Source organism: Schistocerca nitens, chromosome 6 (assembly GCF_023898315.1).
Source record: "Schistocerca nitens isolate TAMUIC-IGC-003100 chromosome 6, iqSchNite1.1, whole genome shotgun sequence".
NCBI classification, from domain to species: Eukaryota; Metazoa; Arthropoda; class Insecta; order Orthoptera; family Acrididae; genus Schistocerca; species Schistocerca nitens.
Window position 1 is genome coordinate 298,064,022 of NC_064619.1, and position 1,153,433 is coordinate 299,217,454.

The 1,153,433-nt window shown below is 43.0% G+C and overlaps 4 protein-coding genes, 1 non-coding gene and 3 pseudogenes across 5 annotated transcripts; 2 read left to right on the forward strand and 6 right to left on the reverse strand.

Moving 5' to 3' along the window:
• Positions 1-3,815: 3,815 nt before the first annotated feature.
• Positions 3,816-604,070, reverse strand: LOC126262236 (mediator of RNA polymerase II transcription subunit 20). Its single transcript, XM_049958707.1, has 5 exons — positions 603,913-604,070; positions 596,533-596,675; positions 94,243-94,499; positions 17,625-17,735; positions 3,816-4,008 (listed from the first exon to the last, which is right to left on the reverse strand). The coding sequence occupies exons 1-5, from the start codon at positions 603,924-603,926 to the stop codon at positions 3,916-3,918; spliced, it is 618 nt and encodes a 205-aa protein (XP_049814664.1). The 5' UTR covers positions 603,927-604,070; the 3' UTR covers positions 3,816-3,915.
• Positions 184,884-580,378, forward strand: LOC126262235 (facilitated trehalose transporter Tret1-2 homolog). The gene is made up of 6 exons (XM_049958706.1): positions 184,884-184,995; positions 497,172-497,327; positions 560,559-560,900; positions 568,153-568,584; positions 572,712-572,957; positions 576,017-580,378. The coding sequence occupies exons 1-6, from the start codon at positions 184,972-184,974 to the stop codon at positions 576,353-576,355; spliced, it is 1,539 nt and encodes a 512-aa protein (XP_049814663.1). The 5' UTR covers positions 184,884-184,971; the 3' UTR covers positions 576,356-580,378.
• LOC126191773 (5S ribosomal RNA) lies at positions 291,760-291,876 on the reverse strand (annotated as a pseudogene).
• On the reverse strand, positions 499,427-505,490 carry LOC126262238 (uncharacterized). Its single transcript, XM_049958708.1, has 2 exons — positions 505,061-505,490; positions 499,427-501,577 (listed from the first exon to the last, which is right to left on the reverse strand). The coding sequence occupies exons 1-2, from the start codon at positions 505,298-505,300 to the stop codon at positions 501,266-501,268; spliced, it is 552 nt and encodes a 183-aa protein (XP_049814665.1). The 5' UTR covers positions 505,301-505,490; the 3' UTR covers positions 499,427-501,265.
• A 133,098-nt stretch (positions 604,071-737,168) lies between the features above and the next one.
• On the forward strand, positions 737,169-852,340 carry LOC126262960 (vacuolar fusion protein MON1 homolog A). Its single transcript, XM_049959909.1, has 8 exons — positions 737,169-737,683; positions 748,578-748,753; positions 776,160-776,357; positions 796,806-797,049; positions 797,136-797,311; positions 814,937-815,057; positions 823,471-823,752; positions 851,338-852,340. The coding sequence occupies exons 1-8, from the start codon at positions 737,402-737,404 to the stop codon at positions 851,476-851,478; spliced, it is 1,620 nt and encodes a 539-aa protein (XP_049815866.1). The 5' UTR covers positions 737,169-737,401; the 3' UTR covers positions 851,479-852,340.
• A 157,848-nt stretch (positions 852,341-1,010,188) lies between these two features.
• On the reverse strand, positions 1,010,189-1,010,306 carry LOC126191912 (5S ribosomal RNA; annotated as a pseudogene).
• A 45,635-nt stretch (positions 1,010,307-1,055,941) lies between these two features.
• Trnat-ugu (transfer RNA threonine (anticodon UGU)) lies at positions 1,055,942-1,056,016 on the reverse strand. The gene has a single exon. It is a non-coding gene; the product is annotated as a tRNA-Thr (tRNA).
• Positions 1,056,017-1,140,855: 84,839 nt separating this feature from the next.
• Positions 1,140,856-1,140,973, reverse strand: LOC126263760 (5S ribosomal RNA; annotated as a pseudogene).
• Between the last annotated feature and the right edge of the window lie 12,460 nt (positions 1,140,974-1,153,433).

Genomic DNA, 1,153,433 nt, shown 5'->3' on the forward strand with positions numbered 1-1,153,433 from the left:
GCTTAAGGGTACCATTGTACACGATGTGCGATGTGTGCTAATTGCTGGAGATCGTGTAACATAATACTAACCACTTGGCAACCGTTCTGCAGCTAATCAGTTAATTTTATTCACATGAATCCCTATTTGTGCTGTAGTTTCACAAATAGAAACGCGAACAATATGATTGCACATAACAAGAAGTTCAGTTTATGGAATAACGTGTTATTTAAATGCACCAGTTGACACTGAATTTGATGATAATATAAAGGCAGCTGAAAATCCCATCTGCCAATTAGAGTTTCGGCCTAACTTAAGATTATATTACACCACAACTGAATCGATGAGTTGGAAAAGGGTCATTCCCACCTTTTTTCGAAATTACATTTACCGGAGATTACTGATCTTTCTATCTGTACGCATCGGTTGATAGAACAAGTGATCATGTTCAGTCAAAAGAAGCGCTCATTAGAAGGGTATTGAGTTGGAAAAGGGTCTTGTCCATATAGACAAAGAAAAAGAAGAACAAACTAGACGATACAACGGAAATTCTACAATACATACCTGACGAGCAGAAACCATTTTATAACAGTATGTGCCAAGACCGCGACGGATGGACGAGATAGAGGTGAGGTATACCCACAACTATTTGTTTTGATATGTTTTGCTTGTGGCTGTATTTGGTAACATTATGAATAAACCTGTGCGCTCATAATACACTCTTTTGTTACTGTAGTGATATCAACATTATATACTTGCATAACAGAATCCTTCCGCTGCAAACAAAAGGCTATTGCATCATCATAATCATAATCAGGTTCGTAAAGAGGTCATCTCCAGTTCATTCAAACACGAATACTGACCACATTCGATGGTTAAAGCGTCTTGTAATGGTGTAAATTGCTTCAGCCTGGGTCCAACTGCTATATGGCATCTCCATGACACCCTGCTTAAACCTTTTGTGTAGTAAAACATTTTCTTGTCTCTCCTGGAAATATTTACTTTCTGGACATGACGCTTTCTTCAAGTCACCGATACAAATATGACAGTTGCTCACAGTAGTTCACAATAGAAAAATAATCACCTCCCTTACCACACGCCCCGTTACAAAAATTAAAGCAAAGGAACCGATTTCACATACCGAATTTGTGATGTGGCGATACGCTACATTTGACCGAGTCATTGGAAAGTGCTCGCCGCTGCGTCATGAGTTTCATCAGTGATATGTACGTCACGAGCAATGGTGAGAGAGTTATCCGTCCACCAGCGATTAAAAAGGCGGTTCACACTGGACGCCAACGGAACGAAATGAAGGCAACGCCGCCATCAGATGGAGGTGTGTTCACTCTAGGCGGACCGACAAGACGTCATTTCGCTTAACACAGTCATCCAGCGGTAAAAGTGAGCTTGTGAGACAAAACACAAAAAGTCAGAATATAGTAGCAGAATTAAGAAACTAGCAACGATAAAGGTTATTAGCACCCAAAGCAAAATTCCAAACTGATATTCTTTACTCAGGTTGTATGGCAAATTTTTCACTCTGCTGAGATGTGAAAGTAAAGGAAAAGTGTCGTCCAAGCATTTTAAGACGTCGATATTTATTTGCTCGACGAAATTTATGCCTGCAAACGCATCAAACAGTATAAAGAAGGCTACGCAAAGAGCCTTTTCATCTTATCCACTGTGTTTTATTTTCTGTCTGTGCGCCAAATAACTTCAAAAACAACTGTTATTTTCTCTCTCAGCAAATCTTCCTTTTCAATTGCTAAAAAAACTTTATGTGGATAATAGTTTAATTTGTTTCTTCGTGGTTTATTTATGGACAGAGGAGGATTTTTCTTTGCCCGAATATTGTAAATTCGAAATCATTTTTCACTTTTAGACGTTTCGCCTCTTTTGTGGTGGAGCACTTTTTAGCAGACGACGACTCTACCCCCTCACCAACGTCCAAAACCTCCGTTCCGTGAATCCTTGAACACGTCATTCCGACCTTGTTAACTTTTTTTATCGGTTTTCTGACAGGTTTGGTGCTGCACACTACGTAATGGCCCTCCTGCGCCAATCTCTTCTTCTCAGAGTAGCACTTCCCCCCCCCCCCCCTGTCCTCAGTCATTTGTGGGATGTATTCCAATCTCTGTCTTCCCCGACAGTCTTTTACCCTACAGTCTTCCCTCAAGTACCATAGAAGTTATTACTTGAAGTCTTAACAGTTCACCTAATTTTCAACGTCAACCACATCGTAAACAGTTCGAGTCTCTTCTTTCCCGGTTTTCCCCACAGTCCGTGATTTACTACCACACATACCATACAGTACTGTGCTCCAAACGTACTTTCTCAGGAATTCATTCCACAAATTAAGGCGATGTTCCACACTAATGCGCTTCTTTTTTCCAGAAATGTCCTCAAACTCTGTGACAGGCTGTTTTTCATGTACTCCTTGCTTCGTCCGTCACGTTTATTTTGCTTCCTTCAGTTTGTCTACTACGTGGTCTCCAATTTTGAAGTTTCTCGCTACTCTCTTTTTTGCTACTCTACATTACTTTCGTCTTTCTTCGATTATTCTAAATCCATAGTGTTCGCCGGTTAGAATGCTTATTCGACTCATCAAGACCTGAGAAATCTCACCTTTCGCTGACGATAGCAGTGTCATTGGCGAATGTTATTACTGATATTCTTTCATTCTGAATTTTAATCCAACTCCTGAACTTCTATTTGCGTCAATCCTTCACCGATGCACAGATTGAACAGTAGGGGGAAAAGACTACTACTCGTTTCTGCCTACAGCTTATAGGTATTTTATCGTGAGTTTTGAACATCTTGCACCATGTTATATTCTCTAATGCTTTCCCTACGCCTGGAAATGCTATGAAGGCGTATTTTCTTTTTTTCCATTATCAAGTGCAACGACAGGAATGGTGCATTCACCTTTCCCAAAGCAAAATTAATCCTCGTATAACAGATCCACAATTTTCTTTTCCATTCTTCTACGTATTACTCTTGTCAGCAACTTTGATACATGGGCTGTTAAGCTGACTGTGCGTTAGGTCTCGCGCTGATGTGACCTTGCTGTCTTCGATATTTTCTGGATTCTATTTTTCCGAAAGTCTGGTGGGATGTCTCTAGACTCATAAATTCTACAAATGTAATTGAATGGTCGATTGACTGCCATTGTTTACAATGAATTTAGAAGATCCGAAGGACTTTTATCCATGTCTTCCATCTTAGTTCATCACAAGTCTTTCAAGGCTATGTTAAACTTTGTTTCTAATACTGGATCCCCTATGTCTTCATTATCGACTCCCATTTCTTCCACTAACGCGTCATCACAGTCACTTCACCACATAGAGGCCGTTCCACGCTGTAACATAGATGGTGCGTGTGAATGCCAGCGAATGAAATACATTGTAGAACGTTTTGGCGTTCGGTTCTGAGTAGTCCAGTGCGAACAGATGTTAACTATGTGCTCAGACCATCACAAGAAAACAGCAATGAACACAGCCTCATTTACCATTGCACTATACCTGTGATCCGCACGCTACCCAACAACTAAGCAGCTGCTTTGTATGTGAAACGGCGAACACATGTTTTTTAATTCGAATGCATCATTTGTTTGTGAATCGTAACTGCTTTACCAATAACATTCGTCATTCATTAAAATCCCAATGGATCTGAAACAGTGCTCGGTCCGTGTTTATTCCTGGCTTTCTGGTAACACGTAGAAAATACGATTTCCTTCTACGGATGCGAACAGTGAGGTACAAAGTAAATAACTAAAAACATTGCTGAGGAAAGGAATTTTTTGAAAATTGAAAGAAAAGAACAGTTTTTTCTTTTTTTTTCTCGGGTGCCTGCTTTTATTTTGCTTTACTCCTTGGCACAATGGTTAATTCTACAGTGACAGTGGACTTGAAAACACTGTACTGAAGCGAAAGGCGGCTACAAGACGCTGGCAGTCTTGCGGTAGGCGGCGAACTGCTCCAGATACTGGTGGGTGGTGTCAGTCGGCTGGTAGATGTCGTTCATCCGGTTCTGCAACAGAAATACAATCACGGCTGCTCAGTACAGGGTGATCGACAGTGTTACACTCTGTATTAAACACTGCACTTGACAGGCGACCCATCTAACTCAGTCACAAAGCGACAATCACATAAACTTAAAGACAGCGCTTGATTCAACGGAATTCACAGGTCTGCAACTAGCTTTATAACCTCCTGTTTTACACACTACTATGAACAGAATGGTAAGGTCTAGCCCAGCAAACTTATACGGGAATCGTTGCGAGAAAGGCGATATTTCTCTCACGGAACAGCAGAATCAATTCAGATTGTTTTCTTCTACAGCCTACATCAATATTTGGTAAGAGAAGTTATGGCTTGTTCACAACACAGAATCATTTCCAAATATTGTTCGTTATGTCCTCTAAAGTGACATGTGATTTGTCTAACCAAACAAAGTAAACGTAAGAGATAAATAGCACACACAATGATAACATACACGGCTTCAGGAAAACGACTACAATACTCGTTTTCTTCATAACTACATATTGTAGCTGAATCTGTGTCATTTATTCTGTCTTCTTTAAACAACCTTGAACTTAGTCATCATTCGCAGTGCGACACACATGAAAATGGCCTTAAGGAATTCCCCTGCTTGATGATGGATGTGACCAAAGCCGGCCGGAGTGGCCGAGCGGTTCTAGGCGCTACAATCTGGAACCGAGCGACCCCTACGGTCGCAGATTCGAATCCTGCCTCGGGCATGGATGTGTGTGATGTCCTTAGGTTAGTTAGGTTTAATTAGTTCTAACTTCTAGGCGACTGATGACCTCAGAAGTTAAGTCGCATAGTGCTCAGAGCCATTTGAACCATTTGTGCCCACAGCCGCTCGTCTCATCCCCTTTTCTCGCACACCCTTTACAATACAAACTTTCATAGGTGATACACGTTCCTTATACGGCCCCATGAAAAAGTCTGACGCTGCGCAAGATGGCCTCCCAAGTGGTCGCGCAAGAGACCCTCTTCTATCAACTAACATTTGGGGAAATTATTTCTTAGACATTTGTGTGTTTCAATGTGATACGCCGTGGCTCGCTAGCTTGTTTGGAAAGCAATCTGGCCGCATTCTTCCTCAAATTGAGGGGAAGCATCTGACTGCAAGATGGACAAAAAGTCAGAACACTTACATTCCCCTTTTCTTAAACTGGTGAGTCACATTTGGCATTTGTACAAATTAATCGACACCATACTTGCACTTTATCCCATGGCGTACAAACTCGACGTTTTTTCGGTTGCTCAGAATGACGATTCATGCATTCGTTGAGACATTGTCGCGTTTTTGAAAATCACACATTTGGTCTTCTTGGAAGATGTCTATCATTAAATTTGCAAATCTACTAGATTTCTTTACATTTTGAATTATATATTGACCAACTATTTTACGAACACCACAGTGAGAGCTATGTCGTATGACAGATTTCTTTGGAATACGAAAACATGACTACTGCATATGCCCGACATTTACTTCGTTGTTGAGTGATCTTGCAATCGATAATACTCTGGTACTCAGTACAAACTTGAAACTTCGTGACACAATATACCTAAGTGCCGTACTAGGGCCCGAACCTTCGCCTTTCGCCCCTGATTCGCTTACCAACTGAGCTGACCAGGTATGGCTCAAAGTTCAACTCGGAAATTAAATTACCATTCTCTCGCTGGTATTTTCCACATTGTACAGATCCAGGCAAGCTCTCTCTCTTACATGACTGGTAGGGAACAGCTTAGTCAGACTCTGTGGGCTACTTCCCTGTGCACGATGTTATGTAGGAGAACATACTCGGAGTTTACAAAGAAGGAGAGAGCTCTTAGCCGTCCGCAAGGGTGGGTGTGGTGTAGCGGCTCTTGACTCCCACCAGGAACGTCGAGTAAAGAGTTTATATTCATGACTAAGTTGTCATACACTGCCAGAAGTCATTCACGTGACTCCGCGAAACCTCTAGTTTAGCAAACTGTAGCATTATGTGGCTGATCATGGCGACACATTACTATGGCTTTAGCAACTGCCGTATAATGTGTCTGTCTAATCGCCGCAATGTTCATGAAAAATTATGCCATTTCCGTTGGCACAGCTGTGCTTTCGTGCTGACGTAAACCCAAAGCAGACGCATACCTTCCTAGGACAATGCTGAAATAGCTCTCTCAACCATTTTCCTGTAGACCTCTCGTACCCGCTTTTGCCAGGGTACAAAAAAGGATCGGTTCAACACATCGGCAGCCCGCAACAAATCACAGAAGGACCACCGTCCCCTTTCCACTGCCTCACAAGTTAAACATGACAGGTAGTGGTAGACGTGGCCAGCGTCCGTCACCACTTCTCAGGTCACCTCAACAATCCTCCCAAACTGCACCAAAATCGTTTATGTAGATCAGGAACAGCACAGGGCCTATTAACACTTCCTTGGGAAATAACAGATATTACTTCCGTTGCACTCGATGACTTTCCGTCAATTATTTCGAACTCTGGCCTTTCTGGCAGAAAATCTGGAATGCATTTGATTAGAAGTCGCTTGTGAGGAACGGTGTCAAAAGCCTTCTGGAAATCTAAAAATATGGAATCAATGTGACATCCAGTGTCGATAAAAAATTGGTTCAAATGGCTCTGAGCACTATGGGACATACCATCCACGGTCATCAGTCCCCTAACTAACCTAAGGACACCCAGTCATCACGAGGCAGAGAAAATCCCTGACCCCACCGGGAATCGAACCCGGGAACCCTGGCGTGGGAAGCGAGAACGCTACCGCACGACCACGAGCTGCGGACGATAAAAAATTGGCTCTGAGCACTATAGGACTTACTGGTAACTTCTGAGGACATCAGTCCCCTAGCACTTAGAACTACTTAAACCTAACTAACCTAAGGACATCACACACATCCGTGTCCGAGGCAGGATTCGAACCTGCGACCGCAGCGGTCGCGCGGTTCCAGACTGTAGCGCCTAGAACCGCTCGGACGCAGAGGCCGGCCACTGTCGATAACATTCGTTTTTTGGTGAGAATAAAGAAGTGGTTATGTTTCACAAGAACGATATGTTGTCTGTTTGAAAATAAATCGTTTTCTTCGAGGTGATTCATAACGTTCCAACACAGTACATGTTCTAAGGCCCTACTGCAAATCGACGTTAGTGAATTGCGTCTGTAATTCAGCGGATTACTCCTATTTCGTTTCTTGGGTGTAGGAGTGACTTGTGCAACTTCCCATGTTTTAGGTACGGATCTTGCGATGAACAAGCGGTTGTATATGATTGGTAAGTACGGAGCTATTGTATCACCATACACTGAAAAGTTTCTGAGTGGTATACAATCTGGACTGGAAGCATCGCCTTTATTAAGTGATTTAAGCTGCTTCGCTACCTATTTTTAGAAGCTACCTATTTTTAAGTGCTCATGTTTCCAATTGTTCTTGATGCGAATTGTAAACAAGTACTTCGTCTTATTTGATGAAGGAATTTGGGTAGTTTAGCAACTCTGTTTTAGTGCCGCTGTTTTCACAATAACACCATTGTTATCGTGCAGTGAAGGTATTGATTGCATCTTGTCGCTGGTGTACTGTACATACGACCAGAATATCCTTGGTTTTTCTGTCAGATTTCGATATGGGATTTAAAAAGGTGTTATTAACTGCACCACATGTTGTTATTTTACGAAGGCCTGTATTTCTCGAGTTAAAAGTAGACTACACGACTTCGTAACGAGTCATTAAATTTTAATATTTATTAAAAACAAGTTATTTCAAAGCCTTTGCTTCAGTGATTGACTCAGAAACGCACATCACCCGTTATTAATCAGGATGCGCTTCTAAGACATTGTTGCATTATCGCGTAACATTTTTGGTTTCTAATCCAGAGGCGTTGTCCTGACAAAAAGCAGCGATGTCGTTTCTACTCGTAATACTAGCACAGACGAATTTCATTTCTTTTTATATTTTGAAGTAATTGCTTTACTGGCAACTACGCTGCTGAACTTGAGGCGAGGACAGCCACCTGATGATGGAGCACTGTTTTCGGAACTTATTAATAACGGTTCGGTGCACGTCTCTTTATCGAATTCCGAAGCGACATCGTGCGAAAATTATCGATAGTGGTACGTCGGCAGGCCGCTAGGAAGCAGCCAGCGAGCCCGAGAGCGAAGCTTATCGCAGGACGGGTAATTACCGGGTCCTGGGAGCGAGGCGGCGACGCGAGGTGCAGCGCAGCAGGAAGCGCCGGCGGCGGTGGGGCGCAACTGTTTATCTGCGCGGAACGTCCAGCCCGCCGAGTTTGTTTACCGCGCGCGAGCCGATTAGGGCGTCGGGGGAGCGACTCTAGAAGTCGGTGTATCAGTTTACTCGCGCCGGGCAGGCGAAAAGAAGGCCAGCCTGCGGGTGTTTGAAAAAGCGATACCGCGTCATCACCACAAGTTCTGAAAACTAAACATCTATGTTTCAAAATACAGGAGATACCCTAAGGAAAACACCAAGTCCGTTTAAAGACATTTGCACGAAACGCGGGCGATTAAAATTCATAAAAGTGTGCTTCATAGATGCCTGGCAGCGTTACCAAGCATAAGAATAGCCCCACGTCCTCTATATATTCTTAGTAACGGGATCGACACAGCATAAAATTGCAACGCTCTATGAGGTGCTCAGTATTGCAGTATTATGAATGGAACACACACAACACTGGAGTAATATTCAACAATATTTATTATTTGTCACACGAACAGGTTTTAAGATGTTACGCCATCATCAGGTACAAACGTAAGTATGTGGTGCAAAGAAATTTTGTTGTCTCAAAGATTTTGAGGTAGTGCATCTACCCGAGTGTGTCTAATCCGAGAAATGAACAATTTAACGCCAGAATTAGGAATAAACAAGAAGGATTTAAGCTTAAATCCAGGAATGTAAAAACATCATTTTATGGGCACAACACCCGTTGAACACTTTTTGGCTAATGGTAAAGACAGCGCTGCAGCTTTGGAAACGAACTGATATATAAAACTACTTTTAAGCGTGTCAAATTCTGTATAGGTCAGTCTGGCAGGGCAATATGTATGCGCTTGAAGGAGCACCACAGTAGTTGGAAACTTGAAAAAGAAGACTTTACTTTAGGAGACCAGCTGCTTAAAGAGCGTGAAACGTTACATCACATCCATAAAGGAAGGAAGATGAACTATCTTGAAATTTTGGAAATTAATAAACACGTGTCAAAAAATGGTTCAAATGGCTCTGAGCACTATGGGACTCAACTACTGTGGTCATTAGTCCCCTAGAACTTAGAACTACTTAAACCGAACTAACCTAAGGACATCACACACATCCATGCCCGAGGCAGGATTCGAACCTGCGACCGTAGCAGTCGCGCGGTTCCGGACTGCGCGCCTAGAACCGCTAGACCACCGCGGCCGGCAAAACACGTGTCCATCATCCCAACCTCAGTACTGAGTGTCCAGACACAGTTCCCTTACTCGCACTTCTTACTGCAGATACTGCACATAATCCCGTCCAGGCCCTGTTGTAAATTACTCCTCTTACTCACGTGCCTTATTTCACTTTATTTTAGTTACTTTAATTTTTCTCGTTGAGTTATAAAATTGTACTTTCTATAATGACAGCTTCTTCACTAACCTGCTTAATATCATTATTATATCTCTCTGTTTATAATTCAGGATCTATTAAAGTCAAGGCTGCTTTGTTCAGCCACATCTTTGGAATATATCACCAAAGTTTATTGTTCAATTATTTTCTGCTGTGTATAACTGTTGTAATTTGTCTATAATTCATTAGTTAATACGTCACGTATTTTACCTTAGTTAAATAATTTTACATTACTTTTACACTGAAACAATCCTTCTCCTTTTATTCCTAATTCTGACATTAAAATTTTCATTTCTGGAAATGGAGATACTCTGTAGATGCACTACTTTAAAATATTTGATCCAACAAAATTTCACTCCACCACATACTTATGTTTGTACCTGATAGCGTAATAGGCGAAAACCAAAAAATGGTTCAAATGGCTCTGAGCACTATGCGGCTTAACTTCTGAGGTCATCAGTCGCCTAGAACTTAAAACTAATGAAACCTAACTAAGCAAAGGACATCACACACAACCATGCCCGAGGCAGGATTCGAACCTGGGACCGTAGCGGTCGCTCGGTTCCAGACTGTAACGCCTAGAACCGCACGGCCACTCCGGCCGGCAGGCGAAAACCCGTTCGTGTAACATATAACAGAAAATTGTAGACTATTAAACCAGTGTTGCGCGTATTTCATTCATAATGTATAAAACATCCTACCAATAACCGACAGAACAGTCAATCAGTGCAATACTGCAGTACATTATTACATGCACGCAGCAGATCACAAGCAGTATTTACATCGTCATCTTTTTCCATAAGATAATTTTTAGAAGCTTCTCGCGTTTGTAACTAGCAAACGGTGAAAGTGCAAATTATAGTGACGTTACAAAAGTCATGGTATAGAGATGTGCACAGATACAGATGGTCGTAGCACCGCGTATACAAAATATAAAAGGGCAGGTCTTTGGCGGAACTGCCATTTGTACTCAGGTGATTCATGTGAAAAGGTTTACGACGAGATTATGGTCGCCGCAATATAGGAATTAACAAACTTTGAAGCGGAGTGGAGCTAGACACATTCCTGCAAGAACTATAGGGTGATCCAGCTAAGCTCGTTACCTTTCCACAGTCGCTTGTTTGTGAGGGATACTTATGTTTTTAAAGTAACCAGCACTCTAAACTCGTGAATGACACAGACATCAAATAGTTCAAATGGCTCTGAGCACTATGGGAATTAACATCTGAGGTCATCAGTCCCCTAGAACTTATAACTACTTAAACCGAAGGACATCACACACATCCATGCCCGAGGCAGGTTGCGAACCTGCGACCGAGCAGTCGCGCGGTTCTGGACTGAAGCGCCTAGATCCGCTCGGTCACCGCGGCCGGCACACGGACTTCATGACAGTTACATCTCCTCTATGCTCTTTTACACCGGTGTAGTGGTGGTTCAAGATACTGTTTTCACCTTATCCGACGGACCTACTTCGTTGTTTGGGTATGAAATCACGAACATCCGCATAAGACAGAGTGTGCTTGTTATTCAAAACAGGTAAATCCTAAATTCTATGTACTCTTATTAGTCTGAAACTAGTAATAGAATTTTGAAAAACTAAAAGCCGTTGCTTTCGTCTCTCTTAGAACTACAATACTAGCGGCAGAAATCACTATGGTTCCATTAGAAAAAAGTGAAGGTGATGCTAATATCTCTGTAATTAATACAGCTATGAAAATAGACCTCATTAGAAATTATTCACAATTCACTTGAGTGTAAAGAGAATTAAAATATCTTAAACGATACAGGGCCGTATGTCACTGGAGAAGAGAAAGAGTTCTTTATGATTGTAAAAAAGCACACCCCTTTCCCGTTTTCAACAAGGATCGTCTAACAGATGCACTAAACTATAGGCATGTATCTCTGATGTTGGTCAGATGTAGAATTTTAGAACATGTGTATTATTACATTTCCAGAGCTGAAAATCTCCTCTCTAGGAATCAACATGAGTTCTGGAAACATCGATCGTGTGAAATCCAGCTTGCTCTGGTAGTACATGAGACCTAGAAATACAGTAGATACCGGGGTCCAGGTAGATTCCGTGTTCGTTGACTTACTTAAGGCGTTCCATGCAGTTCCGTGCTGACGCGTAACGAACAACATACGAGCGTATGGAATATCAGACCAACTGTGTGATTGGACTAGGAGTGCCTAACGAACAGAACTTAACACGTTATTCTCAAGAAAGAGAAAACTTCACATGCAAAAGTGACTTGGAGCATACCCCAAGCGAGTGTTATAAATCCATTACTTTTTACAACATATATGGAGATTCAGGTATTCCTGCCGATGGGTATTATGCAATGCGCAATGCATTCAAATGCCACATGCAAGATGTTTCACATTCTCTCGCTCGCTACATGCAGACTGTTAGTGCTAAAGAAAAAATTAACAATATCTTTTCGTAGTAAATTTAATGTAGTTAAATTTTGCACTGGGATACGTTTCCTCCCGAGGTGGTAGTTTTCGAATTATTCAAGAAAAACCAACTTCAAACGCGTTTTTCTGGAACAACTCGAAAACTAAGGCCTCCAGCAAGAACGTATCTCAATACAAAATTTACCTACATTTAATTTCCTACAAAAAGGTCTTGTTAATGTTTCTCTGTAGGACTAACAGTTTGTGCTTAGCAAGCGAGAGAATATGAAAATGCGGTTTTTGAAGGTGCTGCGGGTTGCATAAAACCCATTGGTAGGGACAGCTGAATCACCCTGTAGATAAAAGACGTAGTAGAGAGTATCGGAGTTCCATGTGGATTTTCGCGGATGATGCTGTTGTATTTAGAGAAATCGCGACGCTAGAAAATTGTAGGAAGCGCGGGAAGACCTTCAGAGATCGATGGTTGGTACAGTGAGTGGCAGCTGAGTCTCAGCAGAAATAAATGTAACATATTGCGTAATACATAGAGAGAAAGACCCATTATTGTACAATCAGACTATTGCACAGGAGTCAAAGCAAACAGTTCCATAAAATATCTAGGAGTATGTGTGACTGGATAGTTACTTCGCCTTGGTTGCCCACACCGTTTTAAGGTAATCCTGAACATCGGCAGGGCATAATGGGGCGCAGCAACAGCGGAGACGTGCTGAGGCTTAAGCTGCGCCAGAGCAGAACATGACGCGGCGCAGATTCGGGACGTGCCGTAATGGCCGGCAAATCGGATCTGCGCGGCAGGCACGGCCCAGGTCTACCTATACAGCCGCACTGGGTGGCCTCTACGTCTGTATGCGTTAAGCCGCTCCAGGCTACGGCACGCACAAGCGCCGGCTTTCGAACACGTGCGTGATAACAGTCAAGCTGCGTGAACATTGCTTCACCTACTGACAACAGGTTCTTTATGGATCAGAACTCAAAACCCCTTTTGGCATATATAAAGTTATACAGAAAGTGGCTCGCTGCTGTATTTCTTGAAGTAATTTAAACAAGAGCCACGTTGCTTAATCACCATTATTGACAAGTCAATGTTAACTAAATGTTACTACGCAACGTGACGATGTGATGATCATTCATCGACGAACTTTACATTTAATAACGTTCCTTGTGCCTAACTGTAAGAGTAATAAAGAGTGTCCCATGAAGAAATTTCAGTATTAAAGGATATGACAGTAACGAACATTCGAAGCAAAACTCTAGCAAGCATAGTCTCTAAAATGCATACCGGTGCCATAAGAGCTATGAACGATTCTTCACACTCCATACTGCGAAACAAATCTCTTCTACTGGAAGCTCTTTGCGTTCCATACTTTGAACGGAAGTAGTATGGACCAAAACAAGATAAAGTCATCTAGTAAACATGGGGTCTAAAATGTGTACCTTAAGAGCTATGACCACTTGTTCGGCAGAAGAGGTGTGTTTCACAGCAGCGAAGATGAACAAGTGCCCATAGCTCAGAAGGTACACATTTTGGACCCCATGTTTACAACACTTCTTTGCTTCGAATGATGACTCCTGTCAAATCCCTGAATTTTTACCATTCGGCCTGTGGCACCCTGCATATCTTGACTATGCTTTTTAGTGGACTAATCACATATGAAGATGGCAGGTACCGAAACCGTAATGTATATGTTACACATTATACACATTATAAAATGGATCTCTCTCTCTCTCTCTCTCTCTCTCTCTCTCTCTCTCTGTGTGTGTGTGTGTGTGTGTGTGTGTGTGTGTGTGTGTGTGTGTGTGTCTGTGACGTTAAATTTATTACTTCTTTACTATCAACTCTGTTCACAACATACACTACAGGCCACTAAAATTGCTACACCACGAAGATAACGTGCTAAAGACGCGAAATTTAAACTACAGGAAGCAGACGCTGTGATATGCAAATGATTAGCTTTTCAGAGCATTCACACAACGTTGGCGCCGGTGGCGACACCTACAACGTGCTGACATGAGGAAAGTTTCCAACCGATTTCTCATATACAAATAGCAGTTCACCGGCGTTGCCTGGTGAAACGTTGTTGTGATGCCTCGTGTAAGGAGAAGAAATGCGCACCATCACGTATCCGACTTTGATAAAAGTTCAAGTTGCAGCCTATCGCGATTGCGGTTTATCGTATAGCGACATTGCTGCTCGCGTTGGTCGAGATCCAATGACTGTTAGCAGGATATGGAATCGGTGGGTTCAGGAGGGTAATACAGAACTCCGTGCTGGATCCCAACGGTCTCGTATCACTAGCAGTCGAGATGACAGGCATCTTATCCGCATGGCTGTAGCGGATCGTGCGGCCACCGCTCGATCCCTGAGTTAGCAGATGGGGACACTTGCAAGACAACAACCATCTGCACGAACAGTTCGACGACGTCTGCAGCAGCATGGACTATCAGCTCGGAGACCATGGCTGCGGTTACCCTTGACGCTGTTTCACAGCAGGAGCGCCTGCGATGGTGTACTCAACGACGAACCTGTGTGCACGAATGGCAAAACGTCATGTTTTCGGATGAATCCAGGTTCTGTTTACAGCATCATGATGGTCGCATCCATGTTAGGCGACATCACGGTGAACGCACATTAGAAGCGTGTATTCCTCATCGCCATACTGGCGTATCACCCGGCGTGATGGTATTGGTTACACGTCTCTGTTACCTCTTGTTCGCATTGACGGCACATTCAACAGTGGACGTTACATTTCAGATGTGTTATGACCCGTGGCTCTATCCTTCATTCGATCCCTGCGAAACCCTACATTTCAGCAGGATAATGCACGACCGCATGTTGCAAGTCCTGTACGGGCCCTTCTGGATACAGAAAATGTTCGACTGTTGCCCTGGCAAGCACATTCTCCAGATCTCTCACCAACTGAAAACGTCTGGTCAATGGTGGCCCAGCAACTGGCTCGTAACAATATGCCAGTCACTACTCTTGATGAACTGTGGTACCGTGTTGAAGCTGCATGGGCAGCTGTACCTGTACAAGCCATCCAAGCTCTGACTCAACGCCCAGGCGTATGAAGGCCGTTATTACGGCCAGAGGTGGTTGTTCTGGGTCCTGATTTCTCAGGATCTATGCACCCAAATTGTGTGAAAATGTTATCACATGTCAGTTCTAGTATAATAAATTTGTCTAATGAATACCCGTTTATCATCTGCATTTCTTCTTGGTGTTCAAACGGTTCAAATGGCTCTGAGCACTATGGGACTTAACTGCTGAGGTCATCAGTCCCCTAGAACTTAGAACTACTTAAACCTAACTAACCTAACGACATCAGACACATCCATGCCCGACGCAGGATTCGAACCTGCGACCGTGGCGGTCGCGCGGTTCCCGACTGTAGCGCCTCGAACCGCTCGACCACCTCGGCCGGCTCTTCTTGGTGTAGCAATTTTAATGGCCATTAGTGTATTTTGCTGACTGTATACAAATATTCCGCTGAATGTATCTTCACGAATACATCACTGTACAACACACAGTTCAAAAGATATGACGGCATACACGCCGAGATACATGAAAAAATGGCGCATCATGCATGAAACTTTAATACATTTATTTGTTACTACTGAGATACTCCTACAGTAGATGCCTGACACCCGACACCACATTTGACAGCTGTCAACTGCTAGGCGCAAACGGCTGTAGGTGAAAAGGATAGCCGTCTACACAGCTATGAAGACGTGACGTCATAGATTCGTTTACAAAACTCGCGTTGTAGACATGTAAAGCAGCAGCACCCAGCGTACAGAAACTGTCCCGGATAATGTTTCTTAATACGGATACTATTCTTATCTGTACATATGTGTTTGTACGGTTGTTTCATAATTTCAAAGGTGTTTTCACGGATACATGGAAACAAAGCCGGGCGGTGTGGCTGAGCGGTTCTAGGCGCTTCAGTCTGGAACCGCGCGACCGCCACGGTGACAGGTTCGAATCCCGCCTCGGGCATGGATGTGTGTAATGTCCTTAGGTTAGTTAGGTTTAAGTAGTTTTAAGTTCTAGGGGACTGATGACCTCAGATGTTGAGTCCCATAGTGCTCAGAGCCATTTGAGCCATGGAAACGAAACTTTTTTCGATACTTAGCTATAAACCCATTTCATTTTCTGCTTCCATGTCTAATACAAAATTGGCAAAATGAGTACCGGGGCAACATGTCCGAAAGACCAGACACCACACGTATGTACAATTACGTCTGACCTCCTGTGGGAATCTCGGAAGAGCAAATATGGAGGAAATGGACAGGGGCTGCAGATAGGTGACGCTCGATGGGAGTGTGGATCGCCGTGAGGCGATCCCAGATGCTCCGTGCAGTTGCGATAACATTGTGTCCCGGATGGCGCAGTGGTTACCGCACATGCCTAGTAAGCAGGAGATCCCGGGTTCGAATTTCGGTCCGGTACACATTTTCACTCGTAACCGCCGACTACGCGTAATGTGCCGATGCAGCTGACAGCAGTGTTCCCTCTCTCGTTTCCTTTCCTTTTTTCCCCTCTCCACCTTCAATTTACATATGTTATTGTCAATTTTTAAAGACGTTCATGAACACTGTAAAGCAGTAAAGACGTACAGTAGGTAAGACTTGATACACTGATCATTACCAGCGAGAAGGACAATAGGAAGTATGTATCTCTTAACTAAGGATACGTATAACGAGAGTGCCAATTCTGTCAAGCAGTGTCGCATCACGGATGTAAAAGATGACAATGAAGGTAAGAGATGACAATGGGGGAAGAAAACGGAAAACACTGATCCAAAATCTATAAAGCAAAATACGAGATCAATGAAGATGAAGTTAAATAGTTACCTACATGGTTAGTAACTCACAGCCTATAATACATCGACTTCGAAATTATAATCAGAGGCTGTTACAAGTATATACCCCTCTGTACCTTCAGTAAACATTGTAATCCCATTTCTGCTTTCACGCTAATTTTAAACATCAATGCTGTATTACTGCTTTCTTGCTTGTACGGGAAACTGAGGTTGACTAGAGCAAACTATCTGAAAATTTATAAAACGTCTCATGAAACGCTTTACGGTGTACGTCAGGCAAAAATATTGTGAAGCAATTCAGAAATTACCCCTGTACAGAGGGAATGACGACATGTAATTTCCGTCCTCTCGACTTGACATAGAAAAATGGGAGCCATGGTTCTTATTTGAAATTGTAACTTAATTTCTTGATAAAATAAATAAAATATCGCAACTTACCACCAGGAGACAATTCAATAAGTACAATTTTAATTACCTATAGTACATATATGTTAAATTACGAATAAGAAATAACTACAACAGCATTCGGGTCGGCGTCGTAGTTTTGCATCGTAAGAAACATTTTTTTCCCAATGGATATGAACATGAAAAAATACAAGTACAAAACTAAAACAAAATGATGCAGACGAAAGTGCGGAAGTTCTAAGTTTGGATATGGAAATTCAGGAAGCAGAGATCCCCAATCAGGACGGCGTGATGCCGCTGCATCTCTAATTTCGATTGCTGAGAGTGCCAATGAGTAGCCAGTTACCGCGGCAAACCCAGACTCACTGACCTGCAGATAGGGTGGCGGAGTGGCCTGCACTGAGGAGCCCAGGAAGCCCTGCAGGAACTCGCGGATGAGGTCCCAGCAGCTGCCGGGGACGACGCACGGCCGGTACTCCACCTGCAACAGAGGGCGCAGTTTCCGTTCGTAAACGACGGCGGTTTGGTACACCTAACAAGCACACGACACGGACCTTCCTCATCGTTCCTGACGTGAAGTGGTGGAACCGCGTCTTTCTCTTTAAAACGATCCGAACAATGCTGAGAAACTCGTTTTTGTATTTGCTGCTTCAACAAATATGGCATCCCTGTTCCACAAGATGTTCTCACATTTAATGTAAAATGCACCATAATCTCTATCCTCTTACGTCTATACACCTCTAATAACACTGTCTATTTTCTCCCCTCCCCCCTCAAATCCAAATATAATTTGTCATGAGTCCCACATTTAAAGCGCCACAGCTGCCCAGGTGCAAAGCTGCCCTGAATTTTAATAGTAATAATACGCACATAATGTGTAATGCAGTTATTTTTATATGTGGTACCTTAATATGTACACACATAGGTGTCTTCGTTTTTGTTTTTTTTTGTTTTTTTTTTTTTTTTTCTTCCCTGAGTCAAACAGCTTTCGCGCACACACATCACACAATATACTACCTGATGTTTTCTGCACAGTCGTAACTGCATCACTAAGCACACTACACATGTCAGTATAGACTAACCGTTCTGCGTCCACACTTCAGCACCTGACTTGCTGCACAGGAGGAAAATAAGCATTAATGGCTTGCTCTTGTCACGTCTACTTGGAGGTACTAGTCAACCTAAAAACATACTACTCCTAACGGCTCAATTACTAGTCTGCAAATGAAGTAAACAATAATCTAATGTTGTTCAGTACACTGTCCTCAGTCACCAATACAAATACCTGCACTTATGTCCTGCGCATTACACCATGGACAGAGCATGTACAATAAAAACGTATGTAGGCATGTTCCACATCTCCTACTAAACCACTGGACCCATTTCAAACAAACATGGTACAAATATCACTTACAGTCTGGAAATAATCACTGTGAAGGAAAGCCGGCCGGAGTGGCCGTGCGGTTCTAGGCGCTACAGTCTAGAGCCGAGCGACCGCTACGGTCGCAGGTTGGAATCCTGCCTCGGGCATGGATGTGTGTGATGTCCTTAGGTTAATTAGGTTTAATTAGTTCTAAGTTCTAGGCGACTGATGACCTCAGAAGTTAAGTCGCATAGTGCTCAGAGCCATTTGAACTGTGAAGGAAAGAACCCCCTACCTATCAAAGTCGTGGGCGTGGCGGTGAAAAAGAAAAGAGTAGTTCACGGCGCACGAATGCCCAGACTTTATTCTTCCTGTATTTGAAAATGAGAACACTTTATGATTTGCAACAAACTTTACACATAATTTCAAACCGCTGCGAAGTTTTTTCTCGCTGACAAGATGATGAAAGGAAAGAAGTTCATAGCTCACTCCATTTTCACTGCTCATGCAGTGAAACTGCCGCATCAGGCTTGACGATTTAATTTATTAGTTCTTTGCTACTAACTGCATTCTCGACACATTTCGCATACAGCATTCACATATTCCGCTGAAACTATCTACAAAATTATATCATTGTACTACGCAAAGTTCAGGTGATCCGGCGTGATACATATTGAGCTGCGTGAAAACGAAACTACACGCCGAAGTTCGCTATAGACACAGGTGACATGTGTGTACACATATGTGTGAAATATACACTCCTGGAAATTGAAATAAGAACACCGTGAATTCATTGTCCCAGGAAGGGATAACTTTATTGACACATTCCTGGGGTCAGATACAGCACATGATCACACTGACAGAACCACAGGCACATAGACACACGCAACAGAGCATGCACAATGTCGGCACTAGTAAAGTGTATATCCACCTTTCGCAGCAATGCAGGCTGCTATTCTCCCATGGAGACGATCGTAGAGATGCTGGATGTAGTCCTATGGAACGGCTTGCCATGCCATTTCCACCTGGCGCCTCAGTTGGACCAGCGTTCGTGCTGGACGTGCAGACCGCGTGAGACGACGCTTCATCCAGTCCCAAACATGCTCAATGGGGGACAGATCCGGAGATCTTGCTGGCCAGGGTAGTTGACTTACACCTTCTAGAGCACGTTGGGTGGCACGGGATACATGCGGACGTGCATTGTCCTGTTGGAACAGCAAGTTCCCTTGCCGGTCTAGGAATGGTAGAACGATGGGTTCGATGACGGTTTGGATGTACCGTGCACTATTCAGTGTCCCCTCGACGATCACCAGTGGCGTACGGCCAGTGTAGGAGATCGCTCCCCACACCATGATGCCGGGTGTTGGCCCTGTGTGCCTCGGTCGTATGCAGTCCTGATTGTGGCGCTCACCTGCACGGCGCCAAACACGCATACGACCATCATTGGCACCAAGGCAGAAGCGACTCTCATCGCTGAAGACGACACGTCTCCATTCGTCCCTCCATTCACGCCTGTCGCGACACCACTGGAGGCGGGCTGCACGATGTTGGGGCGTGAGCGGAAGACGGCCTAACGGTGTGCGGGACCGTAGCCCAGCTTCATGGAGACGGTTGCGAATGGTCCTCGCCGATACCCCAGGAGCAACAGTGTCCCCAATTTGCTGGGAAGTGGCGGTGCGGTCCCCTACGGCACTGCGTAGGATCCTACGGTCTTGGCGTGCATCCGTGCGTCGCTGTGGTCCGGTCCCAGGTCGACGGGCACGTGCACCTTCCGCCGACCACTGGCGACAACATCGATGTACTGTGGAGACCTCACGCCCCACGTGTTGAGCAATTCGGCGGTACGTCCACCCGCCCTCCCGCATGCCCACTATACGCCCTCGCTCAAAGTCCGTCAACTGCACATACGGTTCACGTCCACGCTGTCGCGGCATGCTACCAGTGTTAAAGACTGCGATGGAGCTCCGTATGCCACGGCAAACTGGCTGACACTGACGGCGGCGGTGCACAAATGCTGCGCAGCTAGCGCCATTCGACGGCCAACACCGCGGTTCCTGGTGTGTCCGCTGTGCCGTGCGTGTGATCATTGCTTGTACAGCCCTCTCGCAGTGTCCGGAGCAAGTATGGTGGGTCTGACACACCGGTGTCAATGTGTTCTTTTTTCCATTTCCAGGAGTGTATGTCTCATGTGCGTAAACAGGCAAAGCCGCAGATAAAAAGCGCCCCATAAACCCCTGAATCGATTTCAACCGAAACTGGTACACATGTTACTGCAGATCCCTATTGGTTTAGGATGATGACGTGGAGAGTGAGCGGTCAGGGGAAGAGATGAACAGACACAGAGGGGGAAGGAAGAGATGGACAAACAGAGAGGAGAGGGGAGGAGGTAATGGACTTAGAGGGTGCAGTAGCAGATCAACAGGAATAAATACATACATGGGCAACGCCGGGCACTCAGCTAGTACATGAAATGTAGTACATGAAATTTAGTACATGAAATGTAGCACATGAAATGTAATACATGAAATGTTGTACATGAAATGTAATATAATCACAAAATTTGTTCAGTGGTTACTACAGGCATCTGGCGCTCCCCTTCCTTTTCGATGTGCGCCTGGCAACTGGGGGAACGGAGTCGATGAGGACCGTGGCTTATCCTACCAAGAAGGAAAAATGTGAATTAATTAGGTGCACAGAATTGATCTGAATGGATCGATGGGGATGAATTGCATGAAGATTCAAGGATGTGAAATGGTGTCATCCCAAACCGTTCAGATATACTGTGCACGCAATGTAATGAATATGTAGTAACAATTGAAAATTGATTGAAACTATACTCGCGGTAAGCTGGAAATCCATGTTCGAGTATGGAGACATCAGGGATTAACTTCCATGGTACTACAAGGTAGAGGGTAAAAACTGTAGAGGACGACAGACTGGAATACATCCACGAAATAATTAAGGGCGTTGGATGCAATTACTACTCTGAGGTGAATATACTGGCACACTAGAGGAATTCGTGGCATAAAAACAGACAGAAGACCGATGGGAGAAAAAAAAGAAAGCGTGGGGTCAGGCACACCATTCTCCCGACCGTTGTCGGCTTTGCAGACCTTGGAGTCTGCTACTTCTCTTTCAAGTACCTCCCCAATTGGCATCATGACGCTCAGTCAATCCCGATCTAGTCCTCCCAGCAAGTACCGGGAATTGATCCCGGGTCCTATCTAGGCGGAGCACTCCGTTACAGAGGCAGACACAATGCGCTTACAAGAAAATTTCCTTTGCTACGACGGCCATTTCTGTTGCAAGCCGAGAAATTTTCTGCTTGTCATCTATACGAGCGAAGATTACTCGTAGCGTGTTGTGGCACGTTTTGAATCATTCACTGCATACTGCAGGATTCTCTGGAACAGTGCATGCATGGCCAACAGCTTAAATCCTAATTTTCTATGCGCCACGGAACACTGTTCCCGGAAGAAAGATGAGGTCAAAGTCATTGTGAGGAGTCGCGTATGGAGCACCCAGCGGCGACAAATGGGAACCAACCTGCAGGGAGCGTTAATCTCTGGAACACTGCATTTATGAGCCGTGGCGAGGTGGCGGGACGGCATTCTCGAGACACACCTAGCGTCGGCATAAAGGAGGGCCGCATCTTCTGGGAACGTGACGGCATGCGCCGCCTCCCCGTCTGGATGGATGGGTGGCTGGCTTCTAAACAGTCGGCGGCGCCCACACGACAATGCGAGACGCGTTTGCAGACGCACGCGCCCGACTCCGCGGAGCCGCCGCTAGAAGTTCCGTGGCGCCTACCGTTGACCCCAAGACCCCGCTGCATCACACGACCTCTTGTTGCCGCGTGTCTGTAGTCAGCAGGCAGTGGGCTCAACTGCTACCTTAGGTACTGAGATAAGTAAGCACACTGGACCATACGTTAGCTACCTCCAAGAAACATCACGCTATAGTGTCATACATCCTTCTAGCCCTGATAATCGCCTCAATTAGGTATGCTCAACACGGAATATAAAAGTATCTGCGTCAAACGTCTAGGGCGCTCGTCAACCACCACATTCACCTACTCCTCCACACTCTCCACGTGCTCTCCCAAAAAATCTTAAATCATGTCCTCTCACAAGACCATGAAATCCGCCCCGATTTATACCCACCTCTCCCGGCCAGGGCAGCCTTCCCCTCCACTCCTCTCCACTCACATCCTAAGCCATGGTCAGGAAGGCACCCCTTATCGCTCTCCCAAATTACTCTTCCAAACAACCGTCCACCTTCTTACGCACTAACCCAGCCACTACATTCCCATGATACCTGTAACCCCTTTCCTGGCAGTCTAGGCCCCCCCTCATCACTTCGATCATCTATGTATCAATTTTAATCATCAACACACTGTCTTTTTACTTTTTTTTAACGTAGGTAGCTGTCCCTCTGACTTTTATCTTTTGTCAAACGTTCCTTTGCCATTTCATCTATTCAATATTTTAATTAATCATGAAATCCGTCTTTTATATTTTCAGTTACGCATCTGAATCTGTGCCCTTTTATTATGTCAATCATTCATTTTGCCAACTGCCGTGACCAATTTTAATATATGTTTCAATTTTTTTTTTACTCTTATATGGCAGAACAGCGGCGACTTGTATCTACTGACAGCCCTCCCCCCCTCCCCCCCCCCCCACTTTCCATATGGAGCGGAGGAATGAGAAAATAAAGCCTATGTGTGACACATCGTGTCATGGACAAAAAGCTGTTAGAGATAAAAAGTTCGCTGCCGCTTCCCGGCGAACCTAAGCGTCTTTTATTGAATTCTCCAGCCCTAGGGCGACGAGATTGCACCGAAGTAGCTGGGTATACAAGCCAGATATGCTGGATCTGGATACCACCCAACCTAATACTTTGATTCAATGATTTTTCAACAATAAAGCCTTAAGAATGAGCGTCTCTAAGCGCATGAACATACGAGGGTGAGTCGATAAATACGTCGCCAACGCCAGAATACCGCATATCGTTTTAAATTTCCTGCCTATACATATCTAGGAGGTGGAAGCATATATCGCGTGGAATGTAACCGGTATACTGTTCATCGGTTAATGGTTAATGATCCGTACCCAGACCAAGATGACAGGTGTGCTATGAGTGTGTACCCGACCCGACTACAGCTAAGTGTTTTTAAGGAGCCGACGAACTGTTCGCAGAGCGCATCTATAAGGGAATTCATTCCGTATATGGTTAGAACTCTATTTCATGAAAATTTGTGTTTAGCTGGATACATGAATTCAGCAAAGGACAGGACAAAGTCCCAAACAAGAAGCACCGTCGTCACCTTGGTTGTGGAGTGATGAACCGTTGTTTCCAAGTCTAGGGGTATTTCGATAACCCCAGGATACATAGGTCTTGTGTGTTTCAGCAGTTTAAGGAACCAATTACATTTGCTGTACAGTATCCCATGAGGTCACTCTTCGGATGTGAACGGTGCCACAAAAATTATATCCTGCAGATTTTTAACGCCTTGTCGAACGATCGGACAAGCGTTTAAGTTTACAAGGGGGATATGTTGATAAGGAAAACAATTCTCAGACTGGTACACACGGCTCTGACGTCTATAGCCTTTGTGACCCACCTTCGTATTTTAGAAGCGAATCAGCAACTTCAATTTTGTCCTCTCACTCGCAACAAATGTCTGGATTATACGCTACACACAATGCATATGCATGTCGGTGAGTGCCTACCCCTGTCGCATTTCAGGGGCATAAAAAAATAACAACAAATGTCTAGCATCGTCTGGAAGCGTCTGTGAACATTTTGTCTCAAGTGTTGTTGCACTGTATATTCAGCTGCAACCACTCATTGACGATAAGATACCACAGAACTACAAAACTGCGAGGGTGTTCAGTTCCCCCCCCCCCCCCCCTCACACACACACCGCCACCGTTCCAGACATTTTCTGTGGGATTTATTCCGAGTTATTTAGCGGGCTAGCCTAGGCGCGAAGGGTATGTGAGTGTCCGTAAAGCCAGGGACGAACGCGAGCAGACCTGTGAACACGGCTGTCCTAATCTTGCGAGGCGGGGTGTCCACAGAATACTCTTCATGAAATTAAAATTTTAAACAGTCTTGATCGCAATTTTTTTATTGGAGTGAGTGACCGGTTTCGACTCTTTCATAGAGTCATCTTCAGACACCAGAGCGGTGGATCGACACTACCAGACGAGAGATCGCTAACTATGTTTTCAAAAATTCCACTCTTCATGAAGGTACAGGGGAAAGGTCAACACTTCGTCGCTTAGAATACTGAAATAATCATACTGGTTCATGCTTACGGTAAATTGCGTGTGGGTAACCATAGTTTTTCTCCAACTGATTCCCTACGTTTTCTAGGCTGTTGGCGGCAAGTCTTGTGTGATTTGCGTTTTACTGACGTTTTCCCTTGTTCAAGACTTTCGATTACAGCCACAGGTACTCGAATAAAGGTACTTTCGACCTCTTTTCGCATGTCGTGGATCACTGCTTTAAATGAACAAATTTTCTTCCAGTCACTATTTTAATTTAAGGCCATTTGATGTTAACTCAGCCTCTGGCAGTTGATGAAAACCGTCATTAGTGAGTTGACCAAAAATGGTTCAAATGGCTCTGAGCACTATGGGACTTAACCGCTGTGGTCATCAGTCCCCTAGAACTTAGAACTACTTAAACCTAACTAACCTAAGGACATCACACACGGCCATGCCCGAGGCAGGATTCGAACCTGCGACCGTAGCGGTCACGCGGTTCCAGACTGAAGCGACTAGAACCGCACGGCCACACCGGCCGGCCAGTTGACCACTTCGTACGTTATACATTTATAAAATGCAGATGGTAAATATAAAACAATTTTCTCCACGGATAACTATAGAATAACCATATACGAAGCCCAGTAAACTAGAGACTTTTTTTTTAATAGCTCAGTGTTACCTAAGATATGTTCTCGATAAAGGAGAAATCATAAGACTTAAATTATACATGGTGATACCGTGATGATGTTACAAACTTTTAGGGAAGATGAAGGGCAAATGTATCAGTTTGAGGTAAGGGACGCTGGTCCATACACAATCGAGTCGAAAGGTATAAGCGAAGATCATTCTGATACCTCTGCCAGTAAATCTCTTCTACTGCAAGCTCTTTGTTTTCCATAATTCGGGAAGAGGTGTTATGGACCAAAACAAGAAAAAATTTCCTGTAAAGTGAATACCTTAAGAGCCATGAGTACTTATTGACCTTTGCTACTGTGAGACACATCTCATTCACTCGCAGCTTTTAAGGTATGCGTTTTAGTGTCCATGTTTACTGGATAACTTTTTCTTGTTTTGGTTAATACTATCTCCTCCCAAAACATGGAAAGCGAAGAGCTTGCAGTAGAAGGGGTCGACAGAAGTATCGGGGCGATTTTTGCTTTTAACTTTCGACTCAGCCGTTTCCAAACCAACGTCCCTTACCTAAAATTGGTACTATTATCCTTCTCGACCAAACCTGAAAGTCTGTAACACAATCACGGAATTACCCTGTATAACACTCCATTAAAAAGTATCCGTTTGAGGGCGTCGCTGCAACACATAGCGCAACTCCGATGCGGGTATATGAGCACTGACATGTAGGCAAGGGATTAGTGCATCTTTCCGATGTGGGCGATGTAAATGAGGAAACGTAAACTATGGCATGTTATTACTAAATGCGTCCAACCAGGAGCAATGTCCATCGGATAACGAATAATGTGTAAGGGACAGCATTTCCGTCAAAAACCGCCGACGTGTATTGAAAGCTGCATTAAGGAGTGCTGCTGTTTCTTGACAACGTATGTCGCCATACCACAAATGTCGTAACGCAGAAGCTACGCTAACTCAAGTGGAAGACACTCGAGCACCCGCCCGATAGTTCTGATCTCTCCCAAAAAAAAGACCATGAAGAGTCAACGATTCCTATCGGACGAGAATGTGCAGCAGGCAGTTACAGACGTCTTCGTGCATCAGGCCACGGTGTTTTGCCAAACAGAGATCTTCTATCTGGTGCGTCGGTAGGATAATTAAATCAGTACCCACGGCGATTTTGCCTGAATGGTATACCTTACCGATTCTGGACTGTACGACCTTCTAACGGAAACTTTTTGAATCCCCTTATAAAAGTGGCTACTCTGCAACGTCTTTAGCCGAATTCAGTTTTCAGAAATTTTTGGAAATTTGTGGTAAGTTCCTATGGGACCAAAATGCTGAGGCCATCGGTCCCTAGGCTTACACACAACTTAATCCAACACTACTTAATCTAACTTACGCTAAGGACAACACACACACCCATGCCCGAAGGAGGTCTCGAACCTTTGAGAGGGGGGAACCACGCTAACAGTGGCAAGGAGCCTCAGACCGCGCGGCTTCAGTTTTCAGGCATACAAATCTAATGAACCCGTAAGACATAATTCGTCAAGGATTTGTTTGAAGGTAAAAAATATCTCGTTCCAACAGAGTCTATTGCCGTCTAAACTTCTTGAAAGTTCAAAAATGGTTCAAATGGTTCTGAGCACTATGGGACTTCACTTCTGAGGTCATTAGTCCCCTAGAACTTAGAACTACTTAAACCTAACTAACCTAAGGACAACACAAACATCCATGCCCAAGGCAGGATTCGAACCTGCGACCGTAGCGGTCGCGCTGATCAAGACTGTAGCGCTTAGAACCGCTCGGCCACTCCGGCCGGCTTCTTAAAAGTATTACGTTTCTTGAAATGGGTGTTTTTCATTTCCATTTCACTTTTATTTTGTGTACTACGACGTTTCAGTTGTGTAGCCACTCCGAAGTAAAATATTTACGACGTTAATTATATATGTTATGGGATGCAGCCACACAAAAAAGCGGTTTAAAGCCGAATGTTGCCTGTACTCATCTGAAACTATCAAATGAGCAAAAATCCCTAAACATGAACACCCAGAGCTTCTGACTCACATCCACTCTGCTTTCTAGCAGTTCTCCTTTCCTTTTCTGGACCATTTCTTGCCGTACTGTCGTTGAGGCCCCCTAGAAGCTAAAGAAGGTGCTGTCATCCACCAAAGGGTGGTAAAATGTATAACGCAAAGCTTCCAGAGATAAGACCTCCATAAATTCATGTAAAGCAGTTGGCCATTGACAGAAATACGAGCAGCGAGTCGTTTATCCCGGAAGGTAGCGGGAAGCCGAAGCTATTACCGCTGTCACGTGGGGAGTTGGGGTGATATACAGGGAGCGTACTTAAGCCACGAGAAGTCAGTCGTAAGTAACGGCACGACAGTCGTTTGCACCTCATGGGCGTGGTAATGTGTCCATGGCAGACACTCCGAATTCTTTGGATAAAAATTCAGTCAAGGTGTTCGTGATGAACAACAGTACTCATGAACAGCGCCAGTTATTAATTAAACAACCTGTATCTTCCCACGTGTCACTCTACATTTATTCGGGTATTTCATCAACATGGTAAAAGGCAGGGTGCGGTAAGTTACATTAAATTAGTTGAAATAAATGGTTTTAGTTCCGTCATAAGTTGCGTTGAGAAGCTTTTTTTCTTTTTATGGTGAGTAGTATCGGACACCTGTGTCCTTTCTCAAACCATCCGTGTAGTGACAATACAGGCGATAGCCTATGTACAAAAACTCTCCCTGCAGTGTTAATCAAAGCGGCACTATGGCCGATTTAACAACAGTAAATAAGCCACATAGGACGGACATCTTTGCAAGGACAGTTTTTGTACATAGGCTATCAACTGTATTGTCACACTTACGGTTGAGATGGTTTGAGAAACGTGTCCGATACTTCTTAATGCAACTTACGACGGAGCTACAACCATTTATTTCAATTACAAAGCAAGCTGCGGACCAATTTTTCATCTGCCTCATGCTGCAAGTTCGTATACGAGTTACGTTAGATTAAACAGAGGCTGCAACAACACTTTGGTTGGTGCAGTAATGTTTATGTACAACATGTCGAAGTAAAGATCTTTTACTACGGAAATACTCCCAAAACATCCTTCCATATTACAAGATGTGTATAAATATTTTGGTAAATAAACCGGCATGTCAATGGCAGCTTGTGTATGAGCACAGTGAGGAATCTAGAAGCAGAAAGTGTATTGGAGTACACAAAGATATTGTTGAGCAGAGATGGATTCTAGGCGACGCTTCAAAGTATTCGGACTTAGTCATCAAAGATGCTGTGGAAATTACGAGCTATATAAACAACTGTAATACAGGTAAGATCTACACACTTAACATAGTGTGGAAGCAGGTACTGGTACAGAGAGATTTCATTGGACTATGTCCCGTTTTAGACATTGTGAACAAAAAACAAAAACCCTGCGAATGACATTTCATCGTTGGCGGCAATGTAATCTCTGGTCGCAATGGGTACTACATCAGTCATATCTGTGTGATTCCGTTACGTCATCTACATCGGTTGCTGAGCTGCCGAAAAGGATGGCAGTTACTGTCGGAAGATCGTATGTTTACAGAGAATTAATACGACACGAGCACCGAGAAAATTCAATAGACGAAGTCATGGTGGATGGAAGCTATTGCAAATTTAACGGATACGCGTGAGCGAAACCCACTTCTCTGTTAAATAGCTACAGAAAGGGTAAGACGTGAAGCTAGCAGTTCGAGTGGAATAGGCAAAAGTCGAAGTTACAGTAAACTGTATCACATATCGCCAGACATCGAAGATTGTGTGACATCAATGCTTTCATCGATCTAAAAATAAATTCTTTCAGATTGTTTACGGCTATACAAAATCGAGAAAAAGTGTATAGTGAGCAATCGAGATTACGCTGAAGGTAAATAATCATATTCAAGTTGTAGCTTTTGCATTCTTCAGTTAGCCTGTTTATTACATACGCCTTGTACAAAAGCCATACCAATCGACAAAAACTGTAACGATGTCGTAGTTCGTTAAAGGCGCAGCATGTATATATGTATGTACTGAATTGGGGACCTAGAAACGATGGAGAGGCTTCGTCCCCGCCGTAGTCCTCAGTGGTTCACAACCCCACAACAGGCAACAGCAGTCCACAAAGCCCACCGGCGCCCCACACCGAACCCAGGGTTACTGCGAGGTTCGGCCCCCAGTGGACTACCCCGGGAACGTCTCATTCCAGACGAGTGTAACCCTAATGTTTGCATGATAGAGTAATTATGGCGTACGCGTATGTGGCGACAGTGTTTGCGTTGCAAACGCCGACATAGTGTAAGTGAGGTGGAACAAGGGGAACCAGCCAGCATTCGCCAAGGCAGATGGAAAACGACCTAAAAAACCATCCACGGGCTGGTCGGCACACCGGACCTCGACACTAATCCGCCGGGCGGATTCGTGCTGGGGACCGGCACGCCTTCCCGATCGGAAAGCAGTGCGTTAGAGAGCAGGGCTAGCCGGGCGGGCTAGGCACCGCATACTTCATAACGAATTTGTGTTTATGTAAATCGAAGGTGCAGGGGTGTGGTGGGGGGGGGGAGGTGAGGAGGAAGGGAAAGGAAGAAAATGATGGTACCAGCTGCACTGGGACTTTATGTGAATTCGGCGGTGACGCAGGACAGAGACTCGAATCCGAGTTCTTCTGTTTACTAGGCGGTTGCGTTAAACACCGCTGGATGCGTACACAATGTTCATCGCAGATACATGGACTATCTCGGCACGCTCGCCCACCAACCTACATTCCCACCTAGCGCCATCTATCCGCAGTCGACGTCCATGTCCTCCACGCTGGCTAATTTTAGATTCCTTCTGAAGGTTAGAGATTCATTGCCTATCGAGGCGAATCAATTATATTCACATGTCCGAAAGAACAGACATCATTCATTCAAACAAATTTGTTTTTGAATATGGCCTCGAAGGTCGTGGTGGCGATTGGCTATACTGCCTTCATGTTTAAGCTTATCTACCCAATTCAGATTATTCTCATACTCAGGAAATGTTTGGAGTCATATGCTGGAATACAGCACTGTCGGGTCCTATTTGCTATCCTTTGCCTTCCTCGGATTTTTTACGAAACGTCGAGCGCGTGCCCGAATTGTGTGGAGGATCGTGATTGGAGCTTGCAGAGTGTTGTGTTTCTGCTGTTATTGATGAAAGGAAAGGATGAGACCAAATGCCACGTTTATCCCTCCCGAACAGTACTGCCGAGCTTAACCCTTTCGTGGGCAAAATTATTGAGCAGTTTCTTTTAATAAATGGAGAGCAGATAGTAGTTAACAGACAGGTATATTTATTATACAGAATATCAAATTTGCTCCTACTGTGAAAGTGAGGTCACACAACAAAGTGGGAAGTATTCTTCCCACTGCCAGTCCTTGGAGTTAAATGACAAAAACAAATTTTTCAATGTATGTCATATTTATTTGATAAATTTACTTCTCTTGTTACAATGATTGTTCACAATTATCTGCTATGAAATTTTCTGAAACATAGGTCTATGCAAAGTGGTATTTGACAATATGTACAAACACAGCGAGTGCTCTTTTCCGCAGCTTTGGTACTACAATGACGGCACGTCCAGTAGGTTTCCCCTAAAATGGGTTGATGCTCCCCTACAGCCACACGAAAATCTTCAGGTACTTTACCCCTTTTTGCCAGAAAGACAGGTTTTTGTCCACGCATTTTTTGGGATGAGAAGCCAGCGATCAATTGTCTGGCTAGATGGATCCTGTATGTGAGCTGATCATGCTGTCCACTTTCTCTTTTACTTATTTTCCACAGGATAAAACTGTTCACTAGAGCAACGTCCACCAGGAAATAAAATATTCTGTGCCACCATTCTACAAAAAAATGGTTCAAATGGCTCTGAGCACTATGGGACTTAACATCTGTGGTTATCAGTCCCCTAGAACTTAGAACTACTTAAACCTAACTAACCTAAGGACATCACACACATCCATTCCCGAGGCAGGATTCGAACCTGCGACCGTAGCGGTCACGCAGTTCCAGACTGAAGCGCCTAGAACCGCACGGCCACACTGGCCGGCACCATTTTACAGAATGTATGCCAATAGCATACCTTTCTCGTAATTGATCAAACTTATCGACACCACCCATTATTTTGTTGTATTTTGCCATAACTTCAGGACAAGAAATCTCTGTACTAGTACCATCCTTGTTTTTCCTTTTCACTGTGGCTGTTTCTCATGAGTCATGAATTGAGGACAGGAAAGTGACTGGTCGGTTATCCATCTATTTTACTTCAGAAATGGCTCCTTTTGTTTCAAACTGGAATTCTCCTCGTTCGAATTTTACGTTTTCCTTCATAAATTTGGGTAAATCTAAAGTATTTACCTTATACTATAGCTTTGAGGAAAAAATCTCAAAATGTCACGCAAACAGCACTGAAAGGCTGCTATACAGAGCAACACTCAGCTATACAATGCCTCTGCGCGAAGGTACAGCAAAAACGGCGGGAACTTCCGACTGGAAGTAGTACCCTATACTGTTCTCTAGGTGGTAACACCATACAGAGGTGGGAACTGTGAACCCCACGGGACTAGGAGCGTGTTCATGTAGTGGGAGGCATGTTTCCCACGGCTCACGAAAGGGTTAACGCGGACGGACAAATAACCAAAACAGTCTTACATGCACGCTCTCTCCATGCAACACTGCGGAGATGTTTGGAATTTAATTCACGACATTGTTGGGAGGTGTGGTTATTACGAACATCCTGTCACTACATCTCTTCTTGCTGGCCACAAATTAACAATGAAAATTTGTTCCACCTCTGAGTTGAGTGTCACGAGAGAAGCGTGTGTTAGCAGTTACGGAGCATGGTCGATTCCACACACCAACTGACAACTATGTTACATGAGGGAGAGGGAAAGGATGGGGGACCTGGTGGGGGTGGGTAGGATTGGAGAGACCATCTCTTGCTATGTACACCATACAACTCCGTGCGTTCATGTAAATGCACATTCTGTGGTAACTTGTTGCATCTTCCCACCACACCACTACAAAAAATTGAGATGTCTCATCTCATATGCCTGTGTATCGAATCACGCATGTCTTTAGACATAATTTGAGAAACTTCTTCACTTTGTCTAGTTCGTTTTACAGTCGCCCAGCGCGATAGCTCCAAGCTCACAATTCATTTTCATTCGCAAATGAGGAACAACGGGCTGAGCGGAGGGAACAGTATAACAAAAGCCAGAACTCTGTGATAAATTGGCTTTAACTGTGAAAAGAGAATGAACAACAGACGAAGCGCAAGAAACTGCGCAACAAAAAGCAGAATTCTGAGACAAATTAGCTTTATCTGTGTGAAGCGAAGGAAAAAGAAACCAAAAGATAATAACTCTGCCACGCATTGTGCAACAGCGGAATAAATTTAAAAGCGTTGGATTTCGAAGTAATTATACGCTTCCTTGCTACAGAAGATGAGTTGGACGCCAGGGAAAAAAGTTATTTACAGAGGCTGTTTCTGAATAAACTGGGAACTGAAGGCTTTGCTTTCAGAATGCTTGCGGTCACGTACTCGTTTTTGCGTTATCTCTCTCTGAAAACGGACTCCGGGGGTTTCGTTCATTACAACGCTTTCATAAAAATACGCCGGTCGCGTCAGCTTATTTATCGTCTGCGTTTCTGCAGTCTAAGCTGCTGGCACAGCGGCGTCACACATAACAGTAAATTTTTTTACCGAACTGTGCAGCAGTATGTAATTGTGAGAGTGGAATTTCCGGCCATTGAAACTGACTACGCTGAGATTGTGACGTTTCCATCAGAAACAAATGACAGGATCCTTCCCGTTCATTTTCATTAAAAGTTATTGCACCGAGTCAAGTCATTTTCAGCGCAGGTAAGAGAGAGTCAGGCATATGATACGCTACCAACGCAGTGGTGGGCAGCGGTGGCTGGAGTAACAGATCGGAAAGTACGTTGAGAGAAGCAAGCGCTGATCGTAACGTACGCAGTAGCCTCAACCTCCGAACAGCTAAGGACATAAATATAATAATATTTAAAAAGGTCCACAGTCCAGAAACGCAAAACTCATGGAAAGTCTTAAAAAGGCGCCACAGAGACACACAAATTCTTAAGAAATATACTTTAGTAATAATACGTCGGCATCGTATTGTGAAACCTATCAGCCACGTGGGTTCGCGAGAAGTTAGTGGAGCACCTGCCTCCTTACGTATCGCAGGGAGGACGTGTAGTAGTCGAATTGGGGCCTCCCCTAGTAGTGAAAGTATTAACTGAAAAAGTCAGGCGAAGAATATTGTTTGTCATTTTGGTGATGTAAAGATTCCGTGTACCTTGTGCTTGTTCGTCAATATTTAACTGCTTTCAGCACTAGAAGCAAGGCTGAATTGTACAATACTCACTTATTAAACCAAAGTCATTGTCGAACATAGTTCGAAAGTCACAACAGGTCACAGAACCAGGACATGACGCCACATGGACAGTGACAAGAAAGCGTGCAATGCTGCAGCTTCAGTGGAAAGTGTTGACAGGTACGTGAAACAAAATAGACTGCCCTATTGTTCCATACGTCGGTCGTTGGAGAACAAGTCAGTCAGTGTTATCGATGCACCGTGTATTAAGAAATGATAGCAACAGCATGCTATGGAGTAATAACTTTGGATATGGCATCCAACAACACCGGTAATGTTACAGACTCTACAATCGGTTTCTCGTCAATTGACACAGCAACCTCCAGGAGAAGAAGATGACGTTAAGATTGAACAACTCGTCGACTTCCTGGTTATCAGGCACGGATCCACAAGCTCAGATGCACAAAACAGCAGCCGTGATCTTATTTACGAAATTAACAAAACACAACCTGATTGCTTCCAGAACCAGTCTTTCATTCTGCAATTTGAAACTTCCAGGCAAACAGAAACGTTTGGCTGCAAAGGGACACAAACTTACCCACTAATATAGGCACAGGCCTGGCTCAGCTTTTTATTCTGCTAGGAACTCTCAGAAACTAGGTGTGTTTAGTGAGGTCGTGCGGTAGCGTTCTCGCTTCCCACGCTCGGGTTCCCGGGTTCGATTCCCGGCGGGGTCAGGGATTTTCTCTGCCTCGTGATGGCTGGGTGTTGTGTGATGTCCTTAGGTTAGTTAGGTTTACGTAGTTCTAAGTTCTAGGGGACTGATGACCATAGATGTTTAGTCCCATAGTGCTCAGAGCCATTTGTGTTTAGTGAAGCAATACCTAAATTAGGATGACCGGTCCTATATTTTAAATAGATCTTTCGAACACGAGACCAGTATTCAACCACTACAACACAATGACCAGCGGCGTCAGAAAAGAACGGAGGACGTCACAGTTAAATAGGATCAAACGACCTAGGTGGAAACTGAATTCATAAAGATACAAAGAACTGTTTCATAGACACAGTGAGACACATTACCTCATCTCCATTTTCTGACATCACAGGCATATTAAACTAGGTACTTCCAAGTAATCGGATTAGTAATACTAAAAATTTCAACAACTGAATTACGTCGATATGCTGCAGTTGTCAATACATTGTACTGGTATTCAGAAGAGACAGTGGTTCAAATGTCCGACCGGTCATCAACATTTACGTTTTCCGTGGTTTCCGTAAATCGCTTATGGCGAATACCAGAATGGTTATCTTGAATAGGACATGGTAGTTTCACTTCTCTAATCCAGTGTACGATTTGCAGGGGGCGTATGGGGGGTATTTCCCCCCCTCTGCATCAGACCATCCCCTCCTCTGGTTTTAGTTTATGCATCCCAACCTGGGATGTTTATTTCCCACGCACTGGAGTAAAACTTTACATATAATTTAAATTTGTGGAGCCGAATACTGAAAGTTTTTAGGTAAGTCTTACTATTAATATGTTTCAGTTTTCTAACATCAGAATAAGTACAGCTTTTCACAAATGTGCCTCTACTTTTTGAATTCCTCTCGTATACCTGTATGCAGATGATTTTGTAAATAAGCTTTACCTATAATGTACTTTTAAAGATATAACAAGGGATGGCTTTTCTGATAGTGCATATGCGTGAACAGTGAGTTTCGGCATTAACATATATTTATAAATAGCTGTTTAACCATGCGTAACGCCACGGTCCAAGCTAGCAACATATATAATTCTACTAACCCCGTAAGACATCCCCCCCCCCCCCCCCCTGGTAAAAGCACAAATCGCACCCTGCTCTAACCTTTCCCAATACGAGCTTGTGCTACATCTATATTTACCCCATCATCGACGGGACGTTAAACCCCAATCTTCCTTTCATTTTCAACGTGCTCTTTTTGCTACTTCCGAAACACATTAAGAAACCAACTAAACTGATTTTAGAAAAGTAGCCAACGAACTGAGTGCAAACAACTTCAGAGCGTCAAATCTACAACTGTAGAAAACAATTTTCAATCTCGTACAGACAGTAAATGCACGGAAGCCTGAGATGCAACATTTACAGAAATCAAAGGAACTATGAATGTCGTATGATAAAAGCGATAGATATGGTGGTTTCTAATTCTGTTATCGCATGCAGTACTGTCATTACGAATTATTCTGGACGTAACCTGCGGTTTTCTGTCAATTCAACGAAAAGCCGTAATCGATCTGATATCGAAAAGATGAAATCCATTAAAGAGACTGCCTACACTACGCTTGTCCATCGTCTACCAGAGACTTAGAGTACTGCTGCGCAGTGTGGAATCCTTACCAGATTGTACTGACGAAGGACATCGAAAAAGTTCAAAGAAGGGCGGAACAGGGAGAGAGTGTCACAGATATGATATGTGAATTAGGGGTAGGGGTGGGGGGGGGGAGGGGGAGTGTGCAATCGTTAACACAATTCGTTTCTCGTTGCGGCGAGATTTTTTCACGAAGTTTTAGTCACCGACTTTCTCCTAATGCGAAAATATTCTGTTGCCACCCACCCACATAGGGAGAAATGATCATCGTAATAAAATAAGAAAAATCAAAGCTCGCACAGAAAGATCTGATTTTTTTTGACACGGTGCTGTTCGAGAGCGGATAAGTAGAGAAATAATAAGGTAGTGGTTTGATTGACCCTCTGCCAGGCACTTAGGTGTGAATTGCGGAATTATCGCGTAGATGCAGTCATGCAGGAGATGAGGATTCGCCGCCTATGGCATTCGGAGCAGCTTATCGACTTGTAATAAAATCGCATATGCTCTAGTATTACCTATGCAGAAACTTGTAAGTAGAACACGCATGCGCTGGTGGAGCCTCAAATAGAAGAAGTTAGTGTACTTTCGCCAATTTACACCTGAAGATGATCGGGATATTTTGGGCCGAAATATCGTTGCAGAGTTACAGAGATCCCGCAGTTTTCCCGAAATTTTATGGAATAAGAGTTGCTTCATAATAAAATTCCATGCAGTCGACAATGACGACAAATGGCGTCGTGCCTTTGTCGTCATTGTTGACTGCTTAGAGACACAAACGAACATCGGGAAGAATACAGGTAGAGGGGCTTGAGGGGAAGTCAGAATTCAGCTGACCGGTTCGACGTGTCTCTGCGCCCCTTCCTGCGACAGTTACGATCTGTATATTTATGAGGACAATAAGGATCGCAAGTGACACTAAGCGGTAATCGGTCGAACGATTTTCCTGACACCGATTCAGCAGTAATGACACGTTAGCGCCGAGACGCCATTGTGTCCCAGAGCATTAAGGCAGCTAAGTGGAGCTGCCTCAAGCCTTGCTTCCGCCTGGCTTAAACGGTCGGACGGAACCGACGTCCGCGCCGTGGGTGGCAATACCACACATGTCTGAGTATCCATCTTCGTAGCTATTGACAAAAACGGGTACATACGGTGATAACATTTTTTCACGTTTTGCGACTGAGTAGCAGTGAGGGTGTAGCAGGCACAGGTTGCGAAGTGAAAGGCGCAGGTTTCTCAAGAATACGTTGTGATCTCCACATAAAATAAGTCATTAGGACAGTGCACGAAAAAACTCACTAATTTTACACGCGTCACAAGTCGACAGAGCAGAGGAAACGGTAACGATTACTTATCACAAGTGAGCCTCCTGTATGGAACCATACCTGAAATAAATTGGCATTACATTACAAGCTCCGCATTCCGACCGCGACGGATTGTCTGATCTCTGAGCTTGTATACTTCTCATTCAAGTAGATCCGTACTTGCCATTACGAGGCTAAGTGCATCCTGATACAATCTTCCCACCAAGGAAAAATATCTGGCAGGTTCGGCAACTAAACCCTGATCTTACCACCTGGCAGCCAGACAAGCTGATCACTCACATACGGAGGAGCACTACGTTAAATAAAGCGAAAAGTGCTTAATGTAAACAAGTATTTTCCATTCCAGTCGGATACAGCTGTTCTATATTCAACAGTACTTGAAACAGTGTACTACATATTAATCACCCATTACGATTTTTTACCCTCGCAGGCTGACTGCAACCCAAGGCCAAATGATTCAAGTAGTGTTGCGCTATATTAGTCTCAGTTGCTTCTTTAAATTTCTGCGCAGCAAAGAAGATGCAAGTAACTGCAGTTGTAATCACTACATTAGTCCCAGATGTTTCCCTTTAGAATTAATTTAATACATTTAATACAATTAAATACAATGACCCTAATCATTTAATACAATGACCCTAATCGACATCAACAACAACAATTAGATGCAAAACGATTACAGTTTGAATTGAAATGACAGCAATCACTCATTTGTCTTGGGACTAAACCATGAGTCCTTCCCGCTCATCTTTTGCTGATGCGGGATACAGTCAGTGTGGAATGTAGATGTTTCACGCGAATGAGATATATTTTGGGTGCATCACACACTTTGCTCGTATTACCCTAATCACACGTAGAGCTGTAAAGCGTGTTCGTTGTCTTTACAGAGAATATCGATAAAAATGTCGCTTAATTAAGTTCCAAAGAAGAATTTTGTAGAAAATATTTATGCAGAGTATTGAAAGGAGAAATTAGAAATTTATGCGCTCCAAATTCAGGAGGCCAAATCATGTGTGAAAAGCATAATAATGAATCCATTAATTACTGAATTACTTTCCTACGTATATATAAAACGTAGCAATAATGAAAAGGAATTTTTGAGCCAGTATAGAAGAAACAGGTAATTCAATAAAAATATTATCTTCGACTGAACAGTGAAACATGTTACTTGTTTCGTCACCAGTTTATATATTTGACCTTTTCTTGTAACCTGATGCCAAAACAATGATTGATAACGTACTCAGTTCGAGTGATTTTGTGCTGGGAAGGAATTCCAAAAAACATAAGCGGACTTAAGATATGATAAAAATTTAGTTCAACACTTAATTCACAATCATAGTAAAATTACAGTCTTTCTTTCCAAATTAATTTTGAATGATTACTTTCATGTTAAAAATCATCTTTATTTAACTGTTCTGGAGAAGTACTACGTGTCACAAGGCTGCTGTGACTTAACTAAAACAAAACATCTATCTATATTTCCAAACAGTTGCGAAATTCTATAGTTATCGCGGAAAAAACTTTTCCACAGCTTCGTGTTACTACTTTAGGTTCTCCGCTTTAGTTTTTGGCAAGTAATAATCTAGAGCTTAATTGTCAATTTTCATTCTTTCATTCACTACTGATCTTCCATCGAAACCGGTTTCGCATTGTATACATTTTTAAAATAAGACCGAGTAATTTGCAAAACTCGAACACTGGAACTTTGTAAAACTACCCCGCACGATGTAATAACAGAGACATAGCTAAATAGAACTGTCAAATAATAAAGCCAATTTTGCGAGGCAGCATTATAATCTGATTTGTCTCTCTTGCCTGTTTACATATTATTAATGGATGTTCTGTGAATGACATCTGTTAGGTGAATGACAGCTATACAGTGTAGTGTTGTTGTGATTATTCCACGATCAGTAGTTGCATTTTAACATTTGGCCACACCGGCGAGTGGTCAATACACCATAAATTACAAATATTTATAAGGGAGCCTTCGATGAACTGGAGATGCCGGCGGAAGGAAATGCTAACCCTCAATTTACTCAGAACTGATCATGCTTTCTGTCATGGTTTCAACTGCAATGCATGATGACAACATGTAGTTTTATTTGAATTTCTAGAAAACATCTTTCCGCTGTATACATTGTTTTGTCTTCCCATATTCACGTTCGTGTCTTTCCATCAACACAATCCCATGCCACAGTGTCAACATGGCAATGGCATCGAAATATTATAATCAGGTAAAGAGATGGACGTTTTGTCGAGGATGTCGATGCCAACAGGGCTTTTTTTTTCTTTTTTAAATGACAGTGATGCAAATCTTGATTACGCACTTGGAAATTCATCAATGTTGAAAACAACCCAAGTGTGGCTTACGATTATAATGCCACCACTCTAACCTCTAAAGGTTTAGACACACCATTTGTCAAAACTTTCGGGAATTACGTTAGAAGCATTTTAATTTAATGTAACGTCATGTATGAATGAGCACCTGTAAGGTTGTTAAAATCACTGGCTCGTTTTACTTTGTGACAATAGAAAAACCTAAAATAAATTTGTTTGAGGGTTAGAATTGTTTTGGTCCCAACATTAAACACTGTGGATTACCACTATTTCCTTTATTTTTTATTTCTCTATGAAAGTTTGAATGTATTTATTTTTGGAGCTCAATCTGCAGAATTAAGAAGCAGATTGACAACAGCATCGAAGTTCAAACACCAAGTGAATGCAGGCTTTCTTAAACGGTTGATTACGAAAAAAGAGGTAGAAAGGCAATTACTACCATGTTACAGTCAGCAAGAAAATTGATGGACCACATCCTTCATTAGTGTTGTTAGTACACATAACAAAAACTCCACAGTTCATTCCCGAATGTTTTACAGGTATTGTATTATGGTTTATTTATGTGTGAAGCTTTGATTCTCTAATATCCTGTTACTTAATGCAAAAGAAAACAAAGTTCGGAAATACTTTGTTTATTAATTTAGTCACTAGAGAACAACGGAAATGGTTACTTTGTGAATATTACTACAATAATTTTTTCTTATGTTTAGCGTCTCTGGTATACAAATCTCTGAAGTAAGACAGTAAGTCACATTTCCATGCAATTTTTGGTGAAGATAGTGCTATACCACAATAGTAGGAGCAATGTTAGAAGCAAACAAGTTTCCAGGACTTATTAACATTTTTTTTACCTTTTTGGCACATTAAATAGGTAAAACATCGTGTAACAAGTTAAGTCCATTGGTATTTGCGATCTACAGATTTAACCAAACATATTACGTGGAATAACTCAAAACTATACTCCCGTGAGTTAGCAGTTCCTTCCGCCGACCCCTTCCAACTGTGAAATCGCAAAGTCAGAAAAAAAAATGGTGACAAGTACGTGCGAGCATAGATGTTTCGCTGCAGTGTAAGAAAACTCGATTTGCAAACAGTCGACTGTGGCCTGAAATGAAGCCACCATGTCGGTGGTATACAGCCTAGAGTTCTCGCACTGGAGACAGCAAGTGGAGGACGGCTAGTGAATGCTTTGGAAAGATTACGGTGGCATGGGGGTAAGGCAGTGATTGGACGCGGAGAACATTTCGCGGTGACAGGAGGTGCTATATAATGCGGGAAACGTGAATGGGAAGACGCTCCAGCACATACGGGGTGGGTGGCGACGGATGCAAATAGGTCAGGCGGACTGTACAAGAAGAGACAAACTTACGAAACTAAGACAAATTGTCCGTGTTCATTATGTTTTGTTATTATAGTTGCTGTTTTCGTCTTCAGTCTGAACTCTGATGCAGCTCTACGTGCAGTGCACTTGTTTCGAAACCTACAATGAACAGTTTAGACAGACTCAATTAACTTTCGCAGCACTAACCTAAGTTCTCTAGTACAACAAAACATTATACCGTTCCACACAACTTTTAAGATATAGTATTAAAGCGAAAAGTGACACATAACAAGGCCCAATGAATGTCTGGAGAACATATCTCATTCACCGAATACGGAGTAGATGTAGGCACAAAAACGAAGTCAGAAAGTTATATCTGCAGCAGATAGCGCATTCACGAGTACTGTCACTACTGGAATATTTTATGCTGGTATCTGACTGCAGTAAACTTTACTGTTAAACGAAAGTGCTCGCTGGTGCTCTCTTTCAGAAACATGGCAAACGTGGATAGGTACAAGTTCTTTTACTCTCCAAAAGATTTCGGTGGAAATGCACAAGCTAATTCCTTCTCTTTTCTATAATAACTTGGATATTTAAACTACCGAGAGAAATAACAAATAATGAACACCATGTTAAAAGTTTTCATTCACCCTTTCTTATCATCAGATGTAATTATATAAAAAAAATGGCTCAAATGGCTCTGAGCACTATGGGACTTAACAGCTGTGGTCATCACCCCCCTACAACTCAGAACTACTTAAACATAACTAACTTAAGGACAGCACACACATCCATGCCCGAGGCAGGATCCGAACCTGCGACCGTAGCAGTCGCGCAGTTCCAGACTGAAGCGCCTAGAACCGCTCGGCCACCGCTGCCGGCACGGCTTAACAAGTTATGGTTATAGACCAATAGTACTATGAACCGTACACGAAGTAAATAAAAGTGCTACTTGCGAAACTACCTGGCACATTAATACTTTGGGTCAGACCTGGAAAGGAATGCATAACCTTGCCTTCGACGGGCAATGCATATACCTGAAAGGTAGTTTCAATACAGTCCACTGTAGGGAGAAAGATTCATTCTGGAAAGAACTTGAAGGCTGTGACTATAACCTGTCATGCAGGCCGTGAGTTCAGACAGTAAGAACGTTGCCGCTCCTCCCCCAACGGCAAGGTTCCGTGTTCGAGTCCCAGTTCGGCGTACAGGTTTAAATCTGCCAGGAAGATTAAAACCATCGCGCACTCCACTGCAGAATGAAAGATTCCTTCCGAAAACTTCATCTGATTGTTTCCACTTTCAGCAGTCCCCTTGCGGTACAGACTGCGTAGCTTTTAGGATTATCAATTTCCTAATTTGTTTGATGCGGCCTGTCAAGAGTTCCTCTCCTTTGCCAAACTCTTGACCTCATAGTAGGGCTAGCATCCTACGTCCTCGATCCTCAAGACCCATGGAAGTTATTCCTTGATGACAACGTTTCCACACGCTCCTTTCCTCGCCGATTCTGTAGGTAATCTCTGTATTTGTTATATTGTAAGTACACATAATTTCCAACATCCTTCGGTAGCAATACATTTCAAACTCTTCGATTCTCTTCTTCACAACGCTGTGTTCCAGCAGTACATTCTCAAAAATTTCTTTCTCAGGTTAAAGGTGTACGTTTGATACCAGCAAATTTCTTTCTGCGAGGAATGCCCACTTTGCTAGTCAGCTTTGTGTGTCTTCCTTGGTTCGTCCGTGACGTGTTATTTTGCTTCGAAGTTATCAGAATTCCCTTACTTCATTTACTTCCTAGTCCCCAATTTTGATATTAAATACATCGCTAATCACATTACCGCTACTCCACATTCGCCTTTCTTCGGTTTATTTTCAGTTCATAGTGCGTTCTCATTAGGTTGTTCAGTCCATTTAACAGGTCCTGAAATTCTTCCTCACAGTAACTGCCATAGCGAACGCGGAGTCAGGACAGCTCTTGCAGTATAAACATTCTTTATTCAGCATGACTTGCATACAAGAGGTTCTCGACGGTGTCGCGGTAACGTGTGTGGCCATCATGGCAGCGGCTTGCCTGGCGTCACGGCGGCGGGTGTGTATATTAGGTACCAATTCGCTGCCACGGCGGTATAGCTGACCACACACGAGCGGATTTTAGTGACGGGCCACGAATATTTCCGAAGTATTTTGCAAACCCCGCAGGTACCACCTGTGTGTTAGAGGAGAGGCGGCCTGCAAGCCGTTACTCCTAGTTCTCGGAATTGGAGATCCGCCTTCGCACCTGCGCACACACGTGCAAGTTTCTACGATGGGCCACGTTAGGGAAGTCTAAGAGTTTTCAGGTGACAGCACGTTTTAGTTGCTACAAGTATGGTGAAGGAGTGGACCAATGACCACTTCTACGACTGTACCGCGAGAAACCTTGTTTGTGAAAAACTGACACATGTAACATGAACTTACACGAACAAGAATGCAAAAAATCGGGTGTTTAAATAGATGGCTCAAAAATATTTAGAACTGTAATAAAATCTACAATAGAAAATTTGAAATGAAATACAAGAAAAGAATTTTTTATTTGTGTGATCATAGTTCTTTTATGATTACTGAACATATTTTTAATCTGTCTTTGCAACTACAAGAAAAGGTGCTCTTTTGTTACCAGGCGTATTTCGTTTGACTGAAATAATACATCATCAGTGGTCCGTATTGAAACATATTCACAATTTTGCTTGCTTTCTACATCTAAAAACAGTCTGTTACAAAACGTGTTGATTTTACTTACGGTTTCTTATGTCTGATTTTCGTTCACACGAGGAAACGCCGTCGGCTTGCACATCGTGTTTCACTTCAAGAAATGAGTAGCTCTGAAAAGCAGTGCAGGACTAGGAGGAAAACAACCGAGCCAACGTGGGAATATCTCAAAAATGAACAAGCTGAAGACGTTTCCTCACCTGAGTGAAATAAGACATAAAATACCGTAAGTAAAATCAACATCTTTTGTGTTGAGCTTTTTCACTTCTAGAAAGCACCGAAATTTTAAATAAGTTTCATTATAGACCTGGGATTACGTTTTATTCCAATCAAAGGAAACGCGTTTTGTGAGAAAATATTAATTTTCCTATAGTTGCGAAGATGGATTTAAAATATCTTCAATAATTTCAGAAAAGAGTTGGGAAAGGTGCAGGCCTCCTGAAAAAAGAAAAAAAAAAACGAGAAAGGCAGGGTTAATTGTATAAACCAAAACTGTAGTGAGCGCAAATAAAAATTTGCGTATAATATGTTCGTTACTGTATAACCCATTACTGTACAAATGATCAAGAAAGTCCTCTTCCTATCATATCCAAGCTTCACAAATCGCAGAGCACTGTCTACGATTCTGAATCAGATCCATACATACGTCTGGAATGTCGCCTTTCGGCAATCCATTTTTTCAACCATTTTGTCCGACTTCTCTATCGAGAAATATGTGATTACATAGGGTATCAGTCGCCTGTCACTATCACAATTATTTTCCTGTTATAGTCCATAACAACTACCTGTCGACGATGTAAACAAGTGCAAAATCCAAAAATGTAGTACAATAAAATGTCTAAAAAAGCCGCAATGTACCACATACTTTCGGCTTGACACGCTCACACTCCCGAAATCAGTTGGCTGGGGCTTGTCTAGCATGCACCGCAGTCTTGGATCCGCGGATAAATCACAAAAATCCTGCGATTTACGCCACATACGAAGGGACCCCGTCTACGGACAGACATCTACATCTACATGGTTACTCTGCAATTCACACTTAAGTGCCTGGCAGAGGGTTCATAGAACCATTTTCATACTACTTCTCTACCATTCCACTCTCGAATGGCGCTTGGGAAAAGAGGAACACCCAAATCTTTCCGTTCGAGCTCTGATTTCTCTTATTTTATTATGATGATCACTTCTCCCTACGTAGGTGGGTGTCAACAAAATATTGTCGCATTCGGAAGAGGAAGTTGGTGATTGAAATTTCGTAAATAGAACTCGCCGCAAAGAAAACCGCCTTTGTTTCAGTGGCTGCCATCCCAACTCGCGTATCATATCAGTGACACCTTTACCCCTATTGCACGATAACATGAAACGAGATGCCCTTCTTTGCACTTTTTCGATGTCCTCCGTCAATCCTACCTGGTAAGGATCCCACACCGTGCAGCAATATTCCAGCAGAGGACGGCAAAATGTAATGTAGGCTGTCTCTTTAGTGGGTTTGTCGCATCTTCTAAGTGTTCTGCCAACAAAGCGCAGTCTTTGTTTCGCCTTCCCCACAATGTTGTCTATGTGGTCTTTCCAGTTTAAGTTGGTCGTAATTCTAATTCCTAGGTAATTAGATTTGTGCGATTTATCGTATACCCTAAACTTATCGGATTTCTTTTAGTACTCTTGTCGATGACCTCGCACTTTTCTTCGTTTAGAGCCAATTGCCACTTTTCGCACCATACAGAAATTCTCTCTAGATCATTTTGTAATTGGAATTGATCGTCTGATGATTTTACTAGACGGTAAATTACAGTGCCATCTGCAGACAATATAGGGGGGCTGCTCGGATTATCACCTAGACCATTTAGGTAAACCAGGAACAGCATAGGGCCTATGACATTACCATCCATTGGACGCGGCCTGGACGTTAGACGACTAGCCTGAAGTCGGCGGGCCGGACGCGTCAAAAACATCGCCTTGTGGAGTGGTCGCCCGGTCTTAGGCGCCTTGCCCCGGCTCGCGCGGTTCACCCCTTTGGAGTCCTCCCTCGAGCATGGGTGTGTGTGTGCGTGTTGTTCTTAGCATAAGTTAGTTTAAGTAGTGTATAAGTCTAGGGACCGATGACCACAGCAGTTTGGTCCCTTAGAAATTCACACACATTTGAACATTTTTTTCTAAAACATCCGCGGAATTGTCCCGCCGCAGGGTGACCAGCTAACAGAAGCGGCTCGTGAGCGGCGTTGCTGACGCAATCACGTAGTCACGTGGCTGGCAGGCGGCAAGCGTACACTCGACAGCGGGCAGTTTAAAGAACAATCGCAGATCCGGGGACCACCAGAGTCCAACGAAGTGTCAGACAATAACACCCTGGAGGTGACTTCCGCGTGCCGGCACCAACTCAAGACCCGAGGCCATCATGTCTAGCTGGCGACGCTGCTTGCCGAAATTGAAGCTGCTCGGCCACACAGTGGTGGTGGTTAGTGTTTAACGTCCCGTCGACAACGAGGTCATTAGAGACGGAGCGCAAGCTCGGGTTAGGGAAGGATTGGGAAGGAAATCGGCCGTGCCCTTTCAAAGGAACCATCCCGGCATTTGCCTGAAACGATTTAGGGAAATCACGGAAAACCTAAATCAGGATGGCCGGAGACGGGATTGAACCGTCGTCCTCCCGAATGCGAGTCCAGTGTGCTAACCACTGCGCCACCTCGCTCGGTCGGCCATACAGTGGACCGTCGGCTGGCGTGAGAACTGTCACGGCGTTGGTTGTAGTCCGAGGTTCAGGAACTAGTTGAAGTACAAGTGTTGCTAATTGCCGAGCGACGAACATTTGTGGCTATGGAAGAGCAGCGTCGAGCCATGGCTTGCTGGGACATATTACTTGACAATTTCTTTTCCAATCATTTTAATACAGCTGTCTCACTGCGACGGCTACGCGGGGTAGCCGCGCGGCCAAGGGGCGCCTTGCCACGGTTCGCGCGGCTTGCCCCGTCGGAGGTTCGAGTCCTCCCTCGGGCATGGGTGTGTCTGTTGTCCTTAGCTTAAGTTAGATTAAGTAGTGTGGAGGCCTAGAGACCGATGACCTCAGCAGTTTGGTCCCATAGGAACTTACCACAAATTTACGAAGTTTTCACTGCGACGAGCCAGCGTATGTGCTACTTGCCTGGCAACTGTGACGCACTATAGAGATCCTGGAAGAGCGCGGCGTGAGCGGCTCCTCTTGCTGGAACAGGTGGCGGCCGGTCAGCTGTGGCGAGCATCCGCCCCGCAAATCTGGCACGCGCGCCCGCTTCCTGTCGGCGAGTGAATGGGGGGCGCGGTATTCGCTATCTGTGCCGGCGCGTCGCTTTGAACAGCTGTGGCGGTGCCGGCACGTGTATGTACACAGGGCGGCCGGCGGCGGATATTGCGGCGACAAGGGCGCCTGCTGTGCTCCGCCCACAATGCCGGGGCCTGCTCGCCCTCGGCACGCCGGCTGCCGCGGGGCGGGAAGGCCCACACCTGCCGCCCACCCTTCTGCGATACGGAGGCAGCTTCCTGCCGTCGACACGTCACGCCGTACGCTCACCTCAAAACAAAGTCTCGTACGTATGACAATACTGACTATCCGAGCAGTTTATTCACTTAATAATGATTTGAATGCTCCTGGTTTGATTTTGTATTTAACTACCGTCGTACTTTTACAATTTTCATTTACTGATCTGTACGGTAGTGATGTGTTCTCTCATTTTCATATTTTCCGTAGGTTATTCGCATGATAAATGTTTTTTAAATGCCAGCAGTTTTTCTTCTTCTGGTGCTTTTTTGGTTTGCAGATATATCTTATGATAGCATGGGCACCAGTAAACGGCCCTCCATCACCACCGCTGATTTGTTTAAAGAATCGAACTCTCAATACGCAGAACGTCACATTTCTGCATTATCTACATCTACATATAAACCCCGCTAGCCACCAAGCGGTGTGTGGCGGAAGGCACTATTCGCGCCAAAGTTATTTTCGCTCCTCAGTTCCATTGGCGGGTCGCGCGAGGGAAAAACGACTGTCTGAACCCCTCAGTACGAGCTCAAATTTCCCTTATCTTTGAATGGTGATCATTGCGCGATTTGAAAGTTGGTGGTAATAATATATGCTCTACATGCGAAGATCGGATTCTGGAATTTAGTGAGCAGCCCCTTCCGTTTAGCGCGTCGTCTATCTGCACGTGTGTCCCACTTCAAACTTTCTTTGAGATTTGTAACGCACTCGCGATGGCTAAATGCATCAGTCACGAATCTTGCCGCTCTTCTTTGGACCTTCTCAATCTCTTGAATCAGACTAATCTAGTAAGGGTCCCATACAGACGAACAATCTCTAAGACTGGACGAACTAAAGCATGTGTCCGGTATGGCGAGGAAGGGGAAAGCAGGGGGCACCCGTTGAGGTGATAAAGTTAAACATTTTACGATAGAAATGATGGTTTATTTCAACAAAAAGTGGTTGAAGGCAGGCCTAGAGAAGCCGCCGAAACTGAATGGGCTGCTGCCGAAGAGAGCAGGAGAGGAAAGCGTCTAACCGGGTCGGAAGCTGCCAGCAGAAGAGAACGGACGGCTGGCCGCGGCTCCACCCCTACGTGACCATCTCCAAACCTCCCTATTGGACAGCCAAATTGTAGATGCGCGATTCGGTAGCGTTACCTCGTCAGTAACATGTGAGTTTAGCTGCTGATGGTTCAACACGTGAGTTTTGAGGTGGTTCTGTCCGGTATAATGCAACGTGACTTACGAGCTGAAACTAGCCGCCAGGTGGAAATCACTGGCGAGCATCTATTGAAATATAAAAAATTAATTATGTGTCATACAATAATATACTCGTAATTGCTGTTGCAGCTACAAAAATTTCAAAGTTATTTCCTGACAAGGCCACAGGCCGAACAGCACAGGTCAACAGCCAAGCAGAATGCCAGAAAGAAAGGACCACTGTCGAAGCAGCAACGAACACGGAATCTGTTGCGACACCCTAAACGAGCTAAGCAACTGACCCAGCAATGTAGCACAATGACATCGTGGCAACGGAGGGATGTCATCATAATAATACTCCGCAAGGTGTCACAAGAAAGTTGAAGTTGGATGCACTGACACAAGAGAAAAGAGTGTCTGAAAGGTGAAGTTGTGACCAAACGAGAAAACCATGACAAAAAGGGGGTGGAGGGCGCGGTAATGGGGTGGTGGCACGAGGGGAATTAGCCACCCTTTAAATTAACCATGCCTAATGCGTTAATAGCCATGCAAAGCCTGCACCGATGCGGGACGAAGGCAAATGAGCAGGAGGAGGAGGAAGAGGACATTTACACAATTTCTAAAGTTAATACTTGGCTTATTGTGTTAAACCGTTAACGAAAGATTGTAGCTCTTACTGAGCAAATTATGATAGTTTATGCTTATCCATTACGGATATTTTAGAACCGTGACTGTATATTAATGTAAATAAATTATACACAACAGCAACCAGTCACTTTTTTCATTAATAATGCTTTATTACATTAACCGGTTTTCGAACCCTTTCAGGTTCATCTTCAGATGATTTCGGGAGAATCCGGGAAGCTACATCATTATTGGTAGTAGCATAATGCTGGGTGCTGGTTCTATGGCAGAAAGATGGGTCACACTTTAATGTATCGCCATGACTATAGATTATCTGTCGATATGGGTGTGAATTTAGTTTTTACTTACTGCGACAGTATAGGCGGCTTTTTTCGTATCTGTCTGCATCCATTTTGAAGTCCAGAACACTTTCACACAAACTATATTAGTTCACACTTAAACAGTGACACTTCACCAGCATCCAGCATGCGCTTTACAACTGTTGCTTATAACAAAGATCTTGACAGAGAGATATGGCATAAGCCTACTTTGTACAGAGATGAAATTTGTTGTTCTTTACATGTGTTAAAGTCGATATAAGGGCGAGTTTTTTCATCAGAATGGTGATAACATGAGAGCACTAGAGAAACTAATAATAAATTACTACAAGAATAAATTTCGGTGATCTGTTATGTTATTTCTATTTGTACGTTACAGGCAGTTTTTTTTTTATATTAAACATGAACAAATGTCTTTAGCTGTTGACTAATTTTATTCTAATATTAGAGTGATCTGGGATATTGGTAAAGGCAGCTTATGTTTGTTCCAGCTAGAATTAATATGTATAAAGTACTTTATACATATTAATTCTAGCTGGAACAAACATAAGCTGCCTTTACCAATATCCCAGATCACTCTAATATTAGAATAAAATTAGTCAACAGCTAAAGAAATTTGTTCATGTTTAATATAAAAAAAAAAAAAAACTGCCTGTAACGTACAAATAGAAATAACATAACAGATCACCGAAATTTATTCTTGTAGTAATTTATTATTAGTTTCTCTAGTGCTCTCATGTTATCACCATTCTGATGAAAAAACTCGCCCTTATATCGACTTTAACACATGTAAAGAACAACAAATTTCATCTCTGTACAAAGTAGGCTTATGCCATATCTCTCTGTCAAGATCTTTGTTATAAGCAACAGTTGTAAAGCGCATGCTGGATGCTGGTGAAGTGTCACTGTTTAAGTGTGAACTAATATAGTTTGTGTGAAAGTGTTCTGGACTTCAAAATGGATGCAGACAGATACGAAAAAAGCCGCCTATACTGTCGCAGTAAGTAAAAACTAAATTCACACCCATATCGACAGATAATCTATAGTCATGGCGATACATTAAAGTGTGACCCATCTTTCTGCCATAGAACCAGCACCCAGCATTATGCTACTACCAATAATGATGTAGCTTCCCGGATTCTCCCGAAATCATCTGAAGATGAACCTGAAAGGTTTCGAAAACCGGTTAATGTAATAAAGCATTATTAATGAAAAAAGTGACTGGTTGCTGTTGTGTATAATTTATTTACAATTATGATAGTGTTTCACGTCTTTGAAATTCGGTTAGTAACTGTATGAATTATTGCAAATCAAATTTTTGTCGTCCATTGAAGCCATTCGGCAACGGCCTTGCCACAGTGGATACACCGGTTCCCGTGAGATCACCGAAGTTAAGCGTTGTTGGGCGTGGCCGGCGCTTGGATGGGTGACCATCCAGCCGCCATGCGCTGTTGCCATTTTTTCGGGGTGCACTCAGCCTCGTGACGCCAATTGAGGAGCTACTCGACCGATTAGTAGCGGCTTCGGTCAAGAATAGCATCATAACGACCGGGAGAGCGGTGTGCTGACCCCATGCCCCTCCTATCCGCATCCTCCTTGAGGATGAAACGGCGGTCGGATGGTCCCTGTAGGCCACTCGTGGCCTGAAGACGGAGTGCATTGGAGTCATTCAGTAGGCAACCTGCAATGTGACCACGCACCGTTTAGCCCGTTGAGCAATATGCACTACTAAATCCTTCTTTTATGTTGTACGAATAATCAACATCAGTAAATTGCAGTTTGAGAAAGTCAGTAGGTTTTCACATTACGAAAATTTGAGAAGTTTTGTCAGGCAGCCCTGCAGCCAACTATTTTCCATTCACAAATCATTTCTTAATATACACTGAATTTTCCGTTGGTGCTTGGAAGAACATGATTACAGTATTAAATGGGAAACACTACCTAATGTTCCACAAAATTATATTCACTTGGTCACAAACCGACTTAGGCCTAAGAAACTGACAGCTGATTCGTGATCAAATAAATACAATTTTGCACAATATTAGGTAGTGTCTCATATTTAATAAAATAAATTCTTATTTAACAATGAAGAATTGGCACCAGAACTTGCGTAGGCTTCCACTCTGTTGGATAAGAGTGGGGAGCTTAACAGAACAACATTCTCACAAATGTAGTTGCCTCCATCCCCTTAATCTTGCAGCAATCTGCTACTGGTGCACATATGCAGTCTCTGAGCCACGGAAGAGGCTGCCTTCCGCTACTGCACCCGGCGTGCGATACGCTCGTATAACCGTCCGTACTACACTGGCAGTTCACACTAAAGATTTGTGAAGTGTGGGTGACATATTGTGAAGTAGACAGTGTTCATTCACTGTGAATACTATTAAATCGTTCCTGTATCCAGCACTTTTATGTACATCAACGGGAATTCTCTGCTTTTGTATGTCCATCCTTTTAGCAGGAGGTCTCTGGGACGACGTCTTTGTTCGTCAGGATAGAGGTCTGGAGCGGAGGGCGTTGTAAAATGAAAAGTGATGAAGTGGAACGGACCCAGTTTATTCCTGTAACGATGATACATTGGTGCCTACGTAGGGCTGAGCAGCCCCAAGAGGGGTTGCCGTCTGCTCATCAGAGAGGCAGAGGCTAGAGGAGCGACTACTCGGGGCCGAGGTCTGAAGCTAAGAGAGCGCGGAGCTGTTTCCAAGCCGCCCTCGCCGCTCCCGGCCGCGTCCCCACGTGATCACACGATTAGTCTCTGATTGGAGGATTGATTCCGCCAACGCGCCTTGCTAGTAGCGTACCCCCGTCAGCGCAACCAACCCGTGGGACTTGAGTCTGACCGAGGAGCACGTGGCAGGAATGTGCCGACCATGGTCTTCCGGCCAGCACCTTCCACCACAGTATGCCCAAGCCGGCTACGGCCGAACATTATGCATGGAAAATTTTATTTAATAAAATTTTGTCGGCAATAATCCCTCTTGGGGGGGTCTCCTCCCTGCACATCTTTTTACTATCGTGACAAAAAATAAAAACACCTACAGCCGTCATGATTTCAATTTATTTTGTCGCTACCAGTTTCAACGCTTCATTGCGTCATCTTCAGGCTGTCTTTGATGCGGTACAGGTCATATCAACCTGTACAAAATAAATTAAAAATGTACAAAATAAATTAAAATCATAAGGATGGCTGTAGGTGTTTTTATTTTTTGTCACGGAATTCTCTGTGTCCCACTGGAAGCTGACGTTTCAGATGGCCATCTCTGTAGGGACAGAAGAAGTTGCAGCGGCGTAGGCGATGCACCCAACACATGCTGTGCGTCTACAAATACACGTTAACTATAAATACCTTATGTAATCAACGAGTAAGTCTTTTAAACGTGAACCTAATGCGACCACCCCCGCACTACTTGTGGTGCCACATTTAACATGTCACACAGCAAACAGACCTTGCAATATCCCGTAGCACCATAATCGCATCTAATAATGGTTACTGCACTGTTCCTAACCAGCTTGATCAACAGAACTTAATCTTATTGATTATATCTTACAGTGCCACGATTATCACTAGTCTCTGAGAGATCAATAAATATTTGCGTGAAAACTGCCGTAAGGATTCCTCTTGCCCATGAAGAAACTCGCAATAAAACAGGGATATTAGGACGATGAAGCAGTATCTCCTTCGTCGATGCTTTCCGAGCCTTAATGCTGGCGCTTAAATTTCAACGAGTCTGCAACTAAATAAATGAAGTCTAATGAATAATAATACAAATTTTAGTTAAGCTTGATAATGTTTGTCAGGGTCATTTGCTAATGAAATGTCTCGAAAACCGCCAAGCTAATAAATGAAAAAATACTAACAGTGGTTGTGAGACAAGTGTTCGAACTATTCTATTAAAAAACGGAATAATATGTAAGTAATGAAGGAAGCAATGTTAGAGTTGAAGCTCCCTGATAACTTTAACGAATATATAGTCACAACATTAGCAATAAGTAACTAGTATTTTATTATTTCTTTTATTTGACTGAAGAGATGGAGGGGGGTCTAGCAGTCCTTAAGGAATTACCCCAACGCTCACCTGAAACGAATTACATAATTCAATGATACATCAGGATGACCGAGCTGGATTTGAAACCTATGGCTGGATTTCCGCAGACCATAGAGACCGTATCTCTTATCTCACTAAGTGCGGCACCGCATTCCCTATATTAAGGTTCGCTAGCTCATACAGTACCATGCTCTATACTATTAGCGCAACCGAAAAAGTAACAGGGTGCTAGTAACACTGGTTCATTTCTTTTCAATACGGTCGTTGCTGCTAACAAACAAAGTTCCTTATGTGACGACAAACAACAAATAATCCTGAATCACAAAATCTGGCACCAACAACAGGCCCCGTGATTTACGGTAACTAAGGTGGTCTCGTTTCTGGAGGAAATGGCTTACGTAGAATTGATAGTACCCTACGATATCACACTCTCTATAATCTTTTAAGGCGATAACTGTACACCCACTATGTCTATAAATATTTCATCAGCTATATCTACAACAACAAGATGGCAATGGTACGTCAGATGCAGGTGTGTAACAGGTCTGTACAGGGCGCGAGCCAATGTTCTCGTGCAAAACACTTGAGCGGCAAGAACAGATTAATATGTAAAGTATACTGTTTTCATACACGAGTTTTAGTTATTTACACTATTGAGCTATCGCCTGCCTGCATATGCAATTAGCAGTATATCCTTTACGATTCCTTGAAATTTATTCTGCGGCGTAACGAATTAGATTGAAAACAGCGTTCTTTCTGTACTGAAACTGTTACCGCTAGAGCAATGTGAAATACGGATGGTTGAAGACGACGATTAGATGAAAGTAAATGATTTACTTCTACAGATTGTTGATGAGGCCCACAGATACTGTTCTTTTATGCGGCCATACAAATTCATGGCGATTCATTTTGTTAACCGAAGACCACAATTACAGAAGACGGTGCAGCCAGACAACCGCCTACAGCGTATGTATCACATCCGACAAAGCTGTACAGCGGGAGCATTTGTATCGGCTGCAGGCGTGATCAGTATCGTGCAAAGAACTCGTATTAAAACAAGGTTCATCTGATCTCTTAAAAACCCTACTAAATCCTTCCAGTCGTTCGTTCCTTTATAAACAGAACGCACTGATAATGATGATGATGATGATGGCTGATAATAATAATAATAACAATAATAATAATAATAATAATAAAACCCGTGGAGGTCCGGGAAAAGAATAGGCCTCCGGTATGTTCTGCCAGTCGTAAAAGGCGACGAAAAGAACAAACCACTAATAGGGCTAACCCCCCTTTCAGTGTGTTTAGTTGGTTCAGGACAGAACTAATGAAGCCTCGGACAAGCGCTGTCATGGTCGGGGACGACGCTTGAACCTTATGCCCGTCCACAATGGTAACGACACTGCTAGCCACACGGAAAATGATTTAAATCCAAATAGAGGTGTTTTGCAGGATATGCTTCCTGCAACCACCCTAGAAGGAAGACAAAGACAGAGGATGAGATGGTCAGATGAAGTTAATCGACACCTCATGTTCTGTTATTACCAAGCAACAAACCTAGGAACCAACACAACTGGATACAGATCACAAGTATACACAACATTTATTACCAGATACCCGGAATTAAAATTTTTAACAGAACAGCGACTAGCTGATCAGATCCGTGTAATAATCAAAAATAACAGGATACCCCAGTCAGAACTAGAAAACATCAAACAACAAGTACAACAAATACTGGAACAAAATAATGTGCAATCAGAAGAAGAAGAAAATACAGTAATGGATTCAAACATCCCAGAGCAAACAAAGAAAGAACAACATGCATCAATTAAACAATCAGAGGAAACCGAAATCTTAAGACAGCCACCAGAACAAGCACAAATAGAACATAAAGTGACACACAGGTTAGATGTACAAGAAAAATGTCAGTTGACATATATAGAATACAAAGACACAAATACAGACATTAGACCATTCTTGCATAGACCACCAAATAACCCACAAGTCGAAACAACAATAACAACTATCAACACCATCATACACAACAAAATAAATGAAAATACAACTATGGAAGAGTTACAACTACTGGTTTATGTAGGAGCACTCACTACACTAAATATACACACTAGGCAGAGATCAGAACCAACCAACACACAGAAGAAACCCACAAAACCAGCATGGCAACACAGACTACAGATCAGAATAGAAAAACTGACAAAAGAGATCGGACAGCTAACACAATTTATAAGAAATGAAATATCAGACAAAACACGAAAAAGGTTAGGTAAAATGTCACAACAAGAAGCGATAGGGCAATTAGATGACAAGAAGTGGAAATTACAAGCATTGGCCAAACGACTTAGAAGGTACAAAAAAAGTGAAAATAGAAGGAAACAAAACCAAACATTCATCACAAACCAAAAGAAATTTTACCAGACAATAGATAACACACACATTAAAATAGACAATCCACCAAACATAACAGACAGGGAACACTTCTGGAGCAACATATGGTCAAACCCGGTACAACATAACAGGCATGCACGGTGGATACAAGCAGAAACAGACACATACAAGATGATACCACAAATGCCTAAAGTGATAATTTTGCAACATGAAGTCACCCGAGCAATTAATTCTATACACAATTGTAAAGCCCCTGGAAATGATAAAATAGCAAATTTCTGGCTAAAGAAGTTCACCTCAACACATTCACATCCAACTAAATTATTTAACAGTTACATTGCAGACCCATACACATTCCCTGATACACTTACACATGGAATAACTTATCTGAAACCTAAAGATCAAGCAGACACAGCAAACCCAGCAAAATAGCGCCCCATAACATGCCTACCAACAATATACAAAATATTAACTTCAGTCATTACACAGAAATTAATGACACATACAACACAGAACAAAATTATAAATGAAGAACAAAAAGGCTGCTGCAAAGGAGCACGAGGATGTAAAGAGCAACTGATAGATGCAGAGGTGACATATCAAGCTAAAACCAAACAAAGGTCGCTGCACTACGCATAAAAATGGCTCTGAGCACTATGGGACTCAACTGCTGTGGTTATCAGTCCCCCAGAACTTAGAACTACTTAAACCTAACTAACCTAAGGACATCACACACATCCATGCTCGAGGCAGGATTCGAACCTGCGACCGCACTACGCATACATTGATTACCGAAAAGCTTTTGATAGTGTACCCCACTCATGGTTACTACAGATATTGGAAATATACAAAGTACATCCTAAATTAATACAGTTCCTAAACATAGTAATGAAAAATTGGAAAACCACACTTAATATCCAAACAAATTCAAATAATATCACATCACCGCCAATACAGATTAAGCGTGGAATATACCAAGGAGACTCATTAAGTCCTTTCTGGTTCTGCCTTGCTCTGAACCCACTATCCACCATGCTAAATAATACAAATTACGGATATAATATTACTGGAACATACCCACACAAAATCACACATTTGCTATACATATGCTCTAAAACTACTGGCAGCAACAAATCAACAACTCAACCAATTACTAAAGATAACAGAAGTATTCAGCAATGATATAAAAATGGCTTTTGGAACAGACAAATGTAAGAAAAATAGCATAGTCAAGGGAAAACACACTAAACAAGAAGATTACATATTGGATAACCACAGCGACTGCACAGAAGCGATGGAAAAAAAACAGATGCCTATAAATATCTAGGATACAGACAAAAAATAGGAATAGATAACACAAATATTAAAGAAGAACTAAAAGAAAAATATAGACAAAGACTAACAAAAATACTGAAAACAGAATTGACAGCAAGAAACAAGACAAAAGCTATAAATATTTATGCTATACCAATATTGACCTACTCATTTGGCGTATTGAAATGGAGTAACACAGACCTAGAAGCACTCAATACACTTACACGATCACAATGCCACAAATATAGAATACATCACATACACTCAGCAACATTAAGCAGAGAGGAAGGAGAAAGGGGATTTATCGACATAAAAAACCTACATTATGGACAAGTAGACAATTTAAGAAACTTCTTTGTAGAAAGAGCAGAAACTAGCAAAATACACAGAGCAATCACTCATATAAATACATCTGCTACACCACTGCAATTTCATAACCACTTCTACAACTCTTTATATCACATAACATCAACAGATACGAAGAAAGTAAATTGGAAAAAGAAAACACTACATGGCAAGCACCCGTATCATCTAACACAGCCACACATCGATCAAGACGCATCCAACACTTGGCTAAGAAAAGGCAATATATACAGTGAGACGGAAGGATTCATGATTGCAACACAGGATCAAACAATAAACACCAGATATTAAGCAATCATATTATTAAAGATCCCAATACCACAACAGATAAATGCAGACTTTGCAAACAACAAATAGAAACAGTAGATCACATCACAAGCGGGTGTACAATACTAGTAAATACAGAATACCCCAGAAGACATGACAATGTAGCAAAAATAATACATCAACAGCTTGCCTTACAACATAAACTTATAAAACAACACGTTCCCACATACAAGTATGGACCACAAAATGTACTGGAGAATGATGAATACAAATTATACTGGAGCAGAACCATTATAACAGATAAAACAACACCACATAACAAACCTGACATCATACTCACCAATAAAAAGAAGAAATTAACACAACTAATCGAAATATCCATACCCAATACAGCAAATATACAGAAGAAAACAGGTGAAAAAATTGAAAAAATACATCCAACTGGCTGAGGAAGTCAAGGACATGTGGCATCAGGATAAAGTTGACATTATACCAATTATACTTTCAACTACAGGAGTCATACCACGCAATATCCACCAGTACATCAACGCAATACAGCTACATCCAAACTTATATATACAACTACAGAAATCTGTAATTATTGATACATGTTCAATTACCCGAAAGTTCATAAATGCAATATAACATATACAGTACAGTTAAAAGGAAGTCACGCTTGATCACGGTCCGCGTCACTTTCCATTCTTAACCAGATATAACGTCTGAGAAAAGGATAATAATAATAATAATAATAATAACAATAATAATAATAATAGTAATAGTAATAGGACGTTCATATTCACAGGACATGTACTTAAGTATGTTCTGGAGAAATGATTATCATTTCAGTCGCCTCGGTTCAGTATGTGTTCTGTTGCCTATTAGGCACAAGGTTCGCCATAGACCCTGATAACATGTTCGACGCGTGATGGCATCGACGCGTATAAGGCGCGAATGGCGTCCTGAGGTATAGTTATCCACGCTGCATTCACCTGGCTCAAAGTTCATCTGTGCTGGTTGGCATTGGGACAGCGCTCCACTTGTCGTTTTCAGCATATCCCACACATGTTCGACGGGGGACAAGTCTGGTAATCTGGCGGGGCAGGGCAAAAGGCTGACATCCTGTGACATCAAGAATGCACGTGTTCGTGCAGCAACATGTGGTAGAGCAATGTCTCGGCGTTTGGGGTGTTGTGCAAAAAGTGTATGGCTACAGATCGCAGGATGTCATCCACGTAGGCCCTGCACACGCATCAACAGTGAATTGTGGTTGTTCCCAATAGCACACCACGCCATAAGGCCGTGAGTTGGCACTATATGTCTTGTGGGGATGCAACCACTGTGATGCCGCTCCCCCTCTCTGGGACGAACAAAAATGTGGGCATCATTTTCAAACGAACAGAAACTGGGTTCGCTCGAAAACAATATCTGAGGCCATTCATGTCCTCAGTGACGTCATTCCATACACCGTCTAGCATGTTTCTGCACATTCGTCAAAGGTAAGCGGAGAAGTGGACGACGCACACGTAACCAATGCTACAATAAACGGCGACGGTGTTCAAATGGTTCTGAGCACTATGGGACTTAACATCTGTGGTCATCAGTCCCCTAGAACTTAGAACTACTTAAACGTAACTAACCTAAGGACATCACACACATCCATGCCCGAGGCAGGATTCGAATCTGCGACTGTAGCAGTCGCGCGGTTCCAGACTGCGCGCCTAGAACCGCTAGACCACCGGCGACGGTGTGTCATCCCTGATAGTGTAAGATGTGTTACACTGTTCCGCCACAGCAGAGGAGGACGCAGATCCTACCTGTAATGCCTTTTGGATAAGGTGGTGATCTTCTTAGGGGGTGGTCTGGATGGTGCGACCTGACACAGTTCGTCGTGTTCTACGTACGGTCTTCCGTGAACCATTCTGCATATACCCGTTCATTGACGAAACACTTCGTCCCCACAAGAGCGCCCGCATCTCGTGGTCGTGCGGTAGCGTTCTCGCTTCCCACGCCCGGGTTCCCGGGTTCGATTCCCGGCGGGGTCAGGGATTTTCTCTGCCTCGTGATGGCTGGGTGTTGTGTGCTGTCCTTAGGTTAGTTAGGTTTAAGTAGTTCTAAGTTCTAGGGGACTTATGACCACAGCAGTTGAGTCCCATAGTGCTCAGAGCCATTTGAACCATTTGAACCCACAAGAGCAGCAATTTCCCGGATAGATCCATCACATTCTTTCATGCCAATAATGCGTCTTCTTTCAAATCCACTGATTTGACGGTACAGTTCGTGCATACGTCTGCAAGGCATCCTGCACGTCTGTTCTAGTCACACTGATCCACCTTCCGTTTGTAGCCACAAAGATAGATGCAGGCATATTTTACCGGTAAGTGGTGCTGCGCCGCGATATCGACGTTGACCGTGAGCCCGCAGGCCGAAGTGGTTCAAATTTTAACAATTTCTGCAGAACATGCTAATGTACGTGTCCTGTGGATATGAACGTCCTATCTGTAGTTGTTCAAGGTGTTCCGGTTTTTCCCCCTCCTCTGATAGCAAATAGCGCCAATGTATCTCCAAGATCTCACCTTACTGCCACGTAACTCACAAAATGTCACTGGATCATTTTTTCTTTCCAATTGTGGAAAGCCATAAGCTACATGGGGCGTGGTAATGTCACAATGTTTTTTTTAAATCTTCTACGTTACCGTTGTGAGCAGTTTAACTAACAAGTCTTCACGGGCAGCTTTACGGGAAAACAAATCGTACTCTTCGGTCTGACTGGAGTCGTCATAAACATAGTCATTTGTAGCAGTAACAGCGGCAAATGCTTTCTTCGGATGTACGGGTAGCTTCTGCATCGCGTGTCTTGTGTGAATTTGCGTGAACCATGCGTACCCAAATTTTTGTCGCACAAACAGTCGGATACAGTGGATTCTATTTCCGTACTACTTACTTTACAAGAACGTAATGTAAGAACCTACCGCGCCATTGACTTCCAAGTCGACGGGTATGAATCAATACTTCAGACAGAAAATTCTGGACGAGGAGCGTTGCTTCATTAAAGAAAGAAAATTAGTGTTCAACGGCCTGTTGGTAACAAAATCATTAGAAATGTAGCACAACCTCGGACGGGAAGGAATGGGCATAAAAAAAAATAAGGATTCATCCCGGCGTTTGTCTCACACGATTTGGGTAGACCACGGAAAACCTACATCTGGATGGCTAGATTTCAACGGGCGTTCAGCTTAATACGACCCATAGCTATTAAAAAATTCAGCACATCTTTCCAAAAAACGTAAGACCTCTCTTTCGGAGAGAAATACATAAAGCCGGTGAAACACACTGTTTAATTTGGTCCAGTCCTCACTTCCAGTAACCCTCCTCCCCAGACGAACAACTATAAATGGTGAAACTACCTGGCAGATTAAAACTGTGTGCCCGACCGAGACTCGAACTCGGGACCTTTGCCTTTCGCGGGCAAGTGCTCTACCAACTGAGCTGCCGAAGCACGACTCACGCCCGGTACTCACAGCTTTAATTCTGCCAGTACCTTGTCTCCTACCTTCCAAACTTTACAGAAGCTCTCCTGCGAACCTTGCCCGCGAAAGGCAAAGGTCCCGAGTTCGAGTCTCGGTCGGGCACACAGTTTTAATCTGCCAGGAAGTTTCATATCAGCGCACACTCCGCTGCAGAGTGAAAATCTCATTCTGGAAACATCCCCCAGGCTGTGGCTAAGCCATGTCTCCGCAATATCCTTTCTTTCAGGAGTGCTAGTTCTGCTAGGTTCGCAGGAGAGCTTCTGTAAAGTTTGGAAGGTAGGAGACGAGGTACTGGCAGAATTAAGCAGTGAGTACCGGGCGTGAGTCGTGCTTCGGCAGCTCAGTTGGTAGAGCACTTGCCCGCGAAAGGCAAAGGTCCCGAGTTCGAGTCTCGGTCGGGCACACAGTTTTAATCTGCCAGGAAGTTCCATATCAGCGCACACTCCGCTGCAGAGTGAAAATCTCATTCTGGAAACTATAAATGGTGTCTCCACAAGAATCAATGACTACAGTAAGAGGAAAATAAATATTACGACTGTGCTGCATGAGGCGTTATGTTTAAAATTCCACAGGTCTATATACGAAATCACTGTTCTTCCCAAAAGCGTCTTGGCACAAATGCTATAAAGCGCTTTTATTTATTTTTTCCAACCAACGTGTGCAAGCTATGGTGCACCATAATAACTTCCTCTCTTTCGTACGATTTTCAAGAAGGACGAAGGAGATTAGTTTTTGGGTTGGGTTGTTTGGGGGAAGGAGACCAAACAGTGAGGTCATCGGTCTCATCGGATCAGGGAAGGAAGTCGGCCGTGCCCTTTCAAAGAAACCATCGCGGCATTTGCCTGTAGCGATTTAGGGAAATCACGGAAAACCTAAATCAGGATAGCCGGACGCGGGATTGAACCGTCGTCCTCCCGAACGCGAGTCTAGTGTGCTAACCACTGCACCACCTCGCTCGGTAAGGAGATTAGTGTTTAACGTCCCGCCTACAACGAGATAATTAAAAACGGGGCACAAACTCGGATTATGGAGGGATGGAGAAGGAAAGCGGCTGCGCCCTTTCGAAGGAACCACCCCGGCAAGTGCCTTAAGCGATTCAGGGAAATCAAGGAAAACGTAAATCAGGGTGGCGTGTCCAGTGTGCTAATCAGTGCGCTATTCCGCTCGGTCACAAGTTTTCGTATTCATACGTAGCATGAAATGTAGGAACACACACAACACACACTTTAGTCATCAGTAATTTATTCTCCTTCACTATTTAAAACAGTGTGCCAACGGCTGGTTAACTTTTCGATTCCGCGACTGTAGAAATCAAGTGGTCTTGAGGCGAAGAACTCGTCGAGCCATGTTCCCTTCCGAAAAGGAAGTTCCTTGAAGGGTGTTCGACAGAGCGCGGAAACGGTGAAAATCTGAAGGCGCAAGAGTGGGTACAGAATGACTTCCCAATCCAACTTCCATACAGTGTTTTTGTCAGTCTAGCAGAATGCGGGCGGGCATTATCGTGGAGTAGCATCACTTCACGCAGTCTTGCTGGTCGTTGTTCGTGCTCTGCTCCTGCAAGACGCGTCAGTTCTTAACAATAAATGTCAGCAGCGATGTTTACACATTGAGGAAGCAATTCGTAGTATGCAACACCGTCGCTGTTCCACGAGATGCATAACATTATCTTTTGAGGACATGCGAAGGTCTTTGTATGTGGGAGTTCCCGCTTTGTTTGGACTCAACAATTCCATTCTTTTCCCTATGTTAGAATAAAGACAGGAATGGTTGTTGTAGTTGTTCACGAGCCAACTGATGACCAGCAAGCAGAGATGCACATATGGCCACCTGCTGATTTTTGTGATTTCGGCTTGAATCTGCAAGCAAATGTCCCATGATGGTGGAATGATCACATACGTCACTTTTGTCAGTTGTCGAGTACACTGACGCAGACCATTGTGGTTAGTGCGTTTAAACGATTTTCAGCAAATCCGGAAGGTGTTCCTGATCGTGGAGAGTCACTAACGTCAACACGATCCTCCTTAAAACGAGAAAACCATTTTCTCGCCTTGCTCTGTCCAATGGCATTATCTCCACACATGGCGCAAATGTTTCCGGTTGTCTCCACTGCTGTCAGCCGCCTGTTGAACTCAAATACCAGAATATGTCGGAAATGTTCCGATTTCTCCGATGGCAATCCATTTTCTAGCGTCCACATCTCCATTCACTGTCTCCAAATGACAAAATTTATACTCAAACCGCAACAGTGTACTACAAATAAAAAATGATAATAGATAAATAAACACATAGCAACCGAAATACCAACACGCAAAACAAAAACGCTACGAACTTGTGCACCAATTAAAACGAGGGTTGCCCAGAAAGTAACGCACCGCATTTTTTCCCCTTCTTTATTGAACATAATGAGAATTACAGACACGAAAGAATGGTGTTTTATCTAAATACCTCATTTTCCGCGTAATCTCCATCCCGTTCTATGGCCTTCCTCCAGCGCGAAACAAGGACGTGTATGCCCTGTCGCTACCAATCCTTGTCCTGCGGGCGGAGCCAATGCTTCACAGTGTGAACTTCCTTTGCTGATTGACAGATGCAGCGCCAACTGCCGAGTCGAAATGCGTCCGTCCTCGCGAATACCACCATCAGCTCGCTGCAACATGTCAGGTGTGACAGCCGTGGATGGTCTCCCCGACCGCTGCAAATCTTGAAGCTCCGCCGAACCGCCTTCTCATGACCTCACCCTCCGTGCCCAGCGACTACCTGTGCTTCTGTCGACAGCAGATTCTCCATGGACTTTGCAAAAGCCTTCCTGAATACTCTTCACGGTTTCTTTCTCTGCAGTGAGAAATTCACTGACGGTACATTGCTTGTAATGTACATCACCCACAGATGCCATTTTCAAACTGTCTTGCAGCTACGCTATCTGTCGGAAGTGACGGGAGCCTGGTGCGCTAACTCAGGAGACTGCAAATAATATATAAGTAACGTTTCGCATTCGAAGCATTGTTTTCGGCAGAGAAAAAAAAATGCGGTGCATTAATTTCTGGGCAACACTCGTAATTTGATTTTGCTCGAGGTGATAATTACGCTACTGGCCATTAAAATTGCTACAGCACGAAGAAGATGTGCTACACACGCGAAATTTAACCGACGGGAAGGAGATGTTGTGATATGCAAATGATTAGCTTTACAGAGCATTCACAAAAGGTTGGCGCCGGCGGCGACACCTACAACGTGCTGACATGAGCAAAGTTTCCAATCAATTTCTCATACAAAAACAGCAGTTAACCGGCGTTGCCTGGTGAACGTTGATGTGATGCCTCGTGTAAGGAGCAGAAATGCGTATCATCACGTTTCCGAGTTTGATAAAGGTCGGATTGTAGCCTATCGCGATTGCGGTTTATCGTATCGCGACATTGCTGCTCGCGTTGGTCGAGATCCAATGACTGTTAGCAAAATATGGAATCGGTGGGTTCAGGAGGGTAATACGGAACGCCGTGCTGGATCCCAACGGCCTCGTATCACTAGCAGTCGAGATGACAGGGATCTTATCTGCATGGCTGTAACGGATCGTGCAACCAGGTCTCGATCCCTGAGTCAACAGAGGGGACGTTTGCAAGACAGTCACCATCTGCACCAACAGTTCGACGACGTTTGCAGCAGGATGGACTATCAGCTCGGAGACCATGGCTGCGGTTACCCATGACGCTGCATCACACACAGGAGCGCCTGCGATGGTGTACTCAACGACGAACCTGGGTATACGAATGGCAAAACGTCATTTTTTCAGATGAATCCAGGTTCTGTTTACAGCATCATGATGGTCGCATCTGTATTTGGCATCATCGCAGTGAACGCACATTGGAAGCGTGTATTCGTCATCGGCATACTTGCGTATCACCCGGGGTGATGGTATGGGGTGCCATTGGTTACACGTCTCGGACACCTCTTGTTCGCACTGACGACACTTTGAACAGTGGACGTTACATTTCAGATGTGTTACGACCCGTGGCTCTGCCCTTCATTCGATCCCTGAGAAATAATGCCCGACCGCATGTTGCAGGTCCTGTGCGGGCCTTTCTGGATACAGAAAATGTTCGACTGCTGCCCTGGCCAGAACATTCTCCAGCTCTCTCACCAATTGAAAACGTCTGGTCAATGGTGGCCGAGCAGCTGGCTCGTCACAATACGCCAGTCACTACTCTTGATGAACTGTGGTATCGTGTTGAAGCTGCTTGGGCAGCTGTACCTGTACACGCCATCCAAGCTCTGTTTGACTCAATGCCCAGGTGTATCAAGGCCGTTATTACGGCCAGAGGTGGTTGTTCTGGGTACTGATTTCTCAAGATCTATGGACCCAAATTGCGTGAAAATATAATCACATGTCAGTTCTAGTATAATATATAGTCCAATGAATACCCGTTTATCATGTGCATTTCTTCTTGGTGTAGCAATTTTAATGGCCAGTAGTGTAAATCTTTGACTAAACATCGTATAATGCTTGGAGCTAATGTTAGCAGAGGTGTTCATGATTTATTTTGATACGCATGACAAAAGACAAACGGAGTGAGAGACTGCGGCGAAAGAAGGGGTAAACATAGCACTGGGAAACAGCGCGCCGTCGCACGTGGAGAGGCGTGTCTGTGTCGCTGTGCGTTGCCGGAATGTAATGGTACGCGGCACCGTGCCGCAGTGAGATGGAACGCCAGTGTGGCGGCAGCTCGGATTGTGTGACGCGGACGAGCCCGGAGGCGGCAGCGGCGGGCAGGGCGACACTCGCGGCGCGGGGCGGCGCACGTAACCCCGCGGTCGCCTGAGCAGGCGGCAGGCAGGCAGCCGGCACAGCACGGCACAGTATCGATTGCGGGCCGCGGCGCACCTCCGGCTGCCGGCTGAGGCGCCGCTTCACCAAACCCGACACCTGCGCGCCGCCGCTCTCCGCCTCGCAGTCCCAGTTCCCTAACGCTGCTCTCGTGCACGTATCCCCTGCTCTACCTTAACTAAACATGTTTTCCTAAATTACTCGCACATCACAGGTGGCTATTCACGAGAAAATTTAATCGAGTGAGGTATCGGACTTTAGAGCGGTCCGATATGATCGACTATCGATATCTCCGATTCGGTATTATTTCCATACTACAGCGAAATACTCGATAATTTTATCGTATCGTACGAAATATCTGAGTATCGGCATCGAAAATATTGAGTGGTGCGTTGAAAAGTAATAATCTTTCACCACTAAATCTATATCTACATACATACGTAGCCCGCAAGCCACTTTTGGCCAAGGGTAACTTGTACCACAACAGATCATTTCCTTTTTCTCTTCCACTCGCAGACACAGAGAGGGATAAACGACCGTCTATATGCCTCCTTATTAGCCGAAATATTTCGCATTTTATTTTCGTGGTCCCTAGGCTAAATGTACGCTGGTGGCAGTAGAATCGTTCTGCAGTCAGCTTCAAATACCGGCGCTCTACGTTTTCTCAATAGTGTTCCTCAAAAAGAACGTCCTCATCCCTCCGGGGATTCCCGCTTGAGCACACGCAGCATCCTTGTAATACTCGCGTGCCGATCGAACCTACCGGTAAAAACCTGTATTGCTTCGATCTCTTCCTTTAATCTGACCTCGTGTGGATTCCAACAAGCTAGAGCAGTACTCAAGCATGGGACGCACTAGTGTTCTGCACGCGATCTACAGGGTTATTACAAATGATTGAAGCGATTTCACAGCTCTACAATAACTTTATTATTTGAGATATTTTAACAATGCTTAGCACACACATACAAAAACTCAAAAACTTTTTTTAGGCATTCACAAATGTTCGATATGTGCCCCTTTAGTGATTCGGCAGACATCAAGCCGATAATCAAGTTCCTCCCACACTCGGCGCAGCATGTCCCCATCAATGAGTTCGAAAGCATCGTTGATGCGAGCTCGCAGTTCTGGCACGTTTCTTGGTAGAGGAGGTTTAAACACTGAATCTTTCACATAATCCCACATAAAGAAATCGCATGGGGTTAAGTCGGGAGAGCGTGGAGGCCATGACATGAATTGCTGATCATGATCTCCACCACGACCGATCCATCAGTTTTCCAATCTCCTGTTTAAGAAATGCTGAACATCATGATGGAAGTGCGGTGGAGCACCATCCTGTTGAAAGATGAAGTCGGCGCTGTCGGTCTCCAGTTGTGGCATGAGCCAATTTTCTAGCATGTCCAGATACACGTCTCCTGTAACGTTTTTTTCGCAGAAGAAAAAGGGGTCGTAAACTTTAAACCGTGAGATTGCACACAACACGTTAACTTTTGGTGAATTGCGAATTTGCTGCACGAATGCGTGAGGATTCTCTACCGTCCAGATTCGCACATTGTGTCTGTTCACTTCACCATTAAGAAAAAATGTTGCTTCATCACTGAAAACAAGTTTCGCACTGAACGCATCCTCTTCCATGAGCTGTTGCAACCGCGCCGAAAATTCAAAGCGTTTGACTTTGTCATCGGGTGTCAGGGCTTGTAGCAATTGTAAACGGTAAGGCTTCTGCTTTAGCCTTTTCCGTAAGATTTTCCAAACCGTCGGCTGTGGTACGTTTAGCTCCCCGCTTGCTTTATTCGTTGACTTCCGCGGGCTACGCGTGAAACTTGCCCGCACGCTTTCAACCGTTTTTTCGCTCACTGCAGGACGACCCGTTGATTTACCCTTACAGAGGCATCCAGAAGCTTTAAACTGCGCATACCATCGCCGAATGGAGTTAGCAGCTGGTGGATCTTTGTTTAACTTCGTCCTGAAGTGTCGTTGCACTGTTATGACTGGCTGATGTGAGTGCATTTCAAGCACGACATACGCTTTCTCGGCTCCTGTCGCCATTTTGTCTCACTGCGCTCTCGAGCGCTCTGGCGGCAGAAACCTGAAGTGCGGCTTCAGCCGAACAAAACTTTATGAGTTTTTCTACGTATCTGTAGTGTGTCGTGACCATATGTCAATGAATGGAGCTACAGTGAATTTATGAAATCGCTTCAATCATTTGTAATAGCCCTGTACTTTATAGACGAACCACACTTTCCTAAAGTGCTCCCAACAAATCGAAGTCGATCATTCGTCTCTACTAGCGTCTTTACGTGCTCGTTCCATATCATATCTCTTTGCAGCGAGATATGTATTCACGTCACCTGGCTGAAGCCGTATGCTACCAATGCTGAATTTGAAAGTCACAGGATTGTTTCATCAACTCATCTGCGTTAAATTTCAGTGTTTTTACATTTAGAGCCACAATTGAAAGAAAACAACCCTCGGTCACTATTTTTAACGAATTAACCGGGTTTCAACACTGTTAGGAGTTTCTTCCTCAGAATTTAAATCAAAGAATAGTCTATAACATGGTCACAGAATTATGACTAAAAACATATGATACAGAGTATAAGTACGGGATCATCGTGAAAGACTGGCAGTACTTACATGTCATTTATAAAATAATAAATATGCCAAAAGGGCATTAATCACAAAGATATTAAAGATAAAAAAACTGTGATGGCGAGCAACTAAGGGCTGCTCGTTACTTGCGCGGTTATAGGTTGCAACCTGCGATCTGAAACAGCATTTAATAATTACCTAAGCTCATCATGAATTCCTGTAAATAGTGACAAGGTAGTGCACGTTATTTTTGAGGCATGTATGAAAGACAGACACACAAGGGCCATAAGATTATATAAATACGAGGTTATTATAAATGATTGAAGAGATTTCATAAATTCACTGTAGCTACAGCAATTGGTGTATTGTCACGAAACTCAGCACTCAGAGAAAAACTCAAGAAGTTTTGAATTGTTGCAGCCGCACTTCAGATTTTTACTACGAGAGCGCAGGAATGACCAGTTTGGCAAGATGGTGCCAGGCGCCAGAAAAGCGTTTGTTGTGCTTGAAATGCATTCACGTCAGTCTGCCATAACAGTGCAACGACACTTCAGAACGAACTTAGACATAGATTCACGAACAGCCAACTCCATTCGGCGATAATACGCGCAGATGAAAACTTCACGATGACTCTGCAAAGGGGAAATCAACCGTTCGGCCTGCAGCGAGTGAAGGAACAGTTGACCGCGTGCAGGCGAGTTTCAGACGGAGCCCGAACATACCACAATCGACCCTTTGGAAGATCTTAAGGAAACGACTGAAGCTGAAGCCTCTCCGCTCGCAGCTGCTACAAGCCCTGACTCCCAATGACAAAGTCGAACGCTTTGAACTTTCGGCACAGTTACAAAAGCTCATGGAAGAGAATGGGTTCTGTAAGAAACTCATCCTCAGTGATGAAGCAACGTTTTTTTGTAAATGGAACAGGCACAGTGTGCGAATCCCCACACTATCGTGCAACACATTCGAGATTCATCAAAAGTTAATGTGTTCTGTGTAGTCTCTGGATTTAAAGTTCATTATCTCTTTTCCATCTGCGAAAAAAATAGTTGCAGAACACGTGTATTTGAACATGCTGGAAAATTGGCTCATAACACAACTGGAGACCGGCAGTGTGCTATCCCAACCTAACTCCCATGCGATTTTTTGTATGGGGTCGTGTGGAAGAGTCAGTGTTTATTGCTCCTCTAGCAAACCTATCAGACCCGCGAGCTCGTATCAACAGTGCTTCTGAACATATTGATAGGGACATGCGCCGCCGAAAGTGGGAAGAACTCGATTATCGCTTGATATCTGCAGAATCAGTAGGCGGCACATATGGATCATTTGCATTACACCCTTAGACAAATGAATCTCACTGTCGGGAGTATATTTGCCTTCGGTGATGAGGTCCGCTACAACTGAACCCCGATAACCAGCGGAGACGTGTCTGGAGCCCCCCCCCCCCCCCAAACAGCAGTGGGATACTAACATGATTGTCGCCCGCCATATGGCCCGATAACGATGAATGATTGTCGGTAGTGCACTCTTACTGCAAAGCGCTACATCGACGATATTCTACGCCCAGTTTTGTTGCTCGGGCCTACATTTCAGAATGATAATGCCGGGCCGGACAGGGGGAGAGGTTCCACTACATGTCTTCGTGCTTGTCAAACACTACCTTGGACAGCAACTTCGCCAGATCTCTCCCCAACTAAGAACGTTTGGAGCAGTATGGGCTCGGCAGTTGCACAGAAATTAGAACGATACTCCTCAGGAGGACATCCAACAACTCTATCAGTCAATGGCAAACAGAATAACTGCTTGCATAAGCAACAGAGGTGGACCAACGCGTTAGAGACTTGCCCAATTTGTGAAGCTCTTTCTCTTGAATATATCACCAAATTTTTTCTAAAATTGTAATCATTTGAAACTTCCTGGCAGATCAAAATTGTGTGCCGAACCGAGACTCGAACTCGGGACCTTTGCCTTTCGCGGGCATGTGCTCTACCATCTGAGCTACCCAAGGACGACTCACGCCCCGTGCTTGGGTAGCTCAGATGGTAGAGTACTTGCCCGCGAAAGGCAAAGGTCCCGAGTTCGAGTCTCGGTCGGGCACACAGTTTTAATCTGCCAGGAAGTTTCATATCAGCGCACACTCCGCTGCAGAGTGAAAATCTCATTTTGTAATAATTTGTTTGTCTGTAAATCTACATCACATCTACTGATTTCCGTCCCATTATGAAAATTTCCTAGCCGGCCGCGGTGGCCGAGCGGTTCTGGCGCTACAGTCTGGAACCGCGCGACCGCTACGGTCCCAGGTTCGAATCCTGCCTCGGGCATGGATGTGTGTGTTGTCCTTAGGTTAGTTAGGTTTAAGTAGTTCTGAGTTCTAGGGGACTTATGACCTCAGCAGTTGAGTCCCATAGTGCTCAGAGCCATTTGAACCATTTTTTTGAAAATTTCCTCATAGTCCGTCTTTTACTTTCTTTGTTTCTGTTCCAGAGTGTTTGTTAAAGAAAAATTTAGAAGTTTTTCTATTGTTTGCAAAGCCTTGTGACAATAGGTCAAATAATATAGCTATAGCAAATGTTGGAAATCGCTTCAATTAACTGTAGTAACCTTGTATACTGTTTCTAATTTTATGGTAATTTTTTTAACCTACTTCAGTAACTTCCGCAGTACTACCAACACCGCCTGCAGCATGTGAATTTAAAGCAATACAAAGAAGTAGCGCGTAAACTTTAGCGTCAATACGTGCTCACGTCCTGGCCTTTAGTTCTCTTCCCTTAAGATGATTACGCTCAAAAAGGAACTCGGTCGACTTATATCTGGTTCCTAGTTTCAGACCCACAAAACTTTCTAATGTGTGATACATAGTTTCTGTTTCAATACTGAAGCAGCCGTCAAATATTCATTATATTCCCTTACGCAAAAAAATGGCTCTGAGCACTATGAGACTTGACTTCTGAGGTCTTCAGTCCCCTAGAACTTAGTACTACTTAAACCTAACTAACCTAAGGACATCACACACATCCATGCCCGAGGCATCCCTTACGCACTATGTTAATGAAAGTAAGTGAGAAACAGAGGTGGCTAGTACAGCAGTCACGGTAAGGAAATGAAATTACGAGGCCGCGCGGGATTATCCGAGCGGTCTAAGGCGCAGCAGTCATGGACTGTGCGTCTGGTCCCGGCGGAGGTTCGGGTCCTCCCTCGGGCATGTGTGTGTGTGTTTGTCCTTAGGATAATTTAGGTTAAGTATTGTGTAAGCTTTGGGACTGATGACCTCAGCAGTTAAGTCCCAAAAGATTTCAAACACATTTGAACATTTTTATTTATTTATTTATTTATTTTAATTACGAAGAGCTCCTACATCACATTAAGACAGAACTTCGGAATCGTGGCACACGTACAGGCCGGCACGAAATCTGGATTCCTCTTACCCCAGGTATCGGAGCCTCACAATTCTGCCAGCGCTCTGACTGACTGTGCAAGTTGTCGGGGAGACGGGACGATCTGCAAGGATAGCGACGGCCGCCGCCCACGCCGTGCCCCTTCCTGAACCGCAGAAAAGTTCCCCCTTTATTGGAAAGTGCACCCGCTTCGACGGCATCACACACATACACACACAGACTCAGAGGGTGGCAGGGAGGTCAGGAAGCAATCTCTCAGTCGACGCCACGAAATTCGACGGAGCGTGCGCCCGGCTGCCTGACATCACAACGATCTGACCCGATCGAATTCAAATTCAGCCGCCGCGCCGAGCGAACAACTCCTAGCTAGCTAGGGCTGCCGCGAATCCTCGCGTCCAAATCTGCTCTTGACGCATCGGACGATCGGGAAGGAAGCACAGACTCGGGGAACGTATCTTTATTTAATTCTTTCTGTGGCAAGCGGGACAAAACAAAACGTATATGATAAAAGCAAAAAAGCCAAAATAATAATACACATACACGTCATTCATGTAATCAGTTATCCCAGCTACATAAATTCATTTCACTTTCCACGTTAAAATTACCCCACCTCTTGCAGTTGGGATTAGTGTACTGCTCGAGTTCTTTGTCCAAGGAAAAGCATCGTAATAATGCTTCTATCCCGGGTTCGGAGGCCGGTAGTGAAATATATATGCAAATAAAATCGAAGATTTGCTCTACGCTGGAGTCACAAAAGTCATGGGACAGTGATATGCACATATAAAGATGGCGGTAGTAGCGCGTACACATCGTATGAAACGGCAATGCATTGGAGGAGATGTCATTTTTACTTAGGCGATTCACGTGAAAAACTTTCCGACGTGATTATGGCCGCACAACGGGAATTACCAGAAGATGTTTGATTTGTGGTGCGCTCAACTGCACGTTATCACCGCCCGTACAAATTCCCAGCCCTTGCACAGCCCAGTCTCGCCACATTCATGAATGATGATGATGAAATGATGAGGACGACACAAACACCCAGTCTTCTCAAGGCAGGTGAAAATCCCTTACCCCGCCGGGAAGCGAGGAGAATTAACAGACTCCGAACGCGGAGTGGAAGTTGGAACTAGCCGCATGGGACCTTCCATTTCGGAAATTGTTTGAGAATTCAGTATTTGGAGATCCAAAAGAGAGTGCCGTGTATATCAAATTTCAGGCATTATCTCTCACGGCCTTCACCTTAAGAGCAGAAGCAGAGGCGTTTGCGTAGAGATGTCAGTGCTAACAAACAAGCAATACTGCGTAAAATAACTGAAGAAATCAATGTAGAACGTACGACGAACGCCTGCAGCGCCTCTCCTGAGCTCGTGATCATACCGGTTGGAACCTAGACGACTGGAACACCGCGGCCTGGTCAGGTGAGTTCCCATTTCAGTTTGTAAGAGCTGATGCTAAGATTCGCCCCAACAAAAGCATGACCCAGGTTGTCAACCAGACACTGTGCAAGCTGGTGGTGGTTCCATAACAGTCCAACTGAAATGAGTAGTGCAACTGGAGTGATCAAAGACTGGAAGTGGTTATGTTCGCCTACTTGCAAACAGTTTGTAGCCATTCATGGACTCCATGTTTCCAAACAACGCTGCAATTTTTATGGAAGACAATGCGCCGTGTTACCGGGCCACGACTGTTCGCGATAGGTTTGAAGGACATTCAAGACAACTAGAGCGAATGATGTGGCCACCCAGATCGCCCGACATCTATGGACATAAAAGAGATGTCAGATCTTGCACAAAATCCTGCACCAGCAACACTTTAGCAACTATGATGGCTATACAGGCAGCGTGGCTCAATATTTCTGCAGGGGCTTCCAACGACCTGTTAGAGCCCACGCCACGTCGAGTTGCTGCACTACGCCGAGCAGAAGGAGGTGCGTCACGTATCCAATGGCTTTTGTCGCTCTAGTGCATTTACTGATGAACTTATTTCAAATTAGAAATGTTAGATACGAAAATTTTGGGCAAAGAATATCCTGTCGCTGATCAAACTTGTATCATGTTTCTGGTGATAAGAGGTTAAAGCAGACTCTCTTCATCCTCTACGTAAATGACCTGTTTCGCCTACTGTTGTAATATGATACACGTTCGCCTGCAGGATGTAACGCGCAATCAAAGTTGGGACTATTACATTAACAACAGTCTGAAGTAAGACATTGCCGTTAAGATAAAACCATCAGGACAGCTCCGGCACTGCAAGATACGTTAGATAGCATTTGCAGTGTATGTTGCCATTAAATGTTTTATAATCTTCTTGATAAATATTCATAAAATTCCGAGAGCCCATGCTGTACGACTACTTCCTCCAACACACATCTCGTATAGAAATATATACATTGTAGTGTATGCACAGAGTTATCCACGATCTTTCTTCACGTATATCACCCGCGAATGAATAGGAATTTTGAGGAAAATGAGGAGCGATACAGACAAACTATGTACCCTTTGTCACACACTGCTTATAGTTTCGAGCGCACAGATGTAGATACATGGTCGTGTCTTGGTTATTTGTCGAAAATGTGGCGCAGTGTGTACTGTGCCCTTTCGTTACAACTTTTCATACTGTTTCTGTCTGCTAAAATCCTACCTCGGTAAGTCAAGTTTAACGTGACTGCTCTTGTACTAGCGAGAATCAAATATAACCGGAATTTTTGTTCTATGCGCCTTTTTTGTAAACGAAGAGCGACGCGATCTCCGCTCATTGTTGTTTTCGTTTCCAGCGATTGTTCTCCACAGCTAGAAGGTGGTTGTACCGTTTCTTTAGTCAGATTCTGACTGTCAAGAGCAAGAGGTACCGTCATCTGTTGCGCAACGCATTGTAATCAAGATTCGCACAACAGAGGGCGTAAAACAGTCAGAAATTTTTTAAAGACTTGCAGCACAGTTCGGGGACAACGCCATGAGAAAGACTCAAGTGCACGCTTGGCATAGTTTTTTCGAGAACGAGAAACCGATGTCGCCCAAGGGCCAGCATGAGAGGACCAGTTTATTGAAGACGATCGCCGAGCATCAATTGCAGAAGTTGTTACTGAGGTTGGCACAAGGTACGATGGTGCTCAGGCAATCATTATTGCCGGCCGCTGTGGACGAACGGTTCTAGGCGCTTCAGTCCGGAACCGCGCTGCTGCACCGGTCGCAGGTTCGAATCCTGCCTGGGGCATGGATGTGTGTGATGTCCTTAGGTTGGTTGGGTTTAAGTAGTTCTAAGACTAGGGGACTGATGACCTCAGATGTTAAGTCCCATAGAGCCATTTTGAAGCAACCATTGACAATCTTGGACTTCGGGAACTGTTCGCAAGATGGGTGATTCGTTCTCTGACCGCAGAGCACAAATTTTATCGTCCCGAGGTCTGCAAATGGTTCTTGAAACGCTTCCAAACTGAAGGGTAACGTTTTTTTGCACCGTATTGTGACCTGCGATGAAACGTGGGAGCACCGTTACATCCCGGAATAGCAAAAAAAGTAGCACAGAATGGCGCAAGGACAAATCTGTAGCTGGCAAAACCAAAACCCGTGTCTCTGCGGGGAAGGTTCTTCCGAGAGTCTTTTTTTCTTTTAACTGTGTTCTTCTCATCGATTTTCTACACGAACGTCGTTGTGTCAACGCTGCATACTACTGCCGACGTCTGGACCTAATAAAACGAGCCTGTCACCAGAACAGGCGCGCACTTCCAGTCTGGGATGTGGTCGTGCTTCACGACGGCGCTCGACTCCACACAGCCGCCTCAACTCAACACAATTTCAGGAACTTTTCTCGACCACAATAGAACATCCTCCCTACAGTCTGGACTTATCTCCCCGTGATTTTCATTTTTTTGGACCTCTAAAGTTAGCAGTCGGAGGACACAGATCTGACGACGATGGCGCTCTCGAAGCCTTCGTGCGAAACTAGCTGCTGACAGCCACGTTCATTTTACGATAACGGGATCAAGAAACCACGGGTGCCCATACGCGGGGGCCAAGGAGCGCCGCCCCCCTCCTAGCTGTCAACATTAGGAAAAAATGTAGTCTTTTCTTTCAAGAAAATGATTTAGAACTCTGCACTGCGTAGGTTTTAACAGAATCTCAAGTAGAACTTTTATTATGCCCTAGGTCTTGCCTCCAGACTTTCGTATGAGCACCTTGCAAGAAACGGCCTATCCATTGGAGAAATGTGTTTCGCACACAGGAGAAAATATAGAAAAATAACTTCTTCTGACACTCAATTACACTTACATAAATAAATTCCGGTTTCTATTTGATCCACCCTCGTATTTTTACTCTTTTTAACTACTGAGTATTAATTTTTAAATGTTTATTTGAGCAACGAATTTTTGTATCTGTTCATATTATCTAACCTGCCTGCAATGAAATGTTAGGAAATCTGAGACATGCAAACTTGTTCACTGTAATTTCCGAGTCCTTACTTTGAAGGATCTTCCACTTCTTCTAGTATTCTGCTACACTTGCGTATAGCCTGCTGTGTGTTTTCTTCAAGGTAATGGTAAACTACGGGTGAGGACGTCTATCTTTTCTTGTTGTTAATTGGTAGGTAAATAATTAAATGAAATAACAGATTTACAGTTATTCCTTTTGAGTTACGACTTATTATTTCCAATTTGTTTTCCGGCATCAACTGTTAACATGCAACATTACCACTGAATGCACCAACCACAAAATTTTTCTATGTTCATCAATTTGCTAAACTAAAACTTTATCTATAATTTTCTCGTTTAATAGTCACACCGATCTTATACCCTCAGTATTGCGTCTAAAATTGTTAATTATCCCAGTATTTCTACACTTCTCCCTCACTTTCGCCGTAGTACTGTAGGGAAGCGGCCTACTCACGCCTTATAAAATTCTCATCAGCTTTCCATTGTGTGCCAGCCTAGTCCGCTGTAACTAGCTCTGACGTCATAAATGTTGCGCAATACTTTAAAAATCAAGTAAATAACCTGAAACGTTTCTAGCATGTCAGGAGTATACTAAATTAATATGTGTTGAATATCAGTTCAATAACTTTAACCATTTTCGAAATTTGGACGTTTTTCTGTAAAAATCATTGGCGCAACAGAAAAGAGCTAGAGACTTAAAAATTTATATTTAGATTCCTTTTTCATAATAATTTAGTAGAAACAGTATTTTGGATATCACAAATTAAAATTTTTGTTGAAATTCATGATTTTCTGGTTTTTGTCTTAGAAATTAAGGAAGCAAGATAGATTAAGTAGGCGAATAAATAAGGCTAGGATGTTTAAATTTAAGTAGAAGGGAGATCCGCTATAATCATAAAGATGTGAGAAGTTTCAATTGAAAAACTATAAAACTATAGCGATAGCGTATCTCCAAAGGGCAAGTTCAGAGCTCGTCTACTGCGTGTAGTGTAATTAAATTATTTCTCTCGCCCAAAATATTTGACTTAGCCACGTCAGACTTTTATTATGATTACTTACCTGTGTGCTGATTGCACATTTAAATTGAAAGCTTCATCGGCCATCAGCAAAGGAAGCAATGGTTTATTCGATAACTTAAAGTGGTGCATTACTAGCTCAGCGGCTAGTCGGGAGAGCCGATTTGATCAGGCGTTCCCTTAGCCGACCGCACTGCGGCTTTCTACACTCCTGGAAATGGAAAAAAGAACACATTGACACCGGTGTGTCAGACCCACCATACTTGCTCCGGACACTGCGAGAGGGCTGTACACGCAATGATCACACGCACGGCACAGCGGGCACACCAGGAACCGCGGTGTTGGCCGTCGAATGGCCCTAGCTGCGCAGCATTTGTGCACCGCCGCCGTCAGTGTCAGCCAGTTTGCCGTGGCATACGGAGCTCCATCGCAGTCTTTAACACTGGTAGCATGCCGCGACAGCGTGGACGTGAACCGTATGTGCAGTTGTCGGACTTTGAGCGAGGGCGTATAGTGGGCATGCGGGAGGCCAGGTGGACGTACCGCCGAATTGCTCAACACGTGGGGCGTGAGGTCTCCACAGTACATCGATGTTGTCGCCAGTGGTCGGCGGAAGGTGCACGTGCCCGTCGACCTGGGACCGGACCGCAGCGACGCACGGATGCACGCCAAGACCGTAGGATCCTACGCAGTGCCGTAGGGGACCGCACCGCCACTTCCCAGCAAATTAGGGACACTGTTGCTCCTGGGGTATCGGCGAGGACCATTCGCAACCGTCTCCATGAAGCTGGGCTACGGTCCCGCACACCGTTAGGCCGTCTTCCGCTCACGCCCCAACATCGTGCAGCCCGCCTCCAGTGGTGTCGCGACAGGCGTGAATGGAGGGACGAAAGGAGACGTGTCGTCTTCAGCGATGAGAGTCGCTTCTGCCTTGGTGCCAATGATGGTCGTATGCGTGTTTGGCGCCGTGCAGGTGAGCGCCACAATCAGGACTGCATACGACCGAGGCACACAGGGCCAACACCCGGCATTATGGTGTGGGGAGCGATCTCCTACACTGGCCGTACACCACTGGTGATCGTCGAGGGGACACTGAATAGTGCACGGTACATCCAGACCGTCATCGAACCCATCGTTCTACCATTCCTAGACCGGCAAGGGAACTCGCTGTTCCAACAGGACAATGCACGTCCGCATGTATCCCGTGCCACCCAACGTGCTCTAGAAGGTGTAAGTCAACTACCCTGGCCAGCAAGATCTCCGGATCTGTCCCCAATTGAGCATGTTTGGGACTGGATGAAGCGTCGTCTCACGCGGTCTGCACGTCCAGCACGAACGCTGGTCCAACTGAGGCGCCAGGTGGAAATGGCATGGCAAGCCGTTCCACAGGACTACATCCAGCATCTCTACGATCGTCTCCATGGGAGAATAGCAGCCTGCATTTCTGCGAAAGGTGGATATACACTGTACTAGTGCCGACATTGTGCATGCTCTGTTACCTGTGTCTATGTGCCTGTGGTTCTGTCAGTGTGATCATGTGATGTATCTGACCCCAGGAATGTGTCAATAAAGTTTCCCCTTCCTGGGACAATGAATTCACGGTGTTCTTATTTCAATTTCCAGGAGTGTATATAAGAACGCTGCGCGAGGAAGTAAGGCCCCAGTTCTTTCCAGACGCTGATTAGCGCACGACCTGTGTCGGGAGTCGCGTCGCGTCGATATCATTGCTATAAACAGCCTCGGATGCCGTAATAAGTTACTCGGGATACGCATAACCATGAAATCGTTTTCGAGTGAAGTGTTAATTCTGGGATGACATTAATGATCTATCTTCAGTTTGTGTATGTCGTATTTTCACGTTCCGCCGCGGGACAAACATTCTACCATTATTTAGCGTGGCGTTTGATGAACATTATCATCAAATTATGGCGAGCATTCACTTAAACATTTAATTTGAACAGTTATAGTTGTATAAGCGCATTAGACTCTGAACTGCTCTGTTAGTTGGATTGTGTGGATTCTTTTTGGTCTGTGACTTTCAGAATATCGTTTTTCATTATGAATCCCAGACAATCTCCTAATTCCTCAGAGCTATAAGCTGTAGCTATAAGTGTATTTCTCAGATGAAGTGGGCACTAGGAATTCTAATTACAGGCTTCACGTTTTGCTAATCACTTTCTGGTTGCCAATATTGTAGTTAGAGAGCCAGTGTTGAGAACGGCAAAAGACAGCATAAATAATAGGAACATTTATATAACAATTAATTCCACCCGCCGCCCCACATATGGTTAATCGGCCGGGAAATGCATCTTTTCTACATTACATTTAAATAACAACATAAATTCCACCAGCCGCCCCACAGTACACTCTTGATATATAGCCAGAACAACACAAATTTAACAAGACGGAAAACGCACCGCACAAGTTAACAAATAATAATCGCACAAAATAAATGTAGCTGAAACATCAGCAAAGTTTCTTCGTTGTCATGACATACACAACAGAAATCAGCTTAATTCGCAGGTACACGTTTCTGGTGTGTTGACATCGCAATGAGTACATAAAAATTGAAGCTCTGATTACGAACCTGTGACTACGAAACGTGAATTTGGTGAAGAAAAACGTTGTTCAAAAGACAATGGAGGAATCTTCTTGTTAAGTTATGTATCAATTCACTATCTCCGTTTTTGAAAGAGTGTCTACGATGGCTACCACGCAATCATGCAAAAAGCCAGTAGGCTGAAAATACTGCCGTGTATCCTCTGTCCGATTCTTTTCTGTCTCACACAAGCACAGAAGGGTGACTAGGGGACGGGGGCAGGGGGGGGGGGGGAGCAAGGAGGGTAAGGCAGAAAGAGATGTGGCCCTTGTTGGGAGGTAGACTGAACTCTGCGCGAAGCAGAGAAGGTGGGACGAAACAGAGGGAACGGCGCGTCATTAGCGGGCGTTATCTGGTAGGCTGGACAGGGGCCGCCTCCAGGTCTGGAAATGGCGAAAGCCGGGGTTAATTAGTAACTGTCCGCTAGCCACGCTGCTGGACTTCCAGCGCCATTCCAGCAGCGACGCACCTGCTTAAAACATCGTTGCCGGCCAGAGTCTGCTGACTATTGATACTTCACACCGTCGCATCATACGGCTCACGGAAGATCACACCATAATGTGATATCATATGATTAAAGAGAAACCGCAGGAGTTAGTCCTAAGGCCAGCAAAAACTTTATGTCAATGGAAAAAGACAAATTTTAAGCAAAGCAATTTTTCTGAAAATTATCGTTCAAGAACACACAACGGTTTACAGAGTCAGCTGTGTACTAAATATTTCCATGTATTTTAGCAGTCATAATTTTAATTCCTATGTGGAGCACCTATACGTATGGAAGCCCGAAACTACCTACGCAGTATTAATAATTTCGACGAACCGACTGGTAACACGTAATTTGACTCAGGTCTGGATACAACACCAAGGTGTAATTCACATAGTACAATAAACGAAATAACTTCTTGATTTTGAAATCCTACTTAATGTTTCCATCTATTAGGATCAACTACAGAAAACGATCCCTGCGAGTATGAAGAGTAAAATAAAGTAACATCGACACACAGTCTGCAATGCGTCCCGAGTTGGGTACACCCACATGAAGGTGGAGAGAAAAGTTCTTTGACAGGGTTGGTTTCAATATTTCAAAACCCACATTAGAACACACCCGCCAAGTAGGAATGTTCTGTCTGTAGAAGTGTTTCAGCTCCACACCCGAGAGTGAGTGCATGATGTCTATACTCTAGGGTCGGCACAAGACCTGGGTCATTAGACCTGCGCATGTTGCAAGTGAAACGGGTTGGATTGGGTTGTTTGGGGGAGGACAGCAGACAGCGATGTCATCGGTCTCATCGGATTAGTTAAGGTCGGGGAAGGAAGTCGGCCGTGCCCTTTCAAAGCCTGGAGCGATTTAGGGAAATCACGGAAAACCTAAATCAGGATGGTCGGACGCGGGATTGAACCGTCGTCCTCCCGAATGCGAGTCCAATGTGCTGGCCACTGCGCCACCTCGCTCGGTGCAAGTGATACGGATAGTGGCATTTTCTGTGGAGAACATTCTTGCCCTTTTGAGTGTGGAGCTTAAACACTAGTACAGACAGAACACTCCCACTTGCCTTGTGTGTCCTCACGTATACTTTTAATCACTGAAACGATAGTCTAATTTCGAATCTGCTTGCCGAGTTAAACACTGAAAAACTGACAGTTCAGTGGTGGTTCATAGCTATGTTCTTTACATGCCTCCTCATATTTCCAGTTCCGACTTAAAAGATGTGTTCTGTGTGATAGGGCAACACTATGGATGGATCAGCAAAAAATGACGCAGTAGCTTAGGTTCTGCAGGTCCGAAATAAAGCTCATGTTGGGAAAATGGAAGTTGGAGCTGAACGTCTTGTCGGTACTGAACTCTTCTTAGCCGAAATAGAAGCTCTGTTGGGCAACAATGAGAAAGGAAACGATCAGCGGCCTCATCCAAAGACTCCTGCATGCCGTCGTAGGAGACTAATATCACCACTGTTGGACAGAAATTCCCTCACCAGATTGCGAGCGCCACCTTGCTCCGTACATTTAGAAACAGGCACACCGTGAAACATTAAACGTTCTACTTCCTGTCCCTCAGGTGCCATATTTAAGCCTCAAGTTTTGAATGGACGATTACTAAAGGGCATAAAATGTTACATTTATCGTGGAAGAAACGCTACATATACTCAGTTTATCAAGCAATATATTCTAGAAGTTTTGACGATGTAGTAAAAGGAAGGACTCTTAGAATGTGACCAAAACTTTCCGGTTGTCCATTACTCTTCGTTCTAAAGACGCCAGTAACGTAACTGTCAACCGGTAGGATCTCCGCTTATAACTATTAAAAAGTTAAGTCTGAAGAGAAGCTCTGATTTTAGGCACGCTTTAGACAGAATCACATTTATTTCTTCATGAATAATGGTTTACGATTTTTTCTTTTCTTTTTTGCGGCCTAAATTGATTCGGCGGCTACGTATTCTATACGAAATGACATCTGAATGATGTCTGGTGGGAGGGCAAGAACTCTTAAGTAAGCCCTCTCCAGCAAATACACCTGACTGTTCTCTATCCTCGATACAGTGTTCCTTGCTTCACGGATGTTCAAATGTTTGTGAAATCTTATGGGACTTAACTGCTAAGGTCATCAGTCCCTAAGCTTACACACTACTTGACCTAAATTATCCTAAGGACAAACACACACACCCACCCATGCCCGAGGGAGGACTCGAACCTCCGCCGGGACCAGTCGCACAGTCCATGACTGCAGCGCCTTAGACATCTCGGCTAATCCTGCGCGGCCGTGGATTATCATACCGATACAGAAAATGTTTAATTCCAGTCTGCTGCCACACTGTAAGAAGCATACTATTGTCTCGTACACATTTCCGTTGCTTTTTCAATAGACCAAAACTACTGGTCGTATGCTAACCACGAAAAATACACTAAAGTGCCAAAGAAACAGGTGTAGGCATGCATATTCAAATACAGATATATGTAAACAGGTAGAATACGTCGCTAAGGTTGGCAACGCCTATATAAGACAACACGTGTCTGGCGCAGTTGTTAGATCGGTTACTGCTGCTACAATGGCAGGTTATCAACATCTGAGTGAAGTGAACGAGGTGTTACAGTCGGCTCACGAGCGATGGGACAAAGCATCTCCGAGGTAGCGATGAAGTGGGTATTTTCCCGTACGGTCAATTCTCGAATGTACCGTCAATATCAGGAATCCGGTAAAACATCGCTGCGGCCGGAAAGACATCCTGCAAGAACGGCATCAACAATGACTGAAAAGAATCGTTCAATGTGACAGAACTGCAGCCCTTCCGCAAATTGCTGAAGATTTCAATGCTGGGCCATCAACAAGTGTCAGCGTGCGAATCATTCGACGAAACATCATCAATATAGGCTTTCGAAGCCGAAGCACCACTCGTGTAAGCTTACTGATGGCACGACACAAAGATTTACGCCTCGCCTAGGCCCATCAGCACCGACATTGGACTGTTGATGACTGGAAACACGATCCCTGGTCGGAGGAGTCTCGTTTCAAATTGTATCTATCAAATGGATGTGAACAGGTATGGAAAAAACATCATGAATCCATGGTCCCTTCATGTCAGCAGTGGACTGTTCAAGCTGGTGGACGCTCTATAATGGTGTGGGCTTGTGCAGTTGGAGTGATATGGACCTCCCGATACGTCTAGATACGACTCTGACAGATGACACGTGCGTAAGGATCCTGCCTGATCACCTGCATCCATTCATGTCCATTGTGCATTCCGACCGACTTGGGCAATTCCAGCAGGACAATGCGACAACCCAAACGCCCATAATTGCTACAGAGTGGCTCCAGTAAGACTCGTCTGAGTTTAAACACTTCCGCTGGCCACCAAATCTCCCAGACATGAACATTATTGAGCTTATATGGGATTCCTTGCAACGTGCTGCAAGAGATCTCCAGCCCCTCATACTCTAATGGATTTATGGACAGCTCTGCACGATTCATGGTGTCAGTTCCCTCCAGCACTACTGCAACATTAGTCTAATCCATGCCACGTGGTGTTGCGGCACTACTGCGTGCTCGCGGGAGCCCTACCTGATATTAGACATGTTCAAATGGTTCAAATGGCTCTGAGAACTATGGGACTTAACATCGGAGGTCATCAGTCACCTAGAACTTAGAACTACTTAAACCTAACTAACCTAAGGACATCACACACATCCATGCCAGAGGCAGGATTCGAACCTGCGACCGTAGCGGTCGCGCGGTTCCAGACTGTAGCGCCGAGAACCGCTCGGCCACTCCGTCCGGCAAATACGATTCATGCATGTACGAAGGAACAGGCACTGCGGCGATTGGAGCCGTTGTGAAATACATGAAATGTATTCGCAGTTGCGAATATGGACTATTATCAGGTTTATAACTGAGTGACGACGATGAAAATTCGTGCCAGACCGAGACTCGAACCCGGGTTTCTTGCTTATCACGAGCGGTCGCCTTACATTAGGCTATCCGAGCACCACTCACCACCGCCAGACGCAAACGTCATTACGTGGTCCAACATGTATCAATAACCAGCATCGAGGACTGGGTGTTTGTGTTGTTCTCATCGTTTCATCATAATTAATGAATGTGGCGAGATTGGACTGAGTAAATATTGGGAATTTGTACGGGCGCTGAAACCGCGCAGTTGAGCGACCCACAACCCAAACATCATCATCGTACATTGTATATTCCCGTGCAGGGGAGACATTTTAATTGAAAGTTGCTTGCTCTGTGTCGGCGGATAAATACGATACTGTTGTGCGCATCTTGTACAGAAATACGATGCAATGTTCCTTCGAACATGGAACTGGACAAGTGACTTTCAATTAAAATGTTTCCCCTGCACGGGAATATAGATAACGAATGTACGAGTGCTGGTTGTAGACCCATGGTTGACGACTTACGGAAGTAAGTTAGCCTAATGGTAAGGTGACCGCTCGCAATAAGCGGGAAGTCTAGGTTCGAGTCCCGGCCCGGTACAAATTTTCATTGTCGTTATCCATTATACAGCTGTTGGGTGTCCTTATTCGCGACTGCGAATATATTTTATGTTTCCGGAACATTTGCGGGTCGTAGGTGCCAGACTGAAATTCACATAGTCCGATGGCGGGAAATCGCCCAAAAAAACACATTCTGACTGGCGGGCCCACTGACTCCCGTAGTTCATCAGCAGGACGGATTCGATCCGCGACCGCCGTGTCGCCCCGAACCCCGGAACCGGCGTGCTACCGGGCGACCATGGCGAGCATTTGGGCGGGTCTTCTAGTCTGAGGTAATACTTCTGCTAGTCCGGATTAACGTCACTAACGTTGATAATTGTATCCAAATTATCCCTTACGTTTGACAGACGAAAATTTGGTCTATTATATGTCCGAGTTACCGCAAATTCCGAACTAGCGAAGTCCCTATGACAGAAGGTTTGCTGTATAGAACCTCTAGGGGAAAACTACAGTGGCACCACTGCCGATGCCAGGTCAAAACAATAACGGCCGTAGAACACAGATGCCACGGTGCAGTGGTGTCGTCATTGTTCCCAGTGACACAAACTGTCAGCCGCCAGAGCTTTCAGTCTCCGCCCGTGCCACGAGTTACGTGGCTATTCTCCGCGCGCCACGCTACGTTCGCCACCGGCCGTCGCCTAATCCAGTGGCGGTGGTCGCTGTTACCTGCGCGCTCATCTATCGTCGCAGCCACCCTCTGTAAGCTCACTGTCCGTCCTGTAATATGATCAAGTATACCATTCGCCTTCTCCAACTGACAGTCGAAAGAATACAGGTAGTTATTACTGCAACACCTGTGTCGTGATGTTCACTACGAACACAGCCGCACATAGCACTAAATTATGAAGGCCTCGAGTTTGATCTCCAGTCAATCCTAGGATTTTTGTCTGTACTCATCACTTTTTTTACCTCTAGGCCGGCCGCTGTGGCCGAGCGGTTCTAGGCGCTTCAGTCTGGAACCGCGCTGCTGCTACGGCTGCAGGTTCAAATCCTGTGTGTGATGCCCTTAGGTTAGTTAGGTTTAAGTAGTTCTAAGTCTAGGGGACTGATGACCTCAGGAAATCCCATAGTGCTTAGAGCCATTTGAACCATTTTTACCTCTGTCAGTGTTTTTGCTGAAAAAATGACGAATTGCACCGTAGTTCGGAGAACACGTTAAACTGTAACCCCACCCCCATAATTGCCAAGGTAAAGTGTATTCTACCAAACAGTAAATGTAGCAAATAAATTCCAGTACAGTGCACTTTTGCTTTTGAAAACATAGAGCAGGGATTTCCAAATATTTTCTTGACAGAACACTTTGAGTATCGTGGTATTTCGATGGAAGATCTTTTTTGTTTTGAAGGTTAATAAAATTTTAAAAATTTTAGAAAATGCCTAATGTTATTGATAATCACACCCACATGGCGTTTTGTGGTGCCAACAACAGTCCGTTATGAAATTTATCTCTATTAAATTAGTACTGTCAAAATGTCGCATAAAGGGCCATTTTATTAATAGATTTTCGCGGAGCACTTGTTCACTTCACGCGGAACACCAATGTTCAGCGCAACACAGTTTGGGAAACACTGACCTAATGTGCATGTGCAATGGTGTATTCGTACAACTCGTTTTTTATTATTACCTTTGAATATGTACTCTAACTTTACTTCAGTCAGTCCTATTATTGATAGTTGTGATATCATTACATTAGATGTTTTTAAATTAAGTATACTTTACAGTATCGAACATTATATTACACTTCCTCTAGTTTTATTTAACCACTACATACAACGTGAGCTATATTCCCAATTATACATTCAGATAACTGTTTTGGAAAACATTTCTATTACTTAACGGAATGATACTAGTCCCAGTTAATCCAAATTAATGTGGATCACTGCAGTTGCAGGTAGTAAACCCTTTCATATGTTTCTCTTCTTGTAGGAAAACGTTGTGCACAAAAATCTCTGGGTATCCCAGCGAACGCACAGTGTGTGTGCATGCGCATTGTAAGGTACGTAAGCGCAGATGTAACGCACCCTTGTCAGATGTTCTAGAGAATTTCTGCTCCAGTTCCAGTACCGACATAGAGGTCGGGTCGGTGAGAACTGCTGTTCCACTTCCGGAACGGCGGTCAGTGGAAACGCGATCCATCGAGAGTTTGCAGGACCCTGTGTTCACGCTCATGTTGCTGCCACCAATCGGCAACATTCGGGCGAATGATATGGCCACCCACATCGCCCGACATAAATCTCATCGAACATTTATGGGGCATAATCGAGAGTTCAGTTCGTGCACAAAATCCTACAGCGGCAACTCTTCCGCAATTATAGACGGCGGTAGAGGCAGCATTGGTCAATATTTCTGCACGAGACTTCCAACGATTTCTTGAGTCCATATCACGTCGAGTTGCTGCACTACGCCAGGCAAAAGAAGTTCCGACACGATACTAGAAGGTATCCGGTAACTATTGTCACCTCAGTGAATAAGGAGCCACGGAGTGTTGTGTTGCCAGTAACAGGAGAATGGTTTGGTCAGAAAAGACCAGTGACTTCGGGCATGGTCTAGTCACTGGATGTCACTTAAGTAACATAACCAATAGGGACACTTCAATTACTCCAAAGCTGCTAATACTGACTGTTAGCAACGTGACCGTGAAGTGTAATGAAGGACAGGGACCGTTGAGCATTACAGAGGGTGGCTACAAAAATCAGCCGAAGTAATCACTAGTGAGTTCCGAAGTATTACCAGTAGTCCAGTACAATGATTGTTCGTAGGGAGTTGAAAACAATGGAGTATAAAGTTCGAGCGGTTCCTAATATGCGACACATTCCTGTAATAAGTGCTAGGCCATGCTTGAGGTGACGGAAAGAGCGATCACACTGGACAATCGATGACTGGAAACGAATGATTTTGAGTGATGAATCGCGCTGAATCCCACGGCAACCCGATGGAAGAATTTGGGTGTGGTAACGCCTCGAGAAGTTTCCTATCATCATGATCAGTGCAAGTAGTAAAGTACTGGGGAGTTGGTGTTACAGTTGGGAGACGATGACTGTATCAGAATAACATTGTATAGTGTCATAAATCGGCATCTGTGAGGCAGTGGTTTCTGGACAATAAGATTCCTAAAATGGAATGACCTGCCCAGAGTGCCGACATGAACTCAATGGAACACCTTTCGGATGAGTTAGAACATAGACGTCGATTCCGCTCCAAATCTCAGCGTCCATCATCACTACCTTCTCTGGTGCCGGCACTTGAGGAAGAACGTGCCGACATTCTCCACAGACATACAGGCATCTCATTGAAAGTGTCCCCAACAGAATTCAAGCCATCGTAAAGGCAAAGAGTGGTCACACGCCAAACAATGTCCACTAACACATGTCACGAAACTTTTTATCAAGAGACTGAAGAGCACAGCATACAGCAAGTCCGGATTGCTTTCCCGAAGTATGACTGCTCTAAGAAAACTTCCGATGTCCACTAAATGGATAATGGCAAAGCAAACACCTGTGTTTGCGAGACGACGAGGCGCATCTTACAGAGGTTAGACGCGGAATGCAATCCACGAGTTACAATTCCCCCCTCCCCCCTCTTCGCAATTACCATGCACCGCCGGTCCCAGAGGCCACACTTAATGTAAAAGTTAAATCACTTTCCGCATTAATTTCTGACTCGCATGTTTGACTACTATGTTAGTCCATTCTCACCACCCCAGACACAGTGCGATACGTTCACATTAGACATTAGGTCAGGACGTCGCGAGTTAGTCGTCGCGTCAGTGGGCTGCCGCGGTCGGTGTTGGGGTCACGGCAGCCGGTGTAATACTGTAGCTCTCCTCTGTCCCTGTCTCCGCAGTGTAGGAGAGATCCCAGCCGCCGCTACAGGAAACGGAGCGCCCTGCCCCGGATGGATTTCCGGGAAGCCTGCTGGAGCAGACGCGCGCGGCATTCGGCCGGCTTCTACGAGTAGGGTACGGGGTGCTGGGATCGCGGCTACAGAATCACTCCCGCTGGACACGTCAGCTCGCGTGACAACAGCGCCGGGGCTTAGCGGACAAACGGCCCGCCGGCCGCTCTATTCCCAGAGCGAATGTAGCCATTCTTCTCCCCGGCACAGCTCTGTCAGAATGACGGACTCTCCACAGTTCGCGCTGGCGCCAGTGCATTATGCAGGGCTGTTCTCTCTCTCTCTCTCTCTCTCTCTCTCTCTCTCTCTCTCTCTCTCTCTCACACACACACACACACAGTGATGGAATACTATTGAATTCTCCGTTCTTTTTGAGAATTTATCAGTTGCAAGCACTCGGTGTCTACGTCCGATTGGTTTCCTCAGGCGGTAAGCTCTTTGTCCATCTCCACCCAAGTTCCCAGGTAATTAAAGACGCACTGATGAAACATAACAGACGTTATCGACTGAAAATGCTTGAAATCATATGAAGCATTTCACTTATTGTGATTACCTGACATGGTCAGTCGGTGCAGGAAGTGGCCTATAAACTTTTACTGTAGTCTTCCCATTAAAACTTTTATTTATTTGCCAAGATAGTTATGTTAACAGATTGGTGGCATAATAGGTTTTGAGTATGTATGTGCTCATCCTGAAGCAACTGAACTATCTGAATTGAATCACGAGGTTAAAATACCTCGGCTCAGCTAGCTATAGTTGGAGTCCAGAACAAAGGCGGTCCAGTTTATGCTTATTCTGCGCAGTTACGTCACGCATACTCCAACAGCCAATGAGCGTTCAGTAGTGTACTGAGCGCTCCGCTCTGAATGCCGCAGTTAATGCAAGCATTAAACGTGATCGTAGCGAGCTGTTATCGCTGATGGTGGTGTAAGTGATACATTCTGTATAAGTGAGCGAGAACATATTTCGAAGGATATCCCCTACCTTCAAGAGGAAAGCATGCGCATACGACATGAAACTGTCAACGATGCCATGACCGTCCGTGCCTCGCCATGCGCCAAACGCCATCGTTCCGATCAGACTATAGTTCACATAAAAACATCGATAACATTCAAAATCCATTACCATGACAAAATGCACTTCCAAATTAGTACTTAATCGTCTGCCAGATCAATATTCCGTACAACTTTCATTTGAGCATTTGTGAAGAGAATTTTATTTTTGTATGTTTTGAGCACTACTATTCTCATGTCAACCCGGTTCAGTCAACATAGTATAAACTAGATTTTCATGCGTGTACAATCTGAAACACGTGAGCGATTCTAAATTTTATTTTGATGCACTAAATCTTGCATAAAATTGGCCTTCAAAGTGATTTGACACTATATAAAAGGCAACTTGAATTAAAAGGCACTTTGTAATTATGAGTTATAGCTTGGTTGACATACTAACGAGGATATTACAGGCACCATTACAGAACAAGCTGCCTCATTTGAAGGGCGGCCAAGTATCGAAAGAGTGGCATCAGAGTATACGCATTCGCGGGGAGTAGTGGTTGCTCTGACAGGAACAAGAGTGTCACTCAAGATGGGACTGTATTTCCTAGGTGCGTGGTGGTGGTGGTGGTGGTGGTGGTGGTACGATGGCAACTACGACGACAGCAGCACTGAGCCGCGCAGAGTGGTCGCGGTTTGAGGCACCATGTCACGAACTGCGCGGTCCCCCCCGCCGGAGGTTCGAGTCCTCCCTCGGGCATGTGTGTGTGTGTGTGTGTGTGTGTGTGTGTTGTTCTAGAAAACATGTTAGTTTAAGTTAGTTTACGTAGTGTGTAAGTCTAGGGACCGATGACCTCAGCAGTTTGGTCACTTAGGAATTCACACACACATATTTTGAGCAGCACTGGGGGGAATCAACCACATGACGTTGTTTCTCCTGGAAATTAAGAATATGCTAACACTCCATAACATCTTTGTTTGTTCGCCAAATCTCAGCATCACCTCAAACATGTAATCCTGGACGAAAGGACATGAAATGCGGTGCACTTATGACAAGTTATTTTTTATTGTGACTCAGTGGTTAGCATGGTATTCGATTAAAACCCTGCTGTTGTACTGTTAATACTAGTTACACAACAGCACGTTAACTGTTTTTTTTATTCCAATCACTAAGCTGAACCATTTTGACTACATATTATGGATATCAGTAACTAACACAGCCGTCATGGACAGTTTTTAAAAAAAGTCTTGTATTGTAAAGACGTACTATGTTTATTGGTACAGAAAACGTTATAAGCGTTCTCATATTACACAGAAGTGAATAAAGAAATATGCGTTACACAAGGTTTTGGTGGTTTCGTGATTCTGTACTTTTAATATACTGAACGTCTGCAGCACTCTTAGAAAAAACAAATTGTTAGTATTGCCGCTTTCTGGTGACGGTTTCGATCCGGTCAGACACTGTAAAGACAGACGAAAATACAGGATATTTGAAAAAGAACGCCCTAGTTTTAAAAATAAATTTAATGGGGAAATTAATGAAAAATTACATCAATGAGTACACATCATGAAAGAGAGTTCCTTCAAGCTTTCTTTAACGTTAGTAGACTTCAATGTGGGATCCATTTGTAGCTCTGCACACGTCGACACGATATTCCGCTTCTCGCCAAGTATTCACCAACATTTCAGGTGTAAGAGTCCCAACTGTCGCGACGATTCTGTCCCGTAAATGATTGATACTTTCACTGTACACAACATTTTTTATGTGCGCCCAAAAGAAAAAGTCCAGTGTGGTGGCCCTGCCTATCCACATTCCTGGAAAGCGAGTGTCAAGAGCCGCAAGCACATGGTTACTGTAATGAGGTGGGGCGCCATCTTGTTGGAAAAACACAAGCCCCTTTTCCGCCTCAATATCGTCCATTTAGGGAAAGACGTACTCTGTCAACATTTCACAGTAAACGTCCCCATTTATTGTTTTTTCAACAAAAATTAAAGGACCAATCACACGACCTTCCATCAAATCGCACCAGACATTAACTCTGGGAAAGTCACCACCATACTGACGTCTAAAATTACGTTGCACTGTTATAACTGAATCAGTTTTCACAATCCAATTAACATACTGCGCTTTCTGTTGCGGAGTAGACATTGTAGCTGAGTTGCTCTGCACTGCACGCACGCCTGGACTGACCTGAGGGAACATAGGAAAAAAACAGCACGGGTGCGGTCTCATTGTCAAGCAGACTGCAGGGGAGCGAAACATGGAGAGTTGATTAATCAAACATCACAAACTGAAATAGTGTATGTCAGGTTGTACAGATTCTAGGACACATTAAAACTAGGGAGTTCTTTTTCAAGCACCCTGTATTACTCTTATTTAGATCGCAGGTCAGTAGTGAATTGTTTAGCTCTTCAATGCGATGGTTCAGGAATGGGAGAGTCCTAAACTCTAATTAGCCTTTGTAATAAAATACACTACTGGCCATTAAAATTACTACACCAAGAAGAAATGCAGATGATAAACGGGTATTCACTGGACAAATATATTATACTAGAACTGACATGTGATTACATTTTCACGCAATTTGGGTGCATAGATCCTGAGAAATCAGTACCCAGAAAAACCACCTCTGGCCTTAATAACGGCCTCGATACGCCTGGGCATTTAGTCAAACAGAGCTTGGATGGCGCGTACAGGTACAGCTGCCCATGCAGCTTCAACACGATACTACATTTCATAAAGAGTAGTGACTGACGTATTGTGACGAGCCAGTTGCTCGGCTACCACTGACCAGAGGTTTTCAATTGGTGCGAGATCTGGAGAATGTGCTGGCCAGGGCAGCAGTCGAACATGTTCTGTGTCCAGAAAGGCCCGTACATGACCTGCAACATGCGGTCGTGCATTATCCTGCTGAAATGTAGGGTTTCGCAGGGATCGAATGAAGGGTAGAGCCACGGGTCGTAACACATTTGAAATGTAACGTCCACTGTTCAAAGTGCCGTCAATGCGAACAAGAGGTGACCGAGACGTGTAACCAATAGCACCCCATACCATCACGCCGGGTGATACGCCAGTATGGCGACGACGAATACACGCTTCCAATGTGCGTTCACCGCGATGTTGCCAAACACGGATAAGACCATCATGATGCTGTAAACAGAACATGGATTCATCCGAAAAAATGACGTTTTGCCATTCATGCACACAGGTTCGTCGTTGAGTACACCATCGAAGGCGCTCCTGCTGTGATGCAGCATCAAGGGTAACCGCAGCCATTGTCTCCGAGCTGATAGTCCATGCTGCTGCAAACGTCGTCGAACTGTTCGTGCAGATGGTTGTTCTCTTGCAAACGTCCCCAACTGTTGACTCAGGGATCGAGACGTGGCTGCACGATCCGTTACAGCCATGCGGATAAGATGCCTCTCACCTCGACTGCTAGTGATACGAGGCCGTTGGGGTCCAGCACGGCGTTCCGTATTACCCCCTTGAACCCACCGATTCCATATTCTGCTAACAGTCATTGGATCTTGACCAACGCGAGCAGCAATCTCCTGATACGATAAATGGGCTACAATCGACCATTATCAAAGTCGGAAACGTGACGGTCCACATTTCTCCTCCTTACACGAGGCATCATAACAACGTTTCACCAGGCAACGCCTGTCAACTGCTGTTTGTGTATGAGAAATCGGTTGGAAACTTTCCTCATGTCAGCACGTTGTAGGTGTCGCCACCGGCGCCAACCTTGTGTGAATCCTCTGAAAAGCTAATCATTTGCATATCACAGTATCTTCTTCCTGTCGGTTAAATTTCGCGTCTGTAGCACGTCATCTTCGTGGTGTAGCAATTTTAATGGCCAGTAGTGTATATGGGTTCATTACAGTCCGACGATAAGCCGCTGTACCTAAGAGCAGTTGGCAAGTAAGCAGACGTCGTTTGCTCACCTCGACAAGCACGCCCTTGAAGTTCTGGCTCATGGTGACGGTGCCCAGCTTGACGAGGAAGTCGGCGAGCTCGAAGCGCGGACCCTTGGACTCTATCTTGGTCTGCTTCTTGGTGTAGACGGAGGCCATCTTGAGCATGAGCAGGTCGAACAGCGAGTCGGCGAGCAGGGTGACCGTCTTGCTGCCCGTCTCCAGGACGGAGAACACAGAGGCCGGGTGCTCGCTGTTGTGCAGCACGTGCACGGTGCGCTGCGGACCTGCGGAACACAACGACCCACATTACATACCAAACAGGACAGCGCCCACAACAAACATTCTGTTACTTTTCATGGTTCCGCGCCACAAGCGGTACAAACGGAGCCCTTATAGTATCACTATTGTCCCCTTTTTTTTAAAAAAAAATTCTTTATTACAAATTTATATTAATTATGCAATCTTAACCCACTTCCTTGCCGGCCGTGGTGGGTATTACAAATTTATATTAATTATGCAATCTTAACCCACTTCCTTGCCGGCCGTGGTGGCCGTGCGGTTCTAGGCGCTGCAGTCTGGAACCGTGAGACCGCTACGGTCGCAGGTTCGAATCCTGCCTCGGGCATGGATGTGTGTGATGTCCTTAGGTTAGTTAGGTTTAACTAGTTCTAAGTTCTAGGGGACTAATGACCTCAGAAGTTGAGTCCCATAGTGCTCAGAGCCATTTGAACCATTTGAAGCCCACTTCCTTAAATGATGAGTGAGTCCTAATTTTATCCAACATTAATTGCAGCTAGATACAAATTTAATTAATTAGTGAGCTACACCTATAACTAGATACCAATGGGCAACTAATTTATTTATTATTAATGTTAACTTTATATGACCTACGCTTAACTAAACTCTACTGCCTGCAGCGTCACAGTTGTGCCACTAGTTTATAATCCTACATTTTAGAGCCTTGTTCATCGAGCCAATCCCTATGAGCGTGCTCCTGACACTAGGCAGAGCAAGGGTGTTATTCGCTGCAGGTTCCTAAATAACTAATTTCCTAATCTAAGTCCTACTAACTAGTTCTAATCTAAGTCAAGTCCGGTGCTTTGTCCTGTATCGGTGGTTTCGTACCCCCTCCCCCTAGTCCTGTACGCGGCGGATTCCAGACTATGAGGAAAGTCTGCCTGTCCACGCACAGGCGGTATGGGAATAGGGCGCTAGATTCAGTGTTTGATGTGTCTCAAATTGTTAATTTAATTTATGTCCCTCAGGTATTCTTTTAACACTTTTCGTGATACCTCATCCGCCAATTGGTTAGGAGTCTGAAAAGTGTCTTCTTGTCTAAGTAAGTGGTATGTGTCAAGGTCAGGTAATTGGTCACGTAATGTTGATGCTACATAATTGAAAAGGAGGCACCCGTAGACCATATTATCGGGAGTACCCTCTGTACACCACATTCACACGTGGGTGTGGCCCTTTTTCCGAACCGACATAAGTATGTCGGATATGGCCCATGACCAGTGAGAAAATGGATCAGTCCTCGGGTAAGTTCAAAGTATTTCATGCCCAGTCGTTCCATCACGTCAGGAAGAAGTTCAAATGTTCTGTGACCTGTTTCTTTTGTACTATTGTCCATTTGTCTGTCAAGACCCTTGTTCGTAGAAACAGCTACAGAAGTATTACGAAGAAATTCATGTCACATATCAAAGTCTACAGTCCCTCAGCTGTGTGGTTCAAAATGGTTCAAATGGCTCTGAGCACTATGGGACTCAACTGCTGAGGTCATTAGTCCCCTAGAACTTAGAACTAGTTAAACCTAACTAACCTAAGGGCATCACAAACATCCATGCTCGAGGCAGGATTCGAACCTGCGACCGTAGCGGTCTTGCGGTGCCAGACTGCAGCGCCTTTAACCGCACGGCCACTTCGGCCGGCAGCTGTGCGGAAAATTTAAACTTCTAAGTCAATGATACGGCCATATATGTCACATATTATGATATTCGCAAACTCACTCATAAAAACCTACAGATGAACTATCCATATACAGGTCGGACCTGGTGATCTAGCGGTAAAGCGTGTGCCTGGAAACCGAGTGGTCAAGGGATCGAATCTCGGTCGGGCCACAGCTCCTTCTTTCTCCGTTTTTATCCAGCCTTCACCTCTCAACAATGTGAGGTGTCGCCACAAACGACACGTGGTTCGGATTCCACGTTAAACTGTACGTCCCCTTTCCCCGATTGGAGGACGTGAACACGTATTAATCACGAGTGCTTCATTTTACTTAAGAAAATGAATTAAAGTTCAATATTGACTAATGAGCGGTCGTCTGAACTGACGAAACGTTGAAACAGACACTTTACTTTCCTTTCTGGACACCATGGCGCTCCAAGTACTATAGTCAGATTCCGCGCTTGTTACTGTGATTAACGATCTTAGACTGGCTCTCATTTGTGATTGACTGAGATGAAGTTTTCCTCATTTTGGTTTGGGTAAATAAATGAGGTGGCAACCCACGTTTTGAGACATTAATGTAGCTTCGTAATAATATTCGCAAAACCCACTCCGAACTTCGCTGTTTCTAATCGCATGTTAGAAGACGCGGACAACGGAGAAGTTTAGTGGGAACGTCGAGACAGCTTTAGAAGCCTCCACTTGGCCATCTAAGGAGGTATCGCGTGGTCGTTGCTAGGTTCATTCAACGTAACCCTGCTGATGCAACCGTTCCGCAAACAACAATTTGCGCGGTTAGTGTGTCCGATGCAGTAATGAGTCGCGGCAGGATCTTCTTTTTAATTTAACGATGCTTAAGAAGGGAAACGATGCATCCGCTCTCATCATCATACATAACGAACATAACACCAGACCGTGCACACAATCATTACAGTGCCCTACTTTTCACAGTATGTATGGAGGGTAACCATGTATGGAAGTTAAACGTGGACGATGAACAGTTTAGACAAGAAGAGAATAGAAGCTTTTGAAATGTGCTACAGAAGAATGCTGAAGATTAAATGGGTAAATCACGTAACTAATGAGAGGGTATTGAGTAGAATTGGGGAGAAGAGGAATCTGTGGCACAACTTGACTAGAAGAAGGGATCGGTTGGCAGGACACGTTCTGAGGCATCGAGGGCTCACCAATTTAGGACTGGAGGGAAGCGTGGAGGGTAAAAATTATAGACGGAGACCAAGAGATGAAAACACTAAGCACACTCAGAAAGATGTAGCTCGCATTAGTACTCAGAGATGAAGAGGCTTGCACAGGATAGAATAGCATGGAGAGCTGCATCAAACCAGTCATTGTTCTGAAGACCATAACAACTACTACTACTACTACTTCTTTCCACAGATACCGTTGGGACTCACACAGTGCGCGAAGAGGAGCCATTATCCGCGGAGGAAGAAAACCGCTATTGACAATGACTTGTGGGACATACTCGGCAATACTACAGTCGAGACATCGTACAGATAAACTGAAGTGGCTCTTTTCACACGTTCATGATCTACAGGCGTACTCCACAAGGCATCATACGATGTGTACGGAACGCGTATACTGTGTCAGATTCGGTACCTTGTCCAAATACCAATTTTCTCTAACTTCACTGCCGTGGCCGTTAAGCCAGATGTGTGTTGGAGGAAGTAGCACATTTGTTGAGTCGTTCTGGATCGTTGACTTGCATAAGTTTCTGAGTGCGATACATGAACTCTTTCTATCAACATCTGTCACTAGAGCTTGTTATCTCGCTGACACTCTCATGATGACTGAACGAAACTTTGACGAATCGTGCAACTGTTCTTTGAATCTTTTCGATTTACGTTAATCCAACTTCGAAAGGGTCTCAGACCAACCAACTACACTGAACAAAGAGTTGGAAGAAGCTCTTGCAACAGCAATCTTTCGTACTTGAATAACAGTTACGATTTTTCCAGCCATAATCACGTCAGAAACCTTTTCACGTAAATCACTTGTGTACAAATGACAGCTCCGCCAACGTACAACCCCTTTATACCTCGCGTACGCAATATTATCACCATCTCTACTTTGCATGTGCATATTGCTATACCATGACTTCTGTCACCTCAGTGTATGAAAATTTGTACCAAGGCCATGGATCGAACCCGGGTCTCGAGTTTAGGAGGAATACCAAGTGGGCTGAGGCGTGAATGGGAATTTGGATTGAGGCGGCGGCATGCTAGGATAGTCAATGCAGTTGTACGAAGTCACTCTGCCAGAGTGACGTAGTGGTTAGCGCATCTGACTACTGAGCAGGAGACCCGGGTTCGAATCCCTGCCTTAGTACACAGTTTCATTCGTCGCTTCAGTCTGCACATATACATTGCAGATGTTTGAGACTTGAAAAGGTCTCCGGAATCATATACTTTCATTTGATTGAACGACAGAATATGAAAAAAAAATGCGCATGCGCACCACGGGTGGTACAGTATTTGCAGATGGCGCGGATTTGGGCAGAGGACGCTCCTGTGACGGCCGCCAATGCGTACGCGTTTCCGCGCCAATTTTTGCAATAAAGCCGATACCTTGAACTAGCAGTCTTCAGTGGCGGACACTCACCTGAAGATGGGTGGACGGTTGCAAGTCGAAATATCGTGTCAAGAAGTCAACATGATCCGACTGCAATCCCAAAACCTCATAGAATAGAAATATACTTCGGTTTCTAAATTATCGTTCTACCAGTAACTGCCAAAAGTCATAAACATCTTCCCATTTTAAAAATTTGTGCATCACACTCTGGATCATCGCCACACGCAAGAACGACCAAATCCTTCCGGAGCGACGCTTACCATTACAAGGTATTTGTCACTGCTGCAAGTGCTATATCACGTAGAGCGCGCTTCGTTAAGAGTAAGCATGTTGAGAACTGTCTCATACGCGTTTGTGACTTCAAAGGAAGACAGCTTTAAGGCGGCTAAATCGGCGCATGTGAATTCCTCCTCCTCGGTCTCCAGGAGGGTCCTGGCAGTTCTGCAAATAGCGTACGCCAGCGCCACTGGCGTGAATCACCTCGGCGGACTTTGGTCACTGTTGTTTTGTGGCGGTGGTCTCAGCGGCCAGCAGCGCGCGTGACTGCTGGCACGCAAGTCTCTTCTCCAGCCCAGCGCGGCCGCTTCTATTTATATAGCCGGAACTTCCGTTCGGACATCCCTCCGCGGAGCCATCCATCTGTGCTCGGGCGCTGGTGACTTACGCCAGCCAGCTGGCGCCACTGACCATGCTGATGGGCGATGCCGCACCGCTCCAGATCAGACGGTCCGCTGCGTCGTTGGCCCAGATTCAGGAATGTCGCGTCTTCCTGCCGGAGATGAGATATGCGCCAGTGTCGCGCCGCTGAACGCCGCAACCGTTCATCTTGCCACAAAAACACTGTGTCTGCTTCCGAGAATGCGGTTGGCTGCTATTATCTAAAGGAGTGGCACTAATTTCTCGTGTCGTTAAATATTCTAGACGATCAAGAAGGCACTAAATCTGTCGCACTCTGCTTCGAAATTTACGCTTCATTCATTATGATCCATTTATTTCCGCACTTCTGTTACAGTTAAAAGGTATAAATTGCAATACATTTCTCTGCCAACGTATCGAAATGGAAAGAACACCATCTTTAAGTTCCCGGAATGAGAATGATGTGCTTATTTTCCCGTGCAAGTAAAAATAGTAGAGACCAACAATGTCTAGGGCTCTGAAGTGGTACGATCACATAGACTCAGTTTTCTTCTTCTTCTTTTTCTCCTTCTCCTTTAGGGTGTTCATTTCTAAGGCTGTTTTACAGCAATAAGCTATTCCATCCGTCTGTCTGCCTTCCTTTTCATTTCCTCGTAAGTAGCACAACCTACAACACTTGTAATGTGCTGCTTGTGCCACATCCTTGGTCAACAGTTCCTACTACAACTGTTCCAGTGGTGTTGATGTGTCTTAAAATGCGTCCTACGAGTCTGTCTATCCAACAGAATGATGCTGTGCACCGAGCGAGGTGGCGCAGTGGTTAGCACACTGGACTCGCATCTTGGGTGACGACGGTTCAGGCCATCCTGATTTAGGTTTTCCGTGATTTCCCTAAATCGCTTCGCCGGCCGGTGTGGCCGTGCGGTTCTAGGCGCTTCAGTCTGGAACCGCGTGACCACTACAGTCGCAGGTTCGAATCCTGCCTCGGGCATGGATGTGTGTGACGTCCTTAGGTTAGTTAGGTTTAAGTAGTTCTAAGTTCTAGGGGACTGATGACCTCAGATGTTAAGTCCCACAGTTCTCAGAGCCATTTGAACCTAAATCGCTTCAGGCAAATACCAGGACTGTACCTTTGATAGCGCACGGCCGGCTTCCTTCCCCATCCTTCCCTAATCCGATGGGACCGAAGACCTCGCTGTTTGGTCCCCTCCCCCAAGTCAACCAACCAGTGATGCCGTGCGTCAACATTCCTGGGCGGTCGAACTTCATGGCGCTCTTCAATTTTTGCACAGTGCCCACGCACCGCTGTGATTTAATAGTGGCGCCGTTTTCCAGAAAGTCAGTGAGCAGCGAGTTGAGGATTGGCATTATTCTGGTGCAGGGTAACCCCGTCCACATGTTTCCAAGATTGTTTCGATTAGTTGCGACTACAATGCAGGGGTTTCAGCCCTTACACATACACAGTCATGATCTCCCCCCATATGATTTACGAACTGTTGGCGCCCTGAAGAAAGATATTCGTGGGAGTCGGTTTGCGTCGGACGAAGAGGTGCACGCCTGGGTAGAATGATGGTTCCGTATACAACCGCGGACATTTTTCCATGGATGCACTGATCGTCGTGCCTCACGATACACTAGATGTATCAACAGTTATGGAGATTATTTTCGAAATAATAAACATTTTACTTTCTCTTTTCCACCTGTCTCGTTTTATTTGCCTGCCACTTATAGAACAATAAAATAATTGTGCATTTCTGTTTTAATTACACTTCTGCAGAAGCATTAAATAAACACATCAGATCTCGACAACACACTGTGTGCGTGGAAATTAACACTGTTGCGCTACACCCCGTGTAATGTCCCTATGTAATGTGAACTGACGGTTCTATGGTGTATGGCAATGTGCTAATGTTATTTGCGTCATGCCTGTTACGTAAAGTGAAAAGAATGCTTTATTTATTGAGTTGGCGTATGTAATACAACGTTGATATTTTTCAGAATGAAAAAAAAAGTAAGGCATAATACCCCAGCGGCTGCGAGTACCGGTGACGATGCGCTCCCGTAATTGAGATGCAACGCTCTTTGCTGCGAAAAGGATCATCTATGCCCTTTGTAATTTTGGAGATAAGGAATGGCTATTTGACATTGTTGGTTTTTTGGGGGTCAGATACGTAGTTTGAACATAGACGTAATTTGAAGTGCAGAGGAGATACAACTTGTAATCGCAATTATCAAGAATAAAAAATTTATTTTCTGTAAAAGACGGTAAATATCGTCTACAAACGTTTATTCGATGTTGGATATCCGGACCTTCATAAAACGATTGCTCTGTTTACCAATCCAGTGCAGAGTGATTTCTTTGCAAATTAACTACTGGGCGAACTGCTACTATCACGGTCCCAACGACGCGAAATATTTCACCGTCAGCTTTCGTGTTAAAGACGTTCCCTAAGCGACCAGTTTGTTAATAAGGAGATATCATACTGCCACTGTTGTTCAACCTTCTCATTCTGAAAATGTTTCCAGAAAATCTTACGGAGACTGTGAGTACTTTAGCTGCCACGAGAGACGGAGTTTTCACCGCGAGTTTTCTCCGACTTTGCCTGGCCTTCTCTGAGAACCGTAGAAACGGGAACCTCCGAGCGCCAACTCATCCTGTACCTAACCCGTTCTCTCCTTGCAGCAGCCACGAAGAAAACATTCAGCTATAGGCAAATTTTTCACAGATTTTTATGTTAGACAGGTCAAAATTTTAAAACCTATCCATCTAGGTAAAAAATCAATAGAGTTTAAATGCAATACCTGTCTCACCTGTGACAAACTCAAAGGTCAAGTTATTTAATTTTTCTTTACGACGTAGCAGTTCTTTATAACAGGAATCCAGTAAAATGCGTTCTAGCCGCTATTAAGTCGGAGACTTTTCTTGTGCATGTGCTGCATTTAACTTACAATGTATTTTCACTCAAACTGTCGAATCATTGTTGATGTACAAATTTTTAGTATACAGTAAGTTATAAAAAACTGACATTGTAGTAATTGGTGGAGAATGCATGTTCCGTAAACCGAGAGCGCCACAGCTCTTTACAGAACTATTTACGGATATACGCTATCCTACTCGTTCCATCTTTTCTGAGTACCTGCTCTGTTCTTACCTGCGGTTTGCCGTTTACGTTTATAATATTAAGAAATATCTATTTGCTTGCTCGAAGACCTGAAATTCTCATTTTGTCACTGAGCGACTTAACTTATTCTTGTCGAGTTTATCTTGGCTGAAACCCTATTCTCTTTGTTTTCCAAACAGGGAGAGTGGGAGATTCATTTAGTCATACTCTACACCTGTCCTCAGAAATGAAATATACTTAATCCCGCCCCTCTCTTTCTCTTTTATGACGGACCAACATTTTTCCGGATCTATGGTTGGCAGATGTTCCAAGTGGAGGAAATGACGCCACAAATGACTTTGAAGCAGAAATAAGATGCTGCGCCGGCTTCCGCTGCCTTCCCTTGTGGCGGGTGTGCCGTCCGGGAAGACGTCCAAATGCTGACTCAGCCGCCCTTCTACAACTACTTATATACTGCGCAAACCGTAGCACGCTACACGGTAGACGTCGCTTTGTACCAATTGCAACGACTTCATGCCCTATTACGTCCGTGCACTGAGCGAGGGCAAAACGCCGCCACGCATCTGAGGCATCCTAATCGCTCAGTATACCTGTCGCACAGTCTTCATCTAATACTGATTTTCTAAATATACCCAATAGTGTTACGCGAGGATGACATCATTGCCATGCCAAATATTCCCGTGTTAAGTTATTTGGGCATGTCTGTAACACTGTGGTAGGAACTAATAGACCTGTTACGATTCTAACAACGTGTCTCTAAATTAATTTGTTGTCTTCTCACCTGACTGCTTGATTACAACCTCAATCTTTGGAGCAGCAGTCTAGAACTGGGCTCACCATCTTCTTTCGTGTGATGTTCTTTTGCAGATTCATCGCATTTTCTCAGCTCTCTGCGTACAAATCTAAGTCTGACAAGTTTTCGTTTCGTATCATCGCTCCTTAGTAGTAGCCCCTTATATTTAGGAGCTCCAGACCTTCAGCATTAATGTTGTAATCGGATAATGTGGAGTTTCTTCTTTTTGTTATGGGGATTATGTTAAGTTAATCTACAATTACAAAGAGCTGCTTTTATACAAGTGTCCAAATATTCCCGCTTTTCTCCACGATCGCTCAACGACGACATTTTTCCTGTAAGTAACAACATGGCCAGCAAACTATATGCCAGTGTTGATGATCCGGCCTAATAAATTATTTAAGTATACTTCGTGCGTTAACGGTCCTACTGCGCTTCTTGGGGTCACTTCCTATGTTACCATCTTTCTGTTCAAAGTCCGCCATGAATTATAACGAAGTGGACTTTATTATTTTAAAAAAATAATGGTGTGGACTGTGTTTACGTGAAATAGATTGGTCCCCTGATCCAAATGAACCAATCATTGACTGGAAATGGTTATGCTCGGCTACTTAGAGATCAGTTGCAGTCATTCATGGACTTCATGCTCCCAAACAATGAAGGAATTTTATGGATGACAATGTACCATGTCACTGGGCCAAAATTGTTCGTGATTGGGTTGCGGAACATAGTGCACAATTCGAGCGGATGACTGGGCCACCAGTTGCCGCGTGGGATTAGGCGAGCGGTCTAAGGCGCTGCAGTCATTGACTGTGCGGCAGGTCCCGGCGGAGGTTCGAGTCCTCCCTCGGGCATGGGTGTGTGTGTTTGTCCTTAGGATAATTTAGGTTACATAATGTGTAAGCTTAGGGACTGGTGACCTTAGCAGTTAAGTCCCACAAGATTTCACACACATTTGAACACAACTGGGCCGCCCAGATCGCCCGACGTGTATCCAATCAAACATTTATGGTGTATAATCGAGAGGTCAGTTCGTGCAACACTTGCATAATTATGGACGGCTCATTCTTTCTGTAGGGGACTTCCAACAACTAGTTGAGTTCCTGCTACGTCGAGATGCTGTACTACGCCGAGCAAAAGAAGGTCCGACGCGATATTAGGTGGTTTGTCATGACTTCGGTTACCTCAGTGTATATACATACATGGTCCAGTATCGAAAAGTTGTCAACACTGTATTGCAGAGTCATTCTCGATGTTATGTATCACTATTTCGTACAATACCCGCCAAAAATGGTTATTATTACTATTGTGGAAACTTCCTGACAGATTAAAGCAGTGTCCTGGATCTGTTGTTCAATCCGGACATTGGCTTTCGTAGAGAATGTTCTATCGACTGAGCTATCGAGTTATGCCTAATGACCCAATTCCCCCAGTACGTCATAAAGCTTACTGCGTACCTGATGCACAAGCACTCACGCGGAAAAACGTTACGCCAAAGAAATGGCAAAGTTGCACCATGTAGAGTTTTTCAAACGTACCTTTCATCCTTCCTTCGAGCTCCCGTGGCGTCGCGCGAGACCAATTACGCGACGTAATGCTCTTTAGATTTACTGGAGAACGTTCGCTGGAGGACTTTCGTTACTCCTTTAGATTGTTAAACTATCAAATCTGTGTAACTGCTACCAGGAAGATTCCAAGATCGGACAACTGACCACAGTACAAACACCGTCTTCAGATGATTTCTAGCGACTTCCGCATTTAATCTCCACAGAAATAAAACAGGATCACAGTTCAAAGTTTAGGGGTCAAAATACGCACAAAAACACCTCATTTTAAGTTTACACAGAAAAAAATGGAATTTATAGGCGTGAATTGAACGAGGTTTGACACTTTCATCCCGGCCGCTGGCGGCCGAGCGGTTCTGGCGCTACATTCTGGAACCGCGCGACCGCTACGGTCGCAGGTTCGAATCCTGCCTCGGGCATGGATGTGTGTGTTGTCCTTAGGTTAGTTAGGTTTAAGTAGTTCTAAGTTCTAGGGGACTTATGACCTCAGCAGTTGAGTCCCATAGTGCTCAGAGCCATTTGAACCATTTGACACTTTCATCCAACGCCACTTCCATCTAGCTCCTGGTCCCACAGCCCGATATTAGGCCTCCCCTACCAAGTATGTTCTCGCTCACTAAATCGAACCACTAAGCAGGAACTTGTTTAATGAGACATCTAAGCCCGCAAAGGGAATGCACTTTGGTTCTTGTGGACTTCTCGTGTGTGCCCAAAGGGGCACAGCCTGGACGTCTCACAATTTCGCGAGCTCCAAGAATCTCTACTAAATTAATTTTAACATTTAGCCATTTCAGGCAATCAGTTTCAGCAGCTGAATTCAGACATTCCTCTGGCTATTCAGCGATGTCGCTAAGGCATTATTCAGAAAAAATATCAGCTGCCACCGGCAGTCCAGATAGCATAGTGACTATACGTAGTGGGTTAAAAAGAAGGGGTACAGTGCCCGAGCAGCCCCTCAGAAGCCACAGATTTCTATACTTAACGCAACGCGGTTGTTGAGATGGTGTAAATAACGACGCCATTGGACAATAAATGACTGGAAAGGAGACACTTGGAGTGTTGAATCACGTTTATCCTGCGTCAAACCCATTGAAGGGTTTGGGTTTGGCTAACGTCTACAGAACGTTACCTGCCATCATGTGTACTGTGAAGTAAGGAGGGGGTGTGTTACGACATGGGGGATGTTTTCTGTGGTTATGGTGACGAGCGTTTGTTACGCTTAAGACAATGCAAAATGAGGAAAGATATTACCACATTTTACAGCATTGTGTACTGCGTTCAGGAGAGGAACCGATCGGAGAAGACGACTGTATGAGCATGACAATGCAACTTGTCAGAAAGCAGCATCTGCGAGGCAATGGTTTGTGAACAATAACATTCTTGAAATGGACTGTCCTGCCCAGACTCCCACCCTGAACCCAATGGAACACCTTAGCCATTAATTAGAACGAACGACTTCACTCCAGAGTCCTGCGTCTAACATCATGTACTTTTCTGGTTTTGGCTGTTGAGGAAGAATAGACTGACATTCCTCCACGGACATTCTGATACCTCACTGAAAGCCGTAACAAATGCGACACAACTTTAGTCCAGTAATAGGTGCGTGGTTACTTTTGATACGGTAGTTCAAATAATTTATTTACGCAATGCTCCTGTAAATGGGTACTATTATTAAGATCATCGAAACGATCGACTACAGTTTACTCAAAATAACTAGCGGATGAGGAGGAGGAGGGGATTATAATTTAACATCCTGTCGACAACGAAGTCATTAGAGACGAAGCACAAGTTCGTATTAGGGAAGGATGGAGAAGGATATCGACCGTGCTCTTTCAAAGGAACCATCCCGGCATTTGCCTGAAATGATTTAGGGACATCACGGAAAACCTAAATCACGATGTGCGGACGCGTGATTAAACCGTAGTCCTCCCGAATGCGAGTCCAATGTGCTAATCACTACGCCATCTCGCTCGGTAAATAACTAGCGGATCAGGCAAGATAGCTCACAGTGAAGTGTAAGCTTTCAAACACCTGGACATCGTTTATAGGAGCGTATTGTATGTAAAGGCAGCCCATGTATGTAACGAATAATATGGCACTGAAACCTCCAGAACTTAGTTGAAGGTGGCGTCCGGGCGCGGGTAAGATCGTCGCCACAAAAACTCACGCGGCGGCTTCCCCACCACAACAACTGTGCTCGGTGGTTTCCTTTGAAGAGTGCCGGAAGCTACGAGGCTCCACGCGGGAGTAATTACAGACGGTCCAGGCGATGAACTAGCAGTATGTTACAGTTCCGTTCTACTCACCGTCTGTGTTTTGAAGAGACAGTGCCTATGCTAGAAAGCCACGGTTGCAGCTCTCCATTTCGAAAATATTGTAAATACCAGGTTTGGAACTGAGTGCTTAACTAAAGGAGGCGTCATAAACCCCACTTAGTTTTCGATCTGCATTATACGTGAGGAGCCCCTACAACCACGGAGATCGCTTCACTAATGTGCAGTAGCAGATAAAATTTCTGTAATATTTAACGCAGGCACAAAACGGTGGGAAAGAGAGTGAAATGTACAACTTTCGTCCAATGTTCCTTGCAACAGTGCAACACTGACAGAGATTACTGATAAATTTCTGAGAGAGGAATATGCAGCCTGAGTAGAGTGTGGTTGATGTTGGTTGCAATACTTCTTCCGAGAGAATGAGAAGCATGTCCAACACGAAAAAGTTTATTGGTGCATAAGTGTGGCGCAGGAAATTGGATGTGACAATTTCAGTAACACTACCACAGCATTCGCCTTAATAGACTTATAGAAACTAAGGAAATCCTACATACAACAGGGATTTGTATTAGCGCGGATCCACGGTTCGCATCTTGAGGGCATAATAGTCTCAACCATCCTCTCCCCCCCCCCCTTTCCCTCAAATATAACCTGCCGTCATATCCAGTTACATACAACCCACATATGCATAGGATTTTGATAGTAAAAACAATAAAATTTATAAAATGTAAACAATTGGTTTACGACAATGCTTAGTACTCTGCTTTGGCATCAATTCAACGAAATTGCAATTATGAGAAATACATTTAAAAAGTATAGGCCCGAAATTTGAGAGTTGCATATACCATGCAATTAGAAGAAATACATTTGAAAAGTACAGGTCCGAATATTTGGGAGGTGCATATATCAAGCTACTGATTTAAGAACTGTAAGTGCCACAAACTCTCATAATTTTGGGAACGTCATACTTCACACGATATAACACCGAAGTGGTCAATCACATTAGCACTATTTCACTCGTCACAGATCTGGAGACTATGGCTATGTGGGCGTAGAAATTTTAGGTGGGGTGAAGTTGGCAGGCGGGGGCGTCGTGTCCTATTTTAATTTTCGTGGTTTCCATCTACGTTCCGAAAGTCAGCCTTTGCTACATATTTCTCAGTTGAGGCTCATTCCCTTTCAGCATATTGCCTTACTCAACTTCCTGTGGCTTATCGGTTCTTCCTGTGGGTTCATGAGCTATGGCGGATTTGCTGCTTGCACCTTTGCATGGTTGGCGCCTTGCCCCGATTCGCGCGGTTCCCCCCGTCGGAGGTTCGAGTCCTCCCTCTGGCATGGGTGCGTGTGTTGTCCTTAGCGTAAGTTTGTCTACGTTAGATTAAGTAGTTTGGTCCCATAGGAAATTACCACAAAATTAAAAAAAAAATTCCTGGTTGGCTGAATGTTTTCTGCGGAAGTATGTGAAAAGCAAAGCATCCAGTGTTAAACACAGCTCACAACATTCCAGAATTCCGTGTGATCCATATGATAGAGTTTTCACCAATTTTTTTTTTTCCCGCAAGGTAGCTGATAAATTAGGATATTGGTATGTGTGAAAATATCAACGTTTTTACTGTTTTTATAAGAGTTGTTACAATGGTTAGATCCGTGCTTGATTTGAGTTAGTCTTCTCACGAATGCAAGAGTAACGCCTCGAGCACGCAATTTAGGGGAGCACAACAATCATGACATTACATTCGTCACCTCGTCCTATGCCGAGTAGTTTTATGAGAATGAGAATTCTCGTTCACGGCGACGAAAGAATAGTCAATAAATGCACAAATGTTGTGCTGCTTAATAACGAACTGACGACGAGCGTGTCAATTTGGCTGCCTATATTATCAAGCAGCTTCTCACCTGAACATGCGAGACTGAATGGAACCCATTCCAGACCTTTCTACTATACAAAAATCTAAGGCCATCCCTGGGATCGAACCTCGGAGCTCGACATGTATAGCTAGATACGCCAACCACTAGACCACGAAAGCCACCATTGACACCGGTGAACAACAGAACAAAAAAATGGCTCTGAGCACTATGGGACTTAACAGCTATGGTCATCAGTCCCCTAGAACTTAGAACTACGTAAACCTAACTAACTTAAGGACAACACACAACACCCAGTCATCACGAGGCAGAGAAAATCCCTGACCCCGCCGGGAATCGAACACGGGACCCCGTGCTCGGGAAGCGAGAACAACAGAACAGAATGTATGTAGTTCCCGAACATTGGAGTCGCCGAACAGTTATCCCGAAAGACGTAACGTCCGAACACGCTGACTCTCGCGACGCAGTAAGCTAAGTTTACTACGAGATACTATCTAGAGCACTGCATCCACGGAGCGAAGCCGAATGAGCGGCAACAGTTCCTTATCACTCGCTACCCTCGCGGTTCAGGCTCACTCGCTTTCAAGCAAGAGAGCGATCCAACATGCACGTTACCCCTTCCACACGGCTAAGGCCCGTATTATACTGTAGAACGTCTCTGACAAAGTTCTTTCCTAAAAGCCCTTTAGTCAGTTCTTTGACAGTACACTCGACGTGCTTTTATATGAGATTTATTTTAACGAAGATCTTTGATAAAAGTTAGAGCGTGGTCTCAGCTTTTACAAAAGTTCGCCGCTATACATTTGCTGCGTCGCTCCGATGGCTTTAAAGCCTGTAACCTATAAAATGACGTCGAAGTATACTCGGTACGTTGCTATCACCACATTGATAATTTCAAAGCATGAAGAATATGAAATAATTCATAACACAAAGCCTGCTGGTTACAACAGCTGCCATCTTATAAAGAATCGAAGCGGCTGCACTGCGGGCGATCTAAGGAAGATATTAAATGGACTACGGAGTCAGTATATGGCGGAAAAATAGAGACGTAGGATTGCACTTATTTGTAAATATACTTATTTTAGGAAGTGAAAATACACTGTTAACATAGATCACAAGAAGTATAAAGAGTGGCGCGAATGCGTAGGATAGTTGCAGTGTTTAGTGGTATCCATGTTCATTAAGTACGCCATCAGGTTCTTAAGGTACGCCATCCCGTTCTTATAGTATGCCATCAGGTGTTCAATACACATCTAAACGTAAGAAAAATAAAACTATTAACTGTCTATGGCGATGTCTAAATCCAAGAGTTGTTAGCAAAGCACTCCGTCTTCAGGCCACAAGTGGCCCATCGGGACCATCCGACCGCCGTGTCATCCTCAGCTAAGGATGCGGATAGGATGGGCGTGTGGTAAGCACACCACTCTCCCGGTCTTTACGATGGTTTTTTTTGACCGGAGCCGCTACTATTCGGTCGAGTAGCTCCTCAATTGGCATCACGAGGCTGAGTGCACCCCGAAAAATGGCAACAGCGCACGAAGGCTCGGATGGTCACCCATCCAAGTGCCGACCACGCCAGACAGCGCTTAACTTCGGTGATATGACGGGAACCAGTGTATCCACTGCGGCAAGGTCGTTGCCGTTGTTAGCAAAGCGCACGCAAGCAAAATAAATGTTTTTATTTGTTACTCTAAAAACTTTGTGTTTGGTGTCAAAAATTCCTCCTTCAGTAATTCACATACTGCTACTCATGTTGGTACACTGTGGGATACGAGTACTATATCGTAACCTCACATAACTTTCGCCTTTTGGTAAAAATCATAACGTAACCATCACACGATCTTTAGCAGAAATGAAATTTCTTAAAAATCTTGTTTGCAAATATGAGGGGCTACTTTCATGAAGTCACACTTAAATGATTGTTTGTCCATTCTGGTTAACACTTCGAGCTTCTCGGTATCCACGGTTTCAACCACAAACGTTTGTTCCTGTGTCTACATCAATACTCCTCAAGCCATGGAATGAATGTACTTCTGGTACCACTAACTGATCCCCGTGTCTCTTTTGGTTCGCGAATGGCGCATGGGAAGAATGACTGTGAGCCTCCGCACAAGCTCTAATTTATCTAATTTCCTCGTTGTGGTCATTTCGTAGACGTATGGGGGTGGTTGGTTGGTTGGTTGCTTTGGAGAAGGGGACCAAACAGCGAAGTCATCGGTGTCATCGGATTAGGGAAGGATGGGGAAGGAAGTCGGCCATGTCCTTTCGAAGGAACCGTCCCGGCATTTGCCTAAAGCGATTCAGGGAAATCACGGAAAACACAGATAAGGATGGCCGGACGCGGATTTGAACCGTCGTCCTCCCGAATGCGAAACCAGTGTGCTAACCACTGCGCCACCTCGCTCCGTTCGTATGTTGGAGGAAGCAATATGTTGCCCGACTCTTCCGGAAAGCACTCTCTCAAAATTTCAATAGTAAACTTCTGAGTGATGCACAAAGCATCTCTTGTAGCGACTGCCTCAGGAGTACGTCGAGCATCTCCGTAACGTTCTCGCGCCACCTAAACGATCCCGTACCGAAACGCGCCGCTCTTCGTTGCATCTTCTGTCTCTCTTCTATCAGTCGTACCTGGTAAGGACCGCCGATTGATGAACGATGCTCGAGAACAGGTCGAACAAGAGCCCTTCTCTTTCTTTTGAAACAAAGCGCTCACCGCTAACATTATATTAAACGCTGTGCAGGAGATAAACTATTTGCTACCCATTCCCGGGCAACATTGACGAAAAATTTCACGATGGTGTAATAGCTTCGATGAAGTACACTACTGCCCATTAAAACTGCTACACCACGAAGACGACGTGCTACAGACGCGAAATTTAACCGACAGGAAGAAGATGACGTGATATGCAAATGATTAGCTTTTCAGAGCATTCACAGAAGGTTGGCGCCGGTGGCGACACCTACAACGTGCTGACATGAGGAAAGTTTCTAACCGACTTCTCATACACAAACAGCAGTTGACCCGCGTATCCTGGTGAAACGATGTTGTGATGCCTCGTGTAAGGAGGAGAAATGCGTACCATCACGTTTCCGACTTTGATAAAGGTCGGATTGTAGCCCAACACGATTGCGGTTTATCGTATCGCGACATTGCTGCTCGCGTTGGTCGAGATCCAATGACTGTTAGCAAAATATGGAATCAGTGGGTTCAGGAGGGTAATACGGAACGCAGTGCTGGATCCCAACGGTCTGTATCACTAACAGCCAAGATGACAGGCATCTTATCCGCATGGCTGCAACGGATCGTGCAGCCTCGTCTCGATCCCTGAGTCAACAGATGGGGACGTTTGCAAGACAACAACCATCTGCACGAACAGTTCGACGACGTTTGCAGTAGCGTGGACTATCAGCTCGGAGACCATGGCTACAGTTACCCTTGACGCTGCATCACAGACAGGAGCGCCTGCGATGATGTACTCAACGACGAACCTGGGTGCACGAATGGCAAAACGTCATTTTTTCGGATGAATCCAGATTCTGTTTACAGCATCGTGATGGTCGCATCCGTGTTTGGCGACCTCGCGGTGAACGCACATTGGAAGCGTGTATTCGTCATCGCCATACTGGCGTATCACCCGGCGTGATGGTATGGGGTGTCATTGGTTACACGTCTCGGTCACCTCTAGTTCGCATTGACAGCACTTTGAACAGTGGACGTTACATTTCAGATGTGTCGCGACCCGTGGCTCTACTCTTCATTCGATCCCTACGAAACCCTACATTTCAGCAGGATAATACACGACCGCATGTTGCAGGTACTGTACGGGCCTTTCTGGATACAGAAAATGTTCGACTGCTTCCCTGGCCAGCACATTCTCCAGATCTCTCACCAATTGAAAACGTCTGGTCAATGGTGGCCGAGCAACCGAGTCATCACAATACGCCAGTCACTACTCTTGATGAACTGTGGTATCGTGTTGAAGCTGCTTGGGCAGCTGTACCTGTACACGCCATCCAAGCTCTGTTTGACTAAATGCCCATGCGTATCAAGGCCGTTATTACGGCCAAGGGTGGCTGTTCTGGGCACTGATTTCTCAGGATCTATGCACCCAAATTGCGTGAAAATGTAGTCACATGTCAGTTCTAGTATAATATATTTGTCCAATGATTACCCGTTTATCATCTGCATTTCTTCTTGGTGTAGCAATTTTAATGGTCAGTAGTGTAGTTTGGTTAAAGAACTTTGAAAAAGATTTGTCAAAGGAACCATGGTGGTTAGCTACGTCACAACGCAGCGCGAGGCTTACAGAAGAGAAGTAGAGTGTCGATCAACTTCGGCAACTTCCGTCAAGTTGTGCGACGTTTTTCGCCCTCTCTCTCGCACACCGCGGCCGGATCGGACCCGCGCCTGCAGCGCTCTGCTCGCCCTTGGCGCGCGTCCAGTCACGATGTGAACCCAAACACTGTGCCGTCCCGCTTCCGCCTACTGCTCGAGTTGCGCAACGTGACCGCACAGACGGAGAAGTCGCAGTCTCCGTGGAGACGGGCGACGCCGCCGCGCCGCCAGCAGCCCCGCCCTCGCACAGCAGGCGCGGTCCCGGGTCCGGCGCCGTCTGGGCGCAGTGCGGCCGCCGGCTATTTCGACGTCGGCAACGCGCGTGCGTGTGCTGCGTGCGTCTATTCCCGTCCAGCGGCGCGTCCGCCGGGCTGCGGCCGGGTGACGGGTCGGCGTGTCGGCCGTGCTCTTACAATGACGGCTGCAGCTGCATTCTCACCCCGGTCTTCAGTGTCAGGTTCGACGGCCCTTCCCAGTATGATCATATTTCGGAGCAACTATCTAATAATATTTTTACTAACGTCTGCGCATCGGATGAGCCAAAAGGCTAATATGAAACTTCCTGGCAGATTAAAACTGTGTGCCCGACCGAGACTCGAACTCGGGACCTTTGCCTTTCGCGGGCAAGTGCTCTACCATCTGAGCTACCGAAGCACGACTCACGCCCGGTCCTCACAGCTTTACTTCTGCCAGTATCTCGTCTCCTACCTTCCAAACTTTAAAGAAGCTGTCTTGCGAACCTTGCAGAACTATCACTCCTGAAAGAAAGGTTCGCAGGAGAGCTTCTGTAAAGTCTGGAAGGTAGGAGACGAGATACTGGCAGAAGTAAAACTGTGAGGACCGGGCGTGAGTCGTGCTTCGGTAGCTCAGTTGGTAGAGCACTTGCCCGCGAAAGGCAAAGGTCCCGAGTTCGAGTCTCGGTCGGGCACACAGTTTTAATCTGCCAGAAAATTTCGTATCAGCGCACACTCCGATGCAGAGTAAAAATCTCATTCTCAAAAGGCTAATGTTGTGGTTTCGAGTGTCTGCCTACTTGTTTCCATTGCACATGAACTCGGCAGAACACCCGGAAGCACACCATTTATCACTCACACGGAGAGAACCTTATCCAAAAGAATTAACATTTTCATTAGATCTTTATGCGTACTATAACGAAATACCAATAAGTAATAAAAAAATGAAAATCAATAAATAACGCCTCGCAGTTCTCACAGATGTGAAAAGAAAGACAGCACATTTCTCAATTAAAAATGGCTCTGAGCACTACGGGACTTAACATCTGTGGTCATCAGTCCCCTAGAACTTAGATCTACTTAAACCTAACTAATCTAAGGACATCACACACATCCATGCCCGAGGGAGGATTCGAACCTGCGACCGCAGCAGTCGTGCGGTTCCGGACTGAAGCGCCTAGAACCGCTCGGCAATCGCGGCTGGCCATTTCTCAATTAAATAAATTTTCATCTACATCTACATGGATACTCTGCAAATCACATTTGAGTGCCTGGCAGAAGGTTCATCGATCCACCTTCACAATAATTCTCTATTATTCCAATCCCATACAGCGGGCGGAAAAACCGAACACCTATATCTTTTCGTGCGAGCTCTGATTTCCCTTATTTTATTATGATGATCGTTTCTCCCGGCGTCAACAAAATATTTTAGTATTCGGAGCAGAAACTTTGTGATTGAAATTCCGTGAGAGATTCCGCCAATACGAAAACCGCCTTCGTTTTAATTATGTCCACCCCAAATCCTGTATCATTTCAGTGATTCTCCCTCCCCTATTTCGCGAAAATACAAAATGTGCTGCCCTTCTTTGAACTTTTTCGATGTATTCCGAGAACCTTATCTGGTAAGGACCCCCCACCGCGCAGCAGTATTCTAAAACCGGACGGACAAGCGTAGTGTAGGCAGTCTCTTTAGTAGATCTGTAACATTTTCTAAGTGTCCTATCAATAAAACGCAGTATTTGGTTAGCCTTCCCCACAACATTTTCTATGTGTTCTTTCCAATGTAAGTTGTTCGTAATTGTAATTCCTTGGTAATGGTTGAATTTACAGCCTTCAGGTTTGACTGATTCATCGTGTAACTGAAGTATAACTGATTCTTTTTAGCAGTCATGTGGGTGATACCAAACGTTTCCTTATTTAGGGTTAATTCCCAATTTTCGCACAATACAGATATCTTTTCTAAATAGTTTTGCAATTTGTTTTGGTCTTCTGATGACTTTATTAGTCGATAAGCGACAGCATCATCTGCAAACTAAGACGGCTGCTCAGATTGTCTCCTAAATCGTTTATATAGATAAGGAACAGCAAAGGGCCTATAACACGACCTTGGGGAACGCCAGAAATCACTTCCGTTTTACTCGATGACTTTCCGATAATTACTACAAACTGTGACCCCTCTGACAGGAAATTACGAATCCAGTCACATAACTAAGACGATATTCCACAAGCACGCAATTTCACTACAAGCAGCTTGTGTAATACAATGTCAAAAGCCTTCTGGAAACCTAAAAATACGGAATCAATTTGAAAACCCTTGTCAATAGTACTCAACATTTCGTGCGAGTAAAGAGCTAGTTGTGTTTCGCAAGAACAATGTCTTCTAAATCTGTGTTGACTGTGTGTCAATAGACTGTTCTCTTCGAGGTATTGCTCGAGAAGCTGTATATGAACAGCTGGTCCTGAAACAATCCACCAACTGCTGCCCGGCTTTATCTAAAATAATGGTAAGATCAAGTTTTACGGTTCCGTCGACGTTGTGGTCATTCGGTACATAGCACGAACTCGGATGGGGGTAAGAAACTGAAGTGGGCTGTACGACGAATCCATTCTGACATGAGGATGACGGGGACTGGAATGCCGGTCGTCCCGAATGTGAGTCCAGTGCCGCAACCTCTACGCCGCAACTCGCTTGGTTTTCCTGGCTGGTAAGAGAGTACCTGCTGAGCTTTCTGTGACCACTCGAGGCTCGCTTTTAACTGAATGCAAGCGCAGACAGTAAAAGTGTAACATGTCACAGCACAAACTACCGACAGACTGGTCGGTATAAAAATACGCTGGAAAGTCAAAAAGTAAGAGCATTTCTTTAAAAATGAAAGGAAGTCTTCTATTGGTAAACAACATCACAATTAATATCACTCCCCCGAATAATCTTCTTCATCCTCTGTGCACCTGATCCCCCTTTCCCCAACCTGAGAAGCTTCCTAATTCCGTCCTCGATGATGATGAACTATGGGTTAAGGCACTAAACTGCAAAGCCATCAGTGCCCTTCGTCCTTGAAGCAGCTTTGTACCAATGCGCATACACTGTTGCACCGCCTCGACCCAAGCTTATCATCCGACTATGAAAACTTGGCTTTTACGCATGTGCTACGTCAACGGATTAAAAAAGGCGAAAAACACTTGAAGCAGTTCAAAACTAGGATTGTGAATTCTTGTTTTCCTAGCTTCATGAGGGCATGCACTAACCTGAAGAAGCAAAATCACATCTTATCAAATCTTCCCTCTGCTCTGCGTCTTGATTTTGGTTTTGGGCCTCACATCTCGCAGTGCCTGATTGTGGTTGTTACAGTTCTTAACTGTAGTACGTAGATAACGTGTGGGCAATAGTTCACAGTCTGTTGTAACTCTGACCTAGTCCTTACTCCAGTGGACGATAACTACGACAACTTGTGGAATGTCCAGTTTGGCTGTTCTTGGCGGCAGCTGAACTCTGACGATTTTCTTGCGATATGTACTGATATCGTGCTGATACTCTCCGACTGGAACCATGCGTCGGCTTATATCCGCATTTAGTGGAGGGATGTCCACGTAGGAGGGAAGAGTAAAATACAGGCAGTTTCGAATCTATTCGTTCAGATTAATACAGGAAGTAGGGAGAGTGAAAACTCATATATTTAGTTAGGCTACATATGGTCCCTGACGGCAATTTCTTATGGTAGGTACGATTAACACAGCAGGTGCTTCAGCGTGCTAACTAGAGCAGTGTCATTCACAGGAATTGCTCGAATGCGCAATCATTGCCATGTATGCACTCAGTACATCGTCGGACCACTGATTGTCGTGTCCGTTCGAAGATTTATTCCATCGCCGCAATGGTACAAGCAGCAACAGCAATTATGGCGGGGACGTCTACTTCTCTTTCCACAGTTGGTTCAAATGGCTCTGAGCACTATGGGACTTGACATCTGAGGTCATCAGTCCTCTAGAACTTAGAACTACTTAAACCTAACTAACCTAAGGACATCACACACATCCATGCCCGAGGCGGTCGTCTTTCCACAGTGGTTTCATACAATACCTGCTTCGTATGTCACCAGAGGACATGAGGTCAGGTGACCTCGGTGGCCAGGCCACAGATCCACATCGGGCGATCCATCGATTCCCGAAGGTGGCTCTCAGATGATTCCTCACAGCAATGCTTAAATGGATTGGGGTCCCATCGTGCTGGAAACACATCCTTTGTATAACGTTCAGAGGTACAACCTCCTGCAGATCTGGCAACACGTCTTCCACGAAGATGCAATATCTCCGCCCGTTGAGGCGGAATGGAGGAATGTATGGCCCTATCAACGCACCACTGAGAATGCCGGCCCACACATTAACACCGAATCGCTGTTGATGAGCACGAGGTGGAGTATCTCGCGGATTCACGTATGCCCACTCATGCGAACTGTGGTTACTGAAACACAGGACACGAGCAAACAAAGCTTAGTCGGTGTACATGATCTCGGCCGGACATAAGGAGTGCAGAACAGTCTGTTGTAAAAACCATTCTGAGAACTGCACTCGTTGAAGGAAATCTTCAGGTGGTAGTGCTGCTACGCCTGAAGATGGAAAGGACGATGCCACTGGTCGAGTAACAAATTCCAGACAAGGCTATGTCTGATGCCAAGGATGTGTGCAATACGTCGTGTACTTGTAGATGACATGTCTTCAACATGTCGCAGAATCTCGTCTTCAATTTCGCGCGTTCGCACAGTTCGTTTCAGACCTGTATCTTGAATACTTGCGCAGGAAGGACCTGTTTCACGTAGCAGGCGATGCTGATGTCCGCGTGTTTCTTGGTGTTGTGGGACCCTTCGGTTGTGGAAGTGTTGCCCATACACTCTTACAGTCCACTAGCATTCACAGACCAGATGCATGTCAGCCATTTCGGCATACGTAAGTTGCTCCACTTCCACTGAAGTAAAAAACGGTAACGATTGCGACTGAATCGGTGTGTTTACAAGGAAGTCGCCGTTGTTGTCACAAAGCGGTGATGCATGAGAACGAACCGGTGTGTTTTCAAGCAGACCTCAGCGACACCGACGCAGAAGCCGTGTCAGCACCACTAACAATATGTTCCATAATATTACACCTTGACTTCAGAGACCATATGTTTCTTGTCGAAATATGTTTGTTTTGGTAGTCTCTAAACCTGTATAAATTTGAAAGAATAATTTTGAACATCTTGTAGGCCTTGACGAGTGGAACCCTCCATGGAGTCTGACAAGGGAACCTCCCCATCGCACCCCTCTCAGATTTAGTTATGAGTTGGCACAGTGGATAGACCTTGAAAAACTGAACACAGATCAATCGAGAAAACAGGAAGAAGTTGTGTGGAACTATGAAAAAATAAGCAAAATATACAAACTGAGTAGTTCATGCAAAGATAGGCAACATCAAGGATAATTTCAGCTCAGGAGCGCCGTGGTCCCGTGGTTAGCGTGAGCAACTGCGGAACGAGAGGTCCTTGGTTCAAGTCTCCCCTCCAGCGAGAAGTTTTTCTTTATTTTGGCAAAGTTATGATCTGTCCATTCGTTCATTGACGTCTCTGTTCACTGTAATAAGTTTAGTGTCTGTGTTTTGCTACCGCACCGCAAAAACGTGCGATTAGTAGACGAAAGGACGTGCCTCTCCGATGGGAACCGAAAACATTTGATCGCAAGGTCATAGGTCAACCGATTCCTCCACAGGAAAACACGTCTGATATATTCTATACGACACTGGTGACGGCATGTGCGTTACATGACAGGAATATGTTGTCGACCCACCTAACTTGTACACTTGACGAATGGGTAAAAACATTCTTCTACGTTGCCCGATTTAGATTTTCTTGTGGATGTGATAATTACTCCCAAAAAAGTGATGAAAACATAAGAGTTTGTCACATAAACTGCAACAAATGAATCCAACAGTTTCGCAGTCGCTCACTTTCCCCTGTGCTCTGTCAAAACATATGTTTCAAATTTTTCCGTGTGTAGACCGTCAAATCCTGCCTATGTCCAAGCAAATCTGAACATGTCCTGGAATTTTGGAGAGCGAAGTTGATTATGTGTGAGTGCCTGAACTTTGATAATTGTCTGAAAATAAAAAATTAAACTTTTCGCTCGAAGGGGGACTTGGACCTAGGACCTCTCGTTCCGTAGCTCTTCACGCTAACCACGGGACCACGGCGCTCCTGAGTTCAATTTATCCTTGATGTTGCTTATCTTGCACATGGACTACTCGGTTTGTATATTTTGCTTAGTTTTTCATAGTTCCACACAACTTCTTCCTGTTTTCTCGATTGATCATTGATCTGTGTTCAGTTTTTCAAGACCTATCCACTGTGCCAACTTATAACTAAATCTGAGGGGGGGGGGTGCGATGGGGAGGTTCCCTTGTGAGTCAATTGCGCCTGATAGTAGGCAACTCGGTGCTCTTCTATGTATGGCTGTGTGCCGTATCTTCCAGAGAACACAGTATCCTTAGTATTTACGTTGGGCTCATCTAAGGAGATTAGTCACTGAACTCCGTTGTACAACCTAAACGTACGGTCTTCGAACGTCGGAGGAGCAAAATACAGCTCACTGTAGGGCGCGATGGCGACACCGCGGCGAGAAAAAGCGGGCACCGCGGCGCCGCCTCTCCCTGCCGCTCGTCTTTCTAATGAGGCGAACACTGCGTCTGTCGCTGACGGTGACGTCACAGCGCAGCGCGCCGATAAAACGTCTAATTCCGGGCACACGTGTCGCGGCCGCCGCCACGTGCTTCCGACCGCAGAGCCGCGGGCGTCAGGAAGCGGCGGCTGCGCTCTCGTCTCCGCAAGGCGCGGGCTCCCGTTACATTCCCCACAATCCGTGCTGTAGCTAATGACGCCGAACTACGCGTCATATCGGTACGTTACACAAAAATAAAACTTCATGTTTCTCCCAGACATCAGCGAAGACGAATAAGGTGAGTTCAGCAAAGAAAATAATCGCCAACGACAGAAGCAGAAGCGAAGGATCCATTTGGCACATTTATTAGTTATGAAATAAAATTCTCGAATGGCACTGATGGCCGGGAGGCCATCCCGGCCGCTGGGTTGCAAGTCTTATTTCAGGTGACGTCACATTCGGCGACTTGAGCACCGGTGATGATGCTATGATGAACAACACAACACCCAGTCCACGAGTGGAGAAAATCTCCAACCCAGCCGGGACTCGAACCCGAGTCCGCTGCATGGTAGGCAAACACGTTACCACTCAGCTGAGCATGCAGTTTTTTTCAGTTCTTACCTACACATTTACATCCAATTATAACAAATCACGAATCACAGGCTGTTTCAAAAGAGCTGACGACTTAGTACGAGGTAAGGATGCAATGTCCTCCGCCCCTGGTACATAAATGTCCTCAGTATCCATTTAATTTCTGTTTTATTATGTTAGTATATGTTACGCAATAATAAGTGAGAAATGCCAAAATGAGCGGTGCAATGTGCAGTTTTTAATGCCTTTTATCGTTCTGGATACAGTGGAATATCTTGCAATCAACATATTATTTGATATGGATTGCTATTGCATGCCAAGCACCATAAGTCGCAACGTCCTACCAGTCATTCAGTTCCTCGAGTAAAGGAATCCGCTCCCTGGTCAGGAGACCTTCGAGAACGGCTGTGTGGACGTCCTCATCGTTGCAAAATCTCTTTCCTCACAGATGTTCTATTAGCTTGCCAAAACCCCATACTCCAAGATCTGAAATATTTGACGGATGCTTCCAAACCTCCCATCGAAAACTCCGAAGTAAAACTTGTGTTGTGTGCGTCGTATGGGGTGTTGCGTTATCGTGCAGGAGAACAATGCCCTCCTTAATTTTGCACTAATGGTTGTGCCTGAGTCGTGGGGGCTTGTCGTACTGTATCGATATCGATACGCTCTTATCTTTGGCTCTAATTTGTGGTCCAGTGAGCGCAGCTTACTCTGGCGTGGCCTGCAGGGCCGGCTTGCTGGGACCGCGAGGGCAATATGGCAGTTAGCATCATGGGGGGAGGATCAGTGGAGCAACCAACAGAAATTGGAGACCATTCGTAGCCACCCATCTGTCTCTGTGTCAGCGTAAACTGGGAATGATATGTAGGGGTCATGTTGGCCTGTGTTTGGCTTGCAGCTCCGAGGGACCTCAGGAGTGGATTACTAAAACCCGCCGAGCTGTCAGGGGCATCTTTACCGGAATTTCTGGTTGCTCCGGTTCTCTTTATTGATACTGAAGTCCACGCTTCCACGAAATTTGTAGGCTGAATTGTACTACCAAGAATTTATGTATTAATAAGGACTGTTCATTAGACCTTTGTATATTGCATTTTACTGAAAGTTTGATCGGTAAATTTTAAGTGTCCGACGCGCCCTTAATTCGAGTTGATGTTAATGTCCGTCTCTACAAGGAAGCTTGTTGCGAAGTTCGTTGACAGTGTGGCACTTGCGTGTGCTTAAGTGCTTCTACCTGCCTGTTATTAATTCTCCCTTCCTTGAGGCAAACAACTATCAGCTGATATTAGTTCTGGCGCACAGTATTGTTCGATGCTTAATATTATCACAGATTGTCTATTCCTGGTGTGGAAGAGGACTTTCGTGTTGCGCGAATTTTATCAGGGTCAGTGTTAAGAACCGTGTGACGTATGTTTAATTTGAACAATTTGGATAAATATTGCGCTCAATTTCTGATTGTCGTTTGGCGGAACATTAACCGTCTGTCTGGACTTGGCTCCACTGTGTCTTATTCATTGAGGCTAATGTACTAGTTATTCCACTACTTATTCTGATTCAGGTCATGTACATTGTGTGTCTATTTTATATGGAAATTATAATTTGTTTCTGAGCTTGGCTTCGAGTGTGTACGTGCGCAGGAGCCGTAGAATTTGAGGTAGTTGAGTCAAGGTTGTCTTAATCATTTGTTCCAGGAGGAATTGCTATAACTATTTAATTCTGAAATTTCCTTACGCTAACTGTACGTCATGTCTTAAATTTTCTGCTGACTTGTTAGAACACTGTTAAATTTAGAGCATCGCTCTGTAAGAAACTGCAGTAACCACTGGGTGCCTAATCATTATTTACAATCTTGTCTGTGACTTCAACTTGCACTTACTGGAATTTATTTGTGCTGCAGGGAGCTTTGTTAAGACTGCCTGTGCTCTGGCGTCGGGGCTGTTTACCGATCCTTGTCACGCCCATTCTTTCTGAGCCTAGTTGGCTTACACAGCCACCTGTTTGTGCGATTCTGTGAACAAGCCTAGGACAGCGAAAGCTCGTGCTGCCCATCTTCTGCAGTGTTATTTCTTCCAAGCGCAGTTGTGGTCTTTAATGACTTTGTGAATCAATGTTAAACTTTACTGCACATGGACATCATGACAGAGTCAGGGAATATCTCAGAGGGACACACAGTTGTAGGAAATTGGCGCGAATATTGCTCTGCGTCTTTTTTCACGTTTATAGGTAAATAAGCACGTTAGGAAGGACATTTCGTTTATGTGAGTTTGGAGAACGAGTTACTTCTTTACAGTACGAGTATCATTGCTCCATCTGCGCCGTCGAAAGTCAGACCTCCAGCGGTTTGCGTAAATCACTGAAAGTGATTGCAGAGTTTTTTCCCCCCTTTCTGATAAGAGTAACGCCGTTTTCTTCATTCACATTTCTGAAACTGCCAACTATTGTCTCTAATAACCTCGCTATCGACGAGACTTTAGAATCAAACTTGTCCTCCTTGCAGATGCTGTCGGTGGAAGAGGAGTCTGTTATCCGTATAACAGAAGAGAAAATGGAGTACTACTGTAACCTGTGTATCTCACTGGCCATTTATTGCAGACATAATGCCTTCTAATGGAGCTTTTGTTAGGCACGTGAAGTTTCCGCTGTCAACCACAGTACGAACGTTACCATATTTAGGCAAACAAAACATGCTTACAAACAATACGTACTTTTAATTCTCTGCGTATACTGATACTTTCTGCTTGACTGGGACTCAAAACTGGAAGCTCCCCTTCGTAAACAAAGTGCTTACCGAATGACCAACTACCGTCGGCAAACAATCCTGTCACAGCTTCAATCGGCCACCATTGAACGTGTGAGGGAAAGGAAGGAAGACTGCTGTTTAACATCCAGTCGACATCTAGATCATTAGAGAGAGAGTACAAGGCCGGTATGTTTCGAGGATAGGGAAGGAAAACAGCCGTGCCTTCTCATAGGAACCACCTAGGCATTTGCTTGGAGATATTTAGAGGAATCATGGAAAACCTAAATCAGGAGGCCGGACGCGGATTTGATCCATCGACCACTCGAATGTTAACCAATTCGCCACATCTCTCAGTTGAGCGAGACAAAGCTTCCCGCTGCTACACAGTTTAATCTTCCAGGATGCTTCTGATCATACTAGTCTTCAGGGCAAATGCATTCGGCTCTATGTGACTCCGCAAATCTTTTAATGTTATCGTGCGGCTTGAATCCTAACCGCAAATAAGCCGCACGTTTACAAAGTGCTACCCAACGTGTCCATAAATATCAGCGTAAATAATCAAACTCCCCTTACAACTTAATTTCCACGGAAGAAACTACTTATGGAAAATTTCCATGAACAAAAAGAAATCTTACTACTGACTTGATGTTGCTGCGAAGTTGTCACGCTATTTTGGGCATCGGAGAGGATGGCATCCTCCACAGCGAAGACTTGTTTTATTTCAGGATCACAGCCGTGCAGCCGTGGCGTATCATTGGCAGTAATGACCCCAGACAGAAAATTTGGATCACCTCAAAATGTTTGGGCGCAATACTCAGATACGCACACCAAAAAAAATTTTTGCAACACCTTGGTTCCGAGAGTTCCGGAACGTGTACAGAAAATTGGAATAGAGATCAACATAAACATCATTTCCGCCCTTTTTATTGCTCATGAAAACCACACATTGCATGTTGCACCACCATACAGCGAGACCTTCAGAGGTGGTGGTCCAGACTGCTGCACACACTGGTACCTCTAATACCCAGTAACACATCCTCTTGCATTGATGCAAGCCTGTATTCGTCGTAGCATACTATCCACAAGTTCATCAAGGCACTGTTGATCCACATTGTCCCACTCCTCCACAGTGTAGATCCCTGAGAGTGGTTGGTGGCTCACGCTGTCCATAACCAGCCCTTTTCCATCTATTCCAGGCGTGTTCGATGGAGTTCATATCTGGAGAACATGCTGGCCTCTCTAGTCGAGCAAGTCGTTATCCTGAAGGAAGTCATTCTTAAGATGTGCATGATGGGGGCGCGATTTGTCGTCCATGAAGACGAATGCCTCGCCAATGCGCTGCCGATGTGGTTGCACTATCGGTCGGAGGATGGTATTCACATGTCGTACAGCCGTTACGCCGCCTTCCATGGCCACCAGCGGCGTACGTCGGCCCCACATAATGCCAGCCCAAAACAACATGGAACCTCCACCTTGCTGCACTCGCTGGACAGTGTGTCTAAGGCGTTCAGTCTGACCGGGTTGCCTCTGAACACATCTCCGATAGTTGTCTGGTTGAAGGCTTATGTGACACTCATCGGTGATGAGAACGTGATGGCAATCGTGAGCGGTCCATCCGGCACGTTGTTCGGTTCATCTGTACCGCGCTGCATGGTGTCGTGGTTGCCAAGATGGACCTCGCCATTGACGTCGGGAGTGAAGCCTACTGCGCACAGTTTGAGTCGTAACACGACGTCCTGTGGATGCATGAAAAGCGTTATTCAACATGTTGGCGTTGCAGTCAGGGTTACACTGTGCCATAATCCGTAGGTAGCGGTCATCCAATGCAGTAGTAGCCCTTGAGCGGCCTGAGAGAGGCATGTCATCGCAGTTTCTGTCTCTCTGTATCTCCTCCATGTCCGAACAACATCGCTTTGGTTCACTCCGAGACGCCTGGACATTTCCCTTGTTGACAGCCCTTCCTGGCACAAAGTAACAATGCGGACGCGATCGAACCGCGGTATTGACCGACTAGACAACACGAGCCGTGTACATCATTCCTGGTGAAATGACTGGAACTGGTTGGCTGTCGGACCCCCTCCGTCTAATAGGCGCTGCTCATGCATAATTGTTTACATATTTTGGCGGGTTTAGTGACGTCTCTGAACAGTCAAAGGGACTGTGTCTGTGATACAATATCTACAATCAACGTCTATCTTCAGGAGTTATGGGAACCGGGGTGATGCAAAACTTTTTTTGATGTGTGTATTTAGGATATTACCTAGTAATTAGTAGAATTACCGGACCCCTGAGAAGCGAATTCGTGTGGAACTGGGGAACGACAACGCACAGTTGTCTCAGCGGTCAGTATCGGGTTTGCGGCGCAGGGCGTGTCCACTGCGAACGTCGGGAGTCTCCGGCAGGTCAGTGCCGCCCGCTGTGACTCAGTCTCTCTCGGCTGACCGCCAGGAAACTCGGAGAGGTGCTCCGAAATAGTGAGCCACCGGTCGCCGCCCGGAGGCGTCCGCTCTCTGCAGCACCCGACCGTATCACAGCTCTGAAGGACGTCACTTGTACTAGTAGGCAGTTTACTGAATCAGTCTGGGAACACAGAGTGCCATTTCGATGTCGATAACGAAGGAAGGGCGGGAACAAGCTTACGGGTTTATGTCTCGTGCACGCTCTTTAGAGACTTCTTGTGGTGGTTATCAGTCCCTATAACTTAGAACTACTTAAATCTAACTAACCTAAGGACATCACACACATCCATGCTCAAGGCAGGATTCGAACCTGCGACCGTAGCGGTCACGCGGTTCCAGACTGTAGCGCATAGAACCGCTCGGCCACCCCGGCTGGCCAAGTTTTGTAAGAGAATATTATATTGAACAAGAGATGGTCAAATGTAGTATCGATTGTGTAGTACCGTCGCTGCTCAACAGTGATCGCTGATTCAAGGCGTTTCGGTTAATGTGAGAGTAACTTTAGATCGAGAGACGTATGGCGGACTCTCAAGTGTTAAAACATGTTGTATATGATGTGTGCTGGATATTATTTTTTATTTGCAAGATACTATGACGTTTGCTAACTGTAAAAGGAATCTCAAAAGAAGTTGGAAATAATTAAGGCAAACAAAGTTGTTTTGTTACTAATGTAGTGCGCATATTCGTAAGTGATGATTGAGACAATGTACAGCACTCACATCAAATGATTTTGTACACCTAATTGTTAATGCATGAACAGTTTATTGAGTGTGTTAATTGTGAGCATTATTAATGTTCAAAGAGTCAAAATATACGTTTTAAAGTCAGTTCCATATTGTTACTTACCCCAAGTCAATGCGAGCTCCCAGATCCATGTTATATTTGATTAACTAATTTTCTGAAGAAGTTATTGTCTCGGTCATATTCGATTTAATTAAAATGTATGCTAAGCAACAGCCTTGCACAATGGCTGTTTGCTAACTATGCAATTTAAAATAGTAACAGTGAGCAGTGCGAAGAGCGTTACCACAGCGCAGTTATAAGTAACAAATTTTATTATTTACCGCAGTCTACGCTTAGTTACGGTAGTCTACGGTAGCATACGATAGTTTTACAAGTCTACTTCAAATTCTATTCGGTGTCGCTCTGAGCAGTAGAGGCGCTGTCTATGCCGTCGTGCACCGCAGAATTTCCCCGACGCCGCATGTGTAGCTCGGCGGTTGTCCAGCAGCGGCCGCGCGGCTGCGAGCTGTCTGCGGGGACGGCCGCTAATTAAACGCCGTCGTCGTCAAGACCCGGCGTGTGAGCGAGCGGGAGCCGTGTCGGCGGCCGCGGCGGAAACGCCGGCCACTTGCCGGAAATTGCTCTAGCAGCGCAGAGTGGGACGCGCCGCTCTCCTGCCACTGGAGGGAAATTTCTGCTCGGCTGCTGGGCGAAACTCGATGGCACGAGCGACGACGGGCCGTGCTGGGCCGTTAGCTAAGTTGGGCAAGGTCACCCGTGAGTGGAGCAGCGGACGCCAGAAAATGGAGTGCCGAGTGGAGACATCGGAACATTTCCGACATATTCTTCTGTTTGAGTTCAATAGAGGGGTGACAGCAGTGGAGGCAGCAGAAACATTTGCGCCCTGTATGGGGATAATTTCACTGGACAGAGCCGGCAAGAAAACGATTTTCTCGTTTTAAGGACGATCGTTTTGACATTACTGATTCTGCACGTTCAGGACGACTTCCGTGTTTTCTTGAAGATGGTTTAAAGGCATTACTCGACAATGATCCACGTCAGTGTACTCTACAACTGGCAAATGTGTTGAACTGTGATCATTCCGACATTATGCGATAGTTGCATGCAACGGGGAAGGTTCCAAAATCGGATGTATGTGCACCGCATGCTGTAAGCCAAAATCACAAAAATCTTCGGGTGTCCATATGTGCATCTCTGCTTGCTCGTCATCAATTGGCTCGTGTTCCTGTATCCTTACTGGTGGCGAGAAACTGTGTCTTTTTACTAACATAGGGAAAAGAAAGGAATGGTTGAGCTCAAACGAAGCAGCAACTCCCCATACGAAGACCTGCACACATTCACAAAAGATAACGTTGTGCAACCAGTGGTATCGCAACGGTGTAATGTACTGCGAATTGCTTCCCTGAGGTGTAACCGTCACTGGTGACATTTATACATTTGTTATCAACAGTTGATACGGCTTGCCGACGCAGTCCAAGAACATCGAGCAGGAAGATTTTCTGAAGTGATGCTACTCCACGATAACGTCCGCCCAGCATCTGCTAGAATGACAAAAAACACTATGCAGGAGTTGTGTTGGGAAGTCATTCCGCACCCACCATATTAACCTGATCTTGCATCCGCAGATTTTCACCTTTTACGGCCTCTATCGATCAACCTTCAAGGAACTTCCTTTCCGGATGAAAATATGCTCCACGCACGACTCGACGAGTTCTTCCCCTCAAAACCACGTGACTTACACAGTCGCGGAATCGAATGGTTACCACAACGTTAGCAGACTGTTGTAAACAGCAAGGAAAATGTATTAGTCTCTGTTAAGTGTATCTCTTGTGTTTACTGAACCTATGGAAAAACGCTAAGAACCCAACCCAACAGAATTCACGTATTTGCCACAGTGGAATTAGAGAAACCACAGAAATCCTAAAGCAGCGTAGGCAGATGGCATCTGAAATTCGCTCGTCGTATTTACGAGTGCAGAGTCTTAATCAGTTCTCTACCTTGTTCCTCATAGTCGGTAGCCTGTGGGTGCTGTATAAGTTTAAAGACTCGTTGTAAAAATAAATTCTTCAGAAACTCATTCACTGATGTGATTCCTGAATCAATCACGTCTGTGGGGGTTGGAGACCGACAAGAAAAAAAGCAAACCTCACATGAGTAGTTCCGATGGTCAAATCACTGAAAAAATCGGTAGATTCTGAGGCAACATTACAGGCAATGTACGAGGAGCGTGATTCAAGTGAAAACCTTAAAAGTGTAGTAAAATTACTGAAGGTTGTACTATCGATTTGGTAGTTGGCAGTAGTTATCCTTGTGTTTCGACAGAGAGCCAAGAGTTTTCGACTCACTAGTGCTGCACAGACACCCGCCAGACCTGTTCGAAGCACAAGCGGAAGTTGAAATGACGGCGGGAGCGGCCGTGTGCACGTCACGTAGGCGAGTGGACTGCTGACGCCTTCTGACGGTCAAAATTTTGCTGTCTATGCAGCACTGGTGAATCGCAAACTATACTCAGGGGGTTATGTTGTTTTCACACACGCCTTTAGGGGCACCGTCTATATACACTTTTCTGGACATTTCAGTGTTCGAAAGGTCGCCGTTCGACCTTCACACGAATTCATATGGGGCGTGCTCCTAAGCCCAAGCAGTTGTAAGTTTTGTATTGGGGTTTGGGCGTCAACGCTTTATATATTTTATTCCTTTTAATAGTGGTTTCCGGTATTTTTATTGGGGATCTTTGTCGTTTTGTATAGGTCCTCCTCTGCGAGAGACTTTCTGGCAGACCTAGGATTCAAGAGAGTATCCTGTGAATGGGATCTACGAGGGTGGTTTGAAAAGTTCTCGGAACGGAATAGAAGGAAAGTACTTACATCACTGAAACTTCTTTATTTTTCAGTGTAGTCTCCTTGTAGAACAATGCACTTGGTCCAACGATGTTCCAGTGCCTTTATCCCATCTCGAAAATGAGTTTCTCCCAGACCTGCAAAATAGTTGTCAACACCGGCTATCAATGCTTCGTTTGAAGTCAATCTTTGTCCACCAAGAAAAATTTTCAGATTTTGGAAGAGACGGAAGTCTGACGAAGCCATATCGGGTGAATAATGCGAGTGTGGCAACACATCATACCTTAGTTCCTGTAATTTTCCCATGGCGACGGCACATGTTTTTGATCCAGCGTCAACAGTCGCATCACCCACCACGCAGATAATTTTTTTCATTCCTAAATCTTCAGTTAAAATGTGATATAGCCTTTCAGATGTCTTCTGGCAAGCGTGAGCAATTTCACGCACTTACAATCGGCGATGCCCCATGACCATTTTGTGCAGTTTTGGAATGATTTCTGGAGTAGTGACACATCTTGGCCGACCACTGCGCGGATGATCATCTAAGCTCTCCCGACCAAATTTAAATTCATTTGTCCACTTGGCAACAGTTGAATATGAAGGAGCAGAGTCCCCCAGTGTATTCTGGAAATCGGCATGAATGTCCTTTGGTTTCATACCTTTCTTTAAGAAGTACTTAATCACTGTTCGAACCTCGATTATTTCCATCTTCGCAAATCACTACGCGGGAACAACAACAGATCCACGTCACCGCCACAGCTCTCTTCCAAGGGCACTGACGTGGCACGTGTTTACAGGCAATAGTCCAATGAACATTATGTGAACAACTCGTTGCGCTAGCGCTGACGTCTCTAGGTGAGTCCGAGAACTTTTCAAACCAGTCTCGTAACAGACGGCACTATTTTAAAATAGTTGAACCTATTTTAAGCTCAGTTACGCATCGTTTCTGGACTCACATTTCAATTTAGGTGTAGGGTTATTTCTTTCTAAGAAATTCTGTTGGTTCTGTTTTGCTTTGACTATCTTAACCATTTGAACAGGTATTATTACTGTATGAATGCAGAGTCTCGCGGCGATAACATTGAGTAATATGTTCTCCGGTTTCCAACCGCGTCAATTGCTTAAAACTACACGAGCTTTCGGCCAAGCACTCCTTGGCCATTGTCAAGCGGTATGACTGCCTGTGGGCTGTTGGTGCGCCCTTATATAGCTAGCTTCCAGCTCTGACGTCACTGGTGCCCGTGACATTGCCATATATGGGCATGTTTTGAGTCGGCATTCGATGTGCGCCCTCTTCAACCGCGCGATCGCTGGATCCCTCGCAGCGCTGAGCTGCAAGCCACCGTCTCTATTCAGGGTGTTTGCGGTAATTTTTATTTCAATAGCTTCCTTTATTAAACTGTCCCGTAAGCCGTTAGTGCGAGCCACGACAGAGCTATCGTGAAATTTTATGTGGTGACCGTATTCTAACGCATGCACAGCTATCACAGATTTCTCTGGATAGCGTAGGCGATAATACCTCTCATGTTCTTTCCTGCGTTGTTCCACAGTGCGCACTGTTTGTCCAATGTACTTCTGGCCACACTCACAAGGAATTTCGTAGCTCAGCGTTGCGTGGGACCCAGCGATCGCGCGGTTTAAGAGGGCACATCGAACGCCGACTCAAAACATGCCCATGTATGACAATGTCACGGGCACCAGTGACGTCACAAAATGGTCCAAATGGCTCTGAGCACTGTGGGACTTAATATGTGAGGTCATCAGTCCCCTGGACTTTAGAACTACTTAAACTTCTCTAAGCTAAGGACATCACACAAATCCATGCCCGAGGCAGGATTCGAACCTGCGACCGTAGCGGTCGCGCGGCTCCACACTGTAGCGCCTAGAACCGCTCGGCCACTTCGGCCGGCAGTGACGTCACAACCGGCAGCTCTCATATATAAGGGCGCACCAACAGCCCACAGGCAGTCATACCGCTTGACAATGGCCAAGGAGTGCTTGGCCGAAAGCTCCATCTGAAGATGGGATACATGTCCTGAAACCGGGTTGTAGTTTCCTTTTTGGAAGTAAAAAATTTTTATAACTGTAGCTGATTTTATCATTTATGACGAATAACAGTTACGGATGTCGCGTCACGAGATATGCCAGCCTGAGAAAGTAAAGTCTTTCTGACGGAACGCAATGTATACGGCTTCAGTTGCTGCCTCTGGTAAACTGCTAACAAGTGTTGGCATTCCAGTCTTTAGGCGCTCCTAATCGAGTAGTTCCTGCGCGGTTTACGTCTGAGAATGCGCTTTTGTAGGGAGCTGGCCTACCTATTATAGCGGGAGAAAGAGGTTGGCTCTCTCTCTCACTCTAAAAGGCAGTTTGGGGCGCAGAGCGGCAGAGAGCGCGCCGGCGGGCGGAGAGGTGTGCTTGAGGTCAGGATGTCTCTCAAAGCGCCCTCGTAATTACGGCGCGGCACTCCGGGCGGCCTCTCGCGCTGAGGTCGCACACAGGCGCTGCGCTGCGTGGCGCGGCCGCGGCAGTCGCCCAGACGGCGCGCCGCCGCAGCTGCCGCCGTACACAAAGGCGGCGCCCAAGAGAAGGGAACAAACTCTCCGCCAAGGAGAGCAATACTTGCGGCTGAAATATGCCGCCGGTGGAGGCAGCTCTGCACGCAAGAATCCGGGGAGCGCGCGGGGCAGAGGCATTTATTAAATAGCAGCGACAAACCGCGTCTGTACGGGAGAAGCGAAGCGCGGGTTGGTGCCTCTTCCCAGAACGCGCAGCCGTCTGACCGGGAACGCTGATTCGACGCGTGCGCGCTGCGAATGTTGTTCACTTGCTCACGTGCGTTACACGGGCACTCACAAGGGGAGGCCACGACGTTTGGAAGGCGGATTTACTGTAAACGTCGTACACTCGTAGTACTCCATGAGGACAACAAAACGTGTAAGCAGTCGCGCGTACATCTCAAGCGTTACTGAGAAAATCGCAAGATAATTTCGGCCGTCATATATATACCAGTGCGTGGCGATTTTTACCATGAAGTGGCGGCAGCCGAGTGGTTAGCATCCAAGCCCCGTAATCGCTGGGTCGCTGGATCGAGTCCCGTTCGTCAGTTTTTTTTATTTCAAACACGGTCATTTTCTTTACTATTCATAATACAATTGATATAATGGGAAAAATACGTGTAACCGGATGGACTTTTATCAAATTTACAATGCAGTCTAGAAATTTTTATCATCACAAACAATATAATATTCATAACTATCGACTAGTAAACGACCAAACGCATAAAGTGATACTCAAAATGTATGCTTGTTCGATTCTTCAAAACTGTTCGTATTTAATCGAAAGAGAACGAGAAACTGCTTCTGGTGAAGACGCCGACGCCGATACTTAAGGAAATGCTGCGTTCTGTATGGTTTGCTTCCAAATTATCGGCTGAAAGAAAGGTTTTTGAAAATGTTAATGAGGTTTGTTTTTCCACGGAAACCCACAAAAGACCTTGCGTATGCGGAAAAATAGCATTTAATCAGTGCGGCTGGTGCCGTTTAACTTTATGTTTTCCATGTTTTTACGAAGAATAACATCTTGCAACTTGTACTCGTAATGTCGAAAGCGACAATTAATTGTAAATCTTTCGAAAGCCGTCTGTACCGGTTAAAACTTGCAGGTAACCGGTAGTTTCGGGCTCCTTCCAGGTACAAGGGATTTCTCAAATCACGGACAAGCATACATTTTTAGTATCACTTTATGCGTTTAGTCCTTTACTAGTCGATAGTTAAGAACATTATATCATTTATGATAGTAAAATTTGTAGACTGCCAAATAACATTCTAAATTTAATAAAAGTTCATCCGGTTACAACTATTTTTCCCATTATATCAATTGCAATATAAATAGTAAAGAAAATGACTGTTTGAAATTAAAAAAAAAAGAAGAAAACTGACGAACGGGACTCGATCCAGCGACCCAGCGATTACGGGGCTTGAACGCTAACCACTCGGCTGCCGCCGCTTCATGGAAAAAATCGCCACGCACAGGTATATAGATGACGACCGAAATTATCTTGCGATTTTCTCAATATCCCTTGAGAAGTACGCGCTACTGTTTACACGTTTTGTTGTCCTCATGGAGTACTACCAGTGTACGACGTTTACAGTAAATCCGCCTTCCAAACGTCGTGGCCTCCCCTTGCCAGTCTGCTAATGATTGTGGACGTTATGGAACAAGGTTTTCTCACCGTAAACTTAAGCTTTAGAAAGTCTTTTCTATGACTACATATCTGTAATTACTTTCTAATTCACAATTAAGTCCCTGGCAGAGGGTTCATCGAACCATTTTCAAGCTATCTCGATACCGAACCAATCTCGAACGGCGCGCAGGAAAAACCAGCACTTAAAATCTTGCCGTGCGAGCTTTTACTATGATGATCACTTCTCCCTATGTAGGAGGGCGCCAATAAAAAATTTTCGCAGGAAATTGGTGACTGAAATTTCATGAGAAGATCCTGCCTTTTTTTATGATTGCCTCCCCAATTCGCGTGTCATATCCGTGGCATTCTCTCCACTATTTCGCGATAGTATAAAACAAGTTGCTCTCCTTTGGACTTTCGCGATGTCCTCCGTCAGTCCCATCTAATGCTGATCCCACACCGCATAGTAGTACTCTAGTAGAGGCGGACAAGCGTGGTGTATGCAGTCTCTTTGGTAGATCTGTTGATCTTTCTAAGTGTTCTGCTAATAAAACACTGTTTTTGGTTTGCTTTCCCCACAACATTATCCATGTGATCGTTCCAATTTAAGGTATTCGTAACCGTAATCCTGCCGGCCGTAGTGGCCAAGCCGTTCTAGGCGCTTCAGTCATGAACCTGTACGGCTTGTTTCAGCTCAGCAATGGTTTTGGGGTCATTTCTGTGCACCTTGTCATAGCCCCACAAAAAGGAGTCGCGTGTGTTCTGATCTGGAAAACATGGAGGCCAATCGAGAACCAGGCCTGTGGCCTCCAGGTACCCGAGAGCCAGAATGCGGTCCCCAAAGTGCTCCTCCAGGTCATCATTCTCCTGCTTCGATGTGGTCGAGCTCCGTCTTGCTTGAACCGCATGTTGTGGAAATCGGGGCCACTTTGGATAACGGGGATGAAATCATCTTCCAAAACCTCCACGCGTTCGGTAGTCACCGTGCCATCAAGGAATATCGCACTGATTATTCCGTGACGGGGTGCACTCAGCCTCGTGATGCCAACTGAGGAGCCACTCGACCGAATAGTAGCGGTTACGGTCAAAGAACACCATCATAACGACCGGGAGTGCGGTGTGCTCACCACACGCCCCTCCTATCCGCACCCTCAGCCGAGGATGACACGGCGGTCGTATGGTCCCGGTGGGGCACTTGTGGCCTGAAGATGGAGTACTATACTATACTATATAGTCCGTGAAGGGACATTGCATACCACACAATCACCCGTTGAAGGTGAAGAGACTTCTCGATCGCGAAATGCGGATTCTCAGTCCCCCGAATGTGCCAATTTTGCCTGTTGACGAACCAATCCAAATAAAACTGTGTTACGTCGCTAAACCAAAGCATATATGCGCATACTAATTCCCATCGTGCCCCGCGACCAACAGTGCAGTTTGAACGTCCTAACGCAAATGGTTCAGAAATTATGAGGATTTTATTTCATATAGCTCAATAATTGTCAGCCTGTACATACCTACATGGTTCATATAGATGTATATAAGGGCAAATCAAATGAAAACGAGACAGATGGAAAAAGCAAGTAAACTGTTTATTATTTCAAAAGTAATCGCCATAACTGTTAATGGATTTATCCCACGATGAGACAGGGCGACTAACGCATTCATAAATCATGATTCTACCCAGGCGTGCACCTGTTTGTCCGAAGCAAATCGACGACCACGAATGTCGTTCTTCAGGGCTCCAAAATTGCACGGGCCGAGATAGGGACTGTAGAGAGGTTTTGGGATGTGTTAAGGGCTTTCCACCGAAACTTCTGCAGCGTACTCGAAACAACTTTGACAACCTATGGACACGCTTGCTTCACATGAAGAGGTGCATGCAGGGGGAGAATTATGGTTCTGTAGGCAACAGCAAACTTTTTTCCACAAAGGCGCTGACCGTCTTGTCTGGCTCAAATGGCTCTGAGCACTATGGGACTTAACTGCTGTGGTCATCAGTCCGTCTTGTCTGGGATTAATGTATTAACAGTTATGGCGATTAGTTTTGAAACAAGAAATGCCTCGTTTCCATTTGAGTGCCCCTTACAGGTGCAACAGTTCTGAAACCGGCAGTGAATCTTGCCGGTGCGGCCCCCTGCGGACGAAGCGTCCAGAGAGCAACGACACGTCCCGGAGCGGCGTCGCGTCACCTCGTCCTCCGTCCTTGGTCCTTGGTCCTCGTCAGGCCCGGCGGCGCTGGCCCAGGCGGCCGGATATCGATTGCGGAGACGCGCCAGTTGGCGCTTCCGAGTCGCCGCGCCCGCCTCTCTCTCTCTCTCTCTCTCTCTCTCTCTCTATCTCTCCCCCCCCCCCCCTTCCTTCCCCTAGGACGACTGTTTTCTGCTGTTGATCTGGAAACTGCGCTCGAAGAAAAACAACGCCTCGCTGGTGCTCGCCGTCCGCGCCGTACACCCCAACAGCGACGCGGTAGACAAGTCAAAGTGGTGCCCAAATGTTTATTTCATCCGCGAGTTCCAAATCCATTCAGTAGTATCAGTTTTCCAGCTACATCTGCTGAACAAAGGCGACGTTGGGATGGGGAAGTCGACCGGTTGAAACCGATACCGATATGTTAGTTCTAAATAACAAATGTTTATCGGTGTTTGTTTGGTCTCTGTTATAACACGTTTTTCTCATTTTTTACTAATAACCGGGTAAAAGGTCTGACATATAAATTTTCCATAGCAGCTGTGCTAATTTTTTTGATTTAAACAAAACTTTTTAAAAAAAAAAAAGAAGCATGATGTTTTTCCGTAAAATTTTCATCGCTTAGAAGTATTGGATTATTGTACAAAATGGGAAAAGTGGTCGGTATTATTTTAATACCAATGCCTACAGTTAGAAACTAGCAACAAACACATTACGTAAGCGATATTGCAGTGGCTGTGTTATTCTGATCACGATGCGAAGTTCCTTTGGACATGCATGCATGTCCAGAGGAATTTTGCATCGCAATCAGAATAACACAGGCATTGCGATATCGTATTTATCTGCCGATACCGTGCATGCAACTTTCAAGTACAATGTCTCACCTGTACGGGAATACACATAATGGATGTAAGAGTCCAGGTCGTAGACGCATGGCTGAAGACATATGGAAGTTTGGTTCTGGCCGTGAGTCGTGCACGGATAGCCAAATGGTAAGGCGACCGCTCGCGATAAGCGGGAAATTCGGGTTCGAGTCCCGGTCCGGCACAAAATTTCATTGTCGTCATTCCATTCTACAGCTGATGATAGTCATTATTCGCAATTGCGAATTCATTCGATGCATTACGCAAGAATCGGTATGGCATGGCAGAGATGTAACTTTTTCTCAGTGGCACGGCCTATTTGAAGCACGCGAGGACGTGCAGTGTACCAGACTTACCCCCATCTGGTTTATACGTTAGTTTTGCTCTGTCGTCTTCAGACTTCAGATGTATTGCACAACGGTACCGGCTCTCGTTAGGAAGTGTTTTACAAAGTGCGGTAACAATGAAGTACAATGCCCCATTTGCTTTAAAAGATTAAAAACGGCTGGAGGCACAACAAACTGGCGACATGATATAAGGAGAAAACACCCACAGTGTTCCTTGGACGAGCACGTAAATTTCATTGATATACCTACAATTGTATTGATGTACTACGTATTTATTGGTATTTGGACTGTAGCCATTCAGCCATCTCAGTAGTAATGTCACTTGCGACGATACGAAAGTAAGGGCAACACAACACCCAGTCCCCGAGCGCAGAAACTCTCCGTTCCGGCCGGGAATCGAACTCGGGATCCTTAACTTAGCAATCCGCCGCGCTGACCGTGCAGCTACCGAGGCGGACCATGCGCTACCAACATGGGATAACAAGTGAACCCTTAATTTTGTGTTCTTGCAGGATGATAAATTGATACCATCCAAAACTGACGATGCAGGGAAGTCATCAACTTCAGACCTTTCGTTTTCACCGTCGCCACGGCCGTCTCCTTCATCTTCGCAATATTTCCTGGAGAAAATTAGACCCATTTCTGTCGCAGACTCAACCACCTATGACTGATCTGCTACTTCTCAGCCTCCATTACAATTTTTCAACCGTTGTTCGAAACGTTTATTACTGGAAGAAATACCAAAAAATCCGAAAACGGTTATTTCAGAAACCGATTAGTTTGAGTGGTGTTAATTCACGTTAATATGGAAAGAAAAGAAACGGTATAACTGAAAATCGGTTGTTTTGGCGATAATTGCCATCCGTAAGGCGAAGACGTCCATGAAATTCTTTTGCGTTGCAGACCACGTCATACTGTAAAATTATGAACAACGTTTCGGACACTATTGTAAGTGTCTTTCATTAGGATATAACGAAGGAAGCGACTTGCGGTAATCGCCGAAACATTCGGCAAAAAGACCCGGGCACTGAGTGGATACTGTTAGAGAATAACAAAAGGAGATTTTATCTCCGGATTAAACCGACCCTTAGTATTCCACTAAATAATAACATTAATTTCAGGCACTCAAAAGCAAGTTTTCTACCGCACTTTGTACCGGTTCAGTTACTTACGACTTTTGCTTCTCTCCTAAAATATTAATCCCGACCGTAAAGGCAGGTTAATGAATTTGAAATGCTTGCTGAGTGATGGGGGTGAAGGCCTTCAAGTGGGAAGAACCTCTTTAGGTATACATTCCGTACAGGGTGTGCCTAAAGTCCGGGAACACTTTCAATTACTTATTGCAGAAGATCCAAACATTGTACAGATACCATACATATGTCATTTTTAAGAAAAACCCTGAAAGGTTTTTTCTTTTTTTTATGTATACCGCCACAGCGTAGTTTGGTAATTTGCCGACAGTCAGCGCTAGTCGCAAACATGGCGAGTTCAGTTGCGGAGCGAGTTGTTTCATGAAATGACCTCCCCGATCACCAGATCTCACTCCGTGTGACTTTTCTCTGTGGGGACACATTAAGGGTCTGGTGTTTGTACCGCCTCTACCATGTGATGTATCAGAGCTCCGGGAGAGAATACAGGAAGCGACTGCCAGAGTCGACGATGCCATGCTGGGACGGGCATGGCAAGAATTCGTTGGTTCAAATGGCTCTGAGCACTATGGGACTCAACTGCTGAGGTCATTAGTCCCCTAGAACTTAGAACTAGTTAAACCTAACTAACCTAAGGACATCACAAACATCCATGCCCGAGGCAGGATTCGAACCTGCGACCGTAGCGGTCCTGCGGTTCCAGACTGCAGCGCCTTTAACCGCACGGCCACTTCGGCCGGCTTCAAGAATTCGTCTACCGTATTGACGTCTGCCGTGCCACTCATGGTTCGCATATCCAATGTTTGTAAAAAAAAAAAAAAAAAAGAAAGAGCTTCTCCTCAAAATGCAATATGTATGACATCTGAACAATGTTTAATTCTTGGGCAATAAATAATTGAAAGTGTTTCCGGACTTTATGTACACCCTGTATGTGGGAGAAACAATCTGTATAATGGTTCAATGTCCTGCTATCATAGTTAACACGGACTGCGAGTAAGAAAACTAAACTACACATTTTCACACCAAAGAACAGCACTTTCCTTCTCGCTGTCGGTTTTAACACAAAACCCGTTCACTTTTGTTTAAATGTAGCTATGTCCGTCTAAACGTTTAAGTCGGCAAATTTGGTCGCCGAGACGTCAACATGAGTTCACCATAACGCTCCTCAAACCACAATAGCACTGACAATTACACTGCTGAAAGATGACATCGCCGTAGGGGAAGACATCAAACATGAAAGGATGCAGGTGGTTCGCGGGTGTCAGCGTGTCTTCGATTACTACCCAAGATCCCATGCAAGCGCAGGAGAATGTCTTTCATAGCATAATATTTCTCCAACCACCCTGCGTCCGTGGCTGCCGTTCACCTCGATGACGGCGTTTGTGGAGACGACCATCGATCTAGTGTAGCAAAAATATGATTCACCCCAAGAGCCGACAAGTTTCCATTGATCAACGGCCGAAACCCGATGGTCTCGTGACCCCTGCAATCGTAACTGACGATTTCCTTGGGTCAACTTGTGAACACGTAGGGGTGATCAGCTGCTGATCTCCATGCTCAGCAGTGTACGATGAACGTCTGTTCCAAAACATTTGTGCGTGCACCAGCATTCTGCTGTTTCTGCAGAGATGCCACACATCACCATCTATCCTACTTTACAGAGCGGACTAGCCTCCGAAACGTACGTTCCGTGTAGAGTCGTGGAAGTCCAACCATTTAGCGCCTAGTGGTAGTTTCACTGTCTTTCTACCTCTTTCCGTAAACGCTCACGACACTAGCATGTAAACATTCGACCAGTTTCGCCGCTTTAGAGATACTCGTTGACAGGTTCTGCTCAGTAATAATTTACCATTTGACAGAGTCGCATATCGCAATGTATTTCCCCATTTGCAGGTCATATCTTCGCTAGGGTGATCCCCCGTCCGTGTCTGCTCCTTTTACATACTTAAGTTACAACGTCACGTGCCCGCAATGCCACAAGGCGCCATGCAACGTCGCGGTGGGCAGTTGTCATAATGTTTCGGCCTATCAGTGTAGATGTATGAGTGTGGCAGCAGTTATTCGGCGTGCTTTGGGCGCAACATACGGCAGCATGAGTTATGAACTAAAGTAACGGTTCTGTGAAAGAAGTATGCGGCGTTTCTGCTTTTTGCGGCTGGAATTATTTACTATTTTATTTGTCCGTCTGTTCCACACTCCCGTTCCTGAGCACTAAAAGAATAATTTCCAAGATGCTACTCCAGGCGGGTGTAAAATGAATGCGCGCAACGGAAAATAATAAACGCTAAAATGAAGATTTGACCCTGTCTGACTACCTCCTGAAGCAGATCTTAGGATCTCTTAATTCTATAAATTACAATCTAAACATAAATGAAGGATGAAGGCAACTAATCCCACTAAATGATAAACGTTGTTACTGCTTATTGTAGATTAAAAAACCTTTATATTACAAGGTTTAAATTTCCTAAGTAAAATTACTGATCAATTGCCCAGCTCTGCCCCTTATTATGACTTCGCGGTCTAATATCAATAACGCGAAATGACCGACATCATCTACGTACCAAACACTAGAAGACACTACTTTCAAAGATGATCTACAGTGGTGTGGAACCTCAGTGGAAATAAAATAAAGTGATCACAGCTGTTTAGCTTTTATAGCCCTAATAAGCCGAAGCAATTTGCGATATCGCCGTATGTACTGCGTCTGGTGCGTCGGCGTGCTGGTTCTCGTACACGTCTGCGTCAGTGGAAGAACTCCAGCCACAAATAAACTCAAACACTAGGACGGTAGAAGGCGGTCCTCTGACTAATATACTCTAATACTGTCTTCTCCTTTCTGTATTCTACAGATGTGAAACGCGAACACCTAGCCACAAGGACGGAGTTCAGATAATGTCTCAACGTAAGTATAGCCAGAGGAAGTGCTCTCAATTACAGAACGCTGCGTACTCAACGACCCGGAGGTGAAGTCCACAATCGTATAGGTTTTCAACAGTAAGTGCCTAACTGTTCTAACTATAAACTCCCCTGGGAGCAAAAACAGCAAGTTCGTGCATATCAACAAAGCTGATATCGAGCGACCGTCACACACGGGCGCACAGAACGGAAGACATCGTCTCTCCACCGCTGGCCTCCCAGCAAGGCTCGGCTCCCCACTCTCGTAATTCCGAAAACGAATCATATTCCCGAAACTACGGAATATTCTCTCTCTCTACAGTTTCTTCCGAACACCGACCAACCGTATTTAGTCTTTTGTCGTCCAGCGCGGAAAGTTTGCGAGGAAATACCTATACTCATAAAATGGTACGCTTTTGAGTAAAAATACTTGGAAATAACGCTGCCTGCGTGGTTTCCGAGGTGCCGCTTCTTCGTTCCTCTCCTGCGTCCAAGATTTGCAGGTTCTGTAGGTCTTTCAGGGGAATCTTATATCATTCGTCCTGCGTAGTAGTGGCAAGTTGAGGTAGTGATGATGGAGGTGGACAGCAATCAAGGACCATTCTCTGCGAAGTGGACCACAAAGGCTCGTAATAGTGAGGTTATCCTTCCGGCCCTACTACAATAGCGGCCCTACGCCCCTGCATTGTGTCTTTCCACCACGTGTCCAGACTGTCCGTCTTGGCACTTCCTGTGTGGAGCAGAACCACCACACCTGTGTGGGCCTTCCACCCAGGGCTTGAGTTCCTCCTGCCATTTCATTTCCACTGTCGTTCCAACCTCTACTAGTATAGGCAATCATTCATTACGCCGTTCTGATAATAAAGACACTCGGTCACCTTTCAAGCAATAAGCGTTAATAATTATTTACAAGGCGTACGTGGCAAAATCACTCTCCTTCATATAGTCATACATACGATGTACAAACTATCAAATGATATCTTATTGTGGTTGCAGTTCAAGGCAAAGTATGTGGATGAGCGCTTATGCGCAACAGATATGCAATAGAAACTATGTTTAGCCCCTAGATACACAGGGAACGGACAAAAATATGGAAACACCAAAAACACAAGACATTACCATTCCTAATACGGTGTAGCAAACCTGTCGATACCCAAAGCAGCTTCCAGCAGTCTCGGAATGGATAAATACAGGTTCTGTAGGTCTTTCAGGGGAATCTTATATCATTCGTCCTGCGTAGTAGTGGCAAGATGAGGTAGTGATGATGGAGGTGGACAGCAATCAAGGACCATTCTCTGCGAAGTAGACCACAAAGGCTCGTAACAGTGAGGTCTGCTGACTGTTGTGTCCAAGGGAGACGCGACAGTTCATTCTCGTACTCACAAAATCAGTCCTCGTGCTGAGTGAACAGGGGCGCTGCCGTCTTGGAACACAGTATCACCATTGGGAAAGAAACGTTGTACCATGGGATGGACCTGATCTGCCATAAACGGTAGCATAAGCCTTGAAGGTAATACGAACTAGCAGAGAAACCATGGGCCCCATGGAATACCACTATATCGCTATCCAAATCATCGCCGAAACACCTCCACATTTCACAACTGGGACGTAAACTGGGTCAGAAGTTGGAAACAGTATGAAATAACAATCATTTAACCAAATGGCCTTCTTCCATTGCTCCCCAGACGGGTTTATCGGCACCACATTTTCCTTTCACAGGCGTTTCAATCACTGACGAGGGGTTTTGGAATTCCAGCTCTCGCTGTAATTCTAGCTTATGGAGCTCCATTCGTGTTGTTTTGGTGCTGACAGGATTCACGAGAGCAACATTCCGTTCGCAGCTGTCATCCCCTTACTTTCTCCTACGACTGTCCGTTACGTTTACTTAACACACACTTTGCCCGCGTTGTGGCTTAGCATGTGACGTTTCTCTGCTTTCCCTGTATGCGATACAGATCTTTTACATGCTGCGTCTTGAAACACCAAACACTCCGGCTACTTTGGTTACGGAAGCATGAACCATAAGGAATCCAACAATTTTCCACGTTCTAGTTCAGTCAGCTTCGATGTAATGGACTCCAAAATACACAGAACACTGTTCTTACCACGCCTGATACTTGAAACGTACTGAGGACACTGCGGAGAGACGCGCGGGATTAGCCGAGCGGTCTGAGGCGCTGCAGTCATGGACTGTGCGGAGGTTCCGGCGGAGGTTCGAGTCCTCCCTCGGGCATGGGTGTGTGTGTGTTTGTCCTTAGGATAATTTAGGTTAAGTAGTGTGTAAGCTTACGGACTGATGACCTTAGCAGTTAAGCCCCATAAGATTTCACACGTATTTGCACTTCGACACTGCGGAGGTGCCGTTCGTGGTCAAATACAACAGCGCAACTTGCAGGCTTGGCTAGCATCTGCATTTATGTTCGAAGATAAATGTTTATATATTCTGTTCAAATCATGTATCTTCAATCTACTATTTTCAACATATTCTCGAATAAAGATTACACGCAATGCGCCTCGTAATTCTTTTAAATAATCAATTGATATTAACAATAGTTTTCCTTCAATACTCTGGCTTGGCGCAACATAACAACATTACCTCAGTCAGCTACTTACAAAGTCCAACGACTGTTGCTTTACCGAATTTTTTAACGTTTCTTCAGTTACAGTAACGGTGTCTCTACAGCCCTTCCGGCTGGTCCGTTTTCGCCATGGTGTCACGGTGCACGCTGCTATGGTGTGGTACTTCTTTCCCAAGCGCTTCAGCCTGCTGCGTGGCGGCGTATGGATTTTACTACAACAGGTTTCGGAACAGGTTAACAAAAGATTTATTCCTCGCTTGTGAGTCAATCCTGTCCCTCAGAAACAATTCTCTATACATCTTCCTAGCCTTGTAAGAGGAAGTAAAACATAGATGGACCGTTGCATCTTTTCACTCACCTATGAGTTGCCGGAGGATGCCACATCTGTTCGTCAAGCATACGAATGTTATATGTGGGACGAGCGACGTTTATTCTCCCTTTTGTCGTCCGCCTTTATCACCGGCTGGAAGCTGTCGAGCGCATCCGTCATGGAGAACACTCACGGGTGGGAAGCGACGAGGCGCATTAGGGTCGTTAAAGCGTGACGCGGCCGTTTATAAAGCGTGGAAGAGTCCTGGATGGAAACATCACGCGAGGCTCGGCGCCGTGTGTGGAGGGAAACAAATTTCCTGAGGGAAACGCGGGCGACAGGCGTGTCTGCGCGCGAGACGACGGCTCGGTGTGAGCGGGTGGGGTGGGGGGTGGGGGGGGGGGGTGGCGAGTGACAGGCCGCAGTCAGGCGCTGATCGCCCGTGAAATGCGTGTGCTCTGGCAAGGCCGTCCCAGGCGGCAGGTGCCGTCCCTATCAACACGACCAGAAGAGCTCTGCAGTACACACCAGGCTGCTCTCCTTTTACAATAAAATTTCCACTGTAGTATGTCTATAGGGGTTGCACAAAAATATGGAAACACCGCGAGAATTCAATGCTTGCACATAAATGCCGATGCTAGCCGAAACTGCAGGTTGTGGTTTTGTATTTACATCTGTACAATGTCCTCATTATGTTGAAAGTGTCACTGGTGGTCGGAACTGTGTTCTCTGTAGATGTGAGTGCATTACGTTGGAGCTAAGTTAATTCTAATGTGGGCAAACTGTTGGTATTTGTAAGGCGGCTGCTCCCGTAACCAAGGATGCCAACGTGTTTGGTGTTTCAAGAGGCAACCATAACAAAGAATTATACTGCATACAGGGAAAGCGGGAAAAACATCATCCGCTGAGTCACAATGTGGACGAAAGTGTGTTAAGTAATCGCGACGGGCGGTGATTGAAGAGGAATGTGAGAAAAATTAGGCCGGCTGCTGTGGCCGAGCAGTTTTAGGCGCTTCAGCCCGGAACCGCGCTGCTGCTACGGTCGCAGGTTCGAATCCTGCCTCGGGCATGGATGTGTGTGATGTCCTTGGGTTAGTTAGGTTTAATTAATTCTAAGTCTAGGGGGCTGATGACCTCAGATGTTAAGTCCGATAGTGCTCAGAGCCATTTTTTGAGAAAAATTGGAGAACGACGGCTGCAGAAGTTACTGCAGACGTGAATGTCGCAATCGCAAACCTGTCAGCACCAAAAGGGAGGTTCATAAGATGGGAATTTGGAGAGCAAGATCGAATTGCAAAACTACACATTAATGATGCAAGTGCCCGTAAGAGGAAACCGTCGTGCCGTAGCCATAAAACATGGTATGAAGCAATGGATGAAAGCCACTTGGTTAGATGAGCTTCGCCGGCCGAAGTGGCCGTGCGGTTAAAGGCGCTGCAGTCTGGAACCGCAAGACCGCTACGGTCGCAGGTTCGAATCCTGCCTCGGGCATGGATGTTTGTGATGTCCTTAGGTTAGTTAGGTTTAACTAGTTCTAAGTTCTAGGGGACTAATGACCTCAGCAGTTGAGTCCCATAGTGCTCAGAGCCATAGATGAGCTTCATTGCACACTGATAAGCCCCGCTAAACCCGGAGGACAGAACAGGTAGTTTAAACGGTGGAAAGGGGCCAAAAGAAGGGGCGGTCAGTTACACTCGAACATACAACTTTATTATTTGATCAAACATTACAAGAGCCCAACAAAATTTTTTTTAACCACACAGCTTTAATCTTTGGAACTTCATAACCAGCTGAAAGCCACTTTAATTTAAAAACGGCTGAAGGCCAATAATTTAAAACGCAAGCATAGTTAGAAATTTAAAAGGCAAGCCGTATCTTACAACAGTTCTTTAGTCAGGCTGAAGGCCCAAGGAATCAGACACTTCAAGAGCAAACAAGTTAAATTCAAATCGGCTGAAGACCTTACACTTACAACTCCATAACATTAATTTTTTTTAAATACCAAAGGTCTTCCGTGAAATAGTTCTTTAATTTAGGCTGAAGGTCTTAAGAGAAAAACAACTCAAACTCAAAATCAGCTGAAGGCCCAACACTTAAAAATTTAATAACATTAAAATTTTTAGAATGCCAAAGGCCTTACGTGAAACAGTTCTTTGAACTAGGATGAAGGCCGTAAGAGCTAGAACAACCCAGACTCAAAATCGGCTAAAGGCCCCACACTTAAAACTCAACAACATTAAAACTTTAAAGTGGGCAACGTCTTACGTGAAACAGTTCTTTAAATTAGGCTGAAGGCCTAAAGAATCTTACGCCTCAAGGGCGAAACAACCTTAATTTTTAATAAGTCGGCTAGAAGCCAAAGAAGTACAAACAACAAGAACAAATTTTAAAAAAATGCAATACACCCAATGGTGCTCACAAGTTCCGAGAGTCGGCCTGGAATTCAAACACTAACTCTCACTTAGACAGGCAGTCGGCCCAACCATTCTCGATCCGACGACCGACAGTCAACGGACCAAGCGACAGGATAACTAATTCAAACGACACCATGTGCCCAGTTGGGGCTGGCGGGTAGATTAATAAAGGACTCAACCTTCGTGTCCGGGATCGGTGAGCCATGGACCTCGTAACAATGAGGACAGCCCTCACACACCGACCGCGCGTGGACGCCGCCAGGCCGCGGCCAGACACGCGCTACTTCCTCGCTGCTCCACGCCAACCGACCAACTGCTCAGGCCCGGATACAGTGAAAGGACCAAATATACGTCGACCGATGAGACGACCAACTAAAGGTCGTCCCGCTCCAATCTCCCCCGTCGGACAGTTCATGTGTGTCGCCAGCGGTCGGCGAGCACTGGCTGTCGGCGGCTCACCGGCGCTCCGTCCCCCGACTTCACTGCTGCTGCGCCCCGACTGCACTGCTGGTCTGTCCCGAACTGACTGCCAATCTCCGAACTAACTGCCAGACACACGACGACCCGGAAATACTATCGTTCGCTCCAGAGATGGTACGACAGTGCACTTATCGATACGTGCTGCTGCTGCCGCTCACGGGCATGTAAGGGAGGAAGTTAGTGACGCCAGTAAATGGAATAAGAAAACGAGGCGGCAGTACCGTAATAGAAGATGACAAACAATAAATGGCATGAACACGAGCCGTGAACGGCTCACACACTGTTTCTAACTTTTGATCGAGTTTACGCCCCAAGAGTACAACATGGCGCTGTAATTAGTTGAGCAGCCATAACGCGGTATATCATGGGCCCCATAACTGCTCTGCAAGGTCGCATTACTAACAAGTATTACGCGGGCACTTTGGCTGATCAGGTCCATTCTATCGTACAGTGTTCTTTTCCCAATGGAGATGCTGTGTTCCAAGATGGCAGGGCCCCTGTTCACACAGCTCGTGTCTTGTGAGCACGGGGATGAACTGACCCATCTCCCCTGGCGATAAAAGTCAACAGATCTTAATATTATTGTGTCTTTTTACGTGATCGTTATTCACCTTCATCGCAGTTTTCTGAACTTGCCATATTTTGCAGGACGAATGCTATAAGATTCCCCTGAAAACAATGTAGGACCTGTATTTATCCATTCCCAGACGACAGGAAGCGGTTTCAAATGCCAACCGTTTTCCTATACCGTATTAGGCAAGGTATTGTGTTGTCTTTTTGGCGTTTCAATATTTTTTCCGACCATTTGTATGTCTTCGTTCTCAGAAACAGATCTTTATTTGTAATTCATCTTGTAACACATCTTTTTACCCCCTCCGTGAGTGAAATCGCTAACAGACGCCTAAGGAGTGGTGTTCCACTCAGAGGTTGCCTTTTCGAATCCTGGTGGTAGATGATCACTAGCGGACTGCTGGAAAATGATGTCGCAAAAAGAGGGGACAGCAAATAAGGAAATTTTACCCACCCTTGAGTATGTAATGTAGGAGGAAGATCTGATTATTGGCGGTTTATGTCCGTATTGTATTTATTGTATCAAAACAATCGCTTTTTGAATTTGATAGGTTTCATTATACCGTTAGCTGGGTATCGAGTCACTGCAGACTCATCTTCACTATGTGCAGCTAGACGCTGGTAGCGGAAATAATTGAAACTTTGCTAACTAAATATTTACGAAACGAAAAGATGCACAGGATGAAAAATTTAGTACAAGGACTTGCCACCTCTCGTAGCAACAATGGCTCTAGCTCGGTAGGCATCGAGTCAAACAACAATCGCAGTGACTGGCGAGCAATGGAGCTCCTGTCTCTCGGCAACTGGTGGTCAAATGTTTTCAATGGCTCATAGATCTGGAGCACGTGCTGCCAAGGTAGAGCTCTCATCCCGATATATCGCGACGGTCACCTTTATGGATCTTCTTGTCCCGACAAGACCCAATTTTATCCGGATTTTTCAAAATACTGTTACGAGCTTGGCTCAAGAACTGAAGTAACGCCATCTGTTAGCGCAACATGTAAATGCAGTCTCAGCCAGTTTTATTTATGTCAAGAAGTTTATGTTGACAAGGTCGTCTCACAGATGGCGTTGTAATTTGCGTATCCTGCATCGACGATGCAAGCACCTTCTAGATCTAGCGCCATCATTCGAGAAAATAAGTCTTCGCCAGTAGTAAGGTGTTGCAACTATCTAAGCAGCGCTACCTAAAAGAATCGGCCAGTTCCCGTTCGAACAGCTATCTGATAAAACGATTCTTTTTTAACGTAATACGAACAACGATAGCAAGTAGTACTGTTTGACGTATTCGCTGCAAGTACATAGAGCGGGAAGTGTATAGTGACGTGTACTTCCGTAAGTGTTATTGTCGACTGTTTACCGTCTAATGGACTTATGATAGCTTACAAAAATGCCTAAGGATGGAAAGAGAAACTGTCACTTTTCGGGTGTTTACACGGAAGAGTGGTCTTCTGTCAAGAAAGGATATATGGAACAGGAAGCGTTGGGTGAGATGTGTAGCTGTTTCATTCTAGTAACTCACGGAGTAAGGGACGGCCGCGATGGTCTAGCGGTTCTAGGCGCTCAGTCCGGAACCGCGCGACTGCTACGGTCGCAGGTTCGAATCCTGCCTCGGGCATGGATGTGTGTGATGTCCTTAGGTTAGTTAGGTTTAAGTAGTTCTAAGTTCTAGGGGACTGATGACCACAGATGTTAAGTCCCATAGTGCTCAGAGCCATTTGAATCATTTGAACCACGGAGTAAGGCAATGTGAGGCACCACATTTCTACGAAAAATCATACAAACAGATTCGCGATAGCATCGACATCAAACCCTGTTTCTACATTCAGATTAAAGAAGATACCTAGGAAGAATTGATCGCTGTTGCTGCATAACTAACAGCAGCTTATAAAGTTGTCAAACATCGTCAATCCTTCAGTTCTCTTTATTGTAGCGTGAAACTGAATGCCGCAGTGTATGTTGACTCCAAATTCGTCGCAAAGCAGTCTGCAGCCAGGATCAAAGCCTCAGCGATTGTTAAAAGTATCCTCGCACCGCACTCCGTCGAATGTACAAAACAATCGCAAGAAGTTCCATTTTACGGCATAAGCACCGACGCATTGAACCGCAAGGCTGAAAAGTTGTTTCCTTTAGTTGTTCAATACTTTACTGAAACTGACGGAATCCGACAGAAGCTGTTCGAGTTTGATTCGCTGAATAACGAAACATCGGAGACAACTGCAAAGTTTTGTCTAGACACTTTAAGACAACTGCACATTCCATTAAACAAATTAATCGCTTTTTGTGGAGATAATACCAGTACCAACTTCGGGGGGCCTCATCGACGTAGCAGGCGGAATGTGTTTCACCAAATTAAAGCCGGCCGAAGTGGCCGTGCGGTTCTAGGCGCTGCAGTCTGGAACCGCGAGACCGCTACGGTCGCAGGTTCGAATCCTGCCTCGGGCATGGATGTGTGTGATGTCCTTAGGTTAGTTAGGTTTAACTAGTTCTAAGTTGACCTCAGAAGTTGAGTCCCATAGTGCTCAGAGCCATTTGAACCAACCAAATTAAAGAAGAATTGGGAAAAAAAATGTAGAATGAACTGGATGCCCTGTCCATCTTGTCCACAATACTATTTCAAGCGCTGCTGAAGTATTAACTGTCTACACTGAAATAATCGTCATGAAAATATTTGATTATTTATCAATATACATGGTAAAGACAGAGAAGCTGAAACAGTTCTGCTTATACATTGACGTCAATTGTTAGACTCTTCTATGTCACTCAAAAACAAGATATCTGTCGTTAATGCCCACAGCTGAGAAAATTCTTAAGCTTTGGATTCCATTAACACAATTTTTTGACGCCGAAGACAGGCCACCTAAAATAATTTCAGTTTTTTTTCAGCAGTCCGCTCACTGAAATTGACTTCATATTTCTGCAGTCAAACCTGGCTCTGTGTGGAAAACTATACAAAGCGTGGGGAACAATAAAGTCTCTATAATTGAATTAAGAAATATATTAATCGGTACTCAAGGACGTTCGAATGAAAGGAAGACTGCCAATTATATTGGCATGCAAATCAGGATGAATGTGAACCAATTAAAGAATGAGAACCCCATGCAAAATAATTAATTTGATTTAAAAATCTGAGGGAGGGACAATGGCTTTCTATATTATAGCATTTGGTTACTTAGAGAAATTGGCTATTCCTTTTAGTAAATATCAAGTATTTGACTGGATGACGCTACCTGAAACCACAGATTGGGTGTGACTGAAAACATTATTCTATATCAGACTAACAATGGTGTGAAGATTTCAGGGAAGAATTGTTTTTAGGAATATATGTGTCTGAAGAGTTTTTTAGAAACTAAGCGTGACTCGGAGAATGGAAGTATAAACACTCCGTGGAAGAAAGGTCGATTTACTTTGTTAAGGAAAAATCCTGAACGCAAATGCCAAAATGGTTCAAATGGCTCTGAGCACTATGGGACTTAACATCTACGGTCATCAGTCCCCTAGAACTTAGAACTACTTAAACCTAACTAAGGACAGCACACAACACCCAGCCATCACGAGGCAGAGAAAATCCCTGACCCCGCCGGGAATCGAACCCGGGAACCCGGGCGTGGGATGCGAGAACGCTATCGCACGACCATGAGATGCGGGCCGCAAATGCCAACTGCTAAAATTATTCCTGCACACAAGGAATATGTTCGCCAATGTCAGCCCTGTGGACTGAAGAAATCGACTGCTGCCACGGACTGTGGAATCGGTCTTGCAGTGTCAGTTTAACTACGTGGTGAAGAACATAGAGTTTTATAAATACATAAAAGGGAAAAAAGACTTGTTGGAAATATGTGAAATCTTCCGAAATAACTAACTAAAAAGTAATTAAATAAATTTTTTGCTTCACTTCTTCACCCTCATCTCAGAATGTCACGACGAGGTCCCAGGTAGATATGGTAGCATATGTCCAGAGCAACAGTCGAACAGCCTCTGTACCGTGGTAGTTGTGGACAGCGAGGGCAACATGCGGCCTTGCATTATCTTGTTGGAAGATGATGTCACGGTTACCTCGAATAAATGTGACGGGAAGGCAAGTCGTTAACACTCTGTATAGGGCAGATTATATTGTTGATCTCTGAAGTCACTGATCCACAATGGAAAGAATTATTTTAAGGAATACGGTAAACGTCCAAAAATTTGCCAGTAGGTACCCGTTTTCAGAGGTAGAATTCTATTAAGTCATTTTCCGGTTTTCTGGGCTATTGTTGCGATATAGTGAACGTGCAGATGTTCGGTAGGCAAAAGATTCATACCAAATCGTTGAGCCCCTAATTAACTGGGGGAAGTGATTAATGAAAGGAAGCTCTAACGGAAGGCAATAGTTTGCATTCGTTTCCTTGGAAAATTTTAGTGTTTTAGTTTTAGTGACATAATAGTTGGGCTTTCAACTACTATCCCTTTTCAGCCTTGGCAGACATTTCTGTGGCAATTGCAAGGACCCAGTCGGAAGCAGTTTACCGTCTTCTGATCAGATCTCGAAATCTTTCTGAAAAATTAGGCGATACTGTCAAAGGTTTCTTATCGGACTAAACATCTCTCACGAAGGCCTAGGACGCCTTTTTGCACTTTACGACTTCTAGTTTCTAGACGTTTAATAAACAGCGTTGTAGGCCACGCTTGCGTTAATGATGTACGGGGGAGAATTAATTGCTTTCTATAAAAGAATCTACGAATCAGTTGAGAAACGGGGGGAACAGTGTCGGTGGAATTAGAAGTGGAGCCAATAAAATTCAAATCAGATTTCAATTAAGGTCGGAAGGCGATCCCTCAGTTCATCGAAGCGGTAATGTATTCGCCCTGTAGAGTTGGATTCTTTCCATTACTAGCGGAACAGCGGTGAGGTCACCCGAAGAGTTGGCGGTTCAGGCAGAGTGACTTAGTGTGCTGGAAGCGAACAACGGGGGAGTTGAAAAACTAGGTCTGCACTTCCATCTATCGAGATCAGCAGGTTTCAAATGCATTAAAAATGTCACACATATTGACTCTGTTTCTTATGGAAGAAACATTATTCATAAATATCTTGGCCTCTTTTCCAATTTTATCGAAGTTTACAAGCGAAACTTGCTTTGGATAAAGTAACATACTCGACTGCTCCGCTGCGGATCCTGACTACCGGGAAACTAAGTTCTAGTGCCGCTTTAACTCGTGCTGGTTGAATGAATCGATGAGATAATGTTTAAACCACTGTGGCTGCTGTATCAGGAAACACCGTGCCTATCCCGTCATCGATTTGCGTATGACAAAATATTTCCAGTGTTCCTCGAGCGGGTGCAATCGCTTCATACGAAACCTTTCTACTGATGTGCACAACGAGCAAACATTTATAATGCAGTTTCACAAGTACATGGACGTGAAACACGAATCATTCTACAGTACCGTGCGACGTATCGTAAGAGAAAATTTAACTATGCCCGACTAAAGGGACTCTAAATGCCTGATTAAGGCTGTAATACCCATGATCTCACTGTTCCTACGATAATACGGCACAGGGAAATCGCTTAAATAAAGCAACTGCGTTGAAATTGTTACGTTTCTGCTTTAGTCAAACATTCAATGTTCAGATCAACTGCAAGAAATATTTTGCTTCACGTTAGATACTGTATGCCAATCTATTCGGTTATCCCATTAAGCAAAACATTATATTCAATCCGGCATTACGCAGTATATCAAGCCAGAGTGAAGAAAACGCTTACGTAAACGGACGGTTAGACACGGTGCTATCAGATAAAAATGAAAAAAAAATGACTCAATGGAGGAAAAGAGATTTTACAACCCCTTCGCGACATCCATTTCGGTGACCATGAAACCATACTTGCACAGTGTATCTAATATATATTGAACTCCTAAGTGACATTACGAAGAACATTTGTCACGAAATTACGCTCGAAAGAAACATAACATGACCCCCGGTCCCTCTAGTGAAGAGTTTTCTGGCGTGGACGGTTCTGTTTTTAGGAATGTATTACGTTTAATACTGAGACCGACCATACGCTGGCTGTAAATTTTCAGGAAAACTGTTTTCCCGCCGGTAGCAACACTACACATACAACAAACCAGTTCGCGCGCAGTAGGGCAGCCGGCAGCAAACCGCCAGTGACTGTTTCGTCACACAGTCTCACAACCGTCCGCTTTCCGCCTGAACTAGCGACAGGCGCTCGAAATGTCATCCGTACAGAATTACACAGTCTAAGCTTTCTGAAAGACCAACGTACCGTGAAATATACACGTCAGTGTGCCAGCCAGCTTCTGAGGTTTCCCACCAGAGCTTAACATCTGTGTATAAGATACTGTGAATTGTGCAATGCTCACATATCAACATTTAAATACGTTTTCAAGCCCTCTCACCACAACTTTGCACCGGCAAAGGAAAAACTTCCAGCGAGCAGTTCGTCTTACTGTTATTTACAGATCGATTCCAATCAATGAAACACGTTCAGTTTTTTTTTTTTTCTTATTTTGAATTAATGCGAAGTGAGATGTTCAGTGAGTTCATGTGTCACCCAACCCAACGAGTTATCTGCATATTTCCTTCTTTCTCCGGCAAGCTACAGATCCAAATCCCGAGACCGCTCAACTGTTGTATCGCACAACTACGAGGCAAGGTAAAAGATGTTGACAACCTGAAGGTTGGTCTGCACACCATAGTGTTTTCTCGGAAAAAATTTCTGGTAAGTTCCTGTGGCACCTAACTGCTGAGGTCATCGGTCCCTAGGCATACACACTACTTAACCTGATTTAAACTAACTTGCGCTAAGGGCAACACACACACTCTAGCCCGAGGGAGGACTCGAACCTCCAATTGGGCGGGGTGGGGGTGGGGGGTGGGGGTGGGGTGGAGGTGGGGGGGAGGGGGGTGAGCCACGCGAACCGTGGCAAAGTAACCTAGACCACGCGGCCTGATTTGCAGGCATGGTGTTCTTGGAGGTGGTACGATCTAACAGTCCTCCGACCTTTGAACCGAATTACGCGGCGCCACGAGGTAAATTGTCAATCTTCACATATACAAACCATTGCATAAGTACAACATGCGATAAGTGACAGAAAGAGTCTCACAGGACCGATAGAGAATTGTGCTCCGGACCTTTTATTTGCAGCCTGAGACCTACTTACCCCTCATGGTATGAATCCAAGTAGCGAACTGATTTTCTATCGAAACTTGTTAAGAAAAGAGAAGTTGCGGATACATTTCCTGACCACCAGATTGTGTACCAGTGCCCTACATAAAATCTACAACCTGTACGCATTTCCTTATATATTTCTAGTGACCACTTCATTGGATGCACTCAATAAATTAAACTCAATTGGTGTCTGGCGAGAAGACTAAGTGAAATGTGTACTTAAGTTTTCCACGTAATTGATTTTACAGAAACCAGGACATCTTCCTCAGGCAAGCATCATTTCCAACAGAACAATTATTTCCTCACCGTTCTAACCATCATCGTTAATTGTAAGTATATTGCGTTATGTTTCCTACTGAGTAGCTATTATTTAATTTCAGGGTGGTCACACGGAGAATTAAATAAATTATGTTAGTAGCTGGTGTAATAAGTTTCATACGTTATGAGAAACACTATAACATTTTTACTCCTCAACTCACGCCAACCTTAAAATTAATAATACCAAGGAATGTCTAAAATCAGTTCAACCGATAAGATACTCGTAGCTCAGTGGGCCTGGATTTATGTACGTCTATTCGCACGTTACTGTACCCTAGAAAAATTACTTGGGAGGAATGTAGATTATTATTTACTGAGTATTCAAAATTGAGCTTATTAGTGAGATACCCGCCGCTTGATTAAAGAAAGATTGGTGATGCAAGCTGCCACCATTCTGTTCTGGAAGCATTCTTGCATTTACTTCAGATCATCTAAGTTACTTCTTGATAATCATAAAGAGGACGGTAACACAGTAATTTATACCCACTTCTCCCAAATACGACTGCGAATACAGTAAGTAAAGAACTGGGCGACCTTTTTCCCTATATGAGATGGGAGACTGGAATAATGTGAAAAACTAAAAAAAGCGAATCTGTATTAGAGCTTCGAGAAAAACAAAGAAAGTACACAGGATAGAAAAACTAGATACCGAGATAGTTCAAGTAGCGTGTGTGAAATACGCTGATTTCTGGAACCTAAAGTAATGAAAATTTACATGAACGTACTTTCTTGTTCATATTTAAATTCTGAAAGTCCAAAAATTTCATTCCTGGTGTAACAGATGTAGTAATTCCTCGAAAAGACGGAACTAAGTAACACTTATGCATCTGTGAGGAGCATATGGACACGTGGAAAGCTGACAAGCAGAGCTAGCTACTATAGTGGAAGGATATCATACAAATGCGAATATTAGGCTGTAGCTCAGTCTTCCTAATAGTGGTGTAAGGAATTAAGAAAATGCTTCGGGTCTGCTGGCGTCCCTCCTAAGAGTCGTCAGGGGTATTTTCTCAGATATTTCGGCAGTCATTCGCAATTTCGTTTTTGCAGTGTGCAGCTGGATCATCCCGAACAAATACTGCTCATCACGCCTTTCACACGACGGCCAGCGTCGTTTGAAAGCGTCGGATTGTTTACCGGTACAACAAAAACTATTTTTGGAGCGGTACCTTACTTGTCAATTCGATAGAGCGGAGACAAATAAGTCTAGTGTGATATTTGTTTGGTCGATATGTACAGGGTGAGGCAGAAAGGTTCAAATGGCTCTGAGCATTATGGGACTTAACTGCTGCGGTCATGAGTCCCCTATAACTTAGAACTACTTAAACCTAACTAATCTAAGGACATCATAGACATCCATGCCCGAGACAGGATTCGAACCTGCGACCGTAGCGGTCGCGCGATTCCAGACTGTAGCGCCTAGAACCGCACGGCCACTTCGGCCGGCTGAGGCAGAAAGGACGGACGTTTTTAGAACAGCTAGTATTCAGTCTTAGGCGGTTGGAGTGGGGGGAGTGATGTGTTAACATGATCGGTAGCTCCTGCCATTTTGTTTAGTCAAGGTCATTGAGCCGCGGACTGTGCAACATCGTGTGTTTAGGTACGATAGTTTTGTGCGCAACAGTGAGTCTATCGTTGCAGTGCAGCGTGAGTTTCGCCGCCATTTCAGTCTCGCTAGACATGATAGTGTTCCCACTCGTAACACCATTTTACGATGTGTAGAATCATTTCGAACACGAGGAACGGTTATGAACACCAGTAGCTCCTCGCTCAGTTCACACACAAGAAAATGTGGAAAGAGTTCGGCAAGATATACTCCGTAGTCCTGGTCGATCTGCTAGAAGAGACTCGGCTGAACTGTGCCTCAGTAATCGCTCGGTAAAGCGTATTTTGCATACTAACCTAAAATTTCACCCCTACAAAATGGCTATTGTGCAAAAATTAAACCCAAGAGATTACGAACAGCGGCTAAATTTTGCCCGAGAACTGGAGGCCATATTTGAGCAAAACGTCTACTTTACTTTGCTTATGAGTGATGAAGCTCATTTCCATTTGAATGGAATGGTAAATCAGCAGAACTGTCGTTATTGGGCCAGTGAAAACCCAAAACTACTGCATGAAAAACCATTACACAGTCCCAAGGTGACTATTTGGAGTGCTGTGACAGGTACAGATGTTATTGGTCCATACTTTTTCCAAGACGAGAATGGGAACGGGAACACTGTAACCGTAACCTCTGAACGATACAGAGAGATGATCACTGAATTCTTCCTACCTGAATTAAGAAGAAAATGTATTCGTGTTCAGCGAGTGTGGTTTCAGGATGGAGCTACAGCTCACACGGCAAGATTGGCTATGGAAGCAATTAAGACTGTTTTTCGCGATAGAGTTATTTCCAGGTTCGGGAACATTTATTGGCCTCCTCGTTCCCCTGACCCATCCATGTGTGACTACTTTTTGTGGAGTTACCTCAAATCACGTGTGTACTTGCATAAACCACGTACACTTGAAGAATTGAAGGAAGTCGTTCGTGTGGAAATCGTCCAAATAGACAGAGGCATGTTGCAGAGAGTTGAAGCCAACTTCCGAGAGCGCCTTGAGAAGTGCATCGCTGAAAACGGCCGTCATCTGGGAGATGATGTTTTCAAGCATTAATTTTGTTAAATGGCAACATTATTTGAGTGTTATTCTGTAATTAAAAAAAAATTGAAGCACTTCTAACGATGTATTGTCCATTTGAAAACCGTTCATCCTTTATGCCTCATCCTGTATTAACAGGAAGAAGAGCCAGTACTTCAGCAGCGACTGAGCAGCGGTGCCGGCCGTTGTGGCCGAGCGGTTCTAGGCGCTTCAGTCTGGAACCGCGCGACTGCTACGGTCGCAGGTTCGAATCCGGCCTCGGGCATGGATGTGTGTAGTGCCCTTAGGTTAGTTTTAGGTTTAAGCAGTTCTAAGTTCTAGGGGACTGATGACCTAAGAAGTCCCATAGTTCTCTGAGCCATTTGAACCATTTTTTGATGACTGATAGACGCGGTGTTCTCGACGCTGGAGTACTGGTTAACCTTCGTGTTTTACTGTCCCTGTTGATACATATCAATGAAACAAATATCGCTCTAGACTAATGTGGAACCGCTCTATCGAATGCGAACGTAGAATTCCGCTTTAAAAATAACTTTGTTTGTAATGAGAAATAAACCGACGCTGTCCGCCGACACAGGGCGTCACACGAAACACGTGGTGAGCATTATTTGTTTGCTCTGACTCCAGCTGCACATGGCAAAAAACGAAACTGCATTATAGTGACGCCTCCGCGCCTTGGATGTTAGGTGAAGAGCTAGCAGGGAAGAAAAATATACCTAAATTTACACACGCTTATCTTAGTAATTGAAATTAGCTATTTTTTGTACATCAAATCACTCCTTCGATCTTTTGGGGCTGCTAACTTGTCGGTAATGTCTTCACAGAATGGCTGTGTTTTCATTAACTCCGCTAAAAGTTGTCTCTGAATTGTAATAATCGCTAGAGAAAAAAGCCTCTCTTCTGAAACTGTATTCCTCAGGTTTGTTTTTGCACGCTTCAGGCAAGAAAAGCTTCGTTGCACGATGCTGTACGGTAGTACAAAGATATGTCTGAACATAGCTGTTATTTTAAAATTGACATGCCGACTTCTAGTATAGCTCACGATAACAACATGGACATACGTTGTATAGCACCAGTTACTGTACTGGAAGAGAAGATTGTGTAATGTGTAAATATAGATCCGAAGACGGCCACAGAAAATTGTCTGGACTGGTAATCTATATGAATAATTGATTTCAGCGATCTTGACAGTTTGTAATTTATTCAGTGTTCGCGGTAGTAGAAGACACAGATAAGAGAGACGAGTTTACAAGTGTCCATAAAAATGTCCTTATCCTCACCAAGCATTTATAACGTATTTCCGGAGGAAATCTTTCTGTACTCCCACCACAATACAAAATAGTGTGTTCGTTCCTTAAGCCATTTTTTTGTCTTGGAGAACATAGGACCAAATAAATTTTGTACGTTTTAAAGGACACTAGAGGGAAACAAGTGTGGTATTCTTCCAGTTCTGTAGTATCGGCAAGGAAAGCCACCCGAATTTTTTCAGAACGGCGAAGTCTCTCGTCCATTTCCATTACAACATGATCCAAAGTTTCATAATACAGGACTCGATACAACGTGAATATGGTGTTCCTAATAAAATGCACGCTATGTCACAGGCAGGATTGATATTTAAAACATAGAGAATTAAACACTCTACAGAAGGAAGCATGCTATACGCACACAGAAACCACTGTTTTACAGTCTGCCATCTGGATACGTAAACAGCCGGTAATAAACTTTCTATCTCCCTCACCGCATGCTCCTTCCACACTGTCATGCTGGTGACGCCATGGTTGCTATAGCAACCACACAGCTATGCTCTGTCTGAGGTTCAGCTGCGAGAAAGAGGGATCCTGCTTCACTTCTGGTCAGAACCGCGCACTTGCTACAAAAGCGTGCAGCGCAGTACAGTACAGGGAAGAACCTTTGGTGTAAAAACCAGCATATGAGCTAAGATAAATAAACTTTCCTGAAGTGTGGCAAGATACAAATATTCGTGAGGTGCCACTTCACCTACCGTCCCTGAATGGCCTCATCTGAATTGCAAATATCCGGCGAAACACCAGAAATAACGCGCCCGATGACTCTTAGGAGGGACACCCTGTAGAAGGAAGGAAAATCAGGATTTAACGTCCCGTCGACGACGAGACCATTAGAGACGGAACACAACCTCCGACTGGACAAGGACGGCGAAAATCAGCCTTGCGCTTTCACCGGGACCTACCCTGCATTCACTATTTACAACTTAGGAAATCACGGAGACTCTAAGTCTGGCTGGCCGGACGGGGATTTGAACCGCCGTCCGTCCGAGTAGAAGCCCAGTGTCTTACCACTGCACCGCTGCGCTCAGGAGAACATGCACTAACAGAGCGGGAAGGTCTCGGTCGTGAAATGAAATGAGGTTTCCCGTTTCACGTTCTGCTGTATCAAGTGTTGTAATGGTTGTGTAATATACGCAAGGCACAAAAAGTAGGAAACAAAATGAAGAAAATTTCCAAAAACTGAGACTGCATTGAGTGCTTTACGCTTTTATGAGCTTCAAATTAAACATAATAACACATGAAAATTTTGTGCGTAACACTCCGTTATTAACGTAAATCATTATTACAATCCTTTCAAGTAACATCGGAGGTAAATTTTAACGCCGTTCTCTAGAAGACGTGTACTGTTCAACATGCTAGCGAGTGCTATTACGAGGTGCAAACGAGCTGACATTTTAAAAAGTCCACATAAAGTTCTTACAGAAACGGTAAAAATTATGAATTCTAAAGGAAGATGCCTTTAATGATGCATGTATAATGTACTAGGCTCGGTAAACGAGACAGACAGCGCTAGCTCAAGGGACATTATCTCCGCTATTAGCTCACAAAATGTAACAAGCCATCGTCATCTCCTCCTCGATTGCTTACCGATTATAAATGACGTGAACCGAGTGAAGTTCGTGGTCTGACGCCCCTTAAGAGCCGTCTCTCGTCGTTATCCGTCGTTTCACTCGATGGTAAGCAGAAATATTGCGCTGGAAAAATTTCTGAGGAAATGGAGTATTTCTAAATCCAATGCAACCTTAGCCGCGTGGTAATTAGAGTTCCTCGCGTTGGCTGCAAGTTGGTAATCGGATGCGGAATCTGGCGACCAAATTAATTAAACACTCACATCTAAGACTTCTGCTTTTCGTGAAACTTATAGTTTCAAACTTGGTCAACTAGTATAGTCTCAATAAGAACGCGTCGAAACATCCACAAAAAGAATAACAGACACTGTACCGTAGGTTACTGTATTCTTTGCATATCTGTAGAACTGTTTGCTCCAGAATGTCTCAAAATCCCAGCACTTTCGTAATGAAACCGGCGCACGACAATATCGTTGGCCGCTTCCGTACTCGAACTCCATCATGGACTACACTTCGATTAAAATAATATGATGATTGAATTTTCAGCGAATTGAATGGAAGGGCACAGACGCTAGGCAATCTTAGTCCTCTCTCGAACGCCAGGTACTCACTATGTTGCCTATTTTATAGGGCTACTTTAGAGCTCGGTCAACCGTTGCTGGCTATATGGCAGCAACACTCCCATTACCACTCAATTTATCAATTACAAACTTATTTCGCTATTATTATTATTACTATCATCAATATCACAAAGTTATTTATTATTCTGGTGACTTCTATGCAGTTCCCTTCGTTGTGTCTCACAAGAGACTGCTATATTTCTACAAATATCGAAGCCGTATTCTCTTCTCTCCTCGGTGAAACGTATAATTGTTGCTGTTAACAAGTGTAGTCGGGAAAGCATTGAGTGATTACGACAATCGAAAACATATGAAGAATTTTATATACAACAGTGCAGATCTCAAGTCTTGTTAGCGTAGCGGATACGGAAAACTGAGAACGGCATTATCGTTACGGTAAAAACCAGTGCACTTTACATAAAATGCGATTTGGAATGAATGATTGTTAGCAGTGGTTTCCACTACTCTCCTGCCTGACACATCGTGGCCCATGACAGCCTCCCATATGTCCATAGCTTATATCGCCGTCTTCCTCGCCTTGCTTCCCACTCTTTTTCGTTACAGCCGGCTACATTACCTTACATTTCTTCAATCTACTACCCAATTCTTCCATGATATTTTGTGTCCACTGGTATTTCATTATTTTAGCTTGGATCAGTATGCCCTTGACCCCTATTTTATTTCTTATTTTCTTTTTATGATATACATTTAATTTACTTCTTTCTATACCCATTTTGCCAATTATTTCCCTGTGTGCGGTACATTCGAATATGACGGGTAAGATGTTTTAACACAGATCATCCTTCAAGTATAATTCTAACTCCAATGCCTTCCCACAGATTTTTTATTATTCGGGTAACAATTTGTAGTCGCTGACTATTACGAAACTACAGGATCTGTACGAAATATAAAAACGAAATGGTTTAATTACTGATGTGGGGTTATCAGTGATTCTATCATCAATTTTTTTTTCTCCGCAGTTTTGATAAAACAAATTTTTATGAATAAACCAGTTGTTACTGCTTACGGGTAAAGCTCGTTGTTTCAGTCGGCATCAATGTCACGGTAAAGTCTGACCTAAACAGTTCGGATTTTAAGTGATAGATATTACATGTTTATTATTGAAAAAATGATATACAAGTTATCAGTTTCATTTCTTAGATTATTATTTATGCCAGCACGTATACTATTTTCAGTGAGTTGTTATAATATTCTCCGTTATCCGTTGATACCAGAAACTTTGTTTGGAGTACGTGAAATGAATGGGATCTTAAAATTGCACAGATTAGCTGAAGCAAGGACGGTACAAACTACACCCTGGACTGGTGAGGAATAATTCTTCAACAATAGGGCTGGCATGAGATAATGGGGCACAATGAAGAATAAAACGTTTGAAACTGAATAACAAGCGCAAAACGTCCAGTTTGCTGACTTCTGGATGTATGTTCGCGAGGTTAACTCACAGTCAGTCAAATACGGTGCCCGATGTGTTCTTTTGTGTGTTTTCTGAGAGGAACCGCATTTGATTCCTGTAGAGTTCCCAGGACGCCTACATTAAATTCTATTTTGTGTTATTCTTTTTAAAAACACTTACTACCAGTTCAAAAGTACCAGTACACCACCATATAAAAGCAGAACTGACCAATGGACGTCATGAGAGGCGAACGTCGCCAGTATAAGGAGGTTGATTGGTTGGTTGGTTTGGAGTGAAAGGGCCTAAATTGCAGGGTTATCAGTCCCTTCATCCGCTAAGTGGCAGACCAGGAGTGGTCGTCAAAAGAAGGAGGCGAAAGGCAACTCCTGTAAAATCTTTGTGTAGGTAACACAATAAAAAAAAACAAAGACCCAGAAAAAAGACAGCACAACAAGTCGTTAAAAGTTCACTCAAGACAAGGCGTTAAACCAAGAAATAAAAAAGAATAAGGAGAATAAAAAGGTGGAAAGGGCAGAGACCAGAATGGGCCACCCAGCAAGAGCCACCAACGGACCCCGGGGGGAGAGGAGTGGGGCAGAGAGGTGTGCACCACCAACCCTTCAGGCCGTCTATGAGGCCAAAAAGCCCTACCATACAAGGATGAACAGAAATCATCTTCGCATGCAAAACGTAACACCATGTCAGCCGAGTTGACATTGTATGCTAGCACCAGAGGTAGTTTATCACTACGCTTAAGATGACGCCTCAGTGTACCCAAATTAGGGAAGTCTGTGAGTAAGTGGGCCACTGTCCGGAGGGTTCCTCACGTTTGAGAATGTCGCCATGAGTCAGCCAAGTGTGGCCAATGCAGAGTCTACAGAGGACGGTAGATTCCTAGCAAGAAGCAAGTTGGGAAGACTTCCACGTGGTTGTGGTCTCCTTAATTTTCCTCTGTTTGGGAAGATCAGGGCACACCAATCTGAGTTCCAGCCTTCAAGCAATCGATGGTGTATAAATGACCGAAGATCCGGTTCTGGGACCTCCATTTCCAGAATCAGCATCCTGGTAGCCGACTTGGCTAATCAGTCAGCTTGTTCATTTCCCAAAACCCCAACATGGCCGCCCAGTTTGATGGAGGTCAGAGACAAGATCCTAAGTAGCCGTACCCGTGAGTGAGGAGTATAAGGAGGCTTATTATCTTGTCAAGCAGAGAAACACTAACAACAGAACAGGCCGTTCAGGAGAGCTCAGTGATTCTGAGTATGGATGTCTGTTGAGTAACAAATCCATCAAGGGCATTTCAACCCTTCTAAATATGCGCAAGTCGACTGTTTGTGATATGACTGTGAAGTGAAGCCGTGAAGGAAAATCCATAGCTACGCCACGACCAACCAAGCTTCACATTCTGATGCAAAGGGACTATCGAGTATTGCTACTGTTGGCAGTCCGAAATCGCATGAAATCAGAGGAAGGATTCATCTTGAGTTCGTAAGTGCTGCCACATTCCAGCAAGCACAAAGATTGTGCGGAAGGAGTTGAAAAGAATGGCGTACAATGGTCGCGCTGCTCGTCATATGCCATACGTTTCTGTAGTCAATGACAAGCGACACTTGAGGTGGTGTAAAGGGCGACGCCAATGAACAGAGGATCACTGAAAACGAGTGATTTGGAGTGATGAATCACGCTATAACCTGCGGCAGTCTGATGGAAGGGTTTGGGTTTGGCGAATACCTGGAGAACGTTCCCTTGTCATGTGTAGTACAAACAGTGAGAACGTGGTATTACGGTACGGGGAGGTTTTTCGTTTCTAGGGTGTGGTCCCCTCATTGCGCTTAAGAAAATTCCAAATGAGGAAGGGTGTGAACACAGTGCATAGCATACAGTAGAGGAACAGTTTAGAGGAGACGATCGTTTGTATCAAGATGACAACCCACCACGTCGTATAAAACAGCATCATTGAGGCAACGGTTTGTCGACAGTTACATTCCTCAGGCGGACTGGCCTGACCAGGGTCTCAACCTGAGCGCAATGGAACACCTTTGGGATGAGTTAGAAAGTCGACTTCGCTCCGCAACGCAGCGTCCACCATCGTTACCTTATCTGGTTACGGCTCTTGAGGAAGAATCGGCTGCCATTCCTCCACAGATATTTTGACACCTCATTGAAAGAGTCCCCAGTAGAATTTAAGCCATCATAAAGGCGAAGGGTGGACACACCTCATATTAATGTCCACTAATAGGTTTTGATCAAATAGAGCATCAGATAAGAGCGTGAGATTGTTATCTGTTTATCGGTATCATTTAACTGGACTGGTTGAACGTAGTAACATTTTGATAAATTTTTAGTAATTTCCCATGCACTATTGCAATTACAACATAAAACTTAAGAACTGATCCCTCGTGTATTTCGCACTGTATCTGACGTTGTACTTTTTATTTTGATGCTGCGCTATGAAAGGCGCGGCTCTCTTTCTTTCTCCTCAGGTCGTTCACAGAGCCTCCAGCCACACGTATCTGCTAATAATAAAAGTTGTACAGAAAACAGTCCGTTTTTTCAAAAAAACGGCTCTAAGCACTATCGGACTTAACATCTGAGGTCATCAGCCCCCTAGACTTAGAACTACTTAAACCTAACCAACCTAAGGACATCACACACATTCATGCCCGAGGCAGGATTCGAACCTGCGACCGTAGCAGCAGTGCGGCTCCGGACTGAAACGCCTAGAACCGCTCGGTCACAGCGGCCGGCAGACCGTTTTTGCCAGACTTTTAAATTCTTACAGAAATAAGCAACATTTCAAAAACACCCATCTTTGTCGCATCATAATGGTTGAACTATTTATTCCTGGAAAATACGAAGAAGCATGACCTAAATACATTCCATATGTGTCACATTAGATCGCAAGTTCTCATTAAATAATGATAAACATCCGAAGTTTGGTTGCTCCACATACTTGCTTTCCAGTTGAAAGCCGCACATGACCTCGTGGAGAGGATCAGCCGCAGCTGACGCATTCCCTAAGATCGACAATTTTTGTGAACAAACTCTTGACAGTTTTTTAACTTGAGAGGCCAAAATTAACCATCAATGTACAACTGGCACGCTGTGTCAGCTCGGTACACTAACGAATCTGTACAAAGACTGTATCCAGTGCAGAAAATGACCCCGTTTAAAGTCTGCCATAATGTGTACACTCCTAAATTCTGGAAGTCGAGCGTCTAGTTTCATAATTTTCCAAAGATTATGAAAAGGGAAGAAGCGCTAAAACTCAAAGTACTTAATGATTCGGTTGTAAAACTGGACTTGTCCTGTAGTGTAGAGCGAAGATGAGTTGTTTCTTGGACTCAGTCTCGGCACATATCTCTGCCGTCATGGAACGCGGGCAGAGACCAACAACATCCGAGCGACCCACAGTCTCCTCTTAATTGGCTTCTCCAGAAGGCATTCCGCGAACGATCGGTCTTTCACAGAGACCCCGTTAACGACCTCCTTTGCGTTGAATACAAAAACAGACTGCACAAAAGAAGAAAGACACAGTTACGCCCGCAGTTTTCGAGAAACCGGTTTCTTCCTCACGTTAACGGAAGCTAGTAAGGTACAGGCGAATAAAATTTCCCGAGCCTTTCGCACTGTGTACTGAACATCCGCCGCCTGCAGGTGATGAGTTTGCGTCACTAGGCCACAGTTTTACTTATCAAATACACGACACTTAACAAGGGGAGGGTCTGACATGTGAGTCACCAATTTTGATCAAATTTTTGCACGGACATTCTATCTTGAAAATAAAGATACCAGTGTTTTGGCTTTTTCCTAGACACGCTCTAGTTTTTGAAAAAATCGAGGTCAGAGTTCATAACGGAGAATTGCATTTTCAATGCTATACATCGCAACATCGTCTAAAAACAAAGATTTTTATTAATATAATGTGGGATCCACCGTTAATAATGCTCGAGTTATTAACTTTTTGTATTTTCATGCTGTAGCTTGGTTACCCGCCATTCAGTGTGTCTAGCAGAGAGAGACTGAGATCGAGCGGTCAAGGCATTTAACTGCCAAACCGCTGGTCCCTGTTCCGTTCTTGGTTGTGGCTTGTTTTCATCCGATATTTTTTCAGTGTATCTGATAATACTCTGGTAACCGGAATACTTTTCTCGGCTTTTTTTTTTTTAAGCAAAGCATCGAGAGGTATGATTAATAATCAAATATATTACAATGTACTAACAGTTATTTTGATCATGATAGTTCAAAAATACACCTGAAATATATTACTGCGTAATCCTAACACATCGACCATTAGAGACCGTTCTCCCAATCAGTGGCGTGAAACTTTTCTAGAAACAGGCGAAACATAAATACTTTAAGTTTCCTTTAATTTACGTCTATGGTCACAAACGTTTTGTTAACAGATTACCTCTTTCGGTCCATAATGACCATCAACAGATCTGTTTTATGAAAAGGAAGTCCTAATGTACTGCAGCCATAGTGCTACTGACAACATGACTCGTGCATATGATGTTATTTATATATATATTTGACGATGCTGGTGCTGATTTTGCAATTAACATTTGACGATGCCACTATGGCTGCAGTAAATCAGGACTTTGTTTTTACAGAAAAGAGCCGATGGTGGTCACTATAGATCGAAACCGGTAATCTGTTAACAAAAAGTTTGTGACCATAGACGTAAATTAAAGGAAACTTACTGTACATACGGGTCACCACTTTATTCGCGACAATGTCGCAGCTTGTGAGACACAAGTACTTCTCACACTATGCGCAACATACGATCGGAATCTTGACACATTCTCCAATATACTGTGGTGGAGAACGTATCTGATTCACTTTGATAAAAACACATCTATCAGATTTCGATTTGCACGCGTACCAAATGCATAAGAGAATATCTTGAAAGACAGACGGGGCCAACTGACTACGGACAAACACATGAATTTGGTAGTATCCACGCCATCTTGCAGTCCTCTGCTCTGCTAGGATTTCGCATGATTCTGAAGTAGTACGATGAAATTTTTTATCTGTCGGAAGAAGTAAACGTCACACGATCGACAAAGAGCAGTACATTTCAGTCGAATTCTTTTCACGGTTGAGCGTCGTCATCTACAAAGTCCTATCCAGCGTGACACGTATCACGAAGAAAATAAATGTCAGTGCACTATATACAGTATATACTTATTTGATTATAAATCATACCTTCCGACAATTTACTTAAAGAAAAAAAAAAGGCATTAGTAAAAATGATTCAAATGGCTCTGAGCACTGTGGGACTTAACTTCTGAGGTCATCAGTCCCCTAGAACTTAGAGCTACTTAAACCTAACTAACCTAAGGATATCACACACACCCATGGCCAAGGCAGGATTCGAACCTGCGACCGTAGCGGTCGCGCGGTTCCAGACTGTAGCGCTTAGACCGCTCGGCCACCCCGGCCGGCAGGCATTAATATTATCAGGCACTCCCAAAAAAATATCGAATGAAAAAGAAAGGCACAACCGAGAATCGAACAAGAACCAGCGGTTTGGAAGTCCAATGCCTTGACTGCTCGACCGCCGACCTCACTCTGCTGCACTCACTGAATGACTGATACACAAGGTATAGCACAAAAGCACAAAAACATTTGTAACTCGAACATTAGTAACGTTAGACCACATATTACATTAATAAAACATGTTTGTTTTTAGACCACCTTCCACCAGTATTAAAAATACGATTTTCCGTCATTATCTTTGATCTCAATTTTTTTTTTCAGAAACTAGGGAGAGCCTAGCAAAAAGCTGAAACACGTGTATCTTCATTTTCAATATAGAACGTGCATGCAAAACTTGAGAAAAATCGGTGACCCACATATCAGACCCTCTCCTTGTTAGTAAGCGAACGCTGTTACCAACGAAGTCCGCTGCGCAGAACTACGAAGACACGTGCTCATTCCCTCGGTCCAGTAGCCTTTTTTTTGCCGACAGTAAATCTTGCAGCTCATAAGGGAAAAAAATGGAAGACCACCGGACAGTAGGCGGGACAGAGGAAGCTGACCGCCCAAAGCAGTAGTCGTGCCACTCCACCCGCCGCCGCCATCCGTCTGCCGGTGGCTAGACCTAGGTGGCAGCCCTTCGACCCAGCCAGGGGCCGGGCCATTCGTCTCGGGCCTCACATACGCCGCTGCCGCCGCAACGAAATATCGCTCCGCCCGCAGCTGGTGCGCCCTTAATAAAGATTACCTGCCGCGCCGACGCGCCGTCGATGTCTGCGTCTCAGCGCGCTGATTTATGGACGCCGTGGATTACGAGGCGCACTCTGACACTCTTCCGTGAGGTGCAGCCTCTAAGGGGCTAAAGACCCGGCTGTGTAGAAACGAAGGCTCTGGATTTTGGTAATATGGCGAGACATTACAGTCTAATTTTTAACAGGGCGGCTGCGTGTCTTGAACACCGTACGCGCAAACTGAATCCACGATTTTAGACTTCAAGAGCTCCATATGAGTTTTTTGTTTTACTTATCACTCTACTGACTGGTATGATGCGCGCACCAGCACAAGTTCATGCGGCATGCCAACTTCTTCATCCCGGATTAACTCTTGCACCCAATGCCCTCAATTATTTGTTCTATATATTCCGATCTCGGTCTTTCCTAATAATATTTATCCTTTACGGCTCCCTCTAGTTCCATGCCAGTTATTCCCTGGTGTCTTTTACGACAGGTTCTACCACCATCCTTCCTGTTCTAGTTAATGTTTTCGAAATGTTTCTTTCCTCTTCGATTCCGAGGAGAAGATCCTTTTTTCACATTTTATCAATCAGATTTGCAGCATCTTTTTGTAGCAACAGATCTCAAACATTTCGATTCTCTTCTCTTCCCGGCAAGGACCCAAAATTGGACTTGTATTGAGCCCAACAACCACGTTAACAAATATTGTATTAACTGTCAGCACACAGTATACGAGTGACGATTTCACGAAAATACTTGTTATACACACTAGCCATTTCTTAAATTTTCTTATGTTATCATAATGATGTTAAAACACACGAAGACGTATTGCAATAATACAGTCATGCGAGAGCGCGCGCGCGCACTCGCACTCGCACTCGCACTCGCACTCGCACTCTCTCTCTCTCTCTCTCTCTCTCTCTCACACACACACACACACACACACACACACACACACACACACACACACACAAACGTCACGTTAATACTGATAAATGTTCAGTTTTCTTTCATTTAATTGAATATGTTTTCTGTTCCTCATCCTTTACTGCTTTCTTCGGTTTTGTGCTCAATTTTACATTTCTGAATATTTAAAGAAGCAACTTACCAGTCTTTGCTTCACTTTGAAATATTATCAAGATATTGCACTGAATATCTGTATAAGTTCTTTTTCTGTTTTAAACCACACTTCATTATCGATAACTCATTATCTGCAGAAACTACGTGGTTACTATTAATATTGTCTGTCAGGTCATTAATAAACAGCATTAACGGAAAGGACACCAACACACTTCCCTTGGACACGCTTAAAGCTACTTCCACATAAAACTTCCTGTCAGCCAGACCGAGACTCGAACTTAAGACCTTTGACTTTCGTGGGCAAGTGCTCTACCGACTAAGGTACCAAAGCACGGCTCACAACCTGCGAAAAGCAAAGCTCCTGAGTTCGATTCGCGGTCTGCCACATAGTTTTAATCTGCCAGGATGTTTCATATCAGTGCACACATTCCGCCGCAGAGTGAAAATTTCATTCTACTTCTACATATGTCTATGACTCCATCGAAGATAGTATGCCGTCTCCTCCCTGCACAGAAAGGCTCAATCTAGTCACAAATTCCGTTTGATACCCCAGATGATCCTAAAAAAAACACCATGAATCAAGGCAGTCAGGTAGCTACAGTATTTCTTGACTTTAGGAAAGCATTTGACTCAGTAGCATATCAACGCTTATTCTTTTTTTTTAAAAAAAAAAATAAGCGTTATGCTACTGAGTCAAATGCTTTCAGTAAGTCAAGAAATACTGCAGCTACTTGACTGCTTTGATTAATTGACGCCTTCTCACTAATCTGTAACTGACTGTAGTAGTGCACAGAAAATGATGCTTTATAGTTGCTCGAGAACAGAGGACGAGACAAGAATAATAAACTTACAACGAATAAGAATAAAAGGCATATTAACTTGTTCATAATGTCCTAAGTGACAGCTGTAAATATGAGTAAAAGTTTCCACTGGTCGTAAATATACACTCTAAGGCAAAAAAGAAAAAGAAAAGAACGACTCACCACGAGGGAGTTATGCATATGGATCACAAACTGAGTTTCATACACGCATCAACGGAAAATGCAAAATTGTAAACTCGGACGGCCGATGGATGAATGCGTAACGATGCAGCGCAGTTTCACAGCGCACCTGACGAGGATAGTAGAGAGGGGACATCACAAAGCATAAACTCTTTGCGAATGCCGTTCCATGATCTCAGTTGGACAGCAACTATGCCTCTCAGACAGGCGCATGATCAACATACGCAGATGTTCGCATTTGAGAGAGGACATGTAGTTGGGCTGAAAGACGCCGGTTGGAGTGATTGGTGAATCTCTCGACATCTGAATAGGAGCGCTTCCTCTGTACGACGGTGCTGGAAGGAAAGTGTGAACCACGGCCGGACACAGCGTCAATCAGGAAGCGGTCAATCTACAGAGACGACAGAACACGATGACCGAGCAATCGTCAGAGAGGCACTCATAGCCCCGAATTCATCATTATCATCGATCCGATGTACAACTGGTGCTCCCGTGACCACTAGGATCATTAATAGGAGACTCACAAAAAGTGGGTTGAGCGCACGGTGCCCCTTGCGCCGACAGCCTTTTGATCTCTGTACACCAACAAGCCGGCTTGCAGTGTGTCGGGCACACTCGGCCTGGAATCTCGTTGGCTGGAGAAGAATCGTCTTCAGTGATGAATCTCGCTTCGGATTCGGCCCCGGTGACCAGCGAAATCAGGTCTGAAGACGCGGTGGAATACAAACCAGACTGTCTGTCGCCCGCCATACCGCCCGGCAACCAGGAGTGATGGTCGGGGGTGCTGGTTCATTTCATAGCAGGACCTCTTTGGTTGTCGTCTGCGGCACCCTTACGGCACATTGGTACGTCTACTATATTCTATGACCCGTTTTGTTGCCCTTCATGTGAAGCCATCCAGGGCTTATATTTCAGCAAGACAAAGCCCGCTGAATACGGCGAGAGCTTCTACTGTCTGTCTTCATGCTTGCCATACTTTACCTTGGCCAGAAAGGTCGCCAGATCTCTCTCCAGTTGAGAATGTTTGGAGCATTATCTGTCCTCCAACCAAATCGGGATTTTGAAGATCTAATGTGCCAGTTGGGCAGAATTGAAGACGACGTCCCTCAAGAGGACATCCAACAACTTCATCAATCAATGCCAAGACGAATAACTGCTTCCATAAGGGCCTGAGGTAGACCACCGGATTATTGACTTGCTCAATTTCTGAAGATCTTTCTATTGCATAAATCACCCAGTTTTTTTGAAATTCTAATCATTTCTTTCTCTGCACATTTCAGTCACTTCTACTGATTTCCGTCCCATTCGGATAATTACTTCGTCGTGCGTTGTATTCATTTATTTATTTTTTCTAAAGTTGTATTTCAGATACTACGATGACAATCGCTAGATTCAAATGGCTCTGAGCACTATGGGACTTTACATCTGAGGTCATCAATCCCCTAGACTTATAACTACTTAAACCTAACTAACCTAAGGACATCACACACATCCATGCCCGATGCAGGATTCGAACCTGCGACCATAGCGGTCGCGCGGTTCCAGACTGTAGCGCCTAGAACCGCTCGGCCAATCGCTAGATTGTTTTCAATGTCAGAAGTAGTTGAGATTAGGTCAATTTTAATCAGAATCTAAATAATCGCGTGAAAATGAAGCAACCGCGTAATTTTTTTTTTTAGACTGAAGATAAATTTTTCTGCGTATATGCCTATGGAGTACACTATGAAATAACGTGAAACTTTCAGTTCCTTTGGACGACACATTCCTTAGTGACGGATCACTGTCCTACACGAAACTTGAAATTGTCGCCCTTCCTGACAATACAGTATGTTAATCTTAAGAAAATATGCCCGCAATGCAACACTCCTCGGAATATTACGTACCAGGGTGAGTTCATTGGGCCAGCATGAAATTTCATGAGATGACGCCACTGAATTGTTTATGGGACTAAATGACTTGGCCGAGTCGGCCTTACCTTTCTTCTCTGAATGAAGAACGTTGTGTCACAAACTAGTTGCGCCTTCTACAGATAGTGTAATGCAAATTATACAGCCTCGAACAATATTTGTAAAGTAGTCTGCTTTCAAACTGTAGTAAGTCATAGATTCGTAGAAAAATAACTAGTTAGATGTATCGAATGAAACAACAAGTTTACAGTTGCCAGTAATTTATATCGACAACGCGTTTCGAAGGTTTAAATCTCCACAACGTGGATTTACATCTGTTACACACACACACACACACACACACACACACACACACAGAGAGAGAGAGAGAGAGGGGGGGAGGGGAGGAAGGGAGAGAAAGGGAAGGAGGGAGGGAGAGAGAAAGGGGAGGGGGATAGGGGGTGCAAGGAGGTGGTAAGGGCACTAAAAGCGTGTTATCAGATCTCAAACTTTGACCCCAATAGGAAGCTCACTGTAACGGATGTAGAACAGGGTTGTTTTTTGTGGATTTCAATCCGAAGGTCAGTTTGACGTAGTTCTTCGTCCTAGTCTGTCTTGTGCAAATCTCTCCGTCTCTGTATACTTACTTACTTGAAGCCACGAATTATAGTGACGCCTTCGTCTTCCCCCAGCCCTCGTCATGCCTTCCTTATCAAACCAGAGAAACACATTTCCAATCATTATGAAACTGACTATATCTTGATTCCTAAGGATTGTCCCATCAACCAATTCCTTTTGTCAGCTTGTACCATAAATTAGTTTTGTCCTAGATTCGGTTACGTAACTCTTCATTAGAAACTTCCAGGCAGATTCAAAATTCATGCCAGACCCAGACTCGAACTTGGGACTTTTGTATTTCTTCCTGCATGGTATGCGGGAAAACGTGGGTGAAGTTTGGAAGGTAGGAGATGAGATGAGGTACTGACGGAAGTAAAGCTGTGAAGGCGGCTCGTGAGCGGTGCTTGGATAATACGTCAATCGGTAAACCACTTGTGCGCGAAAGGCAAAGGTCCTAGCCCGGCAGATAGTTTAAATCTGCCAGAAAGTTTAAAACGAGCACACTCTCCGCAGCATAGAGGGAATTTATTCCAGAAGCTCTTCATTAGTTAGCACACTCTCCGCAGCATAGAGGGAATTTATTCCAGAAGCTCTTCATTAGTTATCTAATGTGCCCATACAATCTTCAGCATTCATCTGCACCACATTTTAAAAATTTCTATTCTACCCTTGTATTTACTTTTTACCGTCCACGATTCTCTTTCACATTAGGCTATACTAAACGCAAATATTAGCTGTCTTAAATTTATAAGTTAACGTATTGCTCTTTTTTTTGTTTTCCTTGCTGTTCCTAGTCTGCATTTTTAAATTGTTCCATTGTCTCATAACCTACTCTTATTTCCTCAGTATCACCTAAGGCAAAATCATAAACAATGAGGTGCGTGAAAAAACGGTGGCACTGTGCATTACGTTTAAATTTATTATTTCATTGCTACTAACGCTATTTGCAACACATTTTGCTGGTTGTATTCACATATGCCGCTGAATGCACCCCCAAAATTATATCACTGTATAACAAAAAGCTCAGGAGATGATATACACTCCTGGAAATTGAAATAAGAACACCGTGAATTCATTGTCCCGGGAAGGGGAAACTTTATTGACACATTCCTGGGGTCAGATACATCACATGATCACACTGACAGAACCACAGGCACATAGACACAGGCAACAGAGCATGCACAATGTCGGCACTAGTACAGTGTATATCCACCTTTCGCAGCAATGCAGGCTGCTATTCTCCCATGGAGACGATCGTAGAGATGCTGGATGTAGTCCTGTGGAACGGCTTGCCATGCCATTTCCACCTGGCGCCTCAGTTGGACCAGCGTTCGTGCTGGACGTACAGACCGCGTGAGACAACGCTTCATCCAGTCCCAAACATGCTCAATGGGGGACAGATCCGGAGATCTTGCTGGCCAGGGTAGTTGACTTACACCTTCTAGAGCACGTTGGGTGGCACGGGATACATGCGGACGTGCATTGTCCTGTTGGAACAGCAAGTTCCCTTGCCGGTCTAGGAATGGTAGAACGATGGGTTCGATGACGGTTTGGATGTACCGTGCACTATTCAGTGTCCCCTCGACGATCACCAGTGGTGTACGGCCAGTGTAGGAGATCGCTCCCCACACCATGATGCCGGGTGTTGGCCCTGTGTGCCTCGGTCGTATGCAGTCCTGATTGTGGCGCTCACCTGCACGGCGCCAAACACGCATACGACCATCATTGGCACCAAGGCAGAAGCGACTCTCATCGCTGAAGACGACACGTCTCCATTCGTCCCTCCATTCACGCCTGTCGCGACACCACTGGAGGCGGGCTGCACGATGTTGGGGCGTGAGCGGAAGACGGCCTAACGGTGTGCGGGACCGTAGCCCAGCTTCATGGAGACGGTTGCGAATGGTCCTCGCCGATACCCCAGGAGCAACAGTGTCCCTAATTTGCTGGGAAGTGGCGGTGCAGTCCCCTACGGCACTGCGTAGGATCCTACGGTCTTGGCGTGCATCCGTGCGTCGCTGCGGTCCGGTCCCAGGTCGACGGGCACGTGCACCTTCCGCCGACCACTGGCGACAACATCGATGTACTGTGGAGACCTCACGCCCCACGTGTTGAGCAATTCGGCGGTACGTCCACCCGGCCTCCCGCATGCCCACTATACGCCCTCGCTCAAAGTCCGTCAACTGCACATACGGTTCACGTCCACGCTGTCGCGGCATGCTACCAGTGTTAAAGACTGCGATGGAGCTCCGTATGCCACGGCAAACTGGCTGACACTGACGGCGGCGGTGCACAAATGCTGCGCAGCTAGCGCCATTCGACGGCCAACACCGCGGTCCCTGGTGTGTCCGCTGTGCCGTGCGTGTGATCATTGCTTGTACAGCCCTCTCGCAGTGTCCGGAGCAAGTATGGTGGGTCTGACACACCGGTGTCAATGTGTTCTTTTTTCCATTTCCAGGAGTGTATAATAAACACTGATGTGCTTGAAAACTTCCGCATCATGAATGTTGTTTAAATTCATTATTATTTCTTCGCTACTAACTCTTTTAGCAGCATATTTCGCGGGCAGTATCCACATATGTCGCTGAATGCACCTACACAAATATATCTTTGTACGCCATATAGTTCAAAAGATACGTTATAAACACTGAGATGAGTGAAAAGTGCAGCATCATGCATAAAGTTTTAACACTTTTATTCTTTACTGCCGAGACACTCCTACAGTCGAGTCAATTTAAGCAAATCCCTGGCATACGGCAGCGCTTCGATAGCTTTTAACTGCGAAGCGCAAACGACTGCAGGCGTAAACAGCCGCCTACAGAGCTATGAAGAGGCGATTCCATAGACACGTTTAGAAAATCGCGTTGTAAACACGCGATGCAGCTGCGTCCAGCTTACAGAAACTGTCCGGAATCCTGTACTTACACATTTGTACGTTATGCATAATTTCAAACGTGTTGTTTCCACGAATATATGGAAAGGAACTCTTTCGTTGTTACGCTACAAACACAGTTCATTTTTCGTTTTCATTTATAATATAAAAGTGGCAAAATGAATACGCAGGTAACGCTAAGTTTGTCAGCTAGTTTAATTTAAATTCCACCAATTACATTTGTTTTACTCATGTTGATGATCAAAGTATAACCCATTTTCAAGGCGCTATCCATTCCGTTTTACTCATCTTCCAAGTTATTTGCGCTTGCTGACAAAATTTCGCTGCCATGGGCGGACTTTTAAGTTTTTATAACAGTACAGCATCAAGTTGTGGCTGATTGATCGGTGTACTAAAAGACTAAACACTGTGTAACACGCTACCTATTGCAACTTAAGCCATTTGACTGAAGTAAGACAATACACAGTATTCTTAAAGCTTCAACCCACTAGTGTCGTCCTCAGCTGAAATAAAAACAGCCGGCCGTTGTGGCCGAGCGGTTCTAGGCCCTTCAGTCCGGACCACGCAGCTGCTGCGGTCGCAGGTTCGAATCCTGCCTCGGGCATGGATATGTGTGGTGTCCTTAGGTTAGTTAGGTTTAAGTAGTTCTAAGTCTAGGAGACTCATGACCTCAGATGTTGTCCCATAGTGCTTAGTCATTTGAACCATTTTTTAAAAATAAAAACAGAAGTTTCCTCTTAGGAATACTGTCATATTCTTCCCAAGATATGAAACACACAGTGTCAAATTGTGGCTTACAGTAATATGAACGCTATAGGCGCTACGTACTGGAGAGTCCTCATGCTGGAATATGAAACAACGAATATTACGCCATTGTCGTATTTTGACGTGGTTCTCGATCCAGGTGATGCAGCGTTAAGACGATGGACTCGTATGCGGGAGGAATGCAGTTCAAATCCCGTCCAGCTCTTCAGATTTATGTTTTCCATGGTTTCCTTAAATCGCTCAACCTTCCAAGTAACAATATGTTTTTTTTTCTTTTTTTTTCAGCATGTACTGTCTGGGGACAGTAATGAATAAAACTGCTCAATTCATTATGCGTTTCTAAGGCCACAATGAGGTACGTTGTGTGATAAAAATTAGTACCGATGAATCAGGAGCGAAAACATTATACACGGTAATTCCAGGCGTTGAGAAATTCGAAGTTGCGTCGTAGCTAGGGGTCCACATTAGGTTGTAGAACCCCCAGACAACCACTGGCTAAGGGTAAGGCCAATACGGGGTAGTCAATTTTTAAAGGGCAGTTCCGATTTCCTTCCCAAACGGTGCTCCATCCGAGTATGGGCTTCGTCTTTAGTAAGCCCGTACTCGACGGAACGTTAAACCCCTGACCTTCCTTGCTCCTTCGGAGGTGGGCCGGGGTAATTTCGTCCCGTCAGAGTCCACAGTATTCTGTATCAGAAAGTGAGAAGGCCTACACGACGATGGTTGGAGGTCTGCGGCCTGCAATCACAGCTTGGGGTAGGGCGTCGCGCATTGCGACCAGTGAGCCTCTCTGCGCAGGGCAGCCCCGGCTTGGGGTAGCGTGGCGTGCTGAATAGCTGTTTGACGCCTTTACCCTCCGCACAGCCGGCTTTGCGCCGAGGGTTGCGCTTATTGCACCTGGACTGCCCCTGCGGACAAGGTCGCTCCAACCCCTCTGAACTTGCGCCACGTTCCTCTACCGAAACACACACACACACACACACACACACACACACAGAGAGAGAGAGAGAGAGAGAGAGAGAGAGAGAGAGAGAGGGAGGGAGGGAGGGGGGGAGAGAGAGACGAAGACAACGCTTGAGTTTACGGTATGTACCCTGTTTCTCTATTTAGCACGAAGTGGACTACAAATTTGACGAAAGACTGTCCCACTCCTATAATAATGTGTACTGTATTCTATAGGTTCTCTCCAAGTGAACATACCTCGCCAATTTGTTACAAGAATTTTGAGGAGGATGTGAGAGCATAAGGGGTTTTACACAGTACAAACCCCTCGTGTTTGCCGCACTGCATGTAGCTGTCTGGAAATCTTGTCAAACTGTCCTCGGTGCGTGACAATATATCGGTCTAAAATAAAACGACGAGATAAGAAAGAGAGAGATTAAGCTTTTAACGTCCCACTGGCAACAAAAAACACTAGAGGCAGCGGGCAAGAGCTCGGAGTGGAAAAGAATGGATCAAGAAATCGGCTGTGGTCTTCACAAATCAACCGTTCCGGTTTTCACGTGAAGCGATTTAAGAAAGCTACAAAGAACCAGGAAAAAGATGACCGAATCAGGATTTTAACAGCATGCCCCTGAATGCTTCTGCACTCTCGCGTGTGCTTACACGTGTTCATGTTTGAGTAGAGGATTTCGACTTTTTTTTTACCCGACTCGTCTCCGTTCGGTAAGTGCTTAACAACATGATGTATCGCTTGGTGGTTGGCTAGGCAAGAGCCAAACTATAAATCCAAAGGTCCGGAGGTCGATCCTCTGTCGGTGCTATGATTTGCTTTGACACTATCGCCACCCTCACTAGTGGAAATGATTTGAAAAATTCGAAGTTGCATCGTAGACAGGCGTCTACATTACGTTGTAGAAACCACCCTGGCACAGGCTGGCTAATTTGCTTCTAAGGTATGAGGAAGACAACTACAGCCTCAACCAAACGACAATGCCTGAGCTGTTCAAACCAGCCTTCCTTTATTTTTAAAGTGTACAAAATTCTTTTATGATTATTCTTGCTAAATTTGTAGGCAAGCAGTTTGAATGTCGGAACTAGTACTATGATCATGCTCATTTCCGCATAATCATTGTTTAAAAGATGTGTAGTTTTATACACGAACTCTTAGACTTACAGAGAGAATACTTACACGCATCTCATTACTGAATTCCTCTTTTTAATATTTCCTTTTATTCAGCCGTTTCGAAATACCGAGAGGTTATAATTAATGTGCAGCTATTCTCAGAAGTCCAGTGTGGGCTATAATTATCGTATGGCAGCGTAACTAGGTAGATATTCTAATCCGTTAATGCGGAACCTATTTACGCTGGAAAAAAATTAGTTTCAATTTCGACTACCAGGTGCAAATCTGGCGCTGTGAATGCAAGAAAGACGTAATAATATTTCCGCATGTAATGGCCTAGGGACGGGACGTGAGCAGAAAAGGTCACACAAGTGACAAAGACATAATGCTGGTGTTACTACTAACTGCCATTTAAAAGTCTGTTCAGTATGAGCACCAGATACGTCGACGAGAAGTTGTACAGAGCCAGATCTGTAGCTGGGGAGCAAAACTGGAAATACTATACTGAGGTTAAAGCTGACTTTTTGTTCATGTTTGCTTTCAATTAACGCATTAACATGTCCACCAAGTTTCGCTGCCATACTATAATTACAGCCCACACTGGACCTTCTTAAGGAGCTACTCTATAATTATAACCACCAGGTATCATGGTTCTAAGCCTTACGTATAATTTCCTGCATTTGTATACTGGGTGGTATTAATTATACTTTCTCTTTTAACACGTTATAACACGGATTCTAATTACTGTATGAGTACCAAATTTAGTAGCACTAATGTCCACAGTATGGGTTGCGTGATTTCCATGCGTCACAGCGCTACCGTCCAGTTCCAACTATGGCCACCACGTGCCGTGATCAGTCTTCGTGATTCATAGTCAAACACACCTGACCAGTCGCAGAGCGCTTGTTGACGTGTTAACCTGATGCTTGGACAAAAGCACATTATTGGTAAAGCTCTGTTATCAAGCTACATTTCCAGAATATCGCCGTCTGAAAGGATTACCGACGGGTCCTCTTTCTGCACCTGATGTTCTGGCCATGATGAAGTTCGAATCAACTGGAGAACTGGGCGTTGCTCCGGGAAGGGGCCGACGACCGGTTGCACCACAGGTGGTTGATGAAATCGCTGTTGCTATGGCAGACAACGCTGGGCGCAATCCCCGATCGTCAGGCAGTGAGCGTGCTGTCACGACTGTTGAACATCCCGTAATTCACTGTTCGAAGGTGCTTCGAACTGTCAAATAGTACCCGTACAAGATCCATATCGTACAGCAGCTTGCACCAGAGGATGCACGACGACGTGTTGACTACGCTCTCCACTTCTCGCAAGGATTGGAGTTGACGACGGCTGGCTCTGGACCATCCTATGGACAGACGAAGCTCATTTTTCTCTGACGGGTGTGAGTATCTTCTCCTCCAGTCACTGTGCGTAAAGTTTCTCTGTATGGTGAACGTATCACCGTATGGTGTGGCTTCACGCCTACGTTCATCATTGGCCCATTTTTTAACAGGATGGTGCTCATGGACCAAAGACGTGCAGTGTCACTGGCCAGCGTTACTGCGATGTGCTTCGCCAGCATGTCATACCCGCCCTACATGTGAGAGACGCACTGACCTCAACAGTTTTCATGCAAGATGGGGGCCCACCGCACATCACTCGTGAAGTTCACCTGCTTCTCCGAAACACATTTGGCCGACACGATCACCTGATCTCACTCCCTGTGATTTCTGATTGTGGGGCTACCTGAAGGACAGGGTTTACCAGGCGAACATTCACACATGTGCTGATCTGAAGCGCAGCATATCAAGACAGGTAGCCAGCTTATCTACGAACGTGCTTCGTTGTGCTGTGCAGAATGCAAGCCTGCGCTTTCGGACTCTTCTGGACACTGATGGGTGCCATTTTGAGCCAATTTTGTAGCAGTAATGGTACCGGCATTTAATGGAATGATGTGCATTAAAAGTGTTTCATTTGAATTGATCCTGCACTATTTCTCTTCCCCATGTCCTTGACATTGATGCTACCAAGTTTGGTCCTCGTACAGAATTTAGTTTCTGTGTTATAACGTGATAAATAGGGAAAGTTTAATTATAACCACCCGGCACTTTGTGACGTGAGAAGGTGCCTCCGACCCCATCATTGGAATGTTTTTTTTTTTTCACTTGCTGCTTCCCAAATAGGCCCGCTACCTGTATGAAAAAGCGAGCTGTAATACTGCAATTGGTCTCTTAGCCGTCACATCAGTAACTCAAGATCAAGAACAAGTGAAAATCCACATAGTGATGAACATAGACCCATCAAAGCTACACATACTGATCTAAAGCATATATCAACTTGAGTTACTGATGTGCCGTTGCCCGAGTCCCACCCCGTGGAGGCGGACCAAATACAGTGTCAGGCAGTTTTGGTCAACTACTGAGCAGTATTTGATAACTAGCAAAGAAAAAGAATATACATACACACTTGTAATTTCAAATAATAATAATACAAAAAGAATTTTTAGTTGCTATAATCTGAAGAATATATGTTATACAAAAAAAATACAAAAGAAAGAATGATATTTACTAAGTATCCCTTCACCAACAAGGCCATGAGAGGAAAACCTCGGAACATTCCTGGAGCCTTACCACTCTTGGCCTCATACTAAATACTAATTCTCCTCATACTAAATACTAATTCTCATATTGTGTATCCATATCCAACATCTATAGTGATTAATGCGACCTTGTTACAATAATACATCTTTTTTTTTTAAAGTTCTGATGCTGGTGCGAGGAGCAGGGCTCTGAATGATATCATCGAGCTGTGGCTCACTCACCAGCAATTTTCTACCCTATTCTATATCTAAACCTACTCTACAGATTCATATTTAGCATTTTATACTACTACACATTGTCACATTTAATTTACAGTTTGTTACGTAACTTTATACCAAGTTCTACAACAAAATGTTATAAGTGTGAATCAGTTACATTATCCAATTCTGTGTCTGTATCATTGTCAGTAATATGATCATCAAGTTCCTCAGTGCTGCTATCATTAGTTGAAGATCTCCGTCCTCTCTGTCTGTGTCTCCATAATCTCCCTCTACTGAACTCTACTTCTAATTGTCTAGAGATTTTGTCTGCTGTGTTATTTAATTCTGCCCATTTATCTGGGTCCCTAATGGAGCTGTAAATATTAAACTGTCTCAAATCTGATTGTCGTATATGTGAGTGTAACACACAAGAAATAATCGTGTGTTCTGGGGTCCCAATGTCCCCACATACGCATGTATCACTTTCCCTGAAATTCATACGGTGAAGGTGTGCTGGGTAAGGCCCATGACCGGTCAAAAAGTATATCATTCCTCGACTCGGATCTATGTATTTCATTTGTAGTCTCTCCCTGATGTTCGGGAAAAAGTCGTGGACCCTACGGCCCTTATCACTCGTATCACAGTCTCTCAGCCAAGTATCTAGGCGCCATTTTTTTAAAAATGTAATTTGTCTTGAATGTCTTCTCCTGTTATAACTCTCACGCGATCTCTACTGTCCTTCTTCAACCAGTATGCTGCGGTACGGTATTTAATATTTACCGGTATGTCGATTGGAAAAACACTCAACACCACAGACAGGGCATCCAGTGATGTAGTTTTGAAGGCGCCTGACCAACTAAGCAGTACTCCTCTCTGCCTTCGGCGAACAATAGTCTTGTTTATCGCAACGCTCAGTTTATGAACCCATGTGCTGGCTGCAAAACATATGATGGATTCAAAAATCACACATTGGTAGACTCTCATGTATCTTAATAGTATTCGAAGCCCGCCCGGTTGGCCGCGCGGTCAAACGCACGGCTTTCCGGGGGGGATGGAGCTCCGGTCCCCGGCACGAATCCACCCGGCGGATTTGTGTCGAGGTCCGGTGAGCCGGCCAGTCTGTGGATGGTTTTTAGGCGGTTTTCCATCTGCCTCGGCAAAGGCGAGCTGGTTTCCCTTATTCCGCCTCAGCTACACGATGTCGGCGATTTCTGCGCAAACAAGTTCTCCACGTACGCGTAAATAGCCATTACTCTACCACGCAAACACAAGGGGTTACACTCGTCTAGTGTGATACGTGCCCTGGGGGGTCCACCCGGGGTCGAACCGCACAATAACCCTGGGTTCGGTGTGGGGCGGCGGAGGGGTGAAGTGGACTCCGGTAGTCGTCGTGGGGGTGTGGACCACTGTGGCTGCGGAGGGGACTGAGCCTCTTCGTCGTTTCTAGGTCGCTGGTTAACATAACACAACATAACATAACATAACATATGTTGTTGTTGTTGTGGTCTTCAGTACTGAGACTCTCCATGCTACTCTATCCTGTGCAAGCTTCTTCATCTCCCGGTACCTACTGCAACCTACATCCTTTTGAATCTGCTTAGTGTATTCATCTCTTGGTCACCCTCTACGATTTTTACCCTCCACGCTGCCCTCCAATACTAAATTGGTGATCCCTCGATGCCTCAGAACATGTCCTACCAACCGATCCCTTCCTCTAGTCAAGTTGTGCCATAAACTCCTCTTCTCCCCAATCCTATTCAATACCTCCTCATTAGTTATGTAATCTAGCCATCTAATCTTCAGCATTCTTCTGTAGCACCACATTTCAAAAGCTTCTATTCTCTTCTTGTCCAAACTATTTATCGTCCATGTTTCACTTCCATACATGGCTACACTCCACACAAATAGTTTCAAAAATGTCTTCCTGACACATAAATCTTTACTCGATGTTAACAAATTTCTCTTCTTCAGAAACGCTTTCCTTGCCATTGCCAGTCTACATTTTATATCCTCTCTACTTCGACCATCATCAGTTATTTTACTCCCCAAATAGCAAAACTCCTTTACTACTTTAAGTGTCTCATTTCCTAATCTAATTCCCTCAGCATCACCCGACTTAATTCGACTACATACCATTATCCTCGTTTTGCTTTTGTTGATGTTCATCTTATATCCTACTTTCAAGACACTATCCATTCCGTTCAACTGATCTTCCAAGTCCTTTGCTGTCTCTGGTATGGTATTCGAAATTGTTATATTGATTCTAGCCAGTTTCTGTAATAATTCTTCTGCCTTATCGGAAGTCATCCGTATGTGTTCTCTAAAAGAAAGCCTTTCATCGATCATAACACCCAAATACCGTGTAATATTTTTCCTAGATACATTATTTGTTCCTAATTTAATAAAGGGATCTCTCCTAAGACTTCCCTTTAGCATTATGTATAATGTTTTATGCAGAGCATCATTGGACTATACGGAACTATCCAATAACGTTGCTCTTCACAGGAAACGGAGAAGGGAACATATGGACATCCTGCGTCCTTCCCGCCCCGACTGCGGCATCGTCAGAGGAGAGCTGATCGGCATGTAAACAGATGCCAGCCGCAGCCTCGGTCGCTGGCGTTCCACGGCACAAGTTGGCACACCTCCACGAGACGGACTCGCCCCCAGGGCTGGGGAAGTTTAAATGCCGGCGGACGTCCGGCGGCAGCCTGGCGAGCTTGCCGCGCAGTGGAGCCTGGAAGCCAGGGGCCGGGACAGACGGAAGACACACACACGCCCCTCTCCAGCGCGTGGCTGGCGCGTTCTATAGTGAGTGCCGAGCTCGGTGGAGGGGGTGTGCGCTGGTGTGGAGGGCAGCAGGTAAGAAACGGCGGGCACGCGCCCGCTGCCAGCTGCTCCGGCCAGCACAGTGCCGCGCCGGCCGCCACGCGCGACGAACGCGGGCCTCGACCAGCGAGCAGCAGCTGCCGCCGAGGGCGCACGCAGCGCAGCTGCCGGCGGTGCGCCCACCAGCGCCATGGCGCGCGAACAGCTGTACAAGGTAAGCCGCAGTGAAGAAGCCGCGGCGGCGGCGAGCTACAGTAGTGGAGTCTGCAGTGTGCAACACCAACGTGCTCACTCTTCGAGCCGGCCGCTGTGACCGAGCGGTTCTAAGCGCTTCAGTCCGGAACCGCGCTGCTGCTACGGTCGCAGGTTCGAATCCTCGGGCAGGGCTGTCTGTGGTGTCCTTAGGTTAGTTAGGTTTAAGTAGTTCTAAGTCTAGGGGACTGATGACCTCGGATGTTAAGTCCCATAGCGCTTAGAGCCATTTGAACCATTTGAGAAACTCTTCGAAACGATGACATCCGGGTCTTACCGAGCGTGGAAAGAAACATGAACTAATCGTACGTCATATATGTTTTCAAGCAGAACATCGATCATCAGAGAGGACATCATTTCTATAAATATGTTTACGAACAGGCTCCTGCCTTGAGCAAACACAAATTTCTCCTTTTTCACCCCCATATGTTTCGGAAAACTTTCACAATCATCAGAGGGTTCGTTTCATTTTCTTAACAATACATACTGATGCTCACGTAGCCGTCTGCCATACATATTAGCATCGGCATATGCTATTAAGAAAATGATGAACCCTTTGATGCCGAAACTTCAACGAAACATGTTTGGGTGAAAAAGATGAAAATTATGTTTTCTCAAGGGTCAAAACTTTCACAAAACATATTTATTTGAAAGCAAACATGGACAAAAAGTCAGCTTCAACCTCAATATAATATTTCGAGTTGGTGTTCTCTGCCAATGTGAATTAATGCAAGGTAGTGCGCATGAACAAAAGGAAGAACCCGGCACATTCATTACAACAATTGTGATAAACTTCTCGACTGAGTCACAACTTTTGCGATATTGCTACGGAGAGGTACGACGTGAAATGAAGACGTGAACTCGGTGGTGGGGGAAGGCAAATTAAGATGTCTTGGGGAGATTCCGAGAATCTGCGCAACATCTGTTTAAGAAACCGCACAGACGACGCTAGTGAGACTTACTTTTGATTATAGCTCTACGGCGTTTGGGAGTGCTTAGCAAAGCAGTATTAGCCAAATGTCTGAGATGCATAACAGGTTGATATAGCGAGTACAGAGGTATATTCAGGGAAGTTAAATGAGATTCTCTGGAAGATATGCACCGTAGTTTTCGGGAAACCCTGTAACCCAAATTTAAAGTTGTTTTATTTGATACAGATAGTGAAATAACGCTATTGCCTCTATCGCGTATCAGGCCTATGGGGCTTGAACATAAAATACAATTTGCTTAGATATTTCTGCAAACTAATAGCATGAAAATTCTGCCCTTACTACCACTTCGACCTTCAATGTCTGTCACACGTTCTCATCGATAATATTACACAAGTAACAATATCAACTACGACGTCTAATTATCGATTTAAAAGTTCGATATCACATGTAAAGGACGTTGTTTACTTCCAGGTCTGTTAAGGAAATAGCAAAAGTAGTAATTTCTATTTGGCTGAACATCTAATCTATACGAGGACAATCTTGTACCCTCTGCTCGGTTTACTTGGGTTGTTGTGGTTTATTTAACGTGCACGAACGTGCGACTCTTAATTTCACACTTTTTCGACGTAGTGGCGTAGGTTAACATAAACGTCTACAGGAATATGTTGAAGAATTCATATAGTGATGGTATAACGAAACAGAAGCATAATTTTCACAATATATTCAATATTTATTTGCATAAATGGTGCAGAAAATACTGTATATGGGTTAATCAAACGAAGCTAGCGGAAAACATAGAATTTACTAAAAGACATACAGAGTCGTACAGTTGATGAACGCAACTGTTGGGCATGACAACTAGTTTACATTGTAGACTAGTTATCTCTTGAGTATTGTTTACTAACAAACAACTATGTTTTATATCTACGATGTTTATACATAGTTACTTGCGACGATGTTACCAAAAACGAATATGAGTGACAAACTGATTGTTTTGGAAGTCAAACAGTGAAAACTTCTTCACAGTTCATGCAATACGATAGGAGACGTTTTACAATACCGCTAAACAGTGCCCCAACCTGTTCATGATGCACATGTTACGTAATCTCAGGCGCGCAGAGATATTGGACGGTATATGTGAAATTTATAGCGCGTTTCCTCAACAACTATGTCTGAAGCGATGGCCGCAATTTTCCGCATACTCTGCGTAAGGCAACCATTTCTCTCGACGATGAAAACAAAAATTAACCGCGGATAATAACAGGCAGTTATTTCTGCTTTGAGGAATCCAATTTGTGGATGATTATTCTCGGAACTCATTCACCACAGAAATACGATTTCCATTGTTTGTGTAGCTGCATCCACAGCTGAGAACGCCATCAACTCTGCCGCGCGCCTCTTTGGTCGCTGAAGCCCAGCCAAGAGCACACACACACACACACACACACACACACACACACACACACACACACACACGTTGGCACTGGCTCCCTGCAGAGTCAACGACCAGGGGGCCCGTATCACTGCACTGACTCACAGAGGACCACGTGTGTCGCGGATCATTCACTGTCGTAGAAAACGAGAACCTCGTGATCCTGTTTCGCAATTGCCCCCGGCGTAGACAGAAACTTATTTCAGAGGCTAAAGACAAGCAGATGTGTGGTTGTTTCGATGGTGAGCGGTTTCGATGCATTATTTTCGATGTTCAGCAATCTCATCCTGTTGCATGACGTTCGAGATGCATTTCTGACTTGAATACGTTACGCTGTTGTTGCGGCCAGAATGCAACTGGAACAATGTGTTTTGAACAGAAAACTAATAATTATAAATCTGTCACAGATGTCCATTTCTAACAGTGTGATACACTAAACAGATGAAAGCATTATTTTGTTCTGATATGCTCCGATAGCTTTTCCAAATTTTTGTAATTTATACTGAAAAATTTTGCCTCGTTATTTCATGTAATTCAGCTTATTTACACGGGAACATTATTTACAACTGCCAGGCAGACACATTTTCCGCTCTTTTTCTTTGTTGTATCATTTAGAAACCGTGTTGTGATACGCGCATTAAACACGTGACATTTTTCACATGCTGAACCAATGGCCGGATCATCCTTTATTCCACATATCAGCCTCAAATAACTCTCCACGACAACAAATGAAATGCACTGAGGAGTACAAAGTACGATAGTCACAGTTTAAAGCCGTCGACATTTAGGCCATTAGAGATGGATACTAGGTGAGCCTGAGCAAGTATTAGATAGAAAATCAAGCGTCGTTTACTTGAAAAAATCTTCTCGCATGGGCCGCAAGTGATTTAGGAAACCTATGGAAACATCAGTCAGGTTGAATTGGCCCAGAATTAAACTCCACTGCTCCCGAAGATCCGTCCAGCGATTATATCAATGTGCTACATCTATCAGTCATCAAAAAACGGTTCAAATGGCTCTGAGCTAACATCTCAGGTCATCAGTCCCCTAGAACTTAGAACTACTTAAACCTAACTAACCTAAGGACATCACACACATCCATTCCCGAGGCAGGATTCGAACCTGCGACCGTAGCGGTCGCGTGGTTCTAGACTGAAGCGCCTAGAACCGCTCGGCCACAACGGCACGACTGCAGTCATCAAGTAGTAGTGTTCATTTCTGCTGGTGCAGTAATATGTAGAACACAAAAACAAGTATTAAATATGTCGTCCGATGCATGTGTTCTTTTCGACGTCTGTTTACATTTCCCTGTGAATGACACGCTGATTCAGCAGGTCCTTTTCCTTGGCAGACTCCGAATTGCATTGAGTGTTTCTACATTTAAGTAACAAAGAGGCGTTCCTACATGATTTCAGCGTTTCATATTCGGTCGGTGCCAATCGAAAGATACGCTATACTTTTGAAAGTGTAACGACTAACAACAGATATTTGTGCTTCAAACCACGATGAGATAAGAAAACTCATTATCAGAAGCTTGATAATTGCCCAGGCTGTCTGTCAGTGTCCCATTCTGATACTAACTGGAAAACTAAACATACTAGAGAGGATCCTGCTGCGTACTGGGTCAGTAGTTCGAGACGGAACTCAACTATTGAAGTAAAACAGATGGTTTCACTGTAGTGGTGTTCGCTCTTTGTGTACGCTTCAGTTGTGAAACAGCCTGCGCCGGTCAGAACTTGCGGGGCACCCTGCGGAGTCGCCCCCGGCCCGCCGCCGGGTTACGATGTGGGCGGGTCAGTTGCCAAATTTAAGTTTCGCGCCGACCTTGGTGGGAACCGTTCAACTCGGGCCGCCGGCGTCGCTAAGCGGGCTTCTGAGGGTTGGCGGACCTGCGGTCGGGCGACGGGAAGCAAAAATACCTCGGAAGGTGCGGCGGGCTACTTGCGGGACGCTCGGCGCAGCAGCGAACAGCTGAGCGCGGCGCGCCAGGTGCCGGGCGCCGACCTCGGACAAGATCAGCTGGGCGGGCCTCCTGCCGACACTGCCAAATGCCAGCGCACTACTCCTGGCGCTCTACCTGCTCCCGTCTGCATCAGCAAGAAGGGAAATCAAAGTGACAGCCTACGTCTAAATCAAATGATCTACCCTTTTTCTGTCCCTTGCTCTTTAAAAAGGACAGCGCAACGTCAGGAGCTACGCTTCTCATGTATTGAACATCATATTCCGTTCCATCGAGGAAACGGATTCTTGAAGGTGATCACATACTCTGAATATGTAGTGTAATGGTAAGTGCCTTCTGCCATGTGCATCAATGTGCCGCGTAGTGCAAGTGTAGAGGTACTCTATGCGTTACCAGTTGCTTAACTAAATTTTTCCTTTTTGTGCTACAGCATTTATATTGAATAAAATGTTCTCGGGTTTCCAACCGCGTCAATTGCTTAAAACTACACGAGCTTTCGGCCAAGCACTCCTTGGCCATTGTCAAGTGGAATGACTGCCAGTGGCCTGTTGATTCGCCCTTATATACGCTGGCTGCCAGCTGTGACGTCACTGGTGCCCGTGACACTGCCATATATGGGCATGTTTTGAGTCGACGTTCGATGTGCCCTCTTCAACAGCACGATCGCTGGATCCCACGCAGCGCTGAGCTGCAAGCCACCGTCTCTATTCAGGGTGTTTGTGGTTATTTTTATTTCAATAGCTTCCTTTATTAAACTGTCCCAGAAGCCGTTAGTGCGAGCCACGACAGAGGTATCGTGAAATTTTATGTGGTGAACGTTTTCTAACGCATGCTCAGCTAACGCAGATTTCTCTGGATAGCGTAGGCGATAATACCTCTCATGTTCTTTCCTGCGTTGTTCCACAGTGCGCACTGTTTGTCCGATGTACTTCTGGCCACACTCACAAGGTATTTCGTAGACTCCGAGTGTTCTGAGACCTACTGCGTCTTTAACTGGTCTCAGTAATTGCCGGATTTTTGTTGGAGGCCTGAAGATTGATTTGATCTTGTTTCTTTTCAACAGGCGGCTTATCTTGTCCGATACAGAGCCACAGAATCGCAGCAAAGCAAGTTTCTTTTCCTGCTCTTCAAAATGACTCTGAGCACTATGGGACCTAACTTCTGGGGTTGTCAGTCCCCTAGAACTTAGAACTACTTAAACCTAACTAAACTAAGGACATCACACACATCCATGCCCGAGGCAGGATTTGAACCTGCGACCGTAGCGGTCGCGCGGTTCCAGACTGTAGCGCCTAGAACCGCTCGGCCACCGAGGCCGGCTCCTGCTCTTCGTCGGTGGTCTCATTCTGATATTTCCCAGAAATCACTTCTTTCACTTGATGGGCGCTGTAGCCGATATTCCCGAAAACCTTGCGTAGGGGGCTCAGTTCATGGAGCGGGTTATCGTCGTCTGATATTACTCTTGCACGATGCACCAATGTTAGTAATACTGTGCGCTTCTGTGCTGGATGATGATGGCTGGTGGCGTGCAGGTACAGGTCTGTGTGGGTGGGTTTTCTGTAGACGCTCTGGCCAAGGCACCCATTTCGTTTACTGTGGACAAGGACGTCGAGGAAGTGCAATGCATTATCTTTTTCCACCTCCATGGTGAACTGGATATTACTGCATTCATACAGCTTTTATATTACTTTTACCTCGTTCGTTCTTTCTAGTACACAAACATTTCAGGCTTTAGTTGTAAACTTAATTTTTAGTGTTGTTAAGAGTTTCATATGCCTTGTACATCACACGCAATGCAGGGGTTTCACTGCTCCCGACAGACGACCAGATTCGACGAACAAGAACAACATGACACTGCAGTTCTCTGAACAACACTGTCTATAGAATTCTAGACCACAAATTTTATTATACTTTCATGGAATCTGCGATACATCTATTACAAAGCTAACTGTCTCAACATTTTTTTCCGCAATTTCATTAATTTACGTTTTTCTATGTATTTTTCGTTTTATTATGTGACCTTGGAATCTTTTCTGCAAATTAAGTTTTTAATAATTTGAAGATCTTAGACCACACGGCGAGTCTAAGTACAATAATTACAAGTGGTTTTGCATAAACGTATAATGGTTTCACATTTTAAATCCCGTTTGTCTTACTTTCCGTACTGTAATGAACGTGTCCAGGATAAAGAAGTACATTTCAGTATAGAAGTAGATGTTCCCGCGACGCGAGCGCCACTTTACGCCATTTTCACATTTACATAATCATTCAGATAACGTTAATAGTTCAGTTCATGGCACGCAGCAATTATTCGGACGAGTTTTTATATAACAAGATACATTCACTTTTCATCTATTTTATTTGATTTATATTCTTGGCTGATACATTTATCGTAAGTAACTCATAAGCAATTTTAATTTTTTTAACAACGATTTGTAGATCTGAAGATGACCCACAGTGTATGAAATAATATAACATCAAAGAGTGCAGCTAACATAAGCGTTAAGATAGTGAACACAGGTCCGCAGACTGTGGCTATGCCATACATATGAGGGGAAGAATGTTTCTTGACACCGTTTCAGCCCATGTTTGAGAAATCTGTGTTTGAGTTGATTATTTTATTGAGGTTTACTACTTCTACCTGTCGACTCACGAACTGTTTTGAATTTTTCGTTGATAGCACTAACAGTCAGCCCGTTAATTTCAGCCTTCACTTGGCCGGAATGACACTTAAGATCATCCACGTGGGCAGACCCTCAAGCAAGTAAGTGAAAAGTACCCGTTGTTAAACAAAGCTTTCTAGAATTCCTTGCAATTTACGAGACTCCTTAGTTTTCATGCTACTTGAATCTCCGAAGCCAACGGCCTTGCCGCTGTGGTAACACCGGTCCCCGTCAGATCAGCGAAGTTAAGCGCTTTCGGACTTGGCTAGCAGTTGGATGGGTGACCGTGCGGGTCTGTCGAGCGCTGTTGGCGACCGAGGTGCATTAAACCCCTGTGACGCCAACTGAGGAGCTACTTGACGGAGAAGTAGAGGCTCTGCTCACGCAAAACTGACAACGTCTGGGAGAGCTGTGCGCGGTGCCGTTGGATCTTCCGAGGTCTGTACGGACGGAATTCGGAGTTATACTACGAAAATTAGCTGTGAAATCTGGAAACTGATTACGTAAAAATATAAACTCTTCTATCAATCTTTTTTTTCTGGGATTGGGGGCTGTGATGATAACCCTCACGCTCGGTTCGCGCCTGCAACCAATCAGTATAGAAATGATACTGCAGTTCCTGTGTGATTCCGAATTGCGATGCAATGTTCTTTCTAACATGCATACATGAAGAAACAAGCCCTGCGACGGCAACAGCCGTCATGAAATATATTAAATGTTTCCGTAGTTGCGAATGTGGACTACCATCAGCTGTATGATGCGATGATGACAATTTTTTTATTTACTCGCGTTCAGAACTTTACATACATATATAGACGATAGACAGCAATTTACAAACAATATGAGTAAACGTTTAAATTCCATATGACATCAATTTACAAACAGTATAAGAACATGATTAAATTCCATATGATATCCAAAATTCTGCCGTTTGAACTGCTGTGTCATTGGCGGTAACCAGATCGTCCATCGGGCATGGGACTGGGAGGTTTCTACAGTTGAGCATGTGTTGATGATCTTGCTGTTCGCCATATTCGCAAAGTTCATCTTTAAGGGCAATGTCTACTTGTTTGGCATGGTTGGAGTTCTGTCACACGGGTGCTGCATATTCAGCAGCGGAGAAGCATAAGGACAATGCAGATGTTCAGGTTGTAGACACACGATTGGCGACAAATGAAAGTTTGAGTCTGGCTGTGTGTCGTGCTCCGATAGTCAAATGCTGTGGCGACCGCTCGCGATAAGCGGAAAATCCGGGTTCCAGTCCCGGTTCGGCTCAAATTTTCACTGTCTTTATCGCATTATACAGCAGTCCATATTCGACACTGCGAATACATTTCATATATATCAATAAAGAGTTCACTACCGATAAGGGACGTCGCTTTTATTATTTAAATCAAAATTGCCGACCGCGTCCGGCCATCCAGGTGTAGGTTTCCCGTGACTTCCCTAAATCACCCCACGCAAATACCGGGATCAATCTTTTGAAAGGTCATGGCCGATTTCTTTCCCCATCCTTCCGTAATCGAAGCTTGTGTTCCGTGTCTAATTGGTTAATGTGGCCAAGTATCAAACATAGGTCTTAATTTGAGGAAAAAATGTCTGAGAATGTACGTTTGGAGCACAGCACTGTATGGTAGTGAGATATGGACTATGGGAAAACCGGAAAAGAAGAGAATCGAAGCATTTGAGATGTGGTACTGCAGAAGAATGTTTAAAATTAGTTGGACTCATTAGGTACGGAATAAGGAGGAAAGGAATTTATGGAAAACACTGACGAGAAGAATGGACATCTGTTAAGACATCAGGGATAAACTTCCATGGTACTAGAGGGAGATGAAGAGGGTAAGAAATGTAGAAGAAGACAGAGATTGGGATACATCCAAAAAATAGTTGAAGACTTATGTTGTAAGTGCTACTCTGAGACGAAAAGGTTGGCACAGGAGAGGAATTCGTGGAGGGCAGCATCAAACCAGTCAGAAGACTGATGACTCAAAGTTGTAGGCAGAACGTTCCTTTCCTTTTCCAGTAGCCGATTCTTTTTCGTTTTTGTTCCAAATCTGATAACTGCCTCAGCTAGCACCTTAAAAATGGAAAATGTCATGTGGCATTGTTGACTGGAATATCCCACGAGGCAGGTTTAGCCTCCTGCAGGAGAAGACGGTGCTCTTCGTCCGCATGTAATCACTCCTTTCCGTGCGGATATGTGAAAGTTGTGTCGTTTGTGTAGTTGTGGAGTAGAGGTGACTATAAAGATGAGTGCGTAGTGTAGTTTCATGTTTGTGTTATATGATTGTGACTACAGAAGGGAGTTAGTGACGGTGCCGACAACAGCCTAAGCCTTTGGGTTAACACCAAAGGGACATCCGACGGATTGATCAGCATCAACAGTGTCACATACCATCACTTTATGAGAGACTGCGGAGTGATTTGGAATGTAATCCTGGACACTGGCGCACATATCAGGAACTTCACCGCACCACCTCTTCTCCGCTTCCGGCCACATACTGACAGTGAAAATTTCGTGGGCATACCCGTCGGTCCTAGTCAAAATGCGATGGGTATGCCTATGATCTTTTAACGTTGTTGCACTTGATGATGCGACTTTAAGCCGCGAAACCGGTTAGTGTTTTAATGAACAACAGTTTTACCAGCTGTTAGTGGAGTCCTTCCTAACATCATACCTCTCAACAACTGCGGTTACCTTGAATATAAAATAGTTCGCGACTGAAATTTTCGTCCACCACCAGGATTCGACCGCCTAACATCCAAGTCGAGCGACACCGCACAGATGTGCGTTATCGACCTCGAATTACGGAAAAATGGAAAGCAGGAAGGTTAGTGTTTAACTTCTCTCGACAGCTAGGTCATTAGAGACGGAGGAGAAGTTCGGATTCGGAAAGGATGGGGAACGAAATTGGTCGTGCATTTGCCTTAAGCGGTTTCCCTAAATCACAGAAAACCTAAAACTGGATTGCCGGACGGGGATTTGAACCTTCGTCCTCCCGAATGCGAGCCCAGTGTACTAATCGGTTACGGAGGCGGGTAGCGCCTTAAGATGGGAAGGAGACTGGCAGAGGATGTAGAACGGCCCAATAGACGCTAGCGATTTCTACAGTACTTGACCGAACTCTTCTACCGACGGAAATAAAGCAACGAGTCTGCAGACTGGAGCTAATATTAGCGGATCGGCGATAGCTCCTGGAAATAGGATTTGCGTGGCTGCTACATATTGGAGATGGGCGGCCTGCTTTCCCCGTGACCGGCTGTTTTATTTTTTTATTCCGGGGGCCGGCGGGCGCCTTCCTGTTTAAGCTGCGGCGCGGCTGTTTGGAAACAGGCGGGAGGCGCGTTCTTCCTGCTGTCAAGCGCCGGTTGACGTCGCAGCCGCCTCCGGCCGCCCTCCGCGCCACGACAAGTGTTTGCACAGCGAGCGCCGAGTGTTACGCAACGACACACCTAGCGCGTCCCGCCGTATCTCGGTAGTGAGTGGCAGTTATGAAGAGGTCCCACGCATCTTTACTCCACAGTGCCCTCGGTTATCTCTTAGACTTTTCTTCCTTCGAGCCTCTGGGCGAAAACATTACAACGCACTACATTGCTACATTTCGAACATGTCCGAAAGAACAGTACCATGCATAGAGATATATTCCGCCTGAAGGCTAGTATGATCATTCAGTGCAGAGCACTCTTTGCCCGACTTCGTGCGTGATACGACGAACAGATAGATGAAAAAGGGCTAGAGGACGTTACTTTGGTAGTGTGCGGCTAACAGGAATTTGACTTGGGCGGGGGGGGGGGGGGGGGTCGTGGTAGTGTAGTCCGTGCAGTTGTTGCCACTGTGCCACAGATGCGTACATGGTTAAAGCATCAGCCTAGTAAGCAGGAGACCCGTTTCCGAATCCCGATCTTGATACAAATTTTCATTTCTCGCCAATGAATTCTTTCATTGCCCGAATGTGGCAGAGAACGAAATTTCTCCTTTCCGAATATACGAGGGTCACTCCAAAAGAAATGCACACAATTTTTTTAAAAGTCCATCTTTTATTCTACATGTTTGAAGGTTTTACAGTGTGTAGATACATCCTTTAGGACAATATTTTCATCTCTCCATATAATTTCCATCCCTCTCAACTGCCTTACGCCATCTTGGAACCAGCGCCTGTATACCCTCACGGTAAAATTCTGGACCAACCTGATGGAGCCACTGTTTGGCAGCGTGCACAAGGGAGTCATTATCTTCAAACCTTGTTCCACGAAGAGAGTCTTTCAGTTTCCCAAAGAGATGATAGTCACATGCAGCCAGATCAGGACTGTAAGGCGGGTGTTTCAGTGTTGTCCATCCGAGTTTTGTGATCGTTCGCATGGTTTTTTGACTGACAGGTGGCCGTGCGTTCTCGTGCAACAGCAAAACATCCTGCTTTTGCCAATGTGGTCAAGCACGACTCAGTCGAGCTAGAAGTTTCTTCAGTGTCGTCACATATGCATCAGAATTCATGGTGGATCTACTTGGCATGATGTCTACAAGCAAGAGTCCTTCGGAATCGAAATACACCGTAGCCGTACTTTTCCAGCAGAAGGTGTGGTTCTGAATTTTTTTTTTTTCTTGGGTGAATTTGCATTATGCCACTCCATTGATTGCCTCTTCGTTCTGGTGAAAAATGATGGAGCCATGTTTCATCACCTGTCACAATTCTTCCAAGAAATTCATCTCCACCATTCTCGTACTGTTCCAAACGTTCGCTGCATACCGTTTTTCTTGTTTCTTTGTGAGCCACTGTCAACATCCTAGGAACCAACCTGGCACAAAGCTTTTTTAATGCCAACACTTTCAGTATTCTGCAGACACTTCCTTTCCCTATCCCAACGTAGCGCGACAATTCGTTCACTGTGATGCGTCTGTCAGCAGTCACCAATTCGTTAATTCTCTGCACATTATCTGGAGTGTGTGCAGTACGAGGCCTGCCGCTGCGAGCACCATCCTCAATACTGCCGTGCCTGCTTTCATCACTTAACCTGCTTGCCCACCGACTAACTGTACTGAGATCGACAGCAGCATCTCCATACACCTTTTTCAACCTCTTGTGGATGTTTCCCACCGTCTCGGCTTCACAGCACAGGAATTCTATGACAGCACGTTGCTTCTGACGAACGTCAAGTGTAGCAGCCATCTTGAAGACATGCTGTGACGGCCCCACTCACGGGAACAGGTTGAACTAAGTTTGAAAACAAGCGGAAAGGATGTATCTACACACTGTAAAACTTTCACACATTCAGAATGAGAACTGTATTTTTACAAAAACAGTGTGCATTTCTTTTGGAGTGACCCTCGTATTCTATACCCAAGTACGGGATCAAACACAGAAATGGTGTCTCCTCCTTCGGACATGTCCGACAGAACACACGCTACTCATAGACCCCTATAGATACTCATGGCAAGATTGTAGTTAATGCGATATACCAATTTCAGGGTCAGAACTTCGTGTCCATATTGTCAGGCATCGTTCGAAAGCACTATTGACTGTTTCCTCAGATACTCATTATAATACACTCCTGGAAATGGAAAAAAGAACACATTGACACCGGTGTGTCAGACCCACCATACTTGCTCCGGACACTGCGAGAGGGCTGTACAAGCAATGATCACACGCACGGCACAGCGGACACACCAGGAACCGCGGAGTTGGCCGTCGAATGGCGCTAGCTGCGCAGCATTTGTGCACCGCCGCCGTCAGTGTCAGCCAGTTTGCCGTGGCATACGGAGCTCCATCGCAGTCTTTAACACTGGTAGCATGCCGCGACAGCGTGGACGTGAACCGTATGTGCAGTTGACGGACTTTGAGCGAGGGCGTATAGTGGGCATGCGGGAGGCCGGGTGGACGTACCGCCGAATTGCTCAACACGTGGGGCGTGAGGTCTCCACAGTACATCGATGTTGTCGCCAGTGGTCGGCGGAAGGTGCACGTGCCCGTCGACCTGGGACCGGACCGCAGCGACGCACGGATGCACGCCAAGACCGTAGGATCCTACGCTGTGCCGCAGGGGACCGCACCGCCACTTACCAGCAAATTAGGGACACTGTTGCTCCTGGGGTATCGGCGAGGACCATTCGCAACCCTCTCCATAAAGCTGGGCTACGGTCCCGCACACCGTTAGGCCGTCTTCCGCTCACGCCCCAACATCGTGCAGCCCGCCTCCAGTGGTGTCGCGACAGGCGTGAATGGAGGGACGAATGGAGACGTGTCGTCTTCAGCGATGAGAGTCGCTTCTGCCTTGGTGCCAATGATGGTCGTATGCGTGTTTGGCGCCGTGCAGGTGAGCGCCACAATCAGGACTGCATACGACCGAGGCACACAGGGCCAACACCCGGCATCATGGTGTGGGGAGCGATCTCCTACACTGGCCGTACACCACTGGTGATCGTCGAGGGGACACTGAATAGTGCACGGTACATCCAAACCCTCATCGAACCCATCGTTCTACCATTCCTAGACCGGCAAGGGAACTTGCTGTTCCAACAGAACAATGCACGTCCGCATGTATCCCGTGCCACCCAACGTGCTCTAGAAGGTGTAAGTCAACTACCCTGGCCAGCAAGATCTCCGGATCTGTCCCCCATTGAGCATGTTTGGGACTGGATGAAGCGTCGTCTCACGCGGTCTGCACGTCCAGCACGAACGCTGGTCCAACTGAGGCGCCAGGTGGAAATGGCATGGCAAGCCGTTCCACAGGACTACATCCAGCATCTCTACGATCGTCTCCATGGGAGAATAGCAGCCTGCATTGCTGCGAAAGGTGGATATACACTGTACTAGTGCCGACATTGTGCATGCTCTGTTGCCTGTGTCTATGTGCCTGTGGTTCTGTCAGTGTGATCATGTGATGTATCTGACCCCAGGAATGTGTCAATAAAGTTTTCCCTTCCTGGGACAATGAATTCACGGTGTTCTTATTTCAATTTCCAGGAGTGTAGCTCAGCATCTCCAGTTAAAACAACCACAACCGGCCTGTATCATTCGTCAATATACAAGTGGAATAAAAAGAAAAGACGTCGGTGTCACCAAGGCTAAGTTTCCTAATTCCGTCCCGGCTCCAAATTTCGTCCCCACAGGAATTTTCAGTTTTCACAGATGGTAACAAATATTTAACTGCGTGATCTCATTACATTGTCTTGTTGAGAGTGTCTCTTGTGAGCAGCACGTTTAGCTACCGTGTACGAGGAAATTCATTTTTTACGCTGTTGCAAGTTATGCGACAGTGGAATTAACAACTTGCTAGTGTGAGCACTGATCTATGTTCAAATACTGGTGTGTTTCAGTCGTATCTTGTAATTTGTGCCGGATAATCAATTTAGTCATGGGTTTGGCGTACATTATTGCAGCAACCGTTATTGTAAGTCTGCGGAGGTTCATAATTTCATCCCCCTTGCACTTCCTATTTTCGTTTCGGGGACGAAATTTGGAACTGTTACTAAAATTTTATTTTATTTGATATTCATAAAGAATATTTTACCGTTTTCAGAGGGGTAAAACCAAGTGGAGAGATACTGACTAGTTGCAAGAAATGCTTGGTTTGGTATCACGAAACAACTTCACCTGCACAGATATACTAATTCGTATGTGACACACGTTTAGAAGGCTGAAGGAAAACCTGAAAACATGTTTCGTTCATGGCCTTCAAGTGGTTTATAACTGGGAAAATCTTTGGCAACCTTAGAATGGAGGAACATATTTAAATTAATTGCACTTATGAGAATTTTTACTGGTAGAGTGATTATGAACCCTTTTCTTGTATTTCTGTTTCGCAGTGTTAATGTTTATGTCAACTACTGATTACATTTTAACACTTTAATTGTAACTTGGCTACAAGTGGAGAATAAATTCAGGAATATGCAAATCTTAACCTTTACCAAAACCTTTCATGGCTTATGTAAGTTCTAACCTACTAAGGTGACGAAATTTGATCTCCCTACATTATATTTTTTACTCTCATTACCAAGTCGTCCTGGAGCACAAATCATATTTAGTTCTAAAGATAGTGCTGCAAAGTGCAGTTTGTCCAAAAGAACGGGGATGACACAGCATAACTACACACCGCAAATCATTTTATATCTGGGGGGGGGGTACTTTTTGTAAATCTATCACTAACTCCCTTACCTTCATTCTTCATTCCTGTTCCAGTAGACAATGGGCTCCGGGAACAACGATTGTTGGTAAGCTTCCAAATTTCTCTTAAAGCCCATGGTCATTTCGCGAGATATACGTAGGAGGAAGCTACATATTAGTTCATTCTTCCAGGAACGCAAGCTCGGAATTTTAACAGGAAAGCCCACCGTGATGCACAACGCCTCTTCTGTAGTCTCTGCCACTAGAGTTGCTGAGCACCTCCGCGAGGCTTTCGGACTTACTAAATGAACCTGTAACGAAACGCGCTGGTCTTCTTTGTATTTCCTTACTTCCTCTATAAAGCCTGTCTGATACAGATCTCAGACTGATGTACAGTATTCAACTATTGGTCGTCCGAATGTTTTCTCAGCTACCTCCTTTATGGTTAGACTGTCCTTCCTAAGAACTCTTCCTACCAACCTCAGTCTGGCGTCTTCCTTACCTGCATTTAGTTTTACGTGGTCGTTCCATTTTCAGTCCTTCCATACGGATACTCCTAGTTGTTTCATAGATTGTTCTGCAACAGTGTTATCGCATAATGATGGGTCTTTCTGTCAATTTATGCGTAATACGTATGTTTCTATTAACAGTAAACTGCCCATCCCTGTACCAAGTGTCTACCTTCTGCAGGTCTTTCTGCATTTCGCTACAATTTCCCAACATTGCAGCTTCTCTGTAAACAGGACCAGTAGCTGTTGCTACATCACCATTTTGGACAGACTCCGCTTTGCAGCGTTATCTTCAGATCTAAAGTAAAGGTAATCAGAACAAAACATTTTGTAGCCGGATTTCCACAAAGAGCTTTTTTTTTTTTTCCTTCCCGTAATACTAGCAGTGGCCACTGTATTCCTAAGACGTCGTATATTCAATAATGAAACGCACAGTTTTTGCGTTCGTGACCTTTTAATTTAAAAAATTTTCGCCCAGTGGAATCCCACTCATCTTTCAGGACTGTCAAAAAGCTGAATACGGCACTTGCACTGACTTCTGTGTTTCGACGCACCAATGACGGCACATACAACATATGCGGGGTATTTATCACATTACGTTACTAGATTCTTCAGTACACGACTTGCGCAGTGGCTCAACATGAAAACATATAATTTAAGTTACATCGCGCAAAATGATGTCTACCATTCTGTAAACTTTTTATTAGTCATCTCGTACGTGGCGTAGACTACACGCCTATCTAATTAATTCATAAGCAAGTGGCTCTCTGTAGATAGTATCTTCAAAATTGTGGAAAATGGCTTCTGCATAGGGCTACAAGATAATTCTTAAATAAACTCGTATCTGCAAATTGCCACTCGCTACTTGCTTCTTAAAAATAGTTAACAATAGAAGTAGTGCTCACCGTAACGTTGTTACACACCTAAAAATTTACATTGCAGTAAGTCACAGCTTTCTAAACAATTTACAGAATATATTAAAGCACTGGATGCATTGGGGACTTTTTTTTTTTGTTTGTTTGAAAACACCATATGAAAAGTTACGGTAAATTCCTGTACATACAAAGGGAATGAGGGTGTGATGAAAATTGAAAGATGAGTTCCACTTCACATTTGACACATCAAAACGTCCTTGAAAATTACAAATATCTAAATGATCCGTGTCCAACTGTTGAATAGTGTTAAGCACTGAAACATCAATTTCAAAAATAAATAAATAATAATAACAATATCTGTCGGTAAAACTATGGAAAAACCGACGTTTCAACAGGATCCTGCTGGGAATGTAACTGTGGTCTGGTACTGCGACGAGTCGCTCGTTAACCTGTAGAGTTGCCGGTTATGTACCAGGATAGTAAGCAAAATAACAGACATAAAGATCTGTTGATTATAAACGCCCCTTCGAATGTTTTCTGACAGAAGCAGGCAAACTGTCAGCATCGAATACCACCCCATATTGCTTCTTTCTAGATTGTTTCACAAAAATATGAATAAAATTAAACTTCACAGGTATTCATTATGTTGATCTACCTTACCCTGTTACGCAATTTCGACACAAGGGATGATGGCACCAAGTCGATGAAGGCAGTGGAGAATTCCAGTGGCATAGTCAACGCTGTTAAACGACTCGTTTTCCCCAAATTTACCCTGTGACAAAATGCATATAATGGTTTGCAGCGCGCGCTATACTCAGATCTGACGCACGAAGCTTTCGCGGAATTCTACGTAACATAGCTTCTGCTCATGATTAATGTGTAAACTCTAGATTTTCACCTCAATAAGACCGCAAGCATGTTAACTTTTGAAACCGAGAGATATTTTGAGTGTTTGTTTAGATCTGCGAACCACGCTGTTACATTTCTGGAGCAAGTTAAACGTGCGTCAGACAGGTTAGTAAGCGACGACTGATAGAACCAAGGTGCAAGGTAAGTGGTCTACGGCCGTATCTCGGAAACAGGGTCGTTACGTGAACCAGTTTAGAAACATTTCTTATTCGCTCACTAACAGCTCTCAGGAAATCTGACTGGAAAAGATTACCAAGCTATGCTGCGACCAACAACGACATCCAAAACTCTTTATGTACTGAAATTTATTTATTAAGAGTTTAGCTAGTCTTCTTGTTTTCATTTCATTATCATATAACGTTCCGGTATTTTACAGAAATGAGAGCAACTACATCAAAGATCCACTGGAATTCATAAAAATTATTATGAAACCACAGACAGTGCCACATAAAATGTTTTTGACTTCACATTCTGATACGACGAAATGAATGACGTGGCAGCCTTGTACTCATTGTACCAGAATCAAACAATTTACAATACAGTAAAGGAATCTCAAAATTTATAAAGTCTCGCCGACATCATGGTCACTGAAGATCTGCCACACAGCACGTTCTCATAACTTTGTCAAATATCTCATCTGGTGTAGGTACGGTGTAAAATAAGTGCGCAAATGACACGAATCCGATAGTAATTATTACATGCAGTGTTATGTTCTTTTATATAAATGAGGAAGACTCCCGCTTTTCTTTTACACACATGGAACTTGTAAACATTGTTGACACGGGACAGTGTCGTCTTAAAAGGAACCATATGTACAGACACACTACACAGTGAACTATCACTTGAGAATAGCATAATAGGCCGAAATCACCATCGTGGTGACTCAATAAATTTAATAACAGTCCAGGCGGAAAATATACTTTCTAAAATAGTTGCCATCTGTCCATTTCGTCCCGTTAAAAATTACGAGTTCAGTGCTGTCATCCATCAAGTCATGAATCGAGTCACAAACCTTGTCTGATACTCAGTAAATTCGTATTTTATCACAAAGCGTCAGTGAACGGCATTCAATGGCTTCCGGAAGTCAAGGAAACCAGCATCAACCTGGGCGGCGTTGTCTACGGTGCTCTGGATTTCATGGATGAGCTGTGTGTCGCATTCGCTCGATGAATGCTTTAGAGGGCCGACCGACACCTAGAAGACGCACATACACTGTGGTGTCACCGCCAGACACCACACTTGCTAGGTGGTAGCCTTTAAATCGGCCGCGGTCCATTAGTATACGTCGGACCCGCGTGTCGCCACTATCAGTGATTGCAGACCGAGCGCCACCACACAGCAGGTCTAGAGACACTTCCTACCACTCGCCCCAGTTGTACAGCCGACGTTCATAGCAGTGTTTCACTGACAAATTACGCTCTCATTTGCCGAGAAGATAGTTAGCATAGCCTTCAGCTACGTCATTTGCTACGACCTAGCAAGGCGCCGTATTCAATTGATATTTATCTTGTGAACCATGTACAGTAAAGAGAGATGTTCACCAATTGTGGATTAAAGTTAAGTATTCTACCAGTTACCTGCTGTTTTGTTAGTCTTATTTCTCTGACCTGTTCCAGACCTCACGCCAGTCTGCGTGTAATTAAACGCGTGCATTTCGGCCTCCTCTAGCAACACGGTGTTGGCTCTTCTGCCAACACAGCATACACCATGTGATCAAAAGTATCCGGACACCTATTGGTGAACATTAATATTGGCTGTGTCCACCCTTCGGCCTTCATTACGGTTTGAACTCTACGGAGGACCCTTTCAACGAGGTGTCTTAATGTCTGTGGAGGAATGGCAGTCCATTATTCCTAAAGAGCTGAAACCACAGATGGTATTGACATTGGACGCTGGTATCTGAGAATTGAAGTCTGCGTTCTGCCTCATCCCAAACGTGTGCGATTGGGTTCTGATCGTCGGGATTCTAGGGATGCCATTCCACTTCAGGAATGTAGTTGTCCGCAAACCATTGCCTTACGGATGCTGCGTTATAGGAGGATGCACTGTTGTGCTGATACAAAGAATCATCGTATCTGAAATGAGCCTCTACTGTAAACACTACACAATGCTGTAAGATGTGTTCTCATTTCTCCCATTCAGCATTTTAGTAACCACGAAGGACAGCCCGACACCATAACACTACCCCCTCTATACTTCACTGTTGCCATCACAAGTGAAAGTAAATAGCGTTCATAAGGCCTTCACGAAACCCACACCCTTCCATCGGATTGCCACAGGTTACGCAGTGATTCACCGTCCAAGTCACTCGTTTCCAGTGCTCCACTATTGTGGTATAGCTCTTTACTCTCCTCAAGCGTCGCTTAGCTTCCTCTACAGAGGTATGTGGCTGATGAAGAACTACTCGACCACTGTACCCCATTCTTTTTAACTCCGCACTTATAGCCAATGGGCTAGTTGGACTGCTGGTAGCACTCGGGAACTCAAGAGTGACTCCTTCCGCTAGCTTCATGCGATTTTTTACTACCATAGTCCCAAGTGCTCGACGATCCCTTGTCCGTCAGCATAGGTCTAGGCCTACCTGGTTTTGGTTTAGCTATGGTTGTTCGTTCTTGTTACCACTTCACTTCACAATTCCATAACCAACAGTAGGTTGACAGAAACGTCCCTCATGAAGATGGCATCCAATAACTAGGCCACGTTCGAAATCACTGACCTCCTGAGACCAACCCAATCTCCTGTTACTGTTCCTCTGTTGACAATACTTTCAACCTCCTTCTATACTGGTGGGTCCGCCTCTCGAAACAGCAAAAGAGCCCGAATACTTTTCAACAGCTTGTACACATGACGAAAAGAGCAAAAGGTGAGACGTGTGGGGAGTCGCCACGCCGGTTACCGAAGCGGCAGACAGGACAAGAAAGCGGCAGTGAGGACGGCCCATTGTAGGCTGCCGGGCGGCTACCGCTTGCGGACAAGAGCACCCTGTGTAGGGCGCTAGGCCCTTCGCCAGCCCCGTCACGACTCGGCTGCTGCAGTAATTACACTGCCGCCGCCACCGCGTCGTAAGGTCCCCCCAACAAACGGCTATTAATTCACTTTAATTACGCCAGCAAATCCTGATATACGGCGACGCGCGCGCCTGTGTGTAAAACACCGCCGGAAGCGACCTGTGCCATCGCTGACCCGTTCTGCATTTGAGAGGGTTATCTGATCCTGGGATAAAACTGTGATTTAAATGACAGGTTCCTAGGAACTATATTAATGCTACGTTCACGACGGGCGCTATTCAGCGGTTTCAGTTCCGGGAAAGCTATCTGAGCTGTTACATGCCATTGCCATTACGTCAGCAGAACATTCTTCACAAAGAAAATACAGGCAATCGAAACTAACAAGAAATGAATACACATGTTTAGGCGGAAGCGGGTCAAATAATAACGTAAAACGAGAAAAATTATTTTCTCTGCTTTGTTCGTCTATGTAAATGTCGATTATTTTGATGTGTAGCCAATACAGTTCACTGTAGATCGACCCTGTAATTTAAACATGTAAAAGATGAGAATGAGCTGGTAGGGGTGGCCGAATGGTTCTAGGCGCTACAGTCTGGAACCGCGCGACCGCTATGGTCGCAGGTTCGAATCCTGCCTCGGGCATGGTTGTGTGTGATGTCCTTAGGTTAGTTAGGTTTAAGTAGGTTTAAGTTCTAGGGGACTGATGACCTCAGAAGTTAAGTCCCATAGTGCTCAGCGCAATTTGAACCATTTTTTTTTATGAGAATGACGATACGTGCTCCTGAAACGTACCAGAACGCTAACACAGATATAACATTCTGTGGTTGTAATCTCGAGGGAGACGCAGAAACGGAATATTGTTCGCCGTGTTTGGGGAACGATTTAGGCTGATTCGTTATTTGCTGTTTTATAAGCCGATTTTGCAAAAGGAAGGAATTTCGCTGGGCTGCTTCCCTTTAAAATACTTGTGATCCTCTCTCAACTCATTACCTCTCGTGTCTCTTTCGCTATATATTTGTTTTATCCCCAATACGCCGCTCACGCCAATATCGTCGTTGCAATATATTTGCGAATCTTCGACTTCAGAAGGAATTTAAGAGATTGTTCTACAAACGAAAAGAATCTTACAGTATCCTTAAAACTCGGTATAAGAGAGGACCGCACAAGTTCCCGTGGATTCAGAAATTTACACTATGAAAATTCCAATTGAAAAATAAAATTATTTGATTTACTGTGGTTCATTAAAACCAGGTTACAGGTAATATGGTATCCAGTGAGATCCTATACATCATAAAATTAATAAATAAAATTAGATTCGGCGCTGAATTTAATATAGAGAACGAGGAGCAATAGTAGTGACTGGGGGTATTAGGGCGGGGTGGGAGTGGGGGGAGGCTGGGGGTGGTTTGGGGGTTGGAAAGCCAGCAACAGCTTGGAATTCAGAATTTTGTCACTAGGTAGTCCTCACGGTGGAATTCAGAGCGAGCTGAAGAGTGGTAAGATTACTCTGACAAGTGCATATTTTGCTACGAAATTAGTAAATGACCTTAAAATTTTTCCCGATGAATCGTGATGAGCTGAATCGACATTGCAAAAAACTATCAAGAACAGGGCTATAATTATTTGAATACGCCAGCCATTTGCGTTTCCGTTACAGTAGGAAAACTGATAATTACCGCCAACTGCGAGTATGTCTGGAGTGGTTCAAATGGCTCTGAGCACTATGGCATTTAACATCTGAGGTCATCAGTCCCCTAGAACTTAGACCTACTTAAACCTAACTAACCTATGGACATCACACACATCCGTGCCCGAGGCAGGATTCGAACCTGCGACCGTAGCAGTCACGTGGTTCCGGACGGAAGCGCGAAGAACCGCTCGGCCACAGCGGCCGGCTGTCTGGAGTCTTTACACAAGCATTACGCTCATTTCCACCATGTTACTGTTAACATCAGAAATTTTCTTTTAGTCTCTATTTACATTCTGTGCCTACATGCATTTCTAAACATGTTACTTGGCATATTAGTTTATCTTAGTAGCATTAGAAAACAACTGAGAAGAGCTGTACGTGACTACACACCGATAAGCCCAAACACTATAACCTCTGCCCACCGCGACGCTGGATGCCGCCTGGTAGCGTTTCGGGTAGTGACTCCGTAGCAGAAGTATGTAAGCGGAGCAGACATGGACGGGGAATCACCCTAGCGAAGATATTGTCTGCAAATGTGGAAATCCCCTGAGATAAGCGATTTCGACAAAGGGCACATTATTATCACTCAGAGCCTGTGAATGAGTATCTCTAAAACCGCTAACCTGGTACAATGTTCACGTGCAGCTGTCCGGAGAACCTACGGCAAGAGACAGAAAGACAGTGAAACTACCACTAGGCGCTAAATGGTTGGACATCCACGACTCTTCACAGAACGTGCGGTTCGGAGGCTTATCTGTAGCAAAGTAGGCTAGGTGGTGTTCTGTGGCATCTCTACCGAAAGAGTACAATGCTGGTACACGCACAAGTGTTTCGGAGCACAACGTGCTCCGAGCAGATAACTCCTACGTGTTCACAGGTTGACCCAACGACATTGTCAATTACGATTGCAGCGGGCACGGGGATCATCGGGATTCGACCGTCGATCTATGGAAACGTGTCAGCTTCTGTAAGTACATGGTAAAAGACCCTCAGGATATAGTAAAGTTAAAATTTATTAAAAACAAAATATAAAACACCTATCGACCATAAGCGTTGGCAAAGACGTTAATCATGAATGCGCGGTAAGGCGCAGGAAATAAAAAAAAAAAAAAATCATTCATTTTTCCTTGTACATGATGTTGTTTCTGACACTCTGGTATGTAGAAGTTTCTGTTAAGATGTGCGGTTCGGAGTATGACGGGCTACGAGTGTTTTGTATCATATGTGTTTCGAAATAAGAGACTATTTGATATCAATATTAAATATTTTTATGGAAGTGAAGTGGAACCAAGTAAGGAGGATTTTCTTACTTTTGACACTCACTGTGCTCTTGAAGTCTGCTGCCTGCATACGTAAACTGACATACGGCCGGGAGAGCGGTGTACTGACCATATGCCCCTCCACATCCGCATACAGTGACGCCTGTGGGCTGAGGGTGCCGTTAGGCGTTAGAGCGGAATTTAATTTAGTTTTTAACCTCACTTATGCATTGTTTGTGAACTCACATTTTAATGAGCGTATACGATATTTTTCTAAGAATTTCTGTTGGTTCTGTCAGGCTTTAATTACCTTAACCATGCGAAAATATATTATTATTGGTTTATAATTTTGCAGATGCACCTGAAGATTGGACACATGTCTTGAAACCGGTTTGTACCTTCCTTTTTGAAATAAATAATTTTTACAACGTTAGTGGGTTTTATCATTGACGTTACGGAGATGCTCAACGAACTGTATTGGCAGTCATTACAACGGAGACGTTTTGTATCGCTGAGCAGTCTGCTCTTGAAATTCTGGGTGAGTACGTTCCACTTCCTCTCAGACACGTCTCCAGAAATGACCACGATGATAAAATCGTACAAATTACAGCTTGGACGTAGGTTTAACAACAATCATCCTTCGCTCGCGCAGTTCGCGAATGAAGCAGGGACGGGAAGAGACAATGGTACTGGGAGTACCCTCCGTGACACGCCATAAGGAGGCTTGCGGAGTATGGGTTTATACGTATTACGTAAGAGCTTCTCGTCTCGTCATATACAATCGCACCAAAAAGTATTGGCACAGTTACATTTTAGTGGTTGTATATTAAACGAAACATATTTCAGAACAGGACCCAGACACGTTGCCACCTTACATTACATAGGTTACAAATTTGTCCAAATCACCTGTCCGTAAAGTAACATACAGTGTTATGAAAATAAACATCGCTCCTCTGCATCCAAAAAAGAATTGGCACACTCGTATGAATCGGACAGTGTGTTCGTTTTCTTCACTTTCTAATAGCTAGTGTGCATCCCTTTAGCATCTATAACAGCACGTAAACGCCTAGGAATGCTTTGTATTAAATTCCGGGTGATATCAGGCGTGATTTTCGACCATTCCTCCAGGAGCACTTTCTCCAAGTCGTTTTTACCGGACGGACGCCTTTTTCTGACTTGTGTGTCAAGATGAGCCCACAGGTTCTCAATGGGGTTCAAATAAGGGCTCTGAGGTGGTGTTAGAACCCTTCTGGGGGCACTGCACAGTAACCACTCCCGGGTTTTCATGGCGGTGTGTTTTGGGTCGTTGTAATGCTGGAAATGAAACACCACAGTAAGGCATAATGTCTGCGCACTGACGTGTAAATTACCTCGCAACACGTCGATGTATCTCATATGACCCATTGTACTGTGGATTACAGCTAGATTTCCATCGCCGGACGCCGCCATACAGCCCCAGACCATGATAAAGCCCCCACCGTGTTTGACTGTGGGACGCATGTGTTTGATGTCAAGGTGCGAATTCGGCTTGCGCCAAACTTTCTTCCTTGCATCAAATCCGAACACATTGAACTTCGATTCGTCGTTAAATAGCACAGTGTTCCAAAACTCCATCGGTTTGCTGATGTAGTCCTTGGCAAACTGCAGGCGTTTCTGCCGGTTAATTTCCGATATGTATGGCTTTTTCCTGGGTGAACGTCCATGCATGTTAGCCTCATTCAACACATTTCGTATAGTTTGAACACTAACCGTCTTGTCGGACGTTGTCTGAACAACCTCAGCAATAGTTGCCGTACTTCTAGTAGGTTCCTTCTGAGCAAGTGCGATGATACGGCGACGCTCTCGGGTTGTAAGCACTTTTGGCCGTTCAGGACGACACTTATCCACTGTTGTTCCGGTCTCTTAATATTTATGAATGATGGCTCGTACTGTGGTGTAGCTAACAGACACCTCTGCTCCGATTTGTCGATAGCTTCTCCCTTGTGAATGGAGCAATACCACTCTCTCACGCAGCGCCACTGAATGTTCCTTCTTCTTCGGCCCCATGCTGACCACTATCGCACAATACAGCAACATACTAGCTACTGGGCCGTCAACAACACGCAGTGTCTATTGCGTCAGCAGATGGGGTTCCGGTACCTGAAAACCCAGCAATATACCGAGAAGCCATGCTCTGTGCAGAGAAGATACATGTTTGCCCTTAATACTGCATTTCTTTGTTAATGGTAGGCACTGTGGGCCTGGTATGTGATGTAGCAGGTACAAGTGCTGTGTACCGGAAGGTGCGGCGTTTGCAACCAGCAACGATAAATATGCACGTGTGCCAATACTTTTTGGTGCGATTGTACTTTCACGCAGAGGTGTTATCTTCCTCTGACGTATTACTCGCAGAGAGCACGTGACACGCTGATACTGTTCTGTCGGCTGGTGTGGCTCTTTAGCGGCCGCATCGCGAGCGGCTAATTCGGCGCAAAGCGTCGCAGCCCGCCCTGCAGCTGTACGCGGCAGCTGCCGCTGCTGCTATGATTAGCAGGGGGCTGCTCGCAGCGTCACACTTGGAATGGCTCATTCGTTCCGCTGTTCATGTCTCGATTTCTGAGCAAAAGGGCAACTGCCGGCCTGGAGAAAGCAGCGCCGCCAAGCTGTTTTCAGATACCAATTTAATCATGTTGGATTGGGTTGGGTTGTTTGGGGGAAGAGACCAAACAGCGAGGTCATCGGTCTCATCGGATTAGGGAAGGATGGGGAAGGAAATCGGCCATGCCCTTTCAAAGGAACCATCCCAGCATTTGCATGGAGCGATTTAGGGAAATCACGGAAAACCTGAATCACGATGGCCGGACGCGGGATTGAACCGTCGTCCTCCCGAATGCGAGTCCAGTGTGTTACCACTGCAATCATTATGCTTCGCACCTTCTACTCGCAGTTTTCACTTGATTCGACAGCGAAACTGTCTGGCAAAGACCATTCGTCAGCGAGGTACATGACTGAATATTGTTCTGAAAAGATACATTATCAGTTATTCCCAAAAAAGACACAAATAATTGCCTGCGCGTTAAAGACGGTTCTACACACATTCTTTGGTTCGCGACTTAAATCTCACGTATTTTATCATCTTGTTGCACTATAGAGTCAAAAAAATTTTACCGTCACGTTGCAACCTCTAAATTAGAGCGAGGTTCCGAAAATAAGTTTCGTCATTGTGTTTCAAAGAAAAGATGACACGGCAGGTGAGACAAATAAACGCTATATGAATGCACACCCGTAGTTGGTGCAAAGACGGAGACGGCGTCAGCGGTGGAGGAATGACGCATGCGCAAAGCGCCGAAGAAGACAACAGAAGCAGCAAACGGGCGCACCCACAGTTATCAGAGTACACATCACGATGGCAGACAGATTTGTACTGACAACGTGGTCGCCATTGGAAGTGTCTGCTATTATCCGGTACAAATTGGCAAGAGGGACTACTGTGTACGTCATCCATGAACGCCTACAGACGGTGTATGGCGTAGAAGTCATGTCTAATCAAGTGGTTGATCGCTGGCGTTGCATGTTCAGACAAAGAAGCAGAGTATGGAGGAGGAAGGTCTAAATGCACGTATATCCACGTCCATGTATGGAAACAATATTGCAAACCAATACTGAACAGGAGAAGGCTCTGCGACAATTCCTTGTATCGCAGGACACCATGTGGTTTCTTCAACCAGATTACACGCTACGATAATTCTCTAAATGTCAGTGGCGACTATGTCGAAAAACAGAGCAAGGCTTACAGTTCATGATGTCATAGGGTATTTCTTTTTTTTAGTAGTGAAGTTTCCGTGTGAGAAACAACGACGAAACTTAACTTCGGAACGTCCCTTGTAATTCATCTGCTCCTCTGTTTACTTTTATATGACGACTTCCTCAGTGTCATAAAACAGTATTACAGTTATATAAAAGCGTTTTTATACCAAGGGTCTACAGTGACCTTCCCTTCATTTCTTACTTTTAGTACTTCGGTTGCAACCACAACGCGTCAGAGCTTTCAATTCCCTAACAGACGAACGCTGTCTTACGACTTCATACATAACGCTGCACAACATATTGTTGAACTAACACCTGAACGGTGAGGTGGATCAAATCTTTTCCTCTTGATGCAGAGGTCTTTAACACAGGACGCAATGCGCACAATAATCAAATACAGGGTGTGCATAAAGTCCGGGAAGGCTTTCAATTATTTATTGCACAAGAACCAAGCATTGTAACGATATCATACATATGTCATTTTGAAGAGAAACCCTGAAAGGTTGTTTTTTTTATGTATACCGCCACAGCGTAGTTTGGTAATTTGCCGATAGTCAGCGCTCTAGTCGTAAACATGGCGAGTTCAGGTGCGGAGCAAGCTGTTTCATGGAATGGCCTCCCCGATCACCAGACCTCACTCCGTGTGACTTTTTTGGGTCACATTAAAGATCTGGTGAATGTACCGCCTCTACCACGTGATATAGCAGAGCTCCGGAGGAGAATACGGGAAGCGACTGCCACAGTCGACGATGCCATGCTGGGACGGGTATGGCAAGAATTCGATTACCGTATTGACGTCTGCCGTGTCACTCGTAGTTCGCATATCGAATGTTTGTAAAAAAAACTTCCAGTTTCTCTTCAAAATGCAATATGTATTACATCTGTTTAACGTTTAGTTCTTGTGCAATAAATAATTGAAAGTGATCCCGGTCTTTATGTACATCCTGTATAGTGAAGCTGATACGCTACATTTTACGGCGGCGACACATTAATTGAAGTACCGTTTCAGTATGGTGTTCAAATCAGATAGAACAGGACTTCCTAGAAATCGAAGTGCTACATCCTAGTCAGGGTAGGTTGTACTGAGAAATAATTGTTAAGAAGAGCCGCGCGGAGTGGCCGCACGGTTGGGGGCGCCATGTCACGGATTGCGCGACCCCTCCCGCCGGTGGTTCGAGTCCTCCCTCGGGCATGGATGTGTGTGTTGCTCTTAGCATAAGTTAGTTTACGTAGTGTGTAAGGTTAAGTTCAAATGGTTCAAATGGATATGAGCACTATGGGACTTAACTTCTGAGGTCATCAGTCCCCTATAACTTAGAACTACTTAAACCAAGCTAACCTAAGGACATCACACACATCCATGCCCGAGGCAGGATTCGAACCTGCGACTGTAGCAGCAGCACGGTTCCGGACTGAAGTGCCTAGAACCGCTCAGCCACCCCGGCCGGCTGTGAGGTTCTTTCGTTAAGAAGAAATTGGATACGTTGCACAGATTCCGAGTTAACTAACACTGTAGTTAGTCAACCATGTCGCTGATCACGTAAATTCAAGCGGCCTGTCTGCAGAGATGGTGTCACCAAACGTGTTCTTTCAAATGGCTCTGAGCACTATGGGACTTAACATCTATGGTCATCAGTCCCCTAGAACTTAGAACTACTTAAACCTAACTAACCTACGGACAGCACACAACACCCAGCCATCACGAGGCAGAGAAAATCCCTGACCCCACCGGGAATCGAACCCGGGAACCCGGGCGTGGGTAGCGAGAACGCTACCGCACGACCACGAGATGCGGGCACGTGTTCTTTGTTTGGTTTCTTAAGACCGAACAAAAGAGTGATGCAAAAATTGGGCACAGAACGGTAATAAAGATCGAACCCGAACCAAAAGCTTAACAGTCTCGTGCGCTATCATCTACGCTACTACACCTAATGACACTAACTGTATCTCGTGAGCCGCTTGAATTTGCGCGCGAAACGGCCTGATTGACTAATTTTAATGTTAATTAACTCGGAAACGGCGCAACGGCGAAACGTTTCGCCTATTCTTGCTAGGCATCAGTGGTCTATAATATTAAAAAAATTTAATTGTACGTATTTTGATGGAGATCTGTAGTGATTCCCAGCGGCTCATTTAAATTATCTCACCACTTTACACTTGCATTTATTTTTACGTCCTTTTGCTGTATCCATGTGTTCTTCTGTATGTATACCTATAGTACAGGTTTCCAACTTATAGTTCACATTTAGACATCAAAGAAGTTTGAATTTATTTTGTATTCTTCTACTTCTCTTGAAGCGTATATTAATTCTATAGCTTTCAAGATAAATAGCACAATTCAAACTAAATTTTGAAAGTGTGACTGAACACACACACACACACACACACACACACACACACACACACAGGTAGTGCCCCACCACCCTCCCCTCCCTCCCTCCATCCCAATATCACTCTACTCTTATACTTTACTGTCCCCAAGGTCCCTGACAGTCCCCCACACAACACGTGAGGGAAACCATGCGCAATGTAATGCAGAATATGTTATGTGCAGTGAAATGTTTAAATATGACCAGCCAACTGGAAACCTATACCATGTGCACTAGTACATACAATATTCATGGATTCCTGAGAAAGGCATAAAAATGAATGTAGGTGTGGAAAACACAACTAAAAGGAACTCTCAATCAAGAAAACAGACAAAGAAGCAGAAAGAAGTGTTTGGAGCACCCAGAGATAAGATGTTTCTCAAGGAGCGGACAGACAGCTTGAAGGTGGAGGGCTGAGCCGCATGGGACGGGACGTGGTTCATTCCGTATTCCGTCAGACGGCCGAAGTGAGCGCCCGGCGCTCCGTGGGGACTTGCCGACAGGGGCGAGTGTTTGACGTGGCCTCGGACAACTCTGGCCGCATTGTTCCCCCATGTGTACACACGCGCGGCGGCGTTCAGTAACCCCGGCACTTTAGCTCCGGCGCGCCCACTGCACTACACGGCCAGGGAGACGCGGCCGGAGCAAAGGTGGACGCGCCAGATAAGCTGCGGGCTGCCGGCAGCCGTCGTAAAGGCAGCGGCGTCCGCGCACTGCCGGCGACACCCGTTCGGCAGCCAACCAGGCGGCCGTAATGATGCCCTCGTCGCACAATGGACACAAGCCGCGCACGCCCCGCAGACGGCAACCCCACAGCGGCAACTGGCGGGACCCCGGCGTGACTGCGAGGCGCATTCTGTGCAGCACGCAACTCGGGCAGAATGATACGGCGAGAGACACAACACTACACCAACGCGAGCAACTAATGCACGCGGCTGTGCTACAGACTACAATCTGAACGGGATCGCTCCGCTTACGCTGTACAGATTTTATACAGGGTGTTTCACTCAGCATCGCCCGATACTCGTATCCGAGTTTTCATTTTTCTCCTGCATTTCCATTATTGCATGGCAGTTCAAGTATGGAAACGCAAATGATGGCTTAACAGCCTAATCCGGGCAAGAATCATGTGGCAACATACATTGATAGCCAGAACACTATGACCACATATTTAATAGTCGGTATTTACACTCTTGACACGGATTACAGCGGCGACACGTCGTAGCGTGGAAGCAATGAGGGCTTGGTAGATGTGGAGGAAGATGGCACCACATTTGCACACACAAATCACTTAATACCCATAAATTCAGGGGAGGGGGGGGGGGTGATTAGTTCTGACGCTACGTTCAATCATATCCCAGAGGGCGGCCGGTGTGGCCTTGCGGTTCTAGGCGCTACAGTCTGGAACCGCGCGACCGCTACGGTCGCAAATTCGAATCCTGCCTCGGGCATGGATGTGTGTGATGTCCTTAGGTTAGTTAGGGGTTGGGTTGTTTGGGGAAGGAGACCAGACAGCGAGATCATCGGTCTCATCGGATTAGGGAAGGACGGGGAAGGAAGTCGGCTGTGCCCTTTCAAAGGAACCATCCCGCCATTTGCCTGGAGCGGTTTAGGGAAATCACGGAAAACCTAAATCAGGATGGCCGGAGACGGGATTGAACCGTCGTCCTCCCGAATGTCAGTCCAGTCTCTAACCACTGCGCCACCGCGCTCGGTGGTTAGTTAAGTTTAAGTAGTTCTAAGTTCTAGGGGACAGATGACCTCAGATGTTAAGTCCCATAGTGCTCAGAGCCATTTGAACCATATCCCAGATGTGCTCGATCGTGTACAGATATGGCGAGTTGGGGGGGTCAGCACAGCAGCTGGAACTCGCCACTGTGTTCCTCGAAGCATTTCATCGCTCTCCTTGCCTTATGACATGGTCCATTATCTTGTCGAAAAATGCCACTGTCGGCGAGAATCGTGATCATCAGGAAGGTGTGTACGTTGTCTGCAACCAGTGTACGATACTCCTTGGTACATTGCACAACCGCCACTGGACCTATGGATGCCCATGTGAATGTTCTCCAGAGCACAATCGAGCCGCCACCAGCTTGTCTCCGTCTCGCAGTAAAGGTGTCGAAGAGCTGCTCCCCCGGAAGACGATGGACTCGCGCTCTCCCATGGGCATGATTAGACCATGCAACGCTCAGCCACTGCGTGAACGTCCAGAGTCGATGGTCACGTGTTCATTTCAGTCGTAGTTGCCGATGTCGTGGTGTTTAACACTGGCACAAGCGTGAGTCGTCGGTTGCAGAGGTCCATCTTTAGGAGTGTTTGGTTCACTGTGTGTTCAGAAACACTTGTACTCTGCCCAGCATTAAAGTCTGATGTTAGTTCCGCCACAGTTAGCTGCCTGTCCTGTTTTACGAGTCTGCCCAGTCTACGATGTCGGACATCTTGAATGATGTGTGGCTGCCCAACCCCACAACGTCTGGACTTGGATTCACATTCCTTTTTGGACCGATGACATTAGCAGTTTGGTCCCATAAGACCTTACCACTATCAAATCACATTGGTTTCTCCATGTGTTGAAAACACACCGCAGCAATCCTCGAATACCCAACAAGTCGTGCAGTTTCCGAAATGTTCATGCTGAGCCTCCGGGCCGTCACAACATGCGCACAACTGGATAGATCGCGCGCCTTCCCCATCCCACACACGGAAAGCACCCTCACTGATACTACATGCACCGTACGTGTATCTGATTAGTATTCATTCCTCGCCAGGCGACGCTATCCCCTGAACGGGTTTATATCGATATTAGGTCGGTGGTCATAATGTGCTGTTATGTTTACACATAATTCAGGGTCGTGGGCGTGGCTGGACTGGGGAAGCTTGCACTCTAACGTTTTTCATTTTCCTGCTTCCGACGTTCCTGCTCAGAGTGTAAGACAGCAGCTGAAGTAGTTGTGCGCCAATGTTTACGATCTTCTGCTGCGGCGCACAGACTACTTAGGCCAATGTTTAGACTCCTTAGGTTTTTCTTGAATAGGTATAGGGTCCTCATAGCGCTTCGGAGGAGCACCAAGGTGTCTTCTACCCGTGTTCACTTCTCTCTACAAAATTTGTCGAGAAAGTCTGTTGTTTCTCATCCGCTGGACATGCCCAATTCATCTGAGTTGGTGACAAATAACGGTGGCTTCTATACTGTACACATCCCATTTGATTTTCGTAATGTATCTAATCTTCAGTTGGTTGAAGTGTTCTAGTTTCTTAAGATCACGGCGATGTTGTGTCGCCGGCCGCGGTGGCCGTGCGGTTCTAGGCGCTTCAGTTCGGAACCGCGGGACTGCTACGGTCGCAGGTTCGATTCCTGCCTCGGGCGTAGATGTGTGTGATGTCCTTAGGTTAGTTAGGTTTAAGTAGTTCTAAGTTCTAGGGGACTGATGACCTAAGATGTTGAGTCCCATAGTGCTCAGAGCCATTTGAACCATTTGATGTTGTGTCCAGGTTTCGCTACTGCAGAGCAGTGTAGAAACAATATCTGCTCGATGTTCCATCAATTTGGTGCATAGTGTCAGATCTTTGTTCAGGAAGAGCCGATGTAGGTGACATCCAAAAGGAATGTTTGCGGCATGCATCCTGTGCTCCAGGTCCTTTTCCCACGAGCAATTAGTTGATAATATACTTCCTAGATAGAATAAGATGTGCTGGAAATAGAGATACAGAGAGGCAGTTCCAGGACCTGGCTGTGCTAGTACCTTTGTTTTTTAAATGTTGATGGCCAGCCAAGCCGTTTATATGCAGAACTGAAATAACTTACAGACAGATGCACCTCTGCCAGTGTGTTAGCTGGAGAAGCGAACTGTAGTTCAGTTACCTGAGTGAGATTCGTGTATCTTTTGGTGTGCAGTCCGGAGCCTCCGTCAAATCTATATTTATGTTCTACTCCTCCACTGTTTATAGACTAGGTACAGATCAAACAACGTTGTCGCGAGGACATATCCTTGTTTGAGTCTATCAGGAATAGAGAATCTGTCAGATCTTTCATTCTGGTATAGCACTTGCCCAGACATGCCATCATGTGTTCGCAATGTATCATTACTGTGCTCGCAAAATATCGTTACTGTGGCCTTCTAGTAATATGAACATAAAATGCAGTGACACGGCCTGGAAATTGTTGCGAAAAACGCTGAAGGAAAAAACTAAGAAGTACGAGGAAAACATTATTAATATAAAGGAAGTACAATATGAGTTGTCAAGAAACCTATTAAACCGTCTGATCCTGCCTCGGGCATGGTTGTGTGCGATGTCCTTAGGTTAGTTAGGTTTAAGTCGTTCTAAGTTCTAGGGGACTGATGACCTCAGATGTTAAGTCCCATGGTGCTCAGAGCCATTTGAGCCAAACCGTCTGAGAAGTCGCAGTGCAGATCCATCACAATAACAATGATACGCTGTATTTACAGCACATCTTGGCTGAAATAGATAGTAACGGAAATGACAAACTGTATGTTATCCAAAGAGGAGGTAGTCAGTCTCCCACTGAGGTTACCACTACTTCTGTGACCCATGCTCTGGCAAGACAACGCAAACTGCTTTGGGGCCACTATGCACGGCAAGGGAAAATTAACTCCGGCAGAGAAAAAAATTTCTAAAATGTAATGTTATTATATTAACATCTCTTTCGATCATAAACAAACACGATGGCCCCTTTTCCACATCAGTTTACATCAACATCTGCCGGAAGCTAAAACTGTGGCCCAGACTGGGATTCAAATCTGGAACTGCACTATCAATGATGCTTTCTGAAAAGCTTGAACTTCCATCTACATTTGAACTCCACAAACCACTTTATGGTGTGTGGCAAAGGATACTTTTGTCCATTGTCATTTGTCCCTTTTTCGTTCTAGCCGCGAATGATCCGCGGGTAGATAGATTGTTGGTACGCCTCTGTGCCGTGTGCATTCGAATATTTCTGATTTTACTTTCGTGTCTTCTCTGGAGATATATGTAGGATGGAGCAATATATTGGTGGATTGTTCTAGGAACATGTGATCTCGCAATTTTAAGAGTAAATCACTCCGTGATGCGCAACGCCTCTCTAGTAGGATCTCCATGACAGTTTTGGGCTTAGTAAACGTACCAGTGATGAAACGCACAACTTCTGTTGACCTTCTGTATTAACTCAATCAGTCCTATCTGGTACGTGTCCATTACTGAAAAGCAACATTCAAGTACCGGTCCAACGAAGGCGCTGTGAGTTACCTCCTCAATGGTTATTTTGTTACGCAGAGAGCCTGTTGGAGGCGATGTATGAACTGCCAGCCGTGGCCATATTCGAGTCCAGTGATTGGACCTCGGAATCTTCCTGGAAGTAGTTGCACTGATGCAGGCCTTTAATTATTGACACTGGAGTACTGTGAATTCTGACAGTGTCTCACTGGTCAAAGTGAGACTAGTGAAGTTTATTTATACTGATCTGACAAGTGTAGCCTTACAAGGAATTGACCCAGGTCCGTCAATAAACGGTTCCCGTTATACAGAGTGTTATGAGTAAAGTTGCGGACATTGCTATCATTGGTACCCAATTCTGTGCGTTAGTTGTTTTTTCTTTGCGTCTAACAGTCTTCCCGAAAACAGGTCACATAATTTACTACCTGATGTTTTCTGAACGGTTGTAAGTGCACCACTACGTAGACTACACGTATCAGTATAGATTAACCATTTCGAGTGCACGCGTCCACGTTTCAACAACTGACCTGGAGAATAAGTATTAATGGCTTGCTCTTGCCACACGTACTTGTAGGTACTAACCAGCATACACTGACGTGACAAAGAAGCTGCTATACGCGTACGTATTCAAATACAGATATATGTAAACAGGTAGAATACGGCGCGGCGGTTGGCAACACCTATATAAGCAACAAGTCTCTCGCGCAGTTATTAGATCGGTTGCTGCTGCTACAATGGCAGGTTATCAAGACTGAAATGAGTTTGAACGTGGAGTTCTAGTTGGCGCACAAGCGATGGGACACAGCATCTGAGAGGTAGCGATGAAGTGGGGCTTTTCCCGCACGACCATTTCACGACTATACCGTGAATATCAGGAACCCGGTAAAACATCAAATCTCCGACATCGCTGCCGCCGGAAAAAGATCCTGCAAGGACGAGGCCAACGACGACTGGAGAGAATGATTCAGCGTGACAGAAGTGTAAACCTTCCGCAAATTGCTGCAGATTTGGGACCAGCGTACGAACCATTCAACGAAACATAATAGATATGGGCTTTTTGAAGCGAAAGGCCACTCGTGTACCCTTGATGACTGGACGACACAGAGCTTTACGCCTCGCCTGGGCCCGTCAACACCGACACTGGACTCTTGATGACTGGAAATATGCTGCCTAGTCAAGCGAGTTTCGTTTCAAATTGTATCGAGCGGATGGACGTGTACGGGTATGGAGACAACCTCATGAATCCATGGACCCTGCATGTCAGCAGGGAACTGTTCAAGCTGGTGGAGGCTCTGTAATGGTGTGGGCGTAGATACGACTCTGACAGGCGACACGTCCGTAAGCATCCTGCCTGATTACCTGCGTCCATTATGCATTCCGACGGACTTGGGCAATTCCAAAAGGACAAAGCGGCATGCCACAAGTCCAGAATTGCTACAGAGTGGCTCCAGGAACACTCTTCTGAGTTTAAACACTTTCGATTGAAAATGGTTCAAATGGCTCTGAGCACTATGGGACTTAACATCTGAGGTCATCAGTCCCCTAGAACTACTTAAACCTAACTAACCTAAGGACATCACATACATCCATGCCTGAGGCAGGATTCGAACCTGCGACCGTAGCGGTCACGCGGTTCCAGACTGTAGCGCCTAGAACCGCGCGGCCACACCGGCCGGCCAAACACTTTCGCTGGCTACCTAAAGCACAGACGTGAATATTATTGAGCATATCTGGGATGACTTGCACTGTGCTGTTCAGAAGAGATCTTCACCCCCTCGTATTCTTACGAATTTATGGACAGCCCTGCAGGATTCATGGTGTCACTTCCCTCCAGCACTATTTCAGATATTACTCGAGTCCATGCCACGTCGTGTTGCAGGACTACTGCAAGCTCCTGGGAGCCCTACACGATATTAGGCAGGTGTACCAGTTTCTTTGGTTCTTCAGTGTATTAACATACTATTCGTAATAGCTATAATCATCAATCTGCAAATGAAATAAAAAGTAATGTATGTTGTTCAGTACACCGTCCTCAGTCACCAATAAAAATATCTGCACTTGTGTCCTTAACACGCTGTATACGATGAGCAATACGTCACATAATGTCTCTGCAGCACTGCAGAGTGCATTGATTTTTTCGGCGGGCACGAGTGTGACTGCGCGCGTCTCCACGGAATTTCTGAGGCACCCGGACGAAATGAGTGTTATCACCGTTAAGGAAATTTTCGAGGCCCGAAACCTGTAATTCCTGTTTTAGCAAAAGAAATGGCTGACATTTGTCTTATCTTTCAGGAAGAAAGATGGTTGCAAAAGTTAATGACAAAGCAACAATAATGCAAAAATTGACCCCATCGGATTCTTGTCGTGTACAGCGGTAATAGAATTTCGGGGTCCTTGTCGGCCGGTGACAAGACAATGACCGGCCCGTGCCGGACGGGACGCCGTCGCCAGGCGACGAGGCGTGTGCAGCTGGCTGCGACGCGCCGCCCCGCGCACAGTAGCCCGGTAGCTTGCAGGCATGCGCCGCCACATTCCGCCGGCCGGCCGTAACACGAGACCGGCTGCGACGACGCCCGCGAGGCCGCACCGCGCACTGACAGCCCTTGTGGCGGGTCGGCCACCGTCCGGTATGCTCGGCCGGCCGCGCTCAATGCACGTCGCCATCCTCGCAGGGTCCTAAGTTCCACCTGCTCACTCGAAACGGTACGACTCACTCTTCTGTACTTATCGGATGGCAGCCTCTTTCGTCGTGTAGCAAAACTAAAAGCGGGTTTTTTAGAGTTGAACTTTTATGTATCGGTGACACTAGGGACTCGTCACTATCGAAGTTGGAGATGGAAGAACCACCTCGACCTTCACGTAATAAATGAGATTTCATCGTGTAGACCAGGAGTGGCTAATCTAGCTTACCTGTGCCGCAATGAAAGAAGAAGAGTATTTTTGGGCCGCAAAAAACATTTAAATCTAAGCGCTGACCACAAAAAGGGGGGTTGTTACATCACTATTTCTAGCATAATGCTTGGTGCTGGCTCTGTGACGGAAGGTGGAACATGCTTTAATGTATCGCCATGAGAGTTGTTTCTCTGTCGATATGGATGCAAAAGTTTATTTTTGTACTTACTGCAACAGTATGGGCGGCTTTTATCGTTAGTGTCCATCTGTCTGCTTCCATTTTGACGGTCAGTTGGTACATCACTTCACACACTCTTCCACGATCTGTATTAACTGGCAATCAAAATGGAAGCAGACAGATGGACACTAACAGAAAAAAAAGCCGCCCATACTGTCGCAGTAAACTTTTGCATCCATAGCGACATATGAACAATAATCATGGCGATACATTAAAGCATGTTCCATGTTCCTGTCACAGAGCCAGCACCCAGCATGACGCAAGAAATAGTGATGTAACGCCCAGAAAACTATCTAGATATGAACCTGAAAAGCAACAAAAGCTTTTTTATCGTTTGTCCAATAACATAAAATGTCTGACAGGTAGTGAAGCAAGTTTTGGATACAATTTAAAAACATTTCTCCTGGACAACTCTCTCTCTTCCGTTGACTAATTTCTACTGAAACACTGGTAGCTCGTAAAACGTGTAGCTGCATGTGTAGGACTAAACTGACACGTTCAGCATCATTTCGTCCAAATAATCTATGGAACACGTAACTAACTAATTAATTATCTACCTTTTCTTCTGTATCAGAATTCGGTACCGTTGTTCACGAGAAAAAGTCGCTTTTAGTTTCCATCCGTGGAGATTTTAATTTTTGCAATCTACAGAAACTGAATAAAAACGCTACCTTCAGTCTTCCAGCCGCACGGGATTAGCCGAGCGGTCTGGGGCGCTGCAGTCATGGACTGTGCGGCTGATCCCGGCGGAGGTTCGAGTCCTCCCTCGGGGGCGGAGGTTCGAGTCCTCCCTCGGGCATGGGTGTGTGTGTTTGACCTTAAGTTAATTTAGGTTAAATAGTGTGTAAGCTTAGGGACTGTTGACCTTAGCAGTCCCATAAGATTTCACACATCTGAACAGTCTTCCAAATTAACCAAAGTATAAACATCAAGGAGGTACATGCTAAGTTATTCGCTTACTAAAATAAATTACCTTGTGACTAAACGGCCAAATTTCCGAATATCCATATTAAAATGGCTTCTCTCCGCTTTATTGGATAGCGGTGCTGCGCTGCTGGCGGCTTCAGCTAAGTTGTTAAACTCGAGCCAAGCTTTTGCATCCGCTCGCAAAATATTTCACCTTTTCTGTCAAGCTCGGGCGGAAAAGTTTCGCGAAGTCTGACACTCCCGAGGTCTGAAACACTCTCGGCGCTCCTGGGGAAGGCAATAAAGCGACCAGAAGGGCGAAGAAGCGCTACTGTGCAGCCCTGGGCCGCGCTGGACGAGGCGGGCACCCGCTGCTGCAAACTATGCGTGAGCCGCTTTGAGACGGTACTGTTTGTCTTTACGACGGAACTTGTTGCTGCACCAGGTGGGTGAGATTTTTTTTTTAGTAAATGCGTCGTACTGCCTTAGGAAATTGATGTCCGGCACTGTCCCTCAGTTCCTGCAGAAAATCAGGGGGGGGGGGGGGGGGGGGAGGGGGGGGGGCAATTCGTAATGTCTCCTCCACAAGATCGCACGCCATCTCGTCACGAGGTGTGACAGCAGCGCTCCTGGAAAATAAAGTGAAAACTATAGCGTCCGTGACGTTAATGTCTATGGAGTAGGAATAACCGTAATTCTTATGTCATGTATTTGTCACCAGTTTCTTTCAGCAATGTTATTAAAACAGCACTGATTATTTTTCCCCTTTTTTTTGTAACAATACAATATTTCAAAGCAACGGAAATTTTACGAATTACAATGCCATTTGGACTGAAGATGAGGTATAACCCTCGAAACATGTCCCTAAATAAATAAGTAATACAATAGTTGACAAAGTTTGTGACTGGTAGCGGTAATTTAAAAAAAAAAAAGCCTTTACATATTTCTTGAGACAGTCACGGTCGCGTCCGGCCATCCTGATTTGGGTTTTCCGTGATTTCCCTAAATCGCTCCAGGCAAATCCCGGGGTGGTTCCTATGAAAGGGCACGGCCGACGTCCTTTCCAGTCCTTCCCTAATCTGATGAGACCGATGACCTCGCTGTCTGGTCTCCTCCACCAAACAACCCAACAGCCACGGTCGAAATGGGCCCGCATCTCGTGGTCGTGCGGTAGCGTTCTCGCTTCCCACGCCCGGGTTCCCGGGTTCGATTCCCGGCGGGGTCAGGGATTTTCTCTGCCTCGTGATGGCTGGGTGTTGTGTGCTGTCCTTAGGTTAGTTAGGTTTAAGTAGTTCTAAGTTCTAGGGGACTGATGACCATAGATGTTAAGTCCCATAGTGCTCAGAGCCATTTGAACCATTTGAACCACGGTCGAAAAATAGTCAAAATGGCTTCAAAATTAATAGTCTTTTAAAAAAATATTTATTTGAAAACCAAAAATTTAACCACTGATGCTGTTACTAGCTGACACTTCGGTCGTTTTACCCGGTTATTAGTAAAAATAATAAAAGCACCTGTTACAACCAAGACCAAACAAATACCGAAAACTACCGGTTATTCAGAACTAAAATACCGGTATCGCTTTTTTCATTGTTCAAAATGGCATTTTTCGCAAGGAGTCGGCAATTTTTGTACTATTCTCATTACCTACGCTAGCTATCTACGAATTTGTTGCACAGAAGTCAGTAAACAGTAACGCGCGCGCGCGCGCGTGTGTGTGTGTGTGTGTGTGTGTGTGTGTGTGTTTGTTTTGATAACACTGATCGAGAGGCGGAAGTACTTCTCCCCACATCCCTTGAAGGTAATGAGTTGTTTCCCTCAGTCTCCGCACGCGTATGAGAACATGGACCATAACAAGGCGCACAGAGTGGAAAAGAGTTTCTCTTTTATGTTCAAATCCAGCGTCGGCGAAATAGTATTTCCGATGTACGGAGTGAGCAAAATTTTCACTGATCTCCGTCATGTGCTGAAAACCCAAGGCGACGCGAAGGTCGGTGAAAAACATCGGAAAATATTTCCCAGGCGGGGTACAATGTGAGCGTCTCGCTGTTTCTCCCACGAATTTCTTCCGCGGGCCGGACTGAAACAAATACCGGGCCGAATCCGCTCCGCGGTCTGTCGGTTGTCCATCTGTGCCAAGACGTCGTCACACGGAGCTTGCTTTCCAACGTCAACGATGAGCGTGTCTAACTCAATGTGTTCTGAACGCTCGGAAGCGATGCGACTTGTGCGTATGGTACGTGTGCCTCAACGCGATATATGCGAACGCAGCGTATTCTAGTGGCAGTTGTTGGTTGTATCTCGCTCGCATGTCACACTGGGGCTTAAAAAATCCTACCTTAGCTCTATTAAAACGCACATTTCCTCCCTTGTCTATACGCTAGCGATGTCGTTCTGTCTGTAGTGTACGTAAATAAAGACTTCAATAACCATGAACACATTATAAGGCAAAAAGGAAAGAACAGGGTCCAGCCGATAAGGACATCGGCTTGTAAAAGTCCCATTAAAAATACTGCGCTACAAATTTATAATAGTTCTCCAAATAAGTTAAAAGTTATTTCATCATTCTCACTTTCTAGTAAAACTATACCGTTATTCTTACTTGGTGAATTTTCCTATCCAGTAGCAGAATCGTTACGACATCTGAAATATAAAACTTGAAACAAGAAAGTGCAAATTTTCTTACTCAAGTAGTGCAAGCTATACTGTAGATAAAACCAGTCAGATAAATTCACTCCTAAGAGAGAGCGCACTTATATTTACTAACATCGAATATTATAGAATGTACTTAGTTAAACTAATAATAAAGTATCAGAGGCTATTACAAAACGCGAATGTTAATAATATATATATTTGGGCCCAGTGGGTAACGAACCACCGACACATCAGCTGCATCACTTCACAATTCTGCGTCCCTAATCATTACGCTAAACCGGCTACGAATCATATATGATCATACTTTGTATCTTACCATCTCCTGAAAGCTTTAGTCATATATATTTTACTAACTGACATTTAACTAAAACAGACTGTACAAAGAACAATGCGTTTTCTATGGATCCTCCATGTTCCGTTGCCCTGGACGGGATACTTTCACAATACGCAAGTAACAATAATTTTTTAACTACTAATATGACGTTTCCCCTCATTTTATTACAACAAACCATACACAATTAATGGCGGGTTTTAGAGAGACCCTCAATGTGTTGGTTATTTCAAACAGCATATATTAGCAGCAAATAAACCCAATAAATACGGGCTTCAAAGCAGGCCAGAGTGGCCGAGCGGTACTAGGCGCTACAGTCTGGACCCGCATGACGGCTACGGTCGCAGGTTCGAATCCTGCCTCGGGCATGGATGTGTGTGATGTCCTTAGGTTAGTTAGGTTTAAGTAGTTCTAAGTTCTAGGGGACTGATGACCACAGCAGTTGAGTCCCATAGTGCTCAGAGCCATTTGAACCATTCTGAACGGGCTTCAAATGGAAACGACGAAACCCAGTATGGCGACGGCGAAGTTCTATTTGTGACGTAGAGACCATTCTCGCCTCTTATTGTTTTAACGTTTCATAGCACGTTGCCAAAACGTTGCAGAAATTAATTTGTGTTTCACATGCGGCAACGCCTTGTCAACGTAAAATAATAGGCGTCACAAAACTCGTACAGCTCCACGTTAACGTTACTTAACTACTTCCGTGTGAGGAAGGCTTCAAGGGAATATACGAGTTAATAGTTGGAGAGACAACATCGCTGTTACATGTGGTCTGCGAAAATCAGTTACAGATGTTGGCCACTGACGCATCGTGTATAGGGATGGTGTTAACCCCCTCAGCGTCAGCTAAGGCCTGAAGATGGTGCACTGAAGCACCGAAACTGGCAGCCATATAATAAATGACATCATACGGACGGCTGTAAGTGACCTCCAATGACAAGGATGGACATACAAAAAGCTTTAAGGAAAGGAGAATCAGCGGAAGACCGGTCTTTCCTCTTGTACTGTTTCCTAATAAGCATCACGTCCTTACCTGTAGGGCTTCCCGCAGTTATCATTAAACACTTTCATATAGCTACCTCGTCTATGCCGTTATCCCTCCTTCGGTACGACCAGGGTTCAGTTCCTCGTCCAGCTTCCCATATTTACGTTTCCCTAAATCACTTAAGGCAAATTCCCTAATGGTTCCTCTGAGCCATCTTTTTTTTGCGTCATTTGTCTTCTGTATGGTTTAATGCCACCTGCCGCGAATTTCTCTCCTGTGCTAACCTCTTTATTTCGGAGTAGCAGTTACATCCAACATCTTCGATTAACTGTTGCGTATATTCCAATCCCTGCATCTCCCTACCGTTTCTACCTTCTACACGCTTCGCACAAGTATCATGGAATGTATTCATTGATTTCTGAACACATATCCTTTCATCCTATTCCTTCTTTTTGTCAATGTTTTCTATACAATCCTTTCCTCTTAGATTCTGTGGAGACCTTTCTCAGCTCTTGTCAGTCTACCAATTTTCAACATGCTTTCATAGCACACCTCAAACAGGTCCTGCAATTCCTTCTCATTTTCTCTGTGGGTAGAAATGCCATCAGCGAATCTTATTATCGATATCATTTCAGCCCGAATTTCATTCCCATTCCTGATCTCTTCTTTTATTTCCGTCATTTGTTTTTCAATGTCTGGCTGAACAGGAGGGGCGACAGAATAAATCTTTGTCTTATACTCTTTCAAATCCGAGCACTTCGATCTTGGTCTACCATTTTCCTTTTTTCCACTTGGTTCTTGTACACCAATCTTCCCGAGAATTTAAAAAATCTCGCACCAGTTTACATTGTCGAGCACTTTTTCTAGGTCGAAATACCCTGTAAACGTGCCGATTTTTCGTAAGTCTCGCATCCATTATCCTGCGCAACGTCAGAACTGCCTCTGTGGGGCCTACAGATTTCCTAAAACCAAACTAATTGTCATCAAACAATTTCCTTAACTATCGTTCCATATTTCGAGCTTGTGCTCCGTACGGAACGGCTACAACTTAACAGGGCACTAGCTTGTTTGGGCGAAATTTGGATAGCTCTCGATCAGAAAGTAAAACAATAAAACACTACAAATGAAATGATCATATGGCACTATTGGCCAGAAGAACCCATCTAAGGTTGTTCGGCCGCCTAGTGCAAGTTCAAAATGGTTCAAAATGGCTCTGAGCACTATGGGAGGTAACATCGGAGGTCACACCGGCCGGCACTAGTGCAAGTATTTTATTTTACTTCACTTCGGCGACTTGCGCGACGTTGATGAGAACAACACAGCACCCAGTCCCCGAGCGGATAAAATGCGATCCGGCCTGGTATCGAAACCGGAGGTGATTTAAAAAACGTATAACGTGTACAGGATATCCCTTCGCCTAGATTATGGTGCTTGAATCATGAAGAACTGGTAGCTGTTGTGGAGATTATCTTCAACGTAATACTAAATTCATCAAGAAAAAAAAAAAGAGATCGTATAAGGAATGGATCAGTTAACTTCCAAGCAATGAGATAAATTTAAATAAAAAACATTTAGTCCGCACAGTTTGTGTCACTATCCGACTATTATCGCTTATTCATCTTGCACCGTGAGAGAACGAGAAAAAATACTGCAGGCATCCGAGAGGAATGGGCGGCGCAAGGGTCCGATCCTCGCTAGCTCCTACTCGCCTCCAACATGTCTAATAAGAAACGCTGCATGGCGAGTGAGAAAATATAAATAAAATTTCCCCGTAGGTAATCAGATGTTTCTTATTCTGTTCAATTTTTTATACGGGGCATCCCCAACTGTAAGGAATATTTTTTATTTAATCACAGCATAAGTTGCAACAAAAATTTCTGCACGACCGGCTTTTGCCCTTAGGCCATTCTTACGTGGTTTTTAACTGAACAACAGGAGTCCTCCCTGTCAGCTGGCGTGCACCAGACTCTGATTTTAATGCGACGCGGGGTACCGTCACCTACTGGAATCTCCCACGTAATGAGTACATCCTTTCACGATCCCCAGAAGGTGATTCTCAGGGCAGTTATCTATCACTTAACACTTTCCGCCGCTAATACTGCCTGTTCACACACGTTTGAATTGCGAGATCTGGCCTCTACGAGTTCCTTTCTCTGTAAATTCCTGCAGTCTCCCTAATAGCTCCTCCTTGTGACGTATCATGTTGTACACTCTGTGAATCTATCCCATAGTTTCCTCAGTCCGTTGATACTCGTATTCAGGTACTAGTTTAACGAGCGTGGTAACCTAGAAACAGCCGTGGCTGAAATAAGGTTTCTATGACGACGATGACGAGTGACAATCATTCACACAGAGCAAGATTTGGTGTATCAATTCCTTGTACACCCATTTATTTATATTGCTCTTATTGAGTGGTAGAAGCTGAAAACTAACACGTTGACTTGTGGATCACAGCTTCTAATTTTTACCTGATTTTTGTAAATGTAAAATACGTGCAATAGTGAAAACTCTACTTTTTGGCAGAACGCAGAGAAATAAAAAGAATTGATTTATAAGTGAAAGCAAACTATTAGTATTTTCTTTCCGTACCTGTTTTTAGGAAAATTCATATTTAAGAATAAAACAATAAACACCGAAATTGTTATAGAAATGGCTAAGTCAAAAATCCAATAAACATAAACAAAGGAGTAGGACAAGGATGCTGTATTTCTCCAACACTCTTCAATATACACGTAGATGAAGTGATCAGTAAAGGGAAGAAGTTGAATAAAAAAGGAGTATGTTTAGATCCTGACACTAGATTAAGTATAATTTTATATGCAGAGGACCTATTCTGATCGCAGAGAATGAAGATGACCTTCTGATGGGGGTCAATAAGTTTCAGCAATAACTCAGATTACAATGTAACATTGCCTGTAGATAATTCGAAAGTGATGGCATACAATCAGTAAGATCCAAAATAGAATTAATTGAATAATAAAATCTCGGAGAAGGAGAAAAGTTTTAAATATCTACAGTAAAAACAAGCAGTATCAACCCTTACATATGGAAGTTACGAACTCCGTTATACATCCTTCCCCTCTTCATTTCATTTCTTAAGCCGTTTTCCACTTTCTTGCAGTGGAAAACGGCTTAAGAAATGAAATGAAGAGGGGAAGGATGTATAACGGAGTTCGTAAAAGAAATGATGATTTAGGAGTATATATCTTCACGAAATAAACAAAGGGAAATAGGAGAAAATGGAAAGAATATGTACACCGTTTGGGTGGGGAAAGATTCCCGTAAAACCAAATCAATTACAAATGCAATAGAAGATGAAATGAAGAAGATCATACAAGAGATGGAATGCCGTAACAAGCAATTTGCATAGTATATGAAGTGAATAAGAATAAGAGGACTATAAAACACTGTGCACAACGATGTGAAATTTCTCTACTGGAGCGCAACGTATCTTCAATAAATGCTCGTGGTTGCAGAATCATCCTGCGAGGTTTGTATTTAATTAGCAGAGGAAAAAAAATCCTCTCTTTGAGTATAAAGATTAAAGTGAACTTCCGTCTACTCAGCAGTAGGGAGTATTAGTCCAGCTCAAATAATTTACGAACAGAGCGTCGTGTTTTATTACAAAGCTAATTATCTAGTAGCTTTGTTGTTTAATTTATTCGCAAGTTCTACTTTGATGTCACAAAGACGGCGAGCTCTGTCCAAGGATCTAATTATACGATGATTAACGGCAAAAGAATTTTAGCAATCGTCCGTCGGCAAAGGATAATACGTAGTCAACGCACAAATGCGTAAAATTATGGCGGCAATCAGGAGCCTTTCCCTGGACGCCACTTGGCGGAGACAGAGACTTATTAGCATCAGTAAGCAGGCTGCGTTACGCGCTCCGCGATCTGAGCAGGCTGCCGATAAAAGCCTAGGCTGCTTGCTGTAGCTCTTTGTCGGTCACATCAAGTTACACTAACTGCACGCCGTTGAACTCTAGCAACAAAGATAATTTTCAGCATTAAAGGAATCCTTTCTCCCTTTGTTGGCTCAACAAAAAAAAGAGTTGAAGTTCTTAAGTAGACCAGGAAACACAATACTGCGGGCTTGAGGAAAGTATTGCATGTCAGATATGCATCGAGCAAACACGCCAGTTAAACTGCCTTTAGCAGTTGGATTAACGGTATATTTTTAACAGAACGTTGAAGGTGGGTTAGTGGTGAAACAGATACTTTGCTAAATTAAAAAAAAAATTATGAAAAAATCCGTCACATCTTTTATTTAAAAGTAAGAAATAACAGAGGATTAGAGAAGTATTTGACGCACCTCGTTTGCTGTATACGACTTCGAGTGTCATTCAAAGAACCGTCAAATGTTTCTCTAATGTATTTTATATCACAATTTTAGACAAATTATTTGACAAAACATTTGACCTTTTTTTCGAAATTTTTCTTCTTTTCAACTTTTGTTCAAAAAGCACGGTCTTACTGACACCTCATACGCTTTCCTAGCGGTCTTGAAATGGTCTGAATATAGTACTCGTTTCGCAAGAAGGTATATTAAAAATCAAATAGCCAAACTTTGAAGACACGTACTTTTTGACACCTCATTCGCTTTCCTGGCGTGTTCTTCTCGAAATTTCCTAATTTTAGTAGGCTACTTTAGTAATTTTAGTACGTTACTTGGTACGAAGTATCAGTTAAATATCAGACCAATATAATTTTTTATGGGCCTTAAAGAAATGAAGATTTTGACCATCTACGTAGCAGCAGCTACTGTCCGTCAAAAATTTCAGTCTTCCCTCAAATCACTACTTAAATTTTTTTGCTTACCCTAATTATTTTCAAGCGATTGATCTTTTTTTCCTTTTTTTTTGCGAAAGTAGACGTCACACTTGTGAATTTTATAGCGCATTTATCTCCGTTTGGCAGTGAAAATTGGAAATAAACTAAAGCCGGCCGGGGTGGCCGAGAGGTTATAGGCGCTACAGACTGGAACCGCGCGATCACAACGGTCGCAAGTCCGAATTCTACCTCGGGCATGAGTGTGTGTGATGTCTTTAGCTTAGTTAAGTAGTGCTAAGTTCTAGGGGACTGATGACCTCGGAAGTTAAGTCCCATAGTGCTCAGAGTCATTTGAACCATCTGAACATAAACTAACATTTATATTTTTATTTATATAGATGTCTTTACATGAGCAGCAGTGTACAGCGTAATCTGGGTCTGCCAACAGATGATTCCGATTAAATCTATAGCGCAGTATATTACGTGATTTGTGTCGAGCGTCGCAAACCGCCATGAGTGAGCTGATGCTGGCTGCGGCAACGAAAGGAACGTTCAAGTTAAACATCAACGAAAGAAACGGTTGAAATAATGTAATGCGGTATACAGCTGGCCCATACGGACTTTCCCATAAGGGCGGATAGAAATTAAGATTACAGGCATTTCATTTGGGAGGCAATTTTTTGTTCCTGTAAGGGACACTAGACCTGTGAAGGCAGGCAGAAACCATTAAAGACGCCAGCGAATATGAGGTCCTCGTGGAGTTTTGTGCGATAACTGTGTCTCACACACGAGTGCTGCAGGCACGCCGCGGACGAGGTTTTCCTGGAAGAAGCGACAGCAGGTATCGGCACGCGGCTGGTTATCAGTGAGCGACCCCTGCAAACAAACATGGCCCGCCTGGCGCCATTCCCACGGCTCGCGAGCTGCTGCTGCTGCTGCTGCTGCTGCTGCCGCGCGGCGAGTAGCGAGTCCGGCTGCCACGGCGCTAATTCCAGATCCGTTGTTCCAAGTCGCCGCCTCCACGGCGCTAACAGGCTCTTGCACAGCGGGACCACCGAGCCGGGTGGGGCAATGCCTCTGGCCAGGGGATTCTTATTCTAGACAAGCGATACAGTCGTTAACAAACTGGACTTCATCCTTCTGCAATAGCTATCCATGTGCCACGCTGCTGACATCTAACCAACAACCCTTATCATTTAGCTACAATACAGCAGATCAGCAACTGGAAGCAGTTAATTCCATAAATTATCTGGGAGTACGCATTAAGAGTGATTTAAAATGCAATGATCATATAAAGTTGATCGTCGGTAAAGCAGATGCCAGACTGAGATTCACTGGAAGAATCCTAAGGAAATGCAATCCGAAAACAAAGGAAGTAGGTTACAGTACGCTTGTTCGCCCACTGCTTGAATACTGCTCAGCAGTGTGGGATCCGTACCAGATAGGGTTGAAAGAAGAGATAGAGAAGATCCAACGGAGAGCAGCGCGCCTCGTTACAGGATCATTTAGTAATCGCGAAAGCGTTACGGAGATTATAGATAAACTCCAGTGGAAGACTGTGGAGGAGAGACGCTCAGTAGCTCGGTACTGCGTTTTGTTGAAGTTTTCAGAACATACCTTCACCGAGGAGTCAAGCAGTATCTTGCTCCCTCCTACGTATATCTCGCGAAGAGACCATGAGGATAAAATCAGAGAGATTAGAGCCCACAAAAGAGGCATACCGACAGTCCTTCTTTCCACGAACAATACGAGACTGGAATAGAAGGGAGAACCGATAGACGTACTCAAGGTACCCTGCGCCACACAGCGTCAGGTGGCTTGCGGAGTATGGATGTAGATGTAGATGTAGATGAAGTGTCATACGGAATGTCTTCAACGAAAAGCGGTTCGCTCGATGAACTTTTGATTCATATAACCCAGTACGTTACACTGGACGGAGAATGAGCTACAGAAACAAAATTAACATCAGGTGTGCCCCAGGGAAGAGTAATAGGACCTCTCTTCCAGAATGAGATTTTCACTCTGCAGCGGAGTGTGCCCTGATATGAAACTTCCTGGCAGATTAAAACTGTGTGCAGGACCGAGACTCGAACTCGGGACCTTTGCCTTTCGCGGGCAAGTGCTCTACAACTGAGCTACCCAAGCAGGCCTCACGCCCCGTCCTCACAGCTTTACTCAGTTTGTAGAGCACTTGCCCGCGAAAGGCAAAGGACCCGAGTTCGAGTCTCGGTCCGGCACACAGTTTTAATCTGCCAGGAAGTTTCAGGACCTCTCTTGCTCACATTATACATAAACAATTTTTAAGGATCAGCAGAACTGCGAGATCGTTCGCTCAAGTTGCTTTTGTCTACAGGAAAGGATCGTCGTTAGGTGCTCCTAACGAAATGCTGACAGACTTGAACAAACTTTCCACTTGCTGTAAAGAATAGCGGCTACCTTTAAATGGGAGTAAAGTAGGACAATGCCTGCAACAAAGAAAATAAACCCAATATTAGGTATTCAGCTTGAAATATTTCCTTTCATTCTTATTATCTAATTAATGTCCGTAGTGATCTATTTTGGAAAGGTCAGTGAAGCATCGCCAAATAAATGTGATAGAATGTGTAGTTGTCTGTAAACCAGTGAACACTTTTGTAATCCCAATGAACATTTACACTGGGAGGGTTTTCCTGAACTGTAACGTAAGTTAACGCAATGTCGGCGAGGAAAAAGGAAATAGATACTATTTCCCTTGCCTTTACACTTTCGTGTCTTTCCATGTTGGTAGCTTGTAATTTTGCTGACTTAATAATTGTCTATTTCACCATAACTAGTCACGTTCATTATTTCGCAAGGATAACCATCCTGGCTCCATTTCAGTTGATCAATTTATATTGTGCCTTTCAAGTATGTTCAGTGAAAAAGTAGGACAGGCTGGCGACGGATTATACGGAGTCGGACGACCGAACACTATCCGCGTTCTTTCGTTAACTGCTTTGCAGTACAAAGTCAGCACCCCCTCTCAGATATTTTATCCGGCCTTTTTCCCTGCTGTACGTAACATTTTATTGTGACAACTGCGTGGGTCTGATCGGTTATCGCTTTCCAAAAATGACGCCGTTCAGCTTTCTCACAAGCCTAATGCAATCCCAGTTAAAATAAAACGTTCCGACAATGGAGCTTAATAAGCTAATGTTTCAATGGGCTCCACTTCACGATGCTATCTAAAGGGATTGTCCCTCATTAACATGTGTTGGCTCCATGTCGGGACTGTTGAGAAGACAAAATCACATGTCTCCTTACTTACGAATTAATTTCGCCCCTATGATAAACCTTCTGAGTGAATATTTCACTGAGAGACAGGCGGTAACGCCACAAACTCCAGAAGTTGGTCTGAATCTCGCAAGGGGTGTGGTGTCATTGGAACTCTGTATCTGAACTGAGCTCCTACCAAGCAAATGGCCTGTGTCAGTCTTCACTCTCTACAGCTATCTAATGTGTTTTGAACAAATGTCCTATCCTCCTGTTACGTTCCTTAGTGCCCCTTGCCTCTTTTCTTAGTGTTCCTTGCCTAGTATTTGCGCTTAACATTGTAAGCAATCCGCTGTTTTCACAAACTGGGCTATTAATGTTATTTAACTATGTGGCAAGATGACCTCACTCTTGCCACAGTCGCAATTAACCTTGGGACGAAATCGTTTGCGCTATCTGCCTATGAATCGTTTAAGCTTTGTTCTGTGTATTATCGTATTTTAATAGCTTGTATATGCGGAAATGCAGGTTCTCTCAGTCAATTTCTTTGATCAAATCTTCTCGAGTCACGAACGTTTCGACGAGTTTCCTACTCGTCATCTTCAGGCAACTCGCCACGCGAGGATCCTATTCGCATCTACATCACCTCCCAGTCCTGCAAATTACAGCACTGCGCATTAAGCCATCAGAGTACGTCCTTTTTCTTCTATTTTTTGTTTTGACGTACTCCTTTTCTCGTTCATTCTGTGGACAGCCTTTAATAATTCTTATCACTCTACCAACTTATTAGCACCCTAATATAATGGTACACTTTCATGTGTACAACAACTTCTTGTTACTTTATTCATAACATATCGCCAAACGACCGGTCGTCTTCTTCAGGCGCTGAGAGTTCTGGTGATGTGTGTACTCGCTGCCTGCACTCCAGAAAACCTGGGAGATCACACCCTCCTGTAACACCACAACACAGACGCTTAGGTTCTCTTCCGGTTTTCCCACAATCTGTGATTCACTTCTATACAGTGCTGTTCTCAACCAAATGGATGCACGCGAAATTACATAGCTCGAACCAATTATGAATCGAGCCCCACAATCAGACCATACCGGCGTGCACTATCAGAATCTAAACACAGGCCTGCACAGTTAAATTCTGAAATCACTGGCCTATAGTCCCATTAAACTATTTCTAACGCTGTCTTAAATCTAGAATAAATGAGCAGATTAAACAAAATGCTCCTCGAGAAGGGAATGAGAGTGTGTCATCTGCACGTTGGTTACAGATTACACCGAAATAAGAAATGAAACTGGATAAAATAACAAAAAGCAGAAATTTTATCTATATTTCGGATCGTCGCAAAGTGGATAAGCCTTCGCAGCCGTGAGCAACCGCCAGAAAAACCAGCTGCCTCTTACAGAAAAACAGCAGCACCCTTTGGTGGCTTATGGATGCAGTGCGAGTGGCGAAGCCTCTATGAATGCTCAGGGAATGGCAACGCGTTGCACGTTCAGCCGTGATGCAAGTGCCTTATGGCGGACGGCAATGCGGCACACGTGGGAAGGGCGCAGGGGGAATTGCAAAAGAGGCCAGCCCTAACGAGTAATGCTGGCTGTCACCCTTTTCACGGCGAATAATACATTGGGGGCGCTAAAAAGAAAGATGATAAAAAAAGACAGAAAAATAAAAACGGAGTTGAGCTCCGGCTGAATATGAAAGCCTCATTGGCGGCGGCTCGCACGCAGAGATTAGAGCAGGTGAAATATGGATCTCATCCCGTGAGACACGGTAACATTTGCGACTGTCGCCGTCCCTCCAAATGTGGTGTAACGGGAGGGGAACTGACGGGTGTGGGGGGTGGGGTGGGGGCGGAGATGGAAGGTAGCGGACGGTCCTTCCTACAGGTCAGAGAGCGCATTGGACACCAGCTGCAGTGCAGCGGAGAAAGACAGACAGGTCACGACGGGAGAAGCAAAACTTGCTAAACCCTTCTTTGCCGCCGTAATTGCGATCACAGTGAGTATTCTATCCTACTTGTTAACAGCTAATTCGTGTCTAGCAAATGTCGTACGGGCGCAGGCAGATACGGAGTTACGCGCTATTGCCACTTCGATGTTGTTAGGAGGAATGAAGAAGAGATGGAAGGTATCCCAGGATTTAACATCTATTAGACGACGAGTCATTAGACACTGAGCACAATCTCAGATTGGGCATGAGCCCTTGTTTTTCGTGTTATATATCAATGACCTGACAAAAAATATAATACTAACTTCGAAGTGTTTGCTTTTGATTCAGTTATCTATAAAGAACTATTGTCTAAAAAAAAATATTCAGTTATCCACTCAGAAAACGTAATATCCCATGACTACTGCATCGGTGAGTCACAACTGGAAGCATGCATCGCAAACAAATGCATCTGTGTAGGTGCGAAATGAAATGATCACACTTGCTCAGTCGTAGGTAAGGCAAATGACAAACTTGTGTTCACTGGTAGTAGGATATTGAGAATATGCCGTCAGTATACAAAGTAAATTGCTTAAAAATCGTTCGTTAGAGCCTTCCAAGAGCTCCCGGGCACTGCAGAATGAAGAAGGACGTTAATACACTCCTGGAAATTGAAATAAGAACACCGTGAATTCATTGTCCCAGGAAGGGGAAACTTTATTGACACATTCCTGGGGTCAGATACATCACATGATCACACTGACAGAACCACAGGCACATAGACACAGGCAACAGAGCATGCACAATGTCGGCACTAGTACAGTGTATATCCACCTTTCGCAGCAATGCAGGCTGCTATTCTCCCATGGAGACGATCGTAGAGATGCTGGATGTAGTCTTGTGGAACGGCTTGCCATGCCATTTCCACCTGGCGCCTCAGTTGGACCAGCGTTCGTGCTGGACGTGCAGACCGCGTGAGACGACGCTTCATCCAGTCCCAAACATGCTCAATGGGGGACAGATCCGGAGATCTTACTGGCCAGGGTAGTTGACTTACACCTTCTAGAGCACGTTGGGTGGCACGGGATACATGCGGACGTGCATTGTCCTGTTGGAACAGCAAGTTCCCTTGCCGGTCTAGGAATGGTAGAACGATGGGTTCGATGACGGTTTGGATGTACCGTGCACTATTCAGTGTCCCCTCGACGATCACCAGTGGTGTACGGCCAGTGTAGGAGATCGCTCCCCACACCATGATGCCGGGTGTTGGCCCTGTGTGCCTCGGTCGTATGCAGTCCTGATTGTGGCGCTCACCTGCACGGCGCCAAACACGCATACGACCATCATTGGCACCAAGGCAGAAGCGACTCTCATCGCTGAAGACGACACGTCTCCATTCGTCCCTCCATTCACGCCTGTCGCGACACCACTGGAGGCGGGCTGCACGATGTTGGGGCGTGAGCGGAAGACGGCCTAACGGTGTGCGGGACCGTAGCCCAGCTTCATGGAGACGGTTGCGAATGGTCCTCGCCGATACCCCAGGAGCAACAGTGTCCCTAATTTGCTGGGAAGTAGCGGTGCGGTCCCCTACGGCACTGCGTAGGATCCTACGGTCTTGGCGTGCATCCGTGCGTCGCTGCGGTCCGGTCCCAGGTCGACGAGCACGTGCACCTTCCACCGACCACTGGCGACAACATCGATGTACTGTGGAGACCTCACGCCCCAAGTGTTGAGCAATTCGGCGGTACGTCCACCCGGCCTCCCGCATGCCCACTATACGCCCTCGCTCAAAGTCCGTCAACTGCACATACGGTTCACGTCCACGCTGTCGCGGCATGCTATCAGTGTTAAAGACTGCGATGGAGCTCCGTATGCCACGGCAAACTGGCTGACACTGACGGCGGCGGTGCACAAATGCTGCGCAGCTAGCGCCATTCGACGGCCAACACCGCGGTTCCTGGTGTGTCCGCTGTGCCGTGCGTGTGATCATTGCTTGTACAGCCCTCTCGCAGTGTCCGGAGCAAGTATGGTGGGTCTGACACACCGGTGTCAATGTGTTCTTTTTTCCATTTCCAGGAGTGTATTTTCCCTTTTTTTCTGGAAGTGCACAGCAGTTACAAATACTCGAAAGATGCTCGACATAAGACAATGCTTTTTTATTTGCAATAGCCCCAATATGTAGAGGCTTCACAGAGCAGTGACAATACGTTTTAGTTAAATTTCTTAATATTTTCCGGAGGTAATTCACCAGTCAGTAAATAGATCGCTACTGTGATGCGAAAGAGAAACCTTATTTCTCCCGTAGATCATTGTAGTTCCACTATACTATTATAATCCAAAGTTGACTGCACACTCTAGATTGAACAATCTTCATTTTCTTATCAAACCCCGCATTTCACAGCCGACAGGTACCAGCTTTGTGGGTAGGTATAACTCATGACGGAATAAGTACTTGTTGAAGTCATGCAATCAAACCCAGAGTTCACATTACCACTGTTTTCTCTTACGATTTCATAGATTTAGTTGCTCCCTGACTGCAGTTTGTTTTTCAGACTCACTCCTTTATTAAGGGAGTTTCTTAAAGACTAGACGAACTGAACAGACCGGAAAGTCATTAACCATATCCCTTTTGAAGGGACGAGCTGGCAGCCAGGTCTGGCTAAAGCAAAACAATTAGCCTATATCCAGAATGAGATTTTCACTCTGCAGCGGAGTGTGCGCTGATATGAAACTTCCTGGCAGATTAAAACTGTGTGCCCGACCCGAGTTCGAGTCTCGGTCGGCACACAGTTTTAATCCGCCAGGAAGTTTCAATTAGCCTATAGACTCATCTACTAATAATAGTGATTCGTAGGGAACGAGTGATGGTTCAAATGGTTCAAAATGGCTCTGAGCACCATAGGACTTAACATCTGAGGTCATCAGACCCCTAGAACTTAGAACTACCTAAACCTAATCCATGTCCGAGGCAGGATTCGAACCTGTGACCGTAGTGGTCGCGCGGTTCCAGACAGAAGCGCCAAGAACCGCTTGGCCACACCGGCTGGCGGGAACGAGTGACCCTACAATAATTCGGTAGGGATACATGAGGTGGCAGGTTATCCTTTTCTTCGGAAGTAGTGTGATTAGTTAATAGGAAGCGGATTTTTTTAAGCATCTTAATGTGAAGGGAAGAAGCATTGTCATTTGAAGGACGGAGTAAGGACACTTATGTCTTGCCGGTATCGTGGTCGACAGCTCCACGGTTGTGGCAAGTATAATTCAGAAAAATCACGGACAGGAAGTCGAGCCATTTTGGCAAATACAAGTCCACCCCTGTTGTAACAGCGGAGGTCTCAAAGCAGCTGTCTGGCTTGCACAGTGTGAAACACAACTTTGCAACTCCAGGTTATATATGGGCGTCAGCGAAACGCATGTTCTTACTCGCTTCTGCAGCAGTGCCATCGACGGCCGCAGATCTGATGAAAGCTGCCAAATGTGTTCCATATGACGATCGTAAAATGACGAACTGGCATAGCACTGAACAACCAAAATGAAATAGCGCTAACGGCGCAGACCGTAACGCACCCACATCGGCAGCGTAGGGGACTATCTGTGGCGACGGATGACAGCGAATAAACTGTACGCGATAAGGCGGGCGCAGACAGGTGGCAAACAGCTCTCTCCGTTGTGTGCTCCGAACAAGCTCCATTCGCCAAAAGCAAAGGAACAGCAACTGAAAAAATATTTCCACTGTCACCCGCCCTTCTGAACGCCATTTGACACACTGCCTCTCCGAGTCATTCTTGATATCACGTAAACGATATAAACACATAAGGGCCGGAGGACTGAAGCAGATTCTTTTTTTTTTTTTTTCTTAAGTTCGTAAAGTGCCTACAACGATGTGTCTATGTGCTTGATGCAGGAAAACGCTGTGTAGGTGGAGCTATCAGAACTTTAGTATCTCGATCTGATATGGCTACTTACAACTAGGCTCGTTATACATCCTGTTATTCCAGCACTCAGGGAGCAGTCGTCTGTTACTAATTTCGTCGTAATCGCCGCGCACAGTCAAGACTTTCGGAGGGAAATCGTAGCACGTCCGCTTGCTCGCTGGCTCGGGCAAGGCACAGCAGCCTTGAACACGTAACGGTATCTATGTGGTGGATTTCCAGACTGCCGAAAACACGTTAAGTGTACGGCCAGGACTGCGACTTGAGAAACGTACCGACAGCGGCGACATAACGCGGAGGTCTCTATATATTCTAATCCAGTCCAGCTCACAGCCGTTTTCAGCGAATACTGGAAGCTTAGCTATGGTTGATCAGTAATTTAAATGAAGACCTCCTGGGCCAGGACAGACTTCCGTTGCCCTCGGCGTAGTTGCAATATAGTACGGACGGAAACAGTTTTTTACCAGTCAGTAGTACTGGAGATACCCGCCAGTAAGGTAGTATTAAGTAACAGAAGTCGGTCTTGGGTCACCTTCGCACTGCTATTGATAGCCTACGGACTCATCTGTGGAATGGTCTCACCAATTTGTCAGCTACCCATCTTTTTAATAACTATAGCTCAACCAGAATAAACCTTTTATGCGGAAGACCCGAGCCTCATGGCTGCTTTTCCTTGCCCAAATTTCCTAGTTCTTTGAGTTGTGGCAGCCTCAAAAAATTCCTGCTGGGAGACCACTATCACTTTACTACCAGTGAGAAGATCCTCAGGCTGCTGTCGTATCTTGCCCAGGTTGATCGCCCAACGCGTCAGTGTGCTCATTACAGCTTATTCGTCTCTCATTCTCTAAGGACTAGTCTCCCACTGTAGCTCCCCACTGACCAAATTCATACAGTATATCGGTAATACTGACGGCCCTATCGTAAAAAAAAAAATCCAGACCAAATGATTAACTTTACATTGCTGGGGTTCATAGTCATTTAAACTTTTTAAAGGACATCCTGGTTGCTTTTGACTGTAAAAACTATCTATCAATAAAACCCGTAATGCCATTTGGCCATTATCAAGTGGAGTACTACGGACACTGTAGTTTAGCACACGTCACAGCTTTAAAAAATATCTGACGTGTGTATAGACTGATGACCCAACACATTATGACCACCTGCTTAATAGCTTGTCTGTACGTCTTTGGAACGAAACACATCACTGATTCTACGTGTCAGGGATCCGACAGCTTATTGGTAGGTTTTTGGAGGTATGTGGCATTAGTTGTCTGAGCACAGGTCATGTAATTCGTGTCAATAAAGGACAGCTGATTTGCAAACGTCGTGATGGCACCGGACAGACACCCAGATGGGTTCTATAGTAATTATATCAGGCGGATTCGGTCACCGAGACATCAACGTAAGTTCCCTATAATGCTTCTCAAACCACTGTAACATGGTTCAGGCTCTGAGACACGGACAATTATACTGCTGAAAGATGACATCGATCTCGGGGAAGACATATAGGGTGAAGGGTGGACCTGGTCCGTACTTGTCAGCGTGTCTTCGATTATCACCACAGGTACTGTGTAAGCGCAAGAGAAAGCCCCCACAGCATAATACTGCTCCCACCAGCCTGCGTCCGTGGCGCGTTGCTCGTTTCGAGCCGTCGTTCACCTCGATGACGGCGTTTGTGGAGAGGACCATCGACCTAGTGTAGGAAAAATGTGACTCACCCGAAGAGTCGACACATTTCCACTGATCGACTCTCGAATCCCGATGTTTTAGTGCCCACTGCAATCGTAATTGACGATATCGTTGGGTCAACACGTGAACACGCAGGGATGGTCTGCTGCGGAGCTCCATGTTCGACAATGTACGATGAACTGTGTGCTCCGAAACGCTTGTGCGTGTACCAGCACTGTGCTCTTTCAGCAGAGATGCCACAGAACACCGTCTATCCTACTTTACTGCAGACAAGCCTCAGAGCCACACGTTCTCTGAAGACTCGTCAACGTCCAACATTTAGCGCATAGTGGTCCTTCCACAGTCCTCTCTCTTTCCATAGATGCTCACGACAGTAGTACATGAATACTCTAACAGCTTCGCCGTTTTCAAGATACTTGTTCACAGACTCTGCATAATAATAATAATAATCTGCCCTTTTTCAAAGTCGCATATCTCAATGGATCTCCCCATTTGCAGGTCATATCTTCGCTAGCGTGATCTCCTGTCTGTGTCAGCTCCGCTTACATAATTTAGCTACAGCGTCACGTGCCCGCAACACCAGGCGGCTTGCAACGACGCGGTGGGCACAGGTCATAATGTTTTGGGTGATTAGTATACGTCGTCACAAGGAAGGAAGCGCTTATGACCACATTCTTTTGTGAATTCCTTTTTGTTGTTGCTGCTGCTGTTGCAATTTTGCAATTTATGTCTGTATCTTGATATCTTACGCCGCCGCGTTTCCCACTGTCGCCACCGCGTCACGAGGTCGCTGCCACGAACGATTACGCTGCTCCCAATGAGATGCAAGGATTCCCTCTCTGGAGCTCCAGCGGCCGGTGCACTTAAGTTCGAACATTCATGTACTGAACCCATTTTGTGAGACTGCGAGTCAAATAACATTTAAAGACATTAATAGTAGCCAGCGCTCGTGATCTAGTGAATTATTATTGTACTGAAGACAAACTGACTTGTAGATCTGCGGTATCTGTGGATGTTTCAACGTTCAAAGCTACTGTTAGCCACTGACGCTGCAGCTACACCCACAAAGTTATGTATTATTTTTACTAATTGATATTAGATGTAGAATAAATTAATATCTGAATTCTGTGTTCATGAACAGCATCTGCTTCTCACTCCTGTATCAACTAAGCGTGCGAGGAAATTATAACAGACATTAAATTCATAATGCAACCTTATTATTCAACAATGGTTACACATCGATTCTCTGTTTTACAAACCTATTCAATTTTTGGCATGTGCCTGTCTTTCACGACTGTGGCACAAACAACAGGATAACTATGACCATAATTAAACTGTGACAGATCCGTGGATGCCAAGTCCTTTGCTTTCCCGTTAGTGTTCAGGTCCAACTACATGTAGCGAAGTGTGATTAATTAACTTTTAAAATAAACTTTTTTCCTAAATTTAGACAACATTGTCAGTGGAGTACAGCGACGTGGTCCTATATTTAGGTTAAAACCAACAGTCGAGATCGCAATAATATTTGTTTATTTACCGGTTTAGGTTTATGTTGAAGTCATCTTCAGACGTTTTGGCCCCCTATGGCTGGAGCTTGCTTTTCTCGTGATACCAAACCGGTAGATAAACAAATATTATTGCGATCTCGACTGTTGGAGCTAACCTAAACATTTTTCAGTGTCCTCCAGAAGGTAAGGAACACAACCATACACCGAGAGGGCGCCACACGGTAAGGCCAGCCTCCAGAGAGGTGCAACATAGTTATGGAAAGACGCCATGTGCTGTGTCCCTCCTATCTAGAAGACAGCAACCTGCAACACACTAGTGTCTCGAGGGTGGCAACGCTTCAGGCAGTGTCTGCGCCTACAAGCCAAACATCAATCGGCGCTCGTCTCGTATATTGGTAAATGTTCCCAACGACGACGACGACAACAACAACATGTTGACTTCTTGTCCTCGGAGTCTGCCAGTCGACAGCCAGCATCGCACGATTCCACGATGATGGTGGCTGTATTCAAGGGCACAATTTCCCAACATGATGTCACTTGTCCTCCAGCAGCTCGCGTGGTATCCGTACGTTGCGACAGTATTTAGGCCAGTCTGGAACCACGGAACAACAGTGCGATATCGGCTATCGAACCAGTTACTCCTTCGAGTTCTCTGGCCAGGCGCCGACCGCAGCAGTGATTCTTCAATCAGAGCTCTCGCTGCGGAAGCACCATCAGGTAGTCACTGTGCTGTGCTTAACTAATATCCACCGAGATTAGGGCAGCGACTTCACTTCTTCAGACTTTGGCCTTACACCAAGTGCATATTGTCTCCCTTTGCCAAGACCAAGACTAATTGTGTTATTAACTGCAGAATATTAGAAGTGAATCTGGACTTTTGTTACTCACTTTCGCCTTTGATCACTTAACCATTACTTGCCTTCCTCGTTGGGACTCAAAATTCCGACCGAACCTTCACTCATATGCAACCATTAAAACTCCACGATGGAGACTTGCGTTCTCGAATATTGTATAAAATTGTTCTACTTTTTTTACCTGGGAAGTGTTCTCACTGAGCGTCAGCTGGTGCACAACGTATCACCATAGAAAGCAGCTATGGTACGCTTCCACCCAGCGTCACAGAAATAGTTCTCAAGTGAACAACCCACCGCCAAACGCGGTTATAAGCAGACAGCCATAGGCACGGGTCTACTGTCAGTTAATTCGACAATATCAGTACGGAGCCTAAAGAAGTGCCCGACTTTCCCTGCAATCGCCACCCAGAAGAGCTCAACTGGACATTCTACTAGCTACACTATGTGGTCAAAAGTATCCGGACACCTGGATGAAAATGACTTACAAATTCGTGGCGCCCTCCATCGGTAATGCTGGAATTCAATATGGTGTTGGCCCACCCTTAGCCTTGATGACAGCTTCCACTCTCGCAGGTATACGTTCAATCAGGTGCTAGAAGGTTTCTTGGGGAATGGCAGCCCGTTCTTCACGGAGTGCTGCACTGAGGAGAAGTATCGATGTCGGTCGGTGAGGACTGGCACGAAGTCGGCGTTCCAAAGCATCCCAAAGGTGTTTTATGGGATACAGGTCAGGACTATGTGCATGCCAGTCCATTACAGGAATGGTATTGTCGTGTAACCACTCCGCCACAGGCCGTGCGTGATGAACAGGTGCTCGACCGTGTTGAAAGATGCAGTCGCCAGCCACGAATTGCTCTTCAACAGTGGGAAGAAAGAAGTTGCTTAAAACATCAATGTAGGCCTGTGCTGTGATAGTGCCACGCAAAACAATAAGGAGTGCAAGCCCCCTCCATGAAAAACACGACCACACCATAACACAACTGCCTTCGAATTTTACTTTAGGCACTACACACGAGCCGGCCGGAGTGGCCGTGAGGTTCTAGGCGCTACAGTCTGGAAACGCGTGACCGCTACGGTCGCAGGTTCGAATCCTGCCTCGGGCATGGATGTATGTGATGTCCTTAGGTTAGTTAGGTTTAAGTAGTTCTAAGTTCTAGGGGACTGATGACCACAGCAGTTAAGTCCCATAGTGCTCAGAGCCAGAGCCACTACACACGCTGGCACATGACGTTCACTGGGCATTCGCCATACCCATACCTTGCCATCGGATCGCCACATTGTGTACCACGATTCGTCACCCCACGCAACGTTTTTCCACTGTTCATTCGTCCAATGTTTACGCTCCTTACATCAAGCGAGGCGTCGTTTGGCATTTACCGGCGTGATGTGGGGCTTATCAGCTGCCGCTCGACCGTGAAATCCAAGTTTTCTCACCTCCAGACTAACTGTCATGACTTGTAGTGGATCCGGATGCAGTTTGGAATTCCTGTGTGACGGTCTGGATAGATGTCTGCCTATTAAACATTACGACCCTCTTCAACTTCGGCGGTCTCTGTCAGTCAACAGACGAGGTCGGCCTTTATGCTTTGGAGCCGTACGTCTCCCTTCACGTTTCCACTTCACTATCACATAAGAAGCAGTGGATCTAGGTTTAAGGGTGTGGAAATCTCGCGTACAGACGTATGACACAAGTGACACCCAATCACCTGACCACGTTCGAAGTCCTTGAGTTCCGCGGAGCGCCCAATTCTGCTCTCTCACGGTGTCTAATGACTACTGAGGTCGCTCATATGGAGTACCTAGCAGTAGGTGGCAGCACAATGGACCTAATATGAAAAATGTATGTTTTTTAGGGGTGTCCGGATACTTTTGATCACATAGTATACATAAATCATCTCTCACTGTATTCAGAACTAAACCAGCGTTGATACATTGATCACTGCAAGTGAACACTGATTAACATTTCCATGCATCATCTCAACATTAAACTTACATAATGTTTAGTTCCTCTTTATAAATTATAATAAATTGTTGCCAGTTTATGTTGCCATCATTTTTTTGGTAGTTTGGCTACATCTGTCTGTCCGCGTTGTGGTTAAACGCCACATTTTATTACTAGGATCGGTAACAATCGCCATACCATAAAACGACATACCATCACGAACGGAGCCCTGTCGTCCTGGAGCGTATAGAGAACACGGTGATTAACACTGCGAGGCTTGGTGGCAAATGAGGAACAGTTTACTAACTGTTTATGGCTCCAACTACCCTGACGACATTATTGACACTGACAACTACTTAACCATGACTGCAATAACTGCAAAATCAGGCTAATCTCTGAATTAGAATTCTATTTAATATCATCAGTCATTGGCCGCCTAAGTCGACTAATCAGAAACGCGGCTTGTGCAGGCATGCGCGAAGCGTCAAACCTAACTCACGACATAGTCTTCGAGAAGTACGCACGGTGTCAAAATGTACTCATTGCGAGGGAAAATTTTATATTGTTCAAACTAAGCATTATTCAACTTGGTCAAACATTTACTAGAAAGCTTCGGACTAGTTTTTTCGAGAGGCACCACGTACGTGCAGTGAATCGAATATGTTCTCGCATACAAGTGATGTAGTGAGTTAAAAATGACCCGGGAAATGTTTATATGTAAATTCATGTGGAGATAATTGTGTAATCTTGAAATGGTGCTCGATACGTGATGACCAGACGTTTACATTCAAGCATTACGGTTGGTTCAAATGGCTCTGAGCACTATGGGACTTAACATCTATGGTCATCAGTCCATTATGGTTGGGCTGCCTCTAAAGACTATTTTGCCTCGATTTTTCTATTAAAAAGCAATGCGACATGCCATTATTTAGAGACTTTCATTAAAGTACGTTGAGATATTGGCGCTTGCATTTCATTATTTACAGTCCATTTTATGTTTGTGTGGATTAGAAGAACACCGAGACAACTTCAGAAGACGCGAGGTAAGCAAACCGCTTAAAGGTGCATTAGGGAACGTGCAGGTGTGTTGGTCCTTCTCTTTCCGTACCCCTCCACACGCAACAATTTGCGAGGAACAACTGTGCCGTTAGCGTTCCTGACATAGTAATGTATCACGCCAGAGACCACATCTCGCCTCAATGAATTAATTAGTTAGGAAGGGGTGAGAACCACTGAACTGAGACGAAGCTGTACAGTGGCTGCGTGCAACCAAACCACCATGTAACAGCACCTACGAGGGGCAGTCAATAAGATATGCAATAATTTTTTTCTGAAAGCAGGTTATTTTATTCAGGATAGCAATACACCATATTATTCCCCACTCTTTTGACTACAGCCGGCCGCTGGTGGCCGAGCGGTTCTGTCGCTTCAGTCTGGAACCGCGCGACCGCTACGGTCGCAGATTCGAATCCTGCGTTGTCATGGGAGAGGGAGAAGTTCAAATGGCTCTGAGCACTATGGGACTTAACATCTGAGGTCATCAGTCCCCTAGAACTTAGAACTAATTAAACCTAACTAACCTAAGGACATCACACACATCCATGCCCGAGGCAGGATTCGAACCTGCGACCGTAGCGGTCGCGCGGTTACAGACTGAAGCGCCTAGAACCGCTCGGCCATACCGGCCGGCGGAGAAGTTCATTTCCATCACCTCGAATGAGTGTGTCCGCACGTTCCGACATTGTAGGAGTCACAGATGTACGCGGCCGGCCCACACGCGGGAGATCGGAAAGATTTACGCGATCTCATTGCGATGATGACAGACGCCTCGCTTTCGTTCACTGCAGGTATCCGTAGACATTGTACAAGTGCCTATGAATATCTGCGATGCTCTGGTTTTCTGCCAAAAGCAACTCAGTGACAGCTCTCTGCTTGCATCATACCTCCGATACAGACGTCATTTTGAGGGCTACGTGTATAGCGTCGCCAACAATCTGACCTTCATGAAACTATAGAGGCTGAAGCGGAAATATTCCACGATGTCCCACAAGAAATTCCGCAATCTTTCAACCGAAGCTGGCCGAGGAAAAAATGTGTTGCACTACCCAATGAACGTCCCTCGTTCTTTCGGTGGCGCAGAGTTGTCTTCCTACCACGTTCATAAGTTTGGCGCCAAAGGCGTTTGGTTAATACAACACTTTTCTGCACTCTTCTACCTCTTGTGGCGTTCTGAAAGTGGAAAAAAGTCACGCTGCATTCTGTCCCCGCTGTTTAATTTTTGCACCTCTTTTTTTTTCACATGATGGCTGTGTATAGTGTGCCAATCACGCGTCAGCTTGTGGACAGGTCGCTACTTGCTGGACGGCTCCAGCAGCCAATTACCGCGGAGCGCGCGCGCCGGGCGGGTGACGCCCGATAGGGCGTCTGGCAGCCTTATATCCGCCAGTGCTGCCACCGCCACCGCAGGCAATTTCCCGCCGGCGGTCTGCCGGCGCCTAGACACAGCGATCCCATCGCTCTTCCTGAACGGCTTGCGACGACACTATCTGCGCTACTTGCCAACTCGGGCTACGAGCGTCACTTCCTTACGGCCGACAGCACAATTTATTTTTCTTTGTTCGCCGCACTGACTTCGCTAACGGCAGATAGGGTGCTCGCGGCTCGGCGGAACAAACAGCAGAAGGTAAACTGCACGCGAACCTACTGTAAACACATTTACTGTGCGCCAAAACTACATCTCGTGACACTGAAACGCCAAAATAATCAAACACAGCGGCTCCACTGAGCAAGAAGAAGAATGCGGAAGCGAAGGAAAGAGAAAACGGCGGACTAAATGGTGGTGGTGGTTAGTGTTTAACGTCTCGTCGACAACGAGGTCATTAGAGACGGCGCGCAAGCTCGGGTTAGGGAAGGATTGGGAAGGAAATCGGCCATGCCCTTTCAAAGGAACCATACTACTGTCCATCTACTCCATCACCCTCTCTCCATCACCTCCCTCCCCCTCTGTCAATCTCCTCCCTCCCCCTCTGTCCATCTCCTCCTCATTTCTTTCTCTGTCCATTTCTGTCCCCTCTACCCTCCCCCTGCCAACTTGCATCAACATCCGTTTTCATAGTGTGTATGGATGTATGAATTTAGCCTGAACAGATTAGGGCCTTAACGCCACCTGTTACAACGGACCAGAAAAGACACACAACAAACAACATAACAAAATATTCTGAGTTTCTATGCATATTTCTGGTTCAGTTAGTTTTACATAATTATTATGAGAACAATATTAAAAGCTAATAATAATAATAACAATAAAGGTTATTAAGAACAACAATACTATTGGTCAGTTTAGGACATTTGAAGCGATGTTACAGGTAGGACTCATCAGGAACGAAATGCATAATGAACTAGGAGGAAATTTAAATTGCAAAAAATGGTTCAAATGGCTCTGAGCACTATGCGACTTAACTTCTGAGGTCATCAGTCGACTAGAACTTAGAACTAGTTAAACCTAACTAACCTAAGGACATCACACACACATCCATGCCCGAGGCAGGATTCGAACCTGCGACAGTAGCGGTCGCTCGGTTCCAGACTGTGGCGCCTAGAACCGCACGACCACTCCGGCCGGCTTTAAATTGCAAATAGCTATGGAAGAAATAGATAGCGTACTGGGTGGACCATTAAATGCCTTTTAAAAGTTTGAAAGGAATTTACTTCTTTGATATTATGAGGAAGATCGTCAAAAGTCGGGGTAAGAGTTGAATATAAATAAGACGGAATGCTGTAATCGAAAAGAAACACGTGAAATAAAGAGTGGCAGGTTTAAACGCAGGTAATGCCGGATACGAAACAGCTTAGGGCGCTGTTTGCCAGCCAGGCTGCGTCAGCGACACCTCCAGTGGCACGCGCAGAATAGCAACGGTGTTCACGCCGCGGCTGCCAGACGGCGAATGCGCGTCTCGACGCGGTGTGGCGCGAAGCGAGCGTCCGAGTCGGACGCGGAGAGCGAGCGAGTATCGACTGCTGCTGGAACTGGCTGGCTCGGCTGGTCCATATCTGGCACGGCGCCCAGACCCGGGCCGCTCGGCGCCGAACATCGATCTCTCGCTGTGGCGTCCGCGCCAGCCGCCACCCGCCAGCCGCCGCCGACTGTGCCTCTGGCCGTGGCGGGCACTCGGCCAGCGGGCCAGCAGGGCCACGGCACAGCTGCCCGCCTCGGCCCGCTCGCTAACCTCCACTGGCTGTGGCGCGGCTGGGACCGGAGGCACCAGCCTCGCCTGCTTCCCGTGCTGCGCACTGCGCCATTCTCCCAGCATAACGCAACTACTCCCGATTTGCTTTCCAGGTTATCCCTCAACGGACGTAAGTTGATAGGTACGCGCTCTGCCTCCATTCCGTGGATCAAATGTAATTTGGTAACGGATACTATAAATTCGACTGTTGTTTTTATACTATTAGAATGATGCCAAGATAGTGAAGTGGTAGATCCCACAGGGTGTAGTCCTTGGTCGACTGATTCTCTTCACTGAGCAGCACACGAGACACTATTACCCTCACACATCTTTCAACCTCTAATCATTTATACGTCTATGCTGCCCTTAAACTTCATCAGGATAGCGAGAAATTATTTTTTTCCCTCATATATACAGGGTAATCAAAAAGAATCATCCGATTTGGCACATCTATATTTCTGAAACTAACAGACATACACAATGAATTTTATTTTTTTGATGAACGGGAAACCCAAAAAAATTTTTTTCATACCTTTTCATAGGTGTTCAATATGCGGTATTCAATTTGTTCCCACACTGCAGCGAAGCAGCGAACATGTCTTGAGCTACAGCTTCCACAGCTGCTGTTATGCGATGTCTCAGTTCATTCATTGTTGGTAACGGAGGCACATAAAGAAGAGTCTTTTATAAACCCCCGCAAGAAATAATCACATACAGTCAGGTCCGGTGACCTTGTAGGCCAGTAATGTAAGGCTGAATCATTTGGTCCAGTGCGACCGATCCACCATTCAGTAATCCTTTGATTTAAAAATTTCCGCACTCCCAGATGCCAGTGTGGCGGTGCCACATCCTGTTGGTAATTGAAGTTGTTCGAATCAGAGCCGGCCGCAGTGGCCGAGCGGTTCTACGCGCTACAGTCTGGAACCGCGCGACCGCAACGGTCGCAGGTTCGAATCCTGCCTCGGGCATGGATGTGTGTGATGTCCTTAGGTTAGTTAGGTTTAAGTAGTTCTAAGTCCTAGGGGACTGATGACCTCAGAAGTTAAGTCCCATAGTGCTCAGAGCCATATTTGTTCGAATCAGTCTCCAACTGTGGGAAAAGAAAGTTCTCAAGCACACCGAGATACCTGCTTCCTGTAACAGTGTCTTCGGCAAAGCAAAATGGACCATACAACTTTTCCTGTGAATCTGCATAAAACACATTACATTTTGGAGAATCCCTCTGATGTTGTACAACTTCATGTGGTTGTTCCGTACCCCATATTCACACATTATGGCGGTTCCATTTAAATGGAGTGTTGCCTCGTCACTAAACACTAAGCGTGGAAGAAAACTGTCATCCTCCACCTACCCAAGAACGAAATTACAGAACTCCACACGTTGTTGTCCGTCACCTTCACGAAGAGCTTGCCGTAGCTGAATTTCGTACGGTTCCATGTTAAACGTCGACGCAACACACGTCAGACGGACATAGGGAGCATGCTGAGTTGTCGAGCTGCATGGCAAACGAATTTCTGCAGACTTCTTGTGAAACTATGGCGGATGTGTTCGACGTCTGTGTCAGACTCTCTTGAATGGCCTGGATTTGTCTTTACATAAACAACCTGTTTCTCCGAATTGTTCATGCCATCGTCTAATGCTCTGCGCTGTAGCAGCATCCGCACCATACCTAGTACGAAAGTCACGCTGAACAGTTATTACTGACCCGCACTGTGCAAAACGTTGAACACGAAACGCTTTCTGTTTACTAGAACTGAAGTGGGCGTACACTGCTGCTACGTAGCGGTACCCACGCTAAACTCGAGAATTTGCTCTTTCTAGCAGTACGTCGTTCACGTACATATCTCAAATAACATACTTAACACCTGTGCGAGCCATCCTAGAATACTTGTAGGCGTTCATTTCACGAGCCAAGTGACAGGATCTGTTGTTGCAGCGAAAAGTGAAGCACCGTCTGTCAGGTTGGCCGGTCGAACTTGCCGGAGACAGACGTTTAACGAGCAGCTCAGACAAGGGCGGAGTCGGCTGCAGGATGCGGCGGCACGGCGCCCGCACCTGTTACTGCCGCTCCCGAAAGAGTTTGCGCGCCGGCTATTACGGCCGCGTGCTGGAGCGCCCTCCGCTGGCGGAGAGGCGCGCAAACAGCCGAGATGGCGCGATAGACACGCCCTGCAGCCGCCGCCGCCAACGCCGAGGCTGCCGTTTATCTTGGCCGACCACGCCCGCCTCCGCATCCGCCCCCAGAGGGAAACACTTCGCCTCTTCCGGTCTCCTGGCGCTGCTGCCTCCGTCAGTTAACACTGGAGCGCTGAAGCGGCTATCGATAGCTCTGCGAGATATGCTTGCTGATTCAGCTACCCCAACCTATGGGTTTTATGCAACCTGCAACGCCTTCAAACACCACCTCCGTTCTTTTCGTATTCTTTCGCTCGCTACACACAAACTAATAGCCCTACAGAAAAAAAAGGAATAGTACACGACTGGCCATTAAAATTGCTACACCACGAAGATGACGTGCTACAGACGCGAAATTTAACCGACAGGAAGGAGATGCTGTGATATGCAAATGGTTAGCTTTTCAGAGCATTCACACAAGGTTGGCGCCGGTGGCGACACCTACACCGTGATGACATGAGGAAAGTTTCCAACCGATTTCTCATACACAAACAGCAGTTGACCGGCGTTGTTTGGTGAAACGTCGTTGTGATGCCTCGTGTAAGGAGGAGAAATGCGTCCGGTCGCGTTTTCGACTTTGATAAAGGTCGGATTGTAGCCTATCGCGATTGCGGTTCATCGTATCGTGATACTGCTGCTCGCGTTGGTCGAGATCCAATGAATATGGAATCGTTGGGTTCAGGAGAGTAATACGAAACGCTGTGCTGGATCCCGACGGCCTCGTAACACTAGTAGTCGAGATGACAGGCATCTTATCCGCATGGCTGTAACGGATCGTGCAGCCAAGTCTCGATCCCTGAGTCAACAGGTGGGGACGTTTGCAAGACAACAACCATCTGCACGAACAGTTCGGCGACGTTTGCAGTAGCATGGACTATCAGCTCGGAGACCATGGCTGCGGTTACCCTTAAGGCTGCATCACAGACAGGAGCGCCTGCGATGGTGACTCAACGACGAACCTGGGTGCACGAATGGCAAAACTTCATTTTTTCGGATGAATCCAGGTTGTGTTTACAGCATCATGATGGTCGCATCCGTGTTTGGCGACATCGCGGTGAACGCACATTGGAAGCGTGTATTCGTCATCACCATACTGGCGTATCACCCGGCGTGATGATATGGCGTGCCATTGGTTACACGTCTCGGTCACCTCTTGTTCGCATTGACGGCACTTTGAACAGTGGACGTTACATTTCAGATGTGTTACGACCCGTGGGGCTCTGCCCTTCATTCGATCCCTGCGAAAAAACCCTACATTTCAGCAGGATAATGCACGACCGCATGTTGCAGGTCCTGTACGGGCCTTTCTGGATACAGACAATGTTCGACTGCTGCCCTGGCCAGCACATTCTCCAGATCTCTCACCAATTGAAAACGTCTGGTCAATGGTGGCCGAGCAACTGGCTCATCACAATACGCCAGTCACTACTCTTGATGAACTGTGGTATCGTGTTGAAGCTGCATGGGCAGTTGTACCTGTACACGCCATCCAAGCTCTGTTTGACTCAAGGCCCAGGCGTATCAAGGCCGTTATTACGGCCAGAGGTGGTTGTTCTGGCTCTATGCACCCAAATTGCGTGAAAATGTTATCACATGTCAGTTCTAGTATAATATATTTGTCCAATGAATACCCGTTTATCATCTGCATTTCTTCTTAGTGTAGCAAATTTAATGGCCAGTAGTGTACTTTTTGCAGGAAATTTAAAGCAGTAAAATTTTGCACCGAAATACGTCTTCGCTGGACACCACGGCTTTTGAGTTGTTAAAGAGAAATGCGTTTGAAGGTCACTTTCGTCCGTTTTTCTTGAATAATTAAAAAACTACGGTCTCTAGCGAAAACAATACCCAACATAAAAATTTGACTACATTAAACTTCCTACAAAAAGATCCTATTCATTTTTTCTGTAGTACTTATAATTTGCGCATAGCGATCGAGAGAATATGATGATAATGAGGGAGTTGCAGATTGCATGAAACCCACAGGTAGGGGCAACAGAATCACTCTGTAGAGCCTAAGTTAAGTCCCGGTGCCACAAAAATGCTCAAATGTGTATGAAATCTTATGAGACTTAACTGCTAAGGTCATCAGTCCCTAAGCTTACACACTACTTAACCTAAATTATCCGAAGGACAAACATACACATCCATGCCCGAGGGAGGACTCGAACCTCCTTCGGGACCGGTGTCACAAGAGAAGTTGTGAAGGTGGCATGGAAATTCTTTCAAGATTTGTTGTCTTCATACGAGGGGGTACAGTAGAGTTCTAATTATCACTCGGAAATTATTTTGCGACATTGGTGATATGTCATCAGTTTTATAACTGGTCCTTCAGTGCATAACGTTGATTCTCCCTCTCACTCTCTCTTTCGCTTTTATTTTTTTTAACTGAAGTGATCGAGGTGTAAGATGAAGAAAACTAAAGGACATAGAATGATAAAGTTCCTGAATTCGAAGGGTAACAGTGCCTGGCAGGTCAATGATGAAATGTTGGCTATTCGTGATAATGACTGCCCATCTTAGGACACTCTTGTGAGGTGGCAAAGGAACTTCGAAACTGGTACATGTCACATGTCCAGTGATGGTTTGACCCTTGACGACGTGAACCGCCGGCCGGAGTGGCCGAGCGGTTCTAGGCGCTACAGTCTGGACCCCGCGCGACCGCTACAGTCGCACAGGTTTGAATCCTGCCTCGGGCATGGATGTGTATGATGTCCTTAGGTTAGTTAGTAAGTAGTTCTGAGTTCTAGGGTACTGATGACCTCAGAAGTTAAGTCCCATAGCGCTCAGAGCCATTTGAACCGACGTGAACCTGTGAGGACGACTCCACGACACACCACGACACTTGACCTTCACAGTTGACTTTTCCACTTGGTTCCACACCAAGCGCAAAAGTCAGGTGTGAAGGTCAAGCTTTCAGTTTTTTGGCTGTGTCGTGGAGTCGTCCTCACAGGTTCACGTCGTCAAGGGTCAAACCATCACTGGCAGGTACTACAGCAATCTTCTGGATAAGTTACGAGAAGCTCTAATTAAGAAATGCCGTAGTATCCTCTTCAGAGTCGTTTGACAGAGCGAGGTGGTCCAGTGGGTAGCACACTGGACACGCATTCGGGAGGACGACGGTTCATTTGCGCGTCCGACCCTCTGATTTACGGTACCGTGATTTCCCTAAATCACTCCATGCTAATGCCGGGATGGTTAGTTTGAAAGGGCATGGCCGATATCCTCCACAATCCTTGAAATATTCCGAGCTTCGGCTCCGTCCCTGTTGACCTAGATGTCTACGGGACGTTAAATCTTCCTTTCTTCCTTCCAGAGGCGTTAGTCTTCTGGTTGACAATGCACCAGCTCATTCATCTCAATTTGTATTTGACAAAATGAAGGGATGTGGCTTTGAGATCTTGCTGCGTCCGCCTGATTCTCCTGGTCTCACAGGAAGTGACTGTTCTTGTTTCCAGAAATGAAGAATCCGTTGCATGGTCACCTATTTCACAACACAGATGACGTCATTAACGAAATGAAAGAAAGTTTAAGGCAACTTCTGCAGACATCTAGAATCAAGGGATTCGGAAGGTCAAGAAACGATTAGTTCAGTTAGCTGAGTGTATAGCATAAAACTGTGGCCACTGCATAGCCGTTGGTTCGAATGTCGCTAGTAGCAACATTTTTTTCCTTTTATTTTAATTACATACTTATTAACAAATAGGTTTGTTAATTAACATATACTGAATCATAATTTATGATGCGGCCTAACAAGACAGAATATTTCAGCATCAAAATTGGTATTTTTCAAATTTTCGTTTAGGGGTAGAAAATTTTTCAAATGCCAATATATGATGACTTTGGAAGTTGGTTCCTGACCACTGCAAGACATAAGAAAGTGTTTAAACAACGGGGCATCACCTTTAAAAATATGTCACAATTTGGGAAACATTTTTACAACTAATTATTCTATAACAAAGATCAAATGCCTAGTAAACAACAGTAGACAGAAGTTGTACAATGAAGGCTTTCATGTCTGGATGTCATAGCTGCGGATGCTTCTTCCGGCCCGTTTCGCCCGGAGCTGCGCTGGATATCTTCGGAGATGCTCCTGGCGACTCTGAGACTCGCCGAATGATGGGTCGGACTTCGAAGAGCGATATAAATACTGTGTAAAGTGGGCGTGGTCGAGTTTACACGTAATCAGCAGTGATAACCTTTGTCAGAGATAAAACTTAACTACGATTGTCGGCTGTCAAGGATAAAGCTTATCTACAGATTCTGCAGAGTCATTGTCCGTGTATAATTTATTTACATGGCTTCTTCTTTTCTGTTAAAACTGTCACTATACTTAGTATTTCGATGGCTTCTCTGTATAGTCGCGAATAATGGTCTGTCACAGTAGATAAAATTTTGGTTTCGAAAACACTTCATGATTCCATGACTGAAGAGCATTCTGCTAAAGTTCATTTTTCTGTTTTCCTGGTCGGCAAAGACTTTTACGTTCTTTCAGTCTTATATTCACGCTTCTCTTGGTAGTTCCAATGTAGATCTTTCCCAAAGTACACGGAATCTTATATACTCCACTTGCAAACAGAGGGCGTTTGTCCTTTACAGATCGGAGTGTGTGACATGTTTTCTTAGTTAGTCTAAAAAGAGGTCATATGTTTCTGTAAAATATTGCCGTCTGATCAGTTAATTTTCTGACAAAAGGGACAGAAAACGTGTTCTTCCATTGTTGTCCTTTTTCCCTACTGTTATTCGGTTGCAGAACCCTATTTACTTCTTTGCCTGAATAGCGATTCTTCTTGAAAGGCTGTTTCAGGTGTTTTAGCTCGACCACGTTCACTTTACACAGTATTATGTCGCTCTGCGACTCCCCACTTGTCAGTCGGCAAGACTCAGCGCCACCAGGAGCACTTCCGGAGATGTCCAGCACAGGTCCGGAGGAAACGTAAGGAACCGAAAAGTTTCTTCGACCACACCCATACAGCCGGGAGGACTCATCAGAAAAGATAGAAATTAGTTATATTTTAAAAATATAATGCTAATTTTCATGTAGGTACGTCGTTGGGGGAGTAAGTTTAAAGATGTTGTGGTGGGAACATCTGACCTGCGTGACAAAGGGTTGGACGTCCTGTGATAGCAACCACCGAGCTTTACAAGCAAAATGTTGACACATCGATTCAGGACGATCCTAGTATCACTCAGAGAGAAACTGCAAGCACACTCGGCAATTCCCAAGAACGTGTGGGTCACTTTATTGCTTTGCTTGGCTATCGGCAGATCTCTGCACGATGGGTACCCCGAATGCTGACTCCTGAAGTGAAGGCGCACAGACTTGAAATTTGCCAGGAACTCCTCTCGCGTTACGAGAACTAAGGTGACGCCTTTGTCCATTCAATTGTGACAGGAGAAGAAGATTACGAGCCGTCAGTCTATGAAATATCGACACAAAGACTCGTCCCAGAAAAAGAAATTCAAGACGCAGCCCTCAGCTGCAAAAATCATGGACACAGTGTTCTGGGACGCAGATAGTGTTATCCATGTTGACTTCCTTGATCGTAGAGCAACAATAAATTCAGAGCGTTGCATCACAACTCTAACAACGCTACGTACTCACAACGACGGCTATCAAGGATCCGAAAGGAAAATGGAAATGTTTTCCTGCAGCATGACAATGACAAACCACATACTTCACGAGCCACCATAGCAGAACTTCAGAGACAGAATGTCACCACCGCACGGCATCCTCCATACAGTCCAGATTTAGCACCGTCTGACTTCCATCTGTTTCCGATAATGAAACACGATTTTCGAGGTCATCATTACGCTTATGATGAAGATGTTGAGAGAACTGTGAGACTGTGGTTGTGGACACAGAGTGTCGACTTCTTCCGCGATGGCTTCATAAAACTTGTTCACCGTTGGCAGAAATGTATCCAATTGGCTGGTCATTATGTGGATTATTAAAGACCACATTCTAAGGATTATTTCTCCGTTTGATTTATGAAAATATTCCCATCCAAAGCCAATAAACGAATGTGGAGGCATTACTTTTCATTCACCCCTCGTAGTTTCCGCACTGGAAATCGGCCAGTGAAATGTTACCGCACTGCGCCGTCGTCCTATGCATAGCGCTCGGGCCGTGACGTCAACAGACGAAGCCACAGAGCTCTCTTTACGGAAGCATCGCTGGAAGCGATCAACTGCCGTAAGCTACCTTCCATTACGACATCGCCGTCGCGGTCGTGAGAGAATTCCGTCGGAAAAGATTGGTAAATAAATCAGGCACTGTCTTTTCTTCTGTAGCACTCTAACAACGAATCTTGAGTGGGAAACGCCTCGAAGGGAAGCTTACTTTTAAAATGTTCAGACTAAACAAAGAAAATACGAGGGAAGTTGTCGCTTGCGTCTGAGGAACCCCGGTGTTGACACACGCGCTTGCTTCTCTGCGAGGGAAGCCGGCAAGGCGACAGCGCTCTCGATAAGCCCGAGCCGAGATCCAGTGCTGCAGCCTTCTCGCCGCCCGCCTCTGTTCTGGGAAGCTCTGTTTCGACAAGCACAAATCCGCCGCCGCTGCTGCCTCCTACTGTTTGTAATCTGCAGCTAAGCCGCGCTCAGCCGAAATACACGGCGATAGAGACAACAGACTGTGTGTGTGTGTGTGTGTGTGTGTGTGTGTGTGTGTGTGTGACGCGAGCACATACGCGTGCTGTGTTGAAAACAGCGTGCCTCAATCGCAGGATCTCAATATCGCTGTGGATGTAGACAAAGAAAAAGGACTGGAAGGCATAAAGCGGTGGCACGTGTGTCTGCCTGGGTAGAGTCCCGCTGATGCCACGGCTATGTGAACGAGCAACATCTGCCCACCATGTCTAAATAATATTGCCATTTTTCTAGAGTTTATTTCGGGTCTCGGCAACAGCGAAACCATTCCACGTGATAATTGTGCATGCTTTGTGTCTGCAAAGCGGTGCACAACGTTCTGATCTACAGACTGGGTAAAAGAAGACTGCCCCGTAAAAGATTTCTTGCACCTTAAGATAGGTAACCCACCTCATGCCATCCGCCGTGGGTGAGGATAATGAAAGTTAGGTTGCCTATCTTAAGCTGCAAGAAATAGTTTACGGGCCAGTCTTATTTTGTCCACGATGTATACGAAGACTTTATGCGTGTCTGTCGTATCGAGCAGTGCTTTTAGCCGCTACCCAGGGGAATGATGATCAGCAGTACACTCGCGTCTGAACAGCGAAATCGCTAATAGTGAATAAGAGTGCACGACTGGTGGATGTTTCATCCGAATAGTGATCGTACGGCACGGCAGACGACGCAGATGTGGTGAGAGAGAGAGAGAGAGAGAGAGAGAGAGAGGTGGTGGGGAGGTGAGGGGGTATATTTGTACGTCTATTAATTTCCAAATTTCTCAGGCAACTTTCGGATAATACAGTAGTGATGAAACGTCCCCTTAGAAAAATTATACATGACTGTGCTTAAACTGACACACTTTATTTTTAGCGCAACGCAATCTGACTTTCAAAAATCCCTACAAAAGAATGGCCCTGACTAACATTAACCTATACGTTTCACAAATCACTTACCTCACAAAAATCTTCGTTACTCGAACTACTGCAATACAGCGAGCGCCACTACTGAAAGCTAAATAAAAGATTCAAACTACGGAAGGCACTAACTACTGATAGGCATAGTTAACAAATGAAAGATTTTAATAGAGAACAAACAATGTATTTACCTCAATAGTGTTCAAAAGTCATAATGTATAGAGCAGTTCATGATATCCAGTATTACAAATTTCAAAACTCCGCCATCTCTCTCCCCACATCCACCACTGCTGGCGGCTCACCTCCAACTGCGCAACGCTACGCGCTGTTAACAGCCAACTGCCCAACACTACAATGGCAGACAACAATGCAAACTAGCCACAGACTGCACACAGCACAGCCAGTGATTTTCATACAGAGCGCTACGTGGCGTTACCAATAAGAAAACCTAAACAGCCTACTTACATAACCCCCATGCTCCCCACAAAAAATTTTACAAATTGTTTTGGGCAGTGGCCAATACAGATTTGAAAAAATTTTTCATTATTACAATAACAAAGAAATCAAATGCACACACTTATCGATACAATGTTGGTTAAAAGCTAAAATTTTCTCACAGTCCATAAAGACAGTCCTGATCATTCATCACAGTAAAATTGCAGTGTTTTTCTCAAAGTCTGAGTAGTAAAAGAAAATGCACACGGAAGTAGTGGATTTCCATGCAGTCTTGAGGAAGTAGTGTTGTCCTTCCAACGGAAAGACAGTGCTGACTCTTGACATGCACACAAGTAATGGGCCACAACAGAGCAAACCCACAGCAAAGTCAGTAGAAGTTTTGAAGAACATTGGTAGATAAGTCATCACTGAGCAGTCCACTGTAGTCCTGTTAGAGATTACGGTATTGGTGGGCCACCAGAGGTGCAGGCCCACTGCAGTCCTTGTAGAAATAATGGTATTGGTGGGCCATCGAAGATGCAGACCCACTGTAGTCCTTGTAGAGGCGGCCAGCAACCATCTGCTGTGACCGTGCAGGTGCACGATCACCATCGAAGAGTCTTGTGGACAATATAGCAAGCCCATGAACCACCACTTGTGCACTCACAAAATTTTTTTTTGAAATGTCCTTAGAACCAGCAATGCTGTTATCCACTCCCTTGCTGAATTATTAACAAACGTGCAAACACTATCAGTCCCTACTTCTCACATATTGTCCATATACTATGACCAACAGAAACGTGTGCAGTGAAATGTAATTTACAAGTTGCTTAATTTGATGAACTGGTGTCAATTACAATTTTATAACATGAGAATACAATAACAAAGGTACAAAATACATCATTAAAAACATAATAAAAACAGTAATACAGGCTTTACAAAAGAATAGAAATAAACATATACATCAGTGTTACAGGAATTATGACATCAGTAAATATATAAAAGATCAGAATAACTTTTGAAACATCAACTTCACACATGAGCATTAAAACAAAACAGAATTAATAATGTCTAAACATCTTTACAAAGAAAATAACACAGTATTAGAAAAATTCTACAACATAACAACATCAGCTAAACACATCAAGACAGGAAAAACACAAATACACAAGGGAACACAAACACATAGTGGGATAACACAAGGAAAGGACAGGGTATCTTTTACTGCAGTATTTTGCAAACAAAACTTTCTTCTCGGAGATCTCCCTTCGTTCTTCATTATTTCCAAAAAGTCCTATCTATACCTGCTGTCTGTACTTTTTTCGTATGACTTCTCAATGCATTTCTTCCAATTCATTGCAACTCATTCTCTTATATAGTCTACCCCCTCTTAAGCTAACTTAAATCTATTGAACTCAGATGCTAAACTAAGGGACGAGGCAATGCAGCAGCACCGAACAATTAACACAAACAGCAATGACAAAAAAAATGGAAATTGGCAAAGCAAATGCAATATTACAACTAATATAAGGCAATGCGCAGCAAACAAGAAAAATAAATTCGTAGTAAAACTGGCTTAACAGAGTAACACAAATTAAAATTCGGTAGCACTATGCCTGGCAAACAGCAGCAGCAAATGCAATAACTTATATCTAAACATGACAAAGCTCAAGCAAAAAAAATATTACAGTACAAATGGCCATGTTTAATACCTATGTCACATCTTAATACTAGAGTGATGCATCACAATTTATTCTACAAAAGAAATTACCAAGATCTTGAAAACAAAATTATGTATGCAGTTACTGTTATTAATCCCTTCTTATTGTTCTTTCCATTCCAAGTGGTCCTTTTTCGAAGAATATGGATCATAAAATAATTATTTAATAGATCTGTTGACAGAAAGTGTTCACATTAGCAAATGCATTTAAGTTTATTTTATAAAACCAATGCTGCAACACAGCTGGAAAACAGATATCAAATGAAATAAGCAATTACGCAAACCAAAGCATAAAAACATCATTCAACAGCTATGTGGCATTTCATAAGTCAGTAGAAATTCTCTCAATTTTCGTAGAAAGACACTTGTCATAATCAGGTGTGCAGATGTACGAATATTTCCCATCAATTCATAAGCATTTCAGTAAGTAGCACAAAGTACGAGTAATCATGTTTCCAAGTAATGAGCGTGATGTATTTGCGATGCTTTCTGTAAAGAAATGTCAATAGCGAGGATAATGGCCTCCCTTTTTTTTCCACCTGTGCCTCTAAAAGGCACGCACTAACGGCTTTTTTCCATGCGATTGTCGTGCAGTTGGGTGCCCACGACGCATTACGTGAAGGTGGTCACTTAACTTTCTTACCGAAATATTTACGACAGCAGTAACAGTCTCATATGAAAATTTCACAGGTCGAGAATTTGCGTTACAAATGTGTAGAAACAAAATCCTATCAATATAACGGAGTCCAAAAAATTTTCAGTGGCATTTTGACACATTCACATATGTACACACATTTCATAATTCTAAAGTACGATTCTTGGTTTCCAACATCCTTTTTCACAAGTCAGAGTCCCTAACCACTACTCATTATTCCTTACCTTATTACACATATACATACATATTCGTCAACACTTCTTCAATATTTCATCTTAATAAATACGTAGCATAATCAAATTCCTCATATATGGTAGCATCATCTTATTGATCATAAACATACCTCAACAGCATAATACACATCGTCGTCGTAAAAATAACATCATAACACCTCAGTCAAATCTCAAAAACGTCGTAGCTTTCTGCAATAATTTCAAAACCTAAAAAAAATTCTCTGCTCATTTCAATAGTGTCATCTATCTCAAACATACTTTAAAATCATGACCCCATGCCAAATGCGACATTCAAAGCTCTCATAGTATCACAATGGTTCTGAAAAAATATGAAGAGTTCACAAAGTACAGACAAAATACAATTTCATAACTGTGAAGTTACCCAACTGTGTAATTGCGTAAACATGTGTCACTGATGTAGTAAAAAAAATGTTTATCTCTCAGTTAAATGATCAGATAGCTGTATAATTTATGTGTTAGAGAAATATGGTACCGATGTGTAAAGTTGTATAAGCAAATACCATATTAGCTAGGGCTCCTTGTGCTTGCCAAACACATGGTACACAAAGTAAGCGTGTACCCTCTTGAGGATTAATGTAATTATACCCTCAGGTGTTACAGATTACAGCAATGGAATGAAATGTATCACGGAAAACCTTTGTATCATTGTACTTCAAATATCTTTAAAAATAAATGTTTTAAGTACAAAATTAATCACTCAAATACGTGTACTGTAGCACTAAACTGTGCGTCTTGTTGTAAGATAATCTCTGTGGAAGTGTCGTAGTTATCGTCCTCCGAAAGCTAAGTTCTGCAGAAGGCAATGTACTTACCTCATGATAAACAAAAGTGAAATGCTTTGCGTATAGATATCTTAGTTATTACGCTTATTGCCGTGATGAAGAAAGTACTGTACTGTAACGTATTGTTGTGCTGCGGAAAAGGCTGTCTCATTGTAGCTATACCACAAAAGTTACTATTAAAACTTGTTTTCCTTTCCAGGAGAATTCAGAAAAACTGTGCAGATATAAAACAGAAACACCGCAAAAGCAACATTGTAAATTGTCACTCATTAGTACCGTCGTGATAAAATCGTGTAGCTGTCAAAGAAACCAAATGCTAAGTCATATTTAATCCCACAGAAATTACTTCAAATAAAGAATGTCATTTCAAGTAAACCAAAATGTTGCATGAAAATCTCATTAGCAGTGCCGGTATATATTCTAAGTATGTGAGCCTTATAGTCGTTACGTGATCGTGCAACTAACAAGCAAGAATGTACACACACAGTAACACTGTGTCGTCTGTTCACTATAACAATGCACTCGTAACTACTGTCTAAATATGTATCCTAGGTTCTAGATTGGATAGTTAACTTCAAACACTGTTGCATGTTAACAGTTTCTAAGTCTAACAAACCATACTAGTAATGTAAAGTGAAAAATTTTATGTCAAAGACCAAGTTAAAAAGCAGATTATCTCTAAATAAACGGTTTTACATGTGAAATGTGGTGCAATCTTTTACTCTTCCTAGAACGCAGAGTTTCAGTTTCAACGCAATTATCATGTGGTTACGTCGGTAAGTAACACTGGAATTTTTCTCAAGGTTAGCTTATGTTATTTTTCTCAAGCCCAGCCGGCGCACGTGGCTGTCTGCCGGTGCGAGTCATTGTCTGTTTCTTTGTTGGCGCGCGTCGTTATTAGGATTAGGAGACCTAACTTCTACAAATTCACCTTGTCGAGAGTGCCCTGCTCTGTTTGAATCTCGCCAGTTCTGATGCAATTCAAGTCTGTCGTTACGATTATATCGTCTGTCGTCATGTCGGTAGTTCCTGTAGTTTCTTTCTTGTCGGTTAAGTGGTGGAGAATTTCTCCCTGAATTATCACTGCACGGTGGACCGTTGCGTCTGAAGTTATTCTGTCTCCCGTGATAATAATAGTTCTGGTTGCCATATTGTCTGTTTCTATGACTGTCTCTGTTATATTCATTACTACGAAAATGCGATCTTTCTCTGTAACTCTTACTACTGTGCCAACGGTTGTCTGTTTTGGTCACGATTTGCGTTGTAAGAATAGACTTGTCGTGTCCAGTTATTGTTTCTGTCGTCACGGAATTGTGACGGATGTGACCTGTAGTGATTGTTTTCCTGTTTTCGCATCCCGCGACTGTCTGTGTCAATTTCTAACTCTTGTAAGAGTCCCTGAAGAGCTTCAGTGTCGTCTTTGCAACGTCCTGCCAAAATAATATTTCTTAAATGTTCAGGCAATTTCATTAAGCAAATGCGGATGAGTTCTGAAGGGCTGTATGGGTTTGAAAGATATTGATTCTTATGCAACATGACTTCAAAATATTTGACAAGACTGGAAAATTCAGATTGTTCAAAGTGTTTCATCACCATGATGCTATGTTTTACTCGGTCTTGTGTGGCTTGAGACCAATATGCTGAGAGGAAGGCATGGTAAAATTCTACTTCACTATGACAATCGTGAATGACGGATCGCATTCTTACAGCTGGTTCATTCTCTAAATAGCCACACACAAATTGTAATCTGTGCTCTAATGACCAGTTGGGAGGAAAACAATGAGAGAATTGATGGAGCCACGCTTGTGGATGAATGTCGTTGCCAGAATTCTTAAATGTTTTAAATTTATGGGTAGTAATGAACAGCTTATAGTCAAAATCATCATGTCGGCGAGTCGCATATCGGTCATTGTTACGTCGTGTCGGCGGTTCCATTTCAAAATTCGGTGCACCTTGCCAATTTCTTTCGTAATTTCCGAAATGTCCTGTGTTATTATTTTGTGGTTGTTCCGTATTTCTATGTCCCTCTTCCCGTACTGGAGCGCGAGTGTCCTCTGAAATATGTAATTCTTGTATTACTTGTGCCAACTGATCTTGTACTTCCCGGATTTCTCTTTTGTACTGTGTATTGATTTGATTTTGATTTTGTTTGAATTTTCTAATTTGTTCATACTCTTCAGTGTCCGTGAAGGCTACAGGTCTTGTGTCATTCAGATCATCATCTACCTTTGTAGATAAGTTAGTCAACTGATCTGAAAGTTCAGCTACTTTATCCGATAGTGAAATTATTTCCTCTGTGTGGTTTTCTGAACCAAGTTTAAGAGTGTCAATTTCTGTTGAAATCGTATCTACTGTGTCCTTTAAGTTTTCCTGAGTTTTTGCAAGTTGCGTAACCGAATCGGTAGATGCAACTGAGTCAATTTTAGCTTGCAAGGTGTCGTGATTTTCATGAACAATAGTTTGCAGTTCTTTTATGGCTGCTTCGTGATTCTGTAATGCATTTTCATAACGCGAAAAAATAGGTTGGAAATGCTCACAAATTTGTGTTTTTACGTCATTACAGACTTTTTGACATTTCGATTCAATGTTATGTAACTCAGTAGTTAAATCTTCACGTGTTTGTTCAAGTGTGGTGTCTGCGTTGTGTCTAACTTTTGTAGCCTTTGTCCCATTTGTTGCATTAACTGTAATAACAGTGCACTGGTGTCTGAAACATGTTCCTCAGTGCTATTCGGCAGTGCATTTGAACCGGCAATATTCGCATTTTGAAAAGCAGAAAATGAGTCTTGATATATTTGAGAAAACGGTGAGGACGCAAAACCTGAATCTACAGTATTTGCAAGATTATGTCCTGTCATTTCAGAATCCTGAGGCGAGCTGTTGCCGACCGATCGATCGATAATGCTTCCCTGTTCACTAATTGTTTCACTGCCTACACCATTATTTGCAGCCCGCTCCATTTCCCTATGCACAGTTACCAAATTACTACTTTGAACATTAGTTAATTCATTACATGGTGGCGCTAACACACTGCTTTCGTCTTCACTGCCTTTTCTCAGTTTACTTTGGAGCCTAGTATTACGTTTTTCACACGCCATTATTGCCACAATATTTCACACGACAACACAGAAAAACACAATTTGAAGAGCAAAAATAAGAGAACACATTAGCATAGCACTGAAAATAATGTCTAGTTAATTGCAAGCGCAGCTGCGAAATACTTGGTGCAAATCTACATGCATGCCACAACTGTTTTACTGTACAACAATGAAAAACTACAACTACAAAGGAAATTCTCTCTATGATTACTCACTAGCAATAAACAATAGCTACACTAATTACACAAACTACAAGAAAAAATCAGAAGATTCCAGTGAGGTATCCTCGGCTAAGGGTCGACATATGAAACGTCCCCTTAGAAAAATTATACATGACTGTGCTTAAACTGACACACTATATTTTTAGCGCAACGCAATCTGACTTTCAAAAATCCCTACAAAAGAATGGCCCTGACTAACATTAACCTATACGTTTCACAAATCACTTACCTCACAAAAATCTTCGTTACTCGAACTACTGCAATACAGCGAGCGCCACTACTGAAAGCTAAATAAAAGATTCAAACTACGGAAGGCACTAACTACTGATAGGCATAGTTAACAAATGAAAGATTTTAATAGAGAACAAACAATGTATTTACCTCAATAGTGTTCAAAAGTCATAATGTATAGAGCAGTTCATGATATCCAGTATTACAAATTTCAAAACTCCGCCATCTCTCTCCCCACATCCACCACTGCTGGCGGCTCACCTCCAACTGCGCAACGCTACGCGCTGTTAACAGCCAACTGCCCAACACTACAATGGCAGACAACAATGCAAACTAGCCACAGACTGCACACAGCACAGCCAGTGATTTTCATACAGAGCGCTACGTGGCGTTACCAATAAGAAAACCTAAACAGCCTACTTACAGCGAGAACATTAAAGAGTGTCACTGGTCACAGAAACATTCTAGCCAGGTAAAGGTGCCCATCCACCGACTGACTGTACCTGTTGCCAACGGTTCAACAGTCCATAGCTACAACCAGCAGAGTACAGGAAGTCCAGTATGTCTTATGCTGGAGCCAAGGTAGCCCCTGAGGCCCGGCAACCCATATTACACCACAGAGGGCGGGGTTGTCTACTTCCAAGGGGTACCAAAAGCCCCATGGTAAACACCGACTATTTACATACAAGATAATGGAAACAGAAATTCCGAGCACTACTTCCTGCAGAGGGAGCTCGAGCCACGGCCTGCAGGAAGTATCACTATGTCAAAACCTGATTGGCTGGAGACAGCTATTTAGGGGCTAGAACCAGCCCTGAAGTTCAGTTCACGCCGGATGGCGACCTTGTGAACTTCGACAGCTGAAGATTACATCTTCGTCTCTGAATTGGACTTTTACTAGTGTGCGTGTGCGTGTGCGTGTGTGTGTGTGCGCGCGCCACAAACCTTTGTGGAAAAATTTGAAAGGAGCTTTTGTTTGCCCCAATTAGGAGACTTTTACTGGCATCATTATTGTTACCTTCCTTTTGTTGTTCAGTCATGTACGAGAAGATGACTGAAAACGCAGTTTTCCCACATTTACACGCTCGCAATGGCATAGTCTAAATATTACTGTTCACAATCGTTAATTCAACACAGTAAAACAGAGAGAATGATGAAGTACCCCTCAATTTTATACTGCGTAAACTTTGATGTTGTCAAACTTTGTTAGAATTTCTTGCTATTACGGCTATTAAATGAAGTGCACAACACAAGTACTGCTCAAATTTTCTGACCAATGCTTTTCAAATGCTGTCGGTTGTTTTCTAAAAATTCTGTTTCTTGGACTTTATGCTACATCGATGTACTCAGCACTGATGTACACAAATTAATATTATTACTCTAAAAGATTTTACATTTTAATCATTATTATTATAATCTTGGCATGCGAGGCATATTAAAAATGTGTGTGAAAGCAATGAAGATTTGGTGGAAGGTAGGGGGGGGGGGGCAGACAAAGTGTAACAAACTGGCTTAGGCTCCATGATTCTGCAGTCTTCTTCAAAAATGCGTAAAATATGGTTCTTCCAAAATGCCTGAAGTACGAATATATATTTATCTCTTGCAACTGAAGTCCAACCCCCCCCCCCCCCCCTTCCGGCTTCAGAATTTTCAGTAGCCTGCTTTGCGTCACTTCTTCATGTCTACATATTTGCTCCAGACTATTCTCCGCCGAAAGCACCGAGCTCAAATGACAAGCGTTTGTGTTCCATTAAACTATCTGACAAAGTGTAATAGACGACCACTGGCCTCCACGGTCAGATACATTTCGTTGTAGGGTCACCGTCATCGAAAGAAGTGAGGCTACAGCCACGTCTGAATAGTCTATCTCCGCAAGTGCGGAAGCAGTTCATCGTTTGTACGCTTAACCAATGGTTTCTATACGGCTACAAATCAAGCTTTATAAATGGCTACACCACGATCACATAGCGCGCACATTACTTGATTGGGAAATGCCAAGAAGAATATGCTTTTCAGTTAAATTAATTATAAATGTCGAAATCATCATAAGGGATATGCTGCAGTCAAAAAACAGCAAATTCGGTAAAACAGCAGATTGCATAAACGTTTACACCTCAATCCTATGCTCTCAAGAGAAATTCAATGCTTAGGATACGTACTTACCGACTTTTCTGTTATGATGTGGACTCGGGCGTCGAAAGAAAAAGAAATCTACGTACCTAAAAAAAGAAAAAAATGTATGTCATTTATGCAGTAAGACAGTTGCTTATTTAATTAACAAATAAATTAGTAAACAGACCAGAATTTATATCATGTACAAGCCGTATATGGCTTTCAGGTAAGTGTTAGGCGTCTCAGCAATTATTAAGAATCCTCTTACAGAATCAAAGTTATCAAACAAAATGTGAGCATATAATACCTTGGAGTTACTTTGCGTCTATTTCATATTTTAAAGTCTGATTTAAAGTGAAACTACTAGCAGTTCTACGACATATCTAACGAACCAACCTTTTTTCTGAGGGCACCTACTCCGTTCCGTGTTCCTGAACACAATAGATGAACTGAAGGATTTACCGTTCGCGAGTCACGCTTGCTTGACACGGACTTCTTCCACAGTTGATAAAAGAGGCTGACTTCTGACTTCTCTATTAATTTGTTCAACTTAACGGCCGGTTCTGACAGTAAAGCGACCTTCTGTAGAAAGCTTGATTTACTAGCAACTTGTGGAATGGCCCTCTTTGATATTCATCAAATTTACGACATTTGATGCTCAGTTCTGAGACACCAGTTTTCTAAAACGGTACGACACAATTCTCAAAAGAACTCGAAAAAATCACCTTTTAAGATTAGAATTTCCGAGCGCTGTAAAGTACAAAATATCTGTAATTTATCAATACAGTCGTCGGCACCTAAATTTAATGCAACTGATGTGGAACAACAGCTGAAATCAGAACTACTGAACACTGATTAACAACACGCGCTCGGTAAATTTAATTGTATTCTGTTCGATGTAAATGATCTGTCGGTGCACGCCTTATAGATATTTATGTAAAGAACATTGCCTTAGAACATACTGTAGAATATGTGAGCGGTCAGTTAAAAACCCGAGAATGGTGACGCATTCATAAGAAAAAATAACATTATTACACGTAAGTAACCAGAATACAATGATTTGGAATGTGCCTCTATTTGATTTGTCACATTTAAAATTCTTCCTGTATTATTGTACTACGCACAGACTTTCTCATATGGATTTGAAATTGTTATATGAGAACTATTTTGTAAACATGAATAATCAATAACGTGTATGTTAACGGAGACACGTGTACGTAGCGTAAAAGATTTGTAGTCGTAAAATCACTGGATCGAATTTTGCTAATATGAACTGTTATACTTTTATTTAAATTCTATATTTATTAACAAATATGGAATCACAGTTTTCAATAAAAATAAACATATTTTGGTTCCAATTACTAATTCTTCCGCCAACCTAGGATTAGGTCTAATGGCCCGTTTCAATCTCACTATCTCTTCCTCGGCCTTCCGATACTTCTTCCCGCAGTGAGACTGTATTTCCGTCGCCTGTTGAGAGGTTATTTCAGGGGACATGCGTGACACATGATGTTATTTCCGGTCTTTTAGTTGGATTACTTTTTAAGTAATGGCTCTACCCCCAGTTGCTTGTTTATTTCTTTATTTCTTAATTTCATATTTTGTCTTCTCTCCTGCAGTCTCTCACAGATCAAAGCAAGTTCATTTCCTACGTGTCACGTTGTCTTAGGTCTTGCGATCAAAATATCCAGTTTTCTGGTGTCATACCACTAATCGCTTAAAATGCGAGAATTCGCAATAAATTAAAATTCGATACAAAAAGTGAAACACTAAACAGGAATTAAAATTCATTTCTAGAGTTTAAACAGTATTATTGACGTACACATTTTTTTTCATTTAAAAATAAGGTATTTCGAATGTTGTATCAAACAGATTTATTTTCCTATGGCCAATAGTTAAATGTAAAAACATATTTTTATTAAAAAATTTTGATTCAGTATTTGCTATTTAACATTAATATTTGTTAATAAACGTGTAATATATATCAAAGGAAAGAAATATGTTGCTACCAGCAAAATTCGAACCAGTGGCTATACAGTTACCACAGTTTCAACCTACGTAGTCAGCTACAGAAAATAACGTCAGGTCACGAATGTTCTGTACTTAGCAGCACTCAGAAATGTAATCCTTAAAGATGTTTTAGATACGACATTATATTGCTTAGGTAAACTGATGTCGGAGAAACATACCCTGTAATTATAGACAAAATCGAAGACGGCCAGTTCGTAAGATCTTGTTAGAACTGAATTTGTGATGGAGAAATGTGTATAAGGTTTGAATGTAATTCGCTCGCTCACTCGTGTTTGGTGGGATGCCTGAGGCATTGTTAGATCCTGCATCGATTATACGTGTATACTTTATCACTCTGCTGCAAAGGTACTCCTTGCTAAATTAGACACTCTACAATTCAGAGCCATCGGTACCTGTCTTGGAGCTATGCGATCGACACCTATAAATGCGTTTTTATCGGAGGCAGGGCAGATGCCCTTTAAAATTCGACAACAAATTCTTGCTGACAAAATTTAAATTCAAGGCATAGAATTTAAGGGCAGCTGAGTCTATAAAAAGAAAGATAGAATTCAACGTATCAGGTCGGCAAGAATTAAGAATCCAGCAATCTGCTCTAGTTTCAACATACATTATCTTATCACTTCATACATTAAATGTTCCAATCTGTTAGTAATGCCAGAGTACAATTTAGATGTAGTCAGCTTTCAAGTACCGAAATAGTATTATTTTAAATGGATCGCTTGGCATAATACATTTAAAAAACTTAACTTTCACTTCTACGTCACAAATAAGTGGTCAAGTTTCATTTATCTTTACACAGATGGATCAAAAATTCCGCAGGAGGAAAAATACTGGACGCGCTTATATTTGTCCCCGGTTTCAAATCCGAAAGAAAAACAAATTACCGAAGAGAGCTTCTATATTCAATGCAGAGGTGGTGGCAATTTTATAGGCTATTAAATTTATATTTTGAACTTCACTATCTAGGATTTTAATTGCATCGGATTCCCATTTTCGGAACACGACCTAAGACCAGCTTAGAGACAGAAGTGATGACACTTTTCTGCACGACCTGTCCATCATTTTGCAAGACAATGCTCAAGCATGTACAGTGCAAGATGTTACTGATTTGTTTGACTGATGGGGCTGCTAAGTATTATACCACCTACTGCACTCCCGTGAATTAATCCCTCGTCAGTTCAACTCGATTTCTAAACTCGAGGAAACACTTCACGGCATTCGCTTCATAACTGCTACAAATTCGTCGGGCAATAGACCGCGCCGCTCGAACTGTCAACACAACTGGCACTGCTGAGTGTATCCTACGCTTTCCACATCGCTGGCAACGGGTTATACACAATGTTGGTGACTACTTTGAAGGTCAGTAAAACTTTGGAACACGTTTCTATTTTGTACGAGCTGTAAATAAATAATTGCCACTATTCAAGTTCCAACCCTCGTAACTAAATAAATAAATAAATGTAGTCTATGTGGCAACAATAGCGAGGAGTCGTCGTTGATAAACAAATACGTTATTAAGAAAAGTATGTCGTAACGCTCTGAATACTCAATTTACACTACTGGCCATTAAAATTGCTACACCACGAAGATGACGTGCTACAGACGCGAAATTTAACCGACAGGAACAAGATGATGTGATATGCAAATGATTAGCTTTTCAGACCATTCACACAAGGCTGGCGCCGACGGCGACACCTACAATGTGCTGACATGAGGAAAGTTTCCAACCGATCTCTCATACAAAAACAGCAGTTGAGCGGCGTTGCCTGGTGAAACGTTGTTGTGATGCCTCGTGTAAGGAGGAGAAATGCATACCATCACGTTTCCGACTTTGATAAAAGTCGGATTGTAGCCTATCGCGATTGCGGTTTATCGTATCGCGACATTGCTGCTCGCGTTAGTCGAGATCCAATGACTGTTAGCAGAATATGGAATCGGTGGGTTCAGGAGGGTAATACGGAACGCCTTGGTGGATCCCAACGGCCTCGTATCACAAGCAGTCGAGATAACAGGCATCTTATCCGCATGGCTGTAACCGATCGTGCAGCCACGTCTCGATCCCTGAGTCAACAGATGGGGACGTTTGCAATACAACAACCATCTGCACGAACAGTTCGGCGACGATTGCAGCAGCATGGGCTATCAGCTCGGAAACCATGGCTGCGCTTACCCTTGAAGCTGCATCACAGACAGGACCGCCTGCGATGGTGTACTCAACGACGAACCTGGGTGCACGAATGGCAAAACGTCATGTTTTCGGATGAATCCAGTTTCTGTTTACAGCATCATCATGGTCGCATCCGTGTTTGGCGACATCGCAGTGAACGCACATTGGAAGCGTGTATTCGTCATCGCCATACTGGAGAATCACCCGGCTTGATGGTATGGGGTGCCACTGGTTACACATCTCGGTCACCTCTTGTTCGCATTGACAGCACTTTGAACAGTGGACGTTACATTTCAGGTGTGTTACGACCCGTGGCTCTACCCTTCATTCGATCTCTGCGAAAAAACCCTACATTTCAGCAGGATAATGCACGACCGCATGTTGCAGGTCCTGTACGGGCCTTTCTGGATACAGAAAATGTTCGACTGCTGCCCTGGCCAGCACATTCTCCAGATCTCTCACCAATTGAAAACGTCTGGTCAATGGTGGCCGAGCAACTGGCTCGTCACAACACACCAGTCACTACTATTGATGAACTGTGGTATCGTGTTGAAGCTGCATGGGCAGCTGTACCTGTACACGCCATCCAAGCTCTGTTTGACTCAATGCCCAGGCGTATCAAGGCCGTTATTACGGCCAGAGGTGTTTGTTCTGGGTACTGATTTCTCAGGATCTATGCAGCTAAATTGCGTGGAAATGTAATCAGATGTCAGTTCTAGTATAATATATTTGTCCAACCAATACCCGTTTATCATCTGCGTTTCTTCTTGGTGTAGCAATTTTAATGGCCAGTAGTGTATAATCGGTGCATCTAGTGGTCCTCTCGGTTGCTAACCGTGACGTGAATGCACTGGAAGCAATGGCAGTTGAGTGGCGACCGTGGAGGCCAGGAGATGTGTGTGCGCGCGCGTCGGAATTAAGAACGTAAAAGTTAACTGCGCGAAATTACTCAGCCGCGTCGCTGGCCGCATTACGCCCGGGCGCCACCGCAAATTGCCTGCAGAGCGCAGCCTGATTACCGCCATAAAGGCCAACGACTTGATTCTGCTCCGACACGACACGGAAGCTACCCGCTACCTGCCGCTGCCACCGCCACCAGGCACACGTTCCTCCGATCGCGCGGGCACCGCCTCCAAAAGCCAGCATCCGCTGCCGCCCTGCCGCGCCGGATGCCGCCATTAGCGAAGGATGGCGGAACTGAGGCACCGGTTCCGTGCCACGCTACTGTTGGAACGTGCGAGAGTACGGAACACACACTAAATGAAGCGATGATCTGCACGGAAGGAGCATTTACCGTCCCCTAGGTCATTAACTCTGTAACACCCAGCACTATCCAACCTTGTCCCATTTTTGTACCTATTTCCACTCTTTCACCTGCAATTCGATTTCAACATTTCGACCCCCAAAATTTTGATGAAGATTGAGGCGGCTGAGAGTATTTATCATACAGGCAAAATCGATCGTCAAAAATAAAGTAACGGATACTACTTCGATTTAATGGCACTTACAGCTCCCCCTGAAAGTAATAAGAAGTAGCAGGAACGAGAACAGCGAGAAAGTTAACATCAGAATTGATAATCACGAAGTAGATGAAGCTAAAGAATTCGGCTGTCTAGGCAGTAAAATAACCCATGACAGACGGAGCAATGAGAACATAAAAATTCAACTAGCACTGGCAAAAAGGGCTGGCCAAGAAAAGTCTACTAGTGTCAAACATAGGGCTTAATTTGAGGAAGAAATTTCTGAGGATGTACGTTTGAAGGACTGCATTGTATAGTAGTTCAAATGGTTCAAATGGCTCTGAACACTATGGGACTCAACTGCTGAGGTCATTAGTCCTCTAGAACTTAGAACTAGTTAAACCTAACTAACCTAAGGACATCACAAACATCCATGCCCGAGACAGGATTCGAACCTGCGACCGTAGCGGTCTTGCGGTTCCAGACTGCAGCGCCTTTAACCGCACGACCACTTCGGCCGGCTGTATAGTAGTAAAGCATGGACTGTGGGAAAACCGGAACAGTAGAAAATCGAAGCATTTGAGACGTAGTGCTACAGAAGATTGTTGAAAATTAGGTGGACTGATAACGTAAGTAACGAGGAGGTTCTGCGCAGCATGGGAGAGGAAAACAAATATATGGAGAACAGTGACAAGGAGGAAGGACAGGATAGTAGAACTGTTAATACATCACGAAATAACTTACATGGTATTAGAGGGAACTATAGAGTGTAAAAAGTGTAGAGGAAGCAGGGATCGCAATACATCTAGCAAATAATTGGGGACATAGTGTGATTGATAGTGTACACTAATTCCACGCAAACAAATACCCTCTTGTGGTGCTAAGCAGAGGCAAGTGATTACCTTCAAAATTGATTTTCAATATCCCCGCCTCCGACTTCTATTCTAAGCTGCAGAGGTTGGCACAGGAAAGGAATTCGTGGCAGGCGCATCAAATCATTCACAAGACTGATGTCTTGAAAAAACCGCTTCTGCTTTACTTACTTATTTTCTGGTCTGATGAAAAGTTTAGTGGCACAGACATATATCTCAATCATTTTTAAACATATTCCCGCATAGATAATTTAGACAGAATGAAGTAAATGAAAGCAAGTGCTGATCACAATCATACCCGAGATACAAATCACATCTCTCCCATTTCTACAAAATCAGAATCTTACACATTATAAAAACAGTACAGACTCATTGAAAATACAAATCTCTTCTCAATTGTTTCGTCGCCGTCATCAACATCTCGGTGCAAATCATGTTTGTCACTGATACCAGGCTCTCCCAGAACATGCCTTCAACCTGCAACTACAAAAGTGAGAAACAGTCATCTTCATTTTAATTTTTACTAGCTCAACCACCGGTTTGTAGGAAAAACAAACCCGTAGTGTTCCGATGCAGCATTGGTAATGTCTTGCTTGACACTGTCATATTGTTTCAATATCTGGGCGTAACGTTGCAGGGCGATATGAACTGGAACCAGCACGTGAGGATTCTGAAGAGAATAATGGTCGACTTAGATTTATTTGGAGAATTTTGGAAAAGTGTGGTTCATACAGGACGCTAGTGCAACCTATTTTTGATCACTACTCGAGTGTTTGGTATCCACACCAGATCGGATTAAAAGACATCGCAGCAGTTCAAAGATGGGCTGCTAGTTTTGTTACCGGCCAATGCGATGAACATGCAAGTGTTACGGAGATGATTCGTGAACTCAAAAACGGAATCCCTTGATGGAAGGCTACGTTCTTTTCGAGGAACAATACTGAGAAAATATAGAGAACCGGCATTTAGAGCTGACAGCAGAACGATTCTACTGCCGCCTACATACATTTCGTGTTAGCACCATGAAGATAACATGCGATAAATTAGGGCACATACGCAAGCATACAATCAGTCGTTTTTCCCTCGCTCTATTGGCGAAGGCAACAGGAAAGGAAATGGCTAGTAGTGGTCCAGGGTATTCTCCGTCATGCGCCATACGGTGGCTTGCGCAGTATGTATGTAGAAGTAAATGAAATTGAAATATTTTGTGATTCATACTCATCTATATTAAACTGTAATACCCATTGCCAGTATGTTATATTTGAACACGAATTCTGAACCCCTATTATAGAAAGTTATTCCATTTGTCTACAATTATTTAAAGATTATGGCGTATCAACATAAAAGAGAATGACACTAAACAAACTGCAATAATATGACGAGAATGAGTGCTACAATATTAAATGAAATATCCTGTGTAGGCGGCGTCCGACAGCTTTAATGAACTACATTATATAACACGCAGCTATTCTCGTTATTTTATTTTGGAATATCGACTTCTGTCCTTCTCAGACCACCAGTGGGTCATAAAATCTATTTAATGATTACTCATTCTGAAACATTGTGACTACTCACTCAATCATGGAACACATGGATGAATAGGTTTTATTGCCAACTGATGGTCTGAAATTGTCAGAAATCGATAGTCAAAAATAAAATAACGACTACACCTCAGTATTATATAAAGCAGTCGCCAATATTACGTGACATGACGTATCTGTTCACAAAGCCTTGGCCTGATGTATCTAAACAATTGGTTCACGATAACGTCACCAGAGACTGGTGAGGAGACATTCACAAATATGCTGCAGAAGTTAAAACCCAATGTGACATACACGTCACAGACGATAACATGGGGTTAAAAGACCGAGAGTGGCCTCAAACTGGAGAAACGAAGCGGCAGTAATTCGCCGGCAGTCTTTGTCAAGTGGTTTATAGGTTTCGCTGAAAATCTAATTCAGGTATTTAATACACGTTCCTCCTGAATATGAGTCCAATGCCATGATCTCTACGCTCCTCATTTGTCTTTCGCAGTGAAGATTCTGAGCAGTAAGGGCGATGACTTCTTATATTTCGGCTAGGACTCAGTACGAGAATGGCGTATTTTATCACCTACGCATGTTTTTCATAAATTATACTGCTCTCTTTGTTGAAATGTGTAAAAAAGCCACGTGTGAATGCAAGTGAAACATTCTATTCTCAAGAATTAGAAAAAGTGGAGATAGACTGTCCGATTTTCTTGGTGATTTTTGTCTATTCCATTTTATTTTATTTATTTATTTACATCTTTCATTCCCTACTCATGACAGGACGGCGAGCTTTAGTAGAATTTTCTTCTTTTAAGCCGAATATCCCATTAGAACAATGTTCAGCATTGCCCTTAGCTCTAGGGGAAAAAATAGAAATCAGACGCACGAACTAAAGTAAGCGCTGGTTGCAAGGTGGTAACTGTCACAGCAATAGGTCAATTCCAGTAGCATTGTAGCAAATGAAATAGTGTAGCTACAAAAGAGGCAAACTTTATGCGGTTAAATGATGTTTACAGGATGAATCATTCGCAGTAGCGTACATTCCTATGAAAGATAATAACACGTTTTAATTGTTTAGGCAGGAAGAAAAATGTTTCATAAGGTGTGGCTAAGTCACATTCCACCAATCCTCCTCTCTCCATCGGTAAGACCACTACTCTTGAACGACGGTGGCAAGGTTTTGATACCGGTTTAAATACAATTTTAAATCCAACCAAAGTTTTATGCGTCATATCTCTCTGTAACAGCGTTCCTCGTTATCAGACGAGTTCGATTCGACAACAACCTGAATGAAATGTGACTGGAAACCATTGCGATTCATTTTCCCAACAGCACAATTGAAAGGTCGCAACAAGAAAGAAATTCTAAGAAACCAGTGAGCAACAGTGTAATAATAGCTTCTTCAAATCAACCCTCCCATAATTCCAAAAATTCCAGGTTTTATTAGGATGTACACAATTTAATGTCTGTTTCTTTGTAGCAAAAATGGTAAGAGCTTTTAGGGTATTCAACAGGGTTTTGAAAACAAATTTAGAACCATGACGCACTTGTTTATTATGTACCGTATCATCTTTTGTTTGGTATATTGGCCTAATGGTACTAAGAGGATATCACCGGCTGTGGTAGTTACATGCGGGAAGTGCAAAGCAGTGAGACTGCCGATATTTTTAACACTGTCATTCATTTCTATTTTTCCATGTTTTTCCTACAGAAGACAACCCTCCTCCCTTAAACACATGTATACCGTCGCTTATGAACATTTTAGGTGTAGAAGTGTCGAGTGTGAGGCGAGGAAGCGAGAAGCGAGAATCGTTGGAGGGGGGGGAGGGAGGGGGGAAGTGAGGAGAAGGGAGGGGGGGGGGGTTGCGGTACGTAGTGGCTCCTATACAGCGCTGTAGTGGAGTGGTGTCCATCAACAGGTCTCGTAAAGTCGGCTTTATCTCAAGTTGGTGTTTCACCTCCTCCTAATGAAGCCCTTAGCACAGGGCCCCGGAGGAACGGTTGTTACGGCGTGCGCCCCTGTGAGCACACTCCATATTAGCAGCAACGGTAAACCTTCTTCACCTTTACGACGATACGATGTAATAAATTGCTCAATAGCTTCATGGTTGCTAATTTTGCTTCCTGAATGTAGTACTAGTTGTGTCTGACAAGTAGGTAGAAAATGTTGTAACACGTTACAGTAGTAGCGACGTATATTTGTGCCCGAGTTACGTGATAACAGATGAAAACGTGAACATGGTTTATTTTGAATTAACGTCCTTTACTGCGTAGCCGTTGCCAGTAGACTACCAGAAATACAATTTCACTCCGATTCGAACGCCCTCAGCGTACCTAAAATGGTAATTTCACCGGGAAAGTTATTTTCTGTACGCAAACTACCGGCGCCGCTTAAATTAATGGTCGAAGAGGTAGGTAAAGACCGTGAGCGCCTGGCGACAGCGAAACATACAACGAATACCAGTCCGTTATAACGGGCCTACTCAGAAATTCTGTGCAAAACTCTGTGGGCTCCTTTAAATGAATCTTCCGCGGGCGACCTACATATTGTATCTCTGTTGACCCATCATGGAAAGGGGACATCAGCTAGTTAAGTAATTGTCAGTATCAATGAAACTCCCCAACACCCGTGTAACTAAGATGTTATTTTATTTCATTTTAACGACAACCAGTTTCGGCATTCCACTATGCCTTCTTCAGGCCCCATATGCATCTCTCAAAGTAAACGATAATGCCATACAGTGCCACATATCCCTGGATTTTGTGAATTCAAACCGTTTCAGAAATGTTTCATTCGAAGACTTGGTAGTAACTGAGCACACCTGTAGTCAAAGTGGTCAAAAATAGTGAGACTATCTTTGACCACTTTCGTGGACTACGGTGTGTTCAGCTTCTACTAAGTCTTCGACTGAAGTACTTGTGAAACGGTTTTAATTCACGCAATCCAGGGATATGTGGTACTGTATGGCATTATCGTTTACTTTGAGAGATGCATATGGGGCCTGAAGATGGCATAGTGGAATGACGAAACTGGTTGTCGTCAAAATAAAATAACATCTTAGTTACACGGCTGTTGGAGAATTTCATTGATATTGTCAATTACCTGCATATCGTATCATCAGATATGTCGTGTGCATGATTGTGATGACCACTACTGCCGGCCGAAGTGGCCGAGCGATTCTAGGCGCTACAGTCTGGTACCGCGCGACCGCTACGGTCGCAGGTTCGAATCCTGCCTCGGGCATGGATGTGTGTGATGTCCTTAGGTTAGTTAGGTTTAAGTTGTTCTAAGTTCTAGGGGACTGATGACTTCATAAGTTAAGTCCCATAGTGCTCAGAGCCATTTGAACCATTTTTTTGACCACTACTATTCTATTTGTGTCGTTACATTCACATAGAACTGTATACGTAAAGCAGTCCCTAAACCGAATATTGGTTTGAACAGCGTTATGTTTTACCGGGCATGGTCTCGTATTGGCGGTGCTATGCCGTTACCTTCCGCCAACATATTAACTGACTTTGCAAACCACCAAGACGACGACTTACAATTTAACGTGGATTTTGAGTCATGGCGCTTCTCGAAATTTTTCGCAGATGATTTTCAGAGGTGTAAGAAAAGATGAGACACTTACGGGAGGAAACAGGAGCGAGGAAAATCTGACCTTTCTTAAACAATGATCCCGGTAAGCTATCAAAATAGTAAATTTGTCTTCATTCTCTGCAGTTTACTAGTATTTCTACCTGTTTATATCTGTCTTTCCACTGACACATGTAGAGTGCACTTAGATTTTACGTAATCCGGTTTTCCTTTACGAGTAGTACATTTCTTAAATGTCTGATGGTGGTCTCAGTTTATTTCCTGTTAAAGGTTAGTTAACAACGTATCTGTATGTGTACTTTTGTTGAATTTCCCTTTTCAGGGCCAATGACACGTACCTCGTTGCCGAATTATCATATCCACCTTGTTTCCGATTTAACAAGTTCAGTGGACACAGCCTCAGCATTAGCAGTAATTTGTCGTCTGAGGCAGTCCCACAGGTACCTGCCCTTTTGAGAATAATATTTCTTTGGATTCTTGATACGGTTACGACATGTTTCCCAAGGTTACGTTTCGTGAGGTCACTTATCCGTCCGCACAGCCATCCCTGTTAAAGCGTCGCTTGTTGGACCGGGGGGGACCGCGGCTCCGAATTTGGATCAGTGTACCGGCGCTCCTGGATGTGGATTTTAGGCACTTTCCCACATCTCACTAGGTGAATACCTTAATACCTTGCTGATAACCAAGTTCCGCATCAGCTACACGATTTGCTATCATTTACAAACACTTCCTCATGAATAACACTACACACTGACAGCTTGGGGACACAGTTTCCGTCCCGGAGGTAACGGCGTGGCGACAGGAAGGCCAATCGGCCACTTGCTAAACTAACGACGCCAGATCCGTTAACAATCATGCCGACCCTGCGCCGAAGCCCTTGGGATCACATCCTTCAATCGTAATCATTGCTTGCACCGAACGAGGTGGCCCAATGGTTAGCATACTGGATTCATATTCCAGAGGACGACGGTTCAAACCCGCGTCCGGCCATTCTGATTTAGGTTTTGCGTGATTTTCCTAGATCGCTTCAGACAAACGCAGGGATGGCTTCTTTGAAAGGGCACGGCCGACTTGCTTCCCCACCCTTCCCTAAACCGATGACCTGTTTGGTCCCTTCCCCCAAATCAACCAACCATAATCATTCCTGAACCAAATAACTTGTTAAAATAAAGTTGTATAACATTACATGGGTGATAGAAACGTTGCGGTCGAACACTAAATGATTTATTACTTCAAATCCCTATCCGGGGAGCCACATTTAGGTTGCTCGTTGTTTCCCCACATCTTTTCACGGATATGCTACGTTGATCCGTTCGAAAGGATGCGACCCAATTCTTTGTCCATCATTTTACTAGCCAGTCTCGGACTTCGTCTCCGCTGGAGTCGTTGTCGACGGGACGTTAAACCCCAATTTCCATTCATTTGCTTGGACGGACACGCGCAAATGAAGTAGAGAGGATTTAGGTTTTCGCTTGTGGAGCTTTGACATGAGCGGCGTATGAAGAGAAGCCTACGCTTCCGACGGATAGCGCACGTGTGAGCCCGATTCTCGCGAGATTGGCTTCGCAGGCGCAGCTTTGAGGTTCCCCGTTCGCCATGCAATTACACCGGCTAAACGCCGCCGTAAAACTGGGATGGGCGCCATTAAAGCGCGCGATGGGAAGACCTCCGGGGAGCGAGGGTACAGTCTGCCGGCAACGCCACCACCGGCTGGCGCAGAAAATTCCGCGCCCTTTTGCTCTTCATTACACGTTTGTGTGTGATCTATGTTCTCCTCTGGCAGTCTCTTCAAAGAAATGAAAAAATTATGATCTCTCAACGACACACAGAAGCGGTTACTAGCATTTATAACCGGGCTCACATCACAGCAGAAGGCAATTTCGGTTCAGAAGTAAGTATTTTACAGATGCGAAAGAGGGAAGCATCAGTATCGCTTAAGGTCCCGTCGACGCTGAGATTATTAGCAATGGAACTCGGATTAAGGAAGGACAATCGGTTTAATCCCTTCTGAAAGAATTCATTTCATTGTTTTACTTAAACTGTTTAGAAAAGCCACAGAAAACCTAAATAAGGAGGGTCAGAACCGACGTCCTCCCGATAGCGAGTGCAATTCCTTAACGACTGCGCCACCTCACTCAATAACACATATTTAAATGCGCTGAAACTATAAAATTGTGAAGCAAAGCACATATTGAAAATATCGTCAAACACTGAAAAATTACGGGATTATGTAAGATTATCTAACACAAAAATTGTTATTTCGGAGTCAATTAGTTGATAAATCTCGGAACTTTCAGATTACATTTTCTCTATATTCATTTATTTGTTCGAATTATTGTTTATATCATACATCGGTGTCAAATTACCTAATAAATCTCCGAACTTCCAGATATCGTATTTTCTGTATATTCAGCTATTTGGTCGAATTATTGTTTATATCACCCATCGGTGCCGATAAATCTCGGAAATTTCAGATGTTGTACACTATGTGATCAAAACTATCCGGACACCTGGCTGAAAATGACTTACAAGTTCGTGACGCCCTCCATCGGTAATGCTGGAATTAAATATACCTTGATGACAGCTTCCACTCTCGCAGGCAGACGTTCAATCAGCTGCTGGAAAGTTTCTTGGGAAATGGCAGCCCATTCTTCACGTAGTGTTGCACCGAGGAGAGGCATCAATGTCGGTCGGTGAGGCCTGGGACGAAGTCGGCGTTCCGAAACATCCCACAGGTGTTCTATAGGATTCATGTCAGGCCTCTTTGCGGGCCAGTCCATTAGAGGGATGTTATTGTCGTGTAACCACTCCGCCACAGGCCGTGCATTATCAACAGGTGTTAAAAGATGCAATCGCCATCCCCGAATTGCTCTTCAACGGTGGGAAGCAATAAGGTGCTTAAAATATCAATGTAGGCCTTTGCTGTGACAGTGTCACGCAAAATAACAAGGGGTACAAGACCCCTCCATGAAAAACACTACCACACCATAACACCACCGGCTCCGAATTTTACTGTTGGCACTACATAAGCTGGCATTCCTCACCATACCCACACCCTGAAATCGGATCGCCACATCGTGTGCCGTGATTCGTCACTCCACACAACGTTTTTCCACTGTTCATTCGTCCAATGTTTACGCTCCTTACACCAAGCGATGCGTCGTTTGGCATTTACCGGCGTGATGAGTGGCTTATGAGCAGCCGCTCGAGCATGAAATCCAAGTTTTCTCACCTCCCGCCTACCTAACTGTCATAGTACTTGCAGTGGATCCTGATTCAGACTGGAATTCCTGTGTGGTGGTATGGATAGATGTCTGCCTATTACACATTACGGCCCTCTTCAACTGTCGGCGGTCTCTGTCGCTCAACAGACGAGATCGGCCTGTACACTTTTGTGCTTTACGTGTCCCTTCATGTTTCCACTACATGCACCTTGGAAACAGTGGACTTAGGGATGTTTAGGGGTGTAGAAATCTCACGTACAGACGTATGACACAAGTGCTACCCAATCACCTGACAACGTTCGAACTCCGTGAGTTCCGCGGAACGCCCCATTCTCTGAGGTCACTGATATGGAGTACCTGGCAATAGATGGCAGCACAATGCACCTAATATGAAAAACGTATGTTTTTGGGGGGGTCCGGATACTTTTCATCACATAGTCCATATTCTGTATATTCAGTTATTTGGTCGAATTTTTGTTTGTATCATACAGCATATAGCATACAAACAGGGACGCTTCTAGACGATTAGTTTCGCCTGCAGGAAATTTTAATAACAAAACTTAAATACAGGAGTAAAAAAAGGTTTCCTTTGCGGATGTTGCTGCAGCGTACATGCAGCTTCGCACGACTCCGATATAGGAATGTGGCCGCAGATTTGTTGGCAAAGGATTAGTGTAGCATTCGTGTCTTTCCGAAGTGCGTATGCCAAAGGGCGAAGTTATTACCAAACTCGTCCATACAGGAGCAACGTGCTGTTATTCTTTTCTTGGATGCCGAAGGACAAACATCGGTAGACGTCATTGGAAGAATTAAGAATGTGTAAGGGACAGCATGTCTATCGAAAATTACCGCTGTGTAGTGGTGCGCTAAGTTCCGTGCTGATCGCCATTTGACACAAGACGCCGGTCGAAATGGGAAGTTAGTCAACTCAAGTGGGAGACATTCAAGGACTCGCGCTGCAGTCCTGCTGTCTCCCCTATGAGATTATCACGCCTTTGGCCCCCTAAAAAAAGGCCTCCAAGGGTCAACGATAACTGTTGGACGAGGGTGTAAAGCAGGCAGTTATGGACGTCTTCATGCAGAAGGATACGGTGTTTTCCAAAAGGGTATCTTGAACCTGGTGCATCGGTGTGATGATTGCATCAATGTTCACGGTGATTTTGCCTGATTTTCAAACCGATTCTGAACTGCACGCCCTTGGAACGGAAACTTTTTAATCGCCTCTACATGGTGTATTTCCTCTTCAGACGTTTTCTAGAATTAGGTTATAGGGTTGCTTCTAACATTCATTATGGATAAAACTGCGCTGATAATGTTGCCGTCGAGCGTACCTAAACCAAAAACACACACATGGATAAATTTAGACACTCCAGTGGATGTCGACAAGTCATCGAATTCACTCTCACATAGCAGATACATATTTAAAAACTAGTGATGGATATTATCGACGACAGTGGTACTGTCCCAAAAATTCATTCATGAAGAGTTTGATTAGAGCACCCTCCGTTTCAACCTCATGACAGCGGCGGCGCGTCAACAAACCAAAAGCCTTGAGAGCCTTAGCGATTCTTGATCTGATGACGATTCACTGGAAAATTCTCTTTCCCTAAGTCATGCTGCTTCATTGGAAATAGGACACTCGGAGAGCATCTAAGCCGACACACATATTTAGCTCCCATAGTACGAGCTCGGTATTTTAACAAGGCAAATTTAAAGGATGACGATTCAGCTAAATACCTATGGATTATAATTATGAACAACTTAAACTTGAACCATCACTTAAAAATGTTTTGGGGAAGAGGAACCAAAGGCTGCGTTTCATTAACAGAACAATTAGAAGATACAACATATTTGCTAAAGCCATTACTTACACCACGCTTGTCCGTTTCCTTCTTGAGCGCCGCTGCGTTATATTGGATCCTTACAAGATAGGTTCGACGGAGGACTTCGAAAAAGTTCAAAGAAGGCCGTCTCGTTTTGTATTATAGCGAAATAGCGGACAGATTTTTTCACCGAATTTCAGTTATCAACTTTCTCCTCCATATGCCAAAACATTTCGTTGATTCCCGCCAACACCAAAAGAAAGACCATCGAAATAGAGTAAGTCGGAGCTCGAACGAAAAGATTTAGGTGTTAATTTTCCCACGCGCAGTTCAAGGGTGGAACGGTCGAGAGGGAATGGTTCCATAATCTTCCGTCAAACATTAAAGTATGAATTGCAGAGTTAATCACCTAGATGTAGAAGAGAGAAATGTTTTGAATGGAACAGTATGTTTCCGTTACGATGAAAGCAGGGACCGTCCGTCTCAGCGAGGGAAGCTGTTAGCTGAGACAGGTGGTCGTTACTTAGCTGTGACACTCGTGCCCGTGTGAGATGCCACGGTGAATGAACAACGCTGGAGGGAACCAGCAGCCTCTCATCTTCGGCGGCACCTTCTCTCTTACCGGTATTCCAACGTCCTCGTGGTGAGCTGTTTATTGCTACCAGAAGCGCCGTTTATCACCAACGGGAACTGTATGGTATTCCGAGGCTAATCTCTTCGTCAACATGTACTACATCATGGGGAATGTAGATAGCTAAGGCCTGCCAGTTCAGGCACACGTTGCGGAGGAAAACATTGATTATCGAATATTTATGTGGTGGAAAAGAGTGTTCACTTGAAATGAATATCCCGAAACTGCAATATAATGTAATAAATACAAGCGTGTTTACAAGCAACTTTTCGTCGGATTATTTTGTTTCTCATTATTCTTCCCTAAACACTAGCATATCAGTGAAAGAAATATCTTGGTTTTTTGTCAATATAAGGAAGCTTCTTGAAATCTGACAAGAAAAGTGGCAAGACGACAAGATTCTCTAATCTTTCGTTCGAACCCGAACATTGGGACAGTAATGAGGCCAAGTTCGTCTTCTTCCCTTCACGTAACTTGCCAAGAACAGAGTGTGTGTTGTGTAGATGATGAAGTATAACATTGTATTTGTGTTTTACTGTGGTAAGGTACATAGTCTCAAGGGATATAGCGAGATTAACATGCCCATCAACAGCGTCACATGTCCTCAATACATGACATTCTGCGGGAAAGATCACCGGTCATAGGCTGGAGATGAAACAACTTCCCACCACCACCTGTGCTACAGAGACCAGCAGAGATATCTTTATACGGTATATTAGTTCCATATGTTATATCCTTCCAGATTAGAACTAAAAAAAAAAAGAGCTGTGAATGTCAGCTTGGTTTGGATGACATTTGCGAATTTCCATTAATTAGTAGAACTACATGGGCACGAATATCTTAGATAATAGACATCGCACAGGAATGTTTCCTAGAAATAACAGTGTAACAACTACCCATATTTAGGGTTCCCTACGCCAATCGGTCAAAACGGAAATCTTATAGGAAGAATTTGTTGTCCGTCTGTCTGTCTGTTAAAAATCCTTTTTCTCAGGAATGAGTTGACGTACCAGATTGAAATTTATGTTACACACTAACGTATATGGTCGCTTGGCGGCGTAATAAATATAAGCTTCAAAGTCAAAGCAATCGAAATATACGGTTATTTATCTCACGTACTCTGATACTCGCAAACTCGCTCATCAAAACCTATTGCAGAGGTTCCCGGATGGTGGTACGCGTACAAGTAAACCAAACACGCACTGACTTAAGTACAATTCTTCTCAAACATTACTTGAAGATTTGTTAAGTTTACAGACTGCAGACTCTAAACTTGGCTGCGCAACAGCATTGTGCACAGTAGCAATCAGTAGTCATTGAGAAGACAAGTGTTGATTCGAGTGCGGCTTAGATACGATTTATAAACACGAAGACAGATTAAGTCCCTCTAGCGACGCATTAACCCTGTACTGGTAGGAAGGAGGCGGGGCCGATCCACTGCCCTCGCTCGCAGCGACCCCCGTTCAGGGGCCAAGTCAGAGTGTACGATCTGCATATATTGGTGGTGCAGCGCATGTGTTAAGTCACAATCTATGGTTTAAAAAACTGATAATAACTTTGTAGCTGACTGTACGTAAATGATAAACATTTGCGACAAACAGCATTACAATTCTGTTAAAAATAAGTTAACTTTGACTGTAAGACAAAAAGAACGACGCATCACGAAGGAATTATCCGGATGGGACGAAAGATGGTAGATGTGCTATATACTTACAGACAAACAAATGATTACAATATCAGAAAAAATGGATGATTTATTTATTATCTTGCTGGAATGTAAGCACAGGATGGCTTATGAAGACCAACCAAAAGGGAAAAGAATATCATCTGCTGAGACTCAGCACAACCAAGAGCACCTCCGAAGATGTCCAACGTAGCTTTGGACGAAACGTCAGGGATAGAAGAGTTTCATGGACCAAGGCCATACAACCCTGAAGAATTCTCGGCAGCTGAAACATCCGGTGGTTAAACCCTTCATTGTATGAATAGAATATCGCCGGTCGATGTGGCCGAGCGGTTCTAGGCGCTTCAGTCTGGAACCGCGCGACCGCTACGGTCGCAGGTTCGAATCCTGCCTCGGGCATGGATGTGTGTGATGTTCTTAGGTTAGTTAGGTTTAAGTAGTTCTAAGTTCTAGGGGACTGATGACCTCAGATGTTAAGTCCCATAGTGCTCAGAGCCATTTGAACCAATAGAATATCATCGCCGTAGTGCTGTGCTGTAAGGGTGCCGCGGCTGACAGCCAAAGGTGTTCTGCTATGTAATGAAATGGAAGCGCCGGCCTTCACCCCTGCATGTCGGGCACCATGGCGGGCGGCAGGCAGGTTCGTCTCCCATCACTGTCCTGGGCGTCTCTAGAGACGTCTTCAGCATGGAACTTCACTGACTGGAGTACACTTCTCTTCAGTGATGAGTCCCGCTTCGAACCGAGCGCTGATAACTAGCGAAGACCTGTGTGGAGACGCCCCAGACGGAGATGGGCTACCAACCTGTCTGTTGTCCGCTATGCGGACCGACGACCAGGGGTGACGATCGGGGGTTCCATGTCATTTCATAGCAGGACACCTTTGGTTCTCATCTGCAGCATCCTTAGGGCACAGAGGTACGTCGGCGATATTCTACGTCTCCTTTTGATGTCCATGGCGAGTCATCCTGGGCCCCTATTTCAGGAAGATAATGCCCGCCGGCAAACGGCGAGTGTTTCTACTGTTTGTCGAACAAGGTCTCCGGACCTCTCCACAACTGAGAACGTTTGGAGCGTTATCGACAGGGCCCTCCAACCAGCTCCGGATTTTGACAATCTAACGCGTCAATTGGACAGAATTTCGCACGATCCCTTGGGATGACATCTAACAACCCTATCAATTATTAAGAAGTCGAATAAGTGCTTGCTTAAGGACCAGAGGTGGACAAACGCGTTATTGACTTGCGCAGTTTGTGAAGCTCTTTCTCTCAAATAAATCATCCAATTTTCTGAAATCGTAATTTTTTTTGTCACTAAATGCAGAGCACATGTACCAATTTCCATCCCATTTGGATAACTCCACAGTGCTGCGCCTTTTTTTTTTTTTTTTTCTTCTTTCTCTTCTTGCATGAAATTTAATCCATGAGTGGTAAATGCATTTTTGTCACAGAAGTAAAGTTAAATAGCAAGAGATCATTAGTAGCACTCCGTCTTCAGGGCACGAGTGGCCTACCGGGACCATCCGACCGCCGTGTCATCCTCAGGATAGGAGGGGTGTGGGGTCAGCACACTGCTCTTCCGGTCGTTATGATGGTATTCTTGACCGAAGCCGCTACTATTCGGTCGAGTAGGTCCTCAATTGGCATCACGAGGCTGAGTGCACACCGAAAAATGGCAACAGCGCGAGGCGGCTGGATGGTAACCCACCCAAGTGCCGGCCACGCCCAACAGCGCTTAACTTCGGTGATCTCACGGGAACCGGTGTATCCACTGCGGCAAGGCCGTTGCCATAAGAGATCATTAGCAAGGAAGTAAAATAAAATAAAGAATAACGTTGCTGTTTTCTTCAGTCCGAAAACTTGTTCGATGCAGCTTTCCATGATACTCTATAATGCGTCTTTATCTCCGAGTAATACATACATTTGAAACCGCTTACTGTACTTACCCCTTGGTCATCCTGTACAATAATTAACCCCCCCCCCCCCCCCACACACACACACACCCAAACTTCCTTCCGGTATCACATTGACTAATAGTGGCCTGTAACAGATCAGTTCTACTGGACCCCAGTCAAGAAAGCTACGGCCGCGCCTCAACTAGACCCCTGGGACGGGAGAGCCGTGTGAACCCGGCGCCTGCGCCGTGGCCACAGCAGAGCACGGTCGCACAGGCGGCAAGCAACCCAGCCTTCCTGCAACTCGACAATTCCCCCTCCGCCGCCGGCCAAACTTCGCCGGCGCCGGCTCCCTCTCAATCGGAAACTCTGGTCGCCTGCCCGAAACACTGCCGACCACCGCTCGCCCGCTGTTGGCACAGTTCCATCGACTTCCGCCGGCCCCCTCGGACATACTGGATAAGTTATACGCGGGGGACGCCGCTGGACGGCATTTGTCATGTGGGACACGCAAACGCACAGTGGATGCGTGTTAACATTCCCGCTGCGGACATGACGTGACACATGACTCGAGTAACAGATGGCCTGCTAGTAGCTTGGGAGAGCCGTGACCTTGATGTACAAGTACCAGAACACGAATCGCAACATAAAATTGTCGTTCTCTATTAATCTCTGTGCGTATACTGCGTTAATGCACGACATTACCTGCATGTACAGCTGATTTAACACACTGTTTTCACACGTTTCGCCTCGTTACTGAGTGAGCACTTACGTCAGTCGTAACTACTTATCTATACACAGACTGAGGTAATAACAGCAGTGCCGGCCGAAGTGGCCGTGCGGTTAAAGGCGCTGCAGTCTGGAACCGCAAGACCGCTACGGTCGCAGGTTCGAATCCTGCCTCGGGCATGGATGTTTGTGATGTCCTTAGGTTAGTTAGGTTTAACTAGTTCTAAGTTCTAGGGGACTAATGACCTCAGCAGTTGAGTCCCATAGTGCTCAGAGCCATTTGAACCATTAGCCAATAACAGCAGTTTCTGCAACACACACCTGTAAAAGCACAGAAAGTGCTTTACCAAAGAACCCGCTTCAGATACAGTAAAGAAACCAGCCCGCATGGTATTTAAGTGGGACATTGTGTCAGTTGTGTATTGGGAGGAGCACGAAGGAAAAGCTACTATATCAAACGAATAACGCCTAAACTGGATAAGACACAGGAATCAAAGGAGTAACGCGCTTCTTAAATTAGCCACTCACTGTATAACTAGTTAACGTTGTAGCCCGTACGTTCTCTTCAGCACCGTTCGAAATTAGTGCACCAGCACTCAAAAACTACCAAGGTGACTACGGTCGCAGGTTCGAATCCTGCCTCGGGCATGGATGTGTGTGCTGTCCTTAGGTTATTTAGGTTTAAATTAGTTCTAAGTTCTACGCAACTGATAACCTCAGAAGTTAAGTCGCATAGTGCTCAGAGCTATTTGAACCATTTTTGAACCAAGGTGACGTAGAAGTTATTACGTCTGTATTGGGCAAGAAACGCCTCAGAAAATCTACACACAAACATATAGTTAGGTTTTCTACAAAGCACTTCAGTCGAAGTCTCTCTAATGGCCTCGATATCCACCAGTCATTGCATTGTAACCTACTTCTCTTTTAGCTCACTTACTGACTCCCACACAATACAGGGTGAGTTACTAACTATTGCCACCGAGAATAACTCCGAAAGTATGATAGGAGCTGAAAAGTTTGTGGGGCAAAAGTTGCATGGGACAATGGGGGCCATAATACGATGTTGGTTTTTTGTTGCTTGCTGGGGTCGCTACAGAGATAAGAAGGTCAACTTTGTTTTTTTAAATGGGATGCTATAGTTTGGTACTTGTTTCAGGTGGCAATAGTTAGTGACTCACCCTTTATACTCTTGAGAAGGAAACAGAATGCACAATTATCTTACATATTTCTAGCGCAACAAAAGCGTACACTAAGAGCAATGGGCGAAGACCAAGTTTAACACCAAAATTTAATTCTCGCCTGTCATTCGCGGTAATGAAACATTATAATAATAATTATTATTATTATTTTATTATCATTAGTAGAAGTAAGTATAAATTACCCGAGCAATCTTCGCGAAAGACAATGTACTCATAGTGAAAACGGTCGTCACAATTTAGATATATTTATGAATAAACACATAAACGACAGTTTCCTTACACCATTTTATACAAAAACTGGAAGGTAAGTGTACCTCTGGCGAAAATCTGCATGCAATTTACCCTGAAGCAACGCATATTTCTTCTCATAAGGTGTTAGTGTACACGCAACATTGATTCTCTAATAAAGAAATCTATCGAAAACTAAAAACTGCAAAAACTTTGGCACAAGCAGATAGCAATATATTTCTCCATAACGACCCACTCACAAAAAGGGGAAAGCGAGGGAGAACTAGCAAGGAAAACTTGGCAGCATCCAAGTGCAACAACATCTAGGGGTGAAACCCATTCAAGGGACGGTCTGCGAAAGTATTTCGGGGAAAAATATTCCTGTCTTCCAAATTGTTTTCTCCCCTACAGAGTTTTACTGGTTCTATCGTTCTAAACTTGCGAGCTAACTCTGAACTGCGCAAACCCTGCTCAGGAAGCAAAAAGGATTGTGACACCACGAATACGAGAAACTTTGTTCGCCTGATAGATTTGCGATTCTGCTTTCAGGGGTCTGGTTTAGCAACGTAAATTGTCCTGTACATTTCCTGTTAGAGTTAACGATAGCCAACATTTACACATTTCTCGCCCTGCTTTGATGACCAGTATCTCAGCAGTTCTCCTTGACTACCGGGCTTCTTTCCACAGCCATATTACTGAAGAAATTAACGAAAAACCTGTATTCTGGAATGTTTGTGATGCATTCTCATCTTAACCAGATCTCACCAATTTTTTTTTCTTCCTTCTAGAATCCATTTTTCGGTACTTTTGGTCCACTGCTAAGAATTTAAAATGAATATTTTGTTAGCTGCTTCTCATCCATTGTATCAAAAAGTGTATATAATTTCAGCCTTCGTTTTCTGACTGATTCATCAGTTGTTCATTATTCTGGTGCAGTTCTTGTCTTCTTCGCAAAATATGTTGGTCACTCACAATCTTTGGTTCCAGTATTTTCAAAGCGATCTTCCTTTGAAGCTACGCTGCTTTCTCTTAACCCTGTCTTTCACACCATTTGGAAGGTTTCACTTGTATGTGGACACTATTATAATGTCTGTATTGTTGTATGTTAGTTCATTTTGAGATGAACCTCTTCTTGTAAAGATTGAGCGTGTTGTACAAAAAGCAGCAATTACGTTACCTTGTTTGATGGTGTTGGTGTCTTCTCCAAGCGCTTTAGCTGCATGTTCTTCCATACCTCCTTAATGCTTATGATTCTTTCAATACTAGCAAAGTCTGTCCTTAGATAATACACTGCTGCACACAAAAATTTCGCGTCAAAGTAAATAAATATTAATGACTAGCATAGCGCCCACCGCTTCGCTCTTGTAGACTGTATGGTCTACACAGATTTTTTTGTTTTTGTTTTTATTTAATCGAATTTTTATGTTGGTCACAAATGGCAACATCTGCTAAACTTTTCACGTCAATCAAGACCATAGAAGCACGGTCACCTGCTAAACATTTCACGCAATTAAGACCATAGAAGCACGATATTCTCCTAAGGTACTTATGGCCAAACAGCGATTCTGGTGGTTGGAGTCTGAGGTCTATATTAACACTGCCTTTTGAAGTCCTATTGTGGCGTTTCCATAGAAACTTTCATCCCCTATCACATATTTCTTTATTTCTAATCAAGAAGTCAAATACCAATTTTCATAGATTTAGCTTTAAAAATGTTTTAACGAAATATTTTCATAAAAGTGTTCATCCTCTATTTCACCCCTTAGGGACTGAATTTCCAAACAGCGAAACACATTTTTTTTTTAAATTTCTACCCAACAAGCCACAAACAAGCTTTCAGAAATTTAGCTTAAAAATGTTTTTGAAATAAAATATTTCCGTAAAAATTTTCATCCTCTGTTTCACCTCATTTATGGCTGAATTTCCAGAAACACTGAAACAAGTATTTTTTATTCCTCAGCAGGAAATCAAATACCAATTTTGTAGTTCTAGCTTCAAAATTAAAAATCTTTCATTCCCTGTTTGATCCCCTTACGAGTGGAATTTCGAAAAATTCCTTCTTAAACGATGCCTGCAATATAAGATCAACACCCCTTCCAAATTTCAAGTTTCTTTTCTTAAGGGTTTTGACTGGGCGATGGTGAGTCGATAAGTCAGGACATAGCCATTTATATATAAAGAGAAATATTAATTTAAGTTTTTTAGTTAAACCTAGACACCTGCTTTTTCGGCTTTCTCTTACAGTGATATCACGTGTTCCACTGCTGTTTCTAGACACAACGGACAAAATATTAGTCTCCGTCTCAGAAGAGAACAATGGTCGCTTCAGAGCGCTATAGACAGTGTGGAAACTACTGATAGCAATTTCTATCCTAACACCTCGTCAGGTACCAGGGGCATATGTTGGTCTCTTGTTTTAGAAGATTCTTTGTTCCATTTATTTTTGTTAGGCGTCAACATTTTTATAGAAATTCGTTTGCCAGTACTTTAAGAGGTCTCCCTTCGCCGTCATATATTGCCTGTTTGGCCAGACCATACGTAGTTTCGTTTTCTTTTATCCCACTGTGACTTATGATCCAAATCATTTTGACTTGGAGTTTCTTGTTTTGCATTTCCCTGAATACGTTTACTGTCCAGCGTGTAGTTGCTTCTGCAGCTTCGGTTTTCAAAGAATCTCACAACAAAAATTATACTGAAAAAAATCGCGTGATGCATGAAGTCAAATGGCCAACACGACAAACACCGTGAGTTTAAATAGGTACAATTCTGAAACCGTTGTAGACATAGTTTGTCTGTGCCCTTAAAATTGTTTCACATTATTAGCTATTCTTGCTTGCACACACTGTATGTAGAGAAAGTGTGACAGAAGACGAACCTGAGTTAGGAAACCACGGAACTATATTTAACTTCCTGACAGATCAAAACTATATGTCAGTCGGGAATTCAAACTGAGGCCTTCGCTTTCACCTTAGCGTGCCGTAGGTGTCAGATTTTCGTAGATCTACAACTTCGCTGACAGATTAACAATCGTGTATACTTAGGAAGAGAAACTGTGATGCCACACCCTCAAGGGATGGCGATAAACTTTAATAATTAATTAAACTAACGAATCTGAAGTACTTGAAGCTAAAAATTAGTTCAGAAACTTCAGTAATTAATAATTGGGCAAATTTGCATTTATGTTTTATGTGTGATACGAAGGCGGTTAAGTGATGATAAATGGATAATGCTGATACGTAGAGTTGTGTTTTTACTTGATTTATGAGACAAAGTACCTAGTCGTATTAAAAATCAGTAATTATCGCCAAGGTGGCGACCTCAGTTAAAAACGATTGTTAGTAGGAACTTGAATGCTTTCACGTGAAGGGATACACCTGCATGGTGTAGTTGGCTATTAGGAGACGCCAGTATCCAGCAACTTAACGTCCCAGGGAGGTACTTCCAAAACTGCTGTACAATATAGGGTTAGATTGACCATTGAAAGTACTGCCATTTTGGTGTTTTGACTGCTTCCTTCGAGAGTCGAGGTATCACATAGCACCCAAATTGAATCGGGTATCTCACTTTTAGAACCACTCGTGGTGCGCGCTGGTTACCATCATCAGCCTCTGGGCCACATGCACCAACAGTTTAGGTGCGCTTGTGTGCTGAAGCCTCAGAAGCTTAGGGATGGCTAGAGGTTTTCAAACGACCACCCTTTCAAGCACTGTTGTTGGTCGCTCGTCGGTGTTCTGTCGGGGACACATCTGGGCGTCTTGTTAACCATGAGAGTACCTCAACATCACACAGACGCTTCACAGAGGCCTAAGCATGAAAAGTGCTTCCTTAGTCTAGTCCCAGCTAGTCCCAGACCAATGGTGCAAGATGACATAGAATGTTGTAGGAGGCCCATTACTCATTCTCGGATGGCAGTGCAGATCTGAAGGAGTTACGACGTGCTTGGTGCGCAATAGTGCGATCGTCCCTTGTCATAGTCAGACGTGGCCGCCCGGAACCTTGACGACGAGTATACCTGCCCTCACGTTCACATGCAGTCCAACTTCGGGCCGCTGTCACAACCGACAGCTTCACAAATCTCTATATTGCACGATTCGATCAACCAGTCGAATGGAGACATCCACTGAAGCATCTTCCAAATTCTGTCAGGTCCTGATATCACTGTTTCACACGAGTACGTGGCGTCTCTATGTGCCTCACAGTGATCACTGAACATTTGACGGTGTTCAAGAACCTTATATAACCTACCATGCCTGGTAAAAACATTAAACACGAAAAACACACCCTAGATTTCCGTAAAGCATTCGACACGGTGCCACACTGCCGCCTGTTAACGAAGGTGCAAGCATACGGAAAATGTTCACAGGTATGCAGTGGCTCGAGAACTTCTTAAGTAACACACTCCAGTATGTTTTCCTCGACAGCGAGTGTTTATGAGAGACAAGGGTGGCGTTAGGGGTGCCCCAGGGAAGTGTGATAGGACCGCCGTTATTTTCTGTATACAGAAATGATCTGGCGGATAATGCTGTGGTGTATGGGAAGGTGTCGTCGTTGAGTAACAGTAGGAGGATACAGGATGACTTTGACAAGATTTCTAGTTGGTGTGAAGGCTGGTAGCTGGCCCTACATGTAGAAAATGCAGATGAATAGAAAAACAAACTCGTAATGTTTGTCTACAGCATTAGTATTGCGCTGCTTGACAGTCACGTCTATTAAATACTAGGAGTAACGTTGCAAATCAATATGAAATGGAATGTGCATATGAGGATTGTAGTAGCGAAGGCGAATGGACTTAGATTTATTGGGAGAATTTTAAAAAAGTATGGTTCATCTGTAAAGAAGGCCACAAATAGGACACTAGTGCGACCCACTGTTGAGTACTCTTCGAGTGTTTGGGGTGTGTACCAGGTCGTTTAAAGGAAGACTTCGTATTAATTCAGAGGCGAGCTGCTAGATTTGTTTCCTGTAGGTTGGAACAACAAGCAAGTATCACGGGATGCTTTGAGAACTCTAATGGGAATCACTGGAGGGAAAGAGACGTTCTTTTCAAGGAGCACTATTGAAAAAATTTAGAGATCTGGCATTTGAGGATGACTGCAGAACGAGTCTACTGCCATCAAGGTATATTTCGCGTAAGGACCGTGAAGGTAAGATCAGAGAGATTAGAGCTCGTATGGAAGCATATAGACAGCCGTTTCTCTCTCTCGCTCTATTTGCAAGTGGAACAGGAGAGGAAACGACTAGCAGCGGTACAGGGTACCCTCCGCAATGCGGAATACGTATGCAGATGGAGATGTAGAACACTAATGGACCCTCGTAGCCGTTCTACCTGTCAGAGACAATTCGCAACTCTGTTCAGTTACGTACTCGATGATGGTGTGTACTTGTACGAACTTACACGGACATCCGACTATGTTTTCCGAGTGCTTCACTGTTCTTGTCAGGCAGTGTAATCCCTCCGAAATGAAATGGTTGCCTACCCGCGTTTGACTGTGTAACGCCGTTCGCATAACACCGAATGTCAGCAACATACATGTGCACATAGCATATTCCACGAGGAATGACGTACGGGCAGGTAGGATGTGGGCCTGTCTGATACAAAGGTCGTGCCACCGGGAAGAAAATACGAGTGCCGTGAGTTATGCCGCGTGGGTGGAGACGGCCGACGGGCCCCTCTGGGCAGGTGCGGTGCCGTCCCGGCGCCCGCCAGGCGCCCTGACCCGCCTTAACAATCGCCAGCCGCCTCCGCCGCCCCCGCCGCCGCCGTATTACCATAATAATGCCCCAGGGCGGGGAGGAGTGGCCGCCGTGGTCAGCATAGCGCCCACAATCCTGCCGGTGCTTCGGGGTGGCTGTGGCAGCGCAACACGTGAGAACGTGCCGTCCTGCGCCCTGTACCAGAGATCCTTAGAAATCTCTCACACACCGTCACATATATTTGGGCTGCAAGTGTCCTGTGAATGTAGCAGTACAAAAAATACCTCAAGGGAACACGCATTCCCCCTTTTTCTATTTACAACGACTCCTGCATAACTTACGACCAATATGTGTAACTGAGAACGAGATTCCGTAAAAGTATATTTCTCGTGTTATATTTCTCAGACTGCGCTGCGAAGACGCTGTATCTTCAGTGGAATATTTTACCTGTGACACATGCATGCAATGCAACAAAGTCCCGAGGTGGTTTTGGAGTAGTTGTTAAATCGTGTAAAGAATGAGTTATGTGACAGACTTTCTAGAAAACATGCAAGATGTTGAACTGCGTAGCGTTCTTCGCTGTTTCTTCAACTACATAGACCAGGAACAATATGTAACTACATGAATCTGTAGAATGAAAGCAGATATGGTATTTTAAATATGATGGTGAATTTGCTGGCTGAGATAGAGTTCAAGTGAACGTATACCTAGGATTCGTCAAGTGATTTCTTTGTGTTACTGCGGCAGATTTTGCAAAGTGTAGAAAGCAGCTCAGTCGTAAAGTGCCAAGTTATAAATCCAATGGTGTCGTGTTCGATCCCCGGGTGATTCCTTGGGTTTTTATCTGTCACTTATCACTTCTCTCACCTCTGACAATGATTGTTGACCTGAAAAATGCCGAATCGCATCGTGGTTCGGAGTCCACGTTAAACTGTAGGAATCCCCGCCCCTACAACTGGATGGTAAGTCAGCTCAAAGGTTGGAGGACGGAAACGGCATACCACCTACAATGGGACCAAGCACTGTGATGTTCAAAACAATCTTCCGAGTGATGACGCATTTACTTAAATGGAGTCAGCCTAAATAAACAGAGCTCGTTGTGTGTTCCATATGAGACCCTCGACAGCAACCGAATGACTTTCCCTGCCGATGACTCTCTCTTGGATTAGCTTCCGTTCCATCTTTTGATCCTTCTGTTTAGATCGTAACGGTTCGAGCCCTACCGTTTAAATGACACATACTGCCTTATGGTCACATGATACGGTTCCAGCTGTAGAATACATCGATTCCTGCATTATGTACCGAGCATGAAGCTTTTAAATCGGCTCAATTAAAAGTGGAACGCAAAAAAGACGTATGTTTGAAATTTTAAAAAATTATAAAATGGGAATAAATATTATTTTCTTGGATGTCTGGATGAAACATATATGACGACATACAGCCATTGGAAATAAACTCGCTGCATGCGAATAACTTGGTCTCAACTGTGTTCGTATTGAGGTAGTACCTATTCGTGACATGAAATTTTACGCCAGACCGGGACTCGAACCCGGATTTCCCGCTTAGCGCGAGTGGTCGCCATTACGCTATCCATGCTACCCTGCTAGACCGACCCAAACTTTCATACGTCACTCTCCTTACACTACACATCATAAGTCTCGATTCCTCATAGTTTCATTCTCAGTAGTGAAGGAATACAGAGTAGAGCTGCGAGCATTTATATAAATGTAGGAGACTTTGGTATATAGGGATGTAGACAGTGTGACACTGAAAGTTTGGGTCAGCCCAGGAGTCGTGCACAGATCCATAATGGTTAAGACGATCGCTCGCGTTATGCAGGTCATCCGGGTTTGAGTCCCGGTACGGCACAGATTTTCATATCACCAATAGGTAGTACATCTACATCTAACGCAGCTGAGGTCAAGTTATTCGCAGTTAGCACATTTATTTCGAATAAATATTATTTCTTCCCAAAGTGAAAGTTTAGCAGCTGACGCCCCCATCTCTTTTCTACAACAAAAAGGGGCAACGGGGTTCGAAAAATGTGCGCGGGGATTTCCAGGTCCGGTATTTGCCAAATAACCAATCGAAGACCTTTCTCGTAAACAGGGTATCGAGAGTATTTTTCAAGTCTTCAAGGGTAACTTCGCTGGAGACGTAATCGAAAAAATCTACATTTCAAATGCAGATGTATTCGCACTAACTAGGACAATATTTCATACTGATTTGATGGGCAGCTCATAATCACAAATTCCCAATTACCTCGCAAATGGCTTGTTTGCGAACAAACGTTTCCTGGAACTTAAAACTTCTCTTAGCGTATAACTGTCTTTTCATTCGTATCACTTTTTGCTGTTAATTACCATACACTCGAATACTTCGTTGTGTCACTGGTCTTCCATTACGCTGTTCGTCGCTGATAATATATCTTCCCAATATTTCCATCCACTCTTACAGCGCACGTCGACAATGCCGCAGTCACATTAAACACACCATTTCGCATCCGTATACAACTGTAACACCTCGACGAATTTGTGCTGTGTTCACAAGGAACCATTGTCGATCATGTGCGCAATATCTCCATTAATCAATACATATAATTACTCTAGACGTCGCCTGTCCATGCGTGGCACTGTAACTGCACAACCACACCCACAACTACATGGTGGTTATATGGTTCGGTAGCCCTCCATCCCCCACCCACGAAGAGGATTTCAGTTTGGAACTGGAGATATGGTAATCAAAAGGACGCAATTAGGACATCTTATGGATAGTCAGTGAAGCAACTCGGAATTGAGTGGCGAAGTAGCCGAGACTGTCCAGAAAGCTCTTTCTACAGTGTCAGAGAATGCTGTACAGTGTTGTTCAATATTCCAAACCAAGACGGATAGGAATCAAAAACTACTCCAGCACGCCTCCCGTCAAATCTGGATTCTCATCTCAACTTACACCACACACTACTGATGTAGTGCCCCTGCTCATTAGCCTCAATAGTCGCGGCTTCTCGCTGATTCCCGTAACAATTGGAGCCTAGTGAGCACCTGCACTGAAGAGATCATTGGCCGTCCTCGTCTTAATTATACACGTGATGTCTGTTCTTCCGAACATATTCCTAAATGTCAGAGAACCTTCCAGCAGGTTCAAGAATGTTCTAGTACGAACCAGGATGTTCTAGAACCCTCTCTAAGTTCCATTATGCTGTTATAGGGCAATTTCCCGGCTCAGAGGGATACATGTAGGCAACGGCGAAGCGAATGCATCAGTTTACTTACCCCGGGGTTTTCTAGATTATCTCAGAGTGTTCTTTAACGTTTCGAACGTTCTTCAATGCTTTAGAATGTTGTGGAATTTTCTATAGAGAAATGAATAAGTGAGTGATAGATTAATTTATTTCATATTGCAGGGTGGTGATGAATAGTTGAGCGGATTTGAGAGATCAGTGAATACTTCGGCTTTACGTCAGTTATGATGGTTGGGACAAATGCGTGTGGAGCGCTGTAGTAACACGTAGTCCAGGCTTTGTACCGTACCCAGCGCAGTTTCGCAGCAGCGCCCTGTAAAACACTTGCCGGCAGTGGCGTTAACAGGCGCCGGCGCCACCGGACCGGCGGCTAATCGCCCGCTCTGAGGTATTTAGCAATCAGGCGGCCCGCGCCGACAACACGTGTCCGTAATTAGCGACAGGGCCAGCCGGGATCAGCACGGGGGTGGGCGCGGGGGAGGCGCGGCGCGCGGTTCCGTGTCCGAGGCAACCGTGCGAGCCAGCGCTCAGCGCTGAGCAGCCGGACCTCACGCCTCACGCATGGCGTGGTTCCCGCAGGCCTAGGCATGGGCAATACGTCACACGGAATAACTGGACTGGGTTCGCGTTTATTTTTTAAAAAAATGTTAAAAGGAATATTAGAGGTGTGTTCTTACGCAGGTACGAGTAATTAATGAATATTGCCGGTAGGGCACAAAATACACTAACAGAAATAATCGTAATTAATATGGAGTAATGAAATTTCGGTAATATATTTCTTTAGGTAACATATGTATGTGATTAACATTACAAGGTCACACATTGTAAGCGCGAGATTGCAATTGTGAAATGCTGGTACAAAGTAACCGGTGTAAATGCCACAACGTTGAATGCAAGCGTGCGATAGTGCTTGATTGCACTGTGTCGTACAGGTGACGGGTGTCAGTTTGTGGGATTGAGTTCCATGACCGTTACACTTGGGCGGTCAATACAGCGACGTTTAACGCTGCTTGTGGATGACGCTGAAGTTGTCGTCCGATTATGTCCCATATGTGTTCGACTGGAGACAAATAAGGTGATCGAGCAGGTCAAAGCAACATGTCGACACTATGTAGAGCATGATGGATTACAATAGCGGTATGTGGGCGAGCGTTATCCTGTTGGAAAACAAGTCCTGCAATGCGGTTCATGGATGACAAAAAAACAGGTCGAATCACCAGACTGACATACAAATTTGCCGTCACGTTTGTGGGATAACCACCAGAATGCTCCTGCTTTCTTAGGAAATCGCATCCCAACCAGAACTTCAGGTGTAGATCCAGTGTCTCTATCATGCACACATGTTGGTTGCAGTCTTCAACTGGCCTCTTTCTAGTCATTACACGGTCTTCACTGGCACACAGGCAGAACCAAATTTTATCAGAAAACACAAAGGACATCCATTCTGCCCTCTAATGATCTCTCGCTTGACACCACTGAAGTTGTAAATTGCGTTGGTTTGGGGTCAGGGCACCCGGCCCGGAGGTGTCCTTGAATTAACCGATTTGTAACAGTTCATTGTGGCACTCTGGTGCCAAATGGTGTTCAAATTGCTACTGTAGATGCGCCACAGCCTTACGCCGAACACGATAGTCTTCCCTCTCAGCAGTGCCACGTGGCCGTCCGGAGCCCGATCTCCTTGGGACCGCACAGTCTCATGATTACCGCTGCCAACAATGATGTACGGTGGCTACACTCCCGCCAGGCCTTTCTGTAATATCTAAGAAGGAACATTCAGCTTCTCGTAATCCTATTACACGCCATCGCTCAAAATCTCTGAGATGTTGGTAACGGCATCTTAGTCGTCTCAAAGGCGGTCTTGGCAAAGATCGGCTCACCATGTACAGTCTCACAGATAACTGATATTCACGACCGTTACAGAGTTTATTTAAAGCAAACCTAATTTGCACCTTTACAATCGCGCTACCAGCGCCACTCTTATGCGACTGACGCGAAATTTGAATAGACATCTTTCATATTTAGAAACACGCCTACCAACTTCCGTTTAGGTGGCACAACTCCTTCTTGGTGTTGCGATTTTTGTCCATCAGTGTATCACATACGGTCTGTGTGTACATCTTCACAATAATAAAACGAAAAATTAAAAGCTACTGTTTCTTTTTGGTCCATTGCGAAAACGATACCCTCAATGTCGTGGGCGCCTCAACAACCATAAACTAATTTGGCAAGTTCATCTATAAGGGACAGTCAAATGAAAACGAAACCGATGGAAAAAAGTACGTAAACTGTTCATTACTTCACAAGTAATCGCCGTAGCTATTAATACATTTATCCCACTGTGAGACAAGACCGCCCCTGCATCCGTGGAAAAATGTTTGCTGTTGCATACGGAACCATGATCGTGGTGTGCTCCTCTTCGTCCGAAGCAAATCTACGGCCACGAGTGTCTTACTTCAGGGCTCCAAAAATATGAAAATCGCATGAGGAGAAATCGGGACTATATAGAGGATATGTTAGGGTTTCCCAGCGAAACTTCTGCTGCGTACTCGAAACAGCCTTGGCAACATAACGGCGGGCATTATCCTGCAACAGAATGATGCCGTCTGCCAACATTCCTGGCCATTTGGCTGGGATGGTGCGCTTCAATTTTTGCTGAGTGCGCGTGCCGCTGCGCGTTTATTGTGGCATCGTGCTTCAGAAAGTCAATGAGCAGTGAACCCTTGCACAAGAAAATGGTTATCATGGCTTTTCGGAGCTGGCGTGCCTGGTGTTTCACAGCAGAGGGTCAGCGGGAAGCCCTTACACATCACCCATACAGTCACTACATCTCGCCACGCGATTTCCATATTTTTGACGCCCTGAAGAAAGACAATGCAACTATCGACTTGCTTCGGACGAAGAAGTGAACGCCTGGGTACAATTATTGTTCCGTAGGCAACCGCAAACATCCTTTCATTTACATGATGGCAGTGATCGCCCTGTTATTGCGATTACTTTTGAAATAATAAAACGGTTTACTCCGTTGATATCCCCTTATAATTTAGACAATGGAGTCATCCTTGTTGGAGGTCGAAGAAGACTGTGAGTTTCTTTTTAACGGAAACGAAAACGAGCATAATGGAAAAATGTAATTATTTGTTTCTAAATGAAGCATGCGACAGTATTTAACGAATCTCTGTAGGTTTCATTTGATAAAAAGGGATGTGACTGAAGATGCATATTTAATTAATGTAAGTCCGTCAACTATTTCTATTTCCTTTTTGTTTTTTTTCTGATTTGTACGTCTTCTAGAGTGAAGGCATCTTATGGGTTCACGGATTTTATCTGAAGCTTTCAATCACAGTCTTGTTAAACAGTCGCAGCTGGATTTCCTCAGCACTGTAGCTCACCCATATCCTCAGCATAATAAACTCATGAGCGAAAAATTTTCATGTGGCCAACGGTTTCATATATCTGTTACTTGTGCGTGTGTATATACGAAGGAAAACTCGTGAAACACAGATGAAACTGTATAACTTCGATTGCTGCACCAGGTCATGATGGACAAGAACAGTTTAAGCCGTGACCCCCTAAAAATTAAGTTCTCGCTCTGAAATATGCACAACTCAATAAAGAAAATCTAATTACAGACTCCTGATGGATTTTCAATGATGAAATTTAAACATACGACAGATTCTCTTTTCATATTTGATTTCTAAATGCGGGCTTATTAAGTTTTTTAGCGGAAAGTGGTTATTGATCATCACTGAGATGATTACTGGGGCACCACGAGCTACTAATCGCGATTTACTTCGACAGATGGCAGCATTTATGAGTAAAATAGCCGTGAAGCACTCGCAATTCGTAGCCACGGTTGTGTTCCTGGTGAAAGTAGATAAACTGAGAGAGCGTCTGATAAAATGTGCTTAATACAATCGAAATAAAGTTATTTTAATTCCTTACATGTAAAGTAATGCAACTGACTGTACGAAACTATGCCATGTGACGACACTACGCACTAGCATGTTCATGCATGCTCTACTTCCTTGAGGAGTTCCTCACTATGGATCTATGAAACAAAAATTAGAGTTAACGCTTTACCGTCTCGCCATTGCGATTTAATTCTCTTGTTGTTTCCCTGAATAATGTGTAACACAAGTTCGTTCCACCACCAAGACCACGGCGGTATTAACTGAACCACTGATCCATCCGTGGACAAGATTCTGAAGATTAACAACAACAGAAATGAGTATAAATGGCAGGCCTGTCTAACTTCAGTTTTGCTGCTAGTGCTGCCCACCCATTTTTTGGCACGTATTACATGACTTCTCCTACTGAACTAGGATAAGGTGCCTGCTCCGACACAGTGGAGCGTAACAGACGTTGTGTATTGCCAGTAGGATCGCCAAGTGCAACTCACGAGAGGGAAGACAAGGAGCCTTGCATGCAGCCACAATACCGCCTTTGTACGACAGAATCATCTGACTGCATTCCATGAAGCAGTCGCGAACCAGGAAGTCGTCCCACAGTGAAAGAAGGTATTGTGCCGCCTTCTCCTCAAGCTTAGGACCTGCTAACGAATCCAGTACAAGGGAGAAGTCAGCCGCAAAACTTGAAAATGATCTTAACACATCACTAACGACGAGAGGTAGACCGGTATGAGATTCCCTTTAACTTGCGCTAAAGGTACTGTTTTGCACTTTTCCAACGCCTTACAGCAATATAAACCATTGCGGCATGATTTCATTCACACACACATACACACACACACACACACACACACACACACACAGAGAGAGAGAGAGAGAGAGAGAGAGAGAGAGAGAGAGACGAGAGTCACAGTTCGTAGCAGCCTACACAGCATAGTGAAAGATTCATGGTCGGTCCTCAGAAATATCGTGAAGGCTCTTTGAAGAGTTCACAACTTAATGTGATCACTACTGAATTTTCAAAAGTAAAGTTCCGCCTCTTTTGAGTTCTTTCAATAGATTTCATATCTCCCACTTAGTTTACTAATTATAAAGCTCTCATGAAAATTACGAACTGTCCTTAGCTGTCTTCCGGCAACCTCACTGTCTTAGAAAAATGCTGCAACACTGCCTGCTTAACACAAACTGCCGGAAAAAAAGCAAAAAACCCGTTGAGAGTTTTCCAGATCATTCAAAATTTATTGCAGAAACAATACATATGGAGTACATGGAAAGATTACATTTAGAGATTAATGCCTCAAGCTGTTTTAAGGTACCAGTTATGGACCGGTGCTGCTATTAGCTCGCAATGTAGCCTCCACGGCCGGCAGTGCAGGTATATGCTCGATCTGTTCCCGTTGCTCTGTTTGGGTAGTGGATGGACGAGTTGTACCAGTCACTTGCCGTCTCATTATGTCCCACAGCTGCTTGGCTAGCGGTGCTGGTCAGGGAAACTGCTACAGCTCTTGCAAAACACATCGTTTTTAACGGGTAATAGGTGGGCGAGTGATATCCTGTTGGAGCAATACATCACCTTCCTCTTGCAAAGAACTGCGTAACAATTGGTGGAACAACATTCTGCGCGTATCGAATGTTGTTCACCGCTCCCTTCACAAACGCAAAGGGTGAACGTGAGTTGTATCGCACCTCAGACCATGAAGTCTGGGATGGGACCAATGTTTCTGTTCGATACAGCGCTCGGCAATCTACATCGCACGGGCATACAACCATCACTTGACGAGTTTCTTTGCATGCCCATCGCTTGAGTTTCTTGGCATGCCCATCGCTTGCGTGCTTTCATCGTTGAAGACCGCGACGCACCATTCCATCCTCCAAGCGATCCTTTCGCGGCACCAGTCGAACCCTGTGTGTCGATGCTGTGGCGTGAGTGGAAGACGGGCTACAGCTGAGCGTGCCGATAGTCCCGCTACTAGTAACCAATTCGCGACAGTTTGTGTTGACACTTGTGGGGTGACATCTGGTCTTGTCCGTTCCGCGGAAGCTGTACGATCTGCCACTGCTGCCCTTATGACACGATAGTCTTGGCGGGCGTCTTTGCTGCGTGGCCATCCAGAACCTCTTTTACTATTGAGAATTCTTATGTGCTCATGTTGCCAGCATCGCTATGCAACTGACATGGCACCTCCAACTTCTGTGGAAACTGTCCGAATCGTCGTACCGGTACTCGAAAAGCCACAATTTGATGCCTCTCAAACTCACTAAGTTGGCTGTAGGAAGAACAAGTGGCAGTTCCGTGGCGTGGCGCCCGCTTGCTCTAGACGACAGCACCACACTAAGCCTTACGACTATGGGCATTCCTTTTTAAAGGATAGGCACATATGGCACTCTGGTACCCATGCCCTTACGCCACCAGCTGGCGGATGACGTTCAGATTATTATTACAATCCCCCAGGTAGAACATTCTATCATCAGATAAAAGTCTACATCATCTTTCGAGGTGTTCTAATTTCTTTTTGGTTGTATATTTTCTTCAGTAAACCAGAAAAATTGTCTAATATGTCATCAGAGACAAAACAGTGGCTCACTAAGTCAGACGAAGGGGAAAATTACCACTCATATAACTGAAGGAACCTTCATGGCAATTACTTAATGTGATTCTATGGGAAATCGCGAAATATATAAACCAGATGGCAGGGTGAGGTTTCGAATACCGCTCCTCCTCAATAAAAGACTGCAGTGTGTTGGACAACTACGCCATCATTCTCGGGCAGGCTAGCTGAGTTCGGTTGGTGCAGTGTTGTCTGCTGACGTTGATCTTTGTCTCTCGCAACTGAGTTCAGAATCCGTGGCGTTGGCCGCAAAACGCTAGGATCCGTCCTCGTCTGGCATAAAGTTTGGATATGCTGGGAACGGAAATAAGTACTTTCTTTGTGTTTCACATCTGAGAGCTTCATTTTCAGGAAGTACCATTTAGCGAGTTAGCTTACGGCTACTTTTTTTCCTGTCACTACACGTGGCAGATCCCCCGCTGGATTCCTTGGTAACATCTCCTTTAAGAGGACGTATTGGGACGCTGGCAAGGGGACGTAAACATGGCGGGTGAGGACTGCCGCCTTCCCTCTGTGTTGCTGAAAAACAGCGCGCCCCTAAAGGCAATGGCGCTGGTTGTCAAAAGAAGTCCATATGTTCTTGATGCAAGATGCCGTTAGAAATGTAAAACCGTTAAGCCTACCCACGCCTCCTACATACGTATATTAAAATCTGCTTAAGGCAGTCCGACCTTTAGAAAGGGCATTAGTAATCGTTTAACGCTGGTGAATAAACGTTTATTGTTACCAAGTTGAATCTACAATTACTAACACTCTAGCACATTTTAACACGAACAAACTGTGAATTCATACATGAATAAACCATTGCTTCAACCATTCACTGACCGAATGATCAGTTCAGTTGCCGCTTGTTACTATACCGTCTCTCCACAAGGCCTCAACAGTTAATCACTTCTAATTTCATGGTAGCTATAGTGACTATTCTTGGCAAATTGAAACAGCAAAATAAGTAGAAAAATCTCAGTGAAAAATGTCAACTATTTTTATAGCACTTTTTTACGCCAATGTACTTTTCAAAATATCACATTCAATATCGGGGCTTTCCGTTGTTATGTAAGCATCTTCTAGTTGTTGTGCAAGTTGTGCGAGTTATGTTTGTACCGTTGTCTACACTGCAATAAAGTTCCATATCTAACTTTGGTGTTAATCAATTCCTTTCCAACGTTCTCTCTTCAGTTCCTCTTAAACACATTAATTTCACAATCTCAGACCATTCCGTGACCCTCTGCGCCAGCTTACAGTCGTACACACATATTCGTCGGTACAGACAGCTTTGCGACAAACAGGTAAAAAGCTCTGTTTCCTACAGCTCTAAGGATGTTGGAACGATGTGTGGCTGCTTAATTGTTTGGTTCTCTGTTATAAAGGGGAGTGACCACACACGGTCGCACTCTGTCCCACTGAAATTCAAGGTTTCTGCTTCTAACACCTATGATTATTAAAATATAGGAAGCGAGTAACCAATAGCTCTTAGCGACACATGAGAATCTCTTCGACATTCTGTTTAATTAACATTGGCAGACTATTACACAGAGTGGGGCACTTGTATATCTAGTGAGCATACGATGGGCAAAAGTGAGGTTATCTTTCAGATCTACACGGCAGTTCTTTGTCAATTAATGCTGCAGATTACAGCACTGTAAACTAAGCTGAAGACTATCACCAACTAACTAGTGTAGTTCAGACTTCAGACAGCCCGCTTTAAACCACTGCACGAAAATTCAACGAAGTGCATGTTGATATGCCACACGAATAATTCAGAATCCAGTGCCACTAAACGGTGATCTTTACGAAGCCTGAAACTTGGGCATCTGCACATGGGCATACCCAGCGAGGGGCAGGGGGGGCAGCTGCTGCCCCCCCCCCCGAAGATATTCGCAATTTTTTACTAGTTTACTGTCTTATTTAATAAGAAATGCTGCATGTTTTCTCGGATTGTACAAGTGCATTCTTGTATTTAAAATGTTTATTAAAAGCAGTTTTTCACGGGTTTACTGTTTTATTTAATAAGAAGTGCTGTATGTTGTCTCAAGTCCTTGTTTCCTGAGACAAGTATGACCTGTCCCCCCCCCCCCCCCCGGTTCAGATCCTGGGTACGCCCTTGCATCTGCACCTAATTTAGAAAGTTCAACATCGTGGCATTCCAGCAACACAGCATCAGCCTGGGTAACTTCCATCAAACTTTCTAATACATATAACACGCGAATTCCACCTACCTCATGGTTTCCACACTATACGCCTCTCTGCGCGCCCAGTCCGTACATACCCGCGCCTCCACTATGCCTATAACGCCCATTCTTTCGCTGCCCGAATACAAAAAATTACTTCCTGTAATCTACATTAAAACAGTTGGCACTACAGTGTGCTGATTTCAAAGCTGCATCTACTGACACCAAACAAGGTGATGTTTGCGTCTACTGTTTGGCTTCAGTGACGATTTATTAACTTTCTCCTGTCATAAGATATTATACTTTAAGTAATTTAAAGGATATCATTAAAATGAAGCAGAGGTCTATTCATTTATAAAGTATGTTTCCTGCTGTTTCCGTTGACGATGACAATTTGTCTCTAATGTGAATCGTCCATCGCTCATTCGGGATTTTTGATCGCTGTGTTCCATGGTTCCAAATCATCAGAAGTTGCAGTCGGAAGACACTGAGCGCTAATGCATACTTGTGGCCACTGCGAACCTTCTGCATCTAACAATAAAAATACTGTATAGAGCATTATATTACCACTGCAGTGCAAATTGCGTGCTCAAGTTGTCACACACGTTTGCTTCAAAACGTGTGATGGCGAAAGTCTAGGCCCATCATGGCAGCTACTTATGACTCTTGAGAGAAGATCTGTTACATTACGGAGTGAAGCCAGGGAAAAAAATTAACAATGGCCATTGCAGGCTGAGATATGCAGTACTAAGTATTATTACGCATTAGTCATTTCCAAATTTTAAATACATTTGATGTATAAAGCTGTATTTAACTTACGGAGGAAGGCTGTTTTTCTACTCACATCGACGCCATCTTCTGTACTTCGTCTAACTTATTCAGGAAGCAACACCTTAACGTGCAAATTTCATTGCGGGCAGTGAGGTTGCGTGTTTCGCTGGTGGTAGCTTACCCACTGGCAGACAAGGATAGGCTCCAGCGGATGGACCGAATGGAATGTGTCCCTAGACGCCCATAACTTCAATGATTCATCCTTAAAAATCAAGCTATGCAAGTATCTAGCGGCTACTAGATGTCTATCGAATTCTGTGTCATCCATGGCGTCATCATCATATGCGATCGTGCTCTAATATCCAGAAGGACGCTACATCCGAGCCTGGTAGCATTTCCCAGCTATTAGTATCTACCTAAGCCGAGCCCACTGGCCGGTTCAACTCTCACTGCAATCAGAATCGTTAAACGTTAATTACAATACCATCAAGCATGCGCTTGCGCGTGCTCAGGTTACAAATACCAGCTGCCAAACCTAGCGGCAATCACGTCAAATTGCCTCACCGATCAGCGTAACCATATGGATAAGTTGTGATTTTTATGTAAATGAGAAAAAATACCATCCACTTTTGGAATCTATTCGTATCAGTAGTCTACAAAACAAGAGATGTATAATTGACACAAATATTCAGTCAGTTCTTGATAAGATTTCATAATTATACAAAGCTTGGAAACTTGCTTTAAATGTTCACAAATATAAAGTTGTGCTCTTCACAAAACAAAAAAAACGTACCATGCTATGACTATAATATCAATGAGACACAGCTGTAATCGGTCAACTCTCACAAATACCTGGCTAAACACGTAATAAGGAAATACGATTCTACCTTGATCAAACACAATTTTTCATGTTTTCTTTTCTTCAGAAAAACTACGTGAGACTATACACAATATACTGTGCAAAAAATAATAAATAAAATCCACTGAAGATAGAGAAACTTCTCCAAAACATGTATGGGTAGTAAAACAAAAAAAGATGGTGTTTGTTCAAGGCAGGACCACATATCTTTATTACATATTAGGAAGCAAACTTGGATAAGGAAAGAGCTTCGGCCACAAAATGATTACCCGAATACACAATCTGTAGGGATATATATAATGGAGCGATTACATAATCTCAGTCGTAGATAAAACAGTTGACAGATTGCGGTTCATTGGTATAACACTAGGAAAATGAAATCAATCCAGAAAGGAGACTACATGCAAAACACTCGTGTCTCTCATAAAGAAATGTTGCTCACGTCTGTGGGATTCGTATCAAACAGGACCGACAGGGGATACTAAACGGATACAAAGAAGAGCACCAAGAATGGTGACAGGTTTGTGTAACTCATGGGAGCGCGTCGCATAGATGCTGAAAGAACTGAACTGGTAGACGCGTGAGAATAGACGTAAACTGTCCCGTGAAAACCTACGTAGACGATGAAACTAGGAGTACACAGGGCATGGCAAATAAAAGTGACCCGGACGAGTGGATACGACTGGACGCAAATTTGTGGCAGCATTAACGGAGGAGGAAAGAGAGCAACTGCCCAAACAGCCGGACGAACCTTGGAGCACATTTACATAGTACATTTGTTAGCAAAGGTCAGTCCGGTCACAGTCTAGCCTGGCCACCCAGCTGACCTGATACGTCAGTGTGCGATTACTTTGTGTGGGGAGCCCTCAAGTCTAAGGGGTGTCGCAACAACCCTCACAGTCTTCACCTACTGCAGCAGAAAATTTCGGCTGAGACTGCGGAAGTTCCAGCTATCCAGCTTCCATCCACCTTCAGCAACTTGCTGACCAGGGCCCAAAAGTGCCAAGAGATGAACAATGGTCACTTTCAACACCTGCTATAGTCAGGTTAGTACTGTTATTCTTTGTACCCTGGAACACTGTTCTCCGGGCCACTTTCATTTGCCTCACCCTGTACTACAAGCCGCAACATATGGCTCCCATAGGGATCGCGAAGACAACATTAGACTAATTACAGCGCACACATAAACATTTATACAATCATTCTTCCCGCGCTCCGTACGTGAATGGAACAGGAAAAAGTCTCAACAACTGGTACAATGGGACTTCATTCTGGTTTGCAGAGTGTAGAGGTAGATGAACAATAGTCTAATAGACGGGTTTGGTGAGGAATGACCATTCTAGACATTAGTCGATGTCTTGGCCAATCGATAGGTTCTCGTTCTACAGATCGATCCGAGATCGAACTTGGTTTAGGAGGCTCCGCGAGTCTGGTGGCATCTGGGCCGGAGGCGGCGGCGGCGGCGTCTTCGCCTCACATTCCGGCGATCTGAGTTATAGCTGCCTAGCCGTCATCTCGATCGCTCGTAATAACGCACACCCCCGGCAATACGCGTCTCTCTGCCTCACTCTACCATGTATGTGAGTGAGTGTGTGTGTGTGTGTGTGTGTGTGTGTGTGTGTGTGTGTGTGTGTGTGTGTTTGAGAGAGAGAGAGAGACAGCACAAGTGTGTGGCGTGAATCAAACTGACGTCGCGTATCTCCGACAGCCATCTTAAACTTCACGTGTCGGGCGGAGTACTTCAAAGGCTTCGGCAGCCTCGGGTGCCCTCCAGAAATCGCCGGAGAGGTAAGTACGCAATATTTACAACCCAATTTAAACGGTGTAAAGGGATCAGTACAATAAGAGCGTCTTGTAGAATACACAGGAACCCCCACAGGAACCTGGATTATCGACCATAAATGTTTAGTGCGTTCGGAAGGTCTATTCGTAAAGATCACGCAATACTAGAACTTATGTCCATGTTTTAGTTCCACTTCGCTGACAGCTCGATATGAATACGTACAATGACAAATGTAAATGGCTAGAATTCATCAGAAAGTAATTGAGCAGATAAACTGCTCTATCGAGGTGGAGATATTAATTTTTCTTTCTTCAGTGTGGAACTATTCTTTGATAACCACGATATTTTTCTCTGTCTTTTTTATTTAGTGTATATTATTCATAAATACTAACTATGCCGACTCGACTACTAGAAGCCAACCAGTCTTTTGCCTTTCTAGAATTTTACCTGATTCCCCCTCCCGTTTTAAAACTTTCTCGTTGATTTATTTCTTAGCCTCATGCAAGAGAGAGTCATCTAAAAGTGTAGATATTAATAAGTTTTTTTTCATATCGCGTTTCAAAGCCACGAATCTATTAGATGGCAATTCCATTTGCCACTCGGACTGTGCATTATCATCACAGTCATTCATGTCACACACTCAGCTGATTTCGGCAATGTGACATTCCACGAGCTTGCTATAGCCTTATAATTTTACAGAGACGCACTGTGTGTGTTTCACAATATATATATATATATATATATATATATATATATATATATATATATATATATATATATATATATATATCATTTAAAAAAGTAGATGCTGACACAGTACATCTGAAAAAGAACAACGTTTACACTCATCAACAACTTAATTAACATTGCTGCCATACTAGTATACGTTTGTGTAAACATAAAAACTCATGACGTATCGGACAGAACATGGGTTTTTATGTTCCTAAAGTACCCCATAACATCTCCAAATTCTGTATTATTAGTAACGTAAAAGTTTGCTGGTGATCTGTTCGTATGACTCAACGTACAGCGCTTTAGATGACGAGATCGAAAGGTAAGCTAGACATGGATCAAATCCTCGTGCTGGATTAACGGCCCTTGAAATGGTACGACAGCCAGCTCGGGGGTGGTTTTCAGGCGGTTTCTTACATTCGTCTGGGTAAATTCCGGTCTGGTGGCAAATATCCAGCTCAGAGTACATCATACACGAACAGTTCAAATAAGACAGTACACAGAAAAGACGGTGTACATAACATTCTTTCCTTACGTTAACTGATTGTAATAATTATATACAAGTAACTATAAGTTTTAAACACTTGTAACTGCCTCGCCAGCATGTGTGTTTAAGGGATCGGGGGCAGAAATGCACCGTTCATTGCTAGTTCCGTAGTATGTGTGAAAAACAAATACATTTGTATACAATAACACAGAGTTAATGTTAACATTTTACTTAATTTACGATATTTTGAGGATAACAGGGATAAAATACAGAGCTCGAAGGATCATTTCCTGTAGAGAACCCATACAGCAGTTTCAAGAGTCGAAGAACATAAAAGGGGAGCAGTAGTTCAAAAGCGAGTGAAATAGGTTTGAACCCTCACCCCAAAGTCATCTGTGCATCGAGCAACCAGTGAAGGAAACCAACCATAAATTTAGAAAGACAATTAAAGTTCAGGGCGAAGAAATAAATTTTGAAGTTTGCCGAAGATATCGTAATGTTACCAGAGACGGCAAAGGACAAGGAAGGTCAGTTGAAGGGACTGGATAGTGTCTTGGTAAGAGTTTGTAAGATGAATATCAACAAAATTAAAACGAGGCAATGAAAGGTAGTCGAATTAAATCGAACTATGTTGAGGGAATTAGATGAGGAAATGATACAGTAAAAGTAGTAGATGATGTCTGCTGTCTGGGCAGAAAAATAACTAACGACGGCCGAAATATGGAGAATATAAAACGTAGAAATAGAAATTTGCTAACATCTAATACAAATTTAATGGTTAGGAAATCTTTTCTGAAAGTGTTAGTCTGGTATGTACCATCGTATTGAACTGAATCGTGGACGATAAACAGTTTAGACAAGAAGAGATTAGAAGCTTTCGAAATGTTTTGCTACAAAACATGTTAATGGAGTTAGCGAATAACCGACGAAAAAGTGCTGTACCGAACTGGGGAGAAAAGAAATTTACGACAATCTTAACTAGAAGAAAGCGTCGCTTCATTGGAAGCAGCGTGGCTTAACTACAGTAAGTAGGTTCAAACCGATGTAGGTTCCAGTAACTATGCAGAGATGAAGAAGTTTGCACAGGGTAGAGTAGCATGGAGTGCTGCATCAAACCAGGCTTCTTTCTGTAGACATTAACAACAGTACAGTTTATGTAAAATTGTATGGCCCTATGAGTCTGTAACACGTACTTCAAAGCGATAGAATTGTGTAGGAGACATAAACGTCATGTCAGACAGCAACGTAACTGTAAAAGGAGTAACAAGGGGAAGGCCACAGACACGGCCAACTGATTCGGCTCGTATTTGGCACGTTGCTAAAATGAAACACTCTGAGATATATTGACTCAACACTCCTCCCTCCCCCCCCCCCCCACCCCTGAACCGATATTGAGAAAATCACCCAAACAGTTCGAAAAAATGACGCTTAATCGACTCAAAACTGTCAAGACCGGTAGAAAATTGAAAACTGAGCACTTTTCATCATAATATATGGATTCAGCAAATGCACATATTTCTATAAATCGAGGAAAGAAACTTTATGGACTGGCGCTCTTGTACCCAAAGGGCAAACGCTGTGCAACGAAAGCGCCGCTGGCGCAAGACAAAGGGATTTGGCTGGGGAACAGAGAACTTGTGTCTGATTGTCAAATGTGTTCATTTTTTTCCATTTACATTTTATTCAGTTTCGAAATTGGTACGAATAGAAGGGTTAATAAGGTAACTAAATCGATATGGAATAATAACAAGGTAGGAACATAAAGTTCCCAAACTCTGAGTAAGAGAGCTGCGAAGGCGAACATTCGACGCACTTTATCGCATAAGCGGCAAAAATGAACTCTTGTCGCAGTTGGTAGTATGGATAAAATCACGCATTCGTACACGACGCAATATATCATACCAGCGCCTGGAGAAAAGTTGACTAAAGTTCACCTGTGCTTATAAGGAACAAATGATTAATATAGTCCTCTGAGTTTAAAAGAGGTCAATCGTTTAATCGACTCGTTGAACACTGTTTACGTCACTTGCTCCAAATCCAGTAAACTGACAAACTAAATTTACAAAACACATCTTGCGAACATTTTAAAACCATATATTGCTGATACCAAGTTTTGTCTGTTATTAATTCCCGGGATGGTCAAACTAATACTGTAATGCGTGATAGCATGTTTGTAGATGGTGAGGGTCAATCGACTTGGACCGTACAAGTAACTTCGCCAAACCTTAGATCTGTGTGCCAGCAAAATGATGTTTATTTTTATCGCCAAGTTCAAAACTTTATTTCAAGGCTTCAGAATTGTAATCTGCTTCTGGAAACCCAGCGGGTACTGCACAACCGTGCGGATGCAATAACGATTTACAGCATAATTCATGATCAACTTTCAGCACAGATTTTTCAAGCATGTAATTGTAAGTGTGGTATGTGCCAAAACTAATTCCCGGAAAATAAAGATTTTTAAATGTAAAAGTCTGTTTCCTGCCGAATCTTCGAAAGGAATGATGTAACTGCCCTAAGATTGCATTCATCAGATGTTCTTGGTGCCGCGATTATATTTCCTTATGATGTTTAGATGACAAGTTGTTCGATAAAAATTGAGGACACGTAATATAGTGAGCAGAAGAGCCATTGTAAAGCGATCAGAAATAATTTTTAATTTTTTCCTAATCAAAGTCGTTTGAGAAATTTGTTTGTCTACCTTCTTTTTATTTCTTAGTGATTTACTTACCTTATTAACCCTCTTAGCCCTATCAGTTTCGAAACGGAAAAAATACAAATGAAAAAACATGAATGCACTTGACAATGGAACACAAGTTCTCAGCTCCCAACCAAATGCCTACGTCGTAACACCAGCGGCCCTTCCGTTGCACATCGTTAACTAACGGGTACATAAGCGGCAGTCAAAAAAGTTCCTTTCCTCGATTTATAGGAAAATATCCATTTGCGGATTCCATATATGACGACGAAAAAAACATCGATCCCGGCAATTTTGAGTCGACGGCGAGCTCCGAATTTTAGGGGTGCTTTTTTTTTTTCAAAACTGGATGGGATGGGAGAGGGGGGAGGGGAGACGTTGAGCTGAAATATCTTAGTCTTTCATTTTAGGTTGTACATAAGCGACCTGCCAATATGAAGAGAATCGGTTGATGCGTCTTCGCCTTGTAAGTAGGAAACTGGAAATTTATAGTAAAGTCTTAGGGGACCAAACTGTTCAGGTCATCGGTCCCTAAGCTTACACACTACTTAATCTTACTTAAACTAACTTTCGCTAAGGACAACACACACCCATGCCCGAGGGAGAACTTGAACCTCCAACGGGGGGAGCTGCACGGACCGTGACCAGGCGCCGCAGACCGCGTGGCTACCCCACGTGGCCTTGTAAGTAGGGGGAGGGGGGGGAGGGGAAGAGAGAGAGAGAGAGAGACAACGTATAAGAAATTAGCAATGAATTGATCGTTCTCGAATTAATTTTTTCTAATTCAGAGAGCAAGAATGTGGGACACTTTATTTAAATAACCAATGTACATTCAATGAGATGCAACGTTCATAATTATGTTTCATCGCGTTCAGATCAGCCGAATTTGGTGGCCAAAACATCAACGTGATTTCACTATCATGCCCCTCAAACTAGATGGATATCAAGCATGAAAGGACACACTTGGTCCCCAATAATATTCATGTCGTCCACAACTATCATACGAGGGGCCTTCCACATCTACATCTACATTTATACTCCGCAAGCCACCCAACGGTGTGTGGCGGAGGGCACTTTACGTGTCACTGTCATTACCTCCCTTTCCTGTTCCAGTCGCGTATGGTTCGCGGGAAGAACGACTGTCTGAAAGCCTCCGTGCGCACTCTAATCTCTCTAATTTTACATTCGTGATCTCCTCGGGAGGTATAAGTAGGGGGAAGCAATATATTCGATACCTCATCCAGAAACGCACCCTCTCGAAACCTGGACAGCAAGCTACACCGCGATGCAGAGCGCCTCTCTTGCAGAGTCTGCCACTTGAGTTTATTAAAAATCTTCGTAACGCTATCACGGTTACCAAATAACCCTGTGACGAAACGCCCCGCTCTTCTTTGGATCTTCTCTATCTCCTCCGTCAACCCGATCTGGTACGGATCCCACACTGATGAGCAATATTCAAGTATAGGTCGAACGAGTGTTTTGTAAGCCACCTCCTTTGTTGATGGACTACATTTTCTAAGCACTCTCCCAATGAATCTCAACCTGGTACCCGCCTTACCAACAATTAATTTTATATGATCATTCCCCTTCTAATCGTTCCACACGCATACTCCCAGATATTTTACAGAAGTAACTGCTACCAGTGTTTGTTCCGCTATCATATAATCATACAATAAAGGATCCTTCTTTCTATGTATTCGCAATACATTACATTTGTCTATGTTAAGGGACAGTTGCCACTCCCTGCACCAAGTGCCTATCCGCTGCAGATCTTCCTGCATTTCGCTACAATTTGCTAATGCTGCAACTTCTCTGTATACTACAGTATCATCCGCGAAAAGCCGCATGGAACTTCCGACACTATCTACTAGGTCATTTATATATATTGTGAAAAGCAATGGTCCCATAACACTCCCCTGTGGCACGCCAGAGGTTACTTTAACGCCTGTAGACGTCTCTCCATTGATAACAACATGCTGTGTTCTGTTTGCTAAAAACTCTTCAATCCAGCCACACAGCTGGTCTGATATTCCGTAGGCTCTTACTTTGTTTATCAGGCGACAGTGCGGAACTGTATCGAACGCCTTCCGGAAGTCAAGAAAAATAGCATCTACCTGGGAGCCTGTATCTAATATTTTCTGGGTCTCATGAACAAATAAAGCGAGTTGGGTCTCACACGATCGCTGTTTCCGGAATCCATGTTGATTCGTACATAGTAGATCCTGGGTTTCCAAAAACGACATGATACTCGAGCAAAAAATTATGCAACGTACTGTTTTGCTGTAAGCAATCTGGTGTTATTCCACAAACCATGTCATTCTCCATTCTTTTGGTTATAACACCCGTTTTTTAACATAATCTTCTTCGATGCGACGACCTTATCTTACCTTACTGGGAGGGCCTCTCTGCCCGTCGGGTAGCACTCTGATGGCCGACGTCGGAGTCACTGTCTTGCTTCATCAACAACCTTTCTATCATCCACGTACTGTTCCCCCGGAGCGCGACCTTAACTGGGCCAAACAGGCGGAAGTCCGAAGGTGCTACATCCGGGCTGTCGGGTGGAGAGAAAGAACTGTCCAATGAAGTTTTGTGAGCTCCTCTCGGGTGTGCAGACTTGCGTGAGGCCTTGCGTTGTCATGTAAAAGGATACGATCGTTTGCATTTTTGTCGTCTCTCCAGTTTCCTGAGAGTAGCACAATACACCTCAGAATTGATTAGTGCACCATGAGGGAGGACGTCAAACAGAATAACCCCTTCACAGTGCCAGAAACCATCGCCATGACCTTACCCGCTGAGGATGCGGCGTTCAACTTTTTCTTCGGAGGAGAGGTGGTGTGGCGCCACTCTGCGGATTGCAGTTTTGTTTCCGGTTCGAAGTGATGAACCCTTGTTTCATCGCGTTTGACATTGTTCGACAAAAATTGTCACGATCAGCCTCGTAACGCACAAGCAATTCCGCACAGATAGTCCATCGTTGCCTTTTATGGTCATCTGTGAGGCGGGCACACACCTTTCAGTACCCCAGTTTGGCTACGAGTGTGTCAGCACTACCAACAGAGACGTCCAGATGTGCAGCAAGGTGTTTGATTGTTATTCGTCGACCACCTCGAATGAGAGTGTCCGCACGTTCCAAAATTGCTTTCTACGGCCGGCCGGCGTGCGGAAGATCGGACAGGTTCGCATGTTTGCGCGACCTTGTTCCGACCATGACAGATGCTTCGCCCAACGACTCACCGTTCACTACCGGTCTCCGAAGACATTTTGCAAGCGCCTGTGAATATCTGTGATGCTCTGGTTTTCCGCCAACTGACAGCTCTGCACTTGGAACGCACCTCCATTATAGACGCCATTTTGAAAACTATGTGTAGCGCCACTACCTATCGGAACTCCATGAAACTACAGGGTCTGAAGCGGGAAAATTCCACGATATCTCTCAACAATTTCCGCATTCTTTCAATCCAAACTGCCAGAGAAAAAAATGTGTTGCATTCTTTATTCAAGGCCCCTCGTACTTTCCTTATCATGTCATGTGCCCGCAGTGTCACCAGGCAGCGTTCATTCTCGCGATGAGCAGTTTTCTTGATGTTCTGACTCATCAGTGTATGTATACCTGTGTGTGTGTGTGTGTGTGTGTGTGTGTGTGTGTGTGTGTGTGTATGTGTGTAGAAGCTTTCATCGCTGCTTATGGAGGTCCTAATAATTAGTTATATTAGGTAGTTGCAATTGATCGAGTACCGTAACTACCAGAATGCGGCCTAATTCGTACCACTTCCTCGTTTTAATGGCCCCTCGCCTTTAATAAGAACTCTGAGGACGTCCGCTAGCTCGCCTCCACCGTGGCTTGCCCTCCGTCGCTATACTGGCGCCCCTCCACACACAAGCGGGTTACCGACCTGCGCCACGCGGTCGTGTGTGACGGCTCTATTTAAGCCGCGCCGCGCCGCTTGCTCGCGCTGTAAATGGATTTAACGACCGGCTGATAGGCTGTCGTCCGCGCCCACTGCTGTACACAAACCGGCGTCACTGCTCCGTCTGTTATTTACATTTCTCGAGCTGACGCCGCCCCGTCCCACATTTGGTTGTTTGGCCCTTTATTAATGGTTCGGCCGATGATGATAGTAAATCCTGCAGCCAACAAGTGGTGTCGGAGACTGCTTCGGCATCTCGTGCGGGAAACAGCGGCTTGCTGATTGGTTTTGAAGCGATGGTCCAACTGTCTCGGTGCTGTTCCGATTTGCATTTATTCATGTTAGCCTACTAAAACAGTGGGACAAATACAGTACAAACGGGACGACGAGATAATAACCATACTACAGGGTGGCAGCTTTATTCCATCGCGAGATTCCCCTCAGATATCCAGGGTTTTCCTGAGCTGGTTTTTATTGCATGAGAGACGCCTTACTTTCATATTTTTCATGGGTATAATGAATTTCTTTATGTTGCCATGTCACTTAGTGGTTTTTTAGAGTTCATATAGGATGTACGGTTTTATTAGCGGTGCAGTAAGTTATAAGTTCTTGCCGCCCTGGAAACTCCGTCGTGACTTCATTCTTGGCCATTCTAAGCCATGCCCTGATACTGTACGTTAACGTCAAGTACACGACATATCATCGCAGGAACAAAACTGAAATGCAGTATCAAATGGCATTGACAGCAACGACGCATCATGTTTCAGGCTGGACGCTCTTCTTACTACAGTCATCGTTGAGTTGAAGCAACACATTGCAGGGAAGTTGGCAAAGTATTACTTTGCATTGAAATTAGTAAAAGGAGAACCGAAGCATGAATACTGAATGCTGATCTACAAATCACCTGTTCAAAAAATGGTTCAAATGGCTCTGAGCACTATGGGACTTAACATCTGAGGTCATCATTCCCGTAGACTCAGAATTACTTAAACCTAAGGACATCACACACATCCATGCCCGAGGCAGGATTCGAACCTGCGACCGTAGCGGTAGCGCGTTCCAGACTGAAGCGCCTAGAACCGCTTGGCCACTGCGGCCGTCAAATCATCAGTATTAATATATGTTACCTTACTAATTTTTGAATAAAATATCACCTTTAGCCTTAGTGTGAATAACGCATTCACAAGTATGTGACAAATGGGCATGCTCACGTTTCACTCTGTCCTACTCACAACCATGCCATGGCAAATGGGCATGGAGCCCGAGAACCCACGGACAACAACGAAGATTAAACTTCTAGGCAGATTAAAACTGTGTGCCAGACCGAGACTCGAACTCGGGACCTTTGCCTTGTGCAGGCAAGTGCTCTACCGACTGAGTTACCCAAGCACAACTTACTACCAGTCCTCATAGCCTTTTTTTCACCATATCTTATCTCGTAACTTCCAAATTTCACAGAAGTTCTGCGAAACTTGCAGCACTAGCATTCCGTAGCTCAGTCGATAGAGAACTCGCCAGCGAAAGGCAAAGTACGAGCATCCGTCCGCCACACAGTTTTAATCTATCAGGAAGTTTCACAGCAGCGCATACTTCGTAGCAGACCAAAAATTTCTTTCTGGAAATAACAAAGATCACCGATGTCAGCGAGTGCTTGACATCGGTGTTTGACAAAACATTACGACAATTAAATGCACTATTTCACCTTTTATTACGCGTCACCACAACTTATTGCTTCCGAAGCGGTGTGATTTGTAACAAAAAGACTCAGTTTACATCTTTCCCTAAAAAAAATGTTCAACCCCTGTCGATTATCTCAGAAATCTAAGTGTATTTCAAAGCAACAAGTGTCTCCCAGCATTCCATAAGATTTCTCTGGCTTTTCCAGTTAATGCAATTCCATGTTTTCCGGACAACTGCCACGCTGTATGGCAAAATAAGAGGCTTGGTATCGAACAACTAATAGAATGCAATGGTGGAATTATTTCACATGCTGCCTGAAACCGTGTTTCACACATTCCAAATCAAAGAAGTATGTATAGGCTGTGTTCGAGGGGGCGCCATTAAGGTGTAACTATCACGTCAAAAAAAGTAACTTAACGTAATTAATTTTTTGATTGTCGCAATTAAGTTTTTGATTGCTTGTCTGCAAATACACGTCTGCAGGCACAGAATAAATAGTCGTCTCAAGCCGCAGTACCATAGCACGCCGCTGAAGGGGACGTAACAAATAGCCGTAGCCCGTTGATGATTTGGACATGGGCTGCGCAACTTTGTTTTCGCTACTGTAGTGGCGTGTTAAAGTACTGTCTTTTGTTTTACTATGTCATCGTAACTTTAATCACCTACACTTTTTGTATACCAAATAATGCCAAAACGACGTATGTTTTGATAAATCTTCGATGCCTTGAAATTACATGCTGTCATAGCTCACAAGTTATAATAGTAAAAATCACCAAATTCGAAAAGTCTGTCCCATCAATATGCCTTTTCTCGTTATTTTGTTAGAAGGAATCGTAACAATCCTTTTAAACAGCATAAACATAAGTTTATAAAACGTAAGTTATAATATAAAAAACCCCAGATATGAACAACTGCGTAAGACGTAATCTAATATGGCGTCTCTAAGTTCTGCTTATGAGGGAAACGCATCTCACTGACACGTTCCTCTCCACAAAGCAAAAATTTCACTTGTTTCAGTTTGCCTTTCACTCTAGAATATGCTCCGAAACTTGAAATTATATGTTCTGACGTTACAAAATTTGACGATGTCCCCGTCAGACCCGCTTTCACGTCTCATGTGAAGACGGCTTGCGGACGATGGGAGCGGTTCTAGGCGCTACAGTCTGGAACCGCGCGACCGCTACGGTCGCAGGTTCGAATCTGCTTCGGGCATGGATGTGTGTGATGTCCTTAGGTTAGTTAGGTTTAAGTAGTTCTAAGTTCTAGGGGACTGATGACCTCAGAAGTTAAGTCCCACAGCGCTCGGAGCCATTTGAACCATTTCTTTGAATGGACAGTGTCTTGAAAGGAGGATATAAGATGAACGTCAACAAAAGCAAAACGATGATAATGGAATGCAGTCGAATTAAGTCGGGTGATGCTGAGGGAATTAGATTAGGAAATGAGAGGCTTAAAGTAGTAAAATAGTTTTGCTATTTGGGGAGCAAAATAACTAATGATGGTCGAAGTAGACAGGATATAAAATGTAGACTGGCAATGGCAAGGAAAGCGTTTCTGAAGAAGAGAAATTTGTTAACATCGAGTATAGGTTTAAGAGTCAGGAAGTTGTTTCTGAAAGTATTTGTATGGGATGTAGCCATGTATGGAAGTGAAACGTGGACGATAAATAGTTTAGACAAGGAGAGAATAGAAGCTTTCGAAATGTGGCGCTACAGAAGAATGCTGAAGATTAGATGGGTAGATCAAATAACTAATGAGGAGGTATTGAATAGAATTGGAGAGAAGAGAAATTTGTGGCACAACTTGACTAGGAGAAGGTTGGTGGGGAATATTCTGAGGCATCAAGGGATCACCAATTTAGTACTGGAGGGCAGCGTGGAGGGTAAAACTCGTAGAGGGAGACCAAGAGATGAATGCATTAAACAGATTCAGAAGGATGTAGGTCGCAGTAGGTACTGTCAGATGAAAAAGCTTGCACAGGATAGAGTAGCATGGAGAGCTGCATCAAGCCAGTCTCAGGACTGAAGACCACAACAACAATGTAATCGAAAATCGATTTTGCTGTTAATAAATCATTAAATTTACGGCCAACGCTGACCGTCCTTCTAATTTTTTTTATCTATCTATATGTTGCGCGAGGGCTTGCATTTCCTCTGTCCGGCATTCATTTACTTTTGCGGAAGCTCGTGTACCGCAGTAGCTAGTACGGGGTCGGAGATTAAAAAGCAGTGCTCCCAGAAGCCGCGATTCCCGTCCACCTCTCGGGAGCGACGTGAAGAGAGGAGCGGCGACCTCTGCCGCGCCATTGTCCGGCGCCCCAATTTGGACGGGCACGGATTTGGGCGGACGGCGCTGCGAGGCGCTGGGACGAGGCGACGCATTGTCCGCCGTCCACGTCTGCCAGGGATTAGCCCCGCGCTGTGTACTGCCGTGCCCCGCTGATAGTGGGACAGCTCTGGCGAGATCGTCGCTCCGGCTGCGGCGGCCGCCTGGCGGCTGTAGGGGGACCACGGGGACAATTAGCTTGTTACACTGAACGCCCGCGCTGGCTTCCGGCATTAGGTGCGGAGCAGGAAATCCTCAAGCTTACCAACATTGTTACAGCTGACAATGCGACTGCTGTAGTTGCAACAAACGCCGCAGCGTTATACACCGCGTCATTATGTTTACCACTGGGTGACCCGCCCACCATCAAACTTTAAGGGGGGTAGGACGTCAAACGGGCCGACTTGGAGCAGGAGAGGCACCACAAGACATTTTAATTTCCACTGTCTATACTTTTACAAGTAAATTCATAAAACTTTGTCAGCATGACCAGGGAGGATTCAGAATTCACAGTCATAAAAGTGTTGTTGTTGTTGTAGTCTTCAGTCCTGAGACTGGTTTGATGCAGCTCTCCATGCTACTCTATCCTGTGCCAGCTTCTTCATCTCCCAGTACCTACTGCAAGCTACATCCTTCTGAATCTGCTTAGTGTATTCATCTCTTGGTCTCCCTCTACGATTTTTACCCTCCACGCTGCCCTCCAATACTAAATTGGTGATCCCTTTATGCCTCAGAACATGTCCTACCAACCGATCCCTTCTTCTGGTCAAGTTGTGCCACAAATTTCTCTTCTCCCCAATCCTATTCAATACTTCCTCATTAGTTATGTGATCTACCCATCTAATCTTCAGCATTCTTCTGTAGCACCACATTTTCAAAGCTTCTATTCTCTTCTTGTCCAAACTATTTATCGTCCATGTTTCACTTCCATACATTGCTACACTCCATACAAATACTTTCAGAAATGACTTCCTGACACTTAAATCTATACTCGATGTTAACAAATTTCTCTTCTTCAGAAACGCTTTCCTTGCCATTGCCAGTCTACATTTTGTATCCTCTCTTCTTCGACCATCATCACTTATTTTGCTCCCCAAATAGCAAAACTCCTTTACTACTTTAAGTGTCTCATTTCCTAATCTAATTCCCTCAGCATCACCCGACTTAATTCGACTACATTCCATTATCCTCGTTTTGTTTTTGTTGATGTTCGTCTTATATCCTCCTTTCAAGACGCTACCCATTCCATTCAACTGTTCTTCCAAGTCCTTTGCTGTCTCTGACAGAATTACAATGTCATCGGCGAACCTCAAAGTTTTTATTTCTTCTCCATGGATTTTAATACCTACTCCGAATTTTTCTTTTGTTTCCTTTACTGCTTGCTCAATATACAGATTGAATAACATCGGGGAGAGGCTGTCTTACTCCCTTCCCAACAACTGCTTCCCTTTCATGTCCCTCGACTCTCATAACTGCCATCTGGTTTCTGTACAAATTGTAAATAGCCTTTCGCTCCTTGTATTTTACCCCTGCCACCTTTAGAATTTGAAAGAGAGTATTCCACTTAACATTGTCAAAAGCTTTCTCTAAGTCTACAAATTCTAGAAACGTACGTTTGCCTTTCCTTAATCTTTCTTCTAAGATAAGTCGTAAGGTCAGTATTGCCTCACGTGTTCCAGTATTTCTACGGAATCCAAACTGATCTTCCCCGAGGTCGGCTTCTACTAGTTTTTCCATTCGTCTGTAAAGAATTCGTGTTAGTATTTTGCAGCTGTGGCTAATTAAACTGATAGTTCGGTAATTTTCACATCTGTCAACACCTGCTTTCTTTGGGATTGGAATTATTATATTCTTCTTGAAGTCTGAGGGTATTTCGCCTGTTTCATACATCTTGCTCACCAGATGGTAGAGTTTTGTCAGGACTGGCTCTCCCATGGCCGTCAGGAGTTCCAATGGGATGTTGTCTACTACGGGGGCCTTGTTTCGACTTAGGTCTTTCAGTGCTCTGTCAAACTCTTCACGCAGTATCGTATCTCCCATTTCATCTTCATCTACATCCTCTTCCATTTCCATAATATTGTCCTCAAGTACATCGCGCTTGTATAGACCCTCTATATACTCCTTCCACCTTTCTGCTTTCCCTTCTTTGCTTAGAACTGGGTTTCCATCTGAGCTCTTGATGTTCATACAAGTGGTTCTCTTATCTCCAAAGGTCTCTTTAATTTTCCTGTAGGCAGTATCTATCTTACCCCTAGTGAGATAAGCCTCTTCATCCTTACATTTGTCCTCTAGCCGTCCCTGCTTAGCCATTTTGCACTTCCTGTCGATCTCATTTTTGAAACGTTTGTATTCCTTTTTGACCGCTTCATTTACTGCATTTTTATATTTTCTCCTTTCATCAATCAAATTCAATATTTCTTCTGTTACCCAAGGATTTCTACTAGCCCTCGTCTTTTTACCTACTTGATCCTCTGCTGCCTTCACTACTTCATCTCTCAAAGCTACCCATTCTTCTTCTACTGCATTTCTTTCCCCCATTCCTGTCAATTGTTCCCTTACGCTCTCCCTGAAACTCTGTACAACCTCTGGTTCTTTCACTTTATCCAGGTACCATCTCCTTAAGTTCCCACCTTTTTGCAGTTTCTTCAGTTTTAATCTACAGGTCATAACCAATAGATTGTGGTCAGAGTCCACATCTGCCCCTGGAAATGTCTTACAATTTAAAACCTGGTTCCTAAATCTCTGTCTTACCATTATATAATCTATCTGATACCTTTTAGTATCTCCAGGGTTCTTCCATGTATACAACCTTCTTTCATGATTCTTAAACCAAGTGTTAGCTATGATTAAGTTGTGCTCTGTGCAGAATTCTACCAGGCGGCTTCCTCTTTCATTTCTTAGCCCCAATCCATATTCACCTACTAAGTTTCCTTGTCTCCCTTTTCCTACTACCGAATTCCAGTCACCCATGACTATTAAATTTTCGTCACTCTTCACTATCTGAATAATTTCTTTTATTTCATCATACATTTCTTCAATTTCTTCGTCATCTGCAGAGCTAGTTGGCATATAAACTTGTACTACTGTGGTAGGTGTGGGCTTCGTATCTATCTTGGCTACAATAATGCGTTCACTATGCTGTTTATAGTAGCTTACCCGCATTCCTATTTTCCTATTCATTATTAAACCTACTCCTGCATTACCCCTATTTGATTTTGTGTTTATAACCCTGTAGTCACCTGACCAGAAGTCTTGTTCCTCCTGCCACCGAACTTCACTAATTCCCACTATATCTAACTTTAACCTATCCATTTCCCTTTTTAAATTTTCTAACCTACCTGCCCGATTAAGTGATCTGACATTCCACGCTCCGACCCGTAGAACGCCAGTTTTCTTTCTCCTGATAACGATGTCCTCCTGAGTAGTCCCCGCCCAGAGATCCGAATGGGGGACTATTTTACCTCCGGAATATTTTACCCAAGAGGACGCCATCATCATTTAATCATACAGTAAAGCTGCATGCCCTCGGGAAAAATTACGGCCGTAGTTTCCCCTTGCTTTCAGCCGTTCGCAGTACCAGCACAGCAAGGCCGTTTTGGTTATTGTTACAAGGTCAGTTCAGTCAATCATCCAGACTGTTGCCCTTGCAACTACTGAAAAGGCTGCTGCCCCTCTTCAGGAACCACACGTTTGTCTGGCCTCTCAACAGATACCCCTCCGTTGTGGTTGCACCTACGGTACGGCTATCTGTATCGCTGAGGCACGCAAGCCTCCCAACCAACGGCAAGGTCCATGGTTCACGGGGGGAGGTTATAGAAGTGGAAGTTCGAAAACATAACGAATTAAATTTTTTACATGTGAAATTTCATCATTTTTTTCATTTACTAATGGCAGCATTTATTGCTACAGGTAAACTTTTCTTCAAAAGTAAGAGAGATGGTTCGATGAATTTTGCACAGCATACAAACCATACTTAAAGGTGTATGAAACTCTACAATTTTCCAAATCTATTAAAAACTGTTTTAAAAAATGAGAATTAACTACAAAATTTCTGTTTTTTCTTAACATGAAGTTTAAAATACAACAGCTCATTCGTTTTTTCATAAATTAAATAAATTCTAGAGTTTCATACACCTATATGTATGGTACGTATGCTGTGCAAAATTCATCGAAGAATCTCTCTAACTTATGAAGAAAAGTGTACCTATAGCAACAAATGCAGCCATTAGTAAGTGAAAAAATGATGCGATTTCACACGTAAAAAAAATTATTTTGTTATGTTTCCGAACTTCCACTGCAATGAGTGCGAATCCTGAATCCTTCCTGGTGATGCTGACAAAGTTTCATGAATTTATTTGTAAAAGTATAGACACTGGAAATTAAAATGTCCTATGATGCCTCTTCAAGTCGGCCCGTTTGACGTCCTACCCCCCTTAACCACTGAACTATACTTATTCTTTTCCTGTTTAAATACAATGAGGTGACAGAAGTCATGGGCTAGCGATATGCACATATACAGATGGCGGTATATCGCGTATACAAGGTACAAAACGGCAGTGCACTGGTGAAGCTGTCATGTCAAAAGGCTTCCGACGTCATTATAGTCCATAACGGGGTGCTTGCAGCTAGACGCATGGGACATTCCATTTAGGAACTTATTAGGGAATTCAGTATTCCGAGTGTCAAGAGTGTGACGAGAATACCAAATTTCAGGCATTACCTCTCACCACGGACAATGAAGTGGCCGACGGCCTTCGTTTGACGACCGAGAGCAGCGGCGTTTGCGTAGAGTTGCCAGTTTTAAGGGACAAGTAACTCTGCGTGACGTAACCGCATAAATCAACGTGGGACGCATGACAAACGTATCCACTAGCACAGTGCGGCGAAACTTGGCGTTAATGACTATAGCAGCAAGACCGACCGATGCGAGAGACTTTGCTAATAGCACATCGCCTGCAGCGCCTCACCTGGGCTCGTGACCATATGGGTTGGACGTTAACGACTGGAAAACAGTGGCCTGGTCACCTGAGTCCCGATTTCAGTTGCTAAGAGCTGATGGTAGGGTTCGTGTCACAGTTAGTAGTAATTGACGGAAAGTCATCGAGTAAAATAGAAGTGATTTCTGGCGTTCCCCAAGGTAGTGTTATAGGCCCTTTGCTGTTTCTTATCTATATAAACGATTTGGGAGACAATCTGAACAGCCGTCTTAGGTTGTTTGCAGATGACGCTGTCGTTTATCGACTAATAAAGTCATCAGAAGATCAAAACAAACGGCAAAACGATTTAGAAAAAAATATCTGAGTGGTGCGAGAAGTGGCAGTTGACCATCAATAACGAAAAGTGTGAGGTCATTCACACGGGTGCTAAAAGGAATTCGTTAAACTTCGGTTATACTATTAATCACTCTAATCTAAAAGCCGTAAAATCAACTGAATACCTAGTTATTACAACTACGAACAACTTAAATTGGAAGAACTCATAGAGAATGTTGTGGGGAAGGCCAACCAAAGACTGCGTTTTATAGGCAGGACACTTAGAAAATTTAACAGATCTACTAAGGAGACTGCCTACACTACGCTTGTCCGTCCTCTTTTAGAATACTGCTGCGCAGTGTGGGACCCTTACCAGATAGGATTGACGGAGTACATCGAAAAAGTACAAAGAACGGCAGCACGTTTTGTATTATCGAGAAATAGGGGAGGGAGTGTGACTGAAATGATACATGATTTGGGAGGGACATTATTTTTAACAAAGGCGTCTTTCATTGCGGCGAAATCTTCTCACGGAATTCCAATCACCAACTTTCTCCTCCTAATGCGAAAATATTTTGTTGACGCCGACCTACAAAGGGAGAAACGAACACCATGATAAAATAATGGAAATCAGAGCTCGTACGTAAAGATACAGGTGTATACAGGCGCTATACGAGATTGGAATCACAGGGAACTGTGAAGGTGGTTCGATGAAACCTCTGCCAGTGGTCACTTAAATGTGATTTTCAGAGTATCCATGTAGATGTAGATGTGTGTGGCACAGATCCCACGAAGCCATGGAATCACGTTGTCAGCAAGGCACTGTACAAGACTGTGGTGGCTCCATAATGGTGTGGGCTGTGTTTACGTATAACTGACTAGGGTCTCTCGTCCAACTGAATCGATCATTGTCTGGAAATGATTATTTTCGGCTACTTCATTTGCAGCCATTCATGGACTGCATGTTCCCAAGCAACGATGTCACGTCACCGGGCCACAATTGTTCACGACTGGTATGAAGAACATTTTGGACAGTTCGAGTGAATGGTTTAGCCAACCAGATCGCCCGACTTGAATCCTATCCAACATTTATAAGACATAATCGAGAGGTCAGTTCGTGCACAAAATCCTGGACGAGCTACACGTTCGCAATTATGGACGAATATAGAGGCAGTACGGCTCGATATTTTTTGCAGGGGGCTTCCAACGACTTGTTGAGTCCAATACCACGTCGAAGTGCTACACTACGCCGGGTAGAAGGAAGTCCGACGGGGTATTCGGAGGTATCCCACGGCTTTTGTTACCTCAGTGAATTGCTGCAGCCACCAAATGGATCTGAAGTCAGGAGCCAAACAGGGTAAGGCAACAGTTAAACAACAACAAAATATGACAACAGTTTAAAATAAGTTACAAAATGAAATACTACGCTACTAAATTTTTGTATGAAGGTAGTGTCTGACAACAGTTTTAAGTTCACTTGCGTTGATTTGACATTATCTCTGACCTAGCCGTGATTCCAGTAAACTGTAATTATGATCACTTGTAGGACGTCCAGTTTGACTCTTCTCGGTGGCGACTGCACTCAGGGTCTTGATGGGGTCTTCACGTACTGTTAACACTGCCGCTGATATGGTCTGAGAACAGCTGTGCGTCCGCTTATGTCCACTTTTGGCAGGCACTTGTGAACTAAGAGGGCTAAGTTCATTTCTTCTTCTTCTTCTTCTTCTTCTTACTTCCGATCGGTCGCGAAATTAAAACCACAGTGAAAATCCGGTGAAGTTTTGCGCAGACCTGTTGTGTAGTGCCTCTAGTATGCCCATCTATCGCGTCACGTCGCACTTTCCAGTTCTGAGAGCTCTTGTGAGCACTTAACGATGCCTAGAAAATAGTGTCACCTGCCAAATATGAAGTCCTGTTGAGAAGCTTCGCCTGATTCCATGCAGCCCACATAACGTATCTGTTCTACGTTTCCTTCTTCGTGACAATTCTCGGCTGCAAACTGCAAGTGTAACGGAAACGCTCCTGCAAGGTTTTCTATGGAAAGTGTTTGATCACCCATCATCCACCATACAGCCCGAGCTTGGCTCTCTCTTATTTTCATCTGTTTGCTCAGATGAACTGCTGGCTCTGAGGACAGCATTTCGGCGCAGACAACGAGCTGTACACCAGCATAGGGAATTGGCAGAAGTCACAGGCAATTGCCTTTCATGACGGGTATTGTAAAGTTGGTAAGAAGCTACGACAAATGTTTAAGTCGGAGTGGAGACAATGTAGAGAAGCAGCTGGAACACGTAACTAAATGTTGCAAACCAAACATTTTTGGTTTGCACTGAGGTTTCGTATTCGCAACACATCGGAGGTTAAAAAAAGTGGCCCTCGTATTTTCGTGAAGTACGGAGGACGCATAACAGTCTGTGTTGTGCGCGCCCTCTATGACATCTGAGTATAATCACGTAGATTGGCCTTGCTGTGTGGCGGCCTCTGTGTATGGCTGTATGCGGTACCTTCTGGAGGGAGCAGCAAATACTATCGATTTCGATACTCCATCTTTAGGCAGAACGACCGATACTCCATCTTTAGGCAGAACGACGCGAAAATCGATTCTTCTACGTCTTCCTCCAAGCCTTATACCGTGTCTCCACTAGGTCGGCGTGCTATTTTGGATTAAGCAATGTCGGATGCCTCTTCCTGACGTCATCACTTCCCCGCAGTACGCAATTTGTATACCCCCTCTGTTTTACGTCTACTGTTATGTTAACGTATGAGAACGTTTTCCAAATGTTGGCATAGCATGTATCTAAGTCGGGAAATGGGGTCCTGCCCGGTATTCACCCAGTTGGAGGTGGGAAACGATGCGGAAAGAGATTAAATCAGCAAAATATGCGAGTATCTGACACAGTGCATGAGGACACTGCTAATCTCCATCTACGTCTATAATGTGCGAGCCATCTAAGAGTATGTGTGGTGGAGGGTACTTCGGGTACCACTATCGTTTGGCCCCTTCCCTGTTCCATTCGTGAATAGTAGATGGGAAGAATGGCTATCGATAAACCACCGTATGAGACCTAGTTTCTCTCCATCGTGGTGGTCACTTAGCAAGACATGCGTGAGAGCAAGAAATATGGCCTTGGAACGCACGCTCTCGGAATTTCAACAGTAAATTTCTTCGTGGCCGACAACGCCCTCTGGGAGGGACTGCCATTGGAGTTTGTTGGGCATCCCGACACCCTCTCGCTCACAACATGATGTAATGAACAACATTACATCATGGAGCACTATGGGACTTAACATCTGAGGTCATCAGTCCCCTAGAACTTAGAACTACTTAAACCTAACTTACCTAAGGACATCACACACATCCATGCCCGAAGCAGGATTCGAACCTGCGACCGTAGCGGTCGCACGGTTCCAGACTGAAGCGCCTAGAACCGCTCGGCCACACCTGCCGGCGGTTAGTTAATACATCAATGTACAGGTGCCAACAGTAAGTCATTAATGCTTATTTTCGCCTGGGCAAGTAGGTTAGGAATTGAAATGTGGTCGCATGAACGGAAAACGGTTAGTCTCTAATGACAGGCGTTGTCTACTTAGAGCGCAGTCACGACTGTGCAGAAAACTTCAAGTAGTGAATTATGTCACCGTGGGGACATGTTAAGGTACCAGTGATCACAGCATCTGCACTTATACACCAAATATCCTGTATGTTGAAATATATTCTCGGAGAACTATCACTGTCGTTTCAAAAGGTAACACTTCGGTTGCTTTATGTAATTTGTAATGAACACTGTAATAACTAAATACCTACACCACATCTAAACTGGCGTGAAAATCAGCGCTAAATGTTCTATGCGCATTCTACAGGCCAGCGTTGCAGAATGATGCCACTGGCTGGAGCGAAACTTGGTACACCGCCCCCTCCCACCACCCACCTTCTTACGTGCGCGCCACGGTCTAGAACAACTTTTTCTCAGGACAGATTTCTGCCCCGCGTCTGGAGCCATCGGATTGCGCCGATAGCACAGCGATATATATAGTCGCGGATGCTGCTGCTGCTGCTGCCGCCCCCACAGGCGCTGGGTGAACGGGGCCGGCGAGCCATGTGCTCGCCCGCTCCCCATCCACGCCGAGGCCCGATGGCCCCATTTCTCACGGACGGCGGGGCGTGAAATGAGGAAGAAATGCGTTGCTGCGCCGATCCCCGCGAGCACGCACGCTCAATTAATACGCGTGCGCCCACTTATTACGTGTGTGTGTGTGTGTGTGTGAGTGTGTGTGTGTGTGTGTGTGTGTGTGTGTGTGTGAGGAACTGGGGGAAGTAGATGAGGCACCCTCCGCCCCCTCGGCACTCTGTCAGCTGTATTCCGAGGGGGAGGAAGCCTATCTCGTTACGTAAACATTCATTACCATAAGTACAGCCGATGCATTGTGTACACTGGGACCGGTAATTGTGAGGCATCTGCTGTATTTGTACGCATGAATAGTCATAGCTGTTGTCGGTTGTCTGCTGTCGTGAGTTCCGTGGGAGTCGGCAACACGCTCGGTTGACGGTGAGGAATGAACGAAGGGCCGCACCTTGCGCCAGGTGTTCTTCTGGTTTGTGTACGCTCGAGCACACGTGCGCCGCGCTCTCTCTCACGTTCAAGAAGTTACTTAAATGTTTGTAAGTAGCAGCTTCGTACATATTCCCGACTTTTTTCTTCTTTGGGTACCAGTATGTGGAAGGAGAGCTTTATCGCGACACAGGAGGAAATCCGAAACATTTGCCTCTGTGGGAGACCACATCATTTCCAGCGAGACTTGTGGGTATTTTGCATCAATCGATGCGAGAGCTAAGGACGCGCTAGCGCGCTGCTTTCTGGATTAGGGGCTGGCAGTATAAAGTTCTCAGAAGAACGGCTCCACGACGCAATGGTTTCGCAGGGCGCTTTTCCCAAGGCAAAGGCAGTGCTGCAAACGAATTTTAAATTTATCTCTCTACGAGAAGTTTGGTGAGCATAATACTAGACCAATAAGAACTGCCTCTGAAGGGCATACACAATCAACAGCTGGAATTACGACGATTGGTCGCTCAAGGGAAAACAAGGAAGAAGCAACTTACTCCGGGTCGTGTACTCTGTTATATGTATCTCGTGAAGCACACAGTTTAGTGGAAGATATCAGTGAATCAGGTCGCTCATTAGCGTTCGAGACGGACAAGGCAGTTGCAGCCTCAGAGATGGACACAATTTCCGTCACTGGACTTGGCAGGGACGCGGTTAGGACGTGACAGCGTACAGGTTCTTACCATCAGATCGTGCACTTGTTTCATCTTTAAATACAAGCGCTTACTACTGATCTTTATCGCGCTGCCACGTGTAATTGCTTATGCCATTTCAGCGCTAACCGTATAAGCCACATTGTGGAGATCAGGAAGTGGAAAGTTGTAGTTTTGAGGATGTTGTAGGTAACACTTGGGCGGTTCAGTTGGAAAAGCCCTGTTTACAGGACGTTCGACACGCCGACACCTGGTCCGGCGCACTGCAGTGCAGTGGTTAGTATAATGGGCTCGAATGTGGGAGGACGGCGGTTCAAACCCACGTCTGACCACCCTGATTCAGGTTTTCCGTGATTTCCCTAAATCGCTTCAGGCAAATGCTGGGATGGTTCCTTTGAAAGGGCACGGACGATTTCCTTCCTTATCCTTGCCTAATCCGATGGAACTGATGACCTCGCTGTTTGGTCCCCTTCCCCAAATCAACCAACCAACCTGCACATAGTTTTAACTAGTCTCAAAGCATCGTCACTGCTCTCTCTCTGTCTGTCTGGCTGGCTCGCTGTGTGTGTGTGTGTGTGTGTGTGTGTGTGTGTGTGTGTGTGTGTGAGAGAGAGAGAGAGAGAGAGAGAGAGAGAGAGAGAGAATGTGTAGAATGACCAAGGCAGAAAACATATAATCTGCCGGGCTCGATTCAATACCATACTGCTTTCAATACCATTTTTTATCGATTTTCGATCTGTAAAACTGCGTCTGTTATGAATAAAGATATTCAGAAATGGATATTACCAGTCACCTTTTCCGACAGAATTTTTATTTTCCGATTACAGGTTTCAAGTCGTCTAGCGACTCATCATCAAGTGATTCGAGGTCTTAGCATTTCTTCACAGCATGGGGCAAGTCGTTGCTTAGCTGTGGCAAGATAAAAATAGAACGAAACATCAAAGCACTGGATGTGGTGAAGTATTTGGAGTTATTTACATCATAAAATGCCATCAAGTCCACCTTGACGTTTTACAACGTCATTAACTCCAAATGCACCACCACATCCACAGCTCACTTAATTCGATATTTTTCTGTCTTGCCACAGTTACAAAATGACCCTACGATGTAATGAACGAATACTAAGAACTATACTGCCCGATGATGAGTCGCTAAGCGACGTGAAACTAGTGACAAGAAAATAAAAATTTTACCTTCACAAAAGCATAGTGGTTGCTGTCATTTATGAAAACCTTTCAACAGCCATTAACTTTCAATGCCATTTTTATCGATTTTCGATCTGTAAAACTGCGTCTGCGATGAGTAAAGTTATTCAGAAATGGCTATTACCAGTCACCATTCCTGACAGAATTATGATTTTCCGATTACAGGTTTCAAGTCGTCTAGCGACTCATCATCAAGTGATTCGAGTTCCCCCTTCTTCATTTTAAATGTCACTACCCTTAACAACCGCAACCCTTAGGAACAGCTCGAGCCTCAACACTTAACACTAATGGGTCCGCCTCCGTACCTAGTGGTTAGCGTGGCTGGCTGCCATGCAGGGGACATGGGTTCGATTCAGAGCACTGCCAGGAATTTTTCCTTGGTGAGAGAACTGGTAAGTGGTATACTGACGCTCGTGAGGCCAACTGAGGGCCTACTCAGCTACTACTAGCAGAGGTTCCAAGGTCAAGAAACCCGACAACGAGAGCGATGTGCTAACCACTTCTTGTTCTGCACTATGTCCAGTCGATGACAGAGGAAGGACCAGGTGGCCCCCGTGTTGTATGTTTATCTTTACTTTCGTCAATCGATTTCTAAACTTCATCTTCGGACTGTTCCTTGCAATTCTTCTTCTCAGTCATTGTTGGACAAAGATCGAGAACCGCTGGCTACACTACGCAGTTACACATACAACGTCACAAAGAGGGGTTACAACTTTTCATTAAAATTTATTTATATATTAGGCTAACAAGTTTTACATAACACAGTGGTATAGTGGTACAGTTTAGAAAAGTTGGCATCCTAGATGCTTTCGCAGAGCTTGTCATTCTAATTAAGTAATTAAATATTCAACAACAGACGGCTAACTGTACGTTGCCCCCTAAACCTGTCTCATTATTCTGAAAACTAACCTCCTGGTAATAGAGGGTTTCGATCCATTGGATCTCAACGTGCCAGGTATTTGCTATACTTAACATAAAATTAACAAATCTAAGAATAACACTATCAAACACATTAAATTAATAAATCAAATGTTTGAGTAGATCGAAGATAAAAAACTAGTAACGCTGATGCTACTACCACACAACCACCAGCGTTCCCATGTTTTACGAGTATTATGATAGCAACTCACGCTAGCCGAAATTTACGCGAATAATTCAAACTGAAGCGGCAACAGGTGAACTGATCACTTTCGTCGTCGAGCAGCTCGTTCGGCCGCTGCTTGTTTACTAATCCGAATAAAGTGAAGAAAATGAAATGAATCTAATTTATGACTTTTCGCTTGGAAATGACTTGAAGGCTCATCACGTGTCACTTCGCTACTTTTATTCAATGACACCTTAAGCAGCTATCAGTAGACAAGTCCATGTGCTACACGGATAACAACAAAGAGTAAAGCATTCAATTTCATACTAAAATAATAATCTTACACAGTGTGGTCTGTAACTTCCGGGATTAATTTTACTCCAGCGTGCGTGCGTGTGTGTGTGTGTGTGTGTGTGTGTGTGTGTGTGTGTGTGTGTGTGTGTGAGTGTGTGAGAGAGAGAGAGAGAGAGAGAGAGAGAGAGAGAGAGGGGGGGGGGGGTGAGAGGGACGAAGGCGGGGGGGGGGGAGCATATAGCAACCACATTCAACTAAAATTTATTTCTAAGCGACGAAAGTACAGAAAGTAACACACAAAACATATGATTTCTGGATAGGTAAAGATGGTGATGGTCACTCTTTTCCGTGCTAATGGCATGCTTCAAAAGGAATCCACAGCTGCACACAGAACTGAAAGTACAGCTACCACCCATCCTCCTTTGAGCCGCAATATCATCAAAATGGTGGACATAAACCACTCTTCAGTGTCTAATAAGCATAAAATAGGGGCCAGAACAAGAATGTTGGATTCACCAGACCACATAAAAACTATTATCGTCCAACTTAACCTAGATCTCGGATTATGGTTCAAATGGCTCTGAGAACTATGGGACTTAACATCTATGGTCATCAGTCCCCTAGAACTTAGAACTACTTAAACCTAACTAACCTAAGGACATCACACAACACCCAGTCATCACGAGGCAGAGATCTCGGATTATGCTACAGATTAGTAACCACAACCTACATCCAGAAAATAACATAGAACGTAAATATCATCAGCATTTTGTTCTATTTATTTTTGCGCAAGTAAATGTGACACACAACACAATTAAAGGTCACACCCGACGTTTAGTATCGGTAGGTTCGCCTAGCCCGAATACTGAACAAGTAAATTTATCAAGAAGTGTTAAAACGCTTTCTAGTTCCAAACCTTTTTGCCGTCGTGACTCTTTCTTTCTGTTACACGACACCCCAGTTAACAGTAACGAAACGTCATTTCAAACTTAAAATGGATCGACGTTGCTCCACCCAAATTATTCGACGGATCTGTCACCTCCTAATTCCTTTCTCTCTCTGAAACTGAGGAAGCACCACGGGTGCCCAATCGCCAACTTGATTGAGGAGATCCAAAAGGCTGTGGCCGACAAACTGCCGACAGTTACAAAAAAAAAAGAGACTTCTTTGAGGCCACTAAAAGACTGAAAATTGGTGCTCAGTAATTTATCTCGTCAAATTGATCCTGTTTTGAATAAATAGTTGAAATTCGTAGGTCTCTGGTTTCGTATTTATGATTGCTTTAGTCAAGTAACTTAGCAACCGCGCTGTGTTTCTGTGAAGATTTGAATTGTCCTTTTTTTAAAAAAAAAATGATGAAATCAGATGGTCGATGGAATTAAACGGAAGCACGATGTAATCGAATGCGGGTACCAGAACAGCTACGGAACAATCAGACCAGCGCCTATGTCGAATCGGTCGCTTCGACTTTCGCGTCTCGGTGCCCACACCCACCGCTACACGGGCAGCGTTATATCCGGTCTGCTGAAAATACGAGTAATCAACCGACCGCAGGAACAATAGACCGCTTGGCTCATCGGCTGTCGCCCAACGACCGACCGAGACAGCAGAGACGGTGAAAAACATGGACTGCTACTGGTGGACGACGCCCGCTGCCACTCGTCACACACTGGATCACCGTAATGCGAGTAAAACGCCACCAGACCGTGAATTTGCATTCCGCACAGTCAGAAGTACACTTGTTCCCAAGTCTGGCAAAATTCTACCAATGAAGCTTCACTGGCTGCAATATTTATTTCCCAGCCGTGTCCTCTACTATTGTGAACGTCACAGTCCGACTCACGGTATCCTAGTGAACTGGGGTGTTATTAACTCTAGAGATTATGCGCCGTAATCGTTTTTAAATTGGTTTGTTCTGGGGGGGGGGGGCGGGGGCTCACTATGCCTGCTGAAGAGTGAGTGATTTTCTTATGACAGCTGGTGCTTTCCAGCTCTAGTTTCAAATCAGGCTTTAGAAAAGAACTGGCAGGAAGCAGCACCATGCCAAGAAATGCTACACTGCCTCACAAAAAACTGAAGCACCAAGCGGAAGACATGGCCGAAAGCCCACATCAATGAAGTTTCACTGAATGGTTCGCACGCTGTCACTTGTTGGTGGCCCAGCTTTGAAATCTGCAGCAATTTGCGGAAGGCTGCACTTGGCACGTTGAACGATTCTCTTCAGTCGTCGTTGAATCCGTTCTTGCAGGATCTTTCTCCGACCGCAGCGATATCGGAGACTTGATGTTTTACTGGATTCGTAACATTCACGGTACATTCGCGAAATGGTCGTAAGGAAAAATCCCCACTTCATCGTTATCTTGGAGATGCTATCTCTCGTCGCTCGTGCGCCGACTATAACACCGCGTTCAAACTCACATAGATCTTGATAACCTGCAGTATTGTATTGCATTGTATGTTAACCGGGGGCCTAGAAACGACGGAGAGGCTCCGTCGCCGCCGCAGTGGTCCACAACCCCACGACGACTACCGCAGTCCACTTCACCCCTCCGCTGCCCCACACCGAACCACTCTTTCAGGGTTACTGTGCGGTTCGGCCCCCGGTGCCCCCCCTCCCCCCCCCCCCTCCGGGAACGTCTCAAACAGATGCGTGTAACCACTATGTTTGCGTGGTAGAGTAATGGTGGTGTACGCGTACATGGAGTACTTGTTTGCGCAGCAATCGCCAATGTAGTGTAGCTGAGGTGGAATAAGGGGAACCAGCCCGCATTCGCCGAGGCAGATGGAAAACCGCCTAAAAACCATCCACAGACTGGTCGGCTCACCGGACCTCGACACAAGTCCGGCGGGTTCAAATGGCTCTGAGCACTATGGGACTTAACTTCTGAGGTCATCAGTCCCCTAGAACTTAGAACTACTTAAACCTAACTAACCTAAGGACATCACACACATCCATGCCCGAGGCAGGATTCGAACCTGCGGCCGTAGCGGTCGCGCAGCTCCAGACTGTGGTGCCTAGAACCGCACGGCCACTCCAGCCGGCAGTCCGGCGGGCGGATTCTCGCCGGGGACCAGGCGCTCCTTCCCAGTCCGGAAAGCCGTGCGTTAGACCGTACGGCTAACCAGGGGGGGCTAACCTGCAGTAACCGATGTAACAAATACGCAGGGCACTTGTCTTACATAGGCGTTGCCGACCGCAGCGCTGCATCATGCCTGTTTACATCTCTCTGTATTTGAATACACATGCATATACCAGTTTCTTTGGCGCTTCGGTCTATAAATATCGACATGATCGAAGATCCTTAAGCCAGAAACGGGTCATGTAGGCGATTCTCTCTCTCACTCTCTCTCTCTCTCTCTCTCTCTCTCTCTCTCTCTGTGTGTGTGTGTGTGTGTGTGTGTGTGTGTGTGTGTGTGTGTGTGTGTGTGTACGCGCGCGTGGATATCGTTTTTCAGCGGTTTCCCCAACCAACTAGGTGAATAACGGTCTGCTAGCCGAGTCTCGCCCGAGTTGCACGATTCGGAAACATTTAGAAAAACTTTCGCACACTTTCACATCGATCACACTACACCCAGGCAGCTGAGTTACACAGACTCCTTCCGGGGAATAACGGGGTGGCGACAGGAAGGGAATCAGACCACCCCTTCAATTAACCTCGCTAAATCCGTTAATAACAATGCCGACCATACGCCGATGCGGGACAAAGGCAGGAGGCGGAGGAAGAGGAGGAGGAGGAAGAGGAGTAGAATAAAAAGAATTGGCGAAATACGGCGACATTTAAAAGACGCGATCCCGCGGTTGGCTTCTCGGTAAAGGCGACACTCCTCCTCTTGCTCCCCCCCTCCCACCGCCAGGGGGCAGGTTGTGTTCCTCCCCCCCTCCCATCTTGCGTCAGAGCGAGCAGCTCAGTCTCCAGAGCGGAGCGGCGGTCTCCTGGGACCGTCACCAGACGGGCCTCAAGGCGGACGCCACTCACTCGCGTAATCCTCTTAGGAGGCAACGTCTTCTTTCCGACTCTAGCTCATAGCGCTGTAATAACGGTCCCCATACCGAACACAGAAAACCTGTTCCATCAGGACGCAGCTGTGCACGTGCGTGGAAGTCACACGCGAACAAACATCTCACATGTCCTCTAGTATCCGACTCTTTCTCTCTCCCTCTCTTTCTCCCTCTTCCCCCGCCCCCCCCCCCCTCTCTCTCTCTCTCTCTCTCTCTCTCTCTCTCTCTCTAGCACACCCATATAAGCAACAACACACTTATCACCTCCAACGAAATTTGTAATGCGAATAAATGATGTAATTCCTATCCGACCCCGTTAGCTGAATGGTAGCCGGCACGGTAGCTCAGCGTGTTCGGTCAGAGGGTTAGCTGCCCTCTGTAATAAAAAAACTGAGTTAATGGATCAACGACGAACTGAAACGGGTGTCTTGCGACGTCCGTCCCAAGCAGATGCAACGATCAAATACGAACAAAATGAGATTAAAAAAAAAAGAGGTCAGAGTGACGGATTGTAAATCCTCCGGGCCCGGGTTCGATTCCCAACTGGGTCGGGGAATTTTCTCCGCCCAGGGACTGGGTGTTGTGTTGTGCTCATCATCATCCTATCATCCTCATCGACTGCAGGTCGCCGAAGTGGCGTAAAATTGAAAGACCGGCACCCGGCGAACGGTCTGCTCGACGGGGGGCCCTAGCCATACGATTAAATAAATAAATGAATGTAATTCATCACTAATGGTACTCTAAAATATGACATTCTAAAGTTACGAAACACGAAATCTGAATGTTCAGTATAAATTTTATTTGTTCTGATGAGAGGGTAAAAGATAGCGTTGATTGTATGTTATTCACTTCTCTGATAGTGTTCTCGTACGTTCTGACTGTATATTTAGATGCGCATTCATTCACTTGTAGCTAACTTTCGAAATGGCTCTGGAATAGGCGGTATTCCCTTAGAATTATTGAGATTCTTGGGAGAGCCAACCATGACAAATCTATGCCATTTCTTCGGCTAGATATATGAAGAATGTTCTAGTGAGTACAAAAAAAACTATTACACAGCTTTTTATGTTTGTGCGTCTAAACCGTACTTGCATCAAAAGTAATTCCTTTGGTTACATAAAAGCGCAGAAGTTATGGGATCAACTACGTTTTCTTACTTATAATACGCAGTTTATATTTTGCAAGGATATAGAATAGTCTACACAAAGGACTAACACCAAGGATATAGAATAGTCTACACGAAGGACTAACACCAAGGATATAGAATAGTCTACACGAAGGACTAACACTGAACTATGTACGGTTCTAATTATATGACAAACAAACAAACAACAAAGAGCCGTCGTCAGCTGCCAGTTTCTCTCTAACACATTCATTATGTTTCGTTCCCTACCAGTGCTATCTCTACTACCGGTAATCCAACCATTCGCTACGTCATTTATGTAGTGTACCAAAACGACCGAAGCGTAGTTTTGGTACAGCGCAACTCCAGACACACAAAATACCCGTAAGAGTGCAAGATGAATGTAATAATTCCACGTTCGAAACGCAGGTGCTGACTGGTTTGAAAATGACGGAACTATCTGTTTAATAAGGCATTGTGTCAAAATTCAGATACAAACTATTTACTGAATAATGGAAAAATCGGTAGAAGTCAAGCCCGGGACGATATTAGTTTCTGTTCCGGAGAGATATAGGAACACAGCGGGCCATGTACGAGTACAAAAGAAATGCCCAATCTTTGGAAGCGGTAACATCCGTCAAGTATCTGGGTGTGACTATTCGAAATGATCTCAAATGGAATGATCAGATTACACAAGTAACGGGAAAGGAGAACTCTAAATTGCGGTTTATTGGTAGAATCCTGAAGCGATGCAGTCCTTCAAGAAAGGAAATTGCTTACAATACGTTAGTTCGTCCAGTCTTGGAGTATAGATCGTCTGTATGGGACACTTACCAGTTGAGTCTGATTCAAGAGATTGAGAAGGTCCAAAGAAGAGCGGCAAGATTCGTGACTGGTACATTTAGCCATCGCGAGAGCGTTACAAATCTCATAGAAAGTTTGAAGTGGGACACACTTGCAGATAGACGACGCGCTAAATGGAAGGGGCTGCTCACTAAATTCCGAAATCCGATCTTCGCCGAGAATGTAGAGCATATATTATTACCACTAACTTTCAAATCGCGCAATGATCACCATTAAAAGATAAGGGAAATTAGAGCTCGTACTGAGGCGTTCAGGCAGTCGTTTTTCCCTCGCGCGATCCGTGAGTGGGACAGGGGGGGGGGGGGGGGAGAAATATGACTTTTGCGCGAATTGTGCCCTCCGCCACACTTCGGTTGGTGGCTAGCGGAGTATATATGTATATGCAGATGTAGACTCAACGACTTCTCTTACGAGGCAGACTAAAGAAAGGCAAACCTATTTTTATAGCATTTACAGATTTAAAGGAAAATTTTAACAAGGTTCACTCGAATACACTCTTCGGGATAAGATGTAGTAACTCAAAGATCATCTACAACCTGTACAGAAACTAGTATGTAGTAACAAGAACGTACACGAAAGAGTAGTAGTAGTTCAGAATAGCCCTTCTCGATGTCATGCGATCTCTACACTGAGCAAGCTGTGAAATAAAACAAAAATAAATTTATAAAAGGAATTAGAGTTGAGCGAGAAGAAATTAAAAAAACTGAGATTTTCTGAGGACATTGCAATTGTATCAGAGGTGACAAAAGACATGATAGATCATCTGAACGGAATGAACAGAAAGAGGCTGTAAGATCAGGATGAAAAAAATTAAACAAGAGTAATGGAATATAGCCAAATTAAATAAGGAAATTAGGCAAGGGACTGAGACACTCGTATATGGGCTGTAAAATAACAGATGACTGCCAAAGATGAGAGGATATGAAATGCAGACTGCCTATATAAGAAGAAAAGGATTTCTTGAAAAACATACATTAAAACTAGGTATAAAGTTAAGTATTAGGAAGTCCTTTCTGAAGGTATCTATCTATATTGAGAGTAGCCTTCAACGGAAGTTAAACGTGGACAATAAGTAGTTCAGACAAAAAGAGAGCAGAAGATTTTTTAAAAGTTATCCTACAGAATAATGTTGGACCGTTAGCTGAGTAGATCGAATGAGAAGATGGTAAACCGATTAGGAGGATAATAGAAATTTAGGGGCCCATGTCCTGGCTAAAAGAAGGAATCGGTTGATAGGACACATTCTGAGGCATGAAGGACTCATCAGTTTGGCAATGGTGTATGTGTGTGCGGGGGAGAGGGCGGGGGAATCGACTGGACGTAGAGGGATACCTAGGTATGAATATAGTAAGCAGGTCTAAATAGATGTAGTTTTCAGTAGTCTTTAGTTAGGCACAGTGATGTGGCTAAAAACATTCAACAGCCTAAACGCATAAAATATTTCTGTGCTTAAAACAATCGGTTTCTCCAGACTTTTTTATCTTCAGGTCTTAAAAATCTTTTTGTCCTGAAAGTTTTAATTTTACATTGGACCTCACGCCGAATGGTCATGTAGATAAAAATGAGCACTTTGGCCTATCGTCCAACGTAAATGGAAACGTTTCACAACAAAAAGGTTGCTACGACCTAAAGATGACAGCAAAGTCTGTCGAAACGGGTTGTCTTAAATACAGAAATATTTATGCGATCTAGGCTGTTGAATGTTTTTAGCAAGACAGATCGCTACTTCGGTATTCTCAAAATGAGAAAATCCAATCACACTGAGGAGGCCTGCAGAGGATACACTAGCTTGGTGAGCTGCATCAAAACCGCAACAACAGCAATAAACAAGATAAAAAAGAATTGTGAACGGTAGCGGTCTGTAAAAGACCTGTTTTGTAAACCATATCCGTATACACGATACTAGCAGCTGTGGTGGTGTACAAGCCGAAGAGCGTAGTTCTTGTGTGGGCTACACAGGTGTCAGGTCAGAGCGACAGGCGTGTCGGTAGTCGCGCAGCCCGCGCTGTGATGAGGTGCGGGCGTCTGTCGCCTGAGACAACAGCGGCCGCGTCTGTTTATCTTTACTCTGCCGTAGCGTGGCGGAGGGACGGCCGTTAAACGGGATTACCACCGGCGGTGGGTGGTCCTGCTTGCTTGCTCCAGGTGCGCCGTGCCTCAGGGCAGGTGGCGGGACCACTGCTCCAACACTGGACGTTGTCACAGCCACACCTACTGGGATAACGTGTGTCCGACCGGCAGCCGTCAGTAGCCAGGTGGACGGCCGGCCGGGGTGGCCGAGCGGTTCTAGGCGCTTCAGTCTGGAACCGCGCGACCGCTACGGTCGCAGGTTCGAATCCTGCCTCGGGCATGGATGTGTGTGATGTTCTTAGGTTAGTTAGGTTTAAGTCGTTCTAAGTTCTAGGGGACTGATGACCTCAGATCTTAAGTCCCATAGTGCTCAGAGCCCTTTGAACCATTTTGAACCAGGTGGTCGCATTCGCAAACCTCCAGTACACTGCTCTTGTGCAACACTCCGCCTGTATGGCGGTTTCAACGCTCCTGGGGACATTTTCAATAAGGTGTTGAATGTCTATGGAAGAATGACTGCCCATTTTGCCTCACGAGCCGAAACCAGAGAGTGACGGTGGACGCTGGTGCCCGGAGCGAAGTCGACGTTCTAACTAATATGTATTTTAATGCGTTCAGATCGGGACTCCGGACAGGCCAGTCCATTTGAGGAATGTTATTGCCCATAAGCCACTCCCTTAACGATGCTGCTTTAAGACTGGGTGGACTGTCATGTTGATATAAAGTTTTCAAAATGTGTGATCATATCCTTGCGCATTTAGCGTTTTCTTAAGGACAGCAATGGAACCACACGCTTACTACGAAAAACACCCTCATAACTATAAGGGAGTTGTTTGTGTTCCCCCCCCCCCCCAAAAAAAATGGCTCTGAGCACTATGGGACTTAACTTCTGAGGTCATCAGTCCCCTAGAACTTAGAACTGCTTAAACCTAACCAACCTAAGGACATCACGCACATCCATGCCCGAGGCAGGATTCGAACCTGTGACCGTAGCGGTCGCGCGGTTCCAGACTGTTGCGCCTAGAACCGCTCGGCCACTCCGGCCAGCCTGTGTTGTTCCTCAGATGGTAATTAGACGAAATATTTGTCAGGATTTTCAAGCGGTGGGTCTTTGAGGTACAGCAATACGCGAACACCGAGAAGTAAGTTTAAACAGTTTTATTAACAAAGGCTGATTATAACACACACACGCTACGCACACCCATCATCACCGTGTCTGACATCCTAATTACGGTCGTATCGAAAGGCTCCATGGTGAGCCAAAAAAAGGAGACATATTCGCACCCGAGGCCGCGCTAGTTAATACGGCGCGTTGCGGACGGCGGCCAGTGGCTTACTCCCTGCGTCTCACTGCGGCCGGACGCACGTGTACTGACCAAGCAAACTGTCAGCATTCCAGATAGGTCGGCTGGCGAGCGCGTGTTACGTACCGTACGGCTGCGTGCAACCCGTAGATCTTTACATAACGAAACAACAACACCTCTGTACTTCGCTATTGGCACTACAGATGATGGCAGACAGCGGTATTCAGGGAATCGCCAAATCCAGAACCTTCAGTCTCATTGACACAGGGTACAGCACGATTCATCCCTCCAAATCTCTCCCTTCCAATCATCTTTACACCACATCATGCGTCGCTTAGCACCGACATTAGAAATGAGTGGCTTACGAAAGCTGTTCGGCCATTTCGCTCCATTCTTTTAACACTCTACTCACGGTCATTCCTAGCTGGACTGCAGGTTGCACTTTGGAGCAGCTGTGTGATGTCCTTAGGTTAGTTAGGTTTAAGTAGTTCTAAGTCTAGGGGACTGATGACCTACGATGTTAAGTCCCATAGTGCTCAGAGCCATTTGAACCATAACCTACATTGCCTTTGGTCTGCTGCTGTGAAAAGACGTCTGTACTCTTCACCAACACCAGCTATGTTAATAAACAATTATCCACCTGAATATAACGGTGTGAACTATCGAAACGCGTAATGGCAAAATAAACAAGTGACTGATGCAGAAAACTGTTTCATTTGTATTTAGTTGTGCTTTTTTCTTCCCGTTCCTCCTTCACAATCACATCACCAACAGTCGATTTGGGCAGCTTCAGAAGGGTTGACATATCCCAGGCGGATTTGTTACTAAGGTGATATCCAATGAATAGTCTACGTTCGAAGTCGCAAAGCACTCACGACCGACCAAGTTCTGCTGTTACTGCTTCTCTACTAACAACACAATACTTCTCACTTCCTTTCATAATGCCGGGTCCATCTCTCGTGAAATCTCAGGGTCGATTCCGCATTACACATGAGGGGGGAGGGGTCCGGATAGCGTGGATCAAATGTGTACGCATGTCGGCACAGATGGTATGTTTATCTGACTGAAAAAAAGGGAAGTAGAAAGGGGAATAGAACGGCACGCAGCTACCATCCACTGTCCTTCACTAGGCACGTCCCTGGGTTATAACGCTAATTGGCTCGCGCTAGCTGTAAGACATTCACGCAAATAGAAGACATAACTGTTGACTTTTCTCCGATTCATGTGATCCAGGAGATGACGCATTATTCGGTACTTTGCCACTCAGCAGGGCCAGTTCTCAGGTTAGTTCACTCTTCTTTAAAATTTATGCAAGAACTTGAGCATAAAGAACAGCTCAGTCAAAACAAATACGTTTTTACAACTATCACTGCTCCCAGTGGAAAGACCACGACCAGCACGACCCTGGAGCCCTCAAAACTGCGCTGCTTGCGCCACAGCCATAAAACACTGAGTTGTTCCAAAACCACAATAAATAAACAAATTTCATGCGTTTGGCGTTCTGAGATATTCTTAAATCCTAAATTTAGTTGTTCTTACTGAAATACAATTACTCTATTCTACTCTTAAGGACAAATTCCCTACAAAGTCTGACCTATGGACACAATCGTCTACATCATACTCTGCAAGCCACCTAATGGTGTGTGCCGGAGGGTACTTCTGGAACCACTAACTTATCTCCCGCCTACCCTGTTCCAATGGCCAATGCCGCGTGGAAACAACGATTGTCGGTAAGCCCCGTATTGGATCTAATTTCTCGGATTTCTCGCAGTGGTCATTTCGCGAGATGTATGTGGGAGGAAGTAATATGTTGCTTGAATCTTCCTGGGAAGTGCCCTCGTATAATTTCAATAGGAGACCTCTCCGTGACACACAACGCCTCTCACGTAGCGTCTGCCAATAGAGTTTGTTAAGCATTCCGGTAAGGCTTTCGCTCCGACCAAACGCAACGCTCTTCGTTGAATGTTCTCTACTTGGTAAGGATCCCAGATTTACGAACAATACTCAAGAACCGGTCGAACAAGCATCTTATGCGCCACTTCCAAATGTGTGTGTGTGTGTGTGTGTGTGTGTGTGTGTGTGTGTGTGAATTTCTAAGTGACCAAACTGCTGAGGTCATCGGTCCCCAGACTTACACACTACTTAAACTAACTTATGCTAAGAACAACACACACACCCATTCCCGATAGAGGACTCGAACCTCCGGCGGGAGGAGCCACTTCCTTCGCGGATGAATCTCAATCTGGCTTCTACTGTTAATATTATTTGTTTTATGTGGTCATTCGTTTTAAGGTTGCTCTGTATAGTCACTCCTAGATATTTTACGGTAGATACTGTTTACAGCAGTTTGTCATCAATTACTACATTACATTTATTACATTCAGGATCATCTGCCAGATCCTGCACCATTCATCATTCCTCTGAAAGTCAGTCTGCCAATCAGTACTATCTTCTGGCACTGCTACTTTCTTACACACAAACGCATCATATGTGAACAGTCTTAAAGAGCATCCAACGCTTTCTGCTAGATCAGTTATATACACTGTAAACAGTAAGGGTCCTATCACACTTTCTTGCGGAACTCCGGAAATTACATCCGTCGATTTTTATCCGTTGACAGCGACGTCTTCAATTCCTTCCGCAAGGAAGTCTTGAATCCAGACACGAATCTGGTCCGATACTCGATAAGCTCAGTTTTTTTTCACTAAACGGCACTCCGGGACGGTGTCAAATGCCTTCCTGAAGCAAGGGAGTACGGTATAAACCTGACCGCCGTTGTCTACAGCGTTATGAATCTCATGGAGGAACAGAGCGAGCTGAGCTTCGCAAGATGTCTGTCTGCGGAACCCACGTTGATTTTTATACAGGAGATTTTCCTTCACAAAAAAGTCATATTTCTTAAGCATAAAATATGTGCCACGTTTCTACAGCACATTCAATTCAACGATATAGGTATGTAACTGTGTGCACCTGTCCTGCGGCCCTTCTTGAAAACGGGACTAACCTGCGCTTTTTTCAGTCGATAGGTCTCCCTCGTTGTTTCAGCTATCTCTGTTGATGGGGGATGTATGAGAAAATACACGGGTGCATATAAGCTAACGTAACTTTTACTGATTGAGTGATAATTGTATCAAACTTTGGACATGTTGTCATTATGTTATGGCTATGATCTGGATCTCTTTTTTCTTCTTTTTTGTCATATAATTTGACCAGAACGTTGCAGGATAGTTTCAGAACACTTATTATGACGAGAGGGACATTTTCTCAAAGGTTACTTTACTTATTACTTTCAAAATGTGGACGATTATACTTAGCAATTAGGTACATCAATCTGTGAATTCGCTTTCTAATATCAGTCTTAGAACCCTCGCAATATTTTTTTAAATTTATCTGTATCAGACATAGCAACTGTTTCAACAAAAATTACAATAAATTTGATACTAGGCACCCTTCAAGTATTTTGTACCACAGGAGATTGTGTTATAATACTGTTAAGTACAAAATCTGTAGCAAATTTCAGTTCTTTATGTAAAATGGTCCAGCAGAAAATGTTCCTCATACAGTAAAAAATGAAAGTTACGGAAAATGCAGAAAACAGATTTTACTAGCATTTATGCCAGAAACAAGTACCTCAATGTTGCCCATAACCATACATTAGGTCTTTTTGGTCTTCGTGTAGCTCAGCTCTTCTTCAATAGGTTTTCAGAGTAGCAACCTGCATCAGACCCTAGTCTCATAAGGGTCCTGGTTTTTCCAGTGTTACCGTCATTGAATAACAGACATGCTTCATATGAGGAAATTTTAACAGTAGTACGTGAGAAAACGGTGGTCTAGCGGTTCTAGGCGCTCAGTCAGGAACCGCGCGACTGCTACGGTCGCAGGTTCGAATCCTGCCTCGGGCATGGATGTGTGTGATGTCCTTAGGTTAGTTAGTTTTAAGTAGTTCTAAGTTCTAGGGGACTTATGACCACAGCTGTTGAGTCCCATAGTGCTCAGAGCCATTTGAACCATATTTTGAAAACTTTGTCTTTGGGCGTCTCTCGTAACTGAGGTAATTAAAGCTTGGTGTACCACCATACGTGCATTTTATTTCATAAATCGTAAATAATCGCATGGTAAATGGGCTCACAGCCTTCGTTACCCTACAGATGTCTTCTATTATGGCAGTGAATAACAAAATACCGGAAACAGTGACAGTGTCGTGTAGAAAATGGAACGTGCCACTGGGCACTGATTGAAATAAGGTCGCTTTTACATTATTTGTAACACGACTTAACCTCTAAAAATCGGAGACAATATTTCTAACATGCAACAGAACTATCCCGTGGCAAAAAATTTCAACAGCAATTTTACACGCATCCCCCCTTAAACTGTTGCTAGAAGGGGCACACGTTATTTTGCATTATCTTACAGGTATCTCATCTGGTCCTGATACCTTTCCATTATTATGCGACTCTGATTGCTTTTCTATTTCGCGATAGGTTATCGATATCCGTCATTTCCAGATTGGTACGATGACTACACACGGAGACAACTGTTCCGCTAACAGATGACTCAGTACAGGAGGCATTTACAATGAGGACACACAATATTCAAGGTTGAACAGTTGTGAATGGTCCAGAGCCATTCTGGTGATGGCTCGATAATGAACGGGTACGTTCGAAACTAGTCACTATCCAACCAAATGACAGTGCATCTGAGAAGGGAAAAAAAATAAAATAAAAATAATAAAATAAAAAATAAGGAACACAGTAGCTAATCCTTCTGCCAACGCAGAGCTGGAACTCTGCCTTACGTACTTAATATGAAATAGCAGGCACTGGTGCCGACCAGATTATAAATCGCTTTTCAGCAATCAGTGCGCCCGCATCCCGAGATTGAAAAGCCGCTACAGTGCTGACGCGAAGCCAAAGCTTCGGCTAATCATTACGTCGGCAGGACAGCACAGCACCCCCCCACCCCGCCCCTACTCACCAAATCAATGGCGTCGACTAAACAAACGAGGCACGGCCATTGGCCTCTGCGTCATTAGGCGCCGCTAATCACTTCATTGCCCGAATTCTGCCAGACTGGCCGACGGATCTGAATTGAATTCCCGTTCGGTCGGCGATCGCAACAGCTGCATCAAAGAAACGCGCCGAATTACTCGCAGTCGAGATTTAACCGCCAGCTCAAAGGGGCGCCGGCGCACGTAATATATAGGGATTTCGGCCGGCTGCGGTAATTATATCGCGGCTATCGGAAAACGATGCACCGCCAGCAAAGTGGCCGATTGCACACACTGTGTACGGACCGCGCAGTTTGGGAACTGAGTGCTTGGAATTGCATACAAGGTGGACGTAAAAAGAGTGCAATATTTCGCAACTTCGTCAGCCGCTCTTTCATCATGTTCCCGCTTGATTCTATAGCAACTTCTACCAGAAACGGATTTCGCCAGTTTAAAATGCTTAGTTGCTGCTACAGTACTACACGGACCAGGTAAACATATTACCTTTACAGATTTTAACGTTGATTGAAAAGTCATCCGCAAATTGTGTTACAGCCATTTGGTAACAGCCAGTATCTACCGTTTCCGATACCTTCGAATGACATTACGAAGAGTGCATCATTAATAGTTCTTTTAGCAACTCGCAAGAGTTATCAACATTAATCATTCTTGTAATTATTCGGTCACTCATTTCGATAATTTGAACCTTATCTAAAATATCCGAATTCGCTGGGATATCATTTATCTTGTTTTTATCACTGGTTAGTTTAATGCGACGATGCATTACGATATGAAATGTCTCAACGAATTACAATGTCAATAGATAAACTAAATGTTTCAAGTGTAATGAGATTTTCACTCTGCGTCGGAATGTGCCATCATATGAAACTTCCCAGCACATTAAAATTGTGTGCCGGACGAGACTCGAACTCCGGACCCTTGCCTTTCGCGGGCAAGTGCTCTACCGACTTTTTTTCTTTTTTTTTCCTTTCCTTTGCATTTTGTTCGGTATTATTCGTTGCGTTTGGTCTGCGCGGACGTCAGAAGACACCCATTCACGTTGATCGTTGATTCCTTTACTCAGTTTTTTTTATTACAGAGAGCGAGTCGCTCTCAGTCCGAACACGCTGAGCTACAGTAACGATTCAGCTGCCCAAGCACGACTCACGACTCGTCCTCACAGCTTTATTTTCCCCGTTATCTCATCTCCTACCTTCCAAGCTCCACAGAAACACTCCTGCGAAACGTGCAAGACTACTGCGCCTGCAAGAAAGGTTATAGTGGAGACATGGCTTAGCCATAGCCCGGGAAGTTTCCAGATTGAGATTTTCACTCTGCAGCGGAGTGTGCACTGATATGAAACTTCCTGGCAGATGAGATACTACTGGAAGTAAAGCGTGAGTCGTGATTGGGTAGCTCACACGGTAGAGCAACTGTCTGCGAAAGGCAACGGTCCCGAGTTCGTGTCTCGGTCCGGCACACAGTTTTAATCTGCCAGGAAGTCTCACCTTTCAAGTGTCTCGAAGATCACCCCTTTGTCATTTTCACAGTCAGTGGTATCCTAGCCTAACATATACTGTGATTATGACAAACGAACGCAGTACTAAGTTTCAGACAAAATACAGCGCGCGTGCAGACTCAAAACACTTGTTGAGAATGTTTATGGAAAAGAAAGATGTGCTAAACAAGTACGATTTTATTTTCAAAACTATTATTAGTCAGTAGTCTGGACCCTAAAAAATAAGAAAAGAAGGTTAAATGCCCCCTAGACAAAGAAGTAGGTTCAAACGGTCGATAACTTCAAATGATTATTAATACAAGAAATGCATTACGCAACCAAATTAAAATAATTGTCTCCATTGTGATGCATCAGTTTGAAATTTGGCTTAAAGGTGCGTACAACCTTGCTTTGCAGTGGTGCAAAGTCATGGCGCTCTGTGATTCACTCTTCGGGTCGGCGGCGCTTCAAACAGCAAGGTGTTGACACTTGCGAGAAAAAGGCCACGTCTGAGCAGTTCATGTGAGCTGTAAGGTAGGTTAATGACGTCACATTGGCACCAAATTTCACCACAATTCTACCCAACGCCACCGTGGACATGTCACATGATGGGAAGGTCGTCACACCCCCAATTACCCACATTTCATCCCTTTTTTGACGTCTCTGCGATGGAGGTCAGAATGGCGACACCCAGTGTTGAAATCACGCTGTTTTCGTGTGGGTGGTCGAGGAAAACATTTAAAACACACCGCCGCTCGGAATTTTCACGACCAGGCCTCTGTGGCTGACATTAAGAGGGCCTTCATTCATACGAAATTCGCGGTCGAAAACGACCCCTTTGAAGTGTAGCGTGACATCAATTTTTTCTATGCCACACAAGATGGTATCACTAGTAACCAGTCAAAACAATTCGACGCAATTTGAACGTGTTCCGAAGCCGATAAATGTGTTTATGCCATTTGATCCCTCCTTTTTCGTGCCTTCTGTGGCGTGATCACAGGAGAGTTTGACATTGACACACGCGTGAATAAAATGGTACAGTGTCCCTCGAAAACCACCCAGTACGGCAATACCCTCGGTACCACCCACGCACCTTTGTTGAGCACGTTAACAACGTACCTGTCTGAAACCTCGAACCCAATTCAGCCGTGCAGCTGCTCTACTGCTGAAAGTAGGCGAAGTCCACCTACGGGTGTCGAAGGGTTTGGCTAACCCTCAGGCGCTACAACAGCCCCGCTGCTAAATCGCTACTGGCTATGTAAACAATTTAGATATCCAGATGTGAATTTTGTGATACATTATTATTATCATCGATTCTGAATATGTCATATTTTTATGTCTGACACGTGCGTGTTAACGTCCCACATGATAGCAAACGACATGACATGCTTCGTGATATATACTACAGAATACACACACAAATAATAACAAAAGCGCGGTTTTACATTGTTAAAATTGCTTCAAGATATCTCGTGTTTCCCGTCTTTCCGGCGGGAAACTATTTCGGAGTGACCGTTTGGGTTTTCTACACGGATAAAATCAAAGATCAAATCAAACTAAAAGGCAACCACGGCTCAAGTCGTTGCACAAAACACACACGCGCGCGTGCATAAGGATGTTTTCTCTCCTATTAGCTCACATTAAGTCGTCACCCGATCAGATGCTGGCGACTCTTCGGTCGCTCGTCGGCCTCCTGCCTCCTCAGGGCACGTACCGAGGGAATTTTCATCGCTTCCCTTCAAAGCAGCCGCAATACCATTAGCGAGCGTCGCTTCCATGGTGTAATAAAAAGAAAAATTCTGGCCAATTATGGCTAATAGCATCCCCCTCCCTTCCCGCGGCGGTGCAGAGTTTATCGCGGAAAATTGTTCGACAGAGCCCGAGGCGACCACGACCTGCAGGCATGCGCATACCTACCTAGCTACTAGCACGACGAGTGGGTGGTGCCGTTCGGTCGCTGCCTGCGTTACCACGCTACGGCGAGAGGCCCATTCACAAGTTCTCTTGGGCCCTTCCCACCCGCTGGTAGTTTTATTTCGTCCTCTTCAAAATTTCCCCCGGGCGAGTAAAATACTCCTTACTGTAAGGTACACCCTCTCGCGCCGTCCGGGAAACGCCGTGCCTCATTCGAACAAAGCCGAGAGGCAGACCAGCTTCATCAGATACAACTGCTTCTCCTCTTGCCAAGGGGAGATAAATCTGTATTCAGTACCGAGCGAAGGGAAATTTATACGGGCCCAGATACACAGTGCTCCAAACGGGCGTGCGCTCAAGGGTAAATTTCAGCGTCGTTATCGGAGAATTCCCCGCCCGAATGCTCGCAGTGGAGCATTTACTGGCGCGCAGCTTCCTCAATGCCGATGTAGGTAGGAATTGAAGTGAAGAGTGCGTAACAGCAGCAAGATCAAATGATTAACGCCTGCCAACGCAAGTGTCTTACACTGTTGACCACCAAAATTTCAACACAGGAGCGATAACAAGTACCGAAGCAGGAAGAATACATGACTATATTAGTAGGTTAACTGACGCTGTAGAGTGCACGAAATTTAGTAAATAGAACTGCCACTTATAGTGTCTGTAACTTGATCAGGCATCGAGTAGAGTTCAGACTGGATGGCAGAAACGAGTCCGTCATTCTAGGCTCTATGCCTGAATTCATAAATCGGCGAACGGAGGCGCGCCAATCTCCCGACAACCCAAAACTAATTATTTTCAATGGGTCAGAGATCTGGATAACGTGCTGGCCATGGTAACAATCGCGCATCCTATGTATAGAGGTAGGTCAGGGCAGTAAGATAACGTGCTTATTGAAAAAAAACGCCGAGGAGGCCTCGAAGATTGGGCTCAGCCACCAGAACTTTTTGAATGATCAGTCTTCTGATTAGTCTGATGCGGACCGCCACGAATTTCTCTTCTGTGCCGACCTTTTCACCTCAGAGTAGAGCTTGCAAACCATATCCTCAATTGTTTGCTGAATGTCTTCCAATATCTGGTCAAGGTTTATAGTTTGCTGGCACACCTGTAAAGCTGCAAGTAGTGTAGTACAGTAGGAAAGTAGTTCAACTGTAGTTCTTAGTAAAGTAAATAGGACAGTAGTAGCTTGCCCATTACAATTAACTGTATTAACACTACCAGACATTACCTGAATGAATTGTAAAATCGTACAACGCACTAATTAGATAGGGAAGCTGATGTATCATTAACATTTTTATGAAATTTTTTTAACAAACAAAAAGAAGATCTCTGTTTTCATCTACTGTTTTTACTCTTTACAGCCCCCTCTGGTACCATGGAAGTTATTCACTGATGTCGTAACAGATGTCTTATCATCCTGTCCCTTTTTCCTGTCATTTGTCTTCCATATATTCCTTCCCTCACCGATTCTGCGGAGAACCTCCTCATTCCTTGCCTTATCAGTCCGTCTAATTTTCAGCATTCTTATGTAGCATCACATCTCAAATGCTTCGATTCTCCTCTGTTCCGGTTTCCCCACAGTGTATGTTTCACTACCATATAATGTTGTGCTTCAAACATAATTTTTCATAAATTTCTTCTTCAAATTAATGCCTGTGTCTGACCAGTAGACTTCTCTTGGCCAGGAATGCCCTTTTTGTCAGTGCTAGTTTGCTTTTTATGTCCTCCTTGCTCTGTCCGTCATGGTTTGTTTCGCTGTCTACGTAGATGAATTCCTTAGCTTCATCTACTTAGTGATCACCAATTCTGGTTCTAACTTTCTCGGTATTCTCATTTCTGCTACTACTCATTTTTTCGTTTTCCTTCGATTTACTCTCACAAGGGGAGGCCGCCAATTGAGAAATTCAGATTCAGTTCATACTGCGCATAATAAAAGCTCATGGCCAGAGGTGTAATGTGGCAAAGCACCAAGATGCACTTCTCAGCCGTTGTCGAGAAAATCGACAGTTAAAATAAACCGTTGCGGTGAAATACTCTCTACGATTAATAATTTCCTACAGGGTTGTGGCGCAGCGGTAAGCGCTTTGGTTCGTAATCCGAAGGTCGCCGGATCGAATCTCGCGCCATGCAACATTTTTTTATTATTAGTTTTTTGCAATTCAAATTATATATATATATATATATATATATATATATATATATATATATATATATATATATATATATATACGCACATAAACTATTAATGAATTGCTTATGCATGTTGGTGAAGGCGGATCGCTCTCCAATTGTACCGCCTCCATTTTTCCGTTTGTTTAACAGGGTGTACCAAAGCTCTCACGTCCGCACTGATTTTCGACGATGTTATAAGTTGCGCTAGGGACCGCATCTACCTTCTTTCGAAGTTAGCAGGCAACTACGCTGTTATGCGCCGGCTCGTTTAGGCCCATTCAACATCTGTTCTTCAAGTGTAACGAGCAAGTAACGGAGTTTATATTTCATACCTGAAACAGCAAATTTGTGTTCGTGGGGTTTCTATTCTAATTCGAACGTTTGACTTACACTATACGTATTCGTTTCGGAATATCGTTTCTACGTCTTCCGTTAACTATACGTGGTTAACATTATGAAGACAATTAATAACATTTGTGAAACACAACTTTGTTTGCGGAAAACATAATGATGTTCGAAGTCGCCAGTTTTTCCACGACAAACGACTTTCAACAACTTATTATATGCATAATTGTTGCAACTGATTACCGGAAATTATACATATATATATATATATATATATATATATATATATATATATATATATATATATATTTGAATTACAAAAAAGAAAAATACTAAAAAAAAATAAACGTTGCATGGTGCGAGATTCGATCCGGCGACCTTCGGATTACGAACCAAAGCGCTTACCGCTGCGCCACAACCCTGTAGGAAATTATTAATCGTAGAGAGTATTTCACCGCAACGGTTTATTTTAACTGTCGATTTTCTCGACAACGGCTGAGAAGTGCATCTTGGTGCTTTGCCACATTACACCTCTGGCCATGAGCTTTTATTATGCGCAGTATGAATTGAATCTGAATTTCTCAATTGGCGGCCTCCCCTTGCCAGTCCATATTCTGTAGCCATCGGAGGGTTCTTTCCATCAAGAGATCTCGTAATTCTTCTTCACTCTCACTGATGATATCAATTTCATCATCTTACCATGTCTATTGTTTCGCTTTGAATTTTAATCCCACTCTTGAACCTTTCTTTTATATATGGCCATAACACTTCAGAAATGTAGAGACAGTTGTCCAAATTACCGGCAATGCGCACCATCATCGTGTTGAGTACACAATGACACCATATATCGTCACGCCAGACGATGAACCTGGCAATTTTCTACTCTGATCCTCCATAAACAGACAGCCTGATGCTGTATGCAGTACTGGCACTAGTATCAAACGAAAACTTGGTGGCACTCCTGCGTCGTCTGTTGTTTCGTGTATTACTATCGGCACACCTCTCTTTCCTACCGAAGCAAATGAAGGAACTAAAAAAACAAATCAAACGAAAGAAAATACTGTGTCACAAACGGCGACAAACTCCACTGCTTTCAAAAACTTCACGTCCAGTTTCCACGGAATAACATCGCTGTCTTGCGGCACTGCTGGAGTTTGTATTACAGGAAGGATGTCTTAACGATCGAACCAGGTGGCGCACAAGCCACACCTTCCCTTTACTGTGTAATTATTAACCAAATATTTACCCTGTATCAGCATAACTAGCCGATCTCTGGTCTGTCCGCTGAAGAAAGAAACAAAAAATTGAAGAAGGGGCGCCAGTTGCCGTGGCGACATCACTAGCTCGGGCGGCCAGTAATAAGTTGCTGATAATTACAGTGGCATACCAATAAGGCCAGGGGTCTCCACCTGCGCCTGCGCCCTCTTTCCGCGCCGCGAACAACCCTCGTCAGGAAAGGCCCGAGCGAGGAGATAGGCTCAAATACTTAATGTACTTCTTTTCGATGATAAGATATGACTAATACGAGGCGTGTTTTCCGTTTTGAAATTAAAAAAAGACGTTCTAAAATATCTCAATATTTTTATTTTTACGTGAAAGCCTGTAACTCAATCTACGCACTGACGCCATTAAAGTCTGATTCTTCCTTGTTTACGTTGTGTACTGAGTGCTTAAGATGCCTCCGATAATCGTGAGTCCCGCCGACTGTGAAGTACGGGCTGTTATAATATTTCTTAGTGCTAAAGGCCTAAAAGCGATCGATATTCATCGTGATATCTGTGCAGTTTACGGAGAAAACATTATGAGTGATGGAATGGTAAGAAAGTGGTTGAGAACATTTGAAGATGGCATGATGGCATGATGAACAACGGAGTGGGCCTCCTTCGGTCGTTAATGAAAGTTTGGTGCAGGAAGTGGACAATAAGGTGAGAGAAAACAGACGCTTTACGATTTCCTCCTTGCGGGATGACTTTCCTAATGTTTCTCGTAGTGTTTTGTATGGCATTTTAACCGAGCACTTAAATTACCGAAAATTGTGCGCACGTTGGGTACCGAAAATGTTGACGGATGTGCACAAAACCAAACGTTTAGACAGTGCACTGACTTTCCTTGAGCGGTATCACAACAACGGTGATGATTTCTTAAGCCAAATTGTTACGGGCGATGAAACATGGGTGGTCTACGTCACACCAGAATCAAAGCAACAGTCCATGGAAGTTGAGCAAGAACATCGTTTTGCTGCTAGACAACGCCCGTCGGCATGTGGCGAATCAGACCAAAGATCTCATCACATCTTTTCGATGAGAAACTCTAGATCATCCTCCGTACAGCCCCGATATTGCGCCCAGTGACTACCATTTGTTCCTGTACTTGAAGAAACACCTGGGCGGTCAGCGTCTTCAAGACGACGACGAAGTCAAAACAGTGGTGATGCAGTGGTTAACAAGTCAGGCGGCGGACTTCTATGAGGAGGGTATTCAAAAACTGGTACAACGTTATGACAAGTGCCTCAATATTGACTGAAATTATGTAGAAATGTAGATTAAGGTACAGCTTTCACGTAAAAACAAAATTATTGAGATATCTTAGCACGCCTTTTTTTAATTTCAAAACGGTACTTATTAAAATACACGCCTCGTATATTCATAACTGTTACACGACGTTTCTTAAGAACATTGCTTATTAAAACAATTTTGGCACTGACTACTTCTTTCTTTTTCAGGTATGTCTTGAGATCCCACCTACAACACTGGCGGAAAAAGTGAGTGTGCACGTATTGGTAATTTACGTCCTGCCTGCGGTACTGACCATCACCAGTTACAAAATAAGCCTATTTATATAAGTTTTTCAGATTGTACAGTATCACACTAAATGTCAAGAACTTTAAGAGTTAGTAATGACACAACAGTCGACAGTCAAAAAGTGGAGAGCCCAACATTAATTTAGTTTTTTATAGTCATGAGTTTTCGATTTGGTTCATGTTACCTCTCACCTCATAATCTTATTATCCCTGTATACCTTCAACACACAAACGTCCCCAAAAAGTACTGTTCTACATGTATTCCAATCTTTATCAAAATCCTTGAATTCTTCGTTCTCCTGTTAATTTTAGTATCGCTAATTATCAATGCCTCTATACAAGTCGCATGAATGTTTCTTTATTCTGCTACTGATTTTCCATAATTTCTCCCGTTTCTATTATTTCCAGTGCCTCTTGTTCTAAATACTTCATTTGTCCACATCACTTTTAACCTCTTTCTGTAGCACTACAACACAAACGCTTCGCGTTTTCTCACCTGCGATTTACGGCATTTCATAATACTGAAGGTTTTTGTAAAGTCCCACAAATATTACAAAAGTACCGTAGTCTATCTTTACTCTTGCTTCCACACTAGAAGCAATGACAGAATTGTTTCCACAGTGTACATTTACTCTTTCTTAAGTAATATATTTCTTCATCCCGTGCCTCTTCAACTTTCTGTTTTCGTTATTCTAATTAGTAATATACACCTACCAGTTGTTTACTAAGACTGGCATTCCACGCTAGTTCATCCTGCACAAACTTTTTCGTTCCTGCATGAGTAATACAACCTACATCCATTTGAACGTGTTTACTGTGGTCCAGCCTTGGGCACGCTCTACAGTCTCCCCCCCCCCCTCCCCCCCCCCCCCACACACACACACATTTTGCACCACCACCGAAACGACGAGTCCTTGATGCCTCAGGATGCAATAAAGTTCTTCCAGAAATTTCACAACTTCCTGATTATTTATTCAATCTACCCATCTAATCTTGAGGATTTTCTCGTAGCACCAAATTTCAAAAGCTTCTATTCTCTTCTTGGCCAATCTGTTTATTGGCCACGTTTCACTTCCGTACACACTCCACGCAAATACCTATAGAAAAGACTCCTTCACATTTTTTTATTACATTTAAACAAATTTCTGCTTCTCAGACGTGTTTTTCTTGCTATTGCTAGTCTGCATTTCGTATCCTTTCTACGGCGTTCACAGTCAGTTACTTCGCCGCTCGAATAGCAAAAAAACATCTTCCCTACGGCGATAACAACACATTTTTAGATGACAGAAAGTGAGTCTCCTCTTTCACGTGCCAAACACGCACATGCACAGTGAAAACCCAGGTTCTTTTACAGCTGAGATTTTGTGTTGTTTCCACGTGTCGCGTGCGCCTCGACCGTCGTATCCCGCGCCAGAGGCCAACCGGAGGAGACATCGCCAGGAGGGAACTGCTACTGAGCGCTCGTGCGTGGCTTGCCCACCCCTAGAATGGATGGCGCCCGTACGAAAACAAGTATAATCGGGGTATGAATATGTAAATAAATGAGACTACATAAAGAAAAGTTTTATAACAGGAGAATCGGGGAGAGGACAGGGTCGGAACATAAACTGGGGAGGAGTGGCCCTCCTGTGCAGTCGCCAGATAAATATCTCGGTGCCGGCCGGCTCCCTCTGCCGCCGTCTCCCCCGATGCTATCTGCCGCAGCGAGCAGGGCGTCTCCGGCCGATCTCACACTCCGCTGAACAAACAGGGGCGACGTGACGCGGGCGTCAACGCCGCGAGTCGCCACGAATCGGCACCTCCCCGTCGTCTGGAGCAGCGATAAAAACGGAGCACTCCAGCCGGCCGTGATTAATAGACCTGCTTTCAGGGACAGTGTCGCTGCTGTAGGCGTCGGTGCAGGAGCAGCGGATCCACAAAGAAACACGCCGTGTCGTCGAAAGCTGAGCGACAATTTGTGGTCAGTTCACACTGGAACGGCAGTCAGCTCACTCTAGACGAAACGTCACGTTCAACATGGTCATGTTACGTCACATTGTGACAGTACTGAACAGCGAATGTGATGTTATAAGAATCCAAACGTGTTACAAAAAGTCGCAATTTATCTCTGCGTTAAGCAACTGAAGCAAAACGCACAGAGGATGTCCTTGACAAAGGTATTATGGCAACTGATGGAAGGATGGATCGTTGGATGGATGGTTGATTGGTTAAGGAGACCAAACATTGAAGGTCATCAGTCTCCTATCTGCCTAGCACAACGTATACAGTGTATTCAATCCGTCTGCAGATAGAGTAAATACTGTGTGCAAGAGCAACAAAACATTTTTTAAATATTTGCGTAGCTTTTAACTGAGACGGGACTTGGGTACCACACTTGTATTCAACTTATGGATTTGGAAAACCGCCAAAAAACCACATCCAGGCTGGTCGGCAACCAACCCTTCGTCGTTAATCAGTCGGGTGGATTCGACCCGGAGCCGCTGTACCTCCCCCATCCCGGAAGCAGTCGCATTAACACGCGCGGCTAACCGGGCAGGTGTATGGTAAGGGAAGGACGACCCAGAAAACTTAAAAAAGGATGGAAAGTATCTTACATTTGCAAAAACTTAAACATGGCTGCGAAACAGCAACTGTGTAAGTCTGAAGAGGTTGAAAAACTTCAGACAACCAGTTCCCAAACAAAAGCTTACTAGCCCTTGACCTAGGTTTCGATAGTTCTAAAAATATCTTCTGGGTCTTGTTACATCACTTGATGGTACATTAGATTAGCTCGGCTGCAGCTATGTACCATCATGTGATATTTCTAAAAATATCTTCTTCGGAAGGCGTGGACCTTGTTACATCACCACTATGATGGTACATTAGCTCGGTTTCAGCTAATCTAACGTACCATCGTGTGATGTAACACGGTCCACTCCTTCCGAAGAATATAATTTTAGAAATATCGAAACCTAGGTCGAGGGTTAATAAACCTTTGCTTGGCAACTGGTTCGCTGATTTTGTCAAGCTCTTCTTACATTTGCATTTTCCTCTTCTTTTTTTTTTTTTCATCAATCCTCTAACTGATTGGATGTGGTCCGTCACGAATTCCTCACCTGTGCCAAGCTCCCCATCTCAGAATAGCACTTGCACCGAAAGTCTTCAATTATTTGTTCGACATATTCTAATGAGTCGTCTCCCAGTTTATGCCCACCACAGATATCTCAAGTACCATGGAAGTTATTCCTTGATGTCTCAATATATGTCCTAACATACTGTCCCTTCCTCTTGTCAATGTTGTTCTCATGTTCGTCTCCTCACCGATTCTACGGAAAATCTACTCATTTGTAAATCTTATCCTACAAAAGTAGAAACCAAAATATTTAGAGCGTAATTCACAGGGCCCCTTTTACTTGCCCTTTTGCCACGTTCCCTTCCAGTTACGAAGTAAAGTCGAAAGACTCACTCTTGAAGCAGATACCAAGCCATAACGAACTCAATTCTAAGCGTCTATTCATGTCCACATTTACAGATAGTATAGATGTTTTCGTTGTACATTTATCGTAAAATGCAAATAATACGTCTATGTCTGGCATTGAGTCTCTGTAGTGGGAGAACACTGGTAGCGAAATTGTCTCAGTATGTCATAGTAAAATCTAATGGATTAAAAATTTAAAAGCAGCAAACGGGGATAAAAATCTGATATTTGCAAACCAATGGGCTGTATTAAATGAGACGGTCACTTGACGAGCCTGTCCTGTCTATATATGTGTCAATAAAGTTATTGGGTAGATACCAATCTGCCCTAAGACATTCCCTACAAGGCAATGAGGATGTAAGCTGTTCTATATTAAGTGGATAATACAACCTCATTCCCAGTCATAAATTGTTTCCATCATACAAGATCGTTATTGGCACTTGCACTAATTTCGACATATATACGACTGTGAACATTGCAGCTTACGGTGTGTGGTGTCTTTCAATTTGGACGATCAGGTAGAAACGTGAACCGCCTCGTCCAGAACGTGTGGCCCGCGTCGTCTCTCTCGGTAAATTTAGTCATAAAATGATATTCTCAAAACACATTTTTATTGTCTACCTGTGACTAAAAAAAACAGATAAAATGTTCACCTGAATTGTTAATGAGCGTCTGCGCCTATGACGAATTTCAAATCGACAGGTTTAAATTTGACATTGCAATGTGCATAAAAAATGAGTTACACATTGTATCAATAGTAAAACTGAACATATATCTTCCAAAAGTATTTGCGTTATGTGCATCTCCCATGACAATAGTTCCTATAGAATGCAATACATGACATACTATGAATTAAATATGTCAACAGTATCGAAATAATTCAATCTAGGGGAGAACAAACTAGTCCACGGAAAAGCGAGAAGTAAGGATAGCTGGGATATGTTGAAAAAATGACAGAAACACTGTCGACAGGAAAGCTGCGCGAATGATAAAAGGGAGAGAGAGCAAATTTCGCTTTTATAGTTCCAACAGAAGTAACCTTCATTTCTGACTTCATTTTCCTGCGCTCGTATTCACTGAAAGGCTCCTCCAAATATATCAACATTAATGAAAGTCGAAGCAGGCAAAAGGTGAATTACACAGTCAACGAAAAGTGCAACCGTGTTTTCAGCTTCTTTTAACGGTTACTGGCTTTGATTTTTACATTGATACATGTATGTCCTGCACATGACAAATAGACTTGTATACACTCGTAATATCACATATACATGTCACATTTTCACATACCCGTATGGTTTTGTTTGCCCCGACGAACTTGAACAACATTGGCTACGTTCGTGATGTCTCGCACAATCGTCATCATAACACATACAAAGCATAAAACCAAACAATATCATATATACAAACAATAACTTAATCAACTAAAACTTCTTTAAGGTCTCGTACATCTGCTGCTGGAGAGATAGGCGTTGTAAAAGTTCCACTTCCACAGCGGCAGAGAAAACAGACAAGAACTGGAAGATCTTTATGTCCTTTGTTTTCAGGAGCGTTTTCACTAGAAATGGTCCGCTATGCCCTATGCTACTCAACTGCAGGGGTAGGGCATCCACCGTTGACATCAAAGTCTCACGTGATTACAATCTTCTTCCTCTGCACGTCACAACAGCGGTGAATCGACGAGCTCTTTATTTATTTTTTATTTTTATTATTTCTCAAGCGTCCATCCCTAATTTTCGGGCTTACAAACAGTCTTCGTGGAAAGTTGGTTTGGAAGACCACTGTGTGACTAATAAAGGAAGCTCCCAAGCTCACACCCCTCAGATTTACTGGTAAGATAGCCTAGTGGATAGCCCGTCAAAAACTGAACACAGATGAAGCGTGAAAACAGGAAGAAGATTTACTGAACTGTGAAAAAAGAAGCCAAATCGAAACAGTTAAGGTTCAAGCTCAAGATATGCAACATCGAGTGCATTTAAATTATGTGCATTATGTGGTCACGATGTAGGACTGCGAAGGGGGAGATCCGTTTTTAAATCTCCCTCGTGATCCGTCCGGTCATTGACGACTCTGTTCCCTGTATTCAAATTTGTGTCTGTGTCGTGGTGCAACGTCCGTTTGCAGCTGCGAAGAAGGGACCTTCAGACGTAAGTACCTCCCATTTGTTGTACACAAGTACCGCATGTTATGACTCTTGCGTTTCGTTTTGGAAGTTTTGACTCTCGAATTCCTTTGTTGTAACACCGTTCATACCCTCTTATTTGTTGTTTTCATTTCTGTGAGAGGTCTGCACGGTATCTCACCAGCTCTCACTATTCATCACATTTACTTGCAAAGATGACATATTCTGTAATCAGTGTATAGTATAACAATTGCCAAGACTAGAGAAGGAGAACATACACGGATGGAAAGTTGATAATTTTGTGAAAAAAAAAATATGGAGAGCAAGGAAGATATGAACATGAATCTCCCACTCTGCAATCCAACACCGTGGGCACTCAACCACGGCAGCGTGACTCTCGCAGTTTGCATGATGTTGCGTATATTGATCTTGGACCGTTCACTCTTGTTTCTATTTTGTTCCTTTTTCACAGTTCAGTATACCTTCTTCCTGTTTTCATGCTTGATCTATGTTCAATTAATGACACGCTATCCACTAGGTCATTTTATCAGTATATCTGAGGAGGAATTTTCCTTGTAAGATGCAGGGTTACACCTCTATATTACTTCCCCCCCCCCCCCCCCCACCTCCACCATCCCTCTAGAATTGCTAGAAGTTATAGACTGTTCCACTGGGTTCTTAATGATTGTGTTAGCAGTTGAACGTTAAAGAATAAGATGACGATACGTGGAACAGTCTTCTTGAAAATATAATCAGGAGTTTAATATGTGGTCATACATATATTTGAAGATGCAGCAGACTAGCGAAGGCACCTTCTGTGGCGTGCGGAGGTGACGTAACGTAGTGAGTGCAGGAAGGGCTCAGCAGGGCAAGGAGCAAGACTATTCAGCTTATGGTGGCCAAGAGAGCGACGTACACTCTACCGTATAGTAACCAATGTACTTAACCTGTCACGTATATACCAGTTTTCATTCTTACAACAATGGTAGAACATCTCGAAAGCGAGCTCATTAGAATATGGATCAGTTGGAAAAGGATACAGTAATGGGTCGGTCATGGCATTGGGGGAGAACCACTCCGAAATAAACCTAGAGTAATTTACGAACTCGTGTACAGCCTATATCAGGATGGGCAGTCGAACATTGGACACGACCCCTTTCGAAAGTGAGTCGAACAGCTCGTCCACTGTGACAAGTCAGGGTTGATCATTACGTCTGGACACCAGAGAACAGCAGTGCACAGTAATTCACGGCGCAATAAACCCCGAAAGTTTGCTGTTGCAACATCCTCCGCCGGAAAGAAGAAAGAGCAATAACACCGTAAATTAGACGAGGGAAAGAGAGTAGAGGGGGAGGCAGCAAATAGCCTGGGCACAGCCGAACGAGCACTCTGGCCGCGTAAACACACGACCAGCCAAAGGGGAACTAATGCAACGGCAAACGAACCACCCTGTGACACGCGAAAACGCCATTAGAGATACGAAAATAGCCACGCTAGATTCATTGTTCCTTCGTGGAGAAAACTTTCTCTCGCCACTGAGTGCGGAAAACTGGCGGATTATACACAAAAATCTGAGCGCAGGCACTACAGCTCCGCCTCTGAAACCGCCATCCATTACTCTTTCGTGACAGACTTGCTATCGCGAACATTTTTCTCCTTTTAAATCAAGAATTACGGCGTCGAAACAGCAGGCGCGCGTCGATTAGAGTAGCACGCGAGGGGTACATTTCATTCATTAACAGGCCGTGTAAGAATCGGCTCATGTTTCTCCTCTAGCACAACTTTCGTGATGGAGGCGCAGTGAAGAAACTGGAGGGAAAACTCAAGTACAGGTCTAAACACACGCAGGGCTGAGATGAGAAATATTATCGTCCCCCTGATAACATCACCCTTCACTCTCAGAGTAAAACTAATATAAATGAATGGGCTACACAGCATAAGACATACGAGTAGATCGGTAATAAACAAAACGAAGACACATGAGTGTTATCATAATAATAAAAGAATGAAATGAAAGAAAATAAATGAAGTGATATATAAAATAACATGTAAGTGCCGGTAGACATGTTCCTATCCATATCTCAAGCTGGGTCACAGGATTTTATACGTTCCCTATCTCATAATGTTCAATAGACCGCTTTTTCCGCCTCAGTTGTCGTAAATTCTAAAAGAGTCACCCAGGTATATCCGCGACATTAATCCGTGAACTTTAACACTCGTGGAAATTTAATAATCTGTGTACGGACGACCTGTCGGCCATAAGGTAATCAGAGATAAATCACTATCTGATCTAGTTCAAGGAATTTTATCAGTATTATCCTGAAGTCATTAATAGAAAACACTGAAGTCTAAAATCAGAAAAACGCAACCAGAAATTTGGCCTGTCTTCCCTAGGGTAAGACACAAATGTTTTTTTGTTAGACGTCTTACTTTCTGTCATGTATTTCACACATTTTGTTGATTTTCATTTGCGATATGGAGAGGGCAGATGTAAAAAATATTTTTTCTTTCGTATTGATCGAGATAATTCCGTTTCAGCTCTCTTATTTCACCGTTGTTCACTACGTATCCAGAATATTTCCTTCTTCCCATGTCGTTTTCTTCCTTTAGTCTATACTGCTCAAAATTTCATATTTGGATGCACAGACATCAAAGTTTTAGTACTTCAATATCAAAAGAATTTCTCTCCGTGAATCCTGATTCATGAGTACGGTGTCTTTGTAGAACTATTTTTTTGAATGTCCTTGAAACAAGCTGTCTACTTTTGATTGCAGTTAATGTCCCACGGGTAGAACGGATATCATGCATCAATAGCTCAGTTCTGTCAAGGAATGACGGAGGCTGTGTGGTTTATTGATACTGCGTCTCCTCACTGGCTTAGAGCAATCTAACTAAGAGGGATTAGCATACCAGTGTTTCAGTTCTACTTATTCCTTTCATGAGGCAATTTGAGACAGTGCAACAGGTGTAATCCGTCTTTTCGTACGAGAAATGAATTTGTTTCGATAATAGATTACGTATGTTTAAAGGATAACTTGTTCCGTGCAATGTTTTTCAGCGCCCATTCCACTATGGACGTCGACATAATCATCACCGTAAAATATGTTTTGCATATTTAAGCGAAATCTAATGATCTGTTTCGTCTCTAAAACAGAAGAATGCTCAGCAGCGAATAGGTTGTTGGAGCAATTAAAAATGTCAGTTAAAATCGAACACAAATTAGGGAGTGCTATTCCATGAACCAAATGTACTATTAAGTAGTACGACTGCTTGCAAAACGAAGCTTTCTGCAAACGAGTGACGCGTAGCGTGTTCGTCTAAGTCTACATTTATACTGAACAAACCACCTTCCGGTATACTGCGGATAACATTTCGGTTTCTCTCTCAAGTCCTTTCTTTCCTGTACACGGAAACTCCCGTATGAGCTGTAATTTCTCATATTTTCTCTGTGTGGTCATTACGCGAGACGTATGTTGGGGAAGTACTGTGTTCCTCTACTCTTCGTGGAAGATATGACCTTGGAATTTCATGAATGAATGAATGAATGAATGAATGAATGAATGAATGGACGAATGTTTGGCCTGACACTGTAATGCTGCAGTAGACGGTGCTCCATGTGTGGACGAACTCTATGAATTCGTGCTTTCAGTTTTCTGTCGGTCTCGCAGTACCATCCCAGAACGCTGTGAGCACGACTATGCCTGCTGACGGTTTGGTCTTTAACTTTTTTGGCGTCGGTGTTCCTTTGTGGTGGAACTGTACTGATGCTCTCTTGTTTTTGGGGTCGAAATGGTGAATCCAGTTTTCATGACCTGTCACACTACTGATGTTACAATCATCGCCGTGTGCAGCTTTCATTCTTCCATGGATTTCAATAGTATGCACCTTTCCTATGGCTAGAAAGTCGATTACAGCAAGCTGTTTCTCATGCACCGACACAGGTACGTTGAACACCGCCATGTTATCCGCTACAATTCGGAGCCCTCTTGCGGCAGAGGGTTGGAACTAGGGTCATCTATGGGGGACAGTCGACCGAGTAAAATGCATGATACGTAATCCCTGAAACGATTTTGAGAACAGAATAAAAAATTCGCAGACATTACTTTTCAGCACGCCCTCGTACAATTACTCATATTTACATAGCGCATAATGTGCCAGAAAGCTACAGTGATGAATGGGGCTTCTTCGTTGCTACACAATGATAGGGAAAAGGCTACGTGATCTCGTGATTCACAGTGTGTAAAATTTGTTTGTCATCGATCAATGTCTTTAGTCAACCACTTGAACCAAATGGGACGTGCTGATTATGTCGATATCTGTCTTTGGGTACAGGCGAGAACTAAAAAAAGCGTCCTCCGGCAAATATAGTGCACATACACTCTCGTTATGCAAACATTAGTATAGCGTTGAACGTCAGTTCTCGTGTCCTGGTTAGCGCTGCTGTCTCAAAAAGCTTACGTCGCAGGGGTTTCCACTTAGCTATTCCCCCCTCCCACTCGCTGCTGCTCCTCTCTCTCTCTCTCTCTCTCTCTCTGTGTGTGTGTGTGTGTGTGTGTGTGTGTGTGTGTGTGTGTGCGCGCGCGCGCATGAGAGAATGTGTATAAATGAACATTTCGTCAAACCATGGAATACAGGCCTCTTCAAACATGTTGGGGCAACTGAATGGCAGAGCAGAAATTAGCCACTTAAAAAATAAAAAATATAAAATCTCCACATAATTTCTCGGTCGCTATGCATTTTTGTACCAGTTTTTTGCTCGCACTCAGGGATTTTTGTCGAGACAGTTTTGTGGGAAATAACTAGCGTTAACCTGTGTACAATGCTTTTTAAGAGGCTTCCATAAACGGATGGAGCTCCACATGGCGAGTTATCTTCGATAAAAGCCAGCAGCCAAAACTGGGGCACAGGATAAAGAGCACTTCTTTCTTGGTAACGGGTACGGGATGACTCGTAAGATGACACAGCCAAGTGACTAATAAATATGGCCTCCTTATCCGCTGTTTGTTTGGGCACCAGTGACAAACATTGAAATACTTCGTTATCATGGCCGCTTTAACCTGTTTACATTACTTTCTTTGAACAGATTGTGGATAATTATTCCTGAAGTATATCATTGATACGACGTTCTAGGGAACGGAATAGTGAAAGAAGCTTCCGACAGCTGGAATCACAGCCGTTTACAAAACACTCTAAGGGTCGATTCACACTTGACGGATCAGAATGTAAATCAAAACATTCCACTATGCATTTCAAATGGCAGCATTCAAACTGTCTACGGGACGTAAATTTCAAGGTTTCTCAGCAAGAAGACGTTCTGATGTCAGTGTCGGTTAGATGACGGTGACTTCGTCTGCTGACATCGAAAGTTAATCTTTTCGGCCCGAGCTCAGTAACGATTTAGCAGCTGGTTTTGTACTTTCTGACTTCGTAGTCATTGTTTTACTGACTGATTTGATTTCGTGATACAATGAGAAGGATCCACAACGACTCAGATATTTTGTTTAATATGAGTGTTCTTCCTCAAAATCTGAATGCCAGAAATCAAGTAGGTTTTACAATAATAATGGAGCAAAGAAAATGCCTTCCCTTTACAGAAATAACACAAATTTAAGAAAAGAATTTTTATTTAATAAACTTTTTAACAGTGAAAAAGTCAGTTCTAATGTAGTACTACGAAATTCCCACATAGATTAGCCAAAAGAATTATATACATGCTCCAATAAATAATTTTTGGCGTTCTGTATATACGTATTTTCGGTAACAAATAAATATAGATTTTTTGAAATGTTTAGACCAAATTTTTAGTCTTGTTTAACTTTTCAGCAGTTTTCCACACAAACTTTGCCAATAACATCCGTTACCAATTTGCCTTTATCCCTTAATATACAGTGTCATTGAGAGTTCCTTAATTCTGCTGCTATATTCCGCCTTTTTGTATCACCAATGGTATCTCAAATCCCCACTTACTCCGTTCGGTACTGAGCCACCCGAAGTGACGTGATGACGTTTAATCTAGTGTGTGGCGATAACGCCGTTTTCGTCCCGTTCCAGTGAAATCCAGTGTGAATCGGCTTTAAGGCGATGGGTAAGCATCGCAAATGAAAACCTCGGCAATTTAAAATGGTAACCAATACAGGTATAAAGTTTTACTTCACACTGCTCACGTTGATTCTTCTTGTGTTGTTTGTGTGTCTCTCACTCCAAGAACATTGTCGATCAGTATCATGATCTGTTGATTGTCCATGACTTTTCTATGCGGTTCTGTGCTCAGTCAAAACCACTGGCTGAAGTTCTTTAGCCAAAATAATCTCCCACGTCCTGGAACACGTCTGCCACCTACACTAATCCGCCAGAACATTATGACCACCACCCCTAACAGCCATTATGTCCACCTTTGGCAGGGATAACAGCGACGACGTATCGTGGCATGGAAACAATGCGGCCTTGGTAGGTCGCTGAAAGGAGCTGGCACCATATCTGCACACACACAACTCATTTAATCCCCGTAAATTCCGAAGAGAAGGACATTGTACTCTGACGCCACGTTCAATCATATTCCAGGTGTGTTCGATCGGGTTCAGATCTGGCGAGTTGGGGAGCCAGCAAATCAACTGGAAGTCGCCACTGTGTACCTCGAACCATTCCGTCACACTCCTGCCATTGTGACATGGAGCACTATCTTGTTGAAAAATGCCGCTGCCGTCGGGAAACATGATAAGTCATGGGCTGTACGTGGTGGTCTGTAAACAGCGTACGATACTCCTTGGCCGTCATGGTGCTTTGCACGAGCTCCAATGTGTCCACGTAAAATCCCCCCCCCCCCCCCCCCCCCCCCCGGAGCGCAATGGAGCCCCCGTCAGCTCGTCTCCGTCTCGCAGTACAGGTGTCAAGCAGATGTTTCCCTGGAAGACGAACGATTCGCGCACTCCCATCGAAATGATGATGATGAAGGTATCGTGGTTCGTCAGACAAGGCAACGCTTTGCCACTGCGTCAGTAAACAGTGCCGATGGTCACATGCCAATTCCAGTCGTGGTGTTAACATTGGCACATGCATGGTCGTCGGGAGTGTTCGGTACACTGTGTGTTCAGACACACTTGTACTCTGCCCGGCATTAAAGTCTAATGTTGGTTCCGACAAAGTTCGCCGCCTGTTCTGTTTCACCAGTCTGCCCAGGCTACAACGTCCGACTTCTGTAATGAGCGATGGCCGCCCAACCTCACGTCGTCTGGACGTGATTTCACCTTCCTTTTCGCTACATGTTGAAGACACTCACCACAGCGCTCCTCGAACACGCGACAAGTCATGCAGTTACCGAAATGCTCGGTGCCGAGCCTCCGTGCCATCACACTCCGCCCTCGGTCAAACTCAGATAGATCGCTTGCCTTCCCCAGTCTGCTAACGGACAGCACGCTCACTGATACTACCTGCACAGTTCGTGTGTCTGACTAGCAGTCATTCCTCGCCAGGTGACGCTGCTATCGCCTGGACGAGATTATATCGAGGGCAGGTCGGCGGTCATAATGTTCTGGCTGACCAGAGTATCTTTCCTTGAAGTCTAAGCTGCAACAGGTAGTATCTATTGTTGTGCATTATTTAGCCACAGTATTCTAGTTTCTTCTCTTGATGGTATTGAGAATTTATAATTTTTTATTCATAAACCGTAGTACTGTCCCGTTTCTGTATGTCCATGATATCTTTGATATCTTTAATATCTTTCGATACATCCACATTTGAAATGTCTCCGATTTCTTACCTAATACTGCGGTAAGTGTCAATGATTCAACTCCACTGTAGGATACTGAACACGTAGTATCAAAGTAGCAGAGTGCAAAGCGTAATACCTATATCACGGCTTGTCAGAATTTTCTTCACTTTCTAGAACGAACTTCAATTTTGTAGCAAATTTCTTGAGAAAAGTCCCAGTTATCTCTAATTGAAGGAGCACAAAAGTGTTACTTCCCTGCTACAAGTACGCTGAATACATCCGAAAGCAACGACATCTCGCGTCCCCGTCAACGCTTCGTTCCCTCGTAACGAGCTACATGTGGAGCCATTAATTCCGTCTGCCATTCTTCTTCCTTTAGCTCCGTAGGGATGTTCTCCATACGGCAATGCATCACCAACCGTTAACTACTTACGAGTGTATCCAGTGCTGTAAATCTACGAGTCGAATTCAAACAGTGGAGGTACGCGTCCCGTTGTCACGGAAGGCCGTTTATCATAACGATAAAAATTCCTCGGGTCAATTTAGGCCACCGGAGTGCCATGCCACAAATCAGTAAACATGTTATTAGATTCTGGATGAAAGACAAGTCAGCTATACCAGCATATGTGGCGTATTATTTTCGTAGCAGCGGAACGTAAATTCTAATATTATCGGTTGCCTTTGGGTGCACCAGCTATGGTTGACATATTGTTCGAAGTTCATGCTCTTAATTCACTTTTCTCCTTTGCAGCCGCAGTAAGCAGAGAAAGTTCAGCGACCAAACGACGTGCGTTGTTTAAGTGTTTCGGAAATAATGCCACGTTCCCCTTCATTGTTGGCGATATTTGTTTTACGGGCATTAGAGCGTGGTCCAATGTGTAATTCTCTGTCTAACGTTTCGTCTTCGGAAGCTGGGTATACCATCAGACACTACGACTAAGAAAGCAGTTGCAGTCTCAAACTAGCTCTGTTTTTACGTATCCAACCACCGGCCGATTCGTGACGTCGATACGTAAAAAACACATCGGCTTGTGAGCTAATTTGAGACTGCAACCGCTTTCCTAGTCATCACAGTGTCTGATCGTGTCTCCAACACTGGAAGACGAAACGTTAGCAAGAGGATTACGCCTTCGACTACGGCATCAAGCTCAAAATATCACCAAAAAACACAAATACCAGCTGCGAAAGCGTGCAATCTACGACGTTCCTCCTTACACAACCAATTTTTCGCCCCTCTCCTCGAATATAAGCTGAATTCTCATGCGATCAGTTCAGTCAACACTGAGTGTTCAACTAGCCGGGAACACCAATCAATCCTGATGATCTCTCAGCGGAAGGGTCGAATCACAATGAACAGGAAAAGTCAAAAGCTTTAACCTTTTTCTTTATTTCTTTACCTCTTTACAATTTCAAGTTTTTTTACACACCAAAAAGAGCAATGATTTTTGGTTGTGACTGAGAGGAAACCTGATGTCTGGAATCAGTCGCACCAAATAGTGATCTTTATTGTTCCAAATCGACGCATCGCCTAAGGCCCCCCCCCCCCTTCCCTGCCTGATTTAAATATTGTGGCTTCCACAGGACAACAGTAAGTGTAATTTAATGTTTCTTGATAGTAAGAAAATTTTAAGTAGATCAACTAAATCGCTATCACTTCCACCGCAAGTCTGGAAGTGCGAGGACGGACGGACGGACGGACGGACTGACGGACACACACACACACACACACACACACACACACACACACAACATGCGCGCGTGTGTGAGAAATTAAGAAGGGGAGTCAGTATCGAGACACTATACAAATCAAGTAAGGGTGCTTAGGGTTTAACGTTCCATCGACAACGAAGTCATTTGGCACAACATACTTAGTTTATTTTCAGTGTTTCCTTCTTGCGTTTTTGGTGACATGTGCACAATACAAAACTAAATCCTGGGGGATTTCGACATGGGCCATCAGTAAGCAGTGTCTCGTGGTTTGCAGCTCAAGATAGAAGTCACATGTGAAAGATGAAAACTCAGACGACGTAATTTTCGATCCTTGATGCGTATAGGAAATAAAAATTTAATAACCCGAAGTACAGACAGTCGACGAACTTTTATTCATAAAATATATTCGATTTTTTTGTTCTTGAATTACAATAGATCGATAGCAGAAGTTAATTCAGTACATTTATTTATCTGAATCAAAAAGACAAACACAATACATGGTAATTACTATTAAAAGCAGAAGTTAATTCAGTACATTTATTTATTTGAATCAAAAAGACAAACACAAACATGGTAATTATTATCAAGCTACACTACTGGTGACCAGAATCTTGCAACTTCAAATACGCTCGGATTTGCTTTATAGTCAGTGTTTGTACGTAGTCACTGCAGGTGGTATCCAAAGGAAGTGTCATTTCTGTAGATTGCTCCTGAATCTCCCAACTTCAGAACAGGGAGGGGGGGGGGGGGCTGAGTGACCTCCACACGATTCAACCGCGTTCGTGCCCAAGTGGAAGGGTCCCCGGCCGGCCGGTGTGGCCGAGCGGTTCTAGGCGCTACAGTCTGAAACCGCGCGACCGCTAAGGACGCAGGTTCGAATCCTGCTTCGGGCACGGATGTGTGTGATGTCCTTACATTTCTTAGGTTTAAATAGTTCTAAGTTCTAGGGGACTGATGACCTCAGATGCTAAGTCCCATAGTGGTCAGAGAAATTTGACCCATTTGAGGGTCCCCGCAGGGAGAGGTCACACATAATTTATTCTCAAGTCAAGAAACCCACAATTGTTTCCTTGCTGTTGATTTGTATGATTCTCCTGGTGAGAGTGATTTGTTCTCTCCGTGTTAGCAGCTATTTCACGGCGAATATCCGATGGTGCTATGCCTGCGAGCCGGAAGAGTTTTGAAAGTGGTGTTGGTTTCAAATGGTTTCAAACAACCGGTAATAAGTCTATACGTTTTTTTTTAGTGCCTTATCAATTGTGTTTGCGAGAATAAATTTGCACCGGACTGGGGACGTAAACCGTGCAGCACTGTGAGATGTTGCTAGAGCCGATATTTTCAGTGTCTGTGGTCGAGAGCTCCCCGTGCACGGACATATAGCCTAAAGATTAGTGTGGAACTCCGGCCTTTCCGAACAGCGTTCGGTAAATGCGGAAAGGTGAACTACGCCAACGTTATTACCGACTGCGTCCAAACAGGACCAGCGTACTGTCATTCTTTTCTTCGCTGCCGAAGAACAAACACTGGCAGACATCCATCGAAGAATGAAGAACGTGTATTGGGCAGCTTGTCGGTCGAAAGCCACCGTTGTGGTATGGTACGCTAAGGGATGCTGCTGCTTCATGATAACGCAAGTCTCGATATCGCAAAAGTCGTAATGTAGACTTTACTGCAACTCGAGTGGGACACACTCGAGCACCCGCCCTACAGTCGTCATATCTTCCGATGCCATTATTAAGACTTCGGTCTTATTTATTTATTGCCAAATTATAGACCTGTTGCCTGATGTTTAAAACAGGTCGTATATCTTACAATTTTCATTTTTCATCTTTTTACAGTTTTCTTTCCTTTTGTTTTATCTACAACATTTACAAAGAATGATACTTTTCAAAATAACAATAATTTAAGGTTGAAATATAAATAAAAATTTGTTGTTTTTTAAGAAGAATATAAAAAGAAGATAGGATAGATGAGAGATTTGTTAGTACCATCACCGAGTGTGACTGACGGTGAATAATTCGGAATGGTTTCTTCGAGCCGTTGACCGCCAGTCACACACACACACACACACACACACACACACACACACACACAAATGGTTATTAGTAGGTCTCTTGAAGGATGCGGTGTCGTCGAGTATCGAGAGCGACGCAAGAAATAGCGAACGCCACTGCACAGCAAAGAGGTATCACGAGGAGCCAATGAGATGCCAGGAAGAAGCCGTAACTCCCGCAGACCCGAGGAGCCACTGCCGCGACTCTACTATCAAATAGCGTCGCCAGAGGCCAGGAGGGCAGTTCTGTTCGAAGTCGGATCCTGCCCACTTCCTGGAAGTTCCTGTCGGAGTAACGTCGTTGTGCTGCCCACTCGCCGTGACACAGCCGGTGTCAACCGTCGGGGAGTGAAGAGACAGCCAAAGCTATCAGACCTGTGTCAACAAGTGTCTACGAACTTGCGTATCCTCGTGACTGTAGTGAAGCCACAGTACGGCCATTCTGAACCGCAAGTCCGCGTGTGCAGTTTAACAGCTACAGCCGAATAAGGCAAGCAGAGATAAGTTTTGTTGTAATTAATAAAGTATTACGTATTCAGCATGTTCTAATTAATTTAGTAGCCACCTCAGTGCCGACGACGTTTGATACAACAAAAATGACCTTGGAAGGTCGACGATTTCAACTTGGTTTGTCGGTGGGATGTTCAAATGGGTGTTCAAATGTGTGTGAAATCTTATGGGACTTAACTGCTAAGGTCATCAGTCCCTAAGCTTACACATTACTTAACCTAAATTATCCTAAGGACAAACACACACACCCAACCCCGAGGGAGGACTCGAACCTCCTCCGGGATAAACCGCACAGTCCATGACTGCAGCGCCTGAGACCGCTCGGCTAATCCCGCGCAGCTGTCGATGGGATGACTGCCTCAATGCTCGCGGCAATTTTGCCTGATTCGCGTACCGATTCTGAACTGTACGGCCTTCGAACGGAAACTTGTTGATCATCCCTTATACATCAGGCACTGCTAGTTACTTTGGATGGGGTGTATTTACTATGATGTGACAAGCATGAAATTAGTGAATGTTGTTATTGATTTGATGAAAGCAAAATATCGGCGAAAGCTACAGGAAAGTGTTTGTCTCTCATGCTGTATTTCGACCTGCGTGTACTCTTAAATTCTAGCGATTATTTTGTACATCAAGAACAAGTCAAGTAGAGCGTTAGAAGAAGGGAAATTCAGCACGTTCATCATCCGCGGGCGAAATTTGCCTCTCCCGAGTGCTTTTATTAGCAACAGGGGTCATTCAGCAAGAGATCCATCGCAAGGGGCGGTGTCAAGAACGAGTCTGCGACACGGCGCGCTGAATGGCGGCAGACGTGCGGAGGTTTTGCCGGCGGCCGCGATCTGTCTAACCGCCGCGTCCCCGCTACCCCTCCGGACGCGACCCTGTCGTCACCCTCACGCACACGCGCACACACGCGGCCAGTGACGTCAGACGCCGCCCATTGTTCTCTGACTTTCGCCCATCGCCGGTTAATTACAAAAAAACGGGCGCGCGCCGGCCACGCCGCGCTCACAATGGGTTTCCGCGGCCCTCCTCGACCCAGTGGGGAACGTGCCTGGCTGCCTCGCTGCCCGCCGGCCCGCCCCCCCCCCCCTTCACGTGAACAGTGGCGCTCGAGAGCTGACGAGCGGCGGCGAGAAAAGCAAGGATGGGAGGAGGACGCGCCGGCATACGCGCTCGTTCGAGGGTGGCGGGCGCCAGCAGCGGCCAAACAAAACGACCGGCTGCGCAGCGAAGCGAATTTTTGACATTCCTCACTGGAAACGAGGTACGGGTCCTGGGTGGGCTTCTGGAGGCGGTCGCAGTTTCTTACTTTCTTCTCCTCCTCACCCCCCCCCCACCACCACCACCCCAAATATAATTTGTTGTCACTTTTAACGTACCACAATTGCCTAGGAATCAATAACATCACAATAAAATATATAAAATGTTTTAATACAACATTAACAATATTTTCCTTGCATTAATGCTTACGATACTCCTTTAGCTTAACTTGTTACAGGGTAGCCTGCGGAAAATACACTCTTAAGAAAAAAGAGAAGGAAAAACGACGCATCGCTAAGGAATTATCCGAATGGGACGGAAATATGTTGTAAAGGTACAAACAAACAAATGATTACAATTTCAGAAAAAATTAATGATTTATTGAATAAACTCGTTGGTCTACGTCTGGCAGTTATTTGATGATGAAGTCCCATATTCCGTAACAGAGCGTAGGGGACAATGCGGGAGACCCGCACCGCTGTACTACGCAAGGTCCTAGTGGAGGTGGTTTGCCATTGCCTTCCTCCGACCGTAATGGGGATGAATGATGATGATGATGAAGACGACACAACAACACCTAGTCATTTCGAGGCAGGTGAAAATCCCTAACCCCGACGGGAATGTAACCCGGGACCCCGTGCTCGTGAAGACAGAACGCTACCGCGAGACCACGAGCTGCGGACTGGCAGTTATTTGGCTTGGCACTTATTGATGCAGTTGTTAGATATCCTCTTGAAGCATATCGTGCCAATTTCTGTGCAAGTGGCGCGTTAGATCGCAGAGATCCAGAGATGGTTGGAGGGCCCTGCTCATAATGTTGCAAACGTTCCTAATTGGGGAGGGATCCGGCGTCCTTGCTGGCCAAGGTAGGGTTTGACAAATACGGAAACACAGTAGAAACTCTTGACGTGTGAGGATGACCATTATCTCGGTGAAATGTAGCCCACGATGCTATACCACGAAGAGCAACAAATCAGGGCGTAGAATATAGTCGGCGTACCGCTGTGTTTTAAGGTTACTGCGGATGACAGCCAAAGAGATCCTGCTATGAAATGAAATGGCACCCAGGCCATCACTCCTGGTTATCAGGCCATATGGCGAGCGACAGATTGGTATCCCACTGCAGTCCAGGGCGTCGCTGGTCATCGGGCTCAGTTCGATGCGGCACTGATCACTGAAGACAACTCTACTCGACTGGCGGAATTAAGGCTGTGAGGACGGGGCGTGAGTCGTGCTTGGGTAGCTCAGTTGGTAGAGCACTTGCCCGCAAAAGGCAAATGTCCCGAGTTCGAGTCTCGGTCCGGCACACAGTTTTAATCTGCTAGGAACTTTCATATCAGCGCACACTCTGCTGTAGAGTGAAAATTTCATTCTAGTAACTCTACTCCAGTCACTGAGAATCCAGGCTGAAGACGTCTCTGGAGGCGGTCAGTGGTGGGACACTAACCTGACTGTAATACACCATACCATCCAACAAATAGGAGTGATGGTCTGGGATGCCATTTATTTTCATAGTAGGTCTCCTTTGATTATGATCTGCGGCACAACTTACAGCGCAGTGGTACGTCGACGATATTCTACGCCTCATTTTGTTGGTCTTCATAGCATGCCACCCTGGACCTACATTTCAGGAAGATAACGCCCGCCAGTACACGGCTAGAGTTTCTACTGCTTGTCTTCGTGCTTGCCAAACCCCACCTTGGCCAACAAAGTCTCCGGATCTTTTCGTGATTGAAAACGTTTGGAGCATTATAGGTAGGGCCCTCCAGCCAGCTTGGGATTTTGACGATCTAACGCGCTAATTGGACAGAATTTGGCACCGCTATCCCTCAGGAGGACATCCAACAACTCTATCAATCAATGACAAACTGAATAACTGCTTGCATAAGGACCAGAGGTGGACCATCGCGTTGTTGACTCGCTCAATTTGTGAAGCTCTTCCTCTTGAATAAATCATCCAATTTTTCTTAAATTGTAATCTTTTTTTGTCTGTACATCTACTGATTTCCGTCGTATTCGGGTAATTCCTTCGTGATGTTTTTGCCTTAGAGTGTATTTCACCTCGGTACACCAAAGCTTCAAGAGTACCCATGTATTGATCACATTCAAACGCCCCAACCACAATGACAGGGTCTTTTCATTACCTAACAACATTTTCCAGTCGTCCCCCTGTAAATTTTACGGTAGACAAGTAAGTTGTTTGAGCCGTGGACAAGTTATTACTTAGGCTCTCTCCGTTACTCCTCACTGTTTACACGCTGAATTCTTGAGAAACGTATCGAATACTTTGTTGCAGAATTTAAGACTTTTTTTCAAACGATAGAGGTAACTCACCTTCTAACACGCACGTGGCAGACGCTCCTTATTCTTGCCGATAATGGGGCCTACATAACGCCCGAAAATACCCCAGTAACATGAACTCTTGATGTTATGCTACCAGTAACGACGCACTAGAATATTTGTTCCGAGTCGTGCAAGTGGAGAATGGAAACGGCTTTAGAATTAGCGGCCACAAATCAAAGCGGCGATTACGTAATTAGCCAATTATTGCGCTCGCGAGCGTTCGCCGTGATCCACGCACAATCGGCGGGCGCAGCTCAGTGGGCGTAGCGATTTACAGGCAAGCGGGCGCGGCTTTAGAGCGCGCTAATTAAGAGATGGATATCTGGCGCGGCCACGCACGGCAGATAGCTTCGGCCGGCGCCGTCCGCCGCTCAGTGGTGTGCTGTGCGGGTTGCGGCCGCGGCGGGCGTGCGCAAACGAGCCGCTGACGGCGGACAGCCGTGCGACGTTAATGGCCGCTGTATGCTGTCCCCTGACGAAGCACCACAGCTGCTTGTAACGACGCGGCCCACCATGAAAATTCATGCTCCTCTGTCGGAACGTGCAATAACCGCCGCCACCGCCGCTGCTGCTGCTGCTGCTGCTGCTGCGAATACGCCGACCGTCGCATTAATGGATGCGTGACCTACAGCTGCAGTGGGCTAATATACCTCCAGCTACTCGTCACTGCTACAGGCAACGTTCTATGTTTAGCTTTATATCTGCGAGCCAACAATGGTGCACCGTAAACATACGTCCCCGTACTTCTTAAACTCAAAGAAGTTGCGAGGTAACTCATTTGAAGAGGAGGAGGAGCAGGAGATTAGTGTTTTACGTCCCTTCGACAACGCAAGCTCGGATTAGGGAAGGATGGGAAAGCAAATCGGCCGTACCCTTTCAAGCGAACCATGTCGGCATTTGCCTGAAGCTATTTAGGGAAATCACAGAAAACCTACGTCTGGATGGTCGGGCGCAGGTTTGAACCGTTGTCCTCCCGAATGCGAGTCCAGTGTGCTAACTAACAACCGCGCCACCTCGCTCGTTTCGCATTTATGACTGTATAGGACAGATGCGCAGGGTCTTAAGGAAAAGTATTCTATATTTTGACAGGTGCTACAATGAAGCAAAAGAAGATAAAAACGTCCTCTAAACATGGGCTCTAAGACACAGATCTTAAGAACTACAAGCACTTGTTCATCTTCGCTACTGTGAAACATCTCTTCTACTGCAAGCTCTTTACTATTACATACAACCTACAGAATGCAGCGAACAAATGAGAATACATTCCTCTATTTTGCATGGATACGGCACGCAGTAAAAACCCGTTAGTGTTACAATGTTGGGCTCCATAAGTTTCCCTTTCTGTGCAGCGACCGTGAAATATAAAATTATAAAGAATGTAGCAACCAGTTGCGGAAACATAATTTATTTATTTTATTGCAAGTCGATTTCGACTGATGTCAGTATCATCGGTGCATTTTTCTAACCGATACGTGCCATAATCTGAAGTACTGTTCTTGACTTCATGATAGAAATCTGCCAAGGACAGTACTTCTACTTATGGCGTGTATCAGTTAGAAAAATGCACAGATGATGACTCATATCTGTCGATATCGACTTGCAACAAGATAAATAATGTTTCCGCGACTGGTTGCTACATTCTTTATAGTCCTGTTAGTGTTTTTATTGTAAATCGTATTCGCAGTTTCCGGCAAGTGCAATGCATACATTAGTTTTAATGGAAGCACATTGCGCTTTGGTAAGTTTGTGAAATACACTGAAGTGCCAAAGAAACTGGCATAGGCTTGCGTATTCAAATACAGAGATATGTACGGGCTGAATACGATGCTGCGGTCGGCAACGCCTATATTGTATAGGTGTCTGGCGCAGTTGTTAGATCGGTTGCTGCTGCTACTATGGCAAGTTATTAAGATTTAAATGAGTTTGAACGTCGTGTTACAGTTGGTGCACGAGAGGTGGGACACAGCATCTCCGAGGTAGCGATTAAGTGGAGATTCTCACGTACAACCATTTCACGAATGTAACGTGCATATCAGGAATACGGTAAAACATCATATCTCCGACATCGCTGCCGCCGGAAAAGGATCCTGCAAGAAAGGGACCAACGACGACTGAAGAAAATCGTTCAAAGTGACAGAAGTGCAACCCTTCCGCAAATTGCTGCAGATTTCACTGCTGGCCCGTTAACAAGTGTCAGCGTGCGAATAATTCAACGAAACATCATCGATATGGGCTTTTGGAGCGAAGTTTCACTAGTGTACTCTTGAGGACAGCATGACACAAAGCATTACGCCTCGCCGGGGGCCGTCAACACCGATACTGGACTGTCGATGACTGGAAACATGTTGGCTGGTCGGACGAGTCTCGTTTCAGATTGTATTGAGTAGATGGATTTGTACGGGTATGGAGACATCATCATGAATCCATGGACCCTGGATGTCAGTAGTGGACTGTTCAACCTGGTGGGGGCTCTGTAATGGTGTGGGACGTGTGCAGTTGGAGTGATATGGAACCCCTGATACATCTAGATACGACTCTGAGAGTCCTGTCTGATTACCTGCGTCCATCCATGTCCATTGTGCATTCCCAAGGACTTGGGCAATCCCAGCAGGACAATGCGACACCCCACACGCCCAGAATTGCTACAGAGTAGCTCCAGGAATACTCTACTGAGCTTAAACACTTCCGCTGGTCGGCAAACTCCCCAGAACATTATTGAGCATATCTGGGATGCCTTGCAACGTGCTGTTCAGAAGAGATCTCCATCCTCTCGTACTCTTACGGTTTTATGGACAACCCTGCAGGATTCAAGCTGTCAATTCCTTCCAGCATTACTTCAGACATTAATCGAGTCAATTCCATGCCGTGTCGTGGCACTTCCGCGGGCTCGCGGGGGCCCTGCACGATAGTAGGCAGATGTTGCAGTTTCTTTGGCTCTTCAGTGTACTTTAACATTGTTGTTTTACCTCTTTGCACTTACCAACATAATCGAGCCCATTATTCCACGGGAAATGGCAGAGATAATCTGCTATGATTTGGTAAATGGAAGCAACCATCGAGTCCGTGATCAGTGAGCTGAAAAATATTCAGAATGCGCGGTACCATCTGCACAATTACTCAGCCGTCTTTTCCAGGGACCAGAAGACTCCGGCTCCATAAATCCAGCAACAGCAGATCGTAGTAGATCTCGCACCATTCTTATTCTTGCTGTGGAGGCGCGTGTGGTGTAAAGAAAGGGAGAAGATCCAGGAAATAATGTACGTAGAATCAGAAGCTCAGCATCTATCGTGGTTAGTCGTCGTCCAATAAGGGCGACCCTGCGTGAACAGTTGCAACATCCATATCACGTACAGCGTGTCCAAGCCGCTCGGCCAAAATATCAGGATGCCATAATGTAGCTCTGCCAATGACTGGGTGCAAAGCTGTTGTGAAATGCATCTTCCACAACAAAGCTACTGTTCAAAGACGAGGCTGGTATCACGCGAGATGGGATTGTCGACTTTCATAACCAACATGTGTGAGCACATAGAAATTCACATGCAGTTCAAGAAGCAAGGCATCCCCGCCGATTTTAAATCAATGTGTGGCATGAATTACTGGCGACAGACTAAGAGGACCTTAGATACTAGCAAACAGGTTCACTGGTCGACGGTATCATCAGTGTCTTTAAAACAACTTGCCTATCCTGCTGGAGGAGTTACCGTTCAACCAGCGGCTGGAGATGTGGTGCATGCATGATGGAGCAGAAGTCGTTTTGCTTCAAAATGTCCAAGAACACCTCACACAGCCATTTAATAGGTAATGGATTGGTCGGAGAGTTCCTGTGCGTTGGCCAGCTCGTTTCCCTGATCTTAGGTTTTTGGTTGTGTAGACACTTCAAGTCTTTTGTGTATGTAAGGTCCATTACAAGCCAGACGTCCAAGCCATCCATGCCTTCCATCTCATCCGTGACCAACCTGCAGTTTTTCAGAGAGTGAGTGGTTCCCTAAGACGTCGAACAGAAGCATGCCTTTCTATGAATGAACATCATACTGAGCACTTCCTTTAGCGATGGCTGACCAGTTCTTCTCTTCACAGTAAGGGAACAACGTGTTCTCCTTCGTGTATTCTGTAGGTAGTTCGTAATAGCAAAGAACCGGCACTAGAAGAGACACGTTTCACACAGGCGATGAAGAGCAAGTGTTCAAAACTCTTCAGATATGCATTTTATAGCCCATGTTTTACTGTACTTTTTTCGTTATCTTGGTCCACAGTACCACCTCCCAAACACTCTGTTTTTAAACACCTTGTATATGTTGACAGACTGATCTATATACTGCGGTGTGCCTGAAAAGGAATGCCTCCGAATTTTTTATGTGAAAACTCTTAAAAATCTTTTTAAATAAAACAAGCGTTATTATTTATTCTTCATGTCTACATATTTGTTTCTCAACATAGTCACTGTAGAATGTTTGTTGACGCAGCCACCTCACCTTTGCTTGCACCGCTTCATCCTATCAAAGTGAAGTCCTCAGAGGTGTTCTTTGAGTTTTGGAAACAGATGATAACCGGATGGGGCCAAGTGGGAACTGTACGGACGACGAAGGATGACAGGGTCCTCCATGTTTGGACGAACTCTTCGAATTCGAAACTCGATTACAGGACGATCTTACTCACGTACCGACATAGTTACGTTACACAGCCATGTTACACGCTTCAATGCGGATCCGTCTCACAGCAGAGGACTACATGCATGTCGACGCGAAGGATAAAGATGTGGAATGTCAATAACGTTCGTTATTTTAAAAACTTTAAGAGTCATCACGTAAAAAATTCGGATTCATTACCATTAAGCACGCCTTCGTCGATCGCAAAATTTACAGATAAACGACAAGAAACTGTTGTGAGATGATGAGAACATGATGTCAGTGTGTTTAGGGCGGTATAAGGTGAACGAAATATGGGCACCTTTGAAGCTTTGATGCACCTAAAGAAAATAGAAATGATTTTCACGACTCTCAAAATCAAAGACACAAATCGCATACAGAGGGTCATTTACAATATTTACAACAAACTTCTCCGAGAAATACAACCAGGAAATGAAAGAAGGCACGTAAATAATACGGAAATCACGATTTATTTTAGCTCTCATACAGTTTACAATTACATTTAATAGTTAATTAAGGAACTGTAAGACAATTTTCCTGTGGCTGAAAGCAGAGAATAATTACAAGAAGCCAGTTCGCAATTCTTTTTGTGCTATTCAAAAGCCAAAGTTAAGGGGTACTGCTGAGAAAACCGAGAAAGAAGAGAATCGAAGCGGTAGAGAGGTGGCGCTACACAAGGACCGTCTAGGAGACAGCAGAGATTACTGGCGCGCGCCTCGGCAGACACCAGTACGCCCACGGCACTCGTTGCCCCCTACCTTCACGCACTCAGACGCGACTCCCCACTGGCGCCAGAGTACGCCGTTGCTAACTCGGTACGGTGATTTACAGGGCCGAGAAGGAGCGAGGTGGCTGCCAATTACGAGAGGACAATAGCCGCGCGGAGCGAGCTGTCGCCGCGTTCTTGCCGGTGTGGCGGTGCGGTTCAAGGCTGTGGCCGGCGACACCTCGGCAAGGGCGGCGGTGCAGGCTGAGGGTCAAGGCCTCCACCGCGTCGCCATATCGTCCACTCTACGACGCCGGGACGTCCGTCACAGGGACAGAGAGACACTTCTGTGGGTCACAGATAACGCGTCGGAGACAGCCGTTTTCCTCGCTGCACAGCACCACGGAGGCACTTGACACTGGGTGCCAGTACGAACTGATAAATCTACATTGCATTATAGTAAGCAAGAAGGAATAAAATAAATAGGAAGTGTAGGAAGCTAAGGCGAAATGGTTGCATGAAAAATGCGATGAAGTCGAAAAAGAAGTGGTTGTCGGAAAGACTGCTTCAAGAAAAATAACGTTCCTTGAAAGGTATCAGCAATAACAGTACGTGAGAAATTCAACTGTTAAACGCAGAAGAGAGGGCGGATAGGTGGAAATCACTGGCGGACTCTACGAGTGGGAAGAATTATCTAATGATGTGACAAGAGGAAAATGAGACACAAGGACTCCATTATTAGAGTCAGAGTTTAACAGAGCTTAGGAAGACTTGCGATCTAATAAGGTGGAAGGTATAGGAATTTCTAAAATCATTGGGTGGAATGACAACTGATAGCTATTCAGATTGATTTGTAGCCGTCTGAGTCTGAATATAACCGGTCCTTGCGAACAATGGAATGTGCAAACTGGCTTAAACCCAAATGGGCAACACAGCTGTTCTATGTGTTGTTCTGCGCTCATAGGTAGCACACCGCTCCTAGTACACGTCCACCGCGGCGCTCGGGGGCCTCAGCACACTTGCGACAGCTGAGGATTGGCTTATGAGCGCCCGAACCGGTCGTGATAATAAAGAAAATTTACAACGGAAGCGGTATTTTCAACCTCTGGTCATTTCATTGCATTTAATACCCTGCTCAAAAAACAGAGATTACTTTACATCTGTTATTAACTCCAAATCTACTGGGGTACTACTCACTAGAGCACACCACACTAGGCCTGATGATGTACTATATTGAACACCGTACAATTGTGGTTTCCAATAAAGTACCAATTTCAATTCACAGTTTCCGTGGTATATCTCATTCTTAGGATACAACGAGTACCTTCTTTCTTGTACTAAAGTTATTTTTCTCACAATTCACGTTTTGCGTGTGGGAACGTCGGCCGATTCGATCCAAACTGATTTACATTTCGCACACCGCAGTCTGAAAGTACGTTCGAGCGTTCAGATCGGTTGCACTGAGATATTCATTACTACATCTACATCTGTACGCCGCAAGCCAACTTATGGTATGTAGTGGAGGGTATTTTCTGTACTTTTGTTACTTACACCCTTTCATGTTCCAGTCCCAAATGGTCTGCGGCAAGAACGACTATTGGTAAGCCTCCGTGCGAAGTCGATATCTCTCTAATTTTACATTCATGGCCGTTTCCCGAGATCTACGTAGGAGAGAGCAATATATTGGTTGACTCTCCTAGGAACGTACACCATCGGAATTTTAACAGCAAACCAAACCAAAACGCACAACGGCTCTCTTGCAGCGTCTGCCTCTGGAGTTGGATGAGCGCCTCTATGACGTTTCTTTCGTTTATTAAACCAACTGTTGACGAAAAGCGCTACTCTTCTTCGGATTTCTCTAATTCTTCTGCCGATCCTATCTGATAGGGATCCCAGATGACGAGCAATATTCAAATATTTGTCGAATGAGCTTGTACGATATCTCTTTCGTGGATGGACTACACTTGATGAGGATTCTTCCGAAGAAGCTCGGTCTGGTATCTACGCTAGCTGTGATTCATCCACGAGCTCGTTCCATCTGAAATTGCTTCGTACGCATACGCTGGGATATTTAATAATGGACATGACTGGTTCCTGTGATTGTTCTGCAATCGGGAATTGATATAATAACGGGTCTTTCAGATAATGCGCAATACGTTAGATTTATATTGAGGTTTAAATACCAATGGCTGCACCAAACTTATATTCCAATAGATCCTCCTGCATTTCGATGTAACTTTCATAGTGAATTCTGTGTATATAATAGCCTCATCCGCGAAAAGCCTCATGGAACACGGTGTCCACGTGAAATCTACCTGATTTCCAAATGCAACTGAAAAACTATTAGCCATATATATTTGTAGTTTGCGGCATCATGTAATTTAACACAAAAAGTTTCGTACAAAAAATTAATCCACTTCTACATGGACTCCACTCGTAACCCGTAAAATGTTTAGATGATACTCTATCCCAATCCACGTGTGCACAGGAGTTCTAAGCTATTCTTCTGCGGAGTTTGCCAACGTCACGTATAGGCGAGGCATACATAACTTCTTCCATATAAACTCACAGGATGAAATCCAGGCAGGTTATGACCGGAGAGCGTGGTAGCCACTTGGTTGGGAGCAATGTGTGAGACTGCCACTGGCGACAGTTCCGAGCTCACACGGCCTATCCATCGCTGTGGAAATGTTCTGACCAGGAAGTCACTAATACGTAGATTCCAGTGCGGTGGCGCACCATCCCGCTGGAAGGGGAAGAATCTGAGTGACAGCAAATTGCTCAACCACGTCCATATAAACGATTCCTGTTTTCTATGAAGAAAAATGGTCCAACTATGCTATCTTGCACCAGCACACACACCACACACCAACCACTCCCATTCTCGCTGTCTCAGTCATCTTCCCGAAAACTGTGGGAATTTTCAAAACTCCATATGCGAATGTTGTGGCGATTAAACTTCTGACGTATATGGAAGGCAGCTTCGTCAGACGTTTCCTAGACAATTGCGGTTTTGTCCGATCCAATTCAACATCTCAACAGCAAATTTGTGGCGAAGCTGCAAGTCGTTTAGTTTCAATGCCTGCACAATTACAACTTTGCAAGTACGTAAGCGAAATCATTTATGCAGTACCTTGTGAAGTGTTGAGATGCTCGTTTTCTGCCATAACCTGACTGTATGTTTACACTCCTAGTGGCTAGGAACTTGTCACACCGAACCTTAATCGCCTTAACTTCTGGTGGCTCTCTTTGAAATTCGTTTCGGAAATTCTTTTGGACAGCAATGGGTGATTTCGTTTCCGCATACCACGCCACGCATTGTGGGTTATCTCCTGAGATGTCATCATTTTTTATTAATCATCTGAAACCAGATAAATGAAGTCGTTTGGGAAAAAAATCTATTCGAGACTTTCTGTTGCTTTTTTTGAGCACCCTTCATATTATGAAAAGCAATGATCCAGTAATACTCACTTGGAGTGCGCCCGAAGTTACTTTCATGTTTGAAAATTTCTCTATGTTAAGAATGACATTCCGGCCGCGGTGGCCGAGCGGTTCTAGGCGCTTCAGTCCGGAACCACGCGACACGCGACTGCTACTGTCGCAGGTTCGAATCCTGCCTCGGGCATGGATGTGTGATGTCCTTAGGTTAGTTAGGTTTAAGTAGTTCTAAGTTCTAGGGGACTGTTGACCTCAGATGTTAAGTCCCATAGTGCTCCGAGCCATTTGAACTTTTTTTTTTTTTTTTTTTTTTTTTTTTTGAAGAATGACAAACTATGTTTTGACCGTGCACGCACTGGCGTACTGACTGAAAAAGATCTGCCCTCCTCGACCGATGTCGGTCGTCAGTGGAACAGCCCGATGTCGGTGCCACCCTGTCTGCCCCCTTAGGTGAGTACTCAGCACGTCTGACTGCCAAGAAGCGGGCCCGGGTTCAGTTCCCTGCCGGGTCGGATATTTTCTCCGCTGGGGAACTTATTGTTGTATTGTCCTCATCAGTATTTCAATATCATCGACACGCAAGTCGCCGGATGTGGCGTCAGTTGATAAGATTTACAACTCGGCGGCCGAACTTCCCCTGGTGGGGACTCCCGGCCACCAGTGCCATAATGTCATTTCATTTAATGACGCCAACAGCCTTGCAACGTTCGTAACACCGGTTCTTGCCCGATCAACGAAGCTAAGCGACATTGGGCCCGGCTATAGCTTGGATGGGTGACCATTCGGGGAAAACTGGGTACCGTTGGTTTCACAGGCATCCAAGTCGCCTAAGTGGCGTCCAATTGAAAGACTTGCAGGAGTCCGTGGTGCCACACGACATTTACTTTACTTTATTTCAGTGCCACCGTCACCGCAGCCTAAGTGAAGGCCTGCCAGTCTACCTCCAGCAGACGCCTGTCGCGCTGCACGTGTCGCCGTGTCACTCATATCCCCGCCGCGCCTACGGCTGAAGCCAAGGCCGCGGCGGCGATAGCAGAGCAGCGGGCGCGGTTCGGCGCAGCGCGTGGTTGCTTCCGAAAATTAGCCCCACTTGCCGGCTCAAAAGCGGGCACGGTCTCAGGGAATGCCTCGCTATTTCAGACTTCGTTTACACCGACACGCCGAATTTAGGCTACACATAAACCCATTTCTTTGCGTGTCAGCTGACGCGCAGGAAAGAAAACGCCGATCCCTCCCACACAACTCTGGTAGCAGGGCGAATAAACACATCTACGAAAAGATTGCCGCGCGTGGGAGTGGTCCCACGTTTAACGGCGGTCGCCGTAGATATTGGAGAGTATGGCTTTGTTTGAATGCCACCTTGTCCGCTGCCCTAACCTCCACGGACTGCAAACAAATCGGACAGGGAACGGCGTTTTTGCCACTCGCCCACAGCGCGTGCCCGTTTGCGAGAACACGAGCCGGCCAAACAGTACCGCACAGAGCGGCCGTCTCGGAGAATGCGGATGTTTACTACGCCCACAGCCGGTCACATGTGCCACCATGTTTCCGATTGTTTACGGCCGCTTGTTTACTTGGTGGTGGTTGGTGTTTAACGTCCCGTCGACAACGGGGTCATTAGAGACGGAGGGAAGGATTGGGAAGGAAATCAGCCGTGCCCTTTCAAAGGAACCATCCCGGCATTTGCCTGAAACGATTTAGGGAAATCACGGAAAACCTAAATCAGGATGGCTGGAGACGGGATTGAACCGTCGTCCTCCCGAATGCGAGTCCAGTGTGCTAACCACTGCGCCACCTCGCTCGGTTTGTTTACTTGGGAGCTGGATGCTCAATCTGCGGGACTGCCACGTGTGACACTTCTGAGCTCACAACTTGCAGTTTCGTAGACGCTTACAATTCCATTCCTCTACAACTGCACTTTCCGAGCAAGTTCGAACAGTTATATAATATCCTTCTTCTTTCCTTAAGCGTTAGGAATCTGCCTGCTACGTCGTATTGTTCAGTGCCTCTACTGTCTGTGGTCGGTTTCTATTTGATCTCTCCACCACCTCTTTCTCGCTCTCCCAATTGAAATTTTCGTTTTGGTCGATGATTCATTATTAGTTTAGCCATTGTTCTCTCATTCGTTCTTGTGCCATTGTCTCTCGATTTATTTTTGTTCTCCCGGATTTGTTCCTTTATCCTTTTATCCCGTTTATCTGTTGTATTCCTCGTCATATCAAATAATTTGTAGGCAACTGCTCGTGTTAACAGACTCGTATTTTTCGTTCACTTCCAGCTGTTATTGTTCAGGCCTCACTTCCATTAAGTGCATATGTTAGTGCTTTTGGTTTGTAAAACTTTGTTGCCATTAAGCCTCCATCTTTTTACTGAGTTATCTGTATATGGTCCCATTAATATACTTGACACTGCATATTAATAGAATATTCTACTCACTGAATACACATGCGTCTTCTGCATTTACACGAGCACTAATGGTTTCGGATAACCGACCGCACATCCTCCCTCACTGCCTCATACATGCTGAATTCCCGCAAAAATTTCGGTGGTTGTTCAGTTGCATTTTCTGATTATTCCGGTATCAGAGACCCATAGCCTCGGGTGACTCGTTGTAGAGTACAATTTCGGAACAAAAATAGTCTTGCATGCGATGTTATTTTACATTAATGACGCGTTTCACTCTTTTGGGGCATCATCAGATTGTGTAAAAGTAGCTGCATATGTAACTTACCCGTCATAAAGCCATATAAAATGGAAGCAACAGTAACTGGATATGTTTGCGCCCATTATCCTTTTTATATGGCTTTGTAACGTATGGGTTACACATCCAGCTACTTTTACACAACCTGACAATGCCCGGGGTGAAACGTATCACTGATATTAAATAACTTCGCAATTAAGAGTTTTTTTATTCTGAAATAATTCGAAATTAGTTGCTGTAGCACCCTGCCACAATGGAGTGGAAAAAATTTACAATTAGGATTTATTCAGGTTTGTTTATTTTAAAATAGTTTCACAACAGTGAAAAAGTCTCTAAAACGTACGAAAGTAATGTTGTTGGTGCCGCTGCGAGAACAGCTGAGCAAAGCACCGTTGTGCCGCTCTACCATTGCATTCAGTGAAGCCATACCTGAGGTGCCCATTAGCCTAGTCTCCATCAGCAGATCTGTCAATACTGCTGCGCATCACTGTCAACGTACGCCTAACAAATGGTTCAAATGGCTCTGAGCACTATGGGACTCAACTGCTGAGGTCATTAGTCCCCTAGAACTTAGAACTAGTTAAACCTAACTAACCTAAGGACATCACACACATCCATGCCCGAGGCAGGATTCGAACCTGCGACCGTAGCGGTCTCGCGGTTCCAGACTGCAGCGCCAGAACCGCGCGGCCACTTCGGCCGGCATACGCCTAACAAAGCCGGAAAAACAAACCCGAGACACAACCGAGCAGTACTGAACGCAAGCTTCAGGGCAAAGAGTAAAAGTTGACTTACGACTGACCCGCGCTTATTGGGAATTCAGTGTTGATGTGCAACATTCGCAAGCCCCGAGCACGGAGGAGATTCGGCAATTTATATCGACTTCGTCGCAACGCGCATCCTAAGAGAGTCGCAACCATATTACAAGATCCAATCTCATGAGATTACGAGCCATCTGTTTCTTTAATGTAAAAGTAATCGCGACTAGTTACCAAAACTACTGATGATCCTCCAAACACGACTGAGCCTGAAAACCGATGAAATTGCAGGTACTTGCAGGCAGAATGGTGAGTCAACAAACAGTATGAACTGATTTAGTGAAACTAACGAAAGTGCGGACGAAAATGTGCTGACACAAATTTGAATCCACCTCCTCTTGAATACCAATCCATTTCGTTAACGAATGTGCCGCTTTGTCGTGGGGCATAGTGTGCAGGTCAACTTAACATTCCGATACCGGATTTCGGCTTCGTCCCTAGATGCACTGCCATTGTGGCATAAGACCTCATATACGTGCAAACGGAAAGAGAACAGAACGATGACAACAGTTTTTTGCGTCTATGTTATTTTTTGGGGCGTAGCTCATGGTGATCGATCTGTAGCGCAGCCCGAAATACATAGATTAGGTCGAAAGATAACAATCTGGTTGTGAATTTGCGAATGTGTGAATATGAAATCTCAGCTGATTTGTAGTGTTGCCTGAGGTCTAGGTTTAAGTTGGAAGGTGACTGATTGCGTGTGTGGAGCGGTATCGAACTCTTCAGTTATTCCTACCGTGTGGTTCCGGCTGTCCCTGAGGCCCACCCCCAGCCACAGCCACTTACCTGCGGGGCCGGGCAGGCAGCGCATCAATCAGCCACCCGCTCAGCCTCCGTCACCGTTGCTGCTGCTGCCGCCCTTATTGATCAGGCGCACCTGCACGCGACACCGCGACCAACCCCGAAATCCCACACGCATAGCGCCCGCCTCTTTGCCAGTATACCGTCGGGTGCTTCTCTAGCGTGTGAAGTGAGCGGAGAAGCAGAGGCATCACGTTCTTTACTAATAGCCAAGAATAGTTGTCGATTCCTTTAGTAAAATAAAGATTCAGATGTCTTTCAGCACAATGGATTTCCATCATTAATGTATTGGAGCAATTACAGATTCGTATGGCCCGAAGTACCATATTATCTTCAGAGAAGCTGTTGTTTCAATCAACGACTTGCAGCGCTAGCTGGACTTGTAAAAAGAATCGAATCTTCCTGCCACGAATTACTGCCGCGTCTGAATATCTTAATTTCTTCACTATTTTCTCCGCGTGAAGTTGCATACGGACGACTACGTTGGATCAACTGCGAGACTAAACCCTAACAGTCTGCACTCGGTGCTTCGATTATTACTGGAAAGAAGGCCTGTTTACCTCATGTTTTCAGGCGACATCCAGTTGCCCGCAATTAAATTCTTCTACCAAAGTCGCGGCTTCTACCACAGCTACTTTAGCCATTGAAAGTAAGTGTAGTCAGCGGGATCGTTACTATTGCCACTTCAATAATATTCAAAGTTTTTGGTACAAGGAAAACTAATGCTACCTCACACTGACGTGACAGAAACCACGGGATACCTCCTAATATCGTGCCGGAACTCCTCGATGTATCACGGACTCTACAAGTCGTTGGAAGGCCCCAACAGTAATACTGAGCCATGCTGCCTCTACAGACGTCCATAATTGCGAAAGTGTTACCGGTGTAGGATTTTGTGCACAAACTTACCTCTAGATTATGCCCCGTAAATGTTTGATGGGATTCATGTCGGGCGATCTGGCTGGCCACATCATTCGCTCGAACTGTCCAGAATGTTATCCAAACCAATCGCAAAGAACTGTGGCACGGTGACATTGCGCATTGTCATCCATAAAAATTCCACAGTTTCATGGACACATGAAGTCCATGAATGGCTGCAAATGGTCTCCAATTATCGAACACAACAATTTCCAGTGGATGATCGGTTCAATTGGACCAGACGTCCCAGTCCCTTTCGTGTAAACACAGCCTATACTAATTCACAGCGATCCCCAACTTGCACAGTGCCTTGTTGACAACTGGGGTCCATGGCTTCGTGGAGTCTGCGCCACACACGAACCCTAACATCAGCTCTTACGAACTGCAATCGTGACTCATCTGACCAGCCCACAGCTTTCCAGTCGTCTAGAGTCCAACCGACAGGGTCACACGTCTAGGAGAGGCGCTGCAGGCGATGTCGTGCTGTTAGCATAGGCACTCGCGGCAGTCGTCTGCTGCCATAGCCCATTAACGCCAAATTTCACCGCACTGTCCTAACGGATAGGTTCGTCGTACGTCCCACACCGATTTCTGCTGTTAACCCATTAAGTACCAGTGTCCTATTTTGAGGACAGAGCATATATTTATTTATAAATACACAATAAATTGTTAATTTGCAACTATTACTGTTCTACGTCATTTGTTGATGCTTTTTATAACAAATGTATGCTTACAGGAAATTAAAAGCAATAAATCCTACCATTAATTGATTATTGAATACTAAGGAACACTTTTCGTTATTACAGGTATTTACTTTATCGACAATTTAGTAATATTTGAAATATGTGGCAAAGATCTTTTTGTGATTATTTATAGTCAACAATGTGCCTTTTAAACTACTTGCATTGTTAGCTCAACTGGAGTTATATTCACTGTTTTCCATTGTTATAAAATTTGGTGTACTCGAAATAGGACACTGGGACTTGGTGTTATCATTTCAGTTATTTGTATTGCTGCACGTTCGAATATGAAACTCTGCTACTGCTGATGTATTTTATTTTTAGAACGTGGTAGTTTTACCAGATTTTTGTTGCTGAGGTAAGTAACGACCCCTCTTTTGTATATATATATCCCAAGTGTCCAGAAGTAAATCGAAGAAGAGACGTCTTACTCATGAGAAAATCAATTGGAAAAAAGACACCTCCAGGTTATACAAAGCTGTCTCAAACTAGTGAGCACTACATCAGCACAAAGAGAGAGGAACTGAAGGAACAACTTTCTTCCTTGACTCCGAAGGAGATGTTAACTGATGAACGAAAACATATACGAGTTCATAGTGAAAGAAACTGTGAGATGTGCAGTAAATATGAAGAATATGCAGGATTTTAGCCTCACAGCTGAAGAAGTGAAGGTCTTTGTTGGATTTCTTCCTTTTGCTGGCTACCATAAGCTCCCTGCTGAAAAGCTATATTGGTCTGAAGATGAAGATACTGGCATACCGATTATAAAGACAGCTATTACAAAGAATAAATATCAGAAGTTGAAAACATTGCTTCATTTTCAAGATAATGACTTAGCCAATGAAAACAAACACGATCGCGGATTCGAAATGAGACTTCTCTTGAAAATGATAAATGAATCTTTTCAAAAATTTGGAATATTTGAGGAAAATTTGTCAACTGACGAAATGATAGTCAAATACTATGGACGAAGCTGGCTGAAACAGTTTATCCGCGGCAAGTAAGAAGACACAAGTGCAACAACCTGCCGTTTTGAAGTCATATAACGCGTTCATGGGAGGTGTTGACCACCATGACTGGTTAGTTGGAAAATATACGACGGTAATTAGAGGGAAAAAATGGTGCTGGGTCTTATTTACACGTATGCTGAAAATGGCCCTCGTAAATGCCTGGCTCTTCTACAGACTAGTACATGAGAAAAATGCACTCGATTTACTGGATTTCAGACATGCCGTTACAGTTACATACCTGAAATTGGACACTGGAAGACCGAATATTGGACGTCCAATGGAATACACATCAAGTCAGTTGAGAGTGATACCAGACATCAGGTTTGATGGAATTGGTCATATGATTGACAAAAGAAGCACGCATAGATGATGTGTAAGAGCTAAATGCAACGGGAAACCAAAAACATACTGTGTTAAATGCCGTGTGACACTGTGTGTGAAGTGTTTTGTTCCATTTCACAAGAAATAAATAGTTAAGACTTGAATACAGTTTAGTATGCTATACGATACTGTTAGATCCCAGCGACCTATTTTGAGGACGGCTATTATATCAGCATGTATAAATATTCTTTGGCTATTTTTGTACTTATTGTGGTTCATACCCTATCTACATTATAATTTAGGAATAAAAAATTCAATTTAAAAAAATTAATTTTGGACTTAATGGGTTAATTTACACACTGTTGCTTATCTGTTAGCACTGACAGCGCTAAGCAAACGCCGCTGCCTCGGTTGTTAAGTGAAGGGCATCGGCTACTGCGTTGTCCGTGGTGAGAGGTAATGCCCGAATTTGGTATTCTCGGCACACTCTTGACACTGTGGATCTCGGGATATTGAATTCCCTAACGATTTCCAAAATGGACCCATATGACTAGCTCCACCTGTCATTCCGAGTCCTGTCAATTTCCGTCGTGCGGCCATTATGACGTCGGAAACCTTTTATCAGGAACTATCTGAGCACTAATAACAGCCCCGCCTGTGCACTGCCCTTTTATACTTTGTGTACGCGATGCTACTATTATCTGTATAGGTCCAAATCGCTATCCCATGACGTTGGTCACCTCAGTGCATTTGTCCATCCAATTGTGTAAAGTACGGAAACTAATATCTGGCGACACGAGAAAATCAATGCTGCGTGGGACACAGTAAAAATCAGCAGGGTAATGTTACAATTACAATGTCTAGTCACAATATCCAGCACTGCAACTGTTATACCTAATATCGCTGTCTTATGTTGGGAGTCAATATCACGTCAAAAGTTGTCCGTAGCACTTTAACATTTATTTCAATTATGACAACAAAACCGTAACTCGTTCGCACGATAACGAGTTACGTATTAACGTTACGGACCACCAAACTAGACTGCTTAATGATCACACCTAAAAGTTTCTCACTCTCAGGGCAATATAGTAATACCAAAAGTACCCTCCGCAACACACCGTCAATTGACTTGTGGAACAGAGATGCAGATGCAGATGCAGATGCAGATGTAGCGAAATCTTGTAGCACCCAGATGAAGATGGATTTTTTTCAGACCTAAAATCAGTTATGCAGATTTTTAAATAAAAGCATTAAACCTTACTTCAAGCCGGTTGTTTTCAACAGTCATTTTGAGATAATAGCATAGTTTTCCTCATTAGCTGACTTTCGTAAAGGGGAACACGAGTTAGCGCAAATTAGCTTTCCACATTTCTCTAGCATTATGTCATATTAGTTTTGTATGCTTATATGCAAGGCAATGTTAGAGTTGCCGGTGTGGGGTGGGGGCTGGAGTGGGGGGGGGGGGGTATCTACTTTGGCAATAGATAAGGAAAAAGAGAAACTGCGACAATTCTCGGAAATTTGTTTCACCAATGAAGAGTAGATTACAAGTAAACAATAAAAAAATCCTTTACCGCACTCAAATAGCCGTTTCCAGTTAAAGAAGTGTGTAATAGAACTGTTGCATACCGCATGTATTCGTTACTGAGTAACGAGTATTCCATAAGACTAGAAGTACCGTTTCATTATTGTCTGAAACCTTTCGTTGCTCGCATGTTTTCTTCCCCGTGCGCAGTTCGTTATTAGCACAGATCAAGTCGGTAGCTTTCTTGTTCTAGGCGGAGCAAGACGTTAGTGACGAAGGAGCACCAAACGCATTTTGTCTCTCGCCATCTTCATGTTTTCTTTCCCGCGGACAATTCGTGTCTGACTCGGGTGGAGTTGGCAGTATTCGTTAAATCTCCAATTACTTCGTTTCACAGGCTACGGATTCCGCCGTATGGCAATTCGTCGTGCCTTGCAAATGCAAAGATCAACCGCCACAAGGCAGAATTGCCGTGCCTGCTTATAGTGGCCTCCGTCAGGCAGTGGCGTGGCTATTCAGTTTGGAGTTATTTTGATACGACAAAAAGTTCAGTTTTTGCAACTTCACATGTTATATCATTAATGTCAGTATAGCCATGGTCAGTGTTCATCGTCATGTGGGAACTAAAATACTGCTCAGGAAAGAGGACTCACTCAAACGTCTTCCGAGCACGGTTATACCGACAACTTGCTACGATACCAAAAAAGTATTTCTGTGTCATGATTATCTCAGTAATGACGTTCAGTAAAGAGTAACAAATACTTTTTGAACGGATGTGTGTCTAGACAACTGTGAATACACACCGTACAAAACTGAGTTGTTACTTTTACAACCGTAACCCTATAACGTAATTATCGTACAAGCGGCGAACTTTCGAGATGCAGAATCGCCTAAAGGTAGTTCCGCACGTCACCAAATGGCTCTGAGCACCATGGGACTTAACATCTGAGGTAATCAGTCCCCTAGAACTTAGACCTACTTAAACCTAACTAACCTAAGGACATCACACACATCCATGCCCGAGGCAGGAGTCGAACCTGCGACCGTAGCGGTCGCGCGGTTTCTAGACAGAAGCGCCTAGAACCGCTCGGCCACAGCGGCCGGCGCACGTCAGCATACGACAAATAAAAAACTATTCTTGTACTCCCGCTGATGCATAAAGCATGGTTACACCTCACTCAAATACGCTGCTGCCACTGTTGTGACTCCGAGAGGGCTCATGTAATGATAAGAATTCGCTGTCGCTGCAATGAGATGCGTTCATCTTCTCAACGAAAGTGCGTACAGAAAGTACACGAAAGACATCTAGATATTCCGCTGAAGATCATGTCCCTTGTTCTTCCATGACGAAAACTGAATATGCATCACGGAAACTGAATAATCTATGCGAGCTCCTCGGCGTGCTGGCATAAGCGAAGTGGTACGAAGAGGCCAAACGCTGTGAGCACTCATCCTCCACTTTGCTGCGTGATTTGCATCGTACTCAATGAAAGGTCCTGCATTAATCAAAAAGGAATAAGGAAAACCTGAGCAAACCAAGAATCATGCAGACAGAAAGCACTTTATTGTGAAATCCTCAAGGCTGATACGCTTGTTACATTATAAAATAAAATCGTAGAAGTTCGAATAAGTGTTCCGATTTTTAATTACAGCGCTGTTAACTGTAACTATTATAGCGCGCTAAGGAATGAACACAGTTACACAACAACTTAAAGAATTTTTCAATGAAGCAGCCTTCATTTCCTAACACACCGTCTGAAAACGTTTAGTAATAGAAGATGGGAATGTCTGTCTAACGGGCAAAATCGGTGATATCGACAACTTAGAATAACGTCTGAATACCGGCAGTCGTTCGATTAGGAAACTGTAATCTTACTGTAGTATGTAGTCCCTAGATCTCTGAAAATTTTTTGGCTGCTATCCGTTGCGTTTGAGGTAGCGTGGCACACAGGTGAGCATGAAGGGAGAAATGCTATGACGATGCATCTCTCATTCACTCCGTTTCCATTACAGATAACATGCGTTAAAGTATGTTAAATGTTCATTACATGATATTAAATCAATTTTAATTATGTCCATTGACAATAGTCCCTGTCGTTTTGTAATTATGGTTTAGGTGGCAATTTGATGAATCTCGTGGATACGTTTATGCAACTCGGAAAAGGAAAAAGTGAAACATTTTGGGAAAATGGTGATAAGGTGTCACATTATCAGCGATCATCTATACTAGTGATAAAACTGTAAAACAGTCGTATCTGTCCGCTTGTCTATTTGAACACGTTAGTCTCCAAAACTTCCGAACAAATGTCCTGGGTTTTTCCCAAGTAACTTGAGCGTCGCTTCGTGCAACATATACGTTTAATTGAATCAAAATGAGAATAAGAAAACAAAAGATATCGTAATTAGAAGTTTTATCTAAAACTGTCTGCTCAGCTTACTAGTACGGATGTTCAATCGTCATAGCATAGTACACCACATAACCAATAGATGATGAAGCTAGTTTTTTAAAAGTGGAAACCAACTTTCCAATCAGTCGAGAATGTCGAATCCTGAGGCATCAATGAATTGTCACTGGAGACCAGTGCGGGGGGTAAAAATTGTAGCGGCACACCAAGGCCTGGTTACAGTAAGCAGGTTAACATGAATGTATGTAACAGTAGCTACGCAGATTTGTAGTGGTCTGCAATACGATGTAGCGTGGAGACAACAGAGTTAGACTTTGGGCTGAAGACACCAACAATGAGAACGTGGAAACTATACAAGTAAACGTTCTATTTCTGAGAACATTCTTCAACCACATGATGACAATGTGAAATTGACATCGCTGTAGTATGAGGATGATTATAATTTAACGTGCCGTCGGCATCAAGGAAATTACAGATACATTATTACTCTACAGAACAAGTAATTATCCGAAGGTCTGCAGAAGCAATAATCACGGCGTTTGCCGAAGCTGATACAGGGAAGCTAAATAAAATAGAAATCAAATTGTACGGTAGGAGCAGTTAGCATATGGGTCCGTTGTCTTAATCACCACCCGCACTTTCGTCTGACTGAAGTTTATAGGTGAGGAGAATATCGTCGCAGTAACGGGGCCTTCTCTTCGCTGCTGCAGTACAAATCATGAGAAAGTCAATTGTCTTACAACAGTACCTGCAGCACGTACTGAGCTCGCAGGCATTCAATTATTTCATCATCACTTTGTATAGTAACACCATCACTTGGAACCCAAACGGATAGGGGTCTTCCGTAATTTTTAATTATAGAGAGACCAAAAGTTATATAAGCAATGACGTGTGATGGCCATTAGATGAATTTTTATTATACATCCAGACATGGTTCGCTCTTTAACAAGGCATCCTCAGTGGGTGTTAGTAAAGTGTATACTTCAATACTTTAAGATCATTCAGCTTTCCCCGTCGTCTAAACCCGTTTAAAGGTCGCAATTTTTCGTGCAGAGGCACTCTAACTTCGTAACTCTCCACACTAGTATTTCCTGTGAGAGCCACTTCATTGCTACAGAAATTATCGCAAACTACATCCATTTGAACCTGCTTGCTTTTGTCACCTTCTACCATCTTTCCCAGCACTTCCCCTATCACCAAATTGACAGTTTCTTGATGTTGCAGAATGTAATCAAGTTATTCTATAATTTTCTCTTCTCTCCCATTTGATTCAATACTTTCTTGTTAGTTATCCGATCTACTCAACACATCTTCAGCATTCTTCTGTAGCACCACATTTCAAAATCTTCTACTCTTTTCTTGTCTGAACTGTTTAACGTCCACATTTCACCTCTGTACACGGCTACACTACAAACAAACTCCTGCAGGAAAGTTTTCCTAACATTTAGATTGATATCCCACGTTAACAAATTTCTCTTCTGAAGAATTGATTTTCTATCTATTGCCAGTGTTTTATATCCTCTTTGCCTTCTGTCTTCATCAGTTATTTTGCTGCACAAATATGAAAAACTCATCTACAACGCCATAGCAGTAGTCTTTATCAAACGGCAGCCTCGCAAAAAAGTTCCCTGCCGATATGCGCCTTCCACAACCAGCAACCTGCACAGCTTTTGTGCCATCCTGGCAGCCTGCACAGAGCTGCAGCACCACGTGTCTGGCTACCGCATACCAAAGACAATTATCAGCCTCTTGTAAATGACAAACGGACCACTCTCAGGCGTCAGGAGGGGGCGAGTAAGTCACAACTCAGAAGGAAGCCCTCAAGTCTTGTCTGCTCGAAAGCAATTCTACACTAGTAACTCATGAAGAAACTACAGCGTTTCTTGAGTTTCGCTTTCAGGCTACAGCGGTCTTCTACGTGCTACGGCAATTTGTTAGGAATACAGTGATTTATCAAATGGTACTATATGGTACAGTCCCAAACATCTCTGATGCATATATGCAGACTGAAGTGACGAAAGAAAATTTGTACCGAGGCTCGATTCGAATCTCGGGCTAGGTGCAAATTTTCATTCGTCGCTTCAGTCTACACGTAAACAAGTATTTGTGTTAGCGCCGAACGAGGTGACGCAGTTATTAACATGCTGTGTTCGCATTCGAGTGGACGACGGTCCGAATCCCCATCTGACCACCAAGATTTATAAGTAGCAGCCAAGTGAAAACGAGAGAGATGGAAAAACGCAAATAAATCGCCGTAACGGTTTATACATTTATTCCACTATGAGATAAGGAAGTCGGTGTCTTCATGGAAAAATGTTTGTGGTTTCCTAAACCATAATTGTGCCCTTCCGAAGCAAATCCACGGCCACGAATGTCTTTCTTCAGGGCTCCAAAAATTTGGAAATCGCATTAGCAGAGATTGGGACTGTATGGAGGATGTTCCCAGCGAAACTTCTGCAGCGTAGTCTAAACAATCTTGTCAACTTGTCGACGTCTTTTCTCACAGTGGGATAAATTTATTAGCACTTCATCTCAAATTACAGTTTACTTCCTTTTCTTGCATCTGCCTCGTTCATTTTACTGCCCCTTATAAGTTCTCCGTCGTTTTCCTAAATCGTTTAGGACAAATGCTGGGCGGTTCTCATTTTCCTGTTTTTCTGTTAGCAATCCTTTTTTTTAAAAAAAAACGCCAGTTTCTATATTTGGGGCCGTAGCAATAAAAACAACTATAAAGTTAGTTTAGTCCTTCGAATAGGAAAACCGATCTCTGACATGGAATTCAGAACTGTGCCGAGTCAGTATTACATAATTTTCCCATCATTTCCCTACATTATTTGAGTTGAATGCCAGGATAGTTTCTTTCAACAAGGCCACACTCTAGTTCGTTGCCATCCTTGACAAAGAAGTTACTGTACTATAATTAGTGAGCTAAACGTCGACGAGACAAAATCTAATATTCCCTTCCTTGTAAGTGTAGAACGATGTGACACCTGAGTCGTAGTTTACATTGCATGGTATCCATAGCTTATATAATATGCTAGGCGTCTGTGTAAGGACTGTCCACATGTCCTATGTTACATAGCCTCCAACACGACAAAGAGCTAAAAAAGAATCTCGCTATTATTAACAACATCACTTTAAAGCTACGCGAGACGTAGCTTATAAAAATAATACGTGTCAGGCCTCTACGACCAAAATAAACATAGCGTTCGTTGATCTTCCTTGGTCCTTACGCTTAAATATTGATTATGAAAGGCTGGTCCGTTGACCTAGCCCGAAATGACGAGAACAAAGTCGCTGCTCTCATGTGCTAAAACAGCCTAAAGGGAAAATAAACTTTTCCGTTGTTGCGTTTACCTTGCTTGATTTCGGAACCTCAGCATCCTGACGTTGATTCCACGAACGTACTGGCATGTAGCTCTAGAGTCTTGTTTTACGAACTCTCTCTTACTTGTTGAAGTGAGCACCACGAATTATATCCATAATAATAGTAAGTTTTACGACAACGATGAACTACTGTCACACGAAGGAATACTATTACATCGCTTGAGGAACCTCCATTAAATAGATTAAATTGCAGACGTAACAACAGCTGATCGCTTGGAATCGGCAGAGGGTTAAACTAGATATCAGCACGTAGAGGTTCGATTAGCGTGGCGTTCCATTTACATTAAGGCAATAAGCTCCGTTAATCAGGTAATGCGTCGCGCCTTGCAGCTAAGTGGTCTGTGTCCCGTTAATAGGGGCTAATGCAGTTCCGCTCTGCCAGGCTCGCCTGCCTCAGCGAATCTGCCGAGAGTTTGGCGTCTGCTGAATCGCCCCTCATCTGAACAAAGATTTAGGAAATAAACAGATCTCAACTGGTGAGCGGTAGCTCCGAGCGCACGTGGATGGAAGTAATATGTTTCCCGACTCCTCTTACGGCGCATGTTCCCGAAATTTAGTAGTAAAACTATGCGTCATCCACAACGCCTTTCTTGTATCGTCTGCCTCCGGAATTTGTTCAGCATCCCCATAAGCTCTCCCGTCGATTTAACGATCCCGTTACGAAGCACGCTGCTCTTCGTTGGACCCTCCTTATTTCTTTCTTTAATTGTACTTGTTCGGGGCCTTGACTGATGAACAACGCCTGAAGCCACTACTTTCGTTTATGAATTAAAGATAAACCTGTGTTTATATCATTTGTAGAGTTTGAAAAAGCTTTTTACAATGTTGACTGGAACACTCTCTTTGGAATTCTGAACGTAGCAGGGGTAAAATACATGGAGGAAAAGACTATTTACAACTTGTACAGACCGAGACGGCAGTTACAAAAAGTCGAGGGGCATGAAAGGGAAGAGTGGTTGAGAAGTAAGTGAGACACGGTTGTAGCCTAGCCCGATGCTATTCTGTCTGTACATATAGCAAGCAGTGAAGGAAACCAAAGAAAAATTTGAAGTAGGAATTAAAGATACGGGAGAAGATATAAGAACTTGAGTTTTGGCGAAGAAAATTTTTCCAGAGACAGCAAAGGACTTGGAAGAGTAGTTGAACAGAAAGCAAAAATGTCTTGAAAAGAGGGTGTAAGATGAACATCAACAAAAGCGGAACAAGGCTTAATGGAATGTAGTCTAAATAAATCTGATGATGATGAGTGAAATAGATGAGAAAACGAGACACTTAAAGCAATAGATGACTTTTGTTCTTCGGGCAGCAAAATCACAACTTAGAGCAATAGATGACTTTTGTTCTTTGGGCAGCAAAATCACTAATGATAGAAGAGGTAGACAGGATAAAAATGCAAACTTGGAATGGCAAGAAAAGTGTTTCTAAACAAGGCAGATTTGTTACCACCGAATATAGATTTAAGTGTCAGAAGTCTTTTCTGAAAGTATTTGTATGGGATGTAGCCACTTGTGGATGTGAGATTGGACGATAAAGAGTTTACATAAGAAGAGAAGAGAAGCATTTGGAATGTGGTGCTGCAGGAGGAGGACGACTTGATTAGTGTTTAACGTCCCGTCGACAAACGAGGTCATCAGAGACGGGTGGTGTTACAGAAGAATGCCGAAGATTATATCACGTAACTAAAGAAGAGGCATTGAACAGAACTGGAGAGAAAAGGAATCTGTGGCGCAACCCGATTAGAAGAAAGGACCTGTTGATACGATACATTGTGAGACATCAAGTAATTACGAATGTAGTATTGGAGGGAAGCGTGTGTGGGGGGGGGGGGGAGGTATTATGCCGCATCATTGGTAAAAACTAACAACAATAATAAACTAAAATCGACGTTTCGGCCGAATTACAACGGCCTTCTTCAGGGCACGACTGGTTTTGCATGGGGATAGGTGTTTCTATTTATTACAGACTATCGATGTCTGACGTCACAGTTGTAAAACTTATTTGGCCCTCTAATATGATTGGAGAGTCATGACGTAAGGGAAGATGGAAGGAAAGAGGCTATTCGTGGATGTCCATGTCGTCAACGATTGGTAGCTGTACGCCAATCAGCGTTCGGCTTCTGGTCGGCAAGTTTTCCTCCTGGTGTGCGCGAAGTGGACTGACAGTTGCTCTACAGCTGTTTGTGCAGATACGTCCGTGTCCCGTGTAGCTTCTGCCCCGCGACCGCTCGCGGCCCGTTGGACTGGGATGGCTGGCAGCCAGGACGCCTGGAGTGTGTAGCCATCTTCTCTGTTGGTGTTGTCAGGCTGCTTAATAATTTCGATCGCCTCGCGTATTTTGCGTTGTCGCATCCACGATTCTTTCGCCAGTACTCGAACGTATCTGCACAAACAGCTGTAGAGTAACTGTCAGTTTACTTTCGCGCACACCTGGAGGAAAACTTGCCGACCAGAATCCGAACGCTGATTGGCGGAAAGCTACCAATCGTTGGCGATATGGACATCCACGAATAGCCTCTTTCCTTCTATCTTCCCTTAAGTCATGACTAGCCAATCATATTAGATGGCCAATTAAAAGTTTTACAACTGTGACGTCAGGCATCGCTAGTCTGTAATAAATAGAAGCACCTATCCCCTTGCAAAACTAGTCGTGCCCTGAGGAAGACTGTTGCAATTCGGCCGAAACGTCGGTTTTAGTTTATTATTGTTGTTAGTTTTTAGCAATGACGCGGCATAATAGCCAGAAGAATTTTAATCACTATGACACCGGCCGCGGAAGCCTACGTTCTTATATCAAAACATCAGATTCAGACGAAAGGAAGTTGTAGTAGTAATTCGGAAATGAAGAAGCTTGCATAGGACAAATTAGCTGTATCAAACCAGTGTTCGGACTGAAGACCAGAAAAACAACATAACAACAATCCTACAGCTATGGTGTTCATGATAAACGTAGCTCAACTACACGTGATAAGAGAGTCGTCAGACGTGTGCAGCTGAACGTCAGTGTGAGACGAGTGAGCGTCTGCGGCGGGTGCGAGCAGCGAGGCGAGTGGCACGCGGCGGGGTCTGCGAAGCGGAAGGCCAGCATGAAAAAGCGTGAACGGTGAGGCGAGGTGGTGAAGGCTGCCTGCCAGGGGATTGGCGGAAGGCTCGGGGTGGCGTGCGCCGCCCCGCAATCGATTATCCGAACCATTAAGCAGCGGCCTGCGGCACGCGCTCGCGCTGCGTTCCGTTCCGTGCCGTCCCGTCCCGTCCCGTCCCGCGACGTGGCAAAATACCCTGCTCAGCTCCGCTCCGCTCCTTATGCAGCTGTGAGATGCACGCAACTACTGGACCAAAAGGCTGCCTCTACCACACTTGGTTAAACACGAGTATAGGTGCGCCGGCTTCCTACATCTAAATTTTGATTTACATTCAGCAACCCACGTTGAGGCGTGTGGAGCACGGTAGATGTGTGTCTCAAAACTTCATCCGTCCCATCTATTCCATTCACGAATGGTGCGTAGCTAAATCTCGTCGAAACTGAATATATGTATAGGCCTCGGTGGATCTTTTCACGATGTTCAAAGATGTGGCTTTCTAAAGGGACTCGTTTTAGAAAAACAAGAAGAATTTCAAATGATTGTCCTGCATTCTGGCAGTGTGGAATATAACTGGGCGCGCTCAGTGCATAATGACAGACCACACTAGCCAGTCAAGTTTGTGGTATCACGTACCGATTCCACCCCTTGGAAGTTGTAGCAACGGAATTTCTAGTTCCCGTCTGACGGTGATAGCGGCCGCGCGGGATCTGGCGGACGCAACCGTGCGCGTCCACTGAGCCGCGCCTCCAACGGATCCGTAGTACGAGCGCCCTCTGCCGCAGCGATATAGGACGGCCGGCGGCAGCCGCCAACCCACTTGCGCTTGGAGGCACTACCCACTAGAGTGCTGCAACGCTCTATGTTTGACCGGTCACACCTCGCCTGTTGACGGGGGGACGAGCCGCTCGTGTCCGGCCCCACGCTACTCGGCTCGGTCATGTACTCGCCCCATGTCTGTTGTCTGGATCCTAGACACGCGGATAACCGAGCATGACCGGTCACCGCTGACGTCTCACTTTGCCTCGTCCCGGCTCGCTGCACTGTTCTGTACAAATCCAACGCCTGTCTGTCTGTCTCTCTCTGTCTCTCTCTCTCTCCCACACACACATACACACACACGCACGCACAATGTATTTATATCTCGCTCTCTCTCTCTCTCTCTTTTAATACAAAAAGAACGTTTCCAAGAACGGGTACGTGGCACAGCTAAATTCATAAAGCACTTAGAAAGTAAAATATTTCAATACAATCGCGGATAGAAGATGAGTTTCATTTCCAAAAAAAAGGTACATTTTTCCTTTCATTACTAGGAAACATGAAATAAGTGCTGTCCCTGTAATCTAGAAGACAACCATCTTCATACAGAAATCATACGAAGAACATTAAACATTTACAGACGTAACTTGTCATACTTTTCACTTGTTTGCAACAAGAACAAAATTATAGTTATTGTTGATCAGCAGTAAATCACTAACGCGTTCCGGATTTAATTGGCTGCGGCGATTTGTTAGTAACACGCCGGCTTTACTAAAGCATCTCTCACTAGGTGCGCTTGTTGCTGGGATACATAAAATACGTCTTGCAACTGCAGCCAGGTCTGTCAGATCTGTTTCATGTCTGCTCCACCACTTTAAGATGTCTTCATAATCTCCGGGGTGCATTAAAATGAGAAGCCCGTAGTGGCTGCAGTCTCATATGGATAATGACACGGGTAATGTGTTTGAAGTAACGTGCTACGTATTCGGTCACGGCATCTATGCTCGGTCACTAGAACTTGTGCGGGCAGCCTACCCAGTTAGGGTGTGCTCGCCCCATCTTGTATTTTGTGCTTGCTTACTCGGTCATGCAGGACTACTACCCACTACGCTACGACTCCTCCGGTCGTGCTTCTTCCTAGTGACATCGATATCTGGACTCCATTTCATTTTGCATCATTTGTAATGAGTCTTCGTACGTTTGGAGTCAAGTAAATCTTCTCTTTGCTGCGTTACTTTTTCACCAATCATTTTTGCTCGTGTCCAGTTTTGCTACAACCACAGTTGCCGCACCAGTCCGTAGCCCACCTCTCCTTACCGTTGCGTACTTAGTTATATACAACAAATGTGGTAATGGAAATGGGCCTTGTGTCAAAACTAAGTCCGAAAACAATCAGGAGAGATAGGAGAGGGTGTACGCCATGTCTAGTTGGAGGCCGGGACCAGAGGAAGAATCTGTAGTTGGTCTGACGCTCTGGCTGTGCCCACACTCATCATGGGCCATTCAAACGAGGTGCATAGGGACTTGTCGGTCAGCGCATTTTACGGGAACAAACAGCCCCTGCAAAGGCGATAATTCTACTCGGCTCTTAGGCCACAACAGTGGGTACTTGGATATTACGGACTAAAAGGTAAGTGAAATAAAAATTTAGAATTAGCAAAAAATTGCTGGAAACTACAAACTACGTTTAACGCAAGGCATTTTTCTGTTTCTTGCTTGAGGATGGGCTTGCGGCCTGGCCGCTTGCTGAGAATAATCCTGGCAGGAAGAGGCGCGCATTGACAGGCGACCACCCTGCTGTCAACATAAACCCAACGCGGTTCGTCAGTCCACAGGCATATCCGGCTAACATCAAGAAGCCGAAAACCAAGACAGAACGACCTCCAAGAAGGAATGACTGATTTCCGGAACGTAGGCAGAAACGACTGAAAGAAACAATTACACATTCGTACAGCCATGAACTAAAAACCTGTCTTCGCTTCTACTGTGTAAATTATGACGCCGTTAAAGTGTGGGAGTCAATTGTTGCTATAGTCCTATATCACTCACTTGACAAATCAACCTCTCAAATTCTCGAACGAATGTTTTCCAGATGCTGTATTGCAATTCTTTTTGGAAGATACACTAAAGCGAGGTTCTAAACATACATGTAAATAAATTATTAACAAAAGTAGCAGTATTATATTAAAAATATGTATTGTTTGTTGTTATTATTAAAATTGTAGGCATCTCTGCCATGTTAAAACGGGGATGATGACAAGTTACACTGGACACAGTAAGAAACCGTTTGTGACGAAACGTAAGATCTCTCTCTCTCTCTCTCTCTCTCTCTCTCTCTCTCTCTCTCTCTCTCTCCCCTCCTCTCTCTCTCTCCTTTCTACACACATCAAAAAAACTTTTGCATCACCTCGGTTCCGTGAGTTCCGTAACCTGTACAGAAAATTGGAAGAGACATCAACATAAACATCATTTCCGTCCTTTTTATTGCTCATGAAAACCACACATTGTGCACACTCCGCAACAGAGTGAAAATCTCATTCTGGAAACATCCCCCAGGCTGCGGCTAAGCCATGTCTCCACAATATCCTTTCTTCCAGGAGTGCTAGTTCTGCAGATTCGCAGACGAACTTCTGTGAAGTTTGGAAGGTAGGAGACGAGGTACTGGCAGAATTCAAGCTGTGAGGACGGGTCATGAGTCGTGCTTGGGTAGCTCAGATGGTAGAGAATTGCCCGCGGAAGGCAAATTTCCCGAGTTCGAGTCTCGGTCCGGCACACAGTTTTAATCGGCCAGGAAGTTTCATAGCAGCGCACACTCCGCTGCAGAGTGAAAATCTCATTCTGGTCACACATTGCATGTTGTACCACGATACAGCGAGACCTTCAGAGGCGGTGGTCCAGATTTCTGTACTCACCGGTACGTCCTCTTGCATCGATGCATGCCTATATTCGACGTGGCATACTATCCACAAGTTCATCAAGGCATTGTTGGTCCATACTGTCCCACTCCTCAACAGAGATTCGGCGTAGATCCCTTAGTTGGTGAGTCACGTCGACCATAGCCCTTTTCAATCCATCCCATGTTCGATAGTGTTCATGTATGGAGAACATGCTGGCCACTCTAGTCGCGTGATGTCGTTATCCTGAAGAAAGTCATTCACAAGATGTGCACAATGGGGGCGCGAATTGTCGTCCATGAAGACGAATGCCTCGCCAATATGCTGCCGATATGGCTGCACTATCGGTCGGAGGATAGCATTCACGTATCGTAGAGCCGTTACGCCGCCTTCCATGACCACCAGCGGCGTATTTCGGCCCCACATAATGCCACCCCAAAACAGCAGGAATCCTCCACCTTGCTGCACTCGCTGGACAGTGTGTCTAAGGCGTTCAGCCTGACCAGGTTGTCTGGCTGAAGGCATATGCGACACTCATCGGTGAAGAGAACGTGATGCCAATCCTGAGCGGTCCATTCAGCATGTTGTTAGGCCCTTCTGTATCGCGCTACATGGTGTCGTGGTTACAAAGATGGACCTCGCCATGGACGTCGGGAGTGAAGTTGTGCATCATGCAGCCTATTGCGCACAGTTTGAGTCGTAACAAGACGTCCTGTGGCTGCACGAAAAACATTATTCAATATGATGGCGTTGCTGTCAGGGTTCCTCCGAGCCTCAATCCGTAGGTAGCGGTCATCCACTGCAGTAGTAGCCCTTGTAAGGCCTGAGAGAGGCATGTCATCGACAGTTCCTGTCTCTCTCTGTATCTCCTCCATGTCCGAACAACACCGCTTTGGTTCACTCAGAGACGCCTGGACACTTACCTTGTTCAGAGACCTTCCTGGCACAAAGTAACAATGCGGACGCGATCGAACCGCGGTACTGACCGTGTAGTCATAGTTGAACTACAGACAACAGGAGCCATGTACCTCCCTCCTGGTGGAATGTCTGGAACTGACCGGCTGTCGGGCCCCCTCCGTCTAATAGACGCTGTTCATGCAAGGTTGTTTACATCTTTAGGCGGGTTTAGTGACATCTCTGAACAGTCAAAGGGATTGTGTCTGTGATGCAATACCCACAGTCAACGTCTATCTTCAGGAGTTCTGGGAACCGGAATGATGCAAAACGTTTTTTGATGTGTGTATTAATCCTACCGGTCTTACAGACTGCCCGGCCGAGCAGAAAATTTCCTCCGCTTGGGGATTGGAGGTTGTGTCATCCTTGCATTCATATCGTCATTATTGACACGAAAGGTGCCTCAAACATACTGTCGTATCGTCTTTCCACTATTGAGATGGCTGCACGGACAGGAACCGAAAGCTAATAAATTGAAATAAAAAATTAATAAATAAGTAAAATCCTACAGCTATAAACAATACTCAACAACCGGTCGAAAAAAAGAACTTTATTTTTTTTCAGTCGTTTCTTTCTTGGATGAATTGCATTTCGTTAAGATAATCGCAATGTATCCCAGCCTGGCATCTGCTTTTCCTATAATTTGTTTTATGCGATCATTCCACTTCATGTTCCTCTTACATTATCGACACTTGGGCTATCATGCCCACCTTTCGATAGCTAAACTTAGTTTATTACACTACTAGCTCAGTCCCCTTCTCTCTGTCCATCTAGTCCTCCCATCTCTGCCCATCTGCTTCTTCCCCCTCTGCCCATATCCTCGTCGCCCTCTCTCCGTCCATCTCCTCCTGTTCCCTTTCTCTGTCCATTTCTCCCCGCCGGCCGGAGTGGCCGAGAGGTTCTAGGCGCTATAGTCTGGAACCGCGCGGCCGCTACGATCGCAGGTTCGAATCCTGCCTCGGGCATGGATGTGTGTGATGTTCTTAGGTTAGCTAGGTTTAATTAGTTCTAAGTTCTAGGGGACTGATGATCTCAGAAGTTAAGTCCCATAGCGCTCAGAGACATTAGACCCCCCCCCCCCTGTCTCTCAGTCCATCTCCTGCACCCCCCTCTCGCTTTCCATTTCCTATTCCCCGCCTTCTATCTCCATGTTATCATCTCCACTCCAACAGAAGGTTGCTAATTGTAACCACTACAATATTTCTTTGCAGATAGTAAGTAATTTCTGGACCAAGTTTGGTTAAAATCGATCCAGGGATTTAGGAAGAGATTTTTACCTGAGGTTTGCCCACGTACGCAAATGTCCGATGTACTTCATATATGTACAATATATTTGTACACATATTTAACATGTATCACTCGCGAACTTCGCCGTCCAGTTTCATTTTCAAGCAGCTCAGTGTATATGACCCCATATCTCTTGCTGGCGTGTCTTACAGTGATACAATGCAGGTACATCCTGTCATATATGTGGATACTGTCTGTGAAACGTTTTGCTAATAAAGTTAGCAGTAAATAAGTTATAAATTAAAAGGTCATGCCTGATGCGCCAGTCCTATTGCATGAACAGCGAAAATGTAGTAAGCGATTTTTTTAAATTCATAATTTTGTGGGGGGAGGTGAACCAGAAAAGGTCACATAAAGGTTTGAAATTATGCGTAAAGTTTTTTGCAAGTCACTATCTGCAGTTATTCTCACATACTAGACGTATATAGTCTCGCTACTTGCGCGTCGTGAGGTATGCTTCTTTTTCACCGCCACCTTCACCTCTTTGAGAAGTAGGTGCTTCCTATCCCAGAGTGCTTCTTTTCAGAGAGTAACTGATCTTTAAGCCAAGTTTGTTGAAATCGATCGAGTGGTTTAGGATGATATATCGAATATATCATACTTACATACATACTTTTATAACACGTATGGATTAGATCTGTCAGCAGCTGTTCCTCTCCTCCTACACTGTACAATAATACTGAGTGGTTAGAAAAATATGCTAACGTACATGCTGCTGAAACATGTAAAGTGGGTGAGTTATACTGTATGCACTTACATTTATTCTACTGAATGGCGTTTTAATGCATGTAACTCATTTGATATACCATCAGTTGGATGCATCGTAGCATATTGTCGAAGACATCCACACAGCTTACAAAATGGCGCTGGCTACTCAAATATTCTTGCAGCAAGCGAGCAGACGACATACTGCTGACGAATTTAATACAATAATAAAACAATTGTAGCCATCTGAAGATAAGGATCATACCCGAAACCGGCCATGTTAGTAGAATAAAGCTACTGAAAAGTGTTTCTCAATGGTTGGATTCTCGATCAACAATCCTCAATCAAGGATATTTCTTTAATTTTGAAAACTGCTGGACCCACAGCCTTAATGTAAGCAGAATAACTGCAATGATTATTGTAATCCAACCAGCACGTTGGCTACAAGAGGCTCAAATGGCTCTGAGCACTATGGGACTTAACTTCTAAGGTCATGAGTCCCCTAGAACTTAGAACTACTTAAACCTAACTAACCTAAGGACATCACACACACCCATGCCCGAGGCAGGATTCGAACCTGCGACCGTAGCGGTCGCGCGGTTCCAGACTGTAGCGCCTAGAACCGCTCGGCCACCCCGGCCGGCGCTTGGCTACAAGAGCGATGTATTTTGTGGATGTAGTTTTTATTTTTCAGCAAGATGATTGCTGTTAGGATTGTGGTTGCCACATGTCTCGTGTTTGCAAGGTGTGTAGAAGTGCGCCTATATTGATACATCAACACATACACTTAAGGATCTAAAGTACCCATACACTCCTATGTAATACGGAATTGACCTCTAGCCGTCACTAGAAGCGAACCTGCCATTATAAAACGAAGTGGGGAATATGGTCGAGTCTGTGGAGATGCAGTAACAGCAGAACTGATCGGTTACGAGAGCTCGGTGACTTCGAATACGGACAAGTCATTGTATAGCCTATCATCTAACAAATCCATCATAAACACTTCAACCCTCCTAAAGCAGTTCAAGTCGATTATTTGTGACGTGATTATGAAGTGTAAACTCGAAGGAACAACCATAGCTAAAACAGGACCAGGCAGACATCATGTACTGAAGGACAGGGGCCGTCGAGCATTGCTGAGGCTGGTTGTGAAAAATAGCATGAAATCACCTGAAGGAGTCACTCGTTAGTTCCAAAGTCGTATCAGCAGTCTAGCTAGCGCAATGACTCTGCGTAGAGAGTTAAAAAGAATGGGGCACAGTGGTCGAACAGCTCCTCATAAGCCACACATTTCTGCAGGTGGTGTAAACAGCGATGCCATTCACCAGTAGATGGCTGGAAAGGATCGATTTAGAGTCATGAATCATGCTATACCATTTGGATCAAACCGGTGGAAGGGTTTGTGATTTAAATAATGAAAACTGAACCAGTTACTTATTTTTTGCTGCTTAGCACAACACTTTTCGAGATTTTTCAAGGGAAAGAGAGGCATAAAATCACACATGCAAACATCACCAAACATATTCACGTACACAAATGCTCTTGAAAATGAGAATAAATTCTCGAAACGGGTAGTGCTGAGCAGCAAAAAACACGTAACTGGTGTTGTTTTCATTATTTAAATCATGAATGACACAGTTGCGGACTTTCCCGAAACATCTGATATGATAGGTAGAATTAAGGAAGGGTTTGGGGTTTCGCGAGTGCCTGGAGAACGTACCCTGCCGCCATGTGTAGTGCCGACCCTGAAGTGCGGAGGACAAGGTGTTACGGTATGGGGGTGTTTTACGTGGTTCGGGTGTGGTCCCACTGCTGCGCTTAAGAAGACTCTACATGCGGAAGAATATGAACACAATTTGCAGCATTGTGCACTCTGTACACCCAGTCATAAAACATCATCTGTGACACAATGATTTGTGACTCAAAACATTTCTGACATGCGAAATTGTTAAGACTTTCGTGGCCACTTGTTGACAAACTGCCCATTGGCTTTTGTCTCGGGTTCTTCGGCCGACGTTCATCTGATGATTTTACTGACGTTTCGCCAGCACGAGTGGCTGAAATTGTCAAAGCTTCACCCTCCATCGCCGGCAATGGAGGCTGAAGCTTTGACAATGACAGCTACTCGCGCTGGCGAAACGTCAGTAAATTCATTAGATGAACGTCGGCCGAAGAACCCGAGACAGAAGCCAATAGGCATTTCTGACAGGCATGCCCAGAGTCCGACCTGAACTCAATAGAACAAGTTTGGAGTAAGTTAGAACGGCGACATCGTTCAGGATTCCAGCGTCCAACGCCGAATTCGCTCCAGAGCTTATGTCCAACCTCAGTACCTTCTTTGATTTAGGCTCCTGACGAACAATGGGTTACCATTCCTCTTCCGACATTCTGATGCCGCACTGAAAGAGTCCCCAGCAGATTTCAAGTAGTCATAAAGGCGAAGGGTAGACACATTCCGTATTGATATCTCCCGATATCAGATAGTATTCATCAGATAGTATATTTGGATCGAGATTGATGGTAAGTACGTTTGAGTATGTCACTAATAAACTTGTACAGTGGATCTTACTATCTCACTATGCTTGCAAAGGACAAAATGTCGGAACTGCGTTGTCAAAAAATATTTTTAACACTCATTGACGGTTACAGTGGGTCTGTCTTCACAATGCAACATCCTTCAGACAGGCATGTATGTGCGAGTTCGACCCCGATCCGATATAAAATTTCGTGATTCGCAAACATCTTACATCAATGCATAGTCGTAGAATGCGAATCTATTTGTAATTTTTAAGACTGGTACAGAGAATGGATACAGTCAATAAAGAGATTTCGCACATGTGGACACTTCTTATCGCTGTGAAGTGTTACTTCGCAAAGACACGAGAGGTGTACGAGTTTGGCAGGTGGAAGGTCACGGTGTCCCATTCATAAAAGGGACGGCGTTCGCGGTGCGAAGGGAGCGGCTGGAGATCGATTCCGGGGGGCGGCGGCGGCACCGGCGGCGGCGGCCGCACAGCCGGCAGAGCGTGCCTCGCGGCGCGGTGGCGTCGGCGTCGGGACGCCGTGTGGCAGCGCGCCTGCGCGGCCAGAGGCGGGAGGTGCGCCGCGGCGCCGCCTGCCGGCTGCCGGCTACCGGGCCAGTAGTCCGATGGCGGCGCGGCCGCACTGCGGGCCCGGCCCGGCGGGGGCGGCGGTGGCGGGAGCCACGCTCGGCGGAGGCGGCGTCGGGGTCGGCGCGGCCCTCTGGCGGGACGAGCACCTGCGCTGGGCCGCCGAGCGGCGGCGCGGCTGGCGGCGCAGCGCGAGCGACCTCCTGCTGACCAGGGCCGGCCTCGACGACGATGACGACGACGACGTGGACGGGCCCGAGTACTACTCGTCCCGCGGGTACGCCGCCGGCTACGGCACCGGCAGGTGGCTCCCGAGCTGGAGGCGCGACGTCGGCGAAGACCTCCACAGGACTAGCCTCGACACGAACAGCGTCCTGACATCCGTGAGAGTGGCGGCCGCGCGCGAAGCCTGGAGACGGAGCGTCGCCGCTGACAACCGCCTCTGGAACGACTGGAAGGCGCGACCCAACATCACGGCAAACAGCCTCCTTAGCGGAAAGTACAGCGGTATCTTGGACGACGACAGATTGCATCAGCATCGAGTTTTCAGCCGTTCGGAACTACCTCGCCTGAAGGTGACGCCGTGCGACGACGACCCGCTGGGTAACGACAAGTACTACTGGTCGCGAAGTGACTACTCCCCCGTGGGCAGGAGGCGGGCGGGTACGGCCGAGTCGATACAAGCCGCGAACCGTCTCCGGGTACCGGACGCGGACTGGAAGCGTGACGCGCCGTGGGAGCGAGGCTACCAGCACGTGGTCCGCCGCCTCCGAGAGCTGCCACCGCATCCCGCTATGCGGTTGCCGCCGCCTCCGCCGCCACCGCCGCCGCTGCTGCGACGCGACGAGTGGCGTCACAGCGGCGGCTACTCCTCTCTGCCTCGGCACCTGCCGCGACGTTCGGTCGTCGAAGATGAGGACCTGCTCTCGAAACATTCAAAACGGTACTACGCGCCGCTCTCCAGCCCGAGTCGCATTCACGGAAGCAAGGAGAGCTCTTCCGACGGTATACGGAGCCCCAGAGCGTCCTCAGGTCTACGAAGGAACTACCTGCCCCCCAGCACCTCCGCGGATCGCGTACAGAGATCGGGAACGTGGCGGTACCAAAGCCACGAGGCACTGCCCTACTTGTCGCCTACGAGAACGAGCGTTCGAGGTGAGAAGTATGATCGCTCAGGTAATTACTCGCCGAGGATCTCGCCGCCTATGCGCGACCGTATGGATCACCTCTCACCGACGGCTGATGTGGAGAATGCCGCTCGTTCCAAGGGGCGGGGTGGGAGGCGTTCCGGCAGGGATGACCGCCCGCCGATACCTCCCAGGCCGTTTAAAATGACGGGCGGTTGGGACGCGGTGTACGGCGACCAGGCGACGTCTGCGCTGCAGATCGTCAGGGACGACGCAGAGAGGTCGGTGAGAACCAGAAACGGCCGAGAACCACCGGTGCCGCCGCGACCGTCACAACTGAGACGCTCCGAGAGGGTAGTGGAGGGTTACAACGGGCAGGCGAGAGGCTGGGAAGAGAAGCGGTCCGGCGCCCCGAACACTTCTCCAGCGACCCGGACGCCTCGCGACGACCGCTACCGCCCTCACCGGCCAAAGCTTCGACGCTGGGAGCGCGCCGACGAGGACGAGCCGCCGGAGGACGCGGCGAGGCGGCGCCGCGAAGAGTGGCGACGCAGCCGCCAGCAGCCGGCGCCGGGGGCCGAGTGGCGGCGCAGCGGCAGCGACGACGCCGCGCTCGCCCGCCGCCCCCAGCGCGACGCCGACGCCGCCCCCGCCTACCGACGCAGCGGCAGCGAGCACCTGCTGCGGGGCGCGCCGCCCGTCGCCAATCACGTGACGCCCAAGCAGCTGCCTACTCGCTGCCCGCTGCCCCGCAACGCGGCCGGCGACGGCACCAAAGCTGCCAAGGCCGCGTCCGTCGGAAACCACGTGAGTCGACACGATACCCGTATTACCGGACACGTTCCCGTCCCCAAGTAGGTCCCCAGCCGTACCCTACAAAACCCCCCGCCCCCCTGCAACTATAGAAGGAATATTTTCCAGTCATGATCCTTGACAATCATCACTACAGTTTGTTCAATTTGTTGACGTCTTGCCTTTAATTAGCAAAGTCACGACGCTGTTCGACAACTACTGTCTGCAGCCAGCAGTCACACCGCTAGTCTCTTCGCGGCGATAGAAAATCACATTACTGCATTTATCTCCTAAAAGAATCACGTCAAAAATCTGAAATGTACATATCAATAAAGCGTCTCTAAACATCTCGAAAATCTGTTCTTACTTTTAGTTAGAGTACGCGATATTATTATTATTATTATTATTATTATTATAAAACAATTCAACTTGCGGAAATACTTTTTCTCTTAATTACTAAGATACCTCGCGCTCGACAACGGATCTATCTGAAGATTCCTATCTAATTGCGTTTAAGATGAATAAGCTTCGGAAAAAGTCGTTTTCTTCACTATTTTGTCAATACTTAACTCGTAACAACTATGAAGTTTGAAGTCTGTTTACTATATAGGTAAATCACGTAAAAATTCTGAAATTCACGGCTGCTACAGATACCTGTAGTGTCTCCACTACGTCCATTTTTCGACTGCTTTCGTCGCACATCGTAAGACACAAGAAGTTGAATGCACACGAATCTTCTGTTGCTAAGAACCACTCAGAACTGACAGCTACAATGCTCTGTGCAGCCGGAGCGGTTACACACTGGTAGCCGTCCACGGCAGCTCTTCAATTGGTGTATTGATGACAGGAACAATCCAGCCCGGCTGCTATAAAATGCCAATTGGCTTAAATCCAGCTATAGTTCTCGCAGAACTTGTCGCGTTAATCCTGTTTGGAAATCCGAGATTTCCACAACTTCACCATTGTCTTCATCAAGAAAGCAAATGACTGTCGAAGTAGTGATGGAATCACAGATGTGGCTCTGAGCAGTATGGGACTTAACATCTGAGGTCATCAGTCCCCTAGAACGCAGAACCACTTAAACCTAACTAACCTAAGGACATCACACACATCCACGCCCGAGGCAGGACTCGAACCCGCGACCGTAGCGGTCGCGCGGTTCCAGACTGAAGCGCCCAGAACCGCTCGGCCACACCGGCCGGCGAATCACAGATGTAACTGATGAAGTAGTGTAGACTGCAATCAGTGATTACATTGGCGCCACTTGTAGCTTATTAATTCCCATCACGACCAACAGTATTCGGGACAAACTCCTATGCAGTCTCTAGGCGTCACATGGCTGTTTCCCGGTGCTGCTGAGAGCGAGTATCTTCGTCAAAGTTGCTCCGCAGTTCCTCTGATGACTGAGACCCAGTAGTTAGAAATAAGCGCTAGAATCCGTGTCAGCCTGAGACAGAATTTTGAGTTTATTCATAAGGCCGTGACAGTCTTGAAATGTTGTATACGATCACGATCTATGTACTGAAATTTGTACAGCGTCATCTTTTTCAGCATGTTTTAATACTCGTTGTATCAGTCTTCGGCACTTAAGTCTGCTGTAATCAGTGGGCAACGAATACCGGAGCAGATATTACACTTTACAGCTTCAGGGCTGACACGTGAAGTATAATACCGTGCTGCGAAACAGCACAATGCCATTACCCAAACAAATTGATAAGGAATTAGACAAAAATCGGACGTCGATACGTGGTTCAACGCAGATTTCACGGACCACATCGTTTTCCGCCTAACCTTAGCGGCAGTTCAGCAATACTATCGCACAAAAAAGTTAAAGTGCAAAACCAAGTTGTATCGACAACTATCTTTCGGAATGAGATGTTACACGGCCTCGTACGACTAAAACTTCATGTCCATTGGCTTTCTGCTGCGAGGCCAAGTTATACGGAACAGCGTTCCTCCGCCCAGAGTGCCCCAGTCGATGACGATGGACCATCAGCGAAAGTGAAGTTCTCTTGCAGTCTATTACCCACGGAATTTGCCCTTATGGTGTTCAAAACCATTTTCGTCTCGCGAAAATCATTCGCAGCGTACTTCATGATTTGCTTCGTAATATTTACGCACACTACTTCAGCACCACTATTGAGACTAGAACTTCTGCGAAGGGCGCATCACCTCACCTAAGGTTTAAATTGGTCCGTATCTCTCCCTCTAAATTCCGAAAGCCTTTTCGATGGCAGAACAGGTAGAACCATGTTTCGGAACGCCACTTTGACGTCTAGCTTGAGGAGGAATACTACAAAGATGTTAATCGTACGTATTGCCCTTAGAAAGCCAGACGAAGGAATAACCGTATCGCGCATCCCCTTTTACTTATCAGCAGTCAGTAAGCGTGGAAGTGCAGACACGTTATTTCTCGTGACCTCCCCACGAGAATAAACGAACCCCGACAGAAGCAGAAATTCGCACAGTAACATGTTATGTATCGCTGGTGCAGTGTCATAGAGATCGATTTCGGTAGGAACAGTGCCCAACAATGAGCTAAATAAAGAATGTCCTATCATTGACAAAGAACCAGTTCGAATCCACGGCAATATACGTTGGAGTACATAATCCTTCCAACGACGAAGCCTACTGTGCCAGCTGGTGGTCACAAACTAGCATGGAGAATCAATTGTTAGTTGCTGCCTACAGAAGACAACAGAGGGGCACCGCCCCACTGCGCCGCTGTGAGCTCGGAAGCACCACGGCGATTTTGCAATGGAAACTTCGAGGACAAGCGAGCAGTGATCGGCACCGCTTTAGACGACGCCCCTCTCAAGCGCACCTGCCCTAACACTGCGGACCGCGCGCTGCGGCTCAGACGCGCGCGGCAGCGACGACCGCACGGGCCAGACTAGCCGGCCGGCGTCGCTGGCGCAGCCGACGCCTGCGGCGTCCCTCGGCGCCGTGGTTTCTGCGTGGACGCGTACTCGACCGCCCGGCGCAGGCGCACTAGGCGCGTTCACTTCGCTGCCTGCCGCACCGACGCTGTCCGCACAGACTAACAAATCACGAATCAGGTCCCTGGAGAGGGACTGGGTCGACGACACTGCCCGTCGTTTATACATACCGCTGAATTGAAGTCCTTCGCTTTCTTTTTCTGTCTGTAAGGGAAGGGGTTTTGATACGGTTTTCACCAACGGACGGACTCACGAGGAAGATTTATCTCTATACATAAAAGGTAATGTCCTGACTGACAGACAGACTCACTCACTCACTCACTCACTCACTGATTCAACATCGCCCAAACCGAATCATTACGGATATAAACTTGAAATTTGCAGATGGTGTTGATCATACACGGTAGGCGTCGTTTCAGAAGGGATATTTCGAAATTCGACCAGTAAGGCAGTGAAATAGGGGATAACGGGTTTTTTGAAAATATGTCGTTACTAGGGCAGTTTTGAAGCTAGACTTACGAAAAATTGGTATTTGGTTTCTCGGTCAGAAATAAAGAAGTTCGTGTTTCAGCACTTTCTGGAAATTCAATCACTAAGGGGGCTAAATAGTCGGTCAAAGCTTTTTTTTAAAAATATAAATCATTATTAAAGAACTACTACAGCATTTTTAAAGCTACGTCTATGAAAGTTGGCATTTGACTTCTCGGTCAGAAATAAAGAAAAGCGTGTTTCATTGTTTCTAGAAATGCAACCTCTAATGGGATGAGATAGGGGATGAAAATTAAAAAAATATATTGTTTAATTAAAAAAATTAAAGCTAAATCAATGAAAATTGCTAGTTCGCTTCTCTATTAGATATAAAGAAAAGTTTCTTAGGCCATGAAAATTTCCAACATAACAACGCTGGACTCCAGCTACCAGAATCGATTAAACAGACACAAAAAATTCTATGCAAGCCATTAAGTCTACGCGAGCTAACCAGCTGGCGCTAACCTAGTACACATGACGTTGTTCTCTGAATGTTTATCGTAACTTCACGCTATGGCCCATAAACGATATTACCGCTACGTCATATAGGTCGTCTGGCCGTGGACACTTTCAAGGGAAGTGCGTGATCATGAAAGCTCGAAACCGCAAGTAAATGTGCTTAGAATGTAAATCTCGAAAACAGTCATAAGAGCCATTCGCAAGCAAAACTAACCGTCGTAACACGGGAGACATTTCAATGGTCACTTACTCAAAGCCTGAGAGATACAAACAACTTTCCAAGAACGGCAATCACAGCTCACAGACATTGTGAATAATCATAAAAACACTCACCACTCAGTAACTATTCGGAATAGTGTTTCCAAAACCCGCACAGCTATATGGTACGAAGGTGCTTTATTCGCAGCTACCGGTTTCACGTCAATATAGACGTATCTTCAGCATTATAATGGTTACATTTTAATAATGTAGACAGACAACTGAGGAGTCCAAGCATCTGCAAAGTTATCCAAAAAAATGGCTCTGAGCACTGTGGGACTTAACTTCTGAGGTCATCAGTCCCCTAGAACTTAGAACTACTTGAACCTAACTAACCTAAGGACATCACACACATCCATGCCCGAGGCAGGATTCGAACCTGCGACCGCAGCGGTAACGCAGTTCCAGACTGTAGCGCCTAGAACCGCACGGCCACTTCGGCCGGCGAAGTTATCCACGTTGAGAGTGAAACCACATTGGAGAGCTGTCATAATAAAAAAGTGAGTACACCCAAAAGGTGCGTGTCAAAATGTACAAAGCATGACTGCTGAAAGAGCCAGGTCGGATAACACCCCGCAGGATATATTACAATATCATGTAGACAACGGCTGTATAAAACCAATTTAAATAAAACTTAAAATCCTGTATGATGCACGTACTTCCGGCGCATTGCTACCCAGCCGATGTGGTGTAAGCAGACCGTGGAGGCAAGTAATACACAGTAAGGCGGAAGGCACTGTTGGCTAACCATTATAAACCTGAAGATGCGTCTATGCTGACATGAAACCTGAAGATGCGTCTATGCTGACATGAAACCGGTAGTTGCGAATAAAGCACCTCCATACAGATACGAGGCTTTTGGAAAGACATCATTCTTGACTTCTTTATTTGTCATAACTTTTATGATAATTTGAATGGCTATTGACTGCTGACTGTTTTTTAATGTTATTCTAAGAGAGGAATTTTGGGAAGGCGAAGAAACAAAATACCGCTGCAATATGTCCAAAAACACACACAGTTCAATGTCATGAATTATTGCTATATTCCCCCTGCTTGAAATAGTTACGCTATCTGAACAACAAACTTTTCTGCTGACATGACAGAGTTGCACAGCTATTCAGCCTTCAAAGCACAGGTATGTGATTTCAATGAAAAGGTCAGGGCGAAGTGCAACAGAGTAATATGCACGTCAGGCTGACGTCACTTTTTCACATTCAACATCACTTCTATATCAAACGGTCCAATATCAAAGGCTACAGTAACTGTATTTTCAAACGATGACATTGGTATGTCAATGTCGTAACTTGCCTTTTGTCAAGCATGTTGCAACCCACGATTGTACTTCGGTGAAGAAAGTTGATTGTATAGTACAGAGCGAAGTCCCATGTTGAAATGACGATCGTGTAACTTTACTTGTGGTTTTCACATTGCTATCCTACAAAATCAACTGACCTTCTCATTCAAAACTTATGTGCCTACGGAAGTACACACCAAGATTTTGGCAATATTTTGTTGTCTTTGGTGTGTTTTTCGTCCTGTTATAGTGAAATTTTATTTCTTCGCGTTACCAAAAATGCTCTTTTACACTTTGGTGATCGCTCCAATATCTCTCGTGTTGAAGACGCGAAGTTTTACAAGCGAAAGGCTCATACAACTGCGTCTGAGATAAGCGATTTATATTTAACTACATCTTCGTGCCGTTCTGTGCGTTCGAGGCATGCACTTCCGTTGGGTTAGCCGTACGAAGACAGGGCGAGTCGCTACAAGTTACTAATAATTCCCTGCCATTACAGAATGTAAGAAATTGTAGTATATGAGTCTAAGTAGAGGCATGATCCATTTCATAAAGGCGTACGAACCTTCCCTTTAAAGCTGCATAAAATCGGACAAGGTCAGAACAGATTCGAATATGGAGAGATCGGTATACATGATCGAACTGTATTACACTGTTTTCTAGACAAAGAAATCAGGTACAACACAGCTGAAGATGTGGACCTCCCACTCGCATTAAGGAGTCCTGATTCCTGGGAAGCTATACATGATATTGCTAACCAGATATCCCACAGGAAACTTCCATGGTTATTACAACATATGTTTATAAGATATGTTGCAGGCAACCCTGGAACAGGTCATGTAAACTGATAGCCTTAGTAAATAATGCATGAACGGATGTCCGTACGATCGTGCACTTCACTTCATAGTGTCGCTATCATTAGATCGCGCTCTTATTCTCAGTTGCGGTCACGTCGATACCACACTATTTAATAGCAGCGATACAAATGCCAAAGCATACGTTCTGGAAGTACAAACACTGTGTTTATCTGTGTCGGTTGTGAATACGAACACGATGTTTCGAGATAACATCTATCCCCTTGCGTCTGAGGAAGAGGATTCAGGTGGCCTCTGAAACGTTTGAGTTTTAATTCACAGTTAACGCGGATACAACACCGACAGCCTTTCACGTAAGGGTGTTGTCGCGAAAGACTTTTGAGGATATATTGGGGTTAGCGAGTTTAGATCAGCAAAAAATATCAAGCAGAGTTGTAGTGTGCTACTTTCCACATACAAATGCACGTAGTGTTCGTCTAACAGTAGTTTTTTGTTTCTGTGTAGTACGACCAAGTGTTCAGCTCGACAAGTATTAAACACGATTTACGCAGAAATTCAGTAATAAACATAGGCAAACATGAACCACAGTAACAATGAATCTCAAGCTGAAACACTTGCCACAACTTTTGAAATGGAAAATATTTATTGACGAAGATGTATTTTGGAATGAGTTGCGCTTTTAAACAGCATCGAATGTTCCGTCAGGCCTCATGATTAACCGTTGTCATACGTGCTGTCCACAGATTGTGTACTAGTACGTATGAACTGGATTTCCTTCTATTCAAACTGACTGCTTACAAAGGATCCGGCGCAGTGGACTTCCTTCGAAATGACACTACCCAGTTCTGCTCAATCCTTCATCTACAGCAGCGAAACATTTATCGTGTAATCAATGTCAACATGCAACGTTAATGATTAATCAAAGCGCTTATTTTATATGTGATTATTTGTACATCACCAACAACCAGGTACTTGGAATTAGTCGTGCTTTATACTAAACTGACACTGAATTACAGGCTAAAAACTGAAAAGTGTGTCGTTCAGACCCCAACGTCGATTTATCTTATTATATGTAGGCGGTTAAATTTTATATTTGAGTTTCCTAAACAAGCTGTAACAACCTAGATGTAATTTGTACAATAGAAAAATAACCCACAAGGAGATCGCTTTGTTGATGCCGTATACGCTGCTAAAGTCTCTCTCTCTCTTTCTATATATATATATATATATATATATATATATATATATATATATATATATATATATATATATATAAGATGATGAGACTTACCAAACAAAAGCGCTGGCAGGTCGATAGACACACAAACAAACACAAACATACACACAAAATTCAAGCTTTCGCAACAAACTGTTGCCTCATCAGGAAAGAGGGAAGGAGAGGGAAAGACGAAAGGATGTGGGTTTTAAGGGAGAGGGTAAGGAGTCATTCCAATCCCGGGAGCGGAAAGACTTACCTTAGGGCGAAAAAAGGACAGGTACACACTTGCACACACACACATATCCATCCACACATATACAGACACAAGCAGACATAATATATTGAAAAACTTTAAATATGTCTGCTTGTGTCTGTATATGTGTGGATGAATATGTGTGTGTGTGCAAGTGTATACCTGTCCTTTTTTCGCCCTAAGGTAAGTCTTTCCGCTCCCGGGATTGGAATGACTCCTTACCCTCTCCCTTAAAACCCACATCCTTTCGTCTTTCCCTCTCCTTCCCTCTTTCCTGATGAGGCAACAGTTTGTTGCGAAAGCTTGAATTTTGTGTGTATGTTTGTGTTTGTTTGTGTGTCTATCGACCTGCCAGCGCTTTTGTTTGGTAAGTCTCATCATCTTCCTTTTTAGATATATTTTTTCCACGTGGAATGTTTCCCTCTGTTATATATATATATATATATATATATATATATATATATATATATATATATATATTACGTCTTCACTCTACTCGATGTACAGGTTCTGGCTTAATATACCAGTATTATATCTTTAGTTTCTATTAGCGTGATATCTTACAATGCTTTTTAACGTATGACAAGAACATGTTTGGTCAACTTACAGTTGGCTGTCGCTCCTGATCTATCAAACGTCTCCCCTTCATTTTGTAGCGTTTCTCTGGTTAGCTCTGCACCGTTATTTTTATTTATTTATTTTTTTTTTTTCATGTTTCCTTCACCACGTCAGGGCATTGCATCTGCAGTTGGCAGCAGCGGTCTCGCCGCGAAGTATACACCGGATTTCGCACGATCACCGAAATTAAAGCATCGTCGGGTCCGGTTAGTACTTGAATGGGTTACCGCGTGGGAACACCCTGTGCTAAGGGAAACCAAGTTCAAAATGGTTCAAATGGCTCTGAGCACTATGGGACTTAACATCTGTGGTCATCAGTCCCCTAGAACTTAGAACTACTTAAACCTAACTAACCTAAGGACATCACACACATCCATACCCGAGGCAGGATTCGAACCTGCGACCGTAGCAGTCGCGCGGTTCCGGACTGAACGCCAAGAACCGCTAGACCACCGCGGCCGGGGGAAACCAAGTCACCGAAGTGTCGTCGACATGAAAGTTTTGCATCAGGCCGTTAAGCTATGCGACATTACTACCATTTCCAGTAGGAGCTTCTAAAAGATTATGAACAACACTTGTACAGAAGCTCCTGTACTCGCCGTCGAGCTCTTCATTATTCGGTGCAGTACTCTCACCCGTATCCTTTACGTTAGCTGGTGGACTAACATACTGACCTCCACAAGTATTATTATATTCATTTAAGGTTTTTCAGATATTGTCCGTGTCAGCAAAAAAAATTGACGAAGTATGAGTACGACTCACGCACTGTGTGTTCCGTACAAGGTTAATTACTTATACAGATATTTCATCGATTCCGGGAATCTAGAATCTCTATCATTTTCACTTGTTATCGACCTGGCAAGATACGGGTCTCAGGGATTCTAATATTTTTGAAAATGTTTGAATTTCAATAACACAAATGTGACTATGTAGTTCTCTATTTAAGTTGACTGGGCCGCAATGGTAAAATTCAAACATCAGACAAGGAATGGCTTTACTACACGTAGATATGGACTTTCAAGTTTTATGTGAAACTACAGACTAGGCTGCGAATGTCTGCTTCACATACAACTTGAAACGCCATATTTACGTGCAGTAATCGCTCCGGGCTATCTGATGATGGATGAACTCCGAAACGAGTGATATCCGCAATAAAGTCGTTCGTTGCCTGATGTTTCACTTTTACTATTGCGACCCTGTCACGATAAATGCAGAACAGCTGATTGTTTTAGTTTCAAGTTTAACTCGGATACCAAAGGAGAAAAAAATACTTTTTCTTTTGATGTAGTTACAAATTAACAATTTTCGGATTACTGTGAAACCTTACTTCTTGCTAAATTTTAACATTGTAGAACAACAGGAGGTATCCTAGAGGTTCTGATGAGTGACTTTGCGTAAATGAAAATACGAGAGATAAATGGCTGTACCTTATGACTGCATTGACTTAGAAGCTAATGTTTATTATACCGCCAAAGAACAACAGTTCTTAGTAGTGACATAAATTTCAACTTGATACGTCTGAGAACAAGGATTCTTAAAAGTTCGACAGACAGACGGATAACAAAGCGATCATGTAACGGTTCCGTTTTTACCAATTGAGCCACGGAACCCTAAACATGCAGTATTCTTTAGTTTCAGGGCAGTGTCACACAGACAGAATGTTAGCTGACTAGTCACATTACCACAAAAAAAGGCTATACTGGGCAGCAACGACACTGGAGACACTGAACGTAAATTTAGTGCTGCACACACAATAGCGATGGGTTCGAAGAACCTTAATCCCAACTATCTACAAATCTTTTCCATGCCAATGGTCAGTCAGATGACAGGATTACGGCTCCACGGATGCCCCTCCCTCGCGTCTGTGATCTGACCAATAAATCCTGTTGGGAACACTTTGTACGAGGACAAGAAGAGATTGGCGTGGGGACGAGAAGAGGAAGGCGGCCAGCCCATCCCAGTCCAGGCGCTGCTGGCCGCTGATTTGTATGCGCGCTGCCCGGAGTACCGGTAGCTGTAGAGCGGAAGTCACGCCCCTCCCGACACAGAGCTTTACACCGGCGCCATAAATTCATGTCTGGCGCGTCTGGGCGATAGGGGACGTGAGCGCGTTCCTCAATCGCCAGCCGGGTCGCTTAACTGGGTCCTCCAGGGCCGCATAGAGTTTCTCCGTCAGAAACAAAATTAAAATTATCTAAATCGGGCGCAACACTTAATGAATAACGTAGTCCCTTAACACAGTAAAGCGTTTCACTGTTGTTTTTTTTTTTTTTAATGAAAGATATTAACGGTACTTTCTGGTAGATCAAAACTGTGTGCCGGACCGAGACTCGAATTCGGGACCTTAATGTATAGTTATTTTAATTCACATCGTAGTCAGAAACAACAATGTGAAAAAAATAACCCTTTCGTTTCCCAAAGTCAATACGTCCGCGAAGGCGCGACAGCAGTCCGTTTTGCAAATCTGTTCAGTGGGTTGCCATCTGCAGGCGCCAACCAATTCGATGCAGCAATACGGAGCAGAAGGTTAACTTTGATACAGCACAACCTACAGGTGCAATCTCTAATTGTAAGAGTTCCGTAAACCAGTAGCACGATTCTCTTTAACAGTGGATCACTGATAAACAGCAATTAATTTCTGATAACTTATCGTGGGGAATATACGTCCCAGGATTAAAGAGCAATACTCACGGTTAAATGAGAATTTTCGTATTGCTTAATCTCTCGACAGCTTCGTGTCACTACCTTCATATGAAAACGTCAGCGAAAGTTTGGAGTACGCAATTCTCGAGCTTAACCACTTTCTTTATACTACGCATAACGATAACAATTCTTTAAAGACGTAAGTATGGTAAAGGATAGAAGGATGACATGTATTGACAAACGGACCTCAACAACTCTGAAAGGGGCGACGATAGAGGATCTACCCATTCTGCAGATTGGTGTTGGAGTCTCTCTTTGGATGGAAACCCAGCAACGAATCACGAGGTGAGTGCACAGTAGCAATGGGCTCACACGCGACCCTGTCACCAGTTCAGCAGCCCGCCACTGCCATATCCTATTCTAATGTCATTGGGTTTAAAGTGACTATAAGGTTGTTTAATGTATGTGACTGCCTGCAGCGACTCCTCTGCAATCGTGTAATGATACTGTTACGACCAATCGAAACTGCAATCGTCCGCCAAAACTGTGCGTTCTTTGAATACTCTGGGAGCTAGCTCATCTGAACAACACCACATAAAATATTAATTCAGTGTACTACATAACTGATAAAAAGATTTACACATCTTTTAAGGTAGTTATCAGCTTACAAATATTTTATAAAATGCAGGACACACAAATGCTAAATTTATTTATATTTTATTCCGACCGGTTTCGGTCATAAACCGTGTTCACGATCCTGTACGAAATACAAAACAAAAATCACGTCAAAATGCATAAAGAAAATGAGCTACAGGGAACCAAGATTATTTAGAATGTAACAACAGAAAAATAATTTCGTCGAAAAATTAATCTGCAGCCAACATTACATGTCAAAACTGAAAGTATGGTTCACTTCGAACGTTGCAAGTATGATACCCGTGTGAAGAGCAACTAACTGAAGAGAACCAACACGAGACACACCCTCGCATTACAGGGCGAGAACTCATGGTAAACAATTCAGCGACTGCTATGGTCGCAGGTTCGAATCCTGCCTAGGGCATGGATGTGTGTGATGTCCTTAGGTTAGTTAGGTTTAAGTAGTTCTAAGTTCTAGGGGTCTGGTGACCTCAGATGTTAAGTCCCATAGTGCTCAGAGCCATTTTTTTGAAACAATTCAAAGATCAAGGACTACAAATATATCACATTCTTATTCAGGATGAGGATAACATTAATCACACACCTCGTAATAAAACTGTATTCTACATTTTCAAGAAGACAATGTAACAAACATTTGGCGTTTTGACATGTAATATTGGCTGTAGATTAAATTTTTGACGTAAGTAATTTAACTGTTTTTACATTCGAAATAATTTTGTGACCCTGTAGGTCATTTACTTTCTGTATGTGACACGATTTTTGTTTTGTATTTCGTACAAGATCGTGAACATGGTTTATGACCGAACCATCCGCAATAAAATATAAATAAATTTAGTATCTGTGTGTCATGCATTTTATAAAGTATTAGCAAGGTGGTAACTGCCTTAGCAAGATGTGTTATTGATGCAGTAAGCAGCAGAATGGTCCAGTATTACTGTCGGCAACAAGCCGAGATGGTGTTTGTGTACGGCCAAGCAGTTGGAAACGGTCGAGAGGCAGCACGGATACACCAAAACAAGTACTCTCCCAGACACCAACCATCACACATTTCAAGCCCTTTTTTGGCGTTTGTGTGATTTGGGTCCTTTCAGACAGGCGAACGAAGTGAACTCTAAGGACTATGGGACTTAACATCTGAGGTCGTCAGTCCCCTAGACTTAGGACTACTTAAACCTAACTAACTTAAGGACATCACACACATCCATGCCCGAGGCAGGATTCGAACTTGCGACCGTAGCAGCAGTGCGGTTTCGGACTGAAGCGCCTAGAACCGTTCGGCCACAGCGGCCGCCTCAGACGAACGTGCAGGGAGGCTGCCGACTGCGCATACACCAGATTTGGAGGACCAGGTTCTACAGTATATTGAGACGAACCCAAGTACAAACTCCAGGCAAGTGGCCCGTCAACATAGTGTAAGCCAAAGTATGATTATGTGTATCCTGCATAACAACTGCTACTATTCCTATCAATTGCAACGAGCGCAAGAATTATCAGTAGCGCATTTCCCTCTATGGGAAGGATTCTGTCGATGGTTTTTGCACCAGATCACCATAATTATGGGGTTTCTGTCTTCAGTCCTCTTTACCGACGAGGCAACCTTTCCCAGAGCTGGCGTCATCAGTAAGCATAATAGTCATCTGCGGGCTACAGACAATGCTCGGAGAACGGTTGAGGTATCTCATCAGCATCGGTTCAGCATCAATGTGTGGGCAGAAATTCTTGGCGACCACAATTTGGACCGGCTTTTATTCAACAACGCCTCGACAAAGGAACTTACCTGGACTTCCTGCGGAATTATCTGCCTGGGCTCCGCGGTCGCAGGTTCGAATCCTGCCTCGGGTATGGATGTGTGTGACGTCCTTAGGTTAGTTAGGTTTAAGTAGTTCTAAGTCTAGGGGACTAGTAACCTCATGTGTTAAGTCCCATAGTGCTTGGAGCCATTTGAATTTCTGCCTGGGCTGCTTGAGAATATGTCTTTGGCAATATAAGAGGTTAAGTAGTTTCTGCACGACGGAGCCCCACCCCATTTCCGCATTACAGTTCGCCGACACCGCAACACCATCTTCCCTGGAAACTGGATAGGACGCGGAGACTCTTTAGCATGGCCTGCTAGAGCACAGAACATAATCCCCCTGATTTTTACCTCTGGGGGGCATCTGAAAAGCGTTGTGTATGTTCCTGAAGTGCGGCATCTTCAACGGCGTGTTCGCGACCCCTGTGACGCTATTTGGAGAACGGCCGGAACGTGCGAAAGAGTGCAGCAGTCCATGAAGAGACGTGTGAACGCTTGCGTTGCATCCCATGGAGGCCACTTTGAACATCTGTTGTGACGTGGATGCGATGAAGCTCTGTACTTGGACGATTTGTTGTCCATTTCCGGACACACTTTCATAGGACCTTTTTTTCCTTCATTTCCAGTCAGGAATCCGTCGCTCCATTTTGTCGGTTTTATTCATGTTCTTGCCTATAAGAGTCTAATAGGCATGGTGAGACGACAGGGTCAGCGACGATGATGTCACTTCTCGCAGCAAAAAAAATGGTTCAAATGGCTCTGAGCACTATTGGACTTAACATCTAAGGTCATCAGTCCCCTAGAACTTAGAACTACTTAAACCTAACTAACCTAAGGACATCACAAACATCCATGCCCGAAGCAGGATTCGAACCTGCGACCGTAGCGCTCGCGCGGTTCCAGACTGAAGCGCCTAGAACCGCTAGACCACCGCGGCCGGCGGGAAACCAAGTCACCGAAGTGTCGTCGACATGAAAGTTTTGCATCAGGCCGTTAAGCTATGCGACATTACTACCATTTCCAGTAGGCACCGGCCGGCTTTCTCACAGCACATCTGTGCGTCATGCCCACCGCGTATTCCAGTAACTGTGGATGAAAATTTACGCCACCAGGGTCAAGAGTCTGTAGGGCCGGGCGGCCTCTGGGCAGTAATTAATCAAGCTCGGCACTCGGCGCAGTAAATCAGGCGGCGAACGTTTGCGCCTACAAATACTGGGCAGCGGAGCAGCGCTCTGCGAGGCTGTCTCGTGCTGGTTGCCACGCCAGATGCAGCGCGACGCACCAGTCTGACGAGAGGCCTTCCCGAACAAACGCAGAAAACTTTGTGCTTAATGCCCTGCCTAAGACGGAGTCTTTAGGGACGGACCACGGACTCTGACTGGATCAAAAATGGGGAACAAAAAAGGTCGTGTCGTTTTCGAAGGAACTACCCCGGCATTCGCGTTCTGCAGTTCAGGAAAGTCGCGGACTATCTAGATTAGAATGGCCGGATAAGAATTTGAATTCCGCCCCTCCCGAATCTGCCTACAGTGTCTTCCCCACTACGACTCCTCTTTCGGTTTCAGGAAATCATACAATTAACATCTGCAGTAATGTATATATTACTAATTTGAATACACAGTATTAATGTTCCACAATGATATTTATCTAATAGTTGGTTATGAACCGGCTTTCGGCTTCTTTGGCCATCGTCAGATAACTTAATACTAAACAGATAGTCCTCACGACTTCAGCGAAAATTCTTAGCTCTACAAAGCTTCTTGTACAAAGTTATGTGACGTTTTATGACTATATCGATTCAAAACTCTAGCATAATGTAGCACCTAAAGGGAATCTGTTCAAATAAATCTTATAATACAGCATATTCCAATATTAAAATTATATGAATGTGTAAACGAAAAATGCTGTACACGTAACAACACAGGTTGCTGTGTCATATGGACAAACTGGTGAATGTGATGAATAAACGGAAAAAAGGGGGACGGACGAGAAAAAAGTCTATGGAATGTGCTTGTGGAACAGTTATAGCAACCTTATTATCTAATGTGAAACAATAATTGGTGAAAGAAAAAAATAACGGTTAAATAATAACTGGCTGCTGCTGCTTTAATAAAGGTGAGTAATTAAACTGTGTTTGGTCATCAAGGAGAGGTCCGGATTCTTTGACTGGTCTAGTAGTTATAGCCCTATCTGACTGACCTAAATATAATTTGCCACGCAGACTGCAGGAAATTAGTGTGGAATCCTATCTTTACTGTTGAACAGAAGGTGGGCAACAGTATTCCTAGAGTAAAAAGCTGGAGTATCTTCCCTGGATTTTAGTTTCCTGACAGGAACCTGAGAGGTCCTATTCATATACAGCATGGGGGCCCATTTATTATCAGTGCGGTTTTGTGCTGTCTGATGTGGATAAAGGATTGCCGTTATCCTTTGTCTCTTCTTTTTGCTGATTATGTTGTCTATTAGGGTAGGACTACAACCATTTCTTTGATTATTTTCAATTCATTTTCAAAATCTCTCAAACGGGCGGATACGAACTATGCAGTTCAAAAATATCGAGGAAGGTTCTCCAATCACCCTATCCTACAAATGCGTGCGACAGTTTTCTTTGTTATTTTGACACTATGTTTGAATCGGTTCACCCTAAAATTTACATTTCTGCGCCTTTGAAGTGCGTTTCGTACAAGCTTAAATGTAATTCTTCGCTTAATAATATCTTCTGATAAAAGTACATGCAATTGAAGTTAGTTATTGTATACTTTCCTTTCTTTACACACTCTTTCATCCTCCTTTTGTCAGTTAGGGTGTTTTAGACATTAATTTGCCTTCTTTTTAACCATTTGTAATACATGTGTAACAGAATTCTCCAGCTTAATATTGCCACACTTCTACTGCGGTGAGTGCAGCCAAGAGAACAACACAGATCTGCTACTACAGTTCCACAGGTCATGTACTGACTACTATGAGGGCATTTTTGCACAAACTGCGGAATTTGAGAATTGAGCGGGTAAAACTTGCAAAGTACGTGTGAGCTGTTATCCGACAGGGAAAGTCGTTATGTGTTACTGTGATTATTTTACGTAGCCAAAGGTGAATCAGCGGAATCTATGCGCCAGCTGGAAGCTGGATTTAACAGAGCTAGACACACGCTGAAGAAACCTGTGTCCGTTGTGATCGCCACACGCATCACCTTTCTGTACATGAAGCCACGAAGCGTGCCTGGGAAGTGGGAGCACAGTGCGGCTGCAGCGCTGGCCAATCACAGCCGTCCGCTCCGCCAAAGGGAGTTATCTCGGCCACGCAGCCCAGGCCTCCCCCCGGCGGGCGCGCCGAATTTCCCCAGACTTAATCCGGGCGCGCTGCTAATTAGAACAAGTTAATCAGACAATTTATCCGCCGCCCAGCGCAGCGCGGCGCAGCTCTGCGTCCCCCAAGTTCGGCCAGCGCGTGCCGCTTTCGGCTCCATTCCGCCGCCGGCGGCACCCACTCCACTCCACGTGGCCAGCACACCGAGCCGCGGGCCTTTAATAACTCCTTAGGTCGCAAAATGAAAAGAAAAGCGAAACTGTTAAGAAAGAAGTGAGTAGAAGAAATGGAGAAATGGGAGGGAGGCGTGCGGCTTTGTACAGAGAAGATATTAAGAACCGCCTGAAGTACTCCACTGTTCTGCTCCGAGTCAAGCATCCTACAGTCACAAGCCGAAATAACGCCGCATTTTCCGTGGTATTAAAGACGACCGGCTGAGGTACTTCTCGTGAAAAATGTGTGCTCTTCAGAGAATCCAGACGCGTCTTCAACCGTGTGAAGTATACTATGTCAGGTACTAGAATGGTCATTGTGAGCCATGAGTGGTAGGCTCAAAGCAATTCCGTGACTTCCAGCCCGGAACCGCAGTGCTGGCGGGACAACACTGACGTGACGAGCGTCATCGAATAGTGTATGCCGTACAGATCGCGGTAGTATCGCCAACACAAGGTATAAAAGGGCAGTGCATTGGCGGAGCTCCCATTTGTACTCAGATGATTCATGTGAAAAGGTTCCCGACGTGATTATGGCCGCACACGGGAATCAACAGACTTTGAAAGCGGAATGGTAGTTGGAGTTAGTGCATGGGACAATCCATTGCGGAAATCGTTAGGGAAAGCAATATTCCGAGATTCACAGTGTGAAGAGTAGACTGAGAATACCGAGTTTCATGCATTATCTCTCACCACGAACAACACAGTGGCCGACGGACTTCACGACCGACAGCAGCGGCGTTTGCGTAGCGTTGTCACCGCTAACAAACAAGCAACACTACGTGAAATAACCGCATGAATCAATGTTTCAAGTATGACGAACGTATCTGCCAGGTCAGTGCGGCGAAATTGGCTTTAGTGGGCTATGACATCAGACGATCGAGGCGAATGCCTTTACTAACACCACGACAACGTCTGCTGCCCCTCCCTTGGGCTCGTAAGCACATCGATTGGACCATGGACGACTGCGAAACAGTGGCCTGGTCAGATGAGTAACGATTTAAGTTCATAGGAGATGATGGTAGGGTTCGAATGTGTTGCAGACCCTACGAAGCTATGGAACCAAGTTGTCAACAACCCACTGTGCAAGCTGGTGGTGCCTCCATAATGGTGTGGGCTGTCTTTACATGAAAGGGACTGGGATCTCTGGTCCAATTGAGTCATCTCGTCCAACTGAACCTATCATTGACTGGAAAACAATTCAGATACTTGGAGAGCACTGACAGCTATTCATGGACTTCATGTTCCCAAACAACGATGAAATTGTCATCTGGCCACAATTGTTCGCGATTAGTTTGAAGAACATACTGGACAGTTCGATCGAACGATTTAGCCACGCAGATCGCCCGACATGAATCCCATCGAACATTTATGGGACACAATCGAGAGATCAGCTCGTACACAAAATTCTGCACAGGCAATACTTTCGCAGCTATGGATGACTATACAGGCATCATGGCTGAATATTGCTGCAGGGCACTTCCAACGACTTGTTGAGTCCATGGCACATCGAGTTGCTGAATTAAGCCGGGAAAAGAAAGTCCGAAACAATGTTAGGAGGTACCTCATGACTTTTGTCACCTCAGTGTATAAGTAGATATACTTCGTCTATACTAAGTATACTACATCTTTACAATCTTTTTTTCGATCTCCTTATTAATATATTTTTTTCTACTAGCCTCTCCTCTTCGTAATTTTCTGTTTGCAAATACAATAAAAATACACACAAAATGAAATGAGGTAAATCGGACAAATGATCACCTCCATGCCAACCAGCATGCATTTCGAAAACATCAATCACGTGAAACCCAACCCGCAGTTTTCTGACATGACATAGTGGAAGACTAGGATCTAGACAGTCAGGTTGATGCTGTATTATTCCATTTCCGAAAAGTATTTTACTCAGTGCTATACATACGCTTACTATTGAGAGAAAGATCGTGTGGAGTATCAAGCAAAACTTGTAATTGGATTTAGGATTTCTTGGCATGGAGAACGCAGCAAGTTACCTCGGATGAAGAATCATCGACAGATGTAGAACTGACTTCGCCTGTACCCCACGGAAATGTGTTGGGTCCGTTGCTGTTCATGTTGTATATTAATGACCTTACCACAATATTAGTACTTCCCTCATACGTTTCGCAGATGATGCAGTTATCTGTAACGAAGTGTGAAAAGAGATGTACAAATACTGAATCGCACTGTTGGTCTTCACAAAAAAAAAAAAAGAAGAAACATAATATACTACGACTACAATATGAAAGAGTCACAGTGGTAATCGGTTACCTGATACAAAATACTTGGGTGTAATACTCTGTAGGGATGTGAAATGGAATGATGATATAGGCTCAGTCGTAGATAAAGCAGGTGGCGGACTTCCGTTTATTAGTAGAATATTAGAGAAATGCAGTCAGTCTACAAAGGAGATTGTTTACAAAACACTCGTGCGACCCATCCTAGAATATTGCTCAAAAGTATGAGACCAGTACCAAACACGACTAACAGGGAATACTGAAAGTACACAGAGAAAGGTAACACAAAAGGACACAGATTTGTTTGACCCGCGTGATAGAAATGTTGAAGAAACTCAACTAACTGCCATTTGAAGATATACAATTACACAAAGTTTCAAGAACTAGCTTTAAATTATGAATCTGGGAATGTATTGCAATCCCCCACGTATCGCAGCCATTGAGACCGTGAGGTCGAGATTACAAACAGTCTCCCCGTGCTCGATACGTGAATGGAACGGGAAGAAGCCCTAATACTCGTACAATGGGAAGTACCCTCTGTCATTCACTTCTCAGCAGTTTGCTGATTACGAATATCGATGCAGACCTGCAGAGGATGACCGTCATAATGAGACACGAAACAAAATACTTTACATCCACGTTGGCGGGATACGATCAACGGTGAACCTGGTCAAAATTACTTACATTAGATCACGAGGTGCAACGGCTGACAGACCACGTGGCGTCCACAGTCAGCCATAATGATGTTGGCGGCAGGTTATAAGACGCAAGCACCAGCGGAGGAAAAGAAAAGGAGAATCTGATTATATATCCGGGGAAACAACTACTCTTACTACCTAAGAAGGCATCAACCTTTCTTGAGAATACGATAAAGCGTGCTAATGCAAAAAATATGAGACGCGCTGCCACTTGAACCCCGATTACTGGCTGTCACGAATGCGCTTCTACAACTGAGTTATCCAACCGTATCATATCTGGTTCTCTCGCTCCCCAAGAAAGGAACACCTCTTAGATAGAGCATTCGTCGAAACACAGTTCAGCACGCAATTTCGAGCAGGACGTTGCGCAACGCAATCAGTTCTGTTCACGGCATATTTTAGAGGGGCTGCGTTTAATTTCTTTCTGTCCCTTCGCTCGAAGAGTCAAGCGAGACTGAGGGACAAAACACAACACGGCATCGTATTTGGAAATGCGCTCTGCGATGAGTTCCGGAGGTCGCGTGCAGCCTAATTAATACAAGCTTTGCTGCTGAATCGACCATTCATCATGCCTCTTCCTTTCCCCCACGCTGCTAATGCTATTTACACCCCAACGCACGAAATACGTGATGCGTGACTACAGGAGGGCAGGGAGAGGGGTGTGTTTCGACGTTGTACTTTTTCAGTGGATGTCAGATGCACGCACAAGCTTATCCCGGATTTCTTAAGGATGTCTTGTTTCCGCTGTTTACGGCACAATAGTTCTCCAAACAAAACGATGTATCGTGCATGAGCGGTAGCAAACGCTCGTTTGGTTGTGACGCGTATGATACAGCCCCTCAGTATTAGGTGTTAATTATCTTTTGGGATTGCTTACAAGCGTTCTAAAATAGATAAAACTATTCATAGCATTTAGTTGTAAATGGATAATTCTGTCCGTACCTACATAGTACTTCCAGATTTTTTCTTCTCTTCCAGGAATGCTGGAGTGCCTCTGTGATACCTTAAGCCACGGGAAAAGTATGTAGGAGGATATAAAAGTAAAATATATATCGTATGCAAGGGTGATATTCTGCGACGGAAAAGCATGCTTGCTCGCTTCGCAAGAAACAGTGCCAATCTTAGTTCCGCGTGATTAGCGGCATCTATCCTCTGCAGATCACCGTTAATTGCGTGTGAGCTGTCAAGGGTCCATCAATAACCTCTGTGTACTGGAGCACTATCCAAGAGAGAGAGAGAGAGAGAGAGAGAGAGAGAAAGAAAGAGAGAGAGAGAGAGAGAGAGAGAGAAAGAAAGAAAGAGAAAGAAAGAGAGAGAGAGAGAGAGAGAGAGATTGTAGAATACACCTACACAGAGTCTTTGACTAACAAGGGTACAGACCAAAGGTGCAACTCTGGGAACACATTGTGGGTTGCTGTCAGTGTATTCGGAATACACATGGTATTTATGAAGGTGTAGTCATCGATGAGGAGAACTGCTGAAGCCTGGCTTCACATGAATGCTGGCTGGCCATGTAGTTGTAATGCATCTTGTCCTGAAATGTATATTTTCAGTTTTGTTCCTCTGGGACTCTGTTATAAGGTGCTCATGTACTCAGTCACAATACGTCGTATCGGGAAATCACTGGTTTTCGGACCTATGTTCATTACGATTATTTGCTTCTTTCATTGTCATACATTCACCGCTTTCGTTTCTACTTAAGATAGTCAAACACCCTGTACATCCCACTGAAATCCAATGCCAAAAATATTCGCGATATAACAGGCACCTTCCACCAACTATCTGCCCTGTCATACTGTGCGCAGATTTATTGGGACAATAAGTAGTTCAGACAAGAAGAGAATAGAAGTTTTGGAAATATATTGGCACAGAAGAATTCTGAAGATTAGATTGGTAGATTGAGCAGCAAATGAGGAGATACTGAATCGCATTAGGAAAGAAGGGGTTTATAGAACTACGTGATTAAAAGAGGGGATCGTTTGACAGGACAAACCCTGAGAGATTAAAGAACCATCAATGTGGAAATGGAGGGATATATTGGGGGCAAAAATTGTAGAGCAATATCTAGACATGAATACAGCAATCAGGTTGAAGCGGATTTAGGTTGCAGTAATTATGCAGAAATGAAGAGGCTTCAACAAGGTAGGGTGGAGAGTTGTATCTATCGTTCGCTCTACGGAAAGTACGGTACGGAAGTGTTGGCACACTACATAAATAACATAGTAAATGGTACGATTTCCGGTAGCACTGGTAGGGAAAGAAATATAAATGACTGTGTAAGAGAGAAACTGGGAGCCGACGACTTCTTTTTGTTTTATTTCTTCGTTTGTTTGTTTTCCACTAATTAGAACGGCAAATCGTTCAGTGTTATTCGACTGCGTATTTTATATCTTTACTGGCTCTAAATTGTATTTTATACGTAATAAGTTGATTGTGTAACTTCGGCGCTTTTAACCAAAACAATTACTTTCGACGCAAGAACAGTTTACGTGCACAAAGATAAAAATGTATATAATTATAATTATTGTTATTTTGTGCTCAATGGTATTTCTTCACCATGATCAAAGGCAAGAGTTTTCTGATATTACTGATAAGTGCGAAAGTTGTTTATGAATAAAGTACATGTTTTATGAAAGCTCGACGAAGCATTGAAGCAGTGTTTCATATATTTTTGTTTTGCGGTTTTTTTAAATATTAGCTTTTTTAAGCAAATTGCATTTTTAGCGCTATATGATAAATCTGTACTTTTTTATGGTATCATCCTCTGTTTTACGCCACAAATCAACAATTTGCGAATAAAACCAAAATTAAACACTAACAATTTCTATTTTTGTTACAAATACTATTTATTTTTAAGTAACAGACAGGAGGATTACTATGTAAAACAATAATGTTCTGTATGTTACCTGGCCCATATAAACCGTCACTCAGCTTCTAGAAGGCTCACCGCTTCTGGTTTTTAGGGGAGTCTAGTAAGACACTGATCGCATATGTAAAGAAAGCAATCGTTATGTGGTAACGCCCGAAAGGTATGCAACACACCCAACGTACGGGTAACGCGGGTACGGCCTTAACTGATCAACGCTACTAGGAAAACTACCGCAGTCCAGACGTCCGTACGATAATCTTGAGAACGAAGACCCCGACAAGCAGCTGATGCGTTTCTTTGTAACACCACGAGTTCAGCGTGCAAAACAGACGTTTTATACGCCCGTCTTCTTGGGCCGCGGAGCCGAGAGCAAATAAGAAACGTAATTATGTCGCAGGTAGTTGCAAAATATGCAGCAGTGGCAGGTGGTGCTGCCCTCGCTGCGGCGCAACGGCCCGCAATTGATTATGCAGCCGGCGGCAGCGGCGCCTTTCTCGCGCAGTCATAAATTGGCTCAGGCGAAGCGCGCCGCCCTGGGGCGGAAGTGGGGCGGCGGTGTAGGTGAAGGCGGGGTAAGTTATGCCGCTGCGAGGCGGCACCGCCGTGTCTCCGCACAAACTTGGGCGCGTCTGCTGTCTGCTAATAGCGATGTTTCGATACCAGTCAGCATACAACATTTCACATCCATACCAGTAGCGAAGTATCCTCAGACTTCAAGAAGAATATAATAATTCAGCAGGTGCTGACAGGTGTGAATATTACCGAAATATCGGTTTAGTAATTCACGGCTGCAAAATTCTATCATGAATTCTTTACAGAAAATCGAAAAACTAGTAGACTCTGACCTCGGGAAGTTCAGTTTGGGTTCCGGAGAAGGCAGGAACACGCGAGGCAGTACTGATCCTACAACTTAAATGACAGGTTACGAAAAGCCAAGACTGTTTACAGCATTTTTAGGCTTAGAGAAAGCTTTTGACAAGGTTGACTCGAGTATTCTCTTTGAAATCCTGAAGGTAACAGGGGTAAAATATAGGGAGAGATAGGCTATTTAAAACTCACACAGAAACTAGAGCCGAGTGGCATGAAAGGGAAGCAGTGGCTAAGAAGGGAGTGAGACAGGGCTGTGGCCTATCGCCGATGGTTGTTCCTATGGGACCAAACTGCTCAGGTCATCGGTCCCTAGGCTTACACACTACTTAATCTAACATAAACTATCTTACGTTAAGGACAACACACATACACACAGGCGCACGTGCGCGCATGCCCGAGGGAGGACTAGAACCACCGACGGGAGCAGTCGCGCATCGCCGATGCTACTTAATCTGAACACTGAGCAAGTAGTAAAGGAAACCAAAGAAAACTCTGGAGTAGGAATTAAAGTTCATGGAAAAGAAATTAAAACTTTGAGTTTGCCGATGACACGGTAATTCTGTCATAGACAATGAAGGACTTGGAAGAGCAGTTGAACGGAATAGACAATGTTGGATATAAGTTGAACATTAACAAAAGCAAAACAAGGATAACGGAATGTTGTCGATTTAAATCAGGAGATGCTGAGGAAATTACATTAGGAAACGAGATACTTAAAGTGGTAGACGAGTTTTGTTATGTGGGCAGCAAAAATAACAAAAATAACTGATCATGGCCGAAGTAGAGACGGTATAGTATGTTGCCGGGCAATGGCAAAAAAGAAAAAAAAAGTTTCCGAAGAAGAGAAATTTTTTAACATCGAATACAGATTTAAGTGTTAGGAAGTCTTTTCTGAAAGTATTTGTGTGGAGTGTAGCCATACACGGAAATCAAACGTGGACGATAAATAGTTTAAACAAAAAAATGGTTCTGAGCAAATGGTTCTGAGCACTATGGGACTTAACATCTGCGGTCATCAGTCCCCTAGAACTTAGAACTACTTAAACCTAACTAACCTAAGGACACCACACACATCCATGCCCGAGGCAGGATTCGAACCTGCGACCGGAGCAGTCGCGCGGTTCCGGACTGCGCGCCTAGAACCGCTAGACCACCGCGGCCGGCGTTTAAACAAGAACAGAATAGAAGCTTATGAAATTTGGCGTTACATAAGAGTACTGAAGATTAGATGGGTTGATCATGTAATTAATGAGGAGGTACTTAACAGAACTGGGAAGAAAAGAAATTTGTGGTACAACCTGACTAGAAGAAGGGATCGTTGATAGGCCACACTCTGGACATCAAGGGATCACCAATTTAGTATTGGAGGGAAGTGTGTGTATGGGGGAGGCGGGGAAATTGCACAGGGAGACAAAGGGATGAATACAGCAAGAAGATTCAGAAGTATGTAGGTTGCAATAGTTATTCGGAGACAGGATAGAGCAGCATGAAGAGCTGCATCAAACAATTCGCCCGGTCGAGGACCACAAGTACATCAACATCTAACGCTGTATCGATAGCTCGATATCAGTTTAACAAAACAGTATCGATGCAGAAAACATCACTATGCACTGATTGTTTCTTTTACGTAGTTTAAAGCTCTCCTTTGATACAAAAGCATTTATTGAGTGTAGCAACCCAAATAGGCAAATTATGTCAAGCTTGCATGCACCAACTTCAATATAAAACCGTATCCAATTGTAAGCAATAAATGACAAATATTTCAAACACTCATTCGAAGCAACAAATAATTTATGTGTGGCCATTCCGCTCTGCCCCGTGGCCTCCACTTGCGAGATTTGAACAGAGGTAAAGTCTCGCAGCCAGTGAAGAAGGGATTTCCCCTAATGCTGCTGCATATAAAAAGTGGGTTCCCATATTCTTAGTCCTTTAGCAGCTGGGAGCAGGAAGAGGTACACGAAAAATATATTTCTAATTAGTTACTATCGGTTTCCTTTAGCGAAATTTAGTTCACTTGCACTCCAGCAACAGAAAAACTTTTCGAAGTCAGTGTGCACATCGTTAGTATTACTAACATACGTTGCTGAAATCCGGACCGTACATTAAAGACTGTGTACGTATTCCCTGTATAGTACGTAGATATTGAATACATTCCAACTCCCACACCACTAGCAACGGAAGCTTATTAATTTCCTCTACAACCTTCGACATTTTCGGTAACAATACTGGTAGTTCTTACGATACTATTGAATTATCGAATGTTTGCCATCAATAACGACAACACACGGAGTAAAACAAAGATGTCGATACCTACATCAGTAATGCACGTTATATACTACCCGTTGAAGGCTTGTGTCTGCCTTTATATTCGTCGATGAAGAGCTTCCCTGGTGAGGTGGAGCAACTAATGTGCTCGAGTGCTACAGCAATCGATATCTCGCTTTCAGTCGATGACACAATCACGAGATTGCTCAATTTTGTTGAAATACAATTATGATATTTACCATAATGAAAAAACTATCCGAGTAATCAGTTATTTTCCTTTCGCAGAAAGTAAAAAAAGTTGCTGACGTTGTTGACCTATCTTTGGAAAAAAAGGCACACTTTGCACGTAATTTGGATGTAAATGTACATAACTGTCAATTACCGTCAATTGTGATTAGCCGCTATCCAAACTTCTGACCTATATGCGGCTTCCTTTGTTGGGGGAAAAATGTGAATATTCCAACAGTAATCTGTATTATTATTAAAAGCGTTCCAGGACTTGCTAGGCATTTTCGAAAAACTTTAAGGCGGTTCTGGCAATAGATTACCGATTATTCGCCTATTCTATTATTGTTGTTCTTCTATCTGAGTTGTCTCTGTAGTGGCTTGATGCCTACATACATGCAGGCCCCTAGCAGTTAACGCAAAACGTTAAATGTGTTTAATGCATTGCGCAGAAATAGCTACACAGATCCTTTACTGTTCCCTCACACTATTGTCGATAAAACGCTGTAAACAGTAACAACCGTAAACAAAACAGAAGTCTCCGTCCGGAACTAGCTTAAATGAAATGAGCCCATAAAATGAGCTGGAAGAAAAGCATGGGCATAATCCTGTTGTTGTTGTTGTGATCTTCAGTCCTGAGACTGGTTTGATGCAGCTCTCCATGCTACTCTATCCTGTGCAAGCTGCTTCATCTCCCAGTACCTACTGCAACCTACATCCTTCTAAATCTGTTTAGTGTATTCATCTCTTGGTCTCCGTCTACTATTTTTACCCTCCACGCTGCCCTCCAATACTAAATTGGTGATCCCTCGATGTCTCAGAACATGTCCTACCAACCGATCCCTTCTTCTAGTCAAGTTGTGCCACAAGCTCTTCTTCTCCCCAATTCTATTCAATACCTCCTCATTAGTTATGTGACCAACCCATCTAATCTTCAGCATTCTTCTGTAGCACCACATTTCGAAAGCTTCTATTCTCTTCTTAACCAAACTATTTATCGTCCACGTTTCACTTCCATACATGGCTACACTCCATACAAATACTTTGAGAAACGACTTCCTGACACTTAAATCAATACTAGATGTTAACAAATTTCTCTTCTTCAGAAATGCTTTCCTTGCCATTGCCAGTCTACATTTTATATCCTCTCTACTTCGATCATCATCAGTTATTTTGCTCCCCAAATAGCAAAACTCCTTTACTACTTTAAGTGTCTCATTTCCTAATCTAATTCCCTCAGCATCACCCGACTTAATTCGACTACATTCCATTATCCTCGTTTTGCTTTTGTTGATGTTCATCTTATACCCTCCTTTCAAGACACTGTCCATTCCGTTCAACTGCTCTTCCAAGTCCTTTGCTGTCTCTGACAGAATTACAATGTCATCGGCAAACCTCAAAATTTTTATTTCTTCTCCATGGATTTTAATATCTACTCCGAACTTTTCTTTTGTTTCCTTTATTGCTTGCTCAATATACAGATTGAATAACGTCGGGGATAGACTACAACCCTGTCTCACTCCCTTCCCAACCACTGCTTCCCTTTCATACCCCTCGACTCTTATAACTGCCATCGGCATAATCCTATGGAAATATAATTCATCAACGACAGAACTGGCACACAAAATATTCGTTCTACCGAATCTGCAATTTCGTTCATAAGCCTGGAACCCTGAACTGGTAGGATTAATACAGGTCGTAGAGAGACACTTAATAAGAATAATTATCTTGGGGTTGAAGCTTTTTTATCCGCGTTTGCTTTAACAATACATATGTTTGGGGTCCCCCTTAAACAAAACACAATTTTGTTCTTTTATCCCAAACATGTTTCACTGCAGTTGCAGCATCATTTGTGGGATTTTATTTTAAGGCTGTTAAACAAAAAGAATGTTCTTTACTGTTTGTAGGCATGTAAATATTAGTTTTTAAAATCGTAATTCCAGATCTTCGAAGAAAACAAATAAAATTATGAATTCATATCTTTTTACCACATGGTGTGGTTTTCCTGGTGTATTACGTTTTCACAGTGACTGTTTTCTTTCACAGTTTCTCATCTGCAGCCATATACAACTTAATGTAGACAAATTATTTAAGCAAAAATTACGATTTGGAAGCTGTTGATGGCTATGCCTGAAATTAATTAATCCAATATTCCGAGATCCAAAGTGTGAAGAGTGTGTCGAGACTACTAAATTTTAGGTTTTACCTCTCACCACGGACAACAGAGGGGCGGACGGCCTTCACTGAACGACCGACAGCAGCGGCGTTGCATAGAGCTGTCAGTGTTAACAGACAAGCAACAAAGCGTGAAATAACCGCATAAACCAATGTAGGACGTAAAACGAACGAATCCGTTAGGACAGTGCGGTGAAATTTGGCGTTAATTGGTTATGACAGCAGACGGCCGACGCGAGTGCTTTTACAGCACGACATCGCCTACAGCGCATCTACTAAGCTCATGACCCTATTTGTTGGACCACTGACGACTGGAAAACCTTGGCCTGGTCACATGAGTCCTGATTTCAGCTGGTAAGAGGTGATGGTAGGAGTCGAGTGTAGAGCAGGAACACGGAGCCTTCGACACAAGTTGTCAACAAGGCAATGTGCAAGCTGATGGTGGCTACAAATGGTGTGGGCTGTGGTAGTGTCGAATGGACTGGGTCCTCTTGTTATAGTCGTCTACTCGGAGGTCATTTCAGCCATTCATGGACCTCATGTTCATAGTTATGGAGGGAGCAGCGCTCAATATTTCTGCACGGGACTTCCAACGACTTGTTGAGTCCATGCCACGTCGAGTTGGTGGACTACGCCGGGGAAAAAGAGGTCCGACACGTTTTTAGGACGTATCACATCACTTTTTTCACCTCAGTGCGTATCATACAGACGGCTACCGAAAATTGTCTTCCCCATACACTATTCGCGAATGAAACAGGAGTGGGGGTAAATGATAGTGATGTCAAAGTACGCACTGCCACGTGACAGAGGGTCGTTTGGGGAGAATGACGTACGTGTGGGAAAAAAAAGAACCGTGCTACGCAGTCTTGAGAGGCAAGCGAATAATAAAAAAAAAAAAAAGCGAGGCGCACAATGTTTGCAAAGACGGGTCTCGAGTTGTGCGCCATGGGGGAGGGAGGAGACGGTCGGGCAGCTGGTGGCTACTGCACTCCTCTCTGGCCGCCGCCGGCCGGATGGCGCGCAATTTACTGGGCGGCCGCGTATTATACTGGCGCCAGCGCTGGCAGCCAATTTAATATCGCTGACGCCGTAGCTGGCCCCGGCGGGAACTGTAATCGCTGGCGCACTGGCCCCGCCGGCCCGAAAAATGGACTGCAGCGGCGGGGGGATGCGGCTTATTGTCTCTGCAGCGCCGCTGCGTTATGAAACTCGATGGCCGAGTGGCCGCCCAGCCGCACTGCGACTCGTCCGCCACACTCGGCAGCTCTGCAAAGGCGGGGCGTGACTCGACCGGAAGATGGCTGCGAGCTAATGGTTCTGGGGACCAAAGGTGCTGCCGACGTCGGAGAAGTCGGCCACTACCTTCCCTGGACCGCACTTTTATCCAACACTAACTCACAAGACTGCGTCGCCAATTTACTCATCTGTCACAGTCTATTAGAGGGGAGGAGGAATGAAAACTAGCTGAAGCGAAATATACGCGTAATTTTGAACTAATCCACTAACCTTGGGGCGTGCAGACGCAGGAACTCGGTTTACTCAACTGATATTTCACCTTATATCAAACGCCTAGGTCCGAGTGATCTGACAGACTGCAATTACTCCATTTCCATGAGTTGTTTTATACACGAGAGTAGCGTCCTGCACTTGGGGCCCCAGAACAACAATTGCCGGAGATAGTGTTCGGCGCAAAGGGCTTTGTATGAACTGAGTATGTGATTAGATACTCTATCCATGCTGAGATATCAATACGTCGTTAGGAACTGCTCTGTACCAATGTCTTTGCGAGTTGATCACAGAAAGCGCCCGATTCCGTGCCATGTCCACGCTGAAAATGCTATTCACCTTCGCTAAGAGAATTTTTACGTCTTCCTTGAGGACCGTGTTCCAGAGCAATGAAGTCAGTGCTATAATTTTGACATTGCCATAAACACAGCATTAATGGTTTCAGCCTGGACAAAGCACGGAATTCGAAGCTTCATTTGATCAATTCGCAAAAGACGTCGTTACAGTGCTGTTCCTATTGATGCACCGATATTATAGCAAGAGTAGCGCGCGTCTAACCACATATTTTGTTCATGCAAAGCTCTTCGCCGCCGAGCATCTCCGGAACTTATGTATTCTTTGGCGGCAAGCGCCGTTACGCGGCTCTCGCATTTAAAATAACAGATGCGTTGTCTCTGTGAATTAGATACGCTGAAATAAAACGAACGGACGATGATTATGAAATAATGAAGAAGAAATGATATCAGTGAAAGCTCATCAGATTTACTGAATGTAATGAATATGTGGTGACGACTCACTATCTGTTACAGATGTATACTCAAAATAGGAGTTCATGACCTTCGTGCGCAGCCGCCTTAACCGCTACGATCCCTGAGGGCACCTCCAGGCCCACATCAAATCTTTCAGTGACAATAAGATTATTGAGACAGCCTTAACGGTTAATAATAAATCTGGGTTCGAGGCTCGGTGTGCCACTGATTTCAAATCATCATAAAGTACTCAAACGGGACGTATTTTAAAGCTATAAACAAAAAATAACGAAATCTGAAAACAAAAGGAAAACGATACCCTGGCAGACAGTAACAGGCAATAAAAAGGCTAAAGCAAGCGAAAAATAGAAGAAGAAATTTAAAAAATAAATCTTTTACAAATTCACCAACGGTATGATTCAAAACGACGTCTTTTATATCTCTCAGAACTAAGTAAGCAATTACCTGGTCAAACCACCCTTGAACAACAAGTACAAAAGTTTTCCCTAGGAGAAACATGGTGATCTGCAAACCGCTCCGCAGTACTTAATACGCTGCCACAGCGGTTTGTTGGCCACGAACAAGCACTGCAAACTGAAACGTCTCAAAGGTAGAAGCGAGATGGGTAAGATGGCTATATTCCTTGGATGAAACGTGTATTACCAGCTCTCTTTCCTGTTGTGATAGTGACTGCCCTTATAGCGCCCAGCGCCTTCTTTAGTCAATCTTCTTCAAGACAAAATTGTGCAAGCGTGGAAAAATTTCCTAGAATGAGTCACAGTCTTCACACACTATCTTGTATAGCACTTTTTTCAACCAGATCATTTTCAGGACTGGTGTTTAAATGCAAATTGCTATTTTTTTTTAAAAAAAGTAGTTTTTAAGGCAATGGGAGTAAAAATGTTACATGCATTCACGTGCAGCAAAATTTCGTCACTTTGCATAGTATCACTAAGGCTTCCGCAAGCATTCGAGTTTAACATTTGCAGTGGCTGAGTGCATATATATAGTGCAGATTATTGAGAGCGTTTGGCATACTGAACAACGCCACAGTCTACAAGCAAGTGGAGGATAGAATACTCATAGCCTAGACACATTTCAGTTTGAAATCTTTTGTGGAAGAACCCAAAAGCGTTTGTGACGTCAAGCATCAGTGCTAAGTGTATTACTTTAGTAGCAAGTAGGCTGGATACCGTAGCTCGTAACTTTTCTGCTCTACGTGAGACAGATCCAGCATTGAAAGTACCTGTGAATAACCAAAAATGAAACCAGTACCGGAACCGACTAGGGAATAAAAGTAAAAACGGAAGTATCGCCTGGGCAGGCAGGTAGCATTATATCAGTCAGAGTTTGGTAATACAAACCGATAAGAAGAAAAGACATCAGTCGCGCCTTGCAGCAGTGACAGCGACAATTATCGCCATCTGGAGATGTCGAGCAAATGCATCGATGAAGTATTGTGCGATTTACACAATAAGATCTGGCAGCAAACCCAAGAAGTATATTTGCAACAGATGACCTTTCTGACGATGGTTGTACTCCTGAGACCTAAACAGGCGTTAACACTTACATCTTGGACTGCAGAAGAAGCGGAAAATAATGAAGATTATCCAAATGTTCTAAACCTTTCATGCGTAACACAGCTCACTATAATTGGCACCAAAATAATGAGCACCAGTTTATCTCTTACATCCCCCCCCCCCTTCTTTCGGTTCACCCTGATTCGAGAACTACTTCCCCTTACTGGGGAGTACAATACATTACGCAAACAAGGAAGGATGTAGAGTCTGTTGTACGGGTAACGACGTGGGTGTACGGCGCGAGGAGGACCAGCGCGCGGCGTGATCGATCTGAGAAGTGGGTCGGCAATTACCGCCCCCGTTTTTTGTCCGCCCCGTATCGCGTCCAATCCAGGAGGCGGCGGCGGGGGCCGCTCGTTAGGGGGCGGAATTAGCGCCGTGATTTGTCTCCGAGGCTGCCAGTGCCGCCCCCGCCGGCAATACTGACATCCCGCCGGCAGAGCCGCGCTGAGAGAAAACCCGTGTTTGCAGCCGGCACCCCGTCCTGTGATCCCGCGCCAGGTAGACACAGTGCGGGCTCGGCGGCCAGGGGTCGGCAAACGCGCCCGCCGCCGTCTCACGGGCGACTCCCACCCCACTTCCGGCACGGAGCTGTCGGCCTTGACAGGCAGTGAGCGACCGACGAGCAGTTTCGATTGCTGTCTCACTTAAAGTCGAGTCGCACTGGAAGTCAACGGAGCAAACTAAATTCCAATAATCCCATTGTACCCCTTCTGATAACCAATCCTGTAATGCTGCCGCGCCTTTTGTAAACAGATCCCACCTACACACACTCCGTATCCTGTCACGAGGAAACTTCAACCGACTCCCTATCCGAGAAAAATGTGATCCGCGCCGATATTTATCCCTCCTACCAACTGTAACTCTATCCCGCTCCACATAAGGGCTCCTCTCTCATTTCCCCTCTCCTTGCATCCCCATCCCTTTCCTCCTGTTACCACTACTCTATCTACACACCGAAGTCATCTTCACCCTCTGTCTTTAACACCTTCCATATTCCCACTGTTTATCCCAAAGCGTACCCTCATCTACATAGTTTTGCTAATTGACCGTCTCAACTCTATGGAACATATTTTCTCCTTCTAAAATACTTCTCACCAGGTGCAGGCTCTTCAGATTTTACGTGAAAGTGCAGCGCTTCAGTGTGTCTTCTCAGAAGAATGTCACCATTCTGCGATGTGTTTTAAAATGCATTTTTTTCTATCAAAAACAGTCTTGATCACAAATTATTTACTTCGGTAACCGGTTTCGGCCACAATTGTGGTCATCTTCAGACCAATGAGTAAGAATCTCCTTCTGGTGGTAAATCACCAGAAGGAGGTTCTTACTCATTGGTCTGAAGATGACCACAGTAGTGGTCGAAACCGGTCACCGGAATAAATAATTTGTGATCAAGACTGTTTTTGATAGTAAATATTTGTAACAACAATGATCACTGTTCACTCCCACAATGTATTCAAAAGTAATGCATATATTTTTGTTTTTTGGTTGCCCATCTATGATTTTTTAATTTTTCAATAGAAAAAGCTGTCCTAAAGATTTTTTCTTATTCTCGTTATATTTTTTAATTCCTTTCGCTGAAAATCCGTATACTGTATCGATGACAGATCAGCCCCCGCCCATACGGGTGAGGGGGAAACAGGGAAAGAGAGAGACAGAGAACAAGAAGTCGACGGACGGCCCGACACGTGTCGGCACCATCAAATGAAGACATGCTCACTCTACATGAAACTTCAACATAATATCTCGTCGCTCAGCCCATTGTTGAACGGCGGAAATGAGGTTATGAGGGACAGCCAGGCTCATGAAAAGTTGCAATACAAGCTCTATGGACAAAACATCACTAGCCCCCATAAGAAAGCACACTTGTCGATAAAATGAAATGATAGTATGGCATTGTTGGCCGTCGATATGGAGCGTTGTTGATCATATAATCCAGTCAAGTGACCCCTCACCGCTGACGTCATGGGAGTCAAGTGGTGGGTTCGGGCCAGTTTGTCGTATGGACTCAGCGCAGTAACATGGGTCGACGAGGAGATGTGACAGAATGGTTGCCCGAATTCTTCGTGCATCAAAGGGCCCACAGACGAGTGTCACACCTTGTCCCACATATTCGGTTTCAAAACCGGCAGGAGCTCATGCTCTCATTGCGTCAAAGTCAATCTCAGTCAGTTTGCGAATAAACATGTCGACGGGAAATGCATACAAACGGGTACTTCGTAAGAAGCCACTGATCACAGTGTCTTCAATAGGTCAAACGACACTGAAAATGAACAGTAGTTGAAGGAAAGCGTTTAGTGTACGGACCAGAGACGCGTTTAATCCGCAGTACATGGTGGGTTCAGTTCAGGCTACATTAGTTGTGTGATGTTTTGGTTTTTTTTATGTACCATGGCCTTGGTCCAATCATTCAAGTCATACTACCAGAATATTTATTTTAACATTCTCAGTGACTAAGTGTTCACGTTTTTAATAAATATTCAGTGGACATTCCCTTCTTCCAAGATGACGACAGCTGTGTTCACAGTGCTACACGCATACACTGATCGGCCAGAACATTAGGACCACATACCTAACGGTCGATAAGTCCACCTTTGGCACGGATAACAGTAGCGACGCGTCATGACATGGAAGCAATCAGGTCGTCGTAGATCGCTGGAGGGAGATGGTACCACATCTGCACTCACAAGTCACCTCCTGACATCACGTTCAATCACGTCCCAGATACGTTCGATTGGGTTCAGATTTGGCGAGTTGGGGGGAGGGGTTAGGGGGAGTAGCACATCAGCTAGAACTCGCCACTGTGTTCCTCGAACTACTCTGTAACATTCCTGGCCTTGTGAAATGGCGTATTATCCTGTCGGAAAATGCCACTGCAGTCAGGAAACATGATAATCATGAAGGGGGTCTGATACTCCTCGGCCGTCGTGGTGCCTAAAAAAAAAAAAAAAACACATCCAAGCCCTAGGCAGGATTCGAACCTGCGACCGCAGCAGCACCGCGGTTCCAGACTGAAGCACCTAGAACCGCTCAGCTACAGCAGCCGGTGCCTTCCACAGGCGCCACCATACATCCCTTCACTATTATCATGTTTCCTGACTGCAGTAGCATTTTCCGACAAGATAATACGCCATTTCACAAGGCCAGGAACGTCCATGTGAATGTTCCCCACTGTAAAATGGAACCGCCGCCAATTTTCTCCGTCCCACAATACAGGTGTCAAGGAGCTGTTCTCCTGGAAGACAACGGATTCACGCCCGACCATCAGGATGATGAAGGAGGTACCGGGATTTATCAGACCATGCAACACTCTGCAACTACAACGTCCAATGCCGATGGTCACGTGCCTATTTCAGTTGTAGCTGCCGATGGCATGGGGTCAAAACTAGCATATGTATGACTCGTTAGCTGCAGAGGCCCATCGTTAGGAGCGTTCGGTGCACTGTGTGTTCACACATATTTGTACTCTGTCCACCATTAAAATCTGATGTTAATTCCGCCGCCGCCTGTCCTGTTTTACCAGTCTGCCCAGCCTACGACGTCTGGACCTGGTTTCACCTAGGTTTCATACGCCTTGAATACACTCATCACCACACCCCTAGAACACCCGACAGGTCGTGCAGTTTCCGACATGGTCGTGTGGAGCCTCCGGGCCATCAAAAACTGCCCTTTGTCAAACTCTGATAGATCGCGCGCCTTCCCCATTCTACTTACACACGGACAGCACGCTCACACTAAAGGCCAACAGTTATTGAGCTATGTGGAAAAAACGTAAATTAGTTACAAACTACGGCGTGCACTCACTTTATTCAACATGTAAACATCACTACAGATATTCGTATTTAGGCTATGACATGTTCGATAAGCCTGCCATCATTGGCGAAGATAAGGCGCAGATGAATAGCGAAATCCTGCATAACCCGCTGAAGTGTCGGAACATCGATGCTGTCGATGAGCCCCTGAATGGCTGTTTTCAGTCAGCAGTGGTTTAGGGGTTATTACTCTACGCCTTGTCTTTAATATAGCCCCACAAAATGGGAATCGCATGTGATCAGATCCGGAGAATATGGCGCCCAATAGAGGCCTGTACCAGTAGCTTCTGGCTACCCCAGAGTCATAATGCTGTCCCCAAGTGCTCCTCCAGGACACCAAACACCGTCCTGCTTCGATGGGGACGAGCTCCGTCTTGCATGAACCACATCTAGTCGAAATCAGGGTCACTTTGGATAATGGGAATGAAATCATCTTCGAAAACCTTCACGTACCGATCGGTAGTACTCATGCCATCAAGGAATACCGCACCGATTCTCAGTCCCCCAAATGCGCCAAATTTGCTTATTGACAAACCCATCCAAATGAAAGTGGTCTGCGTCGCTAACGTTGTGCGCATACCCATACTAACTCCCATCATGCCCCGCGACCAACCATGCACTTTGAACGTCCTAACGCAAACCGTTCAGAAGTTATGACGATTTTACTTCATGTAGTTCAATAATTGTCACTCTGGACACGCAACGTCCGTGTGTCTGACTGACAGTCATTCCCCGCCAGGTGACACTGTTATCGCCTGGGCGGGTTTATATCAATAGCAGGTCATAATGCTCTGGGTAATCAGTGTGCGTAGCTGGTTTGACGAAGATTCAAACATCGTATCGCATCTCGACTGGCCCGCTAAATCACCCTATCTTAATGCTACGCAAATAAAATTGGAACTATTTGCAAACAAAATTGGCTCTAAGCACTATTGGACTTAATATCTGAGGTCATCAGTCCCCTAGACTTAGAACTACTTAAACCTACCTAACCTAAGGACATCACATACATCCATGCCCAAGACAGGAATCGAACCTACGACCGTAGCACAGCAGCGTGGTTCCAGACTGAGGCGCCTCGAACCGTTCGGCCCTATTTGAAAACAGCGGCTCTATTCTACAGGATCTCATCGTCAACCAGTGGCTTCGGCTGGATATGACGTAACTGGAAAAAAAAAACCTTGTGGGCTCTCTTCCTCGCCGAACTGAGGCCATTTATCAAGGCTAGAGGCGCTGTTAACTAGTATTAGCGCGATGTCTCCTGCAGGTATTAACTTTTTGTCCGATGTGTTTAGAGCCAGCACTGCGAAACTAGCAATGTAATAGGAGTTATTAATAGCGAAACCAATATTCATGTTGTTGACATAATGTGGTAGTTTTCTCCGTGCTACTGGGAAGCTACGTAATTAGAAATACTGTTTTAAAACTTCACCTTTTTTATGGAAAAACATGTGAAGGGCGTCCCACATGAAACAGGTACGCCTGATGCTTGAAATTCAAGTGACAAAGAACTTAGTAAAGTTAAAAAATGAAGTTGTCTAGTTATAGGAGTTGCTCGAAATGGTGGCCATGGGCTTCATGCACTTCACAAGAAATTCGACTAGACACATTTACCGGTACATGTTGTGTGCCGGTTTTATGTGGGACACCCTGTACATTCGAACACATGCAATAATATGTACAAGACAGTATATACCCTTTGTCAGTTTGTCTTACTTTCTTTAATTGGCACATGACGTTAAAAGAAACGATATTTTTTCCCTCAATGGAGCTGACGTTTCCATTTTTGGAACAATTTTCACCAAAACAAACATTTTTTTTATCTTTCTGTAGCCTTATTTATGCCCTGTGTAAACTATTAATTCGTACAGACTTTCTAAAATCTAAACCATTTTTCGTTTAGACATATCCGTTCTCTTTTGTCAAGAGAGTCAAGCACTCAGGCCTTGTTAATGAGCCATGAAAATAAAGCAAGCAGTTAACAGAAGGTTAAGAAGAAACAAAAGCACTACGACGTGAGTGGAAGTGGCGAGAATAGATGTTGCAGCAGACGACGCCACTGTCACGTGTCCCGTCGAATTCTTCCCGCGTATTTTTGACGATGACGTTCTGCGTATTTCCATTCCACTGGCTGTCAATGTGAAAGCTGCCGATAGAAATGCGTTCCTGATGTTCTGTTACCTTCTGTGACATCAGGTGTGACGTCAGCACGATTTACCTCTCCGTTCAACTTTGGGCATGTGTTTGGCGATTTCGGCAGTCAGCGATCCCTACTCTATGAAATTCATAATATTTTCCATTAGAGTATATATAATAACTGACGTTATTTTATTATATGTGTGCATCTCTCACATACAAGGAAATACTACTAAACTTCACTGCCACTCCTTTATGTACTTTGAATTTCAAGATGAATCACATAAATCTTAATTTCAAACTTAGAAAATATGACAAATAGGTTTCCATGAAATGAAACATCGTGGCACCTTCGTGGAAACTGCATTACGCAAAACCGTATCTTGTCTAAAGATCCTCATTTCCTAGGCAGAATACCAAAACACTACAGTGAAATTTGATAGCAAGTAGATTGTGTCAAATAGTGGAAGCTAAATGTGTTCATCGTATGCGTCGAAACTGACTGATCGTACATGACTAATACTGATAATTCGTTACGTGGAAAACGATTATTCACACCCGTATCTGAGCTACTAATTTCGTGTTTCAAAATAAAACGTTTGTGCAAAATGTTGTTGAGGATTGTTCTGAAATTTTAAAAATCCTGACTTTTGGCAGATAACTGGTTTCGCACAAACGGATCACGTGGAAAGTTTCGGACTTACAAGTACGTTGTCAGTTACACGATGATGTATACATTGTGACAAGAATCACGTGTATATCAAGTCAATACAAAACTTTCAGCCCCGTATGTTTCCTTTATTTCTGTGAAAGGATCTTTGGTGTATACGCACTGATTATTGTGTATCTTGTCTAATACGATATTGTGTTGGCTCTTGACTTTCTAATAGCACCATGATTCTTTCCCAGAGACACAGAAAGCTAGGGGATTGCGGTGAAACGGGCGGGAAGATGGAGAGGCGGATGTTGCTTGATTGTGTGTGTGTGTGTGTGTGTGTGTGTGTGTGTGTGTCATACGAACTGTGTATCGTTCCGTGAACCTAAAACCGGCGATGGTGGCACGCAACCCCTATTAGCACAGATGAGGAGATAAAATGCACTCAGAGGGTATACCCACGCCGTGTATTGGAAGAATTAAGGGGATCTGGCGAATGGTATTTTATCAGAAATCCATTAGCGAGGACTGAAAAGTTTTTAAAACAGAACCGTTAAAAAGAAAGTCAAGAAGCAGAGAGGGTAGGGTACACATAGCTGCGTAGCTAGCAATCAAACGTGAAATGGTTCCTTATAAAAAAAATTCAAAAAATACTCCGATGCCTGCTCTGTCTGCAGGTTCTATCCCAAAAAACTGCCAACAGACCCAAGTTAATGATGAGCTACATTCCATGATGAACGAATGAGTATCACGGAGTGAATGGAAGCGCTCCTGCTTTGCAAAATCTTTTAAGAGGATCGAACTAAATGTAATAAACAGGTTGCGTGGAGTTACTTGCTGCCTGACAACTCGCACAGGTGTTGAATATACACATAAATACAATTCTGGAAGTAGCCTGCGTTTAATTTGACCATCGGGCGTGTTTTTATTAATCTTGAATGCTTACCGCTATGAAAAACGAACGGTCTCACTTGATCTTCGCGGGGTTTGTTAAACCTATTAGTGATTAAATGTGTTTAGCTAACTTCCCAGTAGTTAGCTGCATTTTTAAAGAATAACGAGACCTGTAATTGAAACGTACCTTCCGGAATGTGTGCGCTGTTTTTAACTCTAACGGTCTTCTAAAAAATCTTTGTACTTCTCTCTTGAAGAGGTATACAGCGTATTTGTCTGTCAGCACGTGCACGTGTGTACGTGTACGTGTGTGTGTGTGTGTGTGTGTGTGTGTGTGTGTGTGTGTGTGTGTGTGTGTGTAGGAACTGTCATTCTCGCAGCTCAGATGGGGCGAATTCTCAGGAAGCTGTTCATCTCTAATCCCCCCTCCACCCCCCCCCCACACACACACACGCCTCCCACCTATTTCCGTCACTATTAATTGGCCTTTTTTTATCTTGGGATATACAGAAGTCGAAGTCCCATCACTTCTCTTTTGCATTTCATTCTTTCTCTGCTTACCAATGGAGTATAAAGAATCAATGGCCCATAAATCGTTGTACTGTGTTTATATACAGAGAAGAACGGAACAGGTGGTGTTATAGTACGGGGGTGGTCTCGTGGTTAGGATATAGCCCCACATGCTGCGCTTCAGGAAACGCTAAATGGGGAAGGATATGAGCACTGTGTACTGCGTACAATAGAGGAACATTTCTGAGATGATGACCGTTTGTATTAGCATAACAATGCACCTGTCATAAAGCAGCAACTGTGAGGCAATGGTTTGTGGATAATAATATTTCTGAAATGGGCTGGCCTGCAGAAAGGCCCGACCTCATCAGAGTGGGTCACGTTTGGGGTGAGTTAGAACGTCGAGATCACTCAAGACCCCAGCGTCCGACGTAACTTACCTTCTCTGGTTTCGCCTCTTGAGCATAATGGGCTGCTACTCCTCCTCAGACATTCAGACATCTCATTGAAAGTGTCGACAGCAGAATTAAAGCCGTCAGAAGAGCGAAGGGTGGACACATCACACATTAACGTCCACTAACAGGTGTCTGGATGATGAGATGTGTACGTTCCCATCTTATGCGTAACGAAAGGTTACAGGGGATATTGCGGCGAGCGAAAATGGAAGTGTTTGCGACATGTAGTCCTGAATGCACGTGGCGCAGCCGCGGCACGCGACCTGACGTGACGCGCCGTCACCGTGAGAGGCGCGCGCCTCTGAGGCGAAGCCACAAGAGCGGAAGGCCCGGCCGTCGCGCGCCGCGCCTAGCCGCCTTTACAGGGTTTCCGCATGTGACCTGCCCGCCTACATTACTGGCGCCGCCAGCGCCACCGACTTGTCCCGTCCGTCGCTCATCGGCCAAAGTTAGCCCGTCTCTCGTGTCGCTTTTTACGTAACATAACGTGGCGAGAGGCCGAGTCACGTGCTTCCGTCCTTGCCCTGCATTACACTAGGTGTGCACCACTCGCTGCTTAACATACTATCCCCTACTCATTCATTCATACCCAGTGGTTATAATTAAAGTGCAGCTAACCACGGAGGTCCACTTTGTCGTCTAGTTATCGTATGGCAGCGAAACTTTGTAGCTAAGCTAATGCGTCAATGAACGCAGAACCAATTTACACTGGAAAAAAATTAATTCCAATTATGGAGACCAAATGTAAATCTGGCTCCGTACAGCATCTCGTCGACGTCTCTGGTACTCATATTGAACAAACTGGGTAAGCAGCGGCTAATAATAAAATCAACATTATGCCTTTCTCACCCGTTTGACGTTTTCTGCCCACGTTCCATTCCTAATTACACCTCCATTACATATGGAAACATTTCTATACGACTTTCTTGCAAACGCAGCGCCACGTTTGCGCCTGGTGGCCAAAACTGGAACTAATTTTTTTCAGCGTGAATCGGTTACGCATAAACGCACTACAAAAATTTACCAAGTTTCACTCCAATACAAAAATTCCAGCCCAAGTGGGCCTCTGTGAGTAGCTGCACTTTAATTATAACCACTCGGTACATACAGGGAATTTCCACAAGAGCGTGCAAAAATGCAACAGGACATAGAAAATGCTCCACTGAAAAACTTGAGGTAGGGAACCTGGGGTCGCAGAAGCCAGCTTAAGGAGGCATGGAAGTAAACCTGTCTACCGCTTTGTCTAGCATTACTGTTTTCCAGCTTATTTACAGTTAACATGCGTAAACGTTTACACGTACTGTGCTGTTTACTTATACGTACATTCTTTATTTCCTGCAAGGAAACAAGGAATTGCCAGAACTGTAGCTGCCTGTGATGTGATTCGAAACACAGCAGGGATATTTGCCAAGGTGCGTCAGAATTTTGTTCGCCAATGTCACGCTTGCACTAAGGCAGATGACCATCAGTTTCAGAACATTTTCTAAGATAGAGTATAAATGGTATGTTCATTGTGTCAATGATGGTATTTGCAGCTAACTCCAACTAATATAAGCAAAAAAGTACACAGGAATGTGATTTTATTCTATTATCTCCCTAAGCTGGCTTCTCTGACCCCAGTTTCCCTACCTCAAATTGCTCAGTGTAGCCTCCTCAATGTCCTGTTAAATTTTTGCACGCTCTTATGGAAACACCCTGTACACATATTCTCTCTCTCTCTCTCTCTCTCTCTCTCTCTCTCTCTCTCTCTCTCTCGACGTAAATGGTTCAAATGGCTCTCAGCGCTATGGGACTTAACTTCACAACTTCTGAGGTCATCAGTCCCCTAGAACTTAGAACTATTTAAACCTAACTAACCTAAGGACATCACACACATCCATGCCCGAGGCAGGATTTGAACCTGCGACCGTAGCGGTCGCGCGGTTCCGGACTGTAGCGCCTAGAACCGCTCGGCCGCTCCAGCCGGCCGACGTAAATGACGTAACGTGCTGTGCTGTTTATTTAAATATACATTCTTTATTTTCTGCAAGGAAACAAAGAATTGACAGAACTGTAACTGTCTGTGATGTGGTCACTGTGGAACAAGTGGGCCGTTAGATAATTTTACTACTAAAGGAAATCAAAAGCGGGAGGTAGATAGCAAAGTTTGATTAGCCCTGTTCTGACGCTATATCCACTTCTGCCGCAATGAAAAGCACAAAAGTGTACAAGTACCCCTATACAGGGTGTCCCAGGAGGAATGGTCAATATTGATGGATATGAGAGGAACTATCATTCGAAGCAAAAATGGGCTATAAAATGCATACGTTAAGAGTTATGAGCTCTTCATCTTCGATACTATGAAACAAATCTCTTCTACTGCCAGCTCTTTGCTTTCCATCTTTTGCAAGGAAGTAGTATGAACAAAAATAACAAAAATTGTTTAGTAAACATGGGCTCTAAAATGCACATTTTAAGAGCTACGAGTATTTTTTTAGAAGAGATATGTTTCACAATAGCGAAGATAAAGTGCTCGTAGCCCTTAAGGTGTTCACTTTACAGCCCATGTTATCAGACTTTTTTTCCTTGCTTTGGCCCATATATCATCTCTCACAAAATGAACAAAGAGCTTGCAGTAGACGAGATTTGTTTCACAGTATCGAAGATCAGGAAGTGCTCGCAGCTCTTAAGGTATGCATTTTGGAGCCGATGTTTGCTACAGTTTTTTGCTTCGAATGATCGTTACTGTCATATCCCTGAATATTGACCATTCCTCCTTGGACAGCCTGTATATCAACAGGCAGAGAGAGAGAGAGAGAGAGAGAGAGAGAGAGAGAGAGAGATTGAAATTTTTTCGTTTTTTATATTTTTTACGCCACAATCTGAGGAGCAGAGGAACACTTCACAATGCCGTAATCTTTAGGTTTGTTAATGAATAATTCTGCTACCAGTCACGATTTTCTTTATTTACTTTTCGCACGACGCGTTTCGGGAAATGATTCCCATTTTCAAGTGCGTTTTGTGTGTGTATTAAGCCATTTCTATTGATGATGTCGATGTGTGAAAGTCTGCTTCATTTCGTTGACTTTTACTGCAATATATAATAAACACGCGATTTTTGTAGTTGGTTATCGATTATTTTGATGAAGTTAGTGGCGAAATTTAGAAGAATTTGTACTTACAGTTTCCTAATGGTCCATTTGTGCAGTCTCACACACACTAAACATCACACAGAAATTGTTGTACACTTTAAACATCGAAAATATATAAACAAAACAGTTACAAAGATGTTCTTACAAGTAGTCCATGGAGATAACATTATAGGTCTTCCACAGATTATGATATGCTTTTGTACAGAGGTTAGGTTAGGTTAGAAATACATCTTTGTAACTGTTTTGTTTAAATAAGATATTTTCGATGTTTAAAGTGTCCAACAAGTTGTGTGTGATGTTAGTGTGTATGAGAGACTACACAAATCGACCACTGGAAAACTGTAAGTACAAATTCCTCTAAATTTCGACACTAACTTCACCAAAAGATTCGATAACCAACTAAAAAATCGCGTGTTTCTTATATATTGCAGTAAAAGTCAATGAAATGAAGCAGACTCTCACACATCGACAACATCATTAGAAATGGCTTAACACACACAAAAAACACACTTGAAAATGGAAATCATTTCCCGAAAAGCGTCGTGCGAAAAGTAAATAAAGAAAATCGTGACTGGTAGCAGAAAATTTATTTATAAGCAAACTTATTGTTTTCACAGTCGCAGGCTTCCAAAAACACATTATAATGGATCAAATCAGATACGGTAATCTGATTCGACCAGCCAGCGGCCCGTTTCACACTGAAGACACGCAGCTTTCATTGCGTTGTCAGCTATACTGAACTACATCACCAATAATTTACGTTTATTCATACGAATAAAAAAAATTTGTGGTGTTATTTACACTTTGTCCTGTGTGATTCACATGAATGTTTACGCACACGAGTGTTACAAATGAGTTATTTTCATGCTGGAAGGGTAAGTAAAATCTCGTACTTCGACCACAGGTCTCTGAACCTCAGACACACGACGAATGTGAGAAGCCACGTGGCAGTGCTCTGCCGTACAAGAGGAATCGGAGGCACAGTAAAGTACTGTCCGAATTAATCGCTGACAGAAATTTTTTTAGTACCATGCGAAAACCACGGAAATAAATGTATAGACGCAATAAAACACTTCGCGATTAATTTAGACACGTCACTTTCCACTCAGTAACTCAATGAGATTTACTACTGAAAATTCGATCAAAGGGATGTTTAACCATATTTTAACTGGACTGAGGTTTTCTTTTCCATACAGAATACAGAGTATTATCTCTACTCGGAAAACTTCCACACAAATATACCGCAGGTAACGATGACAGTAACCGCTTCTGCATCTTAAACGACTTGACACACAATATTTCTTGCAGCTCCGCACTATTTGCAGATGGCTAAGTAGTAAACAAATAGAACGTATCAACTGATTTGGCAAAACAAATTTAAAGTTGCAAAGTACACTAAGTGAAAATTGGTAGCCTCTTCAGAATAATAATCAAACACAATAAGAATCAATAAGATACAACAAATCAATGTACGTTCAAGAATGTGTTGGAGTACTTTCTCAAGATCACTTCCCAGTTCAAGTTTACCTTTCTATTTCCCTGATGAAACCATTTCTGTCTTTATTTTTGGAGTTCTTCCTCGCCGGCGCACAAGGGAGTCTTTTGGGAGACGTCTTCCATATGAATGAGCTACAGTCTCTCATCAGCAGTAAACAGATTTCAGTCGTTCCACTTTCGCATCCAGGTACACCTAAATATTTGTTTGAAAGCAATGAGTCTAACTGCGCGAGTAATTCGCAAATTCAATATGGCAAAATTAATTTTTTTGCTGAAAAATTACATCTTACAGTGCAGTTTATATAGAGTTGACCAGGCTTTAGCGCGTTTTTTTTTTTTTTCGGAGCTCCGTCTTACAGATAACAACGGCAGCTGTAAAATAACACCATAGCCGTCTTTCCATGGATTTCTCCGAACACACTGTTCAGTCGTAATTGCCTCGCGCTTTTTTTACCGCTGCAGGATTCCAGGAAACGAACTGTAAAAGCGTAAAAGCCATTTCCCGAGCAGGGAGGTAAACCTGCCAGAGGCAGGTATCCAGGTAAGCTCGATCCACGTTCAGGCTCTGTTAGACCGTACAAACGTTGCAACATAGCGCAAAAGCATCAAACACACGTTCCTACATTGGATAAGTATTTCACCTGTTTTCACAGAGACTTCATGTAAATATTCCAGTGCTTCTTGCCTATTGTTGGTGAGTACTGCCAGGTCATATGCAAATACAAGGCATTTTATGGTTACCTTGTTTGCACGTGTTCTTCCTAACGGAATCCTTTTTACTTTTTCTTCCCATTGTTTGATAATTTTGTCCAAGACCATGTTGAATAAAAGCGGTGAGAGACCATGTCCATATCTGACCACTGTTTGTATCTTGAATAGTTCTGAGATTTGTAGCTTACAAGTATTGCAAACATGTGAACTGTGAGATTTGGTCAAGGTTGCAGCCTAGAATGGAAAGGAAGGCGGATTACTGGTTAACGTCCCGTCGAGAGCGAAGTCATTAGAGACAGAGCACAAAAAATGGTTCAAATGGCTCTGAGCACTATGGGACTTAACATCTGAGGTCATCAGTCCCCTAGAACTTAGAACTACTTAAACCTAACTAACCTAAGGACATGACACACATCCATGCCCGAGGCAGGATTCGAACCTGCGACCGTAGCGGTCACGCGGTTCCAGGCTGAAGCGCCTAGAACCGCACGGCCACAAAGGCCGAAATGATGGGGAAGGAAATCGGCGGTGCCGTTTTGTAAGGAGGGAAATCAAGGAAGTCCTAAATTTTGATGTCCGTTATTCTCCCGAATGCGAATCTGCAATTGTAAGCTTATTGACGGAAATACACGATGTTGACGAATACAAATAAAAATGGTTCAAATGGATCTGAGCACTATGGGACTTAACATAGGTCATCAGTCCCCTAGAACTTAGAACTACCTAAACCTAACTAACCTAAGGACATCACACACATCCATGCCCGAGGCAGGATTCGAACCTGCTACCGTAGGGGTCGCGCGGTTCCAGACTGTAGCGCCTAGAACCGCTCGGCCACTCCGGCCGGCAATACAAATAAAAACTGTGGTTCTTAATGTAAATCTTGTCCAGATAGCGAAGTTAACAGTGTTTATTCGCTGCAGTCCTTAAGCTCACTGTTTCAGCATTAACGATGTCAATGGCGAAGTTTATTCGTTGAGAAAACTAGGCAGCATCTTCAGAAAAGTCTGCATTCACACAGGTGCGATTTTTGCAGTTCTGAAGGTGTATTTTAACATTTTTACATTCCTAACTGATTGTTATTGTTGTTTTTCCAGCTTCGTTTTAGAGACTGTGTTTAGATTACGATAATTTATATGGCGAGGTAAGACGCAAAAACAGCCTTCGTGGAGACTTCAGCACACACTTACCGGCTTTCACTCAGTTGTATTTCACTATACACCAAATTAATTATTGTTGTTGTTGACGACAATGCGTTATCATTAACGATGATGACAACCTAAATAAGAACTGCCACCGCCGTTAACAGAGTAATGCTCTAGCAGTATAACCGAAACGAGTCTCCGATGTTGTGTCATCCTCCTGCGAGGACCATACTGACTTATTTTTGTCGTTCGACTTTCTATAAACGTAACACCGATGTGAGTATGGCACCCAGCATAGTCAATGTCCACGGATTGGACGCGTCTTTGTTCGCTGTAGGATTAACCACCAGCTGACGTTCATCAAATGCCTGCTGCCTCGTCCATCCGCAGTCAGGCAAACTGTACTGTCATGCTGCACATACCCGCAGACCTGCCACGATGTGGACTATTGGACGACTTCATGTCGTTTCCTCTGTACTGCGAGGTTGTTGTTGTTGTTGTGGTCTTCAGTCCTGAGACTGGTTTGATGCAGCTCTCCATGCTACTCTATCCTGTGCAAGCTTCTTCATCTCCCAGTACCTACTGCAACCTACATCCTTCTGAATCTGCTTAGTGTATGCATCTCTTGGTCTCCCCCTACGATTTTTACCCTCCACGCTGCCCTCCAATACTAAATTGGTGATCCCTTGATGCCTCAGAACATGTCCTACCAACCGATCCCTTCTTCTGGTCAAGTTGTGCCACAAACTCCTCTTCTCCCCAATCCTGTTCAGTACCTCCTCATTAGTTATGTGATCTACCCATCTAATCTTCAGCATTCTTCTGTAGCACCACATTTCGAAAGCTTCTATTCTCTTCTTGTCCAAACTATTTATCGTCCATGTTTCACTTCCATACATGGCTACACTCCATACAAATACTTTCAGAAAAGACTTCCTGACACTTAAATCTATACTCGATGTTAACGAATTTCTCTTCTTCAGAAACGCTTTCCTTGCCATTGCCAGTCTACATTTTATATCCTCTCTACTTCGACCATCATCAGTTATTTTGCTCCCCAAATAGCAAAACTCCTTTACTACTTTAAGTGTCTCATTTCCTAATCTAATACCCTCAACATCACCCGACTTAATTCGACTACATTCCATTATCTTCGTTTTGCTTTTGTTGATGTTCATCTTATATCCTCCCTTCAAGACACCATCCATTCCATTCAACTGCTCTTCCAAGTCCTTTGCTGTCTCTGACAGAATTACAATGTCATCGGCGAACCTCAAAGTTTTTATTTCTTCTCCATGGATTTTAATACCTACTCCGAATTTTTCTTTTGTTTCCTTTACTGTTTGCTCAATTTACAGATTGAATAACATCGGGGAGAGGCTACAACCCTGTCTTACTCCCTTCCCAACAACTGCTTCCCTTTCATGCCCCTCGACTCTTATAACTGCCATCTGGTTTCTGTACAAATTGTAAATAGCCTTTCGCTCCCTGTATTTTACCCCTGCCACCTTTAGAATTTGAAAGAGAGTATTCCAGTCAACATTGTCAAAAGCTTTCTCTAAGTCTACAAATGCTAGAAACGTAGGTTTGCCTTTCCTTAATCTTTCTTCTAAGATAAGTCGTAAGATCAGTATTGCCTCACGTGTCCCAGTATTTCTACGGAATCCAAACTGATCTTCCCCGAGGTCGGCTTCTACTAGTTTTTCCATTCGTCTGTAAAGAATTCGTGTTAGTATTTTGCAGCTGTGGCTTATTAAACTGATTGTTCGGTAATTCTCACATCTGTCAACACCTGCTTTCTTTGGGATTGGAATTATTATATTCTTCTTGAAGTCTGAGGGTATTTCGCCTGTTTCATACATCTTGCTCACCAGATGGTAGAGTTTTGTCAGGACTGGCTCTCCCAAGGCCGTCAGTAGTTCCGATGGAATGTTGTCTACTCCGGGGGCCTTGTTTCGACTCAGGTCTTTCAGTGCTCTGTCAAACTCTTCACGCAGTATCGTATCTCCCATTTCATCTTCATCTACATCCTCTTCCATTTCCATAATATTGTCCTCAAGTACATCGCCCTTGTATAGACCCTCTATATACTCCTTCCACCTTTCTGCTTTCTCTTCTTTGCTTAGAACTGGGTTTCCATCTGAGCTCTTGATGTTCATACAAGTGGTTCTCTTATCTCCAAAGGTCTCTTTAATTTTCCTGTAGGCAGTATCTATCTTACCCCTAGTAAGATAAGCCTCTACATCCTTACATTTGTCCTCTAGCCATTCCTGCTTAGCCATTTTGCACTTCCTGTCGATCTCATTTTTGAGACGTTTGTATTCCTTTTTGCCTGCTTCATTTACTGCATTTTTATATTTTCTCCTTTCATCAATTAAATTCAATATTTCTTCTGTTACCCAAGGATTTCTACTAGCCCTCGTCTTTTTACCTACTTGATCCTCTGCTGCCTTCACTACTTCATCCCTCAAAGCTACCCATTCTTCTTCTACTGTATTTCTTTCCCCCATTCCTGTCAATTGTTCCCTTATGCTCTCCCTGAAACTCTGTACAACCTCTGGTTCTTTCAGTTTATCCAGGTCCCATCTCCTTAAATTCCCACCTTTTTGCAGTTTCTTCAGTTTTAATCTACAGGTCATAACCAATAGATTGTGGTCAGAGTCCACATCTGCCCCTGGAAATGTCTTACAATTTAAAACCTGGTTCCTAAATCTCTGTCTTACCATTATGTAATCAATCTGATACCATTTAGTATCTCCAGGGTTCTTCCATGTATACAACCTTCTATCATGATTCTTAAACAAAGTGTTAGCTATGATTAAATTGTGCTCTGTGCAAAATTCTACCAGGCGGCTTCCTCTTTCATTTCTTAGCCCCAATCCATATTCACCTACTACGTTTCCTTCTCTCCCTTTTCCTACACTCGAATTCCAGTCACCCATAACTATTAAATTTTCGTCTCCCTTCACAATCTGAATAATTTCTTTTATTTCATCATACATTTCTTCAATTTCTTCGTCATCTGCAGAGCTAGTTGGCATATAAACTTGTACTACTGTAGTAGGTGTGGGTTTCGTATCTATCTTGGCCACAATAATGCGTTCACTAAGCTGTTTGTAGTAGCTTACCCGCGTTCCTATTTTCCTATTCATTATTAAACCTACTCCTGCATTACCCCTATTTGACTTTGTGTTTATAACCCTGTAGTCACCTGACCAGAAGTCTTGTTCCTCCTGCCACCGAACTTCACTAATTCCCACTATATCTAACTTTAACCTATCCATTTCCCTTTTCAAATTTTCTAACCTACCTGCCTGATTAAGGGACCTGACATTCCACGCTCCGATCCGTAGAACGCCAGTTTTCTTTCTCCTGATAACGACATCCTCTTGAGTAGTCCCCGCCCGGAGATCCGAATGGGGGACTATTTTACCTCCGGAATATTTTACCCAAGAGGACGCCATCATCATTTAATCATACAGTAAAGCTGCATGCCCTCGGGAAAAATTACGGCCGTAGTTTCCCCTTGCTTTCAGCCGTTCGCAGTACCAGCACAGCAAGGCCGTTTTGGTTATTGTTACAAGGCCAGATCAGTCAATCATCCAGACTGTTGCCCTTGCAACTACTGAAAAGGCTGCTGCCCCTCTTCAGGAACCACACGTTTGTCTGGCCTCTCAGCAGATACCCCTCCGTTGTGGTTGTACCTACGGTACGGCTACCTGTATCGATGAGGCACGCAAGCCTCCCCACCAACGGCAAGGTCCATGGTTCATGGGGGGGACTGCGAGGTAGTACTGGGGAAAAACTAATACCTCTCCATTGGGTACAGTGATGTACTTTTGTACTCGTGACGCCGGTCGATAGGGTATCTGTTCATTGTTTCATCCCCAATGTTATGGTTAAGGGGTTTCATTCGTAGGCAAATGTTTTTCTCTTCGTCAAGACTCAGGGTGGACATGGCGTGTCAGAGAAAACTTCGCAACGTGAAGCCGCAGAAAGGGGCGTCAATGAGACTAGTTTTTGAGCTACAAACGTCATTTTATGTGAATCTGCTCAATTCCTGACGCAGTGGGATATCATGCTCATCGATTTTGTTTTGTGCGAGTGAGGTACGACTCTGCAAGGGCCGCAGATGTGTGATTAATGACTAATTTTGACGATCGGGAGTTGTGTGCACGAGCGAGCAGGTACAAGCAATTTATTGTGTACGTGACGAATCAGAGCCGTTTTGACGGCTTCAGAATTTGTGTTTATCCTTTATAAGTCCCGTAAATAGTCTCTGTCGTTTAAAACCGCATATAGTTTACGCTGACTGGGTCCTTACCATTTCAATATATACCGTGTGTCCCTCCTATGAGTCGTCAGGGGCAATGTCTCTGTTATTTCGGCAGATATTTGCAATTTAGTTTTTGCAACGTTTATCTGCAGTCATTCCAAACAAATCCTGCTCATCACTTCTTTCATACGACGCCCAGCGTCGACGGAAAGAGTCGGTTTGTTTCCCGCTGCAAACAAAATGGCTTTTAAAATGCAATTTTACGTGCCCGTACGGTAGGGCGATCGCAAATTAGTCTAGTGCGTCATTCGTTTTATCAATATAAATCAACAGAAACAATAAAACACGAAGAATAATCAGTAAAGCAACAGCGACTGAGCAGCGCTTCTGTTTGGCGGTAGCAGTCAGCGCGGATCATTGCGGTGTTGTTGCTGTTGAAGTACTGGATATTCCTTGTGTTTTACTGTCCCTGTTAATACACATCGATAAATTGAATATCGCAATAGAGTAATTTTGGACCGCTCTGTCGAATTGGCACAAAAAATTTCACGATTCGTTTTGTTTGTAACGGGAAACAAACTGACGCTTTTCATTGACGCTTGGCGTCACGCGAAAGATGTGATGAACAGTAGTTGTTTGGGCTGACTCCATACACACGATGCAGAAAACAAACTGCAAGTATCTACCGAAACACCAGAGAAAATGCGACTGATGACTCTTAGGAGAGACACCCTGTGTACTGGACACAGAGCACTATTTCTGCAGACTTTCCAATTAGAAAGAACCACATCCGACGCTGGCCAGTATGAATGTCATGGTCAAGGGTCTATTGATTTTTCTCATTTCGACCTGGCACATAAAAATACGAAACATGATATGCATAGAAAAGTCACACTCTTCCTCTTCAGTGTGTAGCCTCAGTTTGCTGTGTTCCAAAAGTAGTCGACACAAAAATAACATCCGATGGAAGCAGATAAATGAATTTCCGAAGGAATCTGGCGCTAGCGAGAAAGGGGGTCATATAGACAAACACGGCAAGTGCAAAAAAATGCTTCAGATGGCTCTGAGCACTGTGGGACTTAACTGCTGTGGTCATCAGTCCCCTAGAACTTAGAACTACTTAAACCTAACTAACCTAAGGACATCACACATATCCATGCCCGAGGCAGGAGTCGAACCTGCGACCGCAACGGTCGAGCGGTTCAGGACTGAAGCGCCTAGAACCGCTCGACCACCCCGGCCGGCGGCAAGTGCAAAGACGAGAAATAATCATCCAATATAGGAAAATAAGAATTACAAGACGCAATATATACACACAAAATACGGAAACGCTAACAGAATGGATAAATTCAAGTACCTAGCGGAATATATATCTATAGGAGAAACAAACGAGCAGAAAAACTTCAGAAAGCGTACAAACGGACATGGACGCACTGCAATAAAAGAAATATTTCAAGACAGGTCAAACTCAGCCACTACAATACAGTTGTAATACGAGAAGCACTCTACGCATCAGAAACGACAATAAACGGAATATCAGGCAGAAAAAAATAGAACGTAAAATCCACAAAAAAAATTTTGGAGCAGTGCACAGTGGTGGCATATGGATGAAGAGACCAGCCAATGAGTTATAAGAACACAAAGACAGACTCAAAGAAATGATCAGAAAACACAGACTAACATTCTGTGGACACACCAAGAGGATTTTTGCTGTAGTAAACAACTGAGCCAAAACAAAAAAATTCAAGAAATAGAAGAAGACCTCTTACAAGCAGGAATCAGTAGGGCCATGATGAATGAGAGACAAATTCAGAAACAAAATTATGAACACGAAATTTGAATTAAAAGAATGGAAGAAAACGGGGAAATTATCGACGGAGCAAAGGAACCAGAAACATAGTCAAAAAATGACGAGATTTTGAGAAGAGAAAAAGAAGAAGAAAACAAGAAAAACTGAACAGTCTTATAACGTTCAAGTTGAACACTGTCTTAAGGGCAAAAATGTGTTGTAATAATAATAAGCTACAAATAAGACATTAAGTAATTTATAGACCATCCACGGAAGAATTCTAACAATTTTAAAAGGCAAAACATCGAAAGCAGGACAGATTTCTCAGAATTATGGCGGTTCCAACAGTGATGTGTCTATGATTTCACTGTAACAAGAAAGGGGATGGCTCCACAACTGGCGTAAACTGTGACAGCAGTGAAATAGCTCCAGATTCAATTGCAACTTTGTTTCCGTTATTTTAGTACATTGTGTTTTTATTAGTTCCTCCTTCTCTCTCTAATCTCTCATGTCCATTTTTGATAGAGCTCACAGTTCAAAACAGTTATCGTAGTTCTCATGAACGAACTAAAATAGTCTGCATTTTTTTCTTGCACCATGTATGTTATATTCACTTCCAAATCTTAGATTCTACATGAGATGGAAAATATCGAAATGAATGTAATGTAAATATGTAGATTGCCTGGTTAGATGTGAGAGGGGGTCTCATGACCACAATCTCAGCAGGTTCAGTTAATAAGCGCAAGCAACTTCTGAAGAAACGAAAAACGGAAAACAAGGTAAATGCTCTTTCGAAACAAAGCCCTGTGCTAATGTGAACCCACGCGTAACAGCATTCCAACCCTTTACCACCAGCATTCCAAAGGCCTTGTACGGCGGGCATTTACCAATAACTTCTGGGTGGCCAACACGCGACTATAGACGGCGCCGCTCATCGCTAAAGCACACTAAATAGCAGAATGTGCACACACACACAGAACCCCGGCACAGCGGGCAGCTATACCTGCCTCTCAGTCTCCGCGGAGACTCCCGTGGCGCGCGGCCTACGTGCGCCTCTGCCCACTGTCTGCCCCATGGGACGCGTCCGGCCACACGTCCGCCAGCTCCTCGACTACACGCCACCCACTACGTTCAGCCGGTAGTCAACAAACAAACTGAAGGAGGGAGCACCGACCGCAACTCGCACGGTAGATACAAGCTCTATGTCACGTCGCTACAAAAGTTACGAAAATCCTTTCAAGTGACGGCGGTCACACCAATTTCTTCACAGCCACAGTGTCAATTCTTGTCAAAACCGAGACAGTAAAGTGATTGGAAAACTTGACAGCAAAATCCGTCCACTGTTTTTCAATCGCTGTTTTACTTTCCTAGTGTACATTTCCAATTCACAGCTCCATCACCAGTGCTGTGAATTTTGCTGACTTCTGTTGCATATCACATGACAAGTAACTGCTGCATGTTAAATACACAGCTACGTCAAGATTCTATGTTCATACGCCATTCTGGCTAGCTAATATGGCCATGAAAGTCCTTACACAACGACTGAAGCTCTGTTGATGAGGCCGTGACTCCAAAATGTGTACTGAGGAAGTAAAAACGTTATTGAAAAGACAATAGAAGGATTTTATACTAAGTTTCCCAAAATACACCGCGCCACAGTAATCTGACAAGACTTGTCTTTAGCATGTTCTCGCAGCGGCTGTTGGCGCCAGTCATTCCAAAAAGTTTCGCGGACGCGTCAATAAAAAATAAGAGGAAAGTTATGGGGGGACCGCGCGAACCGTGGCAAGGCGCCTCAAATCACGCGGCTATATATTGATGTCTCACATTCTTCTTATTTCAGCTTCCTGTATTGTGTAGAATTAACCATATAAGCTTTGTTAGTAACATGCAAAACGAATTTTGCTCTGGACCGTCATAATAATTACTTGTTACTTGATACCGAAATTAAATACTGACATTTGGTAGGATGAACTGTCCCTCATGACCAAAAATTCCACTTTTAGTGAGGGGCGTCTAGTGTGAAGCAACAGAGGACGCTGCTGTGATTTCACATCCCATCCACGTCCAATGGGTGACGTCCTAAAGATAATGTATTAGGCGCCCAATACAGACATTTTTATATGTTATTCCATTTCTAGAAAATATACATTTCATTAAATCAAGTGGTGGTGGAGGAGGAGGAAACAGTTTTCTCTACTGGTCAGAAACTATTTATTTCATACCATTACGTCTTTGCGTTGAGAAATAAGACCGTTTGTAGTCACTTCATATTTTCGCTGTATGTCGTATAGCCGCCTTAAGCGACCATATGGTACCTGTGAGATGGACAAGGGCAGAACACTGGACCCACAGACTGTTTTCATCCCGGTAGATGCCGCTAGAAGGGGAGGAACACAATGCACCGATGGAGAGATTGTCGCCACCCACGGCGTCTAACACTGTCCGAATAACAAGTAGCCATACAGCATAAAAGGCTTAGTATACACAAGACATCAATGCATTGCTGTGGAAATTTTAGTAAGGGCTATGTATGATATAACGGTTGCGCGGCCGAAGTCCATTTCAGTAACAGTGTTACGGATGATGACCGCACCATGGTATGATAAAACTATTGCACGAAGCCTTCATTTGGGTTACACATAAAACCTATCTTCAATAGCAGCCCAAACGTCGGTAGTTTTGTCATATCATGACGCGGTCACACACCCGAAGACCCATACTGAAATTGGTAATGATTTATTTAGAATAGCTGAAGAAAAGTTCAATAATTTTTGAACAAAGGAAGGCGCTATTGCTGGAAGAAAGGAGACTTCTCTGACTGCACGGAAATCGATAAAAGATCTTCTTCTGCCTATCCATTAACGGACGTTGGCGACCACACGACGCACCTGTATTCTATGAACCGCAGTTATATCGTTGTTGATCTACACTTGGTAATAAGCCCACCATTTTTATGTTACCAAACCAAGACATTCTCCTTGGCTCTTTTCTTATTTTATCCTCGATTTCCCTTCTATAATCAACTGCAGAAATATATATTTGGTGTCCTGTACTTCTGAGAAATTTCTTAAGTTTTATGAAAGCGTTACAGGCGTTCTCTATGCTACATTTCTATCTCTAATCTTCACAGGGCCTGGTTTACTCTTTCTATCACGGAGCCAATGTATCTTAATTTTCATTTTTAAAGCAGTCTGACTGTAGCGAGACGACATAAAATTCATCTTTTTTGTGTAGATATTTAGACGCAGATTACTGCTGTAGTTTCTACTACATGGACAAGTTGTTGAAGATCATCTAAATTGTCAGCAATCAATACTGTATCAACAGCGCAGCGAATATTGTAGGTGAAGGCTCCATTAACCTTTGTGTCTTTGTCTACATCACCAAGTTCTTCCTGTAAGGTACTCTCAGAGTATCAAATGGTTAACGGAGCTGACAGCACGCATGAAAGCGGCACCACCAGTATTCTCAAAAAAGAGATGACGCAGACACAGTCTTAAAAAGGGAGTAGATCATTAACCTAGTCAATAAAGCAAAATTTCAGAATTTTAACTAACATTTCGTGCTTGACTACACCAAAACACACAGTTTCCCTTTCCTCCGGTCCGCCAATCCCCCCTCCCCTTTTTCTCCCTCTTTAACCCACTAAATGGTTCAAATGGCTCTGAGCACTATGGGACTTAACATCTAAGGTCATCAGTCCCCTAGAACTTAGAACTACTTAAACCTAACTAACCTAAGGACATCACACACATCCATGTCCGAGGCAGGATTCGAACCTGCGACCGTAGCGGTCGCGCGGTTCCAGACTCAGGCGCCTAGTACCGCTCGCCCACACCGGCCGGCTACAATTTAACAGAATAAGCAGAATTTCTTTTATTAGTACGCTTTTCCACGTTAAAACTATTCTCTTAATTGAACCTTTGATAATTTCCCTATTAAACTGGTGCCTATGCTGAAATAAAATTATCAAACATATATCTGAGAATGCAGTCATACACTCTGAAACGTTTAACACTACAATATTCCAGGAGGGTATAGCTGATTCCTGGGTATAGTCTGTTTTTATATGAGGAAGGAAAGCTTAAACATCATTGTTGTCAAAATAGGGAACTGTGTTACACTTATTTCTTTATTTAACTGCTCTGAGTGATGTAGTTGTGCTCCTCATCCCACACTCCATTTCAGTAGCCCTCCTTGTCCATCTCTTTCTGCTCCTGCCCATAAAACATTTTTAGTCTGCGTTAAGACTTTGTTTTTTTTTATTTTGCTGTGGCAGTGTCACAGTTTTTCGAAGTCGCTTCGTTGCAAATAAAGCAATGGCAGATCATTTCCATGCACACAGCACCTAGCTGTACACACTGTATCAGCACAACGAAGTTTGACGGAACATGCTAATCAATTGGCTGGCTCTGAGCACTATGGGACTCAACTTCTGAGGTCATAAGTCTCCTAGAACTTAGAACTACTTAAACCTAACTAACCTAAGGACACCACACACATCCATGCCCGAGGCAGGATTCGAACCTGCGACCGTAGCGGTCGCGCGGTTCCAGACTGTAGCGCCTAGAACCGCTCGGCCACCGCGGCCGGCCTGCTAATCAATTAATTCACCAAGAAGCACCATTTCACCTGAAATACTTTCCAATTTATTCTTTGTTACCTTAGTCGGAATCATCTAATGCGATAAACATAATCCGTTCATTCCTTGTCGTTTTGGAATTACTGTATGTGCTTCCTGGCGTTACCTATATAACAAACCGTAACGCGGCGTGATCAGCTCAGTGCAGTAGTAATTCGAGTACTGCAGCACACACTGCAAGCCAGAATGCTGTCCTTCAAAAAGTAACGCGCTAGGAAAAGTCGAAGGATATCAGTTACAAATGGTTACAATTTCGGAAGAGCGAGGCTTTGTAGTTGGCGTCTGCTTCGCAATTGCAGCGTTAAATTCTGTGCAAATAATTAATGATGGTCGTTTTAACGCGTAACTGACCGAATTAGTGATAAAATCACTTGCGGTATACGACAAATAACAGGCGGTAAACTGTTGAGAAAAGCTGATCCAGCTTTCACAGTAAATAGACTCATTCGCAGGATAATAATATATTAAAGCTCAATACCCCGACGATGGGGGATCATTAGCAAGTGATTAACTTAACCTAATGGCGAGAGATAAGGCTGTCGCATTCTCTGTTCGTAAAAGGGGGTTAGCTTGTAGATTTTAAACAAAATATGTTAGCAACGGAGATATTAGCAGGGCACTCACTTTAGTTCCGTATATATATATAACTGCTCAGAGAGTGGCCTTGTTATTATCCCCTCTATGTATTATGTACTTTCGTTTACTCGCTCATTAATGTGTTTTCAGTTAAATCACTGGCTTTATATTAAGTAGAAATAGAAAGCATTTTGCGAGCGAATAACTCGATAGTATCCTGCACTAATTACAGCACTCAGATAATCACTAAATAAATACCCCAAGAAACATCGGAAACGATATCATGAAAAATATTGATCATTTTGCAGCAAAAAATTCAAGCCTTCTTCCCCCGCGTACCTGTCTTCAAGTAGCTACCATTGAGCTATGTTCATCAAACGCATCAACTGTAAATTATCATTCAAAATGTTGCGAAACAACACTAGAAAGAACTAAGAAAGAAAGCATTTAACTGAAGAGGAGGCGATCGAAAAACTGCGTCGGGTGTTTTGATTCTCTTCTTACAGTGTTATGCATATTAATAGCGGGTAACATTTGCACAGCAAAAAGAAAGGCACTTAAGATACAAATTGGAGTGAACGAAACTAAGACAGGTTGTCGTGTTTACAACTACAAATCAAGCTTAAATCTGAAGCGTATTACTCTGTCTTAGCTAGATATAAGAGCATCAATTGAGTTAGTACATAACAGAGGAAAGAAGTTTACATCACGAGAACTATTCAAAATTATGTGCAGAAAACTGTAACACACATATTACATCATATCCCACATGAGTTGAAGGATGTTAGTGACACGCCTCATGTTTTCAGACGGAAATTGATGGGTTTCCTTTCCCGGCTGGAATACTTTAGGTCCACTTAATTCTGTTCTGGCATGCAATTCACTGAAATGAATGGATATTAGAATATATGTTCACCTATGAATAGTTCACGCTTCATTGACTGCGTGATTACAACTGTTAAGTTACTAACGTACTCGTACATACAAGGATACATATACCGTCTCTTGGACGGCACCAACTTTGTAACGGTGTTCGAGGTAGGAGTATCGACCATTTACTGCAAAAATGTGCTTGTAGAAAAAAAAGAGTGGGTTTAAAATTTAATTTGTCTTTTTTTTTGCCATTGCTTTATTTCACACTTACTACAACACTTGTTACAATAGAAGTTCATTCATTAAGTCTGTACATTAGGAAAAACTAACGTATGTGACATTTAGGTTTTACTATTCATAACAGTGCATGTTAGTGCACTACATATCGGCTATCTTACTTCAGTACACTGTAATACAAATTTAATTTCATCGCAATACTCTTAGCGTAGTTGATTTGATAGTCAAGCTTTACGCTGTAAACATCAAAGAAAATTCGCATCTAACGTAACGTGCCATTAAAGTTTTACCAGATTTGACTGTTCTGCTGCAGTTACTTTGGCTATAATCTGTTCTTCTTAATAATAAACCTGATGTAAACAAACACAAACGCGATGACTGGTCAGAAGCCGTAGCATGCGTACACTGGTGATGTTACGTTCTTAGAAGTAGGTCCTACTTATGTAATAAATATGTTATTACTAAGTTACGTTAAACGAAACTTTAAAATATTCAAATGTATTAACAACCATCAATCACCCTTTAGCTACGTTGTCTTTATTTCAAAAATTGTGTACAGTCACAGCCTCTGCAGCGTTGTGCTCTGATTGTAGCGCTGTTAATGCGCAGTATAAAAATGGCTGAGGCTGCTTTCTGTTCCATAGTGAAACACATATGAAATACTGATTGTTATAGTTTGAAATTACGTTAATTTTAGTACATGCTGTGAATGAATCATCAGCACACAACCAACCACATTAATGCTGAAAGTTAACGTAGAATCATCAGCACACAAGCAAGCACAATAATACTGAAAACTAACATAATTTTTTGTGAATCTGTCAACAATACTTGTATCTGTGGATAAAAACTCTGTTGAATATGACGAGCTATCGTTGAAACTAGCGTGGTGATCATGTGATTGCACCAAGGCAGACTCACAAGCCACATATTGACTTTCTGCTACATTCTACGGATGGGAGGTAGCGGTTGGCAATCGTTGACGTCAGCATGCAAACATTATGTTTGGAAATGGAAGAAAAGTAGGTGACCAGTAGAACTGTATTGTGGTTCAGGCAGTAACTGCGAGTACAGTCGCACGTCGGACATATCAGCTTGCTCTACACTGGCACACCCCTACATACCTTGGAGTAAAGTTCGACTGCAGACTTACTTTCAAAGACCACTGCATGGAAATGAAGCTCAAGAACTCTGCAGCCGAAACAGCATTACAGGCAAGCTCACTAACAGGACACGGGGGGTTCGACTAAACGTTCCACGTACATCTGGTCCAGCTCTATGCTTCTCCACGGCAGAATATGCAGCACCAGTCTGGCACAACTCAGGACACATCATGCACGTTGAGACTGCCCTTAACGAGACAGGCCGCATTATAACTGATTGCCAGTAGGCAAAACCTAGTAGACGAAGAACTGCGGCAGAGGTTGAGGAGAAAAAAGGAAAATTATTCCGGGCATACCATGTTTAGAAGCGAATGCTGAACACGAGAAAGAGTTTCTTAAAACAACTGACGCCATTACACTGCCACCTTCCGCTCGCCGAACAGAACTGGCGAAACGAGGCAACTGGAAGTAATAGAACCTAAAGCAAGACCGCGCTGCTGCTTTCCAATTACCCCACCACATGTGGAAGACTAAACAGGCTGCGAACTGGAAATGGCTCTGAGCACTATGGGACTCAACTGCTGTGGTCATCAGTCCCCTAGAACTTAGAACTACTTAAACCTAACTAACCTAAGGACATCACACACAGCCATGCCCGAGGCAGGATTCGAACCTGCGACCGTAGCAGTCGCACGGTTCCGGGCTGCGCGCCTAGAACCGTGAGACCACCGCGGCCGGCCGCTGCGAACTGGAGTGACGCGCTGTAAACAAAACTTGAAACGGTGGGGGTACATTACTGAAGATGCAGTCTGCGAGTGTGAAGCATTTCAAGATGATGAACACCTCTTGGTCTTCCCGAAGTCGCCTGAAGCCTGCGCGGGTGGATGGCCCGGTTTTAGCAAATTTTCCAGCAATCAAGACTGCCGAATTCTGGGCTTCAAAATCAATTTGACTCATACAAAGTCTTGTGGACATATCTACAACATGTTTTGAATTTGTAAACTAACTGTAATGTAGGACCATGGGTACAATAATAATAGCCGGCCGGTGTGGCCGAGCGGTTCTAGGCGCTACAGTCTGGAACCGGGCGTCCGCTACCGTCGCAGGTTCAAATCCTGCCTCGGGTATGGGTGTGTGTGATGTGCTTAGGTTAGTTAGGTTTAAGTAGTTCTAAGTTCTAGGGGACTGATGACCTCAGAAGTTAAGTCCCATAGTGCTCAGAGCCATTTGAATCATTTTTGAACAATAGTAATAAAAATAATAATAATACCCCTGGAAACGAGCTGAAGTATCAACAGGACACCCTTCTTCATTAAACACAAGGTTAGTGTCACGAATGCCCCAGGGGAGTGTAACAGGACAGCAGTTATTTTCTGTATACATAAATCATCTTACGGACAGGGTGAGCAGCAATGTGCGACTGTTTGCTGATGATTCTGTGGCGTACAGCAAGCTGTCGTCGTCGAGTGCCTGTAGAAAGATACAAGGTGACTCAGACAAAATTTCTGGTCGGTGTGATGACTCACAGCTACTCTAAATGTAGAAAAACGTAAATTAACGCAGATGAATACGAAAAACAATCAAAATGGTCGAATATAGCATTAGAAGTGTGCTACTTTACGCTGTCCGATTAAATATCTACGCGTTACGTTGCAAAGCGATATGAAATGGATCAATCATGTGAGGGTTGTAGTGGGGAAGGCGAATGGTGGACCTCCGGTTTATTGGGAGAGTTTTAGGAAAATGTACTTTATCTGTAAAGGAGACAGCTTATAGCACATTAGTGCAACCCATTCTTGAGTACTACTCGAGTGTTTGGGATCCCCACTAGATCGGGTTAAATCAAGACATACAAGCAATTCAGAGGCGAGCTGCTAGATTTGTTACCAGTATGTTCGATCAACACGCAAGTATTACAGAGATGATTCGGGAACTCAAATGGGAATCCTTGGAGGTAAGGTGACGTTCTTTTCGAGGAACGCTGTAAGAAAATTCAGAGAATCGGCATCTGAAGCTGATTGTAGAACGATCCTACTGGCGCCAACGTACATTTCGTGTAAGAACCACGAACGTAAGAGAAACCAGGGCTCGTACAGAGACATGATCCCTCGTTCTATATGCAGCCGGCCGCGGTGGCCGAGCGATTTTAGGCGCTTCAGTCCGGAACCGCGCAACTGCTACGGTCGCAGGTTCGAATCCTGCTTCGGGCATGGATGTGTGTGATGTCCTTAGGTTAGTTGGGTTCACGTAGTTCTAAGTTCTAGGGGACTGATGACCTCAGATGTTAAGTCCCTTAGTTCACAGAGCCATTTGAACCACTTTTTGTTCTATATGCGAGTGGAACAGGAAGGTAAATGGCTAGTAGTAGTACGACGTACGCTCCGCGACGCACCGTGCGATGGCTAGCGAATTATGTAGACATGTATGTAGAGAACTGACGAGGACACTGATGCGCGGTTGTGGATAGTAATCGGACGGTTTGACATTCAGAAAGTACGAAGAGGGGCCCTAGCCCACTACGTTTCTATTTCATTTCATCAACGCCGCACATTTGTAACTAGAGATTTGTTGTTTTAGACGAATGTAGTTTTAGCGTTATCACCCTCAAGGGAGAGGGTGCGCTGCGATTTGTGTGAAGTACGGTTTCATTGGTTGATGGCTCCCAATTACTATTTGTAGGAGATTATTTTGAGAATGAATGAGTAGCTGTACACCAAAGCTCGCGCCAACTTTGTACAACTTTGAGCGTACGACCAGTAACCAGGTGGTCAATGGCGCCGTGAACGGCTGACGTAACATCCGGAGGACAGCGTTCGCTAAAAGGCGGTCCGGCGCCCCAGTTTCGGCGCTTCCCCCCTTGCCCTTCTCTACCTGAGCCGCGGGGGTGGGGCCGGACCTCACCTCACCTTCGGGACGGAAGCGCCAGAGGAAGCAGCAGCAGGCAGCTATAGTTGGCCAGTCAGTCAGTCAGTTTGGGACATCGCTCGCCGCAGGGCAGGGACACGGAGGCCGCTGCAGGCGCCACACACACACACAGCACGGCTCAGCTCCGGGGATGCCTTCCAGCCGCTACCACAAGGTCAGTCGGTCCCAACACGCTGATAACACCGAGGGCGGCTCCGCTGTTCGCCAGCTCAGTCCGCGTCCTGCGATACGGTACGATACGCGGCCACACTGACCCGTAATGGAAGCGCGCTTCAGCCTGCCGTCTCATCCGATCCGTAGCTAACGACAGCCACCTTCCGGTCGCGCTCAGTGTCTCAGGCACGTTAGACAAAAAAACACTTCATTTTCTTCCGACGGCCCCAACGCTATCTATGTTCTTCGCCACCACTATTCTAAGTAGTAGGTTGGTGTGTAAGTTCGCAGCGTTTTCCCATACATTTAATAAACACAACAAATACACGTAACAGAGACTTTAGTCGTCAATAACACATTCTCCTTCACTATTTACAACAGTCTGTCAACGCTGGTGTAACTTTTCGATTCCGCGACTGAAGAAACCACTTAGTTTTGAGACGAAGTACTCGTCGAGTCATGTTCGGAGCACATTTTCATCCGGAAAGGAAGTTCCTTGCCGGCCGCGGTGGTCTAGCGGTTCTAGGCGCTCAGTCCGGAACCGCGCAACTGCTACGGTCGCAGGTTCGAATCCTGCCTCGGGCATGGATGTGTGTGATGTCCTTAGGTTAGTTAGGTTTAAGTAGTTCTAAGTTCTAGGGGACTGATGACCACAGATGTTAAGTCCCATAGTGCTCAGAGCCATTTGAACCATTTTGAAGTTCCTTGAATAATGTTCGATAGAGAGCGGGAAAGGTGAAAATCTGAGGGAGCAAGACCAGTTGAACAAGGCGGGTGCAGAAGGACTTCCCAACCTAACTCCAGTATAGTGTTTTTTGTCAGTCTAGCAGAATATTGACGCGTCAACCATTGCAGCACGTTGTTGAACTAAGAGATGTGACTGTTGTGCAGTGAGTAGGAATGATACAACGTTGTCCAGCCCACAACACATCACTTACATAGAGATCGCGAAAAATAGAGTGAGTCCCATAAGAGCTCATTCTTCTCAAGCAGCATTCGCGAATGGAAAGGAAAGAAACGGTAATACATGGTACAGCAGCTAGTACCCTCTCCTACGCAGTTATAGTGATTCGTTGACATGTGAGTCTACGCATACGACTCTAGAAGTCGGCGGATTTCCACGCGAAGTCTATATTACGTGCACAGTGCACAACAGAATTTCTTCCCAATTAGTCTTTCTTTCATGGCTTAAGGTATTACACATGCCTGAAATTCTTGAAGTATCCTTTGTAGCCATAAAAACGAAACCATACAATGAACGCTGACGGCCGCTGAGTGCTGTACATAATCGAAAGCTTTCCGCTACTTATTTTGATGTTTGTTCGATATGTGTTTCATCTTTTTGACAGCGGAAAACTGGTATATTGGCTTTGGCACTCTCTGTTCATTATTTTCCCAACGTCTACCACACATGTTCGCTTTCTTAAGGTTACAAACAACGAAACGTTCCAACATCCGCGAAAGGCTCATTTAATATATGCTCTGCATTTAACAAATGGCTCTGAGCACTATGAGACTTAACATCTGAGGTCATCAGTCCTCTAGACTTAGAACTACTTAAACCTAACTAACCTAAGGACATCACACACATCCATGCCCGAGGCAGGATTCGAACCTGCGACCGTAGCAGCAAGTTCCAGATCGAAGCGCCTAGAACCGCTCGGCCACACTGGCCGGCTGCGTTTAACAGCATCCTTTTCTGTGCGTGATGTATATTTGAGAGAAAAGCTTGAAAGTGTATTTAGCTCGTCCTATCGTCGTAAGCGCAAAGAAATTCTATCAGCTCCTCACGCTTTGGATCATCCGTAAGAACATTTGATTTTAAAAGTAAACTGTGTCATCGTTCCGATCCTGTTATGTGCCAACAACCGAACCAGTCTTTGTTACAGGGCAGTACTTTGCGTTTTGACAGCCAATCAGTTTGAACGAGAAAAGAAAACAACGTTTCGCTCGGAATAACAGCAGAGGACAATAACTTCGTTGCCAGTGTAACAGTTTTAGAGCAGTGATGGACAGGCAGCGATGTGGATCCCACCACATCACTCCACCCTCTAGCAGGTTTTGCGTGTACGGTTTTCATTTATCGCGGAGCGCGCCCGTTACCGATAAAACTCTATCCGGATGCAGATCCTATTAGCGTGTTTTCTGCGGCGGTCTCCCGTTGTGCCGCCCGGCACGTGGCGCTGTATGTAATCTGAATGCGTGTTATGAGTCCCTATCGCTGGCAGTCCGTTTCATCCACCCAAAAAACAAACACCGTTACCGCACGTGCTGAATGCGTTTCGCCAATATCGGCCTAAATTCCAGAAAATTAGTGCACTACCGCACCACCGCGAGTAGAAACAAGAACAAATGACGTCTCGAAGCTACCACGAGAGTCCGCTGACGGCCATACATGGACCTTCCGCATTTTGCGCCCAATTCTATACGGCAGTACTACTGACATTACGTAATCTTTTCCCATGGTAGTATCTAGATTTTACTTCAGAATCTATGCCTGACTGAGCACTGTCTATGAACATCAGACGGGAGTTTCGTCACCAGGACACGACCAAGAAGTCGCTGTTAGAAACAATACCTTTGAGAAATTTACGAATTCATGTTGATAAATAAAAATAAACCGCTTCCGGTTCACGTTCCCCTACATTTTCGCACTACAAAACGAACTAAAAACGATTTACTGAAAAAAAAAAGTGTTTCGTAGCAGTCAAGTTTTAATACAATAACCGCCAAATACGACCTTTTACTTTGAGAAAGTTGTAATCTAAAAGCGCGTCTGCTCAGTTTGCTTTTATCAGCCCGCTACAGCAAAGGACATGTGATGTCATTCAAACATGGCTATAAAACAGAACACTGCCACGATTCTTTTGAATTTTACAGCCTTTTTTTTTAATGACGTTAGAGGTAACAGACTGATCTGTAAGACAGTGGTGAAGCCAATGAATGTGGTTTCATCATAAGCATTCGTGCAGCATGGATTACACTCTTCCATTAATCATGTGTTGCCGACGGCCTTGACGCAGTGGTAACACCGGTTCCCGTCAGATCACCTAAGTTAAGCGCTTTTAGGCTGGGCTAGTAATTGGATGGGTGACCATCCGCCCGCATCTCGTGGTCGTGCGGTAGCGTTCTCGCTTCCCACGCCCGGGTTCCCGGGTTCGATTCCCGGCGGGGTCAGGGATTTTCTCTGCCTCGTGATGGCTGGGTGTTGTGTGCTGTTCTTAGGTTAGTTAGGTTTAAGTAGTTCTAAGTTCTAGGGGACTTATGACCACAGCAGTTGAGTCCCATAGTGCTCAGAGCCATTTGAACCATTTTTGACCATCCATTCTGCAGAGCGCAGTAGGCAAACGGGGTGCACTCAGCCCTTCTGAGGCAAAGTGAGGGGCTGCTTGATTGAGAAGTAGCGTCTCTAGTCTCGTAAACTGACGTACGGCCGGGAGAGCGGTGTGCTGACCACATGCCCCTCCATATATATTCGCATCCTGTGACGCCTTAGGCTGAGGATGACACGGCGGCCGGTCGCTACCGTTGGGCCTTGATGGCCTGTTCGGGCAGAGTTTAGTTTTATGAATCATGAGTAACAACACACTGGTGTCGCACTATCCTGTGCTGTCGATAACAGCGAACCGAAAATACGTCATACTGGATCACATTTTTTGTGAAGCTGACTGATGTAGTGTACTTGGTGGTTCTTGTATTCAAACTTGTAAAAAAAAAAAAAATAAATAAATAAATATGCAGCCCGATGAATCGGGACATTGCAGGTTCTCTGGAAAGTATGTCGTTTTTGGTAATATTTGCGATATGCAGATGTCAAGGAACATGACACCTGCACATAAAACGGTTACATTGCAGAAACACTCCCGAATCGAAGTGTGGAATATTATATTTTAAGTCTTTTGGTACACTATTTATTTACTCGTAGTGATATAAGTTACACGACGGTATCGTTTCGGCTTTTTGCCATTGTCAAATATACCTTTAAACATGATTATGTTAGTCTATGTCTACATATGGCAGCTTACGCTTACATCTTAGCTGGTATGACGTGGTCCATAAAGCATCTCGGAGCTTAAATGTCGGTTGTCTTTTTGTTATGATATGATCACGTTATTTATATGTTTACTTTTTATTTGCGTGATCATGTAAAGTTATTTTTGAAAGCTTTGGCACCATCGATGCTGTATGTTTAGAATGGAATTTCTATTTTGCGGAAAGTGATTACGTTTAATTTTTCAGAGGTAGAGTTTTGTGGTTTTTGTGTAAATGATAAATGTTCTATTGTTTTGTATTTATCGCGATTACCCTCTTTCTTTTATCACGTCAATAAAATATAAAAAAAACTTCGAAAATTTTATTGACGTTATAAAAGAAAAAAAGGTAAATTATCGCGATAAATAAAGGATAATAGAACACTCATCATTTATGTAAAAAGTATGAAACGCAAAAATAATTCATCTGAAAAATTAAAAGTAATCAAACTTACCAGCGAAATATAATTTCTACTGTAAATGTATAGCATCACTGGAGCCGAAGCGTCAAGAAAGCTGGAAAAATAGTTTTATAAGATCACGCAAATAAGAAATAAACATATAAATAACATGATCGTATCATGAAAGAAAGACAACCGAGATTTACGCACCAACACGCCATATGGGCCACGTCATACCAGCTAATACGTAAGCTATAACTAGACAAAGACTAACACAGACGTAAGGAACAATATTACAGCTACTATACCCTGTTCACAGGTACACTTCGTAACGACAAAACGCCGTGTAACTCGTATAACTCCGAGTAAATAAATAAATAGTGCAGCCAAAAGGCTTCTTAAAATATGCCGTTCTTCGACCCCGTGCAAGCTGCGGGCCCACTGGAAAGGAAATTCTTGAAAATTAATGCAGCAGAGGTAAATAAAGAACGAAACGGACAAGACGACAATCATTCCTACCACAAAGCAAGCCGCGCTGGCGACAATCATTCCTACCACAAAGCAAGCCGCGCTGAAAGCAATTCTTGCTGCTTGCTCCTTCAGTGCTTGTTGAGTTAGTGTTACCGCCAGTGTTGGCCTGGTTACTGCTGAGTCAGACAGTTTGAATTTTCATCGAGATTCACACCAAATAACTAACGGTTAGATTTAATTGCTATTTTGAAAGTAACTAATGAAGCATTTTATTGGCATCTCACTCTACACCGCAGAAAACAGAAATACGTAGTTCCTGGAACTGCGGACGGAAGCAGCCGCTTACGTGCTGCTATAAGTACGTGCTGCTATAAGCGCTCTGGTTTCGTGGTAGGATACTTCGTTAACGATAGAATCATGAGTTCACAGCTCTCAGAGCTCTACAGCAGTCAGCCTGTTGATATCGTTTTCTAGTAAAAACTCAGCAATCTTACGTAGACGGTTCTCTTGCTAGTATGAAACTTTTCTTTTGATGGAACAATTGGTGTTTATTTAGTACACAACTGTGACTAGAATTATGATTAGATTGCCAGTAACTATGCGTAAACCGTAAACATTATTGCCGTTTCAAGTTAGCTTCACTAGTTGTGCATATTTTGTTATTCTGTTAGATTGCAATCTTGACAAAGCACTTTCAGTTACTGTTCTTTTCTTTTAATAAACACAGTCTATTTTACGTGTTGCAGTGTGGTATATTACAGTTAATTCAGACGGGTTTTACTTTTATTTTCGAAAAGTCTTACGTCAAACCTATGTTTATTGCGTTAAAAAGTACAGATTTACAACAGTTTTATTTTGTTTCTGAATAACTTGAATAGGCATTTAACAGTAGAGATTTTAATGACCTGCGCAGTTTTTCTGCTTCAAGTAATCACAGGATTAATGTTCCCACGTACACTAATTGTCAACTCTTTTGAACACGTTCACGTTATATCTAATCAATATGCTATTTTCACAATTTTCGGGTAAAGTGTGCAGCTGAGTAAATTAATACTATATTTACATTTTGTCACACGCATTTCAGATAAAATTGTTAACAAGTTCTTCATGGACCAGGAATATACACATTTTACAATTACTGGCAGCATATTCCATTTACTTATTCTGACACTGTACTTTTAGAAAATGTGTAGGCTTCATATTTCAGGCCACTAAAGATGTTGGTTATTAAACTGAGGTCAAAACGAACGGCTAAATACATTTGAATCACTGAGTTGTAGAGGCATAACCACATCTCCGTTAAAATTGTAGGCGGGGTAAACAAAAGTGGCCCGGAGAACAGTTCCAGGGTACAAAGAAACACACCGGAGGAAAGGAAATACAATACTAACCTGACTATAGCAAATGTTGAAAGTGACCACAAGTCATCTCTTGCCGCTTTTGGGTCCTTATCAGTAAGTTGCTGAAGGCGGATCGAACCTGGACGGTTGGGATTGCTGCAGTCTCATCCGAAATGTTGTGCTGCAGTTCTTGAAAACTATGAGGGTTGTCCTGATGCACCTTAAGACTTGAGGGCCCCCACACAAAGTAATCGCACACTGAAAGATCAGGTGACCTGGGTGGCCAGACCGGCCGGTGTGGCCGAGCGGTTCTAGGCGCTACAGTCTGGAACCGCGCGACCGCTACGGTCGCAGGTTTGAATCCTGCCTCGGGCATGGGTGTGTGTGAGGTCCTTAGGTTAGTTAGGTTTAAGTAGTTCTAAGTTCTAGGGGACTGATGACCTCAGAAGTTAAGTCCCATAGTGCTCAGAGCCATTTTGGGTGGCCAGCTAGGGCCGCGAACAGACTGTGAAGATGTGTAAATTTAAGTCCGGCCGGCTGTATGGGTAGTTGCCCATCCTGTTGGAAGTAACTGTAGGTCTCTTTCTCCTCCGTTAAAGCTGCCACAAATTCAGGTCCAGTAGTTTCCGCTTGTCCAGGGCACATCTACTTGCCCCACCCTGTACTTCCAACCGACAATCGGCAGGTCGAAAACGATGCAGATTTTTATTATTTTGAGTTCACAGTATCTTATTTCAAGCTCAAAACATCAAAAAAAACGTTCCCATTAGTTGTCTACGGCATATTTTATCAATTCTGACACATTTGTTTTGGTTTTAATTTATAAGAAGACTACTACATATTTAAAAGAATAGTTTATATCATACTTGCTTCGTTCTTGTGTTATGACAGTTAATTAGGGGCATTGGTGATAATTTGTAGACGATCGTTTATTTTTCGCATAGCATTTTTTCTGCCTTTGCTTTACAAATATATTTACTTTTACTACTCTGCATTCCAAAATGTCGCGTGCTGTGTTTATGTGAAAATGGTTTTCATAAAATAACGGCTTACTGACAATTGACTTGCCGTAGTCTAATCAGCGAACATCGAGATAAGTCTGTTTTGATCTGGTTATCCTCTATAGCAAGATTTCAACAGCAAATTTCACTGCTATTTTATCAAAGCGACAAAAACAAATTTCACAAATTCCGTGTACAGTCTGGGCCATTTACCCAGCGCCGCTATCTCGTGCAGCGTATACTCGCCAGCGAACAAAGACCGCAGGAAGCAGCCTCTGGCTACACAGTCATCATCGACCCAGGACAGGGCCAGAGCACAAAGGGGCGACTCAGAAGCCGATCGAGGGGCGAACGATAAAGAGAGGAAAAAAAAAAAACTCTGGAAAAGCCGCATATGAAATAGCACTTTCAGGGATTAAACGCAGCCAGCGGCAACGGTTTTTGACAAGAAGATTCGACGTCGGACGGGCGGCAAACATTTTGGTGACCCAATCTGAAGCCGGTGATGAGGTCGCGGCGGGTAGAGGGGTGAGAGCTGCGCCATTCCTGGGAAACTGCGAGTCCCGCCCGCCACAGCACCACTTTGCATAAATCCAGGCGGCGCGGCGGCGGCGGCTTGTCTGCCAATTCCATTAGCGGCACGACTCTGCAGACCCGCAAACGTATCGCTAGTGCCTGGGGTTCGACTCATTCACTCGCCGCACCCACTGTATGCCTTTCTTTGCGTTTTCTTTGTTCCACGAGAACGAAGTATGTAGCTAGTTCTGCAAACGTGAGTGTCGATGAACAAAGCCGCGGCCTGCTAGCAATGTAGCAGTTTAAAGTGGCGTGCTTGATTTGTGTGTGCGTGTATGAGGGAGGGGGATGGTGGCGCAGGGCTGTCAGATAAGTTTACATTATTCATTCAAGCACTTGGGATTCACTAATCGTTTATTTTAAACTCACAGGTGCGTTTATTTTAGTTCAAATGGCTCTGAGCACTATGGCACTTACCTTCTGAGGTCATCAGTCCCCTAGAACTTAGAACTACTTAAACCTAACTAACCTAAGGACATCACACACATTCATGCCCGAGGCAGGATTCGAACCTGCGACCGCAGAGGTCGCGCGGTTCCAGACTGTAGCGCCTAGAACCGCTCGGCCACCCCTGCCGGGTTTTATTTTAGTCTTACAAACGGTTGGGATGATATGTCCGACGGAACCCAAAGGGAATTCACAACCACACTGTAAGAATGCGGTTTGTTGCGCTGGTTAAGACATTCCAGGCAATCGTTACGTCATTAGGCAATACAATGAAACTGGAAGTAAGATCTTCTGGGTTGTTACGCCGGGGTTGTTACCCCGCCACATATTTATTCTAGGCGGTCGACGTTTCAACTCATCTGCTGGGTTCTTCTTCAGGATCTTCTGGTGTCCAAGATAAACTGAACGGTGTCCACGGTTAAGTTAGTTCAATGGTATGAAAGAAATGTGACGCAGCCTAACTACCTAAAACATTTTATCTTCAGTGACAACGACTGCGGAAGCCTGCTGACAGCTTAATAGGAAGGAAAGCTATTTCGACATTACGACCGAGCGATGTCATTGACTGTCCATATCTGATTCGTGATCTGTTGCGCTCACTTCCCATCATTAATTGCGCAAACAATTAACTATTTCAGCACGCAATGAAAGAGTCTGATACACTGTAGGTGCACTTTTCCCAAAGTCTCATTTCTCTGTTCTGAATTAAGCCCAATAGTTTTATTAGGAGCTGAAATAGTTCTTGATTCTGCTTACCGTAACGAATGGCATATTTCATTGTTTGATGTCAATCAAAAATAGACTAGTTCTAGTACGGTTCCAAACATGGCATATTTCATTGTTTGATGTCAATGAAAAATAGACAACTAGTTCTAGTACGGTTCCAAACATAAACAGTCTACTTTAAGGAGACGAATTTTCACTTCCTTCAGCAGTTCTCGATATCTGAAGTTTTAGATGCCAAGACAGCTGGTGATGACAGTTGCGGCTGGTAATGTAAGTTATCGGCTTCCTGTCACTTCATCATTCCGACCCACGCACAGCGCTTTCGAATTAAAAAGGAATTTGCGACACTGTCCGTACTCTTTGACAGGAAACTTAATAACAACAGCTTTTGTGACTTCCCTTCTTGGTGCGCATTTCGATTTATTTTTCGTTGTCATGGTTTTGCTAGTACTACGCAATGTCTCGATGCCAGCTGTGCAGCTATTTTTGCCATACTCAGTTTGTTCTGTTGTGAAAAATGGTTATTTTTACTATAACCACTTCGCTTTACTCCTGCTTCTTACATACATTCGTAACTGTAAACATCAGTCTGTATTTTAGCAACGTAGCTATAAAGTTCGTTTCGTGATAATGGCTTCAGTTTTTTTACGATATATACCAGTACGGTACACTGTCGTCTCCACTCCACCTGCAACACTTCTTTTAATGATACTCGATGTATCTTCTTTCTTATATATATTTCTTTTCTGATTTTGGGACACAACATCGTGATTGTAATAAGGTTATTTAATCAGGTTATTTTTCCGGTGCAGAAAGTTCTTGTAATATCTGTCATATTTACAGTCCATAATACAGCCAAGTTCGCAACTAGTCAAACAAGCCACTTTGTATCGCAGTCTTCAATTTATCCGAAATGCCAATTGTAACATTACGAGGTGCAACAGGCAAAATTCGTTTCAAAACCCTGTTGACAACGGCTGAAATATCAGTGTTCGTGTCGCATCCTTGTAATCCGTCAGTATCGACTTGTTTCACTGAGCGCTACATGTAACCTCTAAATCAAAAAATGGAAACTCAAGGAACGAATATCAACAATGTAGGAAAAGATAGATTACTACTTACTGAAAAGAAGACACAAGTTGCAGAGAGGCACAATTAAAAGACAATTACGTAAAGGTTTCGGCCACAGGCTTCATCAATGTGTGTGTGTGTGTGTGTGTGTGTGTGTGTGTGTGTGTGTGTGTGTGTGTTTTTACTGATGAAGGCTCTGGTCGAAAGCTTTACGTAAGTGTGTCTTAATTGTACCTGTCCGCAACTTAGCCTATGATTCAGTATTAAACAGTAATCTTATGGTAAATATTAATTCTTTTGTGCCATAAGAAACTGTTGTTGTTGATTGGTTGATTTGGGGAAGGGACCAAACAGTGAGGTCATCGGTCCCATCGGATTAGGGAAGGATGGTGAAGAAAGTCGGTCGTGCCCCGTCAAGGGAACCATCCGGCATTTGCCTGAAGCGATTTAGGGAAGTCACGGAAAACCTAAATCAGGCTGGCCGGACGCGAGTTTAAACCGTCGTCCTCTCGCATGCGAGTCCAGTGTGCTAACCATCGCGCCACCTCGCTCGGTAAAATGACAAATGTACGTAGCGTTCTCGGTAGTGACACCTCCCTCCCCCCCCCCTGCCCGGATTATTTTTTTTTCTTGTCTTTTTCTTCACAGCCCATGCAGCTGACTTCTATGTCTGTCACGGGTAACGATTCGTCAGACAAGTTACGCCTAGGTGACATTAGAGGTTTCTTCAATAAGTAATATATCACAGCATTACCATCTTATGGCTGCTCAAAAATTTTTAGCACTGAAGCTGCAAATATTCGAACGTAATAATTTCAAACCTAGAAACAATACAAGTAGAAGAACGAAAGGGAGATTAGAATTTTGAATACTGTCATTTAAGCGATAATGAAAGCCACAAATAGAAGAACCCACTTGCAAATATAATGTAACCCTGGTAAAAATGGATGTTTCAGGTGACGGTGATGCCGACCGACCCCGCCGATGGCTCGGCGGCGGCCTTGACAGCGACAGCAACAGCGACGCCGACATCGACGGGCTGCAAGGTGCCGTTACGCAGCTCCACCGTCAGCGTCGTCACGAAGCCGGACCGGCCGCAGCACTTATCGCAGGTAGGCCGCCCACTTTCGATCTCGCCCTCGTGACAGCACAGTGGAAGAGCTGGCGCCGCAGCCGGCGGGATTTTATTTATTTTTTTAACCAAATTACATTCAATTCTGTCAGCTAGCTCAAGCATCAAGTTCGTTTCCGCAGCAACTATACAAATACTCGTTAGTTTTTCTTGCTGCAATGTTATTATTTAGTATCCCAGATACGGTTCTCCTTTTATATGAGAAGCATCTTCAGAGTATGCTCTGAGGCAGCATACAATTTGTCCGAGACTCGAACTCGGGACCTTTGCCTTTCGCGGGCAAGTGCTCTACCATCTGAGCTACCCAAGCACGACTCTCGCCCAGTCCTCACAGCTTTACTTCCGCCAGTACCTCGTCTCCTACCTTCCAAACTTTACAGAAGCTCACAGGTAAGCTCAGATGGTAGAGCACTTGCCGCGAAAGGCAAAGGTCCCGACTGTTTATTCTGTTTATTTTTCCAGAGCATCCATAGTACATGCTTTTTATATAAAAGGGAAAAAGCATCTGCGATATTAAATACCAACATTACAGCAAGGAAATATTTTTTTATGTATATACGCATAGCTCAGATATGCTGCCTAACACCAAAATGGTCCATCCAGTAGCAACATCAGTTAATCGTTTAGTTATATTCGTGTCTTTTACATGCTTCCAGCCCAAAACTCATCATCAGGCCATAATAATTACACAGTATCATCCTATGATATTTATCATCATAAACTCAATACGAACTTTTGACGTCAGTACTGTAGCGAAGTCGGCGTCAGTTGATTCCTGACAGTTGCAGAGGGCTGGGCGCGGCCGTTTCGCGCGCCGACCTCAACCAACTTGTAAATCTCTATGGCAACGCGTCAGTGTTGCCATACTTCTGTAAACGGCTACTGATGTCGCCTGCAGCTGTTAGCGCTTCGCAGCTGAAAGCTGGCAACAGTGCTGCGAGTTGTCCGGGACCTTCTTACGCCCTCTCGGCTATAGGTTAGAAACATTAATTTTTGCACGGCGGCTCCGAGCACAGGTTCGTCATATGTTGTGGAAACTTGGTGTGATAATGATTATTACAACAGAAATTTGTTACCTTCAGTGTAACGAAAATAAAGTGCTTTAGACTGTTACCTTTTATTTTTACACGCTGCATTTATGTTGTGGCTGCGTTGCATGAAGGATACAAGCTTAGTCCCTCAGCATGCTGGTCACTCATTAATCTCTAATTGACAGCAGTCTGTATACGAGCCAAACCGGTAAACCGCTGTATACTTTCTGCATGATTTAATTTCTTTAGTGAAAAAATATACGTGCTGGCTTTCGAAGTTACTGGAACTTACTGACAATCAATTTAGAAGAAAAAGTTTTATTTTCCAAAATACAAGAAAAAAGTGTTTGGCACATTTCAGGCACACTATGTATTTAGATGCAATATCTTTCAGTTTTTTTTTTTTTTTTTTACCACTACTTTATTTACGTTGTCCAATGGGACACGATCTACATCAGTACTTCTTTACTTGTGCGGTAGCCAAACTGGTGAGCGTCCAACTGTGGTTCGTGTGTGTGTGTGTGTGTGTGTGTGTAAGCCTATAATTCTCTATTCCCAGATACGTTTCGCGCACGTAGTACATGGCGTAACTCCTGCGGGAGCTTAAGGTCTCCGTTATGAATCAGTTCGACCTACCCACGTTTCATGTAAACTGTACAGGTCGATTGTAAAGCTAAAATGCGGTAGGCAAATGTTCAATTTTACAGCGACTCGGTATACTATCTGTATAAGTAAACATTACAGATTATTTAGCACATTTTCTCACAGTGTGCAGAGCAATCATCACATACAGCAAAAGCAGCACAGGTTAGAAGTTTTCTATTTTTATTTACCACCTGACAAACCTGGCATTAGCCGGGTACTCATTTTACTAAATTTCAATTAGAAACGAAAATAAAAAAGAACTGTTTTTGAAGTGTAATTTCGAAAAAATTTCTTTTCTGTGTGTTCCGACGAACACCTTTGAAATTATGAAATAGGTGTGTAAAGAAATACGCATAATGCACAAATGTGAAAGTGCAATATCCAAATTAAGAAACATAGTATGTAAAATACAAATTCTTTGTAATGTTTATTTAACTCAGAAACTGATTATAAGCAATGTTTCTAGTTACATGTCCAGGAGCTACGATGAATAAATGCTTCGGTCAGCCCATCCTTGAACAAGAGACAAAGTTGTCCATGATAAAAACATGGTGATGTCAGGTCCATTTTACAATATTTAACATAATGCCCCTGTCAGATGTAACTGTAATGGCAATGTCTCGGGAAACTGCAGTCTCTGGAAGTGGAAGGGGCGCAGCAGCTTCTCGTTTCTACAACGCGGTTTTGTAAACGTCTCTATGACAACGCCTCTTTAAAGCTCTATAGACGGCTATTTCGCCTAAAGCCATTTGCACTTCGCAGTCGAAAGCTGTCAAAAGCGCTGCCAGTTGTCAGGGATTTCCGTAAGTTGGCTCGACTGTAGGAGTGACTTCGTAGAAAAAATTAATGTATTAAAACTTCATGCACGATGCGGAGTTTTTTCAAGCATCTCAGCGTTGTTGACGTCATATCTCTTGAACTATGAGTCGTATAATGATATATTTGTGTAGGTACATTCAGTGGCATATGTGAATACTGCCTGTGAAACATGTTGCGAATTGAGTAGGTAGCACAGAAGTAAGAAATTTAAATGTCATGCACAATGCGATATTTTTTCACGCATGTTAGTGTATCACGTCACGTCATGTGGACTATGATAGGTAGGTAGTTTTTATCGCCTAAGCGATTGTTGCCTGACAGTAAAGGATATGTGTACCAAGTTTGGTTGAAATCGGACCAATGGTTTAGGAGAAGATGTGAAAATACACACACAAATTTTTATAATATTTATTGATTTATTTTTGAAAACGAAACGCCAGTTAAAAATGCTAAGTATGATTTGTGTCCACAGTCATACATCAGTCAGAGAAGGGTCCACAACACATTTCAAAAAAACATTCATACTTGATGACACTGAGTATCGAGCAATTTCCGCATATCTATCCTTGCTAAATATGAAGACAGGACCACAGCCGATAGGAATATTGCAATTTTCAACACTACCGTTAGCTATAATTTCATTATCCGTTTACTGGCAACTTGTTTCGACGGTCACTTCATCATCATCATCATCATCATCATCATCATCATCATCAGGTCCTCTAAATACATAGTGGATGAATTTTCCCGAACGACATTTTTTGCAGCCTCATCGTGTCGGTGCTTCCAAGAGTTGATGCGGGTACCGCTTATTTTCACGTGGGGTTTCTGATGGATGTCGTTCGGGAAAATTCAATCAATATGTGTTTAGAGATCTAGATGACGTGTAGCGCCGAACCCGATTGACAATAAATTAATAATGAAATTAGAGCTGACGGTAATGCTGAAAATTGTAATACTAAGTATAATGAGAAACAAGGATAGCAAATACTTTGGCACGGGTGTGTCTCGACCATGCCGAATACATACGGTACAAAATTTAGTCATGTTTACAGCCCTGTCATACAAAAAGATGTTTCTTCTTCAGCAAGTAACATGCCGATTATATTTACTAACATTCGCCAAACTTTATTACTCTCCTTTGGTAAGTGTAAATTTAAAACTGGCAATGAATAATTATGACAAAATATTCTCGAACGCCTACTACTTTCATTATGCTCTTACTGGACCCGTCCTTGTTAGTGTAACACCAAGTCTGTCTTTTGAAAGACAACAGGACGAGGTCTTGGAATAAAAATTCAATGTGTAACATATCGAAGTTTGAGTCACTACTGTAGTTGGTCAAGGAGTTGAACTGTTACACACGGCGACATTGTCACAGGGCGGGGCGAATTTCACTGGGACTAGCTCGGACGGTGAGTGGTCAGTACCAGGAGCCGCCGGCGCAGGGCCAGCATGAGGGGGCGGACGCCCCCGCGCCGGTGGCGTCGACATCGGAGGGCGCGGGCAGGTAGGTCTGCCGCAGCGCGGGCACGACGCCGCCCGTGCAGTTGAGGAAGGCGTCCACGGTGAAGAAGTAGCCGTATCCGACGGGCGCGCGCACCTCCAGCGACACGAACGTGTGGCCGGGCCCGCCGCCTGTCAGCGTCACGTTCAGCTGCGCCGTCTCCGCTAGCTGGTCCAGGGCGCGCACGCAGCTGATCGTGCACGTGGGGGCCTCGCCCGCGTACACCACCTGCGACCGCACACTACAGTCGCACTCGTCCCTACACTAAGGCAAGCTGTCTTATTCTATTCGCGCTTCGGGTCTCATCAGCTTCACTGCTTCCTATAGGCGCTCCAGTACTGCCAGTCAAATAATAACACTCATCTAACGAGCCTCCGACGACTGTTCCCTCAGTTCCCAAAGACCGCCTCAGCTCGTAAACTATATCTGGATCAGATTAAAAAAGTGACAGATAGTTCTTCACGGAAAAGTTGCCACAACAACTCAAATGGGAATCCCTGGAGGGATGGCGACGTTCTTTTCTTAGAGAATTGGCATTTGCAGATGACTGCAGAACGATCCTGCTGCCGCCAAAGTACATCTCGCATAAGTATCACGAACACTGTTGTTCGTGTATGTCCATCCTTTTAGCGAGATGTCTCTGGGACGACGGGTGTTTACTATCGTGACAAAAAATAAAAACACCTACAGCCGTCCTAATGATTTTAATTTATTTTGTCGCTACCAGTTTCAACGCTTCATTGCGTCATCTTCAGGCTGTATTTGATGCGGTACAGGTTGATATGACCACCATGCATAACCCATCAGTGCCAGGATTATTGGATACGCAGATATTGTGTCAGCACTCCAACCATCAACTGAGTTGGCAGTTGGTTGGAGTGCTGACACAATATCTGCGTATCCAATAATCCTGGCACTGATGGGTTATGCATGGTGGTCATATCAACCTGTACCGCATCAAATACAGCCTGAAGATGACGCAATGAAGCGTTGAAACTGGTAGCGACAAAATAAATTAAAATCATAAGGACGGCTGTAGGTGTTTTTATTTTTTGTCGCGGTTGTTGTTTGTTGCTGTGATCTTCAGTCCAAAGACTGGTTTGGTGCACTCTCCATGCTACTCTAACCAGTGCAAGCCTCTTCATTTCAGAGTAACTACTGCAACCTACATCCCTCTGAATCTGCTTACTGTATTCATCTCTTGGACTCCCGCTATGATTTTTACCCCCCCCCCCCCCCCACACGATTCCCTCCAGCACTAAATTGGTGATCTCTTGATGCCTCAGAGCGTTTCCTACCAATCGATCACTTCTTCTAGTCAGGTTGTACCACAAATTCCTCTTCTCCCCAATTCTATTCAGAACCTTCTCATTAGTTACATGGTCTACCCACCTAATCTTCAGCATTCTTCTAAAGCGCCACATTTCAGAAGCTTCTATTCTCTTTTTGTGTAAATTGTTTAGCGTCCATGTTTCACTTCCATACATGCCTACACACCATACAAATACTTTCAGAAAGGAATTCCTGACACTTAGATCTATACTCGATGTTAACAAATTTTCTTCTTCAGAAATGCTTTTCTTGTCATTGCCAGTCTACATTTTATATCCTCCCTATTTCGACCATCATCAGCATAATCAGTTATTCTGCTTCCCAAATAGCAAAATTCATTTACTACTGTCTCTCATTTCCTAGTCTAATTCCCTCTGCGTCATCTGATTTAGTTCGACTACATTCCATTATCCTCGTTTTGCTTATGTATGTTTGGGAGCGGTTTCTGCACTTGTATCGGGGAATCTGGTGAATTTTCTAAGATATTTAACTAATTTTTCACGTTTATAGCTCCTGAATTACGCCGCCTTCTTCTTAAAGGAACTATATACTATTTTCTGTAGCAATGGAAACATATTTTAAAAAGGGATTTCAACGGATTAACATGTAAAAAATTTGGTCAAATACTAACAAGGCAAAAACGTCGAAAACCAGGCAGGAAAAGAGTGCAAGGGCGTCCATATCCTGGGGCAAGGGGAAAGGAAAAAATACAGTGCACGAGGTGCTTTTCTTTTAAGAAAATGGTTTAAAAGTACCTATCACGCAGGTTTTTAGCGATTTTGTTCATCACAACGTGTTAAGTTTTCGCAACGTTGGCATTTCGTTTTAATGTTCACAATATCGCAAAAATTGTTGCCTAGTGACATATTCATCGATATTTACAACGGAATACTTATTGTGTGCATTTTGCTTCTTCTTCTTCTTCTTCCTCGCAGTATTTACTTGAATCCCTATTCGCTCAGGATCGTGCCCTTTTCCTCTATCGTAATTTGCTCATCATGTATTTCCTGAAAGTTTTGACATTTTTTCTCGCACATTCCATCTGGTTTTTCGTCAGAACTGTCACTCATTTCTCCTTCTCATCTTTATTAAATTTACTAGGTTTAACACTCGTAATACTAGAGGGGAGGGACGACTACGATGACTTTGTGCCAACCTTGTGAAAATATCGTAATCTAGTCTGGTACTTTACATTTTAAAATTATGAAAAAGATACTTACTGTTTTTAATGATTTCGTCAGATTCGATAACTTCTCAGACTTAACTTTAAAAAGTATGATGTGATTGAACAGTTATCGAAATTTGAATTTTTTTAATCAAAAGTAGCCCTCCTCTCAGTGTAAACATTACGGAAAATGCGCTGGTGTTGTTAAGATTGTGCTAAAAATATTTTCAGGTTCTGTACTCCACTTACACGTCAGAATCTATTTAAAAAGTATGTCGTTAATAAAAGTTAAATATATATATGTATGGTGCCTGTTGTTTCGGACATGTCCAGAAGAGCAGGCAACCACTTTGATCCTCCAGCCACAATGAATCAAGGCATAAGGGAATTAAAGACATTGGCGACACTGATTTGTATCAACGGGGAAAGTTTGTGCCGGAAAAAAAACATATATGTAAGTATAGCAAGGACGGCCAGTGATCACTTCCTGTGCAGATGCACATTCAGATCGAAGCCTTACGAGAATCTAAATGTAATTTGTGCAGTTGCGGTGACCACTCTGTCTGGATGGTGTAATGATCAACGGATCTTCCTAGTAGGCAAGAGATCCGGGTTCGAGCCTAGTCCAGCACAAATTTTCTACTTGCCTCATTGATATAAATGAACGCTAACTGGCAGCTAATGCCTTTACTTCCATTGTGTCTTAAAAAGTTTAAAACATTTAACGAATCTTTTTAGGTTTTTTGGTGGTGGGCACAAAGTCTCTCCCCTCCCTTCTTCTTGGTATTACGTGTTATGGAAAATGCGTCGATACTGCTAAGGTTAATAGGATACAGTCACAGCTGCCTGTGATGGCATTTTCCGCGACCATTTCCCGTAATTGCACTGCGAGGTAGGAACACACACTACTTTGAAGCGGATCGTACCTAGTCAAGTCACCATTCTAGTTCCCGCCACAGCCGGGTCTACCCTGGCTTTGCCCAGTGACGGGGTCAGATTGTTCACTATTCTGAATCACATATCAAGCGCTCAAAACTTTGACCTTGTGCAATGACACACGCTCTGGAGCTATTGCGACAGACAGATCTGCAGCTTGAATTTTATATGGACCTATAAGTGTATTCGTTATGGTTGTATCTGGGGTGGGCTCCCTCACTGCTTCAGTACCGAGCAAGCACGTGTAAGGCTGTTCATTTGCTAGCCCCGGGGCTCACCTGCGTGGTCCTGAGAGTGACGTGCGTGGAGAGGCGCGCGTTCGGCACCGAGCAGCGCGACACCACGGTTCCCAGGTGTCCCCGCGAGCCCTCCTCCACCCAGGAGCAGTCGCCCAGCTCCAGGGAGCGGTTGTTGGCCGGCAGCTCCACAGGAAAGCCGGCGCCAGGCTGTCCCAACATCGCCGCGGCAACCAAGAGGACGGCGCCGAGCAGATGCGTTGCGGGTGTTCCGGCGGCCATCGTATCTGGCGGACGACTCTCCGGATGACCACCGGCCGAACAGTGCCTGCGGCTTGCGGTCAGAGGTCAGCCGCTGCCGGCAGCACAGATAAACGTCCCCTGCCGATAGCCACCCAGCTCGGTTAAAGCGCTGACCACAACACCACGTATCACCAACTCGTTGCATATGAATCACGTTGTGCGCGCACTGGTACTAGCCACTCTGCATCTATTGCTGCCTCTCTCCGTGGTGGCTCTATGTCAAGACATTAATTTTGGTACTCGTATTAGGTCTTCACGTGCTGACAACAGTCAGCTGATTAAAAGTAGAACACTAATAAAATTCAACAAGCCCATATTCACACACTGCAAGTGGGGTACTATAGGCTATAGCATAGTGTCATGTTCCGTCAGCGTCGTATCGAGTGGCATTGTCGGGTAGCTGAACATACCTATCGCGGATGCAGTCTTCGTCTCGTGATACAATGGTATGGAGTGTACCGTCATCTGTTGGGGGTTGTTTGGGGAAGGAGACCAGACAGCGAGGTCATCGGTCTCCGTCATCTGTCTGAACAGTCAATATTTTTTCGTGCCTGTATTGCGTTTTTGCAATTTAGGTTGTGATGACAGGCTCATCTGTAACGTAAGCTAGAATGAGGGTTGACACTTCACTTGTCAGTGAATGTGAATGCGAATACGCCGGCCGCTGTGGCCGAGCGGTTCTAGGTGTTTCAGTCCCGAACCACGCGGCTGCTACGGTCGCAGGTTCGAATCCTGCCTCGGGCATGTGTGTGTGTGATGTCCTTAGGTTAGTTACGTTTAAGTAGTCTAGGGGACTGATGACCTCAGATGTTAAGTCCCATAGTGTTTGGAGCCATTTGATTTTTGAATGTGAATACGAAATATTAGTTCTTATATGAACGCGTGGTGTCTGTTTTTACGGACATGTCCGAAAGAACATACACCACGCAATCATATAACTGATTCGCCTCGCAATGAATCCACCACCTACGGTGTCGATGCACATGTACGTTCGACCTCCTGCGGGATTCTCAAAGTAGCGGGCATTTGGGCAGGTCCTTTCAAAGCATCTTACCGCATTTTGAGCGGGAAAAGTCTCCGTCCCGTCACCAACAGCGTTTAACTAACTGACGCATCTGAGTACACTTAACGAAAAAATACAGCGCGTCAGTGTCAGTACGCCAACACTACTTTTCTACTAAAGCAAACTATCCTACTAGGACAATAGGATTTGATACTCTGTATGAAATATAAATTACGGAAAATCTCCGTCGTATAAAGGTTGCTTTCAAAACAATATTTTGCTATGTGCGGGCGAAAAAGTAAGCTGTAACAGAAAAGTGAAGTTCTCAAACAGCGCAGCACTCAACATTTTCAGCCCCTAGTTATCTGCCTGTGTAATGCATCAGGAGTCACGCTTCTTCCTTCTTCTTCCCTTTTTTTTCTTTTTTTTATATTCTTCTGGCTGGTTTGATGTGCCTTTCCCGTGTCAACCTTTCAGGGTAGCCCTTACACCAAACGTCCTCAGCTATTTGTTGCGTGCATTCATTCTCTGTCTTCCCTTCAATTTTTGCCTTGTGCAATTCCATCTATCACCACGGAAGTTACTCCTTGACTTCTCAACGCTTGTCCTATCATCCTGTACCTTCTTCTTCTAAATATTTTCCACGTGTTTCTTTACTCGCCGATTGTTCGAAGAACAATGTCTTTCAACATCCTTCTGTAGCACCACTTCTCAAACGCTCAGAATATCTTTTTCCCGATTTTCCCGCAGTCCATGTTTCACTTCCTTATAATGCTGTGATCCAAATGTACATTCTCAAAAATCTCTTCCTCAAATTAAACCTGATATCTGATACTAGTAGACTTCATTTCTCCAGAAATGCCCTTTCTGCCCGTGCTAGTCTACTTTTTATGTCCTCCGTGCTTCGTTCGTGTTGTTTAGCCTTCCGTCCAAGGTACGGCAATTCCTTCATTTCACGAGCATTCTATTGGTGAATAGCCCCACCCTGTCTGATGAAGATGTCCTGACTATGATCGTCCGCTATCGAGCAAGGTTGCATATTGGTTAGATTCAAATGGTTCAAATGGCTCTGAGCACTATGCGACTTAATTTCTGAGGTCATCAGTCGCCGAGAACTTAAAACTAATTAAACCTAACTAACCTAAGGACATCACACACATCCATGCCCGAGGCAGGTTTCGAACCTGCGACCGTAGCGGTCGCTCAGCTCCAGACTGTAGCGCCTAGAACCGCACGGCTACTCCGGCCGGCTATTGGTTAGGTATCAGGACTGGCTTTCCGGAGGACGACTGTCTGAATCCGCGTCCAGCCAGCCATATTCTGGTTTCCCGAGGTTTCCCTTAATCGCACCCGAAAATGACGGGTTGGTTCCTTTAGAAATGGGGCGGTCGGTTTCTTCCCCATACTTGAAACATACCGAGTACGCTCCTCTTCGAATGACCTCGATGTCGAAGGGACGTTCAACCGTAATCTTCCATCTTTCCTTAAGGTCGCTTCCAAGCTAAAGCGTTGTGGAACTGTCATTCGACAGCTAGTCACATTCTAACCCATTCGATCCATCCTGTGGACCTGTAAGCTGCTGCTCTCTGTGAATGAACTTGCTGACTGTAATAAACACGGAGGGCTAGTTACAGCTCACCGCCCAGCGAGATAGCGACCAAAATTGGGCCATGAGAGCAGGAAAAGGAGCGAGTACAGCGGTATCGCGTGCACACGCCGCGGGCCGGTGGCTTCGGCCTCGACCCTGACCCCTGCGCGCAGTAAACAAACAGCTACAGACGCGATCGCGCACTGACGGCAGTCGGTGGGCAGCGGCAGTAGTGTAGACGCTAGACCAAGTTCCAAACAGATCTGCTCCTCGTCGCCTGTTCAGATTACAATAATTTAATCTTGCACAAACAAGCTAAGCTTTCCGGTACATTTATTTTACGGTTGCAGGATATTCTGAACGCGCGACGCAATTCCCTCCAGGTACAGGCAGCGCACAAGAGCTGCGGACGTGACGCTGCATACTGGTAGCGCCTCATTTCCTCCGGCGACGGCGACACCTGCGGAAGCTGGGGGCGCCCGGCACGTAGCCGCAATCGATAGGCCGCACTCCGCACCGCTGCGGCGACGGCGGCGGTGGTCTCTGGCCCGCTAGCCCTCTTTGGTGGGTGCTGGCGCCTCGGGCACCTGTCGCGAGCCACAGTCACCACCGCCGGCCTGCGACAATACGGGCTTTCAAATTCTTGATGGCGTTCTGAGCGTCAAGAGGAATAGTGCCAGTTTCCTAAAAATGGAAATATGTGAGCTCTAACGCTCAGAATCGCACGAAAATGCGCTTACATTATATACCGCTCATCCCTGAATAGTGATATGAAAAATTTGCTTGCAAAACTGGGCGTCTTACCACGACGGAAATCTCAATAACCATCTATTCACGGTCTAAAAGATGTAATTCGGTAACGCGAAGAAATGAAATTTCGCTAGAGTGAATGCCCACCATTACAAAAGAAAAATAAATGCATTTACTTCGGCAATAAATGCGTCGTCAGAAGAGAGTGGAAATAACTAATTAGCTAGAGATGCAAAGCAGCTCCGCAGAAAGCTAGAAATAAACGGAGAAATGTGTGTGTGTGGGGGGGGGGGGGGGGGGGGGGCGGGCGCGCACCCACCTTCTCAGACGCTCTTGATATGATGATGTGGGAGTATCTGCTCGGAGACGGTCTTTTGACTGTATACAAATTGCTCCACTACTAATAGCCCTAACTCTTGTCCTACTAAGGGCTTGATTTTCTGAATTTCTGATTTTCTGTAGGTTCATTTCCCACAAAATTCCTGATATTTGTAGATGATATTATCCCAATGTATTTGTGCAAGACCTAGGTCGTTTGTTAGTAGATCTTGAAGGTTTCAGAATAATTCAAATTCCCTGCAGCAAAACTACATCCCTGAAGGAGAAGTGTCTTCAATAGACACTGGAATTCTAGAGAACGTGTACGTTTATAGTGAACATGGTATCCTTTATAAAAAGAATGGAATGTCCGCTACCTCCACGTTTATTCCCGGGACGATTTTAATAGGTTAACACTCATATGTGTGCCGGAAGCAATTAACCTTTTGCAGGCAACAATCTATGTGGCTCATGTGATTTACCACCTAAAAACCAGAATCAGAGTTACCGGCACAAGGAAGTGTTACAAATCGTAGTGCTTTCACTGGCATGCCAATCATGAGTAGCTCTACAAAATACTACCGTTAACTACTGCTTTCAGGCGCCAGTGGCAGATATCCAGATGTCAACTTGCAAAGCTCCGGTTATTCGCACGAGCGACCGTTATCATAGCAGCTGACTATTAGCTTTTTTTATCATTATAATTATTTTTTCTTGGTGAATTTGCTGCGCGAGGCTATCGGCATGACCGCTGGGGCACTCCGTATTCCGGCTCCGTATATGTGGAGGATCCGTGCTGCATTGTCAAGTTTGCATCGACCGTGCGACCACGTTCACGTACATACTACGTAAGCCACCACAGGATGCACAGTGTAGGGTCACTTGTACCACTGCTTCATTCCCTTTCTTTTTCCGCCCGCAAACGTAGCGAGGAAAAAACGACTCTCTGAACCCTATGTTGCCTTTGCGTTTCATACACTAGATGTACGTTGAGGGAATAGGTTCGTTCTGCACTGTGTCGCAGATTCCTGTTTCTTAAACTGTCTCAACTACATATACACGCGAGGACGGCCAAGTAATGTATGGGTAAGTTGAGAATTTGGGTCTGATGGGAGGAATGATGGTCCGTGCAGTTGCGATGAACGCGGTTAGCGAAGTGGTCAGCGCATCTGCAGGGGACATGTGTTCGAACCCCGGTTCGGCATAAATTTTCGATTTTCCCCATTGATTTAAATCAATGCCCACTCGCAGTCAGTGTATGTAAATCCTTTGTGTCTTTCTCCAGGAATCCTCATTTGTATTCGCGAAGCAACTCCTTAATGTTACCGTAGTGATCGAACAGCTGCACTCCTCAACTGCTTCGATGTCTTCTTTTAATTGGACGTGGTGTGGATCCAGAACACTCGAGCTGAACTGAAGAATGGTTCCATACGCGGTGTTATTTACAGACGAGCTGCACTTTAGTAGAATTCTTCCAACATATCGAAGACGATCATTCGCCTTCCCTAACAGTCATCATCGTCACTCGACGACACTTTCCCGTACTTCTTCACCCTATGTCTAAGGACGTCTACAGTAAACAAGAGCAATCCTATCACACTTCCATGGGGGCATTCCTAACGATACACTTGTCTCTTATGAACACTCGCCGTCCAGGACAATGTACTTGGTTGTACTGTTTGAAAAATCTACGAGCCACTCACATATCTGAGAATAATTATTCTGTACGAACGCACCTTCGTTGAGTCTCCAGCGTGAAACAGTGTAAAACGCTTTCCGAAATGTAAGGATATGGAATACGCCTGTTGCTCTTCATCCATGTTTCACCGGATAGCGCCCAAGAAATGGGGAAGCTGATCTTCGTAAGAGCGATGTTTCCTAAATTCGTCCTGTAAGCTTTAGTTGTGATAGACTAGAGAAAGGAGTCGATATCTGGGATAACCGAATTTTTTGTGAATTGTCATTTTTTTAAAATTCACCGTTCAGTTTTACAAAAATATATTCGAGGCAAATCTATTTACGAGAAGTTAGAAAGGGGATTAAAATTACAGCTATGAGTGCACAACCGAGCTTACGTGTAGTGGCAACTTCAAATTAATGTATTGCTAGTGAGGATGGGCAAATAAAGGGATTGAAACCGTTGTGGCATCAATGAGCACCTTATCTAATGATATAAAAAACGAAAGTTAAGGTTTGGTTCGTCTCATTGTAGATGATCAGTCAGTGTGCCTCGGATATACATTATCTATCGAATATTAACCCAGTGGTGCATCATTTTCACTACAGTGGGCGGATGTTAATGATCGCTTCTTTGGCGTTTTCAATCAGCGCTAAGGCTGCAAATGCACGCAGGGCACAGCGACAGTAGAGAGAGTGCTCACTGCAGTGTATCTGCAGCCTTAGCACTGATTGAAAACGCCAAAGAAGCGATCATTAACATCTGTCCACTCCATGGAAAGAAAAGTCTTTTGCGTTACTTTTTGTAAATTTGTTTCTATACTTTGTCTTGGATGGCTGGAATGAAATTGGAATGATTGCGAAAAATATGTACTACGTCATCCAGTTAATTTAACATCAGCTCTGGAACAAAACTCGAATGGTTGTTTAAATATGAAATACATCATCCACTTAAGATTAACAAAATAGCTGGACACAGCTCTTGGAACAACGCTGAATGAAGAAAGTTGGGATTGAAAGGCCATTTAGGTAATGGCACTTAATGAAATTATCACAAATACTGCATGCTGTACTGAAGTTGAGCGGAAAAAAAATGACAAAACATGAGCTGGGAAATTGTAGATAAACAACGTGCTAGGAAACTGCCGAACATATGACTGTGTAGTTCCGTATTTGTGTTCTTTCACGACGTGGTTGTCCTATGTCCAACTAGTGACTGCGAAATGAGCTTGACTGTACACGTAACGAAGTGTCGTAAGTAAGTAAAGACATGGCAAGTCCAAAAGAAGCAGTTTGCGAAGCCAGGACAGGGCCAAGAATGCGAAGAGCGGAGGCGAAGCGGGGAAAATTGGCTGCCCCCACTTTTTGCGCGCCGCTCCCTGGAGACGATCAGGCCACACACTCTCCCCCTCTCTACAGAATCTCTCCACAAAGTCGCCCGCGGTCTGTGGCCTGCGGAGACAAGATAACGTGCTCCGCGCTTCTCCACTGTCGCGGGAAGCGAGAGTGCTGGCAACTGCTGCTTTTTCACTTTTTTGCTTCTTGATAGTAAGGCGCATTTTTTATACGAGTATGGAAGATAACGTTTTGCTGCCGATGCGGTTTTGGAGATGAGAGGAATAGTCAGATTACTGCGCGGCGCTTCGGCGACGGAACTGTCGCAGTACTTAATTTCTTCAGCCCAAAACCTTCCAGGATATTCATGGCTCCTACACCGAGGAGGCGAGCTATGCCCACATAACATCTCGTATTACGATGACCACGCGGGGACACTCCATCTTGACAGGACATGTCTTGGCTGTTGTATTCATCTCATTTAGTGATTCAGTTGGAGTACGATTTATGATTCCTGTGTATTACGATTGATGGAATGGAACCGAATTTACGACCGAGTTGATCATGCCATCTTTAAAGACAATATTTTCGCGACTAGATAAGTTGTCTACTTTGGGTGCCGCAAACTGCTTAAACCCCAACACGACTGTTGACTTATTATTGGAGCGGTTATATTTCAGGCACCTATTTTGCTTTACTGTTGAAGACAGTTATGCCGCTAATGTACATTGCACCTCTCCTCGTGTTTCCCAATAATAAACAGTCTGTTACAAATACGATATAACTATGTTAGCACCAAGTGCGGTCTACATCTGTCTAGATCAGTGATTCTCAAACTTTCTGAGACCACTACCCTGAGTGCAGTCAGACATTAGCTAGTACCCCCGCCCTCCCCTCCCCCCACCCCACTACCGTCTGTTGCCCCCCCCCCCACATTATCACTAACTTTAGCACCTAACTAAACTGTAGAATGAAAGACTTTTCTAGGAGCACTTCTATTTTTAAAATGAAGACAGATGAATGATATTTAGTTTGTGTTTGTGTGTGTGTGAATGAATCACGAAGGAATTCATGGTGAATCGTAAGCGCTTCTCACAAGTTCTTCTCAGATAAGAAAGCTAACTATCCACAGTGAGGGCAGACACTTAATACAAAACATACTACCTGTGTATTCGTAAACCACTTGACTGCTGCATTCCTTACTTCTGAACTGGCAGAAATTGGAATACTACAGGGTGTTAATACTTTGCGTCTGACCACAGCTACTAATAGTAATAATGATAAGAATAATAATACTGTGTACAGCACTATACAGTCCTTATGTAGTTACTGCCGTGTCGTGCTGTCAATTAACTCACTTAACTGTCTCGAAGCGAGTAATGACGCAATTTCTGGATTAATGCAGTTATTACCTACAATTTGGAGAAGATATTTTCTTGAGATATGTAGCATTTGTTTCGTATATGTCTCACTTTTATCGTTAGCGCAACATATGTGTGTATTGGACGTGGATTATCTAAGGAACCTCTAACCTCCACTGCACTAACACTACTAACTGAGTAAAAGTAAATATCGATAACTTATATAATAAATAGTCTTAGAAAATTGTGATAATAGCAATGATCTTTTGAAAATAATTATTTTTCGTGACTGAAATGGCTTCCGTGGGGATCCACAGCCTGCAAGTGTTTAATAAAAGACTACATTGTTCGTTGTAGGCCGTATTGTGCTGTATTAAAATCCTGCTATTAACTACTTGGCCGTGAGCCATTATCAAACACGTTAGTTATGAAATCTATTACGTATCGTGCTCACTGTGCTGAGTTCTCTGGTAGTGGTTTCTGCGATAGGGTAATTACGGATTCTATCGAAATAACGATGAGGAAGTACCTTACAAACATGGATGCAGATTTCAACTTAAGAAAATCTTGAGACGGCACTCGACCCATTAATAGCTCATCGACCATCTCACCCGTCAGAACCAGCGGGCTGCGCGAATCGAACACTACAGTAAATATGCGAGAGACAACGAGTATTCACATAGTGACCGGTGGAAACGCGCGCGCGCGCACAGCTCCACCGCTCCTAGTTCCGGAACGGTCGAAATATTGTGCGAAAAAAAAAAAAATCGTCAGTCTGCTGGAAATACGTAAATAAGTTACACACCCATGGATTTGTCATACTGTACGTAATTCTTCGACGGCTCTTTGTGGACGAAAGTGTCTGTGTTCATCTGATGTCGTAAAGTACTGCCTACTCTACTCACGACAGCTAGAAATAGCCGGCCGCTGGTGGCCGAGCGGTTCTGGCGCTACAGTCTGGAACCGCGCGACCGCTACGGTCGCAGGTTCGAATCCTGCCTCGGGCATGGATGTGTGTGTTGTCCTTAGGTTAGTTAGGTTTAAGTAGTTCTAAGTTCTAGGGGACTTATGACCTCAGCAGTTGAGTCCCATAGTGCTCAGAGCCAGTTGAACCATTTGAACAGCTAGAAATAGACACAAACTTAATTTCTGTAACTGCTATGATTGTCAGTTGTTCCATTTTTACTTTGTATGCTGATGTCACTTTATGACTATTCTTGCGCTACCGTAACAGATACAGTGAAAAATCAGTTATTCGAACATTACTGCCGTTAAAACGATGAAGGTTAATGACGGTTATTAATAACGGAAGTATTTAATTTTGACGCACCTCCTACTTAGCTTCAGAGAATATTGTCGACTGTTAGAGGGAAATATTTATAGCCAGAACAGTTCTATGTTTCAGCACAGGTGGCGCTGTAGCAGTGCAGCAGCTGCTGTCTGCCGTGCTTTAAACGACTGTAATGTATGCGACAAATGAAAAGTGGTGGGACTGATTAATAAACATTCTGTGGACGGACAACACATGCTTTAGAAATTATGTGATCATACGCAGTTGTGTACTACACGCCGCCATCATGCGTGGTACTCCCCGTCGAAAGGTGCGCAACTTATTGGTGAAAGTAACTTCACTGGATATAAATATTTCCGCTACTTACAGGTCTAACCGCATTTTTTAGGAATTCTTAACGAGCTGTAGGCAATGCTTCTTAAGTCTGTTTTGTGTTAGCATGCTGAATTGAGCTAGTTAACACTGGCGACTGATTATCTCGATGTAAATAAGTAGTCATGTCCCAAGGAAAGGAAGAGATGAAACAGAATACGGACAGTAACGAAAGTTTATTTATTTTTATATTTATGCCGATTTAAGGCTCGCTGCCATTAATTTAATCAAATGGGCTTTTTGTGATTGTCGTTATGAATTTAGTTACAATTATTTGTGCGTGTACGAATTGAGAACAATAAAAGTCGTACGGCCGTTTCTGGGGGCTTCCTATCCTTTTTTTAATAATAAATAATAAAAAAATAATATTAGCTGTCCTGGATAAGTATTAGTTTCGGTCTGTCAGATATTCTTCTAGCCAGTTACATTTGCAAACGTTCTTCAAATAATGGTATGTTGTTCAGAGTCCCGGTCGGCCATCCACCACCCAAATTCAGGTTTTCCGTGATTTCCCCAAATCGCTTAAGGCTGGAGTTGTAAAACTACCCTAGACTATCGTAAGCAACAGTAAACTGCGGTAGTTTTGCTAGTAGCTTGGTCAGCCACGTTACTTGTACGTTAGATGTATTGCACACCTATCGCGCTTTACCTCATAACGATCGCTTTCTTTACGTATGCGGTCAGTGTCTTACTAGATTTCCCTAAAAACAGGAAACGATGAACCGTATAGATCCTGAGTGAGGTTACATAACAGTCCAGGTGAGGTACAGATTAAGTTTTGTTCTACTTAATTATCCACCTGACTGTTACGTAAAAAGTACACAGTATTTACAGCAAAATTGAAACTGTGAATGTTTAATTCAAGTTTTATTCGAAAACTGTTGATTTGTACCATGAAACAAAGGGATGTTGTACTAAAAATAAAGAAAACGATATAGATTTATCGTGCAGCGTTAGAAAAAGTAATTTCCTCAACAAAAGGGTAAATTAAAAAAAAACGCAAAACAAAAATACATGAAACATAGCTTCAATTCTTCGCTGAACTTATATAAAATATGTTTCTTTATTCGTAAGCAACCTTTGCAATTATCAATAATAACAGGAAACTCTTGAATTTGAGCGCGGTGAAGAACGTTCTATTGAATACAATGACACAGTATATTTGTAAACTGTACTTGCATCAAAAGTTATTGCTTTGGTTACATAAAAGCAGAAGTTACTGGATCAACAAATTTTTACTACTTGCAAAATGTAATTTATTTTCTGTAAGGATATAAAATACACAATAGACTAATAATGAGTGACGTGGAAGAAGAAAAAAGAGAAGTCGTCGACTCTCAGTTTCTCTCTTATATATTCATTTGTGTTTCTTTCCCTACCGTACTAATACTACCTGTAATCCTACCATTTACTATGTCATTTATATAGTACACCAAAACTACCGAACCGTAGTTCTGGTACAGCGCAGCCTTACTTAAAGCAAATGCCAGGATGGTTCCTTTGAAAGTGTACGGCCGATTTCGTTCCAAATACTTCCCTAATCCGAACTTGTCTTTCGTCTCTAAAGACCTCGTTGTCGATGGGATGCTAAACTCTAACTTTCCATCTTCCTTTTTTTTGTCATCACTAGGCGAGTTGTACAGTATCGAACGCGTTTCAGAGATTGCTTTTGTCGATTTTCCGCTAACAGAATTTCTTAAATTAAAAGCAAGATTTGGATTTAACATCCCTTTGACGTCGAGGTCGTTGGAGACGGAGCACAAGTTCTGACTAGGGTTGGGACAGAAATTCGTCCGTGTCCTTTCCGAAGGGACCAGCCTTGCGTTCACTTCGAGATTAGCAAAAACACAAGAGTGTTTTAACTTATTTGTGAAGTGTCTTGCGTACAAACATCGCTTTACTTTACATAAATGGTACTTCCCAAATTCGTATTGAACAAACTCACGAAAGGAAAAAATAAAAAGTCCAAAATATTGGAATCTACACGCCGCCTACTTTTTCCCGTTGTGGTAAGTGAAATGTCGAAACAAATAACACGGTTGCCTTGGCTCGCCGCCACTCCTCAGGCCCGTCTCGCAAGGTGGCGGGGCGGGCCAGAGGTAGTGCTGCCCGCGAGGCGGACGCTCGTGTTATTGGACGTCCGCACGGTGCGGAAGCGCTGGAAGCCGGCCATACATCTCGGCGTCCGGCGAGGGGTCGGGCCGAGGAATGCGCGCGCTGCAGAGCAGAGCAGGCGCCCGCCATGTGTTCATAGTTTAAAGTAATGGATGAGTTGCCAGCGCGGTATTCAATTAGAACTACGCCACTGTTAATCATGGGCGCGCAGCTCGCCGCTATCTGATGCTACCGCCGCCCGGCGCGGCGGTCTAATAACGGAACCTCCGCCGCACTGCCGTTGCTATTACTTCTGCGGCGATCGACCGTCTCCTACACACCACCGCGCACTCGGAGGAGAAGGAGAATGCTGAGTATCCCGCAGGTCGCCAGTTGTGCCCTCTACATACTGCATGGTCCCAAATGCCGTAACATTTCAAAACGATTCAATTGAAACAATCTTCCATAAGTGACACTGAGATAAGGAAGGATACAGAAGAGTACTGACTATGGAAAACAATTAGGAACAGGGGAGAGGGGAGGCTTTTCACATAACTTCTTTTTCGGTTAAAAGATGAGTTACGAAAACGTACTGTACAACTGAAAGTTTCTGGCAGACTTAAACTTTAAAGAAAGCCAAGGAGTGTCTACGTTTTTTTTTACCGGATTAGAGTTTTCAGTCAGTGGTCGTCAAACTGCGAGCTGCGTGCGACCGAATCAAGTGTGCACGCAGTATTTTTTATTAACATGCGAGTAGCAACTAAGAGCAGAATCCAAAAACGACAAGTAACGTTAAGAGCTTCTTAAGAGCGTATTTCTCTTGCTCAGCAACAAACAAATATACTTACAGAAACAGTAATATTTTAAGATGTGCTTAATTTTAATTGAGATTGATGATTTCGGGCCGCGCGGGATTTGCCGAGCGGTCTTAGGCGCTGCAGTCATGGACTGTGCGGCTGGCCCCGGCGGAGGTTCGTCCTCCCTCCGGGCATGGGTGTGTGTGTTTGTCCTTAGGATATTTTAGGTTAAGTAGTGTGTAAGCTTAGGGACTGATGACCTTAGCAGTTAAGTCCCATAAGATTTCACACACATTTGAACTGTTTTTTTATGATTTCGGCAGTGAGCTAGGTAACGTTTGCCGCTTACGTCAGCGGCAGAGTGGCATGTACAACGACCACCGCAAGGTTAACAGAAGTGAGACGGGGACTATTTTACAATATGTCTTCCAATGCTGACAACTCTGAAGCGTGCGCAACTAGCACCGATCCGCTGGTGTGGTATAAATGTCAGGCGGAAGTAACATGGCTTCTTGAATGTGTATTATACAGTCATCTTTAAATGTACATTTTTGTAGCAAGAAATATGAAATCAAATTAAGCCTGTTGTAATACAACGCGATCAGGAAAAGGAACGGGACATACAAAACAGTAAACATTTGTGATCGTGTCTCAAATTGCCACTACTGTTATAGATTAAAATACCATATTAATTTATGTAGGTTACCAATTAAAAGTAAGATTGGTAGGAGAATTGCAGTCATGTGGCCACGACGGGGAAAGTGTCAATCGCGTATTTTTTTGCTCCGCACATAAGTAGTCTCACTATTTCCAATATACATTGCCGTTGTTGTCAGTGAGATTTACAAGAAGGTTATTCGTTATTTTTCAGTTTTTTTTTTTTTTACACAAATCTATAGTATTCTTGTTACTTCACCTGCATGGAGAGTGATAACTTTTTGCAATGCCAATTTTTAAACATGTACAAATGTAGTCCTTTGTTATTTATTTCAGTCTGATAGTTTCTTCTGTGGATCACTAATGCCGTCACAGCCTCCGATTGCGATAAGCTGCAACACTACTCGTCGCCAAAAGTGACCAAGGTCTTCACCCCAATAAGAGTTAGTTACTTCCAAAGAACACGTGTAACACAACAGAGAAAGCTACCTTCTAAACCCTTTTTATATACAAAGCTCTCATTCTCCATTCTGTTGTGACACTTTTGAATTCATTAAGTAACATTTTTAAAACCGTCTCTGGCCTGTTATATTTCTGACACAAACGTCTGACTGAAAACGGGCTGTTGCAGCCACTTGGTATTGTTCGAGATACCAGGGTGTGAAGACGCCTAGAAAATGTGTTTGGAAATCAGGAAAACGAACTTCGGATCCTGTCACCGATGACAATGGCCACAGTACCCGCTTAGGCACGCAGAAGTGATCACTATGTAAGAAAAATATACTAGTTCCAATATACAGGATGTATCAAAAAGAATCATCCGATTTGGCACGTCTATATTTCTGAAACTAACAAATATATACAATGAATTTTTATTTTTGATGAATGGGAAACTAAAAAAGTCTTTTGCATACCTATTCATAGGTGTTCAATAAGCCCCTCTTGAGATGCACGGCATATGTCAATGCGGTATTCAAATTGTTCCCACACTGCAGCGAGTATGTCTTGAGTTACAGCTTCCACAGCTTGCAGTAGCTGAGTTTTGTATGGTTTCATGTGTAAACGTCGACGCAACACACGCCAGACGAATATCGGAGGCATGTTGAGCCGGAGCTGCACGGCGAACGGATTTCAGCAGACTCCTTGTGAAACTAGGGCGGGTGTTCGACATCTGTGTCAGACGCTCGGGTGAGGCCAGGCGATTTGCCTTTACACAAACAGAAATAAACAATTTTTACAGCCTTCAGTTGCAAGGTAATTTTTACTCGTTTATCTAGATTTCGATTCCAGTAATGGAATCTTCTTCAGAACCTATAAATTAAACCACATACGGACATATATTACTCACTGAAATGCATCATCAGTCTAATGATTGAATAATAAAGAAATCGTGATACTTACAAAAAATTAAATTATTTTGAAAGCCAAACACTGGCCATGTCACAGATTAAAAATTAAAACAATAAAGACGCATAATCATAAGGTTATGTCTGTCAAAATTAAAACCATTAAGGCGAACGTAGACGAAGCTACGCCGGTCAGAAATAAGGACTAACTGTGAGCTGCACGGAAACTAGGCGTCGAGCAGTTCCGCGGCGTGGCTCGGCCGCGGCCAAGTGCATGCGCGAGCGCAAGCGCAGGCGCGAGAGACAAACTGTCTCAAAATTATTTAGAGCAAATATACATATAAACAAAATGTGACTGAAAGCCGTCTTACAAATGGACAACCTATGTATTGGTATGGCAACATTAAAACAATTATTGTTTTAATTTTTAATCTGTGACATGGCCAGTGTTTCGCTCTCAAAATAATTTAATTTTTTGTAAGTATCACGATTTCTTTATTATTCAATCATTAGACTGGTGATGCATTTCAGTGAGTAATATATGTCCGTATGTGGTTTAATTTATAGGTTCTGAAGAAGATTCCATTACTGGAATCGAAACCTAGGTAAACGAGTAAAAATTACCTTGCAACTGAAGACTGTAAAAATTGTTTATTTCTATACATAAACGGTTGCTGACGTGCTGCAATATGTTAAAGATTTGTAAATTTACACAAACAACCTGTTTTTCGGAATTGTTCATGCCATCGTCTGATGCTCTATGCTGTAGTAGGATCCACACTATACCTAGTACGAAAGTCACGCTAAGCAGTTACCGAGCGAGGTGGCGCAGTGGTTAGCACACTGGACTCGCATTCGGGAGGACGACGGTTTAATCCCGTCTCCGGCCATCCTGATTTAGGTTTTCCGTGATTTCCCTAAATCGTTTCAGGCAAATGCCGGAATGGTTCCTTTGAAAGGGCACGGCCGATTTCCTTCCCAACCCTTCCCTAACCCGAGCTTGCACTCCGTCTCTAATGACCTCGTTGTCGACGGGACGTTAAACACTACCCACCACCACCACGCTAAGCAGTTATTGCTGACCCGCAGAACGTAGAACACAAAACTCTTTCTGTTGTCCCAACACCATTTTTACTAGAACTGTACTGGGCGCTCACTGCTGTTAGCTAGCGGGAACCATGCAAAACTCGAGAGTTTGCTCTTTCCAACAGTGCGTTGTTCACGCACATATCTCAAATAACAAAGTGGTTATGATTTTTTTGAAAATCGGATATTTTTTCTTTTTGAATTAAAATGTTTATTGTGATATCTTATAACATCCAGATTCAAAATGTGTGATAGTCGAAATATGGAAGTATCTCGTCAGCAGGAGTGAGGGGTCGGCGGTTCAGGATGCATACAGACGTCCAGAGCACTGTAGGAGAACCCAAGCGGCGCGCATATACTCGTCCGCAGCATGTGCGGAACGGCGTAGCAGGACGTATGTACAAGTCCACAGTAGCAAAAGGGTTAGCAGACAGAGCGAATAGCTCTTCGTGTTTACGTCACCCTTATTCAGCGAATTATCTGTTTTCAGTCACTTCCTAGGTATGGGGGCCTTTGGCACTGAGCTTCTTACAGCATGCTCCTTTCTACCCGTAATTTGCTTAATCGCCTCGCATTATCTTGGTTAACTCTATGTTACTCTCACGATAATTCCTGCCAAGGTTACTCGTGCGGTTGACAGGTGTCATCCACAACATACGCGGTGTATTTGTACACCTTGAACTGTGTCTATAAATGATTTTACAAGTGATTTATTTAAGTCTAAACATAATACATTTAATACAGAAATACAGTAAGGTATACACTAGGTGATAAATATTTTCTGCAACTGTTCGTAAAGAACTTCAGTACCTTTAAATGGCAGTCAACCTGCCATTCTCTCTGCTAATACCTCTATCAACGATACTATCAAACCTGAGACATCTGGAGCGCAAGCTGAATGGATTTTACTCATCTTTTTCTCCCTATACCTCTATCAACGATACTATCAAACATGAGACATCTGGAGCGCAAGCTGAATGGATTTTACTCATCTTTTTCTCCCTGTAGGTGCCGGCCGCTGTGGTCGAGCGGTTCTAGGCGCTTCAGTCCGGAACCACGCGACTGCTACGGTCGCAGGTTCGAATCCTGCCTCGGTAATGGATGTGTGTGATGTCCTTAGGTTAGTTAGGTTTAAGTAGTTCTAAGTCTAGGGGATGGTGGTGGTTAGTGTTTAACGTCCCGTCGACAACGAGGTCATTAGAGACGGAGCGCAAGCTCGGGTTAGGGAAGGATTGGGAAGGAAATCGGCCGTGCCCTTTCAAAGGAACCATCCCGGCATATGCCTGAAACGATTTAGGGAAATCACGGAAAACCTAAATCAGGATGGCTGGAGACGGGATTGAACCGTCGTCCTCCCGAATGCGAGTCCAGTGTGCTAACCACTGCGCCACCTCGCTCGGTAAGTCTAGGGGACTGATGACCTCCGATGTTAAGTCCCATAGCGCTCAGAGCCATTGTTCCATTTTTTTCCCATTTAGGTGCTTCGTCTTTTCATAACAGAAATATGTCCTCTTGAACTGCTTCTTTCTCTGATTCGAATTCATTTTGTGACACTTCTTGTTCTGTTCCTGAATCATCGCTGCTTTCACTTACACAATCCTCGTTCTCTGAGTCAGCAATATCGCTGTAAGGACCTTCGTCACTCAGCTCTTGCAACCATTCCAGCCATACATCACTATTTCTGCTAAACTCTGTCCTAGGTTTTTTTTTTACCTCTGATATTTATTCCGAAAACTAAATGTGTACGTAACATTTACCTTTCGTAGGTAGACTAGTATTCTAGTCTACCTACTCATCCGACTCATATTAAGCACATGAAAGTTGTATTGAATCTAGGAAAGCAGAGAGTAACAAGTGTTACTTTGTTTCAAATTGTACCAGTAGTCCTCGCGCGGATGACTGGTGTCGTCCAGACTACAATGGCGTTTCATGAACAATGCATGTTGTGTAACTGAAAGCCGATGATGACTGGAACTAATCGAAGGAGAGTTAACGGAAAGGTACTGAAAATGGTGCGAACTCAGTCGAGCCCCCTCAGACAAAATAGAACGGGAAAATCTTGTGGACGACGAGAGTCATCCGCACGAGCAACGGAGGTTTAGAGGAAGTTTCTCATTTGTCCGTGAGTCGCTGCTTTAGTACTTTCCATCCGACACCTACTGCTACGAGAAGCTCGAGAGCCGGGGAAACGCGCGGGCCGTGTAATTGAAACGGAGGAGGCCGTTGCACGGCGCCTGCAGCGCCAGGCTAATCCTGAGGCGAGAGCCCGGCCGCGTCTAATTAAATGCGCCCGTCACTCAGCGCCAGCAGTGCTCACCAGAGAGCCACACCGCCGCGCGGCGCAAGGCACGGGCCGGCTGGGGCTGCAGTCGGGGCGGCCAACCACTGCTTCCACCGCGAGCCGCTCTCCGTTCACGTGTCCGGTTACAGATCTGGCGATCTTGAGATATCTGGTGGGCAAGGCACTTTATCTTTTGAGAAATTATAGCATTTTCGCCATTAAGTTTTATCAGACGTATTACACTGAGTTGAAAAAAGTCATGGGATAGCGATATGCAGATATACAAATGGCAGTATTATCGCGTACACAAAATATACAATGGCAATGCTCTGCCGGAAGTGTCATTTATATTCAGGTGATTTATGTGTAAAGGTTTCAGGCGTGATTATGACCGCATAACGGGTATTAACAGACTCTGAACGCGGAATAGTATTTGGAGCTAGACGCACGTGACATTTCATTTTGGAAAAGGAAATTCAATATTCCGAAAGCCACAGCGTCAAGAGTGTGCCGAGAATACCAAACTCCAGGCATTACCTCTCACCACGGACAACGCTGTGGCCGACGGCCTTCACTTAACGACCGGGATCAGCGGCGTTTAGATTTGTCAGAGCTAACAGACAAGCAACACTGCGTGAAATAACCACAGAAATCAAGGTGGGACGTACGACGACAGTGCGGCGGCAAAATTTTGCGTCAGTGGGCTATGGCAGCAGGCAACATCGCCTGCAGTACCTCTCTCGGACTCGTGACCGTATCGACTGGACCCTGGACGACTGGAAAACCGAGGCCTGATCAGACGAGTTTCGATTTCAGTTGGTAAGAGCTGACGGTTCGAGTGTGGCGCTGACTCCACGAAGTTATGGACCCAAGAGGGCAACAAGGCATTGTGCAAGCTGGTGGTGGCTTCATAATTGTGGGATATGTTTACATGGAATGGACTAGATCGCTGAACCGATCATTAACTGTAAATGTTTATGTTCGGCTACTTGGAAACTTCATGTTCACAAATAACGATGCAGTTTATATGGATGATAATGCGCCATGCCGCCGGGCCACAATTGTTCGCGATTGGTCTGAAGACCACTCTGGACAATTCCAGCGGATGATTTGGCCACCCAGACTGCCCGACATGAATCCGATAGAACATTTATGGAACATAATTGAGAAGTCAATCCTGCAGCGACAACGCTTTCGGAATTATGAACGGCTACAGAGGCAGTGTGGCTCATTATTTCTGCTGGGGACTTCCAACAACTTGAATCCATACAAATTCATTGTGTATACAGACAGTCATCCGTTACGGTAATCGAGGATATTGACGACTTTTGCCTGATATCGTCATTACTACTGGCAGAATATCTTTCCCGAAGGTTCTAAGACGTTCGAGAATGCTTTAATTTCAAGTTCGAAGTCGGTTAACAAATGACAAAATCAACAATTTTGGAATTTTCTCTGTATTCGCAGAGTGAAACCACGCGTCTTGTCAAATTCCATAATTATATGGCAACGGGAAGTACCCTTAATACGTGACATAAATTTGAACTTGTTACGTGTACTAGTTCGGGACAAAAACGTTTCTTAACAGTCAGACGGACTGGCAGAAAACGTTTCTTAACAGTCAGACGGACTGGCAGACAACACAGCAATCCTATTAAAGGTTTCCTTTTTACAGATTGAGGCACGGAACCCTAAAAAACAAGTTCATTGTTGCCAGTCCCTATTTATTTCCACAGCGCGTTTCGAACGTTTACATCTGCATCATCGGGTGGATTTATGCTGATTATTATTGTATGCACGGGTTGTGTTGCGTCTTTGGAGGAACCGTGGCACTGACTGACTAGTAAACACAGGTTATTCCCAAGTCGCGACGCAACACTTACATGCCATATTAATCCACATAATTCACCTGATGACAGATGTTTAAACCTTGGAAAAGCGTTGTGCGAATTAGTTGCGTTTCACATAAATAAATCACGGTAAGGCCAAAGCAAGAAGTTTGCAGTCAAACTAAGTTGAGTGAATTTGAGATTAAATTTCTCGTTCGAAATACTCTTCGTATTAATGAAGTGCTACGTCCCCTGCTGTAGGTTTCGAAGAATCTTCTGACTTCATCGTCGGGCTTCGTGATCTATTGCTAATGCGCGTGTCTAGAAACTGGGAGGTCGCGAGATGGAATTTCTGTGGGATCATGGAATTTTCATACGATATTGCAGTGCTCGTCTTGTTCAGAAGAATGATGAAATGTTCCTTCGGACAGCATGCATGACCGAAGGAACAGGGACTGCGGCGACTACAGTGAAATACGTGAAATGTATTCACAGTCGTGAATATGGACAAACGTCAGCCCTATAATGGAATGACGACAATGAAAATTTGTGCTGACTGGGGCTTATCGCGAGCTGTTGCCTAACCATTACGCTATTCGAGCACGCTTCACTTCCAGACCTATACTTCCGTATGTAGTCAACCATGTGTCTACAATCCGCACCCATACATCCATTATGTATATTCCTGTACAAGGGGGGACAATTTAATTGGAAGTCGCTTGCTCGATGGCAGATAAATACGATATTGAAGTGCATGTATGGCTCAGAAGACTGATGTGATGTTCCTTCGGACAGCGTGAGTGTTTGGGCCTAGCCGTGATGCGTGCTCGGATAGCCTAATGGTAAGGCGACCAGTCCCGATAAAAGGGATATCCAGCTACGAGTCCCAGTCGGACACAAATTTTCACTGTCGCCATTCCATTATACAGCTGAAGGTTGTTCAAATTCGCAACTACGAATACATTTCACGTATGGAATTTTCAGTCTGTGCTTATGTTCTTGCTTAGACCATACCTCTCCATGATGCGACAGAGCGAGAGGTGGCGCAGTGGTTACCACACTGGATTTGCATTCGGAAGGGGAGAGAATTACGGATCAAATCGCCATGTTTTGCGCGGTTTTCCTAAATCACTCCAGGCAAATGCCGGCTTGGCCGATTTTCTTCCCTGACACTGACACTCTCCAAGCTTAAGGTCCGTCTCTAATGACCTCGTTGTCGACTGGATGTAAAATCCTAATCTTCCTTCCTTCAATAATGCGAAGGGTCATAAGTAAACAGACGTGGTTAGATTGCACGTTTAACTGGATGGGTCCCTTTACCCAGGTACTGGGGTAGTCTCCGAAGTGGTATCCAATTGAAAAATGTTCACTCCAATTGAAAGATGTTCACTTGGCCGTTGGATCACATTGAGTAGTTGTTATCATGTCGTATCTCTCGTTCCACATCAACGGGACTGAATAGGGAGAAAGATTTCTCCTATATCTCCAACGCTGACGTTCGGTAGAAAAACAATGCTGGGGTATCCAATATTCAGAGCCTTCGTTACGTAACACGTAAGGGACATGCAAATGATTGCTGACGCGACGACACGGAGTATTTTACGTGCTTGTAAAATTGTGTCTGCTCTCTCTCTCTCTCTCTTCGTACGTGAGAGGGCGCGCGCGCCCGTGTGTGTATGTGTGTGTGTGTGTGTGTGTGTGTGTGTGTGTGAGAGAGAGAGGAGGGTAGGGGGAGGGGGGGGGGAGGATGCAGAAGGTGGACGAATGATTATTGAAAAAATTCAGCTGCACTGGCGAATTCGCCGATTAGCGGCAGAGAGAACTGGGAGTATTTACTCCAAACAATGGTTTATGATTTGGCCTGTAGCGTGCAGACTGCGAAGTCTGCGTACATAATCATTTTTGGCGTCAGAGGACTTGGTGCGACGTGAAAAGGGGATTGGGGGGGAGGGGAGGGGGTGGCGCGACAAAGTGCACGGAATGTACTGTTGCCGCATGTGCGTGCCATTTGGGAGTGGGAAAATTTAACGTTATTAACAAAATACTGGACAGCGGCGTAATGACCACCTCTAATCCGCTCTCCGCCCTGCTGCTGCCACCGCCACCAACAAAGTGAAAATTACTGCGGGCGCACTGCGATTAAACGCCGCGGACCAACAAGTACGTAACGTCCACGAGAAGAGAGGACTGGTGTGGTGTGCTGGGGTGAGGGGGGGGGGGGATGCGGCAGGAAGCGGGTAAAAAAACAGCGACTGCAATGCAGTGGGGCGCGGCCACGAAATGTTGCGGGCAGGCCAGCGTGTGAAACATGGCGCATGCCAGCCGCTGCGAGCGGCGACGCTGGAACGCGCTGCATTACGCTGCCTCCTGCCTCTGCCCCGCGCCAGGACGCACATTTCGCTCCAACACGTCGATTCGCGTCCATCTGCTACAGCCTCATTCCCGTCACCTGCCTGCGTCAGAATATATTTAAAAAAAAAAAAAACTGTTGCTCCATCTGTTCCACCTCCAAACCATCCCCTCTCTGGTCACAGAAGTGTCCGAGAGACTACCGGACTCAATAAATGTGAGCATAACTCCTAAACACGATGTGGGAATGATCCATGCTAGCAGGTTAGGACATCCAAATAAGTCGTCTCAGATATAAGACAAACCAAGGGAACATTGAGCTTGTGACAACAACGCTAGATGAGGATGGAGGAAATATAAAACCAAATTCGAAAATTCACGATCCTGTCCCCAAAAGTGTAAATACAGCACTAAAACCAAATAACACCACACCAAAACACGTCAAACCGGCGAAGCCGGTGGGGCTGATCTTCAACAACGTTACACACAAGAAAAGGATAGTGATGATAATGATAGATGATGATGATGATGATGATGATGTTGGATTTAGGTTGCTCAATAGCATGGTCATCAGCATGTTCGATTGATGCGGGGAACACGCATTGGCAGTTTTCTTCCAAATGTCTGGCTACATCGACAAAAATATCTGGTTCGATGAAGTTGCGACTTAAAGTCGCGCTGAACGCTAGCGACGATTTTGTGAAATATCGAGCACATGTTTACGCCACTTTTTTGGTAGCTAATAACAACCAACTTTATTCATTTACGCGTTTCGGGCATAGCCTACCATCAGAATACCACATAAAAGAACTTAGTGCAAATTATCCTTTTACATGATTCCAGATGCAGATTGAAACTGAAGAAACTGCAAAAAGGTGGGAATTTAAGGAGATGGGACCTGGATAAACTGAAAGAACCAGAGGTTGTACAGAGTTTCAGGGAGAGCATAAGGGAACAATTGACAGGAATGGGGGAAAGAAATACAGTAGAAGAAGAATGGGTAGCTCTGAGGGATGAAGTAGTGAAGGCAGCAGACGATCAAGTAGGTAAAAAGGCGAGGGCTAATAGAAATCCTTGGGTAACAGAAGAAATATTGAATTTAATTGATGAAAGGAGAAAATATAAAAATGCAGTAAATGAAGCAGGCAAAAAGGAATACAAACGTCTCAAAAATGAGATCGACAGGAAGTGCAAAATGGCTAAGCAGGGATGGCTAGAGGACAAATGTGTGGATGTATAGGGTTATCTCACTAGGGGTAAGATAGATACTGCCTACAGGAAAATTAAAGAGACCTTTGGAGAGAAGAGAACCACTTGTATGAATATCAAGAGCTCAGATGGAAACCCAGTTCTAAGCAAAGAAGGGAAAGCAAAAGGTGGAAGGAGTATATAGAGGGTCTATACAGGGGCGATGTTCTTGAGAACAATATTATGGAAATGGAAGAGGATGTAGATGAAGATGAAATGGGAGATACGATACTGCGTGAAGAGTTTGACAGAGCACTGAAAGACCTGAGTCGAAACAAGGCCCCGGGAGTAGACAAAATTCCATTAGAACTACTGATGGCCTTGGGAGAGCCAGTCCTGACAAAACTCTACCATCTGGTGAGCAAGATGTATGAGACAGGGGAAATACCCACAGACTTCAAGAAGAATATAATAATTCCAATCCCAAAGAAAGCAGGTGTTGACAGATGTGAAAATTATCGAACTATCAGTTTAATAAGTCACAGCTGCAAAATACTAACGCGAATTCTTTACAGACGAATGGAAAAACTGGTAGAAGCGGACCTCGGGGAAGATCAGTTTGGATTCCGTAGAAATGTTGGAACACGTGAGGCAATACTAACCTTACGACTTATCTTAGAAGAAAGATTAAGAAAAGGCAAACCTACGTTTCTAGCATTTGTAGACTTAGAGAAAGCTTTTGACAATGTTAACTGGAATACTCTCTTTCAAATTCTGAAGGTGGCAGGGGTAAAATACAGGGAGCGAAAGGCTATTTACAATTTGTACAGAAACCAGATGGCAGTTATAAGAGTCGAGGGGCATGAAAGGGAAGCAGTGGTTGGGAAAGGAGTGAGACAGGGTTGTAGCCTCTCCCCGATGTTATTCAATCTGTAAATTGAGCAAGCAGTAAAGGAAACAAAAGAAAAATACGGAGTAGGTATTAAAATTCATGGAGAAGCAGCAAAAACTTTGAGGTTCGCCGATGACATTGTAATTCTGTCAGAGACAGCAAAGGACTTGGAAGAGCAGTTGAACGGAATGGACAGTGTCTTGAAAGGAGGATATAAGATGAACATCAACAAAAGAAAAACGAGGATAATGGAATGCAGTCAAATTAAATCGGGTGATGCTGAGGGGATTAGATTAGGAAATGAGACACTTAAAGTAGTAAAGGAGTTTTGCTATTTGGGGAGTAAAATAACTGATGATGGTCGAAGTAGAGAGGATATAAAATGTAGACTGGCAATGGCAAGGAAATCATTTCTGAAGAAGAGAAATTTGTTAACATCGAGTATAGATTTAAGTGTCAGGAAGTCGTTTCTGAAAGTATTTGTATGGAGTGTAGCCATGTATGGAAGTGAAACATGGACGATAACTAGTTTGGACAAGAAGAGAATAGAAGCTTTCGAAATGTGGTGCTACAGAAGAATGCTGAAGATAAGGTGGGTAGATCACATAACTAATGAGGATGTATTGAATAGAATTGGGGAGAAGAGAAGTTTGTGGCACAACTTGACTAGAAGAAGGGATCGGTTGGTAGGACATGTTTTGAGGCATCAAGGGATCACAAATTTAGCATTGGAGGGCAGCGTGGAGGGTAAAAATCGTAGAGGGAGACCAAGAGATGAATACACTAAGCAGATTCAGAAGGATGTAGGTTGCAGTAGGTACTGGGAGATGAAGAAGCTTGCACAGGATAGAGTAGCATGAAGAGCTGCATCAAACCAGCCTCAGGACTGAAGACCACAACAACAACAACATGATTCCAGTCACGACATTGGTGCTCAATCTGTATTAAATTATTTATATGGTAATCTGATGATGAGCAATGCCGAAAACCCGCAAATTAATCACGTTTTTAACAAGTGGACAGTTGTTAGTGGCCATAAAGCTGTAAAAAAGACGTGCACGTAGTATGTCCTTCGCCACTGATAAAATCCATTGATCCATTACCTTGTCACGTATTAAAATCCACTGATAGTTTGGGGGAAAAAATCTTAATGACACATACCTTTAGCAGACAAACGCTTTTACTTTTGCATTATTTACTGGCCATAAAAGTGTAATACACCTTTAACCGCCGGATCCTTATATCCGGAAAAAAAGAACTCCCCAAAAATGTAAGTTCAGTAGAAGGAACTGACACTGGAAATAGCGTAAGTTCAGCATCAATCACAGGTTGCAATTAGTGACACTTTATAATTCATAAAAAGGCCCGAGTTTTCCGCATGACGAAGAGCACGGTATCACAGATACCGAAGAAACGTTTTAGAGTTCATCACCTGCGTTCCAGGATTTCTGACAAAGACGAGAACACAGCACAGTCTAGCAAAGCTGAGGGGTGTAGTAAGTAGGGTCCAGCAGCAATGGCGGTCAGAAGTCGGTGGTGTAGCATAGCTGGAGCCGCTTGAGATGGCTGCCCGGAGAGGATTTCGGCTGCTCTGCGGCTAGTTATGCTGTCCAGAAACTGGCTTCAAGTGCTTGGGACCAATATCAAATAGGACAATCAGCAAGTAATGAAGGTACAGAAAGAAGGGCAACACCAATGGTCATATGTTTGTTTGATCCACAGGAGAGTCTCAAAGAAATGCAATGAAACCTGAGCTGTCAGACGCTTGAAGGCAGGTGCAAACTGTCTCGCGAAGACTACTTGTAAGGACAGCAAGAACAAGATTAAACTAATTACAGCTTGTTGAGAGGCATTTAAGCAGCCATTTTTCTCGCGCTCCATAAGGAAACCTTAATCTGTAGTACAGTGGGAAGTACCCCAGCCACGCACTTGAAGTGATTTGCAGTTTATGGATGTAGTCGGAGATGGAGATGTATTGTGTGCGAGTAACCGCGTAAATGAGCAGTAGTTCTCTCAATAAAGGCGCTGCTAGCGTGACCTTGAAGCAACCAATCAAATCTCACGTTATCAGGATGGTCAGCGATGGTCGAGTCTTGCACCATTTTACGACACCGACGTTCCATTGTTCCTAACTTTGATGATATCCGTAAAAAATGTAACATCTTTAAAGGTTTCCGACATTTGCAAGGCGGCGTTTTCGGAGCAGACGCCACGCTTCGTGGTGCTGCAGAGGTACTCGCCTGGCGGCAGCTGTTTGCCTTTCCCCGCTTGGCGCCATCCATCAACCGACAGACAGCCTCCGGAATGCACGTCGGAGCACCCAGATGGGAGGGGAATACACACCCACGCCGCCAGCGGTGTTTACGTTGTGGGTGATAAAAAACCAATCAACGGGCAGCTGCTTTCGTACGCTGACAACTCCTCTAAGACGTCGGTACCGCTGGTGCTATTTTAACTCGCACTGAACCATAGTTTCCCCCTCATAACAGTTGTACGGGGCAAATAAAGATGAAATGGACTTAAAATATTTATGAATATATTAGTATTAAGTTGATTTATATATGAAATAAACCTTTACTCTTCCACAGAATAATCAAGGATGTCTATGAGTTACGTGTGGCAATATAGAAGCATATTTTTATTCTAACTTCATGTTCCACTACGTTTTGAATCTCATCATCGCTTGTGTAAGTCCTCCCGTGCAGGTACTATTCAACTATGGAATCAAGCGAAAGTCATTTGGTATTGGAGCTGCTGCAATGAAAGATTCGCGATTCGTGCGACGGGCTTTGTCAAATAGTTGATATGACCTGGTGTTGTTCACCTCAGACCTAAGCCCTACATCTTCATTAAACTTCGTTAGTCTCGGGTAACTCTGCAAGCAATCTTTGAGAAAGGCTGAAAATTCGTGAATCATTAAGCTTGATAAAGCTCCCTCCATTTATTGGAATTTTGCAACATGAATTTAAGTGAATGGAGAATTTTTTTAAAAAATTACGGTATAGGGATATCATTGTAATTCTGTGAGAGACGGCGAAAGACGTGGGAGATTGATTAAGAGCGGAATAGAAGTGTCTTGAAACGATCTTACAAGGCGAATATTCAACAGGAGTAAAACAAGAGTAATGGAATATGGCAAAATTACATCAGGCGATATTGAGGGCATTACATTGTGAAATGAGACACTAAAATTACAGAAGGGGTTTTGCCATTTGAACAGCAAAATAAGTGACAATGGCCGAGGGAGAGCGGATATAAAATGCAAACTGGAAACAGCAACTAAATAATTTCTGAAAAAGACTGAGTTGTTAGCATCAAATATAAATGTAAGTTTAGGAACTGTATCGTACATTACAGCGCCGTACTTACTTTTATCTTCACACTCGATTTCACTAGCAATCTGACCTTCCTCGGGCCTTTTATACCAAAGGAGAACAAGTGTATATCATATGCGAACAATAACTACATATAGTGCTGCGTAAAACGTTTTTTACCAAAAATAAACGCGTTATAAACAGCATGTCACTAAACACACTATAAACAGCATGCGACTTAAATACATAATGAACATATTCACAAAAGACGTACGAGTACTTAATTGTAAATTTCCCATCTGCAGTAATTAATCAAAATGCTGAAATGCTCCCCTTTGGTATAACTTGTGATGTAATTAGTGTCTTCTCTACTGCACCAAGTGCCAAGTTACAGCCACTTTGAGTATCGACATATTCTGACCAGAAATGTTTCCAGGACGCCAGATGGTCCAAGAAGATCTGTCTGCGACCTAAATCGACTGTCAAAATAAAAATAAGAGCAGCTGTGTATTCCATGTCGTAGTTAATAACCCTTATTAAACCTGTTCAGCCGGCCGCGGTGGCCAAGCGGTTCTAGGCGTTTAAATCCGGAACCGCGCGACTGCTACGGTCGCAGGTTCGAATCCTGCCTCGGGCATGGATGTCTGTGATGTCCTTAGGTTAGTTAGGTTTAAGTAGTTCTAAGTTCTAGGGGACTGATGACCTCAGATGTTAAGTCCCATAGTGTTCAGAGCCATCTGAACCATTTAAACCTGTTCAACAAGCCCCCCCCCCCCAAAAAAAAAAAATACATATTTATGTGTTAGAAAAAATCTTTTCTTGGCGTATTAGCCCTTAGTATAGCTGTGTACGAAAGTGAAACGAATTCAGTAAACATTTCAGACAAAAACAGAATTAGCTGGGTAGATCGGATACCTAATGAGGTACTGAATCTAACTGGGGAGAAAAGATTTTTACGGCATGCTGCTGTAATCTTTAGTTCGAAGACTGGACTGATGCAGTTATCCACACTAGTATATCCTGTGCACGCCTCTTCATCTCCGAAGAACTACTACAATATGCATCCACTTGAACCTTCTTATTGTGTTCCTCGTCCGTCTCCGCAACAGTCAGCTTGGCTGACTGCCATGCGGAAGACCCAAGTTCGAATCCCGGTACTGCAAAGGATTTTTCCTTAATGGAAGGACTGGCAGCCTCGTGAGGCCAACTACTGAACGACTCGACCGATTAGAAGCGGTTCCAAAATCAAGAAACTCGACAACAACTTGGAAAGCAACGTGCTGTCTCCATGTCCCTCTATACCGTATCCAATGATGGCATTGACAGAGAATGACACGGTGCCGGTAGGGCTGGGGCCCGTGCGGCTCGTCTAGGCCAGAAGCGAACTTAACTTTACTGTATTCATGTCTTGATCTCCCTCAACAGTTTTTACCACCCACACTTCCCACCAATACAAAATTGACAATTCCTTGCAGCCTCCGAATGTGTACTGTCAACTGACCCCTTCTTTTAGTCAAGTTGTACCATAAATTTCTTTTTTCCGGAATTCGATTCAGTACCTCCTTGTTAGTCACTCGATGTAGTCATCTAATCTTCAGCATTCTTCTACAACACCACATTTCAAAAGCTCCTGTTCTCTTCTTGTCTGTATTGTCTCACTTGTAGGGAAGCACGCGTGGTGCACGCCAGGGGCACGAGAGCGGTCGCTCGACTACTGCAGGTACCTGCGCGGCTTCATCACGGAGGAAGCCGAGCCGCCGAAATATTGGTACACCGAACGCCCGCGGCAGTACCTCTATGCCTAACCGCCTCCGCTGCTGCCACTGCTTAACGGGCTTTCTGATAGCCCCGCCCGTGCAGTCGCCGTTCCAGATTTCCAATCTGGCCACCGAGCAAGCACGCCGCACAAAATTTATGGGCTCCACCGGTCCGCCGCGTGCCTATTTGAATTCCAGCCGGGCTGGCTCGGCTCGGCCAATTTCCATTAGCGACGTCCAACATGCCCCCCCCCCCCCCCCCCGTCCCATCACTCCCCTGCCCACACACTTCGTTGCTCACTCCCCCCGCTAGTGAGCTTGCCACTGTTTTAACGACTTCCACAATCAGGTTGAACCGCAACTGTCGCCGGACCCCATCAGGCCGTGTTGTCAATATATTGGCGACACGTAGGGGATCAATGTCCATTGATGGGACACGCCTAACCAGGCAAATGTTTCTATATCACAACCGTGCTGACGTGTTTTCGTCAGACCACATATCATTGGGGAGGTGTAACTTCGCAACTGCAACACGCCAGAGCAGCGTAGAGTTGTAAACGCGCTCTATTATAGTGCTGTGCAAATAAAAGGGCGGCCGCGTGACACATTTGCAAGACGGAGAATACTTGGCGGTGTCGCCACTGCACTCTGTGTCCTGGTGTTTGGGTGGGCGAGATACCCTCCCCCGAGACGACGATAAAGAAAGCGTTTTGAGTCGCCCCAGCCAACAGAAATACAAACTAGAGTTTCGCAAGGGAAAAAAATTTCTCCTCACCGTCTACAAATTATATCTTGTAAAATTGTTCTTAGTTTTTTTAAATAATTGGATGGGTATATTGAGTAACCCCAAAATTAAGTTACCCGTGATTTTGTACTTTGAACATATAGACCGGACATGATATAACGAAATCCTATATGTTCTGGTATTTTCTGTGTTATTATGCAGCCATTGTACAGGTTGTCCTATTCGAAAGAGGCCTCACAAACAAACATTTGCTTAAATTACACTTAAAGGCTTTGCGTAAAAATCAGGAAATGTCATACCTTGTTCATGGAGAAATAAAGCTGAATCACAAAGGGTGCTGGAAGTGGAAGTGGCCGCACTACATCTTGCCTTTAGGTCACCCCTGAGGAAAAAGTCTGGTGGTGTTAAATAAGGTGACCCTCTCCCTAATGGCATTCTCCTTGTCTTTTCGCACTTTCATCTATGCACATCGGGTTTCCTTTTTAGTCTAGATTCCGATTGACCTGCACCCCCACCCACTTCACAATCCCAAACAAGTTTTTGCTTTGCTCTTGCCCTGAGGAAGGAACCAATGCTTTCGAAAGCTATGTTCGCACTAGGTGTTAGTTCATGTACTGCTATCGCTTGCGCCAGGGGCAAGGTATATTGCAGGTAGATACTCGTCACCCACCTTTCAGTGAACGAAGTAAATAGTTTATAAACTGAGGTAATATACAGTTTTGATTGCCAAATAGAAAGTGAAACTATTTTTTTTTACAAATTTACGCTAATTGTTGTCAAAGAGAACACATATACATTGATTTGAAAAAGCTTAGCACTTGTACAGTATGCAGTGCTGGCGTGCGCTTCATAAATAACAGAGTGCTGAAACTTCCTGGCAGATTAAAACTGTGTGCCGGGCCGAGACTCGAACTCGGGACCCTTGCCTTTCGCGGGCAAGTGCTCTACCAACTGAGCTACCTAAGCACGACTCACGCCCCGTCCTCACAGCTTTACTTCTGCCAGTACCTCGTCTCCTACCTTCCAAACTTTACAGAAGCTCTCCTGCGAACCCTGCAGAACTAGTACTACTGAAAGAAAGGATATTGCGGAGACATGGCTTAGCCACAGCCTGGGGGATGTTTCCAAAACGAGATTTTCACTCTGCAGCGGAGTGTGGGCTGATATGAAACCTCCTGGCAGATTAAAACGGTGTGCCGGACCGAGACTAGAACTCGGGACCTTTGCCTTTCGCGGGCAAGTGCTCTACCATTCTGGAAACATCTCCCAGGCTGTGGCTAAGCCATGTCTCAGCAATATCCTTTCTTTCAGGAGTGCTAGTTCTGCAAGTTTCGCAGAACTTCTGTAAAGTTTGGAAGGTAGGAGACGAGATACTGGCAGACGTAAAGCTGTGAGGACGGGGCGTGAGTCGTGCTTGGGTAGCTCAGTTGGTACAGCACTTGCCCGCGACAGGCAAAGGTCCCGAGTTCGAGTCTCGGTCCGGCACACAGTTTTAATCTGCCAGGTAGTTTCATATCGGCGCACACTCCGCTGCAGAGCGAAAATCTCATTCTGGAAACAGAGTGCTGAACTACTGGCCCATTTTGTATAAATAAGTGGCGAAATATGCATAAAGAAACGCCCCTGAAGATAGGGGGCGGGACAAGAGAGTTCGAGCCCCCGTTTCTCTTTGCCCTTTCCTTTTTTACTTGTTTTATTTGCGTGCGTGCCTTAGAATGCATTCACGCAGAAAGCAGACAAATCGTCGCTACCGGCGCGGTGTCTGGTCTCGAGAGCGGGCGTGAGCACATGTGCCGGTGAGGCGAGATAACGACCGATTGTGCGCACAGCCTGCAAAGGAGAGGAAGTCCGCTCCACAGCACAGGCTCGGCGCGCAATGGCCGACGGGCGCAGCGCCCCGCGGGAGTAGATGTGACGTGAAAAGAGCTGCCGGGCACCGTTAATGCCCTCCGCTCGGCCTGCACCTGCCGGCACTCCACTGCACGTCTACCTCAGACTGCCTAGCGGCCACAACGGACTAGTGTCGCTCCAAGCAGTGTGCAGCGTTGGCTGTTAGGGTCTTCTGTTTGTACCTATATGATGTGTCGTCTTCCGACAGAAGACTGACAGTATGGTTCCCCATAGGAATCTACAGGCCATCCTAGAGGGCCAATGCTGATTTGCCTCAAGGCTTCGTGTTGGTTCCGCTCTTATTTCTGGCATGTCGTGCTCGTACGATACTTCCTCATACACGGCCCAGTCGCATTAATGTGACCACCGCCTATGTTCGACGACAACGTGTCATCACCACTCACAGACTTCACGTGACATCACTGGCAGTGAGGGGTCTATAAAGAGGGCATGATTATTGGCTCCCGGGCCAAAGGTGGAAGCATTTCCGAAACAGCTAACGATGTAAACTGTTCGCGTGCCGCCGTCCATGGCAAAATGGCGCTATCCAAAACAGGCCCCGAGGTAACTGTGGTGCACCACGGACTATAGATGACAGAGGTGAACGATGGCTGTAGAGAAGTGTATGGATGAATAGATGTGCAACTGTCAAGCAGCTGACCATCCATATGAACCAAGGGGCTAACAACAGTGTCTCCTCCCCCATTTCGCCACAGTATCGGCCACATATGTATATACTATGTATGTGCCGAATGTTACGTTTCTTGTACGTTCTGTTGGCCACCAGCTGCGATACTACTCACATGTACCACGTCACAGCAACACATATATGATGATCTCTGTTACGAAATGTAAATACTGACTGTGTCAGTTGCTAAGTTGTAACGGCATAATGTATTTGTTTTATAACCATCGTTCAATTACACTGGCCACGAAGGATCAAAAGTTGCTTTAATTGTCATTTTAAGAAATATATTAAAGATGTGTGAGTCATAATGCCAACAATACTAATCAAGAACGTTTTATGATCTGAAGATGGCTAGATTGTTAGCCGAAACTAATAATCCAAAAACATGGTACAAATGGCTCTGAGCAATATGGGACTTAACTTCTGAGGTCATCGGTCCCCTAGAACTTAGAACTAGTTAAAGTAACCTAAGGATACCACACACGTCCATGCCCGAGGCAGGATTCGAACCTGCGACCGTAGCGGTCGCGCGGTTCCAGACTGTAGCGCCTAGAACCGCACGGCCACCCCGGACGGCCCCTAATAATCCAAATAAAGAAGATTTAATGTGTCATTTTGACTTCATGGGTTTTAAATCTCTAACATAAATAAAAAGTATAAATCATTACATTGTATTACTGTTAATAGGAAACGTAAAATTAATTTTAAGCATCTAAGACGAGTACATGTTACTGCACCCCATTCTGAAAATTAACATCCTCCTAAGATTTTCAAATAATGCAAAGAACGGTTCATCATTATTTTTCCCGCGTTATCATCAGTATTCAGTTCTACTTTATACAGAGGTCATTACGTTATTTTACGAGCTATTGTAGCTATAATTTTATTACTTCATCTCATTATCAGTCGACAGTCAAGAAATGTAGGAAGAAGAATCAGAAATACGACCGGCATTAATCGCGTCAGTAAAGGTGTATTTATATATTACTTCAAAACACATCGATATAAAATGAAGTAACAAACGAAAGAAGGAAATGAAACTTTGATTGGCTGGGTTAATTTCGTGTCACTAAGCTGATACTATTGATTAGCTTAAAAAATTTGTTTCTTTCGCTGTCTGTCTAGGCTTTCATTTAATAATTCATTTTGTCAAGATCGCTTTTTCTACTCCAAATTTTCACATTATGAGTTACTATTGTCTTCTTCAGATACGATAAAAATCCATTAAGAGTTTCGTCATGATGCATAAACTCTAGTTATATGCACACTGAACACCATAAAAATGGTATGAAACATGTCAAAAAAACATGCAGCATTCCGTCACAATATCGGAGCGACCATTTTCATGATATTCAATACGCATATAACTAAAACATTATACTTCATAACCGAGCTGTTACTGGATGTTTCCACATTTGAAAACGGCAATAATACGCTGAAAACGATAATGTGCATTTTTCAGTAATCAGGTGATCTGGACATTATAAACTGTTAATTCAACATTTATAACGTTGTCTCCTTTGACAATGCCAGTTCTTACGAAACGCGTCCGTTTGTATGTCATACGATAAGCCGCCTAGCGGTGGCAACCAAACGTCCATCCTATGATGGGTCTCGTGCTGAAAGGGTTAAGGTAATCGTGGCGTTCTGATGTGTTCCTAGTTGTTATAGCAACAAAACTCTCCTGTTTCCGTTGAAAAATTCCTATCTTCAGCGCTCAGTGGTGGTGGTGGTGGTGGTGGTGGTGGTGGTGGTGGTGGTGGTGGTGGCGGCGTGGGGATCGTGGTGGATGAATTTAAAAGCAATCAACAACGATCTAAAATCTGTCTTGATTTCCACTGCATTTCTCCATTTCGCCTCGGGCGAGGAGGCTGGTGAATTAAATCACGGCTGAAGCACGAAACGCACGATAACATCTCCTTTCGACAATGAAATAAAATGAATTATTATAGTTGAATTATTGGGACCAATATCCAGATCCTATCATTCGCACAAACTTCGTGTGGAACGAACGCAGAAGATCATCCCCTACCAACACTGAAATGTCATTAAACTACTTGGTGGACCGTGCTAAATAACCCTCCGTGGTAACCGGACAATGCGGCGTCCCCACAGCTGTAGGAGGTGGGACACCCGCACCCTGCAACCGACGTCGACCCGTTGCGGACGCAGGAGAGCGGGTCGGGCCCACGACGAGCAAGGCCGGCCATTACGGGCCGCGTGCAGCGCAGCGTGTAGCGTCGCGGCCTGCGGTCTGGCGGCCGCATCCAGCCGCCCACGCATCGATTTTCGGCGCGTCCAACGGGCAGGACCCCCTCCCCCCTTCCCTACATCCCCCACCTCCTAACCTCACCAGCAGGGTGCGCGCACTGCAGGTCCACAACGTGAGGACACCCCGGCATCTCGTCTTCTCACACCGCTCCAAGAAGTGCACCTGTGAAATCGCCGTCTTTTGTAATTCGCGAGGACTGGGATTAAAATTTAGTACCGGTCGCCTTCATATCGGATTTGGATGCCACAAAACGGCTCAACATAAATCTCGGGACAGTTACAATATAAATTTCAGGACAGTTGGCATTTCAAGGGCAAAGATTATATGCCCCCTCCCTCATCCTCATTCCCAGTTCAAGAGTTATCTGTACGAGTGAACGTCTCAAATAATATAGAGGACGTTACGAAAAGAGAACTTATCCGATTTCTTAATGAAAACAAAGGTGGGCCGGCCGGAATGGCCGAGCGGTTCTAGGCGCTACAGTCTGGACCCGCGCGAACGCTACGGTCGCAGGTTCGAATCCTGCCTAGGGCATGGATGTGTGTGATGTCCTTAGGTTAGTTAGCCCAGGGGACTGATGACCTCAGAAGTTAAGTCCCATAGTGCTCAGAGCCATTTGAACCATTTTTGAACAAAGGTGGAAGTGGGGAAGGGGGGGGGGGGGTAACAGTTAAAGCTAGCAAATCCACTAAAAGCGCTAAAATATTCTGTTCATTTAATTCCGAAAGGTAGAAGATTCCACAGTGAAATCGTCTTCGGTGAAGCGTTAGAGAAATACGGGACTGATTATAAAACAAGCTTTCTCGTTAAGGAAACCATCATCACCAAAGAGTTCTTAGACATGGGTAGTGAACGCTAGCATAACATTACGACGGTCGGTAATAAACAGTTTGCGTCAGGTATATGCTGATAATATCGGTACACGACACAGCAGCAGCCTGGATATTCAGGGAGGAGGAAAACAACCTGATGGCCATCGCTCCGCAACAGTGCAATTGTGAGCTTTGATTATCTTGGAAAATTTTACTCTGGTCTTATTATCAGGTTCTACTTCCCCACCCTGCAGATCGAGACGCTTCGTGAAATTGGTGAAGAGGAGGGATTACAAATTACTCGTGAAAGGATATAATGGTACAAAACGAAAGACACACCCCACACATACCTTAGGATCGAAACACAGTAATTCACTCAGAACAGTGCAACTGACTGCACCTCATAAAGCAAGAAACACATATTATAGGAATCTGGAACATGGTAATTTTTTTAAAAAAAATTGAGAAAACTCTTGCGATCTAGATAATTGAGAGAATAAAAATTACGATCAACGCTGCAAAAAAATTTAACAATCACAATTAAGAAATATGTACGTGCTTTTTCGGACACTCAAAAAAACAAATGCTATAAGAGAGAACATTTCAATGAATCACTAAATAGTTCGAAGCCAAATAGAGATAAGAACTAACTGATTAAACGAAATAAATAAGGACGCGGCAGAGGTATACTTAAAATAGGAAGCAGTTTACAATAAACTATATTACAACACTGTAAACAACATGTAGGCGTTCACAGACAAAAGAAGAGAAAAAAAAACAGACAACACACACTCATTAACTTGCATACTTTTACGTAGATGAAACGAAGAAATACAAACCAAAACTTAAAAACATTAAAATGAAGAAATAAATGATACAAGAAATACTTATGCTTAACCCGACCGTGTTCGAAACCAAGACGAACAAGAAATGCACAGAGGTTTACATGTGTTAAGTCATTACGATGCCACACACAGTACTGCATGCTAAACCGTGTTTACGCTTATGTATCATTTCAGAATACCTTGGCTGTCAGTACAATACGGCTCTATTTGAACTTGGGCAAATATATGATTCAGTACGTTTTCAACACTTTGCACAGTGGTCTTTCATGTACAAGAACACATGAGAATTTACTTCAGGGAATTTTTCTTTTCCTGAAAATATTGTACGACAAGAATTGGGACATAAACAGTACAGAAAAAAGTCTTTCACCTCTACATATTATTGCATTTTGATAGACGTTTTAAAATCAAAGAGTAATTCACACACAAAATACACGTCAGGGCGGTAAAACGAACGAAGATGCCGCGTCCTTGTAAGAAATATAAGCAATTTGTACCGACGCTAGCTTTTGGCGGGAAAGCGACGTCGATGCTGCAACTTAATACAGGAGCGCGAATCATTAGTTTCTTCCCGTGCAATGGTTCAAATGGCTCTGAGCACTATGGGACTCAACTGCTGAGGTCATTAGTCCCCTAGAACTTAGAACTAGTTAAACCTAACTAACCTAAGGACATCACAAACATCCATGCCCGAGGCAGGATTTGAACCTGCGACCGTAGCGGTCTTGCGGTTCCAGACTGCATCGCCTTTAACCGCACGGCCACTTCGGCCGGCTCCCGTGCAATGCTAGGAGGAGTGGATAAAGGACGCATGTCTCCAAGCTTCTTGGCGAGTTGCACCAGCTAGACCACCATACAGCACTTTACATGTATTGTTTTCATCGACATGCTCCAGACTGGCAGGACGTAGTCCATGTAATCGAAACGTAACGGCGACGTCAGCAATTTCGTCCAGACATATATGATGAAAAAACGGAGCTTCTGTAAGTAAACCGGCACACAGTGGCCCAGATTCTACAGAAACGAAGTCACAAAATACTCTGTATGATGTATGTGCTATCTTCATCTACATTATTACTGTATATCTGATATTAACTACCATGGATGGTGTTCTTTCGTCACATGTATTGGCATCTGTCCTTTGTGTAGTACGAGTGTTGTGTCGTATGTGTTTGGAACAGATGACAGTAATGAGTACATTGTTGACGACGAAATGAGAGAAGCCACGTAATGGAACCAGGTAGTTGGACATAACCTATTTCGCTCAAATACTCTCTCTCACCAACACTGGAAAGAAAGAAGCAAATTTCGAATTAATCCTGTCACTTGTTTTAAGTAATCCTCGAACGGAGATCTGAATTGCTGTTCTCCCGAAATGAGTCTATTGACTTACCACTGCGCTATCTTCCTCGGTCACAGAAATTTGGCAATCAACCCAAGGCACTGGACTATAATATTTTGATCAAAACCTGTAGGCCCTCATACCTTCCATAAATAAGCAGAGCTCCCAGCATGAAGGTTGGTACTGCAGTGGTTTCCTAGGCGTGTTTTTGTTGGACGTGGTATGGCATTCCCTTACTACAATCTTTGAACACAATCCGACCCGCAGTTTTAGGTCAGCTTCGAATGGCGGTGCAGTTGGCATTTTATATGTTAATAAATCATTGTCAGAGTAAATGAAGCGCCAGGAGACAGAAAAATATCCTGGGACCGAATAAGCATTGCATCCCAGGCCTCTGAATTTACAGTTTTAACGCTTATCGACTGGGCCACCTTGCACTGCTAACCATATTTATCGAATTTAAAACCGAGCGAGGTGGTGCAGTGGTTAGCACACTGGACACGCATTCTGGAGGACGATAGTTCAAATCCGCGTCACGCCATCCTGACCTTGGTTTTCATGACTTACCTAAATCGCCTCAGGCAAAATGCCAGGATGGTTCCGATGACCTCGCTGTCTGGTCCCCTTCCCAGAATAAATCAACCAACTGCAATGACAAATTTAAAATTCTTTTATAATCTGCATATTAATAGGTGTAATCTTATGTTAACGGTTTCATATAATAAAGACGAGTGTTAAAGTTAAAAACTGTACGTATATATGAAGCACGTAAATTACTCAGGCTATAGTCATTCAGTATTTGACAATGAGAGTACTTGGCGACTCCCAATAGACTTTTCACGTATTTTCAAACCTTTACGAAACTTGTTCTCGCTGACATCACCCCACCCACACATTGACAAGAAAAATGTTCATTGCTTACTATATTTTCGCTGTTCGTGCAGTAACACTTCAGTATTGTTTCTTCTTTACTGAACTGTATTCCCAACTCATTTTGCAGACAGTATTCACAATAGTTTGAATGTATTTTCAAAATTATATCGTGGTACAACACACAGTTTAGGAGATACGACGTCATAGACATTCAGGTAGCGAAAAGCTAGCTTTTGCTTAAAACAGAACGCAAATTACCCAGAATACACCATTCGAGTCTTTGATACTGAGAGCATTTAGTGACCTCGAAAAAACTTTAAACAAAATCTCAAAGCTTTTGCTAAATTATTCCTCACTTACAACCTTAACGTCATATATTTAACACATTAACTCATCTGTAATACTACTAGGCGTTTGAAACTGTTTTGTACATGAGAGTTTGATTCTTTACGGAATCGAGAGTTTACTGGTATATTTAAATTTGTGATAAAGTCGCTCAGGAGGCCTGGGAGCATTGTATGAGTAACTGATAATGCCCTCATGACCTCTTTAGGTCGCTAACACGCGTTAATAAGTTTTAACAACAGCTGCATTCTAATATTAATGACCCAAAGCTGTCATAAGGGAGTGCTCAGTTAACCATATACTTGCTATGAAAATGTTGAGCGCCACCCGTCTAACGTGCACAGTTAACTCAGGGTGGCCTGCCGTGCATCTGAATGGCACTGCTGCCGGTAACTGAAACGCGGCGACGGCTCGCCCGGCGCAGAGGGACGTCGGTCTGCAACAGGCGGCAGTAGCAGCTAGGTCCCGCGGGTGCGACGCAAGGTGGAAGCAGTTGTGCGGCGTGGGGCGGAGTGCTGCGTTTAATTCCGTCCAATTAGAGCGCCGCCTGGCGGAGCGGAGCCAGCGGCGCCTGCCGGCTGCGCGTCTACGCTGCCACCAGCCGCCGGCCAATTAATTTGGCAGCATCGTCTGCCGCGAAGTCTGTGCATCGGTCCTCGGCGGGCGAGGAAACCGATACAGCTGCTTCGTCCACACCACTATATCCGTCACTATAACGCGCACGAATTACGACCCATCGGCCTCGACGTCGTCATAGTCTGCTTTAAATTACTTGCCATAAGTCGCTTAAGATCCAAAGTTTACACTGTCCACAGGCAGTTACAACAGCGCTCCGATGCGATAGACTGTCCTTTTTTACCTCTCCCCCACATCTCTCAGAATCTTTTACAAAAAACACGCAACAAATCAGAAACTCTAGTATAATGCATAGAGCTCTATAGTCTCTCTAAGCAAGTAAAAAATCTGTCTTTGACTTTATTTGAACGGCTGAAATATTCCTTTCCCAGAAAGAACTTCATATTTATCAATTCGTATCCCGAAAACGGCTGAACAAATATTTTTTTTTTCGAAGGTTACCTAACTACCTCATTTGGCGACGGCCTTTTGCGTCGCTGTTCTCGAGACGGAACTAGGATCAGACGACGCAGAAAATAACTCTAAGAAAACACAACATTATCACAAATTAATTCAGGAAAAGACGGCTATAGTTCTGCGGACACTTATGCAGGATGGGTGAAAACTGACGCGTTAAGAAAATTTTTAACGTTATTAATGCAAGAAAATTAAGGCCAGTTGGATGAAAGACACACAAGACGACCTGGAACGGTTGAAATACTCAGAATACGGATTTAAGGACAGAAAACACAAAAATTGAACAAGTCTGAAGAAAAAAAACTACAGGGCAAAAATGGACAGAAGAAAGAACGAAAAAACCCAACGTATTAATGAAGACGATTTGGAAAGAAAACAAAAGATGAAAAGGAAGAAAGCTGTGTGTGACTGGTTCAAGTTCACACCCTCTCTTAAACGGGAATAATCAATGACGATCATGATGAGGATGATGATGATGATGATGATGATGATGATGACAATAATTATTACTATTATAAAAAAACGCGAGCGCTTGTGTGTGCGTGCGCGTGTGTTTCCAACGAATATTATAATGAGAAACAGCAAAGAATTTTACATTGAGAAATAGATCACTATGAAGTGCTTCAGTGCATGACTTCCTTTTAAAAGCACACAAAAACATTTCATGTTGAGCTGCCACTATGGAATGGCATAATACGCCGAAATCAGGATCGTGAATAAATGCATTTAATGACAGTTCAAGCTGAATATATTGTCCTTTCTAAAGTAACGCATATTTCATAGACGACACATTTCTGAGTGCAGTACGTGACAACTTGTAATGACTTAATCTGACTTCATAATGTGGCGGAAATATTCCGCGAAAAAAATATTGCTATCAGTAATTACGAAAAAAATTTGTAACATTTAATACATTAGTGTCTCTCATTTACTTAGTACGTTTCTCCGTGTCGTAATTACTGATATACACACGGTGTATCTGAAATGAATGTAGAAAATGAGATGGCTGGTAGAGTTGGTCGTAACACGCTTTTTCCACATGGCAACCCATATCCACGTACGGCCCCAGGTCGTTGAATTGCGTCGCGCGCCGGCGGCAAGAGGGCAGGCACACAAAATGCCATCAGATCCGTCATGGTAGCAGGTCTGCAGGGCAACGTTTTCATTGTATTTGTGGTATCAAGGTAAATGAGAAGTCGGGGGTGAAGTTTTATGACCTTTATTTAGAAAGAGTTACAAAACGTGCTCGAAATTACGCCGTCCTGCTTTGACTGCACGCCGTGCGAGGACGCTGGAGTGACTGTCGCACTCTTTCAAACACTGCTGGTAAAGTGGAAATTGCATCGGAGGCTGCCGTAATGCACGCTAGACAATAGATTTCAGGTGGCCGCAGAAGAAAATATCAATGGGTGCCACGTCGGGGGAACGTGCAGAACATGCCACAGGACCACTGCGCCCTATCCATTTCTCACCAAAGGTTTCATCCAAAACCGTTCGCACTGCTTGTGAGAAGTGCGCAGTTGCATCATTGTGTTGGTACCACTTTCGCTGTCGCATGTTGAGCGGGACATGTTCCAACAACTCTGGCACAGTTCCTCGTAAAAAGATTAATGTATCACATTATTGCTTACCAAGCCAGCCCAAATATTGACAGCGAAGCGATCTTGGTGACCACGAACAAAGGCGGCATGCGGATTTTCCCGTGCCCACACGTGTTGATTGTGGCTGTTGAACATACACTCTCTTGTAAAGGATGCCTCGTCCGTAAAAAGTACACGGTTCGGAAAGTCCGGTTGAATAGCACATATTTGCAAAAACCGCTGGCAGAATTCAATTTGATTTGGAAAATCGTCTTATGTTAAGGGCGTTAACGTTCTGAAGGCGGTAGTGGAGCAAATCATCATGATGCCACACACGCCAAATTGTGAAATGGCTTGCACCCAATTCCCGTGCAACACACTGCGAGCTTGTTGAGAGTGTGTTTTCCAGCAGTGCTAACGCCTCCTCTTCGAGCTCTGGTGTACGCACTGTGCGTTGACGAACGAGAGCGCGAGGCCTTTGCACCTGTAACAAAATGAACACACCGGCGTACGAAGTAGGCCTTAAATGCACATGTGTCATTACAAGAACGTACCTCAAGTGAAGCTGTTCTCGTAGGATCTGTGGATGGCAGCAAATGGGCATGAGGCTGGCACTCGACGATTTGGAAACCTACGAACGTAGGGCTGGGTAAGCATTTCTATCCGCCGTCCCTAAGCATAGTGTATGTCTGCCCTTTCTTCCCAAGAATTGCGCTCCATTTCCTGTCCGCTCCACACTAACAAATACAAGTGTGTCCCCGTTTCGTGACAAATTAACGTCGGTCGAGCCAGAGTCCGTAGTGTGCACAGACGCTGCCTTCTATGTGACAACTACCCCGACAGGCATTTGTACAGTCAAAAGCAACAAGTTCACGTCCCAAGTAAGAGCTGGAAAACCCGTAATGATGTCCCACCTGGAATATCCGCAACTTTGTCGACTACAGCGTCATAAAACTTCAAGCCAACGTCTCTTTTACCTTAATGTCACACAAATACATTCGAATCGTTGCTCTGCAGACCTACTATCATCACAGTTCGGGTGGCATGTTGTATGCCTATCCTCTTGGCGGCGACGCTGTTCAACCACGCCTGGCGCCGTACGCTAAGGGATGCGGACATGAGTTGCTATGTGAAATGTGCTTATGAACCACTCTACCAGCCCTCTCATCTTTTACATTCATTTCAGATACACCCTGTATATATAAAAGGTGTGACGACTAATGATCCATTCTTTCTGTGTGGGCGCACACAAGCCCAGTTTGTTGTCGGAACCCGAAACGGCAAGTGAGAGGTTCATGGATAGATGACACTATGGTAGTACTGTGTAAGTTAACCGGAAGATCGGATTCTATGCCCGGTCTGGCAGAAATTTTCACCTTTTATCATCGATTCATTTCAATGCCCAAAGGCGGTAACGTCATTGAAAACCTTTTCACAGTGTCAAAAAATGGTTCAAATGGCTCTGAGCACTATGGGACTCAACTGCTGTGGTCATAAGTCCCCTAGAACTTAGAACTACTTAAACCTAACTAACCTAAGGACAGCACACAACACCCAGCCATCACGAGGCAGAGAAAATCCCTGACCCCGCCGGGAATCGAACCCGGGAACCCGGGCGTGGGAAGCGAGAACGCTACCGCACGACCACGAGATGCGGGCAGTGTCAAAATATGGTCATGATCGCCGTCTATGTTCTTACTCAGTGGAATATGAATTACGAGATCTGATTTTAGCTGACTAGAATTAGGCAATCCTACTGTCAGAGCTCCGGCAGACTGAACGGATTAAAATGATTTACGAACTTCATCCGCGGATGCGGATGAAAGACTTACGGATAGAGTTTCTCTTGCTCGCACAGACCCCTAATTGTGTGTCTTGTTTGGTAAGTGTGTCAGAACAGTGGGTCGGAAATTCTAAATCGTCAGCTAACGCCAAATTCATGTCTGTGTTATACAAATCGAGAGGCTTAATTTGTGTAACCACATTTCTGATTCTCTCGCGGGCGTAACATGACGCTCTTAACGGTACAAACTCGACAGACGTAAAAACAATTTCAGGAACAACCCATGATAGTGTGACAGAAACGTTATTGTTTGCAATGTGTATAAATGATCTGGAGGATTATGTAGCAAGCTCCAAGAGGCTTCTCGGAGATTACGATGCAGTTTTCTGTAAGAAGGTAGCAACACCAGAAGACTGTAGCGATTTTCAGGAAGAACAGCGGAGGACTGATGAGTGGCAGCTGACCCTGAACGTAAATAGATGTTAGTGTGCATAAATTGGCGAAGAAATCAACATTGCACTCAATTACACTAGCGGCGCCAAGCCTCTGGAGACAATAACTACCGTAAAATGTTTAGGAATAAGTATCCAGAAAGACCTTTGTAGAATGACCACATAAAACAAATAGTAGGAATGCCAGGCTGAGATTCATAGGAAGAATCCTAAGGAAGCGTGTTTCATCCACAAAAGAAGCGCCTTACAAGTAGCTGGTTCGACCAATTTTTGAGTATTTTTCGCCAACCTGGGACCCTTACAGGTAGAATTAATACAAGGGACAGACGAGATCCAACGAAGAGCGGAGAGTTTCACCACGCGATTGTTTAGATGTCGCGAGAGCGTCACAGATGCTCAACAAACTTTAGTGACAGACGCTACGAGAGAGATGTTTGGTATAACAGGATATATACTACTGCGTTTCCGCAGAAGTACGTTCTGGGAATAGCAGATCAATATATAACTGCCTACCACGAAATTAACACAACGAGAAAATTCGAGAATTTAGTGTTGTAGAATTTTGGAACACGTATTATGTTCGAGTATAATGACTTTTTTGGAGACTAGAAATCTACTCTGTAGGAATCAGCATGGGTTTCGAAAAAGACGATCGTGTGAAACCCAGCTCGCGCTATTCGTCCACGAGACTCAGAGGGCCATAGACACGGGTTCCCAGATAGATGCCGTGTTTCTTGACTTCCGCAAGGCGTTCAATACAGTTCCCCACAGTCGTTTAATGAACAAAGTAAGAGCATATGGACTATCAGACCAATTGTGTGATTGGATTGAAGAGTTCCTAGATAACAGAACGCAGCATGTCATTCTCAATGGAGAGAAGTCTTCCGAAGTAAGAGTGATTTCAGGTGTGCCGCAGAGGAGTGTCATGGGACCGTTGCTATTCACAATATACATAAATGACCTTGTGGATGACATCGGAAGTTCACTGAGGCTTTTTGCGGATGATGCTGTGGTATATCGAGAGGTTGTAACAATGGAAAATTGTATTGAAGTGCAGGAGGATCTCCAGCGAATTGACGCATGGTGCGGGGATGGCAATTGAATCTCAATGTAGACAAGTGTAATGTGCTGCGAATACACAGAAAGAAAGATCCCTTATCATTTAGCTACAATATAGCAGGTCAGCAACTGGAAGCAGTTAATTTTATAAATTATCTGGGAGTACGCATTAGGAGTGATTTAAAATGGAATGATCATATAAAGTTGATCGTCGGTAAAGCAGATGCCAGACTGAGATTCATTGGAAGAATCCTAAGGAAATGCAATCCGAAAACAAAGGAAGTAGGTTACAGTACACTTGTTCTCCCACTGCTTGAATACTGCTCAGCAGTGTGGGCTCCGTACCAGATAGGGTTAATAGAAGAGATAGAAAAGATCCAACGGAGACCAGCGCGCTTCGTTACAGGATCATTTAGTAATCGCGAAAGCGTTACGGAGATGATAGATAAACTCCAGTGGAAGACTCTGCAGGAGAGACGCTCAGTAGCTCGGTACGGGATTTTGTTGAAGTTTCGAGAACATACCTTCACCGAGGAGTCAAGCAGTATATTGCTCCCTCCTACGTATATCTCGCGAAGAGACCATGAGGATAAAATCACAGAGATTAGAACCCACACAGAGGCATACCGACAATCCTTCTTTCCACGAACAGAGACTGGAATAGAAGGGAGAACCGATAGAGGTATTCAAGGTACCCTCCGCCACACACCGTCGGGTAGCTTTCGGAGTATGGATGTAGATACCTGTATTCATTTTTCCCAGGCGCCATTCGCGAAATGAAAAGGGAAAGGCGGAGGTGGGGTGGGGAAGGATACCAGAAGTATTCTCCGCCGCTTACAGTAAGGTGACTGGCGGAATACATGTAGATGTAAACATACTGCGGAGTAAGACTGCGCGCGCTGGTGAAATCAGCGGCAGCGAAAACAAGCCAGTGCGTGTGTCTGAGGCAGCCCCTGGAGGCGACGCGACCCGCATGCCAGCGCGAGATACGGAGCCCGTAATGAAATCCTCCGTCCCCACCCCAGGCCCGCCCACCACCGCCTCCCTCCCTCACCGCCCCTCCCGCTGTCGCGGCCGGATGCAGGCCGTATCTGCGGCGGTCCCTGCTCCACTTTATCTCCGCCTGATGGCCAGCTTGATCTCTCCGCTCCCCCCGCCCCCCTTGCGCCACCGCCTTATCCTCTATATATACATGTATACTTTATTTGCCACCCTCGTTGGTTCACAATCCGCGTTCCCCCATTTTCCCCTCTCTGTCCTCATCCGTGGTGGCCATCAAAATTTATCTCCAGCTGCCTACACTGTCCAGGATGCGACGCACTTTTACGTTGTATCTTGTCCCGTCCTCACTCTGTTTACTACAGAAAGAAAAAAGGAAAAAATGCGATCAAAAGAAGGTATCTAAGCTACGTAAAGGAAGAATATTGTGCGACAATATAAAAATTAGTTGAGTGTAACACTATAGATAATGCCTACAATGGTACTACAAATAACACTAAAACATTATAGACTTATTCACAGCTGGTTCTCCAAGGTGCAGTTCGTCAGTAGTTGTAAGAACTTAATATAAAACTATGTAAAACATGGTTTCCAAAGACAAGATGTCAATTACGAAATAAGCATTGTTCAGTGCCAGATCCTTACCTTTCTCCAACCTTCAAGCCAGCTATCGGGGGATCTATAGTTTAACGTGGACTCGGGCTGCTTGGCATTTCGACTGATGACCACAGAAGTCCTATAGTGCTCAGAGCCATTTGCTTGGCAGTTCTCAAATTTGGTTATAATTCAAGTGCAGCTACTCACGGAAGTCCAGTGTTGGCTATAATTATCGTATGGCAGCGAAACTCGGTAGATATCCAAATGTGTAAATGCGGAACCGATAAACGTTGGAAGAAAAAAAAATAGCTCCTAGGTGCAAATCCGGAGCTGTACAACGTCTCGTCGACGTCTCCGGTGCTGATAATGAACAAATTGTGTAAGTGGGGGTTAATAATAAAATCAACATTACGCCTTTCTCATTCGTTTCATCCTTTCTTGTCCATGCCCCATATAACCCATTACATAAGAATATACACTCCTGGAAATGGAAAAAAGAACACATTGACACCGGTGTGTCAGACCCACCATACTTGCTCCGGACACTGCGAGAGGGCTGTACAAGCAATGATCACACGCACGGCATAGCGGACACACCAGGAACCGCGGTGTTGGCCGTCGAATGGCGCTAGCTGCGCAGCATTTGTGCACCGCCGCCGTCAGTGTCAGCCAGTTTGCCGTGGCATACGGAGCTCCATCGCAGTCTTTAACACTGGTAGCATGCCGCGACAGCGTGGACGTGAACCGTATGTGCAGTTGACGGACTTTGAGCGAGGGCGTATAGTGGGCATGCGGGAGGCCGGGTGGACGTACCGCCGAATTGCTCAACACGTGGGGCGTGAGGTCTCCACAGTACATCGATGTTGTCGCCAGTGGTCGGCGGAAGGTGCACGTGCCCGTCGACCTGGGACCGGACCGCAGCGACGCACGGATGCACGCCAAGACCGTAGGATCCTACGCAGTGCCGTAGGGAACCGCACCGCCACTTCCCAGCAAATTAGGGACACTGTTGCTCCTGGGGTATCGGCGAGGACCATTCTCCATGATGCTGGGCTACGGTCCCGCACACCGTTAGGCCGTCTTCCGCTCACGCCCCAACATCGTGCAGCCCGCCTCCAGTGGTGTCGCGACAGGCGTGAATGGAGGGACGAATGGAGACGTGTCGTCTTCAGCGATGAGAGTCGCTTCTGCCTTGGTGCCAATGATGGTCGTATGCGTGTTTGGCGCCGTGCAGGTGAGCGCCACAATCATGACTGCATACGACCGAGGCACACAGGGCCAACACCCGGCATCATGGTGTGGGGAGCGATCTCCTACACTGGCCGTACACCACTGGTGATCGTCGAGGGGACACTGAATAGTGCACGGTACATCCAAACCGTCATCGAACCCATCGTTCTACCATTCCTAGACCGGCAAGGGAACTTGCTGTTCCAACAGGACAATGCACGTCCGCATGTATCCCGTGCCACCCAACGTGCTCTAGAAGGTGCAAGTCAACTACCCTGGCCAGCAAGATCTCCGGATCTGTCCCCCATTGAGCATGTTTGGGACTGGATGAAGCGTCGTCTCACGCGGTCTGCACGTCCAGCACGAACGCTGGTCCAACTGAGGCGCCAGGTGGAAATGGCATGGCAAGCCGTTCCACAGGACTACATACAGCATCTCTACGATCGTCTCCATGGGAGAATAGCAGCCTGCATTGCTGCGAAAGGTGGATATACACTGTACTAGTGCCGACATTGTGCATGCTCTGTTGCCTGTGTCTATGTGCCTGTGGTTCTGTCAGTGTGATCATGTGATGTATCTGACCCCAGGAATGTATCAATAAAGTTTCCCCTTCCTGGGACAATGAATTCACGTGTTCTTATTTCAATTTCCAGGAGTGTATTTCTATACGTCTTTCTTTGATTCACAGAGACTGATTTGCTAGTGGTGGCCAAAACTGGAACTTTTTTTTTCAGCAGAAATCAGTTCCGCATTAGAATATCTTCCAAGTTTCGCTTCCATACAACGCTTACAGCCCACTCTGGTCCTCTCTGAGTAGCTGCACTTTAATTATAACCACTCAGTACCCCAGAGTTGAAAAACTTTCTTAGAATTGAACCCAGGAGCTTTGTTTTGTCAGTCTGACATTGAAACACTTAGTCACCGAACTGCCCTTTCAGTAAGTTACATGTGCCGTTTAAGCATTAGTAACATAGTTTGACTGGGAAAACTCTTCAGTAGTTTACTGACTGAATGCATATAAAGGAATACCGTTCAAATCTCGATCCAGTCACAGTGACTTGGCGTTCATCAGTTTTTCGTAAATTACATAGAGCAAATGGACGGAAAATACCATTCAATAGTCACGTCGGAGTTATTTTGTCATCGCCGTTTGACAAAGGCACATTTCAGTCTCTAATTGCGTCGACCTTTAAGGTACGGATATTGGTCATGCAGCAAAATAATCACCTTCATATGTACCATCATTGCGTAAAACTTTGTTATGGTATCTTCGTACCTGCCGGCCGCGGTGGTCTCGCGGTTCTAGGCGCGCAGTCCGGAACCGCGGGACTGCTACGGTCGCAGGTTCGAATCCTGCCTCGGGCATGGATGTGTGTGATGTCCTTAGGTTAGTTAGGTTTAAGTAGTTCTAAGTTCTAGGGGACTGATGACCACAGCAGTTGAGTCCCATAGTGCTCAGAGCCAGCCATCTTCGTACCAGAAATACCTTAGAACTTATTATGTGGCTATCGGCTCTTTGTACAGAGTCAAACCTTAACTGTACGATATTTAGCGACTCATCATTCAACTATAGCAATTATTGTGATTGCTCGCGTTGCTTGTTGCACCGAGCGGCAGACGCACTGGTTCAGAGGCCCCCTGTCCAGAATCTCACATATACGCAGACTACACTAACGTTCGGTAGCATCTCGTGAGTTTTATTTTGTAGGTGATAATCGTTGTAGGACATGGCAATCCCGCAAATATAACGCACAAATGAAAAACAATATCTATCTATAACACACTGAAAAACTGTAAGCGATGTTCATCGTACTAATTTCTGTGAGTCAGTTAACATCTCCTCAAACGGCTCATTTTAACGTGGAAGAATGATATACTGAGAAATGTCTTATGTGAATGATGTATGTAAGCTGCACATCTGCCGATATTGTAAACAGGAATTAATTTATTGTGATAACCTTACATCTAACGCCTCTTTGAAAATGAAGCATGTTACCTGGAAAAACGGTTACGTTATAACAACACTAGAATCCAACTAGCTCTGGAAGGATATACATTACAGTCATAAACTGTGAGGCTGCTGATCCCTCCAAATGATCATCGTCAATAATATGTTCTCCTTCACTAGTTACAACAGTCTGCCAAAGCTGGGGCAACTTTTTTTGATTCCGCGACTAGAGAAATCAAGTGGTTTTATGGCGAAGAACGTGTGAAGCCATGTTCGGAGCGCACTTTTATCCGCTAAGGTTCCTTGAAGGTTGTTCGAAAGAGAGCAGAAATGGTGAAAATCTGAGGGTGCAAGATCAGGTGAACGGTAGGAGCGAAATGACCCAAGACCTAAATAGTGTTTTCTGTCAGCCCAGCAGAATGCAGGCGGTCGTTTTCGTGGAGTAGCATCACTTCACGGAGTCTCCCTGCTCGTTTTTCTTGGACTGCGTCAGCAAGACGTCTCTACTGTTGACAATAAATGTCAGCCGTAATGGTTAAACCTTGGGGAAGTAACTTTTAGTACACCGCACCGCCGCAGTTCCACCCAATGCATAACATTATTTTTTGTGGATGCACGCAAAACTTTGTACGGGTAGTTGCTGCTTTGTTCGACTCAACAATTTCTTTCTTTCCCATATATCAGCATAAAGACATCATTTCTCGTTAACCATAACGATACAGGATAGGAATGATCGATGCTGTTCACGAGCCAACTGACGACGAGCAAGCAGAGATGAACATACGACCACCACCCGCTGATATTTGTCATTTTGGCTTAGACTACGCGGTATCCATACAGCCAATTTTTGAATCTTCTCCACTGCATATAAATGTCGCACTATGGTGGAATGACGAAGCCGGCCGCTGTGACCAAGCGGTTCTAGGCGCTTCAGTCCGGAACCGCGTTGCTGCTACGGTCGCAGGTTCGAATCCTGCCTCGGGCATGGATGTGTGTGATGTCCTTAGGTTAGTTAGGTTTAAGTAGTTCTAAGTCTAGAGGACTGATGACCTCAGATGTTAAGTCCCATAGCGCTTAGAGCCATGTGTGTGTGGAATGACGACCTTTATCACATTTGCCAACTCTCGAGTACCCTGGCGTAGATCATTGTGGATCAATGCGTTTAAACGATGTTCGTCAAAAATCCGGAGGTCTTCCCGAACGTGGAGAGTCACTACTGTCAAAACGATCATCCTTCAAACGGAAAAAAATGACAATAAATAAATAAACCTATAGCAACCGGAATACCAACATGCAAATCAAAAACGGTACGAAAATAGATTAGCGCTGTGCACTTTGCATGGTGTACCCTGCTCATGTATTGGCTGTATCCTGATCGTGACAGGTTGCGGTCAAAACGGCAGCCGCACTGGACGTATGATGAACGTATCGAATAAGCATAAATCTGTCGATATTAGTCTACAAGAATTATTTAACGGCACAGCAGCAGGGCCGGTAAACAAAGAAATGGGAAGAGAAAGCCTCAGCAGAGGCGACGGGCGTATAGCAAGAGTCTGCAAACGGAACGCGCGACGGCGGCAGGTGGAGGCGAGCGCGCACAGAGCCGCCTTAATCCCGCTGCCGCGGCCGACGTCATTATGGTAATCCCGACCGCTGCGCCGCGCCGCCGGCGTCAGCACAGGCCGGAGCAGGTGCCGGCTAAAGCGCGACATAGCGCTGCAGCACGGACGCGCTCCTGCCCTCTAATGATACCACGTGTCGATTCTGTCTGACCAAATCACTACACACCAAATAAAGAATTGAGTCGGCCAGGTGAAGAACTGTCAGCCAAGAAGGGAGGAAGTTCAGGCTCTAAGGTCCCGTCCACTATTGTAGCATTACCAATACGGCACAGCCTCCGATTGGAGAAGGACATGGACCTCGCACTTTCACAGGAACCATCTCGGCATTAGCCTTAAGTCATCTACCGAAAACACGGAGAATCTAAATCTCGATGGCGGGGCGAAGATTTGAACCGAGCAGGCATACAGTAAAGGCTGAAGGTAGGCGAAATGCTACGCAGGCAGCGGAACTGTACAGAGAGCGACATCCTGACAAGAACCCACCTTCCCGACGGATGTTTGACTCTGCTGTAGTTACGGTTGGTTGCGTAACAAAATATTTGTGTTCCTTTGAACGTCAGCGAACCAGCCTTGAATTTTTTCCAAGAAAATAGTTGAGTGTGAGTATATACACTTTTACAGTCACTTTATGGTGTTACAGTATACGTCTACAGTAGAGTGATGTAAAGGGTATTACGCATTACCGTACTGCTGAACATGTATAGGTACTAAAATCTGTGTTTATCACTTAAAACGAGTTTTTTTTTAACATGAACGCTCAATTTTTCGGTCCCTTAAAATTCGTTTTAACAAGGTTATATACACATTAGTCTTGAAAGGAGGAATTAGATGAACACAAACAAAAGCAAAACAAGGATGTTGGAATGTAGAAGAATTAAATCACGTGATGCTAAGGGAATTAGATTACGAAACGACACTTAAAATAGTAGATAAGTTTTGCTATTTGGGTATAAAAATAACTTATGATAACCGAAGTAGAGAAGATATAAAATGTAGATTGACAATGGCAAGCCGGCCGCGATGGTCTCGCGGTTCTAGGCGCGCAGTCAGGAACCGTGCGACTGCTACGGTCGCAGGTTCGAATCCTGCCTCGGGCATGGATGTGTGTGATGTCCTTAGGTTAGTTAGATTGAAGTAGTTCTAAGTTCTAGGGGACTAATGACCACAGCAGTTGAGTCCCATAGTGCTCAGAGCCATTTGAACCATTTTGACAATGGCAAGAAAAGAATTTCTAAAGAAGAGACATTTGTTATCATTGAATATAGATATAAGTGCAAGGAAGTCTTTTTTGAAGATATTTGTCTGGAGCATAGCCATATATGGAACTGAAACATGGATGATAAACAGTATAGACAAAAAGAGAATAGAAGCTTTCGAAATGTGGTGGTAAAGAAGAATGTTGAAGATTAGGCGGGTTGATAACGTAACTAGTGAGCGTATAATGAATAGAATTGGGGAGACAAGACATTTGTGGCACAACTTGACCAAACAAGCGTTTGGTTGATAGAGCGCATTCTGAGAGATAATGGGGCTTTCAGTTTACTACTAGAGGGAAGAGAGAGAGAGAGAGAGAGAGAGAGAGAGAGCGTGTGGAGGGGGAAGGAGATAAAAATCGTAGAGGGAGACCAAGAGATGAATACAGTAGGCAGATTGAGAAGGATGTGGGCTGCAGTACTTATTTGGATGAAGAGGCTCGCACAGGATAGAGTAACAAGGAGAGTTGCATCAAACCAGTCTTCGCACAGAAGATCACACCATCACCACCTTGTACACTGAAGAGCCAAAGAAACTGGTACACCTGCCTACTATCGTGTAGGAGCCAAAGCGAGCACGCAAAAGCGCCGCACCACAACGTGGCATGGACTCGACTAATGACTGGAGTAGTGCAGGAGGGAACTGACACCATGAATCCTGCAGGGCTATCCATAAATCCGTAAGAGAACGAGGGAACAGCACGTTGCAAGGCATTTCAGATATGATCAATAATGTTCATGTATGGCGAGTTTGGTGGCCAGTGAAAGTGTTTAAACTCAGAAGAGTGTTCCTGGAGCCACTCTAACAATTCTGAACGTGTGGGGTGTCGCACTGTCCTGCTGGAACTGCCCGTCTGAATGCACAATGGACATGAATGGATGCAGGTGATCAGACAGGATGCTTACGTACGTGTCACCTATCAGAGTCGTGTGTAGACGTATCAGGGGTCCTGTATGACGCAAACTGCACGCGCCCCACACCATTACAGAGCATCCACCAGCTTGAATAGTCCCCTGCTGACATGCAGGGTCCATGGATTCATGAAGTTGTCTCCATACCCGTACACGTCCATCCACTCGATACAATTTGTAACGAGACTCGTCCGACCAGGCAACATGTTTCCAGTCGTCGACAGTCCAGTGTCGGTGTTGTTGATGTCTCGTTGAATGGTTCGCACGCTGACACTTGACGACCCAGCATTGAAATCTGCAGCAATTTGCGGAAGAGTTGCACTTCTGTTACGTTGAACGGCTGGCTCTGAGCACTATGGGACTTAACATCTTAGGTCATCAGTCCCCTAGAACTTAGAACTACTTAAACCTAACTAACCTAAGAACATCACACACATCCATGCCCGAGGCAGGATTCGAACCTGCGACCGTAGCGGTCACGCGGTTTCAGACTGAAGCGCCGAGAACCGCACGGCCACACCGGCCGGCCTCCAGCGTGCATGAACCACATGTTGCGTCGTACTTGTAAAGGCACATGTTCTAGCAGCACAGGTAGAGTATCTCGTATGAAATCATGGTAACGTGCTCCATTGAGCGTAGGTGGAAGAACATGGGGCCCAATCAAGAAACCACCAACAATGCCTGCCGGAACGTTCACAGAAAATCTGTGTTGATGACGTGATTGCACAATTGCGTGCGGATTCTCGTCAGCCCACACATGTTGATTGTGAAAATTTACGATTTGATCGCGTTGGAATGAAGCCTCATCCGTAAAGAGAACATTTGCACTGAAATGAGGATTGACACATTGTTGGATGAACCATTCGCAGAAGTGTACCCGTGGAGGCCAATCAGCTGCTGATAGTGCCTGCACACGCTGTACATGGTACGGAAACAACTGGTTCTCCCGTAGCACTCTCCATACAGTGACGTGGTCAACGTTAACTTGTACAGCAGCAACTTCCCTGACGCTGACATTAGGGTTATCGTCAACTGCAGGAAGAATTGTCTCGTCCATTGCAGGTGTCCTCGTCATTCTAGGTCTTCCCCAGTCGCGAGTCATAGGCTGGAATGTTCCGTGCTCCCTAAGGCGCCGATCAATTGCTTGGACACCTTCGTTCTGGAAATCTGTCTCGATACAAACGTACCGCGCCACGGCTATTGCCCCGTGCTAATCCATACATCAAATGGGCATCTGCCAACTCCGCATTTGTAAACATTGCACTGACTGCAAAGCCACGTTCGTGATGAACACTAACCTGTTTATGCTACGTACTGATGTGCTTGATGCTAGTTCTGAAGAGCAATGAGTCGCATGTCAACACAAGCACCGAGGTCAACATTACCTTCCTTCAATTGGGCCAACTGGCGGTGAATCGAGGAAGTACAGTACATACTGACGGAACTAAAATGAGCTTTAACATGGAAATTAAGCGTTTCCGGACAAATGTCCACATAACATCTTTTCTTTATTTGTGTGTGAGGAATGTTTCCTGAAAGTTTGGCCGTACCTTTTTGTAACACCCTGTATAAGAACGAACTGCCATGAAGTGTGATGTTTGTGTTGGTGACAGGTGCTGGCGGCGCTGGCGGTGTCGCTGGGGCCGTTCGCGGCAGGCCTGGGCAAGGGCTACAGCTCTCCGGCGATCGCGTCGCTGGAGCAGCAGGGCGCGCTGTTCCCCGTGTCGGCGCAGCAGACGTCGTGGGTGGCGTCGCTGTCGCTGCTGGGCGCGCTGTGCGGCGGCCTGCTCGGCGGGCTCGCGATGCGCTTCGGCCGGCGACGCCTCCTGCTCGCCACGGCGCTGCCGCTCTCCGCCTGCTGGGTCGCCACCGTCTTTGCCACTTCCGTCGAGATGATGTTTGCCACCGCCTTCTTCGGCGGCTTCTGCTACGCCATCGTGCTCGTCGTCACCCAGGTGCGTCGCCGGTACGGCTTCTGACCGCGCTCATAGAGCTCTCGGACCAGTTCTACATCTACATTTATACTCCGCAAGCCACCCAACGGTATGTGGCGGAGGGCACTTTACGTGCCACTGTAATTACCTCCCTTTCTTGTTCCAGTCGCGTATGGTTCGCGGGAAGAACGACCGCCGGAAAGCCTCCGTGCGCGCTCGAATCTCTCTAATTTTACATTCGTGATATCGTCGGGAGGTATAAGTAGGGGGAAGCAATATATTCGATACCTCATCCAGAAACGCACCCTCTCGAAAGCTGGACAGCAAGCTACACCGCGATGCACAGCGCCTCTCTTGCAGAGTCTGCCACTTGCGTTTGCTAAACATCTCCGTAACGCTATCACGCTTACCAAATAACCCTGTGACGAAACGCGCCGCTCTTCTTTGGATATTCTCTATCTCCTCTGTCAATCCGACCTGGTACGGATCCCACACTGATGAGCGATACTCAAGTATAGGTCGAACGAGTGTTTTGTAAGCCACCTCCTTTGTTGACGGACCACATTTTCTAAGGACTCTCCCAATGAATCTCAACCCTGCACCCACCTTACCAACAATTAATTTTATATGATCATTCCACTTCAAATTGTGCCGTACGGTTACTCCCAGATATTTTACAGAAATAACTGCTACCAGTGTTTGTTCCGCTATCATATAATCATACAATGTATTGGCAATACATTACATTTGTCTATGTTAAGGGTCAGTTGCCACTCCCTGCAACAACTGCCTATCCGCTGCAGATCTTCCTGCATTTCGCTGCAATTTTCTAATGCTAACGCCGACCATTTCAGAGCCCTGGACCCTTGTGCGATTCAACAGAAATTACGCTCATTTCATTCAGTCTTTTTAGTCGAAGTTTGAACGGAACGAAAACAAATTTCACAATGGATTTTTGTCCGAATTTTCGCAGCCAAATAAAGACAGGCAGATGGGCAAATGGGATATATATAGCTGCTACGTATGTAAATGAACTGTCAGAAAAGTCATCTTTTCAGCGCCTAGCTACTTTGCGCACAGAAGTTACATTCGTGAAGAAATTGACGAGTTCTTTCTTTCACGTTGAAAAAATAAATATCAAATTACAACATAAATTGAAATTTGCCTCCGATTACAGACAGATTTGACGCGCCTCATTTGCTGTGCATGATTCCGAGCACAATTTCTCTCCTTTAGACAAATAATTTCACAAAATATTTGATTTTTTTTTCAATTTTTTTTTGTCAGCATGTCCGCGACGCCGAATAAAACGAACCGGCAACCATTCGTCCTGTCCGGCTTTGTAAAACTTCATCTTCTGTTAGTCGCTTTTGGTAAGGGCCCCATTCACATCAGCAACAACATAGTACAGGTCGGACGAATGTTCTGTAAGCAGTCCCCTTTCTAGTGTAACTGCATTTTCCCAGTATTCTACCACTGTCTCGAAGTCTGTCACCAGCTTTATCTAAAACGGATAATGACGATGATGTTTGGTTTGTGGGGCGCTCAACTGCGCGGTTATCAGCGCCCATACAAATTCCGAACCTTTGCTCAGCCCAATCTCGCCACTTTGATGATGATGATGATGATGATGAGAACAACACAAACACCCAGTCATCTCGAGGCAGATGAAAATCCCTGACGCCGCCGGGAATCGAACCCGGGATCCCGTGCTCGAGAAGCGAGAACGCGACCGCGAGACCACGAGCTGCGGACACCTACAACGGAGCTAACGTAATCCTCCCCAATCATTTAGCCACACATCCTTACACCCAGTCATTTCTATGAGCTGAACGATTCCAACTGCGACTTGTTGGCATTGTAGTCGTTTTTCCGTTTTGTGAAGTGTACAGTTATACTTTTCCATGCATTCGAAGTAAGTTTGCACCACTTTGAAATATTATCAATATTTCATTTGATATCTGTGAAGCTGTTTTTTCATACGGTCCTTCGTTACAGATAACTGCTCCTCTGCAAAAACTCTGACCTTACTAAAATGTCGTCTTCCACGTGATTAATAGACAATGTGAACAACCAGAGCCCCACTGGACTTCCATGGGAAGCGCCTGGAGTTACTTCTACGTCTATGGATAACTCTCCCTGCAAGGTAACATGCTGCGTCCTCCTTACCAATAAATCCTGAGCCCAGTCACAAATTTCGTTTCAGTCCGCACACGATCCTACTGCTGTTAATACTCGTTGGTGTGGTAACGGGCAAAGTCACGCCATGCCGAGAGAGGCTTCTGCGTAGAGATGGAGAGCCATGTCTAAGTGTGGAGGCGATGAAGTTTGCTTTGCTTGGCAGCACAGAGGAGCAGACTGTACGTAGTGTTGCTGTGGGCAACATTCAATACAATTGCATTGCCTTTGAGAGGGCGCCCACGTTGCACTTTGGAACAGATCGTTTATCGCTGTCTAGCGCTGTGTACGGCAAGGCGTCTCAAGGAACACGATCTCGTTCGTTGCTGTACGTTAGTAGTGGGGCACGCTCAGAACGATTTAAAACTGGGCCGTCTTCCGCCGTGACGCGCACTTTAACCTACTTTATAAAAAGATCATCCCTGGCAGCTTTGGTAAGGTCTGTAACATCAATTCACTGTCCTAGGTACACAGTTACGATAACTTCCAATTACATCCGCCATCACTTAAATGGGTTCAAATGGCTCTGAGCACTATGGGACTTAACATCTATGGTCATCAGTCCCCTAGAACTTAGAACTACTTAAACCTAACTAACCTAAGGACAGCACACAACACCCAGCCATCACGAGGCAGAGAAAATCCCTGACCCCGCCGGGAATCGAACCCGGGAACCCGGGCGTGGGAAGCGAGAACGCTACCGCACGACCACGAGATGCGGGCGCCATCACTTAATTGCTATCAGTTGCATGTAGCTAGAATCGTGCTAACCCCATATCCCCCGTGAAAATTAAGCACGCAACGGTATAAGTCGACGTAGATAACACATGTTGACCATAATTTTCCACTAACAAGAACAAATTTTCCTTTTCTTCAAGGACATGATCTCAAAATTCAATACTGCCAATATTTCATTCGGTTAACTCAACTATTTTTATTTAAAATAATAATATTACTAATTTCAGTTTTTTTAGTTCTGAAGCTGCTTAATTTCGTATATTATTTATAGATCACAATTAAATATCTAAGAGCAAGGGTACCATCCGGATTTGTTGTAAGAGCGAACCTGAAGTTGAATTATTCATTAGAATTTTTAAAGAAGTGTAGAATTTTCTAAACCTACACGTAACTAGACTGTTTCGGATATTTGTCATGTAGTACTGACGAACGAGTTGTACGGAACCCTCGTGACACGATAAAGTTCAGTGAATCAAAACGCCAAAGTAAAACATTATTACTACTGCCATCGTTATTTCTTACGTGGTCATACGCGAATGCAACTGACAGGTATGCTTCGATGGTTCCTTGATAACGCAACTATATAGCTCTTCTTGTAGAACAGATATAGTATCGAAAGAACTCGCAGCTAGCGAGACTTTAAACTCTCAGCTCCTCTGGTTGTACTGGAAATACACCAGAATTTCCTTGTAATGTTGTATGATGTTATGTGGTATGTAACACAGCAGCCTTAAAAATCGTCCAACACCCAGCAGGTTTGATTATGTAGATATTTGCTAACTATTGAATACAACACGTAAACAGCTTATTTTATATTAAAGTCATTACTGCTTGCCTGGGATTACACACACACACACACACACACACACACACACACACACACACACACACACACACAGAGAGAGAGAGAGAGAGAGAGAGAGAGAGAGAGAGAGAGAGAGAGAGAAGGGGGGTGGGGGGGGGTCCAGTCTGAAGTGCTTCAGATCTAAGTAAAGTTGGAGTCCTCCGAAAAAAAATTAAAATCACATAAATGAACACAAATCTTAAGTAGGAATCCATAGCGGGAGAAGTCCTTCAAAAACAAGTGGATGTGGAAGTAGCGCGTTGTATTACTGCTGCGGAACAGGAATCTTTTACCAAGTATATAAGAACAATTTTGGCTGCCTACGTAGAGGTTGTCGTTTGCGATGGTGTATGAGGCATCCTTCACAATCGTGATTCGATTCAGCCTGTAAACCATCATCCGATTCGTTTGTGAAGATAGTCACAGAATTTTTTCGACGCTGTTGTGACGTAAAAAGTAAAAATAACACATATGATTTGTACAGACATGCTAGTAACCAGTGTTGAAGAATCCAATAGGTAGACGGCCCGTAGGAATCTGTGCTGGGCCTTTTGTTTCCACTTCTCCGTAGAATGGCGCACCGTGCCAAAGCGGCTTTGAAGTTCCGCCCAGCATTGCTACGGCTTGGTTGCCTCCCGCTGTTGGTCTGTGTGTAAAGGGAACGCGCATCTGAGGCGACATACATATTCAGCACTTGCCCTCACTTGCTGTTTTGTCTGCTGGTTCTCTTTAAACTGCTGCCGCTTTCGCGCTGATGCACATTCTGTCTTTTGGCTTAAGACGGCTGGTACCCTCCAACATACAGCAACAAAAAGCAAAGACAATTATATGTTTAAAAGCACTACGGTTGCTTTGTAGGTAACAACTTAAACATTGCAAGATTCTGCTCAGCATTCATTGCTACAAGCATGTCATTAGATACTAAATATATGCGATGCGACGCCAAAATTTCGAACATTTAAGTAATATGACGACGATAAATGAGATTATCGGCTTCCGATGTACATTTGGCTGCAAACAACACGATAATCGAAACTTGCTGTGCCGTTAGAACTGATGATTTATTGATGTACCGATACAACTATTACACAAAGAATCAGTGCTGGTAATGGAACAATAAAGAGGAAGTTCTCAACAACATGAAGTCAGTACTCGGGATTCTTCTTTTTATTTTTTGACATGCATGAAATTTTCATATTGTATTGTTTCAATATTATACGGTACAGTTAGACTGAGACCTTTGGAGAGAGTGGAGGTGAATGTTGGTTGCCAATGACTTGTGATGTTAAAGGAAGAAATATAACAACTGGTAGTTTGCTTGTTTCTTCGCAACAACTCGCCTTTAGTAAGAAAGAGGAAACTACGAAATTCCCAAGTGGGCATATGCTCATCGACAATGGATAAAGTAACAGACCAGCTGAATATACAAAGTTAGAGAGTCGTTTACCTTAACGATTTCGATTGTTTCTATATAATAGAGTTTCACAAGCAATTATGGCGTGGTGTGTTGTCGCTCGGTGTTTTCATTGTTTGGAAGTAGAAGGGCTGAGTCCAGAATTCGCGCTCTTGCCGTTAATCAATGTTGGTGGCACAAAGCAAACTAACAACAAGACACAATATGCAAGGAAAATTGAAGAGATGCAATGGCGCGGATTAAGGGGGATTAAGGTGCGCGAAAACCGAGTATAGTTTGTATGTATTCTAGGGCTCAATACTTTATATTTATTGTAGAATTTAAGACTTGTGTTAGTAGTGCTTGCGATTTACAAGTCTACTATGTGTGTCCTATATTGCACCCAGTAAATGATACAAAGGGTACTTATTCTCTGTCAACAAACAAGACTGAGCTGTGCGCTCAGTGAAAATGACACCTGAGACCAACCGTGCAATTATTAGAAGGAGAGAGAAGAGTCATCTAAAAATGATGTCTGTGCTGGTAACTGCAAAAAGAAAAGTCGTCGTCAACCCAAAAATTGGTATAAACACCTCAGCGCTTTGCTAGGCATGGTCCTCTTGGAGGTTAGGTTTAGGGGGGGGGGGGGGGGTAGGACGTCAAACGGACCGACTTGGAGCAGGAGAGGCACCACTGTCTATACCTTTACAAAAAAAAAAAAAAAAATTCATAAAACTTTGTCAGCATGACCACGAAGGATTCGCCGGCCGTGGTGGCCGAGCGGTTCTAGGCGCTACGGTCTGGCACCGCGCGACCGCTACGGTCGCAGGTTCGAATCCTGCGTCGGGCATGGATGTGTGTGATGCCCTTAGGTTAGTTAGGTTTAAGTAGTTCTAAGTTCTAGGGGACTGATGACCTCAGATGTTAAGTCCCATAGTGCTTAGAGCCATTTGAACCATTTTTAGATCCAGCTCTAATCGGCCTATTTCCGCGGCCCACTGCCACATCAGTGTTGAAATTCTCTCTAGGACGTGTTACGTTGTCTGTCCTACTGTCCTCTCATCAAATATTATCCCTTAGGCTGACTTCTAGCATCTGTCATCTCCATGGCTTGTTGTGTACGCTGTAGATTACGAGCGCTTGCCTCAGAGTCTTCATTTCCAGATTGTAGGTTGTAACAGGTAATGAGCATATATTATAGACCTTACACACGCCTTGAAGGCCCAACAGTACTGAACGACCACGGCATGGATGCAGATACAGAGGGACATGTGGTCAAGCACACTGGTCTCCCGGCTTTTGTCAGTTGTCTCGATCAAGTAGTTCCACTGCTGATCTCACAAGGGCTGAGTGCACACTGCTTGGTAACAGTGCTCGGCCGACCCGTACAATCACCCATCCAAGTGCTACTCAAGACCAGAAACAGTTAACTTCGGCGAAGTGACTGAAACTGGTATTACCACTATGGCAAGGTCATTGGCGTTACACACCCTAGCCTTCATATAATTTAGGACATGCATGCTGGTAAGGATGCATCTTGGGTTCTGGAATGTTGCCCAGCACCGTCCTATTCTGCGAGTCATTTGTCCTTTTGTTCCATAGAAACACGGGAGAACTGCCGGATATCAGTAACGTCCGGCCACGTTATTTCGGCGCAGAGTCTTCTTCTGGTCATCTTCAGGTGAGTGCCACAGTAGTAGTACTGGCGAGTACGCGCTGAGCCTGCGGAGCTCAGCGCGTACTCGCCAGTACTACTACAGTGGCACTCACCTGAAGATGACCAGAAGACTCTGCGCCGAAATATCGTGGCCGGACGTTACTGATATACGACAGTTCTCCCGTGTTTTTATGGAACAATCAGTACGCCGGGAAAGCTTTAAACATCACAACAATTTCTCCTTTGTAAGTGTTTTTCCGCAGTTTAATCTTGTGGCCACGGCAGAAGTATTCATCAACAATTTCTATAGACAGGTTTCCTAATGTAAGCGGTTGTTTAGGCTTAGTATTGTTGCTTTACTGATGTTAATCTGCTCTGCAGAGGCAAGAAAACAATGCAGAGGATGGTTCGAGTGGCAGTGAGCCGCACTGAATCGTGTGTTTGTGTGCGCGCGCACGGGCAGGTGTACATCAGCGAGATCTCGGTGCCGGACATCCGCGGGTGCCTGAGCGCGCTGCAGAAGACGGTGGGCCACGCGGGCACGCTGACGAGCTTCGCGGTGGGCGCGTACCTGGACTGGCGGCAGCTGGCGGCCGTGGTGGCGGCGGCGCCGCTGCTGCTGTTCGCGGCGGCGCTCTGCGTGCCCGAGACGCCCAGCTTCCTGGTGGTGGCGGGCCGCGACGCCGAGGCGCTGGCGGCGCTGCGCTGGCTGCGCGGCCCGGGCGCCGACGTACGCCGCGAGCTCGCCACGCTGCGCGGCAACGTGCTGGCGCGCCGCGGAGACCCGGCCGAAGCCGGCCGCGCCGGAGGCCGCCTCGGCGCGCTCAAGCGCTGCCCGCCGCCGCCGGGGCTGCTGCGCCCCACGCTCACCACGTGCGGCCTCATGCTCTTCCAGGTGAGCCCACCTACTTGCTGTCACACTACCAACCGTCCCGGTACTACCTGCCCGCTTCCAATCGTTGCATCATCAAAATGATGGACACAAACCACTAACGGTAGAATTGCCATCAGTCAAGATTTTTTTTTTTTTGATCGTCCGTACTTTTCTGTCACGCGTGCCTACATGAGTACAACGGGACGCGTCAAGTCCCATTCCGCGCGCGATTAGCCGAGCGGTCTAAGGCGCTGCAGTCATGGACTGTGCTGCTGGCCTCGGCGGAGGTTCGAGTCCTCCCTCGGGCATGTGTGTGTGTGTGTGTGTGTGTGTGTGTGTGTGTGTGTGTGTGTGTGTGTTTGTCCTTAGGATAATTTAGGTTAAGTAGTGTATAAGCTTCGGGACTGATGACCTTAGCAGTTAATTCCCATAAGATTACAAAAATGTCCCATTCTTTGGATTTATTTTTGCAGATTGAATTTGTTTTCATACTAGTTGTACCTGGCCACTGTGGCTCAGTATCAGTTAACAGAAAAGAAAGGAAAGAGAAAACACAAGTTTCTGGTATGTGAGTGAATGGGATGTACATCCTAATCTCCTCCCGCTGTGTGTATATTCTTCTCCCTCCCTCCCTCCCCCTCTCTCCATTTCCTCATGTCCCCCCCCCCCTCTCAGTTTATCACCTCCTCCCTCTATGCTCTGTTCATCTTCTCCTTCCCCTCTCTTTGCCCATCTTCTCCATCCATCTGCTCCTTCCCGTTTTCTATGCCCCTCTGTTCATCTCCTCTTCCCCCTCCTCTCTCTGACCTTGAGTCTTGTTTTAAATACAAGTTTCTCGAATGTTTTTTATTTCAGTCTTTGATCACAATATGAATTCTTTAGACGATGACCGGTTTCAGTCCGCAATGACCATCCTCAGATCATTTTTACACCATGTCCGGACTAAAACCAGTTGTCATCTAAAGAATTCATATTGTGATTAAATACTGAAATAAAAAACATTTGACACTATTGGATCACTGTTTGTATACGCGACCATGTCGCAGTTGGTGAAACAAGTGCTAACAACGTTTCACTATTGTACATTTCATATATGTATTTATGTACTAAAAAGTATATAGACTATGTGTCTAAATGTTTATATACAGTAAAGTGTAAAAATTTGTAGTAAATCGGAAAGGCACATTTTGAGATGAGCCTCCCAGATTTATAATGAAATGCTCATTGTTTATGGGGATAGTATGATGGCTCGCTCGCACTAATGTGTTCAAGTGGTATCGTGAGTTTATACCTTGCAGAATCATGTTCACGATGAAGAAACGAGTGGAGGTCCCACAGTTGTAACTGGAGACATGGTGAACAAGATCGAGTACATGATCCGTAGGGCAGTTGGTTAACTTTGGACGAGATGAATGCAGTATTTCCAGAAATCTACAATCTCTTCTGCGTGTAATCATTACTGAAACACGTGGTCTTCGAAAATTGTGTGGGACGTGGGTATCAAAACAGCTTACATATCAGCGAAAAGTCAACAGAATCGTCCCTTCACTCGAATTTATCAGCTTCATTGTTGGGCTGTCTGATTACTAGGGTCACCTAATGGAAGCTTCATCAGTTGTACCACACCGTTTTCTACGGATCTGTTACTTCAATTTGGGTCTGGTGGGCTCATAAAAGGACCATATGGTGGGTGGGGAAGTATTTCCGATACCTGTATGTCGAGCGTTCCTATCACTGGTGGGGCAATATGCGGTCTTCGTGCAAAATGAGGACGCCGCCTGCAGCCACATTAGGCCTTCTTTGACAGATTTTCTGGTGCATAACATTTTGCAGGAACAGCTTGTACGACGCGCTTGTTACAGACGTCCCCTTGTACACTATTTGTACCTATGATTCCAGTCATGTCATTCGCAAAGACCATCATCAGTTTCACCTTGCGTTGTTGGCAGCGGAATTTTTCTGACGTGGAGTGTCGGAACTTTTGTATTGTGACGACTGAGTGCGACTTCACTTATGGTTCAAAATCTCGTATCCAGGTTTCAGTAAAAGTGCAGCAATGCTTTTCAGAAACTGTTCTCCTTCTGTTCGATAACGTTGAAGCAATTCTTGTGCGATTATTTTGCGACTTGCTTTCTGCTGTTCTCAGATCATGCGGAATCCATCTGGCAATAACTTTTCGCATTTTTTACTTTACGGTCACGATTCTGTGAACTGAAGTTACAGACTTTCTGGCCTCATACGCAATTTCCTCACACGTTTTTCGTCGATCCTCTCTCATAATTTTATTAACAATAACCTATGAAGTGTAGGCCATTGCACTTGATGGCATTTCACTTCTTGAGTTGCCCTTAATGTTTACCCGATCTTCAAGGAACGAGCAGACCACCGTCATACTGTGCTACGATCAACTACCTTATTCCCACACACCCCTCATAAAGCGTTGTAAATTACCGTTGGGTTCTTTCCACACAGGGTTTCGACTCTGATGTAGGAATGCTGGTCACTACGTGTAATCCAACCTGACTCGGTTTCAGCTTCCATTTCAAAACAGGATACTCACGATACAGCCACACGAACCAGTAAATGCACATATGGCCGTCAGGCCGTAAGTTTCGCTCACAACTGAAACAAATTTCAACATGATAACACCACTGTAACGGTCGCTCATGCGCAGTGTGCAGGACTTTTGAAATGACTCTCGTAATTGCGTACTCTTATCTCCTGGCGCCCTATTCTGTATCGTTCATACCGATCGGTGTAGGAGGTTAGGCTAGGTAGTGACGGAATCCAAAATTTTTTTTTGCCTCTTCATATAAGCAACACGTTCTGAGACATTGTTATTCGTGTAAGTTAAGATTTTTCTGCAATATTAGTTATTACTTACTTGTAAGAGCGCACTTCCTCAGTAATGATTTCGTAATTTGTGTGTGTTTAAAAAATATGAAATTGCTGTGAGTGAAACAACCGACAGTGACCTTTATATTTTTTGTCAGAAATAATTCACCATTTTTTCCGAATACGTAACGATTTCCGAGTATGCGGTTAGACAGGAATCTAAGAGCACAACTTAAATTACTGGGAATGTAACTAGCAGCAGTAATCTTCATAATCTTGCTTGTCACAAATATTTATCTGCGATCGAATCCTCAACCACAGTAGACAGAGATGAAAGAGCTCTGATGTAATATTTTTAGACTGTAGCACCATAAACGAAACATCTTCTGCAGGAGCTCTCGAAAATACTTTTTTTTTTTAATTTTGTTTTTAAGACCCAAATCGTTGACGCATCGTATAGGGATGTGGGCTACTTAATCATTTTGATCTCTAGGAGCGTGTTATAACCACATTCTGTTTATCTTCTTATTCTTTGAAACTCTCAGAATCAATTTTTCGGGTGTTTTTTTATAGATGTATTAGTACAATGTGATACTACACACTATTCCTAACTCATTTTCCGAAACGTAAAATCCAAACCACGATGTCAGTGTGAATGAGAATAAGATGACATAATGCGGCATTTACGGCAATCTGCAGAAGACAGTCAAATACGCTATCGTTATTATGCATGCATGGAAACAGGCAGTCAGAGAAACTGTAAAAATTTTTATGCATTTCACCGGAATGCGGCGTCATGCGTTATGGCAACGTAAACGCAATTTTCGGTACTTGGAAGAATAGCGCGCCTATGTCGTCTGCTACGTGCTTTGTGTTCGTGGTGCTGTGCGCGCTGCAGTGCGCATGCGCGGATCTGCAGCTTTTGATTGGCTTGCGCGACACGAACCGACAACAGCGCTTCGGTTCTCTAGACCCAAACGGTATCGCTGCCGGAATGCATATTGAATAACGCAGGGACTCTAATTCGAGTACTAGATCGTTCGGTGCTATTGAGTACTGAAACGATCGGCACACTGGCGGAAAGATACAGAACAGGGACCCTGGGCATGCCTCGTACATTACAAACTGCTCAGACGTTCTCTTGCATACCTTGCAGGACTAACATTCCTGGAAGAATGAATATAGCGGAGAAAATGATTCAATCACAGCCTAAGGGATTTCGGAAGTTCTGAAGGCAAAGAAGTACATGCTAGAGCTCAAAATGGCGCTCTCCAGTGTGAGTGCGGCTACGGCGGCCTCTGGGCGTGTTGCAGAGGTTCTCGGGCGCGCACGCGTTCAGCTTCTACGCGGTGCCGATCCTGCGGCAGACGCTGGGCGGCATGGACCCGCACGGGGGCGCGGTGGCCGTGGCGCTGGTGCAGCTGCTGGCGTCGCTGCTCAGCGGCCTGCTCATCGACACGGCGGGCCGCCTGCCGCTACTGCTGGCCTCCTCCACGCTTATGTCCATGGCGCTCGCCGGCTTCGGCTCCTTCGCCTACTACGAGGACCTCCACCCACAGGTCAGTAACCCGCCTGTACCACACTACGACCACATTCTCAACACTTCACTCGTCGTCGACGGCACCCGAACCCGAATCCTTCTTCCTGTGCTCCTTTACCCGTTGCTCCGTGAATTGTCAGAGAAGAATCTTTCTTCTACATCTACATACGAGGTGTTTGGAAAGTTCTCGGAACGGAATAGAAAAAAAGTACTTACAGCACTGAAACTTTATTTTTCAACGTAGTCTCCTTGTAGAATAATGCACTTGATCCAGTGACGTTCCAGTGCCTTGATTCCACCTCGAAAATGAGTTTCCTCCAGGCCTGCAAAATAGTTCTCAACTCTGGCTATCAGTTCTTCGTTTGAAGAGAATCTTCGTCCACCAAGAAAAATGTTCAGTTTTGAGAAGAGATGGAAGTCTGACGGAGCCATATCAAGTGAATAAGGTGGGTGTGGCAACAATTCATACCTTAGTTCGTGTAATTTTGCCATGGCGACGGCACATAAGTCCGCGCGCGCATTGTCTTGATGGAAGATGACTTTCTTCCTTGGTAAACCTGACCTCTTTTCGCGTATCTTTTGTTGCAATTTGGTTCAAATGGCTCTGAGCACTATGGGACTTAACTTCTGAGGTCATCAGTCCCCTAGAACTTAGAACTACTTAAACCTAACTAACCTAAGGACATCACACACATCCATGCCCGAGGCAGGATTCGGATTCGAACCTACGACCGTAGCGGTCACGCGGTTCCAGACTGAAGCGCCTAGAACCGCACGGCCACATCGGCCGGCTGTTGCAATTTGTCCATGAGGTTAACATAGTATTCTCCAGTAATTTTTTGCACAGTGAGGAGATAATCTACAAACAGAATCCCCCTTCGCATCCCAGAAAGAACATTGATGCCGTGACCTTTTCCGCCGAAGGAATTGTCTTTGCTTTCTTTGATAGCGGAGAAATCAGCATGTTTCCACTGCTTTGACTGTTGTTTTGTCTCTGGGGTATAATAGTGCACCCAAGTTTCATCTGATGTCACAAACCGGCGCAAAACATCTTGGTTCGTTTCTCCTAAAACGGGCACAACATTGTACCGGTATGTCCATTCTCGTGCGTTTTTGATACAGCGTCAAGAGTCGCGGCACCCATCTTGCAGATAATTTTTTTCATTTCTAATTCTTCAGTTTAAAGTGTGATATACCCTTTCAGATGACATCTGGCAAACGTGAGAAATTTCATGCATTTTCAATCGGCAAGCCTCCATGACCATTTTGTCCACTTTTGCAATGATTTCTGGAATAGTGACACATCCTCTCGACCACTACGCGGATCACCCGACGAAATGTAAAATCATTTGTCCAGTTGGCAACAGTTGAATATGAAGGAGCAGAGACCCCCCCCCCACCCTCCCCCAATGTATTCTGGAAATCGGTATGAATGTCCTTTGCTTTCATACCTTTCTTTACGAAGTACTTAATCACTGCTCGAATCTCAATTTTTTCCATCTTCGCAAATCACTACGCGGGAACAACAACAGACCCACGTCACCGCCACAGCCCTCTTCCAAGTGCACTGACGTGGCAAGTGTTTACAGGCAACAGTCTAATGAATATCACGTGAACAACTCGTTGCGCTAGCGCTGACCTCTCGTGGTGACTCCGAGAACTTTTCAAACCACCCTCTTACATACGCCGCAAGCCGACAGACGGTGCCCCACAATCGACCTTACGCACCTGAATCTTTTCATGTCGACATAACTGTATCGAGCAGTGCAACATGAAAACTGTATCTGAATGTTACATGATCGTTTTTGTACTCATCTGCATTAAGTTACACTTTATCACATTTAGAGCAAATAGTCATTCATCACACGAAATAGAAATTCTATCCAAGGCATCCTGTATCCTCCTAAAGTCACTCAAATGTGACACTTTCCTGTAGACTACAGCGTCGTAATCAGCAATCACAGAATGCAGCTCACACTAACCATACTGTTTATTTATAAAGAGAACGAGAGTGGTCCTATCACATTTCCTTGGGGCACTCCTGGATACCATTGTCCCAATGAACATTCTTCATACAGGATAATTTAACAGTTGCTATTACTTATGAGTACGAAGTCTTTGAGCCACTTACACACATATCTGAGCACCCACTCCATATGCTTAGAGCTTTAACTGTCTGCAGCATGGTAATGTGTCAAATCTTTCTGGAAACCCAGGAAGGTGGAATCTGCCTGTTGCCTTCACCTATGGCTCACAAGATATCAGTGGTACATACATGAAGACACATTAGGGATGCAGAATACACTTACACAGCCGAGATGGTGTAATTGTGAGACTCGAGATGGCAGTAAAAAACAAAGCCCAGCTTCACACCACATTTCTTCATTTCTGGAAGATTTTGACACTGTCATTTAGTGAACAAATGTACAGAATATCAGACCAGCTTTGTGACTTAGCAAATAGAATACAGTATATCATTATGAATAGCAAGAAATCTCCATACCTGAAAGTAATTTTGTGCTTACCCCAAGGTAGTGTTGTAGGTTCATTACTGTTCATACTATGAGTATGTAAATTATGTACAAGGCAACTTTAAAAGCTCCATAATGCTGTTTGTGGATGATGCTGTTGTGTACAGAGAAGATGCTATGCAAGAAAAATGTACTGGAAAAATTCTCATTGATTAAATATCTGTATGTGAAAGACCACAAACGTAATTGTATACAGGTAGATGCCTAACAGACATTCACTGGGAGAATTGCCCAGGAAGTTTAGTCCGCCCACAAAGCAAGCTGCCTACAAAACACTTGTTCTATGGTTGCATTGTCAGTTCAAGGGTTAGAGAAAGCCAAGGGCATACCACCTCCACAAGACAATGCCTCGTGAAACAACACATCGGTGGTCACACATATGCTCAGGTTAATGACAGCTTTACCTTTTTCCCTAACACTCAGTGAATAGTTACAACTTTTACTTCCACTTGTATCACAAAGATGTCCTGAAAGTAAACTTAGACAGTTTCCATATCATATGGAAGCTTACTCAATGCCTGAAAATGTGGTTGTCATATGTTGGCAGGCGGCTCCGCATCTCGACTGGATTCCGCTGTTGTGTGTGCTGGTGTTCACGGTGGCTTTCTCGCTGGGCATCAGTCCTATTTCGTGGCTGCTGATCGGTGAGCTCTTCCCACTGGAACACCGAGAGTTGGGCTCAGCCATCGCCACAGCCTTCAGTTACGTGTGCGCCTTCGTTGGCGTGAAGACATTTGTCGATTTTCAGCAGGCGCTGGGCCTTCACGGCGCCTTTTGGCTGTATGCAGCCGTCTCGCTGGCAGGCCTCTGCTTCGTCGTCTGCTGTGTCCCAGAGACTAAGGGCCGCGACCTCGACGAGATGCACCCCAAGGGCGCCAGTGCGTAGCGACATGCCAACGTCACCGAGTTCCCCCCTTCGACCCCCTCGTTCGGCGCCGAACGACACAACACGGCCCGTCTTATCAGCAGTATCTGCCGGAGATCGAAAAATGCCGCCCCCTTTGCGAGGAATATACGAGATCTGGTCCAGCTTTTCTACTGTGTTCATTATTTTACAATGAAGTGCGTACAACGACTGGGGAGATGTTTACAATAGCTACCTTCTTTAGAACTTTTGGCATTAAACGTCAGGTATTATTAGTCATCAGTTCTCCTTCCCTCATTGATACGTGACTTGCATAATTCAGAATTGCTCGAGTTTCACACTTTATTTCAGATCTACAGCCACTGAACGGCCAGTTAGCTAGCAAACTGGTGACTGAGGGATCTGTCATAGACTGCACAATATTTATTCCAGTTTCTTTTGAAATGGGATACTGCTACCTGCAGTTCCACTGTAAATAAATGCCCTACTTGTGAAGATGGTTGCCGACTGATAGCCATCACCTGAACTGGTTTAAATGTGTGTGCATCAAAATTCATCAGCTTGCTTAAGGTCTGGGGGTATACAAATTTGACACCTTTCATGTTTACAAAGCAATGTTACAGAGTACGAAGCACATAACTGGTGTATTAACAACATACAGCAGTTAAATTTCTATAAATCCTCGGTGCTACTTAAATTATTTCCAAGTGCAACAGAAGCAACTCATCCGATTTTTGTGTTTCTTAGTCACACACTCTGAAGTACGTGCTGCAGTTCAGTACATTCAACCACATTAGCAGATGGTAAGTAAATATTTCCAAAAGAATTCTACCTTCATATCTCCTCTTTCTCTACCACTTTCATTTAACTGTTGTCACACTCTTTTTTATTCCACCAGTAAGTAGATTCAACTCCAATTGTTGCAGTGCATTATCAGTTTCTGAATCAACAGTGTTGACTGTCATATTACAAAAACAGTCATCAAAAAAAAGAGGACAAAGTTCATTTTGTTCGTCATATCATGACTTGGTATTAGAATCGAATATCAACTACTGTACAAAACCGTATTAGTTGGATTTTGCTCAAGTAATATCTGTACGACTGTGTGCCTCCAGCATGGTTCATTTGCACTAGAGAATGCTCATCAAAACTTTTCAGTTCCAATATTCACAATGTCATTCATAGGTCGAGCTTATCTGAATCACAGTATTAAATATAATTGCCTGTTGGCGAAACCATAACGCCACTGACAATCGAAGACAGCAGGGATCACAAATAAGATATTTGGGAGAAGCAACCTGAAGTCTCACACTTTGCTTAACAATCATTACTTTGAATGATGTGAGTGCATTCAATATTTTTCAATAGTTGGCGTTTCACTAAAAGGGAAATAGATTCTGTGCATTGTTTGTTTTACAAAAAAGAGATAGCTGTAGTAGACTGTTATGAATGGCACTCATTACTGTGACATCATCAAACATATTATGGTGCCTTTAATACAATTCTGAGGACATTACTGTAAGGGTCAGTTGCGACTCTTAATTCAGTCCTCTTCACAAACTTGATCTACTACACTGAGTGAAGTAATGACAGGAAATTTAACGGAGCAAACCCATTTTTAAACTTACAAATCTCAGAATTTCGATAACAGGATTTTGCTTAATACCTTCCAACTTTTTATGATTAATTTTTGAATGATAAAAAATAGAGGTTCCTAACGTTTGATACAGAGAATATTTAGCTGCATGCAAAGACAGTTTTGAAGTAAATGAATTTTAAAAAGATGAATTTTAGAGGGATGATGTCAGATGGTACTAGATATCATTCTTTCAGCATTTGATTTACAACCAATAGTTGATATAAAACTATTATTGAGAAAGGATACTGAATATATACACATGACAATAACACTTTGCAACTCAAGACAATACATACTGGAAAATACTTTATGACAATAGCACACAACGGACAAAATGTGATGGAGGAAAGGCATCATTTAACTTTTTCCCAAATGTAATATGAGATAAGTTCCAAAATTTTGTATCATATCACATATTTTGCACAAAAGAATAAACCAGAAATTTTGAGGGTATGAAAGTATAAAGATCATTTTAATAATTTTAACTAAAGCATTCATAACATGTCATGATTCCTGGCAGTAGGCTTCCTGTAATTGCAGAATGTGTAAGTGCATGTTAATGTCAATTAGAAATGACAATACCAAGCTATGTAAAGCAGTGCTAATGACAATAATGACATAATCTTATTTGTTTTCCCTTCATTATACTGAGACTGTAGAACAATAAAACTGGTCATCATCGAACCACATTTTGATAGGCACTGCATTTTACACAAAGCATCTCTCAAGAGAGCTGGTTCAGTTCTCATAGTATGTATTAACAGTATTAGATTTGCCATACTCGTTTTAAGTTATTTTAATGGTGGTTAATGTATGATTACCTAAATATATTGGAATGCAAAGAGATATGTAGGCCATGCAGATATAACAGGTCACTTATTAAAGCATGTAGCATTAAAGGGCCTTAGTGCATCACATTATCATTTAGCAAGTATTTTTCATTTATATACAGTTCACAGATTCCAAAATTCTAGTGACATTTGCTCAAGAACTTAAAATTAAAACATAAATCTTCTTCTCATCTTGTGACAAAAATAAAAGAGTGCAAAGCATTCATTTCATTAACATAAACAAAACATATCAGATTCTAGCACACTAATTTCTTGCTCGTTTTCAAGCTTTTCTGGACAATACTGCCTACTTTCCAACATTTCTAAAATTAGCAGTTTACTGTAACCAACTAATGAAGAAAATCGTTCTTCCAACAGAAATTTATATTGGCAAATGACTGCAATTTTTCTATGACAATAACAAAGTATCTTCATAGCTTTTAGACACAGACAATAGAAAAATAGTTTTCTAGACTCTACAAAGTAAGAATGGGGAAAACCGAAGTGAAAATTTATATGAAGTACGAATGATTGGTTTATGCTAGTTGGTACATCAATAAAATGCTTGAAAATTCTTTTACAAAGGTATTTCTACATTCCTAACCAAAATCTTCACATTTTAAACCAGCCTTAGTCTTTCATAAGTACCAGTTTCACAGACCAATGTTTCAGGAATGTTGCTGTATAACACTACTTCAGTGCAGTTTCATTTTAGAACAATCAGTCCCATTAAAGGAAAATGTAATATACTGATGACAATCTCAAGTGGCCTCAAAAAAAGTTCACACCCCATTAATGGTGCAAAGGGTTTATCTTATTATTGAAGCAAGTCAAAACATCTGCTGAGATAATCAGATATCATCAACATATACTTTGTGTTGTGAGCTTATTACAAAATTTGAGGCACTACTTTGTTCAAGGAATACAACATCACTTCTCGGACATGTTTACTCAATGAATCTAAAAAATCTGTTCGTGATCGTCATTAACAATAAGCAAGAAGAAATAAGTTTTTAGTTGCAAAAACAAAAATACTGCTATATTTCTCAATGAAGACACCAACCAGATCAATAAAACATACTATATCTTTAAGTAAAACTTTAATGCACAAGAAAGATTTGTACAATGACACTACACTACAAGTTAGAAATGTCCCGCTGAAGTAACAAGGGTGATGTGCAATATCATATCCATAATATTTAATTGTTATTTGTGTACAAGTTTTATTCTTTGAGTAAACAATGTCCTGTTATTAAAAAAATGGTAACTGCATCTAAAACTTGGGCCCTAAAGAATGTTTTACGCTGTGCTAGTGATTCGGCTGAGAAGCAATTCTTACACTGTAATAAATTTCTAATGAATGATTAAGACAATAACAAAATCTATGTTGTAGAATCATTAGCATCAGCATTATCAATATAAGTAACCTGTCAAATGTAAATAACATACTTTGGTTATAGCATATCTATTTTCTCTGTATTCAGTAACTGAAATTTGTAAAATCCTTGCTAATGATGCAATATTTTATATAGTGTATTTGTGGCTTCATTTAATTTTTATATGGACATATATTACTGTAGGCATTATTGTACATTTGTACTGCCTATGTGCATTTCTGTTAAAATTAAAGACTAGTATGAAAATGTTTCCTTTCCTGATGTGTTGCATACACCACCACAAAATGGAGAAACAATTACGTTTTCTCTGCCTAACTGCCTTACAGCCATTAAGAACAGCGGAAAATAAATTATACACAGGAAAGAAGAACTCAATCTCTGATTGAGGGAAAAAATGGTAGTGTTCTTTACAAAGGAACCAACCCAACACTGCCCCCCAAATGATTTACAGAAACCTAAATCTGTACAGCTGGACTTCAATTTGAAGACCACTCCTCCCAACACAGACGAAAGTAATAATGTAAGTCCTCAGACAGTATCTAATTCCAGCTTATACCCTTCATATCACATACTAAGGAAGTAGAAGCATATACGTTGATGAAAACATTCAGGTAAGGATTTACATGTGAAAAATATTACCAGTATCAATGTGCCTCTTTACACCCAGCTGCAGAAGAGGTTCCTATAAATGATTTATTAACAGCTGCCATAAATAAGTCTTAAAGAATACTTCAATGAAGGCTACTGAATAACAATTCAAGATAACTGTAAATGGAACTCTGCTAAGTTAATCTATATTACTAAACACAGAACTAGATGCAGATTGCCTATCTGTAAACAGGGACAGTAAAAATTTGATTCAAAGTATTTCACAGAATTACTGACCAAATTTAAAAATTTTAAATGATGTACCAATCTACTCATTAAGAGGAATAATCTTATGTTAAACACATCTGTGGCATACTAAAAAAATGTGGAACAAATAGCAAATCTCATATCTGAGGCTTCTCTCCATCATACGAGGTGCGGCTAGAAAAAAACCGGACTGATGCTGGAAAAACATTTATTTACAATTATTTACAATTTCATGTTATCTCCTTCAATGTACTCTCCTCCTTGGTCTCCACACCGCTCCATACGAATTTTCCACTGTTCATAGCAATGCTGCAGATCATTTTCGGTAAGTCCATACATTACTTCCGTCGCTTTTTCTTTTACTGCTTCAACAGTCTCAAATCTAGTTCCTTTCAAAGCTGACTTGACTTTAGGGAAAAGAAAAAAGTCACAGGGGGCAAATCAGGTGAGTAGGGTGGATGATCTAAGATGGGAATGTTGTGTTTTGCCAAAAACGTCTTCACTGACAACGCACTGTGAGCTGGGGCATTGTCTTGGTGAAGGATCCATGACTTTTTTCTCCACAAATCGTTCCGTTTTCTCCGTACTCGCTCACGTAGGGTAGCCAGGACGCTAATGTAGTAATGCTGATTCACTGTTTGTCCCTCTGGTACCCAATCAATGTGCACAATCCCTTTGATGTCAAAAAAAAAAAAAAAAAAAAAAACAATCATCATTGCCTTGAATTTCGATTTTGACATTCATGCTTTTTTTTGTCGTGGAGAACCAGGAGTTTTCCAATGTATCGATTGGCGTTTAGTTTCGGGATCGTAAGTAAAAAACCACGATTCATCGCAAGTAATAACATTTTGTAAGAAGGTGGGATCACTTTCAATGTTTTCCAGGATGTCAGAACAAATCATTCTTCGACGTTCCTTCTGTTCAATTGTGAGACACTTTGGAACCATTTTTGAACACACTTTGTTCATATTGAAACTTTCATGAAGAATCTGCCTAACACTTTCCTTGTCAACTCCTGTTAACTCAGACACTGCTCTGATTGTTAAACGGCGATCTTGTCGAACAAGTTTACCGACTTTTTCAATGTTTGCATCAGTTTTTGCTGACAATGGTCTGCCAGTGCGAGTGTCATCACTGGTGTCTTCGCGGCCATCTTTAAATCGTTTAAACCACTCAAACACTTGTGTTCGCGATAAACAATCATCGCCGTACTCTTGTTGTAACATTACAAACGTTTCACTTGCAGATTTTCCTAGTTTGAAACAAAATTTGATGTTAACACGCTGTTCTTTCTGTACACTCAACATTTTCCGACGCACAGACAAAACGTCAACTACTTAAAACAGACGCCACGGGCAGACTGAGTGCAGGAGGCAGATGAAACTCGAGCAGTAGGCGGAGCGAGAGTCACGTGACAGGCCACGCGACTTTCAGCCTTATTGCATTCGTTTTATTGTTTCACCAGTACTAGTCCGGTTTTTTTCTAGCCACACCTCATATATTAACATCGATTAAGAGTTTCCAGATATCCAAATAAGTACTCAATAATGGGTTAGTTAAGTTTTGTGGAGCACCTTATTCACAGGTGAGTGTCTAATAATTCTTTCACTACAGTTAATCCTGGCATCTGATTTTCTGACTGCTAGATTTATGTGGTGATCCACTCTAAAGCTATTCTACAAGCAATTCTCACAATGATAATTTTTGTTAAAAAAGAACATGCTACTGTAATAATGGTTTTCAGGAAGCTGGGAGATATGGCATAAACTTATGCACCACCACCTATGACACTGAACTTCACGATTTTACATTCCCCTTTCTGGTGCCATACCAGGACTGATATGACACATCTCGAGGAGAATGAACCATGCCCGTATACAAGCTGTTACTATAATTGAATTGCCACTGCTAAAGCTGCCACCTGCTCCCTCCATTAAGTGAAAAATTCATGTACCTCCTCTGTATGCCTCTAATTTAATTTCATGCTCAAGTGTGACATTGTATTTAAAAGTTTTTGAGCACTGTGCATTTGAGGCGAGATGTGGAAGTCACCCTGATCTTTACCAAGGTGGATGTGGAAAATAGCCTAAAAATCAGGTCTAGGCTGGTTGGCACACCAGCCCCTGTTATTACTCCGGGAGGTGGATTCAATCTGGGGCTGGAGTACACCCCCCCTCCCCCGGTTGCAGAAGTGGGCACTCTATCATAAAATTACCGTCACTTCATGTTAAGCTAAATCGCATATAGTTTTTGTGGGGATATCTCACTTACTTCTTTGCTAGCTACATATACGGCTGTAAGTCTCTGAGGCAATGTGATTAGCCCTGCGTATAAGCTTTATCATACATGCAAAACATTTTATTTAGAATGCAGGTCCTTCACAGGATTGACAAAAATTCAAGTTGGGTGATAGGTGATAGCTGACAAGTAGCACCCATCAGTGATACGATTCCTAGACTTACAAAAGAAGACCATAAATTCTAACCAGACTGCAGACAAATACATAGTTCAAACTTCCATGTGAATGGATGTTCTTCTTGGACAGTAATGAAATTCTATGTCACTGTTAGTCTAATCTGATTTGGACCCCAAACATTTGAGTAATAATTCCTTCTGGATTTCACAAGTAGTTTGTGATCTCTTTCACACACAAACTACAGTTTTTCCACCCAATCAATAAATCAAAGCCTTCTGTTTGCTTTTCCTACAATTGAGTTTATGTGATTGCTCCATTTCATAGCTCTACACAATACCACTGTAACGTAATGATATGAGATGAATGAGTCTAGCTGTGATTCCTTAATCATTTAGTCAATGGTCAGTGCATTTTTACACTTTGTGACGTACACCATACCACATTTCAGTAAATAATGAGCTAATTGACTGTCTTTGCAACATTGTAGACTTTGTACCATTCCAGGCACTGCACCAAGTTGGTATTTCAAGATCTAACTAAGCCTATTTTTTGATAAAAGTTTTTCACAGATAACTAAATTACCTGTGAAAAAATTAGCATTGCAACTAATGTTACCCACTATATGTCATTAATATATAACATGAATGTCACTTATCCAAAAAGACTTCTCAGTAATACATAGATATTATTTCTCTGTGTGTAAGGGGCTCGCCATCCAGAGTAACATGGAGCACAGTGACTGTCAAGATTTTTTTAATCCATTTGCAAACTCAACTGAGTATTCCATATGAATGTATTGTGTTTAGTGGATGTTGGAAAGGTACTTAATCGGCAGCTTTTTGAAAGCACAGTTGCACCTAATTACCTCTATCCACAGAACTTAATACTGTGTGTGAAGAACTTGAACATATCATAAATGTTTTTGGAATCCACACTGGTTTCCATGGTTATCATATTCTGCTTCGAGCATACCCTGACGAAGAAAGTGACTCTGCTGACAACCTACAGTACAGAGAAATATCTAGTAATTCAAAAGAAATAGGAATATACTAACCAGTGGGCAATTCTATGAGCCTTTGAAGACTGGCTAAGTAAAAATGTAATGAAACTTCCTGGCAGATTAAAACTGTGTGCCAGACCAAGACTCGAACACAGGACCTTTGCCTTTCGTGGGCAGGTGCTCTACCAACTGAGTTATCCAAGCAGACTCACGCCGTGAGCTCACAGCTTTAATTCCGCAAGTACCTCGTCTCCTACATTCTAAAATTCACAGAAGCTCTCTGCAAGGTTCACAGGAGACCTTCTGTGAAGTTTGAAAGGTAAGAGACAAGGTACTGGTGGAATTAAAGCTGTGAGGTTAGGCCGTGAGTCATGCTTGGGTAGCTCAGTTGGTAGAGCACTTGCCCGCTCAAGGCAAAGGTTCCGTGTTCGAGTCTCCATCTGGCACACAGTTTTAATCTGCCAGGAAGTTTCACTTAAGTGCACACTCTGCTGCAGAGTGAAAATTTCATTCTAAAAAGTAATGTTACGGGCAGTTCACTAGAAAAGAAACAGAATGTAATACAGAGAGAAATAATTAAAGATGGACGTGCTACCATAAGTAAAGGGACACAAGTGAAACAAGAATTTGTCTGTACAATGATGACAAACTTTGATGAAATACTAATGGTCAGAGTAAAAGAAATCAAATTTTTGTGAAAATGTGCATCATTTGAGGTGGAAAATAGACTTAAACACAATTTAAGAAATTAATGAACACTGTGTGAGGATATACCGCAGTAAAATTTAGCAAGCATAACTCATATTTTATGCTTGTTCATACAGCTTAAATCATTCATGAAAACGAAAAGTATCACCTTCCGATTTAACGTAAATGTTGAACATCAGTTTGTCAGATTACATATTTCAGACATTACAATGTTAATAACAACTATTTCAAAATAAAAAATAAGTAAACAGTATTATTCATACTAACATCAAAAAGGTAATATGAGAAAAAAATTGAAAGTGTATGAATGATTATCCAGCACGAAGCAAACTATTTGTACAGATGTTATATGGTTAATACTCCATCACTGGCCATCCCACAGAATACTACCACTGGCTGCCTCCACCTGATTTGGTAACAATTTACAAACATCTGCCCTATGCTATGGACATCATCAATATTTTTGTAAAATTTGGCAATTGGATATTACCAGCAGAAGTGGGAACAGGTGAGACATCTGCTAAAACATTAAAATAAGTTCAACTTGACACTGGAAGGGTAAAAACTGTAAGGGCAGGCAAAGACAATAATATTCAAAAGAAATAATTCAAGATGTAGGCAGATTATTACAATATACTAAGAGACCGAGGATAGCATAAAACCATCTGAAAACATAATTTCAATGTAAAGTTTTAGGGGAGAAACAATTTGTCTTTTATTTTACATTTTTTAATTGAATGCAACGGCAAAAGAAAACAGTAAGTCATACAGCCAAAATTCAAAAGTAGTTTTTCAGATTAAAAAATTCATCTTACCCAATAGCAAAGTCGCCTGGCTATCACATATGTACTACAGTCATCAACTGCAAGTGTTGGTTGCAGGGATTGGCAGCAAAGAAGTGTTTCCATTTCAGGTTTTGGGAGAAGGAGAGTAGGTCTTTGACAAGTCCAGCACAGTTAATTTTGGGGGGGGGGGGGGGTGTATGGTTGAAAGTGAGGCCTTTGGAGAGGGCTAGAACTTCTGTGAGCCTGCAGATTTTGGTGGGATTGTTTCAATACTGGTTTTAGTGGGATTGCTAGTAGGTAGTTCTGGGGGATGTGGCAAGTTGAAATGGTCAGCCACACAGGGTCTGGGTGCTATGAAGGATTGATGAAGCGGGACTGTATGGGTAGGATAGTGACTGGATAGTGATGCCCAAAGGTGGCAGAAGCATGACAGCCGATTGGATAACTTATGAAAGTGGTGTCTGGAATGCTCTTCCAGTTGCTGGAGTGTAAGGGATTCAGTTTCAGAGATGTGATGTATGTAGTTGGGTTTGAACAGAAGCAGTATTTTGCAGAAGGAGCAGAGGGGGTTTGGGAATGCTTGTACCATGGCAATATGTTGGTAAAATGGGAAATGGTGTAGGAAACGGGCATTTCCTTAACGCCATCCCTGCAATAATGGATCCCTGTTCCATCTTTCAGCACCAGTTCAGGAAAGTATCTCCTTCCCTGGCTAAAACCCAGTCCCACATCCTGCTCCTTAAATGTTGCAGCCTAACCATACAAATTCCTTTCTCTGGATCCCACCCCTCCTCTCACAATCACCTTTCGCTTTCCAGATCCCCTCATAAACCTGGTACTGCAAAAACATATCTCCATGATACAAGTACCACCAAACCCCAAGCTCTTCAAGATAATACTACTGTGCGATCCTTACTACATACATCATATCTCTGAATCTGAATCCTTCGCACTGCAGCAGCTGGAAGAGCATTCCAAACATCACCTCGATAAGTTATCCAGCTTGCTGATATCCTACTGCTGCCATGGGGAACCACTATCCAACCCCTATCCTACCCACAGCATTCCTCACTGCCAATCCCTCATAGCACACAGACCCCGCGTAGATGGCATTTTTCAACTTGCCACTTTCCCCAAAACTGCCAACCAACACTCCACTAACTCAGAGCTGAAACAATCCTGTAAACTTTTGTTATCCTGTCCATCAAAATGCTTAGTCCCACAGAAGTTTCAGTCCTATGCGAAGGCCTCACCTTAGCCTTACACTCAAATTTAATCATTTTGGACTTGTCAAAGACCTACTCTCCTTCTCCTGATCCCTGCTTCTTTGCCACCAACCACTCCAACCAAAACCAACCTATTCCCAACATTGAACCCTGTCTCTCCCAGTTCATACCACCATCCAACCACAATCCTCCCCCTTCCCACCTGATTACTCTCTGGTCACTTTCCACAAATTCCTTACCTCCAACTTGACCTCACCATTATTCACCAGGTCCCTTCCTAAGGACACCAAGGTTACAGCAGAAGAAAGGACAGTCTCACACAGCGTGAAAACAGACCCTGACCTAATCATCCTACTTGCAGAAAAAGTTTCCACCAATGTAATTATGAAAGGCAGCAACTATATGATGGAATGCCTCAGCCAAATGTCTGACTCCACCTGTAAACTCTGCCGCAGTGATCCCAAACCAGAAGTCGAACATAATCTTCAACCCTTGCTTAAACCCTCAGATTCTTCCCAGAGGCTCTCTTCAGATTCCATTTCCCTCCTCATTCCTATGAAACCCACCACACCTATCATCTACATTCTTTCCCCCAAAATCCACAAACCAAACAATGCTAAATACTCCATTGTAGGTAGTTTTTGTGCTCCCATTGAAAAAATTTCAGTACTCACTGACCAACTGCCCGAAATCTAGCCCCTCACATCAAAGATACCAATCACTTCCTCCACTGACTCTCCACCATCTCCACCCCTTTACCTTCTGGATCCCTGCTCATCACTGTTGACAACACTTCAGTGTATTTCAACATCCCTTACCCCATGGTCTTGCCACTACTGAACAAATAAAGTCTTCAAACAACCTTCTGACTCCAAACTCACTACATTATTCCTCTATACCTTACTAACTTTATACTAACAGACATCTACTATGCAAACCTGTTTATCAGCCATCTAGAGGAAACCTTCATAGCTTCTCAAATCCGATATGGTTCAGGCTCACTAACAATATCTGCATGATCTAGACTCAGGGCCAAAACACCCTACCCTCATTCCTTCACAACCTCAACACCTTCTCTCCCATCTCTTTCACCTGGTCCTCCCCAGCTAAGCATGTCACCTTTCTGGATGTTGATCACTTCCTCTCTGATGGTTCTATCCACACCTCTCTCCACATTAAACCCACCAGCCACCAAAAGTACCTGTATTCCAACAGCTACCAACCCTTCCACACCAAAAAATCCCCCCCCCCCCCCAACCATACAGCTTGCCACCCAGAGATGGTGTTTCTGCAGTGGCAAGAGTTCCCTTGCCCAGTGTACTGCATGTCTCACGCAAGCCTTCACAGATGGACACTATCCCTCAGACCCACTCTCCAAACATATTTCCTGTGCCATATCATAATGCACCCCCAATACTCCCACCACCCCCAAGAACCAGCTACAAAGAAGTGCTCCTTTCATTACCCTATACCACTGAGTGGAAAAACTGAATCATGTCCTTTGTTATGGCTTTGATTATCTATCATCATGCCCCGAAATGAGAGACATCCTATCCAAGATGTTTCCCACTTCTCCTGAAGCAGTGTTTCACCACCCACCCAATCTCCAGAACATCTTAGTTCATCCCTCTCTCTGTTCACCACCTCCCAATTCATGACTCTTCACCCTCATTGTGCACCACTCTCTGCCAACACTTTCTCCTCACTTTTTCCCTTCTCTGCTCCTCTCCATTTCCACTCCCCTTGTCACCCATAGCCTCCTGCATCCAGTCCCTGCATACTCTTCCAGGCAATGCTCACTTCTCTACCCGCATCTGTACCTTTCTACCCCTCTTCCTCAACTCACTCCATATTGCTGCTTCCATTCAACGAAACTGTATTCTGGCCAAAGCAGCCAAGATAGCAGTCATGTGTGCATGAGAGGTGCTTGTTTGTGTGAATGTGTGTATACTCCCTTTTCTGAAGAAGGCTTTGGCTGAAAGCTCAATGTGTAACAGTCTTTCACTTGTTCCTGTGTGCAACTCGCACTGTTAAATTAAGCATTGTGCTCTTTTTGAGAAATTCTTTGTTGTTTCACTGTGACAACTTGTCAAGTGCATAAACATATCTGCAATAATTCAACTACATTTCATTACATCGTTACAGTATCAAACTTAATCTTACTGGGGAAGGAATTTTAAAATGAAATATTTATAAACAAGTGAATTCAAAGGAACCAAAACATACCAAATATAATGCTGGTAAATTGTCTTCACTGGGAAAGTCCAGTGTCTCAATAGAGATGATTCTAAAACAGCATTTTTAAATGAACACATGTTTTTGGATTATGGGTAATTTCTGTAACTCTAAAAACACTAAAGGATTTTCAAATGTACACTGGAAGGAGGATGGTCTTGAGTTTAATGTCTAGTTGACAGTAAGATCATTACAGCTGGGGAATTTTCTAGTTTTCACAATAAAAGGGGAATGGTTACCACACGTAGATAGTATTAAAGGCACCCAAAATTTAGGGAAAATTATTTATGGTTGTCTAGCCGACTTAGGGAAAGTAGACAATCAAGAGACAATTCACTATGGACATTCATTCATTTTTAATAACTCTGCTAGAACTGATGTAAATGTATCCAGAAATTGTACAAACTGTTTCCAAGCAGATGCGCTTACACTACATTACCATTTGCATACAAGGCAACCTCACTGTGCAACTACATTTTAAATTAATAATCTGAAGGGTAGGCTTAACCAGCAAAATTGACATAATACAGTTACTTGTATGGGTAGAAATTATGTTTTATGGCATTAATAGCACAGACAATCTGCAGAACTAGAAGTCTGGCACACCATGAGCTGAATGATGAATAAGAAATTCATATTATGGTTAACTGATAACTAACTGGGAATGCTACCCCATTTTTTGTTTTGTATCATGGCTAACAATGAAACCTGCTAGTATATTTGCACCAAAGAGTGGCCAGTGAATCCAACATGGCAAATATGGACCATGTTGTATCCTGATGTCTGAAAACAAGTGCTGATGACCAGTATTTTCTGTCAAGATGCCACAATTGATGCAAAATACCATGAAGATTAACTGCACATCAAGCAGTGGGAAGAACAGTATAGGAACATTTTATTGTGTGTGCTACATCTCAGATCTTACATCACATAACTTCCCACAATTTAGATTAAATGAAGAAAGATATACACTGGTATTGCTCAGTAGCAGATGAGAATGAAAATAACTGGATATGATTGCAGTCATCAGTGGCCTAAAGATTTTTGAGAGGCTTCGTTTCAAGAGAGGTAAATGGTTTTTATTATTTATTGTTTCTTAGATAATAAACAAATCACAATTGACATCTGTTCCAAGACTGACTCCTTTTCATTTAAATAATTATGGAATAAACATAAAATAAAGAACAAACAACAATTTGCAAAACTGAGGGAAATACTAGGTTTTAGAGAGAAGAGTAATTTAAGTTCATTTATGATTTTCATACGTACTGTGAATGTTTTACTGGCAACAAAAGTGTTGTTCACAAAAACACACATTTATGTCAGTAACATCATGACACATCTGCTTTTGATTTTAAAACACAATGTGGTTTATCTGTATATGAAGAAGACATGCTTCAAACTACAATCAGTTAAAGGAAAGCCTTTGTCGACCTCAAGGCTGATTTGAACAATACTGTAAACTTACTTTATTATGGTATGGACTAGTCTTGCGACATTTTCATATGTGTAAAAGATTTTCAGGGGTCGAAGGCACAACATCAGACTGCAAAATTCCTCAGACCAACCAACCAGGGTTTGAGCCCTGAACTTTTGAATAAGCCATTTTCATTTCGCTGATAACTTAAATTTATTTTGTGTACCATAAGTAACATCAAGATGTTTTTAACATAAAATGATTTACCATATACCATAAAATTATGAGGCACAGTTTGTGGCAAGCAGGATTTCTTGCCCCCCCCCCCCTCTCTCTTTAAGTGCTGCCAATACACACATATAAAAGCACACGACACTATTAGCATTTGGAACACCCAGTTCCTTTCTTGGGAAGGGGAGAGGGATAGTATGCGGAAGGTTAAAATGAAAGGCAAGTCACTGAGTTCAAAAAGCTAGAATATTATTGTGTGCTTTTATATTTGACTACTGACAGCACCAAAAAATTTTGCCACCTGAAGGTAAGTAGTGGTGAGCAACACTGTCTCATAATTTTGTAGGTTTCTAAAGTGAATTTTCCTTTTGATAAAATTACTAATAAATATGTTATTTGAGGTGCTGTGCTCTGATTTACAAATTCATTTTGTGATGTTCTTCAGTTCAATGCAGAATCTGAACCAAGGTATAACTCGCCGCATTTCATAAAGCTTTATGACAGATGAGATTTGTAGTAAGTACCAAAATAAATCCTACTAACAATGTGAGTTCAAATGCTAATCTTTACATTATGTTTCTGATACATATCAAGTCAACACATTATTGATACTGACTGAAAACACAAAAAAAACCTGTTGCACTCGTTAGTTAATATCTACAGCCTTAAATACTTTCACATTCTTCAGGAGGAACTCTGGACAAATCATTGAATACCAGTATCACAAATGCAAAACCACAGTAAACATTTGTGCAGTCACACTGAGATTCGTTGGAAAAATCTTAAACCCTTAAGTAGTAGCTCGTAAAACAATGTTTGATGTAAGTATCAACTTTGAAATGGGAACATGCGACAAATGCCGTAAACAATATGGCGATTATAACATGATGTTGTTGGTGATTTTTTTCAAACAGGCTAAGATAAACATCAGTCTGTCACCACAACCACATTTTCTTAGTATCACATTTGTTGGATTCACGAACTCACAGCCAAACTGTCACCTTCCTATCTAACCTAGACCACGGGCTGAACTACCTATCAGTCATGTCACAACAAAAAGTGATTCACACATCTGTTGGCTTCACCAACCTACAACCAAACTGTTACCTTCCAACCTAACCTATACCTCAGGCTAAGCTACAGATCTGAGTGTCACAACAACCAGTTTATTTTTTTACTCTCAAATTCATTGACTTTGCCAACTAACACCAAAACTGTGAATACACATGCCAAAACATTATGTGACAGCAGCCATTAACATTATATCACTGGCCAAAGCCAATAATTAGCACCGAAACATCATCATGACCCAAATTATCAAACACTTGTCGTGACCCAAATTATCCTGTACAATACAGTGTAAGGTGCTGTGTGGATTGTAGATAAAGATTTTCATCAAGTGAACTACAATAAAACTTAATGGCAGGACAGGAAGCAAATCATATTAAACCTCTTGAGTGTATCTTCTGTTGTATCAGTTATGCTGTTCCCACTTAAAACTTGTGATTTTAAAGCTGACAGATTTTAATTCTCTAAGAAAACTGCGCATTACAGAAATGTCTGATTCCACCCATCTGCTGTGACCTATGATGTCATCAATATGGCAAAAACAGCTACTTCCAGCATATACAAAATGGCAACAATGATGCCACTACATACACACTCCAAGAAACGTGAAAAAAATACAAATAAATAAAAATAAAAATGGCACAACGTCGTCTCACTCCAAAAATAAAATGAACCTAACGAGACAATCACAAAAATTGGGAGTTTACAGCAGGGACAAGCTAAATATACAACAATAAAAAACACCACACAACCCCAAAAGAAATAATGTTAAAAAATATTAAATTACCACATTCTGCTAACCTGCAGCTATCAATACCAAAAAACCAACACCTACAACTCCAAGAAGTGGAACCAAAACCCCAACAATTCAAAAACTCAAAAACCCCATATTCACTACATCAATTAAAACACAACCGATCTTACATAAATATACAAACACAAAATATTACAATTACTACAGAATAAAACCAAAATAAAAATTATTTTACCAACAAAAGCCACTGGCGATACCATCTAGGTCGGCCACCACATGCAAGTGGACCCACCCGCACAAACACATGCCCCCCCACCCCCGCCCCTACCACATACACACTCTCCCCCCCTCTCTCCTCTCCAACAGAATCTCCTACCCCCCCCCCCAACCTGCCCCATTAACCCCACAAGCTTTACCCACAACCACTTCTGCAACACCCATACACACCAAACCCTCTTAACTCACCACAGAAAAAAAAAAAAAACACACGTGAAAGATACAATAGTTCTCATGTACACTCTTCCACCAGAAAACTCTTCTAAATAAGAGTGTAGGTTGGAAGAGTGCCTCTTTCCCCTACCTATGAGTGATTTAATTATCCCCCAAAACCCCCCTGTCTTTTTAGTACAAGCCCCAGTTTTATAATTCTTAAACTCAATACTGTGATGAACAACTAAATATGAAACTTCTGGAAACAACTAAATAATTATAAGCCCTCTTTCCCAAACCCCTACAAGACGAAAACTATAGTACTACCCTCCTCAATCAGACCCACTAGTTCCCTCTTACTACAGCTCTGCAAAACCCTAAAAACACAATCGCATACTCCCACCCCCCGAAATAACAGTCCCCCCCACACCCACAAACCAACCAGAGAACTGCCCCTCCCATACTTCCTCTTATCAAACTGTGGTTCATCGATTTCAACAACCACCCCTGGCCCACACAACTTCCCCCTATACTTGACATACTCTGAACAAACCTCTCAACAGAACAAAAACCAATTCAAAACAGATCTCTCACTCACACCAGTCTCAAGCGCACAAAAACTTATACACGATGTATAACAAAAATACACTCCTGGAAATTGAAATAAGAACACCGTGAATTCATTGTCCCAGGAAGAGGAAACTTTATTGACACATTCCTGGGGTCAGATACATCACATGATCACACTGACAGAACCACAGGCACATAGACACAGGCAACAGAGCATGCACAATGTCGGCACTAGTACAGTGTATATCCACCTTTCGCAGCAATGCAGGCTGCTATTCTCCCATGGAGACGACCGTAGAGATGCTGGATGTAGTCCTGTGGAACGGCTTGCCATGCCATTTCCACCTGGCGCCTCAGTTGGACCAGCGTTCGTGGCTGGACGTGCAGACCGCGTGAGACGACGCTTCATCCAGTCCCAAACATGCTCAATGGGGGACAGATCCGGAGATCTTGCTGGCCAGGGTAGTTGACTTACACCTTCTAGAGCACGTTGGGTGGCACGGGATACATGCGGACGTGCATTGTCCTGTTGGAACAGCAAGTTCCCTTGCCGGTCTAGGAATGGTAGAACGATGGGTTCGATGACGGTTTGGATGTACCGTGCACTATTCAGTGTCCCCTCAACGATCACCAGTGGTGTACGGCCAGTGTAGGAGATCGCTCCCCACACCATGATGCCGGGTGTTGGCCCTGTGTGCCTCGGTCATATGCAGTCCTGATTGTGGCGCTCACCTGCACGGCGCCAAACACGCATACGACCATCATTGGCACCAAGGCAGAAGCGACTCTCATCGCTGAAGACGACACGTCTCCATTCGTCCCTCCATTCACGCCTGTCGCGACACCACTGGAGGCGGGCTGCACGATGTTGGGGCGTGAGCGGAAGACGGCCTAACGGTGTGCGGGACCGTAGCCCAGCTTCATGGAGACGGTTGCGAATGGTCCTCGCCGATACCCCAGGAGCAACAGTGTCCCTAATTAGCTGGGAAGTGGCGGTGCGGTCCCCTACGGCACTGCGTAGGATCCTACGGTCTTGGCGTGCAACCGTGCGTCGCTGCGGTCCGGTCCCAGGTCGACGGGCACGTGCACCTTCCGCCGACCACTGGCGACAACATCGATGTACTGTGGAGACCTCACGCCCCACGTGTTGAGCAATTCGGCGGTACGTCCACCCGGCCTCCCGCATGCCCACTATACGCCCTCGCTCAAAGTCCGTCAACTGCACATATGGTTCACGTCCACGCTGTCGCGGCATGCTACCAGTGTTAAAGACTGCGATGGAGCTCCGGATGCCACGGCAAACTGGCTGACACTGACGGCGGCGGTGCACAAATGCTGCGCAGCTAGTGCCATTCGACGGCCAACACCGCGGTTCCTGGTGTGTCCGCTGTGCCGTGCGTGTGATCATTGCTTGTACAGCCCTCTCGCAGTGTCCGGAGCAAGTATGGTGGGTCTGACACACCGGTGTCAATGTGTTCTTTTTTCCATTTCCAGGAGTGTAATAAGTGAGCAACACAATCTCCCTCCTAGATTTCTTGAACCAGGTATCGTATCTTATCGAATGCCAGATATTATCGCACAGACAACACCACATATACAGTCCCTGGCCCGATACGCCGGAAATTCATGTTGTTGCCACTAATGTGACACCTAAGTCATCACCCATCTCAAAATGTAATGATACGCTCATGAATTCAATGTCATCTCCATACCTAATAAAAAACAATAAAAGAAATTAGACTTCTTTCCGCACAAGAAACACATAATTAATAAGACCTAACAAAAACACCAATCACACAAACAAAGAAAATCTTAATAACTCACTAAAAACACTTCCACAACCCAAGTTACTGCACCAACTACCTAAACTCAAAGCCACATTAGCATGGTCACAACCAAAACTCAAACGAACCCAATATGACAATAAATTCAGCACATACACATCCACCACCAAAGGACACCATCAAACACAATATAGTCCACAAACACAACCAACTCAAAAACTCCCCACCATAGTGACGTCACACACCACACCACCACTACCTCGTGCATCAAAGCACATGGGTAGAATCAGACACTCCCACTGACCCCACAGTTTATATGTAATTGTACGACTACTGAATTGTCATGATACATAGAAGCTTCTGTCATTCTAGCTGCCAGTAGTAGTTGGTCTCCAGGCTTACAATGCTCATGTATCTGTCTCATCAAGAGTCACTTTTAACACTGCAACCGAACAGACATGACAATCTGCTCTGCCTCACTCAAAACAGTGGCTCGGAGAAGCAATGCTATGTCACAGAATAGCTTAATGCTGAATCTCAAATAATGCTTAACAGTTATCAAATTAAAACACTCTGCAACTCTCAACCACCATCTTTGAATAAAACAATGAGTTCCTTGACAACCATGTCCTATCAGAACACAGTCAGAGAGAGACAAAAGTATATTATAGACAAATGCACTTCAATTAGCCAAGTATATTAATACAAACAGCCATACATGCTCTATAATGTGAGCTGACAGGATATTTTACACATACCAACTTGTTTCAGTCAACTGTTAATTTGCTCATTTGACACAAAGAGCTTTACAGACAGAAAATTAACAAATGTAAGGTACCAGCAAAGCTACTTACCTAAGGTGGGCACCGACATGTATGTCTCGCAGTCAACAAGGAAGTGTCCAACTTGAACTGCGCCAAGAGCAACTATTCGCTTTGTAAGGAATTCTATAGTTTGTGGTCCTGTGCGATTCTCAACCATTGGAAATTGCTGTAAGCTGAAAAATTAATATTGTTTCAGTTACCAACTCCTATTACTTCAAGGCTTATTACTTGTATCTAAATATAAACTAAGACGAAGGTCCCAGCACAGGGGTCGAAACAGCGATTGTATGCAAGGAATAGGGTGTGTTCAGTTTAAATTCCTACGGTTAATTTATTCAAAACACTAATGCATTTTGACAACTACTTTATTAGTGCCTCATTTATTGCCCTGTCAGTACTGCACCCGGTGAGAGAATTTTCTTCGCCTGTTGGCTTGTTTGGTCAAAATTAAGAAATAATTTAGGAAACAAAAGACCTGAGTAATTAGTGAAAATCTATAAATTTCTGCATTCCTTCAAGAGGACTAAATTGTATTTTACATTCATTGCGATTCTATGCCAAGTTAAAGTTTTTCTCTGAAGTGTAAATGTTACTGAACTGTGCTTTTTATATTGTAAGAAAAGTCAAACCACAATATTCATAAAATAAATTCTTGTGACAGTAAATAGTTTCCAACAATAAATACAATGCCCCTTTATAATTTTTATAAACCAAAGCAATCATATGTAACTAAAGTTGAGGTTTTCTTCTTGCTAAGGTTAAATTACAACCACCCTGGCGACAACAGCCACAAGGATATCAGACTTTCATAAACTAAGCAGTTTCTGAACATTAATACAGAGTCGCAAGTATAATCAAAAACTGCACTTTACCAGTACATTCATGGGCAATCACTAGTATTTTATAGACTTTTCATCGATATCCAGATAAAATGTGTCCTGCACAATCTAGTACCTCAACGAACTGCAAAGCTGTATTTGTCAGGAAGAAACTGTGTGAACTGTACACAATAACTGGCTAATACTGGTACCTAAATAGGTATTTCAAATAACAGTGAAGTTGGTAACTTATTTTAATGTACAATACACTGATAATATATTCAACTTTACTGTAGAGTAGAAATAGCAGAGACAGAAGTCTTGGAATGCATACTAAAATAGCCGAAATGACCATAGAAACTAAAGACATTTTGAAACATGGAAGATACCAAGCAATATGCCAGAAGCAGTTACAAGATGCTTCTCGTTGGCACACATTTTTGACAGAGCAGACAGACGTGTGAAAAAGAAAGATTAGAGGTTTCTACATCTACATGGATACTCTGCAAATCACATTTAAGTGCCTGGCAGAGGGTTCATCGAACCACCTTCACAATTCTCTATTATTCCAATCTCGTATAGCGTGCAGAAAAAACGAACACCTATATCTTTCAGTATGAGCTCTGATTTCACTTATTTTATCATGGTGATCGTTTCTCCCTATGTAGGTCAGTGAAAACAAAATATTTTCACATTTGGATGAGAAAGTTTGTGACTGGAATTACGTGCGAAGATTCCATCGCAACGAAAAACGCCTTTCTTTTAATGATGTCCAGCCGAAATCCTGTATCATTTCATTGACACTCTCTCCCATATTTCCCGATAATATAAAATGCGCTGCCCTTCTTTGTACTTTTTCGATGTACTCCATCAGTCATATCTGGTAAGGATCCCACACTGCGCAGCAGTATTCCAAAAGAAGACAGGCAAGCATACTGTACGCATTCTCCGTAGTAGATCTGTTACATTTTCTAAGTGTCCTGCCAATAAAACGCAGTCTTTGGTTAGCCTTCCCCACAACATTTTCTATGTGTTCTTCCAATTCAAGTTGTTCGTAATTGTAATTCCTAGGTATTTAGTTGAATTTACAGCCTTTAGATTTGACTGATTTATTGTGTAACTGAAGTTTAACGGATCCCTTTTGGCACTCTTGTGGATGACCTCACACTTTTCGTTATTTAGAGTCAACTGCCACTTTTCGCACCATTCAGATATCTTTTCTAAATCGTTTTGCAATTTTTTGTGATCTTCTGATGACTTTATTAGTCGCTAAACGACAGTGTCATCTGCAAACAACCTAAGACGGCTGCTCAGATTGTCTCCCAAATCATTTATATAGATAAGAAACAGCAAAGGGTCTATATCACTACCTTGGGGAACACCAGAGGCCTCTTCTGTTTTACTTGATGACCTCTCTGACAGGAAATCACAAATCCACTCACATGACTGGGACGATATTCCATAAGCACACAATTTCACTATAAGGTGCTTGTGTGGTACAGTGTCAAAAGCCTTCTGGAAATCCAGAAATACGGATTCGATCTGAAATGCCTTCTCAATAGCACTCAACACTTCATGCGAATAAAGGGCTGGTTGTGTTTCACAAGAACAATGTTTTCTAAACCCATGTTGACTGTGTGTCAATAGACCCTTTCCTTTGAGGTAATTCATAATGTTCGAACACAATATATGTTCCAGAATCGTGCTGCATTTCAACGTTAATGATATTGGCCTGTAATTTAGAGGATTACTCCTACTACCTTTCTTGAATATTGGTGTGACCTGTGCAACTTTCCAGTCTTTGGGTACGGCAAGTTGCCTCATTACTTTGAGGGTATTTACTTCATCCTCTTTTGTGAAGGCTTTTCGGAAGGCTGTGTTTAGTAACTCTGCTTTGGCAGCACTGTCTTCAATAGTATCTCCATTCCTATCATGCAGAGAAGGGACTGATTGTTTCTCGCCGTTAGCATACTTCACGTACGACCAGAATCTCTTTGGATTTTCTGCTAGGTTTCGAGACAATGTTTTGTTGTGGAAACTGTTATAAGCATTTCGCATTGAAGTCCGCACTAAATTTGGAGCTTTTGTAAAATATCACCAATCTTGGGGATTTTGCGCCTGTTTAAATTTGGCATGTTTGTTTCGTTGTTTCTGCAGCAGTGTTCTGACCCGTTTTGTGTACCAGCTCTGTCGTTTGTTAATTTATTTGGTATAAATCTCTCAAACGCTGCCAATACTATTTCTTTGAATTCAAGCCACATCTGGTCTACACTTATATTATTAATTTGGAAGGAGTGGAGATTGTCTCTCAGGAAGGCGTCAAGTGAATTTTTATCTGCTTTTGAATAGGTATATTTTTCATTTATTTTTGGGTTATAATATTCATCTCGCTACAACAACCCTGAGTTCACTAATCCCTGTGTCTGTTTTGATGCTCGTTATTAATTTAGGATTATTTGTTGCTAAGAGGTCAAGTGTATTTTCACAGTCGTTTGCTATTCGCATGGGCTCATGAACTAACTGCTCGAAATAATTTTCAGAGAATTCTTTTAGCACAATCCCGGATAATGTTTTATGCATAACTCCAGAATTAAACATGTACTTTCACCAACATATCGAGGGTAAATTAAAGTCACCACCAGCTATAATCGTACGAGTCTGGTACGTTGATGAAACCAAACTCAAGTTTTCTTTGAACCTTTCAGCAAACTGTATCATCAGAACTGGGAGGGCGGTAAAAGGATCCAATTATTATTTTATTCCAGTTGCCAACAATGACCTCTGCCCATACTAACTCACAGGAACTATCTATTTCAATTTCGTGCCAAGATAAACTACTTCTTACAGCAACAAACACGCCACTGCCAACCGTGTTTAGCCTATCCTTTCGGAACACCGTTAGGTTCTTCGCAAAAATTTCAGCTGAACATATCTGCGGCCTTAGCCAACTTTCAGTGCCTATAATGATTTGAGCATCAGTGCCTTCTTTTAGCACTTGGAGCTCTGGTACTTTCCCAACACAGCTACGACAATTTACAACTGTTATACCAAGGGTTCCTCTATCTACGTTCTTCCTGTGTTCAGCCTGCACACTTTGTGACTGAAGCCCTTCTTGCATTTTCCCGAGACCCTCTAACCTGAAAAACCGCCCAGTCCACACCACACAGCCCCTGCTACCCGTGTAGCTGCTTCCTGCATATAGTGGACACCTGACCTATTCAGCAGAACCCGAAACCCAACCACCCTTTGGCGCAAGTCGAGGAATCTGCAGCCTGCATGGTCAGAGAAATGTGTGAGCCTCTGATTCAGACCCCTACGACTCAGCTCTGTACCAGAGATCCACAATCGGTCCTGTTGACTATGCTGCAAATGGTCAGTTCTGCTTTCATCTCGCAAGCAAGACTGGCAGCCTTTATGAAGTGACACACATCATTAATACCGACGTGAGCAACGACCTGCAGTTGGCTGCATCCCGTGCTCTTCATGGCATCTGGAAGGACCTGTTCCACATCTGGAATTACTCCACCCGGTATGCACAAAAAGTGCACATTGGTTTTCTTTCCCTTCTTGGCAGCCATGTCCCTACGGGGCCCCATAAGGTGCCTAACATTAGAGCTCCCAACTATCAATAATCCCACCCTCTGTGATTGTCTGGATCTTGCAGGCTGAGAGATTTCCTCTGAAACAGGACAGGAGACAGCATCTGGCTCAGCGACAGTGTCAGCTACAGACAGCACCTGAACCTGATTGTCAGACAAACCAGGGAGGCCTTATGTGCGGCCAACTGGGAAGTCCTTTGCCGCCTGCTACGCCCCAGAGCGACCTCCCACTCGACCGCAGGTGAGGGGTCAATCTCAGTGCAAGCAGTAACTGGGTTGGCCACAGGTGACGACCGATCAGAGGACTCGGAAGTGCTGGATGTCCATTAGATCCCCACGGCCGGCCCACAACAGTGGTGACCAGCTACTGCAGCCTGAAGCTGAGTAACAGAAGCCATCACAGCCTGAAGCTGAGAGTGAAGTGTCACCAACTCAGCTTGCATCCACACACAATAATCGCAGTCTCTGTCCATACTAAATACCATGGAAAACTAAACTATGCAGATAAACGGACTATCGGCATGTGCTGTGCAGCTCTACTGTAGACCCTGACGAAAGAGCAGGAACTGTGTCTAATAAATTAGATTAATACGCAGAGATTCAAAAACCTAACTACCGAAGACTCAGGCGATTACTAAATAATTCACCCCTGATTAGGAAGTGATGAGATCATTAGAAACAGAGCATGAAGCTTGAATTGGGAAATGATGCGGGCCACAACAATTCAAAGAAATAGTTACAACATTCACCTTATCACAGAAAAACTAAGATGAATGGGAAGATGAGGATTTGAAATGAAATTCTCACAAATAGGCCTATTAGCCCTGTGCCAACAGAAATCTGAGAAAAGATAAGCCAGCTGCATAGCATACACTTAGCAATCAGCAAATGTTTCACTCAAAAAAATTCAAACAGTTATTTCACGAAACAAGGAAAAATTGTAGATACTGTTATAAACTCTCAAATATTGTGAATCTCACTCTTGTATCCAAAAGAGAAACAATAGATGGAACAGTACTAAAATAGGCTACATTAAAAAACAGTTACAATGAACAATAATAATTGCAAAAATTATAGTAGGGCTATAACAAACAGATACAATGGGACTTTGGAAAAGAAATGCCTTGCTTTTCATCTGAGGTTGTGCAGAATACACTCACCTGCTAAACATTTCACAAATAGTAAGCATTCTTTTAAGCTATGAAAAACATAACAAGGAAAAAAAAATGGAGATCTTGTGTTAATAGCAAACCAAAGTACAACCAGAACTCATTACACATTTCGTAACACTAGTAGTATCAAAACACATTACACAAGGAGAATTAAGAAGAGCTTCATAGTTCTAATTTTTTTAATGAAACAATTTTTAAAAAGGTAGCTATTACACCTTAAGTAAAACAGTTCACTAGGAGGCACACTCAATAAATTGCAAACAAACGAAGCAAAGTCAGGCAAATAGCGCTAAGTTTCAAAAACTGGAGAGGAATTCTGCCTTACACAAATTACAGTTTTGTATTTTTTGTTTTTACCTGGACACATTACAGCACTTTTTGTGCTCTCTTCAGTGGGTTCATTTCCTTATTTTCTTACTCACATGAAGCTATTAGCTGTGCCCACTGGTAGCTTTTAATCCACTGTACAATCAACAGCTTGTCTTGGTTTTTGGTGCTGTTGTGTTTTTTTCCCCTTGCTTGTGTTGTGTTAACATGCATATTTCTTTTGCTTTGTCATTACACAAATATTTTGTATTGTTTGTTAGCTAAGCACCAAGTTTCTGCCAACTGGTAACAAATCATACAAAATGTGTGTGTGTAATGACAACAACAAAAGAAATAAGCAAGTTAACACCAGGAAGAGAAAGAACACCAAAGCATCAAAACCCATGATGAACTGTGGATTAGGCAGTAGATTCGAAGCTACCAGCATACACAACAAATAACTTCATGTGAGTATGAAAATAAACAAATAAATCCACTGAACACAGCAGAAAATTACTGAAACATATCTGGTTGAAAACGAAACTATAAAACAATGTCTTGTGTAAGGAGGCATTTCTTTCCAGTTTTACACAGCAAACGCAGAAAAAAAAAAACTGCAATATTCAAAAGATGATTACTTAAGTTTCAAGTTATGCTTATAATGGTATAATGAGGCACAAAGTCGGAATGTTTCGAACTTTCTCTGGGCCCCAATTACTTTCCTGAGTAATCATTAAAAGGCACTTTTATTTTATTTCGTACAATCCTATTCAATTCACCACCAACGACACAAACAACTCTGTTGTAATAGTCCAAAGAGCTCAAGTTTTGTTCTTCGTAAACAGAATTTGCGATTTGCTTGCATTTGAAACTAAGCTGATCTTATGTCTGACAGCAGTAGTAGAGATTTACTTCCACGGCCATATTTTTTTACGTGTGTTAGAGTCATACGGCGTTGCTCGGTTTCTGACAGCTGAACAACTTTTCCTGTTTCTTACACTATAGATTCGCCATTCTTAGTGCATCACTTCTGTCACAAGTTATATTACATAATCAATTTTTCTTATGCAATTTTTAAATCGACGTTTAGTAACAAAGGATATCGTCTACTGATGAAATGGTTCACTATCGGCATACTAGTAATTGTACACACCATGTGTGTAGGTACATAGCAAGTACTTCCGAAATATAATTGTACACCTATCGAAGTGTCTTTGCTAAACATACAAAAATATCAGTCAAGGTAAAAGAGTAGGCCAAACCGGTAGTTCATATGTTATCACATTCTACGTAACTGTAACGTATGTATAGCACCAGTAAATTAGAAACTGACTCACAAATTATGAGTTATCTTTAATTCCTTTATATTTGAGGGTGGTCGGAAATATAAATCACCTAAACGGCCTGCATGAAAAATTCTGCAACGCACTTCATTAACATCTTGAGGTTAAACTATACGGTACAAAATTAGTCTACAGTTATGATGAAAAACAAATAACGCCTATTACAACTTACACTGTTACACCCATTGCAAATATTCCACCACCGAGACGTTAACACACACAATAAACAACCGCACAACCACAACTCGAATTCACTTCAACCGCCACTGTTTATTTACAAAAGAAGTTCCGAAGGCACAACACACCACAAGCGGATACCAAAGATAATATCGTACAGCGCAGACTTTGAACTTCAATCTATTTGAAACAAAGTCGATCTTAAACAAGTAGAAATAGAGTCAGTTATTCTTTCCACAAATTTTTAAAAATTCAGCCGCGCTTGGATATTAAAATAACTTGTCTTCAAAAGTAAAGAGCTACTTGTCACAATCAAAATAGTCGATTCACGCTAGACGGAATGTAACGATCATGCATTCCAAATGGAGGCATTCAACGGAACGGGACGAGAAGGTCCGGAACATTAATGTTAAGGTTTCTCGGTAAGCATGTTTTGACGTCGAGGCTGGACGGTCCAGACTTCATCTGCCAACACCGGAAATTAACCGAGGTTGGCCTTGCTCAAGGATGTTAGGTGATTAATGTTTCATAGACCAAGACAAATTAAATCAAATAAAAACTTTTCCTGTTAAGAATTGTTTGTCTGATCATGATGCACAGTTAGTTACAGTATATGATATAGCTCCATACAGTAACGCAAAACAGTCCTCCAAAATAGTGTGTTCCATTAACGATTTAACACTTCAAAATTTTAGGGAAAGCTTGCAACAGTTAGACTGGGATGAGGTGTACAGGGAACATTATGCTAATTTAAAATTTAACCCATTTCATGATACTTTTTTGAGTATATTTGAGAACAGTTTCCCAAAGAAAACATTGAACTATAATTGTAAGAACCTATGTAAAAAGCTATGTCTTACTAATGGAATAAAAATATCTTTTAAACAGAAAGGGAAATGTATCTTATAGCTAGAAAGAGTAATGATCCCTAAACAATGAAACATTATAAAAACTTCTGCACTGTATTAAGAAAAGTTATTAAAAAGTCCAGAAGTATGTGCATTATGTCTGAGATTAGCACATCTGATAATAAAATTAAAACAATTTGGAATATTGTGAAAAGAGAAACAGGGCAACCAAGAGCACAGGAAGACTGCGTTTCTATCAAACACAATGAAAAGTTTGTTAACAAGAAGTCAGAAGTCGAATACATTTTTAATAATCATTTTTTAAGTGTTGTAGAGAAAATAGGTTCCAGCTTTTCGTTAGAAAATGCAAGGCAGTATATGGAAGAAGCAGTACCTACGCAATTTGATAAAATTGAAATTCAACCCACCTCTCCTACTGAAATTAGGAAAATAATAAATTCACTCAAAAGTAAAAGCTCACATGGAATTGATAGCATTTCCAACAGAGTACTAGAAGCTTGTTACCAACAAATAAGTAGGATTCTCAGCCACATATGTAGTAGCTCACTGAAACAGGGAATTTTTCCAGATAGATTGAAATATGCTATTGTTAAACCATTGCATAAAAAAGGGGATAGATCTGATGCTAACAACTACCGCCCAATCTCAGTTCTGACAGCTTTATCCAAAATTCTTGATAAAGTAATGTATTCAAGAGTGACATCACATATTTGTAAAAATGAAGTACTAACAAAATGTCAATTTGGTTTTCAGAAAGCCTTTTCAACACAAATAGCTATATATGCTTTCACTGATCAAATATTAAATGCAATGAATAACCGAACATCACCCATTGAGATAGTTTGTGATCTCTCAAAGGCTTTTGATTTTGTGAATCCTGAAATTCTTGTAGATTAGCTTATGTATTGTGGTATGAGTGGGACAGTACACAAATGGTTTAATTCATACTTAACTGGAAGAATGTAGAAAGTTGAAATTAACAGTACAGATAGTCTTCAAAAACCAGCAGAGTTCTCTAACGGGGGAGGTATCAAGAATGGCGTCCCATAGGTTTCAGTCTTGGGTCCCTTATTGTTCTTAATATATATTAACGACTTGCGGCTCTATAATCATGAAGATGCATAGTTAGTCCTTTTTGCTGATGACACAAGTATAGTAATCACACCCAAGAATCAAGAATCAGCTGAGGAAATTGTAAATAATGTCTTTCAGAAAATTATTAAGTGGATCTCTGCAAATGGACTCGCAGTTTACGCAATTCTGTACAGTAAATGGCATAACACCATTGATAAATAAAGACTATGAATGGAAGTCTGTGGCTAAGGTAGAATACTCAAAATTTCAGGATGTGTGCATTGATGAGAAATTGAATTGGAAGAATCGACGATCTGCTGAAATGGTTAGGTTCAGCTACTTATGCTATTAGGGTTAATGCAAATTTTGGTGATAAACGTAGCAGTAAATTAGCCTACTGTGCCTATTTTCATTCACTGCATTCACGTGGCATCATATTTTGGGGCAATTCGTCATTAAGAGAGAAAGTATACATTACACAATAACGTGTAATCAGAATAATAGCTGGAGCCCAGCCAAGATCACCTTGCAGACATTTATTTAAGGAACTCGGGATATTCATAGTATCTTCGCAATACATATATTCACTTATGAAATTTGTCATTAATAACCCATCTCAATTCAAAAATAACAGTGAAGTGCATACCTACAACACTAGAAGACAGAAGGATATTCACTATTCTGGATTAAATCTCACTTTGGCACAGAAAGGGGTGAATTATGGTGCCACAAAAATCTTTGGTCAATTGCCAAATCGTATTAAAAGTCTGACAGATAGCCAACCAACATTTAAAAGGAAATTAAAAGAATTTCTGAATGACAACTCCTTCTACTCAGTAGATGAATACTTAGATATGAAGTAGTAACTGTATAAAAATTTAATTAATTAATTATTTTGTGTAGAAAACTTAACTTAAAGTGACACGTTCCACATCATTACGAAATGTCATATTCATGATCTACGGAACAAGGATTAATGTATGTATAAGTGTGGATCATTTGCTCGATATGTTCGTTGATTTTATGCTTTTGTGTTCACCTTAGCCATTATTTCAATATTTGTATTATTCTCATGACAATTTGCAAAGGTGATATGAAGACCGGGATAATTTTTCCGTGAAAGGAGGTAGGTATATGAAAGCGAAAAGTTATCTAGGATTTACAATATTTGGACACAGAAAACTCCTACACTGAGCATAAATAACAACATAAATAGATTAAACATTTTCCATTAAATGGTCTTTTCCAACACCGAAAAAAAAAAACGTTTAGGAGATAGTGGGGCACTTAGAAACATGAGGAACAATGGACCAGGTTACATAACTTTAGTACAAGTCCAAGACCTTGTAAAAACAAATAGACTCTGGATAACTTAGAGTTCGGGACTTTCTGCAAACATTACATCATTTTGACGTCACACGCACATAAAGAAGATCATGGGAACTGCTATTGGCTTTCATTTACATTGGTTGCTGGGTGTTTGGGAAATATCATATTGGATTCCGTAATGTCGTGTCGTAACTTGAGTTTTAAGAAAGTATTCCCTTTCAAGGCAATGGCACAATGAAGATTTATAGAAACATGTCATTCTTGGTGCGATTTGTTACACTTAAATGTCACACAATGACATATCGGATGTTACAGCCTTCATGAGATCTAAGGTATAGTACCTACAAAGACTGGAGTTCCGCTTGTTCATCGCAGTGTAATGCTTATTGGACTTGATTTATGAACTGTGAGGTAGTAACGAAGGTGGTTCGAATCCTGCCATGTCTGATTTCCTTCACCTTTGCGTTTCTGCATTGTTCTGGGAGTTCGTTATTGAGCTACTGGAGGTACGTTCCTTCTGTGATATTCAATATTGTGAACAGAGTTCTCTCTCTCTCTCTCTCTCTCTCTCTCTCTCTCTCCTCTCATTTGTCATTGTCAATAACTTACAAATTAAGCATTAAACATGCAGCTGCGAATAAACACTCATATGTTGATCACCTAGTAAAGCAAACTTCCATTCAGAAAAAAGTCATATAAAAGAGTGACACATTTGCAACAGAATTAAAAGGTAGCTCAGTCTCAGCCATCTATAAAGAGTATAAAATACATTTAGAACATTTCTTTTTTTTTACCAAACATTTTCAATTGAAGTACATCGATTTTCGTCATTTATTAAATCAATTTTACCATTAGCTATATTTTTCGATAGATTCTCCATGTGTTGGTGTTTTGAAACAGCATTTATTCACTGGACATGAGATAAATGAGCTGCTGCTTTAATTTGGCTGCTAAAATAACTATCAATCCTTTCTAATCACGGATCAACTCCTGAAACTAGTTAACAGAGTTTCAAAAAATAAGCTTATTTTGTTGAGATACCATAACGAACACTGTTGACTATATATGTTATTGGATTTGGCGTTGGCTGGCTTCAGATCCTTTTTTTTTTCTTATTGCTTGTAGACCAGTAAGTTGTCTCACTTTTGGGACTGATGAAGGTGTACTAGGAAAAAATAATCAGTACAACTTTGTCACTAAGTTTTGGAGTTAAATCTTGCCAACACTTTAATCTCTCCCTTATCCACAGCTCAGTCCACAGGAAAGCAGAACTTCGTATTTTTATAAAGGTTCTAACTTTGGGGTTAACGTACTGTCCAATAAAGAAGAAGTGTAACCTCCAGTCTCTCTACTTGGATTAAATGTTATCGGTTTGAAAGTCGCATTCGCCTTGAATGTTATGAACCAAAGATCTCTAAAGTCGATAGACAGCTCTTTTCGTCTTAGATACAATGTGTGACATCAAAATAACACTGCATTTGCACAAGGTCTTGTGAACTGTAGGGAGATTTTGAACCTTCAGCTGGACGCCATTTTGTTGGCAAGAGTCTGATGAGCTGATGTGTGTTGTGGCTTGTAAGGCCACAGATCGAATATTACATATTTATTGGTGTATAGATGCAGTATTTGTTAGTCATGACTGTACCGTTTACACATTCCAATGTACACGAAGAAAAATGGTTAAGGGTATGTAGCATTTAACTGCATGAATAAATTCAGGAATGGAACCAATATTACCTTTCATAAAGACTTTCAGTCACAGCACTTACATTTTCAGATAGGACACATACTCCTGTTTAATCAAATTCGAGTTTAAGGGCAATACCAAGTTGACTGAGACACAAACAGGAATCTGTATTGAGGAGGGAGGTAGCCTAGGGAGGCCCATGTAGTTGTGCAAAGGCACTGTGCCAGGGCACCGTAATTGGTAGCGCAACGCCCTAGTGAGCAGGAGATCTGGGTTCGAATCTTGACCTTGGTACAAATTTTCAATCATCACTTCCATCTTTAAAGACACATAATAGATATCACAGATTCTTATATTTGACTGTAGCTACTGTTTTTATTAGTTATGATGGACATGAGGCTTAAAACGATTCATATTGCAGTACTGTAAAATAGCTCAGATGTTAGAGAGAACACCTCACAGTCAGGTTCAAGATTCATATGCATTCTGCATACAGCCTAACACAGTAATAATGTAATGTACCAGGCACCAAAAAACGTCTTCTGATGCTGAATGTATTACACTTAAACATTTGAAGCACTGAACAGCGAAATGCTATAAATTTTGCTGTAGCTAAAGTAATAAACTGCACTTTCATGTGAAGAAACAGTTATGGCAAATTTCTTGTAGTATGTAAAAATGTGAGTAAACCAGAACTAGTTAAAAATTGTTCATAACTTAAATTTCTGTCTTGTAGTTACATACTTGCATGAGCCATTGTGTTTGTGATATAAGTCAAAGGAAGAGATGTTATAATCAAATGTGTATGAGCTTACCACAACAATGGCAGCTAAGACACCTTTCAAATTGTCCACTGTTCACAGTAGACCACTTGTGGGATTTGGAGCCTTGGTACACGTAAAGAAATTATTTTTTTTTCATTGTGGTTATGCAGTAGAACTTGTCTACTGACTATAATTTCGTTTCTGCAAGATCTCATACCTGCCATTACCTTTTAACTTGTATTAATTTATTTACAATACAGTGAAGTAATTTTCAGAGAACTTGATAGATTAAGACTTGATGGCAAATGATTGATTGAAATTCAAATGAAGTAAGTTGTTATAATAACATCAGAATCGTATTTCAATATTATATATCTTAAACAATGAAAAATGTTCACTCGTGAACTCACAAGAGTTTTATGTTAAGCTGGTGTACATGGAGCGAACAATGGGCACAATGAGCCAAGTTTTATTCTGCCTATAATGGTTAATTGTGCCCTGATAATGATTTAATTTCTCCTGGATAACTTGTGTAAGTTCTTGAGTGTTGTTAATGTATATGCATTTACATAAAGTAGCTAGTCCTGATTTCTTTTATCAAGATTGAAAATGATTTGTTTGTATCACAGAAAGACTGATAGCGGAAAGCTGTTCCAGACGTAGTGCAAGAAGTTGTACAGGATGTTCTCATTAATGGAAATTCAGTTTGACAAGCAGCTATATCTCGATCAATTTCCTACACTACAGGAAAAGTTATTCTCTTTGAAAATTGATGAAATGAAATGATCGTATGGCATTGTTGGAAAGGAGGCCCCATTCAGGGAAGTTCGGCCACTGTATTGAAATTTCTTTTTTTAGTTGTTGCCATATCGGCGACTTGCGAGTCATTGATGATGAAAATGTCCCCTGCCAGGAATCGAACCCGGGCACCCTGCGTGGTAGGCGATAACGCTACCGCTATGCTACGTAGGTGGACTGAAGATTGATACTAAACTGTGACAGTCATAAGGTATTTTCTTGAGAGCAACAGACAGAATTGGTGGAGTATGTGTTGCATCCTTTTAAAAATAAGCTTCAGCAATGACAGCAAAACATGCTGGCAGTCAGCCTGTGAGCTGGCTGTGAAAAATGGTCTGAAAGTTCCTGGACCAACAGGTGTGAGAGAGCCTTCCAAAAGCAGTGGCACAGAAAGGAACTAAAAAAGTTGCTCATGTTACTAGTAGTGTGTAATTAGTGCAGGTTGTATTTTGTTACCATCCAGTAATGATATTTACTTGAATAGATTTAAGCAACATACGACAATTTGTGCACCAACAGCCACACTGGGGCTAGGTACAATGCTACAATGACTAAACAGTGAAATTTGTGTAGATACCATTAAGTATTTCATTCATAATTGCAGTAACAGCAAAGAAAATCCTTCGCTTTTGTTTTTTCACAATCATGAAATTGATTTGATTTGATTGCTTTAGCAAAGTCCAATGGAGTTTTTATGCTCGCTGTATCCCCATACATCTCAAACCAATTGAAGGAAGTTATTACTCAACACTAAATTCCAAATCCTAACAAGTAAAGCTATTTCTCTTACAATTTCTGATGTACCAACGTTTGTCAACATTGTTCACTAAAGATCTATGACACACACAGACATATTGTGTGCATTTAGGAAAGCTATCAGTTTCTCTTTTGACACAGACACATTCAGTGATGAAGAATTTATGGTCAATGGGGTAACACACAAGAGTTGATTAGAAAAACTGAACAACTTCAGCTGGTAATTCTTTTCATGACAAAAATATAACATCTACAGTACAGGACTCTCAAACTGATTTTGGCAGTGTCAGTCAGTCACAGGATCAGCAGCATGCAAGAACAGTGTAACATACTCAATCGTCCTTTCCAAAATAACTTTTATGTGAGTACTTTGATGATATCCAAAAGCTGATAACCGAAAGAAAGAAAGGAAGAAGTGTAATTGCAGCTGATACACCAGAGAAAAAACTGTTTGAAGCCACAAAACATCCAATAAAAATCTCTAAATGGACGGTTTAGGAGAAGATTAAGAAAATAGTGAAGTTCAGTATAAAAAGAGCTAACCTGGACACGTTTACAAATCTGAAAACAACTTTGATGTCTTGGGAAAATCCCCAGAAGCCCATGATGTTGTTTTGACCAAGTTGAAACAGAAAAACAGGAAGTCAGTTTATTATGTGGAGCAAATTTTGATACTGAAGGATACTGCAGGCGAAAATTAGGTGCCATATTTGAGGAAGATTAAAAGGTAAGGGTGAGAAATCCTTGTCATCTCAGGTAAGGCATGAGGTATCTGTTCCAACTGGTTACATAGATTTCGTTCTGCCAAAAACTATTGAACAGGGCGACAAAGAGATAAAAAAATCTTACATTAAATTTTTATTATTTACCAGTTCATTGAAGTGCAATAATTTAAACTGAATATCCGTGGTTGACTACTTACATGCTTAATTATATTTCCATGAGGTAAAGCAATCACTGTGTAGAAAAGTGGTAAACTTTCCTGGTTGGTGTAGTGGTGCTAATTCTAACCTAACCACCAGCAGTTTGTTGTTATCTAGTATTTACCATTTCTGGAACGTTGAAATATCTCACATTTTTGAACATTTATATTTTCAGGAATATTCGAGGTTTGTATAAATACCAGCATTCTGGAACATCCAATGTTTATATAAATGGCTGCACTCTCCATCCAGGAGTTCGGTTCTGCACATTGGTGTTGTAAGTAGGCTGTTTAGTTTTTTTTATTGGTAACGCCACCTCTGTATGAAAATCACTGGCTGTGCTGCGTGCAGTCTGTGGCTGCTTTGTGATTCTGTAGTGCATTTTCATGACGCGAAAAAATAGGTTGGAAATGCTCACAAATTTGTGTTTTTACGTCGTTACAGACTTTCTGACATTTCGATTCAATGTGATGTAACTCATTAGTTAAATCCTCACGTGTTTGTTCAAGTGTGGTGTCTAACTTTTGAAGATTTTGTTCCATTGCGTCTAACTGTTGCTGTGTTTGTCTCTGGTGTTGTTCCATTGTGTCTAACTTTTTAAGATTTTGTTCCACTGTGTCTAACTTTTGTAGCTTTTGCTGTGTTTGTCTCTGGTTTTGTTCAATTTGTCTCTGATTTTGTTCCATTTGTTGCATTAATTGCAATAATAATGTATTAGTGTCTGGAATCTGTTTCTCTATGCTTTTTGGCAGTGCATTTTCACCGGCAACATTCACATTTTGACAAGCAGAAAATGTGTCTTGACTCATTTGAGAAAACGGTGATGACCCAGAACCTGAATCTACAGTATTTGCGAGATCGTGTCGTGTCATTTCGGCTTCCTGAGGCGAGCTATTGCCGACCGATCGATCGATAATGCTTCCCTCTTCACTAATTGTTTCACTGTCCACGCCATTGTTTGAAACCCGCTCCATTTCCCTATGCGCAATTACCAAATTACTACTATTAACATTAGTTAATTCATTATTCTGCGGCGCTAACATACTGCTTTCGTCTTCGCTGTCATTTCTCAATTTACTTTGGAGCCTAGTGTTACGTTTTTCACACGCCATTATTGTCACAGTGTTTCACACGACAACACAGAAAAACACAATTTCAAGAGCAAAAATAAGAGAACACATTAACATAACACTGAAAATAATATCTAGTTAATTGCAGCTGCGAAATACTTGGTGCAAATCTACATGCATGCCACAACTGTTTTACTGTACAACAATGAAAAAACTACAACTACAATGGAAATTTCTCTACAATTACGCGCTAGCAATAAACAAAATCTACACTAATTACACAAACTACAAGAAAAAAAATCAGAAGATTCCAGTGAGGTATCCTAGGCTAAGGGTCGACATATGAAACGTCCCCTTTGAACAATTTTACAGGACTGTGCTTAAACTGACACACAATATTTTTTTTTAGCGCAACGCAATCTGACTTTCACAAAATCCCTACAAAAGAATGGCCCTGACTAACATTAAACTATACCTTTCACAAATCACTAAATCACTTACCTCACAATAATCTTCGTTTCTCCCACTACTGCAATACAGCAAGCGCCACTACTGCCAGCTAAATAAAAGATTCAAACTATGGAAGGCACTAACTACTGATAGGGATAGTTAGCAAATGAAAGATATTAATAGAGAACAAACAATGTATTTACCTTGATATCATCATATATATAGCAGTTCATGACAAATTACAAAACTCCGCCATCTCTCTCCCCACATCCACCACTGCTGGCGGCTCACCTCCAACTGCGCAACGCTACGCGCTGTTAACAGCCCAGCTGCCTAACACTACAATGGAGAGTATTACAACAATGCAAAGCAGCCACAGACTGCACGCAGCACAGCCAGTGATTTTCATACAGAGGTGGCGTTACCAATAAAAAAAACTAAACAGCCTACTTACAGTGTTAACAATAAACAAGCTGTTAGTTCGAGATGTACTTCATTGACCACCCTGCATTCACATTTGGATTAGATTGTGGTTTCGTTGTGACATTGTGTGGTGGATATGCCAAGTACTTCAAACATCTACATCCTGCGGTTCCAATTAGGCAATATGGAAAGCTGCTGCTCACATTGACAGTAACAGCAGTACATTCTTTGTAAGATCTTTACATCCTGGAGACAGATGGATTCCAAAACAGCTGTAAGTTAGCAGCACATCAGGCATCCATAAGTGTTTTCTGGAGGCACTTATCAGGACCCAAAGAAATGGTACAAAGGGTTCGACTGAGTCACCAAATAAAACAAATGAGGTGAAATTATGGATTTAGCAAATGCGCACTTTTACTTGATTGGAACAGCCTATCAGTTGTTGAAGAACAATGAAGAGTCATTAGCAGTAAGTCTGTTTAATGGAAGAACAATTGTAAAACAGGGCCCTAATTATCATAGGGAAATGACACAGTTGTGTATACAGAATCTTTTGGCTCTATGCCACATCGTAACTCTGAATATGACGGAACCCAACAAACTTTCACTCTTCATGACAGGCGTTGCAAAATATATTTACTAAGCTATTCTGTTGAAGGATGTCACAACAGTAGACATAATTTGTAGGTTCGGCTCACTTGGCTCAGTCACTCACCGTGCCAAGTTAGCCTGAACCTACAAACTCTATCTACTATCTCAGTCCTTAATTTTATAAAAAAAATATAACTTTTCTTATAAAATATATGGAAAATTACGAAAAAAGAAATGATGGGTATGTTTTTTCCTTACATTCCTCTTTCACAAAATAATCGAGTTTGAAGAAAAAAGGTAAATGGAGGTAGGTAAAAGAGCAAAATAAAATTATTCTTGTATACCTAGAAGTTGCACTGTTGACAAATTTTCGCGTGCTGGACGCCACTTCGTCTGTAGTTGCATGTAACTCAAACATTAGCACTGGGTCTCAGATTCTCTGAAACTTGTTTTTTATTTTTAGAGATGACTGAATTTTAACCATTAAGACAATGATAGTAAACCACTTAAGTGGTAATAACTCAATGTTCAAACCATTAGCATCAGCTAAGAAATAGGCAAAATATGCTTAAAAGCTGTGTATTACACTTTGCTACTCTGGTGACATCTAGTAATAGAATCTGAAAACTTCCCTGTGTGTCAGTACTGTGTGAGGGAGAGAGCTAGAGTGCGAGCAAGACTGCGATAAGGTGGTGCAGTGAAGCGGAAGGCGTGACCGGATATTTTTTATCTGATGCGCCCACCACACACAGCTGAGAGATCTCTTAGATCACACACCTATACGAAGCAGCTGCTGCCTGGGCAGTTAAATAAATTGATTTTCGTTAATTTATCAAAAAATATTAACCAATTTTAAAAATTAAAAATGCTAACATAATCTGAATGAAAAGGGCTATTAGAAAAATAATGAAGAATAAAATCGGAAGCCATTAGATGTACTGCTTTTCCATGCAAAAATTATCAGTCAATATTCTGTGTAGTGCATCAAATGTGAGATTCTTCTTTTCATACATAATTATGTACGCGATTATGTCGTTCAGTACTTTATCATTGAATGTTGCCAGTAATTTCATAACAGTTCTCTGAATGGCAACAATATTCTTTCTGTGAGTCATGTTAATCATATAGATAGAATAGTTCATTGTGAAGTTAAATGGACTTACTTCCACATCTCCCTTCAACTGTGTAACTCATTTAAAGTCAAGAAATGCGTCATATAGCTTCAGATAATCATTTGTTCGATTCAGATTCCCTACTTCTTGAGGAAAGGTTTTATTCCTCCCATTTTTAATATAATTATTCTGAAATTCAACTTAGTCGTATAACGAAGAATCAATCAACTAATCAATTTTTCGATTAGTTTGAAACATGAGAAAAGTAAAATAAGACATATCAAACTATAGTGGGTTATAGTAATCCGTGATATCTAGTTCGAAATTTATTTGCCCAAGTAATCCTGCTACCTCACCTCTTTGTAGTTCACAGAAAGATAATGGAATTATAGGAGTTTCAGTATATTTTCTCATTGTTCAAGCTCATAACTGGTCCATAATTAATAATAAATATACGAACTTCCATATATTTTACAACAATTTCACCTTCTTTGGGAAGTGTATCTTTTGCTTCAGCTCCAGCATTATTGCCATCAGGCCATCTAAGAAAAGCATCTCCAACACTGGAACTTCACGTAAAAATTACAATAAGATCCCCTTTCTACAAAATTTCTTTATTGTCTCTAAAGAAACCACCATGCATATTTTGTGAATAATGCACTTCGTTTTCCTTACTTTTTACTTTAGTATTATTAAGTATATGTCCTTCCAAATTTATTTTATCGTTAAGATGTTAAATACAACAAACACGATGAGGAAATGTAGGGATCCCCTATTCTAGACATGACGTTATTTCCTTTGTTTATGGTTATAAAATCAGATAATTTTGTCACATAATTATCAACTGATTTTTATTAGATTCTCCATCATAAGCTGGAGAACCTGTATTGTCAGCTCCAATAATACTGAAATTCATGCACAACTGAGCATGGTTAGGATGTAGCCATCCATCTCCTAAACTTACGTTAATTTCTTATCATTGTTAGGATTTCTCATTCACAGGGAATGAGTAGAACTGATATCTCTGTTTTGTTCATTATTTATTGAAGATAAATATGTATTAAACCATTTTTGAAATAACTATTATACTAGCACAATTATGGACAGTCGAATTACCATTTGCATTGGTAACAGTTTTTTTTCTAATTTCTGTATAGTATGAAAATTGGAGTATATATAGAATAACGCAGTTCACGAACTATTGACCCACCAAATTCAGCATTATGCTTCAGTTAAGGAATAATATTAATTTATCAACGAAAATGATCAGTACGCTTTACAAACATTCCATCAGCTAGATTAAAATTTATATTGATCAATTCGAATGGAATAAATTTATGAACATCATTAGCAATAGCTTTTTTATCAGTTTCAATAATTTGGTTACTAAACCAAGCACACATGCAAAACTTTCTTTTATTGTTGTTGTTGTGGTGGTGGTGGTGTCCAGTCTGGAGACTGGTTTGATGCAGCTCTCCATGCTACTCTATGCTGTGCAAGCTTCTTCATCTCCAAGTAACTACTGCAACCTATGTCCTCCTGAATCTGCTTAGCATATATTTCTCTTGGTCTTCCTCTACCATTTTACACTCCACGCTGCCCTCGAATACTAAACTGGTGAGCCCTTGATGCCTCAGAACATGTCCTACCAACCGATCCCTTCCTCCATTCAAGTTGTGCCACACATTCTTCTACCCCCTACAGTACTTCCTTATTAGTTGCATGATCTACCTATCTACTCTTCAGCATTCTACTGTAGCACAACATTTCTAAAGCTTCTATTCTCTTCTTGTCTAAACTATTTATCGTCCATGTTTCACTTCCATTCATGACTACACTCCATACAAATACTTTCAGAAAAGGCTTCCTGACACTTAGATCTATATTCGATGTTAACAAATTTCTCTTCTTCAGAAATGCTTTCCTTGCAATTGGTGGTGTACATTTTATATCCTCTCTACTTCGACCATCATCAGTTATTTTGCTCCCCAAATAGCAAAACTCATCTACTACTTTAAATGTATCATTCGCTAATCTAATTCCCTTAGCACCACCTGATTTAATTCAACTACATTACATTATCCTCGTTTTCCTTCTGGTGATGTTCGTCTTAAATCCTCCTCTTAAGACACTGTTCATTCTGTTCAACTGCTCTTCCAGGTCCTTTGCTATCTCTGACAGAATTACAATATCATTGGCAAACCTCAAAGTTTTAACTTCTTCTCCATTGATTTTGATTCCTACCCCAAATTTTCCTTTTGCTTCCTTTCGTGCTTGCTAAATATACAGATTGAATAACATTGGAGATAGGCTACAACCCTGTCTCACTCCCTTCCCAACCACTGCTCCCCTTTGATGCCCCTTAGAGCTGCCATCTGGTTTCTGTACAAACTGTAAATAGCCTTTCGCTCCTTGTATTTTACCACTACCACCTTAAGAATTTTAAAGAGAATATTCCAGATAACATTGTCAATAGCTTTCTCTAAGTGTACAAATGCTAAAAAACGTAGGTTTGTCTTTCCTTAATCTATCTTATAAGACAAGTCGTATGGTCAGTGTTGCCTCACATGTTCCAACATTTCTACGGAATCCAAACTGATCTTCCCAGAGGTCGACATCTACCAGTCTTTCCATTCGTCTATAAAGAATTCATGTTAGAATTTGGAGCCTTGACTTGATGGTTTGGTAATTTTAATATCTTTCAACACTCGTTTTCTTTGGGATTGGAATTATTATATTCTTCTTGAAGTCTGAGGGTGCCTAGCCTGTCTCCTACATCTTGCTCACCAGATGGTAGAGTTCTGCCAGATCTGGCTCTCCCAAGGCTATCAGTGGTTCTAATGGAATGTTGTCTTCTCCCAGGGTCTTGTTTCGACTTAGATCTTTTAGTTCTCTGTCAAACTCTTCATTCAGTATAATATATCTCCCATTTCATCTTCATCTTCTACCTCTTCCATTTCCATAATATTGCTCTCAAGTACATAGCCCTTGTATAGACCATCTATATACTCCTTCCATCTTTCTGCTTTCCCTTCTTTGTTTAATACTGATTTTCCATCTGAGCTTTTGATGTTCATTCAAGTGGATCTCTTTTCTCCAATGGTCTCTTTAATTTTCCAGTAGAGAGGGTCTGCCTTACTCCTAGTGATATATGCTTTTGCATCCTTACATTTGTGCTCTGGCCGTTCCTGCTTAGCCATTTTGTACTTCCTGTCGATCTCTTTTTGAGACGTTTGTATTTCTTTTGACATTTCATTCACTGCATTTTTTTCTCCTTTCATCAATTAAATTATCTCATGTGTTACCCAAGGATTTCTACTAGCCCTCGTCTTTTTACCTACTTGATCCTCTGCTGCCTTCACTATTTCATCTCTCAAGGCTACCCATTCTTCTACTGTATTCCTTTCCCCTGGTCTTGTGAATCGTTCCCAAATGCTCCCTTTGAGGCGCTCTGCAACCTCTGGTTCTTTCATCTTATCCAGGTCCTATCTCCTTAAATTCCAGCCTTTTTTCAGTTTCTTCAGTTTCAATTTGCAGTTTGTTGTCAGAGTTCACATCGGCCCCTGCAAATGTCTTACAATTTAAAATTTAGTTCCTAAATTTCTGTCTTACCATTACATAATCTATCTGAAACCTTCTGGTGTCTCCAGATCTCTTCCACATATATAACCTTCTTCCATGATTCTTAAACCAAGTGTTAGCGATGATTAAGTTATACTCTGCGAAAAATTCTACACTCCTGGAAATTGAAATAAGAACACCGTGAATTCATTGTCCCAGGAAGGGGAAACTTTATTGACACATTCCTGGGGTCAGATACATCACATGATCACACTGACAGAAACACAGGCACATAGACACAGGCAACAGAGCATGCACAATGTCGGCACTAGTACAGTGTATATCCACCTTTCGCAGCAATGCAGGCTGCTATTCTCCCATTGAGACGATCGTAGAGATGCTGGATGTAGTCCTGTGGAACGGCTTGCCATGCCATTTCCACCTGGCGCCTCAGTTGGACCAGCGTTCGTGCTGGACGTGCAGACCGCGTGAGACGACGCTTCATCCAGTCCCAAACATGCTCAATGGGGGACAGATCCGGAGATCTTGCTGGCCAGGGTAGTTGACTTACACCTTCTAGAGCACGTTGGGTGGCACGGGATACATGCAGACGTGCAATGTCTTGTTGGAACAGCAAGTTCCCTTGCCGGTCTAGGAATGGTAGAACGATGGGTTCGATGACGGTTTGGATGTACCGTGCACTATTCAGTGTCCCCTCGACGATCACCAGTGGTGTACGGCCAGTGTAGGAGATCGCTCCCCACACCATGAGGCCGGGTGTTGGCCCTGTGTGCCTCGGTCGTATGCAGTCCTGATTGTGGCGCTCACCTGCACGGCGCCAAACACGCATACGACCATCATTGGCACCAAGGCAGAAGCGACTCTCGTCGCTGAAGACGACATGTCTCCATTCGTCCCTCCATTCACGCCTGTCGCGACACCACTGGAGGCGGGCTGCACGATGTTGGGGCGTGAGCGGAAGACGGCCTAACGGTGTGCGGGACCGTAGCCCAGCTTCATGGAGACGGTTGCGAATGGTCCTCGCTGATACCCCAGGAGCAACAGTGTCCATAATTTGCTGGGAAGTGGCGGTGCAGTCCCCTACGGCACTGCGTAGGATCCTACGGTCTTGGCGTGCATCCGTGCGTCGCTGCGGTCCGGTCCCAGGTCGACGGGCACGTGCACCTTCCGCCGACCACTGGCGACAACATCGATGTACTGTGGAGACCTCACGCCCCACGTGTTGAGCAATTCGGCGGTACGTCCACCCGGCCTCCCGCATGCCCACTATACGCCCTCGCTCAAAGTCCGTCAACTGCACATACGGTTCACGTCCACGCTGTCGCGGCATGCTACCAGTGTTAAAGACTGCGATGGAGCTCCGTATGCCACGGCAAACTGGCTGACACTGACGGCGGCGGTGCACAAATGCTGCGCAGCTAGCGCCATTCGACGGCCAACACCGCGGTTCCTGGTGTGTCCGCTGTGCCGTGCGTGTGATCATTGCTTGTACAGCCCTCTTGCAGTGTCCGGAGCAAGTATGGTGGGTCTGACACACCGGTGTCAATGTGTTCTTTTTTCCATTTCCAGGAGTGTACAAGGCGGCCTCCTCTTTCATTCCTTACACTCAGTCCATATGCACCTACTACTTTTCCTTATCTTCCTTTTCTTACAATCGAATTCCAGTCTCCCATGACAATAACATTTTTGTCTCCCTTAACTATTTGAATAATTTCTTTTATCTCATCATACATTTCTTTAGTTGGTTCATCAGCTGCAGAGCTAATTTGCTTATAAACTTGTACTACTGCAGTAGGTGTGGGCTTCGTACCTGTCTTGGCTATAATAATGTGTTCACTATGCGGTTTGTACTAACTTATCCACATTCCTACTTTTTTATTCATTATTAAACCTACTCCTGCATTACCCCTATTTGATTTTGTATTTATAACCCTGTATTCACCGGACCATAAGTCTTGTTCCTCCTGCCACCGAACTTCACTAATTCGCACTATATCTAACGTTAACCTATCCATTTCCCTTTTTAAGTTTTCTAACCTACCTGCCCGATAAAGGGATCTAACATTCCACGCTCCGATCCGCAGAACGCCAGTTTTATTTCTCCTGATAATGATGTCCTCTTGAGTAGTCCCCGCCTGGAGATCCCAATGGGGGACTATTTTACCTCCAGAATATTTTACCCAAGAGGACGCCATCATCATTTAACCATACAGTAAAGCTGCATACCCTCGGGAAAAAATTATGGCCGTAGTTTCCCCTTGCTTTCAGCCGTTCACAGTGCCAGCACAGCAAGGCCATTTTGGTTAGTGTTACAAGGCCAGATCAGTCAATCATCCAGACTGTTGCCCCTGCAACTATTGAAAAGGCTGCTGCCCCTCTTCAGGAACCACACATTTGTCTAGCGTCTCAATAGATAACCCATCATTATGGTTGCCCCTACAGCCCAGCTACCTGTATCACTGAGGCATGCAATCCTTCCCACCAATGGCAAGGTCCATGGGTCATGGGAGGACTTTCTTATATATCCATGTATAATCTATCATCATTCTCAATAATAATTCTATTTAAAATTTCATCTGCTTAACTGTGAAAATTTGGTTTTTCGAAGGAATAAATTTTGCCGAGCCTTTCAAACTACATTTGCCAGCATCCTTTCTTCAACACAACATAATTTTTAACTTTCTCGTGCAATATTTTGAGTGAGAAATGTTCTATAAAAAAACAACTAGTGCAACACTATTATAACTTTCTCGTATAGGTACAGTCAATCATTATTTGCTAACAGATGACTTATCACTGAACTGAAATATCTGACGCATATAATATTAATAAAATTTCATTTAATTAACTGAAAACAGATTGGCAACCAAAAATAAGAATACCAGAGAAGAGAAAAAAGTAAACATAGTAAACTTTACCTAATTCAGTTCAATGTGCTATAATAGGTCAGGTGGTTGTGGAAAAACAGCATTAATGATTGACAGTTATATTATAGGTCCAGGGTTGTTAAATTGGAATAAGATAAATCATTTGTATGTTTATTCAGAAAGTTTAGATCAACCAGAATGTAAAAAATTTATAAAAATATGTAAAGAATTTAAGGATAAGAATAATGAGAAGACTACTACATTTATTGAAAACAGTGGTGAAATTATACCACTAGAAGAATGCAAAAAAATGCACTTGTGGTATTCGATGTTTTTATTCTTGAAAATCAAGATATAGTTAGAGGATATCTTATTAGAGTAAGACATGAATGGATAGACTAGGTGATTGCATCCCAAATCATACAGGTCATGTCAACTTGTACTCATGAAGTTCTCTAGAAAAAAATATATACTTGACCCCTACATCGTAAGTGTTAAGAAAAAAGGTATTTTCGTTTTGTCTTAATTTTTGAAAATGGTATGGCCCTTTGAAAAATGGGTATTTTGTAAATAATTCTTAAAACAATAGAGAACAAAAAATATAACTTATAAACCAAAATTACTGGAGATCTGGAAGATGTTCTGCGTTTAGGCTCCCTCTTAGTGTGTTGTAATTTAGTCGAGATCCACACACTTATGGGCTTCCTTTAACTTACAAATTTAAGATGAAAATAAGAAATTTATATTAATTTTTCACTTACTTTTTTTTCTAATTTGGAAGTCTCAGATTGCTATCTTTTCTGTCACGTTATCAGGTAGTGTTGATGTAATTATAAAAGGTAACTTCTCTGCTACAGCTATCTGTATTACGTAAATATTGATTACTAAAAATATAAAAAATTGCATTTTTTATGAGTATTTACGAATTATTTACTCGAAAACCCCCATCCAAAAACTTTTGAGAATCACACAAAATTTTGTTTGGTTAATATGTTAGTAGTCGGTGCAGACATAGTGGACACTGTGTAAAGAAAATATTTTTCAACTTCCTGCATAGTTTGCATCACTGGATTTGTAGTTTAAAATATGTATGTTGCCAATACTCTTTCCACCGCTCTTCTGTTTATAACAAACAAGTGAAAATTTGCACATGAATCATTCTGCATAGTTTTTTTATGTTGTTGGAACTTTTTGTTAGGTACATTGTCTGTGAGGAAATACAGTGGTGAAAGAATAAGATGTATGGATTATGAAAAAAGATACAAGAATGTGAAGTTTCAGAAAAGTGAAAAACACTTCACAGTTGTTGGAAATCTGTCAGAGGTATTGCAGAAATGTCTTGGTCCTGAAGTTATGGTATCAGCATCACATCCATTTGCAGGAATTGCTACACACGCTACAAGAAAAAATTAGTGCCAACCCACCTGAATGATCACCATAACTTGAATGTGAAACTGAAGAAGATAGTGCAAATGTTTTATACGCCCTGGGTGTGAAGTTGTTGATGTACTGAATGTTAGCATCCCCCCTCAAAGGTCCAGGAAAGGTAAGAAGCACAGGAAGAAAACAATGCGTAAAAAGTAAAGTGGAAGAAATTAAAACAAGTTTTACACAATCAATGTCTTCAAAACTTTGTGATGTATATCATATAGATGCACATGATGCTGAACCTGAAGAGACTGATATGTGCATGAAATGTGATGTGTGGTTTCAAAACATAAGTATTGGTGTCCCAGGAGCAACCTATACTGAGAAGGTACAGTTACTGACACTGATAGCACGTAGCTCCCCTAAGCAGCAGATACAGAAATACACCTTCACTTCTTCTTATTATTTTATTTCAAAAGGTATATGGGTGTATGCCCAAATTCTTACTGTGAGCATCTGTTGCAAGATGATATGCTTATAGTTGCTATGGAATTTTACCTAAGTGATGAAAAACATTGCAGCAGGCAAAGTCCTAACCAGGTTGATGTCATCTCTGTTAGTGAAAATCGTGAAGAAGCTAAAAAGGTAAAAGAATATATGACAAGATCAATAAGAGTAGCATATCTCCTAATAAAAAAGGAGAAACTGAAATTTAAAACTGGTCACTCAGAATTCTACTCCTTACCACAAAAATGGGTAAAATGCCATCCAGCGAAGGAAGTATGCACATTTAGGAAGTATGCACTAAGTTGAAACTTGTTTTTTTCACCATAAGCAGTATCACACTAAAGAACTACACAGAAATGGACCTTATGCTTTTGTGTATATGTCATGAGCAGCAAAATGTATGTTGTTTGCAGGAGTGTGCAATGTGTCCTGGCGCTGAAGTGATGGCTACTGAAGAATTACACCTTCAGGATACTAACAATGACTTAACCTATGCATTGTGGGAGGGGGAGAGTTGCTGAAGTAGACAGTAGAGCCAGAGAAGATGGTTACTGTGGTTAGGTATTGGGTCTTGAAAGGAACAGGCCACCATTATTTCTGGAATAAACAGAGACAGGCCAGCACAGAAGTAAAATCAGGCCGTCCCAGAATACTGAGACATTAGTTCTTCATTTCGAGAAATGGTCAGTTGCTCCAAAGTTATCACTGGCACACAGCACAGGCATCAATATTCACATGTGTTGCCCACTTCCTTGGAACATCACACTTTTGCTATGGTCAGCAATGATCTTATTGATGACAGTGCTTGTGCATGGTACACTGTCAATATGATAATTGACGATGTAGCATCTAGAAGCAATGCATTTCCTAAACATGTGTATATGACCAATGGTGCAGCATCTCGTTTCAAAAACTGCTTTCAGCTTTATGACCTTCATCAACACTGTAGTACAGGAATTAAGACAAAAATGGATATTTTCAGCGACAACTCATGAAAAAGTGTATGTCATGGGGTAGGAGGTCTCTGGGAAAATTGTGCAACAAGATTCAATCTCCAGCATGAAGCTGTTGATGATATAAGAGATTCTACTGGATGTATTCACAGCATATCATCATTAGTAACAAACATGAAACTACTAATTCTAAATGAAAGTAGATTAAGGGAATTATGTTTAAAAAATTAGAGACGAGTTGTCTGCTATGAAGTCTGTGGTAGGAATTCAATCAAGTCACTACTGCGTTGCATACCAGAGTGACACATACATTGCAAGAACAATTCACCACCAAGTGCAGCCTCTTACCGTGTGTGAAGAGACCACAGTATACATTAGAAGACTTTGTAATGAGTCACTTTATTTCTTATATGTTTGACAAACAATGGAGAGTGGGGCAGATATAACCGTCTCCTTTATGACACCTCATGGTCCTGCCAGTGCTTTGAAATGGCCATCATCAAAAGATGAATGTGCAGTTCTCATTTCCCAAGTACTGCTCTTTTTGGATCATCTTTGTGTGTGTGTCAATTCAGCTTGGCTATATAAGCTCAATGAGAAGCAGATGAAAAAACAAATGAACTCTTTTCACCAGTGAAATGTTGGTTGTTACATTTTGGGGAATTTTAATTCATGGAAAGTCATGAAGAAGTAAACACATGACAGAAGACAATAATAAATTGTAAATAATATTATAAAAAGAAAAATGGGTATAAATATTATATATGTAATTTTTGTTACAGAATGCTATCAAACAAAATTATGCATTGTTTTCCCACACTTATAATGTTGTAAAAGTAATTATTTTGCTTCAGAAATATCAGTTTTACTTGCCATTTATTAAAAATCAGTGATCAATTGAAATATTTAAGTGTCTATGATTTTTTAACTATTTTGTACAGACAAGTATTGCTCACTCTAATGTACATTCCTTAAGTACAATGACGAACTAATGTACCATGAGTTTTTAGAACATTTAGGATAGGGGTTTTGATGAAAATAATTTCTGAATAACCAAAAAATTCTTTCATCTTTATGTTTAAATATTTTGACACTTTAAGAATTTCATGCATTACTGTCATAACTGACAGTTAGCAGTTGTTCCACTTTATCATTTCTCAAGACAGTTAACATCCGATTCATATTTTAAAAAAATAATTTTGAAATTCGTAAAAAGTTTCAAATTTTCATACTTTATTTAAACAAAATTAAAAACTCTCGTTTAGAGAGGACTGTAGCGTTTTAATAAATCATAAGAAAATCAAAATACTGTAATTTTGGAGAGGTACCTTGTGGAACTTCAACATATATTTTTTTCACCAAACTTCGAAATAATGATGTTACACATTAGCACTTGACCTATATGATTAAATACGAAATTGCCCAAATGTTTTTATTTAGCTCACTACTCAAATATATTCAAAAGTACCAAATCTAAATAATTTGAATATATAATATAATATAATATAGTATAATAAAATATAATATATTATAATTTAGTATAATATAATATAATTTAGTATAATATAATAACATTTAGTGTAATATAACATAATATAATAGAATATAATATGTTTTTTTCAAATATTTTTAGAGAAGAATATACAAATTTTAAATCATATCCACCATGAGTTTGTTGGTGGTTTTTTCAAAAATTTGATGATTTTAAAGGAAATTGTGGTAAATGGTGGAATTATTAGTTGGGATTTTTTACAATTAACATTTCTAGGAACCCTAATGAAGGTAAATAGAGACACTATATTAAAAGATTCCTTATCAAATGAGTTCATTAAAAGATGATGTTTCATATCTATTAGACCATCATGTTAGTATTTTACTTGAACACATAAATGACTTTAAAGAAATTGTTGATTATTTAAAAACTATGAAAAATTGGAGATAGTTGAAACTATATATGGTCACCATTATACTGATTGTTCATGGTCCAGTGATGGACTTACCTGTGAGTTATATACTTGTGGTTGCTATTTTTTTGATAAGTGTAAAAGCAGTATGCATAATCTTAATATTATTTATAAATCCTTATATAAAAAATTAGTTTCATTAACTCTTTTGTCCTTAATAAATGTTTTCGATATATTACTCAGAGGATGTCATAAGAGTTAAAAAAAACCAGAGAAAATTTAAGAACTAAGACAAGGATTCAAGTTTTGTAAGCAACAACCAAGAACAGAATATGAAAAATATAAACAGCAAGATCAAACTGTTATTGATGCAACCGAAAAAGTCATGGAAGTATTTGAAGGATTAGGCAATAATATGCTGAAAGCAAGTGAAGTTGTAAAACGATTTGTTCCTTATGCTCTTGAAGGAGAATGTGTAAATATACCACAAAAACGACAATATTTTTATTCCTCAGCATGACTGTAAATTGATTGGCAAAATATGATAAACAGGTTAAAGATAGGGAAAGATAGCTCAGGCTTGAGGGCTGTTAAAAAGATATGGGAGAGGGATGTTAGAAAAACAAATATAAGTGAAAGAATGTTAAAGTATACCAACGACACTAAACACACATTTTTTGGACTAAAACATGTCTCAGCCTTTAAATATATTAGTAATTTGATGGTTATAAATAAACGGTTGGAGATACATACGAAGGTCAAGAAGGACTAAAGAACCTGTTAACCAAAAACCACATCACTGTATTAGATTCGGATGAAAAAATTCAATATGTCGATTTATCAAATTATGCAGATGTTTTGTACCATTCAGGAGCATTATATTCCAAACACAATCCAAATAAAATAAAATCAGGTAAAAGTATTAAATATAATGAGTTGATAAAAGGAATTGTTGAGGGCCATTTCCCGATAATAAGACGATTGCAGTCAAATACAGATTCTTTAGATGAAGATGAGAACATAGGTGAGGGATTAATAAAAAATAAATGGAAAAAACAACTGAATATGTTTGGATGAATATGCTGGAAATTTAATCAGAAGATCAGCAGTTTTTCGAACAAGAAGGATTAGATGGAAAAAAAATTATCTTAATCAAAAAGTGCAAATAAGACAAATATTAAAAAATAAATTTAGTGATTTTTTATCAACAATCCGAAAGGAATACTGTAGTTAATAAATTACCTTTGAAATACATATACTGGGTTATAATTATTGTAGTCGAGGAACAAAATTAGAAGAAAGATTAGCTAGAGGCGTTCAAGGAATGAATCCACTATGGGAATCTTGTGAAAATAATGATATTGCATATGGAGATAAAAAGACTTAGAAAAAAGACATGCAGCAGTTAAGATTTTCAGCTAGCTGCAGAAGAAAGAATGTATGCTTCTGATGCTTCAGTTGAAGAAAACTGCAGTTTTGGAAATAATGTACAGAAAGAAAAAATTAGGCATGGGTTTAGATGTTGATGACAATGCTTACAGAGCAGAAAAATATTAATCCTTATAAATCTTTTTACCTGTATAAATGACTAACCTCAGCATTATTGTAATACATTACCTAATGGCAAAAGTAAACCCAAAGCAATTACAGTTAAATTCAGTAGTGATCAGTTACATAGCATCGATAGTTTTTAACTGGTACACGAAAACGAAAGAGTGATAGTAGCGAAATTTAAAGAGCCCGTAAGGATGATAGGAAATCTGGTAGCAATTTACTCAGAAGATAAGGTATACCTGTTGTTACCTAACAAAAAAGAAAGAGGGTTCAGCACTAACAAAAGATGAAGAAGGATTTCTTCCTTTATTACTGGCCACATTACCACATATAGCAAGTATTGGTTCATTAACTGGTGGAGCAGGTTGTATTTCCAAAGCTGTAGTGGACAAGAAAAAAGGTGATGCAGAATTAGAAGAACTAAGAAGGTGCAATTTAGCACTGGCAAAGAAAGCTGGCACTGGAATAAAAAAGATTGCAAAAAAATTCATATCCATCCTAGTGCATAAAGTAATTTTGATTTAGAAAAACTTACTAAACATTAAAAACCAAATACTTTCATGGTGTTTTTTTATCATTGATGAATTACCTAATCATCCTAGAGAATACGAATCTGCAATAGTTACTTCAGATACATCTGATCACGTTCACTCACATTGGATCTGTTACCATAAGAATAAAGATAAAAATTCTAGTTTGATTCATTTGGAGGAAGTATAACGAAAGAAGATGTTAAATATCTTGGCTCAAGTGAGATGTACTATAACAGACAAAGAATACAAAATTTTAATTTAGTAAGACAAACTGCCTATTGGCTACCGTCTGGGGTTCTTCGGCCGACGTTCAGACAGAAGCCAATAGGCAGTTTGTCAACAAGTGGCCACGAAAGCCTTAACAATTTTGTATTTAATTTAGTAATTTGGAATCATTTGTGTATGCTTGTTTTAAAATTGTTGTAATTATAAGTTTAATAATATTGTGAATACAATAAATGAAAATTTTCTGAACTAAGGCATGGTCTAAAGACAGCTGCAACATGAGTGCGCAAATAAACTTAAATAAAATCAGAAAAGAACTGTAATCAGAACCGAAAATTTTCAATCAAACACTGCAAAAGGAATAAATTCAAAATTAATTAAAGCTTCAGCAACAATCTAACTGATGTTTATAATATGTCTGCAGGATTAAAATCATGAGTAGATGGAAAAGTAGACAGTGTAAATAGGCAGGTTCAGAATGTATTACATGATATTCTTAGAACATCTGAAAATACACTGATTATAAAGGCAAAAGATTGAAAGTTTGAAAAGATCCTGTAAATAGATATGATACAATTTTGAAACATTTAGAAAATGAGTTAACTAATCTTGTTATGCAACCTGAAACTAACAGTACTCTAACACAGTTCAATAACTATGTCAACAAAGAAGAACTAAAAAATGTTTCTATGAAAGCTGAATGCAAAAACATTCTATTACAGTCCAATAAAAGAATTACAATTTATGACAGTGCTATAGAAGATTATCATAAAAATATACATAACATCAATATAACTCTTAATTATGCTCTAGATAGAGGTAATATTCTGGAAGAAAAGGTATACCATAAACCAATAATTGCATTTACTTTTATGATGTGATGAACAAAAAACACGTTATTTTGAGTATGTATTTGCTCTTAAAAAGATTATGTTGTTGGCAAAAACATAGAAAAAAACTTATCAGTCAATGATTTTGATATTTCGCTAAGTGTGCTTCATAATCGATGTGAAATACTACTGCTATCCATTGAATAAAAATATTGCATAGCTGTAAACTTAAGAGACAGAGTTCAACAATTTACCGACACACATTTCACAAATAGAACAGCAGACAATAGAAGACAAAGAAAGAAGGAATTTGTACAACATCTAAAAATAAAAAAGTAAATTCGTTAAAAAAGTTTTGTAGGTGATGGTCGGAATATTGGTGAAGAAATTATTAAAGGAATTACACAAACAAATGCAAAAAAAATTTAAAGGAAGAAATGTAATCTCTCTAGGTACAGAATATTTATGGCAAGCTTATCTACATGGAAGCACCAAAGAAACTGATACAGGCATGCCTCCTCAAATACAGACATATGTAAACAAGCAGAATATGGCGCTCCAGTCGGAAACGTCTATATAAGACAAGTGTCTGACACAGTCGTTAGATAGGTTACTGCTGCTGCAATGGCACGTTATCAAGATTTAAGTGAGTCTGAACATGGGGTTATAATTGGCGAATGAGCGATGGGACACAGTACCTCCGAGGCAGCGAAAGAATGCGGAATTTTCCTGTATGACCATTTCATATGTGTACCATAAATATCAGGAATCTGGTACAACATCAAATCTCCAGCATCACTGCTGCTGGGAAAAAATCCTGCAACAACAGGACCAACAACGACTGAAGAGAATCGTTCAACGTGACAGAAGTGCAACCCTTCTGCAAATTACTTCAGATTTCAATTATGGGTCATCAAGAAATGTCAGCATGCAAGCCATTCAACGAAACATCAAAACATCATCGATACAGGCTTTTAGAGCCGATGAGCCCTTTGTGTACCACTGATGACTGCGTGACACAAAGCTTTACGGCTCGCCTGCGGCAGTCAACACTGACATATGTTGCCTGGTCATACGAGTCTCGTTTAAAATTGTATTGAGTGGATGGATGTGGAGACGAACTCATGAATCCATGGACCCTACAGGTCTGGGGACTGTTAAAGCTGACAGAGGCTCTGTAATGGTGTGGGCGGCATGCAGTTCGAGTGATATGTGATCCATGATATGTCTGGGTATGACTGTGACAGGTGACACGTACATAAGCGTCCTGTCTGATCAACTGCATCCATTCATGTCCATTGTGTATTCCGACGGACTTGAGCAATTCCAGCAGGACAATGCGATACCCTAAACATCCAGAATTGCTACAGAGTTGCTTGATGACCATTCTTCTAAGTTTAAACACTTCCGCTGGCCACCAGACTCCCAAGACATGAACGTTATTGAGTTTATCTAGAATGCTTTGCATCATGCTGTTCAGAGGAGACCTCCACCCTCTCACACTCTCACGGATCTCTGGACAGCCCATCAGGATTCACGGCCTCAATTCTATCAAGCACTATTTCAGACATTAGTTGAGTCCAAGCCACATCGATTTACGGAGTTCTGTGTGCTCATGGGGGCCCTACACGATATTAGACATGTGTAGCAGTTCCTTTGGCTCTTGGGTGTAGTAGAAATTGATTCTGGTAAACTAAAAGGAATTATAAAAATGAATGAAGGATATAAATATGTATTAACTGTAAATGATGGTTTTTGAAAATATACTTTCTGTATTCCAGTTAAAGATAAAGCTAGTAAAAATACAGTTCGTGGTTTTGAAAAAATATTTAGAGAGGGAACGTCAAGAAATTTATAACCAGGTAATGGTAAAGAAATGTACAAAAAAGATTTTCAACAAATTATGAAGAAATATATTACTAACCATTATTAACTTTTACTGAATTAAAAGCTTCTATTGTAGAAATATTTAATAAGATGCTTGAAGAAAAGACATGGAAAATATTTTCTCTTCAAGGTAATTGGTTACTTGATGGTTCATAGTCCCAAATTTATGAACTGAAGTTGATACAAACAAACTGTCTCTAGTGCAGTGTTTTAATTATTTATTCCTCAAATTTTTCCATGTTACAAATGAAAGTATCATTTCATATTTTAGTGGTGGTTTCAAGACACAGTTGGAATTGTTTGGAGCTCAGGGCAAATCGAACAGAAACATTTATGAAAGGTGCTAAGTCCCATCATATTATTCTGGGTGCTATATTCTTAGTCATTCTTATAATATTACCTCACACATTATTGAATGGATTGAGACAGCAGATTTAATGTCTCTTCCATGTTTCACGTTTTTGAGCACAGCCAATTTACAGATGCTTTCCATGTTGGTGTAACATTCTTTTGTTGCTACACATGCTACATCTGTTGGATCAGCTTCTTGAAATGTTAAGCTTTTTTTTGAGTGTGTCTCATCTGCCACAGCTTGAATATTAAAAAAAATTGGAAGTATTAGTAGACATTAATTTGAAAAGTCCAACAACATTTGCTCTCTCGACCATTTTGCATAAGTCTCAGGGTACAAATGCGTTCGTCACTGACTTCCTTCCCTCTATCAAGGCCAACTCAGAGTCAGAGGGGAGGAAGCTGTGCCCACTAACAAGAAACTGTGATTCTATTCATGTGAATAACTCTTTGCCCCCAGAAAAAGGAAAAGAAATACCATAATTTGATTCTTGTTTTGTGCATCATAGTTGTCACTCCAAACAATAAGGTTTTTCTTGGTTTTATCCTGGTTTTTAACTTATCAGAATACATGACGCGATTTCATTTCCACCCCTACCAGCGATGCTGTCATCCCACAAGCACATGTAAGACTGAATGTTGTCACCTACAGTGACTGCCAAGTTGTAACAGTATAACTGGCGGTGATTAAACGTCTCAGAGTGCATTAGTGTGGGCACAAACATAACCTGTCATGGAGTTGAGTAGAACTGATGTCACTCTTCAGAAGGCTTTGTATCATTTCGGCCTTCCTGTTGTGAATCTCTAAACACATCAGTGACTGCAGTGAACCTGCTTTTGTTTCACTGTTGTGTAGGTCAAATTTCTAGCAGGTATCTTTCGTAGGTCTGTGGAAGGAAATGTTCAGAATTTATCCAGAAAGACTCTACAATAAAAAGTGGAACTTATGGTACTTTCAGGAAACACCTTTGGAAACTGGGAATACATTCTTGAAATATTCAGGCCAGAATGAGGTAGTTCTTGATTGATCTCACTCGGCTGTAATGGCTAACATCCCAGGGTAAGCCACTTATGAACCGTTTTATACACATGTTGTCCTCCTTGTTGCATAGTAATCGAGAGTGTCTTGTTCTGCGGTCTGTGAATGTTCGCTCTGCAAGGTTTTTCTTCTTTATAAGTATTTTCAGCCTTTTCTTTCCAACAACAAAAATACTCATAAAAATGGTTTTGCGAACTGCAATACGATCCCCTGTACCATTTGGAATAGAATACCAAAGCATTCCCTGCCGGCGACTTTCAGCGGGATTAACATAGATTCCAAGCTGACGACGCCATACTGGAGTGACACTAAGAAGACCTATCAGGAAGGTTCCTAGTGTTAAGTAGTCTTGCTTAAATAACTTAGAAAACAAAACTATTTTCAATGCAGGAATCAGCTCACTGCACCTTAATCTACATTTTCATAGTACCTAAAGGAACAAACAACAAAATATTACGTTTTCCCTAGAGGACACTGGAGATATGTACACATTCAACAGCAATCATTCCTTACATAGATTTCACAGCCAGTGAAGGGCCCTAAATCGTACCTGCGGTGAGGGACGTTTCTTAACTGCTATAACTGTTCTTTTTGTGTTTCATCTGCTAGACCTTTCGTTGTTAATTTCTTCTGTTCATCCCTGAATGATCCACTACCATTCTTCCTCAGTCTCGTACCCACGTGGGTTTCCTCCGCCATAATCTATCATATGGACATCACATATGTTCAAAATGATTTAAAGACTACATGTGGGTATATAATATTTCATTTATATGATGATGTTACACAGCTGTATATGACCATAATATTTTGCAATGTTTATACACATACCTCATAAGCTGAAGAGCGATGATTCACAAAAAAGGAGAGAATAGAAGAAGTCTATGCATACACTCATCACAGCAGCAAAGTGAAACACACACAACTGAATGGCACATTGCACTATTATTATGAAATCAGCAGGCAGCTTAGCAGCATTGCTATTTAGTCATGGCATGTATAACCACTTGGAATTATCGATGGACATAGCACTTTCCATATGTAATCCACCTCAGCATCGTGCACCTTTCAAACAGCTTATCACATTTTTCATGAAATTGGCACTTAGCACCTTTCTGCAGTTAACTATCCAATTATAAGTGGATTGGACGCAGCCTGAAGTCTGTTTCAGCTGATGCTGAACTTGTTGAAAATTCAAATGAATGTAATACTACAAAGTATTCAAGAATAAAAATAAAGCCAATAGAATTTAATAAAAATTATAGGCCACCTGCCATTATATCTAATGCTAAACCTAAATATAAAGTTGGCTATAAAGTTACAATCAGCAAACTTAAAAGAATTTTTGAAAAAGGCTATACAACTAATTGGTCAACAGAAACATTTGGTACTTAAGATGTTATTCATTCTAATACAGACACATTAAATGCACTGGATGGAGAAAAAATATAGGAAATTTTTATGTGTATGAAACACAGAATACAAAATATCCAGATGTGTTAAATAGTTGAGGACAGTTTAAGAAAGAAAGAAAAGAGATAAAGAATATGTTAAATAGTTGGGATCTGATAATTCACACAATAGTTAGGTGAGTAAGGACAGCGGTTTTTTATAAAAATATTCTTAGATCTCGTGAAAGCTTGTGTTCAATATATATGCATTATCTAACAAAAGGTAATATTTCTAAAAATATTTTGGTTCATATTCTTTTTCATTTTATTGTACAAGTTAATTGAGTTTCTGTTATATTCTATTCTTATGAATTCTTTACAATTTGTATGTCTCTCTTCAAGTACATATAATGGAATCTCTAGTTTTCTTCTTTGAAATCCAATCACATAGTAAACATACTCAAATTCATTATCAGATAATCTTAGAATAACAAGCATGTTTCTCAGATCAGTAATTTCGGATGGTATAATAACATGTGGCTGAATTTCGATAATTTGTTCTACAAGCAATACTTCTTGTCTTTTTAAGTTTGGAATTTCTTCTAAATGTCTGTTTATGATTAGTAATCAATACAACATTTCCAAAATAATCAATAAGCAGTTTTATATTTTTGTAGTAAATATTATTTCTTATAAGTGATCAACTTGAAAGTAAACAAATGAAAAGATAGAGCAAAAGAATTAGGATTAAGAGTGTATTCTAAACTTAGAAAACCACAACTTACTGATCTTATTACCAACAACAGTCAACAAATTGTTCACCTTTAAATTTTCATAAATATAATGATGCTTTTGTATAGTATGGTTATGAATCGCTTTCTTGGGGATTTCCATATTCCAATATCTTGCCAAAATGTTCAGCTTTAAACCATGGATTATTCTCTTGATCAATTATCACCAAAATTCCATGTTGTGATAAGAATTCCTGTGAATCTCATAGAAAATAATTTTGTTAGATTTGTTATATTTGTTAATAACAATTTTCATATGTTAATGTATCATACATCACAAACAAGAAAAGTAATATTTCATATTTTGTACCTGTATGATACCCTTACGATGATGCATCTGCATTCATAAATGAATTAAGTGATGAGAACATGAGTAATTTATACACTCTGAATGGAGAAGAAATATGTATTGTTTATGAACACTTTAGAAAACAGAAGTAAAATTTATGTTCCACTATATTTCAAAATATTCCTTTAGTAAAATTAAATTACTATTATTCATTAGTAGTCAATGCAACTTTTGCGAAATAATAAATAGGCAGTTCCATATTTTTCTAATAAAAGTATTTCTTGTTAAAGAACACCAAAATGTAAGCAAATTAAAAGACAGAGCAAAAGACATAGTAATAAGAGGTTATTCTAAACTTTGAAAACCACAACTTATTGAAATTATTAGCAAAAGCCGTCCAGAGATTGCATCCTGTGTGGATATTGCTTCTAATACAAAGGAACTAAAGGCAAAAGTGAAGGAATTAGGAAAAAAGGACATTCTAAACTAGGAAAGGAAAAACTTATTGCATTGATAACTTATAATTTGGAAATTTGTGTTCTGATAAGTTATATAAATTATATTCAACAACAAGTGCAACATAATGAAATAAAGGGGTTGACTGTATTAAAAAGAACAATCTTTATAATAATACAGAATGGAAATATACATTAGGACATTTTGCATTATATGAAGTTTTGTGACAGAATTCTAGATGAATTAGATTGAGAATTCATATTAACATTACGCTTAGATTTGTCTGAAGATTTTATTAGAGAATTTCAAGATAAAATTGATTGGTATACTTTATTGTGGATACAAAATTTATCTGAACTTTTTATGAGAGAATTTAAAGGAAAATTAAATGGGGTATTATAACAAATAACGAAGAATTATCGGTTATTCTTATTAGAGAATTCCGAGATAGAATGTATTGGAATAAAATATCGCAACTCAAATTGACTAAAAATTTCATAAGGGACTATTGAGATAAATTAGATTTGTCTTATATACCACAAGAAACGGGAACATCTGCCTAATATTGTGAAGGGCCTCCACGAGCATGCAGAAGTGCCGCAACACGACATGGTATGGACTTGACTAATATCTGAAGTAGAGCTGGAGGGAACTGACACCACGAATTCTCCTGGGCTGCCCATAGATCCGTAAGAGTACGAGAGGGTGGAGATCTCTTCTGCACAGCAGGTTGCAAGACATCCCAGATATGCTCAATAATGTTCATGTCTGCGGAGTTTGGTGACCAGCAGAAGTGTTTCAGCGCAGAAGAATGGAATCGGAACCACTGTATAATAATTCTGGACCTGTGGGATACCGCATTGACCTGCTGGAATTGCCCAAGTCTGTCAGAAAGCACAATGGACATGAATGGATACAGGTGATCAGACAGGATGCTTACATACATGTCACCTGTGAGAGTCGTATCTAGACACATCAGGGGTCCTATATCACTCCAACTGCACAAGCTCCATACCATTACAGAGCCTCTGTCAGCTTTAACAGTCCCCTGTTGACATGCAGGGTCCATGGATTCGTGAGTTCGCCTCCACATCCATAAACATCCATCCACTCAATACAATTGGAAACGAGACTCATCTGACCAGGCAACGTATTTCCAGTCATCAACAAACAGTTCTATGTCGATGTCGATGGACCAAGATGTGCTTTGTGTTGAGCACTCATCACTGGTACATGAGTCGGTCTTCAGCTCCAAAAGCCCATGTTGATGATGTTTCATTGAATGGTTTGCATGCTAACACTTGTTGATGTCCTAGTCTTGAAATCTGTAGCAATTTGCAGAATGGTTGCACTTCAGTCACACTGAACGATTCTCTTCAGTCATCATTGATCACATTCTTATATGATCGTTTTCCAGCAGTGTCAGAGATCCACGTTCAAACTCACTTAAATTCTGATAACATGTCATTGTAGCAGCAGACCCTTGTTGTCTTATATGCGCGTTGCCGACGGCATCGCCGTATTTTGCCTGTTTACATATCTCTGTAATTGAAGACGCATGCCTATACCAGTTTCTTTGACACTTCAGTATATATCGAGCAAACACACATTATCTGCAAAAATTTTAAGACAGTTTCAGAATAAATAATATTGGAAGTATGTGTTATCTCTACTCTTTGTAACCAATCTGTTAGTAATGATCGAAACCAGTCATTAGCTACCCCTCTTATTCCTAATGCTTCTAATTTATTTAATAGAATCTTGTGCTCGACTGTATCAGACGCCTTAGAAAGATCCAAAAATATGCCTGTGACACACTCATCTTTATCAAGAGCATCAAGTACAACTTTAGTGAATTCTACTATAGCTGACTCCATATTTTTGCCACTTCGGCAACCAAACTGTGATTCGCTTAAAAGATTGTATTTATTCAGGTACTTCATTAATCTGTCTTTCATAATTGCTTCTATTATTTTTGAGAATGCTGACTGCAGGGAGATGGGCCAGTAATTTTCTACCTCTTCTGCAGTACCATTCTTAAGCAAAGGTACAACTCTTACCTGTTTTAACTGCTCTGGAAATGTCCTTGATGTGAAGGATTCATTTCTTATATTTGTTAAGGTGCCTTGTATAATCACTATGCATTGTTTCAGTACTCATATTGGTACTTCATCTAATCCTACTGACTTTTTATTTTTTAGTTTTTGAACAGTTTTATTGTCTATATTCTCTGTGGTTGGAAGTAACATCATTGTATTTAGAGCAACATTATTTACAGGTATTATATTTGTTTTGGGGGATTTTTGCTGTAAATTCTCTGCAGTACTTGAAAAATGCCCATTTACATAGTTTGCTAAGTGTTGTGAATCATTTATTACCTTATCCCCCTCCCTTAGCAGTATGTTATTCTACATTTGTTTGCCTCTTCCCATTTCCTTTTTTATAACATCCCAGACTGCTTTGCTTTTATTCTCTGCATTATATATTATTTTGTGATTAAATGATTTTTTGCAGCAATCAGCATCTTCCTATAGATCTTTTTGTGTCTATGATAGAAATTTAAGAATTCTGGATCATTGCGAATCTTTTTCATGGAGCTGAGGTGCTTAAGTGTTTGGGAGGACTTAATACCTACTGTTATCCATCCGTCTTTGTGAGATGTTGAGACAGATATGCATACTTTTGGAAATGCCTTTTCAAAATTCAATTTAAGCCATGTGGAGAATGTAGAGAATTTCGTATTCACGTTGGTTTCCTTACACACTTCATCCCAGCTTTTTTTTAGATCTTTTGAAAAATCTATTATTTTGAATTCTGATAGATGTCGTTTGTAGGCTTGTAGTTTAGGGAATGATTCGATGCCTGATTTTACTGTTGTTATTTGACAGAGATGGTCTGATAATCTGAGATCTCTTATAGCTACATCAAATTTTTCCCTTTCCATATTTGTGACCACATGGTCAATTAGTTATGCAGTCATTGTAGTAAACCTTGTTGCACTAGTGATGAATAGGGACATGCCAAAACTTTGAAGGATGCTTATGAAGGTGCTGGTGGATTCATATATGATATTAGTATTGATGTTAATGTCCCGACAAAGAATTATGTTGACCTTTTTACTTGAAATTTTATCTATAACTTCTGTTAATTTATTGAAAACAGTGTCCACACTACCACTGGGAGATCTATACCCATCCAAAATGGTTAATTTTTTTGTGATATCAAGCCCTGTTAATTCAATAACTGATATTTCAAACTGTTTGTCTTCACTTACCTTACTGAGTTCATGTCTTGATTTGAACTGTGTTACTTTTCTGATTTAAATGCATGACCCTCCAGACCTTGAAGTAGTTCTGCAGTAAGAGTTTGCCTTTTCATACAATGATAGTACAACATGTTGGATTTCAGTGTCTCTACACCAGTGCTCAGTAATACAAACTATTGTGCAGCTCAAATATTGGAGCTCAACTTGTAATAGTGCTATTTTATTTTATATTGACTGCATGTTTTGATGGAGGATTGTCAAGTCTGCAAAATGCCCCATGTTACTTTTTCCTACAGTTTGTTTTTCTTTGTGACATCTGGTATATGTAATATTTGGGGTGTTAAAATCTGTCTTGTGAGTGATTGTTTGAGTATATTTTAAATTGCTGGAGATACTCTTGAGGCAGGGGAACATGTTGTCTGGATTTATCCTAAAAAAGACCTACTTTTCCTACCTATGACAAGAGGTATTTGACCATGTGTAGCTCGAGATCCATCCCCTATACTTCCATGAATCAGCTGTACCAATCTTCCCTTCCCATTCCTGTTTAGGTCCTTCCATTGCGGGTTCTCACTCAGTATTGTTAGGTGTCACCAGCTTTCAGTTATTGGCGAAGTGTTCTACTTAGTAGGTGATGTGTGATAGATTTGCTGTGATCAGTAGGCTGAGAAAGTATTCACGTTTAGCCTGTTTGTCTTCAATTATTCCCTACCATGTAAATTGACCGTTTGACTGCTTGTACTGCCATTCTACACGTTTCCCATCTTTATTTGGTTGAGAGACCATCGATTGTGATGCGTGTTGTGTGCATCTAAATGGTGAAAAACAGGTCGAAGAGATGTTTTCTGGTTCTCTACACATAGAAGACACCTTAGTTGACTTTGTAATGTGGAAGGATGATTTGGAATCTGATATATCACTGACATCAGTATTCATTAAAAAATATGAGTGAAACTACCAGTTTCCAATATTCTCCAGTTTTCACCTAAAGATCATAGCAGATGAGTGGTTTGCAGTGCGTCCCTCACTAAAGTTCAGGTTTCTAGAGGTATAATTTCCATTCTTTATCTTCGGAATTATACTGTGCAAGCGATCAGTAACATAGTGCTACATGACTGATATTAAGTACTATCCCATAAATGGTATCGTATTCTGGCAAATATTATGAAAATCCGCATGTTCTAGTAATTCTAGTTTCTGGAGATGGCTGTAGAAAGCATGGCAGCAAGCAAGCAAGTCAGGGCTGGAAACAATAATGCCTTTGTGCCACGGGAACCAGCCCAGCCTTTGTACACCAGTCTGGAGAGTGATTGCTGTCCATGGAGGACGCTCTATTCGCGCATCAGGCCAGCATGTGCAGGGATAGTTGCCTCATGACTGTTGGCCATGATGGATGACTGACCGACCCCACGAGAAATATCTGTGACACATGCACAGACACAGACATACAGAAAATAGAGCAAATGCACTGCAACTGTAAAATATGTGTAAGGAGTGACTTGATGACTTTGAGTACAGTGCTATACTATACCACCCAACTAATGAGCTGTTCTGTCTCATACATAAGAATGATACGAAGAACTGACTTCCTCCATTTAATGGATATCTGGCACACAAAATAGTATGATTAAGGTGGTCATGCGCCGTCATCTTGGATCTTTAGAGTATAAAAGGATGTGTGAAGGCGCCGTGCTTGTTATTACTGGAGAATCCAGTCAATCTTGTTACAAATATTGATAGTATGAATTACATTGAAGACGTTTTGCTCTTTAGTAGGATGAATTTAAATATGCTTTCGCTATTTACAGATTTGTAGCACTGTCGAAAATAATGTACAAGTAGATGAAATAGAGACTACGTAATTTGTATTATGCAAGCAGAGTCTCATGTACATGTGTAGAGCTGTCAGCGATGGATGGTTGTGGTTCAGATGCATAACTTGCTAACTGTTCGTCTATAAATGACGCTGCTGGGGAGATGCACTCTGTAGGCAGAGAGAGAGAAGGGAAACTCTAATGGCCCAAGATGCTACCTGCAGGCGACACATTGTCAACTAACGAATAACTTACTAGTGAGGTAATAAAAATATGTACCCAAACGCTACAGTTTGTAGATGTCCTGACATTGTTGTGAGTATGTATCAGAGTTGGAAGGTATAAACAGAAATAATGAAGCACATCTGGTAGCCAATAAGAGCATATACTAATGAGAAAAAAATCTGAGCAGCAATAGAAGTCAACTCTGAACTCATGCCAACTCCCTGTTTCAGATTCCTACACAGTGGAATGGAAGTGAAATGAACATTTAGAACTGTTTCCAGACTCCGAGTTTCCATCAGGTGCAGAACTACCTGAGTCTGAGGACAAGCTCTCTTATGGGTTGGAGCAGTACACAGAATTGCATCAAGACTCCATGTTTCCAATACATGCATCACCTGCACCACTCGCTAAGCCTGACACAGGTAGCTAGCAACTGTTACTATACTTTTCATGGTCGTCCTATCCAATATGCATGCATGTGGATTATCGGGAAGAGGGGAAGTCTCCGGATTTTTTAGTAGGTTGATGCATAAGGCACGCAGATATTCTCGTAGATAATCAAACAGTCACGTGGGTATGTCATCAATATGACCATATACACATGGAAAACAGCCAAAAATAGATAAATGCCATGAAATCGGTAAAATTAGAGAAAACCCTGGGATAATCAGGAAAAATTTAGGTGAAATACGTAAAATTGAGCGAATACGATGAAAAATGTAAAATCGCCAAATCCTAGCAAAATATACGGAAAATGACTGAGAATACGTAAAGTTAGAGGAAGAATACTGTGGAATGAATACTGACCAAAATCAATAAAATTGTGTGTTCTGGGAGGTGAGTGGACTGATACTGCATTTACACACCATAATAGTGGAATGAGAGACATTCTAGAGACATGTATCAATGCGAAACGGCCATATTATCCCGCACGTGAGCACTGCAACCTAACATCTGCCCATGACTTGTGAGTGCAAGAGGATGGTTACCAGGGGCGGTCGTAAACTGTGATAAGACTTTACATCTCCTCTGGCAACTGATCATGGTCTTTATTTCCTCGCAAGGTGTCACTGTTCCTTCATATGAATTTTGAGCTGCCAACAATAATTTTATGGGACTGTTGTGAACCTATCATAACTTCCCAACCATAATCGGGCTTGAATTTCATAAACAGCAGGCATCATAAGTAGTGGGACAGAGTTTGTATGGCCCAAAGTACCGTTATCAAAGATGGCGGCGATTACATCATTCAACGTGGCAGCTGTGATGTCATGTGATGACGTCATTCAACGTGGTGGCTTTTGGTGGGAAGTTTGAATTTTGGCTGGAAGATGGGTTAATTGGGCTACCTCCACTAACCCAACACCCCCTATCCCAACTCCCCCAGAAAATGGCGGGAATTTCAAATTCCATCATGACAGTGCAACACACCTCTACTAACCTAAGAAAATGGCGGGAAGATAGGTCACTCAGGCTACCACCACTACCCTAAGTCACCCGACCACCACCTCTTCCTTGGGATTGGCGGGAAAATGACTCAGCCTGTGCAAGGCTGCTGGAGAGAGGAAGGAGTGTACATTATTTATTTTGGAACAATTTATTTAGGGACAGATTTTGAAAAATAGTGTATTTATCACAGTGATACAGAACACATGCTCTGACATGCTTGGGGTCACGCCACACAGCATACAGACCTGCAAACAACTCGTAATAATGCAAAACATTTATGTCCAGGGAGCCAAACAACTCGTAAATTGTCAAAATAATAATCCATCTAAAAGACTCTGCAAACATGCTTGCTAATCGTCAACTGTCGAAATCATACACCAGTCTTTATTTAAACAATTAGAGGCAGTGCCACCATTAAGTGTAGTCATCATGGAGTCTGGCTTCCAACTGACCTAGTACACAGTACTGCCACCAGAAGCGCTCTCGTCCATTCCATGACATAATCCAAGATGGCGGTCTGGGGTGGGGGAAATGTCGGATAACAATGTGGGCACCATGGGGTCTGGAGTTCAACTGACCTAGTACATAGCATCACAATCAGAGGGCGCTGTCGTCTGTTCCATTACGTAAACCAAGATGGCGGCAATGATGTCAGTTGATGACACAAGTACCTTTACCAAAGATGGCGGATTTTGGCGGGAAACACTGTGGTCACTACGAGGTCTCGATCTAGTACACAGTACTGTCACCAGAGGGCGCAGTTGTCTGTTCCATGAATAACAGAAGATGACCGTCTGGAGGGGAAAACGACTCAGCCTGTGCTAGGCTGCTGGAGAGCAGAAGTGTACTTTATTTATTGTGGAACAATTTATTTAGACATGGATTTGAGATAGTATATTTATCACACTGATACAAAACACATGCTCTGACATGCTTGGGGTCACGCCACACAGCCCACAGACCCATAAACCACTCCTAAATAACACTCTGCACACACGCAAACAACTCCCAAATTACCGAAATAATTTCAGTACAGACATGCAAACTCATCCTAAATAATGCAGTACACTGGTGTGCAGACACGAAATCAACTCGTAAACTGTACAAATAACGCATAGCACAGCCGACAGACCTGCTCGCTAAATAATGCAACAGTCACGCAAACAACGTACACAGGCGTTGCCCGCCGCCCGCTGTCCACTAGATCGCACAGGAGGCTACCGCACATGCTCCCAGAAGCCAGGATGCACCGGTACTCCCCTCAAAGTGACTCACAGGTGCCCATTCAGGTTCTACAAGCATCAGGTGGCGACATCTCATTCATACTTGGTACCTGAGAAATTCCTTTCGAAATACGTGTTCACCAAGGCACCGTTGCTGACGTGACCAGACAGGAGTGAAGAACTATTTGCTGAGCGCAGACGCTCCAAGGACGAACGCATGCGTCGACGCCGCCTTGAGCCACCGCCGGACGCAAGCCAGCATGAGCCATCACTCTCACTCCGCTGCCAATGGCATGTGAAAGTTCTTCAAGTGTTATACTGACGTTACATGTCTATCTAAATAAACGCCAAGTCGTCCTCTGAACCACTTTCGCTGGCGCAATGACGCACAGCTGCGGTGCGGTCCTAGTGGGAGCATTATTCGCCATTGTTTTCTGCAGACGAGACTTTCAGCGGTAAAAGTATTTTGCACAGATCGCTAAATTACGCTGACAGTTAAACCTGTAAAAGTTGTCTACATATCTTCAAATACATACAAGACTCAGAAGAATATTGGAACCAGGATCATATTTACCAGTATGTCTACAAATAAATATTGCGATTGCTGCTACAGTCTGACACTGATCAATGAACAGGTAATGTCTCCTCTTGATGCCTGTGGTTCTGGAACGAATCTCAGTATCTATAGTGCACATAAATTTCCACGTAAAAAATCTCTCTCATACCCTCGCAGTTATCTTTGTGTGGAGTCTATACATCCTTCACGTTAGGACACACACTCATCTTCTCTGGTCCCGCCACAACATAAGCCACAGTAACTTTACACTGCAATATATACACATTTTACACAAACAGTGCAGTTATCTTTTATATCTGTACAGCGCCCTAAAAATTATGGTATGCCAACACTCACACTGGCTGTATGTCTCAATTCTCCTCAGTCCTAGGAAATTATCTGACAAAGTCCTACAATCAGCGCTTCTGGAAGGTGCTGCATCCTACCAAGATTCTCTCAAACAAGTGTTATGAAGGACAAGCGTCTGGCACTATGTGTGTTAATGTGATAATGAGTACCTCACCTGCGCACATAATGCTTGGAAGGACATCACTGACACATGCTGGTATACTGTAATCATCATCACTATCGATAAACGACAAGGAAAATGTGAATTCGTTCTTTCTTGTGGTCCTAACATGGCACCCCATCCATCACGTTTTACTCTTCCTGCTTTCAACATGCATAAACGTTCTCACTGCTATGTAGAGACTCCTATATCCCATCACAAAGGATGTCTTATGAAGGAATGAGGGATTATGATTGGCTCTTATCTAATTTACTCACCGAATTACTGATGCCACCAGTGTGGAAGCACCATCCAACTTTTTTTTCTTTCCGCAGATGAGACTTATAGCGGCAACAAACAATTTTATACTGATAGCCATATTGCACTAACAGGTAAACCTTGCAAAGTACCCTACATATCGTCAAACATGGAAATACTCTTACTCAATTACACTGCTCTCCCACTGAGGACGGGAGCTTGAATATTAGAGTGTGAAACCGATCTCCAACCCAGCAGTATATCACCATGTACCGTGTCGATGTAGTAAACATACAATTTTCATCCTGCACCATACAAAATCAGCCCTCTTACATCCTACTTACATATACCATGAAGACAGACAGCAGCACATATACCCCTCACAGCACTAGATATTTCCCTGCGAGATTAGCGGTCATCCACTCCCAACTTGTGATCAGAGTGCTCTCAGCAGACTGAAGTCACTCTCAGAACTGTTCTACGAATTCGGGTTCATTCCCCCTCGGCACAAACGCATTAATGTTTCTGGTCTGGACTTGGTTGCGTGCTTTTCTACGCCCATTTCCAGACTCTGGGATTACAAGAACACATGTATATACATCTACATCTATGTGATTATTCTGCTATTCACAATAAAGTGCCTGGCAGAGGAGGAGGCATTCTATATTTGCACGGTTTGCCATAATATTACACCATTTTCGTGGTACTTCTCGGTATCAAGCACACAGCAGATTTCTACCGATCGTTCGCGCTCCCACGACCAGGTCCTCCCACTGGTGAACCAAACTTCGAACAAATAACACATATTCGAACGTAATGCTTGGTTGGTCCACCTGCGATCCCTGTCCCAGACATGACATGTGTTGGATCCGCCGATGAACATCGGTATGGGTATCGTGTGTGGCATATCCACACTCGAAATCTAATTCGGATGTGGTATATTGTGGATCGGCATCCCAACATCGCTCCGTACATTGTGCGTGGCGGATCCACCTTTAAACCCTATCCCGGACGTGGCACACTGTGGATCCACGTCCCAACATCTCTCCGGATATAAAGCCTGGTGTAACCACACTCAAACGCTAACTCGGGTCTACAGCAGGTCCTGGGAGCCATCTGTGACACATGCACATACACTAACATACAGAAAACAGAGCAAACGTTCTGTAAATGTGGAATATGCGGAGCGGAGGCGACTGGATACAATCGAGTACAGTGCTATACTATACCTTCCGATTAGTGCATTTTCAGTAGGTGTTGGCAGCTGTACTACATTTACAAGCAATTTTAGAACACGGAGTGAGACGTTCTGTCATGATCGCATGGGCAGAACTGACATAAAAATCGATAGAATTGCAGCAAATACGTATATATTGATGGAATATACACCGAAATGTGGCGAAATTGAGGAAGTACTAGTGTGTCTTCTGCTTGGCGCAGAACAATTTGTAAATTGGGAACAAGCATGTGACAGCAAGAGCTATCCGAGAAAACATCGACATGGACGCGAAGCCATGGAAACAGTCACTCTTTTCCGTCGAGGCAGCATCCTACAGCATGTCTATTGAGATAACAGTGATACACGCCTGTTGACTGCTGTATTTCACGCTTTTCCGGAAGACAGAGAACCACCTGCCTCTAAACTCACTTGCATCTGCGTTGAAGGACGATATAGAGTGGATGGACTGCTCAGTTGAGACGGAGTTGTAACGAGGTGCGATTTAATGGTAGACTGATGATGCATTCTAGAGAGAGAGGGGGGGGGGGGGAGGTGCGTTGCTGCAGGTCATTTGACCATTTTTTCCTGATGTTTTGTCAGGATGCATCAGATGTGTGACATAGACTGCATTCGACTTGTATACAACCACTTGTTCTGTGTGGGTCTTTGAGCAGTGTCTACTTGCGATAGTTAACAGTAAGCCTTTTGGTCATCAGAGGACTTCCATGTCACGTGTGATGAAACGTGATACACTCCTCTAAATGAACGAAGATTTATGGGATGTACTCCCTTCCCCTGTCGCATCTTAAGTGTAAAATCGATACTTCAGTTTCATAACTAAGTTAGCGATAGGTGTTCGTCAGATACTGTAATCCCCTGTGTATACATCTGCTTGACAGATGTGTTGTTTACAAAGTTAGTGGCGGTATTACTTGTAGATTAGATTAGATTAGTGCTTGTTTCATAGATCATGAACACAACACTTCGTAATGATGTGGAACATGTCAGGTTAATAAAAGGTGTCTATAGGAGACATTACATTACACAAAATATTACATGACAATATTTTTAATTTTTTCTGGGGGTTGGGGAAATTAACCACTTACGATATCTAAAAATTCATCTAATGAGTAGAAGGAGTTCCCATTAAGAAATTCTTTTAATTTCCTTTTAAATGCTATTTGGCTATCTGTCAGACTTTTGATGCTATTAGGTAAGTGACCAAAGACGTTTGTGGCAGCATAATTTACCCCCTTCTGAGCCAAAGTTAGATTTAACCTTGAGTAGTGAAGATCATCCTTTCTCCTAGTGTTGTAGCCATGTACACTGCTATTAGTTTTGAATTCGTTTGGATTGTTAATAACAAATTTCGTAAGTGAATATTTATATAGTGAGGCTATAGTGAAGATCTCTAGCTCTTTAAATAAGTGTCTGCAGGATGATCTCGGATGAGCTCCAGCAGTTATTCTGATTACACACTTTTGAGTAATGAACACTCTTTTACTCAATGATGAGTTGCACCAGAATATGATGCCATATGAAAGCAGAGAATGAAAATAGGCGTGGTAAGCTAATTTACTGAGATGTATATCGCCAAAATTTGCGATGACCCTAATAGCACAAGTAGATGAACTCAAAAGTTTCAGCAGATCTTCAACCCCTCATCAATGCATACACCTCGAAATTTTGAATATTCTACGTTACCTATCGATTTCTGATCGAAGTCTATATTTATTAATGGTGTCATTCCATTTACTGTGTGGAACCGTATGTACTGTGTTTTGTCAAAGTTTAATGAGAGCCCATTTGCAAAGAACAACTTAATGATTTTCTGAAAAACATCGTTTACAATTTCACCAGTTAATTCTTGTCCGTTGTTTGTGATAGCTATACTTGTATCATCAGTAAGAAGTACCAGCTTTGCATCTTTGTGAATATAGAATAAACCAAACTGACATTTTGTTAAAACTTTATTTTTACAAAGGTGTGAAGCTACTCTACAATACATTACTTTTTCAAGAATTTTGGATATGGCAGTGAGAAGAGAGATTAGGCGGTGGTAGTTGACATCAGACGTATCCCCTTTCTTATGCAGTGGTTTAACAATGGCATACTTCAGTCTATCTGGGAAAATACCCTGCTTCAGAGAGATATTACATATGTGGCTAAGAATCCCACTTATCTCTTGGGAACAAGCTTTTATTATACTTCTGGAAATGCCATCAATTTCATGTGAGCTTTTGTTCTTGAGAGAGTTTATTATCTTCCTAATTTCAGAAGAAGAGGTGGGTGGAATTTCAGTTGTATCAAATGGTGTGGGTAAGGCCTCTTCCATTAACTGCCTTGCTTCTTCTAATGAACATTTAGATCCTATTTTCTCTACAACACTTAAAAAATGGTTATTCAAAATGTTTTCGACTTCCAGCTTGTTGTTTGTCAAGTTTCCACTCATTTCACATGTCAGACGCTGCTGCTATGCGTTTATCTGTTTCCTTGTAAGAGGTATTCTGCATTACTAAGGATCATTTTATGTAGGACTGATATGGGCATAGCATAATTTCTGAACAATGATCGGATGTGGACAGTGGACGCTGTACATAGCTGGAAAGCTATATTGTGCATGTATGACACGGAGCCGCTGTTTTAAGGAAGTAGTTTTCTCGTTTTACGATTCGATACCATAATTTATCGTAGAGAAACCTGTAAGAAGGATGTATGTCATGCGCTGAAAATATATTTCTTACATTGGAATATTAACAGCGCTGCATTCCACATGACTGTTAGTTCGGAAACTCAAGTGAACTAACATTATAGCCTGTTTTAAGTGCAGAAAAAATGTTCACATGTGTGTGAAATCTTATGGGACTTAACTGCTAATGTCATCAGTCCCTAAGCTTACACACTACTTAAACTAAATTATCCTAAGGACAAACACACACACACATGCCCGAGGGAGGACTCAAACCTCTGCCAGGACCAGCTGCACAGTCCATGACTGCAGCGCTTAAGTGCAGAACTGTGTAGCCTTAGGAGTGGGTGTGTCTGGGTGTGTGTTTATGTTTTCTCTTACCAGTACCCTCCTGGTACTGATCCCAGACACTAGAACAATACTTTAAAGTTGATAGCATAGTTGATTTACATAAAATGCTCCTGACTCCATTTGTCTGGAGCTCCATCATGCATAAAAAATCAACCCTTTCTTGTTCTTCTTACCCATCTGCTATTACATCACAACACTTTCAAATCTGTTACTATACACTGATAAGGGATGCTAACCTCATCGATATGGGCGCATATCGAGAAATCTTGCGCACTTGGATGGGTGTTAGAAATATGTAGAGTGCTGACTGGTAGACTTTGATGATGTATGTGTTCAACAATTAACAATGAATGGACGTGCTGCACGGTCATCTGTCTGCATTCACAGTGGCAGTTGCAAAGCAGAGAGCGGGGCGGTTTAGCTCTGATACTGAAATTGGGAAACCTGCTGTTGCAGCATTGCTTGGTGTCGAAATTACCGTAAAATTGCTAAAATTGTTGGCACTATCAACTGTGATGCTTATTATTAGAGTACATTCATGGTGTCTTTTCCACTCCATCCGTCCACTGGTATGCTGTTGGCTACCACATAATGATTGACTGAAATCGCTTGTTTGAGATGGAGAAAGAGTTTATGTAGAGGAACAACACCTCCTGGGGATGGATAGTACCGAAACAGCGATCGCGTACATGACTGCAATGTGAGGAATCAGCCGAAACTGAACGCAGAGCCATCAGCTATTCCGTCACTGTGACAGATGGGTTTAAATGTAGAGGTCGTCAATCACTTTCGGACAGCAGTTTGGAAACACTCCACAACACCGCCACACTCTTCCAGTTTCCTTATGTTGTAACTGCCTTTTATTTAAAGTCACCCAATGTGTGTGGTGTGTTATGGTAGCCACAGTAACAAGATGATTTACACCGTGCGACGTCTAATTTTCTGCGAGAGGCAATGGGTCAGAACGTGTTAATGTCAGTTTAGAACCTGACACGGACCTTGAAGCTGTGGCAGAAAGACAAAATGTATGGCAGTGTAGAGAGCGTGTTTCAGCAGAAAAAAAACAATGTTTCAAACAATAACATGGGGTCCTTGGGAGCATCTCTTGCGACTTACAGTATAGTCTGTGGAATACGGTCATCCTCCTACAGTACAGGTGATGAAACTTTAAACTGGGCTGTGCAGTGGATCAATACCTGTATATTTAATAGGATGATCACATGTGCTCGATGCCGGCACACATGCGATATTTGTTTTCGATATATGGGAGGAGAGAGACGTGGTAAAACTCTTATCGAGTTCTCGATCGGATGAAGTTAGTGGAGCTTTTGTAGTTCGTAATTTTTCTCTGGTGGGTGGAACAGAATAACGATTATAGAATGTTGGGATGATAGACGCGAATGGACCCTGAGGGACGTGGCTCTGTAGTACCTGCTTGTAGTTTGGAGAAGCACCACAATGCAGTAGCAAAATTCACATCCTTCCCCAAGTTCCTGTACTGTCTTTTATACTACCTACTGTTGCAGGAGCAGGCTTCGTTTCCGTCGAATGGTCCAAACACAGTCCTGTCACAGTAACTCACTTTCGTCTGTTTCTAAGCGGGTTGCCGAAGGTGGTATATATAGCTTTCTCTGACTTCTACTCGGTTCCGACTTACATTGGAACAATCACATACACAAAGCTGTAGGGACGGTAACGCAGAGTCTGAGGGGTAGTTGCAAGATACATAGGGGCTACCTAAAACCATGTTGGAATTTTACTGTAGCAGATAGGTTCGAGAAAGGTGGCTCATTTAGAGACATGAGAGTGCTAGAACTATGATATGGCATTGAGGCAGAATGTGTTACAAATACTGGAAAAATATCTAGTGGCGGCAGCGTGAGGGGGTTGCAAATATCTGTTTCATACCACTCTCCTTAGCCGAATCACTTTCAAAATTCGATAATTTTATTATGAGGGTTTACCATCGGCGACGTGTAACCGCTCTGCTGGTGTGATAATATACACTCCAGCGATCACCAATATGTATTCAGTGTCATGATATTTGTCTGCAAAAACCACATCATTCGTAGGTGATGCCATACATGGATTTATAAAGCCAGTAAAGCTTTTAACATGGCTACTTGTATGCACCTGTAGAACCAAGACGGCTTGTGATGATAATATGGTTGTGCGTTTTTTTAATGTATAGTGGTTTGTAAGATTATTATGGCTTTCTTTCTAAGACACGGTGATAGCACTCACAAGAAAAACTTATGAGACATGTCCACCCATCGTTGATTTTGGTCAGTATTATTCTGTATCGTCTGCAATCATTTATTAGTGAAGTATTATACTTAGTAGTAAGCAGTGCATCAGGCTTATAAAGTATGTGTTTGTGTTCCACCATGTGCAAAGGAAATGATTATGTCCAGTCGTAAGGAAGGTATGGATTTGACGTGCAGTGCTGTGACAGCAAAGGGAAGAGTATGTCAAGTCATGAGAATGGTACAGATATTTCTATTTCCAGAGCCACAGCCATCAGCAGGGTGTATTTTCGATACTTCGCTCATTGTCGAATGTCGTTCAACTCAGATTGCAGTCATAACATTTAGTTGTAAGTACAATGATAAAATATATATGTGACCAGTTTCCTAGGACGATTTCTAACTGTGGGTGCTTGGAATGCAGCGCCGGTAACGGAATGATTCACGTTTCCTGTTAATGGTAGAAACTGTCCGAATGGAGAGGCCTGTTGGAATGTAGGAATGTAGCTGATTTAACCGTATTGTCCCCTGGACAGTTGAATAGCGAACTAATACTTAGTATGTGTTGGGTAGCTTTTGTGATAAAGTGGAAATTTGATAAGACTCAATATGGACATGTGTTTGCACTTTGCCATTATTCCCTCCCATATAAATTGTTTGTCTTCACATTTGACTTCTTTATTTAGTTGAGAGAAGATCAACTGTGGTGTGTGTGTCTAGCAGGTGGAAGACACGTTTACCAGTTCTCTAGACATGAGAAACACCTTGGTTGACTTTTTAAATTATAGGGGTGATTTGGAATCTGTTACATCAGCGACATCGGTATTTGCGAGTGCAAATATCATTTTCCTCTATTTGTTTCGAGTTTCATGTAAAGGTCTTCACAGATGGCATAAGTTTTTAATTACTCGGTGGTCTAGAGCACACTCCACCACGCTAAAGTTTGGGGTTTGTGGAGAAATAATTTCCAGTCTATATCTTCAGAATTATGTTGTGCGAGCGATCGGTAGGTTACTGCTGTGTGCTTGATATCGAGAAGTACTGCGAAAATGGTATAATATTATGGCAAACCATGTGAAAATACATGTGTTCTTGTAATCCCAGAGTCTGGAGGTGGGTGTAGAAAAGCACGCAAGCAAGCAGGTCTGGACCAGAAACAGTAAAGCGTTTGTGCCGAGGGGGAATGAGCCCAAATTTGTAGAACAGTTCTGAGTGTTACTTTGGACTCCTGAGGGCGCTCTGGTCACCTGTCGGGAGTGGGTGACCGCCGACCCCACAGGGAAATATCTAGTGCTGTGAGGGGTATATGTGGAGCTGTCTGTCTTTGTGGTATATGTAGGTATGATGTAACAGGGCTGATTTTGTATGGTGCAGGATGCGAATTGTGTGTTTACTACATCGACACAGTACACGGTGATAAACTGCTGGGTTGGAGATCGGTTTCACGCTCTAATATTCAATCTCCTGTCCTCAGTGGGAGAGCAGTGTGATTGAGTAAGAGTCTTTCCGTGTTTGGCGATATGTAGGGTGATTTGCAAGGTTTGGTTGTCGATGCAATATGGCTATCACTATAAAATAGTTTTTTGCCGCCAAACGTCTCGTCTGCAGAAAGAAAAAGAAAAGTGGACGTTGCTTCCATACCGGCGACATCAGTAATTTGGTGGGTAAATTAGATAAGAGACAATCATAATCCCCCATTCATTTACAAGACATCCTTTGTGATTGGATATAGGAGTCTCTACATAGCAGTGAGAACGTTTGTGTATGTTGAAAGCAGGAAGGGTAACACATGATGGATGGGGTGCCATGTTAGGACCACAAGAAAGAACGAATTCGCATTTTCCTTGTCGTTTATTGATAGTGATGATGATTATAGTATAGGACTGAGGAGAATTGAGACATATAGCCAATGTGATTGTAGGCGCACCATAATTTTTTCGGGCACTGTACAGATATAAAAGATAACTGCACTGTTTGTGTAAAATGTGTATATGTTGCAGTGCAAAGTTACTGTGGCTTTTGTTGTGGCATGACGAGAGAAGATGAGTGTGTGTCCTATTGTGAGATACATATAGATTCAGCACATCGATAACTGTGAGGGTACGAGAGAGATTTTTTACGTGGAAAATTATGTGTGCTATAGATACTGAGATTTGTTCCAGAACCACAGCCGTCAAGAGGACACAATACCCGTACATCGATTGGTGTCAGACTGTAGCAGCAATCATAATATTTAATTGTAGTTACACTGGTAAATATGTTCCTGGCTTCCAATATTCTTGTGAGTCTTGTATGTATTTGATGATTTGTAGACAACTTTTGCAGGTTTAACTGTCAGTGAATTTAGCGATCTGTGCAAAATACTTTTACCGCTGAAAAACTCGTCTGCAGAAAACAATGGTGAATGATGCTCCCACTGGACCCGCACCACAGCTATGCATCATCGCGCCAGCAAAAGTAAACACACGTGCACGCGGTCCAGATGAGGGCTTAGCGCATATTTAGATAGACATGTGACGTCAGTATAACACTCAAAGAACTTTCACATGCCGCTGGCAGTGGAGTGAGAGTTATGGCTCATGCTGGCTTGCATCCGGTCGTGGCTTGTGGCGGCATCAACACACACACGCCCTTGGAGCGTCTGTGTTCTGCATATAGGTCTTCACTCCCTTTGGGTCACGTCAGCAACAGTGCCTAGTTGAACATGTTTTTCGAGAGGAATCCCTCAGGTAGCAAGTATCAAAGGGATGTCGCCACCACATGCTTGCAGGACCTGAATGGGCATCTGTGTGTCACTTTGCGGAGGGTACTGGTGCATCCCGACTTCTGGGAGCATGTGCGGTAGCCTCCTGTGCGATCTAGTGGACAGCGGGCGGCGGGCGATGGGCAACGCCTGTGTACGTTACACAAAATTGTTAAGGCTTTCGTGGCCTCGGACGTTGGCGCGCCAGGTACATATAGTCTCCGCCCGCTAGCTCGGCTCCAGTTCACCACCGGCAATGGAGGGTGAAGCTTTGACAATTCCAGCCAATCGTGCTGGCGAAACGTCAGAAAAATCATTAGATGAACGTCGGCCGAAGAACCCGAGACAGAAGCCAATAGGCAGTTTGTCCTGTGTACGTTGTTTGCATTATTTAGCGAGCAGGTCCGTCGGCTGTGCTATGCGTTATTAGGACAGTTTACGAGTTGATTTCGTGTCTGCACACCAGTGTACTGCATTATTTAGTGTGTGTTTGCATGTCTATACTGAAATTATTTCGGTAATTTGGGAGTTGTTTGCATGTGTGCAGAGTGTTATTTAGGAGTAGTTTACGGGTCTGTGGGCTGTGTGGCGTGACCCCAAGCATGTCAGAGCGTGTGTTTTGCATCAGTGTGATAAATATACTATCTCAAATCCATCCCTAAATAAATTGTTCCGAAATAAATAAAGTACACTTCTTCCTCTCTCCAGCAGCCCAGCACAGGCTGAGTCATTTTCCTGCCAATCCCTAGGGAGAGGTGGCGGTCAGGTGACTTAGGTTGGTGGAGGTAGCCCGAGTGACCTATCTTCCCGCCATTTTCTTAGGTTAGTAGAGGTGTGTTGCATTGTCATGATGGAATTTGAACTCCTCATCATTTTCTTGGGGAGGGGGGAAGGGGATTAGGTTAGTGGAGGTAGCCCAATTGACCTATCTTCCAGCCAAAATTCAAACTTCCCATCAAAAGCCGCCATGTTGGATGACGTCATCACATGACGTCACAGCCGCTATCTTGGATGACGCCATCACCGCAATATTGGATAATATTCCTTTGGGTCCATACGAACTCTGTCGCACTACTGTGGAAACCTATGTAGTGTTTGGGTTAAAAAGAATCGACGTTTTATTTGGTATGCAAGGTAGCTCTTTTGTCACCTTACAAATTGTAGCCGTAGCTTATCGGAGAGAAACTTGCAGGGAGAATTTATGTCATGCGCTGAAAATATATTTCATACATTGGAATATTAACAGAGTTGCATTCCACATGGTAATAGGCCCGAAACTTCACAGCTATAGCATTATAGCGTGTTTAAGTGCAGAATTCTGTAGCCCTTGGAATGTGTTCATGTACTACGACCATCTCTCTGTTTCCAGTACCTTCTTCGTATGGACACCAAAAACTGGAACAATACTTCAGAATTGTTAACACAAGTGATTTATGGAAAATGTTCCAAACTTCTTTTCCAAGTCAGTAACAGGGGTTACTCACGTAGAGCAAACTTTGTGGACACGCTTGCTTGACAGTTGTTGTGTGTGGAAGCGACTATGTTCGGCTCACGGAGTTAGTGCAGTGTGGTGGGTAATTGCACATGTCAAGGGCAGCTGCTATGCATTTGTCTGTTTCCTCACAAAATGTAGCATTTTCCATTGACGACAATCATTTTATAGGACTGTTGCGAACATAGCATAATTTCCGAACTGTAATCTGATGTGAAGCGCCGGCGCTGTACACCTCCAGAAAGCTATATAGTGCAAGCATCGCAAAGAATATACGTTATTTCTTTGGTGTAGAAGGTAGTAGTTTTATCATCTTAAAGTTCCTCGCCATAGTGAGAAAGGTATACAACTTGTGGGGTAGATGGATGTAATTCGGTTAAGGAACGTGATATTAAGGCGATATTTGCAACTCGCTCATACCGCTTCTAGATATTTTTCACGCTCAAAAACAATATTCGTAACGCATTCCACCTCAGTGCCATGTAGACAATTAACAGGATTTCTGCGACATATCCACGGAGCTCTAGGTGAGGAAGGATATATTTCCACACGCGTAATAATCGGAAAACCACACTGTTTTAACATCATAGCGTGTTCAAGTACAGAACCCTGTAACCTTAGGAATGTGTTAACATCTTCAACTTTTGAGGTCCTGTCTTTCTCAGTTGCGTGTAATATAACGGTATATTGATAATTTTTACTTTTTGGGCCTCCTGACAGTGCCAAGTGGCAATTATAACAAGAGGAATGGCACCAAATATGGAACAGAAACATAATGTGTAGAAAAACGTCCATTCAACCTGTAAGTAGAATTTAAAATATTACTACATCATAACAAAAACCAACCACCAGAACTGTTTGTAACCTCTAGGTACATCGCCCCAAAATGTAAACTAAATAGTAAAAATGTGAACATATTCCAGGGCACTGAAGATGCCTTGCAGAGAATGAAGGCGAAACGGGTATGGCACGAAAATTGTGTTTCATTCAGTTGTAGTCAGACGGTCTAAAAAGTAAAAATTATCAATATACCGATATATTAGGAATGTGTGTTTACATTCTAATACCATTTCTCTCTTTCCAATACCTTCTTGGTACGAACCCCAGTCACTAAAACAAAACTCAGGAATTGATAAGTGATTTATGTGAAATGTTTCAAACTCTGTCTGTCTGGATCCCCATCATGCATAAACCACATGTTTCTTCTTCTCCTTAACCGTCTGTTATTTCACCACCAAACTGTCAAATGTTATGGGCTCATATGTGTTATACACCAATAAGGAGTGCTCACCTCCTTCGTAAGCACGCATCTAGAGAGATCATCTGTACTTGGATGGGTGTCGTAAGTAAAAATGGTATGGAAAGGTCTTCACTGAATGGTAGTGACGATTCTGGGAAGAGAATGCCGGTCTGTATCACTAATGTCGGTCGGCTGTGCCAGTGTGGAACACATAAGAGGGGCCTTTGAAAATTCCGTGCAAAGTCCGAGAGACGGCACCACCGGCGCGTATCGAGGTCGTGTTAAGTCACTAGCATCTTTGGAAAGAACGCACACCAAGTTTCACCCATATTGGTCTATTTCTTTGTGTTTGGCATTCGTGTGAATCAAGGCAGTCGAGTGATTGTCAAAAAATGGACGAAGAAGACTTTCGTTTGGTGATTAAAAATTACTTTATGAAAGGCAAAAAGCCTCAGGAGACTAAAGAGAAGCTTAATAAACATTACGGTGACTCTGACCCTTCGATTAGAACAGTTTATAAGTAGTTTCAAAATTTTTGATGCTGAACGTTCTGGACGTCCTGTGGTTATGACTCCATAAATCATTGATAAAATCCATGATATGGTGATGGATGACAGGAGAGTTAAGGTGTGTGAGATTGCTAGAGTTGTGGGTATCTCGAATGAACATGAGAAAGCTACCACAAGATGGGTTCCGCGATTGCTCACGCTTGACCAAACACAGAATCGTGTGAAGTGTTGCAAAGATGGTTTGCGGCTGTTCAGGAAGAATCCTCAGGTCTTTAAGCGTCGTTTCGTCACTGTGGATGAAACATGGATACATTTCTATACTCCCGAGACCAAACAACAATATAAACAATGGGTTACCAAGGGAGAATCTGCACCAAAAACGTCGAAGACCAGTACTTCGGCCGGAAAGGTTATGGCGTCTGTCTTTTGGGATTCGCAAGGGATATTCCTCATCGACTATCTGGAAAAGGGTAAAACTATTACTGGTGCATATTAATCATCGTTATGGACAGTCTGAAAACCGAGATGCAAGAAAAACTGCGGCGATTGGACCGCAAAACAGACCTTTTCCATCACAACAGTGCACCAGCACACACCTGAACAGTTGTGGTCGCAAAATTAATGGAAATAGGCTTCCAACTCGTTTCACATCCACCCTATTCTCCAGACTTGGCTCCCTCGGACTACTATTTGTTCCCCAATTTGAAGAAATGGCTGGTGGGACAAAAATTTTATTCAAACGAGGAGGTGATTGCAGGAACTAATAGCTATTTTGCAGACTTGGACAATTCCTATTATTCGGAAGGGGTCAACAAATTAGAACAGCGTGGGACGAAGTGTATAAGTCTAAAAGGAGACTATGACAAAAAATGAAAAAGGTTTACCCCAAACACGTAAGTAGTTTTTATTTTTGCACGGACTTTTCAAACGTCCCTCATATTACGCTCTTTCGAAAGTAGAATATCGGAGTGTATTGATTACCTCTTCTAATTTCCGTATGTTGCAGGTCTTCCACATTTTGTCAACAAGAAACATCACTTCTGTCTCTTTCTACCGTCCGATGTGTGTTGTGGGAGCAGCTTACGTTACACTGTGGGATATCCAGCTTTCTGTGATACCCAACGGATCACAACTTGCTGTTGTCGGTTTAGCACCTGACACAGACCTCGAATTCATGGTAGAAAAGAAAACAAAATGTTTGGCGCTGTACACAGCTATTGTCACACACTGCTTGGCTGTGTTACAGGGAAAAGACAATCTACGAAACTTCTTCCAGTACATGCAATGGAACTTTACATGAGTGTGCGGGAGTGACTTCGATCACTCGCCAACTGCTCCATTGAAGCAACACGTGTGTATTTAATGGGATCACGATGTATGCTCGATACCAATATGCAGAGTGTATGTTTCCGATATATCGGAAGAGAGAGACACAATATAATCCTATAGTGTTCTCTACCAGGCGACGTTAGCGAAGTGCTATTATAGCACATAGTATGGAGCTTAAAAGTTTGTTTGCATTTAATTCGTTATTTTTCTCTGTCGGATTGTGGGGTGGCAGGTGGATTTTATGTTGCTATTTAAAATGTTTGGTTTGTAATGTAGAAAAGATGCATTCCTTCCCGTTTTAACCATATGTGGGGCGGCTGGTGGGAATTAATTGTTATATAAATGTTCCCATTATTTATGCTGTCTTTTGCCATTCTCAACACTGGCTCTCTAACTACAATATTGGCAACCAGAAAGTGATTAGCAAAACGTGAAGCCTGTAATTAGAATTCCTAGTGCCCACTTCATCTGAGAAATACACTTCGAGCTACAGCTTAAAGCTCTGAGGAATTAGGAAATTGTCTGGGAGTCATAATCAAAAACGATCGTGAAAAAAAAAAGTTCTCTATTTTCTGAAAGTCACAGATGAAAAAAAAAAAAAAAAAAGAATCCACACAATCTGACTAACAGAGCAGTTCAGAGTCTAATGCGCTGATGCAACTATAACTGTCCAAATTAAATGTTTAAGTGAATGCTCGCCATAATTTGACGATAATGTTCATCAAACGCCACGCTAAATAATGGTAGAATGTCTGTCCCGCGGCGGCACGTGAAAATACGACATACGCAAACTGAAGATATATCATTAAAGTTATCCCAGAATTAACACTTCTCTCAAAAATGATTTCATGGTTACGCATATCCCGAGTAACTTAATACGGCATCCCAGGCTGTTTATAGCAATGATACCGACGCGACGCGACTCCCGACACAGGTGGTGTGCTATTCAGCGTCTGGAGAGAACTGGGGCCTTTTTTCCTCTTTTTTTTCACTTTTCATTTCCTTCTCAGATGGAGAAGGGCGGGCTGTTGTAGAGTGTGCGTTGAGCTCTTTGCAGCCTTGGGGTAAAGTTTATTCTGCTGTGGCACTCTTTATTTCTCTCGCTGGGGTGCAAAAAAAGGGGGGGGGGGTTTCTCCCAATTGGAAATTTATTTGCAGGAGTTTGTTGGGGACAGTTCCGGTATTTATCTTAGCGGCCAAGGAAAACCTGCAAAACCCGGCCAGAACTGCTTGTTATGGCTTGCCTTCTCTTTATTTGTCGTGTTGCCAGCGTTGGCCCTGGCGTTCACGGCGGGCAAGGGCGGCTTCGCGTCTTCTGACACGCTCCTCTTGCTCCTCTTGCTTTCTTCTGTACTGCTCTTCTCGGGCTTCCGCCTTTCTTCTTATGAGCTCCTTGCTTTGCAGGAAGCTCATTTGGTGTTCATCTCGGTCGGCCAAGTTTGGGTTGGTGACGTCCAGGATTTCGTTGTCCACAAGGGCGTCCCAGTGATTGACGAACTCCTTGGTTTGGACGCTTGAGTCCTGACGTGCTGCCGGTGCTCCCTTGCCTTCTAACGAGGCCTGTGTGGCTCGACTGATGGTCATCTTCTTCGGCCAGGCCGTTTGTGTGGCTTGGTCACGACTGGGGTGTGCTGCTTCTGTTGCCGGCCCGTCGTCTTTGTGCTGCTCATCCGTCTGCAGCGCCTGCGTCTCCTTGTTGGTTGTGCGGCGGAGGTATTAACGGAGAGTGAGGCAGGCGGCCTCCATCTCTGCATGGAGAACCATGCGGAATCTTGTTTCCGCCTCCTGGAGGGCCGAGTCGATGTCGGGACCAGCTGTCGCCGCCGTCTTCCCACACGCTGCGTCGCGCCGCCGCCCCCCTCCACCGCCTTGGCCACTGGCGGCGGGGGAAGGCGGCCGCACGTGAGCGGTGGCCGTCGTCGCCTCTCCTCCGGGTGCCGCCGTTGTTCCCGCGGCGTTGCCTCCTCCTCTCGCTGTTGCCTCTTTCCCTGCGTTGCTCGCAGCAGCTGCAGGACGTTGCCATCTCCTTCTTCTGCGGCGTCGCCTCTTTGCCTGGGGCGCCGTTTCCTGTGCTGTGGCGGGATTTCGGCCGTTGAAGGCCTGGCATCCGCGCCATTTAGCAACGTGCTCACCGCCGCAGCGGGCGCACGTCGGTTGGACGTCTTTGGTGCTGGTACAGGAGCGGGTGTCATGGTGACGTCCGCACTTGACGCACCTGGCGGCGTTACGGCAGTGCTTTGCCACATGCCCTTCCTCCTGGCACTTGAAGCACTGTGGCTTAGTGTCCAGGTGGGGGGGGGGGGGGGGGGAGAGTCTCCGGCTGCACGTGAAAGCCCAAGAGCTTCCGGATTTCGAGAATGTCCCCGCCGTTGTCTGCCGCTGGTGTGGCGACAATAAACAGCGGCGGTTTCTTCTTATTGGTTTTGTTGTGCAACCTGACGGTTGCCTCAACAAAACCTTGGCGGCGCAGTCCTTCTTTCACTGCTCGCTCCGTGAGAATCCAAGGCAGTCCCCTCAGGAGTGCCTTGGTGACTTCTTTGCAACGAGTCTTCTGACCCATCGCTCCTCTTTCCGGGGCGTCCACTGTGTGAGCGGCCACAAGGGCCTTCAGGGCCCTGTAGTCGTCCCAGTTTGCGGCCTGGAGCTTGATGGTGGCGTCGGAGTCGACGGACTCAATATTTCGGGCGAGAGAATTAATTTAATTACACTATACGCAGTAGAAGTTTTGTAGTTATTCAGTTGAAACTTCTCACATCTTTATGATTATAGCGGATCTCCATTCTACTTAAACTTAAACATCCTAGCCTTATTTATTATCCTACTTAATCTATCTTGCTTCCTTAATTTTTAAGACAAAAACCAGAAAATCATGAATTTCCACTAAAATTTTAATTGGTGAAATCCAAAGTACTGTTTCTATTAAATTATTATGAAAAAGGAATCTAAATATAAATTTTTAAGTCTCTAGCTCTTTTCTGTTGCGCCAATGATTTTTACAGAAAAACGTCCAAATTTCGAAAATGGTTAAAGTTATCGAACTGATATTCAACACATATTAATTTAGTATTAGTCCTGACATGCTAGAAACGTTTTAGGTTATTTACTTGATTTTTAAAAGTATTGCGCAGCATTTATGACGTCAGAGCAAGTTACAGCGGACTGGCTGGCACACAATGGAAAGACTGATATGAATTTACTACAGCGTGAGTAGGCTGCTTCCCTACATCACCCTCTACTTAAATTTTTTTTTGAATGTTAATGACTGAAAAAAAAATTAATTACAAAAAGGGAAGCAAGAGTACAGCTTAACTTCCTATGAAAATTAAAATTGAAATGTAAACATATAGAAATATGAAAATAAAACTGATTACCTACTTTAATTATTTAAATTGCGGGCATGTTCACTGCCTCTTAAACAATATTATCCCTCAAAATTTAAGCAAAATCAATGAAACACTTTGGCATACATATTGCCTTACATAAAAATATGTAAAATTATGAAAATCTTAAATCCATTAAATACATTTTTACATACACAAATTCAAAGAAAATAACAAAGTTATTCATGATATATAAACAGATGATTATATCGTTGCAGTCTTTTCTAAACCTGAAAGAAAATTTCACAAATCATTTTTACACACGTGGTTGTTAGCACTTTGGCTGGCGTTCTACACTTCCATTCACAAGGGTAGAGGAGGGGAAGTTGCTATGGTGTGCGTCCTTCACGTTCACTCTAAATTACATGGGGAAAGGGGAGTGATCACTGTGAGTTGTGTCCAAGTCACTCCACGCTTTCACGCAGCTACCAGGCTGCCATTATCTGGTTTGTCCTGTAGAACAAACAAAAAGAGTGCCTCAGACTCTGTTCACTTAATATCTAAGGGTGGGTGACAATGAAATGGGGATATATACATTTTATCCTTCAATATTTTGCTGGAACAAAGTTAACAGAACTTTTTCAATATTACTCTCGTGGTTACTTAATTGTCATAAAATCGGTAAAAAAATGGCTCAAAACGCCGTTAGTCACGTACTAGAGAAAATTTATGCTCAAGGCATACAATCATGAATCCTATTTAATATCAATTTATTATTTCTGGGCTGGAACACTGAACCAATGCTCAGTACATTCCTGATACATTTATATTTTATTCACTTAGCTGACTTATCTTTGATTTCCTTATTCTTAGAGATAGTATGAGTATATTTGATTAGTAGTTGTTTTCTCAGCTTCTTTGTACATGTGAGTAACTTTTGGTAATAGTACAGTTCTGAGTGTTCAAAACACACTACGTTTAGTTGACTACTAACTCCACTTATTGGTCCTCTGCTGTTGTGTCAGTTCCACATCTGCAATCATGTACTTACTTCATTGAAGTGTATTTATGCTGAGCTATAAATAATATTTCACGTCTGTCATTATGTTACTCAATTATGTTGTTAGTGTATGAAATTAAGTAATACTCACTCTATTAACATTTAAAGCATAGGATAGCACATTTATTTCATATCTATAGTGTATTGCAGCTGATCAGTTTGCTCACGTGGCAATCCATTTCCACTCGATCGGACGCTGAAACCTCAGGTAGTCTCTCTCGACCTACCACTAAAATGCATTAAGTAATTATGGACGAGCGTAATGCTAAATTCCTTAAACCTATGGGACACCATGAGCTGCTCTGTCTCATCTAACATAAGGGTACCTATGGTCGCATTCACCCCTCCAACTCATAACCTCAGTAAGTGTAGATGTGTCCTGCCACACACTACACCAAATAACGGCCAGATCCAACCTTATAAATACTTCAAGGACATGTCTTTCACGTCTCAACCACAAACACTGTTCAATTCCATTACTCTGCCATTCCTTGCTACAAAAGGTGAGTTCATTCTTACAACTAATCTGCATTTTCAACACTAAGAAACCTCTTTTAATATTTATTAGTTAGCTCTAATGCTTACACTAGGTTTCACTACCACTTCAGATCCTGCTTGTACATGAATTTGTATATCTTTTTAAATTACTGTTGGTGGACCATTTCAATAAAATAACAAGTTTGTACTTATAATATTACCAGGTTCTATACATACTTGTTACTCAAATACATTTTATCTTAATTACATCATACTTCTCTGTTGTTTATGTCACTGTTAGGTTTGTCACATTAGGTATTTTTCTTCACTAATCGGTGGATAGAATGGTTACAGAACTCATGGCTTGATAGCCATGACGGAAAATTTTAGTATTTGAGAGTAAGCGCCGAAATTTTGGTGGATAGTAAAAGATGAAGAATGAGTGAGACCTGAAAAGGAAAGAAGATCTCACACAGCTGGGACTGCACCGCTGCCACACTGTGTAGAGGTTACAGAACAATCTCCTCCCTATAGAATTCATTAGTTTATTATTGGCTTGATAACCATAACAGAAGATTTTAATGTGTTGGAAAGAAGAGGTCGAAATTTTGGTGGATAGTAAAGATGAAGAATGAGTGAGACCTGAAATGGGAAAGAAGATCTCACACAGCTGGGACTGCACAGGTGCCACACTGTGTAGAGGTTACAGAACAACCTCCTCCCTACAGAATTCATTCATAACCTTTGACCATGCCACGTCGATCTGAAAATACCTTATGATGCCTTTTTAGAACCTGTCTCATTTCTTCCTTCTGATTAGCTGAAATTTTATCGATTTCCTGCAATTTAGCTTCTATTTTGTCCAAAATAATTGCTTCTTCTTCTTCTGTGTTTAGCTTACTGTTACTAAGATTAACACTTTCGTCCCAATATCTCCTATTTTTCAGAACTCGTATAGGCAGCTCCCAAGTTTCATCATTAGTTACTACATGTTTATCACTAAAAGGTACTGTAATTACTCTGGTTATCGGCAAGACCATTTTTAACTGGCTTCTTTCAAAGTCAACAACACTCTGATATTTCGACAAGAAATCTATGCCAATTAAAACCTCAATACTGAGATTGTTTACAGTTAAGCATGGATGATCAATTAAATTACCATTAATGTTAAAGGGCAGCAAAGCTTCTTGTTTTACCGTTTTTGACACCTTCCCAGTAACACCAATTATTCTTAGTCCTGATACCCTCATTACTGTAAGCTTGTCTTTGCCAGGTAATGCATCAAAGAAGGACTGAGATATCACACTCACCTCACTTCCACTGTCTAAGAGACAACGTACATTGATACCCAACATATTCACTATTATTATAGGGTGGCTTATTCTAGGTTGTACAGGTGGTTCCTCAAACTCATCCAATAGTTCCTTTTGGATTTGTCTCCAACTAAAGTGATCGACAACTGTCTTCATTACATTTAGGTTAAAGCGTGTAGGGGTTTCCTGAATTACATTTTCAGCTGCATTTTCCAGTCGGTCTATTAATTTCAAATCAAAACACCGCACGACTTCATTACATTTAGTTTGCTGAACATGACCCAAATTACTGTAGTCTGAGCGATTCTGCGTCTCCAGACCGGGCATAATATTAGTTACAGCTAAACCACTTTCACTATTGTCGTCGGGTTCCTTTTCAAGTGACAACTGGTCACAGCTACTGGCTTCATCGACCCCCAACAGGCTACCCTCTACATTCTCACTTACCTCCTGTCCTAAATCTATTAGTACAGTATCAACATCCTGCACAGGCACTTTAGATAAGAGCACATCATCCTCATCGTAAATATAAGCATGAATTTCTTCTGCTTCTTCACCTGACAAGACAGTATTTTGTAGCTCTTCCCTACTGTTACACTGCTGCGCCTTCTCTTTCTCTTCCCACTTAGAAAGCGTCTCTAACACGGTATCTATCAAATACTGTGAGTGATCTAATATTTCTGCTGTATTCTTAGATGCTACCGACCCCTCATCCACATGTTCAGTTTGAGTATTCTGATCTGTCTTATCAATTACCGTAACTACTGGCTTAGGAAAAGTAACCGCCTGGTGAGCGCCAGTGTCCTCATAGACGGGAACTAGTTTTCCTGCCTCGGCCTACTACTGTTTCCTTTATTTCCATTATAGTTAACTGGCACAGCATTGCTTTCCGCACTGTTGTTTACCTGCATAATTTTGTTTGGAACAAAATTACTATCATTTGGATGCCATTGTTGGTTCTGATAATTATTTCTCCAATTCCTACCTCTCTTAGGATGGCGAACACCTACTGTTCTGATGTTTACATTGCCATTCTGCTCGTTCTTAAAATTACTACTAGTGTTATTACCATTTCTGTTATTACGTGCTTGCTCCTCATTGGCAGCCACACGCTCTACACGTTCCAAATATTCAATGAAATGATCCAGATTGTCTCTAGGGGCAGATATAATTCTAGTTTGCCAATACCATGGCAGTTTGGCTTCAAGACCTAGTATTATCATTTCAGGTTTCAGCTTTTCGGCCAAATGTGACAAACGTGAGATCCATGACCTAGCAAATTCTCTAATAGATTCCTTGCCTGCATTGAAGCGTTTTCCACTCCAAAATTCTCTCAACACTTCATTTTGCTTATTACTAGACCAATATTCATTAATGAAAGCTGTTTTGAATTCCGCTAATGTTTTACACTTCAACATAACATCAGCTGACCAACGCATGGCGTCACCTGCTAAATGGCTTCTAATAAATGAGATTTTCTCTCGTTCAGACCAAGTTGGTGGAATCACATCTTCAAAATCGTTCCAGAAATCTAGCGGGTGGATATTTTTATCTGGATCGAACCGCAAGAACTGCCGACACCCGATAAAAGCGGCGTTTGCAGCTACAACTTGTTGTATACTACCATTACCAGAAGTTACTGAAGCTACTTTATTCTCAATGTTAGCAATGTTAGTACTAATATTTTCTACTCTCATTTCAACATTATCTACTCTTTGCACAATATGAGTAGTATCAGTTTTGATTGCGTCTACTTCTGCTTGACATATATTTACTTTTATATTAACATCTTTAAACCTATCTGAGCACAGTTCAGATTCCGCCTCGATCTTTTCTGTTAACTTGTGCTCCAGCTTCGCATCTTCCATTTGGAAGTCTTTGCGAACCTCAGCAACTTCCGAGTTTACTGTTTTATACATTTCAGAAAATTGTTGAGCAACCTTTTTCTTAATATCCTCATGGTTGTAATCAATTTTATAATTCAAACTATCCAGATCCACTTTCAATTTACTGCAGCCAGTCTTGAAGAGAGTTTCTAATTCAGCTTTATTGGATTCTAATTTATTTTCCATTGACAAACTGCCTATTGGCTTCTGTCTCGGGTTCTTCGGCCGACGTTCATCTAGATGAACGTCGGCCGAAGAACCCGAGACAGAAGCCAATAGGCAGTTTGTCAACAAGTGGCCACGAAAGCCTTAACAATTTTGTATTATTTTCCATTACCTCAATTATATCCGATTTTAACTCAGCTGTCATTCTAGCATTACTGGCTGACATTTTTGCATTACTGGCAGCTATTGCTTGTAATATAACATTTAAATCAATAGCCCCAGTATCTCTGGGTTGCTCACCAGCTGGCTTTTTATCTGACTCAGGTGACGAAAAACTAGCTCCAACACCAGAATCATGAAAACTAAATGAAACGTCTGATTGATTAGTCACATATAACTTATCCTGTTTAAACTCTACCACCTCTGATGACTGTTTCGTTTTTAACTCATCAGATAAACTATCATCCAATAAATTAACAATTTCTAATTTCTGCTTTACTACAGGGATCTCTATTATTGAAACATTGCCCCTTTTCACACTACTGTCAGGAGACAATACTTCATATTTCACTTTAACATTACTATTTTCATGCATATTTACACTTGAATCGTTGTCTGGATTTACAGTTCCCTCAACAGACATAGGTTCTGATTTAAGTTTAACCTCTGTTTCTTTTGGCGGTTCCATTTCCGACAGTCTTTTAGTGCAGGTTAGTAAAATTTTTAACAGCTTTTCAGTTAGCTTAGTTCCTTCTGCACAATGTATGGCGTTGCCTATGCGGCGTACCAGGATTACTGATGCGACGCAGCGCGTTGAACTGCAGACGGCACTCCGACGGCTGTTGTGTGTTTGCGTGGCTCGCAACTGCAGACGCGGCTCCGGCTGCTCCGGCGGACGACTGCGATGAGGCGAAACTGGCATCTCGTGATGCCGGCAGCGCCGCTAGACTCAGTGCCAGCTCCGTCAATCCAGATGCGTTGTTAATCCAATTGCGTCATCCACATGCACACGTAACACTTTGACTGTTCTATTACTCAGTTGCGTGTCGCATTTCACTCGCAAATCCGAATATTTAAAAATCACTTTCACTTTTACTCAGTTTCTTTCCCGGCCGATGCACCATATGTGGGGCGGCGGTTAGAAAATTTACTGTTGTATAAATGTTTGAATGTAGAAACACTTCCTGGCCAATGCACCATATGTGGGGCGGCGGGTGGAATTTATGTTGCTATTTAAAATGTTTGGTTTGTAATGTAGAAAAGATGCATTCCTTACCGTTTTAACCATATGTGGGGCGGCTGGTGGGAATTAATTGTTATATAAATGTTCCTATTATTTATGCTGTCTTTTGCCGTTCTCAACACTGGCTCTCTAACTACAATATTGGCAACCAGAAAGTGATTAGCAAAACGTGAAGCCTTTAATTAGAATTCCTAGTGCCCACTTCATCTGAGAAATACACTTAGAGCTACAGCTTAAAGCTCTGAGGAATTAGGAAATTGTCTGGGATTCATAATCAAAAACGATCGTGAAAAAAAAACGTTCTCTATTTTCTGAAAGTCACAGATGAAAAAAAAAAAAAAAGAATCCACACAATCTGACTAACAGAGCAGTTCAGAGTCTAATGCGCTGATGCAACTATAACTGTCCAAATTAAAAGTTTAAGTGAATGCTCGCCATAATTTGATGATAATATTCATCAAACGCCACGCTAAATAATGGTAGAATGTCTGTCCCGCGGCGGCACGTGAAAATACGACATACGCAAACTGAAGATATATCATTAAAGTCATCCCAGAATTAACACTTCTCTCGAAAATGATTTCATGGTTACGCGTATCCCGAGTAACTTAATAGGGAATCCGAGGCTGTTTATAACAATGATACCGACGCGACGCGACTCCCGACACAGGCGGTGTGCTATTCAGTGTCTGGAGAGAACTGGGGCCTTTTTTCCTCGCGCAGCGTTCTTATATATAAAGCCGCGGTGCGGACGGCTAAGGGAACGCCTGATCAAATCGGCTCTCCCGACTAGCCGCTAGGCTAGTAATGCACCACATTAAGTTACCGAATAAATCATAGCTTCTTTTGCTGATGGCCGATGAAGCTCTCAATTTAAATGTGCATTCAGCACACAGGTAAGTAATCATAATAAAAGTTTGACGTGGCTAAGTTAAATATTTCGGGCGAGAGAATTAATTTAATTACACTACACGCAGTAGACGAGCTCTGAACTTGCCCTTTGGAGATACGCTATTACTATAGTTTTATAGTTATTCAGTTGAAACTTCTCACATCTTTATGATTATAGCGGATCTCCATTCTACTTAAACTTAAACATCCTAGCCTTATTTATTAGCCTACTTAATCTATCTTGCTTCCTTAATTTTTAAGACAAAAACCAGAAAATCATGAATTTCCACTAAAATTTTAATTCGTGAAATCCAAAGTACTGTTTCTATTAAATTATTGTGAAAAAGGAATCTAAATATAAATCTTTAAGTCTCTAGCTCTTTTCTGTTGCGCCAATGATTTTTACAGAAAAACATCCAAATTTCGAAAATGGTTAAAGTTATCGAACTGATATTCAACACATATTAATTTAGTATTACTCCTGACATGCTAGAAACGTTTTAGGTTGTTTGCTTGATTTTTAAAAGTATTGCGCAACATTTATGGCGTCAGAGCAAGTTACAGCGGACTGGCTGGCACACAATGGAAAGACTGATGTGAATTTACTACAGCGTGAGTAGGCTGCTTCCCTACAGGATGGTAGAAAATAACAAGGTGCGAGAGAGAGATAGAGATGTTTGGGGGACAGACGTGAATGCACCCTGAGGGACGCAGATTTCCTGTGAACTGCAGTACCTGTATGTACCTTGGAAACGCACTGCAGTGAAGTAGCAAAATCTTCGTCTGTCTGTTCCAGTATGATGTGAACTCTTCCTACTTTTCCCGATAAGGAGCACCATCATAACGGCTCTTACTGTCTATCGAATACCTCTTGTTGCAGGAGAAAGCTTCGTTTGGCGCTGATCTCACACATGGTACACGGTTGGTGGAGGTACGAGAACATGTTCCCATGTCCACCGAGTGGTCAAAACATTGTCCTGTCGCATTAAATCAGCTCATCCTGTTTCCCAAGGGGGCCAGAAGGTGGAAGATATAGCGCTCTCTGACTTGCGCTCTGTTCCGACTAAAACTGGAACGATCACATGGACAAGGGCACAGCTCTCGGAAGGACGGGGCAGAGACGGAGGAATAGTTACAAGATGCAGAGAGGCTGTCTAAGACCACGCTGGAGATTTGCTGTTGGGGTCCTTAGCAGATAGGTTCGAAAAAGTTGACTCGTTTCGAGATATGAGAGTGCCACAAATATGATTCGCCATTGTATCATTGAAAGACATCTCCATATGATCCAACGCAAACGTGTGGTTGAATTAGGAGACTTGATTCTAAATCGCAGACACCTTTTGTACCAGAGAGTGTAACACTATAGGTCTGAAAAGCCAGTGTATTGGTCACAGGACTTCGTACATTTCTTGCGACTTCAATGTAGCGTTGCATCTTTAAGTGATTCCTCACATAGCACACCATTTACTGTATGTGACCATTCTCAGTCAACTATTATCCTTCCTCACCTAGAGCTCAGTGGATATGTCGCAGAAACTCTATTAATTGTCTACATGGCACTGAGGTGAAATGCGTTACGAATACTGTTCGTGGGCGTGAAAAATATCTAGAAGCGGTATGAGGGAGTTTTAAATATCGCCTTAATACCACGTTCCTTAGGCGAATCACTTTCTAAATTCGGCGAGAATGGTGATTTTATTACGAGCTTACTCCGCTGGCGAGGCGCACACGCACTTTCGGTCTAATAATATATCCCCCAGCGATTTATAAAACTTGTATAGTTATTAATTTGGATGTTGATGGCGATACTTTGTGCCTGTAGAAACAAGACCGCTTTTTATGCAGGATGACAGTAACGATCGTGTTTGTAATAGCTAGTCGCTCTCTTCCTAAGATACAATGGTACCACTCGCACGAGAAACAAATGGAGCATATCCTGCAAGCCCGGAATTTCAGTCAATATTGTTTTGTTCCAATAGCATTCAGTTTTTGGCGAAGTATTATACTTAGTAGGGGATGTGTGATATACTCACTGTGAGCAGCAAGATTACAAAGCATGTGTTCGGGTGTAAAGTTACTGTGGTCAGTGCTCCGATATGTGCAAGGAAACAACGTCCGGTCGTAAGGGAGGTATGGATTTGACGTGGAAAATTGTAATTTCAGCGCATCGGTAGACGTAACAGGGATGAAAGATTTGATGTAGAAAATTATGTCCCGTCATAAGAAGGGTATAGGTTTACATGGTCAATTGACGCTTCCAGGCCGGCCGGGGTGGCCGAGTGGTTCTAGGCGCTACAGTCTGGAATCGGGCATGGATGTGTGTGATGTCCTTAGGTTAGTAGGTTCAAGTAGTTCTAAGTTCTAGGGGACTGCTGACCTCAGCAGTTAAGTCCCATAGTGCTCAGAGCCATTTGAACCATTTGAACTGACATTTCTGTGTTAAGGCTCGAGCAGTCGCTAAGACTCCCGAGCCAGTCAGGAAAGTGGGGAGGGGGGGGGGGGGGAATGCAGTTGACCTTACTTTGTCGCCCTCTGGGTTGGTGAATAACTCAATATGTGTTGGATAGCCTTTGTGATCGTGTGTGTTGCTAGTATTCTCCGATTTTTACGTGGATATTTGAGAAGATTCAATATCGATCACTGACAAATCTTGGCACTAGACGTGTTGATAATATCCGAATTCTTAGTACTCCGACCATCCTAGACACCCTCCATGACCAGGCGGTCCTCTCTGGCGGACCGAGTCTGACTGCAGAAATGGTGCGTTCGCTGAGACGAGCGTCCACGTCAACAACTAGCTGTGCACGACATGTGGCCTGGGGCACTGCATGTGGACATTGGGACATGAGAGAGCAGGATGTGCGAGTGTTTCAGCGATCTCCAACACTCAACCGTGACAGCTATTAGTACGGAACTGATAGTGTTTTAAGTATGTGGTGTTTGCTGCTCCTCAGTACAGTCCGGTGGACTCTGGCTTGCAGCGGAAAGGTGGGAGAGGTATTCGTTGTTGTTACAATCGAATCATTGATAGACTCTTAGTCCTCTTCCTCCTCTTCTTCCTCATTCGTCGTCCTGGTGTAACTAAGAGAATCAAATTGCGGATTATACAGTGCTTTAAAAATCCAATGGCACCATCAGATTCAAGATTGACCATTTTATTGTTTCCGATAGCGGTATTGCTAACACACACACCAGTCCACCACCTCTGCAGATTGCTTAAGGACATAGCCTGCAACTGAGCTGAAATCTGAAATTTTCAGATGCCTCCAACGTAATGGACTTCTTATCAAATGACCCAACTGTGCCAGTATGCACTAATAGGAGGCAAGGGAATAAATGATCCAGAAGGGAGGAAGAGTAGAGTTTGGAAACAGGGCAGTTATAGGATCCACCAATAGGATGTAAGGAAAAACTGCCTGCATAAAAAGGAATCGATTTAATTAATTAGTCATTCAATTCGTAGGTTGGTGGAATACTTCCAAGACACGTACACTGGGGATTTACAAGGTATCCACTACTTTGTTCAGGACAAAAGAAGGGTTAGTGAGGTACATGACAGATGGTCGCTGGGCAGGAAGTAGCCACTTTGGACAGAGTGTGGGGGGGAGGGAGGGAGAGAGAGAGAGAGAAAGAGAGAGAGAGAGAGAGAGAGAGAGAGAGAGAGCATGTGTTTTCACAGGAATTTCTCTGGCGTCAGTATCAAGGGGTTGCCGCCAGCTGATGCTCTGTTTGGTGACGAGCCCGACTTCTGATCTGCACACCACACAAGCTGAACCTGTGTGCGGGCATCTCTCCTACCCGGTATGCACGGGAAGGCCCAAGTTAGCCGGCATGTCCGTATTGCGTTCAATGCGTAGATGTGGTTGTAAAATTTTTAACAGTGTAATTACGTGCTGTGAGCTATGTTGGCGTCGATTTCATGTCAGTGTTCCCTGCACGATTGGAACAATAATGATCTATTGAATTACTTCTTTTCGATGTGTTTTACAAGACCTGCATCTTCCAAAGCAACAGAGAATGATGAGCTTTTCCCGCCAAATAAAAGAGACATCCAGCCCTTGTGAATTGAATTTTGTAAATAAATAATATATCCTTTGCTATGAAACTGACATTGATTTGAATTTTGTATCGTGAGATCCTTCATCTCGTGCACAGACTGTGTCTTTTTCTCCACCAATTTCCAGATGGGGGAGGGGACGGGGGATTTCCCAGAGGGGAGGGGTGAATTAATTTTATCAATTTAATTAATTAGTCAATTAATTTGATATCAAAGGTGTGCTTGTATCAGTGGGGCGATTTCCCAAAGGGATTGGGATGTGGAGTGGGAGGGGAAGGTATGAGGGGTTTCTGTGAAGGGTGGATTATACCCAGGGGGTCATAAATCAATTAACAGAACAATCACTTAAGTGTAGGGGAGGGGTGACATGAAAAACCACTTAGCAGAACAATTAGTTGAGTTCATAAATCAATAAGCTGTAACAATTTAATTAATCTGCCTACCAGTTTGATATCAAAAGTGTCTCAGTACAAACTTTACCCTACGTGGAAGGGATCTTACTGTATATGGAAGCAGGAGGAATTTTCTACTGTCTGGAAACTGTTTAAGGCTGTGTTAGTCACAGTTAGGAAACTTCAGGCTTCTGTCCTGGGTTGTGATGGCACTGAAGTATATGCAGAAAGAGCTGTGGTACCTCTGCTGCCTGTAGCGCCACCTGGAATCCCCAACAGTGCAAGGTCTTGGCCAGTTGAAATATAGCTCAGTGAGAATAGTGAACAGTGACAGGTTTGCAGATTTTTGGGTAGAAGGCAAAAGTGAACACAGAACTTACAGTTTTCCCTTTATGCATATAAAACGCATTGAAATTTTGTCCATTGCTGAAAATACGTTTCAGCCTCTTGTTTCTGGACAAGTGCTGAGGGAGGTGGGGTGGGGTGGTGATAGGGGATGGTCGTTGCTGGACATTGGGAGATTCAATGATAGGAGTTAGAGCGCCTCACAGAAATAGGAGGCAAATCAGGAAAGTTTACTTTGTATCCTTTTTGGAGATTCTGTAGCCGAGATAAAGGGCCTAAATCGTAGTTTCAGTCGATTCTCTGACGGCTTTGGAAAGGTAGAGAATTGTAGAACCCCTGTTAATAGCTCAGGTGTGCTCTAAACATAGGATGCAGCTTCTGAGGTAGTAGAGTACATGTTGTGTGAAAACGTGGGTTTTGTATTATTGAGAAACCTCTCCACAGGACCAATAAAGAATTACAACATGATTTTGGAGAAATAAAATTTTACACTACTAGTTAACTGTGAGATTGTCCATGGAAACGCCCCAGAACTAGACTCACTTACATACGATTTTTGGCCATTTAGAATCAAACAAATGTCAAACAATATGTCTGAAGGTAGGAGTTAAAGATTTATCAAGCATGATAATAGGGTGTTTTTTTAGACAGGTGTATATAGTAAAACTGTGCTCATTTTTGTACTATTGAAGAGCAAGCATTATGGAGAACAGTCACAAAGCTAACAGACAAACGACAAGTGAGTCTCCAAAACATTATTCCTAAAACATGCATGCAAACTAGTTTAATTGCATTTGGCTTTTATGTAATCTTTCAGTAGCTTCATACTATTTCATGAAAGCTATAAAAGTAAGTTAGGAGCTAAAGCATAAATATGAAGAAAAATGTTAAAATTGTGTTGAAGTAACAAACATGAAAATATTTAAACAATTTTTGTTGCTTTCTGTTTTACAAACTTATTCAGTGCTTTGTAACAATATTTTGAACAAAATTGATTTCTAAAAACTAGTTTAACGTTGGGCCTCTAGGAAGCACAAAGTGTGCCTGCCATTAAAACTGTTGCTGATCAAAGTGTTGATCTACTTTTTAGAGAATTGTCTTCATTAGATTTAATCTTCTGCCTTGAAGTACTATCTTTTCCAGTTGCATTCCATTTCTTCAAATCATGAATAGACTTTTTATATTATGTGGTTTAAATCATTTTCACTGAATTGTTAGGAATTATGCTGTTTGGCATTTTAACTGATAAAATGAGATATCTACTCAACATAATTTTCTATTTTGTTTTCTTCATGTGAATATATTGTTTCCCTTAGCAAATTCTGCTTATGAATTATATCTGTAATTTCTGTTAGTCTGCCAAAGCTTCCACAAGAGAGTTATACTTCAGTTTTTGTTCTTCCTTTTCATTAAAGTCCCCAATAACCATCCTGTAGTAAGGCCTACTGTCGTTTGTTTCTGTAACTCTTCATAGGATTCTTCTACAGCATCATCAGATTTATGAGTCTCATTTTGTCAGACACAAGTTCACATTAATCATAGGTCACTGTCATGGTTGTCTTTCAAAGAGAAATATGGTTTTGAGCGATTGGGAAATAATGTTCCCAGAATAGTTCACTGAATTTAATGAACTTTATTCGTTTTTTCTTATACCAGTAAGTTTATAAGGTTTTCTCAAGAAAAATAATGAATTGAAAAACAGAACTCGTTTAAAGCATTAATGATATGTGCAGAGGAATATAGCTTACGAGAAACACTTCAAATTATTTAGTGTTAAAATGGTTGTGGGAAAGTATATGTTGAAATACCCGCATGTCTGAAAATACATCATTCCATGTCCAGTATTGTTTTTTGTGTTGTACTTGAAAGCAATTCAGTTTGAAGGGAAAACTTTATATACACTCCTGGAAATTGAAATAAGAACACCGTGAATTCATTGTCCCAGGAAGGGGAAACTTTATTGACACATTCCTGGGGTCAGATACATCACATGATCACACTGACAGAACCACAGGCACATGAACACAGGCAACAGAGCATGCACAATGTCGGCACTAGTACAGTGTATATCCACCTTTCGCAGCAATGTAGGCTGCTATTCTCCCATGGAGACGATCGTAGAGATGCTGGATGTAGTCCTGTGGAACGGCTTGCCATGCCATTTCCACCTGGCGCCTCAGTTGGACCAGCGTTCGTGCTGGACGTGCAGACCGCGTGAGACGACGCTTCATCCAGTCCCAAACATGCTCAATGGGGGACAGATCCGGAGATCTTGCTGGCCAGGGTAGTTGACTTACACCTTCTAGAGCACGTTGGGTGGCACGGGATACATGCGGACGTGCATTGTCCGGTTGGAACAGCAAGTTCCCTTGCCGGTCTAGGAATGGTAGAACGATGGGTTCGATGACGGTTTGGATGTACCGTGCACTATTCAGTGTCCCCTCGACGATCACCAGTGGTGTACGGCCAGTGTAGGAGATCGCTCCCCACACCATGATGCCGGGTGTTGGCCCTGTGTGCCTCGGTTGTATGCAGTCCTGATTGTGGCGCTCACCTGCACGGCGCCAAACACGCATACGACCATCATTGGCACCAAGGCAGAAGCGACTCTCATCGCTGAAGACGACACGTCTCCATTCGTCCCTCCATTCACGCCTGTCGCGACACCACTGGAGGCGGGCTGCACGATGTTGGGGCGTGAGCGGAAGACGGCCTAACGGTGTGCGGGACCGTAGCCCAGCTTCATGGAGACGGTTGCGAATGGTCCTCGCCGATAACCCAGGAGCAACAGTGTCCCTAATTTGCTGGGAAGTGGCGGTGCGGTCCCCTACGGCACTGCGTAGGATCCTACGGTCTTGGCGTGCATCCGTGCGTCGCTGCGGTCCGGTCCCAGGTCGACGGGCACGTGCATCTTCCGCCGACCACTGGCGACAACATCGATGTACTGTGGAGACCTCACGCCCCACGTGTTGAGCAATTCGGCGGTACGTCCACCCGGCCTCCCGCATGCCCACTATACGCCCTCGCTCAAAGTCCGTCAACTGCACATACGGTTCACGTCCACGCTGTCGCGGCATGCTACCAGTGTTAAAGACTGCGATGGAGCTCCGTATGCCACGGCAAACTGGCTGACACTGACGGCGGCGGTGCACAAATGCTGCGCAGCTAGCGCCATTCGACGGGCAACACCGCGGTTCCTGGTGTGTCCGCTGTGCCGTGCGTGTGATCATTGCTTGTACAGCCCTCTCGCAGTGTCCGGAGCAAGTATGGTGGGTCTGACACACCGGTGTCAATGTGTTCTTTTTTCCATTTCCAGGAGTGTAAAACTAAAGTGACTTAGTGTAGCTATGTGCTGACACTCCTGTTGACATGCTGTGAGGCAGTAACAAATGTACTGTCCTAATTGTCTTGTGATGCAGATTTTCAGGTCCATCATCAATTTTTATAGAGTCAATAATTATGTTTTTCTCAGAATCACAGAGTGAATCAAACTCAGAGCCTAATAGCACATCACTTTATCAGAACCAAAAAATGACACAGTAAGCACGACGACAACGAAAACCAAAGATACACACATCAAAAAAAGTTTTGCATCATCCCAGTTGCCAGAACTCTTGAGATAGAGGTAGACGTTGACTGTGGATGTTGTATCACGGACACAGTCCCTTTGACTCTTCAGAGATGTCACTAAACCCGCTCAAAGATGTAAACAACCATGCATGAGCAGCGCCTATTAGACGGAGGGGGTCATTCCACCAGGAAGGAGGTACACGGCTCGTGTTGTCTGTAGTTCAACCATGCCTAGACAGTCAATACCGCCATTCGATCGCTTCCACATTGTTACTTTGTGCCAGGAAGGGCTCTCAACGGGGGATGTGTCCACGTGTCTCGGAGTGAACCAAAGCGATGTTGTTCGGACATGGAGGAGATATAGAGACAGAGGAACTGTCGATGACATGCCTCGCTCAGGCCGCCGAAGGGCTGCTACTGCAGTGGATGAACTCTACCTACGGATTATGGCTCGGAGGAAACTTGGCAGCAACGCAACCATGTTGAATAATGCCTTTCGTGCAGCCACAGGACGTCGTGTTACAACCCAAACTGTGCACAATAGGCTGCATATGCGCAACTTTACTCCCGATGTCCATGGTGAGGTCCATCTTTGCAACCACGACATCATGCAGCGCGGTACAAATGGGCCCAACAACATACCCAATGGACTGCTCAGGATTGGCTCACATTCTCTTCACCGATGAGTGTCGCATATGCCTTGAACCAGACAATCGTCAGAGATGTGTTTGGCGCCAACCCGGTCAGGCTGAACGCCTTAGGCACACTGTCCAGCGAGTGCAGCAAAGTGGAGGTTCCCTACTGTTTTGGGGTGGCATTATGTAGGGCCGACGTACGCCGCTGGTGGTCATGGAAGTGCGCCGTAACGGCTGTACGATACGTTAATATCACTCTCTGACATAGAGTGCAACCAGATCGGCAGCATATTGGCGAGGCATTCGTCTTCATGGACGACAATTAGCGCTCCCATCGTGCACATCTTGTGAATGACTTCCTTCAGTATAACGACATCTATCGACTAGAGTGGCTAGCATGTTCTCCAGACATGAACCCATTTGAACATGCTTAAGACAGATTGAAAAAGGCTGTTTATGGATGGCGTTTCCCACTAACCACTCTGAAGGATCTACGCCGAATCGCAGTTGAGGAGTGGGACAATGTGGACCAACAGTGCCTTCATGAACTTGTGGATAGTATGCCACGACGAATACAGGCATGTATCAATGCAAGAAGACGTTCTACTGGGTATTAGAGATACTGGAGTGTACAGCAATCTGGACCACCACCTCTGAAGGTCTCGCTGTATGGTGGTACAACATGCAATGTGTTGGTTTTCGTGAGCAATAAAAAGGGCGGAAATGATGTTTATGTTGATCTCTATTCCAATTTTATGTACATGTTTCGGAGCCAAGGTTATGCAAAACTTTTTTTGATGTGTGTATATTTTTGCAATGTCACATGTCACATGTCCATGCACAGAATGAACGTATACGAGTGATCTCTGGCGTGATCACATTAAGAATATTGAAAACAAGGCCATCAACAACAATCAACATAACAAGCTCATTATGTCAGTATGTCAACACTTGTTTTATTGAATGTATCTGACATTCTCATAATAGGAGTAAGCGATCGATCATAAGCAAATAATCAAATGCCAATTGAAAGATTTATATTTTACTCTCTACTCAAGTTTAGCTTACACAGTAAATCCCTGCCTGCAGTTACTGTCTTTAACAGAAGTAATTACATGGACGCTTCAATGTATTGAAAAGAAAATTACGACACTGTGTAGGCTTTTTGTTCCAGTTACTGTCATAGATAGCGTGGCTGTACATAGCACATTTTATCTGAATATTTAAAATAAGGATGTTTGGATTACGAGTGCATTTGTAATACTACATGTTATCTGAAGATGGTAGTTAAACTACTGAAACTAGTCATCATTTTGAAAAAAAATGCGACTGAGACAATATATAGAAAACTTTGAAAGTTTTAAAAAGTTTTATAGAAGTTTTCATTCGATCACTTGTTTTATTGAGTTTGTTTTTGAAATCATAGACAAATTTTCCTATGTGATATGAATTTGTCTCCAGTTAAAGGTTTTGCAAACAAACTGCTACCTATTTATCGAAAAAAACATCACGCAGTTCACATGTTGGCATTTAATGGCATTTAATGTCTATGTGTTTGGTACATTTGTGATGTCCCCACATTATCATATGAGCTGGGTATGTATTTGAAATCAAACTCAAGTTTTCTTTGAACCTCTCAGCAACTGTATCATCTGAATTGGGAGGTCGGTAAAAGGATCCTATTATTATTTTATTCTGGTTGCCAGTAATGATCTCTGCTCATACTAACTCACAGGAAGTATCTACTTCAATTTCACGACGAGTTAAACTACTTCTGACAGCAACCGTGTTTAGCCTATCTGTTCGAAACACCGTTAGATTCTTCGCAAAAATTTTCTGCTGAGCTTATATCCGGCTTTAGCCAGCTTTCAGTGCCTATAACGATTTGAGCATCTGTGCTTTCTGTTAGCGCTTGGTGCTCTGGTATGAGTCTTGACAACATGCATTAGGTATCTGTCTCGCAGAATATCCGTTTTGTCGGAACACTGTCTTCAAATGTTGTATTTCACTCGGCAGGCTTTCAGGATCCATATGCGCTGTATGAACTAATGTACGTAATGCACTACTGCATCGTGCAGGATGACTGTAGCTTGTGGCCTGCAAATATAGATCAGCAGGTGTTGGCTTGCGGAAGACGCTGCGTCCCAAGGTTCCACCTCCTTTCCTTCGTACCAAAACATCAAGAAAAGGTAAAGGACCATCTTTTTTCACTTCCATTGTGAAATTTATATTCGGATGAAGCGAATTTAAATACTGAAGAAATGTAGGTAGAAGAGTATCAAGTACATGCGGCCACACCACAAATGTGTCATCCACATACTGCAGAAAACAAGAGGGTCTGGGGGTGGCTCACTGTAGTGCTTTTTCTTCAAAGTCCTCCACAAAATTCGCTTCATCCGAATATAACCTTCACAGAGAAAATCATAGTGCATACGTGATTTCCGCGCCTGCGCATTTTTTGCGCACGTGTTCTGGATACAAAGTCGTCAAAGTAGGGATACCGTCAGTCATAACTAGCCACCAGCATGCTTCAACCACCTGAAGATGTCCGGTAGTTGCTCCAAGGAATTATTGTGAAATTTGCACAACGTCATGCGGCGGCGAATACTATTTACAACATATCCGCCGGGAAAGCTGGATGACTCACGCGTTGAGACAATACTTTGATATGTAATGGCACTTCTGCCACCAAATGTATCAGGATGACCAAATGTAGCAGGAAGAGACAGAAGGCACCGTATTAAGACTCATCCGAGCTGTCCAAACGATTTCACCGCGGTCTGCTTCGCAGGGTCCTGCAATTCTGAGGCCACCGCCCCAGCGACACAGTACAATGCGCTGCTGTGTGTCGGCCTTGTAGGGCAGCGTCGTCAGGGCTGCATCGGCAGCCGACTCAGTGGTCTTCTTCCCGTTGACTCAGCGCCGCTCCACTGGCCGCCGCCGAGTGGCCCGCTGCATCCTTCCTTGCTGGCGCAGCTGAGATCGTAGCAACCACAAGCGCCCGTGATCTGGCGTCCGAATCTGTGGCCCAAACCCCAGGATGCCTCTGACGTGCATTGGAAGCCAAGACGACTCAGACTGGAATGTGTACCGCACAGACAAGCTGGACAGTGAAGGCGGAGGCGTGTTTATAGCGATAAGAAGTGAAATAGTATCGAAGGAAATTGATGGAGATCCGAAAAGTGAAATAATTTGGGTGAAGGTCACGGTTAAAGCAGGATCAGACATGATAATTGGATGTCTCTATAGGCCCCCTGGCTCAGCAGCTGTTGTGGCTGAGAACATGAAGTATAATTTGGAAAATATTTCGAGTAGGTTTCCCCACCATGTTATAGTTCTGGGTGGAGATTTTAATCTGCCGGATATAGACTGGGAGACTCAAACGTTCATAACGGGTGGCAAGGACAAAGAATCCAGTGAAATTTTTTTAAGTGCTTTATCTGAAAACTACCTTGAGCAGTTAAAAAGAGAACCGACTCGTGGCGATAACATATTAGACCTTCTGGTGACAAACAGACCCGAACTAATGGAATCAGTTAACGCAGAACAGGGAATCAGCGATCATAAAGCGGTTACTGCATCGATGATTTCAGCCGTAAATAGAAATATTAAAAAAGGTAGGAAGATTTTTCTGTTTAGAAAAAGTGACAATAAGCAGATTTCAGAGTACCTGATGGCTCAACACAAAAGTTTTGTCTCAAGTACAGATAGTGTTTGAGGATCAGTGGGTGAAGTTCAAAACCATCGTACAATATGTGTTAGATGAGTATGTGCCAATCAAGATCGTAAGAGATGGAAAAGAGCCACGGTGGTACAACAACCGAGTTAGAAAACTGCTGTGGAAGCAAAGGGAACTTCACAGCAAACATAAACATAGCCAAAGCCTTGCAGACAAACAAAAATTACGCTAAGTGAAATGTAGTATGAGAGGGCTATGAGAGAGGCGTTCAATGAATTCGAAAGTAAAGTTCTATTTACTGTCTTGGCAGAAAATCCTAAGAAATTTTGGTCTTATGTCAAAGCGGTAGGTGGATCAAAACAAAATGTCCAGACACTCTGTGACCAAAATGGTACTGAAATAGAGGATAAAAGACTAAAGGCCGAAATACTAAATGTCTTTTTCCAAAGCTGTTTCACAGAGGAAGACTGCACTGTAGTTCCTTCTCTAGATTGTCGCACAGATGACAAAATGGTAGATATCGAAATAGACGACAGAGGGATAGAGAAACAATTAAAATTGCTCAAAAGAGGAAAGGCCGCTGGATCTGATGGGATTCCAGTTTGATTTTACACAGAGTACGCGAAGGAACTTCCCCCCTTCTTCCAGCGGTGTACCGTAGGTCCCTAAAAGAGCGTAGCGTTCCAAACGATTGGAAAAGGGCACAGGTCATCCCCGTTTTCAAGAAGGGACGTCGAACAGATGTGCAGAACTATAGACCTATATCTCTAACGTCTATCAGTTGTAGAATTTTGGAACACATATTACGTTCGAGTATAATGTCTTTTCTGGAGACTAGAAATCTACTCTGTAGGAATCAGCATGGGTTTTGAAAAAGACAATCATGTGAAACCCAGCTCGCGCTATTCGTCCACGTGACTCAGAGGGCCATAGACACGGGTTCCCACGTAGATGCCGTGTTTCTTGACTTCCCCAAGGCGTTCCATACAGTTCCCCACAGTCGTTTAATGAACAAAGTAAGAGCATATGGACTATCAGACCAATTGTGTGATTGGATTGAAGAGTTCCTAGATAACAGAACGCAGCATGTCATTCTCAATGGAGAGAAGTCTTCCGAAGTAAGGGCGATTTCAGGTGTGCCACAGGGGAGTGTCGTAGGACCATTGCTATTCACAATATACATAAATGACCTTGTGGATAACATCGGAAGTTCACTGAGGCTTTTTGAGGATGATGCTGTAGTATATCGAGAGGTTGTAACAATGGAAAATTGTACTGACATGCAGGAGGATCTGCAGCGAATTGAAGCATGGTGCAGGGAATGGCAATTGAATCTCAATATAGACAAGTGTAATGTGCTGCGAATACATAGAAAGAAAGATCCCTTATCATTTAGCTACAATATAACAGGTCAGCAACTGGAAGCAGTTAATTCTATAAATTATCTGGGAGTATGCATTAGGAATGATTTAAAATGGAATGATCATATAAAGTAGATCGTCGGTAAAGTAGATGCCAGACTCAGATACATTGGAAGAATCCTAAGGAAATGCAATCCGAAAACAAAGGAAGTGAGTTACAGTACGATTGTTCGCCCACTGCTTGAATACTGCTCAACAGTGTGGGATCCGTACCAGATAGGGTTGATAAGAAGAGATAGAGAAGAAACAACGGAGAGCAGCGTGCTTCGTTACAAGATCAATTAGTAACCACGAAAGTGTTACAGAGATGATAGATAAAACTCCAGTGGAAGACTCTGCAGGAGAGACGCTCAGTAGCTCGGTACGGGCTTTTGTTGAAGTTTCGAGAACATACCTTCACCGAGGAGTCAAGCAGTATATTGCTCCCTCCTACGTATATCTCGTGAAGAGACCATGAGGATAAAATCAGAGAGATTAGAGCCCACACAGAGGCAAACCGACAATCCTTCTTTCCACGAACAATACGAGACTGGAATAGAAGGGAGAACCGATAGAGGTACTCAAAGTACCCTCCGCCACACACCGTCAGGTGGCTTGCGGAGTATGGATGTAGATGTAGATGTAGATGGTAGCGAGCTGAAGAGTGGCCGCCACTGGCTGGCTGGCTATGAACCCGGTATTGGCCTCTGAGGATCGAACCAGCGACGCGCCGTGGACTGGAGCACTGGCACCCCATCTGCTACTGCGTGTAGTTGGTGGTGTGACGTGCCCTGCCGTCCAGGAGAGCTGCCACACTTGAATGAATCTCGTTAGAAACCCGTACCTATTTATACGTGACTGTGTGGCTCTGTTTTGCTAATGCGCCGCTCCGAGTCACGTACTCACAACACCTAGGTTGCGCCAGTGGGCCCCTTTTGCCTGTAACTTGTGCCTTGCAAACTGCTGCGTTTACTCCTTTCAGTGGTTCGACAGCCCTGTAGCCTCCATTCTACTTCGGAACTGTTGGTATGCATAACTCACTGCAATCTGGCCCGCATCTGGCTGTAATTTGTGCTCAGAATATTGCACAAAACTAACTTTCCCTATCCTAAATGATGATGCAGCTACATTATTCCCCTCTTTGGAAAGACCTGGTTCGTGGGCCGACCCTTAACTAGCTCTTAAATTGTTTGGGTCGGCACCTATGGCATATTTCCTTACTATCAGAAAACTTAAATGTAGTCTAGCGCCCCTTAAAACCATGACATGAAACAGAACGTAAAAATTCCTTACTGGACGACCACTGCTTGATCAACCCCTTACCTACTCGTTTCACGCCATCGGTATCCAATCCACTGGGACTTGGATTACCCTAGGTTCCCTCTTCAAATTAGCTCTCCACTAATCGGAAAGAAAACAACACATAACAAAGTTAAGGTTGCGGTGACACTTGGCACAGAGGTGCTCAAAATGATCATTGGTTGCCGTTGCCTTTCCCTATACTGAGCGACATGTTGCATAAGCTGTTCGGCTGATATGCGCCCCTCTTGCTCTAAAATGAACTGGTTTATGGATCTCAACAGACCTGGCTCTAGAGTTTGATTTAACAAGGTCAGATTCTGGTTTACAAAAACTATAAGGTGGCTTCTGGCCAGTGCTTAATATTCAATTGCGTGACTCCTGAAATTGACGCTGGCAGGTGGTAGGTTGGTCCTATTACGTTACACTTAGTTCCAGTGATTATAATTCCGCTCCCCTCGAGCTCTATTCATTTCGCTTCTGCAAATACTCCCCACTCAAAACAACTTGCTACTATTACCAAATTCTCACAGGTGGAGAAGATTGCATCCTGTCCCGTTTTAAGCTCAATTTTGGCTCCACCATGTCCCTTGGACAGTCTGTTCCTTTCCCCCTGGATAAAAATAACTGCACTGTGCACGTGTCCCATATTTGTAGCTTCACAGATTTTCCTCCAACATTCATTATTTTTGATACAGACTCAACATCGATTGTGTGACTACTTTCATCCTTAATTGTACATTATATAGACATTCCTGACCCAGCACTGTCGATAACTAAAAATTTAAACAGGAAATCGTACGACTCTGACATCGTCCAACACATATTCATTACGGCTTTGCCGCAAAATTTATTGCGACGCATTTATTTTTCCAGAACTGCGTTTGATTTCTCCTCCAACAACACTCCACGTACGTCAGACGCTACACTTCCCTTTTCAGTGGCCTGAGGACAGAAATCACCATCACCCTTCCTCCTTCTTCAAAAGGACTGCTGTCCCTAGCAGGCTCTCCATACTCGAAAATACATATACGAAAATACAATGCCTAATTACTCTACGCAAACCCAATGATACATGACACGAAAACGTAATAAAACTACAAATACTTTACTACTTTCGGGATCGCAAAGCAAACGGTACTTCATGCTGTACTGTATCTTCCCGGTTTTCTCTGTGCTTGGCACCTCTCTTTGGCTCTCTCTCTCTCTCTTCCTCTTTCCTTCCTGTGACACGCCTGAAGTCACATCTGGGCAACCTTTAAATGGCCGTAACCGCCCAATGTGCATTATAGTTGTTCTAGTTGGCAACTGAAGCTTAACATTAACGGGGGATGTGGTTTCAACAACTTGATACCTCGTGAGGAACTTCTTCATTTTCCCTTTTTGCGTATAGGGGCTGGACAGCATTACCCATTGCCCCACTCTATACTGCGGTAAACTTCCTTTCCGCTTTACTGCATCTTCCTGCCTTTCTAAAGTCTTTGTATTCGCCTATTGTACCCGTTTCCAAACATCCCGAATTGTCCTTGAGAACTGACTTACAGATTCACCAGTCCTTCCTTTCTGTAGCCTCACCAAATCAAACGGTGACGGCATTTTTCGCCCGTACACTACCTCGTATGGAGACAAACCGTTATTTGCATGGATTTTTGCATTATATGTGTATACAATATGCTTTAAATACTCGTTTCACTGACGATAATGACAATCCACATAAAAACTCAACATCTTCCCGATTGTTCTGTGTACTCGCTCTGTCCTTCCGTTGGCCTGTGGATGCAACACGCTCATCCTCAACTTCTTTACGTTCAACAATTTACACAGTTCCTTCATTAAATCCGACGTGACATTGGTCCCTTGGTCAGTAATTATTGTCTCCAGTACACCAAACTTCAAAATCCAATTGTTTACTAACACTTGTGTGACCATTGCTGCCTGTTGATTTGGTATTGCCACCATCACCACGTACTTCGAAAAATGATCTATTATTGTGAGAACGAATCTGTTCCCCGATGGTGTTCACCTGAAAGGTCCTAAGACGTCGATCCCCAGCATAGAGAATGGACATGTCGCTTCTGGCAGTCGTTGTAGCTGTATCTGTTTCCGGCTCAAATTTGCTCTCTGTGCACATGGTATACCATTCTTGACGTACTGATCCACATCCACTTTCCTACCTCTCCATCAATACCTCTCCGCCACTGTCCTATTCGTCGCTCTACACCCTCCATGACCAGATAACACATGATCATGTGCTTCCTTTAACACTTCATCCCCCAACTTCGCTGGCACTACTACCCTGGCCCTAGCTTCGTTTCCCTGCACAGAAGACTGACATACATATTAAATTGTGGCTGTGTCTGATACAATTTACAATCGTTGTCCGCGTCCTGCAATTCTTGTCGTACTGCTAGGTTATAACCTATGACTTCTAATTTTGCCACCTTCCTACTTAGGGCATCAGCATTACCGTGCTTCTTCCCAGGCTTTTGCACCAGCTCGTAGTCGAATTCACTAAGCCTCACAGCCCATCTAGCGAGTCGAGTGTGAGAGGCACCCACATGCCTTGCTCATACTGTGGCATTAAGCAGTCAGGACTGCAAGATGAGTGGTCTGCCAAGCGAGTGGATTCATTCTTATTTATCGAGTAACATGAACTCTAGTACTCACACTTAAGTTACAAGTTATCCTCCTATATTATTAACACGCAACGGAAACACGCATCTGACTATCAGTAATTTACAGAACTCTGACTGTACACTACGCACTGGCAATACCACATTTTCTTTTTGTCTTTTATTTAACGGCTTTTGTCAACACGTGGCCACCACACTGAATATGAATGGCGCACACATTATAAATTCGGGACATTATGACAACATACAATTCGAAGGAAAAGTCCACCAATCTTTTTCTTTTCACTATCTTATTTATTCCGATAAATTCTCTAAACTAAACACACAAATTCTATAACCTACAACAATAACACATGAGAAATTCCGCCCAGTGGGCATGGCTTTACATTGGTGAATCTCTATATTATGGTCTCGTAATTATTTAACGCTACAGTGCACTTTCTGGATAGAATGGTGGATCTTTTATTATTTCTCACACTTCGACTCTCACAATCATCATCACGAAACTATCCTCCAGACCGAAAAGTACAAAAGGAACAAGCATAACCCACTAATCTTTTGAAACTACCTTGCTACTCTCCCATGCAAACCACACATACCCAAATTACGTGACATACACCACACTACAATATGAAATACTACACAGAGAATAGTCACAACATTATCACTTTCAGCTTTCCCACTTCAATTAATATTTATCCCAGTTTCACACGACACTGCCCCACTTTGTAATTCTACTTTCCTACTATGAACTCTGGAGATATTTGCACGTCTTCCTGTGCAATGCAAGCCAAGTGGCGTTACTGGATAGACGGCCGACTCACCTTGCTTCTCTCTCAGAGTTTGAATCTAGCGTCACACGGAATCATATCACGCAAAGTAATATTAAGAACATATTCATCACACACGCGAGTCCTCAACTGATACCATGGACGAGTACTTCTCTGTATCCTTTGTCTCATACACAGATTGAGACTCACACAGTACTCACCACGTGGAAGTACTCGTCTCTAATTTCAAGTCCTGCACACGCCATTTCTTAAATATTTCAACTTATTGTACACACGCTAGTAATTCAGCTTAACTTAAGCACATGGAAGTATTTCACTTATTGCTACACGTGGTTTCATTGTGACCATTGGTCACTTCCGATGATTACTACAATCCCATTAATATTACCTGCCTGACATTTAATTCTCCCCACAAAAGTTCCTGAAATAGAGAAATTATTATTTCAAACTACTCTTAAATATTCCACATGCATACCATGTCTCCACTCTTTTGTCATTACGGAGCACAACTAAAACAGGTCTTAACAGCACAAGATCCAGCGGCAGAGTCTGAAACATGGCCGTTCTCCAGGTCCTCTCACACCTCTGTCGAAGTGGGGGAGCACCTTGCTACCGTATTGGTCAGCCACATTTCAGGTGCTCAAAGCTCAGGTAAATTTCATCTCTTTGGTCCCACCAAAGGTGGCCAAAGGATCGGCTCAAAGATGATCATATATTCACATTTACCATCTGCAGTTAGCAGACGACCATACATTCATTCATTTCAGAGATCTCACCAAACTGGATGTAGGGATTTACTTTGTGGGAGTGCACATGTGATCAATTAAATAAATAAATTGTCATTGTTTCCCACACTGGTATCCGGCTTCGCTGTATTAATTGAAATTGAGTTATTTTACAAAAAAAATGTGTTGTTCTGACAAAAATAATGAAGTATGTTGTACCCATTTTCAATGTCGGGCGGTACTGTACCCTTTCACCACCGGCTACCCATGCAGAAAAAAATGGCACGGTACTATCCTTGCAATGCGAGGGTAGTTCCGAACATTTTTTTAAGAAAACTGTATTAGAACAAACGTAGCAAGTCATCAAAATAACCAGGAGGAGACCTTAGCCCCTGGTGACCTCAAATAGACCACCAAATGCTGTTACTTTACCAAATCATTGACACAGTTGTTGCATTATTGTACTCTCCACAATCCAGAGTAACGTACACATACATATTTACAACAATCCAAATGACAAATAAAACATCACATCATACAAATAAAAAAAATGGTGAGATAAAAATTGGCTTAGTTACCGGGATCTCCGTTATTTTTAGGAGTAATCCAAACTTCAATAATTCTAAAACAAATAAAAAATACTAATTGTACTCATGAAATTTTAAATAGCTCACCGTCCAAACACAGAGCAAGTAATCTGACATTCATAAATTGCGGGGTAAAACCCTTTACACAGCAAAGTCTTAGTACAAAACAAAATCAACAAAAGAAAAACATTGCGTACACTAGTTACATGTAGAATGTCAGGCTCCATACCATTACTCTAAAATATACATCAAACCTACAGAGAAATAAAACTGAGAAGAAAAACAATGAAATATACCACAAGTTACATACTGGTTACGTAATATAGTTCGTCTAAGACATCATGTCATACCTCATTAACTATCGTCACCTAAGCAATTGCCACCACTACTCGACTGTGAGTTTAACCTTATCCTTGTCCACCAGTACAAATACCTGCTGCTGAGCCAGTCAGTCCATCAACTTTGATCAATACACGCAGTAAATAGTTTAGCAATAAGTGCTTGAATCCACCAGTAGCTCTCGTATCTTACTCTACTGCTCATTTCTCTGTTGTTACACATTTGGATGACAAGAACTTGCATTTCGACTAGCCTTCGTTACACTTTAATGTGAAATATCTCCATTGTGATAATGAAAATAAGTGGCTTCAGTCAAAACACCAACAAGATCATTATTGTGCACGACATCAAAATGCATCGGTTAATTCCGATATTTGTTGTGCAATGCAAACCCTTGTCACCTGTGACAACCTTACTGATCAATGCTACGTTAGTATTACGCCACTGACTAATAATTAAAGCATCATTGTACCAAATATTCTAATAAACACGCTACGTGAACTTGATAACCCAGAACAAACAAACAAAAAAAAGCACTAACTATTCTAAACACAAATGTTAATGAAATACAATTACACTTGCTGTCCCTTCATGAATGAAACAATAATAAATGTACACAATTACAACTACAAATACATTATTCCCTATCTTGCGAGTCACACGGAATCATTTCATTCTGTGATTTTCTTGGGGTCTAAAAAGTTGCTGACAGGTTCCCTAGAAACACTGTCTTGGTGTCAAAGCTCTCCCATGGTTACCCGGACGAAAGTCTTTAAGTCACTCAAATCGGCATTTTGAACACGCACTGAACAGTAAACTGTATCTCACATTAAACACAAATGTCATAGTCACTCTCAGCGTACCATCCACACGAATCTGACGCAACGGAAACACGCATCTGACTATCAGTAATTTACAGAACTCTGACTGTACACTACGCACTGGCAATACCACATTTTCTTTTTGTCTTTTATTTAACGGCTTTTGTCAACACGTGGCCACCGCACTGAATATGAATGGCGCACACATTATAAATTCGGGACATTATGACAACATACAATTCGAAGGAAAAGTCCACCAATCTTTTTCTTTTCACTATCTTATTTATTCCGATAAATTCTCTAACCTAAACACATAAATTCTATAACCTACAACAATAACACATGAGAAATGCCGCCCAGTGGGCATGGCTTTACATTGGTGAATCTCTATATTATGGTCTCGTAATTATTTAACGCTACAGTGCGCTTTCTGGATAGGATGGTGGATCTTTTATTATTTCTCACACTTCGACTCTCACAATCATCATCACGAAACTATCCTCCAGACCGAAAAGTACAGAAGGAACAAGCATAACCCACTAATCTTTTGAAACTACCTTGCTACTCTCCCATGCAAACCACACATACCCAAATTACGTGACATACACCACACTACAATATGAAATACTACACAGAGAATAGTCACAACATTATCACTTTCAGCTTTCCCACTTCAATTAATATTTATCCCAGTTTCACACGACACTGCCCCACTTTGTAATTCTACTTTCCTACTATGAACTCTGGAGATATTTGCACGTCTTCCTGTGCAATGCAAGCCAAGTGGCGTTGCTGGATAGACGGCCGACTCACCTTGCTTCTCTCTCAGAGTTTGAATCTAGCGTCACACGGAATCATATCACGCAAAGTAATATTAAGAACATATTCATCACACACGTGAGTCCTCACTTCTCTGTTTCCTTTGTCTCATACACAGATTGAGACTCACACAGTACTCACCACGTGGAAGTACTCGTCTCTAATTTCAAGTCCTGCACACGCCATTTCTTAAATATTTCAACTTATGGTACACACGCTATTTCTTAAATACTTCAACCTTTTGGGCACACGCTAGTATTTCAGCTTAACTTAAGCACATGGAAGTATTTCACTTATTGCTACACGTGGTTTCATTGTGACCATTGGTCACTTCCGAAGATTACTACAATCCCATTAATATTACCTGCCTGACATTTAATTCTCCCCACAAAAGTTCCTGAAATAGAGAAATTATTATTTCAAACTACTCTTAAATATTCCACATGCATACCATGTCTCCACTCTTTTGTCATTACGGAGCACAACTAAAACAGGTCTTAACAGCACAAGATCCAGCGGCAGAGTCTGAAACATGGCCGTTCTCCAGGTCCTCTCACACCTCTGTCGAAGTGGGGGAGCACCTTGCTACCGTATTGGTCAGCCACATTTCAGGCGCTCAAAGCTCAGGTAAATTTCATCTGTTTAGTCCCACCAAAGGTGGCCAAAGGATCGACTCAAAGATGATCATATATTCACATTTACCATCTGCAGTTAGCAGACGACCATACATTCATTCATTTCAGAGATCTCACCAAACTGGATGTAGGGATTTACTTTGTGGGAGTGCACATGTGATCAATTAAATAAATAAATTGTCATTGTTTCCCACACTGGTATCCGGCTTCGCTGTATTAATTGAAATTGTTTATTTTACAAAAAAATGTGTTGTTCTGACAAAAATAATGAAGTATGTTGTACCCATTTTCAATGTCGGGCGGTACTGTACCCTTTCACCACCGGCTACCCATGCAGAAAAAAATGGCACGGTACTATCCTTGCAATGCGAGGGTAGTTCCGAACATTTTTTTAAGAAAACTGTATTAGAACAAACGTAGCAAGTCATCAAAATAACCAGGAGGAGACCTTAGCCCCTGGTGACCTCAAATAGACCACCAAATGCTGTTACTTTACCAAATCATTGACACAGTTGTTGCATTATTGTACTCTCCACAATCCAGAGTAACGTACACATACATATTTACAACTATCCAAATGACAAATAAAACATCACATCATACAAATAAAAAAAATGGTGAGATAAAAATTGGCTTAGTTACCGGGATCTCCGTTATTTTTAGGAGTAATCCAAACTTCAATAATTCTAAAACAAATAAAAAATACTAATTGTACTCATGAAATTTTAAATAGCTCACCGTCCAAACACAGAGCAAGTAATCTGACATTCATAAATTGCGGGGTAAAACCCTTTACACAGCAAAGTCTTAGTACAAAACAAAATCAACAAAAGAAAAACATTGCATACACTAGTTACATGTAGAATGTCAGGCTCCATACCATTACTCTAAAATATACATCAAACCTACAGAGAAATAAAACTGAGAAGAAAAACAATGAAATATACCACAAGTTACATACTGGTTACGTAATATAGTTCGTCTAAGACATCATGTCATACCTCATTAACTATCGTCACCTAAGCAATTGCCACCACTACTCGACTGTGAGTTTAACCTTATCCTTGTCCACCAGTACAAATACCTGCTGCTGAGCCAGTCAGTCCATCAACTTTGATCAATACACGCAGTAAATAGTTTAGCAATAAGTGCTTGAATCCACCAGTAGCTCTCGTATCTTACTCTACTGCTCATTTCTCTGTTGTTACACATTTGGATGACAAGAACTTGCATTTCGACTAGCCTTCGTTACACTTTAATGTGAAATATCTCCATTGTGATAATGAAAATAAGTGGCTTCAGTCAAAACACCAACAAGATCATTATTGTGCACGACATCAAAATGCATCGGTTAATTCCGATATTTGTTGTGCAATGCAAACCCTTGTCACCTGTGACAACCTTACTGATCAATGCTACGTTAGTATTACGCCACTGGCTAATAATTAAAGCATCATTGTACCAAATATTCTAATAAACATGCTACGTGAACTTGATAACCCAGAACAAACAAACAAAAAAAAAGCACTAACTATTCTAAACACAAATGTTAATGAAATACAATTACACTTGCTGTCCCTTCATGAATGAAACAATAATAAATGTACACAATTACAACTACAAATACATTATTCCCTATCTTGCGAGTCACACGGAATCATTTCATTCTGTGATTTTCTTGGGGTCTAAAAAGTTGCTGACAGGTTCCCTAGAAACACTGTCTTGGTGTCAAAGCTCTCCCATGGTTACCCGGACGAAAGTCTTTAAGTCACTCAAATCGGCATTTTGAACACGCACTGAACAGTAAACTGTATCTCACATTAAACACAAATGTCATAGTCACTCTCAGCGTACCATCCACACGAATCTGACGCAACGGAAACACGCATCTGACTATCAGTAATTTACAGAACTCTGACTGTACACTACGCACTGGCAATACCACATTTTCTTTTTGTCTTTTATTTAACGGCTTTTGTCAACACGTGGCCACCGCACTGAATATGAATGGGACATTATGACAACATACAATTCGAAGGAAAAGTCCACCAATCTTTTTCTTTTCACTATCTTATTTATTCCGATAAATTCTCTAACCTAAACAGACAAATTCTATAACCTACAACAATAACACATGAGAAATGCCGCCCAGTGGGCATGGCTTTACATTGGTGAATCTCTATATTATGGTCTCGTAATTATTTAACGCTACAGTGCGCTTTCTGGATAGGATGGTGGATCTTTTATTATTTCTCACACTTCGACTCTCACAATCATCATCACGAAACTATCCTCCAGACCGAAAAGTACAAAAGGAACAAGCATAACCCACTAATCTTTTGAAACTACCTTGCTACTCTCCCATGCAAACCACACATACCCAAATTACGTGACATACACCACACTACAATATGAAATACTACACAGAGAATAGTCACAACATTATCACTTTCAGCTTTCCCACTTCAATTAATATTTATCCCAGTTTCACACGACACTGCCCCACTTTGTAATTCTACTTTCCTACTATGAACTCTGGAGATATTTGCACGTCTTCCTGTGCAATGCAAGCCAAGTGGCGTTACTGGATAGACGGCCGACTCACCTTGCTTCTCTCTCAGAGTTTGAATCTAGCGTCACACGGAATCATATCACGCAAAGTAATATTAAGAACATATTCATCACACACGTGAGTCCTCAACTGATACCATGGACGAGTACTTCTCTGTATCCTTTGTCTCATACACAGATTGAGACTCACACAGTACTCACCACGTGGAAGTACTCGTCTCTAATTTCAAGTCCTGCCCACGCCATTTCTTAAATATTTCAACTTATGGTACACACGCTATTTCTTAAATTCTTCAACTTATTGTATACACGCTAGTAATTCAGCTTAACTTAAGCACACGGAAGTATTTCACTTATTGCTACACGTGGTTTCATTGTGACCATTGGTCACTTCCGAAGATTACTACAATCCCATTAATATTACCTGCCTGACATTTAATTCTCCCCACAAAAGTTCCTGAAATAGAGAAATTATTATTTCAAACTACTCTTAAATATTCCACATGCATACCATGTCTCCACTCTTTTGTCATTACGGAGCACAACTAAAACAGGTCTTAACAGCACAAGATCCAGCGGCAGAGTCTGAAACATGGCCGTTCTCCAGGTCCTCTCACACCTCTGTCGAAGTGGGGGAGCACCTTGCTACCGTATTGGTCAGCCACATTTCAGGCGCTCAAAGCTCAGGTAAATTTCATCTCTTTAGTCCCACCAAAGGTGGCCAAAGTATCGACTCAAAGATGATCATATATTCACATTCACTATCTGCAGTTATCAGATGACCATACATTCATTCATTTCAGAGATCTCACCAAACTGGATGTAGGGATTTACTTTGTGGGAGTGCACATGTGATCAATTAAATAAATAAATTGTCATTGTTTCCCATACTGGTATCCGGCTTCGCTGTATTAATTGAAACTGAGTTATTTTACAAAAAAATGTGTTGTTCTGACAAAAATAATGAAGTATGTTGTACCTATTTTCAATGTCGGGTGGTACTGTACCCTTTCAAGTGGATGGATCCTTCAACCTCAACAACCACTTCAATTCAGCATGATCTGTCGCTACCCGAAATCTTCTCCCATATAAATAACATTTAAAATATGTGATTCCACAGATTACTCTAAGCATCTCCCTCTCAGTTGTTGAGTAATTCCTCTCCACTGCATTCAAATGCCCAGACGCATAGGCTACAGGATGTTCTTTCCCATCAATTTCCTGACTAAGGACACATCTTAATGCTTGATTCGAAGCATCACATGCTAGTATAAACTCCTTTTCAAAATCTGGAAACACAAGAACTGGACTTGATGTTAACACTTCTTTTAGTTTGTCAAATGCTTTCATACACTCTTCTGTCCACTTAAATTTCACACTCTTCCGTAACAATCGAGTCAACGGCTGTGCTAAATCTGCAAAACCCTTCACGAACTTTACGATAGAAATTCCTAATCCAGATGAATGACTGCACTTCCTTACCTGTTTTCGGTTCCCGAAAATTCCTGACAGCCTGTACCAACCTCGGATCTGTTCGCATTCCGTCCTTACTGATAATATGACCCAAATATTTTACTTCTTCTAATGCAAAATGCCACTTCTGCAGTCTCAGCATCAAACGAGCTGCTCTTAACCTCATAAAGACTTCTCTTAACCACTGTCTATTTTGTTTAATTAAGCTGTGAGGACGGGTCGTGAGTCGTGCATGCGTAGCTCAGATGGTAGAGCACTTGCCTGCGAAAGGCAAAGGTCTCGAGTTCGAGTTCCGGTCCGGCACACGGTTTTAATCTGCCAGGAAGTTTTATACTTCCATATGCTCTCTTTCTTCTCCTTTCAAATGCTTAATTTTGCCACGCAATGCAGTTCCATCGGCAGTTAGTGGTTGATTGCTTCGCCTACCTCTCGAACACCAGTCTTCGTCATCTGGCACATCCAAATTCGCTACTAAAACTCCTTTCCTCAAATTCGCGCCTACAGCGCTAAAATTATCCACATTCACGGGAACTACTCGCCCGTCGTTCCCCTACTGTACGCGCACAACACTATGTTTCACAAAACAACCCAATGGACCCAAAACTTCATTATCCTCCAATGGTTCAGTAACACATACTGTACCCACAGGTGGATTAGATTCCACACTTACCCAAAGCGACTTCCCGGTGCCACTAGACACACGCTCACCCGAATTAAGCCTTAATGCTAATGTATGCGGTTCAATTGGTTTGTTCATTACATTGAACGCCCCTCGCGACAGTTCTGCATTGACAACAGTGTTCCCTAGATGAAACAACATTCCACCAAGTTTCACAGTTCGTTGTCCAAGGTCAATTTTGGCATGATGTTGATGCAAGAAATCTACTCCTAGGATCATGTCGTAGCCCACGCTTACCCATGGTACTACATCCATGCATACATTAAATCGGACTTTCTCTATTCGAAAGTCAATTTTTCACCGACCCCAAAGGTGTGACCTCTTTATGCCCCACTCCACGCAACCTATAACGTGGTGGGTCTAGCTTCCTTCGTCCCATTATATTCCTAGTAGCCACTCACACTTGCGCCTCTGTGCCCAACAAAATCTTAAACTTTTTAGTTCCTAAGGATCCTACCACCGAACATTCCACCTCTGCATACGTATTTGTAGCACTGAAATTAAACGGGAGCTCCCTTATGTAGGTCTTGGGCCCACTCTGCCATTTAACACTTGTCCACCTCTCCTATCTCCACTTCTCCATCCTCCCCGCTGCCGATTTCCACCCCTTCCTTTATTCCTTGGTGACTGGATACATTGCCTCTGCACGTGTGTCGTATGACCACACTTAAAACACTTTATACCCGCTATAAACACTGTTTGCCTCTCGCGTACCCCTGTTGCCACGACTATTTCCTCAGATTGAATTGCCAGCTGAATGGTCGAATACAAATCTTTCGGAGTTCCTTCACACACTTTCCGCGATATATGCGCCGGTAACCCCCTCAAAAATACTTCAAGTGCCCTTTGCTCGGCCTCCTGCAACAGAACACCATTTGCTTCATCGCTTTGACCCAACTCGTAAGTATACTAGTTAATTTCCCTTATCCTGTCCGCAAATTTCTCTACCGTCTCCCCCTGTATCCTCGTTATTGCAGTCAACCTCTCTCTAAAGTACCGAGCGCTATTCTGTTTTTTGTACCTTCGTAAAAGCCCTTCCTTTAACTGCTTAAACGGTCCCACCTTCCTTAAGGCCTCAGAACACCTCACATATGTTTTCACTTCACCCGTTAATCTAAACTTGGCTATATGTGACAACTGCTCATCAGACCAACCATTCATCACCGCTGAAGTCTCCAAGTCCTCCACAAACTAACGCACTTCCTCAGATGCCTTGCCAGAAAACGGAATAACCAAACTCGCGTCAGCTGGATCAATCTTCTGCACCCTAGGCAACAACGACTGATCAGATGCGGTTTCCCCCTCACTTCTAGTTGTTAATTCACTTCTCAACTGCGTATTGTCCACTGTCAACTGTGCTACCTTTTCCAACAAAATCCGTACCGCTTCTTGTTCCGGCACACCTCGTGCTCCTGACTCTTCCATTGTGTTGCCTTCGTTCCCCAGTAATCCCGAAACAAAACAATTAAGTACAAAAATAACCCGACTCCCTACACCTCAGTATCATCATACTCAGTAACATCATACGCAAACCAACACAAAAGTAATTAAATGCCACAAAAAAATGCGTATGCAAAACATCTAAACTGTGGCTCCTGGCAGGCCATACTCAAAACACAAACAAGAAAGAAAACTGGTCAAACCTCACCACGTCTTGTGAATGTAATGCGGATGGTGAGTTCGAACATCATACTGGACAGATGACATCCACTCTTCTGACACCAAATGTAGTGGCACTTCTGCCACTGAATGTATCAGTATGACCAAATGTAGCGGGAAGAGGTAGAAGGCACCATATTAAGACTCGTCCGAACTGTCCAAATGATTTATTTGTTTCCACTACAGTGCCCCATTCACCTCGGTGCGCATTGCAGGGTTCTGCAATGTTGAGGCCACCACCCCAGCGACCCAGTGCAACACGCTGCTGTGTGTCGGCCTTGTACGGCGGCTTTGTCAGGGCTGCACCGGCAGCTGACTCAGTGGTCTTGTTCCCCGCTGACTCAGCACTGCTCCGCTGGGAGCCGCCAAGCGGCCTTCTGCAGCCTTCCTCACTGGTGTAGTTGCGGCGACCACAAGCGCCCTTGATCTGGCGCCCAAATCTGCGTTGGGAGCTTAAGTGTGGCCCACCACTGGCTGGCTGGCTACAAACCCCACATCTGCCTCAGAGGGTTGAACCAGCGACCCGCCATGGACTGGAGCGCTGGCGCCTCCTCTGCTGCTGCGTGTAGCTGGTGGTGTGACATGCCCTGCCATCCAGGAGAGCTGCCACACTTGAATGAATCTCGTTAGAAACCCGTACCTATTTATACACGGCTGTGTGGCTCTGTTTTGCTAACACGCCACCCCGAGTCACGTACTCACAACACCTAAGTTGCGTCAGTGGGCTTCTTCTGTCTGTAACTTGTGCCATGCAAACCACTGTGTTTATTCCTTTCAGTGATTCGACAGCGCTATGGCCTCCATTCTACTTCGAAACTGTTGGTATGCGTAACTCACTGCAATCTGGCCCACACCTGGCTGTAACTTGTGCTCAGTATATTGCACAAAAGTAACTTTCACTATCTTAAACGGTGGTGCCACTACAGATACTACATTCATCATATCCAACAGCGATCAATTGCTTCGATTTATTATCACAGTTTGATCTAAATTTATAAGGAAGATGTGCATATGATGCTGATCCAGACTTCCTCATGTGTTTTGTAGATGAAGGTTTTCCCAACCATTTTTCATATGGAGTAATATTATTGTTTACTTTACATCATTGTCAATTTAAGATATATCCAGCATAATTTACTGCCTCTGCTCACTGTTTGTGATGCAAGTCTGTACTCACTAAGATTGTGCATACAAGCGAAATAATGAACATGTTTTCTCTCTCAGTCTGACAATTCTTGTTTCTCATGTGTTACTCCAATTTGCTTGAAGTATGTTTCATTTTTTATTTTATTTTTTTTTTGTATATTTGGTCCCGTTGTCAGTTCTCAGTTCTGTGCTTTTGTTTCTGGTTTGTCTTTCAGTCTCTGAAATTCCAAAAACACAGAGAAAATATGATGTCAACTTTTAAGGGACTGCACAAATCTGTATCAAGTGCACTCACCTTTTAAAACTGTGTACAAATGTCCAACTGCAAGAGATGGTTTTCTCATTCCTCCATTCAAATCTGTGTGGATAAATTTGCCACAAACTTTTGATCTGGATTCCAAATCTGACTTAAACAATTTTCTCTGCATCTCGCCATATTGACATGGTTCACAACAAAGATCTTCATCTTTCTTAATTTTTAAATCAGGAATTAAATTCTTATCAGCCATATTCTTCAGGTGTTTGAAATGTATACAGCAAAGTCTCTCATAGAGTTCAACGAAGCAGGATTCACCTGCAGTACTTCTGAATGTTTAAACAAGAGTTGATGACACTGATCGTCCATCTTAATTCCTGTTACAACTATACTTGAATTGCAAGCTTCCAGTCTCTTGTCCTAAAAAATAGCTTTCAATTTACTTTCTGTGACTGCTCTCATTGAAAATAATTTTTTCTTTGGTAATGTGTACAATAATAAATGGACATGCACCTACAAATGACAAGAACAGGAAAGAGAAGAAAGTTGCTGATAGTTTCTGGGAAGAGCTAGATGATACACTGAAAAACATACCATATAGACATGTAAAGATACTAGCAGGAGTTTATAATGCACAGATTGGAAGAGTGAAGCAACATAAAGGAGTAGTGGGCGAGTACCTTGCACACCAGAGGACAAACAAAAATGGAGAAAGACTAATTGAACTGTGTCGAGAACACAAAATGAGATTGATGACAACACACTTCAGGGCCAAACCGTGTAACAAAAAGACATGGGCAAACCCATGCACCCGCCTTGGGGAATTCCAAATTGACCACATCATGGTTCAAATGGCTCTGAACACTATGGGAGTTAACTTCTGAGGTCATCAGTCCGCTAGAACTTAAGGTGCGTTTACACTGCGATTTGTATCGGCACATGTATGAGATACATGTATATGCGACTTTGCGACATGTATCGCGACTTGTATGAGTTGACAAGTATCAACCTCATACATGTATGAGCGTGCGTTTACATTGGTTGATATGTATCACTGTGCGATAGCTTCCGACGACGATTTGGAAGATTTCACATTTTTGTGTGCTGATACACTTGCTCTTTTGGAAGATGATAGGAAGAAAAGGCGGAGGAAGCGTAGATGGTGGCACAGAGTGTTTCTCGCGAATTAACGCTAGAGGATGGCGCATATTTTAGAAATTATGTTAGGATGAGTATGGTGGATTTCCGCGGTTTGTTATCACTTGTGGCTCCTCTTGTGTCCAAAACCAACACAAACTTTCGGGAAGCGATTCCACCAGAGAGCCACTGGGGATTCCTCGTAAAACGAAGATTTCATGACAAAACATTTGCATTGTCGCGCGATTGCTAATGCCAACGTCTCACACACGATTGTCGGCATCCGTTGTCAACATTATCACGCGAGGCCGCCGGAATAATAGCAAAACATTGATATACGTGCCAGATGCATGAAAAAATTATATAATGTATTACATACTCTGATATATATATAAAACTTTTACCTTCACTTCTTGGGATAAAACTTGCACAATGGCCTCGCAAACACGAAGAATAATGTTGCATATGGCACTTTTTGATATTCTATGCAGATACATTAACGTCGAAACGACAGTCGGCACCTTCAAAACTCAAACAGCCGCCAAAGAGCCTGGTACTACGCATGCGCTAATCGTCGAAATAAGCGGCAGTCGACAAGACGACAGGAAATGATAGTACTGCGCATGCGCGAGTTCTTCAAATGTCGCTCATACATGTCGCGTATATGGCCAGAAAGCGATATACAAAATGTATACGCGAGATGTATGAGCTCGAGGGTCCGCATACAAGTTCCGTGAATTTTTGTATGAGGTGATGTATCGCGACATGTCAAATTGACATGTCGCTCATACATGTCGCGATACATGTATCCCAGTGTAAACGTACCTTTAGAACTACTTAAACCTAACTAACCTAAGGACATCACACACATCCATGCCCAAGGCAGGATTCGAACCTGCGACCGTAGCGGTCACGCGGCTCCAGACTGTAGCGCCTAGAATCGTTGACCACACAGCAATCAGCTGGACAAATGCTAAAGAGACCATGAACACAAAGGTCAGGAAGAACACAAGAATAGAATCGGATCACTATTTTACAGAAGTTAAGTGCCTTTGGATTCCAAACAGGTACAGACTGCCACAGACGAATAGAAGAACAGAAAACATAAAGATAGACAGAGACAAATTAAGACACAATATGATGAAGGAATTGAATCATTCAATGAATGGGACGACATGAAGCGAAATATGGTAAAACAAGGTGAACTATGGGGAAAGGAAGAAAAGAAAGAGAAGCACTGGTGGTGGAACAAGGAATGTGAGGAAGAGGTAGAGACTCGCAGGAAAGCCAGGAGAGACTGGAGCAGCAAGAAGGACCTGGAAAAATGGGAAGTTTTCTTAGGAGCAAGAAAGGAAGCAGCTCGAACAATAAGATGGACCAGAAGACAGAAGATGAAGCAGGAACTGGACGAGATTGAGACCAACTTCAGGAAAAACAACAGCAGACACTTTTTCGGGAAATTCAAAAAGAGTCTGATTGAATACAAGGGTAGAGAACTGTTTATAAGAGATAAGAAAGGGGAGCTGGTTGTCAGTGCGAAGGAGAACTGTCGGATTTTTGCAGAGCACTTTCACGACCTGCTGAACTGTGAACCACCTGAAGAAGAGCTGGAACTGGGACTAACACAGAAGAGAGAGAGCCACGTCCTCCAACCAGGGATGAAGTCGCACATGCCATAAGCGATCTGAAGAATAATAAGGCAACTGGATAAGATGGCATAGCAGCCGAGATGATAAAGTTGGGAGGCAACAAAGCAATACACAACATGACCAACATAACTCACCAGATCTGGAGAACAAAGAAGTTGCCAGAAGGATGGAAGAATGCAACTGTAGTACCAATACACAAGAAGGGGGACAAGAGAGATGCTAACAACTACAGAGGAATATCGCTACTAGAGGTCGGATACAAGGTGCCGTCAAAACTGTTGCTCAAGAGAGTAGAAGAACAGATAGAAAGTACAGTTTCCGACTACCAAGCGGGATTCAGGAAGGGAAGAGGTTGTGTAGAACAGATATTTATCCTGAAGCAACTGATAGAACATAGGGCCTTAAAAAACAAAAAGACAGCAATAACCTTCGAGGACTTCAGAGAGGCATATGACTCCGTCGACAGGCAGACTCTTGTTAGGATCCTGAAGAACAGAGGACTTGATGGAACTACACAAGAACTCAGAAAAGAAATTCTGACAGACACAAAAGCAACGGTGAGATTCAGAGGAGCACTATCAGAAGAATTTGAGATCGAGACTGCTGTTAAACAGGGAGATGGATTGTCACCATTGTTGTTTAATATAGCACTGGACGAAGTGATCAGGCAGTGGAGAGCAATAAACGAGGAAATGGGAATACCAAAGACCCATGTGGGGGACAAAAAAGACAATAGGGATCAAGTGGACTGCCTAGCCTTTGCAGATGACTTAGCAATAGTAAGTGAGACGGAAGAAGACGCAAAGACACAACTCGAGAACTTAAGTAAGGTAGCCAGAATGGTGGGACTGAGGATCGCCTATAACAAGACAAAGACATTAAACACCACTGCAGACTGGGAAACTCCAGAAGGCACTGTTGAAATGGTGGACAAATTTAAATACCTGGGGAATTTATAACAGGAAGGAACAGGAGCAAGGAGGGAATAACAGAGAGCATAAAGAAGATTAGGTCAGCCTTCTGCATAACGAGAGAGATATACAATACAAAAAATATCTCCACAGAGGCAAAGATAAGCCACTACAAGGCAACAGTGAGGAATTCAGTATTATATGCTGCTGAGACGATGACACTAGGAAGAAATGGGACAGAACAACTAGAGAAAGAACAGAGAAAAATACTGAGAAAAATACTAGGTCCCAAAAGAGGTGGAGAGAGGTGGATGCGAAGACCTAGGGAAGAATTGTACTGGAACATGAGAACAATATCTGGGGAACTTCCTAGCAGATTAAAACTGTGTGCTGGACTGAGACTCGAACTCGGGACCTTTGCCTTTCGTGGGCAAGTGCTCTACCAACTGAGCTACCCAAGCACGAGTCACGCCCCATCCTCACAGATTTAATTCCGCCAGTACCTCGTCTCCTACCTTCCAAACTTCACAGAAGCTCTCCTGCGAATCTTGCAGAACTAGCACTCCTGGAAGAAAGAAGTCTGGGGAAATCAGACTCAAAAGGGCAAGGTTTTCTGGGCATGTAGTTTGGATGAGTATGGACAGAATGACGAAGAGAGTGTGGGAAACAACAGGAAGATTAAGGGGAAAGACAGGAACCAAGTGGATTGCTAAACTTAGGAAGGACTGGTTGGAATTAGGGATCAAGGTCAATGGAAAGGAAAATTGGAGGAACAAATATACACCGACAAATATGCTGGATATCAATGACAGAGAAGAATACAGGAAAAGATTACAATATCACCAGTGGAGCCGCCGTGAGAAACGGAAACTGAAGATCTCGGAAGAAGAGCGGGAGAAAAGAAGAGAAAGAATGAAGAGGTTCTGGGAGAAGAAGAGGAAAATGCAGTTCACAAAGGGGCTATCTGTGGTCCTACAGAGGCCGTAACGGAAGAAGAAGAAGAATGTATAATGAATTTTCCAAAGTATGAGCTTGAAATTAACCTCCACAGTACTTCAGTGGATTGAATGTCTTCTACTTTAACAATCTAGCTGTCTCCAATTTAAACATAGAAGTCTTCAGATTGAACTGGTTTCAATGTGTTGGACCAATCTTTGAGTGACATAGTATGTTTTGATGCAGCACTATCAGTTAATCAAACAAATGGTTTCGCAACCTGGATCAAAAAACATTCATTTTTTCTGCACTTTAAGGGGTAGCTTTCATCTCACGCTAGATGAGGAGAAATCTACGTCATTGTGATGTAACGCTAATTAGCAATAATTTATTTCTGAATAGCAAAATTTTCTGAGTTGATCTGCAACATGAAGGCAAAATTAAAATTCCAGCAACATTCGGAATTACCTTTGGAACCACATTAATTTCTCTTTTTAACGTTCCTGCCCACAAGAATTATGTACAATCCATTGGCTTTTATAAAAATACGAAACACTTTAATTTCTCTCTATTTCACGTTTCTATCCATAGGATTTATGCACAATTAATTGGATTTTAAAAAAAAATGACTAGACGCTATCTTTGACTATCGATTGTGGTCATGGTTCCTTCGTCCAGACATTCATTATGTTCAAGAAACACACAATAACATCCAAAATTGTTGGGATTCCAGCTTAATAACTAATTCAACTGCTGTAACTTAGTTTCTATACATGTATTTACATTTAGCTTTCACATTACCGTGCAACTTCTGTGGTACAACTACATAGATCGATATACGTACTCATGAAGTCGATTTATGTTTATTTACATCACGATGACGTAGCGTAACGCCACTATGATGTAGGGTCCTCCTCACCTAGCCTGAGATTAATGTTACCCCACTTTAAGCCTAATGTGTCGAAGTATCAGTCTTAGTGCTGCATTACGAAAATGTTTCTGTACTGGGACTTAAAATGTTCCCTTTCATGACAGTATTAACGTTCAACATCTTTTCTGTTGACCCTATTAGACGATTTATAATTCTTTGAATTGAACCTACTTGTTTTGTCCACATTAACTGCTGTGAAGACTGTTGACTTTTCATCACTTCTAAGAGATTTTATTCCTCTTCCAGCAACACATTAACAGCTGTGAAGATTGTTGACTTTCCATCACTTCTAAAAGATTTAATTTCTCTTTGAGCGACAGGAAAGTCACATTACAAAACATTTGTTGATCTTTTACACATGAGTCCCGTGCAGTCGAAAAAGATCCAAATTTTGGTGCTAAATTTCTCAAAATTTTAGGCACTTTATCAGCTTCTGTAACAGGTTCGCCAGTAAAAGCTAATGCTTGTACTAAAGTCTCAACTGATTAATATGTTCTGCGATTGCGTCTGTTGGCGACTTTCTGTACTCAAAAAAACTTTAGCTTCAGGGCCATTTTATTAACTGCAGATCACTGTACAAGAATAGTCTTTAGTTTGGCCCACATTTTTCAGCAGGAAAAATAATTTACAACTTATGCTGGGTGAACATTAACTAAACTGACGAACTGCAGGGACGGATTCGTGACTGTGAATGGAAGTAAAAAGATCCTGTGAACATGTGACCAGAAAGGCATCATGGCCATGGTAGATGACACTGTCGAATGAAAGTTTCTTTGACCATTTGCCGTGTGTTCGTTATATGTTGCAGGCTTTGTGATGACACAGCCTACTGTAAGCAGCAGAATGGTTCGATAATCATGTCGGGAACAAGTCAAGATGGTGTTTGTGTACGGCCTAGCAGATGGAAATGGTCGAGAGGCAACACGACTATACCAAAGTTAATACCCTCACAGACACCAGTCACATTACACAACATTTCAAGGCCCTTGGGAGCATTTGTGTTATCATTGGTCCTTTCAAACAGACGAACGTGCAGGGAGGTGGCGGACTGTGCATGAGCCAGATTTGGAGGACCAAGTTCTACAGGATATTGAGAAGAATCATAGTACAAGCTCCAGGCAAGTGGCCCACCAACATAGTGTAAGCCAAAGTATGGTTATGTGTATCTTGCATAACAACCACTACTATCACTAACACATGCAACGATTGTATGGATTATCAACACCAGATTTCCATCCACGGGAAGGATTTTGTAGATGGTTTTTGCACCAGAATATCACAATTATGGGATTTTGCCCTCAGTCCTCTTTACCGACGAAGCAAGCTTACAGAGAACTGGCATCATCAGTCTGCATAATCGTCATCTGTGGACTACAGATAGTTCTCGGGGAAAGGTTGAGGTGTGTCATCAGTATCGTTTCAATATCAGAATGTAGGCATGGATCATTGGCTACCACATACTTGGACCAGTTGTTATTCCACAATGCTTGGGCAAAGGAACATACCTGGACTTTTTGTAGTATACTCTGTCTGGGCTGCTTGAGAATGTATCTCTGGCAATACGACATGTTATTTGGTTTCTGCACGATGGGGCACCACCCTACTTTCGCATTACTTTTCGCTGACACCTCTACTACATGGAACTTCCTGGCAGATTAAAACTGTGTGCCCGACCGAGACTCGAACTCGGGACCTTTGCCTTTCGCGGGCAAGTGCTCTACCAACTGAGCTACCGAAGCACGACTCACGCCCGGTACTCACAGCTTTATTTCTGCCAGTATCCCGTCTCCTACCTTCCAAACTTTACAGAAGCTCTCCTGCGAACCTTGCAGAACTAGCACTCCTGAAAGAAAGGATATAGCGGAGACATGGCTTAGCCACAGCCTGGGGGATGTTTCCAGAATGATATTTTCACTCTGCAGCGGAGTGTGCGCTGACATGGAACTTCCTGGCAGATTAAAACTGTGTGCCCGACCGAGACTCGAACTCGGGACCTTTGCCTTTCGCGGGCAAGTGCTCTACCAACTGAGCTACCGAAGCACGACTCACGCCCGGTACTCACAGCTTTATTTCTGCCAGTATCCCGTCTCCTACCTTCCAAACTTTACAGAAGCTCTCCTGCGAACCTTGCAGAACTAGCACTCCTGAAAGAAAGGATATAGCGGAGACATGGCTTAGCCACAGCCTGGGGGATGTTTCCAGAATGATATTTTCACTCTGCAGCGGAGTGTGCGCTGACATGGAACTTCCTGGCAGATTAAAACTGTGTGCCCGACCGAGACTCGAACTCGGGACCTTTGCATTTCGCGGGCAAGTGCTCTACCAACTGAGCTACCGAAGCACGACTCACGCCCGGTACTCACAGCTTTATTTCTGCCAGTAAGCGCACACTCCGCTGCAGAGTGAAAATATCATTCTGGAAACATCCCCCAGGCTGTGGCTAAGCCATGTCTCCGCTATATCCTTTCTTTCAGGAGTGCTAGTTCTGCAAGGTTCGCAGGAGAGCTTCTGTAAAGTTTGGAAGGTAGGAGACGGGATACTGGCAGAAATAAAGCTGTGAGTACCGGGCGTGAGTCGTGCTTCGGTAGCTCAGTTGGTAGAGCACTTGCCCGCGAAAGGCAAAGGTCCCGAGTTCGAGTCTCGGTCGGGCACACAGTTTTAATCTGCCAGGAAGTTCCATGTCAGCGCACACTCCGCTGCAGAGTGAAAATATCATTCTGGAAACATCCCCCAGGCTGTGGCTAAGCCATGTCTCCGCTATATCCTTTCTTTCAGGAGTGCTAGTTCTGCAAGGTTCGCAGGAGAGCTTCTGTAAAGTTTGGAAGGTAGGAGACGGGATACTGGCAGAAATAAAGCTATGAGTACCGGGCGTGAGTCGTGCTTCGGTAGCTCAGTTGGTAGAGCACTTGCCCGCGAAAGGCAAAGGTCCCGAGTTCGAGTCTCGGTCGGGCACACAGTTTTAATCTGCCAGGAAGTTCCATGTCAGCGCACACTCCGCTGCAGAGTGAAAATATCATTCTGGGACCTCTACTACATCTTCTCCAGACAATGGATAGGATGTGGAGAACTTGTAGCATGGCCTGCTAGATGACCAGACTTAAACTGTCTGGATGTTTTCATCTCTGGTGGCATCTGAAAAGCTTTGTGTTTGCCCTTCAACATCGTATTCATGACGCTATTTAGAGAGAGGCCAGAACGTGTTAAAGAATGCAGCAACCCATAATGCAACAAGTGAACGTGTGCATAGCATCCCATGGTGACCACTGTGAACATCTGTTGTGATTTGCATAAGATGCAGCTCTGTACTGTGTTCTGGGACGATCTATTGTCGTTGCGCTCACACCATCCATTTCTGGACACATGTTCATAGGACCCTTTTTCCTCGATTTTAAGTCAGGAATCCATTCTTGCAGTTCATCTGTTTTGTTAATGTTCACCCTCTATTTCCGCAGATGAAAATACCACCATCAGATTTCTGCATGCTGTAACTTTTCAGTTTATTTTAAGCAGTGAAATACGAATTTTCCAGAATTTTAACATCAAAACTTGAGTGCCACTGTTCACTCAAATGAAACACCGATCAAATACAGTGAACTCACAAAACCTGGGCTTGGATGCTCACTCAGGTGGCTGCAAGATAAGATATCTATTTTCTTAAGAAAAATTTAATTTTTAAAGTTGATTTTTTATTTAATTTTTTAGATATAAATATTAACTTATTTATTCTTTAAGGGATAAGCTTTAAAGTTATAAACCTATAATATGCGTTTTTTGGGATATAATAATAGGCTTTAAACCAGCGATCTTTAAGATTATGTTTTAATTAATTATTTTATATTTTGATTTTATAATTATTTTAGGGTTTATATTAAGATTCTTGATTGAATCTAATAATCTTTGTAATTTTGATAGAATTAGTATATTTGTTTGTGTAGAAATTTTACTATCAGATTTATTGTTGGTTTATCATTATTTCTTTTCCTTTAGCATTAGCTTGTTGTTTAGGCAAGACTAGTCGGTCTCCTTTTATTCTGTTGAAGGTGTGTCTGAATTAGTTTCACAGTTTCATATTGAATATGGTAAAAGTGGTTTTACTTTGATTTTTTTGCTGAATATGCTAGAACTGTTTTTATGAGAATATTGCTAGCATCAAGTTTTTTAGGTGGTGATTTTTATTATTTAATATTTTTTATTAAGCTTGCTATTATTTATTTTGGGTTTATTTGAGTCCGAGGTACTTTACCCCATTTCGTAATGATAAATTAATGTTTTTAGCATGAAAGATCTTTTTACCCTTGTCTTTGAAGTTTTTAATATTCTTTATTGGTTTAAAGATTTTATTTCTTTCATTTATTTAGTAAAATTATTTAAGAAAAGTTAATAGAAGAGTTAAACTTCCAGTTTTATGTTTTCAAAAGAAATGCTATTTATAAGCTAATTAACTTATTTATTTTATTTGTTAACTATTTTGCCTCATGAATTTGCAACATGTACATTAATTAAGATGTATGTAAAATAGATAATTTTTAGGATTTGTCCTGTTATAATGTATGGTTCTTCAATGGGTCATTTACAAATTCATGTTAATAAACATACAACTACTATGACTCAAATAGGATTTGATGAATAGGGTAGAACTGTTTACCTTGGAATGGTGTTTTGTTATAAAATGGTAAAATTATTAATTTTCTAATTGATATAAGTAATGCAATAAGATCTTCTAATTTAATAGGAATTGATGGTAGAATTGCACAAGCAAATAGGAAATATCATTCTGGTTAACTGTGGACTGGTGTTATTAGTGATTTGTCGAATACAAAGTTACCCAGGTCTCGTAGAAGATAGGATTACTTAGACATAATATAATTAATAATGATCTTATTAATACAAATATGTGGGTAGCAGGGGCTGTGTGGCATGGACTGGGCGGTTTTTTAGGTTAGAGGGTTTCAGGAAAACACAAAAAGGGCTATAGTCACATTGTGTGCAGGTTGAACACAGGAAGAATGTAGATACAGGAACCATCGGTATAACAGTTGTAAAATGTCGTAGCTGTGTTGGAAATGTACCAGAGCTCCAAGCGCTAATAGAAAGCACTGATGCTCAAATCGTTATAGGCACTGAAAGCTGACTAAATCATTATATAAGCTCAGCAGAAAATTTTTGCGAAGAATCTAACGGTGTATCGAACAGATAGGCTAAACATGGCTGCTGGTGCCGGTGTGGCCGTGCAGTTCTAGGTGCTTCAGTCTAGAGCCGCGTGACCGCTACGGTCGCAGGTTCGAATCCTGCCTCGGGCATGGATGTGTGTTATGTCCTTAGGTTAGTTAGGTTTAAGTAGTTCTAAGTCTAGGGGACTGATGACCACAGATATTAAGTCCCATTGTGCTCACAGCCATTTGAACCATTTTTGAATGGTTGGTGGTTGCGTGTTTGTTGCTGTAAGAAGTAGTTGAACTCATCGTGAAATTGAAATAGATAGTTCCTGTGAGTTAGTATGAGCAGAGCTCATTGCTGGCAACCAGAATAAAATAATAATAGGATCCTTTTACCGACCTCCCAATTCAGATGATACAGTTGCTGAGAGGTTCAAAGAAAACTTGAGTTTCATTTCAAATATGTACCCAGCTCATATAATAATAGTTGGTGGAGACTTTAATTTACCCTCGATATGTTGGCGAAAATACATGTTTATTTCTGGAGGTATGCATAAAATATCATTCGAAATTGTGCTAAACGCATTCTCTAAAAATAATTTCGAGTTAGTTCATGAGCCCACACGAATATTAAACAGCTGTGAAAATACACTTGACCGCTTAGCAACAAATAATCCTGAGTTAATAACGAGCATCAAAACAGATACAAGGATTAGTGAACACAGGGTTGTCGTAGCAAGACTGAAAATTGTAATCCTCAAATCCTCCAAAAATAAGTGAAAAATATACCTATTCAAAAAAGCAGATAAAAATACACTTGACGCCTTTGTGAGAGACAATCTCCACTCATCCCAAGTTAATAATGTAAGTGTACACCAGAGGTGGCTTGAATTCAAAGAAATAGTATCGGCAGCAATTGAGAGATTTATACTAAATAATCTAACAAACGATGGAGCTGATCCTCCTTGGTACACAAACCGGGTTAGAACACTGTTGCAGAAACAATGAAACAACATGACAAATTTAAACAGACGCAAAATCCCCAAAATCGGCTATCTTTTACGGAAGCTCGAAATTCAGTGCGGACTTCAATGTGAGATGCTTTTAACAGTTTCCACAACGAAACTTTGTCTCGAAACACGGCAGAAAATCCAAAAGAGATTCTGATCGTATGTGAAGTGTGTTAGTGGCAACAAACAATCAATGCCTTCTCTACGAGATAATATCGAAGACAATGCTGCAAAGCATATTTATTAAACACAGCCTTCTGAAATGACTTCACAAAAGAAGATGAAGTAAATGTTCCAGAATCCGAATCGAGAACAGCTGCCAACATGAGTAACATAGTAAATATCCTTGGAGTAGTGAAGCAACTTAAATCATTAATAAAAGCAAGTCTTCTGGTTCAGACTGTATACCAATTAGGTTCCTTTTGGAGTATGTTGATGCATTAGCTCCATACGTAACAATCATATACAACCGTTTGCTTGACGAAACATCTGTACCCAATGACTGGAAAGTTGCACAGGTCACACCAAAAGTCAAGAAAGGTAGTAGCAGCAGCTCATAATGAAATTGCATACGTATGGAATATCGTCTCAGTTATATGACTTGATTTGCCATTTCCTGTCAGAGAGATCACAGTTTGTAGTAATTGATGGAAAGTCATCGAATAAAACAGAAGTGATTTCTGGCATTCCCCAAGGTAGTGTTATAGGCCCTTTGTTTTTCCTTACCTATATAAACGATCTGAGAGACAATCTGAGCAGCTGTCTTAGGTTGTTTGCAGATGACGCTGGCATTTATCGACTAATATACTCATCAGTAGGTCAAAACAAATTGAAAAACGATTTAGAAAAAATACCTGAATGGTGCGAAAATTGGCAATTGACCCTAAATAACGAAAAGTGTATGGTCATCGACTAAAGTGCTAAAAGGAATCGGTTATACAATAAATCTGTCTAATCTAAAAGCCGTAAATTCAACTAAATACCTAGGAATTACAATTTCAAACAACTTAAACTAGAAGGAACACACAGAAAATGTTGTGGGGAAGGCTAACCAATGACATGGTTTTACTGGCAGTACACTTAGAAAATGTAACAGATCTACTAAGGAGACTGCATACATTGCGCTTGTCCATGCTCTTTTAGACTACTGTTGTATGGTGTGGGATCCTTAACACATAGGACCGACAGAGTACATCGAAATAGTTCAAAGAAGAGTAGCACGTTTTGTATTATCGCGAAATATGGGAGAGAGTATCACAGAAATGATACTGGATTTGGGCTGGACATCATTAAAAGAAAGGCGTTTTTCGTTGCGATGGAATCTTCTCACGAAGTTCTAATCACCAACTTTCTCCTCCAAACGTGAAAATATTTAGTTGGCACTGACCTACATAGTGAGAAATGATTACCACGATAAAATAAGGGAAATCAGAGCTCGTACAGAAAGATATAGGTGTTCGTTCTTTCCATGCGCTATACGAGATTCGAATAATAGAGAATTGTGAAGGCGCATTGATGAACCCTCTGCCAGGCACTTAAATGTGATTTGCAGAGTATCCATGTAGATGTACATGTAGATGTAGATGATGGAATCCTTAAAAGTAAAGTATTTGTGGAATGGAATTTTTTCAATATCTAATTGTCAATATTTAATCCTCAAGGGTAATTAGATCCTGTTTGATGAAGGAAGAATAAATTGCTTCTTGCATATAGCTGCAATAATATATGGTAATACAAAATGAAAAGTAAAGAATTGATTTAATGTTGCATTTTCAACAGCAAATCCTCCCCATACTGATTGTACTACATCTGTTATTAAATATGGAATTGCTGATAATGAATTGGTAATTACTGTTGGACCAGAGAGTGATGTTTGACCTCGAGGTAGAACATATCCTATATATGCAGTTGCTATACCTAAGAACAGAATTAATGTTCCGGTTAATTACTTGTGTATATACATATAAGACCCATAATAGATTCCTCATGCAAGTAAATGCAATTGAAAAATATAGATGCACCCTTTGCATGTAAAGATCCAATGATTCAACTGTTATTTACGTCCCAGCAGATGTGAACTACACTACTGAATGCTATTTCAACGTTTAATGTAAAATGTATAACTAAAAATAGTTCAGTCACAATATGAATTACTAAACATAATCCTAATAAGGACCAAAATTTCATCAAAATTAAATCTGTCTTAATGTAGGTAGATCAACTAGGGAGTTATTAATAATTTTAATTAAAGTGTGTCTAAATGGTATTGATATATTCATTAGTAAAATAATCTTATTTTATTGATAGGTCCTTGGCTGATATTTGTGATTTTAGCTACTGTTAATAATGCTAAAAGTAAATAAATTATTGGCATTATTGTAATAATAAATGTTGGTCCACTATATGATTTTTCTAAAGATATTGTTATTTCTTGACAATTGATTGAATTAATAGTATTTATAGTTTTGGGTTTTTTAGAGAAATCTATAAATATTACTATGTCTAAAATAATAAATGTTGATATAATGGAGAATCATGTTCTTAAAGTAACAATTATAGTAATTGATTGTGTTTGAAATATTTCATTTGATACAATTCTTGATATTTAAATAAAATTAACTAATATACCATCAACAATGTTAAAAATAGAACTTCTGATAATCATTAACTTTTTATTGTTGTCCTTGTTATTAGTCCAATGAGAAATGTTTGAAGAATAATGAAAAGTATTATTGATATTGGATGACTTAATTTAATAAAACTAATATTTATTACATTTGATAGTGATATAATTATTATTTTGATCATTTCAGGGGTTAGTTTATTAAAATATCGGCTTCAGAGACCGATGATGAGAAGCTTTTCCACCTTGAAGTTTTGAAAGTTTGGAGTGAAATTATTTCTGGTTTACAAAAAGGGTGTTTTTTTAAACTATTAAAACTAATGTTTACATTCTCTGTTTTTACTTATATATTGGTTTATTTTGTCAGTGTTTATATTTTTTCATGTAAAACTAAACCCGGATTAATTGTTCCTTTGTAATTGGAGTATATTTTTCGTTCTTTATTTATACTAATTTTTATTTTTCTTATTGAATTTGATTACGATTTTTCTTTCCTGTTTTTTTTTAGTTTTTTTCCGTTTGTGAGTGAGCTTTAGGTCTTTCTATCTTGATTTCAAAAAATCGAACTCATGGTAGTGGCTTTTTAAAATTATTTTGGATTGTCTTTATGTTAAAATATTTATTTATCACTGTTTTTTGTTCCCTCTATGTTTTTTAAATTATTGTTGATAGTTGGTTCATTCTTTAATATTCCTATCAAATTTATTTTTATAATTTGTGAATATTCACATGCTGATTTAAATATAATTAGATATTAATTTGGTACTGATTATTTTTCTTTTAGTTTTATTGCGTTGAGTTTCTGGATATTTCATTAATAATTACTGCTAGAGGATCAGTTTATTCAACATCATATGATTCTAATTTTTTTGTTTTTATGGTTATGATTTTAATAATTATACATGTATTTCATTTGCTAGATTAAGTCTTCTTTTTTATAGTTTCTTGAGGCTAGATTGGATCCTACTTTACTTTTAATCTTAGGTTCAGGTTATCAACCTAAGCGTTTACAGGCTATTGTTTATTTAATTTCTCATACTTTAGTTTGCTAGATTATCTTTACTGTTAGTTATATTTAAGGTTTATGATTTTGCTAATACATTTTCCTTTGATGTTTTATTCTGTTTCTTATTATTTTATGTCTTACGTTTTTATGATTTTGACTTTTTAAATTAAGATGCCTATGTTTTTTGGTTCATTTGTGGCTTCCTAAGGCTCATGTAGAAGCCCCTGTTCCTGGTAGAATGATTCTTGATGATGTTTTGTTGAACTTAGGAGGTTATGGGATTTTCCGTGTGATGAAGGGTATATCTTATTTAGAGCTGACGTTTATTTCTTTCTGGTTATATTTAGGCTTGTTTGGTGCAATTTTAGTTACATTTATTTGTTTTTGTCAGGTTGATTTAAAGTCATTAATTGCTTATTCTTCTGTTGCTCATATAAGAATGGTTACTGGTGGATTAATGAGTATGAATTGATGAGGTTGTATTGGTTCACTGTCTTTAATGGTTGGTCAAGATTTATGTTCTTCTGGTTTGTTTTGTTTATCTAATATTATTGATGAGGATCTAGCTAGATTCTGATTATTAATTGATAAGAGTATAATTAATTTAATACCTACAATGGCTATGTGTTCATTTCTTTTAAGATCATGAAATATGGCTGCTCCACCCTACTTAATGAGCAAAGCGATTTTATGCACAGGAGTTATTATGAGATTTTTTAAAGATGTGTTTTAGGCTTACTCTTGAATGCAACAGCACACTCCATTAAGAACCAGCTGCAGCAGAACAGACCTCAGATTACTGGCGGCGAGGTGAATTGGGCGCGGCGGAAAAGAACTCGGTGTGGCGTTGTATAAGTTCTGACGTAGGGAAATCCTCTCCACCACTAATCAAAACAAAGAAAGAAGATCTACATTTTAATTATATTTTATGTTTCTTTATAAAGAAATTTTAAATTAGTGTAAATTTTAATGTTTCGTGGACCGCTAAAAATAGATTATTCATATGTTATTACTTTAAAAATTGTTTTATTAAAAAGAATATTCGCCATTAATATGTACAGTGAAATAATAACAGATGCATAATTCTTGTAGGTAGAGGGCACTTTTTACTGTTAGCACTCAGGTTTCTATAAAACTGCAATATAAGGATTTAACAGATTAAAATTTACTTTAGTTATGACAGTGAACCGATTGTTCTGTACTGACAAGCTACTCTGTAACTGCAATATATGGCATGTTGTCATCTAATACGTTCCAAAATTTCTTTTTGTAAATTAAGATATTTCTATCACTAACTGTATCTCTCTTGTTAACTATATCTTTAACATTGTCTAACAGATCTGGAGATGGGCACCTAGCCCAAAACCGGTCAATGAAAATAAAAAAAGACTGAAATTCCATATTTTTAGGTAATGAACGATCGCGGAATTCCCATTAAGACAATCATATCTAGTTTTCATAAAAGAATAAAACTCATGATGTAATAAATAAAATTATCCCTCATCATAATCCAATGAACACAAATTCTGTATGTAATCCTTGATATCTTCCTTCTCGGACTACATCTCATTATCATTGACTTATTGTTAGTAACGTAATTCCAAATTCAGTTATAAATAGGTTAATATTGAATAGATGGAATGGGTTTGCCTATCCTGATCCTAGAACTCTTGCTCCAATAGCTCCTGTTAATGGTCAAGGTCTATAATCTACTAAGTCACGTGGGTGGTTCGAGTGAGTTGTTATATTCTCTAGAATATGAAGTTCTTAAAATTGAGAATACTTAAGCCTAGATTATAGCTACAGCTGATTCTTGAATTAATAGAAGTATTTGTCCAATATTAAATATGAAATTAAATTTATTGCTATAGATGGCCCTGTAATTCCTAATAAGTTTAATAGTAAGTATCCAGCAATTATATTTGCTCCCAGTCATTCTGGTAATGTACCTGGTTCGATAACATTTCTAATTGTTCCAATTAGTACTATAAATGATGTTGGTGCAAGTGGAGCACATTGAGGAACAAGGTGTGTAAATATATGATTAGTGTGATTAATTCATCCAAATAATATAGATCTTTGTCATATAGGTAAAGCAACTGCAAATGTTGATATTACGTGTCATGCTCTAGCAAAAATATAAGGGAATAACCCTGTGGAATTAGTAAATAATATTATAATGAATTTTGAAATAAAGATGAATGTTCTCCCATTGAATGTTTTGGTCCTAATAATGTTTTAAATTTGTTATGTAACGTTAAATTTAGTTTATTTCAAATAAAATTAATTCGTGTTTGTCTAAGTAAAAATATTGGTGGGATTAATTATAGCCCTAGAAATGTTCTGGTTCAATTTAATGATAAATTAAAGATATTAGTAGATTGAACAAATGTTGGGAATAGGTTTGTTATCATTTTCAGGTTAGATTTTTAATCTCATTTGTTCTTTTTTCTGCTCTTTTAATAAGATTAGGTTTGAAAGAGAAAAAGGTTATTTGATTAAATAGACTTAAAGTGGCTGAAAATATAGAGAGAAATATATGAGTGGAGACATTTGGGGGATTTGGATTAAAATTCCCCATCAGAAGTAGGCGTTAATTTACTATTACTTAGTTTAAGAGACCATGACTTACTTTCAGTCATCTGATGTTTCAAGGTGTACTAATTATTTAGTTATTTCAGACTGACACTCTAATGTTATATATTTTAACTAACTCCTAAAATTATCTTAGATAATCAAGTAACAAATAAATTTACTGATGTTCTTTCAATTACAATTGGTATTAATCTGTGGTTTGCGCCATACATTTCTGAGCATTGGCCAAAAACTAATGTAGGCCGATTTATTGTAAATGTTCCTTGATTTAGTCGACCAGGTGTGGCATCAATTTTAACCCCAGCGCAGGTACTGCTCATGACTGTAGAACATTTTAATGCTCTTGTTAATTCTCGCACTTCTATATTTATAGGTAGAATTACATATTCTAGTCGAAATACATCGTTTTCTAGATCTCGCACTGGTGTTCTGTATGCGTCAAATTCTATATCTATAAAGTCTGAGTATTCATATCTTCATTATCATTGACTTCCAATTGTTTTCATTGTGATTATTGGGTCTACTGAATCGTCAAGTAAATATAACAGTTGTAGAGATGGGAGTGCAATAAAAATTAGAGTAATTGCTGGTAATGCTGTTAAAATAGTTTCAATTAAGTGTCCATGAAGTATATTTCTGTTTGCGTAAGCAATAAATAATACATATTTTCGGTTGTGGCCTACACTTATTGTGATTATTAATAATACAACTATTGTATGGACGTGGAAGGCTGATAATTGCTCCATTAATGATGAAGCTCCATCTTGAAGTGATAAATTTGACTATGTTGCCTTTCTAATAAAAGGTCAAAACTTTATTTGTAGAGCTTAAATCTACTGCACTAACCTGCCATATTAGAACCTAGAAATTAATGGTAATTCTGAGTAACCATGTTCTACAGGTGGATTATTTTGCAACCATGCTGTTGATCTACTTATATTAGCTCTAAATATGATTGCTCAGTTTGTAGCCATGCTTTCTCATATAATTACAATAAATATAATGGTTCCTAGAAATAGAAATTGTTGATCCAATTCTAAAACTAGATTTCATGATGTGTATGCATCTGGGTAATTTGGATATCGCCATGGTATTCCTGCTAGTCCTAAGAAGTGTTGAGGGGAAAATGTCAGGTTTACTTCAATAAACATAATTGTGAACTGAATTTTTAATCATGTATTGTTCATGGTTAGCCCTGTAAATAGTGGATATCATGGAGTAACACCCCCCCCCCCCATGAGAGCAAATACTGTTCCTTTAGGTAATACATAGTGGAAGTGGACTACTACATAACATGTATTGTGCAGTACAACATCAAGTGATGAATTTGCTAAAACCAGGCCTGTTGATCCACCGATTGTAAATAAAAAATAAATCCTTGAGTTCATAATAATGGTGGGTTAAACTTAAATTTAGTTCCATATAATGTAGCTTATCATCTGAATACCTTAATTCTGGTAGGTACAGCAATAATTATTGTTACTGATGTGAAGTATGCTTGTGTGTCAACATCCATTCCTACTGTGAATGTATGATGTGCTCATAAGATAAATCCTATAAATCCGATTGATAGTATCACATAAATTATACCTAGTGTTCCAAACGATTCAATTTTCCCTCTTTCTTGACATACATACGTGAAATAATACCAAATAGTGGTAAAATGAAAATGTAAGCCTGTGGGTGTCCAAAGAATCAAAATAAATGTTGATATAGAATTGGGTCTCCTCCTCCTGTAGGATCGAAGAATGATATGTTTAGGTTTCAACCTGTTAATAATATGGTAGTACCTCCTGCTAAAACTGGAAGTGAAAGAAGAAGGAGAAGAGCTATAATGGCAATAGATCAAACAAATAGCGGTGTTTAGTCTAAAGTTATGCTTTATGATCGTTTATTAGTCGCTGTTGCAATAAAGTTTACTGCACCAAAAATGGGTCTGCTAAGTCTAATGAAAAAATAGCTAGATCTACTGATGCATCTCCATGTGCGATAGCTCCTACTAGTGGGGGGTAAACTGTCTCCCCTGTGTCAGCACATTTTCTACTATGGAAGACGTAAAAAGAAGGGTTAATGACGGAGGTAATAATCAAAAACTTATATTATTTATTTGGGGAAATGCTATACCTGGTGCCCCAATTATTAGTCGTACAAGTCATTTACCAAATCCACCCATTATAATGGGCATTACTATAAAGAAAATTATTAAAAATGCATGAGCTGTAATAATGTTATAAATTTGATCATCTCCAATTAGTGATCTTGGTTGGTCCAGTTCAGCTCGAATAAGTATTCTTATAGATATTCCTACTATTCCTGCTCATGGTCCAAATAGAAAATATAAAGTACCAATGTCCTTATGGTTCGTTGAGAATAATCATTTTTCTGATAAGATGACTGAAGTTGTAGGTGTTAGACTGTAAATCTACTTATGAGATTTTTCTCTCTTACCATTAATTGTTCTTATATTCAATTATGATTCTAGACTGCGTATTCTTTTAATTATAACTTTGAAGGTTAAGAGTTTGATTAACTTAAGTACTTAGTATATCGAAATTCGGGTTGATGTTGAAATTAATCCTATTCTTGAGACTGTAACTGTTATAGGAAGAATAAATGTTGATTTTTGTGATTATATTCATTGATCACGAATTTTCTGTGTATGATATAATCAGTGCTGAAAATCTAATTTGTATATAATGTTTGGTACATTGTTTTCTATAAGTGATGGTACAACAATCAATTTTGGTAGGAACCCAAGAAATGGCAGTAAACCCCTCCAGGAATAGGAGCGATAAGAATATTATAAATTTAATTTCAGTTTTTATGTGCCTCGCTGAGTACATTTGGTTTATATAGAATAAATTTATTTGCTTAAACACGAAAACTATGATTTAATAATACAATATAGATCTCAAGTGTTTTCTCTAATGGTTAATGATCTAATTATTCAACCTACATGTCTAATTAAGGAATATGGTAATAGTTGTTGTAATGATGTTTGATTTAAACCTCCTATTGCTCCAATAACGATTCTTAGAATAATAATGGTTCAAATAAGTGTTCTTAGTTGAATACAATATGATAGAACTATTATTGGAGCATATTTTTGTCACGTTATTAATGTTAAACAGTTATTGCAACTTCATGCTCCTATGACTTCTGGAAACCAAAAATGGAAAGGTGCAGCTTCAATCTTCAACAATAATCTAGAACTAATTATTATTTAAGGGATAAATTCTCTTTCTCATCCTACTGGATATTTTATTTGGATCAGCAGAATTGAAAATAATTGTATTGTCGATGCTATTGCTTGGACAATAAAATATTTAATTGATGATTTATTTATTATTATGTTTTCATTTCCTGTTAAGAATTGGAATAAATGAAATTAAGTTTATCTCTAGTTCTATTCAAACCAGACAACAGGAATTTGATGAAATAGGCTTCTGTCATTAGTGTTGATAGGGAGAGAAGTTTTATAGTCATTAAAAAGGAGAGTATTGATACCTCTTTAATTGGTGTATGTATCCATTAGCTTGGTTAGATTACCTTTTTACATTAAAATGAATGACGCACATTAGTTTCTGATATTAAGCGAAATAGTTTAATTCTGTCTTCTATAATATGCTTAATCAAGGCAATTTTATTTACTTGATTTATCCCATCAAGGTAACCCTTTTATCAGGCACCTCATTTTTTGTATATACTATATAAATTAATTTTTTAAGAATTAGATTGTGTATAATTTAGTTTATTTTGAATTAATTTGTTGTGGATTTGTACAAATTTTGTTTTATATATATATATATATATTACCTAGGATTATAGCTACTTATGTTTTTAGCTTAAAATAGGTTATTGTATAATAAAATATATTTTTATATGTAATTAATTATTTTGTGTTAGTATAATTGGATATAAAATATGTAATTATTTTATTCAATATAAGTTATTATATTAATATAATTAATTATTTCAATTACAATAATATAATTATATATTTATCAATGAAATGAAATGTCGTGTGGCTAAGGCCTCCCGTCGGGTAGACCGTTTGCCTGGTGCAGGTCTATCGATTTGATGCCACTTAGGCGACCTGCGCGTCGATGGTGATGAAATGATGATGATTAGGACAACACAACACCCAGTCCCTGAGCGGAGAAAATCTCCGACCCAGCCGGGAATGAAAAGATTATTTAATTCTTTGATACTTAAGTTAACTTAATATAAGGTTAATTTTATATTAATAACATATTATAATAAATAACATGTTTGTATCTGATATATTTATTATATTATTTAATCTTTCTTCATTATTTAGAGAAAAGAAAGATGAAATAGAAAGGTATAATATAAGACATTTATTGGTATACTGGTTCTATATTTATCTTTAATTGTAAATAATAGAGAAGTTGTTGTGGTCATTAATGAGAGTGTAGTTCTTTTTTAATATTATTTGTTTTTTCTTTTATTTTTCTTGAAATAATTGAATTTATACCTATTTCTTATGTTATTTATTTTTTTACACTTTGTTATCTTTCCGATTGGTGATTCAGATAGAATTTCCAGACACTGATGAAGAGATGTTTGGAACAGAGGTATTTAAAGTCAGACAACACATCTCTGTAGCAGGTTAGGCAGCCATGGACTGCGTTTAATCAGAGGTGTCAACAGTACTATCTGCACCTAGGTGTCTGAAAGTAAGGACGGTTTTCCCTGTCTCTGGCTTTTCTCAAGAGTAGTAGAATGCTATGGAGAACCAGAACTCGGATGTTGTGTGTTATTACACTCTACTGTAGAGTTTTCAGAACGACGTTCTGGGTACTGTAATACTGCCTTGTTTGAGCTCTGCTCGCTGTTTAGCTATGAGTTATGGGTGTTGTCCTGCTTTTGCAATAGTGGCACTCTTTGTGTGCTATAGACCATGTTTGTGACACACGGTGTGAGTCGGACTCAGTTCTTTTGGCAACTGTGTGGAGGAACAGCTTCGAAAATTTATTAGTGCATCCGGTAACACAAGCAGTGTGCAACAGCACATCTTGTCTCTGAAAGATTAGCTTCTTTTAATTGTTCTTCATGTATCGTAATTCCATTACTATGGTTACTGATCTTCATTGCACAGATGGCTATATATTTTCCAATAAAAGGTTTTATTCTGTCAGAACTTTTTGAATGCACATCTTCACACTAATTCTACTAGCAGGTCGTTTCTAGCATTTATTGCCATCTTCTTTTTAACAGAAAATATTTCGAAATGCAATTTACCCTCTAGTATTTGCTCTTATAGTGCATTTCTCACTGGTTCTTGTACTAGTTGTTGTATGGCCTATATCACTTGGCTTATATTGTCTGCTTCAGGTTCTATTTGTGCCATTTCCTGCAATACTGTCTGTGGCTGTTGCTCCTGTTTGTCTTGTACCAAATTTATTTCTTTGTCCCACGCTGTTTTTACCTGGAAGCACCAAAGAAACTGGTACAGGCATGCATATTCAAATATAGAGATATATAAATACGCAGAATAAAGCGATGCAGTCAGAAACGCCTTTTCGTGTCTGGTGCAGTTGTTCGATCAGTTACTGCTGCTACAATGGCAGGTTATCAAGATGTAAGAGAGTTCGAACGTGGTGTTATAGTCGGTGCAAGAGCGATGGAACACAGCATTTTCGAGGTAGCGATGAAGTGGGGATTCTCCTGTATGACCATTTCACGAGTGTACCGTGAATGCCACGAATTCGGTAAAACATCAAATCACCTACATCGCTGCGGCCGGAAAAAGATCCTTCAAGAACGGGACCATCGACGACTGTCAGAAGTGCAACTCTTCTGCAAATTGCTGAAGATTGCAGTGCTGGTCCCTCAACAAGTGTCAGCGTGCAAACCATTCAGCAGAACATTATCGATCTGGGCTTTCCAAGCTGAAGTCGCACACGTGTACCCTTGATGACTGCAAGACAAAAAGCTTTAAGCCTCGCCTGGGCACATGAAAGCCGACATTGGACTATTGATGGTTCAAATGGCTCTGAGCACTATGGGACTTAACATCTATCGTCATCAGTCCCCTAGAACTTAGAACTACTTAAACCTAACTAACCTAAGGATATCACACAACACCCAGTCATCACGAGGCAGAGAAAATCCCTGACCCCACCGGGAATCGAACACGGGAACCCGGGCGCGGGAAGCGAGAACGCTACTGTGGACTATTGATGACTGGAAACATATTGCCTGGTTCAAAAAAATGGTTCAAATGGCTCAGAGCACTATGGGACTTAACATCGATGGTCATCAGTCCCCTAGAACTTAGAACTACTTAAACCTAACTAACCTAAGGACAGCACACAACACCCAGCCATCACGAGGCAGAGAAAATCCCTGACCCCGCCGGGAATCGAACCTGGGAACCCGGGCGTGGGCAGCGAGAACGCTACCGCACGACCACGAGATGCGGGCTTGCCTGGTTCGATGAGTCTCATTTCAAATTGTGTCAAGCAGATGGAATTGTACGGGTATGGAGGCGATCTCATGAATCCATGGACACTGCACGTCAGCAGGGGACTGTTCAAGCTGGTGGAGGCTCTGTAATGGTATGGGGCATGTGCAGTTGGAGTGATATGGGACTCCTGATACATGTAGATACGACTCTGATAGGTGACGCGTACGTAAGTATCCTGTCTGATTACCTGCATCCATTATGCATTCCGACGGACTTGGGCAGTACCTCAAACTGCCCGCCCAGTTGGCTGTGGAGTCTAACGCATGGCTTTCCAGGTGGGAGGGAGCGCCTGGTCTCCGGCACAAATCCGCCCGGAGGATTTGTGTCGAGGTCTGGTGAACCGGCCAGTCTGTGGATGGTTTTTAGGCGGTTTTCCATCTGCCTCGGCGAATGCGGGCTGGTTCCCCTTATTTCGCCTCAGTTACATTATGTCGGCGATTGCTGCGCAAACAAGTTCTCCACGTACGCGTACACCACCAGTACTCTACCATGCAAACATAGGGGTTACACTCATCTGGTGTGAGACGTTCCCTGGGGGGTCCACCGGGGGCTGAACCGCACAATAACCTTGGGTTCGGTGTGGGGCGGCGGAGGGGTGAAGTGGACTGCAGTAGTCGTCGTGGGATTGTGGACCACTGCGGCTGTGGCGGGGACGGAGCCTTTCCATCGTTTCTAGGTCCCTGGTTAACATACAATACAATACAATACAATACAATACCTCAAACTACTACCTATCCTAAAAAACCCCAGATGCACTCCACAAGTACTCTGCTACTAATGTAGCTGCTTCCTCTGTGCAGTGCACTCCTGATCTATCAAGGGTAGTTCTGCAATTCCCTACTCGATAACGTAGGTCTAAAAATCTGCTGTCAAGACTGTCACAGAGTAAAACGAATTCTTTTGTTGAGACCCTCCACTCGGCTCCAAACCAAAGGACTCCAATCAACTCTGAGAACAATGCTGCAAGTTGCACTCTCTGATTGTACCCCACACTCAAGGCCAACATCCTTCACCACTTCCGTCAGCCGCCTATGTGAACCGAGGATTGCCTCAGAAACACATGCGGCAGGTGTCATTGGTGTTGAAGTGAACCACAATTTGCAGACGACTGCACCCTGCACACTCGATAGCCGCAGGCAAGGGTGGCTTCACATCTCGTATGAGGTCCCCCAGCAGACATACCAAGTTCACATTGGCTTTGTTTCCAGCCTTGAGTGCTATCTTCCTAAAGTCCATAACGAGCCTAACATTGGAGCTCCCAATAACTAGCAACCTCCTGCCCACATATGCCTGCTCAGGCCCTGCTGAAGGAATGGCCACCTGTTCATTCACAAGGCGAATAGAAGAGGTCAGATCCCCAGCCTCCACATTGGCTCTCTGCTTCGAGCGACTGAACGCATTATATCCTGTCACTCACCTTACTGTGAGGGCAGATCCACCATGTCATGTACACAAGGAGTTGCCTTGGCACCAGACCTCGTGGACAAAACAAGCAACGCTGCGGTGTTCCATGTGATGCGCCAGATTCTGCACCACTGCTACACCCTGAGGCAGCAGCCTCAAGTGGCTGATCATAGCCAAAATCACTTTCAACTGTTTGTGAACTGTGGCCAGCTCCTCCTGCGTCTGTACACAGCACAGAAACGTCCTGCCCATCCTGACGAGACAGACTGGCGAAGTAAATCATAAAAGCTGACAGATACCTAGATATGCTATTTGTTACCCTCCTGTTGTGTCACCAATGGTCGCTGATATCTTAATGAACTCTGTAGCTGTCTGTTCAGAAGAAATAGCAACTGAACTACAGACTGCCTGAATTAAAACTTACAAAACGCGAGAATAAACGTCTTAAAATACAAAAACATGCACGAAATTTAAGCAATGCATACTGCCAAGAAAACACATGAAAAGCTAAATACATAACTTGCTCCCTGGAGATGTGTCGCAGGTGGCAGCTGGAGCCAGACTAAGTGGTTAATGAGGCTGAACCAAACGGTCACTTGTCCTCAAAACAAACAAATGAGCAACTACTGCGCTACTGACTGCTTTAATATAAACTTACAAAATTCAAGGATAAACCTCTTAAATACAAAAAAATGCCCAAAATTTAAGCAATATATATTACTAGGAAAACACAAGAAAAGCTAAATAAGAAACTTGCAGCAGCTGGAGCCAGACTCAGACTCTTCAGGATTGAAGTCATGCACATGATGAGTGCTGGATCTCTGGGCTGTGTAATGTGTGATGTCATGCTGATGGGGGAGTTGTCTTGGTCATCTTGTGAGCTGTCAAGATTCATAGGGCATAAAGTGATCGAGTCATGGAGACCTCATACACGTTTGAGTCCATACAGAGAGACCATCGTTGTTTTCTCATTGAGCAAGATGTCAAAGGTATGTGGGCTGTGCTTGACAAGTAGAAATGGTCAGGAGTATGCTGCCTGTAGAGCTATCTGGACCATATCATCAAGTATCATGATGTAGTTACAGCCGATAGCACTTTGTGTTTGAAGGTTTTTAGAATGGTGTGTGCCGTAGATGGTGGCACCTGCGAATTTTTAATGTGCCACTTCACCAGTTGCACTAATACTGGCAGATTTGCCAGATTGAGGGTTGGTGTCAGTGGTTGGTGTCGGAAGAATGAACTCTGCTGGGAGTGTAAGGAATCGCCATTCAAGACTTCCACATGGGAAGCCCGTAGGTCCTCCTTAAACGTTCTTCAAGTGCTGAGATACGTCTATGGGAAGGCTTCCATCCAAGATGTCAGTACTCCTTGAGCCTGTTACACTGTGGGTGGTACATTGTTGTACGATTGCAGGTAATGCTGCAAAGGGGGCAGAGTGTGTTGAACAGAGAGGGTTTGAATTTTCTCCCTTGGTTTTTGGTAATCATTTCAGGAAAACCAAAGAAGGATATCAATGCCTCAATGAAAGCTCAAGTGGTAGACTCCAATGTGATGACTTTCATGGAAATGGCTTCAACCCAGTGTTTGAGACCTGATCAGTTATTGATAGTATGTATTTGTAGCTTTCCAATTTCGGCAGGGGGCCGATGAGATCAAGGTGCACATGCCAAAATCGAGCACACTGTATAACGAAGTGGCCAAGAGGAGGCTGCACATACTGACTGACCTTGCTATTGTGGCACACTAAACAAGCAGGCAACCAGGTACAACAATCTTGTTTGATGTTCATCCAAACGATCCATTCAGTTATGAGCCAGACCATTGACAGGACACCCAGGTTGTAGAACTGACTGAAGATCAGATGATGCATAGATGAGGGGATGAGACGTCATATTCTGTTCTGTGACATGTTGTAGAGGATATGGGCAGTGCTGGAAATTGCTCATCATTCAGTGTGCAATGCACAATGTTGAATAAGTCTGTGATGGGTGGAACACAATCTTGTCCATCTATCAGCTTAGCATAGTCGAGGTGAAGTGAAATAGTACTGATGCACAAGAGATACTAGGCAAGTATGCTGTCGGCTCCATATAACTGATGAATGTACATCTATTGTGTGTTGTGTGATGAGGTCAAGGTGGTGAAACTAGCAGGGGATCACAGCCTTTGATGGGTGATGCATTATATTAGCGAGTAGTTTGTGAACTGTATAGATCACAAAATGTTCACCTTTGATATCTTCTCTGAAATTCTGAACTGTTTCACACACAGCAAGCAGCTCACAATTGAATGTAGACCATTTTGATTATGAGGCTATGAGTTTCTTAGAGAAGAAGCAGAGCGGTTCTCGATTTGCCTGCCACAACTGGTTGTAGGATCACCCCGATGGCCGAATTGCTAGTGGCCGTTGTGACCGTGAGTTGTGTGTGCTCGGATAGCCACTTTTGCAAAACAAGCTGTGGCATAGCCGAATGCAGCTTGCATGTTGGTGTCTGCCTTGACTTGTGTATTCAACCTAGAGAGGGCGTTGGTGAGCAGAGCCTGAATCGCCACCACTTGAGGTGTGGTAGGTGATGTTGGTAAAAGTTAAGGATGCCTCGTAAAAGATTATAGGTCTTGATAAGTTTGTGGGGTAGATAACTGTAGAATTAGTGCCATCTATTCAGACTTGGGTTTGATACCTTAAACGCTGAAGAAGTGTTTGAGGAACAGGTGGGCTGGAAGTCATGAGAATGCTATGCATCTTACCATTTTAGATGGCGCACTGCTGAACGATTGCTGATAATGAGGAGGAGGTGAAACGATTGGGAAATGCAGTGAGCACTGAGGCAAAATGTACAATACTAACTTTTGGGAGACATCGTGTGATTGAGGGAACTTGTAGCATAACTATCTGAGGTGTAGAAGATGAGGCATGTTCATCACAAATCAGGGTTGTTGAGAGGCTCTGAATCACTTTGCGTGCATTCATGAGTGCTGTCTTGTGACAGCCAGAGCGAGAGCACCAGCAGCAGCGAGTACTGTTTGTATAAAGCGTTTATTTTGCATTTTGTTTACGACCTTCCACTAAGGAAGGGATTCTATTTGTGTTTATCTGCTCTGCATAGAAACTAACAGTTCTTGATCGTTAGGAGAGAAATTTATTTTGTACTTATTTGCTGCGCTTAGCTTTTAAATAGTTTTTCTGGGAAAACCTAGCGTAGTTTTCGCGTCTCGTATTTCAGTGAGTGTTTCTTGATTATCAGAGTAGCTCATCAGAAGATTATCTTGGGAATTTGTCACCGTATAGAGTAGGGTAAACATAGTCATGTGTAGGGACTGTGGTTGTTGTGAGCGGACGCAAGGAGAATTAGCCACTCTTCGGGGGCAGGTGGAGGCTTTGTCTGTTAGGCTCATCGAGCTCGAGGTGCAGGCGTCGGCTCGTAGTGGCGTTGGGGCAACTGTGGTGAGACCTATGCCTACTTCGGTGGCCTTGGAATCACATGGAACCCCTGATGTCGCTGCGTCTTCCGGCAGTGAGCATCTTACCGGTCAGCCATCACTCCAGGGTGAATGGCGGACAGTGGTGGGCTCGCGCGTGCCTGGCCGAAAGGCGAAGGTGGGATCTGGCCGCGTGGCAGCTGCCTTACCCCTTTCCAACAGGTACGGGGTGCTTCCTAGTGGTGATGACATCGTTTCCGAGCCACCACAGGATGCCTCGCCTGTTGGGCCAGTGGCCGATTCTCCGGCAAGGTCCCGACAGTCACAGAGGGCGGGCCTATTAGTTATAGGGAGCTCCAACGTTAGGCGGGTTATGGAGCCCCTCAGGAAAATAGCGGGTAGGTCGGGGAAGAATGCCAGTGTGCACTCGGTGTGCTTGCCGGGGGGTCTCGTCCGTAATGTGGAGGAGGCCCTTCCGGCAGCTATTGAACACACTGGGTGTGACCGGCTGCAGATAGTAGCACATGTCGGAACGAATGACGCCTGCCGCTTGGGTTCTGAGGCCATCCTTGGTTCCTTCCGGCGGCTGGCCGATTTGGTGAAGACAACCAGCATCGCACGCGGAGTGCAAGCTGAGCTTAATATCTGCAGCATAGTGCCCAGAGTCGATCGCGGTCCTCTGGTTTGGAGCCGTGTGGAGGGTCTAAACCAGAGGCTCAGACGACTCTGCGACTATAATGGTTGCAAATTCATCGACCTCCGTTATTGGGTGGAGAACTGTAGGGCCCCCCTAGACAGGTCAGGCGTGCACTACACACCGGAAGCAGCTACTAGGGTAGCAGAGTACGTGTGGCGTGCACACGGGGGTTTTTTAGGTTAGAGGGACCCCCCCCCCCCTTGGGCGAAACGATAAAATACCTGACGGCTTACCAGAGAGAACATCAGCATCGTTGATAAAGAACGTCCGTCCTCAGAGACCAAAAACAGGAAAAGTTAACGTAATATTGGTAAACTGCAGGAGTATCCAGGACAAGGTTCCTGAATTAGTATCGCTTATTGAAGGAAATAGTGCGCATATAGTATTAGGAACGGAAAGTTGGTTAAAACCGGAAGTGAACAGTAACGAAATCCTAGACACAGAATGGAATATATACCGCAAGGATAGGATAAACGCCAATGGTGGAGGAGTATTTATAGCAGTAAAGAATTCAATAATATCCAGTGAAGTTATTAGCGAATGCGAATGTGAAATAATCTGGGTTAAGTTAAGTATCAAAGGTGGGTCAGATATGATAGTCGGATGCTTCTATAGACCACCTGCATCAGCAACCGTAGTAGTTGAGCGCCTCAGAGAGAACCTGCAGAACGTCGTGAAGAAGTTTCGTGATCATACTATTGTAATAGGGGGAGACTTCAATCTACCAGGTATAGAATGGGATAGTCACACAATCAGAACTGGAGCCAGGGACAGAGACTCTTGTGACAACCGAGCGAGGTGGCGCAGTGGTAAGACACTGGACTCGCATTCGGGAGGACGACGGTTCAATCCCGCGTCCGGCCATCCTGATTTAGGTTTTCCGTGATTTCCCTAAATCACTCCAGGCAAATGCCGGGATGGTTCCTCTGAAAGGGCACGGCCGACTTCCTTCCCCATCCTTCCCTACTCCGATGAGACCGATGACCACGCTGTCTGGTCTCCTTCCCCACACCAACCAACCAACCAACCAACTCTTGTGACATTATCCTGACTGCCTTGTCCGAGAATTACTTCGAGCAGATAGTTAGAGAACCAACTCGTGAAGCTAACGTTTTAGACCTCATAGCAACAAATAGACCGGAACTTTTCGACTCCGTGAATGTAGAAGAGGGTATCAGTGATCATAAGTCAGTGGTTGCATCAATGACTACAAGTGTAATAAGAAATGCCAAGAAAGGAAGGAAAATATATTTGCTTAACAAGAGTGATAGGGCACAAATCGCAGAATATCTGAGTGACCACCATCAAACGTTCATTTCTGAGGAAGAGGATGTGGAACAAAAATGGAAAAAATTCAGAAACATCGTCCAGTACGCCTTAGATAAGTTCGTACCGACTAAGGTCCAAAGCGAGGGGAAAGATCCACCGTGGTATAACAATCATGTACGAAAGGTACTACGGAAACAAAGAAAGCTTCGTCATAGGTTTAAGAGTAGTCGAATCATAGCTGATAAGGAAAAGCTGAACGAAGCGAAAAAGAGCGTAAAGAGAGCAATGAGAGAAGCATTCAACGAATTCGAACATAAAACATTGGCAAACAATCTAAACAAGAACCCTAAAAAGTTTTGGTCATATGTAAAATCGGTAAGCGGATCTAAATCCCCTATTCAGTCACTCGTTGACCACGATGGCACCGAAACAGAGGACGACCGAAGAAAGGCAGAAATACTGAATTCAGTGTTCCGAAACTGTTTCACTGCGGAAAATCGTAACACGGTCCCTGACTTCAGCCGTCGCACGGACGCCAAAATGGAAAATATTGAAATAAACGATATCGGAATTGAAAAACAACTGCTATCACTTAGTAGCGGAAAAGCATCCGGACCAGACGAGATACCCGTAAGATTCTACCGTGATTATGCTAAAGAACTTGCCCCCTTTCTATCAGCAATTTATCGTAGATCTCTGGAAGAACGTAAAGTACCTAGCGACTGGAAGAAAGCGCAGGTCGTTCCCATTTTCAAGATGGGGCATAAATCAGATGCGAATAATTATAGGCCTATTTCGCTTACGTCAATCTGTTGTAGAATAATGGAACATGTTTTATGTTCTCGTATTATGACGTTCTTAGATAATACAAATCTCCTTCATCATAACCAACATGGATTCCGCAAACAGAGATCATGTGAAACTCAGCTCGCCCTATTTGTCCAAGAAATTCACAGTGCCGTAGACACTGGCGAGCAGATTGATGCCGTATTCCTGGACTTCAGGAAGGCATTTGATACGGTTCCGCACTTACGTTTAGTGAAAAAAATACGAGCTTACGGAATATCGGACCAGGTTTGTGATTGGATTCAGGATTTCCTAGAAGAAAGAACACAACATGTCATTCTTAACGGTTCAAAATCTGCAGATGTAGAGGTAATTTCGGGAGTACCGCAAGGAAGCGTGATAGGACCTTTATTGTTTACAATATACATAAATGACTTAGTTGACAACATCGGTAGCTCCGTGAGGCTATTTGCAGATGACACGGTTGTCTACAAGAAAGTAGCAACATCAGAAGACTCATATGTACTCCAGGAAGACCTGCAGAGGATTAATGAATGGTGCGACAGCTGGCAGCTTTCCCTAAACGTAGATAAATGTAATATAATGCGCATACATAGGGGCAGAAATCCATTCCAGTACGATTATGCCATAGGTGGTAAATCATTGGAAGCGGTAACGACCGTAAAATACTTAGGAGTTACTATCTGGAGCGATCTGAAGTGGAATGATCACATAAAACAAATAGTGGGAAAAGCAGGCGCCAGGTTGAGATTCATAGGAAGAATTCTAAGAAAATGTGACTCATCGACGAAAGAAGTAGCTTACAAAACGCTTGTTCGTCCGATTCTTGAGTATTGCTCATCAGTATGGGACCCTTACCAGGTTGGATTAATAGAAGAGATAGACATGATCCAGCGAAAAGCAGCGCGATTCGTCATGGGGACATTTAGTCAGCGCGAGAGCGTTACGGAGATGCTGAACAAGCTCCAGTGGCGGACACTTCAAGAAAGGCGTTACGCAATACGGAGAGGTTTATTATCGAAATTACGAGAGAGCACATTCCGGGAAGAGATGGGCAACATATTACTACCGCCCACATATATCTCGCGTAATGATCACAACGAAAAGATCCGAGAAATTAGAGCAAATACGGAGACTTACAAGCAGTCGTTCTTCCCACGCACAATTCGTGAATGGAACAGAGAAGGGGGGATCAGATAGTGGTACAATAAGTACCCTCCGCCACACACCGTAAGGTGGCTCGCGGAGTATAGATGTAGATGTAGATGTAGATCCTATACATCGTGGATTCATTGACGCAGGCATGCATTTTCAGCGTGGAGGGTCTCCGATATTTTGCGCAATTCTAGGTAATGCTTGTGTGTCTTCACAATGACAACCACAGTCGTAGCAATCTTCTGTGAAGGCAAACTGCATGTCAAAGTGGTGTGCCTTCAAGGAGGCAGCAATAGAGCAAAAATTCACAGGATGAGTCGACGGATTATGTGGTGTAAAAGTGCCTATGCTCCAGGTCCCAGGAGAGCTGAAACTGTTGGAAGAGATCATTTCCCACCACCAGTTCGGTGACATCAGTGATGAAGAAGGTCTGCGGGCCTGGAGATCCATGCTGAGTTGTAATATATGATGTACTTCTCCATGTACAGAGATTAGAGAATTCTTTGCAGCACACAGCTGTAACCTGGTTGTGACGGTGAGGAGTGAGATATGTCCTTTGGTACTGTGCTAGCATCCAATCCTGTATCTATGAGCAAATATGATGTTGACTTGAGTTCGAAAATATACAGTCTTTTGTTCATCAGATTGGCTGGCATGGACAACATACATCCCATGTGGCACATGCAAAGGCGACTTGGTGTCTCAGCACAAGATGATGTGCCAATGGTGGCCTGCATTTGAAGTTTGGAAACCTGCATGGAAACTGGCAGCTGCGCACAGCATCTCCAAAATGGGCATTGTACCAGCAGAGCTGTGATCTTGAGGCAACTAGGGCAATTGGCATTGTCCTGTCAATTGCAGGAATGGTGTGTGGGCTGGAAGCGCTGACGTCACCATCGGTTGTTATCAGCTCTGGCTGGTTGGATCGCCATGACAGGTGGCCGACCAAGGTCTAACTTTCGGCTGGGGAGTGGTGTTCTTGTAATCAATGCGCTGCATATGTTGCATTGTGGTGAATAGCCCATCAATGAGGCTGAGATTCTTGTCAAGCAATTCTGCTTCATATGCGATCATTCCAAGTTCCAGCTGTGCAAGTAGTTTAACAATCCAAAGCGTCCTTAACGTGGTCTCTGACATCAGATTCGCGTACAATAATGTTTGTTGCTGATACCAGAGCTGAGATTGGGTTTTATCTGCTAGTTGTTTGTCATAGACTGCTTGACAAAGTTGTTGATCTGGTGTGTAAGATAGACACTGATGCAAGGCTTATTTGGTGGCTGTATATTTGTTGTGCATGGGGGATGTGAGTATGACGTTGCTGTTGAAATTGGCATGCTTGACCAGGTAGCAGATCAATGTCACAAACTTGGAGTTGTCGTCCAAAATTCCTAGCAATGCAAATAGACATTCTGCTGACACAAACCTCAGGGCTGATTGTTCCAGACAAGACAGTGATAGTTTGGGTTGGGAATCAAGTCCTCAAAACAATGCACAGGCTGTAAGAGGTCCTAGTATGGGAGTTGTGGAAAATGATATGATGGTGTCAGAATCCCTTGTGGTATGTTTGTCGATCCTATAATGGCGTATGTGTAGTGAAGAGGCTGGTGTCTTGTATCCTGCAAGATCGTCACGTTGTCGAGCCACTGCACCAGCATGGCTAGTGCAGGTGTTGCAACTGTCATGGGGTCAGTCGTGATGAACAAGAGCTGATCACTGGAATCCAGAGCTGTAGTAGATTGGTCTGAATTTCGCACCAAATCTAATAATAGACCAGTCAATGGCGGCAATGGTGGCATGTCCAGAGATACGACGTCTTGCGAGGAAGCATGCATAATACTACACAGTTCAGATTTTAGCACTGTTTGTTGGTTAAAGCAGTGATAAATTGGCGATGCACATCACTTGACGGAACCCATGATGTGCAGTGGCCTGAAGGAAGTGGTGTAAAAAGAGTAGAGTGAGATGGCTGCATTGTTAGTGCTCAGTAACTCGGAACGGAACGAAACGTTGTCGCAGGTCGCCATTGTGGTAGATTTCCCTAATTGGTTAATTAATGACACGATATATATTAACAATTCTTAAAGCCGGGTTCACACACGCAACGAAAGTATCGCCACAAGTCAAGGCATTCTGAAGTGGCGCTGTGAGCTACCGTTCACACAGGACGCCACAAATTCTTCGTAATTGCGCAGTTTGCAAAATGGCGTCACCTGTCTCAGCTGATTAAACGGGTGTACATATTACTAAATAAGATGTTTTGGAAACATAATAAATGTAAAATATTACTTACCACAGTGTTTCTCGTCTCCCTTGTCTCGACTACATGTTTTAAGGACCGGTCTGCAGCTTCAAACCAAGCAAGGCTGGGTTTATAAATACCGTCTGTAGACGCACCACTCTTCAGTGATTTCAGTACTTTTTATGTTCATTCATGTAAGCATTTCGAATGCTTCGAATTTTTAATTTTGTTGTAGCTACATCAATTCCAGGTACATATTCAGGTATACTGTTTACTATTTCAATTAATGCCGCATCTCTCAAATTTCTGTCTTTGTATGATTCGCTTTTGTCGTTACAAAGGCATTCTCGTTCTTGATACCCCTCCAAGAATCTCATAATTATCACTGTTGACCACTTTTTCGACATATTAATAGCAAATGCACAAACAAAAGCACTATTTGCGAACGAATACGCACTAGAAAGGTTTGAATCCAGCCGCGAGGTAGTAATCGAATGACGTTATTCGATTGTGGTGAAGGCAAAATGGCGCAACAAAGTAGAACCACAGTCTAAAGGCCCGTCCACACGCAACGATCTGTCTGTGCAAATGTCTGCGCACATCACATCTGCGCAGACAGATCGTTACGTGTGGACAGAAGATTTGCACCAACCTGAGGTGTGTGCAAACCTGGAAGTTGGAGTTGGAGGTTTGAGCGAAACCTCTCAAATCTGTGGGTTCAAACCACATCTGCGCAGACAAGTTGGAGCGTGTGGACAGGAGATCGCCGTAAATCTGGCGCGAAACAGATGTTTGCTCAGTCTGTGTTTGTATTTGTGCGCACAGGGCATTAAAATGGCTGTTACTCGTCAGTGTTCTCGAGAGTTTGTTAGTGAATTCATCGAAATATATAGAAACCACCCATGTATATGGAAGATTAAAAGTAAAGATTATAGTGACCGAGACAAAAAGACAGCACTATACAATGCTCTAATTGAAAAATTGCGGGCAGTTGACGCCTCGGCAAACAGTGAAACAGTAATAAAAAAAATAATAACATTCGTTGCGAACTGTTTACCGAAAAGTTTCGCCCTGCAAATCTCGCAGTAAATTTACGTGATAAAACTGCTTTCGCTTTAGCAGCCACTGTCTACACCATTTTGACTGCTTTCTGTTTCCTGTGGTTGGTCTGAACGTTTTTTGCAACACACGTTGTGAACACAGACCACAACAGCACTTCCTCCATTTCTATATTTCAAAATAACTGAATTAAATTTTTGACGTTTACGGCGAGCGTAGTCGCTTGCCACTGACATTTCTTTTCTACACCGACAGATGGCGGGCGAGTAGTAGATTGGGGTTTGTGTTGTGTGAACACACCACATTTGCAGCGATCTTTTGCATGTACAGACATCTGCGCCAATGTCTGCGCAGACAGATCGTTGCGTGTGGACCGGGCTTAACATGTAGAACCAAGTTCAACTTTTTGTGGCGTGACAAAAGTTGCGCTTCTTAAATGGCGCCACCGAAAACTAGGAGTTCACACATGCAACTACAAAGTAACTGCAGTTCGCCATTCGCAGTGGCGATACTTTTGTTGCCTGTGTGAACCCGGCTTAAGCTGGCTATCGACTTGATACGAGAAAGATTAGTGCTCACCCGTTTGTTTATTTAGTGTGTATACTGCGCTCGAAGTGCTTTGCTGCTAAGTAATGGCGTCAAGTGTAAATGAAGTGGAAAGTAAACAGTTGCTTTCCGAAACGAACGAAGATCCTGATGTCGTCGCTGACTTTGAACCAGGAGCATGCAAAGAAAGCATGCTCGTCACGACAGATTCTTTTGAAGAACTGGAACAGGAAATGGACTCTAGTTTTGATGACAGACAGATGAAGGAAAGTACTACTAGTACCATTAGCGAAATTCAAGAGGAACTGCATGACACAACTGTTCCGGAAGATTCAGCATCTGATGATGACAAGCTTAAAAATGATGTGGTAAGTGAGACATGCTGTTCAATTATGTTAACATTAGTTGACACAACATTAAAGTAACTTACAAGTTACACATGAAATTCAGAGTGTATATACAATCCTTTTCATTTATGTCATGGAAGTTTCTACATTCAGTTATTTACTTCGGGTTACGGTGATGTACAACAGGATTTGTTAGTGTTATTAACTGTCTTCACTTCTAAATAATGCTAGAATCACTGTGGCAGAACTTGTATGTTATATTGTCATAGATAATGTCTCTAATTATGAGTGAACACTTGCCTTCGTTTGTATATAATTTACAATCACGCTTTGTATGTTGCGTAATTGTTCTGGTCTTCAGTCAAGTCTTTTCAACTCTGCATAACAGCTGCAACCTGTGCCCTTTTGAATCACATTAGGCCTACTGCAGTCAAGTTGTGGTCTCCCTCTATAATTTTTATGCCACGGACTTCTTCCTTTGCCAAACTGACGACAGTTCCTTGATGTCTGTGTGTCCTATTGACTGACCTAGTCTTTTAGGCAGTTTGAGCCATAAGTTATTGATTCAATACCTCCTTATTAGTAATTCAATATACTGGAATAATATTCAGCATTCTTTTTTTTTTTTTTTTCCCACATTTGAAAAGCTTCTATTCTCTTATGGTGTGAACCATTTGTAGTCAATGTTTCATTTCCGTACGCAGATGCACGTCGTACAAATACATTCAGAAAATACTTCTTTACTTTTAAATTTATATTTGATGCTAACCAACCTCACTTTCATAGGTGTTTCTATCGTCAGTGTGCATTTTGTATATGCTCTACTTCATCTTGTCATCACGTAAATTGCTGTCTAAATAGCAGAACTCATCTGCTACTGTTAATATCTCATTTCCTTATCTAATTCTCTCAGTATTGTCTGATTCTATTACCCTTCATTTTGCTTCAGTTGATATCCAGCTTGTATCCTCTTTTCAATACAGGGTCATTCCATATCAAATCACCCAATAAAAAATAAATTTTACACCCACCTCCTTAGATTTTCATGAAATTTGGCTCAAATAGTTCTAGTACCATCCTGACAACACCCGCAAATTTTTTTGCTGTATCTCTTATAGTTTTTTTTTTTTTTATAAATTTTTAAAGTTTTTGTTTTGTGTTTTCCGAACCTTCGGAAATGGTAAATTTAATTTGTATTCAAAACTTTAAAATTGCTTATCTTAAAAACTCTTTTAGATAACATCATGAATTTTTGCAGCAAGTTTATTTATTATACGTATTTGAAGATAAAAATGATACTATTGAAATATATTAATATTTTCTATGAAAAAAAAATGTATTTTTTCTTTCTTTTTTTAACGGATGTTTTGTTTTATAAGAATTGCAATATCTAGAGTCTCAGACCTGATAGAATGCTCAAATTTGTTTTAATTTACTCTTCAACATATAGGCTACTTGATAAAACAAAAATAATGATGGCTTTTTAACATGTTTATTAATTATAGTAGATTACATTAGAATTATGTACAAAGATGGTGTACTTACGACACTTATGTATAACCCAACTGATTGCTTGAAACATAGAATTTTTTGAGTAATTTTGTCTTTTTAATAAACATTAATGCTGATTAAACTGTTTTTCCACTTCATTCAAGAGCTTTCAGTTCTTTTGATAGTCTTTTTTGAAGTAATACATTCTTCCAGTGCCGCTTGATTGAGGTGCGTCTACTACACAGACTATGTGCTCCAAAGGCACTATGCAAGAATCTTCTCTTTCAGGCCAATAAAATGATGCAGCTGGTCCTGAAGGATGTAGAAATAGAATTTCTGCATCTTCTTCATCATTGAATATTGTTTTTACCAGTCCAAAGTACCAGTTACCATCATAATTTGCAGCCACATAACTATTTATGGATGGTTCAACACGAACCCAATCAGAAGAAGAATGGAAAGAAAAGACTTAGGAGGGTTTTACACTATCTGTAGTCCTTCTAATTTCAAGGTTGTTTGTTGGAAGTGGTTTGGAGTTATGAAAACTTCTTGTTCCAGGAATGGTTCGGGTTGCTGAAAAACGTTTTTCTAGTTTTAACCATAGCAAATCAGTTTCTTTTTTGTCAATAAAGTGAAAATGAATGTTTTCAATATTTTTTTCACAAAACTTGTACACATCGATTGCTGTCATTATTTGTTCTTCGTCTGAAAGCTGTAGACTGGCTTTCCTTAAAATTCTTTTAATAGTTCCTCCTAGGCCATCACAAATTGACTTCCCGTGACTTGTTGCAAAAAAAGAGGGTTGGGCCTTCAAATTAAAGTCTTCAAGTGTTCAGTCAAATTTTTAAAACTGTTTCTATTTTTATACTGCCCAGCACAACCATCTGTAAAGTAGTGAACTGAGTCAATGTCAGTATGATGTAATGACAGCCACTTTGTAATTTCTTTTTGTACAAAGTTAACAAAACCAGCGTCATGTTCTTGCTCATCACTAATAAAGCAGTGGTTGGAAACAAAAACATTGTTTTCCTCATTTCGTAGAAAAACTCCAACTGGGTGTAGAGTACAACCACCTCTATTCCAGTGGTAACTTTGGATCTCATTTTGTATAACAAAGGAATAATTTTCACTGAAATCCATCACAATAATTGCTGTTTTAGGTGGTGGGTCTTCTTTCAATCTTTTAAAGGCTGCTGATTGGGATTTTGCTATAAACGAGTGTGGGGTGAGCTTTTCCAATGACCTAACCAATAAGGAAATGTAGTCTTCAACACTGATACTGTTTGATCATTTCTGCCCTGTCTGTGTTAACCCACTGACTGATTACAATTTCTTCTTCTAAATCATAATCTTCACTTAGTGCCGGCCGCGGTGGTCTAGCGGTTCTGGCGCTGCAGTCCGGAACCGCGGGACTGCTACGGTCGCAGGTTCGAATCCTGCCTCGGGCATGGGTGTGTGTGATGTCCTTAGGTTAGTTAGGTTTAAGTAGTTCTAAGTTCTAGGGGACTTATGACCTAAGATGTTGAGTCCCATAGTGCTCAGAGCCATTTGAACCATTTTCTTCACTTAGTTTTTCAGTTAAGTACTCAGTTAGTGCAGTATTTGCAGGACAGCTGTCACAATGATGTAGCATGCAGTTTTGGTTTTCTGTGTTGCACACAAGCATCTTAATTAGGTCTTTATAAGATTCTTCAATTTTCACAGCATCCAGTAATAGTTTAACATTCTGGTGGATACTGCATACACATACAGTGTGTGTGCCTGCAGCACCAGCAAGGATACACCATTTAGGTCTCAAGAAACAAAATTTTGAAAATCCTACTTCTACCTCGGGATTCTCCCATTTGGAAGAATAATAGAGTTCTCTCAAGTTACGCAAAATGAGTGTTTTTTGCGTGTACACAGTTTTTTTGAACACTTACTTTGTCTTTTGTTCCAGGTAACACTCTGGAACTTTCATCCTTTTCGTAAAAATCTGTTACAAGTCTTACTGTATTTTCAGAAAGAGTTTTACCTTTTTTTGGACCAGGAGTTTCCAAAATACCCTTTTGAGATTTTAGCTTTCTAGCTTGTCGCACCATGTACTCACTTACATTAAATTCTTTCATCACTTTATTTCGACTCCAAGAATCTGGAGCCAAGGTCAGAATCTGGATTTTTCTAGACCTCCCAACAGATGAAATCTTCTCTGTCATAAGAGAAATCATTACATCAAAATCCTTTGCTTTCTCAACCACACTTGTATCTTCTTCATCATCAGAACTTGGTGCATCATATTTTAATGCTTTTGAAACCGCCTTTTTTGCAGTCTTTTCAATACTGCTTACCTTCCTTTTAAAAATAAGACCCTTTACTTTGTTCTGACAAGCCATGAAGCTTTATCGGTGTTAAACCTAAATTATCAAGAGCAATGTTTGTTTGTACGAGGGATTCATTTCTGGATTCCAATGATTCTAATTCAACCATGACTTCATTATCTGTTTCACTTTCATTGACTTCAACTCTTAATTTTTCCTCACAAAAGTTACGGCATGTTGAGCAAAGCTTTTGTCCAGGTTTTATACTAATATTTTTTGTCAGTAATTGTTTAGAAAGATCCAAGCCTACATTTCTCAACGATTTTTTGATGGGCTTTTTGTGTCTTTTAGTGGGCCTACACATGTTGTTTGATACTTTTCAAAAACATTTAAAAAGTAGTAGCTGTGGTGTGAACATATATTCTTAAATTCACACAGATCAATTCCAGATCGTAAGTGGATCAAATCTTTTTCTTCCTCACTCAATTCAGATACAGGTTGTAACTTCTTTGCAGGTGTGTAGGTTGTTTGGAAACAGATTTTTTAAATAACCCTACACTACAGGTTTGAATATCTGACATACTGATTTCACTTTTGGTCTGATTACTGTTCTGGTTACTTTTATAGGATATTGGAAAATAATCTCTGTAAACTAAGTAACAGTACTTACTGAAAGTTTGAATAAACTTAATAAAATACTATCCAAGCACTATTTAACACTGTAATAATTTTTTACTTCAAAACACAGGAGTAACAAAACAAAATCCAAGCGTACATTGTTACTCCAAGAGGACAAAAACTTATTTTTGGTGTCTAAGTCACTTGGTACTTTTTATTTTTAAAATATAATTAATATTATTTTAAAAATTAGATAACTACTAAACAGGTTAAAAAGCCAGCATAATTTTTCTTTTATCTAATAGCCTATACAATTAAGAGTATTTTAAAACAAATTTGAGCTTTCTATCAGGTCTGAGACTCTAGATATTGCAGTTTTTGTAAAACTAAACATCCGTTAGCTTAAAAAGAAGAAGAAGAAGAAGAAGAAGAAGCAACTATAAGAGATAGAGCAAAAAAATTTTACAAGTTCTTTCAGGATGATAAAAGAAGTAATTGTACCAAGTTTCATCAACATCTGACATGGTTGGTGTCAAGGCCTGGGTGACTTTTTACCGGAATTGCTTATTCAAGGTATGGTCAGTCTTTTTGCTATTAAAGAAGTATTGTGGAAGGTAGCATTTGGAATTTGTTCCGCTATTGATGAAAATTCCAGCTAAGCTTTCTCCATGAGGTGCTGTGCTTTGACACATGACGTCATGAATATGGCAGAAATGGCTACTTCCAGCATATGCAAAATGACAGTGGTGTCACTACATACCCATGCCAACAAAAGCGAACAAAAATAAAATGAAACTAACAAAATGACTATGGAAAATTGGGCTTTTAGGGCGGGGACAACAATTAAGATATCACACCATCCCCACACAAATACTACCCGAAAAATTTAAATTAGAGAAGTCTGCTGTACCAACAAAACCACGAGACTCTGACATTTCCCTTGACCTATATAGCTCAACTGTAGCTACAGATACCAAAAAAACCAACATCTGCAACTCCGAAAAGTGGGACCAAAACCAACAACTCAAAAACCCAAATACCCAATATTCACTACATCAGTTGAAACGCAACCTACCTACTATAAATATACAACACACACAACATCACAATTACTGTAGAAGAAAACCAGAACAAAAATTAATTACCAACAAAAGCCTCCAGCAGTACCAGCAGGATTGAATCAAATCTTCGGTTTAGGAAAGAAATTAAACAGCACAATTCTACCACATTCGATCACCAGTCACAGCTGTCAATTATAAATTTTCACCAATCACCAGAAATTTTATCTCCACCAAGTTGTATCTCAGTCCTAGGTAATTGCATTGATGAATTAGTCACCCAACCCAGTTGACATAATCTGCCTCTCTGAACACCATGTGACCACTGGTATAGGAACTAGGCCTAAGCACGATGAGAAACTCAGACAGGAGAGTACTGCAAATGTTAGAATAAGGAAAGGTTCTCATAAAAGTATAATTAAAAATAATGTAAGTATATTTCATCAAAATATTGGGAGTTTAAAGAATAAAATAGATGAGCTTCTGGTTTGTTTAGAAGATTTAGAAGCCGAGGATGAAATAGATATACCATGCCTGTCTGAGCATCACATTGTTACTGATATGGATAAGGTAAATGTAAGTGGATATAAGCTCTCTGCACATTTAATGAGAGAAAATATGGAGAAAGGAGGAGTTGCCATATATGTCAAAAGTTATCATTGTGCAAAAAGTATAGAAACAAAAAAGTTTTGTGTAGAGAAACATATAGAAGCATGTGCCTGTGAGCTTAAATTAAATAAAGGCACATTTATAATTGTAACTGTATATAGGTCCCCATCAGGAAATTTTCATCTATTTCTGAAAAATTTGGACTCCTTGTTGTGCTATCTGTCAGACGGGGGAAAGCAAATTATTATCTGTGGGGACTTCAATGTAGATTCTCTGAAAGAGGGTAATAGGAAAAATGACCTTGAAGTATTACACGGTTCTTTCAATTTGACACCCGTTATTGATTTTCCTAGTCGGGTGGTAAAGGATAGCAGCTCACTGATAGATAACTTCTTTATAGACCAAGATAAGTTTAGCCAGATAAATGCTCAGCCTGTTGAGAATGGTCTTTCTGATCATGGTGCACAGCTAGTTAAAATATATGACATAGCTCCATTCAGCAATACTAAACAGTCCTCCAAAGTAATACGTTCAGTCAATGATTTAACAATTGCAAATTTCAGGGAAAACCTTCAGCAGTTAGACTGGGATGAGGTGTACCGTGAACCTGATGCCAATTTAAAATATAATTTATTTCATACCATTTTTGTAAATGCATTTGAAAACTGCTTCCCCAAGAAAATAGTTAAATATACTCATAAGAAACCTTGTAACAAACCATGGCTTACTAAGGGTATAAAAATATCTTGTAACTGGAAAAGGGAAATGTATCTGGCAGCAAGAAAAAGTAGTGACCCAGAAACTATAAAACATTATAAAAACTACTGTGTTATATTAAGAAAAGTTATTAAAAAATCCAGAAGTATGTGTATCATGTCTGAAATCAGCAACTCTGATAATAAAATTAAAACAATTTGGAATATTATTAAAAGAGAAACAGGTCAACCAAGAGCACAGGAAGACAGTATTACCATCAAATTGAATGAAAACTTAACGAACAAAAAGTCAGAAGTTGAAAATATTTTTAATAATCATTTTCTAAATGTTGTGGATATAGTAGGATCCAGGTGTTCATTAGAAGATGCTAGGCTGTTAATGGAAGAGGCCATACCTATACAATTTGATACAATTGAAATCTCACCCACTTCTCCCTCTGAAATTAGAAAAATAATAAACTTGCTTAAAAGCAAAAACTCACATGGAATTGATGGCATTTCCAGCAAAATACTAAAAGCTTGTTCTCAACAGATAAGTAAGAGTCTCAGCCACCTGTGTAATAGCTCTCTGGAACACGGCATTTTCCCTGATAGACTGAAATATGCTATTGTTATACCTTTGCATAAAAAGGGGGATAGATCTGATGTCAACAATTACCGTCCAATCTCCCTTCTAACAGCTTTATCCAAAATCTTTGAGAAAGTAATGTATTCAAGAGTAGTTTCACATATCTGTAAAAATGAAGTACTAACAAAATGTCAGTTTGGTTTCCAGAAAGGTTTTTCAACAGAAAATGCCATATATGCTTTCACCAATCAAATTTTGAATGATCTGAATAACCGAACACCACCCATTGGGATTTTTTGTGATCTCTCAAAGGCTTTTGATTGTGTAAATCATGAAATTCTGCTAGACAAGCTCAAGTATTGTGGCGTGAGTGGGACAGTGCACAAATGGTTTAATTCGTACCTAACTGGAAGAGTGCAGAAAGTTGAAATAAGCAGTTCTCATGATATGCAAAGACCAGCACATTCCTCAAACTGGGGAACAATCAAGAATGGGGTTCCACAAGGGTCAGTCGTGGGTCCTTTGTTGTTCATTAATATATATTAATGACTTACCATTCTATATTCATGAAGAGGCAAAGTTAGTTCTCTTTGCTGATGATACAAGTATAGTAATCACACCTGAAAAACAAGAATTAACTGATGAAATTGTCAATACTGTCTTTCAGAAAATTACTAAGTGGTTCCTTGTAAACGGACTCTCACTGAATTTTGATAAGACACAGTACATACAGTTCCGTACAGTGAATGGTATGACGCCATTAATAAATATAGACCTTAATCAGAAGCATATAGCTAAGGTAGAATATTCCAAATTTTTAGGTGTGTCCATTGATGAGAGATTAAATTGGAAGAAACACATTGATGATCTGCTGAAACGTTTGAGTTCAGCTACTTATGCAATAAGGGTCATTGCAAATTTTGGTGATAAACATCTTAGTAAATTAGCTTACTATGCCTATTTTCACTCATTGCTTTCATATGGCATCATATTTTGGGGTAATTCATCACTGAGGGATGAAGTATTTATTGCACAAAAGCGTGTAATCAGAATAATAGCTGGAGTCCACCCAAGATCATCCTGCAGACATTTATTTAAGGATCTAGGGATATTCACAGTAGCTTCTCAGTATATATACTCTCTTATGAAATTTGTTATTAACAACCAAACCCAATTCAAAAGTAATAGCAGTGTGCATAACTAAAATACCAGGAGAAAGGATGATCTTCACTATTCAAGATTAAATCTAACTTTGGCACAGAAAGGGGTGAATTATACTGCCACTAAAGTCTTTGGTCACTTACCAAATAGTATCAAAAGTCTGACAGATAACCAACAAGTATTTAAGAAGAAATTAAAAGAATTTCTGAATGACAACTCCTTCTACTCCATAGAGGAATTTTTAGATATAAATTAAGAAAAAAAAAATTATAAAAAAAAACAAAAAATAAAAAAGTTGTTATATTAACTTAAGTATGTTGTTATATTAACTTAATTATGTCATGTATTGGAAAATTTGACTCGTTTCACATCATTACGAAATATCGTATTCATGATCCATGGAACTAGTATTAATCTAATCTAATCCACCTAGGTTCCTTAAGCTGACAATGCCATATGTACATGTCCATGGTCCAAGCCGCCAGAACTCTTGTCAATCTCACGTTGAAGCCACAAATGTGACATCTAACATATTAAGCTAGAAGACCGAAAATCTGCAGAAACTGTATGAGAGGCACCCTATCAGCACCCATCTCAAAACATAGTGATACACTCATGAACTTCACTGTCATATCTGTACCTGACAGGAAAAGCAATTTAAAAAAATTGACAGCTTTCCACACAACAAACACCAAACTAATCAGATTTAACAAAAACGCCAAACACATAAACAAAAAACAGTTTAATAACTCGCTGAAAACTCTTCTACAATCCATGTTATTGCACCAACTACCCAAACTGAAAACCACGTTAGCACGATAACAATGAAAACTCAAATGAAATGAATACCACAACGTTTAAACTTGGCACGTCCAGATTGGCCATCAGAGGGCACCATCAAATATAACAACACATGTACAACCGCAACCAACTCAAAACCTCCATGCCTTAGTGATGTCACACCCCACAACGCTATTATGCACAGGTCAAAGCAGACGGGTGAAAGTGGATGCTTCCATTGATCCAATGTGGATACAGTGTTGACAAAAACATGTGACAATGCACCAAAACACGATAGTTTCTATGCAAGACATGTCAAATGCCTGACTTGGGGAAAGAAACAGTTTTATTTTGCCGTGATAGAACCAAACTGGGGCATGCAACCATTGTAGTGTAAAGATACAGTTTGCAGGGAAGTCATTTGACAATTTAGTTAATTGGCAGTTTCCTTGGATTCTCAGATCCTGACAGCTCTGAAGTCACCATCAGGGTAGAGTTTCACCAAATACCATTCCATCATTTATAACCTGGCCGTGCTGTAGGCAACTGTACAAGAGTCTTTCTTACATGACATCATTTAATGGATTTCTCACTCATGCCGTGATCTACCATATGACGTGGATATAAAGACATGTCCAGGGATTTCTTCAAATTTTTGAGACTTTCTGTCCCAGTGTCATTTTATTTGCTGACTTGGTGATCATCATGACTGCCAGTAATGTAGTATCCACAGAGACGAGACCAATTCAGTGTTCCTTATTTGTGGAAAATATTTGTAGCTCACTCTTCATTAAGTTACATGATCATGACACATCTGTTACTAACGACAATTCAGCAGATAGAAGGGTGATAGGATAAAACTGGTTTTGTGTTCAGTCCTCATTCTCACATGTTGGAGAGGGTGGGGCAGTTTCTTAAAGCACGTAGCATTTCAAAATCCATTACCGTTTTAGATCCCCACTACAATAACTTATAATAATAGTCTTCCATAGCCTTTCAGTCTGTTTCTGTGATCATTTTGTCAAGATTTAGATGAGAAATTTACAATCATTGCAAGTCTGTATTCTGCATTCAGGTTTCTGGAGCAAATGAGATGTGACCCAGAGAAGAAAGTTCTTATCTACTGACTTCCTTGGTGCACCCTGAAGCATGTAGCAGATGTACTTGGTAGCTTCTGTAAGTTCATAACATAGCAGATATAATTCAACTTGGATCCAAGATACTTTAGAATCCAGGTAAACATGTGAGCTGAAATAATGATGGGGACTGAAGGCTAATCAGGCCATTCCCTTTTAAGCTACCATTTTGCTATTGCACCAGTAGGCTGCTGATTGGTGAGATGAGAAGGAGCCAGAAGTTTGTAGTAACATTATTTAAAGCTTCTGCCTGCCATGGCATGATCCTTTCAGTAATTTTAAGATGAAGATACTCGTATGTCTTTATAAAGACTGTGGTGTGATAATTAAGGTGTCTGTTATGGTCACACCGGTTTGATTGAATTGCTTTTCAGAAATTCGTACTGAAGAACAAAATGATTGTGCAGTGTATGCATTATGAAACTGTAATTTATTTGGATAGCAGTGAGAAATCGACAAAAAAGATTTTTTTTTATTACAGGAGGAATTAGCCTCACAACTAAGTGAAGCAAGTTTGACTTCAAATGAAGAGGGTACAACAGCCGCTACTCCAGTTGGTTCTGTGCCAGAAGAAGAGTATTGGAACAACACTGAATGGAAGGCAAAAAAGAAACATGTATTCATTCTAAGTACAGCTGGTAAACCTATATATTCAAGGTAGCTATCTCGGCATTCCTTTTATGGTGTATGACGAAACATAATGTGAAATGTGGAACTCATAATGCAGTTAAGTTCTACAGCTTACTTAAAATTTTGTAGCAATGGCCAACACATACTTTGACTACCTGGTGGAGCATCCGATCTTAACAAGTTGTCCATCTTCTACAGTGTATTTTCTGTAAGTGGTGCTCCACATCTTTGTGTTTGAAAAAGAAAGACATGACTACCAGGAAGCTGCAGTATCACTCCTCCTTATTCAGCAATTAGCTCCAGTAGCATCATCAACTGACCAATGTCATTGTGATTTAGAGTAGAGAGGCTATGTGATTGTCAATGAAAAGAATAAAATCATATTGCAGATTCCCAGCAGTCTTGTCTTTATGTTTAAAATCTTAAAAATTTTGCCAGCCATGAACCATGGACCTTGCTGCAGAAAGGTGGCTTATGTGTGTCAGTGTTACAGACAGCTGTACAGTAGAATAGGTATCTGTGGGGAAGCCTGACTGACATAGTTCTGGAAGAGGGAAGTGGCGGCCTTTACAGTAGTGGCAGGGGCAACAGGCAGGATGATGGACTCATCTGGTCCTGTAACATTAACTAATATGGCCTTGGCGTGCTGCCGCCATGAAAGACTGAAAGCAAGGGGAAAGTACAGTCATTAATTTGCCTGAGGATATGCAGTTTTACTGTATGGATTAATGACGATTGTATCCTCTGGGATAAAATATTCCAGAGGTAAAAAAATTCCACATTCAGATCTTTTGATGGGGTTACTCAGGAGGATGCTGTCACCAAAGAAAACAAATCTGGAATTCTACGGGTTGGAATGTGGACTGTTTTGATCCTTTATCAGGTTGGAGGATAATGAATTTAAAAAAAGATAAATGAGTTGGTGGAAGTTATCAAGGGAGTTACTGAAATGCGATGACAAGAAGAATGGGACTTCTGGTCAGGTGAATACAGGAGTAAATGTAACAACAGATAAGGAAATTGGTGTGCAGATAAGCTATGAATGGCATGGTGAATGTATTACTATAGCCAATAGAGACAAAAGCCAAGACCCACAATAAAAGTATATGTGTGTACTAGTTCCACAGATGATGAAGAGACAGAAAGATTTTATGTTGAACAAAAGAAATTATTTGCATCGTTAACACATTAACAGAACGTTTATTATGGGATACAGAAATTCAATAGAAGGTAAAGGAAGATGAGGACTATCTTATACTTGGGGTAAGGTAAGAAAGGGTTTAGGGTATTTAATTAATAGTACACTTCATGTAAAGATAAGACACTTTATTGGTCTGTACACAAACAAGATAAACAACTGCTAACACAGAATATACTAGTACTGTCCTGCTAGTTATTTTGCATAATGCATGTCCGGCCAGTGGTCACACTCTGATCCTCGTAGTGCGGCAGGTAGCGGTGCACTGCTGCTGGAGAGCACAGTCTTTCTGGCAGGTAATTTGCAACATTTCCAATGAAGACGCTACACTACACACCTACAAGGAAAAAAAAAGTTTTCAACTAACTTTAACTAAGAAATGTGTGTTGGATTGAAAGGGAACAGCACTTTTCATCTGCAATGTGTTTGTATTGTTGCTAGATGCTGTGGGACGGTGGGTGTCGCAAGTTGGTTGCTACACCTGGGTGGGCAGTGGTTGGTTGATTTCCAGGTGTGCAGCTGTGCTCTGGATAACGTGGTGCCGGCAGCTGCAGCATGGCGGATTTTCTCTGCCTGGGGGTAGCCTGCTTTTCAACAGCATTTTCTGCACTTAGGTAGCCTGGCTTTCACCAGTCAATGGACACTACATCACCTACTCCTTTAATGCTGAAAGGGACTGGCCTAGCATTTCGTCCTGTAATCATGTATGGGCTTTGGTAAGGCAGCTCCATTTATTTGTAAAGTTGGGCACATTGGGAAAAAACAATGCTTCGCCAGTGGCAGATCTTTGAAAACACAAGTAGAATGTTTTCTCTGCTGTGTAGTTCCACTCCATCGCATGGCCTCCATTTGTGTTTGGAGATCTGTGAGAAAGTCTTGAACAGGGCATGGGGGGGGGGGGGGCATGGTGTTGTTTGAAAACTTTCCTGGTAGACGGAAAGGTTCACCATACACCAGCACTGATGTGGAAGCCTGCAGGTCTTTTTTTAATACAATGTGCAATCCCAACAGCACTACCGGGAAGGTGTCAGTACCCAAATCTGTTGTATGGCACATTATAGCGGCTCTCAAGAAAGGGTGTAGGCCTCCACAATAATGTTTGCAACTGCCTGACATGGTATTTAATTGTTCTGTGTATCCTTTACAGCCAGGCCATTGCACAGAATATCCCTGCTTCCCACTTCTGACCCTGGATTCAGCTGAAACATGAAATTCAACCACAGGTGAGTGTGTGCACCACATTATCAGCAGTTGTGTATCCACTGGAAATATCTCTGACCAGCTGGTGTACCTGTCAGTCACAATGAGGCAGTACTGGTAGTTATGTGCGACTGGTGATGGTCCTACCATGTCCACATGGGTGTGTGAGAATCATTCCTGTGGAATGTCAAAACTTCTAAGCAGAGCTCGTACAAACAGCATTGTTTTGTACTTCTGGCAGGGGGTTGCAGGTCTGTGTCCATGTATGGCACTGCTTCTGTACACCGGGCCACACACAATGCCGCGTTACTAGTGTCCATGTAGAGCCAATTTCCTGATGGGTGAGTGCGTGTTTTAAGTTGAAATCCTGTGGTCATAGAAGAGCAGGCAATTATGACCACTGTAGTGTTGACAGAATTGCAGGGCCATCTGGTCTTGCAGCAGACCCTTTAATTCCTTAGTCTTTTGTGGTGCTGCTAGTTTTGTGAAAGCCACAGTTCTGGAAATGCTGTCTACTCTAGACAAAATGTTGGCGATGACGTTCTTCAAACCGTTTTAATGGTGAATGTTTGTTGTACATCGTGAATTAAAATTTATTCAATTGATTTACACTGGTGTGTAGGTATTTTGTGGCAGTGAAAATAAGCCAGTGGCTGATGGTCTGTATACACATTATGAACGTATGCCCTTCCACTGTGAATCAGAAGTATCTAAATGCTTCATGGGCTCCCCAAAGTTTTGTGTAAATTGTGGCCAAGAGTGCTGCTTCTCCGTGATCTTGGAGAAGACACCTAAAGGCTGCCAGTTTGCATTCTGCTGCAGCACAGCACCAGCAGCATGGGATGAGGTGTTTGAGAAAATCACTAGTGGGGCATCGGTGACAGGATGCGCAGTCATGGTATGATGCGTGGGGCTGCCGAGGACAGCCTAGCAGTAAAAGTTTATTATTTACATGTACCAAAATATTTCACTCACTGGTTTTAGGGCTGGGTGAGATGTAAGTGCAGTGATGTGTTCAGCTGCTAAATATGTACCCAAAATCCCAAGAATGTCGCATTGTTAGCATCAGTGACGCATTTAGCTGGATTTATGATGATTATGTAGTTATAAAACTTGCAGAAAATTATGTGTAGCTGTCTTTCATGTTCTTCTGAGAACGATGATGTCACCAACACATAATATGTTCATGCAAAGCAGAAGTCTAGTCCCCACAAAACTTCATCGATACAGTGCTGAAAAGTCTGCTGCTTTCTGTAGGCAGTATGACGTGTGGGCTTTCAGATAATCCGTAGGGGATAGTTACTGCAGTTTGAGGATGTTCTCTGCTGCCACTTCTATATGGTTATAGGTATCAGGCTTTTATTAAGTCCAACATTGCAAAAATGATGCATCCTGTCAAGAGACATGCAAAATCTCCAATATGACACACAGGGTGTTGGTTAGTAATTGTCAGAGCTTCATCATCGATAATCGACACCAGGGCATCTGGGTTCTTTTGTACCAGATGAAGGGAAAGAAGCCCAGTTGCTTTCTGATGGTTGTGCTGTGCCTGCTTGGATCACAATGTCAGAGTTTGCCTTTATGATGCGGAACTTCTTGGGTGCCAGCCATCTAGGCTGTGAGAAAACAGGAGGACCAGATGTGGTCTTGGTCCTGGTGTGATGCTCTTTTGAGTGATGTGGTGGTGATGGCACTCTTGCAGGCCACATGACTGACGCGATCTTGTTTAGCAGTTGCGCCAGTGGCAGCAGTGTGGGGTGTAAGTATACTGACAGATCGCTGCTCTCCACAACTCTTTTGTGAGCAGACATAGTGGAAGATGAGGAAACCGTTTGCGGAAGAATCCCCCATGATTACCGGCGTCACTTTGTGGATACGTGCGTAGCGAGCACGGGACCCCGAGCTAATGTGGCCCTCCTTCCTTTCCGGGCTGCATACCTTCCTTTTCCGCATCCTTCCCTATCCTCCATCTTTGCCCCCCCTCCCCTCACCTCTGGCTCTTTCCTTCCCTTTCTCCCCCTCTGGGAGTGTGGTTTGTGCCTACGTCCGGAGACAGACGCCCGAAAATGTAACATTCTTCGCCTTCTCTGCTTGCATATCCTCATCCTTCCTTTGTCCTTCTCTTTCCCTTACCTCTTCTCTTTACCCTTTTCTCCGCTGTGGCGTTTGAGACCTCTCTTCTTTCCTTTCCCTTTCTTTGTTTTTCTCTTTCTTCCTCCCTGTGCGTGTCTGAAGGCCGACCCACGCATTTTCATGCGTAGCCGGTGACGGGGTAACGCGTAATTCCCCACCCCGGGTAGACAGGTAGGACACGTATGTACCCCCTGGTAACGGCCAGGCCCAGGGAGGGGTGATTACCTGAGCTGATACCTTCCGAAAGTGCTGATTGGTCCCTCTGTCCGTTTCTCGGGAGGTGTGACCTGAGGTGTGAACAATCACCTAAGGCGGGAGTGCCCTCAGAGAGGGCCCCCACAAGGGAGGAGCGCGCCATCGGAGACGCCGGTAATCATGGGGGATTCTTCCGCAAACAGTTTCCTCATCTTCCACTATGTCTGCTCACAAACGTAAGTTCACTGAGTCTCAGCCACAGACAGTTCTTCCATCGTTGCCACAGTTCCTTGTTGTTTCTCGGTCTGACGAAAATCACGACTTCTCCACGGTCAACCCTTTCATTATTCAGAAAGGTGTCGACGCAATTGCAGGTCCTGTAAAGTCTTGTTCCAGGTTACGGAATGGCACCTTGTTGTTAGAAACAGTCAGTGCCCTCCAGGCACAAAAATTGCTGCGTACTTCACTGCTCCACACCATCCCTGTCCTGGTGGAAGCGCACCGCACTATAAATTCCTCACGTGGAGTCGTTTCTACACGCTCCCTCGACGGATTGTCTGACGAGGAAATTCAACACTACCTGTCTGACCAGGGCCTAACGGCTGTTCACAAGAGTTATGAAAAGGGTTGACACGAACATCGTTCCAACCCGTACTGTCTTCCTGACATTTGACAGAGTTCAACTCCCATCGAAAATAAAAGCAGGCTATGAGATAATTTCCGTTCGCCCCTACGTCCCGAACCCTACGCGTTGCTATCGGTGCCAGCGGTTCAATCATACCAGCCAGTCCTGTTCCAACCCGGCCAAATGTGTTACGTGTGGCAAGGATGCCCATGAGGGTGCTTGTCCACCTCCATCCCCTCGTTGCATCAACTGTATGGGTGACGACGTTGCTTCCTCTTGAGATTGCCCCATTTTTAAAGACGAAAAGCTCGTTCAGGAAATCAGAGTGAAGGAAAAGGTGTCGACCTTTGCTGCTCGAAAATTATTCGCCAGTCGAAAGCCCACTGTGCCTCAGACAGGAAAATACAGCACTGTCCTTGCCTCTCCTCGGCCAACAAAGGAGGTGGCCACGCAGACTTGTGATCTCACCTTTAGTGACACAGTCGTCAGATCGGCCAGCGTAAAGATTGCCCATTCAACCTCCCCACTTTCGCCTGCTCACTCTATGGCTCCCCCTTCATCGGGTTCTGCTAAATCTCGATCCCAAAAGTCAGACACCTGGACTTCCAAAAAAGAGCATACTCGTCAAGATTTTTTACGTACCCCAACTTCACAACCATCGGTTCCTCCTTCATCTAAAGATCATGTTTCCAAGAAGGCTAATAAGAAACCCAGTTCCTCTCCTTCTCTGCCACGGCGTGTCTCATCTACAGCACCACCTGGCGGTAACCGCCCTCGGCCGTCTTCTGTGTTGCCGAGGCGCACTGCTGGCGGCCGATCAACCGGCCGATCGCTGGTGGCAGGAGCTGATCCTGAACAACCTGTGGATCAGGATCTTCTGCCTTCGGCTGAATGCCGTTCCACAGTGTCGGTTGCAAGCTCTGAGCAGTCGTTGAGTTAACGGCAACCTTGGTCACATTCTTCCATTTTCTGTCCACCCTATGTCCATTATCCAGTGGAATATCTGCGGCATTTGAGCCAATCGGGATGAATTGACGATCCTTTTACGATCCTACTCGCCGGTAATCTTCTGTCTTCAGGAAACAAAGCTGCATCCCCACAACCGCTTTGTCTTCCCCCATTTTCAGTCAGTCCGATTTGATCTCCCCTCTGTTGAAGGCACTCCAGCACATGGAGGACTCATGATTCTTCTCCATGATACTCTGCATTATCACCCAATTCCCTTAAACACTTCCTTCCAAGCAGTCACTGTCCGTCTTTCCCTTTCTGGATACACCTTCTCTCTTTGTACTGTATACATTCCATCATCCACACCAATAGCACGAGCTGATCTCCTTCATCTTCTTGGTCAGCTTCCACCCCCTATTTGCTGGTTGGGGACTTCAATGCTCACCACCCGCTTTGGGGATTTCCACATCCTTGTCCGTGTGGCTCACTATTGCTAGTCGTCTTCCACCAAGCGGATCTTGTTTGCTTCAACACTGGGGACCCTACATTTTTGTCTGCCTCCGCGACAAATTTCTCTCATTTGGATCTTTCGGTCGGTACTGTTCCGCTAGCTCGACGCTTTGAATGGTTCGCCCTTGCTGATACACACTCGAGTGACCACTTTCCATGTGTCCTTCGATTGCAGCCACAACTGCCATATATGCGCCCGAGACGCTGGAAGTTTGCCCAAGCCGATTGGACACTTTTTTCGTCTCTAGCGACATTCGATGACTGTCACTTTCCTAGTATCGACGATGAGGTCACTCATATTACAGACGTTATTCTTACAGCTGCGGAATGTTCAATACCTCGCACCTACGAATTGCCCCGGCTCCCCCCAGTTCCTCGGTGGAACGAGGCATGCCGTGATGTAATACGTGAGCGGCAATGTGCTCTTCGCGTTTTCAGACACCATCCTACATTGGCCAACTGTATCCGCTATAAGCACTTCCGTGCACGGTGTCATTGCGTCATCCGCGATAGCAAGAAGGCAAGCTGGGACTTCTTTACTTGCTCATTTAACACCTTCACTCCCTCCTCGGAAGTTTGGAGTCGGATTCGACGGTTATCAGGCGCGCCTAGTTTCTCCCCGGTCTCTGGGCTCACTGTTGCGCATGATACATTAGTGTACCCCATCGCAATTTCTAACTCATTGGGTGAACACTTTGCTGAGATTTCGAGCTCTTCAAATTACCCGCCAGCATTTCTCCTGAAGAAACGTGCAGTGGAAGTGCGACCTCTTGCTTTCTCCTCTCAAAATCGCGAAAGCTACAATACTGTTTTCTCCATGCGGGAACTCCAACATGCACTCTCTTCTTCTCGCTCCTCCGCCCCAGGACCGGATGGTATCCACATCCAAATGTTGATGCATTTATCATACCATAGTGTGCGTTACCTCCTTCGCCTTTATAATCGAATTTGGACCGACGTACTTTTCCCAGACGATGGCGGGACGCTATCGTCGTTCCTGTTCCGAAACGTGGAAAGGACAAACATCTCCCCTCTAGCTATCGCCCCATTTCTCTCACGAGTAGTGTATGTAAGGTTTTGGAGCGTATGGTGAATTGCCGTTTAGCTTGGTGGCTATAGTCCCGCAGTCTTTTAACACCTGCCCAATGCGGTTTCCGAAAGCATCGTTCTGCAGTTGACCATCTTGTTGCTTTCTCCACTTATATCATGAACAATTTTCTCCGGAAACGCCAAACAGTAGCAATATTTTTTGATCTGGAGAGAGCATACGATACCTGTTGGAGGACAGGCATCCTCCGCACACTGTTCTCTTGGGGCTTTCGCGGTCGGTTGCCCCTTTTTCTTCGTGAATTTATGGCAGAGCGCACATTTAAAGTGCGGGTGAACACTACTCTCTCCTGTACTTTCTCCCAAGAAAACGGGGTACCCCAGGGCTCCGTGCTAAGTGTTGTACAGATTGCCATTGCCATAAATCCAATTATGGACTGTCTCCTTCCCGATGTCTCAGGCTCCCTCTTTGTGGACGATTTTGTGATCTACTACAGCTCGCAATGGACCAGCCTTCTTGAACAACGTCTTCAAGGCTGTCTCAATCGCCTCCACTCTTGGAGCATCGAAACAGGCTTCCGCTTTTCTCCCAGTAAGACCGTTTGTGTTACGTTTTGGCGATGTAAGGAGTTTCTTCCACCCTCCTTACATCTAGGACCTGTCAACCTTCTGTTTTCGGACGTCGCTAAATTCTTGGGTCTTATGTTTGACCCCCCTGCGGGTTCGGGGATTAGAATAGGCCCGCGGTATTCCTGCCTGTCGTAAGAGGCGACTAAAAGGAGTCTCAAATGTTTCGGCCTTACGTGATGGTCCCCTCTCGGGTTTGACCTCCATCTTTCTAAATTATTCCGAAGAGCGAGCCAATTGGGGAAGGGCGCCTTACATGGTGCACTGTATCCGTCGTGTATTGAGACCTTTAGCCGGCTTTTTCGTCATTGCAATGGTGTCCCGCTCGTTTTCCATCTCTTGGGCTAGGATACGTCCCTGGGTGCGATTACCACGCTGCACTCTGCAGTGTTGCTTTTAACTGCGACGACGACCTTGGACGTTTTTGCACCTAAGATCCAGCACGGTAGCCAGTCCGTTGTGGTGGGGCCGCCATGTACCCTATTGGTTGTAGCCCACTGACAACACAGGGATCGCTCTACTGATGCCTGCGCCGTTAACTCCCCACGTATGCCAAGGAGTAGATGCCCGTCTCCCTGGGGCATCAGGACTCCCGGGCAATGGCCATCCTGTCAGGTGGCTATTGCTGTGGCTGGGTCGCCCGTGGGGAGGGCCCTTGGTCGGAGTAGGTGGCATCAGGGCGGATGACCCGTAATGAAGCGTGGTAACCAAATCGTTCCCATCCCTGGCCACTCCATGGGAGGAACGAAAGGCAATGAATGTCAGTGACGTCTAGTCGCCCAGGTATCTTGTCTGTACCAGAGCTGATGGTGACTCATTTCTATCCGTGAAGCCCCAGTTCTTTGTAGAGCATTTAGAGGACAAGTTTGGGGAGGTGGAGGGCTTGTCCAAAATGCGCTCTGGGTCAGTTTTGATAAAAACGGCATCCTCTGCCAGTCACGCAGGTTACTTGCTTGTGACAAGTTGGGGGATGTTCACGTTACCATCACACCACATAAGAGTTTAAATATGGTCCAGCGTGTTATTTTCCATAGGGACCTCCTTTTGCAGTCTGATGACCAGCTGCGCGCCAATTTAGAGCGCCGAGGTGTACATTTCGTCCGGCATGTTCATCGGGGTCCGAGGGACAATCAGGTAGCTACCGGTGCCTTCATCTTGGCCTTCGAAGGTGATACCTTACCAGAGAAGGTCAAGGTGATGGTCTACTGGTGTGACGTCAAACCCTATACCCCTCCCTCAATGTGGTGCTTTAAGTGCTGGAAGTTCGGTCACATGTCCTCTCGCTGTACTTCTAGCCTCACATGTCGAGATTGTGGACGCCCATCTCATCCCGATACTCCATGTGCTCCGCCTCCCGTCTGTGTCAACTGTGGAGAGCCTCATTCCCCTTTCTCGCCGGACTGCAGTATCTTACAGAAAGAACGCAAAATCATGGAATATAAGACCCTGGACTGACTGACTTACACTGAGGCTAAGTGGAAATTTGAACGGCTACATCCCGTGCGCATGATGTCATCTTATGCCTGCACTGTCACTTCTGCTCCAGCTCCTTCAGCTGCAAGATATACAGTCAGCTCTCAGAGTCAGAGGACCTCACCTGCCCCCTTGACGATGGGGGCCCCTTCTATCGCTGTTGCTCCCACACCATCTACCTCGGGAGCAGCACCCACTAAACCACCGGGGACACCAGTCCCCACTTCTAAGCCGGAGAAGCGCAAGTCTTCTTCGGCTTCTCTCGCTCGGAAGGGATCCCTTGGGTCCCTCCCTTCCCAGGTTCCTACCAGCGGCACAGCAGACACCAACCAGTGGCTGAAGAAGCCACAGGTCGCTGGACGACGGGCTTCGCGATCCTCTTCGGTCCCAGAGACTGACTCCGATAAGCCCTCTCAACAACGGCAATCAAAGGAACAGTGAGAGAAAACGACTTTGAAGACCCGTAGGTCCAAGACACCTGCGGTGGCACCTATTCCACCGCTACCTAAAAGCTCTGCGTCTGAGGATGAGGTGGAGATCCTTGCGTCCGCTGAGGACTTTGATCTCACCGATCCCTCAGACGCAATGGATAGCACTTGCACGGGTGCTCCATCGGAGGCAGCAGGTGACCCAGCGGCGTAATCTGCCTTCCCAGTCCCGTCACGCCTTTCTCCGCAATGGACAATACCATCCTCCAGTGGAACTGCAGCAGTTTCTTCCACCATCTAGCTGAGCTCTGCCAACTTATCAGCCTTCACCCTTTCTTCTGCATTGCTCTTCAGGAAACTTGGTTTCCAGCAATGCGAACCCCCGCCCTCCGTGGCTATCGGGGTTATTATAAGAACCAGGCAGCATATGAAAGGGTGTCTGGTGGCGTCTGCCTCTATGTCCTTCACACTCTGCACAGCGAGTCTGTCCCTCTCCAAACACCTTTAGAGGCTGTCGCTGTTCGGGTGTGGACGCCAGAGGCTGTTACCGTCTGCAGTCTTTACCTTCCACCGGATGGTGATGTCTCGCAGCATGTCCTGGCTGCGCTGATAGCCCAATTGCCGCCACCTTTCTTGCTATTGGGCGACTTAAACGCCCATAACCCTCTGTGGGGTGGGTCAGTGGCAACAGGTCGAGGCGCCACCGTTGAGCATTTATTGTCGCAGCTCGATCTCTCGATTTTAAATGATGGTGCCTTCACACACTTCAGTGAGGCGCATGGCACATACTCCGCCGTTGACCTTTCAATCTGTAGCCCTAGCCTCTTACCGTCTGTCCAATGGAGTGTGCATGACGACCTGTGTGGTAGTGACCACTTTCCGATCTTTCTGTCACTACCACAGCGTCACTCTTCTGGGCGCCCTAGCAGATGGGCTATGAATAAGGCTGACTGGGACTTGTTCTCCTCCACTGCCGCTATTGAGCCTCTCTCTCTAATGATGACATTGATGCGGTGGTTCAATCGGTCACCACGGGCATCGTTACTGCCGCCGAATCTGCCATTCCCCGTTCCTCTGGGTCCCCTCGGCGGCGGACTGTGCCTTGGTGGTCGCCTGAGATCGCTGCAGCGCTTAAAGATCGCCGGCGGGTGCAACAGCGTCACATCCCTGCATTGAACACCTCATCACCTTCAAACGGCTGCGTGCGCGGGCCCGCCGCCTTATCCGCCAAAGCAAGCAGGAGTGCTGGGAGCGGTATGTGTCCACCATTGGCCTCCATGTTACTCCATCGCAGGTCTGGGCCAAGATCCGACGCCTCTATGGCTATCGGACCCCTGTCAGCGTCCCTGCGCTCTCACTGAATGGAGCAGTTTGTACAGACTCCGGCGAAATTGCCAACAGGTTGGAAGAGCATTTTACTCTTAGCTCCGCTTCTTCCAATTACCCACTGGCCTTCCGCTCCATTACAGAGCGGATGGAACGTCGGAGCCTTTCGTTTCGCACCCACCACCCAGAATCTTACAATGCTCCATTCAGTGAGTGGGAATTTCGCAGTGCCCTAGCCGCTTGCCCTGATACCGCTCCTGGGCCAGATGGCATCCACTGTCAGATGCTGAAACACCTTTCAGTGGACTGCCAGCGGCGCCTCCTCAATCTTTACAACAGTCTTTGGGTTGAGGGGGAGTTTCCGTCGCAATGGCGGGAAAGAATTGTCATCCCCGTTTTGAAACCGGGCAAGAGCCCTTTGGAGGTGGACAGCTACCGCCCCATTAGCCTCACCAACGTTCTTTGCAAGCTTCTCGAACGGATGGTGAGCCGGTGCTTGAATTGGGTACTGGAGTCTCGGGGCCTTCTGGCTCTGTCTCAGGGTGGGTTCCGTAAAGGCCGCTCTGCCGCCGACAATCTGGTGAGCCTGGAGTCGGCCATCCGTACTGCCTTTGCCCACCGTCAGCACCTGGTCGCTGTCTTTTTCGACATGCGGAAGGCGTACGATACGACATGGCGTCATCACATCCTTTCTACGCTTCTTGGATGGGGTCTTCGGGGCCCTCTGCCGATTTTTATCCGCAATTTCCTGTCGTATCGTACCTTCTGCGTGCAAGTCGCAGCCTCATATAGTTCCTCCCACGTCCAGGAGAACGGCGTGCCGCAGGGTTCTGTTTTAAGTGTCTGCCTGTTTTTAATAGCCATTAACGGGCTTGCTGCGGCCGTGGGAAATTCTGTCTTCGCTTCCCTGTATGCTGACGACTTCTGCCTTTACTACAGCTCTACTGGCATTGCAGCTGTTGAACGTCAGCTACAGGGCGCTATCCGCAAGGCGCAGTCCCGGGCTGTAGCTCATGGGTTCCAGTTTTCGGCAGCCAAGACCTACGTTATGCATTTCTGCCGGCGACGTACTGTCCACCCGGAGCCGCAGCTTTCTCTTAACGGCGAACTTCTTTCAGTGGTGGAATCACACAGGTTTTTGGGGGTGATTTTCGATGCCCAGTTGACTTGGCTGCCTCATATCTGGCAGCTCAAACAGGCGTGTTGGCGGCATCTCAATGCTCTGCGATGTTTGAGCCACACCCGCTGGGGCGCCGACCAATCTACCCTGTTCCGGCTCTACCAGGCGTTAATCCAGTCTCGTCTGGATTATGGGAGCCTGGCTTATGGCTCAGCTTCCCCATCTGCGTTGCGGGTGCTGGACCCAATTCTCCATAGCGGGATACGCCTTGCCACTGGTGCTTTTCGCACCAGCCCTGTGGACAGCATACTAGTGGAGGCAGGTGTCCCTCCACTGCGGTTACGACGCCAACAATTACTGGCTGCTTATGCTGCCCATGTTTTTAGCTTGCCCGGGCATCCAAATTACCGTGTCCTGTTCCCGCAGTCAGTCATCCATCTGCCAGACCGTCGGCCCCGGTCGGGTTGTCCGATTGCCGTACGCGTCAAGGAGCTTCTCTCCGGGCTTGGGTTTTTCCCTGTTCCACCTCCTTTCCGGGCACCTCTGCATACACCCCCGTGGTGTGTTCCTCGCCCTTGCCTTCGGTTCGACTTGGCACAGGGCTCGAAGGACTCAGTCCCTCCAGAGGCCTTCCACCGCCGCTTTTATTCCATCCTGGCCACGTATCAGGGCTCTGGAATTGTTTACACTGACGGTTCGATGGTTGCTGGTCGTGTCGGGTATGCGCTAACTCTAGGGGACTATTCCGAACAACGTTCCTTGCCGGCTGGCTGCAGCGTGTACGCTGCTGAGCTGGTCGCCATCTTTCAAGCCCTAGAGTATATCCGCTCCTGCTCACGTGAGTCCTTCGTTATCTGTAGCGATTCCCTGAGCAGTTTACGAGGTCTCGACCAGTGTTTTCCTCGTTCTCGTCTGGTGATGGCTATCCATGAGTCCCTGCATACTCTTGCGCGTTGCGGCCGCTCTGTGGTCTTTGTGTGGACCCCCGGTCACGTCGGTATCCTGGGCAATGAATGTGTTGACTGCCTGGCCAAACAGGCCACCAGTGAACCCACCCTGGACATTGGCCTCCTGGAGACTGATTTGCGGGCAGTTCTTCCGCCGTGAAGTTCTCTCTCTTTGGGACACTGAATGGCGCAATCTGCCTACGCCAAACAAACTCCGTTCTCTCAAGGCGACGACGCGTGTATGGCAATCATCCATGCGAGCCACTCGCAGAGATTCAGTTGTTCTTTGTTGGCTCCGCATTGGCCACACCCGACTGTCTCACAGTAATTTATTGCGTCGTGAGGACCCGCCTCTCTGTCGCTGTGGGGCGGTTTTGACGGTGGTGCACATTTTATTAACTTGTCCGCTTTTAACTGTGCCCAGGCAGACATTTGCGCTGCCTGATACGCTCCCTGCCCTTTTACTAGATGACTCTGCCATGGTGGACTTAGTTTTGTGTTTTATTCGGGCGGGGGGTTTTTATTGTTTAATCTGAGTGTTTGTTTTTTAGTGTTGATTCTGGCTTTTAGCCTCTGATTTTAAACTGAGTTTTTGATGTGTTCTTGGTGGTTGGCTTTTCCTCTTTTTTTCTCTATGGTCGGCCAACCACCGTCACACTCTGTGTGTTTTAATTTGTTTTGTCTGATCTCTGTCGGAGTCTTTCTCGTCCTGTGTCGTCTGACGTCTTTCCTGCTGTTCGTTTTTTATTCTCTTTGGGCGGTTTTAATTTTTTGGAAAAAGGGACCGATGACCATCGCAGTCTGGTCCCTTTAATCCCACATACCAACCAACCAAGCTTATGTTTGACAGAAAACTGTGCTGGTCCTCCCACGTTTCCTATCTTTCGGCTCGCTGTCTGCGATCCCTCAACACCCTCCGTGTCCTGAATGGTACCTCCTGAGGAGCGGACCGAGTGGTCCTTCTCCGCCTCTATCGCGCCTTAGTGCGCTCGAAATTGGACTATGGAAGCATAGTCTACTCCTCTGCTCGGCCGTCTATTCTTCGGCGTCTCGACTCTATCCACCACCGTGGATTACACTTAGTGTCTGGAGCTTTTTACACCAGCCCTGTGGAAAGCCTTTATGCTGAGACTGCTGAACCTCCGCTTTCCAATCGGCGAGCAGTCTTTCTGAGTCGTTATGCTAGCCATTTGTCTTCCATGCCTGCTAATCCGGCCCATGACATTTTTTTCGACGCCTCCTTGGATTTAGGGTATGCAGGCCGCCCTTCCTCCCTACTACCACCGGGAGTCCGCTTCCGTCAACTGCTCCATTCTCTTTCCTTCAGATTTCCTAAAACTTTCTTGACAACTTGGGGTACAGCACCGCCTTGGCTCCATCCCCGGGCCTGCCTGCTCCGTGACCTTTGTCAGTTTCCCAAGGATGGTACCCCTTCATTTGTTTATTGTCGGGCATTTTCTGCTCTATGTGCACAAATGAAGGAAGCTACATTTATTTACACTGATGGCTCAAAAACATCGTTTGGTGTAGGGAGTGCCTATATTGTTGGCGACACCCCAAATCGATTTCGGCTTCCCGACCAGTGTTCGGTTTATACTGCGGAGCTTTACGCTGTTCTCCAGGCTGTCCAATACATCCGTCGCCATCAGCGGATACAGTATGTTATCTGTTCAGATTCTCTCAGCTCTCTCCTCAGTCTCCAAGCTCTCTACCCTGTCCACCCTCTGGTCCATCAGATTCAGAACTGCCCTACTTGCTCCACTTGGGGGGCGTCTCGGTGGCATTCCTCTGGATCCCGGGACACGTTGGTATCTGTGGAAATGAGGCGGCCGATATAGCGGCCAAGGCTGCAGTCTCTCTTCCTCGGCCAGCTATTTGCAAGATTCCCTTCACCGATCTACGGAGTGTTTTATGTCGTCGTGTTGTTCTTTTATGGCATGCACATTGGTCGACACTTCCCCATAATAAATTGCAGGACGTGAAAGCTCTTCCCTGTGCTTGGACCTCTTCCTCCCGAACGCGTCGTTGGGAGGAGGTAATTTTAACTAGACTCCGGATAGGGCACTGTCTTTTTAGCCATAGACATCTTTTAAGCGACAATCCTCCCCCACTCTGTCCCCACAGCTCTCAGCTGTGGACGGTAAGACACCTTTTACTTGAGTGCCCCTATTTTACTCCATTACGTACCCGTCTACAGCTGTCGCCTGAAATATCGTCCATTTTAGCAGATGATACACGCTCAGCCGATCACGTTCTCGAGTTTATTAGTGCCAGTGATATGACGTCAGTCATTTGAAGCTCTTTTTGGGGACAACCAACCCCTTTCTGTAGTGTTTTTTTAAGCTTTCCTTCTGCTTTTAGTTTCTCCAATTTTTTGAGTTTCGTTCCCATTGCTGCTGGTTTCCATTTTCGTTTTTTACCTTTTCATAAGTCACAGACTGGGCGCTAATGACCATAGCAGTTTTGTGCCCCCCCCAAAAAAAAAAAAAAAAAAAAATCGCTGCTCTGTGTGGGTTGGCATGTGACCTGTAGTGATGTGACACTGACCGAAATGAAAGCATTCCACACATCTAGGATGAAGTCATAGGACAGAAACCCAGCCCAATGTTATTGCAGGTTGTGACTATAGATTGCCAAATTGCCTCTCAAATGACCTTCATAGACCAACTTGCAGTGACGTGACCCTGTTCAAAATGAAAGGATTCCACACATCTAGTATGAAGTCATAGAACAGGGAATCCAGCTCAGTGTTATCACAGGTCATGTCTGTGACTGTAGATAGCCAAATTGCCACTCGAATGACTTTCATAGACCAGTGTTCAAATTTAGTCATGAGCCCAAATGGTTTGCTCATAGATATGAGCAGACCATTTGTGGCTGCTAAGTCATAATTTGTGTGCTCATGGTAACCACAGCAGGTGCCTGGGAAACACCCACATCCAATCTGGTATCCACCAGAAACTGCTTTTTAGTGGGTCTGTGTGTTACCATTAAATGTTGTGGTAATTGCCCGGGTTGGTGCTCATGGCAGATTTACTCACCAGGCGTGGGAGGCTGCTGTTCACGTTTCCAACCCAAGAACATGGCATTCTGCATCTACTTGCTCTGACCTAAATTGATGGTGCTGAACACTAATTCCAGTCTGTGATGAGCAGAAAGCACACATTGCATTGTGTGTTTGATGGCATGCAGTCTTGCATTTGTATACACTGAGGGCGGTAACCTGCTGTGCCAACTCATCAAGATGAGAAGTGACGTCATCCAGCCTGTTTCTGGCAGGTGTTGTTGTAAACGCCTGTGGGCCAGAAGCCTTGGATAATTTTTCTGTGATCTCTGCAAGCATGCTCAAGTTTGAGTCTTGGATTACCAAGACTAGGATGTAATGCATCTTCTGGCAAGCAGATATCCACATGGACAGTAGAAGAGGGTCCAGTATGTCTGACGTCTGGTCAGGCCAAGGTGCGGAGGTGTCACAGGATCTATGATGGCTTCCTGTTGCCAATATCCTCTCTGTGCAACAAGTGTCTTAGGTGTTGTATATTAGAGAGGGAAAACTAGCAAATGAACTCGTCTATTAATATTTCGTACTTTCCATAGGCAGTGGGTTTGTGATGTCGCTAACCTTGCTGGCAGAGTGGCTGTCTAATAGTGGCACCGCATGTGCGCGTATGGTAGTCTTTTCCTGCCAGTGATGAAATGGCTTTTGATGTGTGTGAACCAAAGTGTGGACAATCTGTCCAGAGGGCTGGTGCTCCAAATGCCAGGTGGTTCACTTGTGGTGCTGTGACAGGTCCAGGGGGTGGCAGTGGGTAGTAAGACTCGTCGGTCTTTAGCCTGCAGGCAGATACAGGCAGAGTCTCATCCAGTGTGCGTGTAGAACTAATGTTGTCAGATAGTCAGTGGCCGGCAGGTGACGTCAAAGTGCCTGGATACGAGCTTTCCTGGCTGTGCAACTGGGACAGTTCTTGAAATTGCACTGTAGGTAGCCCCTCTACTTGTGGCCATAATCATAGCTGCTCCTAGTGTCGCTGTTACAGTGTGGCCATCTCTTTCATGTGCTACTGTTGCTGATTGCACATTAGGTGCTGCTCTTGTTGTATCAATTGTTACTGGTGCTGTAACTGTTGGTGCAGTTTTTCCATTTGTTCTTGTTGCTGTTGTAACTGTTCCGTGATGCTTTCGTTGAGGTCACTACTTTGTGAGGTACTTAATAAACAGTACACTTCATGTAAAAACAAGGCACTTTATTGCTCTGTATACCAAAAAATAATTATTTTGCGCTACGAGTGTCACGACAACCACACACGCTCCGACCGTAGTGCCATCACAGATAGTGATGTATTGCTTCTGGAAAGTAGTCTTTCCAATGTTTGCTGTTCATGACATTGCCAAGTGCAGAGATTTGGAGTGGTCTGTGACCTGAGGTCACTGCAAGGGGGGAAGTTGCTTGGTAGATTTTTGCATAGAGCATGATGAATCATTGCTAACACTTGATTGATGATAGTGGGAGGAGAATACGCTCCAAATGCATGCTCGTATTTTGTACAAAACAGGGAAGTTACATAATCTACTAGTATCTTCAAAGAAAGCAAGTTTTGGCTTTCACGGGCCGGGAGCTATTTTTCAGCAAAATAATAATAAATTATCAGAGAATAGAATGAGTAAACTAGTTCATCTTCTCAGGAAATTCTATCTTGGTTGTGACAGAAATGGACGTACAAAAGAAAGAAGAAAGATTGAATTACATTAATATAACAATGTGTGGAACCCTCAATGACTGTTCAAATCCATATCCAACCATACTGATTTAGGTTTTCTGTCATTTCACTAAATGGCCTAAGGCAAATGCTGGGCTGGTTTCTTTGAAAGGGCACAGCCAATTTTCTTCTCCATCCATCCTTAATCTGAGTTAACACTCCATCTCTAATGACCTCATTGTTGGCAGAATGTTAAACAGTAACTGTCCTTATTGAACCCTTAGAACTAAAACAAGAAAGGAAACTCTGCTTAAGTTTTGCAAAACAATGTAAGTACCAGCCTGGACATATAGAAGTGAGTGATGAGCTGTGAAGAAAAAAATAAAAGCATCAGAGATGTGATTCCTAAGAAGAGTAACTGGAGACACGCTCTGATAGGAGGACAAACACTGTCATCAGGGAGGAACTGGGAGAGAAAAGCTTATGGCTAGGTTAAAGAATACAGAAACAGCTGGAAGAATGAAAGATACATAACACCAAAATTAATAATGAATTATTGCCCAGTGGGCAGTAGATCTTTGGGTATATTGAGTAAAAGGTGGAAAGATCAAAAATTTAAGCCAAGAGGGCATATCAGGCAAATGCCTAGTATGTGGTGAATGAAAAAGAAGTTGTGCATAGAAGGTTTAAAGTCAATTATGTAGTTGTAAAACGGATTTTGAAGCCAAAATGTTTCCCAGAGCAAATACTGTGTTGATGGATAAGTTGGTAGTATTTTTCCATAAGTTTAATAAATGCAACAGGTACACATAAGACTTCAGCCTTCAATAACACATTCTTGTTCACTATTTACGACTGTCTGCCAATGCTGGGGTAACTTTCCAATTCAGTAGAAATCAATTGGTTTTGAGGCGAAGAACTCTTTGAGCCATGTTAGGGGCCCATTTTCATCCAGAACAAAACTTCCGTGGACGTTATTTGCTAGAGAGCAGAACAGATGAAAATCTGAGGATGCAAGATCAGTTGAATAAGATTGATGTGGAATGACATCCCAACCAAACTCCTGTATACTGCATTTTCGCATTCCAAGAAAATGCTGACGGACGTTACAGTGGTGTAGCATCACTTCATGCACTCCTTCTGGTTGTTCTTGATTGCATCTGCAACACTTCTCAGTTGTCAACAGTGAACATCAGCAGTGTTGCTTATACCTCGGGGAAGCAGTTTGTAGTGCATCACATCATTGTTGTTCCACCAGATGCATAACACTGTTTTGTGAATGTGTGCAGGTCTTTGTGCAGGGAGTTCCTGCTTGGTTTGGGCTCAACCATTCTTTTCTTTTCCTTATGTTAGCATGCAGCCACCATTTCTTGTCACCAGTAATGATACAGGAGAGGAATGGTTAGTGGTGTTCACAAGACAATTGATGATGAGCAAGCAGAGATGCACATATCACCTGCCACTGATTTTTGTGATTTTGGCGAAGAGCATGTGGTACCCATACGCCCAGTTTGTGAACCTTTCCCATTGCATTCAAATGTCCCACAATGGTGGAATGATCACGGTTCTTCACATTTGCCAGTTCTTGAGTACTCTGGTGTGGATCATTGTTGATCAATGCATTCAAATGATCGTCATCAAATCCCAAAGGTCTTCCTGAATGTGGAGAGTCACTAATGTCAAAGTGATCTTCCTTAAAGAAAGGAAAACCATTTTCTTACTTTGCTTCATCCAGTGATATTATCCCGATACATGGTGCAAGTGCTTCTGGCTGCTTCTGTTGCTGTCTATTGAATTCTAAACAGAAGAATATGTCAGAAATGCTGCGATTTCTCCACTTGGCTCTACATTTTCTAGTGTTGACAGCTCCACTCGCTGTGACAACAAAATGACAATAAAGAATGACAATTGATAAATAAACCCGTAGCATCCAGAATATCAAAATGCAAAACAAAAACCGAAAAAACTTATGCACCAACCTAATATGCACTCTGACAATAAATTATTCAACATGAACCGCAGATTAAAACTGAAGAAATTCCAAAACTGTGGGAAACAAAGGTGATAGGAGTCAGATGAATTGAAAGAACTACTGGTTGTAGAAAGTGTTGAACACATTAGAAAATCAGTGGTTAGCTTTGAGAGATGATGCAGTTAATTTGCATAACACTATGTTTACAAAGAAATGTCTTATGTATCTAAACGCAAATACATTTAGGTTTGCTGAATAGGGTCCAGTAAGCTGAAAACTAGTTTCACATAAACAAAAATCAGTAGAACAAAAGCTATGTACTTGTTATTCAACCTTAAATTTGGGGAAACACTTAACGGTATATGGTAGCACAAGCTGATTTCATGATACCTGTGATTACGGGTTACATTTAAGTATGCTCAATTTGAGTGGTTTTAATCAAAAACTTCATTAATCTGGATCCAGTTGAGTCCCAAATAAACATATGTTGACTGCACTGTTCTGCTCCAGTTTGACATACTGTTTATGAATGTGGCAGTATTTTTGCAATCATTGTTTGTGAATGTCAGTTCAAAACTAGAGTTCACACAGTGCTGTCCTATGCCACAATGAACCCGTGATGTCAAGACACACAATTTGATATCCTCGTTTATTACGTAGATCCTTTGGATCAAACTTTTGTAGTTTTTGTAATATTGATGAGCAACATTCTGCAACTGCAAAGTAACCCATTCGGTAGTTGGTTGCATGTCCAGAGCTGCTGTGAGAACCAGAATCTGTTAAGTGAATTCCATCCTCTCCCTGTGATATCCTGCCTTTATACTTGGTGTTCAGTCCTGGCCAAGCTTACAAAGGTCCACCTCACCTCTGTGCACCAGTCCACTCCAGTCCTAGGCCAAGCCAAAAGCCAGCTGAGCTTGTAAACTCACAAGAACAACTTCTAGGCAAAAGACGAGGTGCAGTAGAATTTTTTGGATAACGGACAAACAACTCTCACTGATCAAAGGGAAAATATAAAAACACAGCAAATCAACCAACAAAAGGAAACGTGTGCACACGCACACCTAAAAAATTAGACTGACAGAAAATGGAAAACAGCAAAGCAACAATGGCTAGAGGACAAATGCGAAGCAATTGAAACATGAATGAGTGTGGAACAGATATATGCCACCTACAGAAAAATTGGGCACTTTTGAAGAAACGACAAGCAGCAGTATGGATATAAAGAGCTCAGATGGCAAGCCAGTACAAAGCCAAGAAGGAAAGAGTGATTGGCGGAGGAAATTTAGAGAAGTGCCACACAGAGGAAAAACTTTGTCAGTACAAGGGAAGAGGAAGTGGATGAAAATGATATGGCAGAAATAACTGCGAGAATAATTCAACAGAGCACTGGAACACCTAACTCCAAACATATCTCCTGGAGTGGATGAATTACCTCCACATTATTGAGATCTTCGAGAGAGCCAGCCATGATAGAACTATTCCACCTTGTATTCAAGATACATCCGACAGGTGAAATACCCTAAGACTTCAAGAAGACTGTAATAAATCCCATTTCAAAGGTAGATGCCATCAGATATGACTGCTGCCAAACCATCAGTTTAATAAGTCATGTTTGCAAGATACTGAGTTAAATTATTTACAGAAGAATGGAAAGCCTGGTAAAAGGTGATTGTGGGGAAGATCAGTTTGGATTGCAGAGAAGCGTGGGAATATCAGAGACAATACTGATGCTGTGGCTTACAAGGCAAACATACATTTATAGCATTTGTAGGTTTAGATAAAGCTTGTGACAGTGCTGATTGGAAAATGCTACTAGACATTCTGATAGTAAAGATGTAAACCATCTGTGGCAAGAAACTTTGCACTTAGATATTTATTGGAATAAGTGAAAAGATTGCTAATTTATTGCATTGTTCTTTAATATTGCCGTTCATTCTCCGCACATAGCTATCACTCTCTGATCACCTGAAGACGGTGTCACTGGTTATTGTTCTGGAAGTTGGGTAGAGGCCTCTGGCCATTCAAATTAGGTTCCTTGTGGTTTACAATTTCTTCACTGTTTCCTCAAAGGGAGTTCGTTCCCACATGGATAAAAACACCTTTTGGATTCCTGTTAAACTTATTTGTTACACTCTCTCTCAAATTTAAGATGTTATTAAAATTTTTATGCAGCTTGTTCGCCCTGCAGCTTGTTGTTTGCCCTGCAGCTTGTTGTTTGCCCTGCAGCTTGTTTGCCCTGCAGCTTGTTGTTTGCCCTACAGCTTGTTGTTTGCCCTGCAGCTTGTTGTTTGCCCTGCAGCTTGTTGTTTGCCCTGCAGCTTGTTGTTTGCCCTGCAGCTTGTTGTTTGCCCTGCAGCTTGTTGTTTGCCCTGCAGCTTGTTGTTTGCCCTGCAGCTTGTTGTTTGCCCTGCAGCTTGTTGTTTGCCCTGCAGCTTGTTGTTTGCCCTGCAGCTTGTTGTTTGCCCTGCAGCTTGTTGTTTGCCCTGCAGCTTGTTGTTTGCCCTGCAGCTTGTTGTTTGCCCTGCAGCTTGTTGTTTGCCCTGCAGCTTGTTGTTTGCCCTGCAGCTTGTTGTTTGCCCTGCAGCTTGTTGTTTGCCCTGCAGCTTGTTGTTTGCCCTGCAGCTTGTTGTTTGCCCTGCAGCTTGTTGTTTGCCCTGCAGCTTGTTGTTTGCCCTGCAGCTTGTTGTTTGCCCTGCAGCTTGTTGTTTGCCCTGCAGCTTGTTGTTTGCCCTGCAGCTTGTTGTTTGCCCTGCAGCTTGTTGTTTGCCCTGCAGCTTGTTGTTTGCCCTGCAGCTTGTTGTTTGCCCTGCAGCTTGTTGTTTGCCCTGCAGCTTGTTGTTTGCCCTGCAGCTTGTTGTTTGCCCTGCAGCTTGTTGTTTGCCCTGCAGCTTGTTGTTTGCCCTGCAGCTTGTTGTTGTTCGCCCTGCAGCTTGTTGTTGTTCGCCCTGCAGCTTGTTGTTGTTCGCCCTGCAGCTTGTTGTTGTTCGCCCTGCAGCTTGTTGTTGTTCGCCCTGCAGCTTGTTGTTGTTCGCCCTGCAGCTTGTTGTTGTTCGCCCTGCAGCTTGTTGTTGTTCGCCCTGCAGCTTGTTGTTGTTCGCCCTGCAGCTTGTTGTTGTTCGCCCTGCAGCTTGTTGTTGTTCGCCCTGCAGCTTGTTGTTGTTCGCCCTGCAGCTTGTTGTTGTTCGCCCTGCAGCTTGTTGTTGTTCGCCCTGCAGCTTGTTGTTGTTCGCCCTGCAGCTTGTTGTTGTTCGCCCTGCAGCTTGTTGTTGTTCGCCCTGCAGCTTGTTGTTGTTCGCCCTGCAGCTTGTTGTTGTTCGCCCTGCAGCTTGTTGTTGTTCGCCCTGCAGCTTGTTGTTGTTCGCCCTGCAGCTTGTTGTTGTTCGCCCTGCAGCTTGTTGTTGTTCGCCCTGCAGCTTGTTGTTGTTCGCCCTGCAGCTTGTTGTTGTTCGCCCTGCAGCTTGTTGTTGTTCGCCCTGCAGCTTGTTGTTGTTCGCCCTGCAGCTTGTTGTTGTTCGCCCTGCAGCTTGTTGTTGTTCGCCCTGCAGCTTGTTGTTGTTCGCCCTGCAGCTTGTTGTTGTTCGCCCTGCAGCTTGTTGTTGTTCGCCCTGCAGCTTGTTGTTGTTCGCCCTGCAGCTTGTTGTTGTTCGCCCTGCAGCTTGTTGTTGTTCGCCCTGCAGCTTGTTGTTGTTCGCCCTGCAGCTTGTTGTTGTTCGCCCTGCAGCTTGTTGTTGTTCGCCCTGCAGCTTGTTGTTGTTCGCCCTGCAGCTTGTTGTTGTTCGCCCTGCAGCTTGTTGTTGTTCGCCCTGCAGCTTGTTGTTGTTCGCCCTGCAGCTTGTTGTTGTTCGCCCTGCAGCTTGTTGTTGTTCGCCCTGCAGCTTGTTGTTGTTCGCCCTGCAGCTTGTTGTTGTTCGCCCTGCAGCTTGTTGTTGTTCGCCCTGCAGCTTGTTGTTTGCCCTGCAGCTTGTTGTTTGCCCTGCAGCTTGTTGTTTGCCCTGCAGCTTGTTGTTTGCCCTGCAGCTTGTTGTTTGCCCTGCAGCTTGTTGTTTGCCCTGCAGCTTGTTGTTTGCCCTGCAGCTTGTTGTTTGCCCTGCAGCTTGTTGTTTGCCCTGCAGCTTGTTGTTTGCCCTGCAGCTTGTTGTTTGCCCTGCAGCTTGTTTTTTGCCCTGCAGCTTGTTGTTGGCCCTGCAGCTTGTTGTTGGCCCTGCAGCTTGTTGTTGGCCCTGCAGCTTGTTGTTGTTCGCCCTGCAGCTTGTTGTTGTTCGCCCTGCAGCTTGTTGTTGTTCGCCCTGCAGCTTGTTGTTGTTCGCCCTGCAGCTTGTTGTTGTTCGCCCTGCAGCTTGTTGTTGTTCGCCCTGCAGCTTGTTGTTGTTCGCCCTGCAGCTTGTTGTTGTTCGCCCTGCAGCTTGTTGTTGTTCGCCCTGCAGCTTGTTGTTGTTCGCCCTGCAGCTTGTTGTTGTTCGCCCTGCAGCTTGTTGTTGTTCGCCCTGCAGCTTGTTGTTGTTCGCCCTGCAGCTTGTTGTTGTTCGCCCTGCAGCTTGTTGTTGTTCGCCCTGCAGCTTGTTGTTGTTCGCCCTGCAGCTTGTTGTTGTTCGCCCTGCAGCTTGTTGTTGTTCGCCCTGCAGCTTGTTGTTGTTCGCCCTGCAGCTTGTTGTTGTTCGCCCTGCAGCTTGTTGTTGTTCGCCCTGCAGCTTGTTGTTGTTCGCCCTGCAGCTTGTTGTTGTTCGCCCTGCAGCTTGTTGTTGTTCGCCCTGCAGCTTGTTGTTGTTCGCCCTGCAGCTTGTTGTTGTTCGCCCTGCAGCTTGTTGTTGTTCGCCCTGCAGCTTGTTGTTGTTCGCCCTGCAGCTTGTTGTTGTTCGCCCTGCAGCTTGTTGTTGTTCGCCCTGCAGCTTGTTGTTGTTCGCCCTGCAGCTTGTTGTTGTTCGCCCTGCAGCTTGTTGTTGTTCGCCCTGCAGCTTGTTGTTGTTCGCCCTGCAGCTTGTTGTTGTTCGCCCTGCAGCTTGTTGTTGTTCGCCCTGCAGCTTGTTGTTGTTCGCCCTGCAGCTTGTTGTTGTTCGCCCTGCAGCTTGTTGTTGTTCGCCCTGCAGCTTGTTGTTGTTCGCCCTGCAGCTTGTTGTTGTTCGCCCTGCAGCTTGTTGTTGTTCGCCCTGCAGCTTGTTGTTGTTCGCCCTGCAGCTTGTTGTTGTTCGCCCTGCAGCTTGTTGTTGTTCGCCCTGCAGCTTGTTGTTGTTCGCCCTGCAGCTTGTTGTTGTTCGCCCTGCAGCTTGTTGTTGTTCGCCCTGCAGCTTGTTGTTGTTCGCCCTGCAGCTTGTTGTTGTTCGCCCTGCAGCTTGTTGTTGTTCGCCCTGCAGCTTGTTGTTGTTCGCCCTGCAGCTTGTTGTTGTTCGCCCTGCAGCTTGTTGTTGTTCGCCCTGCAGCTTGTTGTTGTTCGCCCTGCAGCTTGTTGTTGTTCGCCCTGCAGCTTGTTGTTGTTCGCCCTGCAGCTTGTTGTTGTTCGCCCTGCAGCTTGTTGTTGTTCGCCCTGCAGCTTGTTGTTGTTCGCCCTGCAGCTTGTTGTTGTTCGCCCTGCAGCTTGTTGTTGTTCGCCCTGCAGCTTGTTGTTGTTCGCCCTGCAGCTTGTTGTTGTTCGCCCTGCAGCTTGTTGTTAGCCCTGCAGCTTGTTGTTTGCCCTGCAGCTTGTTGTTTGCCCTGCAGCTTGTTGTTTGCCCTGCAGCTTGTTGTTTGCCCTGCAGCTTGTTGTTTGCCCTGCAGCTTGTTGTTCGCCCTGCAGCTTGTTGTTCGCCCTGCAGCTTGTTGTTAGCCCTGCAGCTTGTTGCGCGCACACACACACACACACACACACACACACACACACACACACACACACACACACACATGAAACTAACTAACTCTCTCACTCTCTCTCTCACTCTCTCTCTCTCTCTCTCTCTCTCTCTCTCACACACACACACACACACACACACACACACACACACACACACACACACACCTAACTGCAGTCCGGCTGCTGTGGTCTCAGCAGCCAGAAACTGCAGTTGTGTGTGTGTGTGTGTGTGTGTGTGTAGGGGTTATCTGATGAAGGCCTTGTTGGCCAAAAGCGGACATTTTTACAGTCTTTTTGTTGTGCCTATCTGCGACTCGGCATCTGCACTACCCGGTGTGTAGCATCTATTCTTTTTGTCTTTAGCTTACAGTGCACTGGCCCACTTATTTGTTTGATTCTTCTGTAGCTTCAGTTTCTTTTTCTTCCATAATGGTAACTAACTGGTTTTGCAATTGATCAGTGTACCACTCTGCATATTGGCCAATTTTACATTCAGCCACTACCACAGTTTTTTTCACAAACACCTTTTTCATGCTCCAATGCAATATTTTCCTGCTTTAGCAATAAAAATTCTCCTTCAGGTCGTTAATGTCAGTTTGAAGAACAAGAATAATTTCACCTTTAGAACTTAATGTGGTAGTTAACAGCACATTTTCGTTGCTTACAGAGTTGATACATGTCCAGTGAAGATTGTCATTTATAAATTTCAGACACACTTTTGTGCAGTTCTTGTGTAACCATAATTTGCACTTAATGCATCGAATTCCTTTGGCTACACATTTATTTATTTATTTATTTTATTTTTTTATTTTTTATTTATTTATTTTTTTTTTTTTTTACACTTCCTGCATGAAGAACAATTTAAATTAAACTGATTTTGGAGCCTCGTGTCGCTGCATAATTCTGCCAGTGCCATCTTGACTCTCCCAGTCACATTATATTTTAATCTTACATTAACAGGAATAGAGGACTTAGTGACAAGAATCATCTGATGTTAGTGGCTACATTCCATTTGATATGTCCCGTTAACCTCTTATAGGACGCTCACATAAATGGTCTTTAATTTAAACAAATCTGTTCGACCAGAGCTTCCTAGTAAAGCTTGTAACTGTAGATTGCTAAACAACTTTTTAACTTAATGTTTCATTATTTCTGTTCTTTAGATATGGCAGCGAAGATAAACTGGTGACTATATTTGGTGTAATGCAAGCACTTGTTTCATTTGTACAAGCAAATCAAGACACCATACGTTCAATACATGCAGGAAAAACTAAGTTTGTCTTCCTTTTAAAAGGGCCAATAATACTGGTGTCTGTTTCTCGTACAGAAGAAAATGTCTCCCAGCTTGTTCTGCAGCTTACGTAAGTACTTAACTTTCCACTTGACTTTAAATTACCATTGGATAATATTTGCAAATTAAAATTAATTTCAAAGTTAATTCATATTATTTCTGTTGTGACAAAGGGTATGAACAAGGAGTAACAAATGTGATTTTATTGTATACTATACACCCAGTGTCTCCTGTTTCAGCCTTCAATCATTTTTGTAATAAGTATATGATGATGATGATGAAGTCCCATGCTTCTTGACAGAGTGTAGGGGAACAATGCAGAAGACCTGCACCGCCGTACTAGGCAAGGTCTTAATGGGGGTGGTTTGCCGTTGCCTTCCTCCTACCGTAATGGGGGTGAATGATGATGAAGATGACACAACAATACCCAGTCATCTCGGGGCAGGTGAAAATCCCTGACCCCGCCGGGAATCGAACCCGGGATCCTGTGCGAGACCACGAGCTGCGGAATAAGTATATATGCACTGAAAATGAAGCTAAAACATCAAGCACTATTAGTATTTTTACATGCTGCTGATGAAACAGGAACAAATTAGACAAGGCTGCTCAGACACAAATTTAAAGCTACAATTGACACTACAACCTCAGAAAAAAATTTGTTTTGTTCTTCAGAAGCATATATGAGTGAATGTTTATTGTTGTTGAAGTGAAAGCAAAAATGTTTCACTTCCTGGATCACAGGAAATGTTTCAGCAGTAACAATCAGCTATAACCCAACATTTAAGTTCAGTAGTATTACGAATAATAAAGTTGGGGATCCAATACAACTAAATCCTGAAGAAAAATTTAAATGTTAATGGAAATATACAGTAGGTAAATATACTGCACAGTTACATTAATGTGACCACCTGTCAAAAGCCTGAAAAACTACCTTCTGCAGCACAGACCACTGCAAGACATGCAGGAAGAGTTGATGAGGTTCTGGAAGGTACGGACAGGGATGTGGTTTCAGGACACCTTCAGTGCCATAGCCAGGTGTACTACGTTTCTCAGTTGAGGATCCATGGTTTGTACAGCTTGATCAGTTATCCCACAGATCCTAAATTGAGTTTAAATCTGGCAAGTTGCGTGACCGCGGGTGTATGGGAAACTCATCCTGGTGCTCTTTGAACCACGCACGTATACTGTGAACTGTGTGACATGTTGTATTGTTCTGCTGTTAGTTACGATCATGCTGAGGAAAAACAAACTGTATGAAGGGGACAACATAGTCCCCAAGAAAAGATGCCTACTTGTGTTGATCCCTTGTGCCTTCCAGAATGACGTCATTGCCCAGGGAATGCCACAAAAACATTCCCCAGACCACAATGCTCCCTCCTCTGGCTGGAACCTCCAGATAATTGCTGCAGAGGATTTTCTTTGAGGCATTTCACGTTGTACATGCCAATGGCCATCTGCACAATGGAGTATAAAACATGATTCACCTGAAAAGTCACCTGCCACCACTTAGTGAAGGTCCAGGTGCTGTACTGGTATGCAAATTCCAGCCTACTATCCTGCCACCATTTGTCTTTTAGATGCTACATATTCCACACTTCTATCAGTTTGTACAAATAGTTTACTCTTTTTGTTTGAGTTTTCCTTTTAGCTCTTTTTCTTAATGTGATGCACATTTTGTTTTGACAGTCTGTCCATACTCAGAATTTTCACACCAATATGTCTTCTTTATAGGCTTCAAATTCACATAGTTTCAATTGCATCTTGTTTTCTCTTCTAGGATGAAGAGAGATTCTTTTAATTAAATTCTCCATTTAAACAGTGATTATTCTGTGCCATGTACTTGTAAATGGCAAGAATAAAATGAAAACAGATGAGTGAATAAAAACTGAAGCAATATAATGTTAGCTTTGGCAGGCTGCAGCACTGAGCAAACAACTTGTAAAAAAAATTTCTAAAGTATTGTCAGATAATAATTTAAGATTGGAATAACATGTGGGATTACAGAATAAACATTGTTAGGTACCAGGAATGCTTAGTAACTGAGTCAAATATGCAGATACTATAGCAACTGAACTGGAGAAATGTAATTTTAAGCAAACAGTGAAGTAAATGTTAAAAAGTAGCAACAAGTAGAACTTATGTGTGCACTAAATTTACAATTTACAAATTTGCTGTTTTTTTTTATCTCTTTTAGCTGCACTATGCCTGGATGTAGGTTAACCTGTTGCAATAATTCTGGCAATAAAGGTAAAAAGATGTGATGTGAGTGAAGACTGGTGTACAGTTTTTGTGCTCATATTACTGGAAATGTAGCAAGATGTCAATATGACCAACCTAAGCTCTATATCTACATCCATATTCTCTAAACTGCAGAAGTGCGTGAAAAAGCCTGCTCCCCCCTGTACCTGATATTAAGGTTTTTACCCATTCCATTCACGAACATAGGGAAGAATGAGAGCTTAAATACTTCTACATTCATTGTAATTAATCTAATCTTGTCCTCACGATCCCTAGAGGAGCAATACATAGGGAATTGTAGTATATTCCAGGAGTTGTCATTTAAAGGTTGTTCTTGGAACTTTGCTAGCAGCATTTCTTGGGATAGCTTTCCATCTATCTTCAAGAGACTGCTGGTTCAGTTCTTTCAACATCTCAGTGACACTCTCCACAGGTCAAAGAAATCTGTCACCATTTATGCTGCCCTTCTCTGTATACATTTAATATTCCCTCCTAGTCCTATTTGGTATGGGTCCCAAACACATAAGCGATGTTCCAGCATGGATCACATGAGTGATTTGTTAGCAACCTTCTTTCTAGACTGTGGTTTCCTAGTATTCTACAAATAAACTTAGTCTGCCACGTGCTTTGTCTATAACTGAACCTGTGTGATCATTCCATTTTATATCATTGCAAAGCGTACACTCAGGTATTAGTATTAGTTGACTTACTCCTACTGTGACTCACTGGTATTATATTCATGCAATATTATTATTTTTTTTTTTTCAATTTATGGAGTGCACGGTTTTACATTTTTGAACATTTATAGCAAGTTGCCAATTGTTGAACCACTTTGAAATCTTATCATGGTGTGACTGAATATTTGCACAGCTTCGTTCAGGCATTACTCATTGTAGATAACTGTATCAATGGTGAAAAGTCCAAGGTGCCTATTAATTTTGTGCAGATCATCATGAATGTACAACACGAACAGCAAGGGACCCAACACACTTCCCTGGAATAGACCTGAAGTAACTTCTATGTCTGTCAATTACTCTCCACCCAAGATAACCTGATGCATCCTCCATTCCTCAATCCTGTCACAAAGTTAGTTTAATACCCTATATGACGGTACTTTTGTAATAAGCTCTTCAGGAAACGAGAAATACTGCATCTACTAGACTGCCTTGTTCCATGGATTTCAGGATGTCATGTGAGCTAAATGTGAATTGTGTTTCACATTATCACCATTTTTGTGATCCATGCCGCTTGGCATTTAGGAGGTCATTCTTTTCAATACACTGGGGCACAGAGTATGTTTCAAGGTTCTACAACAAATGGATAAGGGTACTGGGCAGTAGTTTCGTGGATCACTTCTGCTACTCTTGTTGTGGACAGGTGTGACTTGTGATTCCTTCCAACATGTGGGCATGGTTTTTTGTTCTAGGGATCTACAGTACATTATAATTAAAAGAGGGGCTAACTCAGCCACACATTCAATATAGAATCTGATAGCAATTCTACTGGGCCCTCAAGGTTTGTTTAGCTTTAATGATTTGAGTGGTTTCAAGCTTTTCATTGTGTTGACAAATGCTTACATTCAGCATCTGATGTCTTGAAAATGGCTTTAAGCTTGAAAATGCAATAGTGTAAGTCACTAATGGTGAAATATTGCAATTCAGAAAAATACTTTATTGTGTGCTGTGTTCCATATAAATGTCACTGTTATTGGTTTGGATAGACAGTGGGTGGCAGCACTAACCATGAATGGCATGCAAAGGTTGTCGGGGAGAGCTGGAAACAGTGCAGTCATTGTCATGTGGAAACATTGCCATTTATCTGACTTCCAAAAGGGCATGATCATTGGCTTTCACATCAAGGGTGGAAGCATTCTCAAAATTGCTAATTTTCAAAACTGTTTGAACACTGCCTTGCTTGAAGTAGGCTACACCACACATGGCAAATGGGCGCTATCCAAAACTGGCGCTGAGCAACTGTGGTGCACCATGGGCCATAGGTGACGGGTGAACGACAGCTGCAGAGATGTGTATGGGCCAACAGTCGTACAACTGCTGAGCGACTGACCCTCCCAGATGAACCAAGAGACTACCAACAGTGTCTCCTTAACAACCTTCAGGAAACGCTGTGTGTGGGGTCTCTGCACACCTTCCACTGTTTGTTGATATTCTTTGAAATAAAATTGAAAAATTGGTTAGATTTTGGAAAAAAAAAATACATGAGCAGGATTTGAACATGGTGCCGCCAGCACGGTAGCCGTGAATCATTACCGCTGCGCTACGCTGACTTGCTCAGAATATATGTAATGTTACAGGTATACAAAGCAAGCAATGTACCTCAAAATCGATTTTCTCAAAAACCAAGGCCCGTCGCTAAATAACCGGATAGCCAAGTACTCAGGGTAAGTGCCTCTACAACATGTTTGAAGTGCATCAAAATGGGTGATTTACAGTATGGAGGGTCCCTTTGTGAGAGAAAGAACACAAGAGCTGACAGCAACAGCACCGACTACACAGCAGAGGTGCTCGGGACCTTGGGAGACTTACAGAAATAGTAAAAGCATCCAGCCCAGGCAGGTGCGGGAGACCTGAAGCATTAACTGAAGAGTTTTATGGCACCGTGCAAGCAGAAGACCTCAGGATAATACATAAATGTGTGCATTCGTATCAGTTGCTAGTGTAAAAATCTTGTGAGGAATTCAAACACAGCATAGAGATCATACTGTCTTAGTGCCACAGTGCAGTTTAATGGAAGCACGAGGATCGAGAGATTATGAAGAGAATAGTCAAGTGCCTTAACCTGATTTCCGAGGAACTTCACTCAGTAAAAGAGCGGTCAAAATAAGCAAACGTGTCTTAGTACATCCATAGATACTTCAGCATTTCTAGAAAATGACAGTCAAAGTTTCTTAGGTACATTATGTGCCTTTTGCAGAGTAAATATTTCAGCTGAAGTGGTGGCACAGTGGCTGCTGTCATGGCTTAACACTTTTGCACCCCATGTTCGAAACCTGACATTTTTATTTTTGTTTTTCGTGTATCTACCTATTCCCTAAGAAGCTAACTATATGAAAGTTTTTTAGTTTATATAGGTGTAACATTGTGCTTATTTGTATACTAATGGCATATCTGATGGAGGAGTTTTTAAAAAAATTAGAAAATTATTTGAAATTGTTTTTGGTGAAATTACTGTAGTGTATGTAATTGCAAGCACCTTTTTCGGGTAAAGTGATCCGTGATGTGTGGTTTGCCACTACATTAATACAAAAGTGTGGAATATTTGGGAATGTTAATAATGTTTCTTTCACAAATAAGATTCATACAAAGAAATAAGTTGGGGCAAACTGCCATCGCACAATGCTCGTGGTGTTCAAAATTTCTATGTTTTGAAAGTTACTACATTCAGTATCATCCAGGCTGGGTCGGAGATTTTCTCTGCTTGGGGACTGGGTGTTGTGTTGTCTTCATCATCATATCATCCCCATCGACACGCAAGTCGCCGAAGTGGCATCAACTCAGAAGACTTGCACCAGGCGATGGGTCTACCCGACGGGAGGCCTTAGACACATGACATTTCATCCAAGGAAATGCACCAACTCTTATTGAATGATAAACATCAGCATAAAAAGCATAAAATAGAAGGCTTAACAGTTATAAAAGGGAAAGTTGCTACTCACCCTATAGCAGAGATGCTGAGTCACAGATAGGCATAGCAAAGAGACTGTTACAAATAAGCTTTCAGCCAGCAAGGCCTTCATCAAAAATAGATCTCACACACACACGCACGCACGCAGCCACATACTTGTAAACACAACTCACACGCACAACTGCAGTCTATGGCAACTGAAACCACAATGCAAGCAGCAGCACCAGTGCATGTTGAGAGTGGTGACTGGTTGGGAGTAAGGAGGAGGCTGGGGTGTGGAGGGGGTGGGAAAGTAGGGTGGGGGGGGGGGCAGTGAAGTGCTACTGGGGAGCGCACAGGGACAAGGTGGAGAGGGTAGGGCAGCTATGTGCAGTCGGGAGGTTAGACGGAGGGCAGGGGAGAGGTGCAGGAGGGGGGGGGGGGTAGCAGAAATGGAGAAAGTAAAAAGACTGGGTGCAGTGGTGGAATGAGGGCTTGCAGTACTGCAATTGGAACAGGGAAGGGGCTGGATAGGTGAGGACAATGACTAATGAAGGTTGAGGCCAGGAGGGTTATGGGAATGTACCATATATTGCAGGGAATGTTCGTACATGTGCAGTTCAGAAAAGCTGGTGTTGGTGGGAAGGATCCATATGGCACATGCTGTGAAGTAGCCATTGAAATGAGCGATGTCGTGTTGGACAGTGTGCTCAGCAACAGGTTGATCCACATGTTTCTTTGTCACAGTTTGGTTGCAGCTTAGCTTGTAGATCACATGACAGGTTTCACAGGTAGCCCTGCTTTTGATGGGATAGGTGATGTTTGTGACTGGCCTGGAATAGGTGGTGGTGGGAAGGATGTATGGGACACAAGTCTTGCATCTAGCTCTATTACAGGGATACGAGCAATGAGGTAAGGAGTTTGGAGCAGAGGTTACAGAGGGTTGGACGAGTATATTGTGTAGGTTTGGTGGACGGCGGAATGCCAATGTGGGAGGGGTGGGTAGGATAGTTGGCAGGACATTTCTCATTTCAGGGCATGACGAGAGGTAGACAAAACCCTGGTGAAGAATGTAATTCAGTTGCTCAAGTTCTGGGTGGTACTGAGTTATGAGGGGAATGCTCCTCTATGGCCAGACTGTGAGACTTTGGGAAGTTGTGTGAGGATGGAAAGATAAGGCACAGAAGATTTGTTTCTTCTTTTAAAATTTTTTTTATTGTTTATTTAGTAATGTTTTTTTTACAAGGTTGAGAAGATAATGACAGTCTGTGAAGGCTTCAGTGAGACCCTCAGTATATTTTGAGAGGGACCGCTTGTCACTGCAGATGGGATGACCACAGGTGGCTGGGTTGAATGGAAGGGACTTCTTCGTATGAAACAGGTGGCAGCTGTCGAAGTGGAGGTATTGCTGGTGGTTGGTGGGTTTGATATGGACAGAGATACTGATGTAGTCCTCATTGAGGTTGAGGTCATCATCAAGGAAGGTGGCTTGTAGGGTTGAGTAAGACAAGGTGAAGCGAATGGGGAGAAGCTCTTGAGGTTCTGGAGGAATGTGAATAGGGTGTCCTCACCCTCGATCCAGATCACAAAGATGCCATCAATGAATCTGAACCAAGTAATGGGTTTAGGATGCTGGGTGTTTAGGAAGAGTTCTTCTAGCTGGTCCGTGAATATGTTGGCATTGGATGGTGACACACGGGTGCCCATAGCTGTATCCCGGATTTGTTTGTAGGTAATGCCTTCAAAGAAGTAGTAATTGTGGGTGAGGATATAGTTGGTCCTGGTGACTAGGAAGGAGGTTGTTGGTTTGGAATCTGTTGGGCATTGGGAAATGTAGTGTTCAATAGTGGTAAGGCTATGGGCATTAGGGATGTTAGTGTAAAGGGAGGTGGCAAAAATATTGATGAGCATGGCCCCGTGTGGTAAAGGGACAGGAACTGTGGAGAGTCGGTGGAGGAAATGGTTGGTATCTTTTATATTTTCTCCACCGACTCTCCACAGTTTCCTGTCCCTTTACCACATGGTGCCTGCTCGTCACTATCAATGCCACCTCCCTTTACACTTAACATCTCTATTGCTCATGGCCTTACTGCTATTGAACACTACATTTCGATACGCCAGATGGATTCCAAATCACCAACCTCCTTCCTAGTCACCATGACCAACTATATCCTCACCCATAATTACTTCTTCTTTGAAGCCATTACCTACAAACAAATGCGGGGTACAACTATTGGCACTTGCATGACACCATACAATGCCAAACTATTCATGGACCATCTAGAACAATCCTTCCTAAACACCCGGAATCCTAAACCCCTCACCTGGTTCAGATTCATTGATGACATCTTTGTGATCTGAATCGAGGGTGAGGACACCCTATCCACATTCCTCCAGAAGCTCAACAGCTTCTCTCCCATTTGCTTCACCTGGTTCTACTAAACCCAAGAAGCCATCTTCCTACGTGTTGACCTCCATCTCAAAGATGGGTACATCAGTACCTCTGTCCATATCAGACCTACTAACCACCAGTAATGCCTCCACTTGGACAGTTGCCACCCATTCCATACCAAGAAGTCCCTTCCATACAGCCTATCCATCCGTGGTCGTCGCATCTGTAGTGACAAGCAGTCCCTCTAAAAATATACTGAGCATCTCACTGATGCCTTCACATACTGTAATTATATTCCCAACCTTGTACAAAAACAAATCTCCCGCGCCTTATATTTCTAGTCTCTCACAGTCTACCAAAGTCTCTCTGTCTGGCCTTAGAGGAGCATTCCCCTCATAACTGAGTACCACCAGGACTGGAGCTACTGAATTACATTCTCCACCAGGGATTTAACTACGAACCGTTGTGCTCTGCAATGAGAAATCTCCTGCCCACCCCTCCCCCATTGGTATTCCGCCGCCCACCAAACCTACACAATATACTCATTCATCCTTATGTAACCCCTGCTCCTAGCCCCTTACCTCATGGCTCATATCCCTATAATAGACGTAGATGCAAGATCTGACTCGTACATCCTTCCCACCACCACCACCTATTCCAGTCTAGTCATAAACACCACCTATCCCATCAACGGCAGGGTTACCTGTGAAACCAGTCATGTGATCAACAAGCTAAGGTGCAACCACTGTGCTGCATTCTATGTGGGCATGACAATCAACAATCTGTCTGTCCACATGAATGGCCACCGACAAACTGTGGCCAAGAAACTTGTGGACCACCCTCTTGCTGAACACGCTGTCCAGCATGACAGCCTTCATTTCAATTACTGCTTCACAGCCTGTGCCATATGGATCCTTCTCATCAACACCAGCTTTTCTGAATTGCACATGTGGGAACTTCCCCTGCAATATATTGTACATTCCTGTAACCCTTCTGGCCTCAACCTTTGTTAGTCATTGTCCTCAGCCATCCAGCCCCTCCCCTCTTTCCATTGCAGTACTTCCAGCCCTCATTCCACCATTGCACCCAGTCTTTTTATTTCTCTCCTTTTCCACTACCGCTACCCCCCGTTCCCCCTCCACCTCTCCCCTGCCCTCCGTCTAACCTCCCGACTGCACATAGTTGCCCTACCCTCTCTCCACCCTGTCTCTGTGAACTCCCCAGCAGCACTTCACTGTCCCTCACCACTACCCTACGATCCCTCCTCTTCCACATGCCAGACTCATCCTTATCCCCATCCAGTTGCCACTCCCATGATGCACTGATGCTGCTTCTCACAGTGTGGCTTCAGTTGCCGTAGGCTGCAATCTCTCTCTCTCTCTCTCTCTCTCTCTCTCTCTCTCTCTCTCTCTCTCTCTCTCTCTCTGTGTGTGTGTGTGTGTGTGTGTGTGTGTGTGTGTGTGTGTGTGTGTGTGTGTGTGTAATTTGGAAGAAGGCCTTTTGGCCGAAAGCTTACTTTGCTGTAGTCTTTTTGTTGTGCCTATCTGCAACTCAACATCTTCACTATATGATAAATAACAATCTGTCCTTAGATGGTGTTAAATCACGTCTCCCAGAGGAATGTAGTGGAAGTCTACTTAGCCCGTTAACACATGTGCTGATTGCTGTAATAGAGAAAGGTATTTTTTGAGACTCATTAAAAGCAAGTGAAACAAAGTCAGTCTTTAAGAAAGAAATGGAAGTAAATTAGGGAACTGATCATTTTCTTGTGCCTTCAACCGACATTGGCACGGGATGGTTATAAACAGATTTTGCATGGTTAATATAAATGTAACCAGAGGCCCTTCCCACTATCCTCAGGGATGGGATGTGTGTACCCCTAAAAGTCTGCAAAAAATGTTATATATGTGGAAGTGAGTGAAATTTTTCTAAGTTTTTGGAAACAGTGCCACCTCTGGTGCTGATACATGATAAATCATTTATAAATACTTTTAATAACACAGTCTAATTCAGAACCTTTAGGTATTCCATTAGTAACAATACCAGAAGTTAGAAAATCGTTTATTTTTTAAACTTAAAATTGTTTTAGCAGACTCCATTGAAATCTGACAAAGTTTCATATGTAAAAGGCAATGATTGATCAGATCAGTGGTTTTAGATTAGATTAGATTAGTGGGCCCACCTGTTACACACACACACACACACACACACACACACACACACACACACACACACACACACACACACACTCTCTTTGATATCCCCAAATTAGTTTGTGATAACTGTACGACATCATCAGTTGGTTTTAACACTAGAAACATATGAAATATAGATTATTAAACATTGAAATAAAGTTAATTTTGAATGTTATTGTGATTAGTTACATGCTTGTGTTTGTGATACCTCTTTCGATCATTTTCCCTAATACAGCATGTCATTTGCAAGCTGAGTATCCTTTGTTATCTAAATTTACTTTTTGCTTTAAATACTTCTGATATGATGAAATACAAATTGACATCAGTGATGTGATGATTTGGTGTGCCTTAAGAGGATGTAAGATGAATTATCCATTTGTTGACCAATTTATTATGTAGCTGTCTTGAAAACTATGTCTTTGTGCATAAAACATGGCTAATAACACCTTTTCTTGGAGTAGTTACCTCTGACCACTGCTATACACACTCTGACAACCACCTATTACACTATCATGTTTATGGTATATGGATACGGAAGTGAGATTCTGACAGTTTACATCCATTGGCCAGTGATTTGGACACACACACACACACACACACACACACACACACACACACACACACTGACTGAGCTTACTTAGAAGGACGTTATGAGGAATGAAGTCAAACACCTTAATAAGGTCACAAAGTGTCAGTGCTAAAAATACTCTTTCTTCAAAACTGTGCTTTACCCTAGTAACCAGATCTAGTGTCGCTGTTGTAGATTTGTCTTTCTGGAAACCATGCTGTGCATATGAGAAGAGTTCATTAGTTTCAAAGTGATTAGATATTTGGTCTTTCATTGCAGTCTTACTGACTTTAGCAAAGACTGGAATCGTTGAAAATGGTCTGAAGTTTGCTATCATGCCAAGGTCACCCTTTTTATAAATGGATACTCTCTGTACAAGTTTCAGAAAGTCAGGAAATACACCAGGAGAGATGCACTTATTAATTACCATAGCTGATGCTTCAGCAGTTTCATAGATAATTTCCTTGAGAACATTACTGGACATCCCATATGGATCCTGACTATCAGAAGGCTTACAACATTTTACAATCTTTATTATTTAATTTTTTTGTGATTTACAACAGTTCGTCATGAAGTACCTTTTGCCTTTCTTGCAGCAGCTTCATGTCAGGGATTGCATTCAGTGTTTCTCACAATATCAATAAAATAATTGTTGAAGAAGTCATATGGACTGCACAAGTGTAGAGAGGAAGGTTTTTTTGTGTGCTACTTGATCAGGTTCCAGGCTGCCTTGCATGGGTTGTGAGCTCATTCAATAAACCTACTATCATTATTGCTTTTCTTCGTGGCTTCTACATCCTTTCTCCATAGCTTTTTGTAAGTAAATTGTTGCATTTGTTGTAGAACATTTCCTTTGTGCTGGGATCTGTTGCTGTTTCGAATTGATTATCTGTTGCTGTTTCGAATTGATTATCTGTCAGCAGTAGAACACACTTTCATTTTTTTAGTTCACTAGTATACCATGTTTTTTCTTTCACTACATTTTGCTTGCTTGCGACGTGTCCCCAGAGGATTCTTTGGTCTTTTGTGGATAGAGTGTCAAATTTGGTTTTGATGGTCTGCAAGAACTTTTTAAACACACAAATTGCTGCCATTTCCTGCTGCAGATAGTGCTGTCTGAAAAGCACTTAATGTTTCCTTATTTAAGACCCTTTTTGTGGATACATAATTAGAATGCCAGGAAACAGCTGGTTAATTATTATCTCTTTTAGTACAAAGTTCTGTGACTTGTGCCTGTGGTCAGAAATCATTGGGTCAATTACAGTCATCTCATAGTCGCAAGTATTTAGATTTGTCATCACAGTGTCACAGCAAGTATCACCTCTGGTTGGTGCATAGTCCATAACTGGCTACTAGGGTTGTATATTGTCTCTGTTTAGTACTCTCTTTACCAGTTGTGTGCACTGAATTCACTACACAATACCATTTTTGATTTTAACAATATTGTGAAAAGGATAGATTGCTAATCTCCATGAGGATGACACAGAGTTGCACATAAACACAACGAAAACACTATTACACATTGAGCTGTTGGCTAGAGTCTTCCTCACATCACACGCACATTCGCACAAGCAAGCACACTTCATGCACACACAACTGATATCTCTGGCTGCTCTGGTCAGGATTGAATTTAATGGTGTCATGTTGAATACAAGCAGCAATCCGACGTAGTGTGGGGGAATGCCGTTAGATATCAGGGTACAGGAGGGGGGGGGGGAGAAGAGATGGAAGGGAAGGGAGCCAGTAAAAGGGGGGCAGAAAAGGGGAGTAAGAACGATGGATGCATTGGCGGAGTGTGGCACACAAGAAGTATGAGAGACCATCAGTTGCGAAGAGTTGTAGGACAAGGGGGTAGCAACTGTTTGGTGGAGGGTGTGTGAATGGTAGGCAATGTAACCTCTACAGAACAGTTTTTGCCCCCTCTGTTCTACACTTCTTCACGATTGACATCCCCCTCATATTCAATAGCTTACCTACTGTTCCCACACCCTCTGCCCAATAGTTGCCAATCCTCATCTCCTCCCACCAACAGCTCCTCCTAGTTCATGGCCCCTCATCCTCATCATGTGCCTCTCTCTGACTATGCACCCACTGGTGTCTTTCCCTTCTCTGCCTCTCTCCTTTTCCACTGCCCCCCTTCCAATCCTATCCCCATAGCCATCTGATGCTGCATCTGACATCCTTATACGGATATCATCTAGCCCCTGCTTGCACCACCAGGCAGTGCTGACTACTTCCCCCCCTTCAACTCCCCCCCCCCCCCCCCAACTATACTGTGCTATCCAACACTCTTCCCAACCCCACTCCATATTGCTGCTTGCATTCAGATTACACCATTGTATTCTGGCCAGAGTAGCCAAAGGTGGTGGTTGTGTGTGCAAAAGGTGTACTTGATTGTGTGAATATGTTTGTGTTTTCTTTTCTTTTCTGAAAAAGGCTCTGGCCAAAAGCTAAATGTGTAAAAGTCTTTTTGTTGTGTTTGTATGCAACTTAAATGTGTCATCTTCATGGTGAGCAGTGCAATATTATTGATATTCCTACCTGGACATTCCATTCTTTAAATTTTTATTTCAAGCACATTAAGCAACACAGGCAAGATTCCGTTTGAATGAGGAAGGTTTTAGAGTTGCTGTTAGGAGAATGGCACACCGAGACAATAATTACAATATCACAGGATTAATCAATATGAAGATTAATTAATAACATCATCTTATTATATTCCTGTTATCCTCCGCCAAGCTGCTTTATCCAGCGCATCTTCCTTGTCGATGCTGCGATGTTCCATTACTTCATTTATGTGGTCTTCCGCACTTGCGTCTGCTGGGTGGTTTCTATTCATAAACCTTCCACTGATGATCTGGCATTCTCGTTGTGTGTCTGTTCCATTTTAATCGTTTTCTTTCAATTCTATCTATCACTGTATCATTTGCCTTCATTCTAGATCTTACTTCATCATTAGTTTTTCTTTTGATTCTTGATATTCTAGCACTTCAACGCAAACAGTCCATTTCCGCAGCTATTAGTCTTCTTTTCAGATCCTCTTTTAAGATCTGTAGTTCTGATTCATAGCATAGCACCGATTCAGCCATTCTTACCTACTCTTTTTCTTATTGCTGTTGGAAATATTCTTATCCCACCAAAAAGAATTCATACACCCTAACACTTTTCTGCTTTGCTGTATTCTATCTTTTACTTCTGTATGTACCAATCCATTTTTATCAATATGTGCCCCGAGATATTTAAATTTCTCTACCTGTCTCATAACTGCTTTGTGATTGAAGTGTACTTCAAATTTAGCATCACTATTCACCACCATATTTTTAGACTCATTTGTAGTCCCCATCTGTTGTATTCCTGATATAACCATTGTATCATGAACTCAAGGTCATTATCATCTTGTGCTATAATAGCTTGATTGTCAGCAAATCTTAATGAAAATATCTGTACACTGTTGACAGTGATTCCCATTCCTTTGCAGCTGTTCTTCCAATTTCAGAGATCCACTTCTACATATAAATTGAACAAGATGGGTGACATACAAAAACCTTGTCGCAAACCTTTTGTGACATTAATAGGTTCTGATCACTTTGAACCTCATTTAATCTGTACCACATTATCTCTGTAAATTTCAATAATAATTTGTAAAAGGTGTCCATTCATACCTATATCTTTCATAGCTTCCTACAGCTTAGATGTGTAGGGACTGTATCATAAGCTTTTGTTAAATCTACAAAGGCAATGTGTAGCTCCTTCCCTAGTGCTACAAATTTCTCAATTAGTTGTTGTAAAATAAATATGTTATGTGTACATGATCTGTTCTGCCTAAACCTGCTCTGGTCTTCCCCCAATATGGTGGCCAACATTTTGTTTAATTTTTTCAAACATTATCTTGCCAAATAAGTGGCTCATTGTACAGTTGGCACTAATGCCTCTGTAGCAGTTTGTGTCTTTTCTATTCCCTTTCTTGAAAATAGAAACTATATGACTTTTTCCCTTCTGGGGGAATTTCAGTCCTTTTATATCAGTTGTTCATCAGGGGCAGGTTATTCGTTTTTTCAGATATCTTCCTCCAGGCTTCAGTAATTCAAAAGGAATGTTTCCTGGACCAGGTGATTGGCCATTCGTCATTTTAATTAATGCACAATTCACTTCCTCTATTGTAATGTTTATATTTCGATCAGTTACTTCCATCTTATCTTCATTCCGTTGCGTGTAATATGGCCTATCTTCAATTAAAAGGTCTGCATGATGCTTTTTCTATCCGTTTAAGGAAATTAGGTTGTCTACTGCTTTGTTTACTTGTGTTTCCTTCATACTGGTAATTGTACTCCACACTTCTGTTGTTTCTGATCCACCTATTAGACTCTCAATTTCAATACATGTATGTTCCCATGTCTTGTTCTTTTCTAATTTAATTCTGTTTCTTAATTCATATTTTGTTGTCTGGGAGTTTTGCCTGTCCTGTAGTGATTTAGTTGATAACCATTTTTTGTAGAGATTTTTCTTTTCCCTAATGAACATCTTCAGGTCACCAGACATCCATGGAGGGTCCTGTTTACCCAGACTCTTACTCTCAGTCCCTAGTACCTATAGAGAAATTTCTGTAAGTGCTTTTTTAATATTTTCGTATTCTACTTCAACATTGTCATCTTCTGAAATCGCTTTTAGTTCATTTTTGAATCTACTTTGAAATAAATCCTTGATGCTGAACTGCTTCAAGAGAAAGAGCTTATACCTTGCCTGCCCTAATTTCTCATGATTGCTGTGGTCAGCAGCAATTACATTAAGATCTAATAACTCCACAGCAACCAACTCTAAATCTAGGTCCACACAGAAGATTTTTAAGTCAGTTTCTTTAACATTGAACTTTCTGTTGGTATATATAGATACACCACCAAAGGAAGCAGTTGTTCTATACTGTGCACTTAACAAATGTAGGTGTGCAATACAATTGTAGTACTCGGCTTCTTGTGCTGATAACAAGTGTTCACAGAGACGGTACATCTGTCTTTGCTTCTTCTTCTTCTACACTCCTGGAATTGAAATAAGAACACCGTGAATTCATTGTCCCAGGAAGGGGAAACTTTATTGACACATTCCTGGGGTCAGATACATCACATGATCACACTGACAGAACCACAGGCACATGAACACAGGCAACAGAGCATGCACAATGTCGGCACTAGTACAGTGTATATCCACCTTTCGCAGCAATGCAGGCTGCTATTCTCCCATGGAGACGATCGTAGAGATGCTGGATGTAGTCCTGTGGAACGGCTTGCCATGCCATTTCCACCTGGCGCCTCAGTTGGACCAGCGTTCGTGCTGGACGTGCAGACCGCGTGAGACGACGCTTCATCCGGTCCCAAACATGCTCAATGGGGGACAGATCCGGAGATCTTGCTGGCCAGGGTAGTTGACTTACACCTTCTAGAGCACGTTGGGTGGCACGGGATACATGCGGACGTGCATTGTCCTGTTGGAACAGCAAGTTCCCTTGCCGGTCTAGGAATGGTAGAACGATGGGTTCGATGACGGTTTGGATGTACCGTGCACTATTCAGTGTCTCCTCGACGATCACCAGTGGTGTACGGCCAGTGTAGGAGATCGCTCCCCACACCATGATGCCGGGTGTTGGCCCTGTGTGCCTCGGTCGTATGCAGTCCTGATTGTGGCACTCACCTGCACGGCGCCAAACACGCATACGACCATCATTGGCACCAAGGCAGAAGCGACTCTCATCGCTGAAGACGACACGTCTCCATTCGTCCCTCCATTCACGCCTGTCGCGACACCACTGGAGGCGGGCTGCACGATGTTGGGGCGTGAGCGGAAGACGGCCTAACGGTGTGCGGGACCATAGCCCAGCTTCATGGAGACGGTTGCGAATGGTCCTCGCCGATACCCCAGGAGCAACAGTGTCCCTAATTTGCTGGGAAGTGGCGGTGCGGTCCCCTACGGCACTGCGTAGGATCCTACGGTCTTGGCGTGCATCCGTGCGTCGCTGCGGTCCGGTCCCAGGTCGACGGGCACGTGCACCTTCCGCCAACCACTGGCGACAACATCGATGTACTGTGGAGACCTCACGCCCCACGTGTTGAGCAATTCGGCGGTACGTCCACCCGGCCTCCCGCATGCCCACTATACGCCCTCGCTCAAAGTCCGTCAACTGCACATACGGTTCACGTCCACGCTGTCGCGGCATGCTACCAGTGTTAAAGACTGCGATGGAGCTCCGTATGCCACGGCAAACTGGCTGACACTGACGGCGGCGGTGCACAAATGCTGCGCAGCTAGCGCCATTCGACGGCCAACACCGCGGTTCCTGGTGTGTCCGCTGTGCCGTGCGTGTGATCATTGCTTGTACAGCTCTCTCGCAGTGTCCGGAGCAAGTATGGTGGGTCTGACACACCGGTGTCAATGTGTTCTTTTTTCCATTTCCAGGAGTGTATAAAGAGAGGTAGCACATAAAGTATACGATATTGTGCACTGGCACTGCTTATAATTATGCAACTGATATTCTGAGCAGTCTACATCTACACACTGTGAAACACTCAGAAGTGCATGGCAGAGGGTGTGTTCCACTGAACAGTTATTAGGGCTTTTTCCCATTCCAGTTCCATATGGAGTGCAGGTAAATAGTTGTTTAAATACCCCTGTGTGTTTGCTGCTCCTGTCCTGAACTAAAAGTTTCAAGTCAAGATATGGCACTACTGCTTGTCTGCCTAGTTTGCTGAAAATACAAATCTTCCTACTTGTTTTAGTTGCCCTTTGTATTTTGGTGTTCATTATTGTTATAATTGCTTCATGCTCACTGATACCAGTTTCAATGTGGATTTCCCCCAAGAGGCCAGGTCTGTTTATTGGTATTAGATCTAATGTATTTCCATCAAGAGAGTGGGATTCTGAACTATAGCTTCTAGGTAGTTTTCAGATAACCAATTTAGTAACATTTCACAGGATGTTTTGTCATGCCCACCACTAACAAATTTGTAATTATCCCAATTGATTGTTGTATTTGGATAGATAAAAAAAAATCTATTCACCAATTCGGAGGCAGGAGAACACACACATAAAAAAAGGTTTTGCTTATGCAAGCTGTGGGAGCCAATGGCTCCTTCTTTCAGCCAAAGGGTTGAAGGTGGAAGGAAGAGGGGTGAAGAGACAGGTACTGGGAGAGGTTTAGGAAAAGGGGTAGAGTTTGAAAAAGTCACCCAGAATCCTAGGTCATGGGAGACTTACCGGACAGGATGAGAAGGGAAGCAAGCTCTTTCCTTTTCATCCTGTCTGGTGTCTCCCCTGGCCTGGGGTTCTGGATGACTTCTCCAAACTGTACTCCTTTTGCTAAATGTCTCCAGTTCCTTTCCCTTCACCTTCTTCCTTTCCCTTCAGCCCTTGTGTGAGAAAAAGTTGTCACTGGCTCCAAAAGCCTGCATGAATAAAACCTTTTTTTTGTGCGTGTGTTCTCCTGCCACTGCTTGCTGTGTAGAATTTTTATCTATCCAATTACATTATACTGTCAAAAATTGATTATTTTCATTGTTATATTAGCACAATTGATTGTTGTATGATTAAAGGATTAGGAAACTTCTGTAAAAGCAAACTGAGGTTTTCAGTAAAGTTTTCATTTTCAGACATGTCTTCAGCCTGGAATCTTGTTGACTGGGGTAAAATTGTCTTCAGTGGTGAGACCCACCTTGAACTAGACTGCAGTGACCAGCAAAGACATGTCTGGAGACACCCCTGGCAGTGGTGGGATACCAACCTGACTGTCACTCGCCATACGGCCCAACCACCAGGAGTAATGGTCTGGGTTGCCACATCATTTCATAGCACGACCCCTTTGGTTGTCATCTGTGGCACCCTTACACCACAGTGGTTCATCAACAATATTCTACATCGCATTTTGTTGCCCTTCATGGCAAGCCATCCTGGGCTTACATTTCAGCAAGATAATGTCTGCCTGCACAATGTGAGAGTTTCTGCTGCTTGTCTTCTTGCTTGGCAAACCCTACCTTGGCCAGCAAGGTTCCTGTATCTTCCCAATTCAGAATGTTTCGAGCATTATGGGCAGGGCCTTCCAACCATCCCAGAATTTTGAGTATGTAACATGCCAGTTGGACAGAACTTGGGACATCGAACAGTCTGTCAATCAATGCCAAGCCAAATAACTGCCTGAATAAGGAGCAGAGGCGGACCAAAGGGTTATTGACTTGCTAAATTTGTGAAGCTCTTTCTGTTGAATAAATCATATAATTTTTCTGAAATTTGTCTGTACTTGTACATCATAGCAACAGGTTTCCATCCCATTCAGGAAATTTGTTCGTGGCGTGTGTCTCTCATTGTGTATTACCTATAATATGTACTCTTTGGTTTAGTGTGCTTTGTTTTACTGCTGTAATATGCTCTGCTATATTATCCATCTGGTCCTGTTCTATATTGTCAGGTTCTGTGTTTGGATGGTTGTGTGTGGTCTGTTAGAATCCATTTCATGTTCATTGTGCTATTATTCATATTTTTAATTCTGATGTTAGGGGGGGGGATTGTTCTGTTTAACCTGTGAAGCACGCGTGTCAAGGGACCATAGGTGTGGTTTGTCAGGTAGTTGGATGTGTTGTAGATGATTGTGCGTATGGTTGAGTTTTTTGTGAATGGAAACAGACAGGCAAGGCAGCAGAAGAGCTAAAGTGTGCAGTTAGACCAAACTGTTATTTGTCAAGATCTGTAGTGTTATTGACTTTAATATACTTGCTCACACATTAAATGATATGCTGTGTTTAAAATTTAACTCTGTTTAAATGGAAAATAAAGCAACATGTAATCAGGTAACTGATGACAGTGTTCTTTAACAACACAACAACAAATAAGTATTAATTCTGCGAAGACAAAAAATGTTAATGTAAAACCTGTAGCCAGCTTGTCTGCAGATATCCATTCAAGACCACTGGAGTTCTTACTCCAATGTGCCGATGCATTTGCAATATACTACAATTTGTGGACAAGTTAATTAGGATATGTCCAAAATGAGGAGATACACTTTAAATTTAAAAATAATTTCACTATGGAGTTAGATTCTGTAAGGGTCCAGAATGGAATTATCTATTTTGGTTTAAAAATTCTTACAGAAAAAGTTGGCATGGTGGTAGTGTCTGGACTCTTGTTGGGAAGGACAAAGATTCAAAACCCTGTCCGGCCATTGTGGGACAGGTTTTCCATGATGTCACTAAATTGCTGAAGGCAAAAGCTGGGTTGATTCCTTTGAAAAGGGCTTGGTTAACTTCCTTTTCCATCCTTTCATAATCTGAGCCTGTGCTCTGTCTCTAATGACCCTTTGGTAACAGGACATTAAACTCTAATCTTCCTTCCTTCCTTCCTTCTTTCATTCCTTCAAAAATTCTTTGACTAGTTTCCCACAGATATCAGACTTAACTTAGCTAACTACTGCACTGTGAGTTGTGGATGGGCATGAAAAATTTGTTTTTTTGCTTTTGTTTTTGTTTCTAGGTATGTATATAACCAAATTGTCAGTGTGCTGACTTCTTCACAGTTAACAAGGATTTATGAACAGAGGCGGAACTATGATCTCCGCCGACTGCTGGCTGGTGCAGAAAGATTGATTGACCACCTTTTAAACTTTATGGAACGTGAGCCAGCATTTCTTTTGGGTGCTGTCAAGTGCCTACCACTTGCTGCATCTGTAAGAGATGCAGTTACACAAACTATTATTCAGATATGTGGAAAAATAAAGGTGAATGTTGACTAGTACCTGCAACTGTATTTTGTCAACAGGATTGTGATTCCTTTATAAATTTTATTTAATGTTTTCCATTGCAGAATTTGGTTTTTGCTATACTGCTGGCCAACAACCAACTTATAACTCTAGTCCGCATGAAGAAGTACTTCATTCATCCTGCTGACCTTCACCTGATATTCAATTTAGTAAATTCTTCAGAATCATTTAAGGCAGCTGAGAGCTGGACTCCAATTTGCCTCCCCAAGTTTGATTCAACGTACGTATGTGTATAGGTAACCTTTAAACAAAGTTTGTTTGCTTTAATTTATTAGTATTGTATACCTTTAATCATTTGATATTTGTAAAACTTGAAAAGGGTACAGGAAGTGTCGAAAGTATCCAGTGTTTTTTATGTGTATATGGTGAGCCCAACTACTGTTACAAATTCTGTGATGCGATTCGTAAGAAAATTGGCTAGAAAACATTGTACAAATTATTATTGTAGAGTGAGTAGTGGTGGTGGTGGTGGTGGTGGTGGTGGTGGTGGTGGTAGGAGGAGGAGGAGGAGGAGGAGGCAGCTATGACACTGAACACTTAAATTGTAACAGAAAATTATGTGAGATGAAGGAGCAGTTCTATGAAAAATGTTTTATTCAATGAAGATGGGAAACCTACAAACAGTTGTGAAGTACTTTCCTTGTACATTGAGAAAGACAATTTGTATGAGGAAATAGTTGCATGTGCATCAGTGTTAGTACCTCTAGTATATATGACAGAGAGGCTTTGAACTGTTTATTCTGAAGTGAGACATGCATCCCATGTATGTTGCCAGGGAAGGTAATGCAGCAGCAGCAGCAGCACAATATTTATATGAACAAACATTTCCATGTCTATCCAGGTTTTCAGATATACTCATCTGTTGGCAGACATTTGCACATAACCAAAACATTTGCAACAAAGAGATAAGACATCAAAGTGCAATGGAATGTCAGAAAAAATTATTTTGAGGAGAAAGGGTTGGAACATACCATGACACACCTTGAGAGTTGTGCAGTATAACCTATACAGCAAAATGAAAATTGTTTACACTGCTACATTCTGTGGCCAAATGAAACCACTTTGGTTGTGGTGGTGTTATTGACAGTTAAGTCATGTTTCGCTTGGGTTAACTGTGTACATTTTTAGGACACTGCTGTTAACTGAAATTTGGTGTTAAGATATGGGCTGGCTGTGTCGACAACAGCATATTGGACTAAACTTTTTGCTGCTCTCATTTGACTAGTATTATTTATTAAAATTTTTTTAGGTATTACATTCCTGATCCTGTTGGAGAGTGTGAATTTATGAACATATTAATGTATGTTATACCAACAAGCTGGATCTCCTGTGGTCTGCAGACTTCAGATTGTCTGCTTGTAGACACCTAATTTAGTGAGTGGTGTTCATACAGAAAACATTGGGGAAAACACAATGCTCCCCACACTTGACACCACTTTTCTTTCTATCATTTTTCTTTTTCGTGTGTTGTCATTTCAAGGAGATTTTATAGGAGAGCTTGGTTGACATGGACTTTGAACTCCGCTCTTGGACTACTGAGACCTGTATGATAATTTAGAGCATTCCAAACACGTTTCACCGCTCCCCAGTTATGGGTTTCTGGGATGCACGTTCTGTAGTTTACTGTTGTCACTGTAAACATTTCCCGTAAAACATTCCTAGGGATATGTTTCTAGCCGGCTTCCTTATTGTTCTTCATTTGATGCCAAATTGTTTGCTTGAGAGTGTTACATCATGGGTACATTGTATGTACATTAATATGTATGATGATGTCTCAAGACAATAAAATACCAATGGCATTGTTCACAGAACTGTCCTTTCAACTGTGTGCGTCCACTTAAAACAGTTTGAACTTTTGACTGGACCTCGTAAACATTTTGTTATGATGAATTTCTATCCCATTTTGCACTGGGGATCTCCTCACAGTATTTGTACACAAAGACCATCCTATACAGGGTGAACCAGAACTCCAGACTTAACTTTCAGAGACTATATTATAGACCAAGAAAAAAATGTCAATGAACATTGGCTCTAAAATGCAAGCTTTACAAGCTGTGAGCTCCTGTTTGGTGGAAATGCTTCACAATAGTGAAGATGAAAAATGCTCATAACTCTTTAAGATATGCTCTTTAGAGCCCATGTTTACTGAACATTTTCTCACTGGAGTTTTGGTTCACCCTGTGTAATGACATTGTCAATATGTAGACTTCAATATAGTTGCAAGTAGTTCTGTACAGAGAAGGAACTAGTAATGTTTCATATTAATGAAAATATTTGTGTATTTATCCAGCATCCTTGTATGATGCTACAAACATATTTTGTATCCATCAGAACAAAGTATTCAGAAAATTGTTTGGATGTAAATACAGCATTATTCTGACAAGTTGCAAATTGTGAATCCATATAACATTCTAAATGTTGGAACATATTGACACAGGTACTGCATTATGTTGAACTAGGTTCAAAATCGATGCCATACTTTGAATACATCAGCAAACAGTCATGGCGGTTATTAAGTTTCATCTCTAAATGTTAGAGCATTTCAGAATTCCCTGCTGTTTAAAATTATTTTTGTTTGTAGATAATAGTAATACTTATAGTACAGGAATAGTTATATAAGACTTCTATCATGATCTTGGTGCTTTGTTTGTAAAACATCTTTCCTCAACCTTGTAGATGGCATTAGGTTGTTGTTATCACATAAATGTCAGGCATTACCTTTTAACATTCATCATTCTTCTCAAATGAAAATACCTGTGAAAATTAAGTACTTCTATGTTATTACATAGGCTCCCCAGTACTTGACTTTATACTGTTCATACACTTAAAACATAAGTCATAGCTTTTTGGGAGCTTTATCATCCCTTTTCTGGGAGGAAAGAGGGTCTGGTTGAGGAAAGCTGGAAAGGGGAAATAGGTCACTTGGGCTTCATGTTGAGAGGCATCCGCCTGTTGAGAGGAGGGGAAGCAAAGACTGTAGAGGTGTCAGAGCAGGAGGTCAAAGGTAGATATCTGGTAAGCACTATGCCATCCTCAGTTCAGAGATAATAGGAGAGGTGAGTGAGCAGTAAATATTAATTAAGAAGAGTGTAACAATTTAAAGTGGAAAGGGTAGTGCAATTAGGATATTTTAAAATTGACACAATTTGCTGCTTCAACCACATTTAAAAGCAATATTCTGCAGAATGACACAAAGACCCCACAAACTTTTCAGGCAAAACTTAAATCACAGCTCAAGATCCACAGATTTCTTATTCAGTGAGAATGAGAAGAAATATGTCCCTTGGAACCCACATGAATGGAGGATAAGTGTCCAACCTAAATTTCAAAAGGTAGACTGCCCAGACATCTCAAGAAACAGCCCTGGTTGTAAAATTTCCCATAAGCATAACCAAATACTAAACAATAAGATTTACACACAAAACAAATTGAAACTTTCCTCCTGATACATTATCTTGGAGATTCTGTAGCATACTCTTAGTGCCATGTGATGCGTGAGACAAATCACGCGATTTAATTTCATCATAATATTAGATGTTTCAAGAAAGCCTGTAGCTGTGTTGTTCATGAAAACAGCACCAGTTGCTTACATTTTCATGCTTAGCACAACGTGTTCAGAGAATTTTCCATTTTCAACCTGAGCAAGGTTGCACAATGGTTAGCACACTGGACTCGCATTCGGGAGGATGACAGTCCAAACCCGTGTCTGGCCATCCTGATTTCAGTTCTCTGTTTTTTCTCTAAATCACTTCAGGCAAATGCGGGGATGGTTCCTTTGATAGGGCATGGCCAATTTCCTTCCCCGTCCTTCCTTCATCCAATGAGACCGATGACCTTACTGTTTGGTCCCCTCCTCCAAATCAACTAACCAACCTCATTTTCTAGTGCATTTGTGCATTTGTTCACATGAATATGTTTGGTGATGTTTACATGCTTGATTTTCTGCCTCTGTTGTGTTTTTTTGCAATTGGAAAATTGAACAAAATGAATCTTTGAGTGTTTTTAAACACTAATGTTGGAAATTGTAGTTTCGTTTGTCTGTTTACAGGTATTGTGCCTCCTTCATTACACAGAATATCACATAAACACAAATCGTCACACAATATCACATACACACAAATCATCACTTACAGTCTTTATTTACAAAACATGCTACAAAGATATTATGACACTATGGTTTACAAGGAATTTGTACACAGGCTGAGATGTTGCAGTGCTTTTGTAGTACATTATGTATGCATATATTTAAGGTTATCAATTATAAAATGTATTTTTACCACTGTTGACTACTGAGTTATTGATTGCTTTTTTTCTAATGAGGAAATGTACAGATTTATGGAAATTGTGACACTTATCAGTGCAGGAAAATCATTTGAAGAAATTAACTGATTCACTGTCTATTTCATCATTGAGAATTTTTTCTCTTTGCTTTCTGTGGTGAACACAAATTTCAAGCACCTGCATTAAATCCATTGTACAGGAGTCTTGGAAATGGTGGAGTATCTTAAAATCTTCAAATGCATGTCCAGTGTTTTTTTGTGTGTGTTGCTATTGCTGCTTTTGTAAACTGGTTATCTGTGTAACAGTATGTTTTCAGTGTATCTGATTTGAAAATTCATGCCAGTTTGTTCTAAGTAGTAGCTTGAGCACATTTTGTGTGTTATTTTTTATAGTCCTGAGTCATACTTCATAATTTTTATTGTTCAAGGTGTGAACAAGTTTCTGTTGTAGTGTGTTTGTGGAGAAAGCTGCTTTCACTTACGTGACCTAAGTAGGTTTGCTATTTGTTGGGAAATCTTACCTGCATAAGGTGTGCTAGCTATACATTTGACTGTGTTTGTTGGTTGCTTTGTAGTGAATGACACAGTAGCAGACTTTCCTGGAACATCTAATATGATGAACAAAATGAAGTTATTAGTGCGTGGCCAGTGGCCAGAAAGTAATATACAAGTTCAAAAGCTTGGAAATGGAAGTTTTCAAAACAGTTGCACACATCAAATTCCACATAGTGTTGGCAGTTAGGTCTGATTCCTAACTACATTAATGTTCAATTGGGCTACATAAGTCACTGTACAAAGATTGCAAAGCAGAAAACAGAAGAAATATGGTTAAACACAGAAATAAAATTATTATACAAGAAGAAAGGCATTCTAAACAGACAACTTTTGGACATACATTTACAAATAGCAAACAGCATGGACAATAATGTATGGAACCTTGTATGGGAGAAAATTCATGATATAGTTTGTTTATGGAGTACTTCAAGATCTGTAAAAAACACAGTAAAAAACTGAACAGTCTGAAATCCGAACAATATAAGAGTAGTAAAGAAATTATTGATTTTATAGAGTTACTTGAAATAATCCTCAACTACAGCCACTTTGCATTCAGTGGTAATATTTATCAACAGCCAGATGGGCTAGCCATGGGCTCATCCATATTTGGCACAATAGCAGACATTTTCATAAACCCCCAAAAGCAGAATATATTCAGCAGCCAGGAACCCTGCCTTTTTTTACTAAAAAAAAACCATAGTACACTACAAAAGATATATAGATGATAACTTAATCTTACTCAAAGGTGACACCGAAGACTCTAAATCAAAATTTGTTTAATAATGTACACAAGAATATAAATTTCACAGCTGAATACAAAAAAAAATAGCATTAATTTTCCAGATTTGTGCATATAAAACAAAAACAACAGGCACAATTTCAAGATATACAGAAAAAAGACAGCCTCCAGCAACACAATCCATGCCACATCATGTCACCCAGGTGTTCACAAGAAAGCTGCATAAAAAACCAATGATACACAAAGCAAACAAAATACCAATAAACGAAGTGGACAGGGAGAAAGAATTAGGCATCAATAACCAAATTAGTAAGATTTCCCAATAAATAGTAAGCCTACTTAGGTCACATGAAATGAAAGTAGGTGTTTTCAAATTAGATAGACTGTACACATCAACTGTTACACAAATAAACAGTTTCCAAAATCAGGTATAGCAATACACACAAAAAACCAGTGAACACCCATTTGAAAAAATAGATGATGATCATAAGATACTTCACCATTTCCAAAAGTCTCATACAATGGATTTAATGGAGGAGCTTGAAATTTTTGTACACCACGAAAGGCAAGGAGAAAAAAATCCTCAGTGACAAAATAGAAAGTTGTAGTGATATACCCCATTTGTTGAGTGAGAAGTATCACGTCGTTAAATGCATATGTCAGAGATAAGATGTTCATGACTGAGAGTAGCAGATAAATGGTGAGCACTGCCACCACTTGGTGAATAGATTTTTTTATCCATTTTTATATATACTCTTAATAAATTAGATACACACAAAAATTTACAGCATAATGTCAAAAGAACAATATTATCAAATTTGTGGGTTTAGACTTTAGCAAAGAAAATCAAACACACTTTCAGAGTCCACAGGAAAGCTACATCAGGCACCACCATACATAATTAATTTTTCCACCCGGTATCAAATAAAGATGCTGCTTACACATCACTCATTCATAGAACCAACAAAATTCCACTTAATAAGGATACACAACAAGAGGAGCACAGTACAACCCAACAAATAGCAGAAGCCAATATGCATGATGCACTTGTAGACAGTCTCACATGTAAAAGTAAAAGAAACAAAAGGCCAGTGGACACAAATAACTTAGAGAGAGGGAGAGGGAGAGGGAGAGGGAGAGGGGGAGAGAGAGAGAGGGAGAGAGAGGGAGAGGGAGAGGGAGAGAAAATGTCAGGCATATACAAATGGTCTGTGCTACATGTGAAGCTCTGATTATAGACCAAACAGGAAGAGATTAGAGATTTAACTGCTGCAATGAAAACAATAGTGCACATCTTACTTACAGTTACTCCAAATCAGCAGTAGCCACACATATTAATGACACCGGACACCCGTTCCAAAATGTTGGAAATGAATGGATAGAGGTTATCAAAGAACTAGAAATTGCAATAAATTGTATGAAGTATGGAAAGCAGTAATGTGATTTTTCCAAAAACTGTACCACAGTTAATTGCCAGTTTTGGCAACACCATAAATACCTGTATACTTCCCGAGCCTTGCTGTAAGAAAACTATTTTAACATATGTAATATTTTTTTCTGATTAGTGTCAGAAAAACATTCATTCTGTGCTAATAGTTGCCCTAGTATAATTCAGTCACACTATTGTGTTTTCAACCTCAATATTTTAACAGTACGATCAGTTTGACTCTAGTGTAAACATAATCATGTGGAAATTGTAAGCAATATTGTTACTTTTGTGCTGTGATCTGTGTGCCAGAAATCCAGAAATTTGAATGTATAGTCAGTCCATTTGTAAGAGTTATTTTAATCATTATAATACACCATGTTAAAAAAAAAAAGTTGAATCATACAACCCCCCCCCCCTGTAAATTTCTTGGCTGAACTACACCACCTAACCTCATTGGCACACATGGGGGGGGGGGGGGGACATTGTAGGTACCTGTGGAGTACAAAATAGTGTTTAATTGATAGATGCACACCAGATAGTGGCAGCATATTGCGAAAGTGCTTAGTACTAAAGTAAACATCACTATTAGACATGACTAAAATAACGAATTGTGTTTTTAAAATTCATAAGACAGTTCGAGATCTCATCGTGATACATATGACATGGATATATTTAAGTCCATATTAGAGTATTCCAAATTCATAGATAAAGAGCACTTTTGTACCCAGTTACAACAAATTCTATTCTAAAACCCCTTGAGAAACAAGGCATTGATTAAATATTTGTTAGTAAACTGAATGATATAGACATAACTAGTGCAGCTTTAGTTAATTCAATCCCACACATGGTCTTCTTTAAATCTCGTAGGGAAAGGAGAGGCTTCAGTGATATGAGAAGCGCCAAGTTATACATTGACAGGCAGTAGAATCCAAAGCTAGCTACTTCTGTAAAGTGTACTAATAAAAAATTATGACCAGTGCTAATCTGCTCAAACTGGTAATTGCAGTGCTTCTAGATTACTGTATATGTGCATATTGTGATTAAATTCTATTCATCTCATGATGCTGTATGGAAATCTAAGATTGATGGCAACCAGTCACTCTATTCTGCATTCATTGGTTCGGATGAAAACTGCCTTGTTCATCATAATGCAGACTGCATAATAATAGTTGGTTCTGATGTAATATAAGACACTTTTGGCCACTACACAAAACTTATTGAAGTCACCCATCCCTTTCCATACTGCTCTTTTAACTTATCTTTATCAGCTTTCTTGATGTGGTTAAAGATTTTGTATTTGGTTTCTCTCTTAAAAATTATGCACAACATTCTAGCATGTATTGGAAGTCAGAACAACCTTTTATTTGTGGCGACTTAATATGTTTTGTGATGGATTGCTTCCATCAACTAATCCTCCAAAGTGTAATATGAGAACACTGCTCATTTTGTTTTTATACTTACGTAGTAAAGCCTCTTGAGGCAATTGATGTATGTCAGTCACAGCCGGAGATCAATATATCTCAATTCTGACAACTAGTGTCACTTAGAAGATGTCATAATAATGTTTATTAATTAAAACAGTGGCAAAGAAGCATTGGTAAAGCTATACCAAAAGAAGCATTGATAAAGCTATATCAGTACAAAATTGTTAAGGCTTTCGTGGCCGTATATCAGTAACTTACATAACACTTTGCCTGGACAAAATCCAATATGTTGTGTAGTTCTATTCACAAGTGTAATCATGATATACATCACAGTACAATTGTTTGATTTTTATTTTGGCATTATTGTTTCTTGTATGTGCTGATAGGAAAGAACGTGGAAGACCTGGAGAAAATGGGGACTGTGCTAATGGAAGAAGCTAAGAAAGTTGGTATAAGTGTAAATGAAAGTAAAACAGTGTTCATGGTAGCAGGAAGATAAGCTCATTTAGAACCAAACCATCTAAAAATTGGAAATCTAACAATACAGAAGACAGACACATTCACGTACCTCAGTGTCAACATCAACCAGTAAAACTGTATAGAACATGAGATAGTAACAAGAATTCAAGCTGGGGGAAGATGTCTAGGAGCTATGCACAACATCATAAGATCGAAGTTACTATCTAGGCAGGCAAAAATAAGAACATATCAGACAGTCATCAAGCCAACAGTGTGCTATGCAAGTGAGACATAGACCCTGACAAAGAAAACAGAGAAAAATCTCATCACTTTTGAAAATAAAGTACTGTGAAAAATATATGGACCAGTGAAAGAAAATAAACAGTGGAGAATGAGGAAAAACCGAGAGCTCGGACAACTATACACATTGCCTGACATTGTAGCGAGTGTGAAAATTAAGAGACTAAGATGGTACGGACATATGAGGTGGAGAGGGAAGAACACGGTAATAAAAGGTGTAATGGATGAAGCAGCTGAGGGAAAGAGACCATTGGGACGGCCAAGAATGAGATGGAAGGATAATCTCATGGGAGACATGCAGATACTAGGTCTGGGAAATGAAGATGCAGATGACTGGAAAGTGTGGAAGGCTGGACTGAGTGTGGCCAAGGACCGGCTACAGTTTGTGTGGCCAGTATAAGAGAGAAAGAGAAGAGTATGTTTTTAGGCTTTTTAACGCATTTCATTGTGGTTGTCAGTATATTATGAATGCAATCTGTATGGGATAAAACTGGAAATTTGTGATAGTCTTCCAATGTGATACGGGTGCACTGAATTGTGTGTAATTAGTCATCAACATAATTTAAATGTACATAATCCTTAATTGACTCATTAGACATGTTGTAAATCTGACATAGGGCTTGTCTGATGCCATAGGAATGATGTCACTAGCCACTAGAATAAAAGCAGCAGCTCAACTGAATAGGTCACTTTGTCAGTTGCTCTTGTGAGAGTCTTGGCAGCCACATATTGTTTTGCCTAGAGTGAAGGTGGCGACACTGATTCATTAAGGCAGCAGGATACTTTAATGCATCAACCTTGTATTGTTGTTTCTGTGAATAACAGTAACAAACAGAACTTTATTCACAGTTTTTGTTTGTCATTTACAAAACTAAAAGATCACCTCAAACATCCATTTCAAGCTGTAGACTTGGTGTGATTCATTAATAGTGTGCTTCCCGGCATTCTGCAAAGATGTTTTCATTTTATGCTGTGCCTCAGATAAAATCATGAAATGAAATATGACTAGACCAGTATCATGGTGCAAACACAATTTCTGGGATAGTATAGTTAACAAGTCTATCGAAATAGACATCAGAAAACCTAATAAACAAAGGTGGCAGTTTCAATTTAAATAACTCTTGGGGTCTGGCATTCAGTTTACCCTTATTAAAAAGTCACTGGCTACCACATCCACATGAGAGAATTTGTGTTTCAAGGAATATCAGTGCAGGTCCTTAAAAAAAGCATTAAAGGGTGTATTGGGTTCCAGGAATTTAACTCGGCTATAAATAGTGTTGAGAGACCAACAATAGTTCCATCTGGTAGGAGTCCAGGCAGTGAATACTCATAACAGCAAAACTCACAGCACAAGACGATGACGACTGAGTCAGTGGTCAAAATATTGTGCTATAAAACTCAACAGAATGCAAGGAAGCACAGTATCAAGGAATATGACAGTGGAATTTATGTAAGCAGCTTTTGTTTTAATGGTGATGTTGCACTGTTTGACTCTAGTGCTGATAAACTTTAACAACAAATAGAGCTTAATAAAGCAATTTGATGGTAGGCATGAAAATCAATTACAAGCGAATGAAGTAATGTATATAAAACATACTGTATGCAGATAGTACAAATTAATATGTAAGTCAAAGAGTCAGATATTTTTTATTCTATGCAGGCAGTTGAAAATGACTGGATGGACAGAAAAGGAAGAAATCAGAGGAGTAAAAATGATTAAAAGTACTTTTAGTGAGCTAAATACAGTCTTCAAAAATAAATCACCAGTGTGCCTGAGTCACCACATTTCACTAATGACTGTTAAGATATGGACTACTATGGGGAAAACTATTCAAAAACCAAAAGTGATGTGTGTTGGAAGTTAGTAGGAGAGTCAAGTAAACAGACAAATGGATCAGGGATCAGATTCAAGTGGCGGATATAATTTCAGTCATGAAGAATGTGAAACTGAGGTAGATGAGATATTAGCTATGCAAGTGGATGGTAGAGGAACCAGAGAAGTGCTTTACTGGATTCCAAGGGCTAAGAAAAGGCAATGGTTACATGACGTTAAAAAGATGCAGGAACGACATAGATACATATTGCTGAAGAGGAGGCCTTTATCCAGCATTGGATGCGAAACAGTGGTGGCTGCTGCCACAGCTGCTGCTGCTGCTGCTGATGATGATGATGATTATGATTAACATCTCCCAGTGTCAGGAATCCCTGATTTTGTATAGGAAGATCTATGTAGTGCAAACTACAGCCAGATTTTTATATTCTAATTGTGAGAGCAATGATAACAATCCTAAAACGCTGAGATTCAAAGTTCAATTTTATGTAGTTAATATCCTGAACTTAATTATAAACCATCACTGAAAACTTAATCACTTTCCTCTATTCCATCAACTTTTCATTAGACATCATTTCTACTTCTGTCAGTGTGTTTTCATCTCCTGTAATGATAATTTCAAAAATCTTCTTTCCCAGGCTATTCCCTTTTATTTACACTTGTAACATCAAAATTTAGTCCCTCTTTCCATAGTAACCAAGTAAATTCATATTTCATGTCATGGTTGTAATATAAGCTAAGATGAACTGACCTGTAAATGTAATTACAGAGCAATTTTGCTGATTGAATATTTTATTACAAGGGAGGCACTGATCTTCTCTGCACAGTTACACAAAGAAGTCTAATGAATTGGTTTCCCTCAAAGAGTGAAGTTATCATTTCACACAGTTGCTCTGCCGTGTTGGTGGACGAGACGTTCCATGCTTGCCATCAACATCTTGCAGTAGTGAACTAGTTTTTCTAGTTCAGGGGTGCATTTATTTAGACAAAGGATTACTTATATTGTCACAGCAGCATAATTAGGTGTACATTATATTTCTTGAAGTAATGACTTTTGAGTATTAGCCGTCAGACTCAATTTTTACTGGCTTAAAATTGTGTGCTTTATTCATTTAATTTCTCTCCTCCTTTCACTGTTAACCTAATTATTGTATGGCCATTCCACTATATGTTTGAAAGAATGTTTAAACTATAAGCCTAACATTTGTCAGTGTGTGCATACTGACTCAATCACTTAGTGCACCCCCAAATACCAGATCACTGAGAGACCAGTCTATTGCCATGTAAATGGTTATGAGTTATTTAATGTCACTTTTGATCTCTTAGTTACTGGAAATTTTGTGCATGGGAGAGAAAATTTCTGAGTGTGTGAATTAAATTTTGATGGAGTTACATCTGATGTTTGGTAAAGTGACTGATTTTCTTTGTTCTTATGACTTAGACACCATACTCAGAATTAAACATCTAATGTATATAACAATATTAGGATGTCTTCAGTGGGATGCAAAAAATTGGAATAATAGGTGTATAAGCAAGAGGATGAACTTCGTAGCTCATCTTTCAAATTTAGCCTGCCACTACAGATGACTTAGAGGGGCTCCAGGGACCCAATTAATGTTAATTGGATGTGGATGAACCTGTGATTTCTTAATTAGTGACTGGTTAGTGCCACCTAACTTCCGTAACTATAAACTCTGAATATTAGTGACCACCATTAAACGCTATAATACATTGCTGAGTGTTTGAGAATGGATCTTTACTTAACTGTGAAGATCATGAGGAAAGTTAAGAGATCTGCTTTAAAAACACGTCAGCATTGAGCTGCATGCTGATGAGCTGATGAGATAGTTGTCAATGGATGATCTGTGGGGTACATAGATAGTACAACACTCTGAGCTCTGACAGAATTCACATAAACAAGTGCACCTGCCAGTATGGGAAGAGGTGTTGGGCCACTTGGCACGCGTTTGATAGTGCCCAGACAGCATAAACTCTATTTGCTCGAGTGGTGTGTCAAGCCAGACTTGATTCACTGACAGAATCACAAGTCAAAGTGGCACGACACTGGAAACACACGATCAATCCCATTGTGTACATACCAATTGAATGCCACTGAACCTACTAATGAACAGTTTGAAATGCTAATTGTAACAGGTACATAATGTGTTATGGTCTGGTAAGAGATGTGCATATCAAATTAAAGCTCTCTTCATGACAAAAAAGTTACTTTATTCCAAAACATGTTCCATTATTAGTTTAGCAGATTAAGAGTAATGAATATGTACCTCTTATCATAAATTTAGAAAATTCAGTCTTGAATACTAATATAATATCAAAAGCTGACACTGTGTATTTGGATGTTATTGGAACTTTGTTTTATATGCAATTTTAGTAAACATATCATAAGTACAAATTACAAATAAGAAACCAACTGCACTGTGAGAAAGTAAGATCTCAGATGTGTCTATGAAGGTGCTTTAACCTACAGTGTGTCTGTCTGACTCAAAAAAATGGCATTCAGCTACTTCAAAAAACTGTGATCACAGCTGTGGTTTCCTAAAAGATGACAGAAAAAAGGACATGTTCCCAATATTGTCCACAACATAAAAGCTAGTGCTCTCTCGCTCTCTCTCTCCCCCCCCCCCTCTCTATCTCTCCCTCTCTCTCTCCCTCCCCCTCTCCCTCTCCCCCTCTCCCCTCTCCCTCCCTCCCTCCCTGTCTCCCCCCCCCCCCTCTCTCTCTCTCCCTCTGTGTTAACATTTGAGAATGTAGAAACGTTTTGCTGATTACTTATGTAAGCAATTTTCTTTGTGTGAATGTTTGTGCTGCTAAGAATAATTTTAAACAACAGAAAATCCAGGATGGAATAACGGAAATGTTATTAAAAGGATAGAAAAGTTGTTGAGTTGCAAACTGGCATAGCAAAAAGACTGCTACTCATGTAAGCTCTTGGCCAAAAGACTTCCTGATGTAAAAAAACACACATGTTCATGCAAGTCCAACTCTCCCTCACATAACCACTGTCTCTGGCCTCATCAGCCAGAGACAGTGCTCATGCATGTGTAAGTTGTGCTTATGTGAATGCATGTGTGTTTTATACGTTAGGAGGCCATTTGGCCAAAAACTCATGTGTTTAACAGTCTCTTTCAATGCATGTCTGTGACTCAGCATCTCCTCTATATGGTGTATAGCAATCTCTACATTTCATGATATTGTTGTAAGAAGAATTTTAATATATTATGGGAGAAGTAATCTTGTCCTTCATTTTGTCATCAGCTTGTAGATAAGCAACTTGCATTTGCAGTGCTGCATGAACATCTCTCACTTCTCCATGGAATTAGAATCTAAAGCTAAGAACCTGGGAAAGAACTTCCTTCATATCACCAAGAAATTTCATTGCAAATAAGAGTGCAAAATTTCAACCATTTCACCCTTCAGTCACTGGCAATTGGCAAAATGTGAGAAATATGTCTGATGTGTTTTCAAAAAGTGTCCATTCTTGTATGAAAGCTGTGATGTGTATGAAGGTCACAAATATTTTCCTCCACAGGAATTTTTATTCAGTTCATTCAAATTTAGAGCAATATCAGATGAGAAGCTAGTTTCCCTGGCCATTCTCTCTCTGGCAGGACTTTGAAAGGATTGTGTTTCTTATCGAAAAATATTTTAATTTTTGTTCCCAAAGAAGAGAAACTTCACAAAATTTTACCAAAGGTTAAATGTCTTACTGCCAAGTGGGGAGGGAGATCACTTGACAAACATTCAATCTCATCTGGAAAAGATTTGAATTGATGCAGTTCGGGTTGATGATACCAGATGCAATTAGCAATAGAAATTGCAAGCTTCATCACACAAGACATATCTACAGAGCACTTCCTGATGCAGAAGGTAGTGACTGTCAAGGATTTGATAATTCCACTGGCCTTACATTGAGTTCAGTGTTCCAACAAAACCTGCATATTTGCCACACACATTTCTTCGTCATCTGGTGTAATGTATTTCAACCAAGAAAGAGGAATGTTGTACTTTCCAGCAAAAGTTATTGTACAACTTGAAAAATATCCTGACTTGTTTTTGTACCATCCAAAACCAGATCTGCTAGTTCTTCAGTAACTTTGAAGTCTATATTAATAACTTTAAAGAAAAAAGGGTTTGAGCAGTATCAGAGATGTCTGTAGATTCATCCATGAGTATAGGGACCAAGTAAAGTTACATGCTTTACCTTGCAACATTCGATAAATGACAAGCAATATCTTCTGCTCAAGCCATCACTGTATTTGGTGAAAGAGTTACTCCCGTACATTTTTCAGTTTTGTCAGGAAACAGTTCTTAAGCACTAATTAAAATGCACCTCTTCATAATTACCATCAGTAGATGGCGTCCCTGGTTTGAGGACTTCATTGGCACTTCGTAAACTTACTTTCATAATGGCTTCACTTTCGTGAACAAGTTTTCTAAAATTTTTTTGTGAAAACAGTTAATGTTTTAATGTTTAGAGTTTGCTCATGTGTCTTATCCTTGAACTTATCAAGCTGTGCACCATTCTTTTTTGTTGTTGTGGTAACGAATACGTTGTTCCTCAAGAACAGCCACGACCTTGATACAGATGGTGCATATTGGTTTGTTGGCTTTCTCTAAACAAAATATTTCACAGCTCGCACATTGTACTGAAGATACGACACCCACTATCCATTTTTATCACTCAGTTTCAGTGGACATATTGCACACATTATTGAAAGAAAAGAAACTTGAAATAACACAGAAAACACAATTAGGAAGTCACATCTGCAGGCAGCGCACTTCTGCTGATATGTTTGTTATTTCCGCAGGATTAAATTCCTACATGCGGTGGGCGTACCCTGTGGGCTGTATTTTTGAGACCCCTTTGCTAGAGGAATATTTTGTTATAGAAGAATTGCACAACTTCCTTAATTTTAACAAATGTGTGATCCAATGAGAAGATTTGATGCACTTGTCAGGACTGAAAGAGAAATGGGAAAGAGTAGTTTCATATTTATTCAACAGCAAGGTGAAAGCAGAGTGATAGAGAAAAAGTTAGTAGTAAACCTTTTGAAAACTGTGGCCATACATCCCACCTTTGTAGCTCCAATGTTGGTTAAATATGCCAAGGTTATGAACCTATATTCCTTATCCTATGCATTGATATAATGTTAAAATTTTAACATAGTGCAATCACATACACAAGCTAGGTAACCTGTAGCAAATATGTATCAGCTGCACACTAATTCAGTACACAATGCACTGACCCTCCAGCTAGTCTCAGCTGCTCTGTCACTCATTGGTCTGCAGTAAGAGCTGTTCTTGTGCGTGGCATATTCCCTAGTCCAGCTCCTGCTAACCTCTGGTCAGTGGTGCAGGATGACACTGAATGTTGTGGGAAGTTCATTACTTGTTCTTGGGTGGCAGGCACACATGTGAAGGCGTTATGATGTGTGACTCTTCAAGCTTTCCCGGCGGATGTGTTATAAATAGTCTTCACGGGTTTGCTGCCGGATCATGTTGTGCTTGTTATACATTGCAGTGATCCCCTTTTGGTCAGACATCATCACCCAGACCTTTGGTGATGAATATGCCTTTCCTTGTGTTCCCATGCAGTCCAACACTGAGCCAAATGCCCCACAAGTCTGGATATTGCAAGATTCGACCAGCAGGCCAAATGCAGAACCACTATAAGGCCCGTTTTGTACTTGGTCAGGTGCTAATGACGCTCTCTGAAATGAGTACATGGGATCTCTGCATCCTTCACAGTGATGCTCAACATCTGACACTGTTCACTCCTCTTATATATCTTACCAGGCCTGGTAACCACACAAAGCAAAAACAGTGCTAATGTAGTTTGGAGGCCTTTGTCCTTGTTACAGAGAATTACCGCTCTAATCATTTACATCTTAGCCAACTGTGTGTAAGTGTTTAAGTAACATTGACATCTGGCTATGTCTTCTGGGTGCTTCACTTGTTTGTCAGCAGTGTATTTGACCATTAATTAAATTCTTCATTGTTTATGTGCTGCACTTCTATATCTATATCTGTGTTGGTAAACTCAACTGTTTCATATGGCTTCACATAATTTATGTAGCAGGAAAGTAAGCGCGTGAGAAGTACATAGATGAGCACAGGCTTCCAAGACCATTGCCAATTGGAATAAACATTTCCAAGTTTGTGTGACCACATCATCAAGTTGTTTCATAGATTAATGTTTTGGCTACTCTTGCAGTGGAGCTCATTAGGGTGGTGTATATTAGTAGGAAAGTATTTCATATGTACTAGTTGTGATATCACCACCATAATGAATGCCACTTACGGTATCACTCTGTAAAATATATTGATACAATTATGTGCCCAGAAGAGTTTTATTGCAAATAGACCACATGATCATTAGCAGTCAAGCTACTGAAAGCTTTTTAACCCTTCTTTTAACTGGAGGAGAAGAGAAGGAAACAAGTGAAGGACATTAACTACTATCCATTACTAATTCTTACAGTTTCTAGGTGTCACTCTGATTAGTCTTGTATACCACTTTATTTTCTGCTGTTTTGTCCTATTCATCTTTTACCATTATAGGTAACAGGAACATATGTCAGATTCTGAACGTCGTACTTTTACCATCGAGATATTACAGTAGATTCGAGCATCTTTCAGAAAGTTTAGGGACCAAAAGTGTGATTGGCATAGGCAAAAGCAAGGGAAAAGGAATGAGACCTTGTATTTTTTCTAGAAGTGTGAAAATAAACTGTTGCGTAACTTAAATTAATTTTGATCTTTTGTTTTCAGTACATTTATAGTGTTCTCTTGTTTTTTTCTTTCTAGTGGTTTTCTGCATGGTCATGTGTCATACCTAGCAGAAGACTGTCAGGCCTGTCTGTTACTCCTCACTGTTGACAGAGATGTATTTTTTACGTTATCAGAAGCAAAACAAAAAGTAGTTGAGGTGAGTTTTCAAACGACAGATAATTATTCATTGTTTGTCATTTAAGCAACCACATTCTGAAACCACATAATCATTATTGGGTAATTATTGTGTTAGACAGATGTGCTGCTGTTCCGGTTTCTCTGATGTTTGTAATTAAAGATACATTCTCTATTTGACAGGTTTCACTAAACATACTATTGGAACATGTTATATACCAGTTTTGTACTGACCAGAAATTAATATCGTAATTTTGAATAAAAAGCTGTAAAAACAGCTGGTATTGTAAGATTATTTCCCACAGATTTGTGTAATGGGATAAAAAAATAGACTGGCTAATTCATTCACATTAAATTTTTCATATTTGTTCTGTATTCAAGGGAAACATTCTAAGAACAAGTCAAGAAATACAACAACAGCTATTACAATTAGCACTCGTGAGTAAGTTAAAGATAGTTCAGTAGGAAGAGTGACTGTACATTGTTGTAGTGCATAAAATAGTCTGGAGTGTCATGTGAGTTGGATCTTGCAAGATCTTCTAATGCCTATTGGCACGACAGTCAGGCACAGAATCGTACAGAAGCACAATATCAGTGCATGTGCTCACGGCCAGATCGTGGTCGTCTGACGTGTGTGACTCTCCATCTTTTAGCTCACAGAGCCACCTTGATTCATAGAATACCACTCTGTCAGTCAGTGCTGAGCACAGGTCACCACTGAAAATTGGAGGTTTTAATATGTGTGGCTTAGCCATAGTTCAGCAATACACTCATCAATTCAATATCTACAACAACAAATGGTACATAACTGTACAAAGTTTGACCAGAAATATTACTAACCATTTTTAATAATGTATTTTTCTTCAACTTAGCTGTTCAGTATTGGTCTTTTTCAATGCAACATATTTTACAGACTAAAAGATGCACTTTAATGTTTAAGCAATTTTTTTAAAAAAATAACGTTTTTACCATTTGTATTATTAGATTTCAAAGCCAGACTAAAAAAAAAAAAAACTTAGTTTATGAAACTGAACTGACCTGTAAAATCTCTAAAAATCATCATCTGGACTTGTACTTGTTGTTGTTGTTGTTGTTGTTGTTGTTGTTCTTATTCTTCTTCTTTTTCCTCCTCTTCATCACTATGGTTGTCCTCTTCATGTATCAGGTGGTCTTCACAGATAGGCAGAATATTGAGAAAGTATCAAGTGAGAGTCATCTTTCGACCTCCTTCCAAAATTTCATCACTGGTGGGATCCGTTAAAGATGACCTGGGCCTGCGTAAATCAGGTGTTTACGAGATTCCGTGTGAATGCGGCAAATCATATATAGGGCAAACAACATGAACTGTGCAGGAACGCATTTTGGAACACCAACGGCATACTCGCCTTCCCCAACCGACCGTGTCTGCAATCCACGAACATTGTATATCCACAGACCATTCCGTGAATTACGCCGACACAAAAATTTTGGCCCGTACGTCAAACTTTTGGAGCTCGATTATCAATGAATCTGTGGAAATAAGATTGTCTGACAATGAGACTCTCATCTATTGAGATAGCGGTTATCAGCTAAACTCTGCTTGGAATCCTGTTACAGAGAAACTTCGTAGTCGACGTAGTTATCTGCATAAAGATGAAAATCTACCTAATATCGATACGCCGAGCTTTCACCGTGGAGGGCGCGAGGCGCAGTGCACGGAGTTGTTATGAACGGACACGCTGAGCAGCACGTGCACAATGTCACCTCAGTATGGCTTTAAATAGCAGAGCTCAGCATGTACTCGCCAGTATTACTACAGTGGAACTCACTTGAAGGTGGCCAGAAGACTCTGCGCCAAAATATCGTGGCAGGACGTTATTGACATACGGCAGTTCTCCCGTGTTTTTATGGAACAATCAATATGCCGGAAAAGCTTTAAACATCACAGAACTGTGAATTGTCTTCTTACAACTTTTGATAGAGACTGGGTGTCAGTGTAATTGACTTGGCAAGTCAGTTTGAAGGATAGAGGAAGGCAAGGGCATGCAGCCTCCAGTAGGGCCCTGCCTAGGAAATCACTGAAGTGTTTACACAATTCTTCAGTTTGAGGATGCTTAATCTTCATCTAGGTTTTGAGACAAATTGTTTCATTCTCAAATGTTCCAGTGCAAAATCAAATTCTATGTAAGATAGTTCAAAATAAAACTGCATTGGAAAAAATGTGTTGTCCAAAATCACTATTTATGTAACTGTATATTTCTGTATTGAGGTAGTACTAACATGTCAGAAACGTAAGAAATATAATTATTTGGCATTTCAAAAAATATTTTTATTCATTATTTTTGTTATTAATTGCCTCATTCACAAGTAATCTGATACATGGGAGTTAGGTAATAGCTCAAGGGAGGAAATTTGTCAATATGGTTGTGTTTCATAAATGTTATAGTACACCATGAACAATATGACAAAATTATGCATTATCACAAATGTGTAGAAAAGTTTTAGAATAAAAATAGTCTCAGTTGTGAAATTATTTAATACCAGTGATGGTTTAACACATTTGCGGCATCATCAGATTGTGTAAAAGTAGCTCGGTATGTAACCTATCCATCATAAAGCCGTATAGAATGGAGGAGTGTTTACACATATATTTTAATAATGAATGAATGTGGTTGGGTAACAGACATTAAATAACTTCCATTGTAACCTGAAGAGCAAAAATGTTAGTGAGGGTTCTTTAATTTTTTATTTAATTAATTAATTTATTTGTTTATTCATTCATTCATTCATTCATTTATTTATTTTCATCCCAGTGGTGTACTAATACCCTACATATAACTGAAAGAATATGCACAATATCTTCGATTTAATGATATCGTATTTTAATACAAAGTAATTTTGCGTACATCTTTCTGTTTCTCCATTTGTGTTAGGATCTATACTTGGTGTATTATTTGATGGTTGTTGTAGGATCTTTGAAATACTATGTGTTAACAACTCATCCATCGATATTTTAACCAGCCCAATCCCATCTATTCCATCAATTTTTGCATGAACATTCGTCATGGCTACATCTTCCTTGCACAGGATATTCTTGATTATTATTATTTTCTCATTTTTTACAGTATTTCATTGAGATCTATTTGTGATGAATGATAGCCACATGTTAGTGTGAAATGTTTGTTACATCTCTGCAAGGCAGCAGTTATTTATATGAGCTCTCTCTCTCACTGCACAATTCCATGACAGCACTACATCCCTAGCTGTTCCTGAACTACTTGATGATGGCTGCAACTGAATTTATGTATACCCCAAATACTTTCTTCATTATTTGACGACTTCAAAAACCCATGTTCTTCAAGTTTCTTGGGTACAGTTTCCAGTTTTACTTACAGCAATGCCAAATGCAAGGTTAAATACAAATGATGGAAGAAGTAAAGATAACTACGCATTGTACACTGATGGAAAAAAAATTGCAACACCAAGAAGTAGTAGTGTGACATAAACAAAAGTTTGTAGGTGTGTTTCTACATCTGAAAGATGATGTCTGCTCAAATTTTGTGGCATTTGCATAAGAGTGGTGCTAGTAGCACCACTATGGGGATGCAAATCAGGTTTGCTTTAAATACACGCTGTAACGTTGGTGAGTGTTATTTACCTTGGTAATTGGACTTGGTGAGTTATTGTTAGCCAAGAATGCTTTAAGATGACAAAGATGCCATCATCAGGACATCACGGAGTTTGAAAGAGTTCATGAAATAGGCCTATGAGAAGCAGGATGTTCCTTCTGCGATATTGTAGAAAGATTTTGCAGGAATCTAGTCACATACATAATTGCTCTCAGCGGTGGTCACAGGAACGTATGGTCGCAAGAAGACTGGGCTCTGGATGGCCACATGGCACTACTAAGACAAAAGACTATCATGTTCAACGTAGGGCTCTGTCGCATCATACTGCATCTGCAGCAGCAATGTGAACAGCAGTTGGCCCCACAGTGACACAATTATCTGCTAAAAATGGGTTACTTCAGGAGCAGCTCTGAGCCAGATGCCGTGAAGCGAGCATTCCAATGACCCCCAAATGACAAACATTCATGACTTCAGTGGTGTTAAGTGAGAGCGTATTAGAGGGCAGGGTGGAAGTCTGTTATGTTTCGTGATGAAAGCTGGTTCGGCCTTGGTGCCAGTTATGATCACATGCTGATTGGGAGGAGGCAAGTTGGGGGCCTGCAATCAACATGTCTAAATGCTAGACACACTGGACCTATACCTGGAGTTATCGTCTTGGCTGCCATTTCGTATGACAGCGGAACTCTCTTGGTTATCCCTCACATCTTGACAACAAATTGGTACATCAATCTGGTGACTCAACATGTTGTGCCACAATTCATGAACAGTATTCAAGAGGGTGTGTTCCAAAGATAAGGCTTGCCCACATACTGCTGTTGTAATCCAACATGCTTTACAGTGTGTCAACATGTTGCCATGGGGTTCTCGGTCACCACATCTGTCTCGAATCGAGCACATGCAGGACATCATCAGATGACAACTCTAGCATCATCCACAACAGTCATGGAACTCCATCCCACGAACTAACATTTGCCACCTATACAACATAGTGCATGCACATTTTCATACTTGCATCCGACATTCTGGTGGTTATACTGGTTATTAATGTAGCAGATTTTTACATTTGCAATCACTGGCCTTGTGGTTACATTAACACGTGATCTTGCAATGTAATCCCTTAAATATGCTGCATAGAAGAATTCAAACAATGGAAAAATCAAGATTGAATGTAACAATATAATGAAAAGGATAGTTGCTACTCACCGTATAGTGGAGACGCTGAGTCACAGAAGGCACACCAAAAAGACTGTCGGAAAGTTAGCTTTCATCCAACAAGGCCCTTGTCAAAAATTGTGTGTGTGTGTGTGTGTGTGTGTGTGTGTGTGTGTGTGTGTGTAGTCTATTTTTGACAAAGACGACGTTAGCCAAAAGATTACTTCCAACAGTCTTTTCGGTGTGCCTTTCTGCGACTCAGCATCTCCACTATATGGTGAGTAGCAACTATTGTTTTCATTACATTGTTACCTAGACAAATGTATCCACAAAATTTCCATACTCTACATTGATTATTTTTGGTGTTGCAGTTTTTTTTTTTTTTTTCATCGATGTATTGTTTAAGTACAACGGTCAACATGCACTTAAATGAGACTGAAAGTGATGCTACAATTTCAGACAGTTCCCTTTTTCAAAACTGGACTAACCCACACATGTCTATATGGTCCTAGCCAGGTGCAGTGCTCTGATGCTGCAGCCCAGTTGGGATGAGGCACAAAATAAGTGGAATAGATGAGAGAAACAAAAAGGAAGACTGGGGAAGGAAGGGGTGGTGGAATGAGCAGTTCAAGGCTGGGAAGGAGATTTATCAAGGGAGCAGGGCAGGAATGGGGCACTAGTGAGCCTGTTCTTTGTAGGCAAGGATAGTTGTGTGTGGCACACAATGGAATGAGAAGTGGAGTGGGAGCAGAAGAGGTGATGGAGTGTAAGAGAAAAGAGGAATAGGAGACTGCTGTGGATACAGATTAATGGAATGCCACTGTGGAGGTGAGGGTAGTACAGGGTCTAGCATAGAGAAAGTGTTGAGGCTGTGGAGGAATGATGGTCTGAGTGCAGAGTCCAGATCATGAAGACATCATCAGTGATTCTGAATCATACACAGGATATAGGATCTTGGGTGACTAGCAAGATTTCCTCTAGATGACCCTAAAAAGGTTGTCGTATAAGAGTGCCATGCCAGTATTGTGGAAAGTTATCTTCCCATTAAAGGAGACATAGTTCTTGTAAGAACATGGTTGCTGAATTATACAAGAAATGAGGTGGTGGGTAAAGAGTGGAAGGCTGTTGGCAGACAGAGTGCTTTGTGGCAGTGCATAATTCCTTCTGATGTATAAAAGCAAACTACTCACACTCTGTTTTGTTTGCAACTTTAATTTTTGTCTTACACACCTGTAGTAATTTAAATGTGAACATTTTAGCATAGTGAAATTTTTAGTAGGAGTTAAGACTCAACTATACAATACAAAATTCATTTAAAAGAAACTCACTGTGTTTCTCTAATGAAGTATGAGTGATCTTTGTAAATTTTACATTATGTTGTACTGTGAGCAACATAAATATCACTTGAAAATACAAATTAATGTACTCAGTCACATTTATTATTCTTTCACTATGTGAGTAGTGGAATGTACCTTTATCATCAAGTAGAGTCCGTAGCTCGTGGTCTAGTGGCTAGCATTGCTGCCTCTGGATCATGGGGTCTCAGGTTCGATTCCTGGCTGGATTAGGGGTTTTCTCTGCCCAGGGACTGTGTGGTTGTGCTTTCGCCATCATTTCATCATCATCATTTGTGACAGTGGCTAGATTGGACTGTGTAAAAATTGGGACTTTGTACGTGCACTGGTGACCGCGCAGTTGAGTGCCCTACAAACCAATCATCATCATCAAGTACACTTATTTCAGTTGAAACAGCGTAGATGATTCATATGCATGACATTTTGTGGGCAACTTTGACAGCAGAAGACAAACTATTGTAGTACAAAGCTCAAAGTTATGTGGATGCTTTCATTGCATAGGTGAACAGTAACATACACACAAGGGGAGAAGAAAAGTATGAGGGCTCATTCTTACAACAAGGTGTTGGATGACCAAGCAATAGAAGATTGCCTGCTCTGTAAAGCAGGATAAACGAAAAGTCTGGCAGAGCTGACAACAAAGTATAATGTTTGTGCAGACACAAGTGTTTTGGAGTTCATTGTTCAGTGCACAATGCTGAACATGTGGCTCTGTAGCAGGCTACCCCTATATGTTCACGCATTGTCCACCGACTTTGTCAATTAAAGTTGCATTGGGTGTGAGATCATAAAGATTTGAATTGTTAATTGATAGAAACATGTTGCCTGATCAGATAAATCAATATTCTTGTTACACCAAGTCAATAGTTGTGTCCAGATATGCTGTCATCCCTCAAAACATGCACAGCCCCACAGAACAGCATTCATACTGTTTTTTTCCGATGTTAATTTGTGGGCGTCACATGTTGCGCTAAGAAATGTTTATCGTACACATTATCCACCAGTGCCTAAAGGATAATAAACTAGGATGCATATGAAGTATGCTGCGTATTGCAAGAATTAGTCAATATGTGTATGAACTTGAGCATGGCATGTACAAGATCTCACTCTAGACTTCTACAGATTGATCATATTATGTCACATTAGAAAAAAAAAAATCAAAAATACATGTGCTACTGCTAGGAATAATATATCATCATATTAAGCAGCAGTTCCCCTTTGGCAAATTAAACACCTGGAAATCCATAGGCCGTGACAGCCAACATTTCACAGTATTGCACCTTTATGCCTTTGTGTATCATTCTGTATCCAGCCACCTCTGCGATATATGGCAAGCCATGTTAATCATTTATTTGTGTTTGTTAATGAATTCATAATAAGAAAAACAAATAATGGAAAGTCAAAGACGGAATAAGATCAATATAGACAGAGCGTGTGCCGCCCCCCCCCCCCCCCCCCACACACACACACAGCCACCATCTCAGGGCACTAGACATGCTCTAGTTCATTGAGACAGTGACCGTGTGGGTGGGTGGGTGGGTGGGGGGTTACACGTGCATGCACTACTGCAGAAGAAAGACTTTGTCTGAAAGCAGTCTGTCCTTTCTATATTGTTGTTATTCTGTCTTGGACTTTCCATTATTTGTTTATCCTATTATGGATTCATTAACAAACACAAATAAATGATAAACATGACTTGCAATATATCGCAGAGGTGTCTGGCAACTGAATGATACACAAAGGTATAAAGGTGCAATACTGTGACATGTGGCTGTCATGGCCTATGGATATCCAGATGTATAAGTAGCCAAAGGGGAACTGCTGCTTAATGTGATGATATGTTATTCCTAGCAGCAGGTGGACTTCTTTGCAGAACATTGTACACTCCACTTCAAAATGAGATTCAGTTTAGACCAAAGCAAATCCATCCTCCCCAACACTCTCTCTCTTAGGAGTTTTAATCCTGCTAGGAATGTATAAGTGCTTCTGAGTAATAGGGAAAGTAAGAGGGGTTACTTATCTATGGCAGATCTGAGACAGTTATAGGTCACACTTGGATAACTGTGTATTTTGTTCAGTGACATTTCATTATACATGAGAACTATGTTCTTATAAATAGCCATTGCAGTAGTAAATGTAACTGTATGTGCACAAATAAGATACTGCACTTTATCAAAAATGTGTCCAGTTTGTATACCAATTGCAGATTCCTTTGGTAAAATTTGACATACAATACTTTAGCAATCCTGATATACTAGTAATCACCACTACTCATATTGTGTATTTGGTATAAAATAGTGTTGTACGCCTTCTGTTTCAGAAATTGCGTCGAGGTAACTGTCTGGAAGCTATCAATGAGTCACTTTCACGGCCAACATTGACTGTGTCCCAAGTTGGGGTAGCAGACATGCGCCACTTCTTATACAAGTGCCGATCGACTGCACAGTTTTGGAGCCCAGCAATGGAAGCACCGTACAACTCACCAGAGGAAGCAGAGCGCCTACTTGGTCTTTACCAGGCTCTTCATCAACGACTACACTCTGCAAGTCGACCGCTCAAGCTGCTTCATCAGCAGCTTGAGAGAGAGACAATGCTTGGATGGGTAAGCTACAGTTGACAGTAAGACTGCAAGGAAAAAATTTCTCATCCAGGCAGTGAACAACTATATTATGACAAAAGTGTACTTTTTTTGCCACAGTTCCTTCTAAGTCAGTGCCCAACATTTTTCCAACAGGAGGTTTTCATCCCTGAAATTGTATTATTCGTAGATCTTGGAAAGAGTTTGATACTATGCCCCATTGCAGATTATGAAGGCCTGAGCATATGGAATATGTCCTCAGATATTTGAGTGGGTTGAAGACCTCTTGTGTAATAGAACCCAGTACGTTGTCCTGGATGGCGAGTGTCCACCAGAGACAATGCTATCAACAGGAGTACCCTTGGAAAGTGTATATGTAAATAATCTGACAGACAGGGTGAGCAGCAATCTGTGGCTGTTTGCTGTTGATACCCTAGTGTACAGGAAGATGACGTCATTGAGTGACTGTAAGGAGATACAAGATGAATTAGACAAAATTTCTAGTTGATGTGATGAATGGCAGCTTTCCCTAAATGTAGAAAAATGTAAGTTAATATAGATAAGAAGGGAAACCATTATTGTAATATTGGTGGAGTGATGCTTGACATAGTCATGTTGATTAAGTAATTAGGCATAACATTGCAGAGTGATGTGAAATGGAATGAGCATGTAAGGACAATACTAGGGAAGGTAATGATTGACTGGTTTATCCGCAGAATTTTAGGAAAGTGTAGCTCATCTGTAAAGGAGAACATTTGTAGAACACTAGTGGGACCCATTTTTGAATACAGAAAGTTTGTTTGGGATATCCACCAGGCTGAGTTCAAGGAACACATCAAAGAAGCAATTGAGAGGTGGGCTGCTAGATTTGTTACCTATAAGTTTGATTAATGTGTAAGTATTACGACAATGCTTAGTGAAATCAAATAGGTATACATGGAATGAAGGTGACATTCTTTTCCCAAAACACTATTGAGAAAATGTAGAGAACCAGCATTTGCGGCTGGCTGCAAAGTGAGTCTGTTGCTACCAAAGTGTATTTCATGTAGGGACCATAAAGACAAGATAAGAGAAATTAAGGCTCATATAGAGACATATGGTCATTTTTCCCTTGTTCCATTTGTGGGTGGAAAAGGAAAGATAATGGGTGGTAGTAGTAGTACAAAGTATCCTCTGCTGTGTGCTGTAGGTGTAGAATTGTAGGACGTCTCATTGGATTAAAAATGTTTGCCAGCCAAAGATTCCATGAGGTGTGGGAATGTATGAAATCAGATGATACCATAACTGGTGAATAGGATAAATTTTACAGACGATTCATTCTCATGCTCCTTAATTTTTGTCATTGTCAGAGTACTTCTGTAGGCATGTGTATTGTTTGGTTGTCTCAGCAGCAGCAACAGTAGTAGTGGCAGAACAGTTGAGGGGGGAAACTGGGAGAATATTTCACATGAATTTTGTCGTCGTGTTATAGTTTCAGGTGAAGGTTCTAATGCACAAGCTATAGACTGGGAGACTCAAGGAATTAGGATGTGTGGTAGGAGCAGAGAATCATGTGAAATTGTTCTAAATGCTTTATCTGAAAATTACTGTGAGCAGTTAATCAGAGGACTGACTTTTGAAGATAACATCATAGACCTGCTAGTGACAGACCCAAACTTTTGTCACAATTGGGATAGACCAGGGATTCAGTGACCCAAGACCTTTACAGCATCACTGAATATAGCTGTATATAGGAGCACAAAGAAATGCAGCAAGAGTGACAAGAAACAGATTTCAGATTACCTGAGCGGTCAGCTTGAAAATTTCATCTCCAGCACTAACAACACTGAGTATCAAAGGACAAAGTTCAAGAGCATCATACAATATGCTTTATACTGGTACATGCCAAGCAAAGTTATGAGGCACAAATAAGATGCGCTGTGGTTAGACAGCCATGTTAGAAAACTGCTATGAAATCAAAGGAAACTTCACTGGAAATATAAACATAGCCAGTGCCTCACAACAAACAAAAGTTAAACGAAGCCAAAATTGTTGTAAGGAGAGTGAAGTGTTAAACAAATTTGAAAGTAAAATTCTGTCTACTGATAACAGAAAATCCTAAGAACAGGGTGTATACGCTCCGTGACAATCGGGAAATCCACGAAAAACCCAGGAATTTTTTCATCCAAGAGAAACCTGGGAATTTTTCGTCGATTTAGATCTCAGTTAAATTTTTGTAATTTTGACTGGTAAGAACTGATACTCTAACAAAGAATTTTACTTTAGCTCATTACTGCAGTATAATACTGCAGCAATAAAATGTAAACGAGGAAAAATAAATAAATAAAACTTAACTTGCAAAAGAAATGCACCTTTTACAGCAACAAAACAGCGCACACACAAGTGCCTACCAACAGCAAAATGTGTCGAAGGCTTTAGGATGAAGATTGCAATAATTCATTACATCAAACTGCTTCCGATGGGCATGATGTCACAATGGTTAACATTAAGTTCGTTTGAGAAGTTGCCAGTGGGCTTATGTACATGCACAGTTGAGTCGCGTATGAGCAGTACCTTCTCACGCTTCTGGCTACTTGAAATGTGGCTGTTAGCTGTATCCAAGGTAATTAGGTATGAGCTGTATCAGCAGTAGAAACAAGCAGTCAGATGCTACCCGGAAACATTTTTCTGGTGCACCCAAGCTGCCAGATTTGTGCATGCCCAGAGCAATCTGAGTTGTAGTGGGATGAGGGGTAGTCTTCACGTGAACCATGTTTACGTTTTGTTTGCTGTTTTGTCTTGGTTTACAGCTCTCAAAAACAAAACAGATTTCTGTGACTGGGAGCTATAAAGTGAATTAAAATATTAACATAATTGTGGAAGGCTGAAATATGTTATTAGTCTCAGTTTTCTTATTTTATTTTATTTTCAGGTTTTTGGAAGTCGGGTACTAATTACCTTGCAGAACAATGAAGTTATTTTTTTCCATTTGCTAAAAAAATTTGTCTTTAATTAATCTTTTCCACAGAGGCTGTTGATTTATTTGAAACACTGTTGGCTAGCGTTCACAGTTTGCGGAATTTCAAGTGCATGTTGTTATCTTTTGCGACATACGGCATTATACCGTAGAACTAAACATGAGATAATACAGTACTGGTACTTCAAGAAAATTTGCATTCCAAAAACCACACTGAAAAGTTTAATATCAGCTTGAGGGCCTACTTCTTTGTGAATCTGGACATATGAAAGTGCTCTTTAAGCCGAATTACGGATTTTACTATGGTTTATGAAATTCCGTGGCTCTTGGAGTATCCTCTGGTGTCCTGTTTCGGTTATGATGTAATGTAAGATCTCTTAATGCCATTACACACTAACATATGGGCTACCTACGTCATCGTGGCTTCGCAGGCCATTTTCTGGCGCTCTCTGACAACTGCTGAAACAAATTCTAACAGTTCACGGGAAAATATTGCAATTGATCCTTTGAAAAGCGTTACTTTCAAAGTACATTTAATTTTACGCAATATGAGCTGTGTTAATGTGCGAACATGCTTTGAATTTTTTAAATCACAGAGTGTTTCATTTTCATTCAAAGTTTAACATTTTGAGGGCCAGCCACTTGGAAGAATTTCGAGCCCAGGAGACCAGACATTTACCTCATTATGTAAAATTATACTGGCACATATGTGTGATATATCAATGTGTAACACCTGCAAAAAAGACAGATGATATATGTGAAACCTTAGCTTTTCTTGTAGCTCCTCTATGTACATTAATTGACACTATTAACTTTTCCTATTTGTGATGCTCTGAATCACTACTTTTACATATAACACATCTTCCAAAAGACGAAAACCAAGTTTCAGAAACTGTTTTTCACTGTTCTGTTTACACGTTAAGGTCTGAAGTGGATTTGCTAGCCCAGTTAGCTACGGCACCTAGAAACGGCCGATGTAGTTTATGATTGTCAGCACAATCACTATTTGTCTTCAGTTAGACAAGGCGTAAACAACTTTAGTCTAATTATCCTTCACTGTACAAAAAACCACTATGTCAATATTAGCCGAAATTCTTACAAAAAAAGATGAAACCTGACAGCCCAAGCACCTTTCAGTACCGGCTGCATTTACATGGCAGCGAAAATTGATTGCAGAACTGGAAAACAGGCAAACAGAAGCAGATTTCCAGAATTGATTTTGAAGTGTTTAAGTGACCACTCAGAAGCGGAATTGAGCGATCGATTTATGAAATCAGGTTTTGGGAGCCCCATGTAAATGCGATGAATATCTGCTATCATCCCCTGGCATGATCATGCGACAAGAGCTATGATTGGCTTACAAAAGCGCATGGCAATCTCGATTTCAGTGCTTTGCAAACTAATGTTCTGTGTTTGTTGAAAATTGAATATATACTTTCGCAATACGAAAATATGCAGCGTACATGTTGCTGGTAATCAAAGATATAACCAAAGTGCTCCCCCCCCCCCCCCTCCCCCGCTCCGCCCTCCGCCTCCACGCCTCCAGGGGTTAATTTCCTAAAGTTGCGTGAGGTTCTATGCCAGTGTATAAAACCTTAACCATTCAAAGTATTGATAAGTTTTACAATCCTGAAGGAAAGTGTACTGTCACTTATCATGGAAAAACCATATTTTCACCCAGGAGAAAGTTATTTTTTAACCAGGAAATCCGAAAAAAAAACAGCCTGTAAGAAGTTCTTATGTTAAATCAGTAAATGGATCAAAGCTCTCTGTCTGGATACTCTGTGACTGTAATTGCAGTGAAACAGAGCAGGACACAGGAAATCCTGAAATAGTAAATGTCTTTTTCCAAATCTGTTTCACTTGAATGACAGAATGGCTAATATCAAAATAAGTAATCATGGGATAGAAAAACAGCTGAATTCCTTCAACAGAAGGAAGGCCACAAGACTTGATGGAATAAATAAAATACCTAGGAGTATGCGTATGAAGTGATTTGAAATGCATACATTAGAGTATGTTAAAGTACTTGCCTCATTCTAGCAGTTGTGTATCATAGGTCTTTGGAGTAGGGAAGTGTTCCTAATGATTGGGGGGAGGAGGGGGAAAAAACCAGATCATCATTGTCAAACAGATGCCCAAAACAGTAGGCTTATATCTTTGATGATGGTCAGTTGTAGAATCATGGATTATGATATTTCTTAGACTCTTTTTAGACTTTGTTCCTGTTGTTCCCTCTGAAACATAGGGCCGTGACAAAATTCCTCCAACTGGTATGGTTTCTAGCAAGTCTCTTCACTTCACTCCAGGTTTTACCATCCTCTGCAGCTTCTCTCTCGATCGTGCCTATCTAGGTCTGTTTGGGACGACCACGTTTTCTAACTCCTTGAGCATTCCAATCCAATGCCACTCTTTCAACAGCTCCATCTGGTTTCCTCAGTGTATGCCCAATCCAGTTCCATTTTCTTTCCTTGTGTTGTATATTGATTGGTTGCTGATTTGTCTCCCTCCAAAGATCTTCATTTGTCAATATATCTGGCCATCTCACATTTAAAATAAGCTGGAGACAGCAATTGATAAAAATTTGGAGCTGGTTTTTGATACGGTTAGTCACCTTCCAATTTTTGCAACCATACAACAGAACAGACTTCACATGGCTATTGAAAAGCCGGAGTTTGGTCTTCTTTGAGATGTTCCTATTTCTCCAATCAGGGTTCAGTTGTACAAACCCACCATTTGCTTTGTGGATGCGACTATGGACGTCCCTCTCAGCGCCTCCTGTAGGTGTGACTATACCTCTGAGGTAGAGGAAAGACAGGACCTGTTCTACGTCCGGTCCATTAATGGCCAGCCTATTCATGATGTTCGAATTTCTTTGGTGAATTAGCAGTCTAGTTAAAAGTTGATTAACTCTTTGCAGTAAATTGATTTCTTAGGATGGATAGGATGTGTGACTGCTGTGTACGGACGCAGGAGGAGCTGGCCACTGTTGGCGAACAGCTGAACGTGTTGATGGCCGCGGTCAGCCATCTTCAGGCTGCTGCCTCAGAGTGTAGCGGCAGCGGGTAGTCTTGTGCGTCGCATGGTACACCCTAGGTGTTACGTGCTTCACCCACTGTCCCTGCTGTCGAGACATCTTCGCGGGTACCAGGTGTGGTTGGGCCACCCTCTCCCCAAGGGGAGTGGCGGGTTCAGTGGCGTTCGCGGCGTACGAGGCGGAGGGTTAATGTGGAGGCTGGCCGTGTGGCATCGCCCGCTCTGCCTGTGAGTGGACATGTGGCTGCTCCTTCAGCAAGGTCCGAGCAGGCACATGGGGGGAGGGGTTTATTAGTTATTGGGAGCTCCAACATTTGGCGGGTGATGGAGCCCCTTGGGGAAATAGCGGAAAGGTCAGGGAAGAAGGCCAGTGTTCACTCTGTCTGCTTGCCGGGGGTCTCATCCGAGATGTGGAGGAGGCCCTGCTGGCGGCGATTGAGAGCATTGGGTGCACCCGACTGTAAATTGTTGCTCATGTCGGCACCAATGACTCCTGCCGTCTGGGTTCAGAGGTCATCCTCAGTTCGTACAGGCGGTTGGCGAAATTGGTGAAGGCGGAAAGCCTCGCTCGCGGCGTGGAATCTGAGCTAACTATTTGTAGTATCGTTCCCAGAACCGATCGCGGTCCTCTGGTTTGGAGCCGAGTGGAAGGCTGAAACCAGAGGCTCAGACGATTCTGCGGAGATCTGGGGTGCAAATTTCTCGACCTCCGCTATCGGGTGGAGAAATGTAGGGTCCCCCTGAATAGGTCAGGCGTGCACTACACGCCGGAAGTGGCTACAAGAGTAGCGGAGTATGTGTGGAGTGCACATGTGGGTTTTTTAAGTTAGAGAATTCCCTCCCTAGGCCCGACAAGACGCCTCCTGAGACGCGGCAAGGTAGGAGTAGGCAAAATGCAACAGGGAATAACAATATTAATGTGCGAATAGTAAACTGCAGGAGCGTCTATAGAAAGGTCCCAGAACTGCTCTCATTAATAAACGGTCACAATGCCCATATAGTACTAGGGACAGAAAGTTGGCTGAAACCAGACGTAAACAGTAATGAAATCCTAAACTCAGATTGGAATGTATACCGCAGAGACAGGCTGGACACTGAAGGGGGAGGCGTGTTTATAGCGATAAGAAGTGCAATAGTATTGAAGGAAATTGACGGAGATTCGAAATGTGAAATAATTTGGGTGAAGGTTACAGTTAAAGCAGGCTCAGACATGGTAACTGGATGTATCTATAGGCCCCCTGGCTCAGCAGCTGTTGTGGCTGAGCACCTGAAGGATAATTTGGAAAATATTTCGAGTAGATTTCCCCACCATGTTACAGTTCTGGGTGGAGATTTTAATTTGCCGGATATAGACTGGGGGACTCAAACGTTCATAACGGGTGGCAGGGACAAAGAATCCAGTGAATTTTTTTAAAGTGCTTTATCTGAAAACTACCTTGAGCAGTTAAACAGAGAACCGACTCGTGGCGATAACATACTAGACCTTCTGGTGACAAACAGACCCGAACTATTTGACACAGTTAATGCAGAACAGGGAATCGGCGATCATAAAGCGGTTGCTGCATCGATGATTTCAGCCGTAAATAGAAATATTAAAAAAGGTAGGAAGATTTTTCTGTTTAGCAAAAGTGACAAAAAGCAGATTACAGAGTACCTGACGGCTCGACACAAAAGTTTTGTCTCAAGTACAGATAGTTTTGAGGATCAGTGGACAAAGTTCAAAACCATCGTACAATATGCGTTAGATGAGTATGTGCCAAGCAAGATCGTAAGAGATGTGAAAGAGCCACCGTGGTACAACAACCAAGTTAGAAAACTGCTGCGGAAGCAAAGGGAACTTCACAGCAAACATAAACATAGCGAAAGCCTTGCAGACAAACAAAAATTACGCGAAGCGAAATGTAGTGTGAGGAGGGCTATGCGAGAGGCGTTCAGTGAATTCGAAAGTAAAGTTCTGTGTACTGACTTGGCAGAAAATCCTAAGAAATTGTGGTCTTATGTCAAAGCGGTGGGTGGATCAAAACAAAATGTCCAGACACTCTGTGACCAAAATGGTACTGAAACAGAGGATGACATACTAAGGGCTGAAATACTAAATGTCTTTTTCCAAAGCTCTTTCACAGAGGAAGACTGGACTGTAGTTCCTTCTCTAGATTGTCGCACAGATGACAAAATGGTAGATGTCGAAATAGACGACAGAGGGATAGAGAAACAATTAAAATCGCTCAAAAGAGGAAAGGCCGCTGGACCTGATGGGATACCAGTTCGATTTTACACAGAGTACGCGAAGGAACTTGTCCCTTCTTGCAGCGGTGTACCGTAGGTCTCTAGAAGAGCGTAACGTTCCAAAGGATTGGAAAAGGGCACAGGTCATCCCCGTTTTCAAGAAGGGACGTTGAACAGATGTGCAGAACTATAGACCTATATCTCTAACGCCGATCAGTGGTAGAATTTTGGAACATGTATTATGTTCGAGTATAATGACTTTTCGAGAGACTAGAAATCTACTCTGTAGGAATCAGCATGGATTTCAAAAAAGACGATCGTGTGAAACCCAGCTCGCGCTATTCGTCCACGAGACTCAGAGGGCCATAGACACGGGTTCACAGGTAGATACCGTGTTTCTTGACTTCCGCAAGGCATTCGATACAGTCCCCCTCAGTCATTTCATGAACAAAGTAAGAGCATATGGACTATCAGACCAATTGTGTGATAGGATTGAAGAGTTCCTAGATAACAGAACGCAGCATGTCATTCTCAATGGAGAGAAGGCTTCCGAAGTAAGAGTGATTTCAGATGTGCCGCAGGGGAGTGTCATAGGACCGTTGCTATTCACAATATACATAAATGACCTTGTGGATGACATCGGAAGTTCACTGAGGCTTTTTGCAGATGATGCTGTGGTGTATTGAGAGGTTGTAACAATGGAAAATTGTACTGAAATGCAGCAGGATCTGCAGCGAATTGACGCATGGTGCAGGGAATGGCAATTGAATCTCAATGTAGACAAGTGTAATGTGCTGCAAATACATAGAAAGATAGATCCCTTATCATTTAGCTACAAAATAGCAGGTCAGCAACTGGAAGCAGTTAATTCCATAAATTATCTGGAAGTACGCATTAGAAGTGATTTAAAATGGAATGATCATATAAAGTTGATCGTCGGTAAAGCAGATGCCAGACAGATTTATTGGAAGAATCGTAAAGAAATGCAATCCGAAAACAAAGGAAGTAGGCTACAGTACGCTTGTTCGCCCACTGCTTGAATACTGCTCAGCAGTGTGGGATCCGTACCAGATAGGGTTAATAGAAGAGATAGAGAAGATCCAACGGAGAGCAGCGTGCTTCGTTACAGGATCATTAAGTAATCGCGAAAGCGTTACGGAGATGATAGATAAACTCCAGTGGAAGACTCTGCAGGAGAGACGCTCAGTAGCTCGGTACAGGCTTTTGTTGAAGTTTCAAGAACATCCTTCACCGAAGAGTCAAGCAGTATATTGCTCCCTGCTATGTATATCTTGCTAAGAGACCATGAGGATAAAATCAGAGAGATTAGAGCACACACAGAAGCATACCGACAATCCTTCTTTCCACGAACAATACGAGACTGGAATAGAAGGGAGAACCGATAGAGGTACTCAAGGTACCCTCCGCCACACACCGGCAGGTGGCTTGCGGAGTATGGATGTAGATGTAGATGTAGATGATGTGAAATGATATTTCTAGAGGAAAAAAAAATCTGTTCTAGGAACCAATGTGGGTTCCAAAAACAATGATAGTGTAAAACCTAGCTTGTTCATCAGAACCAGAAAGCAATAGATACACACGCCCATGTACATGCTATGTTTCTTGAATTCCGAAAGGCATTTGATACAGTTGTGCATTGGCGACTTGTGATCAGCATACGAGTCTTGGCAATATCAGATCAACTGTGTGACTGGGTTGAAGAGTTTCTAACATACAGTACACAATGTGTGTGTGTGTGTGTGTGTGTGTGTGTGTATTTGTTTGTTGGTAGTTCCATGAGGCTTTTCACAGATGATGCTATTGTATACAGAAAAGTTGGGATGCTTAGAAAATTGTAGTGTAGTGCAGAAGAAGCTGCAAAGGATCAACACTTGGTGCAGTGAGTGGCAGTTGAGCCTCAACATAAACAAATATAAAGTGTTGCAAATATATAGGCAAAAAGATCCTCTATTGTATGATTACACAATTTCATTGCTTCCATAAAATACATAGGAGTATGCATATAGAGTGATTTGAAATGCAACAACTGCATAAAATAAATCATTACTAAGGCAGATACCAAGACTGAGATTAGTTGGAAGAGCCCTCAGTAAATGTAGTCCAGCAACAAAGGAAGCAGCTCACAAAACACTTGTTCGACCAATATGTGAATATTGCTCATCAGTAAGGGATCTGTACCAGATAGGGCTGATAGAGGAAGTAGAGAAGATCCAAAGAAGAGCAGTGTGTTTTGTTACAGGTTCATTTAGTAATCACAAAAGAATCACACAGATAGTCAACTAACGCCAGTGGTGGATGTTGCAAGACAGAGGTTTTGCATCACTGTGTGGTTTATTGTTAAAGATCCAAGAATGTACGTTCCCAGCAAAATTAACAAATCTATTGCTTCCTCTTCCATATATCTTGCAAAAAGACTGTGAATATAAAGAGAGATGTTTTGAGCTCACATAGAGATTTACCAGCAATCATTTTTCCTGCGAACTGTTAGTTTTTTTATTTATTATATATATTTTTTGCATATAGTCACAAACTGGTGATTTCTGCAAACGTTGTTACATAGTATAGGTATATGAATTTACAGCATGTTGTCAAAAAATACATATATATTACTAACACCTCAGAATAGTGCATCGTATAGATAGACGAGTTAGGCCTACATTTAAGATTATCTACATTTTAATGTCAGTATTCATTCAGTGAGTACAAACATTTGAGGGTTCAGAATGATTTTAAGTCCCTTTTGAATACTTTACCTCTGTGGCATCTTATAGCACTTGGCAGTTTGTTAAACCATATCTGGCCATTAACCCAAGGACTATGATCTGTTGTCTTTAGTTTCGTTCTTTTTCTGAAGAAGCAATCTTTTTATCATGTGTTCTGGGTATGCACATCAGAGCACTTAGTTTCATTATTTTTATGGTCCACAAAGAATGTTATTAATTTGTACAGATACAAGGAATATACTGTTAGATATTTATGTTGGACAAAGGTTTCCCTACATGAATCTCTGTATCCTAGTCAATGCATCGTTCTGATTACTCTTTTCTGCAGTATTAGGATTCTGTTCATGTGTGTATCAGCAGCACATCCCCATACCTCTATTCCATAATTAATATAAGCAAATATTGTCCCATAATAAGCCGTTTTTAATGTTTGTTCAGAGACTAATTTTGATAGTTTGCTAATTAAGTGTAGTGAACTGCTGATTTTATTGCCTACGAAATTGATATGGTCTCCCATCTAAGATTTTCGTCTAGGTATATCCCCCAAAATTTACATTTGTCAGTGTCTACTTTTTTGATGCCACTTATATTATCAATACAGGTTTGGTATGAATTACCAAGTTTAAATGTTAATAGCTGGGATTTACTAATGTTGACTTTTAGGCATTGATCATGGAAGTAAGTAGGTATTTGACTTAAGGGGAGACAGTGGCAGCCTTGCACTGATATTTTTGTAAATCCATATCTTTGCCATTTTTTGTTGTCTCATTGAAATTTTGCACACTTATGTATAGAGATCTAATATGATTTTTAAATAAAATTCAGAATATTTAATAACAATCTAATGCAGTGAAATAATTTTGAATTTTTTATTGCATTATTATTTTAAGGTACACATTTTCACAATTTCGAGGCAAATTTTTTTAATGGTAAAATAATCTACACTAATAGGTGTGCATTTAAGTGCAGTAACTTTTTGGTAAATTAATGCTATTATTTTCTGTGATATTTTGGATTCGAACATTTTTTACAAGCAAACTTTTCAATATATTATCAACCACAAAACTGTGTATAATATCTCGTTTAAACTTTTGTTCCACTTAAATATTGCTTCAAAGTAAAAGAATAGATGTGCCACATTTCATTGCAATCCTTCCAGTAGTTTCTGATATATGTGTTCCTGAAAGCAGAAAACCTTAAGTTGCAGAAAAATCATTTTAAAGTTTGGATGAAATGTAAAAAAAAAATCTTATCATACCTTAGCTAAAACTGCCCATATCCATATTCCATTTCTTCCTCATCATCCTCATCATCCTCAACAGCTCTTTTAGCTCCTCTGCTCCTTTGCCTAGCAATTTTTTGTATGTTCTTACTGAAGTCTCCGCCTTCGCGATTCTTTGCTTATCAATGATCTGCAGTATCCGCTCAGTGAAGACTCCAGGTGTAAAGCCCAACTTGCTGAGGATGTGAAGTCTTGCCACATTCCCATCATTAAACACTGCTGCAGCTTCCAAAGCAGAAATCTTCACCACCAAATTGGAAACAAACACAGTCTTTGGGCATCTTTTCCAAATAAGAGCATTGAAACTTTCATTTGGGTTCTGTGTTTTCCCTTGCAGACATTTTTCTAGCAGTTCGGGTGAAGCCAGTGCTCTAAAAGTTGGTTTAATGGCCATTGAAACCTCATAAGGAAGGTTATTTTTATGGGTACAAGCTTCCCCACTTTTCTTACTTTTCAAAAATTTGCACTATTCATTAGAACAGAGGCTATGTTGAGGTGTAGTGTCTGTCGACAAGTAATGAAACCAAATGGCCTATACTGCTTTCCTCACTTTTGCAAAGATCTATGGAAAATGAATTTCATACCTGCACCTTCCATCCCACCACTGGAGCCTGCATAATTTCTGCTACAAACAGCTTTATGGGCTTCTTGCCATTCTGTTTCTTTACCTGCATCAATATATTTCTTGTGCAAGGAACATGCATAACAATGTTTAGACATCACCTCTAAGTCTAATACTTTTCCAGTGTCGACACTAATGATTTTGGAAACTCCATGCAGTGAAGTATGCCCCCTTTTCATCCAAGAACTGTCACAGGAAACTGCTATATTGTTGCTATTAGTTGCTTCACAATTTTCTTGAATTGCCCCCAGGACTGCCATTTTCGCCGGCCGCGGTGGTCTAGCGGTTCTGGCGCTGCAGTCCGGAACCGCGGGACTGCTACGGTCGCAGGTTCGAATCCTGCCTCGGGCATGGGTGTGTGTGATGTCCTTAGGTTAGTTAGGTTTAAGTAGTTCTAAGTTCTAGGGGACTTATGACCTAAGATGTTGAGTCCCATAGTGCTCAGAGCCATTTGAACTGCCATTTTCATGCTCTCGTCACTTACTTCTGCAACTGCATTGAAGAGAGCAGTATTTATTGGGTAGATTACTTAACTTTTAATGATGTTCTTCTTGTTGAAATACATCTCTTGCATAGTAGTAAGCAATTAGCAATGATACACATGGCGCCATGCTAGGTAGTAGCGATGGACTAGCTGAAGGCTATTTAATCTGTCTCTCGGCAAATGAGAGGAATACTTGGTAGGTCTAGTCGCAAGCTATGTCGTCCGTACAACTGGGGCGAGGTCAAGTCCGTGTCTTGTCACCTGCCATGTGGTGGCGCTAGGTTTGCGATTACATAGTGGCGACACGCGGGTCCGACATGTACTACAGGACCGCGGCCGATTTAAGTTACCACCTAGCAAGTGTGGTGTCTAGCGGTGACACCACAGTATTCATTGCAGAAAATTTTAGGGGAGGACCAGGCATGTTCATAAAGCCACATAAAAGGTTTCCACCATCTCTTCCAATCCCTATACATCTTAGTCCATAAGCAAATCTCATATTGGCTTCATAGATTCTATTACTGACCTTTGATGTCTTGAATGTTCTGTCGGCATCACAGTTTTGACACAAAATGTGCAATGTGCAAACCAAACCTTCTGTCTTTCCATCATCAACCAAATCCACATTTCCTCCACAAACAGAGCACTTGCAGGCTTTCCTAATTGCTTCTGCCACCATTTTCAGATCCACAATTCTGAAACCTGTATTTCTGTCATGATTTGTTGACACAATCCCTGTCCCAAGTTTTATTTTAGATGCACTTAGAGACAAGTTAATGTTTGCATCTGCAGGCCCGACCTTAACCTCAATGTAAGCTTTTTGCTTTATATTGGAAATATGGGACTTACTATATTTTTTAATACTTTACCAGGTTTAGGCATTGTAAAAAGGAATCAACAGATTCAACCTTGCACAAAGAATGGCACAATAAATAAAGTGTCACTCGAATTCCACTGGACAGCAGAAAACTTGTTTACAACACTCCACAGCCTTCTATACCACACTTATTGAACCATAAAATGGCTCCACAGCCATCTTTACAACATTGCCATTATGTATACAAGAAATCACAGCCTTCTAAAGCTATATTTCATAGGTTCACAGGCCAAATTCTGCAATAAAATTTTTACTCCATTTGGTACATTGAAAAGTGGGCTTGGCACATTACACTGCTTAGGGTTTTAATTTTTTTATGCTATTTGTTGTTTGAATTTCAAGGAGAAAATTTGGGATGATAATCTCAATTATATTTACTATCAAATTAGCAAATAAAAATAATTTGTAAATTTTTCATTATTTCTGCCACCGTCTCCCCTTAAGCCATCAGTTGCAGCTAATGTCAAGTCATTAGTTTGTTTGCAAAAGAACAAAAGTGAGGTATCGTCTGCTTAACTTACTAATTGGGAGTACAGAGGTGCCTCTAAATCATTAATGTAGACCAGGAAAAGGAAAGGGCCCAATACAGAGCCCTGAGGTACACCTTGTTATACTGTTTCATTACTGGAGTGGAATGTTTGATCTGATCATTAATTTCATAACTCAGTTTTGTATACTGCTTACGATTGGTTCGAAATGATCACTAGTTGTATGGATGTGGCATTTATATTGTAAGTTTCCAGTTTGCTTAGTAGTAGCTCATGGTTCACTGAGTCAAATGCTTTAGTAAGGTCTAGAAATATCCCTGCTGTCTGCATTCCATCATCCAGGGCATCATACACCTTGTGGAGAAATTCGGTAACTGCCGTAATGGTACTGTGATGCTTTCTGAAGCCATGCTGTGTTTCTGCTAGTAAATTATTCTTTGTGAAATAATCAATAAGTTGTCAACAAAACAATTTCAAATATTTTACAAAAAATTGGTATTAGTGATATGAGCCTGAAGTCTGATAGCTCTTCTTTCGATTCTTTTTTATGTACGAGTTTAACTGTACTTTTCTTCAATAAATTTGGAAATGTCTGCTCCCTGATACTACTGTTGATCATATGGGCAATTATTCCAACTAATTCCTTATTGCATTTTTAATTATAATACTAATCAGTCCATCCTAGCCAGACGAGGTCTTATTCTTTAAGTTATTTATTATTTTTCCTATTTCCTCCACTCTCACTTCCTTAAATTCAAAAGCAGTTTCCAGCCTAGGGTAAGGCTTTACCATCCGAGTCAGACCTGTGTTATTAACTACATTCACATGAATATAACAGAGGGAAACATTCCACGTGGAAAAAATATATCTAAAAAGAAAGATGATGAGACTTACCAAACAAAAGCGCTGGCAGGTCGATAGACACACAAAAAAACACAAATATACACACAAAATTCTAGCTTTCGCAACCAACGGTTGCTTCGTCAGGAAAGAGGGAAGGAGAGGGAAAGATGAAAGGATGTGGGTTTTAAGGGAGAGGGTAAGGAGTCATTCCAATCCCGGGAGCGGAAAGACTTACCTAAGGGGGAAAAAAGGACAGGTATACACTCGCACACACACACATATCCATCCACACATACAGACACAAGCAGACATATTTAAATATGTCTGCTTGTGTCTGTATGTGTGGATGGATATGTGTGTGTGTGCGCGAGTGTATACCTGTCCTTTTTTCCCCCTTAGGTAAGTCTTTCCGCTCCCGGGATTGGAATGACTCCTTACCCTCTCCCTTAAAACCCACATCCTTTCATCTTTCCCTCTCCTTCCCTCTTTCCTGACGAAGCAATCGTTGGTTGCGAAAGCTAGAATTTTGTGTGTATATTCGTGTTTTTTTGTGTGTCTATCGACCTGCCAGCGCTTTTGTTTGGTAAGTCTCATCATCTTTCTTTTTAACTACATTCACAGCTGAAGATATAAAATATTCATTAAATATATTGCCGATTTTATCTGGAACGTTAATATGGTTTCCTTCATGTTGAATTCTGTCAATTTGAGCATCTAGCTTAGGGGTGGCTTTGCAATGTCTATTTGTTATGTTCCATGAAGTCTTCCCTATATTTGTTGACTGAGCCATTTCCTTATCTAGGATCTGTTTTCTTAAATTTGAGAGCTGTTCCTGAAATTGTTTTTTAGCTTGATTTTACTTATCCTTAAATATTTGCAATTTAGTTGACTTATGTAGCACACTTAGATCCTCGATATTTTGCCTGCGTTTAATTATGTAAGCTGGAAGAGTCAGCCTGGTGTTTTTTTACATTTTGGTTGTGAGTTAGTACTTTCTTGATTTCTTTCACTGGGCAGCAAAAATTAAGATATTGTAAAATAATATCATAAAATTTGGCCCATTTGTATTCAGACCCTTTTTGCTGAAGAACTAGTTGCCATTCCTCAGATGCTAGTTTACTTTTAAGAGCATCAATGTTTTTTTCTTTAAGCATTCTTTTATGTTCTGCGACCTGAGTCCTTTTTTGGATGCTTGTGTGTTCATAGTCTACAAATTGAAATTTGTGGTCTGAGCAGTGAAGTCCACATTCCAGCATCTAATACTATCTGTTACCCCTTTACTTAGTATTATATAGTCTATTCTACTAGAGGTAGACTGAGTTACTCTTGTATCTGAGTTTACTGCATTCATAAGATTATAGGAGTTAAGGGTATCTATTAGTCTGCTGTTATGGTTATTGCAAGATGTTACCTCTATATTCAAGTCACCAAGTATTGTTACCTCTTTTGGGTCACAGTATCCCACTATCCTACTAAAAATATCCATGAAACACCCTACCTCTGATTTTGGTGGACGATAAATACCAATAATTTTCTGTTTCACTGTGCCCTTTCCGCAACCTTTGATATGGAGTTCAAAGCCTGTCACTTCAGTCAAGCCTTCATTATTATACAGATCTAGATGGTTTAATTTATTTACTTTGAGCTGCTCTCTAACAAATACTACACCTCCACCTTTAAGATGCTGTCTACAGTAGCTATTTCTTAGTAAATAGCCATCTAGTTTAAAGTAAATAATTTCCTCAGATTTCAGTCCATTTACAAAAGTCTGCAAAACATTGAGCTTATTTCTAAGATATTGTATATTAAAGTGCATGAGCCTTAATGGTACTTTTATTTCGTCACTTTGAATTTTCTCCTGTTCTGGATTGTTTATATTGTGCCAAATTCGGTTGGAGTTGCCCTTTCAACCAGTTTACCTGCGTGTTGGGATTTAGGGCGACAACCCGTCTGTTTTCACGAATTATTACATCAACAGCTTTGTTTATGTCTTATGCAAGTCTCTTTTTACCAGATACATTTAAATGTTGACCGTGCGTTGTGAAACTAGTGTTTTCGTAGCTGTTGACGTCAAGAAGTCTTACATTTTTAAACTTGGAGCAGAAATGTTGTAATTTTTCATTTGTTCATCGAATTTCACTACACAAGACCAGACACATCACATGACCACGAGTAGTCCACAGTTATTAATAGAAGTTTATTTTGCAACAGTTTTTGTGAAACCACCATTTACAATATATGCACTGGATACCTTTCTTGACGTTTTTGTTACATAATTTGCAATTATCACCATTTTTCACCTCACTTTTATCGGAATATTTACATCCACAAAACCGATCGGCGCCATCTTTCAACAGTTTTCTACTGCTTCACTTGCTTTCCTGTTGTCATCTGTGATCAAAATGTCATTAAGTTTAGTACTTAATTTGAAGAAAGCCTTTCTGACAGTTAAATATCACACCACACATTTTATATGGAGAATGGTTAGGCCTTAAAGAGATAAACTTCTTGACACTTCATTTACATAGGTAGCTGTTCATGAAATATATATTCATCTCACTTCTGAAGAAGTCACTAGTAGGGAAACTGAGAACCATCCAACAGTCAGTACATCATTTTGTGTTTTTAGTGCTGCAGAAAAAGAATACAGTACGGAAAATCTCCAAATAGTAGTATCAAGCAAATGTTTTAAATGAGACACACAGGGGGTGGGCAAAAATATGGAAACACGAAAAACACAACATGTAGTATTCTACAGGGGAACCTCGCAGAGCTAGCATAATTCGTTCCAGGATCTTACTCGTAGTGCGAAACACTTGTAAGTAGGCTGTTTAGGTTTTTTTTATTGGTAACGACACCTAGCGCTCTGTATGAAAATCACTGACTGTGCTGTGTGCAGTCTGTGGCTGGTAGGCATTGTTGGAATATTCACTATTGTAGTGTTGGGCAGCTGGATGTTAACAGCGCGTAGCGTTGCACAGTTGGAGGTGAACCGCCAGCAGTGGTGGATGTGGGGAGAGAGATGGCGGAATTTTGAGAGCGGACGATCTGGACGTGTGTCCATCAGAGACAGTAAATTTGTAAGACTAGATGTCATGAACTGCTATATGTTATGACTTTTGAACACTATTGAGGTAAATACATTGTTTGTTATTTATCAAAATCTTTCATTTTGCTAACTACGCCTATCAGTAGTTAGTCCCTTCAGTAGTTAGAATCTTTTATTCAGCTGGCAGTATTGGCGCACCCTGTATTTCAGTAGTTAGTGTAACTAAGATTGTTGTGAGGTAAGTGATTCATGAAAGGTATAGGTTATTGTTAGTCAGGGCCATTCTTTTGTAGGGATTTTTGAAAGTCAGATTGCGTTGCGCTAAAAATATTGCGTGTCAGTTTAGTGTTGATCAGAATAAGTAAAGAGAGTAATGTCTGAGTACGTTCAGTTTTGCTCAGCTATTTGAAAAGCAAATAATGTAAGAGGTTTATCAGCACAGTCATTCATTAATTTTTCTAAGGAGACGTTTCACACTCGTAAAGTGAAACAATTTATTACATATGAATTAATGAAAAATATGATAATGTGTCCCATGCAGAAAAAGTACTAAAAGTTTCACATTATTCATGCCATTTATTCAAAGAAAATTATACATACAGTATTATGTACTTTAATATTCACAATACGTTACAAATTCTTTTTTTCTATGAAGCTATCTATAGTCATTTGTTTCCGCTGACTCTTCAATGCTTGACAAAAATGCGACACAGCATTATTGTCAAATTTGTAGTGCACGTAGCCACTGCTTTATTGGGGAGATGATTTTCAGTGTACAATGCAACCAATTCCTGTGCTTTCAGCATTTCTCTTATTGCGCCAGAAGATTGCTGCTTTGCCGTTACTGCCATCTCCTCCTCCTCTTCCTCTTCTTCTTCTTCTTCTTCTTCTTCTTCTTCTTCTTCTTCACCATAACTCCTCTCCACAACTCCTGCTGTGAAACACACTGCAACTCCATAAGTTCTTCGGTGGTTATTTCTTGGCTGTGATCTTCCCCAAGCTCATTAATGTTATTGTTATCCACTTCTAGTCCCATGCTCTTGGCCCAAGACACAATCTTGTTGACTACAGGCGCCATAAGTACTGACTCAAATGCCTCAGAGTCACATTTGACAACACACTCCGGGCAAAGCTTCTTCCAAGCAAACCCCTTCCCACACCTTTTTGATCATCTTGACGCTGGTTGTTGAAGTGATATTTCCAAAACTCTCTGAGAGAGATTGGTAGCTTCAGTCAACTCAAAGCAATGCTGGAAGACTGCATTAATGTAGAGCTTCTTAAAGTTAGGAATAATTTGGTGGTCCATAGACTGGAGAAAAGGAGTGGTGTTGGAAAGCAGAAATTGGATCTTTATGAATTGAAATTCTTCAAGAAGGTGGCCTTGTAGGCCTGGAGAATGGGTCGGAGCATTTTCCATAACGAACAAGATATGGAGTGGCTGATTCATTTCAAGCCAGTATTTTTTCACTAAAGGACCAAACACTTCATTGATCCAGTCAGGAGAAAGATCGCATATCACCCAAGCCTTGTTTTTGGACCTCCACATCATGTTTAACCTGCTCTCCTGGATTTTACACTTCTCGAAGGTTCATGGAGTTTCTAAATGATGAACAAGCAGCGGTTTAATTTTCAATTGGCTTGTTAATGGACAATGCATTCTCCTCTGCTGTTGTAAAGGTATGCTGTGACATCTTTTTCCAAAATAGACCTGTCTCATTACAATTAAAAACCTGTAGTAGTAAATAACCCTCAGAAGCTAGAGCATCGTGAAGTTACTGATGAAGTTCTCTGCTGCCTATGTGTTGGAGCTGGCTACTTCACTGTGCCCCACAATGCTGTGGATGCTAATTCTTCTCTTAAACTTCTTGTACCATCCACAGCTTCCCTTAAACACTTCTTTGGCCGATGATGACCCTGGTGTCTTCTTAACGAGGTTGGCGAATATTTTTCTCATGTTCTCATTAATAGTGTCACCTTGCAATTGCTTTTCATTCACCCATATAAAGAGCAACCTTTTGATATTGTCCAGAAAATGAAACCATTGTTTAAATACTCTTGTCACTCTCTTTGAAGCATCTATCTACACTCCTGGAAATGGAAAAAAGAACACATTGACACCGGTGTGTCAGACCCACCATACTTGCTCCGGACACTGCGAGAGGGCTGTACAAGCAATGATCACACGCACGGCACAGCGGGCACACCAGGAACCGCGGTGTTGGCTGTCGAATGGCGCTAGCTGCGCAGCATTTGTGCACCGCCGCCGTCAGTGTCAGCCAGTTTGCCGTGGCATACGGAGCTCCATCGCAGTCTTTAACATTGGTAGCATGCCGCGACAGCGTGGACGTGAACCGTATGTGCAGTTGACGGACTTTGAGCGAGGGCGTATAGTGGGCATGCGGGAGGCCGGGTGGACGTACCGCCGAATTGCTCAACACGTGGGGCGTGAGGTCTCCACAGTACATCGATATTGTCGCCAGTGGTCGGCGGAAGGTGCACGTGCCCGTCGACCTGGGACCGGACCGCAACGACGCACGGATGCACGCCAAGACCGTAGGATCCTACGCAGTGCCGTAGGGGACCGCACCGCCACTTCCCAGCAAATTAGGGACACTGTTGCTCCTGGGGTATCGGCGAGGACCATTCGCAACCGTCTCCATGAAGCTGGGCTACGGTCCCGCACACCGTTAGGCCGTCTTCCGCTCACGCCTCAACATTGTGCAGCCCGCCTCCAGTGGTGTCGCGACCTGGGACCGGACCGCAACGACGCACGGATGCACGCCAAGACCGTAGGATCCTACGCAGTGCCGTAGGGGACCGCACCGCCACTTCCCAGCAAATTAGGGACACTGTTGCTCCTGGGGTATCGGCGAGGACCATTCGCAACCGTCTCCATGAAGCTGGGCTACGGTCCCGCACACCGTTAGGCCGTCTTCCGCTCACGCCTCAACATTGTGCAGCCCGCCTCCAGTGGTGTCGCGACAGGCGTGAATGGAGGGACGAATGGAGACGTGTCGTCATCAGCGATGAGAGTCGCTTCTGCCTTGGTGCCAATGATGGTCGTATGCGTGTTTGGCGCCGTGCAGGTGAGTGCCACAATCAGGACTGCATACGACCGAGGCACACAGGGCCAACACCCGGCATCATGGTGTGGGGAGCGATCTCCTACACTGGCCGTACACCACTGGTGATCGTCGAGGGGACACTGAATAGTGCACGGTACATCCAAACCGTCATCGAACCCATCGTTCTACCATTCCTAGACCAGCAAGGGAACTTGCTGTTCCAACAGGACAATGCACGTCCGCATGTATCCCGTGCCACCCAACGTGCTCTAGAAGGTGTAAGTCAACTACCCTGGCCAGCAAGATCTCCGGATCTGTCCCCCATTGAGCATGTTTGGGACTGGATGAAGCGTCGTCTCACGCGGTCTGCACGTCCAGCACGAACGCTGGTCCAGCTGAGGCGCCAGGTGGAAATGGCATGGCAAGCCGTTCCACAGGACTACATCCAGCATCTCTACGATCGTCTCCATGGAAGAATAGCAGCCTGCATTGCTGCGAAAGGTGGATATACACTGTACTAGTGCCGACATTGTGCATGCTCTGTTGCCTGTGTCTATGTGCCTGTGGTTCTGTCAGTGTGATCATGTGATGTATCTGACCCCAGGAATGTGTCAATAAAGTTTCCCCTTCCTGGGACAATGAATTCACGGTGTTCTTATTTCAATTTCCAGGAGTGTATCTCGTTAATCTTGTCCTTGTTCTTGAGGATAGTGCAAGTAGTTAATGTAGGCTGATTATATGTGTGTGCTAAATCGGCAAGGCTCACACCACATTCGCATTTCTCAGTAATTTTACATTTCATTTCCAAGATCATTTTCTTTCTCTTATGGTCGTCATGTTGTGGCTTTATCATCGGGAACATTTCACATAAAAAAAAAAAAAAAAAAAAAAAAAAAACACTGTGTGAACACAAGTTTAGAAACAATGTGAGATCACAAGCTGCACTAAGCTGGTAGCGGAAAGAACGCTAAACCCAGACTGCAGTACCTACCAAAGACATTGTTCATATGCTGTTGCCGGCAATAAAGGTATTAACATTGTTGAATGTCCCCTCCCCATGTGCGAACAGCTGGTGAAGTCACACTAAATTGTTGTCACTTGTTATGTGAAACATCACTTTTTAAGCGAGTCTTTTCTTACAATTTGTTTTGCTTGTTATGCAAATTGTGCATCATGGGAGGTGCTCATTAAGCGAGATTCCACTGTATAGGAAAACTGTTGGCATTTGAAACCACTTACAATTGTCTCTGAATGAATAAATATAGGTCCTGTACGGTTTTCAATGGAATTTTATACTATTTTTCCTGCAAAATAGTGGCAGGTTCAAGTAACAGTGATAAAGGTGAATAGTGATTATGTATTCTTTTCTTCATAGTAGACCACAAAGGCCAAATAACATTCAGATGTGGTGATGTGATAACCCATCCTCATGTTCACAAAATCACTCCTGGATGATGCGAGCTGTGAGACTGGGACCTCTTGTCTTGGAACACAGCACCCTCATTGGGGAACAAACATTGTACCATTGGATGGACCTGATCAGCCAAAATAATCCTTGACAGCTGTCAATCTTTGGGGCCCATGGAAAACAATGGTATGGCTGCCCAAATTGTCACTGAATCCTCACCAGGTTTCACTCTTTGGATGTAAACTCCGCCAGAATTTGGGAACTGTGTGATGAAACTCATTCGCCCAAATGACTTTCTTCCATTGCTTCATGATCCATTTTTTATGGCTCTGGCTCCATGTTTTCCTTGTTACGGGCATTTGCATCACTGATGAGTGATTTTGGAATTCCAGCTCATCCTGCAATTTCCTGCTTCTGGAACTCCCTTCATGTTTTGTCACTAAAAAGATCTGTGAATGCGACATTCAGAACTCCAGTGACTTTTCTAGTTACTCTGTCTTCTTTTTTTCGTCACAATCTTTTTCATTGACAATCTGTCATGCTTACTCAACACGCATTTTTGTCTGTGTTGTAACTTAGTGGGTGAAGTTTTCCCATTTTCCCTCTATGTAGTGTAAATCTTCGATATAGTGACTCTTGAAACATCAAACACTTCAGTGACCTTGGTTGTGAAGCACCTACCATACAAGCACCAAAAATTTGCCCACATTTGAATTCTCTTAGCTCTGACATAATGTACACTCACAACTACACAGAACACTGTTCTGACCACAACCGACACTTGCAACATATTGACGACATTGAACAGGTGCCATTTGAGGTCAAATACAACTTGTAGGCTTAACCACCATCTGCATTTATGTTCAAGTGTGCAATTTTTGTTTTTTGTTTTAAGTGGAGTACCCATATCACCTCATAAACCGATATAATCTCATAGGAGATAGTAACAATATTAGAGAAGGAAGGTTGCTACTCACCAAGTAGCGGAGATGCTGAGTCGTGTTACGCACAACAAAAAGATTCACACAATTATAGCTTTCGGCCATTAATGTCTTTGTCAGCAATAGCCACATGTGTGCGCGCCCACACACACACACACACACACACACACACACACACACACACACACACACACACACACACACAAAACTGCAATCCCAGACAACTGAAAACACACTGCAAGCAGCACCAGTGCATGATGGGAGTGGCGACTGGGTGGGGGTAAGGAGGAGGCTGGGGCGGAGTGGGGGAGGGATAGTATGGTGGGGGTGGCGGACAGTGAAGTGCTGCAGTTTAGACAGAGGGCAGGGGGGAAGGGGGGGGGACGAAGTAGTGGAAAGGAGAGAGATGATAAGAAATAAAAGGACTGGGTGTGGTGGTGAAATGATGGCTGTCTAACACTGGAATTGGAACAGGGAGGGGGCTAGATGGGTGAGGACAGTGACTAACGAAGGTTGAGGCCAGGAGAGTTATGGGAACGTAAGATGTATTGCAGGGGAAGTTTCCACCTGCACTGTTCAGAAAAGCTGGTGTTGGTGGGAAGGATCCATTTGTCATATGCTGTGAAGCAGTCATTGGAATGAAGGATATCATGTTTGGCAGTGTGTTCAGCAACAGGACGGTACACTTGTTTCCGGGCTACAGTTTGTCGGTGGCCATGCGGACAGAAAGCTTGTTGGTTATCATGCCTACACAGAATGCAGCACAGTGGTTGCAGCTTAGCTTTTAAATCACATGAATGTTTTCACAGGTAGCCCTGCCTTTCATGGAATCTAGGTGATGTTAGTGACCGGACTGCAGTAGGTGGTGGAAGGAGGATTTATGGGGCAGGTCTTGCATCTAGGTCTATTACAGGGGTATGAGCCATGAGGTAAGGGATTGGGAGCAGAGGTTGTGTAAGGATGGACAAGTATATTCTGTAGGTTCAGTGGATGGCGGAATACAACTGTTGGAGGCATTGGAAGGATAGTGGGCAGGACACTTCTCATTTCAGGGCATGATGAGAGGTAATCGAACCCTGGTGGAGTCCTGGGTGCTACTGTGTTACGAGGGGAATGCTGCTCTGTGGCCAGACTGCGGGACTTTGGGAGATCCAGATAGCTAGGCTGTATGGAAGGGACTTCTTGGTGTGGAATGGGTTGCAGCTGTTGAAGTGGAGGTCAGTAGGTTTGATATGGATGGAGGTACTGATGTAGCAGTCTCTGAGGTAGAGGTCAACATCTAGGAAGGTGGCTTGTTTTTTGAGTAGGACCAGGTGAAGCAAATGGGAGAGAAGTTGTTGAGGTGTCCTCAATGAATCTGAACCAGGTGAGGGGTTTAGGCTTGTGCGTGTTTAGGAAGGATCCCTCTTGATAGCCCATGAAGAGGTTGGCATAGGATGGTGTGTTGCGGGTGCCCATAGCCATACCCCGGACTTGTTTGTAGGTAATGTCTCATAGGAGATACATAAGATTACAGTGTTGCTAGGGTCATTGGCAAATGTGTCACTGGTGTTTTAAGTTTAATATAATATGACTTTTAAGAACCTTACACAAAATTTTTAGAAAGGATCAAACTCTGTAGAATCTAATAGAAGAACTAAACATCCAGGAATCTTTCTTTTTTTTCAGTACCATAATTTTCAGAGAAAATAAGTAACTGGACAATGTCAAGTAATTATCTTAAAATGAAATATTTAAAACCATTAAGATATCAAATTTTGTCTGTGAAAGTATAGACTTGTTTGTGGGCTGAAGAGATTTGGAAGTAAATGCAAAGTACCTACATAAATCATAAAAGTGAGCTTTATAAGGGATGTAAATTGCCATCTAGCTGCTCCTACTGGGGGCTTAAATTTTTATGGATGTCTATGGCTCCCGCAGAAGTGGTGTTCACTTATACTTTATGCTCACCAAAAGGTTAATAAATTCATCAGTTCTTGGAACAATGATGCAATTCAACTAAACGGCCAAGGATTGTCACAGAATTGAGCAGTTTAGCAGAATTAATTGAATTTATTGTACTTCCAACACACAACAGAACATTGTGAGTCACACATGTTCTGGATGGCTGTTAATTAATGCACAATGTTCAATTCTCTGTCACACTCCCACTTCACAACAAGTAATTAAAGCCTGAACTTTATCTAATTTCAAAGCTAAATTCAAAGTCCCCCGACCTTGAATGATTCAAAGTCCAGCTACGGTTGAAAATTTTTCAAGTGCTACACACTAGCAGAATGTCTCAAAGTCCAACAGCGTGGCAGTTCCATTGTTCATCTATGAAAACGTTTAACTTACACGAACTGCCTGCTAACAGAGAACTGCCCTTGACCATGTCAGGTAAACGATTTCCCCAAAAGGGCCCTTATATTGGCTATTTCTAGTTGCAGCATCTGTTTCTCCGTCATTTTGTGTCATCATTTCAATTTTTTTCAGTTTACACATGAGTGGTACATGTCAGAGGATGCATCTTCCCAGCACACATCTCAGTATGATTTTATAAATTTTTCTATAATTATTTCCTCTTCAACAGCTGTAAAACATGAAAAATTTTTAGTAGAAACAATATTCAGTCCAAGACAGCTTGTTTAAAATTAGAAAATTAGTATAAAGTTATTACTTTCTCGCATGCTAAGATAGGGTAAATCACCAGCTGTTGTGTGTTGAGTTTTACTGGGAGCAGATGCTATTTGTTTAGGTGAGCTCAACTGTGACTACGGTTCTTGATATGGCTCAACACAGATCTTTAGAGTTAGATTGAATTGCTTCGTGGGTTGTGGTACCTTGTCTTAACATCTACTTTCTCATACTGCAATGGGTTTCTGACACGATTCTTGAGTTAGTTTGATTATTATATAAGTCTAGTAAGCAACTGAATTCATGTTGTTACAAAGGATGGGAAGGCTTATTTGGTACAGAACACAAGTGTTGCCTCCACTGGTACAACTTGGAAATCTTTCGTCATTCATCCTGTTGCATTATCACAAAAGAAAGAGTGATATATGTGCTATATTTTCTAATGGTTTCCATGTGATGTAGTTTAGTATACACTTAGGGAAGAACTTTCACTTTCTGCAGAGTGTGTGTTGCGTATCTAACATGTGAAAAATTAAAACTTTATGCTGGCCGTGGTTTTGAAACTAGATCCCAGCCTTTTATGGGATCAATTACTTCATAATGCCTCGTGGACTAACTCAAAACCTCAGCTTGCCTTGGACTCTTCCCATTTGCTTCCAAATATTGCAATGGCATATCCAACGCTTCATGGTTATTTCTGAGAAAAGATCTTTCCACTAAGCAGAGTTTGGAAGGAAAGAGGCAAGAGTCCATGGAAGTCACGGCTCTGAGTTGGTTGATAGTGCGTTAGTGTGATGTTAACTGTAGCATGCTTCTGAGAGAAAGTTGTGGATGTGTGTTCAGATACCGGTCTAATCCACAGTTTTATCATCGTAATTTAATCTGTAAAGTATAGTTTTTGATTTACCGAAATTAGTCCTTTTGGCTGGCCTTTGTAGTAATTACATTGACTTTTATCTTTTCATTTTTCAGGTTACTACAGGGTTCGAGCTCTATATAACATTTGAACCATTGGTTACAAAGCTCAGTGCAATTAATGCAGTCAATAAACTTCTGCGTTGGATTAAGAAAGAAGAGGAACGTCTGTTTATATTAAATGCACCAACCTTTTAATTAAGTATTTGCGTATTACTTATGAAGCTGAGTTTGAATTCTACCACCTTAAAAATAGACTGTTTCTAAAGCCAGTTACGTTGCCCTGTTCAAAAAACTGAATTATTCATGTAATTCTGGCCTTTCCTTTGGCTTTACAGCAATAACAGAATTGTAAAGATTTTGTTGACATTGATGTCTTTGGATCAGGTGTCATCTCTTCTCTGTTAAAATCTGAGACATTCAAGAACACAAAACAGACCAAATGTAACAAGCTAAATAGTCCTCTTGAAAACAATATAAACAGTATTAATATAGGTAAATTAGACATTCTCTTTTGAATGAGATGATGATTGTTGGTGCCTTTTTGGAAATAGCATAGTTTCATCAAAAGTTACACAAGAAATGATAAATACAAAGCGAATTGATTTGCAGAAAAGGCGATTATCTCCAATTCACAAAATCCAGAATTCTTGCATAATGATGATATGCAGTAGCAAACATAGTCAGGTGTTTCTGCTTTTTGAATGAGAAAGAAAGAAGAGAGAGAGATGTTTGAATCTCCTTTATAATATCATTCATTCGGGGATACTGTGACATATATTGCTTATTTGTGTACATGTATGATTGGTCATAATCGTAATTCAGTCTGTTTTGTTATATATACTGTGGAATGCTGTAATGAGCAGAATACTTATGTACATGATGAAAAACTGTTCTCTTTTTTGTAAGAGTTGTTATAAATTACAGTATCTGAGTGGTGGAGAATTTTAAGTGTGTATGATCACTTCCTTTTGCAACTTCTCAGATACTGTTATAGACCTTGGCTACTGTGTAGCCTCAGTGTATATTGTTCATTGTAATAAAACATTCCAGTACAAAATGTGTGTGCATTCACAACAACAAGAGCAACAATAACAACAGCAACAACAATAATATTAATATAGGGGACCACTCATCTTAACATGTGTGGTTTACATAAGGGGTAGGAATGTGTGCCTAGAAATACTTAGAGAAATTTTAGGAATGTCTCTCTTACCGATTTTGCCGTGGCATTTCAACTTTTTTACTTAACTTACTTTACCTACTTTTTTAGCATGTATTTTGCTGCTTTTTTCTTTTGAAAAAGGTCTTCAACTTTTTATCAGTGAAAATTCCTAGAATAGCTTGTAAATTATTGCCAAGTCATCCATAAAAGTTAGACAGCATACTTGAATCTTTGCTGATTTTCTTCATAAAAATTGTACTATTTTGGTGGCTATGAAGTTACGAATTATAGACATTTGTCATACTTTCATAACATAGCTAAACAGTAAAGGTTATCTATCATGCCATGTAACAGACCTTTCGGATTTTCTGGATTATGTTCAGTTGGCATACTTCACTTACTGTACCTGCTGTTACTATGGGAGTGACAAAGTTTCAGTTCTTTGCAGTGAAGCTGAAGAACATCTCATAAGTCAAATAAGGTAAACAAAAATGTATAAATGCTGCATAACTAAAAATAAATAAATACTATGTTACTAGTGTCGGAAGCTCCATTTGACTGTTCACATATGATGCTATTATCTATAGGGAAAATGCAACACCAGAGGTAGGTAGCAGAATAAGGGAAGACTTGCAGAGAATAAATAATTGATGCAGTGACTGGCAGTTGTGAATCACTCTAAGATATAAATCTACAATTTCATTGCCTACTTTCAAGTGATCAGTAGTTTCCTTCTCGATAAAAAGCTCATCTTGAATATGCTGTCTGTTTTCTCACCAGCTGAAACCTTGAGTGAAGAACTGCTACTCAACACTGAAAGAAACGTAACAGGAAATAACACTATACTATTGCTACAACCACTTCTGCATTTGTGTGGCTTATTGATACTCTCAGTTACACAATACTGTTTCTTTGATGACAATCCATTATCCAAGACTTTTATTGAATGGGAAAAAGTTTCTCTCCAGAATTTCACTGTAGGTACAGTATTATTTTGTTTTAACACCAAATTCTGTGAGAGTTGTCCATTGCTTCTCTATTAGAGTGAGAACCACCATCTGAAAGTAATAAATTGTGACTTTGAATAATAAGGTTTTAGGTTAGGACAGACTGTGATTCGTGTAAACATCACTTGCTTCAGAGGTACACTGCACCGTTATGTTGATTTATTTAAGAAAGTAGCTTAATGTAAATCTTGATTTTTGAATGTATGTGTGTTAATTAAAGCATTTACAGCTTGTGGGTACTTGCAGTACATAGGTATCACCCAGCAAAACAAACAGATTACTTGGCAATGGTGGAGCACTGTCGTGCTTACAATTGACAAACCGGGAGAGGAAATGATAACAGTGCGCACTCTGATACTCTCAAAAGTGGAGTGTTCTTAAATGCTACACACCACTTAGTGAAGTGCCCATTTAGAACAAGAGCATAAACCTTGGCTGTTGACAATAATTAACTGACAGTATTTGTAAAACTGCCTTCCCTGGTGATGTTGCTATTTTCCACAGCTCTGTCTGTAGAGACGTCTTCTGCTGTTTTAAATAGAGGATGATAATGTCGGTCTTATGTTCAAATCTCTGCCAACTGATTGTATCGTATTTTCAGTTTCCTTGTTGGTTAAAATCTCTCTCTTCTAGTGCTCATCATGCACTTTTTAGGAATAATACTTGACTTTTCTAGTTTTCTAATGTTACAAGAGCAAAAGCTAATTTCACAGCTGCATAATCAAATTGACAGTGGGGTCTGGTGACAAGTGTTATTGCCTAGAAACACCAAGGTCCCTGGTTTGATTTCCAGTGACCACCTCAAATTGTTCTCAGGTGCAAGGTCTGGAAGCAGCACCACTCAGTTTTGTGAGGCAACTGGAAAGATGCTTGAAAATAAAAGCATCGAAATTGACACAGAAGTTGCTGACATAACTTTATGTCAAAAGACTTGCACCATCCTGGGTGACACAACATTTATTTAAGCAAAAGCATCAGATGTTATTTTTTCAGGTTAGCAAGCGAAATGCCTGATGTATTAAAACTATGGATCTTATTGTTTGCAAAATTACAGATGTGTTCTATAGGATTTTGGTCTAGATGGTAGTAGGAAGAGAACCATTTTATTGGAAAATTGTCATTGAAATAAAGAAGAGAAGATTGGTTCTCCGTATTTAATGCCAAAACTTCACTTTCCTTGTCTGTGCATATTTCTAATTTTTTTCGTGTTTGTTCCTAAAAGATAGTCTGAGGTTTTCCTGATATGATCATAAAGGGAAAGCGAACATGAAACGAAACTCGGTATTTACAACAATGAAATGTTGTCTGGCATTGTTGTTTGACAATTTTCTTTGCACATTGTAACAGTGCTGCCGCGACTATCAAGGTTTATTAACATGAGAGATAAAGTTTTTATTGGAAGAGTTTTCATTGCTGTCAAATTTTATTGATATGAGAAATGTCTGAGGCACTATGAAAAGAAAGTAAACATCTTAAAGTACTCAATGTTAAACACGACACGCAAGGATAGTGCTGGAAAGTCACAATGAGCATGGCTGTTATCACACCCAGAAGAGAAAGTAGTGTGGTCTGGCCTGGGTCAGACGACCCCAGGGCCGGCCGAAGTGGCCGTGCTGTTAAAGGCGCTGCAGTCTGGAACCGCAAGACCGCTACGGTCGCAGGTTCGAATCCTGCCTTGGGCATGGATGTTTGTGATGTCCTTAGGTTAGTTAGGTTTAACTAGTTCTAAGTTCTAGGGGACTAATGACCTCAGCAGTTGAGTCCCATAGTGCTCAGAGCCATTTGAACCATTTTTGAACCAGACGACCCCAGAATAACAGACCTGTATGTAACAGCAGCCAAAACACGGAAGTGAGAGCCCAAGTTGGGTGTTTCCAGACTATTTGAGGTGGATCGAGTAACTTCTGGAAAGATTTCTGTCATTAAAACGACCTCCAGTAACAGCTGGAGAAAGCAACGCTGCTAGAGACCCTGAGAAAGAAATATATAAAAGGCAGTTGGGGGCAGTCTCGACAGTTGGAGTCACAGCTGGTCAGTACCAGGGGTCATCAGAGTTGTCGAGCGCTGTCACTATAGAGTGACCGTTCGACAATGCTGCAGTAAACTACGAGAAGACTGTACACATTTGAGGGAGGCAACTGATTTACCAAGAAGCATCCAGCCACAATTGTTACCTTGAATTTTCTGCCTGTTAGTAAAGAACAAGCTCTGTAGAGCATGTCTCTAGAAGTATTAATGAATAGTTGTATTTGTATGTGTTTTCAGAATATTCAGAGGGACACTTGTCTTCTTGTGTGAGTAAGGTGTTTTGTTATGTGAATTGCAATAAAGGATAATAAGTATTGTTGTGTGTATCAGAATATAGGAATGCATGAGCACTGCCTCACACTCATCTCCTATTGCAGTTCAAGTATTTCATCGTGTATCATCAGAATGAGTTACAAGCAGAGCACTCATTTCTCACAGTGAACAGGAACTGGGAGTTGCTGGCAAGGACTAAGATAGAGGGAGGTAGTGTAATTGTTTATGTGTAAAAGCCCATTGTAAGACACCACTCTGAGAAGGGTTGAATTACTGAGAAGTAAAGTATTCTTACATTGCATCTGGCAGTGTTTGCATCCTATTCACTTATTAAGAAGCCAAAAACCTTCTCCATCGCACCCTTATACAGGTAAACTCCACAGTGACGTCAGTGCCCTGACTGTACGGTGCAGGCCACACTTGCATTGTGGGCTTTCAAATAAAAACTGTGATCCTCAACTATGTACTCTCAGACTCAGAGTTGAAATATTAAAAGTTTTGGCTGGTTTATTTGTCTGGGGGCTGGGATACGTAGTTGCTGCATTACAAGCCAAATACTGCTGGGTCTACAGTGTACAGTATGAATATACACATGAATCGAATGCTCGAAGGTTCCTATCTCTCAGCAATTGCGAATTTTGAATGTAACATAGAAATTTATAAATGAAAGATTGCAACTAAATAAAATTTGCAGTTACTATTTTTAACAACTGTAAATGATGAGTACGATAACAGAATACCTTTAAGAATGCTTTTATTACTGCAAAACACTTATTGGTGTCGATGGTCCAGCAATTAAATGAAATATAAGTTGAATAACAGGGAAACAATAGATTCCTACTTCATATAATTCATTATGAACAACAACATAGCTCACGAGATATTCACTTCTATATGCATACTATGTCTTCACTGCAGAAGCCACAGAAATCTCAAAAGTGCACAAGTCGGCACTACAAAATATTTTTATCTCCTGCGACCACGCACAAACTGCTCAACACTTTCCAAGTATTTCCTGTGATGGTCCAGCGCGCCTTCCCGTCCAGCATTCCCCAGTGTCCTCTGCCACCCAGTGCTCCTCCCCCACTTCCATACAGTCTCTCCATTGACTTCGGTAGTCGCCTACCATAGTAATGAGTGCTGTGTTTGGCTAGAGCGCTTCTCCCACCATGTCTTCAAGCCAACGCACACTCACAAACGTATTGAAACACACACAAAATACTGGATTTACATTTAAATAAATTGAAATTAAATAAATATTCCTCGGCTGGACAATAAACACGCTCTAACACGCATTATTAAATATATAAACAAATTAAATAAACATATATCAAAGGAATAGAAACAAAAGTAGGCCAGTAGCCTAATGTCTCTGTTCTTTCTAAAACACAGTAAATATTTGACCAATTTCTTCATGAATTGTATATATTGGATATAAACATAGACATAGGCGAATAAATATATTTATAAGCATGCTGCTACCACTTTTTTGTGTAACTGTGGAATACTTATGGCCGACGCGATCAATAATAATTGGCCACTTTGACCTCCAATAACTCGTGTACTGTTCAAGTTATATGCCTGTAATTCATACCAGTTTAGGTTTACACTAATAGCTTTCTAAAGACACACCGATTGACAAAATCGGATGCACCGTTTAGATTTTGGAAGCTCATTGCTGGGTGTTACTTGTGTAATTTACAGTCAGATACTATACTTTAAACTAATAAAGATATTGAAAATCCTATTACACCATCAGAATCATTGTGTAAGTAATGGTAATGTACATTTTTCTTTTTAAGGTATGATGATTCCTCTGGCTATTATTAATTTCTACATGAACTGTGAAATGTCTGCCATTATGGATCATAAAGTCCTGCCATCTTTGGCACTCCCTGCATACAAAGCACAGTCCTCGACACAGTGTCAACATGGAATTCCCAGCCACGTGGTCGGCCTGGACCAAGCGCAGGGGCTACCGCTCTTGTTCCGGCTAATGTTCAGCACCACATGGTTGCCGACGAGCCCCGGCTTGCCGAGCGGTCCATGGGGCCATGCCAACTCCGAACTTAGAATATTTTCAGGGCGCCACAACTCGCCCCTTACCTCAAACACCTCCAGTTATTAACATTCTGGTTTCCCAGAATGTTCAGAAGTAGCACCCTTCAGTTCATACAAGTACATATAAAACAAATTACAAAGAACAGAATTAAATGATTAAAATGCCAGGCCAATAGTGTTTACATAATTTTTGTAGTGGTGTGGGAGCAGCATGGATTTTGGAATAAATTTAAACTAACACAAATTATGAACTGAATGGCATATTAAATAAATTCTTGCATTTCAGTTGTGCATAAACAAATTTTTGGACAAGAAATAAAATTTTTTAAATCCGCTTACACTAATGTGTGATTTTGTAAGCACTTCTTGTGCCACTCACTCAGCAGTAGGGCGCCTTCTTGCACAAATTTTTCTGTCGCACTACAAATGCCTCACACAGATTTTAGCATGAAGTATTGATCAACTCACATCAGTCTTTTGACCAAGTGCCTCGCAGAAATTGTGTCTGCCTCTGAATTCCAAGCTCCACCGTTTATCATGACAAATCAGTCTACAACGAAAACCAAAAGTAGAAACCTGTGAACAAACCATTTCCCAAACCCAACCTAGATCCTCACTAAAGATTCCCTCCAGTGGAAAATGATACTTTAGGAACAAAGTCACAAGGCAAACGACTGAATCTCAGTAAGCTCAAATTCCCACAAGGTCTATTTAATTGATTTTCATAAATCCTTCCTACTTCCAGGCACCAAAAAAGTGTGTACACATACAATTGCAGTTTTAATACCCTCCAAATTGACCACTAAATTCTTTGCCACTCTCTTATACAAAGCATAAATCAATACATATTTTACTTAAATCCACGAGGTCACTGATCTCCACGCACCTGAGTGGCTAAACTTCCCCCTCTCACACACGCACAGTGCCACAATAAACTAACAAATTACTTATAAATCCCCAAGTAAAACATATAAATACATCCCTCCAAAATTACTGCTACTAATTACAAATCAGAACAGCTTTTCGTTTCTCCCCTTTCTCCATATACAGCCTCAACTCCATCACGTTTCTTAGACCCAAATGTTTTCCTGAGAAAGGGTATTTTAAACGGTATGCATTTGGGCGAGGGTGCTCTGCCACAACAAATCGTCCGTAGTATAACTCGAATAATTTCTTAATCTCTCCGTCCACTTCGCTGGAATGCTCTTTGGTGTGTACAAGCAGTTTGTTCCCCACTTTGTACTTCATCAGGTTTTATTGCCCATCATGTCTCCTTTTCCTTTCAAGAGCTAACTCTTTCATGCGGGCTGTTACTGCCTGCTCTCTTTCAGCAGCTGATTCAGCATTTCGTGTCGGGAATTGTACCGTTTCTGTGAGTAGGAAATTTGGTTTCAACCTGGTCATGACTACCAAAGGTGAGTACCCTGAAGCCTTACTTTTTACACTGTTGAGTACGTCCTCAAATGCACTCATGTATTCCATGCACTTGGAATGACGATTGCTGGCATACGTCCTACTTCCCATATATACCATTCACATGGGTTGCTCGCTGGGTGGTAGAGGGTTATACGGATATGTTGCACAACCTGGCCGTTCATAATGTGTCCAATCGTTTGAAGTAAACTGTGATCTGTTGTCAGACAACAACCTTTCTGGTTTTACAATATTCTTGAAGAAATTCTTCTCCGGTTTGGCGATCAGAGTTTTTGTATTTGCTTTCCGTATCGGATACAGTTTAATGAACTTACAGAACACATCCACCACAGCAAACATGTACTTCATGCCGCCACGCCTGTGGGTAGTGGGCCAAAATTGTCCACAGCCAGTAACTCGCCCACTTTAGTAGGTATAATGCTTTGCATTTCCCCCTGTTATGCGGTCGTGCAGTATTTGACCTGTTGACAATGGTCGCACGCTGCCAGCTGTGCGTGGGCCCGTCTGGCCAGGCTATTTATGTGGTCATATTCCTCAATGATTTCAGTGCACTTTTCGGCCCCGTAATATCTGTGACTTAAATGGATGTAGTCTATTAACTGTTCCACATAGGGAAAACACAGTCTCCATTTGTCTGTCTCTTCATCTTTTCGCTGGAATAACACTCCCTTGTGTATCTTAAAATATTTGGGTACTTTCTCGTATCCCTTGCTGTCGAAATTCACCTTAATGTGTTTCAGTTCAGGATCGTCATTTTGTGCTCGCCGCATATTTTTGCACACCGCTACCCCCTTCATATACAGTAGCTTAAATTCATTCAGCTCCTCCGTTCCAGCATCTTCTGCCCCCACTGGTAATCTGGACAGAGCATCAGTAACACAATTTTCTGTACACTTGATGTAGCGGATTTCGTGTTCAAATTGCTGCATGAACATTGCCCAATGCATTAAGCAGTCGTTCATTATCCTGCAGTCCTGCAGATAACTCAGCGCCTTGTGGTCCGACAACACTGTCACTTTCTAAATACATACAGAATTTCTTAAATCCGTGCACAATTGCGAGCATCTCCTTCTCTGATATGCTGCTTATTTAGCATGCAGCTGGAGAATGCCACACTATGATGATCAATTTTTCCATCAACTAGCTTTTCCTGAAATAGCTCACAACCTATTCCATAGTCAGAACTGTCCGATGCTAAACAGAAAGGGAGATTCATATCTGGCTAGTACTATTGCATAATTTATCCTTTATACCCTGTAATTCTGTTTCACATTCCTTGGTCCACCTCGAAGCTGCGTTTTTCTTCAGCAATTTGCCTAAATTCGGAATTTCATTCCTCGCTCCCCCAAGAATTTTCTGTAGAAACCGCACAAGCCCAAGTGTGACTCCAGTTGTTTCCTACTTTTGGGTCTATTACATTCGGCAATGGACTTCAGTTTTTCTGAACTAGGTAAAATTCCTTCCAAAGTAAGGATAGGCCCAGAAATTGAATTTCTGCTCGCACAAATTCACATTTTGCAAGCTTTAAAGTCATTCCACCTTGTTTCAGAGCCATGAGTTCTTCCTCCAAAACTCGACAATGCTCGTTCCACTTTTCTGTAGCAATCAATATATCATCTACGTATATCACGAGTTTGCTCATTAGACTCTCTCCCAGGACATGGCTCAGTGCTCTTACAAAAACTGCCACAGAAATTGTAAGTCCGAATGGTACTGCCCTAAACCGGTAGCTTCGCCCTTCAAAAAGGAAAGAAGTGTACCGTCTGCTTTCCTCTGCCAATGAGATCTGCCAAACTCCCGAGAGTCAGATCAACATTGGACATTAAACTGATATTATTAAAATTCTGCAGCAGTTCCTCCATATTGCCAGGCTGGTCTAATTCTCTTACAATTACTTTATTTATTTTTCTCACATCTAATACAATTCTGACAGAGTTATCACATTTTTTAACAATAAAGGTAGGATTGCAGTAATCACTCCTACGTTGTTCGACTATACCCCAATCCAACATTTGTTTTAATCGAACTCTGGCGGCATCCCGATCAGCTATAGGTATTACATACGGTTTGCACTTTATTGGTTCATGAGGCTTCACTTTTATAGAGTACTTGAAGTCAATAACTTTACCAGTTCGATCCGAAAATACGTCCCCATAGCGATACAACAACCCACACAACTCTTTCTTTTCCCCTTCTGATATACCCTTGACTGCATCAATCACTTCCTTATGCATATCGACTTCCTCACTCCAACCCTCAGTAACTATGGAATGAGCAATCTGATTTTCACCTGTTAAGAGTCTTTTAAATTTTACTTGCCTTTTTTCATTCTGAAATTAAAATTCTAGTTATTTCTGCACAATTAAGTGAAGTATTGTATTTTCACAGGAAGTTAGTTGCTAAATTTACCTCCTTTACTAGACCTCTCACTACAAAACATTCTATCTTGAATTTATTTTCTCCACATTTAAATTCTAAAAGTATTTGTTGTCTTATTGGCTTACTCTTACCATCAACTGACGTTTTAATCTGAACACTAGTGATTGGGAAGATTACTAGTTTATTATTTTTGATCATGCTCATAAAACTTTCCGACACCTCTGACACATTACTACCTGAATCTAGAAGTGCATCTACCATTTCTTTGCCAACTTTAATTTCAATAATTGACTGTACATTTACCATTTCCTTTCTTTACAAATATTTCTCCCTTAAAAAATCATTTTCTACGTCTCGTCCCTTCTCTTCCTATTCTAGTGTACACACATCCTGTTCTATCCATCCCTCAATCTCATGTTCATCCCAAAATAATTCATTAAATATTTCATTCACCCCAAATTCTTTCCTTCCCTTTTCTAAACTTCTGGCAATTTTAAACTTCTCTCGTTTCCACATGTGCGGCAGTAACGACCGTAACGTTCTACCGTACCAATGCCAGTCAGTCACACTAAAACCACACTCCTCCTTCATATACCAATTCGTTCGAACTTCATTACACAAACTATCACCATCCACACTATTTACTTCAGCCCTCTCTAAATTTTCTGTTAGTTCCTCCACACATTTCGCTGATTCACTACCCACAGCATGCACAACTTTACTGTTTTTCCCCTCCAAAATATCGACACTTGCGGTTTCAGCAAAATTACACATCAATTCACTGTTAAACACTTTATCTTCCTGAAATAATACATCGATACGTAAGCCATCATCACCATAAATATTCCTCTCAGCAACCTTATCTGCTGATACACCATTTAAATCAGTATATAAATTCACATCAGAAACCTTTCTTTCCTCCGTCGACAAATTAACTTTACGTGAATTGTACACAACTTTATGCTCCGCTGCTACATTCTGTGATCAGACAAAGATCAGCACACACTGCCATTTCTACACACTTTTCATCCAGATTAACCCCCAATCCTGCTTTACATAGATTCTCACATTCATACTCTGACAAACGTTTTAGATCCAAACATTCATCAATAAGTTTCATTTCGCCTTCATTTGTGACTGTAAACCCATAAATTCCTTCCTCCAAAGTGTCAATACCAGTAGCTTTTATATCATTACATAAATTACCATTACTCTGTTCCTTTAAACACCAGCTCCGCTGATACATTTTTAACTTCAACTGCTGGCGAGACCAATGCTAAGCCAACCTTAGTAACATTGACGCTTTCCTCTGAAACACATTCACCCTCACTTGCAGCTGGCAAGACCAAAGCTACACTGCCTTCACTAATGTCGACACTTTTCGCCGACTCACAAATACTTGCTACTACAACACTACTATTTGCTAATACCTCTTCAGAACTCTCTACACAATTTGCTTTCACAAAATTCATCTCCTCTTTAACTTCTTTTTGAACCACTGAATCTTTCCATTCATCACCATTCACACACTCATTCATTACACATTCATAACATTCATCATTGCCCGCAAATTTATTCCCTATACTTTTACTTAAATCGCTCACAAATCTATGCTTCTGCCGTTCGCGCCTGCTTTTATTGAAAGAGCTACCTATATAGCCTTCCTCTTTAACATACTCCATATTACATATTTGTTGTCTTTCTCCAAACCTATGAACATTTCTACCATTACCATTATCTCCAGTCCTTTTCATCGCCTGTTCAGATCGCCATCCCCGGACCTGAGATATGGCGAACATCAGTTTCCTGACCTGTTGTTACGCGATTGCACTTCGCGCAAATTTCCCTCGTCAAATCTGTGTTCTTTACTTGGGTCCCGTTCACGGAAATTATCACTCCCATTCATTCTCTGTCCATTCTGCTCATTTCAGTTACTATCTCCCTGAGAATTCCTTTGATTTCTCTCATGATTATTATTTTGGTGATGATTATTTGGATTCCCATGTTGATAACTACCATCTGGTTTGCTCTGACATTTGAACTTCAATGCCCTCTTTAATTTTTCTGCAAATTCTAGAAATTCGTCCATGGAATCACATGGACTATGGACAAGATCCCACTGCAAATTTTCGGGTAATCACCTTTTTAATGTGGTGATTTTCGTTAAAACCCCCAATGGATGTCTCACCTGCATAAGCTTGCCAGGATCGCAAAAATCTCTCATCATCCCATAACCGTGCCTATAACTCGGCGCATTTAAAAATTCATTTTGGATCCGCGTCTGTTTTGCCTCGCTCCAAAATTTATTCAAAAAATACTTTTCAAATTCTTCTTATGATTTGCATGAACTACATTTAACATTTGCCCAACACTTTGGGTCTCCCTCCAAATGCCATTTAACATATTTTATTCTCGCTTTGTCCGACATGCCGTGAACAAAAGCGTCCCTCCACGCAATCAAGAAATTCCCATCATCTTTGTAACATTTCACAGATCCGGTATTTGCCCAAGGGATATTTATAACCAGCGTGGCCTGTTGGGAGGCTAACGAATTTAAAACACTTTTTATCTGTTGCATTTGTTTTTTAAGTTCATTTTCACTAGTGATACTGGACTCTCTTTTATCTTTAATTTTGCCCACTTCTTTCTCCTCCTCACCTACACGATTGGCAATGTCACTAATTGCTAAATTTATATCGCTTTAATGAGCGTCTTGCACTTTTATACAGTTGCTAACCTGGCCCCCAAGTTCCGTCTGTGTCTTATCCATTTTTTCCCCAAAATCTTTTTCCACTGATTCAGTTTTAGATTTTACTATTACAACTTCTTCCATAATTTTCCCCATAATCACTCAAATGCGTTTTAATTTATCATCAATTGCTTTTTCAAGGTTACCCATAATTTTTTTCAACTTCCTTTTTCATCGCAGAACCTATTTCAGTTTGCATTGTACCCATATAAGTCCAAATTATATCTATAACTGTTTGCAATGTGCCCATATCTGTTCGAATTGTACTAATATAATTTCCCATTGTATTCATATTATTTCCCAATCCCTGGATCATTTGCATTAGCTGAGACATCATATCTCCCCCACATTCATTCCCCAGTCCTGAACTCCTACTAGTTACACTTTCGAGCTCTGATTTTGGACTAACCGGCTCACTTCCGTTTTCAGAATTACACATACTAGGTGACTGTTTTATATTTGTGAGATCTACAAGTGGAGCTTGAACTTCAGAGTTAAACACTATCTCACTATTTGCGCAGGCACTTATCTGATCTGAGATGGTTCCTTCTGCCATGGTGATGCCGTCGGTTGTAATGAAAGTTGACATTGAAGACTGCCCTGGAGTACTTGAAGATGATGCCATCGTACTGCTGTTGAACTGCGTCTGCCACTGGAGAAGTCACTTGATGTAACAGTAGCTGCTGCCAGTTACCACGTGTTCTAACCATCTCCGATACCGCTGTCCGTTAAACGCGCTAACCACTACCGTTCCCTGCACTCAACTTAAAAAGACTCTGAGCTCCCACACAAATTGCCTTTAACGTGATAGATTAGGTCCTCTATCGAATACGTTAGTTGTGAAAATTATTGCATAATTTCACTATTTCAAGAAACCTATTTGTGGGAAAAAACCGATCTCACACTTTGTATTGTGAGAGGTTCACTTGACAGAAATCGACTGGTTTTGCAAAGGTTTGTACACTTTGTGTAGTACACTGAATAACAGAGAGAAAGGAATTACCACTTTGCAGAGAGAGAGAGAGAGAGAGAGAGAGAGGAGAAGAAGAAGAAGAAGAAGAAGAAGAAGAAGTATTAATGGTGGCCCTCAACTATGTACCCTCAGTCTCAGAGTTGAAATATTAAAAGTTTTGACTGGGTTCGTTGTCTAGGGGCTGGGATACGTAGTTGCCACATTACAAGCCAAATACCGCTGAGTCTACAGTATACAATATGAATATACACATGGATCGAACGCTCGAAGGTTCCTATCACTTGGCAATTGCGAATTTTGAATGTAACATAGAAATTTATAAATGAAAGATTGCAATTAAATAAAATTTGCAGTTACTATTTTTAACAACTGTAAATGATGAGTACGATAACAGAATACCTTTAAGAATGCTTTTATTACTGCAAAACACTTATTGGTGTCGATGGTCCAGCAATTAAATGAAATATAAGTTGAATAACAGGGAAACAATAGATTCCTACTTCATATAATTCATTATGAACAACAACATAGCTCACGAGATATTCACTTCTATATGCATACTATGTCTTCACTGCAGTAGCCACAGAAATCTCACAAGTGCACAAGCCGGCACTATGAAATATATTTATCTCCCGGAACCACGCGCAAACTGCTCAACGCTCTCCAATATTTCTCCCACCATGTCTTCAAGCCAACGCACACTGACAAACACATTGAAACACACACAAAATCCTGGATTTACATTTAAATAACTTGAAATTAAATAAATATTCCTCGGCTGGACCCTAAACATGCTCTAACACACATTATTAAATACATAAACAAATTAAATAAACATATATCAAAGGAATAGAAGCAAAAGTAGGCCAGTAGCCTAATGTCTCTGTGCTTTCTAAAATTTCTTCGTGAATAGTATATATTGGATATAAAAAAAGACATAGACGAATAAATATATTTATAAGCATGCTGCTACCATTATTTTTCATGTAACTGTGGACTACTTATGGCCTGATGCGATCAAAAGTAATCGGCCACTTTGACCTCCAATAACTCGTACTATTCAAGTTACATGCCTGTAATTCATACCCATTTAGGTTTACACTAATAGCTTTCTAAAGACACATCGATTGATAAAATCGGATGAACTGTTTAGATTTTGGAAACTCATTGCTGGGTGTTACTTGTATAATTTACAGTCAGATATTAAACTTTAAACTAATAAATATATTGAAAATCCGATTACACCATCAGAATCATTGTGCAAATAATGGTAATGTACATGTTTCTTTTTAAGGTATGATGATTCCTCTGGCTATTATTAATTTCTACATGAACTGTGAAATGTCTGCCATTATGGTTTCGCAATGTCTGCCATCTTTGGTACTCCCGGCATACAAATCTCCTTCATCGACACAAAGCACAGTCCTCGACACAGTGTCAACATGGAATTCCCACCCAGGCAGTTGGCCTGCACCATGTGCTGGGGCTACCCCTCTTGTTCCGGCTAATGTTTGGCACCACACAGTTGCTGATGAGCCCCGGCTTTCCGAGCAGCCCGTGCAGCCACACCAACTCCAAACTTAGAATATTTTCAGGGCGCCACAACTCGTCCGTTACCTTACAGCATCCAAAGCTGGTTGTAGGACCTGTGCTGCAATGCTACATACGTACAAATTTCAGTCAGATGCTTTGTAGAGGTAATCGAAAGTAGGTAATCAGGTGATAGTCTTTCTGCTTCTCCTCTGATATTCTGTCTGAATGAGTCTGTTGAACTATGTACAGCAAGAAGGTTGATGACCAGGACTGTGGAACAGGTCAAAAGAAGCAGATGCCATCATGAGAACCCAAGTGAAAAGTGGTGAACATGTCCTGGCCAGACATGCTGGAGGAGAGCCCAGCAGAAGAAAAAATATGTGTAGAAGGAACTACAAGGGAAACCAGTGAAACTGCATTATCTTCAACACAAAGAATTCAGGCAAGGGGCAACAAAAGTAGTTTTAAGTCTCTGTGCATAACATTGTACTAATGTGAGATGACGTCTGCCAGTGACTCAGATATCTGCGGCATCAGTGCAAAGGACACTCTTGTGTTGGTATATAAGTAATTTAGAGGGGCTGAGTCTGAACATAATGAGTGTTCATTTAGAATTTGGATGAGACATTTGTAGTAGTCCAAAAGGAATGTAAACCATTATTATTTCAATACATCATATCTAAAACTACAGGAGATGCTAGGGTGAAGTTAACTCTGTGGGTCAGGGCTAACAGTTGGGATCAAATTGGGTCTATCTTAGAAGAGAATTATTCAGATAAGTGCATCAAAGATTTTTACACATATATGATATTTCAGGCCGGACAACACTCTGTGGAAACAATTTCATAATGTGCAAATCAGATAGATGAATTACCAGAATCATTTTGAGGGACGATCACCAGAGTGACAGGTGGCACAACTATAAGGTCCACAGGATCTCGTATGTGCACTAAAACGGGCTTGCTTCGTTCAGGACTATCAAGTGATAGGATTCAGACAATTGTATGAAGTGAGGGTGTGCAAATTAGCCTAGGTGGTGCAGTGGAGGTAGTGTTGCAGCTGGACAGAGCACTATTATCCATGAAACAAATGGGTCAGATCCCATGAGTGGTTCGTAAGGAATGTGAAGTTTGAAGTAACATGGGACAAGGGGTCACATAGTTAGAGACTGTAGGAGGCCAAAGTTAAGCACTAAGGTGTGATGGATAGCAACACCCAAGAAGAGGGAAGAATCAAAGAGCTTCCAAAATTTTTGTTAGCACTACTGAGATTTTTAAAAATGTGCCTTTTCATAGACAACTTGTGAAGCAATCCTAGGTGCCAGTAGGCAGGCATCAGAAATCGGAGGGGGGTCAAGGGGTTGCATGTCTGCAAGTGTCTAAGTGCCTAGGCACATTTTTAAAAATCTCAATAAAGTTGGGCGATTGCCACTTACTGAGGGCGTTGTCGAACTGGAGGCTGTTAGAAGGACCCTTTGCCATTTTTTTCACATGTCGTGACCCTGCTACCTCCCATGATCACGCTGCAAGAGGGTGTGAAACAGGGGGGCTCAAAATGCATATGCACCCTTTGCTGCTTAGAATTATGTTCAGATTTTATTGAATGGTTTTAAACGGTCCCTAATGGTTCATCCTGTGAATGGGAGCAAAAATTTGCTTTGCACTGCACCTCCAATGGTGTGCAATCACATTAGTGGAGATGCAGCCCCATACTGCACGTCTGGCAGTGTCAAAGGATGTCAAGAATGTTGCTTTATTGGAACTTGCACTGCAAACTGTCAGTTTTGACTCGAAATATGTGTGAATCGAAGCCCCAAGTAAAGGGATGGTTTCATTGATGCCCATTACGCCACACCCTGGGGCTTTTTCATGTTGATTTTGCGTGGTGGTATGCCTGAAATGTTTTCTTCAGTTATCCATAAGAAAACTTCATGAATTCAACACTGCGTGTTTCAGTTCTGAGCACCTTCCCATAGGCTTCAAAGGAAGGGATGAAATGTGGGTAAGATGGGTAGTGATGACCTTCCGAGCATGTGACATGTCCATGGTGGTACTGGGCAGAATTATGGTGAAATTTGGGGCCAGTCTGATGTCATTAACCCACCTTACACACCACATGGACTTCATACTGTGACCTTTTCTTCACATGTGGCGACATCAAGCTTTCAAATCATCGTTGAGCCCTAGAATGATGTTACAGCCCATTACACTTTTGCGCCTTTAAAGTGGAAGGTTGTTAGCACCCTGGAGCCAAATTTCATACTTCCGCATAGCAATGGGAGACAACTGTGGGGTTTCAAAAAAGTGACACTGTAAATGTATTGTGCATTGCAGACATTGGGGCACATATAAGCCTTAGAAGAGAGGCTCACCAAAGAAGCAGGAATTAGCAGGAGGGTATCTGCAGACTGAAGGGTGTAATACAAGGTACAGTAGATGAATTGGGAGCCTCGGTTTTGCAGTTAATAAAAACAGCGAACATGCCAATGAAGCAAGAGTTCCGTATCATAGGCAGAGAATCGCACATTCCTTACAATGGTCTAGGAGGAAGCGACTTCTGGAGGAAATGAAAGGTTGTTGTTAACTATGGTGAGAAGGCAAGTGGAATACAAGATTGAAGTATTCCGCTGCTGACAACGCCTGAGACTGAAGTAAAACCATGAGTTGTTAAGAAGCTGTTGGATCAGGGGGCAACCACAGTTAATGAATAGACAGTGCGTTAGTGAGCCTGCAAAGGAAGTGCAAATGAAGGGGTGTCAAAAGGGATCCACGAATAGGAGGGTAAGTACCACAGGAAGTAGAGGTACAATGAAACAGTGCCTATCGCACGCTGGTCAAGGAAAAACTACGATACACGAGGGTAAGTCAATTATTATCCACAATTTAGTTATATTTTTGTTTGTTTTGGTAATACTGTCATTTTACGTTGACGATGCATGCTTTGTTTATTTGTTGTTATATTTTTGCAATTTTCAAGCTGCTAGGTTAGTTTAGTTATCACTGTCGTGCTCTTAATCATGGCTGCTCCGCTGTCTATTTGCACCAAAGAAGAGCAACGTTCAGTGATCCATTTTTTGTGGTCAGAAGGCGTATCAGGGGCCGAAATTCATCGAAGACTTTCAGTACAGTACGGGAACAGTGTTTTGCCACAACGGAGTGTCTACGAATGGATTGAAAAATTCCGAAATGGTTGCACAAGTGTTACGCATGATGAAGGAGCTGGACAACCATTTACCGCCACAAATGAAGAAACCATAGAGCATTCACGTGAAATGATTCTCTTAGACGATTAACTATTGACGAAGTGGCATTGTCTGCAAATTAGTCATGGTTCTGCCTACAAAATCATTCACAACGGACTTGGATTTCATAAAGTTTGTGGAAGATGGGTCCTAAAACAACTCACACAGTTGCATAAACAAACGCACTTGGACATCTGCAAAAAACATCTGGATCGCTATGGTAACGAAGGGGACAACTTCTTAGACTGGATCATTACTGGTGACAAAACATGGGTCAATCATTATGAGCCAGAGAGTAAGTGGCAGAGTATGGAATGGAGACATCCAAATTCGCTGTGCAAGAAAAAGTTCAAGACCCAACTGCCCGCAAGAAAACTGATGCTTATGTTTTTTTGGGAAGCTCAAGGTCCAGTACTGGAACATTATGGGGAAAGGGGCACAACAATAAACAATGTACATTACAGTGAGATGCTTACTGCCAGGCTAAATCCTGCAATTCGAAGCAAATGCCGATGATTCCTGTCAAAAGGTATTTTGTTGTTGCGCGACAATGCTCGTCGCATATTGCTGCCCACACTGCTTAAACGCTCCAGAAACTCAAATTTGAAGTACTGGATAATCCTCCATATAGTCCTGATCTTGCCCCTTCTGACTATCACTTGTTTGGTCTACTCAAACAGATAGGGGCCGTTGATTTGCCTCGGACGAAGCAGTGAAAGAAGCGGTGCATCCCTTGCTCACAACTCAACTGAGAACCTTCTTTATGAGGACATCAGGAAGCTTGTACAATAATGGACCAAGTGTGTTGAAACGCAAGTAGACTATGTCGAAAAATGGTGTTCTTGTAAGTTTCCTATTTGATTACAATAAATTTTATAACTACTTTGCGGATAATAATTGACTTACACTCGTACAAATCAAAGACAAATCAAGAGATTAAAATTGCTGAGTTCCCTTTAAGACAAGATAGTGATGGACCAGAAAGGGACACAAGAATTATTTCTATGGAAGAAAAGATTTTAAGTATACCTCTAGAGACAGGCTTGAAACCCAGTAATGAAAGAGATTATTATTCCCAAACAAAAATCATGGCAGATGTGTGTGTATGTAATCAAATCTGTGGTGCGCATAGAGCAAGAGAAATATATTCTCAATGTATTGAATACGAGTGAGGCAGGGTTCGATATGAGCGCAGTTGAAGTATTGGGCGAGCCAGTAGAGAAAGTGATGCCAGTATAAGCTATACAGTTAGCAATGAATGGTATGGACACCAATGGAAATTGCATTGCACAAGTTAGAGAAGTGATACAAACTGATCATATGAATAAAGGAGAACAATAAGAATTGGAAAAAAACTCTGTATTTTACCTAATAGGTGACAAATTGTCATATAGAGAAATGGCAAGGCATGCATGCCAGTAATAGTATTGCCAAAAGCTTGTAAAAATACATCTGTACAGAATACTGGAAGTGCAGAAGGTGGCATTACAGGAGCAAATAGAGAAGATGCTTAACGAGGATACAGTTACTGAAAGTTGAAGTCAGTGGAACTCACCTCTGTTGTTAATACTGAAGAAAAAAGACACACCAGTGGAATAATAAAGTATAGATTTGTCACAGTCTGTAAGAAGTTGAATGAAATTTAAGTGGAGGAAATCTTTCCCATCGCCAATGTAACTGTGATAGTGAGCCAACTGGGGAAAGCCAAGTATTTTACCACTTCAGATATGGTCAGTGGATACTATCCGATTTTAACACAATCAGTAGATAAAGACAACATTCAGTGCAAATTTCCAGTATTAAGAGTACAAAAATCTGACATTGGGGTAAGATAATTATATTTAATTAAAAAACAGTCTTGATTGCAAATTTCTTTTAATCGGAGTGACCAGTTTCAATCCTTAAGGATAATTTTCAGACTCTGAAATAACATACATACAGATAGAGGGATCCTTACAGTATTGTATATACAGTGAAATACTATTACAAACTAAATATAGCCGGAACGGCAGATGGACTTCTATGGAGCAAGCTGCGCCGACCCATGAAGCTGAACTGACTGCTAAATGGTTAGGCAGGGAGTGGTCTTAAATAGCACTAGTCCTGCTCACAGTTCTGTGTACGACATCAGTGTTAACCAATCAGAAGTATAGTGTGTACTATTAGCATAAAATGTACTACAGTAGCCTATATTACTAAGATTTGAAGAAGAGTTATAGTTAAAATACATTGTAAAATTGCTATGAAATAACTATTTGTCAAAAATATAAACTGTAGTAAATAATTAGCTTAAAATATAGTCTAGGCTGCCCTCTGTTTTATTTTTATTGGGGTAAGAAGTCAGCAAGTCATTCCAGAAACAATAAATGTTGCTTTGGAAGGACCAACCACAAGGGACAAAGCATTTATTGTATTTGGATAACATAATATGTTTCAGAAATTCGTTAAAAGGACATAATAAAAAGCTGCAGGAAATCATGAATAGGTTATAGGCACATAGATTAAAGCTATAACTAGTTGAATGTGAATTCCTAAGGCAGAAAGTAATATTTTCAGGACACAAAATAATAGATAAATATGTAGAACCAGACAAGATAAAATGATGAAGAACTTTCCAGCTCCAAAATCCACCAAGGAATTAAAGGGTAGTTGGGGTTTATTGGATATTACTGTTGGTTTATTCCAAAAGTTCAGTAAAATAGTGAGTCTACTACATAAATTGTTGAAGATCAGTGTGCCAAATGAATGGCGAGATCAGCAACAAGTCGCATTTGAGGAACTAAGAGAAAGATTAATAAATCTTCCTGGATTGAGCTACCCAGATTTCAAGAAACCATGGGTGCCAGCAGAGCCGTGTTGGGAGCAGTTCTGTTGCGAGGGAAGATAGGTACTGATTTGACAATCGCTGTGCTTCATGGTCATTAAATAAAGTTGAAAGGAACTATTCTGCAACAAAGTTAAAGTGCTTAGCAATCATGTGGGCTACAAAACAGATTAGATCTTATGTTAAGGGAGACATTTTGCTGTAGTAACAAATCAAACCACTGATGTGGATTTTCTGTGTCAAGGATCCATCATCAAAGTTATTGAAATTGAGGTTGGAACTAGAGGAATATTCTTATGACACTGTGTACAAAATTGGAAAACTTGGTGTTGAGGATATAAGTGTGGGACACTCAAGAGTGGTAAGAGGAAATGAAGAACAAGAAGAAGAAAGTAAGGAAATTGGCACAGAGGAAAAAGGCAAAATTGTAAAGGAAATGCATAATAATCTGTTTGATGGAATCAAGGTGTTCACAGAACCTCAAACCGAATAAAGAATTGTAAGCAGAGAAGAGGCATGCAAAGAGATGCAGAACATTATGTTGTAAAGTGTGACAAGTGTCAAAGGAATAAGTGCACATTGAGCAAGACAAAGATATCTCTAGTAATTAGACCCAGTGATGGCAGTATTGGAAAAATGTAACATGGACGTAGTAGGTTCATGAGATACAACAACGGCTAGAAATCAATACATTGTGACTTTCCAAGTTGATCAGGGTAAATTTGCAGTAGCAGTACCAACTGAGAAACAGGACATTGAGACAGGGGCACATAAATTCATATACGAAATTGTGTTCATGTATAGTTTTCCTTCAGTATTGTTGACTGACCAGAGATTGAAGTTTTAAAGTGAGGTATTCACGAGGCTAGATAAATTATTAAGGATCTAGAAGAACCAAACTACAGCATTTCACCCACAGACAATGGGACACTTGAAAAAACACATAAGATGATGGTGGAATATTTGCAACACTTTGTGAAAGAGGACCATAGTAATTGGGGTCCACAAGTACCATATAGTATTTTTGTATTTAATGCAATGCCACGCAGTACAGGGTACACACCACTGGAATTAATGTTTGGAAGGAAGTGAACATACCCGGAACCCTTCATAAAAAGGAAAGGACTGTTACATATAATTGTGATGAATCTGTATGTCAGTTGCAAAGTAGAATGCAAGAAGTGCCCAAGCAGCATGAGAAGAGAGAGAAGAAGTGAAGGGAATGAGTAAGGCTCACTGTGACTGGATGGACACTCCAAGAATATTTGGAACAGGAGAGTGTAAGGAGAAGCCATTCTAATTCCAAGGACTGTATGAAATGACTACAATAGACCTGGACAATGTGACAATTAAAATGCCTTGGAACAAGCAGATAAAAGTACCTGCAAATCAGCTGAATCCTTATTATTAATGGCAAGGAGAGCTGGGAGGAAACAGTAGCACTAGGAAAAAAATTTTTTTACAGACCTGTGGTCCAAGCAAAACTGATCCTATGGACATGGGCAGGTTTAAAGCTGCTCATATAAAAATATGGCAATTATTAGCTGTAATGGACATAGGATTAAATTTTGCCTGTTGAACAATTACATATGTTGTCAATGCTGAGCTGAGCTTTGGCTCTCTGCTTGTTACTGGTACAGGTCAGTACACATTGTATTGACTTCTTACACGGTGGCACAAAAATAATTGACATATTTAATATTGTCACAACACTTTTATTTCTGAAATGAAAGTTTTCAAATATTACATACAGGTAGTACAGCCCATGGAAATGCATTTCACTTCATCGCATGTTGAGTACATGCTCCATTGCAGCAGATAACTTCGCAAAGGCAAGAACACCTATTCCCTTCAACTTCACGGTACAAGTATTAATTTATCTTCTTGCACTATCCAGGCATACACATCCACAATATTCTGTGGTCTTGGAAGGAGAGTTTCTCTTTCAGATAACCCCCCCCCCCCCCCACACACACACACACAAAAATCACATCAGTTTCAATCTGGACTTGGATGCCAAAATAATCCCCCATAATGGTGCTGCAGGTAACAATGGGACATCACACAATTGCTGAACATTTCCTATAGAAAATCCAGTACATCGTTAGCTGTATGAGGTGTTGTGCCATCTTGCATAAACTGCTGTGTGTTCATTGGAAGATTATTGGCAAGATGGTGTGGCACAAAGTCATTTTCCAACATTGTATTTTGTTGGTCAGCATTGCCAGTTTAATTGAAAAACACTGGTCCAATTAGGCCATGACTGGATAGAGTTATTCACATTATCAATTTCCCCCCTTGTGTTTTTTTTTTCATGAACATAAATATTTTGCAGTTTTTCTCTACCCCAGAATTGTACATTTTGTTTGTTTAAAGTTACATTGAGGTAGAAATAAGCTTTACGTGGGAACAATGTCTTGAACATTATTTCATGTTTTCTTTCTGCCCATAATGAATACTTCAGTCTTCTCTGTTTGTTGTGCTCAGTCAGCTTCTGCAACACAGTCATTTTGTAAGGGAAGAGCTTGAGATCACTCTGTAAAACTCTTTTGTACAGGATGCTGAGAGATCCCCATTTCCTTTGCTGCCTGGCTGGAGGTCTGGTTTGGACTTCATTGACTGACGACCAGTAGTGCTGTGATGTATTCTGAGGAACAAACAGTTCGTGCGGTTCTAGGCGCTTCAGTCTGGAACCGCGTGACCGCTACGGTCACAGGTTCGAATCCTGCCTTGGGCATGGATGTGTGTGATGTCCTTAGGTTAGTTAGGTTTAACTAGTTCTAAGTTCTAGGGGACTGATGACCACAGATGTTAAGTCCCATAGTACTCAGAGCCATTTGAACCATTTTTGAACAAACAGTTGGTGCCTGAGGTCGTTTCCCTTCCAATGAAACACCTTCTTCAAATTTTGTTGTTAACTGGAGAACTGTTTTTCTTGATGGAGCCCAACTTGTGTGTAATATTTCTCTAAATCTTCTTTGTGTTGCCGTGACACTTTTCAAGACAGCATAAAGGAGAACTGCCCACATGCTGCTGAACAGGTAAACATCCATGCTCAGCCTTGATGAAATGCTACCTGTGAAACAAGGAATTGGCGATGTTCCAGCAGCCTGACCACCACTGACATTTGCATGAAACAAAACACATTGGAGCAAAGTTTTAATGCTATACACATAGTATAACTAGAGGTACAATTTTCATTCAGTGTTAATATGTCACATCGATTCCTGTGCCATCCTGTATGTTTACAACTGCTACAAACTTCAGTGATCCAACAACTGTAGCACTATATTAGCACGGCGAACTCATGTTGTATGTCAGCTGAAAAATACACTAGTGTCCCAAAGTTGAGAATAATCATGAAAACATAGAAATGAAATGACATGAGCAATTACCCAACATCAGTGTAAATATTTAGCTACAAACCCTACTTGATCACTCGATATAGGAAAGGGTTACTATGTTCTGTGCTGTGAATAGCAGCTTAATCAGAAGATAAATACAAACAGTGAATGAGACCACCTGTGTCGCAGTTTTTTTTTGTTTATTACTTGGCAGCAGGTATAGTGTCTTAGTGAAGTTGCCAATTGAACCCTGTTGTGTAGCGTGGAATACTCGGCCACCTGGAAGCAGGCCAGACACAGACCGAAGTGTCAGTATCCTTTGGAATAACACAGTGTCATTTCGAGGCGTTGGTAATGGCATTGAAACACAGAAGATGTTTGTCGTAGACCATCACAAGGCTGACCAAGAATAAACCCCCACAGCAGGACTGATATCTGGCCATAGCTTCCCAACAGAATTGGACTACCGCAGTGAGAAAACTGGTTGCAGAGCTTGCAGTTGTCTCCAGAGCTGCTGTTTCCTGATAAACTGTGTATCAGAGGCACAGAACTGTAGTTTTGTTTGCCAGATGTCTGGCCATGCATATCCTGCTTACTTCAGCCAGAAATGGGCCATTGTATTGTGGAGCCAACAACATCAAAATTGGACCCTGAATGAATGGAGGAATGTGCTCTTAACAGATGAATCCCACTTTAGTTTGCAAAATGATTCTTATTACATATTACTCTGTATAGAACCTGGTAGCTGATGCAACCCTAGGAACAGCATGGAAAGAGACCAGTCTTGTGGTGATGGTGTCATGGAGTGGGGAGCATCATGCTGAATGGCTGTACAGTGCTGTGTATCCTTGTTGGTGGTTGGAGGAATATTTTAATCACTCAAAGGTACAGAGGTGAGGTACTGCTACCAAATGTTCTGAAACCTATAAAACATACATGCTTTAGGGAGGTAAATTGCATCCAGTCAGCCTCCACCAAGGACACTTCCATACCTCCACAATGGCTCCTGCTGGGGAATAGGATTGACTGTCAAGAGAGCTCTTGAACCAACTCACAGATAGCATGCCTCATCACTGTGCAGCATATGTAGCTGTTTGGTGTAATTGTAACTCCTATTAACAGCTTCTTTTGTTAAAGAGATTATCCACTTGTGTTATTTTCTTTCAAATGTTATCTTAGCTATCAAAACTTCCCTAATGTTATGTTTTGGACACTGTTGCATGTCAAATGTCTTGTGATTAAGCTGTAGCTCATTCAGTTATTCTTCAAATATCTTGATAAGGCAATATGTCCTCTTTTTGTGATTTTGCTTAATTTTTTGTACACTATAGTACATTACATAATGAATGTGTTTGAACATCAACAACAATATGATATGTTTTCATATAACATTATTACTTTTGTGTGTAATTTATACCATAGCTGCTGCTAATCTGTAAATGTGCATCTCTAAAGTTGCATCATTTTAGAATAGACAGATAATCTTCCCCCTCTTTCATCCCTTCTCAACATGGCAACAAAGCTTTCCTTCTTGGTTTCCCCACACTCCGCTGAGGTCGGAGCTTTGCAGCAATGAGGAGGAGGTTAATTATATTTTCTTCAGCTGCCACAGAGAAGTAATATAGCATCTGATGTCCACTGGAAATGCTTTACCAACAAACATTAAAACTATTTTAGCAAATAGTAAACATGTTAATTTGCTTAGATCATTGACTTAAATTCAGTCTAAGTGGGTGTAACAGATAATTACTATTTTATGGTTCTGAGGCTGGCTGTAAGGATGTTGCCCGAAAGCCATTTAAAAGAGGGAGCTGGGGGAACCTGTTAGCATGAACTTCTTCTGTTGATATCTATACAGTGGAATTATTGCGTCTGAGATCACTAAAACTTGAAATAAAAAAAATAAAAAAGTGTTTTAACAACATAGTGGTTGTCAAAAACTTGAAGGGTTTTACTGCTTTGGACTTAGTGTGTCAGAGTCTCATTCATAGTGATGGAACAGTGATGTACCTAATATATCCATTGTTCAGTACATATTACACCATTGGAGGTGATAGACAACCTTGCCAAGAGAAAGAGGAAACTGGTTACATCGTTATAGGAAAAGCGCTTATTATTTTCTGGTGCCTTTGTTTTACTTTTAATTATTTAAAGCCATGATTTATTTATTTCTTCATCTTTAGAACAATATAGATGATTCAGGTGTCATCAGTACTTTGCACAATGTTTCTTATATTTAGTCCCAAACCTTTCAGAAATGCTGATCCCATCTGACTAATGATTTGCCTTTTTATTCTGATGCATCCCATGTTTTGTAAACTGCTTTCTTTCCAGATCAACTATGCTGAGAAAAAGATCATATAAGTAGACTGTCATATAACATGCAGCTTATAGATGCTAAATACTCGTGTCTATCCCAACAACAATATGTGTCAGAATTTTTCTGCCCCAGTGCTTTCATCTCCATTGATTTGTATTTGTCACCTTACTGAGCCATTTGGAACACCTGCTGAAAGGATATGACATGTCCTGCATATGCTGGCAGAGACATATACACACTTGATGCAGTTGCTGAGGGGATGCCCCAGGGCTTTTTTTTTCTAAGCCCATCTGTGATAATTGGTAGCCATCCTTTTAGCTAATGTTTTGAGTATTTTGAGTGGTCCCATTTTGGCTATACAGTGTTTCTTAAAACCTCTGTTTGAAGGATGGATTTACAGTAATCCATAGATTGGAGATTTTTAGGGTATTTCAATTGTGGTATTGACAAGTGGCTAATGCGAGAATTAAATTTGATAAGTTTCTGTATAAGTCATTCTGTTTTGTAATTTCTTCTAATGGCCATGTCTTGAGGTCACTATAAGCTGTGTATTGTATTGTGCAGTTAGTGGAATGGGGCCTCCTGTTTTTGATTTGTCAGTTAAGACTTTATGTGATGAATGAAAATGTCTGCTGAATATTGTTCACACCACTCAACCCAGCACCACCACTCCTAACCACCTTCGGGATTTTCATGCAATCTTTCTTCCCATACTAAATGTTCAAACAGTTTATAACAGTTCAGCTGCTGACATTTTAAGATGATGATCTGAGTGAACATCTTGTACTTGAACAGAACTGAATCCCTCTCCAAGAAGAGAAAATTATCTATGCTCCTGGAGGGAGATAAATTTATATTCTGACAGAAAAAGAGTATTTATTATTAAATAATTGTAAGGAACTGTACAGTAAACTCCCAATAGATCAAGTAGAATGCAAAGAAACAAAGATGTGAAAATAAACCTTTGTAATGGTTATCCATGTCTGAACAGTATGATTGTGAAGTCCAATTATTGCAAAGCAGGGGTATTTCAAAGAATTGCACCCAAAAACTGATTATCTTAGACAAAAGTTTGCGGACACATCTTGCTGATAATGAATGGTTATACATAAGCCTGAAGAAAGAAAGTAAAACCCTTTTGTGTGAGAAACAGGCTTTCAAGGATGTTCACCTACAATTGTGTTTGTTCCTTACTAACTGCAAAGGTTATGAATCACAGATCCAGTTGATCCCTAAGTAGACTTATGAAGAATTAGAGAAAAAGCTAAACTTACTAGGGATATCATTAGAATTACCATTAAGACTGATAGTTGACTGTGCTAGACGACCTACTGGTAGCTGGAAAAAAAGTTGGAGTATGTGGAGCAGCTAATTGATAAAAAGCAAAGAGAGATGGACCATGAGCGGAGAGTCAACGTTATTGCCCGTAGTTCTGATACAATGACATCCTGTGGGATGTTTTTGAAATTTAGACTTCTTAAAACATTATTTTAACACTTTTCCGAGCATTTTAAAAGGATAAATACAACATTTGTACCGGTAGAAAATAAAACTCCCATGTGCACTAACAATCAAGTTATTATGTGTCTCGGGGTATCTTTTCAGTAATCGTATATATGGTGTGTCACCTGTGACTGTGCGTACCTCTAGTGGTGTGATACAACGGACTTTTCCTGTTGTATGCAGACTAGTAGTCAAATCTATTAGTCGCTGACGTCGCAGATCTGGCAGTAAGTCGTAGGACAAAAAATCTGCTCCGATAATAGGCTGTGATATATCTGCCACTGTAAATTGCCATTCAAACACACGGTGTAGCCCCAAGTTAAGGAATAATGTTACTCGACTGAATGTTCTAATTTTGGAGTCACTGGCGGTGAACAGATAACAGTCGTCGCAGCTCCGGTGTGATAGGCGGTTTGCTGGATATACGGACACTTCTGCTCCTGTATCAACGAGAAACTGTAGTTTTGTTTCGCAGTCTGTCACAAAAAGTCGGTGAGTGTTTGCACTGGAAGTTATCGCTGCTACGGTGTCTGCTTCATGTTTCCACTTGGAAGGTGGCGTACACTTTTGTGCATCATTACCAAATGTCTTGTGGTACCAGCATAAGTTCTGTAGTGATGGTGATCGATTGCGATTTCATGACCGTCGGCAGCTTGGCCTTTGGTGGTTGTGCGTTGTTTGTAATGCAGCTACCTGTGCGGTCAGCTCTGCCAGTTGTGATTGTAGGGAGACTAGCATCACTGTGGGCGAATTTTCTTGTTGTGGCATTAATGTTGAGACACTTGATGTGGGATACATTTCAATTAACCTGTCAGCCGTTTGTGCCAGTGTGTTTAAATCATCTGCACATACCGTGAGAATTTTTTGAGTATCTGACGGCAACCGAGACAACCATATATTTCGTAGCACATCATCAGTTACAGTGTTACTTGCCAGTGGGCGCAAACATCGTAAGAGTTGTGATGGAGTGAGATCTCTGAGTTCTTCGGTGTGCAGTAGCTTCTCTAGCTGTTTTGCCTCTGATTGTGACAAACGCATTATTAATGCGTTTTTAATGGATGCATAACGATCGGTATCCGGTGGTGCGGCTAGGATATCTTGTACTTCTGCTGCTAGATCTTCTGTAAGTGCTGCAACCACATAGCTGTACTTAGTTTTGTCTGTCGATATTTGTGCGAGGATGAACTGGCTTTCTAACTGGGCCAACCACAATAGAGGATTATGTAACCAGAATGGTGGAGGTTTTATCGTCAACCTGTTAATTGCACTTCTGGCTTCAGGTTGAATTGAGACTGGCGAATCGGTCATTATCGTGCTGAAATGAGCGCGACGTGTCTGGCGCGGAAGTTACAAACGTGAACGTTGCGGAACTTTGTTAAACGCTGAAGCCGACGCGGATGTTAACGTAGTTCGTCGGCTTCAGTGCTCGTTTCAGCACGATAATGACCGATTCGCCAGTCTCAATTCAACCTGAAGCCACCAGTGCAATGAACAGGGTGACGATAAAACCTCCACCATTCTGGTTACATAATCCTCTATTGTGGTTTGCCCAGTTAGAAAGCCAGTTTGTCCTCGCACAAATATCGGCGGACGAAACTAAGTACAGCTATGTGGTACACAGCAATTGCCTACTCTCCCACCAGTCAAGCATACAACCGCCCACCACATTTTGACCACGCCAGGGCCGCCAACTCACGCTCGGCCTAGACGTTTAACGGCCGAAAAGCTAAAAGTGGTAAAGCAGGCATTTCGCAGCATGCTGTCACAAGGTATCTGTAGAGTTTCTAGTAGCAGTTGGGCATCCCCATTTCTCATCGTGCCTAAAAAGAAGAATGGATGGCGCCCCTGCGGTGACTATCGCCAACTCAATGCAAGGACCTTTCCAGACTGGTACCCAGTTCCACATATAGAAGACTTTTCTGCAAATGTTCACTGTAAGACTATATTTTCTACCACTGATCTAGTTCGAGCTTACTATCAGATCCCTATAGCTGCAGAAGACATTCCTAAAACAGCGGTGACAACACTATTCGGTCTATTTGAATTCACCCGAATGCCATTCGGACTATGTAATGCAGCCCAGACCTTCCAACGTTTTATGGATGAGGTTACAAGAGATTTAGATTTTTGCTATGTGTATATAGATGATTTATTGGTGATGTCTGCATTAGAAGAGGAGCACTTACAGCATTTGGCACAAGTGTTTGACCGCCTACGCACACATGGACTAGTAATTAATCCTGCCAAGTGTGTTTTTGGTGAGAAAGAGGTTCACTTTCTAGGATATTTCGTGAATGCACAGGGTATTTGACCACCACACAGTAAAGTAGAGGCCATAAACAAATACCCCCACCCTGTCACAGTCAGAGAATTACGGCGATTCATTGGAGTAGTGAATTTCTACCAACGCTTCATTCGCAATCATGCACTGATAACTGCACCATTGAATGAACTACTTAAAGGCGCACCTAAACCTAACCACAGTGTGTATTGGACTATCGAGGCAGACACCGCATTTCACACTATAAAAAAAGCTATAGCAGAGGCCACACAATTAGCACACCCGGTCACTCATGCTCCACTTGCTCTCATGGTTGATGCTTCATCCACTGCCATTGGTGCCGTACTTCAGCAATAAATTGATCAGTTATGGCAGCTCATTGCATTTTATAGTCATAAGTTGTCGCCGTCTCAGCAACATTGGGCAACATATGACCGTGAGCTGTACGCCGCTTATGCGGCAGTAAAAAAATTCAGACATGCATTAGAAGGGCGACAGTTCATGATTTACACAGATCATAAACCACTTACCTATGCCTTTAAGGTAAAGCCAGAGAAAGCATCGTCCAGACAGCTGTGACACTTAGATTATATCAGCCAGTTCACGACCAGCATTGTGTATGTGGAAGGGAAGATAAATGTTCCAGCTGATGCACTTTCTCGCATAGAAGCAGTGTCCGCAGTAGCAGATGACATCGCACAGGTGGAAGCAGTGACAAAGGCCATTGATTACAACACCCTCACACATGCGCAACAATGTGATAGTGAGTTGCGTGATCTATTGCAACAAGAGAAAGGATTGAAGCTACAGCTCGTGACATTTCCTGAAGCAAGCATTGAGTTGTACTGTGACATAGCAAGAGGAAAGATACATCCATTTGTGCCACAGCAATTAAGAACACAGGCAATTGCATCAATGCACAATCTGTCACACCCAGGAGTAAGAGCCACACTCAGATTGGTCAAACAAAAATTTGTATGGCCATGTATGCACACAGACTGTAAAACATTTGTGAAGCAATGTTTGGAGTGCCAGAGGACTAAAATCACACAGCACGTCAGGGCACCATTAGGCACATTTCTTCCACCAAATCAGCGTTTTGACCATGTGCATGTTGACATCATCGGCCCACTCTCGACATCGGAAGGCTACAGTTATTGCCTCATGGTGATTGACAGATTTACTAGGTGGCCTGAGGCATTTCCAATGAAGGACATCACTGCAGAAACTATAACTCAAACTTTTTTCGTGGTTGGATTGCCCGGTTTGGAGTTCCACTGAGAATTACAACTGATCAAGGATGACAATTTGAAGCCTACGTTTTCAAAGCATTGGGTACGTTATTAGGTACAAAATGCATACGCACCACGGCATACCACCCCGCATCAAATGGCATGGTTGAGTGTCTTCATCGACAGTTAAAGGCAGCAGTGAGATGTCACGCAACACCGAATTGGACAGAGACACTACCTATCGTACTTTTGGGTCTACGAACGTCATTCAAAAGTGATCTGAAAGCAACAGTAGCAGAACTGGCGTATGGACAAACGTTATGCCTACCTGGAGAATTTCTGCACAGCATGTCAGATGCTACAATCACAGCCTCAGAATTCACCACAAGATTAAGAGAGCATATACGCCAATTGAGACCAACAATGCCTAGAAACCTGCTTGGAAGACACTCGTTCGTTTTTGCGGAGCTAGACAAGTGCACACATGTATTCTTACGCAATGATAATGTGCGTAAACCATTGCAGCCACCATATGACGGACCATATCTGGTAGTCAGTAGGGATACCAATACTTTCCGCATAATGTTTAACGGTACACCCACCACAGTTGCAGGGGACCGTATCAAGCCTGCATTTCTGGACGCAACAGACACCACAGCTACCACTGAACACAAACTAGAAAAGACAGGAGAAGCTACAAGATGTGTTCCTGTACCCCACGAACACCACAACGCTCAGCGAACACCAGTCACTGCAACACCAAGACCGACGTCGAGGACTACTACACCACTCCCTGACACAACCACTGACACACATGACACACTGCCCGATGTCAAGAAAGAAGTAGTTACAAGAGCTGGATGGCATGTGAAATTTAATCTGCGGTATCATTAGCATTAAAGGGGGGAGTCATGTAGTGACCTATTTCTGACAATCGATCCCTACAAGTGTACAGTGCTTCATAAACATTCAGTGAAGTGTTAATTTACTTGGAGTGATATAGTTATTCTTTGACTTAGCTTTTGTTAGTTATTCCGTGCTGTTCATGTCTACACAATTCATTCATGTGTGTAGTGTTAAGTTATTGCTAAATATATGTGGGAATAAAGGAATTGCTTTCTCCAAACCCACATGTGTTTTAATTCAAGTTTTGATGTCCTGCAGGACAGAAAAACTGTGACAGAGCTCAAAAATGTGATTCGACAATTTAACCTGTACTATGTTAACTGCAAACCTACCAGAGGCTCATCTTGTCTGGACAATATATTTACAAATATTAAGAGAACTTGTATGTCCACTGATGTAATTAGTTTCCCTTACTCAGACCATGATGCAGTGTATCTTAGTCTTAATAATGTAACTTCAGACTGCACCAAACCAGAATCTAAAATTTTGATTACTAGACTAGTGAGAAGAGAGAGAATGGATAGGTTTAGACATGCCCTCACCTATTTCAGTTGGGACACACATTTTATTACGCTTCAACACTGTTTAGCTGATATTGTTTTCACCAAGTTTTTCTCTGTATTTTTAAATATACACTCCTGGAAATGGAAAAAAGAACACATTGACACCGGTGTGTCAGACCCACCATACTTGCTCCGGACACTGCGAGAGGGCTGTACAAGCAATGATCACGCGCACGGCACAGCGGACACACCAGGAACCGCGGTGTTGGCCGTCGAATGGCGCTAGCTGCGCAGCATTTGTGCACCGCCGCCGTCAGTGTCAGCCAGTTTGCCGTGGCATACGGAGCTCCATCGCAGTCTTTAACACTGGTAGCATGCCGCGACAGCGTGGACGTGAACCGTATGTGCAGTTGACGGACTTTGAGCGAGGGCGTATAGTGGGCATGCGGGAGGCCGGGTGGACGTACCGCCAAATTGCTCAACGCGTGGGGCGTGAGGTCTCCACAGTACATCGATGTTGTCGCCAGTGGTCGGCGGAAGGTGCACGTGCCCGTCGACCTGGGACCGGACCGCAGCGACGCACGGATGCACGCCAAGACCGTAGGATCCTAGGGACCGCACCGCCACTTCCCAGCAAATTAGGGACACTGTTGCTCCTGGGGTATCGGTGGGGACCATTCGCAACCGTCTCCATGAAGCTGGGCTATGGTCCCGCACACCGTTAGGCCGTCTTCCGCTCACGCCCCAACATCGTGCAGCCCGCCTCCAGTGGTGTCGCGACAGGCGTGAATGGAGGGACGAATGAAGACGTGTCGTCTTCAGCGATGAGAGTCGCTTCTGCCTTGGTGCCAATGATGGTCGTATGCGTGTTTGGCGCCGTGCAGGTGAGCGCCACAGTCAGGACTGCATACGACCGAGGCACACAGGGCCAACACCGAGCATCATGGTGTGGGGAGCGATCTCCTACACTGGCCGTACACCACTGGTGATCGTCGAGGGGACACTGAATAGTGCACGGTACATCCAAACCGTCATCGAACCCATCGTTCTACCATTCCTAGACCGGCAAGGGAACTTGCTGTTCCAACAGGACAATGCACGTCCGCATGTATCCCGTGCCACCCAACGTGCTCTAGAAGGTGTAAGTCAACTACCCTGGCCAGCAAGATCTCCGGATCTGTCCCCCATTGAGCATGTTTGGGACTGGATGAAGCATCGTCTCACGCGGTCTGCACGTCCAGCACGAACGCTGGTCCAACTGAGGCGCCAGGTGGAAATGGCATGGCAAGCCGTTCCACAGGACTACATCCAGCATCTCTACGATCGTCTCCATGGGAGAATAGCAGCCTGCATTGCTGCGAAAGGTGGATATACACTGTACTAGTGCCGACATTGTGCATGCTCTGTTGCCTGTGTCTATGTGCCTGTGGTTCTGTCAGTGTGATCATGTGATGTATCTGACCCCAGGAATGTGTCAATAAAGTTTCCCCTTCCTGGTACAATGAATTCACGGTGTTCTTATTTCAATTTCCAGGAGTGTATTTGAAAATAACATCCATCTGAAAAAATGTACAGTGAATATTAGCAGTAATTACAAGAGAAGGAAAACGAAGGAATGGTATATTTCACAGTTAGGGCAACTAAAAAATACTGTTATGCTGTATTCTAGTCTGTACAAAAACAGTAAATCAGAACTGTATAAAGAACTGTATGTTAAAGCTAAATACAAGTATAGGATGGCAATAAATGAAGCAAAGAAACTGCATAACATAGTAAACATTGAAAAATCTAACAATAAATGCAAAAAGGCCTGGAGTGTAATAAACTCCATTGCACACACTAAACACAAAGAGGAAATCACCATTACCCCAGAAGAATTTAATAAATATTACATTCAGTCCATTGAATAAATTAGTAGTTCAGTGAACAAACTCCCTGAAAATGCACTAAGTATTATGGACAGCTGCTTTAAAAGCTTCCCCCAAGCACCTTCACTTTTACAGAAGTGAGTCCAAATAATATCCTAAAAATAATGAAAAATTTCAAACCTTCAGTTAGTGTTGATTACTATGATATGTCATGTAATTTGTTGAAAGATGTTATTGATTGTGTGATTTATCCTTTAACATTTTGTGTTAACAGTTGCCTAGTTGAAAGTAAGTTCCCAGACATACTAAAAATTTCTAGAGTTGTGCCCATATATAAAAAAGGGGAAAAGAGCTGTCCTGCTAGCTACCGACCTATATCCATAACTCCAGTTATCGAAAAATTTTAGAAACAATTGTGTATGAGCAAGTTAGCATCTACTTGGGTAAACTAAATATAACTAGTGATAAACAGTTTGGATTTAGGAAAGGTAAATCCACAACAGATGCAATGGACTCCCTTGTAAAATTAGTCCTAGATGTGTTCGAGGCTAGGGACTATGCCCAGGCTACATATTGTGACCTGAGCAGAGCCTTTGACTGTGTAGAGCATGACACTGTGCTGAATAAGCTAGTTTACTATGGTTTTGATGACAGTATAAATATGTTCAGGTCTTTTCTAGAGAACCATCAACAAGTTGTGTGCATTGGTAAGGAGAAATCAAATTTGGTTATTGTTAGGTACGGAGTGCCTCAAGGGTCGGTGCTTGGACCTTTACTGTTTATACTAATTATTAATGACCTGCCCTCATTCATAAATTCTCACACAATATTGTATGCTGATGACACAACTTTTCTACATAAAAGCTCTGATGTAGGTAAACTGAAACCACTGACCGAAAATACCCTTGCTCAGTCCTCATTATAGTTCAAAGCTAATGGCTTCTTAATAAATGAAAACAAAACCCAGACACTTTACTTTAGTCTCAAAGAGATTCCTAACTACCAAGAATTAGAAACTGTAAAATTTTTAGGTGTTGCTATTGACAATAAATTGACATGGGAACCACACATTAAAAATATATTGGCTAGGCTTTCAAGAGTTATTTATCTAATTAGAAATTTAAAAAGACATGTTCCCAATGACTATGTGAGATCAGCATATTTTGCCTTCTTCCAGAGCATCATCTCTTATGGAATCTTACTGTGGGGTAGCAGCTGTCATGTAAATGACATTTTACTTTTACAGAAGAAAGTAATATGAATAATAATGGCTTCCAATAAAAACAGAACATTGTAAAGCTCTGTTTATTAAATTGCAGTGTATTGCATTAGTAAACTTATTCATCTACAATGTTTTATTGTACATTAGAAACAATGTCTCTAATTTTGTGTTGAGAAGTTATATTCATAGCCATAATACTGGAAACAGAACTTCTGTAGATGTGCCATATCGTAGATGATCAAAATCGCAGAACTCCTACCTAGTTCTTGGACTAAGGACATTTAATAGACTAAGTGCTGACTTTAAAGAACTGCCTGTAAATATTTTTAAAACTAATTTATACAAGCTACTAGTGAACAATCCGTTTTACACCATTGATGAATTTTTTGAAGATGAAAATACTGTATTCTAATGTGTACCTATTTTATGTAAACCAATTTACATCGATATAGTAGTTTACGTAGAAATATATGCTTTTGACTTTGTCTATTGCTGTAATCAGCCAAATGACAGTAAAATTATTATTATTATTATTATTTCTTTCTTTCCTCAGACGTTATGTCTGGTCAAAAATGGAAAGTGACGCGGACCTTGATCAAGCGTGACTTCCTTTTAACTGTATGGTATATGTTATATTGCATTTAGGAACTTTCGGGTAATTGAACATCTATCAATAATTACGGATTTCTGTAGTTGTATATATAAGTTTGGATGTAGCTGTATTGCATTAATGTACTGGTGGATATTGTGTGGTATGACTCCTGTAGTTGATAGTATAATTGATATAATGTCAACTTTATCCTGATGCCACATGTCCTTGACTTCCTCAGCCAGTTGGATGTATTTTTCAATTTTTTCTCCTGTTTTCTTTTGTATATTTGTTGTATTGGGTATGGATATTTCGATTAGTTCCCCACAATTATTATTATTATTATTATTATTATTTATGGATTAACTGAAATATTATTTCTCAGTTTATGATTTGCACAAAAATAAAATTACAATAAAGTGAAGGTACTCAAATTTTAACTGTAAGATACTGAAAAAGGAAAAAAAAAATCATAAATGTTTCAATTTATGGTTTATAAAACAGTCAAAAGCTTTAAAAGTTTTTCGTTGTATATTCCTCATCCCTATCTTTCTGTGCCGTTGGTGTCTATAGCAGAATGTCATCCACAAAGCAGCCAATATTCCATATACTGTGAAGGGTCAAAACAAGTTAGTGGTGGGCCATTTGACTTTGGAAAAAATAGTGAAGGAACAGTTTTTGTCAACAGAGGGGCTCTACCAGCTGTAATAATCAGGTTCATTTGGGAAAACCCCACTGGAATCTTGAAATCCGTTGTCAATGGAAGCAAATTTATGGGATAATTTGTTTTGTATTCACAATTTCCACCAAGGTTTTCACAATTATCAAAAACATACTGACAAAATGCTTTAATAATATCTAATTTGTTCAACTGAAAGTGGACTGCAAGTGACGCAACCACTTTTCCCCAAAAGTGTTGTCTTTAATCTACTTCTACATCTACATGGTTACTCTGCAATTGACACTTAATTGCCTGGCAGAGGGTTCATCGAACCATTTTCGTACTACTTCTCTACCATTCCACTCTCGAATGGTGCATGGGAAAAAGGAACACCTAAATCTTTCCGTTCGAGCTCTGATTTCTCTCATTTTATTATGATGATCATTTCTCCCTACATAGGTGGGTGTCAACAAAATATTTACGCATTCGGAAGAGAAAGTTAGTGATTGAAATTTCGTAAATAGATCTCGCTGCAAAGAAAACCGCCTTTATTTCAGTGACTGCCACCTCAACTCGTGTATCATATCAGTGACACTGTCACCCCTATTGCACGATAACACGAAACGAGCTGCCCGCCTTTGCACTATTTCTATGTCCTCCATCAATCCTACCTGGTAAGGATCCCATACCGTGCAGCAATATTCCAGCAGAGGACGGACAAGTGTAATGTAGGCTGTCTCTTTAGTGGGTTTGTCACATCTTCTAAGTGTTCTGCCAACAAAGCGCAGTCTTTGTTTCACCTTCCCCACAATATTATCTATGTGGTCTTTCCAATTTAAGTCGCTCGTAATTATAATTCCTAGGTATTTAGTCGAATCGACAGCCCTTAGATTTGTGTGATTTATCGTATGCCCAAAATTTATCAGGCTGTGGCTAAGCCATGTCTCCGCAATATCCTTTCTTTCAGGAGTGCTAGTTCTGCAAGGTTCGCAGGAGAGCTTCTGTAAAGTTTGGAAGGTAGGAGACGAGATACTGGCAGAAGTTAAGCTGGGAGTACCGGGCGTGAGTCATGCTTCGGTAGCTCAGTTGGTAGAGCACTTGCCCGCGAAAGGCAAAGGTCCCGAGTTCGAGTCTCGGTCGGACACACAGTTTTAATCCGCCAGGAAGTTTCATATCAGCGCACACTCCGCTGCAGAGTGAAAATCTCATTCTGGAAACCTGATTAACAGTCGCTTGTGAGGAATGGTATCAAAAGCCTTCTGGAAATCCAGGAATATGGAATCGATCTGAGATCCCTTGTTGACAGCACTCATTACTTCATGAGAATAAAGAGCTAGCTGTGTTGCACAAGAACAATATTTTCTGAATCCATGTTGGTTATGTGTCAATAAGCCATTTTTTTTCAAGATGATTCATAATGTTTTAGTACAGTATATGCTCCAAAATCCTACTGCAAATTGATGTCAGTGATATGGGTCTGTAATTCAGTGGGTTACTCCTATTTCCCTTCTTGAATATTAGTGTGACCTGTGCTACTTTTCAGTCTTAAGAACAGACCTTTCATCAATTGAGCAGTTGTGTATGATTTCTAAGAAAGGCACTATTGTGTCTGCATACTCTGAGAGGAACCTGATTGGTATACCATCTGGACCGGAAGACTTGCCTTTCTTAAGTGATTTGAGTTGTTTCGCAACACCTAAGAGATCTGCTTGTATGTCACTCATCTAACAGCTGTTCTGGTTTTGAATTCTGGAATATTTACTTTGTCTTCTTTCATGAAGGAATTACAGAACACTGTATTTAGTAACTCTGCTTTAGTGGCACCATTATCAGCAACACTTCCATTGCTATCACACAGTGACGGTCTTTGGCCCAAGTATTCATATCAACTAATGGGCTGCACTGAACAAAGTTGCACCTTCCCTACTCAGCTTACTCAATTCCTGTAAATCATTTGTTGTTGACAGACATCACAGCCTGCTCTTAAAAAATTCTACTAGTACCTTTCTGAATAACAGTTGTGTTAACCAACATTTGAAATTTTTTATTAGTCCAAAATAAGTCTATATCTCAGTGTTACAGATCCTCCCTAACTTCTGAAATTTCTTGAAGTGCATCACAAACCAACCACAGATCTAAAACAAATCATGTCAATGTTAGTTTCCTGAGTAGGTCTTCATACCTGCATCTGTCTGAAGCATCACGTGTTGGGTCTTCTTTAGTTGCTATAAAATAATTTGCAAAAACGTCATAGTTCTCCCAATCTGCTGAAACTGTATAAAAACCAAATGGAACCCATCTTTGTCCAATACCCTTCCAATGTTCAGCAGCTGAACACCAAGTTCATCTGCAAACAAATGCAGCTCTCAGCAGTTCTTTGGTGTTGTTGTGATCTCTAGTCCGAAGACAGGTTTGATGCAGCTCTCCAAGCTACTACATTCTGTGCAAGTGTCTTCATCCCTGAATAAGTATGGAAACATACATCCTTCTGAATCTGTTTATGATATTTATCTCTTGGTCTCCCTCTATGATTTTTATCCCACACTTCCCTCCAATACTAAATTGGTGATTCCTTGATGCCTCAGAATGCTGTGTCCTACCAACCGATTCCCTCTTCTAGTCAGATTGCACTACAAATTCCTTTTCTCCCCAATTCTGTTCATTGCCACCTCATTAGTTACATGATCAACCCAGCTAATCTTTAGCATTCTTCTGTAGCACCACATTTCAAAAGCATCTATCCTCTTCCTGTCTGAACTGTGTATCATTCATGTTTCATTTCCATACATGGCTGCACTCCATACAAATACTTTCAGAAAAGACTTCCTAACACTTAAATTATAGTCCATATTAACAAATTTCTCTTCTTGAGAAATGCTTTTCATTCTGTTGCCAATCCATATTTTATATTCTTTCTACTTTTGCCCTCACCAGCTATTTTTCTACCCAAATAACAAAATTCATGTACTACTTTGTGTCTCATTTCCTAACATAATTCCCTCAGCATCACATGATTTAATTACATTACATTTCATTATCCTGGTTTTGCTTTTGTTTGATGTTCATCATTTATCCTCCTCTCAAGACACAGTCCATTCTGTTCAACAGCTCTTCCAAGTTCTTTGCTGCCCCTAACAGAATTACAATGTCACTGTCAAACCTCGAAGTTTTTTATTCTTCTCTCTGAACTTTAATTCCTACTACAAATTTTTCTTTTGTTTCCTTTACTGTTTGTTCAATATGTGGACTGAATAACATGATGGATTGGGTGTTCACAAATTTTTAGATTCAGATAAATTCAGGAGAGTGAAATTAATAGCATTTGCTGTATAACAGTTATGCTTATCAACAAGTTCATACGACTACAGCCACTGCGAAAAATTACAACAGTAGTAGTAGTAGTAGTAGTAATAGTATGTATAACTTAACTGACAAAAAATTGTTTTTGTGGAATTTTATCATTTTGTACATAATTAAATACAGTTTAGGGAAATAAAGAAATAATGTATAAGCTTTCACAAATCTCCGTTCTGCATTTTTGTGTAAGTGGGAGTTTTCGTGCTTTTCCGTTTTTCCAACAGATGTATAAGATCCCTAACAGATGTATTAGTTCTCAAATTTACTTCTGGGCTGAAAAGTCAGATATTCTTACGCTGCACCCATACAACCACTTGTGCAACTGTACACTTCTCTTGTTAAATATTTGCTTGTAGTCATGGTTATTTGCTATCCGAGGCCCTAGTTCATTTTGCCACTAATTTTTCCTGATAATTTATTTTTATGTTCTTAGAATTGTATTTTCACTCTGCGGCAGAGTGTGCAATGATATGAAACTTCCTGGCAGATTTAAGCTGTGTGCTGGACTGAGACTCAAACTCAGGACCTTTGCCTTTCATGGGCAAGTGCTTGACCAACTGAGCTAACCAATCATGACTCACAATGCTTCTTCACAGCTGTACTTTTCTATTAGAATTTAAAATAGATTCAACATAGTTCATGTTTACATTTTACACGATAGCCAGTACCCGGACAGTGAACGACCAACTCCAAACAGAAAGTGCCGTAACGACCAACTCCAAACAGAAAGTGCCGTATGTGGAAATGATTAAACTCAAGTAGTAACATTTACCAACATGGTCACTTGACTAGAACACAAATATTGTGCTGAGGTCCATAAGGGTCTGTCAATCCCACATTTAAGTGAATATCAGAGAAAACAGTGATACAGCTTTTTCTGAATTTTCATATATACAGTGTGGGCTTACAACACAGATAAACCTGACTCCCCATAAGATTGACAGATTTCAGAGGAATGAATAAATACTACAGTCTCACAATCGACAGTGATGTGATTTAGGCCCTTATGATTCTCACCGCCTCATTGAATTACTGTATTATAAAATTCATAACTTAATATTCTGTAACTCATTCAGAAACCCACAAAATAGGTTTACTGTCAGTACAACTTTAACATCTACTTATGTTAAATCTAATTTTACTACATAGTGAGTGAATTAGCTTATCTAAGGAGTGTGCTCTTACACAGCAGCCATCACTGGCTTCAACCCTGTCTCAATCCCTTCTAACCCATTACTCCTTTTTTATGCCCCTCAACTCTTACAACTGCCACCTGGTTTCTGTATAAGTTGTAAATGTCCTTTTGGTCCCTGTATTTTACCCCTGCTACCTTCAGAATTTCAGAGAGAGTACTCCAGTCACTATTGTCAAAAGCTTTCTCTAAGTCTACAAATGCTATAAACATATGTTTACCTTTCCTTAACCTATCTTCTAACATAAGTTATAGGGCCAGTATTGCCTCAAACGCTCCTACATTTCTCCAGAATCCAAACAGATGTCCCCAAGGTTGGCTTGTACAATTTTTTTCATTCTTCTGTAAAGAATTCACGTTAGTGTTTTGCAACCATGACTTATTGAACTGATAGTTTGGTAATACCCACACCATTCAGTACCTGAGTTTAGGAGTTGGAATTGTATTTTTCTTGAAGTCTGAGGGTATTTCACCTGTCTCATTCATTTTGCACACCATATGGGAGAGTTTTGTCATGCCTGGCTCTCCCAAGACTATCAATAGTTCTGATGGAATGTCATCTAATCCTGGAGCCTTACTTGGACTTAGGTCTTTCACTGCTCTATCAGATAATTTTTACAGTATCAAATCTACCACCTCATCTTCATCTATGTCGTCTTGCAGTTCCATATGTTGCGTTCAAGTTCATCTCCCTTGTATTGACTGTCTAATACTCTTTCAACCTTTCAGCTTTCCCGTCTTTGCTTAGGACTGGTTTTTCATCTGCACTCGTGATATTCATATAGCTGCTTCTCTTTTCTCCAAAAGCCTCATTAATTTCCCTGTAGGCAGTATCTACCTTGGTGATGTGTGGTATAGAACATAAAGTTTTTCGATTAGTACTTTAAATTGACTGATACTTGTCATTATGTTTACTACATCGGTTACACAAAGTTGAAGCCTATGATTACAGCAGCAATCTCAAACGATAATAGACTGAAACTTTTCTTTAAAAAGGCATTGAACCACAGCGAGAAAAATGCCAAGAGACATCGCACTCTTGAGTTCAACTAGCTCTAAAAATAAATTTACAGTGGACCCATACTCAATTTTGTAAGGCAAAATCTAATGTACAATATTAGAGTTGATTCTTTGCTTAAAGTAGTTGATTCATCTATTATAATTACAAACCTATTGTCTGCTTGTACTATTTTGAGTACAATAAGTCATCTCATTTCTGAATTGATGTAGTTTAAGATATTCACATATGCCTTATTCGAGTGTAGAATTCTGCACATAATTAATACATTGAACTCTTGAACATTGATTTCTGAATCAGAGTTGCTGGAAGAATGATTGTCTTCTGCAAATTTTTAGGTAATGCCAAAGATTTCTGTTGTAACTTCTTTTGCTTTTGATATGGTTTTCAAACAAACAGTTTCCATCGTTTCTTGTTGGGACTCTGCTAAAATATTTACAACTGCTCCATGTGCAGCAATAAGATATATTCACACATGCCTTATTCGAGTGTAGAATTCTGCACATACTTAATACATTGAACTCTTGAACATCGATTTCTGAATCGGAGTTGCTAGAAGAATGATTGTCTTCTGCAAACTTGTAGGTAATGCCAAAGATTTGTGCTGTATCTTCTTTTGCTTTTGATATGGTTTTCAAACAAACAGTTTCCATCGTTTCTTGTTGGGACTCTGCTAAAATATTTACAACTGCTCCACGTGCAGCAATGTCCTCATGAAATCACATTGAGTCCATTTTCATACCAGATTTTTTTATTTAATTTTTTTTCTCTCTACAGTGCCCAGAGATCCAAGGTTTGGGCAAACCCCACAGCCTAGTTTTTTTGTGTACAATTAGCCAACTGTATTTTTTGCAGAAGTAGAGTTTTGCTCGGAAGTTCAACAGTTTGCCACCTGTTTATCACCTTATTAGACATCCTCAGTAGAAGCAGATGAAGTGACGCTGGATGGAGCAGGGAATGGCGACACCATCTGAACTGTTTCCATTGTCTGCAGTGGGCATTTTGCAGCCTCTCCATCTAGTTTTTGTGGTTTAGGTTTTTTACTGAAACAATTGGCTATTATATCCATTGTGCACTATGAATGAAAACTTCACACACTTTGATTTTGGAGCATCACTCTATAGACCTTAGCAAGCACAGCAGAATAGTGACAGGGAGAGTGGGCACTTGATACACCAGATTCAAATGGAATAAACTGACTATAGTGACGTATGGCAGTATAGTGGAGCTCGTGCAGTGTGATGGTTGAGCCAGGGAGGGGGAAGAATAGCCAGCTAGACAGAGCCATCTACATCTACATCAACATTGACATTGACATTGACATCGAGATCTGTATCTATACTTTGCAAACCACCGTGAGGTGCATGGTGAAGGGTACATCCCATTATACCAGTTGTTAGGGTTTCCTCCTGTTCCATTCATGTCGGTAGTATGGAAGAATGATTGTTTGAATGCCTCTGTGGGTGCAGTAATTATTCTAATCTGATACTGACAATCCCTATGTGAGTGATACATAGAGGCCTGTAGTATATTCATAGAGTAATCATTTAAAGCCAGTTCGTGGAACTTTATTAATAGACTTTCTCAGGAAAGTTTATATCTGTCTTCAAAGGTCTTCCAGTTCAGTTCCTTCAGTATCTCTAAGACACTCTCCTTCAGATTAAACAAATCTATGACCATTTGTGCTGCCATTCCATGTATGCATTTGATATCACCTATTTGTCCTATCTGGTAAGGGTCCCACACACTTGAGCAATATTCTAGAACTGGTCACACAAGTGATTTGTAAGCAATCTCCTCTGTAGACTGATTGCACATCCACAGTATTCTACCAATAAACCAAAGTGTCCCACCTACTTTACCCATGAATGAACCTATGTGATCATTCCATTCCACATCCCTAAAAAGTATTACAGCCAAGTATTTGTATGAGTAGGCCATTTCCAACTGTGACTCATTGATATTAGAGTCAGGATACTATGTTTTTTTTTTGTCTTATGAAGCACACAATTTTACATTCTGAACATTTTAAGCAAGTTGCCAATCTTCAAGCGACTTCAAAAACTTACCTAGATCTGACTGAGTATTTATGCAACTTCTTTCAGATGGTACTTCATTATAGATGACTGCATCATCTGCAAAAAGCCTGATTTTACTATTCATAATGTCTGCACAGTAATTAATATACAACATGAACAACAAGGGTCCCAACACACTTCCCTGGGGCACACCTGATGTTACTTCTACATCTGAGGACAACTCTCCATACTAGATAACATGCTTCATCATCCTTACCAAAACGTCCTCAATCCAGTCACAAACTTCACATGATACCCGATATGATCATACTTTTGAGAATAAGTATAGGTGTGGTACTGAGTCAAATGCTTTCAGAAATCAAGAAATAGAGCAGCTACCTGATTGCTTTGATCCAAAGCTTTCAGTATGACATGTGGGTAAAGTGCAAGTTGGGTTTCACATAATCAATGTTTTCAAAATCCATGATGGTTGGCATTGAGGTGGTCATTCTTTTCAAGATATCTCATTATATTTGAGCTCAGAATATGCTCTAAGATTCTACAACAAATCAGTGTCAAGGATACTGGATGGTAGTTTTGTGGATTACTTCTACTACCCTTCTTGTGAGCAAGTGTGACCTGTGTTTTTTCCAAGAACTGGGCTCGGGCTTTTTTTTGAGGGATCTATGATAGATTATAGTTAGAAGAGGGGCAAACTCAGTCACAAATTCAGTATAGAATCGGGCAGGGATTCCATTGGGCCCTGGACCTCTGTTCAGTTTTAACGATTTCAGCTGTTTCTAAAAACCACTGACACTAATATTTATTCCACTCATCTTTTCAGTGGTACGAGGAGTAAATTGGGGGAATTCTCCTGGATTTTCATTTTCAAAGGAACATTTGAAAATGGAGTTAAGCATTTGAGCTTTTGCTTTGCTACCCTAAATTTCGGTTTCTATCTCATTCACTAAGGGCATTGCTCTCTTGACAGCCAAATACATTTAATTTACCATCTCTGTATCTAGAGCCCTACACTTTGTTTTACACCTATTATGCAGTAATCACTGTTTCTTCTTTAAAAGTCTCTTCATAGTGACTGTATACCATGGAGGTTCCATCCCATTATGAACTGTTCTACTGGAGACATATCTATCTACTTCACTGTCAACTTTCTTTTAAACTTGGGCCAGAGTTTCTCTACATGCTTCTGCCCTGTTCTGAAAGCTTGAAGTTCCTCATTGAGATACGTGACTACCAATTTTTTGTCTATTTTACTGAACATATGTCTTTCTGCTTGTTTCACTTGTCCTTTGTACTTTGTTAATTGTCACCACAACCACATCTTGGTCTCTGATACCATTTTCGATGTGGAGATCCGTGAAGAGGTTAAGTCTGTTTGTTGCCATTAGTTCAATATGTTTCCATCATGAGTGGGGTTCCTAACTATCTGTTCTAGGTAGTTTTCAGAGAAAGCATTTCGTAAAGTTTCACAGGATGTCTTATCACACCACCCACTAACAAAACAGCAGTTTTCCCAACTAATTGTTGGATGAGTAAAGTCTCCACTGATGGTTATGGTATGATTGGGGAGCCTACAGTCAGTTCCACAAGAAAGTGTATGCTGCTATCTGTATGAAATAAAAGAAACTATTGTAAATATACAGGGTGCTCAGGGAGGGAAGGTCAACATTTTACACAGTGACAGTTTAAGTAATTCTGAACAAAAAATGTTATACGAACATTGGTCCACAAATGCTTCAAAGGTTCAAATGGCTCTGAGCACTATGGGACTTGACACAAATGCTTCGTTAGGGAGGTTGAGTATTGAAAGGAACTTTAATTCTGCAAAATTGATGTGCACAACGTGAAGGTATACACAATACAGCTGGACCGTAATGTGATTTTCTTGCTAACAATGCACGGGTACATGCCATGTTTACACTATGCAACCTACCACTATTATGGTCATGTGAAGTACATAAGAGGGTCGTTTTTCTTTCAACCTCTGATCGCTTAGTATAGAAGCTATGCGAGTGGCAGAAAGTGGACATGCACTGTATGCTACTGCGCAACTCTCGCACTACACACTCCCGCCATTGCCGACCTCAAGGCATCAGTCTACATTGCACTACAGCCATGTAAACATGGCTACCGTCATTGTTGATCCTGACAAGTGTGAATTATGAAGTGTAACTTGGTTTCTGCAAGCAGAAGGGAATAGTGCAGCAGAAATTCATTGGAGAATGAGCTGAGCGTACAGTGATAACTTGATGACTGATGGTGTTGTGCGTGAATGGTGCTGAAAGTTTAAAGCTGGCCAAAATGACATGCATGATGAAGAGGGCCAAGGATACAAGTCTGTTGTTACAGCTGACCTTGTTGAACGAGTTGTCAGAATGGTTGGAGAAAATTGTAGGTTCACCACAACTGTTTTGTCTATGAAAATTCCGGAAGTTTCAAGAGATGTCATACACTCTATCGTTACTGAACATTTAGGCTACAAAATCTTTGTGCTTGTTAGGTTCCAAAAATGTTGACAGGCTCTGACAAAAGTCACCAAATGATGTCAGCTTTGAATTTCCTTGACCGTTATCATGATGGAGAGAAATTTTCGAAAGTAATTGTTACTGGAGATGAAACGTGGATCCAGTACAACACACCAGAAGCAAAATGACAATCACAACAGTGGATGCATCCAAATTCACTAAACAAACCAAAAAAATTCAAACAAACATTTAACAACAGTAAGGTTATAGCTACCGGGAGTGTTGCTTGTACAGTTTATGCAGCCCGGAACCACTATCAATGCAGCTGCTTATTGTGAAACTTTACAACCTTTGTGGAGAGCCATTCAAAACAAACAAAGAGGAATGCTGACTTCAGGAATTGTGTTGATCCATGACAACACTTGTCCACACACTGTCGGCACAGCCCAACGACTCCTTGAACAATTTCCATGGGAGATTTTTGATATTCCGTCGTACAGTCATGACATGACGCCCAGCGACTTTCACCTTTTCCCTGAACTGAAGACGTGCCTAGGAGGGCAGCACTTTCAAAGCAATGAAGAACTTCAAAACAATTTCAAGGCTCATTTGAAATCATTGGTAGCAACATTTTTGAAGAGGGTATTGCAAAGCTCGTCCAAAGGTACGATAAATGTCTCAATCTTTTCGGTGGTTATGCTGAAAAGTAACCATAAGTGTACAAAACTTTTGGTGATAAAATAATTGTTTTCTATGAACTTGTCTTTTATTTATAAATAAATAAAATAAAACAGCCCTCGTAGTACGTAGTACAATCACCCATTGTTTGGGCAGTTGTATCGTGTAAGCCACATTGTGTAGTGTACCAGCGATGGATTGGTTAGCTGTGTAGTGTTTGGTGTGAACTGTGTGTTAGATGAATTCATTTCATCGATACAAATGAGTAGTTCATCAACTTTATTTCTAAGTCCCGGAATGTTCTGGTGTAATAAAGATAACTGATACTGCATACTAATGGGATTGTAACTGCTTTGGCGAAGTTGAACTGGCCGTTTCTGATTACTTTCTGTTAAACACTGTTTAAATGGAGGCTGTATGATAAAATCTGACTCCTGTTCATCTGTTTTCTCAAACTGAGTGTGTCTGCCAATCTCTCTTAAAACTCGTTTTCTTTCCCCTTTCCCTATCCTAAAAAAGGCATCCCTCTGACACCTGTGACCACTGGTATTTTACCACTTGTGCCAGTGTCCCCCCTTAAGTTTTCTGCAATCAACCCAGACAGTTTTCCCTTCCCTTTCCTATTGAGGTGAAGGCCATGCCTAGTGTAGTCCCACCTATCGATAGTATCCACAGGAATCAAACCAATATGGGACCCTATATCCATCCTAAGCAGCCACTCCAACTCCAAGTTCACCCTCCCTACAGAAGAGTTCAAATGAGGCCGATCATAGCGTCTAACACAGACACAAATCCCACACTCGTATGCTTCGTTGCTGAAGCTATCTTCACCAGGTCACTCTCTATGGAATATTCAGAGTCTCTGCCAGTGCTATTTCCCAGACCACCCACTATAACCACGGCATCCTCCTTTGTGAAATCCTTGCATAAAGCACCTACATCCTCTGTTACCTGACCCAGATCTGCACTAGGCTTGAAAAAGTTTGTGACCTGGTACTCTGGACCTAGATTTTCCTGCAGTAGTTGGCCAACACCTCTACCATAGGAACTACCTAACAACAGAACTTTCTTTCTCTTTACAAATTTCCCTACCTTTTTCAAGTCCTTGAAAGCTTGTTGTGCCCTTTCTACAGCTTCAGCTACATGAGGCTCATCCGATTCTGACTGAGGCAACAGGTCAAATCTATTTTCAAGATTTATGACAAAGCTGTCTGATGCTCTCCTTTGCCTGTTCCCCCTATTACCTGTTGCCACTTCCCACCTCTGTTCACCCTTCTCCCTCTTTAACCTGTCCAGATCCTCCCTTGCCTTGTCTAGGTCAGCTTGAAGAGCTGCAATTTACCCTTCCTGTTCCAGTATTTTCCTATCTCTACTGCAGATCCTACAATACCACTGGTGAGCCTCATTTATGTCCCCATTTCCCACGCCACTACATTCGCCCCAATGAAAGAAACTACAGCACCCATCGCACCATACCCCGGAACTAACGATCCTACGGCATGTCACACACTTCTCACTCATGGTAAAAACAGAAATCGTATAAGCTGATTTAAGTTGCGACTAAAACGTAAACAAAGGACCCTATTAACTATTCAGGCAGATATAAATAAATTGAAAGAGTACTGAATAAAAAAACTGGTTATTACATATAACTCACTGTTTACTTACTATACGTGCGCATGAAATTAAGCCTAAAATCCGTGCTATAGGCGCGAGAAGGAAACTGCTTACTTACGATTCGCGTGCGTGAAATTAGGCCTAGGATTCGTGCTACAGGCGCGAGAAGAAAAATACGCTTCTTACCCCGTTTAATCTTATTTTATACTTCACTAACACTTCCACTAATTCAACAACACTTATACTATATTTATAACACCTGTACACATTTAAAAATAGCTTAATAACAACGCTTTTTATAATTATTTAGTGCAGCAAATACTCGAAGAGTCCGCGTCGGCGCAGTGTTGCCAACCAACATAATAGTTTGTCACATAAGCTGCCACAAATGAACACAACACTTTTACAATTATACAGTTTCCCCTGTGTCTATCAAAACATATGTTTTTAACATTTTTGAACTTGCATTCCATTTTGCAAGTTTTGATCTTGAATTCCATTGTTTTAACACAGTTCACATCTGTTTATTTGTTGTTTACATTTCTGTGATTCGCCCATGTGGTATCTTGCCTGCTCTCACTGATCATCACCTTTACTTGCGATGGTGATATATTCTTACCACATGACTCATATTCTATATATCTCCCCTCCCCCTTTCTATGAACCATGGAAATTGCCATTGGTGGGAAAGCTTGTGTGCCTAAGCGATGTGGATAGCTGTACTGTAGGTGCAACTGCAACGGAGGGGTGGAGGAACCACATGTTGAGAGGCCAGACAAACATGTGGTTCCTGAAGAGGGGCAGCATCCTTTTCAATAGTTGCAGGGGCAACAGTTTGTGTGATTGACTGAACTGGCCTTGTAACATCAACTAAAACTGCCTTGCTGTGCTGGTACTGTGAACGGCTGAAAGCAAGGGGAAACTGCAGCCGTAATTTTTCCCAAGGGCATGCAGCTTTACTATATGGTAACATGATGATGGCTTCCTCTTGGGTAAAATATTCTGGAGATAAAATAGTCCACCATTCGAATCTCCAGACAGGGACTACTCAGGAGAATGTTTTTATCAGGAAAAAAACTGGCATTCTATGGATCAGAGTGTGGAATGTCAGATCCCTTAATTGGGCAGATAGGTTAGAAAATTTAAAAAGGGGAATGGATAGGTTAAAGTTAGATATACTGGCAATTAGTGAAGTTTGGTGGCAGGTGGAACAGGACTTCTGGTCAGGTGAATACAAGATTATAAACACAAAATCATATAGGGGTAATGCAGGAGTAGGTTTAATAATGAATAAAAAAGTAGGAATGTGGATAAGCTACTACAAACAGCATAGTGAACACATTATTGTAGCCCACTCCTACTACAGTAGGACAAGTTTATAAGCACACTAGCTCCGCAGTTGATGAAAAGATTGAAGAAGTGTATGATGAGATAAAAGAAATTATGCAAATAGTTAAGGGAGACAAAAAATTTATAGTCATGGGAGACTGGAATTCGATTGTAGGAAAAGGAAGAGAAGGAAAAGTAGTAGGTGCATATGGACTGGGGATAAGGAACAAAAGAGGAAACTGCCTTGTAGAATTTTTCACAGAGCATAACTTAATCATTGCTAACACTTGGTTTAAAAATCATGAAAGAAGGTTATATACTTGGAAAAGATCTGGAGACACCAGAAGGTTTCAGATGGATTATATAATGGTAAGACAGAGATTTAGGAGCTAGGTTTTAAACTGTAAGACATTTGCAGGGGCAGATGTGGACTCTGACCGCAAACTGCAGATTAAAACTGAAGAAACTGCAAAAAGGCAGGAATTTAAGGAGATGGGACCTGGATAAGCTGAAAGAACCAGAGGTTGTAGAGGGTTTCAGAGGGAGCATTGGGGAATGATTCACAAGACCAGGGGAATGGAATATAATAGAATAATGGGTAGCCTTGAGAGATGAAATAGTGAAGGCAGCAGAGGATCAAGTAGGTAAAAAGACAAGGGCTAGTAGAAATCCTTGGGTAACACAAGAGATACTGTATTTAATTGGTGAAAGGAGAAAATATAAAAATGCAGTGAATGAAGTGGGTGAAAAGGAGTACAAATGTCTCAAAAAAGAGATTGACAGGAAGTGCAAAACGGCTAAGCAGGAGTGGCTAGAGCACAAATGTAAGGATGTAGAAGCATATATCACTAGGGGTAAGATAGATGCTGTCTACAGAAAAATAAAAGAGACCTTTTGAGAAAAGAGAATGGCCTGTATGAATATCAAGAACTGAGATGGTAAACAAGTCCTAAGCTAAGAAGGGAAAGCTGAAAGGTGGAAGGAGTATATAGAGGGTCTATACAAGGGTGATGTACTTGAAGGCAATATAATGGAAATGGAAGAGGATGTAGATAAAGATGAGGTGGGAGATATGATACTGTGTGAAAGAATTTGACAGAGCACTGAAACACCTAAGTAGAAAAGGAATGAGGAGAATGAAAATTTGTACCAGACAGGGACTTGAACTCAGATTTGCTGCTTATATCATGAGCAATTGCCTTGCTGTTACGATACAAAGTTCGTTTGGACATGCATTCATGTCCAAAGGAACTCTGCATCATATTTGGAATAACACAGGCACTACAGGCACTAATAACAATAGACAAGTGACTTTTAAGTAAAACATTGTGCCTGTACGTGAATATACACAATGGACATATGAGTACAGGTTGTCAATGCATGGTTGACGACATATAGGAGTTTGGATCTGCCCATGAGTCATGCATGGATAGTCAAATGGTAAAACGTCTGCACATGACATTAGCGGGAAATCCATGTTCTAGTCCCAGTGCAGCACAAATTTCATTGTCATCATTCCATTCCACATCTGATCGCTGTCCACATTTGCAATTGTGAATACATTTAATGTACCTCAATAGTTATTTTTTTAAACATAACAGGAGTGCAGTTTAAGATTTCAGTGACATTGTTTTCAAGCAGTTTCGATTGTTATCGCTTTATTTATTGAGACAATGGCTTCGAAGGACACAGGAGCTTACATCGCAAACTAAGGGGGTGGGGCAAAGTGTTCTGTGGTATGTGTAAAAATGCTTTTGATCCCAGTATAGTGCTTCCATCAACAACTGCTACTTCTGCAGACAGGGATTCATGTAATGAATTTGTTCGAAGCGAACTTTCCTAGTGGCAAAAGGCAACTGACAATTTCAGAGTTCATGAAAAATGTACACTTCGCTGTTTTTTTTGTGACTGCTATGGCAACAATGAGACAAGGTACCAGTGTGTCATCACTTATCTCATCACTTAAATTAGAAGATATGAAAAATGCACACAAGGCGATTTTAAACATAACAACGTCCCTCCAGCTTTTAAGTCAGCAAGGAGTGGCAATTCGTGGTCACACTGATGAAGCATCAAATATTCATCAGTAGTTGCTGCTTATAGCAGAAGGTGCTCCTGACTTTAAATCTTGGCTGCAGTGAACGTCATATAAGTGGGTTTCTCATGATATATTGAATGAAATTGTCTTGCTACTATCCAGTGATGTACAGCAAAACATTGTGAAATCTATTAAGGAGACACTATATTTTTATATTATTGTAGAAGAGACTTTTGACATATCAGTGAAGGAACAATACAGAACATTGTTTGAAGTCATCCAGGATGCCATAAGATGTTTATCTCTTGCCATACTGTCATGGTCAATGTTAAGATGGTGCTAGCAATGTCAGTGGCCATTAAACAGGATTAAGAACTAGGATTACTCAGTTGGAGCTGAGAGCTATATTTATTCATTGTTTGGCACATACTTTGAATTTGGTAGTACAAGATTCAATGCAAGGTATTAGTTATGTGTGAGACTTTCTGATCATTCTTCATGAATTAATATCATTTGTAAGACATTCACCAAAGAGGCTAGTGGTGTTTCAATCGCTAAAGAAGACAATGAAAATGATGATGTAAGAAACATTCACAGTCTCACTTTGCGAACAGTCTGTCCTAGGAGGAGTTTTGTTAGGGTACAATCACTAAAATCATTGGAAAGTAATTATGATGTTCTCTTGAAATTGTTTGAAGATCTATCAGAAGAAAGAAGTAAGGTCGGTAGGAAGGGTAGGGTATATTTTTCAAACCCGCATTAGTTCAGATTTCTCATTTCCCCGAAAATATCAAGTTAAGTTTTTGTCAGGATAGAGCAATATAATTCTTCTTTTCAGGGGTCCTATTCTGTATCTTTCAGTGGCTCTGCCAATTCTATGGGTAGGCGAGCAGACCGAGTGTCGGCATTTTCGAAGGAGAGCCCCCATGTTATTCTATAAGCTTTCCAGAAGCGAGGCCGTATGGTTCTAAAAATATAGCAAACTGAGATGCTGTCCTCAGTTCTCCTCACACTGATCAACCAAAAGCAATCTGCCACAGATCTGTGTATGCACACTGCAGCACTCACAGTGGCACAAACCTGAAGTGGCTAGAAGCCGACACATGTATGCTATTCTTTGCAGTAGCAAAAAGTGTGTTTAGAGTATGCACTACTGTTCATATTTTGCTGTCGATGTTTCCATGCAAGCATAATAACAATAGGATATTTGACTGTTGTGGAAATTGTCATGAATGTCATATTATGTCATTTTATTCTCATTCACATCGATGTCTTGTTTTGGTTTTTAGGTTTCAGAATATGAGTTAGGAATGGTGTATAATACCACATTGTACAAATACATTTATAAAAACACCCGAAAAATTCATCACTTTTTCTGTTTTCCGCCATTTCTTAGCTGCTTCAAAATTCATGGAGGTATGTTTGTCTGTGCAACTAATTATAGGCAATTTGTTTATTGCCATATGCTTTTTGCTTCTTTTATTTTAGAAGTTTTCTCAGCTTTCATTGATGTTGCCTGGATTACTCATCCTGAATTTTCCTACAAAATAACCTTCTACTGTCTTAGAGTTTCTCCTTTCTTTAGTTATTGTAAATTTAGTATTTCTCTTTTTGTATCTTTCCAAACATTCTTCAGATTAACACACATCTCTAGAATGACTGAGATTGTTCTCTGAGCTGCTATCTGCTCCTAAGTAACTTTTTGTATTTCTCAAGCTATTTTCATACCTTTGTTGGACTAATAAATAGTCAGTTTGATAAAGTTTATCATTCTGTTAGTGAGGCATCAAGAAACTTTCATTTGGTAGTGGAAGGAAGTGTGTAGGGTAAGAAGCATAGGGTGAGACCAAGGCTTGAATACAGTAAGCAGATTCAAATGGATGTAAGTTGAGGTAGTTATGCCAAGATGAAGAGGGTTGCACAGGATATATCTGCAAATGAGCTTTATAAACAACGCAACGTAATACGGTCTCTGCAAAATCTTCTCAGCTGTTGTCACTCAGAACGGGATCTTCAGGCTAGTGAAGATATGGTTTCATCGATGGGATTTTTTGTTTGAAAAGGTGCCAGAATGAATGACTCAATATGTGCAGACAAGAGGACATACTTGTTGTAAGAACATACTATATTAGATTTCTTACTGAAAAATTAAGCATCAGAATTAATGTGGCCAGTTGTTTAATTTGACAAACTGCGTAGTCACATGTATTACACCAGACATGGGCAAACTTTGGTGATCTGAGGGCCTGGTTCGCATAACAACTTAAGATCACGGACTGCCTCATAATGTGATGCAACAGCAGCACTACTAGTGCCTAAAGTCAAAGATATAGCATCCATGATGTTAATGTCTATGGGGCACCACACTGATATAAATGTCACCGCTTTCCTGAGATGCCACACTAACAAATTTTGCCTCAAAATGTGTTTTTTACAGTACATTCATTTTATGCTCATTTCATCTTCAGATGTTTACATTTATATATGTGTAATGAACATATTTTCTTTACTTATGACATTTTCCAACAGATGTCATAAAAACTTGTGTTGCAAAATTCACCAATATCATTAGTAAAGAATCAACTCATGACATGTAAATAAGTGTAAACATCTGAAGATTGGAAGCCAGACATCTTGAAAAATATTTTAGCTGTTTATGTAATAACTGGCCATCTTGTATGTCGCATCCTCTCACGTCCCAACGCTCTCACGTCACAAGGCTGTCTTCTGTACCTTAGTGTTGTAATAGTTGTGGTCTTCAGTCCCAAGACTGGTTGGATGCAGCTGTTTAGTCTGTCCGGTGTAAGCCTCAAGTCTGCATAACTTCTGCAACCAACATCCATTTGAATTTGCTTGCTGTATTCAAGCCTTGGTCACCCTCTATAATTCTTACCGCACACACTTCCTTCCATTACTAAATTACAGTTCCTTGATGCCTCGTGAAGTACCGTATCAGCCAGTTCGTTCTTTTAGTGAAGCTGTACCATAAATTTATTTTTCCCCAGTTCGATTCAGTACCTCCAGTTTGTTACTTGGTTTATCCATTTAATCTGCAGCATTCTTCTATAGCACCATGATTCAAAATCTTCTATTCTCTTCTTGTCAGAATTACATATCATCCATGTTTCAGTTCTGTACAAGGTTACAATCCAGACAGACACCTTCAGAAAAGACATCCTAACACTTAAACTATATTTGATGTTAACAGGTTCCTCTTTTCAGAAATGCTTTTCTTGTTATTGCTACTCTGGATTTTTATCCTCTCTCCTGTGTCCATCATGTTATTTTGCTGCCCAAACAGCAAAACTTCATAAGTATTTTAGTATCTTGTTTCCTGATCTCTCTGCCTCACCTGATGTAATTCATCTACATTCCATTACCCTTGTTTCACTTATATTGATATTTACCTTTCCTCGTTTCAAGACACTATCCATTCTGTTGAAATGTTCTTCCAAGTCCTTAACCATCACTGACAAAATTGAAATGTTGCCGGCAAACAGCAAAATTTTTATTTCTTTTCCATGAACTTTAATTTCCTTTCAGAATTTCTCCTTAGTTTCTTTACTGCTTGATCAGTGTAAAGATTTGATAATCTGACAGATATGCTACAATCTTGTCTCAGTCCCTCCTCGACTACTGTTTCGCTTTATGGGCTTTGACTCTTATAACTGCAGTCTGGTTTCTGTACAAGTTACAAATAATATTTCAGTCCTTGTATTTTATCCTTGCTACCAACAAAATTTCAAAGAGTGTGGTCCAGTCCACATTGTCAAAAGCATTCTCTTTGTCTACAAATGCTGTAACTTGAACTGATCTTCCCTAAGATAAGCCTCTATTAGTTTTTCCAATCTCCTGTAAATATTTAGTGTCAGTATTTTGCAGCCAGGGCTTATTAAACTGATAGTTTGGTAATATTCACACCTTTTAGCATCTGCTTTCTTTCTAAGTGAAATTATTACATTCTTCTTGAAGTCTGATGGTATTTCACCTGTCTCATGCGTCTTGTACACCAGATGGAATATTTTTGTCATGGATGGCTCTCCCAATGATATCAGTTATTCTAAGGGGATCTCATATACTCCAGAGGCCTTGTTTTCACTTATCTAGTTCTGTGTTCTGTCAAATTATTCTCACAGTATCATGTCTTCCATGTCATTTTCACCTACTTCCTCATTTCTTTCTTTAATATTGTCCTCATGTTCGTTAGCTTTATATAGACCAAATATATATTTCTTCCACTGTTCAGGTTTCCTGTTTTTAATACTGACTCACCATCTGAGTTATGTAATGCTGCTTCTCTTTTTTTGAAGGGTCTCTCTAATTTCCCTATGGGGACATGTATCTATCCCCTAACTATGCATGCTCCTTCAGCCTTGTATTGTCCTCTAGCGATTCTTGCTTAGCCATTTTGCACTCGCTGTTAACCTCATTTTTTTGTATGTTTTGATTCCCTTTCACTTGCTTCATTTGCTGCATTAGTATCTTGTGTTCTTTTGTCAATTAAATTCACTGTATCTTCAGTAACCCAGGGATTTCTACTGGACGTTGTCTTTTATTTATTAGATTTTCTGATGCCTTCACTATTTCATCTCTCAAAGCTAACCATTCGTCTTCTATTGTATTTCTCTCTCCTGTTTCTGTCAATTGTTGCCTAATGCTCCCCCTGAAACTCTCAACAATCTCTGGTTTGTTACATTTCTTCAGATCTTGTCTCCTTAATTTCCAACCTTTCGCAGTTTGTTCAGTTAGTCTGCAGTTCACAACCAATAAATTACTGTCAGAGTCCACATCAGCTCCTGGAAATTACTTTCAGTTCAAACTCTGTCATAAGACCAGGAATGTCTCCAGCAATGGTACGCCAGGGATCAAAATTATCCAGACACCCCCAAAAACATACATTTTTCATATTAGGTGCATTGTGCTGCCACCTATTGCAAGGTACTCCATATCAGTGACCTTAGTAATCATTAGACCTTGTGAGAGAACAGAATGAGGCACTGTGCGGAACTCATGGACATCGAATATGTCAGGTGATTGGGTGTCACTTGTGTCATATGGTTGTAAATGAGATTTCCACACTCCTAAACATCCCTAGGTCCACTGTTTCTGATGTGATAGTGAAGTGGAAACGTGAAGGGACACGTACAGCACAAAAACGTACAGGCTGACCTTGTCTGTTGACTGTCAGAGACTGCAAACAGTTGAAGAGGGTCATAATAGGCAGACATCTATCCAGACCATCACACAGGAATTCCAAACTGCATCAGGATCCACTGCAAGTACTACTATGACAGGTAGGCGGGAGGTGGGAAAACTTGGATTTCATGGTAGAACGACTGTCGTAAGCCACTCATCACGCTGGTAAATGCCAAACAATGCCTCGATTGGTGTAAGTGGTGTAAACACTGGATGACTGAGCGATGGAAAAATGTTGTGTGGAGTGATGAATCACGGTACACAATGTGGTGATCCAATGGCAGGGTGTGGGTATGGCGAATGTCCAGTGAATGTCATCTGCCAGCGTGTGTAGTGCCAACAGTAAAATTCGGAGGTGGTGGTGTTATAGTGTGGTTGCATTTTTCATTGAGGGGGCTTGCACCGCTTGTTGTTTTGCGTGACACTATCACAGCACAGGCCTACATTGATGTCTTAAGCACTTTCTTGCTTTCCACTGTTGAAGAGCAATTCGGGGATGCCGATTGCATCTTTCAATATGACCGATTACCTGTGGCGGAGTGGTTACATGACAGCACAGAGTCCTGAACTGAATCCTATAGAGCACCTTTGGGATGTTTTGTAACACTGACTTCGTCCCTGGCCTCACCGACTGACATTGATACCTCTCCTCAGTGCAGCACTCCGTGAAGAATGGGCTGCCATTCCCCAAGAAACCTTCCAGCACCTGATTGAATGTATACCTCCAAGAATGGAAGCTGTCATCAAGGCTAAGGGTGGGCCAACACCATATTGAATTCCAGCATTACCGAAGGAGGGCACCACGAACTTGTAAGTCATTTTCAGCCAGGTGTCCGTATACTTTTGATCACATAGTGTATGTGTGGTGATGTAAGCTGTAATGTAATTTAATGTGTGATGATGTGTTTTGACCTCTACAGTGACATTTAATTACCTACTTTGTGCCCTGTATACTACCTGTAAATGTTATCTTTGTGTGTCCCTATTGTATTTCCAGCTTCATTGTTTACATGCATTGCCACCCACAAATTGTTAAATGTAGCATTTACCTTTATTTCTGATTTGACAAATCCTGCATCATTTATTTGTTATGATGGATACTAATTAAATAAAAATACAAACATCTTCAAAATCCTCCCAAAACTCTTAGCTTTTGATTGCACAGACCAGTGACTAGATCATACACTGTGTTGTGCTCTCTGCTTATTAATCCCAGGCAGGCAATAGCTCCCCAAGTTAGATGGTGCCAGTACTGCATTATGTCCCCAAGTCAGTGGCATTGTTCATTAATTGTGCTGTAATTTTCAGTTGTTGGAACACTGCAATTTCTAATGCAAGAGATGCCCTGTGGAAAAATCCCATTTGATTACAAAAATCAACATTAATTAATTAATTATTGATATTGTTTGTAAGAGCTACTCAAACTGCCAGTAAAAGTAGGCACCCAGGTTCCAGTCCAGGCTGGAAAATTTTTTGTCAGTTATGTTCTTTTCCTGTTACACAGTCAGACATGATGATGATAATAATAAACTTCTCTGTAATTTTTTCATTTTTTTGCTGTTTTTTTCCGTTCACTTTTCACACTTGTAAATTACGTATGAATAACAATGAAGTGTAGCTCAAAACAGCAGTACAAAATGCCCTTCGTAATCAAATGTAACTGTAAAAAGTACACTGTAATAAAAAAAAAGAAGAACCCACGATGCACTATGAATGGAACAGAAGTCAGTAGAAGTGAGGTACACACATAAACAAACAAATAATTACACTTTCAGAAAAACTGGATGATTTATTTAAGAGAAAGAACTTAACAAATTGAGCAAGTCAATAGCGAGTTGTTCCACTTCTAGCCCTTATGCAGGCAGTTATCTGGCTTAGCATTGATTGATAAGAGTTGTTGAATGTGCTCCTGAGGGATATCGTGCCAAATTCTGTCCAACTGGCATATTAGGTCATTGAAATCCCAAGCTGGTTAGAGGGTCCTGCCCTAAATGCTCCAAATATTCTCAATTTGGGAGAGATCCAGTGACCTTGATGGCTGAGGTATGTTTTGGAAAGTGCAAAGACAAGAAGCAGAAACTCTTGCTGTGTGTGGGCGGGCAGTATCTTGCTGAAATGTATGCCCAGGATGGCTTCCCATGAAGAACAACAAAATCAGGATTGGCAAATGGCTTAGAAAAGATGGGGTTATAACACCCTGCATAAGGTTGGGCACCTATTGAAGCACCACGAAACCAGAGAAGGCAATTGCTATGCACAATCTGGCTTCTATCAGATCCAGTGTAGTGAGTACCCTTCTGCAAACATAGTCCAAACTGGCCGCTCCTTTAACATACGGTTCAGAGAGCATCAGGATCTTAGCAATTCCAAATCCGCTCTCACTAACAACCTGTAGGATCATAACCATTCCATTTATAATAGAAACCCAAATTGCAGCATTCTACATATTCAACTTAAGGGCCTGGTTTTAAACATTTTAGAAGAAATTGAAATTATCCACAGCATTTGTCAGGATCCGTCTGGCATTTTGAACAAGCAAACTGTGCTTAAGCATGCTGTCCTGCTGAATAACTTTTCTTTTTTGAAGCAGCGGCCAGCTTCATTTCCTTCTCTTTCTGGTCCCAGGTTACTGTACACCAGTGTTTTTTGCCATTATTTTTGTGGCCTTCAATAGGCTTAATGAATGTACGGTGTATGCCTGTTTCCTATAGTGAGGTCTGCAAGGCCCACCCAGTTCATTTTACATAACTGTAAAATTGTCCTCTCTTAATAGAAGTTTGAATGTTTTTCATATTATCCTATGACTATGGTGCATTATTGTGTTGCATCATTATCTATGGCTTCACTAATTGAAAATTTAGCTATCTTTCATGATGTAAAATACATCTCATGTCTTATTTCATGCAAGCCTCAATTAGTTGTTGACTGTTAGTTAGTTGGTTTTAAAGTGACCTCACTTTTAATGTATCCTTTTAGTGCTGTTGCTGCTAGCTATTAATTGGCATATTACTTTCTGACAGTATGGACTGTAAAGCTTCGCTACTTTCCCCGTTGGTCAGTAATGAGAGTTTGTAAATAGGAGTGGCACATGTACATGTTCTTTTAACTGATGACTGTGGCGCGTTGTTCAACATTGCCACTTATACACACATCAAAAAAAGCTTTGCATCACCCTGGTTCCCAGTACACCTGAAGATAGACGTTGACTGTGGATACTGTATCACAGACACAGTCCCTTTGACTGTTAGAGATGTCACTAAACCCGCCCAAAGATGTAAACAACCATGCATGAGCATTGCCTATTAGACGGAGGGAGTCCGATAGCTGATCAATTCCAGTCATTCCACCAGGAAGGAGGTAATGGCTCGTGGTGTCTGTAGTTCAACCATGCCTAGACAATCAATACTGTTCAACCATGCCTAGACAATCAATGCTGTGGTTCGATCTTGTCCCTATTGTTACTTTGTGCCAGGAAGGGCTCTCAAGGAGCAAAGTGTCCAGGCCTCTTGTAGTGAACCAAAGCAATGTTGTTCAGACATGGAGGAGATACAGAGAGACAGGAACTGTCGATGACATGCCTCGCTCAGGCTGCCCAAAGGCTACTGCTGTACTGGATGACTGCTACCTATGGATTATGGTTTGGAGGAACGCTGACAGCAACACCACCATGTTGAAAAATGCTTTTCATGCAGCTACAGGACGTCATGTTACAACTCAAACTGTGCGCAATTGGCTGCACGACGCGCAACTTCACTCCCAACGTCAATGGCGAGGTCCATCTTTGCTAATATGACACCATGCAGTGCGGTACAGATGGGCCCAGCAACATGCCGAATGGACTGCTCAGGATTGGCATCACATTCTCTTCACCAATGAGTGTTGCATATGCCTTTAACCAGACAATAATCGGAAATGTGTTTGGAGGCAACCCGTTCAGGCTGAATGCCTTAGACACATAGTCCAACGAGTGCAGCAAGGTGGAGGTTCCCTGCTGTTTTGGGGTGGCATTATGTGGGGCCGACGTACGCCACTGGTGGTCATGGAAGGCACTGTAACGGCTGTACGATACCTGAATGACATCCTCTGACTGATAGTGCAACCATATTGGCAGCATATTGCCGTGGCATTCGTCTTCATGGACGACAATTCGCGCCCCTATCGTGCACATCTTGTGAATAACTTCCTTCAGTATAATGACATCGCTCAACTAGAGTGGCCAGCATGTTCTCCAGTCATGAACCCTATTAAACATGTCTAGGATAGATTGAAAAGGGCTCTTTATGGAGGACGTGACCCCCCAACCACTCTGAGGGATCTACACTGAATCACCATTGAGAAGTGGGTCAACCTGGACCAACAGTGCTTTGATGGACTTGTGGATAACATGCCACAACGAATACAGGCATGCATCAATGCAAGAAGACGTGCTACTGGGTATTAGAAGTACCGGTGTAAACAGCAATCTCGACCAACACCTCTGAAGGTCTCACTGTATGGTGGTACAACATGCAACGTATGGTTTTCATGAGCAATAAAAAGGGAGGAAATGATGTTTATGTTGATCTCTCTTCCAATTTTCTCCGGAACTCTCGGAGATGTGTTTGCAGGCAACCCGGTCAGGCTGAATGCCTTAGTATATCTATGTACACCAAATAAAGGGGAAAAGTTGTTAGTAAATTTCTTGACCGATTTGCTTCAGATTTATACTCAATATTCTAATAAACGGTTGGACGGACATAGGCTACATTTAGCTTTGATATACACAATATTCAAATAGGAAATGTTGTTAGCAAAAATTCTGTAAAAGTTCTTGATGGATTTGATTCAAATTTTTACTCGATGTTCTGATAACCGTTTGGACTGGCAGAGTCTATTTCATATATTAAGAAATGGTTGGTAGCAAAAATCTCGGAAAGTTCTCGACCACTTTACTCGAAATTATTACACAATGCTGTAATAAACATTCCGATGGACAAAGCTATATAGTTTATAAACAACAATGTAGATTACAAGAAAGAAAATGTTGTGCTGTGCTGTGTTGTGAAAATGTGCGGTTTCGCGTTCTTTCAGTTGCTTTTAACTACATTAGCATGCATTTAAACCATCAACAAATTGTTTGTCCGATATACACTCCTGGAAATTGAAATAAGAACACCGTGAATTCATTGTCCGAGGAAGGGGAAACTTTATTGACACATTCCTGGGGTCAGATACATCACATGATCACACTGACAGAACCACAGGCACATAGACACAGGCAACAGAGCATGCACAATGTCGGCACTAGTACAGTGTATATCCACCTTTCGCAGCAATGCAGGCTGCTATTCTCCCATGGAGACGATCGTAGAGATGCTGGATGTAGTCCTGTGGAACGGCTTGCCATGCCATTTCCACCTGGCGCCTCAGTTGGACCAGCGTTCGTGCTGGACGTGCAGACCGCGTGAGACGACGCTTCATCCAGTCCCAAACATGCTCAATGGGGGACAGATCCGGAGATCTTGCTGGCCAGGGTAGTTGACTTACACCTTCAAGAGCACGTTGGGTGGCACGGGATACATGCGGACGTGCATTGTCCTGTTGGAACAGCAAGTTCCCTTGCCGGTCTAGGAATGGTAGAACGATGGGTTCGATGACGGTTTGGATGTACCGTGCACTATTCAGTGTCCCCTCGACGATCACCAGTGGTGTACGGCCAGTGTAGGAGATCGCTCCCCACACCATGATGCCGGGTGTTGGCCCTGTGTGCCTCGGTCGTATGCAGTCCTGATTGTGGCGCTCACCTGCACGGCGCCAAACACGCATACGACCATCATTGGCACCAAGGCAGAAGCGACTCTCATCGCTGAAGACGACACGTCTCCATTCGTCCCTCCATTCACGCCTGTCGCGACACCACTGGAGGCGGGCTGCACGATGTTGGGGCGTGAGCGGAAGACGGCCTAACGGTGTGCGGGACCGTAGCCCAGCTTCATGGAGACGGTTGCGAATGGTCCTCGCCGATACCCCAGGAGCAACAGTGTCCCTAATTTGCTGGGAAGTGGCGGTGCGGTCCCCTACGGCACTGCGTAGGATCCTACGGTCTTGGCGTGCATCCGTGCGTCGCTGCGGTCCGGTCCCAGGTCGACGGGCACGTGCACCTTCCGCCGACCACTGGCGACAACATCGATGTACTGTGGAGACCTCACGCCCCACGTGTTGAGCAATTCGGCGGTACGTCCACCCGGCCTCCCGCATGCCCACTATACGCCCTCGCTCAAAGTCCGTCAACTGCACATACGGTTCACGTCCACGCTGTCGCGGCATGCTACCAGTGTTAAAGACTGCGATGGAGCTCCGTATGCCACGGCAAACTGGCTGACACTGACGGCGGCGGTGCACAAATGCTGCGCAGCTAGCGCCATTCGACGGCCAACACCGCGGTTCCTGGTGTGTCCGCTGTGCCGTGCGTGTGATCATTGCTTGTACAGCCCTCTCGCAGTGTCCGGAGCAAGTATGGTGGGTCTGACACACCGGTGTCAATGTGTTCTTTTTTCCATTTCCAGGAGTGTATATTCTTTCTCCTTACATACAGTTTTAGATAAAAATTGTATACACAACTACGTGCCATTCTGTTTTCTTCCTCGAAGTCAGTTTTAACAGAAAATGGGAAATTTGTATTTATAGATTATCGGCATATGATTAGAATACTACAATGGAACCCGAATCATCCGAAACTTTTGAATCCTATCCGTTTACAGATTAAAAATATGCGAAATACTGTCATTGAAGTTACTATCCTCACAGATGTAAGCAATAAGGTTAGGGTTTATTGTTCCGTTGACACCGCGGTCACTAGAGATGGACTACACGCCAAGAATGTTTCAGGGATGGGAGAGGAAGTCGGCCGTGCCATTTTAAAGGAAGCACTCCAATATTTGGCGGAGAGAGTAAGGGAAATCATGGAAAACCCAAATCAGGTTGGCTGGACATAGATATAAACCGTCCATCATATCGAATGCGACTCCAGCGTACTGACCGCTGCGCCAACTTGCTCAGTTCACAGATCCAGCAGTAAGGCCCCTGTTCTATATCTTGCGGCCGGTCTGCCAATCGGATCGGTAGGCGAGGGCACTGAGTGGCCCTGTTTTCGAAGGAGAGCCCCGCGTTATTCTGTAAGTATTTTGGAAGCGATGCTGCACGGTTCTAGTGGTTCAAATGGCTCTAAGCACTATGGGACTTAACATCAGTCCCCTAGACTTAGAACTACTTAAACCTAACTAACCTAAGGACATCACATCAGCGCCTAGAACCGCTCGGCGGTTCTAGTGAACTGAGGCACTGTTGTCAGTTCACCTCGCAGTACCGAATAGTGAATTTAGTGTACGTAGAACGGCTCAAATTTCGCTGACTAGGTGTTTCCATGCATGCATAATAACGATAGGGTATTTGACTGTGTTCTGTAAACTGACATAAGTGCCATATTACGTCTTGTTTTGGATTTTATGTTTGGGAAAATGAGTTAGAAATGATGTGTAATACCACACTGTACAAATACATCTATAAAAACAACCGAAAAATTGTTTAAGAGAGAGTCAAAGAATAAGAAGATGCATAGAATGTGGCTGTAACTCGCTCCTAGAGATCCAAATGATGAAGTAGCCTACTTCTCTCTATGAGACATCAGCGATTTGGATTTTAAAAATAAAATTTAAAAAACGCCTTTTCGAAAGCGTGTGGCGAGTGCAGCTACTAAAGTTCGTCGTAGTTTATACCACGCATCTGATGACTCAAAATGTTTCATATATGGTGGTATAGTTCAAAAATATTATGGGGCTGATCTTTCATCTGTCTACTGTTATTAAGGATTCGATCACAGATAAATACTTGTGACAGGCAAGAGTATAAAGATGATTGCTGCTAGTTTCATTCACAGTAATTTAATTTGTGCTCTTAGATCCTATCTGTCCACACAGTCGGTCGCTACGTATTCGGAAAAAAATGATGAATTATTTGTGACAAGAGAGAATATAAATGTCACTGTCAGTTGTTTCACGCACAGTTTTATCTTTCAGTTCTCAAACATATGGAAGTCACGAAATCGAAGATACTCCTTATTGAGAAAGCATGCTCTTAAGTCTAAATAACGAATATTTCAGAAAAAATACTTAGCTTCCACGAATAACAAAGTCTTAGAATGTGTTATAAACACGAAGAGGAAAAAAAATTTTTCTTACCAGTTGGGATGCGAACCTATGACTTTTTTTTAACCTACCTGGGGCCCAAACGGACGGGTGGGGGAGTGGGCAGGGGTCACAACCTGAGGCCTGGCCACAATGTCCTGTTCCCAATCTTCAGGGACCAGGGAAAGCGTAGGGATGTGGGGTAGAGGTATAATGAATATCAGTAGTTTATTAATTTACTTTCGTTTTTTAAAAAAATTAACATTAATACCACCGAGAATAGCAGGAAAGCGGTGTCGCGAGGAGGAGAGCGCAGCAAGACGTCACACTCGTTGAGATTATCGTTGGATGAACCATTCGCAGAAGTGTACCCGTGGAGGCCAATCAGCTGCCGATACTGCCTGCACACGCTGTACATGGTACGGAAACAACTGGATCTCCCGCAGCACTCTCCATACAGTGACGTGGTCAACGTTACCTTGTACAGCAGCAACTTCCCTGACGCTGACATTAGGGTTATCGTCAACTGCACGAAGAATTGCCTCGTCCATTGCAGGTGTCCTCGTCGTTCTAGGTCTTCCCCAGTCGCGAGTCATAGGCTGGAATGTTCCGTGGTCCCTAAGACGCCGATCAATTGCTTCGAACGTCTTCCTGTCGGGACACCTTCGTTCTGGCAATCTGTCTCGATACAAACGTACCGCGCCACGGCTATTGCCCCGTGCTGATCCATACATCAAATGGGCATCTGCCAACTCCGCATTTGTAAACATTGCACTGACTGCAAAACCACGTTCGTGATGAACACTAACCTGTTGATGCTACGTACTGATGTACTTGATGCTAGTACTGTAGAGCAATGAGTCGCATATTAACACAAGCACCGAAGTCAACATTACCTTCCTTCAATTGGGCCAACTGGCGGTGAATCGAGGAAGTACAGTACATACTGACGAAACTAAAATGAGCTCTAACATGGAAATTAAGCGTTTCCAGACACATGTCCAGATAACATCTTTTCTTTATTTGTGTGTGAGGAATGTTTCCTGAAAGTTTGGACGTACCTTTTTGTAACACCCTGTATGTAAGCAGAGCCGGCATTTTGAAATGTAATGATTTTTAAGCTCTTAATTACGTAAAGATAATAGGTATTTTGTGAGAATATTGACTGAAAATGTTTTTTTGCTGTTATAATCATGCATAGCAACAACAGTACAAACCATATTTCTAACAATGGAAAACAGCCTCTTATAAACTCGAGTGGCCATACCGAAACCTAACCACCTCTCTTTAGAGTTGTCGGAAAATCGGCACAGGACCGATCAGTAACAGGTCTCAGAAGCTTACGTAATAGCAACTTCGGATAAAGAACCGAAAATGACGTCACTACCGAGGCTAACCTACTGCACCGATCGGTGTGAACGATACAGAATTCAGATTTCAGCAGATTTGCTCATCGCTTTTAAGCGACTTCAAGTTTTCGTTGGTAATAACAATAAACAAGGCTCAAAGTCAAAGATGGGAAGAAAGAGGCGATGGACCGAGAGGGTGCAGAGGGAAAGGGACATAGAAAGGGAATGGAGGAGATGGGCAGAGAGAGAAGGAGGTGGTGGAGAGATACAGGGGGAGGGGGAGGGAGGGAGGGGAGGAGGTGGGCAGGGAGAGGGGGAGGAGATTATGGACAGAGAGAGGGGGGGTGGAAGAGATGGACAGACAGAGGGAGGATAAGGAGATTAGGACGTATATCTAATTCCCATACATACTTAGCAATTGCAAAGCACTGACAGGTTCACTAGTAGTAATACATACGCCTTGATGGCATTCCATGTTATCTTCAGTGCGGATGCACTCTAGGTCTGACCTCTTGCGAGAATCATGCGAGATGCTGTGAGCAATGAGGATAACGACAGGGGGCGCTACGAAAGCAGTGTGAGACAAGTTGGGGATTTGGGTTGGATGGGAGCATGCTCGGATCATCGAAGCGGTTAAGGTGACCGCTCGTTTTAAGTAGGAAGTCCGGGTTCGAGTCCCAGCCTGGCACAAATTATGGCTTGTCGCCACTGAATTATTCAGTGTCCTCATACGGTTTAGTCGGCATTTCATCATGCTGATAACATGGCCTCTCCCTGTGTAGATATGACATAATATCTATGATCAGTAATGAATGCAGACACATTGTGACATGTGAAGATTTTTATCCGTCTGGGAGGTGTGCACGGATAGCCGAAGCAGTTAATGCGACCGCTCGTGTTTTGTGGGAAATCCGGTTTGAGTCCCGATCTTGCACAAATTTTCATGTGTCACTAATAAATTGCACAGCAGATGTCTAATTGTATTAACAGTTTGTGAATACATTTAGTCTAACTGCATTTCGTTTGATTTCTTACATTCATTTCTCTTCATAATTGTATTGTACCGAAAACATCTGCACAACATTGCAAATGTTGACAGTATGCACTGCGTGTCTTGTTTGGAAACGGACTTACTCCATAAGTCACGGTACCTGCTGTTGGCAAAAGTGGGTATTACCCACTTTATTCTTCGTTCTCAAGTTTATATTCAATATTGTTTGGATCTGTTTCGGCTTTGTTTTTTTCCGGCTGTCTTAGCTGTACGTTAACAGTGATAAACTACAGTCTGGATGGGTTTACTGATGAAGAATTGGCCGATGAGCACCTCGTGCGTGGGTTCACTGGATGCAATGGAAGAGTAGCACCAGCAGCCAAGGCAAGCACATCAAAGTACGATTACATCTATCTGAGTGTTGTTGCGTTACCCTGTGTTTTGTACGTTTTTGTGACTGCATATTACAGGATGTTTCATTGTTGTGAAGATATTTTCGCAGAATGTAAAGTGACTGTGATAAGGAACTGAAGAAACCAGTTAAGTTACCACTCTTTAGCGAACCACTGGAGATCACTAACTCCTTACACCGAAATACTCATAAAACCTCAGGAATTTTGTTCGCGGAGGTCGCCTTGTATATGCAGTTAAAATGAAAAACTTACAAAGAGCATTTGTTACGGTGACATTAAAAAACATTAATGTGTTATTATACAGTCTTCTTAGATATCTTTGTTTCACAACGCTTTTAATGTTTTCTCTTTAACTGTTACAGATGTATGAGCAGACTCCTTATGTCCCTTTACCAGACTTGGATGTCTTTCTGTTGGCGCCAAACTACCCAAAACAAAGAATTGAATGACAGCACTGTATCCCACTTTATCCGACTTAACGAAATAAACACGACTATCTGATCAAAAGTATCCGGACACCTATTAATGGACATTAGTATGGGCTGTGTCCAGTTCGAATATCCAGTGCAAGAAAAGTCAAAGGAACACTTCGAAGTAAGTATACGGTATGGAAGTTAAAAAATGAAGACATCTCTAAAATGTACTCTGAGAAGGTTGCTGAGAATCCTACATTAGACACCCCTAGTGTAAGTGATAACCTGGATCAGGAATGGAAGGCTTGCAGGGATGCAGTTGTTAAAGCAACAGAAAAAGTGCTAGGGAAAGAAGGAAAACAACCGAGGGATTCCTGGTTTGATGAAGAATGTAAGAAAATAAGTCAGGAGAAAAATCTGGCATACAGGAAGATGCTTGAGAAATCATATACTCGTTTAGCGGTAAGAAATTATCAAGATAAAAGGAAAGAAGAGAAGAAACTGTATCGGAGAAAGAAAAGGGAATGGAAAAGAAAGCATATTGAAGAACTGGAGACAATTGGAAAAAGAAATGATGTTAGAAAATTTTATCAGAAAATTAATAGTGAAAGAAGAGCATTTAAGCCGGGTATCAACCTGTGTAAAAGTAAAAATGGGACACTACTAACCGATGATCAAGATGCTTCAGAGTCCCCTATTGAAGATATCCCAGTCGCTCCAGAAGATGATGTCATAGTACTTCCCCCTTCCCAAGGAGAAGTGAACCAATCAATTGCCCAATTGAAGAACAATAAAGCACCAGGAACTGACAATATAACATCTGAACTATTGAAAGCTGAAGGAGTTGAGCTAAATAGTAGGATCTACAAGACTGTGTGCCTCATCTGGGAAAAGGAAGAGTTACCAGAAGAATAGAATGTAGGGATAGTGTGTCTGGTACATAAGAAAGGAGATCCATTTGAATGCAGCAACTACAGAGGCATAACACTTTTAGATATTATATGTTAAGTACTATCAAATAGCCTGTTTGGTAGACTTTCACCTGTAGCAGAAGATATTATTGGAAGCTATCAATGCGGGTTGAGACAAGGAGAGTCAACTGTAAACCAGGCATTTACTCTCTGACAAACAGTAGAAAAGAGCAATGAATTCAATGTTGGTGTGCACCATCTTTTCATTGACTTTAAATCTGCATATGACACAATAAACAGGGAAAAACTTTATGAGGCAATGCGGGAATTTCGAGTGCCTGGAAAATTGGTGCATTTAATAGAGGTCACCCTAAAGTATCCCCAGTGTACAGTGCGAATGCGGTCAAGGCTATCACCTCAGCTTCCCACTCTAACTGGGCTAAGGCAAGGAGATGGGCTTTCTTGCCTACTTTTCAACCTGGCGCTTGAAAAAATGGTAAGCGAATCGGGTATTCAGACAAGAGGAACTATCTACTAATAAGTCTGTACAATTTCGGGGATATGCAGATGACTTAGATTTAATGAGCGGAACACTTAGAGATCTACAAAGTGCATTTTCAGCTCTAAAACTGAGTGCAGAGAAGATGGGTCTGAGAATTAATGAAGGAAAGACGAAGTATATGTATAATGGCACTAACCAACCCTTACAGCCAACCAACCCTTACAGCCCACAATAACCCTTGATGGAATTACATTTGAGCAAGTGGAATGTTTCACCTATCTGAGCTCAAAGATAGAAGCAAATGGCAGATCCAAGTTTATATCACGAGGGACTAAGTGCCGACTTTACAAAACGCTGATAAGCCGAGTACTCACTTATGGCTTAGAAACATGGACAATTACGAAGCAGGGTGAAAACAAACTGAGATCACATGGAAGAAGTATACTGAGGAGGATTTTTGGACCTGTATATGAAAATGGGACCTGGAGAAGGCGAAGGGATGACGAACTTTATGACTGCTACAAGAAGGACGATTTGGTCAAGTTCATAAAGCTGTGTAGACTGAGATGGGCTGGACATGTAATGCGACTCCATGAGACAGATCCTGCAATGAAAACCTACTGCAGTCAACCTGGAGGAAGAAGAGCACGAGGTCGACCTAGGTTGAGATGGGGCGACGAGGATGTAGAAGACGCTGCCAGAGTTGGTTGCCATAACTGGAGGTCCACGGCAAAGTCCAGAGAAACGGCAGAAAATTATTGAGGAGGCCAAGTCCCATCCCGGGATGTAGTGCCAATGGAAGAAGAAGAAGAAGTGTCCAGTCTCGCCTTTACCACGCCGCTTGGGACACTTCCAATGAGAGATCTGAATGTCTGTGATAAATGGCAGCCCATTCTTCCGCAAGCGCCAGAACCAGGAAAGGTAGTGATATTTGAGGCTAGGTTTTCGAGAGGAGTCGACGTTCTAATGTAATGTTGTTGCATTAATTTGAGGTGTAAGCGGTGCTGATGTTCATGACCATAAAAGTGGGTTAAAAGCTGTGAGCTGTCTGGGGAAGTTAACCTTGCATTACTGCGCAACTGTTTCACCTGTGTATCCAGTCTAGCTTACCAAATTCCCAACCAGACTAACGTTAATTATAATCTTTTAATAGTCATACGACAACCGGTGATATATATATATATATATATATATATATATATATATATATATATATATATATATATATATATATAAGACAATTTAAATAAAAAGAAATAAATCAGTTTATATTTGGAAATTTATTTTAACATTGATCATTGAAATTTCAGCATATTAAACTTGATTCATAACTAAACTGGTGCCTTATTTAGGATTGTGAAAATGTGAGTTTTTAATCTTACAGAACACATCAAATATGGAGCCAAGATTAGGAGACTGCATACAACACTGCATTCATAAAATAACACACAAAGAACGTTGAACATATGCAAGAGGAAATTAACCACAACCAACCGATTCAATTTTCATCCAAAGAAGTTACGTTCGTAGCGCAATCCTGTCCGTCATGAAATTACCACACACTGGTATACTAAATTCATACTAACTCTCTGTGAAATCTTCCCGAAAAGAATAGCTAAGGGCTACTTTGATGCTTTCACCACATGCTTCACGTGGTCGACTTGGTTTACACAAAGAGTGTAACTCCACAATAATTTTGATAATTAAAATAAATTACATCGAAACGCAATTTACTAAAGAAAAACCTGGAACTGGTTACTATCGTCTTACTATTAACCTGATGGGTCAAACAGTTGTATAAGCACGTGGTACTGGTCTCACAAAGTACACCCCACGTGGGTTGAACATAAAGAAAAGTTGCTATATTGAAAAATATTGTCAAGACAAGACGTTATAATCTCACGCACATTCGCATTTAAGATTGATGATCTTAGTCAGAGTTACTGATCAACACGTGGTTCCACTTTACTCACAAAGTAGTGACAAAGCAACTACTGGAAGATATTCTGAACTTCACACTCGAAATACACTGCGTTGCAATTTAAGATAACATTAGATATTTTAGAGCTAAACCTGAAATAAAGGTGATTAAATTTTCAGTTATGCTGAACTTAAGAAATCCATTGTCCTACGGACTTAGCAGAGACGCGCTTAGCCGAAGATCTTACCACTTCAGACGCTCGCCACGGACAGACTGCCCTGGTCCCTTCCTGAGGGTGGCTCACAAATACAAACGGAAGTGGCCAGAGAGGCCGCTTCCTATACCAACATGACAAGGGACGTACAGGACCATACTAAGAATAGAAACCTCTCTGCTTTTAGAAAGCGTAGCTACCTGTTCCGACGTTGGTCCTACTGTTCTCTAGCAGACAGGCTTGTCTGCTACCATCAAGCGTGCAACTAGAAATACATTTGCTGATTCATCCTCTCACACAGAAGGGAAGGGGGATGACAGTATCTTATCATATACAGTATATAAAAGAAAGCGGATGTAGGTTCCGTATGAGACTGTGTGACATGAATTACATATAAACTGTGTTTTAAAGTGTAGTAGTGTGACAGATCGTTCTTGTTTATGTGTAAAAGTAACACGTTTCACTGCTCAGTTTCCTCCCAGATAGTCAGAAACACCACAGTAAATTTAGAAGAGGAATTTATGCCGTAAATGACAACAGATTTAAGAAATTAACATGAAAGGAATCCAACAGAGACCTTTCACTAACTCATCCCAAAGGCGTTCCATTGACTTGATATCGGGACTCTTCACCGGCTAGTCCATTTCAGAAATGTTGTCGTCCACAAACCACTGCCTGACAGACACTGTGTTATGGCTCGATGCATTGTTATGATGATACAATCATCGTCTCCGAACTGTTCCTCTACTACACGCTGTACACAGTACTTTAAAATGTGTCAATATCCTTCCGCATCTAGTGTTCTTTTAAGTGCAATAAGGGGATCACAGCCTAAATACAAAAGCCGCGCTTTGTAGCCGCGCGGTCCTACGTCTTGCCATGATTCGCGCGGCTTCCCCCGTCGGAGGTTCGAATCCTCCCTCGGGCATGCGTGTGTGTGTTGTCCTTAGCGTAAGTTAGTTTGATTAGTGTGTATGCCTAGGGATCGATGACCTCAGTAGTTTGGTCCCACAGAACCTTACCACGAATTTCCAAAATTTAAAAAACAACCTCACACCGTATTACCGCCTCCTCTGTACTTCATTACCGACACTACACATGATGGCACGCAACGTTCTCCACGAATTCGCTACCCCCAAACCCTCCCATCGGACTGACACAGAGTACACCGTGATCCATCACTCAGACTCAGCCGTTTCCAGTCATCGACAGTCCAGTAATGTCGCTCATTGCACCACCTCAAGCGACCCTTACTGTTGACTTCAGAAATATGTGGCTTGTGAGGAGCTGTTCGACCATTGTAGCCCGTTCTTTTTAACTTCCTACTCACTGCCATTGTACTAACTGGATTGTTGGTAGCATTTAGAACTAAACAGTGATACCTTCCCTGATTTCATGTGATATTGTACAACCACCTTCCTCAATGCTCGACGACCCTGTCCGTAGTACATGAGACCTACCTGGTGCTGGTTTAACTGTAGTTTTACTTCGCTTTTGCACTTCACAGTAGCTTTATCTACAGTTGGCTTGGGAAGGTTTAGATGGGTTAATGTTCCTTATTGATCTGTTACTCAGGTGACATCCAATGAGCAGTTCACGTTCAAAGTCAGTGAGCTCTCCCGAGTGACGTACTCGGCTGTTATCGCTTCCCTACTAACAATACAATACCCTCCACCTCCTTTTATAAGGCCGGGCGCGCTTACCGTGACCTCTAGTCCTGAACTCCGCTTTACATGGGAGAGTCCGGATAGTTTTGATGTGATAATGTAGACAAACTTTGGACGACTTTCTACTGGCGCAAAACTATCCAGAAGAAAGAATTTTATGACTGCACTATACCCTGGTTAATGCAAGTTAACGAAACACACACGACGCGACTGCTTTAAAACTCTACATGTATACGTGAGACTACACACGTTATTCAGTAACGCACATCAACACCGAAAATCTGTTTCTTGCAGATCAGCTTTACACTCGTACCTGTGCCAGTTCGACATTTTCGCCTTGTCTCTCCAGACAACTCTTTAAAGGGCAAAAAATGAAAATGCATTTTTTTCTCTCTCTTTACAATTCTAACAGGTCTTTGTGGTCCCCACTAACCAAAAAAATGTTATTATAATTTTTTTTCAACTTTTTAGATTGAATAATATGGTGGTACATATATGTACCACTGCCCTATGACGACGACTACAATCTGTAAATGTGTAGCAAGTTCAACGCACAATCCCTCTGACGAGACAACAGTGCAGCGTACCAATCATCACGGTGTGAAAGAAACAGTTTCGTGTCCCGTTGCAGTGGCATCCTAAAATATGTATGTGGGTGGTGTCGGTAAATTCGACAAATACATGGCCGTATATAAAAAATGGCTCTGAGAACTATGGGACTTAACATCTGAGGTCATCAGTCCCCTAGACCTTAGAACTACTTAAACCTGCACTATACCCTAAGGACGTCACACACATCCATGCCCAAGGCAGGACTCGAACCTGCGACCGTAGTGGTCGCGCGGTTCCAGACTGAAGCGCCTAGAACCGCTCGGCCACACCGGCCGGCCATGGCCGTATATAGAGTGGGCTGGAAGTACATACATGTACCAGTAGGAGTAAGGTACAAAACAGGTTTCAATAAACATAGTTTTATTCATATACACTCCTGGAAATTGAAATAAGAACACCGTGAATTCATTGTCCCAGGAAGGGGAAACTTTATTGACACATTCCTGGGGTCAGGTACATCACATGATCACACTGACAGAACCACAGGCACATAGACACAGGCAACAGAGCATGCACAATGTCGGCACTAGTACAGTGTATATCCACCTTTCGCAGCAATGCAGGCTGCTATTCTCCCATGGAGACGATCGTAGAGATGCTGGATGTAGTCCTGTGGAACGGCTTGCCATGCCATTTCCACCTGGCGCCTCAGTTGGACCAGCGTTCGTGCTGGACGTGCAGACCGCGTGAGACGACGCTTCATCCAGTCCCAAACATGCTCAATGGGGGACAGATCCGGAGATCTTGCTGGCCAGGGTAGTTGACTTACACCTTCTAGAGCACGTTGGGTGGCACGGGATACATGCGGACGTGCATTGTCCTGTTGGAACAGCAAGTTCCCTTGCCGGTCTAGGAATGGTAGAACGATGGGTTCGATGACGGTTTGGATGTACCGTGCACTATTCAGTGTCCCCTCGACGATCACCAGTGGTGTACGGCCAGTGTAGGAGATCGCTCCCCACACCATGATGCCGGGTGTTGGCCCTGTGTGCCTCGGTCGTATGCAGTCCTGATTGTGGCGCTCACCTGCACGGCGCCAAACGCGCATACGACCATCATTGGCACCAAGGCAGAAGCGACTCTCATCGCTGAAGACGACACGTCTCCATTCGTCCCTCCATTCACGCCTGTCGCGACACCACTGGAGGCGGGCTGCACGATGTTGGGGCGTGAGCGGAAGACGGCCTAACGGTGTGCGGGACCGTAGCCCAGCTTCATGGAGACGGTTGCGAATGGTCCTCGTCGATACCCCAGGAGCAACAGTGTCCCTAATTTGCTGGGAAGTGGCGGTGCGGTCCCCTACGGCACTGCGTAGGATCCTATGGTCTTGGCGTGCATCCGTGCGTCGCTGCGGTCCGGTCCCAGGTCGACGGGCACGTGCACCTTCCGCCGACCACTGGCGACAACATCGATGTACTGTGGAGACCTCACGCCCCACGTGTTGAGCAATTCGGCGGTACGTCCACCCGGCCTTCCGCATGCCCACTATACGCCCTCGCTCAAAGTCCGTCAACTGCACATACGGTTCACGTCCACGCTGTCGCGGCATGCTACCAGTGTTAAAGACTGCGATGGAGCTCCGTATGCCACGGCAAACTGGCTGACACTGACGGCGGCGGTGCACAAATGCTGCGCAGCTAGCGCCATTCGACGGCCAACACCGCGGTTCCTGGTGTGTCCGCTGTGCCGTGCGTGTGATCATTGCTTGTACAGCCCTCTCGCAGTGTCCGGAGCAAGTATGGTGGGTCTGACACACCGGTGTCAATGTGTTCTTTTTTCCATTTCCAGGAGTGTATGTGCATGATCTTACATTATAAATTTCCAAGAAACGTTTCAAACAATAATTTGCAGAAACTATAACAATAAACTTGAATTATTTTTGCAATGATCTGTGAAAAGGTGCAAAACATCCTTTACAAAGCGCTATTTTGCAAGTATTGCAGCACAGTGTACTACGTTTTTGAATTTTCTTCGTACTACAATAAGCACACCGTTGTCTGCTACCAACTTCAGGCAAATGGATGCCAGTATTAGCAAAACGAACAGCATTCACAACAGTCTTTCTACCAGTAGGAAGTTTTGTTTGGGAGACGGATAAATTTCCTGGTGAATACCCACTTTTCATTCTGGACGTAAAATCTGCAAGTAGCTCATTTGCCAACTGTGAACGAAATTCTAGTAGAGTCATCCACATTTTCTTATCCTGCAGTCTACAATTCTCTCGATAAATAATGTAGCTGTTAAAAATAGTAGCATCAAACAGATAATAAAATATTCTCATCCACCACCTTCGTGACTTCCAGCCCACACTGTATTTGGCCATATATTGGTCGAATTTATCGACACCAGCTACATACATATTACAGGATGCCACTGCAACGGGACACGATACGTTTCTTTCGCACCGTGATGATTGGTACGCTGAACAGTTGTCTCGTCAGAGGGACTGTGCATTGAACTTGCTACACATGCTGCCTTCTTCTCCCTGTCTTTCCACTTGCATGCTGATACGTTACCGGACTGTGTGAAATCACTTTCGGATTGTTTGAGTAAACGGTCTTCCTTCAGCAGTGATTTTGGAAAAGTTTTCCTGTTCGACCTAATTGTCCCACAGGAGAAAAGTTCTTCGCCAACAGACGTTTAATAAGAGGAAGAGATGTAAAACAACTATCGATGTAATTATATCTCAAATTTTGAAATGGCTCTGCTAGATCAAGAACCACTCTTTCACCTAAGCTAACAGTAATTTTCCCAAAGTCAGATTTACCAGTTATACCCAAAATCCCATAATATAACCTGAAACTGCGCATGCAGCAACCCACGCTTTGAAGCCCCTCTTTATAGATTTCATAGGGATGCATTGCTTTAGGGCACTTCTTCCTTTGAACCTGGTCATGCTTTCGTCTATAGAAATGTTTCTAGATGGATAGAATGACCCTTGGAATGATTTCTGTAGAAAGCTTATTAGGGGCCTTATTTTGAACAATTTGTCAAATTGTGGTGTGTTACGAGCTGGAGCTTTCGAATTATAGTTTAGATGAATACATCGAATAAGTTTCACTGGCATCACACTGGCAACTCTTTCAAAAAATGGTTCAAATGGCTCTGAGTACTATGGGACTCAACTTCTGAGGTCATTAGTCCCCTAGAACTTAGAACTACTTAAACCTAACTAACCTAAGCACATCACACACATCCATGCCCGAGGCAGGATTCGAACCTGCGACCGTAGCAGTCGCGCGGTTCCGGACTGAGCGCCTAGAACCGCTAGACCACCGCAGCCGGCGGCAACTCTTTCCACGTGAAAATTTGGGTCATTTGATCAATAGAGCCCCATGCGTGGTAACTTATGAAAGCCCATTATTACAAGAATGTCACAGAAAGCTTTCCTCTCTTCTCTTGTAGTACAGAGATTTGTACCCACTGTTTGACTGGCATAGAGTTTGGATTGTTCCACAATATCTTTCCAAACATCAGATGTAAATAAAGACAAAACTACTTCACCTGGTGTTTTATTACCTGTGCTTATTTTTGGACCATAAGGTTCGTGAAATTGTATCTACTAAATTTAGTGGGCAAAGACGTATGCTTGCACCAAGAGAACAAACAGTCGGTCAGTATTTTCATCAGAATCTGTGTCTGAATCAGAGCTGGGAAAATTGTTATTCTGAAAACCTCGAATTTCTTCCTGGCTTACTAACTCGTTTCGCGAAAAATAATTGGGATCGGTAACTGAATCATCTGACGAGATATCGTCATCACTTTCGTTTACAATTTCTGTGAAGTTTGATAGACGTGCAGATGTTCTGTGTTGCTGTGAATACTCAGCTGCTGTGCATGGAGTGGATGGAGATGCTAACGTGCGGGTTTTGCATGGTGATCCATGCACTGTCACCGGCAGTAAATCTTCGGCGTCATCATCGCCTCCCTCTTCTGAGTCGTAAATGTGATCGTCTGTAAAAGAATTGAGGAGATCTTCCACTTCTTTATCAGTAAGTCCCTTCATTATCTGAAAGGATTGTAAAGCCATTTGTTACTACGCTGTATAGTTGATAATACCAAATATTATCAAGCGTCAAAGTCTTTGTTGTAATTGTTTATCAAATGTATAACTTGAAATAAATGGTTTGAAAGATAATTGAAAAGATGAAATAAAAATATAGTAAAAATTCTAGCGGACACATACTTCTGAGATTTCTGTTATGGCGCGAAATGTTCGTAGTGTTATTGAAACTGCTTCAGTATTATCTTTCGGGAAACATATTCCTAACAACTGATTATCAAAGTAAAAAGCCAAAACTCTATAGCTCTCGGCAATGTGTGAAATTTCATTCAAACTAAAAGCGGAAATGGCAAAAAATACAAGTAAAAAGCTCCCACATTCATGTGCCTCGTTGTGATACAAACTTATGTTTTTTGAAAAACTATCACATAGCCGAAAATTAAGGTCGTAAGCCAACTTATTTTACTGTCACATTATTATATTGTACTTAAAGATGCTGAACTTCAATACCTCTTCTTGTTTTTGCCGGAAAATTCACAAAAGTTGCAACAGTTGCAAAGCAGCAGCGGAAAGTACCGATCAAAGACATTAGTAATTGCGCCATCTATAATATCGTTTCCAATAGCGATTAATGTTGTTGAATCGATAATATATTATGTTTAGAAGGCGCTGAGTAAGCGGTATACTGTTGTACCGCAAAAGTTTGGGAAACAGAATTTTTTTAAGATAGGTGGTACATTATTGTACCATGCCCAATAAAGGGATCAGACTGAGTCAATATTGATGGAACACCTTACTGATCTATCTGAGACTGCAGCCTTCAAGATGGGCTGGATTTTCTACTACGCTCTCTGTTCTGGACAGTGTTCTCTTCGGAAGACACCACCTGCGCAATGGATCGTGGGATGAACAGGACACGGAAACAGGTATACACCCAGTAGCCGCGGCGGCACGGAAGAAGAAGCAGGGGCGGTCGCTGTTAACGGAGAGCATCGCGCTCGTAAAGCTTCCGTTTACAGCCTGCTGCCATAAAGCTGCGATGACCAGTCGCGATAACCACATTCCTCCACCCCTCCCCCCACCCCTAACTGCGTATTGCCTCTCGAGACACCTCTGGCGACCTTCCGGAGGCTCCTATTCTCAAGAGGACGAGCGGCGACCGTGTACCATCGTCTACGATTTGTAAAAAAAGAAACAAAACTGTTCCCGCCGAAAGACAGGCTAGTTACGAACTAAAAGCAGAAAATTTTTACACAGTCGTGGAGGACTTCATTTATACCACCCGTGCAGTTTATTTGGAAAAACCATCAAACATACCAATCAATATCTATTGCATTTATACACTGACGGAAAAAAAATCGTAGTACCAAGAAGTATAATTAACAGAGTAATGAAATTTCAGGAATACATTTGTCTAGGTACCATATTTAAGTGATCAACACTGCTAAATCACAGGTTAATGTAAGGACGAGCTAAGCCTTTGTAAATGTGAAATGATGTTACATTAATAACCGACGTAAGCGCCATTACAGGTGCCGGATGTCAGTTTGTGGGATGGAGTTCCAAGCCTGTTGCACTTGGTTAGTTAATAAAGGGACGGTTGTTAGTGGATGGCGCTGGAATTGTGGTCCGATCATATGCCACATGTGCTCGATTAGAGACAGATTTGGTGATCGGGCAGGCCAAAACAATATATCGATACTCTATACAGCACATTAGGTTACAACAGCGGTATGTGGACGGGCGTTATCCTGTTAGAAAACACGTCTTGGAATTCTATTCATGAACGGCAGCACAAATGGTTAAATCATCAGACCGACGTACAATTTTGCAGCCAGGGTGCGTGTGGTAGTCAAAAGAGTGCTCCTACAGTCATACGAAATCACGCCTCACACAGTAACTACAGGTGTTGGCCCAGTGTGTCTAGCACGCAAGCAGGTTGGTTGCAGGCCTTCAACTGGCCTCCTTCTAACCAACCTGCTAAATCGGCCATCACTGACACCGAGAAAGAACCAGCATTCATCAGAAAACAGAACAGACCTCCATTCTGCCCTCCTCTGAGCTCTCGCTTGACGCAAATCGCAATCGCGGTGGTTGGGGCCAGTGGAATGCACCCTACAGGGTGTCTGGCTGGGAGCTGTCCTTGAAGTAACCGATTTGTAAAGGTTCGTCGTGTTACTGTAGCGTAAATTGCTCCTCAAATTGCTGCTGTAGCCAACGCCATACGCCGAACACGATGGTCGTCCTTCTCATTAGTCCCGCGTGAGCGTCCGGAGCCCGGCCTTCTTGCGACCGCACGTTCTCGTGACCGCCACTACCAGCAATCATGTACCAAGTCTTTCTGCAATGCCGCAGGAGAGACATCCAGCCCTATTACACAACCCCGTTCACACTTAGTGGGGTCTTAATAATGACGTCTTTGTCACTTTAAAGGCATTCTTGACTAACACCAACTCATCACGCCCAATCTCAAAGGTAACAAATGCTCACGAGCGTTGCAGCTTGTAGTTAAGACAAATCTGATTTGCATCCTCATAGTGACTCTAGTAGCGTCATTATTATGCAACTGGTGCAAAATGTGAATAGACGTAACTTTAGTTTATGTCGCGCAACTCCTTCTCGATGCTGCGGTTTTTTTCCGTCAGTGTGTCATTGTGGAAAGAAATTGAGATAAAAGTTTTCCATATTATGTAAATTACGCTGGAATAAATCCCGCATAATCGACACATATGTGATATAAAGCACTCCGTCTTCAGGTCACGAGTGGGCTACCGGGACCATCCGACCGCCGTGTCATCCTCAGTGGAGGATGCGGATAGGAGGGGCGTGGGGTCAGCACACTGCTCTCCCGGTCGTTATGATGGTATTCTTGACCGAAGCCGCTGCTATTCGGTCGAGTAGCTCCTCAATTGGCATCACGAGGCTGAGTGCACCCCGACAAATGGCAACAGCGCATGGTGGCCTGGATTGTCACCCATCTAAGTGCCGACCACGCCCGACAGCGCTTAACTTCGATGATCTCAGAGGAACCGGTGTATCCACTGCGGCAAGGCCGTTGCCCATATGTGGTATACAAGGGCTATTCGGAAAGTAAGGAACGATAGCTCGCAAAATGAAACCCACAGAGAAAATCAAATCTGTTTTATTTGCAACGGTTAACTACACCTTCCAGCTACTTCTCTACACAGTCGCCGCTCAGACTTAGACATCTGTCGTAGCGTTTTACCAACTTTTTTGTTCCCCCGTTATAGAAGACAGCTGCCAGTGCTTTTCGATAATTTTCTACTCTGGACTGCAGCTCGCTTTCTGTGTCAAAATATTGTCTTCATAGCCAGCGGTTCATGTGAACAGAGATGATCCTCAGGGGTAGCCAATTATGGGCTGTATTGTGGGTGATCAAACACTTCCCATCGAAAACGCTGCAGAAGCATCTTTATTGCCCCTGCAGAGTGCGGCTGAGAATTGTCGTGTAGAATGAACCGCATGACAGTTATGTTATGTGGACTGCATAGCTTCAGGTGAAATCTTTCGCCAGGCCCTCATACTTGGCAAGAGACGCTAATTTCTAGTCATCCTTATGTTCTCACTGTGAGCTTAGAACTGAAGAGAGAGACATGATGCGATCGACAGGTGTACTAGACACAGTGCCGAACGCGTCGGTGCAAAGTTTCTTCATATTTTCACTGCATTTTCCATTTCGTGACCGATCTTTCCTTACTTTTCGAATAACCCTCGTAGAAATGTCATTTGAAATAATGGATATTTTGTAATGTTTTCCCTGAAAAAAAAACGTAAATCTGTATGTACAGGGTGTTCAAAAATGTGTCGAATACCTCGAGAGGTGGTAGTACTCATCGAAACAAGAAAAATAAGTCAAATAAACATGGGTCCGGAAACACATACTTTACGAGATAAACACATGGTTATAGGAAGGGCTGCGCGACTTTTGGTTGCAGATATTAGCACAATGCACAATGCACAAAGTATGTACAGATGGTGTAGTACATTTACATTTTCTCTCTTCCACCACTTGTTAGCAACGGAAGACTCCTACTCGAGAAGTGAAATGGCGGATATGATATTCTGCTACGGTTTAGCAAATGGACGTAGACTGCGAGCCCGTGCGATCTACACTGAAAAATATCCACAGTACAGAGTGCAATCCGATAAGCTGTGAGGCAGACTTCTCCAGCGTCTGAGGGACACCGGCACTCGTGCACCTCAGAAGACTTGAAGTGGGAGACCCCACACAGTCCTCACGCCTGACGTGTAGTGTGTGTGCTACGTTGAGTGGACGAAACGCCTAGAATCCAGGGATGGGCTAAACTGCGATTTTCCGATATCAGTGGTTCCTGTGAATCCTTCTTTTCGGTAACTGCGATCATTAACTGCGATTAGTCACACCCGTTGAATGTTAATTGCCCTTTTTAGTTGCTACTTGTGACTTCTACTTGCGACTTGTCATTCAAATCATAGCTAGACAACAGGTTCACAGGAAGAAGTATGGTACCCTTCAATGGTCCCAACGCACCCTCCAAAACCATCTTGACCAGTTCACCACTTGGTGTAACCAGTGGTTCCTTTGCCTCAACCCTCCAAAACCCAGGCAATCATCATAGATCGCACCACCCGCTCCTTCCGTCTCCATGATTTCTACCTCACCATTTATGGTAGTCCCATCCAGCTCACCCCCACCCTGAGATACCTTGGCCTCCCCCTCGACCGTCACCCCACCTGGACCCTCACCCCCTGACTATCCAGCAGAAAGCCCATTCCCGGCTCCACCTCCTGAAACTCCTGTCTGGCTGGACATGGGGATTGCATCCCTCCATCATCCTTCACACATACAAATCCCTCATCCGTCCTATCCTCTGTTATGCTAGCATTTCCTGGATCTCCGCATCCACCCTCTTTTACGAGGCACTCCAAATCCTCAAATGCCATGTCCTCTGCCTTGCCTCCCGTATCCGCCTTCCTTCCCCTACATGGCTCCTGTGTGACCTCATCCCCTTCCCCCACATCCTCCTTTTCCTCCAACATCTCCGCATCCTTCACACTGTCCACAGGCTTGATTCCCCCAGCCCCTGGTTTCCTCTTTCCTCTCCACCACACGCCCATTGCTGCACCTCTATCGCTGTATCCCTCCCTCTCTCCACCTCCACACCCTCCATCTCCTTCATCAGGGCAATTTCCAACATCTCCCCCTCCCAAATGTTGAACTTTGCTGTGACATCTACCCTCTCTTCCAACTGTAACCTGGCCTTGTTCCCTCCTCCCGTTCCCAGAGCCCCTTTTTCCTCTCCCCTCCTTCTCCCAGAGCAGATTTTTCTCCTTCCCTCCCTGAGTCCCTGCATCCGGTCTGTGACTGCTTCCCTCCCACGTCCTTCCCTCCCTGGCCCTCTTCGGCGTCCCCCCCCACTCATCTCCACCCTCTCCTCCCCTCCCTCCCTCCCTTCTTCCCTCCTCCCCTCCCCTCCTTCCCTTCTTGCCTCCTCCCCTCCCGTCCCCTCCCTCCCTACTTCCTCCCTCCCTTGTCTGTATACCCCTGGAAGATCCCCTCTGTTTGCACATCGTCATCAGTGTATTACGTCAGTGTTGTGTTTAGTGCTGTTCTCCTGTGTGTCAAGAGCTGTGATTTTAATTGTGTGCTGGATTGTACGTAGTGCTATTGTTAGGGACTGTTATGTGCTACGCCGTCCGTCGATATTTTTATGAGCCAGTGTGTAGTTTTGATTTTGTGTACGCTAATTTTTTTACGATTTTTATCTGCATTTTACAGTCGCCCCCTTTTTGTCTGTTCTTTTCCGTACTGTTCCCCCTTTTTTATGTATATGTACACCATATTTTCATCTTTCTGTTCTTTCAAATGTCTTCCTTTGTATAATTAACGTCTTTCGGCTGAAGAGCTGCGCATATACTGCTGCCAGCCCGCCCCAGATGGGGCACTGAAATACAATAAAGGAAAAAAAAGAAAGAAGTACGAAATTCGCCCAACAGATGGCACATTGCGTTGAGTCTTAAAGGCTACTCGCGACCCCTAGTTGTGCCTCAAATCGCAGCTAGATTCTGCATAGTTGTTGTAATATCTGTGACTTTTCAATCACTGTGGTTTACATTAGATACGCGAATTCTTGCTCAGCCCTACTAGGACCAGTGTGTGACGATTAGCAGCAGCAGAAGGGGTGTCTCACTCTCTTATCTGGGGGATACTTCATAAACAACTGCTGTGCCCACTTCATCTACAGCGCATTCAGGCCCTAAGGCTACAGGTTAATCATGGCAGATGGCGGTTCTGTCAATGGTTGTTGCAGAAGTGTGTCGCAGATGCATTGTTCACATCCAAAATTTTATTTACCGATGAGGCAGGGTTCACAAGAGCTGGTCTTGCGGATTGCCATAACCAGCATGTATGAGCAGATGTAAATCCCCAAGCAATCAGGGAAGAGGGGATAAACACGTATTCTCAATGAACATAAGGGCAGGCGTAGTTTTCGATAGATTAACAGGGCCACAAAGGTTAGCTAGTGCACATTATCAGGACTTCCTCATTAATGTATTGCCTACGTTGCTGGAGGCAGTGGCATTGCAGCAACGAATATATATATGGTTCATACCTGAAGGCGCATCTGCACACTTTCATCACAATGTGTGCGAACATCTGACGCAGACATTTCAGGACCACTGGACTGGTCTGGGTGTGTGTGTGTGGGGGGGGGGGGGGAATCCCGTAAACTTTTGGTTATGAGGACAGTTGAAGGAATTGGTCTACGCCACACCAATCAACGGTGTGCGGACACTACAGGGTCGCGTCCTCAGTGCTTGCCAGCAGGTACAGCAACAATCAGATATGCTGCCAAGGGTGCGTCATTCCTTACGTCGGAGGGCAGATGGGTGCATTGTCATGAATGGACGCTTCGTTGAACCCTCCTGTAATCACGTGTTTTTTGTGCACCCTGTATTTGTCACACCTAATCCACTTCAAAATACACTGCCCAGTCACACTGATGTGACCATGTCAGCGTGCAGTAATCACTCATAGATGGCAGGAGGCAACACCAGCAATAGAGGTTGTATGAAGTGTGTTGGGGGGACGCGGAAAACAGTGCAGCTGTTGTCGCTACGCGGAAACGGAGCAATCTACTCGACGTCCAAAAGTGCATGAGCATTGGCTTTTGATCCAACGGCCGGCCGGTGTGGCCGAGCGGTTCTAGGCGCTTCAGTCTGGAACTGCGCCACCGCTACGGTCGCAGGTTCGAATCCTGCCTCGGGCATGGATGTGTGTGATGTCCTTAGGTTAGTTAGGTTTAAGTAGTTCTAAGTTCTAGGGGACTGATGACCTCAGATGTTAAGTCCCATAGTGCTCAGAGCCATTTTTGAAAGGCGACTGATGTTTGAGGAAGACGATGGGGTACCAAATAATACACCACTTGTGTGGAAAAAAGCCCCCGACACTGCTCCCTGTGTGCTACAAGAGGGTCATTTTCTGTCGACGGAAATGATTTCGAGGAGGGATACTTAGTTGCTGTAAAACGGAAAAATGATAAATGCTCGTCTTCCCTCAAAGATCACTACAGCCCTTTTGCGCAACGAGTGTGCTTATCTCTGCAAACAGCGCGTGTATCTCCACGCGGATTCAAGTTGTTTCCGTGTCGAAGGCCGTTATTTATAAACAGCTGTTTGCGGAAGCAGGTAGGAAATAGAGCAGGTATGATGTTTTCATTTCATTCCAAGATTTGAGGTAAATAGGAAGGAGCATCTAAAAACGTAAGCCTTTGTAGCTCAGTCAGAGAAGGTGATGTTCTTTGACTGAGTAAACATTTTAGTGAAATGAAGCTCCACACATCAGCAACTGAGATAGGCTGCAGAGAGCGAAAACCAGTCATGGATTCAAAACGCGATTACTGTATCAATAACAGTTTTTTATTGAATAGTTTCGGATCACAATGTTTTCTTTAAATATGACCAGTTTTTATTTACAAGCAATCCGTCTTAGCCGCTTCACGGTCGCTTCACGGCGGGGATCCGCCTTGTCTGGGATTAAGGGGAGGGTGCACCTTTTTACCCGATACTGACACTCACCGGACTTGACACGGGACTAAGTATAAGGTTAGATTTAGGATAAGCTTGGATAGCAACATTAGAGTAGTACCTGCAGCGATCAACCACTCTGGGCAAGCCCGGTGCCAGGGGCATGCTCACCGGGATTAGCTCGGTGAGTACGGCGAACCAATGTAGGTGTACATACGCTGGTATACCTGTTACGCTGAAGGTAGAGTAGACTAACATAAGTAGTAGACATAGTTAAATATTGGTAACCTCAGGACATAGCAGTAGTGCCCATAGTGGAAGAGAAATAGAACTAACATTCTTAGAATAAAAAGCAGCTGTAGTAATAATTGTATTAGTATCAAGTAGGACCCACTAATGTATTAGGTGGTGGGTTGCTTATGTATCATGTATTGTATTGAAGAATAAATAATTTTTGAAAAAATCCATCTTAGGATCTGTCAAAGAAAGAAACAGCGAAAGAAACGCAGGAACTTAGCCCTCTAACTAGGGACTTGGTTAGGTTGGGAGAAACGAAACAATGCCCTGGGCCCCCGAAGACTAGAGGTTTTCTGACGCTCAAAAGAAATACAGGGAAAAGTGAAGAAAAATGAACGTGGAACGGAAAAGTGAAAAATTTGAAATTTGACGTCCCTTGATGTACGCCCTAAGACAAATAAAAGGTCGCACCATGAAGGAATTATCCTAACAGGACGGAGCTCAGTAGATGTGATGTCCATGTAAAAACAAACAGATCACTACAATTTCAGAAAAAATCTATTATTTATTTAAGAGATTCACAAACTGAGGAAGTCAGTAACGCGTTGGCCCACCGTTGGTCCTTATGCAAGCAGATGATCGGGTTGGCATTGACTGACAGTGTTGTTGGATGTCCTGCTCACGGATATCGTGCCAAATTCTGCCCAATTGAGGCGTCAGATCATGGTTGTGTGCCCTGACCATAACGCTCCGAAAGTTCTCAACTGGGAAAAGATCCAGTTATCTTGCTGGCCAAGGTGGGGTTTGCCAGGCACGAAGATAAGCAGTAGAAACTCTCACGGTGTGCTGGCGTGCATTGACTTGGTGAAACGCAAGCCCAGGACGGCTAGCCATGAAGGGCAACTAAACTTGATGTAGATATTATCGATGTACCACTGTGTTGTAAGGGTGCTGCGGATGACAATCAAAGGGGTCCTGCTACGAAAAAAATGGCAATCCAGATCATCACTCCTGGTTGTTGGGCCGTACGACGGCGACAGTGAGGTTGGTGTCCCATCGCTGTCCAGGGCATCTCCAGATACGTCTTCGCTCACCATCGGGGCTCAGTTCGAAGCGGGACTGATCACTGAAGACAATTCTACTCCAATCAATGAGATTCCAGGCCAAATTGAGTCTGGAGACGCCCCGGACGTTGGTGGGATACCAGGCTGACTGTCGCCCGCCATACTGTCTGACAACCAAGAGTAATGAAATGATAATTAAATCAAGACCCTAAGCTGTCGACAGGCGTTGATAAACATCAACGGGGACAGTTGAAAATGTGTGCCCCGACCGGGTCTCGAACTCGGGATCTCCTGCTTACATGGCACACGCTCTATCCATCTGAGCCGCCGGGGGCACAGAGGATAGCGCGACTGCAGGGATTTATCCCTTGCACGCTCCCCTTGAGACCTATATTCCCAAGTTAACATCCACACACTACAGTCGTAGTGCCCCTGCCTATTACACTCGTTACTCGCGGCAGACAATCTTACCGAGTGCCGTAAGAGTTCGGGCAATGCTTGCGCATCCAGCACAGAAGAAGGTCAATGGCCGGTTAGCCTTAACTATATGAAGAACAGATACTATCTTCATATAGTTAAGGCTGCTGGATATACACGCATTGCCCGAACTCTTACGGGACTCTGTAAGATTGTCTGCCGCGAGTAGTGAGTGTAATGGGCAAGGGCACTGCGAATGTAGTGTGTGGACATTAGATTGGAAATGTGGCTCTGAAGGGGAGCGTGCAAGGGATAAATCCTTGCAGTCGCACTATCCTCTGTGCCCTCGGTGGCTCAGAGGGATATAGCGTCTGCCATGTAAGCAGGAGATCCCGGTTTCGAGTCCCGGTCGGGGCACACATTTTCAACTGTCCCTGTTGATGTACGAGCAGATTAAACTCTAGGAAATGTATACCAGCTTTCTATACTAGGAATGCTATTTCCCACGCTGTGTTCGTCAGTGAAGACAAGATTCTACGTTTAGTACACAGTGGAACTTAAAGAATTTTCGGGAATAGGTGCTGCAAACTATATACAAATGTTAATCAGGCTGGTTTACAACTATTAGACCGAACATGAAAGTAGTTAGAGACTAAAAAAGAATGATTCCACCTTTGCTGAGCATACTCTGAGTTAATGTCATTCTTATATCATTAAATGTGATATCCTCCATAGATCAAATAAAGGTAGAGAACCAACATTATTGGAAATTCTGGCTATCAATAATCACCAGTCATAGGTTCCTAACTTAATCATAAAAAAACAGTTCCATTATTCTCCTTTGATAAAGTAGCAGCAATCAGTTTACATCGTCGGCACGGTAAGATGGTATTCTTGTCGTAATATGGGTCTCTGTTTCCCAAGCCCCAATTACGCCGTCTTTTTCACCCAGTCCCGCCCCCTTTTCTGTTCATCACATTCACCAACATCTGTATTTTTGTCCATATGCCGCAATAGTCTGTTCCACTACTCACTTGATGTACCGTTTTGGCCTTTAGATCCACATACTTTTAGCCTTTGAGTGCGCTGTAATATAACGTTTATTGTACATATCGTCTGTGTGTATTTTAATTTGCTTGATTCATTTTATCGGTTTCTGCGTAGTTTAGAGGCTTTAATATCTGTGTAAGGTATGTAGCACAATATGTTTAGATCAGTCAGTCTATGAGTTTAGCGATTTATACTCGTATCTTTAGGTTCTAAAGCATTCAGTATATCATTGTGAAACGGTCCTTATTTTGTACCAGTGTCGAATTGAAGCTCTGCAAATTTGTATTTTTCGTATAAATGCTTAATCTTCACATCGTCACATGACTTAAGAAATAACAGCATTTGTGCAGTTAGAAGCTGTCTCCACAATAAAATCAAACATAATTATTATTGTAGAACATTAATACTCACCGTGCGAGGTGGCTTAGCGGTTAGCACATTGGACTCGCATTCGGGAAGACAACGGTTCAAATCCGCGTCCGACCATTCTCACTTACATTTTCCGTGATTTCCCTAAACTGCTTCAGGTAAATGCCGGGATGGTTGCTGTGAAAGGGCAAGGTCGACTTCATCCCCCACCCTTCCCTAATCTCATGGAACCAATGACCTCGCTGTTTGGTCCCCTCCCCCGAACCAACCAACCAACCATTAAAACTTTCAGTTTTTAATAAGTCTATTGAAACGCTCGCTAAACCCGCTGGGCAGAACAGGTAATTAGGATTGTGGAAAGGGCCAAATAAGGGTTGGGGTCAGTTTCACCTTCTAATTGTAATTTATTGTAATTTAATAACACATTTACAACCAAAGTGGCACATAGCCCAACCTTTACCAAATGCAACTTTTTCACGGCTGAAGGCCTCCAAACAAGAAATCTTAAAAATCAACAAGATAAAAATGCAGTTAAAATAGCAAATAAAATAATTAAAAAAACATATCAAATATAGGTGGAAAGCCTCAAGGCAAAGTAGATAGAACACACATATGCAAGGTGCAATACAAATGGCTGAAGGCCACAATTAAATTTCAAAATTTTAAAATATGTTACCATAATCTTTTGAAGGCAGAAGGCCGCAATGTTTAAGATTGAAAGATAATTTTAAGAGTGAAAGTTGCAAGACTGAAAGCCCACAATTAATTTTCCAAAATTATAAAGTAAGCGTAAGCCTTAAAAGTTAAATAGCTGAAATCATAATTAAACACCGGTAGCAAAGACAATAAAGACAACGACACTCAGAAGCCATCAGGGAGGTCGGTCTTCCCTCGTTCACTTATGGGAGACAGGTGGTAAGCCCAACTACACTTAATCCGTCGGAACCCAACCGGGGGACAGCCACAGACCGACCGACACAACGACGTGCGTGCCATCAATCAGTACATGAGAACTCAAACACAAAAGGTTATGAACGTGATAATCCACAATGAAATATGTATTAGCTGTCAAAATTACACACCATGATGGACAGCGATAACAGGTGAGGAAAGGACGCTGCCTGAAATTACGTCAGTGGCCAGGGCAGGTAACCAGATCACTAACGGCCACAAGGCAGAAAATTCCGCTGGTGCACTCGAATTGTAGTCAACCAATAGAGTTAATTGCACCGCATGGCGGCTAAATTTCAGCAATAGAAACACTCGGTGTTGCTCACAGGAAAACCTCCCCAACAGCGAACCACCGAAACGAACCACCACAACATGAATGGACGTGGCTTGGGTAGTTGAAACCACTACTCAACTTTGACGTCCTGGGTCGATGAACCACGAAGCTCGTAGCGATCGGACAGATAAACACGCGCTCCGACACTGCACAGGGACTGCCAGCGGACCCAGCCGACTGCACCGTGCGGGGATAACTTCCCTGGTCCGCAGCAACCGACCGACTCACTGCCAGTACGCCGACAACATTTAAAACAAGTTGCCCGAGGAAATAACACCAACTACACACACAGTTTGCCAAACACTTGCACGAAGACTTGAACGATACCCAACAGTATCTAAGCACGCACGAAGACAAATCAGGAGTCGATGCGGACACACGCACACACGCACAGCCGACTCATGGCCGGTGAGCCAAAACGCGTCGTCCAGTAGGACGACCGATCGACGATCCACCAAGACCGTGGCCCAGCTCAAGTATTGCGTGGCGGCAATAGTCGGGCGAGCCATGCCGACGCAGACTTCACTGCTGCTCTAACCCGACTGCACTAGTGCCACATTACAGCTCCCCGAGTGATTTCCCTAAATCCCTCCAGGCAAATGCCGGGATGGTTCCTCTGAAAGGGCACGGCCGACTTCCTTCCCCATCCTTCCCTAATCCGATGAGACCGATGACCACGCTGTCTGGTCTCCTTCCCCAACCAACCAACCAACCAACAGCTCCCCGACTGCCAGGTCCGGACTGCACTCCAGACGCGTTCCCACTGACTAGCAGATCCGAACTCGCGATCCGAACTGGCTTCCGACAGACAACGACCGGGAAGTAATAGTAGTCCAGCAAAGATTTTTTTTCCTTTATTGTTATTTTAATTCCTGAACAAACAGGTAGGCTGTCAGCGGCATGCTACGCCGCTCTTCAGCCATAGTAGTAACAATAGCAGTACACAGAATGGAGAATTAGAAAAGACAAAGAGACGGGCAAAAAAAAAATAGTGGTCACAGATAGACAAAAAACACGGAGCCGTTCACACTCGACGATAGCGACACTGAAAACACGTTGACACGGCGCACACAACACTGATGAATCCGACGGCACAAGTGAACGTAGAAGCGTGACGGCGGACACTAAAAACACAAAACGACGTCACACACACGAGACACTGATGGCGATGATCTCCGGCGCGCGGAAGTCCACGTAGCGTGTGCGAGTCCGGGGACCTGCCAAGAAAGGAGGAGGGGGGGTGGGAGAGGGAGAGGGGAGAGCAGAGATGCCATGGGCAGAGGAGATAGGAGGAAAGGAGGAAGGGGGAGGGGAATCCTGCAAAGATACTATGAGAGGGGATATATCGATACGCGCTGCTAGCGCCGCTCATGGTCAGGCAAAGCAGCAACTCAGTGACAGTAGTAATTTAAATTAACGTAGTGAGGTGGAAGTGCGTTAAAAACACGGAGTAAAATACATGATGGCAGGAACACGAGCCACTCACGGCTCATCTATGTTCCTTCTCCTCTCGGGAGACACCACCTTAAACCTAAAGCACCCCGTGCGGGCGAGAGATATCGCGTGCTCCCCTGATGCGGAGAGCTATGTCGGCGGTAGCGTAGTTACTAGTACTGGTATCCAAGCTGCTGGACCTCATCGGAGGAGACAGACGAAGCGTGTCTGTCAACGTCCTTTCTTCCTTTATCCTGTCCCGATTCTTCACGTTTTTTTCGGAGATATGGACTCTATCCGTAGAGGAAGAACTCCGGAATTGGCATTTCCGTTAGGTGCGAGCACGGTGCAACCGAAAATGAGCGGCAAATGCCTGCAGACGATCCATCTCCACACGTCGCGTGTTTTCGCTCGTGTGGAACCAGTCAGTAAGGCCGAGAGGGAGGCACAAGTAACGGGCAAGCTCGCTGACACTTAAACCGCGTCCCAGGCGCAGTAGCATCAACGGAGAGGACGCTCAGTCCACCTGCAATCACGCAGAATTACCACGGTTAGCGACAGTTTACCGGTTATAAGCCCGCACAAACGGACGTAAGCGCAGGCACCAGGGGTCGCTATCGACAATGGGAAGCCCCTTCTTAGGCCTACTGGCGAGTCACCACCCGCTTCAGGCTGAGAAGCCCCCAGGCAATAATTAGCATCTGGCCAACATCTGCTGAAGCGGAAAAGAAGCATAAACCTACCTCACCACGGTTTGGAACATGGAATAATCGCAGTCTGGTGCAAGGCTTGTTAGATCGTTGTGGAGACTCTCAAGTTATACGCAAAACAGCCGTCATCGGCATGAAATTAGCCTCGTAGGAAACCAGGCTACCGGATGGGAGTCCAAATCGGAAGGAAAATTAAACGTTTTTCTGGAAGGGGAAGGAGGCCCCCTGAAGGGATAACGATCAAAAAAGGTCGTATGGACATATGGTGAGAAATGTGTTCCAAGGTAGGTACACTCACTTGGGGGTGGTTGAAAGAACACACGAGAACATACCGTGCTAGTGATTTAGCTCCAAACTCAAGAGGGCAGTGAGGTAGAGTACCATGATGTGGTAACCAAAGTAACTTTTGTACCAACAAAGTCGCTACCAGGGTCACCCCTAGGAAGCGCAGATACGCCTCGCTTGTGAGGTATTGTGGATGACTGGTTCCGCGAGGCAGTCGCCAATAATCCCCAGCCACACATTGAGGCTGAACTGGTGCTAAAGGTTCTCTGTCAGCTTACCACACGGGTGCGCTTTGTGAAGGTTGACTAAACTACCCCTCGTAAAGGTAGCCTCATCTGCGAAAAGGATGGATGACAAAAATCCCAGAACTGTGGTGACATGTGCGACGAACCTGCGACAAAACCGTCGCCGGGGAGGCAAGTTCGAAGGTAACAAAGCTTGCACGTGTTGTAAGTAATACGGGAGAGTAGTAGTTTTCAAGGAGGTCGTCTGGCTTCCTCCATGCTGACAGGTCACGTACCTTCTGGTGATACCGGTGTCACTCTACGTTCAGGAGGTTATACCTCTCTGGGAACATATTCGCGGCCATGTGGCCATATGACCATTTTTGCTCCTAATCTCAGGGATCGTTTCCTACAGTTTGTCCCAATTTAGCGAAATCATCCTGACTAAAATAACTATCGTACTGAAACTCACTCTACTCATTAAATGACCTGCTCAGTTCCTTTCAGTGACAAGTGTATCATTTAAGCTCGAATATCTGAACTATCCCTCAATATCTGCATCATCATCACAAAAACACCCTGTTATATCGTCTCTTGCGCTTCTTCATTATCTGGACGGGAAGCTTACGCCAGTGATTCCTCAAGTAAACTCAATCTCTTGTTGGAGATAGGATGATTCGTTGGAACAAATGGCAGTTTTACGTTGGTTTGAGCGCTACGGTCTGCAGTTGTTCTCCCCTTAATACAATTCAATTACTGAGAGGGCTTGTACAGTGGTTCAACCACTGGATTCGCATATGGAAGAAATTGGCTCGGGTCTCAATTCTGCCACCTGTCTTTTCTACAGCTATTACAGACGAAATCCGAACTAATTCCAACTCGAAGAAATCGGTTGGTTTCCTACACCATCATTGTCGAATAACATACTGTGGTTCATCTGTAATGCCATTACTGTCACCAAACTTGACGTAAAAATTTCGAGAGCCCTCGTTCAAACGTGTGTGAAAAAACACAACTTTTTCCAGCACACGTCAAGCATAATCACCTAATCTCCTTTTCTTATTCTTCTATAGCCATTATGAGTCCACTGAATGCAGTTCTCTTGCATATTTTACAACTTCATTCCCTTTCTGCAGTCAGGTACCATCATGTTTTAGCATTCCTCTTGATAACATCGAACCATCTCATCTGGCATCTTCCAGTGTGTCTTCAGTGTCTCCAGTGAACCGTTGCTCCACCTGCTGCAGTCTTAATGTGAGACTAGTACATTCCTATTTCGGCCTAAGGATGTCTTTTATCAGGACCCTATTCAGAAGCTATAGACCACAAGCCTGAACCTAGATAGCGGGCACCATTTTCGGTAACTGAGTTAGAAAAATAACATTTAAGAGCAATGATGGAATTAACTCCTGTAACATCGTTTATTATTCAATTGTAGAAAATTTTAGTATACAACAAATGATTGATTGTATTGATGAGATTAAAAATGAGAAGAACTGAAATCATTAAAGTATTCAAATGGGTTTATTGGCATTGTTAGGGACGGAATTTTTTTTAAAGATAGAAAAAACATGGGATTCAAATTAATGCAAAAATGATTATTTCAATTTCAAGAATGAATTATGCAACTGTAAACAAACATGTGTGTTATACAAATTCATGACTACAAAAGGAAGTATCAATCATGCAAATTTGACCTATATTTGATTCAAACACAGTATTTTCCCAAATAAACAGCCTGGACATGAAAGTTTGAAATAAGCATATTAGCTAATTGGTTTGCGCCTGTGTTCATGCTATTGAGGGTACATACAGTATCTTCATAACTAAGTTGTCTTAAAATATCGCTTTCAACACTGAATGAAGCCAAGACGTTGAACCTATCTTCTGAAATGAACTTGTGAAGCCCGCTTTTGCTCAATTCTGATAATGACCTTTTTTCCGCAGCTGTTTGTCATAATAAGTGACAAGGCTGAGGGGACTTCAGAAGTAAGGGACACATTCAAGGGCGTACCCAGGATCTGAACTAGGGGGGGGGGGGGGGGGGGGGGCAGGTCATACTAGTCTCAGGAAACAAGGACTCGAGACAACATACAGCACTTCTTATTAAATAAAACAGTAAACTAGTGAAAAACTGCGAATATCTTCTGGGGGGGGGGGGGGAGGGGCCAGCCCATGGACGCCCATGGACACATTATTATGTCAGGTAAAATAACTTTTATTGACTTCTGCACTACGAACTGACAGGGACATATGACACTATTTATCAGAATAGTCGACAAGTCTCCGTAAACAACGATCGAAAGTCAAATTCCTCGGCGATCGAAACCCGCTCCCTGGTCCTGGAGCCATTCGAGAACCGCTGTGTGAACGTCCTCACTGTCGGAAAATCTGCGATTGTTGCGAATCGGTTCCACGACTGCCTGGACACAGTTGTCTGTGGTCCATGTCGATGGCCTTCTTTCCCGATCAACATCACACACTTCTACGCTGTTTCGATCAAATTGTTGTCACTATTTTACGATGGATGCGACATTGTATTTGGTCCAAATGTGTCAGACTTTCACAGTGAGTCTGTGTGGAATTTAGACGTTTCGCCCAACAAGGGTTGTACTGCCCCGCGAACTTGAACTTTGGAGTACGTTCCCAGTTGCCGCCCCATTTCACTCCCACGCTGCGAAGCACTTGTTACCGCCGCAGCAGAACTGTGTCTACAGGAAACCCGGTACGTGCCTCTTTTCTGACGAGACGCCACTTTTGTTGCGCAATAGTCTTAGCCTGGGTCGACATGTGTAGCTTGCTTATGGAAGTCCTCCCGTACTCGTACGTTCTTTGAGCGACCTCGATATTAGGAAAGTGCCGGCCGGAGTGGCCGAGCGGTTCTAGGCGCTACAGTCTGGAACCGCGCGACCGCTACGGTCGCAGGTTCGAATCCTGCCTCGGGCATGGATGTGTGTGATGTCCTTAGATTAGTTAGGTTTAAGTAGTTATAAGTTCTATGGCACTGATGACCTCAGAAGTTAAGTCCCATAGTGCACAGAGCCATTTGAACCATTTGATATTAGGAAAACAATCTTTGATGTTCTATGTGAAGTGATGTATGAAGAAATCGACGTCCGACGAAATCCAACTCATTTCAAACTGCCAAAATTCCGTTAACCAGTGTTGGAAGTCTTGGCGATCTTGACAACTGAAATGCCACGTATTTGACCGGGTGTCACTGGGAATTTGATGCGAAGGGGTGTGAACTTTGAGAAGTGAATGCTGACTTAATTCATATGTGTTGCCCAGCTTAATAAGCCGATGCAAGATAATTATGTGCGCATCTTTGAAAGTTTGTAAGAGAGCCCGCCTCGCAGTATGAAAATTTTTTAATCTTAAATTACTGTTTTGTGTGCCACTAGACTGCGGTCCAGATAGGCTACTCCAAATGTGGCTCAGCGTGTTACCTGCCATTGTGTGGCCTGGTTCCTGGTCTTGTTCTTGAGGTCAATGCCCAGCATCGACATCTGCAGTGTGAAGAGTCGCCTTTATCAGAGCCTAAGTTTCTAGGCCGTAAGTTGTTACTAGTAGGACACAACTTTCAAATTTTAAGTTTATCAGAACGTCATTGCCATCAGGATAAAACGAAACTTTCTGAATGCTTCCCTACTCAAACCTATTTCTAATGTCCCGCCCCTCCAGTTATGCGTAGATACACTCAGCAGATATTATTTTCGGTTCTTAGGTTCATCTTTGGCAGCCGCAAGCCTAGGGATGGCAGCAATCACATTATATGGGGGAAGGACTTAAGCCCTGCACTGGAAATAAAATAACCACTACGTCTGGCAAATGGGAACATTTCATACTTTGGTATTGAAGACGTTGTTATACTGGCTCTCACATAAAAGTTTTCTTTGCCTTCTGTACTTGGACTTCGATTTCGAGCTCTGATGGAGAGTGTGCTACTGTGCAAGACGATTCTGGCATTCGCTCGTTCATACTGTAAAGGACCTCTTCCCCAGTCCACCATTGACAAGTGGGGAAGCTTTGCTTCGGTCGATCGGGTGGTGCAGCTGCCCTGCCGTATAGGCAACGTGGACTCAACGGTGGATCAGGAGATCAGGAACCAGTTGTCAAGACAGTCAACGGCTGAAGAGTACTATATATACAATACGATATTCCCAAATTTATTGCCAAAGAAAGTGTACGCTTCCATCGCGCGTGCATTCAAGTGTCGAACTTCAGTTTGCGCGAAGCGGGGTCACGCGACAGCTTGTAGTCTGAGTGGCAATATGTTGGCTTGGCATAGCTGATACAGCCTGGTGCAGCGTCGCAACCTGTGGTCACAGCCCCCACAGCTCGGTTGGCACTTGAAGGCCTTAGCTCCAGTACTGGTCTGCAGCTCTGTGGGATGGCGGCATGGGCGGCCCCAAGCTCTGGGCATCGGCATACGAGTAGTAGAGTGACGTTGAACAAATTCTGTTCTGTGGATGCTGGAAGGATCAGCAGCTTGTCGGCTGGCTAGCTACAGGCGCTGGCTCATACATAATGAAGGCTGGATGGCCAGATATAAGCCTGGTCATTCTGTGTACCGGAAACCACACTGATCGGTACTTGAACGCCAATAGTTTCCACCACCCTGTACACAAGAAAGCGGTCCTGAACACGTTGGTTCATAGAGCCAAGATTATCTCTGACGACGACCACCTACAGTCTGAATTGCAGAACTTAAAATGTGTTTTCTGGGAAAATGGATACAGCAAAAGAGACATCGCAAATGCTTTCAAGGGCCGCCGACGAAAGACACTTGGCGAATCAGTACAAGAGGCCAAACGGACTGCATTCCTGCCATACTGTGGAGCAACTAGCAGTAAGTTAAGACATCTTGAGGCGTAGCGCCGTATAACGAGCCTGCCTTGGAGGCGGTTAAGTGGGAGATGTCTCAGAGCTGGATAGTGACATGGTGACGCGAGACTGGACGCACACGTAGTTTATGTATCAGCCGATAGAGGACAGTATTGGATAGGGGGACTGTGATTTTAGTTTCGGTTGTGCCCACTAGAGTGCACTAAAGTAATAGAATAGGCCGGTATTACACTATCAAATTTTTTTTGTCAAAGATTTGATCAAAGATGTGATCCAATATTCCGTCCAATATATTTGACAAAGATCTTTGACGTAGCGCTAGAAGGGGTATTACACTGTCATCAAATTTTTCGTCAAAGTTCAAGATGGCTGACAACAACTTATTATTAACCGCAGCAGTTGTACGTACCCCAATTGCATTGTGTGCACATGCGGAAAAGAAGTGGGGGAAAAATGGAACCATACATACGAGGTTGACAGTCTTAAAAGTCCTGGGATTACAACTTGATAATAAATTCAGTTGGGAGGAGCACACCACAGAACTGCAGAAAGGCCTTAACAAATCTGTATTTGCAATTCGAGTGTTAGCAGACATAGGCAACATAAAAATGAAAAAGCTTGCATACTTTGCCTACTTTCATTCCATAATGTCATATGGGATAATATTTTGGGGTAAATCTTGAAGTCAAACAAAAGTTTTCAGAGTCCAAAAGCGAGTAATACGTATTATTTGTGGAGTAAATTCACGGACGTCCTACAGAAACCTCTTCAAAGAACTGGATATACTAACTACTGCCTCTCAGTATATTTACTTCTTAATGAAATTTGTCGTAAATAATATATCTCTTTTTCCAACAAACAACTCAGTTCATACATACAATCCCAGGAACAAAAATGATCTGCACAAGGACTTAAAAGCACTTAATATAGTTCAAAAAGGGGTCCACTACTCAGGAACACTCATCTTCAATAATTTGCCAGGAAACATAAAAAATTTAGTTAGAAATAAAGATCAGTTTAAAAGGAGCCTGAAAAACTTACTACTGGCCAACTCCTTCTACTCCATTGGCGAAATTTTTAATAGAAACAAATGGTGTATTGTATTTATTCATACTATTAGTATTGTTGTTTCAGCTTAAAAAAAATCGACATGTTCCACATCCACGAGGATCTCCTCAGCACGGATCTATGGAACGAAAAACTAATCTAATCTGGGTGAAGCCGTGGGTTTTACGACGACACGATAAAAGCATTCAAGAAAACTTGTTACGTGAGCTTACAGTGGAAGACGTCAAGTCGTACATCAATTACTTAAGAATGGATGAGCATACATTTCTGTATGTGCTCAATGAAGTGTATCCTCATATCACAAAGCACAATATTCACTTAAGAACTGCTACATCTTCAGAAGACAGGCTCACTGTAACACTCCGATTCCTTGCTACAGGAGAGGGTTATGTTATGTTATGTTATGTTATGTTAGGTTAGGTTAGGTTAGGTCAGGTCAGGTCAGGTCTCCAATCTTCTTAATCTATTTTTGTATTCAGGGTGCCTCACGTTGTAAAGCGCATCAGCTTCAGACATCTTTATTAATTTTGTAGTTGTCGGCACACACCAATTGTATTTACCGGCAATGGTTATAAAAACACTACAGATGACAGAACGCTGCAGCGATGCTAGCGCTCCATGTGGTAACATGTCACATTGCAGTGAACAGAAGACAAGCGGTTTCTTTGATCAAATATACAGCGAGGCCCTAGATTTGATCAAATATTGGACGACATTTGACAAAGTCCCTATTACACTATCAAATATATTGGACAAAGATATTGGACAAAGAAATTTGATAGTGTAATACCGGCCTAAACTGTTCTAGTACTTTCATAAAGTGTTATATGTCTTTTTAAGTATGTAAAATGTTGTAAATGTATTTTAGCAGTATGAATGATGCGTGAATGTGGTTTAAGGTTTATATGGAGATAATTGTTTAACGAGTTACGTAGTAGGATATAGTGTGGGAACATTTCGAAGAAGCATGGATATGAACAAAGGGGATTTTTGTAGAATAGATTTGTAAAGTAAGTTTATGGTAAAGGAAAAGTTAATTCAGGTACAAATAACAACAGTAAATAACTTTATGCATAAACAAAACTTCAGCATATTAGATAATTACGTCGGTAAAAAGTGCAGTCGTTAGTTTTACTATTTTGCGATTGGTTATGAATGAAAAGCGCGGACTGACGCGGGAGAATGTTGTTTTGCTATTGGCTGTTAAGTAAACTGACCAATGGTAAAGCAATATTCTTCGCGCGCCTTTCTCTGCTGGAAGAGAAGACTTAGTATTCTAGAGAGGGGTCGAAGCCTAGCCATGAAACAGATCGGACGTGTGTAGTAGTAGTTCCGATGGAAACGATAAGTTGCCGGATCTAGCAGTGTTTCATACGTCAAAAGTGTTGGAAAGTGACGGCATAATTATTCCGATGTGTGTGTAGAAATTTCGGAATTCTTAAGTGAATCTTGTGACGAGAAAGAGAGGAGTCGAAGCCTATCCATGAAACAGATCGGACGTGTGTAGTAGTGGTTCCGATGGAAACGATACGTTGCCGGATCTAGCAATGTTTCATACATCAAAAGTGTTGGAAAGTGACGGCATAATTATTCCGATGTGTGTGTGTAGAAATTTCGGAATTTTTAAGTGAATCTTGTGACGAGAAAAGACATATATATTCTGCGTGGCGTATTGAGCAGGTCGGTGGCTAAAAACTGTGACTGCATTTGGTACCGACAGACTTAATATTTGGCGAGCATTATCGATGTAAAACAATTAATATTTTTGCAACTATTACGTTTCCGGGAAATGCAACACCATAAACTTGCTAACGTGAGTGAAAGGGATTGTGAGTGACTGTGTTAAGACTAGCACTGGCTTGGCAGTGATACTTGTTCGCCTAAGTTTCAGAATATATTAATTGAGGACAACATTTCCAACCTTTCATTTCGTGTTTCTCCCGAAACGTAGATTAGTGACTTTAATTGCAGCCTGGTTCACGTCGAAGTACAGTAGGTTTCACTCGGCTTCCCTACTGATGATCTGCTGAGACAATGTTCACAGGTAGGTGCAGGTCCGTCGTAAAGGGACGGAAAGAACCGCGCCGCCGCAATCTGCTCCAGAAACATGGGCTAAGACCAGTGTTCCGGTCCGCCCCCAAGGTACGAGATATGTTGTGCCCTGTTAAAGACGACATTGCTCTTCGAGTGTTCGGCGTGTATGGTGTAGCCTGTGAATGTGGCAGCATGTATATCGGACAAACAATTCGCATGGTTGTGGAGCGTTGTAGTGAGCATAAGCGCCATATAAAACAAAGGGAGCTTGACAAGTCAAAAATGGCTCTGAGCACTATGGGACTTAACATCTGAGGTCATCAGTCTCCTAGAACTTAGAACTACTTAAACCTAACTTAACTAAGGACATCACACACATCCAAGCCCGAGGCAGGATTCGAACCTGCGACCGTAGCAGCAGCGCTGTTCCGGACTGAAGCGCCTAGAACCGCTCGGCCACCCCGGCCGGCGCTTGACAAGTCGGCCATAGCGGAGCATTGCCTAGAAAACGGACATAAAATACAGTTCGAATATACAAAAGTGTTGGCCCATGCATCTACATATTAGGACTCCGTTATAAAGGAAGTGGCCGAGATTCGTTTAAACAACAACAATTTCAACAGAGACCGGGGGTACACACTCAGCAGGGCATGGGGGCGGGCGTTGGACATCGAAAGAAAGCAAAGACAGATGAGCGACGCGGGAGCGGCAGTTTCAAACGTGGTGCCTGCCCCTGGCGCCACCTGACGTCACCGGTGCTGCCACGGGCAACAGCTCCACTAGCTGCCCGGGTAGACTTTGAGTCTATCTGATTGGCTGCTGATGACATCATCATACCTATATAAGCGAGAAATTGTAGCAGCCCCGGCAGTCAGCGAACTCCTGACGACGATGGCAGAGATGGTCACCGAAAGCCCGAGGATTTTATTCGAATTGACGCGGCTTGAAAACTGAGAACGTTTTATTCATGTAAGCCGTCGCAAAAGACTTCGAGGACACATGGGCAGATATAAATAGCAACTTGCTAACACGTTGTTTGGCTGCATAGTGAAGCTGGTGCAATGCTGAGATGGTACCATCCTGCATATCGTATTGCTGCAAAGCCATAGTGTTATGGACGACCAGTTGCTTTGGTGAAGTTGTTAACTATGATGTACATTATCTAATCGAAAGTATCTGTTCACTCTTAAGTAATGCGCAATCGACGAGTAAATGTCAGGAGAGGAGCACCCGCCAGTGTAAATAGCGGCGGGGAATATTGTGTTGCCGTTAGACAAGCAGTCAGAAGAGTTCTGTGCTTCGAATGTGTACGGATCTCACACACATCCACACATCTCTGGGTTTCTCTGTGTCCACATGGTTTCTCAGTGTGACCATGAGTGGCACTTAGTTACTGCCGTGGACGCCGGCGTCAGCGGCCTCTAGTATTACTTAGGCCGCCGATGGAGAAAAATCCATTTCCGGTTGCGCAACTGCAGCGATAATGCTGGCTGGGTAGAAAGTTGGGGTTTGATAAGGAGGTGCTATATAAGTAATGTTTGTCTAAACGCTGTCAGTCGTTATGAAGCCGCATGTGCAAGAGCATTGGACACACAGTGAGCATGCCGCGTTGTAATAGGAGGAGAAGGCGTTCGCACCTGACAGTGTATAAAGCTGTCGATAATCTTGTCATTAATACGGCGAACGGTGTAGGTGCACAAGTGATTTTTCATGGCCATTCAGTGTTTTGTAGATGTGATTGTGAAGTGGAAACTCGGAGGAACAACCACAGCTAAACCGAGACCAGCAGGACCATCGATAATTGCTGAGGGTGGTTGTAAAAAAATGGTATGATGTCAGCGGAAGGAATCACCCGTGTCTTCCACAGTGCTACCAGCAGACCAACTCACTCAACAACTGTGTGTTGGGCCGACCGCTGTGGCCGAGGGGTTCTAGGCGCTTCAGTCTGGAACCGCGCGACCGCTACGGTCGCAGGTTCGAATCCTGCCTCGTGCATGGATGTGTGTGATGTCTTTAGGTTAATTACGTTTAAGTAGTTCTAAGTCTAGGCGACTGATGACCTCAGATGTTAAGTCCCATAGTGCTCAGAGCCATGTGAACCATTTTTTGACTGTGTATTGGGATATAATGGTAAAGCAGCTTCTCATAAGACTCTCATTTATGTAGTCAATAATGCTAAACGACAGTTGAGGTGGCGTAAAAAGCGACGCCACTGGATCGTGGATGACTGGAAACGAGTTTTTTGGACCAGCCTGTGCCAACGCGGTGGAAGGGTCTGGGTTTGGCAAATTCCTGGAGAACTTTACTTGCTGTAATGCATACTGCCGATAGTGAAGTAAGGGGTGTTTCTATGGTTAGGGTATGGCCTCCTTATTGCGCTTTAGAAAACGATAATATGCAAAGATTCCTGAAATTTATTGGCCTGCCTAGGACTCCGACCTTAACCCAATGGAAGACCTTTAGGATGACATAGAATATCGGCGTCGTTTCAGACAGCAGCATGAAACACAACTATCTTCTTTGGTTTCGGATCTTGAGGAAGAACAGGCTGCCATTCCTCGATAAACATCGAGACACCTCATTGAAAGTATCCGCAGCAGAATTCAAGGCGTCATAAAGTCGACGGGTGGACACATCCCGTGAATGTCTTCTACACTGAGGCTTTAAAGAAACTGGTATAGGCACGCGTAGTCAAATACAGAGATATGAAAACGGGCAGAAGGCGGTAACGCGTGTGCAACACAAGTGTATGGCGCAGTAGCGATGAAGTGGGGATTTTCCCGTACGAACATTTCACGAGTGTACCATGAATAGCAGGAATCCGGTAAAACATGAAATCTCCGACATCGCTGCGATCGGAAAAAGGTCCTGCAAAAACGGGACCAGCGACGACTGAAGAGAATCGTTCGTAGTGACATAAGTGCAACCTTTCCGCAAATTGCTGCAGATTCCAATGCTGGGTCATCAACAAGTGTCATCGTGTGAACCATTCAACGAAACATTATCGATATGGGCTTTCGGAGTGTGCGCTGATATGAAACTTCCTGGAAGATTAAAACTGTGTGTCGGACCGAGACTCGAACTCGGGACCTTTGCCTTTCGCGGACAAGTGCTCTACCATCTGAGCTACCCAAGCACGATTCACGCTCCGTCCTCACAGCTTTACTTCTGCCAGTACCTCGTCTCCTACCTTCAGATGTTAGTGAAGTCTCTGCCACGTCCTGTGGTGGCACGCGGCTCGCGGGCCAGTACACGATATTAGGCAGGTGTACCAGTTTTTTTGACCCTTCAGTGTAATATCCGTCCGGATTCTATCGATGAGATAAGTGTATGAGCAGCAAAAGGCCTTATAACGCTTATCTGGGACGTGTGCCGTGGTGTCACATTGGGCAAGATAACAGTTGACCTTAGTTGAACGATACTTGATGTAGACAAAAATGGTTCATATTTACTAAAATGGTATCTGTTCTTTCGGACATGTCCGAAAGAACAGATACCGTCGGCGACCATACAGCTCGTTAGAATGAAATCACAATGAAATGAACACCCTTAGCTGCTTACAGGCGTTGACATACGTCAACGGAGACAGATGAAAATGTGTGCCCCGACCGGGACTCGAACCCGCGATCTCCTGCTTACATGCAGACGTTCTATCCATCTTTTTTTCCCGTTTTGTTCGTTATCGATCGTTGTGTTTGGTCGTTGCGGATGTCGCAAGACATCTTGTTCAAGTTCGGTGGTTGATCCTTCTACTCAGTTTTTTTATTACACAGGCCAACCGGCTCTCTGACCGAACACGCTGAGCATCCATCTGAGCCACCAAGGACACAGAGGATAGCGCGACTGCAGGGATTTATCTCTGGCACGCCTCCCGCGAAACCCAAATTCTCAACGTATTGTCCCACACTACATTCGTAGTGCCCCCGCCCATTATACTCATTACTCGCGGCGCGTTGCCGATTCCCGTAAGAGTTTGGGCACTGTTTGTGCATTCGCACAGAAGAAGAAGATGGTCAAGTGGCCGGTGAGCCTTAACTATATATATACTAGGATGGTATCTGTCCTTTCGGACATGTCCGAAAGAACAGATACCATCGGCGACCATGTAGTGCGCGACAATACGTTGAGAATGTGGGTTTCGCTGGAGGCGTGACAGAGATAAATCCCTGCAGTGGCGCTATCCTCTGTGTCCTCGGTGGCGCAGATGGATAGAGCGTCTGCCATGTAAGCAGGAGATCCCGGGTTCGAATCCCGGTCGGGGCACACATTTTCATCTGTCTCCGTTGACGTATGTCAACGCCTGTAAGCAGCTAAGCGTGTTCATTTCATTGTAAAAATGGTTCAAATGGCTCTGAGCACTATGGGACTTACCTGCTGTGGTCATCAGTCCCCTAGAACTACTTAAATCGAACTAACCTAAGGACATCACACACATCCATGCCCGAGGCAGGATTCGAACCTGCGACCGTAGCGGTCGCGCGGTTCCAGACTGTAGCGCCTAGAACCGCTCGGCCACTCCGACCGGCGATGTAGACATGGCGGACCAGTGTAGCTTGTGGTCGGGTGGTTGCAAGCGCGGGCGCCGGCTGGTCGTCTCGGGCCAGGCAGTGTCTGACGCCCCCGTAGGGAGCGGACCCGCGCCGTCGGAGGGCAACTGGTGGTGCCACAATGAGCGGAGCGCGTTCTCATTAGTCGGCGCGCGACCCCGATTGTCGCTCGGCGCTGTCAGCCGGCGTGTTTGCGTTCCTGCGCCGGCGACAATGCCTTCCGCGGCGCTGGGCGCATTGTGCGGCGCCGGCCCCCGCCGTTTTAATTTGGCGGGCCGACCCCTCGGCCGCGCTCCGGCGCTCCGCTGAGTGACAGCCGCCGCGTCACGTCACGCGCCACTGGCCGCCGCCGCTGCCGCCGCCGCCGCCGTCGCCACCGATACGGCCCTTGTTTGCCACTCGGAGCGGCGCGCGATTGCTTCCTCCGTGCTCGGCCGAGCAACTCGTAATAACAATCTGGCGCATTGCGCCCATCGCGCATTTCATATCGATCTTTCACCGCTACTGTGCACCGCTTTACTGCACGTGAAAGTTCGAAAACGACATCGAACGAAAAGTATCGATACTTAGTTCCTGGACACCATCGCAAGGAAAGTATCTTACTAACAGCGTGTCCCAGTTCAGTTATGACTGCTTGTGAAATACCATTCTGCAGTGCTGTCTCCTGGCGAGTTTACATCTACATCTACATCCATACTCCGCAAGCCACCTGACGGTGTATGGCGGAGGGTATTTCGAGCACCTATATCGGTTCTGCCTTCGATTCCAGTCTCGTACTGTTAGTGGAAAGAAAGAGTGTCGGTATGCCTCTGTGTGAGCTCTAATCTCTCTGATTTTATCCCCATGGTCTCTTCGCGAGATATACGTAGGAGGAAGCAATAAACTGGGTGATCAAAAAGTCAGTATAAATTTGAAAACTTAATAAAACCACGGAATAATGTAGATAGAGAGGTAAAAATTGACACACATGCTTGGAATGACATGGGGTTTTATTAGGACAAAAAAAAAAGAAGAAAGAACTCCTGCGGGCGTCGTTTGGTTATGATCGTGTGCTCAGCCGCCACTTTCGTCATGCTTGGCCTCCCAGGTCCCCTGACCACAGTCCGTGCGATTATTGGCTTTGGGGTTACCTGAAGTCGCAAGTGTATCGTGGTCGACTGACATCTCTAGGGATGCTGAAAGACTACATCCGACGCCAATGCCTCACCATAACTCCGGACATGCTTTACAGTGCTGTTCACAACGTTATTCCTCGATTACAGCTATTGTTGAGGAATGATGGCGGACATATTTCCTGTAAAGAACATCATCTTTGCTTTGTCTTACTTTGTTATGCTAATTATTGCTATTCTGATCAGATGAAGCGCCATCTGTCGGACATTTTTTGAACGTTTGTATTTTTTTGGTTCTAATAAAACCCCATGTCATTCCAAGCATGTGTGTCACTTTGTACCTCTCTCTTTTTTTTTTTGGTCATCAGTCTACTGACTGGTTTGATGCGGCCCGCCACGAATTCCTTTCCTGTGCTAACCTCTTCATCTCAGAGTAGCACTTGCAACCTACGTCCTCAATTATTTGCTTGACGTATTCCAATCTCTGTCTTCCCTACAGTTTTTGCCCTCTACAGCTCCATCTAGTACCATGGAAGTCATTCCCTCATGTCTTAGCAGATGTCCTATCATCCTGTCCCTTCTCCTTATCAGTGTTTTCCACATATTTCTTTCCTCTCCGATTCTGCGTAGAACTTCCTCATTCCTTACCTTATCAGTCCACCTAATTTTCAACATTCGTCTATAGCACCACATCTCAAATGCTTCGATTCTCTTCTGTTCCGGTTTTCCCACAGTCCATGTTTCACTACCATACAATGCTGTACATCCTCAGAAATTTCTTCCTCAAATTAAGGCCGGTATTTGATATTAATAGACTTCTCTTGGCCAGAAATGCCTTTTTTGCCATAGCGAGTCTGCTTTTGATGTCCTCCTTGCTCCGCCCGTCATTGGTTATTTTACTGCCTAGGTAGCAGAATTCCTTAACTTCATTGACCTCGTGACCATCAATCCTGATGTTAAGTTTCTCGCTGTTCTCATTTCTACTACTTCTCATTACCTTCGTCTTTCTCCGATTTACTCTCAAACCATACTGTGTACTCATTAGACTGTTCATTCCGTTCAGCAGATCATTTAATTCTTCTTCACTTTCACTCAGGATAGCAATGTCATCAGCGAATCGTATCATTGATATCCTTTCACCTTGTATTTTAATTCCACTCCTGAACCTTTCTTTTATTTCCATCATTGCTTCCTCGATGTACAGATTGAAGAGTAGGGGCGAAAGGCTACAGCCTTGTCTTACACCCTTCTTAATACGAGCACTTCGTTCTTAATCGTCCACTCTTATTATTCCCTCTTGGTTGTTGTACATATTGTATATGACCCGTCTCTCCCTATAGCTTACCCTTACTTTTTTCAGAATCTCGAACAGCTTGCACCATTTTATATTGTCGAACGCTTTTTCCAGGTCGACAAATCCTATGAAAGTGTCTTGATTTTTCTTTAGCCTTGCTTCCATTATTAGCCGTAACGTCAGAATTGCCTCTCTCGTCCCTTTACTTTTCCTAAAGCCAAACTGATCGTCACCTAGCGCATTCTCAATTTTCTTTGCCATTCTTCTGTATATTATTCTTGTAAGCAGCTTCGATGCATGAGCTGTTAAGCTGATTGTGCGATAATTCTCGCCCTTGTCAGCTCTTGCCGTCTTCGGAATTGTGTGGATGATGCTTTTCCGAAAGTCAGATGGTATGTCGCCAGACTCATATATTCTACACACCAACGTGAATAGTCGTTTTGTTGCCACTTCCCCCAATGATTTTAGAAATTCTGATGGAATGTTACCTATCCCTTCTGCCTTATTTGACCGTAAGTCCTCCAAAGCTCTTTTAAATTCCGATTCTAATACTGGATCTCCTATCTCTTCTAAATCGACTCCTGTTTCTTCTTCTATCACATCAGACAAATCTGCACCCTCATAGAGGCTTTCAATGTATTCTTTCCACCTATCTGCTCTCTCCTCTGCAATTAACAGTGGAATTCCCGTTGCACTCTTAATGCTACCACCGTTGCTTTTAATGTCACCAAAGGTTGTTTTGACTTTCCTGTATGCTGAGTCTGTCCTTCCGACAATCATATCTTTTTCGATGTCTTCACATTTTTCCTGCAGTCATTTCGTCTTAGCTTCCCTGCACTTCCTATTTATTTCATTCCTCAGCGACTTGTATTTCTGTATTCCTGATTTTCCCGGAACATGTTTGTACTTCCTCCTTTCATCAATCAACTGAAGTATTTCTTCTGTTACCCATGGTTTCTTCGCAGCTACCTTCTTTGTACCTATGTTTTCCTTCCCAACTTCTGTGATGGCCCTTTTTAGAGATGTCCATTCCTCTTCAACTGTACTGCCTACTGCGCTATTCCTTATTGCTGTATCTATAGCGTTAGAGAACTTCAAACGTATCTCGTCATTCCTTAGTATTTCCGTATCCCACTTCTTTGCGTATTGATTCTTCCTGACTAATGTCTTGAACTTCAGCCTACTCTTCATCACTACTATATTGTGATCTGAGTCTATATCTGCTCCTGGGTTCGCCTTACAGTCCAGTATCTGATTTCGGAATCTCTGTCTGACCATGATGTAATCTAATTGAAATCTTCCCGTATCTCCCGGCCTTTTCCAAGTATGCCTCCTCCTCTTGTGATTCTTGAACAGGGTATTCGCTATTACTAGCAGAAACTCTACCTCTCTATCTACATTATTCCGTGACTTATTCAGTTTTCAATTTTATACTGACTTTTTGATCACCCGGAACTGCTTGACTCCTCGGTGAAGGTATGTTCTCGAAACTTCAACAAAAGCCCGCACCGAGCTACTGAGCGTCTCTCCTGCAAAGTCTTCCTCTGGAGTTTATCTGTCGTCTCTGTAACGCTTTCGCGATTACTAAATGATCCTGTAACGAAGCGCGTTGCTCTCCGTTGGATCTTCTCTATCTCTTCTATCAACCCTATCTGGTACGGATCCCACACTGGTGAGCAATATTCAAGCAGTGGGCGAACAAGTGTACTGTAGCCTAGTTCCTTTGTTTTCGGATTGCATTTCCTTAGGATTCTTCCAATGAATATCAGTCTGGCATCTGCTTTACCGACGATCAACTTTATATGATCATTCCATTTTAAATCACTCCTAATGCCTACTCCCAGATAATTTATGGAATTAACTGCTTCCAGTTGCTGACCTGCTATATTGTAGCTAAATGATCAAGGATCTTTCTTTCTGTGTATTCGCAGCACATTACACTTGTCTACATTGAGATTCAATTGCCATTCCCCGCACCATGTGTCAATTCGCTGCAGATCCTCCTGCATTTCAGTACAATTTTCCATTGTTACAACCTCTCGATATATCACAGCATCATCCGCAAAAAGCCTCAGTGAACTTCCGATGTTATCCCCAAGGTCATTTATGTATATTGTGAATAGCAACGGTCCTACGACACTCCCCTGCGGCACACCTGAAATCACTCTTACTTCGGAAGACTTCTCTCCATTGAGAATGACATGCTGCGTTCTGTTATCTAGGAACTCTTCAATCCAATCACACAATCGATCTAATAGTCCATATGCTCTTACTTTGTTCATTAAACGACTGTGGGGTACTGTATCGAAGGCCTAGCGGAAGTCAAGAAACACGGCATCTACCTGGGAACCCGTGTCTATGGCCCTCTGAGTCTCGTGGACGAATAGCGCGGGCTGGGTTTCACACGATCATCTTTTTCGAAACCCATGCTGATTCCTACAGAGTAGATTTCTAGTCTCCAGAAAAGTCATTATACTCGAACATAATACGTGTTCCAAAATTCTACAACTGGTCGACGTTAGAGATATAGGTCTATAGTTCTGCACATCTGTTCGACGTCCCTTCTTAAAAACGGGGATGACCTGTGCCCTTTTCCAATCCTTTGGAACGCTACGCTCTTCTAGATTAGATTAGATTAGATTAGATTAATACTAGTTCCATGGATCATGAATACGATATTTCGTAATGATGTGGAACGAGTCGAATTTTCCAATACATGACATAATTAGGTTAATTTAACAACATACTTAAGTTAATATAACAACTTTATTTTTGTGTTTTTTTGTTTTTCTTTATTTTTATTTTTTTATTTTTTTAATATTTTTGTTTTTTTTCTTTTTTTTCTTAATTTATATCTAAAAATTCCTCTATGGAGTAGAAGGAGTTGTCATTCAGAAATTCTTTTAATTTCTTCTTAAATACTTGTTGGTTATCTGTCAGACTTTTGACACTATTTGGTAAGTGACCAAAGACTTTAGGGCCAGTATAATTCACCCCTTTCTGTGCCAAAGTTAGATTTAATCTTGAATAGTGAAGATCATCCTTTCTCCTAGTATTGTAGTTATGCACACTGCTATTACTTTTGAATTGGGTTTGGTTGTTAATAACAAATTTCATAAGAGAGTATATATACTGAGAAGCTACTGTGAATATCCCTAGATCCTTAAATAAATGTCTGCAGGATGATCTTGGGTGGACTCCAGCTATTATTCTGATTACACGCTTTTGTGCAATAAATACTTTATTCCTCAGTGATGAATTACCCCAAAATATGATGCCATATGAAAGCAATGAGTGAAAATAGGCGTAGTAAGCTAATTTACTAAGGTGTTTATCACCAAAATTTGCAATGACCCTTATTGCATAAGTAGCTGAACTCAAACGTTTCAGCAGATCATCAATGTGTTTCTTCCAATTTAATCTCTCATCAATGGACACACCTAAAAATTTGGAATATTCTACCTTAGCTATATGCTTCTGATTAAGGTCTATATTTATTAATGGCGTCATACTATTCACTGTACGGAACTGTATGTACTGTGTCTTATCAAAATTCAGTGAGAGTCCGTTTACAAGGAACCACTTAGTAATTTTCTGAAAGACAGTATTGACAATTTCATCAGTTAATTCTTGTTTGTCAGGTGTGATTACTATACTTGTATCATCAGCAAAGAGAACTAACTTTGCCTCTTCATGAATATAGAATGGCAAGTCATTAATATATAATAAGAACAACAAAGGACCCAAGACTGACTCTTGTGGAACCCCATTCTTGATAGTTCCCCAGTTTGAGGAATGTGCTGATCTTTGCATGTTATGAGAACTACTTATTTCAACTTTCTGCACTCTTCCAGTTAAGTACGAATTAAGCCATTTGTGCACTATCCCACTCATGCCAGAATACTTGAGCTTATCTAGCAGAATTTCATGATTTACACAATCAAAAGCCTTTGAGAGATCACAAAAAAATCCCAGTGGGTGGTGTTCGGTTATTCAGATCATTCAAAATTTGACTGCTGAAAGCATATATGGCATTTTCTGTTGAAAAATCTTTCTGGAAACCAAACTGACATTTTGTTAGTACTTCATTTTTACAGATATGTGAAGCTACTCTTGAATACATTACTTTCTCAAAAATTTTGGATAAAGCTGTTAGAAGGGAGATTGGACGGTAATTGTTGACATCAGATCTATCCCCCTTTTTATGCAAAGGTATAACAATAGCATATTTCAGTCTATCAGGGAAAATGCCCTGTTCCAGAGAGCTATTACACAGGTGGCTGAGAATCTTACTTATCTGTTGAGAACAAGCTTTTAGTATATTGCTGGAAATGCCATCAATTCCATGTGAGTTTTTGCTTTTAAGCAAGTTTATTATTTTCCTAATTTCAGAGGGAGAAGTGGGTGAGATTTCAATTGTATCAAATTGCATAGGTATGGCCTCTTCCATTAACAGCCTAGCATCTTCTAATGAACACCTGGATCCCACTATATCCACAACATCTAGAAAATGATTATTAAAAATATTTTCAACTTCTGACTTTTTGTTCGTAAAGTTTTCATTCAATTTGATGGTAATACTGTCTTCCTCTGCTCTTGGTTGACTTGTTTCTCTTTTAATAATATTCCAAATTGCTTTAATTTTATTATCAGAGTTGCTGATTTCAGACATGATACACATACTCCTGGATTTTTTAATAACTTTTCTTAATATAACACAGTAGTTTTTTTAATGTTTGATAGTTTCTGGGTCACTACTCTTTCTTGCTGTCAGATACATTTCCCTTTTCCGGTTACAAGATATTTTTATACCCTTAGTAAGCCATGGTTTGTTACAAGGTTTCTTACGAGTATATTTAACTATTTTCTTGGGGAAGCAGTTTTCAAATGCATTTACAAAAATGTCATGAAATAAATTATATTTTAAATTGGCATCAGGTTCACGGTACACCTCATCCCAGTCTAACTGCTGTAGGCTTTCCCTGAAATTTGCAATTGTTAAATCGTTGACTGAACGTACTACTTTGGAGGACTGTTTATTATTGCTGAATGGAGCTATGTCATATATTGTAACTAGCTGTGCACCATGATCAGAAAGACCATTCTCAACAGGCTGAGCATTTATCTGGTTAAACTTATCTTGGTCTATAAAGAAGTTATCTATCAGTGAGCTGCTATCCTTTACCACCCGAGTAGGAAAATCAATAACGGGTGTCAAATTGAAAGAACCGAGTAATACTTCAAGGTCATTTTTCCTATTACCCTCTTTCAGAGAATCTACATTGAAGTCCCCACAAATAATAATTTGCTTCCCCCTGTCTGACAGATAGCACAACAAGCAGTCCAAATTTTTCAGAAATAGATGAAAATTTCCTGATGGGGACCTATATACAGTTACAATTATAAATGTGCCTTTATTTAATTTAAGCTCACAGGCACATGCTTCTATATGTTTCTCTACACAAAACTTTTTTGTTTCTATACTTTTTGCACCTACGGTACACCGCTGAGAGAAGGGGGGCAAGTTCCTTCGCGTACTCTGTGTAAAATCGAACTGGTATCCCATCAGGCCCAGCGGCCTTTCCTCTTTTGAGCGATTTTAATTGTTTCTCTATCCCTCTGTCGTCTATTTCGATATCTACCATTTTGTCATCTATGCGACAATCTAGAGAGGGAACTACAGTGCAGTCTTCCTCTGTGAAACAGCTTTGGAAAAAGACATTTAGTATTTTGGCCTTTAGTCTGTCATCCTCTGTTTCAGTACCATTTTGGTCACAGCCGACCGGAGTTGCCGTGCGGTTCTAGGCGCTACAGTCTGGAGTCAAGCGACCGCTACGGTCGCAGATTCGAATCCAGCCTCGGGCATGGATATGTGTGATGTTCTTAGGTTAGTTAGGTTTAATTAGTTATAAGTTCTAGGTGACTGATGACCTCAGAAATTAAGTCATATAGTGCTCAGAGACATTTGAACCATTTTGGTCACAGAGTGTCTGGACATTTTGTTTTGATCCACCTACCGCTTTGACATAAGACCAGTTCTGCGAAAACAGCGGCTGATCCAGTTACTGCATTAAGATCCTCGAAGTTTCATCAGCTGTGTAGAGGGTCAAAGAGCTAGCATCGCTGCAGCAGGCGTTCTGGCCGCGAATGTAACGGTACATGTCTGACACTCCTCGGTAAACAGCGTTGAAGCAAAGAGGCAACATCAAGTTTTTTGAGTCCTCTATCATTTGAGGGCTAGAAGCATTAAATTTGAGCCGGATACCGAGAGGTAGGTTCCTGGTCGCTCCTCCAAGACAATGCCCCAACCACAGAGCGAAGACCTTGCGCGAATTTTTGTCCAGCAAAAGGATCACAGTTCTGGATCAGCTGCTGTTTTCGCCGGAGTGGACCCCAGGCAACATCTGGCTGTCCCCTAAACTGACAATGACAATAAAAGGTCACCATTACGACACAGTTAAGGATACCAAAAGTAAACTGTACTGCAGTACTAAATGCAAGTACAAAAATGGACTACAGTGAAAGTTTCAATGATTTCAATTGTGTATTGGTTCAAGGGGAGACTATTTTGAATAAATACAGTAATTACGTCAACATAATCGGTGATTCTTATTTTTCATAGCCACAGTCCTAAGAGAACAAGGACACATAGCGTATAAAGGCACAGAAAGAAAATTACCGATACATTGAAGTATCAATACCACGAAGGAATATAATGCGGGGCACGGCAAATTTGGCTAATGAAGCCTCGTATGAGTGGGATATGGTGCAGGTTGCATTACTGGGGTGTGTTGCCGTAACTGAGCTGTGCTATTGCTAGTGGAAATCCGCCACCTTCGGAATCCATAGACCGAGATCTGTGTTTTAATGCCCAAGCACAGCTGTTATCAACCCACACTTTCACGTCTGTGCCCAGTTACTCAACACTCTGCATATATTACAAGCACATCAGCAGAGATTATGAAAACGAAAAGGTCGCCAATGGATAACAACACGGAAATAAGTAAGTCACAATCAAGACAACACGATTTTATTTCTGTAAGCATCTCCTAATTATAACTGCGTAAGAGAGTCGCAAGTGAAATCGCATGGAGTCGACTTGTAATCAGCAGCATGATGAACATCCTATCTTTAGTATCACGCAGGACAAATGTGTAAGAAGGGTCACCGTGATGTGCAAAAGTTGTAAAGGAATCTACCTTCTGTCAGGGCCAATTTATGTGCAGGCTACCTAGAGTGCACCACAAACATTTAAAGTAAAAAAGTGTTCGCTTTGATACTGGTCTGCCGGATGGAGTGGCCTTGCGGTTCGAGGCGCTACAGTCTGGAGCTGAGCGACCGCTACGGTCGCAGGTTCGAATCCTGCCTCGGGAATGGATGTGTGTGCTGTCCTTAGGTCAGTTAGGTTTAATTAGTTCTAAGTTCTAGGCGACTGATGACCTCAGAAATTATGTCGCATAGTGCTCAGAGCCATTTGAACCATTTTTGATACTGTTGTGTGGAGCCTACTTAATCACCAAAATACATAGACGTCATTATTATGAATGAGCTTATTCGTCTGTTTTTTTTTTTTTTTTTGTGAACATTTGACATTAGCCCAATCAACGAAGACCAAACAAGATGGACTGGGGTAAAATTTTTCGTACCAGCAAGTTTTTGCACAATGAAAGGCGTATGTACTCGTTGGCAGCGATGATGAGGCATTGTAGAATCTCTGACCAGAGCAGTTGCGCTCGAAGCGCAGTGCAGTACATTAGTCTGTTGGAAGTAGTAGCCGAGTGAGGTAGCGAGCGGGAGTCTGTCAGTAGTGGTAGCGCAGATCAGTCGGCGGGCGTCGGCACCGCAATGGTCAACATTCAGGACAAGGTATATTATTAAGCGCATTGCGATCAGCTAGTAATGTAAATTAAATGTAATGAACTTTAAAGAATCGCCCCAATAATAATTTTGATTTTTAAAGCAATTTTTAACAAAGAATCATTCGATTTCCTTCCATTTCCTTTAAACAAAAAAATTTCAATTAACTTCAAAAAAATTTAGTTATTGCGATACATCTGCTGTAAGCTGTGGCGCAGAATAAGAGCAGAATTTTGACATGCAGTTATATTAAGGTAAGAAATTAATTCTGATTTTTGTACAGGGCCAAAGACCGACATTTCGGTTAAGCTGAGTTTTGATTGTCACTGTAGTTCCATTGTCATGGGATCATGTTTCATTATTTTATGCGAACTTATACTTGCGTCAGATTGCTAATTTTTGTTTAATTGTCATTGTCATTAATATTTTTGCGGGAAGGTTACACTTGGCTCCATTTCTATTAAGTATTGTCCTTTTAAATTTTCCGTGGGGAGGTTACACTTGGCGACACCCGGTCCAGGATCGTATTTCGTGAGAATCTTTTGAAAAACAGTCAGATATCTGCTCTTATTTGCTTAAATATAATTAGAATTTGGCGCAACGCTTTTACTAATTTGTGAATTTCTCTCTTCAGATCATCGGCAATTCGTTGCTCTGTTGTAATTGTGTGTTGCTTTTGCATTGTGCTTATTTGTTTTGTGATTAATTGTGACCATTGTAAAAATGCCGCGAAAGACTATGAATAGTGTATCGCGTGGTATAATGAATGAATTTACCGACTTAAACAACGTGACCGATAGTACTAGTGACACGCAGTGTAATGATGACAATCCTGCGTTCACTAACAATCAGTGCGTTCCAACCGCTAATGATGACTTTTGTCTTAATGATGAACAAACGAACTCGGTTATGTCCTCTGTTGATTTGACGACAATCGATGACGCGGGACGCTCTGTTGTAATAAGCGCTGCCCAGGTTAACACACCCGGTTTGGAAAATTCAAGTAACGTGCAGAGAAATTTTTCTAATGAAAATGGACAGTGTACTGAAAGTACGACGGATCCATTTAATTCCGAAATAGTGACCGACAGTGTAAATTCGACTGGCAAACCTTTTTGTAAATCTCAGAATAACCAAATGGTTACAGAAAGCGAGACAATTCCAGATCCAGCATTAAACAGCACGGAGAATAGCGCCGGCAATTTTGGCTTGGATCAAATTATGGCATTTTTACGACAAATGGAGAAACAACAGAATGAAAGACAAGACAAAAATCACAAACAACTTAGTGAACAGAACAAACAGTTAAATGAAAAATTAGACAACAATTCCAGACAGCTAAGTGAACAAATTAGAGCCGTTGCTGCGCAGTGCCATGACACTAAGGAACAGTTACGCGAGGAAATCGAGGCTTGTTCAAAAAAAAGTAGCGAAGAAATTAAGTCTGTTGCTCAGGAATTAAGGGAATTACAAACAGCTGCAACAGAAACACTCAGAGACGAAATTAGCGGAGTCGCTAAACAATGCTCTGAAAAGGCTACACAATTGCGCGACGAGTTTAAAGCAATGACTACAGAACTTTCGCGGACAATGGATGCTAAGATAGATGCGAAATTCGACCAACAGAACACACAGATTAACGAACGTCTTAGTCTTCACATACAAAACAGTGATACGCGTTTCCGCAAATTTATTGAGGATCAGAATAAAGTAAAACGTCAAGTAATGGAAACAATCACTGCTCAGAGACAAGAAGACAAACGTAAAATGTTTGCAAAGGCAAAAACATATGTAGACAATAATATTGCCACAGTGTCCGACGAAATTAATACATTCAAACAGTCGAACACAGAATTACGTGACGAAATTTCGAATCTTAAATCAAAAACAGATACACACACAATAGATATTCAGACAGTGACGGACAGATTTGAAGAATTAGAAATAACACAGGATTCCGATGTCGTGAAAGCTGACGTTAGAAAACTGAACGAAACTACACGTAAATTGCAAAACCAGATTAATGCCACTGACACTAAAACCGATGATCAGGTAAAAATACTGACTGAAAAATGTGATGAATTGGCCAGTCGTATTGATGTGATCGAAAGTACTAATGACAATAAATCAGACGATACTTCACCGGTTTCATTCAATCAAACACCTGAATTTCAAAATTTACAGCAGACAATTAATGAGATCGATTCGTCTAATAACACCTTGCGTAGAAAATTGTCAAGTTTACAGCAGGAGGTAACAGAGATGAAAAACATTTCAGTTAATAACACATCACAGCAGATGCCACTTTTCGAACATTTGCCAGAGTCACGCAGCGCGTGTAATTTGAGTAATCTACAAAGAGTACGGGACTTAGATTCAGAAATGACACAGACAAAAGGTTTCTCACACAAACCTGAACGTTTTCTTAAATTCAGTGACGAGAACGTACATTACGAGCAATTTTTATTTGTAAAAAAATCTATGGAACATAATAATGACAGAGTACAGATACACGATTTGAACTGGTTACGTCGATTTATTTTTGTACTTTCACCAGCTTGGTCTGTAACAGTGAAACAAACTTTGAACCTGATACGACAATTTGTCATTGTATTTTCATCAGCATTGCCTGTAATGAAGAAACAACAATTAGCATTGAGACAGCAATTTATTTCTGAATTTTTACCGCTATTGCCTGTAACGCTAAAGCTAAAATTTATTTGCAGTGCGTAATTGACCTCAGGGGATTCATTACGCTTTAATGAATATGTGCCGTAGCGAGCATAGGGCCCCGAGCTGTAGTAGTGCTGTTTCATCTTTAGTTTTCTGCACTGCTGCCTTCTCTTCTACTATCCTTTATATCTATCAAAACAGCTCTTTAACTATTGCTCTACTTAGAATTAAGAAAAATGTAATGAAAACCCGATAAGACAAATTTTTACCGAATGTGACAATTTTCAGTAGGCACTCCCGTAATGACGACTACCGCCGTAATTTTAATAACAGATAAAATCGTAATCATCAGTATGTATAAAATTAGCAGCAACAACAACCACATTTTTGTAACAATGGATGTTTTTTCACCACAATAGCATGAAAGTCAGCCGCTTAGCATACGTAACCAACAATGCCGTCTACAAGGTCAACCAAGCTTTAATATTTCGCCGCGTGCACGTGTAGTCCCAGCTACAATAAATAGTAACACACAGCAGCAAAGAAATAACTACGTACAGACAACACACTATTTAGACTCGTATCGTAATGCGCCGTATAGAAGTGACTATTATGAGAGACGTAAAATTAACGAGCACAATTTTTCAGCGTACATTTCATTACAGTCGATCTTTTCAGCAGCAAGAATGTTAGCAACAACATATAATCATGAATGAAACAGACAATAGGTGTCATCTATAACGTAACACGTCAGTAAGAAATAACAGAGCAGTTCAAATAGTCGATATGCCACAGCATCGTCCCGTAAATAACAGTACGTACGACAGAATTTGACCAGATACAGTACAGGTTGCATATTCCAGTAACGTAAGCAATAATTTTGACACGTAGAATCTTATTCACGAGAATGTTGTTGAAACATGCTTTGCTGAATACACCACTTTTATCGCACCCAGATCTTACCAGAAATTTTTCCATTGCCACCGACAGTTCTAACACAGCTTTAGGCGTACACATTTTTCAGGAAATTGAAGAAGATGGTTCTAAAGTAATTAAAAACATCGCATTTGCAAGCCGCATTTTGTCACCTGCTGAACGAAATTATTCCGTGACAGAATTGGAAACGTTATGTGTTGTATGGGCTTTTACGAGATTTAGGCATTTTCTTTATGGAAGACACACGACCGTTTACACAGATCACAGAGCTATACAATTTTTACTTTCAGCTAAATTCACTCACGACAGGTTAAGTAGATGGAAACTTTATTTGCAGGAATTTAATTTTACAATAGTTCACATTCCCGGCACACAAAATGTTATAGCAGACGCATTATCGCGTTCTCTCAGCAACAATCAGCAAGACGTAGCAACCAACTTCTGCAAAGCAAATTTCAGTGTCATGTACATTCAGCAAGTCGCATTTGAAAATTTTATTTCATCGTCATTACAGGACATAGCACGAGAGCAAAGCAAAGACAATGTGTGGAAAGAAATTAAACACCTTTGGCACGATAAGAATAATGCTACGATTAGAAACCACTACACTGTACGCAATGACATTCTGTTTCGCCGCTCTCATCCTGACAGCAACAATTGGTTATTATGCATTCCTGACGAACTGATTAACAAATTAATCTGGTACACTCATTTAAGTTACGCACATTACGGAGCCAGAAAATGTTTTCTTATACTGAGACAGAACTGTTATTTTTCCAACATGGAAAAACGTATACGACGAGTTTTAGCGTCATGTAAAATTTGCCAGAAAGCTAAATCTGACACCACTTCACACATTCCTCCATTGTATCCCATTATACCTGTTAAATTAAGACATATGGCCGCAGTAGACATTTTTGGTCCAATTCCGAGAACTAATAGAGGTTTTTGCTACATCTTTGTCGCTGTTGAACTCACTTCAAAATTTGTTACTTTCACTCCGTTACGCAAAGCCACTGCTAAAACTGTTTCGAAAGCATTTGTAAAGCATTTTCTATTTCATGTAGGGCATGTGATGAAAGTAATTTCTGACAATGGATCACAATTTCGTTCTGCTATATGGACACGCATGTTACGAGCTAGAAACATTTCTCCGATTTATATATCCAAGTACCATGCTTCTTCGAACCCTTGTGAACGATTAATGAAAGAAATTGGCAAACTGTGTAGAATATACTGCCACAAAAGACATGTTAATTGGGACACACACATACACTCATTCGAAGATGTAATTAATTCCATTCCAAATGAATCCACTATGCTATCTCCGTCTGTAATACTGAAAAACGTTGAACCACCAAACAAAATTAAAGAATTAGTAACATTTCCTACATCTCGTCGATTACGACACCACGAAATAATTGACATTGCGCTGAACAACATCAAACGTGCCGCAGAGCGCCGGAGAAGACAGCAAAAACAGGTTTGTAGACGCCGAGACTTTCACGTTGGACAGAAGATATTAGTACGTACACACTATTTATCCAGCAAATTAAAAGGTAAGTGCAGTAAAGTTGAACTTCTGTACGCAGGTCCATATCGGATTCGCAGCATTCCTCACCCCAATGTTGTACACGTCGAAACTTTGAGAACCAGAAAATCGAAAGGCAATCACCATATCTCCAATGTTAAACCGTTTATTGAATGAACATACTTTATGATTTATCACACTGTAATACATTTTCCAGATATTTATGTGAACAATTATTGATGATTATCGTATTTTTTCTTGGCAAGTGCCTGGCAGGGTAAGGTTAGCAGGTCGCTCTTCTTGTCGTTACACATCAGACCGTGCATATTTTCCAGATGAACTTACACTTTTTTATGACCACTTATGCAATTATAATTATATGACTAATTACTGATGATGACTATCGTATTTTTTCTTGGCAAGTGCCCGGCAAGGTAAGGTTAACAGGTCGCTTTTCTTGTCGTTACACATCAGACTGTGGACATTTTTCATTTTTTTGTGTATAATTGTTATCCCGTTTTGTTTGTATACATTATGAAATAGCTAAGGTATAACACACACCAGTTGACTTTGACTTTTTTTCTGCCCTATGATATCTCAACATCGTGACTATTTTTCTTTTTTTTTACTGCTGCATTGTGATATTCTCTGTACACTTTTTGCCTTTGAACACTGTCTATGCTTTTGACATATTACGTTTTCTGTCATGTTATGCTGTATGCTTAATTGTGTCACCATTAACCAATCATTATCTAATGGGTATATGATTTAAATACAAGACATTAATCTTTGTTCATCAATTTCAGAAAGAAATGATGCGTAAAGGAAATAAATTCAACAGAAATGGGAATTTCACCTACGGAATAAACGAAAGAAGATGCAATAACTTTATGAAGAAGAGTAAATGGATTAGGATTAACAAGCATTAACAAGAATATACTATACACATCGCAGAATAGTAGTCTTAACTAATTTTTTCTTTCAAAATACATGGCGATTGATGCAAGCTGTCAGACAGAACTACACATCTTAGTTTTAAGTGATGAAATATGCTAGAGATAAGGAATAGTTGTGTGATGAATAATGAAGTGATTTTTGCAGATGATAGTTAATGCTGATGAAGAATAATGATGAAGAATATGGTACTATGAATAATGAAGTTTTTCTTTACAGGTGATGATGATAATGAAGTTATAATGATATAGATAATGAAGTTTTTCTTTACAGATGAGGATAATGTTGAAATTATGTATTTATGCTATGTGGTTATTTAAGTATTTGTTGCAGTTTGCTTTGACAGCAGGTGTTATATTGCATAGTAGGATGACTGAAGATTTTGGAAAGGACAGCTATGGAACACATTTTTTATACACATTTCACTACCTGTTAATTCGAAGTTCACTACTTTTCAGCATAGTCTGCGTTTCTTCTTTCAGCTCAATAATCCATTTTGTATTTTTTCCAGGAGAAGCTTTTCATGATACTTACTAAACTTGTTACTTATTATACCTGTTCTAGTACTTGCATTTTTTTTTACCCATTTGTGTCTGTCATTTATAAAGTGATAACCTTGCTACAGCTGACTCATGACGAATGACGTTACACATTTTTCATTTTATAGGAACAACCTAGAAGCAATTTTTTTTCTTATTTCTTCTTGCTTTCCCTTATAATTACCCAAAGCAATGCATTGCTAGCACAAAAACAAAATGTATTACCAGTCTCATATAATGTCACTAGTTTATGACAATTCTGAATAATACTGATCAGCTCTGAATAGTATGTCACTTTCATAATGACTTCTTAATTATCTGAATAATAATACTTTGTAACCGGTTAATAACTGCCACTGTTTATTGTAATGAGACTACTTATTATGCCCATGATTATTAATGCTATGATTGTAATTTTATAACTGGCTAGTAATTGCCACTGTCTATTGTAATGAGACTACTTATTATGCCCATGATTATTAATGCTATGATTGTAATTGTGTAACTGGCTAAGAATTACCACTGTCTATTGTAATGAGACTACTTATTATGCCCATGATTATTAATGCTATGATTGTAATTTTATAACTGGCTAATAATTGCCACTGTCTATTGTAATGAGATTACTTATTATGCCCATGATTATTAATGCTATGATTGTAATTTTATAACTGGCTAGTAATTGCCACTGTCTATTGTAATGAGACTACTTATAATGCCCATGATTATTAATGCTATGACTGTAATTGTGTAACTGGCTAAAAATTGCCACTGTCTATTGTAATGAGACTACTTATTATGCCCATGATTATTAATGCTATGATTGTAATTGTGTAACTGAACAAAGATTGCCGCTGTTTATTGTAATACGACTACCCATGATGACAATAATTTAATTTTATGAACATTATTCTGTATACTAAAATACTTGGTACAGAAATGTTCAATAACTAGAGTATGGATGCCGCAAACTACTTATGTAATCACTACTCAAGACTTGTGTGTTAGTTAATGTCCTTCACCTTCTGACCTAACTACCTGAAAATATTGCAACATCCATTTGTCTTGTCCATCCTCATTATCATGGAGCACTATATTTGGTTTTTGCACTAATTCTACGTTGGTGTGCCTCTTAAGAGCGTGGTGTTGACACGACATGCTGTCCACCACCGTAAGCAATGAAGACGTTATTATGGTCCCACTGTTTGGTGTACCTGGTATACTGCCAAATGATAGCATGGAATATTACTACGACGTTTCAGTGTCTTGATACGCTGATAAATACTTCTGGGAACGGAACTGCAGATTGTATCACTTAGTGTTGTGATTCTGTGGAAAGATATGGACTTTCAGTGCAGCTGTGTGCAAACTAAAGTGCTACAACCATGATGCAATCCTTTCCTTTCCTATCCTAATAGTGAAAATCATTTTTAGCTAACATCATTTATGTTCATGGCCTATACATTTTTTCTCGATTTGTTGAACTCCAGTGCGAGTACACTTGTGTCACTTGTCGACATGATTTTTTTTTGCTATTATGTTTATTTATTGTGAAAATACTAAAGACATTTTTTGATTTGTTCTGAAGTGCAGTATGTGTGCACTCTTGTCATATATATTGTATATACTTTTTGTGATTTGATGATTTTTCTACCCTTGCGTTTATTTGTTATAAAAATGTTCAAAAATTTTTCAGTGCATGTGCACTTATGTGAATATGTTTTCAACTGAACTCCAGTGCCTGTGCACTCTTCTCAATTTTCGATATGATTTGTGTTCATTCTGTATACTTTTTATGATTTATGTCATTTGTTACTCATTGTATATACATTTCGTCTTTTGCTGATATGTTCTCCACTGCAGTGCATGTGCACTCATGTCCCTTGTCAACATGAATTTGTTCTGAAAATGCTACAGAATCTTACAGTGCGTGTGCACTTTGTTATTTGTCAAATAATTTTTCTGATTTGCTGATACGCTCTCTACTCATTGTACTTATATTTTGTCTTGTCTGTAATGTTTTGTAATCGGTGCATGCGCACAACATTTAATTCATGTATTACATCCAAATATTTTGTAAATGTTAATTAATTAAAAGAAAAATTTGTTACGATGGCAAGTCCAAATGACTCACCATCGCTGCCAAATTTTTTTCCCCCCAGTGGAGGGTTATGAAAGGCGTATGTACTCGTTGGCAGCGATGATGAGGCATTGTAGAATCTCTGACCAGAGCAGTTGCGCTCGAAGCGCAGTGCAGTACATTAGTCTGTTGGAAGTAGTAGCCGAGTGAGGTAGCGAGCGGGAGTCTGTCAGTAGTGGTAGCGCAGAGCAGTCGGCGGGAGTCGGCACCGCAATGGTCGACATTCAGGACAAGGTATATTATTAAGCAGCATTGCGATCAGCTAGTAATGTAAATTAAATGAGTGTAACCTCCCCACGGAAAATTTAAAAGGACAATACTTAATAGAAATGGAGCCAAGTGTAACCTTCCCGCAAAAATATTAATGACAATGACAATTAAACAAAAATTAGCAATCTGACGCAAGTATAAGTTCGCATAAAATAATGAAACATGATCCCATGACAATGGAACTACAGTGACAATCAAAACTCAGCTTAACCGAAATGTCGGTCTTTGGCCCTGTGCAAAAATCAGAATTAATTTCTTACCTTAATATAACTGCATGTCAAAATTCTGCTCTTATTCTGCGCCACAGCTTACAGCAGATGTATCGCAATAACTAAATTTTTTTGAAGTTAATTGAAATTTTTTTGTTTAAAGGAAATGGAAGGAAATCGAATGATTCTTTGTTAAAAATTGCTTTAAAAATCAAAATTATTATTGGGGCGATTCTTTAAAGTTCATTACATTTAATTTACATTACTAGCTGATCGCAATGCGCTTAATAATATACCTTGTCCTGAATGTCGACCATTGCGGTGCCGACGCCCGCCGACTGCTCTGCGCTACCACTACTGACAGACTCCCGCTCGCTACCTCACTCGGCTACTACTTCCAACAGACTAATGTACTGCACTGCGCTTCGAGCGCAACTGCTCTGGTCAGAGATTCTACAATGCCTCATCATCGCTGCCAACGAGTACATACGCCTTTCAACAATGGTAGTAGGGAGTGCCATGGGCAACATATGAAAAACCCTGACCTATGGGGAATGAGAAATGGGTCGGGTAGGGGGAGTTTAAAATTTACTTTTTCAAGTTTTTCTTGGATAATTCAAAATCTACGGTTTCTAGCGAAAATATTTCTTAGTACTAAATTAACTATGCTTCTGATGATAACAATGCCTGTGTATATACAATGTCTGAATCTTCACAATACAACCTTCAGCCTGAACATTACGACCACCTACCTAATAGCCGGTATGTTCGTCTTTGGCACGGAAAACAGCAGTAACGCATCGTGCCATGGAAGCAATGAGCCCTTAGTAGGTCGCTGGAGGGAGATGGTACCACATCTGCACACACGTCACTTAATTCCCGTAAATTCCTTGGGGGCGGGCGATGAGCTCTGACGTCACGTTCGGTCACATCCCAGATCGGGTTCAGATCTGGCGAGTTGGGGATCCAGCATATCAATAGTAGCTCGCCACTGTGTTCCTCGAACCACTCAGTCACACTCTTAGCCTTGTGACATGGCGCATTATCTTGTTAAAGATACTACTGCTGTCAGGAAACATAATCGTTATGAAGGGATGTACTTGGTCTGTAACCAGTGTACGATGCTCCTTGGCCATAATGGAGCCTTGCATAAGCTCCGCTGGACCCATAGAAGCCCTCTTGAACGTTCCCCAGAGCATAATGGAGCCGCTGCCAGTTCATCTCCGTACAGGTGTCGAGGAGTTGTTCTCCCTAAAGACGAAGGACCCGCGCCCTCCCATTGGAATGACGAAGAAGGTATTGGGATTCATCAGACCGTGCAAAGCTCTGCCACTGTGCCAATGTTCAGTGCTGATGGCCACGTACCCTTTCCAGTCGTAGTTGCTGATGTCGTGGTGTTAACATTGGCACATGCATGAGTCGTCGGTTGCGGAGACCCATCGTTAGGAGTGTTCGGTGCACCGTGTGTTCAGACACACTTATAGTCTGCTCAGCATTAAAGTGTGATGTTAGTTCCGCCAGAGTTCGGCGCCTGTCCTGTTTCATCAGTCTGCCCAGCTTACGACGTCGGACGTCTGTAATGAGAGGTGGCCGCCGAAGCCCACAATGACTGGACGTGGTTTCACCTTGGCTTCGCCACGTGTTGAAGACACTCACCACAGCACTCCTTGAACATTGGACAAGTTGTGCAGTTTCCGAAATGCTCGTGCCGAGCCTCCGGGTCATCACAATAAGCCCTTGGTCAAACTCGGATAGATCGCGCGCCTTCCTCATTCTACACACAGACAGCATGCTCACTGATACAACGTACACCGTGCGTGTGTCTGTCTAGCAGTCGATCTGTCCGGCGGGAGAAATAGGCCGAGAGATGGACCTTCAGAAAGGGAACTGCGTTGACGAACGTGATGCTGATCCACAGATCGACGACGCAACCGCAAAGGCAAGTGCAGCTTCCGCCAGATGTTAGGCGTGCAGAAGATGCAGACTGTCGAGCAGACACCAGGTCGCTGGGCAACAGCACACAACGTAAGCGTTCATGTGCACTTTACGCACTGATCAGCTGTGGCAGGCATATCGAACAGCCTCTATTAACATTAATGCAGCTATAACGCCGGTCATGTTGCAGTTACTACAGGACATGTTGCGTGCGTCAGATGTCGACATCGTCCTTCTGCAGTAAATATGTGTCGAGAGATTTCCCGAAGTCTATGGATACAATCCATCCACATCCACTATAGCTGGCGGTGGCAGAACTGCGATACTTCTATGCGAAGGCATAGTAGCCGAGGAGGTAGTGTATCTGCCCTCAGCGAGAGGGTTGGTGCTCATAGTGCTAGGAGCACCGATCGTTATCGACTCATCCGACGGACGCTATGATGGCGGCTCGAATGCGGTAAGCCTGCATTGCGTCGAGTCTTGATTGCATACGGAGGTGAAAAGACGATATGGAGGCGCCACCCGACGGAATTTTATTTCACGATGCTGACCGAACTTCCTATACAAGCACCATCAAAAGATCGGAGTGCTGTCATAAAACGAACGCAGGCGCAAATAATTCCCATAATGCGACACCATCTGGAGAGGGCCGCTGATCGCGAACGGGCCTTTCAGAGGGTCCCTGGAGAATCGCCATCGATATACCACGTTATCAGAGGAAAACAAAATAGCTGCAGTGCCTTAATACAGGCGGTCGTACTGCCGGATGGTCGCCGTTTAACATCGCAAAAACAAATTGCCAAGGCGTTTGAGGTACAATACAGTCACCCTTATGACTAAGTGGAAGACGAGGAGGTAGCTTTCCATGATGTCCCATGGACGCTATCCGCATTCCTCGATGCGACGCCCCAACGAGTGTTAATGGGAGAGTCACACAGGGCGACGTAATGGAAGCACTCGGGAAGGGCGCATCGAACAAGTCTCCGGGATCGAGAGGGTTTCCGTTAGAGCTTTATCGGACATTTAAAGATCTCACGATTCCACAATGGACTGCCAACTATCGCGAATTGATGTCCCCGAATGTGCCACACCAATCCGCCTATGTGGAAAGAATGATCATCCCTATCCACAAGCCATCTGGCGCCACAGGAATACAGGCGTATCGCCACTGACCTTTCTTCATCTACATCTGCACGGATACTCTGCGAATCACGTTTAAGTGCCTGGCAGACGGTTCATCGGCCCACCTTCACAATAATTCTCTATTCCAATCTCGTACAGCGCGCGGAAGAAAGGAACACCTATATCTTTCGGTGCGAGCTCTGATTTCCCTTATTTTATTATGGTGATCGTTTCTCCCTGTGTAGGTCGTCGTCAACAAAATATTTTCGCATTCGGAGAAGAAAGTTGGTGATTGAAATTACGTGAAAAGATTCCGTCGCAAAGAAAAACGCCTTTCATTTAATGATGTACACCCCAAATCCTGTATCATTTCTGTGACACTCTCTCCCCTATTTCGCGATAATACAAAACGTGCTGCCCTTGTTTGAACTTTCTCAGCCCGCAGCTCGTGGTCGTGCGGTAGCGTTCTCGCTTCCCACGCCCGGGTTCCCGGGTTCGATTCCCGGCGGGGTCAGGGATTTTCTCTGCCTCGTGATGGTTGGGTGTTGTGTGATGTCCTTAGGTTAGTTAGGTTTAAGTAGTTCTAAGTTCTAGGGGACTCATGACCATAGATGTTAAGTCCCATAGTGCTCAGAGCCATTTGAACCATTTTTTTGAACTTTCTCAATGTACTCCGTCAGTCTTATCTGGTAAGGATCCCACACCGCGCAGCAGTATTCTAAAAGAGGACGGATAAGCGTAGAGTAGGCAGTCTCCTTAGTAGGTCTGTTACATTTTCTAAGCGCCCTGCCAATAAAATGCAGTCTCTGGTTAACCTTCCCCGCAACATTTTCTAAGTGTTCCTTTCAATTTAAGTTGTTTGTAATTGTAATTCCTAGGTACTTACTTGAATTTACGGCCTTTAGATTTCACTGATTTATCGTGTAATCGACATTTAACAGATTTCTTTTCGTCCTCATGTGGATGACCTCATACTTCTCGTTATTCAGGGTTAATTGTCAATTTTGGCACCATACATACATCTTTTCTAAATCGTTTTGCAATTCGTTTTGATCTACTGATTACTTTAATAGTCGGTAAACGACAGCGTCATCTGCAAACAAACTAAGAAGGTTCCTCAGATTTTCTCCTTTATCGTTAGTATAAATCAGGAACAGCAAAGGGTCTATATAACTACCTCGGGAAACGCCAGAAATCACTTTTGTTTTATTTGATGACTTTCCGTCAGTTAGTTCGAACTGCGACCTCTCTGGCAGGAAATCACAAATCCAGTCACATAATTGAGACGATATTCCATTAACACCCTATTTCACTACAAGCCGCTTGTGTGGTACAGTGTCAAAAGCCTTCAGGAAATCTAGAAATACAGAATCAGTTTGAAATCCCTTGTCAATAGCACTCAACATTTCGTGTGAGTAAAGAGCTAATGGTGTTTCACAAGAACGATGTTTTCTAAATCCGTGTTGACTGTGTGTCAACAGACCGATTTTTTCGAGGTAATTCATAATGTTCGAACACAATGTATGTTCCAAAATCCTGTGCATATCAACGTTAATGAAATGGGCCTGTAATTTAGTGGATTACTCCTACTACCTTTCTTGAATACTGGTGTGACATGTGCAACTTTCCAGTCTTTGGATACGATTATTCGTCGAGCGAACAGTTGTCTATAATTGTTAAATACGGAGCTACACTGCTGGCCACCGTAAATGCAACACCCTGAAGGAAGCATCCGAATCAAGTGAAATTTACACCATGAGTTTGCAGTGATGAGATATGCAACTGATTAGAATTTCAGCGCAGACGCACATCACGCGCGCCTGTGGCGCCACCTCATAGCGCCATTTAAGGCTTGGCGATTTCGACGAGTGTACGTTCGGCACGTGTGTTTACCTTGTGGTTGTTTCACAAGACGATCAGTTATGCCTCGTAGACAACAGCGAACATCTTTTGATCAAGTATCCGAGTTCGACAGAGGAAGGATAGTGGCTTACCGAGATTGTGGATTATCATACAGAGAAATCGCTAGTCGTGTTGGACGAAACCAAACAACTGTAATGCGGATATGTGACCGTTGGATGCAGGAGGGTACGACTGACCGACGTGGTCGATCGCATTCACCTCGGTGCACCACTGCACGTGCTGATAGGCAAATTGTGCGCATGGCAGTGACGGATCGCTCAGTGACATCCCGAACCATAGCACAGCACATTGCGTCTGTAACGCATCATCCAGTGTCTGCGCGTACCAATCGACGCCGTTTACAGCAGAGTGGTCTGTCCGCAAGACGTCCATTGCTTCGTCTACCATTGACGCAGAACCACAGACGTCTCCGTCGCCAATGGTGTGATGACAGACGGGTGTGGAGGGCAGAATGGAATGGCGTTGTCTTTGCTGACGAGGCACGCTTCTGTCTGCAGCACCACGATGGTCGGATTCGAGTGTGGGGACACCGTGGAGAGAGGATGCTGGACAGCTGCATTATGCACCGCCACACTGGTCTTGCACCGGGTATTATTGTATGGGGCGGTATTGGATATTACTCTCGCACGCCTCTAGTACGCATTGCCGGTACTTTAAATAGCCGGCGCTACATATCCGAGGTGCTGGAGCCAGTTGTCCTTCCTTACCTTCAGGGCTCGGCCACAGCCATATTTCAACAGGATAATGCGCGACCACACGTGGCACGCATTGTCCAAAGGTCCTTCGTCAATAACCAGATTGAACTGCTTCCCTGGCCGGCTCGCTCTCCGGATCTTTCGCCGATAGAAAACATGTGGTCCATGGTTGCTCAACGAGTGACCCAGATTACATCCCCGGCTGCCACACCAGATGATCTTTGGCAACGTGTGGAAGCTGCTTGGGCTGCTGTACCCCAGGAACACATCCAACGTCTCTTTGACTCAATGCCGAGACGTGTGGCAGCGGTGATCTCCAACAATGGCGGCTACTCTGGCTACTGATTCTGGCAGGAACCACATCTCACAGACGTCTGTAAACGTAATCATTTGATACTTGGTCAACATGTTATCTACAAAATAAATTTTGTTGTGCTACCTCTTGTCTTTCTTGGTGTTGCATTTACGGTGGCCAGCAGTGTATTATATCAGCATACTCTGAAATGAACCTAACTGTACACAGTCTGGACCGTAAGACTTGCTTTTGTTAAGTGATTTAAGTTCCTTCGCTATTCCGAGGATATCTATGTCTACTTTACTCATGTTAGCTGATTTTGAGGCGAATTTTGGAGTATTTACACTCATGCTCATAAATTAAGAATAATGATGATACATGGTGAAACAACGCTCTGGTGGGCGGTCTGAGGGCTTAAATCACCTCGAGGTATGACCATGCGGTGCATTTGACCTGCGGTCGTCGCACGGTGGCGCTGGCAGCAGTCCACATACGCAGAGGTGCGTTGGTGCATGTTAGAGTACGGTGCAGCGAGTAAGTGCGCAGATATTTTCAGACGTGCTAATGGTAACAGTGTGTTAAAAATATCTCAAAGAACACACATTGATGACGTTATGAGGGGTAGAATAATAGGGCCACTAGAGGCTGGTCAAAAACAGCAGGTCGGAGCACGGATCCTCCGTGTGCCACAAAGTGTGATCTCAAGATTATGGCAACGATTCCAGCAGACAGGAAACGTGTCCAGGCTCTACAGTGCGGGACATCCACAGTGTGCAATACCTCAAGAAGACCGATATCTCACCATCAGTGCCCCCAGACGGCCACGGAGTACTGCAGATAGCCTTGTTCGGGACCTTACCGCAGCCCCTGGAACAGTTGTCTCCAGACACACAGTCTACAGACGACTGCACAGAGATGGTTTATTCGCCAGGAGACCTGCAAGGTGTATTCCACTGATCCCTGGTCAAAGGAGAGCCTGTAAAGCCTGCTGTCAAGAACTCAGTACATGGCCACTGGAACAGTGGTCCCAGGTTATGTTCACGGACGAGTGCAGGTATGGTCTGAACTGTGAGTCTCGCCGAGTTTTCGTCTGGCGTGAATCAGGAACCGTATACCAACCCCTTAATGTCCTTGAAAGGGAACTGTATTGAGGCCGTGGTTTGATGGTGTGGGACGGTACTATGATTGGTGCACGTACACCCCTGCATGTCTTTGACAGAGGAACTGTAGCAGGTAACGTGTATCGGAACGTCATTTTGCACCAGTATGTCCGCCTTTTCAGGGATGCAGTGGGTCCCACCTTCCTCCTGGTGGGTGGTAATGCACGGCCCTACCGGACTGCTATCGTGGAGGAGTACCTTGAAACAGAAGATATCAGGCGAATGGAGTGGCCTGCCTGTTCTCCAGACCTAACCCCATGGAGCACGTCAGGGATGCTCTCGGTCGACGTATCGCTGCACGTCTTCAAACCCCTACGACACTTCAGGAGCTCCGACAAACACTGGTGCAAGAATGAGAGGCTATACCCCAGCAGTTGCTCCACCACCTGATCCAGAGTATGCCAACCCGTTGTGCGGCCTGTGTACGTGTGCATGGTGGTCATATCCCATATTGATGTTGGGGTACGTGCACAGGAAACAGTGGCGTTTTGTAGCACACGTATTTCGGGACGGTTTTCTCAACTTATCACGAATACCGTGGACTTACAGATATGTGTCGTGTGTGTTCCCTATGTGCCTATGCTATTAGCGCCAGTTTGTGTAGTGCCACGTTGTGTGGCACCACATTCTGCAGTTACCCTTAATTTATGAGCATGAGTGTATTTTGTCTTCTTTGGTGAACTACGAATACAATATCTACACCAGGTTACTTGTAGCACGTTTCAAACACGTATTCTGCCAAGTGATATCACTCGACCAAACCCAGCTAGGAGGGGGTAGCAATGTACAAACGGCACACAGCGACTACCGTGATGGTCTCGCGGTTCTAGGCGCGCAGTCCGGAACCGTGCGACTGCTACGGTCGCAGGTTCGAATCCTGCCTCGGGCATGTATGTGTGTGATGTCCTTAGGTTAGTTAGGTTTAAGTAGTTCTAAGTTCTAGGGGACTTATGACCACAACAGTTGAGTCCCATAGTGCTCAGAGCCATTTGAACCTTTTTTTTTCTTTTTTTTTTTTTTTTTTTTTTTTTTTGACTACCGCGATGTGATTGTACTGGCAACAAAATTTCGTCTCCTGGGTGTACTGGTATCTATAGATTTTGATCGCGCCTTTGACAGAGAGAGCCACACCTGCCTCGTGGAAGTGATGACGTGCATGAAGTTTGCACAGAGTTTTGTAACCGTCATGATGACAGAGCCTCCTCTAAAGTGGTCACCAGTGAATGAGTGGTGGGGCCCATCGCCATCTCGTGCGCGATGGGTTAGACAAGGGTGCCCCCCGTCGACGATATTTTATGCCTTAACTCTCAAGTCGCTGCTCTGCATGCTCCTGAACCGACTCCAGAGAATGATGGTAAGGCACCACAAATTTATGTGCAGAACATACGCAGATGACCTATTGTTTTTGGCATGGTCGGGCGACGAGGCTAGACTAGCTTTGAAATGGATTAATTTGTGTGATATGGCTACGGGTAGTCGCATGAACTTGGCAAAGCTGGGGGCGATGGACATTGGGAGAGGACCCCCAACCGGAAATGTAGCACCACTAAAGATAATAAACAGGATGAAGTGCTTGGGAATTATCTTCATTACCGACGTTCGACGCACTCAGCTACAGACGACGTCTTCTGCAAACGATTCGTACGAGTGTTCGAAGTCACAGATTAAGGGCACTATCACGAACCAAGTGATCACCTTTGCTAACACTTATCTAGCCTCTCGCATCCTCTCATCCTTCCAACGCCGGTGGTGTTGGCACGCTGAATCCAGGAGGCATTAGGATACTTTGTGAGCCCAGGGCTGCTTTTTAAAGTGAATACGAAACCCTCATCCTTCCTACTAGGAGTGGAGGCCTTGGGCTAGACCACGTTCGCCAACAATCAGTGATCAAGATGTAGACCCGACGTCAGACAAGTCTGACTGGTCACTATCGTCTCGCCGGGCGCCCGTAACGGTGGCTTACATCTCACTGTCGGTTGCCCACATACGTATCTTTTTTGTGGAACAGAGTTACGTACAAAAAAAAAAGGCTCTGTGCACTATGGGACTTAACAGCTGTGGTCATCAGTCCCCTAGAACTTACAACTACTTAAACCTAACTAACCTAAGGACATCACACACATCCATGCCCGAGACAGGATTCGAACCTGCGACCGTAGCAGTCGCGCGGTTCCGGACTGAGCGCCTAGAACCGCTAGACCACCGCGGCCGGCAGAGTTATGTACATACGGAACTGCCGACTATCAGAATGGTAACGGCATGAGATATATATCGCATATTGACTCGAAGACGGCCGAGTAATGCCGTAGAGAAACGGCAACCAACAGCGACATGGTCTGTGGCATGGTGGACAATGCACTACGTACACCTTGATAAGGAGAAGCGTTGCACTCTGGTATCAGGTGGTAAATGGGAAATATGTGCCACGTTCAAGGTTACATACAATTTACATGACGGATACGCCACTGTGCCCACAGTGCAATGTTATAGACAGAGATGAACATGCCCTGACATGCGGACCTTTGCGGCAATAAGGTGTTTGGTCCAAAAAATGACTGCCTTCTTCCTTCGGGTGGTGCCACAAGCAACTGAACCGCGGATTCTAGTTCTCCCGGATATGACATACTTCCCCCAGATTGGAGTTCAACACAGTAACTTTGATCCCGGGTCTGACTGTATTTGACCTTTTGTGAGAGGGCAGTTAGAATGTGCTAGACTTTTGGGCCTTACTAAAAGAACGTCACTCATTAATTATGCAAAACCCGAGATATCGAACATATTACGAAAATCTTTTAGGCAGCGTCTTGCTTTATCACCCGCCCAGTTGGGAAGTATTGGTAGGAGAATAAAATTACTACAGCGATGATCCTGAACAAGAAAGGACCAGGACAGTGGAGAGGATCCAGAATCACATGCGAAACGTTCTCGGCTCCAAAACGAGGCACAAATGGGAGCGGCTAGGAACGCGCCCACGAGGAGGGACGTGATCCATTATTGCTTTGTACCGAGAGCAATTTGCGTCTATTACACAAAAACTGATGTTGAAAAAGAACAAAAAAAGTGGTTAAGGCCACTGCTCGCGATAAATGGGAGATCCGGGTTCGATTCCCGGTCTGGCACAAATTTTCATGTACTGCAAACAGACGACGTCATCTTACAAAAAATGTCCATTTCATTTTTTCTCTAGGACTAATAATTTCCATGTCGCAGGACATGGAAAAATCGTAGATTATTAAAAACATTGTTTTAACGGTATGAAATTAATGTTTATCTTCAAATGAAATGGGTTGAAAACAAAGGGTAAAACTAAATATTGAAAAGACGACAGTAATCCGACGCAAAATCCGTCGTTTGTTTGAGCAGATATAGATTTCGACTATTACGCAGTGATCTTCGGAGCTAAAAAGTACAAAGACAGATGGAATCGAAAACAGATAAAAATGTATCAAATACCACAGGTGCAGGAATCCATAGGTAAGTATATAGCAATTATATATGACTTGGCAACAGGTGACATAGGTCTCAAAGTGTCTAATAAATGACACGGGGCTGCATGTGGCTGACATCATCGCAAGTGGCAAGAACATACACCGTCGAGGGCTTGTGGTGCCCTTTGTCAGAGTATACATGAAAAAATTATTATTTCAACTTTTTTAAAACAATTTTTTACTATGAAACCACAACTGACAGTTGGATCTTAGGGAAGTGTGTGTCTAGGGTTTAAAAATCCATGGAAATGAAACAGAAATCTTGCGAGGTGCCGGGGCTAGCAGTGTGTTTATCACTAAATTCTATTAGAATCCACATATGTCAATCATGCTCTAAGCCCCCCCTATTCTAACTCCGACTTTTGCTGTTGCACAAGGATAAGAAAAATACGCGAACTGACTCTAATCAACCCTGCCAGTGGAGTAGAAGAGAGTTTGGCACCTGCAATAATTTAATTTGATAAATAAGTTAAATAAACAAAGGTTTCATTAGCATAGTGAGGAATGATAGGGTTGCTCTATCGATTAACAGAATGAAAGTTCTGTCCAAAATAACAATATGATTTATTAAGACTAAACACAGAATAGTAAAAGAAACACAGGAAATATAATACATCAAATTGGCTCAAATTTGGAGATTCATACAAACACTGTAAAGGTGAAGTTGTCCCTAAGCTAAATCGTGAGGTTTAAGACGAGGTGGTATGTGGAGCCAATTCCTTGCCACTCAAATCTCAAGAGAGACACACAGCTAACCCAACAGTAATTGCTGCTTCTCAAGACAGAACAAAGTTAGGAAAAAACGAACAGGCGCGCTCTGCTGAGCTCTGATTATCACCTAGGAAAATCCCTGTCTGCCGGTGCTGCGGACATACATTACCAAACTGTCTTCTTGACTGCCAGGACACGATCTGGCGTACCGGAGCCGTTGGCTGGTTGCTTCGACGTCCTCTACCGAAAGGCGACTGCCGACTCCCTATAGCACCCGTACAGGCCGAACACACAACATTCCCGCCCCCACGACAGTGGCCGTGGTTACGTTCCAATCAGCAACCCGAAAACCGGCGGAAATTCCACTCCATTGCCGGAGCACTACCATTCCACCAATGGAGATTCTTGGCGCCAATTTCTGTGCTGATTTTGCTACGTCACGGCGCTATGCCCTGAGCAAACCAATCACCGTTACTATTCTGCAGAAAGTGCGGGAATTTTCCCGCCACAACTGCCTGGGTACACAAGTCATTCCCACGCCTCGCTGGTAGCCCGCCAGAAAGTGTTTTCGCTAAGTTTCTCCGAAGTAACGGAACCTCTAGCCCAGCCGCTACTTCACACCCCAGCGGGCGTGTCTCTTGACAATGTCGGCGTCTGCAAAGCATTCACTCGACTGCCTCACACACGTCGGCTTAACCCGCCTGTCACCGGACCACCCGGGTGACGAGAGACGCTGCGTGGGAAGTCCGCGTGTGAAGGAATAGCGACTTCCCACCGCATGCACTTAGAGAGGAGAATCGTAAGATAGAAATATGAGAGGGGGCTCATGCCACCTCTCAATCTTACATATGAGTAAAGACATAAGGGCATGCAGCCTTCGCTATAGAAATCAGTTACGACAAATGCAAGATGTATTTAATATTAGAATTAATGGAGTAAAATTCATTCACAAAACTCCATACCGTAATAGATTTAAAGTATGCGAAGACGCTTAAAACTATTTAAGAGTAAGGGATTGTACAATGAGGTAACATAAAGTAAAACCGTGCAGTAAGGGACTTGACGTGCGACTCTGGGCTTACAGAACAGTGTGGTACTAATCAAAGAAGCGTTGTATTACAAAACATATATTGGTTGCTAAATTTACAACCACTTCATAAAAATATACTTAACTTGTTATGTAGCAGAAGCTGTGAAGAAACATGCGAAATAGTAGGGTACCATGAAGTAGGGTCGTAGACGCCTTAAGACACCCTCTGTGGGCTGAACTGTGAATAAAGTGTCCGCAGCTCGTGGTCGTGCGGTAGCGTTCTCGCTTCCCGCGCCCGGGTTCGATTCCCGGCGGGGTCAGGGATTTTCTCTGCCTCGTGATGACTGGGTGTTGTGTGCTGTCCTTAGGTTAGTTAGGTTTAAGAAGTTCTAAGTTCTAGGGGACTGATGACCATTGATGTTAAGTTCCATAGTGTTTAGAGCCATTTGAGCCTTTTTTTGTGAATAAAGTGATGTCCTGGAGAAGATATGATTACGTAGACAAAACTTTGAAGAAATATACATTACGTCCTACCATATTCATGCCTTTAATATAGTGGCCAATATATGACAAAATACAGGGCTATTACAAATGATTGAAGCGATTTCATAAATTCACTATAGCTCCATTCATTGACATATGGTCACGACACACTACAGATACGTAGAAAAACTCATAAAGTTTTGTTCGGCTGAAGCCGCACTTCAGGTTTCTGCCGCCAGAGCGCTCAAAAGCGCAGTGAGACAAAATGGCGACAGGAGCCGAGAAAGCGTATGTCGTGCTTGAAGTGCACTCACATCAGCCAGTCATAACAGTGCAACGACACTTCAGGACGTTAACTCCATTCGGCGATGGTATGCGCAGTTTAAAGCTTCTGGATGCCTCTGTAAGGGGAAATCAACGGGTCGGCCTGCAGTGAGCGAAGAAACGGTTGAACGCGTGCGTGCAAGTTTCACGCGTAGCCCGCGGAAGTCGACGAATAAAGCAAGCAGGGAGCTAAACGTACCACAGCCGACGGTTTGGAAAATCTTACGGAAGGCTAAAGCAGAAGCCTTACCGTTTACAATTTCTACAAGCCCTGACACCCGATGACAAAGTCAAACGCTTTGAATTTTCGGCGCGGTTGCAACAGCTCATGGAAGAGGATGCGTTCAGTGCGAAACTTGTTTTCAGTGATGAAGCAACATTTTTTCTTAATGGTTAAGCGAACAGACACAATGTGCGAATCTGGGCGGTAGAGAATCCTCACGCATTCGTGCAGCAAATTCGCAATTCACCAAAAGTTAACGCGTTTTGTGCAATCTCACGGTTTAAAGTTCACGGCCCCTTTTTCTTCTGCGAGAAAAACGTTACAGGACACGTGTATCTGGACGTGCTGGAAAATTGGCTCATGCCACAACTGGAGACCGACAGCGCCGACTTCATCTTTCAACAGGATGGTGCTCCACCGCACTTCCATCATGATGTTCGGCATTTCTTGAACAGGAGATTGGAAAACCGATGGATCGGTCGTGGTAGAGATCATGATCAGCAATTCATGTCATGGCCTCCACGCTCTCCCGACTTAACCCAATGCGATTTCTTTCTGTGGGGTTATGTGAAAGATTCAGTGTTTAAACCTCCTCTACCAAGAAACGTGCCAGAACTGCGAGCTCGCATCAACGATGCTTTCGAACTCATTGATGGGGACATGCTGCGCCGAGTGTGGGAGGAACTTGATTATCGGCTTGATGTCTGCCGAATCACTAAAGGGGCACATATAGAACATTTGTGAATGCCTAAAAAAACTTTTTGAGTTTTTGTATGTGTGTGCAAAGCATTGTGAATATATCTCAAATAATAAAGTTATTGTAGAGCTGTGAAATCGCTTCAATCATTTGTAATAACCCTGTATTATTAAAAATGTATTAAATGAAGAATATGCAATATGTCACTAATATCATAGACACAGGTTAGATTTTCTATAACGAAAATCTCCGTTACACTGGTGACACAATCTTTAGTCACCTATCAGCATATGAAGACCAAGACCATGCGTTCAAATAAAACGAATTGTAATTTGAATATGTCAACTAGCATTAAAGATAATACAGAATATGGGGAAACAGTCGTTTGGAAGATAAAGCCAAGAATAAAATAAATGCAAATAACATACTCGTATAATAACTTGCTGGTCTACAGTACAAGGGATGCGCGACAGATGCATAGGATTTGGAAGGATCAAGCTAAAACCTCCTTCTAACAAGGTGCTCCGCAAAGAGATTCCGGAAGTGGATAATTTTCAGCACGATCTGCTTGTTGAGCATGTGGATATCATAGGATCTATGATGGCGAAAAAATCTTCACTTCATCCAAAATGTTCATAAACCACCCCTTCAGTTCGATGCAGCAATCTCACATGTGAGGAGATAGGTGGAACCCCATATACCCTCTCAACCAGGTGGCTGGCGAAATTCCTCCTCTCGAGAGCCATGTGCTAACAATAGCGAACCTCTACTCTGTGTCCTGTCTGTCGTACATAACATGCATCACAACCGGGGCACAAGATTTTATGTACCCCAGTTTCATGTAATATATTTTTCTTATCGACACTGTTAGCCAAAATCAGCCCTAAATTATTATATGTTATAAGGGAATAACTAATTTTATGTTTTCGCAGAATCGCTGCAGTTTTTATGCTAAACATTCCATAGTATAACAAGGAAATGTATTTTTTATTATTGTTCCTATCCTGCAAGTTCGTGTTCCCACTTGGTGCTGTATCATTACTATACTTCTTAGAAATTTTATTACAAAAATATTATGAACATAATTTGGTGGGTAGTTACTCTCTTTGGCGCTGTAGTTAATGGTATCTATTTATACTTCTCATTCTTTTTGAGACAGTGGTTGGCTAAAAAACGGTTGTATGTTTATGCTGATGTGGATGATTAGATTCGTAGATAACTACACAATCTGTCTAGGTTTTCTAACTAAAAAAGCCAAATCTGTGTTCGTCATTTAAATTACTATTTAAATCAAGGAATTGAATAGACCCACTATTTTACAACGCATATCTGAAATTTATTTTGTCACGTAGTTCATTAAATTTATTCGGCACATCTTTAATTTCATCACAATTGCCATTTATTAACAACAGTGCGTCGTAAATATACTTAAAGTAATACACTGTTTTTAGCTACGTTCGGGTCCTCAAGACGGAATATATTTTCGAGATGGTTAATAAAAATATTAGCCAAAAATTCTGAGATGGCATTTCTCATACTTAGGCCACGTTTCTGATAACTGATTTCATTTTGCAAATTCAAAAAGTTACACTTCAAGATTAAACACCACGATCCAAAAAACTCATTCACTTCGAATAGTGAAAATCTGCTTTGAGCTAGCAAATTTCGCATAATAACCTCTATAGTGCTATCAATTGGTTTATTGGTATACAGGTTCACAAAAGGGCACAAACATCATAGTAGTAGTTACGGGACTGTCATGAATGTTCTTGGCTAATTCACAGCTGTTTCTTACTGACTACTGTTGTTTAAAAAGGTAATGTGTCCTCAAAAAACGTAAGCATTTCGAGCTACTAAAGGAGACTCCAGAACCATTAACAAATCTCACAGGAATATGTTCCCTCTACACCTTGAATTGTGCTCTTAAGTTAGAAGTACATGGATTCATAAAAACCTAAGCTGTTGTTTTTATATGGGAGAAATAATTTCTCTATATAGTTTGAGTTTATCATTTAACTTTTTGTGTGCTTGTGCAGCGAAGTCTTTATCAGTTCTCACCATAACATTCTCATTAAAAAAATTGATTTTGTGTATACATTCAGCCCTCGTTACAATCACGTTCGCGCTGCCCTTGTCAGCTTTCGTGATAGCTGCTTCCCCGTCAAACAGCTTCTTGTTTATCCTATATACAACAGTCCTAACATTATTTAACAGAATGATTAAATTATTTAGTAATGACTTCGCTTCACTGTGACTTCGAACCTATTTTGTTCAATTTTGCAGCTTTCGAAGTGCCAGTTGCAAGCTTCACGTTCACTACGGTATATGTAATACCGTTGTGGTCTACCTTAGTATTCACATTACACTTTAGGCCTTTGTTTAACACTAATTATTCATTGACAGTGAAATTAATATTTTTGAGATTCAACACTGTTGGAAAGAAGTTGAAATTTGAATCACTGTGTATGCTAGTATCAATTGACTGGTGCCTTAACCTTAGTAATTTACTATTGTGCCTAGTCTAGTTTCGTTAGCTATTCTTTCACGCTTGTTCATTATACTAATAAGAAGACTTTTCAACCATGACAGAGAAATTGGCTGATAAAAATTGCACATTATGGGGACTTTCCTTATACCAGAAAACTAAATTCGTCCTGTGTGATATGAAATATAGCATTTCCATCATGCTGCTAATCGCAGCTGCACTCCATACCATTTTACTTCTGATTCTCTAAGGCAATTGAAATTAGGGCATGGCTACAACAATAAAATCTCGTTAATCTGACTGTGATTTACTTGTTTCCCTGTTGTTATGCGGTGGTAACATTCTCGTTTTGATAATCTTTGCTGAATGTTGACGGACGAGGCACAGAGATGAAACTATGGGTTGGGAGCCCACCTGGCTAGCCGCGCGGTCTAACGCGCTGCTTCCCGAACGGGAAGGCGTGCCGGTGCCCGGCACGAATCCGCCCGGCGGATTAGTGTCGGGGTCCATTGTGCCGGCCAGCCTGTGGATGGTTTTTAAGGCGGTTTTCCGTCTCTTTCGGCCGATGCGGGGTGGTTCCCCTTATTCCGCCTCAGTTACACTATTTCGGCGATTGCTACGTAAACACTGTATCCACGTACGCGTGCACCTTAATTACACTACCACGCAAACATTTGGGGCTACACTCGTTTGGTATGAGACGTACCCGGGGGAGGGAGGGGCGCTCCACTGGAGGCTGAACCGCACTATACCATGGGTTAGCGGTGGGGTGGGTGGACTGCTGTAGCCTGTTGTGAGGTTGTGAACCACTGAGGGCTACTGCGGAACGAAGCCTCTCTGTCGTTTCTAAGTCCCCGGTTTCAACGCACAATACACAATCGGTTGGGACCAGCTGTGCTAGGGCATTAAAAAGCAGAGATCGGTCTGCTGGATTCCGAAAGTGGTGGAATTATACGCCAGGCAAGGCCATAGCGCAACAGTTCTTTGCTTAGCACTGCTACTGTGTTGTGATTTACTTCACTACAAATGTTTAATTCCATAGGAGCCCTAACATATATATATATATATATATATATATATATATATATATATATATATATATATATATATATATATATGTGTACTTAAATGAAATAATAATAAATTAAATAATGAATGACAAAGCTGTCAGCAAACTACTAACAGTGCTATAGAAAACTTAATTTATTTAGATTCAGTAATATAGCCCCTAATTACACCTTTCTCCACTATTACTGCCACCACCTGACAACTAAAACGGCAGCTACCAACGACACTACCAAGCTACTGACAGTTATTCTGAATAGCTTCGTATTCAATATATACATGGTGATTTATTAGATGTACAGGATGTCCATTATCCAAATTCCAGTTTCAAAACGCTGTAAAAAGAGAACCACTGCTCAGGACGACTTCAAATTTGAATAGCATGTTATTGACGCAGAAGGAAACGTCGTGGAACAAAAACAAAGAAAGGAAAGAAAAAGGAAAATTTGCGCTGTAGGCATCGTAATATGTACACAAACAGCTGCGCAGCGCACAACTTTTCCTCAGTTTGCGTCCGAGACGCCCAAGATGATTGTCTCCATGAAGGGCCGAGACGCCCAAGATGATTGTCTCCATGAAGGGATCGCACGCTGCTGTAAAGCTATTTTACAGGAACAGTGACAGTGCTCCAGTAGCCCTGCGGAAGTTTCGGACACTCAAGGGCATGAAAAAAAAAAGAATTGTTTCGATGTCTGCCAAGGTTGCGGAGAAAATCATTGCAAAATCCGAAAAGACGGGGTCTTCTGAAGTGCACTGTGACAGAGGGAGGCAGGCAGATGACCCGACGTTTGTCGAAGACGTGGCCACAGAACTGCAGAAGGGGCCGTGCGGTGAAGTGTGAACAAGCAGTACACGAGGAATTTCCGGAACGTTCGACATCCCCTCCAGTATGGTGCATAAAATCCTACGAAACATCCTGCGTTACTATCCATACAAAATCATCCATGTCCAGGAGTTGCTTCCAGTGGACCTGCCAGCAGGACAAACCTTTACTCTGGAATTTCCTACTCCCATGGAAGTGGGCAATGAATGGCCATGGAACATTCTACGGACGGACGAAACCCATTTCTATATCCAAGGACATGTCAATAACTAGAACTGCAAAATATGGGCAACAGAAAATCCGCCAACACAACAGTCGGTACCACTTCATTCTGCGAAGGTGACTGTGTGTTGCGGGTTGATGACATCGTTTATCGAAGGGCCATATTTTTTCGAGGACGTGAGTCCTCGGGTCCTGTTACCTGCACCGTCGCTAGTAAACGCTACGAGAGTCCTCTGCGCACCAAGGCCATTCCAACCTTTCGACAGCGTGACTGCGTTGGTAGGGTAATTTTTAAGCAGGATGGCGCTCTTCCGCACACTGCACAGCTAGTGAAGCGGCTGCTGCAGAAGCATTCCGTAAATGCTCGAATTATCAGCCTCATTTCCTCTCAAGCCTGGCTGTCGAAATCACCTGACCTTAATGCGCTTGACTTCTGGCTGTGGGGTTATCTGAAAGATGTTGTGTTCAGTGCTCCAATTACGAACGTAGCAGAACTGAAGGGACGCACTGAGCAAGGCATTCTGAACGTGACCACCGAGACACTACGATCTGTTATGGAGCATATTTCTCGATTGCAGCATACGGCAGAAAAACAGCGGACAGCATACTGAACATGTGTTGCGCCAGTCTTATAACAATTAGAATCCGGTGTGATTTTGCTTTTTATACGGTTTGTGGCTCCAGGAAAATTAAAAACCTATGACATTTTGGTATTTATGCAGTTTTTGGCCTCTGGAATAGTAAAAATCGATTTTTTACACCCGAAGTGGTACGACCTTGCCTTGGTTGATGGGCTTACCTACCTAATGGTGCCACAAATGGTTAATTTGGCTCTAAGCACTACAGGACTTAACATCTGAGGTCATCAGTCCCCTAGACTTAGAACTATTTAAACCTGCAGGATTCGAACCTGCGACCGTAGCAGCCGCATGGTTCCCGACTGAAGCGCTTAGAACCGCTCGTCCACAGCGGTCGGCAATGGTGCCACAACTGTTGAATACCGAACTTGGGCAGTCATGCACATTGAACGGAACGAATGGTGTAATGTTCAACTCAAACCATAGCCCTAGTATTCCGATTCATCTATCATTTGTAGTCAACCCCATTTACGTTAAGAACCTTACAGCACAATTTATTGGTAAAATTTTCGTTAATTTTTTTCCCTGACGTTTGCCCCTTTGTCAATGATATGCTGGTCAAATTTGACTTCATTCTTAGCAATGGTTCTCTTTCTACTGCGTATTGAAACTGGGACTTTAGTTATGGACAACCTGTATGACAATCCATTCACATAAGGCAACACCAAAGTAAAGTATTAATGCACAGAAGTGAAGCACAGATTCAATCAGAAGAATTAAGTATATAACCGTGTCTTAAAACCACTGAATGAGCAACTGCCATTCATACCTGTCCCTAGCTCGTTCGCGGTGGCACTCGCTTCCATCACATGATCCGCTCCGTTCGCCCTCTCGCTACACGAGCGCGACAAGCGACTTGAAAGGAATCTCTGGAGACGGTTAAATAGACAGTGACATGCGACACGCCACAAATTTCTGAGATGATCCTAAATTCACTATTGTTATTAACGACATTTTAAGATAGAAACTGTGACAACTTGATGTAAATAATGCAGTTCACGAAAAATTATCCAAACTCTTTAGGAAGCCATACTGTCATAATATCTTCCTTTCTACCTTATTTTCATTTCACATAAACAAACAGTATGAGTGATGGTTTGTGTGTGTGTGGCATCTGCGTAGTAAAGAAGGCACAGTACTACAGTACTTGTAAATAGACAGACAAAAATACTATTCTCCAGCATTAGCACGTAAAAGAAACAAAAGATTTATTTTGTCCGATTTTCCGACTGCCGTAAAACCACAGAAAGGTGACTGTACGGCAAGAGAGGCAAAACAATATACACGCAAACATCGCATACAATACCTATGTAATATTTGCACCTGATAATGAGGATAAATTCTCGAAGTGAATGGTGCTATGCATGAAAAAACTGTAACTTGTGCAGCGTTTTATTATTATCAGATGCAGGCTTAAAAAATCAATCACGATGAATGAAATTAAGCTAATGTTTCTTTCTGTCGCACTTCTGCATCTTACTTTCTGTTAAAATTTATCTCACTTTTAATAATCACAGTATTCAATATAATTTCATTCCACTGAACAACCTCTCTACCTCCAATCATGGCAAGCTTACATACTCGACATTCGGTTCCTACTTTGAGTCTATTTCAAAACTCACGTGTGTTCAACTTGAAAAATACTGTCGACAACGCCCATCGAACGTATCTCTCCAAATAGCTTGGCACCCTGTTCGATCTACACTGAGGTAAGAAAAGTCACGGGACACCTTCTAACATTGTGTCCGACCTCGTTTTGCCCGTCGCAGTGCAGGAACTCGACAAACAATGGACTAACAAGTCGTTGAAGTCCCTTCACAAATGTTGAGCCATGCTGCTTCTATAGCCGTCCATAACCGCGAAACTGTTGCCAGAGCAGGATTTTGTACATGAAGTGACCTCCTGATTATGTCCCATAAACGTTCGGTGGATTCCCTCGGATTGTTCAGAATGTTTTTCAAATCAATCGCGAACAATTGTGACCGGGAGACAAGGCGCATTCTCATCCATAAAAATTCCATCGTTTTTTGGGAATATCCAAGTAGCCGAACGTAACCATTTACAGTCAATGATCGATTCAGTTTTTGACCAGAGAACCCACAGCCCACACCATGGTGGAACCACCACCAGCTTGCACTGTGCCTTGTTGACAAATTGGCTTCATGACCTCGTGGGATCTGAGCCACACTCGAAACCTACCACAGCTCTAAGTAACTGAACTTGGGGCTCATCTAACAAGGCCACGATTTTTCCATCGTCTAGGGTCCAAACGATATGGTCCGAGCACAGGGAAGGCGCTGCAGGCAGAACGGAGTGTGCCATGCGTCTGGCTTCTACTACTACTCCGCATTCAAAGTCTTTTAATTCCCTTCGTGCCGTCATAATCACGTTGGAAACCCTTTCTCGTGAGTCACCGGAGAAAAAACAACAGCTCCGCCAAAGGACTGCTCTTCTATACCTTGTGTACGCGATACTACCGCCATCTGTACATGTGCACATTGCTGTCCCACGACTTTTGTCATCTACGTGTATTACCGCTTATCACTGGAGTTGTTGGCTGATTCTGTCATGTTTAGCTTAAGAGTGGGGTTGTGGTCAGATGTAACTGATCTTGAAGGGCCAGCTGAGGGTTTTGTGTGATATCACTGACCTGTGGTGGTCTCAATAGGCAAAGGCTTTGTCGCCTATATGTACACTACTGGCCATTAAAATTGCTACACCAAGAAAAAATGCAGATGATAAAGGGGTATTCATTGGACAAATATGTTATACTAGAACTGACATGTGATTACATTTTCACGCAGTTTGGGTGCATAGATCCTGAGAAATCAGTACCCAGAACAACCACCTCTGGCCGTAATAACGGCCTTGATACGCCTGGGCATTGAGTCAAACAGAGTTTGGATGGCGAGTACAGGTACAGCTGCCCATGCAGCTTCAACACGATACCACGGTTCATCAAGGGTAGTGACTGGCGTATTGTGACGAGCCAGTTGCTCGGCCACCATTGACCAGACGTTTTCAGTTGGTGAGAGATCTGGAGAATGTGCTGGCCAGGGCAGCAGTCGAACATTTTCTGTATCCAGAAAGGCCCGTATAGGACCCGCAACATGCGGTCGTGCATTATCCTGCTGAAATGTAGGGTTTCGCAGGGATCGAATGAAGGGTAGAGCCACGGGTCGTAACACATCTGAAATGTAACATCCACTGTTCAAAGTGCTGTCAATGCGAACAAGAGGTGACCGAGACGTGTAACCAATGGCACCCCATACCATCACGCCGGGTGATACGCCGGTATGGCGATGACGAATACACGCTTCCAAAGTGCGTTCACCGCGATGTCGCCAAACACGGATGCGACCATCATGATGGTGTAAACAGAACCTGGATTCATCCAAAAAAATGACGTTTTGAAATTCGTGCACCCAGGTTCGTCGTTGAGTACACCATCGCAGGCGCTCCTGTCTGTGATGCAGCATCAAGGGTAATCGCAGCCATGGTCTCCGAGCTGATAGTCCATGCTGCTGCAAACGTCGTCGAACTGTTCGTGCAGATGGTTGTTATCTTGCAAACGTCCCCATCTGTTGACTCAGGGATCGAGACGTGGCTGCACGATCCGCTACAGCCATTCGGATAAGATGCCTGTCATCTCGACTGCTAGTGATACGAGGCCGTTGGGATCCAGCACGGCGTTCCGTATTACCCTCCTGAACCCACCGATTCCATATTCTGCTAACAATCATTGGATCTCGACCAACGCGAGCACTAATGTCGCGATACGATAAACCGCAATCGCGATAGGGTACAACCCGACCTTTATCAAAGTCGGAAACGTGATGGTACGCATTTCTCCTCCTTACACGAGGCATCACAACAACGTTTCACCAGGCAACGCCGGTTAACTGCTGTTTGTGTATGAGAAATCGGTTGGAAACTTTCCTTATGTGAGCACGTTGTAGATGTCGCCACCGGCGCCAATCTTGTGTGAATGTTCTGAAAAGCTAATCATTTGCATCTCACAGCATCTTCCTCCCGTCGGTTAAATTTCGCGTCTGTAGCAAGTCATCTTCGTGGTGTAGCAATTTTAATGGCCAGTAGTGTAGGACTTTGCGCTTCTGCGTACAAAAAAGTTACACAATTTGACAGTATCAGTTCAAGTGTGAAAATAAATTATAAAACACTAAACCAGTACTATATTTAACTGTTCTTAAGTACAAAGAGGTACATAATTAACATAAAATTGGAAGTTGTCACTCCATGCTTCAATCGCAATAGAGTATTAATACAAGATAATAGTATCCTAGTTTCTGTTTATGAGTAACTTTGGGTTAGAGGATTTTACCTGCCGGTGTTTCCAACTGCTTTGTGTTTCTGGTGTCAGCCACTGTGGCCGAGCGGTTCTAGGCGCTTCAGTCCGGAGCCGCGCTGCTGCTATGGTCGCAGGTTCGAATCCTGCCTCCAGTAGAGATGTGTATGACGTCCTTAGGTTATTTAGGTTTAAGTAGTTCTAAATCTAGGGGACTACCTCAGATGTGAAGTCCCATAGTGCTTACAGGCATTTGAACCATTTGTGTCTCTGGTATCATGATTTTCAACAGAACTCTTGCGTACTGTACTGCAAATGTGCTCCTTCAATGAAAATAATAATTACTAATGATTAGAACAGAAAAAACAGTCTTCGTTGCACAAGATAGTTTTATTTAGTTTTCATATGTTGGCTACTGACGCTTTTCTCCCGTTCTAAGCATCATCAGACAATCTGGGTAAATTACAATTGGTATAAGTGTACATTGCTATTAAAAACAATAATAAATAAATTGAAAATAAGAAGAGGAAGATGTACACTGATTAGAATGTGGAGCAAAGGGCCACATTTTTGTTTGAGGGGGAGGTGAGGGCTATAAATTTCAATTCTTAAAATATTGCACAATAACTGAGCTTACTGATAAAAATTCTCGCCAGTCGTAACCGAGGCGTCGAACGTAATTAATTGTCCCATGGAAGTGGGAGGTAACAGCCAGATAGCCGCTACCAATGGTTCATTACATCACCGATAAAATTCTTCTTACTCGTGATCGAGGCTTCAAACGTGATTAAGATTCCGAAGGAACTGGCAGGTAACAGGCAGACAGTCACTGTCAACGCTTCAAAAAATCATCTAGAAGCAACACGAAAATAGGTAATGACAGTAGGAAAAAGAAAGATGCTAAAGCTTGCTAGGAGTACCTAACTTAGGCAAATAGACATATTCAGAGAGCAAAATACACCCATATAATGGCAGGGCTAATACACATTTGTAAAGTGAATGGGCACAAATAAGAATGAAGAAACAGCTTAAAGTTTACGTAAAAATATCAAGCAACGAAGTCAGAAGCATCGCAAAACCGGAACTGTGACGGTGATAGCTTACCCATGAAGAAACCGCCCCATGAACACACATACAGTCTGTTTACATTACTGTGAGCAGGCGCTCTCATCGCGACAACTAGATTGCCAAGCAAGATAGCGAAATGGAAGTGTTTATCGCTTACTACGCTTTCGCTGATCACGCAGTAAAACTTCGGCATTGGGCATGATGTTTTAAGTTATTACTTGTGTACTACGAGCAGTATCTGCGTTACATTTTGTAGACAGTGTCGACATATAGGACAGAACGTACTTGCAGAATTATATCATTACACGAGACATAGTTCATGGGATATCATATGGGGTCATGAACCTGGAGATGCGTGAAAAATTAGGATTTTGCGTCTCAAACTATTACGTTGCTACATGCTTAAAGCCAAATATTTAACACATTAACCAACTGGTAGATTAATCAGACATTTGAAGCTGTTTTATACATGGGAATTCGATTCTTCAAAGAATCAAGCCCGGCAGTTGTGGCCGAGCAGTTCTAGGCGCTTCAGTCCGGAAGCGCGCTGCTGCTATGGTCGCAAGTTCGAATCCTACCTCAGGCATGGATGTGAGTGATCTCCTTTGGTTAGTTAGGTTTAAGTAGTTCTAAGTGTAGGGAACTGATGACCTCAAATTTTAAGTTCAAAAATGGTTCAAATGGCTCTGAGCACTGTGGGACTCAACTTCTGAGGTCATCAGTCCCCTAGAACTTAGAACTACTTAAACCTAACTAACCTAGGGACATCACACACATCCATGCCCGAGGCAGGATTCGAACCTGCGACCGTAGAGGTCTCGCGGCTCCTGACTGTAGCGCCTAGAACCGCACGGCCACTTCGGCCGGCAGATGTTAAGTCCCATAGTGCTCAGAGCCATTTGAATCGTTTTTGAAAGAATCAGGGATGGGACTATAGTTACTAGTTCTGGTTAATCAAAAAATAATTCGAAACAAAGATGAGTAAATATCGTTAACTTCTGCTAAAATTCTATATTTATTCGTTGCTTACTGGCTGGGGAGAAAATTTGCCTTCATTTGGATCTCTGAAAGGTACACCGCCCAGTCACATTAACGTAACCACCTGTCAAAAGCCCGAAAAACCACCTTTTGCAGCGTGGGCAGCTGCAAGACGTGTAGGAAGAGAGTCAATGAGGTTCTGGAAGGTAACTACAGGGAAGTGAAGCTATGCCGACTCCAGTGCCGTGTCCAGCTGCGCTAGGTTACTGGTTGAGAGTTCACATGGCAATCAGCCTTATCGAGGTGGTCCCACAAATTCCCGATTGGCTTCAAATCCGGTGAGTTTGGTGGCTAGGGTAAATGCCCGCGCAGCCACCGTCGCCGCGACTGCACAGATATCGCTTCGCCGCCCACCCGACACCCCGACCCCTCCCCTCAAAAGTTTGTGTATATATTGTCCCGGCTAGTTAAGAACCATTCCCTGCCGTGTGGGTCGTGCATAAAACACCTCTGAATCACGTTGTGAATCTAGTCGTGTGAACTAGCAGTTGCAAATTGATCATGTTTTTGCAGAGATATGTCATACACTTTCAACCACGACGGATCGAAAGACAGTTTTGTTTTAATTTTTATTACTCTGGAGTAAGATATCAATTGAGTTCCAGTCTATTTTTGCTAATTTGTTTCCCTGAGTAATTTGATTTAATTGCTTTAGCAGACTGTATGCATTCGTTGAATCGTATTAAATGTGTTTGTAAAAAGGTTTATCAGCTTCCTTCAATAAACCTTGAATGATCACAGACATTATTGTTTATGTGCTAGCTGATTATGTAATTTAGTAAACAATGGGAATGTGTCGCATATTTCTGTTTTATTGACACAATTAAGTTCTTAAATTAATGAGAGATGGCACTGGGGGATCAATGAAAGTAGAGTTGATCCTAGTGTGTATTGTTCCGGTATGGTAAGTAAGTCAGTACTACATTCCTTCGTGTACCTATCACCAAAGATATGCTTTCCCATGAAACTGTCCTTTGCCATTAATGTCCGATAAATTATAAATATGTCTCTGGGCCTTACAATGTCTAAGCTTTTGAATTCTCACGACACGATATTAATTATGGGTTCGAATCCATTCAATGTCTGTTCAGCACAAGTTTAGTGTTTTAACGGGCACTATTTTTCACTTCTCGCTTATTAGCCTTGACAGCGAGCGGCAAAGATACTAATGTGATAAGGTCCAAACTATTTTCGGTCCCAATACTCTTTAATAATTCGCATACAGCGAATAAAGTCCTCCGGCCGGAGTGGCCGTGCGGTTCTAGGCGCTACAGTCTGGAACCGAACGACCGCTACGGTCGCAGGTTCGAATCCTGCCTCGAGCATGGATGTGTGTGATGTCCTTAGGTTAGTTAGGTTTAATTAGTTCTAAGTTCTAGGCGACTGATGACCTCAGAAATTAAGTCGCATAGTGCACAGAGCCATTTGATTTTGGGCGCTGATGACCACGCTGTTTAGCGCCCGAAAACCTCAAACACACACACACGTACACCCAATCACCTCTAATTGACTCCTCCTCTGAATTTCCTTTTTTTGACGGACACACGTCCAGATCGTCCGCTCTCAAAACTCTGGCATCTCTCTCCCCGAATCCATCACTGCTGGCGGCTCACCTCCAACTGCGCAACGCTACGCGCTGTTCACATCCGACTGCCCAACACTACACAAGCGAATATTCCAACAGTGAGTCCAACCAGCCACAGACTGCACACAGCGCAGTCAGCGATTTTCATACAGAGCGCTACGTGGCGTTACCAACATAAAAACCTAAACAGCCTACTTACAATTGTTGCAGAGTGTTTGCTTTCAGTCCAATGGAGCATGACACGATCTATCTGAAAAGGCCACCTATGGGCACGCAGTGAAAGTCCAGTTGCAAAATTGGCCTAAAAATGCGAGTCTTCGTCACCAATGAACAGCCGTCAGCATGGGTACCTGTTGTGGAGGGCCATTGCAACAACATGCGCTGCATGTTCGTTGAGACGACACCGTCGGTTGCCTCTTGGTTCATCTGGGTGGCCAGTTGGACAACAGTTGCACCCATCTATTCGTCGGTACACATCTCCACAGCCGTCTTTCACGCTGTCATCTATGGCCCGTGGTGCACCGTAGTAGCCTCGGCGGCGTTTCTGGGTAGCGCCACTTTGGCATCCACGGTATACTTCAACCACAACGGCAAGCGAACAGTTTACAAACTTACCCTTTTCGGAAACGCTTCCACTCTTGGACAGAAAGCCAATGATCATGCCCCTTTGGACGTCAGATAAACCGCTCCTTCCCCGCTACATGCAACGAATACACTGTTTTCCATGTCCCTGCAATGAGGTTTATATACCCTCCACTGCTGGTGCTGCCACCTGCCGTCTGTGACTGATTATTGCACGTTAGCGTCGAACATAGCCAGTGGCCAAGTTAATGTGACTGGACCGTGTAGTAGTAAACAAAATGGTCCTTTAAAATTTCTGTGTTTACTTGGTACCTTTGACCTTTACTCAACACACGTATTCGCTGCTCTAGCACATTTTATGCTCCATCGAAGAGACGGCCATACGTCTGTATGGCGTGAAACGTTTGGAAGCAAAAACCTTGCAACAATCGTCGGTCGGGTCAGTCGGGTCCAGGCTGGAGGAACGTTTTCGTGGCATTCCCTGGGTGATGTCGTCGTCTTTGAAGGCACAATTGATCAATACATGTATACATCTATCCTTGGGGACTATGTACATCCCTACATGCAGTTTGTTTTATCTCTGCGAGATGCCATCTACCAGCTGGACAGTGCAACGTGTCACACAGCTCGCAGTGCTCGTGTGTGGATGAGTTGGCAGTACTCCCCAGGCCACTAAACTCTCCGAATTTGAAACAGTCGAAAATTTGTGGGAACACCTCGACCGGGCTGTCCCCACCGTAGCTCCTCAGCTGAGAAACCTGGTGCAACTGGGTACGGCACTGGAATCGGTACGGCTTCACATCCCTGTCGGTACGTTCCAGAATCTTCCTTCCTGGACGTGGTTATTGAGGCTTTGACAGGTGGTCACATTAATGTAACTGGACAGTGCAATGAACAAATTACATGATTGAATTTGTGGGTGATATGGGTATATACAGACGAGAAATTCTTGCACACAGGGCTCTCGCCTCTGACAGGAACAATGGCTCTTACCCGACTGAGCATTGAATAAAATTGAGCTCGAATGATAAATGAAGCTACGACATTCCATGCTGCTTCAGCTCCATGCTTCGTCAATCGTAATGGATGACGTGTAGTGCCACGACAGTCCATCAGCAACCCATGGAAAGATGTTTTCAGTGGGTAAGAGGTCTGACGAACTTGTTGGCCGGGGTAACAAACTCTATATCGAGGTAGAGTATGACAACAAAGGCAACAGATCCTGTGTACCTCAACGATGTTAGGCTCGTAATCATTTTAAAACACCTTGATGGCTGAAAACGCTCGTGGAATTTGAAAATAAAATTGCAACTGGTGTTGCTGCTTGCTTCCAAGTAATTACTACCATTTCGGACTCTCACCACCACGTTTAACGTACTGGACTGTCTGGGAGCCTTACCAGGCGGGATTAATAGAGGAGACAGAGAAGTTCCAATTAACAGCAGCACGTTTCTTCATGGTTTCGGTTAGTAAGCGGGAGAACGTTCCTGACAAGCTCATCCAGTTCCAAAGGCCCGCTACAAGAAGAGCTTTCTGCATAAAGTAGAGGTTTGCATAAAGTAGAGATTTTGAGATACCTCGCATATAGCAACGTCCTTACAGTGCGCTCGAGCAAATTTCGCTTCTGGTCTCATCTCCACATTGAGAGGGACTTGCTGAGTTCTGTGCACAGGGAAGTCTACAGCCAGCCACAGATCAACATTTAGCTTCCGAGCCACAGCACGTTACGAGCGGGCAGTATTTTCTGGCTCGGCGTCACGGCACCAAAGACGTAGGAGTTCCCCCTTCGGTTGGCTCTCCCTTCTCTCCTCCTGCAAGCCATTTCCCCTCTAACAATAACACCGCCATTGCAGCACTCCCTTTCTACCGTGATGTTTTATTAATGTAATGACGCTGAGCGCTGAAAAAACCGCGGACAGCGCAGAGCTGCAATTAGAAGCGTGTGCTGCGGACGACAAAGGCGCGGCCGACCACAGAAGCCGCCGCCGCCGCCGCCGCCTCCGCCAGCCGCCTCCGTTTTTATACGACGGCCGTCCCGCCCCCGCCCGAGCCGGTCGCCGAGATATGTAAATCCCGGGGAATTGCTTTAGTGGCGCGGCCGCTCGCTGTAAACCATTCTTGCGCGAACCGTAAAAGGCGCTGGGGTGTTTATGAGGAGCTCTTTTGTGGCCGCCCTGGACTATAATAACTGCGCCGCTACCCGGCGGACTTTACGATTAACAGGTGCGCCATCGGCAGGGACGTGTAGGCAGCTCCACCGAGCTTGGGACGGGGTACTCGCGTCTGCTGCGGGAGACACGGCCTACACCGACCGTCCGAGACTCTGGTACACCCAGGGGCGTATCTAGGATCCGTGGACCTCCACGCTGAACCTGTGGTGCGGGCCCTACCAGCAGAAATTTGTCACAGTTAAACTGCGAAAAACTAGCATTTTAGACTAATTTTTGAATGAAGAGGCTGTATAACGCAGGGTGTAAGGTTTTGAACGGTGTCCGTTGTCGGATATTTCGTTTTCTCGCCACCTATTTTGCTTTTACAAGATTCATAGTAATTATTTTTATAATTATCTGCCGCGCGGGATTAGCCGAGCGGTGTAAGGCGCTGCAGTCACGGATTGTGCGGCCGGTCCCGGCGGAGGTTCGAGTCCTCCCTCGGGCATGGGTGTGTGTGTTTGTCCTTAGGATAATTTAGGTTAAGTAGTGTGTAGGCTTAGGGACTGATGACCTTAGCAGTTAAGTCCCATAAGATTTCACACACATTTGAACATATAATTATCTCTGAGATATCTAATTAGCCAGTTTCTTTACGTATCGATTCTGGTACGTTTGTAAACACTCTGCGTAACCACTACATCAGAAACTTGGTGGTTCTTGGGCAGTTGGTTCTCAGCCAATTACTGGCGTTGGCGGCATAGTTCGCCATAAGCTTCTCGTTTGAGGAGGAAGTCAGCCAGCGAATGGACTTGAGTGAACAATACTTGGAGTGATAACACGTGTTTTCTACTAGAGCCGTATTAGAAGGAATAGGGTGTTCTAAAAGCGCTGCAGTCATGGACTGTGCGGCCGGTCCCGGCGGAGGTTCGAGTCCTCCCTCGGGCATGGATGTGTGTGTTTGTCCTTAGGATAATTTAGGTTAAGTAGTGTGTAGGCTTAGGGACTGATGATCTTAGCAGTTAAGTCCCATAAGATTTCACACACATTTGAACATATAATTATCTCTGAGATATCTAACTAGCCAGGTTCTTTACGTATCGATTCTGGTACGTTTGTAAACACTTCGCGTAACCACTGCATCAGAAACTTGGTGGTTCTTGGGCAGTTGGCTCCCAGCCAATTACATGCGTTGGCGGCATAGTTCGCCATAAGCTTCTTGTTTAAGGAGGAAGTCAGCCAGCGAATGCACTTGAGTGAACAGTACTTTGAGTGATAACACGTGTTTTATACTAGAGCTGTATTAGAAGGAATAGGGTGATCTAATTTTAATTTTTACTCGATGGAGAACCACTCAAAAAAGCACTCCGTCTTCAGGCCACTCGTGGCCTACCGGGACCATCCGACCGCCGTGCCATCCTCGGTGGAGGATGCGGTTAGGAGGGGCGTGGGGTCAGCACACCGCTCTCCCGGTCGTAAGATGGTATTCTTGACCGAAGCCGCTACTATTCGGTCGAGTAGCTCCTCAATTGGCATCACGAGGCTGAGTGCACCCCGAAAAATGGCAACAGCGCATGGCGGCCTTGATGGTCACCCATCCAAGTGCCGACCACGCCCGACAGCGCTTAACTTCGGTGATCTCACGGGAACCGGTGTATCCATTGCGGCAAGGCCGTTGTCGATGGAGAACCGTGATTCTGAATAATTTGTACGGTGCACCAGGTAACCGTTAAGACGCTCCCAAGTTGTTTTGTTATGCTAAATTCCATGCAGCCGCTTGCGGTAAGTTATGTCGCAACTTCGTATTATTCTGCACGCCGACGTTCTGTGAGTGATGAAAGTCATTGCATACCTCCTAATATCTTGTCGGATCTCCTTTTGCCAGACGTAGCGCAGCAGTCCGATGTAGCATCGACTGAACAAGTCGTTCGAAATCCCTGCTGCAACATTAAGCCATACTGCCTCTATAGCCTATAGCGAAAGTGTTGCCAGTGAAGCATGGTGTGCGTGAATCCATCTGTCGATTATGTCTGATAAATGTTCGATGTCACGCATGTCAGACGATCTGGCTGGCTAACCATTTGCTCGAATGGTTCATAAGGTTCTTCAAACCAGTCGCGAAAAAGTGTAGTGCGGAAACATGGGGCATTGTCATCCACAAAAATTCCATAGTTATTTGGTAACATGAAGCCCATGAATGGCTGCTAATTGTTTCTAGGTAGCTGAACATTACCATCTCTAGTGAATAATCGGTTTAGTTAGACCAAAAGACTCAGTCGATTCCATGCAAACACAGCCCACACCATTACGGAAACACCACAGGCTTGCAGACTGCCTTGTTGACAACCTGAGTCCACGGCTTCGTGGGGTCTGCGCCACATTCGAACCCTACCATCAGCTCTTACCAACAGAAATCGGGACTCATCTGACCAGGGCACGGTTTACAAGTCGTCTATGGTCCAACCAATATGGTCACGAGCTCAGGAGAGGCGCAGGAGGCGATGTAGTGCTGTTAGAAAACTCACTCGTGTCGGTCGTCTGCAGCCGTAGCCCACTAATGCCAAATTTCGCCGCATTGTCCTAACAGATACCTTCGTCGTACATCTCACATTGATTTTGTTTGTCTGTTAGTACCAACAATTCTACGCAAGCGCCGCTGCTCTCGTTCGTTAACTGAAGTTACATTTAAATCAATACAATGAAATGAATACCCTTAGCTGCACACAGGCGTGATATACGTCGACGGGGGACAGTTGAAAATGTGTGCGCCGACCGGGACTCGAACCCGGGATCTCCTGATTACATGGCAGACGCTCTATCCATCTGAGCCACCGAGGGCACAGAGGATTGTGCGACTGCAGGGACTTATCTCTGTCACGCCTCCCGTGAGACCCACATTCCCAACTTATTGTCCCGAACTATATTCGTAGTGCCCCTGCCCATTACACTCACACGCGGCTTTACCGATTGCCGTAAGAGTTCAGGCAATGTGTGTGTGCATCACCGGTCATTTGACCATCTTGCCTGAACTCTTACGGGAATCGGTAAAGCTGCGAGTAACATACCGTTGTTGTAACTCAACATGCTCTACAAAGTGTCGACATGTTGCCTTGGCGTGCTGGATAACCGGATCTGACAAATCCAGCATCATCCACAAACAGTAATTACCGTCCCTGTATTGACCACCCAATTGCAACAGGCATGCAACTCCATCCCACAAACTGACATCCGGCACCTGTACAATACAATGCATGCGCATCTGGCACTTACACGGGTTATTAATGTACCAGCGTATCACATTTTCAATGGCTTTTCTCACGCTTGCATTAACCTGTGATATTGCAATGTATATCGTTTAAATATGTTACCTAGACAAATGCATTCCCAAAATATCATTACTCTACGTTAACCATCTTTTGGTATTGCGATTTTTTCCGTCAGTGTATTTTCGTCGTAGCTATAAGGACCCTGTTTTTTCTCATCGTTATCTTCTAGGCTCTCAGAATTTTCCTCAGAACCTTCCTTCCCTTTTCTTCAAGTTCTTCTTGCTGTTCCTTTCGATTTGAAATAATACACACCAGAGAGTAGGTTCCTTCTGATTTTGTATCAGAATTATAGTGCCTGGTTTTTGGCCTTGTAGGATATCTCCCCCTTTTGTTTGTACCTGTTGTGAGTTACCTTGTAGGCAAGATCTAATTTTCTGTCTCTTCCTCTCACAGCCTCTTTATCCAGTCCATGGAAATGGATCTATTCTTCTTCGTGTTTGACTTCTCTGTCTTTTTAATCTTCGCTTGTTTTACCTCCAAGTATTTCTACCCCTGGGTCTGTGTACCACATATTCCGCCTTTCGTACGAAAGTTTGAGACCTTTTTTACTAGAATTTCATGGGTCTCTGGTTAAAAGGCCAATATCGTCGGAAAAAGCTAGACACATGACCTCCAGGTTGATTCCTTTCTTCCCGAGGTGTATTCCACTTGTTTCTTTCAAGTCCAGAGCTCCTTCCCAGGTTTTAATTATTTTCTCCAGGACAATATTGAAGAGAACTGAGGATAATCTATCTCCTTGCCTGATCCCTGTCTCTATTTCAAAGGATGCAAAGATTACACTAAAAAAACGCAACTTTTAGGATGATATCTCTTAGGGTTTGTTTTATAATTTCCCTCGTTTTTTCTATCAGTTCCCAATTCTTCTAAAATCCTAAATACAATTTGTTTTTTGAAGTCGAAGAAAACTACTTCTATAGTTTTCAGGTTGCTCTTAAGGTTCAATATCGGTTCCTTTTTGGAATCGAGCTTTATAGGTAATCAAACTGTTCCTCAACTCTTCTCAGCAGGACTTTGGAGAGCACCTTATAATCAATTGAAAGTCAGGTGATCCCAGTGTAGCTGTTCGGATCCGTTCTTTTTTCTTTTTGTTGAGTGGATTTATGAGTGTACATTTCCAGTATTTCAGTAGCTTTTCAATTTTCCATGTGACATCTATGATTTAATGTATTGATGATTAGATTAAAGAAACGCGAAGAATTGAAATTCGTGGTGTTCAACACTATTTATTAACATCATTAACATGGCCGGGAAAAAATATCTTTTCCTTTTAAAACAGGGAAGGAGATCCATTTGTATGCAAAAAATCACTATTCCAGTTTCGAACTATAACTATAGGAATATACCAACCAAGAAAATGTTACCAGTATTTCAGTCAGTTACAACACTTCCCCAAACAATCAGTTTTCAAATGAAATTTTTAAATAAACTATTGCTATTTGATATGCGCCTAAGCTTCACATTACTGAAGCTACTTATACTTTCACAGTTCAGTTGTCTTAAAATATCATTTTGAATATGGACCGAAGACGATATGTTGAACCTGTCTCCCAACGTAGAGATTCTATCATGAGTAACATGTACATTCTCGACATTAGGAAGATACCTGTGCCGTTTCTCGGGTCCTGGTTTGAATGAAATGAAATATATAAGAAGCCGATTTTTCGCGAAAACTACAATTATTTATTTGAAACAGCGAAAATTCAGTTACTCATTCTTTTTAAAAACTTTGCGGTTCTGTCATTTGAAATGGCACGCGTTTTAGCGGGTGCCATTCGTCCGAATGACTGTGTATCTACCACAGTATTAAAAGAAAGAGTTTTTATTTTAAATATCTGATGTGTGGGCGTCTGTTCGAAGAGGTACCTAGCGCTTAAATGCGGTGCTTGGTATATCAACATCGATGAAGACTGTGTGACCAAGCTCGGCCGATGATGAGCCATCACATGAAATGGCATCGATGAAGCAAGTGTTTTCTTGACAAAAATCAATTGAACGAAGCTCACAGGTGATTATGAATAGCAATAAAAGATGCATTTCGTTCAATTAGAGAACAAAGCTTTAGCGATCAATCCTGCTACCCCCTTATCTGGTATTAGAAGTCTTGATATGGTGTGTCTCGGAATGGGCGTCCAACTCACAGGAGGTTAAACTGGTGATGGGGCTATCATTTATGAGTAAAAGTAAACAAAATAGAGAGAGCATCAACGTAGGTTTAAGACAGGGATACAGTTTATCAACAGGACATTACAGTATCTCCATAAACGGGATCTATTGGGGATGGATAAATGATCTGCCATTTTACTTGCAGATTACCAGGTAATTATTACCATTAGGGTTAATAGTCTACAAAGAGCAGCAAAATATTGTCTACAATGAATCTGTGCTCCATGCTACATGCTGGCACCTGAAAACCACGGAAAAATGACATTTTATGGGACATATAACATTAGGTTCAAAATTTTCATAGATAGGAAAACAGCACAGCTAGTAACAAATTTTAAATTATTGGAACGCAAAATGTCATATAAAGACGACGATTTTTAACATGAAAGAGAAAATTTTAAGTTAATGGGTGCTACTGTCGGACAAAAGATACAAAAGAAAGTAAGAAAAGAGACGCTTCTGAATTTTACAAAACACTGCCCTTTCTGTTCTAATATATCGGGGCGAAATCTCGATAACATCAAACAGGGACACATTGAAATACAACTGCGTGGGAATGAGAGTACTCAGATTTGTAGGAGGACACACAAAATAGTTCAAATGGCTCTGAGCACTATGGGACTTAACACCTGTGGTCATCAGGCCCCTAGAACTTAGAACTACTTAAACCTAACTAACCTAAGGACATCACACACATCCATGCCCGAGGCAGGATTCGAACCTGCGACCGTAGCAGCCGCGCGGTTCCGGACTGAGCGCCTAGAACCGCTATACCACCGCGGCCGGCGAGGACACACAAGACAAGATCGAAAACGAAATACAGAAAAAAGAGCAGAATCAGGATTAATATCTCTAAGACAATAGAAGAACATAAATAAATAAAAAAAAGAAACAGAACATCAATGCATTGAGAATGACAGAATACCAAAAAAATATTGTAGAAATAAAAATCAACATGACAAACAACTACAGGAATACCCAAAACTGGATGAGGGTCTTGGACCAATATTTGTAAGTAGGGGAACAGGCGAAGATTAACACTTGGAGATGTTGGTGCTGAAGAATTTTATCGGCCGATCCGACCGAAAGTCATAAGAAGTTTTGGTCTCTCGTAAAGACAATGAAATGATCAAAAGCGATTCATGTTGTATATTAACTACGCAATAGACAATTATTAGTAACGTCAAATTTTCCACGATTGATGGAGTTACCTAATGTATAAAAATGTTTGTTTGTTTCTTTGTTTGTCTTCTATGAGTTCCTATACGTTCGTCCGATTGCGATGAAAAGTTGGTGAGTTGCTGTGCTCACGCCCGTGAAGGTTTCTATGGGAGTAGGGACCATCTACCAATCGTAGTTTAGGAGAAAAGATAATATAGAAGCTTAACTCAAGAACGTCAGGAGCAATTTCAGCCAGTTTTGCATATACATGGCTCGATATTTGTAGAGTTATTTGTACAAATGATCGTATGGCATTATTGGCCGGGAGACCCCAGTCGGGGAAGTTTGGACGCCGGATTGCAAGTCTTATTTCAGGAGACTTTCCTTTTTTAATTGGACTCCTTTAAAAGTATGAAGCGCAGTCTGTCCTTTGCGTTGTTCAATGCATCAACCCGTATTTCGGGACCAAAGATCATGCCACACGGCTCAGTACTATAGATAAATTTAGTTTGTGTGTCGGTGACGATGATGAAAGTATGATGAGGACAACACAACACCCAGTCCACGAGCGGAGGAAATCTCCAAGCCTGCCGGGAATCGAACCCCGGCCCGCTGCATGGTAGGCAAACACGTTACCACTCGGCTAAGCAGACGGACAGAATTTTGTGTATAAAAATATTATCGGGCAAAATATTCCAACCACCCCTAGCAATGGGGTGCGGTGAGAAGACATGTAAACACGTTCATTAACGGCCGATATTAGTATTTTTGGGGGTCGATATAATTGCTGGTGACAGTCACGGCAGGTCACCCCTAGATTTGGGGGCAGAGTTTGAAGGGGTGCAAATACAGTAATATATCAGTGTATAGCGTAACGCCTGAAAAAATTTCTACGAAAATTGACACATGTGTCACTTGCTATCAGGAAGAACTTACGTGACAGTAAGACACCCTTAGCACATCTAAGGTTGAGTGTGTGGGGTGAAAATTCGTGGCGTAAAACTATAACTCAGAAACGCCTGGAGGAATTTCCGTTTAACATTATTTGCATAAAAATGCTCTGTGAGTAAGACACTCCTACTACCATTAGGAGTACGGCGACGACGAGAAGGGATTACTTTCCTTTTTGACTTGAACTCCTTCAAAAGTATGAAGCGCAGTCTGTCCTTTGCGTTGTTCAATGCATCAACCACATCGTACTTCGGGGCAAAGATCATGCTACACGGCTCAATACTATAGAGAAATATTTAACTTTCTCTATAGATACTGAGAGAATTATAACTTTCCTCAGATTTCAGATGGAATTGCTTGGCGAAATTCTCTGTAAATGCAGATGAAATATGTCTACCAATTTTATAATGTCAGTATATGTCTGCTCTTAAGTTCCCATAACTGTCCTTTCAGTATATCATAAAGCAGCCTCCATTTTCCGATATTTCACAATCTATCTCACCAAGTATTTTTCTGTCTCTCCTGCTCTTCTTCAAGTAAGCTTCCTACTCATATCAGTATTGAAGAGAAGAGTGTATCACATATTAATAGCTGTAATATTTATAACAGATATTGCAAAGCTCAAGGAGACTTCCTCCATTCTCGTTCCTACTACCGAGCATTTATTTTCGTATAATTCTCTTCTGTTCTTACTATAGCGTTCCAGTCACCTCGCGATGATTAGATTTTCTTCATCCTTTATATAATTTCTTCGTATATTCCCTCTATCTCATCATCTTCCCCTCCCGAGTGAGGTGGCACAGTGATTAGCACATTGGACTCTTATTCGCAAGGACGATGGTACAAACCCGCGTCCGGTCATCCAGAGTTAGTTTCTCCCTGATTCCCCTAAATCGCTCCAGGCAAATTTCGGGATGGTTCCTTTGAAACGGCATAGCCGATTTCCTTCCCCACCCTTGCCAATCCGAGCTTGTGCTCCGTCATTAATGACCCCGATGTCGACGGGACGTTAAACCCAATCTTCCTTCCTTTCCTTCTTCATCTTCTGCTCATGATGACGGCATGTATATACCTTACCTACAGATATCGCATATTTGGGTGCGAATCTGATCAGAATAATCTTGTTGCTGAACTGTTCCCAGTGAAACATTCTTTGACATTCCATTCTATTCATAAAGAATTCTACGCTTGTAGTGCCACTTTCTGCTGCTGCTGTTTTTCATCTGACCAGAAATATTTACTTAACTGAGCCATTCTAAATCTAGTTTCACCCTTTGTATTTCTCCTTTCAGATTTTCTAGCTCTCCTACCTGCTTGGGTAACGGCCTTGCCGCTGTGGATACACCGGTTCCCGTCAGATGACGGAAGTTAAGCGCTGTCGGGCGTGGCTGGCACGTGGATGGGTGACCATCCAGCCGCCATGTGCTGTTGCCATTTTTCGGGGTGCACTCAGCCTCGTGATGCCAATTGAGGAGCTACTCGACCGAATAGTAGCGGCTCCGGTCAAAGAAAACCATCATAACGACCGGGAGAGCGGTGTGCTGACCCCACGCCCCTCCTATCCGCATCCTCAACTGAGGATGACACGGAGGTCGGATGGTCCCGATGGGCCACTTGTGGCCTGAAGACGGAGTGCTGAGTGCTACCTGCTTGGGTATAGTGACATTCCGCGGCTCGACCTGCAGTGTTACTCTTTCGTTTGTTATTCAATATTTTTTTCGTGGTAACCTCTCCTTTGGCAATAGCGAACAACAACTAACTTTTACCAGTGGAGAGACACTCTCAATTGCTGTAAGATCTAAATTTCCTGTGGATACACGATGTGTGTCTTCGATGCAGTTGTTCCTCTCCTTCCCCCTGCTGTTCATCATTACTGGTTCTTCCTCCTTTAGCAGCGGTTCCTCACTCCACGTGCAAGGCGGTGTCCTGAACCTTTATGAGCTTCTCCACCCCTTGGATAATATCGTTGAAACAATTTGTGTGACTCCCTATACCGAATGGCTTCGGCAGCCATAGCTGACGAGTTTTATTTGTAATGTCTGAGCAGTGACTGGGATCGTACTCGGGGTCCCAGGATCTTTGGATTAACAGTCAAAGACGTTACTCCTAGATCAGGGTGAACAGAAACAATCATACGATGTATATCAAGAGACATAAGCGCCAGCTTTACGGAAAGTCGTCTCATCAGAAATTTAAAACTTGATATGAATCAATTTACACTTTTATGCAGGAACAGACTCCAAACATTGGTACAGCAATTCTAACCTCAAACTCAAGGACTCAAAAAAATATATGACCTGCGGACTTCTCACTCGCTACCCACATACGTAATGTTGAAGATATGAAGGGAGGTAGGAAGGTTAGTGAGGGTTTGATAACGTCCCGTCCCTTGCGGACTTCTCGCTCGCCACTTACATATATAATGTTGAAGATATGAAGCCAGATAGGTAGGTTAGTGTGGGTTTATTAACATCCTGTCAACGACGGGAAAAACTGGCTATGAAACCGGCGGTATCCTTTTCAAAGGAATCACCCGGCATTTGTCTGACACTATGTAGGAAATTTACGGATACCTGAGATCTGGGTGGCCAAAGAGAGGTGATTGAACCGCCATTCCTCCGATTGGGAGGTCAGTGGCATACCATTGCGCTAGCTCTCTCGGTGAAGACCTGAATCAGTTGCATATTGGTATATACAGTTGCTCAAATTACTATGTTCAAAACAAAAAATGTAGCTGAAATAAAATGGGCTGATTGGTGACACTGAATTCGAAACTGACGTTAAGATTCATATACAGTGATTCAGAAGTGAGGGTATATGCTTTTAGGACTGATAGTATTGATAAATCGGAACAAAAGACTTCAAATGAACATGTCCTTTTCTAGACCGTATCCGACATACAGCTGTCAGAAAATCATTGGCGACAGTCGAATGTTGTTCTTCACCATCACTCACGAATACAACCAAAGTGACACTAGGCTACGTAGTGATGTCTTTACTAACCATTTCAATGCGCACTTCACAAAGGAGGAACTTTTCGCTCGTGTTTTACTTGCGTGTTCTCAAATAAAGGACTGTACGATGAGCTCAGATCAGCGACACAGCAGCTGTTCGCAAAGTGCATTGCAGTTGATGGTCGACTTTTACAACATCATTTGTGAGGAAACCTACACAATTAAACAAAGCATTAGATCACAGTGTTTCATTTACTATCATCTGCATTTGTCCTGTTCCCCATTGTTTTAAGTAGTTTCATCGGAAACTATTAAGAACAGGACATATGTTCATACGATTTTTTTGTTCAGAATCACCAATAATATCACCCCTTAAAGCAAGTATCTTTCCTCCTGATTCATCCCGTATTATCTCTTAGGTTCACAAATTGCAGTCATTGCCTTTAATTACACTTCTTTTTGCACTAATTATTGTGCCTACGTATAATCAGTTGGAAATCTTAACTAAACACGTAGTAAATTTTACAGTATCGTATCATCACTTGTTTGGATATGAGCTTTGCACGTGTTCGGTGTTCTTTAAGTGATAATTAGTGTTGAGACTAGATAAAAGCGCTTTAGCAGTGTAATAATGTAGTGTATTTGACGCTTCTCGAATAGCTTTCCTGAAAATTTTGATGCGATATGATTCCATCTGGGCACCTGTTGTTAACAGACACGCTCAAAAATTTATCTTAAATGTGTTTATAACGCTGCAGTCTTACGCTATAATTGTGATTAAGTCTTATTTACTTTCAGAAAATGTTCAGTTCCTCCTTCAATAGAGAAAACATATTTCATGTAAGTCGGGTGTCAAATAAGGGATCGAGAAAAAACGTAAGCATCACAATTGCGTTGAACTGGTGTTCATCGAACGTCAATTTGTGAATGAATGGATTGCTGATGATTTGAAGGAAGCCTACCAACCACATTCACACTGTCCTTTTGGTTTTCTCTAAAAAACAGGAATCTTCATTAAGAAGAGATCAAGAGTTATATTCCCTTATGTACGCTCTGCAACTCGCTTGCAAATAGTGACAAAAGACTTCCTGTTATTGAACACCCAGAAAAGAGTGCCATGAAATGTAATGACTCCTTAACGGAAGATAAAAAACACAAAGTTCAATATTGGCGGAGTTCTATGCAATCACACTCTCCTCACTTCAGGACATGAAACAAGGGGAGCTCAGTGAAGTCAGGAATCTACAACTTCCTGAAGAGAAGGCAGAACTTTCGGTATCACGTTAAAAGCAGTGGAAATATGGTAGGACCCCGCTAATCCGACCTCGGATTGTCCGAGTCCCCACTTAGGTCGCCCACCCTATTTATGATGAATGTTTACGAACACGGGGCGCCGCTAGTCATTCAGTCGATGACTCATCGTGTGGGATATGGATAAGAAGGCAGTTGACCGTTGATAGGTGCTATAGTTCGATCAGTATCAGTCTAAACTAACTTGTTTATAATTCGATGGATAAGTGATATTGAGCACGCATTGTTTTAGAAATTATTGATAGTGTTCTTCTGGCGCGTTAATATGTGTATAACTAAATTATGGGATCAATTAATGTAAGCACGTGACGTTGTCTTTAGTGAAGAAATTGAAAGTGCTTGAAAGGTTAGATAAAGGCGAGTCTCTTCAAAGTACTGCTCGTGCTGTAGCTGTTGGCATAACAAGTTTTAAAGACTGGAAAAAAATATTCAAACTCTTGCAAGTTATACAGTGACGGTAGTTGATGAGAAAGGACTGAAAACAAGCAAGACTTTGAAGAAATCCAAAATTGAAATCGCAGATAATGCTTTATGGGTGTGGTTTGAGCAGGAGAGAACAAAATGAAATCTTATGTCTGGACCAACTGTAAAAAGAAAGACACTGATTTTGTAAGAAATTTTAGATGAAGTCAATGAAAATGAAAAGCTTACAACAGATAAAGGTTGGCTACATCGACGGGAGAAACGACATGGCATTCGAAATGTAATTATTTCTGGCGAGAAGCTGTCTGTTGACGAAACAGTTGATAATAAATTTGTTCCGGATGTTTGAAAGCTTTGTTTAAGAGTTTAAGATAACCCATGATCAAGCGTATAACATCGAGGAGTGTGGCTTTAATTACAGAATGCTCCCGACAAGAACTCTTGCTGTACAAAATAACTTTGTAACAGGTACAAAACTTGCCAAAGACAGAATAACTATAGCTCTCTGTAGTAACGCTAATGGCAATCACAAGATGTGTTTGTGATCATATCTTACCGTACGATACAGACGTACATTTTAGTACAGGTACTGCCATACATAACACTCTCATGTAAAATTTTTTTGTGTGTTGACGATTTTTTTTCGTTTTGTTATTATTTTAACAAGAAACAATATTTCAAATAATATTTCCAGTTGAAAATTAATGGTGTACTGTACCGTATTACGGGTCAATAAAAGTTTCCTCTAATAATCCGACATTTTACTGCGTTCTGATCATGCTCCGGTCCCGTAGTGGACGGATTAGCGAGTTTCCACTGTATCTTCACAAATCTATGAAAATACCATACACTACAATAGGGATACAGAATTGCACCTGCTTTTCACAATTGAAGGTTACATGTCATACAGAAGAGATGTAGATGGTCTGATGCACGTTCTGATTAATTGCGACTTCATTCATAATTTGGATACTGGTCTTAAGGCAGTGTGTTCCGACACTGATACAAGATTTTTTTTCTATTTCTCTGGTGCAAGTTACCATTACAAACGAGACATACCCAAATGTGAGATAAATCCTGATCGGAAGAGGCTATGCGTGATTCCAGCGGGGAATTTGTGAGGCTTTTCATCACTGTCATGTTATTAACCCTGCAACCCATCTATACCACATACTGTTGTTTGCTGGGCAAGTGGGAAAGCGGTACTAGGGACAAATGCTATTCGCAGAAAAGTTAGCCGAAGAGACAATCAGTAACGCCTGGAATGAGAACTTGGTGCTTGAACCACTGATATACCCAGACAAAGTTTTACTTCCGTCACTACACATAAAAGTGGGACTTATAAAGCATCTTGGAAAACCTTTAAATGTAAATAGCTCTGCGTTCACCAACTTAGGTAGCCGCGCGGGGTAGCCGAGCAGTCTGAGGCCCGACACCAACCCCCCCCCTCCTCCTCCCCCCCCCCCCCCCCTCCGTCTAGGAGGTTCGAGTCCTCCATCGGGCTTGGGTGTGTGTGTTGTCCTTAGCGCAAGTTAGTTTAAGTTAGATTAAGTAGTGTGTAAGCTTAGGAACCGATGACGTCAGCAGTTTGGTCCCAGAAGACCTTACGACAAATTTCCAAAAAATTACCTACTTAGGTCAAACGTTCCCCAAGTGCAATTCGGAAAAAGTAACGACAAGTCTGGTTATCCTTCTATGCATCAGACAACTTGTCAGATACACTCAATTGTAATTAGTGCTGAAGAGCTTTTCTACACGAAGAAAAAAAAAATTGTTCAAATGGCTCTGATCACTATGGGACTTAACTTCTGAGGTCATCAGTCCCCTAGAACTTAGAACCTAAGAACATCACAAACATCCATGCCCGAGGCAGGATTCGAACCTGCGAACGTAGCGGTCGCGCGGCTCCAGACTGTAGCGCCTGGAACCGCTCGGCCACTCCGGCCGGCACGAAGAAAACACAGAATAGAAATATCTGTGGAGTGAATGTAGCCAATATCAAACTGTGGCAGTCACGTGACTTCGGCGTACCGCTGTTTGGTTACGCTTTATGCAAAGGCCGAAACTTATATACTACATACATTTTCTCCCTTTTTATGCAGGTGTTTATTTGTAAGTGCAATGGCGAATTACTATTGCTGCTACCAATGCAATGAGAAAGTTTTGAAATTTTTGACATGAGGAATAGTTACTTTTCTTAGAATGTATCACTAATTATCGACTGTAGCAATCATACAAGCAAGTGGCACTGTATACGTTGAAAAACATCGAGACACCCTCTAATGAAAGTGTTGTATCGTGGGGCTAATTTTTGTGACTGTGTGAGGACAATAGGCGGATAAAACACTGATTGCTGCGTAGGTTTTGTAAAGATTTTAAGTTTTCATAGACGGCAGGGAAGGCTCCACATTTTCGGTAAGGTCGTTCAAAGGAAAAGTCGTCAACAGTGTGTACGTCACGAAATGCGTCCATAACGGCGCGTTAGAAAGACACGATGGTATTTATCGGAAAGGACATTAGCGGGCGGCGAGTTGTGGGTGGGTTCACGGGCAAAGTGGCGACCAAATTACGCGCGCAGTGCCGTGTGTCCACCGCCCGCCGCGCACACAGGGTGCAGGGCTTTTTTTTTCGGCGGCTACGGCCATCCGGCGCCGGTAGCAGCCGGCGTGATTACGGTGATGGCGGCGGCGTTAATTGGCCCGCGGTGATGGAGCCGAGTAATTAGGCGTTTTGTTGGCGGCCGGCTTCCTAATGACACAGCACGCTCTGGCGCGCCCACCTGCAGCTGGCAGGCTACTGCTCGGCGGAGCTGCAGGACTCGTTTTGCCGAGGAGTGGGGTTCACATACCGTTCTAAGGCTGAAAAAAAAAATCCATTGTCATCCGCGTGTGTTCCGGAAACTACTGTACAAGCAAGTCGGAGTATCAACACCAGGATCTAATCTGAGGCGTTACTCAGATTAGTAAATAAATCAGAGATTATCAACATGGCAACATTTAGTGTCTTGCTTACGCTTTTGATTAGGTGAAACATGACTTTCTCATGCAAAAATTAAAAAAAAAAGAAGCCCGCAGACAATTTGTACCTCAGGGTTCTATTTTGGGTCCTCTGCTATTCCTAACATACTTTAAAGATATTAACACTAGCAATTTCAAAGATGCAAATTACTTCCTTTTTGCAGATGATAAAAGTTTAAGAATAAGAAGTAGTACCAGTCTCCTTACTGAAAAGTCAACTAACAACATAAGCACATCAGATAAAAAATTTTTCGGTCCCCAGGAGGCTTCACGCTGATACCACCTACCACCGCCTCTGGCATTGATAATGGCCTCAATTCGGCTAGGAACAGACGCCACAAGTTTCTGTATCCAGCTGAGGCCATTTATTGATGATTAGATCCCATGGATCTATCAAATTGTGAGGATATCGGTTGCTACGCTGCACTCACTATTCCAGATAGGTAGTCCACGAGTGGCTGATTTTCCGGCTGCTTGTGTCGAACCCTCTGTGCGTGCAGCCCTGTGAAAACATCTGTTGGCATCCTGGAAGACGCTAGTGTCCACGCGTACTCATCATAAATATGTATCACTTCCTCACTGAGAATGTTGAAATAAACTTTTTGTTTCACGTTTATGGCAACCTAAATCAGTGGACTCAAGTCATGATATGAAGAACACCCCAAAAACTTAATTTACATCACCGGCCTGAGGTGCGAACCGCGGCTTACTGGTCCCCTTGAAAAGAGGTAAAACTGCAAAATGCTTTTTTATTCCACTCTCTGATCACAAATGAATTCTTTAGACGATGACTGGTCTCAGTCTGTAATACCATCTTCAGATCTAAAATATACAAATATATACATCTAATGAGCAGTGTGTCTTTTAAGATAAAACAGCAATATGTATCACAATATACTGTTGTACACCAGGGAAATGTACAGATAAAATATGGTATAACGTACCTTTTTTACACCATGTCCTAAAGTGATACGGCCATAATGGCATCGTCAAAACATATAAATATAATCAGCATAGCATCGTCACATAGAATTAAAATATGGTGTAGAATAGGCCACATCGTCCACATAGTGATTATTGCCAACTAGCTACTGAGGTACAGTAGCATGCAGAAACCTCTTTGCCTACACCCTCCCTAGATGTCGCTACTGTGGGCTTGTTTATATGTAGTCATCATTTACGCAGAAACATAATCTGATAAAAACACATTAGATAAAATGCATGTAGCAGACTTATTAAAATTGATAACTATCATAGAAGCCAATTATGATACATTAAAAGATGAATGCAGTTACCCATGTAAAATTATTAAAAGAAAATATATGATGAGTATAGGTCCAACCCTCTTTTTATGGTGAATTTACGGTCAACAATTAATATAGCGTAATACATTGCTTGTGGCCATCTATAAATTACTTATGAAAGATAAAATGTCTATATGACAGCTGATAAAGAGACAGATCAATGAACAGCTCCCTCTGTTGGGTCGGCCGCTAGGATCTTATGTAGGCGCGCACCGATCGTAAGAACTTAACCAACAGAGGGCTTTACATACATCGTGACATGTCTCCCACAGAAAACTTTTAAACAACATTTAAGCATTCAATAAATAAAATTATATAATTTGGCTATACATTCCATGAGTAGGTAGGAGATAATCAGTTACAAGATTAGAGCGACTACTGTGCGAGAGACCGCAGAACGACCATCCAGTCTCCAACATCTTACGTAAGGACTGCGAAGAGAACATAAGAGAACTCAGGGCTCAAATCCCCCACTGATCCAAATTTTATATTCTCTATCACTGAATCCATCTCATCAAATTTCGAACCCATAACCCCTCGAAATTTGATTCTATTTTCCAAAAATTATTACCCTATTTAGTTAAGATATTAGGTGGCTTCCTAATCCACACTTATATCCCATTTCTGCCTCATCCCCTCACGTTCTAGGACTACGTGCGTCGCTCACTATCCCCTCTGACCCATAATCAGTTGGAAATTTTTTGATTTCATTGGCCATGGCTGACGGCTCTAAACACAGATGCAATAGAGTAGCGGCTGTACTTAGATTTCTCGCTCGCTGCTATGGTGCGGTGCAGAGATACTGCAGGGTGGCGCCGAGGTGCTGCGACAGAGAAACTACAGCATGAGCAGGCGGTGGCGTGGACGTGGTTGCCGCGGATTAGCAGCAGCGAACAACACTCACTGCCTAAAGGATGGATGCAACGTCTTTATGGCGGAACTGTTGGCCATAACTACATCCGTACCTGATCACACGAGTCTTTTTCTGATCCCCACTAACTCCAAACACCTACAGACTATAGCCTACTGTTACTCCGGCATTCATTGATAACGCACATTAAGTATCTCCCTTTAGACCTACATGACAACAGCAAGACGGTAGCATTCCTTTGCACCCCTAGCCGCACTGAGATCTGGGAAATCAATTGGTGGATCGGCTCGTCCAGGGGCTACCAGGAACAGGAAGGATGATCTGGTAACAAAGATACCGGGATCTGACCTGCACACGAAATTGTATCACCGACGAATACAGATGATCGATTGGTGTGACCACCAGCAATAAGCAGCGGTTATAAACTGTGAGGCGGTCTTCCCTTGGACCGTCTCGTCGTGAATGAACTATCGTCTACGATTCCATTGTCCCACACCTATCCAGAGAAACAGAATACCGGAGACAGGCAACACTGTGACGACAGCGAAGCAAACTGAACAATCGTCCGCCGTGTTTTATGTCGTCAAAACTAATGGGAGTGATATAGGATAGTGGCAGAAATGGGTCAAGTAACTACTAAATAACATTCAACTGTTAGCGTTCAACAGTTATAGCCAGAAGCCAAATTACTCCTGATTATCACGGACGAACGCTTGATACACATCGTTTTACAGCTAGGACCGTAACGCGTACATACAAGTTCTTCAGTCCCAGATGACCTTTCGCGCGGCATTCAGTGTAAGAAGAAACGGTCTTAAAAATTCAGTTTAGGATCGGTCTTCATACCTTTTAATACGCTCTTTACTGTGCATAACATATATGGTGAGTTGGTTCAAATGGCTCTGAGCACTATGGGACTCAACATCTTAGGTCATAAGTCCCCTAGAACTTAGAACTACTTAAACCTAACTAACCTCAGGACATCACACACACCCATGCCCGAGGCAGGATTCGAACCTGCGACCGTAGTAGTCCCGCGGTTCCGGACTGCAGCGCCAGAACCGCACGGCCACCGCGGCCGGCAATGGTGAGTGTAGCCCCCAAGTTTCGGAGAACAGAGTAAAGAGAAAATGTTCTTTACATTTGTATTTGAGTTTAAAAATAAATGAAATAAACCGTGTGTTGCGCGGATCAAAACGGAACCTTCTCACAGATTAGGCACATTACGACCATCCATCCAGCCAGTCGAATATACAGATGAGGTGCTGGATAATCGTAAGTTTATGGAATTGCTGCTTATGACAAACAAGTGGGTAAATTACATTTCTTCTGAATCAATTTATAGTATGTGCACCAAATAGATCAAAACTTTACAAAAATCACTTCCCATGTTTAAAAGAATAACAAGATTATTTCACAGACTGATTTGCACTGTTCCCTTTGCATTGAAAGGGCTCCTATCATAATTTGAAGTTGTAATTTAAAACAAGTAACTATCTGACCACACTAAATTACAGACCTTTTTATCTGTAATCCATATTTTCTAACTTGAAAGCATACTTCGTTTCAAGTTTCCAGAAAGCAAAAAAAAAAAAAAAAAAGTTATGGGAGTAATGCTTAATGCAATTGTAAAAAACAGCAGTTAAGTTTTCACTCAGAACAAAAACTTATGATTTTATGCTTTTGGTGTTTCGGAAATGTTATAAAATATGATGCAAGTGTTTGTTAGGATTCTCTATCGGCAAAAGATTCTCGGAATATCATATGGCTTAAGGTATATGACAAGGAGAACTTGCAGAAACAAGTTTTATGACACCAAGAAAGAGAATATAACAGTGTACACAAAATGAATCACATTTACATAACATATGTAAAAATATGAACACCAATATTCAGTATTTCTTCGAGATATGTGACTGCCTTTGTATCATGAGCACAGGGCACGTACAATACCGAAAAGAAATTCAGCAACTATGTAGCTTCAGAATATTAAAGCAATTCTCCAGCTCTCAGAACAACTGCAGAATGACCGTACAAAATGTGGCAGCTAATAGTAGGACGTGGTGCCAAAGGGAGCGCTGACTTTATCCGGGCGACAAATCAGGTTTTAAATTTTATCCGTCAGAGTGGATTGTGTACTTGTATCTGAAGCCTTCGTTACTATAGTCCTGATGGCTACGGACGGGGTGGAGGGTGTCTCCCCGCCGCATTTTTTGTCCTAGGGAACGTTCGGCTCTCCCCGGACGGAGGACTGACTCGACCCCTGACATCCCTATTCAGCTTTAATGTTACCCTGAGTCTTAAATGCTTTTTACAAAATGTTTTAGTGCCCCTCCCGTAAGAGAGCCGACTTTTCGATTCTATTAACCTCGTACGATGGTTAAGATAGCTTGGTCGGATGTGGTGGTGGTGGTGGTGGTGGTGGTGGTCGGAGGGCGGGGGGGGGGGGGGGTCCAGTCTCTCACAGTTTATATGTACCCCATCTCATTACCGCTTAATTAATATTATCTTAATAATTTTTTTTACTTAGCCGATAACTATCCCATGCCTGTTTTCTAATTTACAACCTTTTATTTCTTTCCAAAATGAGTTTTTCACTCTGCAGCGGAGTGTGCGCTGATATGAAACTTCGTGGCAGATTAAAACTGTGTGCCGGACCGAGACTTGAACTCGGGACCTTTGTGCCTTTCGCGGGCAAGTGCTCTACCAACTGAGCTACCCAAGCACGACTGACGCCCCGTCCTCACAGCTTTACTTTTGCCAGTACCTCGTATCCTACCTTCCAAACTTTACAGTAGCTCTCCTGTGAACCTTGCAGAACTAGCACCCCTGAAAGAAAGGATATTGCGGAGACATGGCTTAGCCACAGCCGGGGGGATGTTTCCAGAACGAGATTTTCACTGTGCAGCGGAGTGTGCGCTGAGTGAAAATCTCATTCTGGGAACATCCCCCCGGCTGTGGCTAAGCCATGTCTCCGCAGTATCCTTTCTTTCATTTGCAGGAGAGCTTCTGTAAAGATTGGAAGGTAGTAGACGAGGAATTGGCAGAAGTACAGCTGTGAGGACGGGGCGTGAGTCGTACTTGGGTAGCTCAGTTGGTAGAGCACTTTCCCGCGAAAGGCAAAGGTCCCGAGTTCAAGTCTCGGTCCGGCACACAGTTTTAATGTGCCAGGAAGTTTCTTTTATTTCTTGTTTAGAACCGAATGGTTTTCTGCCAAGTTTCCAACATATACAATACGTAGGAACAGATGACCGTATTTGATCTTGATAGGGCATAAAATTAATGTAAAGATTAGCGACTTGCATCCAGTTCTCATAAATGTGGCATTGTTCAGTTCGCGAAACGAAAAACGTAACTATATTATCAGTGAGTCATAACTGGAATCGATTAACTCATACAGATCTGGATATAACACTCTGTAAAGATATAAATGGAACGAACACAGAGGCTTTGTTGCAGTACAACAGGTGACAGGCTTCAGTTCCTTGGCAGGGTACTGTGAAAATGCGATCAGTCGGAAAAAGAGATTCTCTACAAAACAGCCTGGCGTCGATTGTAGAGTATTGCTTATGCGTTGGCTCTTGAGCCCCTTACCAATTAGGACAAAAGGAAGGACAGAATGCATGGTCACAGGCTTGTTTGAACATTGGGAGAGCGTTAACGTGATGCTGAAAAACCTGAACTCGCAAAGGCTTGAAGATAGGCAACCTATTTATAAAGTATAAAGTGAATCACCTACGAATGTACTACAACCTCCTATCTGTTGCTCCTGCGGGACTGCGCAGACAACATCAGACTATTTACAGGGCTCCTAGAAGCGTTTAAGGGAGGATGCTGCCGAAAATGTAAAACGTATCTGAAAAAAACCTTTACAGCCATAGTTGGCAAGATAGAGATTTGGACCGTTTCATGTGCAAAAGAAAAGAACTGTATTGTAATCGACAAATGTAGTAAAAGATCCAGGATTAGTACTTTGCCTCAAATATTAATTTTTAAATGATTTGTAGTGATTTCTTATAAAAACTCGTAACTGAAATTCTAAAGGTGCAACTTTTATTGTATGGTCCTAAGTGGGTTATAAGGTCACTAAACTACACACATTCATTAATGATTAAAAATGTTATTATTTGCAAAGTTTTGAATTTTGCATAATCAAAATTAAGTATTTTTTGCAAACATAGAATCCTATAAAGCAGAATTTTGTTATAGGACATTATATTTTTAGTTACAATGAGACAGGTATATGTTTTGAACAGCTCCTGATAATTTGAAAGCATTAACTACCCTTTTAATAACAGAGCAGTTGTAAAACCTAGGTAACGTAGTTTAAAGGTTAGTTCATGTATTTCTGCATGTGATGAGCTTACCTGTATTTTAAAATCCTCCACAATGAAACTCCTCATCCTCCAGGTATCTTTTCTCCCACTTCTAATCTGTCTGGCCGGAATTTGTATATCAGACAGTGCTGTGTCACCTTTCTTGATCCCGTTCTGACTGATGGTGTGAAATGCTTTTGCAGTAAACATTCCACGATTTTCACCAACTCTCTTCAGCACTTCAATTTTGCTAGTATTTCCCGTAGTGAAATATACAACTGCATCATAAACGCTTTTGGTTCATTAAATCCACAGAAAGTCCTCTTTGAGCATCTAATCTACATAAGGCAGTTCCTCAGTAAATCAGAGTTTGCAAGAATCCTGAATTGCGTTCACAATAGGTTCTGGTAGTGAGTTATTTTGTGAAAATATTTCATTTCGTATGTTGTACTCACAGCAGTCGTCTTTAAGGCACAGATCATGCGTTGATGTTTGGCTGGTAGATAGTTTGTGTCAATGAATTCCCCTCCCAGCCCGCCCAATAAGCACTAACTTGAACTTTTCGTAATAGCTCTCTCATAAAATAACTGAAGTGAATCAATTTCTACAAGAGTAAGCCTTGTTTTTTTCTTTTTGCTACTAGTGGTTGTCCATCCTCAAGACAACCGAGTCTCTGTTTGATGTCACCGACACATTCCAACTTTTCTATTGGAGTGTTGTATAGTCGATTACGTACTACAGCTTTGGAAGAACTAAAGTCCCCATCAAAATTACATAAATGTCTGAAAACGGGACCGGAATAACCCACCGTGTTTCAGCAACAAAGTTAGGAAACTACTGCGAAAGCAAAGAGAGCTTCACTGCAAGTTTAAACGCAGCCAAAACCTCTCAGACAAAGAGAAGCTAAACGATGTCAAAGTTAGCGTAAGGAGGGCTATGCGTAAAGCGTCCAGTGAATTCCAAAGTAAAATTCTATGTACCGACTTGACAGAAAATCGTAGGAAGTTCTGGACTTACGTTAAATCAGTAAGTGGCTCGAAACAGCATATCCAGACACTCCGGGATGATGATGGCATTGAAACAGAGGATGACACGCGTAAAGCTGAAATACTAATCACCTTTTTCCAAAGCTGTTTCACAGAGGAAGACCGCGCTGCAGTTCCTTCTCTAAATCCTCGCACAAACGAAAAAATGGCTGACATCGAAATAAGTGTCCAAGGAATAGAAAAGCAACTGGTATCACTCAACAGAGGAAAGCCCACTAGACCTGAAGGGATACCAATTCGATTCTACACAGAGTACGCGAAAGAACGTGCCCCCCTTGTAACAGCCGTATAACGCAAGTGAGGTGTTTAGCAAACTCCAGTGGCAGACTCTGAAAGAGAGGCGCTCTGCAGCGCGGTGTAGCTTGCTGTCCAGGTTTCGAGAGGGTGCGTTTCTGGCGAGGTATCGAATATATTACATCCCCCTACTTATACCACCCGAGGAGATCACGAATGTAAAATTAGAGAGATTCGAGCGCGCACGGAGACTTTCCGGCAGTCGTTCTTCCAGCGAACCATACGCGACCGGAACAGGAAAGGGAGGTAATGACAGTGGCACGTAAAGTGCCCTCCGCCACACACCGTTGGGTGGCTTGCGGAGTATAAATGTAGATGTAGATGTAGAAAAACTGGTCGATGATGGGCATGCAGAGCTAATTTTTTTTAAAGGCATTTCTAATGCTGCTGACGAGATAAAATTTATGCACAACATACGAGGGTTGTCCAGAAAGTAAGTTCCGATCGGTCGCGAAATCGAAACCACAGTGAAAACCAGAAAAATTTTATTTGCAACAGTTGGATACACCTTCCACCTACTTTTCTACATAGTCGCCGCTCCAGCTTCGAGTGTTGTCGTAATGTATCAGCTTTCCAATATCCTCGTCATAGAAAGCAGCCTCCTGTGCTTCCGGCCAGTTATCTGCACTGGTCTGCAGCTCGTTGTCTGTGGAAAAATTTTGTCTTCATAGCCAGCGGTTCTTGTGAGTAGATATGAGACTCAGTGGGAGCCAATTACGGACTGTATTGTGGGTGATCAAACACTTCTCATCGGAAACGCTGCAGGAGCGTCTTCATTGCCCCTGCAGTGTGAGGCCGAGAGTTGGTATGGAGAAGGAATTGCACGACAGTTGTGTTATGTGGGCTGCATGACACAGGCGAAATCTCTAACCAGGCCCTCATACTTGGCGGGAGACGCTATTCCCTACGCATCTTTACGTGCTCACTGTTCACTCAAAACTGAAAAGAGCGACGCTACACGATCGACGGGCATACTAGAGACATTGCCCAACACATCTATGAAAATCTTTACCGGATTTTCCCAGTGGTTTCCATTTCGCGACCGATCGGAACTTACTTTGTGGACAACCCTCGTAGATTAAGAAAACAGATTTCTAAAATATTGATTTTTCAAACTCAAATCCATGACATCCCCCATTAAGTATCATTGTATGCCCTCCTCATTCGCAAATGGAACGGGAAGAAGCAGATGTAAGAGTTACAGTGAGAGTACTCGCTGCAACGCAGTGAATTGCACAGTATAGAACGTTGTCGATATTACAGATGCAGACCTCCATATTTGTATTCAGCATGTCGGTGTGCACATCACTCTGTTTAAAGTCAATTAGTGAAGTGTGCTGCCTCTACCCGTCATGCCGCACAGACAGGTGTTGCTCGGGTTTGCCTACCATGCACATTTAGCAACATAGTACTTCATACATCAGTTTATTACGTAATGTGTACGACGATTCGTCTGTCTTTTCAATCGAAAATTTACTATTTGGGTAGTGCTGTAACACCAAAATCCATTAGAAATAGGTTTATACTATGTACCTATGTATCTATAATTATGAAGTGTTTGTTCTTTGTTAGTTAAGGTCATTGATTTGTGACAGGAAATTGAAAGTCTGTAGTGTATGTATGGTAAAAGTTAAATGATGTTTAAAATGATGAAATTTTATAAAATATGTACGTTCATAAAGAAAAAGTTGTATATTGAAAGCTGGTTCATGCTTAGGGAAATTCTATTGTGAAATGTAAAAGCTTTAGGGAAGCCCCTCCGCAACGGAAATGGCTTGACGCAAGGTAAACGGTGGTTTTGGCGGTCGATCCGGGCGGCTCTTGGGTGGGAACGGTACGCAGTCAGTGGCTAGCCGTTGTACAGTACACATCGAGGGTGCCAAAGGAGGCATTTGGAAGCCGTTTTGTATGGAATTTTGCCTCGGATGTGGATTTGGCTATTGCATGGTGCTCTTGGCAATAGGAAATGGCTCTAATACGATACAAATCCGTCGCCAAGAAGAAATTATAAATAATAAAAAGTATTCAAAGATGAAGAGCCGTGAGTACAGTTAGCCGCCACGTCGCTTGCCACCACTACTTCGCCACTGCTCCACCAACTTTATGTATACAGATATGTGTTAGAGCATGGACCAGGTAATTTGTGTGAGTGTTTTGCAATACCAATCCAAGTGCTGTAAACCAGTGTTTGAACCCTAACGTTATCCTTATCATGAACCGATGCAGGATCCCATCCTAAGTGTGCAGAAATCCGAGTATCCTGTTTATAAGAAGCTAGTGATTTGTTTCTGTGTATTAAATATGCAAAAGTTCAGTGCCAGGGTGTGTAAATGTCACTGTCTAAAATATCTGCTTCACAGGCGATGAAAAAGGCACATAAGTTAACTTATTTGAAACGTAATTTAGCCTAGTTTTCTATAATGAACTATTGTTTTTTCGAGGTTAATCGATCTCAGTGTTGAGAAAAGTTGCTTTAAAGGATGAAAACATAAATTATTCCAAGTGGGTCTAAGCATTAATTTAGCTTGAATTGAACTTTGCTTCTGAAATGATCATAGAGTTACCTACTGAGACAGTATCAGTTTATGGGTCCCCACCATATTCTTTTCATATTAGAAAGGTACTTGGAATATAATCTCTGCTAAAGAAATCTATTTCTATAAATGAGAGTATAAAAAGTGTATATGTAGTATAATTTACTTTTATTTGTGGTATTTACAGGGTGTTTCAAAAATGACCGGTATATTTGAAACGGCAATAAAAACTAAACGAGCAGCGATAGAAATACACCGTTTGTTGCAATATGCTTGGGACAACAGTACATTTTCAGGCGGACAAACTTTCGAAATTACAGTAGTTACAATTTTCAACAATAGATGGCGCTGCAAGTGATGTGAACGATATAGAAGACAACGCAGTCTGTGGGTGCGCCATTCTGTACGTCGTCTTTCTGCTGTAAGCGTGTGCTGTTCACAACGTGCAAGTGTGCTGTGGACAACATGGTTTATTCCTTAGAACAGAGGATTTTTCTAGTGTTGGAATTCCACCGCCTAGAACACAGTGTTGTTGCAACAAGACGAAGTTTTCAACGGAGGTTTAATGTAACCAAAGGACCGAAAAGCGATACAATAAAAGATCTGTTTGAAAACTTTCAACGGACTGGGAACGTGACGGATGAACGTGCTGGAAAGGTAGGGCGACCGCGTACGGCAACCACAGAGGGCAACGCGCAGCTAGTGCAGCAGGTGATCCAACAGCGGCCTCGGGTTTCCGTTCGCCGTGTTGCAGCTGCGGTCCAAATGACGCCAACGTCCACGTATCGTCTCATGCGCCAGAGTTTACACCTCTACCCATACAAAATTCAAACGCGGCAACCCCTCAGCGCCGCTACCATTGCTGCACGAGAGACATTCGCTAACGATATAGTGCACAGGATTGATGACGGCGATATGCATGTGGGCAGCATTTGGTTTACTGACGAAGCTTATTTTTACCTGGACGGCTTCGTCGATAAACAGAACTGGCGCATATGGGGAACCGAAAAGCCCCATGTTGCAGTCCCATCGTCCCTGCATCCTCAAAAAGTACTGGTCTGGGCCGCCGTTTCTTCCAAAGGAATCATTGGCCCATTTTTCAGATCCGAAACGATTACTGCATCACGCTATCTGGACATTCTTCGTGAATTTGTGGCGGTACAAACTGCCTTAGACGACACTGCGAACACCTCGTGGTTTATGCAAGATGGTGCCCGGCCACATCGCACGGCCGACGTCTTTAATTTCCTGAATGAATATTTCGATGATCGTGTGATTGCTTTGGGCGATCCGAAACATACAGGACGCGGCGTGGATTGGCATCCCTATTCGCCAGACATGAACCCCTGTGACTTCTTTCTGTGGGGACACTTGAAAGACCAGGTGTACCGCCAGAATCCAGAAACAATTGAACAGCTGAAGCAGTACATCTCATCTGCATGTGAAGCCATTCCGCCAGGCACGTTGTCAAACGTTTCGGGTAATTTCATTCAGAGACTACGCCATATTATTGCTACGCATGGTGGATATGTGGAAAATATCGTACTATAGAGTTTCCCAGACCGCAGCGCCATCTGTTGTTGAAACTAGTAACTACTGTAATTTCGAAAGTTTGTCTGCCTGAAAATGTACTGTTGTCCCAAGCATATTGCAACAAACGGCGTATTTCTATCGCTGCTCGTTTAGTTTTTATTGCCGTTTCAAATATACCGGTCATTTTTGAAACACCCTGTATATCTCAGTTATGTCAGAAATCTTTTCATGCCCAACTTTAGTTCAATATTTCCTTCAGTAACACCTCAGTACTGAATAATGTAATGATAGTGATTGTAACTATTATTATAAGAGTGGGACACTATCTTGCTTTCTATGATTGCTGGTTGGTGCATTAATGGTAACTACTGCTACCCACAACTTAGATCGCCCAGTATTCGTGTGTATCCAATGTGCTATTCAAAACGAATCTTAATGAAAGTCACTTCAACAACTCATATTCAATTTTCTTAAACATAATGTTTCAAATTAAAATGCCTAATTAGGCTGGCGACCCTTTATTGTTTCATTTGTATGAACTTTTCTACTTTCATTAACCTTAAAGTAAAGCCTGTTTAGTTTTCTATTAGTATATATACAAAATTACTGTACGATACACTTTATCCATTAGACAAACACGCGGTCAAAACGCGAAATCCTCACACAGGGTAACACTAGTTTTGTGTCACGACAGGGAAGTTAGTGACGTCTAACGAAGTATGGGTAGTGTTATAATGCAAGGTGGTATACAGTACTTTTCACATAGTCCACAGCTGTCATGGTGCCCTCGATTATTTCCACAGCTCCCACGGGAGCCCGGGTGAATGTCCTCCAAAGTACAATATTGCCGCCATCGGCCTGTGCCTATGGGGTGACGCACGTTTCTAGCAGCCATTCGTTTGGATGATGGCACAGCGATCCACGATCACCGACCTGCTGTAACAAGAAACTTGACCGATCAGGTGACACGTTTTCATTGATGCACGGTCCGATCTCCATGAACCTCTGCCCACTACAGATTAGAGATTAACATCCCGCCGTGTTTGCAGTGTGTGATATTATTGGATTTCAGACATTTTGCATATGAGAAAAGGACAGCCATCGAGCTGTAGTTTGTAATGATATTAAGCATGACAACGCGAGAGTAAAGAAACTAAATCTGTTTATAACGTGCGCCTGTGCCAAGACGCGCGGCCAGCGTTTAAAAGGTACTTTTGAACACTATGACTCGCTGGGCGCAGATATTTAAAATCATTGCCGCAGCGCTTGATAGCAAGAAGCTGCGAAACAGAAGAAAGAACAATTTATCATTTGTTAGGAAAATTCTAGAGTCTTTATAATTAGTTGTACTTCTGGTCGCCGATATGTTAACATGTACTTCATTACCTTTGATGTTTGGTCGCCGACTTGTTAAGACTTAAGACGTGTTGTGTAGCACCGCTACAAGTTATATTTCATTTAGTGTGAAAAACCACGTTATCACCAAGAAAAAAAAACGCTTTTGTAAACCTTGTGACGATAAAAAATACTTACGCGCACGGCAGGACATTTAATTTTTACAAAATATCACACATACAAAAGCAGCGATTGTTGGACTGCTCCATGTATGAGAAAAACATAAAAATGTAAGTTTTGTATTCATTGTAAATTTGTTAATGTTTGTAGTTTAACGCCTTTGTTCTTTGAGAATATATTGATGCTTCACTGTACAGAAAATCTATGCTTATTCTTTTCTTTAAATTAACTACAAATAATGTTTATGTTTAAATGAACTTTGTTACAGGTTCGCTCTTTATCGCGATGTCTCGAATGTATTTGGGAGACCATTAATGTGTTCAATTTCCGATCTGACAACTTTTTTTACAAAATTTGACTGTTTTGCATTCATTTCCAATTTTTTTTTTATTATTCAAATAGGTCCCTTAGGTAATTTCATTGAAGAATCTGATTGCGTGAAAGCAATCCGGGTTAAGAGGTCATTTGAGAAACTATTTTCGCGCAATCAATCTGTACGTCTCCTGAACACAATCGAGAACCGACGCATCGGCGATCAATCAATAATTTTTCTCCCTTTCCAAGTCCTACCAAAAAACGGCCAAGGAGAACTGCCGTGAGTACGCAATCTAGTGTTAAAGGTTGCATTCTTTATCTTGTCGGCAAACATTGCCATAAATTATCATCATCAATGTTATATTTGGTTAAATGTGAAAAGCAAAACCTTTTAACGCTAGAAGTGCAGTCGCAATTGACGATGTCGTTGTGTCAACATGGGAAGGCATAGGGTCGCCTGTTTGCGGACTGCCAAGTTCAACAATGTGCGCTGAATGCTGTGCTCCGAAACACTTGTGTCTTCACCAGTACTGTACTCTGTCGTCAGATCTGCCACAGATCGCCGCCTATCCTGTCTTACAGAGCGGTCAAGCCCCTGACTTCCACGTTCTGTGATTAGAGGTGAACATCTAACACAATCTCATATACTCGTTTTTTCACCGTCCTTCAGCCATTTTCCATACGTGCTCACGACAGCAGAATGCTGTGCTCCGAAACACTTGTGCCTTCACCAGTACTGTACTCTGTCGTCAGATATGCCACAGATCGCCGCCTATCCTGTCTTACAGAGCGGTCAAGCCCCTGACTTCCACGTTCTGTGATTAGAGGTGAACATCTAACACAATCTCATATACTCGTTTTTTCACCGTTCTTCAGCCATTTTCCATACGTGCTCACGACAGCAGAAAGCGAACAGTCGTCCGACTTCGACACGAATAGCTTATTTCTAAAGCTTACGGACGACATCATCAGATACACGCTTCACTTAGCACAAATGTTTGGTTTTGGGACACCCAAAACCGTTCTGCAACATGTTCATGATAAAAAAAACCGCTTCTGTTGACGAAGTTTTACAAGACAGAAGTCCATACACACGACCACGGTTTACCGGTCTTAGACCCATTTTCAGGTGTATCTGAAATCTAATGTAAAACAATACTTGTAACCCACTATCATAAAAAATTAAAAAATAAATAAATTTTAGAAACTAAATATCAGGTGAAATGATTAAAAATGCATACCTGGCTTTAGTAGGACGTCATGTCCATGCCTAAACAACTAGTAGCCGAACATATACAGCAGGTGGACGGTCATAATAGCATCCTAAATTGTGGCTGCAAAGAATCACAGCATTCAAGCGCGGCCTATGAAAGTGCCTCTTGTCCTAAAGTTACAACCGGGAATGCATGCATTGTACAGAAACAAAACCACCATAGGACATTAGATGGCAGTCACGCACTACACCAAAGTTAAACTGAGAAACGACCCCGCGCTGCAGAAAGCTCAGAGCAGCCTTAAACCTGATATTGCGAACCACGAGAAAACGACGGTAACATTCCAGCGCAGCTGCGCCAAGAGCACTGAGCAGTGACGCTGAAGGCTGTATTCGTGGTCAACGCCGTGAAGGGGGCGCAAAACTAAATGGTTCTGAGCACTATGCGACTTAACTTCTGAGGTCATCAGTCGCCTAGAACTTAGAACTAATTAAACCTAACTAACCTAAGGGCATCACACACATCCTTGCCCGAGGCAGGATTCGAACCTGCGACCGTAGCGGGCACTCGGTTCCAGACTGTAGCGCCTAGAACTTCACGGCCACTCCGGCCGGCAGAGAAACTAAAGTACAAGTACGTACGAATGCCGACAAAAGAGTAGAGAAGAATGCAGCTAATAACCGAAAGCGTCCAGTTCGAGGGGTATTCGCCTTAACAAGCAAACAGGAAAAAGCACCATGACTAATTACAGAAAAAATGCAACGAAGCAACATACACATAACACGGGTTGCATAAATAGTGGGATAAGCCAAAGGCCGAAATGCATAAAAAAATGCGAACATCTGCGTCCAACGGCAGAAAACCCCATCAAAACAAATGTTAGGTTATTAACCCGTGAAATTAAAAGGCAAAACATTTAAAAGATTAAAGAAACTAAACAACTTAAAAATTTAGAGTTTACATACACCTGATGATGCGGCTAACATTCCGAAACAGTGGTGGTGCATAGCGACTTCTGTCGTGTAAGACTTCGGTCAACAGAAGCATTTTACAACTGAGGCGGATTTGTTTACCATGAACACACTTCACTTTGTTGATCTACAGCAAAAGAAAACAGTGCTATCTACCATAGCAGCCCAATGAATTCACTCAGCCTATCACCAGCGCTGGAGCGGTGGAGAAGCCGCAGATTGTAGCGTAATACAGGAATACATTTTAAACTTCGAAAAGCTTCGCGTGAAATTAATTTAATCAGTTACGACTGGTTACGGTTGTACAGTGTGTGTTTTCTTACTATTTGCGTCCAGTATATTCTTCGGCACTATTCGGAGTGTTATAAGGAGGTCGGTAACTCAAAAAGCATCGGAATTATTAGAACGTCAGTGGCTGAGGCATAGTGTATAACGCATATGATGTTATATGGTGCAATAGAAATTGTCCTCTATCTCGAACGTCACAGTGATTCGCGGCGTATGAACGTCGATATTTACGTATAATGGTTCAAATGGCTCTGAGCACTATGGGACTTAACTTCTAAGGTCATCAGTCCCCTAGAACTTAGAACTACTTAAACCTAACTAACCTAAGGACATCACACACATCCATGCCCGAGGCAGGATTCGAACCAGCGACCGTAGCGGTCGCGCGGTTCCAGACTGTAGCGCCTAGAACCGCACGGCCACCTCGGCTGGCGATATTTACGTAGAATTGACTGCGTTCAGAATACTACGTCTTGGCAGCTATGATTATTTTTGGAAGAGAAATATCATTCCGAAAAAGCTTATTTGAATCAAACTTGATCAGATTAGAATATGTCACGAAGTGCAGCTACTGTATGCACATTCGAGGTTGCAAACAACTATCCACAATTCTTCACTGAGTCCCCTATACGTCAAAGCAGTATTCGAAAAATGCAAAACGGAAATCAGAACATATGGATGGCCTTTTCGTCTCGACAATTTCCACAATAAGACTCCTTTTACTAGCTTCCAGCTACAGGGGACGGACAAAAATATGGAGGCACTAAAAACACAACACATTAGTGTGCCTAACACAGTGTAGGAAAACCTTTGGCATTCAAAACCGCATCCAGTCGCCTAGGAATGGATAAATACAGATCCTGTGCGGTTTTCAAGGGAATTCTGTACCATTCTTCCTGTAAAATATTGGCAAGTGAATGTAATTTTGATGGCGATCATGCACCCTTCTCTCAAAAGTAGACCACGATGTGATAATGAGATCTGATGACTGTGGCCGCCAGAGATGATGTAATCATTCACGCTGGTGCTCACAAAGCCAGTCCCGAACGATGCGAATTGAACGAACAAGGTGTCTGTTGTGTTGAAAAACTGCACCAATACTGAGGAACAAACGTTTACAGTGGGATGGACCCGATCACCCACAAGGGTCACATAATCCTTTGCAATAATGTGACCTTGCAGAGTAACCATGACGCGCATGGAATAGCAAGAAATGGCCCGCCAAATCATCACCGAACCTCCGTCATGTTTCACTCTTGGGACGTAAACTCGGCCAGAAATTGGAAACAGTGTGAAACAGATCTCATCAGCAACATGATATTCCTCCATTGCTCCATAGTCCAGATGTCACGGCGCCGGCACCACGTCTTCCCGTTTCACATATATCCATCACTGATGTGTTGTTTTGGAATTCCAGCTTGCCCTGCAATTTCAAGCTTAGGGACCTCTCTAGGTATTGTTTTGGTGATGACAGGGTTCACGAGTGCGAAATTCAATTCTGCAGTGCCTTTCGCAGCTTTCGTCCTCTCATTTTTTGCCACCATCCACTTCAATCACCGTCCGTCATAATTAATCAAGACACACTTTCGTCCGCGTTGTAACTTGGCGGAAGACATTCTTCCACTTTCCCTGTATGCGGTTTGAATTTTCGATAAGGTGCTTCTTGAAACACTAAACGCTTCTAACATCCGTGTACCGCAAGTCTCTAGAGGATCGGAAGGTTCCAAATGATTGGGAAAGAGCACAGGTAGTTCCAGTTTTCAAGAAGGGTCGTCGAGCAGATGCGCAAAACTATAGGCCTAATCTCTGACATCGATCTGTTGTAGAATTTTACAACATGTTTTTTACTCGCGTATCATGTCATTTCTGGAAACCCAGAATCTACTCAGTAGGAATCAACATGGATTCCGGAAACAACGATCATGTGAGACCCAACTCGCTTGATTTGTTCATGAGACCCAGAAAATATTAGATACAGGCTCCCAGGTAGATGCCATTTTCCTTGACTTCCGGAAGGCGTTCGATACAGTTCCGCACTGTCGTCTGATAAACAAAGTAAGAGCCTACGGAATATCAGACCAGCTGTGTGGCTGGATTGAAGAGTTTTTATCAAACAGAACACAGCATGTTGTTCTCAATGGAGAGACGTCTACAGACGTTAAAGTAACCTCTGACGTGCCACAGGGGAGTGTTATGGGACCATTGCTTTTCACAGTATATATAAATGACCTAGTAGATAGTGTCGGAAGTTCGATCCGGCTTTTCGCGGATGGTGCTGTAGTATACAGAGAAGTTGCAGCATTAGAAAATTGCAGCGAAATGCAGGAAGATCTGTAGCGGATAGGCACTTGGTGCAGGGAGTGGCAACTGACGCTTAACATAGACAAATGTAATGTATTGCGAATACATAGAAAGAAGGATCCTTTATTATATGATTATATGATAGCGGAACAAACACTGGTAGCAGTTACTTCTGTAAAATATCTGGGAGTATGCGTACGGAACGATTTGAAGTGGAATGATCATATAAAATTAATTGTTGGTAAGGCAGGTGCCAGGTTGAGATTCATTGGGAGAGTCCTTAGAAAATGTAGTCCATCAACAAAGGAGGTGGCTTACAAAACACTCTTTCGGCCTATACTTGAGTATTGCTCATCAGTGTGGGATCCGTACCAGGTCGGGTTGACAGAGGAGATGGAGAGGATCCAAAGAAGAGCGACGCGTTTCGTCACAGGGTTATTTGGTAAGCGTGATAGCGTTACGGAGATGTTTAGCAAACTCAAGTGGCAGACTCTGCAAGAGAGGCGCTCTCCATCGTGGTGTAGCTTGGCGCGCACGGAGGCTTTCCGGCAGTCGTTCTTCCCGCGAACCATATGCGACTGTAACAGGAAAGGGAGGCAATGACAGTGGCATATAAAGTGCCCTCCACCACACACCGTTGGGTGGCTTGCGGAGTATAAATGTAGATGTAGATGTACCTTGGCTACGAGAGCAGCCCCTATACGAGAACCAAGAATTTTCCCACGCTCGAATTCATTTAGCACCGATGTAATTCACTCACAACTACACAGAACACTGTTATGAGCACGACTGACACTCGCAATGTACTGAGGGCGTTGCGTAAGTGCCTTTCGTGGTCAAATACAACAGCACAAACTGCAGTCTTGTCTAGCATCTGCATTTATGTCCGGGCATGCATTTCTCGGGGAGTTTCCATGATTCTGTCCAACCCCTCTACTTCGTCCAGTTCAAATGCAATCGCTATGTGAGGGTAGTGATTCGAAAACTCAGTGTAAAAAGACTGTATCGTTATGGTAACTGGATGTATTCGCCCTGTTTGTATAGTGACGACAAATATTTCCTCGTCAAAATAAGCCACTTGTATAATGCGTCCCGCAATGACGACCGGAAAACACAAACAGGACGGAATTACCTGCCGCAGCTGTTAAATGTAGTATAAAATTAAACGGACAACGCAGCGATAATTGAAACAGTGCAGCAAATTACATTAAAGCAGAAGCACTGTGTGCTTGTGTACCGCTTGTTCAAACAAGACGCACATAAATAGACGAATGCGACGTCGCATTCAGTACTCGCGAAATTCACATGTGGAAGACATGTTGATACATCATACAGAGTAATATCATAAATTACGCTACCAGAAGATTGAGAGAAGCATTGACCTTCAGCAGCACCGAAGCTGCCAAAGTACATGTAAATATTCACGCAAAATAAGGCGAAGAATATTAAACATTCCATCGACATCTATATTCTGCAACACTTAAGGTGTGTGGCGGAAGGTACTTTTCGTAACAATATCGCTTCACGCCTATCCTGTTCCAGTCGCAAATAATACGCGGCAGGCGTTGTTGCTATGCCTCCGCGCGACCTCGAAACTCTCTAATTTATCTTCACGATCTTTTCACTAAATTTATCTGTAGAACGAATCAATATACATTGAAGATCCAAAGAAACTGATACATCTGCCTAATATCGTGCAGGGCCCCCGCGAGCACTCACAAGGGCCGCGACACGACGTGGCATGGACTCGACCAATATCTGAAGTAGTGCTGGAGGGAACTGACGGCATGAATCTTGCGGGGCTGTCCATAAATCCGAAAGAATACGAGGGGGTAGAAATCACTTCTGAACAGCTCGCCGCAAGGCATCCCAGATATGCTTAACAATGTTCATGTCTGGGGAGTTTGGTGGCCAGTGGAAGCGTTTAAACTCAGTTGAGTGTTCCTGGAGGCACTCTGTAGCAGTTCGGGACGTGTGGGGTGTGGCATTGTCCTGCTGGAATATCCCAAGTCCTTCGGAATGCACAGTGGACATGAATGGATGCTGGTGATCAGACAGGATGCTTACGTATGTGTCACTTGTCACAGTCGTACCTAAACGAATCAGGAGTCCCATATCACTCCAACAGCACACGTCCCACACCATTACAGATCCTCCTACAGCTTGATCAGTCCCCTCATGACATATAGGGTCAGTGGATGGATGAGGTTGTGAGGTTGTCTCCGTACCCGTACATGTCAATCCACTCTATACAATTTCAAACTAGACTCGTCCGACCAGGCAACATGTTTCCAGTCATCAATAGTCCAATGTCGGTGTTGACGGGCCCAGGCAAGGCATAAACCTTTGTGTCGTGCAGTCATCATGGGTACACGAGTGAGCCTTCGGCTCCGAAAGCCCATATCGATGATGTTTCGTTGAATGGTTCGCACGCTGACACTTGTTGATGACCGAGATTGAAATCTGCAGCAATTTGCGGAAGGGATGCACTTCCGTCACGTTGAACGATTCTCTTCAGTCGTCGTTGGTCCCGTTCTTGCAGGATACTTTTCCAGGCGCAGCGATGTCGGAGATTTGATGTTTTACCGGATTCCTGATATTCACGGTACACTCGTGAAATGGTCGTGCAGAAAAATCCCCACTTCATCAAACAACTGTGCCAGCCACTTGTTGTCTTCAATAGGCGTTGCTGACCGCAGCGCCGTATTCTGCCAGTTTACTTATCTCTGTATTTGAATCCGCATGGCAATAACAGTTTCTTTGGCGCTTCAGTGTATTTGTCCAATCTTCTAGAAAGACACTTTTAGAAACGTACGCTCTCGGAATCTCAACAGTAAACCACATGATGTGCACAACGTCTCACTAGTAGAGTGCCACTAAAGTTGGGTGAGCATCTCCTTGACCTTATTAAACGGTCATGTGACGAAACGCTTTCCCTTCTTTGGATCTTCTCTTTGTATCGGTTCTTCTTGCTACGGGTCATAGGTTGAGGAGCAATACTCAAGTAACAGTAGAACGAGATTTTTCGTAAGCCACCTCTTTTGTGAATGGACAGTACTTCCTGAGGTATTTTCCAGTGGATCTGTCTGGCATACGCCGTTTCTGCGATTAGTTTTATGTAATCGATCCACTATCGCTCCTTACACTTACTATCAGCCATTTAATAAATGTGACTGCTCCGCAATGGAGAAACCACAAAATAATAGGCATTTCTGCCAATTTTTGTGCAGTAAGTTACATTTATCCCCGCTCCAAGCGTCGGTATTATTCAGGTGTTCCTGCGTTTTTCTACAACTCTGTATACAAAAGCATCATCTATGAACTGCTTCATGGAACTTCCTACTAGGTCTTTTTACACTGGAGCGCCGAAGAAACTGGTATAGGCATGCGGATTTTCCCGTACGGCTATTTCACGGGTGTACTGAGAATATCAGGAATCCGGTAAAACATCAAATCTCCGACATCACTGCGGCCGGAAAAGATCCTGAAAGAATGGGACTAACGACGACTGAAGAGAATCGTTCAAAGTGACAGAACTGCACCCTTCCGCATATTGCTGTAGATTACAATACTGAGCCATCAACAAGTGTCAGCGTGCGAACCATTCAACGAAACATCATCGATATGGACTTTCGGATCCGAAGGCACACTCATATACCCTTGATGACTGCACGACACAAAGCTTTACGCCTCGCCCGGGCCCATCAACATCGACATTGGACTGTTGACGACTGGAAACATGTTGCCTGGTCGGACGAGTCTCATTTCAAATTGTATCGAACGGATGCACGTGTACGGGTATGGAAACAACCTCATGAATCCATGGACCCTGCATATCAGTAGGGGAGTGTTCAAACTGATGGAGGCTCTGTAACGGTGTGGGGAGTGGGCTATGGGAGTGATATGGGACCCCTGATACGTCTAGATATGACTCTAATAGGTGACACGTACGTAAGCATCCTGTCTGATCACCTGCATACCTTCATATCCATTGTACATTCCGAAGGACTTGGGCAATTCCAGCAGGATAATGCGACACTCCACACGTCCAGAATGGCTACAGAGTGGCTCCACGAACACTCTTCAGAATTTGAGCGCTTCCTGTGCCCACCAAACTCCCCAGACATGAACATTGTTCAGCACATCTGGAATGTCTTGCAACGTGCTGTACAGAACAGATCTCCACCCCCTCGTACTGATTTATGGACTGCCCTGCAGGATTCATGGTGTCAATTTCCTCCAGCACTACTTCAGACATTAGTCGAGTCCATGCCACGTCGTGTAGCGGCACTTGTGCGTGCTCGCGGGGTCCTACACGATATCAGGTTGATGTACCAGTTTCTTTGCCTCTCACTGTATATATTATACTGGCTGTGTTTGGCATGCGCCGTAGTGTCTCTTTTTTTAACTGTAAGTAGTTATACATATACAAAATAGACACACTTACATACGCAAAATAAGTGAAACACAACGATTTTTCGTGTATTAAATTAAAATTGAGAAAGTTTATCCAAGGGCTTCTTGCCCGCGATTTCGCCCACGTGCGCATTGTCACATGTATTTCAGACATACATTTACCGTATTTAACACAAATTTTAAATATTTTAGACATATTTTTAGATGTATTTTATCCGAATCTCTAGCGAATGTCGCCCCATCGTTTCATCTGGTTTCTTGATTGGAGACTTGTAATTCTGCCAGTAAGCGACTGTCGTTTTGAGAAGAAGGATTGTCGCCTGGAAGTGTCTGATTCTCCGCTGTTTAACACCATGCGACTCCAGAGAGGATGTTAACTGCATGCGTGGTATTAAGCCGTGTGACCGATATTTGGCCGGCAAAAGAAGCCGTCAAAATGTGAGGCAGATAGTTCGTCATACCTTTACTGAAGCTTTCCAAGTAAACTAATTACAGGAAAGAATTACCAACAGGTCGTTTCCAAACGTCGCTCCTAGTGATAGAAGGGGTATATTGCTCCCACGATATTTTTATACAAGCAATTATATAAATAATGAGTCATTTATGTACAAAATTTGACTGAAATTGCTCCAGACGTTCCTGAATTAAGCATCTGTGTCATCCCTTTTCTCTCCAGCTAGTGTGGGTGGTAGGTAGTTCTTACCCCCACCGGAACCTTCGCAAAAATGTATACAACTCACCTGTTTCATCTTAATCGAATAGAAGGTGTAGCAACGCATAAAAGAGGAACAAACAAATATTTATTTATATAGGGTGCTCGAAAGAAGTGTCGGACACTTTGAGAGGTGATAGTACTCATCGTAACAAGACAAGTAAGTCCAGTAAGCGTAGGTCCGGAACACATACTTCCCGAGATAAACTCTTATTTATAGGAAGCGCTGCGCAACGCTTGGTTGTGGATATTAGCACTGTCTTCGCATTAGAGCTCCGTCAAATGTGTCGGCAGGGTATTACGACATTTAGTCACAGTACTCTACCTACCATTCGGTGGTATGCAGTGCAGTCAGTTGTGTGGCTAGAGTCGTGTTGTAGGCTACGTTAGTTTTTATCGTGTTTGTGTGCCTTATTGTATAGCCCTGTTAACCCTGGGTACGTATCATGGAGTTTTACCTTCTTCCAAATTCGGATTCGGTTATGTGTTTACTGTTATTCCGCTGTATTTACGTAATCCAGTTTATATTTTCCCTCTTCCACCAATTGTTAGCAATGGAAGCCAATTATTCGACAAGTGAAATGGCGGATATGATATTCTGCTATGGTTTAGCAAATAGACGTAGCCCACAAGCCTGTGCCCTTTATGCTGAAAAATATCCACAAAGCTGAGTGTCTTCTGTAAGCTGTTAGGCAGATTTTGCCAGCATCTGAGGGGCACAGGTACCCTTGCATCTCGGAAGGCCGACAGTGGAAGGTCCCTCACAGTCTGCACTCCTGACATGGAGGAGCGTGTGTTAAGTTCTGTGGAAGAAACCCGCGGACCAGTGGCAGACGATTAGCAGCAGCAGAAGGCGTGTTTCACTCTCTTATCTTGGGGGGGGGGGGAGGGGGGGTACTTCATGGTTCAAATGGCTCTAAGCACTATGGGACTTAACATCTGAGGTCATCAGTCCCCTAGACTTAGAACTACTTAAACCTATTTAACCTAAGGACATCACACACATCCATGCCCGAGGCAGGATTCGAACCTGCAACCGTAGCAGCAGGACTGAAGCGCTTAGAACCGCTCGGCCACAGCGGCCGGCGGTACTTCATGAACAATTGCTGTACCCATATCATCTACAGCGCGTTCAAGCCCTAAGGCCACAGGATCATCATGGCAGACGACGGTTCCGTCAATGACGTAAGTGTGCCGCAGATCCACCACTTTAAAGATGTTCCTTTACCGATGAGGCAGGGTTCACAAGAGACGGTGTTCTGAATTTCTATAACCAGCATGTGTGAGCAGATGTAAATCCCCAAGCAATTCAGGAAAGAGGGCATTAACACCGATTCTCAGTCAGCGTGAGGGCAGCCGTACTTGGCGATAGATTAATAGGGCCATACCTGCTACCACAAAGGTTAACTAGGGCGCAATATCTGGTATTGCCCCCTTACGTATTGCCTGCCTCGCTGGAGGCTGTGCCACTGCAGCAGTTGACAGTGTGTGTCAATCAGTGAACAGTTACGGTGTCTATGACGATGAATTTCAATACAAAATATCCCGGAGACGTAACTTCCTGGCAGATTAAAACTGTGTGCCGGGCCGAGACACGAAATCGGGACCTTTGCCTTTCGCGGGCAAGTGCTCTACCAACTGAGCTACCAAAGTTCGAGTCTCGGCCTGGCACATAGTTTTAATCTACCAGGAAGTTTAACACAGGAGCACACTCCACTGTAGAGTGAAAATCTCATTCTGGAAACATCCCCCAGATCGTGGCTAAGCCATGTCTCCGCAATATCCTTTCCTCCAGGAGTGCGAGTTCTGCAAGGTTCGCAGGAGAGCTTCTGTGGAGTTTGGAAGGCTGGAGACGAGTTACTGGCATAATTGAAGCTGTGAGGACGGGTCGTGAGTCGTGCTTGGGTAGCTCAGTTGGTAGAGCACTTGCCCGCTAAAGGCAAAGGTCCCGAGTTCGAGTCTCGGCCCGGCACACAGTTTTAATTTGCCAGGAAGTTTCATATTGGCGCACACTCTGCAGCAGAGTGAAAATCTCATTCTGGCCCGGAGACAATGGATGACTTCACACGGGGAAGAATGATTGAAAAACTGGGAGAAGGATGAAGTGTGACGTGTGTAGCCCGTGAGTTACAGTACGTATTGGTCACAGCATTGATTCACGTGCATGGGGGACATTCCAAACCATAGGCACTGCTGCCCGAAGGAGAGGAGATGAAAGACCACAGTGAACCGCAGCAGCAGATGACCACTAAATTGTGCGACAGCCAAGAAGGAACGCACATCAAACAGCGGACGCAATTACTACCACGTCTGCCGGCCGCTGTGGCCGAGCGGTTGTAGGCCCTTCAGTCCGGAACCACGCTGCTGCTACGGTCGCAGGTTCGAATCCTGCCTCGGGCATGGCTGTGTGTGACATCCTTAGGTTAGTTAGGTTTAAGTAGTTCTAAGTTCTAGGGGACTCATGACCTCAGATGTTAAGTCCCATAGTGCTCAGAGCCATTTGAACCATTTTTGTAGCATTACTTTCTATGTACGGCACAAGTTTCGTCGAGTTGTTTACACTAAAGAGTCAAAGAAACAGGTACACCTGCCTAATATCGTGTAGGGCCCATGGGAGCACGCAGAGGTGCCGCAACACCTCGTGGCATAGACTCGACCAATGTCTCAAGTAGTGCTGGAGGGAATTGACAGCACTCGTCGGAATGGTTCAAAATGGTTCAAATGGCTCTGAGCACTATGGGACTCAACTTCTCAGGTCATTAGTCCCCTAGAACTTAGAACTAGTTAAACCTAACTAACCTAAGGGCGTCACACACATCCATGCCCGAGACAGGATTCGAACCTGCGACCGTAGCAGTCGCGCGGTTCCGGACTGGAGTGCCTAGAACCGCTCGGCCACAGCGACCGGCCCCCTACTAACATGTAAGGTCTATGGATCCATGAGGTTGTCTCCATACCCGTACGCGTCCATCCACTTGATACAATTTGTAATGAGACTCGTCCGACCAGGCAACATATTTTCACTCATCAACAGTCCAATGTCGGTGCTGACGGGCCCGGGCAAGGTGTAAAGCTTTGTGTCGTGCTGTCATCGAGGATACACCAGTGGGCCTTCGGCTCCGAAAGCCCATATCGAAGATGTTTCTTTGAATGATTCGCACGCTGACACTTGTTGATGGCTCATCACTGAAATCTGCAGCAATTTGCGGAAAAGTTGCCCTTCTGTCATGTTGAACGATTTTCTTCAGTCGCCATTGTCCCGTTCTTGCAGCATCTTTTTCCGGCCGCAGCGATGTCGGAGATTTGATGTTTTACCGGATTCCTGATATTCGCGGTACACCCGTTAAATGACCGTGCGGGAAAATCCCCACTTCATTGCTATTTCGGAGTTGCTGCGTCCCATGGCTCGTGCGTCGACTATAACACCACGTTCAAACTCTCTTAAACCTCGATAACCTGCCATTGTGTGTGCCGGCCGAAGTGGCCGTGCGGTTAAAGGCGCTGCAGTCTGGAACCGCAAGACCGCTACGGTCGCAGGTTCGAATCCTGCCTCGGGCATGGATGTTTGTGATGTCCTTAGGTTAGTTAGGTTTAACTAGTTCTAAGTTCTAGGGGACTAATGACCTCAGCAGTTGAGTCCCATAGTGCTCAGAGCCATTTGAACCTGCCATTGTGGCAGCAGTAACCGATCGACCAACTGCGCCAGACACTTGTTGTCTTACGCAGACGTTGCCGACCGCAGCACTGTATTCTGGTTGTTTACAAATCTCTGTATTTGAATATGCATGCCTATGCCAGGTTCCTTTGACGCTTCAGTGAATTTGACAGTGATGTATCACACGAAAGTAACTTTGTCCTGAAGTTTTCCACACCCATGTATACGGCAGCTTCGGAGACAGAGAGTATTTCAAAATGATTTATCCCATTTCACATGACTGTACCCTCTACAAGAATGAAGATAGAAAATTAAGAGAGATTTTAACTCACGCTTCAAAATTAATTGTTTACGCTGGCGCTAGTTGTAAATTTGTGGTTCATTCTATTCCCAGTGCAGATTTTTCCCGTGCAATCAGGTAACTCATACATTCGTTACCCAGTGGGCATCGACTTAAGAAAGCAATGACAAAGCAACGATGCACTTAGCGTTTTCTATTTCAGCAGTCATATTTCACTTACACCAGTGAGTCGTGAGTCTTGTCGAGAATACAGAATCTGTATCCCGAGAAAACTTGTATTTCTGTCCGTGAGCTGTGCTTGGTTTGAGAAAAGATGGACAACACTGTAACTTATATTGGTCAATGCATTCAACGATGGTAGCAGCAGTTGCAAGAGACTGTTGTTTTAGGTACAGGGAAATCCACAAGTCGCCCCCGTTTCAGCGTTCCAGGAGTAGAGTCCATTCAGTATAGTTCTGCACCTAGTCCGCACATACATATACACTCCGTGCCAGTTCAGCCTTAGCTGTTCCTAGAGTTGCGCTGTACCAAAACTACGGTGTGGGAGTTTTGGTACACTATATAAATGAGTAGTGAATGGCAGGATTTCAGTAGTATTGGTAGGGAATGAAACATAAATGATGGTGTAAGAGAAAAACCGACGACATCTCTTTTTTCTCGACTTGGTTTTACACGTTATTAAAATTTACATAATTGAGTGTTAGTCCACTGTGTATTTTATATCCTTAGAGAACATGAACTTTGTTTTATCACTAATATAAATTAGTTGTTCGCGTGGATTCTACGCTTTTATGCAATCAAACCAAATACTTCTGATGCTAGTACAAATGGTTGAAAAGGCTCTAAGCACTAAGGGACTTATCATCTGAGGTTATCAGTCCCCTAGAATTAGAACTACTTAAACCTAACTAACCTAAGGACATCACACACATCCATGCCCGAGGCAGGATTCGAACCTGCGACGGTAGCAGCAGCGCTGTTCCGGACTGAAGTGCCTAGAACCTCTCGACCACAGCGGCCGGTGATGCAAGTACAGTTTACAAGCAAACATATAAAACAAATGTACAGGGTGGTCCATTGATTGTGAGCGGGCCAAATATCTCACGTAATAAGCGTCAAACGAAAAAAAAACTACAAAGTCCGAAACTTGTCTAGCTCGAAGGGGGAAACCAGATGGCGTTATGGTTGGCCCGCTAAATGGCGCTGCCATAGGTCAAACGGATATCAACTGCTTTTTTTTTAAATAGGAACCCCCATTTTTTATTACATATTCGTGTAGAACGTAAGGAAATATGAATTATTTGGACCACTTTTGTCGCTTTGTGATACATGGCGCTGTAATAGTCACAAACGTATATGTACGTGGTATCACATAACATTCTGCCAGTGCGAACGGTATTTGCTTCGTGAAACATTACACGTGTTAAAATGGACCGTTTACCAATTACGGGAAAGGTCGATATCGTGTTGATGTATGGCTATTGTGAACAAAATGCCTAACGGGCGTGTGCTACGTATGCTGCTCTGTATCCTGGACATCATCCAAGTGTCCGGACCGTTCGCCGGATAGTTACATTAGTTAAGGAAACAGGAAGTGTTCAGCCACATGTGAAACGTCAACCACGACCTGCAACAAATGATGATGCCAAAGTAGGTGTTTTAGCTGCTGTTGTGGCTAATCCGCACATTATGAGCAGACAAATTGCGCGAGAATCGGGAATCTCAAAAACGTCGGTATTGAGAATGCTACATCAACATCGATTGCACCCGTACCATATTTGTATGCACCAGGAATTTCATGGCGACGACATGGCATGTACAGTTCTGCCACTGGGCACAAGAGAAATTAAGGGACGATGACAGATATTTTGCACGCGTTCTGTTTAGCGACGAAGCGTCATTCACCAACAGAGGTAAAGTAAACCTCGGTCGGTTAATGTATGGTGCAGCGTTATGGGAGGAAGGATAATTGGCCCCCATTTTGTCGATGACAATCTAAATGGTGCAATGTATGCTGATTTCCTACGTAAAGTTCTACCGATGTTACTACAAGATGTTTCACTGCATGTCAGAATGGCGATGTACTTCCAACATGATGGATGTCTAGCACATAGCTCGCGTGCGGTTGAAGAGGCATTGAATAGCATATTTCATGACATGTGGATTGGTCGTCGAAGCATGCGGCAGGCGAATTACTCGCAGTTGAGAGGAATGTCGTTATACGTTTTGCCAAATGCATTGAGGTTGACGGACATCATTTTGAGCATTTGTTGCATTAATGTGGTATTTACAGGTAATCACGCTGTAACAGCACGCGTCCTCAGAAATGATATGTTCACAAAGGTAGATGTATCACATTGCAACAACCGAAATACGATGTTCAAACGTACCTACGTTCTGTATTTTAATTTAAAAATCCTACCTGTTACCAACTGTTCGTCTAAAATTGTGAGCCATATATTTGTGACTATTACAGTGCCATCTATCACAAAGCGAAAAAAGGGGTCCAAATAAAACATTCATCTTTAAGTTCTACACGAATATGTAATAAAAAATGGGGGTTCCTATTTAAAAGAACGCAGTTGATATCCGTTTGACCTATGGCAGCGCCATCTAGCGGGCCAACCATAGGGCCATCTGGTTTCCTCCTCCAAGCTAGACAAGTTTCGTTCTCTGTAGTTTCTTCGTTTGGCGCTGATTTCGTGAGATATTTGGCCCCGTCACGATCAATGGACCACCCTGTATATAAGTACGGTTGTTATTTTGTACGTACTTAACAGTACGTTCTTTATCGTGATCAAAGTTGTTTCCTGTTATTATTGATAAATAGAGCCGGCCGGGGTGGCCGAGCGCTTATAGGCGCTACAGTCTGGAACCGCGCGACCGCTACGGTCGCAGGTTCGAATCCTGCCACGGGCATGGATGTGTGTGATGTCCTTAGGTTAGTTAGGTTTAAGTAGTTCTAAGTTCTATGGAACTGATGACCTCAGAAGTTAAGTCCCATAGTTAAAAACAAATGGCTCTGACACTATGTGACATAACTTCTGAGGTCACCAGTCCTCTAGAACTTAAAATTCGTTAAACCTAACTAACCTAAGGACATCACACACATCCATGCCCGAGGCAGGATTCGAACCTGCGACCGTAGCGGTCGCGTGGTTCCAGACTGAAGCGCCTAGAAAAGCTCGGCCACTCCGGCCGGCAAGTCTCATAGTGCTCAGAGCCTTTTGAACCATTTGATAAATACAAAAGTTGTTTATGAATAACAGAAACATGTTTATTATGTGTTCGACGAAGTATTGAGGCTATTTTCGGTATATTTTTGTTTTGCGGTATTTTTATTTTGCCTTTTTTGGTGAGCAAATTGTGTTTTCTAGAGATGTATGATATATCCTATTTGTTTTATTTATTGTAACTGTAACATTCCTCTGTTTCACATTGCAAATCAACAATGTTCGAATAAAACACGAAATGAACATTGACAGATTCAGTTTTGCTATAAATACTGTTTATTTTTAAGTAACAGACAGGAGGTTAACTATGTGGGACGAAATGTTTCTTAGGTTAACTAGCCCTTGATATATCCTCACTCAGTTTCTACATGGTTCACCGCTTCCGGTCAGCAGGGGAATCTGGTAAGACTGACTGCAATCATGAAGAAAACGACCGTTGTGAGTTAACGCCCAATAGTTATGCTACACATCTAACATACAGATAATGCGGGTACGCCCTTACGTGACCAAAGCTAGTAGGAACCCTGCCGTTGTCTGTGTTTACTTATGACAATCTACGGTAATTTTACAACTCTAACTATTCCTCATGAGTCCTGTTGGAAGACGCTATTGCATTTGGGGAATACCTCAAGCCATGAAGGTGCACAGTTGCTCCACAATAATGTTTACGTTGCCCACATCTGTCACGGTGCCTTCGATTACTAGCATAGGTCCCATGTAAGCCCAGTGTCTCCTGTAGCGCAGTACTGCCCCCGCCGACCTACGTTCCTGGTGTGGTGAATGTTCCAAGCATCCGTTCGCCTGGTTGGCAGCGTACTGCGGAATGGCCATCCACCTGCTGTAACAAGAAACGTGATCCATTCGACCAGGCGGCACCTTTTCAGTCTTAATGATACCGCGTCCACTGCAGTGATAACTGACGATATTGTTAGGTTAACATGGAAACAGGTAGCGTCATCTACTGTGGAGCCCCATCATCAGCAGTGCATGCTGAACGGCTTACGTCAAAACACTTATGTCTGCACCGACATTGTACTCTTTCATCAGATCTACCACAGATTGCTGCTTGTCCTGCTTTGCGGAGCGGTCAAGTCTCCGCACACCAGTTTCTGTGGAACTTGGAATTGTATTGATACCTTCAGCTGCTGACGGGCGTTGACATATATCAAAGGGGACAGGTGAAAAATGTGTGCCCCGACCGGGACTCGAACCCGGGATCTCCTGCTTACATGGCAGACGCTCTATCCATCTGAGCCACCGAGGGCACAGATGACAGTGCGACTGTAGAGATTTATCCATTGCACGCTCCCCGTGAGACCTACATTCCTAACTTAATGTCCACACATTACATTCGTAGTGGCCATGTCCGAAAGAACAGATACTATCTCCATACATAGTTCAGGCAGTACCGGCCATGACCTTCTTCTTCTGTGCGGATGCACACATATTCCCCGAACTCTTACGAGACTTGGTAAGAATGCATGCCACGAGTAATGAGTGTGCTGGGGTGGGACACTACGAATGTAGTGTGTGGACATACAGGGTGAGAATGTGGGTCTCGAGGGAGGCGTGCGCGAGATAGTCCCAGCAATCGGACTATCCTCTGTGCCCTCAGTGGCTCAGATGGATAGAGCGTCTGCCATGTAAGCAGGAGATCGCGGGTTCGAGTCCCGGTCGGGGTGCACATTTTCACCTGTCCCCGTTGATATATATCAACGCCCGTCAGCAGCTGAAGGTATTAATACAATTAATTAATTAATTAATTAATTAATTAATTCGGACATGTCCGAAACAACAGACCCCATATCCATATAAGTATATAAGATTCTGTGGACGTCCAAAATCTTGTCGCCTATTCGTAGTTTCATCGTCGTTCTGTGACTCTCCAGAGATACTCATAGCAGGAGCACGGGAACAGCCGAACAGCTTCGCCGTTTTTGAAATGCTCTTTCCTAGGCACCAGGCCATAGAAGTTTGCCCTTTGTCAAAGTCACTTATGTCAATGGATTTCTGATTTACAGCCCGTATCGTCGTTAGAATAATTTCCCCTTCGTCTCTCACCTGCTTGTATGCACTCTAAAATAAAGAAAAGAAGACGCACCACGAAGGAGTTTTCGGAATGGGATTGAAAGGGGTAGATGTGATGTACATGTAAAGACAAATAAATGATTACAATTGTATGATTTATTCAAGAGAAAGTGTGGTGTCACCGCCAGACACCACACTTGCTAGGTGGTAGCTTAAATCGGCCGCGGTCCATTAGTACATGTCGGACCCGCGTGTCGCCACTGTCAGGATCGCAGACCGAGCGCCACAACACGGCAGGTCTCGAGAGACGTACTGGCACTCGCCCCAGTTGTACGACGACATTGCTAGCGACTACACTGACGAAGCCTTTCTCTCATTTGCCGAGAGACAGTTAGAATAGCCTTCAGCTAAGTTAATGGCTACGACCTAGCAAGGCGCCAATTGTACCATTTCATGAATCTAAAGAGTCTCACTTGTATCATCAAGAATGCTGTATACCAAAGGACGAGATAAAAGTTAAGTGTTCTAGTAGCTACGTTCTTTTCTTTATCACATTCATCACGTATCCTGTTCCAGACTTAACGCCAGTCGGCGTGAGTTGACGCGTGCCCTTTCGGCTACTTCACTGTGGACTGGCTGCCTTAACAGTCCACTACAAGAAAGAGCTTCACAAATTTATCAAATTAATCACACGTTGGTACGCCTCTAGCCCATATGCAAACAGTTAATCGGCTTGGCATTGAGTGATATATTTGTTGGATGTCCTCCTGAGCAATATGTCCGCAGCTCGTGGTCTCGGTGTCGCGTTCTCGCTTCCCCAAAATGGGGTCCCGGGTTCGATTCCCAGTGGGGTCAGGGATTTTCACCTGCTTCGAGGTGACTGGGTGATTGTGTTGTCCTCCTCATTTCATCATCATTCTTGAAAGTGGCAAGATTGGACTGAGCAAAAGTTGGGAATTTGTATGGGCGCTGATAACCGCGCAGTCGAACACCCCACAAACCAAATATCATCATCATCATCATCGTAATCCTGAACAATATCGTGCCAGGTTCATTCCCTAATGGCGCCTCAGATGACAACCATAGGGGCTGGACTAGAGAAGAACTGTCTTCAGTGATGTCCCTCTTCGAACTGAGTCCTAATGAACAGCGAAGAAATGTGTGGAGACAACTCAGATAGCGTTGGGATACCAAACTGACTATCGCCCGCCATACGATCTAACATCAAGGAGTGATGATCTGGGGTGCCATTTTATTTTATAGCAGGGCCTCTTTGATCGTCATCCGCGGTAACCTCACAACGCGGCAGTACGTAGTCGATATTCTATTCCCCGTTTTGTTGCCATTCATGCCAAGTCATCCTGAGCTTACATTTCTACATCTACATCTTCATTTATACTCCGCAAGCCACCCAAGGGTGTGTGGCGGAGGGCACTTTACGTGCCACTGTCATTACCTCCCTTTCCTGTTCCAGTCGCGTATGCTTCGCGGGAAGAACGACTGCCGGAAAGCCTCCGTGCGCGCTCGAATCTCTCTAATTTTACATTCGTGATCTCCTCGGGAGGTATAAGTAGGAGGAAGCAATATATTCGATACCTCATCCAGAAACGCACCCTCTCGAAACCTGGACAACAAGCTACACCGCGATGCAGAGCGCCTCTCTTGCAGAGTCTACCACTTGAGTTTGCTAAACGTCTCCGTAAACCCTGTGACGAAACGCGCCGCTCCTCTTTGAATCTTCTCTCTCTGTCAACCCGACCTGGTACGGATCCCATACTGATGGGCAATACTCAAGTATAGGCCGAAAGAGTGTTTTGTAAGCCACCTCCTTTGTTGATGGACTACATTTTCTAAGGACTCTCCCAATGAATCTCAACCTGGCACCCGCCTTACCAACAATTAATTTTATATGATCATTCCACTTCAAATCGCTCCGTACGCATACTCCCAGATATTTTACCGAAGTAACTGCTACCAGTGTTTGTTCCGCTATCATATAATCATACAATAAAGGATCCTTCTCTCTATGTATTCGCAATACATTACATTTGTCTATGTTAAGGATCAGTTGCCACTCCTTGCACCAAGTGCTATCCGCTGCAGATCTTCATGCATTTCGCTGCAATTTTCTAATGCTGCAACTTCTCTGTATACTACAGCATCATCCGCGAAAAGCCGCATGGAACTTCCGACACTATCTACTAGGTCATTTATATATATTGTGAAAAGCAATGGTCCCATAACACTCCCCTGTGGTACTGTGGGGCGGCGGGTGGAATAATTGTTTAATGTTCCTATTATTTATTTATTGCTGTTGCCGTTCTCAACACTGGCTCTCTAACTACTATATTGGCAACCAGAAAGTGATTAGCAAAACGTGAAGCCTGTAATTAGAATTCCTAGTGCCCACTTCATCTGAGGAATACATTTATAGCTACAGCTTATAGCCCTGAGGAATTAGGAGATTGTCTGGGATTCATAATCAAAAACCATTCTCTCTAAAATGTTCACTATATTCTGAAAGTAGATGAATATGGATTGGGGGAAAGAAATGAAAGAGGAAGCCGTCTGGTAGAATTTTGCACAGAGCATAACTTAATCATAGCTAACACTTGGTTCAAGAATCATAAAAGAAGGTTGTATACCTGGAAGAATCCTGGAGATACTAAAAGGTATCAGATAGATTATATAATAGTAAGACAGTGATTTAGGAACCAGGTTTTAAATTGTAAGACATTTCCAGGGGCAGATGTGGATTCTGACCACAATCTATTGGTTATGAACTGCAGATTGAAACTGAAGAAACTGCAAAGAGGTGGGAATTTAAGGAGATGGGTCCTGGATAAACTGAAAGAACCAGAGGTTGTAGAGAGTTTCAGGGAGAGCATAAGGGAACAATTGACAGGAATGGGGGAAAGAAATACAGTAGAAGAAGAATGGGTAGCTTTGAGGGATGAAGTAGTGAAGGCAGCAGAGGATCAAGTAGGTAAAAAGACGAGAGCTAATAGAAATCCTTGGGTAACAGAAGAAATATTGAATTTAATTGATGAAAGGAGAAAATATAAAAATGCAGTAAATGAAGCAGGCAAAAAGGAATACAAACGTCTCAAAAATGAGATCGACAGGAAGTGCAAAATGGCTAAGCAGGGATGGCTAGAGGACAAATGTAAGGATGTAGAGGCTTGTCTCACTAGGGGTAAGATAGATACTGCCTACAGGAAAATTAAAGAGACCTTTGGAGAGAAGAGAACCACTTGTATAAATATCAAGAGCTCAGATGGCAACCCAGTTCTAAGCAAAGAAGGGAAGGCAGAAAGGTGGAAGGAGTATATAGAGGGTTTATACAAGGGCGATGTACTTGAGGACAATATTATGGAAATGGAAGAGGATGTAGATGAAGATGAAGTGGGAGATAAGATACTGCGTGAAGAGTTTGACAGAGCACTGAAAGACCTGAGTCGAAACAAGGCCCCGGGAGTAGACAACATTCCATTAGAACTACTGATGGCCTTGGGAGAGCCAGTCATGACTAAACTCTACCATCTGGTGAGCAAGATGTATGAGACAGGCGAAATACCCACAGACTTCAAGAAGAATATAATAATTCCAATCCCAAAGAAAGCAGGTGTTGACAGATGTGAAAATTACCGAACTATCAGTTTAATAAGTCACAGCTGCAAAATACTAACGCGAATTCTTTACAGACGAATGGAAAACTGGTAGAAGCGGACCTCGGGGAAGATCAGTTTGGATTCCGTAGAAATGTTGGAACACGTGAGGCAATACTAACCTTACGACTTATCTTAGAAGAAAGATGAAGAAAAGGCAAACCTACGTTTCTAGCATTTGTAGACTTAGAGAAAGCTTTTGACAACGTTAACTGGAATACTCTCTTTCAAATTCTGAAGGTGGCAGGGGTAAAATACAGGGAGCGAAAGGCTATTTACAATTTGTACAGAAAGCAGATGGTAGTTATAAGAGTCGAGGGGCATGAAAGGGAAGCAGTGGTAGGGAAAGGAGTGAGACAGGGTTGTAGCCTCTCCCCGATGTTATTCAATCTGTATATTGAGCAAGCAGTAAAGGAAACAAAAGAAAAATTCGGAGTAGGTATTAAAACTCATGGAGAAGAAGTAAAAACTTTGAGGTTCGCCGATGACATTGTAATTCTGTCAGAGACAGCAAAGGACTTGGAAGAGCAGTTGAACGGAATGGACAGTGTCTTGAAAGGAGGATATAAGATGAACATCAACAAAAGCAAAACGAGGATAATGGAATGTAGTCGAATTAAATCGGATGATGCTGAGGGGATTATATTAGGAAATGAGACACTTAAAGTAGTAAAGGAGTTTTGCTATTTAGGGAGTAAAATAACTGATGATGGTCGAAGTAGAGAGGATATAAAATGTAGACTGGCAATGGCAAGGAAATCGTTTCTGAAGAAGAGAAATTTGTTAACATCGAGTATAGATTTAAGTGTCAGGAAGTCGTTTCTGAAAGTATTTGTATGGAGTGTAGCCATGTATGGAAGTGAAAGATGGACGATAAGCAGTTGGGACAAGAAGAGAATAGAAGCTTTCGAAATGTGGTGCTACAGAAGAATGCTGAAGATAAGGTGGGTAGATCACGTAACTAATGAGAAGGCATTGAATAGGATTGGGGAGAAGAGAAGTTTGTGGCACAACTTGACTAGAAGAAGGGATCGGTTGGTAGGACATGTTTTGAGGCATCAAGGGATCACAAATTTAGCATTGGAGGGCAGCGTGGAGGGTAAAAATCGTAGAGGGAGACCAAGAGATCAATACACTAAGCAGATTCAGAAGGATGTAGGCTGCAGTAGGTACTGGGAGATGAAGAAGCTTGCACAGGATAGAGTAGCATGGAGAGCTGCATCAAACCAGTCTCAAGACTGAAGACCACAACAACAACAACAATTCTGAAAGTCACAGACCAAAAAGAATCCACACAATCCAACTACCAGAGCAGATCAGAGTCTAATGCACTGATGCTACTATATCTGTTCAAATTAAATGTTTAAGTGAATGCTCGCCGCCGGCCGAAGTGGCCGCGCGGTTCTGGCGCTGCAGTCTGGAACCGCGAGACCGCTACGGTCGCAGGTTCGAATCCTGCCTCGGGCATGGATGTGTGTGATGTCCTTAGGTTAGTTAGGTTTAACTAGTTCTAAGTTCTAGGGGACTAATGACCTCAGCAGTTGAGTCCCATAGTGCTCAGAGCCATTTGAACCATTTTTGAATGCTCGCCATAATTTGATGATAATATTCATCAAACGCCACGCTAAATAATGGTAGAATGTCTGTCCTGCGGCGGCACGTGAAAATACGACATACGCAAACTAAAGATAGATAATTAACGTCATCCCAAAATTAACACTTCACTCGAAAACGATTTCATGGTTACGCGTATCCCGAGTAACTTATTACTGCATCCGAGGCTGTTTATATCAACGATACCTACCCGACGCCACTCCCGGCACAGGTGGTGCGCTAATCAGCGTCTGGAGAGAACTGGGGCCTTTTTTCTCTCGCGCAGCGTTCTTATGTATAAAGCCGCGGTGCGGACGGCTAAGGGAATGCCTGATCAAATCTGCTCTCCCGACTAGCCGCTGGGCTAGTAATGCACCACTTTAAGTTATCGAATAAATCATTGCTTCCTTTGCTGATGGCCGATGAAGCTTTCAATTTAAATGTGCAATCAGCACACAGGTAAGTATTCATAATAAAAGTCTGACGTGGCTAAGTCAAATAATTTGGGCGAGATAATTAATTTAATTACACTACGCGCAGTAGACGAGCTCTGAACTTGCCCTTTGGAGATACGCTATCGCTATAGTTTTATAGTTATTCAGTTTAAACTTCTCACATCTTTATGATTAAAGCGCATCTCCCTTATACTTAAATTTAAACATCCTAGCTTTATTTATTCGCCTACTTAATCTATCTTGATTCCTTAATTTCTAAGACAAAAACCAGAAAATCATGAATTTCAACTAAAATTTTAATTTGTGAGATCCAGAATACTGTTTCTACTAAATTATTATGCAAAAGGAATCTAAATATAAATTTTTAAGTTTCTAGCTCTTTTCTGTTGCACCAATGATTTTTACAGAAAAACGTCCAAATTTCGAAGATGGTTAAAGTTATTGAACTGATATTCAACACATATTGATTTAGTATTACTCCTGACATGCTAGAAACGTTTCAGGTTATTTACTTGATTTTTAAAGTATTGCGCAACATTTATGATGTCAGAGCTAGTTACAGCGGACTGGCTGGCACACAACGGAAAGATTGATGTGAATTTTATAAGGCGTGAGTAGGCTCCTTCCCTACAGTACGCCAGAGGTTACTTTAACGTCTGTTGGCGTCTCTCCATTGAGAACAACATGTTGTGTTCTGTTGGCTAAAAACTCTTCAATCCAGCCACACAGCTGGTCTGATATTCCGTAGGCTCTTACTTTGTTTATCAGGCGACAGTGCGGAATTGTACCGAACGCCTTCCGGAAGTCAAGGAAAATGGCATCTACCTGGGAGCCTGTATCTAATATTTTCTGGGTCTCATGAACAAATCAAGCGAGTTGGGTCTCACACGATCGCTGTTTCCGGAATCCATGTTGATTCCTACAGAGTAGATTCTGGGTTTCCAGAAATGACATGATACGCGAGCAAAAAACATGTTGTAAAATTCTACAACAGATCGATGTCAGAGATTAGGCCTATAGTTTTGCGTATCTGCTCGACGACCCTTCTTGAAAACTGGGACTACCTCTGCTCTTTTCCAATCATTTGGAACCTTCCGTTCCTCTAGAGACTTGCGGTACACTGCTGTTAGAAGGGGGGCAAGTTCTTTCGCGTGCTGTGTGTAGAATAGAATTGGTATCCCGTCAGGTCCAGTGGACTTTTCTCTGTTGAGTGATTTCAATTGATTTTCTATTCCTTGGACACTTATTTCGATGTCAGCAATTTTTTCGTTCGTGCGAGGATTTAGAGAAGGAACTGCAGTGCGGTCTTCCTCTGTGAAACAGCTTTGGAAGAAGGTGTTTAGTATTTCAGCTTTACGCGTGTCATCCTCTGTTTCAATACCAACATCATCCCAGAGTGTCTGGATATGCTGTTTCTATCCACTTATTGCTTTAACGTAAGACCAGAACTTCCTAGGATTTTCTGTCAGGTCGGTACATAGAATTTTACTTTCGAATTCACTGAACGCTTCACGCATAGCCCTCCTTACGCTAACTTTGACATCGTTTAGCTTCTGTTTGTCTGAGAGGTTTTGGCTGCGTTTAAACTTGGAGTGAAGCTCTCTTTGCTTTTGCGGTAGTTTCCTAACTTTGTTGTTGAACCACGGTGGGTTTTTCCCGTCCCTCACAGTTTTACTCGGCACATACCTGTCTAAAACGCATTTTACGATTGCCTTGAACTTTTTCCATAAACACTCAACATTGTCAGTGTCGGAACAGAAATTTTCGTTTTGATCTGTTAGGTAGTCTGAAATCTGCCTCCTATTACTCTTAGATAAACCTCCTCCCTTTTTTTATATTCCTATTTACTTCCATATTCAGGGATACTGCAACGGCAAAATAATGAAGCCAGCACACAGTGAGAGTTTCTACTGCTTGTCAAACCCTACCTTGGCCAGAAATTTCACCGGATCTCTCTCAAACTGAGAACTTTAGAAGCATTATGGACAGGGCCCTCCAACCAGCTCTGGATTTTGACGAGCCAACGCATCAGGTGGACAGAATCTGGCACGATATTCCTCTGGAGGACAAGTAACAACCATGTCATTCAATGCCAAGCTGAATAACTGCATTCATAAGAGCCAGAGGTGGACCACCGCGTTACTGGCTTGCTCAGCTTGTGAAGCTCGTTCTCTTGAATAAATCATCCAGTTTCTCGGAAATTGTAATCATTTGTTTGTCTGTACATGTCAATCCCATTTACCAATTTCCGTCCCATTCGGCTAATTCCTTCGTGGTGCGTCGTGCTTTTTTTTTTTTTTAGTGTATTTTCTTTACGGCACCCGTGCCCACAAAGTTACTAGGCCAGTTTCAATCTCGTAATGGGGAGTGGTCATAATCGTAATGAGGAGTGGTCATAATGTTATGGCTTACCAGTTTATATGTTACAGTGAAAACCTGTTTTTAGTTACAATACGTTCTTACTAGCTAAAACCAGTTTATGCTGAATACAACTAGAAGTTATTGCTGGTCAAAAATTAATGTCAGTTCCAACTGTTTTTAACTAGACTAAACGCTTTTTGACAAAATGACACAGTTAAAACTGTTGCGACCCAGGTCAAGGTTCATTTACGAGGGTAATTCCAAAAGTAAAGTCTCCTATTTTTTGATAAGTACATAGACTTGTTTATTTCTACAATGGTTTACATCAGTTCACAGCTTGAACATTTAGCTGTTTTTCGACATAATCACCATTTCTGTCGATGCATTTTTGTAGACGCTGTGGCAGTTTTTGTATGCCCATGTCATACCAGCTCGCCACCATGCTGTTCAGAAAGTTATGAACCTCTTCTTTCACCTCGTCGTCGGAGCTGAATCGCTTTCCGGCCAAATGTTCTTTTAACCTAGGGAACAGGTGATAGTCACTGGGCGTCAAGTCAGGACTATAGGGTGGGTGGGTGATTATGTTCCACTGAAACTGTTGCAGGAGAGCAACGGTTTGCCGAGCGATGTGTGGGCGAGTGTTGTCTTGGAGAATGTGTAGACCCTTGCTCAACATTCCTCTTCTCCGGTTCTGAATTGCCCGTTTGAGTTTTTTCAGAGTCTCACAGTACCTGTCAGCGTTAATTGTGGTCCCAGAGATTCAGCTCCGACGACGAGGTGAAAGAAGAGGTTCATAACTTTCTAAACAGCATGGCGGCGAGCTGGTATGACAAGGGCATACAAAAACTGCCATAGCGTCTACAAAAATGCATCGACAGAAATGGTGATTATGTGGAAAAATAGCTAAATGTTCAAGCTGTAAACTGATGTACACCATTGTAGAAATAAAGAGGTCTATGAAATTATAAAAAAAATAGGAGACCTTACTTTTGGGATTACCCACGTAGCTTACACGTGACGCATTAGAACGATTCTGACTGGTCGAGCAGCATTATTTGACTCGGCCAGGGCAAGTCGGTCGACTCGTCGCCCGCCTGCGCACACCCGCTCAGTTAGTCTTCCGCTAAGCACGTACAGATCAGCTCGTACAGATTTCTCAAGCCTGCTGTAAACGCCATGGAAAGAAGAATTTAAAAAAAGGATAGTACAGATTGAAGAATACGAAAAAAAGGAAAACCACTACAATATGATGACAAACGAAGCTTACGGTAAATTACTGGACGAAGTTGAAGTAGTACAGTTAGCTGCAAAAAAGGCACAGAAACAGTACAGAAGATTAATTTTTATGGGGCACGAAAGTTAGCAGCAAAAAAAAGTATATGAAGTACTATTTACACGCAGACGAAATTTTCGATGTTATTGAAGTAGCTCATGTGGACGTTGGTCACTGAGGTCGAGACAGACTGGAAACTAAAATTTAAAGAACATATACGAACTTAACAATAGACATTACAAATATTTATCTGTCCATGTGTGAAACTTGTCAACGTAAAAAGAGTATGAAGAAAACGGGACTAGTTTCTAAACCTATACTTTATTCAGAAATGAACAGGCTTTGCCAAGTTCATATGATCGACATGCAGACGCAAGAAGATCGTTGATTTACATTTATAATGGTTTGTCAGAACCACACAAGAGAGCCGTGGAAGTGGCACAACAGTTAGCGATGTATTTTTGACATTTGGTGCTCCTTGAATTTTATACTCTGATAACAGCACAAATTTATTGACACTGTCATAAATGAGTTGGCTTCGTTTTGGCCTGAATGTAAACTGGTCCACAGAAAACCAAGGCACAATCACGCGAAGCATTTGTCGAACGCTCTAACCAAGAAGTTGAAAAAATTTTAGCCTCGTGGATGCCAGGAAACAATACTTGTAACTGATCAAACACTCTTTGCTTCTGGTACTTCAACATTGTATTAAACAAACACCATATAAAGCCATGTTCGGTACGGAGTTCATTCAACACTTAATCGCTTCTGACTGAATTATGCCCACCAAACAAATGTCTCAAGCTAAAACTAGATTTATCTATTGTTCAAAGTTAAAACTAGTTTTAACTAAAATTCAAACACGTGTAGCAGTAAATTCTAGTTATAGCTTGGAAATTTTAGTTGTAACAAAGGGGAAGTGGTATAAACTAATTTTAACTTGAGAAAACGCGTTCTAAGCAAACATCTATTTTGGCTGCAACATACATAAAGACGAGGAATTGAACACCGGGAAGCAGTTATTTTTTAACCTTGTCTTATTTATCAGACGTAACTAAGAGCCACATTGTTGGTTTGTAGTAGGTGTAATGCCATGGCCCAGTCACTCGTCGTACAGAAGCAATGTGCACATTAGAGGTATCTACGAGAATGTTCATCAGAAGGTGTCAAGAGCAGGGCGAAGAAGATCTTCGTACTGGTCAAAACGTGTGAAGGCCTGTAGCTACCACTAGGGATCAAGATAAAAATATTTTAGACGTCAGCGTCAAGAACGAATTTGAAAACTGAGCACGAGTCTCTATCGGCGAGGGGGTCTGATTATTGTCCGTCGACGCCTTCATGTTGCTGATTTTGGTCGACGAAAACTTGCAAGGAAACAAGCCATTATATCTGGTCATTGAGAAGCACGCTTATGATTCAGTCTCCCGTACCTCGGAGCGGTTAAGAGTTTTGGAATATTTTTGTATAGTCCGACGAAAAATTTACTAGTTCGCACGAAGATGACTTATTGCCTTTGTGGAGGCCTAATAATTCTCGCTACTCTCAGAACCACATTTTTGCCTCAGTGCAAAGTGGTGGGATAATCTCTTCTGTTTGGAGTTGTGTAACCGCCCTCAACTTGTAGCAGTTCCATTCTAAAGCAGGAAGAGATATCTGTTTGAATGTACATAACCTAGGATCTCAAGCGCTACAGCTCAGCATAAATTCAGTAGTTCGCTTTACTAAGGTAATCTTGGAGTTTCCATATATTACATCACTCGACTAGGAGACTGCTGTGTGTGAGGCATTGGAGAACAAGAGAGAGTGAAGGGTTGGTAGACAAGTGGTATCTTCAAAATATTCAAGTAGAAGGGTAGGAATGTGGGTTAAGAATGATAATCTTCAAGATATACAGGAGAGGCATGGTAGGGATCATTGAGTGGCGCCAGCAGTAGGGTGAATGTTGACCATCGGAGCTCTGCTTTTGCCTGTAGTACGCAAAGTGAAGCTTGAGAACCGAAACACAGAGAAATTTAACACAATTACGGTACTCACACAAGAAGACAACGTGTTACAGATATTACTCAATCTAGCTCTGGAAAAGGTAATGAGGAAAGTTTTCATAAGAATTTTGTTGAAGGTATCAAGCCTGAGCCGGCCGATGTGGCCGAGCGGTTCTAGGCGCTTCAGTTTGGAACCACGCAGCTGCTATGGTTCCAGGTTCGAATCCTGCCTCGGGCATGGATGTGTGTGATGTCCTTAGGTTAGTTAGGTTTAAGTAGTTCTAAGTCTCGGGGGCTGATGACCTCAGATGTTAAGTCTCATAGGGCTTAGAGCCATTTGAACCATTTTTATCGAGACTGAATATGGGAAAACCATACATCTCACATTTGCCAAGGCTCATGACTTGTTGTCCATATATAAGGTAGAACTAATGCAGATGAGCCACAGTGTGGAGGCTATAGTGAGCAAGAGAATTCTTCTGTTGAATGAATCGAAGACCAAGCATCTGGTGATGAACAGGACTCATGCGTGTTCAAGAGACCCACTCCAGACACTGGTAATCGCAACCAGACCCTACAAAAGCATCGATGATACTTTATATCTGTGGGGTATTCTTTCAGGGGACGTATTTTTTTTAACGGAGATCAAAGCATAGATCAAAGCCAGAAACTGGTCGTACTTCAGTCTCAGCCACCTTTTTAGATCTTGCAGCCTATCAAACAATTTCAAACACCAACTGCACAAAACAGCGATCCAACCCGTAGGGCTGTATGCTTGCGAGATGTGGAGTGTTTGGAGAAAGGAGTTAAATCACCTTCTCATTTTCGAGCAAAAATTGTTAAGGAAAATCCATGATACGGTGCAAGATGAGATCACTGGAAAGCGGAGGATCCGGCAAAATTGTGAACTGGATGGGAACCAAAAAGTTTTTATGGGCAGTTCATGTTGTTCAGATGGAGACAAAGATCGATGGCTTTTGAAATCTATTAGGAAGACCAAAGAAAAGGTGGGGACATGGAATCTAAAGGCTTGCTGCAGATCAAAATAGAGGTTCATTCGAGGCAGAAACGGAAAACAGAATCCAGGGGAAGAGGAGCCTTGTAACTGTGCGCAGTCCTCCGAACCCTATCGCGTAAAGCAGAGTAACTAAGTAAATAGAGTGTGGTGTGACTGCAGCGACGGCGTCACACATCTCGATCACAATCATGTGCTGTACTATTGACGGGCTGGCAGCACCATCACTCGGACGGTCATTGTTTTCTGTTATGCGCCACTGCCGTTGTTGTCCAGCGATATAGTGGTAATACAGTTTCGTTGCGTGGCTCACTGGAGTTATTACGCCTAGTACTCTGCACTTGCACATATACAGGGTGGTCCATTGATAGTGACCCGCCGGCCGCGGTGGTCTCGCGGTTCTAGGCGCACAGTCCGGAACCGCGCGACTGCTACGGTCGCAGGTTCGAATCCTGCCTCGGGCATGGCTGTGTGTGATGTCCTTAGGTTAGTTAGGTTTAACTAGTTCTAAGTTCTAGGGGACTGATGACCTAATATGTTAAGTCCCATAGTACTCAGAGCCATTTGATAGTGACCGGACGAAATATCTCACGAAATAAGCTTCAAACGTAAAAACTACAAGAACGAAACTCGTCTAGCTTGAAGGGGGAAACCAGATGGCGCTATGGTTGGCCCGCTAGATGGCGCTGACATAGGTCAAACGGATATCAACTGCGTTTTTTTAAATAGGAACCCCCATTTTTTATTGCATATTCGTGGAGTAGCTAAAGAAATATGAATTTTTTAGTTGGATCACTTTTTTCGCTTTGTGATAGATGGCGCTGTAAAATTCCGCGAGTGCGGACGGTATTTGTTTCATGATACATTACCAGTGTTAAAATGGACCCTTTACCAATTGCGGAAAAGACCGATATCGTGTTGAAGTATGGCTATTGTGATCAAAATGTCCAACGGGCGTGTGCTATGTATGCTGCTCGGTATCCTGGCGTCTTCATCATCATCATTCATCCCCATTACGGTCGGAGGAAGGCAACGGCAAACCACCTCCATTAGACCTTGCCTAGTAAGGCGGTGCGGGTTTCCCGCATCGTTCCCCTACGCTCTGTAAAGAAGCATGGGACTTCATTTCCATTTTTTCCATCCTGGACGACATCATCCAAGTTTCCCGACCGTTAGCCGGATAGTTACGTTATTTAAGGAAAAGAGGAAGTGTTCAACCACATGTGAAACGTCAACCCCGAACTGCAACAAATGATGATGCCCAAGTAGGTGTTTTAACTGCTGTCGCGGCTAATCCGCACATCAGTAGCAGACAAATTGCGCGAGAATCGGGAATCTCAAAAACGTCGATGTTGAGAATGCTACATCAATATCGATTGCACCCGTACCATATTTGTATGCACCAGGAATTGCATGCCGACGACTTTGAACGTCGTGTACAGTTCTGCCACTGGGCACAAGAGAAACTACGGGACGATGACAGATTTTTTTCACGCGTTCTATTTAGCGACGAAGCGTCATTCACCAACAGCAGTAACGTAAACAGGCATAATATGCACTGCTGGGCAACGGAAAATCCACGATGGCTGCGACAAGTGGAACATCAGCGACCTTGCCGGGTTAACGTATGGTGCGGCACTATGGGAGGAAGGATAATTAGCCCCCATTTTATCGATGGAAATCTAAGTGATGCAATGTATGCTGATTTCCTACGTAATGTTCTACCGATGTTACTATAAGATGTTTGACTGCATGATAGAATGGCGATGTACTTCCAACATGATGGACGTCCGGCACATAGCTCGCTTGCGGTTGAAGCGGTATTGAATAGCATATTTTATCACAGGCGGATTGGTCGTCGAAGCACCATACCATGGACCGCACGTTCACCGGATCTGACGTCCCCGGATTTATTTCTGTGGGGAAAGTTGAAGGATATTAGCTATCGTGATCCACCGACAACGCCTGACAACATGTGGCAGCGCATTGTCAATGCATGTGCGAACATTACGGAATGCGAACTACTCGCTGTTGAGAGGAATGTCGTTACACGTATTGCCAAACGCATTGAGGTTGACGGACATCATTTTGAGCATTCATTGCATTAATGTGGTATTTACAGGTAATCACGCTGTAACAGCATGCGTTCTTAGAAATGATAAGTTCACAAAGGTACATGTATCACATTGGAACAATCGAAATAAAATGTTCAAACGTATCTACGTTCTGTATTTTAATTTAAAAAATCTCCCTGTTACCAACTGTTCGTCTAAAATTGTGAGCCATATGTTTGTGACTATTACAGCACCATCTATCACAAAGCGAAAAATGTGGTCCAACTAAAACGTTCATATTTCTTTGCGTACTACACGAATATGTAATAAAAAATGGGGGGTTCCTATTTTATAAAACGCAGTTGATATCCGTTTGTCCAATGGCAGCGCCATCTAGCGGGCCAACCATAACGCCATCTGGTTTCCCCCTTCAAGCTAGACAAGATTCGTTCTTTGTAGTTTTTTCGTTTGGCGCTTATTTCGCGGGATATTTTGGCCCCGTGACGATCAATGGACCACCCTGTACACAATATGATCAAAACTATGCTGACAATCGGATGTAATGCGGAGTTGAACTCTAGAAGTTACGAGAGGCGAAATCGCCACTTTGAGAGAGGGCAGGGAGTATTGTGTTCTCAATAGAGTAATAGTAAGAGTAGAACAGGTTGGTCAGAAGATTCACCTGAGTAACGAATCTATCAGGGACATTTCAACGCTTGTGAAGGTGTCCAAGTCGACTGTTGTTGATCTTATGTACTTAGGACAGGGGCCGTCGAGCGTAGCGAAGGATGGTCGTAAAACATCGGTTAAAATCAATGGAAGGACTCGCTCGTAAGTTTCAAATTGCTAACAACAGTCCAGCTAGAACGAATATGTCTAGGGAGTTAAAAGGAATGAGGTCCTATGGTCGGTCAGAATAAGCCAAACGTTTCTTCAAGCAATGGTAAATGACGCTTGAAGTGGTGCAAAGAGCGACGACACTGGCGTATGAATGACTGGAAAAGAAGTACTTTGGAGTGATGAATGACGCTAAACCCTCTGGCAGTCCGATGGAAGGGTTTGGCGAATGCGTGGAGAACGTTGCCTATTATAATGTGTAGTTCCAATAGTGAAGTATGGAGGAGGCTGTGTCACGGTATGGGGGTGCGTTTCAAGATTACTTCTATTGTACCACCTTCCACAACCCACCATAGACTTAGTAAAAACTGAAAACACAAAATACCAAGTTTGTTTGAGTGGCCATCATACGAACATATTTTCCAAAAATGGTTCAAATGGCTCTGAGCACTATGGGACTTAACATCTTAGGTCATCAGTCCCCTAGAGCTTAGAACTACTTAAACCTAACTAAGGGCATCACGCACATCCACGCACGAGGCAGCATATTTTACAGCGCTGTGTAGTGTGTACAGTAGAGGAACAGTCTGGAGACGATGAATCTTTGTATCAAATGACAATTCACCGAGTCAAGAAGCAGCATCTGTGAGGCAATGGTCTGTGAAATGGACTAGCCAGCCCAAATCACGGCCTGAACATAATGTGGAAGAGGCAGAATTCGCTCCAGACCCCAGCGTCCAACATATCTACCTTACCTGGTTTCTACTCTTGTGGAAGAATGGACGTCCATTCCTCCACAGACATTTAGACACCTCAGTGAAAGTGTCCCCAGCAGAGTTAAGGCCATCATAAAGGCGAAGGGCGGACGTAGCTCATCTCCACTAATAAGTGGTCTGAAACTTTTAATCAGGTAGTGTACCCTAGTATACAACACCAGCAGGTATTCAAACTAGGTGCACGTTTTTATTTTACTGAATTAAGTTACGAGGGATGAGAAATAGAAAAAGATATAACAACGGTGTTAAACGGACTCCCAATCATGTGAATAACCAGGTGATTAAGGATGTTCCTTTGGCATACTTTAATGCTTTTTAAATGAAAGACGTCGTTTCCGTTCTCGATGAAACTCTGATAGTGCGATGTCTTCCTGCTCTGTTCCTTCGGCGCCGAGCGCCGCCTGGAGCTGGAGCTTGGAGGTGGTGGGCCGGCCAGACAAGCACAAACCCAATTCCGTGCGGCCCCCGGCTGGAGGAGGGGCGGTGACCACTAACCTCTTCCTCTGGAGCGGCCTCACCGCGGCTCTTGTGCTGCCGCCGCCGCCGCCAGCCTTAATCACAATTGAGTTTGAGACCGCGGCTGGCTGCTGGCAAATTCGATTCCAACTTGCTCCGTTTTCTGGAGATATCGAAGGCCCCCGTGGATGCCTGGGTGAGGTTCGTTGTTTCGGAGGAAGCGCCTCTGGTGGTGGAGGGAAACACATCCTGTCTCCCTCTGCTGACCGTGACGAAGGGTCGAATTTCCTGCCCTGCTTGTAAGTTTTCTGCTGTGTCTCAGTGATAACACACCCTTGCCAAGATGCAGTATTTTAGGAACATCTCGACACGGTAAGACAGAAAATATAATTTCACTGTAATTTTTAACATTTTTTAAAATCTGAAAATTAATTTTATAGATTTTGTTCAAGTTATTTTGTTTGTTGCTTAAAGAAACAGTAGACGACATTTAGAATTTTTTTATGTCGGATTATTCCCGGGGGAGCGTTACCTAGAGACTCATTTGAAAGTTGAGCATTTATAAAGTTTGAACTTTGGAACTTCCACAACCTACGCTGGATGCCTTGTAAGACTTGTAGGTCTTCTGCAACCGCTATCTTCCCGAAGATTTTGAGGTGCTTTCAGCATTCAATAATGATTAATACAACACTGTTGAATTTACGTCTGTATATTTACATTTATTTTTGTAATCATACGATGATCAGATTTTAGATATTAAATTAAATAAATTATTATTATTATTATTATTATTATTATTATTATGTGTGATTAGACCCTGTTGGGTCACGCAAAGCAAATAGTACATAAATAAATAAAATAGGAAATTAAATACAACACAGAATAGTTTGATGTAATTTTTCTACACACAAAACTAAATAATTAGATGAATCCCACAAACCTTCAGCTTCTTACATACGCAGACACAACACACACACACACACACACACACACACACACACACACACACACACACAGTCACTTACACTCATAAAATGGCAGATACACCTAACAAAGGTTCAAATTTCCCACCCAGGACACCTGCAACTTCCCAACTGTCCGCATTTTGTTTTCGTATTTTCTAACCATGACAGTGCAAGTAACATAGTGCAGGTCTTCACAGTGAAGACAATGGGGAAACCAGAAAAACTAAGCGTAACATATTACAAAAAAGAAAAACACACACACAATCTTCAACATACAGTTACTTGATGTTAAACCTAACCATAACGATCTCAGTCCTAAAATTTCAAAGTAAATAATTTTTCTACATTAAATTCTATTGAGTTTGTAGATGACAAATTGTGAAAGAAAACAAGTGCAATAAAAAACATTAAAATCCAAGCAAACCACAGCATCTATATACACAAAAGTTTGTTTTTCCAATTTGTAAATACTGTCCTAAAAATTCAAATTTATATCTGTACAACATCACAGCAAAAATGTTGCACACTTTAGCAGGTTATATAGGCACTTAACCAGCCTGGCAAAGGTTCATCAGCAACCTTTCACAACGACAGAAGTAGTTAAATAATAATAATCGTAGCTAAATGTGGTGCTGAACTGACTATGGATACAGTGACTGGCTCGGAAAATTGCACAATGTCTACATGACACAGATTCACTATCAAAGAAGTTTGCATGTTCAATGACGGGTGAAGACGGACTCATACTATGTACACGACACCTGTTTAAAGAAGCATGCCGGACAGATACCACAAAATTTTAAAATAGAAGTCTATTAAATTCTATATATTAATATAAAAGACAGAACATTAAGCATTATGTAAATATGTTCAAATATATGTTGTAATCTCTTAAAGTATAAATAAATATATAACGTATAAATAACGGTTCTGTTTTATAGGGAGAAATTTTGGCCCGCACTTGGGCCTAAAAAAAGGATTTGTAGAATTACTTGGAAATTTAAATTTTCTAATTTCGAAGTTTCAAAAATTAACATATTTTCTGGGAAAGTTCTCCATTTTTCGAACCGTAAAATTTAGGCCTACAAAAGTGTAAAAGTTAAATTTTGGAAGGATTACATTTAAAGATTCGAACACCGTAGAATACGACAATTTTGAATAGTAATAAATCTGAAATGTTTACTTTACGGAAAAAGTAAAATGTTTTCTTCTCTGTTTGGTTTTTCTGCTCCCGTAGTGGCCATGTTTGCCGATAAACTTACCCGATAATAGGTCCACCTTTTATGCAAAGAACAGTCTTTCATCTAAATTCAAACATACTTCACCTTTGTGCCATCGTCACTGGATATTCTTTATTCATACAAATATGTAATATGTGAATATGCTTCGAACGATGATTATTCTTCGGAAATTAAGCATAAAATGTTTTTTGTTGTCATTACCTTAATTTTTTAAATTATTGAGTTGTGCAAGACATTCTGTGCGTTAACAGATGCCAGCAATGTTACTTATAATCCGTCTTGATAGCAAAATTTTTTTTATTCATATGACCGGTTTCGGTTCATTCAGAACCATCTTCAGATTTGATATTTCAGTTACAGGAGTAACCCGTCCATGTCCAGCAAGTTTCACATGCTGCGTCATCTTCAGATCTGATGTTTCAGTTACAGAAGTAACCCGTCCATATCCAGCAAGTTTCACATGCTGCGTCATCTTCAGATCTGATGTTTCAGTTACAGGAGTAACCCGTCCATATCCAGCAACTTTCACATGCTGCGTCATCTTCAGATCTGATGTTTCAGTTACAGGAGTAACCCGTCCATATCCAGCAAGTTTCACATGCTGCGTCATCTTCAGATCTGATGTTTCAGTTACAGGAGTAACTCGTCCATATCCAGCAAGTTTCACATGCTGCGTCATCTTCAGATCTGATGTTTCAGTTACAGGAGTAACCCGTCCATATCCAGCAAGTTTCACATGCTGCGTCATGTGAAACTTGCTGGATATGGACGGGTTACTCCTGTAACTGAAATATCAGATCTGAAGATGGTTCTGAATGTACCGAAACCGGTCATATAGTTAAAAAATTTTGCAATCAAGACGGATTATGAGTAACATTATACAATCACTGATTGCTGCTATCCCATCAGGCATTATATCTGTTTTTGCAAAGATGCCAGCAACTTGTCATCTGCTACTGTATGATGTTAATGTGAATCTTGGTAGGTGAGTTAAAATATCACTTTACAGGAGAGTCTTTCAATAAGTAATGCAACACTTTTTTTCTGAAAGCAAGTTGGTTTTACTCAGGATTCCAATACACCGTATTACTCCCTAATATTTTGGCTACGAAACTCTATTTTTCAACATGATCTCAGTTCAATTCGACGGCCTTATGTCACCTTATTGGGAGGGGCTGTATGACCGCACAGTACCACTCCACTGTTCGACGTCGGAGCCGGCGTCTGGCTGCATCAGTAATCTCCCCATCACCCACGCACTGCTTCCCGCGCAATGCATCCCTCATTGGGCGAGCAGATGGGAGGTACGTGATCCGGACTACAGGTTGGACGAGGAAGAACAGTTCAGTGAAATAGTTTGAGCACCTCTCGTGTGCACAGACTTGTGTGAGACCTTGCATTGCCATGGAAAAGGCGAAGTGACTAAAAACACGCTGAAGTCGTTCCTTAAACTTCCTGAAGGTAGTACAATGCACTTCTGAGTTGATCATTGCACCATGAGAGAGCAAATGAAACAGAATAACCCCTTCACAGCGGCCGAGTACCGTAGACATGGCTTTAGTGGCTGAGGGTGGGGCTTTGAGCTTTTTCTTCAGAGGAAGGATGTGATGTGCCCCAGGATGTGGACCCAGTAGGTTACCGGGTAAGCGTGAAAGGGCTGGACCCCAATTGGATGACATCCATTGCTTCGACAACAAATTCAGTTGCATTTATTTCAATTTCTAGAATTTGAACAATCTGATACAACTTATTCACACATCCGGAATGAGATTTTCACTGTGCAGCAGAGTGTGCGCTGATACGATACCTCCTAACAGATTAAAACTGCGTGCCGTACCGTGACTCGAACTCGGGACCTTTGCCTCTCTCGGGCAAGTGCTCTACCATCTGAGCTACCCAAGCGTGACTCACGACCCGTCCTCACAGCTTCAATTCTGGCAGTACCTCGTTTCCTACCTTCCAAACCACACGGAAGATCTTCTGCAAGCCTAGCAGAACTAGCACTCCTGGGAGAAAGGATATTGCGGAGACATGGCTTAGCCACAGCCTGAGGGATGTTTCCAGAATGAGATTTTCATTCTGCAGCAGAGTGTGCGCTGATATGAAACTTCCTGACAGATTAAAACTGCTTGCCGGACCGAGACTCGAACTCCGGACCTTTGCCTTTCGCGGGGAGGTGCTCTACCATCTGAGCACTTATTATTCATACATATCTGCGAGCTCGCTTTAAGGTAAAGAAGCATTCTTTAAACGATCAATGAACACAGTTAGTAAAACTTGTTGCAAGGCAATGTAGTTATACATGTAGAACTTCCAGAACAACAGGAAGATAAGACTAGCAAATAGATTTAAGAAAAATTCTAGTTTAACAGTAGTTAAAGGGCTCAATGGTTTTACCAAGTAGCGAATAAAACGCTCTTAAAAATATCGTTGACAATAAGTGGATAAGTCCCCAGAAAAGACACAGAAAATTATTCGAGCCCAATTCGTTTAAGGTCAAAAGATAGGTTACTGATGATTACCAAAGTTCGAGTGAATAATTCAGTTTATCCTAACAATGACATAACTGACAAGAAAGCACAATCAATTACAGTAAGTTACCAGGTTAGCCTGGTGACAATAGAAAAAGAATTAAAATGTCTGCAAAATAAGAACCTTTCAGAAACAAGCATAAAGCATTTTCCCTTAAAACCCGAGCTTACAGAATTGCTCAGAGAAGAAGAGGAACTCCCCGCCCCCGGAATTAACTGAAATAAGGATCGTACCCCAAAATAATTTAAAGATCACCAATTTAGGCTGGAATAAGGAAGGAAAATGAACTTCGATATATCGTCGGAAAACTGGTCAAGACACAGGGAAGTGAGGCTGTAACCAGCCCGCCGCAATGGCGACTATAACACGCGCCGGAGCCATGCCGCAGCGGGTCAACGCAGGTTGCGATTAACTATCACTCGCTTCCGGCGCCCGCCTCGCTCAAATACACAAGGGCCAGCACCGCCACAAGAGACTGGAAGCCACGATGAGTTCCACCTGAGGAACAAATATAAATGTGAAAGGTACATAAATGAAATCAATTGACCCGAAAATATCGACATTCACAAACAAGAGTGTGCGACCTAAATAACCTAATGAATGGTCCCTGATTATTTCTCTCCAGCCCATAGTAGCGTCAAATTACCTGAAATTCAATAGGGAGTTAACAAACAATACCACAAATAGCCACAATTTTACATACAGATGTGCCTGCAGGTACTGAACTCGAATAAGAATACTTAAACAGGAGCTGCAAGGACAGCAGCGTGGGCAGAAAGCCCACACCGTCGAACTTACCTTAAATAATACATGTACAGCAACGTTATTGACACGTGAACAAATGTGCATAGCTGGTGCCCACCAGGACATCTACAGCATATTTCAATAACCTGAGTCGAAACAAGGCCCCCGGAGTAGACAACATTCCATTAGAACTACTGACAGCTTGGGAGAGCCAGTCCTGACAAAACTCTACCATCTGGTGAGCAAGATGTATGAGACAGGCGAAATACCCTCAGACTTCAAGAAGAATATAATAATTACAATCCCAAAGAAAGCAGGTGTTGACAGATGTGAAAATTACCGAACTATCAGTTTAATAAGTCACGGCTGCAAAATACTAACGCGAATTCTTTACAGACCAATGGGAAAAGAAGCCGACCTCGGGGAAGATCAGTTTGGATTCCGTAGAAACATTGGAACACGTGAGACAATACTGACCCTACGACTTATCTTAGAAGCTAGATTAAGGAAAGGCAAACCTACGTTTCTAACATTTGTAGACTCAGAGAAAGCTTTTGACAATGTTCACTGGAATACCCTCTTTCAAATTCTGAAGGTGTCACGGGTAAAATACATGGAGCGAAAGGCTATTTACAATTTGTACAGAAAGCAGATGGCAGTTATAAGAGTCGAGGGACATGAAAGGGAAGCAGTGGTTGGGAAGGGAGTGAGACAGGTTTGTAGCCTCTCCCCGATGTTATTCAATCTGTATATTGAGCAAGCAATAAAGGAAACAAAAGAAAAATTCGGAGTAGGTATTAAAATCCATGGAGAAGAAATAAAAACTTTGAGGTTCGCCGATGACATTGTAATTCTGTCAGAGACAGCAAAGGACTTGGAAGAGCACTTGAAGGGAATGGACAGTGTCTTGAAAGGAGGGTATAAGATGAACATCAACAAAAGCAAAACGAGGATAATGGAATGTAGTCGAATTCAGTCGGGTGATGCAGAGGGAATTAGATTAAGAAATGAGACACTTAAAGTAGTAAAGGAGTTTTGCTATCTGGGGAGCAAAATAACTGATGATGGTCGAAGTAGAGAGGATATCAAATGTAGACTGGCAATGGCAAGGAAAGCGTTTCTGAAGAAGAGAAAATTGTTAACATCGAGTATAGATTTAAGTGTCAGGAAGTCATTTCTGAAAGTATTTGTATGGAGTGCAGCCATGTATGGAAATGAAACGTGGACGATAAATAGTTTGGACAAGAACAGAATAGAAGCTTTCGAAATGTGGTGCTACAGAAGAATGCTGAAGATTAGATGGGTAGATCACATAACTAATGAGGAGGTATTGAATAGAATTGGGGAGAAGAGGAGTTTGTGGCACAACTTGACAAGAAGAAGGGATCGGTTGGTAGGACATGTTCTCAGACATCAAGGTATCACCAATTTAGTATTGGAGGGCAGCGTGGAGGGTAAAAATCGTAGAGGGAGACCAAGAGATGAATACACTAAGCTGATTCAGAAGGATGTAGGCTGCAGTAGGTACTGGGAGATGAAGAAGCTTGCACAGGATAGAGTAGCATGGAGAGCTGCATCAAACCAATCTCAGCACTGAAGACCACAACAACACAACACTTGATTAAAAACAGGTCGCAACCATAATAAAAACAGGATTTAAGAAAGGTAACCTTTTAAAGATATCTAGAAGTCCAGTTTAAACGAATAAAGTACACTCATGCTCATAAATTAAGGATAATGCTGATGCATGGTGAAACAACGCTCTGGTGGGCGGTTTGCGGGTTTAAATCACCTCGGGGTATGACCACGCGGTTCATTTGACCTGCGGTCGCCGCACGGTGGCGCTGGCAGCAGTCCACATACGCAGAGGTTGTGTTGGTGCATGTCAGAGTACGGTGCAGCGAGTAAGTGTGTAGACGTTTTCAGACTTGCTAACGGTGACTGTTTGTTGAAAATAAACACATATTGATGACATTATGAGGGGCAGAATACTAGGGCTGGTCAAACACAGCAGGTCATAGCACCGGCCCTCCGTGTGCCACAAAGTGTGATCTCAAGATTATGGCAACGATTCCAGCAGACAGCAAACGTGTCCAGGCGCTACAGTACCGGACGTCCACAGTGTACAGCACTACAAGAAGACCGATATCTCACCATCAGTGCCCGCAGACTACCACGGAGTAATGCCGGTAGCCTTGCTCGGGACCTTACCGCAGCCACTGGAACAGTTGTCTCCAGACATACGGTCTACAGACGACTGAACAGACATGGTTTATTCGCCCGGAGACCTGCAAGGTGCATACACTGACCCCTGGTCACAGGAGAGCCCGTAAAGCCTGGGTTTCAGAAACACAGTATATAAAGGCACATTTGCATGCCGTGCGTGAGTTTCCTCGGAAACGCGAAATCTTAATTAAATAGTTAATCTCTGACAAATAAATAAAGCCTATCGCACAGAACTGCAGCGCTATGCCGCTGATAAAACAAAATACAATTAGGACACTCTTATGTTTCATTAAGAAGAAGTAGGTCTGGTAGAATAGCTGGTGCGGGAAGCACGTATATTTTATTAACTGGCACACCGCCATATCTGATGTTATATAAGAACACTGCGAGTTGCAATCTCACTAGGCACTCGACCCTGTAAAGATTCTATATTTATGAAAGTAAGTTGAATTATTTACTGTAGGCTTATTCGTTGAATATATCTGATTTAACTAACTGTGTAAACTTTTTTATGTTTAGTAGACAGTCACCTCTGTACTACGTATTGACATGGCTGGCAAATTATTCTAATATTGAGATTTTGAGTCCGCACCTACCGCAGCAGTCTTTGGAAACGATTTAAATACGAAGTCCGATTATTTGAATCATATTTCACGGTCAACTACGAATAACATTGCATTTACGAAAAAGCCATTGTCAAGCGTCTGATACCAAATAATTAAACGTCCACGTTCCAGATAAGCAAATATTAATTACAACCAATCACTATCATACATACACAATAATTAATATTTTATTTTATTTATTTATTTATTTATTTTATAAGTACATAGTCATTGGAAACGTGGTCCCAGGTTATGTTCACGGACGAGTCCAGGTATAGTCTGAACAGTGATTCTCGCCGGATTTTCATCTGGCGTGAACTAGGAACCAGATACCAACCCCTTAATGTCCTTGAAAGGGACCTGTATGGAGGCCATGGTTTGATGGTGTGGGGTGGGATTATGATTGGTGCACGTACACCCCTACATGTCTTTGACAGAGGAACTGTAACAGGTCAGGTGTATCGGGACGTCATTTTGCACCGGTATGTCCGCTTTATCAGGGGTGCAGTGGGTCCCACCTTCCTCCTGATGGATGATAATGCACGGTCCCACCGAACTGCCATCGTGGAGGAGTACCTTGAAACAGAAGATATCAGGCGAATGTAGTGGCCTGCCTGTTCTCCAGACCTAAATCCCATCGAGCACGTCTGGCATGCTATCGGTCGACGTATCGCTGCACGTCTTCAAACCACTACAACACTTCAGGAGCTCCGACAAACACTGGTGCAAGAATGAGAGGCTATACCCCAGCAGTTGCTCGACCACCTGATCCAGAGTATGCCAACCCGTTGTGCGGCCTGTGTACGTGTGCATGGTGATCATATCCCATATTGATGTTGGGGTACATGTACAGGAAATAATGGCGTTTTGTAGCACATATGTTTCGGGACGGTGTTCTCAACTTATCACCAATACCGTGGACTTATAGATCTGTGTCGTGTGTGTTCCCTATGTGCCTATGCTATTAGCGCCAGTTTTGTGTAGTTGCATGTTATGTGGCACCACATTCTGCAATTGTCCTTAATTTATGAGGATGAGTGTATTTAAACCATAACGTAAGATGAGAAAAACCTTGTACAACACACCATGAAGGCTGAGCTGCTCTCAAAACCTTTTACAGATATCAGGTACTCATTAATGAGACATCAGCAAAATTACAAAATAATCCGCTAACAAGGCAATAAGCCAACTCGGAGCAATGGAGGCCACAGCAACACTCGATTACCTAGTGGCAAGCAATCTCACAGAACGAACAGCCAGAAGGTCCGTACACCATAGTCATGAGTGGGCTATACAAGCAAGCCAATAAGAAAAGGTCACATAAGCGACGTGCAAGTGGCTCTCGAAAGGCACACAGTCGATTAACCCACCAGCTGTCCTCCTCACAGGAAATACGAGGGCGGTTCAGAAAGTAACCTCCGATTGGTCACAGTGCGGGTTGTTGGGGGAGTAGCGACGCCATCTGTGCGTTCACGCACTCAACAGGTCAGTCGGCATCAAGCCGTGGTCGAGTGAACGTCGTACCTGCGCTAGTTTAGTTTTTGTGGCAGTTTGAAATGTGTGCTGCAATAGAAAACCCAGCCAAATGTGAAGTGCGTGCTGTCATAAGGTTTTTTACAGCCAAAGGATATTCTGCAGCAGCTATTCATCGTGAGCTTTGTGCCGTGTATGGACCAAGAGTTATGAGTGAAGGAGTTGTCTGTGAATGGGTACGTTTATTTAAAAGTGGACGAGAAAACGTTCATGATGAAGAGAGGAGTGGTCGACCATCATTGGTGACTGACGAACTCGTTCAGACAGTTGATGCAAAAGTTCGTGAAAATCGACGTTTCTCAATGTCGGAGTTGTCTACTGGTTTTCCACAGATTTCTAAGACTCTCTTGTACGAGATAGTGACAGCAAGATTGGGTTACCGTAAGTTCTGTGCACGATGGGTGCCCAAAATTCTCACCGACCACCACAAAACTCAAAGAATGGCCTCTGCATTAGACTTTCTGTCACGTTATGAGGACAAAGGAGAACCATTGTTAAACAGAATCGTGACTGGTGACGAAACCTGGATTAAGTACGTGAACCCTGAGACAAAAGAACAATCAAAGATGTGGGCACATTCAAATTCGCCTACCAAACCAAGAAAAGGCTCGCAAGATTTTTCTGCCAGAAAACTGATGGCAACGGTGTTTTGGGATGCCAAAGGGGTGTTGTTGGTTGAATTCATGGAACGTGGTACGACCATTAATCAAGACATGTACTGTGAAACAATGAAAAAGTTACGACGGGCTATACAGAACAAACGCCGTGGTATGCTGACTTCCGGTATCGTTTTTTTGCACGATAACGCCCATCCTCACTCTGCTCGCAGAACAACAGCCCTTCTTGAGTCCTTCAAGTGGGACGTTATCAACCATCCACCCTACAGCCCAGACCTGGCGCCAAGTGATTATCACCTCTTCATGCATTTGAAGAAATGGCTCGGGTCACAGCGGTTTGATGACGACGAAGAGCTCAAAGATGCGATCACAGGCTGGCTCCAGGCACAAGCGGGTGATTTTTATGCAGAAGGAATTTCAAAGCTTGTGAAGAGATACGATAAGTGCCTCAATCGCTATGGAGACTATGTAGAAAAATAGTGCAAAGATGTAGTTGTAAGATGTATATATTAAAATATTTTTATTTAACTTGGTGTATTTTTTTAAATCAACTGGAGGTTACTTTCTGAACGGCCCTCGTATTAAGCACGCCAAGACACAGAAAGCAGCACGTGCTGAAAGCCGGTCGCGCACAGCCATGCTCCACCTCCGGCCCATAAGGCTGCCCAACCCCAACTCATCTCTCACCCTGGCGCTAAGGCTGCTCGCCAAGATCCAGAGCCCCACCTCGCTGACCGCAAGCGCGAAGGGTCGCCCCACCATATCGACAGAGGAATTTAGACGAGCCAACACGGCTCAAGGCGGTGTGGCACTACTCGATGGATTGCCTCACAGACTCGTAACGCGCAAGCAACCCCGCCCAGATGGCTCTTCGTTGCTCTTTGTGGTCATCTGTTAGGAGGTGCGGAACCCAGCTCCCACACACCTTTGAGTACCCTGACTGGTAGACGAGTGTCAGCACTGCCAAAAGAGACGTCCAGTTGAGTAGCGAGTGTTTTATTCCGATCTGTCGATCACCTCGAATGAGAGTGTCCTCACGTTCGCACATTGCAGGAGTGACAGGTGAGTGCAGGTCCGCCCCTCCTAGCTGAGTGGTCAGCCTGTCCGACTGCCACGCAACGGGTCTGGATTCGAATCCCAGCCGGGTCGGAGATTTTCTCCGTCCGGGGACTGGATATTGCGTTGGGCCATCATCATTCCACAATCATCGACATGCGAATCGACCAGTTTGGCGTCAACTGTTGCAGTTCAGAGGCCGAATTCCCAGGTGGGAACTCCCGGCCATCAATGCCATACGGACATCTAGTTTTTTTTTTTTTTTTCAGCTGTCTTCAGCTACGCGAGAAATTGGACAGTTCCACGCCACCTTGTTGCGATGATGACACACACTCGTCCAACGCCCCGCCGTGCTTTTTTTCATTGCCACTTCTCTGTAGACATTTTGCAAGCGCCTATGAATATCTGAGATGCACTAGTTTTCGCCCAAAGAAACTCAATAACAGCTCTCTGCTTGGTGCGCACCTCCGTTACAGACGTCGTTTTGGAGACTACGTGTAGTGCCGCTACCTATCGGAACTTCATGAAACTATAGAGGCTACAGCGGGAATACTCCACGACGTCCCACAACAAATGACGCTTTGTTTAAGCTACTAAATGTGGCCATATGTTGCTTTTAAATTTGTATGTGTTTTAGTTGTGTTATAAAATGTAAATGTTCGCAATGTTAGAAGTGATGTAAAACTTGCAAACTTACAGGGCTATTACAAATGATTGAAGCGATTTCATAAATTCACTGTAGCTCCATTCATTGACATATGGTCACGACACACTACAGATACGTAGAAAAACTCATAAAGTTTTGTTTGGCTGAAGCTGCACTTCAGGCTTCTGCCGCCAGAGCGCACAAAAGCGCAGTGAGACAAAATGGCGACAGGAGCCGAGAAAGCGTATGTCGTGCTTGAAATGCACTCACATCAGTCAGTCATAACAGTGCAACGACACTTCAGGACGAAGTTCAACAAAGATCCACCAACTGCTAACTCCATTCGGCGATGGTATGCGCAGTTTAAAGCTTCTGGATGCCTCTGTAAGGGGAAATCAACGGGTCCGCCTGCAGTGAGCGAAGAAACGGTTGAACGCGTGCGGGCAAGTTTCACGCGTAGCCCGCGGAAGTCGACGAATAAAGCAAGCAGGGAGCTAAAAGTACCACAGCCGACGGTTTGGAAAATCTTACGGAAAAGGCTAAAGCAGAAACCTTACCGTTTACAATTGCTACAAGCCCTGACACCCGATGACAAAGTCAAACGCTTTGAATTTTCGGCGCGGTTGCAACAGCTCATGGAAGAGGATGCGTTCAGTGCGAAACTTGTTTTCAGTGATGAAGCAACATTTTTTCTTAATCGTGAAGTGAACAGACACAATGTACGAATCTGGGCGTTAGAGAGTCCTCACGCATTCGTGCAGCAAATTCGCAATTCACCAAAAGTTAACGTGTTTTGTGCAATCTCACAGTTTAAAGTTTACGGCCCCTTTTTTCTTCTGCGAAAAAAACGTTACAGGACACGTGTATCTGGACATGCTGGAAAGTTGGCTCACGCCACAAGTGGAGACCGACAGCGCCGACTTCATCTTTCAACAGGATGGTGCTCCACCGCACTTCCATCACGATGTTCGGCATTTCTTAAACAGGAGATTGGAAAACCTATGGATCGGTCGTGGTGGAGATCATGATCAGCAATTCATGTCATGGCCTCCACGCTCTCCCGACTTAACCCCATGCGTTTTCTTTCTGTGGGGTTATGTGAAAGATTCAGTGTTTAAACCTCCTCTACCAAGAAACGTGCCAGAACTGCGAGCTCGCATCAATGATGCTTTCGAACTCATTGATGGGGACATGCTGCGCCGAGTGTGGGAGGAACTTGATAATCGGCTTGATGTCTGCCGGATCAGTGAAGGGGCACATATCGAACATTTGTGAATGCCTAAAAAAACTTTTTGAGTTTTTGTATGTGTGTGCAAAGCATTGTGAAAATATCTCAAATAATAAAGTTATTGTAGAGCTGTGAAATCGCTTCAATCATTTGTAATAACCCTGTAGTTGTCAGCCTTAAAGGATGTAAAAATTGTAATTTGTGTCAATGGCCAATGCAGCTTTTATGTAAATGTTTTTTTTTAAATTACCGCTACCAGTCGCATACTTTGTCAACTATTATATTACTTATTTATTTAGCGACATATTTCAACGGTTTAACCTTATCTTCGGGCTAAATGGCATCACAAAAACAACTTTACAATAAGGTCATACTGATATTACATAGTCTTTTCGTAAATTCTGTGGTCATCCTGTGGAAGAACAGAAAACTTAGTAAGAGGCGATGTCACTTTGGAAGCAGGACTGATATTTGCACGAAAATGATTTGTAACGGTCACTAACTTTGTTCTTCTGGCGTGGCACTCGCGTTGTGATGGGTTGCGGTCTATCCATTTCTGTGGCTCTCTTGGTCACTGTTCACAAATTGTCACTAATACAGCGGTAACTTGGAAGCACGATCACAAACATTTCTGTAGTGCAGTGGACAAGATGGCGGTCGAAATACAGTTGGTTTCGATTTTACTATCGATTTGTCGATCTATGTGGTATCAGATGTTTACATGTCGTCTGCACGTCTTGTTATCGTATTACGGATGTAGGTTGACGAAATACATTACAAGTTGAGCCCCTGTTGCAATATTATTGAACACATCATGATGCTTGCCCGTTCGCAGTACCAGCACAGCAAGGCCGTTTTGGTTATTGTTATAAGGCCAGATCAATCAGTCATCCAGACTGTTGCCCTTGCAACTACTGAAAAGGCTGCTGCCCCTCTTCAGGAACCACACGTTTGTCTGGCCTCTCAACAGATACCCCTCCGTTGTGGTTGCACCTACGGTACGGCTATCTGTATCGCTGAAGCACGCAAGCCTCCCCACCAACGGCAAGGTCCATGGTTCATGGGGGTTTTAGGTATTAGCAGTTTATTACAAGCAGTTTATTACTAGAACAGACAAAATGTGGGTGATCATTAAAGTCCAGTCAGTTAGGGGAAACCTATTTTTAGTATACACCTGCCTGAATCAGTTACTGTCATTTGAGGTGCGGGGGGGGGGGGGGGGGCAGCAGGAATTATAACACATAGTTATGTTCCACACTCTCAGATATTGCAACATCTGAACACTTAAGTTTCATCTCAAGCAAAACATACTAAGTTTCTTCGACGTAGCAACAAGTGGTCTTCAAAGTCCCTCTCTCTTTCTTTCTTTCTCTCTCGAGGTACAGTCTTATGCTTTCACACCTATTACGTAGTAGTCGCTGTTTCTCTTGAAGTATGTACCCCACGCGTAGCAAACTGTTCGTTAAAACTGGGGTTACAGTTCTAATGTTGCTCGCCATAGCTTTTCAGTTCCTCATTAAGACACGACTCGACTGATTCTTTATCCGTATTAAGTGTAAATCATTCTTGTTGTTTTAGCTGTCTTCTCATTTTAGTGATCAATGATGCATAATCTATTCAACATGTTGGTCACTGGGTGCAATGAAACACTGTTTAGAGAGACATATTATCATTTTTTTAAAGTTCGATTTAATATATATTGGACACAAGTAGGTTAAACTATGCATATTATTATGCATCAACATCTGACTGTTGACCTGATTCATCGTACATACTGCATATTGAAGCATAACATGTATGAAAATTCATAGCAAAGACTTATTCTGAAATGTTTGAATAAGTAAACTCCATAAAGCTATACCACATATTTCCGTAAGGTCCACACATGTAAGGGCGCCATTCAGTACAGTCGTCTAGAACACGATGCGTGGCGTTGATAGCATACCGCGAGTTTCTGAATGTAAATTCCTGAGAGTGAGTGCACTGCACGGTATATTTTCGCTGTTCTTGGGTAGTTCTTAACACATATTGTACGGTAATCCAGTAAAAATGTTTGCGTTTGAAAGATGAACATTGCAGTTGTTTGTGGCGAACTCTGACGTAATTGATACCATTCATAATCTGATGGCACTGCAGTCGGTTTAGCCACAGCCCACAATAACATATATTTATTTGTCTTGACTGCGCATTTATAAAATGAAGATCGGTTTCGACTGCCCAAGCTATCATCTTTAGATCACTAAAATTTCGTTACAGTGAGTAACTCGACACATGAAATACAAATACTAGTTACTCACTGAAGTGTAATTATTATGGAATAAATGTAACTGATAAAACTGACTGTTCAAGCTGTATGCTACAGGGTGGAGCAAATAAATGTGGCCCAGGGAACAGAGTTCCAGGGTACAAAGAAACTCAGCAGATGGAAGGAAATACACTACTAACCTGACTATGGCAGATGTTGAAAGTGACCACCATTCATCTCTTGGTACTTTTGAACCCTTACGAACAAGTTGCTGAAGGCGGATCGAAGCAGGACTGCTGAAATTGCTGCAGTCTCATCCGAAATGCGCTGCAGTTCTTGATGACTATAAGGGTTGTTCTGATGTGCCTTAGATCTGAGGACTCCCCCACAGAAAGTAATCGCAGGCGAACAGATCAGGTGACCTGGTTGGCCAGCTAGGGCCTCGTCCAGACCGATTTCTGCTAACAACTCTGCAGGCTTGAAGACTGTATAAATGTGCTCCACGGCTCGGTCGGCTGTATGGGCAGTTGTTCCATCCTGTTTAACTGCAGGTCTATTCATCCTCCGTAGATGCTGTCGAAAATTCACGTCCAATCGTAAATCATGGCAGCAAAACACTAACGCAAATTGTTTACAGACAAATGGAAAAACTGGTAGTAGCCGACCTCGGAGAAGATCAGTTTGGATTCCGTAGAAATGTTGGAACGACTTATCTTAGAAGGTAGATTAAGGAAAGGCAAACCTACGTTTCTAGCATTTGTAGACTTAGAGAAAGCTTTTGACAAATTCTGAAGGTGGCGGGGGAAAACACAGGGAGCGAAAGCGTATTTACAGTTTGTACAGAAACCAGATGGCAGTTATAAGAGTCGAGGGACATGAAAGGGAAGCAGTGGTTGGGAAAGGAGTGGGACAGGGTTGTAGTCTCTCCCCGATGTTATTCAATCTGAATATTGAGCAAGCAGTAAAGGAAACAAAAGAAAAATTCGGAGTAGGAATTAAAATCCATGGAGAAGAAATAAAAGCTTTGAGGTCCGCCCATTACATTGTAATTCTATCAAAGACAGCAAAGGACCTGGAAGAGCAGTTGAACGGAATGGACAGTGTCTTGAAAGGAGGATATAAGATGAACATCAACAAAAGCAAAACGAGGATAATGGAATGTAGTCGAATTAAGTCGGGTGATGCTGAGGGAATTAGATTAGGAAATGAGACACTTAAAGTAGTAAATGAGTTTTGCTATTTGGGGAGCATAATAATGATGATGGTCGAAGTAGAGAGGATATAAAATGTAGACTGGCAATGGCAAGGAAAGCGTTTCTGAAGAAGAGAAATTTGTTAAAATCGAGTATAGATTTAAGTGTCAGGAAGTGGTTTCTGAAAGTATTTGTATGTAAAGTATTTGCTGCATGAAAAGCGGATGAACATTGTCCGCTAAGTCACAACGCGGACGTGTTGACTGATCATGACTTACGGTCACTGAAGAGGACTGCGACGAAAAACAAGAAGTGAAACATGGACGACAAATAGTTTAGACAAGAAGAGAATAGAAGTTTATGAAATGTGGTGCTACAGAAGAATGCTGAATATTAGATGGGTAGATCATATAACTAATGAGGAGGTATTGAATAGAATTGGAGACAAGAGAAATTTTTGGCACAACTTGACTAGAAGAAGGGATCCATTGGTAGACATGTTCTGAGACATCAAGGGATCACCGATTTAGTGTTGGAGGGCAGCGTGGAGGGTAAAAATCGTAGAGGGAGACTAAGAGATGAATACACTAAGTAGATTCGGAAGGATATAGGTTGCAGTAGCTATTGGGAGATGAAGCAGCTTGCACTGGATAGAGTAGCACGGAGAGCTGCATCAAACCAGTCACGTGAGATTATTTATTAAAGATTATTTATTAAAGATTTCGAGGGCTACACGGACGATTACCCTTGTAATGCTACACCGTATCGAAGATTTATACAGCATGCATGAAAAGCGGATAAACATTGTCCGCTAAGTCACAACGCGGACGTGTTGACTGATCATGACTTACGGTCACTGAAGAGGACTGCGACGAAAAACAAGAAGACTATAGCTGCAGAAGTCACTGTAGAGCTGAATGTCGCAGTCACAAAGCCCGTTAGCACCAAAAGAACACCAAGGGAGCTCCATTAGCAGGGCGGGCAGGACTTTCAAAACGATTCATCAGTGATGCAGAGTTTATGTATCAAGGGTGAAGCATGGTGGGGATTAGGTGTTGTGTTGGCCAGCTATATCGTGATATTCCATGGACCCCATGGTCACGCTGCAAGGCTGCACTACTGCCAACGATTATGTGATTATTTTGGCAGATCAGGTCCGTTCCATGGTACTATTTATGTCCCAAGACTACAGGGCGCTGTTCGCATAACTCCCATCGTCCAAGACTGGTTTTGTGAGCAGGAGGATGAATTGTCGCATCTCCCCTGGTGTCCACAGTCAACAAATCTCAATATTATTGAGCCTTTGCGGTCTAGTTTGAAGAGAATAGTGCGTGATGACTGTTCATCTCCATCATCGTTTCCTGAATTTGCCTCTATTTTGCAGGAAGAATGATAGAGGATTCCTTTGAAAGACGTACGGGGTCTGCATTAATCCATTCCGAGATAACTGGATGTAGTTTTGAATACCAACGGTTTGCATACTTCCTTTTAGGCGTGGTGACTTGTTGGGTTTTTCCTGTTTGCGTATTTTTGTCCACCTCGTGTAAGTAAAAATAAATTCCAAGAAATCAATTATATGTTAAATAAAACAGTTTTCAAACTACGAACTTCGTTAAGTAATGTTAGTTTATTATTCAAGGAAGCTAACAAATGGCTCTCAGCCATATGGGACGAAACATCTGAGGTCATCAGTCCCCTAGACTTACAAGTACTTAAACCTAACTAACCTAAGGGCATCACACACATCCATGCCCGAGGCAGGATTCGAACCTGCGACCGTAGCAGGCGCACGGTTCCGGACTGAGGCGCCTGGAACCGCTCGGCCACCGCGGCCGGCGGAAGCTAAGAGAATCGTAAACCGTGTATACAATCTTGGCTTGTAACTCTGGATTTTAATTAAGCTATTTTCTAAGAAATAAGGGTTTTTGTGACATCACACGTACTTAAACCTAACTAACCTAAGGGCATCACACACATCCATGCCCGAGGCAGGATTCGAACCTGCGACCGTAGCAGGCGCACGGTTCCGGACTGAGGCGCCTGGAACTGCTCGGCCACCGCGGCCGGCGGAAGGTAAGAAAATCGTAAACCGTGTATACAATCTTGGCTTGTAACTCTGGATTTTAATTAAGGTATTTTCTAAGAAATAAGGGTTTTTGTGACATCACACTGTTCATTGCTTGCAGCTGCAGTGTAGTTTGTAACCTGAAAGTAATTATGAACTTGCCTGTGCAGCTTAGATGCGAGAATAATTGCCACAGATAGGTATGAGCGAATCGGAAACCCCTGCTTACAAAATTGTTTCTAATTTCTTTAGAGTTTTATTCAAAATTTAACTTCAAACATGTCCATATACTTCAGAATTCAAACTAGCCTGCAGAACTAGCAACCCAACAGAAATGACAGTGCAAGCATACACACATGGGCTTCACGTAACACTTACGTGGTATAAGCGCTTACGAAGATATATGTGAAAAAAGTGGAAGAGACCTTAAAGCCTTCCTGAGCACAGTGTAACCGGAACAATGGTGTTCCGAGTGTTAGAAGAAAGCTGCACAGTCGGAAAGTAATTTGTGTACGGGACACGGAAAAATTGGAAATTTGTGGTAAGGTCTTAAGGGACCAAACTGCTGAGATCATCGGTCCCTAGGCTTAGACACTAATTAAACTAACTTACGCTAAGGACAACACACACACACCCATGCCTGAGGGAGGACTCGAACCTCCGACGGGGGAAGCCGCCCGGACCGTGACAAGACGCCTTAGACCGTAGGGACACGTCAAGATACTCCGCCTCGTAGGAAAAGAACTCCCTTAGTAATGTCTTTCTTGCAATGTATGTAGTAATTCACATCACATTCACAGTCATGGAACGTAATTTCATTTCTTCTTGGGCAGTCAAGACAATTTAGTGGTATAAAAGCTTTCTTACGTCGCAAGTAATATTACAGTGTTTTTCAGAACGGTCATGTAGACGGTCGCTTAAAAGTTCATCATTCTTCGCAGCTTAATTAAGGGACTTCTGGTATCGTAGCAGAGATCAAAGACAGTGACGGTCTCAATAATATAATTTCACGTCTCTAACTGACCTATGTTCCAGGTATTTTCTTAATGACGCACATTCTGGGAAAGAAATAAGTTAATGCAAGAAGAGACGGTTCTCTCTTAGGCCCCAGTCGGAAATTCTTTCTGTGCGATGGTTTCTCTCGGCTATGACGCAACGCCAATTAAAATTAGAGTCTCCTTAAAGAGCTCGGCACGGACGAGGCGAACGAAGACTTCTTTCTTTAGGGTGAAGGCGGGCGGAGAGGAAAAATGAAGACGGGCGTAGCAAGTGCTGTTCAAATACCGGCCGCCGGCAAACCTAATTTAAAACATTTCTGTGTCAACAGTGGTTACTTTGAAAGAAATGGCGAAGTAGCCCGGGGCGGGGAAGACAAGATTTCTTTCCGATTCCGGAGCAAATAAAGAAATTACTTTCTAACAATGGTCGGCGGCGGCTTGCTTCAATTAAAGAATTCATTTCTCGGTGGAATAGTTCCGCACAAACGACCCGCCCCGCTCCTCAGCTGCCGAATTAGCTTCCTCGCGAGAAGCGACGGTTTCCCAGCCGAGGGAAGTCTACCGCTCTGCCTTCTAGCGTCTTCCGGCCCAGAAGCTGTGCGGAGGTGACGTCTCGCTCCTTTTCCTGAACTTACTTCAGTGAGCCCAAAGCCACTGCCTGTCCTGAAGTGACGTGTAATGCATTTCAGCCTGGGAAAGCTCTTTTAAAGATAGGCTGCTCTATACACTGTCAAACCAAAAGTATGCGAACACGCCTGTGTAATGCGGAATACGCCACTAGATGTCACGAGAAGAGATAGGCCTGTGTAAGGAGGCGGGGTGTATTGTGTTGTCAGTAGAATGGTTCAAATGGCTCTGAGCACTATGCGACTTAACTTCTGAGGTCATCAGTCGCCTAGAACTTAGAACTAATTAAACCTAACTAACCTAAGGACATCACACACATCCATGCCCGAGGCAGGATTCGAACCTGCGACCGTAGCGGTCGCGCGGTTCCAGACTGTAGCGCCTAGAACCGCACGGCCACTCCGTAGAGAAGCAGTAACTGTACAATGGGCTAGTCGGGACACAGTGACTTCTACATCTACATTTACATCTACATCTTCATGGATACTCTGCAAATCACATTTAAGTGCCTGGCAGAGGGTTCATCGAACTACCTTCACAATTCTCTATTATTCCAATCTCATATAGCGCGCGGAAAGAACGAACACCTATATCTTTCCGTGCGAGCTCTCAACAAATTGTTCAAATGGCTCTGAGCACTATGGAACTTAACATCTGAGGTCATCAGTTCCCTAGAACTTAGAACAACTTAAACCTAACTAACCTCAGGATATCACACACATCCATGCCCGAGGCATGATTCGAACCTGCGACCGTAGCAGTCGCGCGGGTCCGGACTGAAGCTCCTACAACCGCTCGGCCACAACGGCCGGCTACGAGCTCCCATTTCCCTTATTTTAACGTGGTCATCGTTTCTCCCTATGTAGGTCGGTGTGAACAGTATATTTTCACGTTGGAAGGAGAAAGTTGGTGATTGAAATTTCGTGAGAAGTTTCCGTCGCAACGAAAACCGCTCATCTTTTAATGATGTCCAGCCCAAATCCTGTATCATTTCAGTGACACTCTCTCCCCTATTTCGCGATAATACAAAACGTGCTGCCTTCTTTGAACTCTTTCGATGTACTCCGTCAGTCCTATCTGGTAGGGATCCTACAGCGCGCTGCAGTATTCTAAAAGAGGACAGACAAGCGTAGTGTAGGCAGTCTCCTTAGATCTGTTGCATTTTCTAAATGTCGCGCTCTCGAATCTGTCTAATTTTACATTCGTGATCTCCACGAGAGGTATAAGTAGGGGGAAGCAATGTATTCGATACCTCATCCAGAAACGCACCCTCTCGAAACCTGGACAGCAAGCTACACCGCGATGCACAGCGCCTCTCTTGCAGAGTCTGCCACTTGAGTTTGCTAAACATCTCCGTAACGCTATCACGCTTACCAAATAACCCTATGAGGAAACGCACTTCTTTGGATCTTCTCTATCTCCTCTGTCAACCCGATCTGGTACGGATCCCACACTGATGAGCAATACTCAAGTAGAGGTCGAACGAGTGTTTTGTAAGCCAACTCCTTTGTTGATGAACTACATTTTCTAAGGACTCTCCCAATGAATCTCAACCTGGCACCCGCCTTACCAACAATTAATTTAATATGATCATTCCACTTCAAATCTTTCCGTACACATACCCCCAGATATTTTACAGAAGTAGCTGCTACCAGTGTTTGTTCCGCTATCATATAATCATACAATAAAGGATCCTTCTTTCTATGTATTCGCAATACATTACATTTGTCTATGTTAAGGGTCAGTTGCCACTCTCTGCACCAAGTGCCTATCCGCTGCAGATCTTCCTGCATTTCGCTGCAATTTTCTAATGCTGCAACTACTCTGTATACTACAGCATCATCCGCGAAAAGCCGCATGGAACTTCCGTCACTATCTACTAGGTCAGTTTAATGGATTCCTTTTCACACTCATGTGGATGACCTCTCACTTTTCGTTATTTAGGGTCAACCGCAAATTTTCGCACCATTCAGATATCGTTTCTAAATCGTTTTGCAGTTTGTTTTGATCTTTTGATAACTTTATTAGTCGACGAAGGACAGCGTCATCTGCAAACAACTTAAGACGGCTGCTCAGATTGTCTCCCAAATTGTTTATATAGATAAGGAACAGTAAAGGGCTCCCTTAGTGCCTTTCGGTCTCTGCAGCGCTTGGATCCAACTGATAAAGTAGTTCATCATATCCAATACGCCCTCCTCCGTGTCCCTTGGCTGGAAAAAACGTAAATGAATCGACTTCATTTACTTCCGGTACGATGGACGTGGAAGAATTATGGGCAAATTTTAAACACATTGTAAATCACGCATTAGACAAGTATGTGCCGAAAAAGTGGGTTACGGACGGAAAAGACCCACCGTGGTTTAACAGCGCAATTCAGAGAATGCTCAGGAAGCAAAGGCAGTTGCACTCGCGGTACAAGAAAGATCGGGAGAATGAGGACAGGCAAAAGTTAGTAGAGATTCGTGCTGCTGTAAAAAGAGCGATGCGCGAAGCATTCAACCACTACCACCGTCATACCTTAGCAAAAGATCTTGCTGAAAACCCAAGGAAATTCTGGTCTTAAGTAAAATCGGTAAGCGAGTCGAAGGCTTCCATCCAGTCACTCACTGATCAGTCTGGCCTCGCAACGGAAGACAGCGAAACGAAAGCTGAAATTTTAAATTTAGCAATTGAGAAATCTTTCACGCAGGAGGATCGTACAAACATACCGCGGTTTGATTCTCGTACAGATTCCCGTATGGAGGACACAGTGATAGACGTCCCTGGGGTTGTGAAGCAGCTGAATGGGTTGAAAATAAATAAATGGCCAGGTCCTGATGGGATTCCATTTCGGTTTCACAGAGAGTACTCTACTGCATTGGCCCCTTACTTAGCTTGCATTTATCGCGAATCTCTTGCCCAACGTAAAGTCCCGAGCGACTGGAAAAAAGGGCAGGTGACGCCTGTGTATAAGAAGGGTAGAAGGACGGATCCTCAAAATTACAGACCAATATCCTTAACATCGGTTTGTTGCAGGATTCTCGAACATATTCTCAGTTTGAATATAATGAATTTCCTTGAGACAGAGAAGTTGCTGTCCATGCATCATCACTGCTTTAGAAAGCATCGCTCTTGCGAAACGCAACTCGCCCTTTTTTCACATGACATCTTGCGAACCATGGACGAAGGGTATCAGACGGATGCCATGTTCCTTGACTTCCGGAATGTGTTTGACTCGGTGCCCCACTGCAGACTCCTAACTAAGGTACAAGCATATGGGACTGGTTCCCAAGTATGTGAGTGGCTCGAAGACTTCTTAAGTAATAGAACCCAGTACGTTGTCCTCGATGGTGAGTGTTCATCGGAGGTGAGGGTATCATCTGGAATGCCCCAGGGAAGTGTGGTAGGTCCGCTGTTGTTTTCTATCTACATAAAAGATGTTTTGGATAGGGTGGATAGGAATGTGCGGCTGTTTGCCGATGATGCTGTGGTGTACGGGAAGGTGTCGTCGTTGAGTGACAGTAGGAGGATACAAGATGACTTGGACAGGATTTGTGATTGGTGTAAGGAATGGCAGCCAACTCTAAATATAGATAAATGTAAATTAATGCAGATGAATAGGAAAAAGAATCCTGTAATGTTTGAATACTCCATTAGTAGTCTAGCGCTTGACACAGTCACGTCGATTAAACATTTGGGCGCAACATTGCAGAGCGATATGAAGTGTGACAAGCATGTAATGGCAGTTGTGGGGAAGGCGGATAGTCGTCTTCGGTTCATTGGTAGAATTTTGGGAAGATGTGGTTCATCTGTAAAGGAGACCGCTTATAAAACACTAATACGACCTATTCTTGAGTACTGCTCGAGCGTTTGGGATCCCTATCAGGTCCTATTGAGGGAGGACATAGAAGCAATTCAGAGGCGGGCTGCTAGATTTGTTACTGGTAGGTTTGATCATCACGCGAGTGTTACGGAAATGCTTCAGGAACTCGGGTGGGAGTGTCTAGAGGAAAGGAGGCGTTCTTTTCGTGAATCGCTACTGAGGAAATTTAGAGAACCAGCATTTGAGGCTGACTGCAGTACAGTTTTACTGCCGCCAACTTACATTTCGCGGAAAGACCACAAAGATAAGATAAGAGAGATTAGGGCTCGTGCAGAGGCATATAGGCAGTCATTTTTCCCTCGTTCTGTTTGGGAGTGGAACAGGGAGAGTAGATGCTAGTTGTGGTACGAGGTACCCTCCGCCACGCACCGGATGGTGGATTGCGGAGTATGTATGTAGATGTAGATGTAGACGTGGGCATTGTGGGGAATGAAAGGGCTGATGTAACAGACAAGGGGGCGTGTCTCGATACTCTGTTAGTTCAGTGTGCCATCTTCCCGCATGCTCCCGTCTCGCTGTTGAAGTATAGAGTCCTGTGTCGATGGGAAGATGAGTGGCTGGAGGTGACAGACAGCAAGCCCACAACGCGGCCGTGGTGCCAGCCTCGTCGACGGGACGAGGTCCTCCTGACTCCTCTTCCTATAGCCCACAGAGCTATGACGCGTGGCTTTCTGCTCTCCAATGTATGGTCCTTGTGGCGTACAGTTCACCGTTCGCCACATTGAATTAGACTGTGTTTTATTTTCCGACCACCGGGTAGCAGCAGATTTGCCGCTAGTTATGCCTTCTATTTTAGCTAACGTTCAAACGAATGTGGAGAGTTTTAAGGTTTTCTGATTCGCCCAACTTGTTTCCAAAAAATTTAGGAAGACGGTCTTAACGTGTTAACATGATCACTAACTCAATCTTTTTCCTTTTTTTTGTAAGTGACCCGCCAGCCACATTTGACCGTGCCTTTCTTATAGCTCTTCTGTGATTTCACTTCCGTTTTAATCCCATGTATAGCGCTTTTTACTCTTTCTCCGTTAGTTAAGGCGTGTGTGATACAGTGATTGTGTGAGTGAATGCGAGTGAGGTGGGAGTGACTGCATGAGCGTCGTTTTATACGTTTCCTCCTCACCGCGTGATACAAATTTTCTTAAATTTATTCACATTCATTTCTTTTAATATGCGTAAGGGTGCTGATAAATGATAAAATCGCTGTCGATCGCCTGTAAGCCCCAATCTCTTCCCCCCCCCCCCACACACACCCACCCACCCACCCCAACACCCTTGGACTAGATATTCGGTGCCACAGGGACATTCGAAAGCTTCCGAAGTTACATCGACTGTTGGTGATGTGACAGTGAAGTGGGCCGGCCGCGGTGGCTATGCGGTTCTGGCGCTGCAGTCCGGAACCGCGGGACTGCTACGGTCGCAGGTTCGAATCCTGCCTCGGGCATGGGTGTGTGTGATGTCCTTAGGTTAGTTAGGTTTAAGTAGTTCTAAGTTCTAGGGGACTTATGACCTAAGATGTTGAGTCCCATGGTGCTCAGAGCCATTTGAACCATTTGACAGTGAAGTGGAAACCCGGAGAAACAAAAACAGGAAGACCTCATGTATTGACGGGTAGGATCGTTTAACATAGTGGAGGGTTATTGTAAATATTTGGTCAGGTACGCCTAGGATTCGCGTTCTGAGGGCTCCGTACAAACTTAATTATCTATACAGACGGTTGATCCATTCCGGGAATGGAGGATATTGACGAGTTTTGCCTGTTATCGACACTGATACTGGTAAGATATCAGTCCCAGGGATCATAAGACTTTCGAGAATGTCCTAATTTCAAATCTGATATCGGGTAACAAACGACAACGGAAATATATTTTTCGTGTTATATAATTAAAAATTAACAATTTCGGATTTTCCCCTTTACTTGTAGTGTGAAACATTGCTTCTTGCCAAATTTCATGATTCTAGCTCGACGGGAAGTACCCTATAGATTTCGATGAGTGAGATTTTGACTATCAGAATATGTGACATAAATGGCCATACCTTTTGACTGAATTGACCTAGAAGCTTTAAATTTTTATTGTACCAAGTGAACCATAGACCTCACTGTGTGACATCAATTTAAACTTAATACGTCAACTCGATCCTGAGGAAAAGGATAACAATGCGAACCTTTAAGGGTTCCGTTTTTACAGACTGAGACACGGAACCTTACAAATAGATTGATATCGGTCGAAGAGATCACTCCTGAGTTCCAAAGTGCTAGCTTTAGTACGGGTAACAAAATGTGCAAATGTGCGTGAACTCCTAAGGGGCCAAACTGCTGGGGTCATAGGTCCCAAGACTTACACACTACTTAAATTAACTTATGCTAAGAACAACACTCTCTCTCTCTCTCTCTCTCACACACACACACACACGCACACATGCCTAAGGGAGGACTCGAACCTACGGCGGGAGGGGCCGCGCAATCCGTGACATGGCGCCTCAAACCACAAGGCCACTCCGAGCGGCTTTTGGCTTATCAGTATATTTGTAGCAAGGTATATGTAATTAAATTCAGACTGTTGTAATACGAAGTAATGAGTAGAAGAGAAATTATATTCAGAACATTTAGTTAACATTTGTGATCGATGTGATCGCGTCTCATATTGCATAATGCGTTTATATATAAGTACAATTACTGTTAATAGTCAACTAACCATCTGTTCACACGAACAACCAACAACGTTTAGTCAGGCAATTTCATTGTCACAACTGTGAGGTCGTTGAGGGTGGCAGTAATCTGAAAAAGAGATCAGTCGATACGAATGGTGACGACTTTCACCGATCAGTAATAAGCGAGCTTACCGCGCCCTTACTACAGCTAGTGTATTTGGCACTCATGACATATTAATGTAGGTAGGTTATCAATAATGAGATCAGTCCATGCGTGGCCCGAGGTGCCTCCCCAAAACGTCGTTATTGGCTCTTGAACGAACAAGTTGGACGACCACTGCTCTAGAAGATTCTCAAGTCCCTCTGTGTGTGTGTGTGTGTTGTCCAAGCATATTCACTCTCGTAAATAACTAAGGATTTCGGTAGGAAATGTGTGCCATTGTTTTTGCGGTGCAGTGAGTTAATTGCATTTTCGGTCATCTGAGGTCCTGACATCCTGGATTAGATACAGGCTCCCAGGTAGATGCCATTTTCCTTGACTTCCGGAAGGCGTTTGATACTGTTCCGCACTGTCGCCTGATAAACAAAGTAAGAGTCTACGGAACATCAGACCAGCTGTGTGGCTGGATTGAAGAGTTTTTAGCAAACAAAATACAGCATGTTGTTCTTAATGGAGAGACGTCTACAGACGTTAAAGAAACCTCTGGCTTGCCACAGGGGAGTGTTATGGGACCATTGCTTTTCACAATATATATAAATGACCTAGTAGATAGTGTCGGAAGTTCCATACGGCTTTTCGCGGATGATTCTGTAGTATACAGAGAATTTGCAGCATTAGAAAATTGCAGTGAAATGCAGGAAGATCTGCAGCGGATAGCCACTTGGTGCAGGGAGTGGCAACTGACCCTTAACATAGACAAATGTAAGGTATTGCGAATACATAGAAAGAAGGATCCTTTATTGTATGATTATATGATAGCGGAACAAACACTGGTAGCAGCTACTTCTGTAAAATATCTGGGAGTATGCGTATGGAACGATTTGAAGTGGAATGATCATATTAAATTAATTGTTGGTAAGGTGGGTGCCAGGTTGGGATTCATTGGGAGAGCTCTTAGAAAATGTAGTCCATCAACAAAGGAGTTGGCTTACAAAACACTCTATCGACCTGTACTTGAGTATTGCTCATCAGTGTGGGATCCGTACCAGGTCGGGTTGACAGAGGAGATAGAGAAGATCCAAAGAAGAGCGGTGCGTTTCGTCACAGGGTTATTTGGTAAGCGTGATAGCGTTATGAAGATGATTAGCAAACTCAAGTGGCAGACTCTGCAAGAGAGGCGCTCTGCATCGCGGTGTAGCTTGCTGTCCAGGTTTCGAGAGGGTGCGTTTCTGGATGAGGTATCGAATACATTGCTTCCCCGTTCTTATACCTCCCCTGGAGATCACGAATGTAAAATTAGACAGATTCGAGAGCGCACGGAGGCTTTCCGGAAGTCGTTCTTCCCGCGAACCATACGCGACTGGAACAGGAAAGGGAGGTAATGAGAGTGGCACGTAAAGTGCCCTCCGCCACACACCGTTGGGTGGCTTGCGGAGTATAAATCTAGATGTAAATGTAGATCCTGTATTGCACTCTGTTCACATTCAGTGTAGTTGATGTACGCTAGGTCTTCTAATGTCGCGAGTATGTCAAGCAGCATGATTATATTTGTGAATTTATCCTTCGCTGGCCGCATATTCTTCCCAATTTCGACCCTTTTATGCAGTACGTTCCCTCTGTGCAGATACATCAGGTATGTCAGAAGAGTTGTGAATTGTGTTATGACTCCTTCCGTTTCCTTTTCCGTAACTGCATTTCTCTTCTTTTTTTCTGGCACCTGATCTACTGTTCTCTAGGAGAGAGTGTAAGACCTCTCCCCCTGTGTTGACATTCGTCCTGACAGGTCTTTGGTCGTCGGGTAAAGGTTGATAATGTCCGTGGGTGGTAGTCCGGCCAGTGGTGCGGAAGAATACTCTACGATCAGTGTGACGAATATCTTCTTATTATGAATGGCTATTTCTGACTGTGGCCGGACTTGTATACAGCCATGGACAAGCGTGCCGAGCTGGTTACACGGTGCAGAGGAGTGGCTTGGAGGTCACAGTTAGACCGACGGCACTCTCCCGGCTGTGTTTCAAGGGTGCGGAAAGAAATAACTCCAGGTTGGAGGCGTCTTCCGTGTTGTCACCGACAGCTCCCGTAGTCAGCTCCATGTCGACGTCTGCTGTCTGTACATCTGCCTCGGTGTTGTGCTCGCTGTTGTAATCTGTCTCCCGAACTAGAACCACATTTACGTCTTCTGTTTCCGGCTGGGATATTATAAAGTTCACTTAACCATACGGTAAGCTACTTCCTTAAAAAGGTTACTTGAGACAAGGACGGATGTACAGTGGAACATATCTATAACAACATTCAAATTACCTTGAAAATTATTTTGTTACAAACGAGTGTTGTTGTATCTGAGTGCCGTGCTTTCAGTCTATTGTGGTGGAAAATGGAAAAGAACAAACTTATTCAGCCTTGTTTCATTTTATGTACAGTATTCACTCCTCAGCTTTCATGAGTACAGTATATACAGCAGTATGTCGAGTACTCGCCAAACTTCTTTCCTCAGGAGTGAAGTAATCAGTCATTTTACTCTGCTGTCTGTCTGCCAAACTCACGCTTTCTAAAGTACGTTCTATGTTCATTATTTAATTTGGAATTTCACTGCTCCCTCCCCTAGCTTCATAGAACATGTTCACAACTCTAATTGCTTTTAAAGCGCCACTTACAAGAGAGATAGGCACTTTATTTCTTTCTTCTCCCTCACTCACTTCATGATCGCAACACGAAGTGTTTACTGCTGTCGACAAGGGATTTCAAAGTGATTCCGTATTTCTAGATCTGCAGAAGGCTTTTGACATTGTACCTCACAAGCGGCTTCAAATCAAGTTGCGTGATTATACGGTATCGTCCCAATAAAAATAAATTTGTGATTAGGGCCGGCCGTTCGCCGGGTGCAAGTCTTACGATTTGACGCCACTTCGGCGACTTGCGCGTCGATGGGTATGAAATGATGATGATTAGGACAACACAACACCCAGCCTCTGAGCGGAGAAAATCTCCGACCCATCCGGGAATCGAACCGGGGCCCTTAGGATTGACATTCTGTCGCGCTGACCACTTATTTTTTTTGTTCGATATTGTTCGTTGAATTTGTTCGGGGCGGAAGTCCGATGATACAAGTTCAGGTTCTTTGTTGATCCGTTGACTCAGTTTTTTTTTTATTACATATGGTAGCTAACCCTCTGACCGAGCACGCTGAGCTACCGTGCCGGCTAGCCACTCAGCTAGCGTGGGTGGACTCGTCTCAGTTATGCGACTGGATTAATGATTTCCTATCAGACAGATCACAGTTCCTAGTAACTGATGGAAAGTCATCGAGTAAAACAGAAGTGATTTCTGGTGTTCCCCAAAGTACTGTTATAGGCCCTCTACTGTTCCTTATCTATATAAACGATTTCGGAGACAATCTGATCAGCCGTCTTATGCTCTTTACACAATATGCTGTCGTTTATCGTCTATTAAAGTCATCAAAGATCAAAACAAATTGCAAAACGATGTAGAAGAGACATCCGTATGGAGCAAAAATTGGCAGTTGAGCCTAAATAATGAAAAGTGTGACGTCATTCACATGAGTACTAAAAGGAATCCGTTAATCCTCGGTTACACTATAAATGAATCACGTCTAAAGGCCGTAAATTCAACTAAATACCTAGGAATTACAATTACGAACAATTTAAATTGGCAAGAACTCATAGAAAATGTTATGAGGAAGGCGAACCAAAGACTGTGATTTATTAGCAGAACACTTAGAAGATGCAACAGGTCTACTAAAGAGACTACAATCACTACGCTTGTCTGTCCTCTTTTGGAGTACTGCTGCGTGGTGTGGGATCCTTTCCAGATAGGAATAACGGAGTACATCAAGGAAGTTCGAAGGAGAGAAGCGCATTTTCTATTATCAAGGAATAGGGGAGAGAGTGTCACGGACATGATACAGGTTTTGGGGTGGACATCATTAAAACAAATGCGCTTCTCGTTCCAGAGGTATTTTCTCACGAAATTTCAATAACCTAGTTTCTCCTCCGAAAGCGAAAATATTTTTCGATACCGTCCTACATAAGGAGAAACGATCATCATAATGAAATAAGGGAAATCAGAGCTGGCACGGAAAGATATAAGCGTTCGTTGTTTCCTCGCGCTGTTTGAGAGTGGAATATTAGAGAATTATTGTGAAGGTGGGTCGAAGAACCCTCTGCCAAGCACTTAAGTGTAATTTGCAGAGTATCCATGTAGATTATATGTAGATGTAGCTGCCCTGAATCTTCACTTCACTTGCAACTTCATCTTCAGTTTGCGCTTCGGTTGTAATAAGGTCGTCATCTATTCAAAAATCAAATGGCTCTGAGCACTATGGGACTTAACATCTGAGGTCATCACTCCCCTAGAACTTAGAACTACTAAAACCCAACTAGCCTATGGACATCACACACATCCATACCCGAGGCAGGATTCGAACCTGCGACCGTAGCGGTCGCGTGGTTCCAGAGTGAAGCGCCTAGAACCGCTCGGCCACAGCGGCCGTCTCGTCATCTATTGCTGCATACATTTCATACTCACACTCATTGAGAATATCGCAGTTGATTTTGGTAGCAAAGCAGATAGCGGCACACCATAGGTGTCAGTTAACGCGTCTCCAGTTTCGGTGGCGTTTATTCCTTTAATTGTGATTCCCGTATGAAGGAAATAGTTCTTGATAGTTTGGGCTGTGACCCAGCTCCAAGCTTTGGTAATGCTTCTAATCACATCCATCAGCGTAACAGAATAATCCTGCTTTTTCTCATTGCATTGCACATTTTTAGTAATATAAGCCTACGACAGTGGCATTTCAGACACCTAATTACTACTTGGTCCATGGGTTGCAATAAGCTTGTCTTGTTTGTAGGAAGGAAAAAAAGTACTAAATATTCTCCAAATCAAAGAGTGCAGGATGTGCTGGAGAGTTGTCACCCTTGAATTTCAGAGTTTTGTTAGTTGGCTCTTTAAAGAAAATGTCAGTCTCTTCTGCATTAAAGATTTCATGAGGAACAGATCCATACCGTAACACCACCGCCTGCGTGCTTCACTGTTGGCTGTACAAATGATGCCAGGTAACGTTCTCCTGGCATTCGCCAAACCGAAACCCTCCAATCGGATCGCCACCGGGTGCAGCATGATTCACCACTCCAAATCATTGGTTTCTAGTCATCCACTGTCCAGTGACGTCTTTCTCTACACCACCTGAAGCGTCGCTTGACATTGACTACAAAATTATGAGGCATTTAAGGAGCTGCTCGACCGTTCTACCCAAATCTCTTTACCTCCCTACGCACATCATTGTGTTACCCGCCGCGCGGCTAGAGGCGCCATGTCACGGATTGCGCGGCCCTCCGCCGGAGGTTCGAGTCCTTCCTCAGGCATGGGTGTGTCTGTGTGTTGTTCTTAGCATAAGTTATTTTAAGTAATGTTAAGTCTAGGGACCGATGACCTCAGCAGTTTGGTCCCTTAGGAATTCACGCACATTTCATTTCATAAGCCAAAACGTTATGACGAGTGCCCACTGTGACATTGGATGCTTCGTGGTGGCGTTGCGGGCACGTGACGCAGTAACAAAAGTATGTAAGACGTTGACGGGGTATCACCCTAACGAAGATATGGAATGCTGATGGGGAAATCCATTGGGATGAGCGAGTTTGACAAAGGGCGGATTATTATTACGCAGAGCCTGTGAACGAGTATCTCGAAAACAGTGAAGCTGGTAGAATGTTCGTGTGCTACTGTCGTGAGCATCTACGGGAAGAGGTAGCAGGACAGTGAAACTACTATTATGTGCTAAATGGTTGGACGCGCACAACTCTTCAAAAAATGGTTCAAATGGCTCTGAGCACTATGCGACTTAACTTCTGAGGTCATCAGTCGCCTAGAACTTAGAACTAATTAAACCTAACTAACCTAAGGACATCACACACATCCATGCCCGAGGCAGGATTCGAACCTGCGACCGTAGCGGTCACGCGGTTCCAGACTGAAGCGCCTTTAACCGCACGGCCACAACGGCCGGCCACAACTCTTCGCAGAAAGTAGGGTTCAGAGGCTTGTCTGTTCTGTAAAGTAGTGTCTCTGCCGAAAGAGCACAATGCTGGTGCACGCACAAGTGTTTTGGAGCACACCGTTCATCGTACGTTGTTGAGCAAGGAGCTCCACAGCAGACCACCCCTACGTGTTCACGACATTGTCAGTTACGACTGCAGTGGGTACGAGACTATTGGCATTCGACTGTTGATTGATAGAAACTTGTCGGCTCTTCGTATGAATCTCATTTTTGCTATACTAGATCGCTGCCCGCCTCCAGAAATGCCGTCATCGATGTGAACGATGACTCGAAACGTGCAGAGAGCCACTGACGCAGGCTGGTGAAACCAGTATTATGCTATGAGAGACATTCTCATGCGCTTGCATGGGACCTGTGATAGTAATCGAAGACACGCTGATGGCTGCGAACCACCTACTGCCCATCATGCTTCATTTAATTCCCGACGGCAATGTTGTGTTTCAGCAGTATAACTGTCCGTGTCCCGGAACCAAAACCGTGCTACAGTGGTCTGAGGAGCACTATAGTGAACTCACGTTGATATCTCGGCGATCAAGTTCGCCTGATGCAGATCCTGTGGAACCCATCTGGGTCGCTATCAGGCGCCATCACCGCTTACACAAATCAGCGGCCCGTTATTTACGCTGTAAGTAGGCTGTTTATGTTTTCTTATTGGCAACGATACGTAGCGCTCTGTATGAAAATCACTGGCTGTGCTGTGTGCAGTCTGTGGCCAGTTTGCATTGTTGTCTGCCATTGTAGTGTTGGGCAGTTGGATGTTAACAGCGCGTAGCGCTGGGCAGTTGGAGGTGAGCCGCCAGCAGTGGTGGATGTGGGGAGAGAAATGGCGGAGTTTTGAAATTTGTAAGACTGGATGTCATGAACTGCTATATATATTATGACTATTAAGGTAAATACATTGTTTGTTCTCTATTAAAATCTTTCATTTGCTAACTATGCCTATCAGTAGTTAGTGCCTTCCGTAGTTTGAATTTTTTATTTAGCTGGCAGTAGTAGCGCTCGCTGTATTGCAGCAGTTCGAGTAACGAAGATTTTTGTGAGGTAAGTGATTTGTGAAAGGTATAGGTTAATGTTACTCAGGGCCATTCTTTTGTAGGGATTATTGAAAGTCAGATTGCGTTGCGCTAAAAAATATTGTGTGTCAGTTTAAGCACAGTCATGTATAATTGTTCAAAGGGGACGTTTCATTTTTTTTCTTTTTTTTGCGAACAAACAATGTATTTACCTTAATTGTGTTGAAAAAATCATAATATACATAGCAGTTCATGACATCCAGTCTTACAAATTTCAAAACTCCGCCATTTCTCTCCCCACATCCACCACTGCTGGCGGCTCACCTCCAACTGCCCAGCGCTACGCGCTGTTAACATCCAACTGCCCAATACTACAATGGCAGACAACAATGCAAACTGGCCACAGACTGCACACAGCACGGCCAGTGATTTTCATACAGAGCGCTACGTATCGTTGCCAATAAGAAAACATAAACAGCCTACTTACAACGCGAATTGCATGACTTGTGTGTAGACGTGCGTATGACCTCCACAAACGTACCAACAAACTGTCTGATCCCTGATACGCAGAATCGGTGATGTCTTTCGTTCCAAAGACTGACAAACGAGCTATAAAGCAGGTGGTCATAATGATTTGGCTCAGCAGTGTATGTGTTGCATTTGAATATGACCGTCTGTGAAATGCTCATTCACGAAGCCATGTTACTTCCGTTTGAAATTCATACTACAGCACCTAATTGGCACGAAATGCGCACGCCCGGGAATTGTCAGTAATGGAAAACAAACAACAAAACTTCCCCCTCATATCCTCTGCTCATGCAGTGGACGCACTACTTACGACTTTGCCCCTGAGATTAGGAGGCCAAATTTACTTAACTCATGGCCAAATTCACAAATGTCAGTTAAAATTAAACACATCTTAAAGTATTAATGTCTCTGCAAGTATTTTTGTTTGTTATTAAGCAGGGGAACTACGCTATTAAGAAGCTCTTAGCGGTCGTTGATGTTTTTGTGTTCGGCTGTTGGTTGCTAGCTGCATATTATTATAAAATACGGCTGAGAAACGCGAAGTTTGACGCCCAAGGTCATAGGCCCTCGTAATCTGCTGTAAAGAGAGACAACAAAGAAGTCGCCAGAGACAAAAGAAAGCCGTGTCTCCATCGAGTAGTGACAGGTGATGAAACATCGATATATTTTGAGAATCCTAATCGTCGTAAATCACGCCTGAATCCAGGCAAACCATCGACACCCACTGCAAGACCAAATCGCTTTAGAAACAAGACAATTCTCTGTGTTTGGTGGGATAAGAAGAGTGTCATCTATTGTAAACTGCTAAGACCTGGTGAAACCGTTAACATTGTACGCTACCAACATAAAATGATCGATTTAAATCGAGCATTACGTGAAAAACGACCGGAATATGGAAAGAGGCAACATAAAGTCATATTTCTCCATGATAACGACCGAGCGAGGTGGCGCAGTGGTTAGCACACTGGACTCGCATTCGGGAGGACGACAGTTCAAAAACGCGTCCGGCCATCCTGGTTTAGGTTTTCCGTGATTTCCCTAAATCGCTTCAGACAAATGCCGGGATGGTTCCTTTGGAAGGGCACGGCCGACTTCCCTCCCCATCCCTCCCTAATCCGATGAGACCGATGACCTCTTTGTTTGGTCCCCTCCCCCCAAATCCAACCAACCAACCAACCATGATAACGTCCCATCAAACACAGCAAAACGGGTCAGGGAAACGCTCGAGGTGTTCAGTTGGTAAATACTGAGTCATGCAGTTTATTCTCCAGACTTGACTCCGCCCAGTTATCATCTATTTGCATCACTGGGACGCGCTCTCGCTGAACAACGCTTCATTTCGTAAGAAAATGTACGAAAATGGCTCGCTGACTGGTTCACTTCAAAAGAGGAAGAGTTTTTTTGGCGTGGCATTCATGGCTTGCCGGAGAGGTGGGAGAAATGTGTAAATAGCAATGGAGATTATTTTGATCAGTTTCAAACAACAGATGTCTAATTATTGCAACCAAATTCTGGTTTCAAACTTCTACACCTGGTACATGTACATCTGTATTCCATAAGCCACCTTACGGTGTGTGGCGGAGACTTCTTGTGGTACCACTACCTGTTTCCCCTTTTCCTGTTCCATTCAGGAATGTTATGTGCAAAGCACAGCTGTCTGACTCTTCCTGGAACATGCCCTCTCCGAATTTCAACAGTAAGCCTCTCCGTGTCGCACAGCGGCTATGTTGTAGCGTGTGACAACGGAGTTGTTTGTTAAGCATCTCCGTAACGCTCTCGTGCCACAACGCGCCGTTCTTTGTTGGATCTTCTCTCTCTCTCTCTTCATTAATCGTGCTTGGGCAGGGTAGGGGTAAGGGTAAAGGTAAGGGAAAAGTGAGAAACAGAAGTTTTCAAGAAACATTAGAACAGTTGTTTTGCATGCCACTTCTTTCGTGGATGAATAACATTTCCTAAGATTTGCTCAATGAATTTGAGCCTCGCATCTGCTTTTCCTACGATTTATTTCATGTGGATATTCCACTACAGGTCGCTCCAGATGGTTACTGTAGATTCGAGGGCTGTTTGAAAGGTAAGGTCAGAATGGGGATCGAAATAGAAGCCACAGCGAAGATCCGATGAAGCTTTGCACAGATGTGTTGGGCAGTGTCTCTACCACGCCCGTCGATCGCGTCATGTCGCTCTTTTCAGTTCTGAAGTGAGCCCGTAAAGATTCCTAGAAAATAGTGTCTCCTGCCAAGTACGAGGTCCTGGTGAGAGATTCAAGCCTGATTTCATGCAGCCCACATAACACAAGTGTCATGCGTTTCCTCCTTCATGTCAATTCTCAGCTGCATATGAAGATGTCCCTGCAGCTTTTTCGAAGGGTAATGTTTGCTCACCCACAATACCGCCTCTAATTGGTTCCCCCTGAATTTCATCTCCACTCACATGAACTGCAGTCTTTGAAGACAACATATTGATACAGGCAACGAGCTGCAGACCAGCATAGAGAATTGACGGAGAGCTCAGGCGACTGCCTTCTATGACGAGGTTAATGAAAAGTTGATACAACGCTACGTCAATTGTCTAACAAGGGGACTCGCCATACTGTAAATCACGGATTTTGATGCTTCAAATATGTTGTAGAGGCACTTACCCTGAGTACCCGGCTATCCGGTTTTTTAGCGACGGGCCTTGGTTCTTGAGGAAACCGATTCTGAAGTTCATTGCATGCTTTGTATACCCGTAACATTGCATATATTCCGAGCAAATCAGTGTAGCGCATCGGTAGATGTTCACAGCTACCGCGTTGGAGGTACCGTCTTCGAATCCTGCTCCCATATGTTTTTTTTATGTACGCAAGAACCGTCCGGAAAATTTGGGCCTAACGTTCAAAAACGAGCAGACGAATTAACTGGGAAATACAGAAAGGTAGTCGTGTCCTGCACGAAATCCGGGAAGTTCACTAAACTGGTGTACAAAGAATTTTTGCGTTCTGTAATTCTTCCGTACGTGGGACAGAATTTTTTTTTTTACATTATCAACTCGTGGGGAGGGCAAACTAATTCAACTTTATACGATCATCTATTCACTGATGAAAGGAAAGCGATCACCTACACCCTAAAAGTGGTCCCGCCAAAGTGCACTCCTTATTGCCAGCCCTGCGATGTTTATTTTTAACGACAGGTGAAAATCTTCACGCAAATTATTTAGAATGCTCCCGACCTGATGAAAGACAACAGAGAGATCGCTTCTAGGAAAGATTCTATGCTGGCCGAGATGGCCGAGCGGTTCTAGGCGCTACAGTCTGGAGCCGCGTGATCACTACGGTCGCAGGTTCGAATCCTGCCTCGGGCTTGGGTGTGTGTGATGTCCTTAGGCTAGTCAGGTTTAAGTAGTTCTAAGTTCTAGGGGACTGATGAGCTCAGAAGTTAAGTCCCATATTACAAAATTGTTAAGGCTTTCGTGGCCACTTGTTGACAAACTGCCTATTGGCTTCTGTCTCGGGTTCTTCGGCCGACGTTCATCTAATGATTTTTCTGACGTTTCGCCAGCACGAGTGGCTGGCATTGTCAAAGCTTCACCCTCCATTGCCGGTGGTGAACTGGAGCCGAGCTCGCGGCCGCAGACTATATGTACCTGGCGCGCCAACGTCCGAGGGCTTCTCCGTGGTCATTTCCGGTGCGGTTCTCCTCTTGCTACCTGCGACGGTCGTTCGCTGCAGTACAGGAAGCCAGGATCTGTTTACCTTAAGGCTTTCCTCTTTCTTGTTGAAACTGTTCGCGTGTTTTTGTATTTCTACAGCTTCTCTAAACAAGCGCGTGTGATAGTGCTTCTCTACAGCCAGAACTTCCGTGTCGGCGAATTTTATTACGTGGTCGGTCTCATTCAGTGCGTGCTCTGCCACGGCCGATTTCTCCACCTGCCCCAACCTGCAATGTCGCTTATGCTCTTTGATCCTGGTGTTAATGGATCGTCCAGTCATTCCGACATAAACTTTTCCGCATGTGCATGGTATACGGTATATTCCCGACATTGCAAGTGGGTCTCTTTTCTCCTTCGCCGATCTAAGACACTCTTTGATCTTCCTTGTCGGTTTGAAAATCGTTTTTACGCCATGTTTACGCAATATACGGCCGATTCTGTCCGTCACTCTGGGAATGTATGGCAGAAAGGCCGTACCCGACATTTCTTTTTCTGGTTCCTTACTTCGCCGAGTGTTTGGCTCTGTTACACTTCTAATGTAATTTGTGGAGTACCCATTGCTCCTCAGAACAGTTTCCAGGTGTTGCATTTCTCGTTTGAGGTGTTGCGGCTCACATATTCGTCCTGCTTTCGTTACGAGCGTACTAATCATGCCTCTTTTCTGGCTCGGGTGGTGGTTTGACAGTTTGTGCAAGTATCGGTCCGTGTGTGTCGGTTTTCGATACACGCTGTGTCCCAGGTTTTCGCCGTCCCTTGTGACCAGCACATCTAGAAATGGCAGTTTCTTGTCCTTTTCTACTTCCATGGTAAATGTTATGTTGGCATGGAGGCTGTTAAAGTGCCGTAGGAAGTCACCGAGCTGTTCTTCACCATGGCTCCACACCACGAAAGTATCATCGACGTACCTGTACCACACCTTAGGTTTGCAAGTCGCCGAGTCCATTGCCTGTGCTTCGAATTGTTCCATGAAGAAGTTGGCCACCACTGGACTGAGAGGACTACCACGCCGGCCGAAGTGGCCGTGCGGTTAAAGGCGCTGCAGTCTGGAACTGCAAGACCGCTACTGTCGCAGGTTCGAATCCTGCCTCGGGCATGGATGTTTGTGATGTCCTTAGGTTAGTTAGGTTTAACTAGTTCTAAGTTCTAGGGGACTAATGACCTCAGCAGTTGAGTCCCATAGTGCTCAGAGCCATTTGAACCATTTTTGAGAGGACTACCCATGGCGACGCCTTCCAGCTGTTCGTAGAAATCACCATTCCACGTGAAATAGCTCGTGGTGAGACATGCATGGAAGAGCTTTTTGATGTCTTGCGGGAACATGGAACCGATGCCGATGTGCTCCAGAGCGTCACTGAGTGGCACTTTCGTAAATAACGAAACAACGTGAAAGCTGACCAGTATGTCGTTCGGTGCAAGTTTCAGCTTGTTTAGAGAAGCTGTAGAAATACAAAAACACGCGAACAGTTTCAACAAGAAAGAGGAAAGCCTTAAGGTAAACGGATCCTGGCTTCCCGTACTGCAGCGAACGACCGTCACAGGTAGCAAGAGGAGAACCGCACCGGAAATGACCGCGGAGAAGCCCTCGGACGTTGGCGCGCCAGGTACATATAGTCTGCGGCCGCGAGCTCGGCTCCAGTTCACCACCGGCAATGGAGGGTGAAGCTTTGACAATGCCAGCCACTCGTGCTGGCGAAACGTCAGAAAAATCATTAGATGAACGTCGGCCGAAGAACCCGAGACAGAAGCCAATATGCAGTTTGTTAAGTCCCATATTGCTCAGAGCCATTTTAACGATTTTGAAGATTCGATAACATTACATTCGCTAATCCTACATCAATTCAGCGCACCTAATTTTGAAAGCATGATTAGATACGCATGGTTCGCGTCGAAATTAGCGGATGAAAGAGAAATCTTTTTGAATGCAAATGAATTGTGTTTCTTGGTATCGCTCATGAAGAAACCGTGCGCCTGCAAGACGGTTGCTTTCATAAAATGCGCGTGGTGCTGAGAAAATTTGTGCTTTGGTTGTTTCTATGATAAGTACCACCCATAATACTGATCTGGCACATCAAGCAATGTGGACGATGAAAAATAAGATTTTGTAATATTGTATGAAAGAAAAAATTAATAACTGAATATATCTTTATAATTTCGCACACCTTACACTGTCTGTTGATATTCTTTGAAATAAAATTGAAAAATTCTGTCGATTTTGAAAAAAAAGTACAATAGTAGTATTCGAACACGGTACCTCCAGCGCGGTCGCCGTGAACCTCTACCGCTGTGCTACGCTGACTTGCTCGGAATATATGCAATGTTACGGGTATACAAAGAACGCAATTAACTTCAGAATCGATTTCCTCAAGAACCAAGGCCCGTCGCTAAAAAACTGGTTAGCCAGGTACTCAGGGTAAGTGCCTCTACAACGTATTTGAAGCGCATCAAAATCCGTGATTTACAGCATGGAGTGTCCCCTTGTAAGTCGCAACGGTGACTATGAAGAGAAGTAGCTGGAAGGTGTAGCAAACTGTTACAAATTTAACATTTTTGATTTTCACAATCGTTTCCATTTCGCGACCGATCGGACCTTAATTTCCGAACAGTCCTCGTATTTGCATTACTGTTTACAGTGATTTGTCGCCAGTAGTGTAACCGAACAGTTGTCGATCTTTACACCTATTTACATGCAGTACGTTACATTTGTTTATGTGCAGAATCAACTGCCAGTCACTGCACCAACCGTAGATCCTCTGCAGGTCATCTTGCACTTCGCTGCAGCTACAGACAACGGCACCGCCCGTGAATAGCGTCCCGAAACCACCAGCGTTATCCTCTAGATCATGAATACACAATAACGACCATGATAACACGACCCTAAGCAATTATCTTTACATTAAACGACTTTCTTCCGTTAAGAACGACGTATTGTATCTGCAAGGAAGTCCTCGATCTAATTACGAATCTAATCCGATAATCGGTTAGCTCGTATCGTGTTCACTAAATGTAAATGAAGGTGCGGAATTACATCGAAAATCTGCATCTATCCACGTCAATATTTTCCAGAAAATTGTACTTAAGAATAGACATTTAGACGTTCTAATGAAGACAGATATTGTCTTTCTCACTTCGTATGTTTGATAACTAGTTTCGACATTTGTTAAGGTCATCCTCAGATTCAGCGTCTAATAAAAAAGTATAAGGCTGATAGTAATGTAACACAAAGAAAGAAAAAAGCGGCGGTAGTATGCAATTGCGTGTCTTCGCCCTGCTGACGCGCTGCGTTTCGTAGTAATTAGGTATGAATCGCTTCATGAGGTATTATTTTAGATTTCTATGTTGTTACTCTTTGCACATTTGGTCGCAAATCAGTCTCCTCTTTAATGTGGAGCCGCTTCGTTTTTTACTGGGTGATGGTTGCGAGAACTGCCCCTATCGAAACTGAAAACGGGTTACCCTAACAACACATGCAATGTCACACCGAAAGTGTTTTTCTTCATTGTATGTAAAATTGCTCAAAGGTCCCTGAAACATCATATCGTAACGTTCGTGGCTAATTAACCCTTTACGTCAACTAAAGCAAAGAAGTTGTCTCAGGAAGAAGCTTGTTTAAGAGGCAGTAATGTGAGCAGTGGACTACACTCACAGTTCACGTGCTTGCAGAGTGCTCAGACACGCTGCAAGCGCTTCCCTTTGGGTTATCAGAATGAACTGCCAATGTGAGATCTCGCAATGTCTCTAAGTGTATTTAGACACTTAAACATCTCCTTTGAAAAATTATGAATGACTGTGCTAGTAAACTTCTACGTTATTTGATACAAAGACAGCTGAGCTGAACTGAACGTACTCAGACAGTTCTCTCTTTACTTATTCTGATCATAACTAAACTGACACACAATATATTTTAGCGCAACACAATCTGACTTTCAGTAATCCCTACAAAAGAATGGCCCTGACTAACAATAACTTATAACTTTCATGAATCACTTACCTCACAAAAATCTTGGTTACTCGAACTACTGCAATACAGCGAGCGCCAATACTGCCAGCTAAATAAGAGGTTCTAACTACTGAAAGCACTAACTGCTGATAGGCATAGTTAGCAAATGAAAGATTATGATAGAAAACGAACAATGTATTTACCTTAATAATGTTCAAAAGTCATCATGTTGTTGTTGTTGTTGTGGTCTTCAGTCCTGAGACTGGTTTGATGCAGCCCTCCATGCTACTCTATCCTGTGCAAGCTTCTTCATCTCCCAGTACCTACTGCAACCTACATCCTTCTGAATCTGCTTAGTGTATTCATCTCTTGGTCTCCCCCTACGACTTTTACCTTCCACGCTGCCCTCCAGTACTAAATTGGTGATCCCTTGATGCCTCAGAACATGTCCTACCAACCGATCCCTTCTTCTGGTCAAGTTGTGCCACAAACTCCTCTTCTCCCCAATCCTATTCAGTACCTCCTCATTAGTTATGTGATCTACCCATCTAATCTTCAGCATTCTTCTGTAGCACCACATTTCGAAAGCTTCTATTCTCTTCTTGTCCAAACTATTTACCGTCCATGTTTCACTTCCATACATGGCTACACTCCATACAAATACTTTCAGAAATGACTTCCTGACACTTAAATCTATACTCGATGTTAACAAATTTCTCTTCTTCAGAAACGCTTTCCTTGCCATTGCCAGTCTACATTTTATATTCTCTCTACTTCGACCATCATCAGTTATTTTGCTCCCCAAATAGCAAAACTCCTTTACTACTTTAAGTGTTTCATTTCCTAATCTAATACGCTCAACATCACCCGACTTAATTCGACTACATTCCATTATCCTCGTTTTGCTTTTGTTGATGTTCATCTTATATCCTCCCTTCAAGACACCATCCATTCCGTTCAACTGCTCTTCCAAGTCCTTTACTGTCTCTGACAGAATTACAATGTCATCGGCGAACCTCAAAGTTTTTATTTCTTCTCCATGGGTTTTAATACCTACTCCGGACTTTTCTTTTGTGTCCTTTATTGCTTGATCAATATACAGAATGAATAACATCGGGGATAGGCTACAACCCTGTCTCACTCCCTTCCCAACCACTGCTTCCCTTTCATGCCCCTCGACTCTTATAACTGCCATATATATCACTTCATGACAACCATCTTTACCAATTTCCTTTTTCTGGTAGACACACGTCCTCTCAAAACTCTGGTATCTCTCTCTCCATTGCTGGCGGCTCACCTCTAACTGCCCAACGCTACGTGCTGTTCACATCCAACTGCCCAACACTACACAAGCGAATATTCCAACAATGAGTCCAACCAGCCACAGACTGCACACAGCGCAGTCTGCGATTTTCATACAGAGCGCTACGTGGCGTTACCAACATAAAAACCTAAACAGCCTACTTACAACATTTTCGTATGGTGTAATTTGCAGTTTTGTTAAGAACCGCCCTCTTAGATTTTTTTCAGACTCAGAAAGCTTATAGTAAGAGAGTATTTTAACGGAATTAAGAAAAGTTATTCATTATCTGGAACCATTTTAAAAATGTAACTGATCTCTATTGAAAAAAGTTAATTTTTATTGTTTCTTTCAAGACTCAATCATTTTTGGTTACAACGTGTTGGTACGCTCTGGACACTCGGATTCGCTGGACACTGGTTTGATGCTACGAACTTGTGCACAGTTCCGTTCTGTAACGGAGGAACCTTATCCCCCACTGAATTGTGTTTTCCCCTTTTTAGAGATGTTACTGGGACGTATCTTACCAATTTCCAACGAAAACATTGTCACTGCAGAGCTCTCAGAGTGAACTATAGAGAGCTCTTTACCGAAACATTTAAGTTACAGGTCGACAACGTATTTTTCAACGATATCGCCGAGAAGCGGAAGGTAGTCTCCATTGAGATGCGTAATTCATTACATTATTTCCAGATCAGAGTTTCAGAGCCATGCAATGAGCGCACTATAGAATTCTAAAGACTTGATCAAAAGCAATTCCAGATTTTACATTTAATTCATTACATTCTTTCCAGATCAGATTTTCAGAGCCATATAATGAGCGCACTATAGTATTCTAAAGACTTGATGAAAAGCATTTCCAGATTTTACAAAGCTTCAAAAGTCACTAAAGTAAAGTTAATCATGAAACTCAATTTTACATGACCACGAGATTAAATTTGATTTTCATTAGAAGAGACTAGCCGAACTTGTAATTAAATAAATTAACTTCAACATAAGATTTTATTTACGCAGCTAATTTAAACGATAATGAGTGGACACGTCAGGAGTAGTACCACAGCTGTGGACAAAGTAGAAGAATGTGATATGTCTTAAACCACTGTACAGAAACGAAGGTGCGTGGAGAAACAAAAATTTAAAATCAAGTAGTATGGAATGAGAGACAATGAAAACCTGTGAGGCTGTGTTACCAAAGGGCGAAAATGTTTGAAGACGCCATTTTCGGTGCAACTCGTAATTTTCAAAGTAATATGACCTATCAGACAAATAGACAGTTACACGACAAAAAGCATGCTTCGTTTATTCATAGATTCATTCATTCTCGAGCTCCATCTCACTTTGTATAGTACAAGGTGAATGGTCAAAACACGTAAAGGCTAGTGGATATGCTAGGCATATTGTTTAGCACATGGTAAGGCTGTTGTCACCCACTTCACCCTTTTTTCATGGACTTTGATCAACATATTTACTGAAATACGAGGGCAAGCACCAACAGTCTGCCCTCTGAGGTGACCCTGGTTTCCTAAAGAGAAGCGGGGAGTGCTGTGCTGTGAAACCTACTGAACAATGCCAGACCAGCATTTGATGCTGCTTCATCCATAAACGTATTCGTTCGCCCAACTACCCTTTTGTCTGCGACGGATCCAGTTCCACGGAATTTCGCGAGAATCCGACCATCGCACTATGGGTAACGGGCGGCGTATCTGGATGGCGTTGATTGACACCCTCTGCGATAACACTGGTGCTTCGCTCTTCTGATATGAGGACGATCTCAGTGCGTTCGACTTGCGTTACTCCATCAGCCTTCACCTCAACTTTAAGGAAGAAACATCAATTATAATTCAATAACGTACAAAGTCGTACTCAAATGGAAAAGTACGTTGTTTTTCTTGTTTAACTACCTATACGTTTTATGTGTTTGGTATTTCACATGACCTGCTTTCCATTTGAAAATTAAGAGTTGCATCAAGGCAACGGATTCAAAAATAACCACCATGTTCGTTGCATAGTCTCACAGGTTTTTGTATTTACCTATCTCAAGCAACTTTGTAGCACAGACACTTTCCAGACACGTTTAGAACACTTGTCTAAGTCTCTGCAGCGGTCTAGCCCAGTAGCAATACAAAAGTAGCGGTTGAAATACACTGAACAGCTAAAGAAACTGGTACACCCGGCTTATATCGTCTAGGGCCCCTCGGGAACCCAGAAGTGCCGCAACACGACGTGACATGGACTCGACTGATGTCTGAAGTAGTGCTGGAGGGAACTGACACCATGAATCCTGCAGGGCTGCCCATAAATCCGTAAGTTTACGAGAGGGTGGAGATCTCTTCTGAATAGCACGTTGCAAGACATCCTAGATATGCTGAACAATGTTAATGTCTGGGGAGTTTGGTGGCTAGCAGAAGCGTTTAAATTCAGAGGAGTGTTCGTGGAGCCGCTCTGTAGACGTTCTGGACGTGTGGGGTGTCGCATTATCCTGCTGGAATATCCCAAGTCCTTCGGAATGCACAATGGACATAAATGGATGCAGGTGATCAGACACGATGCTTACGTACGTGTCACCTGTCAGAGGCGTATATAGATGTATCAGGGGTTCCATATCACTCCAACTGCACAAACCGCACACCATTACAGAGCCTCCATCAGCTTGAACTGTTCCCTGCTGACATGCAGGGTCCATGGATTCATGAGGTTGTCTATCCGCTCGATACATTATGAAGCGAGACTCCTCCAACCGGGCAACATGTTTCCAGTCATCAACAGTCCAATGTCGGTGTTGACTGCCCCAGGTGAGGCGTAAGGCTTTGTGTCGTGCAATCATCTAGGGTACACGAGTGGGCCTCCGGCTCCGAAAGCCCATGTCGATGATGTTTCGTTGAATGTTTCACACGCCGACATTTGTTGACGGCCCAGCATTGAAATCTGCCGCCAGTTTGTGGAAAGGTTGCACTTCTGTCATCTTGAACGATTCTCTTCATTCGTCGTTGGTCCCGTTCTTGCAGGATATTTTTCCGGCCGCAGCGATGTCGGAGATTCGATGTTTTACCGTATATACTCGTAAATGGTTGTACGGAAAAATCCCCTCTTCATCGCTACTTCGGAGATGCTGTGTCCCATCTCTCATCCGCCGACTATAACACGACGTTCAAACTAACTTAAATTTTGATAATCTGCCATTGCAGCAGCTGTAACCGGTCCAACAACTGTGCCAGACACTTGTTGTCTTATACAGACGTTAGAGACCGCAGCGTCGTGTTCTGCCTGTTTACATATCTCTGTATTTGTACATGCATGCCTAAACCAGTACTTTTGGCGCTTCTGTGTAAAACTAAACTGCTGTTCCAATCACAGATTCGGGTTGCCTATAGGAGTGCGAGTTTAATAGCAGCAAATACGGGGTTGCACACACGGCAAATACGGGGTTGCACACCCATTTATTAAAAAAAAATAATAAATAAAAAAAACGATGAATTAATTTCTCTTACTTATGCAGAAAAAGTAATTTTCTCAAGCCGTCTGTAATCCCAGAGAGCTTGCGCCTGAGTATAGGACTATCACATGGTGGGAACGTGAAGTTTCTGAGTTCACCAATCAGTTATTTCATAAATTCGTCAAAATGGCGTAGAACGCAGAAGATCCAGTGGCCGTTGGTTTCAAAATCCACGCCAAGGCGACGGTTGCGCGGAGGGACACCGGATTCACCCGCGTCCAGACGCCTGGTGCCATCGCAGTAACACCAACCTGTGCGTAGGCGGACCAAACAGCCCCTCGGCTGTAAGGCTAGGCGACCTTCGGCATTTTCCCCTCCGCTCGTATTGGTAGCAGCGACATTCTGCTGTCGGGTGAAACATACAGTGTGCGAGGATCCGAGATTGCAAAACGACTGAGAGTCTCCCTCTCGCCCTCAGTTCGCGGCAGTGCTTCGTAGGGTCAGTTCGTGGCAGTACAACGTAGGCTTTATTTCGTGACCAGCAGCAGTTGTACTCCAATATACGCCGTTCTGCTTGCATTTATTCGTTTCCACTATCATTGAAGCAGTCAAGCACCATTATGCTCAGTTTTGATCAAGTCATTCGCCTCAGAATGCTCATAGCAAAGCCTACCGTGTTTAAGATGTGCATATTCGGTTTGGACCGCGAGAGATCAGCCACCCAGTTTTATCAGTGTTAATTAGGTAGCGTTTGTCGTGCTACCCCTGTTCGTATTTTCGCAAAGTGTTTCCATTCGTGGCTGTTTACCATAACTTGTGATTCGAATCCTGGAGTTCATCTTTGATAAGCTGCATCAGAACTCTCTCTAGCGACTGGAATAATTATTGTTATCTTTGTCCCTATTTTGTGTCTTCCATACAATAATCGTTTTTACCGCAGCAAGCCTGCATCGCCTGTGTAGTACGAAAATGTGGACTGGATAGTTACCACCTGTTTGTATCGAGACTGCATCTCATGTCAATATGTTTCCGAAAATATATCTGCTTTTCTTTCAGCTGCATGTGACTGGTCTATCATCTCCCCCAATTGTCTTCAACAACCGATTAATTTCAATCGGCAGTCGATATCCTGCGGTACATGAAAAAAAAAGTCCGATGCCATCACGGTCCATAGAGCAGCAGACCATCAGGTACAGTTATTCTAATCTAATGGTAGGGAAGACGGTGACAGGCAGAACTCATTTCTGTCTTTTATTTCGAACCCTCCGAAGCCAAAACAAAAGAGCAAGCTACAACTTGACTTCAAATTCATGTGTACACACTTGTTTTTAATCTAAATGGGGTTCAACGCCCTACCTGCCATCCTCTCCATAAATGTTGTCGGTGCATATGTTCGTAGCATTTTTTGATATGTTTAATAAACACAACAGCTGCATGAAACAGAGACTTCAGTCATCAATAACACATTATCCTCTACTATTTACAAGTCTACCAAAGCAGGGATAACTTTTCGATAGCGCGGTTGCAGAAACCAATCACCGAGCCACACTCGGAGCTCATTTTCATCCGGAAAGGAAGTTCCAAGAAGATTGTTCGATAGAGAGCGGAAAATGTGAAAATCTGAAGGCGCAAGGTCAGATGAATAAGGTGGGTGCGGAATTTTTCTAACCTAACTGCTGTATAATGTTTTTTTGACAGTGTAGTAGAATGTGGGCTGGCGCCATCGTGGAGTAGCGTCACTTCACGTAGTCTTCACCGAGCGAGGTGGTGCAGTGGTTAGCACACTGGACTCACATTCGGAAGGACGATGGTTCAAACCCATGTCCGTCCATCCTGATTTAGGTTTTCCGTGATTTCCCTAAATCGATTCAGGCAAATGCCGTGATGGTTCCTTTGACAGGATACGGCCGACTTACTTCCCTAATCCGATGGGACCGATGACCTCGCTGTTTGGTCCCTTCCCCCAAATCAACCAACCAAAGTAGTCTTCCTGGCCGTTGTTCTTGGATTATGTCTGCAAGACGTCTCAGTTGTTGACAAATATGTCATCAGTCATGGCTACACCTTGGGGAAGCAATTCGTAGCACACCACATGTTCCACCAGAAGGGCTCAGAAGGCCTCGTGTTAGCATAAAGATGACATTTCTCATTACCAGTAACGATACAGGATAGGAATGGTATGTGTTGTTCGCGAGCCAATTGATGACGAGCAAGCAGAGATGCACTTACGGTCACCCGCTGATTTTTGTGATTTCAGCTTAGAGCAAATGTCGCACAGCGATGGAATGATCAAGTTCATCACAGTTGCCAGTCCTCGTGTGCACTGACACGGATTATTGTAGATTAAGGCGTTTAAACGTTCTTCAACAAATCCCGAAGATCTTCCTGATTGCCGGCCGCTGGTGGCCGAGCGGTTCTGGCGCTACAGTCTGGAACCGCGCGACCGCTACGGTCGCAGGTTCGAATCCTGCCTCGGGCATGGATGTGTGTGTTGTCCTTAGGTTAGTTAGGTTTAAGTAGTTCTAAGTTCTAGGGGACTTATGACCTCAGCAGTTGAGTCCCATAGTGCTCAGAGCCATTTGAACCATTTTTTTCTTCCTGATCGTGGAGAGTCACTAATGTCAAAACGATCCTCCTTAGAACGGGAAACCATCTTCTTGCCGGGCTCTGTCCAGTGGCATTATCTCCATACACGGCGCAAATGTTCGTGGCTGCCTCTCTGCTGTCACCCCTCCACTTAACTCAGACAGAAGAATATGTCGAAAATGTTCCGATTTCTCCACTTGGCACTCCATTTTCTAGAATCCAATGCTCCACTTATTGTCTCCAAATAACAAAAAGAGAAAATGTAAACTCAAATATCAATAGTGAACCACAAATGAAAAATAGCAATCGACAAATAACCCCACAGCAACCGGAATACCAACATGCGAAACAAAAACGCTACAAACTTATGCACCACCCTAATATATTGTGTAGAATAGTAGTGTAAAAATTTCTTCAGTGAACCTGGTAAGCTGGTGTGAAATAATTTTCAGTGTTTTGAATGGTTTTATTCATTTTTCCTGTCGAACTCAATAAAAAATGTGTTGGCATCCTAAGCGGTTAGTAGAATCATTGCGAACTCCCAAACAGCACATTCTCCGTAGCGATCAAAGGAGCCTTAAGGCTGAGTGATCCATGAACCGGCGACCATGTGCTGCCTGCTGCCACGAGGAACATCGGATGAAGATTCGAGGTGACTGATAAGTAGAACGCTGTGATGTGTGTCAGAAGAGCATACGTCCACCTACAACACCTCACATGATCTATGGAACTGTTACAACAAGGTGCATGATCATGTCCTTGCCAGTGAAGTCATATTGGGTGAACACTATTTACAAGCGTCGCAGTGTCTTCCGTTACGGAATTAGACATTGATTGTACGTACCGTACACCGAGGTGACAAAAGCCATTCGATACCCCCTAATGTTGTGTTGGACCTCCGTTTCGCCGGAAGAGTGCAGCATCACGATGTGGCATGGACTCAGTATGTTGTTGGAAGTCACCTGCAGAAATAATGAGTCGTGCTGCTTCTACAGATGTGCGGAAGTGTTGTCGATGCAGGATTTTGTACTCGAACTGACCTCTCGATTGCGTCTTATACAGGGTGGTCCATTGATCGTGACCGGGCCAAACTTTTCACGAAATAAGCGTCAAACTAGAAAACTACAAAGAGCGGAACTTGTCTAGCTTGAAGGGGGAAACCAGATGGCGCTATGGTTGGCCCGCTAGATGGCGCTGCCATAGGTTGGGTTGGGTTGGGTTGGGTTTTTTGGGGAAGGAGACCAGACAGCTAGGCCATCGATCTCATTGATTAGAGAAGGACGGGAAAGGAAGTCGGCCGTGCCCTTGCAAAGGAACCATCCCAGCATTTGCCTGGAGCGATTTAGGGTAATCACGGAAAACCTAAATCAGGTTGGCCGGACGCGGGATTCAATCGTCGTCCTCCCGAATGCGAGTCCAGTGTCTAACCACTGTGCCACCTCGCTGCCATAGGTCAAAACTGATATCAACTGAGTTTTTTAAAATAGGAACCCCAATTTTATTACATATTCGTGTAGTACGTAAAGAAATATGAATGTTTCAATTGAACCACTTTTTTCGCTTTGTGTTAGATGGCGCTTTAATGGTCACAAACATATGGCTCACAATTTTAGACGAACAGTTGGTAACAGGTAGGTTTTATAAATTAAAATACAGAATGTAGGTACGTTTGAACATTTTATTTCGGTTGTTCCAATGTGATACATGTACCTTTGTGAACCTATCATTTCTGAGAACGCATGCTGTGACAGCGTGATTACCTGTAAATACAATATTAATGCAATAAATGCTCAAAATGATGTTCGTCAACCTCAATGCATTTTGCAATACGTGTAACGACATTCCTGTCACCAGCGAGTAGTTCGCCTTCCGTAATGTTTGCACATGCATTGACAATGCGCTGACGAATGTTGTCAGGCGCTGTCGGTGGATCGCGATAGCAAATATCCTTCAACTTTCTCCACAGAAAGAAATCCGGGGACGTCAGATCCGGTGAACTTGCGGGCCGTGGTATGGTGCTTCGATGACCAATCCACCTGTCATGAAATATCCTATTCAATACCGCTTCAACCGCACGCGAGCTATGTGCCGGACATCCATCATGTTGGAAGGTCATTGCTGTTCTGTCATGCAGTGAAACATCATGTAGTAACATCGGTAGAACATTAGAAGGAAATCACCAGACACTGCACCATTTAGATTGCCATCGATAAAATGGGGGCCAATTATCCTTCCCCCCATAATGCCGCACCATACATTAACCCGCCAAGGTCACTGATGTTCCACTTGTCGCAGCCATCGTGGATTTTCCGTTGCCCAATAGTGCATATTATGCCGATTTACGTTATCGCTGTTGGTGAATGACGCTTCGTCGCTAAATAGAACGCGTGCAAAAAATCTGTCATCGTCCCGTAATTTCTCTTGTGGCCAGTGGCAGAACTGTACACGACGTTCAAAGTCGTTACCATGCATTTCCTGGTGCATAGAAACATGGTACGGGTGCAATCGATGTTGATGTAGCATTCTCAACACCGACCTTTTTGAGATTCCTGATTCTCGCGCAACTTCGTGTGCTACTGATGTGCGGATTAGCCGCGACAGCTGCTAAAACACCTACATGGGCATCATCATTTGTTGTAGATCGTGGTTGACGTTTCACATGTGGCTGAACACTTCCTGTTTCCTTAAATAACGTAACTATCCGGCGAACGGTCCGGACACTTGGATGATGTCGTCCAGGATATCGAGCAGCATACATAGCACATGCATACATCAACACGATATCGACCTTTTCCGCAATTGGTAAACGGCCCATTTTAACACGGGTAATGTATCACGAAGCAAATACCGTCCGCACTGGCGGAATGTTACGTGATACTACGTACTTATACGTTTGTGACTATTATAGCGCCATCTGTCACAAAGCGAAGAAAGTGCCCAACTAAAACATTCATATTTCTTTACGTACTACACGAATATGCAATAAAGAATGGGGATTCCTATTTAAAAAATGCAGCTGATATCCATTTGACCTATGGCAGTGCCATCTAGCGGGCCAACCATAGCGCCATCTGGTTTCCCCCTTCAAGCTAGACAACTTTCGTTCTTTGTAGTTTTTTCGTTTGATGCTTATTTCGTGAGATATTTGGCCCGGTCACTATCAATGGATCACCCTGTAAATTTCCGATGGGATTCAGGTAGGGCCATCGAGGTGGCCAAACCATTCGCCCGGACTATCCAGAATATTTTTCAAACCAATCGCGAACAATTGTGACCTTGGCACATGGCGCATTGTCGTTCGTAAAAATTCCATCGTTGTTTGGGAACATGACGTCCATGAATGGCTGCAGTTGATCTCCAAGCAGTGGAACATCGAGAGGATCCAGTCCGTTCCACGTATTCGCGTCCCACAGCATTATGGAGCCACCATCAGCTTGCACAGTGCTTTCTTGACATCTTGGAGCCATGGATTCGCGGGGTCTGCTCCACACTCGAACCCTACCATCAGTTCTTACAAACTGAAATCGCGAGTCATATGACCAGGTCACGGTTTTCCAGTCTTCTATGGTCAAATCGATATGGTGACGAGCCCATGGGAGGCGCTGCAGGCGACGTCGTTATGTTAGCAAAGGCACTCTCGTCGGTCGTCTGCTGCCATAGCTCTTTATCGCCAAATTTCGCCACACTTTCCTAACGGATACATTTTTCGTACGTCCCACATAGATTTCTGCGGTTATTTCACGCAGTGTTGCTTGTCTGTTAGCACTGACAGTTCTACGCTAACGCCGCTGCTCTCTGTCGTTGTCCGTGGTGAGAGATAATGCCTGAAATCTGGTATTGTCCGCACGTTCTTGACACTGTGGATCGAGGAATATTGAATCCCCTAACGAATTCCGAAATGGAATGCCCCAGGCGTCCAGCTCCTACTACCAATTCGCATTGAAAGTCTACTGTCCCGTCATGCGGCCATAATCACGTCAGAAACCTTTTCACATGAGTCACCTGAGTACAATAGAGAGCTCCGCCAGTCCACTGCCATATACCTTGTGAACGATACTACCTGTTATTCCACGTATTTTGTCACTTGGGTGTATTTAGATGTGTCGCAATGTCTCGAATTATGGATACAGACGTTATCGGTACGGCGCCGCACACCTGTCTTCCACATCGCTACCCGCAAGTTACCGGCGTGCAGCGGCGAACGCAGGAGCGCAGAAAGCGGGCGCGTGGGCGGCAGAGCGAGCGGACGGGCCTAAGTGGCCGGCGCATTAGGCTCATTACGGACGCACGTGCACGGAGCACGTGTTGACATTCGGTTTGTAAATGCCCGGCCGGGCAGCTTTGCGCGACTGCGCTGGCGCGCGGGACCGCTGCTCGCTGCGGCCTCGGAAGCCACAATAATATTTATGACAGTTTTCAAACAAGCCGGGCGGATGGGGCGAGGTGTCGTGTCGCTTCGAAATGGGGTTTCCTCTTCTTTCTTTCTTTTTTTTTGGCAGTGCCTGTCCTCCTCCCCGCCGGCCCACGCCTCGGCACCACTTCGGCAGCTAGATGCTCAGCCGCGCCGACGTACGGGCAGCGTAAACATTTCTGTCGGCGCGGTAATATATGGCCGGCGCTCGGCCGCGGCCGTTCTGTTTGCTGGAGGAGCGAACACCACGGCAGAGGGGCCGGCGCAGCTTCCGTGCTGCCGACGCCTCCTCACGCGGCCTCCGCTGTCAGCCGCGACGGACCGCTGGTGGCTTTGGTACTTAGCGTCCATCCGACATCTGGCCGCGAGGCGGGGGCGGCGGGACCCTGCCCCTGGGAGTGGCAAGCAGTTTAGGGTGTACTGTCGGCCAAAGGCATTTCTTACTTCTTCCAAAACCTTAAGTCGAAAGTTCAAAAATTACAATTATGGTGCCGTAATACTAAGATGACCATTTCACCTACTAAATCAACTTACCTCTTACTTAAAGGACAGCTGGTTAGAAACCCAACCGTGAGAATCGAGGGCACGCCAGTTCTTCGGAGACAGGAGACACGTTACTTGGGAATCATCATCGACGAAAGGTGGAACTTCGCAAAGCACATTGAAACTGTAACCCAGAAAGCATTACAACTATTGAATAACCTCATTTCCATTGGACATAAGGGATTTCACCTTCCGCCTCATCTGATAAAATTATATCGTAATAGTATATTAACGTCAATAGTGGGTTACGGCCCGGAAGTCTGGGCTCACAGGCTCACGAGGGTGGAGGCCGCCATGACAGTGAGAAGGGCACAAAGAAACATGCTACTAAGATCTGTGGGGGGTTATTGAACATCCCCAGGGGGAGCCCTGTTACAATGGGGCTCTGTCATCTGTATACAGGATGTTACAAAAAGGTGCGGCCAAACTTTCAGGAAACATTCCTCACATACAAAGAAAGAAAATATGTTATGTGGACATGTGTCCGGAAACGCTTACTTTCCATGTTAAAGCTCATTTTATTACTTCTCTTCAAAAAAATGGTTCAAATGGCTCTGAGCACTATGGGACTCAACTGCTGTGGTCATAAGTCCCCTAGAACTTAGAACTACTTAAACCTAACTAACCTAAGGACAGCACACAACACCCAGCCATCACGAGGCAGAGAAAATCCCTGACCCCGCCGGGAATCGAACCCGGGAACCCGGGCGTAGGAAGCGAGAACGCTACCGCACGACCACGAGATGCGGGCTACTTCTCTTCAAATCACATTAATCATGGAATGGAAACACACAGCAACAGAACGTACCAGCGTGACTTCAAACACTTTGTTACAGGAAATGTTCAAAATGTCCTCCGTTAGCGAGGATAGATGCATCCACCCTCCGTCGCATGGAATCCCTGATGCGCTGATGCAGCCCTGGAGAATGGCGTATTGTATCAAAGCCATTCACAATACGAGCACGAAGAGTCTCTACATTTGGTACCGGGGTTGCGTAGACAAGAGCTTTCAAATGCCCCCATAAATGAAAGTCAAGAGGGTTGAGGTCAGGAGAGCGTGGAGGCCATGGAATTGGTCCGCCTCTACCAATCCATCGGTCACCGAATCTGTTGTTGAGAAGCGTACGAACAGTTCGACTGAAATGTGCAGGAGCTCCATCGTGCATGAACCACATGTTGTGTCGTACTTGTAAAGGCACATGTTCTAGCAGCACAGGTAGAGTATCCCGTATGAAATCATGGCGGTGAATCGAGGAAGTACAGTACATACTGACGAAACTAAAGTGAGCTCTAACATGGAAATTAAGCGTTTCCGGACACATGTCCACATAACATCTTTTCTTTATTTGTGTGAGAGGAATGTTTCCTGAAAGTTTGGCCGTACGTTTTTGTAACACCCTGTATAAAAATAAGAGAGCAGACCGCATGGTACTGGGCTAAGAAAGACAACCTTGCAAAAGTAGAAGAAATTATGGGAGCACCTGTTAGGGATAAGGGTGAGATAAGAAGGGGTGAGGATTTGTGGCAGGAGTTATGGGAGATGGACGAAACTGGTAGAAGGACTTTTCAGTTCCTACCAAATGTAAGGGAAAGAATGGGAATGAAATATTTTGAGCCGACTCGGGGATTGTTCCACTTCCTCACTGGTCATGGCCCCTATCCGACATATCTATGTCGGTTTGGGAAAAGGGCGACGCCCGCGTGTGACTGTGGCGCATCATAGGGTACTCCTGATCATGTGATTTCAAAAATGGTTCAAATGGCTCTGAGCACTATGGGACTTAACTGCTGAGGTCATCAGTCCCCTAGAACTTAGAACTTCTTAAACCTAACTAACCTAAGCACATAACACCCATCCATGCCCGAGGCAGGATTCGAACCTGCGACCGTAGCAGTCACGCGGTTCCGGACTGAAGCGCATAGAACCGCACGACCACCGCGGCCGGCGATCATGTGGTTTATGAGTGCCCCCTTTTCGATGATGTAGCAGCCGCACTACGACAACAACTGCCGAATAACAATACTTACGACCTACTCAGACAAGAAGAGACCTTTCAGACACTGAACACACTAGCCAACGAGGTATCACGAAAAGTAGTAACAATTTTCTTGAGAGACTTTCGTGACTAGTTCCTAACCACCAATCGCGTCCAGCACTCCGATCCCGTACCGCCTGTTCGTGGATAGGTCGACTAAACAATTGGAATCCGCCACGAGCAGGACTAGGGGGACTGGGGTGATCTACTTCACGAACTTGACAAGTGCACCGATTATGACGTAAATTAGGTAGTAGTTTTAGTAAAATAGAATAGGATAGTAGATTAGGAAACTGCAGCGACAATTAACTCCATGCCTGCCCTGTGCCAGGGGCATGATCATAGGGTTTAGCTCTATGAGCCAGGCACTCAAGTAGGTTTATATTAGCACTGGCACACATGTAACGCTGCAGGCAGTTAACACAAATCGCCTGTAGTTATTAGAAAGTATGCTAACACTAGAAGTAGTCCGCCCATTAACCCATGTAGTACTGTCTGTAGTATCGCAAATTAAATATGTAGTAGCTGCAATTATAATAATATTATAGATTATTAAGACCCACTAATCACTAAGGTTGTGGGTTACTCTTGTATAATTATTATAAATGGAAATAAAGAATTAAAAAAAAAAACCCTTAAGTCGCCCATCTGGAAATTGGGGATATGGATTTTCCTCTAAGCAGCAGAAAGTGTTCTAACATCCACGAGATAAATTTTAGCTACAGTGCGACGAGAGTAAATTATGCCCCTAACAGTTATAAACATTATCTATCCGACATATAGAAAAACAGTGAAATAAAACAAAACGATGATAAATATTAATTATTTATATAATATTTTATGATGTAATTGGGCATATCGATGCGTATCATACAGAGACAATGATAATTGTAAATTATTTTTATGATCTGCGTTCGTCTTCCTTTGTTTTTACCTTTTTTTGGTTGGCATTTGTAGGTTGCGGACGCAAGATGCGTATCAAAGTGAGGTCTGTTAAGAAACTGTAATTATTTGTTAATTTTTACTTGGGAATGGAATTCATTAATATTATAAATATGAGTGAATAATTATTTGTAACTTTAATTCTTCTCTGAATAAGCATTATTTGTGTTAATTATTTCTTTCCGGTGCAAGGAGAGCAGCCATTGATGATAGCGATTTGTATCGCTTTTTTATCTGTGTTTCTTACGAAAGTATCAAAGGTTTGCTTGATGAAAATTAGTCTAGATAGTGCACAATATAAAAGTAAAATTTAATCGGCATTAATTCAAATACTTATCCTGTTAAAAGCAAATTTGCTCTAACAATAGAAAGTCTCTGTCAATTGTCTGCCGCCATCTTAACAATTACCTCAGCGGCAAATTAAAATTACGCAACTCTGCAGACATAAATGCCGAAGGTAATAAAAATGTGTAAAAATTAATGTGCACCGGTGGTTCCGAACTCCTTTTAACGAAAATAATTCGAATCAGATTGGTTCTTTAAAACCAGTGCTCATAGCACGATCCATATAACAAATTTTTTTTGCTGATGGAGCCGAAATTAATTACACACGAGTTGCGAAGAATATTGTTTCAGGTAACATACGTCAGTGTTGTGCGCGGCTGATATTCGGTGGTTTTAATGATCATTTTGCTGAAGATAACTGTTTCCATCATAATCAATAGTTTGTATAGAATCTGTTGTATGAACTGTGATTTAGTGACACACAACTTACAGACAACACTTTAACACAACGTTAACTTGGATTTCTTTAGCAACTTGACCAAATCTTTAGCCGGGAGAAAACATTATTTTCTAGTTACTCACTGTAATGAAATAACATTATCATTTTCGTTTACAAATTAGTTAAATATCAAACCACTGAATAACACAGCGAACGCTACAGTGCACTGTTTTTAAACCTCCTGGCAGATTCAAACCCGGATCTTGCCTTTCAAGAGAGATGCTTTTGGGACTGAAATACGCAGGTAAAAAACCCACTCTCACGGTGTAAGCTTCCTACTTGTTTTTGAACTGAACAGGGTACATTAGGAGTAAACATGATCTGAAAATGTGCCCCTTTCATTCAAAGTTTTGATCAAACAGAAATTGTTAACGCTATATGACTACGATCCCGTAAACACATTCAAGAGTTGCAGATACTTTCATTGCGCAAAGGAAAAAAACGGCGAAATGGTTGAATATTTGAATTAATGTGAGATCACGATTGCTTCCAGTAGTTTCGTAACATGGTTCATCGGTGTTTATCTGATATCTCCTTTGCGCTGATCACTTGCGATGAGAAAGTAAATCCCACACTGAAAATCTGACGTTTGTGGACACAAGAACATGAAACATAAGAGCCACGTCGATGATAATATGAAAACAGCACGCAATCTCCAAGTCTCTCGAACACTGACTTGCCTTACGAACTGTAAAGCCACGCAAAGAATTCAAAATGCTTCTGCTAATGGAATTTTAGCTTCGCTTTGACTAATAATTCTGTTGAAGGCAAAAATCACAGTAAAGTTCATGTTCGAGTGAAGTACAGACACAAGAATGAACATAAAAGCACATGTGCAGACCATGTATGGCAATGACTCCATAAATGACCGTGAAAAGAAAATAAATCGCAGATGTTTTAGAGATATTTCCGATTATTAATGTCCAATTCAGCAAGCAGTAACAAATGACAGATTACACTTTTTCCATGATGGTCCACACTGTTTGCAAGTCCATGATAAATGAAGTCAAAACAAAAACAAAAAAAAAAACTCTGTTCATGCTAGATACTTCAAGTAATATTAAATCAGTAGGAGTGTAACAAACACGGCACAGTAAAGTCACATATGGACAAGTGGAATACCGATACTGGACCTCGAGCATGGAACAAGAAACTTCTCTTCCAACAACGGAAGCTACGACTGAACACGAATGAAGGCACATCTAGACTTCAAAGCTTTGCAAACAAAATATTACGTCAAGCAGCTCAAAAACGCCTCGATCTTAGCGTAATCCTCGTAGAATGAAGCAGACAACGGCCATCCGAACGTAATCTCAATTCGTATGTACATTGTCCATAAGTTTGCTCCAAACAGCGCCGAATAGCAGGAAAAAGCAAGTCGCCCATACAAACAGCAGTAGAAAGAATACCGTTTTGTCTGTCCAGTGGATCACGCCAGCACACGACTCTGACCCGTGCAGGCTTCTAATTTGTCAGATTACTATGCCAATAGGAGACATATCTTCACCTTACAAAGCAAAGACTTTATTACGTTTAGTAATCAATAAGCCGGGTACAGAGTGTATTTGCAACAGATTTCCCACACAGAATTCCTGTAAGAATGAATAACATGAAAGTCGGCTTTTATCGAACGACTTTCAACAGCTTTATTTCCCTCAAAATATCTCTCCTATCTTACAAACTCCTCAAAAGTTCCTACATACCTTACGGAACTGGAACTGCTAGAAGAAAGAATAAGGTAAAGGTAAACCTATTGTCACTGGAGGTTTGTTTGAACGTCGCTGTGCATGGTCCTGTTAGAGGTGATATGTCTTTGACTTCCTCCTAATTGTGAAGTGATTCGCCCAATCAGTTATATGGTTCAAATGGCTCTGAGCACTATGGGACTTAGCATCTGAGGTCATCAGTCCCCTAGAACTTAGAACTACTTAGACCTAACTAACCTAAGGACATCACACACATCCATGCCCGAGGCAGGATTCGAACCTGCGACCGTAACGGTCGCGCGGTTCCAGACTGTAGCGCCTAGAACCGCCCGGCCTCACCGGCCGGCCAATCGGTTATAGGGGTGCTGCAGTTTAACGTGGATTGTAAGTCACGGTACAACTTTGCGGATCTGGACTGAAGCGCCTAGAACCACTCGGCCACAACGGCCGGTACCGTAGGGCTATTTGCCTGATGTTGTCATAAACGAAGAAACTGGTTACAGGTGTAGATCTTATTCATTACTAACACGTTGCAAATGAGGATTAAAACAAAGTTAGAGTCTAAATAACTACGTGAAATTATTTTTACAGATAATCGATATGGTACTTCATGATTTTGTTCTCTGAAAATTACTGGAAAAGGGTATGAACTCTATGAAATGTGTGTCTAGTCAGTAAATTTTCCTCATATTTAATAATGTACGTACGTTCAGTAATTAGAACACTAGGAGAAGTAAATCAAAATCAAATGATGTCATATTGCACTGTGTGGATCTGCCCCCATAACTGTGGACATCAGCATACCACGTTTGGGTTTCAGGGAGGCGTACCGACCCCAGATCGAATCCTCTTGGTGGATTAACGATAAGTAGGGCTGGTGTGTTGGACAGCATGGATGTGGTTTTGAGGTGGTTTCCCACATCCATCTAGGCCAGGCCTTCCCGACTGTTCCTCTGATGGCACACTTTGAGAATCCTTGTTTATTTCGAAGGTTACCAAAATATTAAGAAATGAGAAAAAACTAGTTCTATTCAGAGATTACTTCAGTTTTAAATCACAACTAATAAGACAGAAATGATAACAAAATTATAAAAAGTTTGTGTTGGCAACATGTAAAAAAAGCCATGTTATTAATAATTTTTCACAGAGCAATTATTCACTTGTTGTGGAATACCAGTAGTATGTGGAACACAGTTGGGGAAACCCTGATCTAGGTGAATACCAGGCCAGTACCCATGTTTTGCCTCTGTCATGTGATTCGCAAACATTATGGAGACGTTCATATACTTTTACATGGGATTATACTAGATGCAACATATGAGGTACATCCAAGAAAAGAAAAATTCAGTTTTCCCCCTAATGTTATCCTTGTCTTCTTTTGTGATGAGGGCCCTGTGTTTTCAAGTTTATTCATTATTCTTCTGGGTGTTTTTTCTTCTTTATTTTTTTCTCTGGGCAGTAAGTTACTTTTACTTTCCTTTATTATGCATCTCATTTCCTCTGAGGTCAAACCATTTGTCAGACCTGCGTTGAAGTTAGAGTTGCTGTTCCTTTCTTGTTGGTTTATTACGCATTCACTTACTGTGAATAGATTCTCCATTGTAAAAAGTTTTCGATGGCTTCGAGCCACACTCATGCAATATTTTTAGAAGTGTAAACCGCCATTTGACTGTGTATTATTATATTTATCTTTATATCATCGTCAAGTACGACATTAAAAGTTGTTAGATCATTATTAAGTCATATCTTACTTCTGATTTAATAATGGTCTTATAACTTGATAATGGTCCAACAACTTGATAATGGCCTAAAATCCGGAATGTGGATAGTACAAAAGATAGACATAATAATGCACAGTCAAATGATTGTATACTCTTTTAAGAAATTCTCCACTGTCTTGGGTGTAACATGTGTGTTGACTTTCTATATAGGTCCATTTCCTAGCAGATTTATTTCTTGCTTTGTGAGCTATATGTCAGCAACACTGACAGGACTTTGATGGAAGATGTAGTTTGTTTGCCTTCTACTTCCGTCTTTAACGGTTTTGTTTTGTTTGAAAAGACTGTTTTAGTTTTTGTTGCTGTTTTTCCCACTTTATTTTTGTTAGTGTTCCTGTATTTGGTTTGACTTTATCTTAATGCAATTAAATATTTCTGGGATTCAAATACCATTTCCTAGTTCCAGATAAATTTTGAATAGTTTGATGTTATGTTTCTGCTTCTTGGTTTGTAGGCACCTAATTTCCTTTTTTCACCCAACCAACGTCAGCTTTGAGCTTGGTGTACTAAGCTGCAGGTGATACTATTTACATTGACATGTGCAAACTGACGTATCACACAGTGTGAAACGGATTCTGTTGAATTTTAGGTTTAGAATAGGTTGATGTAGTTTTCTTTTGGTGTTTCTAAAGTTGTTGTAGAGCTTATATGCAAATGCCTGGCATGAAACTGAAATATTCATATTGAGATCTAAGCTCATTCTTGTATTCCTGTTTGAGGACAAACAAATTTGATTTAAATAGTTTCCACCCCTTCAGCAAACACAATTTTTCTTCTTGCTTACCCAGACATATTTGGCCTAAGTTAAAGCAGCATCCTTGGGTTTTGTATTTGCCTTCTATCAAACACCAGTAAAAATTGCTATTTACTGTCAGTGCACACATAATTTCAATTTTTAAGTAAAATATTCACAAATTTGTAAAGAGGTATTTTTAACATGTATCTTGTTAGTACATGCTGAAGTTCCCATAGCTTTCTGTACTTTCACTTACAACGTTTTTTCTTTTACAGTATGTCACCTGTAAACACAGAGAACGTCATACAAAAAAAAAAAATCTTTACATCGAAAATTATGTTTGGGAAAATTAGACTGTTCTAATTTATACTATTTTACTGTATGTGAAAGATAGTGTATCGGTATTTATATTTGTGTTTGTGGATGCACAATGCTTATACGTTATTTTACAGGTTTTTTAATTATATATATGTGGTGTCTGTTGGTTTGGACATGTTCAAAATAACAGACACCTATTGATCCAGCAGCCACTATGAATTAAGACATAAAGGAAATAAAGACAGCCGGCCGCGGTGGTCTCGCGGTTCTAGGCGCGCAGTCCGGTCGCAGGTTCGAATCCTGCCTCGGGCATGGATGTGTGTGATGTCCTTAGGTTAGTTAGGTTTAAGTAGTTCTAAGCTCTAGGGGACTGATAACCATAGCAGTTGAGTCCCATAGTGCTCAGAGCCATTTGAACCATTTTGAAATAAAGACATTGGCTGCAACTGGGCAGGTATTTAAATCAGTGGGGAAAGTTGAAAATTTGTGCCGGACTGGGATTCGAACCTGAGTCTCCCACTTACTAGGCAGATGCTCTGACCACCAAGCTATCCAGACATATTGGTCAACACAATTGCACAGACTACCCTAGCATGCCTCCAGCAGACCCAAATTCCCAACTTACCCAAACACAACTAATGTAGTGCCTCTTGCCTATTACTCCCATTACTGGCGGCATCTCGCCGATTCCCATTAGAGTTTGTGCCTGGTGTGCACCCACACCGAAGAGATTATGCCCAGTGCAGCCAGTGTCTGTATTTGCTTTGTATCTTTTCTTGTTACGTTCGTTATGAAACAGCACTTTAAACTTGCACTGTCTCACTGTTTACGAAAACAAGATCATGAACAGTTGAATATAAACTGGGTAATAATTTTGAATCTCATTTTGGTATTAGACTTTGACAACTGTATCTATGTTTGTGTGAAATGTTTAATAGCACCATGAATAAACTGCAACAAAATACAGCAACATTAATAAAAATAAAATGGGGAAAGCAACAACAAAAATTAAACGAAATTTTCAAAAAAGACAAAACAACTGAATATAGGAACAGAAAATAAACAAACCACATATTCCATAAATGTATGTTTAACATTACAGACATACGACTTACCAAACTAGAAATTAATTTGGCAGAAAAACGACCTAAATCCAATGTCAGTACACAACTTACATACAAGACAGTGGGAATCTTATCATAGAAAATGGAAACATAGTAAAACAAAAAGAAACGAACCATAACTCTAAATTCAATGCAGGTTGTACAGATGAGTTAACTGCAAACTAAAATTGATGTATAATAAAGGGAAACACAAGTAACAAATTGCCAGGAACAAAAATGAAGAAAAAACACCCATAAGAATAATGAACAAACTTAGAAACCACAGAGCTGTCATCACAAAAGCAGACACGGGCAAATTATACTAATGAAACTCGAGGAATACAAAAATAAAACCCAAAAGATTTCTAGGGCACAATCCATGATCCAACACAAACGTACTGAAAAAATACATGAACGCTTTTAAGGAAAATCACATACATATTCACAAAATTGAAAATGAAATGGCTTAAACAGAAAACCCCAAGGCATTGACTCTAAACAAGCAACCAGAATACATATGTTTCTGGACAGGGTCGGCCTTTAGCAAAACGCAATTTTGTTTTTTATCCCAGACACGTTTCACTGCAGTTGCAGTATCTTCAGTGGCGTTTTATTTTATGGCTGTTAAAGATAAAGAATGTTCATTAATGTTTGTATGCATCTGAATATTAGTTTTTAAAATCGTAATTACAGATATTTGAAGAAACACACTAAATTATGTATTCATACCTTTTTACCACATGGTGTGGTTTTCCAGATGTATTTTGTTTCCACAGTGACTGTTTTGTTTCACAGTTTGCCATCTCAAACCACATACACCTTAAAGTCTATCTTAATGTGCATGTGGTTGCAGATGGCAAACTGTTAAACAAAACAGTCACTGTAGAAACAAAATACACCTGGAAAACCATACCATGTGGTAAAAAGGCATGAATACATAATTTTATGTGTTTCTTCAAATATCTGTAATTACGATTTTAAAAACTAATATTTAGATGTATACAAATAGTAGAGAAAATTCTTTATCTTTAACAAGTATAAAACAAAAGCCCATTGAAGATGCTGCAACAGCAGAGAAACATGTCTGGGATGAAAAACAAAATTGTGTTTTGCTAAAGGTGGACCCATCCAAAAACATACGTATTGTTAAAGCAAACACGGGAAAAAAGAGCTTCAACCCCAAGTAAACAACCAGAAATCCATAAGCAGGATTTACCATCATGCAAGTTTTTAATTTCAGATGCATACCAGTACATCATGTAGTTAGAGAAATACATATATATTTACAGGTAAGTTATGTGCACACAAACAGCAAATGTATACACAACACAAAATATCAAACACATCAATATATCCACAAGTGCCTCAACCACATCATTCAACATCACATCCATGTACGCTAATATTTCCGCCGTAGAAACCACTGACAGCAGCAAATAGCAGTTAGAACAATGTAACGACATTCCCAAGCTCCACATAAAAGAAATAATAAACATTCTAAAAGCAGTCATAGAGGAAAACTATTTTTCATTTGATAACAAGTTCAACTCACAGGAAGATAAGCTATCCATGAGGTCACCAACCAATTGACTCCTAGCCAACCTCTTTCTTAGGCATACTGAGAATAAAATATTTGGAACTATAGTAAGGCCCAAACAGTGAAGAACAGTATATTGGCATCAGTATGTAGATGGCATCATACGCTTCTTATATGAAATACCCATTCCCATCCAACAATTCAAGAATAACAAAAACAGTCTGCCTGGAAATAAAATTTACCAGAGAAACAGAAAAGGACAAAAATTTAAATTTCCCTGACCTCACACTACTCGGATACAACAATCAACATAAATTTTCTATGTACAGAAACTCTCCACCACCAGCACACCCATACATAAAAACTGGAATTACGCTATAATACAAAAAAGCCAATTTTTATACTTGTTGCATAGACTGTAAAAAATTCAATTCAGTAAGGACAAATACAAAAATTAACTGCAGATAATCAAACAAATACCTTTGAGAACAGATAGGACACAATCACTACAGCACCTGGCACACAAAAACAGTAAGATCACTATTAACATACAAACACAAGCACATAGAATTTAATCGCACTGAACACAAGCACACAGAACACAAATGCACATAAACAAAACGCAGTTACGACAGTAAAACAGCTCACATGATGGGCAACATACAAAACAAGTACTTAAAAACGTCTACAGAACTGATAACCCAGTACAGAAAAAATTAAGGACAACCAATACCAGTACAGACAAACACAGTAAATCTGATATTTATCAGCTGGCATGTCAAGACTTCATTTCAATTCATATTGGACAGACAAGCAGAAATTTCAATATTAGGTACACAGAAGAATACAAAAAATAACAGCTGTCATTCTACAAAGTACAGATATGGAACACAGGCCAACTCATTCCAACATTGACCTAAAAAATCTGAAATAATGCAACACCTCCCACAGGAACTAATAACTGATGAATACTACAAAATATAGAAAGCTGTAGTAGAAGGAAAAGAAAAAATGAACGAATGCACAGCTCTCTGCAGTGGAATTCTATTCTTTGCCCTCCAAGAATTATCAGAAGACTCAAACTCATTAAGTCACGAACACACACACACACACACACACACACACAAACACAATCTTACACATAAAGTAAAACAATATAAACTGCATTTCCAGCTGTATTTCGCTATGTAATTAAGTTTTCTAAATTAAGTTACCTATGGTTGCAGATGACAAACGATTTCAGAAAAACAGGTACAACGCGTATTACAGGAAGCTAACAAGGGATAAAAGAAAGATTAGACACCATGCATTCGAATAATTGATTGCCTATGTGGACAGTGGATACAACGCGTACGAAAATCTAATGGAGCTTTACGAACTGTTAATGGTTGTTTAACCAGTTTAATAGTGATCTAATGGTTAAGGGAAAATCAGTGGACGATATTACTACGACTGTGAATTCAGAACATATCAGTTACACCGAGTGAAACAATTAGAATTATTAACGGCATTTAGCGTTGTTGAAGAACTTGTACGATATAATTGTGGTTTTTGGTAGATTATTGGCGCTTTACAGGTCAGTTTGAACTATCATTGGAGTGATATTTGAACACGCATTATCCCAATCATCAAGAAGGGTGTTATCTATGACTGCGATAATAGCTGGCATGAACACTCACATTTAAACCGCATTGACGAGGTGCAGTTATTGAATCATATGAAGTGAATTATTTAAACGCTTGTGTACTTAATAAAAAAGCTATCCGTCTTCAGGCCACAAGTGGCCCATCGGGACCAACCGACCGCCGTAACATCCTCAATTGAGGATGCGGATAGGAGGGGCGTGTGGTCAGCACACCGCTCTCCCGGTCGTTATGATGGTTTTCTTTGACCGGAGCCGCTACTATTCGGTCGAGTAGCTCCTCAATTGACATCACGAGGCTGAGTGCAACCCGAAAAATGGCAAGAGCGCATGGCGACCCGGATGGTCACCCATCTAAGTGCCGGCCACGCCCGACAGCGCTAAACTTCGGTGATCTGACGGGAACCGGTGTATCCACTGCGGCAAGGCCGTTGCCCTACTAAATAAAAGGGGTACTGTTAAATACCATCATTACAAAAGGGAGGACATTGACAACAGAGATTATCATGTTGTTGGAACATCGATGTATAGAAGTCTTCGTTTGTTTCACAATATCGCAAACTTCTACCGCGAACGTAATTGAACATTCTACGTCCAAGATATATAAGCGTCTATCCTTTGTTAGCGTAAAGGCCTACTACTGAAGAATCATCTTTAAACAGAAGAAGATGTGACTTACATGAATGTTACTGTGGATTCTTTTGAGTCCTAGTTATACTACGATTTGCAACTGCGACGTAGCGAAATACAATCACAACAGCAACTGTACGAGAAATAAAATATCTTATCCATTAATTAATTCGTCGCAGGCAGCCTTCAGTCGACGTCGGGAGAGAAAGGACAGCACAACCTGGAGGTCACGTAAAAGCACTGATACATTCTGAATCAACCCATGGTGGTTTACACAATTTCAGTAGAGTTGTTGGTGGATTGAGTAGTGCATCGTGCAAGGGAGAATTCTTATGAGAAGTGGCATTGTTAAGTAGATTAACCTTAGCTATTTTCCTCTCAATCATTCGAAATTTTCCTGAGATTCCCTGAACTTCAGACCATCGATAATCGACAGGTAATAAAAATTAAAAAATATGTCTCGCGAAATTTATGTGATAGGTCCCATGATGCCTCGTTAGCCTCAGTTGATGTTCTCGGAAATCCCGCATCTGCACAGTATACTTTCGTGAAATGTCTGGTTTATATCTGTCGTTTCCTCTATTGTGGAGCGTACCTGCCTTTCAAGGTTTCTTTTGGTTTCGTGACACCGTTAATGATGTGAAATCTTCGCCTCTTCATTTATAAAATCCGCTGTACGAGACTATAAGCTTATGCCGCCTACGTTTCTCGGTTTGGCAGAAAGGGCTGTTCAGCGTGGGGCCGTTTTCCACACCCCGCGTCACGCTGGTAGAGCGTGGCACGTGCGTCGCGGGTTGCGGGCGTGCAGGCGCCTGGCGTGCCCAGGCAGGTGTAGCAGGCAGCAGGTGCGTACGGCCCGTAATCAGCGCTAAAAGCATGCCTGCTGCTGCTGCTGCCGCCACCGCCGCCGCTGCCGCCGTCCTAATCTAATTCGCTTCGCCGCTGCGTGTGCGCGCGTCCGCGAACGCTCGCGTGTGCGCCGGCTGAGCGCTGAGCGCCGGGCGAAGAGCGACGACTGGAAGGCGCGGAGGGGAGGGCAGGGGAGCAGCAAAAACTACGCGCCCTGCCGGACAGCACGACTAATGAGCACCGAATGTATTATTCAGGGGGCCCTGCGTGTTCTTGCTGCCCCTTTCTCTGCTTCTAAGCCCTCCTCTAAGACCGCAGCAATAGCTGAGCCCTTCGCCGTTGTAACTATGAGAGTTTCACACAATACGGGGCCTCTTTTACACGTGGATAAAGATGCTTCGCCGATAAAACGTTCTCGATAACTTTGTCACGACGAATTCGCATGAAAATGCCCTTTGAAATGTCATATTATGTTAGCAGCGTCATCAGCACCGTTGTCAGCACCAAGCACACACGCCACTACCGCACGGATGTCGCCACAACATCCCACTAATGTCCCTACATACAACAGTCACCTATCTCTGACTGTCCCACAAACCCTATCTATGTAGTAAGCAGCCATGAGGTAAATTTCCATCTTAGATTCCTGAAAACCCCAAACCAAGAAAGACACTAAAAAATGCATAGACATGATACCAGCACAAAGGCCATCATCCCAAACATCCCCCGCCAACCTATCCACCTCCTCTTTCCAACCCACCTCCCCACAACTCACAAATTCTGTCCCGATATGAACATAAATATCAGAATCCTAAAACACGTCCCAGAATATCTGAAAGTATTCCCCAAACCACAAATACACTCCTGGAAATTGAAATAAGAACACCGTGAATTCATTGTCCCAGGAAGGGGAAACTTTATTGACACATTCCTGGGGTCAGATACATCACATGATCACACTGACAGAACCACAGGCACATAGACACAGGCAACAGAGCATGCACAATGTCGGCACTAGTACAGTGTATATCCACCTTTCGCAGCAATGCAGGCTGCTATTCTCCCATGGAGACGATCGTAGAGATGCTGGATGTAGTCCTGTGGAACGGCTTGCCATGCCATTTCCACCTGGCGCCTCAGTTGGACCAGCGTTCGTGCTGGACGTGCAGACCGCGTGAGACGACGCTTCATCCAGTCCCAAACATGCTCAATGGGGGACAGATCCGGAGATCTTGCTGGCCAGGGTAGTTGACTTACACCTTCTAGAGCACGTTGGGTGGCACGGGATACATGCGGACGTGCATTGTCCTGTTGGAACAGCAAGTTCCCTTGCCGGTCTAGGAATGGTAGAACGATGGGTTCGATGACGGTTTGGATGTACCGTGCACTATTCAGTGTCCCCTCGACGATCACCAGTGGTGTACGGCCAGTGTAGGAGATCGCTCCCCACACCATGATGCCGGGTGTTGGCCCTGTGTGCCTCGGTCGTATGCAGTCCTGATTGTGGCGCTCACCTGCACGGCGCCAAACACGCACACGACCATCATTGGCACCAAGGCAGAAGCGACTCTCATCGCTGAAGACGACACGTCTCCATTCGTCCCTCCATTCACGCCTGTCGCGACACTACTGGAGGCGGGCTGCACGATGTTGGGGCGTGAGCGGAAGACGGCCTAACGGTGTGCGGGACCGTAGCCCAGCTTCATGGAGACGGTTGCGAATGGTCCTCGCCGATACCCCAGGAGCAACAGTGTCCCTAATTTGCTGCGAAGTGGCGGTGCGGTCCCCTACGGCACTGCGTAGGATCCTACGGTCTTGGCGTGCATCCGTGCGTCGCTGCGGTCCGGTCCCAGGTCGACGGGCACGTGCACCTTCCGCCGACCACTGGCGACAACATCGATGTACTGTGGAGACCTCACGCCCCACGTGTTGTGCAATTCGGCGGTACGTCCACCCGGCCTCCCGCATGCCCACTATACGCCCTCGCTCAAAGTCCGTCAACTGCACATACGGTTCACGTCCACGCTGTCGCGGCATGCTACCAGTGTTAAAGACTGCGATGGAGCTCCGTGTGCCACGGCAAACTGGCTGACACTGACGGCGGCGGTGCACAAATGCTGCGCAGCTAGCGCCATTCGACGGCCAACACCGCGGTTCCTGGTGTGTCCGCTGTGCCGTGCGTGTGATCATTGCTTGTACAGCCCTCTCGCAGTGTCCGGAGCAAGTATGGTGGGTCTGACACACCGGTGTCAATGTGTTCTTTTTTCCATTTCCAGGAGAGTATTTCAAACCATACCAGAGACAGAAAACATCATTATCAAATCCATCCATATCTATCTGAGCCGTGGTAAAAATTGCAGTTTTGAAGAGCGCGCCGCAGCGCGTAGTGTGAAGCAGTCGCCCTCCGTTTCTGGCGGTGGCGCCACTGTGGCAATCGCAGCTTTGGTGTCTCCATCTGGTGGGAAAGGGGAAAAGTTCCCTGTTCACGTGGATTTAAGGGGCGCTATGAGCTCGCTAGTCAGGCAGTCTGGGTCCATTTTTCTTTCCCAGCTTGCTAGTCAGTCTCTCGTCCGCACTTGTTAGGCAGTTAGTGTCTGTCTGTCGTTCGGATCAACCTTTAAAGCCTGCAAAATGAGAGTCTTTCCACTCCGCCAGTAAGAGAACTCAGCGAGTGGTCGCCCGGTCGGGGCTTAGTTCCTGCTTTTGAGTCTGCGCGTTAGGTCGCCAGTCGGCCGTGTCAAAAGGGAGCGGCAAGGTTTGAAACGTCCCCTTTTAACAATTTTTTACAACTGTGCTTAACCTGACACACAATATTTTTTTTTTAGCGCAACGCAATCTGACTTTCTAAATCTCTAGAAGAGAATGGCCCTGACTAACATTAAACTATCTCTTTCACAAATCACTTACCTCACAAAAATCTTCGCTGCTCAAGCTACTGCAATACAGCGAGCGCCACTACTGCCAGCTAAATAAAAGATTCAAACTATGGAAGGCACTAACTACTGATAGGGATAGTTAGCAAATGAAAGATATTAATAGAGAACAAACAATGTATTTACCTTGATATCATGACAAATTACAAAACTGCGCCATCTCTCTCCCCACATCCACCACTGCTGGCGGCACACCTCCAACTGCCCAACGCTACGCGCTGTTCACAGCCAGCTGCCTAACACTACAATGGTTGAGTATTACAACAATGCAAAGCAGCCACAGACTGCACACGGCACAGCCGGTGATTTTCATACAGAGGTGGCGTTACTAATAAAAAAACCTAAACAGCCTACTTACAGGTTCTCTGCCCGAAAGCTCATACAGTCGAAACTTGTTTCTTTCTGCCTCTGAATAAATTGTAACTTTGATATTTAGAGGGTGCTTTCTGATTATAAATTAAATCTATTTCTTTTGAAAAAATGCTTTTAGGCACTATTAAAGTGAATAAAATTCCCATTTGTTAAAAGGAATTTGGTTATGATTTCATCAGTTACTCCCTGGCAACTACTTCCACGCTTACATAACGTGATTAAATGTGTTAATGGTCTTGATGAATCGCTAGTAAATAAAACAAATTCTTAAGAATATTCTTTGAAAATAAATCACGGTTTACTATCCATACATGTTATAAATCAGAGTCTAACACAGCAGTTTCTGTCTGTATGGGCGAGCTAATACCAAGAACTACTGTAGAGATTTAGATAAAATATTCACTAACAGACAGACTGAGTCACAAGGAAGGCTTTGTTCAGGGTGTACCACAATTAATGGAGCAGATGCAAACAGTTGGAAGTACATTATACTAGAAGCGAAAACGCTCGAGTAAACATAAATGTCTCAGTAAACATAAAAAAAACGAACCGTTTGTGAGAGACCTGCAGCTTCGTGGTTACCGGCCACTAATGTGATTCTGAGCAAACACCATACACTGATTCATGGCGTGCCGGCCGATGTGGCCGTGCGGTTCTAAGCACTTCAGTTTGGAACCGCGTGACCGCTACCGTCGCAGGTTCGAATCCTGCCTCGGGCATGGATGTGTATGATGTCCTTAGGTTAGTTAGGTTTAAGTAGTTCTAAGTTCTAGGGGACTGATGACCTCAGAAGTTAAGTCCCATAGTGCTCAGAGCCATTTGAACCATTTTTTATTCACGGTGTGATCTTTCTTTACTTTTTAGAGACCTGAAATTGTAAACAGAATGGATATGACATACACAGTCAGAGTACCAACCATGTGCGCTGTTCTCAGAGTGTAAGCTGTGTTATATGAGTGTTCGTGGTAACACGGACCATTACAGTAATGAGGTGTGTGCAGACATTATTTCATGTATAGCACGGCAAAGGGCAATGCACGTGAGGCTACACACTTTTACGAAGAAGCATACCCTGCCTGGAGGCACTCCAAGGTATGAACACTTATAAGGGTGCCTCAACGCCTCCTACAAACTGGGAGCTTTGCACGTGCTGTGGAGCACATAGGCGTCTATGAATTACACCTGTGCTTCAAGATGTGGTGCTGGAAAAAATCGAACACTCTCCAGCACTCTCGACAACAATACTTGCCACACAAAGTCCTGGAAAGAACTACAATAGTGTTTGGAGAACAATCCATCGCAGTACAATGTACCTGTACCATCCCAACAAGTTCCGTGTTGTAGTGAGGCGGACTTTGGTCCTAGACAAACATTCTGTCAATGGATGCAACAATAAACTGTAGGCAGTCCTACAATTGACAATAAAATTGTATTTACAGATGAAATTGGGTTCACTCATGATGGTGTTTTTAAGTATCACAAGTCTCACGTTTGGAGTCATCTAGGATTCATATCAGAGACGTTTCTCATTCAATGTGTGGTTAGGAGTGCTAGATGATCGTCGTATTGGGCCGTCATTGTTACCAAACAAACTCAGTCGACGGAATTACCTTCGGTTTCTGCAGCATCATCTTGCAGTACTGTTTGAGGATTTTACCTTAGAGCAACGCCAGAGGATGTGGTACATGAATGATGGAGTATCGGTCTATTTTGCTGGTATGGTGAGGCATCTAAGGCACCGATTTGGCCAAAGATGGAATGAGCGTGGAGGACTTGTTCTGTGGCCTCCAAGATCACTTAATATGAACACCATGGACTCCCGCATATGTAGTCATCTTGAAGGTGTAGTGTATACCACTCAGGTTAATACAATTTAGGAAGTGGAGCCTTCAGTGTTTCTCAAGAATTTCGAAATGATCTTGGCATGTTTGAAATAATTCAAAACTCATGCGGCAATGGATACAGGCCTGAACCTGAGTACAAGGATGACGCTTTGAACATCTCCGTTAACAACGAGTACAGTCATGTAATTATTGACATGTTCATTCAAAACACTTAAACTTCTACCAAAGTATCTCTAATAATCTTTCTTAATGTTGTGCAGTATTGTTACCTTTTCTTAATTGGGATGACGTTCTCACAGTACCAAGTCACCGGTGACTGGTAACCATACAAAGTGGCAACTTTCTCGAAAATGGTTCGTTTGTGGAACTACACTAATCAAACAGAACATTACGGCCACTGGCATGCCCACGACGACCTTGGATGTCAACTGGTGGCGTTGTGGGCACCTGACGCGATGGGGGATCAGCCCAGCGAAGACATGGGCTGCAAATGGGAAATCCGTCGAGATAAACGACTTTGACAAAGGGCAGATTATAATTACGCTGAGCTTGTGAAAACGGTGAAGTTTTTCGAATGTTCACGTGCTATTGTCGTGAACATCTACGGAAAGAGGTAGAAGAACAGAGAAACTAAAACTAGGCGCTAAATGGTAGGACGCCCACGACTATTCCCACAACGTGGGGTTCGGAGGCTTGTGTGCTCTGTACAGTAGGATAGATGGTGATCTGGGGCATCTCTGGCGAAAAAGCACAATACTGGCGCACGTGCAAGTGCTTCGGAGCACACCGTCATTGTACAGTGTAGAATATGGAGCTCCACAGCAGATGACCCCTACCTGTTCACATGTTGACCCAATGACATCGTCAATTACGATTGCAGTGCGCACGTGACCATCGCGATTCGGCCGTCGACAAATGGAAACGTCTTGGCTCTTCGGGTGAATCACGCTTTTCCTACACTAGGTCTCCGGTTGTCACCACAAATGCCGTCATCGAGGTGAACGGTGGCTCGAAACACGCAGCGCAAGTTGGTTAGAAGCAATATTATGCTGGGGGAGACATTATTATGGTCTTGCATGGGGCCTATGGTAGCAATCGAAGACACGCTGAGAGCTACGAATCACCTGCCTTCCTGCATGCTTGATGTCTTCCCCGAATGTGATGTCATCTTTCAGGAGTATAATTGTCCGTGTCTCGGAGCCAGAAACATGCTACAGTGGTTTGAGAAGCATTATAGTGAACTCGCATTGAAGTCTCGACGACCAAATTCGCCTGATGTAAATCCTAAGAAACCCATCTGGGTCATTATCGGGCGCCATCATTGCGTACGCAAATCAGCGGCCCGTCGTTTACGTAAATTGCATGCCATGTGCGTAGACATCTAATGTTACATATCTCCACAAACCTACCAACAATCTTGGATCCCTGATAAGCAGAATCAATGATATGTATCTTCCCAAAGACGGACAAACAAGCTATTAAGCAGGTGGTCGTAATGTTTTGGCTCATGAATGTATGGTTACTAAAACTTCTTTTGCTTCTGATATTGTGTACTTTCGACCATATTCAATTGTGTCATTAATTATTAGACATCGTTTATATAATTTATTACAACCAAGTAATGTTTAGTGTGTAATATGTGTATTTTTAATTGTTGTATATTTGATAGGCGTTTGGAGAGACATCTCGATGGGACACCTTCCTTGTGTTGCTTAGTATGGTGTGAACCCGTCTTGTCTAAAAAACTATAGGAGCGCTCCTCAAATGTTAATATTAAAAAAGGAAGAGAAGGGGAAGCCAGGACGCCAGTTTCCAAGAGACTAGCTCTTGTCTGAAATGAATAATTTAACTGAAGAGTGGGAGTGTAACACAAAACTGTTTAAAAACTGCATATGTGGGCGTTAGATGATAGGTTAATGTTGTAAAACATTTACTAGAGTGGAAATTATTTATTTTGTTAATAAAAATATCATAGTCATCATTTTGGAGAACATTTTCCATTGACACATGGGAATTGCGCAGACTTGTGGAGACGAGTTAGAAGTCTGTTTCGGTAGAGAACTCATGGTGTAGGGATTCTAAATAGAGCATCTGGGGATTCTGAAGAGATCACCTGGAGATCTTGAGAGAAGCATTGACATTATACTTCCCCCAGCAGATGTAGAGATGGGATATACCTGCAATTGGCAGCTGATGTGTTGCAAACGTGATCATGGCACTTTCTACACTACTGAATGGATAATATGGCGAGAAATGGCAATTTAGGTGAGCAGAGTATGAAAACTGTTAAGCGTTTTTAGGCTCTTCGCTGGGTTCAAGTACGTAACGTGAATCTTCTGATTTTCTCGAGTGTCTAAAGGCTCATCATGACTAGAGCAGTGACGTTATTTGCATATCGTAGTTTTTCATTCTTCTAATGCAATGAGGCAATCACAGTATCTCCCCTGTGGATTTGTCTTTCCTTAATTCATTTGTAAGATCCCTGTTTTGTCCCATTCATCAAAAAAATGGCTCTGAGCACTATGGGAATTTACTTCTGATGTCATCAGTCCCCTAGAACTTAGAACTACTTAAACCTAACTAACCTAAGGACATCACACACACCCATGCCCGAGGCAGGATTCGAACCTGCGACCGTAGCGGTCGCACAGTTCCAGATTGTAGCGCCTAGAACCGCTCGGCCACCCCCGCCCGCTCATCCATCAAAACTATCCAGTCTTACTCTAGTCATTTAAGAGTTAGTCTGAACTATTTCCCTGTTGATAATGGTCAGTTTTCGTGTTACCTGCATTTTTCAAGATCGAATAGATGCTGTGATTATTTCTTGTTCATGTAGATGTTAGTAGTGCACTTTACAATAAATAAGGGTTAATTTGGAACAGTGTTTCATTCCTTAGTTAGAAAATTCCCCTGTTTATTATCTTTTTTTGAGTTGTTCCTTATGGCCATCTTTTCCCTATTAGTTTCCATTGCACTATGGTTTTATTACAGCATATGACTCCATGCAGAGTGAACCGTCAGCCAGTCCAACAAATGTGTATCATTCTGACATCCACAGATGTATGTCTAACACCCAGTTAACGCTTCACATGTACTCAAATCCCAAACTCAGGCAGCTTCTAAAGGAAGCCAATAATCCATCTCTCAAATCTTCATGAATCATAAGACTGTGACAAATACTAACAAACATACGGAGGCTTAGTGACAATTTTTTTCCGATGAATAGTGGGATGGTGTTCATTGTGGTGCATTTTGTTTGTGCAAGTAACATACATTCAGGGGTAATCATACATTCAGGGCAAACATGATTGATTTATGACACCTACCCCTTAACCTTCTGTTCTGTTCATTGATTTATGACCCCTAGGGATAGGTATCCTTCTGTGAAAGCTCTCACCCCCCCCCCCCCCAATTCCACCTCCCCAAGCCCTCCCCCTCCCCATCGCCGATACAAGCACACTTATGATATCAATTGACTAATTAATTAAATTGATCAATTAATTACCCTCCCCCTCCAAGGAAATCCCAAACACTTCCCTCCCATCTTGCACTTCTCTCACCTCCCACACCTGGAAATTGGTGACAAAAAAATCGGTGTGTGCTGGACTGGAAGGGTCCCATGGTAGGAAATTCAACTACACTGCAGAGGGTATAATAATATATTGTTTATTTATATTTGGAGGGGTTGGATCTCTCTTTTATTTGGCAGGAAAAGCTCATCATTATTTGCTGTTTTGTATGATACAGATCTTATAAACTATATTGAAAAGAAATAATTAAATATATTGTTTTTTTTTCAGTTGCACAAGGAATACGGTCACGAAATCGACATCAACATAACTCAGCACACTTAATTACACAGTTAAAAATATCTCGATCACATCTTCACACCGCCGGCCGAAGTGGCCGTGCGGTTAAAGGCGCTGCAGTCTGGAACCGCAAGACCGCTACGGTCGCAGGTTCGAATCCTGCCTCGGGCATGGATGTTTGTGATGTCCTTAGGTTAGTTAGGTTTAAGTAGTTCTAAGTTCTAGGGGACTAATGACGTCAGCAGTTGAGTCCCATAGTGCTCAGAGCCATTTGAATCATTTGAACCATCTTCACACCAACTGCAGGACAGACATGCCGGCTGTTTCGTGTATTCCCGCGTGTGCAGGTTGGGACGGAGGCCCGCACACAGGGCCGGCTTATGCTGTGTGCAGAGCGGATGTCGCGCTAATCCGCGAACAAAGCACCATGTGATGGCACCCATGTGCGCTGCTGTGCTGACAGATAAGGGGTGGCAGGAAGCACTAGCTTTCCACTGCCACAAACATCAAACATGATGTCCTGCTCTGATTGCAGTGCTACAGATTGACGGTGGGAATAACATGTCACAAAAAAACGATAAACATTCCACAAAGATCACAAAGAAACCGCCTAACATGTGTACCGAAAACAGACTCTACAAAACATGCACCTGATAACAGTTCCGAGCAAATGCAATTTGCTACAAAAATAACACTCTTACTGCACTTTGCTGGAACCTTCAGGACGACATGTCTGCTTCCCATGGAGTCTGGAAGTCTTGTGCCCAGGCCCACAGCTAACTAGTGGGTCATACAAGCACCATCAAGTGACATCAGTACAAACTACCGACTGGTGATCACATCAAAAACCGTGACGTGGTACATCCTCAATGAGGGGTCTTGTAGGCAGAGATCGCTAGGACACTCCTCCATGCGCTACCTAGACCCACATGGTCACAAGGACAGCCAAATGCATACAGAGCAGTAGTTCACTATTCACTCACAGAAGAAGCCCTACGAGCATCGCCACCTGCACAGTAAAGAGACTCCAGTGCGGAAGTCGGCGTCCTTTTAATATTTGATATCTGGGAAACCACCTCTGCTCTCTGTCAAGTGGTTACCGCCCGTCTGTATGAACCAACATATGGAAACACAAACAGATCAAGATGTCCTCCCCACATCTGCAGCCTTCCATCTCTATCCCTTGTCCCCCTCGCCCCTCATGCAGACCTGGTGCTTGTAGTTCGTATATCCCTTTGTTCTCACAAAAAAATGGCTCTGAGCACTATGGGACTTAACATCTGAGGTCATCAGTCCCCTAGAACTTAGAACTACTTAAACCTAACTAACCTAAGGACATCACACACATCCATGGCCGAGGCAGGATTCGAACCTGAGACCGTAGCGGACGCGCGGTTCCAGACTGAAGCGCCTAGAATCGCTCGGCCACTCCGTGTTCTCACAATTCCACTGCTATGGAAGCCTGTAGTGGATGGAACAAACGCATTCGAGAACTAGTACGTAGCATCTTCATGTGCCACACTAACCCCTCCATTGTTCTGAACAAAGCGGGTTCGATTCCCGGCGGGGTCAGGGATTTTCTTTGCCTCGTGATGGCTGGGTGTTGTGTGTGATGTCCTTAGGTTAGTTAGGTTTAAGTAGTTCTAAGTTCTAGGGGACTGATGACCATAGATGTTAAGTCCCATAGTGCTCAGAGCCATTTGAACCATTTGAACAAAGCGGCAGATACCTGGGAAATCCCCAGTCCTTCTGAAAATGCAAGGCTGTGGATTTCTTGAAAATATTCCCTGAATCTATCAGATTCATTGACATATTAATGAATTAAATCCATGCTCTTTGTGTGCAGGGATTTTTTCCTTGTACCTACTGGTGGATACTAGGATTCTATCCTAAAACCACATAGTTTCAAACCTTTCTGGATTTTTTCCCCTTGCCTCCTGTTGGTGGATACTGGCACAGCTAGGCAAGAAGTCCATTACGTTGGAGGCAGCTGAGAATATTAATTTTCAGCTCAATAACATGCTATTTTTCTTTAAAAAAAATCTGTGGAGGCGTTGGATTGATGTGTGTAATCACTATAGGAAACAATACTTTGATCAATCGGGAATTTGACTTTATGATCCGTTTTTTAAAGCACCCTACATCTATATCTACATATATACTCCGCTAGCCACCAAGCAGTGTGTGGCGGAGGGCACAATTCGCGCCAAAGTCATATTTCCCCCCCTGTGTTCCACTCGCGGATCGCGCGAGGGAGAAAAGACTGTCTGAACGCCTCAGTACGAGCTCTAATTTCCCTTATCTTTGAATGGTGATCATTGCTCGATTTGAAAGTTGGTGGTAATAATATATGTTCTACATCCTTGGCGAAGATCGGATTTCGGGATTTAGTGAGCAGCCCCTTCCGTTTAGCGCGTCGTCTATCTGCAAGTGTGTCCCACTTCAAACTTTCTATGAGA

Bases quoted from the DNA above. Each gene is read 5' to 3' on its own strand.
- LOC126262235 (XM_049958706.1), top strand. From the start codon at position 184,972: ATGGCGCGCGAACAGCTGTACAAG. The intron at 560,901-568,152 runs GTGCGTCGCCGG...GCGCACGGGCAG, and splicing joins TCGTGCTCGTCGTCACCCAG to GTGTACATCAGCGAGATCTC. The intron at 572,958-576,016 runs GTCAGTAACCCG...ATATGTTGGCAG, and splicing joins ACGAGGACCTCCACCCACAG to GCGGCTCCGCATCTCGACTG.
- LOC126262238 (XM_049958708.1), bottom strand. From the start codon at position 505,300: ATGGCCGCCGGAACACCCGCAACGCATCTGCTCGGCGCCGTCCTCTTG. The intron at 501,578-505,060 runs GTGAGCCCCGGG...GTGCGGTCGCAG, and splicing joins TCACTCTCAGGACCACGCAG to GTGGTGTACGCGGGCGAGGC.
- LOC126262236 (XM_049958707.1), bottom strand. The intron at 94,500-596,532 runs GTAAGTAGCTTT...TGTGTTCCGCAG, and splicing joins CATGTCGGTGCCCACCTTAG to GTCCGCAGCGCACCGTGCAC. The intron at 17,736-94,242 runs GTGAGCAAACGA...CCTCTGTTGCAG, and splicing joins TCAAGGGCGTGCTTGTCGAG to GTGGAGTACCGGCCGTGCGT.
- LOC126262960 (XM_049959909.1), top strand. From the start codon at position 737,402: ATGGCGTCAAGTGTAAATGAAGTGGAAAGTAAACAGTTGCTTTCCGAA. The intron at 737,684-748,577 runs GTAAGTGAGACA...TTTTTATTACAG, and splicing joins ACAAGCTTAAAAATGATGTG to GAGGAATTAGCCTCACAACT. The intron at 797,312-814,936 runs GTACGTATGTGT...TTTTCTTTCTAG, and splicing joins CTCCCCAAGTTTGATTCAAC to TGGTTTTCTGCATGGTCATG.